The sequence below is a fragment of the Pristiophorus japonicus genome, chromosome 3 (assembly GCF_044704955.1).
Source record: "Pristiophorus japonicus isolate sPriJap1 chromosome 3, sPriJap1.hap1, whole genome shotgun sequence".
In the NCBI taxonomy this organism is placed as follows: domain Eukaryota; kingdom Metazoa; phylum Chordata; class Chondrichthyes; family Pristiophoridae; genus Pristiophorus; species Pristiophorus japonicus.
The window spans coordinates 124,310,880-125,266,799 of NC_091979.1; the positions used below are offsets into that span (position 1 = coordinate 124,310,880).

Sequence of the window (955,920 nt, forward strand, 5' to 3'; positions counted from 1 at the left end):
GCTTTCTCGCCATACCCCTTGATCCCCCTAGTAGTAAGGACTTCATCTAACTCCTTTTTGAATATATTTAAACAGCTGGGGCCCCAGCACAGAACCTTGCGGTACCCCACTAGTCACTGCCTGCCATTCTGAAAAGTACCCATTTACTCCTACTCTTTGCTTCCTGTCTGACAACCAGTTCTCAATCCACGTCAGCACACTACCCCCAATCCCATGTGCTTTAACTTTGCACATTAATCTCTTGTGTGGGACCTTGTCGAAAGCCTTCTGAAAGTCCAAATCCACCACATCAAATGGTTCTCCCTTGTCCACTCTACTGGAAACATCCTCAAAAAATTCCAGAAGATTTGTCAAGCATGATTTCCCTTTCACAAATCCATGCTGACTTGGACCTATCATGTCACCTCTTTCCAAATGCACTGCTATGACATCCTTAATAATTGATTCCATCATTTTACCCACTACCGATGTCAGGCTGACTGGTCTATAATTCACTGTTTTCTCTCTCCCTCCTTTTTTTAAAAAGTGGGGTTACATCCACTCGATAGGAACTGATCCAGAGTCAATGGAATGTTGGAAAATGACTGTCAATGCATCCGCTATTTCCAAGGCCACCTCCTTAAGTACTCTGGGATGCAGTCCATCAGGCCCTGGGGATTTATCGGCCTTCAATCCCATCAATTTCCCCAACACAATTTCCTGACCATGAAGGATTTCCCTCAGTTCCTCCTCCTTACTAGACCCTCTGACCCCTTTTATATCCGGAAGGTTGTTTGTGTCCTCCTTCGTGAATACCGAACGAAAGTACTTGTTCAATTGGTCTGCCATTTCTTTGTTCCCCGTTATGACTTCCCCTGATTCTGACCGCAAGGGACCTACGTTTGTCTTTACTAACCTTTTTCTCTTTACATATCTATAGAAACTTTTGCAATCCGTCTTAATGTTCCCTGCAAGCTTCTTCTCGTACTCCATTTTCCCTGCCCTAATCAAACCCTTTGTCCTCCTCTGCTGAGTTCTAAATTTCTCCCAGTCCCCGGGTTCGCTGCTATTTCTGGCCAATTTGTATGCCACTTCCTTGGCTTTAATACTATCCCTGATTTCCCTTGATAGTCACGGTTGAGCCACCTTCACTTTTTTATTTTTACGCCAGACAGGAATGTACAATTGTTGTAGTTCATCCATGTGGTCTCTAAATGTCTGCCATTGCCCATCCACAGTCAACCCCTTAAGTATCATTCGCCAATCTATCCTCGCCAATTCATGCCTCATTCCTTCAAAGTTAGCCTTCTTTAAGTTCTGGACCATGGTCTCTGAATTAACTCTTTCATTCTCCATCCTAATGCAGAATTCCACCATATTATGGTCACTCTTCCCAAAGGGGCCTCGCACAACGAGATTGCTAATTAATCCTCTCTCACCCAGTCTAAGATGGCCTCCTCCCTAGTTGGTTCCTCGATATATTGGTCTAGAAAACCATCCCTTATGCACTCCAGGAAATCCAGTTTGCTTCCAGTTTGGTTAGCCCAATCTATGTGCATATTAAAGTCACCCATTATAACTGCTGCACCTTTATTGCATGCACCCCTAATTTTCCCCATACCCCTTGATGCCTTTTGTGTCTAGAAATCTATCTATCTCCTTCTTACATATATTCAGTGAATTGGCCTCCACAACTTTCTGTGGTAGAGAATTCCACAGGTTCACCACTCTCTGGGTGAAAAAAATTCTCCTCATCTCGGTCCTAAATTTCCTACCCGGTATCCTGAGACTGTGACCCCTTGTTTTCGACTTCCCAGCCAGAGGAAACACCCTCCCTGCATTCATTCTATCTAACCCAGTCAGAATTTTATACATTTCAATAAGATCCCCTCTCATAAACTCGAGTGAAGGCAGGCCTAGTCGACTCAATCTCTCCTCATACGACAGCCCTGCCATTCCAGGAATCAGTCTGGTGAACTTTTGCTGCACTCCGCAAGTATACCCTTTCTTAGGTAAGGAGACCAAAACTGCACACAATACTCCAGGTGTGGTCTCACCAAGGCCTTGTATAACTGCACTTCAATATGTCATTATCGCACAGCACTGTCCCCCAGTCATCAAGATCCACGGCGCAGCCCTGGACAACGTGGACCACTTCCCATATCTCGGGAGCCTCCTATCAACAAGAGCAGGCATTGATGACGAGATCTAATACCACCTACAGTGCGCCAGTGCAGCCTTCAGCCGCCTGAGGAAAAGAGTGTTTGAAGACCAGGCCCTCAAAACTGCAACCAAGCTTATGATCTACAGGGCTGTAGTAATTCCCGCCCTCCTGTATGGCTCAGAGACATGGACCATGTACAGAAGACACCTCAAGTCGCTGGAGAAATACCACCAACGATGTCTCTGCGAGATCCTACAAATCCCCTGGAAGGACAGACGCACCAACATTAGCGTCCTTAACTAGGGCAACATCCCCAGCATTGAAGCACTGACCACATTCGATCAGTTCCACTAGGCAGGCCACATAGTTCGCATGCCAGACACGAGATTCCCAAAGCAAGCACTCGGAACTCCTTCACGGCAAACGAGTCAAAGGTGGGCAGCGGAAATGTTACAAAGGCACCCTCAAAGCCTCCCTAATAAAGTGCAACATCCCCACTGACACCTGGGAGTCCCTGGCCAAAGACTGCTGTAAATGGAGGAAGCACATGTGGGAGGGCGCTGAGCGCCTCGGGTCTCATCGCCGAGAGCATGCAGAAATCAAGCACAGGCAGCGGAAAAGGCATGCGGCAAACCAATCCCACCCACCCCTTCCCTCAACGGCTATCTGCCCCACCTGTGACAGAGACTGTGGTTCTCGTATTGGACTGTACAGCCACATAAGAACTCATGTTAAGAGTGGAAGCAAGTCTTTCTTGATTCCAAGGGACTGCCTATGATGATGATGTATAACTGTAGTAAGACATCCTTGCTCTTGTAGTCAAATCCACTCGCAATGAAGGCCAACATACCATTTACCTTCTTTACTGCTTGCTGCACCTGCATGTTTGCTTTAAATGACTTGTGTACAAGAAAACCCAGGTCCCTTTGTACATTGACATTTCCCAAGCTATCACCATTTAAATAATACTTTGTTATTATGTCCTTATGTTTAACCTACCAACGTGGATAACTTCACATTTTTCCACATTATACTGCATCTGCCATATGTTTGCCCACTCACTCAACCTATCAAAATCGCTTTGAAGTGTTTTTGCATCCTCCTCACAACCCCACCTAGTTTTGTGTCGTCAGCAAACTTGGAAATATTACATTTGGTTCTCTCATCCAAATCATTTATAGATATTGTCAATAGCTGGGGCCCAAGCACTGATTCCTGTGGTACCCCACTAGACATTGCCCGCCACCCCGAAAAAGACACGTTTATTCCTGCTCTGTTTCCTGTCAGTTAACCAATTTTCAATCCATGCCAGTACATTACCCTCAATCCTAACTGATTTGGGTACTGTTGAGGGAGATGACTGATCAGGGGAGAGCAGCAGCAGCCAAGTTCATGGCACCGCGGCTGACTCTGTGCACAGGAGGGCAGGAAAAAGAGTGGGAGAGTGATAGTGATAGGGGATTCATAGAAACATAGAAACATAGAAAATAGGTGCAGGAGCAGGCCATTCAGCCCTTCTAGCCTGCACCGCCATTCAACGAGTTCATGGCTGAACATGAAACTTCAGTACCCCATTCCTGCTTTCACGCCATACCCCTTGATCCCCCGAGTAGTAAGGACTTCATCTAACTCCCTTTTGAATATATTTAGTGAATTGGCCTCAACTACTTTCTGTGGTAGAGAATTCCACAGGTTCACCACTCTCTGGGTGAAGAAGTTTCTCCTTATCTCGGTCCTAAATGGCTTACCCCTTATCCTAGACTGTGACCCCTGGTTCTGGACTTCCCCAACATTGGGAACATTCTTCCTGCATCCAACCTGTCTAAACCCGTCAGAATTTTAAACGTTTCTATGAGGTCCCCTCTCACTCTTCTGAACTCCAGTGAATACAAGCCCAGTTGATCCAGTCTTTCTTGATAGGTCAGTCCCACCATCCCGGGAATCAGTCTGGTGAATCTTCGCTGCACTCCCTCAATAGCAAGAATGTCCTTCCTCAAGTTAGGAGACCAAAACTGTACACAATACTCCAGGTGTGGCCTCACCAAGGCCCTGTACAACTGTAGCAACACCTCCCTGCCCCTGTACTCAAATCCCCTCGCTATGAAGGCCAACATGCCATTTGCTTTCTTAACCGCCTGCTGTATCTGCATGCCAACCTTCAATGACTGATGTACCATGACACCCAGGTCTCGTTGCACCTTCCCTTTTCCTAATCTGTCACCATTCAGATAATAGTCTGTCTCTCTGTTTTTACCACCAAAGTGGATAACCTCACATTTATCCACATTATACTTCATCTGCCACGCATTTGCCCACTCACCTAACCTATCCAAGTCACTCTGCAGCCTCATAGCATCCTCCTCGCAGCTCACACTGCCACCCAACTTAGTGTCATCCGCAAATTTGGAGATACTACATTTAATCCCCTTGTCTAAATCATTAATGTACAATGTAAACAGCTGGGGCCCCAGCACAGAACCTTGGGGTACCCCACTAGTCACTGCCTGCCATTCTGAAAAGTACCCATTTACTCCTACTCTTTGCTTCCTGTCTGACAACCAGTTCTCAATCCACGTCAGCACACTACCCCCAATCCCATGTGCTTTAACTTTGCACATTAATCTCCTGTGTGGGACCTTGTCGAAAGCCTTCTGAAAGTCCAAATATACCACATCAACTGGTTCTCCTTTGTCCACTTTATTGGAAACATCCTCAAAAAATTCCAGAAGATTTGTCAAGCATGATCTCCCTTTCACAAATCCATGCTGACTTGGACCTATCATGTCACCATTTTCCAAATGCGCTGCTATGACATCCTTAATAATTGATTCCATCATTTTATTGTAAGGGGAATAGATAGGCATTTCTGTGGCCGCAACCAAGACTCCAGGATGGTATGTTGCCTCCCTGGTGCAAGGGTCAAGGATGTCTCGGAGCGGGTGCAGGACATTCTGAAAAGGGATGGTGAACAGCCAGTTGTTGTGGTGCACATAGGTACCAACGACATAGGTAAAAAAACGGCATGAGGTCCTATGAGGCGAATTTAGGGAGCTAGGAGTTAAATTAAAAAGTAGGACCTCAAAAGTAGTAATCTCAGGATTGCTACCAGTGCCATGTGCTAGTCAGAGTAGGAATCGCAGGATAGCTCAGCTGAATACGTGGCTTGAAGAGTGGTGCAGAAGGGAGGGATTCAAATTCCTGGGACATTGGAACCGGTTCTGGGGGAGGTGGGAACAGTACAATCCAGACGATCTGCACCTGAGCAGGATCAGAACCAATGTCCGAGGGGGAGTGTTTGCTAGTGCTTTTGGGGAGCAGTTAAACTAATATGGCAGGGGGATGGGAACCTATGCAGGGAGACAGAGGGAAATAGAAGGGGGAAGAAGCAATAGATAGAAAGGAGAATAGTAAAAGTGGAGGGCAGAGAAATCCAAGGCAAAAAGCAAAAATGGCCACATTACATCAAGATTCAAAAGGGGCAAAGTGTGTTAAAAAGACAAGCCTGAACGCTCTGTGCCTCAATGCGAGGAGTATTCAGAATAAGGTGAATGAATTAACTGTGCAGATAGCAGTTAACGGATACGATGTGATTGGCATCACGGAGACATGGCTCCAGGGTGACCAAGGCTGGGAACTCAACATCCAAAGGTATTCAGCATTTAGGAAGGATAGACAAAAAGGAAAAGGAGGTGGGGTGGTGTTGCTGGTTAAAGAGGAAATCAATGCAATTGTAAGGAAGGACATTAGCCTGGATGATGTGGAATCGGTATGGGTGGAGCTGCGGAATTCCAAAGGGCAGAAAACACTCGTGGGAGATGTGTATAGACCACCAAATAGTAGTAGTGAGGTTGGGGACAGCATCAAACAAGAAATAAGGGATGTGTACAATAAAGGTACAGCAGTAATCATGGGTGACTTTTATCTACATATTGATTGGGCTAACCTAACTGGTAGCAATGCGGTGGAGGAGGATTTCCTGGAGTGTATTAGGGATGGTTTTCTCGACCAATATGTCGAGGAAACAACCAGGGAGCTGGCCATCCTGGACTGGGTGATGTGTAATGAGAAGGGACTAATTAGCAATCTTGTTGTGTGAGGCCCCTTGGGGAAAAGTAACCATAATATGGTAGCATTCCTTATTAAGATGGAAATTGACAAAGTTAATTCGGAAACTAGGGTCCTGAATTTAAGGAAAGGTAACTTCGACGGTATGTGGTGTGAATTGACTAGAATAGACTGGCAGAGGATACTTAAAGGGTTGACGGTGGATAAGCAATGGCAAACATTTAAAGATCACATGGATGAACTTCAGCAATTGTACATCCCTGTCTGGAATAAAAATAAAACTGGGAAGGTGGCTCAACCATGGCTAACAAGGGAAATTAAGGATAGTGTTAAAACCAAGGAAGAGGCATATAAATTGTCTAGAAAAAGTAACAAACCTGAGGACTGGGAGAAATTTAGAATTCAACAGAGGAGGATGCAGGGTTTAATTAAGAGGGGGAAAATAGAGTACGAGAGGAAGCTTGCAGGAAACATAAAAACTGTCTGCAAAAGCTTCTATAAATATGTGAAGAGAAAGAGATTAGTAAAGACAAATGTAGGTCCCTTGCAGTCGGATTCAGGTGAGTTTATAATGGGGAACAAAGAAATGGCAGACCAATTGAACCAATACTTCGGTTCTGTCTTCACAAAGGAAGATACAAATAACCTTCCGAATGTACTCGGGGACAGTGGGTCTAGTGAGAAGGAGGAACTGATTAGGCGGGAAATTATGTTAGGGAAATTGATGGGATTAAAGGCCGATAAATCCCCGTGGCCTGATAGTCTGCATCCCAGAGTACTTAAGGAAGTGGCCCTAGAAATAGTGGATCCATTGGTGATCCTTTTCCAACAGTCTATCGACTCTGGATCAGTTCCTATGGACTGGAGGGTAGCTAATGTAACACCACTTTTTAAAAAAGGAGGGAGAGAGAAAATGGGTAATTATAGACCAGTTAGCCTGACATCAGTAGTGGGGAAAATGTTGGAATCAATCATTAAGGATGAAATAGCAGCGCATTTGGAAAGCAGTGACAGGATCAGACCAAGTCAGCATGGATTTATGAAAGGAAAACCATGCTTGACGAAGCTTCTGGAATTTTTTGAGGATGTAACTAGCAAGAGTGGACAAGGGAGAACCAGTGGATGTGATGTATTTGGACTTTCAAAAGGCTTTTGACAAGGTCCCGCACAAGAGATTGTTGTGCAAAATCAAAGCGCATGGTATTGGGGGTAATGTACTGACGTGGATAGAGAACTGGTTGGCAGACAGGAAGCAGAGAGTCGGGATAAACGGGTCCTTTTCAGAATGGCAGGCAGTGACTAGTGGGGTGCAGCAGGGCTCAGTGCTGGGACCCCAGCTCTTTACAATATACATTAACGATTTAGATGAAGGAATAGAGTGTAATATCTCCAAGTTTGCGGATGATACTAAACTGGGTGGTGGTGTGGGCTGTGAGGAGGACGCTAAGAGGCTGCAGGGTGAATTGGACAGGTTAGGTGAGTGGGCAAATGCATGGCAGATGCAGTATAATGTGGATAAATGTGAGGTTATCCATTTTGGGGGAAAAAACACGAAGGCAGAATATTATCTGAATGACGGAAGATTAGAAAAAGGGGAGATGCAACGAGACCTGGGTGTCATGGTTCATCAGTCACTGAAAGTGGGCACGCAGGTACAGCAGGCGGTAAAGAAGCTAGGGGATTTGAATATTGGAGCAGGGAGGTCATAATGCAGTTGTACAGGGTCTTAGTGAGGCCTCACTTGGAATATTGTGTTCAGTTTTGGTCTCCTAGTCTGAGGAAGGATGTTCTTGCTATTGAGGGAATGCAGCGAAGGTTCATCAGACTGATTCCAGGGATGGCTGGGCTGTCATATGAGGAGAGACTGGACAACTGGGCCTTTATACGCTGGCGTTTAGAAGAATGAGAGGGGATCTCTTAGAAACATATAAGATTCTGACGGGACTGGACAGGTTAGATGCGGGAAGAATGTTCCCGATGTTGGGGAAGTCCAGAACCATAGAAACATAGAAACATAGAAAATAGGTGCAGGAGTAGGCCATTCGGCCCTTCTAGCGTGCACCGCCATTCAATGAGTTCATGGCTGAACATGCAACTTCAGTACCCCATAGGGGACATAGTCTTAGCAGAAGGGGTAGGCCATTTAGGACTGAGATGAGGAGAAACTTCTTCACTCAGAGAGTTGTTAACCTGTGGAATTCCCTGCCGCAGAGAGTTGTTGATGCCAGTTCATTGGATATATTCAAGAGGGAGTTAGATATGGCCCTTGCGGTTGGGGGGGATCAATGGGTATGGAGAGAAAGCGGGAGGGGGGTGCTGAGGAAGTGATCAGCCATGATCTTATTGAATGGTGGTGCAGGCTCGAAGGGCCGAATGGCTTACTCCTGCACCTATTTCTATGTTTCTATGTGGGACTTTATCAAAGACCTTCTGAAAATCCAAATACACTACACCCACTGGTTCTCTCTTATTTATTCTATCAGTTACATCCTCAAAAAAACTCCAATAGGTTTCTCAAACCTGATTTTCCTTTCATAAATCCATGTTGACTTTGCCTAATCCCGTTGATATTATCCAAGTGTACCTTTATCACATCCTTTATAATCGACTCTAGCATTTTCCCTACTACTGATGTTAGGCTAACCAGTCTGTAGTTCCCTGTTTTCTCTCTCTCTCCTTTTTTGAATAGTGGGGTTACATTTGCCACCCTCCAATCTGCAGGAACTGTTCCATGATCTATAGAATTTTGGAAGATGACAACCAATGCATTCACTATTTCCATGGCTACCTCTTTTATTGCTCTGGGATACAGATCATCAGGCCCTGGGGATTTATCGGCCTTCAATTCCATTAGTTTCTCCAGCACTATTTTCTTAATAATAATCTTTCCTTTAATTCCTCTTGCTCATTAGACCCTTGGTCCCCTAGCATTTCTGGGACGTTATTTGTGTCCTCTTTTGTGAAGACAGATTGAAGTATTTATTGAATTGTTCTGCCATTTCCTTGTTCCCCATTATAAATTCTCTCGTTTCTGTCTGTAAAGGATCTGCATTTGTCTTCACTAATCTTTTTCTTTTTACGTACTTGTAGAATCTTTTGCAGTCGGTTTTTATGTTTCCTGCAAGTTTACTCTCATACTGTATGCTGTGTATGTATAATGTATGTCTTGTGTCATTGGACAACTGAATGTATCTTCACACTGTATACACCATACCTGTACCACCAGAGGGTGCTACTGGTGGAGACCTAAGAGACACCTGCACACTGCAGGTCACCAAGTATAAAAGAGAGCTCACCTCATTGTGTCCTCACTCAAGGAGCTGCAATAAACAGACTAAGGTCACAATAGTTCAAGTACTATACCCTTACCTCGAGGAGTCATTATTAGAGTGCTTGCATATACAACAATTGGCGACAAGATTATGAATTTCCACATGCAACATGTCTAACCGAAGCAACTTTCAACAATTCGCTGATGGGGAAGATTGGGATGCCTTTGTGGAAAGGCTAGAACACTTTTTCATTGCAAATGACCTGGCAGGAGATGACCCGACCTCGCTGGCTGATAAGCGCAGAGCTATCCTGCTCAGCAGTTGTGGGCCCACTGTCCATGGCCTCGTCAGGGATCTGCTAACTCCAGCGAAGACGACAACCAAAACTTACGCGGAGCTCGTAACAATAATACAGGAACAGCTCAAACCTATAGAGAGCAACCTCACAGCCAGACACCGGTTCTACACCCACTGGCGGACTGAAGGCCAAGAAATTGCAAAATATGCTGCAGATCTGAGACGATTGGCTGCACCATGTGATTTTGGCGACCACCTCACCGAAGCACTAAGGGACATCTTTGTTATTGGAATCGTCCACGAGGGCATTCTCCACAAGCTGCTCTCTGCGAACACTACAGTCACTCTGCAGAAGGCAATTAAAGTGAGCCAAGCATTCATGATTTCAGCCTGCGATTCCAAGAGGATGATGACTCACCCCCAGGTCTCTAACCCGACGAGTACAGTGAACCGAATTGCACCTTTCAGAGGCAAGGCTGCTGCTCCGAGTCCCACAACCCTGAGTCCGCCACATAATGCCAACCACCTAGCCCCGTGCTGGCGCTGTGGAGGAAACCACAGGGCCCACCAGTGCCAATGCAAAGACTATACTTAGAAAGGCTGTAACACTAAAGGTCATCTTCAGCGAATGTGTAGAAGAAATTTTACTCACCGAGTCGCTGAAGAGTTGGCTGATCACCCGGGCTCCAGCGCTGATGAAGACGAAGAGAGAGTCTATGAAGCGGCTCAGCCCCTGGAAGAGGTGTATGGAGCGTATACCTGCTCCACTGAGAGTTCCCCGTGGAAAATGGAAGTAGAAATCAACGGTGTTCCAGTCGCGATGGAGGTCGACACAGGGGTGAGCCAATCGCTGATGAATCAGACGGCATTCGAGAAACTCTGGGACAATCCCGCCAAATGACCCAAAAAGCTCCCAATCCAGGCGAAGCTGCTCACTTACACAAAAGACACCATCCCAGTCGTTGGCAGCGTGGATGTCCAGGTGTCCTATGGCGGTGCGATGCACAAGCTACCTTTGTGGATCATTGCTGGTGATGGCCCAATGTTGCTGGGAAGAAGATGGATGAAGCAAATCCAAATGGAAGCTGGGAAAGCCTCCAGGCCCCGGCAATCAATGTCCTACGCGGCCCAAAACTTGGATCCATCACAGCACCTGGAAATCCTACTGTCCAACTCGACTGCACAACTCAACGGTGAAATGATCCAACCTGAACGACCAGACCTCACCTTCTAGGCCCCAGAGGCAGGACTCCGAGAGAAGAAGATTAGTGCAGAAGGTAGATTCCCGGCTTCCGTGGCAGAACGTGGGGAGAAAAGGATCACCGCAGCCTATCTCGTGGAGAGAAAGAAGATGGCGCCCGCACCACGAGGTGCAGCAGCTGAAATCAAGATGGCCGCGACCAGACCACAAGGGGCAGCGTTGAGGGAGCAACACGTGTTACCGAACAGCGAACCGGATTGGGGTAAAGAGTGCAAGGCCCTTTTAAAGGAGACTGGCAACCCAGAACAATTAAAGGAACAGCTCCACTCTTTGTACAGCGATGCCGGTGACATTAATGATGAAGATGTAAATAACGAATGCAAATATACAAATGTACCGTTGAACAGCGATGCCGGTGATACAAATGTAAAAGATGCAATCAACAAATGCAAGTATATAAATGTACTGTTGAACAGTGATGCTGGTAATACTAATGAAAAAAATGTAACTAACAAATGCAACTAACTGTAACTAAATGTAATCTAACTGTAGCCTTGCACAGAAATGCTGAGAGTATACAGGAAAATGATGTAATTGACAAATGTGAAAGTGTAAAAACAAACAACAATGTCGAGTCGGCTGATTGCGGTTGGAGCCAATGTATCATGAATGCTAATGATGAAATGAGATATGATGCCGGGTTCTACATGCACGCCGACAAAGCCAAAGGCAACCTCTCGTGGGAAGCACGCAGGTCCAGCGGGCTACCCGATCATGTAGCCTGCACCTCTGGAACCAATGTGATGCCCCAGGGAGGGTGGCCACACATATAGTGGGAGCATACCCACTGTAGGGCCAGCGATCAATGGATGGCACAGGCACTACCACTGGCACCCTTCCCCAGATTGGCCCTACCCCCCTGGCCACCAGGGCCAGCACCGGGAGCAAGAGGCCAGCACCCTCCAGCCCTCCCGGCGGGACCTGGGATGACCAGACTCCCACCATCGCTGAAGAGCAGCAGGGAGACCCTGCAGCCCTCAAAGGAGGACAGGGAGACCACACACTCCTGTGGTTCTGCCCACCACTAAACATCCTCACCCACCTGCACCCACACCCACACCCCAGGGGCCAGACCACAATACCACGTATGTACCTTACCTGTAATATGTACTTGCTCCACCACTGCTGACCTCTAAAACAGTGACATAACCAATCCGATTCTTTATTCTCTGTACATGAATGCCAATGCAGGTGTTGAGCCACACACATGGTCTATGTATGGGGGGGTAAAAAGGATGTATGTAACCATGGACACATGGATCACACCCAGAACCCACACAACCCTCACTACAACCTCCAACCGTCCACTGCTGACCACTTCCCAATGTCGTGGTAATAAGGACTTGGGGGTCCACAGGGAGAGAGCCATTCCCAAGCAAAGACAAAGTGCAAGGGCTTTGGGCACTCAAGTCGAGGGCCAGAGCACACAGTGCAAAAGCTTGTGGCATAAGACTTAGGGGAGGGAGTGTTGTTGTGTATGTATAATGTATGTACTGTAACACTCGACCACTGAATGTATCTTCACACTGTATACACCATACCTGTACCACCAGAGGGTGCTACTGGTGCAGATCTAAGGGTCACCTGCACTCTGCAGGTAACCAAGTATAAAAGGGAGCTCACCTCATTGTGTCCTCACTCAAGGAGCTGCAATAAACAGACTAAGGTCACTATAGTTCAAGTACAATACCCTTACCTCGTGGAGTCATTATTAGAGTGCTTGCATATACAACACTCTATTTTTCCCCTCTTAATCAATCTCTTGGTCCTTTTTTGCTGAATTCTAAACTGCTCCCAATCCTCAGGCTTGCTACTTTTTCTGGCAACTTTGACTCCTCTTTGGATCTAATACTATCCTTAATTTCTTTTGTTAACCATGGTTGGGCCACTTTTGTGTTTTTACACCAGAAAGGAATGTATAACTATTGCAATTCACACATTCGTTCCTTAAATGTTAGCCATTGCCTATCCACCGTCATGCCTTTTAATGAATCTTCCCAATCTATCATAGCCAATTCATTCCTCATACCTTCGTAGATTCCTTTGTTTAGATTTAGGACCCTAGTTTCAGATTGGACTACTTCACTTTCCATCTTAATAAAGAATTCAATCATGTTATGGTTACTCTTCCCGAAAGGACCCCACACAACAAAACTGTTAATTAACCCCTTCTCATTACACAATACCCAATCGAGGATAGCCTGTTCCTTAGTAGGCTCATCAACATATTGGTCTAAAAAAACCATCTCGTACACACTCCAGGAATTCATCCTCCACAGTATTATTACTAATTTGGTTTGGCCAGTCTATATGTAGATTAAAGTCACCTACGATTACTGTAGTAACTTTGTTACATGCATCTTTAATTTCCTGTTTGATGCCATCCCCTACATTACTGCTACTGTTTGGAGGCCTATAGACAACTCCAACCAATGTTTTCTGTCCCTTGGTGCTCTTTAGCTCCTCCCAAACTGATTCTACATCTTGATTTTCTGAGCCAATATCCTTTCTCACTATTGCTCTGATTTCATCCTTTACTAACAACTCCACACCACCCCCTTTTCCTTTTTGCCTGTCCTTCCTAAATATCGAATATCCTTGGATATTCAGTTCCCAACCCTGGTCACCGTGCAGCAATGCCTCCGTAATTGCAACTATATCGTATCCGTTTACATCTATTTGCGCTGTTAATTCGTCTACCTTATTACAAATGTTTCGTGCATTCAGATACAGTGCTTTTAGATTTGTCGTTTTAACAATATTAGACATCTCAACATTATTTTGTACTATAGCCCTATTTGTCTTATCGCTACTTTTTCTTACCTGGACCCGATTTGTCAGTGCACTCTTTTGTTTGTATGCTCTGTCCCTTCCTGACACAATCTAGTTATCCTTACCACAATCACTTTCCTGCATTGCTTACTTTTCTTTTCTCTTTAGCATTCTAGATTTCTCTCCACTGCGACTGTCCTTCCCCTCCCCTTTATTTAGTTTAAAGCCCTGTCTACCTCCCTAGTTATTCGGTTCGCTAGAACTCTGGTCCCAGCATAGTTCAGGTGCAGTCCATCCCCACGGAACAACTCTCTCTTTCCCGAGTATTGGTGCCAGTGCCCCACTTCTCCCACACCAACCTCTGAGCCACGCATTCATCTCCCTGATTCTATTGACCCTATGCCAATTTGCTCGTGGCTCAGGTAATAATGCAGAGATTGTTACCTTTGTGGTTCTGCTTTTCAATTTAGTCCCTATCTGTTCAAATTTTCTCAGCAGAACCTCTTAGTCCTACCTACATCATTGGTACCTATGTGTACCATGACAACAGAATCCTCCCCCTCCCACTCCAAGTTCTTCTCCAGCCTGGAGGAGATGTCCTTTATCCTGGCACCGGGTAGGCAACACAGCCTTCGGGACGCATGCTCTCTGCTGCAGAGAACCTTATCTATCCCCCTAACTACACAGTCCCCTACTACAACCACCTGCCTCTTTACTCTCCCCACTTGAATGGCTTTCTGCACCACGGTGCCTTGGTCAGTCTGCTCGTCCACCCTGCAGTCTTGCACACTTGTCCACAAGGGTTGCAAGAACCTCAAATCTATTGAACAAGTGCAGGGACTGAGGCTCCTGCAATACTGCCTCCTGGATCCCCTTACCTGCTTCTCTCACAGTCACACCCTCCTGTATCTGACCACATGTCAATTCTAAAGTATTTAATCTAGAGGGTGTGGTTGCCTCCTGGAGCAAAAGGTCAAGGTAACTTTTTCTCTCCCTGATGTCTCGCAATGTCCTCAACTCGGAGTCGAAGTTCGTTGAGCCGCAGACACTTACTGCAGATGTAGTCGCCCCAGACCAAACATCCAGAAGCTCCCGCATATTGCAGCAGCAACACATCTCCTGTTTTCCCATTATCTTATTTAATTAATAGTTTATCGTTAATCAAGTATTTGCCCTATATAGTTTATTAAATTAGTTAAACAAATAAAAGTTAGCTTTTAGAATTTAGTTATATGCTATATGTTAATTTAAAAGAAAAACTTAGCCGACAATCATTACCAATCTATAGACAAGTTAGCCTAACATCTGTCATTTGGAAAATGCTGTTGTCCATTATGAAGGAAGTGGTAGCAGGGCATTTGGAAAAGCATAATACAGTCAAGCGGAGTCAGTGTGGTTTTATGAAAGGGAAATCATGTTTGACAAATTTGCTGGGGTTCTTTGAGGATTAGAACATAACATAAGAACATAAGAATTAGGAACAGGAATATGCCATCTAGCTCCTCGAGCCTGCTCCGCTATTCAACAAGATCATGGATGATCTGGCCGTGGACTCAGCTCCACTTACCCGCCCGCTCCCCATAACCCTTAATTCCCTTATAGGTTAAAAATCTATCTATCTGTGATTTGAATACATTCAATGAGCTAGCCTCAACTGCTTCCTTGGGCAGAGAATTCCACAGATTCACAACCCTCTGGGAGAAGAAATTCCTTCTCAACTCGGTTTTAAATTGGCTCCCCCGTATTTTGAGGCTGTGCCCACTAGTTCTAGTCTCCCTGACCAGTGGAAACAACCTCTCTGCCTCTATCTTGTCTATCCCTTTCATTATTTCATCACCCCTCATCCTTCTGAACTCCAACGAGTAAAGACCCAGTCTACACAATCTATCATCATAAGGTAATCCCCTCATCTTCGGAATCAGCCTAGCGAATCGTCTCTGTACCCCCTCCAAAGCTAGTATATCATTCCTTAAGTAAGGTGACCAAAACTGCAGGTGCGGCCTCACCAATACCCTGTACAGTTGCAGCAGGACCTCCCTGCTTTTGTACTCCATCCCTCTCGCAATGAAGGCTAACATTCATTGGGTGTAACAAGCAGGATAAAAGGGGAACCAGTAGATGTTGTGTATTTGGATTTCCACAAGGTATTCAATAAGGTGCCACATAAAAGGTGACTGCACAAGATAAAAGTTCATGGGATTGGGGAATTTTTTTTAATGTATTTTAATAGGGTTAAGAATAAACTTATCTTAATGGACAAGGTTTTTAACATAAAAATGTATGATTAAATTTATAAGTTTTAAAACTTTTACACTGGCAAAAGTAAGCTATATGCCTGCTTTTACCAGATGTAAAAGTTTGAAGGACATTCACAAATAGCCCAATCTCTCCCACGCGAATGTCCTTCTCCCGGGGATGTGGAGGATCTGTCAAGAGAAATCATGACAGAATCACAGATATTTTGTGTACTAGGTTAAGTTTCTGATTCTAGTGAGTGCAGGCACCCCTATGGAAACTAACTTTTACACTGAGCCTGAGTAGAAAATATTAAGAAAGAGATCAAATTGTGAGACGCTAAACTGACAAATGTTTTAAGCAGTTGCACCTCTGCGTAACAAAAGGCTGTGTGGCAGAAATAAATTAAACATTATGGAGCCTACATTTACAACAAAAAACTCAGGACCTAAAGAACAGATGGTGGATGGAGAAAGCACAGGAGATACAACAGCTGGCCGACAGCCATGATGTGCGAGGATTCTTCATCGCAGTCAAGGCCACCTACGTTCCAAACACCAAAGGCCCCACCCCACTGCTGGCCAAGAATGGGGAAATACTCATCAAGGACACCGAGGCAGTCAGGGCCACTGGAAGGAGCAGTTCGAAGATCTCCTCAATTGAGTCTCTGCCTTTGACTCGAGTGTTCTCGACTCCATCCCACAGCATGCTACCCGCCACCACCTCAGTAAAACCCCAACACTGCACGAGGTAGAAAAAGCCATAAAACAGCTCAAGAACAACAAGGCTACGGGAGCGGATAGAATCCCCGCTGAGGCACAGAAGTATGGCCTGAATACATGACCTCATCTCTCTCATCTGGAGGGAGGGGAGCATGCCGGGAGATCTCAGAGATGCAGTGATCGTGACTATCTTTAAAAAAGGTGACAAGTCCGACTGCGGTAACGACAGAGGAATCTTCCTGTTAGCAGCCAATGGGAAAGTTGTCGCTAGAGTCCTCCTTAACCGTCTTCTCCCAGTAGCTGAGGAGCTCCTCCCAGAGTCACAGTGCGGATTTTGTCCCCTACAGGGCACAACGGACATGACTTTTACAGCACGCCAGCTGCAGGAAAAATGCAGGGAACAGCACCAGTCCTTATACATGGCTTCTTCGACTTACAAAGGTCTTTGACACTGTCAACCACGAGGGTCTATGGAGCGTCCTCCTCTATTTTGGATGCCTCCAAAAGTTCGTCACCATCCTTCGCCTGCTCCACGACGACATGCAGGCTGTGATCCTTAGCAACGGATCCATTAAAGACCTAATCCACGTCTGGACCAGGATCAAGCAGGGCTGCGTCATCGCCCCAACCCTCTTCTCAATCTTTCTCATTGCCATGCTCCACCTCACAGTCAACAAGCTCCCCGCTGGATTGGAACTAAACTACAGAACCAGTGGGAACCTATTCAACCTTCGTCGTCTCCAGGCCAGGTCCAAGACCGCCCCAATCTCTGTCGTCGAGCTACAGTACGCGGACGATGCCTGCATCTGCGCAGATACAGAGGCTGAACTCCAAGTCATAGTCAACGTATTTACTGAGGCGTACGAAAGCATGGGCCTTACGCTAAACTTTCGTAAGACAAAGGTCCTCCACCAACCTGTCCCCGCCGCATAGCACTGCCCGCTAGTCATCAAGATCTATGGCACGGCGCAGGACAATGTGGACCATTTCCCACACCTCGGGAGCCTCTTATCAACAAGGGCAGACATTGACGATGAGATTCAACACCGCCTCCAGTGTGCCAGTGCAGCCTTCGGCTGCCTGAGGAAAAGAGTGTTCGAAGACCAGGCCCTGAAATCTGCCACCAAGCTCTTGGTCTACAGGCTGTAGTAATACCCGCCCTCCTGTATGGCTCAGAGACATGGACCATGTACAGTGGACACCTCAAGTCATTGGAGAAATACCACCAACGATGGTGGTACTTGCAAGATCCTGCAAATCCCCTGGGAGGACAGATGCACCAACGTTAGCGTCCTCGACCAAGCCAACATCCCCAGCATTGAAGCACTGACCACACTTCATCAGCTCCATTGGGCAGGCCACATTGTTTGCATGCCAGATACGAGACTCCCAAAGAAAGCACTCTACTCAGAACTCCTTCACGGCAAATGAGCCAAAGGTGGGCAGAGGAAACGTTTCAGGGACACCCTCAAAGCCTCCCTGATAAAGTGCAACATCTCCACTGACATCTGGAAGTCCCTGGCCAAAGACCGCCCTAAGTGGAGGAAGTGCATCCAGGAGGGCGCTGAGCACCTCGAGTCTTGTCACCGAGAGCATGCAGAAACCAAGCGCAGGCAGCGGAAAGAGCGTGTGTGTGTGGGGAGGGGTGGCAGAGGGTGTGTGTCGGGGGGAGGGAGGACAGAGGGTGTGTGTGTGGGGGGCATGAGTTGTATGGGGAGGCAGGGGGTATGTGGGGGGAGGAAGAAGGTGTGTGGGGGGGCAGAGGGTGTGTGGGGGGGCAGGGGGTCTATGGGGGGGCAGGGGATGTGTGGGGGGGGCAGGGTGTGTGTGTGGGAGGGGGACAGAGGGTGTCTGGGGTGGGGGAGGGGGGGCAGAGGATGTGTGTGGGCACGGGAGCGGGTGGCCACAGTGTGTTTGTGGGGGGAGTGAGGCGGCAGAGGGCGTGTGGGGAAGCGGGGAGGACAGAGGGTGTGTGTGGGGGGGAGGGAGAGGGGACAGAGGTTGTGTGTAGGGGTAAGGGAGGACAGATTTTTGAGCGATAAGGGAGTAAAGGGTTATGAGAAGCGGGCAGGGAAGAGGAGCTGAGTCCATGATAAGATCAACCATGAACTTATTCAATGGCAGAGCGGGCTTGAGGGGCCAAATGGCCGACTGCTGCTCCTATTTCTTATGTTCCTAAACCAGTCCCATCCACCCTTTCCCTCAATGACTATCTGTCCCACCTGTGACGGGGACTGTGGTTCTCGTATTGGACTGTTCAGTCACCGAAGGACTCATTTTTAAAGTGGAAGCAAGTCTTCCTCGATTCCGAGGGACTGCCTATGATGATGATGAACTTGGCAGCTGCTTAACTGAGTCGATAGTGGAGCATTTTCATAAAATAAAACAAAGGCACGAAGACTGTTATCAAAATCCGAACGAGTTATAACAAAAAAATGAAACTTTGTGGCTATGCCCTTGTAATACCATTTCTGCGTGTAATATTTACAGAATCATGGTTACAATAGATATGAACATAAAATTAAGTAAAACTTCACGTAATGTATTGATGCTGCTGGCACAATGCATTGAGCACAGCATTGGGAGAATCTGCTAAACGGAATGGCTTGCTAAGCACATATGTGATGCAAATTTGGTGAAGGAGGGGAAAGAGGTGCAAAATAATTTAAACCAAGGAGCTACAGTAAATAAATAAATAATCAGAGTAATGAATTAGGCCTAAGGCGATAAAATTAAAATTAATTTAGTAGAGGATACCAATGTTAAAAGGATCCAAATTGCCTTAAACAATAAATAATTACATAAATAATTCATATAGATAATTATTTGAATAATGAATAGGTGGAAGGCGATACTAAACGAAAAACATATATATAACATAAGTAGATAGACTTTTAAGCAATATGATGTGGGACAGTTGAGACCTGTTGCCTGCAATTCCTGTGCCATGTGGGAATTCCAGGACGCTTCATGTGACCATGCGCAGGAAGTGCCTCCAGTTGATCAAACTCAATCTCAGAGTTTCTGAGTTGAGGAGCAGCTTGAGTCACTGCAGGGCATATGGGAGGCTGAGATTTTCCTGGAGCATCATGTTACAGGAGGTGGTCACCCCACAGCTACAAAGAGTTCAGGAGGATAGTTGTCAGGCTAAAGGACATTACTGAGAGGGTACAGAACATTTTGAGAGGGGAAGGGGAACTACCAGAAGTTGTGGTCAATGTGGGAACCAATGGCATTGAAAGGAAAAAGGTTGAGGTCTTGCAGTCAGAGTTTCAAGAGCTCGGGAGGAAATTAAAGAGTAGGTCCTCAAACCCCTTCAATGGGATGCGTGGTCCATTCAAAAGTCCATGCATGCGCATTTTTCATTATATAAGCCGGCTCATCAGCTGCATGGGATCCCTGGAGTGCTGCGCAGCCGCACAGCTTAAAGGCAACATTGCATCAAAAGCTAGAGCTCCCTGGATGACTAAAGATAAAGATTAAAATGAGACAGAAAAAGGAGGCTTGAGACCAGTGCAAGGTTCATACTACAGTAGAGAACCAAACTGAATATAGAAAGTACAGAGGAGGTCTAAAACAGGGTAAGAAGAAAAAGAGAGAATATGAGATTAGATTAGCGGCTAACATCAAAGGAAATCCAAAAGTCTTTAGAAACACATAAACAGTAAAAGGGTAGTCAAAGGAAAGGTAGGGTCAATTAGGGACCAAAAGGAAATATTCTTTTGGAGGCAGGGGGCATGGCTGAGGTCCTAAATTAGTACTTTGCATTTGTCTTCACTAGAGAAGAGGATGCTGCCAATGTAGAAGTAAAGGAAGAGACCGTCGCCATATTGGATGGGATAAAAAAAGATAAATAGGAAATATTTAAAAGGTTGGCAGTCGTCAAAGTAGAAAAGTCACCCGGTCCAGATGAGATGTATTCTAGGTTACTGAGGGAAGTAAGGGTGGAAATTGCAGAGGCTCTGGCCACAATCTTCCAATCCTCTTTAGACATGGGAATGGTGCCAGAGGACTGGAGGGTTGTAAATGTTATAACTCTGTATAAAAAAGGGGAGAGGGATAAACCTGACAACTACAGGCCAACCAGCCTGCCTAACATCAGTGGCGGGAAACTTTTAGAGACAATAATCTGGAACAAAATTAATTGGCATTTGGAAAAGTATGGGCTAACATATGATAGTCAGCATGGATTTGTTAAAGGCAAATTGCATTTGACTAAGTTGATTGGGTTCTTTGATGAAGTAACATCGAGGGTTGATAAGGATAGTGTGGTTGATGTTGTGTATATGGACTTTCAAAAGGCATTTGTGAAAGTTCCACATAATAGACTTGTGAGAAAAATTAAAGCCCATGGGATTAAAGGCAGCATGGATATGAAATTGGCTACGGAATAGTTGTGGTGAATGGTTGTTTATCAGACTGTTTATTAGACTGTAGAGAAGTTTACAGTAGTGTTCCCCAGGGGTCAGTATTAGGACCACTGCTCTTATTGATATACAATATATTAATGACCTGGATTTGAGTATGCAGGGCATAATTTCAAAGTTTGCAAATTACGCAAAATTTGGAAACCTCGGGGTGTCTCTACACAAATCTTTGAAGGTGGTAGGACAAATTGAGAAGGCTGTTAAAAAGTATAAGGGATCCTTGGTTTTATTAATTGTGGCATAAATGTACAAAAGCAAGAAAGTTATTCTAAACCTTTATTAAACACTGATTCGACCCTTGCTGGAATATTGTGTTCAATTCTGGGTACTTCACTTTTGGAGAGATGTCAAGGCCTTGGAGAGAGTAGAGAAGAGATTCACAAGAATGGTACCAGAGATGAGGGACTTCACTTATGTAGAGAGGAGAAGCTGGGATTCTCCTTATAGCAGAGAAGGTTAAGAAGAGATTTGATAGAGGTGTTCAAAAGGGTTTTGATAGAGCAAATAAGGAGAAACTATTTGGCAGAAGAGTCAGTAACCAGAGGACACAGATTTAAAGTGATTAGCAAAAGAATCAAAGGCGACATGAGGAAACATTTTTTCACGCAGCGAGTTGTTGTGTTCTGGAATGCACTGCCTAAAAAGGTGGTGGAAGCAGATTCAACATAACTTTCGAAAGGAAACTGGACAAATAATGAAAAAAACACAAGACTTTGGGAAAGAGCAGTTGAGTGAGATTAATTGGATAGCTCTACTAGGCATGATGGGCCGAATGACCTCCTTCTGTGCTGTTTGATTCTATGAAATAAAACAAGGGAAAAGGAAAGTATAAGTGAAAACAGGTATCACTGCCAAATGTGTTTGCTCAATGAAATGTGGAATAAGCACATTTTTTAACCACAATACAAAATAAATAGAATTTAGCCTACTTTGAAAGAAATGCCCATTTTTGGGCGATATAGACCACGATGCAAAGTCTAGCCCATAGAAACAGCATGGTGGTGGCGTATTGGCGTATTAGAACACTATTGCGTTCAGGAGCAGGTTGGCTGGCCTTCAATACTTTAAGACAGCCATATTAGAATTTCAAAGCACATACAGAATGCAAAGTGGTTATTTATCAAATTACATCTTCACGTGAGTATTTTAGTCATGTTCTATGCCTCAAATCCTCAAATGCAGGTCTTCAGATAGCAGGTTACTATGGAAACTAATAATATACTCTACCACAAGGTGCCATATACAAGAAATGCGAATTGCAGTTTATTTTGCAAAGCCTATTCCGCTAAATGAGCTACATCAAGTTTGTGGCCCAAGGAGTCACTGGCTGTACAGCAATTTCAGGCACTTTTGTTTCCTGCCAAGGTTTAAGATTATGTGAAGGTGCCAGCTAATGATACAAGACTGTAGCATCTGAAGCATTTTAATAATGTCTGTTTCTTTCTCAGGAGAACATCTAATTCCGGGCTAACCAAACATGCAACTAATTATATAAAGCATATAGAGACAGATTTTCTTGCCTTGCCATGAAACAGGAGCACATTCAAAATGCACTGTTCCTGTCTACAACAACAACAAAAACTTGTAATTATATAGTACCTTTCATGTAGTAAAACGTCCAAAGGCTCTTTGCAGGAGTGTCATGAAACAAAATTAGGGCAGATGAGAGGTAGGTTTTAAGCAGTGTCTTAAAAGAAGAAAGAGAGATGGAGAGGTTTAGGGATGGAATTCCAGAGCTTAGGGCCTAGGCAGCTGAAGGAACGACCTTCGATGGTTCAGCGAATAAAATCAAGAGGCCAGAACTAGAGAAATGCAGATATCTCGGAGGATTGTGGGGCTGTAGGAGATGACAGAGATAGGGTGGGATGAGGCCATGGAGGGATTTGAAGACAAGGATGAGAATTTTGAAATCGAGGCGTTGCTTAACCAGGAGCCAATGTAGGTCAGCGAGCACAGGAGTGATGGGTGAAAGGGACTTGGTGCGAGTTAGGACATGGGCAGGCGAGTTTTGGATGACCTCAAGTTTATGTAAGATAGAATATGGGAGGACAGCCAAGGGGTGTTGGACTAGTCAAATCTGGAGGTAACAAAGGCATGGATGAGGGTTTCAGCAGCAGATGAACTAAGGCAAGGGCATGGACGGCCGATGCTACGGAGGTGGAAAAATGCGGTCTTAGTTATGGCACAGAGATGTGGTCGGAAGCTCATTTCAGGGTCAAATATGACACCAAGGTTGCGAACAGTCTGGTTAAGCCTTAGACAGATGTTAGGGAGAGGGATGGAGTCAGTGACGAGGGAACAAAGTTTGTGATGGGGGCAGAATACAATGGCTTCATTCTTCCCAATATTTAATTGGAGAAAATTTCTGCTCATCCAGAATTGGATGTCAGACAAGCAGTCTGACAATTTAGAGACTGTGGAGGGGTCGAGAGAAGCGGTGGTGATGTAGAGCTGGGTGTCGTCAGCGTATATGTGGAAACTAACAGTGTTTTCGGATGATGTCGTCAAGGGGCAGCATATAGATATGAAATAGGAGGGGGCCAAGGATAGATCCTTGGGGGACACCAGAGGTAACTATGCGGGAGCGGGAAGTAAAGCCATTGCAGGAGATTCTCTGGAACCAGGTGAGTGTAGTCCCACCAAGCTGGACGATGGTGGAAAGGCGTTTGAGGAGGATGGAGTGGTCAACCATGTCAAAGGCTGCAGACAAATCAAGAAGGACGAGGAGGGCTATTTTCTCTTTTTCACAGTCACAAAGGATATAATTTGTGACTTTGATGAGAGCCATTTTGGTACTATGGCAGGGGTGAAAAACTGATTGGAGGGATTCAAACATGAAGTTGCGGGAAAAATGGGCACAGATTTCGGAGGCGGCAACACATTCAAGGGTTGGTTTATTCAGAAGAGTGATGACAGCAGATTTGAGAGAAAGGGGAACCGTTCCTGAGGAGGGAGAACTGTTAACAATGCCATCTAACATGGGAGCCAGAAAAAGAAGTTGGGTGGTCAGCAGTTTAGTGGGAATAGGGGAATAGGGTCAAGGGAGCAGGAAGTGGGTCTCGGGACAAGATGAGCATGGAGAGGCCATGAGGGGAGATTGGAGAGAAACTGGAGGAAGATGCGAGTTCGGCTAGAGCAGAGGGGGTCCTTAGAGGAAGTTTGGTCCGGTGGGCTGGGGGAAGGAAGATAAGTGGCAGGGGCGGCTGAACGGATGGCCTTAATCTTAGAGACAAACAAGTCCATGAGTTCCTCGCACTTTTTGTCAGAGGTGAGGGTGGAGACGAGAGGGGTTTAAGAAGACGGTTAGCAGTAGAGAATAGAAGCTGGGGTTTATCTTTGCATTCCAGAATGATTCTGGAATAGAGAGCAGTTTTGGCAGACGAGAGCAGGACCCAATAATGCTTTATGTGGTCTAGCCAGATCTGGTAGTGAATAGCCAAACCTGTTGTCTGCCATATCCGTTCAAGATTGCGAGGCCAAAATTGCCCCTTTTTTTTAGAGCTGTTACCGCCTCAAAGAGCCATCTTCCCGCCCCATCAGACACGCACCAACCCCTTACTGACCACCGACGACCCCCTTTCCGCCCTATGTGGGAAATTGTCCAGCGGAAGCGGATCAGCCGCTGGTCAGTGCCACTGACAGCTTTCCCCGGCAGGAAGCTTCTTGTGGCTGGGCAGCGCATCTGCTCTAAAAGGGGAGGGCGCACTGCCATGGCCGCCATTTTATTTGACTTGTCGGCCAACTCCAAAGTTGGCTCGACAATGGCAGCCACAGTGCCAATAGGCTGTCCGGCCCCCCACTTGGGTCCCGGGCCGGTGGCCCAGCTGAAATCCTCCCTGGTGGCCCAATGGGTGCCACTAAAGTGGCTGCAGAGCTTGCAGCGGCCCGTCCCTTTAACTGAAGGGGAGGCACGTTGTGTCGCGCTGATGACCCAACCCAATGGCACTTCTGCCCTGCAGCCGCCTGGAACACCCACCGCACCGACACAAAAAAAAATTAAAGAGCTGAAATTTGCTCCACTCTCCACCAAAATTTAAAAAACGGTATGTGTGGCAATTTCAGCCCCTGCATCCCTTGGACTTAAGGGAGCAAAGATGAGGACCGTACCAGGGGGAATGGCCAGTTTGACAAAGAATAATTGTTTTAATAGAGACGAGGGCATCAAAGGTGGTGGTGAGGGTGTGGTTGAGTAGATCTTTAGCTGCAGAAACGTCATGGTGAATGGAGGGCCAAAGGCTGGACAGTTGGGATTTTGTAAGTGCAGTTGTAAGAGAGTTAAGAGAGTTTTTTTTCCAGGGACGGACACAGAAGAAAATAGGTAAGGGGGGGGGGGGGGGGGGGAGGAGGTGGGTGGGGAAGAGGGATGTGAGTGGAGAGCGATACGTGGAAGTGGTCAGAGCTAGTTTTATCTGCAATTCTACATTTTTAGCACTCCAGAATTTCTAGAGTACAATCTTGTTTTACTTGTGGCCATCGCTTTTTTATAGAATCATACAACACAGAAGGAGGCCATTTGGCCCATCGTGCCTGTGCTGGCTCTTTGATAAAAGAGCTATCCAATCAGTCCCACTGTCCTGCACTTTCACCATGGCCCTGTAAATTTTTCCTTTTCAGGTATTTATCCAATTCCATTTTGAAAGTTACTATTGAATCTGTTTCCACCACCCATTCTGGCAGTGCATTCCAGACCATAACAACTCGCTGCATAAAAAAAAAATGATCCTAATTTCCCCTCTGGTTCTTCTGTCAATTACTTTAAATCTGTGTCCTCTGGTTACCGACCATCTTGCCGGTGGAAACAGTTTCTCCCAATTTACTCTCGCAAAACCCATCGTATTAAATCTCCCCTTAACCTTCTCTGCTCTAAGAAGAACAATCCAGTCTCCAGTTTCTACACAGAACTGAAGTCCCTCAGCCCTGGTTTAATTCTTGTCAATCACCTCTGCACCCTCTCCAACGCCTTGAGATCCTTCCAAAAGGGTGGTGCCCAGAATTGAACACAATACTTCAGCTGAGGCCTAACCAGTGAGTTATAAAGGTTTAGCGTAAATGCCTTGCTTTTGAGAATATTGAAAGTCTCATCCTTCTTTGTCTCCATTCTGATAAACTTCATCCTCTAGTCATATACTGGCTTGGCCATAATAATCGTGCCAATGCAAATTCAAATAGCGTTACCGGCTTTTTAATTATTTTTTCCATTTTGGTCCACTCTTCCTGACAGTTCAGCAGTGGTGTACATTCATTTTCCTGCTGTATATTGTTATAATTTGAGGCATCTATAAACCTTCACTATTCTTTGTTCTCATCAAAAAGGCAGCTTCCATCAGCAGATCTGTGTCTCCAATGACCTCAAACTAGCAACCTTTTTGCATGAGATAAAGAAAATAATGGGCTGCAGGCCTAACAGATACCCTTTATTGTAGTCTTTTGCACAGGCTGCCTGCTCATACTTGTGTCAACTCCAAAAGATACAAAACACCACACTGTCAACCCCTGCCATTCATGCTACAACTAGTAGTTGACTTTCTTTTTACAAGAATTATAATTATATAGAAGTCCCGGGATGGCAGGACTGACCGATCAAGAAAGACTGGATCAACTGGGCTTGTATTCACTGGAGTTCAGAAGAATGAGAGGAGACCTCATAGAAACGTTTAAAATTCTGACGGGGTTAGACAGGTTAGATGCAGGAAGAATGTTCCCAATGTTGGGGAAGTCCAGAACCAGGGGACACAGTCTAAGGATAAGGGGGAAGCCATTTAGGACCGAGATGAGGAGGAATTTCTTCACCCAGAGAGTGGTGAACCTGTGGAATTCTCTACCACAGAAAGTTGTTGAGGCCAATTCACTAAATATATTCAAAAAGGAGTTAGGTGAAGTCCTTACTACTAGGGGAATCAAGGGGTATGGTGAGAAAGCAGGAATGGGGTACTGAAGTTGCATGTTCAGCCATGAACTCATTGAATGGCGGTGCAGGCTAGAAGGGCCGAATGGCCTACTCCTGCACCTATTTTCTATGTTTCTATTCTATAGAAACATAGAAAATAGGTGCAGGAGTAGGCCATTCGGCCCTTCGAGCCTGCACCACCATTCAATATGATCATGGCTGATCATGCAACTTCACTACCCCATTCCTGCTTTCTCTCCTCTGTAAGGGCCACATCTAACTCCCTTTTGAACATATCTAATGAACTGTTCTCAACAACTTTCTGTGGTAAAGAATTCCACAGGTTCACAATTCTCTGAGTGAAGAAGTTTCTCCTCATCTCGGTCCTAAATGGCTTACCCCCTATCCTTAGACTGTGACCCCTGGTTCTGGACTTCCCCAACATCGGGAACATTTTTCCTGCATCAAACCTGTCCAATCCCATCAGAATTTTATATGTTTCTATGAGATGCCCTCTCATTCTTCTAAATTCCAGTGAATATAAGCCTAGTCGATCCCGTCTTTCTTCATCTGTCAGTCCTACCATCCCAGTCTGGTGAACCTTCACTGCACTCCCTCAATAGCAAGAATGTCTTTCCTCAGATTAGGAGACCAAAACTGTGCACAATATTCAAGGTGTGGCCTCACCAAGGCCATGTACAACTGCAGTAAGATCTCCCTGCTCCTATACTCAAATCCTCTCGCTATGAAGGCCAACATGCCATTTGCCTTCTTCACTGCCTGCTGTACCTGCATGCCAACTTTCAATGACTGATGTACCATGACACCCAGGTCTCATTGCACCTCCCCTTTTCCTAATCTGTCACCATTCAGATAATATTCTGCCTTCCTGTTTTTGCCACCAAAGTGGATAATCTCACATTTATCTACATTATACTGCATCTGCCATGCATTTGCCCACTCACCTAACCTGTCCAAGTCACCCTGCAGCCTCTTAGCATCCTCCTCACAACTCACACCGCCACCCAGCTTAGTGTCATCTGCATACTTGGAGATATTACATTCAATTCCTTGCAACTGTTTGCTTCAGCGCTCACTATTAGGTGCACTAGTACCGACTGATGCATAAGACATCACAACTGTGCGGGACAGGCTGAATGGACCAGTAGGTCTTTTCCTGTCCGACATTTTTGAATGTTCATCTGTATGTTCATGCACCATAGCTACTACATTATATAGCAGTTTTCCTGCAACAAACTAAGATGCAGAACCTCAAAAAATCGCATGATGTTTTCAGTTTAATATTGTCGAAATTGAATTACCAATCCTGGTAATGTGATGGATCTGTAGGAAGGGAGGGCACAAGTTAAGAATGGGTGAGCATAAGCTTCTTCAGATTAAGGAGACAGAAAAGGGTATGGAAGCACCTACTTTACAATAGAACCATGGTGACCTGTAGGTGTGCACCCGCTAACTTGCGACCTTCACTGTTGCACTCTCGCAGATAGAGCAGAATGCCTCCCTAACAGGTCCACGGCCTGGTTCTTATAGGAAATGAGGTCATTAACATCAGGGATGCCCTTTGGGCCAATGTCTTTCACAGAGATTATGTGCAAGTTTCTTCTGTAACAAAATTGAGGATATTAGGTAAGGGCGAACATTTGAGAAATGTCTCCCAGGTGGTATCAGACAGCTGATGTAAGTTCATGTGCAATAATTACTTTTAGGGGAGATGGCAACACATATTGTAAAAACCCTATGTCAGTGACCCACGCTGCTCCTCCAGCCACAGTATAGTGCGAAGAGTGTGTTAGTGCCCATGGTGCTCAAAGAAGAGGGACAGTAACCAGTGTGTCATCTTGCCTCATCTCATTCGGTCATTGATTTTTTTCTACCACTGCTCTGCAGTTCTGGGGTCAAGATAGGTGGTACTCAGTGCCTTCCTCCACAGAGAAATTTTTCATCCTATAGGTATACACCAGACTTTCTCTCCTTTACTGCGTCTCATTCAGGTGCATCTGAAGTGTGGTCTTATTGAAATGATGTGCCTTTCTTTTGTGCTTCCTTGCAATGCCCTGCTTTCATTTTTGGGTGCCTCTGCCAGGTTTTCAACTTGAAGAAATGCTTTAAAAGTGCCATTTAATCACACAGGAACCATCGATTACAGCTACTTAGCAGTCAAGTCACTGAGCCATAAACATCGCTACTTACCTGCTGATTCAATCTTCAGCTACTCTTGGCATTTTAAAGATTGCACTCTTAGCACACTACTTCTGTGTTACATGGAAGTTGTGCTACTGAACTGTCAATGGATATTTAAATGAGCCAACCCATCTATTTATGGTGGTGTCAGCATTGGACCATATCAATGGGCAGAAGTCCAGGTTCAGGGGCACAACACTGATGTAAATGACCCTGTGGAACTTCAGGGTCGGAATTTCATGTAAAGACTTCAAGTTCAAATGTGGGTTAAATGTGGGTTAGATAGGCTGTTGACATGTAAAGGCCAGAAGTCACACTGTAACATTAAACCATCATTATTACAAAATGAGAACTTCCAGCTCCCAAGGAAAAACACTTTTAACTGAGTCCAATATAGATCAAACAATTAGATAATAAGTACAACTGTTTGTTTAAATAACATGTTAGCTCAATAAATAAATCATGTGGTATAATGATTCGTCTTTTGGGGACAGAAGCCCAACTGCCTTAGTTATTTGCTTCTGAATCTGCAGTTACTTCTGTGTTGTCCACAAGCCATAGACGTGTCCGGATGGGTTTAAATTACAATAATAAATACCTCTTTTATTAGCCTGTTGTTAACCACTTTGAGGAAAATGAGTTTAACTTGCAAAAATCAATACAATAAAAATGCCTCAAATGTTGCATTTAATGATAACAAAATGTAACAGATGCTTCAGATATCCCCCTTGCTTTATTTAATTGCACAGAATGTTGTATTTTTTTTATATCTAATGCCAAAAACTTTCAAACATACTGGACTGTGTAAATATAGATTACAGTGATTATGTATTCTACATATTTTATTCAGCAGTTAGTGTCTTTCTGTCTGTCAACCAAATTGATGACTCTAACTAATGCTCATGTTCCAGTGAGAAATGTGTGGATCACCAGCATCTCAAATTTCATAGGGTAATACGTTAATAAAGACTTGTGTACTGATCACAAGCTCCATGAAAGACCTCAGATGCTTTAAACGAATTGCAGCATGACAATGAAATGTTCATGTAGAAACTGTTCAGCTAAAATGCCATATGGCTTTTGTTTTAAATTTCAAGTTATGTATATAAAATGGTGTATCTAATTATGACAATATGTCAAACATGTTTTAGAATGTTCGTCTAGAATTTCATTTGCCCACGAAAACAGACATGGGTATCGCAATTCAGTATCAATTTGCGCCCGTTCAAAGTAATGCAGGCAGCACGTTAACTTCATGCTGCCTGTTGATTAACATGATTGTGGGGTTCAGCCCAGTACTGAATGTACTGCTGAGTGGCTGAATGTTCAGTCGGGGGCCCAAGTTTGTGTGAGGCTTGCATCAATTAAAGCTAGTCTGCACTTCTTGAAGGCAATCAGCACCTCGTAAAAGGGAGGTGCATTCATCCTGCAGCAGGTGATTCAGCTGGCTCGGGAACAGAGTCAGAGCAGCAAAAAATCTACGACTGTCAGGGAAGAGAGCACTGGAGGCCTTGGTGCAGGAGGTGAACATGAGGAGAGAGGTCTTGTTTCTACAAGAGGTCAGGAGGCCCTCCAGGCAAATGCGGAAAAGGCAATGGGAGCATATAGCTGTCGTGGTCAATGCCAGCAGTGTAACCCCAGGTGAAGGTGTTGCCGATGGCTTGGAGTTCAGCCTCTGAATGTGCACAGACACAGGCATCGTCCGCGTAATGTAGTTCGATGACAGAGGATGGGACAGTCTTGGATCTAGCCTGGAGGCGACGAAGGTTGAACAGTTTCCCATTGGTTCTGTAGCTTAGTTCCACTCCAGCGGGGAGCTTGTTGAGCGTGAGATGGAGTATTGCAGCGAGGAAGATCAAGAAAAGGGTTGGCGCTATGATGCAGCCCTGCTTGACCCCGGTCCGGATGTGGATTGGGTCTGTGGTGGATCCATTGGTCAGGATCACAGCTTGCATGGCGTCGTGGAGCAGGCAGAGGATGACGACAAACCTTTGGGGGCCAGCCGAAATGGAGGGGGTCCCTCGCGATTAACAGTGTCAAAGGCAATTGTGAGGTCAAAAAAGGCCATATACAAGGGTTGGTCCTGTTCCCTGCATTTCTATTGCAGTTGTCGTGCCATGAAGACCATGTCCATTGTACCCCGTAGTGGACAGAATCCGCATTGTGACTCTGGGAGGAGCTCTTCAACCACAGGGAGAAGACGGTTGAGGAGGATTCTAGCGATGACTTTCCCAGTGGCTGACAACAGGGAGATTCCTCTGTAGTTGCTGCAGTCGGACTTGTCCCCTTTTTCAAAAGATGTTCACAATTACAGCATCTCTGAGATCTACAGGCATGCACTCCTCCTTCCAGATGAGAGAAATGAGGCCATACTTTAGTGCCTCAGCGGGAATTCCATCTGCTCTTGATGACTTGTTGTTCTTGAGCTGATGTATGGCCTTTTCTGCCTCATGCAGGGCTGGGGTTTTGCTGAGATCTTCACTGAGGCGTACAAAAGCATGGGCCTTACACTAAACATCTGTAAGACAAAGGTCCTCCATCAACCTGACCCCGCCACACAGCACTGCGCCCCCGGTCATCAAAATCCACGGTGTGGCCTTGAACAATGTGGACCACTTTCCATACCTTGAGAGCCTACTATCAGCAAGAGCAGACATCGACGACGAGGTCCAACACCACTTCCAGTGTGCTAGCGCAGACTTCAGTCGCCTGAGGAAGAGAGTGTTTGAAGACCAGGCCTTCAAATCTGGCACAAAGCTTATGGTCTACAAGGCTGTAGTGATACCCGCCCTCCTGTATGGCTCAGAGACATGGACCATATACAGTAGACACCTCAATTTACTGGAGAAATACCACCAATGATGTCTCCGGAAGATCCTGCAAATTCCCTGGGAGGATAGATGCACCTACATCAGTGTTCTCGATCAGGCCAACATCCCCAGCATTGAAGCACTGACCACACTCGACCAGCTCCGTTGGGTGGGCCACATTGTCCGCATGCCTGACACAAGACTCCCAAAGCAAGTGGAACTTGGAACTCCTACACGGCAAGCTGTTGTGTTTAAAAGCACTCTCGTAATGACTCCATGAGGCAAGGTATTATACTTAAACTGTGGTGACCTTAGTCCATTTATTACAATTCCTGAGTGAGGCTACAGCATGGTGAGCTCCCTTTTATACCTAGTTACCTGTTGTGTTCAGATGACCCCTAGGTCTCCACCAGTTGCACTCTCTGGTGGTACAAGCATAGTGTATACAGGGTGAAGGTACATCCAGTAGTCTTATGTAACTGTACATTGAGTGTACAGGGAGTATATTTATGTTATACATACACAACATCACTCTCCCCTAAGTCTTGTGCCACTGTATTGTTTGCTCTGGCCCTAGACTTGAGTGCCCAAAGCCCTTGCACCTTGTCTATGCTTTGGCTAGGCTCTCTCCCTCCAAGTCCTTATTGCCACAATATTGGGAAATGGTCAGCAGTGAACAGTTTGAGGTTGCAGTGGGGGTTGAGTGGGTTCTGGGTGTGATCCATGTGTGTCCATGGCTACATACATACATTCCACCCCCCCCGCCCCATACACAGACCATGTGTGTGGCTTAACACCTGCATGTGCATACATGTACAAAAAGAATGAACAAAAAAAACATAGGATTAATTACATCACTGTTTGTAGTGGAACAAGTACATTTTACAGGTAAGGTACATAAGTCTTGCCCCTGAGTTGTGTAGGTGCAGGTGGGTGAGGACGCTAGTTCCAGAGTGACCGGACTGTGTCCAGATGGTCTGCGTCCCCTGCCAGCTGGGTGGGCTCGGATCGCTCACCTGGCTGAGTCTCGGGGCCTTTGCCGTTGCCTAGTGGTGGGCAGAACCACAGGAGTGTGTGGCCTCCTTGTCCTCCTTTGAGGGCTGCGGTGTCTCTTTGCTGCCTTCAGCGATAGTGGGAGCCTGGTCATCCCAGGACCCATTGGGAAAGCTGGAGGGTACTAGCCTCTTGCTCCCGGTACTGGCCCTGGTGGCCAGAGAGGTAGAGCCGATCTGGGTCAGGGTACCTGTAATGGTGCCTTTGCCGTCCGCTGACCGCTGGCCCTGCAGCTGTTATGCTCTCTCTGTGTGTGGCCATGCTCCCTGGGGCATAACATTGGTCCCGGAAGTGCAGGCTACATGATCGGGTAGCCTGCTGGACCTGGGTGCTTTCGATGGGAGGGTTCCCTTGGTTTTGTCGGCATGCATGTAGAACCCGGCATCGCACATCATCACTTCATTTACTCTCACAATACATTGGTTCTGACCGCAATCGCCCGACTTATCATGGTTAGTTACATTTGCATACTTGAATTTGTCAATTACATCTTTTACATATGTATTACCGGCATCGCTGTATAAAGAGTGGAACTGTCCCTTTAAATGTGATGGGTCGCCAGTCTCCTTTAAGAGGGCCTTGCAATCTTTACCCCAATCCAGTTCGCTGCTCGGCATCATGTGTTGCTCCATCAATGCTGCCCCTTTTGGTCTGGCCGCCGCCATCTTTACTTCAGGCGCTTCATCTCGTGGTTCGGGCGCCATCTTCTTTCTTTCCACGAGGTAGGCTGCAGTGATCATTTTCTCCCCAGGTTTTGCCATGGAAGCAGGGAAGTTGCCTTCTGTGCCGACTTTCTTCCTCCGGAGTCCTGCCACTGGAGCCTGGAAGGTGAGGTCGGGTCGTTTCGGCTGGATCATCTCACAGTTGCGTTGAGCGGTCTGGGTCGTCTCCTCGCAGTCGAGTTGAGCGGCTGGTTTTTCAGGTCTGTGCTGGATCCAACTTCGGGACCACGGAGGATGTCGATTGCCGGAGGCTGGAGGTTTTCCCAGCTCCAACGGATCTTTTTCATCCATCTTCTTCCTAGCAGCGTTGGACCATCACCAGCAATGATCCACAAAGGTAACTTGTGCATCGCGCCGTCATGGGACACCTGGCCATCCACGCTGCCAACGACTGGGATGGTGTCGTTTGTGTAGGTGAGTAGCTTCACTTGGATCGGGATCATTTTAGGTCGTTCGACTGGATTGTCCCAGAGTTTCTCAAAGGCCGCCTGATTCATCAGTGACTGGCTCGCCCCTGTGTCCACCTCCATCGTGACTGGAACACCATTGATTTCGACTTCCATTTTCAACGCGGAACTCTCGGTGGTGCACATAAACATTCCGTACACCTCATCGTGGGGCTGAGCTGCCTCATGGACTCTCTCTTCATCATCGCTGGAATCCGGATGATCGGCCAACTCTTCATCGACTCGATGAGTACAATTTCTCTTTCACATTCACTGGAGGTGGCCCTTAATGTTACAGCCTTTGCATGTATTGTCTTTGTAGTGGCACTGGTGGGCCCTGTGATTTCCCCCACAGCGCCAGCATGGGGTTAGGTGGTTGGCCCCATGTGGCGGACTCAGGGTTGCGGGACTCGGGGTTCTGTTCTCTCTTCCCTGAGAGAAACTGCTTGCAGTAGCCTTGCCTCTAAAAGGCGCTAGTCAGTTCACAGTACTTGCCGGATTAGAGTCCTGGGGGTGAGTTATCCACCTGGAATCGCAGGCCGAGATCATGAATGCCTGGCTCACGTTAATTGCCTTCTGCTTGGTGACCGTGGTGTCCGCAGAGAGCAGCTTGTGGAGAAGGCCCTCGTGGCCGATTCCAATAACGAAGATGTCCCGCAGCGCTTCGGTAAGGTGGTCACCAAAATCACACGGCACAGGCAATCGTCTGAGGTCTGCAGCATATTTTGCGATTGCTTGGCTTTCGGGCCGCCGGTGAGTGTAGAACCGGTGTCTGGCTGTGAGGATGCTCTCTTTAGGTTTGAGTTGTTTCTCTATCATCGTTACGAGCTCCACATATGTTTTGGCCGTTGTCTTCTCTGGGGCTAGCAAGTCCCTGACGAGGCCATAGATGGTGGGTCCACAACTGCTGAGCAGGATGGCTCTGCGCTTATCAGTCAGCGAGGTCTGTGTGTCTCCCGCCAGGTCGTTCGCAATGAAAAAGTGTTTGAGCCTTTCCACAGAGGCTTCCCAATCTTCCCCATCGGAGAATTGTTAAAACATGCCAAGGTTAGCCATTTTCGCGTGGAAATTCGTAATCTCGTCGCCAGCTATTGTGTCTGTAAGCACTCTAGTAATGACTCCATGAGGCAAGTTATTGTACTTGAACTGCGGTGACCTTATTTATTACAGCTCCTGAGTGAGGCTACACCATGGTGAGCTCCCTTTTATACCTGGTTACCTGTCGTGTTCAGGTGATCCCTCGGTCTCCACCAGTTGCACCCTCTAGTGGTACAAGCATAGTATATACAGTGTGAAGGTACATCCAGTAGTCTTATGTAACTGTACATTGAGTGTACAGGGAGTATACTTATGTTATGCATACACAACACAAGTGATCCCCAGGTGGGCAGAGGAAATGTTTCAAGGACACCCTCAAAGCCTCCTTGATAAAGTGCAACATCCCCATTGACACCTGGGAATCCCTGGCCAAAGACCACGCTAAGTGGAGGAAGAGCATCCAGGAAGGTGTTCAACAACTCGAATTTCATTGCCGAGAGCATGCAGAAACAAATCGCAGACAGCGGAAGGAGCATGCGACAAACTTGACTCCCCACCCCAGGTTCTGTCATGGAAGCAAGGAAGTTGCCTTCTGCGCCAATTTTCTTCCTCCAGAGACCTGCCACTGGAGCCTGGAAGGTGAGGTCGGGTCGTCTCAGCTGGATCATCTCACAGTTGCGTTGAGCGGTCTGGGTCGTCTCCACGCAGTCGAGTTGAGCGGCTGGTTTTTCAGGTCTGTGCTGGATCCAACTTCGGGGTCACGGAGGACGTCGATCACCGGAGGCTGGAGGTGTTTCCAGCTCCAACGGATCTTTTTCATCCATCTTCTTCCTAGCAGCGTTGGACCATCACCAGCAACGATCCACAAAGGTAACTTGTGCATCTCGCCGTCATGGGACACCTGGACATCCATGCTATCAACGACTGGGATGGTGTCGTTTGTATAGGTGAGCAGCTTCACTTGGATCGGGATCATTTTAGGTTGTTCGACTGGGTTGTCCCAGAGTTTCTCAAAGGCCGTCTGATTCATCAGTGACTAGCTCGCCCCTGTGTCCACCTCCATCGTGACTGGAACACCGTTGATTTCGACTTCCATTTTCAACGAGGAACTCTCGGTGGTGCAGGTAAACATTCCGTACACCTCATCGTGGGGCTGAGCTGCCTCATGGACTCTCTCTTCATCGTCGCTGGAATCTGAATGATCGGCCAACTTTTCATCGACTCGATGAGTACAATTTCTCTTGCACATTCGCTGGAGGTGGCCCTTCATGTTGCAGCCTTTGCATGTACAGTCTTTGCAGCGGCACTGGTGGGCCCTGTGATTTCCCCCACAGCACTAATATGGGGTTAGCCGGTTGGCCCCAAGTGGCGGACTCGGTTGTGGGACTCGGGGTTTTGTTCTCTCTTCCCTGAGAGAACCTGCTTGTAGCAGCCTTGCCTCTAAAAGGCGCCAGTCGGTTCACAGTACTTGCCGGATTAGAGTCCTGGGGATGAGTCATCCACCTGGAATCGCAGGCCCAGATCATGAACGCCTGGCTCATGTTAATTGCCTTCTGCAGGATGACCGTGGTGTCCGCAGAGAGCAGCTTGTCAGCACTGGAATCAGATCAGCATTGGACACTGATTAATGTCATGATCTGCCGACTCTACATATTTCTTCTTAACGCCCACTCTACCTCCTTCACCAAAATAGCATCTGCCGCAGCCCACACGTAAATGGCGTGGACACCATTTCTGGCACAAAATGGCACCCGTAGTGCCAGAAAATTGGGTGCCATGGAGCCGAATTTCTAGCTGCTCTCTTTTTGTAGAAATTAGCGCAGGTAGCCAAAGGCTTCATCAAAGAGGTAGGTTTTAAGGGGCTACTTGAAGGAGAAAAGAGAAGTAGAGAGGCGGAGAGGTTTAGGCTGGGAGTTCCAGAGCTTGGGGACTAGGCAACAGAAGCCACGGCCACCAATGGTTGAGCGATTATAATCAGGGATGCTCAAGAGGGCAGAATTAGTGGAGCGCAGACATCTCAGGGGGTTGTGGGGCTGGAGGAGATTACAGAGATAGAGAGGGGTGAGGGCATGGAGGGATTTGAAAAAAAGGATGAGAATTTTAAAATTGAGGCATTGCTTAACTGGAAACCAACAATGTAGGTCAGCGAGCACAGGGCTGATGGGTGAGCAAGACTTGGTGTGAGTTAGAACACTCACCGCGAGGGTATATGGAGCATCCTCCTCCGTTTCGGATGCCCCCAAAAGTACATCACCATACTCCGCCTGCTCCACGACGGCATGCAAGCTGTGATCCTTACCAACGGATCCATCACAGACCCAATTCATGACCGGACCGGGGTCAAGCAGGGCTGCGTCATTGCCCCAACCCTCTTCTCAATCTTCCTCGCTGCCATGCTCTACCTCTCAGTTGATAAGCTCCCCGCTGGAGTGGAGCTAAACTACAGAACAGTCAGAAGCTGTTCAACCTTCGCAGTCTCCAGGCCAGATCCAAGACCACTCCAACCTCTGTCATCGAGCTACAGTATGCGGATGACGCCTGCGTCTGTGCACACACACAGAGGCTAAACTCCAGGAAATAGTCGACGTATTTACCGAGGCGTACGAAAGCATGGGCCTTACGCTAAACATTAGTAAGACAAAGGTCCTACACCAGCCTGTCCTCGCCGCACAGCACTGCCCCCCAAACATCAAGATCCATGGCGTGGCCCTGGACAACGTGGACCACTTCCCCTATCTCTGGAGCCTCCTATCAACAAGAGCAGGCATTGATGATGAGATCCAACACCGCCTCCAGTGCGCCAGTGCAGCCTTCGGCCACCTGAGGAAAAAAGTGTTTGAAGATCAGTCCCTAAAACTGTCACCAAGCTCATGGTCGACAGGGCCATAGTACTACCCACTCTCCTGTATGGCTCAGAGACGTGGATCATGTACAGTAGACACCTCAAGTCGCTGGAGAAATACCACCAGCGATGTCTCCGCAAGATCCTGCAAATCCCCTGGGAGGACAGACGTACAAACATCAGCGTCCTCGTCCAGACCAACATCCCCAGCATTGAAGCACTGACCACACTTGATCAGCTCCGCTGGGCAGGCCACGTAGTTCGCATGCCAGACACAAGACTCCCAAAGCAAGCGCTCTACTCAGAACTCGTCCACGGCAAACGAGCCAAAGGCGGGCAGAGGAAACGTTACAAGAACACCCTCAAAGCCTCCCTGATAAAGTGCGACATCCTCACTGACACCTGGGTGTCCTTGGCCATAGACCGTCCTAAGTGGAGGAAGTGCATTCGGGAGGGCGCTGAGCTCCTCGAGTATCGCCGGCGAGAGCATGCAGAAATCAAGCGCAGGCAGCGGAAGGAGCGTGCGGCAAACCAGGGTCCCTGCCCACCCTTTCCCTCAATGACTATCTGTCCCACCTGTGACAGAAAATGTGGTTCTTGTATTGGACTGTTCAGCCACCTAAGAACTCATGCTAAGAGTAGAAGCAAGTCTTCCTCGATCCCGAGGGACTGCCTATGATGATAATGATGATGATGATGGGTGAGCGAGACTTGCTGTGAGTTAGGACACGAGCATCCGAGTTTTGAATCACCTCTAGTTTACGTAGGGTAGAATGTGGGAGGCCAGCCAGGAATGTGTTGGAATAGTCAAGACTAGAGGTAACAAAGGCATGGATGAGGGCTTCAGCAGTGGGTAGCATGCGCAGAGACAGGCGATGTTACAGAGGTGGAAATAGACGGTCTTAGTTATGCTGCGGATATGTGGTCGATAGCTCATTTCAGGGTCAAATATGACATCAAGGTTGCGAGCAATCTGGTTCAGCCTCAAACAGAAGTTGGGGAGCGGGTTGGAGTCAGTGGCCAGGGAATGGAGTTTGTGGCGGGGACCGAAAACAATAGTTTCGGTCTAAACAATATTAAATTGGAGAAAATTTCTGCTCATCCAGAACTGGATGTCGGACAAGCAGACTTAATATTTAGAGAATGTGGAGTGGTCGAGAGAAGAGGTATTGAGGTAGAGCTGGGTGGAAACTGACGCTATGCTGTTTGGATGATTTTGTCAAGGGGCAACTTGTAGATGAGAAACAGGAGGAGGCCAAGGATAGATCAAAAAGCTGACACTGATTATGATGTCTATGCATATTCTTGTAGAAGATAGATCCATGGGGGATGGCAGAGAAACATAGAAATATAAAAAATAGGTGCTGGAGTAGGCCATTCTGCCCTTCAAGCATGCACCACCATTCAATAAGATCATGGCTGATCATTCACCTCAGTACCCCTTTCCTGCTTTCTCTCCATACACCTTGATCCCTTTAGCCGTAAGGACCATATCTAACTCCCTCTTGAATATCTCTAACGAACTGACAACAACTCTCTGTGGTCGAGAATTCCACAGGTTAACAACTCTCTGAGTGAAGAAGTTTCTTCTCATTTCGGTCCTAAATGGCTTACCCCTTATCCTTAGACTGTGATCCCTGGTTCTGGACTTCCCCAACATCGGGAACATTCTTCCTGCATCTAACTTGTCCAGTCCTGTCAGAATTTTATATGTTTCTATGAGATCCCCTCTCATCCTTCTAAACTCCAGTGAATACAGGTCCAGTCGATCCAGCCTCTCCTCATATGTCAGTCCTGCCATCCCGGGAATCAGTCTGGTGAACCTTCGCTGCACTCCCTCAATAGCAAGAACGTCCTTCCTCAGATTAGGAGACCAAAACTGAACACAATATTCCAGGTGAGGCCTCACCAAGGCCCTGTACAACTGCAGTAAGACCTCCCTGCTCCTATACTTAAATCCCCTAGCTATGAAGGCCAACATCCCATTTGCCTTCTTCACCACCTGCTGTACGTGCATGCCAACTTTCAATGACTGATGTACCATGACACCCAGGTCTCGTTGCACCACCCCTTTTCCTAATCTGCCGCTATTCAGATAATATTCTGACTTCCTATTTTTGCCACCAAAGTGGATAATCTCACATTTATCCACATTATACTGCATCTGCCATGCATTTGCCCACTCACCTAATCTGTCCAAGTCACCCTGCAGCCTCTTAGCGTCCTCCTCACAGCTCACACTGCCACCTAGCTTAGTGTCATCTGCAAACGTGGAGATATTACACTCAAATCCTTCATCTAAATCATTGATGTATATTGTAAATAGCTGGGGTCCCAGCACTGAGCCCTGCGGCACCCCACTAGTCAGTGCCTGCTATTCTGAAAAGGACCAGTTGATCCTGACTCTCTGCTTCCTGTCTGCCAACCAGTTCTCTGTCCACGTCAACACATTACCCCCAATAGCATGTGCTTTAATTTTGCATTAACAATCACTTGTGAGGGACCTTGTCAAAAGCCTTTTGAAAATCCAAATACACCACATCCCTTGTCCACTCTACTAGTTACATCCTCAAAAAATTCCAGAAGATTTGTCAAGCATGATTTCCCTTTCATAAATCCATGCTGTCTTGGACCGATCCTGTCACTGCTTTCCAAATGCACTGCAATTACATCTTTAATAATTGATTCCAACTTTTTCCCCACTACCGATGTCAGGCTAACCAGTCTATAATTATCCGTTTTCTCTCTCCCTCCTTTTAAAAAATTGGTGTTACATTAGCTACCCTCCAGTCCATAGGAACTGATCCAGAGTTGATAGACTGTTGGAAAATAATCACAAATGCATCCACTATTTCTAGGGCCACTTCCTTAAGTACTTTGGGATGCAGACTATCAGGCCCTGGGGATTTATCAGCCTTCAATCCCATCAATTACCCTAACACAATTTCCTGACTAATAAGGATTTCCTTCAGTTCCTCCTTCTTGCTAGTATTTCCGAAAGGTTATGTGTGTCTTCCTTCGTGAAGACGGAACCAAAGTATTTGTTCAATTGGTCTGCCATTTCTTTGTTCCCCATTATAAATTCAGCTAATTCTGACTGCAAGGGACCTACATTTGTCTTCACTAATCTTTTTCTCTTCACATATCTATAGAAGCTTTTGCAGTCAGTTTTTATGTTCCCAGCAAGCTTCCTCTCATACTCTATTTTCGGCCTCCTAATTAAACCCTTTGTCCTCAGTCCTCAGGTTTGCTGCTTTTTCTGGCCAATTTATATGCCTCTTCCTTGGATTTAACACTATCTCTAATTTCCCTTATTAGCCATAGTTGAGCCACCTTCCCTGTTCTATTTTTACTCCAGACAGGGATGTACAATTGTTGAAGTTCATCCATGTGATCTTTAAATGTCTGCCATTGCCTATCCACCGTCAACCCTTTAAGTATCATTCGCCAGTCTATTCTAGCCAATTCACATCTCATACCATTGAAGTTACCTTTCCTTAAGTTCAGGACCCTAGTCTCTGAATTAACTGTGTCACTCTCCATCTTCATAAAGAATTCTACCATATTATGGTCACTCTTCCCCAAGGGGCCTCGCACAACAAGATTGCTAATTAGTCCCTTCTCATTACACATCACCCAGTCTAGGATGGCCAGCCCTCTAGTTGGTTCCTCGCCATATTGGTCGAGAAAACCATCCCTAATACACTCCAGGAAATCCTCCTCCACCGCATTGCTACCTGTTTGGTTAGCCCAATCTATATGTAGATTAAAGTTGCCCATGATAACTGCTGTATCTTTATTGCACGCATCCCTAATTTTTTGTTTGATGCTGTCCCCACCCTCACTGTTTGGTGGTCTGTACACAACTCCCACTAATGTTTTCTGCCCTTTGGTATTCCGCAGCTCTACCCATACAGATTTCACATCATCCAAGCTAATGTCCTTCCTTACTATTGCGTTAATTTCCTCTTCAACCAGCAACGCTACCCCACCTCCCTTTTTTTTCTGTCTATCCTTCCTGAATGTTGAATATCCCTGGATGCTGAGTTCCCAGCCTTGGTCACCCTGGAACCATGTCTCCGTAATCCCAATTACATCATATCCGTTAACAGCTATCTGCGCAGTTGATTCATCCAACTTATTACGAATACTCCTCGCATTGAAGCACAGAGCCTTCAGGCTTGTTTTTTTAACACACTTTGTCCCTTTAGAATTTAGCTGTAATGTGGCCCTTTTTGATTTTTGCCTTGGGTTTCTCTGCCCTCCACTTTTACTTTTCTTCTTTCTATCTTTTGCTTCTGCCTCCATTTTACTTCCCTCTGTCTCCCTGCATAGGTTCCCATCCCCCTGCCATATTAGTTTAACCCCTCCCCAACAGCACTAGCAAACACTCCACCTACGACATCGGTTTCGGTCTTGCCCAGGTGCAGACCATCCGGTTTGTACTGGTCCCATCTCCCCCAGAACCGGTTCCAATGTCTCAGGAATTTGAATCCCTCCCTCCTGCACCACTCCTCAAGCCACGAATTCATCTTAGCTATCCTGCTATTTCTACTCTGACTAGCACATGGCACTGGTAGCAATCCTGAGATTACTACCTTTTTATGTCCTGCTTTTTAATTTAATTCCTAGCTCCCTAAATTGAGCTTGTAGGACCTCATCCCGCTTTTTATCTATATCGCTGGTACCTATATGCTCCACGACAAATAGCTGTTCACCCTCCCCCTCCAAAATGTTCTGCAGCCGCTCCGAGACATCCTTGACCCTTACACCAGGGAGGCAACAAACCATCCTGGAGTCTCGATTGCGGCCGCAGAAATGCCTATCTATTCCCCTTACAATAGAATCCCCTACCACTATAGCTCGCCCACTCTTTCCTGCCCTCCTGTGCAGCAGAGCTACCCATGATGCCATGAACTTGGCTGCTGCTGCCCTACCCTGATGAGTCATCCCTGCCAACAGCACCCAAGGTGGTGTATCTGTTTTGGAGGAGGATGACCGCAGGGGAACCTGCACTACCTTCCTTCCACTGCTCTGCCTGATGGTCACCATTCCCTATCTGCCTGAGTAACCTTTACCTGCGGTGTGACTAACTCACTAAACGTGCTATTCACGACATCCTCAGCATCGCGGATGCTCCAAAATGAATCCATGTGCAGCTCCAGTGCCGCAATGTGGTCTGTCAGGAGCTGCAGCTGGATGTACATAGCAGTCAGGGATACTGTGAGCGTCCCTGACTTCCCACATGGCACAGGAGGAGCATGACACGGGTATGGGCTCTCCTGCCATGACTTAACCCTTAGATTAACATAATTTGACAATAATGTCAAAGGTTACCTACTGATAAGGAAATAAAAAGAAGAAAAAAAGATTAAATACACACCAATCCACCAGCCAATCACTTACCCACTTGGCTATGACTTCACCCTTCGATTTTTTTCTACTTCTTTGTTTTAACTTCTGCCCCTGCACCAGCTGGCCCCTCGGACTGCCGCTGCTCCGACTCGCTGCCGCTGTCCTTTATCCTCCCACACTGCTCCTCTCGCGATGCTGACCCCTCGGACAGGGGTAACGATGCGGGGGCAGGAAGCGAAGGCGTTGCAGATGATTCTCTGGCTACAATTAGATAGATAAGGATGGAACCAGGCGAGTGCAGTCCCACCCAGCTGGACAACGGTGAAGAGGCTTTGGAGAAGGATAAGGTGGTCAACCGTGTCAAAGGCTGAAGACAAGTCGAGAAGGACAAGTTTGCCTTTATCACAGTCACAAAGGATGTCATTTGTGACTTTGTTAAGAGTCATTTTGGTACAGTGGAAGGTGCGGAATCCAGATTGGAGGGATTCAAACACGAATTGCGGGAAAGACTGGCACGGATTTGGGAGGTGACAATACGTTCAAGGACTGAACACAATACTCCAGTTGAAACCGAACCAATGTTTTATACAGGTTCATCATAACTTCCTTGTTTTTGTACTCTATGCCTCTATTCATGAAATCCAGGATCCCTTAAACTTTTTAAACTGCTTTTTCAACCTGCCTGCCACCTTCAATGATTTGTGCACATATACCCCGAGGTCTCTCTGTTCATGCACCCCCTTTAAAATTGTACCCTTTAGTTTCGAAACTTACAGTATTGCAGGAGGCCATTCGGCCCATCGTACCTGGACTGGAATTTTGAAAGTGCAGTTATACTTAGTCCCACATTCCTGTTTTTGTCTGTAACCCTGAGAGGTGCTTATTCTCCAGTACCTGTCCAACACTCATAAAATTATTTATGGAATCAGCTTCCACCACCTTTTCAGTTAGTGGAGTCAAGATATTGATCACTCGCTAAGTGAAAAAAATTCTTCTCATCTCTGCTCCAGATCTTTTGCCAATGATTTTGAATCTATGACCTCTAACTATTGATCCACTTGCCAGAGGGAATATTTTTTCTCTTTCTACTCTATCAAACTTCTCACCACCTTAAAAACCTCTATTAGGTCACCTCTTAACCTTCTCTGTTTCAAGGAGAACAGTCCGAACTTTTCCAACATCCCCTCATAACTGGAGTCCCTCATCCCTGGAAACATCCTGGTAAACCTCCTCTGTATTCTTTTCTAAGGCCCTTACTTCCTTCCTGAAGTGTTGCGACCCGAATTGTCCACAATACTCCAGCTAAGGCATAACCAGTGATTAATAAAGTTCTATCATGATCTCTTTGCTTTTATATTCTATTCTTCTATTTATAAACCCAAAAGCCCTGGACACCGCTTCGGGTGTCTTTGGCACAACCATCTTCAACTACTTCATCATAAGGTTAGAAGTGGGGATGTTCACTGGTGATTGCACAGTTTTCACTTTAATTCGCAGCTCCACAGATAATGAAGTAGTCCGTGTCCACATGCAGCAAGAACTGGACAAATTCAGGCTTGGGCTGATAAGTGGCAAGTAACATTCGTGTCACACAAGTGCCAGGCAATGACTATCGCCAACAAACGAGAATCTAACTACCGCCCCTTGAAACTCAACGGCATTACCATCGCCAAAGCCCCATCAACATCCTAGAGGTCACCATTGACCAGAAACTTAACTGGACCAGCCACATAAATATTGTGGCTACAAGAGCAGGTCAGAGGCTGGGTATTCTGCGGTGAATGACCCAACTCCTGACTCCCCAAAGCCTATCCACTATCTACAAGGCACAAGTCAAGCTCAACACAATCCAGGACAAAACAGCCCGCTTGATTAGCACCTCATCCACCACCATAAACATTCAATGCCTCCACCACTGGTGCACCGTGGCTGCATTGTATAACATCTACAAGATGCACTGCAGCAACTCGCCAAGGCTTCTGCGGTAGCACCGCCCAAACCCACAACCTCTGCCACCTAGAAGGACAAGGGCAGCAAGCGCATGGGAACACCACCACCTCCAAGTTCCCTTCAAGTCACACGCCATTCTGACTTGGAAATATATTGCCGTTCCTTCATCATCGCTGGGTCAAAATCCAGGAACTCCCTCCCTAACACCACTGTGGGTGCACCTTCACCACATGGACTGTAGCTATTCAAGAAGGCGGCTCATTACCAGCATCTCATGTGTCAATTAGGGATGGGCAATAAATGCTGGCCTTGCCAATGATGCCAATGTGCCATGATCAAATGGCACGTTCTGCACCTGGGCAGGACTGGAACCAATGTCCTAGGGGGAGTGTTTGCTAGTGCTGTTGGGGAGGAGTTAAACTAATATGGCAGGGGGATGGGAACCAATGCAGGGAGACAGAGGGAAACAAAAAGGAGACAAAAGCAAAAGACAGAAAGCAGATGAGTAAAAGTAGAGGGCAGAGAAACCCAAGGCAAAAAACAAAAAGGGCCACTGAATATAAAGGGGCTGCAGGAGGGGTCAAAACGAAAAATCATTGTTTAAAAACTAGGACTAAAACACTCGACCTAAATGCACGCAGCATTTAAAATAAAGTAAATGAGTTGACGGCACAAATCATTACAAATGGGTATGATTTGGTGGCCATTACAGAAACATGGTTGCAGGGTGGGCAAGACTGGGAATTAAACATACAGGGGTATCTGATGATTCGGAAAGATAGACAATAAGGGAAAGGAGGTGGGGTAGCTCTGTTAATAAAGGATGATATCAGAGTAGTTGTGAGAGATGATATTGGCTCTAATGAACAAAATGTTGAATCATTGTGGGTGGAGATTAGAGATAGTAAGGGGAAAAAGTCACTGGTGGGCGTGGTTTATAGGCCCCCAAATAATAACTTCACGGTGGGCGGGCAATAATCAACGGAATAATGGAGGCATGTGAAAAAGGAATGGCAGTGATCATGGCGGATTTTAACCGACATATTGATTGGTCAACTCAAATCGCACGGGGTAGCCTGGAGGAGGAATTCATAGAACGCATACGGGATTGTTTCTTAGAACAGTATGTTACAGAACCTACAAGGGAGCAAGCTATCTTAGATCTGGTCCTGTGTAATGAGACAGGAAAAATAAACGATCTCAAAGTAAAAGATCCTCTCGGAATGAGTGATCACAGTATGGTTGAATTTGTAATACAGATTGAGGGTGAGGAAGTAGTGTCTCAAATGAGCGTACTATGCTTAAACAAAAGGGACTACAGTGGGATGAGGGCAGAGTTGGCTAAGGTAGACTGGAAACACAGACTAAACGGTGGCACAATTGAGGAACAGTGGAGGACTTTTAAGGAGCTCTTTCATAGTGCGCAACAAAAATATATTCCAGTGAAAAAGAAGGGTGGTAAGAGAAGGGATAACCAGCCGTGGATAACCAAGGAAATAAAGGAGAGTATCAAATCAAAGACCAATGCGTATAAGGTGGCCAAGGTTAGTGGGAAACTAGAAGATTGGGAACATTTTAAACAACAGCAAAGAATGACTGAAAAAGCAATAAAGAAAGGAAAGATAGATTACGAAGGTAAACTTGCGTAAAACATAAAAACAGATAGTAAAAGCTTTTACCGATATATAAAACGGAAAAGAGTGACTAAAGTAAATGTTTGTCCCTTAGAAGACGAGAAGGGGGATTTAATAATGGGAAATGTGGAAATGGCTGAGACTTTAAACAATTATTTTGCTTCGGTCTTCACAGTGGAAGACACAAAAACCATGCCAAAAATTGCTGGTCACAGGAATGTGGGAAGGGAGGACCTTGAGACAATCACTATCACTAGTGGAGTAGTGCTGGACAGGCTAATGGGACTCAAGGTAGACAAGTCCCCTGGTCCTGATGAAATGCATCCCAGGGTATTAAAAGAGATAGCGGAAGTTATAGCAGATGAATTCGTTATAATCTACCAAAATTCTCTGGACTCTGGGGAGGTACCAGCGGATTGGAAAGCAGTTAATGTAACGCCTCTGTTTAAAAAAAGGGGCAGACAAAAGGCAGGTAACTATAGGCCGGTTAGTTTAACATCTGTAGTGGGGAAAATGCTTGAAGCTATCATTAAGGAAGAAATAGCGAGACATCTAGATAGGAATAGTGCAATTAAGCAGACGCAACATGGATTCATGAAGGGGAAATCATGTTTAACTAATTTACTGGAATTCTTTGAGGATATAACGAGCATGGTGGATAGAGGTGTACTGATGGATGTGGTGTATTTAGATTTAGAGGGACCTGGGGGCCCTTGTGCATGAATCCCAAAAAGTTAGTTTGCAGGTGCAGCAGGTAATCAGGAAGGCGAATGGAATGTTGGCCTTCATTGCGAGAGGGATGGAGTACAAAAGCAGGGAGGTCCTGCTGCAACTGTATAGGGTATTGGTAAGGCCGCACCTGGAGTACTGCGTGCAGTTTTGGTCACCTTACTTAAGGAAAGATATACTAGCTTTCAAGGGGGTACAGAGACGATTCACTAGGCTGATCCCGGAGATGAGGGGGTTACCTTATGATGATAGATTGAGTAGACTGGGTCTTTACTCGTTGGAGTTCAGAAGGATGAGGGGTGATCTTATAGAAACATTTAAAATAATGAAAGGGATAGACAAGATAGAGGCAGAGAGGTTGTTTCCACTGGTCGGGGAGACTAGAACTAGGGAGCACAGCCTCAAAATATGGGGGAGCCAATTTAAAACCGAGTTGAGAAGGAATTTCTTCCCCCAGAGAGTTGTGAATCTGTGGAATTCTCTGCCCAAGGAAGCAGTTGAGGCTAGCTCATTGAATGTATTCAAGTCACAGATAGATTTTTAACCAATAAGGGAATTAAGAGTTATGGGGAGCGGGCGGTAAGTGGAGCTGAGTCCACGGCCAGATCAGCCATGATCTTGTTGAATGGCGGAGCAGGCTCGAGGGGTTAGATGGCCTACTCCTGTTCCTAATTCTTATGTTCTTATGTAAAAAGAAAATTCAGTCCTTTGCGCCTGCTCCAACATTCAATAAAATCATGGCTGACTCTCCTCATTTTTTCTTCCAAAATGTATTACTTCGCACTTTTCTGTGTTAAATTTCATCTGCCACCAGACTGTCTATGTCCTCTTGAAGTCTATCGCTATCCTCCTCACTATATTTCCAAGTTTAGTGTCAACTGCAAATTTTGAAATTGTGCCCTGCACACCCACATCCAAATCATTAATATATATCAAAAAATGCAGTGGTCCTAGTACCGACCCCTGGGGAACACCACTGTATATACCTTCTTCCAGTCCGAAAAATAACCATTCACCACTACCCTGTTTCCTGTCACTTAGCCAATTTCGTATCCATGCTGCCACTGTCCCTTTTATTCCTTGGGCTTCAACTTTGCTGGCAAACATATTATGTGGCACTTTGTCGAATGCCTTTTGGAAATCCATGTACACCACGTCAACCGCTTTGCCCTCATCAACCCTCTCTGTTACCTGATCAAAAAACTCGATCAAGTTGGTTAAACACAATTTGCCTTGAACAAATTTGTGTTGGCTTTCCTTAATTAATCCACACTTGTCCAAGTGACTGTTAATTTTGTCCTGATTATTGTTTTTAAAAGCTTCCCCACTACCGAGGTTAAACTGATTGGCCTGTAGTTGTTGGGTTCATCTTTACACCCTTTTTTGAACAAGGGTGTAACATTTGCAATTCTCCAGTCCTTTGGCACCACCCCCGTTTCGAAGGAGGATTGGAAGATTATGACCAATACCTTCCTTCCCTGAGCGTCCTAGGATGCATCCCATCTGATCTGGTGACTTATTTACTTTAAGTACAGCCAGCCTTTCTAGTACCTCCTCTTCACCAATTTTTATCCCACCCAGTATCTCCTCCTTCACTATGTCTATGGCAGCATCTTCTTCCTTGGTGAAGACAGATGCAAAGTACTCATTTTGCACCTCAGCCATGCCCTCTGCCTACATACACAGGTTTCCTTTTTGGTTCCTAATTGGTCCCACCCCTCCACTTACTACCCGTTTACTACTTATATGTCGATCAGAGACTTTTGGATTACCTTTTATGTTAGATGCAATTCTATTCCCATACCCTCTCTTTGCTCTCTTATTTTCTTTTTCACTTCTCTGAACGTTCTATATTTAGTTTGATTCTCAGATGTATTCTTGTCCTGACATCTGTCATATGTGCTCTTTTTCTGCTTCATCTTATTCATTATCTCTTTTGTCATCCAGGGAGCCCTACCTTTATCCCTAGTGGGAATATACCTCAACAGTACCGGAATGATTTCCTCTTTAAAGGCAGCCCATTGTTCCATTACAGTTTTTCCTGACAATCTTTAATTCCAATTTGGGCCATTTCCATTCTCATCCCACTGAAATTGGCCTTCCACCAATTAAGTATTTTTACTCTAGATTGCTCCCTGTCCTTTTCAATAGCTAATCTAAACCATATGATACTCTGATCACTATATACTAAATGTTCACCTGCTGACACTTGCTCAACTTGACCTACCTCATCCCCCATAACTTGTATTTATACAGCATCGGTAGTGAGGAAAATTTGGAATCAATTATTAAAGATGTAATAGCAGCGCATTTGGAAAGCAGTGACAGGATCGGTCCAAGTCAGCATGGATTTATGAAAGGGAAATCATGCTTGACAAATCTTCGAGAATTTTTTGAGGATGTAACTAATCGAGTGGACTTGGGAGAACCAGTGGATGTGGTGTATTTGGACTTTCAAAAGGCTTTTGACAAGGTCCCGCACAAGAGATCGGTGTGCAAAATTAAAGCACATGGTACTGGGGTTAATGTATTGACGTGGATAGAGAACTGGTTGGCAAACAGGAAGCAAAGAGTAGGAATAAACGGGTCCTTTTCAGAATGGCAGGCAGTGACTAGTGGGGTACCGCAAGGTTCAGTGTTGGGACCCCAGCTATTTACAATATACATTAATGATTTAGACGAAGGGGTCACAGTCTAAGGATAAGTGGTAAGCCATTTAGGACCGAGATAAGGAGAAACTTATTCACTCAGAGAATTGTGAATCTGTGGAATTCTCTACCACAGAAAGTTGTTGAGGCCAGTTTATAATATATATGCTCAAAAGGGAGTTAGATGTGACCCTTCTGGCTAAAGGGATCAAGGAGTATGGAGGGAAAGCAGGAATGGGGTAGTGAAGTTGCATGATCAGCCATGATCATATTGAATGGTGGTGCAGGCTCGAAGGGCCGAATGGCCTACTCCTGCACCTATTTTCTATGTTTCTATGTTTCTATCTTTAACATAGAAATATGTCCCAAGGTGCTTCACAAATGTGTAATCAAATAAAAATGAATGCTGAGTCACAAAAAGAGATATTAGCAAGGCTGACCAAAAGCTTGGTGAAAGAGCTGGGTGTTAAGGACAGCATTAAAGGAAAAAATGGAAAGTGGAGAGGCAGAGGGGTTTAGGGTTGAGAATGTGGGGTTGAGACATGATTGCCAATGGTGAAGCAAAGGGGAGGGTGAATACTAACATGTCAGAGGAACGGAGAGTTCGGAGTGGGGAATTTAGGGCAGGAGAAAGTTACAGGAGTTAGTGAGGGTAAGGCCATAAAGGAATTTAAACACTGGGATAAGAATTTTAAATTTGAGGTGTTGGGGAACTAGAAGCCAATGTAGGTCAGCAAGGGCAGGGGTGATGGGTGAGTGAAGCTTGGTGCAGGATAGGATACAGACAGCAGAAGTTTGAATGAGCTGAAGTTTACGGAGGGTGGAGAATAGGAGTCTAGCCAGGAATGCAATGTCACAGTTGGGTCTGGAGGTGACAAAGGCCAAGGGGTCAAGCTCAGATGGGCTGAGGCAGGCATCGTTATAGAGGTGGAAGTAGATGGATTTTGTGATTCAGAAATATGAGGTTGGAAACTAAGCTCAGGGTGAATAGAATGCTGAGATTGCGAATGGTCTGGTTTAGCCAAAGACTCTGGCTGGGGAGGAGAATGAAAGGGTACAGCGTTTGTGGTGGTGGCCAAAGATAACGGCTTCAATCTTCCTAATGTTTAGCTGGAGGAATTTGCAGCTCACCCAAGACTGCATGTTGTATAAGTAATCTGACATTCACAAAGGCAGTGGATTGGTTGAGAGAGCTGATGGAGAAGTAAAAGAAAGGCTTGCGCCTTTCATGACCACCGGACGTCTCAAGGCGCTTTACAGCTAATTAAGTACTGTTTGGAGCGTAGTCACTGTTGTAATGTGGGAAATGCGGCAGCCAATTTGAGCACAGCAATCTCCCACAAACAGCAATGTGACAATGACCAGATAAACTGTTTTTGTTATGATGATTGAAGAATAAATATTGGCCAGGACACCGGGGATTACTCCCCTGCTCTTCTTTGAAATAGTGCCATGTGATCATTTACATCCACCTGAGAGAGCAGACAGGACCTCCGTCTAACTTTTCATCCGAGAGACGTTAAAGCTGGGTATCATTAGAAAACTTCATAGAGAACTTTACCCCACACCTGAGGATAATGTTGCAAAGGAGAAGCACATAGATGAGGAAGAGTAAGGGGCCAATGACAGCTCCTTGGGGAGCTCTGGAGGGGCAGGAAGAGAGGCTATTAGCTTCTTCCCCGAACACAGTTCTCATCCTTTTCCCATTCTCCTCTTCATCTCCCTTTCCCTCTTGGCAAGGCGAGCACTCTCTGTTGACAGCACAATTCCCACCTTCAAAATTATTGCAAAATTGAGGTTATACTCTAATAATTGAGTAATTTGGTTCAGCATTCAGATTTCTTTGTATATTGCCACAACAACCGGAAATATTAATGCCAAATCTACTAATGTCCCTAAAAGTCTTTCAATTTTGCACTTTGCTAGCCTGAAACAATTCATAGAGTTAGTTCTTCACAAATAATTTAAATATTGTACTCAACATCTTCCTATGCAGTGTTTTATTTATATATGTTAGAATATCTTAAAATGGTTTAAATTGGTTAAAGTATCCCAGCATGTTTTTTAGCCTGAGCGAATGTGGAGGAAAGGCAAAATGTATGGGCAAAGTCAGTTTGGAAATTAATCAGACAGAGAATGATAAATACCCTGGTCAAGAGACAGCGCATACCGAGATAAGGGAGCTGTTGCTAAGACACGACATGCAAGGCCAATTGACTTATGCATTTTCCAGGACCAAATACAAAGCTTGTAGAACAGAGATGAGGGGTGAAAGATTAGACGCGGGGTAAACACATAAATATGTGGCCTCAGCAAACCTGCACCTATGCAGGTGTTGTGCATAGACTCAGCCCAAAGTAGCCAGATATTATAAGAATGGGACATGTTTCTCAGGTCAGAAACATCTTGGGGGTATTTGGTAGCCCATCCAAGAAAGATTACAAGTCTAATCAACTTGAACGAGACATTGTCAAAAGATAAAAAGGTTATCTTAATTTCTTGCCATTTCATGTATTACTGTAGAACAGTTATATATAAAAATCTAATACTGTTATTAATCAATGCATATTAAAGTTTGTATGTTTAAAAACCACTCGGGCCTGAATCTGGGCGGAGTTAGAAACATAGAAACATAGAAAATAGGTGCAGGAGTAGGCCATTCGGCCCTTCGAGCCTGCACCGCCATTCAATGAGTTCATGGCTGAACATGCAACTTCAGTACCCCATTCCTGCTTTCTCGCCATACCCCTTGATCCCCCTAGTAGTAAGGACTACATCTAACTCCTTTTTGAATATATTTAGTGAATTGGCCTCAACAACTTTCTGTGGTAGAGAATTCCACAGGTTCACCACTCTCTGGGTGAAGAAGTTTCTCCTCATCTCGGTCCTAAATGGCTTACCCCTTATCCTTAGACTGTGACCCCTGGTTCTGGACTTCCCCAACATTGGGAACATTCTTCCTGCATCTAACCTGTCTAAACCCATCAGAATTTTAAACGTTTCTATGAGATCTCCTCTCATTCTTCTGAAATCCAGTGAATACAAGCCCAGTTGATCCAGTCTTTCTTGATATGTCAGTCCTGCCATCCTGGGAATCAGTCTGGTATTATTATCGCTGGACTCACAACCCTTTGTTGCGACAGCACCACGGGAAATCCGCTAACAATACATGATATTATTTAAAGCCTCATGTTACTGTGCTAACAATGTAAAATAAACATAACTTTTGGTAGTAGTCTGAGATTGTAGCCTCTGACTGACAGCTGCAGCAAATGAACTCTGTTGTATGAGCATGCTTTGTTTGTGGTAAGGAGAGAACATCAAGCTCAGGTACAGTTAGGTTTGAGTTCCATCTCGTGTTAACTACTGCTAAGATTCATTTTTAGCGGCCAAGGCTCATGGAAAAGTTGTTCTGGGTGGGTCTCACATATATGGACTAAATTCTATATTGGAATTTGCCGCAAAGTTATTATTGGTGACGGACGCGAAAAGTTAGATTATTGTACTCCCCAATTCTTCATTTAAGCCACAACTTGATGGAAAAATAACTAGAATCCATTGCACCGAACATAGTGATGGATTGAGGGCAGTGTGGCCAACGGATAGTTAATCATTCGTTTTGCTTGTTGATTTTTGAAGGAAATCCAACTTAATTTATTTGCTTATTTAATTATATTCAGCAGCAAATTACTCAAAAATCTAAAAATAAATAAATATTGCCACAAGAATAAAACAGTTCTTCTATAACTCTCACACTGTATCACAAGAATCATACAGCACAGGAGGAGGCCATTCAGCCCATCTTGCCTGTGCTGGCTTTTTGAAAGAGCTATCCAATTAGTCCCACTTCCCTGATCTTTCCCCATAGCCCTGCAAATTTTTTCACTTTCAAGTTGTACGTGACATGTTCCTGGTACTAAACTGAAGGCATCATCTGTTATTGCCAGTCAGACATCTCAGCTGGCCCCCAGTTGAAGTTCACTCTAACCGTCCAAAGCATCAGTTCAGACATCCTCGTGCACTTCCAATGTGTCTGCACCCAGAGCGCTGCAAATTTGTTAGATTGTATCGTATTTTTCTCTTGAAAATGCCATTCTGGTTGAGTCATGCCATTGACATTTCTGCTTGGAGAAAAGCAAATAAAACAGAAAATACTAACAGTCACCTCTGGTTCGTTTGCCAATCACCTTAAATCTGTGCCCTCTGGTATCGGCTCTTCAGCCATTGGAAATAGTTTCTCTTTATTTACCCTATCTAAACACTTCATCATATAAAAGCAGAGCTTTGGGAGCAAACAATTTCTGACAATAAAAGGACTGAGCCCATCTAAAACTAATCCTCTGTTAGTTGGTGAAACCCACTGAAGAATTCAACATGAAGCATACTCATTACTTGTCAATCAAGGCCCACGCTATCTCGAGGAAGTCATCTGGTAAAGTTTGATATTTGATTCTGATACTATCTGGCTCAATAAAGTATTGTTGACACGACAGTCGCAAATTCATTTCTGTTGCAAATCTACAGTTAATTTACAAAAAAAAAAATTAAACGTAAACAATTCAGAATTATGTTCTGATCTTGGATCAGGCACAGGTAAATAATTACTCTGAAACCACATCACTTTATCTGAACCTGTTTCTGTGTTGTCAACATTACTAAAATCAAGTTTAATTCAAATCCAGGGTCATATCTTCGGCAGTGTTGTAGGTTAAGGAATTATCGACAGATAACATGTAAAACTATGATAGAAAAATGAACTTTAGATTTAGAAGGAATACATAGAACAGGATATTCTTGCTATTGAGGGAGTGCAGTGAAGGTTCACCAGACTGATTCCCGGGATGACAGGACTGACATATGAAGAAAGACTGGATCGACTAGGCTTATATTCATTGGAATTTAGAAGAATGAGAGGGGACCTCATAGAAACATATAAAATTCGGATGGGATTGGACAGGTTTGATGCAGGAAGAATGTTCCCGATGTTGGGGAAGTCCAGAACCAGGGGGTCACAGTCAAAGGATAAGGGATAAGCCATTTAGGAATGAGGAGAGGAGAAACTTCTTCACTCAGAGAATTGTGAACCTGTGGAATTCTCTACCACAAAAAGTTGTTGAGGCCAGTTCGTTAAAAATATTCAGAAGAGAGTTAGATGTGGCCCTTACGGCTAAAGGGATCAAGGGGTATGGAGAGAAAGCAGGAATGGGGTACTGAAGTTGCATGATCAACCGTGATCATTGTTGTGTATGGAGAAAGAGTCAGACTGAACACTGTGAGCTCAAAGTAAAGTGTGACATTAGTCTTTTATTGCAGGTCTCCAGTGTGTCTCTCCAACCTGTGAAGCCTCCTTAAATACCTGTGCTCCCAAGGGATTATGGGATCCCTTGGGACTCCACGGGATGAGCCCTCTGGTGGCTGTACAGAGTAAATACAAGTATACATATATAACAACACTCCCCACCGCCCCCCTCCCCCCCAAAGTCAATAGTGTAACTACTTACAATGTGGGTTGATCTGGGGACCTTCTTGCCCTGGTTAATCGTCTCGGTGTGAAAGCTGGTGTTGTTGAATCATTTGTTGGGCCCTCGCTGGGCTGCTGTGTAGCTGGTCTTGCTGGGTTGCCTGGTGTGTTGGGCCCTGCTGGGCTGCTGTGGATGATGGGTTCTGCTTCATGGTCAACCATGGTGCCGGTTGCCACTGGTGTGTATGTTGGGGTTTCAAAAAAGGTAGGGTCCAAGGTGGGTTGCTCAGGATAGTCCATGAATCTGAGTTTCATTTAGTCCAGGTGTTTCCGGTGAATGAGTCCATTTGAAAATTTGACCCGAAACACCCTGCTCCCCTCTTTGGCCACGACCACAAGGAACATTTTACCCAAGAATGGGCCTGCATAGTCGACGTGTACCCTAGATCAAGGTTTGAAGGGCCAAGATATTTATCCCTTTACTCTCGGAGAACAGGGATATAACTTAGCGGCGCCTCGCTGGGTGCATTGCTTAACTGCGAGCATGTATTACATGTGTGAACGCAGGATTCTAACTCTGCATCAATACTGGGCCACTATACGTGGGATCTGGCTATCGCTTTCATCATTACGATGCCTGGGTGGGTACTGTGAGGTCATTGATGAAGGTGTCTCTGCCCTTCATGGGGACCACTACTCAATTGCCCCACAGAACGCAGTCTGCCTGTATAGACATTTCATCTATGCGCCGCTGGAAGGGCTTTATCTCTTCCTGCATTTCCACTGGGACTCTGGACCAGCTCCCGTGAAGCACACAGCATTTGACTAGAGATAATAAGGGGTCCTGGCTTGTCCAGGTTTTGATCTGCTGGGCAGTGACGGGTGATTGCTCACTCTCAAATTCTTCCATAACCATGGCTAGATCTGCGGGCTGCGCCATTTCTACACCTGTGGTGGGCAATGGCAGCCTACTGAGAGCATCGGCGCAGTTTTCTGAGCCTGGCCTGTGGTGGATGGCGTAGTTGTATGCAGACAATGTGAGCGCCCATCTCTGGATGTGGGCCGATGCGTTGGTATTTATCCCTTTACTCTCGGGGAACCGGATATAAGTGGCTTATGGTCAGTTTCCAATTCGAATTTTAGCCCAAACAGATTTTCTTTACCCCATAGACACACGCTAACGCTTCTTTCTCAAACATGCTTTAGGCTCTCTCTGCCTTAGACAGACTCCTGGATGCATAAGCAACGGGTTGCAGTTTCCTGAAATCATTAGCTTGTTGCAATACATATCCGACGCCATATGACGACGCATCACATGCTAGTACTAAACGCTTACATGGATCATACAACACAAGCAATTTGTTGGAACATAACAATTTTCTCGCTTTTATAAAGGCATTTTCCTGCCTTTTGCCCCAAACCCATTCATCCCCTTTTCATAGTAAGACATGCAATGGTTCTAACAGTGTGCTGAGGCCCAGTAAGAAGTTACCAAAGTAGTTCAGGAGTCCCAGAAGCGACCGCAGCTCCATCATGTTCTTCGGCCTCGGTGCGTTCTCGATTGCCTCTGTCTTCGCGTTGGTGGGCCTAATGCCGTCCGCCGCAATCCTCCTTTCCAGGAACTCCACTTCAGGCGCCAGGAAAACGTACCGAGCATTTTAACCTGAGCCCCACAGGGTTGAGTCGACTAAGAACCTCCTCCAGGTGTTGCAGATGCTCGACTGTGTTCCGACCTGTGACCAAGATGTCGTCCTGGAAGACCACGGTGTGCGGGACCGACTTCAGTAAGCTTTCCATATTCTCTGGAATATCGCCACCACTGATCGGATTCCAAATGGGCATCTGTTACAAACAAAAAGATCTTTGTGCATGTTGATGCAGGTGAGGGCCTTCGATGATTCCTCCAGTTCCTGCGTCATGTAGGCTGAAGTCAGATCCAGCTTCGTGAACGTCTTTCCTCCCGCCAGCATTGCAAAGTGGTCGTCGGCCTTTGGTAGTGGGTATTGATCCTGCAGGGAGAAACGATTAATAGTTACTTTGTAATCGCCACAGATTCTGACGGTGCCGTCTCCCTTGAGGACTGGGATGATAGGACTGGCCCACTCATTGAACTCGATCAGGGAAATGATGCCCTCTCTTTGCAGCCGGTCTAGTTCGATCTCTACCCTTTCTCTCATCATGTACGGTACTGCTCTCGCCTTGTGATGGATGGGTCGCGCCCCCGGAATTAGGTGGATCTGCACTTTTGCTCCTTGGAATTTTCCAATGCCTGGTTCGAACAGCGAAGGAAATTTGTTTAAGACCTGGGCACACGAAGTCAGCGGGCGATAGCGCTCGGATGTCGTACCAGTTTCAGCATATCTTTCCCAGCCAGCCCCTGCCGAGCAGTGTGGGACCATCGTCCGGTACCACCCAGAATGGTAGCTTGTGCACCACTCCATCGTTGGAGATCTTTACGGTAGCACTGCCGATTACAGGAATCAGTTCTTTCGTGTAAGTTCTTAGTTTCGTGCGAACTGGAGTTAAGACTGGTCTTGAGGCCTTGTTGCACCACAATCTTTCGAAAGTCTTTTGCCCATGATGAACTGGCTGATGCCCATGTCCAGCTCCATTGACACCGGGAGTCCATTTAGTTCAACATTCAGCATTATCGGGGGGCAATTCATGGTGAAGGTGTGCACCCTATGTACCTCTGCCTCCTCTATCTGAGGCTCTGGTTCATCCTCCGTGGATAGAAACATAGAAACATAGAAAATAGGTGCAGAAGCAGGCCATTCAGCCCTTCTAGCCTGCACCGCCATTCAATGAGTTCATGGCTGAACATGAAACTTCAGTACCCACTTCCTGCTTTCACGCCATACCCCTTGATCCCCCGAGTAGTAAGGACTTCATCTAACTCCCTTTTGAATATATTTAGTGAATTGGCCTCAACTACTTCCTGTGGTAGAGAATTCCACAGGTTCACCACTCTCTGGGTGAAGAAGTTTCTCCTTATCTCGGTCCTAAATGGCTTACCCCTTATCCTTAGACTGTGACCCCTGGTTCTGGACTTCCCCAATATTGGGAACATTCTTCCTGCATCCAACCTGTCCAAACCCGTCAGAATTTTAAACGTTTCTATGAGGTCCCCTCTCACTCTTCTGAACTCCAGTGAATACAAGCCCAGTTGATCCAGTCTTTCTTGATAGGTCAGTCCCACCATCCCGGGAATCAGTCTGGTGAACCTTCGCTGCACTCTTCAATAGCAAGAATGTCCTTCCTCAAGTTAGGAGACCAAAACTGTACACAATACTCCAGGTGTGGCCTCACCAAGGCCCTGTACAACTGTAGCAACACCTCCCTGCCCCTGTACTCAAATCCCCTCGCTATGAAGGCCAACATGCCATTTGCTTTCTTAACCGCCTGCTGTACCTGCATGCCAACCTTCAATGACTGATGTACCATGACACCCAGGTCTCGTTGCACCTTCCCTTTTCCTAATCTGTCACCATTCAGATAATAGTCTGTCTCTCTGTTTTTACCACCAAAGTGGATAACCTCACATTTATCCACATTATACTTCATCTGCCACGCATTTGCCCACTCACCTAACCTATCCAAGTCACTCTGTAGCCTCATAGCATCCTCCTCGCAGCTCACACTGCCACCCAACTTAGTGTCATCCGCAAATTTGGAGATACTACATTTAATCCCCTCATCTAAATCATTAATGTACAATGTAAACAGCCAGACAGGAATGTACAATTGTTGTAATTCATCCATGCGGTCTCTAAATGTCTGCCATTGCCCATCCACAGTCAACCCCTTAAGTATCATTAGCCAATCTATCTTAGCCAATTCATGCCTCATACCTTCAAAGTTACCCTTCTTTAAGTTCTGGACCATGGTCTCTGAATTAACTGTTTCATTCTCCATCCTAATGCAGAATTCCACCATGTTATGGTCACTCTTCCCCAAGGGGCCTCGCACAATGAGATTGCTAATTAATCCTCTCTCATTACACAACACCCAGTCTAAGATGGCCTCCCCCCTAGTTGGTTCCTCGACATATTGGTCTAGAAAACCATCCCTTACGCACTCCAGGAAATCCTCCTCCACCGTATTGCTTCCAGTTTGGCTAGCCCAATCTATGTGCATATTAAAGTCACCCATTATAACTGTCCTCCTCTGCAACATGGTGGTTTGCAGGATTAGTAGGGTTTGCAACTCACCTGCACATACGTTGGAAGTGTCCCATTGTTCCACAGCGCTTGCAAACGTACTCTTTGAGTCGGCATGAATGGAAACGATGATCACCCCCGCAGTGCCAGCAAGGTGTTAATGGCCTTGCATTCATCATCCTTGATGGTGAACTCAGACATCTGCGGACATGTAGCTGCAGGTATGTGTGACCTGCCCTGTACATTATGATTTGAAAACAACATCACTTTGTTCATAGTACTTGTAGCAGCACTTGTGTGCTGAGAGATTTGCTTCGTATTGTCACTGGTGACAATGAACGCCTGGGCTATCGCTATGGCCTTACTCAAGGTTGGGGTTTCTACAGTCAAAAGTTTGCAGAGTATGGTTTTGTGGCCAATGCCAAGTACAAAAAAGTCTCTGAGCATGTGCTCCAAATGTCCTTCAAATTCGCAATGTCCTGCAAGGCGTCTTAGCTCGGCGACATAACTCACCACTCCCTGGCCCTCAGACCTTTTGTAGGTGTAGAACTGGTACCTCGCCATCAGAACGCTTTCCTTCGGGTTCAAATGCTCTTGGACCAGTGTGCACAAATCGTCGTACGATTTCTCCGTGGGTTTCGCTGGAGTGAGCAGATTCTTCATGAGGCCATACGTTGGTGCCCCACAGACGGTGAGGAGGATCACCTTTCGTTTGGCAGCGCTCACTTCCCCATCTAGCTCATTGGCCACGAAGTATTGGTTGAGTCACTCCACAAAAGTTTCCCAATCATCTCCCTACGAGAATTTCTCCAGGTTGTCCACTGTTCTCTGCACCTTTGGCTTCACTATCGGTATCTCGTCGCCAGTTGTTGTGTATGGACAAAGAGTCAGACTGAACACTGTGAGCTTAAAGTAAAGTGTGACCTTAGTCTTTTACTGCAGGTCTCCAAAGTGCCTCTCCAAACTGTGAAGTCTCCTTAAATACCTGTGCTCCTAAGGGATTATGGGATCCCTTGGGACTCTAGGGCATGAGCCCTCTGGTGGCTGTACAGAGTATTTTTTTTAATTTCAAAATATACTTTATTCATATAAAAATTTGTACAGTACATTCAAAAGCAGTTCAGTACATTTAGCTGTGGTCAGCAATCCCATGCACTACATTTGAGTGCTGACGGCAGTTCCGTTCGATACATTTCCTTGCTTTTCATTTCAAGTACAATTCGGTACAATATGGGATACATTGTAGTACATTCGACAAATTACATTACATGTGTCACTATACAGTACACGGAATGGGTGACGGTATGTTGACATTTTTTTTTCTTTTCAACGTGCATTGCGGCTGTACAGAGTAAATACAAGTATACATATATAACAATCATATTGAATGGTGGTGCAGGCTCAAAGGGCCGAATGACCTACTCCTGCACCTATCTTCTATGTTTTTATGTTTCTATGTGTTTAACTCTTAAAGAATGTGAAGCACACTGAGAAGAGCCCATAAAATCAAACATGTAGAAACTAACAAATTCCAAGAGGCAGAGATAACACATTGAAAGAAGCCAAGGTGGGGGGGTGGGGCGGGGGGTGGGGGATGGGGCGGGGGCGTGGGCGGCGGAAATGCTCAGGAAGATGAAGGGTTAGGCTCACACAGCTGGCAGTATGATAAGGGTTAAACTAATGTTTAACTGAGCTAAAATTCCTGCCTTTCATGTTAACAAATATGTTAACAAATAATGCTGTGCTGAGATCGAACTAAAATTCCCGTCTTTCAAGTTAACAAATGTTTCTGTGCTTTGTGAAGGGAATTTTTTCTTTGACTAACCAAATGCGGTAACAAATTCCGTTATTTGTCTTTGCCTTACATCTGTGTTATTTGTGGCAGTTAAATTGTCATTCCAAAGATTTTAGAGACATCGATGTTATTGTCAAGGATAGCGTTCATGAGCACTGTCACTTCAAATGATTTGTTTTCGACCGGCCCACTAAATCTGTATAAAGGCCGGTGAGACTTTTGGATTTCTGAGAACTCTGTCTTGGGTAACTAAAAACAGACCTTCCCCTGCATATGTTGCAATAAATCGTTTCGAACCTATCTTTTGAGTCTGGCGTACATCGAGAGCAGCAATCCATTATCTCAGTGGATCCACTTGGGAGAAAGGGAGATGTCTCCTCAACAGGCAGTATTCTATGTTTATTATTAATTCTACCTAAAACTAAGAGAGACAATTACAGACTAATTTTACTTCTTAAGTTACATAGAAACATAGAAAATAGATGCAGGATTAGGCTATTCGGCGCTTCGAGCCTGCACCACCATTCAATATGATCATGGCTGATCATGCAACTTTCGTACCCCATTCCTGCTTTCTCTCCATACCCCTTGATCCCTTTAGCTGTAAGGGCCACATCTAACTCCCTTTTGAATATATCTAATGAACTGTCCTCAACAACTTTCTGTGGTAGAGAATTCCACAGGTTCATAATTCTCTGAGTGAAGAAGTTTCTCCTCATCTTGGTCCTAAATGGCTTACCCCTTATCCTTAGATTGTGACCCCTGGTTCTGGACTTCCCCAACATCGGGAACATTCTTCCTGCATCTAACCTGTCCAATCCCGTCAGAATTTTACATGTTTCTGTTAGATCCCCTCTCATCCTTCTAAATTCCAGTGAATATAAGCCTAGTCGATCCAGTCTTTCTTTATATGTCAGTCCTGCCATCCCGGGAATCAGTCCGGTGAACCTTCGTTGCACTCCCTCAATAGCAAGAATGTCCTTCCTCAGATTAGGAGACCAAAACTGTGCACAATATTCAAGGTGTGGCCTCGCCAAGACCCTGTACAACTGCAGTAAGACCTCCCTGCCCCTGTACTCAAATCCTCTTGCTATGAAGGCCAACATACCATTTGCCTTCTTCACCACCTGCTGTACCTGCATACCAACTTTCAATGACTGATGTACCATGACATCCAGGTCTCGGTGCACCTCCACATTTCCTAATCTGTCACCATTCAGATAATATTCTGCCTTCCTGTTTCTGCCACCAAAATGGATACCTCACATTTATCTACATTATACTGCATCTGCCATGCATTTGCCCACTCACCTAACCTGCCCAAGTCACCCTTTAGCCTCTTAGCATCCTCCTCACAGCTCACACTGCCACCCAGCTTAGTGTCATCTGCAAACTTGGAGATATTACATTCAATTCCTTCATCTAAATCATTTATGTATGTTGTAAATAGCTGGGGTCCCAGCACTGAACCTTGCGGTACCCCACTCGTCACTGCCTGCCATTCTGAAAAGGACCCATTTATTCCTACTCTTTGTTTCTTGTCTGCCAACCTGTTCTCTATCCATATCAATATATGCTAATGTTACTGAGATTTTTGTTTTGTTTGCTGGTAGAACTAATTCTAACAATTGAGATCATATGAACATAAGAAATAGGAACAGGAGTAGTTATACGGCCCCTCGAGCCTGCTCCGCCATTCAATAAGATCATGGCTGATCTGATCATGGACTCAGCTCCACTTCCCCGCCTGCTCCCCTTATCACCTTATTGTTTAAGAAACTGTCTACTTCTGTCAAATTTATTCAATGTCCCAGCTTCCACAGCTCTCTGAGACAGCGAATTCCACAGATTTACAATCCTTTGAGAGAAGAAATTTCTCCTCATCTCTGTTTTAAATGGGCAGCCCTTATTCTAAGATTGTGCCCTCTAGTTCTTGTCTCCCTCATCAGTGGAAACATCCTCTCTGCATCCACCTTGTCAAGCCCCCTCATAATTTTATACATTTTGAAAAAATCACCTCTCATTTTTCTGAACTCCAATGAGTAGAGGCCCAACCTACTCAACCTTTCCTCATGTTAACCCCCTCATCCCGGAATCAACCGAGAGAACCTTCTCTGAACTGCCTCCAAAGCAAGTATATCCTTTCCAAATATGGAAACCAAAGCTGCACGCAGTATTCCAGGTGTGGCCTCACCAATACCTTATATAGCTGTAGCAAGACTTCCCTGCTTTTATACTTCATCCTCTTTGCAATAAAGGCCAATACACCATTGCCCTTCCTGATTACTTGCTGTACCTGCATACTATCCTTTTGTGTTTCATGCACAAGTATCGTCAGGTCCCTCTGTACTGCTGCACTTTGCAATCTTTCTCCATTTAAATAATAACATGCTCTTTGATTTTTTTCTGCCAAAGTCCATGACCTCACACTTTCCAACATTATACTCCATCTGCCTAAACTTTTGCCCACTCACTTAGCCTGTCTATGTCCTTTTGCAGATTTTTTGTGTCCTCCTCACACATTGCTTTTCCTCCCATCTTTGTATTGTCAGCAAACTTGGCTATGTTGCACTCAGTCCCTTCTTCCAAGTCGTTAATATAGATTGTAAATAGTTGGGGTCCTAGCACTGATCCCTGCGGCCCCCACTAGTTACTAGTTGCCAACCAGAGAATGAACCATATATCCCGACCTCTGTTAGTTAGCCAAGCTTCTATCCATGCTAATATATTACCCCCAACCCCATGAACTTTAAGCTCGTGCAGTAACCTTTTTTGTGACACCTTGTCAAATGCCTTCTGGAAGTCCAAATACACCACATCCACTGGTTTCCTTTTATCCACCCTGTTCATTACATCCTCAAAGAATTCCAGCAAATTTGTCAAACATGACTTCCCCTTCATAAATATATGCTGACTCTGCCTGACCGAATTTTGCTTTTCCAAATGTCCTGCTACTGCTTCTTTAATAATGGACTCCAACATTTTCCCAACCACAGATGTTAGGCTAACTGGTCTGTAGTTTCCTGCTTTGTGGGAATGTATCAACTGAGTCACTTCTCTAATACTAATATGCAACATTCTCTGCTGGTCAGGTCATAAGACCAGCAAAATCCTATTGGCCAATGTTTACTATTGACCCAAAACATTAAAGAGAAAAGGAGCTGTATAAACACAAATGATAGAAGGTTTGTTATCCGGGGACAAGTAGTCTCTGTACTGTGGGTTTTTATTCATTTAACAACATTTTCCAGCTAACTATCTATTTACATCGACTATGTGGTGTGGCGTTGAGCGATACATATCAGTGAGGTCCCGTGCTTGATCCCTATTCTATGATCCAGTTATCTGAGCTCAGGCCAGGGCAGCATGAGTGCACCACAATCGGCCTCAGGATATATGGGCTATGGGGGGAGGGGAGCGGGGGAAGTCACAACTAGGTGTTTCCGATTCTGATTGCTGTTAAGTGACCCCTAAATATAAACTGATATTAGTTAGGACAAGCTATAATTCTCCTACAGACAAATATTCTATTGACTCTCACTGTCAATGAGTTCATATGAATTCACAGAGTGGATACATTGTGGAACCAACCAGGGAGCAGACTATTTTAGATCTAGTAACATGTAATGAGACTGCATTAATTAATGATCTCATAGTAAAGGATCCTCTTGGGAAGAGTGATCATAGATAATAGAATTTCAAATTCAGTTTGAGGATGAGAAAGCTAATTCTCAAACTAGTGTCCTGAACTTAAATAAAGGCAATTACAAAGGTATGAAGGCAGAGTTAGCTAAAGTGGACTGGGAAAATAGATTAAAGGGTAAGACGGTAGATAAGCAGTTGCAAACATTTAAGGAGATATTTCATAACTCCCAGCAAAGATATATTCCAGTGAGAAAGAAAAACTCTAAGAGAAAGATGAACCATCCGTCGCTAACTAAGGAAGTAAAGGATGGTATCAAATTGAAAACAAAGGCATACAATGTTGCGAAGAATAGTGGCAGGCCAGAACATTGGGAAATTTTTAGAAACCAGCAAATGACGAATAAAAAAATAATAAAGAGAAAGAAGATAGTTTGAGAGTAATCTAGCAAGAAATATAAAAACAGACAGTAAGAGCTTCCACGGGTATATAAAAAGGAAGAAAGTAGCTAAAGTAAACATTGGTTCCTTAGAGGATGAGACTGGGGAATTAATAATGGGAAACAGGGAAATGGCAGAGATTTGAACAAATATTTTGTATCGGTCTTCACGGTAAAAGACACTATACGCATCCCAATAATTGAAAATCAAGGGGCTATTGGGAGGTGGGAACTTTAAACAATCACTATCACTAGAGAAAAAGTACTAGGCAAACTAATGGAACTTAAAATGGACAAGTCCCATGGACCTGATGGCCTGCATCCTAGGGACTTAAAAGAAGTGGCTGCAGAGATAGTGGATGCCTTGGTTGTAATCTACCAAAATTCCCTGGATTCTGGAGAGGTCTCAATGGATTGGAAGACCGCCAATGTAATGTCCTATTTAAAAAAGGAGGGAGACAGAAAGTAGGAAACTATAGACCAGTTGGCCTAACATCTGTCATTTGGAAAATGCTGGAGTCCATTATTAAGTAATTAGTCGCAAGACATTTGGAAAAGCATGATTCAATCAAGCAGAGTCCGCATGGTTTTAGGAAATGGAAATCATATTTGCCAAATTTGCTGGAGTTCTTTGGGGATGTAACAAGCAGGGTGGATAAAGGGAAACCAGTAGATGTCGTGTGTGGGAGCGAAAGTCCGTATTTCTGAAATGCTTTGCTTTCGGCACACTCTGGAGATGACACATGCTGGGTTAAAAGTTGAAGCAGCTTTCTGATTGAAGTTTGGGTCAAAGCAGGATGTCTTACAAAAACAAGATGCTAGACAATGTGGAGCCATTCAGTTGTTCAAATGTGTCAATCTGATCACCTGTGTGTTTACAGTAATTCATGGCAAGTGTCGATTGCGGCAGTAAGTCATGATTTCAGGACAATGGGTAACTGGTAGTTTAGTCTACATAGTCTGTTAATTATTTATATGTACTGATGATGTATTATGTATGGAATGTAGAGTTCAAAGACCTGATTTTGTACAAGAGATATGAGAGAAGGCTGTTTGAGGAGAGACACTAGATTTGGAATGTCTTTCTCAGAGACCATATACTAGGTTTTGTGAAGTGTATGTCTCAGTAACTTTCATATTGGTTTTGTGTAGTATGAAGGCTTAAATAAAGGCCAAATCCTGTTATTACTACAACTGAGTGTGTGTGTAATCTGATGTTTAAAGCAACAAAACAAAAAAAAGCAAGAAAGCAGTCCAACATCGTGTACTTAGATTTCCAGAAGGCATTCGATAAGGTGCCACATAAAAAGTTACTGCACAAGAAAAGGGGGCCAAAATTGCCCCTTTCCGTAAGGCCTGTTACCACCGGAAAGCAGCAGCCACGCTGCAGAGTGCGATGGCCGGTGACTTTTCGTGTAATGGCCATTATCAAAATTCTGCTCCTGCTGTATCCCAGCGGTGGCACGCTCCCGCTCCCCACTGCTGCCGATCTGTCATCGGTGTGCGCACCGCCGATGTTCCTCCCCCTCGATGGCAAAATTCCACCAAAAATATCTTCCTCCAACCGCTTGATGCCAAAAGCTGTTTTTTTCAGGCGGTCCATTGAGGCTGTGACCTTCTAAAATGGCAGTGCGGCTCCCATTATAGAGGAGGACGTACTGCTGCTGCCGCCATGTTTTTTTTGTCGACCGAAATCCTCCCTGGTGGCCCAGTGGACCGAACTTTAAAAATCATGCACGCTGTCCCCTTAAAGTGAAGGGGAGAGCCGTGGTGATGCGGCACCATGATGACGTCATCAGTGCTACGCTGATGACTGACAGTGGCGGCCACTACATCCCCCCCAACTTACGCCACTCTCGTGTGCTCACTGCCGCATAGCCGCCCCCATTATGACCAATTTTCGGTCCGCAAAAAAAAGCCAAAGAGCGGAATTTTGCTCAAGTGCCCATCTCATCCACCGCAACAGTAAAAACACTAGAAATGAGTTGCTTGCACCCTGTTTCCAGCGGTGGGCATTTTCGGCCCCAAGAACTCATAGGGTTGTGGGTAATATATTAGCATGGATAGAGGATTGGCTAACTAACAGAGACAGTTGGGGTAAATGGGTCATTTTCAGGCTGGCAGAATGTAATAAATGGGGTGCCACAGGGATCAGTGCTGGGGCCTCAACTACTTACAATCTATATTGATGACTTGGATGACGGGAGCGAGTGTAATGTAGGCAAATTTGCTGATGATACAAAAATAGGTGGGAAAGCAAGTTGTGAGGAAGACGCAAAGAGTCTGCAAAGGAATATAGATAGGCTAAGGGATTGGGCAAAAAATTTGGCAGACGGAGAATAATGTGGGAAAACGTGAGGTTATCCACTTTGGTAGGAAAAATAAAAAAGCAAATTATTATTGATATGGGGAGAGATTACAAAATGCTGAGGTACAGAGGGATCTGGGGGTCTTTGTATATGAAACACAAAATGTTAGCATGCAGGTACAGAAAGGCAAATGGAATGCTGGCCTTTATTGCAATGGGGATGGAGTATACAAGTAGGGAAGTCCTGCTACAACTGTACAGGGCATTGGTGAGCATACAGTTTTGGTCCCCTTAGGGATATACTTGCATTGGAGGCAGTTCAGAGAAGGTTTACGAGCTTCATTCCTGAGATAAGAACATAAGAAATAGGAGCAGGAGTAGGCCATATGGCCCCTCGAGCCTGCTCCGCCATTCAATAAAATCATGACTGATCTGATCATGGACTCAGCTCCGCTTCCCCATCCGCACACCATAACCAACTCCTTATCCCCTTATCGTTTAAGAAACTGTCTATTTCTATCTTAAATTTATTCAATGTCCCAGCTTCCACAGCTCTCTGAGGCAGCGAATTTCACAGATTTACAACCCTCTGAGAGAAGAAATTTCTCATCTCTGTTTTAAATGGGCGGCCCCTTATTCTAAGATCATGCCCTCTAGTTCTAGTTTCCCCCATCAGTGAAAACATCTTCTTTGCGTCCACCTTGTCAAGCCCCCTCATAATTGTATGCATTTCGATAAGACCACCTCTCATTCTTCTGAATTCCAATGATTAGAGGCCCAACCTACTCAACCTTTCCTCATGTCAACCCCCTCATCCCCGGAATCAACCGAGTGAACCTTCTCTGATCTGCCTCCAAAGCAAGTATATCCTTTCGTAAATATGGAAACCAAAACTGCAAGCAGTATTCCAGATGTGGCCTCACCAATACCTTATGTAGCTGTAGCAAGACTTCTATGCTTTATACTCCATCCCCTTTGCAATAAAAGTCAAGATACCGTTGGCCTTCCTGATCATTTGCTGTACCTGCATACTATCCTTTTGCGTTTCATGCTCAAGTATCCCCAGGTCCCGCTGCACTTTGCAATCTTTCTCCATTTAAATAATAACTTGCTCAGAGAATGAACCATTTATCCCGACTCTCTGTTCTCTGTTTGTTAGCCAATCCTCTATCCATGCTAATATATTACTCCCAACCCCGTGAACCTTTATCTTGTGCAGTAACCTTTTATGTGGCACCTTGTCAAATGCCTTCTGGAAGTCCAAATACACCACATCCGCTGGTTCCCCTTTATCCACCCTGTTGATTACATCCACAAAGAACTCCAGCAAATTTGTCAAACTTGACTTCAACTTCATAAATCCATGCTGACTCTGCCTGACCAAATTTTGCTTTTCCAAATGTCCTGCAACTGTTTCCTTAATAATGGACTCCAACATTTTCCCAACCACAGATGTTAGGCTAACTGGTCTATCGTTTCCTGCTTTTTGTCTGCCTCCTTTTTTAAATAGGGGCATTACATTTGCAGTTTTCCAATCTGCTGGGACCTCCCCAGAATCCAGGGAATTTTGGTAAATTACAACCAATGCATCCACAATCCCTGCCGCTACGTCCCTAAAGACACTAGGATGCAAGCGATCAGGTCCAGGGGATTTATCTGCCTTTCGTCCCATTATCTTACTGAGTACCACCTCCTTAGTTATTGTGATTGTGTTAAGTTCCTCCCCCACCTATAGCCTCTTGGCTATCCACTGTTGGAATATTGTTAGTGTCCTCTATCATAAAGACTGATACAAAATATTTGTTCAGAGTTTCTGCCATCTCCATGTTCCCCATTATTAATTCCCCAGTCTCTTCCTCTAAGGGACCAACATTTACTTTAGCCACTCTTCTCCTTTTCATGGGTCCAAATTTGGCCCTCCAGTTTTTTCGGCGCACCTCCGAGCTCCCCGCCAACATTTTACATCAGAAGCAGTGCCAAAAAAAATCCGTGCGATCATGGCCGATTCTCGGGCCGTCTGTGGAACTGGCTTGGTGCAGAAGAAAGAGAGGCGGGGCGGAGCTAGGTCCCAGCACTGAAAACAGTGCCGGGGCCTCTGCACATGCGTGCTAGAGTCTGCGCACATGTGCAGTAGCTCCTGGCAGGCCGTTTCGGCAAACGTGCGCTGCAGGCTGTGTGGGAGGGGCTGAAGCACACCGTCACTAGCCCTGGCCGAATGGACTCCCTCATCGGCGGCCAGCTGCGTTCCCCAAGGTCGGAGTTCTATTTTTTATTTGTTATTTACTGATTGATTTTGGTGCTTTAGGTGCAGGGTTCCTTCTATTTTATTTGTTAATTAATTGCTTATTACTATTTGTGCTTTGTTTGGTGCTTGGTGGTGCTTTAAATGTAGTTACTTGTGCCGATTCCTTAACTGTAAGTAAGGTCTTTCTGTGCGGACAAAAGTCAACATATACGCTGCCCTAATTTAGTTTAGTACAATTTTTTTCTGGTCAAATTGGCATAAATGGTGTAAGTGGCTGGGAACGCCCCTTTTGAAAAAAAAACTGACCGAGCAAAAAACCTAACTAACTCACTCACACTGGCACAAATTAAATGGCCAGATTTGCAACTAAAAATATACACCAGAAAAATCAAGTTACACCAAAAAAAATGGTGCAACTCATGGGGAAATTTGGGCCACATACCGATAGAAACTGTTTTTATATTTTGTGCTAGTTTACTTTCATAGTCTATCTTCCCTTTCTTAATCAGTTTTTTAGTCATTTGGTTAGATGAAGGGGTTGTCTTATGAAGTTTGGGCCTATACTCATTGGAGTTTAGAAGAATGAGAGGGGATCTTATTGAATTGTATAAGATTCTGAGGGGGCTTGACAGGTTAGATGCAGAGAGGATGTTTCCCCTTGTGGGGCAATCTAAAACTAGGTGGCATAGTTTCAGAATAATGGGGTGCCCATTTAAAATGGAGATGAGGAGGGTCTTCTTTCAGAGGGTCATGAATCTTTGGAATTCACTACCCCAGAGCTGTAGAGGCTAGATCATTGAATATATTTAAGGTGTAGATAGACAGAGTTCTGAACAATAAGAGAGTCAAGGGTTATGGGAAGTTGGTAGGGAAGTAGAGTTGAGACCAAGATCAGGTCAGCTATGATCTTATTGAATGGCAGAGCATGCTTGAGGGGCCAAATGGCCAGCTGCTTCTATTTCTTAGGTTCTTATGTATCGGCTCACGCATGACACATGCTACTTGGTCAAGGTTACTGGAGGATTGTCACCGGCCATGAATCAACACACCAGAATAAGTTAGTACCTGCTGGAAAGTAAGAAAGTAGAGATGAGGATATTGGGGGAAAAATAAGACCATATTTTCCTTTCGGGGAAAAAATGGGGAAAATGCTTATTTTTCTTTATGATTTAGTAATGAAACTGCAGAAAAATTAATTTTAGAAATGTACAATTCTTCAGAATGCAATTTCATAACTAAAAACCACCAAATCGTGAACCACTGGTGCGAATGATCCTTTCATATAGATTGGGCTCACCAAACTGGTAGCAATATGGTGGAGGAGGATTTCCTGGAGTATATTAGGGATGGTTTTCTCGACCAATATGTCGAGGAACCAACTAGAGAGCAGGCCATCCTAGACTGGGTGGTGTGTAATGAGAATGGACTAATTAGCAATCTTGTTGTGCGAGGCCCCTTGGGGAAGAGTGACCATAATATGGTAGAATTCGTTATTAAGATAGAGAGTGACACAGTTAATTCAGAGACTAGGGTCCTGAACGTAAAGAAAGGAAACTTCGACAGTATGAGATGTGAATTGGTTAGCATAGACTGGAGAATGATACATAAAGGATTGACGGTGGATAGGCAATGGCAGACATTTAAAGATCACATGGATGAACTACAACAATTGTACATCCCTGTGTGGTGTAAGAATAAAAAAGGGAAGGTGGCTCAACTGTGGCTAACAAGGGAAATTAGGGAAAGTGTTAAATCCAAGGAAAAGGCATATAAATTGGCCAGAAAAAGCACCAAACCTGAGGACTGGGAGAAATTTAGAATTCAGCAGAGGCGGACTAAGGGTTTAATTAGGAGGGGGAAAATAGAGTATGAGAGTAAGCTTGTAGCAAACATAAAAACTAACTGCAAAAGCTTCTACAGATATGTGAAGCGAAAAAGATTAGTGAAGACAAATGTAGGTCCCTTGCAGTCAGATTCAGGGGAATTCATAATGGGGAACAAGGAAATGGCAGATCAATTGAACAAATACTTTGGTTCTGTCTTTACTAAGGAAGACACGAATAACCTCCCGAAAATACTAGGGGACCGAGGGGCTAGCGAGAAGGGGGAACTGAGGGAAATCCTTATTAGTCAGGAAATGGTGTTAGGAAAATTGAATGTACTGAAGGCCAATAAATCCCTGGGACCTGATAGTCTGCATCCCAAAGTACTTAAGGAAGTGGTCTTAGAAATAGTAGATGCACTGGTGATCATTTTCCAACATTCCATGGACTCTGGTTCAGTTCCTATGGATTGGAGGGTAGCTAATGTAACCACACTTTTTAAAAAAGGAGGGAGAGAGAAAACAGGGAATTATAGACCGGTTAGCCTGACATTGGTAGTGAGGAACATATTGGAATCAATTATTAAAGATGTAATAGCAGCGCATTTGGAAAGCAGTGACAGGATCGGTCCAAGTCAGCATGGATTTATGAAAGGGAAATCATGTTTGACAAATCTTCCAGAGTTTTTTGAGGATGTAACTAGTAGAGCGGACAAGGGAGAACCAGTGGATGTGGTGGTATTTGGACTTTCAAAAGGCTTTTGACAAGGTCCCACACAAGAGATTAGTGTGCAAAATGAAGGCACATGGTATTGGGGGTAATGTATTGACGTGGATAGAGAACTGGTTGGCAGACAGGAAGCAAAGAATGGGAATAAACGGGTCCTTTTCAGAATGGCAGGCAGTGACTAGTGGGGTGCCGCAGGGTTCAGTGCTGGGACCCCAGCTATTTCAATATACATTAATGATTTAGACGAAGGAATTGAATGTAATATCTCTAAGTTTGCAGATGACACTAAGCTGGGTGGCAGTGCGAGCTGCGAGGAGGATGCTAGGAGGCTGCAGAGGGACTTGGACAGATTAGGTGAATGGGCAAATGCATGGCAGATGCAGTATAATGTAGATAAGTGTGAGGTTATCCACTTTGGTGGCAAAAACAGGAAGGCAGATTATTATCTGAATGGTGACAGATTAGGAAAAGGGGAGGTGCAATGAGACCTGGGTGTCATGGTACATCAGTCATTGAAGGTAGGCATGCAGGTACAGCAGGCAGTAAAGAAAGCAAATGGCATGCTGGCCTTCATAGCGAGGGATTTGAGTATAGGAGCAGGGAGGTCTTATTGCAGTTGTACAGGGCCTTGGTGAGACCACACCTTGAGTATTGTGTGCAGTTTTGGTATCCTAATCTGAGGAAAGACATTCTTGCTATTGAGGGAGTGCAGTGAAGGTTCACCAAACTGATTCCCGGGATGGTAGGACTGACATATGAAGAAAGACTGGATCGACTAGGCTTATATTCACTGGAATTTAGAAGAATGAGAGGGGATCTTATGAAAACATATGAAATTCTGATGGAATTGGACAGGTTAGATGCAGGAAGAATGTTCCCGATGTTGGGAAAGTCCAGAACCAGGGGTCACAGTCTAAGGATAAGGGGTGAGCCATTTGGGACCGAGATGAGGAGAAACTTCTTCACTCAGAGAATTGTGAACCTGTGGAATTCTCTACCACTGAAAGTTGTTGAGGCCAGTTCATTCGATATATTCAAAAGGGATTTAGATGTGGCCCTTACGGCTAACGGGATCAAGGGGTATGGAGGGAAAGCAGGAATGAGGTACCGAAGTTGCATGATCAGCCATGATCATAATTGAATGGTGGTGCAGACTCGAGGGGCCAAATGGCCTACTCCTGCATCTACTTTCTATATTTCTATGTTTTTATGTTTCATGTTTGTCAAGCAACTAATGAGCAGGTTCACTGGTATAATTGTCAAAAAGTTTGTTCATCCACCTACACGAATCTGACCGAAAACGTTAACTCTGTTTCTCTCTCCACAGATGCTGCCTGACCTGCTGAGTATTTCCAACATTTTTTGTTTTTATTTCACATTTCCAGCATCTGCGTATTTTACTTTTGTACGCCGTGTAATTTTTGGAGGAAAATAGCTCCATGCAATTTGAGGAAAGCCCTTTTTATTGACTAGGTTCTGAACATACTAGTAAGCTCTACTGGGAGAAATATAAAGACATTTTTAATGGGCAAGGACATCCCTTACATAAACAAAGCAGGTACCAAGCAGGATTATAGTTCACTGTAACAACTCGGAAGACCTGGCTAGAAGTCCAGAAGAAGGGGCATGACTTATAGAACACAAAGGTAAGGCATAAATGTTGTGGTAAAGTAGCAGCATAGGACACATATAGATATAAATTAAAGTAAGAGTGTTAAAGATGCATGCAGTAAAAAACGTACCAGTGCAATTAAATTTTTAAAAAATTTGTTCCTGGGATGTGGGTGTCGCTGGCAAGGCCAGCATTTATTGCCCATCCCTAATTGCCCTTGAGAAGATGGTGGTGAGCCGCCTTCTTGAACTGCTGCAGTCCGTGTGGTGAAGTTACTCCCACAGTATTAGGGAGGGAGTTCCAGGATTTTGACCCAGCAACGATGAAGGAACGACGATATATTTCCAAATCAGGATGGTATGTGACTTGGAGGGGAACTTGGAGGTAATGGTTCCCATGAGCCTGCTACCCTTGTCCTTCTAGGTGGTAGAGGTCGCGGGTTTGGGAGAAGAAGAAGCCTTGGCGAGTTGCTGCAGTGCATCTTGTAGATGGTACACACTGCAGCCACGGTATGCCGGTGGTAGGGGGAGTGAATGTTTAAAGTGGAGGATGGGGTGCTTTGTTCTGGATGGTGTTGAGCTTCTTGAGTGTAGATGGAGTAGCACTCATCCAGGCAAGTGGAGAGTATGCATCACACTCCTGACTTGTGCTTTGTACATGGTGGAAGGACTTTGCGGAGTCAGATGAGATGAGACAATTGCTGCAGAATACTCAATCTTTGACTTGCTCTTGTTGCCACAACAAGATTTATGTGGCTGGTCCAGTTAAGTTTCTGGTCAATAGTGACCCCCCAGGATGCTGATGATGGAGGATTCAGCTGTTGAATATCAAGGGGTGGTGGCTAGACTCTTGCTTGTTGGAGATAGTCATTACCTGGCACTTGGATGGTGTGAATATTACTTGTCACTTATCAGCCCAAGCCTGAATGTCATCCAGGTCTTGCTGCATGTGGGCATGAACTGTTTCATTATCTAAGGAGTTACGAATGGAACTGAACACTGTGCAATCAATAGCAAACATCCACATTTCTGATCTTATGATGGAAGGAAGGTCATTGATGAAGCAGCTGAAGATGGTTGGGCATAGGACACTGCCCTGAGGAACTCCTGCAGCGATGTCCTAGGTCTGAGATGACTGGTCTCCAACAACCACAACGATCTTCCTTTGTGCTAGGTATGACTCCAGCCAATGGAGAATTTACCCCCTGATTCCCATTGACTTCAGTTTTACTAGGGCTCCTTGATGCCACATTCAATCAAATGTTGCCTTGAGGTCAAGGGCAGTCATTCTCACCTCACTTCTGGGATTCAGCTCATTTGGCCATGTTTGGACCAAAGCTGTAATGAGGTCTGGAGCTGAGTGATCCTGCTGGTACCCAAATTGGTCATTGGTGATCAGGTTATTGGTGAGTAAGTGCCATTTGATAGCACTGTTGACGACACCTTCCATCACTTTTCTGATGATTGACAATATACTGATGGGACGGTAATTGGCCGGATTGCATTTGTCATGCTTTTTGTGAACAGGACATACCTGGGCAGTTTTCCACATTGTCGAATCGAAGCAAGTGTTGTCGCTGTACTAGAACAGATTGGCTAGAGGAGCAGCTAGTTCTGGAGTACAAGTCTTCAGCACGACAGTCGGGATGTTGTCCGACAACAGCAATTGTCTTTAAAAGCAAAACATAAAGCAGGATCATGCAGTGTGGATCAAATGGTCGGATACATTATGAAAACAATTGATTGCCTAGTTGAGTTACATGGGAGTTTGCCTTGAAAACGTCAGAAATGTAAGTCTCATAAGAAACATACAAACATAGAACATAGAAAATAGGTGCAGGAGTAGGCCATTTGGCCCCTCGAACCTGCACCACCATTCAATAAGATCATGGCTGATCGTTCACCTCAGTATTCCTTTCCTGCTTTCTCTCCATACCCCTTGATCCCTTTAGCCGTAAGGGCCATATCTAATTCTCTCTTGAATATATCCAACGAACTGGCATCAACAACTCTCTGCGATAGGGAATTCCACAAGTTAACAACTCTGTGAGTGAAGAAGTTTCTCCTCATCTCCGTCCTAAATGGCTTACCCCTTATCCTTAGACGATGTCCCCTGGTTCTGGACTTCCCCAACATCAGGAACATTCTTCCTGCATCTAACCAGTCCAGTCCCATCAGAATTTTATATGTTTCTATGAGATCCCCTCTCATCCTTCTAAACTCCAGTGAATACAGGCCCAGTCGATCCAGTCTCTCCTCATATGTCAGTCCTGCCATCCCGGGAATCAGCCTGGTGAACCTTTGCTGCACTCCCTCAATAGCAAGAACGTCCTTCCTCAGATTAGGAGACCAAAACTGAACACAATGTTCCAGGTGAGGCCTCACCAAAGCCCTGTACAACTGCAGTAAGGCCTCCCTGCTCCTATACTCAAATTCCCTAGCTATGAAGGCCAACATACCATTTGCCTTCTTCACCGCCTGCTGTACCTGCATGCCAACTTTCAATGACTGATGTACCATGACACCCAGGTCTCGTTGTACCTCCCCTTTTCCTCATCTGCCGCCATTCAGATAATATTCTGCCTTTTTGTTTTTGCCACCAAAGTGGATAACCTCACATTTATCCACATTATACTGCATCTGCCATGCGTTTGCCCACTCACCTAACCTGTCCAAGTCACCCTGCAGCCTCTTAGCGTCCTCCTCACAGCTCACACTGCCAACCAGCTTAGTGTTATCTGCAAACTTGGAGATATTACACTCAATTCCTTCATCTAAATCATTAATGTATTTTGTAAATAACTGGGGTCCCAGCACTGAGCACTGCGGCACTCCAGTAGTCACTGCCTACCATTCTGAAAAGGACTCGTTTATCCCGACTCTCTACTTCCTGTCTGCCAACCAGTTCTCTATCCACGTCAGTACATTACCCCTAATACCATGTGCTTTAATTTTGCACACCAATCTCTTGTGTGGGACCTTGTCAAAAGCCTTTTGAAAGTCCAAATACACCAGATCCACTGATTCTCCATTGTCCACTCTACTAGTTACATCCTCAAAAAATTCCAGAAGATTTGTCAAGCGTGATTTCCCTTTCATAAATCCATGCTGACTTGGACCGATCCTGTCACTGCTTTCCAAATGTGCTGCTATTTCATCTTTAATAAATTGATTCCAACATTTTCCCCACTACTCATGTCAGGTTAACCAGTCTATAATTACCCATTTTCTCTCTCCCTCCTTTTTAAAAAAGTGGTGTTACATTAGCTAGCCTCCAGTCCATAGGAACTGATCCAGAGTCGATAGACTGTTGGAAAATGATCACCAATGCATACACTATTTCGAGGGCCACTTCCTTAAGTACTCTGGGATGCAGACTATCAGGCCCCAGGGATTTATCGGCCTTCAATCCCATCAATTTCCTGCCTAATAAGGATTTCCTTCAGTTCCTTCCTCTCACTGGACCCTTGTTCCCCTAGTATTTCCGGAAGGTTATTTGTGTCTTCTTTCGTGAAGACTGAACCAAAGTATTTGTTCAACTGGTCTGTCATTTCTTTGTTCCCCATTATAAATTCACCTAAATCTGACTGCAAGGGACCTACGTTTGTCTTCACTAATCTTTTTCTCTTCACATATCTATAGAAGCTTTTGCAGTCAGTTTTTATGTTCACAGCAAGCTTCCTCTCATACTCTATTTCCCCTCTCCTAATTAAACCCTTTGTCCTGCTCTGCTGAATTATAAAATTCTCCCAGTCCTCAGGTTTGCTGCTTTTTCTGGCCAATTTATATGCCTCTTCCTTGGATTTAACACTATCCTTAATTTCCCTTGTTAGCCACGGTTAAGCCACCTTCGCCATTTTATTTTTACTCCAGACAGGGATGTACAATTGTTGAAGTTCATCCATATGATGTTTAAATGTTTGGCATTGCCTATCCACCGTCAACCCTTTATGTATCATTCGCCAGTCTATTCTCGCCAATTCACGTTTCATACCATTGAAGTTACCTTTCCTTAAGTTCCATAAGAATATGCAGTACTTCTGGTATTTAATTATGGCATCGCTTTCTGACAGGCTGGGGGCGGGGTGGCGGCAGATAAATTGGTGCGGTTGGCATTCCAGCTCCTTTCCCATCCCGATAAGACTGATTGCAATTTTAAATTACAGGCAAGTACACTCACAACAAGCTGCCGGGGTCATCTTTCACTTTGCAGATTGAGCTCCAAAGACATCATTGGGGTCCGATCTGCAATTTTAACCTGAGGCTGAAGCAGTGGTGATTTTCCTAGCAGACTAAACCTGCCGGAAACTGGAGCCAGAACCGGAGTCAGAAAAAGCCTGTAAGCAATGTTGCCCCTAATCTTTCTTTGGGTGCACAGCCCATTCACAGTTTCACACATGATACTTAACATTGAACAGCCAGCCCCAGTCTGCACGACAGCCGTGCAACTTGTAGGGAATGTTGCTTGGAAGGTAAGTTTTTATTTTTTTTCTATTTCCTTCTGGGCCATGAGGAGCAGGAGTGCTCCTCCCCACCCCACAAGGAAACCTTAGGCCTCCTTTGCCCCAGGCTTCCCGTCTCCCTCAACTTATCTGACTGCCAGGAACCGCTCACACGGGTCCCTGGTGATGGCTTCCTGCTGGCCAAATCCCCGCTCCCGCGCACCAGAATTGCGGCCTGGGAGCTAAAATCTCACCGGGCTTTGGCATATGAGTTTGTTGCTCTCCCTGGCAACCCCCACCCTTCCCCTCCAGCCCCATACCACCCCGAATTAAATCCGAGGGCAATGTATTCTATATTTGAACAATGGCCCGGAACTTGCAGTTGTAATGACGGCAAAGCGGTCAGCGATCGCCGCCATTATTGTGCAAAACTGACAGCAACTTCTGGCATCTGCACATGCACAGTTAAAGGTGGAATTTTGGAAGTTGCTGTCAGTGATACCCTGCTTCTCCACAGGGTGCGTTGTTGTAGTCTTCGCAGAGGCAATCGACAGATTCAGTGATTTGTTGTGAACTTCAACTTTTTACTTTTCGCTGTCAAAACCATTGAAAATGTTAAGCCTTGTTGAATAAGGTGTAATTACGTTTTTAATGGCATACCAAGCCATGATTACTGCTGAACAACCTCTCTGGCACTGAAAAACTAATTCTATAAGTGTGGAGTGTCATTCCCTCTGTTCCTTGATAAAAATTCCATGATTTTTAAAATAATAACAATTATTTTTTATTTTATTCTTTTAAAGTTTGTTTTTGATATTTCAGCTTCTATCTTAATCCTATGTGTATGTCCCAATCTTTATTTCACTTTCAATATAATGATTAAAAAGTGAATTATAATCTGTGTTTTACACTTCCTGGTTTGCTGTCTGTGTGAGTTGTTCAATCTGATTGGCTGCTCAGCCTGCTTGATGATGTCACTATTGCTGGATGCCATATGGCGCCAGATTGAAAGTCATGTTGGAAAAGGGGAAATCAACACCCTGCAGCCCACTATATCTTTGTGGGCAGCTTTCTTCAAGGTCAGCGGCGGGCACCGTCACTTTGCCATTGACTGCAAAATCCAGTCCAATATGTTACCAGTCCATTCATGCTGATTGTGTGCAAATGTACAATAATGCATATCATGATACTATCCAGATGTATAAATGTGCTTATGTAATAATAGGGGCTGATAATAGGATTCTTGGTATCATAATGCTTATATGTATCGCTGCCTTATGGGACATTAAAGCATGCTCAGCACTTGCCAAGTATGCAATAACGTGTGTTTGAAGAACCTGTGGCATCAGGGCTTTCTGGACTCATAATGTCCCCAAATCTTGGTTAAATTAGGAGGCCTTTCCATAATGCAGCTGGTGCACCTGAAGAGTGCTCTAGACACCAAATGCTTATTTCTAACACATGCTTCTGGTGGCCCCCTATAATCTGTTAATATTTTTCTCCTGGTGGCCCTCTCCATTTTATAAAGCTACCCTTTACTGGCCCTATTTTTAATTGGCCTCTAATGGCTAATTCCTGATATTGGCTTTAGTTTCCTGCTATATTAACAAAAATATCAGCATTTCAAGAGCAGTTAGCAGCCCTTCACTGGCTGCTGATAACTAGTGTTCTGTCTCCCGAGCGTTGGTGCTTCCCAACATATCATGTACTATGCACCACAAATGTATTCAAATGAGCTGACCTATTAGCCTAGTCAAACACTAGTAGTGTTCTTAGTTTACATGTTGTACATTACATGACAATCTTGGAAACATGGGGCTCAAGTTTGCCCCCAGGGTTAGAACGGCGCACCTCCATGTGGTGCAGCGACTTTTTAGAACAAAAACGGCGCCTATTATTTATCAGGGCTGGGAACTCAACATTCAGGGGTATTCAACATTCAGGAAGGATAGAATAAAAGGAAAAGGAGGTGGGGTAGCATTGCTGGTTAAAGAGGAGATTAATGCAATAGTTAGGAAAGACATTAGCTTGGATGATGTGGAATCTATATGGGTAGAGCTGCAGAACACCAAAGGGCAAAAAACGTTAGTAGGAGTTGTGTACAGACCTCCAAACAGTAATAGGGATGTTGGGGAGGGCATCAAACAGGAAATTAGGGGTGCATGCAATAAAGGTGTAGCAGTTATAATGGGTGACTTTAATATGCACATAGATTGGGCTAGCCAAACTGGAAGCAATACGGTGGAGGAGGATTTCCTGGAATGCATAAGGGATGGTTTTCTAGACCAATATGTTGAGGAACCAACTAGGGGGGAGGCCATCTTAGACTGGGTGTTGTGTAATGAGAGAGGATTAATTAGCAATCTCATTGTGCGAGGCCCCTTGGGGAAGAGTGACCATAATATGGTGGAATTCTGCATTAGGATGGAGAATGAAACAGTAATTTCAGAGACCATGGTCCAGAACTTAAAGAAGGGTAACTTTGAAGGTATGAGGCGTGAATTGGCTAGGATAGATTGGCGAATGATACTTAGGGGGTTGACTGTGGATGGGCAATGGCAGACATTTAGAGACCGCATGGATGAATTACAACAATTGTACATTCCTGTCTGGCGTAAAAATAAAAAAGAGAAGGTGGCTCAACCGTGGCTATCTAGGGAAATCAGGGATAGTATTAAAGCCAAGGAAGTGGCATACAAATTGGCCAGAAATAGCAGCGAACCTGGGGACTGGGAGAAATTTAGAACTCAGCAGAGGAGGACAAAGGGTTTGATTAGGGCAGGGAAAATGGAGTACGAGAAGAAGCTTGCAGGGAACATTAAGGCGGATTGCAAAAGTTTCTATAGGTATGTAAAGAGAAAAAGGTTGGTGAAGACAAACGTAGGTCCCCTGCAGTCAGAATCAGGGGAAGTCATAACGGGGAACAAAGAAATGGCAGACCAATTGAACAAGTACTTTGGTTCGGTATTCACTAAGGAGGATACAAACAACCTTCCGGATATAAAAGGGGTCAGAGGGTCTAGTAAGGAGGGGGAACTGAGGGAAATCTTTATTAGTCGGGAAATTGTGTTGGGGAAATTGATGGGATTGAAGGCCGATAAATCCCCAGGGCCTGATGGACTGCATCCTAGAGTACTTAAGGAGGTGGCCTTGGAAATAGCGGATGCATTGACAGTCATTTTCCAACATTCCATTGACTCTGGATCAGTTCCTATGGAGTGGAGGGTAGCCAATGTAACCCCACTTTTTAAAAAAGGAGGGAGAGAGAAAACAGGGAATTATAGACCGGTCAGCCTGACCTCAGTCGTGGGTAAAATGATGGAATCAATTATTAAGGATGTCATAGCAGTGCATCTGGAAAATGGTGACATGATAGGTCCAAGTCAGCATGGATTTGTGAAAGGGAAATCATGCTTGACAAATCTTCTGGAATTTTTTGAGGATGTTTCCAGTAAAGTGGACAAAGGAGAACCAGTTGATGTGGTATATTTGGACTTTCAGAAGGCTTTCGACAAGGTCCCACACAAGAGATTAATGTGCAAAGTTAAAGCACATGGGATTGGGGGTAGTGTGCTGACGTGGATTGAGAACTGGTTGTCAGACAGGAAGCAAAGAGTAGGAGTAAACGGGTACTTTTCGGAATGGCAGGCAGTGACTCGTGGAGTGCCGCAAGGTTCTGTGCTGGGGCCCCAGCTGTTTACATTGTACATTAATGATTTAGACGAGGGGATTAAATGTAGTATCTCCAAATTTGCGGATGATACTAAGTTGGGTGGCAGTGTGAGCTGCGAGGAGGATGCTATTAGGCTGCAGAGTGACTTGGATAGGTTAGGTGAGTGGGCAAATGCATGGCAGATGAAGTATAATGTGGATAAATGTGAGGTTATCCACTTTGGTGGTAAAAACAGAGAGACAGACTATTATCTAAATGGTGACAGATTAGGAAAAGGGAAGGTGCAACGAGACCTGGGTGTCATGGTACATCAGTCATTGAAGGTTAGCATGCAGGTACAGCAGGCGGTTAAGAAAGCAAATGGCATGTTGGCCTTCATAGCGAGGGGATTTGAATACAGGGGCAGGGAGGTGTTGCTACAGTTGTACAGGGCCTTGGTGAGGCCACACCTGGAGTATTGTGTACAGTTTTGGTCTCCTAACTTGAGGAAGGACATTCTTGCTATTGAGGGAGTGCAGCGAAGGTTCACCAGACTGATTCCCGGGATGGCGGGACTGACCTATCAAGAAAGATTGGATCAACTGGGCTTGTATTCACTGGAGTTCAGAAGAATGAGAGGGGACCTCATAGAAACGTTTAAAATTCTGACGGGTTTAGACAGGTTAGATGCAGAAAGAATGTTCCCAATGTTGGGGAAGTCCAGAACCAGGGGTCACAGTCTGAGGATAAGGGGTAAGCCATTTAGGACCGAGATGAGGAGAAACTTCTTCACCCAGAGAGTGGTGAACCTGTGGAATTCTCTACCACAGAAAGTTGTTGAGGCCAATTCACTAAATATATTCAAAAGGGAGTTAGATGAAGTCCTTACTACTCGGGGGATCAAGGGTTATGGCGAGAAAGCAGGAAGTGGGTACTGAAGTTTCATGTTCAGCCATGAACTCATTGAATGGCGGTGCAGGCTAGAAGGGCTGAATGGCCTGCTCCTGCACCTATTTTCTATGTTTCTATGTTTTTGTAGTCTGCCATGCAGTCCGGTCGATCCAGGCCCTTGGAGCAGCGCAGCAGAACGTGTGGAAGGCGGAGCCAGGACCCGGCGCTCATAACAGTGCCAGGACCTCTGCACATGCGCGCTAGAGTGTGCGCGCATGTGCAGTAGGTTCTCGCCTGATTCTCTGCAGGCTGTGGTGGGAGGGGCCCGAAGCACGCCGCCCCTAGCCCTGGTCGAATGGGCTCCCCCGATGCCGCATTCATGTGAGCAGGCCTCCAATGGCCCCAGCAGCATTATTTCAGTGGCTGTGCCTATGTGTGGGCGCACGCTTTGATTTAAAGTATCTTGAATATTTTATGACAAGATTGGGATCTTTACAGCATAACTTGCTGAAGGCATTATTGTCAACCAGCAAGTCAAAGGCAGGAGATGTTCGACAACAGGGATACTGTGCGTGTGGGGCACATGAAACATTCAGAGAGCGGGGGCGGCTTCATGCAGCATGTGAAAGCGAAGGAACAGGCCAAGAGGGGGCGAAGCAGATGGGGACCTGGCTCGAGCTGAATTATCAAGCTGGCTGAGGCCAGAAAAGCAAACTTTGAATGAACCAAGGCAAACAACCAACAGCTGCTGGCACCAATCCAATATCGGTTCATGGTGTTATTTTGTTGACCAAATCAAATACATTTCGTGCGTGTGTGTCTCTCTATCTCAAAAAATCCCCCCTCCCCCGTTAAGATGCCGCGTTCACCATCCACCACCCCCAGCCCCCCCCTCCCCCCCAGCCTGCCGCGTTGAGCCTTCTCCCTCCCTCCCCCCCTGTTCAGATGCCACGTTCTCCCTTCCCTATCCAAGGCTGAAGGGACTCCCGCATGGCCAGCTGCTGCCGAGTTTAGTTGAAGGTAGGATTTACTTCAGTTCTTTATTGTTCATTTAATTATTTACTTCAGTTCTTTATTTTTTATTGAATGCTTATTACTTTTTGTGCTTTGTTTGGTGCTTGGTGGTGCTTTAAATGTAGTTACTTGTGCCGATTCCTTAATTCTAGGCAAGGTTTTTCTGTGCGGACAGAAGTGGCAACATACGCTGGCCTATGTTAGCTTGGAGCAACTATTTGCTGGCCAAACTTGCTTAAATGGCCAAAACAGGTGTAAGTGGCTGGGAACGCCTCCTTTTGAAAAAAAAACGAAACTAAAAAAAACCTAACTAACTCACTTACACTGGCACAAATTAAATGGTCAGAATTGCAACTAAAAAGATACTTCAGAAAAATCAAGTTGCTCCAAAAAAAAACAGAGCAACTCCTGGCCTATTCTCAAAATAGTGCCATGTAGCATTGGTATTAACTTTCAACAGACCAGATATATATTGTATATCAGCAAATAGCTGTGACATTTCAGAGGGACACAAGAAGAGTAGGTTGGGCTTAAGTGAATGCAGTCGAGATCTCTGACAACATGAAATTCTGGTTACTGTCAGTTTTTTCATATCATTGATTGTTAGGACTGCAGTATATCTTCAATGCTAATGTAGAGGTAGTTTAATTTATAAAATTAATACATTTGTTGCCCAAAGTGTACCCAATCGGTAAACATTTTTCTAAGATTATCACAATACCATCTGTTAAATCTGTTCTGGTTGTTGGTATGCCATACAAGATAAACACTGATGCTATTTTTTTACATAAGCACAACATGAAGAAGGTTGAGCCAGGTAACCTTTAAAGGCATTGGCCTAGTCCTCTAGCTTCTGCATCGAGATATTTGAGGGTTATAGTTTTAATGTACAGTGCAGCTGCCTGAGATTAAGCAAATTTTTAAGTTTGAGAGTGAGAGCTTTGCTCACCATTGGAAAATTTATATTATGACATAGTGATAATTTATTGCACAAGCCTAAAGTCCCAATTAGCTTTATGCTGTTCTTGTACAAGAAAAGAGGTTCCAATTCAATATTTAGTTGAACTGATCCAGCACACTGTTTCGAAAAGCCAAGTCAAGGTTCTGGTCCATTGATAAATGGACCAATTTCTTTCTCCAGCTGATGAGAACAGATAAGCTGTCTGAAACTATTTCTGTATTCCTGCAGGGGGCAACAGTGGTTGAGTTACAGTGTTCCTGAAAGTCGCTGCACTGAATTTCTCGCTCAGAATCTTCAGTCTGTGGTGCACTGAACTAGAAATAGAACCCTAAATTTCAACTAATGAAACCCATCAACCCATCAGAGGAACACCCAGATGCTTTTATAGGCTGCCAACAATTATTTGAGAAGTGAAATTACACATTACATCTGTGGAATCTGCAAATGCTTGTCTATAATAATAGCCTTAAATTAAAATTAGAAAACAAAGACATAGATATTTTGGAGTCAAAAGTCCTAAGATTTACTTAAGTTTCATCACAAGCTTAACATTTGGCTAAAATAGTACGACTGCATTCTTCTCCTTTTAGGTTATTGGGCAGACTGGAGGAACATCAGGAAGATGGTGGAAGATATTATGAAGTTGTATGGGTGTGGTATGAGTTAATCATAATCTTCATATTCACTTAAATATAGTGGGCTATGTTAATGAGTAGGTGATGCCTCAAAGATTAAAATGATTAGAACAGTAAATGTAAGCTAATGATTCCTAAGTGGGACTCGTTTTCAATCCTGCCTGCTTCGATCTATGTTGGAGGCCATTTCAGTTGGGCTCCACTGGCCAAGCGACACGTGCTCATTTTAACTCACTCCGTCTGGTGTAAATGGAACAGTAATGGAGTTAAAATTGCACTTGTTGACTTACCTCGCTGTTCCTTCTTGCTTCCCGCCTGCCGCCATATTGCCTCCGGAGTTTTCATAGGTAGCCAAGGCACCCGCTTGAAGTATGCTCCTGGAGCCTCATTGATGTATTCAAATTAGGGTTCTATGGTGTCTTTAGAACCCAAATCCATTTTAAGTCATCAAAGTGGAAGTTACACCCAGTGCTGAACCCTCTCAGTAATAATGAGTGGAATTGGGTTTAAAATGGCAAATAGAAACAATATTTAAAGGGGCACTCACCTTCAAGCACTTAGATCATTGATATCTGTTTGCTGTAGCGTTGTTTGAATTCTCACAGCAGGTTTTGTTTTGGAGATTGTTTTCTTGAACATTTATTCTGCTTCTACACCCTCAACAAGCACAAGGCCACTTCAGTTTGCAGAAAGAGGAGCGACAGGAGCAACAACAGCAACAGGCTGGGTAACCACAAGGAGCGGCGGTTGGTCCTCTCGGGAAACAACACATGAAAGGGGCTGCTCACAGAAGGCCTTACACATCCCATAGGATCTTACAGGTCTAGAGTCACTTACCTGAGGAGCAGTGAATGAGGAAGTTGTGCTTCTCCAAGCAGGCAGTCAAAGACCTTTGCAGCCTCCTGTAACAAGACTTACGGCCTACTTGGACAGGTGGCCACACACTGACAGTAAAACTCACCATGGCCCTCAATCTATTTATCTCCGGCTCCTGCAAGGCTTTGACAGGTGACATTACTGGCATCAGTCAGTCTACAGTCCATAAATGTATAAAGCAGCTCACTAATGTCCTCTTTGCTAGGGACAGTGATTACATCAGGTTCCCAATGGATGCCAACAGTCAACATGAAAGGGCTGTGGGCTTGACTGCAGTTGCTGGCTTCCCACCAGTGCAAAGTGTCATATATTGCACACATGAAGTCAGTAGGCAACCAACGATCGATGGTTGGAGCCAGCAGTCTCCATCAACAGGAAAGGCTATCATTTAATCAATATGTAATTGGTCAATGATCACTACAACATTATCATGCAGGTTTGCGTCCGGTTTCCTGGCAACTGTCACAATGCTGTCATTCTGTGCTCATCAACTATCCCAATATTATTTCATAGAGCTGAAAGTATCAGAGGATGGCTGCTGTGGGACAAAGCTTAGCCCCTGCACATATGGCTCATGTCAGAGATAGACAGATTTTTGAGTGATAAGGGAATAAAGGGTTATGGGGAGCGGGCAGGGAAGTGGAGTTGAGACCATGATCAGATCAGCCATGATCTTATTAAATGACGGAGCAGGCTCGAGGGGCCAGGTGGCCTACTCCTGCTCCTATTTCTTATGTTCTTATGACATCGCTCCACAACCAGAGTCCACCCACAGAGATGAAATACAACCAGAGCCATGGTAAAGATTATCAAACACACAATCGGGCTCTTCAAACAGCGTTTTTGGTGCCTGGATAGGCCTAGCAGCTCTCTGCAATACAGCCCACAGAGAGTCACTTGCATTGTGGTGGTGTGCTACATTGTGCATAACCTCACTGTGAAATATGGAAAGTACATGGAGCCAGAACAGCAAGGGGTTCTTCCCATATCTGATGAAGAAGGTGCAGAAGTGGGGAGATGTAAACTTCAGCTTTCAGCCAAAGATGCTGGGGATCAGATAATTCGCCTGCTCTATTCATTCCCCTCAAACCTTCGTCCCCTCCACAGTAATAGTCCTTAATACCACCTCTATCACCCTTTTCACCTTGCAATAAAGAACCTCCAACCTGTGAGCCAGCTTTCATCTACACAAGGCATGGTATCAACCATAATGCAAAGTCGAAAAGTCAAAAAAGGTGACTTCTTTAATGGCGTACACAATACTCAACATTATTTATCACCCAGCGTGCTTTCTTAAATGTTTTTTTAGATGCTCCCTCAGTGGCTTCAGCATGGCTAGTGAAAAGCTGTTAATACTCAAGCGAGGACCCTTGAAATGCTCGTGGCCATTGATCTCTGGGAGCTCGGGCCTGGCTGCAGACTGCTACAACTCAGCTATGCCAGGGCAGTTGGCCCAGCTGGCTTTCTGGCACCATGCCAGGCATTAGTTGAGAGGTTGAAAAAGGAGCAGACATGCTGTCTTCCTGAGAGAGCCAGCAACATGCCACTCCCATGAAATATCGTAGAAATATCTATGGCAGACCTGAATTTGTAACAGAAACTACAAAAGAATTACTAAACTTTTTCATAGAGTTTCCTTTTAATATACTCAACAATCCACCACTCAATCAATATGCTGTGCACAGAATAGAACATGGATGACTGTATAATATGATTTTATTTTCACGTGATGAGATCATATAGTTCAAGTGTAAAAGCTTCTGTACTCTTAAGAAAAATCCAATTGAATTGTTGTGGAACAGTTATTCTTGGAAGGATTATTGAAGAGGTGTTAATCTGGGAATAGCATTTTGTCTTGTTTCAGTCTGATATTGCACTGTACAAAAGGAGATGGTGTATGTCACATCTTCTTCCAATGTTGCATCTCTAGTGACAGTTCTGTCACAGCCCAAGCACAATGTAATGACTTATCAAGAAACCGGAGATTGAAATTCAGAGCACTGTCATTGAAACTGGTGCCTCAACCAGTATTCACTGAATGTGCAGTCACGCAATGTTATATAGTACATCTATCTGCAGCTACTTATTTTACTAACTTTCTTTTTCTAGGCCAACAACCCATTATTTTATATTATTTTGAGGCGACTACTTTGTTCAAAATGATTAAAGCTATCTAAATTCATCATCATAGGCAGTCCCTCGAAATCGAGGAAGACTTACTTCCACTCTCAAAGTGAGTTCTCAGGTGACTGTACAGTCCAATACAGGAATTACAGTCTCTGTCACAGGTAGGACAGTCGTTGAAGGAAAGGATGAGTGGGGCACGCTCCTTCCGCTGCCTGCGCTTGGTTTGTGCATGTTCTCAGCGACGAGACTAGAGGTGCTCAGCGCCCTCCCGGATGTTCTTCCTCCACTTAGGGCGATCTTTGGCCAGGGATTCCCAGGTGGTCGGTGGGGATGTTGCACTTTATCAAGGAGACTTTGAGAGTGTTCTTGAAACGTTTCCTCTGCCCACCTGGAGATCGCTTGCCATGTAGAATTTCCGAGTAGAGCAGTTGCTTTGAGAGTCTTGTGTCGGGCATGTGGACAATGCTGGTCAAATGTGGTCAGTGCTTCGATGCTGGGGATGTTGGCCTGATCGAGAACACTGACGTCGTTGCATCTATCCTCCCAGGGAATTTGCAGGATCTTGTGGAGACATCGTTGGTGGTATTTTTTGGCCTGATCGAGATCACTGATGTTGGTGCGTCTATCCTCTTCGCGGATTTGCATGATCTTGTGGAGACATCATTGGTAGTATTTCTCCAGCGATCTAAATTACATTGGAGCCTGTAGCATGTTTTAATGGACTCACGCTTGTGATCAACAGCCCAACAACCATCACTCATTGATCTTGGAAGATATCCCTGGCAAGGTGACTGAACATGATGCAGTCATCCAAAGTTACTGGTGTATTAATGGCAGGGGACTAAAGGACAAGAGGAAAGGAACATTTTAGCATTGTAGACCCATATTTTCAAACTTTTTGCCAAAAATGACGTTGAAAGATTTCTCCCTGAACTGAAATCAAGGGAAATTCTGGGCATGTTTTTTTTAATTACAGAAAATTAACACAAAATTATTTGATTCATCATTTAAAGAAAGTAAGGAAAGAATCCCAGAAGTGTAATGCATTCCAAAAGAATGTACAAGATATTGCTGCAGTATTTCAGGGACACAATTACCAAAGAATTATAAAGGGTTTTGATCAAATTCCCCTAAGGAGCATCCTAGGCTTTCTTCCTCCTTTTTGTTTTGCACAGGTGTAGGCAATTGCAAAATCAGACAATGATAAAATCAGCAAAAGATAGCAGTAGGACTAGACTGGAAAACACCATTAATTGCATCTCGTAGCTTGAAGTTCAAGATCACTCTTTATATTTATTGGTTTTCCCTCAAGGACCAATAGTTACATGCTCAATTGATTTCAGTTGATGTGCAAGACATAGCTTGATGCTTTTAAAATCATGTTGAACTTTCATAACCACTTTATTGTTCAGTTGAACATTAATAATGGCCCTGAAATTCCGATGTCTCGGGTCCGTAAGAAGTTCCTACGGACCCGGGAAGGCATCGGAAAAGCCAGTTTCCAGCGCGCAATGCGCATGCACTGGAAACCGACATTTCCGATCTGTCAAGTTTTTGGTCTTGCTAGATGGCCGCATCTCGGGAGCTAGGACACTTGCAGGGTAAGTTTTCCGATATTTATGAATAGTTTGCCCTGCAAATGTCCTTTAAAATCCTGCACCTGAAAAAACAGGCGTATAGCCTACATTTACAGGCGCAAGTGGTTAAAAATACACATACAAATAAAAAATAAAGTTATAAAAGCACTTTTTATGTTCAAAAACCCTCCCCACTACAGTAAGTTCATGTTAAGTGTAAATAATTTTTTTTTTTTTAAAAAGTCGGAAAACTATTTTTTTTTATAACAACTTTAATTTAAATGCATGTTAATTGTGTACTTTATTTTCTATTTTTTATTGGTTTTTAAGTGTTTGGGGGGGGGGTAGGGGGGGTCTCATTCATAGCAATAGGAGTTCCGTACTTATGGAACTCCTATTGCTATGAATGAGAAACTATACTGTACCTGATTGGCTGCTGTCACTAAATCCCGGCCTGCGCACGTCCCCACGTGTACGAGCTGCGCATGCAATCACCTCTGGGCCTCAGGCTCGGAAGTTCGGACAGTTGCAGAAGCAGCAGGTAAGTGCATATCTTTATGCTTTTTTAGGTTGCTTCCCCGTGGGAAGAGATCGAACGGAATTTCAGGGCCAATATCCCATAAAATGTTAGTGTTTGAATAACTGGTCTAATGTTCATTGACTTTGACTCAATCCTTTAAATAGAGAAATCAATAGTATGTAATCCCCTCTCCAATCCCCAGGTACAACACCTGTGTTTATACAGCTCTTGAAAATACTGATCAGAATCTTGGTTACTTACTTTACTTCTTGCAGAGTCTAGATATACTCCATGTGTTCCAGATGTTCTGTATGTATTATGTATTCCAGGCCAGGTCCAAGACCGCCCCAACCTCTGTCGTCGAGCTACAGTACGCGGACAACACCTGCATTGCACACATACAGAGGCTGAACTCCAGTACATAGTCAACATATTTACTGAGGCATACGAAAGCATGGGCCTTACGCTAAATATTGTTGTTGTGCCCGGCACCCAACAAGATGCAGGTAAGGAATGAGTGAGAGAATGTGAGGGAGAGAGGGACAGAGAGAGAGAGAGAGAGAGAGAGAATATGTGTGAGGGGAGGAGGTTGGGGGGTGGTAGAGAGTGTGCGAGGGGAGGAGTGGGGGGTGGTAGAGAGTGTGCGAGGGGAGGGGAGGGGGTGTAGAGAGTGTGCGAGGGGAGGAGGAGGAGGAGGGGTGTAGAGAGTGTGTGGGGGGAGGGGGTAGAGAGTGCACGAGGGGGGGAGGAGGGGGGTAGAGAGTGCGCGAGGGGTGGGGGGTAGAGAGTGCACGAGGGGGGAGGAGGGGGGTAGAGAGTGCGCGAGGGGAGGGGGGGTAGAGAGTGCACGAGGGGAGGAGGGGGGGTAGAGAGTGCGCGAGGGGAGGAGGAGTGGTAGAGAGTTCGCGAGGGGAGGGGGGAGTGGTAGAGAGTGCGCGAGGGGAGGGGGGAGTGGTAGAGAGTTCGCGAGGGGAGGGGGGAGTGGTAGAGAGTGCGCGAGGGGAGGGGGGAGTGGTAGAGAGTGCGCGAGGGGAGGGGGGAGTGGTACAGAGTGCGCGAGGGGAGGGGGGAGTGATCTAGAGAGCACGAGGGAAGGGGGGAGTGGTAGAGAGTGCGAGGGGGGAGTGGTAGAGTGCGAGGGGGAAGTGGTAGAGTGCGCGAGGGGAGGGGGGAGAGTGCGCGAGGGGAGGGGGGTAGAGTGCGCGAGGGGAGGAGGGGAGAGTGCGCGAGGGGAGAGGGGGAGAGTGCGCGAGGGGAGGGGGAGAGTGCGCGAGGGGAGGGGGGGAAGAGTGCACGAGGAGAGGGGGGAGAGTGCGCGAGGGGAGGGGGGGAGAGTGCGCGAGGGGAGGGGGGAGAGTGCGCGAGGGGAGGGGGAGAGTGCGCGAGGGGAGGGGGGAGAGTGTGCGAGGGGGAGAGAGTGCGCGGGGGGGAGAGTGCGCGAGGGGAGGGGAGGGGAGAGAGTGGGGGAGGGGAGGGGGAGAGTGTGCGGGTGGGGGAGAAAGGGTGGAGGAGGGGAGGGGGAGAAAGGGTGGGGGAGGGGAGGGGGTAGAAAGGATTGGGGAGGGGAGGGGGGAGAAAGGGTTGGGGAGGGAAGGGGAGGGGGAGAAAGGATGGGGGAGGGGAGGGGGGAGAAAGGGTGGGGGAAGGGAGGGGGGGAGAAAGGGTGGGGGAGGGGAGGGGGAGAAAGGGTGGGGGAGGGGAGGGGGAGAAAGGGTGGGGGAGGGGAGGGGGGAGAAAGGGTGGGGGAGGGGAGGGGGGAGAAAGGGTGGGGGAGGGGAGGGGGGAGAAAGGGTGGGGGAGGGGAGGGGGGAGAAAGGGTGGGAGGGGAGAGGGAGAAAGGGTGGGGGAGGGGAGGGCGGAGAGTGGGGGACGGGAGGGGGAGAGTGCGCAGGTGGGGGAGAAAGTTGGGGGAGGGGAGGGGGAGAGTGTGCGGGTGGGGTAAGTGGAGCTGAGTCCATGGCCAGATCAGCCATGATCTTATTGAATGGCGGAGCAGGCTCGAGGGGCTAGATGGCCGACTCCTGTTCCTAATTCTTATGTTCTTATGTAACACAAAGGTCTTCCACCAGCCTGTCCTCGCCGCACAGCATTGTCCCCCAGTCATCAAGATCCACGGCGCGGCCCTGGACAACGTGGATCATTTCCCATACCTCGGGAGCCTCTTATCAACAAGAGCAGACATTGACGACGAGATTCAACACCGCTCCAGCACGCCTGAGGAAAAGAGTGTTTGAAGACCAGGCCCTCAAATCTGCCACCAAGCTCATGGTCTACAGGGCTGTAGTAATACCCGCCCTCCTGTATGGCTCAGAGACATGGACCATGTACAGTAGACACCTCAAGTCGCTGGAGAAATACCACCAACGATGTCTCCGCAAGATCCTACAAATCCCCTGGGAGGACAGATGCACCAACGTTAGCATCCTCAACCAGACCAACATCCCCAGCATTGAAGCACTGACCACACTTGATCAGCTCCGCTGGGCAGGCCACATTGTTCGCATGCCAGTCACGAGACTCCCAAAGCAAGTGCTCTACTCGGAACTCCTTCAAGGCAAATGAGCCAAAGTTGGGCAGAGGACACCCTCAAAAGCCTCCCTGATAAAGTGCAACATCCCCACTGACACCTGTGAGTCCCTGGCCAAAGACTGCCCTCAGTGGAGGAAGTGCATCCGGGAGGGTGCTGAGCACCTTGAGTCTCATCGCCGAGATCATGCAGAAACCAAGCGCAGGCAGTGGAACGAGCCTGAGGCAAACCTGTCCCACCCACACCTTCCTTCAACGACTATCTGTCCCACCTGTGACATGGACTATGGTTCTCGTATTGGATGGTTCAGCCACGTAAAGACTCATTTTAGAGTGGAAGCAAGTCTTCCTCGATTCCGAGGGACTGCCTATGATGATGATGATAATGTATTTAATGCTTTGAACTTCCCAGTTAGTTTAACTGATCTCTATATCTGTAGATGTAATGCTGTGATCCTAGCAACTCCGAGTTCTACTTAAAAGGAATGCGGGTTGGAGAATTGGGGCTAAATGTTGTAGGCTTATCTCCAATTTGGAGCAGAGGATCATGAAATTGCCCTGTATAATTATTAGCACATTGCACTTTATCTCAGATGCAAAACAACCTTTAAAAAAAAAGAAAACCTCAAGTCTGAAATTTATAAACAGTTGCAATTGCCCTGTGATTGCTTCAGGACTGCATAGACAGACTAATGAAAAGGGCAGGCATATGGAAGATGAAATTTAATGCAGGTAAGTGTGAAGTGATACATTTTGGATGGAACAACATGGGGATTCAGTATAATCTAAATGGTACTATTTTGAGGATATGCAAGAGCAGAGGGATCGAGGAGTGCATGTTTATAAATCAATGAAATTTAACGCAGAAAAGTGCAAAGTGATACATTTTGGTAGAAAGAACAAGGAGAGGCAATATAAACTAAAGGGTACAATTCTAAATTGGGTGCATGAACAGAGAGACCTGGGGAATATGAAAGTTCAACATGATTTTAAAAGCAGGTTGAGAAAGCCGTTAAAAAAGCATACGGGATCCTGGGCTTTATAAATAGAGGCCTAGAAATTGGCCTCCTGAGTGCTTCCCGTTATCATCTCTGGGGAGGGGGAGTTGTTAACTGTGCGCTAAGCACTTACTGACCGGGCACGGTGGGAAGATCGACCCCCGCCACACACAGCGGGAGTTTTGCGACGGCGGTACGGCGTTGTGCCCCAAACTCCTTTGCCCGGAGATCGTAACGTCATCACCGTGTGCATCGGCCCGGACCCGAACTTTGGTTCTGCCCCCTGCAACATCGCCAGGTGAAAACAATGACAGCTGCAAGTGGCGTTCATCAGGAGACCGGGCGCTTAGTTGGCGATGCTTAAAGGCGAGGTGGCCGAGGTAAGTAAGAAAAAATGTTCAATCCTCTGTTTGATTTTTTTCAGATCTTCTTTGCCCGCAATCAATCAGCCCAGCACTCTGCTGCAGTGCATCGGGCTGATCTGGTCGGGTCGCGGCTGCCTTCGGGGTCCAGGTAAGTTTTTCTTTCGCAGAGCCTTTCCCTTTAAGGGAGCAAAGGAGCCTTCCAATCCAGCAGCGCTGCACGGCCCATTGTGCAGTGCTGTACAAGTACCACCTTGGCTGCTGTCTCTTGCACTCCTGAAGTGCAGTGCTTGATTTAGCACTCCACTTCCTTCCTGGAGCGTAAATGCCTGCGCTAATTTTTACAACTTTAAAAAAGTTAGCACCCCGAACGGGGCGCTCCCAAATTTCTTCCCCATAGAGTAGAAAAGCAAGAAAGTTATGATGCACCTTTATAAAACACTGGTTCAGCCACAGTTGGAGTATTGTGTCTTATTCTGGGCACCGCATTTTGGGAAGGACGTGAAGGCTTCAGAGAGGGTGCAAAAAAGATTTACAAGAATGGTTCCAGGGATGAGGAACATAAGTTAGGTGGATAGACTGGAGAAGCTTGGGTTGCTCTCCTTAGAGCAGAAAAGATTGCGCTGATATTGGATAGAGGTATTCAAAATCATGAGGGGTCTAGACAAAGTAGATAGAGAGAAACTGTTCCCATTGGCGGAAGGGTCGAGAACCAGAGGACACAGATTTAAGGTGATTGAAGAAGATCCAAAGGTGACATGAGGAAAAACCTTTTTACACAGTGTTGCTATGCAATAACTCAACAGGCTTAGTACCGTGAACTCAATCAGGTGCGACCTGACTCTACTTTATTAGCTCTCAAAGTGAGGATTAAACATGGAGGCTTTCTTTATATGCAAGGGCTGCACGTGTGTGTCTGTGGCCCAATGACCTCCGAAGGTCGCTCCCCCTGGTGGCAGGTAAACCCAGGCATACATACATTACATCATTCCCCCAAGATTTTGGTATCAGTCCTATTTACAAATTGAGACGGTCCGGGGCTTTCCGCTCCCGAGTTGATCGTCTCAGTTCAATTCCAGATCTGGGTGAGCTCTCCGAGTCATTCATGACTTGAGACTGGGTAGCTGATCTAATGGGAGTGGCAGTGTCCATGTCAGGGATTGAAAGTCCAGATTCATTGACAACAGCAGGGTCTTCTGATGGCTGAATATGAATCGGTTAGTCATTGATGGTGTCTTCTTCAAGCTGTTCCGGTTCATTTGTGTGCCACAATTTCATCTGATCAATGTGCCTCCTGCATGTTTGACCATTAGTGAGCCTGACAATAAGCACCCTGTTACCCTCCTTGGCCGTAATGGTGCCAGTGACCCACTTGGGGCCTTGACCATAATTTAGCACATACACTGGATCATTAATAGAGATGTAGCATGACACGGCAGTGCGATCATGATACCACTGCTGATGTTGATGTTTGTTTTCGACGTGATCGGTAAGATCAGGGTGGATAAGCGAGAGCCTGTACTTGAGACCTCTCTTCATCAACAGTTCAGCAGGGGGGACCCCAGTAAGCGTGTGGGGTCTCGTCCTGTAACTAAGCAGTATGCGTGACAAGCAAGTCTGCAAAGAACCGTGAGTTACGCGTTTCAGGTTCTGCTTGATGGTTTGGACGGCCCGCTCCGCTTGACCATTAGATGTGGGTTTGAATGGTGCTGACCTTACGTGCTTGATACCATTGAGTCTCATAAACTGTTGAAACTCCAAACTCGTGAAGCACGATCCGTTGTCGCTCACAATAACATCAGGCAGACCATGAGTGGCGAACATTACACAAAGACTCTCAATGGTGGCTGTGGATGTGCTGGATGACATGATTACACATTTTATCCATTTGGAATATGCATCCACCACCACCAAAAACATTTTGCCCAGGAAAGGACCCGCATTGTCGATGTGGATCCTCGACCATGGTTTGGATGGCCACGACCACAGACTTAGTGGAGATTCCACTGGTGCATTGCTTAATTGCATGCAAGTGTTGCACTGATGCACACATGACTCCAAATCAGAGTCAATGCCAGGCCACGAAACGTGAGACCTGGCAATGACCTTCATCAGCACAATACTGGGATGGGTTCTGTGTAAATCCCGTTCAAATCTCTCCCTGTCTTTCTTAGGCAGAACAACATGATTACCCCATAGCAAACAATCAGATTGAATGGCTAGTTCGTCTTTGTGATGGTTGTAAGGTTTGGTCTCATCACATACTTCTTTGGGAATGGCCGACCAATCACCACTAAGGATACAATGTTTTACAACCGATAAGATCAGATCCTGGCTGGTCCAGCTCCTAACTTGTTGAGCAGTGACAGGCGACCTTTCACTCTCAAAGGCATCCATGACCAACAATAGGTCTGCCAGCTGTGGCGCTTCCACCTCCGGCATGGGCAACGGTAAACAGTTCAATGCATCGGCACAATTCTCGGTGCCAGGTCTATGGCGAATGACATCATCATAGGCAGATAGTGTCAGCGCCCACCTCTTCATGCGGGATGACGCGTTGGTATTGATACCTCTATGCTCTGAAAACAAAGATATGAGCGGCTTCAAGCTCGAAACAAAGCCCAAATAGATACTGGTGCAACTTTTTAACCCCATATACGCAGGCTAAAAGCTTCTTTCTCCACCATGGCAATGACCTTCATCATCACAATACCGGGATGGGTACTGTGTAAATCCCGTACACAGGATTATATTCCCTTTAGCTGTAAGGGCCACATCTAACTCCCTTTTGAATATATCCAACGAACTGGCCTCAACAACTTTCTGTGGTAGAGAATTCCACGGGTTCACAATTCTCTGAGTGAAGAAGTTTCTCCTCATCTCGGTCCTAAATGGCTTTCCGCTTTAGACATACTTCTCGACGCATACGCAACGGGTTGTAGTTTGCCCAACTCATTGGATTGTTGGAGCACGCAACCAACCCCATGTGATGAAGTGTTACAGGCCAATACTAAACGCTTGCACGGGTCATAATGTACCAGCAATTTGTTGGAACAAAGCAGATTTCTAGCCTTCTCGAAGGCCCTGTTTTGAAATACACCCCAAACCCAGTTGTCGCCTTTTCTGAGCAGCATGTGCAGTGGCTCTAATAATGTGCTCAATTTAGTAAGAAATTACGGAAGTAGTTGAGAAGACCAAGGAACGAATGCAGATCTGTCAGATTCAGGGGTCTGGGTGCATTTTTGATGGCCTCTGTTTTCGAGTCCTTAGGCCTGATGCTGTCTGCAGCAATCTTCCTTCCCAGGAATTCGACTTCCAGAGCCATAAAGACGCACTTTCAATGTTTCAGCCTGAGCCCCACTTTGTCCAGACGACATAGAACCTCTTCCAGGTTGTGCAGGTGTTCGGCAGTGTCACGACCTGTGGCCAGAATGTCGTCTTGGAACACCACGGTTCTAGGGATGGACTTCAGTAAACTCTCCATGTTTCTCTGAAATATGGCTGCAGCCGAGCGAATTCCGAAAGGTCACCTGTTGTAAATGAACAGCTCTTTATGCGTATTGATGCACATAAGTTTCTTCAACAATTCGACAAGCTCCTGTGTCACATAGGCCGACGTCAGATCCAATTTGGTGAATGACTTTCTCCCGGCTAGCGTTGCAAACAGGTCATCAGTTTTTGGTAACGGGTACTGATCCTGTTTCGAAACTCGGTTGATCGTAACCTTGTAGTCTCCACAAATCCTGACAGTGCCATCACTCTTCAGCACAGGAACAATGGGACTAGCCCATTCGTTAAATTCGACCAGTGAAATGACCCCTTTATGTTAGAGTCTGTCCAGTTCGATTTCGACCTTCTCCCTCATCATGTATGGGACTGCCCGGGCTTTGTGATGGACGGGTCTTGCATCCGAGTCCAGGTGGATCTGCACCTTGGCTCCCGTGAAGTTGCCGATGCCCGGTTCAAACAGCGAGGGAAATTTGCTCAGCACTTGAGCACACAAAGCGTCATCCATCGATGACAAAGCTTTAATATCATTCCAGTTCCACTTTATTTTTTCGAGCCAACTCCTGCCGAACAGAGTTGGACCATTGCCTGGAATGATCCACAGCGATAGATCAAGAACCGCCCCATCGGACGGCACCTTGACTGCTGCACTGCCAATCACTGGTATGAGCTCTTTGATGTAGTACGCAATTTTGCATTTACTGGACTCAGCTTGGGTTTCACGGCCTTGGTGTCTCACAGCTTTTCAAAAGTCCTCTGGCTCATAATTGACTGACTCGCACCAGTGTCTAATTCCATAGATAATGGCACACCGTTCAATTTAACTTCAATCATTATTGGTTGGCTCTTTGTCAGGAACGAATGTACACCATACACTTCCCCCTCACGTATCTCGGGTTACATTGCCGGATCCGCTCCGGATCAGTCATCATCATCCACGTGGTGTGTCGCAGCACGCTTGTTGAGCTGCGAACACATCCGCTGAAGATGCCCCATTTTTGCACAGCCTCTACAAATATACTGCCTGAAACGGCACTGATGAGGCCGATGATTGCCCCCACAAAGTAAACTGGGTGAAATCGAATTCATGCCCAATGGCAGACTTCGAGCAGCAACAGGTTTTGCAAACACAGTCGGGTAGGCCCTGCCAGGTACAGCTCTGCCAACCGACAACACAATCTGGTGCACAGTACTTCCCGTGAAGTTCCGACTCTGCGAGGATATCTGCTTTGTACTATCGACCATGGTCAGGCAAGCCTGGGCGATTGTGATGGCCCTGCTCAGATCCAGCGTCTCCGCAGCCAGCCGCTTCCGTAGGATCACCTCGTGGTTTATGTCTATTACAAAGACGTCGCGCAGCATGTCTTCTAACGCAGTTCCAAACTTACACGGCCCAGCGAGACGTCTCAGTTCAGTAACAAATTCCGCCACATCCTGGTCCTCAGAACAAACATCGCTTGTAAATGCGATATCTCGAGACAATGATGGCTTCTTTAGGTTTGAGATGGTTCCGAATCAGAGCACACAATTCCTCATAGGTCTTTTCCATTGGACATGCAGGTGAGAACAGATTCTTTATATGACCATAGATTTTTGGATCACAAACCGTGAGGAAAAACGCCCTGCGTCTAACTGCGTCAGCGTATTCATCCATCTTGTTGGACACGAGGCTGTTATGTATGCAACCCTAGGCAACCTATATCATACCGCCACCAGAGGGCATACCTGTTTGAGTCCCAAGGGATCCCAGCATCCCTTGGGAGCACTGTATATAAGCAGGCCTCCCATGCTGTGCCAACACTTTGGAGTTTAAATAAAGGAGCTAAGGTCACACTTACTCATTGTCTACAGTACTCAGTTGCATTACTTTATTATGTGCTTAACAACTAGTGACGAGATAATGAACAATCACGCGAAAATGCAGAGAACTGTTGGTATCCTGGAGAAATTCTCAGAAGGGGACGATTGGGAGACCTTCGTGGAGTGACTCGACCAATACTTCGTGGCCAACGAGCTGGAAGGGGACGAGAACGCTGCCAAACGAAGGGTGATCCTCCTGTCTGTGGGGCAACAACCTATGGCCTCATGAAGAATCTTATAGCTCCGGTGAAACCAACAATCAAATCGTATGAAGAACTGTGTACGCTGATCCGGGAGCACCTAAATCCGAAGGAAAGCATTCTGATGGCAAGGTATCGATTTTACACGTGTCAACGGTCTGTCGGCCAGGAAGTGGCGAGCTATGTCGCCGAACTAAGGCGCCTTGCAGGACATTGTGAATTCGATGGATTCCTTCAGCAAATGCTAAGAAACTTCTTCGTGCTTGGCATTGTGCCAAGGGAACTATTAAGTAACAATTAGCCGTTTTTTGCTACAGGACCAGTACCCGCTACCCAAGGCAGACGACCTATTTGTGACCCTAGCTGGAGGGAAGACGTTCACCAAGTTGGACCTGACCTCGGCCTACATAACGCATGAGATTATCCTTCGCAACCTATTGACTGTTGAAACACTGCACCTGAGCAAAGCCATAACGATAGCCCAGGCATTTATGTCCACCAGCGATAACACCAAACAAATTTCGCAGCATAAAGAGGTTTTGGCAAGTACTGTACACAAAGTAACATCGTTTTCAGGCAGGAATGCATATGGCAGAACGTACACACCTGCAGCTGCATGACCTCAGGTGACCCAGAGTCCGCCATCAATCGTTATTGCGAGGCAGTTAACACCTTGTTGGCGCTGCGGAGGTGATCATCGAGCCCATCAATGCCGCTTCAAACGCTATGTGTGCAAAGGCTGTGGAACAATGGGATACCTCCAGCGAATGTGCAGACAAGCTGCAAACCACCACGTTGCAGAGGATCAATCCTTGGCGGATCAGGCTGAACTAGAGACTTGAACCGAGGAGGCAGAAGTGTATGGGGTACATACCTTCACCACAAAATGTTCACCGATCATGCTAAAAGTCGAACTGGACGGAATTCCAGTGTCCATGGAATTGGACACGAGTGCGAGTCAGTCTATCATGAGCAAAAAAGCCTTCGACAGGCTGTGGCGCAATAAGGCACACAGGCCCAGGCTTAGCCCCATTCATACCAAGCTAAGAACTTACACGAAAGAGCTGATCCCTGTTACTGGCAGCGCACGAACTCCCACTATGGATCGTACCAGGAGATGGCCCCACACTGTTCGGCAGAAGCTGGCTGGGAAAATTCCACTGGAACTGGGATGTCATCCGAGTGCTTTTGTCCGTCATGGATACCTCATGTGCCCAGGTTCTGAGCAAGTTCCCGTTGTTGTTTGAGCCAGGCATCGGAAGTTTCTCGGGGACGAAGGTGCAGATCCACTTGGTTCCCGGTACACAACCTATCCACCACAAGGCATGGGCGGTGCCATATATGATGCGAGAGAAAGTGGAAATTGAGCTGGACAGCCTGCAGCGAGAAGGCATCATAGTGCCGGTGGAGTTCAACGAATGGGCCAGTCCGATTGTTCCGGTTCTCAAAGGCGATGGCACGGTCAGAATTTGTGGGGATTATAAAGTAACGACTCACCGTTTTTCACGACAGGACCAGTACCCGCTACCCAAGGCAGATGGCCTATTTGCGACCCTGGCTGGAGGGAAAAAGTTCAACAAGTTGGACCTGACCTTGGCCTACATGAGGCAGGAGCTGGCGGAATCTTCGAAAGGCCTTGTTATGTATGTAAACCTGTAATTACCATGTCTAACCACCAGAGGGCTTATCCCCTGGAGTCTCAAGGGATCCCACAATCCCTTTGGAGCACCTGTATATAAGGAGGCCTCACAGGCTGGAAAGACACTCTGAGATCTGCAATAAAGGACTACGGTCACACTTACTTTGACCTTACAGTGTCTAGTCTGACTCTTTACTCAAGACCTAACAGGTCTCACCTGCATCAACACTCACCTGCATCAACAAAGGTCTGTTCATCTACAATAGATGCCCGTTTGGGATTCGATCAGCCACGGCAATTTTCCAAAGGAACACGGAGAGCCTGCTAAAGTCAGTTCCGTGCACCGTGGTTTTCCAGGACAACACACTGGTCACAAGTCGGGACACATCGAACCCTTGCAGAACCTGGAAGAGGTTCTAAGTCGGCTAGATCGAGTGGGACTCAGTTTGAAACGCTCGAAGTGTGTTTTCCTGGCACCAGAGGTCGAGTTCTTAAGGAGAAGAATCGCGGCAGAGGGCATCAGACCTGCCGACGCCAAGACGGAGGCCATCAAGAACACGCCGAGACCACAGAACGTAACAGAGCTGCGGTCGTTCCTGGGACTCTTCAACTATTTTGGTAATTTCCTACCCGGGTTAAGCACCTTGCTAGAACCCCTATATGTGCTACTACACAAGGGAAATGACTGGGTATGGGAGAAATCACAAGAGACTGCTTTTGAGAAAGCCAGAAATCTGTTATGTTCCAACAAACTGCTTGTTCTGTATAACCCATGTAAACGTTTAGTGCTAGCTTGCGATGCGTCTTCGCACGGGGTCGGGTGTGTGTTACAACAAGCAAACGAATCGGGAACATTACAACCGGTCGCCTATGCATCCAGGAGTTTGTCCAAGGCCGAAAGGACCTACAGCATGATTGAAAAAGAAGCTCTGGCATGCGTTTACGGGGTGAAAAAAATGCACCAGTATCTGTTTGGTCTTAAGTTTGAGTTAGAAACTGACCAGAGAGCAAAGGGATTAATACCAATGCCTCTGACTGCATCCAAAGATGGGTGCTCACGCTGTCTGCATGCAACTATGTAATCCGTCACAGACCAGGCACAGAGAACTGCACGGATGCTCTCAGTCGGCTACCATTGCCAAACAACCGGGGTGGAAATGGCACAGCCTGCAGACTTGCTCTTGGTGATGGATGCATTTGAAAACAAAATGGATTATTTACTGTCCCTTGTAAAAAAAACTGTGCCCTCCATGGGAACTGGTCCAGCGTCCCAGCAGAGATGCATGAAGAGATCAAGCCGTTCCAGTGGCGCAAAGACGAAATGTCCATACAGAAGGACTGTCTTTTGTGGAATAATCGCGTGGTTTTGCCTAAGAAAGGCAGGAAAACGTTCATACGTGACCTATATAGTACCCACCCAGGCATAGTAATGATGAAAGCCACAGCCAGATCCCAAGTGTGGTGGCCCAGCATCGACTCAGATTTGGAGTCATGCGTGCGCCAATGCAACACTTGCTCTCAACTGAGCAATGCACCCAGAGAGGCATCGCTAAGTTTGTGGTCATGGCCCTCCAAACCGTGGTCTAGGATCCACGTTGACTTTGCGGGCCTGTTTCTCGGCAAAATGTTTTTGGTTGTTGTGGATGCTTATTCAAAATGGATTGAATGTGTAATAATGTCTGTAAGCACGTCCACTGCCACCATCGAAAGCCAAGAGCCATGGTCGCCAAGCATGGCCTGCCTGATGTCCTTGACAGCAACAATGGGCCATGCTTCACCAGTGCTGAATTCAAGGAATTCATGACCCGCAATGGGATCAAGCACATCACATCTGCCCCATTTAAGCCCGCATCCAACGGCCAGGCAGAATGGGCAGTCCAAACCATCAAGCAAAGCTTGAAATGTGTGCCGGAAGGCTTGCTGTAGACCCGCCTGTCCCGAGTCCTGCTCAGCTACCGCACCAGACCCCACTCGCTCACCGGGGTTCCCCCAGCCGAGCTGCTCATGAAAAGGGCGCTCAAAACAAGGTTCTCTCTTGTCCACCCTGATCTCCATGATGACGTCGATGGCTGGCGGCATCAACAAAGCATGTACCATGATCGCGCAAACTTTAAGTCAATGACCCTGTGTTTGTACTCAACTATGGACATGGTCCCAAATGGCTTACTGGCACTGTCATAGCCAAAGAAAGGAGTAGGGTGTTTCAGGTCAAACTTGTTGATGGACTAACTTGCAGAAAGCATTTGGACCAAACCAAACTGCGATTCACAAACAGTCACAAACAGAGCAATCCAAAGAGGACACCACCAACTTCGACCCTCCAACACACATACAAATGGCAACCGACATCACGGTCGACCACGAAGCTGAACTCACCATCCCCAGCAGCCTGACAAGGCCAGCTGCCCAGCAGCCCAGTGGAGAACCAACCAACTCACCCACACCTGCATTTGTACCGAGATGATCAACAAGGGAGCGAAAAGCCCCAGATCATCTTACCCTGTAAATAAGTGTACCATTGACTTTGGGAGGGAGTGATGTTATGTATGCAATCCTAGGCAACCTGTATCATACCGCCACCAGAGGGCATACCTGTTTGAGTCCCAAGGGATCCCAGCATCCCTTGGGAGCACTGTATATAAGCAGGCCTCCCATGCTATACCAACACTCTGGAGTTTAATTAAAGGAGCTAAGGTCACACTTACTCATTGTCTACAGTACTCAGTTGCATTACTTTATTATGAGCTTAACAGAGGTAATCTATAAAATCCTCCCAGTCTTCTCTCTCCACGAATCGCTCCAGGAATCCAACGGTGCTCATTTTTTTTGTGCGTGAGAGTTCGTATTGTGCCTCGTCGCCAAATATTGCGTATGCATTAACTCAATAGGCTTAGTACCATGAACTCAATCAGATGCGACCTGACTACTTTATTAGCTGTCAAAGTGAGGATTAAACATGGAGGCTTTCTTTATATACACGGGCTGCCCAATGACCTCCAACGATCGCTCCTTACACTTAAAGGAGTAAGTGTGACCTTAACTCCTTTAATTAAACTCCAGAGTGTTGGTACAGCATGGGAGGCCTGCTTATATACAGTGCTCTCAAGGGATGCAGGTAAACCCAGGCATACAGGTAAACCCAGGCATACATACATTACAGTTAAGGTGAATAAAAAAATGTATTAAACATTGTAAAATTGTAAACTTTGTAACCTTCATTGTCAAACTTTAATAAAATATAATTAGCTGCATCCAGCTGTGTGGTCATTCAACAACATCAACAACAACATAATCCAGAACCTAATAATACTGTGACATTAAATATACGATGCATCCAGCATCAACAACATAAAGCAGCAACATATTGGCCGCAAAATCCCGACCTTGCCGGGTCGGTACTGAGTGTGTATGGACCCGACGAGGCCTCACAAAAGTCGGTTTTCGGTGTGCAATGCGCATGCGCCGAAAATCGGCTTTTCTGATCTGTCAAAATTTCTCTAGATCTTCCATATACCGGGAAAAGGACATTCGCGCAGGCGAGATTGGGCTATTTGCCCATTTCTTGCCCAGTGAATGTCCTTAAAACTTTTATGCCTGGTAAAAGCAGGCGCATAACCTACTTTTACCAGTGTATGAGTTTTAAAACACATAAAAATAACTCTGTGATCTTTTGAGCCGGTTACGCCAATATCGGCGGAGTTGCGTGGAAAAAAGCAGCGCAATTGAGCAGAAACTCCAGGCCAAGATGTCTTTTGCGAGCAGGCTGCAAGGCAGCATGTTAGAGAGATTTGTGGAAGGAGTTTCAGAGGGCAGGAGTCTGAAGGTCACCCATTGATGGTTGAGTGGACAGAACAGGGAACAATTAGTAAAGTGATGTCAGAGGGGTGAAGAGTGCATGGAGGAATGTAGGAATGGAGGAAATTGCCAAGGTATGGTGCAGCAAGGCCATTGAAGGACTTGAAAGCAAGGACATGAATCTAAAAGTCAATTTACTGGGATATGGGGTACCAGTGGAGTTTGGCAATGAAGAGAGTAAAGGAAATGCGAGACTTGTGTAGGTAAGGTTGTGAATCCTGAACAGATAGTAAGGCCCCAAATTTCCCCAGCCGCTTAGAGCAGCATATTTCAATGTGGTGCGCCAACTTCCTGGAGGAAAAAAAGCGGCAAAAATCTATCTCTGAATTTGGCCCCTCCCTCGTCGTCTGGATCCATCGGCGTCGCGCAGAAGAGTCTGGGGGGGGGGCGGAGCTTCGGCCGCACTTGCTCAGTGCAGCCGGCAGGGGGGCGGGACTTGGGCCCAGCATGTCATGTAGTGCCGGCAGGGGCACGCATGACCGTTTGTGTGCGCGCGCATGTGCAATGGACGGTTCAGTTTGCGCACATGCGCAATGTAGCTTGGCAATCGGTCAATTAAAGGGAGAGCGTCCTCAGAATAAGTAGTTATGGAGCATATATAAAGATGAGGTCTGAATATTGATTTTTGTGTGGCTAAGGGAGTGGAAAGGAGTGTTGGATAGGTGTAAGAGAGGTGTAAGTATGATCTTTGAACATTACCTGCGTTTGAGTCCAATAGACGAATGGCGCAAGAGTGTGCAAGACGAACCAAGAATTTCCTCCATGAGGAAGTGGAGAAATTAGTGACTGTTACTGAGGAGAAATGGCTGGAGCTGGATATCAGCAAGAGTGGTCCGTCAAAGATCTCCCCCAAGGAAATGAGAAAAAGATGGAACCTCGTTGCCGAAGAATTCTCCGCTGGGGTCAATACTGCAAGATCTGGAAGCCATTGCAAGAAGAAATGGCAGGACGTTGGTCAAGTAGTGAGTTTAAGTAATATCTTCATCTTTAAATTGAATTGCAGTGGAAAATGTGAACACCTGTATGTGTCCCACCCATCAGAAGCACACCATGTCTGACAATTAATATTTTCATCTTTGCAGAAGAAATTGGCCCACAACAAGAGGGAGAGAACTAGAACAGGAGGAGGGCCGCAAAATCTGCACCAACTGACACCCCTGGAACAGAGGGTCGCTGCCTTGCTGAGTCGCACCGACAGAAAAAGATTAAGCTCTGCACAAGCTGGACCCTCACACGAGGATGAGGGTGAGTCATTAAAATACATAATGGCCCTTCAAATCAACCTGCTGACTGGCCTGCTACTTGTGAGACTACTCATGCCACCCATCCTGCCCCCTCCTGTGCTGCTAAACATTTGACTGTTGTGTTGTCTTTTGCAGAAGACGACACTCCTGAGGATCCAGATGCATGCGCTCCAGACCAAGGCGGGTGGGGGGAGGAGGGGTCCATGGAAATGTGTGCTCAGGAGAATGCTGACCGCGATATCGATCAGGACATATCACAGGGCATCACACTGCCAGAACCCTCCATTAGCTCCTCGGCAACCTTCCGTGGTTCACACCTTCCGAGATCGTGGGTGCCAGTGGCGGTCGGGAAATGCATCTTGGGACACCCAGTCCCCCACCGTCCCAGCCTGCACCTCGCACTGGAGGGATGCCACTAGGTAGACCCACGGCGAGGGGAAGGAGAAGCCGACCAGTCTCTCCTGAGAGGCAGCCCTCAGCAGAAGTTAATCAGGTTTTTTCATTGGGTGAGGAGACCAATGCCCTCACAAGATCACTCATGGCGGCTGTCAGTGGGGTGCGTGATGAGGTCGCCAAGCTATCGGGTGAAATCTCTGCACTAAGACGGGAAGTCAGGGTGGGAATTTCAGAGGGTGTGCAGATGATGGCAGATGCCATGAGGGAGCTGGCTTCTGCAATAAGGACACAAAGGCCGGAGACTCAAATGTCACTCCCACTTCAATCCACGCACCAGCCACCAGTCAGACCCAAGCCGGGCCCCCAACCCCCCCACCACCATCACCGGCCCTATGAGGAAGTGCACTTTCCCCGAGATGTGGGTGAGGGATGAATGCAGCCTTTCCTGTTGTGGCTGTTGTTGTTGTTGGTATTGTTGAAGTGCACTGTAAAATTTACAATAAAAGATATTTTGCATCAAAACTGAATTATCCTCCATTAGGACCACACAACATTTAGGGTCAACTGTAAAAAGTAAAAATCCCTCACCCCTACAGTCATGCATGTCTGCCGCCCCTAGCCCTGGCGAGAGGGCTAGCCGGTGCATTCTGAAGTCGGTTAGGTAGGACTGCTCCATTTTCAGTAGCTGATTTATCTTTCATTTATTTGTGGTAATATTGTGCAGCTGTTGTGCTGAAGATGTAATGTTGTGCTGATGTTGTGAAGGTCTTTAGAGCTTTGGAATCCTCTAACTTATCTCCCCCGCCCCCCCACTCTCCTCTCTCTGGTACTCGCGCTGATTTCTTAAATGTAGATAAGATTTTTCTGTGCCCACAAAAGTGGCCCCATACACTGGCCTAAGTTAGTTTGGAGTAACTTTCAGCTGACCAAATTTGCTTCTATGCCCAGAAGAGGCATAAGTGGCTTGTCACGTCCCCTTTTGGAGAGAACCAAACTAAAAAAAAAACCTAACTAACTGACTTACATTGGAACAAGTTAAATGGGGAAATTTGCGATTTTTAAGTTACTCCAAAAAAAGCTAGTTAATCCAAAAAAAAACGCGGCAACTCTTGGGGAAATTTGGGTCTTTTATGTTGGTTTCTAATAACCTCAGCTGGTAACTGTTTTTCACTCTATAATGTCTCCCACCTGCCTAATATTAAAGGTTCAACTTTTTCTGGAGCTGGTTGAGGGTGTAGTTTATGATTTGACAAAATATGTAAGGAGAAGATTATTCTGATCTTTAGGGTATCCTAGTGGGATGAAAAGATGGAGTTTGAGACAAACTGGTTGAGAAACATGAGCTATACTATCTACCTGTTCAGAATTCTGAATAATCCTGAAGTTTGAAGATGTTAAAATAAACAAATTATCTGGTCATTATTACATTGCTGTTTGTGGGTATTTTCTGTGCAAAAATTGGTTGCTGTGTTTCCTACATTATAACAGTGACTACAATTCAAAAATACATGATTGGCTGTAAAGCATTTTGGGATGTCTGGTGGTTGTGAAAAGCGCTATATAAATGCAAGTTGTTCTTTTCTTTCTTTAGTTGTGGCCTTTTCATTTTTTCAAATGGAGGACAGGGAGGAAGAGAACATAAGAAAGAGGAGCAGGAGTAGACCATTTGCCCCTCGAGCCTGCTCCTCCATTTATTAAGATCATGGCTGATCTGGTCTTGGCCTCAACTCCACTTTCCTGCCCACTCCCCATAACCTTTGACACCCATGTCGTTCAAAAATCTGTCTATCTCCATCTTAAATATATTCAATGACGCAATGAAGATTGGAGAACTTATGTAACTGTTAAACCAGTCTGCCTTCTAGAAACACATCTTGACAAATCCTTTTAATTAACTCAGTTAATTTCCATTCTTGTCTTACACAATCCCACCAGCAGAACAGTTGGTACAACCGACCCTGTTGCTGTCTTGTCAAATGAGCCTGTTGCTATTGTCGAGCCAGTACATATTTAATTTAAATGCTGTTACCCTGTCAGTGCAGCATTCTTCTCTCAATTACTGAAAGGGAGAAACTTACTGCTATTGACTAGATGAGTCTTTGCCAACTATTAATGTCATCTGCACCTGGAGGTGTGGGGCTATGGAATAATGCAGTGTAACCCTAGATCCTCAGACTGATGAACTGCACTTGAGGCAGAATTTTGGCTCCTCTCCGTTCTTCACCCCAGAGCGGCGGTAATGGCAGCGGCGAGGTGTTCTGATTGGGCAGTCAGCCTCCAGCGCCCCGCAGCGATCCTCGGGTCCGGCTTTGCGGTGGCACGGAGCAGCACTGCCCGGGAGAGCTGTGTGCAACACCCCGGGTTACAACAGCGGAGTGGGTTTTGACTCTTGCCTGACACGTACACCCCAAAGCTCCTCCTGGAGTGAATGCCTGGGAAATCAGGTGTCCAATGATACTGACGACGCAGAGGTAAGTAATGCACTCCTAAGGTAAGTGTGAGTGCTTCTTCTTTTAATTTTTTTTAGTAATTTGTGTAGCAGTGGCATGGGCAATATTTTAGTAATGTTTTTGTGGCTTTTTTTCCTCCACCTAGCCGGCTCTTTAGCTCGGGATTTTCCCATGCTAACACCGAAGTGTGGTGTACAACGCCTCCCTTAGTGCTGCACCCGCTGCCCAGCTGCTCAATGTTACTTATTGAGGCGCAAACTGTCCCCAGGTGGAAACTTTACTGCTCCGCCACCATTACCGCCCCAAAAAGATCAAAGCCGAAAATCCAGCCCCATGACTATAACTACAATTCAACCTTTAGTACAGAGGGACCAAGATGCAAAAACTAGAAGGAAAGTTAGTCAGATAAATTTAAACTGTCAGTTGTTTAACTTTCATAGGTTGTACAGGCTGAACTTCTCTTATCTGGGACTCTTTTATCCGGCACCACTCCTCTTCCGGCACCATTCCCCGTCGCCGGGTGGCGCATGCGCAGATAATTATTTTCGTACTCACCAATATTCTCTGCTCTCCTGAAGACAGAGACTTATTCCTCAGGTCCGGTTCTGAAGGCACTGGTTGCCTAAGTAGCCTTGAGGGTGGGTATTCAAGTCGGGGGAGGGGGGCAGTGGGAAGAGAGGTTCAACTTGTACTACTAATCATTATATTTTGAATTAACATCGAAACATAGAAATTTACAGCACAGAAGGAGGCCATTTTGGTCCATCATGTCCACACCGGCCGACAAAGAGTCGCACAGTTCTCAGTCAGCAGCCCTAAAGGTTACATATAAACCTATGAACAATGGCGGAAAGGTAAAGAGCACCCAGTCCGCCCCACACAACTGTGACACCTCTTATACTGAAACATTCTACACTCCACCCCAACCGGAGCCATGTGATCTCCTGAGAGAGGCAAAATCAGATAAAAACCCAGGCCAATTTAGGGTAAGAAATCTGGGAAAATTCCTCTCCGACCCATCCAGGCGATCGAAACTAGTCCAGGAGATCACCCTGCAGTATTTACCATCATATCTGCGCCAGCCAACAAGAGGTTATGCAGTCTAATCCCAATTATCAGCTCTAGGTCCGTAACCCTGCAGGTTACTGCACTTTAAGTGCCCATCCAACCATCTCTTAAAAGTGTTAAAAGTGGTGAGGGTTTCTGCATCCACCAGTCTTCCAGGCTGTGAGTTCCAGATTCCCACAACTCTCTGCATAAAGAAGCACCCCCCTCCCAAATCCCCTCTAAACTTTCCACCAACCACCTTAAAACTATGTCCCCTCATAATAGCCCCCTCCACCAATGGAAATAGACCCTTACTATCCACTATGTCCAGGCCCCTCAATATTTTGTACACCTCAATGAGGTCTCCTCTCAACCTCCTTTGTTCCAATGAGAACAAACCCAGCCTATCCAATCTATCCTCATAACTAAGATTCTTCATTCCGGGCAGCATCCTAGTAAATCTCCTCTGCACCCTCTCGAGTGCAATCATGTCCTTCCAATAATACGGCGACCAGAACTGCACGCAGTACTCCAGCTGTGGCTTAACTAAAGTATTATACAATTTAAGCACAACCTTCCTGCTCTTATATTCTATGCCTCGGCCAATAAAGGCAAGCATTCTGTATGCCTTCTTAATCACCTTATCCACCTGGCCTGCTACTTTCAGGGATCTATGGACAAGCATTCCAAGGTCCCTTTGTTCATCTACACTATTAAGTGGCCTGCAACTTAATGTGTATACCCTTTCCTTATTAGCCCCCTCAAAGTGCATTACGTCACATTTCTCTGAATTAAATTCCATTTGCTACTGCTCTGCCCACCTGACCAGTAGATTGATATCCTCCTGCAGCCCATGACTTTCCTCTTCATTATCAACCACACAGCCAATTTTAGAGTCGCCTGCAAACTTCGCCTCCCTCTGTTCAAATCTAAATCACTGACATATACCACAAAAAGCAAGGGACCCAGTACTGAGCCCTGGGGAACCCTAGTGGAAACATCCTTCCAGTCACAAAAACATCCGTCAAACATCACCCTTTGCTTCCTACCTCTCAGCCAATTTTGGATGCAACTTGACACTTTGCCCTGGATCCCATGTGCTTTAATCTTCATGAGCAGTCTACCATGTGGGACCTTATCAAAAGCTTGGCTAAAGTTCTGATACACTACATCGTATGCACTAGTCTCATCGACCCTCTTGGTTACCTCCTCAAAAAATTCAATCAGGTTAGTCAAACACTAAACAAATCCGTGCTGATTGTCCCTAATTAATCCTTGCCTTTCCAAATGTAGATTTATCTTTTCTTTCAGGATTTTTTCCAATAATTTTCCCACCACTGAGGTTAGGCTGACAGGCCTGTAATTACTCGGCCTATCCCTTTCTCCCTTCTTAAACAAAGTTACTATATTAGCATCCTCCAATCTCCGGCACCATGGGAGGTAGATTATTATCTGAATGTTGACAGATTAGTAAAAGGGGAGGTGCAACGAGACCTGGGTATCATGGTACATTTGTCATTGAAGGTAGGCATGCAGGTACAGCAGGCAGTAAAGAAAGCAAATGGCATGCTGGCCTTCATAGCGAGGGTATTTGAGTATAGGAGCAGGGAGGTCTTACTGCAGTTGTACAGGGCCTTGGTGAGACCACACCTTGAGTATTGTATGCAGCTTTGGTCTCCTAATTTGAGGAAGGATATTCTTGCAATTGAGGGAGTGCAGCGAAGGTTCACCAGACTGATTCCTGGGATGGCAGGACTGACATACGATGAAAGACGGGATCGACTAGGCTTATATTCACTGGAATTTAGAAGAATGAGAGGGGATCTCATAGAAATATATAAAATTCTGACGGGATTGGACAGGTTAGATGCAGGAAGAATGTTCCCGATGTTGGGGAAGTCCAGAACCAGGGGTCACACTCGAAGGATAAGGGGTAAGCCATTTAGGAGTGAGATGAGGAGAAACTTCTTCACTCAGAGAATTGTGAACCTGTGGAATTCTCTACCACAGAAAGTTGTTGAGGCCAGTTCATCAGATATATTCAAAAGGGAGTTAGATGTGGCCCTTACGGCTAAAGAGATCAAGGGGTATGGAGAGAAAGCAGGAATGGGGTATTGAAGTTGCATGATCAGCCATGATCATATTGAATGGTAGTGAAGGCTTGAAGGGCCAAATGGCCTACTCCTGCACCTATCTTCTATGTTTCTATGCCCAAATCCAAAGAGGACTGGAAAATGATGGTCAAGGCTTCTGCTATTTCCTCTTTTACTTCGCTCAACAGCCTGGGATGCATTTCATCCGAGCCTGGGGACTTATCTACTTTCAAAGCTGCTAAAGCCCTTAATACTTCATCTCTCAGTGTATTTATTTCATCCAGAATATCAAACTTCTCCTCAATAGCAGTATCTGCATTGCCCCTTTCCTTTGTGAAAATAGATGCAATGTATTCATTAAGAACCTTATCAACATCTTCCGCCTGCACACAAAGATTACCCTCATGATCTCTAATAGGCCCTATCCTTTCTTTAGTTACCCTCTTACTCTTAATATATTTATGGAACATCTTTGGGTTTTCCTTAATTTTACTAGCCAAGAATTTTTTGTGCTTTCTCTTAGCATTCCTAATATCCTTTTTAATTTTGCCTTAACTTTCTATATTCCTCCAAAGATTCTATAGTATTTAGCCATTGGTATATGACATAAGCTTCCCTTTTTTCTTTATCCTCCCCTGTAAGTCCCTAGACATCCAAGGGGCTCCAGAATTATTATTTCCTAACCTTTTTCTTTAAGGGCACATGTTTGGCCTGAGCCTTCCGGATCGCCTCCTTGAATGCCTCCCACTGTTCCGACACTGATTTACCCACAAGGAGCTGTTTCCAGTCCACTGTGGCCAAATCACTCCTTAATTTAGCAAAAGTAGCTTTTCCCCAATTTGGGACTTTTATTCCAGACCTATCCTTGTCCTTATCCATAACCAACTTGAATCTGACTGAATTATGGTCACTGGCACCCAATTCCTCTCCCACTAATACGCCTTCAACCTGCCCCAAAACTGCCACCTCTCGTGTTGGGCTTGCTACATACTGACTAAAGTAGTTCTCTTGAATGCATTTCAAGAATTCCGCACCCTGTATACCCTTCACACTATATTTGTCCCAGGCAATATTTGGATAGTTAAAATCCCCTACAATAACTACTATTTTGGACTTCACAGCAATTTGCCTAATTTTGCTCCTCTATCTCCCTCCAACTGTTTGGGGGTCTATAATACATTACCCCTTTTTTATTTTTCAATTCGACCCATATGGCCTCATTTGATGATCCCTCTAACATATTATCCCTCCTCACCACTGTAACAGTTTCTTTAATCAGTACCGCAACGCACCCCCCCCCCCACCCTTTTTGTCTAAAAATCCTGTAACCAGGAATATTGTTCTGCCAAACCTGCCCCTCTTTCAGCCATGTTTCTGTAATGGCTACAATGTCATACTCCCAAGTATTGACCTGTGCTCTTAGCTCATCCGCCATTTGCTATACTCCTTGCATTAAAGTATATACCATTTACCACAGGAAGATCTCCTTGATTACTACTTACTAAGCCTTGTTTCCTCTGCCTTACAGATTCGCTTTCTAAATTCTTGCTATCCAATTTCTGCTTTACTTCCTTCCCTATTGAATTTGTTCTCAGGTTCCCATCCCCCTGCCAAGCTAGTTTAAATTCTCCTCAACAACACTAACAAAACTCCCCGTGAGGATATTGGTCCCGGCACTGTTGAGGTGCAAACCGTCCGGTTTGTACAGGTCCCATCTCCCCCAGAAGTGGTCCCAATGCCTCAAGAAATTAAAGCCCTCCCTCGTATACCAACAATATAAATAAAAGTTTGATAAAAGTTATTTGAAAAAAATATATGTTTAAACCCCCCGGCTAGTTTTTTGCTTTGCCGAGCTTGGCGACTAGCTTTCTCCTCGATGCTGGAAACTCCTGCAACCACAGAGCCGCCGTAGCTCCGCTTACGCTGGGCGGGCTTGCTCTTAACGCGATCCCACTGAGTCCCATCGACCTGCCTCCCGCGCCGGGGTTGGGTTGGCGCAACGCAACCTGGGCTGGCCGCTCCACCCCTCCCCGCTGCCTTGGGGGCTCCCTCCGAGGTCGGGCCGCGACCTGGGCTGGCCGCTCCTCCTCACTCCGCTGCCGTTGGCGCTCCCTCTAGGGTCAGGCCGGCAGCTGCGACCTGGGCTGGCTGCTCCTCCCCTCCCCGTTGCCCTCAGCGCTCCCTCTAGGGTCAGGCCGGCAGCTGCGACCTGGGCTGGCCGCTCCTCCCCTCCCCGTTGCCCTCGGCGCTCTGCCAAACAAAAAGAAAAGACCTCTTCATTACTTTGAATGAGTCTTGGAGATTGTTGGGGGGGGGTGTGGGGAGGGTGGTGGATCGCGGGGTCGGGGATATCTGTATCAGGGCTGGCTGGCTGGGGGCTGACAGTTGTAAAAGACAGTAGAACACGTGACCTCCCCTTGTCCGGCAAAATCCCTTATCCGGCACAGGCCAGGTCCCGAGGGTGCTGGATAAGGGGGATTCAACCTGTAGTTGTTTAGTTCTTTCTAAATATTTGCTTTCGAAACAAAGAGTGGAAGCATTTGGGATGGGCAGTATTAGTAAAATTAGGAGAAATATTGTTGAACAAATTTACACCAAATAGATTTACAGTTTTTGAAAAAAACATCAATTGTTTCTGAAATGGTACACAGACAGTTTTATTTTTACATGTATTAAGCACTGGACATTTTACAAGGAGTACTTGATGGAAGTTACTGAGAGAGTTGATTGATACTCCTCATAATTGTTGTAATGTCTTTCGAGTACTGAAAAATACAAACAGCAACCTATTTTCTTTTATTCACTGCATATCTCGTTAGCCTTTATTTTCAAGGCAAATGGTACTGCAACACATTCAGTAAAGCCTAAAATTATTTTTTCTCTAAAATTATTTATTTTCTGTACATTATTGCATTGAAGTGCTACAAATTAATGCAGCAGCATTACAGCTAAACATGACAATGGAAGAAGTCTGCGATGCAGAAGGGATTTTGAAAGAGTGTGTAAAATAAAGAGACCTAAATATTTATTTAATCATCATAAATTGTGCAACACACTGAGCTGATACTTCAAAAGCATCTTTCACATTATTTAGCAGCAAAACTGGCATAAAATACTAGCAAACAACTTAAAACAAATTTAGCACAGAGCAAAAATGAAAACATAATAATCTGAATTTTATTTCATGAGCCAGTACTATCTGCACGTTATGAACGATTGGAGTGTTAAACCCTGACAAAACAATAAGTGAAAGAAAAGCAAAAATGAAGTTCACAGAATGTTCTGTAAATGTCTGCAAGCACCTACACTGCAACTAAACATAAATTATCGTTAAGAGTTTTAAATTAGACCTGAAACAATTCTATCACTACACAAGTTACAACAGTATTGTATTCAGGTCTGTAACAGCATTTCACAATCCCTGACAGCACAACATTGTTTTAAACTACAGAATCCATTGTTCATATGTTATTCACAATTTACCACATAATGCATTACATTATGTACCAGGAGATGTTAATTTACATCAATAATATTTTTGTACACCTCTACTTATTAGGAAGACTCTTGATTTCAAGTCTGCAGCAACAGGAAACAATTATTTGCTCTTGGTCTGTAGATGGATTCCATCTGTGGACAGACTCAAGCCAAATAAAAACAATTATAGATTTTAAGGGCAAAAATCCCATAAAAGTTCCATTGTAAATCATAACCTGGTGTTGGTAAATTAATTAAAAATCTCGTAATTCCAGCACTGAGATCACAACTGTCCATGAAAGATCCTTTGACCAGGTTTCAGTCCGTACACTTCACAGTGTGGACAAATACAAGGAATAAAAATAAAGTTGTTGGTTTTCCTGTCTCAACAGGCCTTGTGTTGTCCCATGATAGGAAAGAGTCAATAAGGCGCAAAGAGAATTGAGCCTGGTGATGCACGGATGGGTCCAGGTGCTGGCCTCAAAAGGGCAGGTGTTAATGCAGTGGTCTGGAACAGCGAGGTAGCAGGACGTGGATGGAGAGAAAGTGAAGAGGTCATAGCTGCAGCTGCAAAAGGATTTGATAGAAAACCAGGTGGCAACGGTTTTATTAAATCCTTTTGAAATGCTATCTTTGCCTGGTAATAAGAAAGACAAAAGAAATGCCTTATTGACGTGTCAAAGTGACTAATGATACAATTCAATACAATTGTAACCTGCTTCTTACATTAGATATATACTATGAGGGTGAGTCACTATTTCTCTGACCAAGTTAATATATATAGAATCATTACCATTCAACACTTATACCAATCATATGTAGTTCTTTTCTATTAACAGTGTAGTGTCTCAGAAAGTTATTTCCTCCCCCACCCCACCCCAACCTCCCCCCCCCACTACCCCCCACACCCACACCCCCCTCCCCCATCCGTCACGCTAGCCTCTAAAATAGCACTGGTGATATTTTGTAGAAACTAGTTGATTTGTCAAGATACATTTTTAATAATTTGACTGAAAACTTGTGGACTTGGTTTTGGTTCTTGAACCACGCAAAAGCTGAATGTACAATGGCAATTTACTCATGTTGCGTGCTGTCAGCACAACAACTTTGCATCTGTAGAGAACTTTTCCACTACAGCAGTGCAACCAGCTACAGCAGTGTAACCAACTGCATATGTACAAGTTGATGTTGTTAAGAACTTTTACACTGGCCCAGAAATCCCGGTTGGCTGCTTCCTGTGGGCGATCGAGGGAAAAACTTTAAAAAGATGTGCACTTACCTGAAGCTGTAGCGCCCACGTGAGTTCCCAGTCCTGAGGCCTCCACTGACTGCGTGTTGGAGCGCGTGCACGTCAGGACGTGCGCAGGGCTGGAACTGTAGTCACATGGCTCTGGGCAGCCAATTAAGGTAAAGTATGTTCTTATTCATAATAATGGGAGCTCCGTAAGTTGGAGTTCCCATTATGAATGAGAAACCCCCCCCCCCACCAAACACTAATAGAAAATAGAAAAAATACACGACATATTTTTATTAATTTAACTTAGTTATTTATGTATTATAAAAAATATATACTTTTCTGATATTTTTTAAAGTTTTTTAAATTATGGTTTACAATAAACTTACCACAGTGTAGTGGGGAGAGTTTTTAACAATAAAATGTGTTTTTATAATTTTATTTTAAAATATTTTTGTGTATTTTAAACTCTTCGGCCTATAAAAGTAGGCTATGCGCCTGCTTTTATCAGGCGCAAGAGTTTTCAGGACATTTGCTGGGCAAGATACGGGTAAATACTGCAATCTTGCCCATGCAAATGTCCTGGCTGCCAAGATACGGCAGATCGGAAAAGCTGGTTTTCAGCGCATTCGCATTGTGTGCTGAAACTCAGCTTTTCAGATGCCTTCCCGGGTCCGTACACACTCTGTATCGACCCGGGAGGCCGGAATTTCTGCCCCATTAGCAGTGTAACCAACTGCACAGGTGCAGATGGCTTCACTCCATAGTATAAACAAGTCCAGCTTCTGGGAACCAACAGGATAGTAACGCAGGAAAATGTGGGTCTCCAATTCTTCAATCAGGATAAGGTTGATGCTTTCTGTAATGTAAATATAGGGAGCTGGTTCCATATGCTTGTTTTCTGATGCAGACCTGGTTCCCATTTCGAGGGAGAGGTGTACAAGGTTTGCTCTCACAAAAACTCCTGCACCTATTTTCTATGTTTCTATGTAAAACAGGGTGCAATGTTAAATGCAAAATAAAAGTACCTTAAATGTAGAGGTTTACAGGTTCACTGATTATAGTTTAATTACCATTATACCCTGGTCACTAATAAAAGTTGAATACCTAGTAGTTTTCGGCACTGAATCAACGTTCAAATGAAACTGTTATAGACTTACTGCCAAGAGAGTTGAGTTGCGTTGCAGTTTGTTATAGGGACTATATTTAGGTTTCAATGGTTTTCCCGCTACTCTGTCCTTGTGTCTCCTGCTGGAAATGTGCTACAAAAGATAAAATATCAAGATTTCATTATAGGGCAGGGATCTGTATAATGGAAAAAAAGTCAGTAGCTTTCCATTTTTGGATTTCATTTAACTATTTACCTGTTTGAGTTGAATTTCAGAGTTGACATGAACATCACAGATTTCACAATGAAAAGTCTTGTTTTGCAATCCTGAACCCTTTGTACCATTTGGAAGTTTAGCTTTTGATCCTGGTCTGGGATAAGATTTAATAGGACCGGCTCCAATCCGAGCTTCAACCATTGTTTTGTGCTTGGAGCCTGTTTATAATATAAAACATTCAATATCTCCATCATTTGCTATAATTTATAAATTATCTGTTAATGTATACTAATTTTATGTTGGGGGAGAGACGGGTAGAAGGAAAGAATCAGGCATGGTATATGAGAAATACTGGGCACACATGCGTCCAAAGATTGATGGTTCCCATGTTAACATACAGTTGTGCTGTTGTATTTTTAGGGCTACGAATATTTCTGTATTTTATGAGAATTTATCATTGTTGTTTATCTAGTTGCTGTTGTTCAATGTCATTGCTCAGAATCAGCACTTCTGCCTTTCATTCTCCAGCAAGGTAAAGCAAGAAATTCTATTAGAAGGTAGGACTATCCCAGCTTCTATAATAGGATTGAAAAGGTTCTAATAAGTATAATAATACCACAATGTTAATGCTGAATGCTGGCATTTGCAATTGTCAATGGCAGCTGAGTAAGCCAGAGGATGAAGCAGCAAAGCAGAGAGGGCGAGCTGAGTGGAAGGGGGAGAGGAAAGAGGAGTATAGAGGTTGGAAGGGGAAAAGACCATGAATGCATGGAGGTGAGGAGAGAATGGGATGCGTGCTTCAAATACACACATTGCAATTTCGAGGGCCCCATAAATTGAACCATATACTTAGCTATCTAAAGCTTAGTGCCAGATCTGGGTACAATGATACCCAAGTGCCATCTAAGCACAAGCCTATTTTCATCAGCATGCCAGGATGTTCTGAACATGTCTATGTGTGAACCGTAAGGATAGGCCACAGGGAGCAACAGATAACTTTGTAAAGCTTTTTTTGAACAATTATTAGAATGAAAGAGTTCTGGATGAGTGTTGTGTAAGATTCATCAATCCTTTTGTGAAAATTAAATATTTCTATATTAAAAACTAGCTTGAAAAAAGCAAAGATTGTTTCAAGATTGCCCCGTGGAAGGTTTATGCGATTAGAGAAAAGCCTAAAATATACCAATACATATATTTTCAAAATAGCTACCCACATTGATAAATCTCTCTGGCATGTCTGCTGAGAGGCACCTTTGTTCTTATTCTTCAGAACTGATAGCAATTGGAATTTTTTTCCCCCCTTACTTAGGCTGGCATTGTGCCTTGATTTACAATTGTGTCTGGGAAACAACATATTTTCCACCAATGTAAACTGTCAGTGCCACATAATTAATATTTCCCCTTTAAATTCTTACAAGAATCACGCTGGAACAATTAAATTACCTAACAGGAAAGCTTAGCAGTTTTTGCTGCCAAACTAATTATCACCATAGTACCAACCTGTATTGTGTGCTTCCAGCTGTGACAATGAATTTACAGCTACTTTGCATAGTGAACAGTAGAGAAGCTTTTTTGCTTTTTCTTCCTCTGACTCAGTAGAAGTAGTTGCAGTGCCATCAACACTTACTGCTGCCACTGATATCACTGTTTTTGTTGCATGTGCATTCAGAGTTGCAGTTTCTCCTATAACTGAAGTGGGTTTAGGCAGTTCAGTGCCTACACTCGTATGTATCAGTAGATTATTCACAGTTACACTGTTGAACGCCAGCCTGACTGCATCTGTGAGTAAAAGAAAAGTTTTGCTAATTTTGAATGATAATTATAACAGCACCAAAATAGGATTGTATATTAAATTCCTAGTCACCAACAGAGAACAACTGAACCTGTGACCTCACTATTCCATTTAAAATCAATTCTAAGTAAATTCTGTACACATGTATTTAAAGAAGAATGTAACTATGTAAAAACTATATTTCCTTTGGACCAGATAATTGTTAAATCTATGGACCCAAATTTCCCCATGAGTTGCACCATTTTTTTTGGCGTAACTTGATTTTCTGTTGTATCTTTTTAGTTGCAAATAAGGCCATTTAATTTGCGCCAGTGTAAGTGAGTTAGATAGGTTTTTTGTTAGGACAGTTTTTTTTTCAAAAGGGGATGTTCCCAGCCACTTACACCATTTATGCCAATTTGGCCAGAAAAAAATTGCACTAAACTAACTTAGGGCTGCATGTGTGTCCACTTTTGTCCGCACAGAAAGACCTTACTTACACAGTTAAGGAATCGGCGCAAATAACTACATTTAAAGCACCACCAAGCACCAAACAAATCACAAGCAGTAATAAGCAATTAATTAACAAATAAAATAGAAGGAACCCTGCATCTAAAGCACTAAGACCAAAGTAATAAGCAATCAATAAATAAAAAATAAAAAAATAGAAGGAACCCTGCACCTGAACAATATTTCAAGCACCACCAAGCACCAAACAAAGCACAAGCAGCAATAACCATTTCATAAAAACTAAAGAACTGAAGTAAATAATTAAATTAACAAATAAAGAGCTGAAGTAAATCCTACCTTCAACTAAACTCAGCACGGCTGGCCGTGCGGGAGTCCCTTTGGTCTGGGATAGGGGAGGGAGAACGCGGCTGCCGCCCCACCGACTTTTAACTCTTTTCCCTTTTTGCCCATTTTTCTTTTTTCCTTTTTTGCCCACTGACATCTTCAAAGAGCTTCACACGTAAATTATTTATAATACAACCTAACTGCATGTTGCTGGTTATTTATTGATACTCAGGATGGGATGTCGATTAAGACACATGGCTGTCACTGTACATGTGCTTCTTTAACATGACAAGACCACTACCTAACCAAACGAATGCAAAGCCAGCCCAGCATGGCAAGTGACGTCGCTACACGACAAGCTATGCTCAGTCCAAATCACTAGACTGCAGCCAAAGATGACCAACCTTTCCCCCGTCTCATCTCGCCCCGATCAAAACTCAGTCACACCAACCTGTTTCTTGCAGCCCTCAGCGGCCGGCCTGTGCGGCAGGCCATTCGGCCTGGGATAGGGGCAGGACGCGTTCTGCAGGCATCATCATCACAATCATGGGACGGAGCTACTGCGCATGCGCGGCCGCTCTACTGCGCACGGCACTGTTTTCGGTGCAGGGCTGAAGCTCCGCCCCCCACTCCACGAGGAGTGCTGCGCCAGGACCTGGGACACAAAGCAGAGTGGCCAGAATCGTGAGTAAGTTTGTCGGCGCCGTTTCCAGCGCACAAAGTCGGCGTATCTCGGGAGAGTGAGTCGAAAAAAGGGGTTGGGGAAATTTGGGCCCTATATTTGTGCTTTTTGCATCTAGACCTTCAACTAACTTGAATAGCTGCATTATTCATGTGCTTCAGCTCATAAACACAAACACATTACCTTGAAAACCATGTGACAGGTAAGGAATTCACATTAAGCTATGCATTTTAAAATAATGATTTGTAATACCTTATTAAAGTTGAAATAGCAGCGCATTTGGAAAGCAGTGAAAAGGTCGGTCCAAGTCAACATGGATTTATGAAAGGGAAATCATGCTTGACAAATCTTATGGAATTTTTTGAGGATGTAACTAGTAGAGTGGACAAGGGAGAACCAGTGGATGTGGTGTATTTGGACTTTCAAAAGGCTTTTGACAAGGTCCCCCATAAGAGAATGATGTGCAAAATTAAAGCACATGGTATTGGGGGTAATGTCCTGACGTGGATAGAGAACTGGTTGGCAGACAGGAAGCAGAGAGTCGGGATAAACGGGTCCTTTTCAGAATGGCAGGGAGTGACTAGTGGGGGTGCCGCAGGGCTCAGTGCTGGGACCCCAGCTATTTACAATATACATTAATGATTTAGATGAAGGAATTGAGTGTAATATCTCCAAGTTTGCAGATGACACTAAATTGGGTGACAGTGTGAGCTGTGAGGAGGATGCCAAGAGGCTGCAGGGTGACTTGGACAGGTTAGGTGATTATACTGCATCTGCCATGCATTTGCCCAATGTGGATAAATGTGAGGTTATCCACTTTGGGGGCAACAACACGAAGGCAGAATATTATCTGAATGGCGGCAGATTAGGAAAAGGGGAGGTGCAACGAGACCTGCGTGCACAAACATAGAAACATAGAAAATAGGTGCAGACATTCAATAAGATCATGGTTGATCATTCCCACAGTACCCTTTTCCTACTTTCTCTCCATACTCCTTGATCCCCTTAGCCGTAAGGGCCATATCTAATTCCCTCTTGAAGATATCCAATGAACTGGAATCAACAACTCTCTGCGGCAGGGAATTCCACAGGTTAACAACTCTCTGAGTGAAGAAGTTTCTCCTCATCTCAATCCTAAATGGCCTACTCCTTATCCTAAGATTATGTCCCCTGGTTCTGGACTTCCCCAACATCGGGAACATTCTTCCTGCATCTAACCTGTCCAGTTCCGTCAGAATCTTATACGTTTCTATGAGATCCTCTCTCATCCTTCTAAACTCCAGTGAACAAAGGCCCAGTTGATCTAGTCTCTCCTCATATGACAGTCCAGCCATCCTGGGAATCAGTCTGGTGAACCTTCGCTGCACTCCCTCAATGGCAAGAACGTCCTTCCTCAGATTAGGAGACCAAAACTGAACACAATATTCCATGTGAGGCCTCACTAAGGCCCTGTACAACTGCAGTAAGACCTCCCCTGCTCCTATACTCAAATCCCCTAGCTATGAAGGCCAACATGACATTTGCCTTCTTCACCACCTGCTGTCCCTGCATGCCCACTTTCAGTGACTGATGTACCATGACATCCAGGTCTCGTTGCACCTCCCCTTTTCCTAATCTGTCACCATTCAGATAATATTCTGCCTTCGTGTTTTTGCCCCCAAAATGGATATCCTCACATTTATCCACATTATAGTGCAGCTGTCATGCATTTGCCCACTCACCTAACCTGTCCAAGTCACCCTGCAGCCTTTTAGCGTCCTCCTCACAGCTCACACCGCCACCCAGTTTAGTGTCATCTGCAAACTTGGAGATATTACACTCAATTCCTTCATCTAAATCATTAATGTATATTGTAAAGAGCTGGGGTCCCAGCACTGAGCGCTGCGGCACTCCACTGGTCACTGCCTGCCATTCTGACTCCCGACTCTCTGCTTCCTGTCTGCCAACCAGTTCTCTATCCACGTCAGTACATTACCCCCAATACCATGCGCTTTGATTTTGCACATCAATCTCTTGTGCGGGACCTTGTCAAAAGCCTTTTGAAAGTCCAAATACACCACATCCACTGGTTCTTCCTTGTCCACTCTGCTAGTTACATCCTCAAAAAATTCCAGAAGATTCGTCAAGCATGATTTCCCTTTCATAAATTCATGCTGACTCGGTCCGATCCTGTCACTGCTTTCCAAATGCGCTGCTATTTCATCCTTAATGATTGATTCAAACATTTTCCCCACTACTGAGGTCAGGCTTACCGGTCTATAATTACCTGTTTTCTCTCTCCCTCCTTTTTTAAAAAGTGGTGTTACATTAGCTATCCTCCAGTCCATAGGAACTGATCCAGAGTCGATTGACTGTTGGAAAATGATCACCAATACATCCGCTATTTCGAGGGCCACTTCTTTAAGTACTCTGGGATGCAAACTATCAGGCCCCGGGGATTTATCGGCCTTCAATCCCATCAATTTCCCTACTACAATTTCCCATCTAATAAGGATATCCTTCAGTGCCTCCTTCTCACTAGACCTACTGTCCCCTAGTACAATCGGAAGGTTAATTGTGTCTTCCTTTGTGAAGACAAAACCGAAGTATTTGTTCAATTGATCTACCATTACTTTATTCCTCATTATAAATTCACCTGAATCTGACTACAAGGGACCTACATTTGTCTTCACTAATCTTTTCTCTTCACATATTTATAGAAGCTTTTGTAGTCAGTTTTTATGTTCCCTTCAAGCTTCCTCTCGTACTCTATTTTCCCCCTCTTAATTAAACCCTTAGTCCTCCTCTGTTGAATTCTAAATTTCTCCCAGTCCTCAGGTTTGTTGCTTTTTCTAGCCAAATTATATTCCTCTTCTTTGGCTTTAACACTATCCTTAATTCCCCTTGTTAACCATGGTTGAGCCACCTTCCCCGTTTTATTTTTACTCCAGACAGGGATGTACAATTGCTGAAATTCATCCATGTGATCTTTAAATGTTTGCCATTGCTTATCCACTGTCAACCCTTCAAGTATCCTTTGCCAGTCTATTCTAGCCAATTCACGCCTCATACCCTCGAAGTTACCTTTCCTTAAGTTCAGGACCCTAGTTTCCGAATTAACTGTGTCACTCTCCATCTTAATAAAGAATTCTACCATATTATGGTCACTCTTCCCCAAAGGGCCTCGCACAACAAGATTGCTAATTAGTCCCTTCTCATTACACATCACCCAATCTTGGATGGCCAGCTCTCCAGTTGGTTCCTTGACATATTGGTCTGGAAAACCATCCCTAACACACTCCAGGAAATCCTCCTCCACCGCATTGCTACCAGTTTGGTTCACCCAATCAATATGTAGATTAAAGTCACCCATGATAACTGCTGTACCTTTATTGCACACATCCCTTATTTCTTGTTCGATGCTGTCCCCAACCTCACTACTACTGTTTGGTGGTCTGTACACAACTCCCACTAGCGTTTTCTGCCGTTTGGTATTCCGCAGCTCCACCCATACCGATTCCACATCATCCAGGCTAATGACCCTCCTTACTATTGCATTAATTTCCTCTTTAACAAGCAACGCCACCCCGCCTCCTTTTCCTTTCTGTCTATCCTTCCTAAATGCTGAATACCCTTGGATGTTGAGTTCCCAGCCTTGGTCATCCTGGAGCCATGTCTCCGTGATGCCAATGACATCTTACCCGTTAACTGCTATCTGCGTAGTTAATTCATCCACCTTATTCCGAATACTCCTCGCATTGAGGCACAGAGCCTTCAGGCTTGTCTTTCTAACACACTTTGCCCCTTTAGAATTTTGGTGTAATGTGGCCCTTTTTGTTTTTTGCCTGGGGTTTCTCTGCCCTCCATTTTTACTATTCTCCTTTCTATCTTTTGCTTCTGACTCCATTTTATTTTCCTCTGTCTCCCTGCATAGGTTCCCATCCCCCTGCCATATTCGTTTAACTCCTCCCCAACAGCACTGGAAAACACTCCCCCGAGGACATTGGTTCCGGTCCTGCCCAGGTGCAGACCATCTGGCTTGGACTGGTCCCACCTCCCCCAGAACCGGTTCCAATGCCCCAGGAATTTGAATCCCTCCCTTCTGCATCACTGCTCAAGCCACGTATTCATCTGAGCTATCCTGCGATTCTTACTCTGACTAGCACGTGACATTGATAGCAATCCTGAGATTACTTCTTTTGAGGTCCTACTTTTTAATTTAACTCCTAGCTCCCTAAATTCAGCTTGTAGGACCTCATCCCGTTTTTTACCTATATCGTTGGTACCTATATGTACCACGACAACTGGCTGTTCACCCTCCCTTTTCAGAATGTCCTGCACCTGCTCCGAGACATCCTTGACCCTTGCACCAGGGAGGCAACATACCATCTTGGAATCTCTGTTGCGGCCGCAGAAATGCCTATCTATTCCCCTTACAATTGAATCCCCTGTCACTATCGCTCTCCCACTCTTTTTTCTGCCCTTTTGTGCAGCAGAGCCAGCCTGCATCTAACTGTCCAGTACCGTCAGAATTTTATATGTTTCTATGAGATCCCCTCTCATCCTTGTAAACTCCAGTGAATAAAGGTCCAGTCAATCCAGTCTCTCCTCATATGTCAGTCCAGCCATCCCGGGAATCAGTCTGGTGAACCTTCACTGCACTCCCTCAATAGTTGGCATGCAGGTAAAGCAGGCGGTGAAGGCGGCAAATGGCATGTTGGCCTTCATAGCTAGGGGATTTGAGTATAGGAGCAGGGAGGTCTTTCTGCAGTTGTACAGGGCCTGGAATATTGTGTTTAGTTTTGGTCTCTTAATCTGAGGAAGGACGTTCTTGCTATTGTGGGAGTGCAGTGAAGGTTCACCAGACTGATTCCCGGGATGGCTGGACTGACATATGAGGAGAGACTGGATTGACTGGACCTTTATTCACTGGAGTTTAGAAGGATGAGAGGGGATCTCATAGAAACATATAAAATTCTGACGGTACTGGACAGGTTAGATGCAGGAAGAATGTTCCCGATGTTGGGGAAGTCCAGAACCAGGGGACGCAGTCTAAGGATAATGGGTAAGCCATTTAGGACTGAAATGAGGAGAAACTTCTCACTCAGAGAGTTGTTAACCTGTGGAATTCCCTACCGCAGAGAGGTGTTGATGCCAGTTCATTGGATATATTCAAGAGGGAGTTAGATATGGCCCTTACAGCCAAAGGGATCAAGGGGTATGGAGAGAAAGCAGGAAAGGGGTACTGAGGTGACTGATCTTATTGAATGGTAGTGCAGGCTCCAAGGGCCAAATGGCCTACTCCTGCACCTATTTTCTATGTTTCCATCATTAAAAAATAAGTCTATTGTATTTTTCAAGCTTAAGTTAACATTGATTTTGACAACAAACAATTATTATCCTTTTATATAACTCTGTATTTTAAAATTTTTAATTGAACTTCACTCCTAAGGATGAAAATTAATTAAGTACAGCATTCTTTAACAGTACTTATGTTTTGATGCCACATTAGTGGTGAAAGAGTGAATATTCAACTGAAACTGAATTAAATAATTTACAGGGAACTATAGGTGCTTTCATGGAGACATGGTTATATCTGGTACCACTGTCTGAAGAGGTCAAAGGGTAAAGCAGGGCAAGATGAAGACTTTCGGCTAGAAATTCATCTACTTACTGTCACACCATAGTGCCATGAAATGGCGATAAAATGGCAGCCACTGCTCTTTCGCCAGCTGGTGGCAGGTCCCGCGGCGGCCGCCATATTTCTCTCCCTTTGTGCTGCTGGTAACTGGCAGCATCCTGGAAACAAAAATGGCGGCGTGTTGATGTCAATCGGCGTGCAACGCCGACTTAACGTCACCAAAGCGAACTTCGACCCTCGCACTGAATTCAGCGCTGAGTCCGAAGCACACCTCTTTAACCTGGCGTGCAAGCAGGTTGATAGTGGCAATGTCTGCAGCTCTTGAAGGGACACACACATCATTCAGGTAAGTTTGAATTTAAGGGTTGGACTGGTTTTCAAAATTTTATATATGATGGCTTGCTGTAATAATGCGCAAATAATTTTAAGTGTATAGGGAGTGCTGCTGGACGCTTGAAAGGGCTAGGATGGTAAATGATGGCCTTTGAGAAAACAGAACATGCTGAGAGAACTTAGCAGGTCATGCAACAGCCGTCGAGAGAAAAAAAGAGTTCACGTCTCAGGACAACATGCTGCCTGACGAACTGAGTATTTTCAGCATTTTATGCTGTCATTTCACATTTACAGCATCCGCTTGCAGAGGGAAGCAGAAGATGCAGAAGAGGAGGAATCAGATGGAAGGATGCATCCCAAACGGCTCCTTTTTGGCCGGAATGGAATCATCAACCTGCGGTCCCACTGGCTGGGCAGGCTGCCTCTTCTTGTTGACCCACTGGCTGGGCAGGCTGCAATTCCTGGGTGTGTGAAATGAGGAAGGCACAAGGGTAGAGTTGTACTGACAGGAGGGTGGGAAAGCAAGAGGTGCATGCCAGGAGGAGGATAACATATGAGGATACCCGTATCTTGTATCCTTTCAGCCTTGCTGCTTGCCAAGGGCTCAACTATGCCCCTGCCAAGAATGGCCTGCACCGTCTCCCCCAAGAGGGTGAGGTGAGGCTAGGAATGGGAGATGTACCTCCTCATTGGAGCAGATTGTTGGCAGGTGAGTGATTGGAGGTTGTGCATTGAGCAGTGTGTGAGGCTAGTGGTGCAGTTGATCGGAGACGGCATTTGAAGATGCATTCACTGACCTGGATCAGTGGTCTGAGGTCATTTAGCTTCTTTGGGCACTGGAGCCAAGTGGTCGGGGCAACACTACTGGCAGTAACGGCCTTAGTGATGTACCCCCACATTGTTCTTTTTGGAGGGACTCCTGGCCCCTGTGGGTAGAGGGCCTCTCTTCCGGTGTTGACCCCCTGCAAAAAGCTGGAGTGCTGCATGCGAGACCCCCAGTGCCCCTTCCCTGGCTTGCGGAGCCATTTATGTTAGTGCTGAAGTAGTTTTCCCATTTGTTGTGGTTAGGAAGGGAATTCAGCTTTAACAGCTGAATATTCACATTTGGAACTTCTTTTAAATATTGAATATTTCTTAAAAGCAGAAAGGGCTGAAAAATGTATTGATTCACTGCATTTTATTTTGTATTGCTTCAGTGTGCATGGCTCTTTTAATTCTCAGACCTCTTCATCAACACAATTCCCTGCGAGATTCACAGCTTTGCTCACAGAGGCTGTGGGAAGCTGCGACACTGGACCTGGATAGAAACCTCATCCCAGATCCCTCCAGCAATGCCACCAGGATAGCGCTGCGCCACCTATCTCCATGCTCCCCAGACCAATTTCTCATGGTTAGTGTTGCGGCCATTTCCAGCAGCCGTTAACAATAGTTCACTGTCACCACTTTTGTGCTAATGTCCAAGATGAATTTCATCCCCAATATAAGCTTACAAACAGGTATAAAACTACGGGTTCACTCCAGCCAACTTAGTACATCTCTCGTTTGGACAACAGAGAAAATAAACAGGCACTGTTTCCAAATGAGTCATATAATCACTGAAATCTGAATTCTAAAGTCACAATTACCAGACTCTGCGCTGCTGCATCAGTGCACACCCAAACCAAGAGGTCCAAGGATTAACTATCATTGGCCCTCCGGCCTCATGAACATATTCGGGCTGCCTGCCTCAATGACAGCGCTGTGCAGATACATCTCAGGAGAGGTTTGGAATAGGCTATGGGTGGAGGCAGTGTGACAAATCAGAGACAGTGGAGAGTTCGAGAGAGGTGGTGGTGAGGTAGAACTTGCCAACAGCTCAATGGGCCTAACACCTGTTTTAAGCATCCAGCCTGGGCGTCTGAAAAATGCGATCCACAAAGTTAGCAGTGGACCAACGCCAGCACAAATTGGGTTAGGATTAGCTTAACTGACTGCTAAATTGGTATGATTTGCATCAGTTTTACATCCAAAAAACGGGCTCACTGCGTACCAATTTCTACTCCAACGAATTTTAGGACACTGTTGAAAGTAGAGAAGCAGTTGCAAAGTGGAAGTATTTAGAACTCAGCAGAGGAGGACAAAGGGTTTGATTAGGGCAGGGAAAATGGAGTACGAGAAGAAGCTTGCAGGGAACATTAAGGCGGATTGCAAAAGTTTCTATAGGTATGTAAAGAGAAAAAGGTTAGTAAAGACAAACATAGGTCCCCTGCAGTCAGAATCAGGGGAAGTCATAACGGGGAACAAAGAAATGGCAGACCAATTGAACAAGTACTTTGGTTCAGTATTCACTAAGGAAGACACAAACAACCTTCCGGATATAAAAGGGGTCAGAGGGTCTAGTAGGGAGGAGGAACTGAGGGAAATCTTTATTAGTCGGGAAATTGTGTTGGGGAAATTGATGGGATTGAAGGCTGATAAATCCCCAGGGCCTGATGGACTGCATCCCAGAGTACTTAAGGAGGTGGCCTTGGAAATAGCGGATACATTGACAGTCATTTTCCAACATTCCATCGACTCTGGATCAGTTCCTATCGAGTGGAGGGTAGCCAATGTAACCCCACTTTTTAAAAAAGGAGGGAGAGAGAAAACGGAATTATAGACCGGTCAGCCTGACCTCAGTAGTGGGTAAAATGATGGAATCAATTATGAAGGATGTCATAGCAGCGCATTTGGAAAATGGTGACATGATAGGTCCAAGTCAGCATGGATTTGTGAAGGGGAAATCATGTTTGACAAATCTTCTGGAATTTTTTGAGGATGTTTCCAGTAAAGTGGACAAAGGAGAACCAGTTGATGTGGTATATTTGGACTTTCAGAAGGCTTTCGACAAGGTCCCACACAAGAGATTAATGTGCAAAGTTAAAGCACATGGGATTGGGGGTAGTGTGCTGACGTGGATTGAGAACTGGTTGTCAGACAGGAAGCAAAGAGTAGGAGTAAATGGGTACTTTTCAGAATGGCAGGCAGTGACTAGTGGGGTACCGCAAGGTTCTGTGCTGGGGCCCCAGCTGTTTACATTGTACATTAATGATTTAGACGAGGGGATTAAATGTAGTATCTCCAAATTTGCGGATGACACTAAGTTGGATGGCAGTGTGAGCTGCGAGGAGGATGCTATGAGGCTGCAGAGTAACTTGGATAGGTTAGGTGAGTGGGCAAATGCATGGCAGATGAAGTATAATGTGGATAAATGTGAGGTTATCCACTTTGGTGGTAAAAACAGAGAGACAGACTATTATCTGAATGGTGACAGATTAGGAAAAGGGAAGGTGCAACGAGACCTGGGTGTCATGGTACATCAGTCCTTGAAGGTTGGCATGCAGATACAGCAGGCGGTTAAGAAAGCAAATGGCATGTTGGCCTTCATAGCGAGGGGATTTGAGTACAGGGGCAGGGAGGTGTTGCTACAGTTGTACAGGGCCTTGGTGAGGCCACACATGGAGTATTGTGTACAATTTTGTTCTCCTAACTTGAGGAAGGACATTCTTGCTATTGAGGGAGTGCAGCGAAGATTCACCAGACTGATTCCCGGGATGGTGGGACTGACCTATCAAGAAAAACTGGATCAACTGGGCTTGTATTCACTGGAGTTCAGAAGAATGAGAGGGGATCTCATAGAAACATTTAAAATCCTGACGGGTTTAGACAGGTTAGATGCAGGAAGAATGTTCCCAATGTTGGGGAAGTCCAGAACCAGGGATCACAGTCTAAGGATAAGGGGTAAGCCATTTAGGACCGAGATAAGGAGGGACTTCTTCACCCAGAGAGTGGTGAACCTGTGGAATTCTCTGCCACAGAAAGTGGTTGGGGCCAATTCACTAAATATATTCAAAAGGGAGTTAGATGAAGTCCTTACTACTCGGGGGATCAAGGGTTATGGCGAGAAAGCAGGAATGGGGTACTGAAGTTTCATGTTCAGCCATGAACTCATTGAATGGCGGTGCAGGCTAGAAGGGCTGAATGACCTACTCCTGCACCTATTTTCTATGTTTCTATGTTTCTAACAATGATCTTGAAGTAAATTTTCTGGGACACAGAAGCAAGTGGAGCTGGACAAGGACAGGGTGATGCAAATACAAGATTTTGTGTAAGACAAAATGTGGGCCTTGGTGATATCAATAAATTGGAGTTTGTGGGTGAAGGTGGAGAAGGCAGTGAGAAGAACAATGACGAAGTCACACCTTGAAGTGATGAAGATGTGGACAATGATTTTGGCTGCAGTGAGGATGGGGGTGGAGATGGAGAGTTAAATGCACTCAATGCATCAGAGATCAAAGAAAGTAGTGAAAATAATAAATCCACTGTAATATGTACACACAGAATGGTACATAACACTTAATAAAGCTTTCTTACTTTCCAACATCAGTCTGGATAATTTAGTTTTATGAATGAAACAGATTACTAGGCTGTGATTTTTAATCTCCGCCCCCTTGCAAAGGATCACAATCCTTCTTTGACAAGACTTTAGATTCAGTTCTATCAGTCCACTAACATAGAAGAACTCTAAATGAAAAGATAAATAAAAATAAAGATGTAATGCTTATAACAAATTGGGCAGACAAGCAGAAATGTATTACATATTATTGTTCCAAAACACTTGGCCTTGAAGCAATAGGGCATGTCAGATATTTTCCCACATGACAAGCACTCAATCTTAAAGGGAGAAACCGAATAAAGGTGTGTATATACACTTCTTCATTACAAGAGAGGGAATAATTAGAAGGTATTAACAAAAGCTCAGGTAGTATGTTTGCCAATTTTGACCGAGGAAAATGCCTTGCACATGGAGATCTAAATAGGAAACTGGAAAAAAGGCCAAAATATTTCACAACAATTTATTGCATTCCATTATGACTCCAAAGGTCAGAGGATAGTATGAAATGGAAAAGCATTATAAATATAAAAGGCTCAAAACCTGAAATATTGGGACATCTGCAACTCAGAACAATTGCTGTTTGGCCTCCTCCTGGAACTGGGAGAATACCAGGCAACCTGTGGCCCATTCTTGGGAGACCCACTCAACACACATTACCCTAGAGTGCAGTAACCCACCTACTGGTCATGAAGGGAACTACCCCAACCCACATTAATCCAGGATTCTGGGCCACTCCCCATCGTCCACAAGTCCAAATAACTTTCAGAACCTAGGGCCAAACAAGCTGCTCTGACCCTTGATTTGCAACGCTCCCAGTGCAAGCAGAGTGCACTGCTCTGATGTATCAGTGCATTCTTCCAATAGGCACCTTTATACAGAAGAACTCTTTTCTTTATACAGAGGGACTCCATATATTATGTATGTGGGTGGGTCACAGCGTCCGTATGCCCGACACGAGACTCCCAAAGCAAGCACTCTATTCAGAACTCCTACATGGCAAGCGAGCCCCAGGTGGGCAGAGGAAATGTTTCAAGGACACCCGCAAAGCTTCCTTGATTAAGTGCAACATCCCCACCGGTACCTGGGAATCCTGGCCCAAGACTGCTCCAGGTGGAGGAAGAGCATCCGGGAGAGCGCTGAGCACCTCGAGTCTCGTCGCCGAGAGCATGCAGAAAACAAGCGCAGACAGTGGAAGGAGCGTGTGGCAAACCAGTCCCACCCACCCTTTCCTTCAACCACTGTCTGCCCCACCTGTGACAGAGACTGTAAATCCCGTATTGGACTGTTCAGTCACCTGAGAACTCACTTTTAGAGTGGAAGCAAGTCTTCCTTGATTTCGAGGGACTGCCTATGATGATAATTTAAAAGTCCACTCTTGAAATGTGTGTGATTATACAGCTAAATGTACAATGATCTCATAAAATAAACGTGAATACCCCCTTAATTGTACAATGGCTTCATAAAATGTGAATGTATGTATGATAGCTCCATGCAATGTACATTCATGAGTACTCAATAAAAAAGGGAAAAGATTCAAAATATTAGTTTGCAAGTATTTTACACGTCTCCCTAATCTTATTACATAAAGCACTTACAGAACAATGATGTTGTGTATATGGATTTTCAAAATGCACTTCGAAAATGCATTTGACAAAGTACCACATAGCAGACTTGTTAGCAAAATTAAAGCCCCTGGAATTAAAGTGAAAGTGCAGAATGGATATAAAATTGACTAAAGGACAGAAAACAAAGAACAGTGGTGAACTGCTGAATGATTGTTTTTTAGACAGGAGGGAAGTATACAGTGTTGTTTCCAGAGGTCAGTATTAGGGCCACTGCTCTTGTTGATATATATTAATGACCTGGGCTTGGGTATACAGGGCATAATTTAAAAGTTTGCAGATGATACAAAACTTGGAAATATAGTAAACAATGAGGGGGCTAGTAACAGACTTCTGGAGGACAAGGACAGGCTGATAAAATGGGCAGGCACATGGCAGATTAAATTTAACGCAGGAAAATGTGACACATTTTAGTAGGACGTATGAGGAGAGGTAGTAGAAACTAAATGATACAATTTTGAAGAGGATGCAGGAACAAAGAAACCTGGAGGTGTATATACACAAATCTTTGAAGGTGGTAGAATAAATTGAGAAATTGAGAAGGCTATTAAAAAGCATACAGGATCCTTGGCTTTATTAATAATGGCTTAAGAGTACAAAAGCAAGGAAGTTATTCTCAACCTTTATGAAACATTGGTTCGGCCTCAGTTGGAGTACTGTGTCCAATTCTGGGTAACACAATTTTGAAAGGATGTCAAGGCTTGGCGAGGGTGCAGAGGAGATTTATTATAATGGTACCTGGGATGAGGGGTTTCAGTTATGTGAAGAAACTGGAGAAACAGGGGTTGTTCTTTAGAGCAGAGAAGGTTCAGAGGAGATTTGATAGAGGTGTTCAAAATCATGAATGGTTTTGATAAGGGAAATAAGGAGAAGGGACGGTAACCAAAGGTCACAGATTTAAGGCGATTGGCAAAAGAATCAGAGGTGACATGAGGAAACAATTTCTTACACAGTGAGTTGTTGTGATCTGGAATGCACTGCCTGAAAGGGTAATGGAAGCAGATTCAATAGCAACATTAAAAAGAGAATTGGATAAATATTTGAAGGGAAAAATTTACAGGGCTATTGGGAAAGAGCAAGATGGGATTAATTGGATAGCTCTACCAAAGAGCTGGCATAGCTGTATCATTCTATGATTCTATGATAAGAATTTTGATTTGCCATCATTTCAAGGTACAACTTTGTTGCTGGATTTTAAAATCAAACATATTTAGGAGCTTTTACTCGCTTGGTGTTTAATTCATTCTGGGATCTTGGGTGGTTATCCCAGAAAATAATTTTGCAGGAGATAGCTGAAGCAACCAAAATATAATAAATCAATAGAAATTCCAACCAATGTTATTTTTTGGAATTCTACAGAATTCAAATAATTTTAAAGGCATAAATTAAATGGAATTTAAAAATATTACATAGCACCTTAGGAATTGTACAAACAACAATACCTGTAGCTACTTTTAAGTATGAGCTTCCACTATCTTTTCACAAGTTGTTATTTTGTGTGAACAAAATCTTATTTGTTCCTACATAGAGTACAACCATTGCATTCAGAAAAGGGCTTTGAGTGCAACTAAGATTTGTAAGGAGGGAGATTTAAGATTTAAGAAAGGAGGGAGGCAGAAAGCAGGAAACTACAGACCGGTTAGCCTAACATCTATCATTGGGAAAATGCTGGAGTCCATTATTAAGGAAGCAGTAGCGGGACATTTGGAAAAGCATAGTTCAATCAAGCAGAGTCAGAATGATTTTATGAAAGGGAAATCATGTGTGACAAATTTGTTGGAGTTCTTTGAGGATGCAACGAGCAGGGTGGATAAATCAACATCATAGGCAGTCCCTCGGAATCGAGGAAGACTTGTTTCCACTCGAAAAATGAGTCCTTAGGTGGCTGAACAGTCCAATACGAGAACCACAGTCCCTGTCACAGGTGGGACAGATAGTCATTGAGGGAAAGTGTGGGTGGTGAAGGAAAGGTTTGCCGCACGCTCTTTCCGCTGCCTGCACTTGATTTCTGCATGCTCTCGGTGATGAGACTCGAGGTGCTCAGCGCCCTCCCAGATGCACTTCCTCCACTTAGGGCGGTCTTGGGCCAGGGACTCCCAGGTGTCAGTGGGAGTGTTGCACTTTAGCAGGGAGGCTTTGAGGGTGTCCTTGTAATGTTTCCTCTGCCCACCTTTGACTCGTTTGCCATGAAGTAGTTCCGAGTAGAGTGCTTGCTTTGGGAGTCTTGTGTCTGGCATGCGAACAATGTGGCCTGCCCAGCGGAGCTGATCAAGTGTGGTCAGTGCTTCAATGCTGGGGATATTGGCCTGGTCGAGGATGCTAACATTGGTCCGTCTGTCCTCCCAGGGGATTTGCAGGATCGTGCGGAGACATCGTTGGTGGTATTTCTCCAGCGACTTGAGGAGTCTACTGTACGTGATACATGTCTCTGAGCCGTACAGGGGGGTGGGTAATACTAGAGCCCTGTAGACCATGAGCTTGGTGGAAGATTTGAGGGCCTGGTCTTCAAACACTCATTTCCTCAGGCGGCCGAAGGCTGCACTGGATAAAGGGGAACCAGTAGATGTCATGTATTTGGATTTCCAGAAGGTGCCACATAAAAGGTTACTGCACAAGATAAGAGCTTATGGGTATGGGGGTAATATATTAGCATGGATGGAGGATTGGCTAACTAACAGAAAACAGAGAGTAGAGATAAATGGATCAGTTTCAGGTTGGCAAACAATAATTAGTGGGGTGCCACAGGGATCGGTGCTGGGGCCTCAACTATTTGCAATCTATATTCATGACTTGGATGAAGGGACTGAGTGTAATGTAGCCAAATTTGCTGATTATACAAAGATAGGTGGGAAAGCAAGTTGTGAGGAGGACGCAAAGAATCTGCAAAGGGATATAGATAGGCTATTGAGTGGGCAAAAATTTGGCAGATGGAGTATTATGTGGGAAAATGTGAGATTATCCACTTTGGTAGGAAAAATGAAAAAGCACATTATTATTTAAATGGGGAGAGATTATAAAATGCTGAGGTACAGAGGGATCTGGGGGTCCTTGTACATGAAACACAAAAAGTTAGCAAGCAGGTAGGGCAAGTAATTCCGAAGACAAATGAAATGTTGGCCTTTATTGCAAGAGGGATGAAGTATAAAAGTAGGGGAGACTTGCTACAACTATACAGGACGTTGGTGAGACCACACCTGCAGTACTGCGTACAGTTTTGGTCTCCTTATTTAAGGAGGGATGTACTTGCATTGGAGGAAGTTCAGAGAAGGTTCACAAGGTTAATTCCTGAGATAAAGGGGTTGTCTTATGAAGAAAGGTTGAGCAGGCTGGGCGTATACTCATTGGAGTTCAGAAGAATGAGAGGTGATCAGATTGAAATGTATAAGATTCTGAGGGGGCTTGACAGGGTAGAGGTAGAGAGGCTGTTTCCGCTCGTGGGGGAATCTAGAACTAGGGGGCACACATTTAAAACAGAAATAAGGAGGAATTTCTTCTCAGAGGTTGTGAACCTTTGGAATGCTCTACCCCTGAGAGCTGTGGAGGCTGGGTCATTGACTATATTTAAGGTGGAGATCGACAGATTTTTGAATAAGGGAGTCAAGGGTTATGGGGAGTGGGCAGGGAAGTGGAGTTGAGGCCAAAATCAGATCATCCATGATCTTATTGAATGGCAGAGCAGGCACAAGGGGCCAAATGGCCTGCTCCTGCTCCTATTTCTTATGTTCTTATATAAGTTTATTGCATTCGATGGTGGTGCCTAATGGCAGTAGAGAGATACATTTTGCAAATAGTATTGTAACGTTATGTCAATCCGTTTCCTCCATTTTCTACAACATCAGATTGATCTATATGTTGATAGTCCAATTAGAGCCAATGATTTGCCATCCATGTTCATAACTAGTCCTTCCGCTATTAATAATTCTTTCCATTTTTCTCTCTCACATCTGTCCAATGCCATCTTATTTCTTTAGTCAAAAGACAGGCTGCAGTTTTATCTTTGGTTGCCATTCTTTGGGGTCAAAATTCTATTTGCAACGCCATCCGTTAGCGATGGAGAGGGGCAGCTAAGGATTTACCGTCGGCGGGGAGTGGGTTCATCGACTGACTTGAAATTTAGTTGGGTGGTGGGGTTGACACCAAGAGGTATCGCTGCATGCTCTACCGCCACCCACGTGGTGACGTCATTGAGCGTGCAGCGCCCCCTTGGCGCCGCGGCTGCGAAATTAGGTAGGTATGGTGGCCTTACCGGCAGGCGTTTGTTTATACAGCCTGGAAAAGCTGTTGGTACATCAGGGATCCCGGGGCAGTATCATCCAGAGATCAAGGTAAGTTGTTAACTTTAATTTTTTAGGCATTTATGTATTAATGGTACCAGTGTGGGTGTAGGTCAGAGAAGTTTTCGGAAAACTTTTTTTTCCAGTTTTTTCAATTCGCATGCCAGCAGCCTACTGTTGGGAGATTCAGTTGGCCTCCTGAGCTACTGCTCCGTTGGTGCCCGAGGATGTGTGCAATGCCATTCTTAGCGCTGTTCTCTCATCTTCGGATGGTAAAACTGAATTTAGCAGGTTGAGGCGTTGATTACCACTCAGGCAGTGTCACCACCTCCAAAACGGCGGTCGCGAATTTTGACCCCTTTGTCCTTGGAATTATACTGCGTGATTAATATTCAAATGCTTAATTTATTTCTTTGAAAAAATGTGTTCACTTTTAAAAAATAAACAGGTTAACAAATCAGTTAAAATCACAACAAAGAAATTTTATGTGGATGTGGATGGCCATACGCTAATATTCACATTGCATAATTTAGGCCTCTGTGATTCTGCAGAGTGTGTTTGGTTTTCCTGCATCCCCCTTGAGATGGAGGGTTCCACTTTTACAGTCCTCCATGTACTTAATGGTGTGACCCAATGACAATGTGTAAAATGTTCCCATAAGTGTAGGAACAACGTTACACTGGGATTCAGACTCATGATTGAGATCAATATACTGGAGATAAACCTACTGGAGCAGCCATTTAACATTTGATTTGAATGTTGTATTCAAAATGCTTGTAAAAATTTCAAATCCAAACACATTACTTATGTTATCTGTAAATGCCAAGAGGAATATTATTGCTTAGAGGAATATTATTGCTTGAAGCAATCCACCAACAACTTTTGCAATTATCTGTTGAGTCATTACTATTCATCAAGTCTGTACTTTTGTTTTAGTTTTATTGCTCCTGAAAGGTGCACCTTCATTTCCCATCTGGTTCAGTCACTGTACATTTTATTTAATATTTACAGATGTATACTTTGGCACTTCATTAACATGGTTGTAAATATGTTGTAGGCATTGTGCAACCTCATTATAATGGGTACCCCGAAGAATTGTAGGATATCATGCCATGACAATATTTAATGGAGGTTCATTCACTAACGTTCTGGTAGCTCATAAGTAGGGTCATTAGCCTTTGGTGATGAAATAAGTGAAATTCCATTTTATTATTTGGGATTCCAGAAATTTGAGAGATTGAATTTCGTAACGCTTGCTCATTAGCTCTGTGAAGATACCTTGCGTGCAAGGTCAATGGTGTATTATGTTTGGGACATCATGTTCCAGAGGGTATCTAGTGGATTGAATCATTAAGTGATGTCTCAATTATGAATTGCTTCATTACTGACAGCTAATATTATTATGTACAGCCATGGATTAAAAAGGGAATAGCTTCTACCATGATATATTCATGACACTGTTTAGATGTATTTTATTATTCTTGAATCTGCACTGTTCCTGTGTGTATCCATGCTATGAAAGATTAAAATACTGGTTTATTTTTCTTCGGAACAGTAGCACTTATATAGTGGAGGCCAGAAAATCAAATTTCTTGCAATTTCCCCAAGGTGACTAGAGCATTTTAAATTCATATGACAGCACTCTTTCTCTCAGTATTGATTAATCAGTAATACAACTACTAGATTGTTTCTGAAATTTCAAAGATCATAGGTCATTTAATTTGAATTCTATACAGAAACACAAAGTTTAGGTTTAAATGTTAGATACTTAACCTTTGTGAATAACAAACCTGGATACAAATACTTTTAGAATGCAGTCCAGTATTTGAGTACTAGGAACTGAAGAATAAAATATCCTTTCACTAATCCATAACAGTTTTAGTTTTTACAAGAATCCCAAATTACACCAAAAATAAGCACGAAATGTCTGTGATGTATGATGACATGGTCAAGAGGAAAGACCATTTTCAAGTTTGTCTCTCTTTTCATACGATGGGTGAGCTGTTAGTGCTTCTTGTGCTGATTATTGATAGCTCACCCATGGGAGCGGAGGGAATTCAGGCAGGAGTCTTAAATGGGGAGATGCACTTTGCCTATGCTGCATGTTTCTGTGTTTGAAGTGTAGAACAAAGTCAGAATAAATACTACAAGGCCCCCAAGATTTTTAGATAACATTGTGGAGCTCCTTGTAGTGGAGGTCAGCAACAGGGAGGTCCTGTTTCAGGCTGATAGGAGAAAGGCACCAAGGCAAATCGCCTGGCAACAGCAGACAGAGATGACCGAGCAGGTGAATGCATGTAGCATTGTGCCGAAGACCCAACAACGACATTGAAGCAAATTCAAAGATTGCCCAGAGCTGTCAAGAACATAAGAAAAAGGAGCGGGAGTAGGCCTTATGGTAAAACTCCTATTCACATATCTCTTGCTCTCTATTCAGCCCTGTACCACCTGTAGCCCCAGCACCCTTCCCTCCCCCGCTTCCCATCACTCTCCTCCAATCAAAGCAGTGAACATCACTGCAACTCCTTTTGCTGTCACTTTCATACTCTGCACCTCCTGCTGCCTTCATACCGTCTCCATCCCCACACGTGCTGATTCTTTCAGACACCATCCAAACATGCACATCTTCACAACCCTTCAACAGATTACACATTAACGCACTACCTTTTTACCTGCAGGACAAGCTAGCACACAAAAAAGCTTGTACACTCATTGATGTGCGCAGGAGGAGGAGTATCTTAAACCCAAGTGGTCACGCCAATGGAAGAGGCTGCCATGGATGTAGTTGACAGAGGGTGAGCCAGGGCATGGTGGATGGCGATACCAAAAAGTACATCCTGCAAGCTGGCCATCCTACTTTCCTTTTCACTTCTCACTGAATTCTCTCCCTCACACATTCTGCAAGACATCTTGGTGCTACTTTGAGCTGTCATTAATCTGCTACTGTTTATCGATGCCATTAATTGCTTATGGGTGTTACTCGCTCCTTTTTCCAGCATGTTTGCAAATTCAGAGCCCAGCTACAGCAGAAGAGGATGATAGCCATCCGGAAGGTGTACCATCGCTCACTGTCACCTTTGGAAACATCAGCTCAGACATCTGCACCCCATTTACCGTAGAGGGGTTTTTAACTGGGTGAATATTCGGGCACAAGTGAGCAGGAGCATGGTCGGGTGGGGTGGGGGGGGGGGAGGATGGCCCAGGAAGCAGCTATACCGAGGGCGAGCTCACATCTTAGCCCTGTTGTGAAGAGCAGAGATGAAGATTTCCAGGACCCAGCTTTTAAAAGAGCAACAGCAACAGAGTACACCAGCAACTGCTCAATGCATTGGCTGGCTGCCAGGAATTTGCACACAATGTCAGACAGCGTGGAGCAGTCCACCTCCAATCTCATTTGGGTTCTCGCACATGGTATCAAAGCACTGCAGTCAACCATGGATGAGTGGTCATCTCTAACAAACTGCAGTGGGGCCCTTGGGTATGGAGCCTTTAGTGACAGCTCTGAAGGAAGCTCAAACTGCTGTCATTCAGACTCTGGCTCCACCATCTCCTGCAGCTTGCTAAGTATCTAAATCGTCACATATGACCGACACTGTTCTCGCGCAGAGCAGTGGCATTACTGGGGAGCAGCCCATGTGAATGGCAATGGCGCTGCACGAGAGTCAAATGCTGTTCGTCTTCAGGATGAGAGCCTATCTACTCCCATGCCACCAGCTCTTCCAGTGCCTGTGCTAATGTGCTAATGCCAGAGAGCCAGACATCCCTGGCAGTAGCCAAGCTGCTGTAGTCTGCAGCTTGCCACTGTTAGGTCCGAGCTGCGAAAGGTCGCCCACGGCAATCAACTCGAGTGTCCTCATTGGATGTACAGCAGCCTTTCGCCACCTATGTTATAGCCACCGGGCTGGCACCTTGGAGGAGCATGTAATATATTTGCTTCATAGGTTCTTTGCTGAAGAATTCATAGCAACACATTGCTATTAAGAACTAGTTGGTTTATTAGGAAAGGTTTAACAATCACACTACACATTACCAGTTCCTCCACCAGGCTCATAACCACCTACCGCATTGTGGATCCCCTGAACCCAACTGACTGGGGTTTTATTGAGTCTTGTGAACATCACATGACTGGCTAAGCCACTCCTACTAGCTCTACACTATTTTTGTAAAACAATAAATCAAGTGCCCCCTTTTAAAGGGCAATAAACCGACAAAATAAACAAATTAAACTTTTGACATTAATGGATCAAATTAAAATTTGGTTGCCAGGGGTGGTGATGCACTCTTGTTCCTCTGTCGCCCACCTCTCAGAGAAGGCCGCGAGCGTACCAGTGGACACCGCATGCTCCACCTCCTGGGACACCCTGGCTCGAGGAAGAGAGGCAGGCAGTCAGGCTGAACGACCTCCTCGACCGCCTGCTGCCTGGACCGGTTAATGGCTACCTTGGCCATGCCCAGGAGCAGTCCTACGAGGAGGCCTTTGGGTCTGCCCGCTCCCCTCTGCACAGGGTGCCCAAAGATCAGGAGTGTGGGACTGAAGTGCAACCAGAATTTGAGGAGCAGCCCCTTCAAATATTGGAACAGAGGCTGCAATCTGACACACTCCATATAAACATGGAACACAGACTCTTCAAGACCGCAGAAATTACAGGCGGCCTGAGAGTCGGTGAACCAACTTAAAATCCTAGTGCACGAACTGCCTCATGCAACACCCTCCAGGCAAAGTCCCCAATAAATAAAGGGAGGACTCCCACATAGAGAGTACTCCATTGGGGACCCCCCGCCTCCTCTGGACGGCAAGACGGTGCGCCATGGCGTGTTCGGACGGCAGACGAGGATGACAAAGTGGAGTGTGTGCAAGGGCAGCACGTGCAGAAAGCCCCTCCGCGCAGAACTGAAAGGCACGGAGGGGATTTCTTGGAGGAAGCTCAAGTTGTGAGGCGCCGGCTCCCAAGAGCGGTTTCGGGGCTTGGCGCCGATGAGAAATTCCGTCTGGGCGCGGGTCAGTTCGGACGGGTTCACCCCACGTGCTTGTGCCATCCAGCTTGCTCCTCCGCCCTGACCCTGGCCATCTTGCCAAACACAGCTCTCTCGTCTGACTGCCACCTAAAACCACGCTCGTGGAGGTACGGATTCCTGAGCAATGGTTCCCGAAGGGCAGCCGCTACTCCAGAAGGGGGAGAACTGCGCTTGGTGGCGACATTGTTTCAGAACCTGATGAGTTCTTGGTAAAAGACAGGCAGCTCCGCTGGCGCTCCGGACACCTCCCAGGTTTCAACAACAGCTCTAAAAACCTGCGAGCATACTCACAGGTGCATACAACGCAGAGCACAAGATTAAGTGGAAGAGAACTGTTAAGTATCGAATAACTCCACGAGGCTAAGTACAGTGAGCTAGTTCAGGCATGACCTTACTCCAGTTTCTTTATTCTCAAAGTGAGGATTCAACATGGCTGCCAACATTATATACAGGGCTTGCACGTGTCTGCCAGTGACCATTAGGACTCCGACAGTCGCGCTCTCCGGTGGCAGGTCAAACCCAGTTAACATACATAACATCATTCCCCCCAAAGTCCTTGGTACAGGTTGTATTTACAAGTTGGGACGGTCCGGATCCTTTCGCTCCCTGGTTGATCGTCTCAGTTCGAACCCAAACTTGGGTGAGTTAGTAGGACCATTGCTGCATTGCGGAGCAGTCGGTCTAACAGGACTGTCGGGGATGGTAGGTTCGTCTTCGTGAAAGACACGAGGGTCAACTGATGGTTGGATGTGTGTTGGTTGGGCAATGATGATGTCATCTTCAATTTGTTCTGGGTTGTCCGTGAATCGCAGTTTGGTTTGGTCGATGTGCCTCTTGCACGTTTGGCCATTTAACAGTTTGACTACAAATACCCTGTTCCCCTCCTTGGCCAAAACCGTGCCAGCAACCCACTTTGGACCATGACCATAATTAAGGACAAACAAACGGTCTTGAACAGCAATGTCACGTGATAGGGCCGCACAATCGCGGTACCATTGCTGCCGTTGTCTTCTGGTTTCGACATGATCATTGAGATCCAGGTGTACAAGGGAGAGTCTGGTTTTGAGGCCTCTCTTCATTAACAGCTCGGCAGGAGGGACCCCGGTGAGCGAGTGGGGTCTCGTCCGGTAATTGAGCAGAATGTGGGACAAGCGGGTCTGTAGGGAGCCGTGAGTCACACGTTTTGGGCTCTGCTTAATGGTTTGGACAGCCCACTCCGCTTGACCGTTAGGCGCAGGTTTGAAAGGGGCAGACCTGACAAGCTTGATGCCATTACAGGTCATAAAAACATAGAAAATAGGTGCAGAAGGCCATTGGGCCCTTCGAGCCTGCACCACCATTCAATAAGATCATGGCTGATCATTCACCTCAGTACCCCTTTCCTGCTTTCTCTCCATACCCCTTGATCCCGTTAACCATAAGGGCCATATCTAACTCCCTCTTGAATATATCCAATGAACTGGCATCAACAACTCACTGCGGTAGAGAATTCCACAAGTTAACAACTCTCTGAGTGAAGAGGTTTCTCCTCATCTCAGTCCTAAATGGCTTACCCCTTATCCTCAGACTGTGTCCCCTGGTTCTGGACTTCCCCAACATCGGGAGCATCTAACCTGTCCCGTCCCGTCAGAATCTTATATATTTCTATGAGATCCCCTCTCATCTCATGTGAATACAGGCCCAGTCGATCCAGTCTCTCCTCATATGTCTGTCCTGCCATCCTGGGAATCAGTCTGGTGAACCTTCGCTACACTCCCTCAATAGCAAAAACGTCCTTCCTCAGATTAGGAGACCAAAATTGAACACAATATTCCAGGTGAGGCCTCACCAAGGCCCTGTACAACTGCAGTAAGACCTCCCTGCTCCGATACTCAAATTCCTTAGCTATGAAGGCCAACATACCATTTGCCTTCTTCACCGCCTGCTGTACCAGCATGCCAACTTTCAATGACTGATGCACCATGACACCCAGGTCTCATTGCACCTCCCCTTTTCCTAATCTGCCACCATTCAGATAATATTCTGCCTTTGTGTTTTTGCCCCAAAGTGGATAACTTCACATTTATCTACATTATTCTGCATCTGCCATGCATTTGCCCACTCACCTAACCTGTCCAAGTCACCCTGCAGCCTCTTAGCGTCCTCCTAACAGCTCACACTGCCACCCAGCTTAATGTCATCTGCAAACTTGAAGATATTACACTCAATTCCTTCATCTAAATCATTAATGTATATTGTAAATAGCTGGGGTCCCAGCACTGAGCCCTGCGGCACCCTACTAGTCACTGCCTCCCATTCTGAAAAGGACTGTTTATCCTGACTCTCTGCTTCCTGTCTGCCAACCAATTCTCTATCCACATCAGTACATTACCCCCCAATACCATGTGCTTTAATTTTGCACACCAATCTCTTGTGTGGGACCTTGTCAAAAGCCTTTTGAAAGTCCAAATACAGCACAACCACTGGTTCTTCCTTGTCCACTCTACTAGTTACATCCTCAAAAAACTCTAGAAAATTTGCCAAGCATGATTTCCCTTTCATAAATCCATGCTGACTTGGACCGATTCTGTCACTGCTTTCCAAATGCGATGCTATTTCATCTTTAATAATTGATTCCAACATTTTCCCCACTACTGATGTCAGGCTAACTGGTCTATAATTACCCGTTTTCTCTCTCCCTCCTTTTTAAAAAAGTGGTGTTACATTAGCTACCCTCCAGTTCATAGGAACTGATCCAGAGTCGATAGACTGTTGGAAAATGATCACCAAACGCATTCACTATTTCTAGGGCCATTTCCTTAAGTACTCTGGGATGCAGACTGTCAGGCCCCAGGGATTTATCGCCCTTGAATCCCATCAATTTCCCCAACACAATTTCCCGCCTAATATGGATTTCCTTCAGTTCCTCCTTCTCACTAGACCCTCGGTCCCCTAGTATTTCCGGAAGGTTATTTGTGTCTTCCTTCATGAAGACAGAACCAAAGTATTTGTTCAACTGGTCTGCCATTTCTTTGTTCCCCATTATAAATTCACCTGAATCTGACTGCAAGGGACCTACATTTGTCTTCACTAATCTCTTTCTCTTCACATATCTATAGAAGCTTTTGCAGTCAGTTTTTATGTTCCCAGCAAGCTTCCTCTCATACTCTATTTTCCCCCTCCTAATTAAACTCTTTGTCCTCCTCTGCTGAATTCTAAATTTCTCCCAGTCCTCAGGTTTGCTGCTTTTTCTGGCCAATTTTTATGCCTCTTCCTTGGATTTAACACTATCCTTAATTTCCCTTGTTAGCCACAGTTGAGCCACCTTCCCCGTATTATTTTTACTCCAGACAGGGATGTACAATTGTTGAAGTTCATCCATTGCTGAGGCAACAGAACTGTTTGGCCTAACCATCTGCCTTAGTAAAACTGAGGTTCTCCATCAGCCTGCCCCTGGCACCACAGCACCTGCTCCCACAGTCTCCATCGACAGTATACAACTAAAGGCAGTGGACAGCTTCAAGTACCTTGGCAGCACCATATCAACTGATGGGTCCTTGGACAAGGAGATTGATGCAAGGATCTGTAAAGCCAGCCAGGCACTTGGTCGCTTGTGCACTAAGGTGTTGAGTCACCACCACATCCGACTGTAAACTAAATTGTCGGTGTATAGAGCAGTCATTCTCTCATCTCTCCTTTATGGATGTGAGACCTGGACACCCTACAGGCGACACACCAAAAAGCTGGAAGCTTTCCACATGCGCAGTCTCAGATCTATACTCCACATATGCTGGCAAGACCGGGTGTCAAACCTGGAGGTTCTGGAGAGAGCACAATCAACTAGCATTGAGGTGATGATCATGCGAGCCCAGTTCCGGTGGGCTGGACATGTCATCCGCATGGATGAGTCAACGATCCCTCGTCAGCTTCTTCACAGCGAGCTCTGTGAAGGCCGAAGAAACAGGGGTGCCCCCGCAAGCACTATAAAGATTGCATTCAGGCTAACCTCCAGTACTGTGGAATCTGACCAAAGGACCTCGAGAATACAGCAGCTAATAAAATCCAGTGGCGAACCCTCCCGAGGACTGCTTGCCAGATCTTCGAAGAAAGCCGATGTCAACGCCTGCGGGACACTAGAGATAGACAACATCAGGTGGCAGTACTGTCAGCATCAGGCACACTAAACTTCCCTTGTCCGGTGTACAAGAGACTATGTGCATCCAGAATTGGCCTCGACAGCCACTTGAAGACACATGCCATTAATGATTAGCACAACAACGTCTTTGTTGGATACGACAGATTACCAAGAGAGAGACAGGGATGTACAATTGTTGAAGTTCATCCATGTGATCTTTAAATGTTTGCCATTGCCTATCCACTGTCAACCCTTTAAGTATCATTCGCCAGTCTATTCTAGCCAATTCACGTCTCATACCATCGAAGTTATCTTTCCTTAAGTTCAGGACCCTAGTCTCTGAATTAACTGTGTCACTCTCCATCTTAATAAAGAATTCTACCATATTATGGTCACTTTTCCCCAAGGGGCCTCGCACAACAAAATTGCTAATTAGTCCTTTCTCATTACACACCCCCAATCTAGGATGGTCAGCCCTCTAGTTGGTTCCTTGACATATTGGTCCAGAAAACCATCCCTAATACACTCCAGGAAATCCTCCTCCACCGTATTGCTACCAGTTTGGTTCGCCCAATCTATATGTAGATTAAAGTCGCCCATGATAACTGCTGTACCTTTATTGCACGCATCCCTAATTTCTTGTTTGATGCTGTCCCCAACCTCACTACTACTGATTGGTGGCCTGTACACAACTCCCACTAGCGTTTTCTGTCCTTTGGTATTCCGCAGTTCCAGCCATACCGATTCCACATCATCCAAGCTAATGTCCTTCCTTACTATTGCATTAATTTCCTCTTTAACCAGCAACGCTACCCCATCTCCTTTTCCTTTCTGTCTATCCTTCTTGAATGTTGAATACCCCTGGATGTTGAGTTCCCAGCCTTGGTCACCCTGGAGCCATTTCTCCTTGATGCCAATGATATCATATTCGTTAATTGCTGCCTGCACAGTTAATTCGTCCACCTTATAAACGCACGGAACTCCGAACTGGTGAAACACAGTCCGTTGTCACTGACAAGGACGTCGGGCAGACCATGGGTGGCGAACATGGCCCGGAGGCTTTCAATAGTGGCTGTGGATGTGCTGGATGACATGATTACGCATTCAATCCATTTGAAGTAAAAATATTTTGCCGAGAAAGGGGCCGGCAAAGTTTATGTGGATCTTTGACCATGGTTTGGATGGCCAAGACCACAGAATCAGCGGAGCCTCCACAGGTGTGTTACTCAGTTGCATGCAAGTGTTGCACTGATGCATGCATGACTCCATGTCCAAGTCAATGCCGGGCCACCAAACCTGAGACCTGGCAATGGCCTTCATCATGACAATGCCTGGGTGGGTACTGTGTAAATCTCGCACAAAAGTTTCCCTGACTTTTTTTGGCATAATAACACGATTACCCCGTAAGAATCAGACTGAATAGACAATTCATCTTTGCGGCGGGTATAAGGTTTAATTTCATCCTGCATTTCCCTTTAGGATACACCTTTTTACACTTGACAGTACAGGATCCTGGTTTTTCCAGGTCCTAATTTGGTGAGCCGTGACGGGTGACCCCTCACTCTCGAAGGCATCCATGACCAGCAGCAAGTCTGCGGGCTGCGGCATTTCCACCCTGGTTATGAACAATGGTAGCCGGCTAAGCACATCAGAAGTTTTCAGTGCCTAGTCTGTGGCGGATGACATAATCATAAGCGGATAATGTCAATGCCCATCTTTGGATGCGGGACGAGACATTGGTGTTTATACCTTTGCTCTCAGAAAACAATGAAATGAGCGGCTTGTGATCTGTTTCAAGCTCAAACCGAAGCCCAAACAGGTATTGGTGCATTTTTCTAACCCAATATATGCATGCTAAAGCCTCTTTCTCTACCATACTATAGGCTCTTTCAGCCTTAGACAGACTTCTGGACACGTATGCAACTGGTTGGAGTTTGCCTGATACATTGGCGTGCTGGAGCACACAACCACTTACGTGGATCATAGTGTACCAGTAATTTATTGGAACATAGCAGGTTCCCGGCCTTCTCAAAGGCTCTGTCTTGAGATTTGCCCCAAACCCAGTCATTACCCTTTCTCAGCAACATGTGCAAGGGCTCTAGCAATGTGCCCAAACTAGGTAGAAAGTTACCGAAATAGTTGAGATGACCCAGGAACGAACGCAGCTCCGTCACACTCTGGGGTCTGGGTGCATTCTTGATGGCCTCTATCTTCGAGTCCGTAGGCCTGATGCCGTCTGCTGCAATATTTCTCCCCAAGAATTTGACTTCTGGCGCCATGAAAACACACGGAGTGTTTTAGCCTGAGTCCCACTCTGTCCAGACGACGTAGAACCTCTTCCAGGTTGTGCAGGTGTTCGGTGGCGTCGCGACCGGTGATCAGGATGTCGTCTTGGAACACAACGGTTCTCGGGACGAACTTCAGCAAACTGTCCGTGTTTCTCTGAAATATGGCTACCGCTGAGCGAATTCTGAAAGGGCATCCGTGGTATATAAACAGTCCTTTGTGCGTGTTGATGCACGTCAGTTTTTTCGAAGATTCGACCAGCTCCTGTGTCATGTAAGCGGAGGTCAGGTCCAATTTGGTGAACGACTTCCCCCACCGCTAGCATTGCAAACATATCTTCAGCCTTGGGTAATGGGTACTGATCCTGTACCGAGACTCGGTTGATCATTATCTTGTAGTCGCCGCAGATCCTGACCGTGTCATCATTTTTCAACACCGGGACAATTGGACTGGCCCATTCCATGAACTCGACTGGTGATATGATTCCTTCCCCTTGAAGTCTGTCCAGTTCGATCTCAACCTTCTCCCTCATCACGTACGGAACCACTCAAGCCTTATGATGGACAGATCTTGCATCTAGGCCGAGGTGGATCTGCACCTTGGCTCCCGTGAAGTTGCCGATGCCTGGTTCGAACAACGAGGGAAACTTGCTCAGCACTTGAGCACACGAAGCGTCATCCACTGATGATAAGGCTTTAATATCGTTCCAGTTCCATTTAATTTTCTCAAGCCAACTCCTGCCGAACAGCATTGGGCCATTGCCTGGAATGATCCATAATGATAAATCATGCACAGCTGCATCGTACGATACCTTTACTGCTGCGCTGCCAATGACTGGTATGAGCTCTGTGCTGTAGGTACGCAGCTTTGCATTGATTGGACGCAATTTGGGTCTTTTTGCCTTAGGTCCCACAGCTTTTTAAAAGTCCTCTGGCTCATTATTGACTGACTCGCACCCGTGTCCAATTCCATGGATACTGGAACCCCATTTAATTTAACTTACAGCATTATTGGAGGACTTTTGGTAAAAGAATGTACCCCATACACTTCTTCGTCCTGTACCTCGGGTTGAGTTGCCTGTGCCGCTTGATCCACACTGGATCGATCATCCTCAGCCACGTGATGTGTCACAGCACGCTTGCTTGGTTGCGGACACATTCGCTGAAGGTGTCCCACTGTTGGTCAGTCTTTGCACACGTATTGCTTGAATCGGCATTGATGGGCCCGATGATAGGCCCCGCAACACCAACAAGGCGAGATTTGATGGCGGAATTTGAGCAGTTACAGGTCGTACGAATGCGGATGAGTAGGCCCTGCCATGTGCAGCTCTGCCTGCCGACGATATTATTTTATGCACAGTACTTGCCAGTGGGTTTCGATGCTGGGAAAATATCTGTTTCGAGTTTTCATCCGTGGACATGCATGCCTGGGCGATCGTGATGGCCCTGTTCAGTTCTAGAGATTTAGCAGGCAGCAGCTTTCAAAGGATGACCTCATGGCTAATGCCAAGCACGAAAAAGTCCCTCAACATTTCCTCCAACGTAGCTCTGAAGTTGCACAGCCCAGCGAGATGTCTCAGGTCGTGGACAAATTCCGCCACGTCCTGGCCCTCAGAGCGATTGTGCGTATAGCAACGATACCTCGCCATGATGATGCTTTCTTTCGGTTTAAAGTGGTTCCGAACCAACGTACACAATTCATCGTAAGTCTTATCCATTGGTCGAGTCGGTGAGAGTAGATTCTTGATAAGGCCATAAATTTTTGACCTACAAACGGTTAGGAGAACCGCTCTGCGCTTAATTGCATTATCGGTTCCTTCCAATCCGTTGGCTACAAAGTACTGGTCGAGGCGATCAGTGAAATCTTCCCAGTTTTCCCCGTCCACGAATCTCTCCAAAACTCCAACAGACATGGTTGCGTGAAAGTTCATATTTTTAACTCGTCGCCAATTGTTAAGTATCGAATAACTCCACGAGGCTAAGTACGGTGAGCTAGTTCAGGCATGACTTTACTCCAGTTTATTTATTCTCAAAGTGAGGATTCAACATGGCTGCCAACATTATATACACGGCTTGCATGTGTCTGCCAGTGACCATTAGGACTCCGAAGGTTGCGCCCTCCGGTGGTTAACATACATAACAAGAACCTTAGACAGGCATAAGGGGCTTGCAGCAGGATGAGCTTTAGTTTTTGTATGTGTTTGCTGGCAATTTAAAAATCACAGTTTTTGACCAGACTTTTGTGCAGAATTTCTTTTGATAGGTGTTTATTGACCAAGCCATGTGATTGAGTTGAGAGCAGTCGTCTGGAGAGTGGAAGGACTGCACCTGATTGTATGAGGGACTGCTGGTGTGGAGGGGAGGGATGAATCAGCTGAAGCATTCCTCGTTGATATGTTAATATAAGTTGTTGTTGATGATCTGCTGGCGTAGAACTCTTGCAGCTGGCAGGATTTGTGGCCCTTGCTGTTCCTCGGCATCCTCAGTGTTGTTCATCCTGCTCCTGCGCCTCCACATCTTCCTCCACCAGTTGCTCCAAAGCATTTAACCCTTTACAGGGAAAAGTTATGGAACACATAGCAAAATACAGCAAATCTGGAAATTCTCTCAGTGCTATATTGCAGGCACATCCAGATTAATCCAAATGGTGGAGCTTCTGTTTCAGGATGTCGATGGTTTGTTAAATCAGAGCACTGATCGAGGTGTGGCTCGGATTGTATCACACCTCTGTGTCTGTGAGCGGGTTCCTGGCAGGTGTAACGAACATTTGTTCAATGAATATCCCTTGTCCCAAAAATTGAGGACTGGCGCAGGGTAAAAGCATCATGACAACTGCCAGGAAACTTTGCACAGACCTGTATAATCTGCTGCCTATCATCACACATCACCTACAATTATGCCCTAAACCTGTGAGAGGCCTGTGATCTTGGTGAAACCCAGAGCCCTGCTTCCATATGGAAGAAGACAAAGTTAGTTGTTTTGGCAACGCATCAGTAATCGGCGTGATGCAGGCACGCATCACAAATAGACTAATGTTGCTGTGTAACTTACTGCAGCCTGGAATGTCCCCGAGGCAAAGATATTCAGGCCACAATTACCTTCAGAGCCACAGGCAATTAAGTATATGTTGTGTATGCAATAACTGTTTAACTCCAAGAGGTATGACCTTGGTTCTGCTTTATTAAGGCCCAAAGTGACTAATATACAAAATGGCTGGCCTTTTATACTTGGGCTGCACACACGTGTGTGCAGCCCAATGTCCTCCAACAGTGACGCCATCTAGTGGCTAGTGATCCAAAAAGTACATACATGACAATACCCCCCCCTCTGAGATATTAACACAGTCTTTTACAAATTGAGATGGTCCGGTGTTTTACGCTCCCGGGTTGACCGTCTCAGTTCAACTCCAGCCTTGGGTGAGTGTTCAGAGTCTGTTGTGACTGGTGGCTGGGTGGTTGACCTAGTGGGGAGTGGCAATGCTATGTCAGGGATTGAAAGTCCATTTTCATGAAATATGTCAGTGATTGAAAGTCCCGATTCACTGATGACCACTGAGTCCTCTGATGACTGGGGGTAGATTGGTTGGTCGTCGATTGTCTCTTCCTCCTGACTATTCCGGTTCGTCTGTGTGTCGTAGCTTTGTCTGATCCATATGTTTCCTGCACGTTTGCCCATTTTTGAGCTTGACAATAAATACTCTCTTGCCCTCCTTGGCCATGACAGTATCAGCGATCCACTTGGGAACCTGACCAAAAGTCAGAGCATAGACAGGATCATTTACAGAAATATCGCGTGACACAGCTGCGTGATCGTGATACCCTTGCTGACTTTCTCTTCTATATTCAACATAATTATTCAAGTCAGGGTGTACAAGAGATATCTTGGTCTTAAGACCTCTCTTCATCATTAGTTCAGCAGGCGAGATCCCGGTAAGCGTGTGTGGTCTTGTCCTGTGACTAAGCAGTATGCATGACAGGTGGGTCTGCAGTGACCCTTGGGTTACTCGCTTCATACTTTGCTTTATGATTTGGACAGCACGTTCTGCTTGCCCATTGGATGCAGGTTTGAATGGTGCTGACCTTACATGTTTGATACCATTGAGTTTCATGAACTCTTGAAACTCCTGACTGGTGAAGCACGATCCGTTGTCGCTAACAACGATGTCAGGCAGACCATGTGTCGCGAACATGACACTGAAATTCTCAATGGTAGCTGTGGAGGTGCTGGATGACATGATTATGCACTCTATCCACTTCGAATATGCATCCACCACAACTAAAAACATCTACCCCAGGAAGGGACTTGAAAGTCTATGTGGATCATGGACCATGGTTTGGACGGCCATGACCACAGACTCAGCGACGATTCCACTGGTGCTTTGCTGAGCTGCATGCAAGTGTTGCACTGATGCACACATGATTCCAGCTCAGAGTCAATTTCCGGCCACCATGCAAGAGACCTGGTGATGGCTTTACAATGCCGGGATGTGTGCTATGTAGCTCACATACAAATTTCTCTCGACCTTTCTTGGGCATAACAACACAATTGCCTCACAGTATACAATCAGACTGAATAGACAGTTCGTCTTTGCGACGACAGTAAGGTTTGGTTTCCTCGCACATTAGCTTGGGAATGGCAGACCAATCACCTTTGAGGATGCAACTCTTCAGCACCGATAAAATCGGGTCCTGGCTGGTCCAGATCTTAACTTGTTGAGCCGTGACAGGGGTTCCTTCACTCTCATAAGCATCCATAACTAACAATATGTCCGCCGGTTGTGGCATTTCCACCTCTGGTGTGGGCAACGGCAGACGGCTCAAAAGCATCGGCACAATTCTCGGTGCCAGGTCTATGGCAAATGACATAATCATAAGCGGATAATGGCAGCACCCACATCTGGATGCGGGATGAAGCATTGGTATTGATACTTTTGTTTTCAGAGAACAGTGAAATGAGCGGCTTGTGATCTGTCTCCAGTTCAAACCGAAGACTAAACAGGTACTGATGCATCTTTTTAACACCAGACACACAGGCTAGTGCTTCTTTCTCTACCATGATGTAAGCTCTTTCCGCTTTAGACAAACTTTTTGAAGCATACGCGACTGGTTGAAGTTTACTCGACTCATTAGCTTGTTGGAGTACGCAACCAATTCCATATGACAAAGCATCACAGGCCAACACTAAATGTTTACATGGGTCATAATGTACCAGCAGCTTGTTAGAGCAAAGCAGATTAGTGGTTTTCTCAAAAGCTCGGTTTTGAGACGCACCCCACACCCAGTTGTCGCCTTTTCTTAGCAGCATGTGCAGTGGTTCTAATAAGGTGCTCAATTTAGGTGGGAAGTTACCGAAGTAGTTGAGTAGACCCAGGAACGAACGCAGCTCCGTCACATTCTGAGGCTTGGGTGCATTCTTGATGGCCTTTGTTTTCACGTCTGTGGGCCTGATGCCGTCAGCAGCAATTTTCCTCCCCAGGAATTCGACCTCTGGTGCCATGAAGACGCATTTCGAGCGTCCCACTTTGTCCAGACGATGTAGAACCTCTTCCAGGTTGTTCAGATGTTCCTCGGAATCACGACTTGTGATCAGGATGTCATCTTGGAACACGACAGTTCTGGGAACGGACTTCAGTAGACTCTCCATGTTCCTCTGAAATGTTGCTGCAGCCGAGCGAATTCCAAAAGGGCACCTGTGATAAATAAACAGTCCTTTATGCGTGTTAATGCACGTAATGTTCTGTGTCATGTAGGCCAATGTCAAGTCCAGTTTGGTGAATAACTTCCCCCCAGCTAGCGTTGCAAACAAGTCATCAACCTTCAGTAACGGGTACTGATCGTGTTTCAAAACCCTGTTGATCGTAGCCTTGTAGTCTCCACAGATTCTGATTGTGCCATCACTTTTCAGCACAGGAAAAATGGGGCTGGCCCATTCATTAAATTCAACCGGTGATATGATCCCTTCACACTGGAGTCTGTCCAGTTCGATTTCGACCTTCTCCCTCATCATATATGGAATGACCGAGCTTTATGATGGACGGGTCTTGCATCCAAGTCCACGTGGATCTGCACCATGGCTCTCGCGAAGTTGCCAATGCCTGGTTCGAACAGCGAGGGGAACTTGCTCAGTACTTGGGCACATGTATCTTTCTCCGACAACAACACTTGATGTCGTTCCAATCGCATCTGATTTTTTCAAGCCAGTTCCTGCCAAACAGCGTTGGGCCATTGCCTGGGACAATCCATAGCGGTAACTCGTGAACCGCACCGTCATACGACACTTTAATTGTGACACTGCCAATCACGCAGTCGGGTAGGCCCTGCCATGTGCCATTCTGCTGAACGGCGAATCAATCATATTGACAGTACTTGCCGAGTTTCGATTTTCCACTGATATCTGCTTTAGACTTCTATCCGTTGTCATGCATGACTGAGCGATCGTGATGGCCCTGTTCAAGTCCAACGTCTCCACTGGCAGTAGATTGCGCAGGATCACCTCGTGGTTGATGCCGATTACAAAGAAGTCCCGCAGCAGGTTTGCCAACACAGTCCCGAACTTACACGGTCCCGCTAGACGTCTCAGGTCGGCAACTAATTCCGCTGCATTCTGGCCCTCTGAGCGAACGTGTGTGTAAAATCTGTATCTCGAGATGATGATGCCTTCGTCTGGCTTAAGGTGGTCCTGTACCAGTGTACACAATTCTTCATATGCCTTCTCTGTTGGACTCACAGGCAGGAGTAGATTCTTTATCAGACCATAAACTTTTGGACCGACGCACGGCACCGATCTGCGTCGCCGACCTCCTCCATTTTGTTGGCCACGAAGAACTGGCTCAAACGGCTCACAAAGTCTGCCCAATCTTCTCCTTCCACAAATCGCTCCAACAATCCAATTGTGCTCATTTTTGCATGCAAAGGTTCTTGTTGCCTCGTCACCAAATGTTGTGTATGCAATAACTGTTAGACTGAGTACTGGTTAATGCCAAGAGGTATGACCTTGGCTCTGCTTTATTAAAGACCAAAGTGACTAATATACAAAGTAGCTGGCCTTTTATACTTGGGCTGCACACACGAGCATGCAGCCGAATGGCTTCCAACAGTGACGCCATCTAGTGGCTAGTGATCCCAAAAGTACATACATGACAGTATATGACCTGATGCTGGACTCCAGTTGCTGCGGCAGCTGGTGCTATAGCTCTGTAACAGCCTCCCTGGTAAAGTTGAGGTGCTGGAAGCACTGCGCCTCTCTTAGCTGGAGATATGGGCCCAGAAATTCCTCTGGGGGTCTTCCCGCGGGCAATTGCCTCCTCGCTGGATATCTTTTACGAATTTACCTGGTGGTCGAGGAGGCGCCCTGATTTCCGATGGGGAGGCCTTCTCTTCCCGCGCTGCGAAGCGTGCTCCCATCCAGAGGGTCCCGACGCAGAAGATGCAGTCACGTGTGACTGCTCAGCCAATCAGGTAAGTATTTCAAGGTTCCCATTAATAGCACTCAGACTCGCATAACCACGAGTTCTCAGTGTTATTAATGGGAACCAAAGCAATCACACAAAATAATAAAAATAAAAACCAGGCCACACATATTTAAAATTAATTGAAATTAATGTTATTATGTCTTATAAAAATAAAATGTTTTCCCGATTTTTAAAAAAGTTAAAAAAAATAAACTTACTGTAGTGGGGAAAAATAGACTTTCCGTAGTGGGGATGGGTTTTTAACAATAAACTATGTGTTTATAATTTTATTTTACAATTGTTTGTGTGTGTTTTAAAACACTTGCGCCTGTAAAAGTAGGCTATGCGCCTGCTTTTTCAGGCGCAAGATTTTTGAGGACATTTGCAGGGCAAGATATGGGTAAATAGCCCAATCTTGCCCGTACAAATGTCCTCGCCCCCGATCTGGCTGCGATCTGTCAAGCTCCAGCTTGACAAATCGGAAAAGCCGGTTTCAGCGCATGTGCATTGCGCGCTGAAAACCGCGCTTTTGGGATGCCTTCCGGCATCCGGCGTAGAAACTTCGTACGGACCCGGGATGTCGGAATTTCTACGCCATGATGTTGTTGTCCTGTAAATTCAGATGGGGTATAGCCTCCTGTGACCTCCCCTTTTTCACCATTTAGCCCTCTCCATTCTTACTTATTGCTCTTCCTGGTCATCCAGCCACAATGGCTAGCCGAGAAATACACTCAATTTGCCAGAAGAAGTTTGTGCAAAAGCCCCTGCGTAGAAATTCATTTCCAGCTCCAAAAAATAACTTAACCAAAATGTTTTAAGTCAGCTACAACAGCTAACAGAGCCATAAATTAGCACTAAAAGCCCACTAGCAGTTTAAAAGGACTAATTAGGTACTTATACTAACTGTAGATATAGGTCCCTTTAAGTATCATTGTATAGCATCCCTCCCAACTGTTCCCACCCTGTATTTGTAGTTGGGTTTTAGAATGGGTGGATCCAGTGCTGAGGAAGTAGGAATAGAGATAGGGTCCTGAAACAGGCGCTGGACCCTCATTTACATATCCTTGTGAGACATGCACTGCTTTTAACCGGGTGCCTTTGACAACTAAAATGTGCCTAACTCAAAATGGTGATGGGAGCACTTCTGGCTTCTAGTGGACATCAAGCGTACCATATCCTAAACAAAATTAGGAGACCTATCACCCATTTTTCCTGTCAGCTGTGGCTCAGTGGGTAGCACTATCACCTCTAAGTCAGAAGGTTGTGAGTTGAAACCCCACTCCAGGAACTTGAGCATATAAATCTAGGCTGACTCCAGTGCAGTGCTGATGGAATGCTGCACTGTCGGTGGTGCTATCTTTCGGCTGGGATGTTAAACCGAGGCCATGCCTGCTCTCTCAGATAGACATAAAAGAAGAGCAGGGGCGTTATCCGCAGTGTCCTGGCCAATATTCATCCCTCAATCAACATAACAAAAACAGATTATCTGGTCATTATCACATTGCTGTTTGTGGGAGTTTGCTGTGTGCAAGTTGGCTGCCGCGTTTTCCACACTACAACAGTGACTACACTCCAAAAGTACTTCATTGGCTGTAAAGCACTTTGAGATGGTTGTGAAAGGTGCAATATAAATGCAAGTCTTTTTTTTCTTTCTTTCCAGTGCAAAACAAATATCTATCAATTGAAAATCACGCCCCACCCACAGTCTCCCTAAAAGTTATGTTTTCTAGATTAAAATAAAGAAAAAGGTAAATATTTGCCTTTAAGATTCTCTTTGCAATATTGATTCCGAAGCAAATCTATTTAAAATTCTAACAAATGAAAAAATTAGCATCAATCTTGAAATACTTCGCAAAGGATTACATTTTCTGTCACATGTGTCTCCTCCTTTTAAACTTCCTAATCTTGAGCAATTTCAGTATACATTTAAAATTGCAAAGATCTGCTTGGGCAAGCATATTTTGATGGCAAAATTCTGAAGACAATTACCTGGGTCTCTGAGTCAGTCACTCATTGTTATTCGGTTTAATTTTTTAAACTGTTTATCACTGGCAGTCTGAAGCAGACATTTTCTGCCAAACTATTCTGTTGTGACATCTTGAAATTTGCTCCAGTGACATCATGAATGGAAACCTTATCCATATATCTCTGCACCATTCATAATGACACTGAAGTGGAACTTCACTGCAGCATCAGTAATTCAACACAAAAACTCCGACTATCAAAAACAAGAGCAAGTCTACAGATACTTCCATGCATGGCATTTAGAATTTTGTAGCTTTTGGATCTTGCTGATATTATAGATTACATCACATTCATGTAATGAAAACACAAAACTGCTGATATCTGAAATTGCTTGATGACATAATTTCATCCAGGCATGCACTCCTTCCAGATGAGAGAGATGAGGTCATGCATTTGAGCCAATAGTGCCTCTCCACCATACTTTAGTGCCTTGGCGGGGATTCCGTCTGCTCCTGCTGCCTTGTTGTTCTTGAGCTGATGGATGGGCCTTTTCTACCTCGTGCAGGGCTGGGGTTTTGCTGAGATGGTGGCGGGTAGCATGCTGAGGGATGGAGTCGAGGACACACATGTCAAAAGCAGAGTCTCGATTAAGGAGATCTTCGAAGTGTTCCTTCCAGCGGGCCCTGACAGCCTCGGTGTCCTTGATGAGTGTCTCCCTATTCTTGGCCAGCAGTGGGGTGGGGTCTTGGATGCTTGGGCCGTAGGTGGACTTGACTGCGATGAAGAATCCTCGTACGTCATGGCTGTTGGCCAGCTTCTGAATCTCCTGCGCTTTCTCCATCCACCATCTATTCCTTTGGTTGAGGATATTTTGTTGGACCTCGACCTGCCGCCTATAGAGCTCCTTTGCTGCTCCCAAGTTGGATTGCTGCTTTAAGTTCAGAAATGCCCTGCGCTTGCGGTTTGTTAGCTCCTGTATCTCCTGGTCATTCTCATGAAAAAAGTCCTGGTATTTCCTGGTTGAGTGACCGAGCATCTCTTCGCAGGCACTGGTTATGGTGGCCTGGAAGTCAGACTAAGCGCTGTGGGCACTCTGCGTCCTCCATCAACCTGACCCCGCCACACAGCACTTCGCCCCCCGTCATCAAAATCCACGGCGCGGCCTTGGACAACGTGGACCATTTCCATAGCTCGGGAGCCTGCTATCAGCAAGGGCAGACATCGATGACGAGGTCCAACACTGCCTCCAGTGCGCCAACGCCGCCTTCGGTCGCCTGAGGAAGAGAGTGTTGAAGGATCAGGCCCACAAATCAGGCACCAAGCTTATGGTCTACAGGGCTGTAGTGATACCCACCCTCCTGTATGGCTCAGAGATGTGGGCCATCTACAGCAGACGCCTCAAATTGCTGTGGAAATACCATCAATGATGTCTCTGCAAGATCCTGCAAATCCCCTGGGAGGATCGACGCACCAACATCCCTAGCATCGAAGCACTGACCACACTCGACCAGCTCCGTTGGGCGGGTCACATTGTCCACATGCCTGACACAAGACTCCCAAAGCAAGCGCTCTACTTAAAACTCCGACACAGCAAGCGAGCCCCAGGTGGGCAGAGGAAGTGTTTCAAGGTCACCCTCAAAGCCTCCTTGATAAAGTGCAACATCCCCACCGACACCTGGGAATCCCTGGCCAAAGACTGCCCTAAGCGAAGGAAGAGCATCTGGGAGGGCGCTGAGCACCTCGAGTCTCGTTGCCGAGAGCATACAGAAAACAAGTGCAGGCAGTGGAAGGAGTGTGCGGCAAACCAGGCTCCCCACCCACCCTTTCCTTCAACAACTGTCTGTCCCACCTGTGACAGAGACTGTAATTCTCGTATTGAACTGTACAGTCACCTGAGAACTCACTTTCAAAGTGGAAGCAAGTCTTCTTCGATTTCGAGGGACTGCCCATGATGATGATGAATTTCATTCTATTTTTACAACTAAATCTTGTCAGGCTTCCATGGGGCATACAACTGGCATTTAGCTGTTACGATGGTAGGTCAAGCAATCAGATACAAGTTATTTATGTGTGTTTGTTCTTTTTTAAAAAAATGACAATAGGCTACGGTGTTGGTTTCATTTTAAGCACATGAATATGGTTCCACAGTGGGAAAAGTCAATTCTATACTTTATTACAGTATGACTAAATAAACTGATAATCGAACTCAAAAAATGTGTTGAACCTGTGGACTATTATATTTGCTTGTCAAGATAAGAATGATATGTTTTTCACTTTGCATCCAATCACATAATCAGATACAACACCCCGATAGTACACTTCAGCCAGAGGACATGTGTAACAGTTCCATTAGCCATACTTTCTGTCCTTATCTTTTCAAATAAAATTTGCGAGCTAATGCTTAAAAGGACCAGCTAACTGTTGTGGATTTATGTTTTTGAGAGCTCTGGTATAATTGATAATTGAATGAATCATAGAATGATTACAGTACAGAAAGAGGCCATTCAGCCCGTCGAGTCTGTGCTGGCTCTCTTCAGCCAGTCTCACTCCCCCGCCCTTTCCCCATAACCCTGTAATTTTTTTCCTTCAGGTACTTATACAACTCGCTTTTGAAAGCCACGATTGAATCGTTTCTGCACCCTCTCTAAGGCCTTCACATCCTTCCTAAAGTGCGGTGCCCAGAATTGGACACAATACTCCAGTTGAGGTCGGGCCAGTGTTTTATAAAGGCGTCTTGACTGCCACGAGACTCCCAAAACAAGTGCTCTACTCGGAGCTCCGACATGGCAAGCGAGCCCCAGGTGGGCAGAGGAAATGCTTCAAGGACATCCTCAAAGCCTCCTTGAAAAAGTGCAACATCCCCATCGACACCTGGGAATCCCTGGCCCAAGACAGCCCAAAGTAGAGGAAAAGCATCCGAGAAGACACTGAACACCTCGAGTCTCTTCGCTGAGAGCAAGCTGAAGCCAAGCATCGATAACGGAAGGAGCGTGCGGCAACCCAGGCACCCCAAGCTCCTGTTCCTCCAACCACCGTCTGCCCCACCTGTGACAGAGACCACATCGGTCACTCAACCAGGAAACACCAGGATTGGTTTGATGAGAATGACCAGGAGATACAGGAGCTAATAAACTGCAAGCGCAGGGTATTTCTGAACTTAAAGCAACAGCCCAACTTGGGAGCAGCAAAGCAGCTCTACAGGCGGCTGAAGGCCGAGGTCCAACAAAATACCCTTGACTTAAGGAATAGACTGCATTGGTCACCTGAGAACTCATTTTTAGTGTGGAAGCAAGTCATCCTTGACTCCGAGGGATTGCCGAAGAGAAGATAAAGGCTCATCATAATTTCCTTGCTTTTGTACTCTGTACCTCTATTTATGAAGCCCAGGATTCCATATGTTTTTTTAAACGGCTTCCTCAACCTGCCCTGCCACCTTCAACGATTTGTGCACATATATCCTCAGGTCTCTCTGTTCCTGCACCCGCTTTAGAATTGTACCCTTTAGTTTATTTTGCCTCTCCTTGTTCTTCCTTCCAAAATGTATCACTTCGCAATTTTTAGCGTTAAATTTCATGTGTCACGTGTCCGTCCATTCCACCAGCCTGTCAATGTTCTCTTGAATTCTTTCACTATCTTCCTCACTGTTTACTATACTTCCAAGTTTTGTTTCTTCTGCAAATTATAAAATTGTGCTCTGTACACCCGCATCCAAGTCATTAATATATATCAAGAAAAGCAGTGGTCCGAGTACCAACCCTTGGGGACACCACTGTTTACCTTCCTCCAGTCTGAAAAACAATTGTTCACCACTAATCTTGTCTCCTGTCACTTAGCCAATTTCATATTCATTCTGCCACCATCCCTTTTATTCCATGGGCTTCAACTTTGCTGGTAAGCTTATTATGTGGCACTTTATCAAAAGCCTTTTGGAAGTCCATGAACACCACATCAACCACATGACCTTCATCAACTTTCTCTGTTATCTCATCAAAAAACTCAATCACGTTAGTTAAACACAATTTGTGTCAACAAATCCGTGCTGGCTTTCCTTAATTAATCCATATTGGTCCAAGTGACTGTTAATTTTGTCCTGGATTATTATTTCTAAAAGCTTCCCCACCACCAAGGTTAAACTGACAGGCCTGTAGTTGCTGGGTTTCTCCTTACACCCTTTTTTAAACAAGATGTAACATTTACAATTCTCCAGTCCTCTGGCACCACCCCTGTATCTAAGGAGGATTGGAAGCTTATGGCCAATACCGCCACAATTTACACCTTTTTTTCTCCTCTGTGTCCTAGGATGCATCCCATCTGATCCTGGTGACTTATCTACTTTAAAAAAGGAGGGAGAGAGAAAACAGGGAACTATAAACTGGTTAGCCTGACATGAGTAGTGGGGAAAATGTTATTAAAGATGTAATAGCAGCGCATTTGGAAAGCAGTGACAGGATCGGTCCAAGTCAGCATGGATTTGTGAAAGGGAAATCCTGCTTGACAAATCTTCTAGAATTTTTTGAGGATGTAACTAATAGAGTGGACGAGGGAGAACCAGTGGATGTGGTGTATTTGGACTTTCAAAAGGCTTTTGACAAGGTCCCACACAAGAGATTAGTGTGCAAAATTAAAGCACATGGTCTTGGGGGTAATGTATTGACGTGGATAGAGAACTGGTTGGCAGACAGGAAGCAAAGAGTAGGAATAAATGGGTCCTTTTCAGAATAGCAGGCAGCGACAAGTGGGGTACCACAAGGTAAACTGCTGGGACCCCAGCTATTTACAATATACATTAATGATTTAGATGAAGGAACTGAATGTAATATCTCCAAGTTTGCAGATGACATTAAGCTGGGTGGCAGTGTGAGCTGTGAGGAGGCTGCTAAGAGGCTGCAGGGTGACTTGGACAGGTTAGGTGATTGGGCAAATGCATGGCAGATGCAGTATAATATAGACAAATGTGAGGTCATCCACTTTGGTGGTAAAAACAGGAATGCAGTATATTATCTGAATGGTGACAGATTAGGAAAAGGGGAGGTACAACGAGACCTGGTTGTCATGGTACATCAGTCATTGAAAGTTGGTATGCAGGTATAGCAGGCGGTGAGGAGGGCAATTGGCAAGTTGGCCTTCCTAGTGAGAGGATTTGAGTATAGGAGCAGGGAGATCTTACTGCAGTTGTACAGGGCCTTGGTGAAGCCACACCTTGAATACTGTGTACAGTTTTGGTCTCCTAATCTGAGGAAGGACATTCTTGCTATTGAGGGAGTGTAGCGAAGGTTCACCAGACTAATTCCCAGGATGGCAAGACTGATATATGAAGACTGGATCGGCTAGACTTATATTCACTGGAATTTAGAAGAATGAGAGGGGATCTAACAGAAACATGTAAAATTTTGACGGGATTGGACAGGTTAGATGCAGAAAGAATGTTCCCGATGTTGGGGAAGTCCAAAACCAGGGGTCACAGTCTAAGGATAGGGGGTAAGCCATTTAGGATTGAGATGAGGAGAAACTTTTTCACCCAGAGAGTGGTGAACCTGTGGAATTCTCTACCACAGAAAGTTGTTGAGACCAGTTTGTTAGATATGTTCAAAAGGGAGTTAGATGTGGCCCTTACAGCTAAAGGGATCAAGGTGTATGAAAGCAGGAATGGGGTACTGAAGTTGCATGATCAGCCATGATCATATTGAATGGTGGTGCAGGTTCGAAGGGCCGAACGGCCCACTCCTGCACCTATTTTCTATGTTTCTAAGTACAGCCAGCCTTTCTAGTATCTCCTCTTTATCAAATTTTATCCCATCCAGTATCTCAACTACCTCCTCTTTCGCTATAAATTTGGCAGCATCTTTTTCCTTGGTAAAGATAGATGCAAAGTACTCATTTAGTACCTCAGCCATGTTCTCTGCCTCCATGCGTAGGTCTCCGTTTTGGTCCTAATCAGCCCCACCCCTCCTCTTACTACCTGTTTATTATTTATATGCCGATAGGAGACTTTTGAATTCCCTTTTATGTTAGCTGTCAGTCTATTCTCATGCTCTCTCTATTCGCCTCTTATTTCCTTTTTCACTTCCCGTCTGAATTTTCTATATTCAGCCCGGTTCGCAGATATATTCTCAACCTGACATGGGTTATAGGCCCCCCTTTTCTGCTTCACCTTACTCTCTATCTCTTTCATCATCCAAAGAGCTCTGGCTTTGGTTGCCCTACCTTTCCCCCTCGTGGAAATGTATCTCGACTGTACCCGAACCATCTCCTCTTGAAAGACAACCCATTGTTCCATTACAGTTTTGCATACCAATCTTTGATTCCAATTTACCTGGGCCAGATCCTGTCTAAACCACTGAAATTGTCCCTCTGCCAATTAAGTATTGCCCTTGTCCTTTTCCATAGCTAATCTAAACCTTATGATACTATGATCACTGTTCCCTAAATGTTCCCCTACTGACACTTGTTCCATTTGACCCACCTCATTCCCCAGAACCAGATCCAGCAATGCCACCTTCCTCATTGGGCTGGAAATGTACTGATCAAGAAAGTTCTTCTGTACACACTTCAGGTAAAATTTTTCCCCCTCTCGGCCCCTTACACTATTACTATCCCAGTCTCTATTAGGATAAGTGCAGTCCCCCATTATCACTACTCTGTAGTTCTTGCACCTCTCTGTAATTTCCCTGCAAATGTTCTCCTCTATATCCTTCCCGCTAGTTGGTGGCCTATAGAATACACCTAGTAGACTAACCAAATAGATTCTGTCCTTGACTTCTCCAGGACATCTGGGGACAGAAATTGCCCCTTTCCTTAAGGCCCTCATCACCGTAAATCGGCGACCATGCTGCAGAGTGCAATGGTCGCCGATTTTTCACATAATGGCCTCCATTATCAAAATTCCGCTCCTGCAGTATCCGGGCAGTGACCCCCCTACCACTCCGCTGCTGCCGATCTGTCATCAGAGTGTGCACCACTGATGTTCCCCCCGCCGATGGCAAAATTCCGCTAAGAAGATCTTTCTCCCACTCGGTGGTGCCAAAAGCTGCTTTTCTAAGGCGGTGAGTGCGCCCTGTTACCAGTGGTGGACAATTTCGGCTCCCCTCTTTCTCCAGTACGGTAATATTCTCCTTAATCAGCACTGCTACCCATCTCCTTTCTTTCCTTCCTTATCTTACCTGAACTCCTTATATCCAGGAATACTTGGTACGCAATCCTGCCCTTTTTTGAGCCAGATCTCTGTTATCGCCACATCATCATATTCCCATGTGGCTATTTGCCCTTGCAGCTCACCAACCATATTTAGCACGCTTCATGAATTTACACACATGCACTATAAACCTACCTTAGACCTTCTTGTATTCTCTCTTAGTTTGACCCCACCTAATACCATACTATTTCTTACTCTAGTGCTACCTGTCTCTCCCAATCTTTTGTGCACCTTGTTTCTCCTTTCTAATGCTACATCCTGGTGCCCATCCCCCTGCCAAATTAGTTTAAACCCTCCCAATAGCACTAGCAAACCCCCACGTGAGGACATTGGTCCTGGCTCTGTTGAGCTGCAGCCTGTACAGGTCCCACCTCCCCATAACCGGTCTCAATGTCCCAGGAATCTAAAGCCCTCCCTCCTACACCATCTCTCCAGCCAGACAGAGAGAGGGGGAGTGGAAAGAGAGAGAGAAAGAGAAATCAAGATGTTATTCTGGTATCATATGGATTCAATTCAGGTCTTAAAGATGAAAGGCTTCTTAAAAAGTATGGACAGGAGCAGTGCACTTGAAATTCATCCATACTGCCAAGGTTGAGGAAAACAAGTATTTCTTGTCCAAGGTCATGTTAATGGGGTACTAGCAAATGCAGCAGTAAATCTGAGTGCAGCTGCAGACCTGAGAGGCCTGCAACTATGTCTTGGCCCACTGATTTCAAGCTCTTCAGGCTGTTGATGAAGATCAGTAGCCGTTAGGTCTCGCTTGCATACAGACATCCTGGCAGTATTTCTAAATTAATTTTGTTTTGGTTTCATCAGCCTCCTCCTGGTCCCCCCTCAAACCCTCCAGTCAGTGAAGATCTGAGGGCAGTCAACAGCACCATATTATTTTGGAGCCCCAGGGAATTTTTCCTGAAAAAAATTAGACAGGAGGCCAGGAACACCCTTTCCTGTCTCATTTGCATCAGCACAATAGGTTTGGCACTTACTGTGGGTACAGGCTCAACTCTTCCTCTTCCTCCTGTAAACCCCAGAAACCCTGGGGCAACAAAAAGGGTGAGGATATCTGTCTGAATGGGTCTCTGCCCCTTTTCCTGACCTTTAAACCTGGAGAGAGAGAGGGAAAGTGAGAGAGAGGGAATGTGAGAGAGAAGGAAAGAGAGAGAGAAAGACATCCCAAAGTGTTTTATGGCCAATTAAGTATTTTTGAAGTGAAGCCACTATGTAATGTAGGTAACACAGCAGACAATTTATGCACAGCAAGGTCCCACAAACAGCAATGAGATAATGAGCAGGTATTTTGTTCTGGTGATGTTGGTTGAGGGATAAATGTTTTTTCCAAATATATTTTTTGAAACTGGCCTTTTCACTTTTATCCAGGAACTGTGGCAAGCACTGTAACTGTTTCAGCAGCTCACGAGGTGGAATGCTTCAAGAGGATGAAAAACTAACAGACTCCAATATATCCCACAGCAAACATGATTCCTGACACTTAACAGTTAATTTCTAGTTTAAGATTGGATGTATTAGGTAAGGAACTATGGAACATCTTATATAAAAGTACTTGATGGAAAATATTGTTCACTACATTATTTTATTCTGAAAGTGCACAAAGTGTGTTTTATCTGGAATCAAGACAAGTTTCAGACATCATTAAAATAAACATCAGATGACAATTACAAATGACCATTGAATTGTTAGTACAACTGGAAATGGTAACATTTGAATACAAACCAGTTTTGGGATCATAAGGAAAAAGTTGAGAGAACTGGTACACTTTTTCTTATTATTCAGCAACATCTGGTATTTAGATTGGCGGTGATCTCTTTAGTTTATGCATTTCTTTGTGCGCAAAGTAACTATTGCTCTGTCACTATTAATCCCTTTGCCTGAAAGACAATTTTAATTCTCTGTTTTATGAAAAATCCTTTGAATTATTCTTACTTCTTCCCCCCACAACCCCTGCCAACACCTTTTTTTTTCTTTGGTCCACCATTCTCTGACTGAGAGGGTGCAGTTGATTTGCTATTCGGAGACTGCAATGCTATTCTTGATGTGGACTTTAAGGAGCTGCAAGAGAACAATATGAGGTAGCTCATTTTATTTATGCGTATGTCATTTAACTCTATAGGGACGATCACTACTGGGTCCTCACCTGAACCCTGGAGTATCCTTTCTAACCTTTTGTCAATATGTACTGTTCTCGTTCCAGGTAGACTGCTCACCATCCAGTACTTCACAATGCACATGGTCCAAGTTCTTGAACAAATAATCACCCGTAATATGCATCCTCTGTCTTCAGACATGCTTTGGTTTTCTAACTACTTTTTCTTCTGGAACTTTATTACCTTCTGCAGTGTTAGACAGTGCCTGGTATCTATTTACTTAGATAAGCTCGAGTGGTCACACAGGGTTTCCTACCTTTCTTGCTACTTTTATGAACCTCAGACCATCAAGTATCCCCATTTCCTTGACTTCCTTCAGCACTTGTCTATCTGCCTAACAGTTCTCTTCCTGATTGTACTGATCTCCAGCTCCAATCCCTTAAATTTTTATTCTCAAGTTCTGATGTGAACCTGGCCAAATCACTTGCTTGAGATGACTCACTTACTGAATCTAATACTATCCACTTGCACTCAAAAATCCTCTCACTCTATATGCCCTTATAATTCCTGTACCTTGCACTCCAAACCCATAACTTTTCAAATTTACAACAACTTTCATTTATATAGCGCCTTTAACGTAGTAAAACGTCTTAAATCGCTTCACAACAGTGTTATAGATTAACAGACAGTTTTTGCACCTCTGCAAGAAAGGATGCAGTATGTTCTAGTTCTAGTTAAGGGAATGATGTCGGGCTCGGGAAATGTACTCAGTGAATTGCCCCGGGGGTTGGTGCTGAAGCCTCTGATTTACATAAATAACCTGGATTCAGAAGCAGAGTAAAGTGGTCAGATTTGCAGATGATACTAAACTGAGGCAAGCGACAATAGACTCTAAGGAAACAGCTAGTAATTACAAAAGTTATGTCAGATGAAATTCAATACAAGTACAAGGTCTTGTACTTTGGTAGAATAAATGGGAACATACTTGTTAATGAATGACTTTGAACTAGCTCGGAAAGAAGCTGAAAGAAATAAGGGATTCATAATAGACTGGCCTAGAAATTCGATTTGAGCAGGGAGCGGGAGATCAGCTATATGTGCCTGTTCATGTGGGGGTAGGGACCATGTAAATTTGTGGTGGGCTCTAATTATCATGCATCAGGTGTGCAGCCAGCACTACTGCACTGCTTATTGGCTGACATGCCTATTTTTTGGGGGGAAGGGGAAGAAATCTGGCATCTCTGATACCACTTAACATAAGAACATAAGAAATAGGAGTAGGCCATACGGTCCCTCGAGACTGCTCCGCCATTCAATAAGATCATGGCTGATCTGATCATGGACTCAGGTGCACTTTCCTGCCCGCTCTCCATAACCCCTTATTCCCTTGTCATTTAAGAAACTGTCTATTTCTGTCTTAAATTTATTCAACGTCCCAGTTTCCACAGCTCTCTGATGCAGCGAATGCCACAGATTTACAACCCTCAGAGAGAAGAAATTTCTCCTCATCTCTGTTTTAAATGGGCGGCCCCTTATTCTAAGATCATGCCCTCTAGTTCTAGTCTCCCCCATCAGTGGAAACATCTTCTCTGCATCCACCTTGTCAAGCCCCCTCATAACAGTGTTATAGATTAACAGACAGTTTTCGCACCTCTGCAAGAAAGGATGCAATATGTTCTAGTTCTAGTTAAGGGAATGATGTCGGACAATCACAATCACTAACGAGGTGGTACTCAGTAAGATAATGGGACTAAAGGCAGATAAATCCCCTGGACCTGATGGCTTGCATCCTAGGGTCTTAAGAGAAGTAGCGGCAGGGATTGCGGATGCATTGGTTGTAATTTAACAAAATTCCCTGGATTCTGGGGAGGTCCCAGCACATTGGAAAACTGCAAATGTAACGCCCCTATTTAAAAAAGGAGGCAGACAAAAAGCAGGAAACTATAGACCAGTTAGCCTAATATCTGTGGTTGGGAAAATGTTGGAGTCCATTATTAAAAAAGTATTAGCAGGACATTTGGAAAAGCAAAATTCGGTCAGGCAGAGTCAGCATGGATTTATGAAGGGGAAATCATGTTTGACAAATTTGCTGGAGTTCTTTGAGGATGTAACAAACAGGGTTGATAAAGGGAACCAGTGGATGTGGTGTATTTGGACTTCCAGAAGGCATTTGACAAGGTGCCACATAAAAGGTTACTGCACAAGATAAAAGTTCACGGGGTTGGGGGTAATATATTAGCATGGATACAGGATTGACTAACTAACAGAGAACAGAGAGTCGGGATACATGGTTCATTCTCTGGTTGGCAACCAATAACTAGTGGGGTGCCGCAGGGATCAGTGCTGGGACCCCAACTATTTACAATTTATATTAACGACTTGGAAGAAGGGACTGAGTGTAACGTAGCCAAGTTTGCTGACGATACAAAGATGGGAGGAAAAGCAATGTATGAGGAGAACACAAAAAAATTTGCAAAAGGACATCGACAGGCTAAGTGAGTGGGTAAAAATTTGGCATGAAACACAAAAGGATAGTATGCAGGTGCAGCAAGTGATCTGGAAGGCCAATGGTATCTTGGCCTTTATTGCAAAGGAGATGGAGTATAAAAGCAGGGAAGCCTTACTACAGCTATACAAAGTATTGATGAGGCCATACCTGGAATACTGTGTGCAGTTTTGGTTTCCATATTTACGAAAGGATATACTTGCTTTGGAGGCAGTTCAGAGAAGGTTCACTAGGTTGATTCCGGGGATGAGGGGCTTGACTTATGAGGAAAGGTTGAATAGGTTGGGCCTCTACTCATTGGAATTCAGAAGAATGAGAGGTGATCTTATCAAAATATATAAGATTATGAGGGGGCTTGACAAAGGTGGATGCAGAGAGGATGTTTCCACTGATGGGGATACTAGAACTAGAGGGCATGATCTTAGAATAAGAGGCCGCCCATTTAAAACAGAGATGAGGAGAAATTTCTTCTCTCAGAGGGTTGTAAATCTGTGGAATTCACTGCCCCAGAGAGCTGTGGAAGCTGGGACCTTGAATAAATTTAAGAGAGAAATAGACAGTTTCTTAAACGACAAGGGGATAAGGGGTTATGGGAAGCAAGCGGGGAAGTGGAGCTGAGTCCATGATCAGATCAGCCTTGATCTTATTGAATAGCGGAGCAGGCTTGAGGGGCCGTATGGCCTACCCCTGTTCCTATTTCTTATGTTCTTATAATCTTCTATGTTTCGATAAGATCGCCTCTCATTCTTCTGAATTCCAATGAGTAGAGGCCCAACCTACTCAACCTTTCCCCACAATTCAACCCCCTCATCTCCAGAATCAACCTAATAAATGCAGCCAGGTCCTCAAAAAGGGGAGATGCACTGTGGCTACAGATGGCTACAAAAGGTTTAGAAAGGTGCAAAATGGCTGCAAGAGGTCCTGAGGGGACACCCATATTCTCCAATGCAACGTTGAAGGTTCTGGTCCAGGCAGTGGGAAGGATGAAGGAGAGCCCTTTGGCACCAGTGGGAAGGGGTCATTGCGGAGATCAATTCAAGGAGCTTTGTTCCCAGAACGTGACTGAATGTCAAAAAAAATGCTCAATGCCCTCAACAGAGTTCTCAAAGGTTAGAATCCTACATCTGACTTCAATTACATTCTCTTCATAGCTGCTGCCATTCTACACATAATATTCCACTCTCCTGCTTCCCTTCACTCTCCAACAATCACTGCACCACACTTCACCTCCTCTCACACACTCTCTACATCCAACATCACCACTGTGGCATGCCTCACTTCCCCATACTTCACGTCATGCACCTAACATCTACACGATTCAATCATGTTCAGCACATTCTCAAAACAGCTCACAAGAAAGTCACTAACATTCTTTCTTGCAAAAGAAGAGGCAAAAAAACTTGAGTCATTCAAGAGACAATTAGATACTGTGATGAAAAGTGAGAGGGAATGGAGGTTTCTACAGAAATATAAGGTAATTGGGTCAAATGGCCTCTCATCTGTACATAACTGTCAAGATAACCCCTATGGGCAATCATAGCTCAGCATCATCATTACCCTCCATAGTATGTGGAAGGAATCCATGAAGAACTGCTCTATTTTTCCTATTTAGGCAAATAATTTGGTCCAAAAGATGGGGATTCTGCAAAGGATAAAATAATGAACTATCAGCAAAAACAAAATAAGAAAGACAATCAAGTTAAAACTGCATGTCATTCTCTGGATTAATGAATACTCTTATCTTGCATCTTATTATTTAAAAGTATCAGAAAGTACAATTACAATGACATTTTCAGACATTGTTATTGCATAGATAGGAACTCAAGTAATTACTAATTCTTTATGGAATCTCTTTCCTGAATAATAAATTAGAGGTGCCGCAAGAAATACTCAGCTATCCACCAGCTGTGCATTGTTCTGAGAAACGAGGCTAAAAAGCCCTTAAGGCAGAACTATGCATAACCAAATACTGTGCTAGAAAAATCTTGTAAAACATAAACACTAGAATGGGTATGGAGAATAACATTAAAAAGCTGCCTCTGTATAGCTTTGTTGACTTTTTAAACATGTAATTGTAAATTAAAATTCACAATTTGCAGACTTTTAAGAATGCAACTGTTGATTAATTGAATTGAGAAAAATAAAAACCAAATTTCTGAAAATATAAATTGTTACATTAATTTCAGAATTTATTTTTAAATTTGCTTGTTCTTTCAATATTACAGTAAAACATCTCGGATACATCATTCGGGATATATTTTAGCAAATCCTATAAATCATAACTGAGCCAAGTTATATTGATTAAAACTCACGCTATTTACTCATATTAAATACGATTCTTCAATGAACTAACTTGGATTGGCTGGCCCTTATTCAAACATGAGGGGTAATTTTACAAGTGCGTGCTGTCACAGGGTCTTGTAAAATTACCCTTAATTTGTTTAAGGAATCACTCCAACACCAAAGAGGCCTATGAACATTCCTGATGTCTTTTACAAAATAGTCTTTGGATAGGCTCCATCACTGATTCTCTCATAGATTAGTTTGTCCAGATTGAGTGACTGGAAAAGGAAGCAAAATGTGGAGTTATCTTGATGTTTTGCGCAAAGAACCACACTATCTTTGGTATGTAGCCTAAAACATAATTTGCCATTTCAATAGAACAAAAATAGTTTATTAAATACAGCCAAACCAGTTGACTGAATGGAACAAATTACATTTACAATTGATTGAAGTCATATTTAAATGCTTTTTGTTCCATCATTATTAAATAATTAGTCGGCCATTCATCGTGATCAAGCAAACAGCATTAATAAAACATGTAGCAATAAAAGCAGAAATAAGCAGTATCATGCAAACATACAACACAAATAAAGAAAGTACATGAATGAGAAGAACAAAAGTTTCTTTTAACCTGTTTTTTCAGAGCTGTTGGGAGTGTTTGCAGTGGTTGTGGTGGAGGAGGTGATGGCCTTTGTGCTGTCCTTGGTAGCAGTTTTCTGCTTATTTTTCGTGGCCTCCAGTGCTTTGAGCTTCTTGGCATGTTTACTGCCTTTGTAGTGCGCCTCGGCTTGGCTCTACAAAGGAGAACAAATGAACCGTGCAATCAGGCTCATTTCTCATACTTTCACTAACTTTACGGGCGACAGTACAGAAAGAACTTTCAATAATAGGCACTAGACACAAACGGCCTATGTCGGAAAATCACTTGCGATATTTTCAGCAATTAAAATGCTAAATTGGTGCCTCTATTGAAAGATATGTATTAACTATCTAGTTAATAACATCATTTTACTCAAACAAAAGAAACTTATAGGAAGCATGCCACTAACGCAATGCTACAGAGTGACCGTGTAGAGCACAGTGCTACCGGTAAAAATATAATTTGTATGAGAAACATTTGGCTGGTACATGCAAAGACGTATCAAGAACACATGGTTGTATCATTCCAATTAACCATCTTGGATACAGCTCACTGTGTTGGCAGTAGTGAAGCAAGCCATGAAAACAGTAGACACAGATTGCACAAACAAGGGAACACAAAACAAAGTATTTTTGGTTGTGTATAGATATCTTCTCTGAGAAAAGATGTCTGCAGCATTAGGATTACAATTGATTAGCTTAAAATTACTTCCAGGTGATAAAAAAAAGTAGTTAACTAAACATATATGCAGCAGCATTATCAGTTGTAATATCAAATGTGTAAAGCATTGATCTAGTTAATCAGAGTATTGCTTTATTTTATACAAAAAATCCAGATCTTGGACAATTAGGTATAAAATGACAAGAAAATGCTAATCTGTTGTCCAGGTTAATACTGTAGAAGTCATTTATCTGCCCAGATTATACATAATTGTAGAACACATGCTATATTGATAAATAAAACATAGGAGACTTCATCGCACCCAAGAGAAAGGCTTACTTAGTCATTTATCTACTAGTAAGTCTTTCTGCTGATATTTGCAACAAACTCTTAGCCTGCAATATCAGTGTAAACCTACTACTGTCAATGACTCACTTCAATCATATCCCATCTATATATATGAGACCTGTTGAAACACAAATAATTTAAAGAAAGAAATTTAACATTGTAGAATGTTGGCTATAAATCATTTCGTTTACAATGAAAAAGGGATTTGTGTATATTATTAAACAGTAATTTTTCCTTTTGTAAAAGTAAGAAAAGGTGAAACTTTTCATAATTCACTATCTCTCCCCTCCCCGATAACCCACACCTTTTAAATGAATTTTCAGCTTCTCTGCAGGTCCTCTGCATTACACATCATTCTCCACTGGACTGGACAAGTGTCCTCTCTGTTTTTTTTCCATGCTACTCTTTAACTCGTCACAGTGAAGTGCACAAAAGCAGTATGGGTTGAATTGCACTCCAGATACCTCCTTGCCCTGAGACGTGCCTCGCTTCCACTTGATTCTGCCCACAGATAACTCAGTTGTGATCAGGCATCTTCCACCCTTCAATATGAAGTTTGGGACCTGGAATGACAGGACCCTCATGGAATAAGAACTAATTTTTGGAGTGGAAGCAAGTCTTCCTTGATTTCGAGGGACTGCCTATGATGATGATGATATGATTCGTATCTACAACATAGAGAATCACAAGAAAGGATCACATGAAGAAGGTCACTTGGGCTCTTTCATTTCATCCTTCTAGAGTACCAATCCAAATTATAGCAGCTTGCTATTTCTTAAATGGTTCCGGCACCACATGGTTATTATTGGCACTGCGCAGGAGAAAAGATTACACGGAAATTATTAAAGTTTACATTGGGGCAGATCTTGCGGTGAGTATGAAGGCATACTCTGAGAGTACGCCATCATACCACCTTTGAAATTGATCGCAATCCCGAACCTGCGACCTGTCAAGGTACGCCTTGACAGATGATCCGCACTGACAGGGAAATACACATTGTTGGCGCAAGGTTGGGCTAATTGCCCACCAACTGCACAGCTTTTGGCCCAGAAATCCCGGTTTCTCCTTCCCACGGGCGTTCGACGGATTCTAGAAAAAAGAAGCACACTTACCTGAAGCTGCTGCGCCCACGAGTGATCCTGGTCCTGAAGCCCCCACTGACTGCACGTCACAGCACGTGCACATCAGGATGTGCGCAGGGCTGGAGCTGCAGTCACATGGCACTGGGCAGCCAATCAAGGTAAAGTATGTTCTCATTCATAATAATGGGAACTCCGCAAGTTGGAGTTACCATTATTATGAATGAGAAACCCCCCAAACACACAAAACATTAATAATAGAAAAAATACACTACATATTTAACATTAATTTAAATTAAAGTTGCTTATGTATTATTAAAAATATATATTTTTCCGATTTTTTAAAAAAGTTTTTTAAATTATACTTTAAAATAAATTTAAAGTAGTGGACAGGGTTTTTAAAAATAAAATGTGTTTTTAAATTTTTTTTTAAATGTTTTAAGTGTGTTTTAAAACTCTTACGCCTGTAAAAGTAGGCTATGCGCCTGCTTTTATCAGGCGCTAGAGTTTTCAGGACATCCACTGGGCAAGATGTGGGTAAATACCACAAACCTGCCCATGCAAATGTCCTGGCTGTCGGACAGATTGGAAAAGCCGGTTTTCAGCGCATGCGCATTGTGTGCTGAAAACCAGTCTTTGCGATGCCTACCGGGGTCCGTTCACACTCCGTACAGACCCGGGAGGTTGGAATTTCTGGGCCTTTAATAAAAAAATAGAAAAGATACATTACATATTTAACATTAACTAAAATTAGTTATTTATGTATTATTAAAAATATATATATTACTGATTTTTTAAAAAGTTTTTAAATTTATGCTTTAAAATAAATTACACATAGTGGGCATGGTTTTAAAAAATATAATTTGTTTTTTTTATTTTATTTTTTATGTTTTAAGTGTGTTTTAAAACTCTTACACCTGTAAAAGCAGGTTATGTGCCTGCTTTTATCAGGCGCAAGAGTTTTCAGGACATTTGCTGGGCAAGATGTGGGTAAATACCGCAATCTTGCCCATGCGAATGTCCTAGAAGTGGCGCATTGGACCTGTCAAGCTCCAGCTTGACAGATCGGAAAAGCTGCTTTTCAGCGCATGCGCATTGTGCGCTGAAAACCGGCTTTTCCGATGCCTTCCCGGGTCCGCACAACTGCGTACGGACCCGGGGAGGCTGGGATTTCTGGGCCATTACGTCCGAAAATTTTAAGGTTAATGAAAGCAGGCGCAGGAGCTTTCACTGTGAAAGGATCCCATTTGAGTGCATCTGAAAGGATTGTTAACCATTCTGGTATCATTTCACAATAAAATAAAATACATGTACCTAGTGGCAACATACGTATATTTAATATTTAAAATTATCAATATTTTCTGCACTCAAATTGTATGATCAAGAACTGGGCTTTTGGCACAGATCATTTAAACTTCCTCCAAATGTATCAAATAAAGCCATTTTGCTATTTAACTATTTTATATGATACATTTAAAGCTGCCTCACAGCTGGTGTGCTGCTTGCATGGTGTATTGTAAATCAAAAGGATCATTGCCAATGCCTTTCAGTGCTGTTGAATCGCAATCCATCGTAATGGACCTTTGACAGGATACTAAATGCTAGCCTTAAAAGGATAAAAACCTGATTTTCATAAAATACATCGTACACATCCTTAATTTAAAAGTTGGGATGTTTTAATATAGCCCAGGTAATTCTTTAGGCTAGCAAAACACTCTACAACAATCTACTATGCTCCTTAGTGCAAATAAGAAAAGGAACATGTTTCTTAGTATGAAATATAAATAACGTAACGTCGCCTCCCAAATCCGAACCCAACTTTCCTGCATTTTCATATTTGAATCCCTCCAATATGGTTTCCGTGCCTACCACAGTACCAAAACGGCTCTCATTAAAGTTACAAATGACATCCTTTGTGACTGTGACAAAGACAAACTATCCCTCTTCATCCTTCTTGACGTGTCTGCAGCCTTTGACACGGTTGACCACTCTATCCTTCTCCAACGCCTCTCCACCATTGTCCAGCTGGGTGGGACTGCACTCGGCTGGTTCCATTCTTATCTATCTAATCGTACCCAGAGAATCACCTGCAATGGCTTCTCTTCCCTCTCCCACATCATTACCTCTGATGTCACAAGGATCTATCTTTCGGCCCCACCTATTTCTCATCTACATGTTGCCCCTTGGCGAAATCATCCGAAAACACAGCATCAGTTTCCACATGATGACACCCAGCTCTACTTCACTACCACTTTTCTCGACCCCTCCACGGTCTCCAAATTGTCAAACTGTTTGTCCGACATCCAGATCTGGATAAGCAGAAATGTTCTCCAATTGACTATTGTGAAGACCGAAGCCATTGTTTTCAGTCCACACCACAAATTGCATTCCCTAGCTATCCATTGACACCATCCCTTTCCCTAGCATCAATCTGAAGCTGAACCAGACTGTTCGCAACCTAGGTGTCATATTTGATCCTGAAATGAACTTCCGGCCACATATCCACGGCATAACTTATACCGCCTATTTCCACCGCCGTAACATTGCCCATCTCCGCCCCTGCCTCAGCTCATCTGCTGCTGAAACTCTCATCTATGCGCTTGTTACCCCTAGATTTGACTACTCCAACGCACTGCTGGCTGGCCTTCTACATTCTACCCTACGTAAACTTGAAGTCATCCAAAACTCGGCAGCCCGTGTCCTAACTCGCACCAAGTCCCGCTCACCCATCACCTCTGTGTTTGCTGAACTACATTGGCTCCCATTAAACAAGACCTCGATTTCAAAATTCTCATCCTGGCTTACAAATCCACCCATGGCATCGCCCCTCCCCATCTCTGTAATCTCCTTCAGTCTCACAACCTGCCCCACCCCCCCACCCCTCGAGATGTCTGCGCTCTTCAAATTCTGACCTCTTGAGTATTCCTGATTATAATTGCTCAACCATTGGTGGCCGTGCCTTCAGCTGCTTTGGTCCTACGCTCTGGAACTCCCTCCCTAAAGCTCACTGCCTCTCTACCTCTCTTTCCTCCTTTAAGACGCTCCTTAAAACCTACCTCTTTGACCAAGCTCTGCCGTAATTTCCTCTTATGTCTTTGTTTTGTTTTGTAACACTCCTGTGAAGCGCCTTGGGACATTTTACTGCGTTAAAGGCGTTATATAAATAAAAGTTGTTGTTGAGATGTCTGCGCTCCTCTAATTCCGCCCTCTTGAACATCCCTGCTTAGAATCCATCATCATCATCATTATCATAGGCAATCCCTCGGAATCGAGGAAGAGTTGCTTCCACTCCTGAAGTGAGTTCTTTGGTGGCTGAACAGTCAATACGAGAGCCCCACTCAACCATTGGTAGTAGTGCCTTCTGTTGCCTAGGCCCTAAGCTTTGGAATTCCTTGGCAAAACCTCTCCGCCTCTCTTTCCTCCTTCAAGACGCTCTTTAAAACCTACCTCTGTGACCAAGCCCTGCCCTAATTTCGCCATGTGCGGCTCGGTGTCAAATTTTTAACTCAACACTCCTGTGAAGTGGCTTGGGACATTTCACTACGTTAAAGGTGCTTTATAAATACAAGTTGTTGTTGTTTAATACATAGAAACTGTTTTAACCTCAATAGAAGGTTGAACAGCTAAATTATTTATTTCACTGACCAAGTTACTAAATGTTTCACTTTAGTAAACATTCAAAGGATAACAATCTTTCCATCGACCTAAAATTATGGAAAACAGATGCAAAATTATTGTTGGTATTTTGTTACATAATTTTAGAAATTGCTGATCCATGAAATAAGTTCAAGTATCAGTTTAATTAGAAGTTTTTAAAATGTAATTTCAACGCAAGAGACTGAAAGAAGTTTCTGTGGGTGTGGCTTAATTTTGACAGATTTTGTGAGCGTGTCTTCCCTTACACATAGGCTTGTATGCTGCACTCCTGGCCTTCGTGATGTAATACGCTGCGCACAACTCTGCAGCGCCAAGCAGCAAGTCTACATTCTGGGCCTCGCACAAGGAAAGTTCGTATTTTTTTCAGTGGTTGGTGGCGTATACTGCAGCTATGCTGCTAATCACAATTCTTGGGCCAGTATGTTTAGGGTAGCTTCCATCACTCTGTACTGCTCCATCTACCACAGTTTAAAAGAGCTTTGAGGAAAAATAGCTACAGATAGAGCAAATAAACAATTCCTGCTAATTGTTTTAGAAATTATTATTTATTGGAAACGATATGTTTTAATCTTTGAATTATTCTGTTTGGAAACGGCTAGAAATTTGGCTACTAGCGATTTCGCCCATTTTTGGGCAATAATCGTAGAGTTCATTTTTTTTTAGTGCCATGTTAGCGTTATCGCTGGAAGTCGCAAAATTTGGCAAATGATGACTGGCGATAGCAATTGCACTAATTTCCGGCCTTGCAAAATGGAATTTGTGCACCGGAGTTGAAATTTGCGATGAAAAAAAAACGGACCTTCTATGATTGCGCAATTTTTGTCTTTTCCCGATTTTTTGCTCTTCGACTTTTTTCTTCTTCCCACGATTCTGGTCAGATGTCAGGTGCACCCATGTATGCACAATACATCCAGGGCTGAAGCAGGTACTTTTCACAGAACGAGCAGCCATGATGGAAGGGGGCTCCAGCAGGCAGAGACCTCAAAAGTTTAGCTATGAAGCAAACAAGGCCGTGATTGCAGCTATACAAACCAGATGGGGGAATTTAATAGATGGGATGCTGGAAAACCCCTCCCAGCTGTCCGAAGGCATTGTGGACCAGCGTGGCTGAGGAGGTCTCTTCAGTCAATACCAAGAGGGACCATCAATAATGTAGCAAAAAGTTCAATGACCACGGCAAGGTCGTGAGAGTAAGTAATATTTTTATTCATACACTCCTTCATTATGTAAATTGTAAATCTGATACATGTTGGTATATGTAGGCTTAGTGTTTGTCATGTATGTACAAGCTGTTTGTAGCCACCAGATGTTGTCATTGTTGGAGGCCACTGAGCATCTGGTATAAAAGGCCAGTCATTTTGAGAGTCAGGTACTTTGGCTGTAATAAAGCAGAGCCAAGGTTGTACCTTGTTCAGTTAAAAGTACTCAGTTTGTACCTTTATTGCATACATAACATTTGGCGACGAGAATACAAGAACCTTTGTTTGCAAAATGAACACGATTGGATTTTTAGAGCAATTCGTGGAGGGAGAAGATTGGGCAGACTTTGTGAGCCATTTGAACCAGTACTTCGTGCTAAACAAAATGAAGGGGGTCGACGATGCAGATTGGCGCCGGACCATGTTCCTCGCTGTTTGTGGTTCAAAGATCTACGGTCTGATAAAGAATCTATTCATGCCTAGTGATCCAACAGAGAAAACATACGAGGAGTAGTGTACATTGGTACGGGAGCACCTCAAGCCAGATGACGGTATCATCATCTCGAATTACAGGTTTTATACACACGTTCGATTGGAGGGCCAGAGCGCGGCGGAATTCGTTGCCGACCTGAGACGTCTAGCGGGACCGTGGAAGTTCGGGGCGGTGTTAGCAGACATGCTGCAGGACTTCTTTGTTATCGGTATCAACCACGAGGTGATCCTGCGCAAACTTCTGGCAGTGGAGGAGGTGGATTTAAAAAGGGCCATCCAGATCGCTCAATCATGTATGACAATGACAGGAGTTTAAAGCAAATATCGGTGAAGAACCGAACCTCGGCAAGTACTGTAAATGTGATTGATTCGCCGTTTGGCAGAGCGGCACATGGTAGGGCCTATCCGGCTGCATTCGCGAAACGTGTGGCTGCCCAAAGTCCGCCAGCGGAAATGTATCCAACTTCTCCATGTTGGCATTGTGGGGGAAATCATCGGCACGAGCAGTGCCGATTTAAGCAATATAGTTGCAAAGGCTGTCTGAGAGTGGGGCATCTCCAGCGCAAGTGTCAGCAGATGAGCAAGCGAGCTGCGACACACCACGTGGAGGATGAGAGTCAGACTAGCGCAGATCTGGATACGTAATCCGAGATGCCAGAGGAGGAAGTGTATGGACTGTACTCTTTCATAACCAAGAGTAAACCAATTTTGATTAATGTGAAGTTTAACGGGATACCAGTATCGATGGAACTGGACACAGGGGGCGAGACAATCGATCATGAGGGGGCATTTAATAAGCTGTGCGATACTAAGACTGTGAGGCCCAGGCTAAGCCCTGTTAACGCCAAGCTGCGCATGTACACCAAAGAACTGATAAAGGTAATTGGCAGTGCACAAATTAATGTGTCGTATAACTGCGTCACCGCTGTGGATTGTTCCAGGCAATGGCCCAACGCTGCTCGGCACGAACTGGTTGGAGAAAATCAGATGCGACTGAACGACATAAAAGCATTGTTGTCGGAGGAAGATACATGTGCCCAAATATTGAGCAAGTTCCCCTCGCTGTTCAAACCGGGTATTAGCAACTTCACGGGAGCCAAGGTGCAGATCCACGTGGACTCAGAGGCAAGACTCGTCCATCATAAAGCTCGGGCAGTGCCGTATATGATGAGGGAGAAGGTCAAAATTAAACTGGAAAGACTCCGGCGTGAAGGGATCATATTACCAGTTGAATTTAAGGAATGGGCCAGCCCCATTGTTCCTGTGCTGAAAAGTGATGGCAGAGTCAGAATCTGTGGAGACTACAAGGCTACGATCAACAGGGTTTCGAAACAAGATCAGTACCCATTACCGAAGGCTGATGACTTGTTTACGACGCTAGCCGGAGGGAAGTTGTTCACAAAACTGGACTTGACATCAGCCTATATGATGCAGGAGTTTTGGTCGAGACGTCGAAGAGACTTATGTGCATTAACATGCACAAAGGACTATTTATTTACCACAGGTGCCTGTTTGAAATTCGCTTGGCTGCAGCAATATATGGAAAGTCTACTGAAGTCCGTTCCCAGAACCATCGTGTTCCAAGATGACATCCTGATTACCGGTCGTGACTCCAAGGAACATCTGAACAACCTGGAAGAGGTTCTACTGCATTTGGACAGAGTGGGGCTCAGATTTAAATGCTCGAAGTGCGTCTTCATGGCACCAGAGGTCGAATTCCTCAGAAGGAAAATGGCATCAGACCTACTGACGTGAAAACCAAAACCATCAAGAATTCACCCAAACCGCAGAACGTGACGGAGCTGCGTTCATTCCTGGGTCTACTCAACTACTTTGGTAATTTCCTAACTAAATTGAGCACCTTACTTGAACCACTGCACATGCTATTGAGAAAAGGCAACAACTAGGTGTGAGGCGCATTGCAAGACAGAGCTTTCGAGAAAGCCACCAATCTGCTCTGCTCAAACAAGCAGCTGGTACATTATGACCCATGTAAACGTTTAGTTTTGGCCTGTGACGCATCATCATATGGAATTGATTGCGTGTTACAACAAGCCAATGAGTCGGGGAAACATCAACTTGTCGCGTATGCATCCAAAAGTTTGTCTAAAGCAGAAAGAGCCTACAGTATGGAAGAAAAAGAAGCTTTAGCGCATGTGTCTGGTGTTAAAAAGATGCATCAATACCTGTTCGGTCTGAGGTTTGAATTAGAGACCGATCACAAGAGTTTCAGGAGTTTGTAAAACTTAACGGCATAAAACATGTAAGGTCAGCACCATTCAAGCTTGCATCCAACGGGCAAGCAGAATGTGCAGTACAAATTATCAAGCAAAGCATGAGGAGGGTAATCCAAGGGTCATTGCAGATACACTTGTCTTGCATACTGCTGAGTTACAGGACAAGACCCCACACACTCACAGGGGTCTTGTCTGCTGAACTCATGATGAAAAGTGGTCTTAAGACCAAGTTATCTCTTGTATACCTGGATTTAAGTAATCATGTTAAATACAGAAGACAGAGTCAACAAGGGTACCACGATCGCACAACTGTGTCATGCGAGATTTCTGTTAATGATTCTGTATATGTGTTGAATTATGGTCAGGGTCCCAAATGGATCACTAGTACGGTCATGACCAAGGAAGGCAACAGAGTATTTGTTATTAAGCTCAAGAATGGGTAAACTTGCAAGAAACAAAGCTGAGGCACGCAGATGAGCCAGAGCAGACGGACGAAGAAACCGTCGACAACCAACCAACCTACCAGCAGCCTTCAGTGGACTCAAGGGTCATCAGTGAACCCGGAATTTCCATCACGGACTTGTTTAATAAAAATGGACTTGCAATTCCTGACATGACCACTGCCACCCCCAACAAGTCAGCCATCCATCCACCAACACAACAGACTCCGTATATTCACCCAAGGCCGGAATCGAACTGAGACGGTCAACCCGGGAGCGTAAAGCACCGGACCGTCTCAACCTGTGAAAGACTGTGATAAGATCTCAGAGGAGGGTATTGTCATGTACGTACAAGCTGTTTGTAGCCACCAGATGGTGTCATTGTTGGAGGCCACTGAGCAGCATGCACATGGTGCTGCTCTGGTATAAAAGGCCAGCCATTTTGTGAGTCAGGCACTTTGGGCCATAATAAAGCAGAGCCAAGGTTGTACCTTGTTCAGTTAAACAGTATTCAGTTTGTACCTTTATTGCATACATAACAGTGTTGTACCTTAGTTGCCATGAATGATCATTGCACATTAGTACGACTGCTTTTTGACATCTTAAAAGATGTTTCTGCACTTCGATGTCTTCCTCATGAACCACGTGCAACTGCCAAGGCCATTAAACAGAGGACTTTTAAATGCACACAGCATGGTATAAGTGCTTTGATGACTGTCTGTTTGTGCCACACGAGAAGATGGACCCTCTGGTAATCATTCCAATTGTCATCTTTGCAGGGAAGGTTGTTGCACAACTGCCAGAAGCAGCAGCGCACAGGCAGCAGTCCACCTCAGAAACTGCCGTTAACGGACCTGGAGAAGCGAGTGGCAGCACTGATCGGTGCCTCAGGAAGGTCAACTACCCGTGGGGGTGCTGACCCCCCATTCGATAGTGAGGGTAAGTCCTGCACACTCCTCGGGCTGGGTTGGGGCAATGTCATGCAGTGTCTGTGGGCTACGTAGCGCCAGTCCTTCAAATGAGCCTGTGTTATGTGACCTTCCTTATGTCACTCTGTCCCATCCCCTCCTGCTAACCACTCGCCTGTTGTTTTCTATTTCCTGATGAGGAGGCGCCAAATCCACCAATGGAAGCCTCCACCTCAGGCCATCGTGTGGGGGTACAGGAGGGGCACCACGAAGACACCGAGGACGAGGAACCTCCATGGGAGGAGAAAACTCAGGAAGCTAGTCCGGGGTGGGGGGGCCGATGCAATCGACATCTCTTTTACCTGCAGTGGCCAGTAGCTCTGAGCAGGAAGACACATTCTCGGGCTTTCCCCAATCTGAGGCCCCTGGTCCAAGTGGTGTGCAGCCACGCACTTCCAGGGTTGAATCCCATATGGCGTTTCTCCGGCGTGACTCGGCAAAGCCGATCTGCTGACAGACTGGCAGGCGCACACCGGGACATGGTGGGACTGTCCAGGGAGAGCATCCAGCAGAGCATCCGACAGCTCCTGGAGGTGTTAGTTGCTTTTCCCGCAAGCATTGTGGCGGCACTATCGGTGGACACGAGGGAGGGCATGTCTTAGATTGTCGCGGCTGTCAATGACCACGTCCAATTGATGTTCTCGACATTTGGCACTGCAATCCCCAGTGTCACAGCATCCAGACCCATGTCACCTGTGAGTGGTGAGGCCGAGCAATAGGCTCGCCATTCAGAAGCTGGGCCTTCCATACCCCGAGCTTCTCCAGGGGATCCACACATGTCATTGTCTATCCCCTTTTAGAGGAGGACTCTGGCCGCATTGTTGAATGATGTTTTGGCACCACCATGGGTACGGTCATGGCGAGAGGGAGGGGTTTTGGATGAGGGGGGGAAGGAGGGGCCGCAAGTAAAAGACGTTTGGTGCAGGGGTTGTTCTTCCATTGTTTTGTTGCTGTTTTGTTGTTGCTATTTTAGAAAAGTTTTCAAAGTTTCCCAATTCTGTTAAGTTATCAAAAGTTCACAATATTGTTTAATAAATTTTATTCCAGTTTCCAAATTACATTTACAATGTTTAATAAATCTTATTCAAGTTACTGTATGTTAAATAAATTATTTTGTTCACCTTAACCATTCCTGTGCAGTGTCTCATTTGCAGAATAAGAGGGGGAATAGACAACATGGCGGGATAGAGTGGACAGGCAACGGTGAAACGTGCCGATCACTGTTCAAGCAAAGCGATAAATTATGAGCTGCTGACATAAGACTTGTGTGGTCCCCCTCCGCTTTGTGGTCCTCTCTCTCTTGAGGTGGTCCTGCAGTCCCCAGTGGCAAATCCTGTCCCCTCATGATGACTAAGTTGTGTAGCATGCAGCACACCACAATGAACTCAGCGACCTGCTGAGGGCAGTATTGCAGGGAGCCTCCAGAGTGGTCCAGGCATCGGAAGCATCGCTTGAGCACTCCAATTGTCTTTTTGATGATGTTGCGTGTGGCCTTATGGCTGTCATTATAGCGATGCTCGGCTTATTCCGAAGGGGGGGTCATGAGCCAGGTGGCGAGGTCGTAACCTTTGTCATCCAACATCCAGCTCTGGATTTGTGGCTGACGCTCGAACAGGTATGAGACACTGCTCTCACGCAAGATGAAAGCCTCATGGATGCTCCCTGGAAATTGTGCATTGACTGCCATGGTGTGTTGAGTATGGTCGCAGACGAAAAAAACAGTAAAAGAGAATATTATTTGAACGGGGAGAAATTACAACATGCTGCCGTGCAGAGGGACCTGGGGACCCTTGTGCATGAATCCCAAAAAGTTAGTTTGCAGGTGCAGCAGGTAATCAGGAAGGCGAATGGAATGTTGGCCTTCATTGCGAGAGGGATGGAGTACAAAAGCAGGGAGGTCCTGCTGCAACTGTATAGGGTATTGGTGAGGCCGCACCTGGAGTACTGTGTGCAGTTTTGGTCACCTTACTTAAGGAAGGATATACTAGCCTTGGAGGGGGTACAGAGACGATTCACTAGGCTGATTCCCGAGATGAGGGGGTTACCTTATGATGATAGATTGAGTAGACTAGGTCTTTACTCGTTGGAGTTCAGAAGGATGAGGGGTGATCTTATAGAAACATTTAAAATAATGAAAGGGATAGACAAGATAGAGGCAAAGAGGTTGTTTCCACTAGTCAGGGAGACTAGAACTAGGGGGCACAGCCTCAAAATACGGGGGAGCCAACTTAAAACCGATTTGAGAAGGAATTTCTTCTCCCAGAGGGTTGTGAATCTGTGGAATTCTCTGCCCAAGGAAGCAGTTGAGACTAGCTCATTGAATGTATTCAAATCACAGATAGATAGATTTTTAATCAATAAGGGAATTAAGGGTTACGGGGAGAGGGCGGGTAAGTGGAGCTGAGTCCACGGCCAGATCAGCCATGATCTTGTTGAATGGCGGAGCAGGCTCGAGGGGCGAGATGGCCTACTCCTGTTCCTAATTCTTATGTTCTTATGTTCTTATATTCAGGGAGTGAAATCCCTTTCGGTTTCGGTAAACCTCTGGATCCTCCAAAGGTGCTCGTAGGACGATGTGCTTGCCATAAATGGCAACCTGAACCTTGTGGAAGCCAGCAATTCATGCAAAACCTACAGCCCTCTCATTCTGTGCCTCCTTGGTCATTGGGAACTTTCTAAAGTCCATCCTGTGTGCATACAGTGCAGTAGTCACCTGGCAAATGCAGCATATGTCCCTTGCTGATGCCTGAAAGGAACAGGAGGCTTAGAAGGCAAGTGCCGCAGTCACCTTCATCTCGACGGGCAGTACAGTCCTGATGCTGCTGGTAGGCTGTGGGTGTGCCTTTATCAGCTGGCATATCTCTGTGACCACCTAGTTTTGGAATTGCATACTTCAAACGCACTGTGCGTCAGACAGCTGCAGGTATGAGCGCTTTTCCCTGTAAACTCGTGGGTGGGTAAGGCCTCCTCCCCATACGTCTGCGAGCTCTTTGATTGCGCTCAAAATGCTCTTGAATAATTCTTCTTCCAGCTCGATGCTGCATAGAAAAAGCATAGGGGGCGATATTATAGCCCCCGTTCTTTTAAATGTCCATAAATATCCTTAAAAATGAACTATGAACTAACATAAAGCTCACTGTGTAAAACGCAGCCTTCCCTCTAAATCCTTTTATGCAATGAACTTTTGCTCCATTTTTCAAGATGGTGCCGTTAGCGCTGAGTGCGTCGTAGGTCTGACCCAGTAAGACTTGATTTTTTTCAGGCATGTTTTTAGGCCGGCCATAAAAATGACGATAGCGGCGAATTTTCCGCCCCCCAGCGATAGTGCTGCGCTGCATGCCGATTGACATCATAAAAACGGCAAATAAACGGGCCGGCAATCATTTTCAGCGCTGACACAAAACCGCTGCTGAATTTTCTGATCGGGCACTAAATTCTGTGCGACGCGTTTAGCGCCAAACAAATTACTTTTTCAGCTTCGCCTTGGCGCAAAACGGGTGCAAACCTGCCAAATTTCTAGCCCAATAATCCTATACATATATTCCTATAAATAATCCTATAAATAGTCCTAAAGACACTGAAGCTTTCATACTGTAGTTTTATTTCAAAACCTATTTTCATTTCATCAGCAGGTCTGAAATTGTGAATAATGTGAGGTAGCCAAGATATTACACCACAGCTTAATAAGTTTATATCTATCTATCTATCTATCTATATATATATATATATATATATACATATCTATGTATATATATATATATATTATATACATATATAAACTTATATAAATGTATAAACATTTATTAAGCTGTGGTGTAATATCTTGGCTACCTCACGTTATTCACAATTTCGGACCTGCTGATGAAATGAAAATAGGTTTTGAAATAATACTACAGTATGTAAGCTTCAGTGTCTTTTCTCAAATACAGTTGGCAGGTCCCTAAACTCCAGTGTTGTAAGTTGTAACCTGCTAACTAACAATAACATACATTTATATAACATCATTAACATAGAAAAGTGTCCCACGGTGTTATCATTTGTGGAAATTGTCAATTGCGAGGAATAGCAGACATAAAATGCGCATTTGTTGACACAGACTACAATCAAACTAGATGAAATATGTTGGTTCAGTCTTAATCTAACCATGGTAGTTCATAGCTATATAACAACCATTGCACATCAAAATATTTTCAAAGTGATAAGCCACTATATAAATGAAATATTTATTTTAATATTTGAAGAGTTTATTTTGGAAGCTCTAATAAATAAAATGCCATAAAAGCTGCTTTTCTGGAGTTCCTGCTGATCCTCCGCCAAAGTTACAGTGGATGATCATGAGAACCTTGCGGAAACTTTTTACAGATAGGTGGATTCAAAATGATTGACAGTAGCTTGTGGGTCTTTTTAAATGCTTAACCGACTGCAATGTTACCACCTTAGAGCAAGCTATTAATTCTGAAACAAATGATCAAATTTGGTGTTATGCTTTTACCCAGGTTCTGCAAGTGATGATTAATTATGTATTGATAATTCTGCACACAAAGAACACTGTCTAGGAATGAGCTCCACAGGTAGAAATACTGGAGGATAACTTGGAGGAATATAAAAAAAAATAATGTTAAGTCAGAGGATGAACTAGATTCAGAACCGTGAAGGAAGTTGATGATAAAACAACAGAACAGAATCATTCTCTTTCAAAATTCTTTGGAAACAGGAATTGTAGCACAGGACAGGATGGCAAATGTTCAAAATAAGGGAAAGGAATAAGACAGATAATTACACTCAGTTAGCCTCACATTGGCAGCAGCAAACTGTGAGAAATTATAATAAAGCATAGCATTAGAGAACAATTAGATATGGGTTACTCAGGGAGATAATATGGATTTGTAAATGGCAGGCCACTTAATTTAATGAAATTCTTTGAGGAACTTAGTAAGTGTATAGATAAAGATAAAGTGGATGTGATATATTTAGACTTTTAAAAAGCATTTAATAAAATGGCACATAAGAAACTTGTAAATATTAATGCCAATGGTGATAGAAGATGGATAAAAGGATGGTTAAAAGTGACATCGCAGATAGTAAGAGTGATGTCTCTCAGATTGCCAAGGTATAGCTAATGGCATACCCTGGGGATTTATGTCAGAACCTCTCCTGTTCTCTGGATACATTTAGACATAGGTTTATAAGGACTGATATTAAAATTTGCTGTTGATATCAAATTAAGGATATGGCAAGCTATGAGGAAGAACATTGGAAAACATAGTGGGGCATAGGTTAAAGTTGGGTGGCAAATGTAGATAATTATGAAATAATACATTTTGGGAAAGAATTAAGAGTGGCGATATACCCTAAATGTCAGAATTACCAATGAAGAGGAGGAATATGAAAGTATACTATGAAATAATAGTGTATGAATACTTTTGCTTTTGTCTGAAATCCCTCTCTCCACTATTAATTTAGTCCTTGATTGGTTTAAAATGCTCGAGATGGAGTAATGTAAGAGGGCGAGACGAAGAGAAGGAAGCAGCAGTGATAGCTGCATTGATGGTTTCAATCTTAGAGACAAAGAAACCCTTGGGCTCCTCATACTTGGTAATGGAAGTAAGGGTTGAGGTTGCTGGAGGAAGGGGTTTGAGGAGGCAGTAAGTAATGGAGAAGATCATTAAGGCTGTTCTTGGCTTCCAGGATGATTTCTGGAATAGTAGTTGCGTTGGGAGATGGAGACCCAGTAGCTTAGCGACAATGACAGAGATGGTCAGGCAGGACTTAGTGTGGGGCAGAATACTTGCAGCAGAGTTTTGGAAAAGTTAGAGTTTATGGAGAGTAGAGGATGGAAGCCAGCAAGCAAAGCATTAGAATTGTCAAATCCGGAAATTACAAATACAGTGGAGGGGTAATGTTGCAGTGGTCAAAGCGAGCAGTTTTGGTGATAGAGTGTGAGGTTTAAGCTCAGCTCAAGGTTGAACAAGATTCCAAAACTGCAAACAATATGGGTTTAGCCTGACAGAATGGCTGGGGAAGAAGGTTGGGTTAGTGGTATGGTACGACAGTTTGTGCCAGGATCCAAAGACTATGTTTCAGTCTTCCAGACATTGAGCTGGAGAAAGTTATAACTTGCACCAGTCGAGGAAAATCAGTGTTATTGTAATTTACTTGGTGCTTGTTTATTTATCCTCTGAACTTCAATTTCTTTGAAGTAATTCTGACATAATATCATTGTTTTTTTTAAATTGTATTTATGTATAATATTTGAATAACAAGTGTAATTTGTTAGTCAGTCTTCCCATTCAGATTGCATTCAGTGATATCACCAAGGTAAATCAGATATAACTCAGAACTTCCTTTACTTTCCCAAGCAACATGTTTCAGCATGACATTTCTAATCCCATTCTCTAATCAAGATTGCAGAATTCGAGTCAGTTTGTATGGAAATGAATGTCAGTTGTATACTATGGACTCATGTCTGCAGGAAATATGGCTGTCACTGTCAAACATGATTTCACTGAAAATTATTAGAAAACTAGTTACTGTCATCTTCATGGAAGATTTAAACAACTGCCCTTAACTTAAATCCCAAAGAAAAAAAATCCAGAAATTATTTTGGGAATGTACCTGAACAATTAAAGAAAGTTTAAAAAAAAAGTTTTTAATATGTCAGGAACTGAATTATCGTTATGAATAATAGCTCTACAATTTCCAGCTTAAAGCCTAACGAGGAGGCTGATAATGTGATGCTAATGCAGTGGTGTCAGGACTGGTCTTTGAGTGCTGCATGCGCCTGCAGTGTCTTTAAGCAGACCTGATATTGTAAGGCAAGGCCAGTTTCTTCACACAATATTGTGGGACTCCTGGTGTGTGATGTGTTCGGTGTGCCTTAGGATGAAGGGCTGGGTCATTCAGTGCCAGCAGCTCTTATAGGGCTGCTGGTTCCCTTTAAAACTCTCCTCAACTTTTCTTTTTGCCTCTCTCTCTTTCAGATAGGAGGTATAGTGAAGAAAGAAGCCACCAATATCTGCAGACTGCATATTCTGCTTGGGGTTGTGGGGAAAATGTAGCACTCAGTGGCTCCTTTATCATCCCATCCCCTCCCCCATTACTCATGCTTTCTCTGCCTTTTTGCTTGGATCATATCCACCAGCTCTTTGCCTTCTTGCCACCCTCTCACTTTTCTTACATCTATTCGCACCCATCACTATCCCTTCATCTTCCACTTTGAGAGCAGGGAAGAAGCTAGTTATTCTAAGATGAATGGCTCATTTCTTGATCTCTGAAAGCCTCTTCACCCTCCTGTGCAACCTCTATCACCAAGAAGGGAAAAAGCATTAATGTAATCGGAACAGGATCACCTCCAAGTTCCCAACCACTTCACAAACTATCCTGATTGGACATATATCACTAATCCTTCATCGTCAGCTGTTATATATGAATAAAGAGTCTGACTGGATACTGTGATCTCAAAGTAAAGTGTGACCATAGTCTTTTATTGCAGGTCTCCAGAGTGCCTCTGCAGCCAATCAGGCCTCCTTAAGTACCTGTGCTCCCAAGGGATTGTGGGATCCCTTGGGGCTCCAGGGGATGAGCCCTCTGGTAGCTGTACAAGGTATATACAAGTTTACATACAGGACAACACTCCCCCACCCTCCCCTCCCGCCCCCCCACTCCAAGTCAATAGTGTAACTATTTACAAGGTGAGTCGATCTGGGGCCTATCTTTCCCTGGTTGATCATCTCGGTGCAAATACTGGTTTTGGTCAATCACTGGGCTGCCAGGTGTGGTGAGTCCTGCTGGGCTGTTGCGGGTGATGAGTTCTGCTTGTGGTCAACCGTGGTGTCGGTTGCCACTGGTGTGTATGTTAGGGGGTCAAAAAGGTAGGGTCCAAAGTGGGTTGCTCAGGATAGTCCGTGAACCTGAGTTTGATTTGGTCCAAGTGTTTCCAGTGAATGAGTCCATTTGAAAGTTTGATCTGAAATACCCTGCTCCCTTCTTTGGCCACAATAGTGCCGGGAAGGCACTTGGGACCTTGTCCATAATTCAACACAAATACAGGATCATTGATTTCAAATTCAATGACACATTAGCGCTATCATGATATGTGCTTTGTTGAAGTCGCCTGCTCTCCACCTGTTCTTGTAGATCAAGGTGAACTAACGAGAGCCTTGTCTTAAGTGCCCTTTTCATGAGCAGTTCAACAGGTGGAATCCCAGTGAGCGAGAGGGGTCTTGTGTGGTAGCTAAGCAGAACTCGGGATACGCGACATGTTTGATCCCGTTACGGGTCATGAATTCTTTGAACTCAGCATTGGTAAAACATGGCCCGTTGTCGCTCACAAGGACATCGGGTAGTCCATGCGTGGAAAACATGGCCCGCAGGCTTTCAGTGGTGGCAGCGGACGTGCTTGCCGACATTATCTCACATTTAATCCATTTGGAGTACGCATCTACAACCACGAGGAAGGTTTTACCCAAAAACGGGCCTGCATAGTCGACATGGACCCTAGACAACGGTTTGGAGGGCCAAGACCATAAACTTAGTGGCATCTCCCTGGGTGCATTGCTTAACTGCGAGCATGTGTTACATCTGTGCACACAGGACTCTAAGTCTGCATCGATACCGGGCCACCACACGTGGGATAGAAACATAGAAAATAGGTGCAGGAGTAGGCCATTCGGCCCTTCGAGCCTGCACCGCCATTCAATGAGTTCATGGCTGAACATGCAACTTCAGTACCCCATTCCTGCTTTCTCGCCATACCCCTTGATCCCCCTAGTAGTAAGGACTTAATCTAACTCCTTTTTGAATATATTTAGCGAATTGGCCTCAACAACTTTCTGTGGTAGAGAATTCCACAGGTTCACCACTCTCTGGGTGAAGAAGTTTCTCCTCATCTCGGTCCTAAATGGCTTACTCCTTATCCTTAGACTGTGACCCCTGGTTCTGGACTTCCCCAACATTGGGAACATTCTTCCTGCATCTAACCTGTCTGAACCCATCAGAATTTTAAACGTTTCTATGAGGTCCCCTCTCATTCTTCTGAACTCCAGTGAATACAAGCCCGGTTGATCCAGTCTTTCTGGATAGGTCAGTCCCGCCATCCCAGGAATCAGTCTGGTGAACCTTCGCTGCACTCCCTCAATAGCAAGAATGTCCTTCCTCAAGTTAGGAGACCAAAACTGTACACAATACTCCAGGTGTGGCCTCACCAAGGCCCTGTACAACTGTAGCAACACCTCCCTGCCCCTGTACTCAAATCCCCTCGTTATGAAGGCCAACATGCCATTTGCTTTCTTAACCGCCTGCTGTACCTGCATGCCAACCTTCAATGACTGATGTACCATGACACCCAGGTCTCGTTGCACCTCCCCTTTTCCTAATCTGTCACCATTCAGATAATAGTCTGTCTCTGTTTTTACCACCATTTATCCACATTATACTTCATCTGCCATGCATTTGCCCACTCACCTAACCTATCCAAGTCACTCTGCAGCCTCATAGCATCCTCCTCGCAGCTCACACTGCCATCTAACTTAGTGTCATCCGCAAATTTGGAGATACTACATTTAATCGTCTAAATCATTAATGTACAGTGTAAACAGCTGGGGCCCCAGCACAGAACCTTGCGGTACCCCACTAGTCACTGCCTGCCATTCTGAAAAGTACCCATTGACTCCTACTCTTTGCTTCCTGTCTGACAACCAGTTCTCAATCCATGTCAGCACACTACCCCCAATCCCATGTGCTTTAACTTTGCATATTAATCTCTTGTGTGGGACCTTGTCGAAAGCCTTCTGAAAGTCCAAATATACCACATCAACTGGTTCTCCCTTGTCCACTCTACTGGAAACATCCTCAAAAAATTCCAAAAGATTTGTCAAGCATGATTTCCCTTTCAAAAATCCATGCTGACTTGGACCTATCATGTCACCTCTTTCCAAATGCGCTGCTATGACATCCTTAATAATTGATTCCATCATTTTACCCACTACTGAGGTCAGGCTGACTGGTTATAATTCCCTGTTTTCTCTCTCCCTCCTTTTTTAAAAAGTGGGGTTACATTGGCTACCCTCCACTCGATAGGAACTGATCCAGAGTCAATGGAATGTTGGAAAATGACTGTCAATGCATCCGCTATTTCCCAAGGCCACCTCCTTAAGTACTCTGGGATGCAGTCCATCAGGCCCTGCGGATTTATCGGCCTTCAATCCCATCAATTTCCCCAACACAATTTCCTGACTAATAAGGATTTCCCTCAGTTCCTCCTCCTTACTAGACCCTCTGATCCCATTTATATCCGGAAGGTTGTTTGTGTCCTCATTAGTGAATACCGAACCAAAGTACTTGTTCAATTGGTCTGCCATTTCTTTATTCCCCGTTATGACTTCCCCTGATTCTGTCTGTAGGGGACCTACGTTTGTCTTTACTAACCTTTTTCTCTTTACATATCTACAGAAACTTTTGCAATCCGTCTTAATGTTCCCTGCAAGCTTCTTCTCGTACTCCATTTTCCCTGCCCTAATCAAACCCTTTGTCCTCCTCTGCTGAGTTCTAAATTTCTCCCAGTCCCCGGGTTCGCTGCTATTTCTGGCCAATTTGTATGCCACTTCCTTGGCTTTAATACTATCCCTGATTTCCCTTGATAGCCACGGTTGAGCCACCTTCCCTTTTTTATTTTTACGCCAGACAGGAATGTACAATTGTTGTAATTCATCCATGCGGTCTCTAAATGTCTGCCATTGCTCATCCACAGTCAACCCCTTAAGTATCATTCGCCAATCTATCCTAGCCAATTCACGCCTCATTCCTTCAAAGTTAGTCTTCTTTAAGTTCTGGACCATGGTCTCTGAATTAACTGTTTCATTCTCCATCCTAATGCAGAATTCCACCATATTATGGTCACTCTTCCCCAAGGGGCCTCGCACAACGAGATTGCTAATTAATCCTCTCTCATTACACAACACCCAGTCGAAGATGGCCTCCCCCCTAGTTGGTTCCTCGACATATTGGTCTAGAAAACCATCCCTTATGCATTCCAGGAAATCCTCCTCTACCGTATTGCTTCCAGTTTGGTTAGCCCAATATATGTGCATATTAAAGTCACCCATTATAACTGCTGCACCTTTATTGCATGCACCCCTAATTTCCTGTTTGACGTCCTCCCCAACATCACTACTACTGTTTGGAGGTCTGTACACAACTCCCACTAACGTTTTTTGCCCTTTGGTGTTCTGCAGCTCTACCCATATAGATTCCACATCATCCAAGCTAATGTCCTTCCTAACTATTGCATTAATCTCCTCTTTAACCAGCAATGCTACCCCACCTCCTTTTCCTTTTATTCTATCCTTCCTGAATGTTGAATACCCCTGGATGTTGAGTTCCCAGCCCTGATCATCCTGGAGCCATGTCTCTGTAATCCCAATCATATCATATCCGTTGACATCTATTTGCACAGTTAATTCATCCACCTTATTACGGATACTCCTTGCATTAAGACACAAAGCCTTCAGGCTTGTTATAAACACCAATGCTTCATCCCGCATTCAAAGATGGGCACTAACATTATCCGCTTATGACTATGTTATCCGCCACAGACCAGGCACTGAAAACTGCCGATGCTCTCATCCGGCTATATTACCCACTACCGGGGTTGAAATGGCGCAGCCCGCAGACTTGCTACTGGTCATGGATGTTTTTGAGAGCGAGGGCTCACCAGATCAGGACCTGGACTAGCCAGGATCCTGGGCTATCATTAGTAAAACGTTGCGTCCTAAACGGGAACTGGTCGGCCGTTCCCAGGGAAATGCAAGATGAAGTTAGGCCATTTCACCGATGCAAAGATGAAATGTCCATCCAGTTGGATTGTCTCTTAAGGGGTAATCGCGTAGTTTTGACAAAAAAAGGCAAGGAAACGTTTATACGCGACCTACACAGTACCCACCCAGGCATCGTCATGATGAAGGCAATTGCCAGGTCGCATGTTTGATGGCCCGGCATTGACTCAGACTTGGAGTCATGCATGCAGCAGTGCAACACTTGCTTGCAACTGCGCAATACACCAAGGGAGGCTCCACTGAGTCTGTGGTCATGGCCGTCCAAACCGTGGTCCAGGATTCACGTAGATTTTGCCGACCACTTTCTCGGAGAGATGTTTTTTGTAGTAGTGGATGCTGACTCCAAATGGATTGAATGTGTAATCATGTTATTCAGCTCATCCACAGCCACCATTGAAAGCCTTCGGGCCATGTTCGCCACCCATGGCTTGCCTGACGTCCTTGTCAGTGACAATGGACCGTGTTTCAGCAGCTCGGAATTCAAAAAGTTTATGACCCGCAATGGAATCAAGCATGTCAGCTCTGCTCCGTTCAAGCCCGCGTCCAACGGTCAAGCAGAGCGGGCAGTCCAAACAATCAAGCAGAGCTTGAAACGCATGACAGACGGCTCCTTGCAGACCCGCTTGTCTTGCATTCTACTCGGTTACTCCCGGACGCGACCCCACTTGCTCACCGGGGTTCCCCCGGCAGAATTGTTAATGAAGAGAGCCCTCAAAACCAGGCTCTCCCAAGTCCACTTGGATCTAAATGATCACGTGGAAACCCAGCGACATCGGCAGAACATGTACCACGATCGCGTGGCAGTATCACGTGACACTGTGTTTGGCCTGAATTACGGTCATGGTCCTAAGTGGGTTGCTAGCATTGTTTTGGCCAAGGAGGGGAATAGGGTGTTTATAGTCAAACTGTTGAATGGCCAAAAGTGCAGAAAGAATATAGATCAGACCAAATTGCAATTTACTGACAACCAGGAACAATTTGAAGAGGACATCACTATCGACGATCCACCCACGGATACCCAACCAGCAATCAACCTTGCTGTCAATCACAAGGATGAACCCACCATTCCTGACAGTCTTGTCAGACCAGCCGCACTGCAGTGCAGCAAAGGTCCGACCAACTCGCCCACGCCAGGGTTTGAACTTAGATAATCAACCAGAGAGCGAAGGGCCCCTGATCGCCTCAACTTGTAAATAACTTGTACCGAAGACTTTGGTTGGGGGGCGGGGGGGCGGGGGGGCAGTGATGTTATGTATGATGTAACTGTGTAATACTTGCCACCAGAGGGCGCGACTGGGAGTCCAAATGGTCACCTGCACCCTCGTTCAGGGCCGTTATGAAAGGTTGGCTGCCATGTTGTTTAGGCACTCTGGAGTTGTAATAAAGAAGACGAAGGTCACACTAGTTTTAGCTCACAATACACAGCCTCCTGGAGTTCTTCTATACATAATACAATGGATTATATATATCATTATTGTGAAATAATAATTTTAAATTTGGATTAAAACCTAATTTTGGACATTAGGAATTTAAAAGGAAAAATGGCACATGATTTTATTTTCACAAAGTACTTCAAGTGATTTGTGAGGAAAAGATAGCACCATCTGGTAGGTAGGGAGCCAAAACATTCAAAATGTAAAATTAGCATTGAAAATCCTATTGCAGTGTCACTTCCTAGCATCATAAGGAAACATAACATAACAGGAAAGTGTGAGCATTTTAACATAAGAATCTACAAGAAAACGTATACATTGCAATTTTCAACTTAACATGAGACCCATATACATATTTTAATGTTTTACATATATATTCATACACATACATGCACATAATTTATATAATCAATTACTTTTATTACGTGACGGCAACAGAGGATAAATTATGCTTTGAAGTTTTTATATGGTAAATACAGGTGCGACGTCCAAAATCCGGAGTTCCGAAATCTGGACACCAGGCCGATCTGTGACGGGGTTGTCCGGAAACCGGAAAATGTTCCGAAATCTGAACTAACCCGCCTCGGCGGCCCGACCTCCGGCCGCCCGACCTCCCACTGCCTCGGCCCCACCTCGACTGGCCTTCCCCTCTGCCTCCACCCAACCTCCGACCACCCGACTCAGCCTCACCCCGACCTCTCGACCCAGTCTCGGCTCGACCTCCAGCCGCCCAACCTCCCCTGGCCCGCCTGACCTACCCTGGCCTCCGGCAGCCCGACCGACAGCCCCCACCCCCGGACCTCCGGCAGCCCGACCGACAGCCCCCACCCCCGGACCTCCGGCAGCCCGACCGACAGCCCCCACCCCCGGACCTCCGGCAGCCCGACCGACAGCCCCCACCCCCGGACCTCCGGCAGCCCGACCGACAGCCCCCACCCCCGGACCTCCGGCAGCCTGACCGACAGCCCCCACCCCCGGACCTCCGGCAGCCCGACCGACAGCCCCCACCCCCGGACCTCCGGCAGCCCGACCGACAGCCCCCACCCCTGGACCTCCGGCAGCCCGACCGACAGCCCCCACCCCCGGACCTCCGGCAGCCCGACCGACAGCCCCCACCCCCGGACCTCCGGCAGCCCGACCGACAGCCCCCACCCCCGGACCTCCGGCAGCCCGACCGACAGCCCCCACCCCCGGACCTCCGGCAGCCCGACCGACAGCCCCCACCCCCGGACCTCCGGCAGCCCGACCGACAGCCCCCACCCCCGGACCTCCGGCAGCCCGACCGACAGCCCCCACCCCCGGACCTCCGGCAGCCCGACCGACAGCCCCCACCCCCGGACCTCCGGCAGCCCGACCGACAGCCCCCACCCCCGGACCTCCGGCAGCCCGACCGACAGCCCCCACCCCCGGACCTCCGGCAGCCCGACCGACAGCCCCCACCCCCGGACCTCCGGCAGCCCGACCGACAGCCCCCACCCCCGGACCTCCGGCAGCCCGACCGACAGCCCCCACCCCCGGACCTCCGGCAGCCCGACCGACAGCCCCCACCCCCGGACCTCCGGCAGCCCGACCGACAGCCCCCACCCCCGGACCTCCGGCAGCCCGACCGACAGCCCCCACCCCCGGACCTCCGGCAGCCCGACCGACAGCCCCCACCCCCGGACCTCCGGCAGCCCGACCGACAGCCCCCACCCCCGGACCTCCGGCAGCCCGACCGACAGCCCCCACCGCCCGGACCTCCGGCCAGATCAGCGTCCCCTACCAACTTTCCTCGGCCCGGGCAAAGATGTTCTGAAATCCGGAAATATCCGGAACGGCCTCGGTCCCGAGGTTTCCAGATTTCAGACGTCATGCCTGTACAGCAGTCATTTTGTGCACAGCAAGATCCCCCAAAAAGTAACTGAAGTCAATGAACAGGCAGATGGGCCTCAGTTTAATGTATCAATCAAAAGATGGCACCTTCAACCCAAAGCAGCACATCCTTAGTACTGCACTGAAGTGTCAATTTGGATTATATTCTCAACTCCTGCTGTCGTGCTTAAACCAACAACTTTTTGAATTAGAGATAAGAATGCTACCACTGGCCCAAGTGTTTATGGAGGATTTCATTCCGTTAGCTGGCCTGAAGTTTACAGGAGTAATTTTTTATTATCAAGCTGTGCGTCCTTTGAAAAAATATCTTTGTCCAGCAATATACTTTCTATGCCTTTGGCTCTTTTCTATCTTTCTTACTCTAGATATTTCAGCTTCCGTCTTAGCTTTCTTCAGTCTCGTAAATGTCTTCATTAGCTCTGATGTCTAGGTAAGACTTGATAGCATTCCTTTGGATTATGAACAGAAAACCTATACTAAGATTTCTTTAGCTTCTGTTATAACCACAGGATTTTTCTCTCATTTTCTAAGTAGATCATCAAACCACCACACCAGACCTCATTTTAGACTTTAACTGCCAAATGAATATAATGAACAGGTGATTACATAAGAGCAATATTATGTACATATTTACAGTAGGAGTTACATTATGTAAACTCTTCGAAACAAATAAATCTCTATACTGTACTAAGAATTATGTAATTAGCTTACACACACAAGTAAATCACCTGTGGTGTTTCAAACGGGGAGTGAATACCATCTAATCTTTTGGTGAAAGAGCGGGAGGAGGGTGGTCGTGGGACAATTATACCAGGACATGCAGACGTAATTCCGTCACTATTTAAAGACGTAATTACTTTGCCAAAACTAACTACAATTTGGGAAATAATAGTAGTAGATTTGGTTGCAGCACAGGTACTTTTCTGCAGTACAGGCTGAGCAGCTGGGAATTGCGAAACGGAGGAACTATAGTACCACTGCCAAAGGCGGCTATAATTACATTGTGTCAAGTTTATGTAGGCAGTTACTATTATAAAAATGTGATCATCATCATCATCATAGGCAGTCCCTTGAACGAGGATGACTTGCTTTCACATCAAAAGGGATGGAGTTTGCAGATGTTTCAATGAAGAACCCGCTATTCCAGTTCTGAATTCCAGGTGTGGAAGATGTCTGTGCGTGGATTTTTTTTACCATGTGGTGATGTTGCACATCAGCCACCACACGGGCTTGACAGAGCTAGGCCTTTATCCAGTGGCAAGGGTTAACCAGGACTGGAGACCTGCTCTGCTGCCCGGACCTCGTGCGCACACATATCGCAATGTGGGCTGGCCCATGCTGCCCCTGGGCCCTCGGCTCTTCTAGGCCCTACACCCCCAATTGCTGCACCTCCGCCACGATCTCTCGCCGCTCCTCCGCCACAAACATTCGCCACACCTCCGCCACAATCTCTGACCGCTCCTCCGCCACGAACTCTTGATGCTCCTCTGCCACAAAACATTCACCACACCTCCGCCATGATCTCTCACTGCACCTCCGCACCAACATTTGCCGCACCTCTGCCACGATCACTCATCGAATCTCAGCCACAATCCCTCACCGCTCCTCTGCCCCGATCATCCGCCACATTTCTGCCTCAATCTCTCGCCGCTTCTCTGTCTCAATCATTCGCCTTACCTCCGCCACGATTTCTCGACGCTCATCCGACCCGATTTTCCCGCTCCTCTGCTGTACCTGGGCCCCGCCGATGTTCCTGTCCACGCTCCAAACGGCGACCTGGGTTTTGATGACATCACCCAGTCCCCCAACTCGAAGCCGTCACACGCTTGGAGCGGCTCACGCTGGATTTAGATGTTAGCCTTGGCTCCATGGTAGCACTCATCTCTGAGTTAGAAGATTGTGGGTTCAAGCCACATTCCAGAGACTTGAACATATAATCTAGGCTGATATTTTGGTGCAGTACTGAGGGAGTGCTGCACTGTGAGGAAGATGAGTTGTTAAACTGAGGTCTTGTCCGCCTCTTAGGCAGATGTAAAATAACCCACGGCACTATTCAAATGATAGAAGCAAAGTTCTTCTGTATCCTGGCCCATATTTATCTCTCAACCAATTTCACAAAAACAGATTATCTGGTTATTTATCTTATTGTTGTTTGCAGGATCTTGCTGTACGCAATTTGGTTGTTGCATGCCCCAACATGACAACAGTGACTATACTAAAAACGTGCTTCATTGGCTGTGATGAGCTTTAGAACATCCTGTGGTTATAAAATCCAAACTAATCCCACCGTCCTGCTCTTTTCCCCATATTCCTGTAACTTCCTCTGCTTCAAATATTTATCAATTTTTCCCTTAAAAGATGCAATGGTCTCCGCCTCAATCATCTGCTGTGGCAAAGCATTCCAAGGTCTGACAACCTTTTGTGCAAAGACATTTCTCTTAAATTCTCTCCTCACTCTCTTAGTGATAAATTTTAATTGATGACCACACCCACCCCCCCCACCCGCCCACCCCCGGCCACCCTCCACCCGTCCACTACCATCTCCCCAACCAGAGGAAAGGGAGTTAGATGTGGCTCTTATGGCTAACGGGATCAAGGGGTATAGAGGGAAAGCAGGAATGGGGTACTGAAGTTGCATGATCAGCCATGATCATATTGAATGGTGGTGCAGGCTCGAAGGGCTGAATGGCCTACTCCTGCACCTATTTTCTATGTTTCTAGTCTTTCCCTATTCACTTATCAAAAGCCTTCAAAATGTTCTAATCCTTTCTTAAATGTCCTCTTAGCCTTCTCTGCTCCAGTGAAAATAGTCCTAATATATCAAGGCTCTCCTCTTAACTATAGGTTCCCATCCTTGCTGGTATCCTGGTAAATCTACACAGTACGTACTCTATGGCTTTAAGGTCCTTTCCAAAATGGGACATTGAAAACTGTAGGTAGTACCTCAACTGAGGGCTAATGTTCTGCACAAATTTATCATTACTTTTTTACTCTTGTATTCTAGTCTCCAATTTATAAAACCCAACACTTTGTCATTTCTTATGGCTTTATCTATCTGCACATTTGGGGAAATATTTAAAATATTTAAACACCCTTTCGTGTCTTTCCAATTAATATACAGTCCCATTATTTTTTTTTCCCCAAAATGTATTTCCTCACATTCATCTACATTAAACTCCATGCATTTTTGTCACAGTATCCAGGCACCAATCATTGAAATGCATTTTGTGAAAGCTCTGAGTAAAGTGATGAAGCTGATGGATAGCTTCTTGTACTAGCAGCCTAATCTTATTGCTTGAAACTTTGAGGCATCATGGTTAAATGGAGTGTGCATCTTCGAGATTGATAGCTGATAGTTAACCTTCGTTGTACATTACATAAATAACACGAGCTGGATAACTATCCTGAAGTTTTTAAAATTGCAGCTTGGCCAAGTTCAGAAACCAAGAAAAATTCAAACCATCCCGGCCTCTGGGGAGTCCAAGGCTGCGAGAGTAAAACCAGCCTCTTTCCAAGTTATGTAACACCTTCTCAATAATTGGAAATGAATCAAAATATCACTTAATTGAAGTCATCATGTTGGGAAGGACTGCGTAAGTTAGTTAATAAGTTAAACCATAAGCCCAAACATAGGAAAGAATCTTTAAAATTCATAGCATAATCCCCAGGTCATGGTATCCTTGACCTAAAATGTGAGTGGTGAGCATCCCTCTGATTAGCAAACCTGACTGGATAGCTTTCTTCTGGAATATTGAAAATTAGTGTCAAAGGCACAATGGTATTAATGGTCATCAGAGATGCTGGCAGACAGTTCCTCCTTGTACTCAGGCTAGGGCATGGATTGCTTCAGTCTAACAAAAGAAAGGATGTGTTAAAAGGTTATCTTGAAAGAAATAATGCTTGATGGCTTATGTTTGCCTTTTGACTTTGGGGTTTAGACCAGAGTTACTTGTTATTGTCTTCTGGTTCTTTTGAAACTTGGAGAGATTTCCTACGATATTTTTCTTCGTGAAAAATTAATGGCTCATTGGTTAGTTTTTGCCCTCCAGGTCTGCCTTAGGGGGGTGTTGGAGTATAATCTCAGAAATGTTAAGGGACGGTTGGGCTATTGGGACTGGGTCGATCCTGGGTAATTGGCACTAACTAATCAGAATATACTTAATAACCTAAGTAAAGGCTCCAATCACTTTGACAATGAAAAGTGTGACTGGATCTCTGGAGGCTGCAGCTCAATACATCACCCATTTAAATTTCAATAACACCAAAGAATATTTTTTTCTTTGTCCTTTTTAAAAAATAAAAGCGAGATTTGAAAGCGACAAAATAATGGTATACTGGGACATACAAAGGACATTTTATGTGACTGTCAGTGGTAAAGAAAGGTATTTTACATAGTATTACATAGCTACAGAGGGCTCAAATTTGGCCCACCCCTTTTTTCGGCGCATTCACCAGAGATGCGCCGACTTTGTGGGCTGAAAATGGCGTCTAAAAAATATCTCCCCATTCTGGCCGATGTGTTGCCTCTCGCGGGGCTTGGCGTGGCGTGGCCAGTCGATTGGGGGGCGGAGCTAGGGCCCTGCACCTGAAACAGTGCCGGCAGCTCTGCACATGCGCGTTGGAGTGTGCGTGCATGCGCAGTAGCTTCTGCCCCCAGCCTCTGTGTGCCTGCTGCAGTGTGGGACCCGATGCATCCGGCCCCTATCCCGGGCCGAGTGAGGGACGAGGAGGAGAATTTTGATCCGCGAAAGGGTTGGGGAGAGTGTTGATCCGGGAGGGGGAAGAAAGTTTTGATCCGGGGGGAGGGAAGGAAGAGAGTTTTGATCGGGGGGGGGGGGCGGGGAGGAGGGGGGGGTGATAACTGTGTAGCCAGTAATTTTAATGAGCTTACTTAAGACTTTCCTTAACCCTGTTGATGAAAATACGAGCAGGAGGTACTTCTATTTTTCATTTGGATATTTTGAAAAAATTATGTAAATATGTTTTGTCTCTTTACTTCTTTTATTTTTGTAGTTTAAGCTTCCATGAATGCTTCTGTTGTGTAGTAAATTAACTTTGCGAAGTTTGTCATATGATGTCCTGTATAGCTGTTTGATCCTATTCACAATCTTTAGTCAAGTCATTAAGTTCTGCTGGTCTCCAATGTACCTACCTGCGTTGATTTCTTAACTCTCCACAAGGGTTTTCTGTGCGGCCACAAGTCGCCACATACGCTGGCCTAAGTTAGTTTGGAGTAACTATTACCTGCCCAAAGTGGCCTAAATGGCCAAAATGGGCATAGGTGGTTGGTAACACCCACTTTTGAAAAAAACTAAACTAAAAAAATCCTAATGAACTCACTTACACTGGCGCAAATTGAATGTGCAAAATGGGGATTTTTAAGACACTCCAGAAAAATCAAGTTGCTCCAAAAAAAACGGAGCAACTCCTGGGCAATTTTGAGCCCATAGTATTTACAACACAGAAACAGGCCATTCGTCCCACCAGCTCCATGCTGTTTATGCTCCACGCGAACCTCCTGTCACCGATCTTCATCTGACTCCATCAACATATCCTTCGATTCCTTTCTTCTTCATGTGTTTATCTAACTTCTCCTTAAATGTATCTATGCTATTCAGCTCAACTACTCCTTGTGGTAGCGAGTTCCACATTCTAATCATTTTCTGAATAAAGAAGTTTCTCCTGAATTCCGTATTGGATTTATTAGTGACTATCTTATATTTATGGCCCCAAATTGTGGTCCGCAAGTGGAAACATCTCGATGTATATCAAATGCTTTTATAATCTTGAAGACCTCTATCAGGTCACTGCTCAGTCTTCTGTATTCTAAAGAAGAGAGCCCCAACCTGTTCACAATCTTTCCTGATAGGTTTAACCTCTCAGTTCTGGTATCATTCTGAAATCTTTTTTGCACCTTCTCCAGTGCCTCAATATCCTTTTTATAATATGGAGACCAGAACTGTTCAGAATACTTCAGAAGTGTGGTCTAACCAAGGTTCTCTATATTTAACATAACATCTCTGCTTTTTAATTATATCTCTCCAGAAGTGAACCCCAGAGCTTTGTTTGCTTTTTTTTTAGCCTTACGAATCTGCATCACTACTTTTAGTGATTTGTGCATTTTAAAGTACGTTAGAATCTGAAAATAGAAGCCTGCTTCCATTACTGACCAAAACCCTCTACAATAGATAGATGTGGAGCAATGTTTTACTGAAATATACAAAAAACAGCTTTTTTTCCACAAGTGAAAACTTCATAAAATTAAGCTGCTTCGGGATTGTTTGTGGCTTCTGTGGAACTAAATACGAATGAAAAATGGTCATACTGCTTCATCGGAGTCATAATCTCCCACCATTAAAATCCATTTTCAATGAAATTTAATTTAAGCTTAAACTTCATGTATCATTGATTTGCTACATATATACATAACAAAGGAAATATGTAATATATATTTTTATATCTGAAAACATTTTAAAGTAAAATTTCAAAATCTTTAAGCAATTTTGGAGTTTACTAATAGAGAGACAGAATTTTTATGCAATTTTAGAGTGATATCAAATACAAATCACATTGCTTTGCTTTAAACTAATGTCCACTGGGTACAGCGAAGAAGACTCGTAGTTTAACTGGTTTTGACAACTGTCAACGTTAGCAGGTAGGAATTTATACTGTTATACTATTTATTCAAAAAACAACTAAACTATTAGGAGAGATTCAGATACAGCCACGTGAGTATTCACCACATTCATGATGTAAGTTTACCAAAAGTGTCATTAACGGGAATGGCAGCATAGTTGTTAAGTTACTGGACTAGTAATCCAGTGGTCTGAACTAATGATCCGGAGACGTGAGTTCAAATCCCACCACGGCAGTAGGGAATTTAAATTCAGTTAATTAAATAAATCTGGAATAAACAATGATGACAATAAAACAGATTGTTGTAAAATCCCGTCTGGTCTGACGTATATGCGACTCCAGACCCACAGCAATGTGGGTGACTCTTAGCTACCCTCTGAAATGGCCTCCCAAGTCACTCAGTTGTCAATCTGGAATATATCAGTAATGCTGACCATAAAACTACCAGATTATCACAAAAACCTATCCAGTTCACTAATATCCATTTGGGAAGGAAGCCTGTGATCCTTACCATCGCCTCTGAGTCAGCAGGTTGTGGGTGCAGTCACTCCAAAGCCTTGAGCACAAAAATCTAGGTTGACACTCCTAGTACTGAGGGAATGCTGCACTGTTGGAGGTGCTGTCTTTTGGATGAGGCATTAAAACCGAGGCCTCAGTTGCTCGCAAAAGATCCCATGGCACTATTTCAAAATAATACAGGGGAGATAGCCCCAGTGTCTTGGCCAACATTTATCCTTTAATCCAACATCACTAAAACAAATTATCTGGTCATTATCACATTGCTGTTTGTGGAAGTTTGCTGCCGCATTTCCCACATTACAACAGTGATTTTACACTTCAAAAGTACTTGACTGGCTGTAAAGCACTTTGGGATGTCCAGTGGTCATGGACAACGTTATATAAATGCAAGTCTTTCTTTTTTGTGGAGAGGAAGTCCCGGCTTCACACTGAGGACGCCCTCCATCGTGTTGTGTGGCACTACCGCCGTGCAAAATGGGATAAATTCAGAACAGATCTAGCAGCTCAAAACTGGGCATCCACGAGGCGCTGTGGGCCATCAGCAGCAGCAGAATTGTATTCCTCTAAAATCTGTAACCTCATGCATGGTCCAGCATATCCTTCACTCTACCATTACAGGTGCAGCGTCGAGAATCCGGAACCCTCGGGACTGAGGCCATTCCGGATTCCGGGCTTTTCCGGACTTTTGATCGTCTTTCTGATGTCACGAATCCGGAAACACCCGAGCCCAGGTTCGGATATTTCCAAATTTCAGAACGTCAGAAAGGGGGCTGGGGGGGCGTTCCCAGCCGAGGAGCTGTTCGGGCGGCCGATCCTGTCGAGGAGGTCGTCGGGTGGGGCTCCGCCGAGGAGCTGTTCGGGCCGGCCGATCCTGTCGAGGAGGTCGTCGGGTGGGGCTCCGCCGAGGAGCTGTTTGGGCCACCGGCCCCGTCGCGCAGGTGGTGTTCGGGCAGGCCGGGGAGGAGGGCCCGAGATAAGGGCAGCGGTGGTGAGGCCCTGAGATCGGCATCGTCAGTGGGTCAGGATTCTGGAACATTTTACGGATTCCGGACGACCTTGCCACCGATCAGTCCGGAGTCCAGATTCCGGATTCCGGAACTCCGGATTCTCGACACTGTACCTGTACCATCAAACGAGGGGACCAACCCTGTTCAATGAGGAGTGCAGAAGAGCATGCCAGCAGCAGCACCAGGCATAACTAAAATATGAGGTGCCAACCTGGGAAAGCTGTAACACAGGACTACATGTATGCTAACACTGCGGAAGTAGCATCTATAGACAGAGTTAAGCAAGCTCACAATCAATGGGTCAGATCAAAGCTCTGCAGTCCTACCACATCCAGTTGTGAATGGTGGTGGACAATTAAATAACGGGAGGAGAAGACTGCATGAATAGCCCCATCCTCAATGATGGCGGAGCCCAGCATGTGAGTGCAAAAGTCAAGGCTGAAGTGTTTGCAACCATCTTCAGCCAGAAGTGCCAAGTGGATGATCCATATCGGCCTACTCCTGAGGTTCTCAACATCACAGAAGCCACTCTTCAGCCAATTCGATTCACTCCACATGTTATCAAGAAACGGCTGAGTGCACTGGATACAGTAAAGGCTATGGGCCCCGACAACATCTCAGCTGTAGTGCTGAGGAGTTGTGCTCCAGAACCAGCCATGCCTCTAGCCAAACTGTTCCAGTACAACTACAACACTGGCACCTACCCGACAATGTGGAAAACTGCCCAGGTATGTCCTGCCCACAAAAAGCAGGACAAATCCAATCCGGCCAATTACCGCTCCGTAAGCCTACTCTCAATCATCAGGAAAGTGATGGAAGGTGTCATTGACAGTGCTGTTTGCAGCGCTTACTGACCAATAGTCTGTTCACCAATGCTTAGCTTGTGTTCTGCCAGGACCACTCGGCTCCAGACCTCATTACAGCCTTGGTCCAAACATGGACAAAAGAGCTGAATTTCATTTGACCGAGTGTGACCAAGAAGCCTTAGAAAATTTGAAGTCAATGGGAATCAGGGGACAAACTCTCGAATGTCTTTCCACCATCTACAAAGTGCAAATCAGGACTGTGATGACATACTCACCACTTGTTTTGAGGAGCGCAGCTCCAACAACATTCAAGAAACTCAACACCATCCAGGACAAAGCAGCCCGCTTGATTGGCACCTCATCCACCACCTTAAACATTCACTCCCTCTAACACAAATGCACTATGGCTGCAAATGCGTACCATCTACAAGATGCACTGCAACAACTTGCCCAGGTTTCTTCGGCAGCACCTCCCAAACCCGCAACCTCTACCACCTCGAAGGACAAGGGAAGCAGGCACATGGGAACACCAGCACCTGCATGTTCCCCTACAAGTTACAGACCATCCTGACATTGAAAATATCGCCGTTCCTTCATTGTGGCTGGGTCAAAATCCTGGAACTCCCTCCCTAATAGCACTGTGGGAGTACCTTCACCACACGGACTGCAACAGTTCAAGAAGCTGACTCATCACCACCTTCTCAAGGACAATTAGGGTTAGGCTATAAATGCTGGCCTTGCCAGCGACGACCACATCCAAGGAATGAATAAAGAAAAATCTTCTGGAATCATCAATCCTTTCCTTTTCAATCTTTATCACTTACTTAAAGATTCAGTATCACATTCTTGAGAACAATTTGGATGGTGATACAGTAGGTCAAAGTGGCTTTTCATGCATTTTATAAAGTTAGAAATTCAAGCTGAATTCCAGCTGCAGTATAATTGCACCCAATGCATAGAACGGGCACAATTCACTCAATGCACAATACTAGTAAAGTGCACTAAGTGGGGGTTGAAATTTAATTTTGGTAGGTGCAAAATGTTTGGTAATTGATTGGTCGTCCATTAAATACCCCGCCCATTGTCATTGTCATCAATGGAAAGGAATATTTGATGTGGTGTACAACAGGTCGGCAATCTGCTACAACCTATTTTGCACCCCTGCTGAAGTACAATTTCATTCCCAATATTTATGCTGAAGATCTGTGTGATCTCATCCAGATGATTTTGACAATAGAGCCACAATTTACATTTCTACAAAATCAGCAGCATAATTTCAAGTGTAGAATGTTGGGTTGTGCCGATACCGAAGTGCAGGACACTTGTCCATTAAATAAAGAGATTTGCGGGGGCACAAGTTTAGACACCGAGAAAAGGTTTCTAAGACAGAAGTTGTTTTCAATATGTTAAAAGTATTCTGAGGGATTTACCAGTTCTTCAATCGGTGCAAAATGTAGAATGTATAGATGGTTGCACATAGATTGAATGCAGAAACAGTGCACACAAAACCAAAATAATAAACCAATGTTAAAGATGCTCTCAAATAAAGGGTTACCGCTGCACTCCAGTGACTATGTTTTTATATAAGATGGAATGCAAAGGAAAAGATATGCAAAGTTTCTTCACTGGGAATTGGGACAGACACTCAGCAGAAAAGAGCATAAATTATACTTGCAAGAGAGAATAAAGATTATCTTTATGGATGTAACACTCAAACCACACTTTGATTTTGTTGTTCAGATAACTAGTTTCTGATTTTATCAACTTTATACTTCAGCCACCTGCTGCTTTACATAATTTTTTCATTCTTAATTTGCAATTTTCCAGAGAGAATAAAGAAGCAAAAACATGAGGAAAAAAATGCATGAATAGACTAGCAGGTGTAAAAACAAGATAAAAGGACATTTACAAATTTGCACTATAATATATCAAACACTATAGTGGGTAAATGGCAGGTGGATAATTCGGTAAACTGTACTTTGGTTTATTGTCTCAGCACTTTGTGAAATATACTCGATAGTGCAAAGGCATTTACTCAGACTATTTTAGTCATAATTCATATTAACGTGATTGGTGACCAACCCAGCATGGGAAATATTGCTGAATTGCTGTAAAAGTGAACAAAACTGTTAACATATTGTGGGACCTGATTAACTATTGTGGGACCTGATTAATTTATAATTATAGAGTAGCTGTGTGCTGTGTACGTGCTCACTAACAATGGAAAAGGTTGCAGCGTGGTTGGGGCCAAAGCACAGTCACAGGGTTAAGCGCTGTTCCGACCAGATAACAGGAGCATGCTGCGAAACAGCGAACAGCAGGAGGAAGGGGCATGATGTGGTAATCACATCATGACCAAGGCTATTGCTATCTGCAATGGACAGCTGGGTCATAACCAGCGGCCAGTCCGGAGTCGACAAACTGATCCCAGTAACAGCAGGGGGGCAAATCAGGGAATGGGAAGACCCCACGTTCACGACTATAACTGAAGCTGTAACACGCGGTAGAGCGCGCTTTATTCTTAGTAACTGCAAGATGTAACTGAACGTAACTGAGCCAATAAAGTTTGCCTGGATACTACCACCGGACTTGAGTCTCGTCAACTGCTAAGAATATAAGAGACCCTACATTCTGGCACAGTCGGCAGGATCGCTGAATGTCAGCCACTGTGAGACCCTAGGACCCACGTCAACACGAGGGTAAGGACACCTCTTAAATAAAGTCTTCCATGGCAGGCGTCATTCACGCGAAGAACCGTCTGTGGGTAATATTAGGGTCGAGACCCCCGTAACTGAGAGCTCACCACTCGACAGAACATAAGGTCCTGTCCCGAACTTAAGGTCCACGTTTCGCACCCACCGCAACTAAGGGTTCTAAATCGGCACAATGGCTGAAGGCAGAAACAAAAACCGTCCTTCGTCTGAAAAAGGAGGGCTGGAAACACAGGAGGTAACGGACGAGGAAGTGTTAGAGAGCCTTAGGGAATACATCGAACAGCGGTTTGATTTATGAGAGACATGTGCCGAAATGGAACAAAAGTACGGAACCTCTAAGGGTCAGTGGACCCTGGACGATATAAAAAGGAGATGGGGGAAAACCACGCGCATGAAAGATAAAGAAAGGACCTACTGGTCCCTGGCCATCATGAGCCAAGTTCGACAAAGAAAAGAAATCATGACCCAGTCCCAATTCGATCGGGATCTGAAAGCTGCTAAAGATCAAATCAAGGCACTTGGGGAACAATTGACCAAGAAAAATTCGGAAATAGAGAAGAAAGGGAAAGAGATAACTAAACTGAAGGGTGAGATTAAAGATTCGGTCGCAGCCAGTACGCAGGGACTGCATCTGGGGTACAAAGCCGTTTATCCAAATCTGGCGCAAGTAGGGAAAAAACACCGACATCTGGAAAGGCAACAGGCGGGAGTAATGATGTCGGATTCGGATTCAGGCTCCTCGCCATCCGACGAGGACTCGGACAGCAGTGATGGATTCTACAGCCCGATATTAGCCCCACTAAAAACAAAGAGAGTTAAAGTAGAGACGACGACCAAGATGGAAGGCGGAACGAAGAAATGTAAACAAAAATACGAGAATATGATAGTATTCCAGGGTGCGTGGTGAGGCCTATAAAAGGCCCAACGTCGGAGGAGGAGCAGTAGTTCGAGCAGCACAAGTCTGGGGTGCGTGGTGAGGCCTATAAAAGGCCCAACGTCGGAGGAGGAACGGCAGTTCATGCAGCGCGAGTCCGGGGTGCGTGGTGAGGCCTATAAAAGGCCCAATGTCGGAGGAAGAGCGGCAGTTCGAGCAGCACGAGTCCGGGGTGCGTGGTGAGGCCTATAAAAGGCCCAACGTCGGAGGAGGAACGGCAGTTTGAGCAGCTCGAGTCCGGGGTGCGTGGTGAGGCCTATAAAAGGCCCAATGTCGGAGGAGAAGCGGCAGTTCGTGCAGCGCGAGTCCAGTGTGCGTGGTGAGGCCTATAAAAGACCAACTTGTGCAGCTCCAGCCAGGAGAAAAAGCAAAAAAGAAGTAGGAAGAAATCAAAAGATGACGTCACAGTCAAAGGGGTAAATGATTGGCTGGTGATTGGTGAGTAGATTTTCTTTTTTATATCAGTAAGTAACCTGTTAACATTGTTATCGCCAATTTAAGTTAATCTAAGGGTTAAGTCATGGCAGGAGAGCTCGGTCACGTGATGTGCTCCTCCTGTATCATGTGGGAGCTCAGGGACACTCCGGTGTCCCTGACGAGTACGTGTGCGGGAAGTGTATCCGCTTCCAGCTCCTGACGGACCGCTTTGCGGATTTGGAGCTAAGGGTGGATTCACTCTGGAGCATCCACGATACTGAGAATGACGTGAGTAGCACGTGTAGCGAGTTGGTCTTACTGCAGGTGAAGGGTCCACAGCCAGCTGGGGAATGGAAGACCAGCAGGAAGAGCAGTGCAAGGAAGGTAGTGCAGGGGTCCCCTGCGGTCATCCCCCTGCAAAACAGATACACCGCTTTGAGTACTGTTGAGGGGGATGACTCATCAGGGGAGGGCAGCAGCAGCCAAGTTCATGGCACCATGGCTGGCTCTGTTGCACAGGAGGGCAGGAAAAAGAGTGGGAGAGCGATAGTGATAGGGGATTCAATTGTAAGGGGAATTGATAGGCGTTTCTGCGGCTGCAACCGAGACTCCAGGATGGTATGTTGCCTCCCTGGTGCAAAGGTCAAGGATGTCTCGGAGCGGGTGCAGGACATTCTGAAAAGGGAGGGAGAACAGCCAGTTGTCGTGGTGCACATTGATACCAACGACATAGGTAAAAAAAGGGATGAGGTCCTACGAGACGAATTTAAGGAGGTAGGAGCTAAATTAAAAAGTAGGACCTCAAAAGTAGTAATCTCGGGATTGCTACCAGTGCCACATGCTAGTCAGAGTAGGAATCGCAGGATAGCGCAGATGAGTACGTAGCTTGAGCAGCGGTACAGCAGGGAGGGATTCAAATTCCTGGGGCATTGGAACCGGTTCTGGGGGAGGTGGGACCAGTACAAACCGGACGGTCTGCACCTGGGCAGGACCGGAACCAATGTCCTCGGGGGAGTGTTTGCTAGTGCTGTTGGGGAGGAGTTAAACTAATATGGCAGGGGGTTGGGAACCAATGCAGGGAGACAGAGGGAAACAAAATGGAGAGAGAAGCAAAAGACAGAAAGGAGATGAGTAAAAGTGGAGGGCAGAGAAACCCAAGGCAAAAAACAAAAAGGGCCAATGTACAGCAAAATTCTAAAGAGTCAAAGTGTAATAAAAAGGCAAGCCTGAAAGCTCGGTGCCTCAATGCGAGGAGTATTCGGAACCCAAGAGAGGGCTCTGAGCTAGTTAGAGTGGGTGAGAGCTCAGATGAAGAGGACCCCAAGAAAGAATGCAAAAGGCAGGAGGCAACAGAGCAGAGTAGTACTGGGGTAAGTATAAACCACAAGGTGATAAGAAGGGATAATATGTATGAATATAAAAGGGCTGCAGGAGGGGTCAAAACTAAAAATCATGGTTTAAAATCGAGTATTAAAAAACTCTACCAAAACGCATGCAGCATTCGAAATAAAGTAAATGAGTTGACAGCACAAATCATTACAAATGGGTATGATTTGGTGGCCATTACAGAAACGTGGTTGCAGGGTGGCCAAGACTGGGAATTAAACATACAGGGGTATGAGATGATTCGGAAAGATAGACAAGAAAGGAAAGGAGCTGGGGTAGCTCTGTTAATAAAGGATGATATCAGGGCAGTTGTGAAAGACGATATTGGCTCTAGTGAACAAAATGTTGAATCATTGTGGGTGGAGATTAGAGATAGTAAGGGGAAAAAGTCACTGGTGGGCGTAGTTTATAGGCCCCCAAATAATAACTTCATGGTGGGCAGACAATAATCAAGGGAATAATAGAGGCATGTGAAAAAGGAACGGCAGTAATCATGGGGGATTTTAACCTACATATCGATTGGTCAAATCAAGTCACACGGGGTAGCCTGGAGGAGGAATTCATAGAATGCATACGGGATTGTTTCTTCGAACAGTGTGTTACAGAACCACAAGGGAGCAAGCTATCTTAGATCTGGTCCTGTGTAATGAGACAGGAATAATAAACGATCTCCTAGCAAAAGATCCTCTCGGAATGAGTGATCACAGTATGGTTGAATTTGTAATACAGATTGAGGGTGAGGAATTGGTGTCTCAAACGAGCGTACTATGCTTAAACAAAGGGGACTACAGTGGGATGAGGGCAGAGTTGGCTAAAGTAGACTGGGAACACAGACTAAATGGTGGCACAATTGAGGAACAGTGGAGGACTTTTAAGGAGCTCTTTCATAGTGCTCAACAAAAATATATTCCAGTGAAAAAGAAGGGCGGTAAGAGAAGGGATAACCAGCCGTGGATAACCAAGGAAATAAAGGAAAGTATCAAATCAAAGACCAATGTGTATAAGGTGACCAAGGTTAGTGGGAAACTAGAAGATTGGGAAAATTTTAAACGACAGCAAAGAATGACTAAGAAAGCAATAAAGAAAGGATAGATAGATTACGAAAGTAAACTTGCGCAAAACATAAAAACAGATAGTAAAAGCTTTTACCGATATATAAAATGGAAGAGAGTGACTAAAGTAAATGATGGTCCCTTAGAAGATGAGAAGGGGGATTTAATAATGAGAAATGTGGAAATGGCTGAGACCTTAAACAATTATTTTGCTTTGGTCTTCACAGTGGAAGACACAAAAGCCATGCCAAAATTTGTTGGTCACGGGAATGTGGGAAGGGAGGACCTGGAGACAATCACTATCACTAGGGGGGTAGTGCTGGATAGGCTAATGGGAGTCAAGGTAGACAAGTCCCCTGGTCCTGATGAAATGCATCCCAGGGTATTAAAAGAGATGGCGGAAGTTATAGCAGATGCATTTGTTATAATCTACCAAAATTCTCTGGACTCTGGGGAGGTACCAGCGGATTGGAAAGCAGCTAATGTAACGCCTCTGTTTAAAAAAGAGGGCAGACAAAAGGCAGGTAACTATAGGCTGGTTAGTTTAACATCTGTAGTGGGGAAAATGCTTGAAGCTATCATTAAGGAAGAAATAGTGGGACCTCTCGATAGGAATAGTGCAATCAAGCAGACGCAACATGGATTCATGAAGGGGAAATCATGTTTAACTAATTTACTGGAATTCTTTGAGGATATAACGAGCATGGTGGATAGAGGTGTACCGATGGATGTGGTGTATTTAGATTTCCAAAAGGCATTCGATAAGGTGCCACACAAAAGGTTACTGCAGAAGATAAAGGTACGTGGAGTCAGAGGAAATGTATTAGCATGGATAGAGAATTGGCTAGCTAACAGAAAGCAGAGAGTCGGGATAAATGGGTCCTTTTCGGGTTGGAAATCGGTGGTTAGTGGTGTGCCACAGGGATCGGTGCTGGGTCCACAACTGTTTACAATATACATAGATGACCTGGAAGAGGGGACAGAGTGTAGTGTAACACAATTTGCAGATGATACAAAGATTAGTGGGAAAGCGGGTTGTGTAGAGGACACAGAGAGGCTGCAAAGAGATTTAAATAGGTTAAGCGAATGGGCTAAGGTTTGGCAGATGGAATACAATGTTGGAAAATGTGAGGTCATCCACCTTGGGAAAAAAAACAGTAAAAGGGAATATTATTTGAATGGGGAGAAATTACAACATGCTGCGGTGCAGAGGGACCTGGGAGTCCTTGTGCATGAATCCTAAAAAGTTAGTTTGCAGGTGCAGCAGGTAATCAGGAAGGCGAATGGAATGTTGGCCTTCATTGCGAGAGGGATGGAGTACAAAAGCAGGGTGGTCCTGCTGCAACTGTATAGGGTATTGGTGAGGCCGCACCTGGAGTACTGCGTGCAGTTTTGGTCACCTTACTTTCGGAAGGAAATACTAGCCTTGGAAGGGGTACAGAGAAGATTCACTAGGCTGATCCCGGAGATGAGGGGATTACCTTATGATGCTAGATTGAGTAGATTGGGTCTTTACTCGTTGGAGTTCAGAAGGATGAGAGGTGATCTTATAGAAACATTTAAAATAATGAAAGGGATAGACAAGATAGAGGCAGAGAGGTTGTTTCCACTGGTCGGGGAGACTAGAACTAGGGGGCACAGCCTCAAAATATGGGGGAGCCAATTTAAAACCAAGTTGAGAAGGAATTTCTTCTCCCAGAGGGTTGTGAATCTGTGGAATTCTCTGCCCAAGGAAGCAGTTGAGGCTAGCTCATTGAATGTATTCAAATCACAGATAGATAGGTTTTTAACCAATAAGGGAATTAAGGGTTATGGGGAGCGGGCAGGTAAGTGGAGCTGAGTCCATGGCCAGATCAGCCATGATCTTTTTGAATGGCGGAGCAGGCTCGAGGGGCTAGATGGCCTACTCCTGTTCCTAATTCTTATGTTCTTCTGTTCTTCACATAGCCGCGGAACCCGAAAAGATAGATAAATGGTCGAAAGAACTCCAACATTCGAGAAAGTGGGGGAGGTGGGGGCGAGAACTTGGGAACAATTAGATCGACTGCGAAGTATTTACACACTCCATCCTTTGGATGGAGTCCAGATTCCGACCATCATGGTGCCGGGACGATCGGCACATAAACTCCAGAGGGCAGTAAAAGAGGCACTTGGAGACATTGGACAGGGGATTGACGCAGCCTGGGGAGAAGTGAAAGTGTGGTTAAGAAAGTACAGGCCGGCAAGGACGGATTGGAGTAAGATTGCAGTGTGCCAGCAAAAAGGCACAGAGGAGGTACTCGAGTATGAGGAGCGATTCAAGTCGACGTGGCTGGAACATTCGGGTCTGCATCAAGATGCGGAGCAGATGGATGATGAAAGAGTCGGACCCTTGAAGGCTACCTTTATGGCGGGGTTGAAACCAGAACTATCTAAATTAGTGAAGGCGACCCTGGAAGATTGGGATGATCGGGGAACCTCCTTCGCGCAGTTGGTAGACCGGTGTAGCCAGTTAAATCGGGATTTAACTTCAAAGGTCCGAGTAATGCAGACTGGATGGAAACCAAAGGACCGGGAGGGACAGACGTCCGGAAGACTGTTGGGAAAGTACCAAAGAGGGACATTGGGCCCGATCGTGCCGAGTGAAGAAACAGAACGAGGGAAGCTCAGGGACGGGCCAGAAACAGGCCGACAGGCGGTCAGTGATGGAGCGGTTTAAAGAACTTTCCTTCAATTAGCAGCTGCAGTTGCTGGAGTGTGCAAAAAACTCGTAGAACCCACCCCCTCCCCGGCAGGATCCCTGTTGGCATTAATACATCAGCGCAGGGACAGACTATATGTCAGTGTGGGAGTGGGCGACCAAGAGATTGAATGTTTATTGGACACAGGGGCAGAATTGACGTGCGTGCCCGAAAATGATAAATTCCCGCTCGACTGGACAACCCGTGCAGCACATGGAGTCGGAGGCCATAAGCTGATACTCCACCGAACCCAGCTGATGTGTTTGGTTCTGGGACCAAATGAAGTAACCGCATCTGTCTGGGTGGGACCGGTGGGACAACCCCTACTCACGATGGACGTCTTGAAGAAAATACACTCCTCCCTGGACTTTGAGGACGGCCAAGTCACATGGTCGATCCGATCCCTGCAGAGGGAAGAACTAAGGGACCACCCGATATGGGCCAAGGACAAACATGACTGTGGCTTGCTTAAAATGGACCCGGTTACCTTCACCGGGACTCCACCTCCTTGCACCAAACAGTACCCGATCAGCCCAACATCAATCCAAGGAATATTATCTATCATCCGGCAGTTAGAAGAAGAAGGGGTACTAGTTAAGACCCACAGCTCATCCAACAGCCCTGTGTGGCCAGTGCATAAGGGTAAAGACACCTGGCGCATGACGGTGGACTACCGGAAGGCCAACCAGTGCATTGACCAAAAAGCCCCGTTGGTAGCGGACCCCTCCACTATATTTCTGGCTCTGACGCCGGAAGACAAGTACTTCTCCATTATTGATATGGCCAACGGATTCCTGGGCAATTCCGTTGGCCCCGGAGGTGCAGCCGTGGTTTGCCTTTACCATCCAGGGACAGCAATACATCTGGACCCGTCTACCTCAAGGGTTCAACAACAGCCCAACAGTGTTCCACATGGCCCTCCAGGGTCATTTAAGGGAGCTACTCCCGATGGGATCTACGGTCATACAATATGTCGATGATATCCTACTGGCGTCCACCACGGAAGAACAGCATGAACGAGATGTGCTGACCTTACTGGACCACCTCGTCGAAAAGGCCAGTATGGCCTAAGCCCAGATAGCCCAGGAAGAAGTAATTTACCTAGGACAAAAGATCTCAATGGGAGAGCGGGGACTGATCCAGGATAGGACCGAAGCTATTCGCGCAGCTAAACAGCCCGCTTCGATCCTTCTTGGGTCTGTGCAATTTTAATCGGAACTGGGTGGACTCTTCCACGCAATTGGCACAACCATTGAATGACCTGCTAAAAGGAAAACGGACCTCAAAAGAAGCTATCACCCTGGCTGAGGAGCAAAAGGAGGCGTTTGTAAAACTAAAACAGGCCCTGTGCACGGCACCCGCCCTAGGGATCCCGGACACCAGGAAGCCCTTCACCCTATTCGTGCATGAAAAAGAAGGATACATGACTGCTCTCCTGACTCAAGAACATGGGGACCAACAGAGGCCTATCGGATACTACACGGCCAAACTGGACACAGTGGCTCTCGGATGGGGAAGTTGCCTGAGGGCCATGGAAGCTACATGCTGAGCAGTAATGGTAACGGCGGGATTAGTCTTAGTCCAGAAACTGATCATCAAGTGTTCCCATACAGTACATGTTATGCTATCCATGAACCGGGTCACCCAGCTGGCCTCAACCAGATGGACAACAGTCCTGGAAGCTCCAAAGTTGCATATTGTACGAGCTAATCTGGTTAATCCGGCCACCATGCTCACCCTGCCTGAAGAAGGGTATGAAGACCAGCACGACTGTGCGGGCATGTTAGAAGCAGAAGGAGCCGCTGCGGCAGCCGAAGAGCCATTACCCAATCCGGACTTGATTCTGTTTACGGACGGGTCATCAGCTGTGGAGAATGGAATCCGGAAGGCGGGCTGGGCAGTCACGGCGCTGCACGAGGTAAGAAGGAAGGGGGGCTCCCTGCCGGAACCTCCGCTCAGCAGGCCGAATTGAGAGTGCTGGCCAAAGCCTGCAGGGTAGCCGAGGGACAAACAGCTAATATATACACGGATTCCAGGTACGCTTTTGAGGTGGCACATGATTTCGGCCAGTTATGGTAGAAGAGAGGATTTTTGACTGCAGCAGGAACCCCAAACGGAAAGGGGCGGAAGTCCGCGACCTACTTGAAGCATTACTGCTGCCAGAGGAGGTATCTATCCTGAAATGCAAGGCCCATACGAAGGAAAATACAGATGAGGCTAAAGGGAATGCACGGGCCGACCAGGCAGCTAAGGAAGCCGCCTTAATGGAACCAGAGAAGGGCACCCTTGTATGTCAACTGGGGACCCGAAAGCTGACACAGGATCTGGCAAAAATGCAGGAGGAATGTCTCTGGATGGAAAAATGGGAATGGATAAGTGAAGGGATAAAGCTATGGGCGGATGGAATGTGGAGGCAGCCTGAGACAGGAAAACCAGTGGCACCACAAGTGCTAATGCCCTTTTTGGCCCAACAAATGCACTCCTGGGGGCACTTAGCCCCCCAACAAATGATGGCTCAATTCCAGAAGAGCTGGTGGGGCCGGGGTTTTAGGAAACACGCTCAAGCCACGGTGGACAGGTGCATCACTTACCAGAAAAATAACCCCGGGCCCTCCACTACAATGCCCCTTCTCCGACCTCCGGCCCCGGCAGGGCCTTTCCGAGATTTACAAGTAGATTGCCCCCATGTCAGGAGTTTACGGACGTCTTAGTGATTGTGGATCGATTCTCTAGGTGGGTAGAAGTCGTACCCACCCGAAGGAGCACCGCCACGCACACTGCTAAGGTGCTGTGTAAAGACTATATACCTAGATGGGGAGTCCCCGCAAGTATTGACTCTGATCAGGGGACCCATTTTACTGGAGCCGTGTGCCAAGAGGTTTGCAGATTGCTCAACATCACATGGAATCTACATTGCCCTTATCACCCACAGTCGTCAGGCCAAGTGGAGTGTATGAATCGAACTTTGAAACAACGACTGGCCAAGTACCACCAAGAGGGGATCCCGTAGCCTCAAGCACTCCCAATGGTCTTGTGTAGCATCAGGGCCAGCCCAAACCGAACCACAGGCTTAAGCCCTTTTGAGGTGATCACCGGAAGACCAATGTCTCTCCCTGCGAAAAGCAAACTGGCACCTGATGAGTGACACATTGTTGGAATATTGCCAGAATTTAACAAATGCTATCAGTTCTGCTTCCCAACAGATAAAAGCGGCTTGGGGGGAACCCTGGTAGGGAGGACATGATATCGTCCCAGGAGTTTGGGTATACGAAAAGAAAATACACAAAGAACCGCTGGGAGCCAAGCATTACTGACGACCGGATCAGCAGTTAAAATCCAAGGGAAGAAGGCTTGGTTCCACGCCTCACACGTTAAACGGGCACCCGTATCGGAAACGGACTAAAAGAACTGAACTTTTGAACTCAACAAAATGTTTGGACTGATTGTACTCATGGGTCTGACCTCTGTGTAACATGGAGCTACATGTAAATACTTTTATGTACATGTCATATAGCTATGCTAAGGAAGCAAACATCTCCAGTTGTTGGGTATGTGCGCAGGTACCTATCCATTCAAAGGGAGGAATTCCTTTGAGACTGGTCCCCCTCAATCAATCTGAGATGGCGGAATGGTATTTTAACCAGAACCGTACGAACGGGAACAGGACCAATAGTCTGGGGGAAGACATAGAATTACCAAAGGCCGAATGGCGTTCGGCGGGTTATGGGTTGACGTGGATTGAGAACTGGTTGGCAGACAGGAAGCAAAAAGTAGGAGTAAATGGGTACTTTACAGAATGGCAGGCAGTGACTAGTGGGGTGCCGCAAGGTTCTGTGCTGGGGCTCCAGCTGTTTACATTGTACATTAATGATTTAGACGAGGGGATTAAATGCAGTATCTCCAAATTTGCGGATGACACTAAGTTGGGTGGCAGTGTGAGCTGCGAGGAGGATGCTATTAGGCTGCAGAGTGACTTGGATAGGTTAGGTGAGTGGGCAAATGCATGGCAGATGAAGTATAATGTGGATAAATGTGAGGTTATCCACTTTGGTGGTAAAAACAGAGAGACAGACTATTATCTGAATGGTGACAGATTAGGAAAAGGGAAGGTGCAACGAGACCTGGGTGTCATGGTACATCAGTCATTGAAGGTTAGCATGCAGGTACAGCAGGCGGTTAAGAAAGCAAATGGCATGTTGGCCTTCATAGCGAGGGGATTTGAATACAGGGGCAGGGAGGTGTTGCTACAGTTGTACAGGGCCTTGGTGAGGCCACACCTGGAGTATTGTGTACAGTTTTGGTCTCCTAACTTGAGGAAGGACATTCTTGCTATTGAAGGAGTGCAGCGAAGATTCACCAGACTGATTCCCGGGATGGCGGGACTGACCTATCAAGAAAGACTGGATCAACTGGGCTTGTATTCACTGGAGTTCAGAAGAATGAGAGGGGACCTCATAGAAACATTTAAAATTCTGACGGGTTTAGACAGGTTAGATGCAGGAAGAATGTTCCCAATGTTGGGGAAGTCCAGAACCAGGGGTCACAGTCTGAGGATAAGGGGTAAGCCATTTAGGACCGAGATGAGGAGAAACTTCTTCACCCAGAGAGTGGTGAACCTGTGGAATTCTCTACCACAGAAAGTAGTTGAGGCCAATTTACTAAATATATTCAAAAGGGAGTTAGATGAAGTCCTTACTACTCGGGGGATCAAGGGTTATGGCGAGAAAGCAGGAAGTGGGTACTGAAGTTTCATGTTCAGCCATGAACTCATTGAATGGCGGTGCAGGCTAGAAGGGCTGAATGGCCTGCTCCTGCACCTATTTTCTATGTTTCTATGTTTCTATGAACACCTTTTTGGAGTGGTATCAGCCCAATTATAACCAGACCCTAAAGCCCCCGTTCTTGGTCGTCATTAACACCTCAGGGATAGGAAGGCCACAAAGGTCGGTATGTCTGATCAGAAACCAAACCGGAGGGCAGGGAATAGGAAATAATACGTGTAGGCAAAATGTGAATGTGACGAAAGGAAGCATGCAGAGCTTCCTGCATTTCCCGAAAAGACCACCCCGGGCCAGAACTTTACACAAGGGTGGGTAATGATAGGAGGTGGCTGATATTCCCCATACAACGGTACCTACTTTATTTGCGGCCACAGGGCTTATTCCTAGCTACCATAGAACTGGACAGGACCTTGTTATTTGGGTTATGTGATACCCTACATTCGCCACTCTACTTCCCTTCCAGGGTTGTTTTCTCCACAAAGGAGTAAACGGGCGATTACGGGGACTGAAAGGTTCTTCACCATTCAGGTTCCTTGATATGGAACTGGTAAATTAGCAAGGGAGTCCATTAACATGGCATCCGTCCTGGAAAAGGTGGCTAATGACACCGCGGGAGTCCTACTTCAAGTAAATGCCGAAATGGTGGCCATTCGCACAGTGGCCTTACAAAACCGAATGGCCTTAGACTTTATCCTGGTGGAGAGGCACCGAATGTTGCACGTATATCCCGGATAGTTCCGAGGATATCACCAACCTAGCAGACCACATCAAAAAGGAGATAGAACAGCTGAAACAACACCCAGCTACCACACTGTGGGGCTGGGCCACAGGATGGCTAGGCTCCATGGGCAGCTCATTGATACATGGAATTATATTTGTATTTGCTGTAATAGTAGCATTATGCCGTTTGTTTGCTTTGATTAGGTGTTTGGCTATGCGTATGATGACAACGACAAGGAATGTGGATGAGGGCTTTCGCCACCCACTTCTGCACCTTAAGAAGAGGATATAAAATCGGGACGTTATGATTCCGGCTAAGGAGGGAATCAAAGGGGGGATTGTGGGACCTGATTAACTGGGACCTGATTAATTTATAATTATAGAGTAGCTGTGTGCTGTGTCCGTGCTCACTAACGATGGAAAAGGTTGCAGCGTGGTTGGGGCCAAAGCACAGTCACAGGGTTAAGCGCAGTTCCGACCAGATAACAGGAACATGCTGCGAAACAGTGAACAGCAGGAGGAAGGGGCATGATGTGGTAATCACATCATGACCAAGGCGATTGCGATCTGCAATGGGCAGCTGGGGCATAACCAGCGGCCAGTCCGGAGTCGACAAACTGACCCCAGTAACAGCTGGGGGGCCAATCAGGGAATGGGAAGACCCCACGTTCGCGACTATAACTGAAGCTGTAACACGCGGTAGAGCGCGTTTTATTCTTAGTAACTGCAAGATGTAACTGAGCCATTAAAGTTTGCCTGGATACTACCACCGGACTCGAGTCTCGTCAACTGCTAAGAATATAAGAGACCCTACAATACTCATAAAAATACTTTCTTATGTAAAGATTCTAACTAAGCATCTATGCATGAGGTAATTTCAGCATTTTGACAGTCAGGAATCTGTATTTTCAAGACACAGAAAATCTAGTCAAAAGAACCAGAATAAGATGGAGTACTCATTATTCTTTGTCAAAGATTCATTTTTAAAGTAATACCTATAGAAACCATTGATCCACTGTATTTTTACAATCGAGGTTAAATGTCTTGCATAGTTGCACAGTATGTTTTTATATTTGTAACAGTGCTGAAACATTTTACTTATTACCTATCCAGAAATGGCTTGCCTACCTTCAGTAAACTTAAAACCAAAGCACTATGCCAGCCCTCAAATAACGCATGCTATTCCTTCTATTGATATTCTTTCAATATTTATTACTTTCCATTTTTTGTATCTGATCAATGTGATCACCTGCCACTCATTTCACCCCATGTACAAATTCCTCTTGTGACCATTTGGTCTGTGAGCAAATTTTACAACAACAACTACTGTCACAACAACATCTTTTAAGAAAGAAAAGAAAGACTTCCATATATATACTGCCTTACACAAATACCGGATGTCTCAAAGGGCTTTACAGCCAATTAAGTATTTTAGAGTGTCGTCACTGTTGTAATGTGGGAAACATGGCAGCCAATTTGCGCACAGCAAACTCGCACAATCAGCATTGTGATAATAACCAGATAATGTTTTTGTTATGTTGATTGAGGGATAAATATTGGCCAGGACACCGGGGATAACTCCCCTGCTCTTCTTTGAAATAGTGCCATGGGATCTTTTACATCCCCCTGAGAGGGCAGATGGGGCCTCGGTTTAACATCCTTAAAGAGCGCGAGACCAGAGCGGGAGCAGCAAACCACAAAGTGGTGCGAGAGGGAGAGCCCAGCGGCAGCCTTAAAGAGCCAGCCCCAACAGCACCAACTCACCGAAAGACAAAAAGTAGCAAGAACCAAAATCAAAGTGTGACATCACAGGAAAGAAGAAAAGTGATTGGTTGGTGAGTTTTTCTCTCTTTTCTGGGGCATTGGTTTGAATTAAGAGCTGGGATGAAAAATAAAACTTGAAAACTTAATTAACTAAAAACATTCAAGATGTCAGGATAGGCGATGTGTTTTTGCTGTTGCATGTGCGAGCTGGTTGACCCCATTGAGGTTAATGGCGAACACATCTGCAGCAAGTGTCTGCAGCTCGAGGAATTTCGATTCCGTGTTGATGAGCTGCGGACACGACGACACATCAGGAAGGGGGAGAGTTACCTAGACGCTGTGTTCCAGGAGGCAATCACACCCCTTAGATTAATTAATTCAAATCTGGTCCATGGTCAGGGACAGGAGGGTGTGACTATGAGCGAGGCAGCTATGGGGACCCAGGATGTAGTGATGGAGGAGCCTCAGCCCTTGCTCTTGTCCAACAGGTCTTACTCCCTGTGTGGACGAGAGCAGGGACTGCAGGGAGGATGAGTAAACTGACCACAGCACCATGGTACAGGGGACCATTCAAGTGAGGGGAGTAAAAAAAAACGTTGTAGTAGTAGGGGACAGTATCATTAGGGGGATAGATACTGTTCTCTGCAGCCGAGAGCGTGAGTCCCGAAGACTGTGTTGCCTGCCTGATGCCAGGGTTATGGACATCTCCTCTGGGTTGGAGAGGAACTTAGAGTGGGAAGGGGAAGATCCAGTTGTTGTGGTCCACATGGGTACCAATGACATAGATAGGCCAAAGAAAGAGGTGCTGCTGAGGGAGTATGAGCAGCTAGAGGCCAAATTAAAAAGCAGAACCACAAAGGTAATCATCTCTGGATTACTACCTGAGCCATGAGCAAATTTGCATAGGGTAAATATGATCAGGGAGTTAAACACATGGCTCAAAGACTGGTGTGGGAGAAATGGGTTTTGATTCGTGGGACACTGGCACCAGTACTGGAGTAAGAGGGAGCTGTTCCGTTCGGATGGGCTCCACTTAGACCGTGCTGGGACTAGGGCCCTGGCAATTCGAATAACTAGGGCTGTAGAGGGGGCTTTAAACTAAATAGTGGGGGGGGAGGATTCAGGTGAACGAAAATTTAAAAAGTCAAAGAATAAGGAGAAGGAAATAGAGCAAGGTAGCACTGGGGGAAATGAAAACCAAAGTGTGCCAGGAAGGGGCAGAATCTATAAACATAAAGGTGAATCAGAAAGTGGGGTCAAAGTAAGGAAAAATGGTAAAAAAAACAAATTTAAAAGCTCTTTATCTGAATGCACGTAGCATTTGTAACAAAATAGATGAGTTGACGGCATAAATAGATACAAATGGGCATGATCTGATAGCCATTACAGAGACGTGATTGCAAGATGACCTGGACAGGGAACTAAATATTCAGGGGTATTTGATAATTCGGCAGGACAGACAGAAAGGAAAAGGAGGTGAGGTAGCACTGTTAATAAAGGATGAGATCAGTTCGTTAGTGAGAAACGATATTGGCTCAGAAGATCAAGATGTTGATTCAGTTTGGGTGGAGATAAGGAATAATAAAGGGAAAAAGTCGCTGGTGGGTGTAGTCTATATGCCCCCTAACAGTAGCTACACTGTTGGGCGAGTATAAATCAAGAAATAATGGAGGCTTGTAAAAAAGGAACGGCAATAATCATGGGCGATTTTAACTTTCATATTGATTAGACAAAGCAAGTTGGCCAGGGTAGCCTTGAAGAAGAGTTCATAGCGTGCATCTGGGATAGTTTCCTTGAACAGTACGTTGCGGAACCAACTGGGGAGGAGGCTATCTTAGATCTGGTACTGTGTAATGAGACAAGATTAATAAATGATCTTATAGTGAAGAATCCTCTCGGAATGAGTGACCATAACATGGTTGAATTTCAAGTTCAGTTGGAGGGTGAGAAAGTTGGATCTCAAACCAATGTCCTAAGCTTAAATAAAAGAGACTACAAAGGTATGAGGGCAGAGTTGGCTAAAGTGGACTGGGAAAATAGATTAAAATATGGGACAGTTGATGAGCAGTGGCAGACATTTAAGGAACTATTTCATAACTTGCAGCAAAAATATATCCCAATGAGAAGGAAAGACTGTAAGAGAAGGGATAACCATCCATAACTAACTAAGGAAATAAAGGATGGTATCAAATTGAAAACAAGGGCATACAAGGTGGCCAAGACTAGTGGGAGGCCAGAGGATTGGGAAACTTTTAAAAGCCAGCAAAGAACGACTAAAAAAATGATAAAGAGAGGGAAGATAGATTATGAGATTAAACTAGCAAGAAATATTAAAACAGATAGTAAGAGTTTTTACAGGTATATAAAAAGGAAAAGAGTGGCTAAAGTAAGTGTTGGTGGGGAATTAATAATGGAGAACAGGGAAATGGCAGAGACGTTGAACAAATATTTTGTATCGATCAGTCTGCACGGTAGAAGACACTAAAAACATCCCAATAGTGGATAATCAAAGGGCTATAGGGAGGGAGGAACTTGATATAATCACTATCACTAAAGAAGGAGTACTCGCTAAAATAATGGGACGAAAGGTGGACAAGTCTTCTGGACCTGATGGCTTACATTTTAGGGTCTTAAAAGAAGTAGCTATGGAGATAGTTGATGCATTGGTTGTGATCTATCAAAATTCACTGGATTCTGGGGTGGTCCCAGCAGATTGGAAAACCGCAAATGGTACGCCCCTATTTAAAAAAGGAGGCAGACAAAAATCAGGAAACTATAGACCAGTTAGCCTAACATCTGTTGTTGGGAAAACGCTGGAGACCATTATTAAGGAAGCAGTAGTGGGACATTTGGAAAAGCATAATTCAATTAAGCAGAATCAGCATGGTTTTATGAAAGGGAAAATATGTTTGACAAATTTGCTGGAGTTCTTTGAGGATATAATGAGCAAGGTGGATAAGGGGGAACCAGTCGATGTGGTGTATTTGAATTTCCAGGAGGCATTCGACAAGGTGCCACATAAAAGGTTACTGCACAAGATAAAAGTTCACTGGGTTGGGGTTAATATATTAGCATGGATAAAGAATTGGCTAACAGAAAAGAGAGAGTCAGGATAAATTGGTCATTTTGCAGCTGGCAAACAGTAACTAGCGTGGTGCCGCAGGGATCGGTGCTATTTACAATCTATATTAATGACTTAGATGAAGTGACCGAGTGTAATGTTGCCAAGTTTGCTGATGATACAAAAATGGGTGAGAAAGCAAATTGTGAGGAGGACACAAAAAATCTGTAAAGGGATATAGACAGGTTAAGTGAGTGGGCAAAAATGTGGCAGATGGGAGTACAATGTGGAAAAATGTGAGATTATCCACTTTGGCAGAAAAAATAGAAAAGCAAATTATAATTTAAATGGAGAAAAATTGCAAAATGCTGCAGTACTTGTGCATGAAACACAAAAAAGTGAGTATGTAGGTACAGCAAGTAATCAGGAAAGCAAATGGAATGTTGGCCTTTATTGCAAGGGAGATAAAGTATAAAAGAAGAGAAGTCCTGCTGCAACTGTACAGGGTATTGATGAGGCCAAAGCTCGAGTACTGCGTACAGTTTTGGTCTCTGTATTTAAGGAAGGATATGCTTGCACTGAAGGCTGTTCAGAGAAGGTTTACTAGATTGATTCCGGAGATGAGGGGATTGACATGAAGATAGGTTGAGTAGATTGGCCCTAAACTCATTGGAGTTCAGAAGAATGAGAGATGATCTTATCAAAACATCTAAGATAATGAAGAGGCTAGAGAAGGTGGATGCAGAGAGGATATTTCCACTCATAGGGGAAAGTAAAGCTAGGGGACATAGTCTCAGAATAAGGGGCCGCCCATTCAAAACTGAGATGAGGAGAAATTTCTTCTCTCAGGGGGTTGTAAATTGATGAAATTCTCTGCCCCAGAGAGCTGTGGAGGCTGGGTCATTGAATATATTTAAGGTGGAGAGAGACAGATTTTTGAGCAATAAGGGAATAAAGGGTTATGGGGAGAGGACAGGGAAGTGGAGCTGAGTCCATGATCAGATCAGCCATGATCTTATTAAGTGACAGAGCACACTCAAGGGGCCAGGTGGTTTACTCCTGCTCCTATTTCTTATGTTCTTATCTCATCCGAACGACGGGCACAATGCAGCACTCCCTCAGCACTGCACTGGAGTGTCAGCCGAGATTTTTGTGCTCAAGTTCCTAGAGCAATACTTGAACCCACAAGCTTTTGACTCAAAGGCAAGTTTGCTACCCACAGAGCCACAGCTGGCACTAAGCATATATGTAGTAATGCAATATTGCACACCACCGTCTCAAATCAGGAGACAATCAGACAAGGTTCTATACAAGTTTAATATAACTTCTCTGCTTTTGAAATGAACTTCACTGCTTTATTTGCACTTTTATGTCTATTTTTAATCTGCATTGCAACTTTTATATGTGAATCTATACCTTGAGATCTCTTTGCACCTCTACTCCATTTAGACTTTTATTTTCACAGGATTAGGTAGCCTCCTTCCTCCTACCAAAATGTACGGCCTCACACTTGTCTATTATTGAAATTCACTTGTCATTCTGCAAGTTTGTTTATGGTAGAATTCATTAAAAGCTTTAAGTTGTCATGTACAAACTCTATTTAAAAAAAAATACTTATCTGAAATGACTGGTATATAAAAGAACTGTATAATAATGCATTAACACTTTAGAAACGTCACTCAGTGGGAGTACCTTCACCTCACAGACTGCAATGGTTCAAGAAGGCGGCTCACCAGCACCTTCTCAAGGTCAATTAGGGATGGTCTATAAATGCTGGCCTTGCCAGCGATGCCCAAATAATGGACAATGGAATTTCATGGAAATGTGTGTGTTACTAATATCGCATGGTAGAATTTCAACTCACATATAGCTAGAAGCAGCGAATACAATTGGTTGAGTCAAAGATGAATGTAATTAGATTATGCACATTACATCAATTTTACACAACAGCTGAGATGATATTTAAACAGATAATTCAAAAGAAGTTACTTGAAATATTGACAGAAAATTGTAAACGGCAAACAATAATGACCCTGAAATTGCGGTGTCTGCGACGGCATATTCCCAGAGCACAACGGCACCCATAACTGCACAAGATAAACGTTCATGGGGTTGGGGGAAATATATTAGCATGGATAGAGGATTGGCTAACGAACATAAAACAGAGAGTAGGGATAAATGGTTCATTCTCGGGTTGGCAATCAGTAACTAGTGGGGTGCCGCAGGGATTAGTGCTGGGACCCCAACAATTTACAATCTATATTAACGACTTAGAGGAAGGGGATGAGTGTAACGTAGCCAAGTTTGCTGACAATACAAAAATGGGAGGAAAAGCAATATGTGAGGAGGACACAAAAATCTGCAAAAGGGCAAAGACAGGCTAAATGAATGGGCAAAAATTTAGCAGATGGATTGTAAAGTTGGAAAGTGTGAGATTCAAAGAGCAAGTTATTATTTAAATGGGTAAAGATTGCAAAGTACTATCGTACAGCGGGACCTGGGGGTACTTGTGCATGAAACACAAAAGGTTAGTACAGGTTGAGCGTCCGAAATCCAGAAACCTCGGGACCGAGGCCGTTCCGGATATTCCCGGATTTTGGAACGTCTTTGCCTGGGCCGAGGTAGGTGGGGTCGGACAGCCAAGATAAGGGGGTGAGGTCAGCCCACCGAGGTAAGGGGGAGAGGGAGGAGAAGGGAGGGGATCCTGGGCCGGGGCAAGGTCGGGCCACCGAGGGCCGGGGCAAGGTCGGGCCGCCGAGGGCCGGAGCGATGTCAGGTCGCCGAGACGGGGGGAGTCCGGATTTCGGAACATGTTCCGGTTTCCGGACGACCCCGCCATGGAACGGTCTGGTGTCCGGATTCCGGAACATTCCGAATTTTGGAACTCTGGATTTCGGACGCTCAACCTGTATGCAGGTACAGCAAGTGATCAGGAAGGCCAATGGAATCTTAGCCTTTATTGCAAAGGGGATGGAGTATAAAAGCAGGGAAATCTTGCTACAGTTGTACAGGGTATTGGTGAGGCCACACCTGGAATACTGCGTACAGTTTTGGTTTCCATATTTACAAAAGGATATACTTGCTTTGGCAACAGTTCAGAGGAGGTTCACAAGGCTGATTCCAGAGATGAGGTGGTTGACTTATGAGGAAAGGTTGAGTAGGTTGGGCCTCTACTCATTGGAATTCAGAAGAATGAGAGTTGATCTTATCGAAATGTATAAGATTATGTGGGGGCTTTGAAAGATGGATGCAGAGAGGGTGTTTCCACTGATAGGAGAGAATAGAACTCGAGGGCATGATCTTAGAATAAGGGGCCGCCCATTTAAAACTGAGATGAGGAGAAATTTCTTCTCTCAGAGGGTTGTGGATCTGTGGAATTCGCTGCCTCAGAGAGATGTGGAAGCTGGGACATTGAATAAATTTAAGACAGAAATAGGCAGTTTCTTAAACGACAAGGGAATAAGGGGTTATGGAGAGCGGGCAGGGAAGTGGACCTGAGTCCATGATCGTATCAGCCATGATTGTATTAAATGGTGAAGCAGGCTCGAGGGGCCGTATGGCCTACTCTTGCTCCTATTTCTCATGTTCTTATGTATTTATGACAGAGTGCCGGGCTGGAGGATGGCCGCCCGGTCGAGGCGAGTGTCGCTATTGTCGGGCCAACAGAAGAGTCAGCTGACAAAAAAAAATGGTGGCCCACGGTGCAAACGGACTACCCTTTAATGGGCGCCCCGGCAGCAGATGTCCACCAGCTTCGCGACCATTGAAGCCGGTGCTGATATCGGCCGGTGCCACCCATGCCGCCGATTACCCCGAGTGGTGCAAAGGGGTTATTGCCGTAAGTGCGCCAGCCCGGGGTGCAAATCGCGGTACTAACAGCACAACGCCCCACAAACCTCCAGACAATTTCACCGGAAGTCGCTTCCGACCCTGTCCCCTGGGTGATAACCTCCAGAGGGAGGGGGGGGGGCTGGGGGAGCGCTGATGGAGCTATAAAAAGGCCAATACTGCCCCCCCCTAAACTTTGGTGTAGCCAATGTGGGAGCCAAAAATGAAGGCTGTTATTTTGAAGAATAAAAATTAAGTCTGACCTATTGTTGCTGAATACAGCCTTAAGATAGGGTTAATGCTAATGTGATTGTCTGAAGCCCTCCTATTTCCCTCTGGACTTGTAGTGTGTTGTTTTTGCACAATCTGGTACAATGCAAGATTGGGGAGGGGAAATTACATTCATTTTTGTATGCACTGTGTGTGCCCTGTTTATATAGGCATGATTAAAAAAATTCTGTCCACAAACTTCTCACATCAGCGGTGAAACAGTATACCTCTGACTATGCCTAAAGTGGACACACTACAAGGGGAAGCAGGAGGTCATCATTTATTTAGGCTGCTTTCACACTCGTTGCAAGTAAAATCACACAGAATTATCAGTGAGGCCGTTTTATCAGCAGGAAGGCATATACCCAAAGTACAAAGGCACCTCTATACCATAAATAGAATATGTATTGACTTTGCATCCAGTAGCTCCTAAATAAAAACTGAATTTGAAATCCAGCCTCAACAATACGCAAAGCATTTTCTGTTTCAAGAGAAAATTCAAAGCAACTTGTCCTACAGAGGGGGCAATTAAAACAAAAAGAAAAACTAAACATTGGGAAGCTGGAATGGAAAAAGATGATTGACCCCTCCAGAATTCATGCAACAGTATGTGTAGCCACTCCAGTAATGTTTCAGTCAAGGCTAAAACTGGAAGGTGACAACACATGCAGGAAATAGGTCTGGAGGGTACTGGAGTGTGTTGCCATCGATAAAGCACACGCAAGTCCAAAAGACCAGAAGTAAGGATGATTATAACTTAAGCCTAATATATAATTTTACCCATGCATATGTTAAATAGGGTTCCAGGGGTGTCTGGATTCCTCAGGGTCGAAATTTAGCCCCACCAAAAACCTGGCGCACTTACCGTTTTCAAAGTGTTTTCACTGCCGTCTCGGATGAAGTTGTCTCTTTTGTGAAATTCAGCTCTGTGTCGTTTTTATTTTAAGTGGCCAGGAAGTCTGTCATAAAGGGGATGGAAATGCGGCGGAAGTGGAGGCGGGACAGATTCTCCGCCGCTGTCACTCAGCAGCGGAGCAGTGGTGACGTCGCTGCGCGTCTGCGTCACCACGTATCTTCCCTGCTTTAAAGGGGAGAGAATCGGCAATTATTTAGGATCGGCCACTGGGCCACCAGGGAAGATTTCAGTCGGGCCAGCAGCCTGGCACCCAAGAAGGGGTGCAAAGCTGCCTGTTGGTGGCCCGGCCGGACCAGGGGGCACAATAGTCTGGCCAACATGAAAGTCGTCTGGCGAAAAAAATAAAATGGCAGCCACGGCATTGGACTCTTGCCTTTAATGGCCACCGCGCTGCTCGGGCTGACAGAGGGAATGAAAGGTGCACCGACAGAAAAAGCTGTCACAGGCACCGCTGGGCGGCAGAAGATTTTTCGGGCTGAATTTTGAGGGAGGCGGCTGGTCCCAGCGGTGTGCACACTGATGACGCACTCACGGCCGCTCGGCAGCGGCGGGGCGGAAGTGGGAACCGCCTGAAAAAACCCCCTGCTGAATTTGGCTGGCGGTGACCATTTGACCAGAAATCGTCCGCCATTCGATTCTGCCACCTGGCTGCCGCAATCCGGCAGAACGGGCCTTATTGGGGAGCTGAATTTTAGTCCCCTCATATTATACCCTCCTAATGTTAGACATACTTCAGCAAAGTTGAATAGTCCCATAGACAGTATTGCCAACTCTCATGATTTAATCAATTTTTAATGAAAATTCACCCCAACTCGCGATCTCACTCAGATAAGTCAGGATTTATTTGCAACAATATTAATCTCCATCACAGCTTCCTGTGATTGGCTGCTGGAGACAAATGGGTTAGGTCAGGGGCTCTCAACGGGCAGTCCGGGTGTCTGCGAGTTGGTTTGTCCCATCGTACTGTCTTCCACGAGTTGCCATTGATAGCCATCAGTAGTCTCCCCCCTGCTCCCTGTGTGACTGAAATATACAAAGACTGTGCAATCGCTCTGTGACGTCACCCGCTGCCGCTCAGAGAAGCCTCCAGCTCGGGGAGGGGGCTTAGAAATCAGAGTGCTGTTGGTCAAGATTAATGAAGCAAAAATGAAGGACTGTGGCCCTTTAGCCAGCATTTAAAATGGAGCTAGGGGAAACCATTCCTGTACGACAGAGCTGGAAGAGAGGGACTCTTTTATAATTGGAGGTGGAGTAGGGTTGCCAACACTTCCACGTCTCTCGAAATTGCCGATTCCTCTCTCGAATGCTGCCTCTAGCAGGCCAGGAGATTAGCGCTTAAAATTTTGTGTCACCGCACTATTACCTCCCTCCCCCCGCCAGCCCACCCCACCCAATCGCTCTGTGACGTCACCCGCTGCCGCTCAGAGAAGCCTCCAGCTCGGGGAGGGGGCTTAGAAATCAGAGTGCTGTCGGCAATCAAGGAGTGTCGAGAGTGAGCTGGGGGAGGGGAGCTGAGAGAGGGAGTTTGGGGAATAGAGGCTGAGGGGAAGAGGGAGAGAGACTGGGAATGGGAGCTTGGGACAGGAGATCAGGAGATCAGGAGATGGGAGGTCGGGGAAGAGAAGTGGACTGGGGAATGACTGGGCTCAGTGAAGGATGGGAGGTGGGTGGGCGGGGTGGGGAGACACTTTAAAGTCTCTACTCAAGAAAGGGAGAGAGAAAACGGAGGGAGAAAGAAAGCAGAGAACTGCGATCTATGAAGAATTCTCTGGACAGATCCACCGTATCCGAAATAAAAGGGCCTCCGCAGGCGGAGAATTGGGCTATTTGCCCAACTACTGCCCAGCAACATTTAAGGGCCAAAATTGCCTCTTCTTTTAAGAGCTGTTACCACTCAGTTGGGGTGGAGGGACGGACATTTTGTAAATTGCCCTCCTTTATTTTAGTGGCGGTGGACCCTACCACCCTGCCCATGTTCCCTCCCCAACGGCTGCGCGCCGACCCCTGACCGACTGGCGGCGATACCTTTCCGCCCCATGTGGGAAATTTCCCCGTGGGATATTGCCCCACAGGAGTGGAGTAGCCGGCATTCGATGCCTTCGACAGCTTTCCCCCGGCGGGATACTGCTTGTGGCTGGGCGGCTCGTCCGCCCCAACAGGCAGCCCGGCACTCCCACTCCCTCTTGGGTACCGGACCGCTGGCCCTGTCAAAAACCCTCCCTGGTGGCTCAATGGGTGACACTGAAGTTAATGCAGAGCTTGCAGCAGCCCTCCCCTTTAACTGAAGGGGAGGGCGTTGTGACGTCATAAGCATCGCGCTCGCCTTACGACCCACTCCCCACCAACTTCTGCCCTACCACAGCCCGACTTCACCGCCCCGCCAAAATAAGCATCGAAAAGAGGGCAAAATCGCTCGACACACCGTCCCAGCGATTGGGGCAGTAAATCCACAACGAAAATGGTAAGTGCGCCCTGTTTTGTTTGGAGGGCAATTTCAGACCATTAAAATAAAGGTACGCATATTTTTAGATCCTTTAAAATATGTAAATTTATTTTTCAAAAAATGTAAGTTTTGTTTTAAATAATTAATTAAATTACATTTTGATTAATTTTAAATATGTGATGGGTATTTTAAAGTTATTTTCAGCGTTTCTGTGTTTTGGGGGTATTCCCATTCATACTTATGGTGGTTCCGGATACACGGAACTCACATAAGTTTGAATGGGGATCCCCCTACTCTGATCGGTTGGGCCGGCCCACGTAATCCCAGTGATGTGTACAAAACCCAAACGTTCCTGGGGTACGTGTGCCTCTACGAAGGCCTTCGCGTAGAGGGCCAGGACCGCTGGGACCACCAGGTACTTTCGTAGAAATCTTTGCATTCGGAGGCATCCACCCGCAGGACGCTTCCGACCGCAATTTCTGGGTAATATTTTTTAAATGATGCAAAACTATTAAATGTTGGTGTTGAGAGAGATTTAGGTTTCCTCATACAGAAAACACAGAGAGTTAACATGCAGGTACAGCAAGCAATTAGGAAGGCAAATGGCATGTTGGCCTTTATTGCAAGGGGGTTGGAGTAGGAGAGCAAGGAAGTGTTGCTACAATTATACAGGGCTTTGATGAGACCACACTTAGGGCTGGAATTTGATCAAAAACCGCCACCACTGGTTTGCTGCCCCCAAAAAACGGTATGATACTGCTGTTAAGAAGGGCAGAAAATTCATGAAAAAATAGGAAAAAATCCGCATGGTGGAAAAAAAATCGGTGTTTTATGAGGATTTGCGGTGAAAAACGCGATCCTCATCAACTTTAGTCCGAGGCTGCGAGTTGGCCCTAGGGAGGGGGACAAACACAAAAAATATTTCTACAAGAAACAAAAACATTTTTTTTAAATCGCAAAACATTCACAAGACTCTTTTCTACTGAATCGCTGCAAAAGAATTTACAAAAAAAACTTTAACTTCTCTTTTTTGCAGCGTTTCTTACCTATGCCGTTCTAAAGGCTGCTCCGACTGGTTTTTCCCTGGCGTTTTTTTTCTTTCTATCTACGGGTCACCGCTATGACCAAACTCGGGCGGAAGTGGTTTTTCGAGTGTTGCACGCCGGCGATCTGCTCCCCAGCGGTTTTCCACCCAAAACTAAGAAATATCGCTGAAAAACACGGCGGAAGGCTGATGAAATTCCAGCCCTTAAGAGTACACAGTTTTAGTCTCCTTATCTGAGGAAGGATATACTTACTTTCGAGGCGGTGCAGCAAAGATTCATTAAATTGATCCTTGGGATGAGAGGGCTATCCTATGAGGAGAGATTGAATAGATTGGGCCTACATTCTCTGGAGTTTAGAGGAATGAGAGGTGATCTCATTGAAACATGTAAGATTCTGAGGGAGATTGGCAGGGTGAATGCTGAGTTTCCCCTGGCTGAAGTGTCTAGAACTAGAGGACACAGTCTCAGGATAACGGGTCGGTCATTTAAGACTGAGATGAGGAGGAATTTCTTCACTCAGAGGAATTCTCTACCCGAAAGGGCTGTGGATGTTAAGTCTCTGAATATATTCAAGGCTCAGATAGATAGATTTTTGGACTCTAGGGTAATCTAGGGATATAAGGATCGGGCGGGAAAATGAAGTTGAGGTCGAAAATCAGCCATGATATTACTGAATGGCGGAGCAGGCTCGAAAAGCTGTATAGCCTACTCCTGCTCCTAATTCTGATGGGAAGGCGATGTGCATTATGGCTGGAGTAGGCAGTGGAAGTCATTCTACAACTGATTCTGATCCAGCAAATACTCAATAATGGCATAACATGGGGGAGCGTGGGCTCCAAGGATTTTCGACGCTGCACTGGAGACCTTGGCAGAGGAGGTGGGAAGTAGGAGAGGAGAGATGTGCTGTATCCACAGGGGGCGAGGAGGCCCTCCAGATAAACGCTCGTAAGGCAGTGGGAGCAGATAGCCATGCCAGTCAATACCAATAGTCAAGCCCAAAGGACCTGGCTGCAGTGCCACAAAAAATTGAATGACCTCACAGGAGTGCCAAGGTCAGTGGAATGCATCTTTAAAGAATGCATCTTTAAATGCCATATCTCATCAAATGCACCACTAGCCTCAGCAACTCACTCACCTACCAACAATTTCTACCAATCAGGACTGATACCTAACATTCATCGCGTCACCTCACCCTCATACACTTAGCACTGCTGCAAACCTCGTATCCACATCTCACAGCTTGTACACAATGCCAGAAATTCAACCATGACAGCCAAACAGATTGCACCACGCTCACTGACACACTTCATAGAATCATGGAATAGTTACAGCATAGTAGGAGGCCATTCAGCCTGTCAAGTTCGTGCCGGCTCTTTCCAAGAGCACCTCAGCTAGTCCCGCTCCCCCGCCTTTCGCTGTAGCCCGAGAATTTTTTTTTCCTTCAGCTACTCATCCAATTCCTTTTTGAAAGCCACTATTGAATCTGCCCCCAGCACCCTTTCAGATAGTGCACTCCAGATCCTAACCACTCGCAGCGTAAAAAAGTTTTTCCTCATGTCGCCTTTGGTTCTTCTGCCAATCACCTTAAGTCTGTGTCCTCAGGTTCATGACCCTTCCGCCAATGGGTCTAGACATTCATGATTTCGTACACCTCTGTCAAATCACCTCTCAACCTTCTCTGCTTTAAGGAGAACAACCCCAGCTACTCCAGTTTATCCACATAACTTATGTCCCTCATTCCTGAAACCATTTTTGTAAAACTTTTCGAAGAGAAAGGTCCTCCACCAACCTGACCTCGCCACAGAGCACTGCCCCCCAGTCATCAAAATCCACGGCGTGGCCTTGGACAACATGGACCATTTTCCATACATCAGGAACCAACTATCAGCTAGGGCAGACATCGATGACGAGGTCCAACACTGCTTTCAGTGTGCCAGCGCAGCCTTCGGTCGCCTGAGTAAGAGAGTGTTTGAAGACCAAGACCTCAAATCTGGCACCAAGCTCATGGTCTACAGGGCATGAGTGCTACCCGCCCTCCTATATGGTTCAGAGACGTGGACTATATACAGTTGACACCTCAAAGCGCTGGAGAAGTACCACCAGCGCTGTTCCGCAAGATCCTGCAAATCTACTGAGAGGATAGACGCACCAACGTCAGTGGTCTCGCTCAGGCCAACATCCCCAGCATCGAAGCACTGACCACACTCAGCTCCGTTGAGCGGGCCACATCGTCCGCATGTCTGACACGAGACTCTCTAAGCAAGCGCTCTACTCGGAACTCCTACATGGCAAGCGATCCCCAGGTGGGCAGAGGAAATGTTTCAAGGACACCCACAAAGCTTCCCTGATAAAGTACAACATTCCCACCGGCACCTGGGAATCCCTGATCCAAGACGGCCAAAGTGGAGGAAGAGCATCAGGAAGAGCTGAGCACCTCGAGCCTCATCGCCGAGAGCATGCAGAAATCAAGCGCAGACAGTGGACTGAGCGTGTGGCAAACCAGACCCACACCCACCCTTTCCTTCACCACTGTCTGCCCCACCTGTTACAGAGCCTGTAATACCCGCATTGAACTGTACAGTCACCTGAGAGCTCACGTTTAGCATGGAAGCAAGTCTTCCTCAATTTCGTGCGACTGCCCATGGTAATGAAATCTGTTAAGTATCGAATAACTCCATGAGGCTATGTATGATGAGCTAGTTCAGGCATGACCTTACTCCAGTTTATTTATTCTCAATGTGAGGATTCAACATGGCTGCCAACATTATATACACGGCTTGCACGTGTCCGCCAGTGACCATTAGGACTCCGACAGCCACGCCCTCCGGTGGCAGGTAAAACCCAGTTAACATACATAACATCATTCCCCCCAAAGTCCTTGGTACAGGTTGTATTTACAAGTTGAGATGGTCCGAGGCCGTCCGTTCCCTGGTTGATCTTCTCAGTTCGAACCCAAGCTTGGGTGAGTTAGTAGGACCATTGCTGCATTGCGGAGCAGTCGGTCTGACAGGACTGTCGGGGATGGTAGGTTCATCTTCGTGAATGACACAAAAGTATACTGATGGTTGAAAGTGTGTTGGTTGGTCGATGATGATGTCATCTTCAATTTGTTCTGGGTTGTCTGGGAATCACAGTTTGGTTTGGTCGATGTGCCTCTTGCACGTTTGGCCATTTAACAGTTTGACTACAAACACCCTGTTCCCCTCCTTGGCCAAAATCGTGCCAGCAACCCACTTTGGACGATGACCATAATTCAGGACAAACAGAGGGTCAGGAGCAGCAATGTCATGTGATAGGGCCGCACGATCGTGGTACCATTGCTGCTGTTCCCTTCTGGTTTCGACATGATCATTGAGATCAGGGCTTACAAGGAAGAGCCTGATTTTGAGGGCTCTCTTCATTAACAGCTCAGCAGGAGGGATCCCGGTGAGCGAGTGGGGTCTCGTCCAGTAACTGAGCAGAATGCAGGACAAGCGGGTCTGTAGGGAGTCATGAGTCAAACGTTTTAGGCTCTGCTTAATGGTTTGGACAGCCCGCTCCACTTGACTGTTAGACGCAGGTTTGAAAGGGGCAGACCTGACATGCTTGATGCCATTACGGGTCATAAACGCGTGGAACTCCGAACTGGTGAAACACGGTCCATTGTAGCTGACAAGGACGTCGGGCAGGCGGGTGATGAACATGGCCCGGAGGCTTTCAATAGTGGCTGTGGACGAGGTGGATGACGTGATTACGCATTCAATCCATTTGGAGTAAGCGTCCACTACCACTAAAAACATTTTGCCGAGAAAGGGGCCGGCAAAGTCTATGTAGATCCTTGACCACGGTTTGGATGGCCATGACCACAGATTCAGCGGAGCCTCCACAGATGCGTTACTCAGTTGCATGCAAGTGTTGCACTGATGCATGCATGACTCCAAGTCCGAGTCAATGCCGGGCCACCAAACATGAGACCTGGCAATGGCCTTCATCATGACAATGCCTGGGTGGGTACTGTGTAAATCTTGCACAAAAGTTTCCCTGCCTTTTTTTGGCATAACAACACGACTACCCCATAACAATCAGATTAAATAGACAATTCATCTTTGCAGCGGCTATAAGGCTTAATTTCATCCTGCATTTCCCTGGGAATGGCAGACCAATTTCCATTCAGGACACACCTTTTTACGCTGACAGTACAGGATCCTGGCTGGTTCAGGTCCTAATTTGGCGAGCCATGACGGGTGACCCCCTCACTCTCGAAGGCATCCATGACCAGCAGCAAGTCTCTGGGCTGCGGCATTTCCACCCCGGTTGTGGGCAATGGTAGACGGCTTGCGCATCAGCACAATTTTCAGTGCCTGGTCTGTGGTGAATGACATAATCATAAGTGGATAATGTGAGTGCCCATCTTTAGATGCGGGACGAGACATTGGTGTTTATACCTTTGCTCTCAGCAAACAATGAAATGAGCGGCTTGTGGTCTGTTTCAAGCTCAAACCGAAGCTCAAACAGGTATTGGTGCATTTTCCTAACCCCATATACACATGCTAAAGCCTCTTTCTCTACCATACTATAGGCTCTTTCAGCCTTAGACAGACTTCTGGACGCGTATGCAACTGGTTGGAGTTTGCCTGATACATTGGCTTGCTGGGGCACACAACCGACCCCATGTGATGAGGCATCGCAGGCCAGCACTAACCGCTTACATGGGTCATAGTGTACCAGTAATTTATTGAAATATAGCAGGTTCCTGGCCTTCTCAAAGATTTGCCCCAAACCCAGTCATTACCCTTTCTCAGCAACATGTGCAAGGGCTCTAGCAATGTGCTCAAACTAGGTAGAAAGTTACCGAAATAGTTGAGAAGACCCAGGACGAACGCAGCTTTGTCACACTCTGGGGTCTGGGTGCATTCTTGATGGCCTCTGTCTTCGAGTCCTTAGGCCTGATACCATCTGCTGCAATCTTTCTCCCCAGGAATTCAACTTCTGGTGCCATGAAAATGCTTTTGGAACGTTTTAGCTTGAGTCCCACTCTGTCCTGACGATGTAGAACCTCTTCCGGTTGTACAGGTGTTCGGTGGCGTTGCGACCGGTGATCAGGATGTCATCTTGGAACACGACCGTTCTCGGGACAGACTTCAGCAAACTGTCCGTGTTTCTCTGAAATATGGCTGCCACCGAGCGAATTCCGAAAGGGCATCCATGGTATATAAACAGTCCTTTGTGCGTGTTGATGCACGTCAGTTTGTTCGAAGATTCGACCAGCTCCTGTGTCAAGTAAGCAGAGGTCAGGTCCAATTTGGTAACGACTTCCCCCACCGCTAGCGTTGTAAACTGGTCTTCAGCCTTGGGTAATGGGTACTGAACCTGTATCGAGACTCGGTTGATCGTTGCCTTGTAGTCGCTGCAGATCCTGACCGTGCCATCACTTTTCAACAGCGGAACAATTGGACTGGCCCATTCGCTGAACTCGACTGGTGATATGATTCCTTCCCATTGAAGTCTGTCCAGTTCGATCTCGACCTTCTCCCTCATCATGTACAGGATCACCCGAGCATTGTGATGGACGGGTCTTGCCTCGGTGGATCTGCACCTTGGCTCTCATAAAGTTGCCGATGTCTGATTCGAACAACGAGGGAAACTTGCTCAACACTTGAGCACACGAAGCGTCATCCACTGATGATAAGGCTTTAATATCGTTCCAGTTCCATTTAATTTTCTCAAGCCAACTCCTGCCGAACAGCGTTGGGCCATTGCCTGGAACGATCCACAACAATAAATCATGCACAGCTCCATCGTACGATAACTTTACTGCCGCAGTGCGAATGACTGGTATGAGCTCTTTGGTGTAGGTACGCAGCTTCGCATTGTTTGGGCTCAGTTTGGGTCTTTTTTGCCTTAGTGTCCCACAGCTTTTCGAAAGCCCTGTGGCTCATTATTGACTTACTCGCACCCATGTCCAATTCCATGGATTCTGGACCCATTTAATTTAACTTCCAGCATTATCGGAGGACTTTTGGTAAAAGAATGTACCCCATACACTTCTTCGTCTTGTAACTTGGGTTGAGTTGCTTGTGCCGCTTGATCCACTCTGGATCGATCATCCTCAGCCACGTGTTGTGTCGCAGCACACTTGCTTGGTTGTGGACACATTCGCTGAAGGGACCCCATTGTTGCACAGCCTTTGCACACATATTGCTTGAATCAGCATTGATGGGTCCGATGATAGCCCCCGCAACGCCAACAAAGCGAGATATGATTCACCCCCGATGGCGGACTTTGAGCAGTTACAGGTCGAATAGGCCCTGCCAGTGCAGCTCTGCCTTCCGACAATATTATTTTATGCACAGTACTTGCTGGTGAGTTTCGATGCTGGGAAGATATCTGTTTCGAGTTATTGTCCGTGGACATGCATGCTTGGGCGATCGTGATGGCGCTGCTCAGGTCTAGAGATTCAGCAGCCAGCAGCTTTTGAAGGATGACCTCGTGGCCAATGCCAAGCACGAAAACGTCCCGTAGCATTTCCTCCAACGCAGTTTCAAAATTGCACGGCCCAGCGAGACATCTCAGGTCAACGAAAAATTCCGCCACGTCCTGGCCCTCCGAGCGATTGTGCGTATAGAAACGCTACCTCACCATGATGTTGTTTTCCTTCGGTTTAAAGTGGTTCCTGTCATGTATCCTACATGGCTACTGTTGGTACTGTCACAAGGTGTGCCACCAGAGGGCACAAAAGTGGGAGACTTGTAGGTTACTTGTACAGATGTGCCTGGCCTAGTATAAAAGCTGTGATCCTCACTTTGGAGTTAACAAATAAAGGACTACGATCACTACAGTTCAAGTACAACACATTGCCTCGTGGAGTCATTATTGGAGCATCCAAACACATAACAATTGGCGACGAGATTAGGGACTTTCACGCGAAAATGGCTACTCTTGGTACGTTGCAGCAGTTCGCTGATGGTGATGATTGGGACGACTTTTGTGGAGACTCGACCATTTCTTCACAGCAAACAACCTGGCAGATGACAATCCGGCCACACTGGCAGATAAGCGCTGAGCTAGTCTGTTAACCTGTTGTGGGCCCACCGTCTATGGCCTTGTCAGGGACTTGCTGGCACCAGCGAAGATAACGACCAAGACGTACGAGGAGCTCATAACACTGATCCATGAACAACTCAAGCTCAAGGAGAGCATCCTCACAGCCAGACACTGGTTCTACACCCACCGACGGCCCGAAGGCCAGGAAATCGCGAAATATGCCGCAGACCTCAGGAGGCTGGCGGCACCATGTGATTTCGGCAACCACCTCAACGAAGCGCTGCGGGACATTTTTGTCATTGGAATCGGCCATGAGGGCCTTCTTCATAAGCTACTGTCACCTCAACAGTCACGCTGCAGAAGGCCATCTCCATGAGCCAGTCATTCATGACCTCAACCTACGGTTCTAGGCAGATGGCTCACCTTCAAGACTCAAACCCGGCAGGTACTCTGCACCGAGTGGCGCCTTTTAGAGGCTAGACTGTAGAACGCGAACCCTCTCAGGGGAGAGAGAACAGGCCCCCCGAGTCCCTTAACTCAGTGTCCGCCGAGGGGGACTAATCGAGTAGCTCCATGCTGGCATTGTGGAGGGAATCACAGGGCTCACCAGTACCGCTTTAAAGACTATGTATGCAAGGACTGCAGCACAAAGGGCCACCTCCAGCGAATGTGTAAGAGAAATATGACTCACTGTGTCGATGAAGAGTCTGCAGATGGCCATGAATCCAGCGCGGATTATGAAACGATAGGCAGAGAGGCAGTTCAGCCCCACGATGAGGTATATAGCATGTTTACCTGCACCACAGATTGTTCCCCGTTGAGGATGGATGTTGAGATAGCCTTTGAGAGGCTATGGGACAATCAAGCTGAACGACCCAAGTTGGTCCCGGTTCAGGCAAAGCTGCGCACCTACACTAATGAACTTATCCCAGTCGTTGGTGGTGCGTATGTAAAGGTACTCCATGATGGCATGGTGCACGTTACCTCTGTGGATTATTGCAGGTGATGGATCAACGCTGCTCGGAAGAAGGTGGATGGTGAAGATCCATTGGAAGTGGGAAGACTTCACCCCTTCAGTGATCGACGTCCTCCCCTTCGGAGGCACAGGAAGCCCTCACTTGAGGGTGGACCTGGCACCAGAGAGCAGACCAGCACAGCACCCAAGCACAGACCGCACAGCACGACTGTGTGGAGATGATCCAGCTGACATGACCCGAACGCACCTTCCAGGCTCCAGAGGCAGGACTCCGGAGGAAGAAAATCGGATCCAAAGACGACTTCCCAGCTTCAGTGGCAGAGCCTAGGGAGAAGAGGATCACCGCAGTCGACATCATGGCTGGAGGAAAGATGGCGCCCAAACCACGAGGTGAGGCGTTGAAGAAAAAGATGGCTGCGGCCAGACCGTGAGGTGCAGCGCTGATGGAGCAACACGTCGCACCTAATGGAGAAGAGGATTGGGATAAAGAAAGCACGGCTCACTTAAAGGAGGCCTGTAACCCACTACAATTAAATGGACTGTTCCACACACTCAAGCAATGTAATAGCAATTGTAAGTTAGAGATAAAATGTGTAATTGATGATCAGAGTTGTGTACGTGCAATAAGCAAGGAAAAGTCGCACAATCATGTAAAATGTGTAATTGATGATCATAATGGTGTACATGCAGCCAGCGAGGAAAAGTCGCGCGATTGCGATCGGAGCTACAGAGCATCCACAATAAGTAATGTAAAGTTGTACAATGTAGGATTTCAACTGCACGCAGCCAATGCAGTGGGCAGACACCCATCGGGAGCACACAGGTCTAGCGAGCTACCCAATGCTGTAACCTGCGTCCCTGGGACCAGAGTTATGCACCATGGAGTGTGGCCACAAGCAGCCAATACAGACGAGCTGCAGAGCAAGCGATCTCAGCAGGGCAACGGCACCGGTATCGATACCCTGCCCCTGATCGGCTCCACCTCTCAGGCACCCGATGGCATCAATCGCCACGAGCCTGAAAGAGCAAACTGTGCTAAGGCGCAGCCCCGAGACCCCATCGCCACCAAGGCCATACCTGGAAACGAAGGGTCACCCGCTACAGTCCCCCCAAAGGGGACCGGGACCAACCAGGATCCCAAACCAAACAATGCCCAGGCTAGCGAGTCAGCAGTTCCCTGTGCACTGCTAGACGACAGCTCCTCAGGGAGCAGCAGTGACCCAGGGCACAAAGAAAGGACAAGGAGGTCACAGGCATCTGTGAACCTGCCCGACGCTAGGAACCACGGCAACAGCCCCAAGAGCAGACAACTTGAACCAACTGGGTTCCCACTGCCAGCACTGGGCACCGCACCACCACCAGACTGCAGAGGGACCATCCAGCAGTTCTGGAACTAGTTTGTCTTTAAGCGCCGGTCACCGCATCGATAATGTATCTCAATAGTCCAACAAACTTGTCTCACAACGGAACCACAAATGTAATGCAAACTTGTTTTTCTGAACTTGAATGTATATGAATGCAATGAGCCTCTAGCATAACCTGCATGTGGAGTGGTGGTGGGGGGGAAGGGGGTGGGGGGAGAATGGAGTGGTCAGGGACACACACAAACAGAAGCCACCAGCACTCTACTGCACCAACCACTCACCCAAGTTTGAAAGTACCTGCCAAGGGTCAACCAGATAGAGCTAAGCCCAGAGCACAATCAATGCAGAGGCGATTTGTACTAAAGGCTCAGGGGAGAGTGATGTCATGTATTCTACATGGCTAATGTTGGTACTATCACAAGGTGTGCCACCAGAGGGCACAGCAGTGGGAGACTTGTAGGTTACCTGTACAGGTGTGCCTGGCCTAGTGTAAAAGGCAGGCCACCAGGTGTGATCCTCACTCTAGAGTTAATAAATAAAGGACTAAAATCACTACAGTTCAAGTACAACACATTGCCTCATGGAGTCATTATTAGAGATCCAAGGACATAACAGTATATCTTATCCATTGTTCGAGTCGATTCTTGATAAGGCCATAAATGTTTGACCCACAAACGGTGAGGAGAACCGCCCTGCGCTTAATTGCGTTATCGGTTCCTTCCAATCCGTTGGCTATGAAGTACTGGTCGAGGCGATCAGTGAAATCCTGTCAGTCTTCCCCGTCAACGAATGTCTCCAAAATTCCAACAGACATGGTTGCGTGAAAGTTCATATTTTTAACTTGTCACCATTTGTTAAGTATCGAATAATTCCTCGAGACTAAGTACGGTGAGCTAGTTCAGGCATGACCTTATTCCAGTTTATTTATTCTCAAAGTGATGCCAACATTATATACACGGCTTGCACGTGTCTGCCAGTGACCATTAGAACTCCGACAGTCGTGCCCTCTGGTGGCAGGAAAAACCCAGTTAACATACATAACAAAATCTTTTCTGCACCCTCTCTAAGGCCTTCACATCCTTCCTAAAGTGCAGTGTCCAGAATTGGACACAATACTCAAGTTGAGGCTGAACCAGTGTTTTATCAAGGTTCATCATAACTTCCTTGCTTTTGTACTCTATGCCTCTATTTATAAAGCCCAGGATCTCATATGCTTTCTCAACCTACCCTGCCTCGATTTGTGCACATATACCCCCAGGTCTCTCTGTTCATGCACTCCCTTTAGAATTGTACCCTTTATTTCATATTGCCTCTCCTCGTTCTTCCTTCCAAAATTATCACTTCACACTTTTCCGAGTTAATATTCATTTGTCACATGTGCGCCCATTCTACCAACCTGTCTTTGTCCTCTTGCAGTCTATCACTATTCTCCTCACTGTTCATTATATTTCCAAGTTTTGTGTCATCTGCAAATTTTGAAATTGTGCCCTGTACACCAAGTCCAAGTCAATAATGTATCAAAGTGATTATTTGCACAAATATTTTTGTGTCCCCTTTTTGCACATGCATGCTCGATTCGGTCACGCACGCGCAGTACGATATATGAGGAAGCCGGAGTTAGGGCCGAACCACTTTGCCAGGCCTGGAGCTGCTGCTTGAGCCTGAGCCTGGTACCGGGGTTTTTGGGGTATCTTTTGAAAATCAGTGACTATACTAAATGAGCCTCCAGGACTTTTGCCTAGAATAACGCTGTGATTATCTACATGAACATTTTCATGGCCTTCTGAGAGAGAGCGGAAATCGGAGGTGGGAGAGAGGGTGCGGGGGTGGGGGGGGGGGCGGGGGGAAGAGAGAGTGAGAGAGTGGGAGATGAGGGACGAGAAAGAGAGAATGAGAGAAAGAGTGGGAAAGAGAGAGAGCGGGGAAAGAGAGAGATAGAGAGTGGGGCAGGGAAAGAGAGAGTCGGGAGGGGTGGGGAGTGGGGGGGGGAGAGTGCGGAAAGAGAGAGTGGGGGGGGGATGGGGAGAGTGGGGAGAGAGAGACTGGGGCAGTGAGGGGAGGCAGAGAGAGAGGAGACAGGGGTGAAGGGATTGGTGGGAGAAAGGGGAGGGGGAAGGGTGCGTCTTATCCTCCAAGGGGACCATTCAGCAATCAGGACTTGTCATCAAGGGGGCCCAATCAGAGCTTTAGGTCTTGCAAATTAACATGTCCTTAATATATATCAAGAAAAGCAGTGGTCCTAGTACTGACCCCTGGGGAATACCACTTTGTACCTTCCTCCAGTCCGATAAACAACCATTCACCACTACTTTTTGTTTCCTGTCACTTAGCCAATTTCGTATCCATGCTGCCACTGTTGCTTTTATTCCCTCTCTCTTACAAGACAAGGTGGTGCACAACTGCAGGCAGCAGGAGCTAACCAGCAGAGGACAGGCGCACCAGCACATCCTTGCTCCATGGAGGAGACGGTGCTCGCCATCACTGGAACTGCCAATGCTGAGGCCGTGGCCAGCAGCGAGGCTCAAAGCATAGAGAATGATGGTATCCTCATACCAAATCCTCCTTCTGATATCTCACTTCCCCTTCATCCTACAATCTCTTCTGATTTATAAGCTACAGATGGTGTAAGCATGCATCTCTTGCTTTCCCCTCTCCCCATACCACAACTTTATCCTTGTGCCTTTCTTCTTTCCGATACCAAAGAACTGCAACCTGACGAGGTAGTGCTGGATGAACAACAAGACAGTGATGATCAAGAAAAACCGTCACTCGATTTCACACTCGCAGCCCCCAGCTCAGATATCGACACTGCGTGTAATTTGGAGGATAGCATAGAGGTGAGATCGGCACATGATGATATACAGGACACGATCGGCCTCCAGCCAAGGCAGGGGGTCATGATAACTGTAAGATTCACAAAATTCTGGGACCCCCTACTCAATGGACATGTGTCTGCAATTTAAAAGGGAACTGTGTTAGACTTTTGGAGGAGAAATGTGGCCTTTGGACTAAACTTGGGCCTTTTAGATTGAGTTTGGACATTTTAAATTGTATGCTGGATCTGTATAGGGAAATGGGATCCTTACAGGGCTGCTAATCCACCTGGGAGGCAGGCCCCAGGGAGACATTAGCAGTCTAACAAAAGCCCACTTACCAGGGACCCAGATACATACATATTTTAATAGTTCTTAAAACAGCTATACAGAAAAACCCTGGCATCAGCGAAACACACAATGGAGTGTATCAAAACCTGATTACATTCTAACAGCACCATTCGAAAACCCCATCAACACCTTTGGGAATCTTGTATCATGCTAATGCTCAATCAGCCCACCAAAATTCTCACAAAGGGATCACATTAGAGTTGATCAGCCTGCCAAAATCGCACAAAAGCAGTCATCAAAAATCAATTGTGCACCCGAGTTTTGGCGCGAAAGTTTAAGCAGCCTCTCAGGTATAACTGGTGGCCTTGCTGGTAACCTTTGGGCTGAGGAAACACTTTTGAAGAAACGTACCAGAGAACATTCTGGAAAAGCACTTGGACTCTGGGCTCTTTGACTCTGGCTTTGAAACATCTAACTTGTCACACGAGGTTACAGCAACGCAACAAGAAGAACCTAACAAGAAGCCTCGGAGTCAATGAAAAACCAACAATCATCCAGCTCTGACTCAAGAAAAAAAACTTATTTACCATCAAAACATCGACCAGTGCTAATACCGAAGACACCGCAACCAGCCAAAGAATCCACAAGATTGAGGAGAGAGAAAGCAGTGTGCAACTGGTCTAAACTGTGGAGAAATCCTTTGGTGAGCATAGTCCCTGCAATTTTAGAGCCTAACTTAGTTAGTGTAGTGGTGAGAGGTGTTTTTTTTTCCACTGCATAACCTCTATACCCGTTGCGTATACGTTTTCCCCCTTTTTCTGTACATTTTGTTACATGCTATTAAGTTACTTAGTGTGGTGTGCTATTTTCTGAATAAAAGATTTGTTCTTGCACCAAACAGTTGTCTGTCTACATCTATCACATCCCCTAAATAATTCCAAGCCCTAGAACCAGGGAGTGGGACGATTCGAACCGTCAAGGTCAGAAAAGGCTGACAAACTCACCACCCACTACATAATTCAAGTGCCAGCTTGCCAGAGGGCGAGGCCGCATACGAGTTCTAAAAGCATTTTTTTTTGTGTGAATGTATTAAATTCCTTTATTTTCTTCCTGGAATTATTTTTAGTTTACAGGCAATTATTGTCTATATACTGTACAAATGCAGGATAAATATCAATTTACAGAGGCCCGATATAATATCTTGCAGCATTGCAGGACTGATTGTAAACTTTATTATACAAACCATGCTGGAAAAGGTTAACGACAACAATCTATTACAACTACTTAGCACTCCATGTTTCCCTAAAAGGAAAACATTTCACAGTGAAATGCATCCGAATAAGTAATCATCTCAGCAACCCATGGGGCCAGCTGAAAAAGATATTGTAAAAACTATGACCTAATTGTCTTCTCTTTCTCTAACCCTAATAATGACATGCTTAGATCTGAAACAAAAGAAGATCTAACGATTGCATTGCATGACAGCCTTTGCTATAATGACGCATTCCCTTGTGCCTTCCTAGCAGTACCCGCTAAGTCAGAAATAAATTCTGATGCCTAGATTCAATACACTTGACACCAATAGTCTGTATTTATTTATAGTCATCCCAGTGTCATGCTGAAGACATACAGTATACCTTGCCTCTAGTTTTTAAATGACTGCCTTGTACATTTATAACTAAAATAAGAAACATAAACAATGAAAGCTTTCTAAGTCAATATTCTGGCAACATCATTGCTGCTTTCCTCAAAATAACACTAATTATTTCATGATAATTTAGAAATACTAAAAGTAATCCAGATTTACTGTTTGGACGTTCTCCTGCATAATACTGATCGGTAATTTTATCAAGATGGCCACAAAATTCACGAGAATATTGGTTGTAAATACATAACTCACTGTTTGCTAATTACTCGCGCAGTGAGACCAATTTAGAAGCAGAAGCGTATTCTTTAAAGTGACATTCAAACCTTTTCAATTGCACAAAAAATATTACTGCGGTATCCTATAACAAAGAGATATAATGTAAACTCAATGGATTATTAATACTCACCTTGAAATACCCATTACCTGGTAAGTTACACAAGGTAATCAACACCACAGATCAGCGCGACAGCAGCCCAAAAACAGATGTATGGTGCACTTATCACCTTTCTACACAGCTGCTCCAACAGTGTAAAATGCACCACGTATGCTAACCATCAGTGAAGTACTTGCTAAATTAACACAACATGCAGTATATGTCAGAGATTATTTCTAACACTAAGCTATGACATAAGCATGTGAATGGAACAGTTTTATTTTTATTTCTAAAACTCAGCAGAACACAAATAAATAATTATTTAAAGCTAAATGCATACTGTACTCACCTCTGAATTAAATCGTAGCTGGCAGACATTGCATGAAATAATTTGCTTCTTTTTAGGAGGAACTGAAACTCCAAATGTGTGGTTGATGACTGCTTTCTGCACAGGATCCATCTGGAAAGTGAACAGAATAAAAATGCACTCACTGTCAATCAATCTCAGAAACATTTAAAAATTTTATGAGTATTGAGGATGAATGCTGGCAATGAAAGCCTTCAGAGCACTGCCTGTAGTAAACCCAAATTCTAACATACATAGCAACTAAGCTCCTTAAATTTAGCAATCATGAAAGACAAGATATGTTCAGTTTTTGTATTTCAGAGATATTACTACATAATGCAGGGAGCTAAAGACAGCAGAGATATGTTTACTGCATTTGGCAGCTCACCTGTTATAGGATAAAAGGAAACTGACAACTGCATTCAAACTAGAATTAAATATTGATCCATTTGATTGTGCAAATAATTACTATGATAGATTAAACATTATCTCTAGTAGTTGCTCACGAGTGTGGTCTGAAATGCCAGTGAGTTAATCACAGTAGGAATTTTGGTTATACTGTATTATAAAGCTGTGCATGCAGTGTCTTTGAGGCAAGGTTATTCAAGAACAATCTGTGCACAGAAGCATGGAAAATTCACTGCTCCCACCATTGACAAGAAACACAATCACATGAGAATGCTTGTTTTTCTCCCTTACACTCGGAAATTAATTATTGAACACATGAAGCATGCTGCATAAGGAAAAATAGAATTGAAATGCCAAAAAGGAGTAGTTTAAGTACCTGGAAGTTGTCCATGAGAATAATGGGAAAAGCAGCCAAAATTGTGTTGGAGAGCTAAAAACCCAGCACATACTGCTTCTCTGGTGTGCACTGGGTAATAATCTAAAGCATTAACTTCAGGCCAGTACAGTTTTTTTACAGCATAGCGCAGGTCATGCACACAAGTCTCAATTACAACACTGAAGAGTTGTACAATGACGATTGATACAAACACAACAGTGTATCGGGTCTCTTGAGACTGAGTGAAAAACAATTGCCATGGAACAGGCAGTGGTCCTTTATAAACAATCAAGGAATGGATATAGTCAGACAACGATTAGATTACAACAAGGTGCAACATTAACATTTAATAAGCTGTAACTATGTCACAAGCTGACATATAATACTGCTTACAGAGGAAAGGAAAGAGCATATGTTATCCGCATTGATAAACTGAGAACCCAGAGAAACCAAATATATTTGCTAATGCAGATGAACAAGTTTGAATTCAATTATTAAATGAAGAAAACATTTGGAGTCATACTTTATTTCATAAGATATATGGAGTTCTGCCCTTATGAAAGTAAGATCACACATTGTGCTCTACAATCAGCTATCATGAAAAATCTACTTTTTGCATTATATTTAACCAGTATAGTTTCTTGGGAGTATTTTGGAAGAAAGCAGGAATTTGTATAAAAGAGAGAGGGAGAGAGATTAAGAAAAAATACCAGTATGTGAACAATCCACAGTAGAGGTTAAAAAAAACATAACATTATCCATCTACTATAAAGCTCTCTGTCAAGACAATAAACCAAAAGCTTACACCACAGCCTTTCGCTAATCCTTTAGTCAGTGCTAAATACACAAGCAGAATCATAGCTGGTTACATTACAGAAATACTGTTGTTGATAGTAATAGTACACACTGCCTATTATAATTGTTCAGTTTGGTCATAAAGTATGAAGCCTGTAAGGTTTTACACTCACCTGATTTGGAAAGGGTTGACTCCACTGTATTTTGTAGGGACGGCCCTCATTTGGTAAACAAGGAAAGTCCTCGGCGGATTGGGCCTGCAGATGCGAGCTCACCCAGGGGACAGAAGAAAAGACCATGTACCAGAATTAAAGGGATGTGGCTAATTAAAGGTAAGTAGCCACATCTGAAACATAATTCTTTTTCAGCCTTTTGGAATGCCATAGTGACTATGAAATAATTTTCTAGCCTCTCCAAAGGCTGTATGGGACAAAAACAATCATGTGCATGGCAAAACAAATATGGTGGCAGGAAAGAGTGTGTGTGGGCAGCACAGCATCTGAACTCCATGTCTAAAGGTTGATGAAGAGGAAGTGCTGCTGTTGCATCCCAAAGCACTTCACAGCCAATAAATTACTTATTGTAACCAACCATGGTTGCCGTTTTGCACACAGCATTGGGATGAATAAACAGTTAATCTGATTTAGATAATGTTGGTTGAAGGATGAATGTTGGCCAGGACACAACATGAATTTCATGATCTTTTTGAAAAAAGTGCACTGCGATCTTTTAAATCCATCTAAACATTCAAATGGAACCTTGGTTTAACATTTCAGTTAAAATGCAACATTTCCAACAATGCAGCTCTACATCAACTGTGCACTGGCACTGAAATGTTGGCCCAGATTATGTCCTCAGGTCTGTAATAGAGCTTGAACCCATAACCCATATGACTCAAAAGCACACGGATTTCTTCAACTCATTCTAAGACATCCTAATTACATGATGTATGGCCACTTACTGCCACACATGATAGGCTGTAGGAGCAGGGGAAGCTGAGCCTGCAGGCCTCCCTCAAGCTTAGGGCTGATATCATCCTGCTATTATGTCTTGTTCACTTTCACACTCACTCCCAAACAGACATACAAACAACCACACAAACAGTATCTTGCAATGAAAGCTGTTTGAAAGTGTGGAGTCACATTCTAACATTTGTTCCTTTTCTGTCACCATAGGCCTGAAAGCTTGCCATAACCCATAATGGTCCAGAGCAAGACAGTACTGCACGCCACCTCTGACTATCTCACCAATGTTTGCAAGCACCAGCACAGCTGTACACATTACAGAGATACTGGTAGTGAACTTGAGGAGGTAATATCACAGTCCACAGGTAAAGAGGAAGATGGGAGAAAAGGAGGGAATAGAAGCTTGATGCCCAGATGGCTACATAGTTGTCAGGACCCCTTCAATTTGGGAAGTGCAGCATGTGGTGGATCAGGCAGCTGTCATGCTCATGTTTCTCATCAGTGAGAAAGGAGATAAAGATTGATATGTTTTTATCATCTGTTTGTTACATCTGTGGCCAGACATTAACCGATACTTCAGGTAATTCCAATGCTAGCCTGGAAGGAGAGGCAGAGGCAGAAAAATTGAGATGGTGGTGCCCTGACTGCCATTGGCAGTACCTCTCATATGACGTAGGATGGGTAAAGGTCTATTTTCAGCAGATGCCACAGCTTTGCAACTGGATTTACACCGACTCAGAGCCTGCAACACATTTGTCCAGGTTGATGTGCCAGGGCATGCAGATACGGTTGACATAATGGGAGGTGCAGGCAATCAAACTGGGGAACAGTGGGAGATAAAAGCAGCGCCCGAGACCACCACGAGCGTGGGAGCAGCGGGGGATAAAAGCAGGTAGCTGAGAGCAATGCGAACGGACCTGTGAGGGAAGAGGGCAAAAAAATCCAAGTGTGTCATCACAGGAAAGCAGATAACAGATTGGTTAGTGAGTATTTCTCTATTCCTCTCTTTTTTTCTAAACTTGGGCATTGGTTTTAATTAAGTGCCGTGGTACAGATTAAAACATATATAGATAATTTGACATTTCAAAACTTGAAAACCTAATTAGTTAAATAAAATACAATCGAGATGGCAGGGCAGATGATGTGTTGCAGCTATAGCATGTGGGAGCTGGTGGACACCAGTGTGATCCACGGCGACCACATCTGCAGTAAGTGTTGGCTGCTCGGGAACTTCGGCTCAGAGTTGATGAGCTGGAGTCTGAGCTTCAGACACTGCGATACATCAATGTGTTCCAGGAGGCAGTCACACCCCTTAGGGTAAATAATTCAAATTTGTTCCATGGTCAAGGACAGGAGGGTGTGACTATGAGTGAGGCAGGTATGGGGATCCAGACTGTTGCATTGGAGGAGCCTCAGCCCTTGCACTTGTCCAACTGGTACGAGGTTCTTGCTCCCTGTGCGGACGAGAGCAGGGACTGCAGGGAGGATCAGCAAACAGAACACGGCACCATGGTACAGGGGGCCATTCAAGTTGGAGGAGTAAAAATAATTGTAATAGTGGTAGGGGATGTGGAAGTGCAAGCCTGCATTTCTGAAACTCTTTGTGTCGGCGCAGTCTGGAGAAAAAAGGATTAAAAGTTGGAAGAGTCAAGATTCATTTAAAACAGGCTGCTAGACGATATGGTGCCTTTTAGCCATTGAAATGAGTGCTGGTCATCTGTATGTTAATTATTTGTATGCATCATTGATACTATCTATGCATGCCGATCACCTGATTTGTGTACAGTAATTCACATCATCTGTATGTTAATTATTTGAATGCACCATTTGTTACTATGCGAGGAAACGATCTGGTTCATGTATATTAATTCAGAAAGCAGTTAGTCGTGATTTCAGGATAATGCCATAAGCAGTTAGTCGTGATTTCAGGATAATGCCATTTTTGATTGTACAACGTCTGCATGTTAATTGTCTAAATGTACTGTGCAAAGAAATAAGAGTTCAAAGGCTTTTTTTGGTATAAAGATGAGTGTTTAGACATTGGACTGTTCTGACACAGAAATCGCGGAAGGTATGGGCCTTACAAGCAGCCACGGAAATTGGAGCAAGCAGAGAGCTGCCTTTGTGAAGGACCTCAGTAACTTTCATACTGGGTTTGTTTAGTATGAATGTCTGAATAAAAGACCTGATCCTGCATTTACTACAACTGAGTGTGTGTGTAATTCGACGTTTAAAGCAATGAAGTGAAAAGAGCAAGACAGCCCTACAACAGGGGACAGTATAGTTAGGGGGATAGATATTGTTCTTTGCAGCCAAGAGCATGAGGCAGGGTTAAGGACATCTCCTCTAGGCTGGAGAGGAGCTTGGAGTGGGAGGGTAAAAAAACAGTTGTCGTGGTCTGCGTAGGTACCAACGGCATAGGTAGGACAAAGAAAGGTTCTGCTGAGGGAGTATGAGCAGCGAGCAGCTAAATTATAAAGCAGAACCACAAAGATAATAATTTCTGGATTACTACCTGAGCCACGAGCAAATTGACATAGGGTGAATAAGATCAGAGAGATGAATGCGTGGCTCAAAGATTGGTGTGTGCCTCCAAACAGTAGCCATGCTGTAGAACAGCATATAAATCAAGAAATAATAGAGGCTTGTAAGAAAGGTACAGCAATAATCATGGCCGATTTTAATCTTCATATTGATTGGACAAATCAAATTGGCAAAGGTAGCCTGGTGGAAGAGTTCATAGAGTGCATGTGGGATTGTTTCTTGGAACAATACATTGTGGAACCAACCAGGGAGCAGACTATTTTACATCTGGTAATATGCAACTAGTCTGGATTAATTAATATCTCGTAGTTAAGGATCCTCTTGGGAAGTGATCATAGCATGGTAGAATTTCAAATTCAGTTTGAGGGTGAGAAGGCAAGGGGCCCGAATTTGGTCAAGGCCTAAACCTGCCCAAGTGCCGCCCAAAGTGTCGCCGATGTACCTGACGATACTTTCGGCGGGATATTCATGAAGAAGGTCCCTCGAAGGTCAGCGTGCGGCAAATGAGGGACTTACGCTGCTAATCTGGGGGATAGCCGGCGGGAGCTCCCATTCTCAGTGGGCCCATGGAGGGTCGAAGACCTAAAAATAAAAATCAATAACAAAAAATAAAAAAACTATTGGAAGACCTTCACGGGACCCCATCAAGGTAATTCACTGTGGAAAAACCAATAAAAAAATATTCACTAACCTTTTTTCAATGATCTTCATACTTACCGTCGGGGACAGACCAGCCTCCTCGAAGGGGTCCACCCCATTCTGCCGCTGACTCCTGCCCGCATCAATATGGGAGCTTGATGGGCGGGAGGTCAGTTGAGCCACTCGGCCGTCCGCTGACATCAGCGGGCAGTTCCCAGCGGCTATCCCGTCCCGCCCGCTCCAGCCCACCTCCAAAGTGGCACTGGGCGGATCTGCAAGAGCAATGTCGGCGGCAGTTGGCAGCAGTCGGCGGCAGCGCGCAGTGAGTTGATGAATTTCGGACCCTAGGTCTCAAACTAGTGTCCTGAACTTAAATAAACAAAGGTATGAAGGCAGAGCTGCTTAAAGTGGACTGGAAAAATATATTAAAGGGTAAGACTGTAGCAAACATTTAAGGAGCTATTTCATAACTCGCAGCAAAGATGTATTCCAATGTAAAAGAAAGACTCTAAGAGAAGGATGAACCATCCGTGGCTAACTAAGGAAGTAAAGGATGGTACCAAATTGTAAACAACGGCATACAATGTTGCGAAGAACAGTGGAAGGTCAGAGAATCGGGAAATTTTTAGAAACCAGCAAAGAACGACGAAAAAATGATAAAGAGAGAGAAGACAGCTTATGAGAGTAAACTAACAAGAAATATAAAAACTGAAAGTAAGAGCTTCTACTGTCTATATAAAAAGGAAGCAAGTAGCTAAAGTAAATGTTGGTCCCTTAGAGGATGAGACTGGGGAATTAATAATGGGAAACAGAAAAATGGCAGAGATTTTGAAGAAGTATTTTGTGTCGGTCTTCACAGTAGAAGACACAAAAAGCATTCCAATAATTGATAATCAAGGGACTATTGGGAGGGGGGGGGCCTTAAAACAATCACTATCACGAGAGAAAAAGTACTAGGCAAACTAATGGGACTAAAGGTGGACAAGTCCCCTGGACCTGATTGGCTGCATCCTAGGGTCTTAAAAGAGGTGGCTGCAGAGATAGTGGATGCATTGGTTGTAATCTACCAAAATTCCCTGGATTCTGGAGAGTTCCCAGCGGATTGGAAAACCGCAAATGTAACGTCCCTATTTAAGAAAGGAGGGAGACAGAAAACAGGAAAGTATAGACCAGTTAGCCTAACATCTGTCATTGGGTAAATGCTGGAGTCCATTATTAAGGAAGTAGTAGCAGGACATTTAGAAAATCATTATGAAGTTAAGCAGAGTCAGCATGGTTTTATGAAAGGGAAATCATGTTTGACAAATTTGTTCGCGTTCTTTGAGAACGTAACGAGCAGGGTGGATAAAGGGGAACCAGTGGAAGTGGTGTATTTGGATTTCCAGAAGGCATTCGATAAGGTGCCACATAAAAGGTTACTGCACAAGATAAGAGCTCACGGGGTTGGGGGTAATATATTAGCATGGATAGAGGAGTGGCTAACTAACAGATAACAGAGAGTCGGGATAAATGGGTTATTTTCAGGTTGGCAAACTGTAACCAGTGGGGTGCCATAGAGATCAGTTCTGGGGCCTCAACTATTTACAATTTATATTAATGACGTGGATGAAGGGACTGAGTGTAATGTAGCCAAATTTGCTGATGATACAAAGATAGGTGGGAAAGCAAGTTATGAGCAGGATGCAAATAATCGACAAAGGAATAGAGATAGGCAAAGTGAATGGACAAAAATTTGGCATAATGTGGGAAAATGTGAGATTATCCAGTTTGGTAGGAAGAATAAAAAAGCAAATTATTATTTAAATGGGGAGAGATTAGAAAATGCTGTGGTACAGAGGGACCTGGGGGTCCTTGTACATGAAACACAAAAAGTTAGCATGCAGGTACAGCAAGTAATTAGGAAGGCAAATGGAAAGTTGGCTTTTATTGCAAGGGGGATGGAGTATAAAAGTAGGGAAGTCTTGCTACAACTGTACAGGGCGTTGGTAAGGCCACACCTGGAGTACTGCATACAGTTTTGGTCTTCGTATTTAAGGAAGGATATACTTGCACTGGAGGCACTTCAGAGAAGGCTCACGAGATTGATTCCTGAGGTGAAGAGGTTGTCATGTGAAGATAGGTTGAGCCTATACTCATTGGAGGTTAGAAGACTTAGAGGTGATCTCATTGAAATGTATAAGATTCTAAGGGGGCTTGACAGGGTTGGTGCAGAGAGGATGTTTCCCGGGCATAGTTTCAGAATAAGCCAATTAAAACGAAAATGAGGAGGAATTTCTTCCCTCAGAGGGTTGTGAATCTTTGGAATTCTCTACCTCAGAGAGCTGCAGAGGCTGGGTCATTGAATGTATTTAAGGTGGAGATAGACAGATTTTTGAAAGATCTGTCTTTTGAAAGATGAGGGTCAAAGGTTATGGGGAGCGGGCAGGGAGTTGAGTCCAGGATCAGATTAGCCACAATCTTATTGAACGGCAGAGCAGGCTCAAGGGGCCAAATAGCCTACACCTGATCCTATTTCTTATGTTCTTAAATGGGTTTCGATTCATGGGGCACTGGCACCAGTACTGGGGAAAGAAGGAGCTGTTCCGTTGGGATGGGCTTCCCTTGAACCATGCGGAGACTATTCAAATAGTCCAGGCTAATAACTAGGGCTATAGATGGGGCTTTAAACAAAATAGTGGGAGGGAGGGTTCAGGTGAGGGGTTTAAAAAATCAAAGAGAAAGCAGAAGGCAATAGTACAGGGTAGTGATAGGGGTAATGATAACCAGAGTGTGACAGGAAGGGACAGAGTGTATAAACATGAGTGCACCAGAAAGTAGAATCAGAGTAGGGAAAAATGGTAAAAAAGCAAAATTAAAAGCTCTTTATCTGAATGCACACAGCATTCATAACAAGGTAGATGAGTTGACGGCACAAATACAAATAAATGGGTATGATCTGATTACCATTACAGAGACGTGGTTGCAAGGTGACCAAGGCTGGGAACTGAATATTCAGAGGTATTTGACATTTCAGAAAGATACGTAGAAAGGAAAAGAATGTGGGATAGCTCTGTTAATAAAGGATGAGATTAGTGCAATAGTGAGAAATGATACTGGCTCAGAAGATCAAGAGGTAGAATCAGTTTGGGTGGAGATAAGAAATAATAAAGGAAATAAGTCACTGGTAGGAGTAGTCTATATGCCCCCTAACAGTAGCTACACTGTAGGACAGAGTATAAATCAAGAAATAATGGAGGCTTGTAAGAAAGGTAGGGCAGTAACCATGGGCGATTTTAATCTTCATATAGATTGGACAAATCAAATTGGCAAAGGTAGCCTTGAGGAAGAGTTCATAGAGTGTATTCGGGATGGTTTCTTCGAACAATACATTATGGAACCAATGAAGAAGCAGGCTATTTTGGATCTGTAATGTGTAATCAGACAGGATTAATTAATTATCTCATAGTAAAGGATCCTCGAGGAAAGAGTGATCATAGCATGTTAGAATTTCAAATTCTGTTTGAGGGTGAGAAACTTGGGTCTCAAACTAGTGTCCTGAACTTAAATAAAGGCAATTACAAAGGTATGAAGACAGAGTTGGCTAAAGTGGACTGGTAAAATAGATTAAAGGGTAAGACTATAGAAAAGCAGTCGCAGAGATTTAAGGAGATATTTCATAACTCTCAGCAAAGATATATTCCAATGAGAAAGTAAGACTCGAAGAGATGCATGAATCATCTGTGGCTAACTAAGGAAGGTAAGGATGGTATCAACCTGAAAACAAAGGCATACAATGTTGTGAAGATTAGTGATAGGCCAGAGATTGGGAAATTTTTAGAAACTAGCAAAGGATGAATAAAAAAATAATAAAGAGAGAGAAGATAGATTGAGAGTAAACTAGCAAGAATTATAAAAACAGACAGTAAGAGTTTCTACAGGTATAAAAAGGAAACGAGTAGCTAAAGTATATGTTGGTCCCTTAGAGGATGAGACTGGGGATTAATAATGGGAAACAGGGAAAGGGCAAAGATGTTGAACAAATATTTTGTATCGTTCTTCACAGTAGAAGACACTAAAAGCATCCCAATAATAATAGATAATCAATGGGCTATCGGGAGCGGGAACTTAAAACAATCACTATCACTAGAGAAAAAGTACTAGGCAAACTAATGGGACTAAAGGTGGACATGTCCCTTGGACCTGATGGCCTGCGTCTTAGGGTCTTAAAAGAAGTGGCTGCAGAGATAGTGGATGCATTGGTTGTAATCTACCAAAATTCCCTGGATTCTGGAGAGGTCCCAGCGGATTGGAAAACCGCAAATGTAATGCCCCTATTCAAGAAAGGAGGGAGAAAGAAAGCAAGAAAGTATAGACCAGATAGCCTAACATCTGTCATTAGGTAAATGCTGGAGTCCATTATTAAGGAAGTAGTAGCAGGACATTTAGAAATTCATAATAGATTTGGACCTCTCTGGTCTGGCAGGCTTGGGACCTGACCGTGCCGGACCAGAAAATTTCCCGAACCACAGGAGGTTAACTGGTGACAACGTTGCTGTCAACGACCCGGACGTGTTCTGCGCATGCGCAGGGAAAGAAGCAGTGGGGCGGGGATAGAAGTGGCAGGGCGGGGAGAGAGAGCTGAGCCACAAGATGTCAAGCCCCGAGCCTCCGACTGGGCCCTGAGCATCCCGCTGAGCCGTGGTGGCGGCGACAGCGGGCGGAGAGCTGGAAGGCTGGGGAAGAGAGAGAGCCTGGGGCCAGGCCCAGTTTCAGCACCACAGTCAGCCGCTTGCCCTTCCCTTTCCTTGCCTGACCCGCTTACGTCAATCAAGAACGCGGGATGCCACCCACACCAAGATTGATGCCGGACCAGGGATGTTTCCAAACTAAAGAGTCCCGGACTGGAGAGGTACAACCTATACAATCAAGCAGAGTCAGCACGCTTTTATGAAAGGGAAATCATGTTTGACAAATTTGCTAGAGTTTTTTGAAAGAAAGAAAGACTTGGATTTATATAATGCCTTTCATGACCACCGAACGTCTCAAAGCGCTTTACAGCCAATGAAGTACTTTTGGAATGTATTCGCTGTTCTAAAGTGGGAAACGCAGCAGCCAATTTGTGCACAAGCAGGCTCCCACAAATAGCAATCTGATAATGACCAGATAATCTTTTTTTTTGTTACGTTGATTGAGGGATAAATATTGGCCAGGACATAGAAACATAGAAAATAGGTGCAGGAGTAGGCCATTTGGCCCTTCAAGCCTGCACCACCATTCAATATGATCATGGCTGATCATTTTTTCAACTTCAGTACCCCATTCCTGCTTTCTCTCCATACCCCTTGATCCCTTTAGCCGTAAGGGTCATATCTAACTTCCTTTTGAATATATCTAACGAACTGGCCTCAACAACATTCTGTGGTAGAGAATACCACAGGTTCACAATTCTCTGAGTTTAGAAGTTTCTCATCTCCATCCTAAATGGCTTACCCCTTATCCTTAGACTGTGACCCCTGGTTCTGGACTTACCCTGCTTTTCTTCGAAATAGTGCCATGGGATCTTTTACATCCATTTGAGGGAGCAGACGGAGCCTCAGTTAACATCTCATCTGAAAGATGGCACCTCCGACAGTGTAGTACTCTCTCGGCCTAGTTCCTGGAGTGGGATTTGAACCCACAACCTTCTGACTCAGAGGCAAGAGTGCTACCAACTGAGCCACAGCTGATACTGTACCTGCATGCTAACTTGCAGGGATATCAGGTTTGTCAATTTTTCTAGAGTTCTTTGGGGATGTAACAAGCAGGGTGGATAAAGGGGAACCAGTGGATGTGGTGTATTTGGATTTCCAGAAAGCATTCGATAAGGTGCAGCATAAAAGGTGACTGCACAAGATAAGAGCTCACGGGGTTGGGGGTAATATATTAGCATGGATAGGGGATTGGCTAACTATCAGAAAACAGAGAATCAGGATAAATGGGTCATTTTCAGGTTGGCAAACTGTAACTAACAGGGTGCCACATGGGTCAGTGCTGGGGCTTCAACTAGTTACAATCTATATGAATGATTTGGATGAAGGGACCGAGTGTAATGTAGCCAAATTTGCTGATGATACAAAGATATGTTGGAAAGCAAGTTGTGAAGAGGATGCAAAGAATCTGCAAAGGGATATAGATATGTTAAGTGAGTGAGCAAAAATTTGGCAGCTGGAGTATAATGTGGGAAAATGTGAGGTTATCCACTTCAGTAGGAAGAATAAAAAAATGAATTATTATTTAAATGGAGAGCACGACAAAATGCTGTGGTGCAGAGAGATCTAGGGATCTATGTACATGAAACACAAAAAGTTAGCATGCAGGTACAGCAAGTAATTAGGAAGGCAATGGAATATTGGCCTTTATTGCAAGGAGGATGGAGTATAAAAGTAGGGAAGTCTTGCTACAACTGTACAGGGTGTTGGTAAGACCACACTGGAGTACTGCATACAGTTTTGGTCTCCATATTTAAGGAAGGATATACTTGCACGAGAGGCAGTTCAGAGAAGGTTCACAGGGTTGATTCCTGAGATGAAGGGGTTGTCATATGAAGAAAGGTTGGGCCTATACTCATTGGAGGTTAGAAGACTTAGGGGTGATCTTATTGAAACGTATAAGATTCTGAGGGGGCTTGACAGGGTTGGTGCAGAGAGGATGTTTCCCTCGTGGGGCAATCTAGAACTAGGGGGCAGAGTTTCAGAATAAAGAGTGGCCCATTTAATACGGAGATGAGGAAGAATTTCTTGTCTGAGAGGGTTGTGAATCTTTGGAATTCTCTACCCCAGAGAGCTGTGGAGGCTGGGTCATTGAATATATTTAAGGTAGAGTTAGAGATTTTTGAATGATAGGGGAGTTAAAGGGTTATGGGGAGCGGGCAGGAAAGTGGAGTTGAGGCCAAGATCAGATCAGCCATGATCTTATTGAATGGCGGAGCAGGCTCGAGAGGTCAAATAGCCTGCTTCTATTTCTTATGTTCTGATGTAACTGTGGTGCCTGCTACATCCTTCATATGCTTTCATCCAATTCTTGCAACTCTTCAACTATGAAATACTGTATTTGAGATGTTTGACTGGTAATGCCCAATATTAATTTTTAATTTGACTGAGTGACCACCACTGATCTTATAATTTACACTGAGATGTTTTTACTGCCAGAGCTCCGATGGAAGTTTGTATTTTAAGACCTTGTTTATACATCCCCTCTTTTAAGTTCTTCCTGTTCCAGTGAAGTGTTGGAAATATTTAAATTCATCCGCTGTTCAATGATTTTGCAGAAATTCAGCTTTTTCTTTCAACACATATACCCTCTAACTGCTCTGAAAAACAAAAATAGAAACTGCAAAAAAACACTAGACAGGTAGAAAAATTATGATTAAAAAGTGACACTACCAAGTTTTTTAAGAGTTTCATTACAGATAGTGCTCCTCTTTTCACAGACTCCAGATGGGTAAGTAAAACAGAGCAGTATTTGTATTCTAAACGGACAGGGAATCGCTCCATGCCCTATTTACATAGTAATACGTCCTTACTATACAGTATAAATGCACACGAGGCCCATGCTTGGGAGAAGGTCAGTCTGTGACCTGTCCTTTATTTCATAGCACTCAAGTGATGGAAGTGGGTGGAGCTTCCCCTTTTATACCTGAAGATCCAGGTTAGGAGTGTCTCCCACAAGTTCATCACCAAGTGGTCATTGTTCTCACAGTGTACAACTTAGGTCAGATTATACATGGGTTACAATGATGGTTGAATACATGACATCACCTCTCCCCCAAAGTCTTATTGGGATCACAGGTTGAGTCTCTCTGGTGGTTTACGCTCCCTTGTAGAGCGCCTGAGTTGGGGCTCTGGTTGTTGGGCGCTGGCCTGAGTGTCTGCTGTTTACGGTGCCTCAGGCCTGTCCGGACTGCCCACAGTGACTGGGCTCTCCTCCCTTTGGTTCCTGTGTTCGGTCACCTGTGGTGGAGTGAACTCTACATCGTGTTCTTCCTCTGCTTCTTCTATGGAGTTGCTGAACCTCCTTTTTGTTTGATCCACATGTTTGTGGCAGATTTGTCCATTGGGAAGTTTAACTACCAGAATCCTATTTCCCTCTTTGGCAACCACAGTGCCTGCGAGCCATTTGGGCCCTGCAGCGTAGTTGAGGACAAAAACAGGGTCATTTACATCAATATATCGCGCCCTCGCATTCCTGTCATGGTAGTCATACTGTGACTGGCGCCTGCTCGCGACAATTTCTTTCATGGTGGGGTGTATAAGGGATAAGGTTTTGAGCGTCCTTTTCATTAGCAGCTCTGCGGGTGGAACCCCTGTGAGCGAGTGTGGTCGGGATCTGTAGGCCAACAGGAGGCGTGATCAGCGGCATTGTAGGGAACCCCCTTGGATTCTGAGCATCCCCTGTTTGATTGTCTGCACTGCTCGTTCTGCCTGGCTGTTTGAGGCCGGCTTGAACGGTGCCGTTCGAACATGGTTAATTCCATTGCCTGCCATGAAGTCCTGGAATTCAGTGCTTGTGAAGCATGGGCCATTGTCGCTGACCAAGATGTCCGGTAGACCGTGGGCGGCGAACATTGCCCGTAGACTTTCTACCGTGGCAGAGGATGTGCTTGAATTTAAAATGTCACACTCGATCCATTTGGAGTAAGCGTCTACTACAACCAAAAACATTTTCCCCGTGAAAGGACCTGCGTAGTCCACATGGATGCGTGACCAAGGCTTGGCGGGCCATGGCCAGGGGCTAAGGGAGGGCTTCCCTGGGCGCATTGCCCAGCTGGGCACACGTGTTGCACCTGCGAACACAAAGTTCCAGATCTGCGTCTATCCCTGGCCACCAAACGTGTGACCTGGCAATTGCCTTCATCGTGACAATGCCCGGGTGCTCATTGTGGAGTTCTCGGATGAACACCTCTCTGCCCATCTGGGGCATGACTACGCGGTTTCCCCACAGTAGGCAATCGGCCTGAATCGAGAGTTCATCCTTGCGCCTGTGAAATGGTTTAAATTTCTCAGGGCATGCCCTGTACGTGGCTGCCCAGTCCCCATTCAGGACACATTTCTTGACGAGAGACAATAGCAGGTCTCTATTTGTCCAGACTTTAATCTGACGGACTGTCACGGGTGAGCCTTCGCTTCCGAAAGCTTCAACAGCCATGACCATCTCAGCAGCATGCTCGGTAGCCCCCTCAGTGGTGGCTAGTGGGAGCCTGCTGAGTGCATCGGCGCAGTTTTCGGTGTCCGGTCTGTGCCGAATTGTGTAGTCAAAGGCGGCTAACGTGAGTGCCTCTGTATGCGGGCCGATGCGTTTGCATTTATGGCCTTGTTGTCGGCCAAAAGGGACGTTAGGGGTTTGTGATCTGTCGCCAGCTCAAATTTCCTGCCAAACAGGTACTGGTGCATTTTCTTTACCGCATATACACATGCGAGCGCCTCCTTTTCTACCATCCCGTAACCTCTTTCTGCCTGGGACAGACTTCTGGAGGCATAAGCTACCGGCTGTAATTGACCCTTGGCATTGACATGCTGCAACACACACCCGACACCATAGGATGACGCATCGCACGTTAACACAAGTTTCTTACATGGGTCATATAACGTTAACAGATTGTTGGAACATAACAAATTGCGTGCTCTATTAAAAGCCCTTTCCTGGCTGTCCCCCCAGACCCATTCGCGACCTTTGCGTAGGAGCACGTGTAGTGGCTCTAGCAGCGTGCTCAATTTGGGAAGAAAGTTACCAAAATAGTTCAGGAGCCCCAGGAATGAACGCAGCTCCGTCGTGTTACGGGGTCTGGGTGCTCTCTGGATCGCTTCCATCTTGGACGCAGTAGGGCTGCTGCTACCCTCATCCCCAGGAATTCTACCTCTGGAGCTAGGAAGACGCACTTCGCCTTTTTCAGTCGCAGCCTTACCCGGTCCAGTCTGCGTAGCACCTCCTCCAGGTTGTGGCGGTGTTCTTCAGTATCGTAACCCGTAATGAGGATGTCGTCCTGAAAAACTACCGTCCCTGGAATCGACTTGAGGAGGCTTTCCATATTTTGTTGGAAGATCGCGGCGGCTGAGCGAATTCCGAACGGACATCTGTTGTACTCAAACAACCCCTTGTGTGTCGTGATGGTGGTCAGCTTCTTCGACTCACTCGCCAGCTCCTGGGTCATGTAAGCTGAGGTCAGGTCCAATTTCGAAAAAAGTTTGCCACCGGATAGCGTCGCAAAGAGGTCCTCCGCTCTTGATAGCGGGTACTGGTCTTGGAGTGCCACCCGAATGATGGTGGCCTTGTAATCGCCACATACCCTGACCGACCCATCCGCCTTGAGCACCGGCACAATCGGGCTCGCCCAGTCACTGAATTCGACTGGCGAGATGATGCCTTCCCTCAGCAGGCGGTCCAATTCGCTTTCTATCTTTTCCCGCATCACGTACGGCACCGCTCTGGCATTGTGGTGTACTGGCCTGGCGTCTGGGTTTATGTGAATCACTACCTTGGCCCCCATGAAAGTGCCAATGCCGGGTTGAAATAATGAGTCAAATTTGTCCAGGATCTGTGAGCATGATACTCGCTCCACAGAGGAAATTGCATTGACATCGCCCCATTTCCAGTTCATGACAGCAAGCCAACTCCTCCCCAGTAGTGCGGGACCGTCCCCTGGGACAATCCAGAGTGGTAGTCTGTTCTCCGAATCTTTGTGGGTCACGACTACCGTGGCGCTGCCTAGCACCGGAATGATCTGCTTTGTGTAAGTCCGTAGCTGTGCGTCAATCGGCGATAATTTTGGCCTCCTGGCCTTGGACGCCCACAACTTTTCGAACTGTTTGATACCCATCAGGGACTGGCTGGCCCCCGTGTCTAGCTCCATTGATACTAGGATGCCATTGAGGAGCACTTTCATCATTATCGGTGGCGTCCTGGTGTATGAACTGTATACGTGCTCCACATGAACTCGCTGAACTTCAGCTTCCAGCGATTTCCCCCAGCGTTCATTTCTGCAATTTCTGCAGGTATTTTGCTCACCTCTGCAAACTCCGGCTGAGTGTGTGCCTCCACGCCTCTAGCATGAGCTGCTGTTTGAAACGAAAGGTGCCTTGCCAGTCGATCGTCCCTGACTACCCCTGTTATTGCCCTTGCCTGGAGAACTGTGTGCTGCTTTAACAATGTTGAATCTCTGTCCCAACCATTCCTTAACACAGTACCTCTCGTCTGTTCTGCTCGTGGCCATGCTCGCGTGGTTTAAATCCCATCCTCGTCGCCATTAATACGTCCTTACTATACAGTACAAATGCACACAAGGCCCATGCTTGGGAGAAGGTCAGTCTGTGACCTGTCCTTTATTTCATAGCACTCAAGTGATGGAAGTGGGTGGAGCTTCCCCTTTTATATCTGAAGGTCTAGGTTAGGAGTGTCTCCCACAAGTTCACCACCTAGTGGTCAGTGTTCTCACAGTGTACAACTTAGGTCAGATTATACATGGGTTACAATGCTGGTTGAATACATGACATCTAGATTTAAATTAATTTTAGTATTGAAACAAAGCTCGCTCACATTTCATTCGTGAGCATTTTAGTCAGGTCTACAATTCTGCATTCCATGTGATTCGGGCGACAAGCTCCGAAAGGGATTCCCGCCTGATTGTCCACCCCACAATCACATTGCGTGCAGGTGTAAATGAGCCTGGAAAATATGCCCCTTCTATATTTACTAATTCCTAAAATGTATTACATTTTACAGTCCTGATCACTATTTTTATTTACAGACTTAAATTCACTTCGTCTTCACTATTCATCATAGGCGGTTCCTCGAACGAGGATGACTTGCTTCCACGAGTTCACAGGTGTTTCAATGAAGGACCCGATGTTCCAGTCCTGAACTCCAATTGAGGGATGGAAGATGCCTGTGCACAAATTTTTTTTAACGTGTGGTGACCATTGCGCACCAGCCACCACACGGACTTGACAGAGCTAGGTCTTGGTCCAGTGGCAAGGGTTAACCAAGACGACTGGAGACCTGCTCTGCTGCACGGACCTAGCGCGCACACATATTGTAGTGTGGGCTGGCCTGCGCTGCCCCTGGGCCCTCGGCTCTTCTGGACCCCGTACCCTCATCTGTCGCACCTCCGCCACGATCTCTCACTGCTCCTCCGCCACTATTATTCGCCTGTTATTATGTTGTTTTTCAAAGAGCTTTGTGTTATGTTCACCACTATATTGACTCTTCCTGTATATATAGTAATGGCTGGTAACTGACTGAGTGCTGTGGTAATTCGCTTCACCTTGAAGACAAGGCCAGTAGTCACATTAAATTCAGTAATCTTTGGAAAGCTGTAAAAAATAGGGCAGGCAACTATCAAATAGGGTAAGTACTAGAGGTGTTATGATTTAATGGAAAGAGAATACTTGAGAAACTGGGAATATTTGGAGAAGGAAAATGTTTTCCTCAGTATTTGTGTTTACAGTGGCACAGATATTACTTCAGGCATGAGTAACAGGCTTCTCAGCAACACTAATTCCTTCCACCAACTATTAATAGTATTTTGCTTTTCTGGTGATAATGAGATAATTTGGATGTATTAATTGCTTGCCGTGCAATGTTTTGGCAATTTGGAAATCATCCTGTGGCTGTTACCAATGCAATAAGTGGATGGAATGTCCAGTCAGTAGGTAAGTAGTGGTTGAATTGTAATCTTTAAATATCTTGACTACAGCCACCCTGTATAAAGGACAGGACTTCAAATATATCATGAGGTGATCCACTGAGTTAGGGCTAACGTTTAGCTGCCCTTCTCAGCACTTTAAACTGGAGATCGTTTGAGATGGGTCAGTAATTCCTCCAACACAGCTCTGATAATCTTATTCTACCACCATTATGGTAATTTACTATCAGCATTAGCATTCACAGATTTTGTTTTAATTAACTGGTAGCACCAGTTACTGATAAGTAAAATGAAAACAAAAACGGTATTATAATCTTGGCTGGAGAAAATTCATATAAACGAATAAGCAGATCAGGTTTATTTCATACTAAAACCTGGACCCTTTTTGTGCCATAAGCAGGACTAACAGTTACCCCTTAATGAAAATATAAAAAAGATCACGAAATGTCCATACCAGCAGCTCTCAAAGGTGACAAATGTGATACAATTCAGACTAAGTCACATTTATTTACAAGGTAATTGTGGTATATGCAAGCACTCTAATAATGACTCCACGAGATAAGGGTATTGTACTTGAACTGCAGTGACCTTAGTCCATTTATTGCAGCTCCTTGAGTGAGGATACAATGAGGTGAGGTCCCTCTTATACTTGGTTACCTGCAGTGTGCAGGTGACCCTTAGGTCTCCACCAGTAGCACCCTCTGGTGGTACAGGTATGGTGTATACATAGAAACATAGAAAATAGGTGCAGGAGTCGGCCATTCGGCCCTTCGAGCCTGCACTGCCATTCAATAAGATCATGGCAGATCATTGCTGTGTGAAGATACATTCAGTGGTCTAGTGTTATAGTACATACATTATACATACTCAACAACACTCCCCCCCGAAGTCTTGTGCCACAGACTTTTGCACTGTGTGCTCTGGCCCTCGACTTGAGTGCCCAAAGCCCTTGCACTTTGTCTTTGCTTGGGAATGGCTCTCTCCCTGTGGACCCCCAAGTCCTTATTGCCACGACATTGGGAAGTGGTCAGCAGTGGATGATTGGAGGTTGTAGTGAGGGTTGTGTAGGTTCTGGGTGTGATCCATGTGTCTATGGCTACGTACATCCATTTCCCCCCCACCCCATACATAGACCATATGTGTGACTCAACACCTGCATTGGCATACATGCACAGAGAATAAAGAATCGGATTGGTTACGTCACTGTTTTTGAGCTCAGCAGTGATGTAGCAAGTACATATTACAGGTAAGGTACATACGTGATATTGTGGTCTGGCCCCTGGGGTATGGTTGCAGGTGGGTGAGGATGTTTAGTGGTGAGCAGAGCCACACGAATGTCTGGCCTTCCTGTCCTCCTTTGAGGGCTGCAGGGTCTCCCTTCAGCGGTGGTGGAAGTCTTGTCATCCCAGGTCCCGCCGGGAGGGCTGGAGGGTGCTGGCCTCTTGCTCCCGGTGCTGGCCTTGGTGGCCAGGGGGGTAGGGCTGATCTGGGGCAGGGTGCCAGTGTGGTGCCTGTGCTGTCCATTGATCGCTGGCCCTACAGTGGGTATGCTCCCACTGTGTGTGGCCACCCTCCCTGGGGCATCACATTGGTTCCGAAGGCGCAGGCTTCATGATCGGGTAGCCCGCTGGACCTGGGTGCTTCCCATCGGAGGTTGCCTTTGGTTTTGTCAGCGTGCATGTAGAACCCGGCATCATATCTCATTTCATCATTAGCATTCATGATACATTGGCATAAACTGCAATCAGCCGACTCGACATTGTTATTTGTCTTTACACTTTCGCATTTGTCATTTACATCACTTTCCTGTGTACTACCAGCATCTCTGTGCAAGGTTACATTTAGATACTTGCATTTGTTAGTTACATTTTTTTCATTCGTATTACCAGCATCACTGTTCAACAGTACATTTATATACTTGCATTTGATGATTGCATCTTTTACATTAGTGTCACCGGCATCGCTGTACAAAGAGTGGAACTGTCTCTTTAATTGTTCAGGGTTGCCGGTCTCCTTTAAAAGAGCCTTGCAATCTTTACCCCAATCCGGTTCACTGCTCGGCATCACGTGTTGCTCCCTCAACGCTGCCCCGCCTGGTCTGGTCGCAGCCACCTTGATTTCAGGTGCTTCATCTCGTGTTGCGGATGCCATCTTCTTTCTCTCCATGAGGTAGGCTGCGGTGATCCTTTTCTCCCCAGGTTCTGTCACGGAAGCCGGGAATCTACCTTCTGTGCCGATCTTCTTCCCTTGGAGTCCTGCCACTGGAGCCCGGAAGAGGAGGTCTGGTTGTTCAGGTTGGATCATCTCGCCATTGAGTTGTGCAGTCTGTGTCGTCGTCACGCAGTCGAGTTGGACAGTAGGATTTCCAGGTGCTGTGATGGATCCAAATTTGGGGCTGCGTAGGACGTCGATCGCCGGGGCCTGGTGGCTTTCCCGGCTCCAACAGATTTGGATTTGCTTCATCCATCTTCTTCCCAGCAGCGTTGGACCATCTGCAGCAACGATCCACAAAGGTAGCTTGTGCATCGCGCCGCCATGGGACACCTGGACATCCACGCTACCAACGACTGGGATGGTGTCGTTTGTGTAAGTGAGTAGCTTCGCCTGGATTGGGAGCATTTTTGGTCGTTCGGCAGGATTATCCCAGAATTTCTCGAAGGCCGTCTGATTCATCAACGATTGGCTTGCCCCTATGTTGACCTCAATCGAGACTGGAACACCGTTGATTTCTACTTCCATTTTCCACGGGGAACTCTTGGTGGAGCAGGTATATGCTCCATACACCTCTTCCAGGGGCTGAGCCGCTTCATAGACTCTCTCTTCGTCTTCATCAGCGCTGGAGCCCGGGTGATCGGCCAACTCTTCAGCGACTCGGTGAATAAAATTTCTTCTACACATTCGCTGGAGATGACCTTTAGTGTTACAGCCTTTGCAAGTATAGTCTCTGTATCGGCACTGGTGGGCCCTGTGATTTCCTTCACAGTGCCAGCACGGGGCTAGCCGGTTGGACCCATGTTGCGGACTCAGGGTTGCGGGACTCGGGGCAGCAGCCTTGCCTCTGAAAGGCTCTATTCGGTTCACTGTACTCGTCGGGTTAGAGTCCTGGGGGTGAGCCATCATCCTCTTGGAATCACAGGCCAAAATCATGCATGCCGGGCTCACTTTAATTGCCTTCTGCAGGGTGACCATAGTGTCCGCAGAGAGCAGCTTGTGGAGAATGCCCTTGTGGCCGATTCCAATAACAAAGATGTCCCATAGTGGTCACCAAAATCACACGGTGCAGCCAATCGTCTCAGATCTGCAGCATATTTTGCAATTTCTTGGCCTTCGGGCCGCCGGTGGGTTCTGGCTGTGAGGATGCTCTCTTTAGGTTTGAGCTGTCCCTGTATTATTGTTATGAGCTCCGCGTATGTTTTGGTTGTCATCTTTGCTGGGGCTAGCAGGTCCCCGACGAGGCCATGGACAGTGGGCCCACAACTACTGAGCAGGATAGCGCTGCTGAGCAGGATAGCTCTGCGCTTATCAGCCAGTGAGGTCGGGTCGTCTCCTGCTAGATCATTTGCAATGAAAAAGTGTTCGATCCTTTCCACAAAGGCATCCCAATCTTCCCCATCAGCGAATTGTTGAAAGTTGCTAAGGTTTGACATGTTGCTCATGGAAATTCGTAATCTCATCGGCAGTTGTGTTATATGCAAGCACTCTAATAATCACTCCACGAGGTAAGTGCATTGTATTTGAACTGTAGTGATCTTAGTCCTTAGCATGGAGCACACCACCACGAATTGAACTACCTGCTCTGGGTGGTATTGGAGCTCGCCTTCTGAGTGGTCCAGGCATCTAAAGCACTGCTTCGGCATTTCAATGGTTTTCTCCACGATATTGCGAGTTGCTCTGTGGCTCTCATTGTATCGCCTCTCGGCTTCAATGTGGGTGTCATGCAGGAGGGTCATCAGCCAGGTGGCGATGCCATATCCTTTGTCACCAAGCATCCAGCATTGACCTTGTGGCTGATTGTTAAACAAGTCAGATACAGTGCTGTCTCGCAGGATGTGAGCTTCATGGATGCTGCCCAGAAATTGAGCATTCACTGCCAGTATAATTTGCTGGTGGTCAACAACCAGTTGGATATTCAGGGAGTGGAATCCCTTGTGGTTCCTAAAAATCTCTGCATCCTGAAAAGGTGGTGCCCGCATCGCGATGTGCATACAGTCTATTGCTCCCTGCACGTTGGAAAGTTTGCAATTCTGGAGAATCCAAGAGCCCTGGTCATAGGGAAGCTGATCAAGTCCCTCCTGCGTGCGTACAGAGCTTCAGTGACCTGTCTAATGCAGCGATGTGTGGCATGCTGATAAAGTCCGCAAATGTCTCCAGCTGTGGCCTGAAAAGAGCCCGAGGTGTAGAACGACTGTGCCACGTTGACTTTGACCTTGACGGACAGTGCAGTCCTGATGGTACTGGCAGGCTGCAGATTTCCTCTTATCAGCTGGCACACCTCAGTGATAACCTCTTTGTGGAAGCGCAGTCTCCAAAGGCAGGTGGTATCGGGTAAGTCGAGGTAAGAATGCTTCTCCTTGTACTTTCGGGGGGTGCAACATCTGGTCCTCTTCATCAATTTGTCACGTCTTACATTTGGAACATAATGCAGTGGAGCGTACCTTCGGCGATCTTGAGTCTGCTGCATGTAATTGTTCACCAAGAGAGGGTGAGAAAGGACAGTCCCCATTGCCTTAGCTGTCTGTTTTCCACCAATTGCTCACAAACAAGGAATGTCCCAACAAAGGCACCTATTCAATTCCAATCGGTCACAGTATGGTCAAGATGTTTGTAGAGATGTTCAAATCAACCCCAATGACCTGCGCTGTAAATCCGAACTCTGCCGAGGTTGAAGCACATCAGCCTTTTAAAGGACGCGACATGTGATGTAGAACATGGCGTCCATAACGCTGTGATTTGTTCCGGTTCGTTCCATTTTTTTCTGGGCGTTTTTTTGGGCTAGCGATATTGTGGCCGATATGTGTCCAAGGCGGTGAAATTGACACTGGGCGATCTCATGGCCGCTATTTTCGGTAAATATGCTCTTTACGACAAAAAAAGTGGGAGGGCGGTATTATTGAATCTCGGCATTAAATCAGTGCGGAAATTAACGCTGGCCGATATTATGGGCGTTGATTTCGCCCAATCTGATGATTCCGCCCAAAAAAAGTGGGCGGGCGATAGTATTTTTTCCTGGCGTTAAGCACATGGGGAAAGTAATGCTCGCCGAGAAGTTTCCTAAAAATGCCCGTCAGTTTCTATTTTGTGCCAAAATGGGCGATATCTGGGCGTTATATGTAATTTCAGCGGTAAAATGGGCATTAAGTGGGCATTAAGCATGCAAAAAAAGTGGAGGTTCTAGCTCCATGTCCCCTAGTTTTAGTTTTCCCTATGAGTGGAAGTATTTTCTCTGCATCCACCTTGCCGAGCCCTCTCATTATCTTATATGTTTTGATAAGATCACCTCTCGTTCTTCTGAACTCAAATGAGTATAGGCCCAAGCTACTCAACCTATCTTCGAAAGTCAACCCCCTCATCTCTGGAATCAACTTAGTGAACCTTCTCTGAACAGCCTCCAATGCAAGTTTATCCTTCCTTAAATACGGAGACCAAAAGTGTACGTAGTACTCGAGGTGTGGCCTCACCAATAGCCTGTATAGTTGTAGCAGGACTTTTCTGCTTTTATACTCTATCCCCCTTGCTATAAAGGCCAACATTCCATTTGCCTTCCTGATTACTTGCTGTACCTGCATGCTAACTTTTTGTGTTTCATGCATAAGGACCAAGTCCCTCTGTATTGCAGCACGTTGCAATTTTTCTCCATTTAAATTATCATTTGCTTTTCTATTTTTCTGCCAAAGTGGATAACCTCACATTTTCCCACATTATATTCCATCTGCCAAATTTTTGCCCATTCAGTTAGTCTGTCTACAGTTCTTTGCAGATTTTTTGTGTCCTCCTCACAATTTGCTTTCCCACCCATCTTTGTATCATCAGCAAACTTGGCTACATTACACTCGGTCCCTTCATCCAAATCATTAATATAGATTGTAAATAATTGAGATCCCAGCACCGATCCCTGCAGCACCACACTATTTACTGTTTGCCAACCGGAAAATTACCCATTTATCCCGACTCTCTGTTTTCTGTTAGTTAGCCAATCCTCAATCCATGCTAAAATATTATCCCCAACCCCGTGAACTTTTATCTTGTGCAGTAGTCCACCTTTTATGTGGCACCTTATCGAATGCCTTCTGGAAATCCAAATACACCATATCCACTGGTTCCCCCTTATCCAGCCTGCTCATTACATAAGAACATAAAAATTAGGAACAGGAGTAGGCCATCTAGCCCCTCGAGCCTGCTCCGCCACTCAACAAGATCATGGCTGATCTGGCCGTGGACTCAGCTCCACTTACCCGCCCACTCCCCATAACCCTTAATTCCCTTATTAGTTAAAAATCTATCTATCTGTGATTTCAATACATTCAATGAGCCAGCCTCAACTGCTTCCCTGGGCAGAGAATTCCACAGATTCACAACCCTCTGGGAGAAGAAATTCCTTCTCAACTCGGTTTTAAATTGGCTCCCCCGTATTTTGAGGCTGTGCCCCCTAGTTCTAGTCTCCCCGACCAGTGGAAACAACCTCTCTGCCTCTATCTTGTCTATCCCTTTCATTATTTTAAATGTTTCTATAAGATCACCCCTCATCCTTCTGAACTCCAACGAGTAAAGATCCAGTCTACTCAATCTATCATCATAAGGTAGCCCCCTCATCTCCGGAATCAGCCTAGTGAATCGTCTCTGTACCCCCTTCAAAGCTAGTATATATCCTTCCTTAAGTAAGGTGACCAAAACTGCACGCAGTACTCCAGGTGCGGTCTTACCAATACCCTGTACAGTTACAGCAGGACCTCCCTGCTTTTGTACTCCATCCCTCTCGCAATGAAGGCCAACATTCCATTTGCCTTCCTCATTACCTGCTGCACGGGCAAACTAACTTTTTGGGATTCATGCACAAGGACCCCCAGGTCCCTCTGCACCGCAGCATGTTGTAATTTCTCCCCATTCAAATAATATTCCCTTTTACTGTTTTTTTTCCGAAGGTGGATGACATCACATTTTCCGACAATGTATTCATTCTGCCAAACCTTAGCCCATTCGTTTAACCTATCTAAATCTCTTCGCAGCCTCTCTGTGTCCTCTACACAACCCGCTTTCCCACTAATCTTTGTGTCATCTGCAAATTTTGTTACACTACACTCTGTCCCCTCCTCCAGGTCATCTATGTATATTGTAAACAGTTGTGGTCCCAGCACCGATCCCTGTGGCACACCACTAATCACCGATTTCCAACCTGAAAAGGACCCATTTATCCCGACTCTCTGCTTTCTGTTAGCCAGTCAATTCTCTATCCATGCTAATATATTTCCTCTGACTCCGTGTACCTTTATCTTCTGCACTAACCTTTTGCGTAGCACCTTATCGAATGCCTTTTGAAAATCCAAATACACCACATCCATCAGTACACCTCTATCCACCATGCTCGTTATATCCTCAAAGAATTCCAGTAAATTAGTTAAACATGATTTCCGCTTCATGAATCCATGTTGCGTCTGCTTGATTGCACCATTCCTATCTAGATGTCTCGCTATTTCTTTCTTAATGATAGCTTCAAGCATTTTCCCCACTACAGATGTTAAACTAACCGGCCTATAGTTACCTGCCTTTAGTCTGCCCCCTTTTTTAAACAGAGGCATTACATTAGCTGCTTTCCAATCCGATGGTACCTCCCCAGAGTCCAGAGAATTTTGGTAGATTATAACGAATGCATCTGCTATAACTTCCGCCATCTCTTTTAATACCCTGGGATGCATTTCATCAGGACCAGGGGACTAGTCTACCTTGAGATCCATTAGCCTGTCCAGCACTACCCCACTAGTGATAGTGATTGTTTCAAGGTCCTCCCTTCCCACATTCCCATGACCAGCAACTTTTGGCGTGGTTTTTGTGTCTTCCACTGTGAAGATCCTAAAAGAACTCCAGCAAATTTGTCAAACCTGATTTCCCTTTCATAAAACCATGCTGGCTCTGCTTGATAGAAACATAGAAACATAGAAAATAGGTGCAGGAGTAGGCCATTCGGCCCTTCGAGCTTGTACCACCATTGAATAATATCATGGCTGATCATCACCTCAGTACACCTTTCCTGCTTTCTCTCCATACCCCTTGATCCCTTTAGCCATAAGGGCCATATCTAACTCCCTCTTGAATATATCCAACGAACTGACATCATCAACTCTCTGCGGTAGAGAATTCCACAGGTTAACAACTCTCTGAATGAAGATATTTCTCCTCATTTCAGTCCTAAATGGCTTACCCCTTATCCTTAGACTGTGTCCCCTGGTTCTGGATTTCCCCAACATCGGGAACATTCTTCCTGCATCAAACCTGTCCAGTCCCATCAGAATTTTATATGTTTCTATGAGATCCCCTCTCATCCTTCTAAACTCCAGTGAATACAGGCCCAGTCGATCCAGTCTCTCCTCATATGTCAATCCTGCCATCCTGGGAATCAGTCTGGTGAACCTTCACTGCACTCCCTCAATAGCAAGAACGTCCTTCCTCAGATTACGTGACCAAAACTGAATATTCCAGGTGAGGCCTCACCAAGGCCCTGTACAACTGCAGTAAGACCTCCCTGCTCGTATACTCAAATCCCCTAGCTTTGAAGGCCAACATGCCATTTGCCTTCTTCACCGCCTGCTGTACCTGCATGCCAACTTTCAAGGAATGATGAACCATGACACCCAGGTCTCGCTGCACCTCCCGTTTTCCTAATCTGCCGCCATTCAGATAATATTCTATCTTCATGTTTTTGCCCCCAAAGTGGATAACCTCAAATTTATCCACATTATACTGCATCTGCCATGCATTTTCCCATTCACCTAACCTGTCCAAGTCACCCTGCAGCCTCTTAGCATCCTCCTCACAGCTGACACTGCCAGCCAGCTTAGTGTCATCTGCAAACTTGGAGATATTACACTCAATTCCTTCATCTAAATCATTGATATATATTGTAAATAGCTGAGGTCCCAGCACTGAGCCCTGCGGCACCCCATTAGTTACTGCCTGCCATTCTGAAAAGGACCCGTTTATCCCGACTCTCTGCTTCCTGTCTGCCAACCAGTTCTCTATCCACGTCAATACATTACCCCCAATACCATGTGCTTTAATTTTGCACACTAATCTGTTGTGTGAGACCTTGTCAAAAGCCTTTTGAAAGTCCAAATACACCACATCCACTGGTTCTCCCTTTCCACTCTACTGGATACATCCTCAAAAAATTCTAGAAGATTTGTCAAGCATGATTTCCTTTTCATAAATCCATGCTGACTTGGACTAATCCTGTCACTGCTTTCCAAATGCGCTGCTATTTCATCTTTAATAATTGATTCCAATATTTTCCCCACAACTGATGTAGGCTAACCGGTGTATAATTCCCCATTTTCTCTCTCCCTCCTTTCTTAAAAAGTGGTGTTACATTAGCTACCCTCCAGTCCATAGGAACTGATCCAGAGTCGATGGATTGCTGGAAAATGATCACCAATGCATCCACTATTTCAAGGGCCACTTCCTTAAGTACTCTGGGATGCAGACGATCAGTCCCTTGGGATTTATCGGCCTTCAATCCCATCAATTTCCCGAACACAATTTCCTGACTAATAAGGATTTCCTTCAGTTCCTCCTTCTCACTAGATCCTATGTCGCCTAGTATTTCTGGAAGGTTATTTGTGTATTTCTTCTTGAAGACAGAACCAAAGTATTTGTTCAATTGGTCTGCCATTTCTTTGTTCCCCATTATAAATTCACCCGATTCTCTCTGCAAGGGACCTACGTTTGTCTTCACTAATCTTTTTCTCTTCACATAGCTATTGAAGCTTTTGCAGTCAGTTTTTATGTTCGTAGCAAACTTCCTCTCATACTCTATTTTCCCCCTCCTAATTAAATCATTTGAGCTCCTCTGCTGAATCAAAATTTCTCACAGTCCGCAGGTTTGCTGCTTTTTCCGGCCAATTTATATGCCTCTTCCTTGGATTTAACACTATCCTTAATTTCCCTTGTTAGCCATGGTTGAGCGACCTTCCCCGTTTTATTTTTACTCCAGACCGGGATGTACAATTGTTGAAGTTGATCCATGTGATCTTTAAATGTTTGCCATTGCCTATCCACCGTCAACCCTTTAAGTATCATTCGCCAGTCTATTCTAGCCAATTCACGTGATTGAATTATGCTTCTCCAAATGTTCTGCTACTGCTTCCTTAATAATGGACTCCAGCATTTTCCCAACGACCGATGTTAGGCTAACTGGTCTATTGTGCTTTCTGTCTGCGCCCTTTTTTAAATAGGGGCATTACATTTGCGGTTTTCAAATCTGCTGGGACCTTCCCAGAATCTAGGGAATTTTGGTAGATTACAACTAATGTATCCACTATCTCTGCGTGCCACTTCTTTTAAGACCTTCGGATGCAAGCCATCAGGTCCAGGGGACTTGTCGCCTTTAGTCCCATGATTTTACCGGGTACTACTTCTTTACTGATAGTGATTGTACCAGAGCCCCTTGATTATCCAGTATTCGGATGTTTTTAGTGTCTTCTACCGAAGACCGACACAAAATATTTGTTCAACGTCTCTGCCATTTCCCTGTTCTCCATTATTAATTTCCCAGTCTCGTGCTCTAGGGGACCTTAGCCACTCTTTTCCTTTTTATGTAGCTGTCGAAACTTTTGCTACCTGTTTTTATATTTCGTGTTGGTTTACTTTCATAATCTATCTTCCCTCTCGTTATTTTTTTTTAGTCGTTGTTTGCTGGCATTTAAAAGTTTCCCAATCCTCTGGCCTCCCACTAGTCGTGGCCACATTGTAGGCCCTTGTTTTCAATTTGATACTTTCCCTTATTTCCTTAGTTAGCCACGGATGATTATTCCTTCTCTTATAATCTTTCCTTCTCATTGGGATATATTTTTGTTGCAAGTTATGAAAGATCTTCTTAAATGTCTGCCACTGCTCACTGCAGTGAGATCGGATCAGTATCATCTACTTGTCATGGTCGTATAGTTTTGCTGTATAACTAATGTGTTATATTCTGCCTTAAACTCTGATTAAACACAATATATTCACCATATGCAGGGAGACAGAGGGAGACAAAAAGGAGGCAAAAGACAACCGGACGGTCTGCACCTGGGCAGGACCGGAACCAATGTCCTCGGGGGAGTGTTTGCCAGTGCTGTTGGGGAGGAGTTAAACTAATATGGCAGGGGGATGGGAACCAATGCAGGGAGACAGAGGAAAACAAAAAGGAGACAAAAGCAAAAGACAGAAAGGAGATGAGGAAAAGTGGAGGGCAGAGAAACCCAAGGCAAAGAACAAAAACGGCCACTGTACAGCAAAATTCTAAAAGGACAAAGGGTGTTAAAAAAAACAAGCCTGAAGGCTTTGTGTCTTAATGCAAGGAGTATCCGCAATAAGGTGGATGAATTAACTGTGCAAATAGATGTTAACAAATATGATGTGATTGGGATTACGGAGACGTGGCTCCAGGATGATCAGGGCTGGGAACTCAACATCCAGGGGTATTCAACATTCAGGAAGGATAAAATAAAAGGAAAAGGAGGTGGGGTAGCATTGCTGGTTAAAGAGGAGATTAATGCAAGAGTTAGGAAAGACATTAGCTTGGATGATGTGGAATCTATATGGGTAGAGCTGCAGAACACCAAAGGGCAAAAAACGTTAGTGGGAGTTGTGTACAGACCTCCAAACAGTAGTAGTGATGTTGGGGAGGGAATCAAACAGGAAATTAGGGGTGCATGCAACAAAGGTGCAGCAGTTATAATGGGTGACTTTAATATGCACATAGATTGGGCTAGCCAAACTGGAAGCAATACAGTGGAGGAGGATTTCCTGGAGTGCATAAGGGATGGTTTTCTAGACCAATATGTCGAGGAACCAACTAGGGGGGAGGCCATCTTAGACTGGGTGTTGTGTAATGAGAGAGGATTAATTAGCAATCTCATTGTGCGAGGCCCCTTGGGGAAGAGTGACCATAATATGGTGGAATTCTGCATTAGGATGGAGAATGAAACAGTTAATTCAGAGACCATGGTCCAGAACTTAAAGAAGGGTAACTTTGAAGGTATGAGGTGTGAATTGGCTAGGATAGATTGGCGAATGATACTTAAGGGGTTGACTGTGGATGGGCAATGGCAGACATTTAGAGACCGCATGGATGAATTACAACAATTGTACATTCCTGTCTGGCGTAAAAATAAAAAAGGGAAGGTGGCTCAACCGTGGCTATCTAGGGAAATCAGGGATAGTATTAAAGCCAAGGAAGTGGCATACAAATTGGCCAGAAATAGCAGCGAACCCGGGGACTGGGAGAAATTTAGAACTCAGCAGAGGAGGACAAAGGGTTTGATTAGGGCAGGGAAAATGGAGTACGAGAAGAAGCTTGCAGGGAACATTAAGGCGGATTGCAAAAGTTTCTATAGGTATGTAAAGAGAAAAAGGTTAGTAAAGACAAACGTAGGTCCCCTGCAGTCAGAATCAGGGGAAGTCACAACGGGGAACAAAGAAATGGCGGACCAATTGAACAAGTACTTTGGTTCGGTATTCACGAAGGAGGACACGAACAACCTTCCGGTTATAAAAGGGGTCGGGGGGTCTAGTAAGGAGGAGGAACTGAGGGAAATCCTTATTAGCCGGGAAATTGTGTTGGGGAAATTGATGGGATTGAAGGCCGATAAATCCCCAGGGCCTGATGGACTGCATCCCAGAGTACTTAAGGAGGTGGCCTTGGAAATAGCGGATGCATTGACAGTCATTTTCCAACATTCCATTGACTCTGGATCAGTTCCTATCGAGTGGAGGGTAGCCAATGTAACCCCACTTTTTAAAAAAGGAGGGAGAGAGAAAACAGGGAATTATAGACCGGTCACCCTGACCTCAGTAGTGGGTAAAATGATGGAATCAATTATTAAGGATGTCATAGTAGCGCATTTGGAAAATGGTGACATGATAGGTCCAAGTCAGCATGGATTTGTGAAAGGGAAATCATGCTTGACAAATCTTCTGGAATTTTTTGAGGATGTTTCCAGTAAAGTGGACAAAGGAGAACCAGTTGATGTGGTATATTTGGACTTTCAGAAGGCTTTCGACAAGGTCCCACACAAGAGATTAATGTGCAAAGTTAAACCACATGGGATTGGGGGTAGTGTGCTGACGTGGATTGAGAACTGGTTGTCAGACAGGAAGCAAAAAGTAGGAGTCAATGGGGACTTTTCAGAATGGCAGGCAGTGACTAGTGGGGTACCGCAAGGTTCTGTGCTGGGGCCCTAGCTGTTTACATTGTACATTAATGATTTAGACAAGGGGATTAAATGTAGTATCTCCAAATTTGCGGATGACACTAAGTTGGGTGGCAGTGTGAGCTGCGAGGAGGATGCTATGAGGCTGCAGAGTGATTTGGATAGGTTAGGTGAGTGGGCAAATGAATGGCAGATGAAGTATAATGTGGATAAATGTGAGGTTATCCACTTTGGTGGTAAAAACAGAGGGACAGACTATTATCTGAATGGTGACAGATTAGGAAAAGGGAAGGTGCAACGAGACCTGGGTGTCATGGTACATCAGTCATTGAAGGTTGGCATGCAGGTACAGCAGGCGGTTAAGAAAGCAAATGGCATGTTGGCCTTCATAGCGAGGGGATTTGAGTACAGGGGCAGGGAGGTGTTGCTACAGTTGTACAGGGCCTTGGTGAGGCCACACCTGGAGTATTGTGTACAGTTTTGGTCTCCTAACTTGAGGAAGGACATTCTTGCTATTGAGGGAGTGCAGCGAAGATTCACCAGACTGATTCCCGGGATGGTGGGACTGATCTATCAAGAAAAACTGGATCAACCAGGCTTGTATTCACTGGAGTTCAAAAGAATGAGAGGGGACCTCATAGAAATGTTTAAAATTCTGACGGGTTTAGACAGGTTAGATGCAGGAAGAATGTTCCCAATGTTGGGGAAGTCCAGAACCAGGGGTCACAGTCTTAGGAGAAGGGGTAAGCCATTTAAGACCGAGATGAGGAGACATTTCTTCACCCAGAGAGTGGTGAACCTGTGGAATTCTCTGCCACAGAAAGTTGTTGAGGCCAATTCACTAAATATATTCAAAAGGGAGTTAGATGAAGTCCTTACTACTCGGGGGATCAAGGGGTATGGCGAGAAAACAGGAAGGTGGTACTGAAGTTTCATGTTCAGCCATGAACTCATTGAATGGCGGTGCAAGCTAGAAGGGCTGAATGGCCTGCTCCTGCACCTATTTTCTATGTTTCTATGTTTCTATATTGGTTTGCACTGGAACCTGATCATTTAAAGTGACCACAGATAACCGTAAAGGGGTTATTTCTAACACCGTTGTGCCAGGGTAAAGGACATCACTGAGAGGGTGCAGAACATTTTGAGGGAAGAAGGGGAACAGCCAGAAGTCATGGTCCATGCATGAACCAATAACATATGAAGGGAAAGGATCAGAGTTTCAGGAGCTAGGGAGGAAGTTAAAAAGCAGGACCTCAAAAGTAGTAATTACTGGATTACTCCCAGTGTCACATGTTCGTGAGGATTGGAATAGTAGGATAATACAGATTAATGCGTCGTTAGAGAAATGGTGCAGGAGTACGGATTCCTGTGGCGTTGGGATCAGTTCTGGGGCAGGAGAGACATGTTCAAGGTGGGCGGGTTACATCTCAACAGAGCTGAAGCCAATATTTTCTTTATTCATTCATGGGATGTGGGTGTCGCTGGAAAGGCCGACATTTATTGTCCATCCCCAATTGCCCGAGAAGGTGGTTGTGAGCTGCCTTCTTGAACCGCTACAGACCGTGTGGCGAAGGTACTCCCACAGTGATTTTGTCGCAGCGGTTTGATACAACTAGTGGCTTGTAAAGCCATTTCAGAGGGCAATTAAGAGTCAATCACACTGCTGTGGGTCTGCAGTCACGTGTCTGCCAGACCAGGTAAGGATGGCAGATTTACTTCCCTAAAGGACATTAGTGAACCAGATGGGTTTTGACAACACTCGGTAGTTTCATGGTCACCAGTCACCATTACAGATTCTAGCTTTTTGTTTTATATTCCAGATGTATTTAATTAACTGAATTTAAATTCCCCAGCTGCCGTGGTGGGATTTGAACTCATGTCTCCAGATTATTCGTCCTGGCCTCTGGATTACCATTCCAGTCACAAAACCACCACAGTACCGTTCCTCGCAGGAATATTAACTAGTACTGTGGGGAGGGTTTAAACTAATTTGCCAGGGGGGTGGTCACCAGGATGAAACAGTAGAGAGGAGAAACAAGATGCACAGACGACTGGGAGAGGCAAATAGCACTATAGTAAAGAAAAGTTCAGAACTAGGAGGGATCAGACAGGGGGAAAATGCAAAGCAGTCTAAGATGGATTTGGAGTGAGTGTACATAAATGTATGTTTGTTTTTCAGACCTGAGTGAAGTATACAGTGGTGTCCCGCAGGGGTTAGTATTTAGACCACTGCTCTTTTTGATATATATTAATGACCTGGACTTGGGTATACAGTGCATAATTTCAAAGTTTGCAGATTATACGAAATGTGAAAATGAGGAGGATAGTAACAGACTACAGGAGGGCATAGACAGACTGGTAAAATGGGCAGATACATGGCAGATGAAATTTAACGCAAAGAAGTGTGAAGTGATTCATTTTGGCCAGATGAATGAGGAGAGGCAATATGAACTAAATGGCATGACTTTGAAGAGGGTGCAGGAACAGGGAGACTTGGGGGTGTATGAACACAAACCTTTGAAGGTGGTGGGACAAGTTGAGAAGGTCGTTAAAAAAGCATACTTGATCCTTGGCTTTATTAATAGAGGCATAGAGTACACAACCAAGCAAGTTATAAAACACTGGTTAGGCATCAGCTGGAATATTGTGTTCAATTTTGGGCACCACACCTTAGAAAGGATGTGAAGGCCATAGAGAGGGTGCAGAAGAGATTTACTGGAATGGTACCAGAGAGGAGGGACTTCAGTTATTTGGAAAGACTGGAGAAGCTGGGTTGTACTCATTAGAGCAGAGAAAGTGAGAGGAGAGACTGGGCCGAAGATCATGGGGGACAGATTATTATGTGGCCTCTATCTACTGTGTCTTGGCAATAGGTCTGCGACCCAACCTGAGAAAAGGTGACACGGTGCCAGACCCTTTCCTGAGTGATGCAAGTGTTGGGACATTTCATGGTTTCACATTGTCCAAGGCTGAGAGTCCCAGTGGGGTGCAGCGAGCCTCAACCAGGGCCCCACCATCCGAGGCTGCGGGTCCCAGTGGGGTGCAGCGAGCCACACCCAGGGTGAGGATGGGTAGGAGAGCTTGACAGCACTCTCCTGAGATGCAGGATGTAACAGTCGTGGTCCAGATGATGGCAATGAGTAAGGAGAGCATTGACCTTAAGCAATCACTCCTGAACACCATCAGTGGGGTGGGTAATAGAAACATAGAAACATAGAAAATAGGTGCAGGAGTAGGCCATTCGGCCCTTCTAGCCTGCACCGCCATTCAATGAGTTCATGGCTGAACATGAAACTTCAGTACCCCATTCCTGCTTTCTCGCCATACCCCTTGATCCCCCTAGTAGTAAGGACTTCATCCAACTCCTTTTTGAATATATTTAGTGAATTGGCCTCAACAACTTTCTGTGGTAGAGAATTCCACAGGTTCACCACTCTCTGGGTGAAGAAGTTCCTCCGCATCTCGGTCCTAAATGGCTTACCCCTTATCCTTACACTGTGACCCCTGGTTCTGGACTTCCCCAACATTGGGAACATTCTTCCTGCATCTAACCTGTCTAACCCCGTCAGAATTTTATATGTTTCTATGAGGTCCCCTCTCATTCTTCTGAACTCCAGTGAATACAAGCCCAGTTGATCCAGTCTTTCTTGATAGGTCAGTCCCGCCATCCCGGGAATCAGTCTGGTGAACCTTCGCTGCACTCCCTCAATAGCAAGAATGTCCTTCCTCAGGTTAGGAGACCAAAACTGTACACAATACTCCAGGTGTGGCCTCACCAATGCCCTGTACAACTGTAGCAACACCTCCCTGCCCCTGTACTCAAATCCCCTTGCTATGAAGGCCAACATGCCATTTGCTTTCTTAACCGCCTGCTGCACCTGCATGCCAACCTTCAATGACTGATGTACCATGACACCCAGGTCTCTTTGCACCTCCCCTTTTCCTAATCTGTCACCATTCAGATAATAGTCTGTCTCTCTGTTTTTACCACCAAAGTGGATAACCTCACATTTATCCACATTATACTTCATCTGCCATGCATTTGCCCACTCACCTAACCTATCCAAGTCGCTCTGCAGCCTCACAGCATCCTCCTCGCAGCTCACACTGCCACCCAACTTAGTGTCATGAGGTAACGGGACTGTTGGGAGAAGTAACAACACTCTCGTGAGAAATGGGAACACTGCCCGGGCACATTAGGGATGGAATATCACAGGTAGCTGATATACAACGGTGAACATGAGGGACGGAATGTCGCAGGTAGCTGATACACTGTCGGTGAACATTACGGAGGGAATGTCGCAGGTAGCTGATACACTGTCGGAGCACATGAGGGAGGTAATGTCGAAGGTAGTTGAGATGCTGGTGGAGCACGAGGGAGGGAATGTCGGAATTAGTTGCTGCAATAAGGGAACACGCCCAGACCCCACGGCCATTGACGGAATCAACTGCCACTCCCACTCCAATCCCCAGACCAACCGCTGAAGAGGCCCAAGCCGGGCCTTCCACATTACCACCTGCCCACGACATCTAACAAGAAGTGTGCATTACCGAGATGCTCGAAAGAATAAGCTTGGTACCAACCTGAGAAACACTGCACCACTGCCAGTGGGCAGGGGTGGAGTCAACAAGACCAAGCGCAGCGGGCGGTCTTAGAATAAGACGGAGGAGAGATAGATGCAGGTTTTTTTTGTTGCTGCTGGTGTTGTTGTTATTATTATTGTTGTTACTGTTGTAACTGTTCTCAAATTAAAAGTTTTTTTGTGAATGATGTAAATTTACTAGTTTAAAAGTTTATAAGTGATCTTAAGGTTCATAAGTGATCTTAAAGTTTGGAAGTGATCTTAAAGTTTAAGTGATCTTAACGGAATAGTTTAAAGTTTGATACAAGAATATTTTTATTAAAGTTAAGTTAAGTATAAACAAGTGTTAACATTTTGAATAAAATATATTTTAAATTATAACTGAATCATTTTCATTATTTGTTTCATTATTAACACACCTGTTTGAACTAAAGAAGAATCATTTACATTATTTGTTTCATTATTAACACACCTGTTTGAACTAAAGAAGAATCATTTACATTATTTGTTTCATTATTAACACACCTGTTTGAACTAAAGAAGAATCATTTACATTATTTGTTCCATTAACACAACACAACATTACGGAACAGATCCAAACAGTAAACATGGTCCATGTGGAATAGTTGCTGCTGAGCCCTCAGGCAGCAAAGTATTCACGGATGAGCTACTGGCGCAAGATTCGAGCAATCGTTAAAGGGGCACGACGGCCTGCCCTCCTCCGCCGTCGTGCTCCGGGTTCAGGTAGTTGCATGGCTCCCTCGTCCTCCTCCACATCATCTGCATGGCTTCCTCCTCATTATCAGCCACTCTCACCTCAGGTGGGTCTTCTACTACCAGCTGCTGCTGCCTCATGATGGCTAAATTGTGCAGCATGCAGAGACAACAGTGAACTGACTGACAATCTCAGGGGAGTATTGCAAATAACCTCCGGAATGGTCCAGGCATCGGAAATACTGCTTAAAGATGCCAATGGTCCTCTCTATTGTGTTGCGCGTCGCAATGTGAGACATGTTGTACTCCTGCTCAGCTTCCGTCCGGGTTACGCGTAGGGGTGTTATGAGCCAGTTGCGGAGGCCATGCCCTTTGTCCCCCAGCAGTCAGCTCTGCCCTTCTGGCTGTTGCTGAAACATAGCAGATGTAGCGCTCTTGCGTAGGGTGAAAGCGTCATGGGTGCTCCCAGGATATCTCGCATCAACTGCCATGATGCGATGCGTGTCATCACAGATGAGCTGTATGTTCATGGAGTGGAAGCCTTTTCTGTTCCTGTACATCTCGGAATCCTCCAAAGGTACTTCAAAGGTACAATCAATGCAGTCCTGTACCTTGGGGAAGCCAGCAATCCTGGAGAAACCCACAGTCCTGTCACGCATTGCCTGGGTGGTCATGGGGAACTTTATGTAGTCATTCCTCCAGGCATATAGTGCAGCATTCACCTGCCAAATGCAGATATGTGTTGCATGTTGAGAAATAGTGCACGCATTCCCTGTTGTGGCCTGGAATGATCCAGATGCATAAAATGAAAGTGCAGCTGCAACCTTCACTTCAACTGACAATGCAGTCCTCCTGATGCTTCCAGGGTACAGGTCTGCTTTTATTAACTCACAGATCTCGGTTACAACTTCTTTGTGGAAATGCGGGCTTCTCACACAGTCTGCCTCACTCAGGTGCAGGTATGAACGCCTGTCTCAATATACCCAACGTGGGTAAGGCCTCCTGCTCATCACCCTACATGCTCTGAGGTTCCTCAGGCGATGCTGCCTAATCAATCTTCTCCTCTGCAGCACCATCATGCAGAAGGCCTGCACGAGGTATGGCATTGTCAATATTGCCCCCATAATTAAATTGTAGCTTTGTAACAATCTCAAAACAGCAGGATAAAGCATTCACATCTCTTCTTTCCTCTCTCTCTCCACCCGAGTATGGAGCATTCTAAGCAAGCCCATTGCGGTCTGCGCATGTGCAATAGGCTTGCTTAGAACGGGAAGCTAGGCATTCAATTAAGACATTTGGGGCAACAAAGTGTAATGCAATTCTTGAATTTTTGATTTTTTTCAAAGTACCACCCCACCACCGAACGCCTCCTCACCAGGCTCGAGGGCCGGAACATCGGTCGGCAGAATCACTCCCTCGCCCGAATACAGGGGCTCTCGGCTTCCACCCCACCCACGCCCCTGGCTTCTTTTGAATATGAGCCCCAAGTCCGGGCGAGGGAGCGTGGGATGGTACTTTGAAAAAAATCAAATGTTCAAGAATTGCATTAGACTTCCAATTTCTCTCTTTTGACTTTGAAAAAAATTAAGATTTATGATGCATATTCTCTGCCTTCTTCACTCCCTCCAAAACTTTGGCTAAAAACAATGGCGTCTTTCTGTGCCAATTTTGTAATGTGCGCTGATATTTCTTAAGTGCCCAGAAGGTTTTTGGGAGTGGTCACATATGCCGTCCTCGGAAAAATGTAAGTTGGCCAAACGTGCTTAAATCTGAAAAACTGGCGCAGACATCAGGTTACGCCCACTATGACACAAAAAAATCGTAACCTAAAAAATCATATCTAAGTGAAATACACTGGTACAGAAACTTGGGGAAACTGGTGGAGATTTTTATTTACTCTAAAAAAAACTGCACGTCAAAAAAACGGCGCAGATAATTCGGGAAAATTGAGCTCATTGACTGTCTATATACCTTATCAAAAATCTTCCATAAGTTACAAGGTCCACTGAAAACTGCTTTATAAACATTCCTGTCGGATCTGCAAAGTTGTAACACTTACTTGTAACTATTACATGCCATGCCACTAGGTGGTGCTCTAATAGGAAGTCCAATATCAAAATTATACGACTGACCTGTGATGATTACCTGTCACAAACCAGATGATGCTATATTATGTTTTTCCCACAAATCACTCAAAATGCTTTCTGGAAAAAAATGTCTGCATTTTTACTCAGTAACGAAAATTTCTAATGTTCAAAATAATGTTTTAGACAAAATAAAAACAAATAAAAAATATTTTTCCTAATAACATAATTAAATTAACAAACTGAATTGACCTTTGGCTGAATTCATTAAAGTTTAACTTGAAGATCTCCGCCTCTTCCAAAAGCCTGGTTTGGTCTTTATCTTTTTGCTGAAAGCTGATGTCTAAGTGTAGTGTACCCGATTTCCCAGGATGACCGTATCATTTAGAAAAGATCCGAGGACAAGATGTTCGGAGGTGGAATGAAGCTGGGAGAAGATTCTGGATTCTCAGGAAATGGAAATAGGAAACCCCTGAAGGGAATCTCTGCAAGTGCCGATTAATGGCCCCAAGTTTCCACATGATTTGCGCCTGATTTTTAGGAGCAACTGGTGGAGAACGGATTATCTTAGAAATCGCAATTCTCCACATTTTTTTTTCTGCAGTTCTAGTCAGTTAGAACAGTTTCACTTTGGAACAGAATTTTTTCTTCAAAAGGGGGCGTGTCCGGCCACTGACGCCTGATTTCAAAGTTTCCACAGTGAAAACGTACTCCAAACTAACTTAGAATGGAGCAAGTGAAGATTTTTGTAGAACTGAAAAAACCTGTTCTACACATTAAAAAATCAGGCGCAGGTTACAAATTAGGTGTCCAGAACGAGGTGGGGGGGGGGGAAGGGAAGTCATTAAATTCTGTAATAAATCCTTATTTATACTTATACAAATATTATACAAATAAATCCAACCTGAATAAACATTTATAAGCAAAGAAAAGATTAAATAAACCATCTTCCTACCTGTGTGAAAGTGCTTCAGCCAGGGAGAATGCTGCAGGAAGCCTCACAAAACGAGGCAGCCATTCGTTCCCGACGGCAGGGGGGGAGGAGGAGGCCGTTCCCGACGGCGGGCGGGGGGGCGGGGAGGGAGTGCGGGTCCGACCGACCGACCGAACGCAGCGGGGAGGGGGAGGAAGCCATTCCAGACGGCGGGGGGGGAGGGAAGGAGACAGTGAGAAGGCTGCAGGAAGCCTCACAAGTTCAGTAGCCATTCCCGACGGCAGGGGGGGGAGGCCGTCGGGAAACGGCTGCCTCAACTTTCTGAGGCTTCCTGCACCTTCTCACTGCTGCAAGAAGCCTCAGTGCTGATGTGCTGCTTTTATTAAAAAATGTTCAAAAATTAAACAGCTACAAAGAACTACAAAAATGGCCGAGTGCCAATGTTTCCTTCACACTGCGCATGTGCGAACGCTCCAACGCGCACGCGCAGGGTTGCTGGCAGGAAAAAAACTAATTTAAATGGTACCCGCCCCCTCCCACTTACAAAATCGGTGCGAGTGGTAGGCTCCGCCCCCCTGGGCGCCGCGCCAAGCAGACATGGAGCTGCAGGGCGCTCCAGAATCACGCATTTTTTTTCCGCCGTCGTTTTCGGTGCGAAAAACGGGCGCCCAGCTCGGAGGGGCGCCCGTTTTGTAGCGTGTGGAAACTTGGGGCCTATATATTAAGAACTGAGATAAGACAGGTGCCCCAGAGTGTCAGCACTCTGCCCGTTGAGTTCAAGATATCTCACTTGAATGAGTTTCTTCAGGCAGATTGGAAATAGGCATTCATTGCATCAGAAATATGGGGATCGGATGGGAAAGTAGAGCTGGTCGCAGATCAGCCACAATCTTACTGAATGACGGAGGAAGCTTGAGGGGCTGTATGGCCTAGTTCTAATTCTTATGTTTTTCTGTTACTTAGACCCACAGACCATTTGATGGGACAGTGTGGAGGAATGTTTACTCTTGATCTAACCCGTGCTTCCTCTATCTCGTTTTTTTCTTTCTCACTATCTGCTGCATTTTGTCTCTCTCTCTCTGCCTCACTCTCATCTCTGCCTCTTTTCTTTCTCTCTCATTGGCTCTATGTCTCTCCACCTTGTTTTCTCTCTCATTCACCTTTGCTCTATCTCTCTCTGCCCTCTTTACCTCTCATTTCTCTCTCCTCACTGTCTGTTTCTGTCTTTATCTTGTTACTTGATTCCTCTTTCTGCCTCACTCTCAGTCCTCGTCTCTCCACCAGTATTGCTCCTCTCTCTTCTGTCTGTCACATTCTCTCTTTTCCACTCCCTTCTTTTTTCTTTTTGTCTCTCTATTTTGCTATTTCTGTTAACTCTCACAACCCACTCCAGGGACTTGAGTCCATAATCCAGGCTGACACTCCAGTGCAGTGCCGAGGGAGTGCTGCACTGTCGGAGGTGCCGTCTTTCAGATGAGATGTTAAACCAAGCTCTCTCAGGTGGACGTAAAAGATCCCATGGCACTATTTTGAAGAAGAGCAGGAGAGTTATCCCCATGGCCTGGCCAACATTTCTCCGTCAATCAACATTAAAAAAACAGATTATCTGGTCATTATCACATTGCTGTTTTAGGGAGGTTGCAGTGCGCAAATTGGCTGCCGCGATGCCCACATTACAACGGTGACTAATCTCCAAAAGTACTTAATTGGCTGTAAAGGCACTTTGAGACGTCTGGTGGTCGTGAAAGGCGCTATATAAATGCAAGTCATTTGTTCGTTTAGTGTGCTGAACTGTTGGAATAATTTTATCCAACTTCTACTCAGTTGCTTTACAAACTTATTCGAAGAAAAACGAGAAGATAAATTTCAAAAGTTTTAGTTAGGTCAAGTTTGGAGTGATTTTTTTATTCTGTGTCTGTATATGTGAAAGAGAGAGAAGAACAATAATGACGTGTATTTATATAGCGCCTTTAACGTAGCAAAACGTCTCAAGGTGCTTCATAGGAGTAAAAACTAAAACTAATTACACATCAGTTTTTGTTTAGTAAGAACATAAGAAAATAAGAATTAGGAACAGGAGTAGGTCATCTAGCCCCTCGAGCCTGCTCCGCCATTCAAAAAGATCATGGCTGATCTGGCCGTGGACTCAGCTCCACTTACCCGACCGCTCCCCATAACCCTTAATTCCCTTATTGGTTAAAAATCTATCTATCTGTGACTTGAATACATTCAATGAGCTAGCCTCAACTGCTTCCCTGGGCAGAGAATTCCACAGATTCACAACCCTCTGGGAGAAGAAATTCCTTCTCAACTCGGTTTTAAATTGGCTCCCCCAATTTTGAGGTTGTGCCCTCGAGTTCTAGTCTCCCCGACCAGTGGAAACAACCTCTCTGCCTCTATCTTGTCTATCCCTTTCATTATTTTAAATGTTTCTATAAGATCACCCCTCATCCTTCTGAACTCCAACGAGTAAAGACCCAGTCTACTCAATCTATCATCATAAGGTAACCCCCTCATCTCCGGAATCAGCAGAGTGATTCCGCACCCCCTCCAAAACTAGTATATCCTTCCTTAAGTAAGGTGACCAAAGCTGCACGCAGTACTCCAGGTGCGGCCTCACCAATACCCTGTACAGTTGCAGCAGGACCACCCTGCTTTTGTACTCCATCCCTCTCGCAATGAAGGCCAACATTCCATTCGCCTTCCTAATTACCTGCTGCACCTGCAAACTAACTTTTTTTGGGATTCACGTGCTGTGGATCCGTCCAGCGAGGAAGCGCGTAGAGTTTTGTGGGAGGACCTGCCGAAGGTCAGCCCGGAGGGCGCCGAAAATCTGGAAGCTCCGCTAAGCCTGGCGGAGCTGACCGGTGCCCTCGCCCGGCTCTCGAGGGGAAAATCCCCGGGGCTGGACGGGCTGACCGTGGAGTTCCACAGGGCGTTCTGGGACGTCCTGGGGAGCGACTACGCGCGGGTCCTGGGGGAAAGTCTGGCGACCGGAGAGATGCCCCTCTCTTGGCGCAGGGCAGTCATCGTCCTGCTGCCTAAGAAGGGCGATCTCCGCCTCCTTAAGAACTGGCGCCCGGTCTCCCTCCTCAGCACGGACTACAAAATCTTCGCCAGGGCGATGTCTGCTCGCCTTGGTGCCGTGCTGGACCACATGATCCACCCCGACCAGTCCTACACGGTCCCGGGCCGGACAATCCACGATAACATCCATCTGGTCCGGGACCTCATCCATTGTTCCCAGGAGGCTGGTCTGTCGGTCGCCTTCCTATCCCTCGACCAAGAGAAGGCGTTCGACAGGGTGGATCACGACTATCTGCTCGGAACTCTGCGCGCTTTCGGGTTCGGGACGCATTTCGTCGCCCGGATCCGACTTTTGTACGCCGCCGCGGAGTGTCTGATTAAGGTTAACGGGTCCTTGACGGCGCCCCTTCGCTTTAGGAGAGGGGTGCGCCAGGGATGCCCCATGTCCGGCCAGTTATACGCCGTTTGCGTGGAGCCTTTCCTGCGCCTCTTGCGGACGAGGTTGACGGGACTGGCTCTGCAAGGGCCGGGCGTGGAGGTCGTCCTCTCGGCTTACGCCGATGACGTGCTCCTCGCGGTAGAGGATCCCGCTGACCTGCGGAGGATGCGTGAGTGCCAGGAGATTTACTCGGCCGCGTCCTCCGCCAGGATCAACTGGGAGAAATGTTCCGGACTCCTGGTGGGTCAGTGGCGGGTGGACTCCCTGCCGGAGGAGCTCAGGCCTTTTGCCTGGAGCACGACCCATCTCCTCTATCTGGGAGTCTACCTTAGCCCCGACGAGGGAGCCTGGCCGGCGAACTGGCAGGAGCTGGAGGCCAAGGTCGCCGCTCGCCTAGGGCGCTGGACAGGACTGCTCCGAGTGCTGTCCTACAGGGGTCGAGCGCAAGTCATAAACCAGCTGGTGGCCGCAATGCTGTGGTACCGGCTGGTCACTTTGACCCCTCCCCCTGCGTTTGTCGCCAAGATACAGAAGAAGCTGGTGGACTTCTTCTGGAACAACAGGAAGCACTGGGTCTCTGCCGCGGTCTTGAGTCTCCCGCTTGAGGAGGGCGGTCAGTCGTTGGTGTGCGTCAGCGCCCAGCTCGCGACTTTCCGTCTTCAGACCCTGCAGAGATACCTTTACGTCGAGCCCCCTCCTAGGTGGTGTGCTCTGGCGAGGTATTTTTTCCGCCAGCAGCGCGACCTCAATTATGACACGCAGCTCCTGTTTGTGAACTTGGGGGGTGCCAGGACCGCCCTCCGGGAGCTGCCTGTCTTTTACAGGGAACTCATCAGGGTCTGGAACAAAGTCTCCACCAAGCGCAGCTCTCCGCCGGCTGGAGTGGCGGCCGTCCTGCAGGAACCGCTGCTCGGGAATCCGTACCTCCACGGCCGAGGTTTTATGTGGCGGTCGGAAGAGAGGGCTGTGGCTGGTGAGGTGACCAGGGTCAGGGACCTGCTCGATGGCGGAGGAGCGGGCTGGATGGCGGCAGACACGCTGGCGCAGCACCTGAATTCTGCCAACGTCCGCCACGCGGCCGATGCCATCGAGTCGCTAAAAACAGCTCTGGGCCCTGACTCCGTTAGGTGCATCGAGGAGGCTCAAGCACGTGGGGAGATCCCGTCCGAACTGACCCCCGTCCGGACGGAATTCCTCATCGGCGCCAAACCCCGGAACCTCCCTCGGGGGCCGGCGCCTCACAACTTGAGCCGCCTCGGGGAAATCCCCTCCGTGCCTTTCAGTTCCGCGCGGAGGGGTTTCCTGTACGGGCTGCTCCTGCACACCCTCAACTTTGCCATCCTCGCCGGCCGTCCGGACACGCCATGGCGTACCATCTTGCCGTCCGGAGGAGGCGGGGGTCCCCGATGGAGGGCACTCTACGCAGGGGTCCTCCCACTATTCATCGGGGACTTGGCCTGGAGGGTGGTGCACGGAGCAGTGCCGTGCAACAAATTTTTAAGCCGGTTCACGGACTCCCAGGCCGCCTGCAATTTCTGCGGTCTGGAAGAGTCCGTGTTCCATGTTTTTATGGAATGCACAAGGTTGCAGCCCCTGTTTTATTATTTGAAGGGGCTGCTCCTGAAATTCTGGCTGCACTTCAGTCCCACTCTCCTGATCTTTGGGCACCCTGTGCGGAGGGGAGCGGGTAGGTCCGAAGGCCTCCTCGTAGGACTGCTCCTGGGCACGGCCAAGGGTGCCATCAGTCGGTCCAGGCAGCGGGCGGTCGAGGGGGTCGTTCAACCTGACTGCCTGCCTCTCTTCCGCTCTTACATCCGGTCCAGGGTGTCCTTGGAGATGGAGCACGCAGTGTCCACCGGTACGCTCGCGGCCTTCCGCGAGAGGTGGGCACCGGAGGGACTGGAGTGCATCATCACGCCCGGCAACCAAATTTTAATTTGATTTTACGTTTTTAAGTTTAATTTGTTTTAATTGCCGGTGCTTTTAGTGTCCCCCTTCCCTTTTATAGGGGGCACTGGGGAAAATTGTGATTTTAGTGCCCAAAAAAAAAAACAAAAAAAGAAAAACACAAGAAAAAAAAGGGGGGAAAAAAAAAGGGCCTTGTAAATGTCTGGAGTGTCACCCAGGTCGGGTGGCACCGTTTAATGTTTTATGTTTTTGCAGGTGAACTCCAAAAAGAGTTTCACGTGCTGTGTCACCCAGGCGGGTGGCACGGTTTAATGTTTATGGTTATTTTCAGGTAAACTCAAAAGAGTTTCACGCACAAGGATCCACAGATCCCTCTGCACTGCAGCATGTTGTAATTTCTCCCCATTCAAATAATATTCCCTTTTACTGGTTTTTTTTCCAAGGTGGATGACCTCACATTTTCCGACATTGTATTCCATCTGCTAAACCTTAGCTCATTCTCTTAATCTATCGTAATCTCTTTGCAGCCTCTCTGTGTCCTCTACACAACCCGCTTTCCCACTAATCTTTGTGTCATCTGCAAATTTTGTTACACTACACTCTGTCCCCTCTTCCAGGTCATCTATGTATATTGTAAACAGTTGTGGTCCTTGCATCGATCCCTGTGGCACACCACTAACCACCGATTTCCAACCTGAAAAGGACCCATTTATCCCGACTCTCTGCTTTCTGTCAGTTAGCCAATTCTCTCTCCATGCTAATACATTTCCTCTGACTCCGCGTACCTTTATCTTCTGCAGTAACCTTTTGTGTGGCACCTTATCGAATGCCTTTTGGAAATCCAAATACACCACATCCATCGGTACACCTCTATCTACCATGTTCGTTATATCCTCAAAGAATTCCAGTAAATTAGTTAAACATGATTTCCCCTTCATGAATCCATGTTGCGTCTGCTTGATTGCACTATTCCTATCTAGATGTCCCGCTATTTCTTCCTTAATGATAGCTTCAAGCATTTTCCCCACTACAGATGTTAAACTAACCGGCCTATAGTTACCTGCCTTTAGTCTGCCCCCTTTTTTAAACAGAGGCATTACATTAGTTGCTTTCCAATCCGATGGTACCTCCCCAGAGTCCAGAGAATTTTGGTAGATTATAACGAATGCATCTGCTATAACTTCCGCCATCTCTTTTAATACCCTGGGATGCATTTCATCAGGACCAGGGGACTTGTCCACCTTGAGTCCCATTAGCCTGTCCAGCACTACCTCCCTAGTGATAGTGATTGTCCCTTCCCAATGTTGCGTGCGTTTAGGTAAAGTGTTTTAATACTAGTTTTTAAACAATGATTTTTAGTTTTGACCCCTTCTGCAGCCCCTTTATATTCATACATATTGTCCCTTCCTATCACCTTGTGGTTTACACTTACCCCAGTGCTACTCTGCTCTGTTGCCTCCTGCCTTTTGCATTCTTTCTTGGAGTTCTGTTCATCTGAGCTCTCACCCACTCTAACTAGCTCAGAGCCCTCTCCTGGATTCCCATCCCACTGCCAAGCTCCCAACCGCACTATCAAAACCACCCGCGAGAACATTGGTTCCGTCTCTGTTGAGGTGTAACCTGTCCGACTTGTACAGGTCCCACCTACCCCAGAAGTGGTCCCAATTGTTCAGGAAACTAAAGCCCTCCCTCCTACACCAATGTCCCAGCCACGTATTTATCTGACTAGCCTTCCTATTTCTACCCTCACTAGTATGTGTTCAACAGCTTCAGAACGTGTGTTGTTTTTTTAAAAATCAAGTAAGTTGAATTTTGTAACCAGACAAAGCTGCCTTGAGGGAAACAGATAGGGTAGCAAGTTGGGAAGGAGAGAAACAGGTTGAAGGTACGGTGATAAGACCTTTGAAGCCTTGCCCCAACCTTGGAGGGAATAAGTGAGAGTCTGGGGGGAGTGGTTTGGAGAGTTAATATGAGATGAGTCACAGCTGAGCAAGGGGGAGGGAAGGACACAGAATTTCAGCAGGTAATTCAAAGGGGAAGAGTTAAGGGTACCGATGGAAGTGAGTAGGGTAGATGAGAGTGAGAGGATGATAGGAAGGGGAGGGGAAGTGGGACGGCAAGGAGTAGGGTAAGCAATGGGAGTGAGAGGCTAGGTGAAACACAAATGATGGGGTGAGGGGATTGAGGGCCACAATATTTGCTTGCACCACCAGTGGAAAATGTATGTGAAGTTCCTGGCAGCTTCCTTCTCTGCCACCCAGCAACTTGCACCTGAAAGGAAAGAAGTAAAGAAAATGACAGAGAAACAAGCAGCAGAGGACAGCGACAAAAACAAAAAGAATTAGGGAGAGAGATTCAGAAGAGGAAGAGAGAGACAGAAGCAGAAAAGGAGAGACAGAGAGAAAAAGAAACATGAAGACAATGGAGGTAGGCAAGAGAGATCATATTCTCTGACTTATCATGTGCAAAGTCACAGGAAATCCATCAGTAAATTAACAAAAAATTATAGGTGGTAGAAAGTGAGGTAGAAAGTGAGTCCACTACTATAATGAAAAGGGGGAAATGTCATCCATTTAGGTTAGGGCACAGCTTAGTGTTTATCCTCTCAAGATTTCCAATTTTGTGATACTATGACATTTGTTCAATGCCAACATCTTTGTGATAAAAATTGTCATTGTTTCAATGCTTCAAATACAAGTGCAGCGTCCAGAATCTGGAACCCTCGGGACCGAGGCCATTCTGGATTCCGCGTTTTGCCGGACTTTGTAACGTCTTTCTGGCATCACGAATCCGGAAACACCCGAGCCGAGGTTCGGGTATTTCCGGATTTCGGAACATCATAAAGGGACTGGGGGGTGGTGGGGGGGGGGGTTTGCTGAGGAGCTTTTCGGGCTGCCAGCCTCGTCGATGAGGTCGTCGGGCGGGGCCCAGCCGTCAAGGAGTTGTTCGGGTGGGCCCGCCGCCAAGGGAGTGTTCGGACAGGCCCTGCCGAAGAAGAGCTGGTCGGGCGAGGCCCCGCCACAGTGGAGCTCTTCGGATGGGCCGGCGAGGAGGCCCTGAGATAAGAGCAGCGGCAGCGAGGCGAGGCCCGAGGTCAGGAAGCGGCGGGACCTCGAGGTTTGCGGGTCCGGATTCTGGAACATTTTATGGATTCTGGACGACCCTGCCACCAATCGGTCCAGAGTCCTGATTCTGGAACATTCTGGAACTCTGGATTTTGGCGCTGCACCTGTATTTGCAAATGTAGTTGGAAAATTGAGACAATAGTTTTGAACAGTAACAATTTCCCCCTTTTAACTTTAGGGCTAAGGTTATATTAATGAAACAATATGCTATAGTTTTCATGGTACATGTCATTTGAACTCCGGAATTGAAGTGTACCCTTACCAATCGCTCCCACTTTTGTGAATTCTATCTAAATTAACTAAATTATCCTCTGTAACTCATATTGAACTTTTCACCTGAAATTCCGAGTTCATACATTTTGAATACCAAACTATCACAAAAATTAAACAATGATAAACATTAGTGGTTAAATGTTCTGGTATCACAAATGCAAAGACAAACAACGACTAAAACCACAGTTGCAAAATACTCTAACAACATTATTTTCCACTTAATAGACCTATTATTGTTATGAAGTGAAGTGCGAATGTTTCTGTTATTGTAGTTTTGGCGGTAAAACTGTTATTTAGATGAACAGTGAATGAACTTGAGGTATGTGGAATATTGATAAAGATCTTTTCACATTTTTTTCCATAGCTTGTTTTAAAAAAAGCCCTGTATTATTTTGGCTAACATATTCGGACAACAAATGACTGTTGCCACGAGATTAGGAAGTTATTATACAGACCACTTTTCTTATGAGCTAAAAGCTTTCCAAGACATGCATGGAGCTGTCGTCTGAACAGTGGTTAATATGTCCTCCTAAATGTAAATCCAGTTCCTGTACTGTATTTACTTGCTTGCAGTCTTGTCACTCGCAGGGATAATAAAAGAGATTCAGGCTCCAGATGCTTACTGTAAAGCCAAACCAGGTCAGGTACAGCTTTTGGCTGTCCTGGTAAAGTTAATTTGAAACTGTGAAAGATTATGTGATTTGCAAGCACTCACATCAGACACCACTCACTTCCTGCAACTGACAGACATTGCTAATCACAGCCACACCTGCAATTGACAGGCACCAATCAATATGGTATCCATGTCATAGGCAGGGTTAAGATATCAAAGAAAGAGTGGTATTGGCTGAGTGATTTAATGAAAAGCTGCTATGTTTTAGGTCTGGGTAAAAAGCTGGGGGGCGGGAGAGTCAAAGAGTGCAACGCAGAATAAATGGGGCATAGAGGGAAGGAGATAAAGTGGCAGGGCAATGGGCAAGAGTGGGCTTAAGGGGATAAATTTGGTGATAAGTTAGGGATCAAAGTGGAAGAGAGAAGCAAGACAGATCAGAAATGTGAGAATGGAAAATGTCTGACATGGAGAGAGAGAAAAAAAAAGAGGGGCATGGGGAAGATAGGCCAAAAGGAAAGGGGAAAAATAAATATTGAACAAGCATGTTGTGTGAGGGGCAGAGAGAAGAGAAATATATTGGGCAAATGAGAGGTGTGGAAGAGACTTGACTTTTCTGATGCCCTCCTCACCAGTCCCACGTAAAACAAAATTTCATCCAGAAGTCCACTGCTTGCAACCAATACTCCAAATATTTTAAATAGAAATACATTTTCATTTTTAAAATATATTTTCACCTTAGTGTAAATGTACTCTTCTAAAAGCTCAGGTGCCAAGTCGCCATACGTTAAAAGATACTGTTACGCTATATTTCCAATGTTGTTTTCTGATGCTAGGTCCTTGGGTCCAGTGTCAAGCCTACAGGGTAATCAGACCAGCCATATCAACACTGTGGATAGAACAGCAGGGCAGTAGCTGGGTACCCTTTGATGACAAGCTCACTTCCTGACCCCTCAATGCCTCTCTACTATCGAAAACATTCTAGCCAGGGTTGTGATGGAATATTCACCACTCACTTGAATGAGCGCATTTGCAACAACATCAAGCAGCTAAACACCATCCAGGACACAGCAGTTTGCTTGATTGGTGCCTCTGCCACTGGGCTTAATATTCAACTTCTCGAGTACTGGTTTACTGTTTCTGTGGTATATACAATCTACAGAATACACTGCAGTAACTTGCCAAGATTACTTCAACAGCATCCTTCCCCTACAACCTCTGCCACCAAGAGAGTCAAGAGCAGCAATGTCATGGAAACATGTTCACCTCCAAGTTCCCCCCAAGTCACACGTTATCCTGTTTTGGATGTTTACCACCATGCCTTCATCATTGTTGGATCAATATTCTGGAATTCCCTACATAAAACCACTGAGAGAGAATCATCACCACAAGAACTGCAGTGGTTCAAAGAGAAGACCCACTGCCATTTTCTTAGGGCAACTAGGAAGAGACAATAATTACAGTCTTGCCTGCATCTCAAGAACAAAAAACATTTCAAGAATGCACACCATAATATATGTTCCAGTGTGAAAAGAACTAACCATACAAGTTAGTCTAAGTGTTATATTAAATAGAAGTGCGAAGTTAAATCATTTACATATTAAACAGAAATAAGTTATTTTTGCACTATTTAGTGTAAGAGAACTGCCTTTCAGTGACAGCCTTCGTAGTTTAAATTCCATTGTAAAGTAGCCAGCAAGATATCTAGAGTGTAGCTTCAATTACCTTTTTCTTGGTACCTTTATTCATTTAAAATAAAAACAATATTGTCATTTTCTCAAAGCCTGCCCAATTTTACTTGAAATCTCTCCACACTATGGGCCCAAGTTTCGGATGTCCTCCCAGAACGGCGCACCTCCCAAAAGCTTGCTGGAAACATAAAAACTGACTGCAAAAGCTTCTATAGATATGTGAAGAGAAAGAGATTAGTGAAGACAAACGTAGGTCCCTTGCAGTCAGATTCAGGTGAATTTATAATGGAGAACAAAGAAATGGCAGACCAGTTGAACAAATACATCGGTCCTGTCTTCACGAAGGAAGATACAAATAACCTTCCGGAAGTACGAGGGGACTGAGAGTCTGTTGAGAAGGAGGAACTGAAGGATATCCTTATTAGGCGGGAAATTGTGTTCGGGAAATTGATGGGATTGAATGCCGATAAATCCCCGGGGCCTGATAGTCTGCAATCCAGAGTACTTAAGGAAGTGGCCCTAGAAATAGTGGATGCATTGGTAATCATTTTCTAACAGTCTATTGACTCTGGATCAGTTCCTATGGACTGGAGGGTAGCTAATGTAACACCACTTTTTAAAAAAGGAGGGAGCGATAAAATGGATAATTATAGACCGGTTAGCCTGACATCACTACTGGGGAAATGTTGGAATGAATTATTAAAGATGAAATAACAGCGCATTTGGAAAGCAGTGACAGGATCGGTCCAAGTCAACATGGATTTATGAAAGGGAAATCATGCTTGACAAATCTTATGGAATTTTTTGAGGATGTAACTGGTAGAGTGGACAAGGGAAAACCAGTGGATGTGGTGTATTTGGACTTTCAAAAGGCTTTTGACAAGGTGCCACATAAGAGATTGGTGAGCAAAATTAAAGCACATGGTATTAGGGGTAATGTACTGACGTGGATAGAGAACTGGTTGACAGACAAGAAGCAGAGAGTCGGGATAAACGGGTCCTTTTCAGAATGGCAGGCAGTGACTAGTGGGGTGCCGCAGGGCTCAGTAGTGGGATCCCAGCTATTTACAATATACATTAATGATTTGGATGAAGGAATTGAGTGTAATATCTCCAAGTTTGCAGATGACACTAAACTGGGTGGCAGTGTGAGCTGTGAGGAGGACGCTAAGAGGCTTCAGGGTGACTTGGACAGGTTAGGTGAGTGGGCAAATGCATGGCAGATGCACTATAATGTGGATAAATGTGAGGTTATCCACTTTGGGGGCAAAAACACGAAGGCAGAATATTATCTGAATGGTGACAGATTAGGAAAAGGGGCGGTGCAACGAGTCCTGGGTGTCATCGTACATGAAAGTTGGCATGCAGGTACAGCAGGCGGTGAAGAAATCAAATGGTATGTTGGCCTTCATAGCTAGGGGTTTTCAGTATAGGAGCAGGGACATCTTACTGCAGTTTGTACAGGGCCTTGGTGAGGCCTCACCTGAAATATTGTGTTCAGTTTTGGTCTCCTAATCTGAGGAAGGACGTTCTTGCTATTGAGGGAGTGCAGCGAAGGTTCACCACACTGATTCCCGGGATGGCTGGACTGACATATGAGGAGAGACTGGATCGACTGGGCCTTTATTCACTGGAGTATAGAAGGATGAGAGGGGATTTCATAGAAACATATAAAATTCTGACGGGACTGGACAGGTTAGATGTAGGAAGAATGTTCCCGATGTTGGGGAAGTCCAGAACCAGGGGACACAGTAAGGATAAGGGGTGAGTCATTTAGGACTGAGATGAGGAGAAACTTCTTCACTCAGAGAGTTGTTAACCTGCGGAATTTCCTACCGCAGAGAGTTGTTGATGCCAGTTCATTGCATATATTCAAGAGGGAGTTAGATGTGGCCCTTACGGCTAAAGGGATCAAGGGGTATGGAGAGAAAGCAGGAAAGGGGTACTGAGGTGAAAGATCAGCCATGATCTTATTGAATGGTGGTGCAAGCTCGAAGGGCCAAATGGCCGACCCCTGCACCTATTTTCTATGTTTCTATGTTTCATTCCAAGAGGCCCGCCTATTTTTTAGAATAAAAAAAGCACCTAAAACTTACCTCGCGATTCTCCGAATCCAGCAGGCCTGTTTCATAGTCAATGCAGCACAACACAAGCAGCGGAACTACAGCCCTGCGCCTAAAAGAGTGTCGGCAGCTGCGCGCATGCGTGCGTGCGCAGTAGCTCCTGGCCCTCCCAGTGTGTCCTGTCTCCGGGCGACTCTATCCCTGGCCGAAGGGACATTGCCCCTATCCCGAGTGGCCGGCCTGCCCAACCAGCAGTTCTTCGGTGGCGGGCCCCACCCAAACTCCTCCTCGGTGGCGGGCCCTGCCCGAACACATCTTCAGCAGTGGGGCCCGCGCGAACACCTCGTCGGTGGCGGGATCCGTCCGAGCACCTCGTTGGCGGCGGGACCCGTCCAAGCAGCTCTTCAGCACGCTGTTGGAGAGCTCCCGTTGCTGCAGTAGATGAGTACAAAGTTTTAATTTTTTATTTATTGATTGTTTTTTAAAATTATTTATTTTTTAATATTTTTTTTGATTGATTGATTTATTGGTTGATTTATTGGTTTATTTATCATTTATTATTGATGATGGCTCTTTATTGGTAAAAATGAAGTGTTTAATGCTTTGTAAAATCCCCTATCTCTCGCTACCTGCGCCTAATTTATAAAGAGTAGGCAAGGTTTTTCTGAGCGTACAAAAATCGACACTTACTCCTTTCTAAGTTAGTTTGGAGTAACTTTTCGTTGACTAAACTTGCAAAACAGGCTTAAGTGGCTGGTAACGCCCCCTTTTGAAAAAAAAAACTGTACTAAAATGAAATTATTGTAACTAAGTAGAACTGGAGCAAACTAAGTGCTGAGAATTGTGATTTCTAAGATACTCCATACTAAACTAGTTGCCCCAAAAAATAGGAGCAACTCAAGCCGAAACTTGGGCCCATACCATCTCCAAATTTCACGCTATCTCTTTCAGGGAGTATCTGATCTCTGCTTGATGTTACAACAGCACAACTGGGATTCAAAAACTCAACATAGAAACATAGAAAATAGATGCAGGAGTAGGCCATTCGGCCCTTCGAGCCTGCACCGCCATTCAATGAGTTCATGGCTGAAAATGCAACTTTAGTACCCCATTCCTGCTTTCTCATCATACCCCTTGATCCCCCTAGTAGTAAGGACTACATCTAACTCCTTTTTGAATATATTTAGTGAATTGGCCTCGACAACTTTCTGTGGTAGAGAATTCCACAGGTTCACCACTCTCTGGGTGAAGAAGTTTCTCCTCATCTCGGTCCTAAATGGCTTACCCCTTATCCTTAGATGGTGACCCCTGGTTCTGGACTTCCCCAACATTGGGAACATTCTTCCTGCATCTAACCTGTCTAAACCCGTCAGAATTTTAAACGTTTCGATGAGATCCCCTCTCGATCCCCTCTCATTCTTCTGAACTCCATTGAATACAAGCCCAGTTGATCCAGTCTTTCTTGATATGTCAGTCCTGCCATCCCGGGAATCAGTCTGGTGAACCTTTGCTGCACTCCCTCAATAGTAAGAATGTCCTTCCTCAAGTTAGGAGACCAAAACTGTACACAATACTCCAGGTGTGGCCTGTACAACTGTAGTAACACCTCCCTGTCCTGTACTCAAAACCCCTCGCTATGAAGGCCAACATGCCATTTGGTTTCTTAACCGCCTGCTGTACCTGCATGCCAACCTTCAATGACTGATGTACCATGACACCCAGGTCTCGTTGCACCTACCCTTTTCCTAATCTGTCACCATTCAGATAATAGTCTGTCTCTCTGTTTTTACCACCAAAGTGGATAACCTCACATTTATCCACATTATACTTCATCTGCCATGCATTTGCCCACTCACCTAACCTATCCAAGTCGCTCTGCAGCCTCATAGCATCCTCCTCGCAGCTCACACTGACACCCAACTTAAGTGTCATCCGCAAATTTGGAGATACTACATTTAATCGCCTCGTCTAAATCATTAATATACAATGTAAACAGCTGGGGCCCCAGCACAGAACCTTGCGGCACCCCACTAGTCACTGCCTGCCATTCTGAAAAGTACCCATTTACTCCTACTCTTTGCTTCCTGTCTGCCAACCAGTTCTCAATCCACGTCAGCACACTACCCCCAACATGGGAAACATGGTCGAAAATCTATGCCACGCGGATGCATAGTATTGTACATTCTCGTTAAAATGAGTATGTGCATAACTATTTTTCATGATTCTTGTTTTACCCTTTTTTAAAGCTTTTTTCTCACTTTTGCAGTGCATCTGGATGATGAAAATTTTATTAGCTTCAGAAATGAATACTGATGCTTTCTTGGTATTTAAATTTCTTCCAATGTTCACTAATTAGGGTACCCATCAATATCTTATAAAGGGTAGGCTTAAAGCAACATTCCAGGCAGTGAGAACAATTGTTTAATATACCCAACAGCTTAGTGACATTTAAAGCATTATCAACACACTATTTCATTTTCAAATTTGCCTCCCTGAAAACATGAATCAAAATTACAATTTCAGTTCACCAACTGTCTCCAGGATACTGTAATAAATTACTTCCAGAGACATGGCTCCCTTGCATCAAGGAACACAACATGTTGTCCCTAAGAAACACTGGAAACACAAGAAAACAGGTGGCTAGAATTCAGCTTGTGTATGTAAATGATTACTAGAGAGAGGATGGGTGAGTCGAAACAGTGAAAGGCTTGCAATTTCACCAAGTATCAAAAGATAAGTTAAAACCCACCAAGAAAACTGATACTAAACTACTTATAGCTGTTAAGACACTCAGGTGGCAGAAATGTTTAAATTGAACAGAAATATACCTACAGAGTGTTCAAAAAAATATCTGAGTGTTTGTTTCACTATTTCGAGGCATGTATGTAAAGCTATAAGTTTGCAATTTAAAAGCAGTTGAAATTTTATCTTCAGTGTGAGTTTTAACTGTCATTAAACTTTAACAAAGACCTAAGCCTCTCCCGACTTCAATGCTAAAATAAGTGTCTCTATCTTTTCTTTCCATTTGAAACATCAGTCATCTCATACATGATGTAACAAGCTTCATGCCTTTTGTTTTCCCTGCCTGTTCCAGCACTCCTCAGAGCCAGCAGACCAGGTGGTCTACGTAAGGGAGTAATTCACTACACCAGTTAGTGAGCTGACTCTTTTCCTGATACTAAATAAAGATTTAAGGTCACACAAAACAAAAGACTGTCAATTATTGTACAACTAGTCAGATGGATGTTTTCAAGGAGGAACAAAAAGAGCACATAATTTCAGTGCGATCAAATTCCAAACCCTCTTCAACGAGACTGAGCAGAGGAGAGAGAAAGACTGTCTCGTCGCCATGAGAGCAAGTCTCTAAAAATGCTTTGTTCCGAATGGAGGAAGGTGGCAGTGGCACTGAGTGCCAATTCCCTCACACACACAACTGCACAGCAGTGCCACAAGAAGTTCAATTATAGTACCAGGGCAGACAGACCGATCACTTTTCCTTTTCATCCTTAGGCACCAATGCACGTTTCATCCCCCAAAATTTTGAGCCATACCACTAACCCTACAAACTGCACTCCAGTTGAAAGCAGCAATAACAATATGTGTCACTGTCTCCCATAGCAGCACTTAGTTGCATGCAGAACCTTAAACCCTTTCCTCACATTAAAAGGGTAATTCCACCACATCTCTCATACCAGCTATCTGATACCATCTAGCAGATAGCGCTCTCCCAGACGAGCTTACACCCATCATTCAAATTTGTTGCAAGGAAAACTAGTGCACAAGTCCTTGAGAGAGGGGACATAAAGGGGCAACCTTGACATGAGCTCACTACCTATGAGGAGTAGGACATGGAGCTGCTGTGGAGGCATTTTTTTCCATGGAAGATGACAAGATCTGGGGCATAGGTCCCTTGCTAAGTTAGTGGCTGCACAATTACACTGTCACTGTCGCATCCCCATGGAGCATTACACAGCTACAAGTTTCTACCTCCTCTGTATCCTTAATCTCAAGGAGTAATGCTAACCCATTTTTAGCTTGTATCCTCCTTTACTGTAGATCCACTACAGGGAAGGGGTGGAGCAGAGGATGAGGAAGGGGAGGAGGATGATGATGATGAGGAGCAGCAGGAGACACTAAACTTCTTCCTCGTGGACTATGAGGATGATTATAATGTCGAGGAAGGTGATAAAGGAAGGCAAGAAATTATGGGGTCCTGAACAGACATCCCAACTGCGTTCATTACGATCACAACTCTCTTGCTCTCACAACCTTTGTCACTTGTTTTTTTCATTCACCAGAGGAGATGCTTTCACCCAAGAAAAGTGGATAGTGTTAGTGAAGATGCGTCATTTGGTGATTTACAGAGCATGAGGGAACCAGAGAAGTGAAGGAGGTGAGGATGTTCCACCTTCCAGGTGAGGCCGAGGAAAATACTGCCTGTGGCTTCAGAGCTGTGGGACCTAGAACCCATGGGTATTGTTCCTGATAAGATCAAGGATCATCACACTTATATGCAGGTCTGAGGTTCCAAGGATGTACAACAATTGGCATGTGTGACTCTAGAGTCTACAACTCTCATTTGCGGCAGCAGCTTGCAGAAAGCATTTTCATTATTGCAGACATCAATGGAGCATGAGGTAGTTTCACTAGAATCTGTGACAGCTTCCAACCTAAGAAGTAATTGGTACCTCCGCTCCAGATTTCAGGATCTGAAAGTTGCCATGAGATCTGTCTTCCTGCTGATCACTGTCAGCTGTGGCTTAGTTGGTAGCAATATTGCCTCTGAGTCAGAAGGTCGTGGGTTGAAGTCCCATTCCAGAGATATGAGCACAAAAATCAAGGCGGATATTCCAGGGCAGTACTGATGGAGTGCTGCACTGTCGGAAGTGCCTTCTTTCAGATGAGACATTTAACCAAGGCTCTCAGGTGTGCGTAAAAGATCCCATGACACTATTTTGAAGAAGAGCAGGGAAATTATCTCCGGTGCCCTGGCTGTTATATATGTAAACTTGTATTTACTCTATACAGCCACCAGAGGGCTCATCCCCTGGAGTCCCAAGGGATCCCATAATCCCTTGGGAGCACAGGTATTTAAGGAGGCCTCACAGGTTGGAGAGGCACTCTGGAGACCTGAAATAAAAGACTACGGTCACACTTTACTTTGAGCTCACAGTGTTCAGTCTGACTCTTCCTCCATATACTACAACTGGCGATGAGATACAGATAAGCAAACCCAAAGATGCAGAGAACTGTGGGCATCCTGGAGAAATTCTCGGAGGGAAATGATTGGGAAACTTTTGTGGAGCAACTCGACCAATGCTTCGTGGCCAACAAACTCGGTTGGGAAGAGAATGCTGCCAAACGAAGGGCGATCTTCCTCACCGTCTGTGGGGCACCACCGTATGGCCTCATGAAGAATCTGCTCACTCCAGCGAAACCCACGGAGAAATCATACGATAATTTGTGCACACTAGTCCGAGAGCATTTGAACCCGAAGGAAAGCGTTCTAATGCGAAGTACCAGTTCTACACCTACAAAAGGTCTGAAGGCCAGGAAGTGGCGAGTTATGTTGCCGAGCTTAGATGCCTTGCAGGACATTGCGAATTTGAAGGACATGTGGAGCAAATGCTCAGAGACTTTTTTGTACTTGGCATTGGCCACGAAACCATACTTCGCAAACTTTTGACTGTAGAGACCCCAACCTTGAGTAAGGCCATAGCGATAGCCCAGGCGTTCATTGCCACCAGTAACAATACTAAGCAAATCTCTCAGCACACAAGTGCTGCTACAATACTGTGAACAAAGTTATGTTGCTTTCAAATCGCAACGTACAGGGCAGGTCACACATGCCTGCAGCTGCACGTCCGCCGATGTCTCAGAGTCCACCATCAAGGGTGATGAATGCAAGGCCATTAACACCATGTTGGCGCTGCGGGGGTGATCATCATTTCCATTCATGCCGATTCAAAGGGTACGTTTTGCAAGGGCTGTGGAACAATGGGACACCTCCAACATATGTGCAGGCGAGCTGTTAATCCTGTTAAACCTACAAACCACCATGTTGCAGAGGAGGACAGATTCACAGAGGAACACGATGAACCAGAGCCTCAGACCGAGGAGGCAGAGATACATGGGTTGCACACATTCACCACAAATTTTCCCCCAATAATGTTGAATGTTGAACTAAATGGACTCCTGGTGTCAATGGTACTGGACACGGGCACAAGCCAGTCGATCATGGGCAAAAAGACTTTCGAAAGACCGTGGTGCAACAAGGCTTCAAGTCCAGTCTTAACTCCAATTCGTACGAAACTAAGAACTTACATGAAAGAACTGATTCCAGTAATTGGCAGTGCTATCGTAAAGGTCTCCTACGATGGAGCGGTGCACAAGCTACCACTCTGGGTGGTACCGGTTGATGGTCCCACACTGCTCGGCAGGAGCTGGCTGGGAAAGATACGCAGGAACTGGAACGACGTCCGAGCGCTATCGCCTGCTGATGACATTTCGTGTGCCCAGGTCTTAAACAAATTTCCTTCACTGTTCGAACCAGGCATTGGGAAATTTCAAGGAGCAAAAGTGAAGATCCACGTAATTCCGGGAGCGCGACCCATCCATCACAAGGCGAGAGCAGTACCGTACATGATGAGAGAAAGGGTAGAGATCGAGCTAGACCGGCTGCAACGAGGGGGCATCATTTCACCAATCAAGTTCAATGACAGGGCCAGCCCAATCATAACTGTCCTCAAGGGAGACAGCACCATCAGAATCTGTGGGGATTACAAATTAACAATCAATCGTTTCTCTGTGAGGACCAATACCCACTACCAAAGGCCGACGACCTCTTTGCAACGCTGGCGGGAGGAAAGATGTTCACAAAGCTGGATCTGACTTCAGCCTAGATGACATAGGAACTGGAGGAATCATCGAAGGGTTTCACCTGCATCAACACGCACAAAGGTCTTTTTGTTTATAACAGATGCCCGTTTGGAATTCGATCAGTGGCGGCGATATTCCAGAGAAACATGGAAAGCTTAATGAAGTCGGTCCCGCACACCATGATCTTCCAGGACAACATCTTGGTCACAGGTCGGAACACAACCGAGCCGCTGCAGAACCTGGAGGAGGTTCTTAGTCGACTCAACCACGTCAGGCTCAGGTTAAAATGCTCGAAGTGCGTTTTCCTGGCGCCTGAAGTGGAGTTCTTGGGAAGGAGGATTGTGGCACACAGCATCAGGCCCACCAATGCGAAGATGGAGGCAATCGAGAACGCACCGAGGCCACAGAACGTGACGGAGCTGCGGTCGTTTCTGGGACTCTTGAACTGCTTTGGGAACTTCTTACTGGGTCTCAGCACACTGTTAGAACCACTGCATGTCTTACTACGAAAAGGGGACAAATGGGTTTGGGGAAAAAGCGAGAAAATTGTTCTGCTCACACAAGTTGCTTGTGTTGTATGATTCATGTAAGCGTTTGGTACTAGCATGTGATGCATCGTCATATGGCGTCGGGTGTGTATTGCAACAAGCTAATGATTTTGGGAAACTGCAACCGGTTGCTTATGCATCCAGGAGTCTGTCTAAGGCTGAGACAGCCTACAGTATGATTGAAAAAGAAGCATTAGCGTGTGTCTATGGGGTAAAGAAAATGCATCAATAACTGTTTGGGCTAAAATTCGATTTGGAAACTGAACATAAGTCACTCATATTCCTGTTTTCTGAGAGTAAAGGGATAAATACAACGCATCTGCCCGCATCCAGAGATGGGCACTCACATTGTCCGCATACAACTACGCCATCCGCCACAGGCCAGGCACAGAAAACTGCGCCGATGCTCTCAGGAGGCTGCCATTGCCCACCATGGGCATGGAAATGGCGCAACCTGCAGATCTAGCGATGGTTATGGAAGCATTTGAGAGTGAGCAATCACCCGTCACTACCCGGCAGATCAAAACCTGAACAAGCCAGGACCCCTTATTATCCCTAGTCAAAAGCTGTGTGCTTCACGGGAGCTGGTCCAGTGTCCCAGTGGAAATGCAGGAAGAGATAAAGCCGTACCAGCGGTGCTAAGATGAAATGTCCATACTGGCAGACTGCCTTCTGTGAGGCAATCAAGTAGTGGTTCCCAAGAAGAGCAGAGACACCTTCATCAATGACCTCCACAGTACCCACCCAGCATCGTTATGATGAAAGCGATAGCCAGATCCCACATTGAAGGCCTGGTATCGATGCGGACTTAGACTCCTGCGTTTACAGATGTAATACATGCTCGCAGTTAAGCAATGTCCCCAGGGAGGCGCCGTTAAGTTTATAGTCTTGGCCCTCCAAACCGTCGACTATGCAGGCCCGTTCTTGGGTAAAATGTTCCTTGTGGTTGTAGATGCGTACTCCAAATGGATTAAATATGAGATAATGTCTGCTACTACGTCCGCTGCCACTTCTGAAAGCCTGTGGGCCATGTTTGCCACACACGGCCTACCCGATGTCCTGGTGAGCGACAATGGGCCATGTTTTACCAGTGCTGAGTTCAAAGAATTCATGACCCGTAACGGGATCAAATATATCACATCTGCCCCGTTTGAACCGGCGTCCAATGGTCAGGCAGAGACAACAGTGCAAACCATCAAGCAAGGCTTGAAGAGGGTAACTGAAGATTCGCTGCAGACTCGCCCATCCCGAGTCCTGCTTAGCTACCGCACGAGACCCCACTCACTCACTGGGATCCCACCTGCTGAACTGCTCATGAAAAGAGCACTTAAGACAAGACTCTTGTTAGTTCACCCTGATCTACATGAACAGGTAGAGAGCAGGCAGCTTCAACAAAGTACATACCATAATAGAGCAAATGTGTCACGCGAGATTGAAATCAATTATCCTGTATTTATATTGAATTATGGACAAGGTCCCAAGTGGCTTCCCAGCACTGTCGTGGCCAAAGAGGGAAGCAGGGTATTTCGGGTCAAACTTTCAAATGGATTTATTCACCGGAAACACTTGGACCAAATCAAACTCAGATTCATGGACTATCCTGAGCAACCCACCTTGGACCCTACCTTTTTTGATCCCCCAACACACACACCAATGGCAACCGGCACCACGGTTGACCACGAAGCAGAACTTATCATCCACAGCAGCCCAGCAGGACCCAACACACCAGGCAGCCCAGCAAGGCCAGCTGCACAGCAGCCCTGCGAGGGCCCAACAAATGATTCAACAACACCAGCTTTCACACCGAGACGATCAACCAGGGCAAGAAGGGCCCCAGATTGACTCACATTGTAAATAGTTACACTATTGACTTTGGGGTAAGAGTGTTGTTATATATGTAAACTTGTATTTATTCTATACAGCCACCAGAGGGCTCATCCTCTAGAGTCCCAAGGGATCTCATAATCCCTTGGGAGCACAGGTATTTAAGGAGGCCTCACTTGTGGGAGAGGCACTCTGGAAACCTGAAATAAAAGACTATGGTCACACTTTACTTTGATCTCAGTGTTCAGTCTGACTCTTTCTCCATACATAACACTGGCCAATAATTATCTCTCAATCAACATCACTAAAAACAGCCGTACCCATCAGAGGATAACTGCAGTGCTATGTTGGAGGTGACATTAGGTTGCACAGACACAAGCTTCAGAGACGTAGCCAGCAGCAGCTCTCTTGGTTCCCTGCCAGGAGCAAGCTGCTATCAGAGGAGGGCCACCTTAGTCCCACTGACCCTTTTGTAGCACAGAATCAGCTGTATATTGGTCCTCAGGTTGGACCTAGGAGAAGCACCAGAATAGGAGAAAGAAAGGTACGTTTAGCTAGCCCAGGGAAGCACAGTGTCAGGAAAGAGGCATCTATTCACTTTTGGTTTGTTGTATTAAAAGGAAACATTCACTTATGTAGTGTTTTGTTATTCATGGAGATTAGAATCATACAGGAAATGGTCTATTTCTTCAATCAGGTGACTATTATGCTGATGCAGGGTAAAAGAGGATGGATATGTTATAGTATTCTTGGACGGGTACTGGATCGACCAATTAATCTTTTATTTGAGGGGTGGGGGGAGAGAAGGAGTTAAGGCACTGGTGTCAAAGATTGAATGTGTTTAGTAGATGAGAAAACTTCAGCAACAATTTTACTCTGATGATCCCTGCAACAGTCACTGAGGAGATCTCTGAGTGACATTCAACCTGATACACTCCCCCATATATTTCTGCCTCCAAAGCAACAAGGGCAATCACCACAGTAATATCATCTCGGCTTTTTTAGATGGCAAATGCTGTGCATGGCAGAGTAGGTTACAGCTATGTGGAACTCATAAGGAGCAGCATACTGCAGAGCAACGTTCCCACTAAGCTGTGTGGCCATGCAGCAGTCTGGAGGTCCCGTGCAGGCTGCTCACCGGCTTTTATATTGGAGAAACTGCGTATGCTTGAAAATTTGAATGGGCGGTGCAGCCACTTAAAGGGACTGCATGCCCCCAAAAAATAAGAGGGAACATTGCTGCAGGGTGTACCCTTGTCACCCACAAGCCATCTGCAATATGCTTCAGCTCATGTGACCAACATAGTTGTAACCTGCTGTTTCCCTCACAACTTCAGTACAATAACATTTATCATCATCGCAGGCAGTCCCTCGGAGTCGAGGATGATTTGCTTCCACTCTAAAAGTGAGTTCTCAGGTGACTGAAGAGTCCAATGGGGACCTACAGTCACTGTCACAGGTGGGGCTGCACAATAACATTTACATTGTGCCTTTAACAAAGTAAAACGTTCCAAGGCTCTACTAAGTAATAATCTGTTACATACCATGAAACAATTATTTCATATCATACTTAAATCCCACTCCCCAATCATGTTACCAGTTCTTATGAATGAACAACTCCTGTGTGTAACACAAATTACCTCATGCCATATCCAAACATTCTTCGTCTACCACACTAAAAAATGCACACCAATCTTTATCTAGACTTGGGGTTGTATTGTTATATAATAAACAATAAACTAACAAGTTGCTGCATTGTCTGTCATTTCAAAAAGAAAAGGGGAAGTGAAGACTGCACATGCTTAGCTATAAAATCCACTTATTAAATCACACTCCATCAGTGGAATGACTAGCGGCTCTAAACAGATTCAGAACAGTCTGCAATAAAGGAAAAATACTCTGAGCATGAGTCCCAGAGATGAAATGTCCAGTGTTTAATACCACACTATTTCTCCCTCCCCAACTCTTCCAATTGCATTGCTGTCAGTGAAAGTTGCTGGTTGCTGAGGCTAATTATGATTTTGCACTTAGCTTCAGAGACATAGTGAAGATGCTGGCACACAACAGGAAGCCAGATGAATCATATGAGCTGAGAAAAAGTATTTGTTTTATCAGCTTGAAGAACCTCAGCTACTCAGATACTCAGTTCAAGGACCTTAGTCTATTTACTCGAGAGCGTAGACTTAGAGCTGACCTGATAGAGGTCTATAAAATAATTAATGGGCTGGATAGCATGCCTATTGATAGATTATTCCAATTTAACAGATTGAGGAGGACCAGGGGACGAGAGTTTAAACTACGTAAGAGTAGGAATAAATGGGATGTTAGGCAGTTCTTTTTTCCCCAAAGAGGAGTAAGCCTGTGGAGGTGGTGTGGTGGGTGCTGATTCTCTGTATCTTTAAGCGAGAGCTGGACAGGTACTTGACTGGGGCAGTAATCGCATCTTTATAGATAACGCATGGTTTTAATTACTTGAGGGAGTCAGTGAGGAATTCTGCAGAGTATTTTTTCCCCTTATTGGCACTGGGTTTTTTCCTCAAGGTTTTGCCTCTCCCAGTGAAATACATAACTGTGGGTGGGGGAAGTTTAATCATATGCTCCAGCAATCTTGAGTGTGGGGCAAGCTTGATGGACCAGCTGCTCTTTGCCTGCCCATCAATCTCATATCTTTTTAAATATAGGGTTGGGTTTTCAAATGAATAATTGAGAATAGGGTTAGAGTATTTGTTTAATACTGGATCGCTAAAATGATCAATTCTCAAACAACTGGCCAAAAATGCAATCTCTAACATTCAACATAGGATTTTGCGATTGTGTGAAGTTTGGGGAATTATACATGACTAAATCCACCTTTCAATTTTTAAAATAAATTCTATGCATAGCCATTACATTCCCTTCATTCTTTTCAAGCTTATGCTCGGACTTTACATTTTCATTCAATATAGCTGTTCAAAAGCATGAACCAATCTGTTCTTGGCTCATTTGGAACCTCAGAGCTAACTGTTGATATATATGTTCCTTGCATATTATAAACTGGTCTCACGATGGCACCCTGATGGGAGTAAGTACATGTTAGCAATGACACTCCAAGGTCTCTCTTGTAAGGATTTTGGTATTTTTTGATGGAATATTTTAGAGGGTTTGGATATAAAAGCAGGTTGTTATGACCACACCAATTCAAGCGTTTATTTGGACATAACCACTGTTGTGAATGGTTGGGTCTTCAACAAGTGGTCTGATTTCAGGAGTAGATTATAGGACTCAAGAAATATCTTATAACAATTGAATACTGAGATCAAGAAATTATTCGTAACAAGAATCAGATCTACTGCTTTGTTCACGCAGAAATGAATGAAGAAATCTTGGGGCCCAAGGCAGCAAGAACATTGAGGGACACTTCACACCCACTGCACAACTACTTTCCCTTAATCCATTAAAAAACAAATGTGTAGTAAAATGCATGAAGAAATAAGCCCATAGAACATTTACACACTGCTTTAATAATAAAGCAATCATATCATATACGCTGCTAAAAGGAAACTGCTTAATTTTGTCTCACACACAAAAGTAACAGCTGACTGTAAGTTCTATAAGCTTTATTACTCTATTATGTAGCAAATGTATCACTGACTAATTATAATTAAGGATACAAAACATCAAACCATTTTCTCAGTAAGAATGATCCAAGTTATATCTGCGACATGCACCATTTCCTCAAAATAATTGAATTTGCTTACTTATTTCAACTCATTAACTTATCAGGGAAGCATTTTTGGGAGGAATTAATTCTGGAGCGTTTAGTCAATGTTAGACTGGAATCCAGGAGATAGAAAATTCTGTAATTACCATTAATATTTAAGATTAATATGTGTGCTAAGATCCTGACAGAAAATGATGGAAATACTCAGCAGGTCAGGCAGCATCTGTGGAGAGACAGAATCAAAGTTTCAGGTTGACGACCTGTCATCAGAACTGGAAAAAGTTCGAGATGTAACAGCTTTTAAGCAAATGTAGGGGCAGGGAAAGGGGGGAGGAGAGGGAAGAACAAAAAGGAAGGTCTGTGTTAAGATGGAAGGCAGGAGAGATTAAATGACATAAGAACATAAGAAATAGGAGCAGGAGTAGACCAATTGGCCTCTCAAGCCTGATCCGCCATTCAATAAGATCATGGTTGATCTGATCATGGACTCAACTCCACTTCCCTACCTGCTCCCCATAACCCTTTATTCCCTTATCGCTCAAAAATGTATCTATCTCCGCCTTAACTATATTCAATGACCCAGCCTCCACAGCTCTCTGGGGCAGAGAATTCCACAGATTTATAACCCTCAGAGAAGAAATTTCTCCTCATCTCAGTTTTAAATGGGCGGCCCCTTATTCTGAGACTATGTCCCCTAGTTTTACTTTCCCCTATGAGTGGAAATATCCTCTCTGCATCCACTATGTCAAGCGCCCTCATTTTCAATAAGATCACCTCTCATTCTTTTGAACTCCAATGTGTATAAGCCCAACCTATCCTCATAAGTCAACCCCCTCATCTCCGGAATCAACCTAGTGAACTTTCTCTGAACAGCCTCCAATGCAAATATATCCTTCCTTAAATACGGAGACCAAAACTGTACACAGTACTCTAGGTGTGGCCTCACCAATACCCTGTACAGTTGTTGCAGGACTTCTCTGCTTTTATCCTCTATCCCCTTTGCAATAAAGGTCAACATTCCATTTGCCTTCCTGATTACTTGCTGTACCTGTACACTAACCTTTTGTATTTCATGCAAAAGGACTCCCAGGTCTCTCTGTACTGCAGCACTTTGCAATTTTTCTCGATTTAAATTATAATTTGCTTTTCTATTATTTCTGCCAAAGTGGATAACCTCACATTTTCCCACATTATATTCCATCTGCCAAATTTTTGCCCACTCACTTAGTCTGTCTATATCCCTTTTGCAGATTTTGTGTGTCCTCCTCACAATTTGATTTCCCACCCATCTTTGTATCATCAGCAAACTTGGCCACATTATACTCGGTCTCTTCATCCAAGTCATTAATATAGATTGTAAATAGTTGAGGACCCAGCACCGATCCTTGCGGCACCTCACTAGTCATTGTTTGCCAACCGGAAAATGACCCATTTATCCCGACTCTCTGTTTTCTGTTCGTTAGCCAATCCTCTATCCATGCTAATATATTATCCCTAACCCCGTGAGCTTTTATCTTGTGCAGTGACCTCTTATGTGGCACCTTATGACAAAAAGGATGATGGTGCAAAACAAAAGGAGATGGTAATGGGGCAAGTTTAGAAACAAAAGATGAGTCTAGATAGGGTGTGAATGGAAATGGCATAATCATCAACAGTTACCATGGGAAAGGGAGAAAAAAAAGAGAAAAAGGGAAAAAATAAAAAATGGGTGCAGGGGTTATGGTCTGAAATTGTTGAACTCGCTGTTGAGTCCAGAAAGCTACAACGTGCCTAAACACAAGATGAGGTGCTGTTCCTCCTGAGTTTAGTGGTGGGATCACGCTGGTGGTGGCGGAAAAGGCGAAGGATGATCCTCCGTGGAGGCTGGTGGGGTGAAAGGCGAGGATAAGGGGAACCCTATTGTGGTTCTGGGACGGAGAGGAAGGGGTGAGAGCAGGAGTGTGGGAAATAGAACGGACACGGTCGAGGGCCAGGTCAAGCACGGTAGAGGGGAATCCTTGGTTGAGGATAAAGGAAGACATATCGGAAGCACTAATATGGAAGATTGCGTTGTCAGAACAGATGCAACAGAGAAGGAGAAATTGAGAGAATGGAATGGAGTCCGTACAGGAAGTTCAGTGGGAGGAAGTGTATTCCAGGTAGCTGTGGGCTTATAGTGAATGCTTGTCAATAGCCTATTCCCAAAAAAGTCAAGAAAGGGAAGGGAAGAGTCGTAGATGGACCATGTGAAGGTGAAGGAAGGGTGGAAATTGGAGGCAACATGAATGAAATTTTCGAGTTCAGAGCGAGAACAGGAAATAACACCGATAGTCATCAATGTACTAGAAAAAGAGATAAGGGAGGGGACCCGAGTAGGACTGCAACAATGTTCCATATATCCCACGAAAAGGCAAGCATAGCTAGAACCCATACAGGTTCCCATAGCAACACCTTTAATTTGGAGGAAGTGAGTGGAGTCAAAGGAGAAGTTGTTCAAGATGAGAACAAGTTCAGTCAGGCAGAGGAGGGTGGTGGTGGATGGGGACTGGTTGGGCCTCTGTTCAAGATAGAAGCAGAGCACCCTCAGACCATCCTGATGGGGGATGGAAGTGTAGAGGAATTGGACTTTCATAGTGAAAAGGAGATGGTTACAGCCAGGAAACTGGAAACTGTTAAAATGGCGGAGGGCATCGGAGGGCGTGGATGTAGGTGGGAAGAGACTGGACAAGGGAAAAAAAAAGAGTCGAGATAGGAAGAAATCATTTCCGTGGGACAAGGACAGGCTGAAATGATGCAGTCCTGTTTGTGGATCTTGGGAAGGAGATAGAAGCTGGCTGCGCGGGGTTGGGGAACTATGAGGTTGGTGGCCATGGAGAAAAGGTATCCTGAGGAGATAAAGTCAGTGACGGTCTGGGAAATTATGGCTCAATGTTCAGTAGTGCAGGTTGTCATGCATGAAGAGTCAGACTGAACACTGTGAGCTCAAAGTAAAGTGTGACCTGAGTCTTTTATTGCAGGTCTCCAGAGTGCCTCTCCAACCTGTGAAGCCTCCTTAAATACATGTGCTCCCAAGAGATTATGGGATCCCTTGGGACTCCAGGGGATGAGCCCTCTGGTGGCTGTACAGAGTAAATACAAGTCCACATATATAACAGGGGTCATGGTCTAGTGGGAAGTAGGAGGAGGTGTCAGAGAGTTGGCATTCAGCCTCTGCAAGGTAGAGGTCGGTTTGCCAAACAACAACCGTGCCACTCTCGTCAGGGGATAGGCTATTGACAAACATTCACTATAAGCCCACTGACTCCCACAGCTACCTGGACTACACTTCCTCTCACCCCGTTTCCTGTAAGGACTCCATTCCATTCTCCCAGTTTCTCCGTCTCTGTCGCATCTGTTCTGACAATGTCACCTTCCATACTAGTGCTTCCGATTTGTCTTTCTTTTTCCTCAACCGATGATTCCCTTCTATCATGGTTGACAGGGCCCTCTACCATGTCTGTTCTAATTCCCACACTTCTGCTCTCACCCCTTTCCCTTCCCCTCCCTCTTAGAACCATGACAGGGTTCCCTTTGTCCTCAACTATCACCCCACCAGCCTCCACGTTCAACGGATCATCCTTTGCCATTTTCACCACCTTCAGCGTGAGCCCACCTCTAAAGACTTCTTATCCTCCCTTCCCCTTTGAGCATTCCGAAGGGACTGCTCCCTCCGCGACACCCTGGTCCACTCCTCAAACACCCCCAGCACCTCCTCCCTTTCCATTGCACCTTCCCGTGCAAGCGCAGGAGATGAACTCTTGCCTTTTTTACCTCCTTCCTTCTCATTATCCAGGGCCCCAAACACTCCTTCCAGGTGAAACAGGGATTTACTTGTACTTCTTTCATTTTAGTATACTGTATTTGCTGCTCACGATTTGGTCTCTTCTACACTGGGGAGACCAAATGAAGGTTGGGGGACCACTTTGCAGAACATCTCCGATCATTCCGTAGGCATGACCCCAAGCCTCCGGTGGCCTGTCACTTTAATTCTCCCTGCCACTCCCACTCTGATCTCTCTGTCCTCGGCCTCTTACACTATTCCAAAAAAGCTCAACATAAGCTCGAGGAACAGCACCTCGTCTTTCGTTTAAGCACTTTACAGCTTTCTGGACTCAATATCAAGTTCAACAATTTCAGATCATAATCCCTGCACCCATTTTTTATTTCTTCCCTTTCTTTTTCTCGTTTTTTTTCTCTCTTTCCCACGGCAGCTGTTGATGATTCTGCCATTTCCATCCACACCCTATCTAGACTCATCTTTTGTTTCTTAACTTGCCCCATTACCATCTCCTTTTGCCTTGCACCATAATCCCTTTTGTCTTTTAATCTCTCCTGCCTTCCAGACCTTCCCTACTATTCTTCTGCTCCCCCCTTTCCCTGCCCCTACATTTGCTTAAAACCCTGTTACATTTCTAACTTTTTCCAGTTCTGACGAAGGGTCATCGACCTGAAACATTAACTCTGTTTCTCTCTCTACAGATGCTGCCTGGCCTCCTGAGTATTTCCAGCATTTTCTGTTTTTATTTCAGATTTCCAGCATCTGCATTATTTTTCATTTGTGCTAAGATACTGATACTGCAGTTTTAAGTAACATAATTTGGGCCTCTATTAGAACAAAGCCTAACCCATTGCTAATCCTAGACCTCACCCTGTCATGTCAAATGTTTCCTTGGTTTTGACCCTCTACACCACAATCTTAGTGCCAGAAACGGTCACGCCTTGTGTGACAAATTCCAAGAATTGGGAGCGAGCGCATTGTAAAAACTGCAAACTCTACTTTCCTATTTTCTCTTGGGTTGCTCGCAGCAGTGCCTGGGAGATTAACCTTTCATTTATGGAGATTCCAGAACTATCTGGAGGGATTGGCAACCTTAGTTATGGTGAGCTTTTTCCGGTGGTCCTATATTTGCAAGGGCTCCATCAGCTTGTGTCTTAATCTGCCCAGGTACACTTGCTGCAGTTGATACAATTTCTAATAAATGGGAAGATGGCGACTTCAACATAAGTTATTTGATCCACCAACATGGATGGCAGAGACTTGGGATAGATTTTAATGGCAGGAAACCACTGGGGGGGGGGGGGGGGTTGGCTCATTTCCCACTCATACTGCGGAAGAATGAGGCCATGGCAATTTTAACTGCCGGGCCTCATCAACTTTGCCACAAACTTCTTTGACATCTACTAGATTACAAAAGGAAAATAGTCAGTTAAGTTTCATACTACTTAAGTTTTAAGTGCAACAGTAAAATTGAGTATGCTATTTTTGATTTTGATTTGTGGTTCAACTTGGGCATGTAAAATTTGAACTGTGCTAACTTAAACTGAAGATCAAAATACAATGGGCCCAATCTGTGAAAAATGTATTTCTAGATGGTAACACAGTGGTGTAGTGAGCATTATAACATGAATCAGGAGATCTCAATTTACATAAACTTCTGGCAAATTTTGATTCCAATCCTGTACCATAGTAAGACTGTGTGATCTGTAAATAGTTAAAGGGATCACTCTCTCATTTCTCAACCATACAGCAGTGAAAATGGGCAAAAAGTATCATCTTGGAGGTAGCAGACAGAACAGTATATATTTTCCTGTGTGTGATTTTGCTTGTAGTAAAATATGACAACATACGGATGATATGGGGGTTTGGGAAAGTATCAAATAATATATTTTTTAAAATTTTTGTGCAACTTGTATCTTTTGTGACATACAGTGGTGCTTTAGTTAGCAAAAATGCTCCCTTTTGTATTTTTCAGTGCTGAAGTTCTGCTATTGCACTGAGCAACTCCACATCCCTGGTGATTTCAATCTCAACTTCAACCCACCTCCTGCCCTTTCTCCCATTGACCTCTTTGCCCTGCTGGCTTCTATCAATGTTGCTCTCCATATCACCTCCCCAACCCTCAGCCAGCCGCTCAATCTCATTATTACAGCTGTGCTATTCATTTTCACAGGAGTTCTCCTAATAATCTGCCTTAACTTTAGTGGAAGATCAGTGGAAACCCCAGATCTTTTGCCGAAGTTACAGTGAACAATCAGTAGAATCCCTACAGAAATCTTACATCACGGTCTTGATGTCTCCTTAGCCATCAACATTGAGAAGGCTTTCTGTGAACATTTTTTTACTCTCCAGTCTTCTACATATTCTCCTACCCCGGCCAACTCTGCTATCATCACTTCACAACCCTGCAAAAGTACTCCTAAATGCTCTCTCTAATGCCCTCACTAACTCTGACTTCCACAAGGAAAAAATATAGTAATACTTCACTCAAATTAATAATTCGCAAAATCGATTCTTCCTGGCCCGATCTTAAAAGGATCTATTCCCTGATTCTGGGTCCCAATGGCGGATGTCCATACACAGAATGCACTGCGTACTAGAATATACCCTATCCAATTTAGAGTGGAATCATGGCTGCTCATCTCCTAAACTCTTTTCCCGAAGAAAGTGACTGGTGCTGCACTTTTCCTCTCCCGGTATCCAGAGTACGACGGCAGGAGAGTTTTCATCTGGCACCAATTGGGACAACATGCAAGCCGTGATCCTGACCAATGGATCAACCAGACGCAATCCACGTCCGGACCAGGGTCAAGCAGGGCTGTATCATCGCACTAATGCTCTTATCGATCTTCCTTGCTGCAATGCTCCATCTCACTATCAACAAGCTCCCCGCTGGAGTGGAACTAATCTATCGAACCAATGGGAACCTGCTCAACCTACGTCACCTCCAGGCTAGATCCAAGGTCGTCCCATCCTCTGTCATTGAACTACAGTACGCAGACGACGCTTGCGTCTGTGCACACTCAGAGGCCGAACTCCAAGCCATCAGCAACACCTTCACCGAGGCTTACGAAAGCATGGGCCTTACGCTAAACATCCGTAAGACAAAGGTCCTCCATCAACCTGACCCGCCCTCACAGCATAGCCCCCCGATAATCAAAATCCATGGCACAGCCTTGGACAACATGGACCATTCTCCATATCTCGGGAGTCTGTCATCAACAAGGGCAAACATTGATGACGAGCTCGAACACCGCCTCCAATGTGCCAAGAGGAAGAGAGTATTTGAAGACCAGGACCTCAAATCTGGCACCAAGCTTATGGTCTACAAGGCAGTAATGATACTTGCCCCTCTATATGGCTCAGAGATGTGGACTATATACAGCAGGCACCTCAAAGCACTGGAGAAGTACCGCCAGTGCTGCCTCCGCAAGATCCTGCAAATCCACTGGGAGGATAGATGCACCAATGTCAGTGTTCTCGTTCAGGCCAACATCCCCAGCATCGAAGCACTGACCACACTCGACCAGCTCCTACACTGAACTCCTACACAGCAAGTGAGCCCTAGGTAGGCAGAGGAAATGCTTCAAGGACACCCTCAAAGCCTCCTTGATAAAGTGTAACATCCCCACCGGCACCTGGGTATCCCTGGCCCAAGGCTGCCCAAAGTGGAGGATGAGCATCCGGAAGGGCACTGAGCACCTTGAGTCTCATCGCCGAGAGCATGCAGAAACCAAGCACAGACAGTGGAAGGAGCGTGCGGCAAACCAGGCTCCCACCCGCCTTTCCTTCAACCACTATCTTCCCCACCTGTTACAGACTGTAATTCCCGCATTGGACTGTAGAGTCACCTGAGAACTCACTTTTAGAGTGGAAGCAAGTCTTCCTCGATTGATGATGATGATTATAATGGTGATTAATAAACTTTGCAGAGGGACATAAGGATGACTGAGGTGGGAAATTGATGTAGACACAGGGTCTAAAGAGGATACAGATCCATTTTACAGCACTGATTTAGAGACCAGATGATGCCACAACATTTTTAATTTTTATCTTTGATTCATTTCTAAGCAGCATTGAATACATGTTGTGTATGTAAGATAGCATCTGACTAATATCTGAATTTATGTTTATACAATGTTTATGATTTTGTGGGCTAGATTGGCGAATGATACCTAAAGGGTTGATGGTGGATAGGCAATGGCAGACATTTAATGATCACATGGATGAACTTCAACAATTGTACATCCCTGTCTGGCGTAAAAATAAAATGGTGAAGGTGGTGCAACCGTGGCTTACAAAGGAAATTAGGGATAGTGTTAAATGCAAGGAAGAGGCATATAAAGTGGCCAAAAATAGCAGCAAACCTGAGGACTGGGAGAAATTTAGAATTCAGCAGAGGAGGACAAAGGGCTTAATTAGGAGGGGAAAAATAGAATATGAGAATAAGCATGCAGGGAACATAAAAACTGACTGCAGAAGCTTCTACAGATACGTGAAGAGAAAAAGATTAGTGAAGACAGAATCAGGTGAATTTATAATGGGGAACAAAGAAATGGCAGTCCAATTAAACAAATACTTTGGTTCTGTCTTAGAAACATAGAAACATAGAAAATAAGTGCAGGAGCAGGCCATTCAGCCCTTCTAGCCTGCTCCGCCATTCAATGAGTTCATGGCTGAACATGAAACTTCAGTACCCCATTCCTGCTTTCTCGCCATAACCCTTGATCCCCCGAGTAGTAAGGACTTCATCTAACTCCCTTTTGAATATATTTAGTGAATTGGCCTCAACTACTTTCTGTGGTAGAGAATTCCACAGGTTCACCACTCTCTGGGTGAAGAAGTTTCTCCTCATCTCGGTCCTAAATGGCTTACCCCTTATCCTCAGACTGTGACCCCTGGTTCTGGACTTCCCCAACATTGGGAACATTCTTCCTGCATCTAACCTGTCTAAACCCGTCAGAATTTTAAACGTTTCTATGAGGTCCCCTCTCATTCTTCTGAACTCCAGTGAATACAAGCCCAGTTGATCCAGTCTTTCTTGATAGGTCAGTCCCGCCATCCCGGGAATCAGTCTGGTGAATCTTCGCTGCACTCCCTCAATAGCAAGAATGTCCTTCCTCAAGTTATGAGACCAAAACTGTACACAATACTCCAGGTGTGGCCTCACCAAGGCCCTGTACAACTGTAGCAACACCTCCCTGCCCCTGTATTCAAATCCCCTCGCTATGAAGGCCAACATGCCATTTGCTTTCTTAACCGCCTGCTGTACCTGCATGCTAACCTTCAATGACTGATGTACCATGACACCCAGGTCTCGTTGCACCTTCCCTTTTCCTAATCTGTCACCATTCAGATAATAGTCTGTCTCTCTGTTTTTACCACCAAAGTGGATAACCTCACATTTATCCACATTATACTTCATCTGCCATGCATTTGCCCACTCACCTAACCTATCCAAGTCACTCTGCAGCCTAATAGCATCCTCCTCGCAGCTCACACTGCCACCCAACTTAGTGTCATCCGCAAATTTGGAGATACTGCATTTAATCCCCTCGTCTAAATCATTAATGTACAATGTAAACAGCTGGGGCCCCAGCACAGAACCTTGCGGCACCCCACTAGTCACTGCCTGCCATTCTGAAAAGTACCCGTTTACTCCTACTCTTTGCTTCCTGTCTGACAACCAGTTCTCAATCCACGTCAGCACACTACCCCCAATCCCATGTGCTTTAACTTTGCACATTAATCTCTTGTGTGGGACCTTGTCGAAAGCCTTCTGAAGTCCAAATATACCACATCAACTGGTTCTCCTTTGTCCACTTTACTGGAAACATCCTCAAAAAATTCCAGAAGATTTGTCAAGCATGATTTCCCTTTCACAAATCCATGCTGACTTGGACCAATCATGTCACCATTTTCCAGATGCACTGCTATGACATCCTTAATAATTGATTCCATCATTTTACCCACTACTGAGGTCAGGCTGACCGGTCTATAATTCCCTGTTTTCTCTCTCCCTCCTTTTTTAAAAAGTGGGGTTACATTGGCTACCCTCCACTCCATAGGAACTGATCACTAAGGAAGACACAAATAACCTTCCAGAAATACTAGGGGACTGAGGGTCTAGCGAGAAGGAGGAACTAAAGGAAATCCTTATTAGTCAGCAAATTGTGTTAGGAAAATTGATGGGATTGAAGGCCGATAAATCCCAAGGGCCTGATAGTCTGCATCCCAGAGTACTTAAGGAAGTGGCCCTAGAAATAGTGGATGCACTGGTGGTCATTTTCCAACATTCTATAGACTCTGGATCAGTTCCTATGGACTGGATGGTAACTAATATGTAACCCCACTTTTTAAAAAAGGATGAAGAGAGAAAACAGGGAATTATAGACCAGTCAGCCTGACATCGGTGGTGGGGAAAATGTTGGAATCAATTATTAAAGATGTAATAGCAGCACATTTAAAAAGCAGTGACAGGATCGGTCCAAGTCAGCATGGATTTATGAAAGGGAAATCATGCTTGACAAAACAGGAAGGCAGATTATTATCTGAATGGTGACAGATTAGTAAAAGGGGAGGTGCAACGAGACCTGGGTGACATGGTACATCAATCATTGAAAGTTGGCATACAGGTACAGCAGGCGGTGAAGAAGGCAAATGGCATATTGGCCTTCATAGCGAGAGGATTTGAGTACAGGAGCAGGGAGGTGTTGCTACAGTTGTACAGGGCCTTGGTGAGGCCATACCTTGAATATTGTGTGCAGTTTTGGTCTCCTAATCTGAGGAAGGACATTCTTGCTATTCATGGTGTGCAGCGAAGGTTCACCAGACTGATGTCCGGGATGACGGGACTGACATATGAAGAAAGACTGGATCGACTAGGCTTATATTCAATGGAATTTAGAAGAATGAGAGGGAATCTCATAGAAACATAAAATTATGACGGGATTGGACAGGTTAGATGCAGGAAGAATGTTCCCGATGTTGGGGAAGTCCAGAACCAGGGGTCACAGTCTAAGGATAAGGGGTAAGCCATTCAGGACCGAGATGAGGAGAAACTTCTTCACTCAGAGAGTTGTGAGCATGTAGAATTCTCTACCACAGAAAGTTGTTGAGGTTGATTTGTTCGATATAATCAAAAGGGAGTTAGATGTGGCCCTTACGGCTAAAGGGATCAAGGGGTATGGAGAGAAAGCAGGAAAGAGGTACTGAAGAGCATGATCAGCCATGATATTGAATGGTGGTGCAGGCTCGAAGGGCCAAATGGCCTACTCCTGCACCTATTTTCTATGTTTCTATGTTTGCTGCGCAGTCGGCCACTATGCAGCCGCGCTTGTGCTGTATCTCTTCCACTGGCAGGAGCTGGGAAGCGGCCTGCGTGAGACCGCGTGATTGGTTGAACATTGGTAGGCGGCCCTCAACAGCTCACCGAAACTTATTAAGTGGCCCTCTAGCCCAAATAATTGCCCACCACTATTCTAGCCAGATGACACTGACACCTCCATTGATATTCTTCATAATTGTCTCGTCGCCACAATTGATGGCCTCATCGGCCTCTGAATCTGTGTGATCTCCTATCCCCACTGTTCCTCCACCATTACAGCCACGTAAAATAAAATTACAATCTGTATTTTCCAGTCAGTCACTTGCCAAAGTATTTCAGCTCCATTCACTCACAGTGGAATTCGGTTTTAATGATCTACACTTGCAGTCATCATTCACTTGTAGTGATCAATCCATTCTTCGCCATACCAATGAACCTAATGTATTCATGTGGTTCCATTTGTATAGAATGATCAATGAGGCTGGATTGTACTGACCAGATCATTTGTACTATGCCTCTAACTATAGTTCACTGTTACAGCATTGGAATGAATTTCACAGCCCGGCACATGTAACCTGTCTGGACAGTTTGTAAACTAGTGTCACCCCCCCTTTAATCGGGGGGGGGGCACTTGATTACTGATACAACTAAAATCGTTGTAAACTAGTTTCAACTACTAACTGACTCAAAATTGGCTATAAATGTTGTATATTTTGTCCAGACTAGATTGCTTTTCTATTCCTATCTGCTCACCACATAATTAATCTGTGCTAACATTATGAAGGAAGGTAATTATTTTGCCAATAACTTGTCAAAAATGAGTCAGTGGGACCTGGCACAGTGCTTCAAGTTACTACAATTCATGTCTTCTGCCCGGCTAAAGAACTGAGCAATCAAAACCCTGAATGCAAAGGGAAAGACCCAGGTAGAGAGAATTACACTCCTAAGATGGAGTTGCCTACTGCTTTTGCAAAAAGTGAACAAACTTGCATCTGCCACAGGAACACTTGACTTTACTGCTACTGAAGCCTGGCTCAGTTGATGGAAAAACAGAAGCAACAAAGTTTCTGCAAATTGAGAAAACTGATTCACCACTAATTTGATCACCGATGCCCAGTTTTGGTTCCGCCAGGACCACTCAGCTCCAGAACTCATTACAGCCTTGATCCAAACATGGACAAAAGAGCTGAATGCCCTTGACATCAATGCAGCATTTGATCGTGTGTGGCATCAAGGAGCCCTAGTAAAACTGAAGTTAATGGAATCAGGAGGAACATCCTACATCCTTCACTGGCTGGGGTCATACCTAACACAAAGGAAGATGGTTGTGGTGGTTGGAGGTCAATCATCACAGTCCATGCCCACATGCAGCAAGTCCTGGATGACATTCAGGCTTGGGCTGATAAGTGGCAAGTAACATTTGCACCATACAAGTGCTAAGCAATGTCTATCTCCAACAAGCGAGAGTTTAACCACCGCCCCTTAACATTCAACGGCATTCCCATCACCGAATCACCCACCATCAACATCCTGGGGGTCATCATTGACCAGAAACTTAACTGGACCAGCCACATAAATACTGTGGCAACAAAAGCAGGTCAGAGGCTGGGTATTCTGCGGCGAGTGTCTCACCTCCTGACTCTCCAAAGCCTTTCCACCATCTACAAGGCACAAGTCAGAAATGTGATGGAATACTCTCTACTTGCCTGAATGAGTGCAGCTCCAAAAACACTCGAGAAGCTCGACACCATCACTGGGTCAAGATCCTGGAACTCCCTCCCTAACAGCACTGTGGGAATACCTTCACCACACGGACTGCAGCGGTTCAACAAGGCGGCTCACCACCATCTACTCAAGGGCAATTAGGATGGGCAATAAATGCTGGCCTTCCCAATGACGCCCACATCCCATGATCGAATAAAAACACATATATATATGTATTAAAACCAGCTGTTTGTTGTGTTCCTTTATTTATTGATATTAATTTTGTCATTATTGCTTCGCACCATAGGGTCAATTTTCACTGTCCTATTTCCAAATAGTACACAGAAAATATATAATGCAGAGAAAAATGAGTGCTATTCCTTTTCTCCCATTACATCTGCACTCATTAAAACCAGATTCTTCTTATTCCTAAGCTGCTGTTTAGGTACCAAGGGATTGAAATTGGGTTTTTTACGCCGCCCGTTACCGCCGACGGTAGGTGGCAAAGGCCTACAGAGGCGGTAAGTGGCATCCATGCCTCTGAAGAAAATCAGTTGGGTCTTTGGTAGAGGTACCAAGAGGTAATGCTGCACCATCTAATGCCGCCCACGTGGTGACACCATCCAGCGTGCAACGCCCCCTTGGCACCGCTTTCGCAATATTTGGTTTCAATGGCGGCCTTACCGGCAGGCGTTCTTACAGTCTGAAAAAAGTGGTGAAAACATAACGGATCTCGGATGCAATCGCCCAGAGAGCAAAGTAAGTTTTTTTCTTTATTTATTTCTGCATTTTTCCTTTAATTGTAACAGTGGAGAAGTGCGTGTGTGGATCGGAGAAGTTTTAGTGTTTTTTTCCCGTTTTTTCACCGAGCATGCCGGCAGCCTCCCGTTGCGAAATTGAGTCGGCTCCCTGGGCTATCACTCCATTGGCGCCGAGGATGAAACATAAAAAGATAGAAAATAGGTGCAGGAATAGGCCATTCGGCCCTTTGAGCCTGCATCACCATTCAACATGATCATGGCTGATCATACAACTTCAGTACCCCATTCCTGCTTTCTCTCCATACCCCTTGATCCCTTTAGCCGTAAGGGCCACATCTAACTCCCTTTTGAATATATCTAATGAACTGGCTTCAACAACTTTCTGTGGTAGAGAATTCACAATTCTCTGAGTGAAGAAGTTTCTCCTCATCTCGGTCCTAAATGGCTTACCCCTTATCCTTAGACTGTGACCCCCTGGTTCTGGGCTTCCTCAATGTCACCTTTTAGCGCTGCTCTTTCATCTTTGGGCGTAGAAGCTCAATTTGGGAGTTTGAGCCTGGCACTAAAATCAGCAATCAGGCAGTGACACCGCTTCAAACACAGTCATAACCAATTTTGAACGCTAACAGTCTTAAGGAACAGGTTGGTATTGACAAGAAAGATCTTTATTTTTCACTTTTAAAAAAATTGGCTACTTCAGGACTCATTATAGATGCTATATTCAGTACTGTGCCACATTATGGTTAATTTGGAGCAGACATGGGGAAGCAACCACAAGCCCTTGCGACAGCTGCTGAAATCATTTGCCTGGTCCTCTCTTAAGTCACCAGCAACTATTTCCTTATCACAGAGTAGGAATCCCCCCTCTTCCCCTGACTGTACACCTGTTCCATGGTTCCATGGAAGTCAAACCAGCAGCCTTCTCCTTTTCCCATAGTACCATTCGTCATACTCACAATTGTTTCCCTTGCCCATCACATACTGCTTGGCAGTATAGTGCAAAACTCTTACCAGCGCCCGACAAGGCTGACTGCAGGGCTACCTGGGTTGTTGCTGAGCTACCATCCCAGCCATGGTGCACAGCAGTGCAAAGTCATTCATGGGGGGCAGAGCCTTTAAATACACATGAAGACCACGAACTGGTAAATCACAACTTCTGGCACATATCAATTAAATATAGAAACATAGAAAATAGGTGCAGGAACAGGCCATTCGGCCCTTCGAGCCTGCACCACCATTCAATATGATCATGGCTGATCATACAACCTCAGTACCCCATCCCAGCCTTCTCTCCATACCGTCTGAACCCTTTAGCCGTAAGGGCTACATCTAACTCCCTTTTGAATATGTCCAACGAACTGGACTCCACAACTTTCTGTGGCAGAGAATTCCACAGATTCACAACTCTCTGGGTGAAAAAGTTTCTCCTCATCTCGGTCCTATATGGCTTACCCCTAATCCTTAGAATGTGTCCCTGGTTCCCAACATCGGGAACATTCTTCCTGCATCTAACCTGTCCAATCCCGTCAGAATTTTATACGTTTCTATGAAATCCCATCTTGTTCTTCTAAATTCCAGTGAGTATAAGCCTAGCCGTTCCAGTCTTTCCTCATATGTCAGTCCTGCCATCCCGGGAATCAGTCTGGGGAATCTTTGCTGTACTCCCTCGATAGCAAGTACGTCCTTCCTCAGATTAGGAGACTAAAACTGCACACAATACTCAAGGTATGGTCTCACCAAGGCCCTGAACAACTGCAGCAAGACCTCCCTGCTCCTATACTCAAATTCCCGCGCTATGAAGGCCAGCATTCCACTTGCTTTCTTTACTGCCTGCTGTACCTGCATGCCTACCTTCAGTGAGTGATGTACCATGACACCCAGGTCTCGTTGCAACTCCCCTTTTATGAAACTGTCACCATTCAGAGAATAATCTGCCTTCCTGTTTTTGCTACTAAAGTGGATAACCTCACATTTATCCACATTATACTGCATCTGCCATGCATTTGCCCATTCACCTAACCTGTCCAAGTCCTCCTGCAGCCTCTTAGCATCCTCCTCGCAGCTCGCACTGCCACCCAACTTACTGTCATCTGCAAACTTGAAAATATTACATTCAATTCCTTCGTCTAAATCATTAATGTATATTGTAAATAGCTGGGGTCCCAGCACTGAACCCTGTGGGACTCTGCCATTCTGAAAAGAACCCGTTTATTCCCATTCTTTGCTTCCTGTCTGCCAACCATTTCTCTATCCACGTCAATTTATTACTCCCAATACCACGTGCTTTAATTTTGCACACTAATCTCTTGTGTGGGACCTTGTCAAAAGCCTTTTGAAAGTCCAAATACACCACATCCTCTGGTTCTCCCTTATCCACTCTACTAGTTACATCCTCAAAAAATTCTAGAAGATTTGTCAAGCATGATTTCCCTTTCATAAATCCATGCTGACTTGGACCGATCCTGTCACTGCTTTCCAAATGCACAGTTATTACATCTTTAATAATTGATTCCAGCATTTTCCACACCACCAATGTCAGGCTAACTGATCTATAATTATCAGTTTTCTCTCTCCCTCCTTTTTTAAAAAAGTGGGGTTACATTAGCTACCCTCCAATCCATAGGAATTGATCCCGAGTCCATGGAATGTTGGAAAATGACCAACAATGCATCAACTATTTCTAGGGCCACTTCCTTAAGTACTCTGGGATGCAGACTATTACACATCACAAATCATCAAAACTGACACTTCAAAAATCCTGCCTATTACCTGAAAAAAACTTTTTTGCATCTCCTATGAGACTTCCATTTGATCCTCCTCTTTAACACTGTTGCTATGTTTAAGACCAAAACAGGACTGGTAAATCCTCTCAGGAACTTCATAGCATGCAATACAGCACCTGATATACATCCTCTGCTTTTACATGATTACCAACAAGAAATCCCAGTTCTGCAGTATACTACCAGTGCGCTGCACTGACAGTGCACCCAGTCAGTGCCAGGGTAGGAAGGACAGCCCCCATAGTTCTACTTAGCTAAGTGCACCAGGGCGTGGCTGGACATGGTGGGATATCGCAAAACATATAAAAGCATTAACAATGCATCTTTTCTGCCTATTTATTATGAATGAGCAGAAGATCTAACCCATGTGACATAGTTACATAGATGGTTATAATAATCAAATGTTTATCTTCCCAAATTGATCACTATACACAAAGTACACTGTATGTAAGAACATTCATGGTTCTGATTGGAATTCTGCTAAACAGGGCTTCCAGTTAACTTTGGAGCTTTTGTAAAGTTCACTGGTGGAAACATGTGATTTTGGGCAGCATTAGGCTTTATGTTCATTTTTATTTTAAATTCTTTATCCCTGGTGGTCCAGTGTAACGGTTTGGAGAGAAGAGAGACTCCTCACAGTCTGCTGGAGGGCTGGCATCTTTTTTTCCTGGCAGTCAAATGACGGATGTGCACTTGTGCTCCCTGGTATTGCTGGCTCATTACTCAGTCCAATGATAGAAGTATGTGTCCAATACTATTCAGTTTAGTGGTGACCATGCATCCATTCCCTGCCAGTATCATGACAAGTATGAGTCCATATTACATATCAGTCAAACGGGGTCATGTATTCGGTTTTGGCATCAAAATTGATCTTTAAGAATACCTGAATTTTAAAGTCTGAATGGTATTAAAAAATGTCTGCATTTAATGAATGGCATTAAAACATAATTCTTCAGATTTCTGGCCAGAAAAGAATACAGAATAATTCAAAAGATTGAAATATTCTCGGTTCCCATTTGTCAAATTCAACTTAATCAATTAGAACTAGAAAATTATAAATCATGAGATTCTCGTACACAACCTTGGCTGAAAAACAGTGTATTTGACAACAGCACAATTTACAACACACCAGAAATCCCCTGTTACATTCTCTTTTCACACTAGATTAATTTGCTAAAAGAATTAATGTCGTTAACCACTTGGCTATATTTCAAACACCCACAGTCTGCTCCTGTTGATAACATAATTCTTTATTGATTACAGAGACATGTGTGATGCTGTACTGGAGTCTAACTACCGCGTACATAATCTGCACTCTCTCAGTAGCCAGGAATATATTGCCTCGTATAACTTTACCTTTCATATGCATACATGTATTATTTTAGTCCTGCAACTGAATTTTTTGTACAAGCTGAAATTAGTTAGGACAGTCTGAATATACCAAATACCTGTTTCACTGTGTATTGGACACTGCATATGTTGTAGATATTTCAAAGGTATTTACAATCAAACTGAATCTCTGATAACCAAGTGTGTATTCTGTGAACAGCATTTCTCATAAACCTAAAGCTAAGCCTTATTTTAACATAATGTTTTTCTTACCTCAGTAAACAGAAAGATTTATGGGACAGTAACAATTGAGGGCTCACCAAAATAAATCAGTAATCAAAAGGAGTTTACAGCAAGTGAAACCAGCTACAAAAACTACATCTATTGCACTGTTATTTATTAGAGTTTTCTAGTTATGATTTAATGTATTAATTTCCGTAAATTTGATGATGCAGAAAATTTGTAATCCAATGTCTAATTTTCAAATGCACCATTTTAACAATTGGAAATTATTTCAAATATTGTTAAAATATTTTTTCTAAATGATAGAGTAAAACATTTTACTGTAACTGAAATAAGATTAATTGATATTCACCACAAAAATGAAAGCAGCTTTTGGTTACATAAACCTGCCAAAATCAATTTTTTTCCATTTAGTTCTAAATCAATAGTCCCTTATCTTACTCTGCTGCTCTTTTAGCTCCTCCGAAAGCAGACCGACAGCATTTTAACAGCATGAACAGTTCACAGTTGTTGCTAGCTTGATTTTGCAACGTGGTGGGTTAATAGAAACCAGAAGGACTGTTTTCACAGATGAATATGGAATGTCAACCGGACAAAGTCCCAGACGTAATAAAATCAACTAACAGTTTGGAAGCCTGGATTAATACTTGCAGCTAAAGACTTAGAGTCTTTTTATTCTGTGAGGAAGGCTCCATCTACTGGGTACCAATATTTGAATCAATCTGCGAGACAGAGAGAAAGAAATATTCCAGTTTCTACTCACTGTGTTAAAATTTGGGAAGAGTCCAACGGCTGAGCCAGTATCCATTGGAAAGGGCATAAATGATTTAATATCAAGCGATGGCTGCATCATCAGGGTAGGTGTCCGCACAAATGCAGGAAGTGTGCTAGCATGGCATGTACTTCCTGTCAATGAGAAAAAGAAAATGGATAAATTAATAAATAAAATAAAACATTTGCAGTCATCATGTGGAATATTTTCTGACTCATAAAGGAGTTATGTAGAACAAACAATTACGATATACGTGTCAATTGAGAAGTGAAACCCACAGAATCATTTTCCATCTGAAGCAAAGCATTTCCCCATAGCCATACAAGTTGAGATTCAGAGGAGACATATGGTGTGTGAGTCATCCTGGCAGGTAGAATGTGTGTGTGTCTCCCTTGTCTGAACAATTCTGATGAGCCGAGGAGGCTGGGGACAGGCACCTATTAAAGCCAGATGCTTACTGAAAGCAAACTAGCCTATTGGAGCACTGAACTAAAGGGCTGCAAGGATATTATGCAAATCTTAGACAATAGAGGTCATTTAGCCGCTTAGTTTATTATTTGTTCACAACATTCAATGTTAAAACAGAATGCAGTTTAAATATGTTCTGAATTACAATCACAGGATTATGTACACAACAGAAGCAACTAATTTATTTAACAGCCCCTGAAATGTACCCACTGGTAATATACACATCAGATTTATGAGAGCTAATTAAATGCAAATTTCACTCTGCGCAAAAGGGTCAAGCCTTCTGAAGCCATGCAGGTACTACAATGTGTTAATACACACTTCAGTTCTCTATTATATGAAGATGTTTGAGTATTTTTGTATTGCACTGAACAATACTATATCAGCATTATTTAGAATCAACATTTCTTTTGCTTTAAAAGAACCCCAGCAAATTTGTAACTCAGTAAAACTGCACAGGTAACTGCATCGAAAGTGGTTACATGTCATAGATTCTCCAGGAATACCAACAACTTACATTTATATAGCGACTTTAATGTAGTAAAACATCCCAAGGCATTAAATTGTTAAATAACAATGAAATTCAATCACAATATAAATTGTTATTCTGAACAAGTCAAATATAACATTACATTTTAATGATGGATATCTTTGAATCACAATAATGTACAATATTATTCCCACTTTAAAATAATAAACATAGAAACATAGAAAATAGGTGCAGGAGTAGGCCATTCGGCCTTTCGAGCCTGCACCACCATTCAATAATATCATGGCTGATCATACAACCTCAGTACCCCATCCCTGCCTTCTCTCCATACCGCCTGAACCCTTTAGCCGTAAGGGCTACATCTAACTCCCTTTTGAATATATCCAACGAACTGGACTCCACAACTTTCTGTGGCAGAGAATTCCACAGATTCACAACTCTCTGAGTGAAGAAGTTTCTCCTCATCTCAGTCCTAAGTGGCCTACCCCTTATCCTAAGACTATGTCCGCTGGTTCTGGACTTCCCCAACATCGGGAACATTCTTCCCACATCTATCCTGTCCAGTCCTGTCAGAATCCTATATGTTTCTATGAGATCCCCTCTCATCCTTCTAAACTTCAATGAATAAAGGCCCAGTTGATCCAGTCTCTCCTCAAATGACAGCCCAGCCATCCCTGGAATCAGTCTGGTGAACCTTCACTGCACTCACTCAATAGCAAGAACGTCCTTCCTCAGACTAGGAGACCAAAACTGAACACAATATTACAGATGAGGCCACTAAGGCCCTGTACAGCTGCATTAAGACCTCCCTGCTTCTATACTCAAATCCCCAGCTATGAAGGCCAACATACCACCTGCTTTACCGCCTGCTTTACCTGCATGCCCACTTTCAGTGACTGATGAACCATGACACCCAGGTCTCGTTGCACCTCCCCTTTTCCCAATCTGCCGCCATTCAGATAATATTCTGCCTTTGTGTTTTTGCCCCCAAAATAGATAGCCTCACATTTATCCACATTATACTGCATCTGCCATATATTTGCCCACTCACCTAACCTGTCCGAGTCACCCTGCAGCCTCTTAGCATCCTCCTCACAGCTCACACCGCCACCCAGTTTAGTGTCATCCGCAAACTTGGAGATATTACACTCAATTCCTTCATCTAAATCGTTAATGTACATTGTAAAGAGCTGGGATCCCAGCGCTAAGCCCTGCGGTACTCCACTAGTTACTGCCTGCCATTCTGAAAAGGACCCGTTTATCCCGACTCTCTGCTTTCTGTCTGCCAACCAGTTCTCTATCCACATCAGTATATTACCCCCAATACTATGTGCTTTGATTTTGCACATCAATCTCTTGTGCGGGACCTTGTCAAAAGCCTTTTGAAAGTCCAAATACACCACATCCACTGGTTCTCCCTTATCCACTCTGCTGGTTACATCCTCAAAAAATTCCAGAAGATTCGTCAAGCATGATTTCCCTTTCATAAATCCATGCTGACTTGGTCCGATCCTGTCACTGCTTTCCAAATGCGCTATTTCATCCTTAATGATTGATTCCAACATTTTCCCCACTACTGATGTCAGGCTAACCAGTCTATAATTACCCGTTTTCTCTCTTCCTCCTTTTTTAAAAAGTGGTGTTACATTAGCTACCCTCCAGTCCATAGGAACTGATCCAGAGTCGATAGACTGTTGGAAAATGATCACCAATGCATCCACTATTTCTAGGGCCACTTCCTTGAGTACTCTGGAATGCAGACTATCAGACCCTGGGAATTTATTGGCCTTCAATCCCATCAATTTCCCTAACACAATTTCCCGCCTAATAGGGATATCCTTCAGTTCCTCCTTCTCACTAGACCCACTGTCCCCCAGTACCTTCGGAAGGTTATTTGTATCTTCCTTCGTGAAGACAGAAACGAAGTATTGGTTCAATTGGTCTGCCATTTCTTTGTTCCCCATTATAAATTCACCTGAATCCGACTGCAAGGGACATACGTTTGTCTTTACTAATCTGACAAATAAATGCTCAACAGATTAAAAGTAACTGTTTATTTCATGGGCCAAAGCTTGCTGAAGTGGGACATCGTGCGGCGTGCGCCATTAGTTAAACTTTTTCCCCACAACCTTTAGCTCAAAAATCTTTGTGTCGCAAGTTGCTGGAAGTGTGAGCTGATATCACCAGTGCGGTCAAAAGGCCATCTGGGACCACGGTGAAAGATGGGACCAACAGCCTATCTCCATAACCAATGAGATTTCAATACTAATTACATTGAATTACATAGGATATACAACACAGAGGCAGGCCATGCGGCCCAACCAGTCCATGCCCGCGTTTATGCTCCACGCTAAGTCTAGCAGCATAATCCTCTATTCCCTTCTCCTTCATATGCTTGTCTCGCCTCCCCTTAAATGCAGTTGCTATTCACTTCAACCACTCCCTGTGGTAGCAAGTTCCACATTCTCACCACTCTTTGGGTAAAGAAGTTTCTTCTGAATTCCTTATTTGATTTCTTGGTGACTATCTTATATTGATGGCCTCTATTTATGCTCTTCCCCACAAGTGGAAACATTCTCTCTGTATCCACTCTGTCAAAACCTTTCATAATTTTAAAGACCTCAATTCGGTCACTCCCTCAGCCTTCTTTTTTCAAGAGAAAAGAGACCCAGTCTGTTCAGCCTTTCCTGATATATATACCCTCGCATTTCTGGTATCAACCTTGTAAATCTTCTCTGCACCCTCTCCTGGGCCTCTATATCCTTTTTATAACATGGCGACCAGAACTATACGCAGTATTCTAAGTGTGGTCTAACCAATGTTCGATACAGGTCCAGTATAACTTCACTACTTTTCAGTTATATATCTCGAGAAATAAACCCTTGTACTTGGTTTGCTTTTTTTAATGGCCTTGCTATCTGACCTAGACTCACACCCTCTAAATAATAAGTGACCTCCCTATTCTTTCTACCAAAATGTAATACCTCACATTTGTGTGTGTTGAACTTCATTTGCCCATTCTGCAAATTTATTCATGTAATTTGTTGCAGTCCTCCTCAGTATTGACTATCCCCCACAATTTGGTGTCATCCGCAAATTTAGAAATTGTGTTTTTGATTCCAAGGTCTAAATCATTAATATAAATTGTGAACAACAGTGGTCCCAACACTGATCCTTGTGGAACACCTTCTGCCACCTTTTATCCCTATTCTCTGCTATCTGTCTTGAAGCCGGCTTGCTATCCATTCTGCTACTTGTCCCCTGACTCGACATTCTCTGACCTTATTCATCAGTCTGTAGAGGGATGTGATCGGAGCCCAGGAGAGGCGTGAGTTCGGGGCCAGGGGCCCAGGGGCAGCACGGGGGCCAGCTACACTGCAATATATGTGCGCACTAGCTCCGTGCAGCAGAGCAGAGTCGTCTTGGGTAATCCCTGCCACTGGACCAAGACCTAGCTCTGTCAAGCCCGTGTGGTGGCTGGTGTGGAACGGCCACCACATGTTAAAAAAATCCACGCACAGGCATCTTCCACCCCTTCAGGATGTAGTTCAGGAGCTGGAATCTTAGGTCCTTCATTGGAACACCTGTCAACTTATCCATTTTTGGCATAGAGGCAAGTCATCCTCGTTTCGAGGGACTGCCTATGATGATGATCATCAGTCTATTATGGATCAGCTCCGCTGGGCAGGCCACATAGTTCGCATGCCAGACATGAGACTCCCAAAGCAAGCGCTCTACTCAGAACTCCTTCACGGCAAACGAGTCAAAGGTGGGCAGCGGAAACATTACAAAGAGGCCCTCAAAGCCTCCCTGATAAAGTGCAACATCCCCACTGACACCTGGGAGACCCTGGCCAAAGACCGCCATAAGTGGAGGAAGAGCATCTGGGAGGGCGCTGAGCACCTCGAGTCTCGTTGCCGAGAGCATGCAGAAATCAAGGGCAGGCAGCAGAAAGAGCGTGCGGCAAACCAGTCCCACCCACCCCTTCCCTCAACGACTATCTGTCCCACCTGTGACAGAGACTGTGGTTCTCATATTGGACTGTACAGCCACCTAAGAACTCATATTAAGAGTGGAAGCAAGACTTCCCCGATTCCAAGGAACTGCCTGTGATGATGATGGGGTACCTTATTGAAGGCCTTTTGAAAATCTAGATAAATTATAACTACTGCATTACTATTGTCCACTTTCTGTTACTTCTTCAAAAAATTCAATGAGGTTGGTCAAGCAAGACTTTCTCTTTTGAAATCCATGCTGACTATTCATTACTATATTTTTGGTTTCTCGATGTTCTTCTATTTTCTCCTTTTTTAGGGATTATATTATTTTCCTACCACCGATATTAAGCTGACTGGTCTATAATTCCGTGGAGATGTTCTATTCCCCTTCTTAAATATAGATATTACATTAGCTATCCAGCAGTCCTCTGACACTACAACATTTTCTAACAAACTATTAAATATGTGTAGTAATGCCTCTGTTATCTCGTCCCTAGATTCTTTTAAATGAGTGGATGCAATCCCTCCGGACCAGAAGTTTTATCCTCCTTACGTTTGATTAGTTTATTAAATATATGCCCTCTTTTTATTTTAAATGTACTTGTCTCATTACTAAGCTTATCATCCAATGTCATGTCCACATGTTCTATCTCCCGAGTAAATACTGAAGCAAAATAATTATTTAACATTTCTCCCATCTCTCTATTGTTACCTGTGGTATTATCCTATCTATCCTTTACTGGACCTATTCCTATCCCAACCTTCCTTTTTTTATTGATATGCCTGTAAAATATTTTACTATTTTGTTTTATGTTCCTTGATAATTTAATTCCATAGTTCCTCTTTGCCTTCCTAATTGTATTTTTTTTACTTTTCTCCTAATCACTTTGTATTCTCCCTGATCATGCACTCCACTGCTGTCTTTGTAATTAATGTATGCCTCTTTCCTTACCCTCAATTGGTCCCCTATGGCTTTATTCATCCATGAAGTTTCATTAATGTTTAGTTTGTTGTTTCCTTTTAGCGGACTATATTGTTTCTGCACTTTGTTGAATACCATTTTAAATGTTTCCTATTGCTGTTGTACATCGTTGTTTGCCACTATTGTTGCCCATTTTATTTTCCTAAGTTCTATTCTATTTTCCCAAGTTATAAATTGAGAAAGAAACAGGAACAATGGAGGAGAAGGGTGAATTAGTGTCAAATCAGGTACAGAGAGATAAAGAGGGAATGAAAGATTGGATTAAAAGAGAGAGAAATAAAAGACAGAAAGCAAAAGAAAGACATTTTCTTTTCTAAATTACATTTTAAAAATTCTTTATGAACAATTTACTACATGCAGGAATGAGACTGAACAGTTTAAATTGTTCCCTTTCCGGACCATAGGGGTTGATTGGCAATGCACTAACAATTATCACATGGTTAAAAGGGTAATTAATTACCTAGCCAATTAATGTGCAAATACAGCAAGTCCAAATCCAAATAACGGAAGGATAAGGGAAAGGTGCCTATGCATGAAGCAAACGGCAGAGTGGCATAAATCAACCAGCATGTTCTGGAATTCACAACTCATGGCATATCTCTTAATCCCCTGAACATGCTGGCCAATTTGCATGTTAATAACATGAACACACCATTATTTTTCCAGCAGTATTTAGTATCATCTTTTTTTAATACTTCGTACTGTAGGTTTTTCAGGTTGACTTGATGATTTGTGGGGCTTAAAATAATTGAATTTTACAGCACAGGAGGTCGTACAGAGCAATATTTAACCATATTCGTCAAATTTACCGCATACGTTTTTTTTCAAAATATTTATCTACTTCACTTTTAAATACTACTGGCGATTTTGCTTTCACTAATGCTTCTGGTGGGTTATTCCATGAGCTAACAACCTTGTGTAAAAAAAACAATTCTCCTAACTTCTCCTATGTCAGTCACGTCTCAGTTGGTAGCACCTTCACCTCGGAGTCAGAAGATTGTGGGTTCAAGTCCTACTACAGAGAGGGGCGATGTAGACTTTGCAATGAGGGAGGAGGAGTGTTAAATATTAGATGAGATAAATATAGTGAGAGAGGAAGTATTAAGGGGCTTAGCAGCTTTGAAATTGGATATATCCCCAGGCTGAATGAAATGTATCCCAGGCTGTTACGAGAAGCAAATGAGGATATAGCAGAGGCTTTGACCATCATTTTCCAATCCTCTCTGGCTACAGGTGTGGTGCCAGAGAACTGGAGTACTGCTAATGTTGTACCTTTGTTTAAAAAGGGAGAAAGGGAGAGACCGAGTAATTACAGGCCAGTGAGGGACAGGATAAACCTTCATTTGGAAAGACATGGATTAATCAAGGACAGTCAGCATGGGGATCTGTTAAGGGAAGGTCATGTCTGAAGCACTTGATTGAATTTTTCGAGGAGGTAACCAGGAGGGTCGATGAGGGCAGTGTGTATGATGTAGTGTATATGGATTTTAGTAAAGCTTGTGATAAGGTCCCACATGGCAGACTGGTCACAAAAGTAATAGCCCATGGGATCCAGGGCAAAGTAGCAAATTGGATCCAAAATTGGTTCGGAGGCAGGAAGCAAAGGGTAATGGTTGATGGGTGTTTTTGAGACTGGATGGCTGTATCCAGTTCTGTAGGGCTCAGTGCTGGGTCTCTTGCTTTTTGTGGAATATATCAATGACTTGGATTTAAATGTTGGGGGTATGATTAAGACTTTTGCAGATGACACTAAAATAGGCTGTGTGGTTGATAAAGAAGAAAAAAGCTGCGGACTGCAGGAGGATATCAATGTACTGGTCAGGTGGGCAGAACAGTGGCAAAAGGAATTCAATTCGGATCAGTGTGAAGTAATGCATTTGGGGAGGTCTAACAAGGTAAGGGAATACACATTAAATGGTACAACACTGAAAAGTGTTCGGGGGAAATGGGACCTGTACAAAAGGGACGGTCTGCACTTGGGCAGGACTGGAAATTATGTCTTAGGCGTAACATTTGCTAATGCAGTTCGGGAGTGTTTAAACTAATATGGCAGGGGGATGGGAACCTATGCAGCGAGATAGGGCGAAGTAATATGGAGTCAGAAACAGATGGTAGAAAGGTAAAAAGCAATAGTGGAAGGCGAGTAAACAAAGGCAAGAAACAAAAAGGGCCACACTACATCATCATTCTAAAAGGACAAAGGGTGTGAAAAAACAAGCCTGAAGGCTTTGTGTCTTAATGCAAGGAGTATCCGTAATAAGGTGGATGAATTAACTGTGCAAATAGATGTTAACGGATATGATATGATTGGGATTACAGAGACGTGGCTCCAGGATGATCAGGGCTGGGAACTCAACATCCATGGTTATTCAACATTCAGGAAGGATAGAATAAAAGGAAAAGGAGGTGGGGTAGCACTGCTGGTTAAAGAGGAGATTAATGCAATAGTTAGGAAGGACATTAGCTTGGATGATGTGGAATCTATATGGGTAGAGCTGCAGAACACCAAAGGGCAAAAAACGTTAGTGGGAGTTGTGTACAGACCTCCAAACAGTAGTAGTGATGTTGGGGAGGGCATCAAACAGGAAATTAGGGGTGCATGCAATAAAGGTGCAGCAGTTATCATGGGTGACTTTAATATGCATATAGAATGGGCTAGCCAAACTGGAAGCAATACGGTGGAGGAGGATTTCCTGGAGTGCATAAGGGATGGTTTTTAGACCAATATGTCGAGGAACCAACTAGGGGGGAGGCCATCTTAGACTGGGTGTTGTGTAATGAGAGAGGATTAATTAGCAATCTCGTTGTGCGAGGCCCCTTGGGGAAGAGTGACCATAATATGGTGGAATTCTGCATTAGGATGGAGAATGAAACAGTTAATTCAGAGACCATGGTCCAGAACTTAAAGAAGGATAACTTTGAAGGTATGAGGCGTGAATTGGCTAGGATAGATTGGCGAATGATACTTAAGGGGTTGACTGTGGATGGGCAATGGCAGACATTTAGAGACCGCATGGATGAACTACAACAATTGTACATCCCTGTCTGGCGTAAAAATAAAAAAGAGAAGGTGGCTCAACCGTGGCTATCAAGGGAAATCAGGGATAGTATTAAAGCCAAGGAAGTGGCATACAAATTGGCCAGAAATAGCAGTGAACCTGGGGACTAGGAGAAATTTAGAACTCAGCAGAGGAGGACAAAGGGTTTGATTAGGGCTGGGAAAATGGAGTACGAGAGGAAGCTTGCAGGGAACATTAAGACGGACTGCAAAAGTTTCTGTAGATATGTAAAGAGAAAAAGGTTAGTAAAGACAAACGTAGGTCCCCTGCAGTCAGAATCAGGGGAAGTCATAATGGGGAATAAAGAAATGGCAGACCAATTGAACAAGTACTTTAGTTCGGTATTCACTAAGGAGGACACAAACAACCTTCCTGATATAAAAGGGGTCAGAGGGTCTAGTAAGAAGGAGGAACTGAGAGAAATCCTTATTAGTTGGGAAATTGTGTTGGGGAAATTGATGGGATTGAAGGCCGATAAATCCCCAGGGCCTGATGGACTGCATCCCAGAGTGCTTAAGGAGGTGGCCTTGGAAATAGCGGATGCATTGACAGTCATTTTCCAACATTCCATAGACTCTGGATCAGTTCCTATCGAGTGGAGGGTAGCCAATGCAACCCCACTTTTTAAAAAAGGAGAGAGAAAACCGGTCAGCCTGACATCAGTAGTGAGTAAAGTGATGGAATCAATTATTAAGGATGTCATAGCAGCGCATTTGGAAAGAGGTGACATGATAGGTCCAAGTCAGCATGGATTTGTGAAAGGGAAATCATGCTTGACAAATCTTCTGGAATTTTTTGAGGATGTTTCCAGTAGAGTGGACAAGGGAGAACCAGTTGATGTGGTGTATTTGGACTTTCAGAAGGCTTTCGACAAGGTCCCACACAAGAGATTAATGTGCAAAGTTAAAGCACATGGGATTGGGGGTAGTGTGCTGACATGGATTGAAAACTGGTTGTCAGACAGGAAGCAAAGAGTAGGAGTAAATGGGTACTTTTCAGAATGGCAGGCAGTGACTAGTGGTGTACCGCAAGGTTCTGTGCTGGGGCCCCAGCTATTTACATTGTACATTAATGATTTAGACGAGGGGATTAAATGTAGTATCTCCAAACTTGCGGATGACACTAAGTTGGGTGGCAGTGTGAGCTGTGAGGAGCATGCTATGAGGCTGCACAGTGACTTGGATAGGTTAGGTGAGTGAGCAAATGCATGGCAGATGAAGTATAATGTGGATAAATGTGAGGTTATCCACTTTGGTGGTAAAAACAGAGAGACAGACTATTATCTGAATGGTGACAGATTAGGAAAAGGGGAGGTGAAATGAGACCTGGGTGTCATGGTACATCAGTCATTGAAGGTTGGTATGCAGGTACAGCAGGCGGTTAAGAAAACAAATGGCATGTTGGCTTTCATAGCGAGTGGATTTGAGTACAGGGGCAGGGAGGTGTTACTACAGTTGTACAGGGCCTTGGTGAGGCCACGCCTGGAGTATTGTGTACAGTTTTGGTCTCCTAACTTGAGGAAGGACATTCTTGCTATTGAGGGAGTGCAGCGAAGGTTCACCAGACTGATTCCCGGGATGGCGGGACTGACATATCAAGAAAGACTGGATCAACTGGGCTTGTATTCACTGGAGTTCAGAAGAATGAGAGGAGATCTCATAGAAACGTTTAAAATTCTGACGGGTTTAGACAGGTTAGATGCAGGAAGAATGTTCCCAATGTTGGGGAAGTCCAGAACCAGGGGTCACAGTCTAAGGATAAGGGGTAAGCCATTTAGGACGGAGATGAGGAGAAACTTCTTCACCCAGAGAGTGGTGAACCTGTGGAATTCTCTACCACAGAAAGTTGTTGAGGCCAATTCACTAAATATATTCAAAAAGGAGTTAGATGGAGTCCTTACTACTCGGGGGATCAAGGGGTATGACGAGAAAGCAGGAATGGGGTACTGAAGTTGCATGTTCAGCCATGAACTCATTGAATGGCGGTGCAGGCTCGAAGTGCCGAATGGCCTACTCCTGCACCTATTTTCTATGTTTCTATGTAAGTATAGAAGAACAAAGGGACCTTGGAGTGCAGGTTCACAGATCCCTGAAGGTAGCAGGCCAGGTAGATAAATTGGTGAAGAAGGCATATGGAATACTTGCCTATATAAGTTGAGGCATGGAATACAAGAGCAAGGAGGTTATGCTTGAACTATATGAAACACTGGTTTGGCCATAGCTGGAGTACTGTGTGCAGTTCTGGTCACCACATTACAGGAAAGATGTGATTGCACTGTAAAGGGTGCAGAAGAGATTTACAAGAATGTTGCCTGGACTGGAGAATTTTGGCTATGAGGAAAGATTGGAGATGCTGGGTCTGTTTTCTTTGAGCTATATAAAATTATGAGGGGCCTGGATAGATTGAATCGGAAGGATCTGTTTTCCTTGACAGAGGGGTCAACAACCAGGGGCATAGATTGAAAGTAATTGGGGGAAGGTTTAGAGGAGATATGATGGGGAATCTCTTCACCCAGAGAGTGGTGGGAATCTGAACTCACTGCCTGAAAAGGTGGTAGAGGCAGAAACCCTCACCACATTTAAAAGATATTTAGATGTATACTTAAAGTGCCATAACCTACAGGGCGATGGACCAAGAACTAGAAAATGGGATTCGGCTGGATAGCTCTTGGTCGGCCGGCGCGGTCACAATGGGCCGAAATGGCCTCGTTCCATGCTGTAAATTTCTATGATCCTATGATGCAGAGACTTGAACACAAAAATGTAGGCTGACACTCCAGTGTAGTGCTGAGGGAGTGCTGCATTTTTGGGAGTGCTGCACCTTTGGAGGTGCTGCACTCTCAGAGGTGCTGTCTTTCAGATGAGACGTTAAACTCGCTCTCTCAGGTGAACGTAAAAGATCCTATGGCACTATTTCAAAGAGCAGAGGAGTTCTCCCCAGTGTCCTCGCCAATATTTGGCAGATGGAGTATAATGTTGGAAAGTGTGAGGTCATGCACTTTGGCAGAAAAAAATAAAAGAGCAAGTTATTATTTAAATGGAGAAAGATTGCAAAGTGCCGCAGTACAGCGGGACCTGGGGGTACTTGTGCATGAAACATAAAAGGATAGTATGCAGGTACAGCAAGTGATCAGGAAGGCCAATGATATCTTGGTCTTTATTGCAAAGGGAATGGAGTATAAAAGCAGGGAAATCTTGCTACAGCCATATAAGGTATTGGTGAGGCCACACCTGGAATACTGCATGCATTTTTGGTTTCCATATTTATGAAAGGATATACTTGCCTTGGAAGCAGTTCAGAGAAGGTTCACTAGGTTGATTCCAGGGATGAGAGAGTTGACTTATGAGGAAAGGTTGAGTAGATTGGGACTCTACTCATTGGAATTCAGAAGAATGAGAGGTGATCTTATCGAAACGTATAAGATTATGAGGGGGCTTGACAAGGTGGATGCAGAGAGGATGTTTCCACTGATGGGGGAGGCTAGAACTAGAACTAGAATAGAATAAGGGGCCGCCCATTTAAAACAGAGATGAGGAGAAATTTTTTCTCTCAGTGAGTTGTAAATCTGTGGAATTTGCTGCCTCAGCTGTGGAAGCTGGGATATTGAATAAATTTAAGAAGAAATAGATAATTTCTTAAACGATAAGAGGATAAGGGGTTATGGGGAGTGGGCGGGGAACTGGATCTGAGTCCATGATCAGATCTGCCATGATCTTATTGAATGGCGGAGCAGGCTCGAGGGGCATTATGGCTTACTCCTGTTCCTATTTCTTATGTTTTTATTTTCTTATTTAGCCCTCAATCTAAAACAGATTATCTGGGCATTATCACATTGCTGCTTGTGGGAACTTGCTATGTGCAAATTGGCTGCCGTGTTTCCTATAATTCAACAGTGGCTACACTTCAAAAAGTACTTCATTGGCTGTAAAGCGCTTTGCGACATCTGGTGGTCATGAAAGGCACTATATAAATGTAAGTATTTCTTTCTTTATTTTTTTGTTAATGATCTAACATTTATGCCGGCTAGTTATTGATTCAGTGAGCACAGGGCATTGTTTTTTTTCCATTTATGTTATTAAAATGCTTAAAATAATTTTGAACATCTCTATCAGACAAATGAAATCCTGTTTAAATAGTTTCTATGAAATAGTTTTTCATTCATAATAGCCTCCTTATTCATCATAATCTGAACACATTTATTTTGCAAAGAGCTTACATTCAACCAAAAATCATACATTGTGTGACCTGTGTAACACAGGTTGTTACTGCAGTCAAATTAAAACTGTGTGACCATGTTTAACTGTTGTGTTTAAAGGAGCCATGTAATCATTGTTTCATTCGATAATGCAATTAAGTAACACCTAGTTTAAGAGGCAGTATTAGATTCAGCTTGCAGAACAAATGGATGAACCTTTTTGCTGAGTAAACCTGCCAAATCTAACATACAGAAATGTTTGGAGATAATTGAAAGCAATTGAAATTATTGACTGAAACAAAGTAAATTTCTACAAAGGCAAAATATTACATCTACTGGAAAAGTGAAACAAACATAGAAAATGTTGGAAATACTCAACAAGTCAGGCAGCATCTGTGGAGAGAGAAACAGTTTCAGGTTCTGACAAAAGTTCATTGACCTGAAACGTTAACTCAGTTTCTCTCTCCGCTGATGCTGCCTGACCTACTGAGCATTTCCAGCATTTCCTGTTATTGTAAATTTCTACAAATTCGCCCCTTATTATGCTGATGGGATCTTCTGTGAATAACTGGAATTGTCATCAATCCACTTGCACAGTTAATAAGGGAGCTTCATTTCTTTGAAGATGTTTTATTAAGTAGATTGATAGATAGTATAATCTTTAATTCATTTTGAATAGACTGTAAACATCACGTCAAAGTAATGTTTTGTACTAAAAAGCCAAATTTCCCAATAATTTGAATTGAGTGTAAATAACACAGCTTTTAGATAAATATTGATTGGGCCAACACAGAATACACATATAACTTGCAGGGAACCATACTGAAAGAGGTCGAGAGAGACAAAGATCTGGGTGTTATTGTGCACAAATCACTGAAGATTCATGACCAATGTAGAGAAACTGTAGCTAAACTAACAAGGTATAGGGTTGTGATAATAAAACCACTCAGTATAAATCAAAGGACACCATTCTGACACAGTACAGGTCGCTGGTCAGACCGCATCTTGAGTACTGTGCCCAGTTTTGATCCCCTGACATGGTGGGTGATATCGTGGCCTTGGAAAAGGCCGAGAGGAGAGCTACATGAATGATTCCAAGCTTAAAGAACCTCAGATATGATCAAGGACCGCAGTCTATTTACTTTAGAGCAGCATAGACTTGATAGAGGTCTATAAAATAATTAAATGGCTGGATAGAGTCCCGATGATAAATTATTCCAGCAACACAGATTGTGGAGGACCAGGTGGCATAAGTTTAAACTATGTAAGAGTAGGAAAAGACTGAATCCATGCCCTTCTACCCTGGAACTCCAAGTTTGAATCCCTCCAATCATGTTTTCGCCCCTGCCACAGTACCAAATCTGCTCTTAAAGTCACAAATGACATCCTATGTGACTGTGACAAAGTTAAACGATCCCTCAGGTTGTCATTCTCGACCTTTCTGCAGCCTTTGACACGGTTGACCACTCCATCCTCCTACAACCCCTCTCCACCGTCAGTCAGCTGGTTCCATTCTTAGTCTCTGACTACAGTTAGATAGATGACCTGCAATGGCTACTCTTTCTGCTCCCTCTGGTGTTCCCCAAGGATCTATCCTTGGCCCCCTCCTATTTCTCATCTATATGTTGCCCCTCGGTGACATCATCTGAAAACAATCAGTTTTCACATGTACACTGACGACACCCAGCTCTACCTCACTACCAGCTCTCTCGTCCCCTCAACTGTCTCTAAATTGTCAGACTGATTGTCTCAAATCCAGTATTGGATGAGCAGAAATTTCCTCCAACAAAATATCGGGAATGTTAGAAATTAGGGATACCTAAAAACATATGGTTATGCGAATGAAACTATGACATGAATAATATTGTGGTTACATAGTTGTGTAAGAACTGGAGAAAAGAAGTCTCCTCAGGCTTGTATCGAATGGCTAGATAGATGCTTGGAATGTGCGAATGTTTTGATTTCCTGCAGATGTTATGGCATTGTGCACTGTGACAGCAATATACAATCTTCTTGTTGCCAAGCGATTATCTGTTGTATTTAAGTTAAGACTTAAACCTTGCTTATGTATCTTATGTATACTGCTACAGTAGGAATTGAAGTTAGCTTAACAGAACTGCTTGCGAAGATATGTAAAAGTTAATTAGTATAGAAAGACTTAGAATGGAAGGAATTTGGGGAGGATAAGGTAAACACAATCTCAGAATGGAGCAGTTTGCTTGGTTGTAAAGGAGATAACGACCAGTTGAAGTGAGACAGCTCAAGTTTGGGCCTCATGATTGAGCGGATACAGGGCCAGGCCTTGTACTAATTGTCCCGATAGATAAGAACCAGGGAGATAAGACACAAATTTCAAAGGAAGAACCTTCAGGAAGTATAAACAGAAAAGACATGTGAACAGTATCATGAGACATCTTTAGGGAGGGCCCATTGGGTACTGAGTTTTTAGGGGAATCTCTATAGGACAAAAGGTCTCATCAATATCCCATTTCAGGCCCACCCCTAAAAAGGCAATAAAAGTAACCTCCTGAGGGCTTGCCCCCATAGATGGTGGAGGGGAGATCTATACAGAAGTTGGGCTAGTCAAATATTTTTGAGAATGGTCTGATGCTCTACCAAAGTAGGCTCGAGACGAAAGGAAGAGAGGCCGCTCAGTGAACTGCTCACGTGCGCCAGCCGTCTGTCTGATCAGATCGGTACCAACTACTTATCACGGTCGTATGTTTTTGCTGTATAACTAATACATTACATTCCAACTTAAACTCTGATTAAACACAATATACCCACCATATTGGTTTACACTCGAACCTGATTATTTCAAGTGACCAGATAGCCGTAAACTGGTTATTTCTAACAGGAAGACCGATGCCTATTTGCACCTCCATAATATCGCCCATCTCCGCCCCTGCCTCAGCTTATCTGCTGTTAAACCCTCATCAATGCCTTTGTTACCTCTAGACTTGACTATTCCAACGCACTCCTGGCTGGCCTCCCACATTCTACCCTATGTAAATTTGAGGTCATCCAAAACTCAGCTGCCCGTGTCCTAACTCACACCAAGTTCCGCTCACCCATCACCCCTGTGCTCGCTGACCTACATTGGCTTCTGGTTAAGCAATGCCTCAATTTCTAAATTCTCATTCTTGTTTTCAAATCCCTTTCTGGCCTCACCCCTCCTTATCTCTGTAATCTCCTCCAGCCCCACAACTCCACAATAAACGACACTGGAAGAAACTTTGCTTCGTCATTCATGAGAAAGCGCTGTATACGTACAGAGTCAGAGGGAACAAGGTTGCTGCAGAGAGTTTAACTTTACTGGGCTTCACCATCAGAGGATCACAGGATGACAAGCCCCCAGCATCCACTGCGCTGTTCCAGCTCCACCACAAGAACATCCTTTACGATTCCTTCAAAGCTGAGGACCTCCACACAGCACAGAGATGGATTGAAGCCTCCATATTATAGCATCTGTGGGGCCCCGTCAGCGTGAGAGATTCCTTATTTGCTCGGCCCTTCAGCGGGAACCATTGCGATTCGCTTCGAACAAATGTTTCCTCGCAGCTTAAAGGAACACATCTCACAGAATTCCGAATCACTCAACATCTAGCATTCCACACCATTTGCCAATGTTTCTTCCGATTTCAACACATAATTAAACAAGGGCTGTCGAGGCTCAGTCTTTGAGTATATTCAAGACAGAGATCGATTGATTTTTGGATATTAAGGGAATCAAGGGATATGGGGATAGTGCAGGAAAGTGGAGTTGAGGTAGAAGATCAGCCATGATCTCACTGAATGGCGAAGCAGGCTCGAAGGGCCAAATGGCCTATTCCTGCTGCTAATTCTGATGTTCTTACATATCTGCACTTCTCTAATTCTGCCCTCCTGAGCGTACCTGATTATAATCGCTCAAACATTGATGGCCGTGCCTTCTGTTGCCTAGGCCGCAAGCTCTGGAACTCCCTGCCTAAACATCTCCAGCTCTCTTTCCTCCTTCAAGACGCTCCTTAAAACATGCTTCTTTTGTTAATTTCTACTTATGTGGCTCAGTGTCAAATTTTTATCGCATAATCCTCCTGTGAAGCGCCTTGGGACATTTCACTGTCAAAGGCACTATATAAATACAAGTTGTTGTTGTTGTAAAAAATAGAGCAGACTGCCATATTGACTTTGTTACTCTTATTCTTAATAAATCTCTTCGAGCGGGTGCGTCGAGGAGGCGGCCTATAAAATTCCGGGGAGTCGGAGGCAGCGGGACTTTGAGCGGGTGCGTTGAGGAGGCCTACCAGTGTAGCTGCAGCAGGAAAGCAAAAAGAAGTAGAAAGAAATCGAAAGGTGACGTCACAGCCAAGGGGGTAAGTGATTGGTAAGTAGTTTTTTTCTCTCTTTTCTATATCAGTAAGTAACATTTAGCGTAGTTGTTGCCAAATTAAGTTAATCTAGGGGTTAAGTCATGGCAGGACAGCTCAGGCACGTGTTATGCTCCTCCTGTACTATGTGGGAAGTCAGGGACACTTCCGGTGTCCCTGACGACTATGTGTGCGGGAAGTGTATCCGCCTCCAGCTCCTGATGGACCACATTGCAGCACTGGAGCTACGGGTGGATTCAGTCTGGAGCATGCACGATGCTGAGAATGATGTGAATAGCACGTTTAGCGAGTTGGTCTCACCGCTGGTAAAGGGTACACAGCCAGATAGTAAACGGGTGAGCAACAGGAAGAGCAGTGGAAGGAAGGTAGTGCAGGGGTCCCCTGCGGTCATCCCTCTGCAAAACAGATACACTGCTTTGAGTACTGTTGAGGGGGATGACTCATCAGGGGAGGGCAGCAGCAGCCAAGTTCATGGCACCGTGGGCGGCTCTGCTGCACAGGAGGGCAGGAAAAAGAGTGGGAGAGCTATAGTGATAGGGGATTCGATTGTAAGGGGAATAGATAGGCATTTCTGCGGCCACAACCGAGACTCCAGGATGGTATGTTGCCTCCCTGGTGCAAGGGTCAAGGCTGTCGGGAGCGGGTGCAGGACATTCTGAAAAAGGAAGGGTGAACAGCCAGTTGTCATGGTGCACATAGGTACCAACTATATAGGTAAAAAACGGGATGAGTCCTACGAAACGAATTTAGGGAGCTAGGACCTAAATTAAAAAGTAGGATCTCAAAAGTAGTAATCTCAGGATTGTTACCAGTGCCACATGCTAGTCAGAGTAGGAATCACAGGATTGCTCAGATGAATACGTGGCTTGAGGAGTGGTGCAAAAGGGAGGGATTCAAATTCCTGGGACATTGGAACCGGTTCTGGGGGAGGTGGGACCAGTACAAACCGGATGGTCTGCACCTCAGCAGGACCGGAACCAGTGTCCTGGGGGGAGTGTTTGCTAGTGCTGTTGGGGAGGAGTTAAACTAACATGGCAGGGGGATGGGAACCTATGCAGGGAGACAGAGGGAAATAAAATGGAGGCAGAAGCAAAAGATAGAAAGGAGAATAGTAAAAGTGGAGGGCAGAGAAACCCAAGGCAAAAAACAAAAAGGGCCACATTACAGCAAAATTCTAAAGGGGCAAAGTGTGTTAAAAAGACAAGCCTGAAGTCTCTGTGCCTCAATACGAGGAGTATTCGGAATAAGGTGGACGAATTAACTGCGCAGACAGCAGTTAATGGATATGATATAATTGGCATCACGGAGACATGGCTCCAGGGTGACCAAGGCTGGGAACTCAACATCCAGGGGTATTCAACATTTAGCAAGGATAGGCAGAGAGGAAAAGGAGGCGGGGTGGCGTTGCTGGTTAAAGAGGAAATTAATGCAATAGTAAGGAGGGACATTAGCCTGGATGATGTGCAATCTGTATGGGTGGAGCTACGGAATACCAAAGGACAGAAAACGCCAGTGGGAGTTGTGTACAGACCACCAAACAGTAGTAGTGAAGTTGGGGACAGCATCAAACAAGAAATAAGGGATGTGTGCAATAAAGATACAGCAGTTATCATGGGCGACTTTAATCTACATATAGATTGGGCTAACCAAACTGGTAGCAATGCAGTGGAGGAGGATTTCCTGGAGTGTATTAGGGATGGTTTTCTCGACCAATATGGCGAGGAACCAACTAGAGAGCTGGCCATCCTAGACTGGGTGATGTGTAATGAGAAGGGACTAATTAGCAATCTTGCTGTGCGAGGCCCCTTGGGGAAGAGTGACCATAATATGGTAGAATTCTTTATTAAGATGGAGAGTGACACAGTTAATTCGGAAACTAGGGTCCTGAACATAAGGAAAGGTAACTTCGGCGGTATGAGGCGTAAATTGGCTAGAATAGTCTAGCAAAGGATACTTAAGTGGTTGACGGTGGATAAGCAATGGCAAACATTTAAAGATCACATGGATGAACTTCAGCAATTGTACATCCCTGTCTGGAGTAAAACTAAAACGGGGAAGGTGGCTCAACCGTGGCTAACAAAGGAAATTAAGAATAGTGTTAAAACCAAGGAAGAGGCATATAAATTGGCTAGAAAAAGTAACAAACCTGAGGACTGCGAGAAATTTAGAATTCAACAGAGGAGGACTAAGGGTTTAATTAAGAGGGGGAAAATAGAGTACGAGAGGAAACTTGCAGGGAATATAAAAACTGACTGCAAAAGCTTCTATAAATAGGTGAAGAGAAAAAGATTAGTGAAGACAAATGTAGGTACCTTGCAGTCGGATTCAGGTGAATTTATAATGGGGAACAAAGAAATGGCAGACCAATTGAACAAATACTTCAATTCTGTCTTCATGAAGGAAGACACGAATAACCTTCCGAATGTAGGAGGGGACAGTGGGTCTAGTGAGAAGGAGGAACTGAAGGATATCCTTATTGGGATGGAAATTGTGTTAGGGAAATTGATGGGATTGAAGGCTGATAAATCCCCGGGGCCTGATAGTCTGCATCCCAGAGTACTTAAGGAAGTGGCCCTTGAAATAGTGGATGCATTGGTGATCATTTTCCAACAGTCTATCGACTTGGGATCAGTTCCTATGGACTGGAGGGTAGCTAATGTAACACCACTTTTTAAAAAAGGAGGGAGAGAGAAAACGGATAATTATAGACCAGTTAGCCTGACATCGGTAGTGGGGAAAATGTTGGAATGAATTATTAAAGATGAAATAGCAGCGCATTTGGAAAGCAGTGACAGGATCGGTCCAAGTCAGCATGGATTTATGAAAGGGAAATCATGCTTGATGAATCTTCTGGAATTTTTTGAGGTTGTAACTAGCAGAGTGGACAAGGGAGAACCAGTGGATGTGGTGTATTTGGACTTTCAAAAGGCTTTTGACAAGGTCCCACACAAGAGATTGGTGTGCAAAATCAAAGCCCATGGTACTGGGGGTAATGTATTGACGTGGATAGAGAACTGGTTGGCAGACAGGAAGCAGAGAGTCGGGATAAACGGGCCCTTTTCAGAATGGCAGGCAGTGACTAGTGGAGTGCCGCAGGGCTCAGTGCTGGGACCCAGCTCTTTACAATATACATTAATGATTTGGATGAAGGAATTGATTGTAATATCTCCAAGTTTGCAGATGACCCTAAACTGGGTGGCAGTGTGAGCTGTGAGGGGGACGCTAAGAGGCTGCAGGGTGACTCGGACAGGTTAGGTGAGTGGGCAAATGCATGGCAGATGCAGTATAATGTAGATAAATGTGAGGTTATCCATTTTGGGGGCAAAAACACGAAGGCAGATTATTATCTGAATGGCGGCAGATTGGGAAAAGGGGAGATGCAACGAGACCTGCGTGTCATGGTTCATCAGTCATTGAAAGTTGGCATGCAGGTACAACAGGCGGTGAAGAAGGCAAATGGTATGTTGGCCTTCATGGCTAGAGGATTTGAGTATAGGAGCAGGGACGTCTTACTGCAGTTGTACAGGGCCGTGGTGAGGCCTCACCTGGAATATTGTGTTCAGTTTTGGTCTCCTAATCTGAGGAAGGTCGTTCTTGCTGTTGAGGGAGTGCAGCAAAGGACCAGACTAATTCCAGGGATGGCTGGACTGTCATATATGAGGAGAGACTGGATGAACTGGGCCTTCATTCACTGGAGTTTAGAAGGATGAGAGGGGATCTTATAGAAACGTATAAGATTCTGACGGGACTGGACAGGTTAGATACGGGAAGAATGTTCCCGATGTTGGGGAAGTCCAGAACCAGGGGACATAGTCTTAGGATAAGGGGTTGGCCATTTTGGATTGAGATGAGGAGAAACTTCTTCATTCAGAGAGTTGTTAACCTGTGGAATTCCCTGCCACAGAGAGTTATTGATGCCAGTTCATTGGATATATTGAAGAGGGAGTTAGATATGGACCTTACGGCTAAGGGGGTCAAGGAGTATGGAGAGAAAGCAGGAAAGGGGTACCGAGGGAATGATCAGCCATGATCTTATTGATTGGCGGTGTAGGCTCGAAGGGCCGAATGGCCTACTCCTGCACCTATTTTCTATTCAACAGTCTGATAGAATTTTACTGTACCATTTTCCAAAGCATAAGAAATCATGAAAGGGCACGTCATATATAGTAAGCTAAATACAGTGATAAGAGTTTCTGTTCGACCCCTGACCTTCATTACCACATATTGGGCATATAAAGATACACTGGACACGTAGCTGCCTTACAGAAGTGGTCTCTGATGCTGAGCATATAGAAAATATTGAAGTAAAATCCAAGTAAACCTTCTGTGAAAAAATACAGTATTATCTATGTTATTAGTATTAACATGTAATTAAACTACATAAAATTTTACAGCACATGAACAGGCCATTCGGCCCAACAGGTCTACAACAGTGTTTATGCTCCATATGAGCCTCCTCCCATCTTACTTCATCTCACCCTGTTTCTTCATCCTTCTATTCCTTTTTCCCTCATGTACATATCTCAGCTTTCCCTTCAATGCTAATCACCTAAGCCACTCCATGTGGTAGTGAGTTCCACAATCTCAGCACTCTGAGTAAAGAGGTTTCTCCTGAATTCCTTATTGGATTTATTGGTGATTGTATTATATTTATGACCCCTAGTTTTGGACTCCCCCCACAAGTTGAAACATCTTCTCCACTTCTACCCTATCGAACCCCTTCATCATTTTAAAGACCCCTATCAGGTTACCTCTCAGTCTTCTCCTTTCGAAAAAAAAAGACCCCAGCCTGTTTAGTCTTTCCTGATAGTTGTACCTTTTCAGTTCTGGTATTACTCAGGTTCTATATAAATGTAACATAAGTTATCTGCTTTAGAATATTATTCCTCTAAAGATGAACTCCAATGACTCGTTTGCACTTTTTGTGGCTTTGTTAACCCGTGGCTTTAAAACTGAAGAATGGAATTGTGTCAATTCATCATATGAGCACGTTGAATACCACATGGAACATTTCAGATATATATGAAGTTTCTGTCATAAAGAGCTATAAAACTGATATTTGAATTTAGAATGCTGATGACTGCAAACTAATATTCATGGAATATATAGAATCAGACAGCATTTAGTTTTTCAGAGATCTCTGGATAACATTTTAAAAATATTTTCCTTCTTTGTTCTTGCAGCCAAAATGCTGTGATCTTCAAAAGAACTAAAGTGGTTAAACATGAGATTCCTGACAAAATTTATAGCTTTCTGAATTCTGTAATTCTAATGAGTTTAAGATTACAGGGCAGGCAAAGGTCTATTGAATGAAAGTTAGGCCATAAAAGCATCACGGTGAAGGATGAATTTGCTTCACAACAGATGAAGAAATTATGTGACATTAAAAGCTCATCATGACTAAGCTCGGAATTAAAGACAATGAGCATAAATTTTTCAGTAATCAATAGATTATTTATTGATAAATCAGAAGTAATGAAACACTTAATTGTATGTTATCTTGCATAAAGACAAACAAGGATGGCCTCTGCTGGTATAAAAACTATAAGGTCAGCTTCTGCCTTTCAACCATGTAAACTGGTATAGTTTATGTCATCATCATTGTTGTATCCTTAGATGCTCTAGTAATGACTCCACGAATCAGTGTGTTGTACTTGAACTGTAGTGACCTTAGTCCTTTATTTGTTAACTCCAGAGTGAGGGTCACACCTGGTGGCCTGCCTTTTATACTAGTCCAGGCACACCTGTACAGGTAACCTACAAGTCTCCCACTGCTGTGCCCTCTGGTGGCACAACTTGTGATAGTACCAACAGTAGCCATGTAGGATACATAACATCACTCTCCTCTGAGCCTTTAGTGTAAATCGCCTCTGCATTGACTATGCTGTTGGCTTAGCTCTATGTGGGCTCTGTCTGGTTGACCCTTGGCAGGTCATTTCAATCTGTGATGAATGGTTGGTGCAGTAGCGTGCTGGTGGTTGCTGTTTGTGTGTGTGTGTCCCTGACCCTCCATTCTCCGCCCCCCCTCCTCCACATTGATTATGGCAGGGGCTTCTAGCATTCATATACATTTTCAAGTTCAGGAAAATGGGTTCTGCATGAAATTTGTGGTTCTGTAGTGTGACAAGTACGTTAGATGCCTTATCGATGCAGTGACCGGTGCGTGAGGACAAACTAGTTCCGGAGCTGCTGGGTTGTGTCCCTGCAGTCTGGTGGCGGCTCAGTGCCCGGTGCTGGCAGTGGGAACCTGGTTGGCTCGAGTAGCCTACTCTTGGGGTTATTGCCGTGGTCCCTAGCATAGGGCCGGTTCACAGATGCCTGTGACCTCCCTGTCCTTTCTTTGCGCCCTGAGTTGCTGCTGCTCCCTGAGGATCTGTCATCGAGCAGTGCACAGGGAACTGCTGACTCGCTGTCTTGGGCATTGTTTGGTTTGGGATCCTGGCTGGTGCCGGTTCCCTTTGGCGGAAATGTGGCGGGTGACCCTACATTTATGGGTATGGCCTTGGTGGTGATGGGGTCTAGGTACTGCACCTTAGCACAGTTTGCTCTTTCAGGCTCGTGGCAGTTGGTGCCATCAGGTGCCTGAGAGGTGGAGCCGATCAGGGGCAGGGTATCGATACCGATGCCGTTGCCCTGCTGAGGTCGCTTGCTCTGCAGCTCGTGTCGGCTGCTTGTGGCCACACTCCATGGTGCATGACTCTGGTCCCCGAGGCACAGGCTACAGCATTGGGTAGCTCGCTGGACCTGTGTGCTCCCGATGAGTGTCTGCCCGCTGCATTGGCTGCGTGCAGTTGAAACCCTGCATCACACAACTTTTCATTACTTATTTTGGATACTCTGCAGCTCCGATTGCAATCGTGCGACTTTTTCTCGCTGATTGTATGTGCACAGTTCAGATCATCAATTACACATTTTACATAATCGCGCGACCTTTCCTCGCTGGTTGCGTATATACAATTCAGATTATTAGTTGCACATTTTACATAATCAATTACACCTTTTTCCTCTGACTTAGTTACTATTACATTGCTTTAGAGTAGGAACTGTCCCTTTAATTGTGGTGGGTTGCCGGCCGCCTTTAAGTGAGCCGTGCTTTCTTTACCCCAATCCGCTTCTCCGTTAGGTGCGACGTGTTGCTCCATCAGCGCTGCACCTCGTGGTCTGGCCGTGACCATCTTTGTCTTCAGCGCCTCACCTCATGGTTTGGGCGCCATCTTTCCTCCATCCACGATGTCGACTGCAGTGATCCTCTTCTTCCCGGGTTCTGCCACCGAAGCTGGGAAGTTGCCTCTGGATCCGATTTTCTTCGTCCGGAGTCCTGCCAGTGGAGCCTGGAAGGTGCGTTCGACTGGATTATTCGTCTCAGCTGGATCATCTCCACACAGTCGTGTTGAGTGGTCTGTGTCTCGGGTGCCGTGCTGGTCTGCTCTCCGGTGCCAGGTCCACCCTCAGGTGAGGGCTTGCTTTGCCTCTGAGCACAGAGAACGTCGATTGCTGGAGGGGTGAAGTCTTCCCACTTCCAATGAATCTTCTCCATCCACCTTCTGCCGAGCAACGTTGGTCCATCACCTGCAACAATCCACAGAGGTAACGTGCACCGCGCCATCATGGAGTACCTTTACATTCGCGCTACCAACGACTGGGATGATTTCATCGGTGTAGGTGCGCAGCTTTGTCTGAACCGGGGCCATCTTGGGTCGTTCAGCTTGATTGTCCCATAGTCTCTCAAAGGCTTCTTGATTCATCACTTACTGGCTTGCCTCCGTGTCCACTTCCATGAAGACTGGAACGCCCTCTATCTCGACTTCCATCTTCAGCGGGGAACACTCGGTGGTGCAGGTAAACATGCTATGTACCTCCCCGTGGGGCTGAGCTGCCTCTCTGCCTATCGATTCATAATCCGCGCTGGATTCATGACCATCTGCAGACTCTTCATCGACACAGTGAATCATATTTCTCTTACACATTCGCTGGAGATGGCCCTTTGTGCTGCAGCCTTTGCATACATAATCTTTAAAGCGGCACTGGTGAGCCCTGTGATTCCCTCCGCAACGCCAGCATGGTGCTACTCAATTAGCCCCCCTCGGCGGACTCTGAGTTAAGGGACTCAGGGGCCTGTTTTCTCTTCCCTGAGAGGATTCGCACTCTACATTCCAGCCCCTGAATGGCGCCACTCTGTGCACAGTATTTGCCGGGTTTGAGTCCTGAGGATGAGTCATCTGCTTAGACAGCAGGTCGAGGTCATGAATGACTGGCTCACAGAGATGGCCTTCTGCAGTGTGACTGTGGTATCCGCCGACAGTTGCTTGTAAAGAAGGCCCTCATGGCCAATTCGAATGACAAAAATGTCCCGCAGCGCTTCGTTGAGGTGGGTGCCGAACTCGCACGGTGCCGCCAGCCTCCTGAGGTCTGCAGCGTACTTCGCGACTTCCTGGCCTTCAGTGGGTATAGAACCGGTGTCTGGCTGTGAGGATGCTCTCCTTGGACTTGAGTTCCTCATGGATCAGGGTTATGAGCTCCTTGAACGTCTTAGTCGTTGTCTTCGCTGGTGCCAGCAAGTCCTTGACGAGGCCATAGACGGTGGGCCCACAACTGGTTAACAAGATAGCTCGGCGCTTATCAGCCAATGTGGCCGGGTCATCTCCTGCTGTGAAGAAATGTTCTAGCCTCTCCACAAAGGCGTCCCAATTATCACCATTGGCGAGCTGCTGCAACCTACCAAGGGTAGCCATTTTCGCATGAAAGTTCCTAATCTCGTTGCCAGTTGTTGTGTCCTTAGATGCTCTAGTAATGACTCCACGAGGCAATGTGTTGTACTTGAACTGTAGTGACCTTAAACCTTTATTTGTTAACTCCAGAGTGAGGATCACACCTAGTGTCCTGCCTTTTATACTAGTCCAGGCACACCTGTATAGGTAACCTACAAGTCTCCCACTGCTGTGCCCTCTGGTGGCACACCTTGTGATAGTACCAACAGTAGCCATGTAGAATACATGACAATCATCATAGGCAGTCCCTCGGAATCGAGGAAGACTTGCTTCCACTCTTAAAATGAGTCCTTAGATGGCTGAACAGTCCAATACGAGAGCCGCAGTCCCCGTCACAGGTGGGACAGTTAGTCGTTGAGGGAAAGGGTGGGTGGGACTGGTTTGCTGCATGCTCTTTGCGCTGCCTGTGCTCGATTTCTGCATGATCTTGGCGATGAGACTCAAGGTGCTCAGCGTCCTCCCGGATGCACTTCCTCCACTTTGGGCGATCTTTGGCCAGGGACTCCCAGGTGTCAGGGTGTCCCTGTAACGTTTCCTCTGCCCACTTTTGGCTCGTTTGCCGTGAAGAAGTTCCGAGTAGAGTGCTTGCTTTGGGAGTCTCGTGTCTGGCATGCGAACGATATGGCCTGCCCAGTGGAGCTGATCAAGTGTGGTCATGTTTATGTATGTCAAATGCAAATCTAGAAACCAAAAGAAATGTGGCTGAGACAATCCCAAAATTAATTGTTATCAGAGAGTGATTGTCAAAATGTAATTTCAACTCAGGGTTCAAATCATAGATAGAAACCATACAAGCCTCACTGTTTATGATACTTTTTGAACATTTCAATTCGATATGACCATTCAATTTCTACCAGATAGCCATTATTCTGTATGTTACACAATTTAGCATTTTTTGGATAAATAGGATATATTTACCATATTTATTTCCGTTTCTGAGATTGGTTTTAATATTTACCAAGTAATCAACTTTGAAGGTTTGGTGGTTTTATAATTTCAATTAAATAAAATGGTACCTTTGAGAAATTGGTCTGATTAGTACAGGCACAATGAGGCATCACTTTGTTTTCCCGACAATATTTCAAATGCAGATCTGTACACCTAAAGAAATGTGGCCGAGACAATCCCAAAGTGGTTCAGCTACTTGGCATAAATTATGAATTGTTTTTCAGTAACTTACCTATAAAATAGATCAAACCATTTGTAGGATGCATAAGTATTAGCTTATACTTTGATTTGTTATACTAGTGTTGACTGCATAAATTCGCGAAACCACAAACATTTAATTAAAGTATTGACTTTACAGCAAGGTATGCAGTGGCTTTCAGACATGTTTGACTACTTCGGTTTTGAAGAATTCTGTCTGTATTGTGTATGATACTAGAGGATTCCATCTCCAGAAACTGATGATGTTTTCTTGTCATGGTACAGGTTTACCTCTTAATATACATTTCATACACTAACTACTACTTCTAACTGCCATGTCTACCCCTTGCGCCTAAATTCATACTAACTCATTGTTATGTATGGAGAAAGAGTCAGACTGAACACTGTGAGCTCAAAGTAAAGTGAGTCCTTAATCATTTATTGCAGGTCTCCAGAGTTCCTCTCCAACCTGTGAGGTTTCCTTAAATACCTGTGCTGCCAAGGGATTATTAGATCCCTTGGGACTCCAGGGCATGAGCCCTCTGGTGGCGGTACAGAGTAAATACAAGTTTACATAGATAACACTCATGATCATTGTTAGGTGAGGGTATTAAGGAATATGGATCAAAAACAGGTAAATGCAGTTAAGTTGCAGATCAGCCATGATCTAATTAAATGGCAGAGCAGACTTGAGGGATTGAATGGCCTACTCCTGTTCCTAATATTCTATCCTAACTTCTTACATGGTGCTCTCTGAGTGTCAGGGGGTTAAGAGCTGGATGACTGGGATATTTCTGCTGGAGCTTTTATAAACTGAAGTCACTCTCATCTCAATGAAGATGCTGTGCCCAAGGGTCATGATTCCAGTATCCTTGCTCTTGCTATGTTGAGTGATGCCCAGGTTCAAAGCTCCCTCGTGCTGGTTTTGAAAGGAATCTTAAGGAAGTAGGATCACAATCACACAAGCATCTTCCACCCTTCAAGATGTAGTTCGGGACCTGGAATATTAGGTCCTTCATTGAAACACCTGTGAACTTTTTGGCATGGAAGCAAGTCATCCTCGACTCAAGGGACTGCCTATGAAGATGATGATGGAGAGGCAGCAACATGTGACCACATCTTGTAGCACACTGATGCTGGGTACAGGCTCAGAAGTGCAACTGTTCAGTCTAATTTCAGTCAGCATAGTCCCAGTTAAGTCTGTGAAAACCGTGCAACAAGTGTTGCATTAAAGTTGACCCTCAAGGCATCTATTGAAGCAGTGATAGCTGCTACGCTGTAAGCCACTAATGTATTTAACACCTTCTTCTGTGGCCTTGCTGTTGCAGATATCTTCTGGACTGCCATGACAAGCTTCCTACAGTATGTTGCATGTATTGAACTTCTTCGATTTAACGATCATCCCAGCCATATGTACGGAAACTACCCTCATTACCTGCACATCAAATCGATCTCTAATCCCTAATTCCTGTACTTTTGAAGTCTGGGCCCCTAAAACCTAGGTCCCTCGACTCTTCAACCAAGGGAAAACAGCTCAGCCTCCCTTTCCACTTCCAGGTCCTCATGCTCACTAATGGTCAGTGCTTCACCCTGTGAAAACTCAACTGATTCACTAACTACCTCCTCCAAAGTGGGTGTTTCTGGGTTTGTGCTGGAACATCCAAGATGCCATGACAGAGTTGGTGAAGAGAGGTAGGAATTAATGCCTGGTCACTCCTCAGAGATTTTCCCCTCCCCCCAAGCTATGCCCCAGGATGTCAAAAACATAAAGGGCTAGAAATTAGTCTTTTGGCAATAGTGGTATTTTTCCGGCATTTTTCACCAAAAATGCCGTTGAAAATACCGCTGTTTTTTAAAGGCATAAAATTGGCAACAAAATGCAACCGACGGTAAAAATCGGTATTGCATGAGGATTCGCGGTGGAAACCGCGGTCCTCACCAACTTTAGTCCGAGGCCGATTACCGCTATAAAGACAGGCCCTGGGAGGGGGGAAAAAAAACACACAAAAAAATTGCAAAAAACAAAAAATAAAAAAAAATCACACAACATTTACAAGACCTTAACTCAGTAATCGCTGTAAAAGAATTAAAAAATAAAAACTTTAATTTTTTTGCAGGTCTTCCTACTTACGGCTGTTTCTGGGGCAGCAATGCAGGCTTTTCGTGGGTGTTTTTTTCCGCGCAGAATCCGGGTGCGCCGAACAGCCAATTTAAATCATAACGATTTTTTTCGTCTTGTACAACGGCACACAACTTTAGCCAATTTAAGTCAAAGACGGCGAAATATCGCCGAAAAAACAGGCACAAGGCTGGCCAATTTCTAGCCCTAAAATCTTCTCTGAAGAGGTGGCTTAGTCAATGCTCATTGAAATACTCTGATATTCCACACAAACCTGAAACAAACTATGGCGCCGCTAGCCCTACCGTGACATTTTATATCCCACTTCTCCATCTCCCTTAACCTCTCCTGTGTGCCCTCCAATGAGCTGCAAATTTTCTCCTTGAGTGGACGCAAACTTCACAAACTAGGTGTTCCTCTCCAGTTGCATTTCCTTGCTTTTGCATGTGGAGAACAGTGCTGAAAGAATATGAATATAATTACATTTCTCATCACCCAGGTGGCTGCGACCATTCCAGGATTATAAAGCTTACAGATGGAGGCTCCTTTTCAACACTTTTCCATCAAAACTAATATTTGTGGCAGGCAATGTGAGTTCATAAAGTGGTTTGGAGTTGACATGGTGTGTTATTATATACAGAGGTTTTGCTGTGAACGGATCAGTTTTCACATCACCCAGGTAAAGACAAAGAGGTCATGAGATATAAGGTGGTGAGTCATTCCTCTTCATTCCTGTAGGATGTGCATGAGAAACAGTGCCTTCAATGACTTTGGACAATCTTGTGAGATCAATAAACCTCTTCCAACACGATGTGGCAGTTCATGAGGTGGTGGAGGTTGCACTCATGACTTCTGCCACTTCCCTCTATAGACAACATTCAGGCTTGGGCTGATAAGTGACAAATAACATTTGCTTCACACAAGTGCCATCATCAACAAGAGAGTCTAACCACCTTCCTGTGACGTTCAATGGCACTACCATCCTCGAATCTCCCCACCTTCAACATCTTGGGGATCACCATTGACCAGAAACTTAAGTGGACCAGCCACATAAATAGTGTGGCTACAAAAGCAAGTCAGAGGCTGGGTATTCAGTGACTCACCTCCTGACTCCCCAAAGCCTTTCCACCATCTACAAGGCACTACAGCAACTCACCCTAGCTTCTTCGACAGCACCTCCCAAATCCACGACCTCTACCACCCAGAAGGATGAGGGTAGCAGACACATGGGAACATCAAGATACCCTCCAAGTCGCACACCATCCTAACTTGGAAATATATCACCGTTCCTTCATCGTCGCTGGGTCAAAATCCTGTAACTCCTAACCTGTGGAAAGTTCCTTCACCAGAAGAACGACAGCGGTTCAAGAGGGGGCTCACCATCACCTTCTCAAGGGCAATTCGGGATGGGCAATAAATGCTGGCTTTGCCAGCGATGCCCACATTCTGGGAATGGATAAAAAAAAGTCTGACCCACATTCTTATGGAGCTTCTTGTTTGCAATCCTCAGACATTGTGTGCTTCTTTCCCATATTTCTGTGAGTAGGACATCAACCAATTCATCAGTAAATTGGGGAGTCCTTCCTGCTGACCCCCTCTCCACAAGGCTCCTCTTTCCTAACTCAATCTTGCATTGCTCTGCTGAAAATATTTGCTCCTTTAAACAACTGCATTGTTTTAAACACTGAAGCACCACTAAATCCCACCCCGCCACCCTACTTCCAGTGACAGTAAACGAATGAACAGTGGTTTCACTGACATAAACCCAGTCCCCACTTCAGGGCCACTTCAGGAAAGCACAGGAGGTTAGTATCGTGGTCACGTGGATGTTCATGCATCCTTCCCTGCCACTAATCCACCATTCAAAGGAAAATCCAATCCTTTGGGGCTGAAATTGTCCCTTGCCCTCGAATAGGGGCGGGAAGTTTCCGGGGCCGGGACTTCCTGTGCCCAGCCCGGAAGTCCCACCCCGACCCAGAATTGGGCGTGTGCTCCTCCAGGGAAACGGAGCATTATCTCTTGTCCAGTTCCTTGGAGGGGTGCTCCCAGGGCAGCAGCGTGGCATTGAGTCCAGCACCGTGTGGAGCAAGCCAGCGTATGCTCCACGTAGCGTTAATGCGTTACAACAACCCACCCCTTCAATTAAAAGGGAGGGCTGCTGTGTACTCTGCAGGCCCTTTGGTGGTCGTCACTAGGCCACCAGGGATGTGACAGACTGGGCTAGCAGCCTGGCACCCAAAACGGAGTGACGAGCTGCACAATGGCGGCGCGATCAATGTGAGGGCAGGCATTGTCGGGCCGATGCAAGAGTCGGCCGACAAATTAAATTGGCACCCCGGGCACTAAAGGCCTCCCCTTTAAGGGGCGCCCTGGTGACGGATGTAGCACAGACAGATGTGACCCGCAAACCTGGCACTGACATCTGTCTACGCTAGCTTCATGGGGCAATTTCCCCCACGGGGCGCAAATTGGTCGGCGCAGGGTGATGAGGGGTGCGCGGCAATGACCTCATTGTGTACCAGCCCGAGGAGCTAATCATGGGGACGGCCCCCAAACCTCTAGGACAATTTTCCTGGAGGCGGTAGCGCCCGCTCTCCCCTGAGAACGCCATTGCGTCCCGTTAGCGTCCCCCCCCCCCGGAGGCGCGAACGGGGCTATAAAAAGGGACAAATTTGGCCCCTTAATGTTTTAAGTGTGCAGTGTCAGAATGCCTGAGGTGGAGAAGACTTTCATCCTGTCATATCTGAGAGATGAAAGGCCATCATCATCATCATCCAGTCAAATATTTATCTGACTCATAATGGCATAAAGCATGTGAACATTTTTCAGCAATGGCACTGAACCAGTGTCAATTGATTACTACCAGAATAGGGATACATAAATAGAATGATAGAATTACCAAATCTGTTTACAGTTTTCTACTCTTGCAGTATTACTCAAATAAGGCCATTTCCCGCTTGTATTTTTTTACATTTTAAATGCTTCATCACATCTCCAATATTGTTTTAGTCCTGTTACTCAAGCTATGTATGTTCAAATAGTTTTCTTAGAGTAGGATGCAACAAAGAAATGTCTTCTGTTGCACACAGTCCCTCCTTATTGACTTGGCTAGACTTCCAAAAGTAACTTTAATGCCATTTCTGGCCTACCACCAGCAGTCAGTCATGTGATTAATCTAATCTGATAGCACCCAAGCAAAAGGGTTTTCCACAGATGGTAACATATCACCATCTGATAAGTATCCTATCCAAAGTATTTGTAAGATGCTTAAAAAAACAGAAAGAGAGAAATGCCAGTTACATATAATACAAAAGATTCCCCAAAAAGGCAATTTATACAATGCAATGTAAGGCATGTGCCTTTAATTGGCTTAATTTCATATTTTTCATTTACTTGCAAAGTGTTTTCATTTTACACAGCCTCGAGCACTGGAATGGCGACTGGCCTTAAAATATACTTCCATTACGGAGGTAAGCACTGGATTGTATTCAAAAACTTAGCAGATGCTTCTGCAATGTTACAATGCCACAATGATTGCTGATTTCAGAGACTGCAATCTGGGTAAAGTGTCTCATCAGTGCCACATGACACTGAGTCACATTCAAGGTTTATATCATGCTTCATTGAGTTGCCTTCAGGTAATGATAGATAGTGTGCGAGGTGAAAGTACATTGTAAATACCACTATGGAAATTCTGGCATGGTGAACACCACTGAAATATAGGGCCGGAATTTGCTGTAACCTGCACCATAATAATGGCGTTTTACGGCATGGTGCAGAAATTCCAGGAAATTATGGCGTGATTAACTTATGTCATTACTTACGTCATACATAATTTGCTGGGACTTCTGCGCTGCTCCACCGTCACCTCTATGAAGGTAATTATAATAGCTCTGCCCCCATTAAAATCAATGGCGATCGTAAATTTGCTGCATTTAAGCCATTCTTCTGCCACTGCCACTTAGACTGAAAATTAATGGCCACAAACAAACTCTTGCTTATTGACCCAGATTAGCATGTAATGAACATTATTGTGAAATGATCTAAGCAATCCGGAACTCTCCCTTAATCATTACAAAGCGGTCGACTTTGGAAACAGTCTGATCCTCTGGAGATATATTCTTCTCTTCTGATTCCAGATATGCAAAAAAAACCTAGATCACAGACAATCATTTTTTATGCTAGCAGCCCCTTAAACCCCTGCCATAAAAAAAAGATTTGTTACACAACCCTACGCACAGAGATACCTGAATTTAAAAGTCCACACTAATAAATAATTGTTTCCATTAATCAGCAATTGAGGTACAAGTCCAAGCAAGATCCTCTGAAAATAGAAAAAATATTAGAAATGCTAATATAAGTGGTTTCTGGATATTGGGACTGGCCTAACAAACCATGAGTTTGCAATCACTGCCTTCAATGAGATCTTTGATCGACAGATGAACTAAACATTTTGTCGCACTGCCCCATTAAAGTGTTTGTCCAATATGGATCTTCGCCCTTTAAAGAGTTTTAAGCACTTATTGTCTTGATTGTTTGATAACTTTCCAACAATACTGATGTTAATGCTGCTTGCAATTACGTGAAGCTTGACTATGCCGGCACGATTCATTGCTTTTCCTACTGTCCATGAGAACACTTCAGCACTCTGAATGCTAATAAAAGTGAAATGTTCAAAAGTGCAGGACAGATTTCAAAGCCCGTCTCTCTCTCACAAACCTGCACACACACAGGCTTCAAAAATCGCACAAAGCTGATTTATGGTAAAGCTTAACACCACCAATAATCTCTCACAACTGAAGACGGCTGAATGCAAAATCTTTTAAAATTTGCATTCAGTACTTTTTAAAAATACTTGAATTTCATTGGGCATTCTAAAGTCTGGTATTTAAAATTTAAAGATGGAATATGTAAATGTCAAAACCTCTGTCTGAGCAGAACTACTCAAATCAACCCAAGCCCATTCATAGGAGCAAGATGCCAGAACTGAAACCAGTGAATAACTTGTTGGGATGGATTAAAGGTGCCTCAGGCCCTGGGCGGTACCCCGACCATGGGCTCCCTATTCCTATTCACACTCTGCAGTAAATTAGTGAGCTAAGTCACAGGACGCTATATCATACAATCATAGAAGTTTACAGCACAGAAGGAAGCCATTTCGGCCCATTGTGTCTATGCCGGCCAACTAGAGGCTTTTCAGCCTAATCCCACTTACGAGCTCTAGGTCTGTAACCCTGCAGGTTACAGCACTTCAGGTGCACATCCAAGTTCTTTTTAAAAATGTGCTGAGGTTTCTGCCTCTACCACCCTTTCAGGCAGTAAGTTCCAGACCGCCACAACCCTCTGCGTGAAGAAATTTCCCCTCAAATCCCTTCTAAACCTACGACCAATTACTTTAAATTTATGCCCCCTAGTTGTTGACCCCTCTGCTAAGTGAACTATGTCCTTTCTATCCACTATATCAAGGCCCCATCATAAAATTATAATTTATACACCTCAATGAGGTCTCCCCTCAGCCTCCTCTGTTCCAATGAAAACAAATCCAGCCTATCCTATCTGTCCTCATAGCTTAGATTCTCCACTCGCGGCAACATCTTTGTAAATTTCCTCTGTACTCTCTCCAGTGCAATCACGTCCTTCCTATAATGCGGTGACCAGAGCTGCATGCAGTACTCCAGCTGTGGCCTACCAATGTGTTTTATGCAGTTCAAGCATAACCCCCCTGCTCTTGTATTCTATGCCTCGGCTAATAAAGGCAAGCATTCCATATGCCTTCTTAACCACCTTATCTTCCTGGCTTGCTACTTTCAGGCATCTGTGGACATGCACTCCAAGGTCCCTTTGTTCCTCTACAATTCTCAGTATCCTACCATTTAATGTGTATTCCCTTTCCTTGTTAGCTCTGCCAAAATGCATTACCTCACACTTCTCTGGATTAAATTCCATTTGCCACTGTTCTGCCCACCTGACCAATTTATTGATATCTTCATGCAGTCTGCAGCTTTCTTCTTCATTATCGACCACACAGCCGATTTTAGTATCATCTGCAAACTTCTTAATCATACCCCCTATATTCAAGTCTAGATCACTGATGTATATCACAAAAAGCAAGGGACCTAGTACTGAGTACTGCGGAACCCCACTGGAAACATCCTTCCAGTCGCAAAAACACCCAAAAACCATTACCCTTTGCTTCCTGCCTCTGAGCCAATTTTGGATCCAACATGCCACTTTGCCCTGGATCCCATGGGCCTTTACTTTTGTGACCAGTCTGTCATGTGGGACCTTATCGAAAGCTTTGCTAAAATTCATATACGCTACATCTTCCGCTTTGCCTTCATCAACCCTCCTGGTTACCTCCTCAAAAAATTCAAACAAGTTAGTTAGACACAACCTTCCCTTAACAAATCTGTGCTGACTGTCCTTGATTAATCCATGTCTTTCTAAGTGAAGATTTATCCTGTCCTTCAGGAATTTTTCCAATAATTTTCTCACCACCGAGGTTAGGCTCACTGGCCTGTAATTACTCGATCGATCCCTTTCTCCCTTCTTAAACAAAGGTACCACATTAGCAGTCCTCCAGTCCTCTGGCACCACACCTGAAGTCAGAGAGGATTGGAAAATGATCGTCAAAGCCTCTGCTATTTCCTCTTTTGCTTCGCTTAACAGCCTGGGATATATTTCATCCGGGCCTGGGGACTTATCCACTTTCAAAGCTGCTGAACCCTTTAATACCTCCTCTGTCACTATGTTTATTTCATCGAATATTTTACACTTCTCCTCTTCAATAGCAGTGTCTGCATCACGCCTCTCTTTTGTGAAAACAGATGCAAAGTATTCATTAAGAACTGTACCCACATCTTCCACCTCCACAAACAGATTACATAAGAACATAAGAATTAGGAACAGGAGTAGGCCATCTAGCCCCTCGAGCCTGCTCCGCCATTCAACAAGATCATGGCTGATCTGGCCGTGGACTCAGCTCCACTTACCCGCCCGCTCCCCGTAACCCTTAATTCCCTTATTGGTTAAAAATCTATCTGTGATTTGAATACATTCAATGAGCTAGCCTCAACTGCTTCCTTGGGCAGAGAATTCCACAGATTCACAACCCTCTGGGAGAAGAAATTCCTTCTCAACTCGGTTTTAAATTGGCTCCCCCGTATTTTGAGGCTGTGCCCCCTAGTTCTAGTCTCCCCGACCAGTGGAAACAACCTCTCTGCCTCTATCTTGTCTATCCCTTTCATTATTTTAAATGTTTCTATAAGATCACCCCTCATCCTTCTGAACTCCAACGAGTAAAGACCCAGTCTACTCAATCTATCATCATAAGGTAACCCCCTCATCTCCGGAATCAGCCTAGTGAATCGTCTCTGTACCTCCTCCAAAGCTAGTATATCCTTCCTTAAGTAAGGTGACCAAAACTGCACGCAGTACTCCAGGTGGGGCCTCACCAATACCCTATACAGTTGCAGCAGGACCTCCCTGCTTTTGTACTCCATCCCTCTCGCAATGAAGGCCAACATTCCATTCGCCTTCCTGATTACCTGCTGCACCTGCAAACTAACTTTTTGGGATTCATGCACAAGGACCCCCAGATCCCTCTGCACCGCAGCATGTTGTAATTTCTCCCCATTCAAATAATATTCCCTTTTACTGTTTTTTTTTTCCAAGGTGGATGACCTCACACTTTCCGACATTGTATTCCATCTGCTAAACCTTAGCCCATTCGCTTAACCTATCTAAATCTCTTTGCAGCCTCTCTGTGTCCTCTACACAACCCGCTTTCCCACTAATCTTTGTGTCATCTGCAAATTTTGTTACACTACACTCTGTCCGCTCTTCCAGGTCATCTATGTATATTGTAAACAGTTGTGGTCCCAGCACCGATCCCTGTGGCACACCACTAACCACCGATTTCCAACCCGAAAAGGACCCATTTATCCCGACTCTCTGCTTTCTGTTCACCAGCCAATTCTCGATCCATGCTAATACATTTCCTCTGACTCCGCGTACCTTTATCTTCTGCAGTAACCTTTTGTGTGGCACCTTATCGAATGCCTTTTGGAAATCTAAATACACCACATCCATCGGTACACCTCTATCTACCATGCTCGTTATATCCTCAAAGAATTCCAGTAAATTAGTTAAACATGATTTCCCCTTCATGAATCCATGCTGCGTCTGCTTGATTGCACTATTCCGATCTAGATGTCCCGCTATTTCTTCCTTAATGATAGCTTGAAGCATTTTCCCCACTACAGATGTTAAACTAACTGGCCTACAGTTACCTGCCTTTTGTCTGCCCCCTTTTTTAAACAGAGGTGTTATATTAGCTGCTTTCCAATCCGCTGGTACCTCCCCAGAGTCCAGAGAATTTTGGTAGATTATAACCAATGCATCTGCTATAACTTCCGCCATCTCTTTTAATACCCTGGGATGCATTTCATCAGGACCAGGGGACTTGCCTACCTTGAGTCCCATTAGCCTGTCCAGCACTACCCCGCTAGTGGTCTCTAATAGGCCCTACCCTTTCTTTAGTTATCCTCTTGCTCTTAATATATTTATAAAACCATCTTTGGGTTTTGCTTGATTTTACTTGCCAATAATTTTTCATGCTCTCTCTTTGCTTTCCTAATATCGTTTTTAATTTCACCCCTGGACTTTCTATACTCCTCGAGTTTCTGCAGTATTTAGCCCTCGGTATCTGTCATAAGCCTCCTTTTTTTCTTTATCCTACCCTGTGTGTCCCTCTAGATTTGTTAGTCCCACCCTTTTTCTTTAAGGGCACATATTTGGCCTGAACCTTATGGATCTCCTCCTTGAATGCCTCCCACTGCTGACACTGATTTACTTTCAAGTAGCTGTTTCCAGTCCACTATGGCCAAATAACCTCTCAGCTTAGCAAAGTTGGCTTTTCCCCAATTTAGAACTTTTATTCGTGGTCTATCCTTGTCCTTTTCCATAACTATCTTAAATCTAACTGAATTATGGTCACTAGCACCTAAATGCTCTCCTACTGATACCCCTTCCACCTGCCCAGCTTCAGTCCCGAAAACTAAATCCAGAACCGCCCCGTCCCATGTTGGGCTTGCTACATACTGGCTAAAAAAATTCTCTTGAATGCATTTTAGGAATTCTGCACCCTCTACACCATTCACACTAATGTTGTCCCAGTTAATATTCGGATAGTTGAAATCTCCTACTATTACTGCCCTATAGTTTTTGCACTTCTCAGAAATTTGCTTACATATTTGCTCTTCTATCTCTCTCTCACTGTTTGGGGGTCTATAATGCACTCCCAGTAGTGTGATTGCCCCCTTTTTATTTTTCAGTTCGATCCATATGGCCTCGTTTGATGATCCCTCTAACATATCATCCCTCCTCACAGCTGTAATAGTTTCTTTAATCAATACCGCAACTCACATCTTCCCTTTTTATCCCTTCTCGATCCTGTCTGAAGATCCTGTAATGCAGGAATGTTGAGCTGCCATTCCGGCCCCTTTTTTAGCCATGTCTCTGTAATAGCTATATCATACTCCCAAGTGTCTACCTGTGCTCTCAGTTCATCTGCTATATTCACTATGCTCCTTGCATTGAATATATACCATTTAGTACAGCCAGACCTCCTTGTTGACTACTTTCTAGCCCTTGTTTCCTCTGTCCTTCAAATTCACTTTCTACACTTACTCCCCTCCCTACTGAATCTATTCTCAGGTTCCCAGCCCCCTGCCAAGCTAGTTTAAACCTTCCCCAAAAGTACTAGCAACCCCCACCCCTCCACACGAGGATATTAGTCCCGGCTCTGTTGAGGGGTAACACATCTGGCTTGTACACCTCCCTCAGAAGCAGTCCCAATGCCTCAGAAATCTAAAGGCCTCCCTCCTGCACCATCTCTCCAGCCACACATTCATCTGCTCTATCCTCCTATTTCTGTACTATACTGAGTATGAATCAGGTCAAGGTCAGGTCAGGTCTCAGGTCGGGTCAGGTCTAAATCTCAGGTTATGTTCTCACTGATATTATGACGAAACTCATTTCATATTTTATTATGTTTCCAAACAATCAAACCGATACCTTGATGAAACCATGTATAAGCAGTAAATAACAATGCTTTAATTTTTAAAAATCCATACATTTTGAAACTAAATCGACAATGACAACAATTTAGAACAAGACAACGCAATTTTTTTGGAAGACCATCATTTGTCAGTTGTGTTATGTTTCGAATAACTCCACAAGACTGTATACTGTAAGCTCAAATTGTTGTGACCTTGGTCTCTTTAATATAACTCCAGAGTGAGGAAGCAGCATGGTAGACTGCCTTTTATACCTGCTTGCCCAGGGTGTGCAGGTGACCCTTGGGTCTCCAACAGGTGCACCCCCTGGTGGCAAATCTTACACACTAGTAAAGTTTACATACACAACATCACTCCTCTCCAAAGCCTTAGATATGAGTTATTTACAAGTTGAGGCGATCCGGGACTCTTCGTTCCCGGGCTGATCGCCTGAGTTGAAGTCCTGGCATGGATGAGTTGGTCGGATCATTGCTGCACGGCAGCGCGGCTGGTCTGATCGGACTGTCAGACATGGTGGGTTCATCCTCGTGGTTGACCGCGAGGTCGATCGCTGGTTGGGTGTGTGTTGGTGGATCAATGATGGTAATGTCCTCTTCAAACTGTTCTTGGTTGTCAGTGAATCACAGTTTGGTCTGATCCAAATGCTTTCTGCATGTTTGTCCATTCAAAAGTTTGACAACAAACATTCTATTCCCCTCCTTGGCTAAAACAGTGTCAGCAACCCATTTGGGACCATGACCGTAATTAAGAACAAACACAGAGTCATTAACCTCAATGTCACGCGATACAGCCGCACGATCGTGGTACACGTTATGCCGGTGACGCCGGGTTTCTACATGATCATTGAGATTCGGGTGGGCTAAGGAGAGCCTGGTTTTGCGTGATCTCTTCATGAACAATTCTGCAGGGGGAACACCAGTAAGCGAGTGGGGTCGCGTCCGGTAGCTGATCAGAACCCGAGATAACCAGGTCTGCAGGGAATCGAGCGTATCAAGCTCTGCTTGATAGTTTGGACTTCCCGTTCCACTTGACCATTGGATGCGGGCTTAAACGGGGCAGACCCGACATGCTTGATGCCATTGCGGGTCATGAATTCGTTGAATTCCAAGCTGGTGAAACATGGTCCATTGTCACTAACAAGGACGTCGGGCAAACCATGAGTGGCGAACATGGCCCGGAGGCTTTCAATGGTGGCAGTGGACATACACGATGACATTATTATACATTCAATCCATTTAGAGTAAGCATCCACTGCTACTAGGAACATCTTTCCTAGAAAGGGGCCAGCGAAATCTACGTGGACCCTGCACCACGGTTTGGAGGGCCATGACCACAGACTCAGTGGGGCCTCCCTTTGTGCATTGCTCAACTGTGAGCAAGTGTTACATTGGTGTATGCATGACTCCAATTCCGAGTCAATGCCGGGCCACCAAATGTGCAACCTGGCGATAGCCTTCATCATGACTACGTTTGGGTGGATACTGAGTAGATCGAGTATAAACGTTTCCCTGCCTTTTTTTGGCAAAACCACGCAATTCCCCCATAGGAGACAATCCGAATGGATGGACATTTCATCCTTGAGTCGGTAAAACGGCTTAATTTCATCTTGCATTTCCCCAAAAACAGCCGAACAGCTCCCATTAAGGACGCAGCTTTTTACTAGTGATAGCACAGGGTCCTGGCTAGTCCAGGTCCTGATCTGGCGAGCCATGACTGGTGACCCCTCGCTATCAAAAACATCCATTACAAGAAGCAAGTCTGCGGGTTGCGCCATTTCCACCCCGGTGCTGGGCAATGGTAGCCGACTGAGGGCATCAGCACAGTTCTCAGTGCCTGGTCTGTGGCAGATTACATAGTCATACACAGATAATGTTAGTCCCCATCTTTGGATGCGGGACGAAGCATTGGTGTTAAGACCTTTGCTTTCTGAGAGCAGTGAAATGAACGGTTTGTGGTCGGTTTCGAGCTCGAACCGAAGTCCAAATAGATATTGGTGCATTTTCTTCACCCCGTATACGCATGCTAATGCTTCTTTCTCAACCATACTGTAGGCTCTTTCAGCCTTTGATAAACTTCTGGACGCATATGCAACCGGTTGCAGTTTGTCTGACACATTGGCTTGCCGTAACACACAACCGACCCCGTACGAAGATGCATCACAAGCTAGTACTGAACGTTTACACGGGTCATACAAGTAACTTGTTAGAACATAGCAGGTTTCTGGCCTTATTAAAGGCTGTCTCTTGAGATTTACCCCAAACCCAGTCGTCACTCTTGCGCAGCAATAAATGCAAAGGTTCCAGCCACGTGGTCAACCCCGGTAGAAAGTTACCAAAATAGTTGAGGAGTCCCAGGAACGAACACAGCTCCATCACATTCTGTGGTCTGGGTGCATTCTTGATGGCTTCCGTCTTGGAGTCTGTGGGTCTGATGCCGTCCGCCGCAATTTTTCTCCTCAAAAATTCGACCTCTGGTGCCAAGAAAACACACTTGGAGCGTTTCAGTCTGAGTCCCACTCTGTCCAGTCGCTTTAAAACCTCTTCCAGGTTGTGGAAGTGTTCGGTGGTGTTGCAACCAGTGATCAGGATGTCGTCTTGAAACACCACAGTGCGTGGAACCGATTTCAGCAGACTCTCCATGTTCCTCTGGACGATGGCTGCTGCCGAGCGAATCCCATCTGTGGGCATCTGTGGTATATGAACAGTCCTTTGTACGTGTTGATGCACGTCAATTTTTTCAAAAGTTCAGCCAGCTCCTGTGTCATGTAAGCAGAGGTTACATTCAGCTTGGTGAACGACTTCCCCCCTGCTAGCATTGTGAACAGGTCATCCGCCTTGGGTAGTGGGTACTGGTTCTGTAACGAGACTCGGTTGATCGTTACCTTGTAGTCCAAACAGATTCTGACCGTCCCATCGCTTTTCAACACCGGAACAATTGGACTGGCCCACTCGTTGAACTCAACTGGCGATATGATTTCCTCTCGTTGAAGTCTGTCCAGCTTGATCTCGACTTTCTCTCACATCATATATGGAACCGCTCGGGCCTTGTGATGAACGGGCCATGCATCAGAGACTAGATGGATCTGCACTTTGGCGCCTGTGAAGTTGCCGAAGCCTGGCTCGAATAACGACGGGAATTTGTTTAGCTCTTGGGCGCATGAGGCATCATCTACCGAAGACAGTGCTTGATGTCGTCCCAGTTCCATCGGATCTTTCCTAGCCAGCATCTGCCGAACAGCGTTGGGCCATCGCCTGGTAAAATCCATAGTGGTAAATCATGCACAGTTCCATCGTACGATACCTTCACTGCTACACTGCCAATGACTGGCATGAGCTCTTTGGTGTAAATGCACAGCTTTGCGTGAATCGGGCTTATTTTTTGCCTTTGTGCCTTGTTGCCCCACAGTTTCTCAAAAGCCTTCTGGCTCGTAATTGACTGACTTGCCCCTGTGTCCAATTCCATGGAAACTGGAATGCCATTTAATTTCATTTTCAAAATTATCGGAGGGCTTTTGGTGGTGAAGGTGTGTACCCCATATACTTCCTCTTCAGCCTTGAGTTGAGTTGCCTCTGTTACTCATAGAAACATAGAAACATAGAAAATAGGTGCAGGAGTAGGCCATTCGGCCCTTCTAGCCTGCACCGCCATTCAATGAGTTCATGGCTGAACATTCAACTTCAGTACCCCATTCCTGCTTTCTCGCCATACCCCTTGATCCCCCTAGTAGTAAGGACCTCATCTAACTCCTTTTTGAATATATTTAGTGAATTGGCCTCAACAACTTTCTGTGGTAGAGAATTCCACAGGTTCACCACTCTCTGGGTGAAGAAGTTCCTCTGTATCTCGGTCCTAAATGGCTTACCCCTTATCCTTAGACTGTGACCTCTGGTTCTGGACTTCCCCAACATTGGGAACATTCTTCCTGCATCTAACCTCTCTAAACCCGTCAGAATTTTAAATGTTTCTATGAGGTCCCCTCTCATTCTTCTGAACTCCAGTGAATACAAGCCCAGTTGATCCAGTCTTTCTTGATAGGTCAGTCCCGCCATCCCGGGAATCAGTCTGGTGAACCTTCGCTGCACTCCCTCAATAGCAAGAATGTCCTTCCTCAGGTTAGGAGACCAAAACTGTACACAATACTCCAGGTGTGGCCTCACCAATGCCCTGTACAACTGTAGCAACACCTCCCTGCCCCTGTACTCAAATCCCCTTGCTATGAAGGCCAACATGCCATTTGCTTTCTTAACCACCTGCTGCACCTGCATGCCAACCTTCAATGACTGATGTACCATGACACCCAGGTCTCTTTGCACCTCCCCTTTTCCTAATCTGTCACCATTCAGATAATAGTCTGTCTCTCTGTTTTTACCACCAAAGTGGATAACCTCACATTTATCCACATTATACTTCATCTGCCATGCATTTGCCCACTCACCTAACCTATCCAAGTCGCTCTGCAGCCTCACAGCATCCTCCTCGCAGCTCACACTGCCACCCAACTTAGTGTCATCCGCAAATTTGGAGATACTACATTTAATCCCCTCATCTAAATCATTAATGTACAGTGTAAACAGCTGGGGCCCCAGCACAGAACCTTGCGGTACCCCACTAGTCACTGCCTGCCATTCTGAAAAGTACCCATTTACTCCTACTCTTTGCTTCCTGTCTGACAACCAGTTCTCAATCCATGTCAGTACACTACCCCCAATCCCATGTGCTCTAACTTTGCACATTAATCTCTTGTGTGGGACCTTGTCGAAAGCCTTCTGAAAGTCCAAATATACCACATCAACTGGTTCTCCCTTATCCACTCTACTGGAAACATCCTCAAAAAATTCCAGAAGATTTGTCAAGCATGATTTCCCTTTCACAAATCCATGCTGACTTGGACCTCATTCAGCGTGATCCGCACCGGATCGGTCATCTTCTGCCGACTCAGCCACGTGGTGAGTCGCAGTCCGTTTGCACAATTGCTGGAGGTGCTCCATTGTTCCACAGCCCTTGCACATGTCGTGCTTGAATCGACATTGATGGGCCCGATGATTACCCCCGCAGCGCCAACACGGTGTTAATGGATTCGCATTCACGCCCCACAGCAGACTCTGAGTCATCCTAGGTCTGGCCTCTGCAGGCATGCAGGCATGCAGGCCCTGCCATGTACAGTTCTGCCTGCTGAAGGCGCTATTTTATGCACAATACTTGCCGGTGAGCTTCGATGCTGCAAAGATATCTGTTTAGTGTTATCATTCGTGGACATGAAAGCCTGGACTATTGTGATGGCCTTGCTCAGATCTGGAGATTCGGCAGACAGCAGTTTGCGAAGAACGCCTGCAGAGGCCAGACCTCGTGACCAATTCCAAGCACGAAAGTGTCCCACAACATTTTCCCCAAAAATCAAGCAAATTCGCACGGTCCCGCAAGGCGTCTTAAGTTGGCAACATAGCTCACCACGTTCTGGCCCTCAGAGCGTTGGTGCGTGTGAAAACGATACCTGGCCATTAAGATGCTCTCCTTCGGCTTGAGGTGTTCCCGAACCAGCGTGCACAACTCTGCATATGTCTTGTCCATTGGTTTCGTCGGTGCTAGCAGATTTTTGATGAGGCCATATATCGTGAACCCACAAATGGTGAGGAGAATCGCCCTGCACTTGACCGCGGTATCTTCCGTATCCAGCTCGTTGGCCACGAAGTACTGATCAAGATGTTCAATGAAGGCTTCCCAATCTTCACCCTCAGCAAATCTCTCAAGAAAACCAACGGCAGCCATAACCGCGTGAAAGTTCATGATCTGTTACTCGTCGCCAATTGTTATGTTCAGAATAACTCCACAAGACTGTATACTGTAAGCTCAAACTGTTGTGACCTTGGTCTCTTTAATGTAACTCCAGTTCCAGAGTGAGGAAGCAGCATGATAGACTGCCTTTTAAAACCTGCTTGCCCGGAGTGTGGTGATCCTTAGGTCTCCAACAGGTGCGCCCCCTCTGGCAAGTCTTACACACTAGTAAAGTTTACGTACATAACAAGTTGCATTCTATTTTCTCCACAGAGGCAACGACAAGTTTTTTCCGAGATTTATGTCAGCTAAACTCGTCACTGATTTTCGAGAAGTCAAGTCCTCTCAGTACTTCGCTCTCGATGCTCATGATTGAAAGACTATTAAGCCAATCTTGTCCCATTCGGCTTTTGAGCTCATCCTTGATGCGTTTTAGTTTCGAGAAGGATTGCTCATCTCTACAATTTGATACCATCATCGACAGATATATCTGAAGATCTATTTCAATGTTAGAAAAGGTTTGGGTGAGGGCATATGTATGGAGGAATTGGTACATTCTCAGCTCTGCTGACTTAGTTTGTTTGACACAAATTGAGGTTTGAAGCTCTGTTGAGGATGCCGCCAAGCTAGAAAACTGGATGAATTCACTTTCAATCATAGGTTCCAGATCTTTGGGATAGGAGCAGGCAAGATTTGCTGCGGCTTGCTTGACCTCTTGAGTCAAGAGAGAGGCTAGCTTGGACAGGAATCCAAACTTAGAGTTGATTTCCTTGTATGCTTCCAGGCGGTGTTTCAAGGTACTGATTAGTTGATCAATGATGACAAGGAACATTTCAGTTTTGAATTTCTCCTTGGGTGACAGCGCAGTGTTTTCAGCATTTCCATCGACATAGTGGTGGTTGCGTACCCGGATCGCCTCACAGCTGAATTTTACTCGTGGCCACACAGTTTAATCCTTAGGTCTTCCAACTCCTCAAACTCTGTCCGCTGAGTCTGGACAAAATCGGCAAGGGACTCGAGAAAGGACACCATGACTTTCAGATTAAAGCCGGTCTCTTGAAGCTGTGTTCCAAATAACAATGAGAATAGCTGAATCCAGTTCGCCTAGTTTGTCAAGAATCAACTGAGCTTCATTTCAGCATTCAATTTTCTGTTCCACATCAGTTGCCAGGGATTCCAACACATCACATATGGGAGTATAACCTTTTAGCAGCTTCATACCTTGCTGACCATCAAGTAGCAGAAAGCTGTTTGATGACCGACAGCTCCAAAGGCGTAAGTTTTTCATAAAGCAGTTGCCAGTGATGCTTCGATGCAGAGAGAAAAGTGTAGAACTTTTGTACAATGTCAAAAAAATCTGACGATTATTGGGCTGCATTCGGCACTGTTTTTCCCCACAAGGTTGAGTGAGTGCGCTGCGCATGGTATAAACGCCGCATATGGGCATTGCTCTTTGATGATAGTTTGGACACCAATGTATTTCCCACTCATATTTGAAGCATTATCATAAGATTGTCCGTGACAATTTTGTACGTCAACCAGAAAGACCAGTATTATTTCTTCTATTTCTTGTCCAGTATGACCGATTATCGGCAAGAACTTTAGGAACCTGTCCTCAAGACCAGTCGGTAAAACAAAGCGGACAACAAATGTCAGCTGATCTGAGTGTGTGACATCTGGCGTTGAATCAACAGATATTGAATAGAACTTCGCTGATAATCGTCTCAAGTACTTTGCCACCCATCAGACTAATCAGTTTTTCACAAGTGGTGGAAGACAAGGATGAAGTGTGCCCCCTGCCTTTGTTGGCAAACCGCTTGATGTGTTCAGCAAGAAATGCATCATAGTTTGCGAGAACCTCCAACACACCCAGATAATTACCATTACTTGGAGACCCAACTATTTCGTCTCTGCCTCGCAATGAAAGACCTCATTCTCAGAGAAAATTTATCACACAGACAGCCTGCTCCAGCAACTTGCACCAGTACTGTCGTTCATTTTCATACTGGAAGACAATATGACCATCCACACAGCCAGTGCCTGCTTGTCTAGTGCACATTACTACCATGGCTTCTCTATGCTGGTGGCTGTTTTTGTGAGATAAAATCCTCTCATCTCCATGCTTCCAGTCATTAAACCCATGAGTAAAGTGGCTACTTGTTTGTGCTGTGACCTTGCAAGCAAAGCAATATACTCTACCATTTGAAGGTGAATAACAGAGACAATGTTCACTCCACACGTTCCCCTGTCAGCGGGTGCACATGTGAAGAAGGACTTTGAGCAGTATCGGCGACATCCTTCCTTGGCATGAATCACGCCCGAGTTTTGGAAGTCTTTATCATGATTTCGACAATCCTCACTATCTTTTGCAATCCAATGTCTTTGCATGTCTTCTCAGATACTGTCTCCCACAGCCCAATGTCACTTGTAAGTTGCACCTCTTTCAGCTCAGTATGCGCCAGTTGGTTTATATCTTCAACTTTTTAGACTCGGAGCTCCAACTCGGCCAACTCCGGGTCCACTTGTGTTTTTTTTGTAGAAGTTGACTGCACAGTGTCGTCTTGGGGTTCATCTTCATGATCTTGAGTTTTTAATTGGAAAAAATGATCTAGTTTTAAGCAGTTTAGCTACTTCTCATCTCTTTTGCTCCTCGCATAGCAAGTGCTCTTTCCTTTTTTTCACCCCCGATTTGTGTGTAGAATGCATCTCTAGAAAAAGGGCATCTAGAGTCTGTTTACATCAAGTCGGGAATAAGATGCACCTGAGCCCTTGCGGCTTTGCTCCGCTCTTGCTACGTCACTTATGTCAGTACTGTTTACCCTTGCCCTTAATTCGACCCTCTATGGGCCCCACTCTAGGCTTGAGCCCTGGGCAACTGCCCCATCTGCTCCCCCCTTAATCCGTTCTGATAACTTGAACAGCTTTCCCCATTACTCAATCATTATCCCAATAAAATAAGTTTTACACTACTTTCTTTAACTCAAGAAAATATGGGCAATTTTAACCTTGCCCGCCTGGTGGGAAAGGGGCAAGTGGTTAAAATAACTGTCAAGGATCTGTGTGCCATTCCGCTGCTTGGAATGCCAGGAGTTTCCAGTTTCCACATTACTTCTTGCTGATATTTTTTGCCTTATTTATTCTCAGTAAGCTCTATCAGCTTATCATGTATGCTATTATTGACAGCTTCATTTGGATAGAATGGAGGTAGAGAAGCAGGAGCCTCAACAACCAGCAGTTGAGCCGAATAGAAGACAACAGGTGAAGGGGCTGCTCATTGAAGGCCTTACCCAGCACACGGTACTCAGGTCAAGAGTCAGTTTCTTGGATCCATCTGAAGAGCAGTGGATCAGGGCAGCATCCTGAAACAGGATCTTCTGCACCAGGGGCCATGCTTTGCCAGTTGCTGTCAAAGTTACCACAGCCCTTAACTTCCACGCCACTGGGTCATTTCAGACTGCTACATGGGGCATCTCCTGCATATGCCAGTCTGCAGTGCACAGTTGCATCAAGTAGGTCAGCAATGCCCCGCTAACGAGGGCTAACTAGGACACTTTAGCCATTGACCTTAAAAGTCACCAGGGGAGCACTTGGGGATTTGCAGCAATGACTGGCTTCCCTTGAGTCCAGGGTGTCATTGACTGCACACTTGTTGCCATTAAGGGAACAGAACATTAGCCAACAGTATTCATGTAGAGGAATGGCTACCACTCCTTTGATGTCTAGTTAATCTCTGATCACAGAAACAGGATTATGCAAGTTAATGCAAAGTACCTAGGCAGCTGTTAAGGTGCTTTATCCTGAGAAACTCAGTCATCTCACGAATATTCAACTCTTCCACAAATCGCTGAAGATGGCAGGGCAGGTTGAGAAGCGGTTAAAAAAGCATACTGCATCCTGGGCTTCATAAATAGAGGCAAAGAGTGCACCTTTGTAACACTGGTTCGACCTCAACTGGAGTATTGTTTCCAATTCTGGGCACCGCACTTTAGGAAGGATGTGAAGCTCTTAGACAGGGTGCAGAACAGATTTACAAGAATGATTCCAGGGATGAGGGACTTCAGTTATGTGGATAGACTGGAGAAGCTGGGGTTGTTCTCTTAGAGCAGAGAAGGTTGAGAGGAGATTTGATAGAGGTGTTCAAAATCATGAGAGGTGTAGACAGAATAGATAGAGAAAAACTGTTCCCATTGGTGGAAGGGTCAAGAACCAGGGGACACAGATTTAAGGTGATTGGCAGAAGCACCAAAGGCAACATGATGGAAACCATTTTTAAGCAACGAGTGGTTGGGATCTGGAATGCATTACCTGAAAGGGTAATGAAGGCAGATTCAATCGTGGCTTTCAAAAGGGAATTGGATAAGTACCTGAAGGAAAAATAATTGAAGGGCTACGGGGAGAGTGCGGGGCGTGGGACTAGCTGAAGTACTCTTGCAGAGAGCCGGCACAGCCTCGATGGGCCATATAGCCTCCTTCTGTGCTGTAACCATTCTATGGCCCCAAATTTCCAGCCACGCCGAAAACGGCGCAGCCCCAAGCTGCACGCCTGTTCTTCGCGCCTAAAAGTGCGCATGAAAAAAAACTGTGACATTCTCCGGCTCCTCGGAGCTCGATCTCTGCTTGGCGCGGCGTGCTCTTCACAGCGGGGGGCGGAGCCAAACACTCGCGCCGATTCTGTCAGCAGTAGGGGGTGGGTCTAATTCAAATGAGCCAACGTCGTGCCAGCAACCCTGCGCGTGCGCGTTGGAGCGTGCGCGCACACGCAGTGTCAAACAAACATTGGCACTCGGCCATTTTTTAAAGGGACTGGAGAAAAAGTGAAGATTTGTCTCTTGGACCCCTGGAAAGGCTTGTAATTTAATTTTTGTGATATTTTTGTGTGTGAAGGAGTGCTTTTAGCAGCACTGTTGAATAAATCACCTGCTGAAATCAGTGAGTTCAGCTTTTCATTGCTAAACTTGCAGAACCGGTGCTGCATTGGTGCATGCAAATTAAGGACTGTGTGTTTTGAGAAATAAGAGTGCCAATTCAACTTTGCAATGGATCAATGTCCACCAAGAACAAAGAATTTCTTGCATGAGGAAGTAGAGATATTAGTCAACGTAATTGAGCAGAGATGGCAGGAGCTAGATACCAGCAACAGAGGTCGCATAAAAGTGCCACCAAAAGAAAAGAAGAAACGGTGGAACCAAGTTGCAGAAGATTACTGCGCAGTGGTGCATACCATGAGATCTGGAAGTCAGTGTAAAAAGAAATAGCACGACCTTGGTCAAGTAGTTACTGTAAGTAATATTTCCCATTTTTAATTTAATCGTAATTGTAACCTGGCTATCTATGGGCCCAAGTTTCCACATGATTTGTGCCTGATTTTTAGAAGCAACTGGTGGAGAATGGACTATCTTAGAAATCGCAATTCTCCACATTTTTTTTTCTGCAGTTCTAGTCAGGTAGAACAGTTCTACTTTGGAACAGAACTTTTTCTTCAAAAGGGGGCGTGTCCGTCCACTGATGCCTGATTTAAAAGTTTCCACAGTGAAAACGTACTCCAAACTAAAGTAGAATGGAGCAAGTGAAGATTTTTGTAGAACTGAAAAAACCTGTTCTACACATTAAAAAATCAGGCGCAGGTTACAAATTAGGCGTCCAGAACGAGGTTGGGGGGGAGGGAAGTCATTAAATTCTATAATAAATCCTTATTTATACTTCTACAAATATTATACAAATAAATCCAATCTGAATAAACATTTATAAGCAAAGAAAAGATTAAATAAACCATCTTCCTACCTGTGTGAAAGTGCTTCAGGCAGGCCTTTCAGGACCGAAGGCTGAACGGGCCGGCCCTAGGCTTCGGGCAGGGCCCGTCCCCAGCACCAGATTTACAGGTAGGTGGCGTTGGGTTGGGTCGGTTCGGGGAGGTTAGGTTCGGGTCGGGGGGGGGAGGGAGAGAGAGAGAGGGAGGGGGGGAGGGAGGGAGAGAGAGAGAGGTAGGGAGGGGGGGGAGGGAGAGAGAGAGAGAGGGGGGGAGAGAGGGGGGGAGGGAGGGGGGAGAGGGAGGGGGGGGGAAGGTCAGGTCAGATCCAGTCCGGGAGCGGGAGTCGGGTCCAGTGGGGGGGGGGGGGGTCGGGTCGGGGGGCTCGGGTCGGGGGGTGGGAGCGCGGGTCGGGTTGGGTCCAGTCGGGGGGGGGGGGGCGAGGAGCGGGAACAGGAGCGCGGGTCGGGTTGGGTCGGGTCGGGTCCAGTCGGGGAGGTGGGGAGCGGGAACAGGAGCGCGGGTCGGGTCGGGTCCAGTCGGGGAGGCGGGGAGCGGGAACAGGAGCGCGGGTCGGGTCGGGTCCATTCGGGGAGGCGGGGAGCGGGAACAGGAGCGCGGGTCGGGTCGTGTCCAGTCGGGGAGGCGGGGAGCGGGAACAGGAGCGCGGGTCGGGTCGGGTCCAGTCGGGGAGGCGGGGAGCGGGAACAGGAGCGCGGGTCGGGTCGGGTCCAGTCGGGGAGGCGGGGAGCGGGAACAGGAGCTCGGGTCGGGTCGGGTCAGGGAGCGGGAACAGGAGCGCGGGTCGGGTCGGGTCCAGTCGGGGAGCGGGAACAGGAGCGCGAGTCGGGTCGGGTCAGTTGCGGTGGGGGGGGGGAGCGGGTGTCGGGTCTGGTCCGGGGGGGGCGGGGAGCGGGTGTCGGGTCTGGTCCGGAGGCAGGGGGGAGCGGGTGTCGGGTCTGGTCCGGAGGCAGGGGGGAGCGGGTGTTGAGTCTGGTCCGGGGGGGGGGGGGGGAGCGGGTGTCGGGTCTGGTCCGGAGGCAGGGGGGGAGTGGGTGTCAGGTCTGGTCCGGAGGCAGGGGGGAGCGGGTGTCGGGTCTGGTCCGGAGGCAGGGGGGAGCGGGTGTCGGGTCTGGTCCGGAGGCAGGGGGGAGCGGGTGTCGGGTCTGGTTTGGGGGGGGGGAAGCAGGAGCTGGCCGTGGGAGGAGGCCTTATGCACGCAGCCCCAGTGAGGCCATTCGGCCAGGGCTAGGGGGCTGCATGCTTCGGCCCCTCCCACACAGTTTCAGGCGTCTGGAGCTACTGCACTTACGTGCTCACTGTAGCGCGCATGTGCAGAGGTCCCGGCTCTGTTTTCAGTGCAGGGACCTGGCTCTGCCCCCCCACAGCTCGTGCTGGCTGTGCCGAGGGCCAGAGGACCTGCAGGTAGGTGGAGAATACCGAGGATTTTTTTAGGCGCACTTTGTGGCGCGAAAAATGGGCGTCCAGGTCGGGACTGCGCCGTTCCAGGCGCGTGTGGAAACTTGGGCCCAATATGTCTCACCTTGCAGAGTGACACACTCTGTAAAAAGTTATATTTTACTCTTTGCAGAAGAAATTGGCCCCCAACAAAAGGGAGGCAACTCAGACAGGAGGAGGCACGCCCAATCTGCTCCACTGACACCCTCGGAACAAAGGGTAGCTGCTATGATGCGTCGTACATGGAGAAAAGCAATCAGTACAGCACAAGCTGGGCCCGCACGCGAGGAAGTGGGTAAGTCCTGAAAATGCATCGTGGCCCTTTAAATCAACCTGCTGCCTAACCTGCTATGTGTGAGAGTACTCATGCAACCCTTCCGGCCCCCTCCCTTGCTGTTAAACATTTGACTGTTCTGATGTATTTTGCAGAACATGATGATGATGATGATGATGATGATGATGATGTGATGATGGTGGCGATGCTGCTGCTGCCAATCCTGGTACAGAACAAGAACCAGCACAACCAGCTGTGGACAAACCAGACTGGATGATGGCAGCGATGAATGAAATGTCTGCAGGGGAGAGCCTCGAAATTAATGTTTATGAGCCCCCATCAAGGGGCATCAGAGTTTCAACCCCGAGCATAGGTCTTGGTTCCACCTTCCATGGTTTCGCTTCCGATGTTGCGGGTCCCAGTGGTGCTGTTGGTATAATGCAGCATTCTCCAGTCAGTGCACTACCGTCCGAGCCTGTGCATCCCTCTCGTATAGGTTCTGGTTCCACCTACTATGGTTTTGATTCCAACGCTGCGGGTCCCAGTGCTGCTGCTGATATCATGGAGCAGTTTGCACCCATTCGTCCAACATCCCAGCCCACGGCTCGCACTCGAGTGCTGTCGTCTGGAACACCGAGCGCCCCACCATCCCAGCCCGAGCCTCTCTCTTTTGTACTGCCATCTGCAACACAGAGCGTTCCACCATTCCAGCCCAAGCCTTTCCCTCGAATTCTGCCGTCTGCAACACAGAGCATCCCACCGTTCCAGCCCGAGCCTCTCCCTCCAGTTCTGCCGTCTGGAACACAGAGCGTCCCACAGTCCCAGCCCGTGCCTCCCTGTGTAGTGGTGCCACGAGGCAGACCCAGGCAGAGGAGGAGATTGGAGACACACTCTCCTGAGATGCAGCGTGCAACAGATGCAACTCAGATTGTGGCATTGGGTATGGAGACCAATGAGCTTACCCAATCACTCATCGGTGACGTCAGTGCAGTGGGTGAAGAGTTGACGGTCCTGATGGGAGAAATAGCAGTAATGACATGGGAATTTAGGGAGGGAATGTCCGAGGGAGTGCAATCGACGGCACAGGCCATCAGGGAGGGCATGCAAGTGTCGGCACAGGCCATCAGGGAGGGCCTGGTTGAAGTAGCTGCTGCAATAAGGGCACACAGCCCAGCCAATCAAATGACACCCCCATGAGGAAGTGAACATTCACTGAGATATGGATGAGACATGGTTGCAGCTTTTCTTTGCTGCTTTTGTTCTTGTTCTTGATGTAGCTGTAGTAGCGTTTTTCACATTGAAACTGTTTTGTAAGTTTTGTAACTTTACAACATATAAGTGATCTCAGGGTTTTCAAGTGATCTTATAGTGTAAATGATCTCACATTCTGTAACTTATTTAATTTTGCATCTAAAAAGTGATCTTGAAGTGTAAAATTTTCACATAGAAATTGTTTTGTAACTTTTGTAATTTTACAAGTTTATAAGTGATCTTAAAGTTTTTAAGTGATCTTCAAGAGTCATATTAAAAAGTATAGTTTGGTACAACAAATATTTTATTTCAGTGACGTTAACTTTTCAATAAAATATTTTTTCATTAAAACTGTTTCATGTTCCATTAACACAACACAACGTAGGAACAACTGCAAAAAATAAACATGTCCATGCGCAAAAGTGGTCACAGAGCCCACAGGCATCAGTAGTTGAAGCGTTCACGGATGAGCAGCTGGCGCAAGGCTCAAGCAATCGTTAAAGGGGCACGATGGACGGCCCTCCTCCGACCTCGTGCTCTGGCATCAGGCACTTGCATGCTTTCCTGATTGTCGTTATCATCCACATCCTGCTCTTCCGTAATACTATCATCATGCACTGGACCCTCACGTAGGTCTTCTGGTTCCACTACCAGCTCCTGCTGCCTCATGATGGCTAAGTTATGAAGCATGCAGCACACAACAGTGAAGTGACCGACAATCTGAGGAGAGTATAGCAACTGTCCTCCGGAATGGTCCAGGCATCGGAATCGCTGTTTCAATATGCCAATGGTCCTCTCAATGATGCTGCGCATCGCAATGTGCGCCATGTTGCATTGACGGTCAGCTTCTGTCCGTGTCACGCTTAGGGACGACATGAGCCAGGTGGTCAGTGTCATGTATCTTACATTATTATATATAACTGTATCCTAACATGCTATACATGACTGTAATAAGATATGACCTGTAACCACCAGCATACCTTACCATCAGGGGTGCACTTGCAAGAGACAGGTATATAAGGACAGGTCTCAGGCAAGTGCAGCATTCCAGAGTTGTGAAATAAAGGTGCAGGTCCAGAGTGACCTTGACTTCATTACATGCCTCGTGTGAATCTGTACTGAGGGGACAGGACTTTACAGTCAGGCCGTACCCTTTGTTTCCCAGTAGCCAGCTCTGCCCTTCTGGCTGCTGCTGAAACATGTCAGATATAACGCTGTCATGTAGGATGAACGCATCGTGGATGCTGCCAGGGTATCTCGCATCGACTGACATGATGCGCTGCTTGTCGTCACACACGAGCTGCACATTGATGGAGTGGAAACCTTTCCTATTTCGGTACTGCTCAGAATCCTCCACAGGTGCTTGCAAGGCTATGTGGGTACAATCAATGCAGCCTGTACCTTTGGGAAGTCGGCAATCCTGAAGAAGCCCACAGCCCTCTCATGGATCGCTTGTGCGGTCATTGGGAAATTGATGAAGTCATTCCTTCGCGCATACAGTGCAGCCGTGACCTGGTAAATGCACGCATGTATTGCACGTTGAGAGATGACACACACATCTCCAGTTGTAGCCTGAAACGATCCCGAGGCATAGAAAGTGCAGCTGTTACCTTCACTGCAACAGACAGGGCAGTTGGCGTTCTGCTTCTGGGCTGCAAATCTGCTCTAAGCATATCACAGATCTCAGTGACAACTCTGCGAAACGCAGCCTTTTCACACAATCAGCATCGCTCATGTCCAGGTACGAGCGCCTGGCTCGATATTGTCGATGTGGGTAAGGTCTCCTGCCCATCAACCTACGGGCTATGACGTTCCTGGCGCGGTGAGCTCTAATCAATTCTCTCCTATGCAGTGAATTGATGGCGAACCATTGCATAATCCGTGGTGTTGACAATGCAGCACCCATTCTGCAAATTTAAATATAAAACTGTCTATGTGGCTGCCTCTCCCTGTCCAAATGGCCTCAATCCCCCTCACAGCTCGAAGGCTGCTGCTGTATCTTCAGCTGCCGTCAAGCCACTGACGCCGCCCCTAAAGCGTGACCGAATGGCCTCAAGCACCTTAAAGAGCTGCGTGCGTCCGGTGTTGATTGTTTGGCTGCCGGCCAGCCACTGACACCGCTGCTATCCCATGGCCGAATGGCCTCACGCCCGTCCGGTGTTGATTCTTCGCGGCCAGCCACTAAGAGAATGACGGCCTGCCTGAAGCACCGCAGCTCAGCTCAAAGGCTGCTTGCTGCCGCTGTTGGGACTGCCGTCGAGACACTGACGCCACACCCCTGCCTGTCTCCAACGTGAAAGGCCTGCCTGAAGCACAGCAGTTCGAAGGCTGCTGCTGTTTCACACAGGTAGGAACATGGTTTATTTAATCTTTTCTTTGCTTATAAATTTTTATTCAGGTTGGATTTATTTGTATAATATTTGTATAAGTATAACTAAGGATTGATTGTAGAATTTAATTACTTCCCTTCCCCCCCCTCCCCTCCCCTCCCTATGCCTAATTTGTAACCTATGCCTGATTTTCTAAAGTGTAGACAAGGTTTTTTCCAACGTACAAAAATCTTCACTTACTCCATTCTAAGTTAGTTTGGAGTAAGTTTTCACTGTCTAAACTTTGAAAACAGGCGTAAGTGGCCGGACATGCCCCCTTTTGAAAAAAAATTCTGTTCCAAAGTGAAACTGTTCTAACTGACTAGAACTGGAGCAAACTAAATGCTGAGAATTCATATTTCTAAGATACTCCATTCGAAACCAGTTGCTCCAAAAAAGCAGGAACAACTCAGGCCAAAACTTGGCCCCCTTAATTCTGTGACAGGTTGCTGCAGGACAAAAGATACTCTCCACATATGTGGCTCAGGACACCCCTCCACTACTCCAACACACCTGAGCACCACAAGTATAATCCTAGCCAGGGGATCAGCAGGATGATTATTGAACACACCATAGGGCTGCTCAAACAGAGTTTCAGGTTTCTCAACAAGTCTGGGAGCTCCCATAATGTGTCCCACAAAACATTTCCTGCATCCGGCCATAAAAGGAGCAGCAAGTGGCAGCCTGGGAGCAGCGTGGAGGCCCCGACCTGCGAGAGACCATCAGCGGCAGGTCGGGACTATAAAAGGAGCAGCAAGCGGCGGCCTGGGAGCAGCGTGGAGGCATGCCACTACAAGGTACAGCGCGAGCGGGTGCAGGAGGGCAACGGCAGCGAAGTGTGACGTCAGCAAGGTTCAGGTCGGTGATTGGCGCGTGGGCAGGTGCAGCAGGGACGACGAGATCAGGGCGAAGGAGCTGTGCGAGACTGTGGAGCGATGTGATCGGGGCTCAGGGGAGGCGTGAGTTCGGGGCCAGGGGCCCAGGTGTAGCACTGGCCAGCCCACACTGTGATATGAGTGCGCACTGGATCCGTGCAGCAGAGCAGGTCTCCAGTTGTCTTGGGTAATCCTTGCCACTGGACCAAGACCTAGCTCTCTGTCAAGCCCGTGTGGTGGCTGCTGTACAACGGCCACAACACGTTAAAAAAATCCACGCATCGCCATCTTCCACCCTTGAGGATGTAGTTCGGGTTCTTCTTTTGAAACACCTGTGAACTCATCCTTTTTTTTGGCGTGGAAGCAAGTCATCCTCGTTTCGAGGGACCGCCTATGATGATGATCCTGCACAACCTTGCCATATGTTTGGAAGTGGTCGAGTACCAGCATCAGTGTTTATCAGATGTTGAAGACCAGGGTGAAAGCAAGAAAGCAGAAGGAGATTCACCCCAATGTCTTGCAGAAAGAGTTGCAAGGGATGAGTTAATAGCTCAGCGATTCTGATGACTAGCTCATTCCCCTGCTCTAAAACCTTGCACAAAGCTCCACTGGATTAATAGTCTTGTTCTATCCTTTAATCCTTTAGTCCTGCATTAAAGAATCAGAAGTTTTCAAAAAACCACACTGTACACCCAGGTGTCTGAGTGCTGATTCCTGAGATGGAGGGATTGTCCTATGAGGAGAGATTAAGTAGACTACGCCAATATTCTCTAGAGTTTAAAAGAATGAGAGGTGATCTCATTGAACCATACAACATTTTTACCAGCCCTGCCAGATGCAGGAAGGATGTTTCCCCTGGCTGGGGAGTCTAGTACCACAGGTCACAGTCCCAGAATAAGGGGTTGGCCGTTTAGGACTCAGATGAGGAGAATTTTTTTCATTCAGAGGGTTGGTGAATATTTGGAATTCTCTACCCTAGAGGGCTGTTGGAGCTCAGTTGTTGAGCATATTCAAGACAGACATTGATAGATTTTTGGATATTAAGAAAATCAAGGGATATGGGGATAGTGCAGGCAAGTGGAGTTGAGGTAGAACATCAGCCGTGACTTCGTTGAAACAGATAGAACACTTTGGATACTGTTGGGGGAGATGGCTCATCAGGGAAAGGCAATGGCAGTGAAGTTCATGGCACGATGGTTGGCTCTGCTGCACAGGAGGGCAGGAAACAGAGTTGAAGAGCTATAGTGGTAGTGGATTCTATTGTAAGAGGAATAGATAGGCGTTTCTGCGGCTGCAATCGAGACTCCAGGATGGTATGTTGCCTCCCTGGTGCAAGGATCAAGGATGTCTCGAGGCGGCTGCAGGGCATTCTGGAGGGGGAGTTTGAACAGCCAGTTGTCATGGTACATATAGGTACCAACGATATAGGTAAAAAACTGGATGAGGTCCTACAAGCTGAATTTAGGGAGCTAGGAGTTAAACTAAAAAGTAGGACCTCCAAGGGAGTAATCTCAGGATTGTTACCAGTGCCACAGTAGAAATAGCAGGACAGTTAAGATGAATACATGGCTTGACGAATGGTGCAAGAGGGAGGGATTCAAATTCCTGGGACACTGGAACCGGTTCTGGGCGAGGTGGAACCAGTACAAACCAGACGGTTGCTGTTGGGGAGGGTTTAAACTATTATGGCAGGGGGATGGGAATCTATGCAGGGAGACAGAGGGAAGTAAAATGGGGGCAGAAGCAAAAGGTAGAAAAGAGATAAGGAAAAGTGGAGGGCAGAGAAACCCAAAGCAAAAAGCAAAAAGGGCAACATTACAACATAATTCAAAAAGGACAAAGAGTGTTAAAAAAAATGCCTGAAGGCTCTGTGTCTCAATGCGAGGAGCATTCGTAATAAGGTGGATGAATTAACTGCGCAAATAGCTGTTAACGGATATGATGTAATTGGGATTACGGAGACATGGCTCCATGGTGAACAAAGCTAGGAACTCAACATCCAAGGGTATTCAATATTCAGGAAGGACAGAAAGGAAAAGGAGGTGGGGTAGTGTTGCTGGTTAAAGAGGAGATTAACACAATAGTAAGGAAGGACATTAGCTTGGATGATGTGGAATCTGTATGGGTAGAGCTGCGGAACACCAAAGGGCAGAAAACGCTAGTGGGAGTTGTGTACAGACCAAACAGTAGTAAGGTTGGGGATGGCATCAAACAGGAAATTAGGGATGCGTGCAATAAAGGTACAGAAGTTATCATGGGTGATTTTAATCTACATATAGATTGGGCTAACCAAACTGGGAGCAATATGGTGGAGGAGGGTTTCCTGGAGTGTATAAGGGATGGTTTTCTAGACCAATATGTCGAGGAACCAACTGGAGAGCTGGTCATCCTAGACTGGGTGTTGTGTAATGAGATAGGATTAATTAGTAATCTTGTTGTGCGAGGCCCCTTGGGGAAGAGTGACCATAATATGGTAGGATTCTTCATTAAGATGGAGAGTGACACAGTTAATTCAGAGAGTCGGGTCTTGAACTTAAAGAAATGTAATTTCTATGGTATGAGACGTGAATTGACTAGGATAGACTGGTGAATGATATTTCAAGGGTTGACGATGGATAAGCAATGGCAGACATTTAAAGATCACATGGATGAAATTCAACAATTGTACATCCCTGTCTGGCGTAAAAATAAAACGGGGAAGGTGGCTCAACCGTGGCTAACAAGAGAAATTAGGGATAGTGTTAAATCCAAGAAAGAGGCATATAAATTGGCCAGAAAATGCAGCAAACCTGAGGACTGGGAGAAATTTAGAATTCAGCAGAGAAGGACAAAGGGTTTAATTAGGAGGGGGAAAATAGAGTATGAGAGTAAGCTTGCAGGGAACATAAAAACTGACTGCAAAAGCTTCTATAGATATGTGAAGAGAAAAAGATTAGTGAAGACAAATGTAGGTCCCTTGCAGTGAGAATCCGGTGAATTTATAATGGGGAACAAAGAAATGGCAATTGAACAAATACTTTGGTTCTGTCTTCACTAAGGAAGACACAAGTAACCTTCCGGAAATACGAGGGGTCTAGCGAGAAGGAAGATCTAAAGGAAATCCTTATTAATCACTAAATTGTGTTAGGGAAATTGATGGGATTGGAGGCCGATAAATCCCCAGGGCCTGATAGTCTGCATCCCAGAGTATTTAAGGAAGTGGCCCTAGAAATAGTGGATGCATTGGTGGTCATTTTCCAAAATTCTGTAGACTCTGGGTCAGTTCCTATGGACTCTAGGGTAGCGAATTAATACCACTTTTTAAAAAAGGAGGGAGAGAGAAAACAGGGAATTATAGACCGGTTAGCCCGACATCGGTAGTGGGGAAAATGTTGGAATCAATTATTAAAGATGTAATAGCAGCGCATTTGGAAAGCAGTGACAGGATCGGTCCAAGTCAGCATGGATTTATGAAAGGGAAATCATGCTTGACAAATCTTCTGGAATTTTTTGAGGATGTGACTAGTAGAGTGGACAAGGGAGAACCAGTGGATGAAGTGTATTTGGACTTTCAAAAGGCTTTTGATAAGGTCCCACACAAGAGATTAGTGTGCAAAATTAAAGCATATGATATTGGGGGTAATGTATTGACGTGGATAGAGAACTAGTTGGAAGCAAAGAGTGGGAATAAACGGGTCCTTTTCAGAATGGCAGGCAGTGACTAGTGGGGTACCGCAAGGTTCAGTGCTGGGACCCCAGCTATTTACAATATACATTAATGATTTAGACAAAGGAATTGAATGTAATATCTCCAAGTTTGCAGATGACACTAAGCTTGGTGGTGGTGTGAGCTATGAGGAGGATGCTAAGAGGCTGCAGGGTGACTTGGACAGGTTAGGTGAGTGGGCAAATGCATGGCAGATGCAGTATAATATGGATAAATGTGAGGTTATCCACTTTGGTGGCAAAAACAGGAAGGCAGAATATTATGTGACTGGTGACAGATTAGGAAAAGGGGAAGTGCAACGAGACCTGGGTGTCATGGTACATCAGTCATTGAAAGCTGGCATGCAGGTACAGCAGGCGGTGAAGGAGGCAAATTACATGTTGGCCTTCATAGCGAGAGGATTTGAGTATAAGAGCAGGGAGGTCTTACTGCAGTTGTACAGGGCCTTGGTGAGGCCTCACCTGGAATATTATGTCAGTTTTGGTCTCCTAATCTGAGGAAGGATGTTCTTGATATTGAGGGAGTGTAGCGAAGGTTCACCAGACTGGTTCCCGGGATGGCAGGACTGACAGATGAGGAGAGACTGGATCGACTGGGCCTGTACTCACTGGAGTTTAGAAGGATGAGAGGGGATCTCATAGAAATATATAACATTCTGATGGGACTGGACAGGTTAGATGCAGGAAGAATGTTCCCGATGTTGAGGAAGTCCAGAACCAGGGGACACAGTCTAAGGATAAGGGGTAAGCCATTTATGACTGAGATGAGGAGAAACTTCTTCACTCAGAGTTGTTAACCTGTGGAATTCCCGACCGCAGAGAGTTGTTGATGCCAATTAATTGGATATATTCAATAGGGAGTTAGATATGGCCCTTATGGCTGTAGAATATTGGGTAATAAGAACATGCAGCTGCTGCATTCCTCACCTGGCACGCATCCAATACATTTGACTTGGCAGAAGATCAAGAGCTTTCCAGTTTCTAAATGTATTATTTCTAAAGATATAAATGAATCTAGGTAGTGGCAATTTGTCAACACTTCTGAATCACTCTCAGAAAATCTTCAGTTACGTTACATCGTTAACAAATCATGTCTCTCATACAAAAAGGCAGTAAACTATTTACTGAGCCTATAATTTTGTAGACATGCAACAATTCTTTTATACCCCACTTCATAGTGATAACCTTTAAATATTAGGTAATTTATGATTTAATTACTGGAGTACTCACTGAACAAATTTATTCCAGTAGATGTTATTTAGGGCTATAGGAACAGAGTAATGTGTTGTTAGAAACTAAGGATGCCTGAAAATGTATAAAACTAATACGAAAGCTGTGTTTTAAATCACTGGAGACAAGGTGTCTGCTTCGAATGATAGAGAAATGCTGAGAAATGCTAATTATAAGTGGTTTTCAAGTAAAAGCTTCAGTTTGTTCATGTATCTTAAGACAATTTGTATAGAAAGGCTAAGAATCGAAGGATGTTTGTAGCAATTAGTGTAAACATCGGCAGTTTATTATGTCGTAAACAAGTTGACCACTGGTTAGAGGTGACAAAGCTTTGGTTTGGGCCTCATAGTTCAAAGCACTGGGCTTTGTATTGAGGGAATAGGGACAAGATAGATGAAATATTTTCCACAGGAAGAAACCCTAGGTTAGTATAAACAGAGAGATGAACGGAATTCTACAGAAAAGTAACTTCGATAAGATATAAATGATGACGTGACCAAAATTGTAAGATATCTTTAAGGAGAGCCTTGTTTCTAGAATGAGACAAAAAACTAGGCAGCTTATTGAATATTAAGTTTTTAGGGAAATCTCTATAGGTCAAAAGTTCTTGTCAATATTCAGGTTCAGGCCTACCCCTAAAAATAGGTTAAAAGTGACCTCCTGGAAGCTTGTAAACACAGATGGAAGAAACAGAGAAAGAGGAGAGAAAGTGAGAGAGAGAGAGAGATTGAAGGAAGCCCTAGACAATAGGAAGAGTAGAACCGTCTGTCCGATCGGATCGATTCCAACTATTGTTACGGTCGTATGTTTTTACTGTATAACTAAGGTGTTATATTCCATCATAAACTCTGATTAAACACAATTATCCACCATATTGGTTTGCACTCAAACCTGATTATTTAAAGTGACCAGAGATAACCGTAAAGAGGCAATTTCTAACAGTGTCACTCAGGGGCAATGCAAATAATTCAGGTAAAATATAAACCAGTTCAGATGGATAAAATGTGTTCTGACTGTGGAAAGTATTCTTAGTGGCATCTATTGCATCACATTAACACATGGTATCAATTATATTTGCATCATAGGGTGGGGTAGGGGCAACAGTATCTGAAAGTGCCAAGAACCATAGATCTTTGTGTGTTAAGTAGAAATAGTTCCCATCAACAATTCCCTTTTTGACGCTATGTTCCATTTCAACAAGCACCCTGTGCCAGAAACCCTTCATAACTCTGCAAATGGTGTATAAATATCTTTCTTTGTCAAACACATCATTCCAATGACTGCACTGTAACCTTACACTTACACTCTAACTCACAAAACTGAAAAATGCACAAATTGCCTCTTCTTGCACAGGTCCTGTTGGCTTTGCTCCAATTACATTTGTGTGCTCTTTTGTCTCAGTTACAGTACTTCCAACAGAAAAGAGCTAAGCAAAAATATCTTCCGTTAGTATTAGTTCAATGATAACGTTACTACAAAATTTAGCTTCTTTTTCTACACAGAATGAAAACAAAGTTTGTGGTACTAACAGCAAAATAATATGAAATTGAAAGCTGTTGTAAATAAAAACTGAACAAAGCCAAAGATTTTTTTGCCAAACTGAAACTGCTGCCATTTTGGAGCATGCAAACCATTTCCAAAAACACCACAGAAAGCCAAGTAACCGCACTGTACCTTGCCAGTAAAGTGAGCTGTGTTTTAAAAAAATTCCTAATGGATCTCCCATGATATTGTTCATGGCGAATATGAGGATATGGTTAATGTTTGCACACGAAGTGGTGAGAGACCTTGAATTATGAAAATAATTGATAGTGTTTTTGGATTGGTTCCTGGGGAAATTGATCCATTAGGCTAAGCAAATGGCGATGAATAGTTAAAACCAATTCAAAAACCAATCAGGTTCAGCAGATAATGGTTTTATTGCTTTCAATGAATTTTCACGTGTGATGATATGAGAAACATGTCTGAAAACTTCTAATAAATCGATAGCAAATCTCAGAGTCTTTTAACCTGACATTTTAGGGGGAATTTTAACTCCCAGATGGGAAACTGGAGGGATGCTTCAGCCACGTGCTGAGATGCTGCGATGGGAGGCTTGGTTGATTTAAACAGCTCTGCCTTTCGCCAGCCAGCTGCTTACCTGAAACGGGCCTCCAAAAGTAGCTCACTGATTCTGGGGCTACTCAGATCGGGCAGTTCAAGGGCTGCCAGACCGGTGTTCAGGTAAGTCGCACAGAGTAGGAGTTTGGAAGGGATTCACAGGTGGGAAGTGGGGGAGTCGGTGTGGTAGTGGCCGAAACTCATGCCCCTCCCGGCCCCAAGATAAGTGGCCCGCAGTATTTTTGTGGAGCCAGAAGGAACACAGAAATGTAACTACAAAAAAATGTCCATCCTTTTTCGTGGGCGGCCTCCAGTGGTCCCTTTCAAGAGCACTGGTCAGGCTGCTGAAGATCTGGAACAACTGGGCAGAGCATGTGCTGCGCATGCTCTGGCCAGTTGATGATCAATTTGTATCAGGGCATTAGGATTGTGATCTGCATATTCAAGGTGTCTAACACCTGTTTTAGGCGGCATCCTGCACACTTGGAAGTTGCCAGCTTTCAATTTGGTTGTTGTAGCAGTTATGGGGCAGATTGCGTGCGAGAAATTGTGACCTAAAATTCATCCCTCTAACGCTCACCCAAAAACTGGGCACAGCAAAGTCCAATTTCCCCCCCCGCCACCCCACCACCATGTGTGTATTCACATAGCCTCAAGCAGTTATGTTAAAGAGAGGCATTCTTATCAGAAGCAACAGCCATGGCTTCCATTTTAAACATCCAATGCCTGGACCAAGCTACTACTCAGATGAAATGATAACATAAATATTTTATTCTTTAAACAGAAAGGAACCCCTTTTCCATGGATCTTTCTGCTTACCAAATGTTAAAAATCCTTTACTTTTAAAAAAACTTTGACAAATTTACTCAGAAAAAAAGAGAAGCCAAAATAATGGGAAAGAGAGTAGAAGGAATGAGTAGAATAAAATCAAATGTTAATCTAGAACAAAAATATGAAGTTAAGAATAAGGAGAACGAAAGAGAAAAAAATGCTTGTGAATAGAACTGCATAATGTGCATGACTGCATTGAGTAGAGTGCAATGTAATGACATTGTGAAACAAATTATATAATTATGCATATTAGGTTATCTGTGCTCCTACAAATTTCACTTTCCTATCTTATGCTCAGTCCATTTTATAAGCTTGTAATTAAATGTGCTCAAAGTTAAAATACTAGTTTTTGGGGACAGGGTGTTGGATTCAATGGTGCTGGACAGTTTTCAGTCTGCCTACACTTTCATGTTGATAATTCAAAACATTCATATTGCAGTACAGAACCATACCTGCTTCAGCATGAAACTATATAATGCGTTCTAAATTTTGCTTCTCATGCCATACAATGGCCATTGTTACATTTTATAAAATCCTGGCGACAATGCTTGAAGTCTCTCAATGACTCTGAATCAAGTCAATTCTTAGGATTGTGGTTAGTGAGAACTTTTCCTCATATGAGCTTGCTGCAAATCCAGCTAGAAATGGAATAGTCCACGGTAAAGCATCTCCTACAATAGCACTGTTAGAAATTTCTGACCTACAATCTCGAATAGGGGTTTGATGAAAGGTCATCAACCCTAATATGCTAATCCGACCTTCCTCTCTCCACAGATGCTGCCTGACCCACTGAGTGTGTCCAGCAATATCTCTTTTTTTTTCAGAATCTTAGTGCCTGCAGTATTTTGGTTTTTCCATCTCTCATAAGTAACGTCGGTTTTCTTAGTTCAAGCAGGTGATTACATCAGAAAGTTCATGTCCTAGAAAGTGCTTACAAGATGAAAGTTCTGCCAGCCAATATTGCTTATTTAACCTATTTAGACTAATCAAGACTGGGCCATATCATTGTCAATCATTTTGGAGTCAAAAGAGGTGCTTTTCATCTTTTAATTACTTTGTTACTGTTACAATATTTGCAGCAACATTTTTACACTTTTGTACAGAAACAGGACAAATTATTAAAGCGATATAAACTACAAGTACAACCTCCAAAATCCGTAAACCTCGGGACCGAGGCTATTCCGGTTTTCGGCTATTTCCGGATTTCAGAGACGAAATCCAACGTCCCGAATCCGTAACTTTCCTCAGCGATCCGCCCGATCCACTGCCTGGCCGGCAGGTGGGAGCAACAATTCAGCAGCAGAAGGCCGCAGTCCGTGAAAACGATTCCGGCAATCAGGTAAATGGTGAGGGGGGAGGGTGGGATGAAGGAGGCCTGGGGCAAGGGTGGCCCAAGGAAACCAAATAACTGTTTCATAACTTAGCTGCCTGGGCCACGATGTGGAGAAGTCGCCACTGCTCTACCGCTCAGGCCTCCAACTAAAACCGGAGATTCGTTCCTAATGATGTCTGATATTTAAAGAGGACCCCACTGCCTTCCTGCAGGTTAACATTGGGACACAGCGGGAAGACAACAGGATTAGAGGGGCTAACATCGCTGCCCTCATTTTAACTTCCTTTGGTCATCTGCCCGGTAGGGGCAGTTAAAATCAGAGCCATAGTGTCTAATCACATCCGGACAACTCCTTGTTTTGTGCGCCGTTAAAACAAAAAGTCCGGTTTCCAGAACATATTTCCGGATTTCGGATGACGAGTCCTCCGATCTGCACAATGTCCGGTTTTAGGAACATTCTGGTTTTTAGAACTCTGAATTTCGGAGGTTGTATCTGTAATAGATTATTTTGTTTCACATTCATTCTGTACAATTTATTATTTCAAGGTTTTACCTTGTTTAAAAATGTTACATTAAGATGAAATGCAATGTACCCAGCTCACGGCTACATCAGATTTCATGTTAATGCAGCAAGCGGATGAAATTCACTGCAGGCAAGACCAGAGTACAGATGTGATGAGAAGTAAGTATTGGATGGGGGCAGTCGAAGTTAAAGCTCAGTAAAGGGAAGCTAGAGCTGATGAGGGAGAAGCAGTAATGGACCCAGTGCGAATATAAATAGGATCACGGGAAGTGAGAACTCATGAAGAGGGGCAAGGACGACACTGAAGAGAAGAAGAATAGAGGAATGAGAATAGAATCTGGACTGGAAATGGCAAGAAGTGGCTAGAGAAAAAACGAGCAGTCCCAGAAAAAAACTTCACAAGCACAAGTTTAGCTTCAAACTCAAGACTAAACCAATTGATAGAGATTGATTGCCATTATTAGTCAACAATTCCATTGTTGTGTTTTACAGTTAGAGATTAAAATTGAGAAATAGTTAAGAAATCCATTTTACGTGAAAGAATCACTTGCAGTAACTTCCATTTTTACTCGAATTAAATCTTAGAATTAACGACTGCAAAAGCAGCTAACAGTACAATGCCTGTGCAAAGGATAACTGCAGCCACCTTCTGGGCCAGCTTGCATATGTTTATATTTAGACTGGAGATGTAGTTCTCTTTTCAGACCATCCTAAACCAAGCAAGAATATTTAACAGGCCTAGGAATATCTTGATAGGGAGTGTCTTCAAAAGTGGGTAAAGGGTCATGAAATGTAGATGCCTGTGGAGTAGTGCAGCTAGAACTAGCATAAATTGGGTAAAATCATAGCCAGAGGGTGAGAGATGAAGAAGGGAAAACATCTGAAGGCTTGAGCTCACCCGACTGTAATATATCTTCAGTGGTGAAGCATCTTTTGTAGTCTTGCTTGTGAGCAACGTTCCCTCTAAGCTGCGTGGCCCCACCGCACCCTGCCGTCCCGTGCAGCCCAGGGACCGGCTTTTGCACATTCGCGAAACTGTGAATGGGCCATGCAGCACCCCAACGAAAATTAGGGGGAAGATTGGTTGTGATTATGTAACATTTAACCTTTAATAAATGACAAGTGGTCGACTCCATGTTGAAGAATTCATCCTTGGTATATAGATGCAGAACTGCAGCCTTTGTCTATAGAATTGCCAAAATAGACATTTTTAACAATTTGAGACCAGGATGGTAGAAGGCGAACTAGTAATTCCTAGAGTGGTGACAACTCTTTCTCTTCCCCGTGCCCTCAGCAATGAAAAGAAAGAGGAATGGAAGGAAAAAGTGCTCAAGGAATGTAGTTGTTAACCTGTGGAATTCTCTACCGCAGAGTTGTTGATGCCAGTTCGTTAGATATATTCAAGAGGGAGTTAGATGTGGCCCTTACGACTAAAGGGATCAAGGGGTATGGAGAGAAATAGGAAAGGGGTACTGAGGTGAATGATCAGCCATGATCTTATTAAATGGTGGTGCAGGCTCGAAGGGCCGAATGGCCTACTCCTGTACCTATTTTCTATGTTTCTATGTTTCTAAACAAGCTTTGAGATTTGTCTCAACCATAATTCTTCGGAGATCTGACACGAGAGCAGCAACTATTGCTGCTAGATTATTATTGTTGGCGAGAAGGGACTAATCTTGCATTCAGATTGTGTATTTTAGCACATGTAAAGTATAAAGCAATTTATCATAACCTGAAATATTTGACATGGCTGCTGCAGTACTTCTGATGTTCCATCAATACATACCAAGTTCAAATTAAGCTAACAACATAAAATATTGCTGGTTAAAGAGATCTTTGTACTGCAGCAATATTGGGCCCAAGTTTGCTGCCAGGGTTAGAACGGCGTATCTCCATGTGGTGCGGCGACTTTTTAAGAACAGAAATGGCGCCTATTATTTACCTTGGTATTCTCCCCTCCATCCGGTTGATCCAGGCCCTTGATGCAGTACAGCAGAACACGTGGGGGGCGGAGCCAGGTCCCGGCGCTGAAAACAGTGCCGGGACCTCTGCACATGCGCGCTAGAGTGTGCGCGCATGTGCAGTAGCTCCAGGCGCCCCGAGCCTGCGTGGAGGGGCCCGAAGCTCGCCGCCCATAGCCCTGGCCGAATGGGCTCACCGGGGTGGTGAAGATCGGACTCGGGCCTCCCTCACTCCCATTCAGCTCTCGCTCCCCCCCGTTCAGCCGTTCCCCCTCCTCCCCCCCCTCCCTCCACGTCGTCATCGGCGGGGCCCGCCCGGCCTCTTGCTGCGGGCAGGCCTCGCCCGAAGTACTCCGTGGGAGCCGGCGTCGGCATCAGCGGGGCCTGCCCGTCGAGCCTCTCGCCGGGGGCAGGCCCCGCCTGAAGTACTCCGTGGGAGCACGGCGGCGGCGTGGCTCGTTCAGCCTCCCTCCATCTCCCTCTGTTCAGCCCCTCCCCTCTCCTCTCCCCCCTCTCCTCTCCCTCCCCTCTCCTCCATCCCCTCCCCCCTCCCCCTCTCTCTCAGAAACAGAGAGATACACTGACAGAGAGAGAGACACAGAGAGAGAGAGAGAGAGAGAGTGAGACACTGACAGAGATAGAGAGAGAGAGACACTGGCAGAGTGGGGGGCCCGTCCCAGCATGCTGTTGGAGGGCTCCCGGTGCTGCAGTCGGTGAGTAGAAACTTAATTTTTTATTTATTGATTGATTTTTTAATCATTTTAAAAAAATTTTTAAATTTTTTAAATTATTTATTGGTTGGTTTATTGATTTATTTATCATTTATTATTGATGATGGCTCTTTGTGTGTAAAAGTGAAGTGTTTAATGTTTGTAAACCCCCCCCCCCTCCCACCAATCTCTTGTTCCCTACGCCTGATTTATAAGTGTAGGCAAGGTTTATCTGAGCGTACAAAAATCTACACTTATTCTATTCTAAGTTAGTTTTGAGTACGTTTTTGCTGTCTAAACTTGCAAAACAGGCGTGAGGCTGGACACACCCGCTTTTGAAAAAAAAATTTCTAAAATGGAAGTATTCTAACTCACTAGAACTGGAGCAAACTAAATGCCGAGAATTGCAATTTCTAAGATGCTCCATTCTAAACTAGTTGCTCCAAAAAAAAGGAGCAACTCAAGCTGAAACTTGAGCCCATTGTCTGGGCAAAAGGTTTCACCAGAGCACAGAAAACATTAGTTCCTATCAACCAAATATTTTAATAGGCAACATCGGATATGGTAGCATAGTGTTTATGTTACTGCACTAATAATTCGGAAACTTTCTGTCCTTACTCGGTCTAGCCTATATGTGACTCCATATTCCTCACTCTACCATTACCATCAAGCCAGGCGACCAACCCTGGTTGAATTAAGAGTGTAGAAGAGCTTGCCAGGAGCAGCACTAGGTGTACCTAAAAATGAAATGCCAAGCTACGTCACAGGACTAAATGGATGCTAAACAAAGGAAACAGCATGCTATAGACAGAGCTAAGCGATCCCACAACCAATGGATCAGATCAAAGCTCTGCAGTCCTGCCACATCCAGCCATGAATGGTGGAGGGCTTTCAAACAAGTAATGGGAAGAGGAGGCTCAATGAACATTCGCATTCTCAACGATGGTGGACCTCAGGAGATGAGTGAAAATGACAAAGCTGAAGTGTTTGCAAACATCTTCATCCAGAAGTGCTGAGTGGATGATCCATCTTGGCCTCCTCGAGGTCCCAATCATCATTTCAGTCAGTCTTCAGCAACTTCGTTTCACCCCATGTGACATCAAAAAACTGCTGATGAGCATGGATACATTAAAGGCTATGGAGCCCGACAACATCCAGGCTGTAGTGCACGAGACTTATGCTCCAGAACTAGCACTGCCTCTAGCCAAGCAAGGTATCTACCCGAAAATGTGGAAGCTTTCCCAGGTATGTCCTGTCCACAAAAAGTAGGACAAATCCAATGACTGCCCAACAGCCTACTCTCAATCATCAGCAAAGTAATGGAAGGTGTTATCGACAGTGCTATCAAGCCACACTTTCTCACCAATAACCTGCTCACCAATGCTCCGCCAGGATCACTTAGCTCCAGACCTCATTCATACCTTAATCAAACATGGACAAAAGAGCTGAATTCCAGATGTGAGGTGAGAGTGACTGCCCTTGACATGAAGGCAGCATTTGCCTGACCATGGCACAAAGGAGCCCTAGTAAAATTGAAGACATTGGGGATCAGGGGAAATTGCTCCACTGGTTATAATCATATGTGGCAAAAAGGAAGATGGTTGTGGTTGTTGGAGGCCAATCATCAGAGCCCTAGGACATCGCTGCAGGAGTTCCTAGGCCCAACCACCTTCACCTGCTTCATCAATACCCCTCCCTCCATCATAAGGTCTGAAGTAGAGATGTTTGCTGATGATTGCATAATATTCAGTTCTATTCACAACTCCTCAGATAATGAAGCAATCCGTGCCTGCAGCCAACAAGACCTGGACAACATCCAGCCTTAGGCTAAAAAGTGGCAATTAACATTCGCACCACACAAGTACCAGGCAATGACTATCTCCAACAAGATATAGTTTAATCACCTCCTCTTGACATTCAACGGCATTACCATCACCGAATCCCCCACAATCAATATCCTGGGGGTCAACACTAACCAGAAACTTAATTGGACCAGCCACATAAACACTGTGGCCTCAAGAGCAAGTCAGAGGCTGGGTATTCTGTGTCAGTATCTCACCTCCTGGCTCCCCAAAGCCTTTCCACCACCTACAAGGCACAAGTGAGCAGTGTGATGAAATACACTCCAATTGCCCAGATGAGTGCAGCTCCAACACTCAAGAAGCTCAACACTATCCAGCACAAAGCAGTCCACTTGATTGGCACCCCATCCATCTCCTTAAACATGCACTCCTTCCACCACCGGCACGCCGTGGCTGCAGTGTGTACCATCTGAAAGATGCACCAGCAACTCACCAAGACTTCGTTGACAGCACCTCCCAAACCCACAAACTCTACCATCTAGAACGATAAGGGCAGTAGATGCAAGGGAACATCACCATCTCCTCCAAATTCTCCTCCAAGTCACGGACCATCCTGACTTGGAAATATATCACCATTCTCTTCATCGTCGCTGGGTCAACATCCTGAAACTCCCTACCTAACAGCACTGTGGGAGAACCTTCACCACACGGACTGCAGTGGTTCAAGAAGGTGGCTCACCACCACCTTCTCAAGGGCAAGAAATGCTGGCCTTGCCAGCGGTGCCCACATCCCATGAATGAATACATTTTAAAAAATTTTAAACTTTGCAAAAATACTAATTAACTTCAATACAATTCAATTTTATGTGCTCTATACTATATTAGGTTCATCATATTTTCACAATTTTTCTCAAATGCATTTAATTTTCATGACTATTGAACCCATAGATAACATTCAACAGGCATCTATGGCAATAGAAAGACACACACAACAATTTCCTAACTTTAAAACTTTAAACTTACACAGCTGAAGTGCCTATTAATCCACATGAAACTATGATGACAGGCATCTTTACATCACAGGAAAAGTTAAAGCAATAGGAAAATCAGCTCTTGATGGGAATGCCTTACACTTTGCTGAGATAATCTGAAGTGTCAAAATCCCACATCATTTTATTGCACTAGTAATAAACTACAATTATCAATTGTATATAATTAGTAGACAATTCAAATTTAAAAATATTTTTTGATTTAACTTTTAAAAATCAGGCAGAATGTAGGTTTGCTGAACTACACATTCTTGTTTTTTTTTAAACAAAGCTGCTAATTTAGTCGCAATTTATCAGTTGCCTTTTATTGTGGACTCGAGCCCTTCATGAGTGGAGTTGAGACTATCAAAAAGAATGGGAAGACTTTTGTCCTTGTCCCATCACATTTACATTTGTAGGAGTGCAGCACAAAAAGATCAGTAAGGAGCTACCAAATCAAATATGGCTCATACTATACCAACTCGATTAAGTTCCAGCAGGAAGTTGTTTGTATAGTAACATCGTGTTGCTTCCAATTTAACAGCAATGAAAGACACAACGCTCTGCAGTCTCAGCTGTGGCTCAGTGGATAGCACACTCGCTTCTGAGTCAGAAGGTTGTGGGTTCAAGTTCCACTCCAAGGACTTGAGCACATAAATCTATGCTGACACTCCAGTGCAGTGCTAAGGGAGTGCTGCACTGTCGGAGATGCCATCTTTCGGATGAGACGTTAAACCGAGGCCTCGTCCGCACTTTCAAGTGGAGATAAAAGATCCCATGGGAATATTTCGAAGAAGAGCAGGGGAGTTGTCCCTGGTGTCCTGGCCAATATTTATTCCTCAATCAACATCACTAAAACAGTATTACATTGTTGTTTGTAGGAGATTGCTGTACACAAGTTGGCTGCCGCATTTCCTACATTACAACAGTGACTACACTTCAAAAAGTACTTCATTGGCTGCAAAGCACTTTGAGTTGTCCAGCAGTCGTGAATGGCGCTATATAAATGCAAGCCCTTTCTTACAGTAATGCATGCCATGATGTTATCACGATCCTTACAGACACCCTCCAACTGTCAAGTCATGTGCAGGTAGGCAAAACGTAGTTGAATTTCTACAATCTTCTGAAGTTATTGCGATGATTGGGAGAACACGCGGCTGGGCAATAATCTGAAATGTCTCGCGCTGACCGCTCACCAGCTTTTATATTGTAAATACTGCGCATGTGCAGAAATTTAAAGGGAGCACGTCTTAAAAGAAACAGGCCTTGCAGAATAAAGTGCAGATGACAGGGAACATTGGATGCTTCATCTTTGTCCAAAGTTTATACTGCATATTCTCTGCAGTGCAAACTTGTCTGTGCATGTGCAATAATCTTCTGCGCTTCAAAGTACTCAATTGTGCACAGTCAGCATGACTACAGCATTTATTATTTATTGTGTCTTACCTGCACAATAAGCTTAGTCTAGGATTTTATCCCTTCATCTGGACTGGATTTAAATCGAGGTCCCACAGGTAATAAGACATCATAACATTTCCCCAGTTGTTTTGAACAAAATATTTAGTGAATATAAAATGTATTTTGTATTAAATCCAAATCTATTTACATGAAGTTAATGGTGTGCTTCAATTTATATCTACGATTAATCCAACTCTAACCCAAATTAAAGAGTATAAATAGACGTTAATTGAATTAAACATTTTAAAGTAATGTAAAACCATGAATCACAACAATCCATAATATTCAGAGGACAACTAAAAGGTTTTGATGACTTCTCCTCTGAAAGCAATTCCTTCGGATCCCCTAAGCTTGCTCTCTCCTCTGCCACCTGCCTGCCTGTACCTACCCCCATTTGAGTTTAGTTGCTCATATGCCATAGGGCGATTTAAAAAAAGTTTAATTGCATACATTGGCATCAATTCATCATCCATAACTCAGCAATTTACTGGCAAATTGGATTCTGTCAATATTAATGACCCAGATTTTGTGATGGTAATTGCGGCGAAACTGTCAGCATTTGCCGTCCCAGAAAGTGACAGCAATATCAGGATTTAGCGCGTGTGCAGATAAATATGGAAATCCTGAAGTTGCAGTCAGTCATTCCCTGCTCCTCCATGGGTTGCAGTGTGGAACTCCCTGTGCTGGCTATAATTGTATTGTGTATTGTTTCAGCACTGGAAGGTTAAACATGTTTTCATAGTTTGCCTCATGACATAATCTTCATTCCTTCAAACCTCAATTGTTTATTCTTTCTGAAATCATTATTCATAAAATCTTTGAGAAGTGGGCAATTTTGTGTTTATGGATACACATGTAACAGCAAATTAGACACAGACTACCCCAAGTCACAGAATTTCAAAGCCTTAAAAGCTAATATTGAAGTCCCAATATCAGATTTATTTTGACCTGTACTTTTTGGTATTTATTGACTTTGTAGCATGTTATTTCTGTTGCTGTACACAGGTGCAGCGTCCCAAATCCGGAACCCTCAGGACTGAGGCCGTTCCGGATTTTTCATTTTGCCGGACTTTGGAACGTCTTTCTGACGTCACGAATCCGGAACCACCCAAGCCCAGGTTTGGGTATTTCTGGATTTCGGAACGTCAGAAAGGCGGGAGCGGAGGGGTTGCTCGTCAATGAGCTGTTCGGGTCGTGTCTATGCTCGGGTGGGGCCCCAGCTCCGTGGACCTGATCGGGCAGGGCCCCACTGCCGAGGATATGTTCGGACGGGGCACCGCCACCGTGGATATGTTCGGGCCGGGCCCGACTGCCGTGGATATGTTCGGATGGGTCCCCATCGCCGTGGATATGTTCGGATGGGTCCCCATCGCCGTGGATATGTTCGGGCGGGGCCCCACTGCCGTGGATACGTTCGGGTGGGGCCCCACTACCGTGGATATGTTCGGGCGGGGCCCCACTGCCGTGGATATGTTTGGATGGGTCCCCATCGCCGTGGATATGTTCGGATGGGTCCCCATCGCCGTGGATATGTTCGGATGGGTCCCCATCGCAGTGGATATGTTCGGGTGGGGCCCCATCGCAGTGGATATGTTCGGGTGGGGCCCTGCTGCCGTGGATATGTTCGGGCGGGGCCCCGTCGCCGTGGATATGTTCGGGTGGGGCCCCACTGCCGTGGATATGTTCGGGCGGGGCCCCATCGCAGTGGATATGTTCGGGTGGGGCCCCATCGCAGTGGATATGTTCGGGTGGGGCCCTGCTGCCATGAAGGAGTTCCTTGTCTGACCCGAGGTAGGTGGGGCTGGGCAGCTGAGGTAAAGGGGAGGGAAGGGGGCCTGGGCAAAGTCGGGCCGGGGTGATGTCGGGTCCCGCGAATTCAGGGTGGGCAAAGTCGGTTCGCCGAGGCGGGGAGAGTCCGGATATCGGATCATTTTCCGGTTTCTGGACGACCCCGCCACGGATCGGCCTGGTGTCCGGATTCTGGAACATTCTGGATTCCGGAACTCTGGACTCTGGAGGTCGAACCTATACTAACAGAAAACACTTTCTACAACAACAATATTGTTTTCCTTTGGGTCACTGACAGTCATCTGATCCCTGGGAGTTTGTTAATATTTTCAGCGATTCTCCAACACAAAATTAAAGCTAGAGTAGGCCAGTGTTGTTTGAATCAATTCAGACACCTGTTAAGCAAGGGGAATGGAAGATGAAACGACAAGAAATTAAACAGAAAATCTTTACTTGTATGCAGTTGTTCGAAATTTTACGCTCAAATCTGAGTGTTCTGAAGCTATTTTTTTCTCTTTTTATATCAGGTTTCATCCCATCCCTCAGAACCGAATTGGCCCTGATGAAAGTCTTGATATGTGTGACGGTGAACATGGTACATTATTCCTCCTCGACTTCTCTTCCGCATTTGTTAGAGTCAACTATGCCGTCTCTCTCCAATGTCCAATGCATTGGGACTACCCTTGCTTGGTTCCACTCTTATCTGTCCAATCATAGTTAGAGCAATAGCATCTCTTCCTGCCCCTGTATCATTATCTCCAGAATCCCCCAAGGATCTATCCTTGGCCCCCTCCTCTGCATGCTGGCCCTTGATGACATAATCCACAGACATGGGGTCAGCTTTACACATGTCTGCTGATGACACCCAGTTCTAAGTCCACCACCACCTCTCTCAAATCATCCACTGTTTGTGTTATAATCGTAATTACTGAATCTCATGGTTAGCTTGTGAATACACAGTTTACTGAAGTAGAAGTGCAGGGGTGATGACATTCATATAGGCTTCCTTGTAATGTTTCTGTTCCAAATCATGAGGAACAGTGTTTGGAAGGCTTTAAGATAATTCTTGACAGTTTTCCCTGCTTTTATGCTTTTCAAGCTTCCCATGAGTATTTATTGTTTTCAAATATGAAGAAAGGGGAGGGGAATGGGAATGTTAGCTAATCTATGCAGTTTCCAATACCTATTCAAAAGGGTAGATTTCATGACCGAGCACTTCCAATGGAATACGGTGCTGGAAAGAAACATACGCTGGCAAATCAGTGACATGCAGCCCATGGTTTTCAATCCATTGCAATTAATATGGCTCTGTAATTTTTGGAAATAAATTCACCCCTAAAATCTAAAAGATAAACTTTAGTGTTGGAATAATTATAAGAAATGCACTCAAGCTCCCCATTAAAAAAAAGTCATGCAACTAGTATACTGGGCATGGAAGTCGTGGTATCCTTGGGCAACAGCAACCATAACATGTATCAATTTGACATGATCATCATGAATCAATACATAAGAACATAAGAAATAGGAACAGGAATAGGCCATGCGGCCCCTCGAGCCTGCTCCGCCATTCAATAAGATCATGGCTGATCTGATCATGGACTCAGCTCCACTTCCCTGCCCGCTCCCCATAACCCTTTACTCTCTTATCGCTCAGAAATCTGTCTATCTCCACCTTAAATATGTTCAATGACCCAGCCTCCACAGCTCCCTGGGTCAGAGAATGCCACAGATTTACAACCCACTGATAGAAGAAATTTCTCCTCATCTCAGTTTTAAATGGGCGGCCCTTTATTCTAAGACTACGTCCCCTAGTTTTAGTTTCCCCTATGAGTGGAAATATCCTCTCAGCATCCACCTTGTCGAGCCCCCTCATAATCTTATATGTTTCGATAAAATCACCTCTCATTCTTCTGAACTCCAATGTGTATAGGCTCAACCCACTCAACCTATCCTCATAAGTCAACCCCCTCAACTCCGGAATCATCCTAGTGAACCTTCTCTGAACAGCCTCCAATACAAGAAATCCTTCCTTAAATACGGAGATCAATACTGCACGCAGTGTTCCAGGTATGGTCTCACCAATACCCTGTACAGTTGTAGCAGGACTCCTTTGCTTTTATACTCTATTCCCCTTGCAATAAAGGCCAACATTCCATTTGCCTTCCTGATTACTTGCTGTACCTACATACTAACTTTTTGGGATTCATGCACAAGGACCCCAAGGTCTCTCTGTACTGCTGCACTTTGCAATTTTTCTCCATTTAAGTTAAAATTTTCTTTACTATTATTTCTGCCAAAGTGGATAACCTCACATTTTCCCACATTATACTCCATCTGCCACATTTTTGCCCACTCACATAGCCTGTCTATATCCCTTTGCAGATTTTTTGTGTCCTACTCACAATTTGCTTTCCCACCCATCTTTGTATCATCAGCAAACTTGGCCACATTACACTCGATCCCTTCATCCAAGTCATTAATATAGATTGTAAATAGTTGAGGACCCAGCACCAATCCCTGCGGCACTCCACTAGTCACTGTTTGCCAACCGGAAAATTACCCATTTATCCTGACTTTCTGTTTTCTGTTAGTTAACCAATCCTCTATCCATGCTAATATACTACCTCCAACCCCGTGAGCTTTTATCTTGTGCAGTAACCTCTTATGTGGCACATTATCGAATGTCTTCTGGAAATCAAATCCACTGGTTCCCTCTTATCCACCCTGCTCGTTACATCCTCAAAGACCTCTAGCAAATTTGTCAAACATGATTTCCCTTTCATAAAACCATGCTGACTCTGCTTGATTGAATCATGCTTTTCCAAATGTCCCGCTACTGCTTCCTTAATAATGGACTCCAGCATTTTCCCAATGACAGATGTCAGGCTAATTGGTCTATAGTTTCCTGCTTTTTGTCTGCCTCCTTCTTTAAATAGGGGCGTTACATTTGCGGTTTTCCAATCTTCTGGGACCGCCCCAGAATCCAGGGAATTTTGGTAGATTTCAACCAATGCATCCACTATCTCTGCAGCCACTTCTCTTAAGACCCGAGGATGTAAGCCATCAGGTCCAGGGGACTTGTCCGCCTTTAGTCCCATTATTTTACCTAGTACTACTTCATTAGTGATAGTGATTGTATTAAGTTCCTCCCTACCTATAGCCCCTTGATTATCCACTATTGGGATGTTTTTAGTATCTTCTACCGTGAAGACCAATACAAAATATTTGTTCAACATCTCTGTCATTTCCCTGTTCTCCATCATTAATTCCCCAGTCTCATCCTCCAGGGGACCAACATTTACTTTAGCCACTCTTTTCCTTTTTCTGTAGCTACAGAAACTCTTGCACCAAATCGACTTAGGTCATAAAAACAGATAGTAAGTGTTAACTGGCCAAGGTGGCATAATTGTCTGGGAACACCCCCCCTTTTAAAAAAAAAGAACTAAAAAAAAATCATACCTCACTAAGGTACTCTGGAGCAAGTTTATTGGGCAAAACGTTTTTTTTTAAACTTGTCAGAAAAATCAAATTACTCCAAAAAAAGTGATGCAAGTAATGGTCAAAATTGGGCCCCTTATTTCATAATCTATCTTCCCTCTCTTAATCATTTTTTTAGTCATTGTCTGCTGGCTTTTAAAAATTTTCCAATCCTCTGGCCTCCCACTAGTTTTGGCCACATTGTATGCCTTTGTTTTCAGTTTGATATCCTCCCTTATTTCCTTAGTTAGCCATGGATGGTTATCCCTTCTCTTCGTCTTTCCTTCTCATTGGGATATATTTTTGTTGCGAGTTATGAAATATCTCCTTAAATGTCTGCCACTGCTCATCAACCGTCCCATTCTTTAGTCTATTTTCCCAGTCCACTTTAGCCAACTCTGCCCTCATACCGTTTTAATGTCCATAAACCAATATTCAGGTATACCATTTTAAAAGGGTTAACTTCAAGGTAATGTGGAAAGAGCTTAAACAGGTGATGATGTACCCATGCGCCTGCTGCCCTTGTCCTTGTAGGTGGTGGAGGTTGCAGGTTTGGGAAGTGCTGCCAAAGAAGCCTTGGCGAGTTGCTGCAGTGCATCTTGTAGATGGTACACACTGCAGTCATGATGTACCAGTGGTGGAGGGAGTGAATGTTTAAGGTGGTGGATGGGGTGCCAATCAAGCAGGTTGCATTGTTTTGAATTGTGTCGAGCTTCTTGAATGTTGTTGGAGCTGCACTCATCCAGGCAAGTGGAGAGTATTCCATCACATTCCTGACTTGAGCCTCGTTGAAGGTGGAAAGGCTTTGGGGAGTCAGGTGGTGAGACACTTGCCACAGAATACCCAGCCTCTGACTTGCTCTTGTGGTCACAGTATGTGTGTGGCTGGTCCAGTTAAGGTTCTGGTCAATGATGACCTCCAGGATGTTGATGGGGGATTTGGCGATGTTAATGCCGTTGAATGTCAAGGGGCAGTGGTTAGACTCTTGCTCATTGGAGATAGTTATTGCCTGGCACTTGTGTGACGCGAATGTTACTTGCCACTTATTTCCTCCCTTCCCTGCAGCGGGCTTCCAGGCACAGATTACAATCCTGTCAGGATCCCTCCAGAATTATTCAAACGAGGCTGCCCCCTGAAAATTCAATGGGCTCAGGAGCAGGATAAGTGGGTGGGTGGGCGGGCTGACTTTTTGCCAGGTTTCTGCGAAAGCCAGCTATAAAGTATTACTTTACATGTTAGGTTTTCAACTTATAAAAATACCTATCCATAAATAGAACAGAAGAATACTTCTGTAAAGAGCAAAGTAATTACAGAATAACACCTAGTGTATCACAATTGTCGGTACACATCGATCATCATCACAACAGCACTGTTTATCAAGAGTATCCCTCCTCAATTTTAATGCGACACTGCTGCTACCTATCGGTGTCACAAATTTTACAATAAGCCAAATTTACATAATATTCTGCACATGCAAATCATGTGGGTCAATGCTGCAAAGGTGGAGAGTGGGCAGAATTGAAGAAAAACAATTTAAAAACAAAGCACAAATCAGGCTGAAGACTAAGCCTGACACTTGTTTAAAAAAAACATACAACATATTGAGAAGGCTTGTTGAAAAACATGTCGCAATTTACTGGTTGCTTCATACGCAAGCTTCACAGTACTTCAATTTTATTAAAATATACTCTGAACTAGTTCAAACGTGTTGCTATGCTTGGCTATGCTGGGTTTCAGTAACTTAAGCTGCAGATCTCGAACAGATCAAATTTTTGATGCAAGCTATGTTGGGATACCTCTAAAAACCTCCATTCAATTTACCATAGTTTAAAAATTACAAAGCAATTTTCATTCTGCCAGTCATTTACATGCAATAAATACATGGTTAATACATAGTACAAAGAATCTGAAGTACAGCATATTATGAGAGACATACCTTGCATGGTAAGTGCATCCAGTAATCTACTGCTATCCCAAAACATCAAAAGTCCAGACTTCTGCAGTCAAAAATTCCTTTTCATTGCCGTGCACTATTTCCATGTAAAGATGGGTGCTAGGAAACAGCAGGCTAGCATAAGTTTAGACAAAGAGAAGGTAATTGCTGCCAAGCTCTAATTGCTGCTGCTGATGTATGAAACTTGATCTCAGGTAGGTGGGTAACCTGACTGCATCTCTGACGTCACTAGTCCCAGCCAAATATAACCTAGTACGACTTCCTCTCAAAATATTCCAACTATACCATTTAAATATACTTTGTTTCTGTTTTGAAAAACAACTTTACTCACAAAATAGAACAGAAAATGAGTCTTAAAACATGTAACACTTTTAAAAACAGTAATACAAACTCCTGTATATGGATTCATTCAACTTACAGCATCTCAAGAATATTTCTCCACTTTCATGACAAGATAGGAAATAATTAATGAGGAAACAAACTGGCTCAGAGATCACAATCATTTGGAGGAGCTCACTTTAGCAGACATCCTTGCATTCAAGAGCATGGAGTAGTAAGGGCAGATGAAGGCCTCTGTCAAGTTCAGGGCTAGTACCTTTCTACCCTCACGTCTTCTCCTCCTACAAATTCACTGCCACACATGCAAAATAAATCAGAGAATATATTGTAATGTCATTTATTTTTTAAGACATCTAACAACCTTCACTTTTCTGTCATCATTGGCCGAAAAGAGGTGCCTGCTGACACAACCAGTGGCTCAGAACAATACACCACCAAACAGCACCCTGCATGCCTCTCACCAACTTTCGCAAGCTACATACGTCCCAGAGGGTGCAATTAGTAAGCTTGAAGTAGCAGCACCGGGTAGGTTTCAATGCACAAGAGGAGCAAATGATTGTGTAAGAGGATGGCCGGGGATTTGCTGGCCAGGCAGCCACATGGCAGAAATTAATAATTATCTGTACTGTCTCATATATAGCAGCATGGTGAAATTGGGCACTGTGTAATGTCCCTGTTACTCTTTAGTAAGAAAGGAGATAATTGTCAAGCTGACCAATACATCAGTCTGCATGAGCAGCCTATTTACTGATCCAGCAGTGCTAGCCTGGAATGAGCCAGACACAGAAATTTCAGAGGTTTGTGGTCACATTGCCTGCCAATGGCAGTGATGGGCCTATGATGCAGGTTCGCTGCAGGTTTCATTATGGCCAAGCTGTGCAAACAGCTCCGCAATGACATGCAGCCTGCGGAGGATACTTTTCTTTGTCATTGGTAGGTAGGTCCGCCAAGACCTGTTGGCATAATGGATGGTGTGGTCAATACAGCTTAGGTGCCTGATCGTCTCCCTGGCATGCCTTCTTTCATCCTGTTTCACTCCAATTATAAAGTACTGTACTTAAATAAGCCAAACCAACATGCATCATTGGGCTCAATTTTCCTCTTTGCCGATTGTTGGCACCCAGGAGGATAAAGTAAAATTTCATTTTGGCGCCAGAGCACCCGAAGTTAAGTCTGGCGCTTCAAGTGTGCACCAAAAAGTCTCTGAGCATGCGCCGGAAAAAAAAAATCACTTTTTCAACATGACGGGTGTGCCCACGCATCCACAGTAAAGTTCTCAGTCTGGATCAAGAGCGTGTGAGAATCCATACAGATCGGAGCTGGATCTGGACATTTTTAAATTTTAGTCGCAAAAGATGGATCCAAGCGAATTGGAAGGGGAAGGAGAAGGAGAAGGAGAAGGACAAGGGGGAAGGGCCAAGAGATTTCCAGCAGAAGAAATTAAGCCCCTGGTACACATAATTGAGAGGAGATGAGATGTGCTTGAGAACAAAGGGAGAACGAGACAAAAGAAACTGAAATCATCTCTACTAGCAAAACTTTGGGACCAGGTTGCAGAAGAGATTAATGCAGTGGCCATGACCCCAAGAAGCGGTACGCAGGTCAAAATGAAGTGGCAAAACCTTGGCCATGCAGTTACTGAAAGTAATATTTTTATTTATGCACTGCAATTACATTTGTAAATGTGACTAATATGTGTGTTTGTGGCCACCACAGCAGAAGGATCCTCTCTTAAAAAGTTCTATTTTCATCTTTGCAAAGGAAAGTGTCACAGATCAAGTAACAGCCATAGAACAGAGGATTGCTGATATGATTAAATCTCGCATGAGAAGATCAACCACCAATGTGGATGCAGAGCCCAGGTTACCGAGAGAGGATAAGCCCTGCAAATTGCACAGTCTGGGTTGGCATCGTGGTCTTTGAAAAGAGCCTGCACTGTGTGACCCGTGTACTCATGTCACCCTGCCCTGCTGCTAACCAAACATCTGCTCTGTTATGTTTTGCAGATGTTGCGCATCAGAAAGAGACAGGAGCTGAAGCAGAAGATCAGGAAGCCGTCAGTCCAGATATTCATCAACATCAGGACGAGGATGAGCTGGAGAATGAAGGGCAGCAGGAAGACCCTAATACTGAGATGGTTACATTGGAATCGCAGCCAGTGAACCCCCTGAATGCGCCAAGGCCTTTGCTGAGCAATACACCCGACGCAACATTTCATGGTGTACAATCTGAGGCTGCGGGTCCCAGTGGGTTGCAGCAAGCTACACATGGGAGACGGCCGAGGAGGGCAGGAAGGAGAGCTCAACCTGAAATGCAGGATGCAGGGGACATAGGACAGCTCATGGGAATGAGTGGGGAGAGCATGGGTGGGGTGAGGGTAGAATTAGAGGGACTATCAGTAGAAGTTGCAACACTGTCTGGAGGAATGGGAGCACTGTTGGGACAGATGAGGGAGGGGATGTCGGAGATTAGGGAGGGAATGTCTGAGGCAGCTGATGCATGGTCGGGACAGATGAAGGAGGGGGATGTTGGAGATTATGGAGGGAATGTCGGAGATTAGGGAGAGAATTTTGGAGGTATCTGCTGCAATAAGTGGGCACAGCCAGGTTGTCATTGCCCAACAGCAATTGCCAGCATCAACTGCTGCCACTCACATTCTAATCCCCAGACCAACCTCAGGTAGTGTGCCGCAGGTTGATCGACAGGCTGAAGAAGAGTCCGAAGAGGAACCTGCTGTCTGTTAGGTCTGTCCCTGTCCAACCCCACCAACAACAAATGCAACTTTGTGCGGAAAACAGAAAAAACCTTGGGGTGGGGGGGAGGAAGCAGAAGTCTGCTATAACGGGCACGGGTAGGGGTAGAGGCAACAAGAGGGGCACACAGACAAGGTCTTTGAATAAGGGGGAGGAGAGACGGCTGCAGCTGGAGTTTGTTTGTTGCTGCTACTTGTTGTTTTCTTCATTGAAAAGTTTAAAGTTTGATACAACATTTTTTATTAAAGTTACATATAGCTGTACAAATGTTTAATAAACCTAATTATTTTTTAAATAATCCTGCACATTATTTTTTAAATTAAAGCAACATAAACCAACACAACATTACGTACATTATTTTTTCAGACTAACAAGTGCGAAGAGTCAACATTGTCAGGCCGTTTAACCTTCAGGCAGCAAAACGATCACGGATTAGCTACTGACGCAAGTCTCTAGCTATGGCTATAGGTGCACGGGGCCGCCTCCCCCGCCATCGTTCTGTGGGTTGTGGTGGTGGCATGGGTTTGTCCTCCTCCTCATCAGCCTCCTCCTCCTCCTCCTCCTCCCCACACCCCCTTCTCCCCTCAGGAGGATCTTCAATGTCCAGTACTTGTCCCCCTCATGATGGCCAAGTTGTGCAGCATGCAGCAGACGACAATGAACTGACCGACGTGGAGAGGGACGTATTATAGGTAGCCTCCAGAGTGGTCCAGGCAACGGAAACGCTGCTTCAGTATGCCAGTTGTCCGCTCTATGATGCTCTGTGTCGTTAGGTGCGACATATTGTACCGACGCTGTGGCTCAGTGCAGGGAATGCGTAGGGCGAATCATAAGCCAGGTGGCGAGCCCGTACCCTTTGTCCCCGAGCAACCAGTTGTGCCCTTCTGGCAACTCCTGAAACATCGCAGATATAACGCTCTCACCTAGGATGAAAGCACCATGGATGTTACCTGGATATTTGGCACCCACTGCCATGATCCGATGCATATCATCGCAGACGAGCTAGACATTTAGGAAGTGGAACCCTTTCCTGTTGCGATAAACGTCAGAATCGTTCAAAGGTGCCCTCAAGGTGGTGCGGGTACAGTCAATTGCACCCTGTACCTTGGGGAAGCCAGCAATTCTGGAGAACCCCACAGCCCTGTCTCGCAGTGGTCATAGGTGCTACGTATGAATAAAGAGTCTGACTAGATACTGTGAGCTCAAAGTAAAGTGTGACCTTAGTCTTTCATTGCAGGTCTCCAGAGTGCCTCTCCAGCCTGTGAGGCCTCCTTAAGTACTGTGGGAGCCCTTGGGACTCCAGGGGATGAGCCCTCTGGTGGCTATACAAGGTATTTATAGGTTTACATATATAACAACACTCCCCCCCCCCCCCCCCCACCCCAAAGTCAATAGTATAACTATTTACAAGGTGAGTCGATCTGGGGCCTGCCTTTCCCAGGTTGTTTGTCTCGGTGCAAATGCTGGTTTTGGTGAATTGTTTGTTGGGCCCTCGCTGGGCTGCTCTGCAGCTGGCCTTGCTGAGCTGCCTGGTGTGGTGAGTGCTGCTGGGCTGCTGCGGGTGATGGGTTCTGCTTCGTGGTCAACCGCGGTGTCGGTTGCCACTGGTGTGTGTGTTGGGGGGTCAAAGAAGGTAGGGTCCAATGTGGGTTGCTCTGGATAGTCCGTGAATCTGAGTTTGATTTGGTCCAAGTGTTTCCGGTGAATGAGTCCATTTGAAAGTTTGACCCGAAACATCTTGCTCCCCTCTTTGGCCACAACAGTGCCGGGAAGCCACTTGGGACCTTGTCCATAGTTCAACACAAATACAGGATCATTGATTTCAATTTCGCATGACACATTTGTGCTATCATGGCATGCACTTTGTTGAAGCCGCCTGCTCTCTACCTGTTCGTGTAGATCAGGGTGGACTAACGAGAGCCTTGTCTTAAGTGCTCTTTTCATGAGCAGTTCAGCACGTGGGATCCCAGTGAGTGAGTGGGGTCTCGTGCGGTAGCTAAGCAAGACACGGGATAGGCGAGTCTGCAGTGAGCCTTCAGTTACACTCTTCAAGCTCTGCTTGATGGTTTGCACTGCTCTCTCTGCCTGACCATTGGATGCTGGTTTGAATGGGGCAGATGTAACATGTTTGATCCCATTACGAGTCATGAACTCTTTGAACTCGGCACTGGTGAAACATAGCCCGTTGTCGCTCACAAGGACATCAGGCAGGCAGTGCGTGGCAAACATGGCCCACAGACTTTCAGTGGAGGCAGCGGACGTGCTTGGCGACATTATTTCACATTCAATCCATTTGGAGTACGCATCTACAACCACTAGGAACATTTTACCCAAAAACGGGCCTGCATAGTCGACGTGGACCCTGGACCACGGACCACGGTTTGGAGGGCCAAGACCATAAACTTAGTGGCACCTCGGGTGCATTGCTTAACTGTGTGCATGTGTTGCATTTGTGCACGCAGGACTCTAAGTCGCATCGATACCAGGCCACCACACGTGGGACCTGGCTATTGCTTTCATTTATTACAATGCCTGGGCGAGTACTGTGGAGATCACTGATGAAAGTATCCCTGCCCTTCTTGGGGACCACTACCTGATTACCCCACAGAAGGCAGTCTGCCTGTATAGACATTTCATCTTTGTACGGCTGGTACGGCTTTATCTATTCCTGCATTTCCAATGGGACACTGGACCAGCTCCTGTGAAGCACACAATTTTTTACTAGGGACAGTAAGGGGTCCTGGCTCGTCCAGGTTCTAATCTGTCGGGCTGTGACAGGTGATTGCTCACTCTCGAATGTTTCCATTACCATGACAAATCTGCGGGTTGTGCCATTTCCACCCCCATGGTGAGCAATGGCAGCCTACTGAGAGTATTGGCATAGTTTTCTGTGGCTGGCCGGTGGCGGATGGCGTAGTTGTATGCGGACAATGTGAGCACCCATCTCTGGATGTGGGCCGATGCATTCGTATTTATCCCCTTACCCCTTTTTTCCGAAAGTATCAGTGGCTTATGGTCAGTTTCCAATTCAAATTTGAGCCCAAACAGATATTGATGCATTTTCTTTACTCTATAAACACACCAACACTTCTTTTTCAATCATGCTGTAGGCTCTCTCAGCCTTAGACAGACTTCTGGATGCATAATCAACCGGTTGCAATTTCCCAGATTCATTAGCTTGTTGCAATACACACACGACTCCATACGACGACGCATCACGTGCTAGTACCAAACGCTTACATGGATCATACAACACAAGCAATTTGTTTGAGCGTAACAATTTTCTAGATTTTACAAAGGCATTTTCTTGGCTTTTGCCCCATACCCATTCGTCTCCTTTATGCAGTATGGTGTGCAGTGGTTCCAACAGTTTGCTGAGACACGGTAAGAAGTTACCAAACTAGTTCAGGGTTCCTAGAAATGACCAAAGCTCCGTCACGTTCTGTGGCCTCGGTGTATTCTCGATTGCCTCCGTCTTCGAAGCGGTGGGCCTGATGCCATCCACCGCGATTCATCTCCCCAGGAACTCCACTTCAGGCGCCAGGAAAACGCACTTCGAGCATTTTAACCTGAGCCCCACGCAGTTGAGTCAACTAAGAACCTCCTCCAAGATCTGCAGATGCTCGACTGTGTCCCGACCTGTAACCACGATGTCGTCCTGGAAGACCACCGTGCACTGGACCAAATTCAGTAAGCTTTCCATGTTTCTCTGGAATATTGCCGTGGCTAATCGAATCCAAAACGGGCATCTGTTGTAAATGAAGAGACGTTTGTGCGTGTTGATGCAGGTAAGGCCCTTTGATGATTCCTCCAGCTCCTGCGTCATGTAAGCTGAGGTCAAGTCCAGCTTCGTGAGCGTCTTTCCTCCCGCCAGCGTTGCAAGGAGGTCGTCTGCCTTTGGTAGTGAGTATTGATCCTGCAGGGAGAAACGATTGATAGTTACTTTGTAATCACCACAGAGTCTGATGGTGCCATCTCCCTTGAGGACTGGAACAATCGGACTGGCCCACTCATTGAATTCGATCGGCGAAATGATGCCCTCCCGTTGCAGCTCGATCTCCATCCTCTCATCATGTATGGTACTGCTCTCGCCTTGTGATGGATGGGTCGCGCCCCTGGAATCAAATGGATCTGCACTTTTGCTCCTTGGAACTTCCCGATGCCTGGTTCGAACAGCGAGGGGAATTTGTTTAAGACTTGGGCACATGAAGTGTCGTCAACGGACAAGAGCGCTCGGACGTCGTCCCAGTTCAAGCATATCTTTCCCAGCCAGCTCCTGCCGAGCAGCGTGGGACCATCGCTCTGTACCACCCAGAGTGGTAGTTGTGCACTGCTCCATCATAGGAGACCTTTACAGTAGCACTGCCGATTATGGGAATCAGTTCCTTTGTGTAAGTTCTCAGTTTTGTGCGAATGGAAGTCAGGACTGGCCTTGAGGCCTTGCTGCACCACAATTTATCAAAGTCTTTTTGCTCATAATGGACTGGCTTGTGCCCGAGTCCAGCTCCATTGACACCAGGAGTCCATTTAATTCAACCTTCAGCATTATCGGGGGACACTTTGTGGTAAATGTGTGTACCCCATATACCTCTGTCCCCTCGGTCTGAGGCTCTGGTTCGTCGCAATCCACCGTGGATCTGTCCTCCTCTGCAACGTGGTGGTTTGCAGGATTAGCAGGGTTTGCAGCTCGCCTGCACATACGTTGGAGGTGTCCCATTGTTTACAGCCCTTGCAAATGTACCCTTTGAAGTGGCATGAATGGAAACGATGATTACCCCCGCAGCGGCAACCAGGTGTTAATGGCCTTGCATTCATCACCCTTGATGGTGGTCTGTGAGACATCTGTGGACATGCAGCTGCAGGCATGTGGGGCCTGCCCTGTATGTTGCGATTTGAAAACAACATCACTTTGTTCACAGTACTTGTAGCAGCACTCGTGTGCTGAGAGATTTGCTTAGTATTGTCACAGGTGGCAATGAATGCCTGGGCTATCACTATGGCTTTACTCAAGGTTGGGGTCTCTACAGTCAAAAGTTTGCGAAGTATTACTTCATGGCCAATGCCAAGTATGAAGAAGTCCCTGAGCATGTGCTCCAAATGGCCTTCAAATTCGCAATGTCCTGCAAGGCATCTCAGCTCGGCGACATAGCTCGCCACTTCCTGGCCTTCAGACCTTTCATAGGTGTGGAACCGATACCTCGCCATCAGAACGCTTTCCTTCGGGTTCAGATGCTCCCGGACCAGTGTGCACAAATCATCGTACGATTTCTCTGTGGGTTTCGCTGGAGCAAACAGATTTTTCATGAGGCCATACGTTGGTGCCCTGCAGACGATGAGGAGAATCGCCCTCCGTTTGGCAGTGTTCGCTTCTCGTTCCAGCCCGTTGGCCACGAAGGTTTCCCAATCATCTCCCTCCAAAAATTTCTCCAGGGTGCCCACTGTTCTCTGCATTGTTGGTTTTGTCATCTGTATCTTGTCCCCAGTTATTATGTACGAATAAAGAGTCTGCCTAGATACTGTGAGCTCAAAGTAAAGTGTGGCTGTAGTCTTTTATTGCAGGTCTCCAAAGTGCCTCTCCAGCCTGTGAGGCCTCCTTAAGTACTGTGTGAGGAGAATCGCCTTTCGTTTGGCAGCGTTCACTTTTCCTTCCAGCTCGTTGCCCACGAAGTGTTGGTCGAGTCGCTCCACGAAGGTTTCCCAATCATCTCCCTCCGAAAATTTCTCCAGGATGCCCACTGTTCTCTGCATCGTTGGGTTCATCATCTGTATCTCATCGCCAGTTGTTATGTATGAATAAAGAGTCTGACTACATACTGTGAGGTCAAAGTAAAGTGTGACCTTAGTCTTTTATTGCAGGTCTCCAGAGTGCCTCTCCAGCCTGTGAGGCCTCCTTAAATACAGGTGCTCCCAAGTGATTCTGGGATCCCTTGGGACTCCAGGGGATGAGCCCTCTGGTGGCTACACAAGGTATTTACAGGTTTACATATATAATAGGGAAATTGATGAACTGGTCCCTTTTGGCATACAGTGCAGCAGTCATCTGTCGAATGCAGCAATGTGTGACGTGCTACGAAATGCAGCATATCTCCCCAGTTGCTGCTTGAAATGAGCCAGAAGCATAGCAGGCAAATATGCTGCAGTGACTTTCACTTCCACAGGCAGGGCAGTCCTCCTGCAACTTCTTGGCTGTATGTCTGCCCTGATTAGCTGGCAGATCTCTGTGATTACCTCCTTTCTAAATCACAGCCTGCGAATGCAGTCTGCCTCACTCAGGTGTAGGTATGAGCTCCTGTCCCTGTAGATTCGATCAGGTTATGGCCTCCTCCTCATCAATCCCCGAGCGATCTGGTTTCTGTGATGGTGCCGTAGTATTATTCGTCGCCTCTGCGTGACATGCATGCAAATTAACTTTATGACATGAGGCATAGTCAGAGTTGCACCCATAATTATTATTGTTAATTTTGTTATTCTTGTTATTGTGGGACAGTATTTACTGAAGCACTCATACCTCTGCTGGGTGACGCCCGAGTAGAACAGACCTCACCCTGGTCTGCGCATGCTCAACACGATGCTCTGTCTCTATGGAGACGTGACGCACAGTGATTTATGGCACTTTACTTATAGCTTTGGCCGAAATGCGTATGTTTGCTGCTGTGCCGTCTTTGATGCATAGGTCGGAGTGCCAGCCGGTGGTAGGATCGCTCCCTTGGCTGGAGTTTGGCGCTCAGCTTGGAAAGAAGCCCGTGGGGCGGGAAGGGGCGATTCAAGCACTGAGCTCCTGTGCTTGTGTCCTGCTGAGGGAGCGATCCTGCCACCGGCCGGCTGGCATTCCTCCAACCCATGCCTAGAGCCCTGTGAACAGAGATTTTGTGGTGGGATGGAGTTGCAATTTGTCTTCTCACATAACATTCTCAAAAACATTCTGTGGGAAAAATTATTTTCCGAGTTCCCTCTGCAAAAATCATGAAGAATTTGTGTTTTAAATTGTTTTCTTCCCTCGCTCCAAAAACTCAAATATACTCAGCACCAATTTTCTTAAGTTAACATAGGGTGTTACTTGAGGCCACTCTGCGCTGTCCTGAAAAAAAATCGTTGTTGTTAAAAATGGGTTAAATGGCCAAAAAGGGGCAAAAACGGCACAGAAATCAGTTTTCAACCAGACCTGCGCCAAAAAATCTGCCATACAAAAAATCCAGCGCTGACAGTCGCCGCCGGCGTACAACTTTGAGGAAAGTTGCAAATTCACGATTGCTCCTAAAAAACCAGTGGACGCCAAAAAAACGGCACCCAATGGTGGCGAAAATTGAGCCCATAACTTTACATTTACTGGCTGCCTGCAACAGGATGTAAAGGTTACACCTAGCTGATGTGACTCCTGTGAAAGTTGGTATTGGAAAATCTAATTTTCATTTGGCCTCTTTTTTTCATCCATTCTATTCCGCTGAAGTCCTGTAAATGTTTCACTTACAATTTGCTTACAATACACCAAGCAACAATGGGCTATTTTTTTTAATACAGTCAAAAATCTGATTGTAATGAGTAAATACAAAAATCTAATACAATAAATATGTAGCACCCTGATGCCCAAATTTTCTCTGTTCAGAAGGCCTCAATTCCCACTGGCAGCACACATTCAAAACATTACCTCAACATACACAAGGAAAATTATATGGAAATAATATACTGACAGATAAATGTAAGCAAAGATGCAGAAAGTAATGCACTTTCAGTGGAAACACCAGATAGTATTTTACATGCAATGAGAAGGGAAATTGTTACGTATTTAACCTCTTGTAACCTGCATCACACCTGTCCACCAGAGGGTCTACCTGTTGGGAGTCCCAAGGGATCCCAGCATCCCTTAGAAGCACAGTATATAAGCAAGCCACCTACGAGGTACCTGCACTCTGGAACCTTAATAAAGGAGCTAAGGTCACACTTGCTCATTAAACACAGTACTCAATCTGACCATTCATTATTAGTGTAACAATTGGAGACGAGGTAACAAACAACGGCGCGAAAATGCAAAGAACAGTCGGTATCCTGGAGAAGTTCTCAGAAGAGGATGATTGGGAGGCCTTCGTGGAAAGACTCGACCAATACTTTGTGGCCAACGAGCTGGAAGGGGACAAGAACGCTACTAAATGAAGGGTAATCCTCCTAATTTTCTGTGGGACAACAACCTATGGCCTCATGAAGAATCTCCTGGTCCCAGCAAAACCAACAGAGAAATCCTATGAAGAACTGTGTACGTTGGTCCGGGAGCACCTAAATCCTAGCGAAAGCGTTTTGATGGCGAGATATCGGTTCTACACGTGTCATCGATCGCCAGGAAGTGGTGAGCTATGTTGCCGAACTAAGGCGCCTTGCAGGACATTGTGAGTTTGAGGGATTTCTAGAACAAATGCGCAGAGACTTTTTTGTATTGGGCATCGGACATGAGACAATCCTTGGCAAACTGTTGACTGTAGAAACTCGGAATCTGAGTAAAGCCATAACAATAGCCCAGGCATTTATGTCCATCAGCGACAACACCAAGCAGATTTCGCAGAACAAAGAAGTTTCGGCCAGTACTGTGCATAAAGTAACGTCGGTTTTGAGCAGAAATGTACAGGGCAGAGCGTACACGCTGGCTGCTGTGGCCCGACCTCAATTGACCCAGAGTCTGCCATCATCTGTTAATGCGAGGCAGTTAACACCCTGTTGGCGCTGCGGGGGTGATCATCGGCCCCATCAATGCTGCTAAAAGCACCATGCATGCAATAGCTGCAGAACAATGGGACACCTCCAATGAATGTGCAGGCGAGCTGCAAACCCTGCGAACCACCATGTTGCAGAGGACGATCGATCCACAGTGCATCAGTCGAAATTGGAAACTCGTACTGTGGAGGCAGAGGTGTACGGGGTACGCAAGTTCACGACAAAATGCCCACCAATAATGTTGAAAGTTGAAGTGAACAGTATTCCAATGTCTATGGACCTAGACAAGGGGGCAAGTCAGTCCATAATGAGTAAAACGGCCTTCGACAGGCTGTGGGGGAAGAAGGCACACAGGCCCAAGCTCAGCCCCATTCACACCAAACTAAGGACTTACACCAAGGAACTAATCCCTGTAATTGGCAGTGCTGAAGTCAAAGTCTCCTATGATGGAGCAGTACACGAACTCCTGCTGTGGATTGTGCCAGGGGATGGCCCCACATTGTTTGGCAGAAGCTGGCTGGGGAAAATCCGCTAGAACTGGGACGACATCCGAACGCTTTCTTCCGTCGACGACACCGCATGTACCCAGATTCTAAGCAAGTTCCCATCGTTATTCGAGTCAGGCATTGGAAGCTTTTCGGGAGCGAAAGAGCAGATCCATTTGGTTCCCGGTCCGCGACCCATCCACCACAAGGCTGGGCGGCACCGTACATGATGTGTGAAAAAGTGGAAATCGAGCTGGACAGGCTGCAACGTGAAGGTATCATCGCGCCGGTGAAATTCAACGATTGGGCCAGTCCGATTGTTCCGATATTCAAGGAGGACGGTACGGTTAGAATTTGTGGGGACTATAAAGTAACGATTAACTGTTTTTCGCTGCAGGACCAATACCCGCTATCCGCCATAGACCTATTTGCGACCCTGGCTGGAGGGAAGACGATCACCAAGCTGGACCTGACCTCGGCCTACATGACGCAAGAGCTGGAAGAGTCTTCGAAAGGCTTCACCTGCATCAACACACACAAAGACCTGTTTATCTATAACCAGTGCCCATTCGGGATTCAGTTGGCCGCAGCGATCTTCCAGCGGAACATGGAGAGCCTGCTAAAGTCGGTTCCTTGCACAGTGATCTTCCAGGACGACATATTGGTTACAGGTCAGGACACCATGGAGCACAAGAAGAATCTGGAGGAGGTTCTTAGTCGGTTGGATCACGTGGGGCTCAGGTTGAAACGCTCGAAGTGTGTTTTCCTGGCACAGGTCGTCGAATTCTTAGGAAGAAGAATCGCACAGATGGCATCAGACCCACCGACGCCAAGACAGGGGCCATCAAGAACGTGCCGTGACCACAGAATGTGATGGAGCTGCAGTCGTTCCTGGGACTCCTTAACTACTTCGGTAGTTTCCTACCTGGGTTAAGCACCCTGCTAGAACCCCTACGTGCGCTACTGCGCAAGGGAGACGACTGGGTATGGGAGAATTCACAAGAGGCTGCCTTTAAGAAAGCCAGGAACTTATTGTGTTCCAACAAACTGCTTGTCCTGTATAACCCATGTAAATCATTTGTGTTAGCTTGCGACGCGTCGTCATACGGGGTCGGGTGTGTGTTACAACAGGCTAATGAATCAGGAATTTTGCAACCAGTTGCGTATGCACCCAGGAGTTTGTCCAAGGCCGAAAAGGCCTACAGCATGGTTGAAAAAGAGGCTTTGGCGTGTGTTTACGGGGTTAAAAAAAAATGCACAAGTACTTATTTGGCCTCAAGTTCGCGCTTGAAACTGACCACAAACCGCTCATATCGCTATTCTCGGAGAGCAAAGGGATTAATACCAATGCCTCTGCCCGCATCCATAGATGGGCGCTCACACTGTCGACATACAACTATGTAATCCGCCATAGACCGGGCACAGAGAACTGCGCAGATGCTCTCAGCCAGCTACCATTGCCCACCACCGGGGTGGAAATGGCACAGCCAGCTGACTTGCTCATGGTCATGGAGGCATTTGAGAATGACAAATCTTCCGTTACTGCCCGCCAGATCAGGACCTGGACCAGCCAGGATCCTTTACTGTCCCTGGCAAAAAAACTGTCTTCCATGGGAGTTGGTCCATGGTCCCAGTGGAGATGCAGGAAGTGATTAAGCCGTTCCACAGATGCAAAGATGAGCTGTCCCTGCAGGTGGACTGTCTTTTGTGGGGCAATCGCGTAGTCTTGCCCATGAAAGGCAGAGACACATTTATTTGCGAACTGCTCAACACCCATCCAGGCATCGTAATGATGCACGCCATAGCCAGATTCCACGTGTGGTGGCCTGGCATCGACTCAGATTTAGAGTCATGTGTGCGCCAGTGCAACACTTGCTCTCAAGGGACCGCTAAGATTGTGGTCACGGTCATCCAAACCGTGGTCGAGGATCCATGTAGACTATGCGGGCCCATTCCTAGGCAAAATGTTTTTGGTTGTCATGGACGCTTACTCAAAATGGATTGAATGTGCAATAATGTCTGTATGCACATCCACGGCCACCATTGAAAGCCTACGAGCCATGTTTGCCACGCATGGCTTGCCTGATGTCCTAGTCAGCGACAATAGGCTGTGCTTCACCAGTGTTGAATTCAAAGAATTCATGACCCGCAACGGAATCAAACATGTCACATCTGCCCCATTCAAGCCCGTATCCAACGGCCAGGCAGAATGGGCGTTTGCGACCATCAAGCAAAGCTTGAAACGCGTGTCAGAATGCTCCCTGCAGACCCGGTTGTCCTGAGTACTGCTCAGCTACTGCATCAGACCCCACTCACTCACCGAGAATCCCCCAGCTGAGCTGCTCATGAAAAGGGCGCTTAAAACAAGGCTCTCTCGTCCACCCTGATCTACATGATCACGTGGAGGACAAGTGGCATCAACAAAGTGTGTACCATGACCGCGCAAATTTGTCACGCGATATTGAGATCAATGATCCTGTGTTTGTGCTCAATTATGGACATGATCCCAAATGGCTCGCTGGCACGGTCACAGCCAAAGAGGGTAGTCGGTATTTCAGGTCAAACGCACAGAAAACACTTGGACCAAATCAAATTGCGGTTCACCAACATCTATGTTCAACTTGAAGATTATACCAACAACTTTGACCTTCCAACACACACACAAGTGGCAACTGACATCACAGTTGACCACGAAACCGAACTCATCATCCCCAGCAACCCAGTGAAGAACTGACCAACCCACGCATATGAGCATTTGTACCGAGATGATCGACAAGGGAGCACAAAGCCCCAGATCATCTCACCTTGTAAATAAGTATACTGTTGACTTCACGGGGGAGTGATGTTATGTATTTAACCCTTTGTAACCTGCATCACACCTGTCCACCAGAGGGCCTACCTGTTGGGAGTCCCAAGGGATCCAGCATCCCTTGGGAGCACAGTATATATGCAGGCCACCCACGAGGTACCTGCACTCTGGAACCTTAATAAAGGAGTTAAGGTCACACTTGCTCATTACACACAGTACTCAATCTGACCATTTATTATGAGTGTAACAGAAATAATATATGTGGATGTAGTATATTTGGATTTCCAGAAGGCATTCGATAAGGTGCCACATAAGAGGTTACTGCACAAGATAAAATTCACAGAGTTGAGGGTAATATATTAGCAAGGATAGAGGATTCGTTTACGAACAGAAAACAGAGAGAAGGGATAAACGGGTCTTTATCAGGTTGGCAGGCTGTAACTAGTGGGGTGGCGTAAGGATCAGTGCTGGGGCCTCAGCTATTTACAATCTATATTAATGACCGAGATGAAGGGACCGAGTGTAATCTATCCAAGTTTGCTGACGATATAAAGCTAGGTGGGATAGTCAGCTGTGAGGAGAACACAAAGTGTCTGCAAAGGGATATAGATAGGCCAAGTGAGTGGGCAGTAAGGTGGCAGATGGAGTACAATGTGGGGAAATGTGAGGTTATTCACTTTGGGAGGAAGAATAGAAAAACAGAATTTTTTTTAAATAGTGAGAAACTCATAAATGTTGGTGTTGAGAGAGATTTGGGGGCCCTTGTACAAGAAACACATAAAGCTAGCATGCAGGTACAGCAAGCAATAAAGAAGGCAAATGGCATGTTGTCCTTTATTGCAAGGGGGTTAGAGTATAAGAGTAAGAACATCTTCCTACAATTGTACAGGGCGATTGTGAGACCACATCTGGAGTACTGTGCACAGTTTTGGTCTCCTTATCTAAGGAAGGATATACTTGCCTTGGAAGTGGTACAACGGAGGCTCACTAGATTGATTCTTGGGATAAGAGGGCTGCCTTATGATGAGAGATTGTGTAGAATGGGCCTATACTCTCTGGAGTTTAGAAGAATGAGAGGTGATCTCATTGAAACATGCAAGATTCTGACGGGGATTGACGTGGTAGATGCTGAGATGTTGTTTCCCCCAGCTGGAGTGTCGAGAACTAGGAGGCACAGTCTCAGGATAAGGGGTAGGCCATTTAAGACAGAGATGAAGAGGAATTTCTTCATTCAGAGGGTTGTGAATCTTTGGAATTCTCTGCCCCAGAGGACTGTGAATGCTGAATCTCTGAATATATTCAAGGCTGAGATAGATAGATTTTTGTGGCTTAAAATTGTCCCACCTGTTTTCTCATCGCACTCACAGGAGATGCGCCGACTTTCTGCGTGGAAAACTGCTCCAATAAAATCGCTCCCCACTTTGGACACTGTCTGGCCTCTCCTCGGTCGTGGCCAGTGAAGTGGGGGGCGGAGCCAGCGTCTTGCGCTGAAAACAGTGCCGGGACGTCTGCGCATGTGCATTGGAGTCGGGTCGCAATGTCCGCGCATGCGCAGTGGCACAGAACTTTGGCAATCGGTCAACTGTAAAGGGAAACGAAGCTGCTTGATTTTTAGTGCCAGGAAGAGTGCTGTGGAATAAATCAGCTGCTGGAATCAAGAAGCAGTGAGTGTACTGTGTTAATAGTGCTGCATGCATGCCTGCAAAAGTTCCAGAAGGAGTGCTGTATATCTGAAAATCATTGCTGCATGCAAAATAAGGACTGTGTGTTTGGAAAAATCACTGTGAGTGTCAATTCAATACAGCAATGCAACAACGTGCACCAAGAACGAAGAATTTCTTGCATGACAACGTGGAGATACGAGTGAATGTCATTGAGACCAGATGGCAGGAGCTGGATACCAGCAACAGAGGTCACACAAAAGTGCCACCCAAAGAAATGAAGAAACGCTGGAACCAAGTTGCAGAAGATTACTGTGCAGTGGTGAACATCCAGAGATCTGGAAGCCAGTGTAAAAAGAAATGGCAGGACCTTGAACAAGTAGTTAGTGCAAGTAATATTTTCATTTATTCAATGCAATTGCAATTGTAAATGTGACCAGCTGTATATGTCCCACCCAGCAGAAAGTCACCCTCTCTAAAAAGTTGCATTTTCATCTTTGCAGAAGAAATTGTCCCACAACAAAAGGGAAAGAACTCAAACAGGAGGAGGCCCGCCAACTTTCAAAGAAGGTCAAAGAAGGTGAAATGGCAGCAAAGCAAGCAGCACAGCACAGCAGAGTTTGGCAGTTCTGTCTCTCTCTCTCTCTCCCCCCAAGGTCTGTATACGGACCACACCCAAAGGTCTTTTGTCCTCTCCCCGCCCCCTTTCAGTCATGTGACTTCTCTCTCCCTCCTCCTCCACCGCCTCCCCCCGCCACCCAGTCTGTTGCAACCTGTCCATGAGGTTGATTACTGCAGCCAGCCTGTGCGTGCTTCGATGTCGGTGGGCAGTTCCCTGGCCAAGTGCTCTCCCGGTCGTCCTACACCTATCCCAGGCTGAGTGGTGGGCTCCCACACCGGCCGGCCCCCTTTTAAAGTCGCTGCTTGTCTTTTGCCCTTGCTGCAGCTTGTCCAGTCGGTGAGCTTGCTTCTTGTAGCCTGTGTGTTCTCCGCTGGCATTTCAATCGCTCCCGCCCCTATCCCTGGCCGAGTGTCCTCCCGGTGAGTTGTCATCCCGCACCTATCCCCGGCCGAGTGGCCTTCTGTACCGGCCGGCCCACTGATTTCCTGGGCCGAGTTTTGATATGAAGGGAGGAATTAGTTTTATTTTTTTACTTCTTCTTGAATGTTTTTGTCTTCTTGAATGCTTATTACTTGTTGTGCTTTGTTTAGTGCTTTGCAGGGTCGTCTCTGCTTCCCTTCCTGCCCCTATCTCAGGCCGAATGGTCTCCAATGTACCTATCTGCACTGATTTCTTAACTCTCCGCAAGCGGCCACATACGCTGGCCTAAGTTAGTTTGGAGTAACTATTAGCTGTGCAAATTGACCTAAATGACCAAATGGATGTAGGTGACTGGTAACATAGAAACATAGAACATAGAAACATAGAAAATAGGTGCAGGAGTAGGCCATTCAGCCCTTCGTGCCTGCACCGCCATTCAATGAGTTCATGGCTGAACATGCAACTTCAGTACCCGCTTTTGAAAAAAAAACTAAACTAAAAAAATCCTAACTAACTCACTTACACTGGTGCAAATTGAATGTGCAAAATAGGAATTTTTTAAGATACTCCAGAAAAATCAAGTTGCTCCAAAAAAAATCGGAGCAACTCCTGGCCAATTTTGAGTCCTTGGAGTCTAGGGGAATAAAGGAGTATGGCGATTGGGCAGGAAAGTGGAGTTGAGGTCGATGATCATGCAACTTCAGTACCCCATTCTTGCTTTCACTCCATACCCCTTGATCCCTTTAGCCGTAAGGGCCACATCTAACTCCCTTTTGAATATATCTAACGAACTGTGGTAGAGAATTCCACAGGTTCACAATGCTCTGAGTGAAGAAGTTTCTCAACTTGGTCCTAAATGGCTTACCCCTTATCCGTAGACTGTGACCCCTGGTTCTGGACTTCCCCAATATCGGGAACAGTCTTCCTGCATCTAACCTGTCCAATCCCGTCAGAATTTTATATGTTTCTATGAGATCCCCTCTCATTCTTCTAAATTCCAGTGAATGTAAGCCTAGTCGATCCAGTCTTTCTTCATATGTCAGTTCTGCCATCCCGGGAATCAGTCTGGTGAACCTTCGCTGCACTCCCTCAATAGCAAGAATGTCCTTCCTCAGATTGGACCAAAACTGTAAACAATATTCAAGGTGTGGCCTCACCAAGGCCCTGTACAACTGCAGTAAGACCGCCCTGCTCCTTTACTCAAATCCTCTCACTATGAAGGCCAACATGTCATTTGCCCTCTTCACCGCCTGCTGTACCTGCATGCCAACTTTCAATGACTGATAGAAACATAGAAAATAGGTGCAGGAGTAGGCCATTTGGCCCTTCGAGCCTACACCGCCATTCAATGAGTTCATGGCTGAACATGCAACTTCAGTGTCCCATTTCTGTTTTCTCACCATACCCCTTGATCCCCCTAGTACGAAGGACTTCATCTAACTACTTTTTGAATATATTTAGTGAATTGGCCTCAATAACTTCCTGTGGTAGAGAATTCCACAGGTTCATCACTCTCTGGGTGAAGAAGTTTCTCCTCATCTCGGTCCTAAATGGCTTACCCCTTTATCCTTAGACTGTGACCCCTGGTTCTGGACTTCCCCAACATTGGGAACATTCTTCCTGCATCTAACCTGTCTAAACCCGTCAGAATTTTAAACGTTTCTATGACATCCCCTCTCATTCTTCTGAACTCCAGTGAATACAAGCCCAGTTGATCCAGTCTTTCTTGATATGTCAGTCCCACCATCCCGGGAATCAGTCTGGTGAACCTTCGCTGCACTCCCTCAATAGCAAGAATATCCTTCCTCAAGTTAGGGGACCAAAACTGTACACAATACTCAAGGTGTGGCCTCACCAAGGCCCTGTACAACTGTAGCAACACCTCCCTGCCCCTGTACTCAAATCCCCTCGCGATGAAGGCCAACATGCCATTTGCTTTCTTAACCGCCTGCTGTACCTGCATGCCAACCTTCAATGACTGATGTATCATGACACCCAGGTCTCGTTGCACCTCCCCTTTTCCTAATCTGTCACCATTCAGATAATATTCTGCCTTCATGTTTTTGCCACCAAAGTGGATAACCTCACATTTATCTACATTATACTGCATCTGCCATGCATTTGCCCACTCACCTAACCTGTCCAAGTCACCCTGCAGCCTGAGCATCCTCCTCACAGCTCACACTGCCACCCAGCTTAGTGTCATCTGCAAACTTGGAGATATTACATTCAATTCCTTTATCTAAATCATTAATGTATATTGTAAATAGCTGGGATCCCAGCACTGAACCTTGCGGTACCCCACTAGTCACTGCCTGCCATTCTGAAAAGGATGCTTCCTGTCTGCAAAACATTTCTCTATCCACATCAATACAATGTATAGCTAGTCTGTGATCATAGGCACATTGTGCACATGAAAAACTGATACCCTGGTACCTGTTGAGTACTTCACTTAATGGCAATCTATGGTGGGTAATGTGGTGTATGTAGCACACAAATCACTGACTCCACACGGTCTGGTGTAAATCTAACTGCTGTGACCTTCGTCCTTTATTGTTCAGCTCCAGAGTGCCTCTCAGGTGTGTTGTCCAGTCTGATATAGCCTGTTGCAGGTACTACCAGGTTTCCCACCACAGCGCCCTCTGTGGTGTGGCATAGTGCTTACATTACATTTAAGGTACTGGGACGATGCACACATCATTACATAACATCACACTTGTCCAACAGAAGGCAGGTAGGCATAGACAGTGTGTTAGTATGGTACATTTTAGCTGGTACATTAAGTAGTTATTGACTGGTAACGGATCCTTGATTTCCTTGTTAGCCGTTATCATTAATTGTACTTCATGCATTATTTTACACAAATACAGTGGCCATTCAGCATTAAAAAAATTAATTCTTATTATGAATTCGCCATCTCACATTAACATAGCTCATTTTAGACTCACTCTGCCTTACAGAAGTCCTTTGTGGGGACCACCTCTTGGTAAGGCCCTTTTAAGACTCCCGGGTGCATTTCCTTTTTAAATTTAAGGCGCCATCTTTGATGCAGGAGAATTCCACGAGGCTTCTCCTTGGGCGCCGCCATCTTTGATGCTCTGCTGCTCCGACACGATGCCGCCGCCATCTTCTTCTCCGCCGCTCCGGATGCCCTCCGCCGTCGCAGCCTCCGCTCCCCTCCGCTGCCACCTGACTTGCCGCCTCTCCTGCGGCTGTCGTGGTCTCCCCAGCGGCCGCACTTGCCGCGTCCCCCGCGGCCTCCATAGCGGCCTCCCATGCGGCCGCCGACCTCCAGCTGCTGCCGCCGCCCGATGCTAACAGCTCCTCGGCGGGGCTCTTCCGAACCGCCAGCCATCCTGGATCCCTCGCACCCCACCGGCTCACTTCCCCCCCCACTAGGCCCCTCTCTGCAGGGCTGCTTGCCTGTGGGGACTGAGGCTGCAGGATCTCTGTGTGAGGTCCGGGCCTGGGACTTGCCTGTGGGTGGATTGAGGCTGCAGCTCCAGCTCGGTCGGCGCTGCTCTCTGGGGACCCGGGGCACAGCAGCACCCCGGGGAGCAGCAGCCTGTGGGGTGATGAAGTCTTCCCAGCTCCCACGGACCGTCCCCATCCAACTCCGGCCGAGGAGTGTCGGCCCATCGCCTGCAACGACCCAGAGAGGTAAACCGTGCGTCTCCTGCACCTCCGCTTTGCCAAGAACAAGTATCAGTTCCCTGGTGTAGGTACGCAGCTTCACCATGACCGGGACCAGCTTGGGTCGTGCAGCTGGGTTAATCCACAGTTTATCAAAAGTTCTCCGACTCATCAACAACGAACCCGAGCCCGTGTCCACTTCCATACTCACTGGGACTCCGTTGATGTTTACTTCCCTTATCACTGGGGGCGAATCGTCGGTACACGTGTGCAGTCCAAACAACTCATCATCTTCTGCCTGCTCCTCGCTGAACAGTGGATCATCCCCCATCTCCTCAGCCACATGGCGAGTCTGATTTCTTTTACACATACGCTGAAGGTGGCCTTTAACGTGGCAGGTATTGCATGTGTACTCCGCAAACCTGCACCGGTGAGCCCCATGGCTTCCTCCACAGCGCCAGCATGGTGCTGCTTGATTGGTCCCCCTCAGCGGACTCTGAGTTCCAGGATCCCGAGGTCCGTGCTCTCAGCCCTGGGCAGAGCCACGTTCTGAAGTTTTGTCCATGGTGGGCGCTATCCTGTGGACAGTGCCTGCCGGGTTCGAGACTGTGTGGATTATTTGCTTGGTGCTGCAAGTCGAGGTCATATACGCCCGGCTGATGGTGATGGCCTTTGTCAGAGTGACTGTGGGTTCCATGGCTAGCAGCTTGTGAAGGAGGCCCTCGTGGCCAATCCCCATAACGAAAACGTCCCGCAAAGCCTCGTCAAGGTGTGCGCCAAAATCACACGGCGCCGCGAGTCTTCTGAAGTCCGCAGCATATTTGGTGACATCCTGGCCCTCAGGTCTGCAGTGATGGTAAAATTTGTATCTGGCCGTGAGGATGCTCTCCTTCGGTTTCAACTGGTCACAAATGAGTTCAGTCAGCTCCTCGTATGACTTGTCCCTGGCGCTCCCAGGTGCCAGCAAATCCCTGACGAGACAGTAAACCTCATCTCCACAACTGGAGAGCAATATCGCCTTACGCTTCTCTCTCATTGCGTATGTGTCCTCCGTCAGGTCGTTTGCTGTGAAGTAGTACTCAAGCCTTTCCGTAAAGGCCTCCCAATCATTGCGCACGGTAAAATCCTTTAGCGAGCCCAGAGTAGCCATGGTTGCGTGGAGTTCGTCCGCTTCCTCGTTGCCAATGTGGTGTATGTAGCACACAAATCACTGACTCCACACGGTCTGGTGTAAATCTAACTGCTGTGACCTTCGTCCTTTATTGTTCAGCTCCAGAGTGCCTCTCAGGTGTGTTGTCCAGCCTTATATAGTGCCTGTTGCAGGTACTACCAGGTTTCCCACCACAGCGCCCTCTGTGGTGTGGCATAGTGCTTACATTACATTTAAGGTACTGGGACAATACACACATCATTACATAACAGGTTCATTATTTAAAGAGGTAGAAAGACTGTCAAGATGGCTCCTTGGAACCAAGGGTATCTTCTACGCCCTGGCTCATGTTCCCCTTGAGACAGTCATGAACAAGAACTGAAGAGCTGTAATAATATGGCACACATAGCCAGTACTGGCATAATCAAACAGACTGTTGCAATGTTAACAGAAAGCTTCTGATATTTGGAATGATCAGGGGTATGACAGCATAGCCCCACCAAGGTCTCAAATATCAGTGTAGTCTATTGCCTGCTCTGAAGTGATGCCATCCAAAGAGTCACTGCCATGGGGATTATGGAAGCGGAGGATCAGCTTATCAAGTGCCGAAGCAGGACGCCAAGATACATCCTGAAGGCATTCCTACTGAACTCCAGTTTCAGACCAGAAGGATTAGATTTTCCTTAAAATTCTGCCCAATTTTGAGATGGTAATTGAGCAGATGAGGGTGGGAAACGCTGCAGGATCTGTTATGCCAGATCCCTACCCAAATTTCTGTTGTCATTTCCATTGAAGGATGGGAAGTCAGACAAGGAAGCACTGGGATGGTCAACTTTGCAGTTGAAAAACAAGGGTCTGAACAGCAGATGGGCTGAGGTAGAAGCTAAGGTGGACAATGTTATGGAGGTGGAAGTAGGCAGTCTTTGTGATGAAGAGAACATGTGATATAGAAGCTCAACTCAGAATGAAATACAACACAGAGGTTGACAACTGTGTAGCTCAGCCTGAGACAGTAGCCAAGAAGAGGGGTAGAGACAATGGCATGGGTACGGGGTTTATGGCTCCAGTCTTAACAGATGTTTAGCAATTTTTTGAGCAATCTCAACCCAGTACTTAAAGAGCATACATTCTTCAGTACGTCTGCCCATATTAGCTGCAAATTATCATTAAATCAGCAAATGCAGAGGCTGGAAGAATGAGTAAGTAATATTAAATTTCGTATCAGTGCAGTAGAGATTGCTACTCTGAGTTGGGACAGAACATTACTCTTCTTCTCGTCTGATCTAGGAGTGCTTGTAGCTGTCATGGAAGCCCTAAGTGTCGGCAGTTGCTTACATAACAAGTTACATAATTTCAAAAATTAATTAATTGTGTTTGAGGTGTTTTGATGTAATTGCAGGTTTGTGCAATTCACCAAAAGTGAAATGGGAGCTGCTGATTTTAGGCATGTACTAATAAAGATGTTGTTTAGCATAATTTCCCTGGAAGGCATTGGTTGCTAGAAAATGCCAGATAGTTGTCATTATAGATGAGCTGTGTAAAGCTTGATGTGGCCTGCAGCTAGCAATATTAAAATGGCAGTGCACAGTTACTAGGTCCATAAACATATTAACATCCTTTAATGGAAGCTCCCCAATAATCATATTCATACTGAAATATTGTAACATTTAATGGTACATTTGATACTCCAGAATGGAGCATCGTCATGACTATTCAAATGTTAAGGAACTTACTATACGAAACATCTGAACTCACACATACTTTACATTCTAAATTATTGGATAATGACAGGGGTCTGTCATGCAGCATTATCACAATACCACTTTGTTCATGGCATCCAGTATTGCTGAGGTGGTGGTGGGGGGAGGGGGTTAAAATTTAAAGGGTCACCTTGACTAAAACCAGGACCACCAACCACACTCTAATAGGATCCAATTTGCTCAATCTACTGAACAACTCCTTTGGTTCTGCATACAACAACCCAGCAAGTCATTCACAGTTTCCCACTCCCAACACTCCTTCAGTACAGTTCCCACCTTTATTTCTTCAGCCTGAAGTATACTCAAGTATGTCTGGTGCAGGACCACTCTGGTTGTCCACTGCAAACATTATTTCCCCTTATCAACAACCAATTCCTCTTATTATTTTATCATCCTGAAAGATAAATAAAATCCCAAACTCCTTTTCACAACCAGCAATCACATCATCCACTCCCCTTGCAACTCCTTCTTCCTCACCTCCAACACCAAGTGCAAAGAGTTTAAGAAATTATCTGTGGACATGTAGAAGCTGAATCATGTCTATGGATAATGCTGCTGTGGGAGTCTCTGCCTCCTCCCATTCCCCGGTCCGTACTGCTTCCAGTCCTCCCACATTCCAGCCCTGTTCCCATAGCACTCTTGTCCCCAACCCGCCCCTTCCACTATCAGGCTCATCCTCTCCATAAGACATCCATTTTTTCCCCTGATGTCCTCTCCATCCAGCTGCTTTCCACTTACCTCAAGCCGGTTTCTGCCTTGACATTCTCAGTGTTGCATTATTCTTCTTTCTGCTTCTTGACTTCTCCAGGATATGTGGCACAATCAACCATTCCTTCCTTCTCCAACATCTCTCACCTACTGTCCATCTGAAATGCACTACCCATGCTCTTTTCCACTCCTATTTATCCCAATAAAGCCAGCACAACTCCAACAATGGTTTGTTTTTCTGACCCCGCATGGTTATTTTGAGTACCCCAACTTTTCATCCTTGGCCTCTTTTACCAGTTCTTCCCTAGCAGCATTATCCATAGACAGGATTCCATTTCGACATGTATGCTGACAAAAAAACAGATCTACGTCTTTATGACCATCCTTAATTTCATAACCATGTGTGCTGCCAGATTGCTTTTCGAACATTAAGTCAAGGATGAATTAGAATTCCCTCGAGTTGAACATTGGAAAAACTGAAGCCATCCGACTTGGCTCCACTGAAGCCATCCAACTTGGCTCCACCAAAACTCCAGCTTTGCTCCATGACTTCATGCCCCTCCCCGACTATTTGCTGCACAAGTGTTCTATTCAATTCTGAGCTGAGTTTCAATAGCAAGATCATAGCCATTGCCAATACAATCTATTTCTACATCCTTAACATTGCCCAACTCCTCTCTTACCTCATCTTCACAGTCGCTGATATCCTTTGTCATGTTTTATTACCTCCAGCCCAACTTCACTAGACCCTCCTCACTGGCTTCCTGAATTCCACTCTAAACAAACACCAAAATTCTGACACATGCACTTTGTTCCACATTAAGTCCGACTCGGACATTATCCCTTTCCGTGCCAATCTTAATTGGCTCCCTGTCCTTCAATTTGTCGTCTTTGCTTATAAATCTCACCATGAGTTTGCACTCCAGACCTCTGCAACTGTCTCCAGCATTACTTCCCAGTAACTTCAGTCTTTTGACTCTGGTCTCCTATGCATGTGACCTTCCCTTTCATTCCAACACTGGATGCAAGGCCTTTAGCCACTCTGGCATTCCCTTCTGAAACCTCTCTAACTTCTTTCTCAGCCTTTTTGTGCCTGTACAATCATGCTTTCAGTCATCCAATTCTATTGCTGCTTGACATCCATTTCTCTTCTAAAATCCCTTGTGATGTTTATATATGCAAGTCATTAAGATTTGTCACGGTAAATATGTGGCTACAAAACACCAACTCATTTGCCTAGCTGAACAAAAGAGGGGCTAAGTATGTTATTTGTATGCAATGTATTTCTCTCTCATTATATTCATCAAACATGCAGGGGGTTATAACTCGTAGTGGGTTTTGGACAGGCGGTGGGAGCATCAAATTCCCCATCACCGACGTCAGCAATTTGTGTCCCCAGAATAGAACGATGTGTTGATAGGGGAGATTAAGTAAATGGAATGAAAAATAAAGATTTGTATTATATAGCGTCTTTCACGCCCACCAGACGTCTCAATGCGCTTTACAGCCAATTAGGTACTTTTTGAAGTGTAATCACTGTTGTAATGTGGGAAACAATGGAAATGGGAAGAGGCTCATGTGGAGCATAAACACTGCCACAGATCTGGTAAGCTGAATGACCGGTTTCTCTGCTGTAAATGCCATGTGTGTCTCTCCTCTCCAATGCTTCATCCTGGTGCCCCTCTCCCTACTGAATTAATTTAAACCCTTCCTCATGCACTAGTTAACCTCCACGCTAGGACATTGGTCTTAGCCCTGTTGAGGTGCAACCCGTCCATCTTGTACAGGTCCTTCCTGCCCCTAAACTGGTACCAATTTCCCAGGAATTTGATGCTCTCCCTCCTGCGCCATCTCTCTAGCCAAATATTAACCTGTTTTATCTTACTGTTCCTGTACTCTCTGGCACTTGACACTGGGAGTACTCCAGAGATTACCACCTTTGAGGTCCTGCTCTTTAACTTCCTCTCTAGCTCCTGAAACTCTGTAGGATATCAAACCTTTTTCATCCTATGTTATTGGTTCTAACATGAACTGCAACTTCTGACTGTTCCCTCCCACCCCTACCCCCAGCAAAATATTGCACACCCATTCAGTTATTTATTAGTGACTAACTTATATTGATGGCCCCTTGTTTTGGACTCTCCCACATGCAGCTACTTGTATGTGTTTGCCATTATATTGGATTCATTTGGAATTTAACATGTTAAACATTTGAGGCTTATATTTAGCATATTCACCCCACCCAGTTTAGTTGATAAAATTGTTTCTTTTGCTGAAAGAAACTAGAGTATATTAATATCTTCCTTGGTTTTGAAGTTTAGTTTCTTAAACTATATTTTCAAACCACAAAGTGTAGGTTGCACGTTATAAAAATAACCCTTGCTGAAAATACTAAAAGGGTGGTTTCTACCAAGATCTTTAAACTGCTGGCTTTTAAAAGTTGTTTATTCCATATCCAGTAATCATGATTTCCCTCCGGTCGCTAATGGTCCCTAAAACCTAATGAAAAATCTGTAGAGCATCATATTATCAAAGGGCTGGACTTTCCACTTTGCTCACTAGCGCCAAAAAATTGAGCGATGTTTCAGCCTTCATGATCGCTGGACCATCATCCATTTTTTGGATAGCGACTTTTGGCTCGGCGATAGCCCAGTGATGTGAAATGGGCAAAGCGAGGGCCCAGCGAGGTGACATCGCCCAGCGAGAGCCCAGCGATGTGACATCGCCCAGCGAGAGCCCAGCGATGTGACATCGCCCAGCGAGAGCCCAGCGATGTGACATCGCCCAGCGAGAGCCCAGCGATGTGACATCGCCCAGCGAGAGCCCAGCGATGTGACATCGCCCAGCGAGAGCCCAGCGATGTGAAATGGGCCCAGCGAGAGCCCAGCGTTGTGAAATGGGCCCAGCGAGAGCCCAGCGATGTGAAATGGGCCCAGCGAGAGCCCAGCGATGTGAAATGGGCCCAGCGAGAGCCCAGCGTTGTGAAATGGGCCCAGCGAGAGCCCAGCGATGTGACATCGCCCAGCGATAGCGCAGGGATTGTGAAGGTAAAAGCTTCCCTAGCAACGGGCTTCTGCGCATGCATGGTTTTTTTGGTGGACATGGTTACCCGCGTTTTGGGAGGTCAGGGGTCATCCACACATGCGCAGAAGGGGGAGAGAGATTGAGAGAGGATAGAGAGAGAGAGAGAGAGATAGAGAGAGAGGAGGAAGGCAGGGACAGAGAGGAGAGAGAAAAGAGAGAGAGATAGAGAGCGAGAGGTAAAGAATATGTCTGACAGTGATGAAAGTGTTAGAGATGTGGAGATGGGGAGGAAGAGGTCCAAACCCTCGTCACGGAGGTCCACTCCTGGTGAGCCCAACTGACCGGCGGCGAGGGGAGGGGGGGGGGCGGGGGGAGCGTGGTGGGAAACCAGCACCACGGGCATACCGTCAGAAATGGAGCGAGAGCGCCGATGTCGTCTCGTCTGCGTCCCACGAAGCCAGGGGATCCGACCAGTACCACAAACACTGGAACAGCCATGTGGCTTCAGCAAGAGTAAGTACGATTTTATACTGTAATGATGCAAATTCTAAGTATAATTTTAATTATAATAGTTATTTTCCTTGGACAGGACTGGAACTGATGTCCTGGGGGTAACATTTGCGAATGCAGTTCGGGAGTGTTTCAACTAATATGGCAGGGAGATGGGAACCTATGCAGCGAGACAGGGCGAAGTAATATGGAGTCAGAAACAGATGGTAGAAAGGTAAAAAGCAATAGTGGAAGACCGAGTAAACAAAGGCAAGAAACAAAAAGGGCCACACTACATCATAATTCTAAAAGGACCAAGGGTATTAAAAAAACAAGCCTGAAGGTTTTGTGTCTTAATGCAAGGAGTATCCGTAACAAGGTGGATGAATTAACTGTGAAAATAGATGTTAACAGATATGATGTGATTGGGATTACAGAGATGTGGCTCCAGGATGATCAGGGCAAGGAACTCAACATCCAAGGATATTCAACATTCAGGAAGGATAGAATAAAAGGAAAAGGAGGTGGAGTAGCATTGCTGGTTAAAGAGGAGGTTAATGCAATAGTTAGGAAGGACATTAGCTTGGATGATGTGGAATCCATATGGGTAGAGTTGCAGAACACCAAAGGGCAAAAAACGTTAGTGGGAGTTGTGTACAGACCTCCAAACAGTAGTAGTGATGTTGGGGAGGTCATAAAACAGGAAATTAGGGGTGCATGCAATAAAGGTGCAGCAGTTATCATGGGTGACTTTAATATGCATATAGATTGGGCTAACCAAACTGGAAGCAATACGGTGGAGGAGGATTTCCTGGAGTGCATAAGGGATGGTTTTCTAGACCAATATGTCGAGGAACCAACTGGGGGGAGGCCATCTTAGACTGGGTGTTGTGTAATGAGAGAGGATTAATTAGCAATCTCGTTGTGCGAGGTCCCTTGGGGAAGAGTGATCATACGGTAGAATTCTACATTAGGATGGAGAATGAAACAGTTAATTCAGAGACCATGGTCCAGAACTTAAAGAAGGGTAACTTTGAAGGTATGAAGCGTGAATTGGCTAGGATAGATTGGCGAATGATACTTAAGGGGTTGACAGTGGATGGGCAATGGCAGACATTTAGAGATCGCATGGATGAACTACAACAATTGTATATCCCTGTCTGGCGTAAAAATAAAAAAGGGAAGGTGGCTCAACCGTGGCTATCTAGGGAAATCAGGGATAGTATTAAAGCCAAGGAAGTGGCATACAAATTGGCCAGAAATAGCAACGAACCAAGGGACAGGGAGAAATTTAGAACTCAGCAGAGGAGGACAAAGGGTTTGATTAGGGCAGGGAAAATAGAGTTCAAGAGGAAGCTTGCAAGGAACATTAAAATGGACTGCAAAGGCTTCTATAGATATGTAAAGAGAAAAAGGTTAGTAAAGACAAACATAGGTCCCCTGCAGTCAGAATCAGGGGAAGACATAATGGGGAACAAAGAAATGGCAGACCAATTGAACAAGTACTTTGGTTCGGTATTCACTAAGGAGGACACAAACAACCTTCCGGATATAAAAGGGGTCAAAGGGTCTAGTAAGAAGAAGGAACTGAGGGAAATCCTTATTAGTTGGGAAATTGTGTTGGGGAAATTGATGGGATTGAAGGCCGATAAATCCCCAGGGCCTGATGGTCTGCATCCTAGAGTACTTAAGGAGGTGGTCTTGGAAATAGCGGATGCATTGACAGTCATTTTCCAACATTCCATAGACTCTGGATCAGTTCCTATGGAGTGGAGGGTAGCCAATGTAACCCCACTTTTTAAAAAAGGAGGGAGAGAGAAAACAGGGAATTATAGACCGGTCAGCCTGACATCGGTAGTGGGTAAAATGATGGAATCAATTATTAATGATGTCATAGCAGCGCATTTGGAAAGAGGTGACATGATAGGTCCAAGTCAGCATGGATTTGTGAAAGGGAAATCATGCTTGATAAATCTTCTGGAATTTTTTGAGGATGTTTCCAGGAGAGTGGACAAGGGAGAACCAGTTGATGTGGTGTATTTGGACTTTCAGAAGGCTTTTGACAAGGTCCCACACAAGAGATTAATGTGCAAAGTTAAAGCACATGGGATTGGAGGTAGTGTGCTGACGTGGATTGAGAACTGGTTGGCAGACAGGAAGCAAAGAGTAGGAGTAAATGGGTACTTTTCAGAATGGCAGGCAGTGACTAGTGGGGTACCGCAAGGTTCTGTGCTGGGGCCCCAGCTGTTTACATCGTACATTAATGATTTAGACGAGGGGATTAAATGTAGTATCCCCAAATTTGCGGATGACACTCAGTTGGGTGGAAGTGTGAGCTGCGAGGAGGATGCTATGAGGCTGCAGAGTGACTTGGATAGGTTAGGTGAGTGGGCAAATACATGGCAGATAAAGTATAATGTGGATAAATGTGAGGTTATCCACTTTGGTGGTAAAAACAGAGAGACAGACTATTATCTGAATGGTGACAGATTAGGAAAAGGGGAGGTGAAACGAGACCTGGGTGTCATGGTACATCAGTCATTGAAGGTTGGCATGCAGGTACCGCAGGCGGTTAAGAAAACAAATGACATGTTGGCCTTCATAGCAAGGGGATTTGAGAACAGGGGCAGGGAGGTGTTGCTACAGTTGTACAGGGCCTTGGTGAGGCCACACCTGGAGTATTGTGTACAATTTTGGTCCCCTAACTTGAGGAAGGACATTCTTGCTATTGAGGGAGTGCAGCGAAGGTTCACCAGACTGATTCCCGGGATGGCGGGACTGACATATCAAGAAAGACTGGATCAACCGGGCTTGTATTCACTGGAGTTCAGAAGAATGAGAGGGGATGTCATAGAAACGTTTAAAATTCTGACGGGTTTAGACAGGTTAGATGCAGGAAGAATGTTCCCAATGTTGGGGAAGTCCAGAACCAGGGGTCACAGTCTAAGGATAAGGGGTAAGCCATTTAGGACCGAGATGAGGAGAAACTTATTCACCCAGAGAGTGGTGAACCTGTGGAATTCTCTACCACAGGAAGTTATTGAGGCCAATTCACTAAATATATTCAAAAAGGAGTTAGAAGCAGTCCTTACTACTAGGGGGATCAAGGAGTATGGCGAGAAAACAGAAATGGGGTACTGAAGTTGCATATTCAGCCATGAACTCATTGAATGGCGGTGCAGGCTCGAAGGGCCGAATGGCCTACTCCTGCACCTATTTTCTATGTTTCTATGTTTCTAAGTTTCCTGGATTGAATGTAAGCTTGTTATTCTAACATCTAAGGTAACATCCCCGCTAAGAACTGGACATGGCTATGAACCTGTGCCCTTTTTAAGTCTCTCTGGCTGATGTCACTTACACAGGGACCCAGCATGGACTGGGGGAGAGCTGTCTTTGCTCACTGTCACTAATTTTGGACATTAGCTACTGTCATTGCCAAGTTCAATGTAGATTTTATTCGAGAGAGATGTTTGTGTCAAGCATTAGCTCCTAAACACACCGATCTTTGTTGTAACCGTCCATCAGTTGTGGACACAAACCCTATTAGCACATAATGTTTGAAACTGTTGTGTATAAATTATATAACCTTGTCAAGTAGCTTATGCTATGCTCTTTTCATGTTTACAGAGAAAGATATCTCATAATCGGATGCAGCAGAGGCACATCGGAGGAGGCCCTGCTGTAATACAGCCGCTGACCTGCCTTGAGGAATGTGCTGCAGCACTAGTGGGGACCCACAGTCGCGCGGTCACCACCCGTAGTGTTGCCAGACCCTTCCATGCTTCATGTGAGTAATGTGTCAAGCAGTGTTAAAGTAATGTAACATCATTTCATTATAAAATAGACATATTATGTACTGTTATGCATGCAGCCTCTGTGCTACTCTCAGATTGACAACATAAGAACATAAGAGCAGGCCATCTGGCCCCTTCTCTGTCCGCACCCCATAAACCCTCGCTCCCTTATCATTCTGTCTACCTGCGACTGATCCAGCCTCCACAGCTCTCTGGCACAGTGAATTCCACATAGATGTACCACCATATGTACTACCATATGATGCATTAATATTAACGTCTCTCGCTCACATTTATTGGAGTAGTGCTGTTGCTCCTATGTATGCCAGCGCAGTGCAACAATCCCTTCTGTTCTAATAAGTTTAATTGTGTTTTGCAGGACTCCCAGTTCCAGAGGCGCCAATGGAGGACACACCCTCACATGGACCTAGCCCACTGCATGTGTCATTCACCACGGGTGGTGAAGAGGAGACCACCGAGCCAGAGGAGAAGGAATACTTGGAGACAGAGGAGGATGCCCCTTGCATCCCTCTGTCTGTTGACCCTGCAGCCAACAACGCTGATTTTGACCGAAGAGGTACCGGCAACAAGCGGCATGCAGTTGCCGATGCCAAGACGCACAATGGTGCTGTCGCAGAGCCCACAGAGGCTGGGTCAGCCACTTGAGCAAAGGCCTACCCTGGATGATCGCGTAGACAGCCTGGCACGAGGAGTCTGTCGCGATCAACTCCAGGTGTTTGTGGGGTTCACGGAGGAATTCTCTTGGGTGTCTGCTCGCCAAGCGGAGGCGACGCAGCAGATGATCCACGAGATGCGTGAAAACACCACCTCCTCCCATGCATTGCGGCATGCGTTCTTGGCGGCACACAGCGCTGCACCCCAAGGTCCCGTGACCACAAGCACTGGCACACAGGTGGGTCCGGAGGATGCACTACCTCCTGACTCAGAAGGCAATGCCCCTGTTTTGTCTTCCCCTCCAACAGCCCCGCAACAGGCGATCGTGCCACCACATCTTCTTCCATGGCAGGAAGTCTTGCCATTGCCCACTGCACGCAGTACCTGGTCACCAAAACGGGTGGGTGAGGTAAGGAGGGGGTTGGGCCCAGGATCTGGAGGAAACATGGCCACAGGTAGGGAGGGGGGTGCAATCTTTTTCACATTGTACATATTGTTCACATTGTTTATTGTTGGTGTTTTTAATCATTGTTTCACTGTTGGGGTGTGGGTGGGGAGGGTTGGAGGGTGGGGTAGAAGGGTATTTTTGTGTTTGTTATTTAAAAATAACGTTCAAAAGCTCTTATTTTATTAAAACAATTCTCTTTCACTTTACAATTGTTGTGCAGTGTCTTCTAATAACGTAAGTTTTAGTAAAATATGAATGCAACTATAGAACAACAATAGCCAGGCCAGACCAAGTAAGGATGAAACGTCACTTATTAATATAAATATAATAAACCGTCTAATTGTAAGTGGATCTATCTTTAAAAGACCCTTAAATAATTTACAAACTATCTAAGCCCCGTTTAAGCCTCCTCTCTTCCTGTGACATTCAAAATGGCATCCGTAGTGCCGAGCTCTGTGAGGAAGGCCAGGGAAAAGCAACTATTCTCCAGCGATGTTCTTGGCGAGCGATCAGCTCGGCGATGTAAGCTGAAAGTTGCGCTGGCCGATGTGCGGGCGATCACCTCAGCGATGTAAGCCGAAGGTTGGGGGGGGGGGGGGGGCGGAGAATTTTCCGGCGATGTTCCAGCCCAACTTTCCACTTTTTAGTCAAAATGGGTGATAGCAGGCTGTTTTGGGCGATATATGGGCACTAGCCCAGCAATGTGAAGTGGAAAATCTAGCCCTTTAAAGTTTTTTGGGGTGACCCTTCCCTGGAAATATGGCCCTCAGTTGCTCCCTTCTCATCCCCTCTCAAGAAAGATGAGTTGGATCACAATATAATATAGGAGATGTTGAGCAAATGGAGAAACAGAAGTTCAATGAAAGTGATTGCATTTTATCCGTAAAGGAAGTGTTTTCTGGTAGAGCACCATGAACTTGGAACCCATGCTGTAGAAGCAGGAGCAAGATGGAGGAAACAATGGCAGCAATGTAGAAAGATGGCAGCATTGTAGAACATGACAGAAACTGTTGTTTACAGTACTCCTGATAAGGCTATTTGTGATGAGCCGGTTCCTAAATCTGTCCTTATTTCTTGACAAGTACTGTTTGGTCAGACAATTAATGTTCCTGAAAACATTAATTGTTTGTCAAACCAACAAGAGTCATTATGTACCTGCATGAAAATAATTTCCCATTTTCCCCTTTTCTGATCAGCATTGTATCTAAGAGAAATATTTAAAAATATTATAAAAAATTCATTTAAATAGGACGATATGTGTAGAGGTGCAATGAGCATAAAATTAATTAAATTGGCAGGTTTGCTGAGAACCACAAAAAATGTTGCTGTAATTGAAAACAGAACTACTATTACTGCGGCTATTTTACTGCAACATATTTCAGAAATCGGAGAGTATAAAAGAGAACATTGAGTCCACTTGTAAATCGTCCTAGTGTAAGAAAGCAGAGTTAACGCTTCAGGTTGATGACCCTTCATCAGAACTGGAGAGTGTTTGAAAAGAACAGATTCTTAACAAGCACTGAAAGGGGGAGGGGAAGAAAGAACAAAAGTGAAGGTCTGTGATAGGTTGGAAGACAGGCGAGATTAGAGAGACAAAAGGGATGACAGCCCAAATTCAAATGGTTTCTCCGTCTCTGTCGCATCTGCTTTGACGACGCCACCTTACACACTACTGCCTCTGACATGTCTTCCTTTTTCCTCAACAGAGGATCCCGTCGTAGTTAACATGGCTCTCGACCGTGTCTGTTCTATTTCCCGCACCTCTACTTTCATCCCTTCCCCTCCCGCTCAGAACCATGACAGGGTTCCCCTTATCTTCACCTTTCACTCCACCAGCCTCCACTTTCAGCGGATCATTCTCCGCCATTTCTGCCACTTCCAGCGTTCAATGGATCATCCTCCACCATTTCCGCCACTTCCAGCGTGATCCCACCACCAATCACATCTTCCCCATCCCTCCCCTCTCAGAATTCCGAAGGGACCGCTCCCTCCACAACACCCTGGGCCATTCCGCAGTCACCCCCAGCACCTCCTCCCCTTCCCAAGGTACCTTCCCGTGCAAGTGCAGGAGAAGCAACACCTGCCCTTTTACCTACTCCCTCCCCACCATCCAGGGCCCCAAATACTCCTTCCAGGTGAAGCAGTGATTTACTTGTACTTTCAATTTAGTATACTGTCGTTGCTGCTCACAATGTGGTCTCCTCTACATTGGGGAGACCAAGCGTAGATTGGGTGACCGCTTTGCAGAGCACCTCCATTCAGTCCACAAGTGTGACCCTGAGCTTCCAGTCACCTGTCACTTTAATTCTCCACTGCATTCCCACTCTGGCCTCGGTCTCCTACATTGTTCCAACGAAGCTCAACGCAAGCTCGAGGAACAGCACCTCATCTTTCGTTTCGGCACTTTACAGCCTTCTGGACTCAACATCGAGTTCAGAAATTTCAGAGCGAAACCTCTGCCAATCTTTAGCTCCCTTTCCACTTCGCCCCACCTCCCTTAAGAGTCTCTTTCTTTCTTTTTTTCCTCCTTGTCTCGAATGGCATTATCCCACCATTCGCACCCTGTCTTGACTAATGTTTTTCTAACTCCTGGCATTACCATTTGAATTTGGGCCATCATCCCTTTTGTCTCTCTAATCTCTCTTGTCTTCCAACCTATCGCAGACCTTCCCTTTTGTTCTTTCTTCCCCTCCCCCTTTCAGTGCTTTTTAAGAATCTGTTCTTTTTGAACACTCTCCAGTTCTGACAAAGGGTTATCGTCCCAAAATGTTAACTCTGTTTTCTCTCCACAGATGCTGCCTGACCTGCTGAAATTTCCAGCATTTTCTCTTTTTAGTCCAGATTCCAACATTTTCAGTATTTTGCTTTTGTAAATCACCCTAGCTATGGTATTAAATGATAAGAACTAACTTGTCATCCACAAGCATTCTTGCTGAAATTTTGTGATAACAAACATTATTGAAGGAGGTAACGGAATATGTCACTCTATTTTTTCATACTTTGACACCATGAAGTCTAAGTAGCTATTTATCTATCTTTTTGACAAGAATAAATATCATATTTTTATGTTGATGCCAAAAAGCTTGGATAAATTTAAAGAATACTCTGCGTAGATATAAAGTGTAACGTTGTGAGGCTCTCTCTGTTCCTTGTGCATGTGTGCTGGAAGCAATGGTGGGAGACAGGGCTATAACTCCAAAAGGCCAATTCTGCAACTATGCTTCGATCTATATAAGTAGCACCGTGCAAAATTACCCCATTCTACAGTTGAGTGTGCCCTCCAGAATATGCACTTTTCATGGTTTTTAGTGCTTTTGAATGATTTTAACAATAATGCACCATAAAATGTATACAATGTATGACAAAAGCACTTATGGAATCATACAGAATCACAGAAATTTATAGCACGGAAGGAGGCCATTTCAGCCCATTGTGTCCGCGCCGGCCCACAATGAGCTATCCAGCCTAATCCTACTTTCCAGCTCTTGGTACGTAGCCTTTTAGGTTATGGCACATCAAGTGCATATCCAAATATGGTGAGGGTTTCTGCCTCTACCACCCTTTCAGGCAGTGAGTTCCAGACCCCCACCACCCTCTGGGTGAAAAGATTTCCCTTCAAATCCCCTCTAAACTTGCAACGAATTACTTTAAATCTATGCCCCCTGGTTGTTGACCAATCTGCTAAGGCAAATAGGTCTTTCCTATCCACTCTATCTAGGCACCTCATAATGTTATACACCTCAATCAGGCCTCCCCTCAGCCTCCTCTATTCCAAAGAAATCAAACCCAGCCAATCCAACCTTTCCTCAAAGCTAAAATTCTCCAGTCCACGCAACATCCTCGTCAATCTCCCCTGTACCCTCTCGAATGCAATCATATCGTTTCTGTAATGTGATGACCAGAACTGCACTCAGTAGTCTAGCTTTGGCCTAACTAGTGTTTTATACAGTTCAAGCATAACCTCCCTGCTCTTATATTCTATGCCTCGCCTAATAAAGGCAAGTATTCGGTCCGCCTTCAGGGATCTGTGGACATGCACTCCAAGGTCCCTTTGTTCCTCTACACTTCTCAGTGTCCTATCATTTAATGCGTATGTCACTACCTTGTTAGCCCGTCCCAAATGCATTACCTCACACTTCTCCAGACTGAATTCCATTTGCCAATTTTTTGCCCACCCGACCAGTTGATCAATATCTTCCTGCAGTCTACAGCTTTCTTCTTCATTATCAACCACACAGCCGATTTTAGTATCATCTGCAAACTTCTTCATCATACCCTCTGCATTCAAGTCGAAGTCATTGATATATACCACAAAAAGCAAGGGACTGAGTAGGATGGGGACAGCATCAAACAAGAAATTAGGGATGTGTGCAATAAAGGTACAGCAGTTATCATGGCAACTTTAATCGACATATTGACTAGGCTAACCAAACTGGTAGCAATGCGGTGGAGGAGCATTTCCTGGAATGTATTAGGGATGGTTTTCCAGACCAATGTGTCAAGCAACCAACTAGAGGGCTGGACATCCAAGACTGGGTGATGTGTAATGAGAAAGACTAATTAGCAATCTTGTTGTGCGAGGCCCCTTGGGGAAGAGTGACCATAATACGGTAGAATTCTTTGTTAAAATGGAGAGTGACACAGTTAATTCAGAGACTAGGGTCCTGAACTTGGGGAAAGGTAACTTCGATGGTATGAGATGTGAATTGGCTAGAATAGACTGGCGAGTGATACTTAAAGGGTTGACAGTGGATAGGCAATGGCAAACATTTATAGATCACATGGATGAACTTCAACAATTGTACATCTCTGTCTGGAGTAAAAATAAAATGGGGAAGGTGGCTCAACCGTGGCTAACAAGGGAAATTAAGGATAGTGTTAAATCCAAGGAAGAAGCATATAAATTGGCCAGAAAAAGCAGCAAACCTGAGGACTGGGAGAATTTTGTAATTCTGCAAAGGAGGACAAAGGGTTTAATTAGGAGGGGGAAAATAGAGTACGAGAGGAAGCTTCTTGCTGGGAACATAAAAACTGACTGCAAAAGCTTCGATAGATATGTGAAGAGAAAAGAGAAACGTAGGTCCCTTGCAGTCAGATTCAGATGAATTTATAATGGGGAACAAAGAAATGGCGGACCAGTTAAACAAATACTTTGGTTCTGTTTTCACGAAGGAAGACACAAATAACCTTCCGGAAATACTAGGGGACCGAGGGCCTAGTGACGAGGAGGAACTGAAGAATATCCTTATAAAGCGGGAAATTGTGTTAGGGAAATTGATGGGATTGAAGGCCTATAAATCCCCGGGACCTGATAGTCTGCATCCCAGAATACTTAAGGAAGTGGCCCTAGAAATAATGGATGCATTGGTGATCATTTTCCAACAGTCTGTCAACTGTGGATCAGTTCCTATGGACTGGAGGGTAGCTAAAGTAACACCACTTTTAAAAAAAGGAGGAAGAGAGAAAACGGGTAATTATAGACCGGTTAGCCTGACATCAGTAGTGGGGAAAATGTTGGAATCAATTATCAAAGATGAAATAGCAGCACATTTGGAAAGCAGTGACAGGATCGGTCCAAGTCAGCATGGATTTATGAAAGGGAAATCATGCTTGACAAATCTTCTGGAATTTTTTGAGGATGTAACTGTTGTGTATCTGGAAAGCATGCACTCAACTGGCAACGAGTACACGAATCCAACGCAAAGATGCAGCAAATGTGGGTATCCTGGAAAAGTTCTCGGAGGGTGAAGACTGGGAAGCCTATGTCGAACGGCTAGACCAGTACTTGGCAGCCAACGAGCTGGACGAAAAAGGAAGCGCTGCAAAAAGGAGAGCGGTCCTCCTCACGGTCTGCGGGGCACCGGCCTACAGCCTCATGAAGAATCTTCTGGCTCCGGTGAAACCTACAGATGAGTCATATGAGGAGCTGTGTTCACTGGTTCGGGAGCATCTTAACCCGAGGGAGAGCGTGCTGATGGCGAGTTATCGATTCTACACGTGCCAGAGATCTGAAGGTCAGGAAGTGGCGAGCTACGTCACTGAGCTAAGGCGACTTGCAGGATAATGTAAGTTTGATGGCTACCTGGAGCAAATGCTCAGAGACTTTTTTGTACTGGGCATTGACCACGAGACCATCCTACGAAAACTTTTGACTGTAGAGACATTGACCCTCAGTAAGGCCATTGCAATAGCACAGGCGTTGATGTCCATCAGTGATAACACCAAACAAATCTCTCAGCACACATGTGCCAGCAATGTTCATAAATTAACTGGAACTGTGTTTGCGAGCAGAAACGTACAGAGCAGAAACCATGAGTCTGCAACTGCCAGCAGGCCTCAGGTGACCCAGATGACTCAGAGTCCGCAACAAAGGATGAATGCAAGGCAATTCACACCTTGTTGGCATTGTGGAGGCTTCCATTGAGCCTATTCATGCCGCTTCAAAGGGTATGTTTGCAAGAGCTATGGAACAATGGTGCACCTCCAACAAGCTTGCAGATGAGCTGCAAGCTCTGCAAAACCTGCGAACCACCACGTGGCAGAGGAAGATCGGTCCATGGTGGATCAAAGCAATTTCGAGTCTCAGAGAGAGGAGGCAGATGCTGAAGTACACGGGGTGCACACATTTTCGACGAAATGTCCACCTATAATGCTAAATTTAAAATTGAATGGCTTACCCATAGCCATGGAACTGGACACTGGCACTAGCCAATCCATCATGAGTAAAAAGATGTTTGAGAGACTGTGGTGTAACAAAGCACTCAGACCAGCCCTGAGCCCCATCCACACGAAACTGAGAATGTACACCAAAGAGCTTATCACTGTCCTGGGCAGCGCCATGGTCAAGCTCACCTATGAGGGCACGGTGCACAAACTGCCACTCTGGATTGTCCCGGGCGATGGCCCCACATTGCTTGGAAGGAGCTGGCTGGGCGAAATCCGCTGGAACTGGGATGACATCCGAGCGCTATCACATGTACATGAGGCCTCATGTACCCAGGTTCTTAACAAATTTCCTTCCCTTTTTGAGCCAGGCATTGGAAACTATTCCGGGGCGAAGGTGCAGATCTACTTAGTCCCAGAGGCACGATCCATTCACCACAAGGCGTGAGCGGTAACTCACATGATGAGGGAGAGAGTGGAAATCGAGCTGGACAGGCTGCAATGCGAGGGCATCATCTCCCCAGTGGAATTCAGCGAATGGGCCAGCCCGATTGTTCCAGCACTCAAAAGTGATGGCATGGTCAGGACTGCGGAGATTATAAAGTAACTATTAATCGTTTCTCACTACAGGACCAATACCCTCTACCTAAGGCAGACGACCTATTTGCGACACTGGCAGGAGGCAAGACGTTCACCAAGCTCGACCTGACTTCGGCCTAAAAGCAGGAATGGGGTACTGAAGTTGCATGTTCAGTCATAGAAGGGCCGAATGGCCTACTCCTGCACCTATTTTCTATGTTTCCATGACGCAGGAGCTGGAGGAGTCTTCGAAGGGCCTCACTTGCATCAACACGCACAAAGGACTGTTCATCTACAACAGATGCCCGTTTGGAATTCGGTCGGCTGCAGCGATCCTCCAGAGAAACATGGAGAGCCTACTCAAGTCGGTACCACGTATGGTGGTTTTTCAGGACAATATATTGGTCATGGGTCAGGACACCATCGCGCACCTACAAAACCTGAAGGAGGTCCTCCAGCGACTGGATTGCGTAGGGCTGCAGCTGAAGAGGTCGAAATGCGTCTTCATGGCAACGGAAGTGGAGTTTTTGGGGAGAAAGATCACGGCGGGCGGCATTTGGCCCACAGACGCGAAGACAGAGGCTATCAGGAATGCTTCCAGGCCACAGAACGTCACGGAACTGCGGTCGTTCCTGGGACTCAACTATTTTGGTAACTTCCTACCCGGGTCAAGCACCCTCTTAGAGCCCCGACATGTGTTATTGTGTAAAGATGAGAACTGGATATGGGGAAAAAACCAACTAATTGCTTTTGAGAAAGCCAGAAACATTTTATGCTCCAACAAGCTGCTTGTATTGTATAACACATGTAAAAGACTCATGCTAGCATGTGATGCGTCGTCGTACAGAGTCGGATGTGTATTACAACAAGCTAACGTTGCGGGGAAGTTGCAACCTGTCGCTTATACTTCCAGGAGCTTTTCTAAGGCCGAGAGAGCCTACAGCATGATTGAGAAAGAGGCATTAGCGTGTGTGTTCGGGGTAAAGAAAATGCATCAGTACCTGTTTGGCCTCAAATTTTAGCTGGAAACCGATCACAAGCCCCTCATATCCCTGTTCGCTGAAAACAAGGGGATAAATACTAATGCCGCAGCCTGCATACAAAGGTGGGCACTTGCACTATCAGCGTACCATCCACCACAGGCCAGGCACCGAGAACTGTGCAGATGCTCTCAGTCGGCTGCCATTGCCCACCACAGAGGTGGAAATGGCGCAGCCTGCAAACTTGTTGATGGTGGCGCAGCCCGCAGACTTGTTGATGGTCATGGAAGCGTTTGAAAATTATAAATCACCTGTCACGGCCCGCCAGATTAGAACTTGGACCAGCCAAGATCCTCTGTTGTCCCAAGTAAAAAAACTGTGGACTGCATAGGAGCTGGGCCAGCATCCCCGTTGAAATGCAAGAGCTAATCAGGCCGTTCCAGCAGCGAAAGGACAAGCTGTCCATTCAGGCTGACTGCCTTTTGTGGGGTAACCGCGTAGTGCTACCCAAAAAGGGCAAGGAGACGTTCATCTCGGATCTCCACAGCACACACCCGGGTATAGTATTGATGAAAGCGATAGCCAGATCCCACGTGTGGTGGCCCAGTATCGACTCTGACTTAGAGTCCTGTGTACGGCAATGCAGTGTGGGTGCTCAGTTGAACAATGCGCCCAGAGAGGCACCACTAAATTTGTGGTCCTGGCCCTCCAGACCATGGTCGAGGATCCATGTCGACTATGCGGGCCCATTTCTTGGTAAAATATTCCTGGTGGTGGTGGATGCTTTTTCAAAATGGATTGAATGTGAAATAATGTTGGGAAGCACCGCCACCCCCACCGCCACCATTGAAAACCTGAGGGCCATGTTTGCCACCCACGGCCTGCCTGATATACTGGTCAGTGACAACAGGCCATGTTTCACCAGTGCCGAATTTAAAGAATTCATGACCTGCAATGGGATCAAACATGTCACCTCGGCCCCGTTTAAACCAACCTCCAATGGGCAGGCAGAGCGGGCAGTACAAACCGTCAAACAGAGCCTTAAACGAGTCACAGAAGGCTCACTCCAAACCCGCCTGTCCCAAGTACTGCTCAGCTACCGCATGAGACCCCACTCGCTCACAGGGGTGCCCCCGGCTGAGCTACTCATGAAAAGGACACTTAAAACCAGACTCTCGCTGGCTCACCCCAACCTGCATGATCAACTAGAGAGCAGGTGGCAGCAACAAAATGTAAACGATGGTCGCGCCACTGTGTCACGGGAAATTGATTTGAATGACCCTGTGTATGTGCTAAACTATGGACATGGTCCCAAGTGGATCGCGGGCACGGTGATAGCTAAAGAAGGGAGTAGGGTGTTTGTCGTCAAACTAGACAATGGACAAATTTGCAGAAAGCACCTGGACCAAACGAGGCTGCGGTTCACAGACTGCCCTGAACAACCCACAGCAGACACCGCCTTTTTCGAGCCCCCAACACATACCCAAAGGATCAACCACACCACGTCGGACCAGGAAATCGAACCCATCACGCCCAACAGCCCAGCAAGGCCAGGCTCACCCAGCAGCCCTGCAGGGCCAACAACACGCCAGCCCAGCGAGGGCACAGCCAACACACCAGAACCGACATTTGTACCGAGGCGGTCCACCAGGGAAAGAAAGGCTCCCGACCGCCTCACCTTGTAAATAGTTTTCACTTTGACTTTGGGGGGGGTGGGAGTTATGTTGTGTATCTGTAAAGCATGCACTCCCATGTTCCACCACCAGGGAGCACATCCCCTGAAGTCCCAAGGGATCCCAGCATCCCTGTACTTAAGCCGGTCCCTAAGGCCTGTTACTCACTCTGGAGTGTCTTAATAAAGACTGAGGTCACTGTTACTTTAAATTCCCTGTGTGCAGTCTCATCTGTGTTAGGAACACAACAGTGACGAGTAGAGTGGACAAGGGAGAACCAGTGGATGTGGTGTATTTGGACTTTCAAAAGGCTTTTGACAAGGTCCCACACAAGAGATTGGTGTGCAAAATCAAAGCCCATGGTACTGGGGGTAATGTACTGACATGGATAGAGAACTGGTTGACAGACAGGAAGGAGAGAGTCGGGATAAATGGGTCCTTTTCAGGATGGCAGGCAGTGACTAGTGGAGTACCGCAGTGCTCAGTGCTGGGACCCCAGCTCTTTACAATATACATTAATGATTTTGATGAAAGAATTGAGTGTAATATCTCCAAGTTTGCAGATAACACTAAGGTGGGTGTCGGTGTGAGCTGTGAGGAGGATGCTCAAAGATTGCAGAGTGACTTGGACAGGTTAGGTGAGTGGGCAAACGCATGGCAGATGCAGTATAATGTGGATAAATGTGAGATCCACTTTGGGGGCAAAAACATGAAGGCAGAATACTATCTGAATGGCGGCAGATTTGGAAAGGGGGAGATGCAACGAGACCTGGGGGTCATGGTTCATCAGTCATTGAAAGTTGGCATGCAGGTACAGCAGGCAGTGAAGGCGGCAAATGGTATGTTGGCCTTCATAGCTAGGGGATTTGAATACAGGAGCAGGGAGACAGTTGTACAGGACCTTGGTGAGGCCTCACCTGGAATATTGTGTTCAGTTTTGGTCTCCTAATCTGAGGAAGGACGTTCTTGCTATTGAGGGAGTGCAGCGAAGATTCACCAGACTGATTCCCGGGATGGCGGGACTGACATATGAGTAGAGACTGCATCAACTAGGCCTTTATACACTGGAGTTTAGAAGGATGAGAGGGGATCTCATAGAAACTTGCAAGATTCTGATGGGACTGGACAGGTTAGATGTGGGAAGAATGTTCCCAATGATGGGGAAGTCCAGAACCAGGGGATACAGTCTTAGGATCAGGGGTCGGCCATTTCGGACTGAGATGAGGAGAAACTTCTTCCCTCAGAGAGTTGTTAACCTGTCGAATTCCCTACCGCAGAGAGTTGTTTATGCCAGTTCATTGGATATATTCAAGAGGGAGTTAGATATGGCCGTTATGGCTAAGGGGATCAAGGGGTATGGCGAGAAAGCAGAAATGGGGTACTGAGGGAATGATCAGCCATGATCTTATTGAATGGTGGTGCAGGCTCGAAGGGCCAAATGGCCTACTCCTGCACCTATTTTCTACGTTTCTATGAGCCCTGTGGAACCCCACTGGATACAGCCTTCCAGTCACAAAAACACGCATCAATCATTACCCTTTGCTTCCTGCCTCGGAGCCAATTTTGGTTCCAACTTGCCATTTTGCCCTGGATCCCATGGGCTTTTACTTTTATGATTAATCTGACATGTGGGATCTTATCAAAAGCCTTGCTAAAATCCTATACACTACATTAAACACACGACCCTCATCAATCTTCCTTGTTACCTCCTCAAAAAATCCAATCAAGTTAGTCAGACACGACCTTCCCATAACAAATCCATGCTGACTGTCCTTGATTAATCTGTGTCTTTGCAAATGAAGATTTATCCTGTCCCTCAGAATTTTTTCCAATAATTTTCCCACCACTAACTGGCCTGTAATTACTCGGCTATCCCTTTCTCCCCTTCCAAACAAAGAAACAACGTTAGCAGTCCTCCAGCATCACACCTGTAGCCAGAGAGGCTTGGAAAATGATGGCCCGAGCCTCTGCTATTTCCTCTTTTGATTCTCTTAACAGCCTGGGATACAGATCTTCCGGGCCTGGGGATTTATCCACTTTCAAAGCTGCTAAGCCCCTTAATACTTTCTCTGTCACTAATATTTAATTTAATATTTCACACACCTCCTCCCTGATTGCAATGTCTGTATCACTACATTCACATCTCTTATCCTGCCATCTGAGTTGTGAACAAGGTTCTAACAGAATCAACAGGAAACATGTTATGACCTTGTACCGGATAACAATCTACAAAGGCAATTTACCTGATTTTTGTCCTCTGTTCTAGGTTTTTTACAGTAGCATTATTGTGATTCACCAATTATTCATTAGGTTTTGGCTAGCATAACAGACGGACTCGTCAGCTATCATTCTAGAGAATATTTATACAGGTGCAACGTCATGAATCTGGAACTCCCAAAACTGGAATTGTCCGAATACCGGACATTTTGCGCATCAGAGATGGAGTCGTCCGGTGTCCTGAATTATTGTCTGAAAAACAGACATTTTGAGGCAGCCAGGATGGAGTCATCCGGATTCTGGAATTATTGTCCGAAAACTGGACATTTTGAGGCGGCCAAGATGGCAACATCGGGCAGCGAGGGACGAGGAAACAGGTAAAAAATGCAACGCTGCATGCGGGTGGCAGGAATCGGCAGGCGGAGGAGTGACGTGAATCCGTGAGCGGCGAGAAGTGGTGAGCGATGAGGAGCGGCGTGAATCGGTGAGCGGTAAGGTCCGAAATCCGGCAAAACGCGACATCCGACACAGATTTGGTCAAGGATTCCGGATTTCAGACTATTGATTTCGTCTGAAATCGGGAAAAACCCAAAAACTGGCACGGACTCGGTCCCGAGGATTCCGGATTTCGTACGTTGTACCTGTAGCAGGTGCATTTGGTCCATCATTACTCTTGTACTTATGAGTAGGATGGTGCAGATTCACGTCTGCGATTCCTCATACTCGAAATTCTTGATGTCAGCTGAAGAGGTGTCAAAGACACTCAATCAGCTAGTTTTCCCACAGAAAATAGAAAAATATTACTGGCTGTGGCTCACAGAACAGAAATGGAGTTAAGACACAAGTATATCATGCAGAAAAGAGAGCTTCACTCTGCATCTCACCCAACTGGGGTGCTTGAAATGGATACTGGGTGCTCAGTACAAGTCATCTTCAATTTCACTGCAGTCAGAAAATTCACCCCAAAAATATATAAATTAATTTACACATTTTAAAACTAGTCAGATTATGCACTTTAACAACCATTTATTTCCTTATCTTCCCATTGCTTGAGATTGCCACAAGACGCACAGGAAAAAGAAAAAAAAAACTGAAATGTATTTTATGGGGATAGAAATACAGAGTAGAAATTTTGCTGTTCTGCAAATTTCTTATGATCAGTTCCTGTGACCGAGAGCTGTGAAATCTATGCATTGAAGTAATACTCGGTCCTACTTCAAGTAATCCTTAAAAAATACATTACAAATTCAAGTCGAATGATTAATTTGTTGTTGTGATGGCATTAGGTAATCTCCATTGACAAGCGATTATTGATGCAAGTTTCATCAAATATACAATTCATAATTTAACTGGCCACAGCAATGTTAATTCTGAGGTGTGAAAGTTGATTATTTCTTACATATTGAATTCTGCAATACTAAAGAGAAGACAGAAGTTTGTGCCTTTTATGAATTTAAAGAATCACTCAGAGTTGCAGTCAGCAAAAAATATCATTAGTGAAGAATTTCAGTCGTTCCACTGTCCACAAAGACAATCATCGTTTATCACTTATTAACACATTAATTGTATTTCACCATGATATATCGTCATTATTTATTTGCTAACTGCAATTAACATCTCATTGTCAATTTTAACTTGAGGCACATTTGGGGTGGATGGGGGCGTGGGACAGGATGGAAACCCCTGTGGCGAGCTCAGCATGAGGCCCTGATTTTTTTAATCCAGCAGTGGCTGAGGTGGTAGCACTCTCGCCTCTGAGTCAGTAGGTTGTGGGTTCAAGTCCCACTCCCAAGACTTGAGCACAAAAAGCTAGGCTGACACTCCAGTGCAGTGCTGAGGGAGTGTTGCATTGTCGGAAGTGCTGTCTTTCAGATGACACATTAAGCCGAGGCCCTGTCTGCTTCCTTCGGTGGATATAATAGAACCGATAGCACTATCACGAAGAGGAGCAGCAGAGTTATCCCTGGTGTCCTGGCCAATATTTATCGCTCAATCAACATCACTAAAAACAGATTATCTGGTCATTATCACATTTTTATTTGTGGGAGCTTGCTATGTGAAAATTGGTTGCCCCGTTTCCATTACAACAGTGAGTACACTTCAAAAGTACTTAATTGGCTGTAAATCGCTTTGGGAAGTCCTGAGGTCATGAAAGGAGCTATATGTAGTGTATGGAGAAAGAGTCAGACTGAACACGGTGAGCTCAAAGTAAAGTGTGACCTTAGTCTTTTATTACAGGTCTCCAGAGTGTTTCGCCAACCTGTGAAGCCTCCTTAAATACCTGTGTTCCCAACCTTGGGACTCCGGGGAATGAGCCCTCTGGTGGCTGTACAGAGTAAATACAAGTCCACATATATAACAACATTCCCCCCCCCCCAAAGTCAATAGGGCAACTGTTTACAATGTGAGTAGATCTGGGACCCTTTCTTACCGTCTTGGTGTGAAAGCTGGTGTTGTTGAATCATTTGTTGGGCCCTCATTGGGCTGCTGTGCAGCTGGCCTTGCTGGGCTGACTGGTGTGTTGGGCCCTGCAGGGCTGCTGTGGATGATGGGTTCTGCTTTGTGGTCAACCGTGGTGTCGGTTGCCACTGGTGTGTATTTTGGGGGATCAAAAAAGGTAGGGTCCAAGGTGGGTTGCTCAGGGTAGGCCGTGAATCTGAGTTTGATTTGGTCCAAGTGTTTCTGGTGAATGAGTCCATTTGAAAGTTTGACCCGAAACACCCTGCTCCCCTCTTTGGTCACGACAGTGCCGGGAAGCCACTTGGGACCTTGTCCATAATTTAATACCAATACAGGATCATTGACTTCAATCTCGCGTGACACATTTGCACTATCATGGTATGCACTTTGTTGAAGCCGCCTGCTCTCTACCGGTTCATGTCGATCAGGGTGAACTAATGAGCCTTGTCTTAAGTGCTCTTTTCAGGAGTTCAGCAGGTGGGATCCCAGTGAGTGAGTGGGGTTTCGTGCAGTAGCTAAGCAGGACTCGGGATAGGCAAGTCTGCAGTGAGCCTTCAGTTACCCTCGTCAAGCCTTGCTTGATGGTTTACACTGCTTTCTCTGCCTGAACATTGGACGCTGGTTTAAAAGGGGCAAATGTGACATATTTGATCTCGTTACGGGTCATGAATTCTTTGAACTCAGCACTGGTAAAACATGGCCTGTTATCGCTCACCAAAACATCGGGTAAGTCATGAGTGGCAAACATGGCCCACAGGCTTTCAGTGGTGGCAGCGGACGTGCTAGCCGTCATTATCGCATATTCAATCCACTTGTCCTTACACAATACCACAAATCCACATGAGGTACATTCTATGGACAAGGTTACTCCATGACCTGAACCTTTATTCACAGGACCAAGTGATGACCAACTGGTCAGCAGATGAGCCCTTCGCTTGTCGGCCGCTGCATCTCCCAGCCAGTCCTTCGTGACAAAACTCTGCTGGAGCCTCTCAATAAAAGCATCCCAGTCCTCACCAACATAGTACCGTTCATCTGTGCTGCCGGTGGCCATTCTCGAGGGTCGTTGATTCCCGTTTCTCGTCGCCAATGTAAAGTCCTTACACAATACCACAAATTCAGACGAGGCATATTCTATGGACAAGGTCACACCATGACCTGCACCTTTATTCACAGGACCAATAAGTGATGACCCTGCGTGGGACCTCCCTTTATATACCTGGTTGACCAGATGAGGAGTGTCTCCCACAAGTTCACCCCCTGTGATCAAGGTGTGCATTTCTTACGTATACATAGTATTGCAGTGTTGTTACATAAAAGTTACATACATGTCAGAGTACGCATCTACAACCACAAGGAACATTTTATCCAAGAATGGGCCTGCATTGTCGACGTGTACCCTAGACCACGGTTTGGAGGGCTAAGACCATAAACTTAGCGGCGCCTCCCTGGGTACATTGCTTAACTGCAAGCATGTATTACATCTGTGAACGCAGGACTCTAAGTCCGCATTGATACCGGGCCACCAAATGTGGGATCTGGCTATCGCTTTCATCATTACGATGCCTGGGTGGGTAATGTGGAGGTCATTGATGAAGGTGTCTCTGCCCTTCTTGGGGACCACGACTCGATTGCCCCACAGAAAGCAGTCTGCCTGTATAAACATTTCATCTTTGCGCCGCTGGAACGGCTTTATCTCTTCCTGCATTTCCACTGGGACACTGGACCAGCTCCCGTGAAGCACACAACTTTTGACGAGAGATAATAAGGGGTCTTGGCTTGTCCAGGTTTTGATCTGCCGGGCAGTGACGGGTGATTGCTCACTCTCAAATGCTTCCATAACCATGGCTAGATCTGCGGGCTGCGCCATTTCCACCCCCGTGGTGGGCAATGGCAGCCTATTGAGAGCATCGGCGCAGTTTTCTGTGCCTGGCCTGTGGCGGATGGCGTAGTTGTATCCGGACAACGTGAATGCCCATCTCTGGATGCGGGCCGATGCGTTGGTATTTATCCCGTTACTCTCGGAAAACAGGGATATAAGTGGCTTATGGTAAGTTTCCAATTCGAATTTTAGCCCAAACAGGTATTGATGCATTTTCTTTACCCCATAGACACACGCTAACGCTACTTTTTCAATCATGCTGTCGGCTCTCTCGGCCTTAGACAGACTCCTGGATGCATAAGCAACCGGTTGCAGTTTCTCAAAATCATTAGCATGTTGCAATACACACCCGACGCCATATGACGACGCATCACATGCTAGTACCAAACGCTTACATGGATCATACAACACAAGCAATTTGTTTGAGCATAACAATTTTCTCGCTTTTACAAAGTCATTTTCTTGACTTTTGCCCCAAACCCATTCGCCCCCTTTTCGTAGTAAGACATGCAGTGGTTCTCGCAGGGTGCTGAGACCCGGTAAGAAATTACCAAAGTAGTTCAAGAGTCCCAGAAACGACCACAGCGCCATCATGTTCTGTGGCCGCGGTGCATTCTCGATTGCCTCTGTCTTCGCGTTGGTGGGCCTGATACCGTCCGCCGCAATCCTCCTTCCCAGGAACTCCACTTCAGGCGCCAGGAAAACTCACCGAGCGTTTTAACCTGAGTCCCACGCATTTGAGTCGACTAAGAACCTCCTCCAGGTTCTGCAGGTGCTCGACTGTGTTCCGACCTGTGACCAAGATGTCGTCCTGGAAGACTACGGTGTGCGGGACCGACTTCAGTAAACTTTCCATGGTTCTCTGGAATATTGTCACCACGGATCGGATTCCAAACGGCCATCTGTTATAAACAAAACGACCTTTGTGCGTGTTGATGCAGGTAAGGGCCTTCGATGATTCCTCCAGTTCCTACGTCATGTAGGCTGAAGTCAAATCCAGCTTCGTGAACGTCTTTCCTCCTGCCAGCGTTGCAAAGAGGTCATTGGCTTTTGGTAGTGGGTATTGGTCCTGCAGGGAGATACGATTGATAGTTACTTTGTAATCGCCACAGATTCTGATGGTGCCGTCTCCCTTGAGGACTGGGACAGTAGGACTGGTCCACTCGCTGAACTTGATCGGTGAGATGATGCCCTCTCTTTGTAGCCAGACTAGCTCGATCTCTACCCTTTCTCTCATCATGTACGGTACTGCTCTCGCCTTGTGATGGATGGGTCGCGCCCCCGGAATTCGGTGAATCTGCACTTTTGCTCCTTGGAATTTCCTGATACCTGGTTCGAACAGCGAAGGAAATTTGTTTAAGACCTGGGCACACAAAGTGTCATCAGCAGGCGATAATGCTCAGATGTCATCCCAGTTCCAGCGTATCTTTCCCAGCCAGCTCCTGCCGAGCAGTGTGGGACCATCGCCTGGTACCACCCAGAGTGATAGCTTGTGCACCGCTCCATCTTAGGAGACCTTTATGGTAGCACTGCCGATTACAGGAATCAGTTCTTTTGTGTAAGTTCTTAATTTCGTGCGAATTGGAGTTAAGACTGGCCTTGAAGCCTTGTTGCATCACAACCTTTTGAAAGTCTTTTTGCCCATGATGGACTGGCTTGTGCCCGTGTCCAGCTCCATTGACACCAGGAGTCCACTTAGTTCAACATTCAGCAATATCAGGGGACAATCGTGGTGAATGTGTGTACCTCATGTACCTCTGCCTCCTTGGTCTGAGGCTCCGGTTCGTCATGATCCTCCTCTGCAACTTGGTGGTTTGCAGGTTTAACAGCTCGCCTGCACACTCGTTGGAGGTGTCCCATTGTTACACAGCCCTTGCAAACGTATCCTTTGAATCAGCATGAATGGAAACGATGATCACCCCCGCAGCGCCAACAATGTGTTAATGGCCATGCATTCATCAGCCTTGATAGTGGACTCTGAGACATCTGCGGACGTGTAGCTGCAGGTATATATGACCTGCTCTGTACATTCCGATTCGAAAACAACATAATTTTGTTCACAGTACTTGTAGCAGCATTTGTGTGCTGAGTGATTTGCTTAGTATTGTCACTGGTGGCAATGAACGCCTAGGTTATCGCTGTGGCCTTACTCAAGGTTGGGGTCTCTACAGTCAAAAGTTTGCGAAGCATGGTTTCGTGGCCAATGCCAAATACGAAAAAGTCTCTGAACATGTACTCCAAACGTCCTTCAAATTCGCAATGTCCTGCAAGGCGTCTTAGCTCGACGACATAACTCGCCACTTCCTGACCTTCAGATCTTTTGTCGGTGTAGAACCGGTACCTCGCCATCAGAACGCTTTCCTTCGGGTTCAAATGCTCTTGCACCAATGTGCACAAATCGTCGCACGATTTCTCCGTGGGTTTCGCTGGAGTGAGCAGATTTTTCATGAGGCCATATGTTGGTGCCCCACAGACAGTGAGGAGGATCGCCCTTCATTTGGCAGCGTTCTCTTCCCCATCTAGCTCATTGGCCACGAAGTATTGGTCGAGTCACTCCACAAAAGTTTCCCAATCATCTCCCTCCGAAAATTTCTCCAGGATGGCCACTGTTCTCTGCATCTTTGGGTTCGCTATCTATATCTCGTCGCCAGTTGTAGTGTATGGAGAAAGAGTCAGACTGAACACTGTGAGCTCAAAGTAAAGTGTGACCATAGTCTTTTATTACAGGTCTCCAGAATGCCTCTCCAACCTGTGAAGCCTTCTTAAACACCTGTGCTCCCAAGGGATTATGGGATCCCTTGGGACTCCGGGGAATGAGCCCTCTGGTGGTTGTACAGAGTAAATACAAGTCCACATAGATAACACTATATAAATGCTTTTTTAATTTGAATGATCCATCACTGTCTCCTACCCAAAGCTGGCACAAGTGATGGGGCCGGTGGGCAGAAGAAATTGTGGTGGGATTCCAAGGATGCCAAGAATTTAAAGGGACAGCCCACATGATGATGTTAGTGCTGTGAGGGGGTTACCCACGATTACCATTGCTGGAAGGGAGAGGCATGGTGGGGTTGGGGTACCCCAAGGACTCTGCAGGACCTGGGGAAGCACCTCTTGGCCCACAAGAAAAGGTGATTTACTCCCGCTATGGTTTAGGTTTGGTCTCATGTTGGCCTTTTGATCGCGGCAGTTAAAATTGCATCACAACACTGATGACATAATAATGCTGTGACATCTGACTGTAAAGTAGGTCCACATATAGCTTAGGGTCAATGGGGAGGGCTGGATGTCCTGTGCACGTTATGATGGCAGGGGATGCAACTCCCACCATCTTAAATTGCACCGTTCCGGGGTGAGGGGCTATTATATTCGACCACTTTCTTTAAGTTTCCTGCTTTAATGTTGACAAATTATTTTCTTGCAGATGCAGGAGTCAAGCAAACCCAACTGAATAAAAATTGTCTCCCGGCACCCTTTGTTAGGAAGACCCTCAAACTGACATCCATTCTTTACCCCACTTTCCTGACAACCATCAAGCCAGGAATCATTTATGAGCAGCATACATTAATGGTGTGAACATATATCACTTTGTGTTCCTCAAAAATCACCTTCACTGTTAACCTTGAATACCTTTAGAATGAATGGTTCTAAGATGACTGATTTGCTGGTTCCTATTTATATGCTGAAGTAAAAAATGTAATTTTGCTGAAACTGTTAGCTATTGCAATTTGTACAACATAACTGGGATTTCTTTCTATTCACTGAGCATGTCTCAATATTAGGATCTGTTGTTGTAAACATTGAGTTATGATATAGATGATTATGAGAGTGGGCTCAATTCTCCCCAATGCCGTTGTTTGGCGTAGTTGAAGAGTTACGTCCATTTTTTGGGGGCCCCAACTATGCCAAAAAAAAACTTGCAACTTTCCCCGTTGTAATTTTTGAATTTGGTGGGTGCAGCCTGTCCTTTAGCTTTGGGGGGTGGAACCTAAGGTCTGCGCCGTGGGGGGGGGGGGGGGAAATGACGTTTTCTATGTGACTGGTATGGGCTCGCATGCCCAGTACACCTCCCAGTCTGCATTCCACCATTTTTAAAGAGCCAGTTGCGTGTGAGAACTTTTCTTCTGAGTGGAAAAAAAATCGGAGCTGCAATATGCAATGCGGCTCAAGGCCCAAGAATTTCTCTGAGGACAAAGTGGAGGCCCTGGTCGCCGTAATTGAGGTCAGATGGCACGAGCTGGACACCAGCAAAGGTCAAACAAAAGTTACACCAGAAAAAATGAAGAAACGCTGGAACAAACTTTCACAAGATTACTGTACAATGGTGACCATCCCGAAGTCCGGAGGCCAGTGCAAAAAGTAGCAGCAGAACCATGGTCAAACAGTTGGTGTAAGTAATATTTTCATTTATTCACTGGAATTTCAATTGTAAATGTGACCATCTGTATGTCACACCTAGCAGAAGTACACCCTCTCTCAAAAGTTATATTTTCATCTTTGCAGAGGAAGCTGGCTCATAACAAAAAAAAGAGAACTCGAACAGGAGGAGGCCCAGCAAATCTGCACCCACTGACACCCGTGGAAGAGAGGGTCGCTGCTTTGATGGGTCCTGCCTGGAGAAAAGTAACTACCACTGCACAAGCTGGGCCCACACTCAAGGGAGAGGGCAAGTCCTGTAAATTCCACAGTCTGGCTTTGCTAAATGTTAAGTACTGCGTGGGCCAGTCATGCTTCGGTTCATGGGGAGGTCTCCGTCAGCTACGCTTTCGTTGATGCCCAATGTGCTATCATTGTGGTCCTTCAAATGAGCCTGCTGCCTGCGCTGTGTAAGCCTACTCATGCCACCCTGCCCCTCCTCTGCTGCTAACCATTTGTTTGTTCTGCTATATTTTGCAGAACTTGAGGCCAACCCTGACGAGGCTGAAGCCGATGCAGATGATGATTCAGACGCGGACGAGCCTTAAGAGGAGAACATCTTCCAATCCCACCTTCCAGACCAAGAGCATGGGGGTGAGGAGGAGGTGGAGGTGGTGGGGATGGATGAAGCCCCTACTGTTGTACCCACTCTGGAGGAGGTGCTGGTGCTGCCCATTGAGGTGCCAGCCCCTTTCCTGAGTGGTGCGACATTTCCTGGTTTCACACCGTCCGAGGCTCCGGGTCCCAGTGGGGTGCAGCAAGCCACACCCAGGGCCCCACTGTCCGAGGCTATGGATCCCAGTGGAGTGCAACAAGCCACACCCAGGGCCCCACTGTCCGAGGCTGCGGATCCCAGTGGGGTGCAGCAAGCCACACCCAGGGTGAGGAGGGGAAGGAGAACTCGACAGGATGTAACAGATGTGGTCCAGATGGTGGCAATGAGTAGGGAGAGCATTGACCTTACGCGATCATTCCTGAGCACCATCGGCGGGGTGGGTGATGATGTATCGGGACTGTCGGGAGAAGTAACAACACTCTCGTGAGAAATGGGAAACTATTCGGGCATATTAGGGATGGAATGTCGCAGGTAGTTGAGACGCTATCGGGGCACATGAGGGCGGTATGGACCATTTTCCATACCTTGAGAGCCTATTATCAGCAAGGGCAGACATCGACGATGTGGTTCAACACCACCTCCAGTGCGCCAGCACAGCCTTTGGCCACTTAAGGAAGAGAGTGTTCGAAGATCAGGCCCTCAAATCTGGCACCAAGCTTATGGTCTACAGGGCTGCGTGATAGCCGCCTTCCTGTATGGCTCAGAGACATGGTCCATGTACAGTAGACACCTCAAATCACTGGAGAAATACCACCAGCAAGATCTTGCAAATCCCCTGGGAGGACAGAATCATCAACGTCAGTGTTCTCGATCAGGCCAACATCCCCAGCATCGAAGCACTGACCACACTCGAACAGCTCCGCTGTGTGGACCACAATGTCCGCATGCCCGACACGAGACTCCCAAAGCAAGCGCTCTACTTGGAACTCCTATGCGGCAAGCGAGCCCCAGGTGGGCAGAGGAAACGTTTCAAGGACACCCTCAAAGCCTCTTTGATAAAGTGCAACGTCCCCACCGACACCTGGGAGTCCCTGGCCAAAGACCGCCCTTAGTGGAGGAAGAGCATCCGGGAAGGTGCTGAGCACCTCGAGTCTCCTTGCCGGGAGCATTCAGAAAAGAAGCGCAGGCAGCGGAAGGAGTGTGCGGCAAACCAGACTCCCCACCCACTCTTTCCTCCAACGACTGTGTGTCCCACCTGCGACAGAGACTGTAATTCCCATATTGGACTGTTCAGTCACCTGAGAACTCACTTTTGGAGTGGAAGCAAGTCTTCCTCAATTTTGAGGGACTGCCTACGAATGAATGAATGAAATGAGGGAATGAATGTCAGAGGTAGTTGAAAAGCTGTTGGGGCACATGAGGGAAGGAATGTTGGAGGTTACTGCTGCAATAAGGGAACACGCCCGCGGCGATTGACAGAATCAACACCCTCTCCTACTCCAATCCCCAGACCAACCTCTGAAGAGGCCCAAGCCAGGCCTTGCACATTACCGCCTGCCCGTGCCCACCCCAACAACAAGTGCGCATTACCCGAGATGCTCGAAAGAATAAACTTGGTAAACCCAAGAAACGCTGCGCCACTGCCAGCGGGCAGGGGTGGAGTCACCAAGACCAAGCGCAGCGGGTGGTCTTAGAATAAGGTGGAGTAGAGATGGGTGCAGCCTTTCTTTGTTGCTATTGTTGTTGTTGTTGTGGTCGTTACTGTTGTTCTTATGTTATTGTTATTTTAACTGTCCTCAAATTAAAAGTTTTTTGTAAATGATTGTAAATTTACAAGTTTAAAAGTTTGTAAGTGATCTTAACTGAATAGTTTAAAGTTTGATACAAGTGTTAAAATTTTGAATAAAATATCTATTTTAAATTATAACTGAATCATTTACATTATGTGTTCCATTATTAACACAACTTTTTGAACTAAAGAATAATTTATATTATTTGGTCCATTATTACCACAACACAACATTACGGAACAGGTTCAAACAGTAAACATGGTCTATTTGGAATAGTTGCCGCTGAGTCTTCAGGCAGCAAAGCGTTCACGGATGAGCTGCTGGCACAAGGCTCGAGCAATCTTTAAAGGGGTATGACAGCCCGCCCTCCTCCGCTGTCATGCTCCAGGTTCAGGTCTTTGCATGGCTTCCTCGTCCTCGTCATCTGCATCTTCCTTCTCATCATCAGCCACTCTCACCTCAGGTGGGTCTTCTACTACCATCTACTGTTGCCTCATGATGGCTAAGTTGTGCAGCATGCAGCAGAAAACAGTGAACTGACTGACAATCTCAAGGGAGTATTGCAAGTAGCCTCCAGAATGGTCTAGGCATCGGAGACGCTGCTCAAGATACCAATGGTCCTCTCTATGATGCTGCGCGTCGCAACGTGCGACATGCTGTATTCCCGGTCAGCTTCCGTCCGGGTTACGCGTAGGGCCGTCATGAGCCAGGTGGTGAGACCGTACCCTTGTCCCCCAGCAGGCAGCTCTGCCCTTCTGGCTGCTGCTGAAACATGGCAGAAATAGCGCTCTCATGTAGGATGAAAGCATCATGGGTGCTCCCAGGGTATCTCGCATCAACTGCCATGATGCGATGCATATCGTCACAGACGAGCTGTATGTTCATGGAGTGGAAGCCTTTTCTGTTCCTGTACATCTTGGAATCATCCAGAGGTGATGTGGGTACAATCAATGCCTGTACCTTGGGGAAGCCAGTAATCCTGGAGAAGTCCACAGCCGTGTCACACATTGCCAGGGCAGTCACGGGGAACTTTATGTAATCATTCCTCTGGGCATACAGAGCAGCAGTCACCTGCCGTATGCAGATATGTGCTGCATGTTGAGAAATGACGCACACATTCCCAGTTGTGGTCTGGAATGATGCAGATGCATAAAATGAAAGTGTAGCTGTAATCTTCACTTGAACTGACAAAGCAGTCCTCCTGGCGCTTCTAGGTTGCAGGTCTGCTTTTATTAACTCACAGATCTCGGTTACAACTTCTTTGCGGAAACGCTGCCTTCTCACACAGTCTGCATCACTCAGGTGCAGGTATGAATGCCTGTCTCAATATACCCAATGTGGGTAAGGCCTCCTGCTCATCATCCTATGTGCGCTGAAGTTCCTTCGGTGATGTTGTCCAATCAATCTTCTCCTCCGCAACACCATCATGCAGAAGGTTTGCACGAGGTATGGCATTGTCAATATTGTCCCCATAATTAAATTGTAGCTTTGCAACAACCTCAAAACACAAGGACAAAGCACTCACACCTCTTCTTCTTCCTCTCTCTCCAAGGTGGACGCTCAAGTGTGGACCACACCCTGATCTGCGCATGCACAATGGGCTTGTTTACAACGGGCAGCTAGGCATTTGGGGCCAGAAAGTGTAATGCAATTCTTGAATTTTTGATTTTTTTTCCAAAGTATCACACAACCACCGGCAGAATTGCTCCCTCGCCCGGACACAGGAGCTCAGCTTCTACCAGCCCCCCCACCACCACACCCGCCCCACTCCCCCTTCCCCACGGGCTTCTTTTGAAGCTGAGCCCCAAGGTCCTGTGTCTGGGCGAGGGAGATATCCTGCCAGCCGGTGCTCCGACCCTCTAGCCCGGTGAGGAGAGGAGAATTGGTGGGGTGGTACTTCGAAAAAAATCAAAAATTCAAGAATTGCATTACACTTTCAATTTCTCCCTTTTGACTTTCAAAAAATTAAGATTTCTGTTGCATATTCTCTGCCTTCCTCATTCCCCCCAAAACTTCAGCTAAAAACAATGGCGTCTTTTGGCGCCGATTTTGTAATGTGTGCTGATTTTTGTTAAATGCCCAGAAGGTTTTTTAGGAATGGTCACATCCGCCGTCGTAGAAAAAAATCTAAGTTGGCCAAACTTGCTTAAATGTCAAAAACTGGCGCAGACATCAGGATACGTCCCCTTTAACGCAAAAAAAGCGTAGCCTAAACAAATCGTACCTGAGTGAATTACACTGGTGCAGAAACTTGAGAAACTGGAGATTTTTATTTACTCCAAAAAAAATGGTGCACACCAAAAAAACAGCGCAGATATTTGGGGAAAATTGAGCCCATAGTAACTTACTTTCTTTCAGAAACTGATTTCGCCAGAAACAATCCTATTGTTGTTTCAATTTTATGGTTTCCATGGAGACCAAAGAACAGACAGCAGAGCTCTGATGCAGCGCAGTATGAAAGATAAATTAATCTGATGCAAGAAATTCTTTCCAACAATTTGATGTCAAAATTCAGTTGAAATAATTAATTGTAATACAAGCCTTTAGGGAAGTTTGTGCATTTGATTTATGTGCCGTTCAAGTGAAAAGAAATTGAAATTACAGTGCAATACAACTTTCAATCTGTATAATCTGATAACATTATTTGTTTAATTTACTATTAAACACAAACAATATTACAAAGCAAAAATTACATTTAAATCAACATTTTTAAAATGTTGGAAATACTCAGCAGGTCAGGCAGCATCTGTGGATAGAGAAACAGAGTTAATGGGGCCGAAATTCAGGTGCACAGAAAGCTGCAACACCTATGAGTTTTTAGCTGTTACTCACCGCTGGAACTCTTGGTGCGATGAGTAGATCCATTTTCAGGATTTTGAATTTTTTTCAAACTCCTGCAGGAAATGGATCATAATGGGTTGCGGGCCTTAGACTCAAAGCCAGACTAACTGGCTGAAAATGGGTGGGTGGGGCCGTCCGCTGCTGTCAATCAACGTGGTGACGTCACAGCGTGTGTGTGTCATCACGCTTTCTCCCCTCCATTCAAGTGGAGAGATTCGAACATTTTTTTTTAACTTTGGTCACTGGGCCACCAGAAAAGGTTTTGGTCGGGCCAGCGGCCCGGCACCCAAGAGTGGGTGCCAGGTTGCCCGTTGGCGGCTGTAATATATTCACAGAGCACAGCACACACTAACGGCAAGCAGCTCTGTCGGAAGCCTCCAGAACATGCCTGGTTCTGTTGATTATTAACTATGCACTTGCAGTACACAATACGTCCACATCTACAGTGTGGAGCTACAAACATTACAAGCTCACAGATATTACACTTCTCCCTCCTTAATGAAGAAGTTATTATATCATACATAACTTGTATGTTTATACATAACACAGGATATAGACTTATTTTTTTCCATATTTACAAATTTAACTTAATCACTTGTTTTGTGTTTCGAAGGGGATATCTTTGCTCTCGAACAGAACATTCCAAACATGGTGTCGAATCTAAACTCATTCGAGATTCATCCTGAGGAACGTTTTCCTCCACGGAATTTCCTTGATTTTCATTTGAACTCACTCTAACTTCAGGCTCTTTATTTTCCTGACTCAGACTCAGACTTACATTCTGATTTTCTCTTGGATTTGTTTCCAGTACACTGGATGTAGGATTTGCTACTGGTACATCAAAACTATCTGATGAGTCAGAAATAATTGAATCATTCCCACCTTCAACTCCTTCCATGTCTATAGGTAAAATGTGATCAATATGAACAAACCTAACCTGTCCATTATCAAACATCTTTACCAAATATGTGTGAGGACCACATATCTTCACCACTCTTCCCAGTAACCACTTTAACCATTTATGGTGATGGTTCTTCACTCTCACCTTTTGGTTTAATTTCACACTTCTCTCTTTTACTCTACCTCTATCATGATTCTCTTTCTGTCTTAATTGTGTCTTTTCTACGGACTGTGCCAAATTTGGTTTTAACAACAAGAATCTGGTTCGTGGCTGTCGTTTGAGATACAACTCTGCTGGTGTTCTACCAGTAATTGTATGAGGAATATTACGATATGTAATCAAAAAATTAGCCAATTTGTTATCCAATAACAACTGTCGTTTCTTTGGAATTGAATCTAACATTTGTTTTATGAGAACATGTTTTACAATTTGTACAGTGCGCTCTGCTGCACCATTCGAAGCAGGGTGGTACGGTGGAACCTTAGTATGTTTCACACCAATTTTGCTCGTGAACTGTGCAAATTCTTCGGAACTAAATTGTGGTCCATTATCCGAAACAATTTCTTCTGGGAGGCCAAATGAAGAAAATAAAATGTCTAATATTTTACTTTTTATTTTCCACATTGGAAACACCTCAACCCACTTCGAATGGCTATCAATCACAATGAACAATTGTTGTCCTTCTAACTCAGCAAAATCAATATGTAGCCTTTGCCACACCCTGGGAGGCCATTTCCATGGCTGTAATGGTACTGATGGTGGTTGCTTGCTTACCGATTGACATGTCGTACACTGACTCACGATGTACTCTATATCTTTATCAAGACCTGGCCACCATAAATAACTCCATGCAAAACTCTTAGTCAATCACATTCCCAGGTGCTGGTCATGGAGGTCTCCTAATAATTTGGACCTAAATTTATTTGGTATAACCACTCTTGCACCCCACATGATACAATCTTTATCGACTGATAATTCATTCCTACGAATGAAGAATGGATGAATATCGTTGTCTGATACCTGTTTGGCCATTCATTTGCGATATAATCATACACTTTTGACATCACTGAGTCACGTTTGGTTGCTCTACCAATCTCTTCAGCTGTAACTGGCAGTTCATCAATGTATGAAAAATAAAACACTTCTTCCCTATCCGGTGTAACTTGTGATGGGAAAGGCAATCTAGACATTGCATCAGCATTACACTGATCAGCTGATCAATATCATATGTATATGCTGACAAAATCAAAGCATCTCTGCATTCAGGCTGCAGCTAATGTTGGAACTGGGGACTTTGGATGGAGGATTGCTGTTCAGGGCTTATGGTGCATAACAAAGGTTATCTTACGATCGTACAAGTATTTGTGAAACTTATTGACCCCACAAATTAATAAGAACATAAGAACATAAGAATTAGGAACAGGAATAGGCCATCTAGCCCCTTGAGCCTGCTCCGCCATTCAACAAGATCATGGCTGATCTGGCCGTGGACTCAGCTCCACTTACCCGCCCGCTCCCCGTAACCCTTAATTCCCTTATTGGTTAAAAATCTATCTATCTGTGATTTGAATACATTCAATGAGCTAGCCTCAACTGCTTCCTTGGGCAGAGAATTCCACAGATTCACAATCCTCTGGGAGAAGAAAATCCTTCTCAACTCGGTTTTAAATTGGCTCACCCATATTTTGAGGCTGTGCCCCCTAGTTCTAGTCTCCTCAACCAGTGGAAACAACCTCTCTGCCTCTATCTTGTCTATCCTTTTCATTATTTTGAATGTTTCTATAAGATCACCCCTCATCCTTCTGAACTCCAACGAGTAAAGACCCAGTCTACTCAATCTATCATCATAAGGTAACCCCCTCATCTCCGGAATCAGCCGAATGAATCGTCTCTGTACCCACTCCAAAGCTAGTATATCCTTCCTTAAGTAAGGTGACCAAAAGAGAGAGGGAGGGAGAGAGGAGTTAGAGAGAGAGGAAGGACACAAAAAATCTGTAAAGAACATAGACAGGCTAAGTGAGTGGGCAAAAATTTGGCAGATCGAGTATAATGTTGGAAAGTGTGAGGTCATGCACTTTGGCAGAAAAAAAATCAAAGAGCAAGTTATTATTTAAATGAAGAATGATTGCAAAGTGCTGCAGTTCAGCGGGACCTGAGGGTACTTGTGCATGAAACACAAAAGGTTAGTATGCAGGTACAGCAAGTGATCAGAAAGGCCAATGGAATCTTGGCCTTTATTGCAAAGGGGATGGAGTATAAATGCAGGGCAGTCTTGCTCCAGTTGTACAGGGTATTGGTGAGGCCACACCTGGAATACTGCGTGTAGTTTTGGTTTCCATATTTACAAAAGGATTATACTTGCTTTGGAGGCAGTTCAGAGAAGGTTCACTAGGTTGAATCTGGAGATGAGGGGGTTCACTTATGAGGAAAGGTTGAGTAGGTTGGAATTCAGAAGAATGAGAGGTGATCTTATCGAAACGTATAAGATTATGAGCGGGCTTGACAAGGTAGAATGCAGAGTGGATGTTTCCACTGATAGGGGAGACTAGAACTAGAGGGCATGATCTTAGAATAAGGGGCCGCCCATTTAAAACTAAGATGAAGGGGAATTTCTTCTCTGAGGGTTGTAAATTTGTGTAATTTGCTGCCTCAGAGAGCTGTGGAAACTGGGACATTGAAGAAATTTAAGACAGAAATAGACAGTTTCTTAAACGATAAGGGGTTATGGAGAGCGGGCAGGGAAGTGGACCCGAGTCCATGATCAGATCAGTCATGATCGTATTAAATGGCGGAGCAGGCTCGAGAGGCAGTACGGCCTACTCCTGCTCCTATTTGTTATGTTCTTATGAAGGAGGTGGAGAAAGGGAGGAAGGAAGGATGTGGAGGGAAGGAGAAAGAAGGTGGAGAGAGGAGGGTGGGATGGGAGGGATGGGAGAAAGGAGTGTGGCAAGAGAGGGGAAGGGAGGAGGAATGAGGGGAAGAGAAGGGAGCATGGAGAGATGTCATGAGGTAGTGGAGGAGCAAGGGATGAGAGGGGAAAGAAAGGAGGGGCAGAAGGAGAGGGAGCTGGGAAAAAGAGGATGAGGAAATTGGCTGCTATTAACTAAGTGATGGTTGATATGGGGGTTTGGGGAGTGCGTTTGGGAGATGTGCTTAGTTGAGTTATGTGGACTCTGATCCTCAATACAATGGTCAGTGTGGAATGGGGGTGTTGTTTGACTGTGGGGGACTGAGTTCCAATCACACATGTAAGGAAGAGGGAGGGGTTGTGTCCAAACACCTAAGCCCCAATTTTCATCCCCCGCGTCTACAAGAATGAGGTTAAAAATGTTGTATCAAGCTATTCAACCGATCGTCACTGGTTTCACGCCACGCACCATTTTAACAGCCGCATTCTGACCAGCCCACAAGGTCCAGTCAAAAAAAATCAGCATTTCTGTGCAGAGGGAAGGTGAAGGTCTTTGGTTAAAGCCAGTAAATTATGCTCAGGCTGGCTTAAGAGAGAATAGGTCCAGCATTGAACAGATATTTATGCTACGACAACTAACAGCCAAACCACACGCACTAAAGAGCCACATTGGGACTAAAATTCCAGCCTCATCAGGTCTGTACGAAGTGCGCATGGACCCGACGAGGCCTTGCAAAAGCCGGTTTTCAGGGCGCGATGCGCATGCGCCAAAATCCAGCTTTTCCGATCTGTGAAGACTTTTCTTGACAGATCCTCCGCATCCCCGGGAGGACATTCGCGTGGGAGAGATGGGCTATTTGCCCAACTCATGCCCAGCGAATGTCCTTCAAACTCTTACGCCTGGTAAAAGCAGGCACATAGCCTACTTTTACCAGTGTAAGAGTTTTAAAACATATAAAAATGTAATTTAAATTCATATTTTTATAGTAAAAACCCTGTCCATTAAAGTACGTTTATTTTAAACCCTATTAAACCACATTAAAAAAAATTCCAAAAAATATTTTTTCTAAAACATTTAATTAACTTTAATTTCAATTAATTTTAAATATGTGAGGTGCTTTTTTAATTTATTATGCTGTGTTTCTTGTTTTAGAGGTTTATTCTCATTGATAATAATGGGAATTCAGAGAAACTGAGTTCCCATTATTATCAATGAGAATACCGCGGAGTGATTGGTGGTCCAGGCCCATGTGACTCCAGCTTTTTCATGCACACAGGGAAGTCTTCTCCTCATATACTGTGCATGGAGTGAAGGTCTCTGACCGGAATCGAAGGTACCTCCAGGACCACCAGGTACTTCTGTAAAAAAATTTCGGGTCGGAGGCATTTGTCCGAAGGAAGCCTCCGACCAGAATTTTAGGCCCGATGTTGTCTATATTGATTTGAGAAAAGTTTTTGACTCACTGAATCGAGAGCGCCTATGGCTCCTGTTCCAATCTCTAGGTATCCCAAACAAAATTACACTAATCATAGAACTTATGCAGCTGGGCCCATATTGACAGAATGCTATCTGAGCTTTTCGAGTTCAATACGCCAGGGCTGTGTTCTTGTCTCAACCTTATTCTTGCCAGGTTTTGACAACATCATGAAGTCAAGAACAGAAAAAGTATTTTTGGGACCAGTTTAGGCAATGAGTATATGTATCCAGATCTGGACTCTGTCGACAACATAGTGGCCTTAGCCAAAACTGTGGACACCACCACTGAAGTCCTACAAATCTTTGAACAAGTGGCATTTAGCCTTGGTCTTTAGGTCAGCTGGAACAAGACAAATATGAAATCGCGAGGATGGAATATAATTCCAGCTATTTTCATAGTAGATAACAATCCACCCAAGACAGTGGAATCAATTACACAATTCACATAGGCACTTGCAAACTCCGTAATGAATTCTTTATCCCATACACGGAGATCAAATCTAAGCTGCAATCTCAAAGTATGGTTCTACAACGCATTAGTAATATTCATATTGAAATATGGCTCAGAATGTGGGTACACTCCAAAGTAATAAATAGGCAAATCAATAGATTCAATTCTAGATCGCTTCACACCCTACTAATGGTTAAGCCTCAGGACAAAATTTAAAATGGCATTGTACATAATCTGACTAATCAACCACTGCTGTCTGATTTGTGGATGGTTATAACTGATCAGGTGCCACTCTGACTCTGACCCTGCCAGAGCATTCACCATCATACCACCACCAGCATGGAAGAAGCCACTAGGCAGACTAAAACCAGATGGATTGACAACATAAAAGTGCTCAATAGCATGCGCCTTACCCCTTACCACCGATGATACTGCACAAGTGACCCATAATGGTTGAAAGAAACTGGTAGTGACAACCTCATCTTATGGATAAGGCCTGAGGTGCCCATGATAATGGGGGGGATTGGTAGGAATGGAGGATAAATGTAAGTTTTTGGTCCTATGCCTGCTTTTTGTGCAGAGTAAAGGGGGGAGGGAGGAATGCAGATGCATTTCTGGTCCAATTGTGGCCTTTCTCTTCAATGGTGGGAGGGATTGATTGTGAGTTTGCGGTCTGATCCAGTGGAGTTGGGGGAAGAGAGGACGAGATGGGTTGGGGGATGACTGAGTCTGCTGTATTAACCAGGATTTACTACTCAATGGGATGGGGATAGGGAGATAGTGGAGTCTTCAATTACCCTAATGAATTACTGGTCAGTATGCGGAGGGGAGGGAGGGGGGAACGGGGGGGAAAGGGGTTGATTTTGCTTTGAGTTCCAGGAATTATTGCTCAGTGAGGGGCGGGAATATAGGTTTGCTCTTAGCCCCAGGATTTACTGCTCATTGTGGGGATGAAGGTGGAATTTAAGTATTTTAAATGTTTTCTCTCTCCAGGAAATTGCATGAGCTGGAAGGGATTGGGTTAATCGTGTACCTGGCTGCACCAGATCTAGATGGCCTTAGTGGTCTTTTCCAGTCTTTTTCTACGTTTGTATTAGGTGCCAGAGGTCACAGAACCTACACTCTCACAGTCAGCAGGTGCTGGGGAAGATTATCATTCAAATACAAGGAACTTCATCAGGGAATTAAACTGGTTGCACTCTCTTCCAAATTCCCCGTGTAGATTTGTTGTCTATATTAATGTTAGTATGTGGTGGGAAACAGGCAGGATGGTGGTAGCAGCAGTGATGATTGCTGTTCACAGGACCAGTGTATTACAAAGAGGACCAATGTAGGGCATATTTTAGGCAAAAGTCCTGTCAATGATTGATTCACCAGTCTTCCTGGCTTCACATCATTCGCGACCATTCCTTTGCCCAAGGCTGCAGGATGACCCTCCTAGCCCTCTGGCTGAAAGGTTTTCCCTTTCTGTAATACAAAATTATGCAGGATGCAGAAGACACTGACCATTTCCAGAATATTCTCACAGCTGTACAGCGGTATCCATCTGATCTGTCCAGGCAGTGGAATGGATTTGAAATGCCTACTGTATGCTCCACCATAATTCAGTTGGTGGCTTGAGCCTCACTGGACTTCTTTTTGGCCTTTGTTAGGCGATTCATCACTGGTTTTAATAACCAGGGTAATTATTATCTTCTAGCAGCCAGCTGTCCAGTCTGTCTTCTGCATGAAATAGTGCTGGCACAGTGGACCTACCACAAAATAAAAACACCTTGGCTGCTGCCGACGCAGCACGTATTCACCTGCATTATTCGATTTCTGTGATCTGACACCATCTGTATGTTGATGCAATGAAAGTCCTTCCTATTCATACATGCGGTAGAGTTGTTGGTAGGAGCCTTGATAGTTACATGCATGCAGTGAAGTCCTGCCTTTTAGGAAGCCAGTCATCTGGTAAAAATGCTTTTGCTTCCTTTCCATGAGAATATTAACAAAGTGTTTCTGCTGACAAACAGAGCTTCTGTCAGCTGTGTTGCTGGGCTTAATTCTGACTACCTGTATTATGGTATATGTCAGCAGTGGTGGCTTGAAAGGATCCAGTGATGTAAAAATCCAATGCTCTGATGACTTCACAGCAACAGGTATGACTGTCTCTGTGCTAAATCTTGTCCGCAGGAATGGCTTCAGGAAAAGGTGTAACTCATGACGGCCAAGGCAGGTCTCCTCAGAAAAGGCCAAATAGCTGTGCCTGCATCTGAAAACTTGTATCCTGGACCTAGTCAGACATTGAGAGTGTAAACACATTTACTTTTCTTCCCTCTGTCGGAATCCATCTTCATCCTTGTTAGCGTTAACAATCCTCCAATACCATAACAACTATTGGATGGTCCAATGGAATGCTCATTCAGGACAGTGTGGCTGCAGCTGAAGTTTACAGTTGCTGGCAGCAACAGTGTTGTGACTACAGGTTTGTGCACAATGAGTCTTGTGTTGCAAAAATGCAGCAGAAAAATCAGAAAAAGGTAATACAGAAAAAGCAATAAACCAAATTACAATGTAGTACAAATCTGTCAGCCACAGATTTATGAATCAAAATTCTCAAGCAAACAGCGTTGATTCCCTTGTGTGCAACACTACAGAAGTCCAGAGGCCAGAAAACGTGTGAAATTCATCAAAGGCCTATTGAAGTAAGATTGGCTAAAATTAGGAGGTATAATGAGGCCCACATATGCTCTCAGCATGGTTTCCAAAAAACTGCTAAATTTGGGGATTGCAGAATTGTGCATACAGTGATTCCATCCCTCGGGCCTACTTGTCAAATGCCACGATGCTCGCACTGGGAATGTGTGTTCTCGCTTCCTGAGCACACAATCCGAGAATCGATTCCATTATTTAAAAACTGCATTTTGTTGAATTTTTGTAAAGCTGAAGTTTCAAATTTATGAAGAGGCACTGACGTGAGATCAGCTTCCATAAATTATCGAAGGTATTCTTGAGAACCTGCCCCGCAGCTCTGACAATACAATACTCCATGAACTTCTAATGTAACACAAAGCTTTCCAAATGATGTCAGTGTTCTCTTTCACAGAGCACACAGAGGCTGTCAGCTATTATCATAGACTATATGTCCTTTGAATGTATTAAATCTGCACCCCTGGGAGAAGAGGTCATCCCTTAAGAAACTTCTAGACTACAAGTATTCAGCAAAATATTTTTGACAGAATGTACTAATTAAAAGGGATTTCTGTAATTTCTAACTAAAACAAGACAAAAAAATAAAGAGGGGGATGGGTGGGAGGAACTCATATCAGTAATCCCAAGGGAATTCATTTAAAATTATGCACACGTCAAAATTGAGACTGTGCATAATTATAAATGATTTGCTTTATAAATGGATGTGGTTACCCTATTGCTAACCCATGGAGAGTACAAGTAAATACTGAGTATGCTATAGGATCCAAAAGAATGTTAAACATTTCAACATGAAACTATGCTAAAATCTGTATGTATTCTTTTGGTTCCAGCTATGCTGTAATTATTTCCACTGCAAACATCTAATTTATAGGCTAATACACACAGTGTTCTTTTGGGGAAAAACATAGCTAGCCACTTTGTAAATATGCACTTTGAAACTTCTGTAAGCTTTGAACAAAGGGCAATTTGTGTAGTATCTGGGAGTAATGAACCGCACTTTTCAAGTGCAGTATGCATAGCAGCTTAGTAAATAATTTGCCAAAATGATGATTTTGGTAAGAGTCTGTCAAAAGCCTTTATGAAGAGTTTCTGCTACTGTTTTGTGAACCTGTACAAATATAATGGAGCTGACCTGATACGATCTGGGCTGAGATTAGGAACCTTGCCCTTAATCTTATCTAATTGAAGCCTTTAAAGCAGTTGAAAAAGTTGCATATAGATAATTATCATCTGTGCTAATCTTGTCCTAAGGCAAACAAAAATAATCCCAGCTTGTGCAACTAGTTTATGCCAAATGAAGTTCAACAAGAACTAACAAGTACACCTTGCAAAGTAAAACTATAAATTAAAACAGGGGCTGATTCAGAGGCAGTATCTAAATCAACTGCAAGAAAAACAATCCTCTGTTACTGCAACAAATGTTACTCTTATAAACAAAAGGATAAATATTACTGCACTCAGTACAGCACACAGAAAATGTCCCAGAGACCAGGATGTTAGTGTTTGGCAGTAACATGGAAATCTAGTGTCCATCAATCACCCTCTTGGATTACTAAAATTCACACATCATACTGGTGTTTTGTAAAATATTGCTTCATGGTCAGATTTACTGCAAAATTTCATTTGCAATCGTTGTTTATGCGATGCTCTTGGCAAATAGTACAATCAACTTCATATCATACAACACATGATTCAGTGAATATTTACAATAAGTAGCCAGAAAGCGAAAATCACAAGCTGTTGGCACAACTGCATTCACTTCTGTTAGTTGAGTGATTTTACCTCTAATCTACAAAATTAATTCTTTTATTGCTGATTTAACATTTTAGCCTGCTGGCAACCCTCATTGTGCAGTTACTTTCCCTATAAAGTGCTATGTGACCTATGATACACATTAACAAATTACAGCAAATTAAACACAAGAAACAGTTTACTTTCTGGCCAATCTATAATAAATAATTAAGAAATTCTTAACAGAAAATCCTTACAAAAATGCCCCAGTAAATTTATAAGTGAATACTCTCATTTACTGAATAATACTTTGTGACAAACAGATTAACAAGAACTGACTAAATATTATAGAGACAACCGGATTGCAAGTTAAAGTTCAAGGCATTCTTCAATAGTTCTAAATAAACACTGTAATCTGCAATCGAATAAAAATTCTATATTTATATTTGATAAATAGTAAGAATTAGAAGTAATTTCAAATGGCACTGATGGCAAAAAAATCTGTTCATCGATATTTAAGAACGTACTTTAGACTTACATTGTATTTATATTAGGTACAGGTATTTACAAACTTGCTATAAAGTTATTTACTAAATGTAATTCTAGTATCTCAATTACATCACTCATACTATAATATCTAAAGTGTTTTTTTTAAATCTTAAATTCAAAAAATGCATAAAATTGTCCATGGTTGAGTAGTCAGATAAAATCTGTGAATTTAAATTACAAAGTAACTTTTATTAATTCATAACTAAGTTTCCTAAGGAAATTCTCAACTTAAGCTGCAAATCTATTCTTTCTTCCTGAAATAGGGCACGAGCCTGTCAGACTTCTGCAATGAAAGACCAAACAATTTGTATGAATAGTTCAAGTACTACTGTTGCAGATGGCAGTTAGAAACAGAAATCTGTCGTCCACATGGTTTTACTTACCCAACAACATGTCTCGCGATTAACAAGTTCAGCAAAAGTGTAAGTTATGAAAAGTAGTTTAAGCCAGCATTAAAAAAAGCTGTGGCTTGACTCGATCAGACTTGTAAAGTTTCACAAAGCACCGAACGTGAGACTTCAGAAACATGGTTCTATTGAATTGTACCCTAAGGCAACCGAGGTGCTCACCCGCTATTGGTTTTCCTTTAAAGAAACTAACTGAAACAATAGAGCGACTGTCAGCAGCTGCAGCCACCTCAAACTGCAAACCCATGAAGCCACACAAAACTAGGTCATTACACGAAGATTCCCAACTTGAAGTATTAAGATTTGAGTACATGGATGCTCATGATTTAAATCAGAAATAATCCCTTCTACCACACATCTCTTGGCTAAGATTTAGAGCCTGAAAGAATCTAGCCCACCATAAATCAAGTCTTAGGCATTTTTTTACTCTTTGTTCCAAATTGCACACAAGTAGAGGGGTGGAATACTAAACAGACATGTTAATGCATTTAATTTCACTGAATGTGGAAAGAAATTACTTGAAGGTAAATAGATTTTAAAAACTGAGACAAGACTTGTACTTTATTGATAATATTCTCACATTTTCATTAACATAAAATGCAGATATCCTGTTCAAGGGTATACCGCTTTCTTGTATTGTGTTTCATAAATTATGAATTATTAAACAAGAATTCTGTGATTCTATAGTATTTTTAGCATATTGGTTGAGCTGTTAATTATGATGTTAATTATAGTTAATTGGTTAGGTTATGCAATCTGAACAAGTTTCTTTTAAGACTTTTACGCATGATGAATACGAAATAATCTGATCTAGATTTCAAATAAATGGGCACTTTGGGCTGGATCTTTGTCATTTTATCGATCATTTACCACCAAAAATAGCATCGGTGGTAAATTCATTGCAGATTACCACCGGAATATTGCCAATTTCATAATTTAGCACCGAAATACCACCGGTGTTAAAATCATCAGTGATTTACCACCGGTGGTAAAAAATACCAACGATCTTTTTTTTGTGGCTGTTTTTATAATGTCATTAAGTGTGCAACACCGAAATACCACCGAAAAGTACCACCGGAGGTAAATTCATCAATACCACCATTTTTACCACTGGCCTAAATTACCAAGAAAAGAGCAGTCTTATATGATCTTATCTGATTGAATCCAGTGCTACGGACGCCATTTTAAAAAATGGAGCTGTAGTCCATTCCACATGAGGGAAGGCTGAGTTTTACACAGACATCTTTATGTGAGTTCAGAGTTAGATTTCAAGGTTATTTGAGACTTTTAGTGGACTATTTGAGAAAATTGGATATTTAAGGAAAGTGGAGGCATTTGAGGACATTTTGAGAACATTTGAGGATATTTGAGGACGTCAGCAGCTCATAAATCAATGCTTTGCTTGAACAGTGAGATTTACATTTCACCTTTACCGCCCACTCTATCGTTGAGTTTCATCCTTCATTTTCTAAAAGTTAGACACAGTACAAGAAGGGTTAAGTTTAACAACATTTTAATAAAATGTTGTAAAGTTGGAAAAATGTAAAAGTCAATAAATAAATCATTTTTTAACTTCAACAATTTTAAATTTTTTGAAACAACATAACACCAATAACACAACAAGAACAACGACAAGAACTATAACATCAACAGCAAGAACAAAAACAGCAATAAAACATCAGCCCCCACCCTGCACTTCTTTTACCTGCAGTCAAGACTCAAACACCGAATTACCACCGAAAATTACCATCAGAGGTAAATTCATCAATGCCACAATTTTACCACCCGCAAAAATACCACCCATTTTACTTTGAGTGTTGCACGATCAAAAATAAGAATGAAATACAGTTAACCCGACCACCGGTCATATTTGATGAAAATAGCAGCCTTGAGTGAAAGTGGTATTTCGGTGGTTAAAAAAAACGCGATTTTTAAATAGCACCAAAACACCACTGGAAAACCACCAGTGGTAGGGCTAAATGATGAAAATCCAGTCCATAGAGATTTAGTTCACTCCAGTCCTTTGTAGCTTTTAAAATGTACATGTACTTTCGAAATCATATCTTCAAAATAATTATCTGTACATTTTAATCCAGAGCATGATAACTGTGCTTAGAGAAATGTAGAACACTTTCCAATTTACAACATTCCCACATGAGACCTGAAGTGCCTTACTCTGAAATACTATTAGTCAATGAGGTGCTAAAATGATTGTACTCCCATGTCCTAACAAGATAGTCTTAGTGCCAAAGCATAAATGTAAACTAAACAAACAACCTCCAAAATGGATGAATAGAACAACTAAAATAGAAGAAAGAAAAACAAATGATATGTAAACTACAACAAAAAGGTGAAAATCCCAGAAGAGGAACTTGTTAAAATAGGTAAAAAGAGATAGTAGAGGTTCAAAAATAGCTTAAGCAATGAGGATAACAAAAGATGTTAAGTACATTATGAGAGCATTCTTCCAATATTGTAACAGTAAAACAGTCAGTCAGAATTCTAAAGATAAAAGTGGCAGTAAAATGGAAAGTAATACAAACACAAATTTATTATCTGCAGGTACTTGTGAAAATAATAACACCAACTGAATATCCAATACAGCGTACTCAAAATCCTTGAACATTTTGAAGCCAGTGTGGCAAAAGTTAATTGATAAATTAAATAAACTTAAAACCAACATGGTATATAACCTAGCAGGTACTTGTGAAAATAATAACACCAACTGAATATCCAATACAGCGTACTCAAAATCCTTGAACATTTTGAAGCCAGTGTGGCAAAAGTTAATTGATAAATTAAATAAACTTAAAACCAACATGGTATATAACCTAGGGTTCTCAATATGACCAAGGAGGAAATTTGTGGAGCACTGCACATCATCATAAAAGAATCAAAAGGCACTGGTAAAGTTTTGCAGCGTTGCACAAAAGCAACTACGGTATCTGTTTTTCAAAGCAGTGACAAAATAGACTGAGGCAATTATAGTCCTATCCGCCTATTAGTAACAGGTAAATCATTCTAATTTTCTATGATGTAAGTTGAAGGAGTACATGCATAGCAGTAATTTAATAAGAACCTAATCAGCATAAATTTTGAAGGGGAAGATTTGGTTTGATAAACCACCTTAACTTCCCTGAAGTTGCTGCAGATAAAGTAAATAGCGGAACTCCTCATGCTCCAGTTGAGAAGTTTTTGACAAAGTTCCATTTAAAAGACTTCTAAAGAAATAAAATGCCATAGGAATTCAAGGTAGAATATACCAAAGAATAAGATGTTGATTAAGAAAAAAGAAACTTGATGAGAGGTGTAATATCAAACTGCGGAGACATGCTGAGTGACATCCCTAAGGATCAGTCCATGGATCCTTGTTATTTCCAGTCTTCGTGAATGACCTACATAACAACGACTTACATTTATTTAGCAATTTTAATGTAGAAAACAGCCCAAAGCACTTCACAAAGTAGTAGAAAGAACATAAAAACCAAGCCAGGGGGGGAATTCATGATATTGGCCACAGTGGTATCAGTTCTGTGAAATGAGCAGAAGCTGGGCTAGAGAGATTTGAACAGAAGTTTCTACACAGAATGGCACTGGGCTGGGTGGGAACAACATGTTTTAGGACCTTAAGAGTGGAAAGTGCATCAAGAGGCGAGTTGACAGTTGATGAATAGGCTGAGAGTGAGCTTTTGAGTAAGAAAATAATCACAGTGGTTTTGAAGGTTAAAGGATGATGCCTGGGAAAATAGAATGAATTAACAATGTCAAGTGGAATGGCGGGGGTGGGTGAGCAATCAGTAGTTGGGTGGAGGGTATCAAGGGAGCAAGAGGTGGGCCTCATGAAGAAAGATTAAAATCAAATGTAAGCTGGTCAAATTTTCGAAGAGGTCAATGAACACAGAGGATGGGGCAAAGAAATTAGGCAAGAATTTAGATTAGTTACACAATTGGGCTAACAAATGATAAATAAAATTTAACATTGATGATTTAAAGTTTTACATAATGATTGAACAAAAGTTCATATGTAATGAATGGATCCAAAATGGCAGAGGTAACTTAGAAAATCCTGCCATCTCAGGAATCAGTCTGGTGAACCTTCGCTACACTCCCTCAATAGTAAGAATGTCCTTCCTAAGATTAGGAAACCAAAACTGCACACAATACTCAAAGGTGTGGTCTCACCAAGGCCCTGTACAACTGCAGTAAGACCTCCCTGCTGTAGGATTCACAAAATTCTGGGACCCCCTACTCAATGGACATGTGTCTGCAATTTAAAAGGGAACTGTGTTAGACTTTTGGAGGAGAAATGTGGACAGAAATATCTCACTATTAGGTGCCTTTGGACTAAACTAGGGCCTTTTAGATTGAGTTTGGACATTTTAAATTGTATGCTGGATCTGTATAGGGAAATGGGATCCTTATAGGGCTGCTAACCCACCCGGGAGGCAGGCCCCAGAGAGACATTAGCAGTCTAACAAAAGTCCACTTACCAGGGACCCAGATACATACATATTTTAAATAGTTCTTAAAACAGCTATACAGAAAAACCCTGGCATCAGCGGAACACACAATGGACAGTATCAAGACCTGATTACATTCTAACAGCACCATTCGAAAACCCCATCAACACCTTTGGAAATCTTGTATCATGCTAATGCTCAATCAGCCCACCAAAATTCTCACAAAGGGATCACATTAGAGTTGATCAGCCTGCCAAAATCGCACAAAAGCAGTCATCAAAAATCAATTGTGCACCCGAGTTTTGGCGCGAAAGTTTAAGCAGCCTCTCAGGTATAACTGGGGGTCTTGCTGGTAGCTTGGGTGGTAACCTTTGGGCTGAGGAAACACTTTTGAAGAAATGTACCAGAGAACATTCTGAAAAAGCACTTGGACTCTGGGCTCTTTGACTCTGGCTTTGAAACATCTAACTTGTCACACGAGGTTACAGCAACGCAACAAGAAGAACCTAACAAGAAGCCTCGGAGTCAATGAAAAACCAACAATCAACCAGCTCTGACTCAAGGAAAAAACTTATTTACCATCAAAACATCGACCAGTGCTAATACCGAAGACACCTCAACCAGCCAAAGAATCCACAAGATTGAGAGAGAGAAAGCAGTGTGCAACTGGTCTAAACTGTGGAGAAATCCTTTGGTGAGCATAGTCCCTGCAATTTTAGAGCCTAACTTAGTTAGTGTAGTGGTGGGAGGTGTTTTTTTTTCCACTGCATAACCTCTATACCCGTTGCGTATACGTTTTCCCCCTTTTTCTGTACATTTTGTTACATGCTATTAAGTTACTTAGTGTGGTGTGCTATTTTCTGAATAAAAGATTTGTTCTTGCACCAAACAGTTGTCTGTCTACATCTATCACATCCCCTAAATAATTCCAAGCCCTAGAACCAGGGAGTGGGACGATTCGAACCGTCAAGGTCAGAAAAGGCTGACAAAGCCACCACCTCCTACATAATGGCAAGCCAGGTAGGAGCTTTGTACAAACGATGTGAAGATGTAGACTCGGTTCTGGTGGAAAGAATAAAAATGGAGGAAAGAATTTCCGAATATGTATTTAAGAAAGTAAATATTAGCAAAAAGTGAGTCTTAAGCCTGTTACGGGCTGAGCATCCAGTGGACGCAGCTGTTAAGTGAACCAAGAGCAAGGATCATAAAAGGTCAATAGAGAAGGCTATTTGGTTGATCTGCTACCAAAGACAGATCCAGTTGCTGGATAGGAAGGTCACGAAATTGGTAGCAGAGCTCCGGGAAATCGAAGAGCACTCAGCCGTAAGGGCTATGGCAGGGGAGAAAATGTTTGAGGAATTAATTAAACAAAAGCATAGCAGATTACAGCTAGAGGAGACCCACAGGAATAAGCAGGACTATTTCCAATGTCAAGTAACAGAGGCAAAGGGGAATGAGCTAGTGTTGCGGGAGGAAAATGCCCATCTAACAAAAGTAATGAGAGAACAGGAGGAGAGGATACGGGATGTGCAGCCTATAAAAGTAGTCAGTAGCAAGGGCTTTGGGGTGGAGGATCACGGGCCCTGTGAGGCCAAGATAAAAAGTTTAACCCAGGCCCTATCTAATGCTAAGGGGATGGTATGCCTGATAAGCCCAAGTGCTCCTAAGGGAGACGTGCAGGAGCAAGGGGCAGTAGAGGGGGAGAGGGATAGAGTGGCGTCCTACCGATGTTAAGCCTGGCAGTACAGAGAGAGCGTGGCACCGAGGAAATACAATGGGTGTCAGGACCGGGGCTGATGTGCCCGATCCAACAACAAAAGAATGGTGCCGGCAACGGTGGTCAGGGACAAGGGGCTCTGGAGAGCCAATTTGTAATCCCCCTTGGAACCCAGCAGCTCCGGGCAATGGTAGCTGATTTAGAAAAGTTAACCCCTCAAGGGGACCCCTCGGTCCATTTTATGGACATAGAGCAGGCAGCCGGTATAAACGGCTGCGATGATACCGAGCAGGCTAAAATGCTGCTTTTCTCCTTGGATCGCAAGGTATACCAGGCCCTCTCTGCAGATAGCAAGAAGGGGCAGAGCACATACGCTGCGATCCAAGAAGAGGTGTTAGAGGTTCGTGACCTAAATGATGGAAGTCTGTTTTCCCGGGTCGAGAAAACCCTGCAACAGACAGGCGAAACTCCACAGGCTTTCGCAGACAGGCTGTGGCCCGTCTATGAGAGAGCATGTGGAGATCTCGACCGGGAACACCTGGACCGGGAACCAACAGCTCGCTGGCTTCGCAGCCTAGTGGCTAACTGCCTGCCACGAGTAAAGGCTAAAGCCGAGCTGTGGTTCGACCCCAGAGAACCCACCGTAACCGAGGAGTCAGTGGTTAGACAGTTAACCCTGGCTTACCAGAACGGCAGAGGCACAGTTGAGGCCCCACAAAAAGGAAAGGGCCATGAGATCCGGCCCAGTAATTTAAGGAGAGAATGGCACCAGGAAGGGGGAGCCCTTCTGACTCAAAGAGTACGTGCGATGGGTTTGGAAAAAGTGGACACTGGCGTAAGGATTGCTGAAATCTTTGGAAAGATAGTGCAGGAAAGGAACTCCCACCCTTAAAGGATTCCCCTACCACAAAAGGTTTAACAGCCCCAGCCCAAAATTCCGGACCTGTGGCACACAATCCCTCTGGCAGTTTCGATGAGATTGTGGCCGCGGTCCGAACTATGATAATGGGCTCAGGGAAGGTAGCTGTAGCCACCGGCGCAACCCCATCTGCCCCACCTAATCCTGATCTATGACTAGAGCCAGCGCAGCCTGTATACCTGTGCCCTTTACAATATGATGAGTGGAAACGGCCTTGTGTGAAGATGGAGAGGGTTAAAGGGACCTCTCTGCTAGACACTGGTGCTTCCAGCACCATCGTCTATGCGGATAACCCAACCACCTCACCTCTGTCGAATGGAGTCCCATGTTCCTGGTAGGGTTCACAGGTAACGAGCAGGCTGGCTCGTTCTCCATTCCACTATCAATTGACTTAGGAGCACTCTATACCAAGTGGACGTGTGTCCTAATGAAGTGGGAGAAAGAGGGAACAGGGATCCTCGGTACAGGTTTCATTTCTGGCCACAAGGTCCAAGTGGATCTTATAAATCATTGTCTATGGGGAGCGGTGTGCATGGGGGAAGAGAAAGAAGTTGTAGTGATCCCGGGAATACAAGGCAAAGGGACCCTATGCATGGTAAAGCCTGGATCAGTTACAAGCACCTCGCAGCACTCCACCCGTATAGTCATTCACTAAGTCCGTGTCAACTCCGTCTAGTCTCTGAAGCCTACCCTGTACCAGTAGACTGCGGACGGTCCAACCATACCCTTATCGTTCAAAAATCTATCTAGCTCCACCTTGAATATATTCAATGACCCAGCCTCCACAGCTCTCTGGGGCAGAGAATTCCAAAGATACACGACCCCTCAGAGGAGAAATTCCTCCTTCTCTCTGTCTTAAATAAGATCATTTAGAATCATGGGGATGATTATAACTTGTTATGACAGGGGTTAACAGCCTCAAGACGGAGTTGGTAGCCTTACTGCCTTGTTAACCCTGCTACTGCAACAGATGGCAATTTAAAGAGGATAGGTGCCATTTTATCATTTGCAAATCAGGATCCTAGACCCGCAATCGCCAATTTAGGTTGGAACTGGTAGAGGAGCTAAAGTGGGCCCTGGAACTGGCAAGTTTTAAATTATTTTTTTCTTTCCTAAAGAAATAAAAATACAATAATTGGTTTTATTAAAAAGTTATTTTCCTGTTGTTACTTTGCCTTCACATTTCAGTTCATCGCCTCCAACATTTTTTCAGCAAGCGCCTGTGGTTCTCTGCTCCTCCGGGCCCCACAGAAAATTAACCTAAATCTTAAAGATGGGAAACCTGACCCCAACCCACCACGAAGGATCTACTTCCAATTTAACCAGGGCAGGTCGAGGGTCGGGTGATTAACACACTCTCGAGAGGCAGGTCAGGAATTATAATATTTAAATGAGGCTGCATGCCTCAGATTCTAGCATCCACGTGGATTTAACAGCTGCGGGCTGGGTTTCAAAGGCCTCGGGAAACCCGGCAGCTGAAGGGAAGCCAAAAGTGCCGGATCCATCAGGTAAATGATTTTCCAGCACTGATTTGTGGGCCAGGAGGAGGTGTGCTTCCCCCGGCCCCTCAAGCAGACCTGCTGAGATCTGCCTCCCTCCCTCCCCACGATCGACTGATTCCCCAACACCCCACTGCCCACCCCCCCCGCCGCCGATCTCCCCCTCCCTCCCTCCTCTCCAGTCCCCAGCTGCGGCCTTCTAGTGCAGGCCTTCCCGCCCAACAGCCAGCCAGCCTCTCAATCTGGCAAACTGCCGGGCGGGAAACAGAGAAAAAAATTTCAAATGAGATACTTCCATTAAATTTGGCAGGACCTCTGCGTTTCCTGTATTTCTGGGTTTCCTGACCATCAGAAGCTCCCTCAACGCCTCCACATAAATATCAGGGCCAATGTATCAGTGCCTTGCCTGATTCATTTTAGTTACATCCTCTGACGTAATCTGAAATTATACTGTGACATAAAAATTTAGTGTGATCGTGACTAAATGTTGGTGATGGTCTGCAGGTCAGATTGCAGCACAACTCATTTCCGGTTTCGAGAATGCAGTGCAGGTAGGAACAATAGTGTTGTGTATAGAAGAACTCCACGAGGCTGAGTACTGTGAGCTAAATTTCATGTGACATTAGTCTTCTTTATTATAACTGCAGAGTGCTTAAACCACATGGCATCCAACCTTTTATACTGGCCCTGCACATGTGTGCAGGTGACCATTAGGACTCCAACAGTCACACCCTCTGGTGGCAAGTATTACATACATAACATCACTTCGCACCCCCCCACACCCCCCCCAAGTCTTCGGTACAAGTTATTTACAAGTTGAGGCGATCAGGAGCCCTTCGCTCCCTGGTTGATCATCTAAGTTCAAACCCTCGGATGTGTGAGTTGGCCGGACGGACCATTGCTGCACTGCACCGCGGCTGGTCTGACCAGACTGTCAGGAGTGGTGGATTCATCCTCGTGATTGACAGCAAGGTCGATTGCTGGTTGGGTGTGTGTTGGTGGATCGTCAATGGTGATGTCCTCTTCAAGTCGTTCCTGGTTGTCAGTAAATCGCAATTTGGTCTGATCTAAATGCTTTCTGCACGTTTGGCCATTTAAGAGTTTGATTATAAACACCCTACTCCCTTCCTTGGCCAAAACAGTGCCAGCAACCCACTTGGGACCATGACAGTAATTCAGGACAAACACAGGGTCGCTAACATCAATGTCACGTGAAACAGCCACGCGATCGTGGTACATGTTCTGCCGTTGTTGCCGGGTTTCCACGTGATCATTAAGATCCGGGTGAACTAGGGAGAGCCTGGTTTTGAGGGCTCTCTTCATTAACAATTCTGCTGGGGGAACCCCGGTGAGCGAGAGGGGTCGCGTCCGGTAACTGAGCAGAATGCGAGACAAGTGGGTCTGTAGGGAGCCATCCGTCACGCGTTTCAGGCTCTGCTTGATTGTTTGGACTGCCCGCTCCGCTTGACCGTTAGACGCAGACTTGAACGGAGCAGACCTGACATGCTTGATGCCATTGCGGGTCATAAACTCTTTGAATTCCAAGATGGTGAAACACGGTCCATTGTCGCTGATAAGGATGTCGGGCAAGCCATGGGTGGCAAACATGGGCCCGGAGGCTTTCAATGGTGGCTGTGGACGTGTTGAATGACATGATTATGCATTCAATCCATTTGGAGTAAGCGTCCACAACTACTAAAAACATCTTTCCTAGAAAGGAGCCGGAAAAATCCACGTGGATCCTGGACCACAGTTTGGAGGGCCATGACCACAGACTCAGTGGAGCCTTCCTTGGTGCATTGCTCAGTTGCGAGCAAGTGTTGCACTGATGCACACATGACTCCAAGTCCGAGTCAATGCCGGGCCACCAAACGTGCGACCTGGCAATTGCCTTCATCATGACAATGCCTGGGTGGGTACTGTGTAGGTCGTGTATAAACATTTCCCTGCATTTTTTTTGGCAAAACCACACGATTATCCCATAAGAGACAATCTGACTGGATGGACATTTCATCTTTGCATTGGTGAAATGGCTTCATTTCATCTTGCATTTCCCAGGAACGGCCGACCAGTTCCCATTTAGGGCGCAACTCTTTACTAATGATAGCACAGGATCCTGGCTGGTCCAGGTCCTGATCTGGTGAGCTGTGACTGGTGACCGCTCACTCTCAAAAGCATCCATGACCAGTAGTAAGTCTGCGGGCTGCGCCATTTCAACACCAGTGGTGGGTAATGGTAGCCGGCTGAGAGCATCAGCACAGTTTTCAGTGCCTGGTCTGTGGCGGATGACAGTCTAAGCGGATAATGTTAGTGCCCATCTTTGGATGCGGGACGAAGCATTGGTATTTATACCTTTGCTCTCTGAAAACAGCAAAATGAGCGGTTTGTGGTCAGTTTCAAGCTCAAACTGAAGTCCAAATAGGTATTAGTGCATTTTCTTAACCCCATATACACATACTAAAGCCTCTTTCTCGACCATACTATAGGCGCTCTCAGCCTTAGACAGACTTCTAGACACGTATGCAACCGGTTGGAGGTTGTCCGATACATTGGCTTGCTGTAACACACAGCCGACCCCGTAATAGTTTCTATTGGTGAGAAAGCAGGAATGGGGTACTGAAGTTGCATGTTCAGCCATGAACTCATTGAATGGCGGTGCAGGCTAGAAGGGCCGAATGGCCTACTCCTGCACCTATTTTCTATGTTTCTATGTTTCTAAACGTTTACATGGGTCATAGTGTGCAAGTAACTTATTTGAACATAGCAGGTTCCTGGCCTTCTCAAAGGCTGTGTCTTGAGATTTGCCCCAAACCCAGTCATCACTCTTACGTAGCAACATGTGCAAAGACTCTTAACAACGTGCTCAACCCAGGTAGAAAGTTACCGAAATAGTTGAGGAGTCCCAGGAACGAACGCAGCTCCGTCACATTCTTGATGGTCTCTGTCTTTGAGTCCGTGGGCCTGATGCCGTCTGCTGCAATCCTTCTCCCCAAAAATTCGACTTCTGGCACCAGGAAAACATACTTAGAGCATTTCAGCCCGAGTCCCACTATGTCTAGGCGACTTAGAACCTCTTCCAGGTTGTGTAGATGTTCGGTGGTGTCATAATCAGTGATCAGGATGTCGTCTTGAAACACAACGGTGCGCGGAACAGATTTCAGCAAACTCTCCATGTTTCTCTGGAAAATGGCTGCAGCCGAGCGAATCCTGAAAGGGCACTTGTGGTATATAAACAGCCCTTTGTATGTGTTGATGCACGTCAGTCTTTTCGAAGATTCAGCCAGCTCCTGTGTCATGTTGGCGGAGGTTAGGTCCAACTTGGTGAACGACTTCCCCCTGCTAACGTTGCGAACAGGTCATCCGCCTTGTAGTGAGACTCGGTTAATCGTTACCTTGAAGTCTCCGCAGATTCTGACCGTGCCATCGCTTTTCAACACCAGAATAATTGGACTCACCCACTCTTGAACTCAACTGGCAATATGATTCCTTCACGTTGGAGTCTGCCCAGTTCAATCTCGACTTTCTCCCTCATCATGTATGGAACCGCCCGAGCTTTGTGATGGATGGACCATGCATCGGGGCCTAGGTGGATCTGTACCTTGGCGCCTGTGAATTTGCCGATGCCTGGTTCGAGGGAAACTTGCTCAACTCTTGAGCACACGAGGCATCATCCACTGAAGATAGTGCTTTGATGTCGTTCCAATTCCATCTAATCTTTTCTAGCCAGCTTCTGCTGAGCAGCGTTGGGCCATTGCCTGGAACAATCCACAATGATAGGTCATGCACAGCTCCATCATACGATACCAGTTATTGCAAGTGCGGCAGTGAAGGTATGAGCTCTTTGGTGTAGGTTCGCAGCTTTGCATTAATCAGGCTCAGTTTGGGCCTTTGTGCTTTATTGCCCCACAGTTTCTCGAAAGCCTTCTGGCTCATTATTGACTGACTCGCAGCCGTGTTGAACTCCATGGATACTGGAACTCCAGTTAATTTGACTTTCAGCATTGTCGGAGGGCTCTTGGTGGTGAAGGTATGTACCCCATACATTTCTTCCTCGGGTTGAGTTGCCTGCGCTGCGTGATCGGTGCCGGATTGATCATCCTCTGCCACGTGGTATGTCGCAGCACGTTTGCACATTCGCTGGAGGTGCCCCTTCGTTGCGCAGTCTTTGCAAACGTAGTGCTTGAATCGACATTGATGGGCCCGATGATTACCGCCGCAGCGCCAACACAGTACTAATGGATTCACATTCACCCCGCTGGCGGACTCTGAGTCATCACAGGTCTTGCAGCTGCAGATGCATCGGCCCTGCCATATGCAGTTTGGCCTGCTAGCGACATAATTTTATGCACAGTACTTGCCGGTGAGCTTTGATGTTGAGAAGATATCTGTTTGGTGTTATCGTCCGTGGCCATGCCTGCCTGGGCGATCGCGATACCCCTGCTCAGGTCTAGGGTTTCGGCAGCCAGCAGCTTTCGAACAATGACCTCGTGGCTGATGCCCAGCATGGAAAAGAGCCGCAGCATTTGCCCCAACGCAGCACCAAAATCACAAGGTCCCGCGAGGTGTCTCAGGTCGGCGACATAATCCGCCACGTCCTGGTCCCCGGAGCGATGGTGCGTGTAAAAACGATATTTGGCTTGAGGTGGTCCCGAACCAGCGTGCACAACTCTGTATATTCCTTCTCCGTTGGTTTTGTCGGTGTGAGCAGATCCTTGATGAGGCAGTATATTTTAGACCCACAGATGGTGAGAACCGCCCTGCGCTTGGCCGCGTTAGTGTCTCCTTCCAGCTCGTTGGCCACTAAGTACTGGCCGAGAATGTCGATGAAGGCTTCGCAATCATTACCCACGAATCTCTCTAATATTCCAACGGCAGCCATGATTGCGTGAAGGTTCGTATTCTGTTACTCGTCACCAATTGTTGTGCATAGAAGAACTCCACGAGGCTGAGTACTGTGAGCTAAACTTAGTGTAACCTTAGTCTTCTTTATTTCAACTCCAGAGTGCCTAAACAACATGGCAGCCAACCTTTTATACTGGCCACACACGTGTGTGCAGGTGACCATTAGGAATCCAATAGTCGCGCGTCTGGTGGCAAGTATTATATAGTTACATACATAACAAATAGTGTCTGTAAATTCTAGTGGGTGGGTCTCCTGTGTAGGCTGACCAACATGCGTTCCTGTCATTACTCTTCTTTTTCATCCTCTTCCAAGGAGGAGGAATAAGGTTTATACCCAAATGAAATTCCAGTGTCCTATGTAGAGTGGGAGAAGTGCCAAAAACTAGATGTAATGTACCAGAAAATAAAAAGTTACATGTAGACGAAGGGTGGAAAAAATTAAAAATTAAACCTGACTGTTGCAAAATAAGTACTTTACAGGAGATTCAATACTTGCTGCTTTGTCCCTTTGAATTCACTTCCACCTTTATTGTTCCATTATAGCAACAAGAGACACCAGTGGTAACTATAGCTAACACAAATGAAGCCGTAACAACAGAACAACTGACTTATGATTACATTACCATTTCATTACCATACTTACTCTGGAACAAAGAACAGACAAAATGGCCCTTCATCACTAGATCCCATCTGAGCCTCTTCCCCTCTCCTCTACCATATTTTCCTCATTCAAACACATGACTAGATGACCGGGGGGGTGGGTAGTGCTGTGTGGCAGGGTCAAGTTGGTGAGGACTTTTGTCTTACGGATGTTGAGTGTAAGGCCCATGCTTTCGTACGACTCGGTGAAGATGTTGATGATGGTCATCAAAATCCATGCCTTGGACAACATGGACCATTTTCCATAGCTTGGGAGCTTACTATCAGCAAGGGCAGACCGCTATGACGAGGTCCAACACCACCTCCAGTGTGCCAGCGCAGCCTTTGATCACCTGAGGAAGGGACTGTTTGAAGACCAGGACCTCAAATATGGCACCAAGCTTATGGGCTATAGGGCATTAGTGATACCTGCCCTCCTATATGGCTGAGACGTGGACCATATACAATAGACACCTCAAAGTGCTGGAGAAGTACCATCAGCACTGACTCTGCAAGATCCTGCAAATCCACTGGGAGGATAAATGCACCAAGGTCAGTGTTCTTGCTCAGGCCAACATCCCCAGTAGAGAAGCACTGACCACACTCAGCTCCATTGGGCGGGCCACATTGTCTGCATGCCCAACATGAGACTCCCAAAGCAAGCGCTCTACTCGCAACTCCTACAAAGCAAGCGTGCCCCAGGTGGGCAGAGGAAATGTTTCAAGGATACCCTCAAAGCCTCCTTGATAAAGTGCAACATCCCCACCGGCACCTGGGAGTCCCTGGCCCAAGACCGCCCTAAGTGGTGGAAGAGTATCCGGGAAGGCGTTGAGTACCTCGAATCTCGTCGCCGAGAGCATGCAAAAACCAAGCGCAGACAGCGGAAGGAACGTGCGGCAAACCATACTCCACACCCACCCTTTCCTTCAACTACCTGCAACAATAATTCCCGTATTGGACTTCACTTTTACAGTGGAAGCAAGTCTTCCTCGATTTCGAGGGACTGCCTATGATGATGATGATAATGAGGACATAATTAGACTGTTCTCTCCTCTCAGATGAGGGATGTATGGTGGCTAAAAGCAGCAGTGAGGAGCACCAAACAGAGGAGACAAAATAGATTTGAGAAAACAAGAAGCCAACTATAGAGTATCACATCTGTATATTTTCATTAATTGAGAATGTTGACCAGTCTTTTTTCTACCACATACCATGTTTCTGTTGATGTTTAAAATGTTGTTAGAATTTTTGCAGGAAATTGACAACCTGCTAAGCCTGACACATTCTGCTCAGTGAGTAAACTGTTTTAATCCAGTCCTCAGACTATGTCATTAGCACTCATTGTTTAAACCATATGAAGAAAAATAATTGAAAACAAGCAAAGAGGCACAAGGATGTCAAGATAAATCATAATGACTTTAGAGACAACAAGCCCTCTCTACCTGGCAAAGTAGGCCCAAGCTATATTTAGCAAACTAAATTCAAGTGCCTCCAAAAGCTCTTGTATCTAAAAGATACAATCTGCTACCTCGCTAATGTAGAAGAGTGTAAAATGTTAGCAACCAATCTACATACATTAAATATATAAATTACCTACTACAACATGAAAGGTAATCTCTGTAAAAGGAACAGATTTCAGCAGCCATCCGAAACGTCATAGTAAAGTTTAGTTTCTCATTTACCTTATATAATATTGTATTATTAAATATGGAGGGCAAATCAATTTTAGTTCAGTAGACTGGTTTGTAGCTGTTGAAATACTTACAGATACTACCTTACAAAGTATAACAAAACGCACAGATGTTTGTATAGCACATTATTGTGTTACTATGATATGTGTGCGCACTAGGTCCGTGCAGCAGAGCTGGTCTCCAGTCGTCTTGGGTAATCCTTGCCACTGGACCAAGACCTAGCTCTGTCAAGCCCGTGTGGTGGCTGATGTGCAACAGCCACCATACGTTAAAAAAATCCACGCACAGCCGTCTTCCACCCCCTCAATTGGAGTTCAAGACTGGAACATCGGGTCCTTCATCGAAACATCTGCAAACTCTTGTGGAAGCAAGTCATCCTCGTTCAAGGGACCACCTATGATATGATTTCAAAAAGGGTTACTGTACTTACTAGATTACAGTCAACAACGTTTCTTGGGGAAAATGCTTCGGCATGTTTTAAGATTACAGGGTACCAGAATAACTTTCTACTAGACAAAGCACAACTGTTATGTGGACAGCTCATGCCTTACTCTTCAATTTGATTTTTCCTTCAATTCAAACCTCAACCACATGGGTTTCTACAGAGTGATGTACTGGAGATAATTTTAGAAACCAGTTGCACACAGTCTTATATGCAATACTCTAAAAATTTCTGGAAGAATTAACATTTTTGAACAGTACTTCCAAGCTTGGTCAGCAAGCCACAACCCCATTTAGAATTGCCTTTCTACATCATGTTTGACTATCAAAACATCCAAGTCTCAAAGCAAGCATTTCTATCGGAACCTCACACTAACTAGCTGGTGACAAAGGTGGCTTTTTCTTTTCTATCACTTATTTTAAATTAAAATGAAGAGATACATTTGATAATGTTTTGTATATAAAATGAAGCAACTGCTCCTATTATACAACTGTACTTATCAAAGATTCCCATTTGGAAAAATAATAGGTCTGCATCTTAAATTTGCTAATTCGGTTGGGGATATCCAAGATGGCTCATTTGCCAAATCTGCCACGCAATCTCTCTTCGCCCGACATGCAGTTACTCTCTTTGTATCAAATACTCTGGAATTTGTCACTGCCAATTCTGATGAGTATGTTGATTTCAATGTCCTGTGACAGAATCCTCTCTGTGGTTGAATGTTGCCAAATATTGCTGCCATTGCTGACCCACAGAGAGTGCAAGTGTTGCAAATGTTCTGGGTGAGATCAGCTCTTCTTCCTTTATCAGCAATTCGCAAAGATGACAAAGGAAAAGAAAATTGGGTGCTGTTAAAACGGGCTGCCAACTATCGCCTGTTTCATGGTATGGCCGAAGACCAAATTGTGTGAAACAAAAATTAAAATGTTGACTTTTTGTAACAAAGAACCAAAAAACACTTGAGACCACTAGCTATAAACACCAATCTGTTCCTCCTCAAAGAGTAAACAATGAAAACCAGCCTAATTATACCTCAACAACATCAGCATCCAACACCATGAAGGTAAGAATGAGCATTTAGCATCTTAGCTGCTTCTTAGGCCTCATTTGTATATTTCAATTTTTCTTTTTGAAACTGTGAAGCAAATGTTCTTAATAGATCACGTGCATATTATTCTTTCATGAATTGCTGTAGAACAGTGACTAAAATGATTACACAGCAAGCACAGCTTTAATATTAAATTACAATTAGTCTTCAGTTCTGAAAGAGCAAGAAAATAGAGCCCATTATGGTTGATTTACTCTCTCTCTCTTCCTGCTATTTCAAAGTGGGAGTAGTCAATCCTTACTTAGTAAAACATTGGATAAACGCAGTTACACAACTAAAATATCCAATGTAAGTGTAATTCATTCAACCCATGTAATCACATTAGAGACTCTTCCAGCCAAGAGGTTCAGTTCTTTTAGATTGTGTTTAAAATTGCGTTAGAAATACTGGACAGAGAAATCTTCACACATGCATTTATAATGTCACTGTATGTAGCAACCAGAGGAGTTATTTCCTCATGGTTTTTAATTCTCAATTAATCTTTTAGCAAAAATCCATTTGTCAGGCTCTTCATAGAATCATAGAATGATGCAGCAAAGGAGGAGGCCATTTGGCCCATGTTTTAAAAAAGCTATCCAATTAGTGCCACTCCTTAGCAACTTTTACAATTTTCAAGTATTCCCTTTTGAAAGTTATTATTGAATCTGCTTCCACCACCCATTCAGGCAATGCATTCCAGATCATCCTAACTCACTGCGTAAAAAACATTTCCTCATGTTGTCAATTACCTTACATCTGTGTCATCTGGTTACCGACCCTTCTGCCACTGGAAACAATTTCTCCTTATTTATGCCATCAAAACCCTTTGGGCCCGAAATTCATCAATATACCACCCATGTGCCGCCCAAAAATGCAATTTTGGTGAAAAAACACCGACACACTGCCGACATACCACTCGGCGGAATATTCATCATTGACATACCGCCCACGCCACTGACCGCATGCTACACCGCCCTTGGGACTATTCTCCCCCTTTCTTACTCCCACCCTTCTCTTTTCCATTGCCCCTGAGCCCGGACCTCTCCGTGGTGGTACCAAGCTGGTGTGCAGCACCGCACCCAGAGTGCTGTTGCTGTCGTTGGGGGTCAGACATTGCAGGGGCAATAAATGGGGCCTCAGGAGAAGCTTGTTATATGGAAGGCACGGCTCCAGGGCTGGAAGATACAAGCAGTTCCCCACCCTCAGGTGCCGTCAACCTGACTACTATGGCACGGGGGAATTCTGCGCCATGTCCCCATCCCGTCGACTGCCGCATGGCTTCGACGGCGCCGGTGATTCGCTCCATCGCGGTGATCATACGCGACATATCTTTCAACTGCCGCTCTGATAGAGCCGCGATGTTTGCAGCTATCGTAGCCATAGAGTTGAGCAGCTCTCGACCTATGTCGACGCTGGCCTGTGACAGACGCACCATGTCCTGGTACACGCCTAGTACAGCATCCGACCTTTTCTGCACCAACCTCAGTCGCTATGGCAAAGGCACTGCAACACTGGGGGTGCCTTGCCACGCACCACTTGGTCCCACAGCGGAGCCATGAGGGAATCCCCTGAATACAGACTCGGTGGTGGAGGATGTTCCAGCTGGCCCACATGGAGCTGGTATACCCGCCTCCGTCTCTACCCCCAGCTCCACCTCCACTGGCGCCACGATCAGCGGCTCTTCCTCTTCAACATCTCTGCCAGTGGTGAAGCCAGGAGAGGGCTGGTGATGCCAGAGGTAGAGGCAGTGGGTCCGTCGACTGGTCTCTCTGTGTCGGTGTGTTCTGAATCCTCCAAGTCTGGAAGTACAAAACAACATTGTAAAATGCTTGGCACCAGGGGAGGGGTCAGGGTTACATGAGTACATAGTACAGTGACTTATCGCGGTCTTACTTAAATGTCCACCACTGCTGCAGTACTGCATTACATATCGCAGACAATACATATATGCATTGTGTTACTTGCCCCCAACATTGCAGTACATCACAAGGCCAACATTACAGTGCAATAAAGTTACACTACATCAGGCCAACATTACAGTTACAGTTACATTACATGACAGGACCGCAACACAGACTGGATTGTATTCAACTTACCATCCTGTGTGAGTGGGTCAGCTCCAATGCTGGTGGTGGCATGGATGCTATCCCCAACCAGGGACAGGGCATGGATCTCGATTTCAGTCAGAGGCTCTTGGATTGCGGGTCCTCCCCACGTATACCGCTGATCGGCTGCTATTGCAGATGTCGTCTTCTGCAGAAAGTAAAGTAAATAAAAGTAAAAATCTTCAATCCACTTAATATCGCAGACACACAGGTTCTCACACACACACACCTTAAAAAACACTGCATTGATCCTCTTGTCATTGCCTGAAAGTACGAATACATCGCCGTAACCTTAAGATAAATATCATCCATGTGACACTGAACCTACATTTACATGGTACATGGCACATGAAAGGTGGGTACATAAATAAAATCATTACTTACTCTTGCTACCCTCACCAGGTCGTTCCACCTCTTATGGCACCTTTCCCCGGTGCGTACCATGGTACTTGTGGAGGACACAGCCTCCCCGATCTCGTCCCATATCCTGGTTGTACACCTTTGGGGGAGGGGTGGTTTTCCCTTCATTAGCTTGAAGTACCTCTCGAGAAGGGCAGGTAATATTCTTGAGAAGGGCAGGTAACTCCGTCTCGTCGAAGGCGGGCGCCCTCAACCTCCTGTCCTTTTTGACGTTCCTGCGCTTCGATATTTCTTTTTAATGTTTCCATAATATTTATGTTATGATTTTTGCTTCGTAAAATATGTCTTCTTATTCTTCAAACTATAGAAATATTAGTTATGAATATGTTTTAACTCTGCAATGTGTTTTAAAGTAACTGCCCGTCGAATAGCTTGCTGCTCCTTCTCACTCTCTATCCCTCCTCTTCAACTCACAGCGGGTGAGCCTTGATCCCCGAAATCGCGAGTAAAATGCTTGTGAAAAGATCGGGAAAAAAAATCGCGCATGCGCAGTTCAGTGCCGCACCACCCATTGAACAGAAAGTCGATCTGGATCAACAACTAGGTTACATACCGCATGCTGCAGACTGCTGGCATACCGCTGATAAAAAAACAACCAATTTTGTCCTCTTCAGTCTCGGCGGTATGGCGGCGGTTTGAAACGACGCACCGCCGGCACACTGCCGAGAAATGGGCAGACCTTATGCAACGACCAATTTTGGGCCCTTTATCAAATCTCCTCTTAACCTTCTCTGGTCGAAGGAGAACAACCTCAGCTTTTCCAGTCTCCACGTAACTGAAGTCTTTCATCCCTGGTACCATCCCTGGTAAATCTGTTCTGCACCTTCTTAGGTATTGACATGCTTCAAGTGTGGTGCCCAGAATTGGCCACAATACTCCAGTTTGGTCTAACCAGTGTTTTATAAAGGTTTAGCATAACTTCCTGGTGCTGTACTCTATTCCTCTATTTATAAAGCCAACGATCCCGCATGCCTTTTTAACAGCCTCTTATTCCTTCTCATGATAAAAATAATCCAATTATTGATCTCTGAAAACTTACTCTGACACAAAGAGAGTACATCAGAAAGCAGATTGTTGAAACAATTTATTTACATCATAGAATCATCAAACTTCTAGATCTCAGTGGTTATATGTTATCATACATTCAAAGTCTATCAGAAGAAAGAAAGGAAGACTTGGATTTATATAGCACCTTTCACGACCACCGGACGTCTCAAAGCGCTTTACAGCCAATGAAGTACTTTTGGAGTGTAGTCACTATTGTAATGTAGGAAACATTACATCAGGTAATGAACTCTGAAAGCAGGCTATACTTAAAAATTGCTATTTGTTTTTAAGTAATATCAGCTTCAATAATTATCTGAGTAAGAGAATGTTTTATGCTGTTTATAGGAATGTATCAAATGTATCAAATTAATAGAAGCCAGAAATTTCACTCCGTCTTGTAGAATTCTGGTGTAATAGAAGTGAACACCTCAGAATTTGGGGTGGAACCCAGATCTTCCAGGTTTCTGCCCCATTCACAAAGACATGACAAATTCTGATTGAGGAGGGCCAAACACTTCTGCTCATTCCCCAACATCCTGATAACAGTTGGGGCATTATTTTCTTGATCAGAACATAAGAAATAGGAGCAGAAGTAAGCCATATGACCCCTTGAGCCTGCTCCGCCATTTAATATCATAGTTGTGTAAAGTCCTGTCCCCTCAGTACAGATTCACACGAGGCATGTAGTGAAGTCAAGGTCACTCTGGACCTGCACCTTTTATTTCACAGCTCTGGAATGCTGCACTTGCCTGAGACCTGTGCTTATATACCTGTCTCTTGCAAGTGCACCCCCGGTGGTAAGGTATGCTGGTGGTTACAGGTCATATTTTATTACAGTCATGTATAGCATGTTGGAATACAGTTATATATGATAATGTAAGATACATGACATCACCCTCCCCCAAGGTCTTATTGTCTTTATAAGTTGAGTCTCTCAGGTGGTCTACGCTCTCGCGTGGAGCATCTGAGTTGTGATTCAGTTAGAAACATAGAAACATAGAAAATAGGTGCAGGAGTAGGCCATTCGGCCCTTCTAGCCTGCACCGCCATTCAATGAGTTCATGGCTGAACATTCAACTTCAGTACCCCATTCCTGCTTTCTCGCCATACCCCTTGATCCCCCTAGTAGTAAGGACCTCATCTAACTCCTTTGCCTTGGTGTCTGTTTTTCTTTGGGTGTGGTTGCTGGTATCTCGCCTGGGCTGTCTGTTTCGATTGGTGTGATTGTTGTTGACTCGCCTGGGCTGTCTGTTGGGATTGCCCTTTCCTCAGGTTGTTCCCTCTGTCTGTCCACCAGGTGTGGTGCGAGTTCCACATTGTAGTCTGCCTCTGGTTCCGCAGTGCTGTTGGTAAATCTGCTTTTGACTTGGTCTACATGCCTCCGGTAGGTTTTGCCATTGTCCATTTGTACTACCAGTAGCCTGTTTCCTTCCTTGCCCGTTACTGTCCCTGCAAGCCATTTGGGACCCCTGCCATAGCTTAGTACAAACACTGTGTCCCCTATCTCATTCCATCTCCCCCTCGAATTTCATGGTACTCAGTCAGCTTACGGCGCTTTGCCTCGACAATTTCGTGCATATCTGGGAGGATTAATGAGAGCCTTGTTTTTAAAGTCCTTTTCATCAACAGTTGCGCGGGGGGATCCCAGTCAGTGAGTGCGGACGAGATCTGTATGGCAACAGCAGTCGCGGCAGGCGGCCCTGCAGCGTGGGACCTTGGATTTTAAGCATGCCTTGTTTAATGATTTGCACTGCTCTCTCCGCCTGGCCGTTGGAGGCCGGCTTGAACGGTGCCGTCTTAACGTGATTTATGCCGTGGTCAATTATAAAGTCTTGGAATTCTGCGCTGGTGAAGCACGGACCAGTCACTGACTAATATGTCAGGGATTCCGTGCGTTGCAAACATGGTCGCGAGGCTCTCCACAGTGGTGGAGGTTGTGCTCGAGTTTAAAATGGTGCATCGATCCACTTTGAAAATGCATCTACAACTACGAGGAACATTTTGCCCATGAATGGGCCCGCATAGTCGACGTGCACCCGCGACCACAGTTTGGTAGGCCAGAGCTAGGGGCTCAGTGGAGCCTCCCTGGGGGTATTGCTGAGTTGGGCACAAATGGTGCACCTTCGGACGCAGAGCTCCAAGTCCGCGTCAATACCAGGCCACCAGATGTGGGACCTGGCTATGGCCTTCATGAGAACGATCCCCAGGTGCTCGCAGTGGAGCTCCTGGACAAATGCCTCCCTGCCTCGCAGAGGCATGACTACCCGGCTGCCCCACATCAGGCAGTCTGCTTGTAGTGATAGCTCATGCATGCGCCTTTGAAAGGGTTTTAATTCCTCGGGGCAGGCATTGCGAGCCTCTGCCCAGTCACCGGTTAGGACACATCTTTTTACTAAGGATAACGTGGGGTCGCTGGCCATCCAGGCTCTGATTTGGCGAGCCGTCATGGGCGAACCTGTGGACTCAAAGGCATTGATTGCCATGACTATCTCACAGTCCTGTTCGTCAGACACTTCCGTGGTCGCCAGGGGTAGCCTGCTGAGCGCGTCGGCACAGTTGTCTGTGCCTTATGGTATAGTCGTAGGATGCCAGCATGAGTGCCCACCGTTGAATTCGCGCCGAGGCGTTGGCGTTTATTGCCTTACTCTCGGATAGGAGGGACGTGAGGGGCGTGTGGTCGGTTTCTAACGCGAACTTGGCCCCAAAAAGGTATTGGTGCATCTTTTTGACACCGTACACGCACGCGAGCGCCTCCTTCTCTACCATTCCGTACCCGCGCTCCGCCCGCGAAAGTGACCTGGAAGCATAAGCTATGGGTTGTAATTTGCCCGCACTATTGACATGTTGCAAAACACACCTGACCCCATACGCTGACGCATCGCATGTGAGAACTAGCTTTTTACCTGGGTCAAAGAAAGTCAAAACACTGTTGGAACACAGAAGGTTGCGTGCCTTATTGAAGGCGCGTTCCTGGGCGTCCCCCCAAAACCAATCGCACCCCTTCCTGAGTAGCACATGGAGCGGCTCCAGCACCATGCTTAAGTTCTGCATAAAGTTCCCAAAGTAATTGAGTAGGCCGAGAAAGGCGCGCAGTTCTTAGACATTCCGGGGCCTGGGTGCCAGGCGAATTGCTTCTGTTTTGGACTCTGTTGGGCGGATTCCATCAGCGGCAATCCTTCTGCCCAAAAATTCAACCTCGGGTGCGAGAAACAGGCACTTGGATTTCTTGACTCGTAGGCCTAACCGATCCAACCGCTTCAGTACTTCCTCCAAATTACGGAGATGGGAGTCGGTGTCCCTGCCTGTGATAAGTATGTCGTCTTGAAATACAACCGTCCCCGGGATGGACTTGAGCAGACTCTCCATGTTGCGCTGGAATATGGCAGCTGCCGACCTGATGCCGAATGGGCATCGATTGTACATGAAAAGGCTTCGATGTGTGTTGATGATGGTGAGTAGCTTGGATTCCTCGGTCAATTCTTGCATCATATACGCAGATGTGAGGTCTAATTTTGAGAAAAGTTTACCTCCAGCCAATGTGGCAAATAAGTCCTCCGCTCTGGGCAGCGGGTACTGGTCCTGTAGGAAGACTCTGTTTATGGTAGATTTGTAATCCCCACAGATTCGTACGGATCCATCAGGCTTCATGACTGGGACGATGGGACTTGCCCAGTTGCTAAATTCCACAGGTGATATAATGCCTTCCCGCAGAAGCCTGTCTAGTTCATGTTCAATCTTTTCCCTCGTCACATAGGGTGCAGCTCTGGCCTTGTGATGGACCGGTCTAGCATCTTGTGTGATGTAGATTTTGACTTTGGCCCCTTTGAAAGTGCCCACACCTGGCTGAAAGAGATGTTCAAATCGTTTTATAACTGTTGAGCAGGAGGTCCGTTCCTCTAATGACATGGCATGGACATCATCCCATTTCTAGTTAAGTTTTTCCAGCCAGCTTCTCCCCAGCAGTGCTGGGGGGTCTCCGGGGACAATCCACAGGGGAAGTCAGTTCACTGTCCCTTTGTGTGTGACAGAGAGCATGGCGCTGCCGAGGACTGGTACGATTTCTTTGGTATAGGTCCTTAGTTTGGTGTCGACCCTTGTGAGTTTTGGTCTGTCTCTTTCATGCGGCCACAGTTGTTCAAAGTGTTGAGCGCCCATGAGAGATTGACTCGCTCCTGTATCCAGCTCCATATTGACAGATATCCCGTTGAGTAGGACCCTCATCATTATAGGAGGCGTCCGGTTGTAGGAGCAGCGGCCATTGATCGTGTTGACCCGCTGTACATCGGTGTCCCGGGTACTGTCCCCACCGTCTTCTGGTCCGCTTTCCGACCCATCCGATTCGTATACCAGCAAGCTGCCGTTTTTTTGCACATGTGGGCCAAATGCCCTGTATATTCACAATTTCTGCAAACAGCCTGCTGAAATCGACATCCCCTTGACGAGTGCCCACCCAAACACCTCCAGCACAGACTGCTTGCAAAGAATGAGCTGCGTCTGGCTGATCTCTCTTGAGCTTCTCTCAGTTTGTAGTTGATTGCTCTCATTGTGGGTTGATGAGGTGTGAACAGCCGTTCCTGTGGCCCTTGATGGCTTCTGTTGCCACTGCTTGCTGTCGAAAGCCTGTTCTGCCGGTTTTGTCTGTGTGTGGGGGGAGCAGCTTTTCTAATGCTGTGAGCTCATTGTTCCATTATTTCGTTAGTTGTCGTACCTGCATTGTAAATCAACCTCGTTTCTTCTTCCCCTACCAAGAATGTCTGTACAACCAGTGCTGCTGCCTCTAAGGTCAGGTTCTTGGTCTCTATGAGCTTTCGGAATATGCCTGCGTGGCCTATTCCTTCAATGAAAAAGTCTCTCGGCATTTCTCTCCTCAGTTCATCGGAGAACTCACATAAACTAGCCAACCTCCGAAGTTCCGCCACGAAGTCGGGTATGCTCTGGCCTACACAGCGTCTGTAATTGTAGAACCTGTGTCTGGCCATGTGTAGGCTGCTCACTGGCTTCAGGTAGTCTCTTACCAGTGTGCTCAATTCTTCAAACGACTTGCTTACTGGTTTCTCAGGTGCCAACAGATCCTTCATTAAAGCGTATGTTTTCGAGCCACAGCTGGTCAAGAGATGGGCTCTTCTCTTGTCTGCCATATCGTCGCCTAACCAGTCTTTGGTTACAAAGCTTTGCTGGAGCCTTTCTATAAAGTCCTCCCAATTGTCTCCCGCATTGTACTTTTCATCTGATCCATTGTTCGCTATTCTGTGGATTCTGTAATCCCGTAACCCGTCACCACTGTAAAGTCCTGTCCCCTCAGTACAGATTCACACGAGGCATATAGTGAAGTCAAGGTCACTCTGGACCTGCACCTTTTATTTCACAGCTCTGGAATGCTGCACTTGCCTGAGACCTGTGCTTAAATACCTGTCTCTTGCAAGTGCACCCCCGGTGGTAAGGTATGCTGGTGGTTACAGGTCATATCTTATTACAGTCATGTATAGCATGTTGGGATAGAGTTATATATGATAATGTAAGATACATGACAGGCTGATCTGATCATGGACTCAGCTCCACTTCCCTGCCCGCTCCCCATAACCCTTTATTCCCTTATCACTCAAAAATCTGTCTATCTCCACCTTAAATATATTCCATGACCCAGTCTCCACAGCTCTCTGGGGCAGAGAATTCCAGATTTACAACCTTCTGAGAGAAGAAATTCCTCCTCATCTCAGTTTTAAATGGGCGGCCCCTTATTCTGAGACGATGCCCTTTAGTTTTAGTTTCCCCTATGAGTGGAAATATCCTCTTTGCATCCACCTTGTCAAGCCCCCTCATTATCTTATGTTTTGATAAGATTCTCATTCTTCTGAACTCCAATGAGTATAGGTCCAACCCACTGGGTGGTTTTCAGTGGGTCAGCTTTCCCTTCTGACCTTATATGAGCGGTTTCGAATCACTCCCACACCCTTGGTTCTAGACACTGGAATTATGAAGGGACTGTGACAGACTTGGACAGACAATCGGTTTCATGGTCGGAAGCAGGTATGGCTTTATTGTGTCTAAAAATAAGTAAAAGGCACACCTTTAATAACACACACAGAATAGTAATACCAATACACACTGAGGGGTACAACCCATTGAATAAAATGTCAAATTGCAGCCTGTGGAGAAAAGAATACAGCATAAACTCTAAATGGGGTAAAGAGGAGAATGCAGATACATTTACACAAGTTATCCCAGCCTCCCCCTCCCAATTCCCCTGACTAAGTTATAGCTCTGGGGGTTCAGGGGCTATGCTCAAAAATCCCTTTAGACAGTTGCCAGTGAATCGCGGTTTCGGGGTTCGCTGCACTTGGCCTTCTAGGCGAGCCATACCCCGGACAGAGGAGAGGACTTCGGACTGCGTAGTGTTCAGTTGGGATATGTCCGTTGATGCGGTAAGTTGCGTTTTGGATGTATGGGGTAAGTACCCACTTTCTTTGGTTAGGAATAGTTTTAGTTAGTCATTTTTGGTAATTTCTCCCCCGTTGGTCGTTCAGAAGTAGATTGTACAGTGGTTGTCAATTTGGTTGCTGACAACCTTCTGTTTCGTGGGCCTCATGCTCGGTCAGTCTTGATGAGTTCTAATCGTTTCCTTCACTATTCCATTTCTTCACTCCCCAGCTCCTGCTGCTTGTGTTCGAGTCTGTGTCCTGTAAGTTTCTCCTTGTAATAGATATACCCCAAAAAGGCTTTTTTAACTCCCACCAAATTTCTATGCCTGTTGAAAAGATGTTGGAATATGTATGTGACATTTGGATCCTCGGGGTGGGGTGATACTGTTTCTTCCATGGTCGATTGTTTAAATGCTAATGTTTTCTTGGGGCAAGTTTCGAGGGTGAACAGTTCCCAGACAATTTGATTAGCTCCAATGTCCAAACTGAGTGAAGTCCCACCCCCCTGTTCTGGCAGTCTGTTCCAAAATGCTCCTTCAGAGATCTTAAACTTATAAAGCTCTTAGGTATCTTCCTCAGAGTTTTTCCTAGGATACCAAAATGTTCATCGAGTTCCAAATTAAATTTCCTTTCCTATGAGTCCAAACACACTGGGGACGGGGGGACGGGGGGAGGAATCTCCATGAATGCATCCCCTTTTATCCCCTGCAGGTGGCGTCTGCCCCCAAACTCATTTTAAAAGTCCAGAAAGGGATTCTTCTCCTCTGCAGGGGAAAGGTACCAGGAATCTTTGCGAAATATTGGTAAATTCTACACCACTCAACCTATCTTCATAAGTCAATCCCCTCATCTCCAGAATCAACCTAGTGAACCTTCTCTGATTACCCCGATAATCCCACCAGATATATCTCTGCCAGTAGTAGCTACATCTGCAGAAAGTGCGGCAAGGTCCTGTTCTGGTCAACATGTGGGTCTCACAATGAAATAATCAAATTGTTATCAATCCCAGAGAATTGTTGGCCTGCCAGCAACTTTAACAAACTTTGCAAATACCTCCAATCTTCAGCCTGACTAGCAAGATATCGTTTCAAGATTTCATTTCGTCAGGAGGTGTGGGCACTGCTGTTGTGCCACTAATAGTGTGGCACTCGTCCCCAATATGGCAACAATACTGTCTCCAGGATTTGGGACAGGGGATGGCAGAGTCAAGTGGCAGATGGCATTTCTACCACAAATTTTTAAACCCTCATTTACAATAAGATAATCATACTCAATTTTCATGAGTCTAAACAACCCAAACTTTGTCTTCAATACATTTTTGTTCTTATAAGTGCAAAAAGATCTGACTTAAGTAAATCAAATTCAGAAATATTCCTTATTCCAAAAACGAAGCAGCCTTGTATATATAATGTCCCTAAATCATAAGAGTAAATCATACATTACCCTTAATAATGCTGTGTTACAGTATGATTTTTCCAGACAATGTATAAGAGAGAGCATTATGCTGCTGTGCCAGAATGAAAGTAATTAAATGGACACATGTGGGAATAGCATTGAATCTCATTTGTCACTGATTGCACTGCCCGAAATGAATGTGCATTCCTATTCTCTCTTTCTCACTGTTATGCGTTTCATTTTTCTTATGCAAGTTCTTGAATAACCATTCAAAAGTTATGTTATCTCTGGTTCTTAATATGTTCTTGTCAGTTACATTCAACTCTTGCTGCACCACAGCATGTTACACAAATATTGTTTAGCATTCTCCAGTACTGGTTTTGGCTTGTACATATGCAACTGCAGTAATTGCTCAGTGCCATATAGGAGACAACAGATTTAGGGCATAGTGAATTATACCATCATACATAATTGAGTTAATAAATTGACTTTTTTCCCCAAGAGACAACAACATTTAGAAGCATTTTTGCGTGTTTCTCTGTAATATTTGATTTTTCAGAATTTATTATACTGGGATGGAGGAAATAGCCTAGACATAACAGTGGTATAACAAGAAACTTTTCACAGCACTGAGCTCAGAAATATAGGTAATGGTGCATTAGTCTGTTGAGAGGAAGAGCTAATCCCATTTTAAACATTAAATGGCAGTGATTAATGTGGTGCAATTTCACAGAAAATCAATTGCTCTCATATGACAAATTACTCAGTGAAGTGAATATAAAATTCCACTGTTCCATTTTTAGAACTTATTAAAAATATAAAATAAAAAAATTATCCCAACCCTCACTAACTCTGCTGGATTATTCTTCTTGACATCCCTCCCTGTTCCGATTCAGCAGATCCCGATAGTTCACAAGAGTCAGCTGAACCTTAAACCATTTAGACATGTCAGCTGATGCAGTCTGGAATAGAAAGTGTGAAGTGAGACTCTCTGGCACAATTATCAAAGTGAGGATACTGGTCATGAGCACCGCTAAAGACCCTTCTGGACCCGCACCCAAAATTTGTATTGGTGATTACTCCTTTCATAGACAATATTATTATAAATCCTTCTGTTTTGAGAGGGTGGGGCAGGTGGACAATCACCTTCATCCAAGGACTTGCTAATCTTAATTCTGGTTCTTTGAGGTCCACAGGCTTCAGTGCAGATTCCGACTTCTGTCAAAAACTCCCCAGTCAAAGTGAGTGGGACGAGGCTGGAGACTTTTCAAAATACTTTTAGCCCATTTACTTCAGTGGAACAATTCATTGACATGCTTCGAAACTGTGGGTTGTTTGGAGCAAACACAAATCTGTGATCAGATGTTCACGTGTTGACAGAGACCTTTCTGACCAAGTTGCCTGTCAGAATGACTTTAGCAGAAACCTGACAGGATATCAGTGCTCTTACACTGAAAACAGTTAAGTAGATCCTTAAGCACTACACAGTATTGGAGTTGGCTTTGCATGTGCCTAAGACAAAAGCCAGAGCAAGATTGTCAGGCTGCAAAAGAGAGTTTGACGCTTTCTCCTGACTAAATGAGATGGTAGTCAGCTTTCTTTATTTGAACACATGAACATAAGAATTAGGAGCAGGAGTATGCCATATGGCCCCTCAAGCTTGCTCTGTCATTCAATAAAATCATGGCTGATCTTCGACCACAACTCCACTTTCCCGTCCGATCCTGAAGTCCAAAAATCTATCCCTCTCAGCCTTGAATATACTCAACAACTGAGCATCCACAGCCCTTTGGTGTAGAGAATTCCAAGATTCACAACCCTGAGGGAGGAAATTCCTTCTCATCTCAGTCTTAAAAGGCCGACCCCTTATCCTGAGACTATGCCCCCCCCCCAGTTCTGGACTCTCTAGCCAGGGAAAACAAACTCTCAGCATCTATCCTGTCAATCCCCCTCAGAATCTTACATGTTTCAATGAGATCACCTCTCATTCATGTAAATGCCAGAGAGTATATGCCTAATCTACTCAATCTCTTCTTGTAGGACAACCCTCATCCCAGGAATCAATCTAGTGAACTTGTGTTGCACCGCCTCGAAGGCAAGGATGTGCTTCCTTCGATAAGGAGACCAAAACTGTGCACAGTACTCTAGGTGTGGTCTCACCAAAGCCCTGTACAATTGTAGCAAGACTTCCTTACTCTTGTACTCCAACCCGCCTTGCAATAAAAGCCTACATGCCATTTGCCTTCCTAATTGCTTACTCTTGTACTTATAATGTGTTTCTTGTATGAGGACACCCAAATCTCTCTGAACACCAACATTGAATAGCTTCTCACCATTTAAAAAATATTCTGTTTTCCTATTATTCCTACCAAAGTGAATAACCTCAAATTTCCCCACATTATAATCCATCTGCCACCGAATTGCCCACTCACTTAACCTGCCTATAGCCCTTTGCAGGCTCTTTGTGTCCACTTCACAGCTTACTTTCCCACCTAGCTTTGTACCATCAACAAAATTGGATACATTACATTCGGTCCCTTCATCTATGTCACTGATATAGATTGTAAATATCTGATGGCCTAGCACTGATCCTTGCCGCACCCTACTAGTTACAGCCTCCCAACTTGAAAATGACCCATTTATCCCTACTCTCTGTTTTCTGTCCGTTAACCAAACCTCTATCCATGCTAATACATTACCGCCAACCCCATGAACCCTCTTGTGTAACAACCTTTTATGTGACACCTTATCGAATGCCTTTTGGAAATCCAATAATCTACATCCACTGGTTCCCCTTTATCTACCCTGCTAGTTACATCCTCTGGCCTGTAGTTCCCCGTTTTATCTCTCCCCCCTTTCTTGAATAGCGGGGTTACATTTGCTGTCTTCCAATCCACTGGGACCATTCCACAATCTTAGGACTTTTGCAAGATCACAACCAATGCATCTACCATCTTTGTAGCCATCTCTTTTTGAACCCCAGGATGTAGGCCATCAGGGCCAAGGGATTTATCAACTTTTAGTCCCATTCGTTTCTCAATTACTTTTTCTCTACTGATATTAATTACTTGAAGTTCCTCACTCTCATTAGCCCCTCGATTCCCCAATATTTTGGGTATGCTTTTTGTATCTTCCACTGTGAAGACAGATACAAAATATCTATTTCAAGTCTCTGCCATTTCCTTGTTCCCTAATATAATTTTTCCTCTAAAGGACTAAAGTTTACTTTTGCTACTCTCTTCCTTTTTACATACTTGTAGAAGCTCGCTCTTACAATCTGTTTTTATATTTCTTGCTAGTTTACTCATTTTCTATTTTCTCCCTTTTATCAATTTTTTGATAAAATCCTTTGCTGGTTTTTAAAGCTCTCCCAATCCTCAGGTTTACTACTATTATTCTCAAGATTATAAACCTATTTTAATCTCATACTATCCTCAACAGCCACAGATTGATCACTTTTCCCGTGGATTTTATATTTCTCAATGGAATGTATATTTCTTTGAGAATTTTGGAATATTTCTTTAAATATTTGCCACTACTTAACTACAGTTATATCTTTTAATCTAATTTCCCAATCTACCTTCGTCAACTCGCCCCCTCATACCTATTGGCTTCATTTAAGTTTAAGACTTCAATTTCGGATTTAAGACTGTCACTCTCAAACTTAATGTGAAATTCTTTCATATTATGATCATTCTACCCCAGAGGATCCTTTAGGGGGCCTATAAACTACTCCCGCCAATATTTTATTTCTTATTCCCACCCAAAAGGATTCTACTTCCCGATTTTCTGAGCCAGATTCCTTTCTCACTACTGTCCTTATGTCATCCTTTATTATCAAGGCGAACACCCCTCCTTTTCCAGTCTGCCTGTCTTTTTGAAATATCAAGTACCCTGGAATATTTAGCTCCCAATCTTGGTTACCTTGCAACCACATCTCTGTAATGGATATTAGATCATATCCATTTACCTCTATTTGTGCCACTAATTCGTCTATCTTGTTATGACTGTTTCGTGCATTCATGTAAAGAGCCTTTAGTTTGAACTTTTTCCATTATTCCCTGTTTTCACATTATTCACTGATGCACTATTACCTTTAAACTCTCTGCTCCTTCCTGTCACACACTGCATATCATTATCCAATTCACTACACTACTATATTACCTTGACTTTTCTCTTAAGATTACTAAATTTCCCATCACCTGCCACCCCCCACCTCACCAGCCCCCCACCCAAACCCTTTTAGTTTTGGTGCTGGTCAGAATTAGTCCCAAAATGACGCTGATGTGTTGAATCCTTTTCTGATTTGGGGTTACTTTTTCTTTCTATATTTAGATAAGAAATCCAATTTTTAGGGTTATTCCCTTATGAATGAACAGGCAATTGGCAAAATAACCATGCTTTCTAGGGTTGTTTTTCATTATTTTAGTCTTCCTTCACATATCCTTCTGGATAGATATTGTGTTTCATTGTAAGGCAATCAAATGCTCCAGGTTGCTGGGATAGAATGTGCAAAACTTAAACCCGGATAACGGCATATATTCATGGTGTTCAAAATGCAGCCCATGGGCCACAAATGATCCCTAATCTCTGGCAATTTAGCAGTCAAAGCCCAGGCAACTCAGTCCTATTTGCATTTATATTTCCTACTTTTTGAATCGTCGTGTCTGAATTTCTGGCCTGAAAGTCTGGAAAGGGCTGGTTTTCGCACTGTTGCCTTATTGCTGATAAATCACAGCATCTTGAGCTATAAGTAGCATCACCATGGGGTAGAATTTATGCTCAGTTAGTGTTAGTTGTGGCTCAGGTGGTAGCACCCTTGCTCAGTCAGAAGGTTGTGGGTTCAAGTCCCACTCCAGAGACTGGAGCACAAAAACCTAGGATGACATTCCAGTGCAGTACTGTGGGAGTGTTGCACTGTCGGAGATGCCTTCTTTCGGAGTAGGCGTTAAATCGAGGCCCCGTCTGCTCTCTCAGGTGGACGTAAAAGATCCCATGGCATTATTTTGAAGAAGAGCAGGGGAGTTATTCCTGGTGTCCTGGCCAATATTTATCCCTCAATTAACATAACAAAAACAAGTGCAAGTTATGCCCAGCAAAAATCAAGTTTCCAAATCTTTTACGTATGCTGGAAGCCGGCTTCGCCCACAATAATGGCAATGCCCCCAAATCGAATTAAACAGCGACTGAGTTTCCGCTAATTGCGCCCGTTTCACTACGTTAAAGGCGCTATATAAATACAAGTTGTTTGCGGCCCTTCCAGGAGGTTCTTAAAATTAAGCTGTTCTTTTTTTTTGGCGCAAGGGCACAAATAGGCACCTTTTAAAAAATTTAAATATTAAAAAATATTTAATTTACTAAGAAACTGACTAGTGTCCACCAACAAAACCAGTAATTATATAGTTTTTGAAGTCATTTTCACTTAATTAAAATCGGGTTGCTCACAGGTGGTGGATTAGGCACTCTGATTAAAAATGCTTATTTTTTGTGATAAATCCATTTTCAGCAATATTAATCAAATTACACCACGTTATCACTCTTAAAGATATCATGTAATATTTTTTAATGCAAGGGGAAAAAAATAAACAATTACATTCTAAAACACTGCCCAACTGCGCTGGTTCATGGCAGATTTTATGTTTGTGATTACGCAAATGAGTTTAGTGGAAACTAGCACAGTTTGCACCCGGCTTGCTGATTACTCCCAAAGTACCCTCTTCTATATCTGAAAATGAATGGGAACATGCAATTAAACTTTATTTGCGGCCCAAGGCTATGCAACGCATGAACATAAAAAGCTTGGATGTTCCTGTACTGAAGAACTTAAAAAAAAAGAAAACTATGGGCCTAAAATTGAGGTAGGAGGCTTCCTTTGTACAAATGCCTCCGACTTGGAAAAAATCTACGAAAGTACCTGGTGGTCTCGTTGGAGGCCGAAATTCACTGCGCAGCGCATGGGGAAATGCCTTTCAGGTACGCAAGTCCAAGCTGGAGTCTCGTGGGCCTGAACCACCAATCACGATGCAGTGTCCTCACTGATAAAAATGGGAACTCTGTTTGTACGAGTTCCCATTACTATCAATGAGAAAAAAAAACATAAAACACCCAAACACAGCATAATAAATAAATAAAATACCTTACATATTTAAGATTAATTGAAATTAAATGTAATTAAATGTAATTAAATGTTTTAGAAAAAAAAAGTTTGGGGAATTTAAAAAAAAATGTGTTTTACTGTGTTGGAAATAAACTTACCTTAATGGACAGGGTTTTTACGATAAAAATATGTATTTAAATTACATTTTTATATGTTTTAAAACTCTTACATTGGTAAAAGTAGGCTATGCGCTTGCTTTCACCAGGCGTAAAAGTTTGAAGAGCATTCGCTGGGCATGAGTTGGGCAAATAACCCAATCTCTCCCACACGGATAACCTTCTCCCGAGGATGTGGAGAATCTGTCAAAAGAAATCTCTGACAGATCGGAAAAGCCAGTTTTCGGCGCATGCACATCGCACTCCGAAAACCGGCTTTTGCGAGGCCTCGCTGTGTCTGTGTGCACTTCATACAGACCCGGCGAGGCCAGAATTTTAGGCCCTATAAGTTACTCCAGTTTGGGAAAATACACAACAAAGAAAATACTACAGCCAACTGTTAGTTTGGTTAGAGGTAACATTCTTGCCTCTAAATCAGAGGTTCATTTTCCACTATAGATTTTAGCATGTAGCCTAGCCGACACTTCAGTTCTGCATTGTCAGGAGTGCTGACTTTTGGAGGAGGCATTAAACAAAGGCCCCATCAGCTTATGAACATAAAAGGTCTTGCGACACTGTTCGGAGAAGGGCAGGAAAGTTCTCCTGGTGTTCTGGCCAACATTTATCACTCAATCAGCACCAACAAAACAGATTAACTTGCCATTTATCTCACTGTTATTCAAGGGACCTTGCTGTACACAAATTAGCTGCCATGTTTGTCTACATCACAACAGTGACTACCCTTCAAAAGTAATTCATTGCCTGTGAAGAAGCACTTTGGGATGTCCTGAAGATATAAAAGATGCTTTATGCAAGTTCTCGCTTTCTTCTTTTAACCCAAGAGGAAGATAAAGATCAAGCAGATATTACAAATTAGAATTTTTGGAATGATGCCAAAATTTGTGAGAACCTTTCCTTTTCAGACAAAGCACAGCCAGGTATTGTGATGGTGGCAGAAAAAGAACAAGGACAAATTTGGGTTGTGCTCATTAAACACTGTGAACAGGAGGAAGGCTCTTGGCAAGGATTACACACAACACATATTTTAAAGATATACCACCCATGTACTTTTCAGCTGTTGGATGATAGTCCTGTACGATTCATGTGTGAAGGATAAACAACTGAGGAAAGATAAACAGTTTTGTATCTGTATCATGCTTGCATTCATTTATTTCAACAACTTATCACAGCTTTGATCATGAAGAAAGCAGCCCCAATGATAATCTATGCTGATCAGATATCACTACAGACCATCCTATCTTGCAACATTTCAATCAAGTCTTCTGAAGGAATCCCTCTGTTTGGCAATTTTTGAGTTCATATTAAAAATTATTGCTAGCATTACATCACCAATCAAAGATAAGGGTAAATTCACCAATCCTTTTGAGCACATTCGGAGTGCAGGATTGCTGAATGTACTCTATAGTCATCATCATCATAGGCAGTCCCTTGGAATCGAGGAAGACTTGCTGTCACTCTTAAAATGAGTCCTTAGGTGGCTGAACAGTCCAATACAAGAACCACAGTCCCTGTCACAGGTGGGACAGATAGTCGTTGAGAGTAAGGGAGGGTGGGACAGGTTTGCCACACGCTCTTTCCGCTGCCTGTGCTTGATTTCTGCATGCTCTCGGCAATGTGACTCGAGGTGCTAAGCGCCCTCCCGGATGCACTTCTTCCACTTATCGCAGTCTTTGGCCAGGGACTCCCAGGTGTCAGTGTCGATGTTGCACTTTATCAGGGAGGCTTTGAGGGTGTCCTTGTAACGTTTCCTCTGCCCACCTTTGGCTTGTTTGCCATGAAGGAGTTCCGAGTAGAGCGCTTGCTTTGGGAATCTCATGTCTGGCATGCGAACAATGTGGACTGCCCAGTGGAACTGATCAAGTGTGGTCAGTGCTTCAATGCTGGGGATGTTGGCCTGGTCAAGGACGCTAACGTTGGTGCATCTGTCCTCCCAGGGGATTTGTAGGATCTTGTGGAGATATGGTTGGTGGTATTTCTCCAGCGACTTGAAGTGTCTACTGTAGATGGTCCATGTCTCTGAGCCATACAGGAGGGCGGGTATTACTACAGCCCTGTAGACCAAGAGCTTGGTGGAAGATATCAGGGCCTGGTCTTCGAACACTCTTTTCCTCAGGCAGCCGAAGGCTGCACTGGCGCACTGGAGGCGGTGTTGAATCTTGTCGCCAATGTCTGCTCTTGTTGATAAGAGGCTCCCGAGGTATGGGAAGTGGTCCACGTTGTCCAGGGCCACGCCATGGATCTTGATGACTGGGGGACAGTGCTGTGCGGCATGGACAGGCTGGTGGAGGACCTTTGTCTTACGGATATTTAGCGTAAGGCCCATGCTTTCGTTCGCCTCATTAAATATGTTGACTATGACTTGGAGTTCAGCCTCTGTATGTGCGCAGACGCAGGCGTCATCGCATACTGTAGCTCGACGTCAGAGGCTGGAGTGGTCTTGGACCTGGCCTGGAGACGACGAAGGTTGAACAAGTTCCCACTGGTTCTGTAGTTTAGTTCCACTCCAGCGGGGAGCTTGTTGACTGTCAGATGGAGCATGGCAGCGAGGAAGATTGAGAAGAGGGTTGGGGTGATGATGCAGCCCTGTTTGACCCCGGTCCGAACGTGGATTGGGTCTGTAATGGATCCATTGGTGAGGATCACGGCCTGCATGTCGGCGTGGAGCAGGCGGAGGATGGTGACGAACTTATGGGGGCATCCGAAATGGAGGAGGACGCTCCATAGACCCCTGCGGTTGAAAGTGTCAAAGACCTTCGTAAGGTCGAAGAAGGCCATGTATAAGGGCTGGTGCTGTTCCCTGCATTTTATCTGCAGCTATCATGCTGTAAAAATCATGGCCTTTGTGCCCCGTAATGGACAAAATCCACACTGTGACTCCGGGAGGAGCTCCTCAGCCACACGGAGAAGACGGTTGAGGAGGACTCTAGCGACAACTTGTCCAGTGGCTGATAAGAGGGAGATGCCTCTGTAGTTGCCGCAGTCGGACTTGTCCCCTTTTTTAAAGATAGTCACAATCACTGCATCTCTGAGATCTCCCAGCATGCTCTCCTCCTTCCAGATGAGAGAGACGAGGTCATGTATTCGCGCCAACAGTGCCTCTCCGCCATACTTCAATGCCTCAGCGGGGATTCCATCCGTTCCCGTAGCCTGGTTGTTCTTAAGCTGTCATGTCTTTTTCTATCTCGTGCAGTGTTGGGGTTTTACTGAGGTGGTGGCGGGTAGCATGCTGCTGGATGGAGTCGAGAACACTATAGTACCAGAAAGCACATAGGCCGGGATTTTAAAACCCCCTCACCCAGGGAGAATAATACATGCTCCGAGCTCCAACCTGCCACATTCTCAGCCGCTGTATTTTTTTTATGACAATGAATCATGCTACCTTTGAGGCTCCCGCTAAAAGCATGTAGGTGCCTACTTAATATTCAAGAGCTGTTGTCCAATGATGCCTTGGGCGCCACAACATAATATTAATTGAAGTCAGACTTCTTGTTTGTTGGATATGTTTTTGACTATTTTGTGCACCCCTAGCTGAAAGAAGAGTACTGTTGGATGACTGGTTAGCAGCAAGGGATATAGAAGATCCATACATCAGGAGTCTCCTGTGCCGGAACTGTGCATTGCAATCTGAGGTGGCACCTATTGTCACTTGTACCAGCCTATGTGACTGCACAGAAAAGCACCCAAAGTGCTAACAGGCTGTGCCTGTTCTACTCTATACATATCACTACTGGAAGACATCTCACAATACACACTGATCTGCCTGAACATATAACACTGGGGATCAATAAATGTTTCTCTCATGATTGCCTATAACCACTGTCCAAGTGAGTTGAGGCTGGGCACAATTGCCTCTCAGAATTTGAACTGCAAAACTGCAACAACAACAGTGATAATGTTCACAAGAGATGCCCTCACTGTGTCAAGGTCTTGCTTAACTGAGATCTCCATTGCAAATGGTATCCGTGTTACCAATTGCTCAATGCCAGACTGAGAATCAATCATGTAGGCACCATGGATCTTAATATTGATTTGATATGCATGGTGGGCTCCCGACAGGATTCCCACTGCCAAAAACAAACCTGCCAATGCCCAGGCACAAAATTCCAGTTGTGCTGCACTGGGACCACTGCTGCAGCATCAGAAAAGGCATTCTGCCAGAAGGGGCAAAAAAGCACCAAAGATCAGAGTATCAATAGCCTTGTAGGCCCTGGCAGAGTTTGGGCCCTACGCAGGAAGGTATGTAGAAACCAGTTTGATGTGACAAGAGACTGCTACAAGGCCCTCTCCCGCCACTGGGGACCTTCCACAGTGCACCAGTAACATGGGAGGCACCAAGAAAATCTGCCAGTGACCTGGGCCCTACACTCTGAGTGCTATTTGCATGTGGCAGGAGGGGAAGGGGTAGTCATCGGTGGTCCAAGTAAGGGCAGGGGAGGGAAAGATAGGACAGATAGTGAGACAGTGGTAAGCCACACTGCCAGATTTTGTCTCATTCTTTGCTGCTAACGAGCCCCATTCCAGGCAGAATCACAGAGGAGATTGCAGCCCCTTGTCTAGAATTTACACTCAAAATGTAAATAGTTTGTTCATTGCCTAAGAAGCATTAAATGATCATTACATAATTGGCTGTTGTTAATACATCACTGATAAAATCACCTTCTCAAGGTTCACATATTTCAAAAATGCTCATTCATATGATTTTTTCCCAATCGTTTGCATACCTTGATTTTAAAAAAAGAAAAAAAAGTTCCAGATGCCCCGTTATCGGCTCGCACTTCCAGCAACTTGCAATGCAAACAATTTTTTGAGCAGAAGGATGAGTGAAGAAGTTGAACTAAGGGGGCACGCCACAAGATGCGCCACTCCAGCAAATTCTGGACCAATGAAATGCTCCTAGGTTTCTGACACTATAATAGATTTCGCTGAATGGATAGGAGAAATGCCATCATTTAATGGCCTTTCCACAGCTTCTGGAGACATGCCACATTGATTCTGAATCTTAGAAAAGATCCACTCAGCTGATCTCAGTGATAGGTTTGTTAGTAATCAGCATCAGAGGGCTCGTGCCGACTAACATCATTTTCCGTCCCGGATAACAAATTGGAGTTGAGAATTTTAAAATTCAGTACCAACTGGAAAGCTTGAGTGACTGAGAAGGGAAATCATTGTCCATACATATTTTGTACCTTTTTTTTTTGCAGTATGTTTCATTAAGCAGGAACAGTATGGGAGAGTTGGGTGGGGTGGAAATACTTCCAATGTAAAGTAATTCCTTGATAGATATAATGGAGTTCTAACTGCGAATAGAACTCTCCCCTCACTAGCAGCCATCATGTTCGGTCTCAAGGCTGGAGAAGACATTGTCAGCAGATGAGCAGGTGTACATGGCAGGTCTGTGACTTCCAGACTTGAAACCTCAAATTGGAAGTCTCCAACTTGCTGTCAGTAAGGTGAGAAAGTAAGATATTCTTTTCGCACAGGTGGAACATTTTTTTTTCAAAAACTATAATGGAGAGTACTTTTAAATGGTAATTCGCTCAAAGAAATGATATCATTCAAATAAAGAGTGGTTTTCAAATCAGATCACAAAGTAGCAGGGCTCTAAGTTAAAGTTATATGCTGAATTTTAACTTCAACAACTCCTGGTGGACACTAACTGTCACTGCACTGTAACTGAACCTTTAGAAAAATATCGTTAAATATTAAGATGTTAAAACATTTACAGCAAAATTGAATACTGCATGGTCCTTGGCTCCTGAAAAGTTCATAAAGTTAATTAAAATCTAACATTCAGTGAAAGTGCAAATGCAAACACTGTTGCTGTAGCATAGTATTTATTTAAAGTGTTGGCATTCAGTACAATATTAAGTCATAACTGCTAAAGTGCAAAGATTATAAATACCCATTACTTCCAGAAGGTTCTCCATCTGTACTTATCTGAATGAAAGTATCTGTCTTTGATATAAGCACCAGCAATGTTCCGTCCAAGCTGCGTGTGTGTGCTACCACGCAGCAAATTTAAAAGGTACTGTGCACAACAAAAAAAATTTAGAGGGAACATTGATTACCGGGCTACGATTAATATATATTTCTGCTAAATATGTTATCCTATCACGTCATTAAAATTTACTTTGCTGATCATTATTTTTGAACTCAATTATAAAATAAATGAGCCACTATTTACTGTAACAATGTTACGGAAATTATTTTAAAAGGCATTACTATTTAAAACTCAATGCTACAATTAAAATATTCCTTATTATTCACTTTACCACAGCCAAGACAATATTGTACCTTAATCACTGGTGGTGAGTGGAGTATCAATGAATGTTGATATAGCACATATCAAGAGCAGTCAAATGAACTTAGATGTATAACATCAGCAAATGCGAGACAGACATTCCTAATGGTTCTGCATTCAGCTCATATCTTTTGGTTTCCTCTACAAAAATGACTTTTGAATTTATGCAGCAATCGTTGACACATAACCAATGACATGCTGAAGCGCGATTACAGGAAGACTTGAAATATGCCAAGTTATCAAAAAACAAATTAACCTTTGCTCCACAAGCTATATGGTAACTTAAGTGGTCAAATTTCCAGCGAACTATGTGCTTTTGATTGCTGAGAAAGTGGATTGTATTTTGAATATGATCACCAGAGTCAGGAGTAACACATGTGCTGAATAGTGTGATTTCTTCTACCAACAGCGATACTGTAACATAGGAAATGCAGCCAACCAAGACTTCTATAATCAAACCAGTTACTACTTAAAAAATGCTCCTAATTAACACCAAGAACACCAATGGAAAAGTCTGAATTGATAATACTTATTGCAGTTTTATCTGTGAGGAGAAAAAATGTATAACCGGTAATCTGCCTTGACTGACATGAACAAGCAGTTCCCAAACCAGTGTGAAATTTAGCTGAAGAGAATCTCAGCTGTCTGAGTACAGTCAAGAGGGCTAAATTTAGTCCACATTTTTAGAGTATATTAAAAGAGCATTAGGAAGATTCATAAACTGCAAACCTACTTCACAGTTATGGAAGACTGCTACCCAATAACAAATTACCAGGGGTCCTGCAGTGCTGTACCATATCATTATAGTGCATTAAAAAAAGATGCTCATTGTGAGCAACAGGAAATCAGGACAAATGCCAACAATGTTTGTTTGTGTGCCATGACTCGTCATTGTTGTTTTTTAAAAAATGGACATGTCATCACTGTTGGATTCGCATGACATTTCAACAACTGCTTTCATAAGTGGACTTCAATATGTGATGCTTGGAAGTAATAAGCTATTCAAGTCCTGTTCTGGCTAATTAAATTATGGGAAAGAATTTAAGATTTTTTTTGAAGAGTGGTTCTGTTTTTCACCATGCGATCAGTCGAACGTCAAAAATATGCTCACTAGTAAATTATTGGAATATATTTTTCTGTTTGCTCATGTTGGTTTGAAAAAAAAGTTAATTACAAAACCTACTGAATGCTTACTCTCAAGTGTAACCGGCCGAAAATCTGCCGTCATCACCCACTTCTTCAAAAAAAAACACCCTTGACCACTCTGGCCTTGCAACTTACCGCCACATCTCCAACCTTCCTTTCCTTGAATGGCTATCGTCTCTCAAATCTGTGCCATCCCTCCCACAACTCTGTTTGAAACTCTCCAATCAGGTTTCTGCCCCGCCACAGCACTGAAACGGCCCTCATCAAATCGCAAATGACATCCTACGAGACTGTGACTGTGGTGCACTATCCCTCCTCATCCTTCTCAACCTGTCGGCAGCCTTTGACACTGCTAACTACATCATCCTCCTCTTCCAATGCCTCTCCTCCGTTGTCCAGCTAAATGGGATTGTCCTCACCTGGCTCCATTCTTACCTATCCAGTCACAGCCAGAGAATCACCTGCAATGGCCTCTCTTCCTGCACTGTTATTCTGGTGTCCCCCAGGATCTGTCCTTGGCCCCCTATTTCTCATCTACGTGCTGCCCCTCGACAAAACAAAACATCAGATACCACATGTACGCTGGCAATATCTCAACACCACCTCTCTCAGCTCCTCCACTGCATCTGCTTCGTCACGCTGCTTGTCCGACATTAGGTATTAGATGAACAGAAAGTTCCTCCAATTAAATATTTGGAAGACCAAAGCCATTGTCTTTGAACCCCAACACAAACTTCATTCCCTACCCATTGATTCCATCCCTCCCTCTGGCTGCTATCTGAGGCTGAACCAGACTGTGCGTAACCTCGCATCTTACTTGACCGAGCTGAGCTTGCGACCCTAGATCTCTCCATTACCAAAACTGCCTACTTCCACCTCTGTAATAGCGTCCATCTCTGTCCCTGCCTCAGCCCACTTGCTGCTGAAACCCTCATCGTTGCTTCTATGACCTCCAGACTTGACTATTCCAATGCTCCCCTGGCCAGCCTCCCATCTGCCACAGTACGTCAACTTTACTGCCCATATTCTGACTGTCACCAAGTCCCATTCACTCCACCCCTGCGCTAGCTGACCTATATTGGCTCCCGGTCCAGCAATGCTTCGATTTGAAAATTCTGATCCTTATTTTTAAAACACCCCATGGCCTCTCCCCTCCCTATCTCTGTAACCTCCTCCAGCCCGATTACCCTCCTCAAACTCTGAGTTCCTCCAAATCTGGCCTCTTGTGCATCCCCGATTTCCTTTGTCCTTCCAATGGCAGCCGCGCTTTCAGCTGTCCAGGACCTAGGCTCTGGAATTCCCTCCCTAAGACTCTTCACCTCTCTATCTTCCTTTAAGATGCTCCTTAAAACCTATTTCTTTGACCAAGCTTTTGATCCTAATATCTCCTAATGTGGCTTGGTGTCAAATTTTGCCTGATAACGCTCCTGTGAAGCATATTGGGACATCTTACAACATTAAAGGCGCTTTATAAAATGCAAGTTGTTGTAACCAAATACAACTTTTACACAACATACTGTCTTTCTAGTTCTTTCACTGTATTCTACAGCTTTATTATAATTCAAATATAATTTAAATTGGTAAATATGTTTTTCAGTCAACAAAATATGATTAATATTTGGCATCATCAATGTCTACCAAGAAACATGTAGAGAGAGAAATTTGGGTACTTGGAGGCGCGAACAGGGCGCTAATGACTTTTCGCCCAGACACGGCGAAAATAGCGCCTCCCGTTAAATTGAATGGGGGCCTTGTGGCAGCGCTAACACACAGTGCCCTGCTCGGCTGCACCCTGTTACCGCCCCGGAAGCGAAATTCAGTAGCGCCCCATGTTTCCGCCTGGCAATGACAATGCCAGCTTCAGCTGTCAAGTTTCAGTTGGGAGTCGGCTGGAGGAGCGCTATTTAAAGGCGCCATCTTTGGGAAGGATTTTAGTCGGCCATTACTGTTTGCTGCTTACTTTCACATAGGCAGACAGGTTTTTTGACAGATTTTAGTGGTTTTCAGTTGAAGGAGTGATCTGGCTGTTAAAATGTTGTTACTTTCATTGAGGGCAGATTTGAAAGGACAACATTTATTTTATTTCATGGAGGCTGTGTTGGCGTGGGACCTCACACTCCGACATCATCTTCGGAGGCAACTTAAGCAAAGAGAACGACAGCAAAATGTGGACAGAGGGTGGAGGCCCAACAGGTCTGTCAACAGGAGACCTTACCCTCCCAGGGTATTCTGGAGCAGGTCTCCAACATCAATTTTCCCTTTCATACTACAGCCCCAAAAGTGAAATGAGAGAGTATGCAAAATTCCATCTAAAATTTATCACATAACATTTACCAGTATAACAAACAATTATAATTAAGAATCACCCGTGTGCAATACCTTATATCCACTCCTAACATTTGCTTTAGCTATTCTAGAGCTCTTCGGCAGTGTGTCCCCTGTGGCTGCAGCTGGGCTGGTGAAAGGCTGCTGTGTGTCAGGGCCAGAGGTGACAGATGTCTGTAGACTGCACCACCTCAGACTGGTCGGTGGCAATCTGGGCTGGCTGGGTGACAAGCAGCAACAAGTGTAATGGCGGAGTGGCAGTGATGGGATCAGAAAGGTTGTCATCCTGAGAGAGGACAGCAGGTTCCTGCTCCACTGACCCACTGTCACGCCCCCGGGGCAGCAGTTCAGCATTCCTACCAATCTGCTGGAGCACAGATTGGTGGCCTGCTGTGACACCGTGAGATCCTTAGTGGACTGTGGTGGACCCAGCACAGATGGCATACATCTGAGACTGCATGAGAGCAGTCTGAGCTTCCAACAATTGCATTGCTTCTGCCTGTGCTGCAATGGAAGCTGCGACATCACGCATGACATGTGTCATGACGTCAGGATCCGCACACTCACTGGGAGTCCACCATCACCTGCAGACTGGCGCAGAGCTCTGTGCAATGCTGGAGGTGGCCTCCTCCACACTCCTTACCACTGCCGAGAGGCTTTCGGGCACCCTTGCCATTGCACCTATCATCTCGGAGTACATGGCCAAAACCCTTCTTGTGAATGCATTCCCATCGAGGTCCTTATCCGAGTCCTGCGCAGCAGAACTCGTGCGTGAACTCACCCTCCGCTAAGCTGGCTCCCGAGCTATCCTTTTCCCCTGACCTTTCTGCATCCCACTAGGCCCTGGTATATCACCCAGTGCTGACCCCTGTGCTAAGCTAACCTCTAAGGACCGAGTAGTGCCAGTATCTGAGCTGATGCTTGCGGGTGAGATGCAGTGATGCGGTGCTTGGGTTGTCCTCCTCTTCTCCCATGTCAGAATCATGCGGGGGCTCAGGGACAGGTTAGTCTTCTGCTTCCTGATTATCTGAAAGCAAAAATAGCACAGGACTCGTGTTAAGGTGAGGGCAGGAGGGGCTGGAATGGAGCAAGGAAGGCAGACAATATCAGGAGCTGGAAGATGATGCAGAAACCCACACCACTTTTAAGAGATGGTTGGATGGGCACTTAAAATGCAGTAATCTGCAGGGTGACAGACCGAGAGCTGGTAATTGGGATTAGACTGGATGACCTTTTGTTGGATGGCGCATATATAATGGTATGTACTGCAAAGAATAAATACAACCAATGTGATCTCCTGGACTAGTGTCGATCGCCTGGATGGGTCGGAGAGGAATTTTCCCAGATTTTTTCTCCCTAAATTGGCCTGGGTTTTTACCTGTTTTTTGTCTCTCCCAGGAGATGACATGGCTCCAGTTGGGGAAGAGTGTAGAATGTTTCAATATAAGGGGTGTCGCAGTTGTGTGAGGCGGACTGGTTGGGCTGGGTGCTCTTTGCCTTTCTGTCATTGTTCATAGGTTTATATGTAACCTTCAGGGCTGCTGACCAAGGGCCGTGCGGCTCTTTGTCGGCCGGCGCGGACACAATGGGCTGAAATGGCCTCCCTCTGCGCTGTAAATATCTATGTTTCTATGAGTATGCCTTCTGCTGTAAGGGGCAAGTGGGATGAGAAGAGGAGAGGGGATGAAGACACCATTGTTGCCCCCAGTGAGGTCGACGTCACCAATAGCCACGGCGCCCACCACCTGCGGGCCAATGAGCCGCAGCACTTGCTCCTCCATGTCAGATAGCTCAGGCAGTTGAAATTCACCCCCGCCAGTCCTCTGCTGCTCCCTCCGATTATGTGCCTTCTTGGCCTGCAAAAGAAAGGAATTTGCGTGAGTAAGAGTCCAGCTATGTATGTAGGAGATATGCCTGCTGCCGTTGAATAGCTGTGAATGTAGGCAATGTGTGAGATGAGGATGTGAGTTTGAGTAGCTGCACATGTTTGGTGAGTGAGTGGTGGGGGAGTGGTGGTTTGCGCAGTGTGCACAGACAGGTTCAGAGGCTAGTATGTAGGATGTGTCGAAGCATGTACTCACCTTGACCATCCGAGTGAGGTCGCTGAACTTTTTACGTACTGTGCGAGTGTTCGATCCACCAGTGTGCTGGCCGACACCTCCTCGGCCATTTCCCTCCACATGGCCCTGAAGACCTGTGGCAAAGAGTCCAGCTATGTATGGAGAACAGCGCATCCTCCTCCTTCGCTCAACTGCCCCCACCATTGCCTCCAATGCCACGGCATTAAATTGCCATGCCCTCTCCCTTGCAGGTGGATTTGGAGCAGACATGCAGAAAGTTGTTGCACTTGTTCACAGCTCTCCCTCAAATGTAGCACTCGTGAAAATGAGCAGCTGCAGCTTGATATAACCTCCCCATTAAGAGTCGGGATGAGCCAGTGTCAAGGATTTATGATTGCTGAATACAAGTCATCTGAAATTGGGTAACGTTCTGCTATTAGCGCCTCACTGAGGTCATTAGCACCTCAGTTACCGTTTCCCCCCCCCCCCCACCCCCCGCCCACCATACCTCTTCTTTCTTATAATTAATCAAAATCTTCCACTTGGATAAACACACACAACACAACACTTGGAACAGATACTTATACAGATATTTAATTCCATATTTCTGCATTTATTATCTGACATCAATGGCAAAAACACAACTATTGTTTCATTCTTCAATCTCTGAAAATAGATGGAGGTGATAAAAACTACCTCATAAAAAGTGTAAACTATGAAGTCATCAGCCTAAAATTCCATTAGGAAGAATGTGAAGGCTTTGGAGAGGGTACAGAAGAGAATGATTCCAGGGATGAGGGATTATAGTGATGTGGATAGACTGGAGAAGCTGTGGCTGTTCTACATAGAGCAGATTTTATAGAGATGTTTAAAATCATGAAGGGTTTAGATGGAGTAAATAAAGAGAAACTGTTTCCAATGGCTGAAGAGTTGATAACCAGAGGGCACAGATTGAAGGTGATTGGCAAAAGAACCAGAGGTGACATGAGGAAAACCATTTTTACGCAATGAGTGGTTAGGATTTGGAATGCACTGCCTGATAGGGTGGTGGATACAGATTCAATAGTTGCCTTCAAAAGGAAATTGGATGAATACTTGATGGAGAAAAAATTGCAGGGATATAGGGAAAGAGTGGGGGAGTGAAACTAACTGGATTGCTCTTTGAAAGCTGGCGCAGACTCGATGGGCTGAATGATTGCCTTCTGGTTATACTATTCTACGATTCTATAATTCCCTCGAAACTTGCACCGACACAATGCAAGTACAGCAAAAGGCCAATTTTCAGCGCAAAAGATCAAGCGCATAAGTGACTTACAAAAGTTTTTGCATTATGCCCAAGTTTCTTCACTCTTTTGTGCTGATTTAGCAAAGCCTCCACCAAAGCCCTGTGCCACGCATTAAGATAGCTCTGCAACCCATGCAAAAGACTGGAGAAAGTATGTTTCCTGTATTTATGCCAGTTCTGAACGGGTTGTAAATTTAGGACTAACTTTAGGTGCATTAGGACCTAAAGTCATATTTCCAGTATTTTGTTTTGATTTGATTTTTAAAGTAATTTTTAAAAGCTTCTCCTTACTGAGACTTGCACTGTATTTTCTGTACCTTTGAATGCAACAGAGCTAAAATGGTGTGCAGATAATTTACTCTGAAAAACAATTTTAATGGCAGCAGAATTTGTCACGTTAAAAAGTGTAAAGTTTCCACTATTTCATTCTCTTTAACATGCTGTCCCTAATATGCATAGATGATGGCTGATGGCTTTAAACTTTAAACTTTAAACTTTCATTTTCAAGAAATAATATGGTACAAGTTCCGTACCTTCGTCAAGCCCCAATTGTTTATGCCGATTTCTGCTTCTTAACAGTGTTTCCTTCGTTCTGGCATATTCTAATGAAATTGGTGGAAAATGTTGGAGCATGTGTGCCAGCAAGATCAGTGGAGAAACCAGGAAAAATTTTGGCGTAACTTGCACCTCACTGCCACCCTGGTAGTGATTGGCTATCTTAGCAGAGATCAGGGGTCATCCCCCTCCAAAACAGATACACCACCTTGAGTGCTGTTTAGGGGGATGACTCATCAGAGGAGGGCAGCAGCAGCCAAATTCATGGCACCATAGGTGGCTCTGCTGCACAGGAGGACAGGAAAAAGAGTGGGAGAGCTATAGTGGAAGGGGATTCTATTGTAAGGGGAATAGATAGGCGTTTCTGCAGCCGCAATCGAGACTCCAGGATGGGATGTTGTCTCCCTGGTGCAAGGGTCAAGGATGTCTCGGAGCAGCTGCAGGACATTTTGGAGGGGGAGGGTGAACAGCCACTTGTTGTGGTGCATATAGGTACCAACAATATAGGTAAAAAATTGGATGAGGTCCCACAAGCTCAATTTAGCGAGCTAGGAGTTAAATTAAAAAGCAGGACCTCAAAGGTAGTAATCTTAGGATTGCTACCAGTGCCACGTGCAAGTCAGATTAGAAATAACAGGATAGCTAAGATGAATACGTGGCTTGAGGAGTGGAACAGGAGGGAGGGTTTCAATTTCCTGGGACATTGGAATCAGTTCTGGGGGAGGTGGGACCAGTACAAACTGGATGGTCTGCACCTGGGCAGGACCGGAACCAATGTCCTAGGGGGAGTGTTTGCTAATGCTGTTGGGGAAGGGTTAAACTAATATGGCAGGGGAATGGGAACATATGCAGGGAGACAGAGGGAAGTAAAATGGGGACAGAAGCAAAAGATAGAAAGAAGAAAAGTAAAAGTGGAGGGCAGAGAAACCCAAGGCAAAAATCAAAAAGGGCCACATGACAGCGAAATTCTAAAGAGACAAAATGTGTTAAAAAGGCAAGCCTGAAGCCTCTGTGACTCAATGCGAGGAGTATTCGGAATAAGGTGGATGAATTAACTGCACAGGCAGCTATGAACGAATATGACATAATTGGGATTACAGAGACATGGCTTCAGGGTGATCAAGTCTGGGAACTCAACATCCAGGGGTATTCACCATTCAGGAAGGATAGACAGAAAGGAAAAGGAGGTGGGGTAGCGTTGCTGGTTAAAGAGGAAATTAACGCAATAGTAAGGAAGGACATTAGCTTGGATGAGGTGGAATCTGTTTGGGTAGAGCTGCGGAATACCAAAGGGCAGAAAACGCTAGTAGGAGTTGTGTACACACCACCAAACAGTAGTAGTGAGGCTGGGGACAGCATCAAACAAGAAATTAGGGATGCGTGCAATAAAGGTACAGCAGTTATCATGGGCAACTTTAATCTACATATAGATTGGGCTAACCAAACTGGTAGCAATACGGTGGAGGAGGATTTCCTGGAGTATATTAGGAATGATTTTCTAGACCAATATGTCGAGGAACCAACTAGAGGGCTGGCCATCCTAGACTGGGGATGATGTGCAATGAGAAAGGACTAATTAGCAATTTTGTTGTGCGAGGCCCCTTGGGGAAGAGTGTCCATAATATGGTGGAATTCTTTATTAAGATGGAGTGTGACACAGTTAATTCAGAGACTAGGGTCCTGAACTTAAGGAAAGGTAACTTCAATGATATGAGACGTGAATTGGCTAGAAAAGACTGGCGAATGATACTTAAAGGGTTGATGGTGGACAGGCAATGGCAGATATTTAAAGATCACATGGATGAACTTCAACAATTGTACATTACTGTCTGGAGTAGAAATAAAATGGGGAAGGTGGCTCAACCGTGGCTAACAAGGGAAATTAGGGATAGTGTTAAATGCAAGGAAGAGGCATATAAATTGGCCAGAAAAAGCAGCAAACCTGAGGACTGGGAGAAATTTAGAATTCAGCAGAGGAGGACAAAAGATTAATTAGGAGGGGGAAAATAGAGTATGAGAGGAAGCTTGCTGAGAACATAAAAACTGACTGCAAAAGCTTCTATAGATATGTGCAGAGAAAAAGATTAGTGAAGACAAACGTCCATTGCAGTCAGAATCAGGTGAATTTATAATCGGGAACAAAAAAATGGCAGACCAATTGAACAAATACTTTGGTTCTGTCTTCATGAAGGAAGACACAAATAATCTTCCGGAAATACTAGGGGAACAAGGGTCTAGCGAGGAGGAGGAACTGAAGAAAATCCTTATTAGTCAGGAAATTGTGTTAGGGAAATTGAGGGGATTGAAGGCCGATAAATCCCCAGGGCCTGATAGGCTGCATCCCAGAGTACTTAAGGAAGTAGCCCGAGAAATAGTGGATGCATTAGTGATCATTTTCCAAAAGTCTATCAACTCTGGATCAGTTCCTATGAACTGGAGGGAAGCTAATGTTACACCACTTTTTAAAAAAGGAGGGAGAGAGAAAACAGGGAATTATAGACTGGTTAGCCTGACATCAGTAATGGGGAAAATGTTGGAATTAATTATTAAAGATGAAATAGCAGCGTATTTGGAAAGCAGTGACAGGATCGGTCCAAGTCAGCATGGATTTATGAAAGGGAAATCATGCTTGACAAATCTTCTAGAATTTTTTGAGGATGTAACTAGTGGAGTGGACAAGGGAGAACCAGTGGATGTGGTGTATTTGAACTTTCAAAAGGCTTTTGACAAGGTCCCACACAAGAGATTGGTGTGCAAATTTAAAGCACATGGTATTGGGGGGTAATGTGTTGATGTGGACAGAGAACTGGTTGGCAGACAGGAAGCAGAGAGTCGGGATAAACGGGTCCTTTTCAGAATGGCAGGCAGTGACTAGTGGGGTGCCGTAGGGCTCAGTGTTGAGATCCCAACTATTTACAATATACATCAATGATTTAGATAAAGGAATTGAATGTAATATCTCCAAGTTTGCAGATGACAGTAAGCTGGGTGGCGGTGTGAGCTGTGAGGAGGACGCTAAGAGGCTGCAGGGTGACTTGGACAGGTTAGGTGAGTGGGCAAATGCATGGCAGATGCAGTATAATATGGATAAATGTGAGGTTATCCACTTTGGGGGCAAAAACACGAAGGAAGAATATTATCTAAATGGCGACAGATTAGGAAAAGGGGAGGTGCAACAATACCTGGGTGTCATGGTACAACAGATATATAAAACGGAAAAGAGTGACTAAAGTAAATGTTGGTCCCTTAGAAGACGAGACGGGGGATTTAATAATGGGAAATGTGGAAATGGCTGAGACCTTAAACAATTAATTTGCTTCCGTCTTCACAGTGGAAGACACAAAAACCATGCCAAAAATTGATGGTCATAGGAATGTGGGAAGGGAAGACCTTGAGATGATCACTATCACTAGGGAGGTAGTGCTGGACAGACTAATGGGACTGAAGGTAGACAAGTACCCTGGTCCTGATGAAATGCATCCCAGGGTATTAAAAGAGATGGCGGAAGTTATAGCAGATGCATTTGTTATAATCTACCAAAATTCTCTGGACTCTGGGGAGGTACCAGCGGATTGGAGAGCAGCTAATGTAATGCCTCTGTTTAAAAAAGGGGGCAGGCAAAAGGCAGGTAACTATAGGCCGGTTAGTTTAACATCTGTAGTGGGGAAAATGCTTGAAACTATCATTAAGGAAGAAATAGTGGGACATCTGGATAGGAATAGTGCAATCAAGCAGACGCAGCATGGATTCATGAAAGGGAAATCATGTTTAACTAACTTACTGGAATTCTTTGAGGATATAACGAGCATGGTGGATAGAGGTGTACCGATGGATGTGGTGTATTTAGATTTCCAAAAGGCATTCGATAAGGTGCCACACAAAAGGTTACTGCAGAAGATAAAGGTACGCGGAGTCAGAGGAAATGTATTAGCTTGGATAGAGAATTGGCTGGCGAACAGAAAGCAGAGAGTCGGGATAAATGGGTCCTTTTCCAGTTGGAAATCAGTGGTTAGTGGTGTGCCACAGGGATCAGTGCTGGGACCACAACTGTTTACAATATACATAGATGACCTAGAGGAGGGGACAGAGTGTAGTGCAACAAAATTTGCAGATGACACTAAGATTAGTGGGAAAGCGGGTTGTGTAGAGGACTCAGAGAGGCTGCAAGGAGATTTGGATAGGTTAAGCGAATGGACTAAGGTTTGGCAGATGGAATACAATGTCGGAAAGTGTGAGGTCATCCACCTTGGGAAAAAAAAACAGTAAAAGGGAATATTATTTGAATGGGGAGAAATTACAACATGCTGTGGTGCAGAGGGACCAGGGGGTCCTTGTGCATGAATCCCAAAAGGTTAGTTTGCAGGTGATCAGGAAGGCAAATGGAATGTTGGCCTTCATTGCGAAAGGGATGGAGTACAAAAGCAGGGAGGTGTTGCTGCAACTGTATAAGGTATTGGTAAGGCCGCACCTGGAGTACTGCGTGCAGTTTTGGTCACCTTACTTAAGGAAGGATATACTAGCTTTGGAAGGGGTACAGAGACGATTCACTCGGCTGATTCGAGAAATTAGGGGGTTACCTTATGATGATAGATTGAGTAGACTGGGTCTTTACTCCTTGGAGTTCAGAAGGATGAGGGGTGATCTTATAGAAACATTTAAAATCATGAAAGGGATAGACAAGATAGAGGCAGAGAGGTTGTTTCCATTGGTGGGGGAGACTAGAACTAGGGGGCACAGCCTCAAAATATGGAGGAGCCAATTTAAAACCGAGTTGAGAAAGAATTTCTTCTCCCAGAGGGTTGTGAATCTGTGGAATTCTCTGCCCAAGGAAGCAGTTGAGGCTGGCTCATTGAATGTTTTCAAGTCAAAGATAGATAGATTTTTAACCAATAAGGGAATTAAGGGTTACGGGGAGCGGGCGGGTAAGTGGAGCTGAGTCCACGACAAGATCAGCCATGATCTTATTGAATGGCGGAGCAGGCTCGAGGGGCTAGATGGCCTACTCCTGTTCCTAATTCTTATGTTCTTATGTTCTTATCAGTCATTGAAAGTTGGCATGCAGGTACAGCAGGCGGTGAAGAAGGCGAATGGCATGTTGGCCTTCATAGCTAGGGGATTTGAGTACAGGAGCAGGGAGGTCTTACTGCAGTTGTACAGGTCCTTGGTGAGGCCTCACCTGGAATATTGTGTTCAGCTTTGGTCTCCTAATCAGAGGAGGGACGTTCTTGCTACTGAGGGAGTGCAGCGAAGGTTCACCAGACTGATTCCCGGGATGGCAGGACTGACATATGAGGAGAGACTGGATCGACTGGGCCTGTATTCACTGGAGTTTAGAAGAATGAAAGGGGATCTCATAGAAACATATAAAATTCTGATGGGACTGGACATGTTAGATGTAGGAAGAATGTTCCCGATGTTGGGGAAGTTCAGAACCAGGGGTCACAGTCGAAAGATAAGGGGTAAGCCATTCAGGACTGAGATGAGGAGAAACTTGTTCACTCAGAGAATTGTTAACCTGTGGAATTCTCGACCGCAGAGAATTGTTGATGCCAGTTCGTTAGATATATTCAAGAGGGAGTTCGATATGCCCCTTATGGCTAAAGGGATCAAGGGGTATGGAGAGAAAGTATGAAAGGGGTACTGAGGGGAATGATCAACCATGATCTTATTGAATGGTGGTGCAGGCTCGAATGGCCGAATGGCCTACTCCTGCACCTATTTTCTATGTTTCTATGGGGTCTTCTTCATCTGTACGATTTAGTTATTATGCTTGTGTCACAATGGAAAATTGTACCACAATTTGTCAGGATAGACCTTTCATCGTTGTCACAAATCATTTCAATCAAAAGATAGGTCATGAGAAGCAATGTGGTTTCTGAATTTTGTTTCAAGGAAATGTTCATTTGTAAGAGATTATATTAAAATAAATCACTTCGATAAATCTACAACAAAAAAATCAACCTAGATAAATCTATAACACAGAAAATAACATTTTCATTAAAAAAAGGTTTAAATGGTGCAATGTGAAAATGTAATCATCTTTCCCAGACCATGGCAAATCATCCCTGAAAAGGTTCAATTGTATTAGAAAGTCAATTTTCTGCACACCATTTTAGCTCTGATTGTTCAAGCACCAAAAATATCAGAAAGGAGCTAGTTCTTTGGCAATATTATCAAAAGTAGCATGAATGTAGGTCAATCATCAACCTGACAATGGCGCCTGCAGAGGGATAATCTTGTTTGATATTTAAAGTCCACACAAATCATTGATTGACTTAAACTAATGTACAGCAATTTTCCCTGAATAAAATCGAATGTATCACATGCAATTTCATTCCGTATGTAAAAGTGCTTTCAATTATTCGAAAAGTTGTTCACATCAGAAAATATTACTCAACCAAAGTATATCAACAATCTGCTCATACCTTTAAAAACAAACAAATTAGAATTTCGTTCTAATTTGTTTCTGCATCACTAGCATGATAAACTGAGGTACAGATGAATAAGATTATACATTTTCAGATCACATACCATCCTGACTTGCAAATATATCACCGTTCCTTCATCATGCTGGGCTACCTTCTCAAGGGCAATTAGGGATGAGCAATAAATGCTGGCCTTGTCAGCAACGTCCACATCTCATAAACGAATACATTTTTAAAAATCTCAAGGTAATATCTTTGTTTTTTTTAAATCGGGAAGCAAGTATTTTGACTTAACTGTGTGGTGTGAGCTATATACCTGAGGCATCAACTTATGCCAAAAAAAGTATTAAAAGAAGAAAATTGCATCTGCCACGTTAGGCTACAGAGTTTCCATTCTTCTGTTTCTCTTTCTATCTTTAAGGTCATTGGGAAAGTGCTGCAATCTATTATTAAGGAAGTGGAAACGGAACACTTAGAAAATCATAATATGATTAGGCAGAGTAAACATGGGGATGTAACTAGCAGGGTAGATAAAGGGGAATATGTGGATGTAGTATATTTGGATTTCCACAAGCCATTCGATAAGGTGTTTAGCAAGATAAAGGCATGTGGAGTTAGGGGTAATGTATTAGCATGGATAAAGGTTTGGTTAACAGACAGAAAACAGAGAGTAGGGATAAACGGGTCATTTTCAGGTTGGCAGGCTGTAATTAGTGGGATGCCGCAAGGATCAGTGCTTGGGCCTCAGCTATTTACAATCTCCATCAATGACTTAGATGAAGGGATCAAGTGCAATGTATCCAAGTTTGCTGACGATACAAAGCTAGCTGGAAAAGTAAGCTGTGAGGAGGACACAAACAGCCTATAAAGAGATAAAGGCAGGTTAAGTGAGTGGGCAATAAGATGGCAGATGGAGTATAATATGGGGAAATGTGAGGTTATCACTTTGGTACGAAGAATAAAAAAAAACAGGAAATTTGGTGTTCGGAGAGATTTAGGTGTCCTCATACAGGAAAGACAGAAAGTTAGCCTGCAATTAGGAAGACAAATAGCATGTTGGCCATTATTGCAAGGGGGTTGGAGTACAAGAGTAAGGAAGTCTTACTATAATTGTACGGGACTTTGGTGCGACCACACCTGGAGTACTGTGCACAGTTTTGATCTCCTTATCCGAGAAGTGACATACATGCCTTTGAGGTGGTACAACAAATGAGAAGGTTGTCCTATGAGGAGACATGAACAAAAGAACATAAGAATTAGGAACAGGAGTTGGCCATCTAGCCCCTCGAGCCTGCTCCGCCATTCAACAAGATCATGACTGATCTGGCCGTGGACTCAGCTCCACTTACCCGCCCGCTCCCCATAATCCTTAATTCCCTTATTGGTTAAAAATCTATCTATCTGTGACTTGAATACATTCAATGAGCTAGCCTCAACTGCTTCCTTGGGCAGAGAATTCCACAGATTCACAACCCTCTGGGAGAAGAAATTCCTTCTCAACTCGGTTTTAAATTGGCTCCCCCGTATTTTGAGGCTGTGCCCCCTAGTTCCAGTCTCCCCGCCCAGTGGAAACAACCTCTCCGCCTCTATCTTGTCTGCCCCTTTCATTATTTTAAATGTTTCTATAAGATCACCCCTCATCCTTCTGAACTCCAACGAGTAAAGACCCAGTCTACTCAATCTATCATCATAAGGTAACCCCCTCATTTCCAGAATCAGCCTAGTGAATCGTCTCTGTACCCCCTCCAAAGCCATTATATCCTTCCTTAAGTAAGGTGACCAAAACTGCACGCAGCACTCCAGGTGCGGCCTTCACCAATATCCTATACAGTTGCAGCAGGACCTCCCTGCTTTTGTACTCCGTCCCTCTCGCAATGAAGGCCAACATTCCATTCGCCTTCCTGATTACCTGCTGCACCTGCAAACTAACTTTTTGGGATTCATGCACAAGGACCCCCAGGTCCCTCTGCACCTCAGCATGTTGTAATTTCTCCCCATTCAAATAATATTCCCTTTTACTGTTTTTTGTTTCCAAGGTGGATGACCTCACACTTTCCGACATTGTATTCCATCTGCCAAACCTTAGCCCATTCGCTTCACCTATCTAAATCTCTTTGCAGCCTCTCTGTGTCCTCTACACAACCCGCTTTCCCACTAATCTTTGTGTCATCTGCAAATTTTGTTACACTACACTCTGTCCCCTCTTCCAGGTCATCTATGCATATTGTAAACAGTTGTGGTCCCAGCACCGATCCCTGTGGCACACCACTAACCACGGATTTCCAACCCGAAAAGGACCCATTTATCCCGACTCTCTGCTTTCTGTTCGCCAGCCAATTCTCTATCCATGGCAATACATTTCCTCTGACTCTGCGTACCTCTATCTTCTGCAGTAACCTTTTGTGTGGTACCTTATCGAATGCCTTTTGGAAATCTAAATACACTACATCCATCGGTACACCTCTATCCACCATGCTCGTTATATCCTCAAAAAATTCTAGTAAATTAGTTAAACATGATTTCCCCTTCATGAATCCATGCTGCGTCTGCTTGATTGCACTATTCCTATCTAAATGTCCCGCTATTTCTTCCTTAATGATAGTTTCAAGCATTTTCCCCACTACAGATGTTAAACTAACCGGCCTATAGTTACCAGCCTTTTGTCTGCCCCCTTTTTTAAACAGAGGCGTTACATTAGCTGCTTTCCAATCCGCTGGTACCTCCCCAGAGTCCAGAGAATTTTGGTAGATTATAACGAATGCATCTGCTATAACTTCCGCCATCTCTTTTAATACCCTGAGATGCATGTCATCAGGACCAGGGGACTTGTCTACCTTGAGTCCCATTAGCCTGTCCAGCATGACCCCCCTAGTGATAGTGATTGTCTCAAGGTCCTCCCTTCCCATATTCCTGTGACCAGCAATTTTTGGCATGGTTTTTGTGTCTTCCACTGTGAAGACCGAAGCAAAATAATTGTTTAAGGTCTCAGCCATTTCCACATTTCCCATTATTAAATCCCCGTTCTCATCTTCTAAGAGACCAACATTTACTTTAGTCACTCTTTTCCGTTTTATAAATCTGTAAAAGCTTTTACTATCTGTTTTTATGTTTTGCGCAAGTTTACCTTTGTAATCTATCTTTCCTTTCTTTATTGCTTTTTTAGTCATTCTTTGCTGTTGTTTAAAATTTTCCCAATCTTCTATTTTCCCACTAACCTTGGCCACCTTATACGCATTGGTCTTTGATTTGATACTCTCCTTTATTTCCTTTGTTATCCACGGCTGGTTAACCCTTCTCTTACCACCCTTCTTTTTCACTGGAATATATTTTTGTTGCGCACTATGAAAGAGCTCCTTAAAAGTCCTCCACTGTTCCTCAATTGTGCTACCGTTTAGTCTGTGTTTCCAGTCTACTTTAGCCAACTCTGCCCTCATCCCACTGTAGTCCCCTTTGTTTCAGCATAGTACGCTCGTTTCTGACACAACTTCCTCACCCTCAATCTGTATTACAAATTCAACCATACTGTGATCACTCATTCCGAGAGGATCTTTTACTTGGAGATCGTTTATTTTTCATGTCTCATTACACAGGACTAGATCTAAGATAGCTTGCTCCCTTGTAGGTTCTGTAACATACTGTTCTAAGAAACAATCCCGTATGCATTCTATGAATTCCTCCTCCAGGCTACCCCGTGCGATTTGAATTGACCAATCGATATGTAGGTTAAAATCCCCCATGATTACTGCCGTTCCTTTTTCACATGCCTCCATTATTCCCTTGATTATTGCCCACCCCACCGTGAAGTTATTATTTGGGGGTCTATAAACTACGCCCACCAGTGACTTTTTCCCCTTACTATCTCTAATCTCCACCCACAATGATTCAACATTTTGTTCATTAGAGCCAATATCGTCTCTCACAACTGCCCTGATATCATCCTTTATTAACAGAGCTACCCCACCTCCTTTCCCTTCTTGTCTATCTTTCCGAATTGTCAGATACCCCTGTATGTTTAATTCCCAGTCTTGGCCACCCTGCAACCATGTTTCTGTAATGGCCACCAAATCATACCCATTTGTAATGATTTGTGCCGTAAACTCATTTACTTTATTTCGAATGCTGCGTGCGTTTAGGTGGAGTGTTTTAATCCTAGTTTTTAAACCATGATTTCTAGTTTTGACCCCTCCTGCAGCCCCTTTATATTCAGTGGCCCTTTTTGTTTTTTGCCTTGGGTTTCTCTGCCCTCCACTTTTACTCATTTCCTTTCTGTCTTTTGCTTTTGTCTCCTTTTTGTTTCCCTCTGTCTCCCTGCATTGGTTCCTATCCCCCTGCCATATTAGTTTAACTCCTCCCCAACAGCACTAGCAAACACTCCCCCGAGGACATTGGTTCCGGTCCTGCCCAGGTGCAGACCGTCCGGTTTGTACTGGTCCCACCTCCCCTAGAACCTGTTCCAATGCCCCAGGAATTTGAATCCCTCCCTGCTGCACCACTGCTCAAGCCACGTATTCATCTGCGCTATCCTGCGATTCCTACTCTGACTAGCACGTGGCACTGGTAGCAATCCCGAGATTACTACTTTTGAGGTCCTACTTTTTAATTTAGCTCCTAGCTCCTTAAATTAGTCTCGTAGGACCTCATCCCTCTTTTACCTATGTCGTTGGTACCAATGGGCACAAAGTCTCTGGTGTTTAACGTTGATCTCACTGAAACATATAAGATGCTGAGGAGGATTGACAGGGTAGATGCTGAGAGTTTATTTCCCCTGGCTCGAGAGTCTGGAACCTAATCTCAGGATAAGGGGTCAGCCATTTAAGATTGAAATGAGGAGGAATTTCTTCACTCAGAACATTGTGAATCTTTGGAATTCACTACCCCAAAGGGCTGTGGATGCCGAGTCGTTGAGTATATTCAAGGCCGAGATCGATAGGTTTTTGGACTCTCGGGGAATCGAGGGACATGGGGATCGGGCAAGAAAGTGGAACTGAGGTCGAAGATCAGCTATGAATGGTGGAGCAGGCTTGTAGGACCGCATTGCCGACTCCTGCTCCTATTTCCTATGTTCTTATGTTATTAGTCCAGCTCGGAGATGAGATGAGTATTTTCTTATATTTTCTCTTGCTGGAGAAAGTAAGAGAATGCTTTGGAGCAGTGTTATTCCAGCATCCGGAGTTACGAAAAGTTCTCTTTTAAAACTGTAGGGCCTGCATTCCGGAACATCCTGCAAAAGCGCACAGGTCAGATGATCAGCTCAACAGGGTTATATTCATGACTTTAAACCATGTTCCCATCTCATGAGACTCTACATGAGGAATGCAATCTTGCTGAATTTCACCTATAGTTCTAATAAGGGGCTCATACTGTGATGGCCTCACATCCATAGTACAGGTTGTTGTACCTCTCCAATCCGGGACTCTAAGTCCGAAAACATCCCTGGTCCGGCATCAATACCGGCACGGGTGGCTTCCCGCGCTGTTCGTTGAACTAAGCGGACCAGACAAGGAAAGGAAAGGGAAGGGCAGGCGGCTGACTGAGGCGCCGAAGCTGGGCCTGGCCCCAGGCTCTGTCTCTCTCCCCCTGCCACCGCTATCGCTCTTCCCATCCCCGCTGCCGCTGTGGCGGCTCAGCAGGAGGGTCAGGGCCCGGAGGCTCGGGGGCTTGCGGCTCAGCTCTCTCTCTCTCCCCGCCCCGCTGCTTCTCTCGTCTTCTGGGTGACTAAATGATGCGCAGTAGGCTTCTGTGCAGTGCATGCGCAGAACACGTCCGGGTCGTTGTCACCATTTGACCTCCCGTGTTTTGGAAAATTCTGTGGTCTGGCACCGGTCAGGTCTCAAGGATGCCGGACTGGAGAGATACAACCTGCACTCTCTTACTTTCTTTTACTCACCAGTGAAAGCAAGAAGGAAGAAAGAATTGCATTTGTATAGCACACTACATGACCTCAGGACATCCCAAAGCGCTTTACAGCTTTACTTTTTAAATGTGTTCTAATGTAGGGAGACACAGCAGCTAATTTGAATACAGGAAGGCCCCCCAAATAGCAATTAAATAAACAACCAGATCATCTGTTTTTAGGTATTGGTTGAGGGATAAATGTTGACCAGGACACGAGGAGAACTCTCTTGGTTTTGCATGAATACCGCAATGGGAGCTTTTCTAGCCACCTTTTGGTTTAGCATCTCATCCGAAAGATGGTTCTTTTATTTTATTTGTAGTTATTTTCCAATTCTTGATTGGGAGTTTTGATTCTTGCCTGCTACATATTGATCGGTGCATTTGTACCTCTTGAGCTGTGGTTTGCTCATGTTTTATGAAAATGATAGTTCAGCCAATCAGGTGCAAGTTTGATGCGTTTTATGCGTGATGGATTGAGATGAAGTTGTGATACTTTTGAGGATTGACAGACAGGTACTAGATGAAAAAGCTTTACGTAAATATATTAAAGATCTCGCGTGACAATGCTCATTACATAGAATTTACAGCACAGAATCAGGCCATCTTGCCCAATTGGTCTGTGCTGGTGTTTATGTTTCACACAGCTTCCTCCCAACCTATTTCATCTCACTATCTCTGCATATTCCTTCTATTCCTTTCTCCGTCAAGTACTTATCTAGCTTCCCCTTAAACATATCTATGCTATGCATCTCAGCTACTCCATGAGCATAGACAGTCTGAAAGCAACCATTGCGCAGGTAGGGTCGCAGATTGTCGGTACGAGCCGCGAAACCTGCGAGGCCATCAATGCCCACGCATTACTGATGGCCTCCACAAGTCACATTGCAGTCCCCAATGTGACACCCACACACACCCCCACACCACCTGCGACTGGCAACGCCGATCAAGAGGCTCGCCAGTCAGAAACCAGGCCTTCCACGCCTTGAGCAGATCCAATGTATCCCCAGACGACGTCTCCAATGTCTCTCCCCCCAATTCAGCAGGACTCTGGCTGCCTTGCTACACGAACTCTTGGTGCCACTTTGGGTAGGGGCAGCAGGCGAGGGAGGGGGCTAGGGGTAAGGGTAAGGGGTGGGGGGCGGGGGGGAAGAGCCGGTGGTAAAAAACAGTTGGGACAGGGGGTTGTTGTTTTGTTGTTATTTTACAAGTTTTCAAAGTTTCCCAATTCTGGTAAGTTATAAAAGTTCACAAGGTTTAATAAATGTTATTCCAGTTTCTCAATTACATTTACAATGTTTCATAAATTATTTTGTTCAGCTTAACCATTCCTGTATAGTGTCTCATTTGCAGAATAAGAGGGGGATAGTCAACATGTTGGGATAGAGTGACCAGGCAATGGTCACTCTTCAAGCTAAGTGTTGAATTATGAGCTGCTGACGTAAGGCTTTTGCAGTGGCGAAAGCTCCACGAGGCCTCCTTTGTGGTTGTAGTGGTGATAGTGGCACGAGTTCCTCGCCAGGCTCCTTTTCTTCGTCTTCCTCCTACTCCTCCACCCCTCTCTCCTGATATGCTCCTGCAATCCCTATTGGCAATTCCTGTCCCCTCATGATGGCTAAGTTGTGTAGCATACTGCACATCACAATGAACGCCGTGACATGCTGAGGGGGAATATTGCAGGCCGCCTTCAAAGTGGTCCAGGCATCGGACGCGTTGCTTGAGCACTGCAATTGTCTGTTCGACGATGTTGTATGTGGCTGCATGGCTCTTATTATAGCGATGCTCGGCTTCTGTCTGAGGGTTCCGGAGGAGGGTCATGAACCAGGTGGCGAGGCCGTAACATTTGCCTCCCAGCATCCAGCTCTGGCTTGTGGTTGATGCTGAAACAGGTCTGAGACAGTGCTCTCATGCAAGATGAAAGCATCAACAGTGCAGTTTTGTTGCCGCTGGTAGGCTGTAGGTCTGCCTTTATGAGGTGGTATATCTCTGTCAGCACTTCTTTTCGGAAGCGCAGCTTTCCAACATATGGGGAGGAGGCCTTAACCCCCCACGAATTTACGGGGAACAGCGCGCATACTTGCAGCCTCAGACAGCTGCAGGTTTGCATGTTGTTCCCCGTAAATTCGTGGGGGGTAAGGCCTCCTCCCCATAAGTTTGCGACCTCTTCGATTACATTCAAAATGATCATCAATAAGCCTACTTCCAGCTCGACGCTGTATAAATATAGCAGCCAGGAATAACGGCTGATTATAGCCCCCATCTTTTAAAATAAGACTATAAACTCTCATAAAACTTCAGTATGAAAAACGCAGCCTTCTTCTCCCAATCCTTTTATGCACTCAACTTCTGCTCCGTTTTTCAAGATGGCGCCATTAATGCCCTGGGACCGACTGCTTTTTGCTGGCGAGTTCCCGGGCGGACGCTAAATCGGGTGATATGCTCGAAAGTTCCGCCTGGGGTGCTAGCGCAGCGTTGCACACCAATTGACGTCATCCAAATGGTGAAAACATCAGGCGGGCGCTAATTTTTAGTGCCGCCACAAAACCACTGGCAGAAGTTCCGCCCGGGCACAAAATGTTGTGTGCCTCATTTCGCTCCAATAAAACCCATTTTTACCTTCCGCCTAGGTGCTAAACTGAGTCACAAACCCCTCGAAAATCCAGCCCAAGATGTCTTAAACTTGTATCAAATATTCATAATTTGATTTGTCTCAGTAACCTCTAGTAGTCACACTATAATTGTGCTGAGTACATGATACGTGTGACCATAGACCCTATCCAAAGATAATAAAAATATGACTGTACGTGAAGCGCCATGAGAGATTTCTGACAGATGTGATGAGGCACTGTATAAATGCAAATCTTTGTTCTTTTAGCTCATGTGCAAACAAGTTCATTCTGTGCTTCTTCTACAAAACATAACTGAGAACTGCAACATTTATTTTAAAATCTGGGTGTGTGGCTCAAAAGAGTAAAAAAAATCAATTAAACATATCTTGAAAGACCAGATTAAATAACTGCCTGTAATTTACCGCTGTTGTATCTAAAATAATCATCAAGTGCTTCAGCACATATTTGTGTAATGACTGGGATTTTGATATGTAATGGAAGAGTTGTTTCAAGTGAACTTGAATTAGTTATCTGGGGAGTGTCAGACTTTATTTAATTTTGAGTAAACTACAAAGTTATTCTTAAGTCATTTTCATCTGAGTGTAATTTTATGTCATCAAACATGGTTGAAAAGATGCCCTTTTTCATTATAGGACATTGAGTGAAAGTGGCTTTCAAATTGATGTTTGGTGAATGTCTATTAGCAAAACTTTAACGTAGACAGCTTCTGTTTACAAACTCCTATTTTAAAATTTGTCATTTTCACTTTTCTTTTCTGGGCTATGCAATTTTCCTTGGCCAAGAGGGCAAGCAGAGAGATGATCTGCAAACAACCCTAAGAAATAACAGTTTCTGGCAATTTTAGCTCTCATTTTGTTCATCAAGTACCTGTGTTTATGAGCTGTCACCAAATTTTTTAAATAGGTATTATTGAGCCAATGACTTACAGTGAGAAGTGATCTCCATACTGGGTTAGACACCCAAAGTTTAAAAAACATGACACCTGTCATTTTATTTTTTATTATGTATACAGGATGAGGCCCATTCGTGTTTGTCTCTATCTTTTTAACTGATTATATCCCTTTCCCCTTCCTCCTGAGAGGCAAAATATCAGAGATCTGCAGCCACTTTGGGAATGCTCTTGGAAAAATTGACTCTAACCCCTCATGGATAATAAGACAAGATCAACGAAGTCCCAGACCCAACAGTTATTATACAGAAGTTAATTTATTTTCCACGTGCTTGTGATCATTTAATTTCCTAAGAATCTACCCAATGCCTTTGTGAAGGCTTATAAGGATCCAGTCCCGACCTTCTCAGGGATCCTGGTCTGGATTTGATTTGGTGAAAGTGAAACTTCTGGACATCAATTCCTTGCTTCTTCATAGCTCAATCTGACCCTAATCACCTCAAACCTGCTATCTACTTGAATATTATCCACACCTTTAACAACCTTAAAAACCTGAATCAAATCTTATCTCAGTCTCCATCTCTCCAGTGAAAACAAACCCAAGGTATCACATCCAACATCATAGCTGAAATATCTTAGCTGGATCATCCTTGTTGTTCTTCTCTCCACCTCATCAACAGTCACAACGTTCTTCCAAGAGTTCACAAACAAAAAATATTTATTTTGAGGGAAGATACTGAAAATGCTGGAAGTTCACATCTTCCAATCTCAAAATTGCAATCTTCTGTGTGTACGAACAATGCTGTAAAACGCTTTGGGAGGTCGTGAGGTTATGAAAGCTCAAAAAAATGCAAGTTTTTCTTTCCAACCTTAGAGATCGGGGCCCGAAATTTATCAAGACCTAAGGACCGCCCATTTCTCGGCAGTGCATCATTTAAATCGGAATATCGGTGGATTATCGTGCATCGGAATATCCGTGGAGTTTCTTTCGCCGGTATGTGAGCAGTGTGCAGCGAGTGGTACTCAATATTATAGAAAATCAAGATCGACTTTCTTGTCGATGGATGGTGTGGCACTGCACTGCGAATGTGCAAATCTTTTTTTCGCTTATTTTTGTTCCACAGGTGCTTTTTCTTCGTCATTTCGGGGGTCAGGGGTCACCTGCGCATGCGCAGAGAGTTTAAGTCGAGGGAGAGAGAATGAGAAGGAACAGCAAAGTATTCGAGGGTCATAAAAACATAGAAAATATGTGCAGGAGCAGGTCATGTGGCCTTTCGAATCTGCACCATCATTCAATATGATCATGGCTGATCATGCAACTTCAGTAACCCACTCCTACCTTCTCTCCATACCCCCTAATCCCTTTAGCCATAAGGGCCACATCTTACTCCTTTTGAATATATCCAACAAACTGGATTCAACAACTTTCTGTGGTAGAGAATTCCATAGATTCTCCTCATCTCAGTCCTATATGGCTTACCCCTTTATCCTTAGACTGTGACCCCTGGTTCTGGACTTCCCCAACATCGGAAACATTCTTCATGCATCTAACCTGTCCAATCCAGTCAGAATTTTATATGCTTCTATGAGATCCCCTCTCATTCTTCTAAATTCCAGTGAATATAATCCTGGTCGATCCAGTTTTTCTTCATATGTCAGTCCTGCCATCCCGGGAATCAGTCTAGTGAACCTTCGTTGTACTCCCTCAATAGCAAGAATGTCCTTCCTCAGATTAGGAGACCAAAACTGCACACAATACTCAAGGTGTGGTCTCACCAAGGCCCTGTACAACTGCAGTAAGACCGCCCTCCTCCTATACTCAAATCCTCTTGCTATGAAGGCCAACATGCCATTTGCTTTCTTTTCTGCCTGCTGTACCTGCATGCTAACTTTCAATGATTGATGTACCATGACACCCAGGTCTCGTTGCACCTCCCCTTTTACTAATCTGTCACCATTCAGATAATAATCTGCCTTCCTGTTTTTGCCACCAAAGTGGATAAATTCACAATTATTCACAATATACTGCATCTGCCATGCATTTGCCCACTCACTTAACCTGTGCAAGTCACCCTGCAACCTCTTCGCATCCTCCTCAAAGCTCACACTGCAACCCAGCTTAGTGTCATCTGCAAACTTGGAGATATTACATTCAACTCCTTCGCCTAAATCATTAATATATATTGTAAATAGCTGGGATCCCAGCACTGAACCTTGCCGTACCCGACTAGTCACTGCCTGCCATTCTGAAACCAGTTGGTTTAATCAGAGATTCCAGAGTCAAAAAATATTAACAAATAATAATTATACAATATCAATACATATTTTATAAATCAAAACTCATGTAACAAATATAATAAATATATTGGAAATGCTGAAAAAGAAGTTAAAGCGCAGGAACATCGAGAAAGACGGGAGGTTGAGGGCGCCCGACTTCGACGAGACGGAGCTACCAGCCCTGCTGGAGAATATTACAGAGAGATAGTCCGACTTAATGAAGGGTGGTCGTGGAAAGCCCCCCCCCACCACTGCCCAAAGGAGTACAACAGAATATGGGCCAAGATCGAGGAGGTTGTGTCCTCCACAAGTATCATGGTACGCACCGGGGAAAGGTGCCGTAAGAGGTGGAACGACCTGGTGAGGGTAGCAAAAGTAAGTAATGATTTTATTTATGCACTCCCCCCCCATGTGCCATGTACCATGTAAATGTAGGTTCAGTGTCTCATGGATTGTGTTATTTATCCCAAGATTACGGCAATGTATTTGTGCTTTCAGGCAATGACAAGAGGATCAACGCAGTGTTTTGATGTGTATGTGTGAACCTGTGTGTCTGCGATGTTAAATGGATTGAAAAGTTTTACTTTCATTTAGTTCACTTTCTGCAGAAGAAGACAGCTCAACAGCATACGGGGGAAGGACCCCGAATGCAAGAACCATTGATGGAGTTTGGGATCCATGCCCTGTCGCTGGTTGGGGATAGCAACTGTGCCACCACCGGCGTTGGAGCTGACCCACCAACACAGGATGGTCAATTCAATACAATCCCCGGTCTGTGTTGCGGTCCTGTAATGTCATGTAATGTAATGGTAATCTTGGCCTCATGTAATGTAATGTAAGTTTATTGCACTGTAATGTTGGGTTCATGTGATGTACTGCACTGTTGGGGGCATGTAGTGCAATGCATATGTGTATGTATATTTGTATTGTCTGTCTGCGATATGTAATGCAGTAATGCAGCGGTGGTGGACATTTAAATAAGACTGCGCTACGTCACTGTACGCATGTAATGCTGACACCTCTCCTGGTGTCAAGCATTTTTAAATGTTGTTTTGTACTTCTAGACACGGAGGATTCAGACCATACCTCCCCAGAGAGGCCAGATGACAGACCCACTGTCTCCACCTCTGGCGTCACCCAGCCCTCTCCTGACTTCACCTCTGCCAGAGACGAAGAAGAGGAAGAGCAGCTGATCCTGGATCCAGTGGAGGTGGAGACGGAGGAGGATACACCAGTTCCATGTGGGCCAGCTGGAACTTCTTCCACCACCGACTCTGTATTCATGGGATTCCCCCATGCCTCCTCTGATTCTGTGGGACCAAGTGGTGCGCAGCAACGCACCCCCAGCATTGCAGCGCCTTTGCCGCAGCGACAGAGGTTGGTGCAGTAAAGGTCCGTTGCTGCAAGACAGATAAGTGCGTACCAGGTCATGATGCATCTGCCACAGACCAGCGTCGACATAGGTCGACAGCTGCTCAAGGCCATGGATGAACTTCAACAATTGCACATCCCTGTCTGGAGTAAAAATAAAACGGGGAAGGTGACTCAACCGTGGCTAACAAGAGAAATTAAAGATCGTGTTAAATCCAAGGAAGAGGCATATAAATTGGCCAGATAAAGCAGCAAACCTGAGGACTGGGAGAATTTTATAATGCAGCAGAGGAGGACAAAAGTTTTAATTTGGAGGGGGAAAATAGAGTATGAGAGGAAGCTTGCTGGGAACATAAAAACTGACTGCAAAAGCTTCTATAGATATGTGAAGAGAAAAAGATTAGTGAAGACAAACGTAGGTCCCTTGCAGTCAGATTCAGGTGAATTTATAATGGGGAACAAAGAAATGACGGACTGTTTGAACAAATACTTTGGTTCTGTCTTCACGAAGGAAGACACAAATAACCTTCCGGAAATATTAGGGGACCGAGGGTCCAGTGAGAAGGAGGAACTGAAGGAAATCTTTATTAGGCGGGAAATTGTGTTAGGGAAATTGATGGGATTGAAGGCCGATAAATCCCCAGGGCCTGATAGTCTGCATCCCAGAGTACTTAAGGAAGTGGCCCTAGAAATAGTGGATGCATTAGTGATCATTTTCCAACAGTCTATCGACTATGGATCAGTTCCTATGGATTGGAGGGGAGCTAATATAACATCACTTTTTAAGAAAGGAGGGAGAGAGAAAATGAGTAACCTGATATCAGTAGTGGGGAAAATGTTGAAATCAATTATTAAAGATGAAATAGCAGCGCATTTGGAAAGCAGTGACAGGATCGGTCCAAGTCAGCATGGATTTATGAAAGGGAAATCATGCTTGACAAATCTTCTGGAATTTTTTGAGGATGTAACTAGTAGAGTGATAAGGGAGAACCAGTGGATGTGGTGTACTTGGACTTTCAAAAGGCTTTTGGCAAGGTTCCACACAAGAGATTGGTGTGCAATGTCCTCCACGCTCAGAGGCAAAGCAAGTCCTCACCTGAGGGTGGACCCAGCACCAGAGAGCAGACCAGCACAGCACCCGAGGCACAAACCGCTCAGCACAACTGCGTGGAGATGATCCAGCTTTGACGACCTGAATGCACCTTCCAGGCTCCAGTGGCAGGACTCCGGAGGAAGAAAATCGGAGCTGTGTACATGCAGCAAGCGAAGAAAAGTCACGCGATCGTAATCGGAGCTACAGGTTATTTACTATGAGTAATGAAACGTTGTGCGATGTCAGATTTCAACTGCATACAGTCAATGCAACGGGCAGACACCCATCGGGAACACACAGCTCCAGCGAGCTACCCAATGTAGTAGCTGTAGAATGGATATATTGACCTTGGAAGGAGATTCACCAGAATGTTACCAGGGCTGTAAGGGTTAAATTATGAAGAGCGATAACAAACCACTGGTTCTCCCTTATCACTCTACTAGTTACATCCTCAAAAAATTCCAGAAGATTTGTCAAGCATGATTTCCCTTTCATAAATCCATGCTGACTTGGACCGATCCTGTCACTGCTTTCCAAATGCGCTGCTATTTCATCTTCCCTGGAATATAGAAGGTTAAGGGGTAATTTGCTTTAGGTTTTTATGATTTTGAAATGAATTGTGCAAGTGGTTTCCTTTAAGTGTTTTTGACGCACCCTCACTTTACAATAGTTCTAGAGCTGGGAGTGATACTGAACAGATGAATGAGTCAGGCGCGAATACCTTGGTCTCAACCGGCAATGCTTTTATTAAAGTTAATGCACACACCTACACCCAGTAAAACCACACACACCCTGGTGTGTAAAACAAACAAATACAGTACAACACACAGTCTGGCCCATCTAAACAGGCCCCTATCACCAAGTACCTACATCTAAACCTCCCCTGAAAACCCCTAAGATTTGGTTGGGAGAACACACGATACCCTCTCACACTATGGCTGTGATCTTAAAAGATGCGTATGCAGAGATGATGCTCACCGATTCGTTGGCTTACTCGCTGCTTCTCCTGATGAGAACGTGTCTCCTGGTTTCTTCTCTTCATCCCACACAGAGGTTTCGGTCCTTGAGGAGGCGAAGCAGAGAGAGCAAGAGAGAGAGAGCTGTGGCCACACGGCCTCTTTTATACCCCCAGTTTGTTTGCCTTTTCAGGCCGAATAAAGTTTGTTCTTGTTCTGAAGCTTCCTGTGGGTGTGTCTTCTTCTGGCCCAATAAAGCTTTTTCCTTGTTTTCGAGGCTTCCTGTTTTGAGTCCAGTGATGGGTTTTCGCTTCCGACTGGTCTGGGATTAATGGCTTTCTATTGTTCTGGTAATTGCCGCCTCTCGGGGTTATTTTATCGGGTAATGGCTTGATCACTGATTAGTTCATTTGATCTACCATTGACGAGTTCACATTGCTTAACAATGGACCCTCCATTTTCCCATCACCTGTGATTAATTGCCTTATCTTGGTCATTTGTCTTCCCAGACCACACCTACCCATCATTCCAAGTCCAACATGGAGAAGTACCTGGGCCCCTCCTACAAACAGCTTCCAGCTTTTTCTGCAGCGAGAAAAATATGTCCAACAAATCCTTGGGGATTAAAATGCAATGTCTAGATAATGTCCAACAAATCCTTGGGGAACCGATGCTTACAATTGATAGGGTCGAAGAGAAAAACTTTTTCCACTGTGGGGTGGGGAGGGGCTTAGAGAGTGGATAGGAGTCCAGGACAAGGTGATGGACTTGTCACTTAAAATCAGAGCCAGTCCATTCAGGAGAGAAGTTAGGGAACAACTCTTCACATAAACGGTGGTAGAAGTGTGGAAATATAGCCCACAAAAAGCAGCAGATACTAGCTCAATTAATAATTTTATATCTGAGATCGACAGATTTTTTGCTAGCCGCGAGTGTTAAGGGATATGGAGCCAAGATGGGTGGATGGAGTTAGGATACAGATCAGCCTTGGCTCATTGACTGGTGGTACAGGCTTGAGGGACTGAATGGCCTACTCCTGTTCCTATTTATTCTGGCAATGAAAGATGCAAGTTTGTTGTGATGCAAGTGTTCATTTATTAAGATATAATAGGCCTTTTTTGGTGAAAACACAAAATTCAAACCTACATTAATATTTTCTATTGGTCATAATCTATTTAATAAGCATAGAAATTCCAACTGGCTGTTTAAGTCAAACATCTGTTGATCATTTCCTGATTGTTTCTCCACTATTGTGCCAAAAAATGTTTTAAACCACACAGTTGTGGGTCTTTAGTGCCAGACAGGCTGATGCAACCTCTGCTCTGCCAATATAAATGAGAGGAACACTTCATTAGGTTATTGAATAAATGTTGTAACCTTGTCTTCTCGCCAATCCCCTCCACCACGCAAGAAGTATAAAATCAAATAAAGAAAACTGTAGTAATTAAATCAGGATAAAGTGGAAACTGTTACATTGTTATATCATAACGATATATGTTTAATTACATTTTCTGGACATAAAATAAACATAAAAATTTCATGGCTTTGGGAAACTCTGCCAACAATTGAACTTCCATTCTTTGCTGTGAAATTAATTATTCTAGTTAGATACACAGACAATTTTCAGTTCTCTTCAATCGGCATCAACCATACATGACTAAAATTCAACATGCAACAGCAGTTCACATTACCCAATACATTACATCGAAATGGCTATAAAACAAAATATACAACCTGGTAAAGTGGTGCCAAGTATTACTGCTGGAAATTGTGGAAACAATTGCTGATTTGTGATGAATGTATTTTTTTATCTTCGGTGATGTAAAAAAATAAAACCTTTTGGACAGGTTGGCACAGTGCTTTAGAAACCTCACCTTGAATTTAATGCCATATCTGATTTGTGAATGCTTAATGCAGAGACTATGGGCCAAAATTTCCCCAACCCTTTTTTCCGGCGCACTCACCCGAGATGCGTCGACTTTGTTCGCTCAAAACGGCGCCAAAAAACTTATTCATGATTCTGGCCGCTCAGCTGTATGTCCCGGGTCCTGGCGCGGCGTATATAGTGGAGTGGGGGAGGATTTACAGCCTTGCGTCGAAAACAGTGCTGGCAGCTGTCCATATGCGCATGCGCAGTAGCTCCTCGCCCTCCCAGCACATCCTGCAGGCTGCGAGCGGTACCCGATGCTCACCACCCCTATCTCTGGCCGAAAGGACGACCCTATGTCCGCCGCCACTATCCCTGGCCGAATGGTCTCCCGCACCAGCCCGCGAGCCATTGAACAGATGGAAAACTGCTGTGCTAACTTGTTTCTGGCAAAAATATGGGGAAGTTGTTTCTACTTTACACATCTTTTGGGAGCATCTCGGCATACAGCCTTTGGAGCCAATTACTTACAGAGAATGGAAACATCGCTTGGCTTAATTTGCTTTAGGGAGATCCCTGTACAGGTAAAAAAAAGATTATGAAGGAGAGCTGTAAAAATGTGCAAAGTAATGAGTGACATGAAAAAAGCCCTGTACATGTAAGTAGCTGCTTGTGTTGTTTAAACTACTGTGATTGTGTGTTTGCAGAGTTCCTTTATTTTCTTTTAATCTGTCCTTAAAACTTTGTAAATCGTGGTGCTTTAGGTGCAGATCTTCTCCGCTTCCTTCTATTTTTTATTTGTTATTGAATGCTTTTTGTGCTTTGTTTAGTGCTTTGTAAGGCTTGGTGCTTTAGAATGTACTAACTGATTTCTTAACTGTCCGCAAGGGTTTTCTGTGCGGCCACAAGTGGCCACATACGCTGAGTTAAGTTAGTTTGGAGCAACTATTAGCTGTCCAAACTGGCTTAAATGGCTAAAACAAGCCTAGGTGGCTGGTACCGCTCCCTTTTGAAAAAAAAACTAAACTAAAAAAAAATCTAACGAACTCACTTACACTGGCACAAATTAAATGTGAAATTTTAAGATACTCCAGAAAAATCAAGTTGCTCCAAAGAAAGCGGAGCAACTCCTGGGCAAATTTGGGCCCAATGTCATTAGTTCCATATCAACAGGATGTACATTCAAACCACACTGCCACATGGGCAGGGTTACATAGAACAGGCTGTTCATCTTGGTGTTTTCCTCCACATAAGCAGAAGTTCTAATCTCATGTGCCGACTCTGTTTCCATATCGCTTTATCGCCCTTTCCTACAATCGTCTATTCAACCTATTCTTAAGAGTTGACATGGTCTCTGCTTCAATCACTAATTCTGGCAATGCGTTCCACAGGACTGTTATATGTTGGTTCGCCCACTCACCATGGCTCCTCAAAACTACTTGCATGTTCTCTATTCCTCCTTTCACTCCAGGTATAAGGATACACTTCACTTTCAATACTAATGCCCAAAGCATCTGTTTTCTGTTGTTTTTCTAGGAGTCGGCTGCTCATAATCTTCACTGGAGGACCTGCATGTAAGCTGACCATCTACCCTACAGCGCTTCCACAGACTCTCCAAATAACTGCTCATGGCCATTGAGTGAGTGGCCGAGAGAGAGCTCCGTGGCTTTGTGCTAGCCCAAAACTCAATGAATCACATCTGCTTCTGTGTACCTCTTCCTATTGTATGCAAAGCCATTGGCTGCGCACCCCATAACATGTTTCCTTTCTCTGTGTAAAAGTCTCCCAAGATGAAGAAACTGGCACCTGACAGAAACAGCAAACCATTGCAAGAGCACCCATCACGCATTTCACTACATAAAGTCGCCTTTATTAATCAGCTGAAGCATTTTATGTAGTTCTTTGAGAATCTTCAGAGCTCCCTGTATAAAATAGCAAAGAACAAGTCGCAGTGCTGCACTGATATTGGTGTCGGAATGTGAGGGGTTTTCTTGAGTCTATAGGATACAATCATCATCATCATCATAGGCAGTCCCTCGGAATCGAGGAAGACTTGCTTCCACTCTAAATATGAGTCCTTCGGTGGTTGAACAGTCCAATATGAGAACCATAGTTCACGTCACATTAGGACAAATAGTTGTTGAAAGGGTGGGTGGGACTGGTTTGCCACACGCTCTGTATGCTGCCTGCGCTTGATTTCTGCATTCTCTCGCCGATGACACTCGAGATGCTCAGCGCCCTCCCGGATGCACTTTCTCCACTTACGGCAATATTTGGCCAGGGATGCCCAGGTGTCACTGGGGATGTTGCACTTAATCAGGGAGGCTTTGAGGGTGTCCTTGTAATGTTTCCTTTGCCCACCTTTGGCTCGTTTGCCGTGAAGGAGTTCAGAGTAGAGCACTTGACTACAGAACCGGTGGGAACCTGTTCAACCTTTGTTGTCCCCAGGTCAGGTCCAAGACCACCCCAACCTCTGTCGTCGAGCTACAGTACGCGGACGACGCCTGTGTCTGCGCACATACAGAGGCTGAACTCCAGGACATAGTCGACGTATTTACTGAGGCGTACGAAAGCATGGGCCTTACGCTAAACATCCGTAAGACAAAGGTCCTCCACCAGCCTGTCCTCGCCGCACAGCACTGCCCCCCAGTCATCATAGGATACATGAAGTGAGTGGCAACTCCAGAGTGCACTGTAAGAGAAGGACAGAGGGGTGAAATGCCCCACACCCCAACTTTTATCACCCGGCCCTGATAGTGCGCCGTGGAGTCCTTTAAAGGGGAGGGGCACTGCACACTCTGCATGGCCCTTTGGTGGCTGCCACTGGACCAGCAGGGCAGCATGAGAGCAGGCCAGCAGCCCGGCACCCAGGATGGAGTGCCGGGCTGCACAATGGTGGCCCGGACCACACTTGGGCCGCCATCATCAAGCCGACCCGCAAGTTGGCCGATGAAAAAAGATGGCGGCACAGGGCGCTGCAGGCCTCCCTTTTAAACAGTGCCCTGAAAGCGGATATCCACCAATTTCGCAACCTGCCTGGCGAAGACGTCATTGCAGGTTGCATGGCGGCACGGGCCACTAACTACGGTGCCACCAAGACAGCATCTCCCCCAGGTGAAAAGTGTCCCCTCGCTAACGCGGCTATAAAATGGGGCAATTGTGCCCCCAGAGTCCAAGCATTGATGCAGTTTTTCTCACCTCTCAAGATCTTAGGTTCCAACTTACAGCAGACTAACTGCTGATCGACACGGGCGAGGAGATTGGCTCAAGAGGACCTTCATGGCAGACTTAATGATCTTTGAGCCAATGGTCTGTCCCCACACAGATGCCTCGTCATCTGCATACAGCAGCTGAGGTATGGCAGGAAAAAATTGGGTTAAGACCTCATCTCTCGTTGAAGATCCACCGAGGCAGCTCCCTCAGAGGACTGCAGCTGAAGCAGGTAGATGACAGCAGCAGCCAACTAGCACAGAGCTCAGGTGCTGGAATGTAGTTGCAGGGCCATCTCAGGTCTTTTTCCACAGCTAAATTACAGGGTGTCATGGAGGAGCATCAGTATACCATCATATTTTCTCCTCCCACTGAAGCGACACTTAGAAGCAGTACTAAGTTAAATAATAGACAACACATAATCTACGCTTCAATCAAGGGCAAGCCACAGGGAAGCAAACATTGGTGCAGGGAGACATGTGGAAAATTAAATAGTGGAATGTCTAGTTATGATTTTTTGGCCAAGAGGGTCATCTTCATGTTGCTGCTGGGGGCAATCATAAAGTGATGGTGGTGCCTCGCATGTTGTTATGGGCCAAAGGCAGTATTGAAGATCATAGAACTGTTCCTTTAATAGCTCATGAGCTGCTTTTAACTGAAAATCCTGTCAAACGCACTTGATGCACCAGTCTGCTTGTCCACAGCTCCCTCCTCCTCTGCAACCAAGCTGAAGGCTTACCACCCCCCCCCCCCCCCCGCCTGCCCGCCCTTCTGGCTACATATTTTAAGGACTAATGAGGCTGTTGGAGAGAAATTTCTTAACCTATAACCTTTGCAACTTTTATAATGTGTAGCCAGCTCCCCTGTCTTTCTCTGATGAATTATGGGACAGGGACAGTGGTCAAGTAAGAAATGTATGTGTAGTTTCCAAAGTCCGGTGACCCTGAGTCATTGAGATAGGGGAAGAAAGACAATGGGCGGTTAGAAAGGCAAACAGATGTATATCGCTTGTACTAATAACAGGAAGATAGTTCCTTGTTTTTCTGCTGATGCGAGGAAAATAACCCCACTTGTGTGTGTGTATGCTAGTTAACCTTTGACTTACCACAATGTAAAGATAGATTGTTATAGCATTACCATATAGGGTAAGATGTTACAAAAATGTTAGTTAATTGGACAATGGTGTAAGGGGACGGGATCGCCCCCAAAGGTGTAATTGTAACTTGGAAATTTCGCTCGGAGAGAAGGTGTGGCGAAGCTGTGGAGTTTCCCCACTCTCCCAGAGCGCTCTGTACGAATAAACCGTGAAGTTTCCCTCACTGTTCTCGGATTCGGTGTGGAATTTATTTCCCTTACAGATTTGGCGCTGCGAGCAGGGTGAATACGGTCGCTTCGGGTCACCTAGCCGGTGGAGAGGGACGAGTAGTCAAGATTTGACCGTCCAGTCAATTGAGCCCTGGGAAAGGGCGACTCCCGAGCCCCGATTCACCAAAGAACAAAACGTCCGTGAACGGTGAGAAAAACCACAGTTGAACCGCGGGTTAGAGTCTAAGTTAGCTTGGTATGAGTGATGTGTGGGAAAAAAAACGAGTGTTCCCCGCCACCTCGATGGTCACAAACTATCTCAGTCACCTAACTTGAGCCGGAATTAAGAGGGCGAATGCCCCACGTGAAGGCCAAGGATTAAGGTCGAAGGGAACATAGAGAGGACAAAGTGGCGACGGAAAAGTGGAACAGTGAATGAAGTAGGGACTAATCCCCTTGCAACTTTGAGTCACACAGGTCGGGACATTGGGGGTCGTGTGTAGAACAATTATTGTGGTTGTAGTAAGTTGCGGGTGCAGCTGGAAAAGATCGTAGTGGGTCGCGGAGGCGCCATTTTTAACGAAGCGCATGTGTGTTGAAACACCTCTGACGATAGAGACAGCAAGTCCTGAACGGACCGCTGACAGTAGTAAGACCGTGATGTGAAACTACGATGAGTGGTAAGAATCGCAAGTGTAATCAGACACCTCTGACGATAAAGATTGAAAGTCCGCCTGGTTGAAGTGAGTAAGACCAGGCGTACCTCTGACAATCGTGAGACGGTGACATGAGACTACGATGAGTGGTAAGGAAACGGAGAGGGCCCCGCCTAGGGTCCCTCACCAGACTATACATGACCGAACGGAGGGATGGGCCCCGACGGGAAAAAAAAGTGTGAAAGAACAGAGAGAGGGGTGGGAGATGGAGAAACAGAAAGAAAAACTGGGACATTTGAAAGGACGAAAAGCAGCCCTCAAAGCCTATGTGCTAGACTCCGTTCTAGTTATGAAAAAGGATAAAGATGCAGCCTTGAAAGAAAACAAATTGAATGAAATTGAAAGAAAAAGTGTCTTCGATTGTCTGAATTAACAAAGTTACCAAGAGATGAGCCCTCTGTGTAAAATACCAAAACCTAATTTAAAGAAAGGAGATCAAAAAAAGAGAGGACATACCTTACTAAATACTAGTTGATATAGGCTGTGAAAAAAAAAGATATTGGTTTAATTGAAAAGATTTTTGGAAGAGGTAAAAGACACTCTCCATTGAAAATGATTATTAAATTACGAGAAAGTTTCAGTGCAGTTTGAAAAGATTTCCAGAATAGATGTGTTTATCAAGAAAAGTCCCGAACAGTCTAAACAAGCAGGAGGGTTTTGAAAATAATGAGAAGAGATCTAAGCTATGCGAACTCAACACAGAAAGAAAAACTGGGAATTAGAAAATCTTACTGATTTTAAAATTCTTGTAGGAAATGTTGGAATGTATACAGCTTGTGTGAAAATTGAAGTTCAATAAACAAAATAACTATTAAAAATGTGTGGTATCGTTTTAAATCAATTAAAAAAAAATCTTTGGCAAGTACTTGAATTAGAAGTTAAGGAAAAAATTTAAATTTAATCTAAAAAGCTGTCTGTCCTGATGAGAAGACTTCTATTATGACGACTTTACTAATGATTTCTGCTGTTTTAACGGATTCCTAATTTCTAAGCAAGTTTTGAAAGCACAAAGACTTAAAAAAAAACGAAATTCGGATGATTACGTGAAGTCACGTAATGAAATCAGGCCTTCTTACAAACCTGTAAAGAAGTTAACCCTTTCCATTGACAACTGTTTTATATTGGACATTATTCATTTGGATTTCTTAATAGAATAAAGACTCACCTGACAGATAAAGGAAATGGTGGGATAGTCAGAATAAAATAAAACAGAACTAGCCCATGTAATAATACTCGCCTGATACAAATAATGAAAAAATTATTCTAGGAACAGACTTAATAAGGAAATTTAAACTATTAATAGACGCCAAGCTTAACAAAATAATCTGGCCGCAAGCGGATGGACGTAAAAGCAAGTACTCCGCGCCCTTACGAAACATTGCGAAAATGGGCAGTGCTAAACCACTGGCCCGGGATTAGGGATAAGAGTTGGGGGTAGACGGGGTGATATGCGAAGCCCTAAAGCCGGTATGGGCCAAAACAAAGCAGGACACGGGCCTCGTTGACATGAAGCCGGTTAACATCCCAGGGCCCGAACATGAGGGACATAGGAGAAAACCCGGTAGATGGCCTCCTGGGGGCAGTGAAGCTGCACCAGTGTGGAGAAAGGATGGAAAAGTCGCAGCCCCAAACTGCATTAAGCAGACATTACTGGAACTACACCATGAAGTGGCCCATATAGGCAGAGGCCCCATGATGGAGTGGCTCACGAGAAGATTGGTGGTGGTCCGGAATAGGGGCGGGATATAGCCAAACACTGTCAGCGCTGTATAACGTGTGCGCAACATAATCCCGGGAAGCTAATTAAGATACGAATGGGGCACCAACCAAGGCCCCAAGGGCCATGGGAAAACATACAACTAGATTTTACTGGACCACTGCCCGACTCACGGGGGAAAATGACATTGCTTAGTGGTAATAGGCCAGTTCACCCGATGGGTGGAAGCTTACCCAACAAGGAACTGTACGGCCACTGCGGTAGCTAGAATTCTGGTGAAAGAAATAATCCCTAGATGGGGGGGTGCCGTTGCAAATGGACTCGGACCAAGGCATCCACTTCACGGGGAAGGAAATAAAGGCCGTATGTCAACTAATGGGAATAAAACAAAAATTCCACATACCATACCCTCCCCAAAGTTCAGGAATGGTAGAACGAATGAACCGAACCCTTAAGATAATGATCGCAAAGGCAATCCGAGAAACTGGGACTACATGGGTTGATGTGTTACCCATCATTCTGATGAAACTAAGGGCGGTCCCTAATCGAACAATGGGCTTATCCCCTTATGAGTTAATGACGGGAAGGGCGATGCAACTCCCAGAAGGAATTTTTATGGAAGGGAGCGGATGTAGGACTCCTAAGGGATAGAATTCGGATATATATATATTGGAGATGAGTAATAGTCTCCAGGAAATGTGAAAGCAAACCAGAGAAAGGCAGACTCAATGCGATTAAAAAAAAACTGGAATCCGCCGCCTTCCCGGACATACCTCAAGCCGGAACGCGCGTGATGGTGAAGGTTCTCCCAGGAAAACCCGGGTTCGCCCCAAAGTGGATAGGGCCGTACGAGGTTATGATTAGTGGAGATACATGCGCCTGTATTGATATTAGGGGAAAAGGACAATGGAAACATAGAACCCAGCTTAAGGTTTTCGAGCCGAAAAACTAATGCCTGTAGTATCTACTATTCTTTGATTCGCCCACAGGTCAATAGAGATACTACAAGCAACATATACGGCCATTTTGCCTTTGACTAGTTGTTAATATAAAGTGATAAGATGAAACTGTGTGCCACAGTCTGTATAGTAGCATTGGTGTACGTCAAGTGCGACGCGTGGGAAGCGAGACGGAAGCGAGAGCTCCATGTAAACACCTTTTTGTATATGTCTTATGTTTATGAGCGAAATGGTAACTTTTCTAGTTGCTGGGGTGCTCACATATCCCTATACATTCCAAAGGGGGAATTCCTTTGCGCCCCGTCTGAGACTGTCAAGTGGCTTCTGAGCCAGAATGGCACGGATGGGAGGAGGACCATCATACCGCTACCGTGTGGACAACCACGGGGACGTCACCGAGTGGGAGAGTGCTGGGTACCCCAATAGTCAAACGTTCCAGGAATGGTACCAACTACCCTATGACCATAAAAGGGAGCCCCCATTCCTAGTCCTGACCAATACCTCGGGGATCGGAAGGCCAACCGGGACCATACGTTTAACCCGAAACGACACCAGCAGAAAGGGACATATCATAGAGTACAGCGAGATTGCCCACACAACCTCAATATCACAACAGGCGCACGGGTCACTATCCTCTCACGCCTTCCGAATAAAACAGGTGGAGGTCTGTGGGCCCAGTCTTGGGACCCCGACACAATATATGAAATGACAGCGTATAACAGCACGTATTTTGTGTGCGGGCATAGGGCATATCCCTGGTTACCCAGGCGATGGACAGGGTCCTGTTATTTGGGATAGGTAGTCCCCTTTGTCAGACAGGTACGCACCCGAGCAGAGGTGCGTACACCAGGTCGATGAAGACGAGCGATTACCCCAGTAGAAAGACTCTTTGGAGTTGTGATGTTCCCATACGGGATAGGATGCACCATGGATGAACTAAGAAACATAGAGAGGGTTCTGGAACAAATAGCTAATGACACGGCCGAGGCATAACAGCTGAAATGGTAGCCATACGTACTACCATACTTCAGAACCGAATGGCCCTAGATTACGTATTGGCCCAGAACGGAGGCACTTGCGCATTGATTGGGGCCGAATGTTGCACTTATATACCCGATAATTCGGAGAATATAACCAACCTAGCCGACCATATAAGAGAAGTGAGGAAACTAACCACCCCGGATGGTGAAGTTGGCTGGCTGGGGGGATGGATGTCTAAGTTGGGACAAAGTATTGTACAGGGGCTGATTTTGATTGTGGGCATATGCCTGGCCTTGTACCTTGTGGTAATGATGATTAATATATGTATGTCCAAGTTGTGTACCGTGATACCCATAGCTGCTGGGACCCGCATCAACGATACAACAACCCAACTTCCACCCGCAACATATCAGAAGCTGCTCCTCCATTTTCAGCAGTACCACCAACTCCAGGCTCGCCCAAGAATCCTGGCACAAGACGACGAGACAGTCCAATGTAGGATTGGATTGTTCTTATCCGCATGAGATGGGAAAAGATCAAAAGGAAGGACTGTTGGAGAGAAATTTCTTAACCTATAACCTTTGCAACTTTTATAATGTGTAGCCAGCTCCCCTGTCTTTCTCTGATGAATTATGGGACAGGGACAGTGGTCAAGTAAGAAATGTATGTGTAGTCTCCAAAGTCCAGTGACCCTGAGTCATGGAGATTGGGGAAGTAAGACAATGGGCGGTTAGAAAGGCAAACAGATGTATATCGCTTGTACTAATAACAGGAAGATAGTTCCTTGTTTTTCTGCTGATGCGAGGAAAATAACCCCACTTGTGTGTGCGTATGCTAGTTAACCTTTGACTTACCACAATGTAAAGATAGATTGTCATAGCATTACCATATAGGGTAAGACGTTACAAAAATGTTAGATAATTGGACAATGGTGTAAGGGGGCGGGATCGCCCCCAAAGGTATAATTGTAACTTGGAAACTTCGCTGAGAGAGAAGGTGTGGCGAAGCTGCGGAGTTTCCCCACTTCTCCCAGAGCGCTCTGTACGAATAAACTGTGACGTTTCCCTCACTGTTCTCGGATTCGGTGTTGAATTTATTTCCCTTACAGAGGCCATGCAGTTCAGTCTCAAACACTAGAAAATTATCTTCTCCTGTGGAATCAGGAGCTCAGCATCATGTGCACTGAGACCCACCTTCCCAATTTCATGTGCTTCGGGTACTGCAGGCAAAAGGTTAGTATCCAAATGTGACATTGGGCAACTGGCACAATCAGCATGCAAAGACTTGAAATTTTGCTTTTTTCTAGAAATGTTCTTTTTCGAAACTTAAGCACTCATAGTTGGGACCTCACTATCTCTATCAACAGATCTTACAATCATCTGCTGACATCACAATATCACTAAGATTACAGGCACACTCATTAAGAGTAGTTATTTTTACACAAAGGAAAATTAGGTAATTAAAACAATTAACTATTGTTAGGTTTTACTTCAACTAAACCAATATACTGTGAGAAAAGGAGTAATGAAAAGCTGCCTCATAGTCTACACAAAGAAAGTTAGGGAACGAATGAAAAATATTACAAACAAATATGTGCCTATTTTCACCATCATTCAAGCTTTTCACTTTATTTTGCACAATTCTGTGATTGTCTGTGTCATGTATATACATGCTGTTTGCAGCCACCAGATGGTGTCATTGTTGGAGGCCACTGAGCAGCACGCACATGGTGCTGCTCTGGTATAAAAGGCCAGCCATTTTGTGAGTCAGACCCGTTAGGACGAAATAAAGCACAGTCAAGGTCGTCCTTGCTTCGTGAAACAGTACTCAGTTTGAACCTTTATTGGATACATAACAGTCTGGATTTTCAGTGACAGAGGTAGCAGGAAGCAAAGGTAAAAAGAAAATAAAGTATAACAGTGGAGCGATACAAAGAGAAAAGGTAACATTGTAAAGAAGAAGCAAATCAAAGAAAACAAACGAGTAAGTCAGAGATGGAAATCTGGTAAACTAAAATTAACCAAAACCTTTTAAAAATAACATCTTTTTAAATTGATTGGAGCTTGCCACGTCCAAATTCACAGCAAAATATACGTTCCACTGTATTGATAGACCTCCAATTTAATGCAATGTGTGGTCAATTACTCCCTCTTGTGGATTATGATATTATGTTAAACCTCTCTCCATAACTATCACCAAAATTTCTTTTTGAAAGTATTCTTTTCTATACTACAACGAGCAGTGCCCTAAATAATTATCTTTATGAATGTGCATCAATGAATGCTAAAACCTATAGACAATAGGACACCATCCAACATGCAATACTACAAAGAACACTGGTTTAAAACCAAGAATTCCAGTCTCAAGTGTGTAGTTCTTGGTGTTTTCCCAGAGAAACAGGAAAATGTCAACAAACCACTCAGGCATGTAATTATGTGGCCAATATGTCAGCACTTTAGTCCAGGAATAGTGCAAGGTAGAAGGTTTAATGACTCTGAAAATATCACGACTGCAGTATTGAAAACCTGTACACCAGAATTTGCTGCACCCAGAGCCAAGCAGTGTAACTATGACAATGGCATCTACTCCCTTGATTCAAGGGCTGTCCCCTTGGATTGGAAAATCGCTAATGGCACTCCATTCTGTAAGAGCAGCGTGCGGCAGACCAGCCCGGAAGTCGGCACGGTCCCGGCCTGCAAGACCATTGGGGCCATTGGAGGGAGCAGTGTGCGGCGGCATACCACTTCAGGGAGCAGCACGTGCTGCTGCAGGAGGGCAATGGCTGCGAAGCCAGGTCGCTGATTGCAGTGAGGGCAGGCACAGCAGGAGGGGTGAAGGAGCGGCAAGAGTTTGTAGGTGAAAGTGACCAGGGCCCAGGAGAGGCATGAATTTGGGGCTCAGAAGAGGTGAGGACTCAGGGGCAGCACGGACCAGCCCACACTGCGATGTGTGCGCGCACTAGGTCCGTGCAGCAGAGCTGGTCTCCAGTCGTCTTGGGTAATCCTTGCCACTGGACCAAGACCAGTGTGGTGGCTGGCGTGCAATGGCCACCACACGTTAAAAAAATCCATGCACAGGCACCTTCCACCCTTCAAGATTGTTATGTATGTAAATATTATAACTGTGTAAGACTTACCTCCAGAGGGCGCACCTGTTGGAGGCCCAAGGGACAGCTGCACACCTCATGCAAGCGCGTATAAAAGGTTGTCTGCCATGCTGCTTTGGTACTCTTGGAGTTATATTAAAGAGACGAAGGTCACATCAGTTTAAGCTTACAATACTTAGTCTTGTGGAGTTATTCTAAATATAACAATTGGCGACGAGTAACAGATCACGAACTTTCACGCGGTTATGGCTGCCATTGGTATTCTTGAGTAATTTGTAGAGGGTGATGATTGGGAAGCCTTTGTTGAATGTCTCGAACAGTACTTCGTGGCCAACGAGCTGGATGCAGACGATAAAGCGATCAAGCGCAGGGCGATTCTCCTCACCGTTTGTGGGTCTACAACATACGGCCTCATCAAGCATCTTCTAGCACCGACAAAACCAACGGAAAAGACATATGCAGAGTTGTGTACGCTGGTTAGGGAACATCTCAAGCCGAAGGAGAGAATCTTAATGGCCATGTATCGCTTCGATACGCACCATCGCTCCGAGGGCCAGGACGTGGCGAGTTATGTCGCCGACCTAAGCCACCTTGCGGGACCTTGCAATTTTGCTGGATATTTGGGGGAAATGCTGTGGGACTTTTTCGTGCTTGGAATCGGCCACAAGGTCATTCTTCGCAAACTGCTATCTGCCGAATCCCCACACCTGAACAAGGCCATCACGATAGGCCAGGCTTTCATGTCCATGAACGATAATACTAAACTGATATCTTCTCAGCATCAAAGCTCACCGGCAAGTACTGTGCATAAAATAACGGCGTTAGCAGGCAGAACTGTACATGGCAGGGCCTACACGTCTGCAGCTGCAAGACCGAGGATGACTCAAGAGTCCGCCATGGGGCATGAATGCAAATCCATTAACATGATGTTGGCGCTGCGGGGATAATCATAGAGCCCATCAATGTCGATTCAAGCACTATGTGTGCAAAGGCTGCGAAACAATGGGGCACCTCCAGCGAATGTGCAAACGTGCTGCGAATCACCACGTGGCAGAGTCGGCAGAAGATGGTCGATTCGAAGCAGATCACGCAGAACGAGTAAGAGAAGCAACTCATCCCGAGGCCGAGGAAGAAGTGTATGGGGTACACACCTTCACCACCAAGAGCCCTCCTACAATGCTGAAAGTCAAGTTAAATAGCATTCCAGTTTCCATGGAATTCGACATGGGGGCGAATCAGTCAATTATGAGCCAGAAGACTTTTGAGAAACTGTGGGACAACAAGGCACAAAGGCCCAAACTGAGCCCGATTCATACAAAGCTGCGCACTTACACCAAAGAGCTCATACCAGTCATTGGCAGTGCGGCAGTGAAGGTATCGTATGATGGAGCTGTGCATAACTTATCTCTGTGGATTGTACCAGGCAATGGCCCAATGCTGTTCAGCAGAAGCTGGCTAGGAAAGATTCGATGGAACTGGGATGACATCAAAGCACTATCTTCGGTGGATGACGCCTCGTGCGCTCAAGTACCGAGCAAATTTCCGTCGCTATTTGAACAAGGCATCGGTAATTTCACAGGCGCCAAGGTGCAGATCCAGCTCATCCCTGATGCATGGCCTGTTCATCACAAGGCTCGAGCAATTCGATATATGAAGAGGGAGAAAGTCGAGATCGAACTGGACAGACTTCAATGAGAGGGAATCATATCGCCAGTTGAGTTCAACGAGTGGGCCAGCCCAATTGTTCCGGTGTTGAAAAGCGATGGCACGGTCAGAATCTGTGGAGACTACAAGGTAACGATCAACCGAGTCTCATTACAAGACCAGTATCCACTACCCAAGGCAGATGACCTGTTTGCAACGTTAGCGGGGGGAAGTCATTCATCAAATTGGATCTAACCTCTGCTTACATGACACAGGAGCTGGCTGAATCTTCGACAAGATTGATGTGCATCAACACGCACAAAGAACTGTTTATATACCACAGATGAGCTTTTGGGATTCACTCGGCTGCTGCCATTTTTCAGAGGAACATGGCGAGTCTGCTGAAATCGGTTCCGCGCACCATTGTGTTTCAAGACAACATCCTGATCACCGGTCGTGACAGCATCGAACACCTGCACAACCTGGAAGAGGTTCTAAGTCGACGAGACAGAGTGGGACTCAGGCTGAAACGTTCCAAGTGTGATTTCCTGGCGCCAGAGGTTGAATTTTTGGGGAGAAAGATTGTGGCAGATGGCATCAGACCCATGGACTCAAAGACGGAGGCCATCAAGAATGCACCCAGACCACAGAATATGACGGAGCTACCTTCGTACCTGGGACTCCTCAACTATTTTGGTAACTTTCTACCCGGGTTGAGCACTTTGCTGGAACCATTGCACATGTTGCTATGTAAGGGTGATGACTAGGTTGGGGTAAATCTCAACAGACAGCCTTTGAGAAAACCAGAAACCTGCTATATTCGAACAAGTTACTTGTATTGTATGATCTATGGAAAGGTTTAATGCTAGCTTGTGATGCATCTTCGTACGGGTGTGTATTACAGCAAACCAATGTATCAGGCAAGCTGCAACCGGTTGTATGTGTGCCTAGAAGTCAATCCAAGGCTGAAAGAGCCTACAGTATGGTCGAGAAAGATGCGTTAGCATGCGTATACGTGGTTAAGAAAATGCACCAATACCAATTTGGACTCCAGTTCGAGCTTGAAACCGACTACAAACCGCTCATTTTGCTGTTTTCAGAAAGCAAAGGTATAAACACCAATGCTTCATCCCGCATCCAAAGATGGGCACTAACATTGTCCGCTTATGACTATGTTATCTGCCACAGACCAGGCACGGAGAACTGTGCTGATGCCCTCATTCGGCTACCATTGCCCACCACCGGGCTGGAAATGGCGCAACCCACAGACTTGCTTCTGGTCATGGATGTTTTTGAGAGCGAGGGGTCACCCATCACGGCTCACCAGATCAGGACCTGGATTAGCCTGGACCCTGTGCTATCACGAGTAAAAAGTTGCGTCCTCAATGGGTGCTGGTCAGCTATTCCCGGGGAAATGCAAGATGAAATTAAGCCGTTTCACCGACGTAAAAATGAAATGTCCATCCAGTCGGATTGTCTCTTATGGGGTAATCGCGTGGTTTTGCCAAAAAAAAGGCAGGGAAACGTTTATACGCGAACTACACAGTACCCACCCAGGCATAGTCATGATGAAGGCTATTGCCAGGTCGCACGTTTGGTGGCCCGGCATTGACTTGGATTTGGAGTCATGCATACAGCAATGTAACACTTGCTCACAGTTGAGCAATGCACCAAGGGAGGCTCCACTGAGTCTGTGGCCATGGCCCTCCAAACCGTGGTCCAGGGTCCACGTAGATTTTGTTGGCCCGCTTCTAGGAAACATGTTCTTAGTAGTAGTGGACACTTACTCTAAATGGATTGAATGTGTAATCATGTCATCCAGCACATCCACTGCCACCATTGAAAGCCTCCAGGCCATGCTCGCCACCCCTGGTTTGCCCGACGTCCTTGTCAGTGACAATGGAACATGTTTCACCAGCTCGGAATTCAACAAGTTTATGACCCGCAATGGCATTAAGCATGTCAGGTCTGCCCCGTTTAAACCCGCATCCAACGGTCAAGCAGAACAGACAGTCCAAACTATCAAGCAGAGCTTTGAATGCATGACGGACGGCTCCCTGCAGACACATTTATCTTGGGTTCTGCTCAGCTACCGGACACAACCCTACTCGCTTACCGGGGTTCCCCCGGCGGAATTGTTAATGAAGAGAGCACTCAAAACCAGGCTCTCCTTAGTCCACCCGGATCTTAATGATCATGTGGAAACCCGGCGTCATCGGCAAAACATGTACCACGATCGGGCGGCTGTATCGCGTGACATTGATGTAAACTACCCTGTGTTTGTCCTTAATTATGGCCGTGGTCCCAAATGGGTTGCTGGCACTGTCTTGACCAAGGAGGGGAATAGAGTGTTTATTGTCAAACTATGTAATGGACAAACGTGCAGAAAGCATTTGTATCAGACAAAACTATCATTCACTGACAACCAGGAACAACTTGAAGAGGACATCACCATCATCGATCCACCAACACACACCCAACCTGCAATCGACCTCGCCGTCAATCAAGAGGATGAACCGCCATGTCCAACAGTCCGGTCAGACCAGCCATGCTGCAGTGCAGCAATGTCCCGACCAACTCACCCATGCCAGGGTTCGAACCCAGGCGTTCAACCAGGGAGCGAAGGGCCCCGGACCACCTCAACTTGTAAATAACTTGTATCAAAGACTTTGGGAGGGGAGTGAGGTTATGTATGTAAACATTGTAACTGTGTAAGACTTGCCACCAAAGTGCACACCTGTTGGAGGCCCAAGGGTCACCTGCACACCTCATGCAAGCGAGTATAAAAGGTTGTCTGCCATGCTGCTTTGGTACTCTGGAGTTTTATTAAAGAGGCGAAGGTCACATCAGTTTAAGCTTACAGTACTCAGTCTTGAGAAGTTATTCTAAACATAACAATTGGCGACGAGTAACGGATCACGAACCTTCAAGCGGTTATGGCTGCCATTGGTATTCTTGAGCGATTTGTAGCGGGTGATGATTGGGAAGCCTTCGTTGAACATCTCGATCAGTACTTCATGGCCAATGAGCTGGATGCAGATGATAAAGCAATCAAGTGCAGGGCGATTCCCCTCACCGTTTGTGGGTCTACAACATACAGCCTCATCAAGCATCTGCTAGCACCGATGAAACCAACGGATAAGACATATGCAGAGTTGTGTACACTGGTTAGGGAACACCTCAAGCCGAAGGAGAGCATCTTAATGGCTAGGTATCGCCTCTATATGCACCATCGCTCCGAGGGCCAGGACATGGCTTAAGCTTACAGTACTCAGTCTTGTCCAGTTATTCTAAACATAACAAAGCTGCAGTTCGGGATCTGGAATATTAGGCCCTTCATTGAAACACCTGTGAACTCATCCCTTTTTGGTGTGGAAGTAAGTCATCCTTGCTTCAAGGGACTGCCTATGATGTAAGAAGGGTGCGAGAGATAAACCAGGGAATGATAGACCTATTAGTCTAATATCTGTTGTGGGGAAGTTACTAAGGGCTAGAAATTGCGCACTACCCCGCTATGGCCAAGAACTTTTGCGGGAGCTCAAAAGTTTCACCGGGCGGTAAAGATTTGATTCTGCCGGGAACTTCCGCTTTAGCGCTCCAAGAGGGAAGTGGAGCGATAAATCAAGCACTACCACGTCCGTTAGAGCGTTAAAGGGAGTGACAGGGGCGGTTGCGGCTGAGCACTGAGCAATATTTGTGTTGTGTCTCTGTAAAGCAAGCACTCCCATGTTCCGCCAACAGGGAGCTCATCCCCTGAAGTCCCCAGGGATCCCAGCATCCTTTGGGAGCACTGTATATAAGCCGGCCTCTTAGGCCTGTTCCTCACTCTGGAGTGTCTTATTAAAGGCTGAGGTCACTTTAATCTCCCTGTGTGTAGCCTCATCTGTGTTAGGAACACAATAACTGACGACGAGAATATGAATCCAACTCAAAGATGCAGCAAACTGTGGGCATCCTGGAGAATTTCTCAGAGGGTGAGGACTGGGAAGCCTACATCGAACAGCTAGACTAGTACTTTGTAGCCAACGAGCTGGACGGAGAAGGAAGCGCTGCAAAAAGGAGAGCGGTCCTCCTCACAGTCTGCGGGGCACCGACCTACAGCCTCATGAAGAATCTTCTGGCTCCGGTGAAACCCACAGATAAGTCATGTGAGGAGCTGTGTAGACTGGTTCGGGAGCATCTTAACCTGAGGGAGAGCGTGCTGATGGCGAGGTATCGGTTCTATACGTGCCAGCGATCTGAAGGTCAGGAGGTGGCGAGCTACGTCGCCGAGCTAAGGCGACTTGCCGGACAATGTGAGTTTGATGGCTACCTGGAGAAAATGCTCAGAGACGTTTTTGTACTGGGCATTGGCAACGAGACCATCCAATGAAAACTTTTAACTGGAGAGACACCGACCCTCAGTAAGGCCATTGCGATAGCACAGGCATTGATGTCCACTTGTGATGACACCAAACAAATCTCTCAGCACACAAGTGCCAGCAATGTTCATAAATTAACTGGAACTGTGTTTGCGAGCAGAAATGTACAGGGCAGAAACCACGAGTCTGTAACTGCCAGCAGGCCTCAGGTGACCCAGATGACTCAGAGTCCGCAACAAAGGATGAATGCAAGGCAATTCACACCTTGTTGGCGTTGTGGAGGCTTCCATTCAGCCTATTCATGCTGCTTCAAAAGGGTATGTTTCCATGAGCTGTGGAACAATGGGGCACCTCCAACGAGCTTGCAAATGAGCTGCAAGCTCTGCAAAACCTGCAAACCACCACGTGGCAGAGGAAGATCGGTCCATGGTGGATCAAAGCAATTTCGAGCCTGTGAGAGAGGAGGCAGATGCTGAAGTGCACGGGGTGCACACATTTTCGACGAAATGTCCACCTATAATGCTAAACGTAAAATTGAATGGCTTACCCGTAGCCATGAAACTGGACACTGGCGCTAGCCAATCCATCATGAGTAAAAAGATGTTTGAGAGACTGTGGTGCAACAATGCATTCAGACCAGCCCTGAGCCCCATCCACACGAAACTGAGAACGTACACCAAAGAGCTCATCACTATCCTGGGCAGCGCCATGGTCAAGGTCACCAACGAGGGCACGGTGCACAAACTGCCACTCTGGATTGTCCCGGTCGATGGCCCCACACTGCTTGGAAGGAGCTGGCTGGACAAAATACACTGGAACTGGGATGACATCCGTGCGCTATCACATGTCGATGATGCCTCATGTACCCAGGTTCTTAACAAATTTCCTTCCCTTTTTGAGCCAGGCATTGGAAACTTTTCCGGGGCGAAGGTGCGGATCCACTTGGTCCCAGAGGCACTATCCATTCACCACAAGGCGCAAGCAGTACCTCACATGATGAGGGAGAGAGTGGAAATCGAGCTGGACAGGCTGCAACGCGAGGGCATCATCTCCTCAGTAGAATTCAGCGAGTGGGCCAGCCCGATTGTTCCGGTACTCAAAAGTAATGGCACGGTCAGGATATGCAGCGATTATAAAGTAACTATTAATCGTTGCTCACTACAGGACCAATACCCGCGACCTAAGGCAGACAACCGATGTGCGACGCTGGCAGGAGGCAAGACGTTCACCAAGCTCGACATGACTTCGGCCGACATGGCGCAGGAACTGGAGGAGTCTTCGAAGGGCCTCACCTGCATCAGCACGCACAAGGGACTGTTCATCTACAACAGATGCCAGTTTGGAATTCGGTCAGCTGCAGCGATCCTCCAGAGAAGCATGGAGAGCCTACTCAAGTCGGTACCACACACGGTGGTCTTTCAGGACGACATATTGGTCACGGGTCGGGACTGTGCCGAGCACCTACAAAACCTGGAGTAGGTCCTCCAGTGACTGGATCGTGTAGGGCTGCAGCTGACGAGGTCGAAATGCGTCTTCATGGCAACAGAAGTGGAGTTTTTGGGGAGAAAGATCGCGGCGGACGGCATTCGGCCCACAGACGCCAAGACAGAGGCTATCAGGAACGCGCCCAGGCCACAGAACGTCACGGAGCTGCGGTCGTTCCTGGGATTCCTCAACTATTTTGGTAACTTCCTACCGGGGTTAAGCACCCTTTTCGAGCCCCTAAGTGTGTTATTGCGCAAAGGTGAGAACTGTGTATGGGGAAAAAACCAAGTAATTGCTTTTGAGAAAGCCAGAAACATTTTATGTTCCAACAAGCTGCTTGTATTGTATAACCCGTGTAAAAGACTTGTGCTAGCATGTGACGAGTCGTCGTACGATGTCGGGTGTGTAATATAACAAGCTAACGTTGCGGGGAAGTTGCAACCTGTCGCCCATGCCTCCAGGAGCTTGTCTAAGGCCAAGAGGGCCAACAGCATGATTGAGAAAGAGGCATTGCGTGTGTGTACGGTATAAAGAAAATGCATCAGTACCTGTTTGGCCTCAAATTTGAGCTGGAAACCGATCACAAGCCCCTCACATCCCTGTTCGCTGAAAACAAGGGGATAAATACTAATGCCTCAGCCCGCATACAAAGGTGGGCACTCGTGCTATCAGCGTATAACTATACCATCCGCCACAGACCAGGCACCGAGAACTGTGCAGATGCTCTCAGTCGGCTACCATTGCCCACCACAGGGGTGGAAATGGCGCAGCCTGCAAACTTGTTGGTGGTGGCGCAGCCCACAGACTTGCTGATGGTCATGGAAGCATTTGAAAATAATAAATCACCTGTCACGGCCCGCCAGATTAGGATTTGGACAAGCCAAGATCCTCTGCTGTCCCTAGTAAAAAAATTCTGTACTGCATGGGAGCTGGGCCAGCATCCCCGTTGAAATGCAAGAGCCAATCAAAACGTTCCAGTGGCGAAAGGACAAGCTGTCCATTCAGGCAGACTGCCTGTTGTGGGGTAACCGCGTAGTGCTACCAAAAAAGGGCAGGGAGACGTTCATCTCGGATCTCCACAGCACACACCCAGGTATAGCAATGATGAAAGCGATAGCCAGATCCCACGTGTGGTGGCCCGGTATCGACTCTGACTTAGAGTCCTGTGTACAGCAATGCAGCATATGTGCTCAGTTGAGCAACGCGCCCAGAGAGGCACCACTAAGTTTGTGGTCCTGGCCCTCCAGACGACGGTTGAGGATCCATGTCGACTATGCGGGCCCGTTTCTCGGTAAAATGTTCCTGGTGGTGGTGGATGCTTTTTCAAAATGGATTGAATGTGAAATAATGTCGGGAAGCACTGCCACCGCCATCATTGAAAGCCTGAGGGCCATGTGTGCCACCCACTGCCTGCCTGACATACTGGTCAGTGACAACAGGCCATGTTTCACCAGTGCCGAATTTAAAGAATTCATGACCTGCAATGGGGTCAAACATGTCACCTCGGCCCTGTTTAAACCAGCCGCCAATGGGCAGGCAGAGCAGGCAGTACAAACCATCAAACAGTGCCTTAAACGAGTCACAGAAGGCTCACTCCAAACCCACCTGTCCTGAGTACTGCTCAGCTACCGCACAAGACCCCACTCGCTCACAGGGGTGCCCCCGGCTGAGCTACTCATGAAAAGGACACTTAAAACCAGACTCTCACTGGTTCACCCCAACCTGCATGATCAAGTAGAGAGCAGGCGGCAGCAACAAAATGTAAATGATGGTCGCGCCACTGTGTCACGGGGAATTGATCTGAATGACCCTGTGTATGTGCTAAACTGTGGACATGGTCCCAAGTGGATCGCGGGCACGGTGATAGCTAAAGAAGGGAGTAGGGTGTTTGTAGTCAAACTAGACAATGGACAAATTTGCAGAAAGCACCTGGACCAAACGAGGCTGCGGTTCACAGACTGCCCTGAACAATCCACAGCAGACACCACCTTTTTCGAGCCCACAACACACATCCAAAGGATCAATGACATCACACCGGACCAGGAAATTGAACCCATCACGCCAAACAGCCCAGCAAGGCCAGGCTCACCTCGCAGTCCTGCAGGGCAAACAACACACCAGCCCAGCGAGGGCACAGCCAATGCACCAGAACAGACATTTGTGCTGAGCCGGTCCACCAGGAAAAGAAAGGCTCCCGACCGCCTCACCTTGTAAATAGTTTTCACTTTGACTTTGCGGGGGGAGTGATGTTGTGTATCTGTAAAGCATGCACTCCCATGTTCCACCACCAGGGAGCTCATTCCCTGAAGTTCCAAGGGATCCCAGCATCCCTTGGGAGCACTGTATATTACCTGGCCCCCAAGGCCTGTTCCTCACTCTGGAGTGTCTTATAAAAGACTGAGGTCACTGTTACTTTAACCTCCCTGTGTGCAGCCCCATCTGTGTTAGGAACACAATAGTTTGTGGCAGTGCTGCCAGTTTTACAGGCTCCTTGCCACCCTTAAAGAGAAGGGCCAATGCTGAGTTGAAGGAATCCTCAGGTTGTGTCTGATGGGCGATGGTACCTGCGATACATGCATAGCAGCCCCAAACACAGAGTGTGTATGGCTGACCAATCGCGGGGTACAAAAAAGGAAAAAACAACAGAATGGGGACATAAATTAATTTTGCCTTCCTGACCACCACTGCCTTCAATTACCGCTCTCCAACCAATCAGCCAAGGTGACAACGTCTCCTGCAGCTGGTGTTGTTGACGCCTGGCGATGCTGCAGGGGATGGATATGAATTTTGCATCTGGGGCACCAAATTAGATAATGTCATGATCTACGGGGCTCAAAAGATCGAGGCAGTAAGTTTTAGCACCAACACAAACCCGGCATGGAAGTTTGCGGGTGTCGGTAGAGCCTTAGCGCCCATTACCGCTCCTCGGCGTTAACAGGGGGCACAAAGCAGGCTAATTTTTCCCCCTTTGTTATTATGGATAGAGTGACTGAACACATGGACAAATATGAACTTGCCAGAGAGAGCCAGCATGGATTTGTAATGAGTAAGTCATGTGTAACTAACCTAGCTGGATCTTTTGAGGTGTGGTAGATAAAGGAGTTGTAGGATTTGGCCGGTGTCAACATCAGTGTGTGTATGGGCCGGAAGGATTTTTGGACTTTTGAAATGGATCTGTATTGTTTTAAAATGGAGATGCACATGGGCTGCGTTTCAAAATGGAGACTGGAGTTTAAAAGGACCGATTTTTGGTTTCTGAGAAGTATAGCAGGAGGAGCTGCCTGTCTTTTGGGTTGCCATGGGACCGGTCTCACGCTGAAGTCATGAAAAGCAGGGGCCTTTTCATTTTGAACTGTGTGCGATTTGTGGGAAAACACAGTTTGTCCATGGAGCTAGTGTGTCTGGATGGACAATGAAGTTTGCAGGCCAAAATGTAACACCTCTGGACTCTTTCAATGAAGGTGCACTCAAGAGTTCAAGAAACAGTTAGCACTTCGAGAACTGCTCATCTACAGAAATGGCTTAACATTGTTTTCATCAAGATGACCAATCCAGGACAGAGACGTCACCAGTTAGACCAACTAGCATCTCTGCGACTTTGGTAACCAGGAATCACCCAGCCAGTTTTGTGTATTATACGGGGTCATCATCACCATTATCGGCAGTTCCTTGAAATCAAGGAAGACTTGCTTCCATTCTTAAAATGAGTTCTTAGGAGGCTGAACATTCCAATACGAGCACCACTGTTTCTGTGGGTGGGTGGGACAGGTTTGCTGCACACTCTTTCCACTGCCTGCACTTGATTTCTGCATGCTCTCAGCAATGAGACTCGAGGTGCTCAGCGCCCACCCTGATGAACTTCCTCCACTTAGGGCGGTCTTTGGCCAGGGACTCCCAGGTGTCAGTGGAGATGTTGCACTTTATCAGGGAGGCTTTGAGCGTGTCCTTGTAATGTTTCCTCTGCCCACCTTTGGCTCATTTGCCGTGAAGGAGTTCCGAGTAGAGCGCTTGCTTTGGGAGTCTCGTGTCTGGCATGAAAACAATGTGGCCTGCCGAGCGGAGCTGATCAAGTGCAGTCAGTGCTTCAATGCTGGGGATGTTGGCCTGGTCAAGGACGCTAATGTTGGTGCGTCTGTCCTCCCAGGGGATTTGTAGGATCTTGCGGAGACATCGTTGGTGGTATTTCTCCAGCGACTTGAGGTGTCCATTGTACATGGTCCATGTCTCTGAGCCATACAGGAAGGCGGGTATTACTACAGCCCTGTAGACCATGACCTTGGTGGCAGTTTTGAGGTCCTGGTCTTCAAACACTCTTTTCCTCAGGCGGCCGAAGGCTGCGCTGGTGCACTGGAAGCGGTGTTGAATCTCATCGTCAATGTCTGCTCTTGTTGATAAGAGGCTCCCGAGGTATGGGAAATGGTCCAGGGCCACGCCGTGGATCTTGATGACTGGGGAGCAGTGCTGTGCAACGAGGACAGGCTGGTGGAAGACCTTTGTCATACAGATGTTTCGCGTAAAGCCCATGCTTTCGTCCGCCTCAGTAAATACGTCGACTATGTCCTGGAGTTCAGCCTCTGTATGTGCGTAGACATAGGCGTCGTCCGCGTACTGTCGCTTGACGACAGAGGTTGGGGTGGTCTTGGACCTGGCCTGGAGACGATGAAGGTTGAACAGGTTCCCACTGGTTCTGTAGTTTAGTTCCACCCCAGCGGGGAGCTTTTTGACTGTGAGATGGAGCATGTCAGCGAGGAAGATTGAGAAGAGGGTTGGGGTGATGACGCAGCCCTGTTTGACCCCGGTCCGAACGTGGATTGGGTCTGTAATGGATCCATTGGTAAGGATCACGGCCTGCATGTCATCGTGGAGCAGGCGGAGGATGGTGATGAACTTAGGGGGGCTTCCGAAACGGAAGAGGACGCTCCATAGACCCTCACAGTTGACAGTGTCATAGGCCTTTGTAAGCTCGAAGGTGGCTATGTATAAGGGCTGGCGCTGTTCCCTGCATGTTTCCTGCAGCTGTCGTGCTGCAAAAATCATGTCCGTTATGCTCCGTACTGGACGAAATACGTACTGTGACTCTGGGAGGAGCTCCTCAGCCACAGGGAGAAGATGGTTGAGGAGGACTTTCGCGCCGACTTTCCCAATGGCTGATAACAGGTAGATTCCTCTGTAGTTGCCGCAGTTGGAGTTGTCCCCTTTGCTAAAGGTGGTCACGATCACTGCATCACTGAGATCTCCCAGCATGCTCTTCTCCCTCCAGATGAGAGAGATGAGGTCATGTATTCGCACCAACAGTGCCTCTCCGCTATACTTCAGTGCCTCAGCAGGGATTCCATCCGCTCCCATAGCCTTGTTGTTTTTAAGTTGTCTTATGGCTTTTTCTACCTCGTGCAGTGTTGGGGTTTTACTGAGGCGATGGCGGGTAGCATGCTGCGGGATGGAGTCGAGAACACTCAAGTCAAAGGCAGAGTCTCGATTGAGGAAATCTTCTAAGTGCTCGGTCTCCTTGATGAGTGTTTCCCCATTCTTGGCCAGCAGTGGGGTGGGGCCTTGGGTGTTTGGACCGTAGGTGACCTTGACTGTGATGAAGAATCCTCCCACATCATGGTTGTTGGCCAGCTGCTGTATCTCCTGTGTTTTCTCCATCCACCACCTATTCTTTAGTTCCCAGATTTTTTTGGGACCTCAGCCTTGAGCCATCTGTAATGCTGCTTTGCTGCTCCCGAGCTGGGTTGTTGTTTAAGGCTCAGAAATGCCCTGCGCTTGCGATCTATTAGCTCTTGGATCTCCTGATCACTCTCATCAAACCAGTCCTGGTGTTTCCTGGTTAAGTGACCGAGCGTCTCTTTGTCGGCACTGGTTATGGAGGACCAGCGGGCAGACCAAGTGCTGTGGGCATTCTGCGTCTCGGGATTATCAAGGCATGCCAGGTTAGCTGTGAGGCGCTGACTGTATAGGGCTCTCTTAGGTGGGTCCTTAAGTGCCCCGGCATTGACTTTTTTGCGGCACTGCTTCTTCTGCCCCCTCCGCTTTGGGGCTACTTTGATGTCAATGATGGATCAGATTAGGCGGTGGTCCGTCCAGCAGTCGTCAGCTCCTGTCATTGCACGGGTGATTGCACGAGAGAGGGTGCAGAGGGGATTTACAAGGATGCTGACTAGAATGGATAATCTTAGCTGAGAAGAGATTAGATAGGCTGGGTTCTCATTGGAACAGAGGAGATTGAGAGGAGACCTCATTGAGGTGTACAAAATTTTGAGGGGATATAGTGGATAGCAAGGGCCTATTTCCATTGGTGGAGGGGTCAATTACAAGGGGGCATAGTTTTAAGGTGGTTGGTGGAAGATTCAGAGGGGATTTGAGGGAGGGCTTCTTCACGCAGAAGGTTGTGGGGGTCTGGAACTCACTGCCTGGAAGGGTGGTGGATGCAGAAACCCTCACCACATGTAAAAGGTGCTTGGATGGGCACTTAAAAGTGCTGTAACCTGCAGGGTTACGGACCTAGAGCTGGTACTTGGGATAGACTGGATAACCTCTTGTGGGCCGGTGCAGATATGATGGTAAGTACTGCAGGGAATAGAATACGGCCAGGGTGATCTCCTGGACTAGTTTCAATTGCCTGGATGGGTCGGGGAGGAATTTTCCCAGTTTTTTCTTTCCCCAATTGGCCTGGGTTTTTATCTGGTTTTTGCCTCTCCCAGGAGATCACATGGCTCCGGTTGGGGTGGAATGTAGAATGTTTTAGTGTAAGGGGTGTCGCAGTTGTGTGGGTCTGACTGGTTGGGCCGGGTGCTCTTTACCTTTCCGCCATTGTTCATTCTTCATAGGTTTATATGTAACCTTCAGGGCTGCTGACCGAAGGCCATGAGGCTCTTTGTCGGCCGGCACGGACACGATAGACCGAAATGGCCTCCTTCTGCGCTGTAAATTTCTATGTTTCTATAGGTGGCACAGTAAGTAGTGTAGATGACACTGATGGATTAAGTGAGTGGACAAAACTGAGGCAGATGGAGTTCAACATAGGGAAGTGCAAAGTAATCCACTTTGGACCCAAGATAGATGGATCAGAATATTTTCTAAATGATGAGAAGCCAGGAGTTCGAGTTTCATTATGTCCTCGGCACATAATCATATTTCAACTTTCAGCACACATAGCAGAGCCTTCAGTCAAGAAGACAGGAATGGGTTAGATTGGATTCTCAACTGGAAACAGTTGGTTACTATTGGGCAACAGCTGTCAGAAGCAATGGATAAGGAAACAAATTGATATAATTAAAATTTTAGGTGCAGAGGTTACTGCCTTGGAAATTGTTGAACATTATACGGATCCCTTAAGTGACGGAGGCTATATCGGGCTGATTTTAACTCCCGGTCGGACTGGCCAGTTATCCCATGCGGGATGGCAAATCGTAGGCCTGGCAGATTTTAATTCATCAGCTACTTGGTAGTTTCCAACGGAAAGCAGCTAGCCAGCAGGTCAGGATGAAAATTGTGTACAAGTAGTTGGCTTCTGAAAGAACGCTGGGGCGGGGAAGGTCTGTGGGTCTTGCAGCTGGAGAGGGCAGGGAGCTTGGGCTGCTGAGGGTTGGATTTTTCTTGTGAGGACCCAAGGAACGTTTTTTTTAAACTACCTTAATGGGCTTCGCTGGCTTCCCAACTGGTTCATCTGGGGCGTCCTGTTTAGGAGCAGTTTAGAACTCCATCGGCATCTGGGGCCGACGTCACAGTTCCAACTTACTGTTACTTTGTGATATTTTTCAAATACTATTAGCTTCTGGCAAAGTGATTCTAGTTGGGTTGTCATCTCATAGCATTCACCTCAGTACGAAATATTTTGTAAAATATTCCACATTCTCAGCTTGAATCCTGTTGTCACCATACTGTCACTGAACATTTGGCATCATATCTGCAAACTTTTATTATCACAAAAATTCTAAAATAATGGTTTCAAATCACACTTTCAAAGTTCATTCCTTCAAACTTCATTTCTTTCAGCCATCGTTTGGTGACTCATTTCCAGCAAAAGTATGCCAGCTTTATTTCACATATGTCAAAGTGATTTGGGCACTATTCAAAATCAGTAACATCTGCCACATATTTTGGTCATATGCTTTTCATTATGTCGCACATTGGACTTGAGGTTCAGATGTATGTCTCACCCACATGGAATGAACTTCGTATTCCATGTATGTGAAATAACTTTGTATTCCATGTATGTGAAATAACTTTGAATTCCATGTATGTGAAATAACTATCAGTGTTTTGGGAACATATGTTATATAAACTGAAATGGCTCCAAAATAGGAGAGTTTGAGAAAATAGTGGCAACTAAATCTTTCTAGAATTCATCATTGGAGGATGGTCTAAACAGCTGCTGGTAAGGTTTCATTTTTAAAGGAGGCTCACTAAAAATATAAATACAGCTTTAAATCAATCATTCCAAAAAAATATGAATTCTAATAGTTACATTTGGAACAATATATTCTGGAATGTAAAATAGTGTGGTACAAGGAAATAATATTTTTCTACTTAAACTTTTAAAAACAATAAGAATTTATTGGAATTTTACACCAACAGGGGTCTGTAAAATGATTTATAATCCTATCTGTCTCCAGAGACTCAGTTTAATTCCAGCCTGGAATATGAATTCAATTTTGTCTGCCTATCCAGTTCACTGGTGATAGGTTCATTTAATTCATTCTGTATTTTTTCCACATTGAGATTTCAGGATATGAGAAAGACTGGTAATGAGGTTGAATTGATTTTAAAATGCAATTATTTCATGAAGATTTTTGTTTAAAAAAAGCAAATATTTCCTTTTGGTGTTATATGGATATATACAAGTGAGAGAAGTGCAAAATGTTAAATTTGAAGTTGCATTGCCACCTAAATACTATTTCTATCTGTAATGAGTTTTGGATATATTTTTCCAAAGTGCATATTTTAATGACCCCCACCCTTCCCCAAACCTCCAGGACTGGTGCCATTTCTGTCCCTGTCAAAAATAACACAAGATTAATATTTCATTTAGTTTATATTAGCCCTCAGGCTCTACAACAATCCAAACTGTCATGTATGTAGACATAGAAAAATAGGTGCAGGAGTAGGCCATTCGGCCCTTCAAGCCTGCACCGCCATTCAATGAGTTCATGGTTGAACATGCAACTTCAGTACCCCATTCCTGCTTTCTTGCCATACCCCTTGATCCCCCGAGTAGTAAGGACTACATCTAACTCCTTTTTGAATATATTTAGTGAATTGGCCTCAACAACTTTCTGTGGTAGAGAATTCCACAGGTTCACCACTCTCTGGGTGAAGATGTTTCTCCTCATCTCCTTATCTACGCTGGTAGATAAATGCAGAGCTATCCTGTTGACCAGTTCTGGGCCCGCGATCTACGGCCTTGTCAGGGACTTGCTTGCACCAGAGAAAACACGACCAAGTCATACGAGGAGCTGGATGTGCTAATTCGGGACCAACTCAAACCGAAGGAGAGCATCCTCACGGCCAGGCATCGATTTTAAATACACTGTTGCCCCGAGGGCCAGGGAATCTCGAAGTACACTGCCGACCTCAGGAGGCTGGCAGGACTGTGTGAATTCAGCGCATCTCTCGCCGATGCGTTGCGGGACGTCTTCGTAATTGGCATCGGTTATGAGGCCCTTCTTCACAGGCTACTGTCGGCCGGAACCACCGTCCCTCTGCAGAAAGCCATCAGCATCAGCCAGGCATTCATGATCTCAAGCTGCAGCTCCAAGCAGATGATGACTCACTCTCAGGACTCAAACTCAGCAAGTACTGTAAATAGAATGGCGCCTTTCACAGGCAGAACTGTTGAACGTGAATCTGCCCAGGGCAGAGCGTACAGACCCTCGAATCCTTTAACTCAGAATCCACAAGGGGTGCAAACTTAAGTCGAGTAGCACCATGCTGGCGTTGCGGAGGTAATCACAGGGCTCATCAGTGTCAGTTCAGAGACTATGTGTGCAAAGGCTGCAGCACAAAGGGCCACCTCCAGCAAATGTGCAAAAGAGCTGTGACTCACCATGTGGAAGAGGAGTCAGCAGATGGCTGTGAATCCAGCGCAGATTACGAGGAGATGGCGAGAGAGGCAGCTCAGTCCCAGGACGAAGTGTATGGAGTATAGACCTGCACCACAGGTTGTCCTCCAGTGATAATGGAAGTCGAGATAAATGGCGTTCCAGTCTTCATGGAAGTGGACACGGGGGCGAGTCAGACAGTAATGAGACAGGAAGCCTTTGAAAGGCTATGGAACGATCAAGCTGAACGACCCAAGCTGGTCCCGGTTCAGGCAAAGCTGCGCACCTACACCAAGGAACTGATATCAGTTGTTGGTAGTGCGGATGTAAGTGTATCCCATGATGGCGCGGTGCACAATTTACCATTGTCGATTGTTTCAGGTGATGAACCAACGCTACTTGGAAGAAAATGGATGGGGAAGATTCACTGGAACTGGGTAGACTTCATCCCTCCAGCGATCGCTGACCTCGTGGTCAGAGGCAGAGCAAGCCACCACCTTCAGTTGGACCAGGCACCAGAGAGCAGATCCGCACAGCCCCCGAGGCACAGACCGTTCATCATGACTGCGTGGCGATGATCCGGCCGAGACAACCCGAACGCGCCTTCCCGGTTTCAGTGGCAGGGCTTCTGGGGAGGAAGACTGGATCCGAGGGCGCCTTCCCAGCTTCAGTGACAGAATCCCTGGGAAAGGTCGTGGCAGTCAACATCATGGACAGGGAAAAGATGGCGTCCAAACCACGAGGGATCGTTTACTCAACAGCTTGGAGCAACAACACCTGGTTCCACGCAAGGAAGACGATTGGGGTAAAAGTAGTAAGGCCATTTTAAAGGAGACCAGCAACCCGCAATTTTTGAATGAACTGCTTGAAATTGGTAACCAATGTAAAAGTCCAGTTGTAACGAGCAAAATGTTGTTGAGCGATGTTGGGTGCAAACTGCAATCAGCCAATGTAGCGGGCAAACACCTAATGGTTGTATATAGGTCCAGCGGGCTACCCAATTCTGTAGCCTGCATCCCCGGGACAAGAACGATGTATCATAAAGTGTCCCCACAGCTGACAGAAGTAGACAAGCCGCAGAGTAAACGATCCCTGGAGAGCAGAGGCACCGGTAGCGATACCCTGCCTCAGATCGGTTTAACATTGCAGGCACCCGATGGCATGAACCGCCGCGGGCCGGAAACAATAAACAGCGTGTATGCTCGCAGTCAGCTACAGTCACCCACCACCCGGGTGAAAAAGGCGCAGCCCACAAACCCACTCACCACCACGGCAATACCCAAGAGTGAAGGGTCACCCGCAACAGCTCCTCCGAACGGGATCTGGACCAGCCGGGATCCCAAACTAGAGAGTGCTCACAACGGTGCCCTCAAAGAAAGCGAGTCAGCAGTCCCCTGCAAATTGCTAGACAAGACGAGGCAGCCCCACCATCGCATAGACGAATCGCTCACTCGCTCAGACTGCTTCCCAGGGAGCAGCAGCAACACTGTGCAAACATAGAAACATAGAAACATAGAAAATAGGTGCAGGAGTAGGCCATTCGGCCCTTCTAGCCTGCACCGCCATTCAATGAGTTCATGGCTGAACATTCAACTTCAGTACCCCATTCCTGCTTTCTCGCCATACCCCTTGATCCCCCTAGTAGTAAGGACCTCATCTAACTCCTTTTTGAATATAGGACAAGAAGGTCACAGACACATCAGCTGTCTTTGGGCCTGCCCGACACAAGGAGTAACGGCAAGAGCCCTGAGCTCCGGCAACTCGAACAAAATGAGCTCACCTCGCCCACAGACCCACTAGCATGGGGCGCTGTGCCACCACTAGATGACCCGGATCTCATCCGGCCGTGCTGAAACTAGACTGTCCTTGTGTACCTGTACTGATATACCTGTACTGATCATGTAAATGTACCACACAGAAAGAAAAGTAATCCACCCAATAAGTGTACCAAGATGTAAATGTAAAACCCATGTGATGAACTTGAATGCAACTTACATGTAACGGGTCATTAGCATGATCTGTGTGTGGGGGGCGGGGGGGGAGAAAGAGAATGGAGTGGTCATGGACTCACAACCAGAAACCATGGGGACCTCCACGAGCAACAAATCTCACTGCCAACCCACCCAAGCTAGAAGCGACCCTCCAATGGTCAACCAGGAAGAGCAAAGCCCAGATCACTGTCAATGTACGAGTCAATTTGCATTAAAGTCTTTGGGGGGGGGGGGGGGAAAGTGATGTCATGTATGTAGACCATGTATACTAACTGAATAGTCACATAAGGTGTGCCACCAGAGGGCATTGCGGTGGGAGACCTGAGGGTCACCTGCATAGGTGTGCAGGGCCCAGTATAAAAGGCTGCCCACCATGCTTGTGCCTCACTCTGGAGTTACAATAAATGGAACTAAGGTCACAACAGCTCAAGTACAATACCAGACCTCATGGAGTCATTAATAAGATTATTAAAGACATAACACAAACCATTTCTATTTTTCTGTTGCTCTGTTACATCATATTTGCCATTCTAATGTTTAGCAGAAAACAATTAAAACAAATTTTCAACTTCATTGGATCCTCAATGAGTTATGCCAGTGTTGTCTTGAATGCACACCTGGGGCCGAAATTGCCCCTTCCCTTAAGGCCTGTTACCTCTGGAAATCGGCGACCATTCCATTCCGCAGTGTGGCCGGCGATTTTACATGGAATGGCCGCCATTTTGAAAATTCCGCTCCTGTGATATCCCGGCGATTACTCACTCCCCCACTACCGCTCCACTGCCCCCGATCCATCCTAAGTGCGTCATCAGAGCGCGCACTGTCGATGTGCCCACTCCACCCGCCCCCACCCCGCAACGCGAAGTTCCGCACGACAAATCTTCCTCTCGCTGCTCGGTGCCACCGAAAGCTTTGTCTGTCAGTGCACTGTGCTCTGAGTGCTTGCAAAATGATGGTGCGGCTGCCATTAAAGGGGAGGACCTAGTTCCACAGCCGCCCTCTTGGGTGCCAGGCCGCTGGCCCGGCCAAAACCCTCCCTGGTGGCCCAGTGGACATAACTTAAAGAATCGCAGTAGCTCTCCCCTTCAAGTGAAGGGGAGAGACGTGGTGATGAACCAGTATGACGACGTCATCAGCGCTACGCTGATGAGTGACAAGCGGCGGACACTCTGCCTGCCCGCCCCCCCACTTCCGTCCCTCTACTTACTGAACTACCGCTCACCGCCGCACTTCCGCTCCCACTATGACCGACTTCCAGGCCGCTCCAAAAAAAAAGCCAATGAGCGGAATCACACGCAAGAGGCCACCACATGTACCACGGCGGTGAAAACAGTCTAAACACGGCAGGTGCGACCAGTTTTTGGCGGGGGGGGGGCAATTTATCACTGTTAGACAAGTACACTAATGTTATATAGTAGTATGTCACTGCTTCTCTGAAATTGGGGTGTTGGGTGTGTTGTCTGTGTCATTTAAAGTAAGCTCTGACCATGTTCTGTTTTTACATGTGTGGCACTCTACTCGTATTCCCCCAGCCAGCTCTCCTCAAGGGAGGAGGCTGTATCTGCCTATTACAAAGATAGCTCTGTTCTTCTCTGAATTTTTCTACCAATACTTTTAAAGTCCTATCAGAAAAACTGACTGTTCCCAGCACTTTTCCTACCTGACATGCTAGCCTCCCTAAATGTTGCTACACTGACAAATAGAAGTAACGACATGCCGAACCCTTTAAGCTGCTGCAGACCTCTAAATCCTGTGGCAGCATGCAATTGCCCAATGGGCGAACTCCAAGTCAGAGATATTTCTGATATTAATATTCTCATGAGGCTGACTCTATGCTTATGGTGGGGTCAGGGCTATGCGCAACAGCGGGATGAAAATTTTGCACCACCCGACTTCCAATCTATGCTCCTGTTTCCTATTCATCTAATTGCAGGCCAAAGGCTAGAACCATATACAATTTATATCAGTTATTCTTGTTAAAATCTGAAAGAACAAAAAAAAGGAAATGCGATTTTTTGCTACACATGTCCCTTGCATGCACACATTGCTCTTCAGACCTCAAGCTGTTAATCCAGAACCTTTAAGATTAGTGCAACCATCAGTATTGTTGCTATATGATATCTTAACGAAAGACCTTATGGTCCAGCCAAAAAATAAACTCATCATAAACTGCACCAGAGGACTGAAGTGTGTGGCTGCTCAGAAACTCAAATTTTTAGCATCAGGCCTTTGCAATAAAATTCAATACATTACTGAGTGTTCAGGGAAAAATAGTAAGAATAGGATCCTGGGACTTGGGGCTCTCAGCTGTGAAGAGAAATTCACAGAACTAAGGGCTCAATTTTCCCCCAGCCCGTTTTCTGGCATATTGCCAGAGTTATGCCAGGTTTTCTCTGCCAGAAATGCGGCAGAAATATTTTGCCAAAGTATCCCCGATCTATAATTCGAATTTGGCACGGCGCAATGTGTCCAGTCATCTCAGGAGGTGGAGCCTGCTATCTATGCCAGAAAATGATGCCGTACCTTCTAAGCATGCACGAGAAAAAAAGTTACGTTTTTGACATCGTTCCAATGGATGTGCATGCTCGGCACAGCTCGGATTTGGCAATCAGCCATTTTTAAAGAGCCAGTTGTGTGCGTGTGAGAAGGAGTGCTGTGAGAACATTGGGAAAATCGCAGCTGGAACAATACAAGATGCAACGCAGAGCAAGGACCAGGAATTTCTTGCTGGAGGAAGTGGAGGCACTAGTTACTGTGATTGAGAACAGATGGCAGGAGCTGGATACCAGCAGAGGTCACATAAAAGTGCCACCAAAATAAAAGAAGAAACGTTGGAACCAAGTTGCAGAAGATTACTGCGCAGTGGTGAACACCACGAGATCTGGAAGCCAGTCTAAAATGAAATAGCAGGACCTTGGTCAAGTAGTTAGTGCAAGTAATATTTTCATTTTTTCAATGCAATTGTAAATGTGACCAGCTGTATATGTCCCACCCAGCAGAAAGACACCCTCTCTAAAAAGTTGCATTTTCATCTTTGCAGAGGAAAGTGGCACACAACAAAAGGGAAAGAACTCGAACAGGAGGAGGCCCGGCAAATCTGCACCCACTGACACCCTTGGGTCCTGCCTGGAAAAAAGCAATCACCACTGCACAAGCTGGGCCCACACTCGAGGGAGAGGGTAAGACCTGCAAATTCATCGTGGCCCTTCAAATCAACCTGCTGTCTGGCCTGTGATGTGTGAGCCTAGTCATGCCACCCATCCTGCCCCCTCCTCTGCTGCTAACCATTTGACTGTTCTGTTATATTTTGCAGAACTTCAGGCCAACCCTGACAATGCAGAAGATGATTCAGATGAGGATGAGCCTGAAGAGGATAACATCTCCAATCGGACCCTCCAGACTAAGAATATGGGGGGGGGAGGGGATGGAGCAGGACCAAGCTTATTCTTTCTAACATCTCAGGTACTGCGCACCTCTTGAGGGTGGGGGGCATCAGCGGCACCTCGTACATATCAGTACAACTGTCGTACTGATATGTACGAGGTGCCGCTGATGCCCCCCACCCTCAAGAGGTGCGCAGTACCTGAGATGTTAGAAAGAATAAGCTTGGTACCAAGCCCAGAAACAACTGTGCCACCGCCTGCGGGCAGGGGTGGTGGAGGGTCCAGGACCAAGCGCAGTGGGCGGTCTTAGAATAACGGGGATGAGAGATGGCTGCAGCCTTTCTTTGCTGCTGTTGTTGTTGTTATTATTATTCTTACTGTTGTAACTGTTCTCAAATTAAAAGTTTTTTGTAAGTTTGCAAGTGATCTTAAAGTTTTTAAAGTGTCTTAAAGAGTGATATTAAAGTAAACATAGAAACATAGAAAATAGGTGCAGGAGTAGGCCATTCGGCCCTTCGAGCCTGCACCACCATTCAGTAAGATCATGGCTGATCATTCACCTCAGTAACCCTTTCCTGCTTTCTCTCCATACCCCTTGATCCCTTTGGCTGTAAGGGACATATCTAACTCCCTCTTGAATATATCCAATGAACTGGCATCAACAACTCTCTGCGATAGGGAATTCCACAGGTTAACAACTCTCTGAGTGACGAAGTTTCTCCTCATCTCAGTCCCAAAATGGCTTACCTCTTATCCTTAGACTATGTCCCCTGGTTCTGGACTTCCCCAACATCAGGAACATTCTTCCTGCATCAAACCTGTCCAGTCCCATAAGAATTTTATATGTTTCTATGAGATCCCCTCTCATCCTTCTAAACTCCAGTGAATACAGGCCCAGTCGATCCAGTCTCTCCTCATATGTCAGTCCTGCCATCCCGGGAATCAGTCTGGTGAACCTTCGCAGCACTCCCTCAATAGCAAGAACATCCTTCCTAAGGTTAGAAGACCAAAACTGAACATAATATTCCAGGTGAGGCCTCACTAAGGCCCTGTACAACTGCAGTAAGACCTCCCTACTCCTCTACTCAAATCCTCTAGCGATGAAGGCCAACATACCATTTGCCTTTTTCACCACCTGCTGTACTTGCATGCCAACTTTCAATGACTGATGTACCATGACACTCAGGTCTCGTTGCACCTCCCCTTTTCCTAATCTGCCGTCATGCAGATAATATTCTGCCTTCGCGTTTTTGCCACCAAAGTGGATAACCTCACATTTATCCACATTATACTGCATCTGCCACGCGTTTGCCCACTCACCAAACTGTCCAAGTCACCCTGCAGCCTTTTAGCGTCCTCCTCACAGCTCACACTGCCACCCAGCTTAGTGTCATCTGCAAACTTGGAGATATTACACTCAATTCCCTCATCCAAATCATTAATGTATATTGTAAATAGCTGGGGTCCCAGCACTGAGCCCTGTGGCACTCCACTAGTCACTGCCTGCCATTCTGAAAAGGACCCGTTAACCCCGACTCTCTGCTTCCTGTCTGCCAACCAGTTCTCTATCCACTAGTAACTACAGTGCAAATACACCCTTATAACCAGTTTTTTAATGACCATTACTTGAAACAGTATTATTCCTTTTGCTCCGGAGTTGAATGCCTGCTTACACTTACAGCCTCTCAGTACTTTAAATTCCACCTGCTCAATCTTCTTTTAGATAATGAAAAACTTAGGGCTCAACTTTCCCCAGTGATTTGTGCTGCTTTTGAGTCAAATTTTTGGCATATTTTTTTCAAAATTTCCCCCTGCAATCTGCACCAGCGTAACTGACTTAGTTACGATGGGCCCAAGTTTCGAGCCGCGCCTAGAATGGCGCACTCCGTTTTTCGCGCCACAAAGTGCGCCTAAAAAAACCCTCCAGATTCTCCAGCTCCCTGCAGGTCCTCTGGCCCTCGGCGCAGCGCAGCACGAGCTGTCGGGGGCGGAGCTCGGTCCCTGCGCTGAAAACAGTGCCGGGACCTCTGCACATGCGCGCTACAGTGGGCGCGCAAGTGCAGTAGCTCCAGGCGCCCAAAACTGTGTGGGAGGGGCCGAAGCACGCAGCCCCTAGCCGTGGCCCAATGGCCTCACTGGGGCTGCGTGAATAAGGCTCCTCCCACGGCCAGCTCCTACTTCCTCCCGACCCGACTCGACTCCCGCTTCCTGCCTCCGGACCGGACCAGACACACCGACCCGACTCCCGCTCCTTCCCCCCCCCGCCCGCCTCCGAACCCGACCCGACTGGATCCGACCTGACCTCCCTCCCCCCGACCTGACCTCCCTCTCCCTCCCTCCCCCCGACCCGAACCGACCTCCCTCCCACCACCACCCCCCGACCCGCGCTCCCACCGACCCGACCCAATGCCACTTACCTGTAAATCTGATGCTGGGGACGGGCCCTGCCCGAAGTCTCGGGCCCGGCCTATTCAGCCTCCCCCCCACTTCTCCTTTCCCCCCTTTCCCCCCCATCTCCTTTCCCCCCATCATCTCCTTCCCCCCCATCTCCTTTCCCCCCACCCATCTCCATCTCCTTTCCCCCCACCCCAAATCTCCTTCCCCCCCCACCCATCTCCTCCCCCCATCTCCTTTCCCCCCCTTCTCCCCCCCTCCCTCATCCCTTCCCCCCCATCCCTCCCCCCCCCTCTCTCCCTCTACCCCCCTCCTCCCCCTCCCCTCGCTGTCAGAAACACAGACACTGACAGACAGAGAATGAGAGACACACACAGACAGAGAGAGAGAGACACTGACAGAGACACACTGGGGGGGGGGGGGGGCATCCCAGCACGCTGTTGGAGGGCTCCCGGTGCTGCAGTCGGTAAGTAGAAAATGTTTTATTAATTGATTTAAAAAAAAAATTATTTCTTATTAATTTTTTTTGATTGATTTATTGGTTGATTTATTGATGTATTTATCATTTATTATTCATGATGGCTCTTTATTTGTAAAACTGAAGTGTTTAATGGTTGTAAACTTCCCTTTAAACCCCCCTCCCCCCATTCCCTACGCCTCATTTGTAACCTACACCTGATTTTCTAAAGTGTAGACAAGGTTTCTCGAGCGTACAAAAATCTTCACTTACTAAGTTAGTTCGGAGTAAGTTTTCGCTGCCGAAACTTTGAAAACAGGCGTAAGTGGCCCGACAAGCCCCCTTTTGAAAAAAAATTCTGTTCCAAAGTGAAACTGTTGTAACTGACTAGAACTGGAGCAAACTAAATGTCGAGAATTCCGATTTCTAAGATACTCCGTTCTACACCCGTTGCTCCCAAAAATCAGGAGCAAATCCTGTGGAAACTTGGGGCCTAAGGGCCCAAGTTTCGGCCTCAGTTGCTCCTGATTTTTTTTAGAAAATCAGGCATAGGTTACAAATCAGGCGTAGGGAATGGGGGGAGGGGGGTTTAAAGGGAAGTTTACAAACATTAAACACTTCAGTTTTACAAATAAAGAGCCATCATCAATAATAAATGATAAAAACATCAATAAATCAACCATTAAACCAATCAAAAAAAATTAATAAGAAATAATTTTTTTTTTAAAAATCAATAAATAAAACATTTTCTACTACTTACCGACTGAAGCACCGGGAGCCCTCCAACAGCGTGCTGGGATGCCCCCCTCCCCGCCGCCCAGTGTGTCTCTGTCAGTGTCTCTATCTCTCTGTCTGTCTGTCTGTGTGTCTCTCACTCTCTGTCTGTCAGTGTCTGTGTTTCTGACAGCGAGGGGTGGAGGGGAGAGGGAGGTTGGGGAGGGGGTGTGGAGGGGAGGAGGGGTGGTGGAGTGGGGAAGAGAGGGTGGGCGGGGAGGGGGGTGACAAGTGAGGGAGGGGAGGGGGTTGAGAGGGAGGGAGGAGGGGAGGGGGTTGAGAAGGGAGGGAGGGGAGGGGGGGGTGAGAAGGCGGGGGGGGGTGAGAAGGCAGGGGGGGAGGGGGGGTGAGAAAGGAGGGAGGAGGGGGGGGGGAAGAGAAGGGAGGGAGGGAGGAGGGGGGTGAGAGAAGGGAGGGAGGGAGGAGGGGGGTGAGAGAAGGGAGGGAGGGAGGGGAGGGGGGAAGAGAAGGGAGGGAGGGGAGGGGGGAAGAGAAGGGAGGGAGGGGAGGGGGGGGGAAGAGAAGGGAGGGAGGGGAGGGGGAAGAGAAGGGAGGGAGGGGAGGGGGGGTGAGAGAAGGGAGGGAGGGAGGGAGGGGAAGAGAGGGAGAGAAGGGAGAGAGGGAGAGAGAAGGGAGAGAGTGAGAGAGAGAGAGAGAGAGCGAGAGAGAGAGAGAGCGAGAGAGAGAGAGAAAGAAAGGAGAGGGAGGCTGAACGGGCCGGGCCCGGCCGGGCCCAAGACTTCGAGCTTAGACTTACCGGATTGATAGGTAGGTGGCGTCAGGTCCGGGGGGGTCGGGAGCGCGGATCGGGGGGAGTGCAGATCGGGGCAGAGATCAGTCGGGGGCGGGGGGGGGGAGGGAGAGGAGATCGGTCGGGAGCGGAGGTCGGTCGGGGAGGGGGGGGGAAGGTCAGGAGCGGGGGAAGCGGAGGTCGGGTCGGGGGGGGGGGGCGGGGGGCGTTCTGGTGCTAGCAGGAGCTGGGCGTGGGAGGAGCCTTACGCACGCAGCCCCAGTGAGGTCATTCGGCCAGGGTCCCACACAGTTTTGGGCGCCTGGAGCTACTGCACTTGCGCGCCCACTGTAGCGTGCATGTGCAGAGGTCCCGGCACTGTTTTCAGCGCAGGGACCTAGCTCCGCCCCCTGCGGCTCCTGCTGCGCTGCGCCGAGGGCCAGAGGACCAGCAGGGAGCTGGAGAATCTGGAAGTTTTTTTCAGGCGCACTTTGTGGCGCGAAAAACAGGCGTCCAGGTCGGGGCTGCGCCGTTCTAGGTACAGCCCGAAACTTGGGCCCAATGGCCCCAAGTTTCCACATGATTTGCTCCTGATTTTTAGGAGCAACTGGTGTAGAACGGAGTATCTTAGAAATCGGAATTCTTGTCAGTTAGTTTGCTCCAGTTCTAGTCAGTTAGAACAGTTTCACTTTGGAACATTTTCTTTTCAAAAGGGGGCGTGTCCGGCCACTTACGCCTGTTTTAAAAGTTGTCAGTGAAAACTTACTCCAAAATAACTTAGAATGGAGTAAGTGAAGATTTTTGTACGCTCGAAAAAACCTTGTCTACACTTTAGAAAATCAGGCGTAGGTTACAAATCAGGCGTAGGGAATGGGGGGGGGGGGTGTTTAAAGGGACGTTTACAAACATTAAACACTTCAGTTTTACAAATAAAGAGCCATCATCAATAATAAATGATAAATACATCAATAAATCAACCAATAAATCAATCAAAAAAAATTAATAAGAAATAATTTTTTTTTTAAATCAATTAATAAAACATTTTCTACTTACCGACTGCAGCACCGGGAGCCCTCCAACAGCGTGCTGGGATGCCCCCCCCCAGTGTGTCTCTGTCAGTGTCTCTATCTCTCTGTCTGTCTGTGTGTGTCTCTCATTCTCTGTCTGTCAGTGTCTGTGTTTCTGACAGCGAGGGGAGGGGGGGAGCAGAGGGAGGGAAGGGGGAGGGATGGGGAAGAAGGGGATAAAGGGGAGAGGGGGGAGATAAGAGATGGAGGGGGAAGAAGATGGGGGGGGAAGGAGATTGGGTGGGGAAGGAGGATGGGGGGCGGGGGGGGAAGGAGATTGGCAGTGGGGGGGGGGAGGAAGGAGAAGGGGGAGGGAGGCTGAATGGGCCGGGCCCGAGACTTCGGGCAGGGCCCGTCCCCAGCACCAGATTTACAGGTAGGTGGTGTTGGGTCGGGTCGGGGGAAGCGCGGGTCGGGGGGATGGTGGGAGGGAGGTCGGTTCGGTTCGGGTTGGGGGGAGGGAGGTCAGGTCGGATCCAGTCCGGGGGCGGTGGAGTCGGGTCGGGGACGGTGTCGGGTCCGGTCTCAGGGGTGGGGGGGGAAGCGGGAGTCGGGTCGGTGTCGGTGTCGGTGTCGGGTCCGGTCCAGGGGCGGGCGGGGGGGGAAGCGGGAGTCAGGTCGGTGTCGGGTCTGGTCCGGAGGCGGGAGTCGAGTCGGGTCGGGAGGAAGCAGGAGCTGGCCGTGGGAGGAGCCTTATTCACGCAGCCTCAGTGAGGCCATTCGGCCAGGGCTAGGGGCTGCGTGCTTCGGCCCCTCCCACACAGTTTTGGGCGCCTGGAGCTACTGAACATGCGCGCCGACTGTAGCACGCATGTGCAGAGGTCCCGGCACTGTTTTCAGCGCAGGGACCTGGCTCCGCCCCCTACAGCTCCTGCTGCGCTGCGCCGAGGGCCAGAGGACCTGCAGGGAGCTGGAGAATCTGGAGGTTTTTTTTAGGCGCACTTTGTGGCGCGAAAAACGGGCGTCCAGGTCGGGACTGCGCCGTTCTAGGCGCGGCTCGAAACTTGGGCCCAATGTTTCTAGGCCAGTTTTGTTTGACGTCATGCCTGCGCCGGTTTTTTCAATTGTTCGCAGTTTGGCCAACATTTTTTTTCTATTACGTTGGCGTATCTGGCCACGCACGAAAAACATTCTGATTGAGTTAAGAAAACCAGCGCACATTAACAAATCTGCGCTGAAAGAAGTCATTGTTTTTTAATTGAAGATTTTGGAGGGAGTCAAGAACACTGTCAAAATCAATAATAAAGTTCAAATTTTTTTTACCTGTCAACGTAGAAGTGTAAATTTGTTGGATTTCACAAGTTTTCTCATGTTTGTACTCACTCACACGCCACCAGCGAATGTCCTAAATTAGGCCTGGCGGGTGTAGGTTTGGCCGGCAGAATCGACCTCACGTCCGGACACAGCAGCTCGGGGTTCGGCTACAAAACAAGCCGTGGGGGGAAGAGAGGAGAGGAGGGAAAGATAGCTGATCTTATGGCTTGTATTCCTGGGAGGAGGAGGGAGAGAGAGAGATGATCTTATGGCTTGTAGCCCAGGAGGGGGAGGGAGAGAGAGGTCCCAAGACTCAAGGGGGGAGGGGGGGGGCGGGGGGAGTGGGGAGAGGTGACAAGACCTTTGGGTATCGTCCATCCATACAGACCTTGGGGAGAGAGAGAACTGCGAACCTGTGCTGCCTGCTTTCCTGCCATTTTGAGCTTTGAAAGTTTAATGTTAAGTGTGGGGGCAATACTGACAATGCCATACCTTTGTGAGCATTCTGCATCATGGTGCGACATAGGGAACAATTGATTAGAGCTCATCGCATCAGGAATATCTGAGCCCGTAGGGTGCTGGGCAGGAGGTCTTACCCACCTTGGGTATATCGAGGCAGGCGTTCGTACCTGCGCCTGAGTGATGCAGATTGTGTCAGAAGGCTGCATTTCCGCAAAGAAGTTGTCCATGAGATCTGTGAGTTGGTGAAAGCAGACCTGCAGCCGAGAAGCATCAGGAGGACTGCTTTGTCAGTTGAAGTGAAGGTTACAGCTGTACTTTCACTCTATGCCTCCAGATTGTTTCAAGCTCCAACTGGGGATGTGTGCGCCATCTCTCAGCATGCAACACGTCTCCATTCGCCAGGTCACAGCTGCACTGTATGCACGGAGGAATGACTTCATAAAGTTCTCCATGACCGCCCAAGCAATCCATGCCAAGGCTGTGGGCATCTCGAGGATTGCTGGCTTCCCAAAGGTACAAAGCTGCATTGATTGTACCCACATTGCCTTGCGAGCACCTTTGCCTGATTCCGAGATGCACAGGAATAGAAAAGGCTTCCACTCCATTAATGTGCAGCTCGTGTGTGACGACAGGCATCGCATCATGTCAGTCGATGTAAGATACCCTGGCAGCACCCATGATGCGACAGCATTATATCTGCCATGTTTGAGCAACAGCCAGAAGGGCAGAGCTGACTACTGGGAGACAAAGGGTACGGCCTTGCCACCTGGCTCATAACGCCCCTACGCGTAACCCGGACGGAAGTTGACTGTCAATACAACATGTCGCACATTACGACGTGCGGCATCATTGAGAGGACCATTGGTATATTGAAACAGCATTTCCGATGCCTGGACCATTCCGGAGGCTATTTGCTGTACTCCCCTGAGACTGTCGGTCAGTTCATTGTTGCATGTTGCATTGTAGTGGAAGACCCACCTACGGTGAGAGTGGCTGATGATAATGATGTGGAAGATGCAGGTGACGAGCAGGAGGAGGAGGAGGAGGATGATTACAAGGATGAGGAAGCTAAGCAAGTGCCTGAGGCCGGAGCACGACGGCAGAGGAGGGCGGGCCATCGTGCTCCTTTAACAATTGCTCGAGCCTTGCGCCAGCAGCTCATCCATGAACACTTTACTGATGCCTGAGGGCTCAGCGACAACTATTCCACATGGACATGTTTATTGTTTGGAGCTGTTCTGTAATGTGTTGTGCTAATGACACATGATTCAGTTTTAATGTAAAATATATTTTATTCAAATGTTACAATGTACTTAACTTTAATAAAATTATTCTTGTATCAATGTGAGGAGTATTCGGAATAAGGTGGATGAATTAATTGCGCAGATAGTAGTTAACGGATATGATGTAATTGGCATCACGGAGACATGGCTCCAGGGTGACCAAGGCTGGGAACTCAACATCCAGGGTTATTCAACATTTAGGATGGATAAACAGAAAGGAAAAGGAGGTGGGGTGGCGTTGCTGATTAAAGAGGAAATTAATGAAACAGTAAGGAAGGACATTAGCTTGGATGATGTGGAATCTGTATGGGTGGAGCTACGGAATACCAAAGGGCAGAAAACGCAAGTGGGAGTTGTGTACAGACCACCAAACAGTAGTAGTGAGGTTGGGGATGGCATCAAGCAGGAAATTCGGGATGCGTGCAATAAAGATACAGCAGTTATCATGGGTGACTTTCATCTACATATAGATTGGGCTAACCAAACTGGTAGCAATATTGTGGAGGAGAATTTCCTGGAGTGTATAAGGGATGGTTTTTTAGACCAATATGTCGAAGAACCAACTCGAGAGCACGCTATCCTAGACTGGGTCTTGTGTAATGAGAGAGGATTAGTTTAGCAATCTTGTTGTGGGAGGCCCTTTGGGGAAGAGTAACCACAATATGGTAGAATTCTTCATTAAGATGGAGAGTGACACAGTAAATTCAGCGACTAGGGTCCTGAACTTAAAGGTAACTTCGATGGTATGAGATGTGAGTTGCTAGAATAGACTGGCGAGTGATACTTAAAGGGTTGACAGTGGATAGGCAATGTCAAACATTTAAAGATCACATGGATGAACTTCAACAATTGTACATTCCTGTCTGGAGTAAAAATAAAGCGGGGAAGGTGGCTCAACCGTGGCTAACAAGGGAAATTAAGGATAGTGTTAAATCCAAGGAAGAGGCATATAAATTGGCCAGAAAAAGCAGCAAACCTGAGGACTGGGAGAATTTTGTAATACAGCAGAGGAGGAAAAAGGGCTTAATTAGGAGGGGTAAAATAGAGTATGAGAGGAAGCTTGCTGGGAACATAAAAACTGACTGCAAAAGCTTCTATAGATATGTGAAGAGAAAAAGATTAGTGAAAACAAACGTAGGTCCCTTGCGGTCAGATTCAGGTGAATTTATAATGGGGAACAAAGAAATGGCAGACCAGTTAAACAAATACTTTGGTTCTGTCTTCACGAAGGAAGACACAAATAACCTTCCGGAAATACTAGGGGACCAAGGGTCTAGTGAGAAGGAGGAACTGAAGGAAATCCTTATTAGGCGGGAAATTGTGTTCGGGAAATTGATGGGATTGAAGGCCGATAAATCCCCGGGGCCTGATAGTCTGCATCCCAGAGTACTTATGGAAGTAGCCCTACAAATAGTGGATGCATTGGTGATCATTTTCCAACAGTCTATCGACTCTGGATCGGTTCCTATGGACTGGAGGGTAGCTAATGAAAATCCACTTTTTAAGAAAGGAGGGAGAGAGAAAACGGGTAATTATAGACCGGTTCGCCTGACATCAGTGGTGGGGAAAATGTTGGAATCAATTGTTAAAGATGAAATAGCAGCACATTTGGAAAGCAGTGACGGGATCGGTCCAAGTCAGCATGGATTTATGAAAGGGAAATCCTGCTTGACAAATCTTCTAGAATTTTTTGAGGATGTAACTGGTAGAGTGGACAAGGGAGAACCAGTGAATGTGGTGTATTTGGACTTTCAAAAGGCTTTTTACAAGGTCCCACACAAGAGATTGGTTTGCAAAATTAAAGCACATGGTATTGGGGGTAATGTACTGACATGGATAGAGAACTGGTTGGCAGACAGGAAGCAGAGAGTCGGGATAAACAGGTCATTTTCAGAATGGCAGGCAGTGACTAATGGGGTGCCGCAGGGCTCAGTGCTGGGACCCCAGCTATTTACAATATACATTAATGATTTGGATGAGGGAATTGAGTGTAATATCGCCAAGTTTGCAGATGACACTAAGCTGGGTGGCAGTGTGAGCTGTGAGGAGGACGCTAAAAGGCTGCAGGGTGACTTGGACAGTTTGGTGAGTGGGCAAATACATGGCAGATGCAGTATAATGTGAATAAATGTGAGGTTATCCACTTTGGGTGCAAAAACACGAAGGCAGAATATTATCTGAATGGCGGCAGATTAGGAAAAGGGGAGGTGTAGCGAGACCTGGGTGTCATGGTTCATCAGTCATTGAAAGTTGGCATGCAGGTACAGCAGGCGGTGAAGAAGGCAAATGGTATGTTGGCCTTCATAGCGAGAGGATTTAAGTATAGGAGCAGGGAAGTGTTACTGCAATTGTACAGAGCCTTGGTGAGGCCCCACCTGGAATATTGTGTTCAGTTTTGGTCTCCTAATCTGAGGAAGGACGTTCTTGCTATTGAGGGAGTGCAGCGAAGGTTCACCAGACTGATTCCAGGGATGGCTGGACTGATATATGAGGAGAGACTGGACCAACTGGGCCTTTATACACTGGAGTTTAGAAGGATGAGAGGGGATCGCATAGAAACGTATACGATTCTGACTGGACTGGACAGGTTAGATGCGGGAAGAATGTTTCCGATGTTGGGGAAGTCCAGAACCAGGGGACACAGTCTTAGGATAAGGGGCAGGCCATTTAAGACTGAGATGAGGAAAAACTTCTTCACTCAGAGAGTTGTTAACCTGTGGAATTCCCTGCCGCAGAGAGTTGTTGATGCCAGTTCATTGGATATATTCAAGAGGGAGTTAGATATGGCCCTTGCGGCTAAAGGGATCAAGAAGAATGGAGAGAAAGCAGGAAAGGGGTACTGAAGGAATGATCAGCCATGATCTTATTGAATGGTGGTGCAGGCTCGAAGGGCCGGATGGCCTACTCCTGCACCTATTTTCTATGTTTCTAACCAAGCAAAATCCTGTTTTTGTTGCTGGGCTTCTGCCTGACTGAAGGTTTATCTATTGTGCTTAAGAATGTGCTCTGGATATGCCTGGATACACACACAATGCAGAACTACCTCACTTAAGTTAGAAAGCTAACCATTTAGAGAGATTTAAAACCAGATTTGATACTGCACTGGGTTTACATTCCATCATCATCATAGGCAGTCCCTCGGAATCGAGGAAGACTTGCTTCCACTCCCAAAGTGAGTTGTCTGATGGCTGAACAGTCCGATACGAGAGCCACAGACCCTGTTACAGGTGGGACAGACATTTGTCGAGGGAAGGGGTCGGTGGGGCTGGTTGCCGCGCGTTCCTTCCGCTGCCTGCGCTTGACCTCGTCACGCTCTTTGCATTGAGACGCGTAGAGCTCAACACCCTCCCGGATGCTCTTTCTTCACCTCGGGCGGTCTTCGGCCAGGGTCTTCCAGGTGTCAGTGGTGATGTCGCACTTTACTAGGGAGGCTTTCAGGGTGTCCTTGTAATGTTTCCGCTGCCCACCTTTGGCTCTACATAGAATCCAAAGGCAATGGTGCAAGACTACGCTCTCAAGGGAGCATCACCACTTCAGAGTGAGGTCAGACCCGGACTCATATTTACACTGCCAGTTTCACAACAGTGCAAAAAAATGCTCCTCAGTTTAAAATCCTCAATCAAATTCCATATATTTTCAAAATAAGTAACCTTAACCGGCTAAGATATTTGGGCATTGTCGAGTGAGCGAGAGGAATGCACAGAATCCCTGTGACAGGCCAGCTGCCTGGATTATTTAAATCAGGTGATATCCACTTGACTCCGCATACTTTAACTTAGTCACCTCTGCCAGGCTTCAGGCTGCCGCTTTTAAAGCCCGACCAAAGACCCGAAAAATGGGTAAAAAGGGAAAAAATACCCGCCCAAGAAGGGTGAAAAGTTGGTTGGGCGGCAGCCCTGGTTGGTCTCTGCAGACCTGGAGGCTCGAGACGTGACTTTGCAAAGTCTACCAAGTCTCGATCAGCCGCTTCCTCCCTCTGTGCCGGTAAAGCCAGAGATCATTGGCTTATATTGGGATTGATGGCTTATGGATTTTTGGAACCAGGATTGGTAATTCAATTTGGACAATATTAAACTGAAAACATCATGCGATTTTTTGAGGTTCTGCATCCTAGCCTGTTGCACGGATGGGGCATGAGCATACAAATGAACATTCAAAAATGTCAGACAGGAAAAGACCTACTGGTCCATTCAGCCTGTCGCACACAGTTGTGATGTCTTATGCATCAGTCGGGACTAGTGCACCTGATAGTGATCAGTGAAGCAAACAGTTGCAAGGAATTGAATGTAATATCTCCAAGTTTGCAGAAGACACTAAACTGGGTGGCGGTGTGTGTTGTGAGGAGGATGCTAAGAGGCTGCAGGGTGACTTGGACAGGTTTGGTGAGCGGGCAAATACATGGCAGATGCAGTATAATGTGGATAAATGTGAGGTTATCCATTTTGGGGGCAAAAACACTAAGGCAGAATATTATCTGAATGGCGGCAGGCTAGGAAAAGGGGAGGTGCAACGAGACCTGGGTGTCATGGTTCATCAGTCACTGAAAGTGGGCACGCAGGTACAGCAGGTGGTAAAGAAGGCAAATGGTATGTTGGCCTTCATAGCTAGGGGATTTGAATATAGAAGCAGGGAGGTCTTAATGCAGCTGTACAGGGCCTTAGTGAGGCCTCACCTGGAATATTGTGTTCAGTTTTGATCTCCTAGTCTGAGGAAGGACGTGCTTGCTATTGAGGGAGTGCAGCAAAGGTTCACCAGACTGATTCCAGGGATGGCTGGGCTGTCATTTGAGGAGAGACTGGATCAACTGGGCCTTTATTCACTGGAGTTTAGAAGGATGAGAGGGGATCTCCTAGAAACATATAAGATTCTGACGGGACTGGATAGGATAGATGCGGGAACAATGTTCCCGATGATGGGGAAGTCCAGAACCAGGGGACATAGTCTTAGGATAAGGGGTAGGCCATTTAGGACTGAGATGAGGAGAAACTTCTTCACTCAGAGAGTTGTTAACCTGTGGAATTCACTGCCGCAGAGAGTTGTTGATGCCAGTTCACTGGATATATTCAAGAGGGAGTTAGATATGGCCCTTACGGTTAAGGGGATCAAGTGGTATGGCAAGAAAGCAGGAGTGGGGTACTGAAGTTGCATGATCAGCCATGATCATATTGAATGGTAGTGCAGGCTCGAAGGGCCGAATGGCCTATTCTGGCATCGATTTTCTATGTTTCTATGCCAGTTCATTGGATATATTCAAGAGGGAGTTAGATATGGCCCTTATGGCTAAAGGGATCAAGGGGTGATGAAGAGAAAGCAGGAATGGGGTACTGAAGTTGCATGATCAGCCATGATCATATTGAATGGTGGTGCAGGCTCGAAGGGCTGAATGGCCTACTCCTGCATTTATTTTCTATGTTTGAAGCAGAGCATTAAGTAGAGGACAGCACAAAATGGAGGACTATTAATTCTGGATGATCTGAGGGCAATGAGGTCCTCAGGGATAAAATGCATTCCGAGAAGTGATTTTAAATATGTGTCAAACAACTGATACATTCAAGGCATGCAACTGTTTCAGGAAACATCCTGATTAAACAATGAACTTGAGGAATTTGCAAAGTCGATATTTGAAAGACATTATATTTAATCTATTGCGCTGAATAGGCCCAAGAAACCAAACAAAAATATAATTTTCACTTGACAAAAGCTCCATTCATTTGAAACATACAATGTGACATGCATCCCTGGCTGGTGCCCATTGGTTCATTAAATTAAATTGAAGTAAAGCAGGTTAATACTCCTGTGACCTTTACATGCACAGGCAATGTATGAGTACTGGACTCAAGAAGTTAGATTATTAGTCCAGGTGTAAGCCCCAACGGAAGTTGGGTCGTATGTGAGTTTCACCCGCCTGATTTGCAAAGCGCTGACCGCAGCTGAATTTCTGAGTTCAGCCTAATTATAATAACGTGGGTGAACTCCAGGCATGAAGGATGCTTCTCACAGGGAGCTTGTCCAGGGGGGAGGGGATTGCCTGCAAGTTCCCCTCCAGGTTACACACCATCCTAACTTGAAAATATTTTGCCGTTCCTTCATCATCGCTGGGTCAAAATACTGGAACTCACTCCCTAGCAGCAATATGCGAGTACCTTCAGCACACGGACTGCAGCAGTTCAAGAAGGTGGCTCACTACCACCTTCTCGAGGGCAATTAGGGATGGGCAATAAATGCTCGCCTTGCCAGCAATGCCCACATCCCAGGAATAAATTTAATAAAATTGCAGAAATCAGACGTAAATCAGTCTAAGGACCCTGATTTAATATTGTAATTGGCTCTGCAATTACTTTAGGCAGCTACCCAGGACGACTAAGGAGCACCTGCATCAATACAGCAACCAACATACTTTCTGTACATTTTGGGCAGTGAGATCGGTGACACAAATTGGAAGTTTCTGGATTCATTTTGTGCCTGAAACCAGGCAAAACAAGATCCAATTTCGCCTCCTCTATGTCATGAGTCTTAGCTGGAGGAGAAGAAAAACTAACAAGGTAGGATAGTAGTGGGAATAACTAGTCCCTTCTTATACTACCCAAGAGCACCTGCAAAGAGTTCGGATTGCTATTAATGAGAATACTGTATCTGATTGATTGCACCTTCTGCATTCGAACCTCGAGAACGGGAGCGCGTTCCGAAGATCTGGAAGAGAAGGCCTCCCCACCGCAATTGCAGGCACCTCTGGGACCACCAGGTAAATTCGTTAAAATTCTCAGGTCGGAGGTGTTCGTCCGAAGGAAGCCTCCGACCGGAATTTCAAGCCCCATTTTGCTGGTCAAGTATTGTCAATGCTGCAAGAGGAATATGAACACTATTGCATGGAGTTTATAATTTATTCTGTTTGTACCACACATTAACAATTCATATAAAAAGACAATGAAATCAACAGTTTAGACAATTTAGAGTGAAGTGCTACATATTGTCATATTAAACAATTTTGATTGTTCATCTTACTCAAATGAGAGAACTGCCGCAAATTCCCTTTCCACATTTTACGGTTTTATGTGGCAATGTGCAATGAGTGCTCCAGTAACACTGGAGGCAAGGACTAGCAACACCTGGCTGCATGTGAATTCAGTGACAGACAAAAAGTGCCGTGAAGTCTTGCCATTCTGCTTCCATAGAGGTAAGTTAAAAGGAGGGGTGAGGTTTAGCCCAAAGGTAATGACACAGTTGTGCCACAGGAAGACTGCCAGACAATACATCAGGCTCCTTGCAGGCTTTACACCAAGAACATTAATAGGGCTAGTGGCTCGAAAATGTACCATGGAGGTTACAGATGCATTATCCAGCAGAGTCAATGATTATTACTTTTGCCAGCAGCGAATTGCAGCAATATGAGGACAAGACCATAGGAACAGGAGTAGGCCATTCAGCTCCTCAAGCCTGGTCCACCATTCAATATCATGGCTTGATCTATGACCTAACTCCATATACCCACCTCTGCCCCATATCCCTTAATACCTTTGGTTAACAAAAATCTATCAATCTCAAATTTAAAATTAACAATTGAACCAGCATCAACTGACGTTGTGGTTTACCACCTATTGCATGTTGAAGTGTTTCCGAACTTAACTTCCTAACTTAACTTCCTAAACATAAACTTTTAGGTTATGTCCCCTAGTCCAAGACTCCCCAGCCAGCAGGAATAATTTCTCTCTATCTACCCAATCAGTTCCTCTGAATCTCTTGAAAACTTCGATACAATCACCCCTTAACCTTCTAAATTCCAGGGAATACAACTCTAGTTTGTGTAATCTCTCCTCGTAATTTAACCCCTGGAGTCCAGGTATAATTCTGGCAATTCTATGTTGTACTCCCTTCCAAGGACAATATACTCTTCCTAAGGTGTGGTCAGCAGAACTGAACACAGCACTCCAGATGTGGTCTAACTAGGGCTTTTCCACATAACTGCTGTTTTTTCTGGAGTGCTGGGAAAAGATGAAAGATTTCAGTTTAAGTAACCCTGTTATTGCAGCATGAAGAGATCTCACTGGATGTCTGAGGGAAGGTGCTGGTTGACACCTTCATGCTCAGGCAGAAATATATATCTTGGGTTTTCACTGACAGCCTGTTAGGATTTTAGTAGCCATATAGCTCTTCATGCTGTGCGTTATGAGGGCCCTGCCGATGAGCCAGCCCGATACTGTCTGCTTTCTATACATCTTCTCATGCCTGATGCACCAGGTGTTTCTGGAGAGAGGATGGGGAGGGGAAAGGTGGACATCTGTCCCAGAAAGTACGTGCCTCCTCTCTTTTGATCCTTGCAGACAGATTTCCAGTGTTAGCTAACAGCCCTCCCATTTATTAAACTGCAGCAAGCAATTATATGACAATAATAATCAGTGAACATCTTTTTTGCCTTCACAGTATTGGTTCACCTGGTGAAATGCCTAATTGCAGTTCACAATTGGCTAAGCAGATCAGTGATTCTCTCTTTTCATTGGTTGCCATGCTACATGGGAGATATACACATTTTAATCTACTGAGTGAAACCTGCAAAATCAAGTGTAAACCAGCAGGCTGTGTTATTTCCAAAAATCTATAAGCCCTGAAATTGCACGACTATGCTGCTGGCACATATTCTCACTTCATGCGAGTGGAGATCAATGAATCAGGTGTGGAGGTCAGTGCTTCTGATCCATGAGGCTGCAGATTTTCCAGTCATTGATTTCAATGTCCAAAAATCAGGAATGCTTCAAATCAGCCATATTGACCTTCACACCTGATTCTTTAATCGTTGTTTCAGTCAATTAAGACTTCCTGCCAGAAATTTTAGTTTGAAAGTAGTCCACAGTCAATCCCTGATTAGCACGCTAACAGGAATTCCTAGGCCTTTTTTTTGTGATTTGGTCCAGTGAAGCTGGAGCACATATTAGACCACTGTTGTATACTATAGGTTCCAATGTTTACAGAAAGCTTTGAACAGTCTCTTCAAACCAATCTGGAAAGGAAAACTAGTTCCAGTGATTAGTAAGTGATATCATAACTATTTATGTGAAAGGATGTAATGTCACACTATCCACAACTGGCTGACTCAGAATTGAAAGCATATGCTGTGCTCATGATAGAGAAGTATCTTTGATTCCCATTGAGATTTTTCAAATGAGGTTTGAGATATTATCAACATTTATTTTTTTTTAAATTTCAGAGAGACAGATGAAGTCAGATACAGCTGACCAGCCAGCCAGATAGAGAAGTCAGAGACAGATATATAACATTTTTCTTATCCTAACAAGTTCTTTTTACTTTTTCCAAACATAAAAAAGTCAAGTTAATTGAATTTTGCAAGCTTCTCAGGTAAACAGAGGCCCAGAAATTTCTGGTGCACTCTCACTGGCAAATCATGACAGCACATGCCATTTCCCATATGTATGACCAGAGCAACAGGTCCCACTGGCAGGGCAAACTCATAAAATTACCTCTAGAAAGAGGCAGAGATGGTTTACAAACTTGATTAAAACTTCAACACCATAATTTCTAACAATGCACCCATGTAGTTAACAATGAGAGTAGTGGCACTATGTGCATTTTTAAAAACCAGCTTCAGGAGATCAGGCCATGTTCTTGAACCCAACATTACTTTGGGATGATTGACAGGTAAGTATAATGGCAAATATTCCCAGGCATGACCTTTCCATATGCGCAGGAAATGCACACATGTAAAATATGTGCATGTTGGTTAACAAGTGGCAAGTAACATTCACACCAAAGTGATAAGCAATGACCATCTCCAACTAGAAAGTGTCTAACTACTTCCCCCTGACATTTAGAATCATAGAATGGTTATAGCACAGGAGGCGGCCATTCGGTCCATCGCCGGCTCTCTGCAAAAGCATTTCAGCTAGTCCCAGTACCCCGCACTTTCCCCGTAGTTCTTCAATTGTTTTTCCATCATGGACTTGTCCAATTCTCTTTTGAAAGCCGCAATTGAATCTGCCTCCACCGTCCTTTCAGGCAGTGTATTCCAGATCCTAATGACTCGCTGTGTTAAAACGTTTTTCCTCATGTCACCTTTGGTTCTTCTGCCAATCACCTTAAATCTTTGGTTCTCGACCCTTCCGCCATTGGGAACAGTTTTTCTCTATCTACTCTGTCGAGACCCCTCATGATGTTGAACACCTCAATCACATCTCCTCTCAACCTTCTCTGCACGAAGGAGAACAATCCCAGCTTCTCCAGTCTATCCACGTAACTGAAGTCCCTCATCCCTGGAACCATTCTTGTAAATCTTTTCTGCACTCTCTCGAAGGCCTTCACATCCTTCCTAAAATGCAGTGCCCAGAATTGGATACAATACTCCAGTTGAGGCCAAACAAATGGTTTACAAAGGTTATTCAGAACTTCCTTACTTTTGTACTCTACACCATGAAGCCCAGGATCCCATATGCTTTTTTAACTGCTTTCTCAACCTGTCCTGCCACCCTCAATACATTGTGCACATATATCGCGCTCCAACTAGTATTATGTACTGAATACTGGTGGGGGCGAAGGTTCCTATGGGGAGTGCAGCCAGAGCCAATTCCACAGCACCACAGGTGACTCAGCTGCATTGGGGGGGGGGGGGGGAGGAAGAAGAGTGGAAGAGCAATAGTGGTAGGGGATTCGATAGTTAGGGGAGCAGTCAGGCGTTTCTGCGGCCGCAGACATGACTCCAGGATGGTATATTGCCTCCCAGGTGCCAGGGTCAACGATGTCACTGAGCAGCTGCAGGACATTCTGAGGGGGCAGGGTGAACAGCCAGAGGTCGTGGTCCATATCAGGACCAATGACATAGGTAGAAAGGACGAGGTCCTGCAGGCAGATTTTAGGGAGCTAGGAGAGAGATTAAAAAGCAGGACCTCAAAGGTAGTAATCTCCGGATTACTCCCGTTGCCACGTGCTAGCGTGTACAGAAAGAGGAGGATAGAGCAGATGAATGTATCGCTGGAGAGATGGTGCAGGAGGGAGGGTTTTAGATTCCTGAGGCATAGGGACCGTTTTTGGGGGTGGTGGGACCTGTACAAGCCGGACGTGTTGCACCTCAACAGAGCTAGGACCAATATCCTAGTGGAATGGTTTGCTAGTGCTGTTGGGGAAGGTTTAAACTAGCTTGGCAGGGGGATGGGAACCTGAGAGTAGATTCAGGAGGAGCGGGGAAGCAAAGCTGGAATTGGAAAGCAGAAAATTAGAAAGTGAATTTGGAAGGCAAAGGCTAGAAAATAGACAACAAAGGAGTTTGGCAGTGCTAAATGGTATATACTTCAATGCAAGGAGTCTAGGGAATAAGGCAGATGAGCTCAAAGCACAGATACATATTTGGAAGCATAATATTATCACTATTACTGAGACATGGCTGAAAGAATAGCAGGGATGGCAGCTCAACATTCCTGGTTACAGGGTTTTCAGATGGGATAGAGAGGGAGATAAAACAGGAGGAGGGATCGCAGTATTGATTAAAGAAATAATTACAGATGTGAGGAGGGCTGATATGTTAGAAGGATCATCAAATGAGACCATATGGGTTTCAACTGAAGAACACAAAAGGGGTGATCACACTGCTGGGAGTGTACTATAGACTCCCAGTCAGAGGGAGATAGAAGAGCAAATACATATGCAAACTCCTGAGGTGCAAAAACTATAGGGCAGTAATCGTAGGGGATTTCAAATACCCTAATATTAACTGGGTTAGAATTGGTGTGAAAAGTTTCGAGGGTGCAGAATTCCTAAAATGCATTCAGGAGAACTTTTTTAGCCAGTATGCATCAAGCCCAACAAGGGAGGTGAAGGTTCTGGACTTAGTTTTAGGGAATGAAGCTGGGCAGCTGGAAGGGCCATCAGTGGGAGAGCATGTTGGTGCTAGCAATCATAATTAAGTTAGATTTAGGATAGTTGTGGAAAAGGACAAAGATGGACCAGGAATAAAAGTTCTCAATTGGGGGAAAGCTAATTTTACGAAGCTGAGATGTGATTTAGCCAAACAGCTACTTGATGGTAAATCAGTGTCAGATCAGTGGGAGGCATTCAAGGAGGAGATCTTGAGGGTTCAGAGCAAGAATGTTCCCTTAAAGAAAAAGGGTGGGACTAACAAATCTAGAGTCCCCTGGATATCAAGGGGAATACAGGGTAGGATAAAGAAAAGAAAGGGAGGCTTATGACAGATAGCAAGGGCTCAATACTGCAGAGGAGCATAGAAAGTGCAATTCAAAAGGAATTTAGGAAAGCAAAGAGAAAGCATGAAAAAATGCTGGCAAGTAAAATCAAGGAAAACCCAAAGATGTTTTATAAATACATTAAGAGTAAGAGGATAACTGAAGAGAGTCATCATCATCATCATAGGCAGTCCCTCGAAATCGAGGAAGACTTGCTTCCACTCTAAAGTGAGTTCTTAGGTGACTGTACAGACCATTACGGGAATTACAGTCTCTGTCACATGTGGGACAGACAGTCGTTGAAGGAAAGGGTGGGTAGGGAGTCTATTAGAGACCATAAAAGTAACCATGTGTGTGGAGGCGGAAGACATGGGTCTGGTTCTTAATGAATATTTTGGTCTGTTTTAACAAAAGAGAGGGGTGATGCAGACATTGCAATCAGGGAGGAGGAGTATGAAATATTAGATGAAATAAACATAGTGATAGAGGAAGTATTAAGGGGCTTAGCAGCTTTGAAAGTGGATAAATCCCTAGGCCCAGATGAAATGTATCCCAGGCTGTTAAGAGAAGCAAAAGAGGAAATAGCAGAGGCTCTGACCATCATTTTCCAATCCTCTCTGGCTACAGTGTGGGAAGACTGGAGGACTGCTAACGTTGTAGCTTTGTTTAAAAAGGGAGAAAGGGATAGACCGAATAATGACAGACCAATCAGCCTAAACTTGGTGGTGGGAAAATTATTGGAAAAAATTCTGAGGGACAGGATAAATCTTCATTTAGAAAGACATGGATTAATCAAAGACAGTCAGCATGGATTTGTTAAGGGAAGGTCATATCTGATTAAATTGATTGAATTTTTTGAAGAGGTAACAAAGACAGTCGCTGAGGGTAGTGTGTTTAATGTATTGTATATGGATTTTAGCAAGGGTTTTGATAAGGTCCCACATGGCAGACTGGTCATGAAGGTAAAAGCCTATGGATCCGATGCAAAGTGGCAAGTTGGATCCAAAATTGGCTCCGAGGCAGAAAGCAGAGGGTAATGGTGGGTGTTTTTGTGACTGGAAGGCTGTTTCCAGTGAGGTCCCGCAGGGCTCAGTACTAGGTCCCTTGCTTTTTCTGGTATATATCAATGATTTAGACCTGAATGTAGGGGCTATGATTAAGAAGTTTGCAGATGATAAAAACGTTGGCTGTGTGGTTGATAATGAAGAATGAAGCTGCAGATTGCAGGAAAATATCAATGAACTGTTCAGGTGGGCAGAATAGTGGCAAATGGAATTCAATCGGGAGAAGTATGAGGTAATACATTTGGAGAGGGCCAATAAGGCAAGGGGATACACATTAAATGGTAGGACACCGAGAGATGTAGAGGAACAAAGGGACCTTAGAGTGCATGTCCACAGATCCCTGAAGGTAGCAGGCCAGGTATTTAAGGTGGTTAAGAAGGCAGACGGAATACTTTACTTTATTAGAATACAAGAGTAGGGAGGTTATGCTTGTACCTCTCTTATCCAGAACCACCCCTCGTCCAGAACCATTCCCGGCCACCGAGTGGCGTATGCACAGAACTCTGACATGAACAAATTGAAGCCCTTCCTCCCTGCCGACTCCCACAATCGCTGGCCAGACTCCGCGATCCACCGCCCCCCCCCCCACCATGATTGCTCTGCTGCACTCCCAGTCCCAAGCCAGCCAGGCCCAATATCCCGTTGCTGAGTATCTGTACCATCCAATTTAACATGACCACCTCTCGACCGGAAAAAATCCCTTATCCAGAACAGGCCAGGTCCCGAGGATTCCGGATAAGGGAGGTTCAACCTGTACTGAATAAAACACTAGTTAGATCACAGCTAGAATACTGCGTGCAGTTCTGGTCACCACATTACAGGAAAGATGTGATTGTACTAGAGAGGGTACAGAGGAGATTTACGAGATGTTGCCTGGACTGGAGAATTTTAGCTATGAGGAAAGATTGGATAGGCTGAGTTGGAACAGAGGAGGCCGAGGGGAGACCTTATTGAAGTGTATAAAATTATGAGTGGCCCAGATAGAGTGGATAGGAAGGATCTAATTCCTTTAGCAGAGGGGTCAGCAACCAGGGGACATAGATTTAAAGTAATTGGTTGGAGGTTTAGAGGGAATTTGAGGGGAAATCTTTTCACCCAGAGGGTTGTGAGGGTCTGAATCTCACTGCCTGAAAGCGTGGTGGAGGCAGAAACTCTCACCATATTTAAAAAGCACTTGGATGTGCACCTGAAGTGCCGTAATCTACAAGGCTACGGACCAAGAGCTGGAAAGTGGGTTTCGGCTGGATAGCTCTTTGTCGGCCAACACGGACACAATGGGCCGAAATGGCCTCCCTTCCATGCTTTAAATTTCTATGATTCTACGATACTCCCAGTTCATGCACCCACTTTAGAATTGTACACTTTAGTTTATATTGCCTCTCCTCATTCTTCCAATCAAAATATATCACTTTGTACTTTTCTGTGTTAAATTTCAACTGCCACGTGTCCGCCCACTCCACCAGTCTGTCTATGTCTTCTTGAAGTCTATCACTATCCACCTCACTGTTCACTTTAATGGCATTACCATTACTGAATCTTCCACCATCAACATTTGAGCAGGGGTGGTCACTATTGACCAAAAACTCAGCTCGACCAGAGTTGTCATTTTGTATTATTTTGTTCCATTTGAGTAATTATATAGAATGATGTCAAATGTAAATATATAACTATATTGATGGTCACTTATATGTTTGCATGCCTTTTGTAAATAAATATCCTTATATCTTGAACTTAAAACATATTCTGATGACAGTTTCATAGCCTACTTATGCAGGCATGGGAGAAGTCTGGTAGCTAAATGCAATCACTAGCCAGCATTTATTCATCAGGCACATTCCCCAAAGCTTACCTAGATCTAAAGTTAAGGACAAACACTCTCATAGATAAGGGATCTGCGACTCATCCACACGAGTAACCTACAATATGAAAACTGAAATAATCTATATATACACATCTACTTTAGAATCAGCTTCCTTCATTTTATCTGCATGCTTGTTATTGTTGGAATTGCTATTAATTTCTCATATCTACAGTTTTCTTTGCAGAAGGGAAATTTTGATTTATCTCCAGAATACACTCCTTCAATTGCCAACCCACTGGAACGTAATAAGAATAACTGAAAAACATGAATACAGTTGCATAACATGAATGTGCAAGCTAAATTGCCAGATTTGTATGCTGAAATTAATTGATTAGGACATTTTTTTTTTTGCATGAACCCGAGATTCAATTCACACATCATCTTGGGTTGCTGATTAATTTGCCCTTATTGTTATTTGTTGGCAAATGACTTTGACTAGAATCCAAAACAATAAGTTTCTTATCTGTCCAACTTGTCACAATGGGATCTCAGAATATATTCTGGCATTTCAAACATTGCAATAATTTCTACCGCATATTTCCCCAGTAGAATCACAACTGACTTCTTGATTATCGAGTTCATAAATTCTAAAATGTACTGCTCTACTAAATATTATATGCATAAATCAGTAATTTACATTAAAAAAAATACGGCAAGTATCCCCATATTTCCCCATGTCAGCATGGAGGAAAATATGCAAAATACTGCACTAAGCCATACCTAGAAGACAATTTCACACACATGCAAACAAAAAGAATGCTTCTTTGGAAAATTATGAATTCTGTGCAATTAATTCATTGCTGCCCTCAGCAGCCTGAGTTAGTGATACAGTCCTCTCTCTAGGGTGTAATTACGTTTTTATCTTGAAAGGGCACCTTAGCACAAGGTATTCAGTCTAGCAAAATGCGGCAATTCTGGCAGTGAACCATAAATTGACCATTACCATAAAAATAGCTTTTAAATGAGAAACCATGTGCTCCATATAAAACTAATTTCATGCTTTTAAACCGCACAGCCGCTTCAAGCAAGATAATAGGCAAGGGATTGCAGGAGCGATTTTCTGGCACAAATCCTTTGCTGTAATCTATTTAACCAAGCTTATCACTAACAAACAGCAAAATAAAACTTTATCAAATAAAATGATGTAAACTAATCTACACAATTCTAAGTAAACATTTTCAAACTGATTAATAGATTAGATTTCTTCAATTAATTATCACTTTAGACATAATGCTTCCCTTTGAGAAGGTTATAATTAAAAATGGTAATAAAAACAAAACAAGTTCAGAAAGCTAATAAAGTGATGTATTTACATATTTCTGATTATTCCAAATCTCAGTGAATGAGTGTGCAACAATGTAAAGACTCTTACAAGTCTGCAGCCTACCTACTCTTTTGGTTGAACACTTGAGACTAGGCTTGTCCCTAATAAACCAACAATGAATAATGATGCAAGAAAAACAACTCAAACCAATCATACATCTCAATGCAGTTTAGGTTTTGATCAGTAATGCCAATAACATTCAAATACAGTCAGAAAATGATCAAACATAGTTTCTGAAATGTTTCTAACCATTTAAATTAATAGTGCATCATTATAGAAACATAGAAAATAGATGCAGGAGTTGGCCTTTCGGCCCTTCGAGCCTGCACTACCATTCAATAAGATCATGGCTGATCATTGCCTCAGAACCCCTTTCCTGCTTTTTCTCCATATCCCTTGATCCCCTTAGCCATAAGGGCCATATCTAACTCCCTCTTGAATTTTTCCAATGAACTGTCATCAACAACTCTCTGCGGCAGGGAATTCCAATGTCCTAGGGGGAGTGTTTGCGAGTGCTGTTGGGGAGGAGTTAAACTAATATGGCAGGGGGATGGGAACCAATGCAGGGAGACAGAGGGAAACAAAGTGGAGACAGAAGCAAAAGACAGAAAGGAGATGAGTAAAAGTGGAGGGCAGAGAAACCCAAGGCAAAAACCAAAAGGGCCAATGTACAGCAAAATTCTAAAGGGTCAAAGTGTAATAAAAAGGCAAGCCTGAAAGCTCGGTGCCTCAATGCGAGGAGTATTCGAAACCCAGGAGAGGGCTCTGAGCTAGTTAGAGCGGGTGAGAGCGCAGATGAACAGGACCCCAAGAAAGAATGCAAAAGGCAGGAGGCAACAGAGCAGAGTAGCACTGGGGTAAGTGTAAACCACAAGGTGATAAGAAGGGACAGTATGTATGAATATAAAGGGGCTGCAGGAGGGGTCAAAACTAAAAACCATGGTTTAAAAACTAGCATTAAAACACTCTACCTAAACGCACGCAGCATTTGAAATAAAGTAAATGAGTTGACGGCACAAATCATTACAAATGGGTATGATTTGGTGGCCATTACAGAAACATGGTTGCAGGGTGGCCAAGACTGGGAATTAAACATACAGGTGTATCTGACAATTCGGAAGGATAGACAAGAAGGGAAAGGAGGTGGGGTAGCTCTGTTAATAAAGGATGATATCAGGGCAGTTGTGAGAGATGATATTGGCTCTAATGAACAAAATGTTGAATCATTGTGGGTGGAGATTAGAGATAGTAAGGGGGAAAAGTCATTTGGTGGGTGTAGTTTATAGGCCCCCAAATAATAACTTCACGGTGGGGCGGACAATAATCAAGGGAATAATAGAGGCATGTGAAAAAGGAACGGCAGTAATCATGGGGGATTTTAACCTACATATCGATTGGTCAAATCAAATCACACGGGATAGCCTGGAGGAGGAATTCATAGAATGCATACAGAATTGTTTCTTAGAACAGTATGTTACAGAATCTACAAGGGAGCAAGCTATCTTAGATCTGGTCCTGTGTAATGAGACAGGAATAATAAACGGTCTCCAAGTAAAAGATCCTCTCGAAATGAGTGATCACAGTATGGTTGAATTTGTAATACAGATTGAGGGTGAGGAAGTAGTGTCTCAAACGAGCATACTATGCGTCAACAAAGGGGACTACAGTGGGATGAGGGTAGAGTTAGCTAAAGTAGACTGGGAACACAGACTAAACGGTGGCACAATTGAGGAACAGTGGAGGACTTTTAAGGAGCTCTTTCATAGTGCTCAACAAAAATATAATCCCGTCAGAATCTTAGATGTTTCTATGAGATCCCCTCTCATCCTTCCAAACTCCAATGCAGAAAGGCCCAGGTGATCCAGTCTCTCCTCATATGTCAGTCTGGTGAACCTTTGCTGCACTCCCTCAATAGCAAGAACGTCCTTCCTCAGATTAGGAGACCAAAACTGAACACAGTATTCCAGGTGAGGCCTCACCAAGGCCCTGTACAACTGCAGTAAGACCTCCCTGCTCCTATACTCAAATCCCCTAGCTATGAATCTCCCTTCTCCTCTACTCAAATCCCCTCATAACATTCGCTTTAATGGTTTTTGCAGCCCTTGAACAGCTGTTTCCCACCAGCAGCATAGAATTGAACGTCTGCCCCTTTAAAGTAATCATTATTATATATTACCCTTTCTATTGCTGGTTCTACTGTGGGTATTTTTATTATGCCACTGCCCACAATGTTTCCGAAAATGGTAATTTCTTGAAGTATTGATGTTCTAATTTTTGAGTCTAGATCTAATTCTTCCAAAAAAAAGGCACTCAAATATAAAATACTGAATGAAGATAATCTGAAACTATTTCAGTTATACTGCCATCAAACAAGCATTTCCAAGAATCTACAGTGATGAACATTTCTTACATCTTTCCCCAAATATATTTCATTCCAGCAAGGATGAAAGGGAACAAAGTTCAAGACTGATCTATTTGAAAGAGAAGAGCAAGTTAATGGATACTCACAGTGGTCACACATGTTGGGTTTGGTGCAACTCAGAATTGCCAAAATATACGCTAGCAGAGAATGGAATGATAAGAATATAGTCTGAGCCAGAAGAGAAATAAAATGTCATTTCTTCAAATTGAGTACTTGTTCGAGGACACACAGATCAAACAAATTAAGTCCCATCATTTGTCTGAGACTATACTGAAGAATAACACAAACGTCATGTAAAAATTAATCCTTTGTAATCATACTGTAATCTGATTTACCAATAATGGGAAAATGGGGTTGAGCTGACACAATGCACAGAGGGCTAACACTGACCCAAGTTGTTCTGGGAGTACCTCTCCCTAATTTGAATATCTTACAAAGGAAAAGCTTGTCCACTGAGCTTGACCTGCAGCCGCTAAGTTTAAGATTGGTAAATCCAGCAATGAAGCAACTCTTGAAGAGCCATTAACACTGCTCCCTTTGAGGAGTTGGAGATCCTGCTGAAGAGGGTGCACCACAGGGGTGGCTGTTTTTAAAGAGTTGAAGATCAACCTCCAATAAAAGCACATGCAAGTCATATTGAAGAAACCCAAATAGTCACCCAGGTCCTTTGCATGCAGCTATGAACAAAGAATAGATTTTCAAATATCAGGAGGAAAGTGAAGATAAGTGAAGTGAAGAAAGTGAAGTGGAGAGTTGGATGAAGTCCTTACTACTAGGGGGATCAGGCAGTATGGTGAGAAAGCAGGAATGGGGTACTGAAGTTGCATGTTCAGCCATGAACTCATTGAATGGTGGTGCAGGCTAGAAGGGCTGAATGGCCTACTCCTGCACCTATTTTCTATGTTTCTATGTTTCTATATGTGCATTCCTCACAGTTGTACATATTTCTTGTGGTGTCCATCCAGAATGGCATAAATGTAAGCATTAATTTTTCTGGGAGGTACCATTTCAAACACATTAGACAATCATTTCCCTTTGACATACTGTTTTTAATTGCTCCACTGCACACTACTCTTACAGGTGGAAATGGCAAGCATGTGACAGTGATGAGATGCTCAAGCTTCTCGCCCAACATTCTCCTCTGTTGTTCAGAGGATTCAGCAAAATCTGCAACAATGTGCCTTTCACATCCTCAAGGTGTTCCAAAGCACTTTACAGTCAATGAACTGCAATTTGTAGTGTAGGCAAAGGTTACAACCAATTTGCACAAAGAAAGATCCGACAAAGAGATAAATTACCTGTTAATCTGTTTTGATGGTGTTGGTTGCAGAATAAATGTTTACCAGGGCATCAGGAGAACTCACCTGCTCTTCTTCAAATTGTGCTATGGGATCTTTTATATCTGTCTAAACAGGTAGTTGGAGCCTCAGTTTAATATCTCATCTCAAATATATGCAGAAGTTAGCCTTGGTCTCCTAAGAGATATTGCGCCCTCTCCCCCAACATTTCTTCCAAAAATGCAGCCTCTGTGGACTGCTGTTTATTGATGGCATCATGGTTGCTTCCTGGACAGCCACTGACATTCACAATAATATTTTGGTGGACAGGTATCACCTGAACATTATCGAGTGAAGAAAACCCTTGTTTTGCATGTAGACCATAGGATTGACACGAGGAACTCTGAATCTTACATGGGTATCATCTATTACACCTTGCACTCAAGGGAAGCTTGCTACCCTATTTCACACAAGTCCCCTTGATAATGAATTTGAGAAACCACAAAACTCCAACAGAATTTGATCACCAGCAGAATGTTTTAAAATATATTATTCACCTACTTGTGAGTTTAAATGGTTGATTGAACAAAATAGGAAGGAGATTGAGTGGTGTAATTGGTTAGCAGACAGTTCTTTAAGTTTGGGAACTGGATTCAAACCCTGATTAAGCAGACAGAAGTCTGCTTTCTACTGGTTCCTAGTGGGCACAACTGCACAGCAGAAAACCATCCACAGTTTACCCATCTCATTCATTCCCTTGCTTTGCTAGTATTTTCTTGCTGAATTTATATATACGAACAATATAAATGCAACACATTTCTGGAATGGGGTATTGATTCTGAAGCAGCTCTTGGTCTTCCCCGTTGCTCCTTTGCAGTCTTGTGTTTATTCAATGTACTGTTATTTCCCTATCCCAGCTGATGCCAACTCTGCTCTGCTCTGGAACTATGCTTCTTGATGCTGGTACTGCTCCTCTGCCTCAGTTTCATGATACTGCCCCACTCTGTTCCTGGATGCGTCAGGCTTTGCAACTTCATGGTTTTCGCACATCATCCTTAGTGTGACAGACCACGTGTTGAAATCTGTTACACCCCAACCCTCACTCAGTTCCAGCATACCCCAGAATTCTCTCCCCCTCAGCCCAAACCCCTGTGATGTGCCACCACAATCTCCCCCCGCCCCAACCCCCATTCACACATACACAATCTTCCATTCCTTTTCTCTGTCTCCTTAATCACGAGGACAAAGATGGCGATGACAATCTTGGGAGTTTGTTTTCCCTCGTATCGTATGGCAATGATGAGGAAAAGGAGGTGGACACGGACTCTCACTCACCATTTCTTCATCCTGGTCCATCTTCCTTTCCCCTTAACTCCTCCAACTTAACGCCTGTGGCACTTGCTTTCTCTCTCCCAAGCATCCTCCTCAGAGACTTTCAGCTGGTGATGTTTTGCAAAGTATCACAGGTGTGGATGGTGGACAAAAATATGCCACCTTCCCAGTGGAGGTTGAGGATAAGATGGCCTATGGCTTCAGAGTTGTGGGTCCCAGAACTCTAGGCATCTGCCTGAAATAAGAATGAGTGAGCAACATCATATTAAGTGCAAGCTCTGAGGAGAATCTCTCAGGATGTGCAGCAACAGGTAAGAAAGACTCTTGGTTTGACAGCTGTCCTTTGCAGCATCATCATGGAAGCTTTGTCCTACCTGCAGCTTATCCCTAACTAAGAAGCAGCCATGGACCAGTCAGTGTCTCCACCTCTATGGGAGCACAGATTGCAGCTCTGGAGGCAATATCATCATTATCATAGGCAATCCCGCGGAATCGAGGAAGACTTGCTTCCACTCTAAAAGTGAGTTCTTAGGTGACTGAACAGTCCAATACATGAACCACAGTCTGTCACAGGTGGGACAGACAGTCGTTGAAGGAAAGGGTGGGTGGGGAGTCTGGCTTGCCGCATGCTCCTTCCGCTACCTGTGCTTGCTTTCTGCATGCTCTCGGCGACGAGACTTGAGGTGCTCAGCGCCCTCCCGGATGCTCTTCCTCCGCTTAGTACGGTCTTTGGCCTGGACTCCCAGGTGTCGGTGAGGATGTTGCATTTTATCAAGGAGGCTTTGAGGGTGTCCTTGAAACGTTTCCTCTGCCCACCTGGGGCTCGCTTGCCATGTAGGAGTTCCGAGTAGAGCACTTGCTGTGGGAGTCTTGTGTCAGGCATGCGAACAATGTGGCCCACCCAACGGAGCTGGTCGAGTGTGGTCAGTGCTTCGATGCTGGGGATGTTGGCCTGATCGAGTACACTAACTTTGGTGCGTCTGTCCTCCCAGGGGATTTGCAAGATCTTGCGGAGACATTGTTGGTGGTATTTCGCTAGCGATTTGAGGTGTCCATTTATTGGAGGCAATAAGTGACAGATTGAAGTGTAGCTTGGCTTGAAGCTGCCAGATTGTGGTGACTATTGTTTCTCAGGTCTTTCAGCATCTGATAGTTGCCATTAGACCAGACATCCCACTGTTCAGTGGAGCCACAGATGCAGGGTTCAGTTGGAATGGCAGTGTCTGGAGTCTAACTACCTGATACTGCCCTCTTTCAGAACAGCACACACCAGACTTCCAGCCTTTCCATTCAGAGTACCTTGCCAGTGGAACATGGGAGGCAAGACCAGTCTGCCCAGGATCACCCTATCAAGATGCAGCCACTAGCTGCTCAATGCAGAAGCCAGATGTCGCGAGACAAAGGTCACTTCAATTCCTTAAACCTTCTGTACAGCATGAGGAGACAACCATCTCTTGCATCCTGGCCCTCAGGAGACACTCAGAAGGAGCACAAGAGGAGGAGATAGAACAGCACGACTATGTGCCCAGGTGAAGCATAGCGTTTGGAAAGAGTAGGGTGAGTGTATGTTTGCACTTAGCAATTATTGCATTAAAAGAGAATGAAAATTAAATACCTGTGTGTTTTGTTATTCATAGAGATTAAAGTCATAGAACAAGAACTTGTATTTATATAGCCCTTTTAACGCAGTAAAATGTCCCAAGGCGCTTCACAGGTGCGTTATAAAACAAAAATGTGACACCGAGCCACATAAGAAATTAGGGCAAATTACCAACAACTTGGTCAAAGTAGGTGGTGTTATGGAGCATCTTGAAGGAGGAAAGAGAGGAAGAGAGGCAGACAGGTTTAAGGAGGGAATTCCAGTAGATTAGGGCCGAGGGAGCTGAAGGCACGGCCACCAATGGTTGAGCGATACTAATCAGGGAGGTTCGAGAGGGCAGAATTAGAGGAGCGCAGATATCTCGGGGGCGGGGGGGGGGGGGATGTGGAGCTGGAGGAGATTACAAAGATGGGAAGCGGGCACAGGGGCTGAAAGGCCTACTCCTGTTCCTATGTTCCTAGGGATGGGTGAGGCCATAGAAGAATTTGAAAATAAGGATGAGATTTTTAAAGTCGAGGCGCTGCTTAATCAAGAGCCAATGTAGGTCAGTGAGCAAAAGGGTGATGGGTGAACGGGACTTGGTACAAGTTCGGACGCGGCCAGCCGAGCTTTGCATGACAAGTTTACGTAGGGTAGAATGAGAGAGTCCAGCCAAAGAGTGTGTTGAAATAGGTCAGACAGGAAAGGGAGTAATAATTTGGTGCTAACATTCACTCAAGTGATGATTATTGGTAAAATCACGTTGGAACGTGTTGTCGGGTGGGTAGTGGTTTGAGGGACTATCTCTTTATTACTAAGACGACAAGGAGACAGGGAGACAGAATGCAGGAAACGACAGATCAGTTAACCTAACATCTGTCATTGGGAAAATGCTGGAGTCCATTATTAAAGAAGTCGTAGCAGGACATTTAGAAAATCATAATAAAATCATGCTGACTTTGCTTGACTGTATGAAAGGGAAATCATGTTTGACAAATTTGCTAGAGTTCTTTGAGAATGTAACGAGCAATGTGGATAAAAGGGAACCAGTAGGTTTCATGTATTTGGATTTCCAGAAGGCATTCGATAAGGTGCCACATAAGAGGTTACTGCACAAGATAAAAGCTCATGGGATTGGGGGTAATATATTAGTATGGATAGAGGATTGGCTAACGAACAGAAAACAGAGAGTTGGGATAAATGCTTTATTCTCAGGGAGGCAATCAGTAACTAGTGGGGTGCCACAGGGATCAGTGCTGGGGCCTCAACTATTTACAATCTATATTAATGACGTGGATGAAGGGACCAAGTGCAATGTAGCCAAATTTGCTGATGATACAAAGATAGGTGGGAAAGCAAGTTGTGAGGAGGACACAAAGAATCTGCAAAGGGATATAGATAGACAAAGTGAGTGGGCAAACATTTGGCAGATGGAGTATAATGTGGGCATATGTGAGGTTATCCATTTTAGTTGGAAAAATAAAAAAGCAAGAGATGACAAAATGCTGTGGTACAAAGGGATCTGGGGGTCCTTGTGCATGAAACACAAAAAGCTAGCATGCAGGTACAGCAAGTAATTAGGAAGGCAAATGGAATGTTGGCCTTTATTAAAAGGGAAATGGAGTATAAAAGTAGGGAAGTCCTGCTACAACTGTGAGACCACACCTGGAATACTGCGTACAGTTTTGGAGGCCGAAATTGTCCCCCTCCATGAGCTCCACTACCGCGCTAAGAGGCGGGAATAGAGCGGAGGCCTTACCGAACAGGGGCAGACGGATGGGCCGACCCGACCAAAATTGTCCCTGGGCCGGAAGCGGCAGGAACAGGTTACCGCACCACCTGTTTTCCCACCGTGCGGGCACACGCCGACCCCTTACCGACTGGTGGCGACTCCCTTTCCGAACCCCGCAGAAGCGACACTGCAGCTGGTCGATGCCACTGACCGCTTTCCCCAGCACGGAGCTGTCTTAAAAAGGGAGGTCGCGATGCTGGCAATTCCCATGTTATTTTTGATTGTCAGCCGTCTGCCAGGTCGGGCCCACAATTATGCACATGGGTTCGACAGGGCCACCAACAGGCAGCCTGGCACCCCGTCATGAGTGCCAGGTCGCTGGCCTGGCCGAAACCCTTCCTGGTGGCCCAGTGTTTACCACTAAAGTGGCTGCAGAGTTCGCTGTGGCCCTCCCCTTTAACTGAAATGGAGGTACGTTGTGACACATCAGTGCGACACAGTTTGTCCACGTCACGCTAACATCATCAGCGAGGCGTTGATGACTTGGTGCGACGGCTGTTCCGGCCCGCCTGCACTTCTGTCCCGCTGACGACTGTAATACCACTCCGAACAGAAAAAAAAAATAAAGTCCTGAATTTCGCCGGATTATCCACCCCATCCATTGGGGTGGACAGAACACTTATAAAACGCGAAGTGCGCCCTGTTTGGGGGGTGGGTGTTAAAGAGGGCAATTTTGGTCCCTTGGTCTAGTTATTTAAGGAGGGCTATATAGGTGCAACGTCCTGAATCTGGAACTCTGAAAACCGTAATTGTCCGAAAACAGGACATTTTGCACATCCCAGATGGAGTCGTCCGGGATTATTGTCCAAAAACCGGACATTTTCGAGGCTGCCAAGATGGCGAGGGACAAGGAAATCCAACAAAACCCGAAATCCGGCACGGATTCGGTCAAGGATTCCAGGTTTCAGAGAAGAAAATCAATAGTCTGAAATCCGGAATCCTCGATCGAACCCGTGCCAGATTTTGGATCTTTCTGGATTTTGGACCTCACCACTCAAAAACCAGCTTGGATTTGGTCGAGGATTCTGGATTTCAAACCATTGATTTTCTTTTCTGAAATCCGGAAAACCCCAAAAACCGACATGGACTCGGTCCTGAGGATTCTGGACTTTGGGCGTTGTACCTGTACTTGCATTGGAGGTAGTTCAGGGAAGGTTTACTAGTTTGATTCCTGAGATGAAAGGGCTGTCGTATGAAGAAAGGTTGAGTAGGTGAGGCCTATACTCATTGGAGTTTAAAACAATGAGAGGTGATCTTATTGAAACATATACGATGATGAGGGGGCTTGACAGGGTAGATGCAGAGAGGATGTTTCCCCTCATTGGGGAATCTAGAACTAGGGGACATAGTTTCAGAATAAGGGGTCGCCTATTTAAAACAATAATGAGGAGGAATTTCTTCTATGAGGGTCATCAATCTGTGGAATTCTCTGCGCCAGAGTGCTGTGAATGCTGGGTCATTGAATATAGTTAAGGTGGAGGTAGACAAATTTTTGAACGATAAAGGAGTCAAGGGTTATGGGGAGCGTGCAGGGAAGTGGAGTGGAGGCCAAGATCAGATCAGCCATGATCTTACTGAATGGTGGAGCAGGCTCGAGGGGCCAAATGGCCTACTCCTGCTCCTATTTCTTATGTTCTTATGAGGTGAGACTGTGATGTCCAGGTAAACTGGATTGCATAAACTGAAAAGTCTTCGGCGATTATCTGTCCTCAGATGTCCTTTGCTGCTGTCAATGAGGATTCCTGAGCGTGTACGTCATCCACATTTTCTGGTCTCTGTTGTTCAGTATCCGTCAGAGCCAGAGCCTTCTCCAGCCACATGAAACCACAGCTTTCATGATAAAATTATGAAGGGCACAGCGGGCGATGCTAATTCTGGAGACTCCATCTGGTGCATACTGTAGAATTCTATCTAATCTTGTGTTACAAATTGCAAAAACTCACATGTAGCTCATGCCAACTGGATTCCAGTACCTACTTCTAGCCCAGTTCATTAGCTGCCATCTCGCAGGTTCTACTGGCAGCTACCCCTGCCTGCAGGTTCTTGCCCCACTGCAAGACTCGAGCACGTAATCTAGGCTGAAACTTCAGTGCAATACTGAGGGAATGCTGCTTTGTTAGAGATGCCTGTTCAGCTAGACATAAAAATGGTACTTTTCTTCCATAGCACGTTTTTCAAAGTAGTCCTGGGTGTTCTCCCAATATCCAAGCCAACACAATGAAATAGACTAACTGGACATTTAACTCATTGGTGTACGTGAATTGGCTGCCACATTTGCCAATCTGAGGAAAGGCCATTAAAAGTTCATATACATGCGACTTCTTTATTTTCTTTTTTAACTTTTCTTTCTTAAACTACACCAAAAATAGATAAGAGCCTGAGGCCAGAGCATCAACTGCAACTAGGAATGAGTACAATTCATAACAGAAAGCCATTTTTCACTACAGTGCCCATTTCCACGAATATTCCAGACACAGGGATGACTGAAAAAGTGAAACGAAAAATTAATCAATTTTCTGTCTATTCATACTTGGATGCAACTATTCCTTTCAACAAATGAAGGAGAACAAAGTACTCTTCCGGTTCACAGACACCAATTTGACCAACATACGAACATCTACCAAAGGGTTAAAAATATACCCCTGTACCTCCTTAATGCAATTTCATTGTCCAAGAATTACTTTCATGACAGTTGATGGAACATTGCTCGTTCAGCCAATTCCGTGACAGGAGACACAGCACAATTTCACACCCAATGGTGTAATTAAAGTCGAAAAGAGGTTCATCAGTAATATGATGGTCAAGCCCCACTCACCCATCATTCCTGTGCTCACTGACCTACTTTGGCTCCCAGTTAAGCAAAGCCTCGATTTCAAAATTCTCATCCTTGTTTACAAATCCTTCTATGGCCTCGCCCATCCCTACCTCTGTAATCTTCTTCAGCTCATCAACCCCCCAAAATATCGGCGCTCCTCAAATTTAGCCTTCTTGGGATTCCCTGATTATAACTACTCAACCATCGGTGGCCGTGCCTTCAGCTGCCTAGGCCCTAAGCTCTGGAACTCCCTCCCTAAACCTCTCCACCTCTCCATCCTCCTTCAAGGCGCTCCTTATAACATACCTCTTTGATAAGCTTTTGGTCATTGCCGTAATTTCTTCTTTTCTGGCTCGGTGTCAAATTTATTTTTTTGTCTTATAACACTCCTGTGATGTGCCTTGGGACGTTAAAGGCGCTATATAAATACAAGTTGTTGTTGTTGTAGTGTTAAGCTTACTTTTCAACCCTATTAATATGCTGTGGGAGACGAAGTTCCTTGAAATTTAGGGTGAATACACATCAACCAATAGAGATCAGATGGTGAATACACATCTGATCTTTATTCGTTTAGTGACAGCAAAATATGTGTTTGTGTCCCAGACAGTTTAGTGCCAGTTTGGCCTCAGTTTTATGGAATGAGCAGATTCAAAGCCATCCTCAGATTAAATACAAATTACTTCTGCCTACCAGTTGGTAATATGACAGTGGTGCAGAGGTATGCAGGTTCTTAAAGTGAAATCACAACACAAAGCTTGCAACTAGCAAATTAAATATTAAACTCCGAAAAGGAGCACTTAAAGAACATGAAATTGGAAATTCAATAACTGCAAAATAAAAAATGAATTAACTGAGCATAAAAGTCACTGATGTGGATACCTGGAGTATGGGAGGAGGTAAAGTCAGTTAAGAGTTAAAACTAAAGAAATAACCCAATGATGAATCCAGATGAAGTAAATGGAACACTATCAGAATAAAAACATGAAAAAATCTGAAATCTTTTGGCAGTTCTTAGTCAGGTCATTTGATGCAATGCTCCATAATACTAGAAAATGCCAACCTAAGGCAAAGGAAATACAGGTTGAACCTCCCTTATCCAGAACCCTCAGGACCGGGCCTGTTCTGGATAAGGGATTTTTCTGGACGAGGGGTGGTCACGTTAAATTGGATGGTACAGGTACTGAGCAAGGGGCTGTCAGACTTGGGGCTGGGAGTGCGGCAGGGAGATCATGGGGGGGGCGGGGTCAGGCCAGCGATTGCAGAAGGCGGCAGCGAGGAAGGACTTCAATTTGTTCATGTCGGAGTTCTGCACATGCGACATCCGGTGACCGGGAATGGTTCCGGACAAGGGATGGTTCTGGATAAGGGAGGTTCAACCTGTACCATGAAAACATACCTGCTGTTCACTGATCATGAAGCAGAATGTATAGGGACTTTAAAAATATGCGATGAGCATAACATCTCAGTCTCACAGTTAAAGGCAATAGCTTTATGGCAGAAGACTTCCATAGAGGTATACAATATAGAAATATTAAAAAATTACAAAGAGAGAACTATAAGGTAGCAAATCATGGTCATAATTAACCCTACTGAAAACTGACAAACAGCTGCTGACCTACTAATAAAGGAAGAAGTAAAATAGGCAAGTTTGTTCAGGCATTTCTCTATTTTAGCTCTGAGGTTAAAGACCCGATGAGCTAAAACCTCCACTTTTGGGGTTATTGCCCCAAAATGGGCAATATTTCTGGCGTGGGCAGTAAAAAGAGAGTTTTCAGATCGCGGCTTCTCGCCCATTCTCAAACCACTTAGTCTCCACTTTTGAAAATGGGCGTTACCGCGAGCGATATAAAATGGGCGGTAGCGTTAAATTTTTCTGACCTGCCGAAAAGTGTGGCCGTCCTTAGCAAAGGCATGGCAACGCTCGATTCCCACGATTCTGGAGGGCAAGGGTCACCATGACATGCGCAGAAGAGGAGACAGAGAGAGAGGGAGCTCAGAGGGACTGAAGGCGTGTCTGAGTGTGGTGTGGCTGCTTTGGGAGGAAGGAGGGAGACTTTGGAGCTTCACAGCAAGTAGGCAAACAAAAATTAGCTGTTACCAGCCACATATTTGCCTGAATTTGGCCTATAATGGAGAGAGAGGAGGAGGCATCACAGCACGCTGTGGAGACTGACACTGGTGAGAGCAGTGAGCTGGGAGAGGAGCACACTGAAGGGCGCAAAAGAGCCAGGAGGTTCTCGGACGAGGCAAATGCCTCCCTCCTGCAGGAGGTTGAGTTACGCTGGGGTGATTTGACACAGGGAGGACGAGGGAAGCCCACCCCAAAGGGCTACCAGAGTATATGGACCAAGATAGCAGAGGTGGTCTCGTCGGCGACCAACGAGGTGCGTGAGGGCAACCAATGCTGCAAACGATGGAACGACCTTGTGGGATCCGCAAGAGTAAGTATTCCATTGATTTACATGACTTATGTATTTATATAATTTGATTTGTAACAGTCATGAGTAACTATCAGCAGATGTGAGGTTTTTACCGGGAATGTTTTACTCAAAGCCTGCGGTCACGGTGTACGTCTTTAGGTAAAGAATGATAATTATCATAATAATCATGATTACATTTGTCGGTTATGTTTGTATCAGTCTCTGTGACAGTACCTAGCAATGATATTATGCAATGGTCTCATGCCATGTCGTTCTGTCACCTTTTATAGAAGAAGCTATCGATGATGAGATCCGTACAGAGGCGAACGGGTGGGGGGCCACCAGTCCCCAGCGACATCTCAGACATGGAGGAGCGTGTGCTCGCACTCATGGGGAAGCACCCCAGGACAGCCATGGATACATCTGCAGACCCTGAGGTGATGCCATGTGAGTAAAGCTTACACCATTGCGTCATGTAAAGTCTATATATGCCACACCTACTCATTTCCGAACAATCATATATGATAGATGATTTCTAAAATTGTCACAGAAATAATGCTGGCCTAATGAAAATCATTGGAATGCACAATGTGTTGATGGTCATGAAATGTGATGTCTGTGATGATTTTGATAATGGTGGTGCTTTTGTCATGCAAATGCTGTGTGTAGCACTGGACTCACCCTATGACCTTAGCACCCCCTTCTCCTCTAATAACCTCATTTGTGTTTTGCAGCTCAGCCAGCAGTGCTGTCCCAGGCAAGACCACAGAGGACAGAAGGTGGGGGCACGGCGCAGGAGTCAGCGGATGATCCTACTACATCTGGTGCTGAGGAGCTCCGATTCTCGCCCGTCAATCCACTGGTTCTGCTCTCCTCGGATGAGAGTGCGGACTTCGAAGAAACTGCATCGCCAGGCTTCAGAAGGCATTCCACCCCAAGGCCATTGTGTGCTCCTCCGGTCATTCCCACCTCCACTCTGGAGGTACAGGCCCCAAACACCTCACCACAGGGCACCCCATTTGTCCCCAGGACGGTGCCGACCCTGCGGAGGCCTCGTGGATGCAGCAGTCTGTTCCACGAGCGCCACATGAGAGCGGAGAGATGGTACAGTTGTCCAGGAGGACTGTAGACATTGGTGACCAGCTCATCGAAGCATTGGGGGGCATATCCCGACAGTTGGCCACAATGACTGAGTACATTCCGCGCATGGCGGAGGCCCTGGATGCGATAGCCAGGAACACTGCTGCCACAGGGCTCCCAGTGGTCCCCGAACGCGGCACTCCACCCCTAGGTTCCGCACCACGACTGCGAACGACAGATAAGAACAAGGACCAAGATCCTGCTTTGTATTCTGCATCCGTGAATGTTGCCCCCTCGGCACCCTGCTCCCGTACCCGTGCAACCAACGCATCTGCCTTCATCCCCCCCAATGAGGCACTGCCTGAGGAGCTCCTCGGCCAGGTGCCATGGAGCGAGGAGGGGAAGGGATAGAGATGGGGAGAATAAGGGGAAGGAAAGTGAGATGCATGTGCGCAGTTGATGGCTGTGTTATATCTCCATCTGGGTGGATGCAATTTGTTGCAATGTATGGGGGCTGGGGACCACACTCCTGCTTTGCCTTTGTTGCTGGACATGTTGAACATTTGATTTATGTCAATGGTGTGAAAAGTGGGATGTGGGCAGGGGTTGGGTGTTATTGGCTGTGATACTTATGATTTCAGACCAATGTTGGTATTAAATTTTTGTTATTGAACATAACCTTGTTGCGCATTGTCTCAGATAGCTGGACCGTTACACACTGGTGATTCCTTACCATGAAAGGGTTAAATACAACTTAACATCAATCAACATAAACTTTAACTGGCACCAAGGTGATGGGCACCATTGATGTCTGAGCTGCACACACACAGCAGTGAGTCAGCGTTGTCATTCACATCAGCGCTCTTTCAGGCAAATCTTTCAGATATCAGCTCCTCACGCAAGAGTGGGATTTAACAAATGCCAGCCACACCGCTGGCGTTTGTTCCAGTTAGTTCCACTTTTTGTAGGCGTTTTTTTGGGTGAGCAATATTGTGGGCGATGTGTGTGCGAGGTGGTGAAATTGAAGCTGGGCGATCTCATGGCCGCTAGTTTGGGTAAATATGTTCTTTACGACAAAAAACAGTGGGCAGGCGTTAATATTGAATCCCGGCATTAATTCCGTGCGGAAAGTAACGCTGGACGATATTATGAGCATTGATTTTGCCCATTCTGCTGATTCCACCCAAAAAAGATGGGCAGGTGGTAATATTTTTTCTCAGCGTTAAGCACATGGGGAAAGTAAGGCTCGGCGATAAGTTTCCTAAAAATGCCCGTCAGTTTCCATTATGTGCCAAAATTGGCGATATATGGGCGTTATACGTCATTTCAGCGGTAAAATGGGCGTTAAGTGGGTGATAAGCATGCAAAAAAAGTGGAGGTTCTAGCCCTATAGCTGTTAATTTCTTACTTGCAAGAAGGAAAACAGCGAGCAGACAATCTGTGTACTGATATTATTGAGCTTCTGCACATGCCGAGCAGTGTACTCAACCTGCAAGTTACATCTATTATTACAGGAAACTGCCAGGGTTATTTCAGACTATTCCACACATCATTTAACTGTTCACAAGACAGCATATGGTTATTCAGAAATAGGGAAAGGCTATTCATAAAAATATTCATGCTTTAAAAAAAAGTGCATGTAATTTCTTCAAACATTCTGTGAAACAAACGTGACATCTTTATTATATATTTACTCATTAATTGAAAATGTGCTATTCTGTTGTAAATCCATTGTAATATGCATTATAAATCACCTTTTCTGTAGGCTTCAAATTATCTTACAAGTATGTACACTCACAAAAAGGAATATTACTTTTTCATCCTTTCAGTGCTACAAGATTTCACCATCAAAATAAATCAAATCAAAAATAGTATTAGCAAGGTGAATAAATTTCAGTTATGTGTTTTTATTTAAAATTGAGTACTGCATTACTCTGCACACTTCTTTTCTACCTTATAACATTCAATAATAAAAATGTGCCGAAAAACATTTTTAATGATAGATAACACATATGTCTTAATTTCAAAAGCCATGCACATTTTCAATCAAAGGGCATGAAAATCCAGAAAAAGAAACAATTACGATTTTCTGGGAACTTTTGTCACATCAATACAAATCATGTACTGAAAAATTGACCAACATAACACTCACTACATCAACAAGATTTCAAGGACATCATCAGTAAAGTTATTGCACCACTCAGAATTATAGGGCTGTAAAAATGGATAGTTTGCATAAATAAGCAATTCTCGGGTAAACATTTTTAAGAGGAAAATAAATATCAAATATCAAACACTGTCATAAGCAACACTGAATAGTATTTATGCTTCAGTAATTAACAACTTCAAATATTTTTCCATTACAACTGCTATTGCCAATGAATGGATTAAAAAAGAGGAACTGAGGTTTACCCACCAATTCCCAGATCATCTATTTGTTGGTTACGTCAAAACAAATAACATGGTGCTGGGTACTCACCTTTGTTGAGAAATCCACTCCACATTATGACTGCAGCATCAAATATATAATTGCAGTGTTGTAAAGAATAAAAGCCTGATTTGACAAATGTGCTGTTAAAATTCCTTGGTTTCTTGTTTGCTGATCATTGTCACAATGCTAGAAATCAGGTGGGTTCTTTTTTTTTTTAATCAGGGTAGCCTCAGATTTCCCTTGAATGTAGGTTTGAGTTACTGCTCTTTTAAAATCCTGTATACGATTGAACCATTTTGAGAAAGAAAATGGACATACAGAGTCATCTTTTAAAGCAAGCAAAGTAATTTCAGTTCAATAGCAGTGTGCTGCTACGTGTTACGGTAAAGGGTATGCATGTCTCGTCAGAAATCCAACCAGCAGACCGAACATGTAGAAACAGGCAGAGAAAGTCCCCATTGGCAGCAAAGATAATCACTTGCAGTAACATATTCAAAGACCACCACAATGTTACAATGACTGGTTTTTCAGCATGGCCAGATCCAAGCTACACAGATGAAGATTCATCTATGAACATTGTGTTAATGCTAAAAATAGCGCTTCCCTTTTCAATGATAAACAGCTGAGAAAGAAGGAAATCAGTGTTCTACGCTTCTATAATTTAACTGGCACTCTGGCAAAGAAGGGATGACAAATCCAAAGCTGATGAGTTATTATTGTGAGGGGTGCAGAAAATCAGAATAATTGCGTTTTCTCAGAGACCGAACTGACAACTGATATCATTAGAAATGACAGCTTAGAAATCCAAGTAGAAAAAGGCCTGTTGACATGGGCACAAATTATGAAATATAATTTAATAGGCAGACATCGCTGATGCATGTTTTTGCCCTAGGTGTTAACTTGTATTCATTTAACCAGTTGTAATGTGATGAGTAATGGACTGTGCCTCAATTTACACAAAATCATGGATTCCTTTGTGCCACTTTTAAGGGAAATTTACTTGATTTAAAAGCTATTGAAAACATTTCAACGCTTAAATAAAACACTCAAGTGTTCTGAATAACATGTTACTGTTCTGTGGAGAAATCACAGTTGCACAAAAGTGATTTTTAAAACTTCTGTGGAGGATTGCGTAGCTTCTTTTTGGAATGTGCTCTGGGTAGGAAGACATCCATTGCCAGCTTATTCGGTATATACATGCTTCTTCAAATATGCAGAATTTTGTATTTATGGATACCAGTTTTATTCCTGACAATATTTAATATCAATAATTATTATTTTGAAATAGTTGTAACGATCTTTAAAAAAAAAAGAGAATGCTGGAAATGCCCAGCAGATTGTTACTCACCTGAAGGAGAACTAAACAATTGGGGGTAACCACAAGACCTGGAGGGTTCCCCCAAAATAATAACCCATCTTTTATTTCAGGTGTTCTTTGATATTGTCCACTTTTATTTCAGATTGCCAACATTTGCAGTTTTATTTTAATCCATGATGGGGGAAGATTTCCTCTGGAGCGTAATGAAATTATAAACCCATTTATATAAAGAACTGGTTTATGTTTGTACATTTTAAAATTCATACCTTTAATGTATATACTAGCAGGATTATTACTGTTACAAACTGTGTATAGGTTTTATTTTGTAAATGATTAGACATGACAAGTGCAAAGTGACTCATTTGACATTTTATACTGATTCAGGATAATCCATTGTACAAACAATGGTGTCTGAGAAGTTGTGGCTACCATAATCAACCAATTAGCTACAATTACTAGCTCATATCCCTAAAATGCAATCACTGCATTGATGTTTGACAATTTTTTTTCATTCAACATACATATTTGCTCCATAAGCAGGTTAATATTGCACTTTTGTTCTGACACTCTTTTCTTTTTAGGCAGTCCCTCGCAGTAAAGACTGCACCTACTATTGGGCTCAATTTGCCCCAGTATTTTCGCTGTTTTTGAGCAGGCTGCTTTTTCTGGCCAAACTTAAAAATCTCCAGTTTCCCCAATCAATTTGCACCAGCGTAACTCAGTTATGAATTTTTTAAGTCAGTTTTTTTTTCAGCCAAAGGGGGCGTAACCAGCCACCTACACCACTTCTGGCCATTTAGGGAAGTTTGGCCAGCTGAGAGTTACTCCAGTTCTGATTAGGTCAGCGTTTGTGGCTTGTCTTGAAAAACCTTCCCTAGAGTTAAGGAAATTGGTGCATGTAATGAAAGCGGCGCAGCAGATGCTCGGACACACTGAAAAAAATTGAAAAACACATAGCAGTAACTTACCTCCAAGCCCGCCTGAAGGCTGTCCGGTTGCATTCTTGGTCCCCGGTTCACACTCACACACACACACACACACACACAGTCAGAGAGAGAGCGAGAGCGAGCAAGACAGAGAGAGAGAGAGAGAGAGAGACAGAGATGAACCGGCCAAGAATGTGACCGGACCAGACAGCCTTCAAGCGGAGTTGGGGGTAAGGTGGTGCTATGTCTTTTTCAATTCTTTCAATGTGTTGCGAGGTGGCTGTATGCTTCACTTTGCAGTCTCAGCTCGCATTGTGTCCCTGGTTACCATGGCAGCCCGATCTTTTTGGCGCCGATCAAGGCTCCACCCGCCTCGGGTTAGGCCACGGCAAAATGAAGAGATCCAACTTACAACACTTTTTTTTTGGCGTATTTGGGCCCCCCAAAAAATCGGGCGTAACTCTTCAAGTACGCAAAAAAAATGCTTGGGGAAAATTGAGCCCATTGTTACTGAAACAATTCTCGACTAAGACTCACACTGCAACAGTATCTTACTGCTAAGCGATTGTGCTTCATACCGATGCTAAGATACTGCATAAATGCCTGACCCAATACCGGAACAAGTAGTGCAAAACTCCTTGGAGGAAGAAGTGTCTCTTCACTTGAGTATCAATTTTAGCCTCAACATCAAACTAGCATTCTATGGGGCAATTTTGAACTTCTGGGCAGCACCCTGACAAGAGCAAATCGCACACCTATTGTAGAACCCGTCTGATTTGTTCCATTCATACTGCCAATAGACTGAATTGGAGCATTTGGTAAAAATTAGGATATTTAAACAAGTTATTCAACAACAACTTGTATTTATATAGCACCTTTAACGTAGTAAAATGTCCCAAGGCACTTCACAGAAGTGTTATAAGACATAAAACAAATTTGACACTGAGCTACATCAGAAATTACGGTAGATGACCGAAAGCTTGGTCAAAGAAGTAGGTTTTAAGGAGCGTCTTAAAGGAGGAAAGAGAGGTAGAAAGGCGGAGAGGTTTAGGAGGGAGTTCCAGAGCTTAGGGCTCTGTAGCTGAAGGCACGGCCACCGACGGTTGAGCAGTTGTAATCAGGGATGCTCAAGAGGCCAGAATTTGAGGAGCGCAGATATCTCGGGGGGTAGTGGGGGTGGGGGGGTTGGGTGGTGTCAGGCTGAAGGAGATTACAAGATAGGGCGGGGCAAGGCCATGAAAGGATTGGTAAACAAGGATGAGAATTTTGAAATCGAGGCATTGCTTAACCGGGAGCAAATGTAGGTCAGCGAGCACATGGGTGATGGGTAAACAGGACTTGGTGTGCATTAGGGCATGGGCTGCCGTGTTTTGGATGACCTCAGGTTTACGCAAGGTGGAATGTGGGAGGCCAGCCAGGAGTACAATGGAGTAGTCAAGTCTAGAGGTAACAAAGGCATGGATGAGGGTTTCAGCAGCAGATGAGCTGAGGCAGGAGTGGAGACAGGCAATGTTGCGGAGGTGGAAATTGGCAGTTTTAGTTATGCCGCGGATATGTGGCCGGAAGCTCATTTCAGGATCAAATATGACACCTAGGCTGCGAACAGTCTGTTAACATATCTCCTAAATGTGTTAACTTGAGGCGCCTTGGGACATTTTACTATGTTGTCGGCGCTATATAAATACAAGTTATTGTTGTTGTAAAGGAAATTCTAGACACTGCTGAATTTTCTTACATCCTACTACACTGTCAAAATTTTCAACTTGCAGAATTTTCAACTTGTGGTTTGTATGAGTGCATAGACTATTAGATAACCATCACATGCATGCGACCTCTGAGGACATTCTTGTATCACTGTTTCTCTATTAATTGAAATCATTCAAAGGTGGCAAAATTCTTTCCCCTACAAACTATTGCGTCTTAGAATTTGTGGTTACTATAATGAATGAATATCCCTAAAATGCAATCATTGCATTGGCATTAAACAATTTTTTTTCATTCAACATATGTATTTGCTCCATAGCAGATTAATATTGCACTTTTGTTCTAACACATTGAGTTCATAGATGCTGTAGCGATGATTAAGCAGATTACTTAATTCTACTTAAATGATAAAACAATGTATTTGGAAAAATTCTACAATCAACATGTCTTCGGCAGACTGTATCTACAGAAAAGACTCAGCATTTTTCAGGATTTTTTGATCAATGTTCCAAGGAAAGGAATGAGAAAAATAATTACTTTTAATGCTGAGTTTTTACAAACAATTAGTTTTCTTACAAGTTTTAAAAAAGGAACAGAGACAAAGGGCGGTTAATATGTTGAACAGATGTTGTTCCCACACACCCAAGACTAAACAATAAGCAATATGTTAACTTGTCTGGGTAATCAGCCAACCACTCTCAGCCATTGTGTGTTGGACAAACCTTTGATCTTAGTCTGTCTGAGAAAACAAAAAAAGATATCTAGAAAAGTCTAGCTTTTGAAACAAAGATTGCTCAAGCAGAAAAGCCTAAGAAAAAGCAGGCTCAAAAAAGTCAGAACGTACAGGAATTAGTCTGTTTAAGTCAAGCAAGTAGCATGTTCATTATTTGTATGCTATTATGCAGAAGCAAGTTCTATTGGTTGAAAGAAGTGAATCTGATCATAACTATTGCTCAGATACTTCACCTTACTGTGCAATAAAACAGCTTAGAGATTCGGATCAATCCTCAACTCATCTTGTGTTAACTCGATCTGCCTTCAGAAAGACTGAAGAAATACACACATACACAAAAGACAGGGATATCAGGTCACTACTGATATACACTAGGTTTAGAGTAGAAGTCATCCTCAACTCCGAGGGACTTCCTATGATGATGATGATGATAACATAATAAATATAGGACAGTTTGAATCAACTCTCATTAAAGCAAGATATTCCGAGTGCTTGTGCGATTAATTGACACCATCAAACCTCAGAAGTTATCTTTGGCAGACTCAAATTTGTAACAGACTTTTTGATTAACAATTGCAGGAGGTGGGGGGGGGGGGTTGGGAATCTTGCAAAATATATGTTTAAAATAAATTATAAATTAACAAAAAGTTTTTGAAAACTAATTTTTTACCATTAATGTGGCTAATGGATTTATAAATACAGTGGGGTATTTACAGCAAAGGTGGATTAGCTGGAAAACAGTACTCTAGGTATTTCATGTCATCTCAGACTTGTAAAATAAGAATCTAAATGGGGTAGAGGAGCAAAGGGATCAGGGCGTACAAATACACAAATCACTAAAAGTAGGAACGCAGGTTAATAAGGCCATAAAAAAGCAAACCGAGTACTGGGTTTATTTCCAGAGGGATAGAATTGAAAAGAAGGGAAGTTATGCTAAATTTGTATGGAACCTTGGTTAGACCACACTTGGAGTACTGCGTACAATTCTGATCATCATATTATAAAAAGGATATAGAGGCACTGGTGAGGGTGCAGAGAAGATTTACAAGGATGATATCAGGATTGAGAGGCTATATATAACAAGGAAACAGATTATTGCTCATCTGAAGGAGAACAAAACAATTTGGGGGTAACCACAAGTCCTGGAGGGTTCCCCAAAAATAATAACCCATCTTTTATTTCAGGTATTCTTTGATATTAGAGAAGGCTGAGGGGTTGACCTAATAGAAGTCTTTAAAATTATGAAAGGTTTTGATAAGAGTACACAGAATGTTTCCACTTGTGTAAAAGAGCAAAACTAGCGGCCATCAATATAAGATAGTCACGAAGAAATCAAATAGGGAATTCAGAAGAAACCTCTTTACTAAAGAATGGTCAGAATGTGGAAATCGCGACCAAAGTGAGTATAGATGCATTTAAGGGGAGGCTAGATAAGCATGAAGGAGAAGGGAATAGAGGGATATTCTGAGAGTTAGATGAGGAAAGGTAGGAGGCTCGACTGTGGCATAAATGCTGGCATGGACTGGTTGGACCGAATGGCCTGTTCCCGTGCTATATATTCTATGTAATTCCAACACACCATATTTAATTTGCACAATCATGGGCTTTGATTTATTTAATCTCTGAAAGTAAGTGTTTCGATACTGGTGAATCTTGCAAGAAGTGAAAACTCTGAAATTCTGCAGTTTATCAATTAACGACCCTGAAATTGCGGTCAGAGGGCTTACCTCCAGAGCACGACTCCGATCCGTGAAACATTTCTGCCTACCATTGTCGTCCAAACTGCGGAGAGTTCGGGTCTTGGGTATGGCAGCGGAAAGGCCCAGAGATCCCAGGCGGTTCGGAAACATCCCTGGGATCTCCAATGAGAAAGGGGGATTTTCTATTGAAGTCATTTAGGAATGGAATACCCGAATGACATGCAATGGAATCTCCAAATAATTACACAATTTAAACAATTCTAAATATAAATGTTCTGAATTTCAATATTATTAATAACAATCTTCATTACACCAAATAAAGTAAAAATTTGAAATAATTTTAAACATTTTAATCTGGGCCAATATTTGCACAAACTAATTTGAAGTGCTTGTACAACATTTTTAATTTTTTAATTTTTCAAGATTGATGATACCCTTACATTGATGAAAGCAGGCTTTATGCCTGCTTTTGCCAGCCGCAAGAGTTTCATGGGCAATTGCTGGGCAAATACCTCAACTCTTCACCAGCGAGACGGATTGTACTTTCGGTTCGTATGATCCGTCAAGGTGTACCTCGGCAGATTGCAATTTCCAGGTTTTCACGGAGGCGCAGGCTGCAGAGCCTTTCAGGAGGATTACAACTGCGTACACAGAGCATATGCCGTCAAAGACACTGTTATTTCAGGGCCAATATGTCAAACTACATTTTGGAACTGAAAAATGCTTTCCACATTTCTCATAATACTGAAGCTTTCAAAGCTCATCTTGTCAATGAGACCGACCTGCTCTCTCGACCCTATTCCTACTAAATTACTGACCACCAAACTTTCCTTCCTGGCTCCCATGTTGGCAGATATAGTTAACACTTCTCTCTCAGGTACTGTCCCCCTTTCCATCAAACTGCTGTCATCAGCCTTCTCCTCAGAAAAACAACACGACCCCTCCGTTCTTGCAAACTATCGCCCCATCTGCATACCTCTGTTTCCTCTCCAAAGTTGTTGAATGTGTTGTTGCCTCCCAAATCCATGCTCATCTTTCCCAGAACTCCTTGTTTGAATCTCTCCAATCAGGCTTCTGCCCTGCCACAGTACTGAAACTGTTCTTACCAAGGTCACAAATGACATCCTAATCGAGTGCGACAAAGGCAATCTATCCTTTCTCGTCCTTCCGGATCTGTCTGCAGCCTTTGACACAGCTGACCATAAAATTCTGCTCCAACGCCTCTCTGTCATCATCCAGCTGGATGGAACTGCATTCACCTGGTTTCATTCCCATCTTTTCAGTCACAACCATAGAATCACCTGCAATGACTTCTCATCCCGTTCCCACACTTTCACCTCCAGTGTCCCCCAAGCATCTATCCTTCGCCCCTCTTATTTCTCATCTACATGCTGCCTCTCGACAACACATGAGTTTTCACATGTACACTGATGATCCGCAGTTCTACCTCTCCTCCACCTCTCTCAAACCTTCCAGAGTAGAAATTTCTTCCAATTAAATATTGGGAAGACTGAAGCCATTGTCTTAAGTTCACACCACAAACTCAGTTCCCTTTCCACTGATCCGAACTCTCTTCCCCGGCAACTGCCTTAAGGCTGACCAAGTCTGTTCACAACCTTGGTATCATACTTGAAGAATGAGAGGGGATCTCATAGAAACGTACAAAATTCTGACGGGAATGGACAGGTTAGATGCAGGAAGTATGTTCCCGATGTTGAGGAAGTCCAGAACCAGGGGTCACAGTCTAAGGATAAGGGGTAAGCCATTTAGGACCCAAGATGAGGAGAAACTTCTTCACTCAGAGAATTGCGAACCTGTGGAATTCTCTACAACAGAAAGTTGTTGAGGCCAGTTCGTTAGATATATTCAAAAGGGAGTTAGATGTGGCCCTTACGGCTGAAGGGATTAAGGGGTATGGAGATAAAGCAGAAATGGAGTACTGAAGTTCATGATCAGCCATGATCATATTGAATGGTGGTGCAGGCTCGAAGGGCCAAATGGCCTACTCCTGCACCTATTTTCTATGTTTCTATGTTGATCACGAATTGAGCTTCCAATCTCATATCCGTTCTAAGACTGCCTATTGCCACGTTCATATCGCCCGATTCTGCCATTACCTCAAATTATCTGCTGCCAAATCCCTCATTCATGTCTTTATCTCCTCTAGTCTTGATTATTCCAATGCACTCCTGGCCGACCTCCCTAGTTCTATGCTCCATTGAAAACAATGGCATACTAGGTAGCCAAGATTATTGGGAGGCAAGAGGATTGCGAAACTTTTAAAAACCAGCAAAGAACAACTAAAAAAATTATATAAAGTGAGGGAAGATAGATTATGAAAGTAAACTAGCAAGACATCTAAAAACAGATAGTAAGAGTTTCTACGGGTATATAAAAAGGAAGAGAGTGGCTAAAGTAAATGTTGGTCCCTTTGAGGATGAGACTGGGGAATTAATAATGGGGAACAGGGAAATGGTGGAGACTTTGAACAAATATTTTGTATCTGTCTTCATGGTAGAAGACACTAAAAACATCCCAATAATGGATAATCAAGGGGCTATAGGGAGGGAGGAACTTAAAACAATCACTGTCACTAAAGAAGTAGTACTCGGTAAAATAATGGGACTAAAGGTGGACAAGTAACCTGGACTTGATGGCTTGCATCCTAGGGTCTTAAAAGAAATGGCTTCAGAGATAGTGGATACATTGGTTGTAACCTACCAAAATTCCCTGGATTCTGGGGAGGTCCCAGCGGATTGGAAAACCGCAAATATAGCACCCCTATTTAAAAAGGAAGCAGACAGAAAGCAGGAAACTATAGATTTGTTAGCCTAACATCTGCCGTTGGGAAAATGCTGGAGTTCATTATTAAGGAAGCAGTAGCAGGACATTTGGAAAAGCATAATTTAGTCAAACAGAGTCAGCATGGTTTTATGAAAGGGAAATCATGTTTGACAAATTTGCTGGAGCTCTTTGAGGATGTAATGAGCAGGGTGGATAAGGGGGAACCAATGGATGTGGTGTATTTGGATTTCCAGAAGGCATTCGATAAGGTGCGACATAAAAGGTTACTGCACAAGATGAAAGTTCACGGGGTTGAGGGTAATATATTAGCATGGATAGAGGATTGGTTAACTAACAGAAAACAGAGAGTCGGGATAAATGGGTAATTTTCCGGTTGGCAAACAGTAACTAGTGGGGTGCCACATAGATCGGTGCTGGGACTTCAACTATTTACAATCTATATTAATGATTTGGATGAAGGGACCGAGTGTAATGTAGCCAAGTTTGCTGATGTTACAAAGATGGGTGGGAAAGCAAGTTGTGAGGACACACAAAATCTGCAACGGGATACAGACAGGCTAAATGAGTGGGAAAAAATTGACAGATGGAGTATAATGTGGGAAAATGTGAGGTTATCCAATTTGGCAGAAAAAATAAAAAAGCAAATTATTTTTTAAATGAAAAAAATTTGCAAAATGCTGCAGTAGAGAGACCTGGGGGTCCTTGTTCATGAAACACAAATAGTATGCAGGTACAGCAAGTAATCAGAAGGCAAATGGAATGTTGGTCTTTATTGCAAGGGGGGATAAAGTATAAAAGCAGAGAAGTCCTGCTACAACTGTACAGGGTATTGTGAGGCCACACCTAGAGTACTGCGTACAGTTTTGGTCTCCTTATTTAAAGAGGGATATACTTGCATTGGAGGCAGTTCAGAGAAGGTTCACGCAGTTGATTCCTGAGATGAAGGGCTGACTTATGAAAGTTGAGCAGGTTGGGTGTGTACTCATTGGAGTTCAGAAGAATGAGAGGTGATATTATTGAGACATAGAAGATAATGAGGAGGCTTGACAAGGTAGATGCAGAGAGGATGTTTCCACTCGTGGGAATTTAGAACTGGGGGCATAGTTTTAGAATAAAGGGTTGCCCATTTAAAACTGAGATGAGGAGGAATTTCTTCTCTCAGAGGGTTGTAAGTCTGTGGAATTCTCTGCCCCAGAGAGCTGTGGAGGCTGGGTCATAGAATATATTTAAGGCGGAGATAGACAGATTTTTGAGCGAAAAGGGAGTAAAGGGTTATGGGGAGCGGGCAGGGAAGTGGAGCTGAGCTCATGATCAGATCAGCTATGATTGTATTAAATGGCGGAGCAGGCTCGAGGGGCCAAATGGCCTACTCCTGCTCCTATTTCTTATGTTCATAAACTTGAGGTCATCCGAAACTCTGCCGCCTGTGTACTAACTCGCACCAAGTCCCGTTCAACCATCTCCTCTGCACTTGCTGATCTACACTGGCTCCCAATTAAGCAACGCCTTAAGTTTATAATTCTCAACCTTGTTTTCAAATCCTTCCATGGCCTCGCCCCTCAATTGTGTCATCTCCTCCAGACCTATGATCCCCATCAAACTCAGAGCTCCGCCTATTCTGGCCTTTTGACCATCCCCGATTTTGTATGCTCCACCATTGGGATCATGTCTTCAGCTGCCTGGGTCCTAAGTTCTGGAATTTCCTCCCTAAATCCCCCTGCCTCTCCACTTCTCTTTCCTGCTTTAAGACTCTGCTTAAAACCTACCTTCTCGACTAAGCTTTTGGTCATCTGCCCCAAAATCTTCTTATATGGCTGAGTGTCAAATTCTGTTTTTTTAAATTTAACACTCCTGTGAAGCGTCTTGGGACGTTTTATTACTTTAAAAGTGCTATATAAATCTAAGTTTTGTTGTTGTAGTGCTGTATAGAACATCTGTGTTTACACACCTTATCTAACTTTTATGAATTAGAAATTAAATGATAGGAAATTAAAATGGCAAGGAAGTCGAGTTGATGTAAAAGTTCAGCCATGATTTTATTGAATGGCGGAACAGGCTCGAGGGGCCATATGGCCTACTCCTGCTCCTATTTCCTATGTTCTTGTGTAAACTACTGTTGCATCAGTGAAACAAATGCAGGGCAGAGATTTGGGGAATCATCAAGTTTCCAAGTATGCACTATCTGCAAGATGCCTCACCCATCGGTCTCCAAGGATAGAAAAATCATTAAGCTAGGATTTGAGCTAATATAATTCATCTAATGGATAATAAATCCTTGTTATAATATTTGAAAATTTGGAACTCATGATTGGTAGCACACTGGAAGCAGCCTCGTTTCTAAGCCTATTCCAATTGAATATTGGGAAGACTGAAGCCATTGTTTTCGATCCCCGCCGCAAACTCCGTTCCCGAGGCCACTGACTCCATCCCTCTCTCAACCTCTGTCTGAGGCTGAACCACACTGTTCACAACCTTGGTGTCATATTTGACCCTTAAATGAGCTTTCAACCACATATCCACAGCATAACGAAGATCGCCTATTTTCACCTCCGTAACATCACCCGTCTCTGTCCTTGCTTCAGCTCATCCGCTGCTGAAGCCTTCATCCATGCCTGTGTTATCTCTAGATTTGGCATTCCTGACTGGCCTCCCACATTCTACCCTACGTAAACTGAAGGTGATCCAAAACTCGGCTGCCCATGTCTGAACTCGCACCAAGTCCCGCTCACTCATCACCCCTGTGCTTGCTGAGCTACAATGGCATCCAGTTAAGCAATGCCTCGATTTCAAAATTCTCATCCTTATTTTCAAATCCCTCCATGGCCTCGTTCATCCCTACCTCTGTAATCTCCTTCAGCCTCACAACCCTCCAAAATATCTGCGCTCCTCTAATTCTGCCCTCTTGAGCATCCCTGATTATAATCGCTCAACCATTGCTGGCCGTGCCTTCTGTTGCTAGGCCCCAAGCTCTGGAACTCCCTGCCTAAACCTCTCCACCCCTCTTTTCTCCTTCAAGATGCTCCTTAAAACCTACCTCTTTGACCAAGCTTTTGGTCTCTTGCGCTAATTTCTACTTATGCGGCTCAGTGTCAAATATTTTTATGATCTCAGAATACGCCTGTGAAGCACCTTGGGACATTTCACTACGTTAAAGACGCTATATAAATACAAGTTGAAGTTGTTATTATCCCCACTCTCTTATTGCTGGGATTCAGTTAATTGGGCACCCTCTATTACCTCATCTGAGTGAGTGTTATCACAGGTGAACATTGACAGTGAGTGGTGGAAGATCACCACTGAAATCAGTCTTTCCCTCACCCGATGTTCACACATGCACAATTCTAGAAGGGTGTCTGTCTACCCAAGACATGAACACTACTCCCATATCAGGGAATGCCCTTCAAGTATCTCTCTTCCATTCCCAGAGACAAGTAAGAGCTTGCTGAGCAATTGCTGATCTTTCACTTAACTTTAGTCTCGAATCTCACTTCTCTGGCTTTGCTCAATATCAGATTCATCAGAGCTCCTCTGAACTTTCCATTTTTGTCCCTTGTAAACTCAAAAATTCTATCCCACATAGTTTACCTGCTCCATATATTCCCACTATTAGGGGATTTGAGTACAGGATCATGGAGCTATTAATGCAGTTGTACAGGGCCTTGGTGAGGCCTCACCTGGAATATTGTGTTCAGTTTTGGTCTCCTAATCTGAGGAAGGACGTTCTTGCTATTGAGGGAGTGCAGCGAAGGTTCACCAGATTGATTCCCGAGATTGCGGGACTGACATAAGAGGAAAGACTGGATCGACTGGGCCTGGAATTTAGAAGAATGAGAGGGGATCTCATGGAAACATATAAAATTCTGACGGGACTGGACAGGTTAGATGCAGGAAGAATGTTCCCGATGTTGGGGAAGTCCAGAACCAGGGGTCACAGTCTAAGGATAAGGGGTAAACCATTTAGGACCGAGGTGAGGAGAAACTTCTTCACTCAGAGAGTTGTTAACCTGTGGAATTCCCTGCCACAGTGTTGTTGACGCCAGTTCGTTAGATATATTCAAGAGGGAGTTAGATATGGCCCTGACGGCTAAAGGGATCAAGGGGTATGGAGAGAAAGCAGGAAAGGGCTACTGAGGTGAATGAGCCTGACATCGGTAGTGGGTAAAATGATGGAATCAATTATTAAGGATGTCATAGCAGTGCATTTGGAAAGAGGTGACATGATAGGTCCAAGTCAGCATGGATTTGTGAAAGGGAAATCATGCTTGACAAATCTTCTGGAATTTTTTGAGGATGTTTCCAGTAGAGTGGATAAGGGAGAACCAGTTGATGTGGTATATTTGGACTTTCAGAAGGCGTTCGACAAGGTCCCACACAAGAGATTGATGTGCAAAGTTAGAGCACATGGGATTGGGGGTAGTGTACTGACATGGATTGAGAACTGGTTGTCAGACAGGAAGCAAAGAGTAGGAGTAAATGGGTACTTTTCAGAATGGCAGGCAGTGACTAGTGGGGTACCGCAAGGTTCTGTGCTGGGGCCCCAGCTGTTTACACTGTACATTAATGATTTAGATGAGGGGATTAAATGTAGTATCTCCAAATTTGCGGATGACACTAAGTTGGGTGGCAGTGTGAGCTGCGAGGAGGATGCTGTGAGGCTGCAGAGCGACTTGGATAGGTTAGGTGAGTGGGCAAATGCATGGCAGATGAAGTATAATGTGGATAAATGTGAGGTTATCCACTTTGGTGGTAAAAACAGAGAGACAGACTATTATCTGAATGGTGACAGATTAGGAAAAGGGGAGGTGCAAAGAGACCTGGGTGTCATGGTACATCAGTCATTGAAGGTTGGCATGCAGGTGCAGCAGGCGGTTAAGAAAGCAAATGGCATGTTGGCCTTCATAGCAAGGGGATTTGAGTACAGGGGCAGGGAGGTGTTGCTACAGTTGTACAGGGCATTGGTGAGGCCACACCTGGAGTATTGTGTACAGTTTTGGTCTCCTAACCTGAGGAAGGACATTCTTGCTATTGAGGGAGTGCAGCGAAGGTTCACCAGACTGATTCCCGGGATGGCGGGACTGACCTATCAAGAAAGACTGGATCAACTGGGCTTGTATTCACTGGAGTTCAGAAGAATGAGAGGGGACCTCATAGAAACATATAAAATTCTGACGGGGTTAGACAGGTTAGATGCAGGAAGAATGTTCCCAATGTTGGGGAAGTCCAGAACCAGGGGTCACAGTCTAAGGATAAGGGGTAAGCCATTTAGGACCGAGATGCGGAGGAACTTCTTCACCCAGAGAGTGGTGAACCTGTGGAATTCTCTACCACAGAAAGTTGTTGAGGCCAATTCACTAAATATATTCAAAAAGGAGTTAGATGAGGTCCTTACTGCTAGGGGGATCAAGGGGTATGGCGAGAAAGCAGGAATGGGGTACTGAAGTTGAATGTTCAGCCATGAACTCATTGAATGGCGGTGCAGGCTAGAAGGGCCGAATGGCCTACTCCTGCACCTATTTTCTATGTTTCTATGTTTCTATGTTTCTATGTTTCTATCAGCCATGATCTTATTGAATGGTGGTGCAGGCACGAGGGGCCAAATGGCCTACTCCTGCGCCTATTTTCTATGTTTCTATATTTCTATGAAATGAGGATTAACTGCTCCATATATTCCCACAATTGAAATGAGGATTCATTGCACATTCTCCAACTCTAACTCATTTCCTCCTCCTTCCCGACCTTGAAACTGTAGACCCCTTACCCCTCAGTATTTCCTACAGAAAATTGAGTAATCATCTTCCTTGGTGCAACTCTGACCATTTCTGAAACTTTCTATTGTGTATCATACTCCTTTAACCACTGGTCCTGTGGTCATTAATGTGGAAGGATATTTGACTTGTGGCCATTGAAAGATAAATAATTTATTCAATAAATGATTGTAACTGCACATTTTCCCGAAATATTCACTGAGGATACTGCAGTAATATGGTGTAATACCAAATTAACTTTATTAAACATACTGGACAAAGCAGCAATGTAAAAATCACTTGCATTGCTTCATAATGCATCTGGAAGGTTGCAGGTTTTGAGTTTTAATGCTCACTTCATACTGAAAACATTGTCACATTAGTTAAGCCTGTAATGGTAACAACATTTGGATTTGGTACACTGACAGCATAAAGACTGTAAATTACAGAAATATAGTTGCCTTCAGTTAAATGGATCATCTCACGAACCTGTGAGTAAATTGGTGTTTTAGTTGAATGGCTGTTTTATTGCTATGTTAAATTCATATTGTCACACAATGCTGCAAGCAGTAAAAATATCCTTACCACCAAAAGTGCAGTTATCCACACAGTAGTAATATTATTAGCAATCCAAATATAATTCCTGGGGTCATTAACTCTAATAAATGTACTTTAATTAAAAAAAACTTTTCAGATCACAAAAATAATGAGTTATTTGCAACTGCTAGTATCTCACAAAGATGTCAGTTAGATACACAAGTCCCCAGTGGTGAAATAAGAATCATTAAGCATGATTATTAATGGAATCATTAAGAAATAATGATTCCAAGACAGTCTGATCACTATGCATGGCAAGCAGACCGAAACACATCAACAGATCAAATGCTTAGACTGCCCCCTGCTGTGCAACAGAAATTAAGGCCCCAAGTTTCCACACGCGGCGAAAAAGGTGCCCCTCAGAGCTGGGCGCCTGTTTTTCGCGCCGAAAACGGCGCCTGAAAAAAAACGCGGTATTCTCGCGCTCCTTGCAGCTCGATGTCTGCTTGGCATGGCCACAGGGGGCGGAGCCTACCACTCGCGCCGATTTTGTAAGTAGGAGGGGGCGGGTACAATTTAAATGAGTTTTTTTGGTGCCGGCAACCCGACGCGTGCGCGTTGGAGCGTTCGCGCACGCGCAGTCTGAAGTAAACATTGGCACTCGGCCATTTTTAAAAGTGCTGCAGAAAAAGTGAAAATTTGTTTATTGAATCCTTGCAAAGGCTTGCATTTTAATTTTCTTGATATTTCTGTGTGTGAGGGAGTGCTTTTAGCAGCACTGCTGAATAAATCACCTGCTGAATTAATGTTGGCTCTTTAACCAGTGTTACTGCAGCATGCATTTTAATTCAGCCTTTACAACTCGTTACCGTTTCAATCTCCACCACTCATTCTGTAATTAAAGATAGACTGTGATAAACGGGACACATGCACTTGTTTGAGACTATTCAAATTCTTTGTAGCTGTTTAATTTTTAACATTTTTTAATAAAACCACATTGCCCTTCCATGATCAGCACTGAGGCTGCTTGCTGCTTCTTGCCCCTGCCGTCGGGACCGACGCCACACCGCTGCCTGAAAGGCCTGCCTGAAGCATTTTCACACAGGTAGGAACATGGTTTATTTAATCTTTTCTTTGCTTATAAATTTTTATTCAGGTTGGATTTATTTGTATAATATTTGTATAAGTATAACTAAGGATTGATTGTAGAATGTAATGAGTTCCCTTTCCCCCCCTCCCCCTCCACCTCGTTCCCGACGCCTAATTTGTAACCTGCACCTGATTTTTTAATGTGTAGACAAGGTTTTTTCAAGCAGACAAAAATCTTCACTTGCTCCATTCTAAGTTAGTTTGGAGTACGTTTTCACCGTGGAAACTTTCAAATCAGGCGTCAGTGGCCGGACACGCCCCCTTTTGAAAAAAAAATTCTGTTCAAAAGTGAAACTGTCCTACCTGACTAGAACTGCAGAAAACTTAAATGTGGAGAATTCCGATTTCTAAGATACTCCGTTCTCCACCAGTTGCTCCTAAAAATCAGGTGCAAATCATGTGGAAACTTGGGGCCATTGAGTGTTAACCATATGTTGCAGTCAATACGACATCTAAACTATCTCTTACCAAGTATATCAATTTACTTATTAATGTAGAACTCCAAAGTAAACCAACTTGTACAAAAAATATGCTTTATGCTTCATAGAGCCTTGTCGAATGTTATACATGTCATTTTTGAAGTTGCTCATCAGCCACTACACTGAAAATGCAAGTTTATTTCAACTTAAGTGCCCACACATTGGGCTCAATTTTGGCCGAGAGTTGCTCCGTTTGTTTTTGGAGTAACCTGCTTTTTCTGGCGTAACTTAAAAATCCCCAGTTTCCCCAATTAATTTGCACCAGCGTAACTCACTTCGTTACTTTTTTTTTTAGGTTCATTTTTTTTTCTCAAAAGGGGGCGTTACCAGCCACCTTCACCAGTTCTACCCATTTAGGCAACTTTGGCCAGCTAATAGTTACTCCATTTCTACTTAGGCCAGCATATGTGGCCACTTCAGAAAACCCTTGCGGAGAGTTAAAGAAATCGGCGCAGGTAGATATATCGGAGGCCATTCGGCCTGGGATAGGGGCAGGAAGCAGAGAGGACCTGCAGCTAAACCAACCAAGCCTTACCCTTAACAATGTTTGCAAACAAAAACTACTAACAATTCTATAAGAAATAAAAAAATTGAAGTCCTACCTTCATTGGAGACATGGCTCCAAGGTAACCAAGGCTGGGAACTCAACATCCAGGGGTATTCAATATTCAGGAAGGACAGACAGGAAGGAAAAGGAGGTGGGGTAGCGTTACTGGTTAAAGAGGAGATTAACACAATAGTAAGGAAGAATATTAACATGGGTGATGTGGAATCTATATGGGTAGAGCTGCGAAACACCAAAAGGCAGAAAACATTAGTGGGAGTTGTGTACAGACCACCAAGCAGTAGTAGGGAGGTTGGGGATGGCATCAAACAGGAAATTAGGGACACGTGCAATAAGGGTACAGCAGTTATCATGGGTGATATTAATCTAAATATTGAAGGGGCTAACCAAACTGGTAGCGATACTGTGGAGGAGGATTTCCTGGAGTGCATAAGGGATGGTTTTCTAGACCAATATGTCGAGGAACCAACTAGAGAGCAGGCCATCCTCGACTGGGTCTTGTGTAACGAGAGAGGATTAATTAGCGATCTGGTTGTGCGACGGCCTTTGGGGAAGAGTGAACATAATTTGGTAGCATTCTTCATTAAGATGGAGAGTGACACAGTTAATTCAGAGACTAGTGTCCTGAATTTAAAGAAAGGAAACTTCAACGGTATGAGACGTGAATTGGCTCGGATAGACTGGAGAATGATACTTAAAGGGTTGACGGTGGATAGGCAATGGTAGACATTTAAATATTTTTGTGTGTTTAACCCCTTGTAACCTGTATTACACTACCACCAGAGAGCCTATTATACCTGTTGGAGTCCCAAGGGATCCTAGCATCCCTTGGGAGCATGGCATATAAGCAGGCCACCCACGAGGTTACCCCTTATCCTTAGAATGTGACCCCTGGTTCTGGACTTTCCCAACATCAGGAACACTCTTCCTGTATCTAACCTGTCCAATCCTGTCAGAATTTTATATGTTTCTACGAGATATCCTCTCATTCTTCTAAATTCCAGTGAACATAAGCCTAGTCGATCCAATCTTTCTTCATATGTCAGTCCTGCCATCCTGGGAATCAGTCTGGTGAACCTTCGCTGTACTCTCTCAATAACAAGAATGTTCTTCCTCAGATTAGGAGACCAAAATTGCACACAATACTCAAGGTGTGGTCTCACCAAGGCCCTGTACAACTGCAATAAGACCTCCCCGCTCCTATATAAATCCCCTAGCTATGAAGGCCAACATGCCATTTGCTTTCTTAACTGCCTGCTGTACCTGTATGCCTATTTTCAATGACTGATGTACCATGACACCCAGGTCTCGTTGCACCTCTCCTTTTACTAATTTGTCACCATTCAGATAATATTCTGCCTTCCTGTTTTTGCCACCAAAGTGGATAATCTCAAACTTATCCACATTATACTACATATGCCATGCTTTTGCCCACTCACCTAACCTGTCCAAGTCACCCTGCAGCCTCTTAGCATCCTCTTCACAGCTCATACTGCCAGCCAGCTTGTCATCTGCAAACTTGGAGATATTACATTCAATTCCTTCATCGAAATCATTAATATATATTTAAAATAACTGGGGTCCCATCACGGAACCTTGCGGTACCCCACTAGTCACTGCCTGCCATTCTGAAAAGGACCAGTTTATTCCCACTCTTTGCTTCCTGTCTGCCAACCAGTTCTCAATCCACTTCAATACATTACCCCCAATATCCACGTGCCTTAATTTTGCACACTAATCTCTTGTGTGGGGCCTTGTCAAAAGCCTTTTGAAAGTCCAAATACACCACATCCACTGGTTCTCCCTTATCACTCTACTAGTTACATCCTCAAAAAATTCCAGAAGATTTGTCAAGCATGATTTCCTTTTCATAAATCCATGCTGACTTGGACCGATCCTGTCACTGCTTTCCAAATGCGCTGCTATTACATCTTTAATAATTGATTCCAGCATTGTTCCCACTACTGATGTCAGGCTAACTGGTCTATAATTCCCTGTTTTCTCTCTTCCTGCTTTTTTAAAAAGTGGGATTACATTAGCTACCCTCCAATCCATAGGAACTGATCCAGAGTCCATGGAAAATGATCATCAATGCATCTACTATTTCTAGGGCCACTTCCTTAAAGTAATCTGGGATGCAGACTATCAGACCCTGGGGATTTATCGGCCTTCAATCCCATTAATTTCCCTAACACCATTTCCTTACTAATAAGGGTTTCCCCTCAGTTCCCTCTTCTCACTAGACCCTTGGTCCCCTAGTATTTTCGGGAGGTTATTTGTGTCTTCCTTAGTGAAGACAGAACCAAAGTATTTGTTCAATTGGTCTGCCATTTCCTTGTTCCCCATTATGAATTCACCTGAGTCTGACTGCAAGTGATCAACATTAGTCTTCACTAATCTTTTCTCTTCACTTATCTATAGAAACTTTTGCAGTCAGTTTTTATATTCCCTGCAAGCTTACTCTCATACTCTATTTCCCCCCTCCTAATTAAACCCTTAGTCCTCTGGTGAATTCTAAAATTCTCCAATTCTCCCCGTCTTCAGGTTTGCTGCTTTTTCTGGCCAATTTATATGCCTCTCCCTTGGATTTAACACTATCCCTAATTTCCTTTGTTAGCCACGGTTGAGCCACCTTCTATTTTTACGCCAGACAGGGATGTACAATTGTTGAAGTTCATCCAGGTGATCTTTAAATGTCTGCCATTGCCTATCTACCGTCAACCCTTGAAGTATCATTCGTCAGTTATTCTAGCCAATTCACATCTCATTCCATCGAAGTTACCTTTAAGTTCAGGACCCTAGTCTCTGAATTAACTGTGTCACTCTCCATCTTAATGAAGAATTCTACCATATTCTGCTTACTCTTCCCCAAGGGGCCTTGCACAACAAGATTGCTAAATTAATCCTCTCTCATTACACAAGACCCAGTCTAGGATGGCTTGCTCTCTAGTTAGTTCCTCGACACATTGGTCTAGAAAACCATCCCGTCCTCCTCCATCGTATTGCTACCAGTTTGGTTAGCCCAATCTATATGTAGATGAAAGTCACCCATGTTAACTGCTGTATCTTTATTGCACGCATCCCTAATTTCCTGTTTGATGCTATTCCCAATCTCACTACTAATGTTTTGGTGGTCTGTATACAACTCCCACTAACATTTTCTGCCCTTTGGTATTTCGCAGCTCTAACCATAAAGATTCCACATCATCCAAGCTATTGCCCTTCCTTACTATTGCGTTAATCTCCTCTTTAACCAGTAACGCTACCCCACCTCCTTTTCCTTTCCATCTATCCTTCCTGAATATTGAATACCACTAAATGTTGAGTTCCCAGTCTTGGTCACCCTAGAGCCATGTCTCCGTAATCTCAATTACATCACATCCGTTAACAGATATCTCCGCAGTTAATTGATCCACCTTATTACGTATGCTCCTCACATTGAAACTCAGAGCCTTCAGGCTTGTTTTTTTTAAACACACTTTGTCCTTTTAGAATTATGTTGTAATGTGGCCCTTTTTCATTTTTGCCCTTGATTTCTCTACCCTCCACTCTTATTTTTCTCCTTCCAATCTTTTGCTTCTGCTCCCTTTTTACTTCCCTCTGCCTCCCTGCATAAATTCCCATCCCCCTGCCATATTAGTTTAAACCCTCCCCAACAGCACTAGCAAACACTCCACCGAGGAGACCGGTTCCGGTCCTGCCCAGGTGCAGACCGTCCGGTTTGTACTGGTCCCACCTCCCCTGTATGTTGCATAACTTAGCCATCATGAGACAGCAGCAGCTGGTCATGATGGCTAAGAAGACCCACCTACTGTGAGAGTGGCTGATGATAATGATTTGGAAGATGCAGGTGACGAGCAGGAGGAGGTGGAGGAGGATGATAACAAGGATGAGGAAACCATGCAAGTGCCTGAGGCTAGAGCACGATGTCGGAGGAGGGCGGGCCATTGTGCTCCTTTAACAATTGCTCGAGCCTTGCGCCAGCAGCTCATCCGTGAAAGCTTTAACTGATGCCCGAGGGCTCAGCGACAACTATTCCGCATGGATATGTTTATTTTTTGGAGCTGTTCCGTAATGCTGTGTTGTGTTGATGAAACATGATTCAGTTTTAATGCAAAATATATTTTATTCAAAAGTTTACAATGTACTTAACTTTACTGTAATAAAATTATTCTTGTATCAAATTTTACTTTAACATGACTCTTTAAGATCACTTAAAAATTTTAAGATCATTTATAAAGTTGTAAATTTACATAATTTACAAAATACTTTCAATTTGAAAACAGTTACAACAACAGTATCAACAACAACAGCAGCAAAGAAAGGCTGCACCCATCTCTCATTCCCCTTAGTCTAACACCACCTGCCGCGCTTGGTCCTGGACTCTCTACCACCCCTGCCCACAGGTGGTGGCGCAGTGTTTCTGGGCTTCGTACCAAGCTTATTCCCGCTAACATCTCGGGTAATGCGCACTTCTTGATGACAGGGAGGGGGGGGGGGGGGGCGGGGGTCAGGTGGTAATGTGGAGGGGCCTGGCTTGGGTCTCTCCAGAGGCTGGTGTGGGGATTGCAGTGGGAGTGGCAGTAGATTCTGTTAATGGATGCATGGTCTGGGTGTGTTCCCTTATTGCAGGAGCTAACTCACACATGCCCTCCCTCATGCACCCGGACAGTGTCTCAGTGGACTGAAACATGCCCTCCCTCATGGCTTGTATCATTGCCAGTCTCGTCCTTTCCACTACCTCTGACATTCCCTCCCTCATGAACACCATTCCCTCACTGATGTTCCCGGACATCGTTCCCTTTTCCCTTGCCATTGCTGTTACTTCTCCCGACAGTCCCGCTACCTCATCACTCACCCCACTGATGGTGTCCAGGAGTGATCGGGTAAGGTCAATGCTCTCCGCACTCAATGCCATGATCTGAACCACATCTGTTGCATGCTGCATCTCAGGAGAGCTTGGTCGATTTCTCCTTCCCCTCATCCTGGGTCCGCCTCGCGGTATCCCAGTGGGAGCCACCGCCTCGGACGGTGGGTCCCTGGGTGTGCCTCGCGACATCCCACTGGGACCCGCATCCTCGAATGGTGGGGCCCTGGGTGTTAATTGCTGCATCCCACTACTGGGACCCACAACCTCGGATTGTGAGAAACCATGGAATGTCCCACCAGAAGTCAAATCACTAGTCATGGAAGGGGCTGGCAACTCTGATAACTGCACATGCTCCAAATTTAGTATATAAGTGGTAGGTGCATCCAGTTGACCCAACTCCCCCTCACCCCCATGTTGCTTTGGAGGGTTGGCTTGGAAGATGTTCCCGTCTTCAGGCTCATCCGCGTCTGAATCTTCTTCTGCATCTGCAGGATTGGCATCAGGTTCTGCAAAATATAACAGAACAGTCAAATGGTTAGCAGCAGAGGAGGGGGCAGAATGGGTGGCATGAGTAGGATCACACATCGCAGGCCAGGCAGCAGGTTGATTTGAAGGGCTATGATGAATTTTCAGGACTTGCCCTCTCCCTCGAGTGTGGGCCCAGTTTGTGCAGTGGTGATTGCTTTTCTCCAGGCAGGACCCAGCAAAGCAGCGACCCACTCTTCCAAGGGTATCAGTACGTGCAGATTTGGCGGGCCTCCTCCTGTTCGAGTTCTTTCCCTTTTGTTGTGGGCCAATTTCTTTTGCAAAGATGAAAATGCAACTTTTTAAGAGGGTGCCTTTCTGCTGAGTGGGACATATACAGCAATCACATTTACAATTGCAATTGCATTGAATAAATGAAAATATTACATACACTAACTACTTGACCAAGGTCCTGCCATTTCTTTTTACACTGGTTTCCAGATCTCTTGGTGTTCACCAATGTGCAGAAATCTTCTGCAACTTGGTTCCAGCGTTTCTTCATTTCTTTGGGTGGCATTTTTGTGCGACCTCTGCTGGTGTCCAGGTCCCGCCATCTGGTCTCAGTGACATTAACTAGTATCTCCATTTCTTCCAGCAAGAAATTCTTTGTTCTTGGTCCACGTTGCTGCATTGCTTCAGCTACTCTGAGACACTCAGCACTTTTCCAATGCTCTTAGAGACACAGTGATTTTTTCAAACACACGGTCCTTATTTTGAATGCAGCAGTGATTTTTTACAAATACAGCACTCCTTCTGGCACTTCTGCTGGCATGCAGCACTGATTTTACCAAACAAAGCACTGCTTCTTGAATTCAGCAGTTCATTTCCCACCAAAGCAATCCTTCTGGCACCAAAACACCAGCAACTAGCTAGCTCTTTAAAAATGGCAGATTGCCAACTCGCAGCACTACTGCTCATGCGCGGACATCACCATACTCCACTGCGCATGTGTAGATGTCCCGGCACATTTTCCAGCGCAGAACGCTGGCTCCACCCCCGACTCAACTGGCCACGTTGCGTGACTGCAGTGAAGAGACCGAACAGCGGCCAAAGTTGCAACATTTTTTCTCGGCGCATCTCGGAATGTACATAAATGGCGTAACTCTGGTAAGTGCACTGAAAAACGGGCTCAGCCAAAATTAAGCCCATTGTTAACCCTGCTGATAAAATACGTGGACTGGTCTGTCCTTTGAGTGCATTCTTAGTTTTCCCTCAGCTTCTTAACATTTTGAAAACCTTCTGTTTCTCACTTTGCAATATACCTGCTACCTCATGTTCTCTCATTTCTTTTTAAGATTTGGTCCATTTTCCCATTTTTCATTTGCTTCTATAAGTTTAATATACATGTAGTTCAGATTGGAAAATGGATATAGTATAACGAGGATTCAACCATTGTATATAAATTACATAATAGTTAATAAATGACTGAGAAACTTCTGAATAAACACCAGTATGAACCCAAGACTTTATTCTCTGCTGTATTTAAATTACCATAGCCCAGGTTATTACAATTAATCTCGATTGCAAGAAATTGTTTTCTGGAGAATACATAGGATGCCAAGTATGCCTCCTGTCAATCTCAAAGGTAGACAATATCACACTATTAAACCATTTTATACAGACTATACCAGTGGTCTGGATTAACATACAAATAAAACACACAGAAGTAAATTAAACAGTACAATACTATACAAGAGAACTGGAAGCAGTAAGGGGCTAATATACTGCTTTGAGAAAGTTTCCTTTTTAAATTTTTTGCAATGCAACTGTTCCTTTCAATCAATCAGCTGGATTGCCTGAGCCACTGATAGACTGCAGTCTCAAAACATATCCTTCAGAATGCAATGTTACATAACGAATACATGAGCTTCTGGGCTCTCTTTAAAACTCGAGCTATTTGAAATCATATTAACTAAAGATAGACTTTTTTTGTTATCATTGCTATTAGACTGACTTTTGAATAAGTCAGACTATATTTTAAATGTACAATTTTCAATAAATTAGATGTATTTTTTTCAGTACACTCCACGAATGACAAATGTCTATAACTCATGTTGGACTAAACCTACCAACTGCAAATAGTAAGCCGTTCTGTACAAACTATGCCCTCTTTTACTCCAGATGAAAGTGAAAACAATCTCTTAGAAAATGAAAATGATTCGTCGGATGAAGATACCGATGGTGAATTCTCACTGCACTTATATTAATGCAAGATTTCTCTTATGAATTTAAATCCACCATCAATCTGAATGGAAATTAATGCAGCAATCGCTCATGAACCCTGCAACTGAAGTTAAGGATGCTGGTATAGCTGGTAGCTCATAGATGCAATACATGCAAGTTAAAAAGATAATCAAATAAAGAGAGGGACCAGCTCCACACACATCAACTCCAAGTGTAGACACCTGTCAGTGATACTGTGGTTATCCTCCTGCTCTCTTTATGTTGTGTGATGTACACCTATTCCTGATATCATGGGCTCAAGTTTCAGCCTGAGTTGCTCCTATTTTTTTTTGGAGCAACTAGTTTAGAATGGGGCATCTTAAAAAGTGCAATTCTCGGCATTTAGTTTGCTCCAGTTCGAGTCAGTTAGAGTAGTTTCATTTTAGAACAGATTTTTTTTCCAAAAGGGGGCGTGTCCAGCCACTTACGCCTGTTTTGCAAGTTTAGGCAGCGAATATTTATTCCAAACTAATTTAGAATGGAGTAAGTGTAGATTTTTGTACGTTCAGGGGGAGAAGGAGGGAGGGGAAGGGGGAGGGAGGGAGAGGAGGAGGGAGAGGAGGGAGAGGAGGAGGGAGGGAGAGGAGGATGGAGGGAGGGAGAGGAGGATGGAGGGAGGGAGAGGAGGAGGGAGAGGAGGGAGAGGAGGAGAGAGGGAGGGGAGGGGAGGGAGGGAGGGAGGGAGAGGAGGGGGGAGGAGGGAGAGGATGGAGGGAGGGAGAGGAGGATGGAGGGAGGGAGAGGAGGAGGGAGAGGAGGGAGAGGAGGAGGGAGGGAGGGAGGGGAGGGAGGGAGGGGAGGGAGGGAGGGGAGGGAGGGAGAGGAGGGGGGTGGGAGAGGAGGGGGGAGGGAGAGGAGGAGGAGGGAGGGAGGGAGAGGAGGAGGGAGGGAAGGAGGGAGGGAAAGGAGGAGGGAGGGAGGGAGGGAGAGGAGGAGGGAGGGTGGGAGGAAGAGTAGGAGGGAGTGAGGGAGAGGAGGAGGGAGGGAGAGGAGGAGGGAGGGAGGGGAGGAGGGAGGGAGGGGAGGAGGGAGGGAGGGAGGGAGAGGAGGAGGAAGGGAGGGAGAGGAGGAGAAAGGGAGGGAGGGAGAGGAGGAGGGAGGGAAGGGAGAGGCGAGGGGGGGAGGAGAGGGAGGGAGGGAGCGAGGGAGAGGAGGGGGGAGGGAGGGAGAGGAGAGGGGAGGGAGGGAGAGGGGAGGGAGGGAGAGGAAAGGGAGGGAGGGAGGGAGGGAGAGGGGGAGGGAGGGAGAGGGGGAGGGAGGGAGGGAGGGAGGGAGGCTGAACAGGTCAGGTCTCAGACAACGACACTTCGGGCGGGGCCCGCCCCCAGTGCGATGCCGGGCGGGCCCTGCCAATGACGGGGGGGGGGGGGGGAGAAGCGAAGAGCGGGGGGAGGAAAGAGAAGAGGGGGGAGGAGGGGGAAGGCTGAACGGAAGGGAGGGAGGGGGCAAGGGAGCTGAACAGGAGGGAGGTCCGAGTCCCGATCTTCGCCCCGTGAGCCCATTCGGCCAGGGCTTGGGTCGGGCCCCTCCCACACAGCCTCGGGGGCCTGGAGCAACTGCACATGCGCGCACACCCCAGCGCGCATGTGCAGAGGTCGCGGCACTGTTTTCAGCGCCGGGACCTGGCTCCGCCCACGACCCCTTGTGCTGCGCCGCGCCGAGCACGAAGACGTCCCAAGGAGACCGGAGAATCACAAGGTAAATTTTCACCGCCCTTTTCCTTCCAGAAAGTCGGCACATCTGATCAAGATGCGCCGTTTTTCCAGAGGGCGGAAATTGGGCCCCATGAAGGTAGAACTTGCTTAATGTTCGGTCCTTTTCCCTTCTGTAAAAATGCTATAAGAATGCACGTGTTGGGGAAGTAATTCTGTTGATGAATTCTTGGATCACAGCAAAATCAAAACTCAAATGAGCCAATGGCACGAGAGAAACAAAACAGCAAAAACAATCCCAAAAAGCAAATGGACCAAAATAATGGAGGAACTGAAATGATAAAAATCAGTCAAAATAAGAGTAAAATAAAAAGTATTAAAAACTAAAAAGGAAACAAGTGATAAGGTCATAAAGAAAAACAAGATGCCAGCCAGTTTTGCACTTATGGCTCACACCACCACAAAGTCAATATAAACACTGATTTAGTATCATGACATTTGAAGAAGTCCTGGTATATCCATTTAGAATATTACTAATGAAGTCTCACACCTTCTCATTTAGAAAATGACTACAGCAGCACCACAAGGGTCAGTAATGTTTCCACAGATTTCAAAGTTAATGCCAGACAAGCTGAACCTCAGCATTCTGCATCAATTCTAAGGCATTTACTCTGAGTACAGTTGTCTCTCGCTGCAGGTAAAAATATTAAAAACCTGCAAATTCTGAGATAAAATAGAAAATACACATCAGATTCATCGGCACCTGAAATGAATAAAAACACAGCTCAATATTTTGAGTGCAGACCCTTTATCAGAACTCAGAAAACGGATTTTCCTTCTTGCTGCTGTGGCAGCGGATCTTGGACAGAGCAGGAATTCCAACCCCCCTCCCGCTGATCCCAGTTGTTTTCTCAGGCTCATGGTAGTTATAATAATTTGGGTAGATGTCAGGGCCATTGACACCACTACCGGATCATCCACCAACGTCAGATAGTTTGAACAAAAATTTTTTGTTGACAAAGCACAATTAGTACATACAGATTATTTTTGCAAATGAATGAGGTGGCCGTCAATGGAAGCAATCCTTGGTACTCCATTATTTATGACATTGTTAGTTCACAGCAAAGTCAGCATTGGGTCATCAAAATTGGCTCCTGCACTATCATGTGGAGGCATTTACTTCTGTGTTCAATATTCTTCTATAATGCAGCCTGCAGATGGCATCCGTATTCCTCAAATAAGGAAATTTACTTGCATTTCATGTAAGCCATAGTGCAGTTAAAGATCCAAAGTAATGAATGAAGAATGACTTGTGGTTGCTTACAGCTACTCAGGTAATATTAGATTTTCTTTTTTTTTTAAAAAAGGTATAGAGGCAACAGTCTAATCTTCAAATGTTCTTGAAATGAAAATTATATTGTGAATGATTTACACGTGTTCATGTACTACCGTTTCTTGTGATTTTGATATAAAGTTGTCAAAATTAAAGCATAACCTTTGAGAAGAGAGGGAGGGAAGGAGGAGAAAGCGCATAAGGATAGCTGACATGAGAAATTGAAAGGTTTGGTGGTGTATGAGGCTTTTCTAAGCTTAAGGCAAACTGCTTGGGAAGACTAGAATGTTGCCCAATGTCTGGCCATGCTGTAACCGAAGTTCTTTGTTTTCAGCTTTTACTTGTTTCTCATGATAAATTCCCAAATCCATTCTTAAAACTACTTAAGAAATTAACAAATATGTCGACTTGAGATTCGGAACATTTTTAAATTTTAAAATGTTACATCAATGACATCAATAAGAGCTTTTTTCTCATTGGGCTTATTTTACATACAAATGAAACAACAAAAAACAAAAAGGAACAAAATGATTGAATGTGGAAAATGTTTGCTACCTTTGTTTAAAACTGAATTTTCCACCATTGTTTGATTTGGTCGGCTGCAGCTATCTTCCAGAGAAACATGGAGAGTCGACTCAAGTCGGTACCACGCATGGTGGTTTTCAGGACGACATATTGGTCTTGGGTCAGGACATCGTCGAGCACCTACAAAACCTGGAGGAGGTCCTCCAGCGACTGGATCGTGTAGGGCTGCGGCTGAAGAGGTCGAAATGCATCTTCATGGCAACAGGTGAAGTTTTTGGGGAGAAAGATCGCAGCGGACGGCATTCGGCCCATAGATGCCAAGACAGAGGCTATCAGGAACGCCACGGACCTACGGTCATTCCTGGGACTCCTCAGTTTGCTAACTTCCAACCGGGGTTAAGCACCCTTTTAGAGCCCCTACATGTGTTATTGCGTAAAGGTGAGAACTGGGTATGGGGAAAAAAAACAAGTAATTGGTTTTGAGAAAGCCAGAAACATTTTATGCTCCAACAAGCTGCTTGTATTGTATAACCCGTGTAAAAGACTTGTGCTAGCATGTGATGCGTCGTCGTACGGAGTCGGGTGTGAATGACAACAAGCTAACGTTACGGGGAAGTTGCAACCTGTCGCCTATGCCTCCAGGAGCTTCTCTAAGGCCAAGAGGGCTGACAGCATGATTGAGAAAGAGGCATTAGCGTATGTGTTCGGGGTAAAGAAAATGCATCAGTACCTGTTTGGCCTCAAATTTGAGCTAGAAACCGATCACAAGCCCCTCATATCCCTGTTCACTGAAAACAAGGAGATAAATACTAGTGCCTCAGCCCGCATACAAAGGTGGGCACTTGCGCTATCAGCATATAACTATACCACCCGCCACAGGCCAGGCACCGAGAACTGTGCAGATGCTCTCAGTCGGCTACCATTGCCCACCACGGGGGTGGAAATGGCACAGCCTGCAAACTTGTTGATGATCATGGAAGCGTTTGAAAATGATAAATCACCTGTCACGGCCCGCCAGATTAGGACTTGGACCAGCCAAGATCCTCTGCTGTCCCTAGTAAAAAACCCTGTACTGCATGGTAGCTGGGCCATCATCCCCATTGAAATGCAAGAGCTAATCAAGCCGTTCCAGCGGCGAAAGGACGAGCTGTCCATTCAGGCAGACTGCCTGTTGTGGGGTAACCGCGTAGTGCTACCCAAAAAGGGCAGGGAGACGTTTATCTCGGATCTCCACAGCACACTCCCGGGTATAGTAATAATGAAATCGATAGCCAGATCCCACGTGTGGTGGCCCGGTATCGACTCTGACTTAGAGTCCTGTGTACGGCAATGCAGCATGTGTGCTCAGTTGAGCAACGCGCCCAGAGAGGCACCACTAAGTTTGTGGTCCTGGCCCTCCAGCCCATGGTCGAGGATCCATGTCAACTATGCGAGCCTGTTTCTCAGTAAAATGTTCCTGGTGGTGGTGGATGCTTTTTCAAAATGGATTGAATGTGAAATAATGTCGGGAAGCACCGCCACCGCCACCATTGAAAGCCTGATGGCTATGTTTGCCACCCACGGCCTGGTCAGTGACAACGGGCCATGTTTCACCTGTCATTGTAATCCATGTGTAAACTGACCTAAGTTGTACACCATGAGAACATTGACCACGAGATGGTGAACTTGTGGGAGACACTCCTAACCTGGACTTTCAGGTACAAAAGGAGAAGCTCCACCCATCTTCTGCACTTCAGTGCTGGTGAATAGAGGTTACTGGTCACAGAGTGACCTTCTCTCTAGTATGGGCCTCGTGTGCATTTATACTGTATAGTAAGGACATATTATTGGCGACGAGAAACTGGGATTTAAACCACACGAGCATGGCCACTAGCAGCACAGATGAGAGGTACTGTATTGGTGATGATTAGGAAGATTTTATTGAGAGACTGCAGCAAAGTTTTGTCACAAAGGAATGGCTGGGACAGGATTCGGCCGACAAATGCAGGGCTCATCTCCTGACGGTTTGTGGATCCAGGACGTACTCCCCGAGTACTCTCTAGCGCCAGAGATGCCGGCGGACAAGACGTTTGAAGAGCTCAGTAAGTTGATCGAGGAACACTTTAAACCGGCGAGCAGCATGCACATGGCGAGACACCGGTTTTACACGCAACAGAGGCGAGAAGGGCAAAGTGTACCAGACTTCGTGGCAGACCTCCGGCGACTGGCGAGCCTATGAAGTTCCCAGATGCATGCAGAGCGGAGATGCTGCGAGATTTTTTTTATTGGGGACATCGGGCACGCTGGGGTTTTCAGCAAACTGATTGAGACCAAAGACTTGACCCTGGAAACGGCGGCTTTGATGGCCCAGACATTTATCTCAGGGGAGGAAGAGACCAGAATGATGTTTGACAAAAATCTTGGTTTAAATGCAGCAAGTGGACATGGAGTCAACATTGTTAACACGGCACACAGTTCTCCAGGCAGACAGGGGCAATCAGACATGCCCGAGCATGTAGCCGAACCCAAAGGGGGAATTCAACAGAGACAATGGCTAACTGAACGGCGATTCATGCCATCGCAAGGGAAAATGCGGCCAGTAATGGAGCCATCAACACCTGTCAATGGTGCGTTTAAGGACAGTTACAGAGACAGTCAGAGGCGATCGACTGGTAATAGACCTTTTGTTTCCAACAACGGCTCATGTTGGAGGTGTGGAGGCAACATGAGCCATTGTTGGAAACAAAAGGTCCAGAGCTTGCAGATATCAGCAATATCCCTGCAGAAATTGCAACGTCAGCGGTCATTTGGCGCGTATGTGCAGGAAGCCTGCAGCCAGGTTGATGTACGAGGAGGATGGGCCCGATGTAAGCCCTACAAGGCCAAATGGACACTGGGGGAAATCGCTGGAAGCTGAAGTTCAGCGAGTTCATGTGGCGGACATATACAGTTCTAACACCAGGACGCCACCGATAATGAAGAAAGTGCTCCTCAATAGCATCCCAGTGTCAATGGAGCTAGACACAGGGGCCAACCAGTCCGACAAGTTGTGGGCGTCCAAGGCCAGGAGGCCAAAATTATTGCCAATTGACGCACAGCTACGGACATATACAAAGGAGATCATTCCGGTGCTAGGCAGCGCTACGGCAGTCGTGACCCACAAAGATTCGGAGAACAGGTTGCCATTCTGGATTGCCCCAGGGGATGGTCCCGCACTCCTGGGGAGGAGTTGGCTTGCTGTCATGAACTGGAAATGGGGCGATGTCAATGCAATTTCTTCTGTGGAGCGAATATCATGCTCACAGGTCCTGGACAAATTTGACTCACTATTTCAACCCGGCATTGGCACTTTCATGGGGACCAAGGTAGTGATTCACATAAACCCGGATGCCAGGCCAGTACACCACAAGGCCAGAGCGGTGCCGTACGTGATGCGGGAAAAGATAGAAGGCAAATTGGACCGCCTGCTGAGAGAAGGCATCATCTCGCCAGTCGAATTCAGTGACTGAGCGAGCCCGATTGTGCCGGTGCTCAAGGCAGATGGGTCAGTCAGGATATGTGGTGATTACAAGGCCACCATCAATCGGGTGTCACTCCAAGACCAGTACCCACTACCGAGAGTGGAGGACCTCTTTGCGACGCTATCCGGTGGCAAACTTTTTTCAAAATTGGACCTGACCTCAGCTTACACGACCCAGGAGCTGGCGAGTGAGTCGAAGAAGCTGACCACCATCACGACACACAAGGGGTTGTTTGAATACAACAGATGTCCGTGCGGGATTCGCTCGGCCGCCGTGATCTTTCAACGAAACATGGAAAGTCTCCTCAAGTCGATTCCAAAGACGGTGGTTTTTCAAGACGACATCCTCATCACGGGTTGCGATACTGAAGAACACCTCCACAACTTGGAGGAGGTGCTACGCAGACTGGACCGGGTAGGTCTGCGACTGAAAAAGGCGAAGTACGTCTTCCTAGCTCCAGAGGTAGAATTCCAGAGGAGGAAGGTAGCAGCAGATGGGATCAGACCTATTGCGTCCAAAACAGAAGCGATCCAGATAGCACCCAGACCCCGTAACACGACGGAGGTGCTTTCGTTCCTGGGGCTCCTGAACTATTTCGGTAACTTTCTTCCCAAATTGAGCACGCTGTTAGAGCCGCTACACGTGCTCCTGCGCAAAGGTCATGAATGAGTCTGGGGGGACAGCCAGGAAAGGGCTTTTGATAGAGCACGCAATTTGTTATGCTCCAACAATCTGTTAACGCTACATGACCCATGTAAGAAACTTGTTTTAACGTGCGATGCATCGTCCTATGGGGTCGGGTGTGTGTTGCAGCATGTCAATGCCAAGGGTCAGTTACAGCCGGTAGCTTATGCCTCCAGAAGTCTGTCCCAGCAGAACAGGGCTACGGGATGGTAGAAATGGAAGCGCTTTCATGTGTATATGCAGTAAAAAAAAATGCACCAGTACCTGTTTGGCAGGAAATTTGAGCTGGAGACAGATCACAAACCCCAAACGTCCCTTTTGGCCGACAACAAGGCCATAAATGCAAATGCGTCAGCCCGCATACAGAGGTGGGCACTCACGTTAGCCGCCTATGACTATACAATTCGGCACAGACCGGGCACTGAAAACTGCGCCGATGTACTCAGCAGGCTCCCACTTGCCACCACCGAGGGGGAAACCAAGCATGCTGCTGAGATGGTCATGGCTGTTGAAGCTTTCGAAAGCGAAGGCTCACCCGTGACAGCCCGTCAGATCAAAGTCTCGGCAAATAGAGACCCGCTACTGTCTTTAGTCAAGAAATATGTCCTGAATGGGGCTGGGCAGCCACGTACAGGGCATGTCCTGAGGAATTCAAACCATTGCACAGGCGCAAGAATGAACTCTCGATTCCGGTCGATTGCCTACTATGGGGAAACCGAGTAATCATGCCCCAGATGGGCAGAGAGGTGTTCATCTGAGAACTCCACAATGAGCACCCGGGCATTGTCATGATGAAGGCAATTGCGAGGTCACACGTTTGGTGGCCAGGGATAAATGCAGACCTGGAACTTTGTGTTCGCAGGTGCAACACGTGTGCCCAGCTGGGCAATGCACCCAGGGAAGCCCCCCTTCGACCCTGGTCCTGGCCCACCAAGCCATGGTCACGCATCCATGTGGACTACGCAGGTCCTTTCATGGGAAAAATGATTTTGGTTGTAGTAGACGCCTACTCCAAATGGATCGAGTGTGACATTCTCAATTCAAGCACATCCTCTGCCACGGTAGAAAGTCTACAGGCAATGTTCGCCACCCATGGTCTACCGGTCGTCTTGGTCAGCGACAATGGCCCGTGCTTTACAAGCATTGAATTTAAGGACTTCATGGCAGGAAATGGCATCAACCATGTCAGAACAGCACTGTTCAAGCCGGCCCCAAACGGCCAGGCGGAACGAGCAGTGCAGATAATCAAACAGGGGATTCTCAGAATCCAAGGGGGTTCCCTATAAAGCTGCCCATCACGCCTCCTGTTGGCCAATAGATCCCGACCACACTCGCTCACAGGGGTTCCATCCACAGAGCTGCTAATGAAAAGGACGCTCAAAACCAGGTTATCCCTTATACACCCCACCAAGAAAGAAACTGTTGAGAGCAGACGTCAGTCACAATGTGACTACCATGACGGGAATGCGAGTGCGCAATGTATTGATGTCAATGACCCTGTCTTTGTCCTCAACTGCACTGCAGGCCCAAAATGGCTCACAGGCACTGTAATTGCCAAAGAGGGGAATAGGATTCTGGTAGTTAAACTTACCAATAGACACATCTGCCGCAAACACGTGGATCAAGCAAAGAGGAGGTTCAGCAACCCCATAGAAGAAGCAGAGGAAGAACACGATGTAGAGTTTACTCCACCACAGGTGACCGAACACCGGAACGAAGTGGAGGAGAGCCCAGTCACTGTGGGCAGTCCAGACAGGCCTGAGGCACCGCAAACAGCAGACACTCAGGCCAGCGCTCAACAACCGGAGCCCCAACTCAGGCGCTCTACAAGGGAGCGCAAACCACCAGAGAGACTTAACCTGTGATCCCAATAACACTTTGGGGGGGAGGTGATGTCATGTATTCAACTGTCATTGTAATCCATGTATCAACTGACCTAAGTTGTACACCGTGAAAACACTGACCACTAGGTGGTGAACTTGTGGGAGACACTCCTAACCTGGACTTTCAGGTATAAAAGGGGAAGCTCCATCCATCTTCTCCACTTCAGTGCTGGCTAATAAAGGTTACTGGTCACAGAGTGACCTTCTCTCTAGTATGGGCCTTGTGTGCATTTATACTGTATAGTAAGGACATATTATCATATAAAGAATTCATGACCCACAATGGGATCAAACATGTCACCTCGGCCCCCTTTTAAACTAACCTCCAATGGGCATGCAGAGCGGGCAGTACAAACCATCAAACAGAGCCTTAAATGAATCACAGAAGGTTCACTCCAAACCCGCCTGTCCAGAGTACTGCTCAGCTACCGCATGAGACCCCACTCGCTCACAGAGGTGCCCCCGGCTGAGCTACTCATGAAAAGGACACTTAAAACCAGACTCTCGCTGGTTCACCCGTTCCTGCATGATCAGGTAGAGAGCAGGCGGCAGCAACAAAATGTAAACGATGGTCGCGCCACTGTGTCACGGGAAATTGATCTGAATGACCCTGTGTATGTGCTAAACTATGGACATGGTCCCAAGTGGATCGCGGGCACGGTGATAACTAAAGAAGGGAGTAGGTTGTTTGTAGTCAAACTAGAAAATGGACAAATTTGCAGAAAGCACCTGGACCAAACGAGGCTGCGGTTCACAGATGGCCCTGAACAACCCACAGCAGACACCATCTTTTTCGAGCCCACAACACACACCCAAAGGATCAATGACACCACCCCGATCCAGGAAATTGAACCCTTCACACCCAGCAAGGCCAGGCTCACCCAGCAGCCCTGCAGGGCCAACACACGCCAGCCCAGCGAGGGCACAGCCAACACACCAGAACAGACATTTGTACCGAGGCGGTCCACCAGGGAAAGAACGGCTCCCGACCGCCTCACCTTGTAAATAGTTTTCACTTTGACTTTTTGTTGGGGGGGGGGAAGTGATGTTGTGTATCTGTAAAGCATGCACTTCCATGTTCCGCCACCAGGGAGCGCATTCCCTGAAGTCCCAAGGGATCCCAGCATCCCTTGGGAGCACTGCATATAAGCCGGCCCTTAAGGCCTGTTCCTCACTCTGGAGTGTCTTCATAAAGGCTGAGGTCACTGTTACTTTAACCTCCCAGTGTGCAGTTTCATCTGTGTTCGGAACACAATAGTAACAAGGAGGGTCGATGAGGGTGGTGCATTTGATGTAGTCTACATGGATTTTAGCAAGGCTTTTGACAAGATCCCACATGGCAGAAAAGTAAAAGCCCATGGGATCCAAGGGAAAATAGCAAATTGGAGCCAAAATTGGCTCAGTGGCAGGAAGGAAAGGATAATGGTCCATGGATGTTTTTGCGACGAGAAGGTTGTTTCCAGTGGTGTTCCGCTGGGCTCAGTACAAGGTCTCTTGCTTTTTGTAGTCCAGGTGCAGCATTCAGTGGAGTTCTGGAATCCAGACCGATCGGTGACAGGGTCGTCCGGAGTCCGTAAAATGTTCCAGAATCTGGACCTGCCGACCTCGGGCCTTGCCTTGCTCCCACTGCCCTTACCTCACTGCCACCGCTCGCCTCGCCCGCCGCCGTTGCCCATACCTCAGGGCCTCCTCGCTGGCCCGTCCAAACACCTCCTCCTCAGCGGGGACCACCCGAACACCTCCTCCTCGACGGGGCCCCGCCCAACGACCTCATCGACGGGGCAGACCGGCCCGAACAGCTCCTCGGTGGGGACCACCCTCCACCCCCCTTTTTTTGACGATTTGAAGTCCGGAAATACCCGAACCTGGGCTCGGATATTTCAGGATTCGTTACGTCAGAATGACGATCAAAAGTCCAGAACAGCCTCAGGTTCTGGATTCTCGATGATTTAGACTTCAATATAGGGGATATGATGAAGAAGTTTTCATATGATACAAAAATTAGCCGTGTGCTTGATCGCGAGCAAGAAATCTGGACTGTTGGAACAATGAACTGGTCAGGTGGGCAGAAATTAGGCAAATTTAATTCAATCTGGAAAAGTGTGAGGTACTGCATTTGGGGAGGGCAAACAAGGCAAGGAAATACACAATAAATGGTAGAATATCCAAGTGTAGAGGACCAAAGGGACCTTGGAGTCCATGTCTACATATCTCTGAATGTAGCAGGCCAGGTAGATAAAGTGGTTAAGAAGGCATACTGGATACTTTCCTTTATTAGCTGAGGCATAGAATATATCAAATCTGGCACCAAGCTTATGGTCTACAGGGCTGTACTGATACCCGCCCTTCTGTATGGTTCAGAGACATGGACCACATACAGCAGACACCTCAAATCACCGGAGAAATACCACCAACGATGTCTCCGCAAGATCCTGCAAATCCCCTGGGGGGATAGACGCATCAACGTCAGTGTTCTCGATCAGGCCAACATCTTAAGCATCGAAGCACTGAACGCACTCGACCAGCTCCGTTGGGCGGGCCACATTGTCCGCCTGCCCGACGCAAGACTTCCAAAGCAAGCGCTCTCCTCGGAACTCCTACAGGGCAGGCGATACCCAGGTGGCAGAGGAAACGTTTCAAGGACATCTTCAAAGTCTCCTTGATAAAGTGCAAACATCCACCCTACACCTGGGAGTCCCTGGCCAAAGACTGCCCTAAGTGGAGAAAGAGCATCCGGGAGAGCGCTGAGCAACTCGAGTCTCGTCGTCGAGAGTATGCAGAAAGCAAGCACAGGCAGCGGAAGGAGCGTGCGGCAAACCAGACTCCCCACCCACCCTTTCCTTCAACGACTCTGTCCCACCTGTGACAGAGACTGTAATTCCTGTATTGGACTGTACAGTCACCTGAGAACTCACTTTTAAGAGTGGAAGCAAGTCTTCCTTGATTTCGAGGGACTGATAAATGATGAAGAAAATATAAGAGCAGGGAGGTTAAGCTAGAACTGTATAACACACTAGTTCGGCCACAGATAGAGTACTGCATACAGTTCTGGTCACCACATTACAAGAAAGATGTGATTGCATTGGAGAGGGTACAGAGGAGGTTTACGAGGATATTGCCAGGATTGGAGAATTTTAGCTCTGAGGAAAGATTGGATCGGCTGGGTCAATAACCAGGGGGCAGAGATTTGAAGTAATTAATAGAAGGATTAGAGGAGAATTGAGGAGAAATTTTTTCATTCAGAGGGCAGTGGGGGTCTGGGACTTACTGCCTGAAAGGGTGGTAGAGGCAGAAACCTTAATCGCGTTTAAAAAGTGCTTGGATATGCACTTGAAGTGCCGTAATCTACAAGGCTACGGACCAAGAGCTGGAAAGTGGGCTTAGGCTGGATAGCTCTAGTTCAGTCTGCACAGACACGATGGGCCGAATGGTCCTCGATCTTGACACAGTCTTGATCCAGAAATCGATGCAAGGGTCGAATGCCGGAGGAGTGGCCAATGGATGCCCCCAATAGTAAGGGAGCATTTAACTGAATATGGCACCAAGGAGCCCTAGCAAGGCTGAGGTCAACAGGGATCAGGGAGAAAACCCTTCAGGTAAAAAGAAAAAGACTAACATTTGTATAGCGCCTTTCAAGACCACCGGAAGTCTCAAAGCGTTTTACAGGCAATGAAGTTCTTTTTGAAGTGTCGTCACTGTTGTAATGTGGGAAACACAGCAGCTAATCTGCGCACAGCAAACTCCCACAAACAGCAAGGCGATAATAAACAGATAATCTGTTTTTGTTATGTTGATTGAGGGATAAATATTGGCCAAGACACCAGGGATAACTCTATTGTTCTTCTTCGAAATCGTGCCATGGGATCTTTTACGTTCACCTTAGCGAGCGGACGGGGTCTCAGTTTAACGGCACCACCGACAGTGCAGATTACCTCAGCACTGCACTGCAGTGTTTGACTGGATTTATGTGCTCAAGTCCCTGGAGTGGACTTGAAGCTACAACCTTCTGAAGGTGTGGAGTCATATCTGACACAAAGGAAGATGGTCATGGTTGTGAGTCATTCATTGCAGCTCGGGAGTAGCTCAGAGCATTGTATGTGGCCCAAACTACCTTTAACTGCTTCAGCAATGACCTTTCCTCTACAAGGTCAGGAATGGCGTTGTTCACAATTGAATTTATGGAATTCATCTCCATTCGTAACTCCTCCAATAATGAAGCAGACCATGCCAGCCTACACAGCAGGACCCTAATAGCAGAGACTGATCCCACTGAGCCTCTTCACCGCACACAAGACTCAAGTCAGGAGTACAATGGAATGCTCATCACAAACCTCAGTATGTGCAGCTGCAATACCAAAGAAGCTTGTTGCCATTCAGGACAGAACAATCCACTTATTAAGCATCCCTGACACTGGGCTCAATATCCAACCCTAGTGCACTGTAGTTGTAGTAGGAATGCTCTGCAGAATGCACAAGAACAATTTGTCAAGCATACTTTGACAGCATCACCAAGCCCTGTGTCCTCTCCTACCAAGGACAAAAACAGCAAAACTCTGGGAGCACCATCAACTCCAAGTTTCCCTCCAAATCACACACCATCCTGATTTGGACATATATCACTGCTTCATCATCGCTGGGTCAAAATATTTGAATTTCCTACATAACATCAACATGAGGGTAGCAGCAACACAATGACTGCAACGGTTCACAGATAAGGTCCGCCATCACCTTCTCCGGGCAAGTAGGGGATGAGCAATATATATGATTTTGTCACCATTGCTCACATTACAGAAAAAAATAACTTCAAGGAAACTTAGGAAAATTAAAATCTATAAATGAAGAACTCTACCTGTACACATTTTAAGAATCCTTGATGCTAATACTGGAAAGTGGAGAGGAAAAAGTGTTCCTAACAATGAGACCCGTCAACTACAGGAGCACATTTCACCATAAGTTGATCAGTAAAGCTCTAATTTGAAAGCCACAAAACATCAGTTAAAAATTCACACCATTGTGGACCCCACCTTACTTATCATACGTAAGATCTTGAGCAAAAAGTACATTTTAGTAACTGCCCTTTTTCCAATTTGATGTTATGATCTTTTGAAAGTCTGATGGGGAATGAAAAATATAAAGTAAATATTTTCATTTTACAAGTCAGATAGGAGATCATTTTCAACTTGGCGTCAGAGCATGAAGCACATATTTCAGGTCAAGTGCCCGATTTCCTTTCCAATAATTTAAATATAGAGGATAATTGGGCAGTTTCTGTGAGGGATGCCTGACCTGCAACATCACTTTTACATTCCAGCAGTACATTGAAAATTACCCACCAATAAATCTCAATGAGGCAATGTTAACTAAAAAGACAATACAAAAATGGCTTACAAAAGATCTGATTTACCAGGTGAACTATCTGCCGCAAGTCCTAAGGTCAAGATCGCAATGTGAAAAATGTACAGATTCAATACATTTCATTTTTACTTTAGTTAATAAACTAAGAACTGAACAATGACTCAACTATAATTAAACAGGTAGGAAAACTACCAATGAATGAATCACATAATGTTATATTAAACAATAATTTCAAACACAACATTAACAGTGCATATTAAACAGTCACACATACCTGTACTGGTGCTAGTAACAAAGGTACTAGGTGCTGAACTAACTGGAATGTGGCCATTGACTTGTTTCATCCTCTTCAAGTGAGACCTCCCATTATAATGAACCTCAGCTTGTGCGGCCGAGTTAAGCTGAATGTTACACACTTCACACAATGCTAGTCTTATTTTTCTTTTCTCAATGTTCAATTGATAGTCCAGGTATTCACTACTTAGTATCTTCCCATCATTGTAAGTATAAAGATCTGCTGAATTCATCATGACATCTTCAGCAATATGTTCAGAACTCAGTGGCCGCTTTATATCTGCAAAGATTTAAACAAAAGACATTTTGGATATCAGATCACAGAATAAATGTAATTCTTAAATTAAATGTGACAACTTGGAGACTGCAACTTTAAAAAAACAATACTACTATAGATACATAGAAACACAGAAAATAGATGCAGGAGTAGGCCATTCGGCCCTTCGAGCCTGCACCGCCATTCAATGAGTTCATGGCTGAACATGCAACTTCAGTACCCCATTCCTGCTTTCTCGCCATACCCCTTGATCCCCCTAGTGGTAAGGACTACATCTAACTCCTTTTTGAATATATTTAGTGAATTGACCTCAACAACTTTCTGTGGTAGAGAATTCCACAGGTTCACCACTCTCTGGGTGAAGAAGATTATCCTCATCTCGGTCCTAAATGGCTTACCCCTTATTCTTAGACTGTGACCCCTGATTCTGGACTTCCCCAACATTGGGAACATTCTTCCTGCATCTAACCTGTCTAAACCCGTCAGAATTTTAAACGTTTCTATGAGATCCCCTCTCATTCCTCTGAACTCCAGTGACTACAAGCCCAGTTGATCCAGTCTTTCTTGATATGTCAGTCCTGCCATCCCGGGAATCAGTCTGGTGAACCTTCGCTGCACTCCCTCAATAGCAAGAATGTCCTTCCTGAAGTTAGGAGACCAAAACTGTACACAATACTCCAGGTGTGGCCTCACCAAGGCCCTGTACAACTGTAGTAACACCTCCCTGCCCCTGTACTCAAATCCCCTCGCTTTGAAGGCCAACATGCCATTTGCTTTCTTAACTGCCTGCTGTACCTGCATGCCAACCTTCAATGACTGATGTACCATGACACCCAGGTCTCGTTGCACCTCTCCTTTTACTAATCTGTCACCATTCAGATAATAGTCTGTCTCTCTGTTTTTACCACCAAAGTGGATAATCTCACATTTATCTACATTATACTTCATCTGCCATGCATTTGCCCTCTCACCTAACCTATCCAAATCACTCTGCAACCTCATAGCATCCTCCTCGCAGCTCACACTGCCACCCAACTTAGTGTCATCCACAAATTTGGAGATACGACATTTAATCCCCTCGTCTAAATCATTAATGTACAATGTAAACAGCTGGGGCCCCAGCACAGAACTTTGCAGTACCCCAATAGTCACTGCCTGCCATTCTGAAAAGTACCTATTTACTCCTACTCTTTGCTTCCTGTCTGACAACCAGTTCTCAATCCACGTCAGCACACTACCCCCAATCCCATGTGCTTTAACTTTGCACATTAATCTTGTGTGGGACCTTGTCGAAAGCCTTCTGAAAGTCCAAATACACCACATCAACTGGTTCTCCCTTGTCCACTCTACTGGAAACATCCTCAAAAAATTCCAGAAGATTTGTCAAGCATGATTTCCCTTTCACAAATCCATGCTGACTTGGACCAATCATGTCACCTCTTTCCAAATGCGTTGCTATGACATCCTTAATAATTGATTCCATCATTTTACCCACTACCGGTATGTCAGGCTGACCGGTCTATAATTCCCTGTTTTCTCTCTCCCTCCTTTTTTAAAAAGTAGGGTTACATTGGCTACCCTCCACTCCATAGGAACTGATCCAGAGTCGATGGAAAATGACTGTCAATGCATCCGTTATTTCCAAGGCCACCTCCTTAAGTACACTGGGATGCAGTCCATCATGCCCTGGGGATTTATGAGCCTTCAATCCCATCAATATTTAAGAATGTGTACTGTTAAACACAACTGCCTGGGTTTTGCAGTAATAATAACGATGAGGTGATCAGCGCTCACCATTATTAAGGGGTAAATTGGACAGCAACTTCTAGCGTCCACATATGCACAGTTAAACGTGGAAATACGGAAGCTGCTGTCAGAGATTAACCACTCCACCACAGGGTGTGCTGTTGCAGTCCTCACCGATAGACTCGGTAATGTGATTACTGCAATGGTAAGAACTTATTGTACTTGCCCACTAGTTTTTCACAAAAGATGGTTGGAAAAAGTTAGGGCTGGTGCATTCAGCAGTAAGTGAGTTTTTAACGGCGTGGTAAGTGCTAATTATTGCTGAACAAACCCCCTGGCCCTGAAAAGTTTTACATATGTGGAGTTCCATTCCCACATTAGAAAATTAGTGTTGGAGATTTTTTTTTTAACTTTTTCTGTCTGTCTCTTATCTCTCTCCCTTAATCTCATCTGCATTCCCCAATTTTTATTTCGCTTTCTGTACATCATTTAAATCTAATTTATATTTCTTGCTTTATAATTCCTGGTTTGAACTGTGTGTGTCTCAGTGAGGATTCTTCAATCTGATTCGTTGAAGAGCCTCACTGTTTCTTGCCCTATTTACAAATGCCACAGATCCCCTGTAGAGAGTGCTGCACTGGAACAGACACCGGATTTGTGGAAATCTCCGCTGACAAGCCTGTGGAAAATCTGTGGGCAGTTGTCGGCGAGGTGAATGGAAAGCCGTTCCTTTGCCGCTGAGAGCAAAATCTGGAAGAATGTTCCTCTTATACATTGTGTCCACAAGTTAAATGTGTTGTGCATCTGTAAAGCATGCACTCCCATGTTCCATCACCAGGGAGCGCTCCCCTGAAGTCCCAAGGGATCCCAGCATCCCTTGGGAGCACTGTATATAAGCCGGCCCCGAAGGCCTGTTCCTCACTCTGGAGTGTCTTATTAAAGACTGAGGTCACAGTTACATTAACCTCCCTGTGTGCGGCCTCATCTGTGTAAGGAACACAATAACTGGCGACGAAAATATGAATCCAACGCAAAGTTGCAGCAAACTGTGGGCATCCTGGAGAAGTTCTCGGAGGGTGAGGACTGGGAAGCCTATGTTGAACGGCTAGACCAGTACTTTGTAGCCAATGAGCTGGATGGAGAAGGAAGCGATGCAAAAAGGAGAGCGGTCCTCCTCAGTCTGCAGGGCACCGACCTACAGCCTCATGAAGAATCTTCTGGCTCCGGTGTAACCCACAGATAAGTTGTCTGAGGAGCTGTGTGCACTGGTTTGGGAGCATATTAACCCGTGCGAGAGTGTGTTGATGGCGAGGTATCGGTTCTACACAGGCCAGTGATCTGAAGGTCAGGAAGTGGCGAGCTACGTCGCCGAGCTAAGGCGACTTGCAGGACAATGTGAGTTTGATGGCGACCTGGAGCAAATGCTCAGAGACATTTTTGTACTGTGCATTGTCCACGAGACCATCCTACGAAAACTTTTGACTGCAGAGACACAGACCCTCAGTAAGGCCATTGCGATAGCACAGGCGTTTATGTCCACCAGTGATAACACCAAACAAATCTCTCAGCACACGAGTGCTAGCAATGTTCATAAATTAACTGGAACTGTGTTTGCGAGCAGAAATGTACAGGACAGAAATCACAAGTCTGCAACTGCCAGCAGGCCTCAGGTGACCCAGATGACTCAGAGTCCCCAACAAAGGATGAATGCAAGGCAATTCACACCTTGTTGGCGTTGTGGAGGTTTCCAATCAGCCCATTCATGCCGCTTCGAAGGGTATGCTTGCAAGAGCTGTGGAACAATGGGGCACCTCCAACGAGCTTGCAAACGAGCTGCAAGCTCTGCAAAACCTGCTAACCACCACATGGCAGAGGAAGATCGATCCATGGTGGATCAAAGCAATTTCGAGCCTCAGAGAGAGGAGGCAGATGTTGAAGTACACGCGGTGCACACATTTGAGACGAAGTGGCCACCTATAATGCTAAATCTAAAATTGAATGGCTTACCCGTAGCCATGGAATTGGACACTGGCACTAGCCAATCCATCATGAGTAAAATGATGTTTGAGAGACTGTGGTGCAACAAGGCACTCAGACCAGCCCTGAGCCCTATCCACACGAAACTGAGAACGTACACCAAAGAGCTCATCACTGTCCTGGGCAGCGCCATGGTCAAGGTCACATATGAGGGCACGGTGTACGAACTGCCGCTCTGGATTGTCCGCGACGATGACCCCACATAGCTTGGAAGGAGCTGGCTGGGCAAAATATGCTGGAATTGGGATGACATTGCGAGCGCTATCACATGTCGATGAGGCTTCATGTACCCAGGTTCTTAACAAATTTCTGTCCCTTTTTGAGCCAGGCATTGGAAACTTTTCCGGGGCGAAGGTGCAGATTCACTTGGTCCCAGAGGCACTATCCATTCACCACAAGGCGCAAGCAGTACCTCACATGATGAGGGAGAGAGTGGAAATCGAGCTGGACAGGCTGCAACGCGAGGGCATCATCTCCCCAGTGGAATTCAGTGAGTGGACCAGCCCGATTATTCCAGTACGCAAAAGTGATGGCACGGTCAGGATTTGCGCTGATTATAAAGTAACTATTAATCATTTCTCGCGACAGGACCAATACCCACTACCGAAGGCAACCGACCTATTTGCGACACTGGCAGGAGGCAAGACGTTCACCAAGCTCGACCTGACTTCGGCCTACATGACGCAGGACCTGGAGGAGTCTTCGAAGGGCCTCACCTGCATCAACACGCACAAGGGAGTGTTCATCTACAATAGATGCCCGTTTGGAATTCGGTCGGCTGCAGCAATCTTTCAGAGAAATTTGGAGAGCCTACTCAAGTCGGTACCACACACGGTGGTCTTTCAGGAAGACATATTGGTCACGGGTCGAGACATCGCCGAGCACCTACAAAACCTGGATCGTGTAGGGCTGCGGCTGAAGAGGTCGAAATGCGTCTTCATGGCAACAGAAGTGGAGTTTTTGGGGAGAAAGATCGCGGCAGATGGCATTCGGCCCACAGACGGCAAGACAGAGGCTGTCAGGAACGCACCAAGGCCACAGAACGTCACGGAGCTGCGGTCGTTCCTGGGACTCCTCAACTATTTTGGTAACTTCCTACCGGGGTTAAGCACCCTCTTAGAGCCGCTACATGTGTTATTGCGCAAAGGTGAGAACTGGATATGGGGGGAAAAAAACAAGTCATTGCCTTTGAGAAAGCCAGAAACATTTTATGCTTCAACAAGCTGCTTGTATTGTATAACCCGTGTAAAAGACTTGTGCTGGCATGTGATGCGTCGTTGTACGGAGTCAGGTGTGTATCACAAGCTAACGTTGCGGGGAAGTTGCAACTTGTCGCCTATGCTTCCAGGAGCTTGTCTAAGGCCAAGTGGGTCGATGGCATGATTGAGAAAGAGGCATTAGCATGTGTGTTCAGGGTAAAGAAAATGCATCAGTACCTGTTTGGCCTCAAATTTGAGCTGGAAACCGATCACAAGCCCCTCACATCCCTGTTCGTGAAAAACAAGGGGATAAATATTAATGCCTCAGCCCGCATACAAAGGTGGGCACCCGCGCTATCAGCGTATAACTATACCATCCGCCACAGGCCAGGCACCGAGAACTGTGCGGATGCTCTCAGTCGGCTACCAGTACCCACCACGGGGGTGGAAATGGCACAGCCTGCAAACTTGTTGATGGTGGCGCAGCCCGCAGATTTGTTGCTGGTCATGGAAGCGTTTGAAAATGATAAATCACCTGTCACGGCCCACCAGATTAGGACTTGGACCAGCCAAGATCCTCTGCTGTCCCGAGTAAAAAACTCTGCACTGCATGGGAGCTGGGCCAGCATACCCGTTGAAATACAAGAGCTAATCAAGCCGTTCCAGCGACGAAAGGACGAGCTGTCCATTCAGGCAGATTACCTGTTGTGGGGTAACTGCGTAATGCTACCAAAAAAGGGCAGGGAGGCGTTCATCTCGGATCTCCACAGCACACACCCGGGAATAGTAATAATGAAAGCGATAGCCAGATCCCACGTGTGGTGGCCCGGTATCGACTCTGACTTAGAGTCCTGTGTATGGCAATGCAGCGTATGTACTCAGTTGAGCAACACGCCCAGAGAGGCACCACTAAGTTTGTGGTCCTGGCCCTCCAGAAAATTGTTGAGGATCCATGTTGACTACGCGGGCCCGTTTCTCGGTAAAATGTTCCTGGTGGTTGTGGATGCTTTTTCAAAATGGATTGAATGTGAAATAATGTCGGGAATTACCACCACTGCCACCATTGAAAGCCTGAGGGCCGTGTTTGCCATCCACGGCCTGCCTGACATACTGGTCAGTGACAACGGGCCATGTTTCACCAGTGCCGAATTTAAAGAATTCATGACCCACAATGGGATCAAACATGTCACCTCAGCCCCGTTTAAACCAGTCTCCAATGGGCAGGCAGAGCGGGCAGCACAAACCATCAAACAGAGCCTTAAACGAATCACAGAAGGCTCACCCCAAACCCGCCTGTCCAGAGTACTGCTCAGCTACCGCATGGAGTGCCCCCGGCTGAGCTACTCATGAAAAGGACACTTAAAACCAGACTCTCGCTGGTTCAAAATGTAAACAATGGTCGCGCCACTGTGTCACAGGAAATTGATCTGAATGACCCTGTGTATGTGCTAAACTATGGACATGGTCCCAAGTGGATCGCGGGCATGGTGACAGCTAAAGAAGGGAGTAGTGTGTTTGTAGTCAAACTAGACAATGGACAAATGTGCAGAAAGCACCTGCTCCAAACGAGGCTGCAGTTCACAGACTGCCCTGAACAACCCACAGCAGACACCACCTTTTGCGAGCCCACAACACACACCTAAAGGATCAACGACACCATACCGGACCAGGAAATTTAACCCATCACGCCCAACAGCCCAGCAAGGTCAGGCTCACCTGGCAGCCTTGCAGGGCCAACAACATGCCAGCCCAGCGAGGGCAGAGCCAACACACCAGAACAGACATTTGTACCGAGGCGTCCACCAGGAAAAGAAAGGCTCCCAACCGCCTCACCTTGTAAATAGTTTTCACTTTGACTTTGAAGGGGGGGGAAGTTATGTTGTGTATCTGCAAAGCATGCACTCCCATGTTCCACCACCAGGGAGTTCATCCCCTGAAGTCCCAAGGGATCCCAGCATCCCTTGGGAGCACTGTATATAAGCCGGCCCCTAAGGCCTGTTCCTCACTCTGGAGTATCTTATTCAAGACTGAGGTCACTGTTACTTTAACCTCCCTGTGTGCAGCCTCATCTGTGTTCGGAACACAATAAAATGTGCAATAACCATCGAATGTCTGTTGTATGTGATATTATAACTGGCCAGGATTTTGCACTCAGACTAGAACAAAAGATCATTCACAATGAAAAATCAATCATCATATCAGACAATTTACCAATCAACACTCTCCAGAATGCTCTTAAACAACAATAAACAATAACTCCCTCTTGAATATGTCTAACGAAATGGCATCAACAACTCTCTGCAGTAGAGAATTCCATAGGTTAACAACTCTCTGAGTGAAGAAGTTTCTCCTCATCTCGGTCCTAAATGGCTTACTCCTTTATCCTTAAGACTGTGACCCCTGGTTCTGGACATCCCCAACATCAGGTACATTCTTCCTGCATCGAACCTGTCTAGTCCTGTCAGAATTTTATATGTTTCTATGAGATCCCCTCTCATTCTTCTCAACTCCAGTGAATACAGGCCCAGTGAATCCAGTCTCTCCTCATATGTCAGTCCTGCCATCCCGGTAATCAGTCTGGTGAACCTTCGCTGCACTCCCTCAACAGCAAGAATGTTCTTCCTCAGATTAGGAGACCAAAATTGAACACAATATTCCAGGTGAGGCCTCACCAAGGCCCTGTACAACTGCAGTAAGACGTCCCTGCTCCGATACTCAAATCCCCTAGCTATGAAGGCCAACATGCCATTTGCTTTCTTCACCGCCTGTTGGACCTGCATGCCAACTTTCAATGACTGATGTACCATGACACCCAAGTCTCGTTGCACCTCCCCTTTTCCTAATCTGTCACCATTCAGATAATATTCTGCCTTCCTGTTTTTGCCACCCAAGTGGATAACCTCATATTTATCCACATTATACTACATCTGCCATGCATTTGCCCACTCACCTAACCTGTCCAAGTCACCCTGCAGCCTCTTAGCATCCTCCTCACAGCTCACACCTCCACCCAGCTTAGTGTCATCTGCAAACCTGGAGATATTACACTCAATTCCTTCATCTAAATCATTTGTGTATATTGTAAATAGCTGGGGTCCCAGCACTGAGCCCTGCGGCATCCCACTAGTCACTGCCTACCATTCTGAAAAGGACCCGTTTATTCCTACACTTCGCTTCCTGTCTGCCAGTTCTCTATCCACGTCAATACATTACCCCCAATACCATGTGCTTTAATTTTGCACACTAATCTCTGGTGTGGGACCTTGTCAAAAGCCTTTTGAAAGTTCAAATACACCACATCCACTGGTTCTCCCTTGTCAACTCTACTCGTTACATTCTCAAAAAATTCAAGAAGATTTATCAAGCATGATTTCCCTTTCATAAATCCATGCTGACTTGGAACGATCCTGTCACTGCTTTCCAAATGCGCTGCTATTTCATCTTTAATAATTGATTCCAACATTTTCCCCACTGCCGATGTCAGGTTAACCAGTCTATAATTCCCCGTTTTCTCTCCCTCCTTTTTTAAAAAGTGGTGTTACATTATCTACCCTCCAGTCCATTGAACTGATCCAGAGTCGATAGACTGCTGGAAAATGATCACCAATGCATCCACTATGTTATGTAATGATGTGTGTATCATCCTGGTATCTTAAATGTAATGTAAGCACTATGCCACACCACAGAGGGCGCTGTGGTGGGAAACCTGGAAGTACCTAGAACAGACACTATATAAGGCTGACCACCACACCTGAGAGGCACTCTGGAGCTGAACAATAAAGGACGAAGGTCACAACAGTTAGATTAACACCAGACCGTGTGGAGTCAGTGATTTGTGTGCTACATACACCACATTGGCAACGAGGAAGCGGACGAACTCCACGCAACCATGGCTACTCTGGGCTCGCTAAAGGATTTTACCGTGGGCAATGATTGGGAGGCCTTCACGGAAAGGCTCGAGTACTACTTCACAGCAAACGACCTGACGGAGGACACATACGCAATGAGAGAGAAGCGTAAGGCGATATTGCTCTCCAGTTGTGGAGATGAGGTTTCCTGTCTCGTCAGGGATTTGCTGGCACCCGGGAGCGCCAGGGACAAGTCATACGAGGAGCTGACTGAACTCATTCATGACCAGTTGAAACCGAAGGAGAGCATCCTCACGGCCAGATACAAATTTTACCATCACTGCAAACTGAGGGCCAGGATGTCACCAAATATGCTGCGGACCTCAGGAGACTCGTGGCGCCATGAGATTTTGGCGCACACCTTAACGAGGCGTTACAGGACGTTTTCGTTATGGGGATTGGCCACGAGAGCCTCCTTCACAAGCTGCTAGCCATGGAACCCACAGTCACTCTGACAAAGGCCATCACCATCAGCCGGGCATATATGACCTCGACTTGCAGCACCAAGCAAATAATCCACAGTCTCGAACCCGGCAGGCACTGTCCACAGGATAGCGCCCACCACGGACAAAACTGCAGAACGTGGCTCTGCCCGGGGCAGAGAGCACGGACCTCGGGTCCTGGAACTGAGAGTCCGCTGAGGGGGGCCAATCAAGCAGCATCCCGCTGGCGCTGTGGAGGAAGTCATGGGGCTCACCGGTGCAGGTTTGCGGAGTACATGTGCAATACCTGCCACACGAAAGGCCACCTTCAGCGTATGTGTAAAAGAAATCGGACTCACCATGTGGCTGAGGAGATGGGGGATGATCCACTGTTCAGCGAGGAGCAGGCAGAAGATGAGGTGCTTGGACTGTACACATGCAGCGATGATTCGCCACCAGTGATAAGGGAAGTAAAAATCAACGGAGTCCCTGAGAGTATGGAAGTGGACACGGGCTCGGGTCCGTCGTTGTTGAGTCGGAGAACTTTTGATAAACTGTGGATTAACCCAGCTGCACCGCCCAAGCTGGTCCCGGTCACGGCGAAGCTGCGTACCTACACCAGGGAACTAATACCTGTTCTTGGCAGAGCGATGGTGCAGGTATCCCACGGGGACGAGACGCATGGTTTACCTCTCTGGGTCGTTGCAGGCGATGGGCCGACACTCCTCGGCCGGAGTTGGATGGGGATGGTCCGTGGGAGCTGGGAAGACTTCACCACTCCACAGGCTGCTGCTCCCCGGGGTGCTGCCGTGCCCCGGGTTCCCAGAGAGCAGCGCCGACCGAGCTGGAGCTGCAAACTCAATCCACCCACAGGCAAGCCCCAGGCCCAGACCTCACACAGAGATCCTGCAGCCTCAGCCCCCACAGGCAAGCAGCCCTGCAGAGAGGGGCCTAGTGGGGGGGTGGGTGAGCCGGCGGGGTGCTGCGGGCGGGGTACGAGGGATCCAGGATGGCCGGCGGATCGGAGGGGCCCACGCAGAGGGAGAGTCGGGCGGCGGCAGCAGTTGGAGGTCGGCGGCCATAGGGGAGGCGGCTACGGAGGCCGCCAGAGAAGTGACGACGACGGCCGCAGGAGAGGCAACAAGTCAGGTGGCAACGGAGGGGAGCGGAGGCTGCAACGGCGGAGGGCATCTGGAGCGGCGGAGAGCAAGATGGCGGCGGCCTCGTGTCCAGAGCAGCAGAGCATCAAAGATGGCGGCACCCAAGGAGAAGCCTCGTGGAACCCTCCTGCATCAAAGATGGCGCCTTAAAAAGGAAATGCACCCGGAAGTCTTAAAAGGGCCTTACCAAGAGGTGGTCCCCACAAAGGACTTCTGTAAGGCAGAGCGAGTCTAAAATGAGCTATGTTAATGTGAGATGGCGAATTTATAATAAGAATTAATTTTTTAATGCTGAATGGCCACTGTATTTGTGTAAAATAATGGATATGAAGTACAATTAATGATTTGGGCTAACAAGGAAATCAGGGATCCGTTACCAGTCAATAACTAGTTAATGTACCAGAAAATATGTACCATACTAACGCACTGTCTATGCCTACCTGCCTTCCGTTGGACAAGTGTGATATTATGTATTGATGTATGTATCGTCGTCCTGCGTCCTGGTGGGGGAAAAGGTGATGTTATGTAATGATGTGTGTATCGTCCTGGTACCTTAAATGTAATGTAAGCACTATGCCACACCACAGAGGGCGCTGTGGTGGGAAACTTGGAAGTACCTAGAACAGGCACTATGTAAGGCTGACCACCACACCTGAGGGGCACTCTGGAGCTGAACAATAAAGGACGAAGGTCACAGCAGTTAGATTAACACCAGACCGTGTGGAGTCAGTGATTTGTGTGCTACATACACCGCACACTATTTCTCGAGCCACTTCATTAAGTACTCTGGGATGCAGAATATCAGGCCCTGGAGATTTATCGGCCTTCAATCCCATCAATTTTCCTATCACAATTTCCTGACTAATAAGGATTTCCTTCAGTTCCTCCTTCTCGCTAGACCCTCGGTCTCCTAGTATTTCCGGAAGGTTATGTGTGTCTTCCTTGGTGAAGATGGAACCAAAGTATTTGTTCAATTGTTTCTTTGTCCCCTATTATAAATTCACACGATTCTGACTGCAAAGGACCTATGTTTGTCTTCACTAATCTTTTTCTCTTCACATATCTATAGAAGCTTTTGCAGTCAGTTTTCATATTTCCAGCAAGCTTCCTCTTATTTTACCCCTCCTAATTAAACCCTTTGTCCTCCTCTACTGAATACCAAATTTCTCCCAGTCCTCAGGTATGCTGCTTTTTTCTGGCCAATTTATATGCCTCTTCCTTGGATTTCACACTATCCCTAATTTCCCTTGTTAGCCATAGTTGAGCCACCCTCCCCATTTTATTTTTACTTCAGACAGGGATGTACAATTGTTGAAGTTCACCCATGTGATCTTTCAATGTCTGCCATTGCTTATCCACTGTCAACTCTTTAAGTATCATTCACCAGTCTATTCCAGTCAATTCACATCTCATACCATCAAAGTTACCTTTCCTTAAGTTCAGGATCCTGGTCTCTGAATTAACTGTGTCACTCTCCATCTTAATAAAGAATTCTACCATGTTATGATCACTCTTGCCCAAGGAGCCTCGCACAACAAGATTGTTAATTAGTCCTTTCTTATTACACATCACCAAGTCTTGGATGGCCAGACCTCTAGTTGGTTCCTCGCCATATTGGTCTAGAAAACCATCCCTAATACACTCCAGGAAATCCTCCTCCACCGTATTGCTACCAGTTTGGTTTGCCCAATCTGTATGTAGATTATTAAAGTCGCCCATGATAACTACTGTACCTTTATTGCACGCATCCCTAATTTCTTGTTTGATGCTGTCCCCAACCTCACGACTACTGTTTGGTGGTCTGTACACAACTCCCACCAGCGTTATCTGCCTTTGGTATTCTACAGTTCTACCCATACAGATTCCACATCATCCAAGCTAATTTCCTTCCTTACTATTGCATTAATTTCCTCTTTAACCAGCAACGCTACCCCACCTTCTTTTCCTTTCTGTCTATCCTTCCTGAATGTTGAATACTTTTGGATGTTGAGTTCCCGGCCTTGGTCACTCTGGAGCTATGTCTCCGCAATCCCAATTATATCATATTCGTTAATAGCTGCCTGCGCAGTTAATTCAACCACCTTGTTACGAATACTCCTTGCATTGAGGCACAAAGCCTTAAGGCTTGTCTTTTTAAGGCACTTTGTCCTTTTAGAATTTTGCTGTTGTGGCCCTTTTTGATTTTTGCCTTGGGTTTCTCTGCCCTCCACTTTTACTTTTCTTCTTTCTATCTTTTGCTTCTGCTCCCATTTTACTTTCCTCTGTCTCCCTGCATAGGTTCCCATCCCCCTGCCATATTAGTTTAACCCCTCCCTAACAGCACTAGCAAACACTCTCCCTAGGACATTGGTTCTGGTCCTGCCCAGGTGCAGACTGTCCGGTTTGTACTGGTCCCACCTCCCCCAGAACCGGTTCCAATGTCCCAGGAATTTGAATCCCTTCCTCCTGTACCACTCCTCAAGCCACGCATTCATCTTAGCTATCCTGCTATTTCTACTCTGACTACTACATCCTGAGATTACTACCTTTGAGGTCCTGCTTTTTAATTGAACTCCTAGCTCCCTAAATTCAGCTTGTAGGACCTCATCCCATTTTTTACCTATATCGTTGGTACCTGTATGCACCACGACAACTGGCTGTTCAACCTCCCCCTCCAAAATGTCCTGCAGCCGCTCCATGTACTTAGACAGAAGATAGAGAGGAGGAGCTCACAGACGGGAGAGGGAGAGATTGAGAGAGGGAGAAACTCACAGATGGGAGAGGATGAGAGAGAACGAAGCTCAAAGCAAAAGTAAGAGGAGAACTGCTCACGTGTGTCAACTGTCTGTATCATCGGATTGGTATCAGCTACTTGTCATGGTCATGTGTTTTTGCTGTATAACTGATGTTATATTCCCTCTAAACTCTGATTAAACACAATATACCCACCATATTGGTTTGCACTCGAACCTGATTATTTAAAGTGACCAGAGATAGCCGTAAAGAGATCGGGCTGAATTTTCAGCTTTTTCTATTTCAGGGTGCTACTTGCAGCGGTGCGCAAAAGTTTGCGCCAGGAAATAGTTTGTACCCTCATCAGGAATTTTTGTCAAAAAAGTTATCTGGAGAAATGCTGGCGTTAAATCAGGTGTTGCACAACTGATTTTGTGCGTTCGAGCCGGAACTTTCTGCATTGAAGGTGGCGGCCATTTTGCGCATGTGCATTGACATTTACAACAAAAATTCTTCTTGGTTTCTTTTCCGATCGTAAACAGTAGAAGTCATTAAACACATCCCAATAATTGATAATGAAGGGGCTATTGGGAGGCAGAAACATAAAACAATCACTATCACTAGTGAAAAATTATGAGGCAAACTTATGGGACTAAAGGTGGATAAGTCCCTTGGACCTGATGGCCTGCATCCTAGGGTCTTAAAAGAAGTGGCTGCAGAGATAATGGATGCATTGGTTGTAATCTACCAAAATTCCCTGGATTCTGGAGAGGTCCCAGCGGACTGCAAAATCGCAAATATAACGCCTCTATTTAAGAAAGGAGGGAGACAGAAAACAGGTAACTATAGACCAGTTAGCCTAACATCTGTCATTGGGGAAATGCTGGAGTCCATTATTAAGGAAGTCGTAGCAGGACATTTAGAAAATCATAACACAGTCAAGCAGAGTCAGTATGGTTTTATGAAAGGGAAATCACGTTTGACACATTTGCTCGAGTTCTTTGAGGATGTAATGAGCAGGGTGGATAAAGGGGAACCAGTAGATGTTGTGTATTTGGATTTCCAGAAGACATTCAATAAGGTGCCACATAAAAGGTGCACAAAATAACGAGCTCATGGGGTTGGTGGTAATATATTAGCGTGGATAGAGGACTGGCTAAATAACAGAAAACAGAGAGACAGGATAAATGGGTAATTTTCAGATTAGCAAACTGTAACTAGTGGGGTGCCACAACGAATCAATTCTGGGGCCTCAACTATTTACAATCTATATTAATAACGAATGGAGGGACTTAGTGTAATGTTGCCAAATTTTCTGATGGAATAAAGATAGGTGGGAAAGCAAGTTGTGAGGAACATGCAAAGAATCTGCAAAGAGATATAGATCGGCTTAGTGAGTACGCAAAAATTTTGTAGATGGAGTATAATGGGGAAAAATGTGAGGTTATACATTTTGGTCGGAAATTTTTTTTTCAATTATTTAAATAGGGAGAGATTACAAAATGCTGTGGTGCAGAGGGATCTGGGGGTCCTTGTACGTGAAACACAAAAAGTTAGCATGCAGGTCGAGCAAGTAATTAGGAAGGCAAATGGAATGCACAAGAGGAGATAAGACAGAAACTGGAGAAAGACGTAGGTTTGGGGCTAGGGCATCGGGAGGTTTGCCTTGGTGAGCAAAAGGAAATGTGGGGAAGCTGAGAAACAGCTGAACTGAAGGTTTCAGTCTCCGTGATAAAGTCGTCCATGAATTCCATGCATATTGTTGAAGATGAGGGTGGAGGGGTTAGGGAGAAGGGTTTAAAGAGATAGGTGGTAGCGGAGAAGAGAAGTTGAGAGTTATCTTTGCTCTCCAAGATGATCCTAGAGTACAGTATGATTTTGGCAGAGGAGAGTGAAGCTTGATATTGCTTGATATGGTCCAGCTAGATCCGGTGATGTTTGGCTAAACCAGTTATGTTCCAGATATGCTCAGGTCTGCGTCCCTTGGACTTGAGCGAGCAGTGTGAGTGTACAGCGGTTCAAGGAGGAGGCTCAACACCACCCTCTTATGGGCAACAAGTGCTGTTCTTTCCAGCAATGCATACATCCAAAGAATGAATTTTAAAAACTATTTAAAAGGTGGGGGGCATACCAAGGTGACTGACCAAGATGGGATAGAGTGAAAGTTCTGTTGGGGACAAGGGCATCACAGATGAACACAAGTGGTTAAGCAGATTGACAACTGCAGAAGTACTGTGATGAATGAATGGCTAAAGGCTAGGTCATGCAGTGTTCAAACATATTATCCTGAGTCTCATCTAATCCAATGACTGTTGCAGTGCTGTTGTCAGTTAACTGTATTTCAGCCTGAGCTTGTCCTTCAAGCTCCTTACCATCCCTTGTCCATGACATCATTGCAAAAGGATGACATACAAAATCTGCATTAACCTCAATACTGAATGGCCTGACACTGATACAAATCCAGTGTAAAATGCAAGTAAAGTGCTGGTGGAGGGGTAGGGGGTGGGAAGAAACTTGTTGCTGCATGATATAAAAGTCTGCAGCGACGAAAAGTAGAACAGTTTTTTGGAGCGCCAGTGGGTGTGACGGTTTCTCCTCCAGCGCCTATCAGAATATGCAACTGGAATTCATTCCTTGCCAGAGAATTTTTCTGTTTTTCCAAGACTATTTTAGAAGGATGGCTTGTCCTTTTAGCACTAACAGAGAAGCCCAAGGACATTCTAGCAACAGGAGACCAAAACGGTGAGTGCAGAGCTTCAGTGATACAAACCCCCAGACCTTCATGGATGAGATGCATATGAGGAGACCCCACCGACTGGGTTCGCTGGAAAGAAAGTCAATAAAAGAATTGTCAGAACTATGTGCAGAGAAGTGGCATCTCTCTCATCTCCAGAACATCTAATCAGTGCAGGAAAAAAATCAAACTGCCACAATGATCACCTTAATTGCTTAAATGAAATGACGTCATTGTGCCTCAGTGTACCACAGTTGAATGCTCTCTAAATCGTCCACCAGTAACCTGTGTTTGGAACTCTCTTCACTTGCATACAGTCCTTTAATACTCCATTCTTTACTGTGACAGGGTCCTTCTAGCACTTGTACTGTCAATTACATCAGCTACTCTCTGCCAACTTGAAGAAATACTTCAGCTGCTTGTCTTTACCTTATACTATGAATCTCGTTCCAGATAAAATTAGTTCATAATGTGGCAGGTCACTGGTGTTGATATCCTGGATAATAAGACTTGATGCCACTTGAAGAGCAGGATATGGAACTCTTGGGGAGGCACAGAATCCCAATTGTAGGAGATGGCAAGGTTGATGCTAGCTTGTGATGCAGGTGGTGGTGGTGGGAGAAGAGAAGACATTGTTGAGGAGGACAAGGAGGAAGAAAAGGAAGTTGTGAGCTGCGATAATTATCCGGCCCTATCTGCCTCGATCATCACTCCATATTGATTTCACCCTCGGGGACACTCACCTCCGTCCCACGCATCGCCTCAGAGATTTTCACCAAGAAGAATCTAGATAGTAGCGATGACGATCTTGCGATGGGTGATCCACAGAGCACAGAGAGCTGGAGGAGTGGGGAGTGGATGAGGACTTGGTCGATCCCCAGTGGAGGCTGTGGAGATGGCTTCTCGTGGTTGAGGCGGCAGCAGACTCCGATCTTAAGGGGCCTGCTATGAAAGAAAAGATATTCAATGAACACCGCATCTATCTACAGGTGTCGAGATCCTTCCCCGAGGATGTGCAGCAGGTAATAGGGGTCTCGATGAAGTCCACTGCCCTCAATGTGCTAAATGTTTCCCTTGTTGCAGACATCAGTGGAGTATATGGTAAATTTAATGGCCCAGTATAGCTCAGTGCCTCCTCTTCAGAAGTAGGACCTGCTGAAAAGGCTAGAGAGAGCCTTACATTCCAGCCTCCAGACACTTGAGGCCAATTTTCAGCAGCCACTATCTCAGGGGAACATTAGATTTGCCATGCCACGGATCAGTGGCCACACTAACACTGGGCCCAGTAACAAGGGCATGACTGGAGCTGACCGATATGAGGATAACAGCTGAGGCCAATCTCCATTCGAATCCCTCAAAGAACACAGAGGAGGCAGGGACAGGTATCCAGGCAGTCACACAGGAGATGTGGTCCAGAATAAGTCTTTTCTGGGACACAACTGTCATGAGATGAGGGTCACCTCAGTCCCAAGAGGGTATTATTTCAAACAACAGCCAAGCACCTCGAGCAACTCTGTCCTCAGGTGGTGTTTACTAGGATGAGTCATAGGAAAACATGTCTAAAATATATATAGCGCCTTTCACAACCTCAGGATATCCCAAAATACTTTACAGCCAATGAAGACCTTTTGGAGTGTAGTTATAACTGTTGTAATGTAGTTAACACAGTAACCAATTGGCACACAGCAAGATACCACAAACTGCAATGTGATAATGACCAGATAAATATTGGCGAGGACAGTGGGGAGAACTCCCCTGCTCTTCTTTGAAATAGTACCACAGGATTTTTTATGTTCACCCGAGAGGGAAGGCAGGGCTTTGGTTTAATGCCTTATCTTAAAGACAGCACCTCCCACAGTGCAACGTACCCTCAGTGTGGAATGTAAATATGGGATTAGTTTTAGATTGCCCTCGCGAAGAATTGGTACAGACAGAATGGGCTGAATGACTTTCTTCTGTGCTGTAAACTTCTTTGTTTCTATATCTTCAGAATGGTCTTCATTTTTGAATATAGTTTATCCTCACTTAACAACCGAGTCATCTAATGGCGGATTTTCTACAATATCTATGCTTTCTCTAAAATGTACCAGATTACATCTGTTCCTATAGTAAACATGACCTAAAACACTCCTTGGTTGAACACACATTGGAATACAGGTTGAGTCTCCGAATTCCAGAATTCCGAAATTCGGAATCCAAGTCGTCCGGAATCCGGAAAATGTTACGGAATCCGGACATTTTTTTTTAAACCCAATTAACCGCTGAAAAATAATTAAAAAATAAAAACTTTAACTTACCTTTTTTGCTGGTCTTCAATGCAGGTTTTTCCCGGCCACCGACCCTCCACCGCCCCGCCCCGCCATCTACCTACCTCGGCCTCGGTGTTTCTGGATTTGGGACGTCGGAAAGATATTTCGAAATCCGGAAATACCCGAACCTCAGCTTGGACGTTTCCGGATTTGGGACGTCGGAAAGACATTACGAAATCTGGAACAGCCTCGGTCCCAAGGTTTCCAGATTTCGGACGCTCCACCTGTACTTCCATAAAGTAAGATAGACCAGGACTACTTGCTGTATAACATACCTGATATTGTTGCCCTCAAAAGAAATATTAAAACATTACAATTTAAAGATCAGATAGAGAATGTAAACCATTCATTAACACACACCACATTTTAATTTAGAGTATTACATTACAAGGACAGGTTGCATAAACGTGGCTGTCGTCCCTTGAGTGTTGGAAATTGATGGGTCAGCTGACTGAGGTGTTTGAAGTATTACAATTATTTGATAGGTTAGATACGGAGAAACTAGTTCCTCTGGTGGGGGAATCCAGAACAAGAGGACATAATCTTAAAATTAGAGCAAGACCATTTCGGAGCAAAATCAGGAAGCACCTTTTCCATACAATGGGTAGTGGAAATCGGGAACTCTCCCCCAAAAGGCTGTGTCTGCAATGACAATTGGAGCTTATGACTGAAATGGATAGAATTTTGTTAGGTGAGGGTATCAAGAGTTCTGGGACAAAGATAGGAAAATGGAGTTGAGGTGCAGATCAGTCATGATCTAATTTTATAGCACAGCAGACCCAAGGAGCTGAATGGCCTACTCCTGTTCCTAATGTTGCTATGTTCCAAGCAGCAACAGTCTGCCCAAGCATTACACTGGAGCTTTCTTGTGAACAAGAACATACAAAAGCTCAGATTTGACTTATCCATCTTTGATCCCAACTCCAAAGCTTTTCATACAAGTAATGAAATGCACTTTCACAAGTTTCTTCTTCAAAATCTAACACTGTGAAAATGCACACAATATATTCCTCATTTCAAAATCAGAATCTGGGAATTTTATAGCTTACATAACATGACTGTACAACAGTGGGATCTTCAATACACGATCCAAAATTATGCAAGAAATTGTTCCTACCCTCATTAAAAAGGCCAATTAAATTAAACTTTTAGATGTAGTATATTATTATTTATACCCCAGGTTGCTTTATTTTAAGTTTCAGTGGTTCATTAGCATGTACAACTTTTTTTTGAAATTTTCTGTGGCAGAAGCATTTGACCTTGCAGTAGGTTTGAAAGTTTTGTAAGACACATTTCTTTAGAAACCAGTGCATCTGTGTGTATTCTTTCTTCTATGACAATAAAAATAATTAAAACACAAAGGGCTGGATTTTTGCTGATTTTGCGACCATTTTAGTGGTTGGGGGAAGCGCTAAAACAATTTTTTAGCGCTAAAGGTGGGAAAAAAATTTTCAGTGCCGGGACAGAACTTTTGCCATTGTTTTTGCATGGCACTAAAACTCAGCGCCCGCCCGACGTTTTGAGCGTTTGGATTATGTCAATCATCGTGCAACACTGCGCTAGCACCCAGAGTGGAACTTTCGAGCATATCGCCTGATTTAGCCGTCCGCCCGGGAACCTGCCAGCAAAAAGCAGTCGGACCCAGTGCCACCTTGAAAACCAAGGATAGGTTGTTTTGTAAGGATATAAAATTGTTGAAGTTAATAAAAATGTAGAAGTTTACTACAGTGCTGATCATTTTTTCTCTAACTGAAAATCAGAGTATATCCTTGGCATTTGGAAGGAATAATGTAACTTTTTACCTTGCTTTAGTGATGAATGATATGTTGTTACATGTTCTGTTCTGAGCAAACTTTTTCTGGCATTTATTGGCATTACTAGGCTATTTTTATTCTCTTCAAAGCCAATAATGGTTCACCACTGTACTGGCTGAGATTAGCAAACTTCACGCAGGCAAGTGGGTTAAGCCTGAGACCTTCATGATCTACAGACCCGTTTGTAATGTTCCATGTTCCTCATCTAGTGAAAGTGAATGTCGGAGTACGGAAATGCACGGCCAGGTGCAGCCTCACCTCACTGATCATCCATACGTGTGCAATTTTTAGAATGTTCACTAATCTATGTCATTGTCTTGGGACATAAGCCAAGTATATGTTGGGCATTGCTGTCTTGACTAATTCAGTATTGAAAAGGATTCGGAGAAGGCGGCTGCATTTTTCACAGTGAAGTTAATAGTTAATAGTTTACAATTGTCACTTTATAGTTCGTTGTAAAGGGCATTTCAAAAGATGGGGGCTAAGTCAGCCATTATTCCTGGCTGCTATATTTGTACAATGTCGAGCTGCAAGGCTTATTGATAATCATTTTGAACGTAATCGAAGAGGTCACAGACGTATGGGGAGGAGGCCTTAACCCCAACGAATTTACAGGGAACAGTGCTCATACCTTCATCTCTCTGAGGCAGTCGAAGGCTGCACTTCCGAAAAGAACTGATTGAGATATGCCAGCTCATAAATGCAAACCTACAGCCCACCAGCGGGAATACGACTGCATTGCCCGTCGAGGTGAAGGTCACTGCACCATTTGCCTTCTATGCTTCCGGCTCCTTTCAGGCATCAGCGGGGGACATATGCTCCATCTCACAGCACACTATGCATTGCAGCATTCGCCAAGTGACCACTGCACTGTATGCACACAGGATGGACTTCATAAACTTCCCAATGAGCAAGGAGGCCCAGAATGAGAGGGCTGTAGGTTTTGGACGATTTGCTGGCTTCCCCAAGATTACGGGTGCAACTGACTGTATACACATCGCCCTATGAGCACCTTTACGCAATCCAGAGGTTTACCGAAACCGAAAGGGATTCCACTCCATGAACGTTCAGATCATCTGCGACCATATTCAGCGCCTCATGGTAGTCAATGCCCAATATTCAGGGAGCACCATGATGCTTTTGTCTTGCATGAGAGCACTGTCTCAGGCGTGTTGCAGTGTCAACCACAAGGCAAGGGCTGGATGCTGGGGGACAAAGGTTATGGCCTCGCCACCTGGCTCATGATCCCCCCTCAGGAACCCTCAGACAGAAGCCGAGCATCGCTATAATGAGAGCCATGCAGCCACATATAACATCGTCAAATGGACAATTGGAGTGCTCAAGCAGCGCTTCCGATGCCTGGACCACTCTGGAGGCTGCCTGCGATACTCCCCTCAGCAGGTCTCTGTGTTCATTGTGGTGTGCTGCATGCTACACAACTTAGCCATCATGAGGGGACAGGAATTGCCAATGGGGATTGCAGAACCACCTGAGGAGAGAGCGGGGGTGGAGGAGGAGGAGAAGGAGGAGGAAGAGGAGGAGCCTGGCGAGGAACCCATGCCACCACCATCACCACAAGCGCAGAGGAGGCATCGTGGAAATTTCTGTAAAAGCCTTACATCAGCAGCTGATAATTGAATGCTTTGTTTGAAGAGTGAAAGGCACACGTTTGACCGTTGCCTGGCCACTCTATCGCACCATGTTCAATATTCCCCCTCTTATTCTACAAATGAGACACTGCACACGAATGGTCAAGGTAAAGACCAGATTTTGTGAAAAATATAAACTTGTCCAGCTCTGTAAAGCAAACTTTAATAAACATTGCAAACTTTTAAAACTTTCATAAACATTGCAAACTTAAAAAAATATCATTAAGCAACAACAGGAACAAGAACAACACAACAATCCCTACCCCAATGTCTTTTAACACCGGGTGTTTCCCCACCTCCCCCCCCTTACCCTTACCCCTGGCCCCCTCCCTCGCCGGCTCCCTGTTCCCAAAGTGGCACCAGTTCATGCAAGGCGGCCAGAGTCCTGCTGCATTGGGGGGAGAAACCTTGGAGACACCATGTGGGGATGAACCGGAGAAGCTCAGGGTATGGAAGGCCTGGCTTCTGACTGGTGAGCCTCTTGCTCGGTGTCACCAGTCACAGGTGGTGTGGGTCTGGGCGTGACACTGGTGAATCCAGTGTCACTGATGGAGGCCAACAATCACGCATGCGCATTGATAGCTTCGCAGGTTTCCTGGCTTGCACAGATAAACAGTAGCCTGACCTCCGTGATGGTCGCAGTGAGTGTTGCAATGCTCGCGGGAATCCTACACAGGACCTGCAGGAGCTGCCGGGTGAGTTGGGCGCTCTCCCTGCTCAGTGACACCATGTCCGGTTGGACGTCTGCCTGTCTGTCAGCAGACCGATTTTGCCGACTCGCCCTCCGGAGACACGGCATACGGGATTCGACTCCAAATGTGCATTGCTGCACGCCATTAGTAGTCCTTGGAGCCTCTATGTCAAAGCACGGGAATGTTTGGTCATCCCCGGACAACATATTGCCCGGTGCCAAAAGATGTGTGGAGTGTTTCCCCCCACCAACCCTGCCCCCGTCCACAGTCGGCTCGTCGCCGGTCTCCTCCACCCCCACTCCCTCCCTCCCACCCCCCCACATGATGTGAAGGGTTCATCAGAGGCATGAGGCGCATGTGACTCTTCATCTGCAAGTAGAAAGTAACACACCAGTGGTTAGCAGCAGGGGAGGGGACAGGGTGACATGAGGAAGGTCACATAATGCAGGCTCATTTGAAGGACTGCCGCTACTCCATTATATGTAGTCCAGAGACACTGTATGACATTGCCCCAACCCTAGTCTACTGACACTACATCACATTGCCCCAACCCAGCCCAGGGAGTGTGCAGGATTTAGCCTCAGTTTCCAGGCGTGGATCCCCATGGGCAGTTGGCCGATGGTCGGGGCCGATGAGAGCTTCCACTCGCTCCTCGAGGTCAGTTAGTGGGAGGGTTTGAGGCGGATCCCTGCCTATCCGCAGCTGCTTGCCACGATTGTGCGCCCTCTTTGTCGGTGAAGATGAAAATGGGAATGTTTACCAGAGGATCCATTGGCCCTTCTGGCACACACAGATAACCACCAAAGCACTTATACCATACGATGATAATGCAATACAGCCCTCTGTTTAATTGCCTTGGAAGTTGCACATGGTTAATCACGGGACATCGAAGTGTTGAAACATCTTATGAGATCTAAGAAAGTAATCTTAATAATGTGTAAAGATCATTCATGCCAAACGAAGCCTACCTATGTGTCATTCATTTTATGAGGCAACCCACACAGATCTGAGACCCAGTAACAGCATCAGAACAAATAATTTGTCAGATTAATCATTTCAGTAATGAAGGAGTGCATGAATGAAAATTGTACTCACTCGGACGATCCTTGTGAGATCGTTGAATTTTTTGCAGGTATTAATCTGCCGTCCTTCGGACATTTCTAGATGCAGATACCTCCTCTGCGATCTCTCCCCAGATCCTTCGAAATATTGCCGGGAGAGCTCTGCCTCCCCCCCCCGACCTCCTATGTTGCTGATTCATGTGGTCCCCACCGCATTTATGAGCAGCTCATTCGCCTCAGTAGTAAAGCGTCTGACCCTTTGCCTCTCCTCATCAACCTCTCTGCGATCCTGCATCTTTGAAATCTGAAGTAAAATGGCTAATTCAGCCTCCGGTGTACTGCGCGTGCACAACGTACTCCCTGGCTGCAATCACGTTTGCGATCGGACAGCTGATCACAAGCGCAGGAAGGAGAGAAAAAAAAATTTGCGCATGCGCAGAGGGGCCGAGTTTTTTTTCCGCCAGGGGAACTTTAGGCTCCACCACAAGAAACGTTTTGTGCAACGCTGGAGTTAGCGATAGCGCTAACACTGATTGCTGTTTGGCGAAAGTTGAGCGCTCCAGCACTAAAAAAAAAAATTCTGTGATTTGTGACCAAAACAGGCAACATCGCAAAAACCTGAAAATCCATAGCTTAGAGCTTCCCAGAGGGGAAGCATATGAGCTTTATGAAGAGTCTCACTTGGTGCTCTTTTGAAGCTTTTCTGAAACAAAAGGAAACATTAAATCTGAAAAGTAGTTGTTTTGTAACTGCTTAATTGTCTTAAAATATTAATATAATGATTCGAGGTCCTGTGGAGAACATTGCTGATCACTAAATAAATTTTCATTTGAACAAGTATGATTTTACATAGCGACTGAGAGGCTTATTCTCAAATCTTTCTCTAATGTTACAAAGATGCTTCACATTAGACATAAAATTGATTTTTATTAAATAACCTGATTATCCCATTGCAAAGTCAAATGAACTACTGTTTTGGGATCTCCCAGTTCAATTAATTTCAATGCAATACAAGTAAAAGGCTTTTACACATGAACCAGGTGGCATTAGAAAGCAGCCTGTAGGACACTGAAGCACATCAGCAATTGATTGTTAAAATTAAAATCCCACAATTATCTGTAGCAGTGATGGTTTTAATATAGTAAGGGTGCAGTACTCCTGTGGTATTCTTTTACAAGCAATACTTCCTCCAACTTGAGTTTTTTTCAAAAAAGGAGTGTTAATTTTAAAACGGAGGTGATCGCCATTACAGTATAGACAGATTAAGTTGGTTAATTTCAACAACACGTTATATTAAAATAAATTTTTACTTTTAAACAGTTTGGATGCATTTTTAAGTACTTATGTAAAGCTTAAATCATAGAATGATATAGCACAGATGGAGGCCATTCAGCCCATCGTGCCTGTGCTGGCTCTTTGAAAAAGCTAGCCAATTAGCCTCACAGTCTTGCTCTTTCCCCATAGTGCTGCAAATTTTTCCCCTTCAAGTATTTATCCAATTCCCTTTTGAAAGTTATTGAATCTGCTTCCACCATCCTTTCAGGCAGTGAATTCCAGATCATAACACTCGTTGCATTAAAAAAAATCCTCATGGCGCCTCTGGTTCTTTTGCCAATTACCTTAGATTGGTTACTGACCCTTCTGTCACTGGAACCAATTTCTCCTTGTTTCCTCTATCAAAACCCTTGATGATTTTGATCAATTCTATCCCAATATCCTCTTAAACTTCTCTGGTCTCAGGAGAAAAATTCCAGTTGCTCTAGTCTATCCACATTACTGAAGTCCTTCATCCCTGGTACCATTCTGTTAAATCTTCTCTGCACTCTCTCCAAGACCTTGGCATCCTTCCTGAAGTATACAGTACAGAATTGAACAAAATACTCCAGCCGGAGCCTAAACAGTGTTTTATGAAAGTTTAGCATAACTTCCTTCTATTTGCAACTTTATGCTTCTAGTTATAAATCCAAGGATCCCATATGCCTTTTTAACAGCCTTCTCTCAACTTATCCTGTCACCTTTCCAGACTTGTGTACAGACACCCCCAGGTCTCTCTGTTCCTGCACCCTCGTTAAAATTGTACCATTTAGTTTATATTGCCTCTCCTCATATTTCCGACCAAAATTAATCACTTCATACTTCTCTACATCTGCCACTTTTCTGCCCATTTCACCAGTCTATGTCCTCCTTGCATTTCCAAGTTTAGCTTTGAAACTGTGCCCTGTATAATCAAGTCCAGGCAATTAATATATATCAAAAAAGCTGTGGTCCCAACACAGCCCCCTGGTGTAAATTATGACACACTTCCCTCCAATCTGAAAAACAACCATTCACCATTACTCTTTGCTTTCTGTCCCTTCGCCAATTTTGTATCCACGGAGCCACTGCCCCTTTAATCCCATTGGCTTCAATTTTGCTGACAATTTTATTGTATGGTACTTTATTAAATGCCTTTAAATGTCATTACTTCAAGTTTCAAATTATTCCTTACTAAAATCCCCATTACAAAACTTTTAGTCAGCTACAAAAATTCAAGCTACTACCAACAATTAACCATGAATAGAGTTGATCCCTAACAATTGATACAGCAACATGTTTACGGATGACCTCAAATTGGGTGGAGGGATTCAAATAGGGTAAACCAAATGCAAGGTAATCCCAATAGATTGGACGAGTTGGCTAATGAGTAACAAATGGTATCTTTAATGTGCACAAACGCAACGCAAGAGAAATAAGGTGAGGGAGTATCAACTAAAAGGCTCAAGGCAACAGGACACAACACAAGAGGGAGATCTGGTGGAAAGGGGGCTGAAATCAACAGCACCGTGTATGGCAGCTGAAACACAGAAATATAGAAAGTAGATGCAGGAGTAAGCCATTCGGCCCTTCGAGCCTGCACCACCATTCAATATGATCATGGCTGATCATGCAACTTTAGTAACCCATTCCTGCTTTCTCTCCATAACCCCTTGATCCCTTTAGCCGTAAGGGCCACATCTAACTCCCTTTTGAATATATCTAACGAACTGGCCTCAACAACTTTCTGTGGTAGAGAATTCCACATGCTCACAACACAGTGAAGAAGTTTCTCCTCCTCTCGGTCCTAAATGGCTTACACCTTTATCCTTAGACTGTGACCCCTGGCTCTGGACTTCCCCAACATTGGGAACATTCTTCCTGCATCTAACCTGTCCAATCCGGTCAGAATTTTATATGTTTCTATGGGATTCGCTCTCATTCTCCCAAATTCTATTGAATAAGCCTAGTCGATCAAGTCTTTCTACATATGTCAGTCCTGTCCTCCCGGGAATCAGTCTGTTGAACCTTCGCTGCACTCCCTTAATAGCAAGAATGTCCTTCCTAAGATTAGGAGACCAAAACTGTACACAATATTCAAGGCGTGGCCTCACCAAGGCCCTGTACAACTGTAGTAAGACCTCCTTGCTCCTATACTCAAATCCTCTTATGAAGGCCAACATGCCATTTGCCTTCTTCACCACCTGTTGTACCCGTATGCCAACTTTCAATGACTGATGTACCATGACACTCCGGTCTCATTGCACCTCCCTTTTTACTAAACTGTCACCATTCAGATAATAATCTGCCTTCCTGTTTTTACCACCAAAGTGGATATCCTCACATTCATCTACATTATAGCGCATCTGCCATGCATTTGCCCACTCACCTCACCTGTCCAAATCACCCTGCAGCCTCCTCACAGCTCACACTGCCACCCAGCTTAGTGTCATCTCCAAACTTGGAGATATTACATTCAATCTCGTCTAAATCATTAATGTATATTGTAAATAGCTGGGGTTCCAGTAGTGAACTTTGCAGTACCCGACTAGTCACTGCCTGTCATTCTGAAAAGAACCCATTTATTCCTACTCTTTGCTTCCTGTCTGCTAACCAGTTCTCTATCCACATTAGTACATTACCCCCAATACCATAATCTCTTGTGTGGGGCCTTGTCAATAGCCTTTTGAAAGTCGAAATACACCACATCCACTGGCTCCACCTTGTCCACTCTACAAATTACATCCGCAAAAAATTCTAGAAAACTTGTCAAGCATGATTTCCCTTTCATAAATCCATGCTGACTTGGACCGATCCTGTCACTGCTTTCTAAATGCACTGCTATTACATCTTTAATAATTGATTCCAACATTTTGCCCACCATCGATGTCAGGCTATAATTCCCTCTTTTCTCTCTCCCTCCTTTTGTAAAAAGTGGGGTTACATATTAGCTACCCTCCAGTCAATAGGAACTGATCCAGGTTCAATAGAATTTTAGAAAATGACCACCAATGCATCTACTATTTCTAGGGCCACTTCCTTAAGTCCTCTGGGATGCAGACTATCAGGTTCTGGGGATTTGTCGGCCATCAATCCCATCAATTTTCCTAACACAATTTGCTGACTAATAAGGATTTCCTTTAGTTCCTCCTTCTCGCTAGACCCTTGGTTCCCTAGTATTTTTGGAAGTGTTGAGTCCTTAACTCTTAAACATAATCACACAAGGCATGTACTGCAGACACAGTTACTCTGTGACCTTCACCTTTATTACCTGGACCAAGGAGTCCTGGCCCTGCGAGGGACCTCCCCTTATATACCTGAATCTCCAGGTAACGAGTGTCTCCCACAAGTACACCCCTAGTGGTCAAGGTGTGCATTTCTAGTAAGTATGTACAGTATGTAATGCTTACATGAGGGTTACAATTGTATAAGGGTTACAGTAGTATGCTGGTTACATACATGACATCACCTCCCTCCTCACATCTTTTTGACTCAAAGGTTAAGTCTATCAGGTGGTCGACGCTCTCTCGTGGAGCGCCGCAGTTGAGGCTCTGATGGCTAAGCCTTGGCATGCATTTCTGTCACCTGAGGTGATTCCGGCCTGTCCGGGCTGGCCGCAGGGATTGTGCATGCTGGTGATTGTCCTTGTTGCTCGTCCACTGGCAGTGGTGTGGTTGACATCTCATGCTCTTCTTCATGTTCATCAGTGTCTAGGCTGAACCTTTTCTTTAATTGGTCCAAGTGTTTGCGGCATATCTGCCCATTATTGAGTCTGACCACTATGCCCCTGTTTCCCTCTTTACCAATTACGGTGCTCTCCAGCCACTTGGGTCCCAATGCATGGTTAAGTACAAATACAGGATCATCCATTTCTATACACCTCACCCTTGAGTTATGATCGTGGCACTCGGTTTGGGACTGGCGCTTGCCCTCAACAATGTCTGCCAGGGTTGGGTGGATGAGGGACAGCTGCGTAGTGAGCATACGTTTCATGAGGAGTTCCGTTGAACTCCCGTGAGTGAGTGCGGTCGGGACCTATAGGCCAGCAGGAGGCGCGATAGGCAGTACTGCAGAAAGGGTCCTTGGATGCGGAGCATGCCTTGCTTTATGACTTGGACCGCACGTTCCGCCTGGCCATTGGAAGCCCGCTTGAACGGCACCGTCCGGACATGTTTGATGCCATTACCCGACGTAAACTCCTGGAATTCATGGCTGGTGAAACACAGGCAATTGTCGCTGACCAGAATGTCCGGTAAGCCGTGGGTCGCGAAAACCGTGTGCAGGGAAAACCGTGTGCAGGCTCTCCACGATGATAGATGTCATGCACGAGTTTAATATGATGCACTCGATCCATTTCGAGTATGCATCGACAATTAACATTTTTCCCATGAACGGGCCCGCATAGTCCACGTGAATGCGTGACCAAGGCTTGGTGGGCCAGGGCCACGGGCTGAGCGGGGCCTCCCTGGGGGCGTTGCCCAGCTGGGCACAGGTCGTGTACCTGCGAACCCAGTGTTCCAGGTCTGAGTCAATCCCTGGCCACCATACATGTGACCAGGCAGTGGCCTTCATTAACACGATGCCAGGGTGCTCGCTGTGGAGTTCCCTGATGAATGCTTCCCTCCCCTTCTGGGGCATGACCACTCGGCTGCCCCATAGCAGGCAGTCGGCTTGGATGGAGAGCTCATCCATCCGTCTTTGAAACTGTCTGACCTCCTCGGGGTTCACTCCATGCGTGGGCGCCCAATCCCCCGTCAGGACACATTTCTTTATCATGGCTAGGAGGGGGTCCCTGTTGGTCCAGAGTTTGATCTGGCAGGCTGTGATGGGGGAGCCTGCGGTGTCAAAAGCCTCAACGGCCATGACCATCTCAGCGTTTTACTCCGCCGCCCCCTCGGTGGTTGCAAGGGGAAGCCTGCTGAGCGCGTCAGCACAGTTTTGGGTGCCTGGCCGGTGCCGTATGGTATAGTCATACGCAGCCAGCGTGAGAGCCCATCGCTGTATGCGAGCTGACGCATTTGCATTGACCGCCTTGCTGTTGGACAACAGAGAAGTTAACGGCTTGTGGTCCGTTTCTAACTAGAACGGTCTGCCGAATAGGTATTGGTGCATTTTTTTCACACCATAAACGCAAGCGAGTGCATCCTTTTCGACCATGCCGTACTCACGCTCTGCCTGGGAGAGCGACCTAGAGGCATAAGCTACCCGGTTGGAGTTGTCCGTCTCCATTACCCTGCTGCAACACACACCCAACCCCGTATGATGATGCATCGCATGTTAAAACTAGTTTTTTTTTTTTTACAGGGGTCATATAACGTTAACAGTTTGTTAGAACAAAGCAGGTTCCGCGCCCTGTTGAAAGCCCGTTCCTGACAGTCCCCCCAAAACCATTCGCAACCCTTACGCAGGAGCACGTGTAACGGCTCCAACAATGAGCTTAAGTTCCCGAAATAGTTCAAAAGTCCCAGGAACGATTGCAACTCCGATGTGTTGCCGGGCCGGGGCGCACGACGGATCGCCTCAGTTTTGGATTCGGTAGGCCAGATCCCGTCTGCGGCAACCCTCCTGCCCAAAAACTCGACCTCTGGGGCCAAAAACACACACTTGGCCTTCTTCAGCCGCAGGCCTACCCGGTCCAGTCGGCGTAGCACCTTCTCCAGGTTGTGGAGGTGTTCCTCGGTGTCTCGACCCGTTATTAGGATGTCGTCCTGGAATACGATTGTACCGGTAATGGATTTCAGCAAGCTTTCCATGTTTCTCTGAAAGATGTCGGCCGCCGAACGGATGCCAAAAGGACACCTGTTGTAGATGAATAAACCCTTGTGCATGGTGATAGTGGTTAGAAGCTTGGATTCTTCAGCCAGTTCCTGAGTCATGTAGGCCGAAGTGAGGTCCAATTAAGTGAACAGCTTGCCACCTGCCAACGTGGCAAAAAGGTCCTCCGCCCTCGGGAGCGGGTATTGGTCCTGCAGGGACACCCGGTTGATGGTGGCTTTGTAGTTATCGCAGATCTTAACCGAGCCGTCCGCTTTAAGGACAGGAACAATGGGACTTGCCCAGTCACTGAATTCAACGGGCGAAATTATGCCCTCTCTGAGCAGCCTGTCCAGTTCACTTTAAATTTTCTCACGCATCACGTACAGCACCACTCTGGCTTTGTGGTGCACTGGTCTGGCGTCCGGGGTGATGTGTATACCTACTTTTGTGCCCGTGAATGTTCCGACACCGGGTTGAAACAGTGACCCGAGTTTTTGTAGTACCTGTGAGCATGAGCTTCGCTCCACAGATGAAATGGCGTGCACATCCCCCCATTTCCAATTCATCGCAACTATCCAGCTCCTTCCCAAAAGCGCGGGGCCATTTCCCAGAACAATCCAGAGTGGCAGCCGGTTCTGTGACCCATTGTGTGTTACCACCACATTTGCACTGCCTAGCACTGGAATGATCTCTTGGGTGTACGTCCATAGCTGTGTATTAATTCGTTCCAGTTTGGGCCTGCTAGCTCTGTGTGGCCATAGTTTCTCAAACTGTTGTGCACTCATGAGGGACTGGCTAGCTCCCGTGTCCAGCTCCATATGCACTGGGATGCTATTCAATAAAACTTTCATCATCATGGGTGGCGTTTTGGTGTAAGAGCTGTGGACGTCAGCCACATGAACCCGCTGAACTTCAGCATCCATGGCTTTAACCCAGGCATTGTCCAGCACTGCAAGCCCCTCGCTTGATTCCTCTGTTTCATAGATTAGCCTTGCTACCGGCTGTTTGCAAACCCTAGCCAAATGTCCTCTGGCATTACAATTCCTACAAACGAACTGCTGAAATTTGCAGCTTTTCGCATAATGTCTGCCCCCGCATCTCCAGCATTGGCTGAGATCGTTGTTCACAAAAGGACTGTTAGCAGGCATTCCTCTCTGATTGTTCCCTTGGTTGTTTCTAAACACTCTGATGGTGGGTGTTAATGGTCGCCTTGATGGCGTGAATTGCCGCTCCCCTCTCCATTATCCCTGTCGGGGGCCCACCTTAGAGTCGGTTTCAGCTTGGGCAGTTTCAAAATGCCTTTGCCTGACTGCGAGATCTTGAGCCGCGTTTATCACGTTAATTCCTTGGTCCGTTGCCACGATGGACCCAGGACTACTCACGTAAATTAGCTTGGTCTCTTCTTCCCCTGCTATGAAAGTTTGAGCTATCACTGCTGCCCCTTCTAGAGTTAAGTCCTTGGTCTCTATGAGCTTCCTGAAGATCCCGGCATGGCTAATGCCCTCAATGAAAAAATCCCTTAACATCTCCCCGCTGCAGGCTTCTGAGAACTTAGAGGCTGGCCAAGCGCCGCAAGTCTGCCACAAATTCCGAGATGTTTTGCCCTTCCCGATGTCGGTGTGTGTAGAACCGGTGCCGGGCCATGTGTATGCTGCTCGCCGGTTTTAAGTGTTCGCTGATCAGCTGGCTGAGCTCTTCAAAAGACTTGTCGGCCGGTTTGTGGAGTGCGAGCAGGTCCTTCATCAGCGCATACGTTTTTGTCCCGCAGCTTGTTAGTAGATGCGGCCCCCGCTTGTCAGCCGCATCCTCTCCCAGCCAGTCCTTTGTGACAAAGATCTGTTGGAGTCTCTCCACAAAATCGTCCCAGTCTTCACCCACATAGTAACATTCCTCTGAGCTACCGGTGACTATCCTCTGTGTTCAGTGATTCCCGTCGCCAGGTGTTGAGTCCTTAACTCTTAAACATAATCACACGAGGCATGTACTGCAGACACAGTCACTCTGTGACCTTCACCTTTATTACCTGGACCAAGGAGTGCTGGCCCTGCGAGGGACCTCCCCTTATATACATGAATCTCCAGGTAAGGAATGTCTCCCACAAGTACACCCGCTGTGGTCAAGGTGTGCATTTCTAGTAAGTATATACAGTATGTAGTGGTTACATGAGGGTTACAATTGTATAAGGGTTACAGTAGTATGCTGGTTACATACATGACAGGGAGGTTATTTGTGTCTTCCTTCGTGAAGACAGAACCAAAGTATTTGTTCAATTGGTCTGCCATTTCTTTGTTCCCCATTATAAATTCACCTGATTCTGTCTTCACTAATCTTTTTCTCTTCACGTATCTGTAGAAGCATTTGCGTCAGTTTTTATGTTCCCTGCAAGCTAACTCTCATATTCTATTTTCCCCCTCCTAATTAAACACATTGTCCTCCTCTGCTGAATTTTAAATTTCTCCCCAATTTATATGCCTTTTCCTTGGATTTAACACTATCCCTAATTTCCCTTGTCAGCCACGGTTGAGCCACCTTCCCCGTTTTATTTTTACGCCAGACATGGATGCACAATTGTTGAAATTCATCCATGTGATTTTTAAATGTCTGTCATTACCTATCCACCGTCAACCCTTTAAGTATCATTCGCCAGTCTATCCAAGCCAAATCAAGTCTCATACCGTCGAAGTTACCTTTCTTTAAGTTCAGGACTCTAGTCTCTGAATTAACTGTGTCACTCTCCATCCTAATGAAGAATTCTACCATATTATGGTCACTCTTCTCCAAAGGACCTCGCACAACAAGTCCCTTAGAAGATGAGAAGAAGGATTTAATAATGGGAAATGTGGAAATGGCTGAGACCTTAAACAATTATTTTGCTTCGGTCTTCACAATGGAAAACACAAAAACCATGCCAAAAATTGCTGGTCACGGGAATGTGGGAAGGGAGGACCTCGAGACAATCACTATCACTACGGGGGTAGTGCTGGACAGGCTAATGGGACTCAAGGTAGACAAGTCCCCTGGTCCTGATGAAATGCATCCCAGGGTATGAAAAGAGATGGCGGAAGTTATAGCAGATGCATTCGTTATAATCTACCAAAATTCTCTGGACTCTGGGGAGGTACCAGCAGATTGGAAAGCAGCTAATGTAACGCCTCTGTTTAAAAAAGGGGGCAGACAAAAGGCTGGTAACTATAGGCCGGTTAGTTTAACATCTGCAGTGGGGAAAATGCTTGAAACTATCATTAAGGAAGAAATAGCGGGACATCTAGATAGGAATAGTGCAATCAAGCAGACGCAACATGGATTCATGAAGAGGAAATCATGTTTAACTAATTTACTGGAATTCTTTGAGAATATAACGAGCATGGTGGAGAGGTGTACCGATGGATGTGGTGTATTTAGATTTCCAAAAGGCATTCGATAAGGTGCCACACAAAAGGTTACTGCAGAAGATAAAGGTACGCGGAAGTCAGAGGAAATGTATTAGCATGGATAGAGAATTGGCTGGCTAACAGAAAGTAGAGAGTCGGGATAAATGGGTCCTTTTTGGGTTGGAAATCGGTGGTTAGTGGTGTGCCACAGGGATCGGTGCTGGGACCACAACTGTTTACAATATACATGGATGACTTGGAAGAGGGGACAGAGTGTAGTGGAACAAAATTTGCAGATGACACAAAGATTAGTGGGAAAGCGGGTTGTGTAGAGGACACAGAGAGGCTGCAAAGAGATTTAGATAGGTTAAGCGAATGGGCTAAGGTTTGGCAAATGGAATACAATGTCAGAAAATGTGAAGTCATCCACCTTGGGAAAAAAAAATAGTAAAAGGGAATATTATTTGAATGGGGAGAAATTACAATGCTGCGGTGCAGAGGGACCTGGGAGTCCTTGTGCATGAATCCCAAGTTTGCAGGTGCAGCAGGTAATCAGGAAGGTGAATGGAATGTTGGCCTTCATTGCGAGAGGGATGGAGTACAAAAGCAGGGAGGTCCTTATGCAACTGTACAGGGTATTGGTGAGGCCGCACCTGGAGTACTGCGTGCAGTTTTGGGCACCTTACTTAAGGAAGGATATACTAGCTTTGGAGGGGGTACAGAGACGATTCACTAGGCTGATTCCGGAGATGAGGGGGTTACCTTATGATGATAGATTGAGTAGACTGGGTCTTTACTCATTAGAGCTCAGAAGGATGAGGGGTGATCTTTTAGAAACATTTAAAATAATGAAAGGGATAGACAAGATAGAGGCAGAGAGGTTGTTTCCACTGGTCGGGGAGACTAGAACAAGGGGGCACAGCCTCAAAATACGGGGGAGCCAATTTAAAACCGAGTTGAGAAGGAATTTCTTCTCCCAGAGGGTTGTGAATCTGTGGAACTCTCTGCCCAAGGAAGCAGTTGAGGCAAGCTCATTGAATGTATTCAAGTCACAGATAGATAGATTTTTAACCAATAAGGGAATTAAGGGTTACGGGGAGCGGGCGGGTAAGTGGACCTGAGTCCACAGCCAGATCAGCCATGATCTTGTTGAATGGCGGAGCAGGCTCGAGGGGCTAAATGGCCTACTCCTGTTCCTAATTCTTATGTTCTTATGTAATTAATCCTCTCTCATTACACAAGATCCAGTCTAGGATGGCCAGCTCCCTAGTTGGTTCCTCGACATATTGGTCGAGAAAACCATCCCTAATACACTCCAGGAAATCATCCTCCACCATACTGCTACCAGTTTGTTTAGCCCAATCTATATATAGATTAAAGTCACCCATGATAACTGCTGTACCTTTATTGCATGCATCCTAATTTCCTGTTTGATGCCATCCCCAATCTCACTATGACTGTTTGGTGGTCTGTACACAACTCCCACTAGCGTTTTCTGCCCTTTGGAGTTGCGCAGCTCGACCCATACAGATTCCACCTCATCAACGCTAATGTCCTTCCTTACTATTGCGTTACTCTCCTCTTTAACCAGCAACGCTACCCCGTCTCCTTTTCCTTTCAGAGTATCTTTCCTGAATATTCAATACCCTTAGCTGTTGAGTTCCCAGCCTCGGTCACCCTGGAGCCATGTCTCCGTAATCCCAATTACATCATATCCGTTAACAGCTATCTGCGCAGTTAATTCATCGACCTTATTCCGAATGCTCCTCGTATTGAGACACAAAGCCTTCAGAGACTTGTTTTTTTTAAACACTCTGTCCTTTCGAATTATTGTAAAGCTTGCTGGACCTTGGGGTAAATGGCCAATTGGATAGAATATCAATTGCAGCAAATCATTACGAGTTTCGCTTTGCTTGTATTCCCTCCAGTTTAGAAGTTAGAAATTTACAGCACGGAAGGAGGCCATTTCGGCCCATGTTGTCCGTGCAGCCAACAAGAGGCTATCCAGCTTAATCTCACTTTCCAGCTCTAGGTCAGTAGCCCTGCAGGTTACAACAGTTCAAGTGCACATTAAAGTACTTTTTAAATGTGTTGAGGGTTTCTGCCTCTACCACCCTTTCAGGCAGTGAGTTCCAGACCCCCACAACCATCTGGGTGAAGAAATTTCCCCTCAAATCCCTTCTAAACCTTCTACCAATTACTTTAAATAACATAGAAACATAGATAGAAACATAGAAAATAGGTGCAGGAGTAGACGATTCGGCCCTTCGAGCCTGCACCGCCATTCGATAAGTTCATGGCTGAACATGAAACTTCAGTACCCCATTCCTGCTTTCTTGCCATACCCCTTGATCCCCCTAGTAGTAAAGACTGCATCTAACTCCTTTTTGAATATATTTAGTGAATTGGCCTCAACAACTTCCTGTGGTAGAGAATTCCACAGGTTCACCACTCTCTGGGTGAAGAAGTTTCTCCTCATCTCGGTCCTAAATGGCTTACCTCTTATCCTTAGACGGTGACCCCTGGTTCTGGACTTCCAAAACATTGGGAACATTCTTCCTGCATCTAACCTGTCTAAACCCATCAGAATTATAAACGTTTCTATGACATCCACTCTCATTCTTCTGAACTCCAGTGAATACAAGCCCAGTTGATCCAGTCTTTCTTGATATATCAGTCCTGCCATCCCGGGAATCAGTCTGGTGAACCTTCGCTGCACTCCCTCAATAACAAGAATGTCCTTCCTCAAGTTAGGAGACCAAAACTGTACATAATACTGCAGGTGTGGCCTCACCAAGGCCCTGTACAACTGTAGTAACACCTCCCTGCGCCTGTACTCAAATCCCCTCACTATGAAGGCCAACATGCCATTTGCTTTCTTTACCGCCTGCTGTACCTGCATGCCAACCTTCAATGACTAATGCACCATGACACCCAGGTCTCGTTGTACCTCCCCTTTTCCTAATCTGTCACCATTCAGATAATAGTCTGTCTCTCTGTTTTTACCACCAAAGTGGATAACCTCACATTTATCCACATTATACTTCATCTGCCATTCATTTGCCCACTCACCTAACCTCTCCAAGTCACTCTGCAACCTCATAGCATCCTCCTCGCAGCTCACACTGCCACCCAACTTAGTGTCATCCGCAAATTTGGAGATACTACATTTAATCCCCTCGTCTAAATCATGAATATACAATGTAAACAGCTGGGGCCCCAGCACAGAACCTTGCAGTACCCCACTAATCACTGCCTGCCATTCTGAAAAGTACCCATTTACTCCTCTTTGCTTCCTGTCTGCCAACCAGTTCTCAATCCACGTCAGCACACTACCCCCATGTGCTGTAACTTATATAATTCCCTGTTTTCTCTCTCCCTCCTTTTTTAAAAAGTGAGGTTACCCACCACTCCATAGGAACTGATCCAGAGTCTATGGAATGTTGGAAAATGACTGTCAATGCATCCGCTATTTCCAAGGCCACCTCCGTAAATACTCTGGGATGCAGTCCATCAGGCCCTGGGGATTTATCGGCCTTCAATCCCATTAATTTCCCCAACACAATTTCCCAACTAATAAGGATTTCCCTCAGTTCCTCCTTCTTACTAGACTCTCTGACCCCTTTTATATCCGGAAGGTTGTTTGTGTCCTCCTTAGTGAATACCGAACCAAAGTGCTTGTTCAATTGATCTGCCATTTCTTTGTTCCCCGTTATGACTTCCCCTGATTCTGACTGCAGGGACCTATGTTTGTCTTTACTAACCTTTTTCTCTTTACATATCTATAGAAGCTTTTGCAGTCCGTCTTAATGTTCCCTGCAAGCTTCCTCTCGTACTCTATTTTCCCTGCCCTAATCAAACCCTTTGTCCTCCTCTGCTGAGTTCTAAATTTCTCCCAGTCCCCGTGTTCGCCCATATTTCTGGCCAATTTGTATGCCACTTCCTTGGCTTTAATACTATCCCTGATTTCCCTTGATAGCCACGGTTGAGCCATCTTCCCTTTTTTATTTTTACGCCAGACAGGGATGTACAATTGTTGTAGTTCATCCATGCGGTCTTTAAATGTCTGCCATTGCCCATCCACTGTCAACCCCTTAAGTATCATTCGCCAATCTATCCTAGCCAATTCATGCCTCATAGCTTCAAAGTTACCCTTCTTTAAGTTCTAGACCATGGTCTCTGAATTAACTGTTTCATTCTCCATCCTAATGCAGAATTCCACCATATTATGGTCACTCTTCCCCAAGGGGCCTTGCACAACGAGATTGCTAATTAATCTTCTCTCATTACACAACACCCAGTCTAAGATGGCCTCCCCCCTAGTTGGTTCCTCGACATATTGGTCTAGAAAACCATCCTTTATGCACTCCAGGAAATCCTCCTCCACTGTATTGCTTCCAGTTTGGTTAGCCCAATCTATATGCATATTAAAGTCACCCATGATAACTGCTGCACCTTTACTGCATGCATCCCTAATTTCCTGTTTGATGCCCTCCCCAACATCACTACTACTGTTTGGAGGTCTGTACACAACTCCCACCAACGTTTTTTGCAATTTGGTGTTCTGCAGCTCTACCCATATAGATTCCACATCATCCAAGCTAATGTCCTTCCTAACTATTGCATTAATCTCCTCTTCAACCAGCAGTGCTACCCCACCTCCTTTTCCTTTTATTCTATCCTTCCTGAATGTTGAATACCCTTGGATGTTGAGTTCCCAGCCCTGATCATCCTGGAGCCACGTCTCTGTAATCCCAATCACATCATATCTGTTAACATCTATTTGCACAGTTAATTCATCCATCTTATTATGGATACTCCTTGCATTAAGATACAAAGCCTTCATGCTTGTTTTTTTTAAACACCCTTTGTCCTTTTAGAATTATGATGTAGCGTGGCCCTTTTTGTTTCTTGCCTTTGTTTATTCGGCCTTCTACTATTGCTTTTTACCTTTCTACCATCTGTTTCTGACTCCATGTTACTTCGCCCTGTCTCGCTGCATAGGTTCCCATCCCCCTGCCATATTAGTTTAAACACTCCCGAACTGCATTAGCAAATGTTATCCCCAGGACATCAATTCCAGTCCTGCCCAAGTGCAAACCGTCCCTTTTGTACAGGTCCCACTTTCCCCAGAACTGGTTCCAATGTCTCAGGAATTTGAATCCCTCCCTCTTGCACCACTGCTCAAGCCACGTATTTATTCTAACTATCCTGCTCCCTCTACTCTGATTAGCACGTGGCACTGGTCGCAATCCAGAGATTACTACCTTTGAGGTCCTACTTTTTAATTTAACTCCTAGCTCCCTAAATTCAGCTGGTAGGACCTCTTCCCGCTTCTTACCTATAGCGTTGGTACCTACATATACCACGACAACTAGCTGTTCACCCTCCCTCTCCAGAATGCTCTGCAGCCGCTCAGAGACATCCTTGACCCTTGCACCAGGGAGGCAACATACCATCCTGGAGTCTCGGTTGTGGCTGCAGAAACTCCTATCTATTCCCCTTACAATAGAGTCCCCTATCACTGCAGCTCTCCCACTTTTTTCCCGCCCTTCTGTGCAGCAAAGCCACCCATGGTGCCATGAACCTGGCTGCTGGTGCCTTCCCCTGGCAAGTCATCTCCCCCAACAGCATCCAAAACGGTATATCTGTTTTGGAGGGAGATGACCGCTTCACAGTATCCTACCATTTAATGTGTATTCCCTTTACTAGTTACCCCTCCCCAAATGCATTACCTCACACTTCTCCGGAATGAATTCCATTTGCCACTGTTCTGCCCACCTGACTAGTTGATTCTCATCTTCCTGCAGTCTACAGCTTTCTTCATTATCAACTACACAGCCGATTTTAGTATCATTTGCAAACTTCTTAATCATACCCCCTATATTCAAGTCTAGATCATTGATGTACACCACAAAAAGCAAGGAACTTAGTACTGAGCCCTGTGGAACCCCACTGGAAACAGCCTTCCAGTCACAAAAACACCCATCAACCATTACCCTCTGCTTCCTGCCTCTGAGTCAATTTTGGATCGAACTTGCCACTTTGCCCTGGATCCCATGGGCTTTTACTTTCGTGACCATGTTTGTCATGTGGGATCTTATCAAAAGCTATGCTAAAATCCATATACACTACATCAAATGCACTACCCTCATCGACCCTCCTTGTTACCTCTTCTGGTGGGAGAATCCAGAACAAGGGGACATCTTAAAATTAGAGTTAGATTATTTAGGAGTGAAATGAGGAAGCACCTTTTCCACACAAAGGGTATTGGAAATATAGAACTCGCTCCCAGAAGGCTGTAGATACTAGGTCAATTATAAGTTTCAAGACTGACATCGATAGGTAAGGGTATCAAGGGTTATGGCGTAATCTCTTCTTTTTAGGCAGTCCTTCGGCGTCGAGGATGATTTGCTTCCACAGTAAAAAAGAATTCTCAGGTGACTGAAGAGTCCAATGCGGGACCTACAGTCTCTGTCACAGGTGTGGCAGATGGTGGTTGGAGGTTGGGGTGCCTGGGTTGCAGCGCGGTTCTTCCGCTGACAATGCTTGGCTTCAGCTTGCTCCCGGCAAAGAGACTCCAGGTGTTCAGCGCCTTCCCGGATGCTTTTCCTCCATTTTGGGCGGTCTTGGGCCAGGAATTCCCAGGTGTTGATGGGGATGTTGCACTTTTTCAGGGACGCTTTGAGGGTGTCCTTGAAGCGTTTCCTCTGCCCACCTGGGGCTCACTTGCCGTGTCGGAGCTCTGAGTAGTGCGCTTGTTTTGGGAGCCTCGTGTCAGGCATGCGGACGATATGGCCCGTCCATCAGAGCTGATCGAGCGTGGTCAATGCTTCGCTGTTGGGGATGTTGGCCTGAGTGAGAACACTGACGTTGGTGCGCCTATCTTGCTAGTGGATTTACAGGATCTTGCGGAGGCAACGTATCACTACTGCTCTGTAGACCATGAACTTGGTGCCGGGTTTGAGGTCCTGGTCTTCAAACACACTCTTTCTCAGGCGACTGAAGGCTGCACTGGCACACTGGAGGCGGTGTTAGACCTTGTTATCGATGTCTGCCCTTGTTGACAGTAGGCTCCCGTGGTATGGAAAATGATCCACGTTGTCCAAGGCCTATTTGTGGATTTTGATAACTGGGACGGCAGTGCTGTGTGGCGGGGGCAGGTTGTAGAGGACCTTTGTCTTACGGATGTTTAGTGTAAGGCCTATGCTTTCCTACACCTTGGTGAAGGTGTTGATGATGACTTGGAGTTCGGCCTCAGCATGCACAGACGCAAGTGTCGCTTGCATACTGTAATTCGATGACGGAGGATGGGACAACCTTGAATCTGGTCTGGAGGCGGTGGAGGTTGAACAGATTCCCGTTTGTCCTGTAATTTAGCTCCACTCCAGCGGGGAGCTTGCTGAGGGTGAGATGGAGCATTGCAGCAAGGAAGATCGAGAAGAGCGTTGGTGCAATGACACAGCCTTGCTTGACCCCGGTCCGAATGTGGAATGGGTCTGTGGTGGATCCGTTGTTCAGGATCACGGCTTGCATGTCATCGTGGAGCAGGCGGACTTTGGTGACAAACTGTTGAGGGCAGCCAAATCTGAGGACGACGCTCCATAATCCCTCACGGTTGACAAGTGTCGAAGGCTTTTGTGAGGTCAAAGAAGGCCATGTACAAGGGTTGGTGCTGTTCCCTGCATTTGTCTTTTATCTGCCATGCGGTGAAGATCATGTCCATTGTGTCCCTTAGTGGGCGGAATCCACATTGCGACTGTAGAAGAAGCTCTTCAGCCACAGGGGAAGGCAATTGAGAAAGATTCTTGCAATTACTTTCCCGGTGGTTGACAGCAGGGAGATTCATTCTTATGTAGTTACCGCAATCAGACTTGTCACGTGAACCTCACCTATGTGTAAGACTTGCCACTAGGGGGCACACCTGTGGAAGACCTATGGGTCACCTGTGCACCCTGGAACAAGCAGGTGTAAAAGGCAGTCCACCATGCTGCTGCCTCACTTTGGAGTTATATTAAAGAGACCAAGGTCACAATGGTTTGAGCTTACAACACAGTCTTGTGGAGTTATTCTGAACATAACAGTCATCGTTCTTGAATTACAGGTCACGAAGTCAAGGTACAGATCAGCAATGATTTGACTGAATGGCAGATCAGGTTTGAAGGACTGAATGGTCTACTCCTGTTCCGAGGTTTGCATAAGGTGTTGGTGCAGCTCCATCTGGAGTACTGTTTACAATTCTGGTGTTCATACCACAGCAAGGATATCCAATCATTGGAGACAATGTAGAAAAGGGCAAGCAGAAACTGAACTTAAAGCATCTGAGCAATGAGGAGCCTGAGACTGTCCACTCTAGAGACAAGAAATGACAGGGGAGATATTATTCAAGTATCTTAAAATAGATAACAAACCCAAGCATATGTTCAAGATTTCCACAAACTCTAGAACTAGTAACATGGGCTTCTGCTTACAAGAGGAAAGGTGCAGACATTTTACATCGAATTAATTTACGCAGAGAATGGTGATCATTTGGAATAGAGTGTCCAGGGAGGCAGGTAGAGCAGGAACATTTAAAAGACAACAGGAGAGATATTTGAGAGAGTAAATGATTGAAAGATATTCATTTTGGGCATTAGCCAGAGTCCTCTGGTCTTGAATTTTATGTCCTTATGTAAAAATTCTTCAATGGCCATTTGTGGATAAAGAGCAGAAAACAATGGGTCAAAAATTGCGGTCGGCAGTGTAGCTCCAGAGTACACCAACCTACGAAAAGAATACGAATTTACCTTGAGCGAGGCCCGAAACGAAGATGTCCTCTTCAGCGTTGCAGAGTTCTGCGCATTACGTCAGGAAAGCCAGGAGCGCAACGTACAACCTATGCGGAAGGGAGGACACACCCACAAAAGCTGGCGAAACGAAGCCATGCCTATTGAAACTTCTCTCAGTATCTTCCATTGAAATGATCTTTTAAACCGTTTAAACTGGTACTTGGACATTTCATATCAGCATTTTGTTTTATTTTTTTCCATCCAAAATCACAATTTATTGTTCCTGATGGATAAAACTTCCTGCTTATTCAGTGAAGGTCTAACACTCCTACATGTAATGTTGTGAACTTCAGAAAAAGATTCCAGCCATATAATCTGTCATGTATCTTACATTATTATATATAACTGTATCCTAACATGCTATACATGACTGTAATAAGATATGACCTGTAACCACCAGTATACCGTACCACCAGGGGTGCACTTGCAAGAGACAGGTATATAAGGACAGGTCTCAGGCAAGTACAGCATTCCAGAGCTGTGAAATAAAGATGCAGGTCCAGAGTGACCTTGACTTCATTATATGCCTCGTGTGAATCTGTACTGAGGGGACAGGACTTTACATAATCTAAGTTAATTTTTAGGATTAACATGTTATACAGACCCTTTTAGCCTGGTAATAGATGAATCTATTTTCCTTGTTATAAATGCATTTTATAGTTTGTTGTGTTGTTCATTTTTGAAAGGACAGACTTGGTCACTGAAATCTGATAGATGTTCACTTTATTAAACTTTCTTATTCAACTTCCCAAATAATTCAAATGAAACTTGACCAACAAAAAAAGTTTCCTCCACCAAAATGTACACAATAAGAAAATATACATCTACAATAAATAAATCAGCCTATAACCGTCAAATTGTCTGTATGCTAGATTCTTTGTTCTAAAATAAAACAAAAAGCTTTATTCATCACACAGAAACCTCATAAAAATCAACTCAAACAGCTCTGCAGTCTGCTCCTGTTAAGCGAGTAGTTTGTTTTCTCTGTGTCTTTTTTCCTAAAACATGCAAGAACGGACTAATCATTGTGCAGTACATTTCCAATCAAAATCGATTGACAAGATTGTAAACAGTGCTATCCTAGGTTTGTCTTGGTACTGGGGAGATGCAAAGTGGTGATTTTTCAACTGTAGGTTTTCTTGCACAATGTGAATCAGACTCCCAACGCTTGCTTTCTGCAACCGTAAGAGTTTCATCCATAATTGCTGGGCAGTTGGTGGGCAAATAGGCCAACTCTGCACCAGCAATTGAGAGTTCCGAGGCGGTGCGGATGATCCGTCAAGGCGTACTGTTACAGATCATAAGTTTGGAATTCAGCGCATGCAGAAATCCGGAACTTGCAGTGTATTTCAAAGACAGTATGACAGCATGCTCTCGTACAGCATCATATCAACTGCAAAATCTGGGCCTAAATTTTTGTAGTTCTTAAAAACTTTAATTAAGCATTTTATTTAATAGATTTGGCAACCATTCCACTTCTAGGCAAATTTTTGTTGGTCACTGTTTAATAAATTGAATAGTATAAGAAGCAACTTAACTGGTAAAATTAATTAATTCTGCAGTTTATAAATGTAATTTTAAAACATTGCAACAATATCGTATTTTACCTTTACAATAGACATAGGCAGCACTACCTTCCAATAAATACAGCTGATCTCACTCCAGTTCAAAGAGCAATCTCGCAAAGGGTTTTCAGAATTCTGAACAGTTTTGAAAGGGTAGTGAAAAATGGGTGAATTGGTAATAATCGTAATTATTCGTATCAAAGATAAAGTTAGAAATGGTTTCACACAGGGTTGTTGGAACATGGGGTGCTTTTAACATTATTTAAAAGGAAATTGGACAAGTATTTGAAAAGGATGAATACAAAATTATATGGGTAAAGGAAATGAGCTTAGGTGTTTCGGATGCCCCCAAAAGTTTGTCAACATCCTTTGCCTGCTTCACAACAACATGCAGGCCGTGATCCTTACCAACAGATTCACTACAGACCCAATCCATGTCCAGACCGGGGTTAAACAGGGTTGCGTCATCGCTCCAACCCTCTTCTCAATCTTCCTCGCTGCTCTGTTCCACCTCACAGTCAACAAGCTTCCCGCTGGAGTGGAACTAAACTACAGAAACAGTGGGAAGCTGTTAACCTACGCCATCTCCAGGCCAAGTCCAAGATCACCCCCACCTCTGTTGTTCAGCAACAGTACGCGGACAACACCTGCGTCTGCGCACATTCTGAGGCTGAACTCCAGGATATAGTCGATGTATTCACCAAGGCATATGAAAGCATGGGCCTTACGCTTAACATCCGTAAGGCAAAGGTCCTCCACCAGCCTGTCCTCGCCGCACAGCACTGCCCGGCCCTCGACAACGTGGACCATTTCCTATACCTCAGGAGCCTCTTAACAAAAGCAGGCATTGATGCAGAGATTCAACATCGCCTCCAGCGCGCCAGTGCAACCTTCGGCCGCCTGAGGAAAAGAGTGTTCCAAGGCCAGGCCCTCAAATCTACCACTAAGCTCATGGTCTACAGGGCTGTAGTAATACCCGCCCTCCTGTATAGATCAGGCGCATGGACGATGTACAGAAGACACCTCAAGTCGCTGGAGATATATCACCAACGATGTCTCCGCAAGATCTTGCAAATCTCCTGGGAGGACAGATGTGCCAACATCAGTGTCCTCGTCCAGGCTAACATCCCCAGTGTTGAAGCACTGACCACACTCGATCAGCGTCGCTGGGCAGGCCACACAGTTCGCATACCAGACACGAGACTCCTTAAGCAAATGCTCTATGCGGAGCTCCTTCACAGCAAATGAGCCAAAGGTGGGCAGCAAAAACATTACAAGGACACCCTCAAAGCGTCCCTGATAAAGTGCGACATCACCATTGACACCTGGGAGTCCTTGGCCGACCGCCCTAGCTGGAGAAAGTGCATCCGAGAGCATGAAGAGTTCAAGCGCAGGCAGCGGAAGGCATGTGCGGCAAACCAGTCTCACCCACCCCTTACCTAGACGAATGTCTGTCCCACCTGTGACAGGGTCTGTGGCTCTTGTATTGGATTGTTCAGCCACCAAAGAACTAACTTCAGGAGTGGAAGCAAGTCTTCCTCGATTCCGAGGGGCTGCCTATGATGATGAGGATCGCTCCAGTTGAAAGGTTAGCACCATAATATGGCACAATGGAGCAAATGTGAAAGACTTGCATTTATGTAGCACCTTTCATGACCACCAGACATCTGAAAACACTTTGCAGCCAATTAAGTACTTTTGGAGTGTAGTCACTGTTGTAATGTGGGAAATGCGGCAGCGAATTTGCATACAAACAAGCTCCCACAAACAGCAATGTGATAATGACAAGATAATTTGTTTTTGTTATTTTGATTGAGGGATATTGGCCGGGACACCAGGGATAACTCCCCTGTTCTTCGAAATAATGCCATGGAATCTTTTATGTCTACCTGAGAGAGCAGGAGGGGCCTCGGTTTAAGGTCTCACCTGTCATGCATGTACTTTTGGGATCACTAGCCACTAGATGGCGTCACTGTTGGAGGCCATTGGGCTGCACGCACGTGTGTGCAGCCCAAGTATAAAAGGCCAGCCATTTTGTATATTAATCACTTTGGGCCGTAATAAAGCAGAGCCAAGGTCATAACTCTTGGACTTAAACAGTACTCAGTCTCAGTTATTGCATACACAATATTTGCTGACAAGACAACAAGAACCTGTGCATGCAAAAATGAGCACAATTGGATTGTTGGAGCAATTTATGGAAGGAGAAGATTGGGCAGGCTTTGAGAGCCGTTTGAGCCAGTTCTTCGAGGCTAACAAAATGGAGGAGGTCAGCGACGCAGATCGGCGCCGGGCGATGTTCCTCGTGGTTTGCGGTGCAAAGATTTACGGTCTGATAAAGAATCTACTCCTGCCTGTGAGTCCAACAGAGAAGACGTATGAAGAATTGTGTACACTGGTACAGGACCACCTTAAGCCAGACGAAGGCATCATCATCTCGAGATACAGATATTACACGCCGTTCGCTCAGAGGGGTTGCCAACCTGAGATGTCTGGCGGGACCGTGTAAGTTCTGGACTGTGTTGACAGGCATGCTGCAGGACTTCTTTGTAATTGGCATCAACCACGAGGTGATCCTGCATAAACGACTGGTGGTGGAGACGTTGGACTTGAACAGGGCCATCATGATTGCTCAGTCATGCATGACGACGGATAGAAGTCTAAAGCAGATATCAGTGAACAATCGAAACTCGGCAAGTACTGTAAATATGATTGATTCGGCAGAGCAGCACATGGCAGGGCCTACCCGACTGCGTACGCGAAACCTGTGGATGCCCAAAGTCCACCAGCGGGAATGCACCAGATTTCTCAATGTTGGCGTTGTGGGGGAAATCACTGGCACCAGCAGTGCCGATTTAAGCAATATAGTTGCAAAGGCTGTCTGAGAGTGGGGCATCTCCAGTGCAAGTGTCTGCAGATGAGCAATCGTGCTGTGACACACCACGCAGAGGATAATGATTATACTAGCGCGGATCTGAAAACGCAATCAGAGATACCAGAGCAGGAAGTGTATGGACTGTACTCGTTGCTAAATAAGAGCAAACCGATAATGATCAACGTGAAATTTAATGGAACTGGACACGGGGGCGAGTCAATCGAAAATGAGCCAGACGGCATTCGACAAGCTGTGGGATACGAAGGCTGTGAGGACCAAGCTGAGTCCAGTCAATGCCAAATTGTGCACGTACACCAAAGAACTCATAACGGTGATTGGCAGTGCCACAATTAAAGTGTCGTATGACGGTGCGGTTCAGGAGTTACCGCTGTGGATAGTCCCAGGCAATGACCCAATGCTGTTCGGCAGGATCTGGCTTGAAAAAAAATCAGATGCGATTGGGACATCAAGGCATTGGCGTCGGAGAAAGATACATGTGCCCAAGTACTGAGCAAGTTCCCCTCGCTGTTCAAACCAGGCATCAGGCATCAGCAACTTCACGGGAGCCAAGGTGCAGATCCATGTGGACTCGGATGCAAGACCCATCCATCGTAAAGCTCGGGCAGTTCCGTATATGATGACGGAGAAGGTCAAAATTGAACTGGACAGACTCCAGCGTGAAGGGATCATTATCACCGGTTGAATTTAATGAATGGGCCAGCCCCATTGTTCCTGTGCTGAAAAGTGATGGCACAGTCAGAATCTGTGGAGACTACAAGGCTACGATCAACAGGGTTTTGAAACAGGATCAATACCCGTTACCGAAGGCTTATGACTTGTTTGCAACGCTAGCCGGGGGGAAGTCGTTCACCAAACTGGACTTGACGTCGACCTACATGACACAGGAGCTGGTCGAGGTTGAAGAAACTTACGTGCATTAACATGCATAAAGGACTGTTTATTTATCACAGGTGCCCTTTTGGAATTCGCTCAGCTGCAGCAATATTTCAGAGGAACATGGAGTCTCTACTGAAGTCCATTCCCAGAACCGTCGTGTTCCAAGATGACATCTTGATCACAGGTCGTGACTCACTGCACATGCTTCCAAGAAAAGGCGACAACTGGGTATGGAGTGCATCTCAAGACAGAGCTTTTGAGAAAGCCACGAATCTGTTTTGCTCTAACAAGCTACTGGTACATTATGACCCATGTAAACATTTAGTATTGGTCTGTGATGCTTCGTCATCTGGAATTGGTTGCGTACTCCAACAAGCTAACGAGTCGGATAAACTTCAACCAGTCGCGTATGCTTCAAAAAGTTTGTTTAAAGCGGGAAGAGCCTACAGCATGGTAGAGAAAGAAGCACTAGCCTGTGTGTATGGGGTTAAAAAGATGCATCAGTTCCTGTTTGGTCTTCAGTTTGAACTGGAGACAGATCACAAGCCGCTCATTTCACTGTTCTCTGAAAACAAAGGTATCAATACCAATGCTTCATCCCGCATCCAGAGGTGGGCGCTGACATTATCCGCTTGTGATTATGTCATTCGCCATAGACCTGGCACCGAGAATTGTGCCGATGCTTTGAGCCGTCTGCCGTTGCCCACACCCGAGATGGAAATGCCACAACCGGCGGACCTATTGTTAGTTATGGATGCTTTTGAGAGTGAAGGAACCTCTGTCACGACTCAACAAGACAAGACCTGGACCAGCCAGGACCAGATTTTATCAGTGCTGAAGAGTTGCATCCTCAAAGGTGATTGGTCTGCCATACCCAAGCAAATGTACGAGGAGACCAAACCTTACATTCGTCGCAAAGACGAACTGTCTATTCAGTCGGATTGTATACTGTGGGGCAATCGTGTTGTTAAGCCCAAGAAAGGAAGAGAGAAATTTGTAAGTGAGCTACATAGCACACATCCCGGCATTGTAATGATGAAAGCCATCGCCAGGTCTCATGTATGGTGGCCGGGAATTGACTCTGAGCTGGAATCATGTGTGCAGCAGTGCAACACTTGCATGCAGCTCAGCAAAGCACCAGCGGAATCGCCGCTGAGTCTGTGGTCGTGGCCGTCCAAACCATGGTCCAGGATCCACATAGACTTTGCAGGTCCCTTCCTGGGGAAGATGTTTTTAGTTGTGGTGGATGCATATTCGAAGTGGATAGAGTGTATAATCATGTCATCCAGCATATCCACAGGTACCATTGAGAATCTCAGTGTCATGTTCACGACACATGGTCTGCCTGACATCGTTGTTAGCGACAACGGATCGTGCTTCACCAGTCAGGAGTTTCAAGAATTCATGAAACTCAATGGTATCAAACATGTAAGGTCAGCACCATTCAAACCTGCATCCAATGGGCAAGTAGAACGTGCTGTCCAAATCATAAAGCAGAGTATGAAGCGAGTAACCCAAGGGTCACTGCAGACCTGCCCGTCATGCATACTGCTTTGTTACAGGACAAGACCACACACGCTTACCAGGGTTTCGCCTGCTGAACTAATGATGGAGGGGGTCTTAAGACCAAGCTATCTCTTGTACACCCTGACTTGAATAATCATGTTGAATATAGAAGACAAAGTCAACAAGGGTATCACGATCACGCAGCTGTGTCACGCGATAGTTCTGTAAATGATCCTGTATATGTTCTGAATTATGGTCAGGATCCCAAGTGGATTGGAGGGCAACAGAGTATTTATTGTCAAGCTCAAAAATGGGCAAACATGCAGGAAACACATGGATCAGACAAAGCTGCGGCACACAGGCGAACCGGAACAGTCGGAGGAAGAGAGAGACAATCGAAGACCAGCCAACCTACTCCCAGTCATCAGAGGACTCAGTGGTCATCAGTGAAGCGGGACTTTTAATCACTGACATGTTCAATGAAAATATACTTTCAATCCCTGACATGGCCATTGCCACTCCCACCAGGTCAGCCACCCAGCCACCAGTCACAACAGACTCTGAACACGAACCCAAGGCTGGAATTGAACTGAGACGGTCAACCCGGGAGCGTAAAACACCGGACCATCTCAATTTGTAAAAGTCAGAGGGGGGTATTGTCATGTATGTACTTTTGGGATCACTAGCCACTAGATGGCATCACTATTGGAGGCCATTGGGCTGCACGCACGTGGCTGCAGCCCAAGTATAAAAGGCCAGCCATTTTATATATTAGTCACTTTGGCCTACTAAAGCAGAGCCAAGGTCACACCTCTTGGAGCTAAACAGTACTCAGTCTTATTGCATACACATCACCCAAAAGATGGCAGCTCCAACAATGCAGTGCTCCCCGAGTGTCAGCCTCGATTTTTGTGCTCAAGTCCCTGGAGTGGGACTTGAACCCACAACCTTTTGACTTGGAGGGGAGAGTGCTACCCGCTGAGCCACAGCTGACACTGTGGTACAGTAGCATAGTGGTAATGTTACTGGCGTAATAATCCAGAGGCCTGGACTAATGATCTGTGTTGAAGTGTATTCAAATCCCATCACGGCAACTGGGAAATTTAAATTTAGTTAATTAAATAAATCTGGAATTAAAAAGTTAGCATCAGTAATCCATCTGGTTCACTAACGTCCTTTTGGGAAGAAAATCTGGCCTCTATGTGATTCCAGGCACACAGCAATGTGGTTGGCTCTTAACTGCCCTCTGTGATTCAAAAAGGCAGCTCACCACCTTCTCTTTGGCAATTAGGGATGGCCAGAAAATGCTGGGTTTGCCAGCGTCGCCCACATCCCGTGGATTAATTTTTTTAAAAGTAGCCATCACTGATATAGTTCCTTTCTAGTATAGGGACACCTTGACCTGCGACAGAACACCATCGCAGGTCGGGAGGATAAAAGAGCTGGAGCGCGGGCCCTACAACATCGTGGGCATACCATTACAGCTTCCAGCGCGAGCCTTTCCAAGTATGCAACAACTTCCGAGGTGGGCGACTGGGTGACGTCATCAAGGCCCAGCTCGCCATTTGGAGCATGGGCAGGAACATCAGCGGGACTCAGGCACAGCTGAGGAGAGGGGTCAGGGCGGGTGAGCAGCGAAAGATCGTGGCAGAGGTGCGGCGAATGATTGAGGTGGAGGAGCGGTGAGAGATCGTGGCGGAGGTGCAGCAAATTAGGGTGTGGGGCCCAGAAGAGCCGAGGGCCCAGAGGCAGCACGGGCCTGCCTACACTGCGATGTGTGCGCGCATTAGGTTCGTACAGCAGAGCAGGTCTCCAATCGTCCTGGTTTACCCTTGCCACTGGATAAAGGCCGAGCTCTGTCAAACCCATGTGGTGGTTGATGTGCAACAGTCACTACACGTTAAAAAATCCACGCACAGGCATCTTCCACCCCTGGAGTTCAGGACTGGAATATCGGGTCCTCCATTGAAACATCAGTGAACTCATCCCTTTTGGTGTGGAAACAAGTCATCCTCATTCGAGGGATCGCCTATGATGATGAGACATTTGCAGTATTGAAGTCAAAGAATAATTTATTTTGTAATCAATCTAATTAACAAATCATGTTCATGCTATCTTAATCTTAGATTTACACTCCATTTATGTCTTGAAATTAAAATGTGATTACAGACGCTTGATGCATTCATGATATTTTTGTTATAAATGGAGATGTTAATAGGTTAATGTAGTGAATGAAAGAATTTCATACAAACTTAAGTATCCACAAGTTAATATTCTAAAAGCCTAATTTCAAAGCATAACGTTCAAGCATAGGACAAATAATTTGAATTACACGTATAGAATCATAGAAATTCACAGGAGGCCGCCATTCGGCCCATCGTGTCCAGGCCAGCTGACAAAGAGCTTTCCACCCAAATACAAAAGCAAAATACTGCGGATGCTGGAATCTGAAATAAAAACATAAAATGCTGGAAATCTCAGCGGGTCAGGCAGCATCTGTGGAGAGAAACAGATTAACGTCTCCGTCGATGACCCTTCATCAGAACTGGCAAAAGTTCAAAATTAACAGATTCTAAAGGAGCACTGAAAGGAGGAGGGGAGGAAAGAATAAAAGAGAAGGTCTGTGATAGGGTGGAAGACAGGAGAGATTTTGAGAGACAAAAGGAATGAAGGGCGAACCTGAGATGGTAATGGCAGAAGTTAGAAAAAGATGAGTGCAGATAGGGTGTGAATGGCGGAATAATTACCAGCTGCCATGAGAGAGAGAGAAAAAATACGTAAGATGAAGACGGGGTGGGGAGGGATTAAAAAGGAAAGGGATCAAAATATGGGCAGAGGTTATGGTCTGAAATTGCTGAGCTCGATGTCGAGTCCAGAAGGCCATAAAGTACCTAAATGAAAGATGCGGTACTCGAGCTTACGTTGAGCTTCATTAGAGCAGTGTAGGAGGCGGAGGACTATCTAGCCTAATCCCAGTTTCCAGCTCTTGGTCCGTAGCCTTGTAGGTTATGGCACTTCAATTGCAAATCCAAGTAGAGTTTTAAATGAAATGAGGGTTTCTGCATCTACCACCTTTTCAGGAAGTGAGTTCCAGACTCCCATCACATAGAAACATAGAAAATAGGTGCAGGAGTAGGCCATTCGGCCCTTCTAGCCTGCACCGCCATTCAATGAGTTCATGGCTGAACATGCAACTTCAGTACCCCATTCCTGCTTTCTCACCATACCCCTTGATTCCCCTAGTAGTAAGGACTTCATCTAACTCCTTTTTAAATATATTTAGTCAATTGGCCTCAACAACTTTCTGTGGTAGAGAATTCCACAGGTTCACCACTCTCTGGGTGAAGAAATTCCTCCTCATCTCGGTCCTAAATGGCTTCCCCCTTATCCTTAGACTGTGTCCCCTGGTTCTGGACTTCCCCAACATTGGGAACATTCTTCCTGCATTTAACCTGTCTAACCCCGTCAGAATTTTAAACGTTTCTATGAGGTCCCCTCTCATTCTTCTGAACTCCAGTGAATAAAAGCCCAGTTGATCCAGTCTTTCTTGATAGGTCAGTCCCGCCATCCCGGGAATCAGTCTGGTGAACCTTCGCTGCACTCCCTCAATAGCAAGAGTGTCCTTCCTCAGGTTAGGAGACCAAAACTGTACACAATACTCCAGGTGTGGCCTCACCAAGGCCCTGTACAATTGTAGCAACACCTCCCTGCCCTTGTACTCAAATCCCCTCGCTATGAAGGCCAACATGCCATTTGCTTTCTTAACCGCCTGCTGTACCTGCATGCCAACCTTCAATGACTGATGTACCATGACACCCAGGTCTCTTTGCACCTGCCCTTTTCCTAATCTGTCACCATTCAGATAATAGTCTGTCTCTCTGTTTTTACCACCAAAGTGGATAACCTCACATTTATCCACATTATACTTCATCTGCCATGCATTTGCCCACTCACCTAACCTATCCAAGTCGCTCTGCAGCCTCATAGAATCCTCCTTGCAGCTCACACTGCCACCCAACTTAGTGTCATCCGCAAATTTGGAGATACTACATTTAATCCCCTCGTCTAAATCATTAATGTACAGTGTAAACAGCTGGGGCCCCAGCACAGAACCTTGCGGTACCCCACTAGTCACTGCCTGCCATTCTGAAAAGTCCCCATTTACTCCTACTCTTTGCTTCCTGTCTGACAACCAGTTCTCAATCCATGTCAGCACACTACCCCCAATCCCATGTGCTTTAACTTTGCACATTAATCTCTTGTGTGGGACCTTGTCGAAAGCCTTCTGAAAGTCCAAATATACCACATCAACTGGTTCTCCCTTGTCCACTCTACTGGAAACATCCTCAAAAAATTCCAGAAGATTTGTCAAGCATGATTTCCCTTTCACAAATCCATGCTGACTTGGACCTATCATATTACCTCTTTCCAAATGCACTGTGATGACATCCTTAATTGATTCCATCATTTTACCCACTACCGATGTCAGGCTGACCGGTCTGTAATTCCCTGTTTTCTCTCTCCCTCCTTTTTTAAAAAGTGGGGTTACATTGGCTACCCTCCACTCGATAGGAACTGATCCAGAGTCAATGGAATGTTGGAAAATGACTGTCAATGCATCCACTATTTCCAAGGCCACCTCCTTAAGTACTCTGGGATGCAGTCCATCAGGCCCTGGGGATTTATCGGCCTTCAATCCCATCAATTTCCCCAACACAATTTCCCGACTAATAAGGATTTCCCTCAGTTCCTCCTCCTTACTCGACCCTCCGACCCCTTTTATATCCGGAAGGTTGTTTGTGTCCTCCTCAGTGAATACCGAACCAAAGTACTTGTTCAATTGGTCCGCCATTTCTTTGTTCCCCGTTATGACTTCCCCTGATTCTGACTGCAGGGGACCTACGTTTGTCTTTACTAACCTTTTTCTCTTTACATATCTATAGAAACTTTTGCAATCCGTCTTAATGTTCCCTGCAAGCTTCTTCTCATACTCCATTTTCCCTGCCCTAATCAAACCCTTTGTCCTCCTCTGCTGAGTTCTAAATTTCTCCCAGTCCCCGGGTTCTCTGCTATTTCTGGCCAATTTGTATGCCACTTCCTTGGCTTTAATGCTATCCCTGATTTCCCTTGATAGCCACGGTTGAGCCACCTTCCCTTTTTTATTTTTACGACAGACAGGAATGTACAATTGTTGTAGTTCATCCATGCGGTCTCTAAATGTCTGCCACTGCCCATCCACAGTCAACCCCTTCAGTATCATTCGCCAATCTATCCTAGCCAATTCACGCCTCATACCTTCAAAGTTACCCTTCTTTAAGTTCTGGACCATGGTCTCTGAATTAACTGTTTCATTCTCCATCCTAATGCAGAATTCCACCATATTATGGTCACTCTTCCCCAAGGGGCCTCGCACAACGAGATTGCTAATTAATCCTCTCTCATTACACAACACCCAGTCTAAGATGGCCTCCCCCCTAGTTGGTTCCTCGACATATTGGTCTAAAAAACCATCCCTTATGCACTCCAGGAAATCCTCCTCTACCGTATTGCTTCCAGTTTGGTTAACCCAATCTATGTGCATATTAAAGTCACCCATTATAATTGCTGCACCTTTATTGCACGCACCCCTAATTTCACTCTGGGTGAAAACATTTCTCCTCAAATCTATGCCCCCTTGTTATTGACCTCTCTGCTAAGGAGAGTAGGTCCTTCCTATCCATTCTATCTAGGGCCCTCATAATTTTATACACTTCAATTAGATCTCCCTCAGCCTCTTCTGTTCCAAAGAAAACAACCCAAACCTATCCAATCTTTCCTAAAAGCTAAAATTCTTCAATCAGAGCAACATCCTCATAAAGCTCCTCTGTATCCTCTCTAGTGCAATCACATCTTTCCTGTAATGTGGTGACCAGAACTGCACACAGTACTTCAACTGTGGCCTAACTTGTGTTTTATACAAGCATAATCTCCCTGCTCTTATATTCTATGCCTTGGCAAATGAAGGAAAGTATCCCGTATGCCTTCTCAACCACATTATCTAACTGCCTTGTGACCTTTAATTGCGGTGTGACCAACTCACTAAACGTGCTATCAATGGCGTCCTCAGCATCGCGGATGCTCCAGAGTGAATCCATGCGCAGCTCCAGCGCCACAATGCAGTCTGACAGGAGCTGCAGCTGGACACACTTCTCGCACACAAAGTAGCCAGGGAGACACTGGAAGTGTCCCTGACTTCCCACATAGCCCAGGAGGAGCATGGCACGGCTCTGGGCTCTCCTGCCATGACTTAACCATTAGATTAACTTAATTTGGCAACAATGCCAAAAGATTTCCTACTGATAAGAAAAAAGAAAAAGAAAAAATATTCACCAATCAACCAGCTAATCACTTACCTGCTTGGCTGTGACATCATACTTCGATTTCTTTTTACTTCTATTTTGCTTTTTGTCCCTGCACCAGCTAGCGCTTCACAACTGCTGCTCCTTCTGATCTGCCACAGGCCTTTTTTGGCCTCGTTCCTCCCGCTCCAGCTAGCTCCTCCGACTGCCGCTCCTCCCCATCTGCCGCTGACCTTTTATAGGCCACAATCCTCCTGCTCCCGCTGGCTCCTCCGACTGCTGCTGGCCTTTTGTAGGCCTTGATCCTCCCACCAGCTCTTCCGACTGCTCCTAGTACTGAGCCCTGCAGAACCCCACTGGAAACAATCTTCCAGTCACAAAAACACCCATCGACCATTACTCTTTGCTTCCTGCCTCTGAGCCAATTTTGGATCCAAGTTGCCACTTTGCCTTGGATCCAAGGGCCATTATGCCATGTGGGACCTCATCAAAAGTCTTGCTAAAATCTATATCGACTACATCAAACTCTCTATCCTCATCAACCCTCCTTGTTACCTCCTCAAAAAATTCAATCAAGTCAGTCAGACATGATCTTCCCTTAACAAATCCATGCCTATTGTCCTTGATTAATCTGTGTCTTTCTAAATGAAGATTTATCCTGTCCCTCAGAACTTTTCCAATAACTTTCCCATGACCGCAGTTAGGCTAACTGGCCAGTAATTACTCAGTCTATCCCTTTCTCCTTTTTTAAACAATGGTACAACATTAGCAGTCCTCCAGCACCACACCTGTAGCCAGAGAGGATTGGAAAATGATGGTCAGAGCCTCTGCTATTTCCTCTCTTGCTTCTCTTATCAGCCTGGGATACATTTCGTCTGGGTCTGGGGATTTATAAGAACATTAGAACATAAGAAATAGGAGCAGGAGAAGGCCATAAAGCCCCTCAAGCCTGCTCCGCCATTTAATACGATCATGGCTCATCCGATCATGGACTCAGGTCCACTTCTCTGGCCGTTCTCCATAACGCCTTAATCCCTTCTCCACTTTCAAAGATGCTAAACCCCTTAATACTTCCTCTATCACTATGTTTTATTTCATGTAATATTTCACACTCCTCCTCCCCGATTGCAATGTCCGCATCATCCCACAAAGTATTCATTAAGAACCATACCCACGTCTTTCGCCTCCACATACAGGTTACTTTTACGGTCCCCAACAGGCCCTACTCTTTCTTTAGATATGCTTTTTGCTCTTAATTTATAAAACATCTTTGGGTTTTCTTTGATTTTACTTGCCAGTATTTGTTCATGCCCGCGCTTCACTTTCCTAATTTCCTTTTTAATTTCACCTCTGCACTTTCTATACTCCTCTCGGGTTTCTGCAGTATTAAGCCCTCGGTATCGGTTATAAGCTTCCATTTTTTTCTTTATCTACCCTGTATGCCTCTTGACATCCAGGGTGTTCTAGATGTGTTCGTCCTATCCTCCTTCTTTAAGGGAATATACTTGCTCTGAACCCTCTATCTCCTCCTTGAATGCCTTCCACTGCTCTGACACTGATTTACCTTCAAGTTGCTGTTTCCAGTCCACTTTGGCTAAATCATACCTCAGCTTAGTAAAATTAATATTTCCCCAATTGAGAACTTTTATTCCTGGTCTATCTTTGTCCTTTTCCATAACTATCTTAACTCTAACTGAATTATGATCACTAGCACCAAAAATGCTCTCCCACTGATACCCCTTCCACCTGCCCAGTTTCATTCCCTAAAACTAAGTCCAGAACCGCTCCCTCTCTTGATGGGCTTGATACACACTGGCTCAAAAAAGTTCTCCTGAATGCACTTTATGAATTCTGCTCCCTCTGTACCTTTCACATTAATTCTATCCCAGTTATTAGGCAAGTTGAAATCCCCTATTACTGCCCTATTGTTTTTGCACTTCTCTAATTAACAGTCTAATTAACAGACCGTTCACCACCCAAGATGAGCTTTCAACCACATAGGCTCCATCACTAAGACCGTTTGCTTCCACCTACATAACATTACCCGACTTTTCCTCTGCCTCAGCTCATCTGCTGCTGAAACCCTCATCCATGCCTTTATTACCTCCAGACTTAATTATTCCAACATTCTCCTAGCCGGCCTCTCATCTTTCACCTTCCATTAACTGGAGCTCATCCAAAACTCTGCTGCTTGTATCCTAACTCGCAACAAGTCCCCTTCACCTATCATCCCTGTTTTCGTTGACCTGCATTAGCTCCCGGTCTCGCAACGCTTCCATTTTAAAATTCCCATCTTTGTTTTCAAATCCCTCCACGGCTTCGCCCCTCCTCCTCTCTAACCTCCTCCAGCCCTACAACACTCCAGGATCTCTGCACTCCACCAATTCTAGTCTCTTGCAAATCCCTGATTTTAAGCTCTCCACCATTAGTGGCCATACCTTAAGCTGTCTCGGCCCCAAGCTCTGAAAATACATCCCTAAACGTTTCTCTTCTCCCTTAAGATGTGCCTTAAAAACTACCTCTTTGACCAAGCTTTTGGTCATCTGTCCTATTATCTCCTTATGTGGCTTGGTGTCAAATTTTGTTTGAAAATGTTCCTGTGAAGTGCCTTGGGATGTTTGACTATGTTAAAGGTCCTATATAAATGCAAGTTGTTGCTGTAATTTGGACATGAATTATCAGTAGCTGGATTTACTCAGTACATTATCACTTACTGCAATTATTATATTGGGTCAGCACAGATATTGTTCAGGCCATAAGCTGGAGTACTCGGTGTAGTTTTGGGCAGTCCATTACTGAAAAGATGCTGGATCTGTCCAACAGGTCCAATACAGATTCTCTAGGGTGACAGCTGAGCTAAAAGGATATAGCTGTGATCAGAGACTTGCAAATTCTTACACACTTGAACAAATAAAGTTGGTGGGGGGGCGGGGGAAGAGGGGGCAGGGTACAAATGCAGGAGACCAGTGGTATCATGAGTGAATCCAACTGCTCTGCTTGTGGTTGTGAAAGTGACAGCAGCCATGAATTTTGGGCTGCTGGATCTTGCCCAGTACCAGAAATGATTCTTCTCAGCACCACATCTACCTGCAGGGAGGGTTATAATTGCACGGTTGCAGAGGGTTTGCAGATTTTTTAACATGGAACAACAGCAGAGGTATCAGAAAGTCAACAACAAATAATCAAATGGTCTTAGATAGCACAATGAGTTAGACAGTGATTTTACCTCTGGGATCTGCATTCAAATTCAGCACACATCGATGGAATGAACATTTCCCTCTACGATTGACTTTAAGGTCCTATGTGAAATAACCTTCAGCAGTCTCTGTCTAAAATCATGAGGGCATTGGATCATAGCACAAAACCGCTCTTGCAGAAAGACTACCGGATGGCTCAGATGGGAGATGGAAAAGTGTCAGGAGCTGTTTTTCTGAGATTCAGGCTGAGGAACATTGTCGGATCAGAGTTGAGGGAGCTTTATTTTGTTATATGTTGACAATGGATGCTTGAAATTAGAATTGTCCCAATCCCCAGCCCTAACATTCTTCACATTGATAAACACAAACATTCTCTCAAAACAGTTGAGTTATGGAGCCTGTGTACAGAATGTTTTTTGTTTATAATGCTTCAACAATTCCTGTAGCTGGCCAATCAACAGTGACTGCCATTTATTAGACATGCCCGTTTAATCTCCATGATATTTTGTGTGGCAAGTTGCGGATGTGCGAGATGGTAACAGCAAGAGACCCTCTACAAGTTATTTGGGACCTGAGTGAATAGGGCAAGCAACTGTGCATCTCATTAAGCAATTAGATTGAAGGAGTATGAATTAACAGCATACGGTCTGAATGAAAGATTTACATTTATATAGTGCCTTTCAGGACCATCGGACGTCTCAAAGCGCTTCACACCCAATGAAGTATTTTTGGAGAGTAGTCAATGTTGTAATGTGGGAAACGTGCCAACCAATTTGCATACAGCAAGCTCCCACAATTAGTAATATCATAATGACCTGATAATCAGGGTTGTTTTGTTTTGTTGATTAAGGGATAAATATTGGCCAGGACACCGAGGAGAACTCCCCTGCTCTTCTTCGAAATAGTGCCATGGGATCTTTTACGTCCACCTGAGAGCGCTGACGGAGCTTCGGTTTAATGTCTCATCCAAAAGATGACAAGGAAATGCAAGTTAGAGAATGGTGAATTCAATGTCAAATCAGGTACAGAAGGAGAAATAGAATGAAGGAAAGAAGGGACTGAGTGTAATGTAGCCAAGTTTGCTAATGATACAAAGATGGGAGGAAAAGCAATGTGTGAGGAGGATACAAAAAATCTGCATAAGGACAGAGATAGGCTAAGTGAGTGGGCAAAAATTTGGCAGATGGAGTATAATGTTGGAAAGTGTGAGGTCATGCACTTTGGCAGAAAAAAAATCAAAGAGCAAGTTATTATTTAAATGGAGAATGATTGCAAAGTGCCGCAGTACAGCAGGACCTCGGGGTACTTATGCATGAAACACAAAAGGTTAGTATGCAGGTACAGGAAGTGATGAGGAAAGCCAACGGTATCTTGGCCCCAGAGAGCTGTGAAAGCTGGGACATTGAATAAATTTAAGACAGAAATCGACAGTTTCTTAAACGATAAAGGGATAAGGGGTTATGCGTAACAGGTGGGAAAGTGGAGCCGAGTCCATGATCAGATCAGCCATGATCTTATTGAATGGCAGAGCAGGCCCGAGGAGCTGCATGGCCTATTTTTGTTCATATTTCTTATGTTCTTATGAAAGAATGGATTAAGAGAAAGAGACAAAGGAAAAGTTAAAAAAATATATATTTTTAAATCTCCAGTAACAATTAAAACCTGAAGGAATGAAACTACACATTTGTAATAGTTAATTTTCAGTGCCAGAGTGGTTGACTGGCAGTAATAAACAATTATGTTATTAAAAGGGTACAGAGACTTGAAATGACTTGACTTAACTTTGTGGCTAGTTCGTTTGTATCCACATTGCGAGTACAGGAACTTCATGCTAATATATTTGAATGGGAAGCCAGACAGCGAAATACCGCATTTGCGAAACTAATGGCAGAGCGGCGCATCTCCAACAGCAACTTTTCAATTTTCATATTGTATCACTCCTCTGCCCTTACCTGAATTTGTTGTGGTATTTGCACTTAAATAGCAAGCGCTACTTTGAAAGCAATTTTTAGGCCAATATATAGCTGTTACACTGTGGTTAATTGTTATTGGCCTGGATTTTGCGGTCAGCGGCGAAGTGATGGCACTCATCGCTGTCCTCAAAGAAAGATCGAGCAATCTCTGTGGCGTAGACTTCACCTCTCCCGATGTTAATTTGAATCTGGCGCCAAGTCCAGGGGATCTCCAAAGTCCAGCAACAGTGATGTAAGCAGCCAATCAGCACTGAAGAATTCTCAGACAGCATGAAGTAAAATGCACTAAATTTCCTTCACTTGTTACTCATTTTAGAGTGAAATAAAGATTGGGACATACACATGGGATTATGGTAGAAGCTGAAATAGCATAAACAAACTTCATTTAAAAAAAAATAAAAAGCAGAATTATCACAATGGAAAAATGTTATATTCCACAAATACAAGATTAGTTTTTCAGGGCCAGATCAGTTGTTCAGCAGTAATTACGACACAATTAAAAACCCAGTTACACCTCATTCAACAAGGCTTAACTTTTCTGGGGGATTTTAAGAGCGATATTCCAATTCAGTGATTTTCATTGATTGCCAGCTGTGGGGAATGACTTACAGCAACTTCTGAATTTCCGTGTTTAGCTACGCATGTGCGAATGCCAGAAGTTGCTTTCAGTCCACAATTGTAATGATAGCGAACTCTGCCAGCTTTGCCATCATTACAACTACAAATTCTGGGCCAACATAAGGCTTTATGTGTGCCGAGATAGCTCCTCGGTAAAGTCTTCATAAATCTGGCACTTGGAAATTGACCGTCTGGCCGTAACCGAGGTAAAGTAACAAAGCTGCAACAATTTCAATCAATATTGAATTCATGAAAATTATTTTACACTTTAACACAGTACAACTGACTCATCGAGTTAGGTTTGTTTTAGATTTGCACAAACATCATTTCCTGAGAAGATGGTCAGAAATCCTGCTGAGAACTCTGTCGATGCTGTTCACGAGTTGACCACTTGGAGGTGCAAGAAAACGGAATACGATAACTCACCCTCCAATAATGCCCCTCTCCCGTTAATTCTGCACGGAGCCTTTTACAATTACACGTGTGCAATTTCCTTGTGTTTCAAAAGTTCAATAAATTAAGGGTCACAAATGATGCGTTCTATTAAAGTATTTATATAGGTCAAAAAATGACAAGTCATTCGTGAATTTTATTTAACTTTATGAAAATAAAATGCTCAGGATACCCTATCCCATTGATGTTGTGTATCTGTAAAGTGTGCACTCCCATGTTCCGCCACCAGGAAGCGCATCCCCTGAAGTCCCAAGGGATCCCAGCATCCCTTGGGAGCACTGTATATAAGCCGGCCCCGAAGGCCTGTTCCTCACTCTGGAGTGTCTTAATAAAGACTGAGGTCACTGTTACTTTAACCTCCCTGTGTGCAGTCTCATCTGTGTTAGAAACACAATAACTGGCGACGAGTATACGAATCCAACGCAAAGATGCAGCAAACTGTGGGCATCCTGGAGCAGTTCTCGGAGGGTGAGGACTGGGAAGCCTATGTCGAACGACTAGACTAATACTTTGTAGCCAACGAACTAGACGGAGAAGGAAGCGCTGCAAAGAGGAGAGCGGTCCTCCTCACGGTCTGTGGGGCACCGACCGACAGCCTCAGGAAGAATCTTCTGGCTCCAGTGAAACCCACATATAAGTCATATGAGGAGCTGTGTACACTGGTTTGGGAGCATCTTAACCCGGGGGAGAACGCGCTGATGGCGAGGTATCGGTTCTACACGTGCCAGCGATCTGAAGGTCAGGAAGTGGCGAGTTACATCGCTGAGCTAAGGTGACTTGCAGGACAATGTAAGTTTGATGGCTACCTGGAGCAGATGCTCAGAGACTTTTTTGTACTGGGCATTGGCCACGAGACCATCCTGCGAAAACTTTTGACTGTGGAGACACCGGCCCTCAGTAAGGCCATTGCGATAGCACAGGCATTTATGTCCACCAGTGATAACACCAAACAAGTCTCTCAGCACACAAGTGCGAGCAATGTTCATAAATTAACTGGAACGGTGTTTGCAAGCAGAAATGTACAGGGCAGAAACCACAAGTCTGCAACTGCCAGCAGACCTCAGGTGACCCAGATGACTCAAAGTCCGCAACAAAGTATAAATGCAAGGCAATTAACACCTTGTTGGCGTTGTGGAGGCTTCCATTCAGCCTATTCATGCCGCTTCAAAGGATATGTTTGCAAGAACTGTGGAACAATGGAGCACCTCCGAGCCTGCAGACGATCTGCAAGCTCTGCAAAACTTGCTAACCACCACGTGGCAGAGGAAGATCGATCCATGGTGGATCAAAGCATTTTTGAGCCTCAGAGAGAGGAGGCAGATGCTGAAGTACACGAGGTGCACACATTTGAGACGAAATGTCCACCTATAATGCTAAATCTAAAATTGAATGGCTTACCCGTAGCCATGGAACTGGACACTGGCGCTAGCCAATCCATCATGAGTAAAAAGATATTTGAAAGACTGTGGTGCAACAAGGCACTCAGACCAGCCCTGAGCCCCATCCACACGAAACTGATAACGTACACCAAAGAGCTCATCACTGTCCTGGGCAGTGCCATGGTCAAGGTCACCGATGAGGGCACGGTGCACGAACTGCCACTCTGGATTGTCCCGGGCGATGGCCCCACACTGCTTGGAAGGAGCTGGCTGGGCAAAATCCGCTGGAATTGGGATGACATCTGAGCGCTATCACGTGTCGATGAGGCCTCATGTACCCAGGTTCTTAACAAATTTCCTTCCCTTTTTGAGCCAGGCATTGGAAACTTTTCCGGGGCGAAGGTGCGGATCCACTTGGTCCCAGAGGCACGACCCATTCACCACAAGGCGCAAGCGGTACCTCACATGATGAGGGAGAGTGTGGAAATTGAGCTGGACAGGCTGCAAGGTGAGGGCATCATCTCCCCACTGGAATTCAGCGAGTGGGCCAGCCCGATTGTTCCAGTACTCAAAAGTGATGGCAGAGTCAGGATTTGCGACGATTTTAAAGTAACTATTAATCATTGCTCGATACAGGACCAATACCCACTACCTAAGGCAGATGACCTATTTGTGACGCTGGCAGGAGGCAAGACATTCACCAAACTAGACCTGACTTCAGCCGACATGACGCAGGAGCTGGAGGAGTCTTCGAAGGGCCTCACCTGCATCAATATGCACAAGGGGCTGTTCATCTACAACAAATGCCCGTTTGGAATTCGGTCGGTTGCAGCGATCCTCCAGAGAAACATGGAGAGCCTACTCAAGTCGGTACCATGCACGGTGGTTTTTCAGGACGACATATTTGTCACGGGTCGGGACACCGTCGAGCACCTACAAAACCTGGAGTAGGTCCTCCAGCGACTGGATCGCATAGGGCTGCAGCTGAAGAGGTCGAAATGCGTCTTCATGGCAACAGAAGTGGAGTTTTTCGGGAGAAAGATCGCGGCAGACGGCATTCAGCCCACAGACGCCAAGACAGAGGCTATCAGGAACGCACCCAGGCTACAGAACGTCACTGATCATTTCTGGGACTCCTCAACTATTTTGGTAACTTCCTACCAGGGTGAAGCACCCTCTTAGAGCACCTACATGTGTTATTGCGTAAAGGAGAGAACTGGGTCTGGGGAAAAAAAACAAGTAATTGCTTTTGAGAAAGCCAGAAACATTTTATGCTCCAACGAGCTGCTTGTATTGTATAACCCATGTAAAGGACTTGTGCTAGCATGAGATGTGTCGTCGTACGGAGTCGGGTGTGTATTACAACAAGCTAACGTTGCGGGGAAGTTGCAACCTGTCGCCTGTGCCTCCAGGAGCTTGTCGAAGGCCGAGAGGGCCTACAGCATGATTGAGAAAGAGGCATTGCGTGTGTGTTCGGGGTAAAGAAAATGCATCAGTACCTGTTTGGCCTCAAATTTGAGCTGGAAACCGATCACAAGCCCCTCATATCCCTGTTCGCTGAAAACAAGGGGATAAATACTAATGCCGCAGCTCGCATACAAAGGTGGGCACTTGCGCTATCAGCGTATAACTACACCATCCTCCACAGGCCAGACACCGAGAACTGTGCGAGTGCTCTCAGTCAGCTACCATTGCCCACCAAGGCGGTGGAAATGGCGCAGCCTGCAAACTTGTTGATGGTGGCACAGCCCGCAGATGTGTTGATGGTCATGGAAGCGTTTGAAAATGATAAATCACCTGTCACGGCCCGCCAGATTAGCACTTGGACCAGCCAAGATCCTCTGCTGTCCCTAGTAAAAAACTGTGTACTGCCTGGGAGCTGGACCAACATCCCCATTGAAATGCAAGAGCTAATCAAGCCATTCCAGCGGCGAAAGGATGAGCTGTCCATTTATGCAGACTGCCTGTTGTGGGGTAACCGCGTAGTGCTACCCAAAAAGGGCAGGGAAACGTTCATCTCGGATCTCCACAGCACACACCCGGGAATAGTAATGATGAAAGCGATAGCCAGATCCGTGTGGTGGCCCGGTATCGACTCTGACTTAAGAGGCCTGTGTACGGCAATGCAGCGTGTGCTCTGTTGAGCAACGCGGCCAGAGAGGCACCACTAAGTTTGTGGTCCTGGACCTCCAGACCATGGTCGAGGATCCATGTTGACGATGCGGGCCCGCTTCTCGGTAAAATGTTCCTGGTGGTGGTGGATGCTTTTTCAAAATGGATTGAATGTGAAATAATGTCGGGAAGCACCGCCACCACCACCATTGAAAGCCTGAGGGCCATGTTTGCTCCCCACGGCCTGCCTGACATACTGGTCAGTGACAACGGGCCGAATTTAAAGAATTCATGACCCACAATGGGATCAAACATGTCACCTCGGCCCCGTTTAAACCAGCCTCCAATGGGCAGGCAGAGCGGGAAGTACAAACAATCAAACAGAGCTTTAAACGAGTCATAGAAGGCTCACTCCAAACCCGTCAGTCCCGAGCACTGCTCAGCTACCGCACGAGACCCCACTCGCTCACAGGGGTGCCCCCCGCTGAGCTACTCATGAAAAGGACACTTAAAAGCAGACTTTTGCTGGTTCACCCCAACCTGCATGATCAGGTAGAGAGCAGGCAGCAACAACAAAATGTAAACGATGGTCGCGCCACTGTGTCACGGAAAATTGATCTGAATGACCCTGTGTAAGTGCTAAACTATGGACATGGTCCCAAGTGGATCGTGGGCATGGTGATAGCTAAAGAAGGGAGTAGGGTGTTTGTAGTCACTCGAGACAATGGACAAATTTGCAGAAAGCACCTGGACCAAACGAGGCTGCGGTTCACAGACTGCCCTGAACAACCCACAGCAGACACCACCTTTTTCGAGCCCACAACACACACCCAAAGGATCAACGACACCACGCCGGACCAGGAAATTGAACCCAGCATGCTCAACAGCCCAGCGAGGCCAGGCTCACCCAGCAGCCCTGCAGGGCTAACAACACGCCAGCCCAGCAAGAGCACAGGCAACACACCAGAACAGACATTTGTACCGAGGCGGTCCACCAGGGAAAGAAAAGCTCCCGAACGCCTCACCTTGTAAATAGTTTTCACTTTGACTTTGGGAGGTGGGGGGGGGGGGTGCGGGGGAGTGATGTTGTTTATCTGTAAAACATGCACTCCCATGTTCCGCCACCAGGGAGCTCATCCCCTGAAGTCCCAAGGGATCCCAGCATCCCTTGGGAGCACTGTATATAGAACGGCCTCTAAGGCCTGTTTCTCACTCTTAATAAAGTATCTTGATAAAGACTGAGGTCACTGTTACTTTAACCTCCCTGTGTGCAGTCTCATCTGTGTTAGGAACACAATAATTATAACAGAACAAGATTATTTTTTAATGATGTATATACTTTTAATGTGTGATTTGAAACTGAAAATATTGATGAGGTTTCTTATTTTGAGTAATTTAGTGTTAATATTTTAATCATTAGGTGGTCCAGCTGCATTAAATAATTAAACACTATGCCATGAGCAGATTAAATGACCAAATGGACCAGATTTGGCTCATCAAGTTTTAAATTGTGGATTATGTTTTAATTGCTCAACTGAATGGAACTTCAAACTTTGGGAATCAAAGACATTTACCAGACTGTGGTATAGCACACGTAAACAGATTGCACTCGGGGACTCCAATTTGCCATTTCAATATGTTCACTACCAAAATCAACGTATAAAAGAAAACGTTAAGTTAAAAAATAGCATTTGTACCTAAATTCCCCACCTTTAATATATAACTTAAGTTTGAAAGATTAATTGTGAGCTTAAAAGTTTATATATTTCTCTTTAGATCCATTAACCATATTTGACATTCATTCATATTGAAGTGAAATACAAAATATTAGATATATGTATATCAAAATGTGTGTGTTTTATTCCTGAAAGTTTTCGTTGTTTTTCAATATTTGATCTGATGCAGAAAACGCACAGCCACTTTGCACACAGCAAGATCTCACAAACAGCAATGTGTTCATGACCAGATACCGTTTTAATAGCCTTCTTCAAAATAGTGCAATAGGATATTTTACATTCATGGGAGAGGGCAGAAGGGGCCTCAGTTTTAAAGTCTCATCCAAAAAATAGCACCTCCGACAGTGTTGCACTCCCTTAGTCTCAGCCTGGATTGCATGCTTAATTCTCTGGAGTCGGACTTGAACCCACAACCACTCAGAGATTAAAGTGCCGACTGAGCCTGAGCGGACACTATTATTCTTATTTTGTTCTTCCTTCTCCAACACACCTTGAGACGTTTTCTACATTAAAGATGCTAAATGCAAGTTATTGCTCAAAGTGACAATTAAAGCCATGTTGGATGACAACTATTTAAAAAAATACATATCTGTGTGATACCATTGTGCTTAAGACAATTTCTAAATGGGAGAAACAAAAATATTTAGCAAAGTACTGACTATAAAGAAACGATTTGCCATTGAGAATACTGATTGCTGAGTATGCCTTTCTTGACAGTGTAAATCTATTTATTACAAGCGGCCTGATGCAAAGAGAACTTGACAACTGGGCTGAACACACTGAATAGAATAATGCATTTGAAGTATGAGCTCTGCAGGGACACAGAGGACAATGACAGCTCCTTGCAACACTTAATTCTGTCCTTTCTCCCCACAACAGTGGAAGTACTGAACCATTTCCATCTGTTACCCAGAACAAGCTGAGTCTGCTTGAGAAAGGTCATTCCCATCAGTGTTCTTTCAACAAAATATTATAAACATTAAAGCCTGATTTTAAACAAACCATATAATTTTATGAAGTAAAAATTAAAACCTTAAAATGCAACTATTGCAACTAAAGATTTTCAATGTGCAACCTTTGAAATATTTCTGTACACAAATGTTGATATTTACAATCACCCTATATGCTTATTGCATTGTCAATTCTGAAGGATTTGTCAAAAGGGATCTTTTTCAATATCACGTAAGCAGCGTTCAGGCAGATGGGCAAGGACTACCATTATTTGTGTCTGCGGAAGCATCCAAACAAATCAAACAAATTAACTTTGGGGTGGGTGATGGAAGCATAAAAAAGTCTAAGTTTGGGGTTATGAACTGCTGCAACTGGATTTTCTCCGACTTATCCCATAAAATTCACAATTAACCTTTGTTGTAAAATTCACAATAAAACTAACCCTTTTAATTACTACCTTTTCTCCATCTCAAAGGTAATTGATACTTAATGATCAAGAGAAAACAAAGTCCGAACCAGCAAGAAAGACTTGTATTTATACAGTGCCTTTCACGACCACCGGACATCTCAAAGTGCTTTACAGCCAATTAAGTATTTTTGGAGTGCAGTCACTGTTGTCATGTGGGAAACGTGGCAGCGATCTTACACACAGCAACTCCCACAAACAGCAATGTGATAATAACCAGATAATCTGTTTTTTTGATAACTCCCCTGCTCTTCATCGAAATAGTGCCATGGGATCTTTTATGTCTACCTGAGAAGGCAGACGGGGCCTCGGTTTAACGTCTCATCCAAAAGACAGCACCTCCGATAGTGCCGCACTCATGGAAAACATAGAAACATAGAAAATAGGTGCAGGAGTAGGCCATTCGGCCCTTCTAGTCTGCACCGCCATTCAATGAGTTCAGGGCTGAACATGAAACTTCAGTACCCCATTCCTGCTTTCTCACCATACCCCTTGATCCCCCTAGTAGTAAGGACTTCATCTAACTCCTTTTTGAATATATTTAGTGAATTGGCCTCAACAACTTTCTGTGGTAGAGAATTCCACAGGTTCACCACTCTCTGGGTGAAGAAATTCCTCCTCATCTCAGTCCTAAATGGCTTACCCCTTATCCTTCGACTGTGTCCCCTGGTTCTGGACTTCCCCAACATTGGGAACATTCTTCCTGCATCTAACCTGTCTAACCCCGTCAGAATTTTAAACGTTTCTATGAGGTCCCCTCTCATTCTTCTGAACTCCAGTGAATACAAGCCCAGTTGATCCAGTCTTTCTTGATAGGTCAGTCCCGCCATCCCGGGAATCAGTCTGGTGAACCTTCGCTGCACTCCCTCAATAGCAAGAATGTCCTTCCTCAGGTTAGGAGACCAAAACTGTGCACAATACTCCAGGTGTGGCCTCACCAAGGCCCTGTACAACTGCAGCAACACCTCCCTCAGCACTGCACTGGAGTGTCAGCCTGGATTTATGTGCTCAAGTTCCTGAAGTGGGACTTGAACCCACAACCTTCTAATGAGGCAAGTGTGCTACCCACTGAGCCACAGCTGACATAGTAATAACATTTGTATACGAGCAGGTCATACCCAAGTTATTCTTGGAAATATTAATGCAATAATCAGGAATGCATTCAATTCACCTCTAAAATATCAAAAGTTGATAAAATAAAACACTAATTGGAACGAGTTTGTGTAAATAAATTATTTTTACATTTTATCTGGTAACGTTACACTTAAAATGAAAGCTAGCCCATAGGCGGTGGTTTAACACCACACAGTTAATCATCAAACTCCTTTCTGCTTTTAATCTAACTTTTCAAATTTGGTAACAAAAAGATCGAAGGAATGCTATTCAGTTCTTTTCCCTTCATAACTGAAATTTACTTCTGGATATTGTGGTCATGGTTCTATTAATATTTAAATATTGAGCGTGGCTGAGATTCGGCAAATGTTTATGCGGAGGACATAGAAACATAGAAACATAGAAAATAGGTGCAGGAGCAGGCCATTCAGCCCTTCTAGCCTGCACCGCCATTCAATGAGTTCATGGCTGAACATGAAACTTCAGTACCCCCTTCCTGCTTTCTCGCCATACCCCTTGATCCCCCGAGTAGTAAGGACTACATCTAACTCCCTTTTGAATATATTTAGTGAATTGGCCTCAACTACTTTCTGTGGTAGAGAATTCCACAGGTTCACCACTCTCTGGGTGAAGAAGTTTCTCCTCATCTCGGTCCTAAATGGCTTACCCCTTATCCTTAGACTGTGACCCCTGGTTCTGGACTTCCCCAACATTGGGAACATTCTTCCTGCATCTAACCTGTCTAAACCCATTAGAATTTTAAACGTTTCTATGAGGTCCCCTCTCATTCTTCTGAACTCCAGTGAATACAAGCCCAGTTGATCCAGTCTTTCTTGATAGGTCAGTCCCACCATCCCGGGAATCAGTCTGGTGAATCTTCGCTGCACTCCCTCAATAGCAAGAATGTCCTTCCTCAAGTTAGGAGACCAAAACTGTACACAAAACTCCAGGTGTGGCCTCACCAAGGCCCTGTACAACTGTAGCAACACCTCCCTGCCCCTGTACTCAAATCCCCTCGCTATGAAGGCCAACATGCCATTTGCTTTCTTAACCGCCTGCTGTACCTGCATGCCAACCTTCAATGACTGATGTACCATGACACCAGGTCTCGTTGCACCTTCCCTTTTCCTAATCTGTCACCATTCAGATAATAGTCTGTCTCTCTGTTTTTACCACCAAAGTGGATAACCTCACATTTATCCACACTATACTTCATCTGCCATGCATTTGCCCACTCACCTAACCTATCCAAGTCACTCTGCAGCCTCATAGCATCCTCCTCGCAGCTCACACTGCCACCCAACTTAGTGTCATCCACAAATTTTGAGATACTACATTTAATCCCCTCGTCTAAATCATTAATGTACAATGTAAACAGCTGGGGCCCCAGCACAGAACCTTGCGGTATCACACTAGTCACTGCCTGCCATTCTGAAAAGTATCCATTTACTTCTACTCTTTGCTTCCTGTCTGACAACCAGTTCTCAATCCACGTCAGCACACTAACCCCAATCCCATGTGCTTTAACTTTGCACATTAATCTCTTGTGTGGGACCTTGGGGGTAGTGTGCTGACGTGGATTGAGAACTGGTTGTCAGACAGGAAGCAAAGAGTAGGAGTAAATGGGTACTTTTCGGAATGGCAGGCAGTGACTAGTGGGGTACCGCAGGGTTCTGTGCTGGGGCCCCAGCTGTTTACATTGTACATTAATGATTTAGACGAGGGGATTAAATGTAGTATCTCAAAATTTGCGGATGACACTAAGTTGGGTGGCAGTGTGAGCTGCGAGGAGGATGCTATGAGACTGCAGAGTGGCTTGGATAGGTTAGGTGAGTGGGCAAATGCGTGGCAGATGAAGTATAATGTGGATAAATGTGAGGTTATCCACTTTGGTGGTAAAAACAGAGAGACAGACTATTATCTGAATGGTGACAGATTAGGAAAAGGGAAGGTGCAACGAGACCTGGGTGTCATGGTACATCAGTCACTGAAGGTTGGCATGCAGGTACAGCAGGCTGTTAAGAAAGCAAATGGCATGTTGGCCTTCATAGCGAGGGGATTTGAGTACAGGGGCAGGGAGGTGTTGCTACAGTTGTACAGGGCCTTGGTGAGGCCACACCTGGAGTATTGTGTACAGTTTTGGTCTCCTAACTTGAGGAAGGACATTCTTGCTATTGAGGGAGTGCAGCGAAGATTCACCAGACTGATTCCCGGGATGGTGGGACTGACCTATCAAGAAAGACTGGATCAACTGGGCTTGTATTCACTGGAGTTCAGAAGAGTGAGAGGGGACCTCATAGAAACGTTTAAAATTCTGACGGGTTTGGACAGGTTGGATGCAGGAAGAATGTTCCCAATGTTGGGGAAGTCCAGAACCAGGGGTCACAGTCTAAGGATAAGGGGTAAGCCATTTAGGACCGAGATAAGGAGAAACTTCTTCACCCAGAGAGTGGTGAACCTGTGGAATTCTCTACCACAGAAAGTAGTTGAGGCCAATTCACTAAATATATTCAAAAGGGAGTTAGATGAAGTCCTTACTACTCGGGGGATCAAGGGGTATGGTGTGAAAGCAGGAAGTGGGTACTGAAGTTTCATGTTCAGCCATGAACTCATTGAATGGCGGTGCAGGCTAGAAGGGCTGAATGGCCTGCTTCTGCACCTATTTTCTATGTTTCTATGTTTGTCGAAAGCCTTCTGAAAGTCCAAATATACCACATCAACTGGTTCTCCTTTGTCCACTTTACTGGAAACATCCTCAAAAAATTCCAGAAGATTTGTCAAGCATGATTTCCCTTTCACAAATCCATGCTGACTTGGACCTATCATGTCACCATTTTCCAAATGCGCTGCTATGACATCCTTAATAATTGATTCCATCATTTTACCCACTACTGAGGTCAGGCTGACCGGTCTATAATTCCGTTTTCTCTCTCCCTCCTTTTTTAAAAAGTGGGGTTACATTGGCTACCCTCCACTCGATAGGAACTGATCCAGAGTCAATGGAATGTTGGAAAATGACTGTCAATGCATCCGCTATTTCCAAGGCCACCTCCTTAAGTACTCTGGGATGCAGTCCATCAGGCCCTGGGGATTTATCGGCCTTCAATCCCATCAATTTCCCCAACACAATTTCCCGACTAATAAAGATTTCCCTCAGTTCCTCCTCCTTACTAGACCCTCTGACCCCTTTTATATCCGGAAGGTTGTTTGTGTCCTCCTTAGTGAATACCGAACCAAAGTACTTGTTCAATTGGTCTGCCATTTCTTTGTTCCCAGTTATGACTTCCCCTGATTCTGACTGCAGGGGACCTACGTTTGTCTTTACTAACCTTTTTCTTTTTACATACCTATAGAAACTTTTGCAATCCGTCTTAATGTTCCCTGCAAGCTTCTTCTCGTACTCCATTTTCCCTGCCCTAATCAAACCCTTTGTCCTCCTCTGCTGAGTTCTAAATTTCTCCCAGTCCCCAGGTTCGCTGCTGTTTCTGGCCAATTTGTATGCCACTTCCTTCGCTTTAATACTATCCCTGATTTCCCTAGATAGCCACGGTTGAGCCACCTTCCCTTTTTTATTTTTACGCCAGACAGGAATGTACAATTGTTGTAATTCATCCATGCGGTCTCTAAATGTCTGCCATTGCCCATCCACAGTCAACCCCTTAAGTATCATTCGCCAATCTATCCTAGCCAATTCACGCCTCATACCTTCAAAGTTACCCTTCTTTAAGTTCTGGACCATGGTCTCTGAATTAACTGTTTCATTCTCCATCCTAATGCAGAATTCCACCATATTATGGTCACTCTTCCCCAAGGGGCCTCGCACAATGAGATTGCTAATTAATCCTTTCTCATTACACAACACCCAGTCTAAGATGGCCTCCCCCCTAGTTGGTTCCTCGACATATTGGTCTAGAAAACCATCCCTTATGCACTCCAGGAAATCCTCCTCCACCGTATTGCTTCCAGTTTGGCTAGCCCAATCTATGTGCATATTAAAGTCACCCATTATAACTGCTGCACCTTTATTGCATGCACCCCTAATTTCCTGTTTGATGTCCTCCCCAACATCACTACTACTGTTTGGAGGTCTGTACACAACTCCCACTAACGTTTTTTGCCCTTTGGTGTTCTGCAGCTCTACCCATATAGATTCCACATCATCCAAGCTAATGTCTTTCCTAACTATTGCATTAATCTCCTCTTTAACCAGCAATGCTATCCCACCTCCTTTTCCTTTTATTCTATCCTTCCTGAATGTTGAATACCCCTGGATGTTGAGTTCCCAGCCCTGATCATCCTGGAGCCACGTCTCCGTAATCCCAATCACATCATATTTGTTAACATCTATTTGCACAGTTAATTCATCCACCTTATTGCGGATACTCCTTGCATTCAGACACAAAGCCTTCAGGCTTGTTTTTTTAACACCCTTTGTCCTTTTAGAATTTTGCTGTACAGTGGCCCTTTTTGTTCTTTGCCTTGGGTTTCTCTGCCCTCCACTTTTCCTCATCTCCTTTTTGTCTTTTGCTTTCGGACGATCGTGGCGGTGGAGCGGCGGGAGATCGTGGCGGAGGAGCGGCGGGAGATCGTGGCGGAGGAGCGGCGGGAGATCGTGGCGGAGGATCGTCGGGAGTTCGTGGCGGAGGAGCGGCGGGAGATCGTGGCGGAGGAGAGGCGGGAGATCGTGGCGGAGGAGCGGCGGGAGATCGTGGCGGAGGAGCGGCGGGAGATCATGGCGTAGGAGCGGCGAATGTTTTTGTGGCGGAGGAGTGGCGAGAAATCGTGGCGGAGGTGCAGTAAATGAGGGTATGAGGCCCAGAAGAGCCGAGGGCCCAGCGCACACTGCAATATGTGCGCACTAGATCCATGCAGCAGAGCAGGTCTCCAGTCGTCCTGGTTAACCCTTTCCACTGGATAAAGGCCTAGCTCTGTCAAGCCCATGTGGTGGCTGATGTGCAACGGTCACCACACGTTAAAAAAATCCACGCACAAGCATCTTCCAACCCCTCAATTGGAGTTGAGAACTGGAATATCGGGTCCTTTATTGAAACATCTGTGAGCTCATGTGGAAGCACATAATCCTCGTTCGAGAGACCGCCTATGATGATGATGATGAATATTTCAAATAAGCTCCTGCATTATTAGATCAGACGAGAAATCAACATTTTAATGTTAACAGGTTAAGCAGTCACCTGGATTAAAACAACCCATCAGTCTTAATCTTCTTTTTCAAATAATGAAGAATGTTGGTTTTAATCCTGCTTAGATAATAAAACAACTTAAGTGTTTCAACTAATATTCTGCCTCTTATTTTTAAGGGGTGTGTTTCCAGTGTTAAGGTGTCTCTGATGAAGGCAGTAGAGCCATTATTCCTTCACTGCAGGTTGACCTGCACTTGAAACACAGAAGGGAACAGAGACCACGACCACATTTTACAGCTACTTCATAAAGAATGTCAAATGGCTGCTGTGTCTAAAATTTACCTCAGCAGATAAATAATTGATGCTGAATCTCACAATTCCAATAAGTGCCAAAAGTCTAACTAGGAACATAAATCATATGGCAAAATACACAATGTGCAATTTAGGTATGGCTAGATTTCTGGTGAAATCAACTTTTGTGTCACGTTTTTTTTGATAGTTTTCTTCCCTGGTCAAATTAAATCCTTTTTCGTCTCAAAGCTCAATTGACCTTCGAACAATTCCACTGCAATATAATGAGGCCTGAAGTCATAAATTACATACCAAGTAAAATTCGCAAAACATTAGTGGATCGCCCAATGGCACTGCACATGGTAGATCAGAAAATAGAGTCTCTCTCTTACCTGCTGTCTTCAGGCTGCTTTTCTCATCATCTTAGCAGTCCCTCGAAATCGAGGAAGACTTGGTTCCACTCTAAAAGTGAGTTGTCGGGTGACACGACAGTGCAATGCGGGAATTAGTCTTTGTAACAGGCGGGGCAGACAGTAGTTGAAAAGGGTGGGTGGGGAGCCTGGTTTGCCACACACTCCTCCTGCTTTCTGCGCTTCGTTTCTGCATGCTCTCGGCGATGAGAATGAGGAGCTCAACGCCCTCCCAGATGCTCTTCCTCCACTTTGGGCGGTCTTGGGCCAGGGACTCCCAGGTGCCAGTGGGGATGTTGCACTTTATCAAGGAGGCTTTGTGGGTGTCCTTGAAGAGTTTCCTCTGCCCACCTGGAACTCACTTGCCGTATAGGAGCTCCGAGTAGAGCACTTGCTTCGGGAAGTCTCGTGTCGAGCATGTGGATGATGTGACTCACCCAACGGAGCTGGTCCAAGTGCCGTCAGTGCTTCGATGCTGGGGATGTTAACCTGAGCAAGAACACTGATGTTCGTGCATCTATCCGCCCAGTGGATTTGCAGGATCTTGCAGAGGCACCGCTGGTGTTACTTCTCCAGCGCTTTGAGGTGTCTGCTGTATATCGTCCCCATCTCTGAGCCATATCGGAGAGCGGGTATAAGAACATAAGAATTAGGAACAGGAGTAGGCCATCTAGCCCCTCGATCCTGCTCCGCCATTCAATAAGATCATGGCTGATCTGGCCGTGGACTCAGCTCCACTTACCCGCCCTCTCCCCGTAACCCTTAATTTCCTTATTGGTTAAAAATCTATCTATCTGTGACTTGAATACATTCAATGAGCTAGCCTCAACTGCTTCCTTGGGCAGAGAATTCCACAGATTCACAACCCTCTGGGAGAAGAAATTCCTTCTCAACTCGGTTTTAAATTGGCTCCCCCGTATTTTGAGGCTGTGCCCCCTAGTTCTAGTCTCCCCTACCAGTGGAAGTAACCTCTCTGCCTCTATCTTGTCTATCCCTTTCATTATTTTAAATGTTTCTATAAGATCACCCCTCATCCTTCTGAACTCCAACGAGTAAAGACCCAGTCTACTCAATCTATCATCATAAGGTAACCCCCTCATCTCCGGAATCAGCCTAGTGAATAGTCTCTGTACCCCCTCCAAAGCCATTATATCCTTCCTTAAGTAAGGTGACCAAAACTGCATGCAGTACTCCAGGTGCGGCCTTACCAATACCCTATACAGTTGCAGAAGGACCTCCCTGCTTTTGTACTCCATCCCTCTCGCAATGAAGGCCAACATTCCATTCGCCTTCCTGATTACCTGCTGCACCTGCAAACTAACTTTTTGGGATTCATGCACAAGGACCCCCAGGTCCCTCTGCACTGCAGCATGTTGTAATTTCTCCCCATTCAAATAATATTCCCTTTTACTGTTTTTTTTTTCGAAGGTGGATGACATTACATTTTCCGACAATGTATTCCATCTGCCAAACCTTAGCCCATTCGCTTAACCTATCCAAATCTCTTTGCAGCCTCTCTGTGTCCTCTACACAACCCGCTTTACCACTAATCTTTGTGTCATCTGCAAATTTTGTTACACTACACTCTGTCCCCTCTTCCAGGTCATCCATGTATATTGTAAACAGTTGTGGTCCCAGCACCGATCCCTGTGGCACACCACTAACCACCGATTTCCAACCCGAAAAGGACCCATTTATCCCGACTCTCTGCTTTCTGTTCGCCAGCCAATTCTCTATCCATGCGAATACATTTCCTCTGACTCCGCGTACCTCTATCTTCTACAGTAACCTTTTGTGTGGCACCTTATCGAATGCCTTTTGGAAATCTAAATACACCACATCCATCAGTACACCTCTATCCACCATGTATCACTACTGCCCTGTAGACCATGAGTTTGATGCCAGATTTGAGGTCATGGTCTTCAAACATTCTCTTCCTCAGGCGACCGAAGGCTATGCTGGCACAGTGGAGGCGCTATCTGCCCTTGCTGATAGTAGACTCCTGAGGTATGGAAAATAATCCATGTTGTCCAAGGCCGAGCCGCTGATTTTGATGATCGAGGGGCAGTGCTGCGTGGTGGGGTTAGGCTGGTGGAGGACCTTTGTCTTACGGATGTTAGTGAAGCTGTTGACGATGTTTTGGAGTTCGGCCTCTGTGTGCGCGCAGGCGCAAACGTCGTCCGCGTACTTTAGTTCAGTGACAGAGGATGGGACGACCTTGGATCTAGCCTGGAGGCGACGTAGCTTCTCCATTTCGACACTGTTGCTTTCTACTTAACTCTTTGCCTCATTGCTGCTTGTGGGACCTTGCCATGTGCAAATTGACGGACACGTTTCCTCACATTGCAATAATGACTAAATTTTAAAGAGTACGTAATTGGCTCTGAAGCTCTTTGGGACATCTTGAGGTCATAAAAGGTGCTTCTTAAATGCACGTTAATTATTTATTTAAATTGTATCCGTCACCTCTCTTCCCATTCTACGAATCTATTGACGCCCTCCTCAAGTCTTTTAAGTTCTCACTTTTTGATAAACCCCTGATTTTTGTGTCATCAACAAATTTCAATATTGTGCTTCCTGCATCCAACCATTATATATATTTTTACCAAGATATCATCATCATCATCGGCAGTCCCTTGGAATTGAGGAAGACTTGCTTCCACTCCTGAAGTGAGTTCTTTGGTGGCTGAACAGTCTGTAGAAACATAGAAAATAGGTGCAGGAGTCGGCCATTCGCCCTTCGAGCCTGCACCACCATTTGATATCATAGCTGATCATTCCCTCAGTACCCCTTTCCTGCTTTCTCTCCATACCCCTTGATCCCTTTAGCCATATGGGCTATATCTGACTCCCTCTTGAATATATCCAATGAACTGGCATCAACAACTCTCTGCGGTAGGGAATTCCACAGGTTAACAACTCTCTGAGGGAAGAAGTTTCTCCTCATCTCAGTCCTAAATGGCTTACCCCTTATCCTAAGACTGTGTCCCCTGGTTCTGGATTTCCCCAACATCGGGAACAATCTACCCGCATCTAACCTGTCCCGTCCCGTCAGAATCTTGTATGTTTCTATGAGATCCCCACTCATCCTTCTAAATTCCAATGTATAAAGGCCCAGTTGATCCAGTCTCTCCTCATATGTCAGTCCTGCCATCCCTGGAATCAGTCTGGTGAACCTTCGCTGCACTCCCTCAATAGCAAGAACGTCCTTCCTCAGATTAGGAGACCAAAATTGAACACAATATTCCAGGTGAGGCCTCACCAAGGCCCTGTACAACTGCAGTAAGACCTCCCTGCTCCTATACTCAAATCCCCTAGCTATGAAGGCCAACATACCATTTGCCTTCTTCACCGCCTGCTGCACCCTCTATGTCAACTTTCAATGACTGATGTACTATGACATCCAGGTCCCGTGGAACCTCCCCTTTTCCTAATCTGCCACCATTCAGATAATATTCTCTCTTCGCGTTTTTGCCCCCAAAGTGGATAACCTCACATTTATCCACATTATACTGCATCTGCCATGCATTTGCCCACTCACCTAACCCGTCCAAGTCACCCTGCAGCCACTTAGCGTCCCCCCTCACAGCTCACACCGCCACCCAGTTTAGTGTCATCTGCAAACTTGGAGATATTACACTCAATTCCTTCATCCAAATCATTGATGTATATTGTAAAGAGCTAGGGTCCCAGCACTGAGCCCTAGTCACTGCCTGCCATTCTGAAAAGGACCCGTTTATCCCGACTCTCTGCTTCCTGTCTGCCAACCAGTTCTCTATCCACGTCAGTATATTACCCCCCAATACCATGTGCTTTGATTTTGCACACCAATCTCTTGTGTGGGACCTTGTCAAAAGCCTTTTGAAAGTCCAAACACACCACATCCACTGGTTCTCCCTTGTCCACCTCTACCAGTTCCATCCTCAAAAAATTCCAGAAGATTTGTCAAACATGATTTCTCCTTTCATAAATCCATGCTGACTTGGACCGATCCTGTCACTGCTTTCCAAATGCGTTGCTATTTCATCCTTAATAATTGATTCCAACATTTTCCCCACTACTGATGTCAGGCTAACCCGTATATAATTACCCGCTTTCTCTCTCCCTCCCTTTTTAAAAAGTGGTGTTATATTAGCTACCCTCCAGTCCATAGGAACTGATCCCGAATCGATAGACTGTTGGAAAATTATCACCAATGCATCCACTATTTCTTGGGCCACTTTCTTAAGTACTCTGGGATGCAGATGATCAGGCCCCGGGGATTTATCGGCCTTCAATCCCATCAATATCCATAACACAATTTCCCGCCTAATAAGGATATCCTTCAGTTCCTCCTTCTCACTAGACCCTCAGTCCCCTAGTACTTTCGGAAGATTATTTGTGTCCTCCTTCGTGAAGACAGAACCAAAGTATTTGTTCAATTGGTCTGCCATTTCTTTGTTCCCCATTATAAATTCACCTGAATCCGACTGCAAGGGACCTACATTTGTCTTCACTAATCGTTTTCTCTTCACATATCTATGGATGCTTTTGCAATAAATTATGTTCCCGGCAAGCTTCTTCTCATACTCTATTTTCCCCCTCTTAATTAAACCCTTTGTCCTCCTCGGCTGTATTACAAAATTCTCCCAGTCCTCAGGTTTGCTACTTTTTCTGGCCAATTTATATGCTTCTTCCTTGGATTTAACACTATCCTTAATTTCCCTTGTTAGCCACGGTTGAGCCACCTTCCCTGTTTTATTTTTACTCCAGACAGGGATGTACAATTGCTAAAATTCATCCATGTGATCTTTAAATGTTTGCCATTGCCTATCCACCGTCAACCCTTAAAGTATCATTTGCCAGTCTACTCTAGCCAATTCACGCCTCAACCATCCAAGTTACCTTTCCTTAAGTTCAGGACCCTAGTTTCTAAATTAACTGTATCACTCTCCATCCTAATAAAGAATTCTATCATGTTATGGTCACTTTTCCACAAGGGGCCTCGCACAACAAGATTTCTAATTAGTCCTTTCTCATGACACATCACCCAGCTCCCTAGTTGATTCCTCGACATATTGGTCGAGAAAACCATCCCTAATACACTCCAGGAAATCTTCCTCCACTGCATTGCTGCCAGTTTGGTTAGCCCAATCAATATGTAGATTAAAGTCACTCATGATAACTGCTGTACCTTTATTGCATGCATCCCTTTTTTTTTCTTTGATGCTGTCCCCAACCTCACTACTACTGTTTGGTTGTCTGTACACAACTCCCACTAGCGTTTTCTACCCCTTGGTATTACACAGCTCCACCCATACCGATTCCACATCATCCAAGCTGATGTCCTTTCTTGCTCTTGCATTAATTTCCTCTTTAACCAGCAATGCCACCCCGCCCCCTTTTCCTTTCTCTCTATCCTTCCTAAATGTTGAATTCCCAGCCTTGGTCACCCTGGAGCCATGTCTCCGTGATGTCAATGACATCATACCCGTTAACTGCTATCTGCGCAGTTAATTCGTCCATCTTATTCCGAATACTCCTTGCATTGAGGCACAGAGCCTTCAGGCTTGTCTTTCTAAAACACTTTGCCCCTTTAGAATTTTGCTGTAATGTAGCCCTTTTTGCCTTAGGTTTCTCTGCCCTCCACTTTTACTTTTCTTCTTTCTATCTTTTGCTTCTGTCCCCATTCTGCTTCCCTCTGTCTCCCTGCATAGGTTCCCATCCCCCTGCTGTATTAGTTTAACTCCTCCCCAACAGCACTAGCAAACACTCCCCCCGAGGACACTGGTTGCGGTCCAGCCCAGCTGCAGACCGTCCGGTTTGTACTGGTCCCACCTCCCCCAGGACCGGTTCCAATGTCCCAGGAATTTGAATCCCTCCCTGCTGCATCACTCCTCAAGCCACGTATTCATCTGAGCTGTCCTACGATTCCTACTCTGACAAGCACGCGGCACTGGTAGCAATCCTGAGATTACTACTTTTAAGGTCCTACTTTTTAAATTTAGCTCCAAGCTCCCTAAATTCGTCTTGTAGGACCTCATCGCTCTTTTTTACCTATATCGTTGGTACCTATATGCACCACGACAGCTGGCTGTTCATCCTCCCTTTTCAGAATGCCCTGCACCCACTCCGAGACATCCTTGACCCTTGCACCAGGGAGGCAACATACCATCCTGGAGTCTCGGTTGCGGCCGCCGAAACGTCTATCTATTCCCCTTTCAATTGAATCCCCTATCACCATCGCTCTCCCACTCTTTTTCCTGCCCTCCTGTGCAGCAGAGCCACCCACGGTGCCTTGAACTTGGCTGCTGCTGCCCTCCCCTGGTGAGTCAACCCCTCAACAGTACCCAAAGCGGTGTATCTGTTTTGCAGGGGGATGACCGCAGGGGACCCCTGCACTACCTTCCTTCCACTGCTCTTCCTGTTGGTCATCCATTCCCTATCTGCCTGAGTAACCTTTTCCTGCGTTAAGACCAACTCACTAAACGTGCTATTCATGTCGTTCTCAGCATCGTGCATGCTCCAGAGTAAATCCACCCGCAGCTCCAGTGCCGCAATGCGGTCCGTCAGGAGCTGTAGCCGGATACATTTCCCGCACACGTCGTCGTCAGGGACACCGGAAGCGTCCCTGACTTTCCACATAGTACAGGAAGAGCATAACACGTGTCCGAACTGTCCTGCCATGACGTAACTCCTAGATAAACATAAATTGGCAACAATGCTAAAGATTACTTACTGATATGGAAAAGAAAAAGAAAAACTACTTACCAATCTCCAGCCAATCACTTACCCCCTTGGCTGTGACGTCACCTTTCGATTTCTTTCTACTACTTTTTTGCCTTCTCACCCTGCTGCAGCTTCACCGGCTGGGCTTTTTATAGGCCTCACCAATGCTGCTGCTCCGCCTCTCCGACTGCCGCCGATCCCCGAACTCCCGCTGGGCCTCACCAAGGCTGCTACTCCGCCTCTCCGACTGCCGCCGATTCCCGGACTCCCACTGGGCCTTTATCGGCCTCACCAACGCTGCTGCTCCGCCTCTCCGACTGCCGCCGATCCCCGAACTCCCGCTGGGCCTCACCAAGGCTGCTACTCCGCCTCTCCGACTGCCGCCGATTCCCGGACTCCCACTGGGCCTTTATCGGCCTCACCAACGCTGCTGCTCCGCCTCTCCGACTGCCGCCGATCCCCGAACTCCCACTGGGCCTTTATATGCCTCACCAAGGCTGCTACTCCACCTCTCCGACTGCCGCCGATCCCCGGACTCCCACTGGGCCTTTATATGCCTCACCAACGCTGCTACTCCGCCCCTCCGACTGCTGCCGATCCCCGGACTCCCGCTGGGCCTTTATAGGCCTCACCAACGCTGCTGCTCCGCCTCTCCGACTGCCGCCGATCCAATCCAAGAGCCACAGACTCTGTCACAGGTGGGACAGATAGTCGTTGAGGGAAGGGGTGGGTGGGACTGGTCTGCCGCATGCTCTTTCCGCTGCCTGCGCTTGATTTCTGCACGTTCTCGGCGTTGAGACTCGTGGTGCTCAGCACCCTCCCGGATGCACTTTCTCCACTTAGGGTGGTCTTTGGCCAAAGACTCCCAGGTGTCAATGGGGATGTTTATCAAGATATATAATCAAGATGAATGGCACATTAGACATTCCTCCTCTCAACCACTCCATGCAACACCACCTCCACTTTAGCAGCCAAACAGGAAATGAATACTGGGTTGCTTTGCCACCTGCATAGAGACTCTGGCCCAGATTGTGGCTTTTCTTTGCCTTAATTGTTGCCTGCCTTTTCACAGTCCCCTGCCCCTGCAACCTTGGCAAAGGCTGCTAATATATTAGCCATAAAAGGAGCAGCGGCCATGGGCAGGGTGGAGGCCCCGACCTGCGAGAGACCATTAGCGGCAAGTCCGGGCCATAAAAGGAGCAGCGAGCGGCAGCCATGAGCACTGTGGAGGCATACTACTCGAGGGAGCAGCACGAGCTGGTGCAGGAGGGCAACGGATCAAGATCCAGGTCAGTGATTGGAGCATGGGCAGGTGCAGCAGGAGTGGCGAGGTCGGGGCGAAGGAGCGGCGAGAGACTGTAGAGGGACGTGAGCGGCGTGAGTTCGGGGCCCAGAAGAAGCGAGGGCCCAGGGGCAGCACGGGCCAGCTCACACTGCAGTATGTGTGTGCACTAGGTCCATGCAGCAGAGCTGGTCTGCGGTCATTTTGGGTAATCCTTGCCCCTGGACCAAGACCTAGCTCCATCAAGCCCGTGTGGTAACTGGTGTGCAACGGCCACCACGTTAAAAAAATCCACGCCAAGGCATCTTCCACCCTTCAGGATGTAGTTCGGGTCCTTCATTGAAACACCTGCGAACTCATCCGATTTTTGCGTGGAAGCAAGTCATCCTCGTTTCGAGGGACCGCTGATGATGATGATGAAGATACCTCTAAGGGTCTTGAAAGGCTTTAGGAATGTTTACCTTTATTGTGACACCCGTCCCTTTAAATTTGACTTGCACGCATTTTTCCTCTCCCACCACTAACTTGCTCTGGAGATCTGCTCAAGTCTACAATCAACTGACCTTGGAAAACTGGAAAAACACACCAACTGTCGTTATAGCTAAAAGAATTTTAGCTAAACTGGATGATTGTGTTGATGTGCTTTTTTGGTGCTGCGAAAGAATACATGAAAGAGTATAGTGGGTTGAAATCCGAGAAACCAACTGAAGGATGAGACTATAAACTGATTTCTTCAATTAAGCTGCTTTGTTCTCAGTTACAACCTACTGCCCAGCTTTAAAGTTTATTGCTTGCACTCATTATTGGTTTTAAAGATGCACGTTTTTCAGGCACTTCTCCCCCTTCACCCCCCAAAAATCTGAGATATTATATAATATAAATTAACAAAGATACCAACAGCATTAATCAACTTCCAATTTCATTCCTCAGAAACCAACCCTTAATGTGTAATCCTCTCAGGATGTTATTAATTTGCTGCATGAGACTGCCAAAAATATAGTAAGATATAAAATATATTTAAGCATAATGTTATTAATGGTGGTTTATATTCTGGTTTGATATGAAGTTCTGCGATGATACATTATATGAACGTTAAAGACAAAGGAAAGAATGCAATGTAGGTTGAAATTCAGCTTGTAGGTACTAAGCTACCCGGTGAACTTGCTTTACGGCCACAGCTGCTGTTCTTTGGGATCTGGATTAAACCTCATCATTATCTTTCAGTTGATAATCCTTCCGAGACAAATCAGTGGTCAGATGGCATTTACAAAGCACGTCAGTTTATACAGATCTATGTGCTATAATTTGTAGCACAACTCAATCAGATTGTTCTTAAGATAAATGATGAGAGTCCTAAACCAGGTCAACTAAGTTTTTTATATGGTGGCATCATTATTGTGTCGTACATACTTGCATGTAATTCAAATCCTAGTATAAAGAATGCATTGTGCGGAAAAAAATACAACAGAAATAATTTCATGGCTGTCAACAGACTGGAGCTTTACTTCGATAGGGACAGTCGCTGTCTATGTTGATAGAAAATCCCAAACTCATTGCACTTCAGATTATTTAATACATAGAAATGTTCCTGCTCAGTTTAAATAAATTTAAAGCACGTGCTCCTTTTTTCAGCTTAAGGCACTCAAGGTTTTATGTAGATTGTGCAGAGTATATGATGAAATTGTCAAGTCCAAACTTCATTCAGTTGGATCAGATCATAATAACTGTAATTAAGGTTTGGATGAACAACTTGCATTTATATAGTGACTTTAATGTAATAAAACATCAAAGGGCTTTCAGACAAAATTTGACATCGAGTCATGCAAGATGTTAAGACAGGTGAAAGGTAGGTTTTAAGGAATGTCTTAAGGAAGGAGAGATAAGTGGAGAGGTGGAGAGGTTTAGAGGGGGAATTCTAGCGCTTAGGGCCTCGGCAGCTGATGACACACAAGAACATAAGAAATAGGAACAGGAGTAGGCCACCAAGCCTCTCGAGCCTGCTCCGCCATTTAATAAGATCATGGCTGATCTGATCATGCACTCAGCTCAACTTCCCTGTCCGCTCCTCATAACCTTATCGCTCAAAAATCTGTCCATCTCCGCCTTAAATATATTCAATGACCCAGCCTCCACAGCTCTCTGGGGCAGAGATGTCCACAGATTTCCAACCCTCAAAAGAAATTCCTCCTCATCTCAGTTTTAAATGGGCGGGCTCTTATTCTGAGACTATGTGCCCTAGTTTTAATTTCCCCTATGAATGGAAATATCCTCTCTGTATCCAGCTTGTTGAGCCCCTTCATCATCTTATATGTTTCCATAAGATCACCTCTCATTCTTCTGAACTCCAATGTGTATAGGGCCAACCTACTCAACCTATCTTCATAAGTCAACTCGCTCATCTCCGGAATCAACCTAGTAAACCTTCTCTGAACTGTCCAAAGCAAATATATCCTTCCTTAAATACAGAGACCATAACTGTACGCAGTACTCTTGGTGTGGCCTCGCTAATACCCTGTACAGTTGTAGCAGGACGTCTTTGTTTTTATACTCTATCCCCCTTGCAATAAAGGCCAACATTCCATTTGCCTTCCTGATTACTTGCTGTATCTGCATATTAACTTTTTGTGTTTCATGCACAAGGACGCTCAGGTCTCTCTGTACTGCAGCACTTTGCAATTTTTCTCCATTTAAATTATTTGCTTTTCTATTTTTTTTCTGCCAAAATGGATAACCTCACAATTTTCCCACATTCTACTCCATCTGCCAAATGTTTGCCCACTCACTTAGCCTGTCTATATCCCTTTGCAGATTTCTTGTGTCCTCACAATTTGCTTTCCCACCCAACTTTGTGTCATCAGCAAACTTGGCTACATTACACTTGGTCCCTTCATCCAAGTCATTTAGATTGTAAATAGTTGAGGACCCAGCACCGATCCCTGCAGCACCCCACTAGTCACTGTTTGCCAACCGGAAGATGACCCATTTATCCCAACTCTCTGTTTTATGTTATAGTTAGCCAATCCACTATCCATGCTAATGTATTACCCCCAACCCCGTGAACTTTTATCTTGTGCAGTAATCTTTTATGTGGCACCTTATCGAGTGCCTTCTGGAAATCCAAATACACCAAATCCACTGGTTCCCCCTTATCCACCCTGCTCTTTACATCCTCAAAGAACTCCAGCAAATTTGTCAAATATGATTTCACTTTCATAAAACCATGCTGACTCTGCTCTGATTGAATTATGCTTTTCCAAATGTCCCACTACTGCTTCATTAATAATGGACTCCAGCATTTTCCCAACGACAGATGGTAGACTAATTGGTCTATAGTTCCCTGCTTTTTGTCTGCCTCCTCTTTTCAATAGGGGCGTTACATTTGCGGTTTTCCAATCCGCTCAGATCGCCCCAGAATCCAGGGAATTTTGATAGATTACAACTAATGCATCCACTATCTCTGCAGCCACCTCTTTTAAGACCCTTGGATGGAAGCCATCAGGTCCAGGAGACTTGTCCGCCTTTAGTCCCATTATTTTACCGAATACTACTTCATTAGTGATAGTGATTGAATTAAGTTCCTCATTCCCTATTGCCCCTTGATTATCCACTATTGGGATGTTTTTAGTGTCTTCTACCGTGAAGACCGATACAAAATATTTGTTCAACGTCTCTGCCATTTTCTTGTTCTCCATTATTAATTCCCCAGTCTCATCCTCTCGGGGTCCAATATTTACCTGTAGAAACTCTTAGGATCTGTTTTTATATTTCATACGAGTTTACTTTCATAATCTATCTTCCCCCTCTATCACTTTTTCAGTCATTCTTTGCTAGCTTTTGAAAGTTTCCCAATCCTCTGGCCTCCCACTAGTCTTGGCCACATTGTATGCCTTTGTTTTCAATTTGATACCATCCCTTATTTCCTTAGTTAGCCACGGATGGTTATCCCTTCTCTTCGTCTTTCCTTCTCATTGGGATATATTTTTATTGCGAGTTATGAAATATCTTCTTAAATGTCTGCCACTGCTCATCAACCGTCCCATTCTTTCTTCTACTTTAGCCAACTCTGCCCTCATACCTGCAGTCTCCTTTATTTAAGCTTCGGACACTGGTTTGAGAATGAACTTTCTCACCCTCCAACTGAATTTGAAATTCAACCATGTTATGATCACTCATTCCTGGAGGATCCTTTACGACAAGATTATTTACTAATCCTGTCTCATTACACAGTAATCAGATCTAAGATAGCCTGCCTGCTCCCTGGTTGGTACTGTTCAAGGAAACTATCCCGGATACACTCTTCCTCGAGGCTACCCCGGCCAATTTGCTTTGCCCAATCAATGTGAAGGTTAAAATCGCCCATGATTATTGCCGTTCCTTTATTACAGGCCTCCATTATTTATTTCTTGATTTATACTCTGCCCAACAGAGCAGCTACTGTTCGGGGGCCTATAGACTACGCCCACCAATGACATTTTCCCGTAATTACTCCTTATCTCCATCCAAACTGATTCAACATCTTGATCTTCTGAGCCAATTATCATTTCTCACTAACGCACTGATCTCATCCTTTATTAACAGTGCTACCCCACCTTCTTTTCCTTTCTGTCTATTCTGCCAAATTGTCAAATACCCCTGAATATTTAGTTCCCAGTCTTGGTCACCTTGCAACCATGTCTCTGTAATGGCTATCAGATCATACCCATTTGTATCTAGTTGTGCCGTCAACTCATCTAATTTGTTACGAATACTACATGCATTCAGATAAAGAGCTTTTAAAATTTGTTTTTTTTAACCATTTTTTTCCTATTTTGACCCCACTTTCTGATTCACCTTTAGGTTTATACATTCTGTCCCTTCCTGGCACACTCTGGTTTTCATTTCCCCCAGTGCTACCCTGCTCTACTACCTTCTCCTTATTCTTAGACTTTAAACATTTTCGCTCACCTGAATCCTCCCCCACCCCACTAAATTAGTTTAAAGCCCTCTCTACAGCCCGAGTTATTCGAATTGCCAGGTCCCTCGTCCCAGCACGGTTGAAGTGGAGCCTATCCATATGGAGCAGCTCCCTCTTACCCCAGTACTGGTGTCAGCGTCCCACGAACCAAAACCCATTTCTCCCACACCAGTCTTTGAGCCATGTGTTTAACTCTCTGATCTTATTTACCCTATGCAAATTTGCTTGTGGCTCAGGTAGTAATCCAGAGATTATTACCTTTGTGGTTCTGCTTTTTAATTTGGCCCCTAGCTGCTCATACTCCCTCAGCAGAACCTCTTTCTTTGTCCTACCTATGTCATTGGTACCCACATGGACCACGACAACTGGATCTTTCCCCTCCCATTCCAAGTTCCTCTCCAGCTCAGAGGAGATGTCCTTGGTACCGGGCAGACAACACAGCCTTCGGGATTCACACCCTCAGCTGCAGAGAACCATATCTATCCCCCAAATGATACTGTCCCCTACCACTACAATGTTTCTTTTTACCCCCCCCCCCACTTGAATGGCCCCCTGTACCACGGTGCTGTGGTCAGTTTGCTCATCCTCCCTGCAGTCCCTGCTCTCGTCCACACAGAGAGTAAGTGCCTCAAATCTGTTGGACAAGAGTAAGGGCCGAGGCTCCCTCATCACTACATCCTGTGACCCCATACCTTCCTCACTTGTAGTCACACCCTCCTATCTCTGAACACGGATCAAATCTGAATTAATTACGCTAATTGGTGTGACTAGCTCCTAGATCACGGCGTCCAGGTAACTCTCCCCCTCTCTGATGTGTCGTAGTGTCTGCAGCTCGAATTCCAGCTGATCAACACTGAGCCGAAGTTCCTTGTGCTGCAGACACTTGCTGCAGATGTGGTCGCAATGGGTCAACCTGCTCCCACATGCAACAGCAGAAACACATCACCTGTCCTGCTATTTCTAACATATTTAATTAATTAGATTTAGTTTTTAATTATTAATCCTGGCCCCTAATCTAAGGCCCTTAATTTGAAGCAAGAAAAGAGGGAGAAAAACTCACCAACCAATCACTTCCCTGCCTTCCTGTGACATCAAATGTTATCACCCTCTCTTATCTGCTTGCGCTGCTCCCTGGGGCAGGGATGGGCGATTTACAGTGGTGGAAGTAGGCAGTCTTGGTGATGGTGAGGATATGGGGTTCGAAAGCTCAGCTCGTGGTCGAATAGAGCGTCACAGTTGCGAACAGTCAGGTTTAGCCTCAGACAGTGGCTAGGGAACAGAGTTGATGGAGGCTGAAGACAATGCCTTCAGTCTTCCGAATATTTAATTGGTGGAAATTTCTGTTCATCCAGGACTGGATATTGGTCAAGCTGCGTGAGAAATCAGAGACAGTGGAGGCATTAGAAATTTAAGGTGGTAGCTGTTATATATGTAAACCTGTAAATACCATGTTTAACCACCAGAGGGCTCATCCCCTGGAGCACCTGTACATAAGCAGGCCTCACGGGCTGGAGAGGCACTTTGGAGACCTGTAATAAAGGATGACGGTCACACGTTACTTTGAGCTTACAGTATCTGGTCAGATTTTTTATTCAAGACTTAACAGTAGCGATTTATGTTAAGTACTGGAATAGAGCTCTGAAGGGTCATCGACCTGAAAAATGTTAATTGTTTTTCTCTCCACAGATGTTGCCTGACCTGAGTGTTTCCAGCATTTTCTGTTTTTATTCCATATTTAGCTGTTTTCTGTGACTACAGATCATTTGGGAGTGAAGTGATGTATAGCACTAATTGAGTGTGGGTGAAAAATGGAAATAAATTGGGCAGCAAGTCGATATTGAAAGAGACAGGATGCCAAATAAAGATTTGGAAGACCAAAGCGAGTGACTTCAGCCTCTGCCACAAATCCCATAACCTTGCCACTGATTCCATTCCTCTTTCCCATCCACTGTAATCTCCTCTAGCCACCACTCCCACCCTCTCCCGAGATGTCTATGCTTCTCTAATTCTGCCCTCTTGAGCCTCCCTGATTATAATCACTCAACCATTTGGTGGCCATGCCTTCTGTTACCTTGGCCCCAAGCTCTGGAATTCCCTGCCTAAACCTCTCCGCCTCTCTACCTCTCTTTCCTCCTTTAAGATGCTCCTTGAAACCTACCTCTTTGACCAAGCACCTGCCCTAATTTTTCCTTTTATAGCTCGGCGTCAAATTTATTGTTTCAATACTCCTGTGAAGCGCCTTGGGAGGTTTCATTACAGTAAAGGTGCTATACAAATACAAGTTGTTGTTGTTGTAGTCAGTTCGCAAAATCGGTACCATATTTGACGTCTAGCTAAGCTTCAAATCCCATATGCTCTCCATCAAAGACCATTCACTTCAATCGCCGTAACACTTCTGTGAAATGCCTCAGGATGCTTTTTCTATGTTGCTGCTGTTGTTAAGCAATGCAATAAAACAATGGATTACTTTTGAAATGCAGTTACTCTTATGTAGAAACATTACAGCTAATTTTTCCACAGTGAGGTGCAACAATGGCCAAATTAATGAATTTAATAGCAATGAAGATACAGGTCCAACAGAAGATTATGTAAAATTAAGCAGTCGATTGGAAATGCAGTATTATGCAGTATCAAGCGGCTCAAGCTTTCTTCAGCCCCAGAAACACTCATTTATGTCAGCATTTTTACTCACCACAACTAAAGGTTCATGATTTGTGATGCTTTATTCATTAGTTAACAATTGATGTAAAATATTAAATACAATGGTTCATATTAGCTGTGCATGCAGTAAAAACTAGCTAGGAAAGTCTAGTGTCTTTAGAAGCCACAAATGAACATTTCCCTGGCCATTTGTTTTACTATTGGGATGGGGAATGAATTACTGGAAGGTATCTATTTTAAATATCACTATAAATAAATCAAGTACACTCCTGTGCAAAATCAGAAACTCAGCTTTTACAAAAATACTTAAAGTTTCAATATTGTCATTATAATTTATGTTCAGTTCAAAATATAACTGACTATCACCTTTTCCATTTTTGTTGTTGATTTTCTCCTGAAGATGCTGACTCCTGATGAAGGACAGTCCACAGGTGCCTGCAGCCGAGACAAGTTTCTTCTTTCTGCAGGCTTTCCATTGTTAAGTTCAGAATAACTCCACAAGACTGTGTTGTAAGCTCAAACCATTGTGACCTTGGTCTCTTTACTGTAACTCCCAAGTGAGGAAGCAGCATGGTGGATTGTCTTTTATACCTGCTTGCCCAGGGTGCACAAGTGACCCTTAGGTCTCCCACAGGTGTGCCCCCCTGGTGGCAAGTCTTACTCATTGGTGAGGTTAGCATACATAACATCACTCCCCCCCTCCAAAGTCTTAGGTACGAGTTATTTACAGGTTGAGGCGATCTGGCACTCTGCGTTCCCTGGTCGATCGCCTGAGATGAAGTCCTGGCATGGGTGAGTTGGTCGGATCGTCTCTGCATGGCAGTGCGACTGGTCAATCGGACTGTCGGGCATGGTGGGTTCATCCTCGTGGTTGACAGCGAGGTCGATTGCTGGTTGGGTGTGTGTTGGTGGGTCATAGATGGTAAGGTCATCTTCAAACTATTCTTGGTTGTCAGTGAATCGCAGTTTGGTCTGATCCAAGTGCTTTCTGCGCATCTGTCCATTCAACAGTTTAACAAACACTCTAGTCTCCTCCTTGGCTAAAACAGTGCCAGCAATCCATTTGGGACCATGACCATAATTGAGAACAAACAGAGGATCATTAACCTCAATGTCACATGATACAGCTGTGCGATCGTGGTACGCGTTATGCCGGTGCTGCCGGGTTTCTACTTGAGCATTGAGATCCGGGTGGATTAAGGAGAGCCTGGTTTTGAGTGCTCTCTTCATTAACAATTCTGCAGGGGGAACCCCGGTGAGCGAGTCGGGGCGCGTCCGGTAGCTGAGCAGGACCCGAGATAACCGGGTCTGCAAGGAGCCGTCTGTTATGCATTTCAAGCTCTGCTTGATGGTTTGGACTGCCCGTTTTGCTTGACCATTGGATGCAGGCTTAAATGGGGCAGACCTGACATGCTTAATGCTATTGCGGGTCATGAACTCATTGAATTCCAAGCTGAAGAAACATGGTCCATTGTCACTAAAAAGGACGTCGGGCAAACCATGGGTGGCGAACATGGCCCGGAGGCTTTCAATGGTGGCAGTGGACGTACATGATGACATTATTATACATTCAATCCATTTAGAGTAAGCGTCCACTGCTACTAGAAACATCTTTCCGAGAAAAGGGCCAGCAAAATCTACATGGACCCTGGACCACGATTTGGAGGGCCATGATCACAGGCTCAGTGGGGACTCCCTGGGTGCATTGCTCAACTGTGAGCAAGTGTTGCATTGGTGTACACATGACTCCAATTCGGAGTCAATGACGGGCCACCAAACGTGCGACTTGACAATAGCCTTCATCATGACTGTGCCTGGGTGGGTACGGTGTAGGTCGCGTATAAATGTTTCCCTACCATTTTTTGGCAAAACCATGCGATTACCCACTAGGAGACAATCCGACTGGATGGACAATTCATCCATATGTTGATAGAACGGCTTAATTTCATCTTGCATTTCCCCGGGAACCAGCGACCAGCTCCCATTAAGGATGCAGCTTTTTTACTAATGATAGCACAGAGTCTTGGCTAGTCCAGGTCCTGATCTGGCGAGCGGTGAGGGGTGACTCCTCGCTCTCAAAAGCATCCATTACTAGAAGCAAGTCGGCAGATTGCGCCATTTCCACTCCGGTGGTGGGCAATGGTAGCCGACTGAGGGTGTCAGCGCAGTTCTCAGTGCCTGGTCTGTGGCGGATTACATAGCCATACGCAGACAATGCTAGTGTCCATCTTTGGATGCAGGACGAAGCATTGGTGTTGATACCTTTGCTTTCTGAGAGTCGTGAAGTAAGCGGTTTGTGGTCAGTTTCCAGCTCGAACTGGAGACCAAATAGGTATTTGGTGCATTTTCTTAACCCCGTATACACATGCTAATGCTTCTTTCTCAACCATACTGTCAGCTCTTTCAGCCTTGGATAAACTTCTGAACGCATATGCAACCGGTTGCAGTTTGCCTGACACATTTGCTTGCTATAACACACAACCGATCCCGTACGACAACGCATCACAAGCTAGTATTAAACAATTACATGGGTCATACAATACAAGTAACTTGTTAGAGCATAGCAGGTTTCTGGCTTTATTAAAGGTTGTCTCTTGAGATTTACCCCAAACCCAGTCGTTATCTTTACGTAGCAATAAATGCAAGGGTTCCAGCAAAGTGCTCAACCCCGGTAGAAAGTTACCAAAATTGTTGGAGTCGTCCCAGGAATGAACGCAGCTCAGTCACATTCTGTGGTCTGGGTGCATTCTTTGATGGCCTCCGTTTTGGAGTGCGTGGATCTGATGCTATCTTTCTCCCCAGAAATTCGAATTCTGACGCCAGGAAAAAGCACTTGGAGCGTTTCAGCCTGAGTCCCACCCTGTCCAGTTGCTTTAGAACCTCTTCCAGGTTGTGCAAGTGTTCAGTGGTGTTGCGGCCTGTGATCAAGTTATTGTCTTGGAACACCACGGTGCGTGGAACATATTTCAGCAGACTCTCCATGTTCCTCTGGAAGATGGCCGCAGCTGAGCGAATCCCAAAGGGGCATCTGTGGTACACGAACAGTCCTTTGTGCGTGTTGATGCATGTCAATTTCTTTGACGGTTCAGCCAGCTCGTGTGTCATGTAAGCAGAGGTTAGATCCAGCTTGGTGAACGACTTTCCCCCTGTTGCGAATAGGTCCTCCGCTTTAGGTAGTGGGTACCGGTCCTGTAACGAGACTCGGTTGATCATTACCTTGTAGTCCCCGCAGATTCTGACCGTCCCATCGCTCTTTAGCACCGGCACGATTGGACTGGCCCACTTGTTGAACTCGACTGGCGATAGGATTCCTTCGCGTTGAAGTCTGTCCAGCTCGATCTCGATTTTCTCTCGCATCATATATGGGACTGCTCGGGCCTTGTGATGAACGGGCCGTGTCCCAGGAACAAGATGGATCTGCACCTTGGCGCCTGTGAAGTTGCCGATGCCTGGCTCAAATAACGGCAGGAATTTGTTTAGCACCTGGGCGCACGAGGCGTCTTCCACCGAAGACAGTGCTTTGATGTCGTTCCAGTTCCATCGTATCTTTCCAAGCCAGCTTCTGCCGAACAGCATTGGGCCATCGCCTGGTACAATCCATAGTAGTAAATCATGCACCATTCCGTCGTACGGTTCTTTCACTGCTGCACTGCTGATAACAGGTATGAGCTCTTTGGTGTAAGTGCGCAGCGTTGTGTGAATCGGGCTCAGTTTTGGCCTCCGAGCCTTGTTGCCCCAGTTTCTCAAAAGCCTTCTGGCTCATAATTGACTGACTTTCCCCCCGTGTCCAATTCCATGGAGACTGGAATGGCGTTAAGTTTAACTTTTAACATTATCGGAGGGCTTTTGATGGTGAAGGTGTACACCCCATACACTTCCTCTTCATCCTCCGGTTGAGTAGCTTCTCCTGTTCGTTCAGCGTGTTCCGCGCTGGATCGGTTGTCCTCTGCTGACTCTGCCATGTGGTGAGTCACAGGTCGTTTGCATATTCGCTGGAGGTGCCCCATTGTTCCACAGCCCTTGCACACATAGTGCTTGAATCGACATAGATGGGCTCTATGACTGCCCCCGCAGCACCAACATGGTGTTAATGGATACGCATTCACACCCCACAGCGGCCTCTGAGTCACCCTAGGCCTGGCCTCTGCAGTCGTGTAGGCCCTGCCATGTACAGTTCTGCCTGCTGAAAGCATTATTTTATGCATAGTACTTGCCGGTGAACTTCGATTCTGTGAAGATAGCTGTTTTGTGTTGTTGCTCGTGGATATGAAAACCTGGGCTATCGTGATGGCCTTGCTCAGACCTCGGGATTCGGCAGACAGCAGTTTGTGAAGAATGACCGCGTGGCCGATTCCAAGCATGAAAAAGTCCCACAACATTTCACCCAAAGATCCAGCAAATTTGCACTGTCCCGCAAGGCGTCTTTGGTCGGCGACAAAGCTCGCCACATTCTGGCCCTCGGAGCGATGGTGCGTGTAAAAGCGATACCTGGCCATTAGGATACTCTCCTTCAGCTTGAGGTGTTCCCGAACCAGCGTGCACAGCTCTGTGCAAGTATTGTCCGTTGGTTTGACCGGTGCCAGCAGATTTTTGACGGAGTCATATAGCAAAGACCCACATACGATGAGGAGAATCGCCCTGTCCAGCTCATTGGCCACGAAGTACTGGTCAAGACCCTCAACGAAGGCTTCCCAATCATCACCCTCAACAAATCTCTCAATACCACCAACGGCAGCCATTACCGCGTGAAAGTTCGAGATCTGTAACTTGTCGCCAGTTGTTAAGTTCAGAATAACTCCACAAGACTGTGTTGTAAGCTCAAACCATTGTGACCTTGGTCACTTTAATGTAACTCCAAAGTGAGGAAGCAGCATGATGGATTGCCTTTTATACCTGCTTGCCCGGGGTGCACAGGTGACCATTAGGTCTCCCACAGGTGTGCCCCCTGGTGGCAAGTCTTACTCATTGGTGAGGTTAGCATACATAACACATTCAACACTGAACAGACCTGGGGTAGATTGGAGCAGACTCCTACCAATCATTGTTACTTCCAGGACTTTCTGCTGGACGTAACCATGTCCTCTGAATCATCATCATAGGCAGTCCCTCGAAATCGAGAAAGACTTGTTTCCATTCCAAAAGTAAATTGTCAGGTGACTCTGCAGTCCAATATGGGAATTACAGTCTCTGTCACAGGTGGGACAGACAGTTGTTGAAGGAAAAGGTGGGTGGGGAGTCTGGTTTGCTGCACACTCCTTCCGCTACCTGCGCTTGCTTTCTGCGTACTCTCGGCGATGAGACTCGAGGTGAGCAGCGTCCTCCCGGATGCTCTTCCTCCACTTAGGGCAGTCTTTGGCCAGGGACTCCCAGGTATCGGTGGGGATGTCAAGGAGACTTTGAGGATGTCCTTCAAACATTTCCTCTGCCCATCTGGGTATCGCCTACCGTGCAGGAGTTCAGAGTGGAGCGCTTGCTTTGGGAGTCTTGTGCCGGGCATGCAGACAATGTGGCCCGCCCAACGGAGCTGGTCGAGCGTGGTCAGTGCTTCGATGCTGGCCTGATCGAGAACACTGACGTTGATGCGTCTATCCTCCCAGGGGATTTGCAGGATTTTGCGGAGACATCATTGGTGGCATTTCGCCAGCTATTTGAGGTGTCTACTGTATATGGTCCACGTTTCTGAGCCATACAGGAGGGCGGGTATCACTACAGCCCTGTAGTCCATAAAACTTGGTGCCAGTTTTGAGGGCCTGATCTTCGAACACTCTCTTCCTCAGGCAACCGAAGGCTGCGCTGTCCATATGGGCAGCTGTATGAAATTGTATCTTAATAGCATTTTCCTGTTATTACCATTAGTCGAAATGAACGGCAACATGTTCAGGATATCGAATATTGCTATGGCTTCCAAGCAGGGACTTAAATTTTTTTTTTTTTTAAAAAGGCCCCCACCCCCGCTAAAGAAATGCAATAGATTGTAAATCAAAGCTGAAACCTTTTACAAATGAATGGATCTGCTCAACAGCAGCTGCAAGCTTCTAAAACCTGGAGCAGCAATTTTCCTGTCCAACCCTCCCCTCCCCAAGGTAGTGCCCCTGGTGCAAGCAGGAATCTCATCAGGAGCCTACCAAAATTTATTCTAATTAGGCCTACCCAAAGGTCATTGGTCTCGAATTGTCGAAGTACAAAACCTACCCTGTGTCTATTCTATGCCTGCTTGAATGTCAGTAGGCTATTACACCACGGATACATCACAAATCCTGTCCTCATCCAAAATCTACACACAAGCACTTTCCAGCAGACGTCACTGGTAAGCAATCAAGAGCAGGAAGCGTGGCTAATATTTTCCCTCCCCAAATCGAGGAATGTTAGGGTCAACTGTACCATCGTAATGGGCATGTCCCCACTGCGGCTGCACTAACTGAAATCAAACCCGGGACCTCCTGGTCTATATGGCTTAGGATATTAGGAGAGCAAAGTATAAAAAATAAATCTCTTTCTTTGAATCACGATATTCAATTGCTAAAATGTAGCTCTGAAGAATGATAAATTGCCTAAGTCAAATGTTTCACTTTTCCCTACCTTCAAATCTGTCCTTGTGCTAATTACTGATAGGCACCAACTGACCTTCCAAACTGTATCGTCCTTGCCAGTGCAGTCATTTGTTAAACTCCACAGGGATAAGGTGTACAGCCAATTTATTTCTGCTCTGTTCCTCATTTTTTCCTGAATTGTTGCCCGAAGCATCTTTCAGAATGCAAAGAAAATTTCATACATTAAGGTGGTCTTTGAATTTTAGAAACTGGGCCAAGCTTCAAATTTTCAACACTGCAATTTCTTCCAAATGCAAAATTGTAAAGGGAGCTTTTATGAAATTATTCTAATTTACATTCCGCATGATATTTAAACACTATATTGAAAACTTAAAATTATGTCTGAAGTTAAGCAAAATTTGTGATTATTCTTGTCTCAAAAAACATCTACATGCATTTTCGTTCATCATTATCTTGATAAATGAAAATCGAATGCTTACTGGAAACTTTCTGTCCAATAACTCTGCAATAGAAACATACCTACAATAAAAACACCATTAAACACCTTCATGTGTGAGCCTATCCTAGATTCTAAACTCATCAAGTGATACATCATTTTAATGCACAGCCAATAAAGCAATCAATCATTGTAGGACAGAAAAACCAATTAAAGGGTTAGCTAAGCATATGGTTTTTAGTCATCATTGAATGAGAAAAAGCACTGCACTACGGGCAGTGAAAATACTACATTTTACTCATTTAAATTGATTACTCTTTAGATGTTGAGATAGAATAGTTATTTGTTTTCAAAAGAAGTCATACTTCAGAAATATTTATATAATTTACTTGAAATGCGATTTCAAACAATTACTGATCAACAGACTAACACTACATTTATTTGTCTTTTTTGTTCTATAATTCATCTTGTAACTTAGGCATTTGGACTCAAAATATGTAGAACTGCAAGATACACAGTTCTAACTTCCAACTAAATTTAGTGATTCTCTGCAGATTGACTGTTAATCAATCAAGAATGAGAGGCGATCTTATTGAAACATAAGATAATGGGGTCAAGTTGCTCCTATTTTTTTGGAGCAACTAGTTTATAATGGAGTATCTTAGAAATTGCAATTCTCAGCATTTAATTTGCTCCAGTTCTAGTGAGTTAGAACAGTTTCATTTTAGAACAGATTTTTTTTCCAAAAGGGGGCGTGTCCGGCCACTTACGCCTGTTTTGCAAGTTTAGGCAGCGAAAACTCTCTCCAAACTAACTTAGAATGGAGTAAGTGTAGATTAGAAAAACCTTGCCTACACTTAGAAATCAGGTGTAAGGAAGAGAGATGGGGGGGCGGGGGGGGGGGGGGAGGGAAATTTACAAACATGAAACACATCACTTTTACAAAAAAGAGCCATCATCAATAATAAATGATAAATAAATCAATAAAAAAAATAAAAAATAATTTTTTTAAAAATAAATAAATAAATAATTAAGTTTCCACTCACTGACTGCAGCACCGAGAGCCCTCCAACAGCGTGCTGGGACCCTCCCGTGTGTCTCTCTCTCTCTCTCTGTCTCTGACAGTGTCTCTCTGTCTGTCGGTGTCACTCTCTGTCTGTCTATGTCACTCTATGTTTCTGACCGAGGGGTGGGGGGAGGAAGGGGGGAGGGGGAGGGGAGAGGAGAGGGAGGGAGAGGAGAGGGAGGGGGAGAAGAGAGGAGAGGAGGGGGGTGGTGGGAGAGGAGAGGAGGGGGGTGAGAAAGGAGGGGGGGGGAAGAGAGATGGGGGGGAGGGGGGAGAGAGGAGAGAGGAAAGGGAGGGGGGGGGGCTGAATGGGCCCGGCCGACGAGAGGAAGCCGGGCCGAAGACTTCGGGCGGGGCCCGCCCCCAGAAAGATGCCGGGCGGGCAGGCCCCGCCGAAGACGTGGAGGGAGCGGGAGCTGAGCAGGGGGGGGGGGGCGGGGGAAGCTGGAGCACAAGGGGAGGGAGGCCCAAGCCCGATCTTCGCCGCCCCAGTGAGCCCATTCGGCCACAGCTAGGGACGGCGTGCTTCGGGCCCCTCCCACAGAGCCTCAGGTGCCTGGAGCTACTGCACATGCCGGGACCTGGCTCCGCCCCCCACAGCTTGTGCTGCGCTGCACCATGAGCCTGGAGCATTCCAGCAGCGGGGAGAATACAGAGGTAAGTTTTAGGCGTGGTTTTGAGCGTGGAAATCAGGCGTGGCTCGCGGGGCTGCGCCAATTGGACCCCATTGAGGGGGCTCGACAAGGTGGCTGCAGAGAAGATATTTCCACTCATACTGGAAACTAAAAATAGGGGACATAGTCTTAGAATAAGGGGCCACCCATTTAAAACTGAGATGAGGAGAAATTTCTTCTCTGAGGTTTGTAAATCTATGAAATTCTTTGCCCCAGAGGTCTGGGTCATTGAATATATTTAAAGCGGAGATACACAGATTTTTGAGCGATAAGGGAGTAAAGGATTATGGGGAGCGGGCAGGGAAGTGGAGCTGTGTCCATGATCAGATCAGCCATGATATTGAATGGCGGAGCAGGCTCGATGGGCCAAATAGCCTACTCCTGTTCCTATTTCTTATGTTATGTAAAGCACTTTGTGTAGCCAGAAGCATGTAAATGCTGAATTGCTGCTCAGAAGACAAATATCCACAGCTCCACATAAGCTGCAATTAATATTAACTGCAATGGTAGCAAAATAAAAATCACAAGTCTGCAGGTATGACAAGTGTACTCGGTTTGTATATTATCCTGCTGAGCACAGAAGAATGCAGCTTAACTGAGAAACTCTGTGGTCTTAATTAATTTAATATCTTTTTACATCACAGTTTAATTTAGCTCATAAAAGCCAATTAGCTATTACCAGAACCCTACTGGCAAGTTAAAACATAACATTAAAACTTCAAACAGCAACAGGGCAGTGTACCCTTGGGCATAAAATAGGGTAGAAGAATCATTTTGGAAATTGCATCAAAGACTACCTGCATATTTACATTATGGAGAGATTAACTAAAAATCATGCCTGCAAACTTTGGACACAGGACAGTTGGAAGACAAGCTGTCCTGTAGCAATCATGACTGACCTGGTTTTGCTGCTTCACTTATCCAGGAAATCAACTATCACTATTTGGTCGAGTGACGCACAAAGTGACACAGCTGGTCACACTATTCTAGCTAAATCCCCTGCTGGTATCTGAAATAACCCTGAAGTACCTGTACAGCAGACTATTGCCAAAATGACATTTACATTGAGAAGCGTAGGACAGCTACCGGGAATGTTCAAGTGTAAATCCTCTTTGAGCTCATGACAATGTCTAGTACTATATGTTTAGCAGGCCAATTTGTCCTTCACACTTCTGATGTACACCATACCATATTTTTTGTTGAGTGACACTCTCTACTGAAGTTATGAAGGCATTGCTTAACTATCCTGTGATTGGAGGCTCCACATACAGTAATTTGCAAAGCATGTAAATGTAGCAGAATATTAATCCAGTGTCAGCGTAGGTCACACATATATCATTAAAAATCTTATAAACTGTTTATACGTTGTATCCTTGTAATTAACAGAACATTGAAATATGCATAGTCAACTTATGCACCAGATGTTAGAGTAAGTTACAAAATCAAATAAGATTAACATTGATTTTTGTTAAACTTAAATTCTTATGCTTTTCTTCCCAGCCTCTCCTGAAGACAAACTGCTGCTGGGGTCCAGTCCTCTCGGTACTGTTAAGTCTATCCAAACTGCTATCTCATGTGTGAGGCCAGACAGCAAGTATCAGCAGCTTTTTTTTGACCATGAAAGTTGTCACAGCTGAGCCCAATATAGTTCTCAACACAGGTGCTTAGACAGCAATCAGAAACAAGAATGTGGCTGATCTCCTTGGGCCAGTGATGCTGACCCGAATGCTGCCCGAATGAGATGGGCACGGGCCAAGATCAAATCAAATCTGGGATCTTCTCAACAGTATGCTGTAGTCCAACTCCAGCAAGTGCTTTTTCCTTCATTCCACTTGGAGAGCTATAAATCTACTATATGCCTAAATCTAAATCATCACTGTCTGGTAGACATTTCAGAATTCTCATTTATGAACAGCCCATAATTTTTTTTTAAATTAGTTCCTGGGACGTGGGTGGTGCTGGCAAGACCAGCGAATCGATAAGGTGGAACTGAGCCGCTGCAGTCTGTGTGATGAAGGTACACCCACAGTACTGTTAGAGAGGGAGTTCCAGGATTTTTACCCAGCAACAATGAATGAACAGTGACATATTTCCAAGTCAGGATGGTGTGCAACTTGGAGGGGAACTTGGGAGGTGCTGGTGTTCCCATGCACTTGCAGCCCTTGTCCTTCCAGGGGGCAGGGGTCAGGGGTTTGGGAGATGCTGTCGAAGAAGCCTTGGCGAGTTGCTGCAGTGCATCTTGTAGATGGTACACTCTGCAGCCACGGTGTGCCGGTGGTGGAGGGAGTTAATGTTTAAGGTGGTGAATAGGGTGCCAATCAAGCGGGATATTTTGTCAAGGATGGTGTCGAGCTTCTTGAGGATTGTTGGAGCTGTACTCATCCAGGCAAGTGGAGAGTATTCTATCACACTCCTGACTTATGCCTTGTAGATGCTGGAAAGACTTTGGGAGTCAGGGAGTGAGACACTCGTCACAGAATACCCAACCTCTGACCTGCTCTTGTAGCCACAGTATGTGTGTGACTGGTCCAGGCTGACCCCCAGGATATTGATTGTAATGTATATACATAAGGTCTGCCCATCACCAGAGAGCACTACCGTCGGAGGTCCTGGGGTCATAGGTACACTCGCGCTGGGCCCGGTATATAATCTGAACTTCACCTTTGTATCTTCACTTCTGGAAGCCATTAAAGACTGACCAGGTTACACCTGGTCACTGGCTCACAGTACGGAGTTCATTGCATCATTTCATACACCATAACTGGCGACGAGGCAAATATGAACCCATGCAAAAGTATGGCAAGCACAGCTCGATCGAGTACTTTTGGAATTCAAGAGATTCAACGAGGGAGAGGATTGGGGCGATTTCGTGGCAAACGACCTAAACAAAGACAAGGATGCAGAGAAGCACAGGGCAGTTCTTCTCACCGTCTGTGGCCCCACTATCTATGCACTCATCAAGAATCTGCTCTCACCCACTCTTCCTACAAAAAAGGAAGACAAAGAACTGTGTGCTCTAGTTCTGGAACACCGTAAACCCACAGAAGGAATCCTCACATCCAGATATCGCTTCTATATGCACGTTCGTCCAGAACGTAGCGGCATTTGTTGCCGACCTGAGACGTTTTTCAGGGCCTTGCAAATTTGGGCCTGCGTTGGAAGACATGCTGTGTGACTTTTTCATGATCGGGGTCAATCACGAGGCGATCTTAAGTAAGCTGCTGGCTGCGGAGACACCAGACCTCAGCAAGGTCATCACCATCGCCCAGGCTTGCATGTCCACGCAGAAAAGCACGAAGCAGATAGCGCGACAAAACAGGAACTCCACGGCAAGTACAGTGTACAAAATTGTATCGACGGCCGGCAGAGCTGCACATGGCAGGGCCTACTCGTCTGCGTATACGAGAACGGGAGCCGCTCAAAGCCCGCCATCGGGAACAAATCCAAGCTCAACGTATTGGCGTTGCAGGGACAATCAATGATCCCATCAGTGCCTCTTCAGGCAGTATGTATGCAGAGGGTGTGTAAAGACGGGGCAGCTTCAGCGGACGTGCCCACAGCAGAGCAAGCGAGTTGCAACACACCATGTGGATGATGATCAACACAGCGTGGATCTGGCGATGCAGCCCGAGGCATTTGAGAGTTCCGAGGAGGAAGTGTACAGGGTACGTGCGTTCCTAACAAAGAGCCAACCGCTAATGATGGAGGTAAGATTAAATGGCATGTCGGTATCCATGGAATTAGACACGGGTGCGAGTCAATCGATAATGAGCCAGAGGACTTTCATAAAGCTGTGGGAGACCAAAGCAGAGAGACCCAAGCTGAGTCCAATAAAAGCGAATTGGCGTACCTGTACCAAAGAGCTCATACCAGTGATCGGTAGTGCAGCAGTAAGAGTGTCGTACGAGGGAACGGTTCATGATCTACCGTTATGGATTATCCCAGGCAATGGCCCATCGTCAATCAGCAACAACTGGCTTGAGAAAATTAAATAGAAACGATACGATATCAAAGCTTTGTCATCAGTGGAGGATGATTTGTGTGCTCAAGTGCTGAGCAAATTTCCCTCACTGTTTGAACCGTGAATTGGCAGCTTCAAGGGAGCCAAGGTGCAGATTCACCTAGGCCCAGACGCAAGTTCCATCCATCACAAAGCCAGGGCGGTCCCGCACATGATGAGAGAAAAGGGCGAGCTCGAATTGGACACGAGGGGGTCATCTCATCGGTCGAATTTAATGAATGGACCAGTCCCATTGTTCTGGTGTTAAAGAGCGACGGCACGGTCAGGATTTGTGGAGACTACAAGGTCATGATCAACTGAGTTTCGAAACAAGATCAGTTCCCGCTACCGAAAGCTGATGACCTGCTTGCAACGCTAGCCGGGGGAAAATCGTTCACAAAATTAGATCTAACATTGGCCTACATGACACAGGAACTGGTTGAATCATCAAAGAAACTTACGTGCATCAACACGCACAAAGGACTGTTTATTTACAACAGGTGCCCTTTTGGCATTCGTTAGGCAGCAGCCATATTTCGGAGAAACATGGAGAGCCTATTGAAATCCGTCCCCAGGACCATGGTATTCCAAGACGACATCCTAGTTACACGTCGTGACACAGCCGAGCACCTGCACGATCTGGAAGAGGTTCTGCGTCGTCTGGACAAAGTGGGACTCAGGCTGAAACGTTCGAAGTGCGTTTTCATGGCACCAGTGTGAATGTGAATAGAAGAGTTGTGAATGTGTCAGTTGAAAAGGATCATGGGAAGATAGCTAAAAGAAAATGTCAAGCTGCGATATTTGCAATGTCGACACAAAAAGGGGTTACTCAGAGTTGTGGTCAAACACGAGTTACGCGAAAAGCGAAGTCAGGTATGAGTCAGACGCTATAACAAGCCATAAAATAAGGAAATACGAAGCCCCGAAACTGTAAACAAGCTAGGCCGAGTGCCTACCCTGTCTGGGGGACATGTCGGCCTGCCATTGGATGTATTCTGGGGGAAGCAGAAAGTGATTGGATGAACTAAGTGCTAATCAAATGTGTTCCGTTTTGAAAATGTATAACTGCTGTGGTTTTGCGCTGTAACGAGACTTGTCAAGAGAGAGGTGGACAGGCTCAAATCGAGGGTGTTCCCTTTATCTTAACAGGTCCCGGCCGGAGAATCTCTAATAAAGGTCTTGCGTTGCAAAGACTAAAAGTGTTCGTGTGTCAGTGTATTCGCTGAAGCAGATTGAAGGGAAAAGAATCCGTATTATCACCAGAGGTCGAATTCCTTGGACGAAAGATTTCTGCAGACGGAATCAGGACCACAGACACGAAAACAGAGACCATCAAAAATGCACCCAGGCCCCAGAATGTCTCGGAGCTGCGTTCGTTCCTAGGTCTTTCAACTACTTCGGTAACTTCTTACCCAAATTGAGCACAGCGTTAAGAGCCTTTGCACAAGCTGCTCAGGAAAGGAGGTGACTGAGTGTGGGGTGAACTGCAAGACAGAGCCTTTGAAAAGGCTAGAAATCTGTTGTGTTCCCACAAGCTTCTGGTATTGTATGACCCATGCAAGCGTCTAGTTTTGACAGGTGATACTTCGTCCTATGGGGCCGGCTGCGTACTCCAGCAAGCTAATGAGTCAGGCAAACTACAACTGGTTGCATATGCGTCTCGAAGCCTGTCCAAGGCGGAAAGAGCCTATGGCATGGTAGAGAAAGAGGCTTTAGCATGTGTTTATGGAGTAAAAAAAAATGCACCAGTATCTGTTTGGGCTTCGCTTCGAGCTGGAAACCGATTACAAGCCACTTATATCGTTGTTCTCGGAACACAAAGATATCAATACCAACGCATCGTCCCGCATCCAGAGGTGGGTGCTGACATTATCTACCTATGATTATGTCATTCGCCATAGACCAGGCACCGACAACTGCGCTGATGCATTGAGCCGGTTACCGTTGCCCACACCGGAGGTGGAAACGCCAATGCCCGCAGAGCTACTCATGGTCATGGATGCCTTTGCGAGTGAGGGGTCGCCCGTCACTGCTCAACAAGTTAAGACCTGGACTAACCAGGATCCGATCTTATCGGTTGTAAAACGCTGTGTTCTTAACGGGGACTGGTCGACCATCCCCAAGGAAATGAATGATGAAACCAAACCGTACAGCCATCGCAAAGATGAGCTTTCCATCCAGTCCGACTGTTGACTGTGGGGTAATCGTGTTGTAATGCCCAAGAAAGGCAGGGCGAGATTTGTATGTGAGTTACACAGTACGCATCCAGATATTGTCATGATGAAGGCCGTCGCCAGGTCCCATGTTTGGTGGCCTGGCATTGACTCGGACTTAACCTTCCGAATGTACGAGGGGACAGTGGGTCTAGTGAGAATGAGGAACTGAAAGATATCCTTATTAGGCGGGAAATTGATGGGATTAAAGGCCGATAAATCCCCGGGTCCTGATAGTCTGCATCCCAGAGTACTTAAGGGAGTGGCCCTAGAAATAGTGGATGCATTGGTGATCATTTTCCAACAATCTATCGACTCTGGATCAGTTCCCATGGACTGGAGGGTAGCTAATGTAACGCCACTTTTTAAAAAAGGAGGGAGAGAGAAAGCGGGTAATTATAGACTGGTTAGCCTGACATCAGTAGTGAGGAAAATGTTGGAATCAATCATTAAGGATGAAATTGCAGCGCATTTGGAAAGCAGTGACAGGAGCGGACCAAGTCAGCATGGATTTATGAAAGGGAAATCATGCTTGACGAATCTTCTGGAATTTTTTTTGAGGATGTAACTAGTAGAGTGGACAAGGGAGAACTAGTGGATGTGGTGTATTTGGACTTTCAAAAGGCTTTTGACAAGCTTCCGCACAAGAGATTGTTGTACAAAATCAAAGCGCATGGTATTGGGGGTAATGTACTGACGTGGATAGAGAACTGGTTGGCAGACAGGAAGCAGAGAGTCGGGATAAACGGGTCCTTTTCAGAATGGCAGGCAGTTACTAGTGGGGTGCCGCAGGTTCAGTGCTGGGACCCCAGCTCTTTACAATATACATTAACGATTTGGATGAAGGAATAGAGTGTAATATCTCCAAGTTTACGGATGACACTAAACTGGGTGGTGGTGTGAGCTGTGAGGAGGACGCTAAGAGGCTGCAGGGTGACTTGGACAGGTTAGGTGAGTGGGAAAATACATGACAGATGCAGTATAATGTGGATAAATGTGAGGTTATCCATTTTGGGGGCAAAAACACGAAGGCAGAATATTATCTGAATGGCGGCAGACTAAAAAAAGGGGAGGTGCAACGAGACCTGGGTGTCATGGTTCATCAGTCACTGAAAGTGGGCACGCAGGTACAGCATGCGGTAAAGGCAGCAAATGGTATGTTGGCCTTCATAGCTAGGGGATTGGAATATAGGAGCAGGGAGGTGTTGCTGCCGAATGGCCTACTCCTGCACCTATGTTCTATGTTTTTATGCATGCATCAGTGCAGCACTTGCATGCAGTTAAGCAATGCCCCAAAGGAAGCTCTGCTCAGTCTGTGGTTATGGCCATCCAAACCGTCTGGAGTCCACATCGACTTTGCGGATGAACTGCTAAAGGTAGCTCTATACAAATCTATAACATTAGATTTTACTTCTGCTGGCTGTGGCAGAAGTAACATATTAAACAAATGTTTTTTGTGGTGGTGGATGCATACTCCAAATGGATACAATGTGTGATCATGTCATCCAGCACTTCCACTGCCACCATTGAGAACCTGAGAGCCATGTTTGCCACACATGGTCTGCCAGACATCATTGTCAGCGACAACGGACTGTGTTTCACGAGCCTGGAGTTTCAAGAGTTCATGAAACGCAAGGGCATAAAACACGACAAGTCAGCCCTGTTCAAACCCGCATCCAATGGTCAAGCAGAGCAGGCAGTTCAAACTATCAAGCAGAGCCTGAAACGTGTAACTCACAGTTCCTTGCAGACACGCTTGTCACGCATACTGCTCAGTTACAGGACAAGGCCACATACGCTCACCGGGGTCCCGCCTGCAGAACTATTGATGGAAAGGCCTCAAAACCAGCTCGCTCAAGTCCATCCTGACCTTAACAATCACGTCGAAACCCAACGTCAACGCCAGCAGTGGTATCACGACCGTGCCACAGTGTCACGTAACATATCTGTAAATGACCCAGTGTATGTACTTAACCATGGTCAAGGGCCCAAGTGGCTCCTGGGCAAAGTTACGGATAAGGAGGGTAACCGGGTGTATATGGTTAAGCTCAATAATGGACAGATGTGCAGGAAACACATTGATCAAATCAAGCTAAGATTCTGATGAACCGGAACAGTTGGAAGAAGACACCGCGAGCTTAGACGACCAACCAACTCACGTCTAGCCATCATAAGAACCCACTGTGGTCAACGCCCAGTTCCAAGTCGTGAGAGACTTGGAAAGCACTGGGATTGTACGGAGACAGTCAACCAGGGAGTGAAGGGCTCCAGACCATCTGAACTTGTAATATGGATTTGTGCCAAGAACTGGGGCGGGGGGGGAATGATGTAATGTATGTACATAAGGTCTGCCCACCAACAGAGGGCACAACCGTCGGAGGTCCGAGGGTCATAGGGAAATAACCTGAACTTCACCTTTGTATCTTCACTTCTGGAAGCCATTAAAGACACCTGGTCACTAGCTCACAGTATGGAGTTCATTGTATCATTTCATACACCATATTGATGGTGGGGGATGCAGTCATGGCAATCCCATTGAATGTCAAGGGGTGGTGACGGTTTTGAGGGCCTGGTCTTCAAACACTCTTTTCCTCAGGCGGCCGAAGGCTGCACTGGCGCACTGAAAGCGGTGTTGGATCTCGTCATCAATGCCTGCTCTTGTTGATAGGAGGCACCCGAGATAAGGGAAGTGGTCCACGTTTTCCAGGGCCGCGCCGTGGATCTTGATGACTGGGGGGCAGTGCTGTGCGGTGAGGACAGGCTGAAGGACCTTTGTCTTACTGATGTTCAGCCTAAGGCCCATGCTTTCGTACGCCTCAGTAAATATGCCGACTATGTCCTGGAGTTCAGCCTCTGCGTGTGCGCAGACGCAGGCATCGTCCGCGTACTGTAGCTCGACGACGGAGGTTGGGGTGGTCTTGGGTCTAGCCTGGAGACGGTGCAGGTTGAACAGGTTCCCAGTGGTTCTGTAGTTTAGTTCCACTCCAGCGGGGAGCTTGTTGAACGTGAGGTGGAGCGTGGCAGCGAAAATTGAGAAGAGGGTTGGGGTGATGACGCAGTCCTGCTTGACCACGGTCTGGACATGGATTGGGTCTGTGATGGATCCGTTGGTGAGGATCATGGCCTGCATGTCGTCGTGGAGCAGGCAGAGGAGGGTGACGTACTTTTAGGGGCATCTGAAACGGAGGAGGGTGCTCCGAAGACCCTCGCGGTTGACAGTGTCAGAGGCCTTTTGTAAGGTCGAAGGAGATGCTGTTCCCTGCATTTTTTCTGCAGCTGCCGCGCTGCAAAAATCACGTCCGTTGTGCCCTGTACTGGATGAAATCCACACTGTGACTCCGGGAGGAGCTCCTCGGCGACAGGGAGAAGAGGCTTGAGAAAGACTCTAGTGACGACTTTCCCAGTGGCTGCTAACAGGGAGATTCCTCTGTAGTTGCCGCAGTCGGACTTGACCCCTTTTTCAAGATAGCCATGATCACTGCATCTCTGAGATCTCCCGGCATATTCTCCTCCCTCCAGATGAGAGAGATGAGGTCATGTATTCACGTCAGCAGTGCCTCTCTGCCATACTTCAATGCCTCATCAGGGATTCCATCCACTCCCGTAGCCTTGTTTTTTTAGCTGTCTTATGGCTTTTTCTACCTCGTGCAGTATTGGGAGTCTCACTGAGGTGGTGGCGGGTAGCATGCTGTGAAATGGAGTCGAGAATACTCGAGTCAAAGGCAGAGTCTCGATTGAAGAGATCTTCAAAGTGCTCCTTCCAGTGGGCCTTGACTGCCTCGGTGTCCTTGATGAGTGTTTCCCCGTTCTTGGCCAGTAGGGGGGTGGGGCCTTGGGTGTTTGGACCGAAGGTGGCCTTGACTGCGATGAAGAATCCTCGCACATCATGGCTGTCGGCCAGCTGCTGTATCTCCTGTGCTTTCTCCATCCACCACCTGCTCTTTAGGTCCCGGGTTTTTTTGTTGGACCTCAGCCTTGAGCCGTCTGTAATGCTGCTTTGCTGCTGCCGAGTTGGGTTGTTGTTTAAGACTCAGAAATGCCCTGCACTTGCGCTCTATTAGCTCTTGAAACTCCTGATCATTATCATCAAACCAGTCCCTGGTGTTTCCTGGTCGAGTGACCAAGCGTCTCCTTGCAGGCACTGGTTATGGAGGTCTGGAGGGAAGACCAAGTGCTGTGGGCATTCTGCATCTCGGGGTGATCAAGGCACAGCAGATTAGCTGTGAGGTGCTGACTGTCTAGGGCTGTCTTAGCTGGGTCCTTAAATGCCCCAGCATTGACTTTTTTGCGGCGCTGCTTCTGCTGCCCCCTCTGCTTTGGAGCTATGCTGATGTCAATGATGGATCGGATTAGGCAGTGGTCTGTCCAGCAGTTGTCAGCTCATGGTCGACAGGGCTGTAGCAATACCCACCCTCCTGTATGGCTCAGAAACATGGACCATGTGCAGCAGACACCTCAGGTCGCTGGAGAAATACCACCAACGATGTCTCTGCAAGATCCTACAAATCCCCTGGGAGGTTAGATGCACCAACGTTAGCGTCCTCGACCAGGCCAACATCCCCAGCATTGAAACACTGACCACACTTGATCAGCTCCGCTGGACAGGCCACATAGTTCGCATGCCAGACACGAAACTCCCAAAGCAAGCGCTCTACTCGGAAGTCCTTCACGGCAAACGAGCCGAAGGTGGGCAGCAGAAATGTTACAAGGACACCCTCAGAGCCTCCCTGATAAAGTGCAACATCCCCACTGACATCTGGGAGTCCCTGGCCAAAGACCGCCCTAAGTGGAGGAAGTGCATCCAGTAGGGCGCTGAGCACCTCGAGTCTTGTCACCCAGAGTATGCAGAAATCAAGCGCAGGCAGCGGAAAGAGCGTGCGGCAAACCAGTCCCACCCACCCCTTCCCTCAACGACTATCTGTCCCACCTGTGAGAGAGTCTGTGGTTCTCGTATTGGACTGTACAGCCACTTAAGAACTCATGTTAAGAGTGGAAGCAAGTCTTCCTCGATTCCGAGGGACTGCCTATGATGATGAGAGGCTTGTCTAGCCAGTCGTCTTGGTTCACCCTTGCCACTGGACCAAGACCGAGTTCTGTCAAGCCTGTTTGGTGGCTAGTGTGCAACGGCCACCACACGTTAAAAAAATCCACGCACAGACACCTTCCACACTTCAAGATTTAATTTGGGACCTGGAATATTAGGTCCTTGATTGAAACACCTGTGAACTTTTTGACGTGGAAGCAATTCTCGGCCTTTTGGCTAAGATCATGCGTAACTGACCTGACAGGGGAGTAACCATGACCCCAAAGTGGTTCTCCCTGGATCAGGAAGGTGGTTCTCCTATGCTTTTTGGAAATAGGAGGTGGGTGTGGTGGATTGACCCATCCACCTCCACAGAGGTGTGTGGGGGGGGCCTGACCCATCCACCTCCATGGCACGAACCTGGTATTGCAGTACTTCCAAGAACGGTGCAGTGGCTCTCGGCCTTTTGGCTAAGAGCATTGGCGCAGAGTGGTCCTTGATGTGTGCAAGGTGACCTCTGGCGTTTGTGATTTGACAAAGAATTGGAAAGATTGGCTACGAATAAAAAAAAAGCAAGTCATCCTCGATGGGATGATATATAAGACGGATCAAATGAGGCCATATGGGTCGAATTAAAAAATTAAAATGGGGCGATCACACTGCTGGGTGTGTGTTTGGGAGGGAGCTAGAGGAGCAAATATGTAGGCAAATTGTTGTCAAGTCCAATAGGGTAGTAATAGTAAGGGATTTTAACTATCCAAATATTGATTGGGACAAATTTAATGTCAAGGGTATAGAGGGTGCGGAATTCTTGAAATGCATTCAAGAGAACTTTTTTGGTCAGTATGTAACAAGCCCAATACGAGAGGGGGCGGTCTTGGATTTAGTTTTGGGGAATGAAGCTGGGCAGGTTGAAGGGGTATTAGTGGGAGAGCACTTGGGTGTCAGTGACCATAATTCAGTCAGATTCAAGTTGGTTATGGATAAGGACAAGGATAGGCCTGGAATAAAAGTTCCGAATTGGGGAAAAGCTAATTTTGCTAAGTTAAGGAGTGGTTTGGCCATAGTGGACTGGAAACAGCTATTTGTGAGTAAATCAGTGTCGGAATAGTGGGAGGCATTCAAGGAGGAAATCCGGAAGGCTCAGGCCAAACATGTGCTCTTAAAGAAAAAGGCTGGGAAAAATAATTCTCGAGCCCCCTGGATGTCTAGGGACTTACAGGGGAGGATTAAGAAAGAAGGGATGTTTATGTCATATACCAACAGCTAAATACTATAGAATATTTAGAGGAATATAGAAAGTTAAGAGGCAAAATTAAAAAGGATATTAGGAATGCTAAGAGAGAGCATGAGAAATTCTTGGCCAGTAAAGTTAAGGAAAACCCCAATATGTTCTATAAATATATTAAGAGTAAGAGAGTAACTAAAAAAGAGGTAGGGCCGATTAGAGACCATGAGGGTAATCTTTGTGTGGAGGCGGAAGATGTTGGTAGGGTTCTTAACTAATACTTTGCATCTGTTTTCACAAAGGAAAGGGGCAATGCAGATACTGCTGTCGAGGAGAAGTGTGATATTCTGGATGAAATAAATCTAGAGAGAGGAAGTATTCAGGGGTTGAGCAGCTTTGAAAGTAGTTAGGTCCCCAGGCCTGGATGAAATGCATCCCAGGCTGTTGAGCAAAGTAAAAGAGGAAATAGCAGAGGCCTTGACTGTCATGTTTGTAACCTTCACATAACTGTAATCAATATGTAACAACACTGTACACTGTATACAACTGTGAAATACACACCTTGACCACAGGGGGTGAACTTGTGGGAGACACTCCTCACCTGGTCAGCCAGGTACTTAAAGGGTGGTTCCATGCAGGCTCAGCACTCCTTGGTCCTGGGAATAAAGGTGCAGGTCATGAGTGACCTTGTCTGCGGTATATGCCTCGTGTGACTTTATAATAGTGCAGAGACACTACATTTGGCGACGGGAAACGGAAATCAATGACTCACGAGAATGGCCACCGGTAGCACAGATGAAAAGTACTGTGTTGGTGAGGACTGGGGCGATTTCGTTGAGAGGCTCCAGCAGAGCTTTGTCACGAAGGACTGGCTGGGAGAGGCAGCAGCTGACAAGCGAAGGGTGCACCTACTGACCAGCTGTGGGCCTAATACATACGTGCTGATGAAAGACCTGCTCGCACCTGAGAAGCCGGCGGACAAAACCATTGCTCAGTAAACTCATCGGTGAGCACCTCAAACCGGCTAGCAGCGTACACATGGCCCGACACCGATTCTATTCACAGAGACATCAGGAGGGACAAAGCATACCAGACTTCGTTGCGGACCTTCGGCGTTTGGCCAGCCTCTAAGTCCACAGATGCCTGCAGGGGGGAAATGTTAAGCGATTTCTTAATTTCTTCCAGGATTTTCAGGAAGCTTATTGAGACCAAGGACTTGACTTTGGAAAGGGCAGCTTTGATAGCTCAGACCTTCTTGGCAGGGGAAGAGGAGACCAAGATAATTTACGCACGCAACCCTGGTTTCAATGTGGCGATGAACCAGAGAGTTAATATTGTAAAAGCGATACAGAATCCCGCAGGCAGGCAAGGGTAATTAGACACCGCCCAGGCAGGCAGGCAAGGGCAATTAGACACCGCCCAGGTAGCAACAGATTCCAGGATGGGGCAGCAACAGAGACAATGGCAGGAGGATCAGCAATTCACATCATCACAAGGGGCAATGCGTCCCGGGATGGGACCATTGACGCACAGCAAGAGAGTGATCAGGAGTAATCAAAGAGACAGAGATGAATGCCCGGTAACAGTCACTTTGTCCACACAATCGCAGCTCATGCTGGAGATGCGGGGTCAGACACAATGCGAAAACCTGCAGGGTTCAACAATTTATCTGCAGAAACTGCGATTTCAAGGGACATTTGGCCAGAATGTGCAGAAAATCAGAATCGAAGTTAGTTTGGGAGGCAGAGGAACCAGACGAAGAGTCTGCATGGCAGTTGGATGCTTGGGGCACAGCCATTGACACTGAAGTCCAGCGGGTTCACGTGGCAGACATCCACAGCTCATACACTTAAACGCCGCCTATGATGATGAAAGTTCTATTAAATGGCAGCCAGGTACGCATCGAGCTGGACACAGGAGCTAGCCAGTCACTTATGAGTGTCCAACAATTCGAAAGACTATGGCCACTCAAAGCTAGCAGACCCAAACTAGAACGCATTGAGACGCAATTACGAACGTACACCAAAGAGATCATCCCAGTGCTCGGCAGTGCAAATTTGGTGGTCACACATAATGGATCAGAGAACTGGCTGCCACTCTGGATTGTCCGCGAATGGTCCCGCGCTTTTGGGGAGGAGCTGGTTAGCCGAGATGAACTGGAAATGGGGGGATGTGCACGCCATTTCATCTGTGGAGCGAAGTTCATGCTCACAGGTCCTACAGAAATTCGAATCACTATTTCAACCTGGGGACGGGACTTTCAAGGGCACCAAAGTAGTGATACGCATCACCCCGGACGCCAGACCAGTGCACCACAAAGCCAGAGCCGTGCCATATGTGATGCGTGAGAAAATTGAGAGTGAGTTGGACAAACTGCTAAGAGAGGGCATAATATCGCCTGTTGAATTCAGTGACTGGGCAAGCCCCATCGTCCCTGTCCTTAAAGCGGATGGCTCAGTCAGGATTTGTGGCGACTACAAGGTCACCATCAACCGAGTGTCACGACAGGACCAATACCCACTTCAATTAGCGAGGACCTTTTTGCCACGCTGGCAGGTGGCAAGCTGTTCACCAAGTTGGACCCCACTTCAGCCTACATGACCCAGGAACTGGCTGAAAAACCCAAGCATCAAACCACCACCACAAGGGGCTATTTGTTAACAACAGGTGTCCGTTTGGCATTCGTTCAGCGGCCGCTATCTTCCAGAGGAACATGGAAAGCCTGCTCAAATCCATTCCTGGCACATTCGTATTCCAAGATGACATCCTAATCACAGGTCGAGACACCGAGGAACACCTCCACAACCTGGAGGGGGTGCTACGCCGACTGGACCGAGTAGGCTTGCGACTAAAGAAGCCCAAGTGTGTGTTTAGTGTGTATTTTTGGCCCCAGAGGTCGAGTTTTTGGGCAGGAGGGTTGCCGCAAATGGGATCCGGCCTACCGAATCCAAAACGGAGGCGATCCGTCGTGCACCCCGGCCCGGCAACACATCGGAGTTGCGGTCATTCCTGGGACTCTTAAACTACTTCGGGAACTTTCTGCCGAACTTAAGTACATTGTTGGAGCCGCTACACATGCTCTTGCATAAGGGTTACGAAGGGTTTTGGGGGGACTGTCAAGAACGGGCTTTCATTCGGGCGCGGAACCGGCTTTGTTCTAATAAGCTGTTGACCTTGTACAACCCCTGTAAGAAACTGGTTTTAACGTGTGATGCATCATCCTTTGGGGTTGGGTGTGTGTTGCAGCAGAGTACTGATGAGGGCCAACTTCAACCTGTGGCCTATGCCTCCAGGTCGCTCTCCCAGGCAGAACGGGGATATGAGATGGTTGAAAAGGAAGCACTCGCATGTGTCTATGGGATAAAAAAGATGTGCCAGTACCTTTTTGGCAGAAGGTTAGAGTTAGAAACGGATCACAAGCCGTTAACATCCCTGTTATCTGATAGCAAGGCTGTCGATGACAAAGCGTCAGCTCGCATACAGCGATGGGCTCTCACGCTGGCTGCGTATGATTATACCATACGGCACCGGCGAGGCATCGAAAATTGCACTGATGCGCTCAGTAGGTTCCCACTGGTGACCACTGAGGGGGAGTAGGAGCAAAGCGCGGAGATTGTCATGGCCGTTGAGGCTTTCGACACCGCAGGCTCCCCCATCACAGCCCGCCAGATCAAAATCTGGACCAACAGAGATCCCCTCCTATCACTGATAAAGAAATGTGTCCTAACTGGGGATTGGGTGCCCGCACACGGAGCGTGCCCCGAGGAGGTCAGACCGTTTCACAGACGGATGGATGAGCTCTCCATCCAAGCCGACTGCCAACTATGGGGCAGCCAGGTAGTCATGCCCCAGAAAGGAAGGGAAGCTTTCATCAGTGAACTCCACAGCGATCACCCAGGCATCATGCTAATGAAGGCCATTGCCCGGTCACATGTATGGTGGCCGGGAATTGACTCAAACCTGGAACACTGGGTTCGCAGGTGCACGACATGTGCTCAGCTGGGAAATGCTCCTAGTGTGGCCCCCTCAGCCCATGGCCCTGGCCCACCAAGCCATGGTCACGCATTCATGTAGACTACGCGGGCCCGTTTATGGGAAAAATTTTCCTGATTGTTGTCGATGCGTACTCGAAATGGATCATAGAAACATAGAAACATAGAAAATAGGTGCAGGAGTAGGCCATTCGGCCCTTCTAGCCTGCACCGCCATTCAATGAGTTCATGGCTGAACATTCAACTTCAGTACCCCATTCCTGCTTTCTCGCCATACCCCTTGATCCCCCTAGTAGTAAGGACCTCATCTAACTCCTTTTTGAATATATTTAGTGAATTGGCCTCAACAACTTTCTGTGGTAGAGAATTCCACAGGTTCACCACTCTCTGGGTGAAGAAGTTCCTCCGCATCTCGGTCCTAAATGGCTTACCCCTTATCCTTAGACTGTGACCTCTGGTTCTGGACTTCCCCAACATTGGGAACATTCTTCCTGCATCTAACCTGTCTAACCCCGTCAGAATTTTAAATGTTTCTATGAGGTCCCCTCTCATTCTTCTGAACTCCAGTGAATACAAGCCCAGTTGATCCAGTCTTTCTTGATAGGTCAGTCCCGCCATCCCGGGAATCAGTCTGGTGAACCTTCGCTGCACTCCCTCAATAGCAAGAATGTCCTTCCTCAGGTTAGGAGACCAAAACTGTACACAATACTCCAGGTGTGGCCTCACCAATGCCCTGTACAACTGTAGCAACACCTCCCTGCCCCTGTACTCAAATCCCCTCGCTATGAAGGCCAACATGCCATTTGCTTTCTTAACCGCCTGCTGCACCTGCATGCCAACCTTCAATGACTGATGTACCATGACACCCAGGTCTCTTTGCACCTCCCCTTTTCCTAATCTGTCACCATTCAGATAATAGTCTGTCTCTCTGTTTTTACCACCAAAGTGGATAACCTCACATTTATCCACATTATACTTCATCTGCCATGCATTTGCCCACTCACCTAACCTATCCAAGTCGCTCTGCAGCCTCACAGCATCCTCCTCGCAGCTCACACTGCCACCCAACTTAGTGTCATCCGCAAATTTGGAAATACTACATTTAATCCCCTCATCTAAATCATTAATGTACAGTGTAAACACCTGGGGCCCCAGCACAGAACCTTGCGGTACCCCACTAGTCACTGACTGCCATTCTGAAAAGTACCCATTGACTCCTACTCTTTGCTTCCTGTCTGACAACCAGTTCTCAATCCATGTCAGTACACTACCCCCAATCCCATGTGCTCTAACTTTGCACATCAATCTCTTGTGTGGGACCTTGTCGAACGCCTTCTGAAAGTCCAAATATACCACATCAACTGGTTCTCCCTTATCCACTCTACTGGAAACATCCTCAAAAAATTCCAGAAGATTTGTCAAGCATGATTTCCCTTTCACAAATCCATGCTGACTTGGACCTATCATGTCACCTCTTTCCAAATGCACTGCTATGACATCCTTAATAATTGATTCCATCATTTTACCCACTACCGATGTCAGGCTGACCAGTCTATAATTCCCTGTTTTCTCTCTCCCTCCTTTTTTAAAAAGTGGGGTTACATTGGCTACCCTCCACTCCATAGGAACTGATCCAGAGTCAATGGAATGTTGGAAAATGACTGTCAACGCATCCACTATTTCCAAGGCCACCTCCTTAAGTACTCTGGGATGCAGTCCATCAGGCCCTGGGGATTTATCAGCCTTCAATCCCATCAATTTCCCCAACACAATTTCCCTGCTAATAAGGATTTCCCTCAGTTCCTCCTCCTTACTAGACCCCCCGACCCCTTTTATAACCGGAAGGTTGTTTGTGTCCTCCTTCGTGAATACCGAACCAAAGTACTTGTTCAATTGGTCCGCCATTTTTTTGTTCCCCGTTATGACTTCCCCTGATTCTGACTGCAGGGGACCTACGTTTGTCTTTACTAACCTTTTTCTCTTTACATATCTATATAAACTTTTGCAATCCGTCTTAATGTTCCCTGCAAGCTTCTTCTCATACTCCATTTTCCCTGCCCTAATCAAACCCTTTGTCCTCCTCTGCTGAGTTCTAAATTTCTCCCAGTCCCCAGGTTCGCTGCTATTTCTGGCCAATTTATATGCCACTTCCTTGGCTTTAATACTATCCCTGATTTCCCTTGATAGCCACGGTTGAGCCACCTTCCCTTTTTTATTTCTATGCCAGACAGGAATATACAATCGAGTGCATCCACCACTGTGGAGAGTCTGTGCATGGTATTTATAAGAACATAAGAACATAAGAATTAGGAACAGGAGTAGGCCATCTAGCCCCTCGTGCCTGCTCCGCCATTCAAAAAGATCATGGCTGATCTGGCCGTGGACTCGGCTCCACTTACCCACCCGCTCCCCATATCCCTTAATTCCCTTATTGGTTAAAAATTTATCTATCTGTGATTTGAGTACATTCAATGAGCTAGGCTCAACTGCTTCCCTGGGCAGAAAATTCCAGAGATTCACAACCCTCTGGGAGAAGAAATTCCTTCTCAACTCTTTTAAATTGGCTCCCCCATATTTTAAGGCTGTGCTCCCTAGTTCTAGTATCCACGACTAGTGGAAACAACCTCTCTGCCTCTATCTTGTCGATCCCTTTCATTATTTTAAATGTTTCTGTAAGATCACCCCTCATCCTTCTGAACTCCAACGAGTAAAGATCCAGTCTACTCAATCTATCATCATAAGGTAACCCCCTCATCTCCGGAATCAGCCTAGTGAATCGTCTCTGTACCCCCTCCAAAGCTAGTATATCCTTCCTTAAGTAAGGTGACCAAAACTGCACGCAGTACTCCAGGTGCGGCCTCACCAATACCCTGTACAGTTGCAGCAGGACCTCCCTGCTTTTTGTACTCCACCCCTCTTGCAACTTTTTGGGATTCATGCACAAGGACCCCCAGGTCCCTCTGCACTGCAGCATGTTGTAATTTCTCCCCATTCAAATAATATTCCCTTTTACTGTTTTTTTTCCAAGGTGGATGACCTCACATTTTCCGACATTGTATTCCATCTGCCAAACCTTAGCCCATTCGCTTAACCTATCTAAATCTCTTTGCAGCTTCTCCGTGTCCTCTACACAACCCGCTTCCCCACTAATCTTGTCTGCAAATTTTGTTACACTACACTCTGTCCCCTCCTCCAGGTCTTCTATGTATATTGTAAACAGTTGTGGTCCCAGCACCGATCCCTGTGGCACACCACTAACCACCGATTTCCAACCTGAAAAGGACCCATTTATCCCAACTCTCTGCTTTCTGTTAGCCAGCCAATTCTCTATCCATGCTAATACATTTCCTCTGACTCCGCGTACCTTTATCTTCTGCAGTAACCTTTTGTGTGGCACCTTAACGAATGTCTTTTGGAAAACTAAATACACCACATCCATCTGTACACCTCTATCCACCATGCTTGTTATATCTTCAAAGAATTCCACTAAATTAGTTAAACATGATTTCCCCTTCATGAATCCATGTTGCGTCTGCTTGATTGCACTATTCCTATCTAGATGTCCTGCTAAGTCTTCCTTAATGATAGCTTCAAGCATTTTCCCCACTACAGATGTTAAACTAACCAGCCTATAGTTACCTGCCTTTTGTCTGCTCCCTTTTTTAAACAGAGGCATTACATTAGCTGCTTTCCAATCCACTGGTACCTCCCCAGAGTCCAGAGAATTTTGGTAGATTATAACCAATGCATCTGCTATAACTTCCGCCATCTCTTTTAATACCCTGGGATGCATTTCATCAGGACCAGGGGGCTTGTCTACCTCGAGTCCCATTAGCCTGTCCAGCACTACCTCCCTCGTGATCGTGATTGTCTCAAGATCCTCCCTTCCCACATTCCCGTGACCAGCAATTTTTGGCATGGTTTTTGTGTCTTCCACTGTGAAGACCGAAGCAAAATAATTGTTTAAGGTCTCAGCCATTTCCACATTTCCCATTACTAAATCCCCCTTCTCATCTTCTAAAGGACCAACATTTACTTTAGTCACTCTTTTCCTTTTTATATATCGGTAAAAGCTTTTACTATCTGTTTTTATGTTTTGTGCAAGTTTACTTTCGTAATCTATCTTTCCTTTCTTTATTGCTTTCTTAGTCATACTTTTGCTGTCGTTTAAAATTTTCCCAATCTTCTAGTTTCCCACTAACCTTGGCCACCTTATACGCATTGGTTTTTAATTTGATACTCGCCTTTATTTCCTTGGTTATCCATGGCTGGTTATCCCTTCTCTTACCGCCCTTCTTTTTCACTGGAATATATTTTTGTTGCGCACTATGAAAGAGCTCCTTAAAAGTCCTCCACTGTTCCTCAATTGTGCGACCCATGGCTTGCCAGACATCCTAGTTAGCGACAATGGCCTGTGCTTTACTAGCTATGAATTCCAGGCGTTTATGTCAGGTAATGGTATCAAACATGTCAGGACAGCGCCGTTCAAGCCGGCTTCCAATGGCCAGGCAGAACGTGCGATTCAAATCATAAATTAGGGCATACTCCGGATTCAAGGACCCTCTCTTCAGTATCGCGCCTCCTGCTGGCCTATCAGTCCCACCCGCATTCGCTCACTGGAGTCCCGCCCACGGAACTATTCATGAAACGCACGCTTAAAATGCGGCTGTCCCTCATTCATCCTGCTCTGTCGGACATTGTTGAGGGTAAGCGCCAGTCCAAAATCGAGTGCCATGATTGCAACTCTGGGGAGATGCATAGAAATCAATGACCCTGTATTCGTTCTCAATCACGCATTGGGACCCAAGTGGCTTGAGGGCACTGTAATCGGAAAAGAGGGGAATAGGGTCATATTGGTCAGACTAAACAATGGGCAGATATGCCGCAAACATCTGGACCAGGTAAAGAAAAGGTTCAGCATGGACACTGAGGAGCCTGAAATAGACTATGGGATGTCAACCACACCTCTGCCAGTGAACGAGCAACAAGGACATTCAACAGCATGCACAGTCCCTGCGGCCAGCCCGGACAGGCCGGATCCAACTCAGGCGACAGAGACACATGCCACGGCTCAACCACCAGAGCCACAACTGCGGCGCTCAACGAGAGAGCGTCGACCGCCTGAAAGACTCAATCTTTGACCCAAAGACATTAGGGGGGAGGTGATGTAATGTTTGTAACCTTCACATAACTGTAACCAATATGTAACAACACTGTACACGATATACAACTGTGAAATACACACCTTGACCACAGCGGGTGAACTTATGGGAGACATTCCTCACCTGGTCAGCCAGGTACTTAAAGGGAGGTTCCACACAGGCTCAGCACCCCTTGGTCCTGGGAATAAAGGTGCAGGGCATGTAGTGACCTTGTCTGCAGTATATGCCTCTTGTGACTTTATAATACAATGAAGAGACACTACATTGACCATCATTTTCCAGTCCTCTTTGGATCTGGGCATGGTGTCGGAGGATTGGAGGACTGCTAATGTAGTACCCTTGTTTAAGAAGGGAGAAAGGGATAGGCCGAGTAATTACAGGTCTGTCAGCCTAACCTCAGTGGTGGGAAAGTTATTGAAAAAATCCTGAAAGACAGGATAAATCTACATTTGGAAAGGCAAGGATTAATTAGGGAGAGTCAGCATGGATTTGTTAAGGGAAGATCGTGTTTGACTAACCTGATTGAATATTTTGAGGAGGTAACCAAGAGGGTCGATGAGGGTAGTGCGTACGATGTAGTATATATGGACTTTCGCAAGGCTTTTGATATGGTCCCACATGGTAGACTGATCGTGAAGGTTAAAGTCTATGGGATACAAGGCAAAATGGCTAGTTGGATCCAAAATTGGCTTGGGAGGTAGAAAGCCAAGGGTAATGATTGATGGATGTTTGTGTGACTGGAAGGATGTTTCCAGTGGGGTTCCCACAGGGCTCAGTCGTGAATCCCTTGCTTTTTGTGGTATACATCAATGATTTAGATTTGAATATAGGGAGTATGATTAAGAAGTTTGCAGACGACACTAAAAGTGGCTGTGTGGTTGATAATGAAGAGGAAAGTCATGGGCAGCAGGAGAATATCAATCTACTGGTCAGGTGGGCAGAGCAGTGGCAAAGGGAATTTAATTCAGAGAAGTGTGAGTTGATGCACTTTGGGAGAGCTAATAAGGAAAGGGTATAGACATTAAGCGGTAGGCCACTTAATAGTGTAGATGAACAAAGGGACCTTGGAGTGCTTGTCCACAGATCCCTGAAAGTCGCAGGCCAGGTGGATAAGGTGGTTAAGAAGGCATACGGAATGCTTTCCTTTATTGGCCGAGGCGTAGAATATAAGAGCAGGGAGGTTTAAATTCTATAATACTTTGGTTAGGCCACAGCTGAAGTACTGCATGCAGTTCTGGTCGTCGTATTATAGGAAAGACGTGACTGCACTCGAGAGGGTGCAGAGGAGATTTACTCGGATGCTGCCTGGAATGGAGAATCTTAGTTCGAAGGAGAGATTGGATAGGCTGCGTTTGTTCTCTTTGGAACAGAGGAGGACGAGAGGAGACCTTATTGAGCTGTACAAAATACTGAAGGGCCTGGACAGCGTGGATAGTAAGGGCCTATTTCCATTGGTGGAGCGGTCTATTACGAGGGGGCATAGTTTTAAGGTGGTTGGTGGAAGGTTTAGAGGGGATTTAAGGGGGGCCTTCTTTACACAGAGGAACCTGTGGAATTCTCTACCACAGAAAGTTGTTGAGGCCAATTCACTAAATATATTCAAAAAGGAGTTAGATGTGGTCCTTAGTATTAGGGGGATCAAGGGGTATGGCGAGAAAGCAGGAATGGGGTACTGAACTTGCATGTTCACCCCTGAACTCATTGAATGGCGGTGCAGGCTCAAAGGGCCAAATGGCCTACTCCTGCACCTATTTTCTAGGTTTCTATTTTTAGAGGGGTTTTGAGGGGGGGGGTGGAAGGGGAGGTTCTTTACTCAGAGTTGTGGGGATCTGGAATTTGCTGCCTGGAAGAGTGGTGGATGCAGAAACCCTCACCACTTTTAAGAGATGGTTGTATGGGCACTTGAAGTGCAGTAACCTGCAGGGTTACAGACCTCGAGCTGGTAATTGGGATTAAATCGGATGACCCTTTGTTGGACGGTGCAGATCTAATGGCAAGTCGGCGGCAGTCGGGAGCAGCATTGAGGAGGTCCGTTGGTGAGGCCTATAAAAGGCACAGCAGGGAGTCTGGGGCCCAGCATCGGCGGCAGACGGGAGCAGCGTCGAGGAGGTCTGTTGGTGAGGCCTATAAAAGGCCCGGCCTGTGCAGCTACATGGAGAAGGCAAAAAAGTAGTAGAAAGAAACAGAGGTGACGTCACAGCCAAGGGGGTAAGTGATTGGCTGGTGATTGGTGAGTAGTTTTTCTTTTCCTTTCTTTTTTATATCAGTCAGTAACTTTTAACATTGTTGTTGCCAATTTAAGTGTATCTAAGGGTTAAGTCATGACAGGAGAGCTCGGTCACGTGATATGCTCCTCCTGTACCATCTGGAAACTCAGGGACACTTCCGGTGTCCCTGACTACGACGTGTGCGGGAAGTGTATCCGCCTCCAGCTCCTGACAGCCCGCGTTACGGAATTGGAGCTGAGGGTGGATTCACTCTGGAGCATCCACGATGCTGAGAATGACGTGAGTAGCACGTGTAGCGAGTTGGTCGTACCTCAGGTGAAGGGCCCACAGCCAGCTAGGGAATGGAAGAGCAGCAGGAAGAGTAGTGCAAGGAAGGTAGTGCAGGGGTCCCCTGTGGTCATCCCCCTGCAAAACAGATACACTGCTTTGAGTACTGTTGAGGGGGATGACTCATTAGGGGAGGGCAGCAGCAGCCAAGTTCATGGTACCGTGGCTGGCTCTGTTGCACAGGAGGGCAGGAAAAAGAGTGGGAGAGCGATAGTGATAGGGGATTCAATTGTAAGGGGAATAGATTGGCGTTTCTGCGGCTGCAACCGAGACTCCAGGATGGTATGTTGCCTCCCTGGTGCAAGGGTCAAGGATGTCTCGGAGCGGGTGCAGGACATTCTAAAAAGGGAGGGAGAACAGCCAGTTGTCGTGGTGCACATTGGTACCAACGACATGGGTAAAAAAAAAGGGATGAGATCCTACGAAACGAATTTAAGGAGCTAGGAGCTAAATTAAAAAGTAGGACCTCAAAAGTAGTAATCTCGGGATTGCTACCAGTGCCACGTGCTAGTCAGAGTAGGAATCGCAGGATAGCGCAGATGAATACGTGGCTTGAGCAGTTGTGCAGCAGGGAGGGATTCAAATTGCTGGGGCATTGGAACCGGTTCTGGGGGAGGTGGGACCAGTACAAACCGGACGGTCTGCACCTGGGCAGGACCGGAACCAATGTCCGAGGGAGAGTGTTTGCCAGTGCTGTTGGGGCGGAGTTAAACTAATATGGCAGGGGGATGGGAACCAATGCAGGGAGACAGAGGGAAACAAAAAGGAGACAAAAGCAAAAGACAGAAAGGAGATGAGGAAAAGTGAAGGGCAGAGAAACCCAAGGCAAAGAACAAAAAGGGCCGCTGTACAGCAAAATTCTAAAAGGACAAAGGGTGTTAAAAAAACAAGCCTGAAGGCTTTGTGTCTTAATGCAAGGAGTATCCGTAATAAGGTGGATGAATTAACTGTGCAAATAGATGTTAACAAATATGATGTGATTGGGATTACAGAGACGTGGCTCCAGGATGATCAGGGCTGGGAACTCAACATCCAGGGGTATTCAACATTCAGGAAGGATAGAATAAAAGGAAAAGGAGGTGGGGTAGCATTGCTGGTTAAAGGGGAGATTAATGCAATAGTTAGGAAGGACATTAGCTTGGATGATGTGGAATCTATATGGGTAGAGCTGCAGAACACCAAAGTGGGAGTAATAAGGTGGATGAATTAACTGTGCAAATAGTGGGAGTTGTATACAGACCTCCCAACAGTAGTAGTGATGTTGGGGAGGGCATCAAACAGGAAATTAGGGGTGCATGCAATAAAGGTGCAGCAGTTATAATGGGTGACTTTAATATGCCCATAGATTGAGCTAACCAAACTGGAAGCAATAGTGTGGAGGAGGATTTCCTGGAGTGCATAAAGGATGGTTTTCTAGACCAATATGTCGAGGAACCAACTAGGGGGGAGGCCATCTTAGACTGGGTGTTATGTAATGAGAGAGGATTAATTAGCAATCTCGTTGTGCGAGGCTCCTTGGGGAAGAGTGACCATAATATGGTGGAATTCTGCATTAGGATGGAGAATGAAACAGTTAATTCAGAGACCATGGTCCAGAACTTAAAGAAGGGTAACTTTGAAGGTATGAGGCGTGAATTGGCTAGGATAGATTGGCGAATGATACTTAAGGGGTTGACTGTGGATGGGCAATGGCAGACATTTAGAGACCGCATGGATGAACTACAACAATTGTACATTCCTGTCTGGCGTAAAAATAAAAAAGGGAAGGTGGCTCAACCGTAGCTATCAAGGGAAATCAGGGATAGTATTAAAGCGAAGGAAGTGGCAGAAACAGCAGCGAACCCGGGGACTGGGAGAAATTTAGAACTCAGCAGAGGAGGACAAAGGGTTTGATTAGGGCAGGGAAAATGGAGTACGAGAAAAAGCTTGCAGGGAACATTAAGACAGATTGCAAAAGTTTCTATAGATATGTAAAGAGAAAAAGGTTAGTAAAGACAAACGTAGGTCCCCTGCAGTCAGAATCAGGGGAAGTCATAACGGGGAACAATGAAATGGCAGACCAATTGAAAAGGAGGAGGAAGTGAGGGAAATCCTTATTAGTCGGGAAATTGTGTTGGGGAAATTGATGGGATTGAAGGCCGATAAATCCCGAGGGCCTGATGGACTGCATCCCAGAGTACTTAAGGAGGTGGCCTTGGAAATAGCGGATGCATTGACAGTCATTTTCCAACATTCCATAGACTCTGGATCAGTTCTTATCAAGTAGAGGGTAGCCAATGTCACCCCACTTTTTAAAAAAGGAGAGCGAAAACAGGGAATTATAAACCGGTCAGCCTGATATCAGTAGTGAGTAAAGTGATGGAATCAAGTATTAAGGATGTCATAGCAGCGCATTTGGAAAGAGGTGACATGATAGGTCCAAGTCAGCATGGATTTGTGAAAGGGAAATCATGCTTGACACATCTTCTGGAATTTTTTGAGGATGTTTCCAGTAGAGTGAACAAGGGAGAACCAGTTGATGTGGTGTATTTGGACTTTCAGAAGGCTTTCGACAAGGTCCCACACAAGAGATTAATGTGCAAAGTTAAAGCACATGGGATTGGGGGTAGTGTGCTGACATGGATTGAGAACTGGTTGTCAGACAGGAAGCCAAGGGTAGGAGTAAATGGGTACTTTTCAGAATGGCAGGCAGTGACTAGTGGGGTCCCGCAAGGTTCTGTGCTGGGGCCCCAGCTGTTTACACTGTACATTAATGATTTAAACGAGGGGATTAAATGTAGTATCTCCAAATTTGCGGATGACACTAAGTTGGGTGGCAGTGTGAGCTGCGAGGAGGATGCTATGAGGCTGCAGAGTGACTTGGATAGGTTAGGTGAGTGGGCAAATGCATGGCAGATGAAGTATAATGTGGATAAATGTGAGGTTATCCACTTTGGTGGTAAAAACAGAGGGACAGACTATTATCTGAATGGTGACAGATTAGGAAAAGGGAAGGTGCAACGAGACCTGGGTGTCATGGTACATCAGTCATTGAAGGTTGGCATGCAGGTACAGCAGGCGGTTAAGAAAGCAAATGGCATGTTGGCCTTCATAGCGAGGGGATTTGAGTACAGGGACAGGGAGGTGTTGCTACAGTTGTACAGGGCCTTGGTGAGGCCACACCTGGAGTATTGTGTACAGTTTTGGTTTCCTAACTTGAGGAAGGACATTCTTGCTATTGAGGGAGTGCAGCAAAGGTTTACCAGAATGATTCCCGGGATGGCGGGACTGATCTATCAAGAAAGACTGGATTAACTGGGCTTGTGTTCACTGGAGTTCAGAAGAATGAGAGGGGACCTCATAGAAACGTTTAAAATTCTGGATGGGTTCAGACAGGTTAGATGCAGGAAGAATGTTCCCAATGTTGGGGAAGTCCAGAACTAGGGGTCACAGTCTAAGGATAAGGGGTAAGCCATTTAGGACCGAGATGAGGAGAAGCTTCTTCATCCAGAGAGTGGTGAACCTGTGGAATTCTCTACCACACAAAGTTGTTGAGGCCAATTCACTAAATATATTCAAAAAGGAGTTAGATGAAGTCCTTACTACTAGGGGGATCAAGGGGTATGGCGAGAAAGCAGGAATGGGGTACTGAAGTTGCATGTTCAGCCATGAACTCATTGAATGGCGGTGCAGGCTAGAAGATCCGAATGGCCTACTCCTGCACCTATTTTCCATGTTTCTATTGCAGGGAATAGAATACGGCCACGGTGATCTCCTGGACTAGTTTCGAATGCCTGGATGGGCCGGAGAGAAATTTTCCCAGATTTTTGCTCCCTAAATTGGCCTGGGTTTTTATCTGGTTTTTGCCTTTCCCAGGAGATAACATGGCTCCGGCTGGGTTGGAGTGTAGAATGTTTCATTCTAAGGGGTGTCGCAGTTGTGTGAGGCGGACTGGTTTGAGCTGGGTACTCTTTGCCTTGCTGTCATTGTTCATAGGTTTATATGTAACCTTTAAGGCTGCTGACCAAGGGCCGTGCGGCTCTTTGTCGGCCAGCGTAGACACGACGGGCCGAAATGGCCTCCTTTTGCACTGTAAAATTTTACGTTTCTATGATTCAAGGGACTGCCTATGACAAGAAGCGGTGGTTAGACTCGCTCTTGTTGGAGATATTCATTGTCTGGCACTTGTGTGGCACAAATGTTACTTGTCACTCTTTAGCCCAAGCCAGAATGTCGCCCACGTCTTGCTGCATATGCAGGCATGGACTGCTTCATTTTCTGAGGAGTTGTGAATGGAACTGAACATAGTGCAGTCATCAGCGAATATCCCCACTTCTGACTTTTGATGGAGGGAAGGTCATTGATGAAGCAGCTGAAGATAGTTGGGCCTGGGAACTGCCCTGAGGAACTCCTACAGCGATGCTCTGGGGCTGGGATGATTGACCTCCAACAACCATCTTCCTTTGTGCTACATCTGACTCCAGCCAGTGGCGTGATTTCCCTGATTCCCGTTGACTTCAATTTTACTTGGGCTCTTTGATGTCACACTTGGTTAAATGCTGCCTTGATGTCAAGGGCAGTCACTCTCACCTCAAGGTTGTAATGAGGTCTGGAGTCAAGTGTCCTGGCAGAACCCAAACTGAGCATCAGCGAGCAGGTTATTGGTGAGTAAGTTCCACTTGATAGCACTGTCGACGACACCTTCCATCACTTTGCTAACGATTGAGAGTAGACTCAAGGGGCGGGAATTGGTCGGATTGGATTTGTCCTGTTTTTTGTGGACAGGAAATATCTGGGCAGATGCCTGTGTTGTAGCTGTATTGGAACAGATTGGCTAGAAGAATGGCTATTTCTGGAGCACGACAACCGGGATGTTGGCAGGGCCTATAGCCTTTGCTGTATTCAGTGCGTTCAATCATTTCTTGATATCACGTGGAGTGAATCATATTGGTTGAAGGCTGGTTTCTGTCATGGTGGGAACCTCCGAAGGAGGCCAAGTTGGACCATCCACTCAGCACTTCTCTTCTAACTTAAAATTGTTTCAAAACACAATTTTACAGATGTGGAAAACTTTTCAGTATAGGGCTCGGTATATGATGAAACCAATGAAACTATATTGATTTAGTCAGCACAATTTAAAGTCGTTAATTTTTTTTAAAATTTATTCATTCATAGGATGTGGGCATTGCTGGCAAGCCAGTATTTATTGCCCATCCCCAATTGCCCTCGAGAAGGTGGTGGTGAGTTGCCTTCTTGAACTGTTGCAGTCCATGGGGTTAAGGTACTCCCACAGTGCTGTTAGGTAGCGAGTTCCAGGATTTTGACTGGGCGACGATGAAGGAACAGCAATGTACTCCTAAGTCAGGGTGGTGTATGATCTGAAAATGTATAATCTTATTCATCTGTACCTCAATTTATCATGCTGGTGACGCAGAAACAAACTCGAACTAAATTCGACATGAACTGGAATATGATTTGAACAAATGACTCCAGTTCCTCTATGATGTGTGAATCATGTCAGCATCACTATAATTAGAACCACATGCGAAATGTAACAGAATAAAATTTGTCTATCAATAAGTCAGTGTAGTTTCGAGTGTAGTGTATGTAATGGGATGGGATGAAAAACTCCACCATCTACCAGGTATAAATTGTTCCACATAAAAGGACCGGGGTGGGGTTGGTGCAGTCCATAATTTGGTGCAATTTGAAAGCATCGCCCTGGGAAACCTTAATATGATTGTTAAATGTTTCCATTTCTCATCCCAGTTGCACAATAAGAATTAATATCGTTGGGGCAAAGCACAGGCAACTTTGTTCTGAATCAGAAACAGAAAATGTCAGCAAAGCTCAGCAAGTCAGATGGCATCTGTTATATATGCAGACGATAGATATACTCTCTGTGAAGTCACTGGATAGTTGCATAAGATGGAGACTTGTTTACCTGATGTATTGTCAATATGGTTTTCTCTGTATATACATGCTGGCACCACTAGAGGGTGCAACTGGTGGTGGAGACCGAGGTTTCCTGCCCTGGTGGCAAGGGCTGGATAAAAGGGAAGTCACCATGCAGCTGCCTCACTCTGGAGTTACGAATAAAGGACCAAGGTCACTACAGTTTGAGTACAACACATTGACTCGTGGAGTCATTCATAAGTGCATTACAGACATAATAACTGGCGACGAGAATATGGACTTTCACGTGATTATGGCGACCTTTGGCACACTAAAAGACTTTGCAGAGGGTGATGATTGGGATGCCTTCACGGAAAGGCTTGAGCAATATTTCGTGGCAAACGACCTGGCAGGAGAGATGGACACATTGGTGGAGAAGCGCAAGGCTACACTGCTGCTGACCAGTTGTGGGCCCGAGGTCTACCGCCTAGTCAGGGACCCACAAAGGACAAGGATAAGACATACGATGAGCTGACTGAACTAATTCGCGACCAACTAAAACCAAAACAGAGCATCCTCACGGCCAGGCGCAGATTCTACACTCACCGCAGACCCGAGAGCCAGGAGATTGCAAAATATGCTGCCGACCACGAGACTTGTGGCACCGTGTGATTTTGGCACACACCTCAACGAAGCATTGCGAGACGTCTTCATTATAGGAATTGGCCACGAGGGCCTCCTTTACAAGCTATTATCTGCCGACACCACAGTCAACCTGCAGAAGGCCATCATGTTTCGGGTATATGGACCTTTTGTCAAGACGGGAAGATATTATCGATAAACCGATTTTACAAAGAGCAAAGCAAGAGGTTTGTTCTGAATCTGGCCAAACTGTACAGCAATGCAAGTGTAGGCACTATTACATTTAAAAAATGGAGTAAATTCTCAGCATATCCTTCCATCGTTTTGATCTCGATTGTTTTAGTTCACAAAACTACTCAGAAATTCAAGTTATAGGAAGCATGAGATTGAGGATTTGGTTATTACTGAAAGGATTGGGCATTTCACTTCCAATTACATAACTTAATTGTAGCTCTGGAGCCATTTGCTTGCTGATGTTTTTCTGGGCGAAGTTAACTAATCAGCTTCGCTATTAGATAGAACACTACACAGCAAGTAAAAGAAAAAGCAACCTTTCTGTTTTATTCTTCTCGAATCACATCCTGTGCACATAACATTGATGACCTGCCTTTCAAATACAACTGAAGTGCTTCGTGTTGACAGCCTGCTTTCTCTAGTCGTGCGTATGACCAACCTTGCTACATGAAAACCCATGGACTGAATGGGGGTGGTGGGGGCAGAAGGGCTAGTTCGTATCACCCTTGTAACTAGGTTGACCAGAATTCATTGATGTCAAATTGAATTATTTATCCCTAAATACGAGAAGATGAGGAATGCAATGCGAGATGCACTGATGGTTATGAATAAGTTCACAAACTCGGAGGAGATGCCAACAGGTTGGAAAAACAGGCAACATGGTGCCTATTTTCAAAGAGGGTGACAAAACAAATCCAGGAATAAACAAAACTGAGTGCTACATTAATGCCAATTGTAACGCGATAATGTATAGCGCCCTCTAGCTAGGAGGTATAGGGAGCTGTATTGAGCAAGGATCGGTGAAAGAATGACATCTTAAGCTCCACATGGCTGTCTGAGATCTCCCAAATAAGGAGTTAAGTTGAACTAAGTGTTGAGACTATAAAATACATAGTGGCAGAAGCGACTTCCGACCTTTCGTTGAACGCATCGCGAACCGAAATATTGGAACTGCAAGACTTTTTTGAGCCGATCAAAATCGACATTAAGCAGTGCCGTGCATGCTTCTAGAAGGGCGAAACGTGGACACTATCCACTTCCTGTGATCGATCACATCTTGCCACAGATGTCAAATGTAAAGGTCTTCGCTAAAGCAGACTGCAAGGAGGGTTTCTTGTAATGTGAACTAGACAGAGTCCTTCTACCCTCCATGGGGACAATATTGATATAATAGAATGCTATTTGGCATCAGTCCTGCCCCAGAAATCTTCCAGCAGAAGCTAGACCAGAACCTCGAGGGTGTAGATGGAGTCTACAAGATTGCAGATGCTATCTTGATCACTGGATGCGGTGAGACACTTCAAGAGATCAATCACGATCATGACGCAAACTTACGCAAATTCAGAGAGATGCAGAGGGCGAAACATCAAGCTAAAATTCGATAAGTTCGAATACAAGAGCTCCCAAGTGAAAGACATGGGACACATACTGTCTAGTGATGGACTCAAAGCCAATCCAAGCAAAGTGGTCGCAATCAACGAAATGCAGAAACCGCACTATGTTGCAGATGTACAACGAGATGCCTGCATGACAAAGTACCTCTCAAAATTCATGCCAGATCTTTCAGACCTCAGCGAGCCTCTGCGACGGCTTACTCAAAGACACAATCTGGAAATGGACTGAAGAACAAGATCAGCATTTGAAACTAACAACGCGTGACAGATTCTCCAGTGCTCAGGTACTTTGACCACAATCATGCAACCAAAGGTCAAGGAGATGCTTCGAGCAAGGGTCTTGGGTTCGTCCTTCTGCAACAGGGACAACCAATTGCATACGTGCACCGAGCGCAGACTCCAGCAGAAACACGATTCTCTCAAATCGAAAAAGAACTGCTTGCTCAAGTCTTCTGAAAGGAACGAAACGATCAATATGTCGCAAGATCACACTGCGGACAGACCCATAAGCCTTTGGTGGCGATACAACGCAAGTCGTTATCTGCAGCACCCAAGCAACTACAACATCTGCTCATTCGGCTCAACCATTATGACGTTGAAATAAAGTATCAACCAGGAAAAGAAATGTACGTAGCAGACACCACCTCGTGCGCATACCTTGAAAATGTGGAGATCACACCGACAGAAATTGCAGTGGAATGCGTCCACATGGTGGACTTTCTCCCACTCTCCAAACAAGGACTGACCACCATACAACGCGCAACTGCAAGTGACTCCACAGTACAACTGGTCATACAACAAATCACAAAGGGATGGCCAGAAACGACACGATCCCCAAGATCCAACGTTCTTCAGCAACTTCATGCTGCTCACACCGGCGTCGAACGCACTCTTTGACGTGCCAGAGAATCTATTTACTGGCCAGGACTGAAAAGTGACATAAAAGACTATGGGGACGAAATTGATGGCTTTACCGCCGACTGCCGGCGACATTTCTCTCATCGAACCGCCGAATGCCACTTTCGTCGTGGCCTGGAGCAGGCAGGAGGGGAAAGCCGCCTGGGAAGCACCCGACTTTAGCGGACGGCCGGTGCGCGTAAGGATACTCCCCACTGCCGAGATGCCATATTCATGCGGGCGGGAGTCGGCTGGAGTCGGCAGCAGACCACTGAGTGCAGGTACCTCTGTCCTCAACAGTAAGTGTGAAGATGCTGTAAAAAAAGTTAGTGAAGTTTATTTCAAGTATTTCTTTGCAGGTACTTACCTGGATGGGGTCCCCTGAAGGTCATCGAATGTTTTTTTTTTTGTTTTTCAACCCTCCCCCTTGGCCCGATTCTATTCTCGGCAGCACTTGGGCGGCAAGCACCTTTGCCGCCGAGAAAGAGAGCTCCTGCCGGCTGCCACCCAGATTGGCAGAATACGTTGCAGATTTGCCACCCGCTGACCTTCAAGGGACCTGGGTGATGAAAATCCCGCCCAAAGAACCGTCAGGGACCTCAGCGGTCCTTTGGGCGGCACTTGGGTGGGCGAAAGACTTCATCAATTTCTGCCCCTAGTGTGAAACATGTAACAGCTATCAATCGAGCCAACCAAATGAACCACTGATAAGTCATGACCTCCCTCAGAGACCGTGGGAAAAGATTGGGTGCGACATATTCACACTCGATGGCAAACACAACTTATGCACAGTTGACTACTACTCGGACTATTTCGAGATAGATAATCTGCATGGAAAGAAAAATGCCACCGTCATCAAACACCTCAAGAAACACTTCTCTAACCACAGTACTCCAGACAAGGTTCTGTTGTGTATGGAGAAAGAGTCAGACTGAACACTGTGACCTCAAAGTAAAGTGTGACCTTAGTCTTTTATTCCAGGTCTCCAGAGTGCCTCTCCAGCATGTGAGGCCTTCTTAAATACCTGTGCTCCCATGGGATTATGGGATCCCTTGGGACTCCGGGGAATGAGCCCTCTGGTGGCTGTACAGAGTAAATACAAGTCCTCATATATAACAACATTCCCCACCAAAGTCAATAGGGTAACTATTTACAATGTGAGTCAATCTGGGGCCCTTCTTGCCCTGGTTGATTGTCTCTGTGTGAAAGCTGGTGTTGTTGATTCAGTTGTTGGGCCCTCGCCGGGCTGCTGTGAAGCTGGCCTTGCTGGGCTGCCTGGTGTGTTGGATCCTGCAGGGCTGCTGTGGATGATGGGTTCTGCTTCGTGGTCAACCGTGGTGTCGATTGCCACTGGTGTGTGCTTTGGGGGATCAAAAAAGGTAGGGTCCAAGGTTGGTTGCTCAGAGTAGTCCATGAATCTGAGTTTGATTCAGTCCAAGTGTTTCCGGTGAAGGAGTTCATTTGAAAGTTTGACCCTAAACATCCTGCTCTCCTCTTTGGCAACGACAGTGCCGGGAAGCCACTTGGGACCTTGTCCATAATTTAATACAAATACAGGATTAATTGACTTAAATCTCATGACACATTTGCGCTATCATGGTATGCACTTTGTTGAAGCCGCCTGCTCTCTCCCTGTTCATGTAGATCAGGGTGAACTAACGAGAGCCTTGTCTTAAGTGCTCTTTTCATGAGCAGTTCAGCAGGTGGGATCCCAGTGAATGTGAGAATGTGAAAAAAGATTGCGAAAGTGGTAGATGGCTAGAGAAGGTAGCAAAAGGATGGAGATAGGGAATCATGGGTAAATGGCTGACCAAAGATGTCAAGCTGTGATAACTACAATGTCAGCACAAAAAGGGGTTACTCAGAGTTGTGGTCAAACACGAGTTATGCGAAAAAGCAAAAGTTAGACATGAGTCAGACGAGGGGCTGCTATATCCAGCCATGAAATAGAGAAATGCTATGAAAATCGAAACAATAAACACATCCCTGGAGCCCGCCCTATTTGGAGAGTTGTTAGCCTGCAATTGGGTATGCGATGGGGGAAATCGACCAATGATTGTATAAACTGAGTGTCACTCAAATGTGTTCTGCTGTAACAATGTATAAGTGTTGAGCTTTTGTACTGTTACGAGACTTGTCAGGAGAAAGGTGGACAGGCTCAAATCGAGAGTGTTCCCTTTATCTTAACAGGTCCCGGCCGGAGAATCTCTAATAAAGGTCCTATGTTGCTAAGACTAAAAGTGTGTGTGTGTCAGTGAATTCGCTGAAACAGATTGAAGGGAAAAGAATCCAGTATCGACAAGTGAGTGGGTCTCGTGCGGTAGCTCAGCAGGACTCAGGATAGGCGAGTCTGCAGTGAGCCTTCAGTTACCCTCTTCAAGCCTTGCTTGATGCTTTGCACTGCTCTCTCTGCCTGACCATTGGATGCTGGTTTAAACGGGGCAGATATGACATGTTTGATCGCGTTACGAGTCATGAATTCTTTGAACTCAGCACTGGTAAAACATGGCCCATTGTCGCTCATCAGGACATCGGGTAAGCCGTGTGAGGCAAACGTGGCCCGCAGGCTTTCAGTGGTGGCAGCGGACGTGCTAGCCGACATTATCTCACATTCAATCCACTTGGAGTACACGTCTATAACCACAAGAAACATTTTACCCAAGAACGGGCCTGCATAGTCGACATGTACCCTAGAGCACGGTGTGGAGGGCCGAGACCATAAACTTAGTACCACCTCCCTGAGTATATTGCTTAAATGCGAGCATGTATTACATCTGTGAACGTAGGACTAAATCTGCATTGATACCGGGCCACCACACGTGGGATCTGGCCATCACTTTCATCATTACGATGCCTGGGTGGGTACTGTGGAGGTCATTGATGAAGGCATCTCTGCCCTTCTTGGGGACCACTACTCGACTGCCCCACAGAAAGCAGCCTGCCTGTATAGCTGCTGGAACGGCTTTATCTCTTCCTGCATTTCCACTGGGACACTGGACCAGCTCCCGTGAAGCACACAGCATTTGACTAGAGATAACAAGGGGTCCTGGGCTTGTCCAGGTTTTGATCTGCCGGGCAGTGACGGGTGATTGCTCACTCTCAAATGCTTCCATACCCATGGCTAGATCTGCGGGGTGCGCCATTTCAACCACCGTGGTGGGCAATGGCAGCCTACTGCGAGCATCGGCGCAGTTTTCTGTGCCTGGCCAGTATGCGGACAACATGAGCGCCCATCTCTGGATGCGGGCCGACGCATTGGTATTTATCCCTTTACTCTCGGAAAACAGAGATATAAGTGGCTTATGGTCAGTTTCCAATTTGAATTTTAGCCCAAACAGGTATTGATGAATTTTCTTTACCCCATATACACACGCTAACGCTTCTTTTTCAATCATGCTGTAGGCTCTCTCGACTTTAGACAGACTCCTGGAAGCATAAGCAACCAGTTGCAGTTTTCCAAAATCATTAGCTTGTTGTAATACACACCCAATACATCACATGCTCATACCAAACGCTTACATGGATCATACAACACAAACAATTTGTTTATAAAAGCGAGCAAATTGTTATGCTCAAAGGCATTTTATTGGCTTTTGCCCCAAACCCATTCGCCCCCTTTTCGTAGTAAGGCATGTAGTGGTTCTAGCAGGGTGCTGAGATCTGGTAAGAAGTTACCAAAGTAGTTCAAGAGTCCCAGAAACGACCGCAGCTCCGTCACATTCTGTGGCCTCAGTGCATTCGCGATTGCCTCCATCTTGGCATTGGCGGGCCTGATGCCTTCGGCCGCAATCCTCCTTCCCACCAACTCCACTTCAGGCGCCAGCAAAATGCACTTCGAGCATTTTAACCTGAGCCCCATGCGGTTGAGTCGACTAAGAACCTCCTCCAGGTTCTGCAGGTGCTCGACTGCGTTCCGACCTGTGACCAAGATGTTGTCCTGGAAGACCACGGTGTGCGGGACCGACTTCAGTAAACTTTCCATGTTTCTCTGGAATATCGCCGCCGCTGATCTGATTCCAAATGGGCATCTGTTATAAACAAAAAGACCCTTATGCGTGTTGATGCAGGTGAGGGCCTTTGATGAATCCTCCAGTTCCTGCATCATGTCGGCTGAAGTCAGATCCAGCTTCGTGAATGTCTTTCCTCCCGCCAGCATTGCAAAGAGGTCGTCGGCTTTTGGTAGTGGGTATTGGTCCTGCAGGGAGAAACGATTGATAGTTACTTTGTAATCGCCACAGATTCTGACGGTGCTGTCTCCCTCGCGGACTGGGACAATAGGACTGGCCCACTCGCTGAACTCGATCGGTGAAATGATGCCCTCTCGTTGCAGCCGGTCTAGCTTGATCTCTACCCTCTCATCATGTACGGTACTGCTCTCGCCTAGTGATGGATGGGTCGCACCGCCGAAATTAGGTGGATCTGCACTTTTGCTCCTTGGAATTCCCCGATGCCTGGTTCAAACAGCGAAGGAAATTTGTTTAAGACCTCGGCACACGAAGTGTCATCAGCGGGCAATAGCGCTCGGACGTAGTCCCAGTTCCAGCGTATTGTTCCCAGCCAGCTCCTGCGAGCAGCGTGGGACCATCACACAGTACCACCCAGAGTGCTAGCTTGTGCACCGCTCCATCGTAGGAGGCATAGAAACATTCAATGAGTTCATGGCTGAACGTGCAACTTCAGTACCCCATTCCTGCTTTCTCACCATACCCCTTGATGCCCCTAATAGTAAGGGCTACATCTAACTCCTTTTTGAATATATTTAGTGAATTGGCCTCAACAACTTTCTGTGGTAGAGAATTCCACAGGTTCACCACTCTCTGGGTGAAGAAGTTTCTCCTCATCTCAGTCCTAAATGGCTTACCCCTTATCCTTAGACTGTGACCCCTGGACTTCCCCAACATTGGGAACATTCTTCGTGCATCTAACCTGTCCAAACCCGTCAGAATTTTAAACGTTTTTATGAGATCCCCTCTCATTCTTCTGAACTCCAGTGAATACAAGCCCAGTTGATCCAGTCTTTCTTGATAGGTCAGTCCCACCATCCCGGGAATCATTCTGGTGAACCTTCGCTGCACTCTCTCAATAGCAAGAAAGACCTTCCTCAAGTTAGGAGACCAAAACTGTACAGGAGACCTTTACGGTAGCACTGCCGATTACAGCAATCAGTTCTTTAGTGTCAGTTCTTAGTCTCATGCAAACTGGATGGAGTTAAGACTGGCCTTGAGGCCTTGTTGCACCACGACCTTTCGAACGACTTTTTGCCCATGATGGACTGGCTCGCGCCTGTGTCCAGCTCCAGTGACACCGGGAGTCTATTTAGTTCAACATTCAGCATTATCGGGGGACAATTCGTGGTGAATGTGTGCACCCCATGTACCTCTGCCTCTTCTATCTGAGGCTCTGGTTCGTAGTGATCCTCCGTGGATCTATCCTCCTCTGCAACGTGGTGGTTTGCAGGTTTAACAGGCTTAGTAGCTCGCCTGCACATTCGTTGGAGGTGTCCCATTGTTCCACAGCCCTTGGAAACGTACCCTTTGAATCGGCATGAATGGAAACGATGATCACCCCCGCAGCACCAACAAGTGTTAATGGCCTTGCATTCATCACCCTTGATGGTGGACTCAGACATCTGCGAACGTGTAGCTGCAGGTATGTGTGACCTGCCTTATACATTATGATTCGAAAACAACATCACTTTGTTCACAGTACTTGTAGCAGCACTTGTGTGCTGAGAGATTTGCTTAGTATTGTCACTGGTGGCAATGAACGCCTGGGCTATCACTATGGCCTTACTCAAGGTTGGGGTCTCTACAGTCAAAAGTTTGCGAAGTATGGTTTCGTGGCCAATGCCAAGTACGAAAAAGTCTGAGCACATGCTCCAAATGTCGTTCAAATTCGCATGTCCTGCAAGGCTTCTCAGTTCGGCGACATAACTCGCCACTTCCTGGCCTTCAGACCTTTTGTAGGTGTAGAACCGGTACCTCGCCATCAGAACGCTTTCTTTCGGGTTCAAATGCTCTCGGACCAGTGTGCACAAATCGTCGTACGATTTCTCTGAGGGTTTCGCTGGAGTGAGCAGATTCTTCATGAGGCCATACGTTGGTGCCCTATAGATGATGAGGAGAATCGCTCTACGTTTGGCAGCGCTCTCTTCCCCATCTAGCTCGTTGGCCATGAAGTATTTGGTCGAGTCGCTCCCTCTGAAAATTTCTCCAGGATGCCCACTATCCTCGTTATCTTTGGGTTCGCTATCTTTATCTCGTCGCCAGTTGTTGTGTATGGAGAAAGAGTCAGACTGAACACTGCGAGGTCAAAGTAAAATGTGACCATAGTCTTTTATTGCAGGTCTCCAGAGTGCCTCTCCAACCTGTGAAGCCTTCTGAAATACCTGTGCTCCCAAGGGATTAAGGGATCCCTTGGGACTCCAGAGAATGAGCCCTCTGGTGGCTGTACAGGCTAAATACAAGTCCATATATGTAACAGGTTCAATCCAACAATGGACCTCCCTTCAACTCAACAGTTCACAAACTTTGCCACATATTTTTGGATTAGATCACGCATCAAGCTCACCAGAATATCCACAAAGCAACGGAAAGGTTGAGAACGCAGTTAAGCTCACAAAGCGGTTAATCAAGACGACAAAGACAGACTGTGGTGACTTCTACATGAACCTTCTCATCTGGCGAAACACACCAATTGAAGACCTCGATAGTGCACCAGCACAACGCTTACTCGGTCGCCACACAAAGACAAACATCCCAATCGCAAGTGAACTACTCAAACCAAGAATCATACACAATGTCATTGTCAACAAAGAAAGGAAACATGCCAAACAAGCACACTACTACAATAGAGGTGCTACAACACTTTCTGCACTGCAGGAAGGAGAAACTGAGAGACTCAAACAAATGCGAGAAAGCAGAGTGGCAAAAAGCTCAGGTTCAAAAACAAGTCGGCATTCGGTCATATCAGATCATTGCAGAGGATGGCCTTGAGTATCGCAGAAATCGGAAACATCTGAGAAAGAACGCTGAGACATTCATCGAAACTCCAGCGATCTCAGTGACACCCACACACAATCCGCTGACTACACAGGCAACTGACACGTGAAACAGCACTTCAACAACAACATATAAAAATATGTTGCCTGATATTTCCCCTCAGAGCACGGATAAAGGGACGAAAGTGATCAGTGTACAGACCACTGAAATCACCACTTTGAGGCGAAGCAACACCTCCATAATACCTGGAACACTATGTACAGAAATAAGAAATCATGGACACTGGACACTTGGATAAAGAATTAATAAGACAAGAGTTTTTTTGTTGTTTGTTAAACATATAGTTGTTTAATACATGTATTCATAAGAAGTTAACTATCTGTTTATTTTGAAGCTCACTTTAATTCATTTTTGTTTATTATGAAAGGAAAGGTGTAATGAGATAATGTATAGCGCCCTCTAGCTAGGAGGTAGAGGGAGCTGTATTGAGAGAGAGTGTCAGTGAAGGAACACCATCTTAAGTTCCACATGGCTGTCCAAGATCTCCCAAATAAATTTAAGTTGAACTTAGTGTTCAAGAGACTACAATCAAAATAATTGAATCAATTATCAGGAGTAGACTAAAGGCTTACCTACATGATAGCCTAGCAAACATTAGCCAACAAGGAAAATGGGGATACGATTGCTTAATTCCAGGTCACTGCATCTTTTACATTGTAGCCAAGGGCGGAGCTGGGCCTGTGCCCATTGCAGCTAGGGTAGGGAAGGAAGCATTTGTGGTCTCCCAGCTCAACTTCCAGTTGCAATTTCCATGGGAAGTTGGACACAAAGGCTGCCCGAGAAACTTCAAGCTTGTACCGGTATCCCTCGCCTTCAACCACCAGGGGATCAGGGTGGGGGCCTGGCATCAAGTGAGAAAGGACCCTAAAGACAAGTACAAGATTTTTCTCTACTCACCCAGCAGATCTTCAAGCCTTTGAGATTTTTGATTGCCTCCTTTCCATTTTGTCAATGCAACATTATTTCAGGATGCTCAAGGTACAACCAAGCCATGTCTAGCATGGCTTAGACTGGTATAGTGCAGTTCAGGTATGCTGCTCTTGTTCAGCGAAAGGACAGAGGAGGGCAGAGAAATTGAGAGAGATTCCAATAGATCGACTGATGCAAGACACACACTTTGCAACAATACGGAATAAAGCAGAATTGCCTCACAGCAAGTCAAAGCTAGGTTCAAATACAAGCAGTAAATAATAGGTGAATTGATTTTTCTCCAATGAGGCGTTTCACAAGCTCGCAGCAGGGCAGCACAATGAAATACAAAATTCCTTTAAATAGGAGCAAGATCTGCATTGCTGCCAGCGAGAGATTTCTACAGTCCAGTCGATTCTTTTTCAAGTGTGGTAGACACAGGACACTACGTGAATAGAAACAACCATCAATTGGAAAGCCATTGAAAATTCTTCTAAATAGAGCTGCATTGTATAGATGCAGTATAAAATGTTCACAATTATAATAAAACATCTGTGGAAAGTTGAGAGAAAGCTCAACAGCAGTCTGATACAAAATAAACATTTATCCTGAAAAATAAAGAATGCCTCTGAAGAATTCTAACTTCATTTGTCCTGGTCAATTTGATGTTTGATACAATTTTTAAAAAGGAAAATGCTTTTGTGAATTGGGAGATGGGGGAGAAAGATAACTATGCATTATGACGTGACACACAAATAAAGACTACTTGTTTCAAAACGTTTTGTCATTATTGTGTTTTGTAACCAGATGGAACAGTGAGCATGTAACAGAAACTTTTAGGCATTGTTTATTGCTTTCACTCATGGGAAACCCCAATTTGTTCAAGTACAAGGGGTAAGTATTAAACACTGTTCATCTGAATATCAAATACCTGAAGTAGTAATTAACTGGAAAATTGAAATATTTTAGTTTCTCTCCATTTTACATCGGGAACTTCAACAAGAATAACGATTCCAAAAACAATCTCCCCATCCACACCCCCTAAAAAGGGTAGTGCTTATGAACTTGTCAGGGACAGTATCTCCTTTACAGTTGTGTCTTTCTATTCTCTTTTGCATTCTCAATCACAGATATACTCAATCTCCCAGACACTGCCACACATGCTAAAGGCTATTTATAGTATTATGAATATTAAGTAATCTTTGCCATGAGAAATGATCCTTTCTAGGGAGCAAATGATTTTTCCTCATAAATGTTTTTAAAAATGTGGATTCAGCAGGACAAGCCATTTTTCTCTAAACCACCTCTGCACCCCTCCTCTCACCCCTCCATGTCTCAATTTAGTCTCCATACTGCCAAACCAACAAATAGCTATCCTTATGGCTACTCTCTACCCTTCACTTCTTGTCAGAGTTAACCTGCATTCTAAACACCGGAAAAGAAAGCACTGTGGATGCTGGGACAGACTCAACCCACATTATCATTGCAGTGAAGGGTGTAAAGATACTAAATATAAATAATCTTGTGTACACTCAGAACGTGTGTATTTTTGCCAGAAGAAAATTGAGTTCTGATTATTTTCTTCTAAGTTCCCACACGCTAAAATGGTATTTGATATGTCCTTACTATACAGTACAAATGCACACGAGGCCTATGCTTGAGAGGAGGTCACTCTGTGACCTGCAACTTTTATTCCAGCACTGAAGTGATGAAGGTGGGTGGAGCTTCCCCTTTTATACCTGAAAGACCAGGTTAGGAGTGTCTCCCACAAGTTCACCACCTTGTGATCAATGTTCTCATAGTGTGTAACTAGTCAGTTTATACATGGGTTACAATGACAGTTAAATACATGACAGTATTTATAAAAGTACCAGATTGAATTATTTAGGATAAAAATTGTAGACATGGTTCATGCGATTTCACAAACAGCAAATTACAGTAACCTTGTGTTGACAGTCAATAGCATTAAATTAATCGGGTGCATCTTGCGCAATTAGTGGAGCACTGAGCATAACTATATCATTAGTCACGCCTAAAGTTTCCACACTGCTGCATCATAAATAGGTTGGGGACAAACAGATCACATGACTGCAGAAATGCTTTAAGCATTATTTTATTCCTCACATCTACTACACAGCATTTGGCTTGGTTTATATTGAGAAAGCAAAAGCTTCATACCATTTCAAAATTAGCTGCGCAATTAACATTTTTTATTTCTGGCTTTATAAATTCTATTTAAATTATCTTCCTTCAAACAAAAGGTATAATGGGCCTCGTCTCTGTGCAAAAATCATAGCCGGATTTAAAAAAAATACAATATTCATCCAGTGGTGCTAAAATTCATTTTGTGAAACTAGATAGTGTTGTTGAGTTCCTTAAATGTTACTTGTCTTTGGAAAACAAATATTTCAAATGTCTTGCTTTCACTACAGGTATTATCAAATCCTCAATTCACAATTAAAGAAGCATATTAATTGGTTAAAGGCAGGTGTTTGAACAGCCCATTTCTGATTTGAAGGTCAAAAGATTTTTTTTAAATTGTGAGCAACAAATAATCTATCAACTAATGGAGACAACATTTTTTCCCCATTGTGAGCATTAAGCTCCAATGTATTCAGTTAAAATATGATATCCAACAGAAAATACATTTCTGTACCTTGTTTAAAAAGCTCAGTTATAAGCTGCACCATTATGTGCCACTGAGTTGCAGAACAGGAGAGTCACAGGTTCGATCCCATATCCACAGTGAGGTAACAAATCTCAGCAAGGGCAACAATGGGTTCACTGCAACTTGCTCAGCATTTCAGCCCAGGGAAAATGGCAAAAGTAAACAGATTTTCTAGTCCTGATCACGATCAGCAACCCTCAATGACATGCAGGGTGAGGTACTAAAAGGGGTGCTAGTGTTAGAAACTAAAGATGCCTAAAATTGTATAAAACTGATATGAATGTATAAAACTGATATGGATGCTGTGTTTTAAATCGTTGTTTTGAACTGGAGACGAGGTGTCGCCTTAGAATGAAAGGGAATGCTTAGAAATGCTAATTATCTGTGTTTTCAAGTTAAAGCTTCAGTTTGTTTATGTAACTTTAAGACAATTTGTACAGAAAGACTTGGAATAGAAGGAAGTTTGTAGAAAACATGTTGCTACATCGTAAAGAAGATAATTACGCTGAATGGGCAGTTTTCTGATTTGGGCCTCATAATTCAAAGAGTAGAGGGCTAAGGCTTTGTATTGATTGTATCCGAGAGCATAGGGAGGGGGAGAGACTAAAGGAATTTTATAGAAAAGTGTCTTCGAGAAGGTTTAAATGAAGACGCGTCCAAAATCAGAAGACATCTTTAGGGCGGGTTCTTGAAACAAGAATCGAGACAAAGAACGGTATTGGATAGCAAGTTTTTAGGGGAGCCTCTGTAGGTCAAAAGGTCTTATCAATATTCGAGGCGGGGGGGGGGGGGGGGGGAAGAGAGAGAGAGAGAGAGAGAGAGAGGGAGAAGGAAGCCCGAGACGAAAGGAAGAACAGAATTGCTCATGTGTGTCAACCGTCTGTCCAATCGGATCGATTTCAACTATTGTTGTGGTCGGATGTTTTTACTGTATAACTAAGGTGTTATATTCAGTCTTAAACTCTGATTAAACACAATATATCCACCATATTGGTTTGTACTCGAAACTGATTATTTAGAGTGACCAGAGATAGCTGTAAGAAAGCCATTTCTAATACGAGAGCTACACCTAATCCAACTTGCTATCTTCAGGAAAGCAGGGAAGCTGGAGGTAAATTTGGACAGAGAAAAAAAAAGTCAACTGTACAGAACATCGCTGAAGTATGTGACACAAATAACCTGATTTTACAGCAAGCCAGACTGCACATGTTTTTCTCTAGAGGTACTTTGGCTAATGGATAGAGGCACTAAATTAAGATAGGTGCTTGGACCTTGTAATAGTCCTCTTTTTTAAAGCAACTATACAATTCCCTTTTTAAAGAATTTACAGATTCTGCTTCATAAATGGTCTGTTAAAAATATTCCACATTCAAACCACCTTCTTCTTTCAAGTTTTTTTCTCAGCTCCCTCTTAATTCTTTTATCTTAAATTTCTACCCTCTTGTTATCACAACCACTGGAAACAGTCTTATTGCTAGTTACCTTACACTATTTATGATCTTGAAGGTGTGTTTCAGATTACCCCTTAATCTTCTCCACTCCCTTGAAAAAAGCCCCAACTTCAAGACTTTTCATAACTGCAGATCCTCATGGTTGGTAACATCCTGGTAAATATATAGAGTTCCTTTTCCAGTCCTTTTTTATGCTTCCTATAATGGGTTGCCCAAAACAGTGCACAACATTCTAATTGTGACCTAAAGTCTTGCACAAGTTTAAAATTGCATCGTTCCTTTTGCAGTCTACATCTTTAAGTGCAAAACTAAGGATTCCTTTAGTCCTTTTTACGGCATTATCTGCTTTTGCAACCATCTTTAATGGCATTGTGGGCCGCCCGGACCTGTGAGAGAACACCACCGCAGGTCCGGGCTATAAATAGAGCTGGAGCGCCGGGCCCTGGAACATCGTGGCAGAGGTGCGGCGAATGAGGGTACGGGACCCAGAAGAGCCCAGACCTGCCCAAACTGTGATATGTGTGAGCACTGGGTCTGTGCAGCAGAGCAGGTCTCCAATCATCCTGGTTAATCCTTGCCACTGGATAAAGGCCTAGCTCTGTCAAGCCCATGTGGTGGCTGATGTGCAACGGTCACCACACGTTATAAAAAAACCACGCAGAGGGATCTTCCACCCCCTCAACTGGAGTTCAGGACTGGAACATCGTGTCCTTCATTGAAACATCTGAACTCTTGTGGAAGCAAGTCATCCTCATTCGAGGGACTGCCTATGATGATGTAATGATCGATGTACCTGCAAGCAAAGGTTACTCTGCTCCCCATTTAAAATGTAATTGAAGGTGTATTGTTTTTCCCTATTACTTCCAAAAGGAACTCATTTTTTCTACACGAAACTGCATCTGCCCATCCTACTAGCCTATGTCCCCTTGCAGTTTTAATAAACTTTGTCACAGTTTGTCAGAACCAACCCCCCATCCAAATTGGTCATCATAAATGTTAAAAATTGGTCCAATTCCCAAACTTAGATAATTTAATGTATACAGTAAATAGGAATGGTATAACACTGATCACTGTGGAACATCACCCACCGCATCTTTTCAGTCCAAGTAACTTCAATTTTACCCTTGTCTTCCAATCATATATCCAACAGGACTCTATACTTCTAATGACACATGTGCTTATAAAGTTCAACGTTGAATACGGTCTCATAAATCTCTGCCAACTACTTTTACAGTGATGGGATACAGGCGAGAGATGAAATGCAAGCCTCGATTAGCATGGGTGAGCCCTCACTGGCCTCATCAGGGGCTCAATTTTGGCCAACCCGTTTTTTTGGCACACTGACCCTTTATGTGTCGACTTTGTGCGCTGGAAAGAGCGCCAAAAAACTTTTAGTATCCTGGCCCCTCTGCCGAGTGTCCCGGGTCCTGGCACGGTGTCCATGGGGGGGGGGGAAAGGGCGGAGCTACAGCCCTGCGCTGAAAACACTGCCGGCAGCTGTCGCATGCGCAGGAGTCTGCACGCATGCTCCTCGCCCTCCCAGCGTGTCCTGCAAGCTGTCAGCAGGAACCAATGTTTGCCGCCCCTAGTCGTGGCCAAATGGTCGCCCGCGTCTGAGTGCAGCCCAGGCTGCCAGAACCCTACCCGAGATGCCGCCGAGCACAGCATTTCCTCTCCCCGCAAACCGTCCCGCCCCACCCCCTCGCGATGCCGAACCCCGGTGTCGCCGAGCCCAGCCTTTCCTCTCCCTCCCTTCTCTCCCCTCCCCCCCCCACCCTCCCCCAGCCTCCCAATGCGTTTTTGCCAGCCGCCCCTATCCCACGCCGAATGATCTCCCAGACAGCCGGACCGCTGCCTTCCCCGGCGCAAGGTAGGATTGACTTCAAATATTTAAGTGTTAATCAATCGTTTACCTGTGTTCTTTATTTTTATTTAGTTACTTTAACTTTTATTTGGAATGTTTGCTGCTTGTGCTTTGGTGCAGGTCCTTACTTACTTACCTGCGCCAATTTCTTAACTGCCCGCAACATTTTTCCAGAGCTGGCCACATATGCTGACCTAAGTCGATTTGGTGTAAGTGTTAGCTGGCCAAAGTGGCATAAATGGCCAAAACTCGTGTAAGTGTCTGGTAACATACCAGTTAGGGAAAAAAAAACTTTTAAAAATCGTACGTAACTAAGTTACTCAAGTGAGTTTATTGGGGAAAATTGTTTTTTTTTAAACTTACGTCAGAAAAACCAACTTACTCCAAAAAAATTGATGCAAGTCATGGCCAAAATTGGACGCAATATCAGACTGACTAAGGAAGCTTTTTTTACACAGGGATTCAGCTAGATAATTATGTTATAGTAGATCACTCATTCAGATGTCTCAAATAAAAACTTAAAGAATAAATTAAGAAAGGAGAAGTGGCAGCACTTCATAATATTGAGGAAACTCATGGGGATGAGCCAGATGAGGAAAGCTACTACTACCACACATGCAAAATAGTATCAGTTGTGCTTCTTTAAAGTTTTTACCCAATTTTATTTTTTGCATCTCTCTTCTCAATATTTTCCTTTCTGGCCTTTCTTTCCTCTTCACTTCACTTTTTATCTTTTTCCCTCCTCTTTTTGCATATTTCATCCTTCAATTTTTCTCTCTCTTCCCCATTTTGCGTTGCACAGTTAGTTATAGTTTTTTTTTGTTAAACACTTTTCAGAGTAGACTGAGTCTGAATGCAGAAATGAGTGTCTGCTGGGCTAAGCTTGAGATGGTACTCAAGACCCACAAAAGCTGGCTAAACTAGGAGTGGTCAGGTTGGCTGGTGATTCTAGGAGTGGATGGAAGCTGAGGCTCCACAGGTTGCAGGAACCAAGGAGGTGGGAGAGGACAGTGGAAGATGTAAGCAGTGCTGTTGGGACACAGAGACAGTCGGGTTTGGAATGGAACAGACATTGGCAACTACCCCACCACCCACACCCCAACATGCAGAGGTGTGGGTGTGCATCACCATTGGTCTGCTGCACTGGCATTTTTCACATCAGGCAATGCAGGCCATGGAGTAACCGAGCGTCGGTGGATCTGGTGCGAGACGAGAGTGAAGGAGGGCGTCCAGCAATGATGTCCAGCAGGGTACTTAGGACTGTGAGTTGGAAGGAAGAGTTGTTGGGATGATTGGAAGATGGCTAAATTTAGGGCTAGTTTTATGTTTTTATCCCCAAAATGCTTTTGTGTGTATTTATTCTGCGATAAATGTTATTTTTAATGAGCATATTGTGCAGATGAGGAAAAGGAATGGTGTCTCAGCAGAATTTTGTGTGACTGAAGCAATCAAATCATACAAGGATGGACTTGAATCTGACAAGATGTTGTTCTTGGATGGGGGATAGTGATCGCGGGTTCTACAACTTAGTCATGGAGAATGGGCAAGGACATACATTCTTGTAGACAAGATGTTTAATGTAGATTCATATTATTTACTAATGGGAAATTAAATTTCATTTAATCTGAAATAAAGGAGACAAGCATTATTGAACAGTAACTATGATAGCATAAGGCTAGCGTTACAGAAAGAAAGGAAATAAATAGACTTGCATTTATATAGCACCTTTCATGACCACCGGATGTCGCAAAGAGCTTTAAAGCCATTGAAGTCTTTTTTTTTGAGTGTAGTCACTGTTGTAATGTGAGAAGTTAACAGGCAAAAGTAAAATAAACATTTATTTATTTCTATCATGTCGTAAAAAAACAGCACAAATACTGCAAAATATACAAACTTTAATGCTGGAATTGGTACTGCACCTGAATAATCACTAAATTTGGTTAATTGTAGCATTTTGTCTAAAACTTTACAGATCACAACTTTAAAATGACTAAATTTGCACAGTATATTCTTTGGATGAAACTATGATTTGCAGGGGAGTTCAACAATGAGTCAAAGCAAACCATTATTGCTTTCCTCAGTGCTTTAGTCACAAACTTAGTCACAAAGGTATTCAAATTACAGAAAACATACTAACACAAAATAATATAGTTTAAATAAGGAAGGGAGGAACAACAAAGAAAAAGTGAGAAAGAATTCATATTTAGCACATATCATGACCTCATTAATTTCCAAAGCACATCACAGCCAGTGCAGTATTTTAGAAGTGTACTGTAAAATTCCAAGGTAGGGAAATGCGACAGTCAATTTGCACTCAGCAAGATCACATTAACAAAATGAGATAAATGATCGGATCGGGATGTTGGTTAAGATATTAGAACACAGAGAACTCCCCATCTCTTTTAATAGTGTGGTGGAATCTTTTACATCACCTCAAGAACAGAATGGGATCTCAGTTTAATGTCTCATTCAAAAGACGGTACAGGTACAACGTCCGAAAACGGAATCCTCAGGACTGAGTCCATGCCGGTTTTTGGGTTTTTCCGGATTTCAGACTTTGCTGCTCGCCGATTCAAGCTGCTCCTCGTCGCTCCCAGCCAATCCTCCACTCCTCGATTTCCGCCGATCCTCCGCTCCTCATCGCTCGCCAATTCACGTCGCTCCTCCGTTCCCCGCTGATTCTCGCCGCTCCTTGCCGCCAGTCGATTCCTGCTGCCCCCCGGTGCACCATTTTTTACCCGTTTCCTCATCCCTCGCTACCTGATGTCGCCATCTTGGCCGCCTCAAAATGTCCAGTTTTCAGACGATTCTGATTTTGGGAATTCTGGATTCGGGACATTGCACCTGTACACATCTGACAGTGCAGCACTTCCTCAGTACTGCACCAAAGTGATGACCTTGATTTTGTGCTCAATTCTCAGAATAGGCTTGAACCCTTGAACTTGAACTTCTGACTCAGATTGGTGCGCTACCAGAGTCACGGCTAACACCTGAAATTGAGCTTGTTTACAGAAGAAAACAATGATGCTGCATCTACATCTTGGCACAATGCCTGGATAAAGGAAATGCATAGTAGCCCAGCCAGACCTATTGAACACAACACGGATGACATTTCTTCGCAATTTATTGCATCAAAGTTTAAACACAGGAGAATGTGAAGGTAATGCAAGTAATTTCAAACAAGAAAGAATACTGTTTGTACTCTAATATTATTGCCTAATTGAATCTATGGAAGATACAAAAATTAAGACTGATTAATGAAATATATTTCAAATTCAATACCCTCTGCATACCAAAGGTAATTAAAGAGTCAGCTGTTGAAATCATTTGAAGACCAGGCCCTCAAAACTGTCACCAAGCTCATGGTCTTTACAGGGCTGTAGTAATACCCGCCCTCCTGTATGGCTCAGAAACATGGACCATGTACAGTAGACACCTCAAGTCGCTGGAGAAATACCATCAACGATGTCTCCGCAAGATCCTACAAATCCCTGGGATGACAGACGCATCAACATTAGCGTCCTCGTCCAGGCCAACATCCCCAGCATTGAAGCACTGACTACACTTCTTCAGCTCCGCTGGGCAGGCCACATAGTTCGCATGCCAGACACGAGACTCCCAAAGCAAGTGCTCTACTCGGAACTCGTCCACAGCAAACGAGCCGAAGGTGGGCAGCGGAAACGTTGCAAGGACACCCTCAAAGCCTCCCTGATAAAGTGCAACATCCCCACTGACACCTGGGAGTCCCTGGCCAAAGACCACCCTAAGTGAAGGAAGTGCATCCGGGAGGGCACTGAACTTCGAGTATTGTCGCCGAGAGCATGCAGAAATCAAGCGCAGGCAGCAGGGGCGTGCGGCAAACCAGGCTCTCCGCCCACCCTTCCCTTCAACCACCATCTGTCCCACCTGTGACAAGAAATTGTGGTTCTCATATTGGACTGTGCAGCCACCTAAGAACTCATGCTGAGAGTGGAAGCAAGTCTTCCTCGATTCCGAGGGACTACCCATGATGATGACTTATCCTTTCAAGGTACTGTTTCCATCAGGACAAATGTAACTTCTACTTATGTGATCAAAAGATTAAACAATAAGCATGAAAGTCCTATTTCCCTCGTACAGGTACAATGTCCGAAATCCGGAATCCTCGGAACTGAGTCCGTGTCGGATTTCGGATATTGCCGGAGTGAATGTTTAAGGTGGTGGATGGGGTGCTTTATCCTGGATGGTGTCGAGCTTCTGGACTGTTGGAGCTGCACTCATCCAGGCAAGTGGAGAGTATTCCATCGCACTCCTGACTTGTGCCTTGCAGTTGTATCAACTTTTAATAAATGTAGCAATGCTTTTCCCTCTACCACTCAGCACTGAAACATCTTTCTGCCCTTCCCTCAAAAAAAAGGAATTAACCTCAATGTAATCTCAGCAGAATCCGGAATCCACCAACTGTCCATTTATTTGCACAGTAGCAAGAATCTCAAAAATTACCTTCCAAGTTTAATATTATTTCTCAATTAGAATTTTAATTTTTCCAACTCAATTCCAGAGAGAAAGAATATCTTTCAACTGTGACTGGGAATATATGCTTGTATCATATAGAAGCATTGCAGCTTTCAGATACATTTTTTACTGAATCATATTAAAATCTTTGTTTCATGAATGAGTTGCAAAATTTTTTGGTAAGGTAAAAAAAATGCTTAATTTGGAAATTAAACATGCTATATGATCACTTCGTAACTCTTTATAAAAAAAAAGTAAACATTTTAAGATAACCATTTTCATAGAACACAGGTGAAAACTATTAAATACGGTGAAGGCAGAGGATACAAAATGTTGTACAGAACTGGAAGTCAATCAAGATTTTAGTTCATTCCAATGCAATGAACACAGCCTTTGCTCGTCACTGTCAAACTCAAATCAAAATAGCATGTTTTTAAAACACAAATATTGTGCTGGGTCGGGTTTAAAAAAAATGATGTGGCAGAGCAGAAAATGGACAGGCTCCTACGGGAAACCCCGTGTATTGTCATTGGGTCCCCTGCAACCGATTGCTTGCCTGTGGGATATTCCCAGTAAAGCTGCAACACAGAACGACGGGATATGGATCAGTGCCAACAATACTTACCACAATGAGCTTCAGATTTTAATCGGTGCCAAGTGAAGATCATGTAATTTCCCACAGGAGGAAAAATAAAACTAAGCGGGTTATTTTAAGCAATCTGTCCTGCAGGGTAAATGACTGCCTGTTTTAAAACCGATTTTACTTTCCATTGATGGGGTGTAAAAGTGATTTCCGATCCAGTCTAATTGGCTTCCTGTCCGGCCGTTTAGGCTAAAGTTACCCCCTAAATGTTAAGTCAACATCACAGGCAGGATCTGAATTGAGGCCCAGAGACTTGTGGAGCAGCAAACCTGCCAATGAACCTCAGGTGAATGGAAGTTGACCAATAAAATGACTGCTGGGCGTATTCCAAGTACCTTTGGCTGATATCACCAGACATCTTAATAATATTTTTATATTCATTTCCATGTACCCAATACTCAAAACCGCTTTGACTTCACTTTTTTTTTTCTTGTGATCAACTGTAGAAGATTGTCAATAATCTTTCACCAAGTATATTGCCAGACATCAATTGCATATAGCACCATTAATACTGTACCAGACATAACATCCATCAGAAAACAGCAGTAAAAATTAAATACAATTGTCCAGTCCAAAAGCAGAGCATAACATTTTTTTTAAATTATGCACAAGAGCGATTTCCAGGCAGCAAGTTCTCCTTCGGGTTTTGATAATTGTGACAACTGCTTTCGTTTTATTCTCTTGATATATAACATTATCTGAACTATTGAATTACATTGCTGCTTTGTAATAAGTCCCGAGTACCCAAAGTACACATATACACACACATTAATAATAGTTGCTTATTGCAAAAATTATTTTTTCTTAGCCTTCTACAAGTCACATGAACAATATCCATATTGCTTAAGCACATTAATGCCAAATTTGAAGTCACTGTAAAATTTATGATTAAGGAATAAAACTAAGGAATAAAAGTGCTACAAAGAACATTAGGTAGCTGAAAAAAAGTTAGAAATAACAGCATAAATGCAAGATTCAAATTACTCATCGTTTCAGTCACTTAAATTATTTTCTTTGATTTTGTTACTTCCTTATAACTTCCAACACTCATTTTTTTTATTCATACACGGGATGCAGGTAGTGCTGAGCCATCTTCTTGAATAAGTGGAATTTCACAGGGCAGTTAAGAGCCAACCAAATGGCTGTGGGTCTGAAGTCACCTGTAGGCCAGACCAGGCAGATAAGGAAAGCAAATTTCATCCCCTAAAAAGGACATGAACCAGATGGGTTTTTAAACGATAATCTGGGAGTTCCATGGTCACCATTACTGATACTAGCTTTTTAATTCCAGATTTATTCAATTGAAATTAAATTCTACAGCCGCCGTGGTGGAATTTGAACGCATGTCTCTGGATCATTAGTCGAGGCCTCTGGATTACTAGTCCAGTAACTTAACCACTATGCTACCATACCTCTTGTTTACCAACTTATGATTCAATAATTTAATGGCAAAGAGGATAACCAGAATATGCATTACATATTAAAATCAAGCTGAAATGTTTCAGAATGAAGAGGGTGAAGCTAAACTTGTTTTTCCAAAGTGTACAAGTTAACTTACCAATGGCTGCCAACCACTATTGCAAACTACACAATTGCCACACTAAAGACAGTGTCACAAACTCATTCAAATTATGCACAAATATTTTTGGACTGTGAAATACTTGTGGCTTGAGGTAAAGAGATTTTTTGCATTTCATTTATAAATGTGGTTTTATTAACTTTTACTTATTGATTTCATTAAAGCCAATTCTAATTCTAGATGAGTTCTCAATTTCCAGCCACAAGTTCAATTATGTGAATTAATATACTATCCTACTCTGATTTACGATTACAAACAGATTATTTGTTAGAAGTCAAGTGACTAATTAATGGAAGAAAAACTTAACTGTTAAATATCAATGCGCCCTTTAAACATGTTGACCGTGTCTTTTATGTAATTCAGATGTCAAGAAAAACTTAAATGAATAAACCAAATTTTCCAAAATAAGTTTCACCAAAAGGCATTATAAAATAATTTTATAGTGGTGATTCTACTAGTATTAAAACATTTTCAGATACATAATCTCATTACTGACGAACTCTAAAAATTAAGCAACTTTAAGACTCAATGAGAATTAAAAAGTCACACAGCTTGATCTCAGCTGGGGTACCACAAGGATTCCACACTTGGCCTCAATGTTTCAGGATTAGGGGAATGGAAGAAAATAAAACACAGCTGGTTGCTGCCTAGTGATGCAACTGCAAGGTCTATGAGAGAGGACAGCATCAGGTATGGCTGTGAAGCTTCCTCTGACCACCCTCCCCCCTCCCCCAAGGACCCATCCCGGGTCACCTAACCTACTGATCCAGGTTCACACATGAGGAATAAATATTTGGGCAAAATATTGAAAGGCTAACAATGCCTGTAACGCAGCATGAGTCATCAGCTTCAAGAAGTACTCACGACAATTTCAAATTAATATACATAATACATTAGTTAAAAATTCTAATTGCTCGTGAATATTTTACAAAATAATTCCAAGTTATAAAACCAGTGATTATTTAAAAAACATAATAAATTATTTTGGCACTGACCAAGTTAGCAAAAAAAAACTATAGCTCTTTCAGCTTCCAAGTAATTCCTGCACCTCAACAATGAAACGAAGTACAGCACACGTTAGTGATGTGCAAGATTTGTTAAATAAATTTCTTAGTCAGACATGATGCTAATCTCAATTTCAACATATTAGACTCGATAATACCCTACTCAAATTGCACCGAGCAGGGAAGCTCATTATCACCTGCTATGTTCAATGCCTCTCACTAATTATAAATAGAATAAAAATACATTATATTCTCAGCTATCTATTTTAATAGCAGCTTTCGTCACATTCCAAGAATACCAGTTAAGCAGCACCTCAAACTGGGGAGCTCAACCTCCAGGTATTTGCTTCCCAGTAATACTATTTAAAAAGTGTCAATGGATTGCTTGCTAGATATTTTGGTCAAAAACATTTTTGATATTCAAAGCATGACTTACAAAAGCACAACGCTCCAAACCAAGTGGTTAGTCTCACTTTTATCCTGAAATTCTAAGGAACAAAACTAAAATTATGTTTATCTTCTTACTGATGGCATTGCTTTCATCAAGCAGTTTTGGCCTCCCAGCAATTCACTTTCTTAGAATCAACTGTAGAAGTTTGTCAATCTTTCAGCAAATACATCACCACATTAATTACATAAAGCACCATTAATACTGAACCAGGCATGACATAGATAGAAACATAGAAAATAGGTGCAGGAGTAGGCCATTCAGCCCTTCGAGCCTGCACAGCCATTCAATGAGTTCATGGCTGAACATGCAACTTCAGTAACCCATTCCTGCTTTCTCGCCATACCCCTTGATCCCCCGAGTAGTAAGGACTACATCTAACTCCTTTTTGAATATATTGAGTGAATTGGCCTCAACAACTTTCTGTGGTAGAGAATTCCACAGGTTCACCACTCTCTGGGTGAAGAAGTTTTTCCTCATCTCAGTCCAAAATGGCTTACCCCTTATCCTTAGACTGTGACCCCTGGTTCTGGACTTCCCCAACATTAATAAGAACATAAGAATTAGGAACATGAGTAGGCCATCTAGGCCCTCGAGCCTGCTCCGCCATTCAACAAGATCATGGCTGATCTGGCCATGGACTCAGCTCCACTTACCCGCCCGCTCCCCATAACCCTTAATTCACTTATTGGTTAAAAATCTATCCATCTGTGATTTGAATATATTCAATGAGCTAACCTCAACTGCTTCCTTGGGCAGAGAATTCCAGAGATTCACAACCCTCTGGGAGAAGAAATTCTTTCTCAACTCGGTTTTAAATTGGCTCCCCCGTATTTTGAGGCTGTGCCCCCTAGTTCTAGTCTCCCCGACCAGTGGAAACAACCTCTCTGCCTCTATCCTGTCTATCCCCTTCATTATTTTAAATGTTTCTATAAGATCACCCCTCATCCTTCTGAACTCCAACGAGTAAAGACCCAATCTACACAATCTATCATCATAAGGTAACCCCCTCATCTCCGGAATCAGCCTAGTGAATCATCTCTGTACCCCTTCCAAAGTTAGTATATCCTTCCTTACGTAAGGTGACCAAAACTGCACGCAGTACTCCAGGTGCGGCCTCACCAATACCCTGCACAGTTGCAGCAGGACCTCCCTGCTTTTGTACTCCATCCCTCTCGCAATGAAGGCCAACATTCCATTCGCCTTCCTGATTACCTGCTGCACCTGCAAACTAACTTTTTGGCATTCATGCACAAGGACCCCCAGGTCCCTCTGCACTGCAGCATGTTGTAATTTCTCCCCATTCAAATAATATTCCCTTTTACTGTTTTTTGTTCCCAAGGTGGATGACCTCACATTTTCCGACATTGTATTCCATCTGCCAAACCTTAGCCCATTCGCTTAACCTATCTAAATCTCCTTGCAGCCTCTCTGTGTCCTCAACACAACCCGCTTTCCCACTAATCTTTGTATCATCTGCAAATTTTGTTACACTACACTCTGTCCCCTCTTCCAGGTCATCTATGTATATTGTAAACAGTTGTGGTCCCAGCACCGATCCCTGTGGCACACCACTAACCACCTATTTCCAACCCGAAAAGGACCCATTTATCCCGACTCTCTGCTTTCTGTTAGCCAGCCAATTCTCTATCCATGCTAATACATTTCCTCTGACTCCGCATACCTTTATCTTCTGCAGTAACCTTTTGTGTGGCACCTTATCGAATGCCTTTTGGAAATCTAAATACACCACATCCATCGGTACACCTCTATCCACCATGCTCATTACATCCTCAAAGAATTTCAGTAAATTAGTTACACATGATTTTCCCTTCATGAATCCATGTTGTGTCTGCTTGATTGCACTATTCCGATCTAGATGTCCCGCTATTTCTTCCTTCATGATAGCTTCAAGCATTTTCCCCATTACAGATGTTAAACTAACCAGCCTATAGTTACCTGCCTTTTTTCTGCCCCCTTTTTTTAAACAGAGGCATTACATTAGCTGCTTTCCAATCCGATGGCACCTCCCCAGAGTCCAGAGAATTTTGGTAGATTATAACGAATGCATCTGCTATAACTTCCGCCATCTCTTTTAATACCCTGGGATGCATTTCATCAGGACCAGGGGACTTGTCTACCTTGAGTCCCATTAGCCTGTCCAGCACTACCCCCCTAGTGATAGTGATTGTCTCAAGGTCCTCCCTTCCCACAAACCCGTGACCAGCAATTTTTGGCATGGTTTTGTGTCTTCCACTGTGAAGACCGAAGCAAAATAATTGTTTAAAGGTCTCAGCCATTTCCACATTTCCCATTATTAAATCCTCCTTCTCATCTTCTAAGGGACCAACATTTACTTTAGTCACTCTTTTCCGTTTTATATATCGGTAAAAGCTTTTACTATCTGTTTTTATGTTTTGCGCAAGTTTACTTTCGCAATCTATCTTCCCCTTCTTTATTGCTTTCTTAGTCATTCTTTGCTGTCGTTTAAAATTTTCCCAATCTTCTAGTTTCCCACTAACCTTGGCCACCTTATACACATTGGTTTTTAATTTGATACTCTCCTTTATTTCCTTGGTTATCCATGGTTGGTTATCCCTTCTCTTACCGCCCTTCTTTTTCCACTGGACTATATTTTTGTTGAGCACTATGAAAGAGCTCCTTAAAAGTCCTCCACTGTTCCTCAATTGTGCCACCGTTTAGTCTGTGTTCCCAGTCTACTTTAGCCAATTCTGCCCTCATCCCACTGTAGTCCCCTTTGTTTAAGCATACTACGCTCGTTTGAGACACTACTTCCTCACCCTCAATCTGTATTACAAATTCAACCTTACTGTGATCACTCATTCCGAGAGGATCTTTTACTAGGAGATCGTTTATTATTCCTGTCTCATTACACAGGACCAGATCTAAGATAGCTTGCTCCCTTGTAGGTTCTGTAACATACTGTTCTAAGAAACAATCCCGTATGCATTCTATGAATTCCTCCTCCAGGCTACCCTGTGCGATTTGATTTGACCAATCGATATGTAGGTTAAAATCCCCCATGATTACTGCCGTTCCTTTTTCACATGCCTCCATTATTCCCGATTATTGTCCGCCCCACCATGAAGTTATTATTTGGGGGCCTATAAACTATGCCCACCAGTGACTTTTTCCCCTTACTATCTCTAATCTCCACCCACAATGATTCAACATTTTGTTCATTAGAGCCAATATCGTCTCTCACAACTGCCCTATCATCCTTTATTAACAGAGCTACCCCACCTCCTTTCCCTTGTCTATCTTTCCGAATTGTCAGATACCCCTGTATGTTTAATTCCCAGTCTTGGCCACCCTGCAACCACGTTACATTAATGGCCACCAAATCGTACCCATTTGTAATGATTTGTGCTGTCAGCTCGTTTACTTTGTTTCGAATGCTGCTTGCGTTTAGGTAAAGTGTTTTAATACTAGTTTTTAAACCATGATTTTTAATTTTGACCCCTCCTGCAGCCCCTTTCTATTCATACATATTGTCCCTTCCTATCACCTTGTGGTTTACACTTACCCCAGTGCTACTCTGCTCTGTTGCCTCCTGCCTTTTGCATTCTTTCTTGGGGTTCTGTTCATCTGAGCTCTCACCCACTCTAACAAGCTCAGAGCCCTCTCCTGGGTTCCCATTCCTCCTGCCAAGCTAGTTCAAAGCCTTCCCAACCGTACTATCAAAACCACCCGCGAGAACATTGGTCCCGTCTCTGTTGAGGTGTAACCTGTCCGACTTGTACAGGTCCCACCTACCCCAGAAGCGGTCCCAATTGTTGAGGAAACTAAAGCCCTCCCTCCTACACCAACGGGAGAGTGGAGAGCACCTGTTCAAACTGTCACAGGACGAGAGAGTGGAGCGCACCAGTTCCAACTGTCACAGGAGAGTGGAGAGCACCAGTTCAAATGACATCCACCATTCACTCATAGTCCACATAGCACAGAGGAAATTAAGATAGGCAAAGATCATTTATGGTACTGTGCAACTAGTATTAGTCGCAGACTGACTCTCCAGAAGGGCCTGGAAATTTGTGTGTGAAATGGGAGTGCCGATTCGCAGTGTGATGCCATTGTGCATAAGAGCAGAGCTACTTTAATTAATTCAAAAATAATGGATGGGGTGTGGAAAGTCCTGTCCCCTCAGTACAGATTCACACGAGGCATGTAGTGAAGTCAAGGTCACTCTGGACCTGCATCTGTATTTCACAGCTCTGGAATGCTGCACTTGCCTGAGACCTGTCTTTATATACCTGTCTCTTGCAAGTGCACCCCTGGTGGTAAGGTATGCTGGTGGTTACAGGTCATATCTTATTACAGTCATGTATAGCATGTTGGGATACAGTTATATATAATAATGTAAGATACATGACAGGGTGAAGTAAAAATGTTATTTACCCAGGGGTAGAATGGGTTGTGTCATTTTATTCTTCAAAAGAAATACTCCAAAAAAATGTGACTGCAATGCCCACTGAGTATTTCATAGAAGAATCGTAGAAATTTACAGCACAGACGGAAGCCATTTCAGCCCATCGTGTCCGCGCCATCCGACAAGGAGCTATCCAGCCTAATCTCACTTTCCAGCTCTCGGCCCGTAGCCCTGTAGGTTACGGCTCTAAGTGCACATCCAAGTACTTTTTAAATGTGGTGACGGTTTCTGCCTCCACCATCATCATCGGTAGTCCGTCGGGGTAGAGGATGACTTACTTCCACACTAAAAATGAGTACCCAGGTGACTGATGAACTCATTTTAAACGGTAGAAGATGCCTATGCGTGAATTATTTTAACATGGGATGGCCGTTGCACACCAGCCATCACACAGGCTTGACAGAGCAAGGTCTTGGTCCAGTGCCAAGGGGATCCAAGACGACTGGAGACCAGACTCTGCCGCATATACCAATACATACACACAAACTCAAACATACTCCTACTGTCCTCCTTCCCACAGGACCTCTCTACGTGGAATTCATATTACGCAATGTAAGCCTCACGACCTCACAGCCTCGCTATTGGCCCATGCTGCACTTTCCCTTGGTCTTGTCCACACTGTTCGACCTCTGGGCTCAGACCTCTCCGCTCCTCCGTGCCTCGTCCGTCCTCTCATCGCCGCTTCCGATCTCCGCTCCACGCCGCTTCCACCATTTCAGGCAGTGAGTTTCAGACCCCCACCACCCTCTGGGTGGAAAAATTTCACATCATCATTTGTTGAGAAAAATACTTCATTACCTTTCTTCCTCTGTGCAATTTTTTAAAAAGTCAATCTCTTGCCCAATGGCTTAATGTCCAAATGCACCATGTGCTGGAACGTTAGCCAAATGGACAAGATTTCAGGTTTCATTGTTTTGGCAGTAATCTTATCTCAGCCAGGGCAGCTATTGAGTACCATAACTGGTTCCAGCAACCACGGGAAGAGGGAGGAAAATGAACCATGGATTCTGCCCCTGGTCACTATTGATGATGTGTACCGGCACGTATAGACAACAGGCATGAACTCAACCGTAATCATCTCCATATTCAAAGAGATTGCCTATATTCACTCTCCAGCTCACACAGAAGAATATCCAATTGGGCAAGATACCCAACACATCAAGCATACTCCAGTAAGGATCTGCAACTTCAGGCGAGCAAGCAGAAGATTGGAGTGGGGTGAGGGGCAGGTCCCCACAGGGTAATAAGCATATTGACTGTTATCCATCTTTAATTCTTGCAACACGTGCAGGAGGGCATTGAAAGCAATGTTTATTTGCTCCCAAATTCCACTTCAAAATGACACTGCTTCCAATAAAGCTGCAGAGAAGCTGAGAACCAATGGTGTGTGAAAAAAAGATTTCCAAAGTAACACTGGGAGACTACATTGAAAACAGCAGCACCCTTCATGAGTAGCTGATCCACCGCATGAGTAAGAAAATAATAAAGTCAGCAGGAAGGAGTTTTCCCTCTCTCCAAATCCTAACCAGTCAGGATAATCCAGAAGTACATATCTTTAAATTACAGTCTTACTATGTATCCCAAGTTATCTTATAATTTTTATGAATTTTTCAAGAGAATGAAAGCCTGTAAGCTGATCAGTGTAGAATACTAAAGAATAATGCAAGGACGTTATGTAGTTTAGAAGTGCAATCAACAGGCAAGTGACACATTTTATAACTTTCGGACTGGTGAGATAGTAAATAATTATGGGCTAGTCATCATATCACATATACCTTATATATCTCTCACATACTGGACATTCACGCATGTGGCACAAACTCAAACACAGCTGCTGTTATTCTGGGGAACCTTCTACACTGCTATACAATCAAAGTTGCGTACCTCAGGGTCAGTCAATTCTGCCAAGCTCCCTGGCCAGCAAATTTCACAAAAGGTAAACTATAACATAGAATTACAGAGACAATTACATTGGCATGTTTCTGTGCTGTAGATGCAATCGGCCCAACTGGTCGATGCCGGCGTTTCTGCTTCACACAAACCTTCTCCCACCCCTCTTCATCTAACTCCATCAGCATATCCTTCTTTTCCTTTCTCCCTCATGATCTTATTTAACTTCACCTTTAATGCATCTATATATTCCCCTCAACGACTCCTTGTGGTAGCAAGTTCCACATTCTTACCACTCTTGGGATAAAGAAATTTCTTCTAAATTCCCTACTGGATTTATTGGTGACTATCTTATGTTTATGGTCCTAGTTTTGGTCTACCCCACAAGTGGAAACACTTTCTCTACATCTACCTTCTCGAAGCCTTTCGTAATCTTGAAGACCTTCATCAGGTCACCTCTTTTCTCGAGAAAAGAGCTCCAGCCTGTTCAGCCTTTTCTGCGAAGTACATCCTCTCAGTTCTGGACCATCCTGGTGAATCTTTTTTGCACCTTCTCTCGTGCCTCTATATCCCTTTGTATAATATGGGGACCAGAACCATGCAGAGTACTCCATGGGCCCGAAAGTCATCGACATACCACCCGCGTAACGCCCAAAAATGCGATTTTGCTGAAAAAACACCTACGTACCATTCGGCGGAATATCCATCATTGACATACCGCCGAGCGGTATGCACACCGTCCGTTGTGCAGTGTAAAGTCCTTGCACAATACCACAAATCCGCACGAGGCATATTCTATGGACAAGGTCACTCCATGACCTGAACCTTTATTCACAGGACCAAGAAGTGCTGAACCTGCGTGGGACCTCCCTTTATATACCTGGATGACCAGGTGAGGAGTGTCTCCCACAAGTTCACCTCCTGTGGTCAAGGTGTGCATTTCTTAGGTATATACAGTATTGCAGTGTTGTTACATAAAGGTTACATACATGACATGCAGGACTGCCCGCATACTGTCCAAAAAGTGTGATTTTCATGGCATACCGCCGACATACCACCGGAGCTGCATACTGTCCTGGAAAAGGTGGTTTTACGCGATGTTAAGTGGGTGGGATTGGGTGGAGTGCTCGGAGCCACCATTTTGGAAATCGGGAACTGTCAGCTAAAGCAGCACCTCTATTTCTGAGGTGAACAGTGACTTTACAGTCCGATTTCGAGTGGAAAGGTATTTTTATTGGTACTGAGTAACTTGTAACTTTAGAAGGCATTTTAGTTATATTTTTTTCATTGAAATATATTGTGGAGATTTATCTGGGTGCGGTCTGTATTGCTGACTATCTGTCGAATGGAGAAACCAGATGGGATAAGTTTTATAAATGAATGCTTTGCTTGAATGTGGAGATGCGTTTTGGGACCATGATAACTGTTTCCCCAAAGGTTTGACACTGTACAAGAGTGGTTAAATTCAATTCAAACGTTTATGTAAAAATGTCAAAAATATACAACAATTTTAAAACTTATAACTAAAACAACTAACAACTTTAACAATTTTCATAAACTTTCACAAATCAAACTTCAATTATTCAATGAAGTGCAACAAAAGATCCTTTACCATCCTCGACCACGACGACGACCTCGTGGTACACTACCCTTGGGACTATTCTCCCCTTTCTTACTCCCGCCCTTCCCTTTCCCACTGCCCGAGCCCGAACCTCCCCGTGGTGGTACCTAGTCGGCATGCTTTTGTTTGGGGTCAGACTTTGCAGGCACAATAAATGGGGCCTCAGGAGAAGCTTGTGATGTGGAAGGCACGGCTTCAGGGCTGGAAGATGATGTCAGTTCCCCATCATCAGGTGCTGTCGACCTGACTACTATGGCACGGGGGATTCTGCGCCATGTCCCGATACCGTCGATTGCCGCATGGCTTCGACGGCATCGGCGGTTCACTCCATCGCAGTGATCAGACGCGACATATCCTCCGACTGCCGCTCTGATAGAGCTGCGATGTTTGCGGCTATCGTAGCCATAGTCTTGAGCAGCTCTCGACCTATGTCGACGCTGGCCTGTGACAGACGCACTATGTTCTGGTACACGCCTACAGCAACCGACCTTTTCTGAACGAACCTCCGTCGCTGCAGCAAAGGCACTGCAACACTGGGGGTGCCTTACTGCGCACCGCTTGGTCACAGAATCAGAGGAGCCATGGGAGAATCCCCTGAATACAGACTCGGTGGTGGAGGATGTTCCAGCTGGCCCAGATGGAGCTGGTGTATCCTCCTGTCTCCGCCACCAGCTCCACCTCCACTGGCTGCAGGATCAGCGGCTCTTCCTCTTCGTCTTCGTCGTCTTCATCTCTACCAGTGGTGAAGCCAGGAGAGGGCTGAGTGACGCCAGAGGGTCTCTGTGTCAGTGTTGTCTGAATCGTCCGAGTCTGGAAGTACAAAACATTATAAAATGCTTGGCACCAGGGAAGGGGTCAGGGTTATAAGAGTACATAGTACAGTGACTTATCGCAGTCTTACTTAAATGTCCACCACTGCTGCAGTACTGCATTACATATTGCAGACAGACAATGCATATATGTATTTCATTACATGGCCCCAACATTGCAGTACATCATGCGGCCAACATTACAGTTACAGTACATGACATGACCGCAACACAGACTGGATTGTATTCAACTTACCATCCTGTGTGTGTGGGTCAGCTCCAATGCTGGTGGTGGCACGGATGCTATCCCCAACCAGGGACAGGGCACGGATCTCGATTTCAGTCAGAGGCTCTTGGGTTGCGGGTCCTCCCCAAGTATACCGCTGATCGGCTGCTATTGCAGATGTCGTCTTCTGCAGAAAGTAAAGTAAATAAAAGTAAAAATCTTCAATCCACTTAATATCGCAGACACACAGGTTCTCACACACACACACACACACACACACACACACCTTAAAAAACACTGCATTGATCCTCGTCATTGCCTGAAAGTACGAATACATCGCCGTAACCTTAAGATAAATAACATAATCCGTGTGACACTGAACCTACATTTACATGGTACATGGCACATGGTGGGGTACATAAATAAAATCATTACTTACTCTTGCCACCCTCACCAGGTCGTTCCACCTCTTAGGGCACCTTTCCCCGGTGCGTACCATGGTACTTGTGGATGACACAGCCTCTCCGATCTCGTCCCATAGTCTGTTGTTCTCCTTTGGGGGGCGCGGGGGGGGGGGCTTTCCATGCCCACCCTTCGTTAGCTCAGAGTACTTCTCTGTAATATTCTCGAGAAGGGCAGGTAACTCCGTCTCATCGAAGGCGGGTGCCCTCAACCTCCCGTCCTTTGACATTCCTGCGCTTCGATTTTTTTTTAATTTCCGTAATATTTGTTATGATTTTTACTTTGTAAAATGTCTTATTCTTCAAACTGTAGAATTATTAGTTGTTATGAGTATTTTTTAACTCTGCAATGTGCTTTTAAAGTAACTACCCGTCGACTTGCTTGCTGCTCCTCCTCACTATCCCTCCTCTTGAATTCACTGCACATTCGCAGGTGATCCCGACTCCCGAGTAAAACACTTCTGTGAAAAAAAACGGGGGCGGGGGGGGGGGGAAATCGCGCATGCACAGTTCAGTGCCACACCGTCCATCGAAGAGAAATTCAATCTGGATCGACTACTCGGTTACATGCAGACCGCTGGCAGATTGGTGAAGAAAGAAAATCGACCAATTTGGTCCTTTTCAGTCTCTGTGGTATGCTGGCAGTTTGAAATGATGCACTGCCGGCGTATTGCCGAGAAATGGGCGGACCTTATGCAATGACCAATTTCGGGCCCCAAGAATGGTCCAGCCAAGATACGAGACAAGTTCCGCATAACTTCTGAAATTTATCCCTCGAGAAATGAACCCCAGTGCTTGGTTTGCTTTTTGAATGACCTTCAAAGCCTGCATTGCTAAATTTTGCAACTTGTGTATTTGTACCCCTAGATCTCTTTGCTCCTCTTTAGACTCTTTCAATCCCATTTATTTATTTTCTCAAGAGTTAACCAATTACAACAATTTGTGCTGGATTGTCAACAGATTGGTTGCAATTTACATAGAAAGAGAAGAGGGTCTCGGTTATGGCAGTCCAACTTAAAATTCCCAAATCTAGCTTCTGGAAATTAAACTTAAAAGCAACTTTATTTTACAGCAGAGGAGTTTCAACTAAAGAGCTGAGCCTGTAGCTCGCCCACTAACGGCCCTGTGACCAGACCGGGAATGATAACCACAGGAATATGTTGGGTAAAGTGCCTGCTTTCTCGAATATTCTTGTATATCGGACATTAAACACTGCCCAGCACCAATGTTCCCACAAAGCTGTGCAGTGGGCTGGAGGTGCAGCGCAGGCCGCTCACTGGCTTTTCAACGGGAATAACTGCGCAAACGTGAAAATCTGAATGGGCCACAAAGCCAGTTAAAGGGCCCGCGCATGGAAAAAAATTACAGGGAATGTTGACCACCACCCCAGCAATACAGGAAGCTGGTCTCGTGCCACCGCAATATATTAATAAAAATACCCCCGCTCGACTGATAAATGATAGCACACAGGAGTCAGCTGCATATCCATCTGTAAAGTGCGCAGTACGGTTTCCCTGTGTGCCATTCCCCTTATTTGCATGGACATGGAGCTGCTCCCGCTTAGTTTCATGGGTTTCCAACGTATTTAGCGGCGAAGTTAAGGCGACGGAGAAGGAACAGTTCCGATTGCCAAATTCCTAGCCATAGATAGAACACTGTAAAATGCGTGCACTGGAGTTGTCACAGTTGTGGGGGCACCTCTGTATAATGGAGTAAAGTACTGCATCCCTGAGTTTACTATCAGGCTAACAGGGACTTGAGAATGGGAAATTTTCTGATTTCCTGATGGTCACTCTGCCCCTGGCGAATACAATATTACCATTACAGTATACCCAAAATGAAGACACAGATTAAACAAGTTTCAAGACAGCACAAAATAAAAATGGAACATCTTGGAGTTGCAAACAAAAACTACTGCAGCTTTAAAAATACAAACCTGCATTTATATAGCACCTTTAATGTAGTAAAAAGATGTGCCCCGACACCTTCAGACACAAATATGCACAATTAATAATAAACCACTGCAGGTTATTAATTTATATCTACAAAAGGTAACAGTAAAATGTTACGGGAGCGGACAGGGGAGGGAAAGGATGGAAAGGGAAGCTGGAGGAGATAATGCCATTCTTGTGAACCCAGTTTCACATATCCACTATTTCTCCGATCAATTTCTTTCCCAAGTCATTTGCCGCAGGTAACATTAAGAAGGAAAGGGTGGTGGAGGTGCAGAAGGGTTTAGGGATAGAATTTCAGACGTGGGGCCTCGGAGGCTGAAGGCACGGATGCCAGTGGTGGGACGCAAGGATGGAGATACGCACAAGAGGTCAGAGTCAGAGAGTTCGAGTGAAGGATCAGTTCCTATCGAGTGGAGGGTAGCCAATGTAACCCCACTTTTAAAAAAAGGAGGGAGAGAGAAAACAGGGAATTATAGACCGATCAGCCTGACCTCAGTAGTGAGTAAAATGATGGAATCAATTATTAAGGATGTCATAGCAGCGCATTTGGAAAGAGGTGACATGATAGGTCCAAGTCAGCATGGATTTGTGAAAGGGAAATCATGCTTGACAAATCTTCTGGAATTTTTTGAGGATGTCTCCAGTAGAGTGGACAAGGGAGAACCAGTTGATGTGGTGTATTTGTACTTTCAGAAGGCTTTCGACAAGGTCCCACACAAGAGATTAATGTGCAAAGTTAAAGCACATGTGATTGGGGGTAGTGTGCTGACATGGATTGAGAACTGGTTGTCAGACAGGAAGCAAAGAGTAGGAGTAAATGGGTACTTTTCAGAATGGCAGACAGTGACTAGTGGGGTACCGCAAGGTTCTGTGCTGGGGCCCCAGCTGTTTACACTGTACATTAATGATTTAGACGAGGGGATTAAATGTAGTATCTCCAAACTTGCAGATGACACTAAGTTAGGTGGCAGTGTGAGCTGCGAGGAGGATGCTATGAGGCTGCAGAGTGACTTGGATAGGTTTGGTGAGTGGGTAAATGCATGGCAGATGAAGTATAATGTGGATAAATGTGAGGTTATCCACTTTGGTGGTAAAAACAGAGAGACAGACTATTATCTGAATGGTGACAGATTAGGAAAAGGAGAGGTGCAATGAGACCTGGGTGTCATGGTACATCAGTCATTGAAGGTTGGCATGCAGGTACAGCAGGCGGTTAAGAAAGCAAATGGCATGTTGGCCTTCATAGCGAGGGGATTTGAGTACAGGGGCAGGGAGGTGTTGCTACAGTTGTACAGGGCCTTGGTGAGGCCACATCTGGAGTATTGTGTACAGTTTTGGTCTCCTAACTTGAGGAAGGACATTCTTGCTATTGAGGGAGTGCAGCGAAGGTTCACCGGACTGATTCCCGGGATGGTGGGACTGACCTATCAAGAAAGACTGGATCAACTGGGCTTGTATTCACTGGAGTTCAGATGAATGAGAGGGGACCTCATAGAAACGTTTAAAATTCTGACGAGTTTAGACAGGTTGGATGCAGGAAGAATGTTCCTAATGTTGGGGAAGTCCAGAACCAGGGGTCACAGTCTAAGGATAAGGGGTAAGCCATTTAGGACCGAGATGAGGAGAAACTTCTTCACCCAGAGTGGTGAACCTGTGGAATTCTCTACCACAGAAAGTAGTTGAGGCCAATTCACTAAATATATTCAAAAGGGAGTTAGATGAAGTCCTTACAACTAGGGGGATCAAGGGGTATGGCGAGAAAGCAGGAAGGGGGTACTGAATTTGCATGTTCAGCCATGAACTCATTGAATGGCGGTGCAGGCTAGAAGGGCCGAATGGCCTACTCCTGCACCTATTTTCTATGTTTCTATGTTTCATTGTAGGGCTGCAGGAGGTTACAAGAATAGGGAGGGATGAGAAGATGAAGGATTTTGAAACACAAGGATAAGAATTTTATGTTGGAGGACCAGAAACCAGTGTAGGTCAGCAAGGACAGGAGTGATGAGTGAGCGGAACTTGATGATCTCCTAGTAAAGGATCCTCTAGGAAAGAAAGAGTGATCATAGCATGGTTGAATTTCAAATTAAGTTGGAGGGTGAGAAAGTTGGATCTCAAACCAGTGTCCGAAGCTTAAATAAAGGAGACTACAAAGGTATGAAGGCAGAGTTGTCCAAAGTGGACTGGGAAAATAGATTAAAGTGTAAAACCTTTGGCGGACATTTGAGATATTTCATAACGCTCAACAAAAATATATTCCAATGAGAAGGAAAGACTTTAAGAGAAGGGATAACTAATGTGTGTGGAAAAAGAGTCAGACTGAACTCTGAGCTCAAATTAAGTGTGACCTTAGTCTTTTATTGCAGGTCTCCAGAGTTCCTCTCCAACCTGTGAAGCCTCCTTAAATACCTGTGCTCCCAAGGGATTATGGGATCCCTTGGGACTCCAGGGAATGAGCCCTCTGGTGGCTGTACAGAGTAAATAAAGTCCACATATATAACACTACACCCACCAAAGTCAATAGTGTAACTATTTACAATGTGAGTCGCTCTGGGGCCGTTCTGGCCCTGGTTAATCGTCTCGGTATGAAAGCTGGTGTTGCTGAATCATTTGGGCCCTCGCTGTGCTGCTGTGCAGCTGGCTTTGCTGGGCTGCTTGGTGTGTTGGGCCCTGCAGGGCTGCTGTGGATGATGAGTTCTGCTTCGTTGTCAACCGTGGTGCTGGTTGCCACTGGTATGTATGTTGGGGGATCAAAAAAGGTAGGGTCCAAGGTTGGTTGCTTAGGATAATCCGTGAATCTGAGTTTGATTTGGTCCAAGTGTTTCCAGTGAATGAGTCCATTTGAAAGTTTGACCCGAAACACCCGGCTTCCCTCTTTGACCACAACAGCGCCGGGAAGCCACTTGGGACCTTGTCTATAATTTAATACAAATACAGGATCATTGATTTGCGCTATCATGGTATGCACTTTGTTGAAGCCGCCTGCTCTCTACCTGTTCATGTAGATCAGGGTGAACTAACGAAAGCCTTGTCTCAAGTGCTCTTTTCATGAACAGTTCAGCAGGTGGGACCCCAGTGAGTGAGTGGGGTCTCGTGCGGTAGCTGAGCAGGACTCGGAATCAGCGAGTCTGCAGTGAACCTTCAGTTACCCTCTTCAAGCCTTGCTTGATGGTTTGCACTGCTCTCTTTGCCTGACCATTGGACGCTGGTTTAAATGGGACAGATGTGACATGTTTGATCCCATTACGGGTCATAAATTCTTTGAACTCAGCACTGGTAAAACATGGCCTGTTGTCGCTCACCAGGACATCAGGTCGGCCATGTGTGGCAAACATGGCCCGCAGGCTTTCCGTCGTGGCAGCGGACGTGCTGGCCGACATTATCTCACATTCAATCCATTTGGAGTACGCATCGACAACCACGAGGAACATTTTACCCAAAAACGGGCCTGCATAGTCGACGTACACCCTAGACCACAGTTTGGAGGGCCAAGACCATAAACTTAGCAGCGCCTCCCTGGGTACATTGCTTAACTGCAAACATGTATTACAGCTGTGAACGCAGGACTCTAAGTCCGCATCGATACCGGGTCACCACACGTGGGATCTGGCTATCGCTTTCATCATTGCGATGCCTGGGTGGGTACTGTGGAGGTCATTGATGAAGGTGTCTCTGTCCTTCTTGGGGGCCACTACTCGATTGCCCCACAGAAGGCAGTCTGCCTGTATAGACATTTCATCTTTGCGCCGCTGGAATGGCTTTATCTTTTCCTGCATTTCCACTGGGACACTGGACCAGCTCCCGTGAAGCACACAGCTTTTCACTAGAGATAAGGGGTCCTGGCTTATCCAGGTTTTGATTTGCCGGGCAGTGACGGGTGATTGCTCACTCTCAAATGCTTCCATAACCATGGCTAGATCTTTGGGCTGCACCATTTCCATCCCCGTGGTGGGCAATGGCAGCCTACTGAGAGCATCGGCAGAGTTTTCTGTGCCTGGCCTGTGCGCGGCTTGCATAGTTGCAAGCGGACATGAGCGCCCATCTCTGGATGCGGGTAAATGCGTTGGTATTTATCCCTTTACTCTCGGAGAACAGGGATATAAGTGGCTTTTGGTCAGTTTCCAATTTGAATTTTAGCCCCAACAGGTATTGATGCCGCATTTTCTTTACCCCATAGACACGCGCTAACGCTTCTTTTTCAATCATATTGTAGGCTCTCTCAGCCTTAGACAGACTCCTGAATGCATAAGCTACCGGTTGCAGTTTCCTGAAATCATTAACTTGTTACAATACACACTCGACGCCATATGATGATGCATCACATGCTAGTACCAAACGCTTACATGGATCATATAACACAAGCAATTTGTTTGAGCATAACAATTTTCTCGCTTTTACAAAGGCATTTTCTTGGCTTTTGCCCCAAACCCTTTCGCCCCTTTTTCGTAGTAAGACATGCAGTGGTTCTAGCAGTGTGCTGAGACCCAGTAAGAAGTTACAAAGTCGTTCAAGAGTCCCAGAAACAAAACAGCTCAGTCACGTTCTGTGGCCTCGGTGCCTTCTCGATTGTCTCCGTCTTCGCGTTGATGGGCCTGATGCCGTCCGTCGCAATCCTCCTTCCCAAGAACTCCACTTCAGGCACCAGGAAAACACACTTCGAGCGTTTTAACCCGAGCCCCAGGTGGTTGAGTCGACTAAGAACCTCCTCCAGGTTCTGCAGGTGCTCGACTGTGTTCCGACCTGTGACCAAGATATCGTCCTGGAAGACCACAGTGTGCGGGACCAACTTCAGTAAACTTTCCATATTTCTCTGGAATATCGCCGCCGCTGATCAGATTCCAAACGGGCATCTGTTATAAACAAAAAGATCTTTGTGCGTGTTGATGCAGGTGAGGGCCTTCGATGATTCCTCCAGTTCCTGCGTCATGTAGGCTGAAGTCAGATCCGGCATCATGAACGTCTTTCCTCCCGCCAGCTTTGCAAAGAGGTCGTCGGCTTTTGGTAGTGGGTAGAGGGAAAAACGATTGATAGTTACTTTGTAATCGCCACAGATTCTGACGGTGCCGTCTCCCTTGAGGACTGGAACAAAACGACTGGCCCACTCGCTGAACTCGATCGGTGAAATGATGCCCTCTCGTTGCAGCCGGTCTATCTCGATCTCTACCCTTTCTCTCTTCATGTACGGTACTGCTCTTGCCTTGTGATGGATGGGTCCCGCCCCCGGAATTAGGTGGATCTGCACTTTTGCTGCTTGGAATTTCCCGATGCCTGGTATGAACAGCGAAGGAAATTTGTTTAAGACCTGGGCACACGAAGTGTCGTCAGCGGGCGATAGCACGCGGACATCGTCCCAGTTCCAGCGTATTTTTCCCAGCCAGCTCCTGCCGAGCAGCTTGGGACCATCGCCCGGTACCACCCAGAGTGGTAGCTTATGCATCGCTCCATCATCGGAGACCTTTAGGTAGCACTGCCGATTACAGGAATCAGTTCTTTCGTGTAAGTTCTTAGTTTCGTGCGAACTGGAGTTAAGACTGGCCTTGAAGCCTTGTTGCACCACAACCTTTCGAAAGTCTTTTTGCCCCTGATGGACTGGCTCGCGCCCGTGTCCAGCTCCATTAACACCGGGAGTCCATTTAGTTCAACATTCAGCATTACGGGGGACAATTCATTGTGAATGTGTGCACCCCATGCACCTCTGCCTCCTCTATCTGAGGCTCCGGTTCGTCGTGATCCTCCGTGGATCTGTCCTCCTCTGCAACATGGTGGTTTGCAGGTTTAACAGGTTTAGCAGCTTGCCTGCACACTCGTTGGAGGTGTCCCATTGTTCCACAGCCCTTGCAAACGTACCCTTTGAATCGGCATGAATGGAAATGATGATCACCCCCGCAGCGCCAACAAGGTGTTAATGGCCTTGCATTTATCACCCTTGATGGTGGACTCTGAGTCATCTGCGGATGTGCAGCTGCAGGTATGTGTGACCTGCCCTACATGTTACGATTCAAAAACAATATCACTTTGTTCACAGTACTTGTAGCAGCACTTGTGTGCTGAGAGATTTGCTTAGTATTGTCACTGGTGGCAATGAACGCCTGGGCTATCGCTATGGCCTTACTCAAGGTTGGGGTCTCTACAGTCAAAAGTTTGCGAAGTATGGTTTCATGGCCAAATCAAGTACGAAAAAGTCTCTGAGCATGTGCTCCAAATTCGCAATGTCCTGCAAGGCGTCTTAGCTCGGCGACATAACTCGCCACTTCCTGGCCTTCAGACGTTTTGCAGGTACAGAACCGGTACCTCGCCATCAGAACGCTTTCCTTTGGGTTCAAATACAAATGTGTGCACAAATCGGTGTATGATTTCTCCGTGGGTTTTGCTGGAGTGAGCAGATTCTTCATGAGGCCATACGTTGGTGCCCCTCAGATGGTGAGGAGGATCGCCCTTCGTTTGGCAGCGCTCTCTTCCCCATCTAGCTCGTTGGTCATGAAGTATTGGTTGAGTCGCTCCACAAAAGTTTCCCAATCATCTCCCTCCGAAAATTTCTCCAGGGTGCCCACTGTTTCTGCATCTTTGGGTTCGCTATCTGTATCTCGTCGCCAGTTGTTGTGTATGGAGAAAGAGTCAGACTGAACAATGTGAGCTCAAAGTAAAGTGTGATCTTAGTCTTTTATTGCAGGTCTCCAGAATGCCTCTCCAACCTGTGAAGCCTCCTTAAATACCTGTGCTCCCAAGGGATTATGGGATCCCTTGGGATTCCAGGGGATGAGCCCTCTGGTGGCTGTACAGAGTAAATACAAGTCCACATATATAACAATCACCATCCGTGACTAACAAAGGAAATAAAGGATGGCATCAAATTGAAAACAATGGCATACAAAGTGGGAGGCCAGAGGACTGGGAAACTTTTAAAATCCAACAAAAAAACGACTAAAAAAATAATAGAGGGAAGATCGATCATGAAAGTTGTTATGTATGTTAGTGTATGTACTGTAACACTAGACCACTGAATGTACCTTCACACCGTGTACACCATACTTGTACCACCAGAGGGTGGTACTGGTGGAGACCCAAGGGTCACCTGCACACTGCAGGTAACCAAATATAAAAGGGAGCTCACCTCATTGTGTCCTCACACAAGGTGCTGCAATAAACGGACTAAGGTCACTACAGTTCAAGTACAATACCCATACCTCGTGGAGTCGTTATTAGAGTGCTTGCATACAATACAACTGGTGACAAGGTTACGAATTTCCACGCTCAACATGTCTAACCTAAGCAACTTCCAACAATTCGCTCATGGGGAAGAGTGGGATGCCTTTGTGGAAAGGCTCGAACACTTTTTCATTGTGAACGACCTGGCAAGAGACACCGACCTCGCTGGCTGATAAGCGCAGAGCCACCCTGCTCAGCAGTTGTGGGCCCAATGTCCACGGCCTCGTCAGGGTCCTGCTAGCCCCAGCAAAGATGACAACCCCAGGACTTATGCAGAGCTGGTAACTATAATACAAGAACAACTCAAAGAGAGAGCATCCTCACAGCCAGACACCGGTTCTACACACACCGGTGGCCCGAAGGCCAAGAAATTGCTAAATATGCTGCAGACCTGAGAAGATTGGCTGCACCCTGTGATTTTAGCGACCACCTCACCGAAGCACCAAGGGACATCTTCGTTACTGGAATCAGCCACGAGGGACTCCTCCATAAGCTGCTCTCTGCGAACACTACGGTCACTCTGCAAAAGGCAATCAAAGTGAGCCAGGCATTCATGATTTCGGTCTGCGACTCCAAGAGGATGATGACTCACCCCCAGGACTCTAACCCGATGAGTACAGTGAACTGAATGGCAGCTTTCAGAGGCAAGGATGCTGCCCCGAGTCCCGCAATCCCGAGTCCACCACATGGGGCCAACCGGCTAGCCCCGTGATGGCACTGTGGAGTAAACCACAGGGCCCATCAGTGCCGGTACGAAGACTATACTGCAAAGGCTGTAACACTAAAGGTCATCTCCAGCGAATGTGTAGAAGAAATTTTACTCACCAAGTCGCTGATGAATTGGCTGATTACCCGGGCTCCAGCGTTAATGAAGACGAAGCGGCTCAGCCCCTGGAAGAGGTGTACGAACGAGTGTATACCTGCTCCACCGAGAGTTCTCTGTTGAAAATGGAAGTAGAAATCAACATTGTTCCAGTCTCGATGGAGATCGACACAGGGGCGAGCCAATCGCTGATGAATCAGACGGCCTTTGAGAAACTCTGGGATAATCCCGCCAAATGACCCAAAATGTTCCCAACCCAAGTGAAGCTGCACTTACACAAACGACACCATCCCAGTCGTTGGCAGCGTGGAGGTCCAGGTGTCCCATGGCGGCGCGATGCACAAGCATCCTTTGTGGATCGTTGCTGGTGATGGTCCAACGCTGCTGGGAAGAAGATGGATGAAGCAAATCCAAATCTGTTGGAGTGGGGAAAGCCTCCAGGCCCCGGCGATCGACGTCCTACACGCGCCAAACTTGAATCCATCGCAGCACCTGGAAATCCTACCGTCTAGCTTGACTGCGTGGCAATGACACAGACTGCACAACTCAATGGCGAGATGATCCAACCTGAACGACCAGACCTCACCTTCCGGGCTCCAGTGGCAGGACTCCGAGGGAAGATCATCCGAAGGCAGAAGGTAGATTCCCGGCTTCCGTGGCAGAACCCGGGTGAAAAGGATCACCGCAGCCTACCTCGTGGAAAGAAGATGGCGCCTGCACCGCGAGGTGAAGCACCTGAAATCAAGATGGCCGCGACCAGACCACGAGGGGTAGCGTTGAGGGAGCAACACGTGATGCCGAGCAGCGAACCGGATTGGGGTAAAGATTGCAAGACCCTCTTAAAAGAGACCGGCAACCCAAAACAATTAAAGGGACAGTTCCACACATGGTACAGCGATGCCGGTGACATGAATGATAAAGGTGTAATTAACGAATGCAAGTATATAAATGTACTATTGAACAGTGATGCCGGTAATGCTAATGAGAAAAATGGAACAAAGACAAGTATCCAAACGTAACCTTGTATAGAGATACTGATAGAACACAGGAAAGTGTTTTAATGGACAAATGTGAAAGTGTAAAGACAAATAACAATGTTGAGTTGGCTGGTTGCGGTTGGAGCCAATGTATCATGAATGCTAATGATAAAATGAGAAATGATACCGGGTTCTCCGTGTATGCTGACAATGCCAAAGACAACCTCCTGTGGGAAACACCCAGGTCCAACGGGCTACCCGATCATGTAACCTGCGCCTCCGGCACCAATGTGATGCCCCAAGGAGGGTGCACACACACTGGGAGCATAACCCACTGCAGGGCCAGCAATCAATGGATGGCACAGCCACCAGTGGCAACCTGCCTCAGGTCAGTCCTACCCCCCTGGCCACCGGGGCCAGCACCGGGAGCAAGAGGCCAATACCCTCCAGCTTTCCCGGCGGGACGTGGGATGACCAAACTCCCACCACCAACGAAGGGCAGCAGGGTAACCTGCAGCCCTCAATGGAGGACAGGGAGGCCACACCACCCTGTGGCTCTGCCCACCACGACAATATATGTATCTTACCTACAACATGTACTTACTCTACCATTGCCGAACTCAAAAACAGTGACCTAATCAACCTGATCCCTTACTCACTCTACATGTATGCCAATGCAGGTGTTGAGCCACACACATGGTCTATGTATGGGGGGGGGGGAATGGATGAATGAACACATGGATCAGAGCCAGAACCCACACAGCCCTCACTACAACCTCCAACCGTCCACTTCCCAATGTCATGGCAATAAGGACTTGGGGGTCCACAGGGAGAGAGCCATTCCCAAGCAAAGACAAAGTACAAGGGCTTTGGGCACTCAAGTCAAGGGCCAGAGAACACAATGCAAAAGCCTGTGGCACAAGACTTGGGGGGGGGGGGGGGAGTGTATGTATGTACTGTAACACTAGACCACTAAATCTACCTTCACACTGTATACACCATACTTGTACCACCAGAGGGTGCTACTAGTGGGCACACTGCAGGTAACCAAGTATAAAAGGGAGCTCAACTCATTGTGTCCTCACTCAAGGAGCTGCAATAAACGGACTAAGGTAAGTACAGTTCAAGTACAATACCCTTACCTTATGGAATCGTTATTAGAGTGCTTGCATATACTACAAAAGTAAACCAGCAAGAAATATAAAAACAGATAGCAAGAGCTTCTACAGGTACAAAAAAAGGGAAGAGAGTAGCTAATGTAAATGTTGGTCCCTCAGAGGAGGAGACTGGTGAATTAATAATGGTGAACAGGGAAATGGCAGAGACTTTGAACAAATATTTTGTGTTGGTCTTCACGGTAGAAGACATGAAAACATCCCAATAATGGATAATTAAGGGGCTATAGGGAGGGAGGAACTTAAAACAATCACTATCACTAAAGAAGATGTACTCAGCAAAATAATGGGACTAATGGTGGACAAGTCCCTTGGACCTGATGACTTGCATTCTAAGGTCTTAAAAGAAGTGGCTGCAGAGATAGTGGATGCATTGGTTGTAATCGACCAAAATTCCCTGGATTCTGGGGCGGGCCCAGCAGATTGGAAAATCGCAAAATGTAATTTCCTTACTTAAAAAAGGAGGCAGACAGAAAGCAGGAAACTATAGACCAGTTAGCCTAACATCTGTCAATGGGAAAATGCTGGAGTCCATTATTAAGGAAATAGTAGTACATTTGGAAAAGCATAATTCAGTCAAGCAGAGTTTGCATGGTTTATGAAAGGGAAATCATGTTTGACAAATTTGCTGGAGTTCTTTGAGGATGTAACGAGCAGGGTGGTTAAGGAGGAACCAGTGGATGTGGTGTATTTGAATTTCCAGAAGGCATTTGATAAGGTGCCACAAAGAAGGTTACTGCACAAGATAAAAGTTCACGGGGTTGGAGGTAATATATTGGCATGGATAGAGGATTGGCTAACTAACAGAAAACAGAGAGTCGAGATAAATGGGTCATTTTCCGGTTGGCAAACAGTAACTAGTGGTGTGCCACATAGATCAGTGCTGGGGCATCAACTATTTACATCTATATTAATGATTTGGATGAAGGGACTGAGTGTAATATAGCCAAGTTTGCTGATGATGCAAAGATGGGTGGGAAAGCAAGTTGTGAGGAGGACACAAACAAATCTGCAAAGGGATATAAAAAGGCTAATGAGTGGGCACAAACTTGGCAGAGGGAGTATAAATGTGGTAAAGTGTGAGGTTATCTACTTGGGCAGAAAAAAAATAGAAAAGCAAATTATAATTTAAATGGAAAAAAATTGCAAAGTGCTGCAGTATAGAGGGACCTGGGGGTCCTTGTGCATAAAACACAAAAAGTTAGTATGCAGCTACAGCCAGTAATCAGGAAGGCAAATAGGGGATGGAGTATAAAAGCAGAGAGGTCCTGCTACAACTGTACAGGGTATTGGTGAGGCCACACCTGGAGTACTGCATACAGTTTTGGTCTCTGTATTTAAGGAGGGATATACTTGCATTGGAGGCAGTTCAGAGAAGGCTCACTAGGTTGATTCCAGAGATGAAGGGATTGACCTATGATGAAAGGTTGAGCAGGTTAGGTCTGTACTCATTAGAGTTCAGAAGAATGAGAGGTCATCTTATTGAAACATGTAAAATAATGAGGGGGCTCGACAAGGTACATAGGAGAGGATGTTTCCACTCATGGGGGAATCTAGAACTTGGGGGCATAGTTTTAGAATAAGGGGTCGCCCATTTAAAACTGAGATGAGGAGGAATTTCTTCTCTTGAGGGTTGCAAATCTGTGGAATTCTCTGCCCAAGAGAGCTGTGGAGGCTGGGTCATTGAATATAATTAAGGCAGAGATGACAGATTTTTGAGCGAAAAGGGAGTAAAGGGTTATGGGGAGTGGGCAGGGTAGTGGAGCTGAGCCCATGATCAGATCAGCCAAGATCTTGTTAAATGGCGGAGCAGGCTCGAGGGGCCAAATGGCCTACTCCTGCTCCTATTTCTTATGTTCTTGTGTTGCAGGATAGGATATGGGCAGCAGTATTTTGGATGAGCTGAGGTTTAGAGCATAGGAGGCCAGCTAGGAGAGCATTGAAATAGTCACATCTGGAAGTGAAAAAGATATGGATGATAGTTTCAGCGGCAGATAGGCTGAGGCAGGAGTTAATAAGATAACAAAAATTAGGAGCAGGAGTGGGCCACTCGGCCCCTCGAGCCTGCGCCGCCATTCAATAAGATCATGGTTGATCTTCTAGCTCAACTCCACATTCCTGCACTGTCCCCGTATCCCGTCATATCCAAAATTCTATCGATCACCGTCTTGAATGTAGTCAAAGTCTGAGCCTCCACAGCCCTCTGGGGTAGAGAATTCCAAATATTCACCACCCTCTGAGTGAAGAAGTTCGACTCATTTCAGTCTCAGAATAAGGTGTCGGCCATTTAGGACTGTGACCCCTGGTTCTGGACTCCCCAGCCAGAAGAAACATCCTCCCAGCATCTACCCTGTCAAGGCCTATAAGAATTTTGTATGTTTCTACAAGATCACGTCTTATTCTTCTCAGCTCTAGTGAATATAGGCCAAGTCTACTCCAGCTCTCCTCATAGGACATTCCCGCCATCCCAAGAATCAGTCTGGTGAACCTTTGTTGCACTCACTCTATGGCAAGTATATCCTTCCTTAGGTAAGGAAACCAAAACTGTACACAATACTCCAGGTGCGGTCTCACCAGGGTCCTTTCTAATTGCAGTAACATGTCTTTACTCTTATACGCAATCCTCTTGTAATAAAGGCCAACGTACTATTTGCTTTCTTAATTGCTTGCAGTACTGGCATGTTAACTTTCAGTGATTCGTGTACAAGGACACCCAGGTCCCTTTGAACTCCAACATTTCCCAATCTCTAAACCATAAAAAAAATACACTGCTTTTCTATTTTCAAACTTCACATTTCTCCACATTATATTCAATTTGCCATGTTCTTACCTATTCAGTAACCCTCAAAGCCTCTTTGCATCCTCCTCAGAATTTACATTCCCACCTAGCTTTGTATCATCAGCAAACTTGGATATATTACATTTGGTCCCCTCACCAAATCATTAATATAGATTGTGAATAGCTGGGCCCCAAGCACTGATCCTTACTACACCCCACGAGTTACAGCCTGCTAATCCAAAAATGACCCGTTAATTCCTACTCTGGTTAAAGGACAGAAAACAATCGTCAATCCACACTGGTATATTACCCCCAATCCCAAGAGCTCTAATTTTGTTTAATAACCTCTTGTGTAGCACCTTATCGAATGCCTTCTAAAAATCCAAATACACCATATTCGCTGTTTCCCCCTTATCTATTCTGCTAGTTACAACCTCAGAAAACTTTAACAGATTAGTCAAATTTGATTTCCCTTTAATAAATCCGTGTTGACTCTACCCAATCCTGTAATTATTTTCTAAGTGCCCTGTTACTACGTCCTTAGTCATAGATTCTAGCATTTTTCCAACTCCTGAGGTCATGCTAACTGGTCTGTAGTTCCGCGTTTTCTCTCCCCCTCCTTTTTTAAATAGCGGAGTTACATTAGCTACCTTCCAATCTGCAGGAACCGTTATAGAATCTATGGAACTTTGGATGATGAAAACCAATGCATCCACTATCTCTATAGCCACCTCTTTCAAAACCCTAAGATGTAGGCCATCAGGTCCAGGAGATCTATCTGTTTTCAGTCCCATTAATTTCTCCAGTACTATTTTTATTACAATACTAATTTCTTTCAGTTCCTCATTCTCGCGAGAACCTTGGTTCTCCACTATTTACGAGGTTTTTTGTGTCTTCTTCCGTGAGGACAGAGACAAAGTATTTGTTTAATTTCCCTGCCATTTCCTTACGACCCATTATAATTTTTCCTGTCTCAGCTTGTAAGTGTCCCACATTTACTTTTGCTAATCTTTACGTTTTTACATACATGTCTGTTTTTGTCTCTCGTTAGTTTACTCTCATTCTATTTTCTCCTAATTCCCCAGTTAATAACTGAACCAGCAAGAAAAATAAATAATTGATATTCATATCGTACCTTTTATATCCTCAGGATGTATCAGTGGAGTCACTGTAGTTATGTAGGCAAAGCACCAGCTAAATTGTGCACTGTAAGGTCCCACAAATAGCAAGGCAATAAATCACCAGTTAATTTTTTAATGATGTTATTTGAGGGAGAAATTAAAACATTGGCCTGGACACCAGGAGAATCCCCAGCTTTTCTCCAAATTGTACCATGAGCTCTTTTACCCTTGAACAGCAGACAGAACTTTGTCCAAAAGATGGCATCTCCAACAGTCCCTCAGTGCTGCACAGAAGCAATCCAAGTCAACCAGAGGAATTAAGTCCAGGGGAGCAGAGGAAGAAAGCAGGTGGTAAAAATTCTTAGGAAGAACATGATTACAGTTGGTGGAATCAGTGGTTTCAATATTTAATTTATGTTAATATTTTTAATACTGCAAACTGACAACATTGTTTATAATGCTTGGCTCTGACTGGAATTCTCCTATCAGTGGACAGCTGCATACATGGATGGTTGCAACAGGTGTAGAAAGAATGCCTTTCATACATACTTTTTTAGAAATCACAGACAGGAGTACCTGCACTCAATATTTAAATCAATCTGAATAAGTTTTAAAAGTGTTTAGGAGTATCAATATGCTCCTGTGCATTTTTTTTTAAACTGGGTTTCAGCACATTTGCAGTATAAAACCACCTTTAGATTATCCCTGCAGGAGTTCATTAAAAGCAATACCATGGAATTGTTACCATGTAAAATGTTATATCTTCAAGTAAAGAAAGTTACTGACCTCTAGATTTTACTTTCTTCGACAAAATTTACTTTCTTCGACAAAATTTAAATCCTTAAGCATAAATTCATAGAATGATTACAGCACGGAAGGCAGCCATTCGGCCCGTCAAGTCTGTGCTGGCTCTCTGCAAGAGCATTTCAGCTAGTCCCACTCCCCCGCCCTTTCCCTTAGCCCTGCAAATGTTTTTCTTTCAGGTACTTATCCAACTTCCAAAGCAGTGATTGAGTTTACCTCCACCACCCTTTCAGGCAGTGCATTCTAAGATCCTAACCACTCGCTACGTAAAAACGTTTTTTCTTATGTTGCCTTTGGTTGTTTTGACAATCACCTTCAATCTGTGCCCTCTGGTTCTCGACTCTTCCACCAATGGGAACAGTTTCTCTCTATCTACTCTGTCCAGACCCCTCATGATTTTGAACACATCGATCAAATCTCTTCTCAATCTTCTCTGCTCTCAGGAGAACAACCCCAGCTTCTCCAGTCTATCCACCTAACTGAAGTCCCTCATCCCTGGAATCATTCTCGCAAATCTTTTCCGCACCCTGTCTTAAGAACGTCACATCCTTCCTAAAGTGCGGTGCCCAGAATTGGACACAATATTGCAGTTGAGGCCAAACCAGTGTTTTATAAAGGTTCATTATAATTTCCACACTTTTGTACTCCATACCTCTATTCATGAAGCCCAGGATCCAGTTAGCTTTTTTTAACTGCTTTCTCAACCGGCCTTGCCACCTTCAATTATTTGTGGACATATACCCCTAGGTCTCTCTGTTCATGCACCCCTTTTAGGATTGTACCCTTCAGTTTAATTTCCTCTCCTCATTGTTTCGACCAAAATGTATCACTTCACACTTTTCTGCATTATGAAAATCTAAAAGTACAGAGTTCAGGTTTGAATGTTGCAAAGTTTGAAAATCCAATGGATGTTCGTAATCAAAAAGTGATGGACTCATTCAGAAATTTCTATTTTTAAAATGCATTACAAATGAAATAAAAATTGGTCCATTAAAAATAAACCTACAGATTTGTGAAAGAACACTTAAAAAGGAAATATTAGTTTTGAGATGGAATGTCCCAAGAAAGCACACTAGAAACCTTGTTAATAGTTAAATATTTGTGTTGAGCACATTTGGATTCCTAAAAACTGGCAAAGGGACTTTGTACTCGAGGCTTGTAAAACAGCCATTAAAATTGGCTTTCATATCTCACCCCACCGTTAAGTTATTTAAATTTCACTGACGTTCTCTAAATTTTTACATGGGATTGGCAATGTTGACTCAGGTGGCATCTTTTGCATTTTTATTTCTCCAACAGTACCAACTGAAATACTTTCCGTAAAAAAAAGTTTGAAACTGTTGGAACCAATTTCATTGATGTACTGGGGGGGGGGGGGGGGGGAGGAGGGGTAGTGGTAATGCGAATTGGCCAAAAAAACATTTTTTCCCGATGACAATTATTCCTGGACATGAAAATATATTGTGTCTGAAATTCTCACAGTCATTTACTGTCCTATTATATGCGCACAATGAGTAGATTTAAATGGGGAATTTTGCACACTTTTCCTGGTAATTAATCATTAAAACATAGGAGAATTTAGCAGTCAATTGATCGGGTGAAAAATGAAAAGATGGGATCTATATAATTCAAGAAGTTTCAGTGCTTTTAAACAATTCAACAGGTTGGATAAATTGGGGGCAGGTCTGCATTTTTAGGAAAAACATCAAAGTTATTAAAAAAATTATATCGTGTGGCATACTCCGATTATGTAGGTTAATAAAACTAGGATTAAATCGTCAATCTGCGTCTACAACAGATCAGCATATTTATGAATGACAAATAAACATAATTATTTGCTAATACAAAGCAATTTTCACATATCCATAAACAAACAAATGTCAGACTTCAAATATGACATATGGGACTCAAAATTGTACAGGAGTTGCTCCATTTTTTTTGGAGCAACTTGATTTTTCTGGAGTATCTTAAAAATCCCCATTTTGCACACTCAATTTGCGCCAGTGTACGCGAGTTAGTTAGGATTTTTTTGTTTCTTTTTTTCTCTCAAAAGGGGGCGTTACCAGCCACCCATGCCTGTTTTGGCCATTTAGGCCACTTTGGACAGCTAATAGTTACTCCAAACTAACTTAGGCCAGCGTATGTGGCCACTTGTGGCCGCACAGAAAACCCTTGTGGAGAGTTAAGAAATCAGGGCAGGTAAGTACATCGGAGGCCAGCAGAACTTAATGACTTGACTAAAGAATGTGAATAGGATCCAACAGCTATACAGGACATCATATGACAAACTTCGCAAAGTTAATTTACTATACAACAGAAGCATTCATGGAAGCTTAAACTACAAAAATGACAAAGCATATTTACATAATTTTTTCAAAATATCCAAATAAAAAATAGAAGTACTTGCTGCTCATAATTGTTATGTTCTCCCAGCCGCCTAAGCTCACCCACCATCATAGAAATATTTTATACCATATAGCCATGAAATTTAGTGTTTGTTTTATGCTTTTAAATATTTTGAAAATTCAAGCAAAATTATTCCACCAAATCTAATGTTCAAGAATTGATTATGATGTATTTGAAAGTATTTTCTATTAACTTGGTTAGGAAAGTATTTTCATCAACCGGGTTAAGGAAAGTCTTGAGCAAGCTCATTAAAATTACTGGCTACACAGTTACCACCCAGCCCCCGGATCAAAACTCCTCTCCTCCACCCCCACCCCACCCCAACCCGGCTTGGGCCCCGCACCTACCTGCTTCTTGTGGCCTTCTAGCCCGGGAAGGCAGCGGGCCGGCCTGTGCGGCAGGCCACTCGGCCCGGGATAGCGGCAGGACGCATCGGGTCCCATGCTGCAGCACGCACACAGAGGTTGAGGGCAGGAGCTACTGCACATGCACGCACATGTGCAGAGCTGCCGGCACGGTTTCTGGCACAGGGCACTAGCTACGCCCCCCAATTGACTGGCCACGCCACGCCAAGCCCCGGGAGAGGCAACACAGCGGCCAGAATCGGTGGAGATTTTTTTAGGCGCCATTTTCAGCCCACAAAGTTGGCATATCTCTGGTGAGTCACCCTTTCATTGGTTCTAAAAGCTAGACCTACAAAAAGGAAATACACATCGTTTGTCAAGTGTATTTAAACAACTTCAAAATTTGCAGATGGCACCAAATTGGGGGGTATAGTGAATACTGAGAAAGACTGCAACAAAATACAAGACAACATGAATAAACTTACAAGATGGCAGTGGAATTGGAAAATGAATTTCAGTTTCGACAAGCGCGAGATGGTGCATTTTGTTTGGAAGAATAAGGAGGCCACATAATCCTTGGAAAATAAGAGTCTAAATGGGGCAGAGGACCAAAGGGATCCAGGGGTACAGATACACAAATCACCAAAAGTAGCGACACAGATTAATAAGTCCAAAAAAAAGCAATCAAGCACTAGGGTTCATGACCAGAGGAATAGAATTCAAAATCAGAAGTTATGTTAAACTTGCATAGAACCTTGGTTAGACCACAGTTGGAGTACTGTGCACAGTTCTCATCTGCCTAACTAAAAATACATATAGGCACTAGAGCAGGTGCAAAGAAGATTGACAAAGATGATACCAGAACTGAGGGGTTATGGTTATCAAGAAATATTGAACAGGCTGGGCTCTTTTCTCTGTAAAAGAGAAGGCTGAGGGGTGACCTAATAGGAATCTTTAAAAATATGTAGTGGTTTGATGGGGTAAACGTAGAGAAGATGTTTCCACTTGTGGGGGAGTCCAAAACTAGGTCATAAATACAAGATAATCACTAATAAATCCAATAGGTAATTTAGGAGAAACTTTGTTACCCAAAGAGTGGTTAGAACATGGAACTCATTACAAGGAGCAGTTGAGGGGAATAGCATATAGATGCATTTAAGGGGAAGCTAGATAAGTACATGAGGTAGAAAGGAACAGAAGGATATGTTGATTGGGTCAGATGAAGTAAGTTGGGAGGAGGCTCATGTGGAGCATGGACCAGTTGAGCCGAATGGCCTGTTTCTGTGCTGTACATTCTTTGTAATTCTTTTACTTTTTAAACATTAGTAGAGCAGCTATAAGGAAGCATGACTCGGCTGACAATGAAGATTGGGAAAGATTGCTTTAGCACCTAAACAGATCACTGAAGCACACACATACTCTCCTGTTAGATATTATATTTTAAACCAAAAAACTGGCAAAGTTTCCATACAGGGAGCAACATGGCACATTGTCACAATAAAGATCGAGATCATTATTGCTAAAGAATTTTAAAAATCTAATTCTACTATTCTTTATACTTGATTGATTTCACCAAAATATTATTGAAGTACCATCTCAACAGGTTTAAATTAAGTATCTTATGAAAAAACACACATACAAAACCTTGAAAGTTGTTTCCAAATCCATGATCACCAAGAGAGTTTTCAGCATCACCTTTCCATTGCTTATGCTAATAACCAAGAGCAGAGCTCCAAAGGTGCATGACAAATACTTTAGTGAGTAATTTATCATTACCAGGGATATCACTTACCCTTTTGAAAGGTATCTAACACCTCTAAAAAAAAGTTACTGTCATACAGCTGATTTCATGACTATCTAGTTTCCTTCACTTGGCTCCATGTATTGAAGTTAATAGATCATGACCTGACTCAATTTTCATTAATTCAGGGGGTTCCCATGGCTCTGTTTTCCCTTCCACTTAAATTCTTCATGTCAGTGACCTTCTCCACTCATCATTCAAGCAGTCATCTTTCTTCAACCACACACTCTCCATTCCTCGCAGAGCAATGATTTAACTACTATTGATTTCCTGCATACCCGTTGATCTGCAAAAATCTGATTTTTCAAGTTTTTCTTCGTGCTCCTTGATGCTTGTCATGTCTAACCAACAGCTTATTTTTAACCTTTAATGGCTGTACTCCAAGACATTCTTCATCAACTTTTTTGATCTCACTATGTCCTCTCACCTCAGGTGCCATTCCCACATCTGTCATTGCAACCCCAAAGAAATGTGGTTTTATTTTATGCCAAACATATCTTTTCCCTTCATGATCCCTTGAAGCTCTATAAAGTTCAGGACTTCGGTATTGCTCCTTTATCCAGGGAAGATCTTCCAATATCTCCCTCACCACCTGGACAGGATTATCAGAAAAGGCTGTAGTCCAATTGGAGATCGTTTTAATATCTTTGGCCATCAACCTGTCTCAACTTCTCCTGTCTACATTTCAAACCGATATGCTATAAAGTTATCAGTACACTTCCGAACCTCCTCCTCATCTTCCTTCTAAGCTCCAAATATATAATTCTGCATGCCCTTCCTTTTGCCTGCACCCTCGCATGTGTTGAAATCAAGATTCATCACTCGCATTCTAAAATTCCTCACCACCCTCAGTCTTTCAACTGTTCCACCATCTTCAAATTTTAATACCAAGTTTGACATCACCCAATCACAAATCCCTGGTTTACTCTGTATAACCTTGGTGGTGTCCTACATAGGTGCCTTGACCTTTCATCTGCATGTCTCCATATCAAGAGAGGATCTCTCCAGTAACTCCACACAAAAACGAACTCTTGATCTTAGCTGTGCCATCCAAAAGAACCATCAAGTGGAGGTGTGATACAGGTACTTCGATTGGTGGAAATAAAGGAGACAAACTGACAAACATTGCTCGAAGCCATATCCTACTGGGTGATTTTATACCAGGGGTCTGAGAAAGACCTTTTCTTTAATGAATGACACAGAACATTAGATGAACTCATGGGGGGTGAAGAAAACAGAGGGAGGACAAATAAATGTGTCAATTCATGACCACCTGGAAAATTCAGTTATTTTTCTCTCTATGCGACAGTGCTAAATTTAGACCTGATCGGCATAGAACCAAAGAGGATTACAAATACAATGTGATTGACAGCCAACCTCCAGATTGACAGGAATCTATGGAAGCAGCGAATTGTTTCTTCACTGCTGTATCTAGGTCTCACGTTGGACTAAATCATAGAGCATTTCACGCAATTTGTGTTTATGAATTAGAAATTCAACCAGAGCTCATTATAACAATCCCTTTGAAAAACTGCGACATGATTACAAGAACCAGGGCATGAATTATACCTTTTTTTTTGCATCATGCAACAATGTTTTCTTTCCAAGTTAAATACGGTGCTGCAGAAAGTAACGGTCCCCTTCCCAGTTCAGCCAACCTCCCTTGTTTTATTAACGTGCTAACATCCAGGATGTGTGGAGAGCCAGCATCAATGTGCTTAGCTCGACAAATACGCAGTGAGCAAATGAATAAAGCATTTGTAAATATTCTCACTTTTTACGTCGAAGGTTCTCGACTTCCATATATGATTTTTAAATCCTGTTGTGTGCGTATATCCTTCAGATTTAAAAAATACACTACAATGGAATATAGGTCACGTCATTTGAGTCGTAAAACGCAGAAGTTGCAGCATTTTAATGTATTTAAAGTTTCTTTCGCGTTTCTGAATAACTGTTACATTGTTGAACTGCTGAGATTTAAATCCAGCAAAATGCAGAACAGGAGAACGCTGATTAAAATAGTTCTCATCACGCCAGTTCTCCACGTGCCCATTTCTGAATTCAGTTTGAAAAGCTTCCTTTCTGTTTAACACGAAGGCACGCGACTCCTTCCAATTTACAATTTTAAATCACTTCCAGCTCTCAATAAAAGATCCCTCAGGTCGGCCACCCGGCAGTGACCCCACTCACAGGTTTCATCGGGAAAAAAAACAATCTTAAAAATAGACACCAGCAAAAAATTACTCACAAACTGGAAAATAAGCATCCAACCTGCGCCAGAAAGATCAGCTCCGAAACATTGCAACATTTCACACACAGAAAAAAAACCCTTCGTCCTCTGCAAATACCTCGTGCAGGCAGTTAGCCGCCCCTCTGGGTTGCAGCTCCAACAAGACAAGACACGGAGAAGAGTACTTTCGGTTGTCTGCCCTGTGTGGTGCAGCCGGGGCTCGGCTCGGGCTCCCGCTCCAGCTCCGGACTCCACTTTCCTGCAATTTCTCCGTCAGGCTCAGGCGCCGACAGGAGGCTCGCGCGCCTGCGCACATCTCGCCCAGGGACGACTCCGCTTACCTGCAAGCTGGTGTGCCCCAGTTCTTTCAATACACATAGATTACACATCGGGAAACGTTACCTGATGGTCATCTGCAAGTAACATGATTTATTTTAACCCTTAGGTGAATTATACACATTTATAGCACAATTCTAAATAGAATTGTAATTACACCAACATTATTAAAGCATTTAATAGTACTTATAGAATCACAACGTTACGGGACAGAAACAGTGCATTCAGCCCATTAAGTCGGCACAATTTGTTTAATCGTATTCACAAATAGATCAAAAACCGACGCTTCTGTTCGCTGTGTTCTGGCCTTAGGTATTCGCACCTTTAATGATCACTGTAACTGCGCAACAATTCTCTCTGCTCCTCTCTGTTTCAAATCTTACCATTTACAGTATATTTTCTTTACATATTCGTACTTCCAAACTGTATTACTCCGTATTTTGTACATTAAAATATATCTGTCACTTATTTGCCCATCCTGCACGCCTGCAGTATTTTATAAACTTCAGAATACTTCATCGTCTGGTGCTCACATTTCAATTTGATTTCAAGAGTGGAAGTAAACCAACATCACATCCATTTCCACTTCAACTAATTTTTTGGGACGTAATAAAGTGATTTTAGTCCTCATCTAATGTTCTGTTACTTCATTTTTCATACAAGATAGATTGGGATGAACAGCCTTTATCCCATCAAGGCTCATCCATCCAGGAAAAAAAACATTCCTCCAATCATTGTATCACAGTTTCTTAAATTATTGCAATAAATTTGCCTCTATTCCCCTACTCAGCTGGCTTTTGGATATTAAACCAAAGCCCCACCTACCCAGAAAGGCGAACATAAAAGATCCCATGACACCATTATAAGAGCAGTACGGGAGTTCGCCCTGTATTCTGGCCAATATTTATGCCTCAACCATAATGACCAAAAATAGATTAATTGGTCATTTATCTGAATGTTTTTTGTGAAATCTTGCTGTGTGCAAATTTTCTGCTGCATTCAACAACATAACCAAAGTAACTACACTTCAAAAAAGCAATTAATTAAATTAATTGACTGTGAAACGCTTTGGGACATTAAGGACCTGAAAGGTCTCTGTAAATTAAAATTATTTATTTCTCCCACTTGTGGTTTGTTTTTGCTACATTGTTCATTTTGCCTTGCTTATTGGACATGTTAAGCACACGGTCTGATATCCTTACTGACCCTTAGCTATTTCAGCATCATTCACGGAGTAAGCAGGTCACAAGCTTATCCTCGTATGTGCAATACGTCACGGGTGTTTTTGTTCAGTTTTAGCTGCTACTGTTTGATTCACTGGCATATTCTATTTGATTCATTCGCAAGTCCATGGCCATCTCTTCAAGATTGGTATTACCTAATTTAGTCAGTTTCCATTACGTTTCTGAATGTAAGTGTTTATTCTAAATTATAAACAGTAGAGATCCCATTCCACTTTATGGGCACCTTGACACCTATGGACTCATCAGCCAACTTATCTATGTCTAATTAAAGTGACAATACTGGGTACAGTCTGGTGGCGATGACCGTATGCCGAACCGTTTTGTCCAGACTGAAGGCAGTTCATTTATTTAGGGGCATTCCAGTCGGATAACGTTAGAGATGCTTCAACAAGGAACATTGGTTACAGACTTTAAACCGCGAGGATGTGACTGATGAACAATCGGTTCCTCCCCAACAACTCTCCAGGTTGTCATTCATTTCCAATTCTCCGCATTCCAGGCAGACCTATTAATGGGAGCGACAAAAGCAATGTTATCAGTGGGACACTGACTGAAGCTGCTTGATCGGTGCACGGGTTGTTCCCCATTCACAATGGACGTTACCTTCTCTCCAGAACTATACTAAAAGCGCAAAAGCATAAACTTCGCACGTTAGTAGAAGGTGGGGGGGTGGGGGGGGGGGGGGGCGGTCTTATTTATACAGCCGCAATACTGCTCGGATAAGTTGAACTATTTTCAACTTAACCGAAAAGAAAGTTTCGCCTCCCTCCATGAAATTGTTTAAATGAAGAAATCAGAAAGAAAACCTGAGGAATTTGAAAGTCAGTCCCTGGCTTTGTCAAGTAAAAATTCGTATCAATGAAAACGTAATTACCGTCAAGCAGAGGAATCAGACGATCTTCAAAATATAATACAAGTTGTCGGGTACCAAGTTGAGAAACATCTTGTTCATTCAGCAACAACCCAGGGTATAATGTTAACGATCCTACATTCTTTCGATTTTCACCGTTTGCCGTATAACGTAACAAATTGTATATTTGATTGTAACTGTTAACACATCTGTACAGCATTGTAAGTTCTGCTTACAATCGCTGTACATTTGGCATTTAAAAAAAAATGAAACTTCCCCGCGCAAATTGATAATTACAGCCAGAGACTTGAAAGTTACTAAAACAGAGATATAATTCTAGCACATATTTTCGGCACACAGTGCCGTAAATATAATCAAAAATATGTCAATCCCAAATGGACAGAATGGAATTTTAAAAGTTAAAGGCAAAGTATGGCCCTTTTAAATGGCTTTGTTATCCTCGCGGAGCAACCGGAGAGATTTGAGAGAACAGGCTACTATTTGTCGTGTCAAAACTGAATCAGCCTGCAAATGTCCTTAAATGGAGTGGAAAAACTGGTCCACAATCACTGTAACAATGCAATTCAAAAAGGGGCAACGTACAATAAATAGTCACCTTAATCATTGCAAACCAGTGAAATATTGGATAAGTAAAGCAAATATTCCTTTCACATAAATGCATTTTTCTCCTTGACATTTCAGTTTTTTTTCAGAAACAGAATTAAAAAGGAAACATAAACTTGCTAAATGTTGAGACGCGCTTGCGTCTGCGCACAGAGGCTGAACTCCAAGCCATCGTCAACATCACAGAGGTGTACGAAAGCATCGGCCTTACACGAAACATCCGTAAGACAAAGGTCCTCCACCAACCTAACCCCGCCACACAGCACTGCCCCCCAGTCATCAAAATCCACAGCACAGCCTTCGAAATACCTCGGGAGCCTACTATCAGCAAGGGCAGACATCGACGACGAGGTCCAACAGCATTTGGTCAAATCTAGCACCAAGCCAATCTACAGGGCAGTAGTGATACCTGCCCTCCTATATGGCTCAGAGACATGAACTCTATACTGTAGACACATCAAAGCGCTGGAGAAATAGCACCAGCGCTGCTTCCACAAGATCCTGCAAATACACTGGGAGGATAGACGCACCAACATCAGTGTTCTCGATCAGGCCAACATCCCCAGCATCGAAGCACTGACCACACTCGACCAGCTTCGTTGGGCAGGCCACATTGCCCACATGCCCGACACGAGACTCCCAAAGCAAGTGCTCTACTCGAACTCCTACACGGCAAGCGAGACCCAGGTGGGCAGAGGAAACATTTCAGGGACTCCCTCAAAGCTTCCTTGATTAAGTGCAATATCCCCACCGGCACCTGGGAATCCCTAAATTGGAGGAAGAGCATCCGGGAGGGCGCTGAGCACCTAGGATCTCATCGCCGAGAGCATGCAGAAACCAAGCGCAGACAGCGGAAGGAGTGTGCGGCAAACCAGACTCCCCACCCACCCTCTCCTTCAATGACTGTCTGTCCCAACTGTGACAGAAACTGTAATTCCCGTATTGGACTGTTCAGTCACCTGAGAACTCACTTTTAGAGTGGAAGCAAGTCTTTCTTGATTTCGAGGGACAGCCTATGATGATGATGAAATGTTGAGAACTATAATCACAAGTATATTTTCACAAGTATTTATAGTTTCACTAATACCATATGTAGAGTTATGAAACCATGAGACTTTTCTCGATGACATTTTAGCATTCTGCTTGTAATAGAAAAACTTACGTACTCTTGGAAATAATTTATTCATCTTTTATGAAGGCTGATTTAGGACAGCATACCTTCTACTGGATCATGGGGCTTTCTGTGCACAAGTTGGCTGTCCCGATCTCCTACCTTACAACAGTAACCACATTTCCAAAATGTTCCATTGGCAGTGACGTGTGTTTGAATGTCTTATGATTGTGAAAGACGCAATTTAAATATAAGTTCATTCATTGTCCTGTACAAATTAGAAATGATTCTGGATGAGATTCTGTCAAACAAAATTAGTACAAATACTGACTGCACAGTTCCAAAACCAGAATACAGCTCATCTATAAAGAAGCTTCTGTTCATTTCAGTACAGAGCAGCAGTAATTAGCAGAGACATTATAACATAGGAGTGTCAAATAATACTTACAATACTTCAAAAAGCTCCTTCTGCAATTCCTTTGTAAATATACCAAACAGACCAAAAGAATAGACCAACTGGACCAGAGTCTGTTCCATCAACCCAGCCTGAGTCACCTCCGTGTGACCTTTCAGACTCCCAAAGTTCATTGAGAAACTCCAGGAGAGTACTGTAACTGATAACACGAATCATTGCTGACCTCATCTACCTTCTATAGCTTGAGATGTCTTCCATTCACAGAATTGCTCAAGCTCCTGAAGGCCTGAAATGAATCCATACTCACTGCATGTTTTTGGCATTCTACTCCAGAGGTCAGTGACTCTGCGAAAAGTATTCCCTGCCATCTAACCTAACTTGTGTGTTTTCTTAATTTGCACTGATGCCCCCTAGACCTCAGCTCTCGATCAAGTTCAAAGAATCTATCCAACCCAAGCAAAATCTATTCCTTCATCATTTTCAAGACTCAACCATAAGTCCTCAAAGTCTACAATTCTGCAATGAAAAATGTCCCAGTTCCTTGACCCAGTCCTGAGAACCAAGAGTCCCGAGAGGATATTATTTTCTGATGTTCTCGTCAAGAACTTCTCGAGGGGTTCAGTATGCCCATGTGAGGGGACTGAAACTTGGCACAGTATTGTAGATGCAGTCATACCAAGGTCTTGTACATGCTAAATATTTCATTTCTAGTTTTGTATTTAGCTGTCCTAGCTACACATCCAGAAGCTTATTTGTTTACTCTCCAGCCTTAATGTACTGTTCATGAGCCTTCAGTATTTCATGAACAATGAACTCCAGATCCCTTTCCTGCTCTGCAGACTTAAGGTAAGCCTTCATACTAGAGTCATGCCCAGAATTTTACTGACCCAAATACATAATGCTGCATTTATTGAAGGATCTATTCCACACTCAGCTCCATTCCCCTAATATATCTAAATCAGTCAACAGTCTAGTTAATTCATCTATAGTCATACCTCCCATGTATACTTTAGTGTCATGGGGAAAATAGATGAAAGGGTAAGACGGTAGATGAGCAGTGGCAAACTGCTCATTTAAGGAGATATTTTGTAACTCTCAGCAAAGATATATTCCAGTATTCTAGTATCAAATTAAAAACAAAGGCAGAAATGTTGCGAAGAATCGTGGAAGGCCAGAGGATTGGGATATTTTTAGAAACCAGCAAAGGACATCTAAAAAAAATGAGAGAGAGAAAGAAGATAGTTTGAGAGTAAACTAGCAAGAAATATAAAAACAGACAATGAGAGCTTCGACTGGTATAGAAAAAGAAAGAGTAGCTAAAGTAAATGTTGGTCCCCGAGAGGATGAGACTGGGGAATTAATAATGGGAAACAGGGAAAGGGCAGAGACTTTGAACAAATATTTTGTATCAGTCTTCATAGTAGAAGACACTAAAAGCATCCCAATAATTGATAATCAAGGCGCTATTGGGAGGGGGGAAACTTAAAACTCACTAGAGAAAAAGTACTAGGCAAACTAATGGGACTAAAGGTGGACAGGTACCCTGGACCTGATGGCCTGCATCCTAGGGACTTAACGAAAGTGGCTGCAGACATAATGGATGCATTGGTTGCAATCTACCAAAATTCCCTGGATTCTGGTGAGGTACCAGATCATTGGAAAATGCAAATGTAACGCCTCTTTTATGAAAGGAGGGAGACAGAAAGCAGGAAACTATAGACCAGTTAGCCTAACATCTGTACATTATTAAGGAAGTAGTAAGCAGGACATTTAGAAAATCATAATAGTTTATGAAAGGGAAATCAGGGTTGACAAATTTGCTAGACTTCTTTGAGGATGGAATGAACAGGGTGGATAAAGGGGAACCAGCAGATGTCATGTTTTTGGATTTCCAGAAGGCATTCGATAAGGTGCCACATAAAAGGGTACTGCACAAGATAAGAACTCACAGGGTTGGGGGTAATATACTCAAGTGGATAGAGGATCGATTAACTAATAGGAAACAGAGTTGGGATAAATGGGTCATTTTCAGATTGGCAAACTGTAACTAGTGGGGTGCCACAGGGATCAAACATTGGATGAAGGGACCGAGTGTAACATAGCCAAATTTGCTGATGATACAAAGATAGGTGGGAAAGCAAGTTGTGAGGAGGACACAAGAATCTGCAAAGGGATATAGATAGACTAAGTGAGTGGGCAAAAAATTGGCAGATGGAGAATAATGAGAGAAAATGTGAGGTTATCCACTTTGGCAGGAAAAATAAAAAAGCAAATTATTTAAATGGGGAGAGATTACAAAATGTGGTGGTAGAGGGGGATCTGGGGGTCCTTGTACATGAAACACAAAAAGTTAGCATGCAGGTACAGCAAGTAATTAGGAAGACAAATGGAATGTTGGCCTTTATTGCAAGGGGGATGGATTATAAAAGTAGGGAAAGTCCTGCTACAACTGTACAGGACGTGGTGAGACCACACCTGGAGAACTGCATACAATATTGTTCTCCTTATTTAACGAAGGATATACTTGCATTGGGGGCAGTTCAGAGAAGGTTCACTAGATTGATTCCCGAGATGAAGGGGTTGTCTTATGAAGAAACGTTGAGCAGGTTGGGCCGGTTTCGAAGTTTAGAGTTTGGAGTTTAGAAGAATGAGAGATGATCTTATTGAAACGTACAAGATTCTGTGGGGGCTTGACAGAGAGGATGTTTCCCCTCATGGGGAACTAGGGGGCATAGTTTCAGAACAAGGGGTCAGCCATTTAAAATGGAAATAAGGAGGAATTTATTCTCAGAGAGTTGTGAATCTTTGGAATTTTCTATCCCAGAGAGCTGTGGAGGCTGGGTCATTGAATATATTTGAGGAAGCGATAGATAGATTCTAGTATGATAAGGGAGTCAAGGGTTATGGGGAGTGGGCAAGGAAATTGGGTTGAGTCCAAGATCAGATCAGCCATGATCTTATTGAATGGAGGACCAGGCTCCAGGGGCCAACTGGCCTGCTCCAATAATTTTGTATTATATTTCATAACAACATAAGAACTTTTAAGGGTAGGTTTTGGTCTGGGCCCATCTTCGACAAGCACACGCCCAAACTGAGGGACACGAAGCTCCATGGAAATTGGTCCTCGGGCCTAATCAGCATATTCAGTGCAAGCTGCTGGCGCTGGTCATTCCTCCACAGGAAGTTTGCCCAAGCGAAGATATCAATGATGGGCCACCTGCCTCACTGGAAGCTAACTTCAAGCAAGTCCTAGGAGGGGAGATTGGAGTGGGATACAAGTGGGGTGGGCAGTCCTGCTCACTACACAGGAACAGTTTTTAAAAAAACTTACCCTGAGTTAAGAGAAGACTTGCTAGAGATTTGCAAAATCATGAAAGGATTTGATAGACTAAATAAAGAAAAATTATTTCCAGTGGCAGAAGGGTCAGTAACCAGAGGGCACAGATTTCAGGGATTGGAAAAAGAACCAGAGGCGACATAAGGAATTAAAAAAAAAAATTTAAATCAACACAGCGAGTTGTTGTGACATGGCATGCACTGCCTGAAAGGGTCACGGAAGTAGATTTAATAGTAACATTCAAGAGAATTGGATAAATACTTGAATGATAAAACTTACAGGGCTATGGGGAAAGAGCAGGTTCGTGGGATTAATTGAATAGCTCTACCAAAGGGCTGGCACAGGCATGATAGACCAAATGGCGTCCTTCTGTGCTGTATCAGTTTATAATTTGTTGGAAGCTGCCTGGGCCGCTGAAGAACCCTAAGCACTAGTCAGTGACTAATTTCATCAAGGTGTCCTTCAGTAGGCGTTAGGCCTGACGCATAAAAAAAAAGGACCCCATGAATTTTGCAGTGGGAGCAACACCTGCACAGATTAGGCGCATGCAGTCCTACTGCTAAATTGGCATACTTTGCGCCGGCATAAAAAATGGTCACAAAGCATAACAATTTTGATTAAATACATAGTGGGAGAAACAGAGCTTTGACAATTGAGTTTACAGTAACCTCACCAAAAAGAGCCCAAAATTTATATTCACTGGGAATTCAGCTTTTTTGGAAACTTTGCTGAGGAAGGAATTAATAGCAATTGAAAAATACTATTAATGAAGGGATAGACACCTGATTAGAGTAATTATTTTCATAGTGCATAATTGTATGAAAGAAACACCATTCCAATAATGGATACTGGAAAGATAAAATGAATTTGAATTCTCAATTGTTGCAAAACCTACCTCTTCTTCAACTTTGTGTGTCAAAATATGGCCAATTAATACTCATCAAGTGTCAAATTCTTGGTAGCATCACACATTTTCACGTTGGCAGAATGCAAACTGTCCATTACGTCACAGGTTCTACCTCCACAACACTTAAGGCTCAATTTTCTCTGGCCATTTTTTCCCCGGCCGTTTTTTTGGCATATGCCGTTTTTTTCTGGCATGTTTTTGTTTTCCAAGTTTCCCCCTGTGATCTGCGCCGGTGTAACTGATTTAGTTACGATTTTTCTAGGCCAGTTTTTTTTTTTGACGTTGCCTCATGTCTGCGCCGGTTTTTTCAATTTTTCGCAGTTTGTCCAACATTATTTTCCTCTGAGGTTGGCGTATCTGGCCACTCCCGAAAAACCTCCTGGTGAGTTAAGAAAACCAGCACACATTCACAAATCTGCACTGAAAGACGCCATTGTTTTTAAATCGAAGATTTTGGAGGGAGTCAAGAACACAGTCAAAATCAATAATAAAGTTCAACTTTTTTTTGCCTGCCAACGTAGAAGTGTAAATTTCTTGGATTTCAGAAGTTCTCATTTTTTTTCTTTACTCACTCACACACCACCAGCAAACGTCTTGAAGTAGAGCTGGAGGGTCGTAGGTTTGGCCGGCAGAATCGGCCTTGCGCCCGGACACAGCGGCTCAAGGTTTGGCTACAAAACAAGCCGTGGAGGGCGGGGGGAGGGGAGGAGGAGAGTGCGAGGTGCCGATTGGAAGGCTTGGAGCCCAGGGAAGGGGAGGGAGAGAGAGAGAAATCATAATACTCCAATTATTAAAGGCTGAGGAAGAGGAGAGAGAGAATGCGAGGTGCCGATCGGAAGGTTTGGAGCCCAGGGAGGGGGAGGGAGAGAGGAGAAGTCACAAGACCTTTGGGTGTCCATTCATCCAAACCTGGAGAGAGACAACTGCAAACCTGTGCTGCCTGCTTTCCTGCCCTTTGGAGCTTCTTTCAAAGGTTAAATTTAAGTATGGGGGCAATACTGACAATGCCATATCTTGTGCAAGCCTTCTACATCATGGTGCTACGGAGGAGACAATTGATTCGACTTCAACGCATCAGGAACATTAGAGCCTATAGCGTGCCTTACCCACCTTGGGTATATCGAGATAGGTGTTCGTACCTCCACCTTAATGATGCAGACTGTGTTAGAAGGCTTCGTTTCCGCAAATAAGTTGTGAGATCTGAGAGTTGGTCAAAGCAGACCTGCAACCTTGAAGCATCAGGAGGACTGCTTTGTCAATTGAAGTGAAGGTTACAGCTGCACTTTCATTCTATGCCTCTGGATTGTTTCAAGCGACAACTGGGGATGTGTGCGCCATCTCTCAACATGCAACACATGTCTCCATTCGCCAGATCATGGCTGCACTGTATGCACATAGGAATGATTTCATAAAGTTCCCCATGACTGCCCAAGCAATCCATGACAAGGCTGTGGGCTTCTCCAGGATTGCTGACTTCCCAAAGGTACAGGGCTACATTGATTGTACCCACATCGCCTTGCGAGCAACTTTGAAGGATTCTGAGATGTACAGGAACAGAAAAGGCTTCCACTCCATTAATGTGCAGCTCGTGTGTGACAACATGCATCATATCATGTCAGTCGATGCAAGATAACCTGGCAGCACCCATGATGCGTTCATCCTATGCGACAGCATTCTGCCATGTTTCAGCAGCAGCCAGAAGGGCAGAACTGGCTATTGGGAGACGAAGGGTGCGGCTTTGCCACCTGGCTCATGACACCCCTACGCGTAACCCGGATGGAAGATGACCGTCAATACAACATGTCACACATTGCGACACACAGCATCATTGAGGGGACAGTTGGCATATTGAAACAGCGTTTCTGATGCCTGGACCATTCCGGAGGCTACTTGCTGTACTCCCGGGATTGTCGGTCAGTTCACTGTTGTGTGCTGCATAACTTAGCCATCATGGGTCAGCAGCACCCAGTAGCGGAAGACCCACTTGCGGTGAGAATGGCTGATGATAATGATGTGGAAGATGCAGATGACGAGCAGGAGGAGGAGGAGGAGGAGGAGGAGGAGAACGACGAGGATGAGGAAGCCATGCAAGTGCCCAAGGCCAGAGCACGATGGCAGAGTAAGCTCCTTTAACAAGTGCTCGAGACTTGCGCCAGCAGCTTTACTGATGCCCGAGGGCTCAGCGACAACTATTCCACATGGACATGTTTTCAATTTGGAGTTGTTCCGTAATGTTGTGTTGTGTTAATGGAACATGATTCAGTTTTAATGTAAAATATTTTTTATTCAAATGTTTACAATGTACTTAACTTTAATAAAATTATTCTTGTATCAAACTTTACTTTAATATCACTCTTTAAGATCACTTTTAAACTTGTAAATTTACATAACCTACAAAAAACTTTTTATTTGAGAACAGTTACAACAGTAACAATATCAACAGCAGCAGCAAAGAAAGGCTGCAACCATCTCTCACCCCCTTATTCTAAGACCGCCTGCTGTGCTTGGTCCTGGACTCTCCATCACCCCTGCCCGCAGGCGGTGGCGCAGTGTTTGTGGGCTTGATACCAAACTTATTCTTTCTAACATCTCGGGTACTGCACACCTCTTGAGGGTGGGGGGCATCGGCATCAGTGTCAGGCAGCAAAAGTTGGAGGGCCCAGCTTTGGGCTCTTCAGAGACTGGTGTGGGGATTGGAGTGGGAGTGACAGTTGATTCTGTCAATGGACACGGGATCTGGGCGTGTTCCCTTATTGCAGCAGCTAACTCCAACATGCCGTCCCTTATGCGCCCTGAGTGTCTCCTTCCCTCATGTTGAGCAAAACTGTCTGAACGACCTGCAATATTCCCTCCCTCATGGCCAGTGACGTGGTTTGCACTACCTCTAACATTCCCTCCCTCATGGCCACTATTCCCTCACTGATGCTCCCGGATATCGTTCCCATTTCTCGTGTCATTGCTGTTGCTTCTCCCAACATTCCCGCTACCTCATCACTCACCCAACTGATGGCATCCAGGAGTGATTGGGCAGGTAAATGCTCTCCGCACTCAATGACATCATCTGAACCACATCTGTTCGATCCTGCACCTCCAGGAGAGCACGGTCAAGCTCCTTCCTCTCGTCCCCATGGGTGTGGCTTGCACCCAAACATTGGGACCCGCAGCCTGGGACGGTGGGGCCCTGGGTGTGTCTTGCTGCACCACACCACTGGGACCTGCAACCTCGGAAGGTGTGAAATCATGGAATGTCCCACCAACACTCAAACCGCTAGTCACGGAAGGGGCTGTCACCTCCATGAGTGGCACCTCCTCCAAAGTCAGTACAACATTGGGAGCTTGATCCAGCTCCATCCCCTCCCCCCAAGGATGGATTGGAAGATGTTCGCATCTTCAGGCTAGTCAGTGTCTGAATCTTCTTCTGCATTATCAGGGTTGGCCTCAAGTTCTTCAAAATATAACAGAACAGTCAAATGGTTAGCAGCAGAGGAGGGGGCAGGATGGGTGGCATGACTCAGCTCACATATCGCAGGTCAGGCAGCAGGTTGATTTGAAGGGACACGATGAATTTACAGGACTTACCCTCTCCCTCGAGTGTGGGCCCAGTTTGTGCAGTGGTGATTGCTTTTTTTCCAGGCAGGACTCATCAAAGCAGCGACCCTCTCTTCCAAGGGTGTCAGTGGGTGCAGATTTGCCGGGCCTCCTCCTGTTTGAGTTCTTTCCCTTTTATTATGTGCCACCTTCATCTGCAAAAATGAAAATGCAACTTTTTAGAGAGGGTGTCTTTCTGCTGGGTGGGACATAAACAGCTGGTCACATTTACAATTGCATTGAATAAATTAAAATATTACTTACACGAACAACTTGACCAAGGTCCTGCCATTTCTTTTTACACTAGCTTCCAGATCTTGTGGTGGTTACCGCTGCACAGTAATCTTGTGTAATTTGGTTCCAGCGTTTCTTCATTTCTTTGAGTGCAACCTTTGTGACCTCTGCTGGTGTCCAGCTCCTGCCATCGGTTCTCAATCACAGTAACTGGTACCTCCACTTCTTACTGTAAGAAATTCTTGGTCCTTGCACTGCATTGCATCTTGTATTGCTCCAGCTGCGATTTTTCCAATGCTCTCTCACAGCACTCAATGTTCTCAACACAAAACTGGCTCTGGAAAAATGGCCGATTGCCAAATCCGAGCTGTACTGAACATGCGTATCCATTGGGACGACGTCAAAAACATAACTTTTTTTTTTTCCGCGCATGAGCAGAAGGTGCGGCTTCGTTTTTTGATGCAGACAGCAGGCTCCACCCCGAGGTGACTGGACACGCTGCGTGGAGCCAAATTCGAATTATATATCGGGGAAACTTTGGCAAAATATTTCTGGCGCATTTCTGGCCTAAAAAAATGGGCGTAACTCTGGCAATACGCTAGAAAACGGGCTTGGGGAAAATTGAGCCCAATTAATCCCATGTAGGGAAATAGCATGTGGAAGATAGCTGCTGAGCACAAGAAAGGAAGGAATATAATATATTAAATTGAGGCAATTCATACACTTGTGCATCTATTACTATTTCACCCAGAGTAATTTTAACATTAGCTCAGGAGATAGATAGATTGCCTTCTCCCGTGTTATGGGAGATTCAGGATTTTAGGGGGAGTGGGGCTAACTTGTACAGTGCATAACAAGGCCATTTCTGAAGGACTTGGGTGGGAAAGAGTAAAGTTTTCCAAGAAAAAATGGATTGTATTGTTAATATTAATTAATTGTTTTTTTTCAAAAAGTTAGCAAATCCTATGTTTGCCATCATAACATACACATAGATGTTGCAATAATAAATGCACAATTACTGGAACATAAACAGACATGACAATGTAGGTACTGTAAATAGATCCTCTCACTTAACAAAGGTCAGTTGGTCAGTTGCAGAAAGTATGTGTCACAATTGTGCATTGCAGCCACAAGAAAAGCTTTTGTAAAATCATTTGATTTTATGGGAGCTAGTTTATTTACATCACATTGGATTAGAAAGATTACCATCAAACAGTTGTACAGGGCATTGGTGAGGCCACACTGGAGTATTGTGTACAGTTTTGGTCTCCTAACCTGAGGAAGGACATTCTTGCTATTGAGGGAGTGCAGCGAAGGTTCACCAGACTGATTCCCGGGATGGCGGGACTGACCTATCAAGAAAGATTGGATCAACTGGGCTTGTATTCACTGGAGTTCAGAAGAATGAGAGGGGACCTCATAGAAACATTTAAAATTCTGACGGGGTTAGACAGGTTAGATGCAGGAAGAATGTTCCCAATGTTGGGGAAGTCCAGAACCAGAGGTCACAGTCTAAGGATAAGGGGTAAGCCATTTAGGACCGAGATGCGGAGGAACTTCTTCACCCAGAGAGTGGTGAACCTGTGGAATTCTCTACCACAGAAAGTTGTTGAGGCCAATTCACTAAATATATTCAAAAAGGAGTTAGATGAGGTCCTTACTACTAGGGGGATCAAGGGGTATGGCGAGAAAGCAGGAATGGGGTACTGAAGTTGAATGTTCAGCCATGAACTCATTGAATGGCGGTGCAGGCTAGAAGGGCCGAATGGCCTACTCCTGCACCTATTTTCTATGTTTCTATGTTAATACGGAAGAGTTTTTTCAAGCTTTCTGTTACCAAGTAAATTCTCAATATTGCTATTCACTGTTGCTGGTGCAAGACCAGATGGCATCAGCCAGCTTGACTATTTGATTATAGCCAGATTGTAATGAACACACAAGTGTCAGCTTTAAAAAAAACACAATTTTACCCTCCCAGTTACTGTCACAGACTGAACCAAACTGTTCACAACCTCAATGTCCTACTTGACCTTGAACAGAGCTTCCAACCCCATATCCTTTCCATCACAAAGAGTACTTACTTGTATCTCCATAACATGGTCTGCCTCCACCCATCAACCACTGAAACTGCCTTTGTCACCTCTCGACTCAACTACTTCAATGCTGTCATCCTCTGCGGTCCATAAGCTTCAGCTGATTCAAAACTCTACTGCCCATATCATATCCTGCACCATGGCTGCTCGCCCATTACCCCATCCTCACTGACCTATATTGGCTCCCGGATCCCAAATGTCTCAAATTTAAAATTCTCATCTTTACTTTTAAATCCCTTCATGGCCAGCACCACATCTCCATCTCTGTGACCTCGTCCAACCTGCCACAAGCCTTCCCCTTCAACTCTCCATTCTTCAGACACCGGCTTCTTGTGCAGCCCGCCCTTCTCCCTGCTCGAGATGAGCATGACTTCCTGGTGTATAAATTGATTACATATTTTCGTCATAGTCAAAATATTCCAAAGGACGTGTCAAGATTGCATAAATGCTCACGGGAATGTGGCTTCCAGTCCAGAGAGAAACAAAATAATGTCTGTAATTATCAGAGTCAGCATCTAAAATCTGCCTCCAGGTTTCTGCAGGAAGTGAAAGGAAAGCAGAGATAGTTAAATGGAGAGACACACATTTTATTTTTGTCGATGAGGAATGAAACAGGAAAGCACCATCATTTTTGTAATTTCCTCTGTTGGCTTAAAATCCACATTAGCTATCTTTAATAACATTTGTTATATGGATCTGAACTTACAAGTATATTCCTCAAACATAGTTCCTTTGAGCAAAGATCCTGTGTAAAAAATGGATATTAAGCAGTGACTTTTATGAATCTGAATTGATGCGCTCGGAGTTTGTTTTGCAATAAAAACAAGTTGAAAACAAATAGAAAGTAAGATTACGAAGATGGATAATAGAATAAAGGAAGATCAGTGCAAGAATGCAGGAACAATACAGTTTATTTTTAGGACTGTCAGTTGCTTCTTCAGGTAAGAAGTATTAAAAAAGTGGAAAACACATCCGATTGGGCAGACAGTTGGAATCAAATCAGTTCCTGCTGAGTCTCCTTCTGGACCCAGTCCTCAGCAACCTCAGCGGGTTCTTGCAATTTACACATTGTTGATTTACCCTGCTATATTACTTTCAGTATTCTTGGAACACAGCAAGTTTCTGTCAATGTGGTTTCTTATACTAATTATTGCTGGGAAGAGATGATACTAAACTGAGTGACTCCCTTCAGCTTCTCAATTCGAAAATAAAAGCAATACAGAGTAAACAACTCCAAATTCTCAAAATACAATTTAGCATATAAACTAAATCCAAATGAACTGGATGAAATTCAACAATGATTGTATGAGTACTAAAAAAAAGCTACATAGTATAATCTATAACTACTGCATAAAGACATCTTAAAATGTAACATTTTGGGGGAAACAAATTAAAGTACACTGGAAGGGCAAAAATCTAAGATTTACTAGTGTACCAAGAGACAAATTTCCTATTACTTTCAAAGTTGGAGGTCAGATTCAAGAAGGAGTATGAGGGGTAGGACGCAAAGATAGATGACTTTAGTCACAGGCAAATAATTTAGTTTTATGGAGGATTTTAAAGATAGAAAGAAATGCAGAAAGACAAAGGAGTTTGGGGAGGAAGTTTAAGTGTGAGGCCAAGCTGACTAAAGCATGTATCCCTGGGTAGCAGAACAAAGGGGGGAAAAAAGGACAATAGATCAATGTTGGAAGAATGAAGGGTGTAGGTAAAGATACAGGGCTCAAACTGGCTTTAAAGTTGGATGGGGCGTGGCAGCAAGGCCATCAAAGGATTTGAAGATGCAGATTTTGAAGTATGCACACTAAGGTACAGTGAGTCAATAAAGTCGGCAGGAATAGGGGCGATTTATGAGTACGATAGGAAGCATGTGGTGGATTGGTGGACACATTGGTGTATGTGCAGAGTGAAGTTTTGGGTGGCCAGTAAGGAGCACACTGGAAATGTTGGGTTAGGAGATGGCAGTGTACATTAGTATCTTTGGTTCAACGCTACTTGGACCAAATTAAAAAGAAGCATAATCATTTTTGTCAAGCTGCTCACCTTCCCAGTGGCAGATTTGGAAGGGTGTAGCAATATTACCCATAAAATTTGTTGTCACAATAAAATGTTGCCACAGTTTAGTCATTATCTGCTACTGTGTATTGCAGAAGACTCAGACAATTAACTATTTGTTTGGCTGTACAATCACAGATGTGCATTTCATACACTGTAGTTTGCTTACTGAAGACTTAAAAGTGAACTTTGTACCATTGATGACACCCAACACTCTCGAATAATCTTGGTAAATGTCATCAAAAGGGGACTACGTTTATTGTGCATACTGCAAATTAATATATTTTGTGGTTTTCCCAATTTTTAGCATGCATCATAACATATGCATTTTTTTCTGTGAACAAAATAAATAGTTTAGTTACACTAAGATATGATTTGTTATTCATACCAAATTTAACTTGGACAATAAAACAAAAATTTTAGATCACAAAAATGATTTGTCCTTGGAATATTTAAAATCATAGAAATCTAGAAACATAGAAAATAGGTTCAGGAGTAGGCCATTCGGCCCTTCGAGCCTGCACCACCATTCAATAAGATCATGGCTGATCATTCCCTCAGTACCCCTTTCCTGCTTTCTCTCCATACCACTTGATCCCTTTAGCCATAAGGGCCATATCTAACTCCCTCTTGAATATATCCAATGAACTGGCATCAACAACTCTGTGGTAGGGAATTCCACAGGTTAACAACTCTGAGTGAAGAAGTTTCTCCTCATCTCAGTCCTAAATGGCCTACCCCTTATCCTAACACTGTGTCCCCTAGTTCTGGACTTCCCCATCATCAAGAACATTCTTCCCGCATCTAATCTGTCCAGTCCCGTCAGAATCTTGTAAGTTTCTATGATATCCCCTCTCATTCTTCTAAACTCCAGTGTATAAAGGCTCAGTTGATCCAGTCTCTCTTCATGTGTCAGTCCCGCCATCTCAGGAATAATCTGGTGAACCTTCGCTGCACTCGCTCAATAGCAAGAACGTCCTTCCTCAGATTAGGAGATGAAAACTGAACACAATATTCTAGGTGAGGCCTCACTAAGGCCCTGTACAACTACAGCAAGACCTCCCTGCTCCTATACTCAAATCCCCTAGCTATGAAGGCCAACGTACCATTTGACTTCTTCACTGCCTACTGTACCTGCATGCCAACTTTCAATGACTGATGAACCATGACACCCAGGTCTCATTGCACCTCCCCCTTTCCTAATCTGCTGCCATTCAGATAATATTCCGCCTTCGTGTTTTTGCCCCCAAAGTGGATAACCTCACATTTATCCACATTATACTGCATCTGCCATGCATTTGCCCACTCACCTAACCTATCCAAATCACCCTGCAGCCTCTTAGCGTCCTCCTCACAGCTCACATTGCCACCCAGTTTAGTGTCATTTGCAAACTTGGAGATATTACACTCAATTTCTTCATCTAAATCATTAATGTATATTGTAAAGAGCTGGGGTCCCAGCACTGAGCCCTGCGGCACTCCACTAGTCACTGCCTGCCATTCTGAAAAGGGCCCGTTCATCCCGACTCTCTGCTTCCTGTCTGCCAACCAGTTCTCTATCCACATCAGCACATTACCCCCAGTACAATGTGCTTTGATGTTACACACCAATCTCTTGTGTGGGGTCTTGTCAAAAGCCTTTTGAAAGTCGAAATACACCACATCCACTGGTTCTCCCTGGTCCACTCTACTAGTTACATTCTCAAAAAATTCCAGAAGATTTGTCAAGCATGATTTCCCTTTCATAAATCCATGCTGACTTGGACCGATCCTGTCACTGCTTTCCAAATGCGCTGCTATTTCATCTTTAATAATTGATTCCAACATTTTCCCCATTACTGATGTCAGGCTAACCGGTCTATAATTACCCGTTTTCTCTCTCCCTCCTTTTTTAAACAGTGGTGTTACATTAGCTACCCTCCAGTCCATAGGAACTGATCCAGAGTCGATAGACTGTTGGAAAATGATCACCAATGCATCCACTATTTCTAGGGCCACTTCCTTAAGTACCCTACGATGCAAACTATCAGGCCCTGGGGATTTATCGGGCTTCAATCTCATCAATTTCCCTACACAATATCCCGTTTTATAAGGATATCCTTCAGTTCCTCCTTCTCACTAGACCCTCGGTCCCCTAGAATTTCCAGAAGGTTATTTGTGTCTTCCTTCGTGAAAATAGAACCAAAGTATTTGTTTAACTGGTCTGCCATTTCTTTGTTCCCCATTATAAATTCACCTGAATCTGACTGCAAGGGACCTATATTTGTTTTCACTAATCTTTTTCTCTTCACATATCTATAGAAGCTTTTGCAGTCAGTTTTTATGTTCCCAGCAAGCTTCCTCATATACTCTATTTTTCCCCCTCCTAATTAAACCCTTTGTCCTCCTCTGCTGTATTACAAAATTCTCCCAGTTCTCAGGTTTGCTGCTTTTTCTGGCCAATTTATATGCCTCTTCCTTGGATTTAACACTATCCTTCATTTCCCTTGTTAGTCACAGTTGAGCCACCTTCCCCCGTTTTATTTTCACTCCAGACAGGGATGTACAATTGTTGAAGTTCATCCATGTGATCTTTAAAATGTTTGCCATTGCCTATCCACCGTCAACCCTTTAAGTATCATTTGCCAGTCTATTCTAGCCAATTCACGTCTCATACCATCGAAGTTACCTTTCCCCAAGTTCAGGACCCTAGTCTCTGAATTAACTGTCACTCTCCATCTTAATAAAGAATTCTACCATATTATGGTTACTCTTCCCCAAGGAGCCTCGCACAACAAGATTGTTAATTTGTCCTTTCTCATTACACATCACCCAGTCTAGGATGGCCAGCCCTCTAGTTGGTTCCTTGACATATTGGTCTAGAAAACCATCCCTAATACACTCCAGGAAATCCTCCTCCACCGCATTGCTACCAGTTTGGTTAGCCCAGTCAATATGTAGATTGAAGTCGCCCATGATAACTGCTGTACCTTTATTGCACGCATCCCTAAGTTCTTGTTTGATGCTGTCCCCATCCTCATTACTACTGTTTGGTGGTCTGTACACAACTCCCACTAGCGTTTTCTGCCCTTTGGTTTTCTGTAGCTCCACCCATACAGATTCTACATCATCCAAGCTAATGTCCTTCCTTACTATTGCATTAATTTCCTCTTTAATCAGCAACATCACCCTGCCTCCTTTTCCTTTCTGTCTATCCTTCCTAAATGTTGAATACCCCTGGATGTTGAGTTCCCAGCCTTGGTCACCCTGGAGCCATGTCTCCGTGATGCCAATTACATCATATCTGTTAACTGCTATCTGCGCAGTTAATTCATTCACCTTATTCTGAATACTCCTCGTATTGAGGCACAGAGCCTTCAGGCTTGTCTTTTTAACACTCTTTGCCCCTTTAGGATTTTGCTGTATATCATTATTCATAGATTATATTTTTGTCTTTATATTCAAGTATTTTAATTGCAGTGCTTGGCTTGTACAACAGCTGCAAAATAAAACAGCTGTTTCCCCCAAACAACTTTTGAAATGGCCTACTTATATATAAAAAAAAAATTTTAGTCAAAGGGAGAAACAGACTGGTCAGTAATAACTCAGCAGTGAACAAGCATTAGATTAAGAGATTAACTTCAGCAAATTAATGATAGTATCACAGCTGCTGAGGAAGGAACATATGCAATAAAATTAGAGCTTTACAGCATAGGATGCCACTATTTGGCCAATCACACGGTAGCAGCTCTTTTTTTTACAAAAAGCAACTATGAATTCAACTTCCACCATTGTTTCTAATTGGGCATTCCAACTACTAACGGCATGAAAATATATCTCTACTAACTTCTCCATTTTGTAATTCTGATCTAAAATTGATGCCCTCCAGTAACTAACCCATCGACCACTGGAAATAGTTTCTTCCTTTTTACCTCATCAAAACCACTTAATTTTGCACACCTCTATTTGATCTACTTTTAACATTCTTTGCTCTCGTCAAAAGAGCTCCACTTTCTCTAACCTCTCCTCATAACTAAAGTATCTCATCCCTCGTATCACCTTAATAAATTTCTTCTGTACACTCTCCACAGCCTTAACATCCTTCCTAAAGTAGGACACAGAGAATGAGATACATTATAACTGTGTTCTAACCAAAGATTTGTTTTTGCTTTGCTTTTGTATATCCCGATTTAGAAAACTTTGGATACCATTTTTAAACCATCAACTTGTCCTTCCACTTTTAAAGATGTGTATCTGAACCGTTACATTCCTCTCCTTTTAAAGTTTTACTATTTCGTGTACATGTCCTCTCCTTGTTCTTTCTCCCAAATATGCCACCTTGCATTTCTTCACATTGAATTTTATCTAATTTCTGTTTACGCAATCTGCCAAACTGTGTCTTTCCTCCTTAAATCACAAATGACCCGCAGGGTGAATTTTTACAGGACATGCACAGTTTTGAAGAGTTTTCCTGAGAATCATCATTGACTGATTTTTGTGTTATAACCCTTGATGTCTAACTGTGCAACTGAACTATTTTACAATTAGATTAGCAATTATCATTGTTTCTGAGAGAAGCATGAAAGAATATTCTCTTAGAATCATAGAATTGTACTGCACAAGAGGAGGCCATTTGGCCGGTCATGCCTGTGCCGATTCTTTGAAAGAGTAGCCCAATTTCATCCCACACACCAGCTTTTCCCCTCATGACCCTGCAAATTAGTTTTCTTTAAGTGCATGTGCAATTAACTCTTTAAAGTTCCTATGGAATCGGATTCCACTTTCAGATAGTGCGTTCCAGATCTTAACAACCTTCTGAAAAATTCTCTCATTTCCCCTCTACTTCTTGTGCCAATTATTTTAAATGTGACATCTGGTTATCTACCTACTAGCCAGAGGCAACAGTTGCTCCCGGCTTGCTTTCTTAAAATCCACCATCATTTTGAATACCTCTATTAGGTCTCCTCTTAACCTTCTCTGCTCTGAGAACAATCCCACCTTGTGCAATAACAACAACTTGTATTTATATAGTGTCTTTAATGTAGTAAAATGTCCCAAGACACTTCATAGCAGGATTATAAGAAAAAAAAATTGACACCGAGTCACATAAGGCGAAATTAGGGCTGGTGATCAAAAGATTGGTCAAAGAGGTCGGTTTTAAGGAGCGTCTGAAAAGGTGGAGAGAGAGGTAGAGAGGTGGAGAGATTTAGATAGGGAATTCCAGAGCTTAGGGCTTGGGCAGCAGAAGGCACGGCTGCCAATGGTTGAGCGATTATAATCAGGGATGCTCAAAAGGGCAGAATTAGAGGAGCGCAGATATCTCGGGGGATTGTGGAACTGAAGGAGTTACAGAGATCGGGAGGGCTGAAGCCATGGAGGGATTTGAAAACAAGGATGAGAATTTTGAAATCGAGGCGTTGCTTAACCGGGAGCTAATGTAACTCAGCAAACACAGGGGTGATGGCTAAACGGGACTTGGTGCAAGTTAGGATACGGGCAGTCGAATTTTGAATCACCTCTAGTTTACCTAGGGTAGAATATGGGAGGCCAGCCAGGAGTGCATGGGATTGTCAAGTCTAGAGGTAACGAAGGCATGGATGAGGGTTTCAGCAGCGGATGAGCTAAGGCAAGGGTGGTGACGGGCGAAGTTATCTGTAAAGTCCTTACTCGACAGCATGAAACCACACGAGGCACATTCCAGGGACAAGGCCACTCTGTGACCTTAGCTCTTTATTACAGGACTCCAGAAGTGATGACCCTGCGTGGGACCTCCCTTTATATACCTGTGTGATCAGGTAAGGAGTGTCTCCTACAAATTCACCCCCTGTGGTCAAGGTGTGCATCTAAGTTGAGTGTATACAAGTGTTACATTGTAGTTACAAACATGACATCACCTTTCCCCTCGCCCCCCCCGGTCTTACTGGGATCATCGGTTTAGTCTTTTAGGTGGTCTACGCTCCCTCGTGGAGCGCCGCAGTTGGGGCTCTGGTTGTTGGTCACCGACGTGAGTGTCTGTCACCTGTGGTGATTCTGGCCTGTCCGGGCTGACCTCAGGGACTGTGCATTCTTCTGATTGCTCTTGTTGCACGTTCGCGGGTGGTAGGGTGAGCTCCATCTCATGGTCTTCTTCAGGTTCCTCCATGTCCATGCTGAACCTTCTTTTTACTTGGTCCAGATGCTTACGGCATATCTGGCCATTGTTGAGTTTTACCACGATGACCCTATTCCCCTCTTTGTCAATTACAGTACCCTCAAGCCATTTGGGCCCCATGGCGTGATTGAGGACGAATACAGGATCATTGATTTCTATACATCTCCCCCTTGAATTACGGTCATGGTACTCGTTTTGTGACTTGCGCTTGCCCTCAACTATGTCAGTCAGGACTGGGTGGATGAGGGACAACAGACTTTTGAGTGTCTGTTTCATGAGTAGCTTGGCGGGCGGGACCCCCGTGAGCAAGTGTGGGTGGGATCTCTAGGCCAGCAGGAGGCGTGATAGGCGGCATTGTAGGGAGGGTCCTTGAATCCTGAGCATACCTTGCTTAATAATTTGGACTGCCCGTTCCGCCTGGCCATTGGAGGCCGGCTTGAACGGCGCAGTCCTGACGTGGTTGATGCCATTGCCTGACATAAACTCCTGGAATTCATAGCTCGTGAAACACGGGCCATTATCACTAACCAGGACGTCCGGCAAGCCATAGGTTGCAAAGATCGCACATAGGCTTTCCACGGTGTTGGATGACGTGCATGAATTTAGAATGATGCTGTCGATCCATTTCGAGGACGCATCTAATACAATGAAACACATCTTACCCATGAACGGGCCCGCGTAGTCAAAGTGAATGCGTAACCATGGCTTGGTGGGCCAGGGGCTGAGCGGGGCCTCCCTGGGGGCATTACCCAGCTGGGCACAGGTCGTGCACCTGCGAACAGTGTTCCAGGTCTGAATCAATTCCAGGCCACCAAACATGTAACTGGGCAATGGCCTTCATCATCACACTGCCTGGGTGCTTGCTGTGGAGTTCCCTGATGAATGTCTCCCTGCCCTTCTGGGGCATGACTACACGGCTGCCCCATAGTAGGCAGTCAGCTTGGATGGAGAGCTCATCCATCCACCTGTGGAATGGTCTGACCTCCTCAGGGCATGCTCTGTGTGCGGGCGCCCAATCCCCAGTCAGGACACATTTCTTAATCAAGGATAGGAGGGGGTCTCTGTTTGGCCAGATTTTGATCTGCCGGGCTATGATGGGGGTGCCTGCACTGTCAAAGGCATCGACAGCCATGACCATCTCAGCGCTTTGCTCAGCTGCCCCCTCGGTGGTGGCCAGAGGGAGCCTGCTGAGCGCATCAGTGCAGTTTCCAGTGCCAGATGGAGTAGTCATAAGCAGCTAGCGTGAGAGCCCACCACTGTATGCGAGCTGATGCGTTGGCATTGGCAGCCTTGCTGTCTGACAACAGGGATGCGAGTGGCTTGTGGTCTGTCTCTAATTCAAACTTTCTACAAAAGAGGTACTGATGCATTTAAAAAAAAAAATCACAGACACATGCAAGCGCTTCCTTCTCGACCATCCCATAGCCCCATTCTGCTTGAGCGCACGACCTGGTGGCATAAGCCACAGGTTGTAGCTGACCCTCAGTGTTACCCTGCTGCAACACGCACCCAACCCCATAGGACGATGCATCATGTCAGAACTAAACGTTTACAGCGGTCGTACAGGGTCAACAACTTGTTTGAACAAAGTAGGTTTCGCGCCCGATCAAAAGCCCGTTCCTGACAGTCCCCCCAAAACCAATCGCAACTCTTACGCAGGAGCACGTGTAGCGGCTCCAACAACGTGCTCCAGTTCGGCAGAAAGTTCCCGAAATAGTTCAACAGTCCCAGGAATGAACGCAGCTCCGATGTGTTGCAGGGCCTGGGTGCTCGTTGAATTGCCCGTTTTTAGATTCAGTGGGCTGAATCCTATCTGCAGCAACCCTCCTGCCCAGAAACTCAACCTCAGGAGCGAAGAACACACATTTAGACTTCTTGAGTCGCAGGCCTACCCGGTCCATTCGGCGTAGCACCTCCTCCAGGTTGTGGAGGTGTTCCTCGGTGTCTCAACCGGTGATGAGGATGTTGTCCTGGAATACGATCGTTCCCGGAATGGATTTAAGCAGGCTTTCCATGTTACATTGAAAAATCGCGGCCGCTGATCAAATGCCAAATGGGCACCTGTTATACTCAAACAGTCCCTTGTGCGTGGTGATGGTGGTCAGTAGTTTGGATTTGTCGGCCAGTTCTTGGGTCATATAGGCTGAAGTGAGATCCAACTTGACGAACAGCTTGCCGCCTGCCAGCGTGGTGAAGAGGTCCTCCACTCTCGGGAGCGGGTATTGGTCTTGTAGGGACACCCACTTGATGGTGGCCTTGTAGTCGCCACAGATCCTGACAGAGCTATCCGCTTTTAGAACGGGAACGATGGGACTCACCCAGTCGCTGAATTCAACAGGCGAGATGATGCCCTCTCGCAACAGCCGGTCCAATTCGCTCTCGATTTTTTCCCGCATCACATACGGCACCGCTCTGGCTTTGTGGTGCACTGGCCTGGCGTCCGGGGTGATGTGTATCACTACTTTAGTGCCTTTGAAAGTCCCGATGTCCGGTTGGAATAGTGACTCGAATTGTTGTAGGACTTGTGAGCACGAACTTCGCTCCGAGGACATTGCGTGAACATCCCCCCATTTCCAGTTCATCTCGGCTAACCAGCTCCTCCCCAACAGCGCGGGACCATTGCCCAGGACAATCCAGAGTGGCAGCCGGTTCACTAACCCATTGTGTGTGACAGCCATCATTGCACTGCCTAGCACCGGAATGATTTCTTTGGTGCAAGTCCGTAATTGTATCTTAATACATTCTAATTTGGGTCTACTGGCTTTGTGTGGCCATAGCTTCTCAAATTGCTGAATGCCCATGAGTGACTGGCTGGCCCCAGTGTCCAGCTCCATGCGTACTGGGATACCGTTCAACAAAACCCTCATCATCGTTGGTGGTGTTTTGGTGTATGAACTGTGAATATTTGCCGCAAGGACCCGCTGAACCTCGACGTCCATAGATTTGCCCCAAAAGTCATCCTGCCTCACAGAACCCTCTTCTGGTCCATCTGCCTCATATTAGTCTGGTTGTAGGTTTTCTGCACATTCGAGCTAAATGGCCACTGAGATTGCACTTTCTGCAGACAAACTGTTGGAATCTGCAAGATCAAGCTGAATGTTTTCCCCCACCCCTCCAGCATGAGTTAAAGTTTCCATTGTTGGGGACAAAGGGACTACGGCCAGGAATTCCGCGCTGACTGTACCTTTGACTGCTCTTAAGTACCCTATTAGTGGGTGTCAATGGCCCCATCCCGGGCCGGATTGTCCGCTATGATGGCGTGACGGTCCGTTCAGCCTGCCATTGTCTCTGTTGAGGTCCTGCTCTGGGGTCTATTGCTGCCTGGTAAATGTCAGACTGCCCCTGCCTGCCTGCAGGGCTCTGTGTAGCATTGATGATGTTGAGTTGAGATGATGATGATGAGAGGCAGATTTGCGCACATAAATCATTTGCGTCTCTTCCTCCCCCGCCATGAAAGTTTGAGCTAACAACGCTGCTGCTTCCAAGGTCAAGTCCTTGGTCTCAATTAACTTGCGAAAAATTCCTGCATGACCGACACCTTCGATAAAGAAGTCCCTTAGCATCTCCCCCCTGCAGGCGTCTGTGAACTTACAGAGGCTGGCCAAACCGCTACATAGTCCGATATGCTCTGTCCTTCACAACGTCGGTGGGTGTAGAATCTGTGTCGAGCCATGTGTATGCTGCTCGCCGGTTTGAGGTGCTCCCCGATGAATTTGCTGAGCTCTTCAAAGGTTTTGTCCGCCGGCTTTTCGGGTGCCAGAAAGTCCTTCATGAGCGCATGAGCCCGTCGCTTGTCGGCCGCTGCATCCCCCAACCAGTCTTTCGTAACGAAGTTTTGCTGAAGCCTCGCGAGAAAATCATCTCAGTCTTCCCCAACACAGTACCGTTCCTGTGTGCTAAGGGTGGCCATTCTCGTGGGTCGTGGATTCCCGTTTCTTGTCGCCAATGTAAAGTCCTTACTCTGCAGCATGAAACCACACGAGACACATTTCCGGGACCAGGCCACTCTGTGATCTGAGCTCTTTATTACAGGACTCCAGAAGTGATGACCCTTCGTGGGACCTATGTGATCAGGTTAGGAGTGTCTCCCACAAGTTCACCCCCTGTGGTCAAGGTGTGCATCTAAGTTGAGTGTATACAGTTATACAGTGGTGTTACATTGTAGTTACACACATGACATTATCGAGGTGGAAATAGGCAGTCTTTCTAAGGCTGCGGATATGTGGTCAGAAGCGGATTTCAGGGTCAAATATGGCACCAAGATTGTGAACATTGTGGTTCAGCCTCAGACAGAGGTGAGGGAGAGGGATGGAGTCAGTGACCAAGGAACAGAGTTTGTGGCGGGGGACTGACAAACAATGGCTTCAGTCTTCCCAATATTTAATTGGAGAAAATTTCTGCTCATCCAGAACTGGATGTTGCAGAAGTAGTCTGACAATTTAGAGACCGAGGAAGGGTCAAGAGAAGTGGTAGTGAGGTCGAGCTAGGTTTCATAAGCAGACATGTGGAAACTGATGCTGTATTTTCAGATGATGTTGCCAAAGGGCAGCATGTCGATGAGAGATAAGAGGGGGCCAAGGATAGATCCTTGGGAGACACCAGAGGTAATGATGCAGGAGCGGGAAGAGAAGCTATTGCATGTGATTCGCTGGCTACGATTAGATCGATAAGAATGGAACCAGGTGAGTGCAGCTGGACAATGGTGGAGAGGCTTTGGAGAAGGATGGAATGGTCAACCGTGTCAAAGGCTGCAGACACGTCAAGAAGGATGGGGAGGGATAGTTTGCCTTTGTCACAGTCACAAAGGATGGCATTTGTGACTTTGATGAGAGCTATTTCGATACTGTGGCGGGGACGGACATCTGATTGGAGCGATTCAACCATGGAGATGATAAAAATATGAGAGAGAGAAGATAGCTTGAGAGTAAACTAGCAAGAAATATAAAAACAGACAGTAAGAGCTTCTACAGATATATAAAAAGGAAGCGAGTCATTAAAGTAAATGTTTGTTATGTCCAGAATAAAGTAATGTGATTTAGTATTGTAGATGTGAGTAACTGTGATCTTAGTCTCTTTATTCTCACTCCAGAGTGCAGGTACAGCATGGGAGGCCTGCTGAAATACAGTGCTCCCAAGGGATGCTGGGATCCCTTGGGAATACAACAGATCCGCCCTCTGGTGGCGGTCGAATGCTGGTTACATAGGGTTGTTTTCATAACAATGTTGGTGTTATGTATGAAGAAACTGTAGCGTATGTAGGCACCTTTAGTAATGACTCCACGAGGCAGGGTATGATAGTTAAACTGTGTAGACCTGTAGTCCTTTATTTGCAGCTCCTGAGTGAGGACAACAAGCTGTGTGTTCCTTTTAATACTGGGTTACCTGCAGTGTGCAGGTAACCCTTAGGTCTCCAGCAGCAGCACCCTCTGGTGTACAGGCAAGGTGTGTACAGTGTCAGGGTACATTCAGTGTTGCATAACAGTGTTACTGACATCACACAGTAAACAGGCATGCATACAAAACAACACTTCCCCCCTAAGCATTTTTCACATCATTATTGTCATGCCCAGAGGAGGTGATCAGTAGTGAGCTATGGGAGGTTGTGCTGAGGGTTGTGTGGTTGACAGGTGTGACCCCTGTGCTTGAGGCTGGCCTCATATGTTTCCCCTCCCTCACACACAGACCATGTGGGTGTTACTGTTGTGGGATCCCTCAGGGGGGGTAGCCACAGCAGCATTGGTGGTGTGTATGCGCTGTGATGTGGGTAGTTGTGGGCAGGACCACAAGACTAGGTGGGCTTCTTGTCCACTGTTGTTGTGGGGTGGTGGGCAGGGCCACAAGACTGGGTGGGCTCCTTGTCCACCAATTGGGATGAAGGTCAGAGGTCATCACAGGGTTTGCCAGGGAAGCTGGAGGGTATTGGCCTCATGCTCCTGGTGTTGGTCCTGGTGGCCAGGGGTTGTAGGGCTGGTATGGTGCAGGTTGCCATTGGTGGTGACTGGCCTGCCCATTGACCACTGTCCCTGCAGTGGGTCTGCTCCCACTGACTGTATGTGTGTCCTGCAAGGGGCATCACATTCATTCCAAAGATCCTGGCTACATGGTCAGGTAGCCTGCTGGACCTGGGAGTCTCCCACAGGGGGATTCCATTGGCATCAGCATGGTCCCTGTAGGACCCAATTTCCTTTGGCAGTGTCCTACCGGTATACATGACACTTTGGCTCTGATCACACATAGTCGAGCCTGCATTATACATTCTAGCATTTGCATCACTTTTGGGTGTCCTGGTTTCAACAGACATGGTTACATTCGGCATTTCACATTCTTTATCATTACTGTTAAGCATAATAAACTTGTTCTTAACCTTACTGACACCTGCATTCATCTCATTAGTCACATTAGTTAAACCAGCATCACAATTCATGGTGACATTGCATACATTTTCATACTTGCACCCTTTAATTGCATCTTTAGCTTTAAAGTCCGTGTACTCAAACAGTTGAAACTTCCCCATTGATTTTTTTTTAACCGGTCTCCTTTAAGGGAGCCTTCAAATCCGATTGGCCGCTCGGTATCACGTGAGGCTCCTCCCATGTTCAATCGTGGCATGGCAGAGGCCATTCTGATTACAGGTTCTGCTGCTTGTGGTGCTGCAGCCATTTTCTGGTCTTGTTGCAGGTCGGCTGTGGTGCTCTTTTCTTCCTCAGGTTCGATCCTGGATGTTGGGAATCCATTTCTTTCGTTGATGTTCACCTCTTGGAGTGCTGCCCCGGCCCGGAAAGTGGAGTTTGGATCCTCGGTCTCGGCGATTTTGCCGGGGTGCTGTGGGCAGTCGAGCTGGACAGTGGAACCTCCGGATGCTGCGATGGATCCATATTCGACGTTGATGGCCGGAGCCCGGAGGCTTGGAAGCAGCTTCGCTTGGACAGGCTGCCGTTGTGGTCGATTGGTGGGATTCATCCAAAGTTCTTCAAAGGTCGCCTGACTCATCACAGACTGGCTCGCCCCTGTGTCGCTCTCCATAGAAACTGGGACCCCGTCGACGTCTACTTGCATCACCCACGGAGAACTTTCGGTGGAGCAGGTATGAGTTCCATACTCTTCTCCATCTTCCTCTGTGTCGAGCCCCGGTGATCAGCCAACTCAGAGACGCGGTGAATAAAGCTTTTGCTGCACATCCTTTGAAGGTGCCTTTTCTCTTTATATGCATAGTCTTTGTAGCGGCACTGGTGGGCCCTGTGGTTTCCTCCACAGCGCCAGCACGGGGCTAGCCGGTTTGCCCCATGTGGCGGACTCAGGGTTGCGGGACTCGGGGCAGCGTTTCTGCCCTTAGAAGTATCAATGCGGTGCACTGCTCTCGTCAGTTTAGAGTCCCTTAGTGCTTCATTCGCCAAAGTCGCACGGTGCAGCCAGTCTCCTTAAGTATTCCAATTTTTCTACAAAAGCATCCCAATCTTCCCCATCGGTAAATTGCTGAAAGATGCTGCGATTCGACATGCTGAGCATGTGGTTCGTGACCTCGTATTCTCATCGCCAGTTGGTGTACAGGCAAGGTATGTGCAGTGTAAGGGTACATTCAGTGTTGCATAAGTGTTACAGACATCACACAGTAAGCAGGCATGCATACACAACAGAAACAGTCTGACTGGATACAGTGAGCTCAAAGTAAAGTGTGACCTGAGTCTTTTATTGCAGGTCTCCAGAGTGCCTCTTCAGCCGGTGAGGCCTCTAAGTATCTGGGCTCCCAAGGGATTATGGGATCCCTTGGGACTCCAGGGGATGAGCCCTCTGATGGCTGTGCAGGGTACATATATAACAACACTCTCCCCCACCCCGATGAAGATAACAGTGTAACTATTTACAAGGTGAGACAATCTGGGGCACTTCTTTCCCTGGCTGATCGTTTCGGTGCAAATGCTGGTTTTGGTGAACCGTCTGTTGGATCCTCGCTGGGCTGCTGTGCAGCTGGCCTTGCTGGACTACCTGATGTGGCGAGTCCTGCTGGGCTGCTGCGGATGGCGAGTTCTGTTTCGTGGCCAACCGCAGTGTCAGTTGCCATTGTTGTGTATGTTGGGGGGTCAAAGAAGGTAGGGTCCAAAGAAGGTTGCTCAGGACAGTCCATGAATCGGAGTTTGATTTGGTCCAAGTGTTTCCGGTGAATGAGTCCATTTGAAAGTTTGACCCGAAACACCCTGCTCCCCTCTTTGGCCACAACAGTGCCAGGAAGCCACTCGGGACCATGTTCATAATTCAACACAAATACAGGATCATTGATTTCAAACTCGCGTGACACATTTGCGCCATCATGGTATGTACTTTGTTGAAGCCGCCTGCTCGCTACCTGTTCATGTAGATCAGGGTGAACTAACGAGAGCCTTGTCTTGTGCCCTTTTCATGAACAGTTCAGCAGGTGGAATCCCAGTGAGCGAGTGGGGTCTCATGCGGTCGCTAAGCAGAACTTGGGATAGGCGAGTCTGCAGTGAACCTTCAGTTACCCTCTTCAAGCCATGCTTGATGGTTTGTACTGCTCTCTCCACCTGATCATTGGATGCTGGTTTGAACGTGGAAGATGTGACATGTTTGATCCTGTTGCGGGTCATGAATTCTTTGAACTTGTCACTGGTAAAACATGGCCCGTGGTCGCTCACCAGGACATCGGGTAGCCCATGCATGGCAAACATGGTCCGCAGGCTTTCAGTGGTGGCAGCAGACGTGCTTGCCAACATTATCTCACATTCAATCCATTTGGAGTACGCATCTACAACCACGAGGAACATTTTACCCAAAAACGGGCCTGCATAGTTGACATGGACCCTAGACCACGGTTTGGAGGGCCAAGACCATAAACTTAGCGGCACCTCCCTGGGTGCATTGCTTAACTGCGAGCATGTGTTACATCTGTGCACACAGGACTCTAAGTCCACATTGATACCAGGCCACCACACGTGGGATTTGGCTATCGCTTTCATTATTACGATGCCTTGGTGGGTGCTGTGGAGGTCACTGATGAAGATGTCTCTGCCCTTCTTGGGAACGGCTACCAAATTTCCCCACAGAAGGCAGTCTGCCTGTAGAGGCATTTCATCTTTGCGCTGCTGGAACGGCTTTATCTCTTCCTGCATTTCCACTGGGACACTGGACCAGCTCCTGTGAAGCACACCGTTTTTAACTAGGGACAGTAAGGGGTCCTGGCTCATCCAGGTTCTAATCTGTTGGGTTGTGACGGGTGATTGCTCACTCTCAAATGCCTTAACCATGACTAAATCTGTGGGTTGCACCATTTCCACCCCCGTGGAGGGCAATGGCAGCCTACTGAGAGCATCGGCACAGTTTTCTGTGCCTGGCCTGTGGCGGATGGCGTAGTTGTATGCGGACAACGTGAGCGCCCATCTCTGGATGCGGACCGATGCATGAGTATTTATCCCCTTACTCTCGGAAAACAGGGATATCAGTGGCTTATAGACAGTTTCCAATTCAAATTTTAGCCCAAACAGGTATTGATGCATTTCCTTTACCCCATAGACACATGCTAACGCTTCTTTTTCAATCATGCTGTAGGCTCTCTCAGCTTTCGAAGAGTCCTGGATGCATAAGCAACCGGTTGCAATTTCCAAAAATCATTAGCTTGTTGCAATACACACCCGACGCCACAGGACGATGCATCACATGCTAGTTCCAAACGCTTACATGGATCATATAACACAAGCAATTTGTTTGAGCATAACAATTTTCTCGCTTTTACAAAGGCATTTTCTTGGCTTTTGCCCCATACCCATTCATCTCCTTTATGCAGTGAGGCGTGCAGTGGTTCTAACAGTGTGCTGAGACCCGGTAAAAAGTTACCGAAATAGTTCAGGAGTCCTAGAAACAACCGCAGTACCATCACGTTCTGTGGCCTCGGTGCGTTCTCGATTGCCTCCGTCTTCGAATCGGTGGGCCAGATGCCGTCCGCCGCAATTCTTCTCCCCAGGAACTCCACTTCAGGCACCAGGAAAACGCACTTCGAGCGTTTTAACCTGAGCCCCACATGGTTGAGTCGACTGAGAACCTCCTCCAGGTTCTGCGAATGCTCGACTGTGTCCCGACCTGTAACCAAGATATCGTCCTGGAAGACCACCGTGCGCGGGACCGGCTTCAGTAAGCTTTCCATGTTTCTCTGGAATATCACTGCCGCTGATCGAATTCCATCTGTTGTAAATGAAGAGACCTTTGTGCGTGTTGATACAGGTGAGGGCCTTCAATAATTCCTCCAGCTCCTGCATCATGTAGGCCAAGTCCAGCTTTGTGAACGTCTTTCCTCTCGCCAGCATAGCAAAAAGGTCGTCGGCCTTTGGTAGTGGGTATTGGTCCTGCAGGGAGAAACGATTGATAGTTACTTTGTAATCACCACAGATTCTGACAGTGCTGTCTCCCTTGAGGACAGGAACGATCGGACTGGCTCATTCGTTGAATTCGATCGGCGAAATGATGCCCTCTCATTGCAGCCGGTCTAGCTCTATCTCTACCCCTTCTCTCATCATGTACGGTACTTCTCTCGCCTTGTGATGGATGGGTCGCGCCCCCGGAATTAGGTGGATCTGCACTTTTGCTCCTTGGAACTTCCCGATGCCTGGTTCGAGCAATGAAGGGAACTTGTTTAAGACCTGGGCACACGAAGTGTCATCAGCGGACGAGAGCGCTCGGACGTCATCCCAGTTCCAGCGTATCTTTTCCAACCAGCTCCTGCCGAGCAGCATGGGACCATCGCCCGGTACCACCCAGAGTGGTAACTTGTGCACCGCTCCATCGTAGGAGACTTTTACAGTAGCACTGCCGATTACGGAAGTCAGTTCCTTTTTGTAAGTTCTCAGTTTTGTGCGAATTGGAGTCAAGACTGGCCTTGAGGCCTTGCTGCACCACAATTTTTCAAAAGTCTTTTTGCTCATAATGGACTGGCTCGCACCCGTGTCCAACTCCATTGACACCGGGAGACCATTTAGTTCAACCTTCAGCATGATCGGGGGACACTTAATGGTAAATGTATGCACCCCATATACCACTGCTTCTTGGTCTGAGGCTCTGGTTCATCATGATCTGCCATGGATCTGTCCTCCTTTGCAACATGGTGGTTTTCAGGATTAACAGCTCACCTGCACATCCGTTGGAGGTGTCCCATTGTTCCACAGCCCTTGCAAACGTACCCTTTGAAGTGGCTTGAATGGAAATGATGATCACCCCCGCAGCGCCAACAAGGTGTTAATGGCCTTGCATTCATCACCCTTGATGGTGGACTCACACATCTGCAGATGTGCAGCTGCAAGCATGTGGGGCCTGCCCTGTACGTTGCGATTTGAAAACAACATCATTTTGTTCATAGTACTTGTAGCAGCACTCGTGTGCTGAGAGATTTGCTGAGTATTGTCACTGGTGGCAATGAATGCCTGGGCTATCGCTATGGCCTTACTCATGGTTGGGGTCTCTACAGTCAAAAGCTTGCGAAGTATCGTTTCATGGCCAATGCCAAATCAGAAAAAGTCTCTGAGCATGTTCTCCAAATTCTCAATGTCCTGCAAGACGTCTTAGCTCAGCGACATAACTCACCACTTCCTGGCCTTCAGACCTTTTGTAGGTGTAGAACCGGTACCTCGCCATCAGAACACTTTCCTTCAGGTTAAGATGCTCCCAGACCAGTGTGCACAAATCATCGTACGATCTCTGTGTGGGTTTCGCTGGAGCAAACAGATCTCTCATGAGGCCATACGTTGGTGCCCCGCAGACGGTGAGGAGGATCGCCCTTCGTTTGGCAGCGTTCGCTTCTCCTTCCAGCTCATTGACCATGACGTATTGGTCGAGTCGCTCCACGAAGGTTTCCCAATCATCTCCCTCTGAGAATTTCTCCAGGATATCCACTGTTCTCTGCATCGTGGGTTCGTTATCTGTATCTCGTCACCAGTTGTTATGTATGAAGAAAGAGTCTGACTGGATACTGTGAGCTCAAAGTAAAGTGTGACCATAGTCTTTTATTGCAGGTCTCCAGAGTGCGTCTCCAGCTAGTGAAGCCTCCTTAAGTACCTGTGCTCCCAAGGGATTATGGGATTCCTTGGGACTCCAGGAAATGAGCCCTTTGGTGGCTGTACAAGGTAAATACAAGTCCACATATATAACAGTTGGTCCCTTAGAGGATGAGACTGGGGAATTAATAATGGGAAACAGAGAAATGGCAGAGACTTTGAACAAATATTGTGTGTCAGACTTCACAGTGGAAAACACTAAAAGCATCCAAATTATTGATAATCAAGGGGCTATTGCATGGGGTGCGGGGGAGAATTAAAACAATCACTAGCACTAGAGAAAAAGTACTCGGCAAACTAATGGGACTAAAGGTGGACAAGTCCCCTGGACCTGATGGCCTTCATATTAGGGTCTTAAAAGAAATGGATGCAGAGATAGTGGATGCATTAGTTGTAATCTACCAAAATTCTCTGGATTCTGGAGCGGTCCCAACGACTGGAAAACCACAAATGTTGCACACCTATTTAAGAATGGAGGGAGACAGAAAGCAGGAAACTATAGACCAGTTAGCCTAACATGTGTCATTGGAAAAATGCTAGAGTCCATCATTAAGGAAGTAATAGCAGGACATTTAGAAAATCATAATGCAGTCAAGCAGAGTTAGCATATTTTTATGAAAGGGAAATCATGTTGAATAAATTTGTTCGAGTTCTTTGAGGATGTAATGAGCAGGGTGGATAAAGGGGAACCAGTAGATGTTCTGTATTTGGATTTCCAGAAAGCATTCAATAAGATGCCACATAAAAGGTTACTGCACAAGATAAGAGCTCACGGGGTTGGGGTAATATATTAGCATGGATCGAGGATTGGCTAACTAACAGAAAACAGAGAGTTGGGATAAATGGGTCATTTTCAGGTTGGCAAACCAACTAGTGGGGTGCCACAGGGCTCAGTGCTGGGGCCTCAACTATTTGCAACTTATATTAATGACTTGGATGAAGGGACCGAGTGTAATGTAGCCACATTTGCTGATGATACAAAGATAGGTGGGAATGCAAGTTGTGAGGAGGATGCGAAGAATCTACAAAGGGATATAGATAGGCTAAGTGAGTGGGCAAAAATTTTCAGATGGAGTATAATGTGGGAAAACTGTGAGGTTATCCACTTTGGTCGGAAAAATGAAAAAGCAAATTATTATTTAAATGAGGAGAGATTACAAAATGCGGTGGTAGAGGGGTATCTAGGGATCCTTGTACATGAAACACAAAAAGTTAGCATGCAGGTACAGCAAGTAATTAGGAAGGCAAATGGAATGTTGGCCTTCATTGCAAGGGGGATGGAGTATAAAAGTAGAGAAGTCCTGCTACAACTGTACAGGGCTTTGGTAAGACCACACCTGGAGTACTGCGTACAGTTTTGGTCTCCTTATTTAAGGAAGGATATACTTGCACTGGAGGCAGTTCAGAGAAGGTTCACGAGGTTGATTCCTGAGATGAAGGGGTTGTCTTATGAAGAAATGTTGAGCAGGTTGGGCCTGTACTCGGAGTTAAGAAGAATGAATGAGAGGTGATCTTATTGAAACATATACGATTCTGAGAGGGCTTGCCAGGGTAGATACAGAGAGCATGTTTCCCCTAGAGGGGGAATCTAGAACTAGGGGGCATAGTCTCAGAATGAGGGATCGCCCATTTAAAACGGAAATGAGGAGGAATTTCTTCTCTGAGAGGGTCGTGAATCTTTGGAATTCTCTACCTCAGAGAGCTGTGGGGGCTGGGTCATTGAATGTATTTAACGTGGAGATAGACAGATTTTTTAATGATAAGGGAGTCAAGGGTTATTGGGAGCGGGCGGGGAAGTGGAGTTGAGGCCAGGATCAGATCAGCCATGATCTTATTGAATGGCGGAGCAAGCTCGAGGGACCAAATGGCCTACTCCTGCTCCTATTTCTTGTGTTCTTGTGAGATGTGGGAAAGATGGGCATGGATTTGGGAGGCGACAACACGTTCAAGGACTTAGGAAAACAAAGGGAGGTTGGAGATGGGGCGGTAGTTTGCAAGGACAAAGGGTTCATGTTTTTTTTTTTGAGGAGAGGGATGATGACAGCAGATTTGAGAGAGAGGGGGACAGTACCTGAGTAGAGAGAACTGTTAACATTATCAGCTAGCATGGGAGCCAGAAAAGTAAGTTGGATGGTCAGCAGTTTGGTGGGAAAAGGGTCAAGGGAACAGGAAGTGGGTCTCATGGACACAATGAGCATGGAGAAATCATGAGGGAAGATCGGAGAGAAACTGGAGAAAGATGAGAGTTCAGGGCTACGGCCGGGGGGATCCATAGAGGAAGTTTGGCCCGGCGAGATAGGGGAAAGAAGGGAAGTGGCAGAGGCAGCTGAACGGATGGTCTCAATCTTAGAGATAAAGTAGTGCATGAGCTCCATGATAAGCTCATTGGGGTCTTGTTCGCACGTGAACGGACATTCTGGAGTGAGACACGGAGAGGGTGGGTGATGGCTGCCCCACTGCCAACGTCCACAGGGTCAGCGCTGTGTGTGGGAGGGGAGGGGGAGGGGGGGGTTGAGTTGGATGAGGAGGAAATTGGCAAGATCAGCCCTTAGTGGATGTGCTAGGTGGGAAAGTTAGCGAGAGAGTAGGATGGGACAATTGAGGTTGCTGTTCATAAGGAGTCAGCGGCGAGTGCCTCGATGGGCCCTTTGTAGGATGCCAAGAGAGTCAACGAGGAAAGCTATAGGCTTCTCAAAGAGGGAGTCAAGCCTGGGGCAGTGGCAAGAGAGTAGGAAGGTCAAAGAGGAATTATGGATTGGGGGAGGGATTTGGGAGGGCAGAGTATCCGAGAGAGGAGATATGAAAGGGGGCATGGTGATATGAGATGGCAGTCAGGGAGGGATAGAGAGAAAGGAAAACAGGGGGAAAAATGGAAAAATATTAAATAGCTCAGGTCCAGAGTGACAGCCAAAGTGCACACACGAATGGACACAGGGGAAAAGCTCAGGTTACTGAGGCCTGTTTAAATGTAGTAATTAATGGGATACAATAGTAGGGAAACCAAGGTCAAAGTCAGAGGTCCCATGGAAGGACAAAGCTGACATAAGCAGGATGAGGCCAACACGGAGCATCGACAAACCGCAGTCCAAAGCAGGCGAGTGAAGTCCGGAAGCTATTTGAAGTGTAGAGAATTTGAGGATGGAGCTTGTTGCTGTCGGAATGTGTGTTGATTGTGGTGCAGAAAGATGATGGTGAAATTGACGTAAGCTGGAGGTCACCACAGATCAAAGCAATGGAGAGAAAGTAAAACCACAAGCCAACAACCAAAGTAGAACCAGTTCAGCCGAGACACAGTCACAGTTTAAAAGGTAAAAAAATATTTTAGAAGCAGAGAGAGAGAGAGACACAGCAGGTAAGGCTTACAGTGTAATCCGGTATCATCCAGTGCAGAAATGTAGTGGTATAATCCAGTGTAGTTCAAAGCAGAAATGTCGTCTCGATGTCCAGAGAAGTCCAAGAGATCGGAAACCAATTTGGCAAAAAACTTCAGCAGCAAAGACTTGAAGCAACTGAATAACAGAGCAAAGATACAGCAGCTGAGTCAAACAGTGTAGTCAGTAGAGCAGCAAAGCTCTGTTGGCAGAGGAATCCAGGCGATGGAAGTCAAGTTTCAGCACCGTTCCGGCAGTTCAAAGAGCTCAGTGAGAACAAAGACATGCAGGGTCAGGGGATGGGCAATGGACTCTGCAGGGGTAGCTTCAAACTTGTAGTTTGGGTTGAAATGCAATGATTTCCTGGGACTGAGATCATTGGCCTCCATCAACCATAACCATATTCCTTTGTGCTAGGTATGACTCCAGCCAGTGGAGTGTTGCCCACCAGCGCACTCCCCTCCCTGCCCGCCCCCCACCGATTTCCATTGACTTCAATTTTACTAGGGCTCCTTTATGACACACTCGGTCAAATACTGCCTCGATGGACTGGTTCAGTGATTGGGCAAGGTGGTGACAGATGGAATATAATGTGAGGAAATGTGAAATTATCCACTTTGGTCAGAAGAATGGAAAACAGAAGATTTTTTTCTTTTAAAGTTGAGACACAAGCAAATGTTGGTATTCAGAGGGATTTGGATGTCTTTGTACAAGTACAGCAAACAATTTGGAAAGCAAATGGTGTGTTAGTTTTTATTGGAAGGGGTTTAAGATTACATGAAAAAGGCAGTCTTGCTGCAATTATATAGGGCTTTGGTGAGACAACGCCTGGAGCACTGTGTACAGTTTTGATCTCCTTAACTAAGGAAGAATATACTTGCCATAGACCGAGTGCAACAAAGGTTCACCAGACTGATTCTTGGGATGAGGGGATTGTCCGATGAGGAGAGAATGAGTAGAATGACCCTATATTCTCTAGAGTTAAGAATGGGAACTGATCTCATTAAAACTTACAAAATTCTTAGAGGGCTTGGCAGGGTAGATGCTGCAAGGCTGTTTTCCCTGGGTGGAGAGTCTAGAACTAGGGGGTCATAGTCTCAGGATAAGGGATGGGCCATTTAAGACTGAGATGAGGAGAAATTCCTTCATTCAGAGGGTTGTGAATCTTTGGAATTCTCTACCCGAAAGGGCTGTAAGATGCTCAGTTGATGAATACATTCAAGGCTGAGATAGATAGATTTTTGGGCACTACGCGAATCAAGAGATATGGGGATAGGACAGCAAAGTGGACTGGATTCAAATGTTCAGCCATGATCTTATTGAATGGCAGAGCAGGCTCAGAGGGCCATATCGCCTAATCCTGCTCAGATTTTGTGTTATTATTCTATATTCTGATGCTGTTTACCCCTCCTAGTTTTCTCTGCATGTTGTTCCTCTCTGCTGCTACGTCCTAGTTCCCCTCCCCATGCCAAATTAGTTTAAACCCTCCCCCACAGTACTAACTGATCCAAGATATGCGAGCATGGAATATTTACACACATATAGGTGTGACTGCAAGTGCTAGATAATTCATCAAAGAGCCAAAAATATTTTTTGGGGGAGGGGATGATTGGTCTCTCTACCCCATGAAAATAACTATGCACTCAGTGCTAAGATCTCACTTCACAAATTTCTAACCTTGACACAAACACAGTCTATCCCTTAGTTATTGTTTCTATAGAACAAGGAGACAATACAAAAACAGAAATGGATACTTAATGGTTCAATATCATTTGAGATGTATGCAGAACATGTCATTTCTCTCTCTCTCTCTACCCACTGCCCACTTTCAAAGAATACCCCGTGTAAATCAGTATACAACACTATCCTGCAAAAACAAAAAACTGCAGGTGCTGGAATTCTGAAATTAAAACAGCAAATGCTAGAAACATTCAGCTGGTCAGGCAGCATCTAGAGATGAAGATAGGGATAACCCTTCAAGTTAATGGCCTGAACTGGGAAATGTTACACATGAACAGCTTGTACGAAGGAACAGGGCCAAGGAAAAGAGAACGGAGAGAAGAAAAAATGTTCTGTGATTATGTGATTCTGTGATAGGTGGGAGATGAAGAAGTTAGCTGGCAGACATGTCCGCAATTTAGCACAGGAAATGATTTTCCCAACATAATATCTGAAGGAGTCTTTAGCAATGCTATATTCAAGTCCTGAAAAAAAAAAATCACGAAAAAACAATTTAATTGGCCATTTAGATGGGCTGCAAGTTGAATCGAGCTCTCTGCACATGAATGTTGAGGAAAGAGCTCCACCCATTAAATAGCTGGTTAAATATTTGAATTATTTCACAGATCTGTATTCCGCTTCCAATGATATTATGTGAAAGGCATCATGATTAACTTTTCAAATAAACTTGCGTTTGTGAGTCAAGTCACATTGTATTGATATACAAACTACAATGTAATTGCAGTTTTGAGCCAGCAGATTGAGTGAGCTAATACAAAAGCAAAATACTGCAGATGCTGGAATCTGGAATAAAAACAGAAAATGCTGGAAATCTCAGCAGGTCAGGAAGCATCTGTGGAGAGGAAGCAGAGTTAACGTTTCAGGTCGATGACCCTTCGTCAGTTCTGCAACCAGCTTCAGGATAACTGCAGCTAAATTGGGCCACTCTTAATTTAAATTTTTTTGAAAATATTCCAGATGGTTGGCTTTTCAGGTTGGTAAAGAGCTGACCAACGTAAAAAATATCACTGGTGCTCAGAACACTATTGACTGAAGCTTTGCATATATTTAAATATCTGGGCATGGGGCACCACTTTGCTGGCTACAGAGCTGCTGAGCCAGGGTAAAACTTGCACAGCTCTGAATTAGGTACCAATAGCAAAACAGTATTTGCATTACAAAGTAGCCACAAAAGTGGTCAGCAGATAAGACCAAGGGGTCTAAATAGGCTTTGGGTGAATAATTAAGGTAATTCCACTGATTATGCCACAGGTCCAAACTGATTAGCCCAGATTTTGCAGTGCCGATCTCGCAAGCCTTCCAAAAAGCTCCACATGTTCTGGGATTCCGCAGGCGCTGTGCATGCACGAAAACCCAGAACTTGCAATCTGTCAAGGTTTGCCTTGACAGATCTACCCCATCAACTCAAAAATCACTTCCGCTGGCAGAGAGTTGGGCTATTTTACATAAGAACATAAGAAATAAGAACAGGAGTAGGCCATACAGCCCCTCGAGCTTGCTCCGCCATTCAATATCATGGCTGATCTCATCATGGACTCAGTTCCATTTTCCCGTCCGCTCCCCATAACCCCTTATCGTTGCAGAAACTGTATATTTCTGTCTTAAATTTATTCAATGTCCCAGCTTCCACAGCTCTCTGAGGCAGCAAATTCCTCAGATTAACAACCCTCAGAAGAAATTTCTCCTCATCTCTGTTTTAAATGGGCGGCCCCTTATTCTAAGATCATGCCCTCTAGTTCTGGTATCCTCCATCAGTGGAAACATCCTCTCTGCATCCACCTTGTCAAGCCCCCTCATAATCTTATACATTTCGATAAGATCACCTCTCATTCTTCTGAATTCCAATGAGTAGAGGTCCAACCTACTCAACCTTTCCTCATAAATCAACCCCCTCATCCCTGGAATCAACCTACTGCCCAGGAAATACCCACAAATTCCTTATGATAGGCCTGCTTTCACCAGATTAAGGGTTAATATAACTCTTAAATGAACAAATTTAAAAATAAAAAATCATGCAAGCACTTAAAATGAGTTTATGCAAATTTTGGCCCAGATTAAAATGTTTAAGTCTATTGTTTCAAAAATTTTAATTTTTATTGCCTGCTTCATTGAAGGGACTTTTGATGAAATTTGAAAACGGGAACATTTATTTTTATTCCAGTCATAAATTATTTGGGGATTCCTAATATGCTTATGAGAATTCTGTTCACAAATGGAATCCTCATCAGCATATTAGGAATCCTCCTTTATGATTGGAGGACCTGGCCCACATGATCTCAGACACTTCTGAACTGCCTGCTGGCCTAGGACCCGAAGTTTCCACAGCCTGAAGGCAAGTGCGGATATTTTTAGCGGGTCGGTGGCGTACTCCGGTGGGAAGCCTCTGACTGCAAATTCTGGGCCATTAAATTATTCCAAGTGCTACTTCTGTCCATCAAAGCTTTCAATTGTGTGTGTGTGTGTGTGTGTGTGTGTGTGTGTGCGCGCGCTCCCCGACCTGCGAGAGAACAGCTCCGCAGGTCGGGAATTAAAAGAGCTGGAGCGGCGGGTCTGGGACATCGTGGCCCCCCGACCTGAGAGAGAACAGCTCCACAGGTCAGGCTATAAAAGAGCTAGAGCGGCATACCACTTCAACCTCCAGCGCGAGCTGCTCCAAGTGTGCGACGATTTTGAGATGGGCAACTGGGTGACGTCATCAAAATCCTGGTCGCTGATTTGGAGCGTGGGCAGGAACATCGGCAGGACCCAGGTACAGAGGAGTGGGATGGTCAGGGCGGATGAGCGGCAAGTGCTTGTGGTGAGATGCGGTGAATGTTTATGGCGGAGGAGCGGCGTAAGATCGTGGCGGAGGTGCGACAGATGAGGGTACGGGGCCCAGAAGAGCCGAGGGCCCGGGGCAGCACGGGCCAGCCCACACTGCAGCGTGTGCACATGCTCAGTCCATGCAGCAGAGCAGGTCTCCAGTCGTCTTGGTTAATCCTTGCCACTGGACCAAGACCTAATTCTGCCAAGCCCGTGTGGTGACTGGTGTGCAGCAGTCACCACACATTAAAAAAAATTCACGCTCAGGCATCCTCCACCCCCTCAATTGGAGTTCAGGACTGGAACATCGGGTCGTGCATCGAAACATCTGTGAACTCGTGGAAGCAAGTCATCCTCGTTCGAGGGACTGCCTATGATGATGATGATAACGGGTGTGTAGTGTAGTATGGAGGAGAAGAGATACTAATATATAATAGCTCCTGCATTGTGTCGTAAGAGCTATGAATATAAAAGTGAATTTGCACTTGGGCACTTTTTATACTGGTCAGTTAACAAAAGTAAAATAACACAAATGTTGGAAATTTTAAATAACAGAAAATGCTGGAAATATGCCAGTCAGCATCTTAAGGGGAATGTTACAACAACTTGCATTTATATAGCACTTTTAATGTAGTAATACATCCCAAGGTACAGAACAGGAGCGTTATCAAACAAAATTTCACAGACAAATAAGGAAATATCAGGACAGATGAAAGAGGTCTGTTTTAAGGAGTACCTTAAAAGAGGAGAGAGGGGTAGAGGTTTAGGGATGGAATTCAAGAGCATAGGGCTTAGGCAGCTGAAAGCACGGCTATCAATAGTGGAGCAGTTAGAATTGGGGATGTGCAAGAGGCCAGAATTGGAAGAACGCAGAGATTTTGGGCTGAAGGAGGTTACAGAGATAGGTGAAGCCATGGAGTGATTTTAAAACAAGTCGAAGAATATAAAAATTGAGACATTGCTGGACCGGGAGCCAATGTAGATCAGTGAGCACAGCAGTGATGGGTGAATGGGATTTGGTGCAAGTTATGATATTGGCAGCAGAATTTTGGATGACCTTAAGTTATGTAGCGCGGAAGAGGGAAGGCGAGCCAGGAGAACGTTGAAATAGTCAAGACTAGAGGTAACAAAGCATGGTTGAGCATTTCATCAACATACGAGCTGAGGCACTGGTGGAGTCGGCCAGTGTTATGGAGGTGGAAGTAGGCGGTCTTGGTGATGGAGGATGTGTGGTCGGAAGCTCACAACTCCACCAAGGTAGCGAACAGTCTGGTTCAGCCTCAGACAGATGCCAGTGAAAGAGATGGAGTCGGTGGCGAGGGATTGGGGACCAAAGACAATGGTTTTGCTCTTCCCAATATTTAGTTGGAGGAGATTTTTTACTCATCCAGTGCTGGTTGTCAGACAAGCAGTGAGACAAATTGGAGACAGTGGAGGGGTCGAGAGATGGTGGCGAGGTAAAGCTATGTGTCGTCAGCATACATGACATTGTGTTTTTGGATGATGTCGCCAAGGGGCAGCATGTAACTGAGAACTAGGAGAACCATATTAAATAGGTGCAGGAGCAGGCCATTCGGCTCTTCGAACCTGCGCCTTTAAATGTAGTTAAACGTCCCAAGGTACATTAAAGGAGGGGACCAAGTATAGATTGTTGTGGAACTCCAGAGGTAATGGTGAAAATAGAAGAGAAGCCATTGCAGGGGATTTGCTGGCTATGACTGGATAGATAAGAATGGAACCAGGCAAGTGTCGTCCATGCAACTAGACAATGGAGGAGAGGCATTGGAGGAGGATGGTGTGGTCAACTATGTCAAAGGCTGCAGACAGGTCAAGAAAGATGGGGAGGGATAATTTACCATCGTCACAGTCACATAGGATGTAACTATTGTGACTTATTAGAGCCATTTCAGTTCTGGGGCAGGGGAGGAAATATGATTGGAGGGATTCAAATGTGAAGTTCCAGAAAAGATGGGCATGGATTTGGGAGAGGACATCACATTCAGAGGAATTGGTGATTGGAGATGTGGTGGTAGTTTACAAGGACAGAGGGGTCAAGGATGATTTTTTTGAGGAGGGGGGCAGATTTGAAGGGAGAGGGACAGTACCCGAGTAGAGAGAACCGTTAATAATATCAGCTAACATGGGGGCCAGGAAGGGAAGTTGGGATATCAGCAGTTTGGTGGGAATAGTGTTGAGGGAACAGGAGGTGGGTCTCTTAGAGCAGAGGAGCTCAGAACAGGCATGAGAGGAGATAGGAGAGAAACTTAAGATGCTGGTTTAGGGCTGGAGCAGGGCTGGGGCAGGGGCGGGGATCTTCGGGAAAGTCTGGCCCGGTGAGCTAGTGGAAGGGAGAGAAGCGACTCAGATAGCTGAATGTATGGTCTCAATCTTGGTGATCAAAATCTATGAGCTCCTTGCACTTGTTGGAGGGGAGGTTGGCGGAGGCAGGGCAGGATGATCTTGAAATATAGAACAGTTTTGGCACAGGAGAGCAGGACCAGATAGGACTTTATATAGTCCAGCCAGATGTGTTGATGAATGGATAAAACCAGTTGTCCACCATAAATGTTCAAACCTGCATCCCTTGGACTTAAGGGAGGGGAGATGAAGGTTGTACTGCAGAAATGACAAGGGGGTGAGAGGGAGTAATGGTTTTCATGGGGACAAAGTCATCAAAGGTGGAGTTGATGCTGCAGAAATCTTCATGGTGAACAGATTTCTTCCAGGGGTGTACACAGAAGAAAGTAGGGTTGGGAGGGTGAAGGGCGATGTGGATGGCGAGCGAAAGGAGGAAGTGATCAGAGATGCTCTTATCTGTGATTGACACGATGGGAGTAGCCATGTCAAGTGAGATGGCGCAGTCAAGGCGGTGGCCATGAATATGGGTAGTGGAGTTTAAAATGGAGAGAGAAAGATCAAGGGAGGATAGGATGGCAGTGAACTCAGAAGAGAAGTCACGATGAGTTGCGATGGAGGTTGAAATCATAGGACGATAAATTGCTTGGTGCAAAGGTTGAGGAAGGAAAGCAGTGAAGATATCTAGGTGCAACATGGCATGGTACTTGGGTGGGCGGCAGAGAATGAGGATTTTAAATAAGAGGCAAGTGAGGTGGAACAAAGGAGGTGGCGTCAGGAGTAGGGGGGACAGACCAAGGTGTTACTTGGTGATAAAAGCCACACTGCCACTGTGCAGTTTAGGCAGGGTAAGTCGTGGAAGGTGTAGACAGGCATGGAGACTTCATTAAGGAGGAAGGTGTCATCACCCCTCAGCCAGGTTTCCATGTTGGCCGTAGCGATGGAGAGCTTGTAATGTTTTTCTGGCTGGATGAGCTAAATGTGTACTAAGTGAACATTGCAGGTGGCATGTTTCATAGGATCTTTCCTCCTCCCAAACTCAGGGTTGAAGTGTGCATATTAGGCGATGGGCTATGAATGATGTTTATTACAATTAAAAATGAAACATTAGCAGAAAAATAAGATACAACACTGTTATAACTAATACCACTGAAGCAGTAACTATAACACAAAGCATATGTGAGGCTTATCGAATTTTACAGGATTTACATGCTCCCAGTCCCATGAACTACAGACTAGTGGGAAAGAAAGCACTTTCAAGGTGCAACAGTCTTGTTTCACACAAACACTTACATTGTGTTATATAAATCTGGAGTCACCAAATATATACAATTTCACAATACCGAAATAAAAATAAATGATCACAGATTCAAAATTAATTAAAATACCATTTAATTAAACATTTAAAATAAAATTTAAATTTTGAAAAATTAAATTAAACCTTCTTCACTGGGACAAAGTTTATCAAAATTAATTTTAAATGTTAGTGAAGTTATCATTTAAAATTTTATAACATTTATTTAAATCCTTATACTGATAAAAAGGTGGCCTTATGCCTGCTTTTACCAGGCCTAAGGGTTTTGTGGGTATTCACTGGGCAAATAGCCCTGCACCAGTGAAAATGATTTTGTCACGGATGTATACAAATCAGTCAAGGCAAACCTTAACAGATTGCAAGTTCCACACATGCACATTGAATGCCGAAACCCAAAACTTGCAGGGCACTTACGATGGGCATCATAGACCCTGTTAAATCTAGGCCATTATTTTTATAAGAAATCACACTCAGAAATCTATAATCAAACCAGGAATTTATGCCATAGCAAGTGAAGTGAATGGAATGCTTCTCCCTGCCCTCCCCACCCTTCTCCCTTCACTTAAAATTAAGCCACCCCAGATACAGGTCATTCAACAGGTATAACTTCATTAGAAGTGCACCATAACATGAACACGAACAAATCAACACCAGCTGAATAATAAGTATAAGTTGCTTTCCAAACCTATGTACAAGTACCAGTGAGTATCGACTGATCACGCAGTCCAAATGCAGCGGTATTGGAAGGGTTGCTGTTTGGGCACTGTGTGTAACGTACAGTGCATGGTGCTGGCCTTGCAGCTTAATGCAAAGCCACTTCATTTATATATTATTGTGGTGCTCTCAGCACAAAAGACATGCTGGAGTGCAAAGAGGACAAGGCGTGCGTTACCTGGCATCAGCAGCTCTTCAAAGACTGAACTGTGGATGTGAAATGCCTGCAGCAAAGCCAAGCAGAGAGAGCATCATTTCATTTTGCAGCTCTGGAAATTATGCTTCAGGTGGTGCTGGCTAGAAGGGTGGTTCGGTTTAGACTTGACTCCTCCAGCACACTCCTGGCCAGCCTCCCATGTTCTACCCTATGTAAACTTAAGGTCATCCAAAACTCTGCTGCTCGTGTCCTAACTCGCACAAAATCCCGTTCACCCATCAACCCCTGTGCTCACTGACCTACATTGGCTCCTGGTTAAGCAACCTCTCAATTTAAAGATCTCATCCTTGTTTTCAAATCCATTCATGGCTTCGCCCCTCTCTCTCTCTCTAATCTCCTCCAGCCCCATAATCACTCTCTTCACCCCACCCTGCCCTTGAGCATCCCTGATTTTAATCGTTCAACCAGTGGTGGCTGCACCTTCAGCTGTCAAAGCCCTAAGCTCTGGAACACTGCATAGGTTATCGGCCCTGACAACATCTCGACTGTCATGCTGAAGACTTGTGCTCCATACCTCATTACAGCCTTGGTCCAAACATGGACAAAAGAGCTGAATTCCAGAGTGACTGCCCTTGACATCAAGGCAGCATTTAATCGAATGTGGCATCAAGGAGCCCTAGTAAAACTGAAGTCAATGGGAATCGGGGGGAAAACTCTCCACTGGCTGGAGTCATACCTAGCACAAAGGAAGATGGTTGTGGTTGTTGGTGGTCAATCATCCCAGCTCCAGAACATCGCAGTCGGAGTTCCTCAAGGCAGTGTCCGAGACCCAACCATTTTCAGCTGCTTCATCAATGACCTTCCCTCCATCACAAGGTCAGAAGTGGGAATGTTCGCTGATGATTGCACGGTGTTCAGTTCCATTCACATCTTCTCATATAATGTAGTCCATGCCCGCGTGCAGCAAGACCTGAGCGACATTCAGGCTTGGGCTGATAAATGGCAAGTAACAAGTGTCAGGCAATGACCATCTCCAACAAGCGAGAGTCTAACAACCTCCCCTTGATAGTCAATGGCAATACCAGCACTGAATCCCCCATCAATATGCTGGGGAGGGTTACCATTGACCAGAAACTTAACTGGACTAGCCACATAAATGTTGTGGCAACAAGAGCAGCTCAGAGGCTGGGTATTTTGTGGCGAGTGTCTCACCTCCAGACTCCCCAAAGCCTTTCCACCATCTACAAGGCACAATTCAGGAGTGTGATGGAATACTCTCCACTTGCCTGAATGAGGGCAGCTCCAACAACACTCAAGAAGCTTGACACCATCCAGAAAAAAGCAGCCCCCACTTGATTAGTACCCCATCCACCACCTTCAACATTCACTCACACCACCACCGGTGCACCATGGCTCCTAGTATGCAGCAACTCGGCATGGCTTCTTCAGCAGCACCTCCGAAACCCACAACCTCCATCACCTAGAAGGACATGGACAGCAGGAGCATTGATGTACCATCACCTGCAAGTTATTACGTTGCTGTTTGTGGGACCTTTCTGTGCACAAATTGGATGCCATGGTTTCTACATTACAACAGTGACTACACTTCAAAAGTACTTAATTGGCTGTAAAGCTATTTGGCACTTCCTGAGGCTATGAAAGGCACTAAATAAATACAAGTCTTTCTTTTATGCTGATAAAGTGCGCAGTAGTAGCGGAATGGTGGAAGATGGCACAGATGCTTCGGAGAATGAAGTTAGACCTGTATCACCTAGTCGCATTGTTCAAATGACTACAAATGTGACCCTGAGCATACAAGTCCAACAGCCACGATGTCAGTACCTGTGGTGCCTATAGTTCTCGGGCTACCTATTGAGCCAACACATGGAGATCGTGGCCCACTTCGAGTACACCAGGCAGATACCGACATCCTGCAGCTATCCAACTCACTTCCTCCAGCACCACAGGAACATTTGGGAGCACATTTTCCCTGAGGCGAAAGCACTGGAGCACAGCACAGAGAACACACCTGCATCATAAGCTGCAAGGGTGAATAAAAGTTGGGTTCACTGATATTAAAAAATATCTTCAGTTCTTCTGTTATAATGGGTTTAAGGGTGTTGTGAAGAAATTATGCTGTTTTCATGGGTTTTGACATAAAATGATGCCCAAGTGAAATAATGCTTTATTTGGCAAGGAGTTGGTGCACATATAGATGACTGCTGTGTACTAGATATTTCAGGTAATTAAATGTATCCTTGATTGCAGCCTGCCTTACAATTCATTCATGTCTGCAGATATGCTTTCAATCTCATGATCAAGGTTATCTTCTAACTATTTGCTGCAGTCTGTAATCTCCCGCCTGCACCTTGGCAAGGAACTTTTGCAGGATGAATTAATGCAACACATAGGTGACAATTTTCGATATCTTGGCTGGGCTGTGTTGATCGATCCAAGCACCTGAACCTTGCTTTCGGGTGTACAAGATTTGCTCCACCAATACAGCATGCGTCTCATTGCTCTTCAGTTCTCAAAGGCCGTAAATGGTCATGCATATCTTTCATTCTGGATCCAGTCTTCCTGGCCTTGAAAATAATGGTGGCACTGCAGATTGACATAAAATGAATGAATCATGGCAACTGCCAGGATAGCAGGCATTGAAATGCCTTGTTCTGAACCTATGATCACAGATTGTGCACATTCTTGGAATGGAAGCCCTTTATGGCCATGAAGGGGATGGCACTGGATCTAAAGGCTATGGCCACTTTCATGCCATCAGTTATTTCCTACACTGCACTTTAGGGAAGCCAGCCAGGTGGTAAAATTGTAGCGTCCTCTTGTGTTTTCCATGAGGTAGAATTGAGTGGCACTGATGCTTGGAAGGACGAAGCAATGTAAATGATCAATAGTTACCTCAAGTGATTTTGAAGTCTGACTGCAGGAATTTGCAGGTCTGTAATGATCTCTTTGGGGGATTTTCTCTGCATGAGCTTTCTTTGGATCTGTCCAGATCAGCAAACACTGGTGTCAGCGTAAAGGAAAACTAACTCTTGGAAATAGTGGAGAACCAAAGGTCTGAGGAGAATGAGGAATGGAAAGAGATTAGTGAAAAAAATAGGACCCGAGATATTAATGGGACAGAAAACTGATAAATCCCCTGGACTTGATGGACTACACAGGGTTTTGAAAGGGGTGGCTATAGAGAAAGTGGATGCATTGGTTGACATCATCCAAAATTCCATAGATTGTAGAAAGGTTCCTGCGGATTGGAAGGTAGCAAAAGTATTCCTGCTATTTAAGAAAGGAGTGAGAGAGAAAATGGGGAACTACAGACCAGTTAGCCAGACATCAGTATTAGGGAAAAGGCTAGAATTTATTATTAAGGATGTGGTAATAGGGCCCTTAGAAAATAATTATCGGATTGAGCAGAGTCAACACAGATTTATGGAAGGGAAATCATGTTTGACAAATCTGTTAGAGTTTTTTGAGGTTGTAACTGGAAGAATAGATAAGGGGGAAATCAGTGGATGCAGTGTATTTGGATTTTCAGAAGGCATTAGATAAGGTAACACACAAGAGGTTATTAAAAAAAAATTAGGACTCATGGGATTGGGTGGTAATAGACTAGCATGGATTGAGGATTGAGGATTGGTTAATGGACAGAAAACAGAGTGTCGGAATAAACGGGTCATTTTTGGGTTGGCAGACTGTAACTAGTGGGGTACCGCAAGGATCAGTGCTTGGGCCTCAGCTATTCACGATCTCTATCAATGATTTGGATGAGGGGACCAAATGTAATATATATCCAAGTTTGCTGATGATACAAAGCTAGGTGGGAATGTAAGTTGTGAGGAGGATGCAAAGAGGCTTCAAGGTGATTTAGACAGGCTAAGTGAATGGGCAAGAACACGGCAAATGGAATGTGAAGAAATGTGAAGTTATCCACTTTGATAGGAAAAATAGAAAGACAGAGTATTTTTAAATGGTGAGAGATTGGGAAATGTTGGTGTTCAGAGGGACCTGGGTGTCCTTGTACACAAATCATGGTACAGCAAGCAATTAAGAATGCATATGGTATGTTGGCCTTTATTACAAGAGGATTTGAGTATAAGAGAAAAGACATCTTATTGCAATTATATAGGACCCACACCTGGAGTATTGTGTACAGTTTTGGTTTCCTTACCTGAGGAAGGATATACTTGCCAGTGGGAGTGCAATGAAGGTTCACCAGACTGATTCCTGGGATGGCGGGATTATCCTACGAGCAGAGATGGAGTAGACTGGGCTTATATTCTTAATAGAAGAATGAGAGGTGACCTCATTGAAACATACAAAATTCTTACAGGGCTCGACAGGGTAGATGCAGGAAGGATGCTTCCTCTGGCTGGGGAGTCTAGAACCAGTGGTCAGTCTCAGAATAAGGAGTCCGCCATTTAGGACTGAGATGAGGAGAAATTTCTTCACTCAGAGGGCTGTGGATGCTCAGTCGTTGAGTATATTCAAGACAGATTGATATATTTTTGGATATTAAGGGAATCAAGGCATATGGGGATAGTGCAGTTGAGGTAGAAGATCAGCCATGATTTTAATGAATGGCGCAGGCTCGAGGGGAAGAATGGCTGACTCTTGCTCCGATTTCTTATGTTCTAATCACCTGCGGTGCAAATGCACCTGTTTGGCATGCCACCTCCAATCCCCCTCTTCCACAAGTTAGAAATACAAAAGGTTGCCCAGACAGATAACCATTGGTCATACATGGACAGCATTCAATGAAATATCTTTGGGGAATTTATCAGAGACAGAAAATTGGGTCGAGCTGACAGTAAATTGATTTTTGGTTAAGTAGTTAAACACCAAACTTGTAGCAAAGCAGCTATTTATGACCGGTCCAATCAAATTAATCCCTTTCAGAGTAAGGGCCCAACATATTGGGCCCAAGTTTCCACACGATAAAAAACGGGCGCCCCTCCGAGCTGGGCGCCCGTTTTTTGCGCCTAAAACGGCACCTAAAAAAAAAACTCGCATTTCTGGAGAGCCCTGCAGCTCCTTGTCTGTTTGGCGCGGCGCCCAGGGGGGCGGAGCCTACACTCGCGCTGATTTTGTAAGTGGGAGGGGGCGGGTACTATTTAAATTAGTTTTTTTCCTGCCGGCAACGCTGCGCATGCGCGTTGGCGCATGCTCAGTGTGAAAAAAACATTGGCACTCGGCCATTTTTGTCGTTCTTTGTCGCTGTTTAATTTTTGAACATTTTTTAATAAAAGCACATTGCCATCAGCACATCAGCACTTGCAGCCTTCTCTCTGTCTCCTTCCCCCCCTCCCCCGCGGGAACGAAACGGCTGTTCCCTTCCCCCCCCCCCCCTCCACGGGAAGGAAACGGCTGTTTAATTCCCCCCCCCCTCCACGGGAAGGAAACGGCTGTTTAATTCCCCCCCCCCCTCCAGGGGAACGAAGCGGCTGTTTAATTCCCCCCCCCCCCACTCCACGGGAACGAAACGGCTGTTTAATTCCCCCCCCCCTCCAGGGGAACGAAACGGCTGTTCCCTTTCCTCCCCCCCCCCCCCGCAGGAACGAACGCCTGCAACATTCTCCGTGCCTGAAGCACTTTCACACAGGTAGGAAGATGGTTTATTTAAATCTTTTCTTTGCTTATAAATGTTTATTCAGGTTGGATTTATTTGTATAATATTTGTAGAAGTATAAATAAGGATTTATTGTAGAATTTAATGAGTTCCCTTCCCCCCCCACCTCGTTCTGGACGCCTAATTTGTAACCTGCACCTGATTTTTTAATGTGTAGAACAGATTTTTTCAGTTCTACAAAAATCTTCACTTGCTCCATTCTACTTTAGTTTGGAGTACGTTTTCACTGTGGAAACTTTGAAATCAGGCGTCAGTGGCCGGACACGCCCCCTTTTGAAGAAAAAATTCTGTTCCAAAGTAGAACTGTTCTACCTGACTAGAACTGCAGAAAAAAAAATGTGGAGAATTCCGATTTCTAAGATAGTCCGTTCTCCACCAGTTGCTCCTAAAAATCAGGCGCAAATCATGTGGAAACTTGGGCCCATTGAATGGACCATCCTTTGCAATGCCTGCTTTTTCTAAGTGCAGTTTGGATTTCTGTTCAGATGCTTCAACTACATTAAGATGTTTTAGCCAAACATTTTTGGGGGCTTTAATGAGCCTAGCACACATGTGTAGAGATTTTCTTGGCTGCAGTTGCTAGCCAACTGCATCACTGTAACAAGGACCCAGCATCCAGTAAAGCAGGACGCCAGTAACTATGTGAAGCAGCTCTACAGGTGCTGAACATTACACCATCAGCCCGATGTTCTCTTCCAAATACTTGACACGAGACCCCAAATCCATCTTTTGCATTTAAAGAAAAGAATTTCTCAAAATTTAAACACAGTATCAATAAATGGAGAGTCATCTACACATGCAAAAAACTGCATCTATAGAGATTATAAAAAATCTCAGCCTACAACTTAATTTCAGATTACTAAGAACGGAGTAAAGCAAGAGAGAGCATACCAACCTGTTCAGCCTTTAATATCTCAGTGTTGGTTATTGATGCCACCTCTATTTTGACTTTGCATATTACCCTGTTCATCTCGCAAAAATTACTAAGTACTAACTTTTAACAAAGCAAAGAACATTATTAAATTTTTAACATTAGGAAATGGCAAATACAAGAGAAAGGCTCACAATGTTCATTTATGTGTTGATGTAAAGGAACTGTATGCTTTTATATATATGCTTATTCTTATGTATCACTGAAACATATAGTATTCTATAAATTAAATATAATGCCATGTCAGCATTACAACACATTTCAAATCTTCAATACATGACTGCCACATCACATGTGCGACTTGGTGCTGATCTTATGCCGAATAGCTTACAAATTAATGGGTTAGACTTTCCATCGGGATCGCTCAGTTACCGCCCATTTAACTGCCGAGATTGAGTTTAACGCCCATATTTGATTAAAAATGGAAACGAATGCCTAATTATCGCCGGCGTAACTTTCGGCATACAATTAACGCTGGGAATTAGCTGAACTGCCCGCCCATATTTTTTTAATAAAATCTGACATCATCACTCGTGCACTGCCCAGAATACGGTTTATAATGGAAATACCGCCCAGATTATCGCTGAGCATTACTTTCGGCATCTCGCCCATATACCGCCCAAATGATCGCTCGCTCAAAAAGACGCTCAAGAAAACCTGCACTCACCTGACCTTAACCCAGCGGTATGGACACCATTTTGCAATTCAAAGAACTTTTCATAGAAGGCTGCTTCAAGTTCATGGGAGTATTGAAGTAATTAGTGAGTGCTTTTAAGGTCATTTTAAAATCTCTTGACAACCATCTAATCACATTGTGGTGAATTTTGAGTTTCTATTGCATTTTTAGAGGACAATTTAATAATTTTGACACCATAATAGGGCATTTATAGTAATGGGGCCTATAATTTCACAGCCAGTATTGATGACTACTCACATGCTGCAGACGAGAGATGGGAGAAGGTTTATTGAAGATTTTTATGTGCCCAAACAGGTGGCAGACTGCTGAAGAGGAGACCTTACACCCAATGTACTTACAGGGATAAGCAATCATACCTGGACTTGTCTGATAACACGTGCCTTAGGAGGCTGCGTTTCCGAAAGGTCGTCATCAGTGAGATATGCCGGCTAATTAAGGGAGATCTGCAGCCGAACAGCACCATCAGTACTGCACTGCCCGTTGAGGTCAAGGTTACTTCAGCACTTTCCTTCTATGCATCAGACTCCTTTCAGGCCTCAGCTGACGACATTTATGGTATCTCTCAGCATGCCACACATTGCTGCATTCAACAGGTGACTAAAGCCCTTTATGCTCACAGGATGGACTTTATAAACTTCCCTATGACCAGGGAGGCACAGACTGAGGGGGCTTTGGGTTTCTCGAGAATAGCAAACTTCCCCAAGGTGCAGGGAGCAATAGACTGTACGCACAATGCTCTGCGAGCACCTGTTCAGGATGCCGAGGTGCTTCAGAACCGAAAGGGATTCCACTCTCTGAATGTGCAACTCGTTGTCGACCACAAGTAAATAATAATGACAGTAAATGCAAAATTTCCAGGGAGCATCCATGATGCGCACATCTTGCGTGAGAGCACTGTCTCTGACCTGTTTAAGAGTCAGCCACAAGGTCACGGTTGGATGCTGGTGGATAAAGGATATGGCCTTGCCAGCTGGCTCATGACCGACCCCCCCCCCCCCCTGCGCAAGACCCAGATGTAAGCCGAGAAACGCTACAATGAAAGCCATATAGCCACATGCAATATCGTCGAAAAGACAATTGGAGTGCTTCAGCAGTGCTTCAGATGCCTGGACCACTTGGGAGGTGACTTACAATACCACCCTGAGCAGGGTGCTGAGTTCATTGTGGTGACCTGCATGTTGCATAACTTAGCTATCAGGAGGGGACAAGAATTGCCAGATGGGACCGCCGGTCCACTTCAGGAGAGAGGGGAGGCGGAAGAGGAGGTAGACGAGGACCTCAGGGAGGACAATCAGGCTGGCGTTGAAGCCATATCCTCACCCCACCCTAGACTGCAGGAAAAGTCCTGTGGTAGTTACACAGCTGCAAGACTGTTGTGTTAGCAGCTCATAAATGAATGTTTTGCATGAAGTTACGTTGGTGACAGTTGCGTTATGTTACGTTTCATCCTTGCCTAGCCTCGCCATTGCTTGCAAATTTTGTATTGATGTTTAAAGTTTGTTATTGGAAGACACTGCACAACAATGTTAAGTTAAATAAAAAATGTTTCATGATTACAAAAGATTTAAAGAATTTTTTTTAACAATAAACACCCCCCCCCCACCCCAACAGTGAAAAATGTTAAAGTAACAGTAACATTAACAGAATATATAACAGTATAACAAACTTTCAAAAACAATTATAAATGTAGCACTCACCCATCCCCCAACAGTCAACAAATTTATTAACAATGATACAAAAAAAAGTCTCCCCCCCCACCCCCCGCCCTACTTGCGGCCATGCCTCGCCTTTACCCGCCACCCCCCCACCCCCCAACACTTACACCCGCCCTTCTACCCACACCAAGCCACTTTGGAGCAGGGCGCCTTGAGCACTGCTGCTATGTGGGGGCTGACAGTGGCAGAGTCAAAGATGAGGCTGGAGGAGCTGGAGAGAACGCTTGCTAAAAAACATCCTCCGAGTCAGAAGCAGCTGCTTCCTCCTGACTCGCATCCATCGGCAATGGCGGTACGGCACCTTGGGATGCAATTCCGAGACCACAGCCTGTCGTCTGGCATCCATGGAATCGGCTATTCTCTGCATTGTCGCAACCATCCACGGCATTTCCTCCAAAACTATCACGGTCAGAGCAGCAAGGTGCCCAAGTTAACCCGCCCATTGCTTGGAGGAGCTCTCGACCAATGCCAACGCTTGTCCGAGACAGTTGCACCATGTCCATGCTGACATCTGCCGGTCTTGGAGCAATCTGACCTCGCCGAACCAACCTCCACGGGGTCGGCGCAGGCATTGAACCACTCGGAGTGCCCTGCTGCAAGAAGCTTGGCCCCGCTGCTTCCTCGGTGGATGAGGACATGGCCGCAGGAACATTTGAACAACCTTCTGCAGGCCTTTCTTCCACCTCCTCACTGTTCTCAGTGGACAAGAGGACTTATACGAGCAGAGGAGAGGCTCTTGCCACCTCGCCTCCTGATACAGCCTGCGGAGGCTGGAGAGCCTGAGGCCCTACGAAGCCTGGAGAGCCTGCGAAGCCTGGGGACCGAGAAAACATAAATGAGGTGAGTAGAAGAGAAGGGGATGCCAGGGTGACATGAGAATGCTTACGCTACACAGGCATATGTACGAGGAGCAACACTGCAGCTATAAATATCACTGACAGACATCACATATAATTAACTTCATGATTGTAATGCAATGCAGGTTCTGTATTATATTTCATGATCCCATTAATTGCACAACATTACATCAATCATACATTGTATTGAAATGGCATTAAATTACTTTAAATTCACCAATGGTTTATACATTACTCACGTGGCACAAGAACAGGTTTCAGCACCACCACAGGTGGCCGAACGATTGTGGACCCCCACTAACGCCAACGCCCATTCCTCGAGGTTGGCGAGTTGGTACAGATCTGCCGGTCCTCTTCTGCTCGGCCCGGTTTTTTGACCGTTTCCCCTGCAAAGGTAACAAGAGCATGACCTAAGCTCATTGCCTTGGTACTATTACAGATATTAATAGATACTATTACACAACACACAGATAATCCACAACTAGTCATAGCCCTTGCTATTCATCGTTAACATTATATGCTAATACGCTTTGTATGCAATTGAATGCATGGTTATACCTACGGTCTGAGAATAAATTTAATAAGATCGAGGTTAGGAACTAACGCATGACACCAAGATTACCAGCCGAATTACTATCCAGCAGATCTACATTTGAATTAATGAGTCATTGCATCATTACAATTTATAAATTTAATAAATGTAATACTTACTCTTCGGCTCATGGACATCATGTGCCACCGATGAGACCACTTCGGCGATCTCCACCCATATTCGCTGATAAACTCTAGGGGTGGTTTCACACGACCACCCCGGGTCAATTGGGCCCAACGAGTTTCTACCTTGTGGACGAGGAAAGCATTGGCCTCCTTGGAAAAACACTTGGCACGCCTTCCATCACCATCTCCTCTCCCACCTCACCCAGATCACTCCCTTAACCCACCTCTACGACATCACTCAACACCACCTGTACGAGCTCCATTATTTCTTCATAATTATTTTGTTATTTTCCAGCAAAAATCAATTATTCAATACCCAATATAGAAAAGCAGCTTTCCAACCACACACAACTCTCTCTCTGTTCTACATATGTACAGATGACCCCTGACCTCCAGAATCGCAGGAAAAGTTAATCACCTTTAAAAAAACACGCATGCACAGAATGGCCATTGCTGTGGACGCTGGCCTCGCACGACGGAATAAATCGCTAATGCCCATTTCACATCACTACAGCCACCGCCCAAATTAAAAATTCGAAACTAGTAGTTTTTAAAATGGGCGATATTCTAGCGATACCGAAAAATATCACTGACGCCGGAAATATTGCCCATTTTTGGGCGATATGGATCCCGATGGAAAGTCTAGCCCAATGTTCTGAATTGTCATTTTATTAACAACAATCAATTGGATGTCCTGTATGAGACAACTAATTAACAGTTTACATCTGTATATTGAGCTAATTTTCAATGTGTTACAATACTGAAACATGCCAAGTAAGCTGGATTGGTAAATTTATTTTTGGAGGGCTACATGTCCTACTTTCCTCTTGATTCGTGCCCCTCACAGGTCCTCTACCATATTATGCACTTCCTGTAGGTATAGAGGTGGTGGCATATTCTTGGATTGCTGCTAATGCCATTTATCAACAGCTTTTAGGAAGCACATAAAGCAACTTAGTTGAAATACACATCCAAGGCTGGCTCCACTTGGTGCTTTCTGTGTACAATGTGGTTGAGATCAGGAACTTAATAAAGTAAGACAAGCAGAGAATCAAACCACATCGTCCGATTTTCACAAAAAAAATAAACCAAGGAGCAACCATCAATCAATCTTAAAAGGAACACCATGCAATAACGAAAACATATTAGGCATTGCGTGGATTAAACCATTTTTACACAGTATCTTAGACATTTACTATAACTTGACAGTAACCTATACTTTAAACCTAAAGATGATTTATGAAGTTCCTAAAAAATAGATCCTGCTGTTGGACAAAGCTTAAATCATGAATCTCTGCAAAGCCTTCAGGTTTAAAAAGGATAGTAAGGCACAAATTAAAGCCTACAGCTCCTTTAATAAAAAAATACCACAAATGATCATTGTCAGCAACATTTCTTAATGGTAAGTATACAATTCTAAATGCTTGGATACATACATAATTATTACATGCTAAGTAGGTCATCTGTTTCTATAATGTAACCTGCATTATCAATTCTTACATGCACAGAAAGACTATCATAATCAGTACAAATCAATCACATTTTAATAGAAAATTAATATATACTGGCTTCTCTCAAAGTTACTTAAGCAGACCATTATGTTCTGACTGACAGAATCTTGGAGATCATCCTTTTTAAAATAGTCATAAATCAGCCATTCCCTATTACAGCATTCATAGGAAACAAAAACAAATGAAACCCTAAAGATCTGGGCTTTCTAAATCCACTGCAGCACCTAACTGCATAAAACATCACCATACATACAAATATATAATGAATTTAGCCATGTAATGTTTCAGTTTTATAGACAAATAAATTCCAGCAGGGTAATGACCAAAATCACATTTTATCAAGTTTGCAGGATCATGCAATTGCCCAGCTTGCCCAAAGAATTAGACAATGCTGCCTGTATTTTTCACCATTTAAACTTCTGGAAACATTGAAAAATTAAATTTCTTTATTTTGAAGCTGCAAGATTGATAAATAAATTTAATTAGTTGCCCTCTCAAAGCACATTAAAGCAAATGCTTGTTCAGATAGTTAATTTTCTATTTTTTTTAAAAAGTGAATAATTTTCATTTCTAGACAGTTTAGAACAGGGTGTTAAACTCAATTTACATAGTGGGCCTGATCAGACATCCTGGCACTTGGCAAATGCCACATTCAGCAAAATTTATTTGGACACACTGGGGTAGAAATCACTAGGTGTTTCACTCGTTTTTTTGGCCGTAAAATGGGCACAACATATACCAATTGCGGGTCACGTTATTGGTCCTCACGGTCGTCAGGCATTTGTCTGAAATCAAGCAATGGATCAATCTAAATATGTAAATAAGGGTCCTATGTCAGTTTCAGGACCCTTCTGCAAAATACATATAAACTCAGGTGCAGTATGTGCTATTCAAGCTCCAACTAGATTTTCCAGTTCTGCAACGCTGGAGGTCGCTGAAGAAGTGGTCTGAAAGTTGTTGTAAAGCTTCCCCTAATGGACTACTGCTCCACCTAGTGGACTCTCTGGTAATGCAACTACTGTTGTAAATACAATAAAAGGGTCATGTGGCAAAGTCACGATAAGTTTTCAGTTAGGAGCCATCTCGTGTAGTGTGTTTCTTAGTAATGTCATAAGAATATACCACATTGGTGAACGAGGATAGGATAATCAGATTCCCTAGCTGAAATTTTTGTTTGTGGATGTTTCTGCCAACCAACAGAGACTTTGAGAGGTTCTTTGTTTTGCAGAACAGCTAAAAATCCAAGGTAAATTTCAAGCACACCCAGCTGAACTGTTGATGTTACCAGAGTAGAGATGGCCTCACCAATGGGGAAAAAATACGGTGCTTGGGTGAGTTCCATCACGACCGAGAAACATCGGAGAATATGTGAGGCAGCTAGAAATGTTTTCACTGTGAATAGTATCGTCGAAGACCCCGATGATGAAAAGCCGAAGGAAACGCCACTGACTGAGAACAGAACAGTCCTGAACCACTGGAAATTGCTGAGAGTATCAGTGAGTATATTGTAGCTTTAAAAAAGCTATCCATTCACTGCCATTTTGGAAACTTTCATGACCAAGCATTGCGTGACCACTTTGTTTGTGGGCTGAAAAATGAAGAAATCAGGAGAAAATTATTGACAACCCTTAACTTGACATTTGATTTAGCTTGTCAGACAGCTATGTCGATTGATATGGCCGACCAATACTCCCAAGAATCTCAATCGAGGTGAATCACCTGCAGGTTAAAAGTAAAAGGCAGTTGGGCCCCAAGGCCTCAGCAACTGGCTAAGGTAACAATAAATTGAAGTCATGCTATCACTGCCTGGGACAACACATTGCTCAAAGCTGTCCATATGTAAAGGCAGAGTGTTTCGGCTGCAAGGAAACTGGACATCTTGCGAAGGCAGAATAAACCGATGTTCAAAAGTAGAAATCACCAGACGCTACATAGCATTGAAGAGAAGCAATAGGATGCGGTGGTTCTGGAGATACAAGTCATCAGGAGCATGAGGGTATCTAACAACGATTCGCGATGTATCATCATCCAAGTAGACGTTGCAGGAATCAGGATACCCACGGAAATTGACACTGGTGCATCCGTGAGCATAGTACTGAAATCACGACATCTCGACAAGTTGAGTGATTTTCGACTGGAGAAATCATAGAGCTGTGAGGCTACTCAGGAGAGCAAATTCCTGTTGTAGGATGCATCACTGTACCAGTGAAATACAAGGATCAGTTTTCAGAGTTTGCCTCTCATGGTAATGGCAGGAGACAAGCCTGCCTTAATAGGTAGAAATTGTTTGGGATCACTTAAGTTGGGTTGGAATGAGATTTTTCTTGTGGAAACAAAATTTGCATCGAAAGATGACATCATCAAGTAGTATCCGAAGCTGTTCTGCGAAACAGCAAGTCCGATCCAAAACTTCAAGGTGAGTGTCAGAGTGCAGAAGGACACTAGACCAGTTTACTGCAAGCCATGTCCCATACCATACGCACTCAAGGGGAAAGTTGAGCAAGAACTCAAAATACGAGAAACTGAACATTATCCCTAAGGTCGAAGAATTGTTCTATTTTTCATACATTGATGAACTACCAGTCACAGCTGAAGATATTGGTAGAGTAACTAAACGTGACCCAGTTATGTCAAAGGTGTATGACTACATAGCAAATGGCTGGCCAAACCATGGATGAAAGATATTCATCCGTGGAATGAATCATTCATGGAATGAATTGTCAGTGGATAAAGATTGTATCATGTGGAATGCAAGAGTAGTTGTCCCAAATAAGTTCAGGTCCAAATTATGAGGAGATATTCATGACCAGTACCTGTAAATGTGCTTGACCAAGAGTTTTGCACACAGTTACTGATGGTGACCAGTACATCGGCAGTCAGTGTACAACATGTCAATTGGTGAGCAAGAAACAATCATCAGTACCATTACAGCCATGGAAATGGCCTCGCAGGGTGTGGCAAAGGTTAGATGTAGATTTGTGATTGATAATCATTCGAAGTGGGTAGAGGTGTTTCCGATGCGGAAAACAAGAAGAAAAACACTAGACAATTTGTAAAGATTGTTTTCTTCATATGGCCTCCCAGAAGAAATTGTGTCTGATGATGGGGCACAATTTTGTTCAGATAAATTTGCAGTTCATGAGCAGAAATGCTGTGAAACATACCAAAGTTCCACCATACCACCCTGCTTCAAATGGAGCAGTAGAGTGCACAGTACAAATTGTAAAACGTGCCTCAAAGAAAATGTTGGATCCAAATCCAAGGAAACGGCAATTGTCATTGGACCACAATCTAGCAAATTTTCGAATTACTTATCGAAATACTCCTCATACAACTACTGGAAGAACACTAGCAGAGTTGTTTCTCAAACCGCAGCCGTGAACCAGGTTCTTGTTGTTAAAGCCAAACTTGGCACTATCAGTAGAAGAGAAATAGTCAAGACAAAGAGAATCATGATAGAGGTAGAGTAAGAGATAGAAGTGAGAAATTACATCAAAGGGTGAGAGTGAAGAACAATCACCATAAATGGCAAAAGTGGTTAACAGGAAGGGTAGTGAACATGTGGCCCTCGTACATATTTGGTCAAGATGTTTGATCATGGAAAGGTTAGATTTGTTCACATTGATCATACTTTACCCACAGATGAGGAAGGAGTTGAAAGTTGGAATATTCGATTATTTCTGATGAGTCAGATAGTATTGTTACAAGTAGGGTACCAGTAGCAAATCTTACATCAGATGTACTAGAAACAAGTCCAAGAGAAAGTTAGAATTTAAGTCCAAGTCTGAAGTTGTAGAGTCCAAATGTACATCAAGGGTTGCCCTTGAAGAAAAACTCTTCAGGCTCAGCCTAGAATGAGTCTAAATTCAACACCAAGATTGGAAAGTTCTGTTTGAGAGCGAAGGTATCCTCTTCGAAACAGAAAACCAGTGGTTGATTTGTAAATATGGCAAAATAAGTGCATACCTTGTGTATAACCATGCAAGTTATGTCTGATGATTATTTTCTTATGATTACTTCTTCATTGAGGGAGAAGTGTAATAGAGCTACCTAGTGGATTACTGTGATAATGCAACTACTGATGTAAATGCAATAAAAGGGTCATGTGGCAGTCACATAATGACAGTTTTCTGTTAGGAGCCATCTTGTGCAGTGCGTTTCTCAGTGATGTCATAAGAATATGTTAAAAAAGTTTAAAAAAACCATCCGCTTTGTGGAGCGTAGAGGAGCAGGAATGCTCCTCCAAGCTCCACAACACCACTGCTAACTCCCTGCACCTCACCATGTATTGGAGCTTGCAATATAAAATCAGGCATGCAGCTCAGTCTCCATATGCTTGTTCCCCATTCGCCTACCAGTGGGCGGAGTTTGCCTCTTGGGCTGGCCTGACGTGCGGCGCGGGCCAGTGTGTGAATGACGATCTCCTGGTGAAGGACAGAGTGATTGAGAAAGGTCCACAGCTGGAAGTAAACAGGGATTGCAGGCTGAGGAATTGCAGGTAAACCAGTACAGAATTGTGAGCACCAATCACAGAGAACCCTTCCGATTCAAAAGAACTTTCAAAAATCGACTGGAGAGAAATACAAGAAAGTCCCATTGATTCAGATACACACTGGTCCTGAGGATGGACAATAGAGAAAGGTCAGAGAGAGTCCCATTGACTCAGATACAAGCTGGTCCTGGGGAGAAAGGTCAGAGTCCCACTGACACTCACACATTGGATCTGGTCAAGAGGGAGTCAGATATGGCCCTTACGGCTAAGGGGATCAAGGGGTATGGAGAGAAAGCAGGAAAGGGGTACTGAGGGAATGATCAGCCATGATCTTATTGAATGGCAGTGCAGGCTCGAAGGACCGAATGGCCTACTCCTGCACCTATTTTCTATGTTTCTATATACACTGGTCCTGAGGATGGACTGGGGAGAAAGGTCAGAGATAGTCCCATTGACTGAGATAGACACTGGTAGACATTTCTCCTGAATTCCCTATTGTATTTATTAGTGACTATCTTTTATTGATGCCCCCCCTCCCACCTCCTTGTTCTGGTCTTTCTCGCTCCCCCCCAGGTGGAAACATCTTCTCTATGTTTACCCTATCTTGAAGCCTCTTCATCATTTTAAAGACTTCCATTGTCACCCATCGGCCTTCTCTAGTGTAGAGAAAATTGGTTTGATCTTTCCTGAGTTATACCCTCAAAGTTCTGGCATCATCCTTGATGAAATGTGACATTTTGCAATAAATCCAACCAAGTTCTACCCTTGCACATAGCATGGTTTCCTGCCCCAGAGCTGTCCTTTTGCATAATTCAACAACTTCCTTTATACAGCACCTTTAAGGTAGTAAGACGTCCAAAGGCACTTCAAAGGGGCACAATCAGACAAAATTTCACATCCTGGAAGTAATCTGTTGCCCTGCCAGATATGATGTGTGTCCAATAGTGTAGTTATGGAGTCAGCAAGGTTGGGGCGAAGGAGCAGCGAGAGATTGCAGAGCGACGTGATCGGGGCCCAGGAAAGGCATGAGTTCGGGGCCCAGAAGAGGAATGGGCCCAGGAGCAGCACGGGCCAACCCATACTGTCATACGTGTGCGCACTAGGTCCGTGCAGCAGAGCTGCTCTCCAGTTGTCTTGGTTAATCCTTGCCACTGGACTAAGACCTAGCTTTATCAAGCCCGTGTGGTGGCTGGTGTACAACGGCCACCACACGTTTAAAAAAATCCACGCACAGGCATCTTGCACCCTTCAACTTGTCGCTCGGGACCTGGAATATTAGGTCCTTTATTGAAACACCGGTGAACTCATCCCTTTTTGGTGTGGAAGCAAGTCATCCTCGATACGAGGGACCGCCTAAGAAGTGGTGGAAACAATCTCTCACTATTCACCCACAGCAAGGTCACGAGGTTTCACTCATCTCTTTACTGGCTGTTCCTCTCTTGGTACTGCTCCCACTCATGTTCCTGCTGCTCCCGACTCTGCAGGGAACATTGGGCCTCGCATCCAGCCCACCCCATTACTCTCTTCCCACCTCAGCTCCAATACCCTCATCCCATTTCCCTTTCTTCCTGCCCGAGTTACAATCTCCCAACTCCCATTTCCCTCGTCTCTCCCCCCTACCATCCCGAATTCCCATTTCCCAGTCACTGTCACTGTCACCGTTGAACCATCTCCCAAACCCGATTCGCCAGTCTCCCTTTCTCCCACATCACCACCTCCTCGATCCGCATTCCTGTCACCCTCTCTCCCCGCCTTAAGTACCAATCTTCCAACACCCCTCTCCCCAGATTCCCAATCTCCTGCCCCCTAATTTCTGCTCATCCTGGTCTAGTGCAGCCCAGCACCTACCTCTCCCCACTCAGTTTCTCTCTCCCGTGCACCAGAAAATTCGGCAAATCTAAGCAAAGCACACAGTGGGCCACATGAAACTGTACTCTAAGTTTGATATTCCTGGTTTAGAATCAGTTTGAACTTCATGGACGTTCTTTGTAATGTTTCATCCAAAGGAAGCGATTCTGCAATGTGGCAAGGCAACTGCTGTTTTGATTTCACTGCACAGATTGGGAAGCACCCGGCACACCAAAGGTGACAATAACTGAGCATCCCAAGCGTAGAGTAAGCAGTAGTTCAGAAGTCTCATTTGAATTAAGTTCCTGGCCATATAATTTTCCTTAAATCACAGATGGTTCAAGCTTACCAATACAAACAAATGTTAGTCCTAATAGGTCAGTTGAGAGCTCAGACTGTATGTGGATCCAAAGCTATTGGAGGCAGCTATGTACACAATTCTCTGAGCGGTCACTGTCTCTAGAGGCTCTTTGTATATCCAACTTGAGGTTGGTGCCTTCAGAGACACTAGTGTCACTTCATTTATATACAGGACTACCTTCAAATGCTGCCAGATTGCATCAGGTGGTGAGAGAACCAACACGATAGAGTAACTTTCTTGGCCTTGTCCTCACCAACACACCTGTCGCCGACACATTTGTCGATGACAGCACTGGTAGGAGTGACCACTGCACAGTCCTTGTGAAGACAACGTCTTGTTTTCGCCTTGAGGACCAAGATCATAGTACGTTGCACGAGAGCATGGTATGTGGGACAGAGTAAAGACAAATCTAGCATTCCAAAACTGGACATCCAAGAAACAATAAGTCATCATCAGCAGCAGAATTAGGCATGACCATAATCTGTTAGGTTATAGACTGGCATATCCTTCACATCTCCATCATCGAGATCTGTCCTGGTTCAATGGGGCATGTGGAAGGGCATGTCAGGAGCAGCAGCAGGCATATGAGACATTAAACTAGTGAAGCTGCAAAACTGGGCTACCTGCATGTTAAACACCAAAAGCAGCAGGCGATCAGAGGCACATGCGTGCACAATTAATGGACCAGAGCAAAGTTCTGTTATCCTGTCACAACCAGTTTGAAAATGGCAGTGGACAATCATGCAACTAACTCCAACCCTGCATGCTTTGGCTGCAGCATGTACAATCAAGATGCACTGTAGCAACTCGCCAAACTCACTTCAAAAGCACCTCACAGCACCAACTTTGAAAACTGAGAAAAACAGCAGCAAGATTGGGAAAGCACCATCACCTCCAAGTTCTCCTCGAGTCTCACACCATCCCAACTTGGACGTATACTGACATTCCTTCATTGATGCTGGGTCAACATTCTGGAATTCCTTACCCAACACCACTGAGGGAAGCACCATCACTGCAAGGATTGCAGTGGTTCAAGGAGAATTCCCATCATCATCTTCTCAGGGTACTAGGGATGAGCAATGTGGCCTTGCCAGCATCACCCGGAGAATTAAAAAAAAAGAGCAAATAGTGCACCAGATCAGTTTGTTACAGGTACAAGTAGATTATATTTTGGTAATTTCAATCACATGTACTTAACTATAACTATTTGAATAATGCCAATTCAGCTGGTCATAAACCTATTTAATACCACCACAACTAGATTGAATATAACCTTTCACAACTGCCAATCTATAGATTCAGTCTTAAGTAGTTCAATGACAGTGAGCTTAAGTCAATAACACAACCATCTTGCACCTACTGTAAAGCAATATGTTTTGGCTTAAAGTCTTGGGCTCTAATGACATATCAATACCAAGAGAGGTTCTTCAGTGTTTGGTTAATAAAAAGGAACATTTAGCTGTCTACAGTGCTGCTCTGAACATGCTGCAAATTTTAAATTTGTACAAGTAAAAGTAAGCATTAAACTTTCCAGTGAAATAATAAAATGAGCTGGATTGCATTTTATAGTTGCAGTACTGAATTATTAATACTTTAAGTTTAAGCTGTAATGCAGTGTCCGGGTATTAAACTGACTTATACTGACCAGAACGACCTGTCCATGGTACTACACTCAGTCAATGCTAATTACCAATACTTCTGAAAAGGCACTTTGAACTACTAATTTGCAATTCTATTATACATGTAGACTGAGCATAGCAAATTTTCATGTAGATAAAATTCCATTCTATATATCTCAAATTAATGTTATGCATAGTTATTATATTTAATCAACTTTATTAAAGGTACTGTAAAAAAAATGATGTAACTACTTATCAAAGTCAAGGGTCTATTTGTTGAACATTGATTTTTAACTGGACTTGTTACTGTTAAACCAAAATGTGGTACAAACTGCTGTATTGGTACTTGATAAAATTCTTCAAAGAAGTGACATATCTGCACGATTTTTATTTGAGTTGACAAACAAAACATTTACATGAAACAAGAGAATGTCAAATCCTCTATAAATGCATTATCAAAGATATCACTGTTCACAAAATAAATCTGCACACCTTTCAGATTTGTCCAAAAGAAGAATTGCCTGAAGGTATTTCCTCAGAATTTGTTTTAAATGCAGATTTTATTAATTACAAAAGATGACAACTGGAAATAGCAGTTTGTAAGGTTCCAGTGGAAACTACGTACAGATCAGCAGTTCTATGCAAGACGTGGTTCCTTCTCCTTCAGTTGTGGCATTTGTACTGCCCCAAGAGCTTTGGCAATGCAGTTTTTCCAAATAACAGCACTGTAAATGTTACTCAGTGTCTTCTTGGGGAACTTTCTCTGCACCTGTCTTCATCCTTTCTGTAATCCTTAGAGCGCTCTGAATACCTGCCCTCCTGACGGTCATGCTTTCCAGATCGCTTATCTACACCATTTTTTGGGTGGTCCTCCTCACTGTTTCTTGAAGTTATTTCTTTGCGACTTTTCTCTCTAGATTTTGACTTTTCTCTTCTTCGACTGTAGTGATCATTACCATCTTTGCTCCTGGAGCTGTTTCTATCATTTTCAGAGCGAGAATGGTTCCTTGTGTCATCTTTTCTGTATTCAGCGTGTTTATCTGTAAAGTCTCTGTTTCTGTCACGTTCCTTGTCCCTATCACTGCGTTTCTGATCATGTGTGTCCTCTCTATTATACCTGGCTGATTCATCTCTTTTCTCTCCAGATTGTCTATAAGTTCTGCCACTATTTCTATCCAGTTTTCTTTCCTGCTCCTCACTGCTGCCTCGATACCTGCTTTCTTGCTCTTTTCTAGATCGCTCTCTCTCATTTGGTCGTTTTCTACTGTCCATGTTTTCTTGATCTCGCTCTCTCTTTTTATTCTGTACCTTCTTGCTCTTTGAATTTAAATCTGTGAAGAAAAATTGAGAATATACTCAATCACTATAAATGTATAGGTTTTAAATATTTTCTTGGCTATCACAAATAGCTATATTTACTTTAAAATATACTGATTGATCCACATTGGGTTTATTTCAAATGAAATTGGGAGTTAACATAGAAACATAGAAAATAGGTACAGGAGTAGGCCATTCGGCCCTTCGAGCCTGCACCACCATTCAATAAGATCATGGCTGATCATTCACCTCAGTACAATTCTTAAACGTTAAATTACATTAATTTTACAATGATGTGTCAGCAGTTGGCATTTAGTACCCAACTGTTTATATGTTAATTTGCATATTCAATCTAACTGCTGGTGGTAATTGTATCATTTTAATCACAATTTCAATTAAAATTGATGAACAGAAGAAATAACTAGGGCACCACAACTCAAAATGCAATAACAAATCGTTTCCATTTCATCACCATTTAACTGGAGAAATAACAAAACCTGTATTATCATTGTAATGGACCACCAAAGCCTTAAATCTGGATTTTACAATGCAGGGCAATTTGAAATAAATACAGGTCTCTGGAACATGACTTGAAAAAAAAAGGAGACTACAATGGAGCCTTTTAGCTTAAAGTCCTCTTATATAGTCTAAAACCTGGGATAAAATGAAGATTAGATGCAACAATAACTTGCATGTTAATTAAGTGCATTTGGGGAAGCGGGAGAAATAAAATCATCTTCGAACAAAACAGTATTCTCCCAATGGCTTTGTTTTGTTAAGATAGCGGATATGAACAGCAGTTTTGACAGATTGCTTGCAGCTATTCAGAACCATTAGATAATCTCTGTGTGTGCATGTACAAATTTAATATTGCTTCCTTCATATCCTGAGAGTCTATTTAATCCAAAAACTTCAGTATTTAATGAGTTTTCAAAATGTTTTCTTCAATTTCAATCACACCAAAAGTGGATGGAATTTATCTATTGCCTCCTGGGGCAAATTTACATACTTGCTGCATTTTATCATCCTACAGTTAAATTCTTACTCAAAATATTAAATATAAAATCAGCCAGATATCTGAAAAGAAATGTAGTTGTCTTAACAGTATTATACTCTCCAGTAACTGTTTAAACAATTCAGAAGAAATTGGGAACAATAATCGAAGGGTACATTATAAAATCAATATGATTCAGTGTACAAAAAAAACCTACAATCGTAAGAAAGTCTATCCATGCTTAGCTTGGCAGGCTACAAAAATCAGTTGGCTATTAAGGATCTGTCTGTTCAGGTCATATCAAACAACTCCACAGACCTGCAGCTGTCCATGTAGAAGCCATCTGTCTCTTGGCTGAAGTGGCACCTCTTGAATTTTTCCTACTTTGCTCCAGTATTTTAATGGCTCAGTTAAGATAAAGCTATCTGTCTGTTCAAAAATATTATAAGGTCGACAAAAACTCTTCATTTAAGTTGTCATTAGTTCACTTTACTTTTAGATCATTGCTTAAAATTACATTTTTGCACATTTGGAACAAGTTAAATAACTGGGACTTTTGTCTGATTATGCCTCGGGATGTTTCTCTACATTAAAATCTGTTATATAAATGCAAGTTGTTGTTTTGACTCGAGGGGAAGAACGGTTATAGTCGCAAATACTGTACTGCATATGCATTAAACATTTCTCTAAAGCTTATGAAAACCTGTTACTAATTCAAATTGTAAATAGAAACATAGAAACATAGAAACATAGAAAATAGGTGCAGGAGCAGGCCATTCAGCCCTTCTAGCCTGCACCGCCATTCAACGAGTTCATGGCTGAACATGAAACTTCAGTACCCACTTCCTGCTTTCACGCCATACCCCTTGATCCCCCGAGTACTAAGGACTTCATCTAACTCCCTTTTGAATATATTTAGTGAATTGGCCTCAACTACTTCCTGTGGTAGAGAATTCCACAGGTTCACCACTCTCTGGGTGAAGAAGTTTCTCCTTATCTCGGTCCTAAAAGGCTTACCCCTTATCCTTAGACTGTGACCCCTGGTTCTGGACTTCCCCAACATTGGGAACATTCTTCCTGCATCCAACCTGTCCAAACCCGTCAGAATTTTAAACGTTTCTATGAGGTCCCCTCTCACTCTTCTGAACTCCAGTGAATACAAGCCCAGTTGATTCAGTCTTTCTTGATAGGTCAGTCCCACCATCCCGGGAATCAGTCTGGTGAATCTTCGCTGCACTCCCTCAACAGCAAGTATGTCCTTCCTCAAGTTAGGAGACCAAAACTGTACACAATACTCCAGGTGTGGCCTCACCAAGGCCCTGTACAACTGTAGCAACACCTCCCTGCCCCTGTACTCAAATCCCCTCGCTATGAAGGCCAACATGCCATTTGCTTTCTTAACCGCCTGCTGTACCTGCATGCCAACCTTCAATGACTGATGTACCATGACACCCAGGTCTCGTTGCACCTTCCCTTTTCCTAATCTGTCACCATTCAGATAATAGTCTGTCTCTCTGTTTTTACCACCAAAGTGGATAACCTCACATTTATCCACATTATACTTCATCTGCCACGCATTTGCCCACTCACCTAACCTATCCAAGTCACTCTGTAGCCTCATAGCATCCTCCTCGCAGCTCACACTGCCACCCAACTTAGTGTCATCCGCAAATTTGGAGATACTACATTTAATCCCTTCGTCTAAATCATTAATGTATAATGTAAACAGCTGGGGCCCCAGCACAGAACCCTGCGGTACCCCACTAGTCACTGCCTGCCATTCCGAAAAGTACCCATTTACTCCTACTCTTTGCTTCCTGTCTGACAACCAGTTCTCAATCCACGTCAGCACACTACCCCCAATCCCATGTGCTTTAACTTTGCACATTAATCTCCTGTGTGGGACCTTGTCGAAAGCCTTCTGAAAGTCCAAATATACCACATCAACTGGTACTCCTTTGTCCACTTTATTGGAAACATCCTCAAAAAATTCCAGAAGATTTGTCAAGCATGATCTCCCTTTTACAAATCCATGCTGACTTGGACCTATCATGTCACCATTTTCCAAATGCGCTGCTATGACATCCTTAATAATTGATTCCATCATTTTACCCACTACTGAGGTTAGGCTGACCGGTCTATAATTCCCTGCTTTCTCTCTCCCTCCTTTTTTAAAAAGTGGGGTTACATTGGCTACCCTCCACTCGATAGGAACTGATCCAGAGTCAATGGAATGTTGGAAAATGACTGTCAATGCATCCGCTATTTCCAAGGCCACCTCCTTAAGTACTCTGGGATGCAGTCCATCAGGCCCTGGGGATTTATCGGCCTTCAATCCCATCAATTTCCCCAACACAATTTCCCGACTAATAAAGATTTCCCTCAGTTCCTCCTCTTTAATAGACCCTCTGACCACTTTTATATCCGGAAGGTTGTTTGTGTCCTCCTTAGTGAATACTGAACCAAAGTACTTGTTCAATTGGTCTGCCATTTCTTTGTTCCCCGTTATGACTTCCCCTGATTCTGACTGCAGGGGACCTACGTTTGTTTTTACTAACCTCTTTCTCTTTACATACCTATAGAAACTTTTGCAATCCGCCTTAATGTTCCCTGCAAGCTTCTTCTCGTACTCCATTTTCCCTGCCCTAATCAAACCCTTTGTCCTCCTCTGCTGAGTTCTAAATTTCTCCCAGTCCTCAGGTTCCTCTGAACTGAATAAAATGTCAAAATCATTTAATACAACTGTCAAAATTACCTGCTGTGTTTAACACCTGCTCTTACTATTATAGGCTGAGAAACTAGATTACATGGAAAAGATGTTAATTCAAACAAGGCCAAAAGCAATATCTATTCATGTGCTTGTCATTTGTATATTGGCATTCTGATACCAAGGATGGTAGAAGATGAGAGTTGTTCAGCAGGGTTGCTCCCTAGGAAGCTGCCACCCCGGCAACCACGTTGCATGGACCATGTACAGTAGACACCTCAAGTCGCTGGAGAAATTCCACCAACGATGCCTCCGCAAGATCCTACAAATCCCCTGGGAGGACAGACGCACCAACATCAGCGCCCTCGACCAGGCCAACAACCCCAGCATTGAAGCACTGACCACACTTGATCAACTCCGTCGGGCAGGCCACATCGTTCGCATGCTAGATACGAGACTCCCTAAGCAAGGGCTCTACTCGGAACTCCTTCACGGCAAATAAGCCAAAGGTGGGCAGAGGAAGTGTTACAGGCACACCCTCAAAGCCTCCCTGAAAAAGTGCAACATCCCCACTGACACCTGGGAGTCCCTGGCCAAAGACCGCCTTAAGTGGAGGAGGGTGCATCTGGGAGGGCGCTGAGCACCTCGAGTCTCAGCGCCGAGAGCATGCAGAAATCAAGCACAGGCAGCGGAAAGAGAGTGCGGCAAACCTGTCCCACCCACCCTTTCCCTCAACTACTATCTGTTCCACCTGTGACAGGGACTGTGGTTCTCATATTGGACTGTTCAGCCACCTAAGGACTCATTTTAAGAGTGCAAGCAAGTCTTCCTTGACTCCGAAGAACTGCCTATGATGATGATGATGGCATTCTGATACCAAACGAGACCTTATGAGGTCCTCAGTTTACTGCACTAAATGAAAAATCTGTCCATTATATGACCAATAGTACCTTAAACAACATCCAAATAGGTGACGGTGTCAATAAGATAGAAGACCAAACCAGAGATTTCATCACAAACATTAATACTCTGGAATGGTAAGATGTGTCAAGTTCACGGATCACAGCCAGAATGCTAGTAACAAGCAATAAATTGGTCTCTGTGCCTCTAGAGTAAGGAGGGTCAAATCAACTGGTTTCACTTTTCAGGTTGTTATCTGGTGACCCTTCCTCGAAGTGCATGTGTTTGAACTTTGGCCAAGCATAGACTCAGGGTTGACCATCGTGTCCCCTATCTCCTGTAGTTGCCGACACTCACTGCCAAGGCTCACATCATATTAGAATGCAAAGCTGCCCATGGAACTGTACCTCAGCAATCAGTCAAAACCTGGGCTAACTGGGCAAGGGAAGGGGAGAAAATTGGAAAATAAAAAAATTGAAATATCTAGTGGTTATCTAATCTTACATGAGGGTCTGAAGGTACACATTTTATCTCAGAACTTTGCATACGGGTTGCAAAAATGTTTCCATAATGTTTGAGCATGTCATCAGAAAATGTTACAATTCAAAATAAAGGTAATTGTGTTTCTACAGCTATTTTCCCATAACTCTTTGATCTGTATAGACCCAAGTTGCTGCAGCTCAACATATCTGTCTTTCCAAAATACTTCCCTTGAGATTTTAGCTTCAACATTACGAAGGTCTTAAATGTCGATTGAATTTGTTAATTTCCAGAATACATCACAACACAATTTAAGTTAATTGTAAGACCTTGAATGCCAAAATAGAGATCCAGTCACCAAATGTATTGTGTTGCGTCTTAACCATCGTGCTAATATTTGGCAAAATTGATTATGGTTAAACCAAATGAAAGAATATGAATTTTTCCTTACATCGACAATACAGAACATAAGAAATACGAGCAGAAGCAGGCCATTTGGACCCATCCAGCCCGAGATCCGTGAGATCATGACTGATTTTCTACCTCAACTCCACTTGCCTGCACTGTCCCCCATATTCTTTGATTCCCTTAATATCCAGAAATCTATCGATCTCGGTCTTGAATATACTCAATGACTCAGCTTCCACAGCCCTCTGGAATAGAGAATTCCAAAGATTCACAACCCTTTGAGTGAAGACATTTCTCCTCGTTTCAGTCCTAAATAGCCGACCCCTTATTCTGACACTGTGATCTCTGGTTCTAAACTCACAAGCCAGGGGAAACATCCTTCCTGCATCTACCCTGTCAAGCCCTGGAAGAATTTTGTATGTTTCAATGAGATCACCTCTCATTCTTCTATTAAGAGAATAGAGGCCATGTCTACACGATCTCTGCTCTTAGGACAATCCCACCATCCCAGGAATCAGTCTGGTGAACCTTCGTTGCACTCCCTCGAGGGCAAGCATATCCTTCCTTCGGTAAGGAAACCAAAACTGTACACATTACTCCAGGTGTGGTCTCACCAGGGCCCTATATAATTGCAGTAAGACATCTTTACTCTGAAACTGAAATCCTCTTGTAATAAAGGCCAAAATACCATTTGCTTTCTTAATTGCTTGCTGTCCTTGCATGTTAACTTTTAGTGATTCGTGTACAAGAACACCCAGGTCCCGCTGAACACCAATGTTTCCCAATCTCTCACCATTTAAAAATACTCTGCTTTTCTATTTTTCCTACCAAAGTGGATAACTTCACATTTCTCCACATTATACAGGCGCAGCGCCAAGAATCCAGAACCCTCGGGACCGAGGCTGTTCCGGATTCCTTGCTTTCGATCGTCTTTGACTTGACGAATCCGGAAACACCCAAGCCCAGGTTTGGGTATTTCCGGATTTTGGAACGACAAAGGGGGCGGGCTAAGCCGTGGTGGAACTGCTCGGGCAGGCACTGCCACGGTGGAGCTGCTCAGGCGACGTCGGCGGTAAACAGGGCGATGGTCGGCGGCGAGAGGCGATGCCCGAGCAGCAGCGGGACCCTGAGGTCAGCGGGTCTGGATTCCGGAACATTTTATGGATTTCAGACGATCCTGCCACCGATCGGCCCGGAGTCCGGAACATTCCGGATTTTCGACGCTGCGCCTGTATTCCACTTGCCACGTTCTTGCATATTCACTTAGCCTTTCTAAATCCCCTTGAAGCCTCTTTGCATCCACCTCACAACTTACAAAGCTAGGTGGGAATGTATTATCAACAAACTTGGATATATATTACATTTGGTCCCCTCATCTAAATCATTGATATACTGTTCGTTTCCTATTATCATACCTTCCCAATGAGGGGGGAAAAAAAATAAATGCTCTATCACACGGGAAAATGAAAGTCCGGAACTTCCTCACAGACTGTTGTCAGGCGCCTTCTAAGGATAAATTCAACAGCAAAATTAGCAGAGGCCTGAAAAAAGGTTGCTTATGTGCTTAAGGGTGAAGAGATGCATGGAGCAGAATTTTTTTTTGAAGTGTGCGCATATACATCGAAGTATGGGGCAGGGGACAAAAGCACACCATAAAGCACGTACCTGAGCTGCTGCTGCTGGAGGTCGAGGAGTCACTATCACTAGATGATCCAGAGCTGCTATCACTGCCACTACTGCTGCTGCTGCTACTTTCAGATCCTGAATCAGAGGAAGAATCTGAATCCGAACCAGAGGAGGAAGAGGATGATGAAGAAGAATCTGATGATTCAACATCTTGCCGTTGGGTCATTATTATTTTTGGTGCATTTTTCAAGTGTTCTCGCAATTCATCTCTGAATTGGAAAAATATAACCAATATTATTGGAACCAAATACAAAAATATGAAGTATTGCAAAGAAAACCAAAATATGAAAGTATACATACGTTAGACCTCCAAGACCAATAGAGGTAAAGAAATTGATAGCAAATCGAGTATTGCGTGGATTATCCCTGGGAAAGAGACCTTCAAAGAAAGGCTGTAGTGTCCTGCAAAAAACATGTATAAAAAAAACCCTCTTGAAAACCACTATCATATTTTGAAGAAATGCAAACTTTAACAGAATATAATCTCAAATTATACAAGTTGTGTCAATGCGTTTGTGGTCCCGGAATCACAATACAGATTAATAAAATTATACATTTCATTTCATAAAAGTATTCACCTATAATCAGCCTAATTACATAATGAAGATAGGAAACAAGTGTTTGTGTTTATGCAAATACAGCTTCAAAAGTCATTTTGTTTCAATCCAATCCATGATCTATTTTAGAGTGCCTCAGAAATGTTTGAAAATATTTTTTATGCAAGTGGAAATGTTATTTTTCATTCTAATGGAAGTTTGTTGGCATTTTAACAGAGGTATGACCCACTGCAAGCCCTTTTGCACATAAACCATGTACTTTAAAATACAGCAATTATACAATCCTTAGGAGCCATACAAAGTATTGTAAATAATGTTTTGTGTGCTTCTGTAGTTCATGAAGGAACCATTTACAACTTGATTTTTTTTTAATATAAAGTATAAACTTCCCATCAGACATTCAGCTTTTTATGGGTAAAATATTTGGAGGAGGAGCAAGAATGCGAGATCAGCTTCTCCTTAAGCAGCAGTATATGCAACTTCAAATCAGCGTGGGCACTGGTCTGGAGTTCTGTGACGCTATAATAATACCTTGATGCAGGTATCCCAACCTTGGGTGGATTCCCAGGGTTGGGTGACTCCAGAATTGTGTGAAGTCACTATATCCATGCTGTTTATCATGGAGAAATGCTCCAGGACACAGAGGGTTACTTCTCATTTACATCTCTGGAGTGGCCTAACAGTAAAGTAAAGACACTTGACTTGGTAAGAAAATACTTGGTATATATGCAAGTCTCCTCTCTCTCTGTTGGCTGTAAAAGTTGTGTGTGATTTGAGTCCAGGCAATTCCAACCTCATTTCTGGTGGAGGAGTCCTGAGCCAAATGGCTCATTCAGACCATTTACTTCACACAACAGTTCAGCTGAACTATTACAACAATAATCATAAACCAATTAAAAACACACCAACACCAAAGACACTAATTACTATTTCTATCCCTAAACTTTGTCAGGGCAAAACTAAAATAAACTATCACATAATTTTGCAGCCAATTGAAACAAACACAAATATTAAACCTTTTCGAAGCACTTGTAGATGGTTTCGTTTGATCAAAAATAAAAACTAAGGGAATTATTATAAGTACATTTTAAGAATATGGGAAATTAAATTATTGGTTCTCTAAAGGTGAAGTTCTATTTCACAATGCTGTATTTTTGAATCAACAGGCATGTCAATGCAGTCTGATAAATAGTGGATATTACAACATGAAGTCTCAATTGAAAATAGTTTAAAAAACGAATATAAATTTGAGTACTGAGTCAGTTACTTGATTACTCCACCAAGGATTCAACTAGCACAAAAATAAACCATCATGCAATTCAGTTTACACTTACATGTCCTGTAGCCTTTGATTTAGTTTGGGAAGCCCCATATATTCACAAAGCTCTTGAAAAAGGATCTTCACAAAGATTCTGCTGGAAGATGTTGTCGTTTCTTCACTTAAATGGATACAATCAAGTACCTATGGAAAGGCAGGGAAACTGGACTGAAACTTAACCCTAAATGTAACACTTGAATTAACTTAAGTTTTTCAAAATTCTGACAGTACGTCCTCTAGCAATATTACAAATGTTCAAAAGGTACAACATATCTTAAAAATGATACTTTGAAGGTTATGATTAAATATCGGTTACTCGTAACAGAGAAACAGGTGGGCAGCTGGATTTTTCTCTGCTCCTCTTCTCAAGACTGAGTGGGCCATGATCACAAAAAGTGCTGCATTTCAAGTCCACCCATTTTAAATGTAAATATTCCTTACTGAACTAGCTTGCTACAAGCTATTAAACTTAGAACAGTCTAAAGTTTCCCAGAGGTGAAAGAACTGTATATTCACACACCATGGCACCCAGGACTTTCCCAACTCCAACATCTGAATTAACATGAAAATCATGAAGCAAGAAAAGTTAATTCTTCCCATCAAGTCAAGACATGTACAAGGATAATAATATGGAACCCGAATGTTTTATGGCAAGAGGTACAGAATATAAAAGTTGAGATGCAATGGTGAATCTATATAAAACTTTGAGTACAGTTCAAGTATTGTGTAGTTTCTGGCTCAACACTACAGGAAGGATATTGAAGCAATCAAGAGGGTATTGTGTAGATTCACTAGGATGCTGCCTGGCATGAGGAAATACAAATATAAAGGAAGACTAGTTAGAACAGAGGTGTGTTTAAAACTGTTTAGTGATAGGTCAGGGTTTATTGAAAGACCGTTTCCATATTGAGGGGACGAGAATGAGGGGACGTAAATATAAGATTAAACACGAGATTTAGGTCAGAGAACAGGAAAAGTTTTACACAGATAGTGGAATACTCTGTTGGAATTCGTGATAGAAGCAGAGACCATGTCGATGTTTACGAATAGGTTAGATAGCTGTCTGAAAAAAGGGAGATAAGGGACAGGGAGAGTACAATGGATTAGGATTACTGCTTGTAAGGAGACACCAAGACAAACTGGTTGGGCCAAATGGACCATTTTTGTGTTGTAATTTCTATGTAATTCTATATAATGTACAATTCACCATAGCAGAGACTTAACTGCATTTTAATTTTGGAAGGAAAAGTTATTTTTAACATTTAGGACAGACTTCAAACACTCCATAGCAGCAGCTGTGAAGAAGAATATTGTTCTGACATAGTTTAGTCTATTCAAATAGATAACTTGGCCTGAAGGACGAGGACATAAGCAACACTGTAGCTGTTGTGAACATTGACCGTTATTATGCTGTGTTGACATATTTTAAAAATATAAACTATTAAAGCTCACTAATTCATAAAAATTTACCCACAAAATTAAAAGCAGCTGTAAGGTTGGTGCCTAATTAAGCATTCACCTCACTACTACAAACGATAGATTGGAGTGGGGCGCAACCAAACTTCCAACACTTCCCAAGGCTAGAAAAAGTTAATGTGACATCAACTTTATTCTAAAAAAAAGACATCTCCGCCAGCATACCCACAAAATCAAATTAATATGAAGAAGATTGCAGCTCACAGATCCACTTCGAGTATGTCTTGACTGTACAGATGAAAAGTATTTTATTTTAAGAACAGTTATAATTGAGTAACCCACAACAGATGTACCAACAAAACCAGACATTTTCCCCCACTATTCTTTTTAATGAAAAGTTCAAATTTTGTGATATATGGGGTACAAGTTTTTCTGCCTGACTCAACCTGAATTATTTTCGGGTCACAATGTTTATAATTTCAGAAAAACATAATGAACAACAGAGAGACACCGAGTTTTAAAAGGAAACACAAATAAATGCAGTCTTGCCACTGGCTATGACTTACACTCCATGGAATTGAATCTGTGTACAAGAGATGTGCAAACATTTTGGCTACATTGCGTAGTTTATTTGTTTCTAAGCGATGTATAGTTTCATACTGCTCCTTGCAGATTCCTTCAAAAGCCTCCATATAGTCCTTTTTCAACATGCAAAAGCGCTGCAAGGATAATGAAACACAAAGAGACGAACATGAAGTGTGCAATCTGCCACCCAACAAAATCAATGAACTAAAGATTATATTCAAGGACCATTAATGCTTATGTACTGGGAAGCAGAAATATCACACTGTTACAGAACAACTGCAGTTAGAACTCTTGAACATAGAAATCTACAGCGCCGAAGGAGGCCACTCCGGCCCATTGTGTCCGCGCCGGCCGACAAAGAGCCACATGGCCCTCGGTCAGCAGCCCTGAAGATTACATATAAACCTATGAACAATGAACAGTGGCAGAAAGATAAAGAGCATCCGGCCCAACCAGTCCACCCCACATAACTGCGACACTCCTTGCACTGCAACATTCTACACACCACCCCAACTGCAGCCATGCGATCTCCTGGGAGAGGCAAAAAGATAAAAACCCAGGCCAATTGGGAAAAAAAAATCTGGGAAAATTTCTCTCCGACCAAGCCAGGTGATCGAAACTCGCCCAGGAGATCACCCTGGCCATATTTGATCCTCTGCAGTACTTGCCATCGTATCTGCGCCAGCCAACAAAAGGTTATCCAGTCTAATCCCACTTCCCAGCTCGAGGTCTGTAACCCTGCAGGTTATAGCATTTTAAGTGCCCATCCAAGCACCTTTTAAATGTGGTGAGGGTTTCTGCATCCACCACACTTCCAGGCAGTGAATTCCAGACCCCCACAATCCTCTGCATGAAGAAGCTTCCCCTCAAAACCTTCCAACAATCACCTTAAAACTATGCCCCCTCGTAATTAATTGACCCCTCCACCAAGGAAAATAGGCCCTTGCGATCCACTATATCCAGGCCTCTCAAAATTTTATACACCTCAATGAGGTCTTCTCTCAGCCTCCTCTGTTCCAATGATAACAAACCCAGCCTATCCAATCTGTCCTCATAGCTAAGATTCTCCATTCCAGGCAGCATCTGAGTAAATCTCCTCTGCACCCTCTTGAGTGCAATCACGTCCTTCCTATAATACGGCGACCAGAACTGCACACAGTATTCCAGCTGTGGCCTAACCAGAGTATCGTACAATTTAAGCATAACCTCCCTGCTCTTGTATTCTATGACTCGGCCAATAAAGGCAAGCATTCCATATGCCTTTTTAACCGCCTTATCCACCTGGGCTGCTACTTTCAGGGATCTGTGGACAAGCACTCCAATGTCCCTTTATTCATCTGCACTATTAAGTGGCCTATCGCTTAATGTCTATACTCTTTCCTTATTAGCCCTCCCCAAGTGCATTACCTCATACTTCTGAATTAAATTCCATTTGCCACTGTTCTGCCCACCTGATTAGTAGATTGATATCCTCTTGCGGTCCATGACTTTCCCCTTCATTATCAACCACACAGCCAATTTTAGTGTCATCTGCAAACTTCTTAAATCATACCCCCTATATTCAAATCTAGATAATTGATATATACCATAAAAAGCAAGGGACCCAGAACTGAGCCCTGCGGAGCCCCACTGGAAACATCCTTCCAGTCACAAAAACATCAATCAACCCATTATCTTTTGCTTTCTACCTCTAAGCCAATTTTGGATTCAACTTGCCACTTTGCCCTGGATCCCAAGGGCTTTAGCCTTCATGACCAGTCTACCATGTGGGACCTTATTAAAAGCTTTGCTACATTGTATGCATTACTCTTATTGACCCACCTGGTTACCTCCTTGAAAAATTCAATCAGGTTAGTCAAACACGATCTTCCCGTAACAAATTCATGCCGACTGTCCCCAATTAATCCTTGCCTTTCTAAATGCAGATTTATCCTGTCTTTCAGGACTTTTTCCAATAGTTTTCCCACCACTGAGGTTAGGCTGACAGGCCTGTAATTACTCGGCCTATCCCTTTCTCCCTTCCTAAAGGGTACCACATTACCAGTCCTCCAGTCCTCCGGCACCATGCCCAAATCCAAAGAGGACTGGAAAATGATGGTCAAAGCCTGTGCTATTTCCTCTTCTACTTCGCTCAACAGCCTGGGATGCATTTCATCCAGGCCTGGGGACTTAGCTACTTTCAAAGCTGCTAAACCCCTTAATACCTCCTCGCTCACTATGTTTATTTCATCCAGAATTTCACATTCCTCCTTGATAGCAGTATCTGCCTTGCCCCTTTTCTTTGTGAAAACAGACGCAAAGTATTCATTAAGAACCATACCAACATCTTCCGCCTCCATACAGAGATTACCCTCATGGTCTCTAATAGGTCCTACCCTTTCTTTAGTTATCCTCTTGTTCTTAACATATTTCGAGAACATCTTTGGGTTTTGCTTAATTTTACTTGCCAAGAATTTTTCATGCTCTCTCTTAGCATTCCTAATATCCTTTTTAATTTTGCCTCTTAACTTTCTATATTCCTCCAAAGATTCTACAGCATTTAGCCGTCGGTATATGACAAGCTTCCCTTTTTTCTTTATCCTCCCCTGCAAGTCCCTACTTACACATCCTTGCCTATTTTAACAGTATTCCTATTCAGCTTCGATCCTTAACAAATCTATCAATCAAATCACAGAAACACTGGCCGAGAAATCCCGGCCTCCCTGGGTCAGTACTGAGTGTGTATGGACCCTGGAAGGCATCGAAAAAGCCAGTTTTCAGCGCACATGCACATGCGCTGAAAACCGGCTTTTTCGATCTGTCAAGCTCCAGCTCGACAGATCCTCCGTATCTCCACAGCCAGGACATTCGCATGCGCAAGATTGAGGTATTTACCCCTATCTTGCCCAGCGGATGTCCTGAAAACTCATACGCCTGATAAAAGCAGGCGCACAGCCTACTTTTACAGGTGTAAGAGTTTTAAAACATACAACATAATAAAATTTAAAAAACACACGTATATATAATTTATAAGACAAATAACTAATTTAAATATCTTAAATATGTGGTGTATTTTTTCTATTTTATTTGTTTTTTGGATGTTTGAGGGCTGTTTCTCTATCAAAATAATGGGAACTCCTACTTACGGATTTCCCATTTTGATGAATGAGAAAATACTGTACCTTGATTGGCTGCCCAGAGCATGTGACTGCAGCTCCAGCTTACGGATGTCCCGACATGCATGCGCTCCGATGCGCAGGGAGAGGAGGCCTCAGGGCCGTGATCTCTCATGGGCGCAGCACGCACAGGTAAATGCACATCTTTAACTTTTTCAGTCGATCGCTCACGGGAAGACCTCGACCGGGATTTCTAGGCCAATAATTCAGACTTTTACAATGAATGACTCACCCCAGCCAAGAGGCCAAAAAATTTCTCATATGTTCTCTGTTGAGCACAACAATCCAGAATCATGTTGCATAATTCTTTCTGTGAAGAGAACATAAATCAGGTTTAACACATTTTCAAAAGAAATAATAATTTGGTTGTGCAAAGTAAATGGGGAAAAGAGCTGAGGGAATGGTGAAACAAGGCAGTCAATTTACACGCATCAAGATCAATGCCAACGTAGTACAGAATGGATGATAGGATTCATGGTCAAGGAAGCAGTAGTGGGATATCTGGAAAAGCATAACTCAATCAAGCAGAGTCAGCATGGTTTTATGAAAGGGAAATCATATTTGACAAATTTGCTGGAGTTCTTTGAGGATACAATGAGCAGGGTGGCCAAGGGGGAACCAGTGGATGTGGTGTATTTGGATTTCCAGAAAGCATTCGATAAGGTGTTACATAAGAGGTTACTGCACAAGACAAAAGTTTACAGGGTTGGGGGTAATCTATTAGCATGGATAGAGAATTGGCTAACTAACAAGAAAACAGAGATCCAGGATAAATGGGTCATTTCCCGGTTGGCAAACCGTGACTAGTGGGATACCGCAGGGATCGATGCTAACTATTTACAATCTGTATTTCTGACTTGGATGAAGGGACTGAGTGTAATGTAGCCAGGTTTGCTGATGATACAAAGATGGGTGGGAAAGCAAATTGTGACGATGACACAAAAAATCTGCAAAGGGATATAGTCAGGCTAAGTGAGTATAATGTAGGAAAATGTGAGGTTATCCACTTTGGCAGAAAAAAAATAGAAGCACAAATAATAATTTAAATGGAGGAAAATTGCAAAGTGCTGCAGTACAGAGGGACCCGGGGGGGGGGGGGGGGTCCTTGTGCATGAAACACAAAAAGTTAGTATGCAGGTACAGCACGTAATCAGGAAGGCAAATGGAATGTTGGCCTTTATTGCAAGGGGGATAGAGTATAAAAGCAGGGAAGTCCTGTTACAATTGTACAGGGTATTGGTGAGGCCACACCTAGAGTACTGCGTACAGTTTTGGTCTCCGTATTTAAGGAAGGATATCCTTGCATTGGAGGCTGTTCAGAGAAGGTTCACCAGATTGATTCCGGAGATGAGGGGGTTGACTTAAGATAGGTTGAGCCTAGACTCATTGGAGGAGAGTTCAGAAGAATGAGAGGTAATCTTATCGAAACATATAAGCTAATGAGCGGGCTCGACAAGGTGGATGCAGAGAGGATATTTCCATTCATCGAGGAAACTAAAACTAGAAGACATCGTCTCAGAATAAGGGGCTGCTCATTTAAAACTGAGGTGAGGAGGAATTTCTTCTCTCAGAGGGTTGTAAATCTATGGAATTCACTGTCCCAGAGAGCTGTGGAGGCTGGGTCATTGAATATATTTAAGGTGGAAATAGACAAATTTTTGAGCGATAATGGAATAAAAGGTTATGGGAGGGTTATTAAAGGGCAGGGAAGTGGAGCAGAGTCCATGATCAGATCTGCCATGATCTTATTAAATGGCAGAGCAGGCTCGAGGGGCCAGGTGGCCTACTCATGCTCCTATTTCTCATATTATTTGGGCCAGATGCTAATCACGGAGATGTCAGATTTAAATAGTAATGGTTTGTTAAAATAGATGTCTTGCTCTCCCAATGGCCTTGTGGATCAAAGTATTATTATGTAGGGTTCTAAGCCAGAGCCTGGAAAATCCCAGAATTGAATTCTGATATGTAGCTGAGCGAGCTGTTCTCAGCTGAGGACACAGAGGTACAGTTCATCTCAGCTCTCCTGGGCAGGGCTTTTCGATAAAAGTTCCCATGCAAGATCACTCTATAGTAATCTTTCCTGCAAACTGGATGTTGTGGGGACAGCAGCCGCCTTGGATCTGATGCTCACCATAACTAAATAGCTGGCCAACATTTACTGTCTCGAGCCAGATTAAGAATTTCTACTTGGGCAAGGTTATGTATGGCTCCCAGTGGCCATGGTTACTGCATGTGCATCAGTGATGGTTTGTCTCCTCTAACCAGTCCTTACAGATGTTATTAATCAGACTGTTTCTGATCAAGACAGGAGTACTTTTCTATTTACTTTCAAAACTCAACTCTATTTTGAAAAAGAACTCAAATTAGAATGAGGAACGATTCTCTTTCTTGTCTTAATATGCTAAAAATATGTTAAGAGCTGGTCTAGAAGTGGCCTGAAAAAAAATTTAGAGTGGAGGGAGAGGGGTAAAATAGTGAGCAAAAAGTAGGTAGCAACAAGGACAGAAGAACGGCAAGAAAATTTCAGCTGGGCCAGAACACAAAGCTAAAAGGAACAGGGATAGGTCAGTCAGGAAATGGGGCACAAAAACCTTCGAAGGAAAGTCTTTTGCAGGCACAAATTTACATTAAACCTACAGCTGATGTTTTCAAACTCAGATGCTGAGAAACAGGTCTTCGGGTATGGACAGTAAAGGTTCAGTTGCTGGGTGTGTGGATAGAAGGTTCTACAGCACCAGTTCGTGGCATGACAGGAAATTATTACAGGTTACTGCTGACAGTTCTAATATTAAAATTTCCACTGAAATGTTTATATCGCTTATATTGTAAATATTGACAAAATATCACAAAAATCATGACACAAGTAGTAAGGGTTTGTGGACTCGAAGTGTGCACCATAAGAGACATCATTTATGGAAGACTAGGTTTAAACTTAAGTTTGGTACAGTCCTCTTAAGGAAAGTGCTCGGGGCCAAGACATTTGTTTTCCCAATCCCCTGATGTCTGCTATCTTTGACAACAGCTCTGATTAAGTTCTAGTTTGTGATAGTTCTTGTCAGATAAAATACTGACATTGTATGATATACAGTCTGGTTTTAACTGGTTTCTAGTTCAACAAAATTATACATGTTCGAGTTTGAAAATTCAGCTTCATTCCAGAAGCATTGTGAAAAGCAACCTAATGCCATTTAGTTAGAAACATGTTGCAATAAACAGTGTGAAACCTTGGATCATTCCAAGTGGTTTACTTGTAAATTGGAAAAGTGACCAGAGTACTATGAACTTCATTGAGGTCTAGTTATCAGTTGGAGAAGTAAGGCAATACAATGTCGATAATACCTCATTCCTAATGCAAAACTGATTGATTCAGGGAAGACTCTTTTGTCTCCTTGATCCCCTCACAAAAGACTGTGTTGAATAAGTCAGCTCTGACTTCCTTTCCTCTGCTAGGGTCAATTATTTCATCAGAACATAATAGGGGCAGGCGTAGGCCATTCGGCCCCTCGAGCCTGCACCGCCATTCAATAAGATCACGGCTGATCTGATCTTGGCCTCAACTCCACTTTCCTGCCTGTTCCCCATAACCCTCGACTCCCCTATCGTTCAAAAATCTATCTATCTCCGCCTTGAATATCAATGACGATGTTTTCAAATTCCATTGTCAACCAGGAATGGAGAGCCTTCATCACAGTAGATAATGCAGCTTCCACTGTTTGTTTGTGTTTCAAAAAAATATTAGTCTTCTGTCGAAAAGGAACTGAATGAATAAAGCACTTACAGTTGTAAGCAATATTATGGGATGGAGCTTGTTGCATAAAGCGGTTTAGTCAGCATTTTACTGCCCAGATGGCCAAGCATAGTATGCGCATCAGGACAGCTGGTTGAACAAAAGGACTTTTGCAAAGAATTCTATGGTCTCAAGTTTTGGCCTGAGTTGCTCCTATTTTTTTTGGGGGGGGGGGGGAAAGAGAGAGATGGGGGGGGGGGGGGGAGGAAGAGAGAGATGGGGGGGGAGGAGGAAGAGAGAGATGGGGGGGGAGGAGGAAGAGAGAGATGGGGGGGGAGGAAGAAAGAGAGAGATGGGGGGGGAGGAAGAGAGAGAGAGATGGGGGGAAAGAGAGAGAGAGGGGGGGGAAAGAGAGAGAGATGGGGGGAAAGAGAGAGAGATGGGGGGAAAGAGAGAGAGATGGGGGGAAAAGAGAGAGAGATGGGGGGAAAGAGAGAGAGATGGGGGGAAAGAGAGAGAGAGATGGGGGGAAGAGAGAGAGAGATGGGGGGAAAGAGAGAGAGAGATGGGGGGAAAGAGAGAGAGAGATGGGGGGGGAAGAGAGAGAGATGGGGGGGGGAAGAGAGAGAGATGGGGGGGGGAAGAGAGAGAGAGATGGGGGGGGAAAGAGAGAGAGATGGGGGGGAAGAGAGAGAGATGGGGGGAAAGAGAGAGAGATGGGGGGGAAAGAGAGAGAGATGGGGGGGAAAGAGAGAGAGATGGGGGGGAAAGAGAGAGAGATGGGGGGGAAAGAGAGAGAGATGGGGGGGAAAGAGAGAGAGATGGGGGGGAAAGAGAGAGAGAGATGAGGGGGGGAAGAGAGAGAGAGATGGGGGGGGAAGAGAGAGAGAGATGGGGGGGGGAAGAGAGAGAGAGATGGGGGGGGGAAGAGAGAGAGATGGGGGGGGAAAGAGAGAGAGATGGGGGGGGGGGAAGAGAGAGAGATGGGGGGGGGGAAGAGAGAGAGATGGGGGGG

At 45.2% G+C, this 955,920-nt stretch overlaps 2 protein-coding genes and 1 pseudogene across 5 annotated transcripts in view; 1 reads left to right on the forward strand and 2 right to left on the reverse strand.

The window, feature by feature from the left end:
- Positions 1-116,790: 116,790 nt before the first annotated feature.
- Positions 116,791-867,924, reverse strand: znf385b (zinc finger protein 385B). Of its 4 annotated transcripts, none has more exons than XM_070874802.1 (10): positions 867,857-867,924; positions 696,048-696,249; positions 679,090-679,389; positions 337,654-337,796; positions 252,770-252,880; positions 174,688-174,850; positions 121,133-121,411; positions 119,672-119,850; positions 119,468-119,569; positions 116,791-117,710 (listed from the first exon to the last, which is right to left on the reverse strand). In XM_070874802.1, exons 3-10 carry the CDS (start codon positions 679,343-679,345, stop codon positions 117,495-117,497), a joined length of 1,449 nt encoding a protein of 482 aa, XP_070730903.1. In that variant the 5' UTR covers positions 679,346-679,389; positions 696,048-696,249; positions 867,857-867,924; the 3' UTR covers positions 116,791-117,494. The 4 variants fall into 4 exon arrangements, with proteins under 4 accessions (XP_070730903.1, XP_070730904.1, XP_070730905.1 ...); XM_070874803.1 differs by lacking the exon at positions 867,857-867,924 and adding an exon at positions 854,204-854,274 and having other exon boundaries at positions 696,048-696,246; XM_070874804.1 differs by lacking the exon at positions 696,048-696,249 and having other exon boundaries at positions 867,857-867,887.
- Positions 790,885-791,124, forward strand: LOC139260614 (U2 spliceosomal RNA; annotated as a pseudogene).
- A 68,104-nt stretch (positions 867,925-936,028) lies between the features above and the next one.
- The window catches only part of cwc22 (CWC22 spliceosome associated protein homolog), a 62,324-nt gene continuing 42,432 nt past the window's right edge, over positions 936,029-955,920 (reverse strand). The window contains exons 4-9 of the mRNA XM_070873662.1: positions 951,411-951,488; positions 948,005-948,157; positions 946,039-946,166; positions 944,448-944,549; positions 944,127-944,356; positions 936,029-936,986 (exon numbers count right to left, since the gene is read on the reverse strand). Of these exons, the coding sequence (XP_070729763.1) occupies positions 936,394-936,986; positions 944,127-944,356; positions 944,448-944,549; positions 946,039-946,166; positions 948,005-948,157; positions 951,411-951,488 (1,284 nt within the window). The 3' untranslated portion in view covers positions 936,029-936,393. The remainder of the gene's footprint in view (positions 936,987-944,126; positions 944,357-944,447; positions 944,550-946,038; positions 946,167-948,004; positions 948,158-951,410; positions 951,489-955,920) is intronic.

Bases quoted from the DNA above. Each gene is read 5' to 3' on its own strand.
- znf385b (XM_070874802.1), bottom strand. From the start codon at position 679,345: ATGATGAATTCAGCAGATCTTTATACTTACAATGATGGGAAGATACTA. The intron at 121,412-174,687 runs GTTAAAAGAAAC...TTTTACTCACAG, and splicing joins CAACAGCTCTGAAAAAACAG to ATGCAGTCAGGCTGGCGTTC. The intron at 117,711-119,467 runs GTAAGTCTATAA...TCTTATTACCAG, and splicing joins GCAACTCAACTCTCTTGGCA to GCAAAGATAGCATTTCAAAA.